This window comes from Symphalangus syndactylus, chromosome 2, assembly GCF_028878055.3.
Source record: "Symphalangus syndactylus isolate Jambi chromosome 2, NHGRI_mSymSyn1-v2.1_pri, whole genome shotgun sequence".
Lineage (NCBI taxonomy): Eukaryota > Metazoa > Chordata > Mammalia > Primates > Hylobatidae > Symphalangus > Symphalangus syndactylus.
In genome coordinates, this window is record NC_072424.2 from 129,422,503 (window position 1) to 130,575,935 (window position 1,153,433).

Here is a 1,153,433-nt window from a genome sequence, read left to right on the forward strand (position 1 = left end):
ACCTCTTCTTGAACATCCATGTTAATGGAGGTGCTAAGAAAGTTAGATTCGGGCCTGGCTTGGCAAAAGCAAGGCCACCCCCTCCTCTATTTTTTCAATGAGATTTTCCAATCCTAGTCAAATGGTGGTGCTAGTTCTTTATTTTTGAGTTACTGCATTTCCTAATTTCATGGTCATAACAGCCTCCTGTCTACCGACTCAGAACGGATTTTACCAAAACTGAAAATGCAGGCTCCATGCTCAGAAGCTCTTTAACAGGCTCGAAAGGTCCATGCTCCTTTCTCCTGCCCATTCTATAGCATAAGAAGACAGTCTCTGAGTGATAATCTTCTCTTCAAGTAGGTACTCCTATTTCTTCTCAATTTGTTTTTTCCTTTTTGATATAATGTGCTACTGTTTACAAGCATATTGTAACTTCAGAGCTTACCTCTCATCTTTAAAAAATGTTCATTTTTTTGTCTTTCTGCTCCAAAGATATTTTGCAAAGTTACTGGCAAGTATTCCTGGGATGATAAAATGTGAAATCTAAACTTGGTACAGTGGAAAATTCACTTCTAGAATAATATTTAGCTGAGGCAGAGGGCAATCCGACTACCCTTTTCTTAGTACAGCACACACAGGCTGCCTGTCTGTTCCAGATAACATAAATTTATTGGATCTAGCACTAGCTAGGAGACACTGTATTGTTGAACTGTGTTAGAATTTTATAAGTTCTTAATTGGGCAAATCTCAGAGTAGCATGAACACACTACCTGTTTTCTTAATCTTTGGAGCCCTAACTTATGTGAGTTTGAACTAAGCGATGTGAATAAGCCATTATTTGTTTCCTAAAGGCAGTCAAGTTTTCTGAAAAGCTACACATTTAGCAGCACAAGAACGAGCCCCTCTGTCTTGAAATTGGCCTCTGATTTTAAGCAAGCTCTTTTGAGTCCTAGTGTCCCATTTTCTCAGTTCCTTTTTGCCTCACGATGGCACATACATAATGACTCCACCACATATAGCAGTGGGCTACTCGGGTAATGATGTGGCAGTCACAAGACAGGGCAGAATACTTTCATTTTGGTTAGAGGAATGCCACATGTCTTAGGAAATGCTCGTTGAACTGTAAGTTTCATACTTTGTCAAGAAGATAACCAGTGTTCTCTCAAACAAGTCCGTAGGAGCCAACATGATTAAAAGATTTTAAAGCAATTTACTCGATAGAAAGGTTGGGCTTAATGAGGACTTGTGATCATGGCAATGGTTCCTGCTTAAAGGTGCCAGATTTTTAATGCTTTTATGTGCCAGATCTAATAGGCTTACAGAGCAACTCCATGTATATGAGGTTGCTGGGAAACTCATCTGGTTTTGAATGTGGTATATACATATTTTAATGTTGAGAGTGAACTTAGGAAGACCAGGTAGAAGTATTTGAACTGAATTCTGAAATGTACAGAGAACTTAAATTGGATGAGAATGTTTGAGAACCATGGATGGTTCAGGGTCCATTTGTATACCATAAAATCCCTTCCTATTTCTCAAAAGCAAATGTTTTCTTTGATTTCGTTAATATCCTGTGATGACTGCCCACTAGGCCTTGGAATGCATGCAGATAATGCTGTAGCAGTTGGATAAAATACTCTAGAATGTCAGATTTTCAAGGAAATTAGAAATAAAAACAATGTAGGTAAAAGATACGACATGTAGGAAAAAAGCAAAATTTTCCTTAAGAATACAAGGGTCGTATTTACAAGTAGAAGATTTTTCTTGGACACTTGGAGATACTTGTTTCGTTTTATTGCTCGTGACAGTCAAGGAAAGGAATAAAGCTCTTGCGTCTTAAACTTGTAGCAAGAACAAAGTCCAACTATCTTTCGTTTCTGATAACTCTGTGTCTTTTTGTTCAATATTGGGTTTAGAGCTAGCTACCGTCTATCCTCTCTTCAAACACTCACTCTAAACCTCCACACAGTATAAGTATTTACATCAGGCATCTGCTAAACATTTTCACGTGGTTATCTGCAGGTCTTCTCTGAGTCTATCTGCATTCATTTATCCTAGTTGGTCAGAAGAATCCCTTGGGCTGAGGGCCTGGTGGTTGAGTTTAGTTTGCTTTAAATAGGGAACAGCTGTGCTCCATAACTGCAGATTGGCTATTTGGAAAAAAGGGCAAGGAAGAGAGTGACCCAGCTCTGGGTAGACCATCCACACTGTAAAAAAAACTCACAGCATAGTTTTCGTCTATGGCAGTGGAGATATGGTCCTGTCCATCCACCTCTATCAGGAGAGGGTCTCCCTTGTTAATCTCTGAGAAAGAGGCGCCATCTGTGAAACCTCCTGGGTATTGTCTAATGAAGTGCTATTTTCAAAGGCATGCACTGTACAGGTAAGAGTGATGATGGTGTGCCTGTCTTCTGGGCAACATCTCATTAGACTTCCTCTGAATCATTCCCACTGGACACAACAGCAAAAACATACACATCATTGAGTTTTATGGTTCTATCTAAGGCGTATAACATTTTTCTCTCTGAAAGTCTGTGATTCTTTCAGAGAATGAAGGGGCTTACCCTATCCATCTGCCCCTAAGAATATTCTGCTGGAAAGCTGATACCTCTGCTCAGGTTTTCCGCAGCAGATCACTCTTCAGTAAGAATTCTGATATTAAGTAGTTTAATTCAGATCCATGGAAAATGACTGAGTACCAGCCATGGCTCCCACCACTCTCTAGCTGTGCAATTAGAGGCAGATTATTTCACCTCCTGCCTTGAATTTCTCATCTGCAAAGTGGGAGTACTAAGAGTAGCTACCAGATATAACTATATGGAATAAATGACATTAAGCCACTCATTAAACTCCTTGCAGTCTCCAAGCATTAGAAACTCAGTATGAGGAAGTTACTTCTATTCTTTTTTTTTTTTAAGAGTAACTGGCATTTATTGTGTACTTATCTCAATCTTTTAACATTTTAAATTAGTTTTAATTATTTTTATGACAGCTTTATTGAAATATAATTCACATACCATAAAATTCACCCCTTTAATATGTATAATTCAGTGTTTTTAGTGTACTCACAGAGTTGGGCAACCATCACCACTATTTAATTCCAGAACATTTTCATCACCTATCTATCAACAGTCACTCCCTATTTCTCCTGTCTTCCTGTACTTGACAATCACCAGTCTACTTTCTGTCTTTATGGATTTGCCTATTTGAAACATTTCATGTAAATGGAATCATTCATGTCTGTGTCTGATTTATTTTACTTAGCATGTTTTCAAGGTTCATCCATGTTGTAGCATGTATTGGTACTTATAATATTCCATTCTACGGATATGCCATGTTTTGTATTCTAAGCCTAGCACAGTGCCTGGTACTCAATACATGTTGGTTGAATCAGTGAAATAATTCAAGGTCAGCACCAAAGCTGCTAGGAATTTATGAACATCTGATCATAACTGGAAACTTGATCTAAAAAACAAAGGGCAGTCAATCCAATCAACTGAGCATACCATCTGTTGAAATGGTGCTGCTTCTGTAATGAGTATAAAGTGTTGGAAGAGAAAGTCCAGGAAGCTCCATCATTCTTCCTTCCATCATTCCTCTCCTTTGTGACTATCTTTGTGATGAGAAGGGTAATAAAAAAAATCTTGCTGAGATGAGCGTGTCAAAAACGTGTTACAAATGCTTCACATTCCCGTTCACATCAACAGAAGCATGTTGCTTCATTGTTGGGCAATGTCTTAGTCCATGTACACATAGAGCTGTATGCTGATTTTTTTTTTGAGATGGAATCTCGCTCTTTCACCCAGGCTGGAGTGCAGTGGTGCGTTCTCAGCTCACTGCAACCTCTGCCTCCCAGGTTCAAGCAATTCTCCTGCCTCAGCCTCCAGAGTAGCTGGGATTACAGGCATGTGCCACCATGGCCAGCTAATTTTCGTATTTTTAGTAGAGACAGGGTTTTACCATGTTGGCCAGGCTGGTCTCAAACTCCTGACCTCAGGTGATCCACTCGCCTTGGCCTCCCAAAATGCTGGGATTACAGACGTCAGCCAGCATACCCGGTTGTATGCTGATGTTCTAATTCAATGTGATACCAAAGACCTGAGATAGTCTCTCCCACTCTGGCCCCATAACATATGTCCATGAGGTGGTAATAATGACAACTATAGTAGCACCTAAGGTTGGGGGAGCTCTTACTTTGTGCGATGCTTTTTATAGTGTTATCACTTGCGATTCTCACAGCAACCTCAGGTGGTGAACAATGTTATGATTACCGTTGTACAAATGAGGAAACCAAGGCTTTGCAAAACTAGGTAACATGCCCAATGTTACACAGCTTCAAAAGCGACAGCCCTAGGACTTGAAGATAAACTCATCTAATTCCAAAGCTCATGCTTTTAGCCATTACTTGAGACAGTATTAACTTTTAAAGTTTGTAATCAATATGAATTTGGCCTTGGGAAAGCAAGTTAAGCATCTGGGGCTGATGGGAGATAACATTACACCCTGTTTTAGCCTCAGTATCTTCATCTGTAAAATGGGAATAATTACATCTGAGTCACAGAAGTTTTGTGGCTCTTCATGAGGATTAAATAAAGTAATCCATGTAAGAGAGTTTTGTACAAAGTTCACTTTTATAAAACGCAAGTTGTGGCTGGGATTGGTGGTTCACGCCTGTAATCCCAGCACTTTGGGGGGCTGAGGTAGGTGGATCACCTGAGGTCAAGAGTTCATGACCAGCCTGGCCAACACAGTGAAACCCGTCTCTACTAAAAATACAAAAATTAGTCGGGCGTGGTGGCATGGGCCTGTAATCTCAGCTACTTGGGAGGCTGAGACAGGAGAATCGTTTGAACCCGCGAAGCGGAGGTTGCAGTGAGCGGAGATAGTGCCATTGCACTCCCACCTGGGCAACAAGAGTGAAACTGCATCTAAAAAAAGAAAAAAAAAAAAGTAAGTTGTTATATGCAATGCATAAATTATTACTTAGTTCCATGTAAAATCTTCCCACCAAGTGAATGAGGGTTCACCTGGCTGTAGTGCTATGAGATAGATATGAGGGGCAGATTGGTTTATGCTTCTCAAAAACAGAAAGTGTGCCAGGGTGGAAGTGTGGGTGGGGAGTCTCCGCCTCCCTGGCATGTGGCAAAGCTGAAATGTGAGTACGGCAGAAGGATGGATGGGGTTTTGGGGGGACGGTGGTAATCCTCTTCTGGGGGCACCCTTCCAGTATTCTGGGATGCTCTCTGATTTCTTTTGAGAAGACAAGTGGCTAGGAGCTTCTCTAGCCTTTCTGTTGTAAAACCCATCAAGATCCTTGTTGAATGCATACCTGGAGCTTGGTTTCCCTAAGCACAGACTTTAATAACTTCATCTGGCTTTAGTCTCCTATTTAAAACTGCCACCCACTCTCATTTTTTTGGGTTTTCCTGCTAAGAATGGATATAACATGGGCAGTCTTCCAGTTCTCCTTTCTTGCTGCCTTGAAGACAACACACAGGCCAATCACACGGAGGAAGAGGCAGGCCCCAACAAGTCGACAATCCTAGAGAGCTTAGTGTGAGTAGACTTGCTGAGGTTCCTGACTTTTGCTAGAATAGAAGAGTGCCACTGGCTTTTTGACATTTCTTTTCCCAACTGTTTCCTTGTCAAAATGACCAGCAGCTCAGCTCCCCTAAACATACCTCCTCCCCTAGATTGGTTCAGAGGAAGCCATCAAGGTCCTTTTGCAAATGGATGATCTGCATTTTTGAGATCCTTCTTTCCTCTGCTGTTCATAGAAATGGCCTCATTGCGGAGCTTGCAGTGAGCCGAGATTGCGCCACTGCACTCCAGCCTGGGCGGCAGAGCGAGACTCCGCCTCAAAAAAAAAAAAAAAAAGAAATGGCCTCATTGGAATAATTCCTTTCGGAATGTTACTAGGACACCAAGAAATCAACAAGAAAATTTGAGTGTATCTGACAGAAGAAATTTGGCTTTTGTACTCTAATAATTATTTATTAGAAGCAATAACTGGTCAGAATTTATTTGCTTAAAACCATGTAAAGAAAGGTGCTTAATAAAGATAACCACATCACATATAGTAATCTGTTTTATTATCTTTCACCTTAAAACTATGTGACAAATAAAGACACAAATTGCTCTTTCTTTCTAATAAGCAATTTTGGAAATTCCTTACTGGGAAATTCCAAATTTTAGAAAATCTACAAAATTTAAGATTTTGGAAATCCTACCTGCATCAAGTTTTCTGAAAGAATATTTAAGGATTAAGTTTACTTAGAATCCGATATATGAATAGTCTAATTTAACTCATATTGTTAAAATTCTTTTTGTAATTTTATTTAATGAAATGAGTAATATTGACAAGGGCCTTGCTGTGGTTTATTATGGCTTGTCCTAGAGTCTCTATTCCCAGCTGGATTAAAAGTGCCTCAGGGCTGGTCATGGTGGCTCATGTCTATAATCCCAACATTTTGGGAGGCTGAGGCCAGTGAATCACTTGAGGCCAGGAGTTTGAGACCAGCCTGGCCAACATAGTGAAACCCTGTCTCTACTAAAAATACAAAAAATTAGCCGGACGTGGTGGTGCATGCCTGTAATCCCAGCTACTTGGGAGGCTGAGGCAGGAGATTCGCTTGAACCTGGGAGGTGGAGGTTGCAGTGAGCTGAGATAACACCACAGCACTCCAGCCTGGGTGACACAGAGACTCCATCTCAAATAAATAAATAAATAAATAAATAAATAAATAAATAGTGCCTCGGGTGCATAGATGGGGTTGTTCAGGTTTGTACCCTGTGCCTTGGGAAGTGCCTGGTACATACTGGTGTTTGGCACATAATTGTAGAGTGAGATTGAGCCTGACATGTTCCTTGATCCCTAGACAATCTCTATCAGGTATAATCAGTAAGGCACATAATATGATATGTGACTATTACAGAGTAGCACACTATAATATGTGCCTAAAGCCATAACATCAACTAATACAATTCAGCTGAGTAGAATGTGAAGCGTGCTTGCAGAGTGATGAGCACCATGCTGAGGAAGCATAAAGAGAAGGTGTTTCTGGGTTGGTGCAGGACGGTTAGGGATAGCTTTGGGTAGGAAGCAACTCTTGACCATGACCTTAAAGGACAGGTAATGTTTACATGGGAAAATACAAGGAAAAGGAGGTGCATAGTGAAAGGCATGGGGGAGAAGGTTTTGGGAAACCATCAGTCTGACAGAAACATAGTTAAGAAAAGTGCAGGGTGGAGGTAGAAGGTAATTTAGAAGTGGAGAGTCAGATGTCCTACTAAGAGCTTGGACTTTATCTTGTAGGCATTAAAGATGTTGGTGTAGGATTGGAATGAAATAAAGACTTAACCTTAGAAAAATACTGTGTGGATTGAAGTTTTCAGATGAAGAGTGGGTACATCAATTTGGAGGTGATGGAAATAGTTCAACAGAGGTGTCACACCATTTAAAAAAATCTTTTAGGACTTGTTTTTTGAAATCGTGATTGTTTATGGTTGTAAAGATTTTGTTTCAGAAATGACTGGTGGAGAAAGAAGTGTACTGAGAGTCAAAAGATGGGACTGTGCCACTGATGTTCGCAGTGAGAAGCTGCAAGCTTGGTGCCCCGTCTTCCTAACTGTAAAATGGGCAGAACAACTACCAGACAGCCATCAAAACATTACACTAGTGATACAATGAAGACTAAGTGATATAACTTTGAAAGGCAGCATGCCTTATATGTGTAAAATGCTATTTACTTGGAATATTTTTATAGTAAAATTATTTTCTTTGGACAAGATATAGATGCAGAAGAAAATGATCATATTTCTATGAGATTAGGATTCAGACCATTAGAATTTTTTATATTTATTAAATAGGTACTTTATGTTGGGTACTGAATAAGTCTTTTTATTTTTAACACCTCATTTCCCTCACAAAATGGATGGAATCTTTGGACTGGGGAAATGTATGGTCCCTGCAGCTATAGTATTTTATGATTCTATAGCTTTTGCCTTTAGCAACCTTCTCTTAGAATGGTGATTTAAGGGCTGGGTGTGGTGGCTCACACCTGTAATCCCAGCACTTTGGGAGGCCGAGGCGGGCAGATCACCTGAGGTCAGGCGTTCGAGATCAGCCTGGCCAACATGGTGAAACCCTGTCTCTACTAAAAATAAAAAATTAGCCGGGTGTGGTGGCATGCGCCTGTAGTCCCAGCTACTAGGGAGGCTGAGGCAAGAGAACCACTTGAACCCGGGAGGTGGAGGTTGCAGTGAGCCGAGATTGTGCCACTACACTCCAGCCTGGGCGACAGAACATTTAATGCCAGTGGCTCACACTTGTAATCCTAGTACTTTGGGAGGCCAAGGTGGGTGAATTGATTTTGCTGAGGAGTTTGAGAGCAGTCTGGGCAACATGACAAAACCCCATCTCTATAAAAAATACAAAATTTAGCCAGGTGTGGTGGTGCACGCCTGTAGTCCCAGCTACTTGAGAGGCTGAAGTGAGAGGATGACTTGAGCCCAGGAGATCCAGGCTGCAGTGAGCTGACATAGTGCCACTGCACACTGCATTCCAGCCTGGGCAACAGAGCAAGACCTTGCCTTAAAAAAAAAAAAAAAAAAGAAGAGCCTTAAGATACTGACAGTATAAACACAATGAAACCCATGGGCATCTGTGCTAGGAATAAAAGACAGACGTGTTTTCATGGCACTGATTTAGGATCCTGGTTGGAAAGGAAAACTGTGATCTCTCCTGCAGTTGCTAAAATGCTTTACAGTTACGGGAATGGAAAAGCTAAATTCTGTGATTTGTGGGTAGAGGGAAGGAGGATGAGTGTCCTTTCTGATTTCCTCCTTTTCCTTCTCTTCTGAGGGGAAATAAAAGGCTAGAGCAACAATTTAAAAAGAAAAGGCAAGGAGCTACTGGGGGTAGAGCTGGGAGGGAAAAAGGCCAAACTCACTAAACAATTTCACTTTAGTTACAGTAAATCTCAAATGACGATGCTACACTCCTGAGAATGTTCCATGGTGGAAATGCCTGGGCTTTGAATTTTGAGAAGGGAAGTACCAAGAGAAGGTGACATGATAACATTCAACAGAAAGAACACTGCTCTTGTCCGTTTGATGGTCCTATTCCTCCAGATCACTCAGTCTTCACAAATCTAGCACATAGCTCTTTCACATGTCATTTGTGAAGGGAAAGACTCATAGGAAAATGTTTTCTAGGAAAGGGAAAAAAGCAGAAAGCAAAGGTCTCCTGCTTACTGCAGCATTCGTGTTGCATAAGCAGTATTAATGTAGTGGAGTATTAATCACTTAGAACAGTTCATGTATTATTCCTATCCGGGCTCTGCAGGGTCCCTTCTTCACTTCTTTCTCGACATTTGGATTCCGTCCATTTTACTCCTCCCTCTGCACTTGGAATAGAAGTGAAATTTGTTGTGCCAATTCTCTGCTTGTTAGAAGCCATGGTAATGTTTAGTAGGGGAAAAGATTTGTACTGCTACGTAGAAGGAGGTTTTGGGATTATTTAAGACTTTATTTTGTTGATGGGATTCCTAGAATCTACTATCACTGGGTACACTAGACTAGTTTGTAGATTTACAAAAGTGTGGATAACATGGGTTGCACTTGATTTCTTTATCCAGCTCGTTGGTTCTAAATTTATTGCCAATTTTATTTATCAAACCTATTCTCAGCGGAGTAGTATTTTCTGTGGTCACAAGGAAACATCTGTGAGCTTAAACCTTAGAGGCAGATAGCCAGTTAGAACATTTGGCATATGAAGCTTAGATAGCAGAAGAGAAAAATTAACCAAGGCAACCCTCAAAAATACTGAGAAGGCAACTAAGAAAAATGTCTTATCACTGACAGACTGCAGTATTGAGTTCGTGTTAATGAAGAAATGTCAGAATACATAATGAATCAATAAATAGTGTCATATTATGGCAAGTTTCAATGTTGGTGTCAATCTCGACTGCCAGGATTTATGGTAGATTATATAATGGAATCCTGAGTTCTGAGAGATCAAAGGAAAATGCTGGCTCTTTCTTCATCCATTCTCTTAGGTCAAGCCTATACAGCAAGGAGCCAAGTTGAGAATTGAGCAATTATCTGAAGTGGGCAGTGCAGACGGCCAAACCAGATAATATATAACCAGAAAGTCACCGTGGAGGGAAAATGTGGACTGAAAATAGGATAAGGGGTGGAGGTAGAATGTCAAGCCATTTGGTCAGTGTCCACAGTCCAAATTTACTGAATAACAGCCAATTCCTTACTTCATGTGGTTATTTAGAGCGAGACTAAAGGACTAGAGTGAAAAAAAAAAAGAGTTCATTCCTAAGGTTGTTGCATGTTTGCGCAAAATTTCTTCAAATCTCTGTTATTATCTGTTACATGTCTGATTCTGAGTACTTCCAGAGATTGCATTTCATTACTTTAGATTAGTGGGTTGAAGTGGTGGAGGAAGCCCATATAATCTGACTTACATGGAGAAAACAAGTCTTTTTTTATAGTTTAGTTGAGTGTTATATTTAATTAGCCTTTTTTTCCCCTCCATAACGCATGCTTATGAATTTTCCACTTAAAATTCTGAGGCTCTGACCTTTATCATTTCCTCATGGAGCAATTTCTGTACCTCCTTAACTTTAGTAGAACACAGCAATGAAATATACAAGTCCCCTAGAATAGGATTTGTGTGAATTTTGGTTTTCTAAAAACACAACTACCAAAGTTTCAGGACCAGTGTGGTACTTTTTCTTCTATTTGATATGGAAACCATAAACTACTTACTTTGAGCAGATGTTTCCCAGTCCTAAAATACAGCTATCAGTCCACTGGCCCCTGTAAATCTGTCGGAGTGCACCTGCTAATTCTGAAGCCTCCCTAATACAATGTTAAACTTACCTTTTTTTTGAGAAAAAAAATTGTAAATTAGGTTCACTGTTGCTTGGAGTTAGGAAAAAATAAAAACACAGGCATACTAATATTTCAGATGGAAAAACAAAGTTAAGAATTTAACAAGTTTTTTTCCCCCACTCTATCATATCTTGCACATTTAAAGCTGTTATACAACATTTTAAAAACAAACCAAAAAAAACTCAGGGCCTTTTTCCAATAGCTTAGGCTGATGACCCACAGTAAAAAAGTGCCCCATGGGATATTCTTAAAGCACCCCAAGGGAGTCTATTGAAATAACTTATAATAAAGTAAAAATTCAGAAGAATTTTACATATAATTAAAAATTAAGAACATTGTTTTATAAGCAATAGGGAAAAGCTGTATTAAGTTGCATTGCTCAATTTCTCACTTGCTCTGTGCAGTGACTACATTTTCAACCATGTAACAACGTCTGAATCTTCGTGGTAAAATCATACCTACCACAGCCACAACAGATTTTGTTCTGCTGCTGCACATGTGATTTGAGATACTGTGGGTTGGGAGTTTTGTTTTTTTTTTTAATTTCTAATGGCAAAATGGATCTATAGAAATGGAAGTCATCTGTAATCCCAGCACTTTGAGAGGCTTAGGTGGGTGGATCACCAGAGGTCAGGAGTTCGAGACCAGCCCAGCCAACATGGTGAAACCCATCTCTACTAAAAAGATAAAAAATTAGCTGGCAGGCATGGTGGTGTGCGCCTGTAGTCCCAGCTACTTGGGAGGCTGGGGCAGAAGAATTGCTTGAACCCAGGAGGCGGAGGTTGCAGTGAGCCGAGACCATACCATTGCACTCCAGTCTGGGTGGCAAGAGTGAAACTACGTCTCAAAAAAAAAAGAAGAAATGGAAGTCATCCTGTGGGCCTGAGTTGGTGTAGTGGATTATGGCCTGTATGTGAATGAAGAAATGCTTGCCAATGGCATCAGTGGTAACTAGCTTAAGCCCTACTTAGCTTTGTAAAATAATGTAATCAAGGAATTTGATCTGAACAGGTAAGTCAAACATTGATTCTTCAGTGCCTATTGACAAGTGAGACTACTTTTCTTTTTAACAGCCTTATTTCACTTAAGTGGAGAATCAAACTAGCTTTAATTAAGGAAATCTGGAGAAATCACCCACATCTCCCTTTCCTTCTCTGTTAAAAAAACAAAAGGAAGAAGAAAACTAGGAAGAAGTAAGCACAAAGATCTCTTCACATTCTCCGGGACTGCAGTACCAAATATCAGCACAGCACTTCTTGAAAAAGGATGTAAATTTTAATCTGAACTTTGAACCATCACTGAGGTATGTGTGAACATACTAGTTTCCTCTTTCTCTCTCCTGACTTTGTCCATGAATTCATAAGATCTAATTTGGTCATCAGTTTGGTGAACGATTTTTCATTTAATTTCTTTCATTATCAAGTGTGTATTGTCAGCGGCTTAGCAGTACACCTACTATCTGATGGGCACTCTACATGTGTTGCTTAGATTGAAATTAAGGATACAATCTATGCACTACCACCATTTAAAAAAATCCCCAAGTCTATACTGTGTGGGTGAGGTTTCTTTGCCTAGTATCAGAGAGGTTAACCAATTTATTTACATACTCAATAGTCCACTCTAAGTACGGAAAACCCAAGCGTTTTTTTTTTTTTTTTTTTAAGAGCTTTTATTTCGTTCTTTTTTCCCTCAGCGCTTTACCACAGTTTCCAGCAAGTGAAAACCTTTCTTGATTTGAATTTCACAACCTCCTTCTCCTCTTGCCGGTTGTGTGGTGCTAATAGGAAGCAAAATGTGAGTGTGCATTTAATTTAACCCTAAAATAGAAGAACATCTTCAGAATATAGACTTTACATATTCAGTGACCTACCTAAAAATAGAGACATAATTCTAACCTTCTCAATCATTAAGAAACTTTTCTATTGAATTTAATTATTCAAAACAACAGGTAGCAGTTTCACAAGGGGAAAGACAAGCCATGCCACTTGTATCTGTGGTCACCAAGTAATTACATTTTTTTTTATTTAAAATTAAGATAAAATAACTTACTGTCAAGTCCATTTCTCATTTCCTCCATAGAACATTTTAAAACTAGTTCACAAACCTCTTGAAAAGTCATGCCTCTATTACAATGAAAGTGCAAATTGTCACCATTGCCTAGAAGCCAACTTGAGAGGCTGTGTATCTATGTAGCATTTTGCAAATCCAGTAGCAGGCACGTGATATAAAAGATTAAATGCACCCCTGATTTGTGAATACTATCCTAGCCTTCAAAATGTTCAAAAGCACAGGAAGTCTGGACTTTTAAAAATATAACCTGCCCAAATTGCAAGGGAGGGGTTGGGTGTAGGACCTAGGTCTGTCTGCCAATCAGCCTGAGATGCCAGTGGACTAAACCTGACTTCACTAAAAACCAGACTGGCAAATATTACTCAGCGTGGTAATTTCCTAATTGTAGAACTGGCCTGTTCGGTGAAGTATTTCAGGAAAATTTTTAGCTGGACCTTTTCTACCCTACTGCATAGGAAATGAAGGTTTCTAGGCAAAGACTTTACTTAGTGACTAACCAAAAATGGTAAATAAAGTCACCAGTTCCAGGCTTAGCTACTGTCCTCAAAAGTGCTGCAGGACTGGTCAGTCCAGTCTTCTGAGGCTGGAGGTGCATGTGGAACTCCCAGAGTCTTGTCTGCAAGGGCACGGCTGACTGCAGGCTGTTTAGAAGCACCCCGCCCCATGAAACTCCTCTGGCTTAGGAATTTTAAACAGTTCTAGTTCTAATCTCTCTGCTCAGAGTCTGAGCAGCTGTGCATGAGCTCTCCTGTGAATCACAGAAATGTTAATGGGTGAGCTGCTGTAGCTTCTTACTTCCAAGTGGAAGGTGCCTGTAGCTCTTTGCCAGCTTGATGCAGTGAGTTTGATTCGTCTTTTGGGCAGCAGGGAGAGAAGGAGGGGGAAAAAAGGTTTTAATATATAAATGAGTCTTCCATCTAGCTGAGGCTGAACAAAGTAGGAGAACCAGTGCAAGTCACTGGCGGTATGGATCTCATACCATTTGCAGCATACACCTCCCTTTCTCTCTTTTTGTTTCTACGCATGTCAGTTCCTGAGTAGTCTTGCATTGCTTTCCCCACTTTGAAGTCTTAGATCCAAAACTGGTGATTCCAGAAAGGTCTAAGGTGCTGTTGCTGAGATTTTGAAAGAGACCTGAAACAAACTGTTGAGATTCTAGATGCTATTGTGCATCTGCCTGAGTAACTGTGTCACTTAGGTTGGGTCACCAGAATAATTCTCCTCCATTTTTGCTGCCTTTCCAATTTATAAACAACACAGAACATCAGTGGTTCTCCAATAATCAAATATATTTGGCTCTATTAATATTAAAATTTGGTCTTGAGTAGAAAGATTTTAAGGGCTAAAAAATAAAAGATGTAAAATGTATGTTGATAGGTTAGTGTAGAAGCCAGACATGGGGTTGCCCCCACTCCCACTCTTTCATATTTTTTTTACGATCCAACACTCAAGTTACAAAAGTTGATTCTGTTGTTTTTTTTTTTTTTTAAGACTGAGTTTCACTCTATCACCACCCAGGCTGGAGTGCAGTGGTGTGATCTCGGCTCACTGCAACCTCCGCCTCCCGGGTTCAAGCAATTTCTCCTGCCTTAGCCTCCTGAGTAGCTGGGATTACAGGTGCCCGCCACCACACGCAGCTAATTTTTGTATTTTTAGTAGAGATAGAGACAGGGTTTCACTATGTTTCACCATGTTGACCAGGCTGGTCTTGAACTCCTGACCTCAGGTGATCCACCCGCCTTGGCCTCCCAAAGTGTTGGGATTACAGGCGTGAGCCAACGCCCCCGGCCACAAAAGTCAATTCTTAACTTAAAACATAAAAGTTCCATTTCTTTTATGGTCTACTTAGTCATGTCTGGAGTCAGCGAGCTCAGTCAAGTAGTTTGTAGAATGACAGTTGTGATACCTATTCATTTACCCACCAGATTATTTTCTGCTTTCCATGGCACTTTATAGAAAACAGTTTGTTCGGTCATTACAACAGCTCTAGGAGTGGGTTTCATTAAACCCACTTTCTAGGAAAGCGAACTAAGGCTTAGAAAAATCAAGTAATTTGCTAAAGACTACCCAGCTGGTAATGATATGACAGGACTTGAACTTAGGACAATAACTCAAGATCTGGGTCCCTGCAAATATGGGTTTCCAGGTTATGTATGCAAGCAGAGGGCTTAGATCTTGAAGGAAATATAGAAGCAGTATAAAAATGAAGGCTCTCTTCCCATAGGGAGCTTGTCATCCATTCAATGAGGAACTCAGACTTCCGCTGTGAAATGATATTTGTATTCCCATTGTGTGTGAGATATGGGGACTCTGATCATCATAAGAGCACATTTTTCCTGCCTATAAATGATACTTAATAGAGCTGACAGATTATATATATCTGGAACACTTTTACTTAGCAGAAAGACAACAGGCTAAGATTAGCTGACTAGTAATTTTATTTATCAAGCTCAATTCCCATGCTGACTTCTCCTCCTCTAGTGAAAATGTGTCATCAGATTTGGTCCCAAACTGGAAAGGTGAAAGGATCCTTTGACCAGTATAATAGCCATGCCATCAGTTTTGCTTTTGTAATTAAGTTTTATATGGATTACTGATCTATATCGTTATTTTGGGGGTTTCTAAACACATATGAACTAAAGACGGAAAAGATGATGGAAAAGATGGAAAGAAGATGACTCAGATGTACAAAGGCTTGCAGAGAGAAGGATAAGCCAAAAAATTGGTAAATCACACGTGAATAATCAAGAACTGACTACAATATAATAATATGTGTTCATTTCCACTAATGAATAAGCTGCCATTATGTCTCTTCATTCTCTATTTGGGACAAATTACTTCTCTGCTGTATTTCCATTCTTACAGGTACCTATCTGCTGTGATTTTTCCCATTTTGGACTTTATCTTGTTGCTTTAATCTTGTCTCTAAGTAAATTGCAACCCAGTAAATATATTCCAGTATTGTTTATTGTAATTCCTGCCTTTATGTCAGGTGTCAAGAGGAAGGGACTGGTTTTATTAATCTATCAGTCTGGGTGTGTGCTAAGAGGAGCCTTAGTACATGCTTTGATTATGGTAGATTGAGTCTAAAAGATTCAGCTGGTTTATTCCATTTATTTTGGTCTGTCTACATCACAAGGTCACACAGTTGATTATACTAGTTTTCTATGTGTCATATTGTTGGCCTGACACATAATATCAAATAAGAGGTACCAGAATTTTCTGTACAGTCTGAAGCTGTGTGTGTACAACAACCAGTGAAAAATCTTAGTTATTTGGACTTTTGGGTTCCATGATGCCAGAGAAAGCCAGACACCAGCAGCTGGAATCAGCTAAGACCTAAGACCCTGCATGCACATACACATGTTTACATTTTCTTCCTATTGCAACATTCGGCCATTGCTTTGGCACCTACTTCAGTAATATATTACTGCTCATGAAGTGGAAATAATGCTTTGTTACTAGTTGAGTATTGAAAAGCTCTTCATAGTTTTGTGATTTTGACTCAGCTCCAACATGCAGCACCCATTTCTTCAACTGACTTTGGCAACAGGAGAGATTGACTAGTGTGCTTGAAAGTGATCCACTGCTGTTTCTGTTTATCTTTCTTCAATCCTACTGGGCCATGGGAAGAAGAGGTAGTGGGCATCCTTGTTTGCCTCAACCAGGAAGCACAAGGCCCTCCCAGGGCGGGGCAGGAGGGAGGTGGGAGGGAAGAAGCATGCGCCACAGGGCCATTGTTTACCTTTTTAGCCGGTCAGGTCCTCTCAGCGTAGGTTTCCTGGGATAAGACCAAAGCTTATTGGTTTTTCTTGCTGTGCCACGAGAGCACACCAGGTCATCCCTGCAGCCTTGCTTGCCTTCCCACAGCCTGCCCTTGCCTAGGGTTTCAGCTGATATCCTTTCTACTCAGGAGGAGAAACCACAGAAAACGTGGAGGAAGTGTTTCCAATGTTAAGACTTTAGACCAAACTATAGAAATCTGTTCTACCTGGAAACCTGAAGAAATAAATCATGACTGCTATTCAGTAGACGTAAAATAAAAAAACACCTTTACTGGTTTGGAATCATAGGAAGGCTTTCTGTATAGCCTCTCTGAGAGCTACCTACCAGAAGGATTTGTCCTCAAAACATGAGGATTTGTGGTGTTCCAGGGTTTATATGATACTGGCAGGATAGTTTGCTAATCTAGAGGGCTGTGCTTCGACCTTTATCCAAGGGATGTAAGCCGTGTGTTTAGGTTACTGAGCGTCTAGCACAAAGCTCTAATGTTGAAGGAGCATTGGAGGCGGGCTATGCCTCTGAACATGTAGAATTGACTAGAAATGCCAATGTTCATTTCAAAATGAAATCATTATCTTTCTTATGCTTCCATTTAAAAATGATTATTGCATTTTTGCATATTGTTGAATGCATATTAATTTTAGCAAGTTTAGAAAAGAGATAAGCATAAAGACATACATAAAAATCACTTATTCTCATCAGCTGTAATCACTAATAATATTTTAGTACATTTTCTTTTCATCTTTTTCTTAGCAATATATATGTGTGTAGGTATACATATTTAAGTGTGTATATATGTAAATTAAAAATATAAAATATTCCCACAATATAATTAATAAAAATCCAAGATACAACACAATTTCCACTTGTAATATATAGTGTATATATGTATATATACACATTATATGTATATATAAAATATATGCATAAAATAGATACACACACAGGTACGTATTTTGCAAATTGAAATGAAGTTGTATCTTGTAGATTTTATTTAACATTAGAATTTATTTACACTACTTAGGTGTTTTAACAAGGATTGTGGTCCACATCTATTTATTTCTTTAAGAGTAATTTCAAAAAGTGGAAATAGAATGTCAATGGGCAAAGTTCTTTATAAAGCCCTTAAGGAGTATTGCCAGATATATATATATATTTTTTACTTCCTTTTAAAACATGATTACATTGTAGAAGTTCTCTTTAAAAATTCCAAGCAAAAATTTTTCGAAATCCCATCTAGAAATCAAATCATGATTTTATTTGGCTATGCCTCTTGTAGTCCTTGTCTACGAACTTATTCTATTTATTTTATTTTATTTTATTTTATTTTAATTTTTTGAGACGGAGTCTCGCTCTTTCGCCTAGGCTGGACTGCAGTGGCGCTATCTGGGCTCACTGCAAGCTCCGCCTCCTGGGTTCAGGCCATTCTCCTGCCTCAGCCTCCTGAATAGCTAGCTGGGACTACAGGCACCTGCCACTGCGCCCGGCTAATTTTTTGTACTTTTAGTAGAGACGGGGTTTCACCGTGTTAGCCAGGATGGTCTCGATCTCCTGACCTCGTGATCCACCCGTCTAGGCCTCCCAAAGTGCTGGGATTACAGGCGTAAGCCACCGCGCCCGGCCTTCTGTTATTAAATATAATAGGTAATTTCCACTAATTTAACAGATAGAATTTTATTTTTTACATTTTCTCTTGTTATTGTGCCATGCATATTTCTATTATGTTACAGAGATCTTGGGGGTCTTTTTTCCTCCCTTTTTCCTTTCTCTTTTCTTGTTCTGTACCCCTTCACAGAAACCAATCAATACAGGTTATTGTGTATCCTCTACTCTTTTCTCCATGCTCACACAACCCAGTATTTACACATGCACTGATTCTTCAGGGCAATGGTCCCTGTTTATCATAAATTGTGGGATAAGGTTATATACATAATATATGTGTGTGTGTATTACTCTGAATCTTGGTTTTCTCACTTTGCAATATAAAAGATTCTGATAAATCTTATAGCTCTATCTCATTCTTTTCAGTAGTTGAATGCAGTATGAATTTGCTATAACTTTTTCAAGTAATCTGCTTTCAGCTGATACTCTGTTGTGAAAAGTTTTCAACATATACAAAAGTGCTGTCATTACAAATATTCTTAGATACATATTCTTAGTAATTGGGGGTTTTATTTTTATGGTGTGAGTCCCAGGAGTAGAATTGCTGGTTTAAAAGGTATGTGTATCTTTACATTTTTATCAGTTTTTTCATATTATTTTCTAAAAATATTATAGCAAATCACAGTCCCACTAGTGATGTTTGAGAGTATCATTTTCCTCACTAGTACTCCTATTTCCCTGCTTTCTAATCTTTGCTGATCTAATGAGTAAGCATTGTTAATTTTCTTTTCATTTTCTTGACTTCTAATGAGCTTAAGCATCTTTTCACATTATTGTTGTTCCTTTGGATTTTCTTATCTGTCAATTACCAATGGATATCCTTGACCTATTTCTCCCTTATATGGTTGCTTTTCTCTTATTAAAAATTTGTAAAAGTTCTTTGACTATTATAGATTTTAAAAATTGGCAGATAAAGTTGTATGTATTTATTGTGTATAATATGATATTTTGAGATATATATATATCTCGATATATCAATATGGAGATATATATATACACACGTTGTGGAATGGCTAAATATAGCTAATTAACATGTGTGTTACCTCATGAAGTTGTCATTTTTGTGGTGAGAACACTTAAAACCTGTCAGCATTTTTCAAGAGTATAATATATTGTTATTAACTATAGTCACCATGTTGTACAATGGATCTCTTGCACTTACTTTTCCAATTTAACTGAAGTTTTGCATCCTTTGACCAATGTCTTTCCAACCCTCACCTCCCACCCCTCTGCCCCCCATGCCCCAGCCCCAGTAACCACCATTCTACTCTCTATGTCTGTGATGTCAACCTTTTTAGATTCTACATGTAAGTGAGATCATTTGGTATTTGTCTTTCTGTGCCTGGCTTATTTCGCTTAATATAATGTGCTCCAGGTTCATCCATGTTGTTGCAAATGACAATATTTTTCTCTTTCTTTAAGGCTGAATGGTATTCCACTGTGAACATATACCATATTTTCTTTATCCATTCATCTGTTGATAGATACTTAGATTGATTCTACATCTTGGCTATTATGAATAATGCTGTAATAAACGTGGGAGTGCAGATATGGCTTTGACATACTGAATACATTCCCTTTGGGCATATACCCAGTAGTGGGACTGCTGAGTCATTCAGTAATTGTATGATTACTGTTTTCCATAGCGGCTGTACTAACATACCTTCCCACCAACAGTGTGCAAGGGTTCTCTTTACTCCCCATCCTTGCCAACACTTTTAATCTTTTGTCCTTTTCATAACAGCCATTCTAACAGGTGTGAGATGATATCTCATTGTGGTTTTAATTTCCATTTTCTGATGATTATAGTGATTCTGAGCATTTTTTCTATTTTTTTTTTTTTGGTCAGTGAATTGCTAAACCTTACCCCATCAATAATTTCTCCTTTGATTTTACTTTTGTAATTTTCTGCTACAAAATTAAAAAATAATTATATGAAATAAAATTTTTCTTCCTATACATATTCTGAATTTCCTATCTTACCTCAAAGAGTCTTCCCACCTTGTATTTTCTAAAATTTTCTTCTAAAAATTTCTATGTTTTATTTTATTATTTTTGACATTTAGTATTTTTTACATCTGGAATTTTTTTACGTAAAAGTGGAAGGCTCAACTGCATCTCTTTTTATATAAAGAATAAATTGTTTAAACATCACATGTTAAATAATCTTTTCTCCAATAAACTAAATTATATTAGCATCAATTTTAAAAATTCTTTTCTCTAAGCCACTAATCTATTTATTTGTTGCCAGGCCTTAGACGTATTGCTTTGATTATAATAGCTGCATAGTCTATTTTAACATTTGGCAAGTCTGATGCTCCCTACTCATTAATATTATTTATAATATTGGCCTGGTTTTCCTTTTTTTTTTCAGTCCAAATAGGATTTAGTCAGAAGAAAGATAAGTGGATTACATTTTTAAAATACTGATCAAAATAAAGATGCTCTAACCGTATAAATGGCAGATGAAATAGACTTTAAAGTAAAAAATGTTTATCACACAATATATCAGAAAAATATAACAAACCTGAAACAACAAACATCAGCAACATAGCTCCAAAATATTAGCTCGAACCATATGAAATTGCCAATAGTTGACCACTTTTTGACCTACAAAAGCAACAATTTTATATAAAGAAAAGGTCAGTAAAATTATGGTAAATTGAATTTTTTTTATTATTACACTTTAAGTTCTGTGATACATGTGCAGAACGTGCAGGTTTGTTACATAGGTATACACATGCCATGGTGGTTTGCTGCACCCATCAACCTGTCATCTACATTAAGTATTTCTCCTAATGCTATCCCTCCCCTAGCCCCCCACCCCCTGACAGGCCCCAGTGTGTGATGTTCCCCTCCCTGTGTCCTTAGATTCTCATTGTTCAATTCCCACTTATGAGTGTGGTGTTTTGTTTGATGTTCCTGTGTTAGTTTGCTGAGAATGATGGTTTCCAGCTTCATCCATGTCCCTGCAAAGGACATGAACTCATCCTTTTTAATGGCTGCATAGTATTCCATGGTTTATACGTGCCACATTTTCTTTATCCAGTCTATCATTGATGGGCATTTGGGTTGGTTCCAAGTCTTTGCTATTGTGAGTAGTGCTGCAATAAACATACATGTGCATGTGTCTTTATAGTAGAATGACTTATAATCCTTTGGATATATACCCAGTAATGGGATTGCTGGATCAAATGGTATTTCTAGTTCTAGATCCTTGAGGAACCATCACACTGTCTTCCACAATGGTTGAACTAATTTACACTCCCACCAACAGTGTAAAAGCATTCTTATTTCTCCACATCCTCTCCAGCATCTGTTGTTTCCTGACTTTTTTTTTTTTTTTTTTTTTTTTTGAGATGGAGTCTCGCTCTGTCGCCCAGGCTGGAGTGCAGTGGTGCAATCTCGGCTCACTGCAAGCTCCACCTCCCGGGTTCATGCCATTCTCCTGCCTCAGCCTCCCAAGTAGCTGGGACTACAGGTGCCCGCCATCATGCCCGGCTAATTTTTTGTATTTTTAGTAGAGACGGGGTTTCACTGTGTTAACCAGGATGGTCTCGATCTTCTGACATCATGATCCACCCACCTCAGCCTCCCAAAGTGCTAGGATTACAGGCATGAGCCACCGCACCTGGCCTGTTTCCAGACTTTTTAATGATCGCCATTCCAACTGGTGTGAGATGGTATCTCATTGTGGTTTTGATTTGCATTTCTCTAATGACCAGTGATGATGAGCTTTTTTTCATATGTTTGTTGGCCGCATAAATGTCTTCCTTTGAGAAGTGTCTGTTCATATACTTCACCCACTTTTTGATGGGGTTGTTTGTTTTCTTGTATATTTGTTTAAGTTCCTTGTAGACATTAGCCCTTTGTCAGATGGAGAGATTACAAAATTTTTCTCCCACTCTATAGGTTGCCTGTTCATGCTGATGATAGTTTCTTTTGCTGTGCAGAAGCTCTTTAGTTTAATTAGATCCCATTCATCAATTTTGCCTTTTGTTGCCATTGCTTTTGGTGTTTTAGTCATGAAGTCTTTGTCCATGCCTGTGTCCTAAATGGTATTGCATTGGTTTTCTTCTAGGGTTTTCATGGTTTTGGGTCTTACATTTAAGTTTTTAATCTTGAGTTAATTTTTGTATAAGGTGTAAGGAAGGGATCCAGTTTCAGTTTTCTGCATATGGCTAGCCAGTTTTCCCAACATCATTTGTTAAATAGGGAATCCTTTCCCCATTGCTTGTTTTTTTCAGGTTTGCCAAAGATCAGATGGTTGTAGATGTGTGGCATTATTTCTGAGGCCGCTGTTCTGTTCCATTGGTCTATGTATCTGTTTTGGTACCAGTACCATGCTGTTTTGGTTACCGTAGCCTTGTAGCATAGTTTGAAGTTAGGTAGCATGATCCCTCCAGCTTTCTTTTAGCATAGGATTTTCTTGGCTATACGGGCTCTTTTTTGGTTCCATATGAAATTTAAAGTAGTTTTTTCTAATTCTGTGAAGTAAGTCAATGGTAGCCTGATGGGGATAGCACTGAATCTATTAATTACTTTTGGCAGTATGGCCATTTTCATGATATTGATTCTTCCTATCCAAGAGCATGGAATGTTCTTCCATTTCTTTGTGTCGTCTCTTATTTCCTTGAGCAGTGGTTTGTAGTTCTCCTTGAAGAGGTCCTTCACTTCCCTTGTAAGTTGTCTTCCTACATATTTTATTCTCTTTGTAGCAATTGTGAATGGAAGTGCACTCATGATTTGGCTCTCTGTTTGTCTGTTATTACTGTATAGGAATGCTTGTGATTTTTGCACATTGATTTTGTATCCTGAGACTTTGCTGACATTGCTTTTCAGCTTAAGGAGATTTTGGGTTGAGATGATGGGGTTTTCTAAATATATAATCATGTCATCTGCGAACAGAGACAATTTAACTTCCTCTCTTCCTATTTGAATACCCTTAATTTCTTTCTCTTGTTTGATTGCCCTGGCCAGAAATTCCAATACTATGTTGAATAGGAGTGGTGAGAGAGGATATCCTTGTCTGGTGCTGGTTTTCAAAGGGAATGCTTCCAGGTTTTGCCCATTCAGTATGATATTGGCTGTGGGCTTGTCATGAATATCTCTTATTATTTTGAGGTATGTTCCATCGATACCTACTTTGTTGAAAGTTTTTAGCATGAAGGGGTGTTGAATTTTATTGAAGGCCTTTTTTGCATCTTTTGAGATAATCATGTGGTTTTTGTCATTGGTTCTGTTTATGTGATGGATTACTTTTCTGATTTGTGTATGTTGAACCAGCCTTGCAACCCAGGGATGAAACTGACTTGATTGTGGTAGATAACTTTTTGATGTGCTGCTGGATTCAGTTTGCCAGTATTTTATTGAGGATTTTTGCATCAATGTTCACCAGAGATATTGGCCTGAAATTTTCTTTTTTTGTTGTATCTCTGCCAGTTTTGGTATCAGGATGATGCTGGCCTCATAAAATGAGTTAGGGAGGAGTCCTTCTTTTTCTATTGTTTGGAATAATTTCAGAAGGAATGGTACCAGCTCCTCTTTGTACCTCTGGTAGAATTTGGCTGTGAATCTATCTGGTCCTGGGCTTTTTTTGGTTTTGGTTGGTAGGCTATTAATTCCTGCCTCAATTTCAGAACTTGTTATTGGTCTGTTCAGGGATTTGACTTCTTCCTGGTTTAGTCTTGGGAGGGCGTATGTGTCCAGGAATTTATCCATTTCTTCTGGATTTTCTAGTTTATTTGCGCAGAGGTGTTTATAGTATTCTCTGATGGTAGTTTGTATTTCTGTGGGATTGCTGGTGATATCCCCTTTATCATATTGTATTGTATCTATTTGATTTTTCTCTCTTTTCTTCTTTATTGGTCTGGCTAGCAGTCTATCTATTTTGTTAATCTTTTCAGAAAACCAGCTTTTGTGTTCATTGATTTTTTTTTGAAGTTTATTTTGTGTCTCTATCTCCTTCAGTTCTGTTCTGATCTTAGTTATTTCTTGTCTTCTGCTAGCTTTTCAACTGGTTTCCTCTTGCTCCTCTAGTTCTTTGAATTGTGATGTTAGGGTGTCAATTTGAGATCTTTCCTGCTTTCTCTTGTGGGCATTTAGTGCTATAAGTTTCCCTCTAAGCACTGCTTTAGCTGTGTCCCAGAGATTCTGGTATGTTGTGTCTTTGTTCTCATTGGTTTCAAGGAACTTATTTATTTCTGCCTTAATTTTGTCATTTATCCAGTAGTCATTCAGGAGCAGGTTGTTCAGTTTCCATGTAGTTGAGCAGTTTGGAGTGAGTTTCTTAATCCTGAGTTCATATTTGATTGCCATGTGGTCTGAGACTGTTTGTTAGGATTTCCATTCTTTTGCATTTGCTGAGGAGTGTTTTACTTCTAATTATGTGGTCAATTTTAGAATAAGTGTGATGTGGTGCTAAGAAGAATGTATATTCTCTTGGTTTGGGGTGGAGAGTTCTGTAGATGTCTATTAAGTCTGCTTGGTCCAGAGGTGAGTTCAAGTCTTGAATATCCTTGTTAATTTTCTGTCTCATTGATCTGTCTAATATTGACAGTGGGGTGTTAAAGTCTCCAGGTATTATTGTGTGAGAGTCTCAGTCTCTTTGTAGGTCTCTAAGAACTTGCTTTAGGAATCTGGGTGCTGCTGTATTGGGTGCATATATATTTAGGATAGTTAGCTCTTCTCGTTGCATTGATCCCTTTACCATTATGTAATGCCCTTCTTTGTCTTTTTTGTTCTTTGTTGGTTTAAAGTCTGTTTTATCAGAGACTAGGATTGCAATCCCTGCTTTTTTTTGCTTTCCATTTGCTTGGTAAATCTTCCTCCATTCCTTTATTTTGAGCCTATGTGTGTCTTTGCCTGTGATATGGGTCTCCTGAATACAGCACACCAATGGGTCTTGACTCTTTATCCAGTTTGCCAGTCTGTGTCTTTTAACTGGGGCATTTAACCCGTTTACATTTAAGATTAAAGCTTTTATATGTGAATTTGATCCTGTCATTATGATGCTAGCTGGTTATTTTGCCCATTAGTTGATATAGTTTCTTCGTAGTGTTGATGGTCTTTACAATTTGGTATGTTTTGCAGTGGCTGGTACTGGTTTTACCTTTCCATATTTAGTGCTTCTTTTAGGAGCTCTTGTAAGGCAGGCCTGGTGGTGACAAAATCTCTCAGCATTTGCTTGTCTGTAAAGGATCTTATTTCTCTTTCACTTATGAAGCTTAGTTTGGCTGGATATGAAATTCTAGGTTAAAAATTCTTTTCTTTAAGAATGTTGAATATTGGCCCCCACTCTCTTCTGGCTTGCAAGGTTTCTGCAGAGAGATCAGCTGTTAGTCTGATGGGCTTCCCTTTGTGGGTAACACGACCTTTCTCTCTGGCTGCACTTAACATTTTTTCCCTCATTTCAACCTTGGTGAATCTGACGATTATGTGTCTTGGGGATGCTCTTCTCGAGAGTATCTTTGTGTTGTTCTCTGTATTTCCTGAATTTGAATGTTGGCCTGTCTTGCTAGGTTGGGGAAGTTCTCCTGGATAATATCCTGAAAAGTGTTTTCCAACTTGGTTCCATTCTCTCTGTCACTTTCAGGTACATCAATCAAATATAGGTTTGGTCTTTTCCATAGTCCCATATTTCTGGGAGGCTTTGTTCATTCCTTTTCACTCTTTCTTCTCTAATCTTGTCTTCACACTTTATTTCTTTAAGTTGATCTTCAATCTCGGATATCCTTTCTTCCGCTTGATTGATTCAGCTATTGATACTTGTGTATGCTTCATAAAGTTCTCGTGCTGTGTTTCTCAGCTCCATCAGGTCATTTATGTTCTGCTCTAAACTGGTTATTGTAGTTAGCAATTCCTCTATCCTTTTTTCAAGGTTCTTAGCTTCCTTGCCTTGGGTTAGAACATGCTTCTTCAGCTCAGAGGAGTTTGTTATTACCCACCTTCTGAAGCCTACTTCTGTCAATTCATCAAACTCATTCTCCATCCAATTTTGTTCCCTTGCCGGCAAGGAGTTATGATCCTTTGGAGGAGAAGAGGTGTTCTGGTTTTTGGAATTGTCAGCCTTTTTGTACTGGTTTGTCCTCATCTTCATGGATTTATCTACCTTTGGTCTTTGATGTTGGTGACCTTCGGATGGGGTTTCTGTGTGGATGTCCTTTTTGTTGATGTTAATGCTATTCCTTTCTGTTTGTTAGTTTCCCTTCTAACAATCAGGCCCCTCTGCTGCAGGTCTGCTGGAGTTTGCTGGAGGTCTACTCCAAACCCTGTTTGTCTGGGTATCACTAATGGAGGCTGCAAAACAGCAAAGATTGCTGCCTGTTCCTTCCTCTGGAAGCTTTGTCCCCGAAGGGCACCTGCCAGATGCCAGCCAGAGTTCTCCTGTATGAGGTGTCTGTTGACCCCTGCTGCTGGGAGGTGTCTCCCAGTCAGGAGGCATGGGAGTCTGGAACCCACTTGAGCAGGTAGTCTGTCCCTTAGCAGAGCTCGAATGTTGTGCTGGGGGATCCGTTGCTCTCTTCAGAGCCAGCAGGCAGGAACGTTTAAATCTGCTGAAGTTGTGCTCACAGCCGCCGCTTCCCCCAGGTGCTCTGTCCCAGGGAGATGGGAGTTTTATCTATAAACCCCTGACTGCGACTGCTGCCTTTCTTTCAGAGATGCCCTTCCCAGAGAGCAGGAATCTAGAGAGACAGTCTGGCTACAGCAGCTTTGCTGAGCTGTGATGGGCTTCACCCAGTTTGAACTTCCTGGTGGCTTTGTTTACACTGTGACAGGAAAACTGCCTACTCAAGCCTCAGTAATGGTGGATGCCCCTCCCCCCACCAAGCTCGAGCATCCCAGGTCAAGCACCCCAGGGCCCTGGAGGCATAGGCACCCAAGGGAATCTCCTGGTCTGCACCCAAGGGAATCTCCTGGTCTGCACCCAAGGGAATCTCCTGGTCTGTGGGTTGCAAAGACCATGGGAAAAGTGTAGTATCTGGGCTGGAGTGCACCGTTCCTTAGGGCACAGTCCCTCACGGCTTCCCTTGGCTAGGGGAGGGAGTTCCCTGACCCCTTGGGCTTCCCAGGTGAAGCGATGCCCCACCGTGCTTTGGCTCGCCCTCTGTGGGCTGCACCCACTGTCTAACCAGTCCCAATGAGATGAGCTGGGAACCTCAGTTGGAAATGCAGAAATCACCTGTCTTCTGCGTTAATCTCACTGGGAGCTGCAGCCTAGAGCTGTTCCTATTTGGCCATCTTGCCCCTTGGTCTGGTTTTCAACCTTCAGTCTTCCATATTTATTTTAAATGAATTTCCTGCAGCTTTATTAAAAAAGAATATAAATAAGTAAGAGCAAAGAATAGTTGGTTTATGGTTGTAATGAACTTATATGTGTGTCCTAATGATTTGACAGCTTTGTGATAGTATCTTGTAATCCAAGTACATGATATATTTCTACATTATTTAGATCTTGTGTTAGGTTTTTCCATAAGATTAATTTCTTCATATTGGCTTTCTTGCTATGTTTCTTTTTAGTGTAAAGCTAATCCAGAAAAAGGAATAAAACTGGAAGGAAAAAATGTCTTAAACCATTAATATTGGCTGCCCCAGGTGGTAGAGTTATGAATGAAACATTTTTGCTTCTTCCCCCTTTTTATATTTTCCAGATTGTCCATATTAATCATGTATGATTTTTATAATAATAATGAAATTTAAGAATTAGATAATTGATTGAATTGGATAATTGAATTAATAAAATTTAAGAATGAGAATAGGAATAATTGTGCTTTGAAAAGTCGTATACACAAGAGTGTTAGATGGAATTCAACACTAAATTTATATGCTGTACTAAATTAGTAATTCTCAAGGAGCAAAGGTGCTGGGGATTGGGGAGGAGCTCTTTGTTGGTGTTGCACATACAATTTAAGACAACATTTTCCTTATTCCTCACCATTTTAACCACATCACCTAGCCAGCCTCTAGTAGCACTCAATAGACATCTGATGAATGAATGAGTAAATGAACAAAAACATTGTGACAAAATGGTATAACATTTTGTATTTGAAAAATATATGAAGATCTATTCTTTTCAAAATATAAAATGGGAAAATAAAATTCAATAAAAATATCTTGGTTGGTGAGAATACACAAAAGATATACCTTCTTGTCTATGAATTAGTAATAAGAAATTGTCTTGAGGCAGTCAACTACAACTGGAAGGTTCTCTCTGGAGAACGAGCATAAGTGAAAAACAGTGCACTAAATTATAACCAAGAGTCGCAACTTACCATTTTAATGCTTCAGCGCAGGCACAGAGACTAACATTTACTAAGCAAACAAGAAGTCTTGGCAAGTTAATTAAATAATGAATTACTTTTGGTGACCAAGGAGTTGGGCTTCTCATTTTGAAACCATGCATGAGATTTTTCCCTTTCTACCTATTACTAAAATGTTGTATTAGTGTGAAAAATTATACCAGGACTGGGAGAAAAAGAAATCACATCTGTCCTTGACAATGGGCTGAATGTAGAGGTGAAGGGGTGGTTTTACTGTCTAAATGACTGAAAAATAGGTTATGGTGCCCCAGTAAATCCTTGTTGTTTGCTGACAATTAGTGATGTCTGTTTAAATCATGCAGTTTTATTAGGCCTTAAAAATATCTTTTAGTTAGTTTCAATTTCAGCAAGGGAAAAGGAGAGCAGGGTAGAGTGGAACACTGCTCAGAGTCCGGTTGGAAGCCTTCAACTTTGTTCTCCCCGTTTTCAGATGAGTGCCTACTTGTAGCTCTACCTTTTCTCTTTCTCCTTTTACCATAACACTCCCCTCTTCTCTCTTACCTTAGCTGTTCTTTTCTTCTTCCACATCTTAGGCAGTGGGAGAAACACCCTAAATCAGTTGGAGGTGAGGAAAGAAGAAAAGCACCCCAATCTTGGTAGTTCTTCATTCTTCCCTTTGTCATGTCCCTTTCATCAGGCTCTGCCTTCATCTGCGATCTAGATACAATCCAATTTATAGTATCCATTCAACCAAAAAATATTCAGCTCTTACTATGTCAAAGTAGTGTTCTGGATGCTCGGCTCCATCAGTAAACAACCTAGACCAACATCTTGCCATTGTTTACATCTCCTGGTGCAGAGTTTACACCTTGTGGTCTAGAATTTACATCTTGTGGTGGAGGCAGGCTGATGATTAACAATAAACTTAAGTAGGTCTAGATGTCAAAAGGTGGTAAATGCTACAGGAAAGAGCAAAGGTTGAGCCAGGTAAGGCAGATTGGCTGTGTGGGTGTGGAGGAAGGGTGCAAGAGTACTGCCAAGATAAGCCTTCCTGAGAACATTTGAGCCAGGACACGAAGGACACGAGGAAGTGAGACAGTCGCTATCCAGGGAAGGAATTTCCAGGCAGAAGAAAGAGCCAGTGCTAAGCCTTAAGGTGGGAGCATTTCTGCAAGACTGGAGAATCACTGGAGTCCATTGTGCTTGGAGCCCAGCAAGGGAGAAGATTGGAGGACTCAGGAGGTGCTGGGGCAGGTGAACTGCTTTTTGACTGGGGAGTTCAAAGGGTAATGCTTTGGATAAATGTAACTGAAAACTTTCTCAGAAGTGTTTTCATACTATCTCTACAGTTCATTTTCATGTGAAAACTTAATTGGTGAGCAGATTAATATGGTGATCTTCCCTTAGATCACTAGGAAAATTTTGTTTTATGAATTTTTCTTCCCTTTTCATTCACCAGCAGAGAAAAGAGTTGTAAAGGAGCCACAGAAAATTATAGCAGGTTTCTCCTTACTACTGAGCTACTGAGATAGGAAGATGCTCACGTTAGCAACTGAGTATATTTATGTATTTCCCTTTAATGTTTGAAGGGGCAGGAATATTTGACTTAGGATACTAGTCTGTTTAGTAACATGATTCAACTAGCTACATGACTAAACTAGCAGCTTTCAGAGAGAAAGCAAGGTCAAAACTTAGTGGTTGATAATAATAAAGAAAGGACAGAGTGTTATGAAATGTTATTATCTGGGTAATCCATTGGCTCACTTTTTTTTTTGTCAGCCTAAGGTTACAAGATGATAAATTAAGTTGCTAATATTCTATATCTACCATTTACTTTTCCCTTATCATGTGTCTGGCAATATGCTGAGTGTTCTACCTCTAGCATTTTATTCAAACTGTGCTATCTGCCTGCTGAAACAAGTATCATTAACTTCATTTCCTAAGGTAAGAAAATTGAGGCCCAGAGAGGTTAAATAAGTTTAGGATCATATGCATAGCCGGTAAGTATTATACTTTAATACCCCCTCTTTTGCCTTCATGCTTTGCTCTCACTCTGTGTTTAAATGAGCAAAGAGACTTATCTTTAAACAGATATATAGAAAGTAGTATTTTCTAAATGAATTCCACAAGATGCTCCATTGCAAAAGTTCAAATAAGTTTAGAAAAATACTGCAAACTTTGTGCTTCTTAAGAGATTTACAGTGCAGATTAGCACATTAAAGCCTTTGAGAAGTTTGTATTAGAAAAACCTTTATTAACTTATTTTCCCCAATTTTTTCCAAGATGTTTGATCATGAAACTCTTTAAAAACAACAAGTATAATTGCTTTTATAGTATTCTTTGGGATATACTTGGAGAAGTGTTATATGAAAAGATATGATTGGATAAATTTAAATATAGGAAGAATTCTTTAATAATTTTTTGGAATAAAACACCAATTTTGTTTTTAGGTTGTCTAACATACATTTGAGCCAAGATATGAAGGATGTGAGGACATAATTTACTTTTGTCCTTGTAAGGACATAATGCACTTTTAGTGGTTTGCATTGTTTATTTTCTTTTGAATTTCATGTTACTTTATAAAGGTAATTATGTAATTAATCAAACCATTTGTAAAGTGTCAGACACTGTGGTAGGTGCTGGTAATATAAAGAGAATATGTAAACATCAACGCAACATATCTCCTAGTCTGGGCTTACAGTACAGTGAGAGACACAAACAAATAACTTATAGGATTGAAATAAGTCTTACATTTGCCACATCGATAAAGTACTACGGAAACAAAGGCACAAGAACCTAACTCTGTCTAACGAAGTCTTTCAGGAGGAGGTGATATTGGAGCTGAATTTTAAAGGATTCATAGATGTTTATCTGAAGGACTAATGCAACATGTTGGAGGTGAGTCTTCAGGAAAGAGGCAACAAGAACCATTTGGGTAACAAGATAGGACTTGGCAGGTTTGGGGAGTTGTAAGTGGTTCATTACGGCTGGAATCCAGGGCTGTCTGGAAAGATTGGGAGTACACAGATCACTCAAGGGTTTGGTATGACCTGTCAGGCTACTAAGACAGAAATAACAAAAATCAGATGTGGGTTTAGAAAGAGCATTTTGGCTGTAATACAGAACATGATGGATAATTGATGGAGCGAGATTCCTGGGGAGATAGAAGAGGATAGGGCCATGTAAGTACATCTGCTGGTATTTTAAAATTAGAAAAAGAAATTTTTGGTAACAAAATCAGAACAGACCCACCAACTCTTTGCAAATCATGGGACTAGAATGTTTGGAAAGGAAGATGCTAAAGATTTTCATTCATTTGTTTATCATCTATGCAGAGTGTCCTCTTGGGCCTAGGCAGCATGCCCAAAGCTGGGAGAATAAGATACTGTATGAGATGCTAGAAAGATTCCCACCTCTTCTTTCCAGAAATTCAGTATATCAGACTAATTGGTTTTCAGTTGTGACCACGGGCTTTTGGCATAGCTGTTCAACAACATTTCATTCTTTTTCAAAAGCAATTCATTCATCCACCAAATATTTGTTAAACAAATGTACATTGCATTGTAGTGGGTCCTCAGGGAGCTGGATGTACGTGCCAAATGTGTTTCATTTTATTTGAAGCAAGTCCACAGACAAGTAAACTAGTCAAGTGATACCAGGCAAAGTGTGATTTGTTTTCCAACAGATGGTGACAGATTAATTTCCTAAGAGATTGAGCTGCCCCAGAGGTACTGGGAAAGTCTTGTTAGGGAGGTAGATTATAGTCAGGACCTTGGAAAATTGTTGGGAATAATTGAGGTCAGGAAGGGTATACCTAGGTGGATGGGGACAGCCCCTGAGCGAGGGATCAGTCCTTTTGGAGTGAGCACGGAATATTCAGGTGCCTGGGAGGAGTAAAGGCTTGTACTTCAGCACTGATTGTGGTGGAACATACCTGCCTGCTCAGAAGCTTTGGTTTCTCTCTGTAGGTGAGAGACAGCCATTAGAAGTCCTTGAACAGGGAAGAAACATGGTGAAAGCAAGGATTTCATTGAGAAGTCCCTCATGGAAGAAGAAGATTACACTGGAAAGAGCCTGGCTTAGGGAGGGAGCAGTGACAATCAGGGAAAAAGGCAGATAGGGGCAAAGATAGTGGAAGAAGAGGAAAAACTGCCCAAAGCTTTGTCCTTATGTGGGAAAGCTGGTGCTGTTGGCATGAAAGAGGAAGCAAGAACATGTGCACCGACACGGCTGAGAGTCTCCAAAACCATTGTCTTTCCTTAAAACAGTAATGATCACAAGTAGCTTACAGCTTTGCATATAGCCACTGGGGCAAAATCCTATTAAAAGCTAATTCATTATCTGAGCCAGTGCATCATAATGCGATGTAACGGAGTGTTGGGAGGCAGACGATCAGAACTTTTAAGCTAACTAAATTTCATAACATTTATTAGCAGCCTGTCTCTATTTCCAGAAAACGCCTATAAATGTGGCTGTAATGTAGGCTACAGGTCATCACACTGAAGTAGAAACAATGTAGAATACCTGAAAGGTTAGAGAAGTTCAGGGTCTTGGCTTATAAAGAACTTCATTATTCATTTGAAAGATACTGTTTTGTATCCCCCAATTTTGGTTTTCAATGTACATAAAAGCAACATATCATACTTTTGGATCTATGGATTTTGAAGGGGATAATGGTGTGGTGGGCATTGAGCATATGGAATTATTTAATTAGAGAGATGCCCTTTAGATTACTAGAAAATATAACCAGAATCTCCTGTTTAGACTTCTAAAATCTACTTCTTTGAAAACACCACTAAAATGACCACAAAGACCTGTCCTCACAAGTGGGAGCTATTAATCAATAGTGTGTACACATGGACATAGAGAGCAGAATAATAAACACTGGAGACTCCGAAGGGTGGGAGGGGAAGAGGGAGGTGAGGGATGAGAAATTACTTGATGGGTACAATGTACACTATTCCGGTGATTAATTTCTCTCTGTTTCCTCTTCGGAAACTGAGAGGAAATTTAGTTTCCTCAGTCACCACTCCTCCAAACTCCTGTGTGGGTGATACAAGCCTTGCTGTCATCTTGAGGCAGAAGGGGTTAGGGGATTTCCCCAATGAACTTGATAGCCTTAATTTCATTTCTGTCTTCTCAGGGAGACATTTACCCCTCTTTACTAAATGGTAGAAGCTTTGTAAACTAGGAGGGTATCTATGGATCTGATTGCTCCTTCACCACTCTGCTATATATCCATGTAACAAAACAGTGCTTGTGGCTGGGTACAGTGGCTCACACCTGTAATCCCAGCACTTTGGGAGGCCGAGGTGGTCGGATCACCTGAGGTCAGGAGTTCGAGACCAGTCTGGCCAATATGGTGAAACCCTGTCTCTACTAAAAATACAAAAATTAGCTGGGTGTGGTGGTGCATTCCTGTAATCCTTAGCTACTCGGGAGGCTGAGGCAGGAGGATTGCTTGAACCCAGGAGGCGGAGGTTGCAGTGAGCTGAGATCGTGCCACTGCACTCCAGCCTGGATGACAGAGCAAGACTCCATCTTGGGAAAACAAACAAACAAACAAACAAAAAACTGAAAAAACAGTGCTGGTACCCCCTAAATCTATAAAATTTTCTAAAAAATAAAATGACAATAAAGGAATGAAAAAGGCATAGGCACAAGCAGATAGGATAGGACATAAAAGCAAGCTAGAGTAATACTGGAATTCTAGAAGGTGGAAGGCTTAGCAGAGCAGTTCAGGTGGAACCCACACCTGTGGGGGCAGGGGCATGAGCAGCGAGCCCATCTAACTACGGGACCCCAGATAGGCTTGGGATCTAGAAGCGACAGATGCCTCTAAAGGCTGGGGGTAGGCTGGGGCTGAAAGCAGAGTTGGTGTAAAGTCTTTAAAAGGAGCAATTAGATCCACAAATAACTTCGTAGTTTCTAATTATTCTACCACTTAGGAGAGAGGGGTAAATGCCTCCCTGAAAACAGAGAAATGAAGTGAAGGCTATCATGTTCAATGGGGACAACCTCTAGCCCCTTCAGACTGACAGGAAAGCTCGTACAACCCACGAAGGAGTTTGGAGGGGTGTTGTCTGAGGAAACTAATAAGTCCAAGAGAAAGAACCTTCAGAAACTGACATTTAAATGATTAGGTCCCCACTCGATTACCCTGGAGATACACATACAGAAATGTGATTGGACAGTCAAGGATCACCGTTTGATGCTTGTAAGCTGAACAATAGACACCCAAACAGTCACACATCCAAACAATCACACACACACACACACACTTACTTCACTTCTGCTGGAGGAATTTACAAGATGAAGAACGTCTTGTACCTCTTTGGGGCTACTGTTTGTGAAAGGAATGGTTGCATGTGCTCTTGGCTAAGCCAACTCCATCCTGAAGACAGATTTTTGTGAGGTAGGGAAAATCCACCCAGGGTTAGTAGTGTTAGTGGTTGTCCTGGGTCCATCCTGGTCCGTATTCCTGCTTTTTCATTTTCAGATTTAAATCCAGAGTTATTACAGATGGTAACATCCGATGCCAGTTTATGGATCTTTTTCATAATTCACGTGCTAGGAATCTCAGGTAACCTATAAAATACGCTTTTATTTCTGAATTTCAGGTATTTTATCCTGTATTGTCAGCACGTTAAATTAGGGAACACATTCATTGACATTCTATGTATTTTCCTTTGTATTTCAAAGTCAGAGTCAAGTATTTAAAAAGATAGGATCTTTCATTTTGTGTGTGATCCCACAGAAGCCTTTCTACTATAGATTTATTAAAATTCTCCCACCTCTGGCCTCTGATTAAGGAATTGCAGAGTATTCTCTATGACAGCTCATTAAACCCATTATTCCCCCCAGGGCGATTGGTCTACTTTTAGTGATATTTGTTGATTGGAGCATAGCTTTTGTGTTTGCCAAACATCATTGATGTGTTTTGAGGTCATGTGGTTGTGGGGGGCAGGGGGTGGTTGTAAATGTGACAGCATCCCTCTAGTATTGTAATACTTCAAGGACATAGAATTAATTTTTTAAAGTCTTAAATCTTTTTGTTTGTTTTTCTAGGAAATCTTTAGTCTATGTTCTTTGATTTGAGACTATAGAGTTTCTTGGTAAAGTCTCCAATTATTGGTTTTCTGAGTAAATTCTTGAGAACTGGTGAGGCTCCCAGGATTACTGTTTGTCATCCTGTTCTAATTAATAGAGAAAAAGCATGTAAATCTTAGATGTCTTAGATCTGGGACTATTGCATCTACTTGGCTTGAGCCAAAGTGTCATCTAATTTTTATCCAGTAATTGTGGCAACATACTGCTTCCAAAACAAATCACATTTGTAAATGCATATTGAGCATTTTCTACATGAAAGGCATTACCAGGGACTGAAAGAAATATAAGGTCTGAATTTTGTCTTCTGGGAGAGAACATTCTAGTGGGAGAGATGAGTTGTGAAAAGTTAAATAACAAATATTTACAGACGGTCAATATAGGAACCTGCAAATATTATTAAGATTAATTACATGTGAAAAATTGTTAATGAATTCAAGCCAAAAGAAGTGAACTTAAACTGAGTTGCACAGGAAGAACTCATAAAAAGGTGAGCTTGTGTTGGATAAGTGGATTTGGGCAGATAAAGAAAGACAGGAGCAAAAATAAAGAGGTGGAAAACCACAGGGGTGTTTGATATATGCAGGGCATGGAAATCAATTGTATGGTGTGGCGGGGTACTTTCAACTTAAAACCTCTGTACCAGTTAGGGTGCTTGAGTTGTAAGAAGCTGAAACCAATTCTGGCTCATTTAGGCAGAGAAAGAATTTACAATCCATGACTAGGATATATCCCTCCATCTATTTAATCCCCATTTAACTTTATTTTTTATAGTTTGTGTAGTTTTCTATGCAGAAGACTTGCACATCTTTGGTTACATTTGTTCTTAAGTATTTGACACTTTTATGTTATTATTAAAGATTTTTTTTTTTTTTTTTTTTTTTTGAGACGGAGTCTCGCTCTGTCGCCCAGGCTGGAGTGCAGTAGCGCAATCTTGGCTAACTGCAAGCTCCGCCTCCCAGGTTCATGCCATTCTCCTGCCTCAGCCTCCGAGTAGCTGGGACTACAGGCACCTGCCACCACGCCTGGCTAATATTTTTTTGTGTGTTTTTAGTAGAGACAGAGTTTCACCGTGTTAGCCGGGATGGTCTTGATCTCCTGATCTTGTGATCTGACCACCTTGGCCTCCCAAAGTGCTGGGATTACAGGAGCGAGCCACCGCGCCCGGCCAAGAGTTTTAAAAAAATTTCAGTTTCTAACTGTTGACGCTACATAGAAATACAACAGATTTTTGCATATTGTCCATGTATCTGCCAAACTTGCTAATTTAACTTGTTAATTATAATAATTTTATCTATGGCTTCTTTTGGATTTTCCAAATATACGACATGCCGTGTATGAGTAGTGACATTTTTATTTCTTCTTCCTAGCTCCATGACTTTATTCTATTTTCTTGACCCGTTGCACTGACTAGGATCCTTTACTACAATGGGAAGAGAAAGTGATGGTGGGCATTCTTTTCTTGCTCCTGATCGCAGGGCAGCATTTAACTTTTCACCATTATGAATGATGTTTGCTCTACAGATTTCTGTAGAACCATTTATCAGATTCAGGTAGTTAATCCTAACTTGGCTAAGAGCAATTAAAAAAATGAAGTAATGTAAAAATTAAGAAATTAATATGCTGCTAATGATATGTTGTCAAGTAACATAAATTTATCAATTTTTCTATATCTATTGAGATGATAATATGAATATTGTCCTTTATTTAATATGGTGAATTGCATTCATTAATTTCCTTTTTTTTCTTTTTTTTGAGACAGAGTCTTGCTCTGTCACCCAGGCTGGAGTACAGTGGTGCAGTCTCAGTTCACTGTAACCTTCACCTCCTGGGTCCAAGTGATTCTCCTGCCTCAGTCTCCTGAGTAGCTGGGATTACAGGTGGGCACCATCACGCCGAGCTAATTTTTATATTTTTGGTAGAGATGGGGTTTCCCCATGTTGGCCCTGCTGGTCTCGAACTCCTGACTTCAGGTGATCTGCCTGTCTTGGCCTCCCAAAGTGCTGGGATTACAGGTGTGAGCCACTATGCCTGGCTGAATTCATTAATTTTCAAATGCATTTTAAAATTTCTGAACTAAATCCAACTTGATTATAATATACTATCTTTTTTTAAGGGAAAAGTAGATGAATCAGACTCAGGAAAAATAGGAGCCAGAATAGCAACTGATATGGTTTGTCTATATCCCCACCCAAATCTCATCTTGAATTGTAATCTCCATAACCCCCACTTGTCTAGGGAGAGATCTGGTGGGAGGTGATGGGATCATGGCGGCAGTTTCCCCCTTGCTGTTCTCGTGATAGTGAGTGAATTCTCATGAGATCTGATAGTTTTATAAGGGGCTCTTCCCCCTTCGCTACTCACTCTGTCTCTCACCTGCCACCATGTAAGACATGCCTTGGCTACTCCTTTGCCATCCACCATAATTATCTGAGACCTCCGCAGCCATTTGGAACTGTGAGCCAATTAAACCTCTTTTCTTTATAAATTACCAAGTCTCAGGCAGTTCTTTATAGCAGCATGAAAACTAACTAATACAGCAACCATGGCAGGGGAAGGCCGAGCACCTTGACTGAGTATATCCAACGGGAGAGGAGATTTTTTTCCTGCAGCCGAATCAGGACACTCTTACAGCTCTGTGTTTAAAAGCTTGGGCTCTGGACTCAGGCTGCCTGGTTTGAAGTGCCAGTCTTCCCTCTTATGTGGCATGGGACCTTAGCTCTGAGTGTCCTTCTCTATAAAGGAGGATGATGTTCTATTTACCCAATAAGATTCTAAGGATTAAATGATACAATACATTAAACTTCACAGGTCAGATCACTCTCAGCCCATAGAAGTAATTATAATTCCAGCTATTATTATTGTTATTTGTGAATATGAGAAAGAAGAAAGTTCACTCTGACATCCTGTAAATGGAAAATTCAACTGAACATAGAAAAATGTTTAAATCTGTCTATCAGAAAGTTTTTCATCAAAAGAAAACACTGAGTAGTCTAGTGTTTTAGCTTGATCCAAAACCTTGAATAATTTTCAAACTCATTTACGATATCTGAAATGTTCAATGACTTATACCTTTGAATTTTTTAGCAGCTTTATTGAGGTATAGCTGACATATAAGAAACTGCAGATATTCAAAATGTACAGTTTTATAAGTTTTGATATATGTATACAACCATTAAACCACTACCACAATAACATAAGGAATATACCTGCCACCCATCCACACATTTGATGTGCTTCCTTTTAAAATTCTCTTTCCTACCCTCCACCCCTCACTGTTTACCAAAATGAATGTCTGATGGTGCCCTGGGCAGTCCCACTCTGCCTAGAAAACACCATAGAAAAAGACAGCAAGAGTGCTTTCTCACTGTGGAGTTCTACTTGATTTTAATTGACATAGATTAGTGTGAACCACATAAACCAGTACTAAAATACAGGATTTGATCTAGAAAAGGTGGTGCTAAAAATGCATGTAGATAAAAACTTATTTGTTTTTCAGACACCAAAATGAAACATTATTAGTATGCCATGACACATGAACACTTTTATATTCCACAACCACTGTGCTCTCCTTTAGGTGTTCATTTGCAATGGCTGGAATGTTTATGTCCGTTCCAAATTTGTATATTGAAATGCTAACTCTCAAGATGATGGTATTAGGAGGAGAGGCTGTTGAGAGGTGATTAGGCCATAAGGGTGGAACCCTCAAGAAAAGGATTAGTGCTCTCAGCAAAGAAGCCTAGGAGAGCTAGCTTGCTCTTCCCAGCATGTAGGGACACAGCAAGAGGGTGCCGTCTGTGAACTAGAAAGCAGGCCCTCACCAGATACCAAATTTGCCAATGCCTTGGCCTTGGACTTCCCAGCCTCCAGAACCATGAGAAGTAAATTTCTGTTGTTTGTAAGCCACCTAGTCTATAGTGTGTTTTGTTTTAGCAGCCTGAATGGACTAAGGCATTATTTATTGTGAGTTCCATTCACCATGGAGCATGTGTGGCCTATGTGTCCCTGGCACTGTGGCAGGAACTGAGCAGAGTACTCAGGGGAATTAATAATGCTTGGACCTATCTTTAAAACACCTAGAGTTTAGTAGGAATCAACTGGAAGTAGTAGGGTAAAGGAAAGTAGGTGACTTTTGTTGAGCCCTGCCATGTGCTAGAGACTGTGCTAAAGTGATTTACCCGCATTATCTTATTTGAACCTCACGGCAAGCCTGTGCGGTGGGTCCTATTCACCTGTTTACAGATGGGGAAACTGAAGCTCAGAGAGGTTAAGTAACTTGCCCAAGGTTATAGAATTATCAGCAACAAAGTTGAAAGTGGCAAAGGGCTCTTTCTAGTCAGGAGGAATTAAGAGAGCTTGGGTGCAGTGGCTCACATCTGTAATCCTAGCATTTTGGGAGGCCAAGGTGAGAGGATCAGTTGAGCCCAGGAGTTTGAGATCAGCCTGGGCAACATAGTGAGACCTCGTCTCTACAGAAAAAAGAAAAAAAAAAAAGAAGAAAAGAGTTTGGGATCGTTCCTCCTGTGACTCAGCATCACCTTAGTCTTGGTCTGCCTCCACTCTGAATTGTGCCCCAAACCTAGTCTTTGCCTCCTTCTTGGTTTCTGCAACAAGTCTCTGCCTCTCCCACTGGCCCATTTCCGGGGTTCCTGTTCCTGTTATGCACATCAATCCCTAGATTTCTGAGGTCCCAGAGGGTGGGCTTCTACTTAGTCCCTGTTTGTCTTCCCAGGGCCAGGCATCCTGGTCCGTAGCCCTGGCACTGGGGCTTCTCTCCCTGCTGCCTTCGACCCCCCAGGGCTGACCATCTGCTGCTCTATCCCTGCATCCTGCCAGCTTTCACATGCCCTGTCTCGAGCTCTGCTTGCCTTTTACCCTTGAGGGGAACTCCCTGCCTCCACCTGTTGGACTGGTCTGGTCCCTTCACCGGTCCTGCCCTTTCTGACCATCTTCTACCCTCGTCTGGCCTCCCATTTTCCAGAGCTCATCTGTCTCCATGTGTGTCCTGCTTCTCAGAGGGTCTTGAGTTCCAGATTTTCCAGGTCTGGCTGGTACCATGGCCAACACCTATCTCACCTCTCCCATTTGAGTTCCTCATTAGCTCCTTTTTGACAGTTCTTTCTTTTTTGGGGTCTAGCTTTGGCCTTGCTGCATGAATCATTAACACATAAATATGTGTCTTCACAATTAATTGTTTCCATTTGGTGTTTGCTCTAGTCAAGGAAGATGGAGAGGGAGCAACATCTTGTACTGAATGTCTTGACATCACTAGGAACTAGACTGCTTGTGCTTCCTGGGCATGCTGAGGTCTCAAGAATAAAGAGTATCCCTGAAGACATTCTTACCAGTCTTCCCTGGTGAAACATTCATCCTAATTTTTCCTTTTAGCTCTGAGACCACTTTTGCATGATTTTTAATATGTCATTAAATTAAATAGATATAATTTTCTCTGTCTAGCCAAACTGCTGTTAGAAGAATCTTTGCATAAAACTAATCATAAAAAAGACACTCTTCTCGCCTCTTTGGAAAGGAGCCTGTGTCACCCAAGAGTGAGGAGCACACTCATTCTTTGGTGCCTTGTTCATCTGCTCAGGGGATTATTGATTAGCAGATAGAATGTGGGTGCAGGCTGGGCGCAGTGGCTCATGTCTGTAATCCAGCACTTTGGGAGGCTGAGATGGGTGGATTACTTGAGGTCAGGAGGTTGAGACCAGCTTGTCCAACATATAGTGAACCCCCTGTGCCTACTAAAAATATTAAATTAGCTGGGCATGGTGGTGCATACCTGTAGTCCCAGCTACTTGGGAAGCTGAGGCAGGAGAATCGCTTGAACTCGGGAGGTGGAGGTTGCAGTGAGCTGAGATCGCGCCACTGTACACCAGCCTAGGTGACACAGTGAGACTCCGTCTCTCAAGAAAAAAAAAAAAGAAATGTGGGGGCAGATAAGTTTTTTGGGGGGTTTGCTTTTAATTCTTTGGAAGAACTGGGCTTGGCTGGCTGGGCACCTAGAGCAATGTGGACACGGGCAGCTGCTTGTCCCATGGATGCCAGGGACAGAGTCACAAGAGAGATGGTTAGAAGTGGTGCCAGGTTCTCGCTGCCTCGTGCCAGGTCTGCTCCCAACAAAGCCTTTGTACAAGACACATATAAACCCTCAGAGAGTTTATGCTAACCCAGTGTCTTGGCGATGGCTTACTCATGATGGAATACTGATCATATTTTATTCTGGCCGCATGGAATAATAGACATGTAATCACTATGAGATTTGAGTTGCAGGGCCTTTGGTTTCTAATAACCTTCATAATTTTCTCCCTCATCAGGGAGACAGCATAAGGTGTTTACATTACTACTTTCGTTTTGCAAGAATGAGATCGAGGTTAAATCTACAGTTATGTCTTGATAGACTACAGCAGATTTCTGCATCAGTAGAAAGTGCTGTTTTCCCACTAATCAGAAAAAGAAAGTGCTAGCCATAATGATATGGGTCCACTGTGAAGTAGAAGACAAGAAACAGAGCAGGATGTGGAATTGGGAGCAATGAGAGAAGGTGCCCAGAATTGCCCTTGGCACCCTGCACCTTAGATCACCCTTATTAACTGCCTGCTGTTTACTCTGAAAATCTTTCTGTCATTTTTGAGAGATAAAATCTGAAAATGCAGTTTCTTCAAGTTAGAAATGATAATTTTTATAATAGAGTTTAAGAAAGCCATGCTTCTTTCCTCTTCTAAGAGAACATTTTTATTTCAATTATAAAATTGCCACTATAAATAGCCAGTCAAGTTCATAGGGGATGAGTCTCATCAGGCGGTTAATTTACATTATATAAAAAAGTATGAGTTATTTAACTAAACTAAAAAAGCAACCAGTATCTTGTGGTCACATACTGTATGTGATCCCTTTTACTTGCAAGGTAAAAAGTGGTTTCATAACCTTGCCAATATAATTCCAAAGAACTAAGGACTTAGTGATTGTTGCTAATTGAAGTTATTCTGTCTATGAGAGAGCAACACTATTTCTTTGATTAAAACCAGAAAGGACTTACGTATTGGTAAATAGGGTTCCTTTATGTTTGTGTATGTGTGTGTGTTTGTGTGTGTGTGATTTTATGAGGTTTGTCTCATTCTTCTATGCTAGTGAGTGTTGATTAGTTGGATTGCCTTTTCAGTTGACCTATTGCTTTTTAAGAGCATTTTTGGATATAGTCCCTTAACCCAGAATTAACTTCTCTGATAAAAAGGCTTTTTGGATTGTCAGAGAGGCTAATAGGGGATATATGGGCAGGGAGTCTTTTTACCAGCCATCAGATCTCATCTTGCAGACTGTGACTACTGTAACCATGCCCCATGAAGGGTAGTACAAATCATGCTATTGACATTGAGAGAGATGGCTGCCTTTTGGACAGGAAGAGAACTAGAAGTTTTGGACTTTGTGAATCTAACCTCTCCAGCTGCATCCCCCAGGGCTGCTGTCCACATACCCTGTGCTCCACTCCCTCTCATGATTTCTCTCACTGCCACCACTCTTTGTTTCTCTTGTTCCTTTATCCTGAAGTTCTCAACCTATGACCCTGTGAAAAGCCCAGATAACAGTAACAGATTACATTTATTTATGGAACATTTACTATAGACAGTGTCATTTTCTAAGTACTTTAACCATATTGATTCCTTTAATCTTTGCAGTTATGCAATGAAATAGGCGACTCTCATATTCCCATTTTACAGTTGAGGAAAATGAGGCCCTAAGGGGTGAAATGACTTGTCTGGGACCACACAGTATGTAGTCGAGCTAGTATTTGGACCCAGACTATCTAACTCAAGAGCCCATGTTATTGGCCACCATACTGTATAGCACCTCAAACCCAGATCAAATATACACAGCACCATCACATAGTAAAATTAATCAGTGTCATGTCCATTCCCTCTGCTTAATTGTATATTTCTTGTGATGAGGAACATAAGCCATCTCCAATGCCTGGGGCCACACATAGCAGATGCCCTATAACTATTATCATTGTCATCGTCATTCTTATCTTCTTCTTCCTCCTCATCATAATCTACTACATATAAGGCAAATTTATGGGTCAGGCACACTTCACATAAATTAGATTTAATTCTCACAACAATCTTATGAAGTTTGTGTTGTCCCCAGTTTATAGTTGAAAAGACCTTGCATTTAGGAATTGGTAAAATGGGAATTTGCAACCCTGCCATTTGGTTCCAGAATCCTTCCTCCTAACCACTGTACACCATATGCTTAATTAATTAAGAAAAAAAGAAACAAATAGGTGAGAGAAAACAATGATGTGATGAATTTTGCTGCCCCTGGTATTAGGATTTTTTTTCTTCTTCTTGCTAGACTCTAGAGGGCCCAGATCCTGTGGAGCTGTCTCTCCGAAGGGAAGGGTCAGGCTGTTCACCCTGATTTTCCTGGAGTCACAGATATACTTCTGCCCTCCACCGGATGCCTCTGTCTTACACAATTATTTTCCTTTACAAATTTGGTTGATTACATATTCACTTGGGATAATTGGCTTGTCCCTCCTACTTTGAAACTGTGAGAGAGTTCACTCAATTTCCAACTGCGTATGAAGCTCTTGAGTCAGATTGTTTTGCTTGTGACACCTCAGCTCACACCAGTGCAGAAATGGAAGTTTTAATTGGCCATAGGATTGAAGGGTTGGTTTGGTGCATGGTGGTATTTTAAGAAAGGCAAAGTTTTATTTAAATGAGGAATACTCTCCCTGGGTTTTTTGGGTTAGCTACTGCGCCATGCAAGAGGCCTGGCTGCTTGTGAGAAAATGAGAAGGGTGATTAAGTACAAGAAGATGCAGCCAAAGAAGTGGACACAATCGACGTCAAGTTCCATCTTCTTTGTGGCAGCCATGATTCTGAAGGTCACCGAAGGGTATTTTTCCCTGAGCTGTTTTTGTGCCACTGGCTTCAAATGCCAGGTCTTGGCCACCTCAGTTGCTATAAAATATGATCATGAGTGCTTCAGAGCCGCTTCCTAGCAACTAGCTGACAAAGCCCCACCTGTGCCTTGCTCAGCCCCACTTCATTGCTCCTGTCCTACATGAGGAGAAGGACTCACCACCTGGGTGACAAGGTTAGGGCTTCTTGCTGCACTTTGTGGCATCTTGCTGCTCCCTGTATAAGGGCAAAGCTAACCTTTTTTTTTTTTCTTTTTATTGAGACAGTCTTGCTCTGTCACCCAGGCTGGAGTGCAGTGGTGCGATCTAGGCTCACTGCAGCCTCCGCCTCCTGGGTTCAAGTAATTCTCCTGCCTCAGCCTCCCGAGTAGCTGGGATTACAGGTGTGAACCAGCACGCCAGGCTAATTTTTGTATTTTAGTAGAGATGGGGTTTCATCATGTTGGCCAGGCTAGTCTTGAACTCCTGACCTCAAGGAATCTGCCTGCCTTGGCCTTCCAAAGTGCTGGGATTACTGGCATGAAACACCACCCCACCTCCAACCTTCAAAAGATAAAAAAAATGTGTAAACTGAAATGAAGACTAGATACTAATGAGTCATTGGACTCATTATGACTTTGTTAAGTCATTTTGATTTTATTAAAATCAAACATTAATAAAGCAGACTGTGAGTAAATAAATTATATTCTTTGGCCATTTCTTCATTAGACAAGGATGCTATCTTTCATGGTTGTGTTATTGTGGGGATGGCTGATAGCTCACAGAACCAATCTAACATCTGTAGATTTTTTTCATCGTTCTGGACTAGGTTTCTTAGCATAATGCGTTGTTGTGGTCCTCGTGGTCTGTGATTCTCTCTTGCCAACCTTGTTTCATCAGACCCCTGTTGTCCTGCAGATTTTTGAAGCATTGGAATCCTAGCAACAGATTTCTCATTTAAGTAGGATGGTCCTGATCACCAGTCTCCCACAGAGAGTTGGTAAAAAGTTTTATTCTTCTTATCACCCACAGAACTTCCCTGAAACATTTTTTGTTGTGCCTGCTCAAAAACCATAAGTTTAGTAGAAAAATGCACCTTGCTTGTGAATACACAATCAGGTGTCCAAATGAGATGGTACCCTCCTAGAAGATAATATTTCAGAAGTCTCGCCTCAGTGGGAGGTACTTGGTTTTTTTTTTTTTTTTTTTTCATTTCAATAGCTTTAGGGGTACAAGTGGCTTTTGGTTACCTGGATGAATTGTACAGTGCTGAAGTCTGGGATTTTAGTGTACCCATCACTCGAGTAGTGTACTCTGTACCCAGGGTCCTTGGATTTTATGGACTTGTTTTTGTTTGCTTTTATGTTAAGATATGAATAATATGATATGGTTTGGCTCTGTGTCCCCACCCAAATCTTATCTCGAATTATAATCTCCATAATCTCCACATGTCAAGGGAGGGACCTGGTGGGAGGTGATTGGATCATGGGGGCAATTCTCCCATGCTGTTGTCATAATAGTGAGTGAGTTCTCATGACATCTGATGTTTTTATAAGTGTTTGACAATTCCACCTTCACACGCTGTCACTGTCACCTGCCGCCATGTAAGACATGCCTCTTCCCCTTCTGCCATGACTGTAAGTTTCCTGAGGCCACCCCAGCCATGTGGAGCTGTGAGTCAATTAAACCTCTTTCCTTTGTAAATTATCCAGTCTTGGGTATTTCTTTACAGCAGTGTGAAAACAGACTAGCATATAATAGAAGGCTCTTTACCTTTTTAAATTTGGAAGGCCAAATTAATACTGTCCTTTCCATTATAAGAATCTTCAGATTAAATATTTTTTCATTCATCGTCCCCCAGATCGTATACATTTGCTTTTTTACTCTTAGTTACATGTAATAAAGTAAACATTGAAATTGTATTGTGGATCATAAACTTGAGTTTTAAAAAGATTTTTCTCCTAATTTTAAAAGTAATAAAAACAATAAATACTCACTGTATTCCAGGTAGTGTTTTTTTGTTTGTTTGTTTGTTTTTTTGAGATGGAGTTTCACTCTGTAGCCCAAGCTGTAGTGTGGTGGCGTGATCTTGGCTCACTGCAACCTCCATTTCCCCGGGCTCAAGTGATTCTCCTGCCTTAGCCTCCTTGGTAGCTGGGACTACAGGCACACGCCACCAAGCCTGGCTAATTGTTTTGTACTTTAGTAGTGACAGGGTTTCTCCATGTTGCTCAGGGTGGTCTGGAACTCCTGAGCTCAGGCGATCCACCCACCTTGGCCTCCTAAAGTGCTGGGATTACAGGCGTGAGCCACCGCGTCTGGCCCAGGTAGTGTTCTAAGGGGCATGCTTCCATTAATTCATGGAACTCACAATAACCCTTTGTTGTAGTAACTATTATTATCCCCACATTACAGATAGGAAGGAGGCACAGTGACTGGGGCAGAGAGAGGCTCTGTGACTTTGTCCAAGTAGCAATGTAGGCATTTGAATTTCGGCACCCTGGCTCCTGAGTCCATTCTCCTAAAAACTGTGCTGTATTTAATGCAGAGAATTTCAAAAACATGAGATAAAAAATAAGAGAAGAACAGCATTCATTTTCCCATCATTCAAAGATATCTGTTAAAAGGAAACATTTAAAACTTAGCTATATATACTTTCTGAATTTGTATGTACATATAAACTTATAAAAAATAAAAATGCTAGTTGTTTTCACACATACTGTTTGGTAGCCTCCCTTTGGTACGTTCTCAGGCCAAAAATTATTATCCTTCACCATGATTTTTTTTTCAGCTACATAATGTTCTATTTTATGGAAATACATCGTTTCCATAATTGAATTTCTTATTAAGACATATTATTTGCAAATCTGCAACAAATGTGCATGTTATTTTTAGACGTATGTTTGGTTATTTCTTTATGATAGATTCCTAGAATCACTGGCTGAGGCAAAGGAGATGCACATTTGAAGTCTCTTTATTCATCTTGCCAATTGTCCTCAAGAAAGATTGTTTCAAGTTCCATTAATGCAAGCAGTGAACAAAAGTTTTTATTTCTCTGGATACTGGATGCCTCTGGCTTATTTTTCTTTCTATTCTGTTTTTTTAATAGACAAAACAAAAGAAAAAGTTTCTCATTTCAATGTGCATTTTTTGTGATTTGCAAAAAGTTCAAAAATTAACAAAATATATCTATTCCTTGAGTAAATTCCTTCAGTAAACCACACATTTGTGTGGTTCAAGATGTCAAAGAAACAAAGTATTGTTCAGTGGAAAATGAGCACACCTTCAGCACCTGCCTCCCAGAAATCCATCAGTAACCCTCTCAGGAGGCGACCACTGTTACCATTTCCTTGAATAGCCTTCCTAAAATAATTACGCATATACAAGCAAAGAAGGGTATAAGGGCACACACAAAAAGGAGCATACTACATATATTGTTCTGGCCCTTGCTTTTTTCACCTAACAATATATTTTGGAAATTATTCCATATCAATAATCAAATAATGATATTATTATTTTTGATGCCTACCTACTATTGCATTATAAGGGAATTATAAGGGAAGGGTTGCAAATATTAACATCTGTTAATTGGCTTTGGATATTTCTTCTTATGCAAATGCTTGCCAGTGTTCTTTGATCAGTCTTAAAATTGTGGTTTTAATGTTTTGTTATTGACGATGATTTGTAAGTCTTTGCTGTGAAATAAGATGAGCGACCATTGGTATTAAATGATGTAAATTTTAGTTCACATTTCATTGTTGGCTTTTCAATTTTGTTTTATGGTGGGAGGCTTATTTTGTTGTTGTTGTTTGTTTTGTTTTGGTGTGGATGTGGAAAAGTCTTTTTGAGTAGTCAAATCTATCAATCATTTTGATTTGATTTGTGAATGATTTTCCTGGATGATCAGAGGCTAGTGTTGTCTCTCTGTTTACTTAGATTCTTTTGACAAGGGCTTTGGCTATTGTGAATAGTGCTACTATGAACATGGATGTGCAAATATCTCTTCGAGACCCTGCTTTCAGTTATTTTGGGTATATATCCAGAAGTGGAATTATTGGATCATATGGTAGTTCTATTTTTAAATTTCTCGGAAACTGCCATACTCTTTCTCATAACAGCTGCACCATTTCACAATCCCACCAACAGTGCACAAGGATTCCAATTTCTCCACACCCTCAACAATGCTCGCTATTTTTTGGGTGTTATTTTTGACAGTAGCCCATCCTAATAGGCGTGAGGATCAGTTGTTCTGAATATAACATTTCGGTCAGGATTTTTCAAAAGTTTCCAAAATGACATCCCTCCAGCTCCACGTATTCTATAAGAGCAATATCATAAATTAGAAGCTGTCTATGAAAACTTGTAGTTGGAAGACGTTTGTTTTCTTTTTTTTTTTTTTTTTTTTTTTTTGAGACGGAGTCTCGCTCTGTCACCCAGGCTGGAGTGCAGTGGCGCGATCTCGACTCACTGCAAGCTCCGCCTCCCGGGTTCACGCCATTCTCTTGCCTCAGCCTCTCCGAGTAGCTGGGAGTACAGGCGCCCGCCACCACTCCTGGCTAATTTTTTTTTTTTTGTATTTTTAGTAGAGACGGGGTTTCACCGTGGTTTTCTGTAGGTTAGTTACATTTCACATATGCCTCATTTGTAAAATAATTTCTAATGTGCATGAGCTGTAATTCAATGCCTGTGGTCAAAGTAGGCTTAATTTTTAATTGGAGTTGATTAAAATGAAATGACTAATTAGCTTTATATTGACTTGGGAGTTGTCCCCTAAGGAAGGCATTGGGACAATGTTGAGACTTTGTTTACCTCTATTCCTACCTCTGTTAGCTTAAAATACTAGTACTGCATTCAGCACCCAGCAAGAATTTCTAGTATCTGAAGGCAGCAGGATACTTGCAGTCATTTTCAAACCATGGAATATGGATGATTGGTAGAGACTTCTCTATCTTGAGTCCCTGCTAATATTTCATGCTTTATCTTATTCATAAGAAGGGGCTTCACTAAGTAGGACTGTCTTGTCTTGACCACTAGGGAATCAAGGTTAAGTTTCTTAGTCTTGGTAATTGTCAGATTTCTAGTCTTTAAAATAGGGATAATGTCATGGAGTACCTATGTCACAGAGTTGTAAGGACCAAATGAGCTAAGGCATGAAAAGCATTTAGCAAGGTCCCTGGCAAGTAAGTGCTAAATAAACATGGTGTTTCTTGATGTTATGTCTTGTAACCATTGTAATAATCTCAGCCAATCAGATTTATATCAGGGTACAGGTTCTTTTCTGGGGAATTTTTCTAGCACCAGGTATTTTCTGTTTATCTTCTGTGTGGGTGGCTTTTCCTTATTTCTTCTCATTGACACCAAGGGATTCCAAGTCCAGTTCTGATTGTGTATTGTCAAAGTGAAAAACAGCTGTGGCCAGCAGAGCCATGACTATAACCATTTTCAAAGTCCTGTGTGTAACAAACCTCAAGGATTGATTTTTCACTAAGCCATTCTCCTTGACTGTCAAATGACAAGCAAGGGTATGCATATCATGATCCCAAACCCCTTTGATCCCATTTCCAAAATACGGCCATGCCATAGATGAAGGCAGATTGTTTTATTTCATCTTGTTGGCCCCATTCTGTATGCTCTAAGTTCATTTTGGACTTCTGTCTTTACGGATAGCAATTTCTATTTCTTTCTGACAGAAGCCCCTTCTTTCATACCTTTTAGTTGCATTTCTTAGCATTCTGGCCGCAGTCTTCTACTACATGGTCCTTATTTGTCATCTCTTCCCTTTCTTCCTCTCTCCATCCCTTTTTTCCATTATTCATCCAGCAATATTTATTGACAGCCTAACATGTGAGGGGCAGCACACTGGACATGGTCTTGGCTTCCTCTGTCACTGCAGATTTAATGGATCACTTTAGACGTATGCCTGTATTATCGCCATGGTTCCCCTATGTATATTGAAACAAATATTCTCTGGGGATCTTTCCATTTTCTGCCACTGATTTTTTCTTTCTTTTCTTTTTTTTTTGTGACGGAGTCTTACTAGCTCTGTCACCCAGCCTGGAGTGCAGCGGTGCGGCCTCTGCTTACTGCAACCTATGCTTCCTGGGTTTCAAGTAATTCTCCTGCCTCAGCCTCCTGAGTAGCTGGGATTACAGGAGCGCACCACCATGCCTGGCTAATTTTTTTTTTTTTTTTTTTTGTATTTTTAGTATATACAGGTTTTTCCCATGTTGGCCAGGCTGGTCTCAAACTCCTGACCTCAAGTGAGCCACCTGCCTGCCTCGGCCTCCCAAAGTGCTGGGATTACAGGCATGAGCCACCACACCTGGCCATTTTCTGCCTCTTCTGATTGGGCTGTGTATCTGAGCTGTGTCCTGGGCCACTGCGCCATCCCACAGCTGACAAAATGGCTCTCACCTCCGGGAAACTCTTACCTCAGCATTTTTTCCTCTGTCTTGAGCTTTTCTTTTGTTCTCTAGGAATAGTCCTCTTACTTTCTTGAGCTTCTTTAGTTATTTTTTGATCAATATTTTTTACATAGTCTTTTGTAACTGAGCAAAATATTTTCAGAACTTGTTTCTGGCATGCGTGTGTCTGTCTCGTCTATCTGCCTGTGTCTATGTTAACCGTTCTTTGAATCTGATGCCCAATATTCTGTTTGATTCTGTTGATTCTGAAAATTTCTTTTTAGTCATTGGTTTAGCATTTCTACCTCTTCTCCTTAAACCCTAGGATTTTCTTTAAAAAGTGTTGGGACTGATGTTCTGTTCTTCGGATTGGCGAACATGGCTCAAAGACCACTAGTGTTTAAGCAGCAGCAGCTTTTCTGTATTCTGCTTGCTGTGGGCACCTGTGATATCCCACTGTGGCTGCTATCAGCAGAGATGTGGCTCCTGGTGGTGGCTGTGTCTGCCTCCTGGCCAGCCAGCTTCCTTTATAGGGAAGAAATGTTTCCACTTCTTACTGGGGTGTGAGAGGCGGGCCCGTCAATCACTGCTGCTCCCTAGCACTCATAGCAATGTCCATTTTCTATCCTTTGTGCCCTGATGATAATCTTTCTGGTATCATAACTGTCTTCTCCTCCGCTTCCCTGTCTCCTCTTCCTGCTTCTTTTCTTCTTCCTCCTTCTCCTCCTCACTCCTGTATCAAGGCTTAGCTTAAGTGCTTTCCACTATAAAGGCTTCATATTTTAAAAATATAATTCATTCAGTCCTCCTCTATGCCTAAGCTTGTTTCTTTGTTATGGCACTTTTCATTTCATAGTATAGCTCTCTACCGAGGAGCTCATACAGGATAAAGGCAGAGTATTACTATTTTTTGAGCCTGAAAAATAATAGTCATTTTTATTGGTATAGCTTCAAGCATAGTTTATTTCCATGATTTATATTTTAGGAAACTTCAAGTGCAGAAAAATTGCCCAGTAGTTAGAGACGATTGGGTTATCAATATGCTCCCTGTTTTTTGGTGTATTTTTACAGCTTTATTGAGGTATAACTTACAAATAACGTTGTATATGTTTAGGATGTACAACTTGATTTTTTCAAAACTAATTATTTTTTTGAAGTAAATTTTATTGTGTATACTTAAGGTGTACAACATGATGTGATGAGATACGTACAGATAATAAAATGATTACTACAGTGAGGCAAACTGATGTATCCGTCATCTGACGTCGTTATCCAACACTAAAATCTACGCATGGAGCAAAAATGCAGAATACAGTACAATATGATTAACTATAGTTCTCATGTTGTAGATTAAATCTCTAGACTTGTTCATCCTATAGCTGCTACTTTATAGCCTTTGACCTACATCTTCTCATTTTCTTCCCTTTTCCCCGATCTTCCCCATAACCACCATGTTATGTTCTATCTCCGTATATTTGACTTGATAAAAGATTCCATATATAAATGAGATGATGCAATTTTTTTCTGAGTCTTTGTTCATTTCACCTAGCATAATAACCTCCACCAGGCTCATCCATGTTGTGGCAAATGGCAAGATCTCATTCGTTTTTAAGGCTGAATAATATTCCGTTTGTCCATTTGTCCATGAATTGTCACTTAGGTTGTTTCCATATCTTGGCTGCTGTGAATAGTGCTGCAATGAACACGGGCTGCAGATATCTTTACGAGGTGGTGATTTCATTCCTTTGGATATATATTCAGAAGAGGGTTTTCTAGATCACAGGGTAATTCTATTTTTAATTTTCTGAGAAAATTTCATACTGTTTTCCATAATGGCTGCAGCAATCTACACTGCCACCAACAGAGTATAGGGTTCCGTTTTCTCCACACGCTCACCAACGCTTGCTATTTCTTGTCTTTTTGGTAATAGAAGGGCAGGGCATCGTTAATAATGTTTCCCTTGCATGTGCTGAACAAACACAGCAGAGCAGTTACCGGCGCTAACTCTGGACCTGGCTTGCCCATGCTCATCTCTTGTCCCTGCCAGTTCCTAACTGTGGAATCTCGGGCAAGTTGCTTAACCTCTCTGTGCCTTCCTTTGTTACTTGGAGCTGATAAAAATAATGCTTAGAACAGTTACTGCCATATAAAAAGTGCTATTAAGTGTTTGCTATTATGTGTTGAATTCAGTTTAATAGAATCATCATCAGGATCGCCAGCAATTTATTGAGTGACAGTGTGTGTTTTATTCATTGATCGTCATTACACTTAGAATAGGGTCGGGGATATAGCAGACATTCAATCAATATTTTTGAGGGAATGAATTAATGAATGGGCTAGATGTTATATATACAAAGAAATATGTCTAATTTCTTTCCTTCAGGTCTCACAGATGGTTGAGAGTACAAGATGGAGATAAGACGAAAATTGAATGGTGCTTAATATGAAGCCATTCGAGGCTGCCTCTTTCAGAATCATTTAGGAGGCTTATTAAAATTGCAGATTTGCTAGCCAAACTCTCATTGATCTCAGTTCCATAGATCTGGATGTGGGTCCAAAAATCTACATTGCCAAAGAGCTCCCCAGGGGCTTCCAATGAATTCCCAAGAACAGCCAGGACTGGGATGTAGGCCAGGCAGTAAATGATACAGGAGATGAGAGGAGGGAGAGCTCTGGGGGCTGACACTGTTGGGAAGGCCTGGTGAGAGAGGAGATACCTGCAAGGGCATGTAGGGCTTGGGCATGGGAACCAGTATGGGGTGGACTTGATCATGGGGGATTAGACTGCAGTAGAGACATTCTGGTCACATTTGCCCACCCATGAGCTCCTTCTGTCTCCTGATGTGCCCTAGCAAATTCATGTGCAAAGTACACAAGAGCCATTTGTTGCAAAGTACCTAAATTACTCTGTTTACTGAGTGCTTTACTTGCACTTATAAATCTGAAACAAAATTTCAAGCAAATAAACAAGTGTGTGGATATGGAGCAGAAATACCACTCATGGCATCCTGAACTTGGCCCTCTGACTCAGTAATTAGTATCCTAAAACTGAGTTCAAGCATCACATTTTATTTTCAGGTTTTACATACTTCATAGAACTTGGTCTCTGATGTTACAGAGATCACAGTAACAGTTTACCTTATCTCCAGAATTCCTAATTTCTCAATGGTGGCATCTCTCATTAGAACAGGTAGTCATCAAATAGTTCCACACAAAGACTCTCCCAATGTGTCATTTATTAAAACAAACAAACAAACAAACAGATTTGATATACAATTAAATATCACAAAATCATCCATCTAAAATGTACAGTCTGGTATTTTAACATATTCAGAATTCTGCAGCTTTCACCACGAATTAATCGTATTTTCATCACCCCAGAGCCACCCCTCCCTACCTTTAGTCACTTCCCATTTCCCCGGCCCTGATAATCACTCATCTGCTTTCTGTCTCTATGGAGTACTATTCTGGAAATTTCATATAAATGGAACAATACAACATATGGCCTTTTGTGACTTACTTCTTTTACTTAGCATACTGTTTTTGAGGTTCATCTATATTGCAGCATGTGTCAGCACCTCGTTTCTTTTTGTGGCTGAACACTATTCTACTGTATAAATATACTTCATTTTCTTTACCCACTCATTAGCTTGTACACAACTGGATATCCACTTTTTGGCTATGTACAAAGTTTCTGTATGCATGCATGTTCTCATTTCTCTTGGGTACCCACTTAGGACTGGAATTCCTGGGACATGTGGTAACTGTATTTATCTAACTTTTTGAGAAATGGTTCAAAATGGTTCCCAAAGCATCTGCACTATTTTATATGCCTGCCAGCAATGCATGAGGGTTCAATTTTTCCACATCCTCACCGACATTTATTATTGTCTTTGATTATAGCCATCCCAGTGTGTGTGAAGTAGTATCTTGTTATAGTTTTGATTTGCATTTCCCTAATGATGAATGATGTTAAGCATCTTTTTAGGCATATTGGCCATTTGCATATCTTCCTCGAGAAAATGTATGTTCAATTTTTTTCCATTTAAAAATTTGATGATTTTAAATTTTATTGTTGAGTTGTAAGGATTCTTTATATATTCTGGATAGTAGACCCTTATCAAATATATGATTTGCAAATATTTTCTCCCGTTTTGTGAATCTTTTCACTTTCTTGATAGTGTCCTTGGATACATGAAAGTTTTTAGTTGTGTTGAAGAACAGTTTGTTTATCTTTTCCTTTGGTTACTTGTGCTTTATGTGCATCTCTAAGAAACTGTTTCTAATCCTGGGTCAGGAGACTTACACCTATGTTTTCTTCTAAGAGTTTTATAGTTTCAGCTCTTATATTTAGGTCTGATTCATTTAGAATTAATAATTTGTATATGGTGTGAGGTAGAGGTTCGAATCCATTCTTTTGCATGTGGCTATTCAGTTGTCTGAGCACTAAATGTTTAGTCCATTTTCATCCTTCCATTTTGTCTTGTCCATGCTGTTGAAGTAGCCTCCTCACAGCTCTCCCTGCTCTTAGCTCTTCTCCACCAGAGTTCATCTCCCAGCATACTACCAGTTATTCATCTTATACACAGATATGATTATGTCCTTTCCTTAATAAAAAAACTTTATTCTTTCCTTAGTTTCTATAAAATAGTTCAAATATTCAACATAAAATTCCAGGTCCTATCTAGCCTGACCTCAATCCACCTTCTAATTTTATTGTATTCCTTCTCCCTTCCCGCTTGCTACCCCATCCCAGCCATCCCTGGCTTCTCAGCTGGTGTCTTTCTGGCCTGAGTGAGACATTCAGCCTGGATATATATGCATGGTATGGCTTTGGTTGCTTACTGTGGCATTGGTGCTTATGGGATAGCCATTGACTTTAATTAATGGGGTGTTATCAGCACATTTATCCTATTGAAATGACTAGAGGAACCCATAAGAAACCACATTTTCAGGACTAGTATTCTATTTTAGCATGATTTGGAAGAAAACAAACTTTCATTTTATGGGTAGACTAACATTCACAAATTATGACATGTATCATATAATCATAATCATTAAGTTAGATTTTAAATAATCAACCATCCACCATCCCAAACTCTAAGACTTTGTTGGTAAGTTTTGTATGTCACAGGTTCATATTTTTCACATTCTGACACCTACATTCAAGGCTTCAAACTTTACCAGAGACTTTTATCATTGAGGTAAAACTAGAAGTCATTAATTAAAAAAATTATATTATTTTTAATTATGGTAAAAACATATAATATAAATTTTACCATCTTGATTTTTTAAAGCAGTTTACTAGTGTTAAGTATATTCAACAGATCTCCAGAGCTTTTTCATCTTGTAAAACTGAAACTGTAACCCATTTACCAAAAACTCCTTCCCCATTTCCTTCTCCTCCCAAGGCCTGGCAACCACCATTATTCTTTCTGTTTCTGTGAATTTTACTACTTTAGATACCTAATATAAATGGAGTCATTTGGTATTTAGCACAATGTCCTCAAGGTTCATCCATGTTGCAGCACATGACAGGGTTTTCTTCCTTTTCAGGGCTGAATAATACTCCATTTTGTGTGTATATCACATTTTTTTGTTTATCCATTGATCTGTTGGTAGACATTTGTGTTGCTTCCACTTCTTGGCTATTGTAAATAATGCTGCTGTGAACACAGGTGTGCAAATCTCTTTGAGGACTCTGCTTTCAGTTCTTTTGAAAGCAGAAGTGGGATTAGGATATGTATATATGTGGATAGGATATGTGTATATGTGGATATATACACAGAAGTGGGATTAGGATTGCAGGATCAGATGATAATTATTGTTTTAATTTTTCAACTTATCTTCTCGAATGAGAACACTAAATTAAATTTGTGGGGTTTGTGTCATTGTAGACATAGCTCATGAAGAAGATGATAACTTTAAATTGTCCCTGCAACAATGATGATGGGCTTCAGTGATTGTCTTAAATGAGTCATGATTATGTTTGTGTTTTATAACCAACCCTATGCATCTGAACACAAAAGTCAAACCTTTTTAATACCTCAGGTGTATTTTACATCAAAATACAGAGAAAAGGCATCAATTAAAGCTGCTTAACAGCTAATATGATAGTGATTACATGTGATATGGTAGTTGAGACTGAAATGCTATTTGTGATATAAAGATTATCTTAACTGAGTCTGATTTGAGGTGAAAAAAAGGTACTAATTAGGGTGACAATATGAATTTGATTTAACTTTAAAGTATTATGAGGGAAAACATACTATGTCACAACTCTTTTACATAACGAACTGGGATTTAGGTATGGAGTGGGTAGAATAGTGGTCAAGAGCAGGGATTCTGGAGTCAAGTGTTTGGCGCCAATTCTGGCTCTGGCCATTGCTAGCTGCATGAGTGCCACTGGGCAAGCTCCTCACAGCACCAGATTTTTCATCTGTAAAATACGGTTAATAATGGATTGTGGTGGCATTAAATGAATTAATGTACGCAACATGCTGGAATGACATCTGGCAGGGAGGAAAAGCCGTATAAGATTTTGTAATTGATTTTCTAGCATAAGCTATCCATTCTTAGGTTGTTGTATCTTCCTTGTGTTGTCCCACACATCAATATTGCCATCTGCAAAAAATACACATGTATGTCTGTTTTAACTGAATGGTTTTAAAATGTGGACTAATCGACGATCTAAAATCCCCTTTCCTTTTAGTCAATTAGTAGTTCATAAATTGAAAGTGTGATGGATAGAACATTTTGTACCCAGAAAGCTCTTAGATTGTGAATGCTGAGGGAACACTGGGAGATTCAGTGAGTGCAGCACAAATACAATCTAGGTGACTGGAAGAGTTTCTAATGAATGAATCACTGAATAGGCAGATGGGTTGTGGAAAGAAAACCATGAGTAAATTTTTTCTTTTACTACAGAAATATTTCTGAAAGGTAAATACGCAGGTTTATGATGATAGACTTTCTTTAAACTCATGCTATTTTCCTTTCTGGGTTTTGTTGTCTACACAATCTCATCTGCTCTACGCAACCATTACCTCTCAGAATGTGTGTGAAGATAGGTGCAACCATGTATGTGATAATGCTTCTAAAACTATTTTTTCCAGTTTTATTGAGATATATTTTGCATAAAAATATAAAATCCACCCATTTAAAGTACAAAGCTTAGTGGTTTTCAGTGCATTCACAGAGTTGTGCAATCATTGCCACAATTAATTGCTGTCTGTCTCCATGGAATCTAATTTTGAACATTTTATATAAATAGAACAATACAATATGTGGTCTTTTGTGTCTGGCTTATTTCATTTAGTATAGTGTTTTCAGGGGTCATTTATGTTGCAGCATGTATCAGTACTTCATTCTTTTTATTGCCAAATACGACTTCATTGTATGGATATATACTACATTTTATTTTCTCATTCATGAGTTGATGAACACTTGGGTTTCCACTTTTGGCTATTAGAAATAAAATTGCTATGAACGTTTGTGTGCGAGTTTTTGTGTGGACACACATCTTTGATTCTCTTGAGTATATGCCTATTAGAGAAATTTCTGAGTCATATGGTAACCCTATATTTAGCACTTCCAGGAACTGCCAAATTGCTGTACGATTTTACATTCCAACCAGCAATGTGTGAGGGCTCCAATTTCTCTACATTGTCATGTACACTTGTTATTATCTGTTTTGTCATAATGGGTATGAAATGGTAAAAGTACTGAAAAAAGTAACACATTCATGGAGTAAAAGTAAAATTGAAACATGCAGAAAGTATTCTCCAGACCCAGACAGCCCCCCAGAATTACAATTTTTTTCTAGACCCCTTGAAAATTGTCTATGCACATATGATGTATCCCTAGATATGTATTTTTAAAAACACATGTAGGAGTGTACTATTTCGTATCACTCTTTCTCACTTAATAATATACCTAAGAGCAATTGCTATAGAACAGGTTGACCTGCCTTATTCTTTTTACTCTTAGCAGAGTATTTTTTGTGAAGATGTACCATCATTCGTATTAACAGCTTTTCTAATGAAGGGCATTTTGGTTGGTTTTGCTCTTATAAGTAATGCCATGCACATCGACATACAATTGTTCTTGAGTACATTTGTGAAGATATTCACAGGAAAAAATAAGTTATACTGCTATATACTACCATTAACAGGGGATGAGAGTGCCTATTAGCCCACAATCTTTCTAATTTAACATTGTGTGTTATCAGCCTTTCCCATCTTGGCCAATGTGGTAGGTAAAAAATAGTTCAGTAAAAGTCGATTTGGGCCAGGCGCGGTGGCTCATGCCCGTAATCCCAGCACTTTGGGAGGCTGAGGTGGGCGGATCACGAGGTCAGGAGATCGAGACCATCCTGGCTAACACGGAGAAACCCCGTCTCTACTAAAAAATACAAAAAATTAGCTGGGCGTGGTGGTGGGCGCCTGTAGTCCCAGCTACTCGGGAGGCTGAGGCAGGAGAATGGCGTGAACGAACGGGAGGCGAAGCTTGCAGTGAGCCGAGATTGCGCCACTGTACTCTAGCCTGGGCGACAGAGCGAGACTCCATCTCAAAAAAAAAAAAAAAAAGTCGATTTGACCTATAAGGGGCAAATTGAGTTTATGTTATAAAGCTTGAAGTTCAACATTGAAGTTGAACTCCAGATAATATGGTTAAAGCTTTCAAATTTCTGAGAAATATGCAGGCATAGAGATTGTGTCCAAAGTTGCCTTAATACATAGTATATCCATTTGCTAATTGAAGAAGGTGGTTGGTTCATGTATTTATTCAACTGGCATTTATTCATCATTTATCGTATGCTAGGTGAACTTTAAGTGCTAGAGAGAAGAAGGATGAATAACACACCTTGCTTACAAGTAATATATAGTCTAATAAGGGGGACATATATATAAATCAATAAGCATAACGGACATGAAATACAGGCAAGCATTATACAATAAGCTGTGTATATTAGGCCATAGGCTAAGCTACTGTGAAAAAAAAAGGACCCTCAAATACTTGGGAAATTGCTTTCGGGAAAAGACAGAAAAAAAAAAAAAAGCTTGTGGAAAAGGGTGAAAAGTGGACATGAGAGTAAGGAGAGTAAGCCATTTTTAAAATAAAATTTTATTTTAACTTTAATTGACATATAGTAAGTGTACATATTCATGGGATAAAAATGAAAGGTTTTGACACGTGTGCGTTGTGTAATGATGAAATCAGAGTAATTAGCAAATTCATCATCTCAAACATTTATCATTTCTTTGTGGTAAAGCATTCAAAATCCTCTCTTCTAGTTAGTTTGAAATATACAATGCATTATTGTTAGCCACAGTCACCCTACTGTGCGATGGAACACCAGAGCTGATTCCTCCCATCTAACAGCAACTTTGTACCTGTTGACCAACCTCTCCCCATAGCCATTTCCTCTTAAGCAAGAAACATGGAAATTGTACACATTACTTCTCAAAATACATTGGCAAGCCACTTCTAGTTGCAGGGTAGACTTGGAAAATGAAGTCTAGCTTGGTGACCCTGTGCCTCCATATTATTCTGGAGGAAGGGGACCATGGAGCTAGGGTCCCCAGTCTGGGAGGCAGGTAGAGAGGCAGCTCGCTGTGCCACTCTGGTATTTTTAGCTCCATTGGGGAAAAAGAACTGCTAGATAGAGCTCTATCAACACAGATCTGAAAATCTCATTCAGAAATAAGTTACAGAGACCTCAAGCGATTAATAAACGAGATTATTCTATAGAACATCTTATGGTGACATTATCAATATGATTTCAACACTCAGCTAATAAATGCTATGAAATATGATTTATGGAAGATGCTAATTGACATGTCAGGTTTTAAATACTAAATGAACAAGGGAGGGAGACATGAATATAGATGGGTGTTATCAGAGAACGACACTTAGATACATTTCATATTGTGTCATGTAAACTAATACCTACTTTTTGGGACATTTCTTCATGGTTTAGTCTTTAATGTAGATTCAAGAGTTTTATATATTCAAACTCTTCATGAAAAAAATTCCGCTCTGGTTATGTATATCCACATTTATAGGAATTGAATTTTTTTTTTGGTACACTTGTGAGTATATTTTTTCCTATGGCAAACGTTTTCCAGAAAGCAAAAGTTATCTGTGTTACTGTCCCTGATAATCGATGCTGTGTAATAAATCATTCTCAGCAATGGCAGTTTGGACACTGATGGACAGTTGGTGACTGGTAGTTTGTAGAGGATGTTCAGTGGGATGGCTGGCAAGGGGGGGAAGTGGTATTTGGTTCCTCAGTCCCAGATTTGGGTCAATGTTCTCATAATGCTGGTGAGCAAGGAGCCTAATTCTTTAGGAATTTGAAAAGGTTTCCTTTAGTGAAGAACATTTCCCAGGTGTCTAATGAAAAATTATAAATGACCAGGTATAATTTTGCCAAGCTTTCCAACATAGCTTTCCTTTAGGGTGAGAAACAATCCTTTGATTTTCTTGAAGTAGATGTCTCTTCTCGAATGCTAACAGTAAAACAAGACCTTTTCAGACAGATTTTGTATTTTGCCATCAAATGTGCAATTTTTGAAGATAGGGGACTTGAGAATCAGGTAAACTTCGTTCTGAAAACCAGGCTTAATTTTATGACTGTGATTAGAAAGTTGAAAAAAAAATCACATTCTCACAAATGGAAAACAAAAGTCAGAGTTCAAATTGTTTATCCTGTTTCTGTAAGCTTTCGTTCCAGAAGCCCAAGGATTATTTGAGCAGAACCTGGAAAATTAACTCAAATAGAGGAAAAAAAATGGCTTTTATGCAAAATGCAGCAAAAGCAGACAGCCTTGGAGAACCGAAGCTTAAATAGTGTAACAGTCTGAGTACTAGTCTTCAGAAACTTAAAACAGCATTTGATAGACAATTTAGATATTTAAGGAAACATTTAATCAGCTTGGCATCAGCATTAGTGGCTTCGATTTTTGGCTGAGCCTGACTTTGCCATATGATCCTAGACAAATTTGCCTAAAATGGGTGATATTAACTTCTTTAGGGAAAGGCTCTGTACTGGGATTTTTTGGAGGCCTATGATTTATGGGGTCAAGCTATAAAACAGGAGGAAACACATGCTCATTTGTATAATTTTTACATATATTTGGTCCGTAATTGTACAGTTAGGCAATTCATTCATTATCTGTTTGACAGTAAAAGTTTGATTGTTTTAATGTTACTACTTCTGTTTTTTTTCTCTTCTCACATGTTCCCAGTGACTCCTTTCTGATAACCCAGCTTATCATCATAGAATGCATGTAATGCTGAGAATAAGACACAGGGTCTTGGAAAATGAATGACAGCAATGGTGCTCCGATGGCAGTTTTGTCAGACTTTGAATGGTTTATAAAATCACTGTTGATAAAAGTGAACACCTTCTACTGAAGGGAGAAATTTAGGGGAGAAAAACCCAAATAGAAAGAGTTAATACCCAAACCTGGAAACTTACCTGGTAAGGTTCACTTAACTGGTAAAATGTGATCCAATTTAAACAAAATATTTTTAGTTTTTCTCAGAACAAACATCCTACATAAACACAAAAAATGATATGAGACATAGATATAACTTGGTTCACAATATTTTCCAAAACTATAGTGTACCAGCCAGTTGGTACAGCACACCAGGAGAGAAGATCATTATTAATGTGCTAATAGCAGCATTTTATTTTGAAACCCACTCTGCGTGGTTACAGGGCTCAAAACAACATATTCTAACAGGAAGATACATTACCGAAATATTTTAATGAGAATATTTAATATGCATTGAGAGGTCCGCATTTTCTTGCAGAGACCTTGCAGGTAGCTCTTTGAGATTTCTGTCTCTATGCATTTAAGTGAAGGAGTTGGTTGGGTATTTTAGTTGGCAAATTTTGCAGACATGTAGCTTTGGTAGTGGAGAGGTAATAGTACCATGCCCTGCATGCTGGTGAGGCAGCCCCACAGCAACAGTGGCTTTTAGCAGCTACCAGATTTGCTAAAAGCAGCCATGCCCAATTAGCAGTAAGTGCCATGCACCTGCAGTTACTAGGAATTGAACCTCTTTTGAGGCTGAATCTTAATGTAGCCTTTTAAAAAATAGCAAAAATCTTACTCATACTCTGAGATAATAAAGAAAAATTAGCAATGGCAAAATGGACACACTCTGAAATGTATTATTAATAATGATTTAGACTATGGGGGGAATGTAGAGTCAATGACACATTTAAACTGCATTATTTTTAAATACTGTTTTATCAGTTTACTTCCTAATTTGGAATTCAATTTTCATAACTATACTGCAACTGCTTTTTTTTTAGAAATCTATAATATTGCTGCAGGCTCCCTATGTATGTTTCCATAATTTTCTGCAAAGTGTTTTCACCAGAATAAAAAAAAAATTATAGTTCAAAATTGCAAAACTGTAGAAAAAATATGCTCTTTGACATCTTTTCAATGTGTCAAATTCACCACAATGGAAAGGACTACACTATAGAATTAAAACGTTATTTTCAACAGATAGTACTTATTTTAACATGTGCTCAGCATTTAAAAATATTTAATATTCTTTTCTAAAAATGCTTACATTCGGAAACTATTTATGAGGGTTCTGAGCAGTATGATGTTTCTTTCTCTGATTTACTGCTTTTTCTCTTTTAGAGGATATTGTAGGAGAGAAACATTTGTTAAGCAATTTCCGGAACTACTAGGTTCTAATAAGACCAATAGACTAATAATTCATTTCATTGCAACTGGAGTGTGTACTTTTCCTTTATTCTCAGCTATAATTTTTTAAAAGAGCCAAGAACACCAAATCATCAAATCTAATGTTGAACATGTAGTAACTTTTATTTGCTGATCATACTCTGAGATTCACCATAACGAATAAATTATAAGTATTAAAATTTCAGCTTTTTAACATACCCACTACACTGCTAGCATAGTAACACAGTCACCAACTACACAGCTTCTTCAACTGTTGACGTGCTTTAAGGCTAGGATTATGGTACCCTGCCAAAAAGATCCTACAAACTGTCACTATTTTGGTTTGTCCTGCCAGCCATTGAGAAGTAGACAATTTCTATATACACAAACCATTTGGGAAAATTTATGCAAATAGGAAGTTATTCTCAAAATGGGTTATTTGATTGCATTTTTTTTTTTTTTTTTTGAGACAAGGTCTCACTCTTGCCGAGGCTGGAGTGCAGTGACGTGATCTTGGCTCACTGCAGCCTCCACTGGTTCAAGCGATTCTCCTGCCTCCATCTCCTGAGTAGCTGGGAGTACAGGTGCATGCCACCACTCCCAGCTAATTTTTGTATTTTTAGTAGAGGCAAGGTTTCACCGTGTTGACCAGGGTGGTCTCAAACTCCTGGCCTCAAGTGATCCACCCACCTTGGCATCCCAAAGTGCTGGGATTACAGGCATGAGCCACTGTGCCCAGCCTGATTGTGTTTTAATGTATTGGCTCCCAACCAGTAGCAACAATTTGGGTGCACAGATATTGCCGTAGTGTTTCTATTCAACGTGTCAAATTATTTAGGTAAAAGTTTGGCTTAACTTTGTTGACGTGGAATTTCTATATCCTCCAGTTTCTGGTTTAACTGGTTTATGTGGAAACGAATGCAAACAGATGGTTAAGTTCCCCAGCCTCCAGCTTCTCTCTTCCTCTTACCTATATTTGTACTTGCCCACTTTTCCTCTTGTGGGCCTGTTCCTAGAATCCATTATGTTCTGTGGGTGACATCACCTGCTACTGCGGGAAGAAGCAGAATTTTATGGTGCCCAAGATAAAATCGACTATGATGATGCAGAATGAGGACCTGGAGAGGAGTCAGAGATTGCAGGGGATAAAAAGAGAGAAATCAGAGATGCTCCCACAAACAGAGAAAACCTTCAGAAGCAGCAGGAAGGACAGAGTAAATGGAGAACAAAAACTCAAGTCAAAATAGTCAATGGAAATAAACACTTTTGAATTCCAGTCATAATTTGGAAAAGAAACAAAAGTTCATTTTAAATTAAGAAAAAAGTCGCTTATAATTTCCTGAAGTTTAGAAAAGTGAAAAATAGTTAAACCTCCTGTTGTTAGCTAAGAAGTGTCTATTATTATAAGTTGGTCACTGGAGAGAACATAAAAATCTCTATCTATTGCTATTTTTTTTTTTTTTGCATAAGGTATAGATAAAAGAGTGTTTATTTTATTTAGCCTTTGGCCTGTAAAGTAAGATTTATGAAACAAGGGACAACCGAAATGATAAGGTTTTTTTCCTAATTTCTAATTATTTAGCTAAACCTTGATTGATTTCTCTCAGGCTAATGCCCATATTACAGTAGCCCTCCTGGTTTTTCTCTTTCTCTGTTGGCTCACTTTCTCAGTCTCCTCTGCTGGTTGCTCCATTTTTCCACAATCTCTCAAAACTGGAGCTCCTCAGATTCAGTCCTTGGACTTCTCTCCTTTCTCAGATTGACATCTGGAGTCATGGCTTCAAACAGCACCTGTCACTCCCTTTCTCCTTGAACTCTGGACATGTCCATCCAACTGCTACTGACATCTCCACTGGGGTTTCTAAGAACTTTGCCAAACTTAACATGTCTAAAACCAAATTCTGGGCTGGGGGTGGTGGCTCACGCCTGTAATCTCAGCACTTTAGGAGGCTGAGGTGGGCAGACTACTTGAGCCCAGGAGTTCGAGACCAGTCTGGCCAATAGAGAAACACTGTCTCTACAAAAAATACAAAACTTAGCTGGACGTGATGGTGCATACCTGTAGTCCCAGTTACTGGGGAGGCTGAGGTGGGAGGATTGCTTGAGCCTGAGCAGTTGATTCTGCAGTGAGCTATGATTACACCACGACATTCCAGCCTGGGCGACAGAGTGAGACCCTGTCTCAAAAAAAAAAACAAAACAAAAAAAACACACACCAAAACCAAAAATAATAAAAAAAGCAAAACACAAAAAACAGATTCCAAATCTCCCCTTTAAACTTCTTCTTCTTACAATGAGTCCTATCTTGATTTATGGCAGATCCTTCCTTCCCATTCTCAAGCCAAACACCATGGGGTCATTCTTGACTCCTCTCTTCCATGGGCTCATCTAAACATCAGAGTATCCTGTTGGCTATCTGGAATTTAACCACTTCCTACCACTGCCATTGCTACCCACCTGCTCTTAGTTATCACCAGAGTTCCCTGGAGTGTTGGAGCCGCCGCAGAGCTGGTTTCCCTGCTCCTGCCTTTCCTGCCCGTGCCCAGTCAGCTCTGTCCTTTAAAAATGGAAATCAGGTTACCTCATGACTCTTTTCTTTCTTTGTTTTTCTTTTTCTTTTCTTTTTTTTTTTTTTTTCTTTTTTTTTTTTACAGAGTCTTGCTCTGTCGTCCAGCCTGGAGAGCAGTGGCATGATCTCTGCTCACTGCAACTTCTGCCTCCTGGGTTCAAGTGATTCTCCTGTCTCAGCCTCTTGAGTAGCTGGGATTATAGGTGTCAGCAACCACGCCTGGCTAATTTTTGTATTTTTAGTAGGGAAGGGGTTTCACCATGTTGGCCAGGCTGGTCTTGAACTCCTGACCTCAGGTGATCTGCCCACTTCAGCCTCCCAAAGTGCTGGGATTACAGGTGTGAGCCACCACGCCCAGCCATGACTCTTTTCAAAAACTCCCCATCTTCTCCACTTCCATTCAGTAACAGCCACATCTGCATGGCCCCCTCCTGACCTTCTGACGTCATGTTCTTTGCTACCCCTTGAGCTCCTTGAACATGCCTCTGACCCAGAACTTTTCTGTTTACTATTTCCTCAAGTGCATATCTTGTTCCTTCATTTTCTTCAGGTGATTATTAGAATTTCATTTCCATGAGTCCTTCCCTGGCCCCCATATTTAAAACTGCATCTTCCTCCATCTTCTTTCCCTCCTCCCCATGTACATTTTACTCCCTTACTAAATTTTTTTTCCTATCTCACTTTCTTTTCTTTTTGAGACAGAGTCTCACTCTGTCACTTAGGCTGGAGTGCAGTGGCGCAATCTTGGCTCACTGCAACCTCTGCCTCCCGGGTTAAGCAATTCTCCTGCCTCGGCCTCCCGAGTAGCTGGGATTAGAGGTACGCGCCACCACGCCTGGCTAATTTTTGTATTTTTAGTAGAGACGGGGTTTCACCACGTTGGTCGGGCTGGTCTCCAACTCCTGACCTCAGCTTCCCAAAGTGCTGGTATTACTTTCTAACCTCCTGTGTATGCTACCTATTTATTTGTCTGTCTCTCTACACTCGAATATAAGCTCTATGAGGGTAGGCTTCTTTGTTTTGTCCAATGCTGTATTTCCAATATTTATAACAGTACTGGCCAGTAGGTACTGTCAATTAACGGTTTTTGAATAAATTGAGAGTAACAAATTCTAACTGGTGAAAATAAATTAAATGGGCCGGGCGTGGTGGCTCACGCCTGTAATCCCAGCACTTTGGGAGGCCGAGGTGGGCGGATCACTTGAGGTCAGAAGTTCAAGACCAGCCTGGCCAACATGGCGAAACCCTGTCTCTGTTAAAAATACAAAAATTAGCTGGGTGTGGTGGTGCTTGCCTGTAATCCCAGCTACTCGGGAGGCTAAAGCACAAGAATCGCTTGAACCCTGGAGGCGAAGGTTGCAGTGAGCTGGCATTGTGCCACTGCACTCCAGCCTGGGCGACAGAGTGAGACTCTGTCTCAAAATAAATAAATAAAATAAAAATAAAAAAGAAAATAAATGATCTCACAGGATATCATTTCGTGATTGGAGGAGGAGAGAAAAATGTGTATGTGTGAGGGTACAGAGAGATTTCCTTTGCATTAGTGAGGGTTCACATCAGAACTGTCTAACCTCCCTACTCGGTGGGTCCTATTACCTCTCTCCTGAATCCAATAGTACTCTGGTGCACACCTTTTACTGGTACTGAGACTATTTTAACGTTCCATTAAAAAAAAAAAAGAAAACATTTAAAATACAAAAACAAGGCTGTACTACTTTAACTCTGACCTTAGAAGACTCTCAGTTTTATAACTGTTTAGAGAAAATGTGGAAATGTTTGCTGGCCCCAATCTTTTTATTACTCATCTCTATAAAGAGGCTTTTAAGGACATATTAAAAAGTTTCCATCTCTCTTGTCTCTTGCCTTTCTTCTCATCTTCCTTTCTTGTACCCCAAATGGCTGAAAGCAAGACCCTGAGAGTCTGAAAGAAATATATTCTTGTCAGAGCAGACCGAGCTGGAGCTGGCCTAGAACCCTGGATCCTGACCTCAGAATTGCTGCTCAAATTACTGCTCTCTGAAAGAGTGAGCTCATGCATGTTTATTATTACTGTGAACAAATTTAGCTGTTGTTTCACCCAAACGTTGAAGTTCTCGCTTGGACCCCTTTGCTTGTTTGTGCTTTTCCAAATGTGTTTTCTCGTGTGCTACTAGAACCAAGATGAAAGCTTCAATTCTCAGAACAGGTGCCACGACTGAGGAGACAAAACAAGAGCTATAGAGGGGTGTGGTGTGTGAAACTGAGAAAGCAGGTAGTTTTTCAGAAAAACTGAGAGCCAGGAATGACTTCATCCATTTCCTGTAATAAGGCAATGGTCTGACCTTGAGGAACCTATTAGAGTGTGCTTCCAAACAGAGGCCATTTCGAGGCTGAGTGTAGGGGAGTATTTACCTTTGAGAAGCAAGGTATTTTATAAACTGTAAAGTGGCTTATACAATTTAGGAACGTAAAGTTTTGCAAAGTCTCCAAAATCCCTGGGAGTTTTGAATGTGCGGGCCACATGAATTCTTTGTAGTTTCATGGTCTTGCTGTTCAGCATTCTTTAGAGTCACCTGTATGGTAGAAATTTAGTAGGAGTTTGGGTAGTTATGGGCTGGTTTGTTTGTTTTCCCAAACAAATAGAGGTAGCAAAATGGATGCTAAGAAGCAAATTACTTTTACTATTTTAGATGCCTCTAGGGACATCCTGTCATAATGCAACTTAAAATATACTTATCTCCTCAGTTCCTTTTTATGTATTTATTTAATAGTCTTCAACCAATTTGTTCTTCATTAGCTATTCTACAATACTTCAAGAGAAGCCATGATAATGATGCATTTAGGATCAGAAAAATATAGCATGTGTGAGTTCCTGGGGACTTTAAAGAATATCTAGCCCAGTCTTTCATTTTATAGAAGAGGAAGGCCAGGCATGGTGGCTCATGCCTGTAATCCCAGCATTTTGGGAGGCCAAAGCGGGCAGATCACCTGAGGTCAGGAGTTCGAGACCAGCCAGGCCAACATGGTGAAACCGCATCTCTACTAAAACTACAAAAATTAGCCAGGCCTGGTGGTGGGTGCCTATAATCCTAGCTACTCAGGAGGCTGAGGCAGGAGAATTGCTTGAACCAGGCAGAGATTGCAATGAGCCAAGATCATGCCTCTGCACTCCAGCCTGGGCAACAGAGTGAGACTCTGTCTCAAATTAAAAAAAAAAAAAAAAAAAGAAGAAGAGGAAGCTGGGGATGAAGATGGGCAGTGACTCACCCAGGGTCTCACACTGATTTGCTGGCAGAGTTAAGCATGAAAATGTGCCTCTCCTAGTCTCTTTCCAGTGTTCTTGTCATCACAATGAGTTAAAATAAAAATTACTAGCAACTTGGGAGTAATAACGATAAACTTCTCAAAATCTACTACATGGTCTAGAAAACCAAACATAAGGCTGGACACAGTGGCTCACACCTGTAATCCCAGCACTTTGGGAAGCCAAGGCCGGCGGACCAGGAGGTCAAGAGATCAAGACCATCCTGGCCAACATGGTGAAACTCCATCTCTACTAAAAACACAAAAATTAACTGGGTGTGGTGGTGCATACCTGTAGTCCCAGCTACTCAAGAGGCTGAGGCAGGAGAATTGCTTGAACACAGGAGGCAGAGGTTGCAGTGAGCCGAGATTGTGCCACTGCACTCCAGCATGGCGACTGGACTCTGTCTAAAAAAAAAAAAAGAAAAAAAAACCAAACATAAAACCAGAATATTCTTGTGAGTTCCATTACATAGGACAATATGGTCCTGCTGATCTATTAAAATTATGTTTATAAATTAGAGGCTCTTTACGGTATTTAAGGTGTTCAAATAATTGAAGCTAGGTTAATATCTCCTTAGCCTTCCCCACCATGCCCTGCAGCTTTAACGCCACAGAACACCAGTTGGTGGCTGATATTTAGATAATGGAAATCTTGGACACATTTTCATTTCTGATAAAATGACATGGCACTATGGTTACATTTTACAAATATTTTTGCGGATGTATATCAGGTGGCATACCCAAGAAAGAACAGACCTTCCTCAGGGGTCCTTCTTAGGAAAGTACAGCTTTGCTTCTCTGATCATCAGAATTGGATCCTTCAGGTATTAGTAAGTAACTGTGGTTTTTGCCATTCAAAGTAATGGCACCTGAAAGGGTTGGTAAAATTCAGAATATTATAAAATCAGTAAAAGCTTAATCAAATTTGTCTAAATCTATCCTACAGATTAGTCTATGCATAGTTTATTAAACACCTTAACTGAAACACACATGCATATGTGTGAGTAAGCTGACATCAGTGATCACCTTATCGTGGAAAATCTAGGGAAGGTTGGCTCAATCTTCAATTTGTGAAGACCAGTTCCCCTACTGCATCCATATATACATATTTCCAGGAGACTTGTTTCTTCAGGGCTCTCTTTGGCTCTTAGCTCCTCCTTTCTGAATTAGTAACTGGTGGGTCACTTTAACCTCCCTTGGATCACAATGGTGTTCCACACTGGGTGGGTCCAGAGGTAGAACTCATTGCCTTTCTTTGAATCCCACACAAGACCACCTAACAAGGCATTGTAGTTGGTGGAAAACTCCATTGAAGAAAGGGTCTATGTTGCAACAAACAAGCATCTAGAAATAGAATATTAAATATCCCTCCTCTTAAAAATCCATTATCCAATTCAGACTTCAGCATAATGTACACTCCTGTCTTCTTTTCTCTGTATTTCCATCTTGAGAGCAATCCTATTCTCTGTGTCCTTTCTTTGTTGTCTTATGAGAATATTTTGGCTTGTCCTTTGTTTTGTTCTCTCCTTCCTGGACCTATTATGGTAAATGTGGAATTTGCAGATAGGCTTCTTTGCACTCCCCAGCCTGCTCCCTTAATGCTCTCTGGTAAGACACTTCTTTGAGTCCTCCCAGGCGAGTTGCTGCCCCCCAGCACCTGCTCTTCCCCATCGCAACCCATGACAGTAGACACACTGCACATACTTATCCCACAGACTGCCGTGAGAACTAGATGGAGGCTATGTGTGAAGCTGCAAGCTCTTGGTAAAGTGCTAGAGAAATTGGTAGACACTGTTACTATGATAAGATGTTCAGAAAATAATGGATCGATTAAAGTTTCACTTATCTATTAAAAGATATAAAACTCTATGATTGAGACCTTTTTGGAATATTGGAAATATTTATGTATGCTTATTAGCATACTGATATGTTTCAGTACACATTTCATGGATTTATGGTTAAGGATGTTACTTTCAAGAAGGTAACTATACATCACTCTCTACTAGCATGCTGTTCTCTTCCTGAGAAATAGTGTCTGGGCAAAGGGTATGCGAACATTTCTTAATATCTCATCCAATACCATTTTCCCACTACTAATTATTTAACACATGGAAATGTAGGTCAAAGCATTAAAAAAAAAAAAAAAAACTAGAACAGCAATATCTTGGTGGTTGTCAGGTGTTTATTTAAAATATTTATGTTTTAGCCTTATTTTTTAGTACTTCTTTTTCATATATATTAAATATTTAAGGAAAGAAAATAATAATCATTCTCATGGAATACTTTAAAATAGTAGAAACAATCGTGAATAGAAATGAAGATTTAGGCCTATATTACCCTAGGCTCTGTCATTCTTATTCCTAACCATTTGCATAGGAAATTTAGATTCACCCACTTCTCTTTCTTAGAATAAGATTCACAGGTTTTTGGGCATATTCCCATTGCATTCCTGACTGGGGAGGTGTTCAAATCCCTGCTTTTCTAATCCTCAGCCCTGTGACCCTGAGCAATTTCTGTGGCTCAGTTTCCTCATCTGTAAAACAGGATAATAATAGAACATATCCCTTTAACGTTGCAGTGATCACACGAATTAGTCGATGCAAAACAGTACATCTGGAACGGTAAGCCCTCAATAAATGCTAGCTATCATTATCATTTCATAGCCAGCCCCACCATGGATGGGTCACGTGACCTGAAGCAAATTTAAATTCTCTGGATTTCAGTTATCTCTCATTGAAGGAATTAGGCTCCATCAGTGGTTCTCAAACTCAAGTGAGCATCAGAATCATGGGGAGGGTGTGTTATGACACTGAAGACTGGGCCCCACCCTCATAATTTCTTATTCAGTAGATCCAGGAGGGAGTGCAATAATTTGTATTTCTAAAAAGCTCCCAAGTGAAGTTGATGGCTGATCTGGAGACACACCTTGAAATTCTTCTGCTTACTCTAAACAAAACAGTGCTTCTTTATCTTGAGTGCACATCGGAACCCTCTGGGGAGGTTAAAAGTCCCAATGAAATCACGACTTCTGCAGATGGTAACCGGATCTTAGTGGCTTTTAAAGTTCTGCAGGTGCTTCCATTGAGCAGCTAAGGTTGACAACACTTCTAAGACCGCTTTCAGGTGAAAAAGAACTATCATTCTAACTTAAATGAAGGAGAAAATGAATTCGTTATTCTGACACCTTTATCTATTCTTTCATGCATGGGCTTATCCTATGAGAAATAAACATTGACTAAGGTGTATGCATGTTTTTAGAGCATCCTTTGGGAAGCATGTTGTACAGCTTGTAGTAAAACAGCATGGTGCATGCTGAAACTGTTAGAGACTTTGGAAGTTATTTTTTATAAATTAGTTTTGCTGGTGTGCTGTTCGATTATTGGAGAGTGGTGTGAACATGTTTCTATGCATCCCAGGGGGTTGCTGTCACCTTTAAGGGGCCTCTTTAAATCCCAGCTCTTTCATTTACAAATTCTATGATCTTGGATGAGTTTCTTCACTTTTCTGTGCCACAAGTTCTCAGTAAAATGGAGATAGTTATAGAACTTACTTCATAGAGCTTTGAGAATCATACAGGTAAAGTTATTTTATGCAATTAGCACGCAGAAGTGACCATTAATAATCTAACATTTTAAAATATATTAATAGACCAGATGCAGTGGCTCACACCTGTAATCCCAGCATTTTGAGAGACTGAAGTGGGTGGATCACTTGAGGTCAGGGGTTCAGTCAGCCTGGCCAACATGATGAAACTCCGTCTCTACTAAAACTACAAAAATTAGCCGGGCATAGTGGCGTGTGTCTGTAGTCCCAGGTATTCAGGAGGCTGAGGCAGGAAAATCGCAGTGAGCTGAGATCATGCCACTGCACTCTAGCCTGGGTGACAGAGTGGGACTCCATCTCAAAAACAAACAAACAAACAAAAATTAATAGTTTAAATACTTTGAATATATTTCAATATATAAAGATGTAATTTTTACTTTAAATATATTAAAATAGATAAGTTTAAAATACATAAAGTAAATATATAAAATTAATATGTTAAAATGTTTACTGAATGTTTACATTTTTCTCTGTATTGCTAAGAGCAATTTATTGCCTTATATGTTATGTAATATCTAGAAAACATATCTGTGTAATTTCCAAATTATAACCACTGTGGCTCCTGGACAAGTAGGACTGCGTCTGGTATTTTTTTGCATCCTCATCACTACCTGTCACTCTGAGATCACTTGTTGTCTTTCCATATGTAATCACCTCTAGGTATACTTCTTTCATTATTTCTACGCATCCTCTCCACTTTGCTGCATTCTTGTGTGCATTCTTTTCTCCCACGTTGGAAAGAAATATGCATATTGAACCATTCCAACCCCCAAAGGCAAAAATCACTAGCCAGTGAAGAAAATGAAAGCAAGGAATTTCTTGTTTATCGTTGCTGTAACTTTTTGATGTGCATACATATGTGCGTCATTTTTTTTTCCCCTAGGGGTGGAATGGGGTGGTGTTAGTCAGGGGTTACTGACAGGACGGTGTTCCCTACTGTGTTGGAGAGATTAAGACTGGGGAAAGATTCTTCAAGGTTGGGAAATGCAGATGTCCAGTCTTGAAAAACAGTTTGTCGTTGGTCGTTATGTCAGAAGAGGAGTGTATTCCTGGAGGAAGGCCCACAAAATATACCCAGAGCCCAGGTGCCTTTCTAAGATGAATCGACGTTCACTCACAAGTTCAGCTAATATATGACAGAAATACAAGAATGAACAAGACTCCTGACTTGAGCTTACAGCTGATGGGAAACCTGGGGACTGGACAGAGAATTAAAATACAATGTGGTTAGGTACAACTTACCTGCGCCCGTGGAGCGACAGAAGACCTTGGACTGGGAGTGATGCCTGGAGGATGACAGGGCGACAGGTAAGTTAGGGGGCCGGGAAGAGGAAGGGCGGCTATGTGGGTAAAGGGAAGGAGGTTAAACTCAGCAGGGAAACAGGCAGTTCCCTGTTGCTGGAGCAAAGCATGGGGGTGTGGCTCTCCTGTCTCTGGCTTTGCTGTCAACAGGCAAGATTGGCAAGTAGGGCGACCAACCGGCCTGGTTTGCTCAGGACTGGGGTTTCCTGGAAGGTGGGACTTTCAATACTAAAACTGGGACAGTCCTGGGCAAACATATCAGGACAGTTGGCCATCCTATCTTTGTGTGGGCATCTGCCAACTGAGTCGTGGGCCTGTCTGGTTTATTTATTTTTTTTCTGCCTGAGTAACAGAAGAATGTGTTAAACATATGGAGTATGGAAAAAGAAGTAGAGGGGAGATAGGATTTTTATGTCATAGATTGGAAGAAGACACCCTGGATGAAGGAGGTGTTTTTACTTTGGAGAAGGACTGCCTCAGTCGCGAAAGACCAAGGGGTGGCACCACAGGGAGAAGTCTGCACTGCACTTGTGAGGACGGCCAGTTGGGGGCTGCTGAGCCCAGGGAGTCAGTCCTCGCAATGAAGATACACTCTCGGGGAGATAATGCTGGAAATCGATGGAAGAAGTGGAACAGGACACAAATTTAGTGGAATTTCTTTACAGTGTGTGCTTCTTGTCACCAGTTCATTAACCATGATAAAAACGGTTATGTTGTTACATTCATCAAGATCCAAATTTTCTACCATTTTAAGATGTCTGTCAGTCACAATGATGATCACTGAAGACCAAACGAGATCATTTCCTCTAAAAATTGTGTTACATTAACCCATAATGGCATCAGCATCAGTGTCTGTTACACGTTTGCTTTAATTTTGAGGTCAAATACGACATTTGTAAATCTAGCACTTCATGTGATTCTGTAAGCACTAAACGGCTAAACATATTTACTTCTTTTTTTTGAATCAATTAGAACAGTGCTGTACAATAGAAACACTGCTGACAATAGAAATCTGTCAGCCACACGTGGCGTTTAAACTTTTCTGGTAATCACATTAAAAGTGTAAAAAGAAGCCAATAAAAGTAATTTTAATAATATATTTTGTTTGACATAATATAGCTAAATATCAATTTCAACATGTTCTAAATATAACAATTATTAATTAAAAATATGACATTCTTTTGGCTTTGTACTAAACATTTGAAATGTGGTGTATGTTTTTCACTTATAGCATATGCAATTCAGGTGCTACATTTTTATTAGGAATATTTAATCTGTGGATAGATATCTTAAAATTTACATTTGAAAAAATAGATTCAGACACCTAAGTTGTTACAAGCATACTTAAAAGTTTCCAATGACTGAATTGAGTATCAGTTTTAAAATTTAAATCAATGAAATTAATTAAAATGAAATGAAAATTTAGAAACTATTCCTCAGTCACACTGGCTACATTTCAAGTGCTTCATAGCCACATGTGGCTGCTGGCCGCTGTATTGGACAGCAAAGAAGTAGAATATGTTTGGAATAAAAATTTTAAAGTGGACACATTGTGTTACTCTCTTTAGCCATGCTATTGCGATTTTTTTTTTCCTATAGCTAATTACAACCTTAAGATCCAACAGGTTCTCCACCTTTTCTTAAAGCATTAGTTCCATGTCAGCCCTGTAGATGGCAGCACTTTCTTCCTAAAACTACAAGGAGGAGGCGTTGCCTGGGCTTGTCACTCAGATTCTGGCACTTTTCATAGAAAGAGCCTGAATTATCTGGAAAATTCTTTGGTAGCATAGGTCAGAATCTTTTCAGCTCTATTGTTATTCTGCACAGATGGCTGTTGATTATGAAAACAATCTCTCAGCCTCTAGTCCAGGATATTACTCATTCCTCAGTTCAAGAAACTCTAGGGTGAGAGCAGAAAGGGAGTCAATTACAAAACTGTTATCAAAATGCGTTGGTTTATGCATATCCATGTTTCGGAAATGGTGATTCCAAGAGACTCTTAATAAAACTTTTCAAAGTAGATGAGAGACGGTTTTTCCCTCACATGCTGTGGCAATATTAATCTATGTTTTCATGTTCTACTGGACTTTGTAACAATTTTAAGGAATGCACACAGGGCTTCATATTTATATATAAAATATCCATATCCAGTGTTGAAAGAAATTAACAATAAAATATGTACCTGTATAAAATTTGTGATTTTTGAGGCACCCCTCTCTTCCCCTTCGCATTGCATTTGTGGTAGGAGAACATGAGACAAGGAACAAGGTACTAAGGACAAAGAAGGAGCGATTCAGAGGTGAATTTCCTGAGGACCAACATCCATTTTTGCATAGCTCGTGAGGACTCTCTGATACTAAACTCCAATAAATGGTGGTTTGGTGTTTTGATTGCTTTTGATTGACATTTAAAAATTACAGGAAGCTGAGGTGGGAGGATTGCTTGAGCCTGGGAGGCAGATGTTGCAGTGAGCCAAGATTGCACCACTGCACTCCAACCTGGGTGATAGAGTGAGACCCCGTTTCAAAATAAAAAAAAATAAAAAAAATAAAAATCACACGCCTCTTTTTTTCACTCAATCTGTTTTCCAAATAAAATATCAAGATTCTATTTGAATTTTAATAATGATTTTGCTTAGTTTTATAGCTTGAATACTCTAGCAAGTATAATGTCTAAAATGCTGTGATTTTGACTTAAGAAAAAAATTTACAGTCTTCTTACTATACTCTTGAGTTCTTTTAAACTCTAATACATGAAATGGATTTTGCTAATGAGGTCAGGAAGGGGAAAGACTGGGGAGAAAGAGAGCTAACTTATCTAGCGATAGATACATGTCAGAAGCTGTAGTAGGTTCTTTTGCATGTGTTTACTTACATTACCTTCTGTAATCTGCATTGCAATTTTTTCATAGACAAGGAAACCTAGACTTAGAGAAGTACAATACCTGTCATCTTGTAAATGACAGATATAGTTGAGAAAATCTACTGAAATGGTTTAGCTTCTTATCTTTCCAGACAACATATAAGGACTTATTCTACATGAAGACATCTGAGAAATGAAAATATGGTTTCGGGTTCATAGAATCTTTTACACCACGTATTTCTGGTTCTCTTTCTTCTATTCAGACCATTCTTTCATCTGTTTCTTTTGTCTTCTTTTCCAAAATGTAGCAATTGCCCCAGTCTCAAAGTACCTCCACATAGGATACTTATTAATTGCAAAGGGAAAATAGTAACTTTACAGAGAGGAAGAAATCTGGCAGACACTACCGTATCCAAGTGATCAAAGGTGACATCAGTAGTAGGACACATTAACATCATGTGCTTCCGATATGATACACGAAGGAGAAACAACCTCATTCTTGTGATGTTCCTGCCAAAAATCCATAACCTGAAAGACACATCACAAAATCCCCAATTGAGGGGCATTCCACAAAATAGCTGGCTAGGACTCTTCAAAATTGTCAAGGTCATGAAGTGTTCCAGACCAAAGGAGGCTAAAAGAGACATGATGCCTCAATGCAAGTATAATCCTGAATTGGATCTTGGGTCAGAAAATGGGCATTAGTAAGACGATTGGCAAAATTTGAATAAGGTCAATAGATTTGAAAATAATACTGTACCTATGTGAATTTTCTGATTTTGATCAAAGCACTGGGGTTAAGTTAAAACCTAAGACCTTGTTTTTGGAAATACATGCTGATATATGCAACTTACTCTCAAACATCTCAGAAAAAAAATAGATAGGTTCATAGATAGACAGATAGATGACAGGATAATAAAGCAAGTGTGATAAAATGTTAGCATTTGGGGAATGTAGGTAAAAGTATATGGGAATCTTTTGTACCATTTTCTCAACCTTTCCTTTAACTCGTAAATTACTTAAAAGAAAAACAATAACCTTGGCTCTTATTTAAAACCAAGGAAAATGGTCCATCCTTTCCTGTGCCTTGTGTTTTCCTGTTGGTCAAAGAACCTTTGCTAGTGACAATCTGAGTTGGTCACTGATGTTCCAGTAAATTCAGAATATAACTTCCTGGGCTGTGTGGAAAAATATAGCTCTTCATATTTTAATTCATTTTCCTGACAGCACATTTCTGTGCTTTTATGTATGGATACTGCCTAGTAATGTGCACACCAGTCCTGCAGATCCTGGAACATTTTATTATCTTGATATTGACTTACATATTTAGGTAGATCTGAATAGCAGAATTGTCAGTGGTTTCGCCAAGACCTTATCGGGAAATCTGGACTTGGAAGTCTACTTCTGCCAGGCATCTCTCCACGCTGGCTTCTGGGCCACAGAAGAAAAGATCTAATCAAACTCATTTATTAACAAAGGCTTATAATATTGAATAGCAGCTTTCAGGAATCTAAGAAAATGTTCACGTTTATTTCTGACTAAGGAGGAACTATTATAGTCTTTTTATACCAGTTAGAAGTGATGACTTGGTGTTAAACTTATTCTAATTCTCAATAGCCCTGATCTCGATTCTGACCGCATGCACACACACCCTCCCCCAACCCCGTAAGTGTGATGATGGCAAGGGGAAAGTTAAAGTGGAGTGAATGATGAGTAGTGGAATGACAGAGAGCATTTAGCGTTTGTAGTTGACAGAGTTGGTGATTGACTGAATGGACACTGAGTATCTAGGCTAAAAGTAATTGAATGTGGATGATGTAGTGAGATGGAGAACACTAGCAGGAAGCTAGACTGGGCTATGCAGGGGCTAGATCATGTGTTCAGTCTGAGATATACTAAGTTTGAGGTTTCTGTAAAATGTCCATGTGAAAATGTCCAATTGGGAGTTGGATATTTATTTATGTTTCCATTCCCATCAATCAATAAGCTTCAGAGGAAATAAGAGTGTAAGATTTTTTTGAACAACAGGAAAGGAAGATTGTAGTAAGATATGATGGCATAATGGCATATGGAAGAGTTTTAAATAAAAGTTAGCTAGGCATGGTGGCACGCATCTGCAGTCCCGGCTACTCGGGAAACTGAGGCAGGAGAATCGCTTGAACCCGGGAGGTGGAGGTTGCAGTGAGCCAAGATCGCACCACTGCATTCCAGCCTGGGCGACAGAATGAGACTCCATCTCAAAAAAAAAAAAAAAAAAAAAAAAAAAGGGATGAAGAGGGATGAGGAGAACTCAAGTTATATTAGCCTGAACGGAATAGAGGAGTGAAGAGATGGGCATGATAGGTGAGTTAAGAAGGGAATTCTTTGCCTCAGCAACCAACTCAGATGCTTTGTGAATCTAAATTATGTGTTGACATTCTAGTAGACCTAGACCTGGGATAATTCACTGCAGCATTATGTACTCTTAATTTTTCATTTGTAAATAAGAAAAGATTATGCAAAACTTGCCATACTTTTCTAAAAGCTGAACTCAGAATGCTAATGAAATTAAAATGGAAAAGCTATTTTGCTTAGAAGATATTTTGTTATAAACATTTCTTAAATGAAGAGGCTCTAGAAATATTTATTATATGGAATTTAAAATATAGCCATCACTAATAAAGGCACGCATAATTCCAACTATTTCATAACACATCAGTTATTAAATCTAATTGATATATAACTGTCACTAATATGTAATTTAATATAACCCTAATTCAATGTTTAACCAACTGAAGCTGGTTAAACTATGAAGAAGAATCTTAAAATTGACCACTTCTTTCCAAGCGGTGAAGGTGATATATGATTTTGTCTATACATACAGAGCAAAGGAGAATATGGCCAAGATTTAGAATTTTAGGCAAAAAGTGTTTATAGTATCATTAAGTGGTTACATATGTAATTTTACTGTTATAAATATGACTGAGTCTATTTTTTTTCAAAGATTTTGTCACAATGGGAGGCATAAGAAGTTTAGACAGATGAAGACTCTTTCTAGAAATCTACCTAATCTATCACATAGGACCTGGAGATAATTAGTTTGACAATTTCAGTTGTTTCTGAGCAAAAAAATAAGAAACTAAAAGTGTTCAGATGAGAGAGAAAAATTTTGAAGAGGAGAGAAAGAAGAACAAAAAGAAAAAGGAAACAGTAGAAATATAAAGAAAGCACCTAAAGCAGTGAGATGCCCCAGCTGTGCACCAGCAGCGTGGTGGATTACAGTAGACTTTTCTGCAGAACTATTGTAAATCACTGGAAAATAGTGTCCAACTTATTTGCTTAAAATTTTCAGTTAATGTGCTCCAGCAGCATTCTGTAGACAACGACTCTCACTCTCCCCTTATTATGGAGGCAGAGCTTTTTCTCTTTGTCCCGTTCTCCAGCCTGTGATATACTTTTTATTGCTCGAGAGCTATAGAATTGTATCCATGCCTATTGTTGTCTGCCTGATGGGAATTCATGTAATTGAAAGCGTTTATCCTCTCTTAGTAGAAAAATTGGGCACTTGGAGGCAATGAAAATCCCCCACCTTTGTCCACGGCACAGGAAATACCCTTCAGTCTGCTTTGTTCTAAAGTTTCTACTTTTCCCAGTATAACCTGTTGAAAATTTAGTCCTGCACGAGAAATACGGCTGGAATTTCTTGTGGCAGGCTGGCCGCCGGTGTTCATGTAGTTACATCTTTTGTTGCTATTTCACCACTGATCAAAAAATAAAATTGTGTTTTTTCAAAAGAAACATGGAATGACATGAAGAAAGTCCTTAATATATCATGGAGTGAAAAAAAGCAAGTTACCATGCAAATGGCAGATAGATCCTGTATTTTTAAATAAGCAACTGCATATGTATCATTTAAATATATATGTTTAGATATTTGCTAAATTATGAACCGCAGTTACCTCTGGGGAGTGAGGTTAGGAAAAGTAAAGTGAGATTTTCACTTTTTACATTATACTTTTTACTTTACCCACTTCTGTGTTGTTTGAATCTTTAAAATGAGCAAGAGTTATTTTGTAATTAAAAAAACAACAACAACTGACAAATAACTATGGGGAGTAAGAAATTACTTGGAATGGAATATGTTTAAATAATTAATTTGTTGATACACTGCTTGACTATTATTTTCTTTTGCTAAATCAAAACTCCCCTGCTTTTCTCAGGAGGTTGTTTTGAAAAGAAGGGTAAATGTTTCTAATGAAATGAACAGCTCAACCTTCCCACCTCCTGCCTAAATGCCTCATTTTGGTTTTGTTACTAACAAATGCAACACGCAAGGCTTTATGGTAAAGCAAGCAATGTGGGTTTCTAACAGGGCAGTACACACCCGTAGTTGCTGGGAAACCGCTTTAGTAATGGTGGATTTATCAAATTGGAGCAGGAATGGAGATTTGGAACAACAGGAAGTGAGGTACCTGTAGGGGTCTCAATTGTCCTGGGCACTGTGACATGGCACCCAAATGTCATGCAAGAGTGGCCCTTCCAGCGTATGCACCAATCTGAATCTCTCCAAACTTTCTTGATTCCACCATAAAACAATGAAGAGAACAGCATTGCCAATAACTTTAGTAATAACTTTTGCATCATATTTCAAAGGGTGGTGGGTGGCACTTGGTGTGGTCGTGGGTATGTTCAAAAGAAGGGGGTGGTGGCTAGACTCAGTTCTCCTTTAGATTTTAAGGAAAAATTTAGCAAACTCTATGGCAGATTCTTCAACTATTTGTCAAACAGACATTGTCTACTTTTCCGGGGATTTATGATTGAGGCCCCTTTTGAGGGGAGCTTCGAGTGCAGTGAGGCCAGATAGAAGGGCCAAGAAGGATGGGAGCAGCTGCATGCTAGTCAGCAATTCAAAGTTGGATTGTGCTGACTGGAAAATCCCGGTTAGCAAATCAACTATCACAGACTTCATATTCTTATCAGACAGATGTGCAGCCTTTATAACATATTCATAAATGCTAAAGGACCGCTCCACAGGGAGGTTGCAAAGAGAAAAGCTCTGGGTGGTTGTAAAATGGACAAATTGAAAGCCTTACTAGTAGGCTTACCGTTCCTCTCAGCTCATAAAAAAGTCCTCCTCTTCAATTGACTATGCCTCAAATCTACTGCTTCTTGGATTATTAAACACTCTTTTCTTCCAGGTCTTAAAATCTCTCTAAGTTGAATTGTGTCCCCCTCAAAAATGATATGTTGAGGTCTTAAACCCCAGTATCCTAGAATGTGGGCTTATTTGGAGGTGGGGTCTTTACGGGGGTAATGGAGTTAAAACAAGGCCACTAGGGTTGGCCAGTCCTTTTTATAAGGACTCCAGTATGACTGGTGTCCTTATAAAAAGGGAAAATTTGGACAGAGACACGCATATGGAGACACACATATGGAGTATGACTGGTGTCCTTATAAAAACAGAAAATTTGGACAGAGACACACACATAGGGAGAAAGACGTGTGATGATGAAGGCAGAGTGGGGGTGATGCTTCTATAAGCCAACGAACCCCAAATATTGCCAGCAAACCCCCAGAAGCTACAGAGAAGCGTGCAACAGATTTTCTATCACAACCCTCAAACAGAACCAACCCTTCCAATGCTTTGATTTTGGACTTTTAGCCCCTGGAACTGAGACAATACATTTTTGATGTTTAAGCCACCCACTTTGTGGTGCTTTGTTCCGGCAACCTTGGGAAATGATTACACTTTCTCATCTATGATCACAGTGAGGCCTTGCCACAATATTCACTCATTCCTTCTATAGAAAGCTGAAAGCCTATGGACAAGGTTAATTGCCTTGGCTAAAGCATATATTTGAAGGCAGCTGCTGGAAGGCAACTGGAGACTTTATCCTGGTCCTAGTGGAGAGGAAGGCTATAGGAGGAGGCAGGGAGGCTTCTTGGCTGGCAACCCAGTGACTCAGGTTGTTTTCTTATTCCAAGGATCTCTGTGCAAGTAGGAATCCTGGCATCTTCTCTTTTTCACTTGTTTATGAGACCCTGCTTGTTGTAAAGGGCAGAACTTAAGAATGGAATCTAATTACCTTAAAAGAATCATCTCTCATCTCCTCTGGTGGCAAAGGATTCGGATGTGGAGGTTATAGTTGGAAAATTGATCCCTAGGTCAACGTCTATGGGTGAATTTCTCTTTCAACTGTTATCAGTAACGTTATGGTGTTTGGTGGCTTTTAACAAAATAAACACGCCTAACATACTTAGTAAAGAGAAAGCTTTCTGAAATAAGAGTGAGGGACAGACTGGGACATGATGCTTTGCATGAAATAGGTGTTCAGTAAGTATTTGTAGAGTTGGAAGAAGTTAGATTAAACAGGGCTATTGTATGGAACATTGTCATTAGGGAGTTAGAGAGGGCTTCCTGGAAGGGTTTGGTCGGTTTTGATTTACATTGCAATACATTTGGACTATAATAACCATTTTACTGGTTTGTAAAAGGTACTAGCAACCAAAGATGGGGAATGCCACTAAATCTCACTTGTTCTACTTTCAAAAGCTTGCTTTGGTCACATTGAAAGTTTCCATTTGGTGAAGTATAGCATATCACAGAAAACAATGGAGTTTGGGAGTTGGGGAACAAATGGTTGTTTTGTGATAATGAATAACTTTGACATTTTGTTTGAAGTTAAGTTATGTTGTTTGAACTTTTCTGTCCCTGAACAAGGCATCATATGCCAAGAACAGGTAACAGTTTCTGGATCACTGGGGACTCATTAGTCATGGATGGTTAGTGGTACTACATTGTGGTCTTCCTTCGATATTGGAAGCTGTAAGCAGCTTGTGACAAATTCTTACCTTGGCCCTTGCACAGTATTGGTAGGGCTGGGTTATTATTGCTTTTGTCCACCAACTTCCAACTGTAGAAGTCTAGGATGATCACAGTAGTTAGAGATGATCAATTTAGGTAGTCTATATTTAGGGAAAGTATCCTTCATCCATGGTGTTGAACATTCATAGGACTAAAATGAAAGAAGCCAAAACCTTTCTAGATCTTTATTGGTACATCAACAGAATTAGCTGATTAGGTATGCAGAAAAAACTTGGGACTTGAAGTCACCATTAAATAAATAACTGTACATAACCATACATTAAATAACTATAACACCATTATATAAATAACTAACTATAAATAAAGAACTGTACATTCAAACTGCTTTTCAGTGCATTTGTCGGATTTCACTTTTAATATAATTTTAGTTGACTTATCCCTCATCTTACCTTAAGAAGATAATGAGTTGAGGTGGATCTTGAGCCAATGTCTAGTCCAGTATAGCCCTTTGACTTGGGGAAAGATCCAACTTCGAAATTTGTCTGCATGACTCTCCTCTGGGCAAGGACTGAAGTGGCAGGAGAGGGTGAAAGAAGAAATCAGGACAAAAAGTAGATGTTAAAAGGAAAACCGTCTGTCCCATGGAGAGGAGGTACCCAAAGAAACAGAAGAACTCCATGATGGAGAGTAATACAAGTTGAGTATCCCTTATCCAAAACGCTTGCAACCAGATTGTTTTGGCTTTGGGATTATTTCAGATTTGGGGATTATTTTCACACCCGCTCAGTGTCCCTAATCTGAAAATCCAAAATCCGAAATGCTTCAATGAGCATTTCCTTTCAGTGTCATCTTGGCCCTCAAAAAGTTTTGGATTTTGGAGCATTTTGAATTTTGGATTTTTGGATTTGGGATACTCAACCTGTACTAGCATGTTAAAACAGTCCCGGCGGGGCGCGCGGGCTCACGCCTGTAATCCCAGCACTTTGGGAAGCCGAGGTGGGCGGATCACGAGGTCAGGAGATCGAGACCATCCTGGCTAACACGGTGAAACCCTGTCTCTACTAAAAATACAAAAAAAATTAGCCGTGCTGTGGCGGGCGCCAGTAGTCCCAGCTACTCGGGAGGCTGAGGCAGGAGAATGGCGTGAACCCGGGAGCCTGAGCTTGCAGTGAGCCGAGATCGTGCCACTGCACTCCAGCCTGGGTGACAAAGCAAGACTCCGTCTCAAAAAAAAAAAAATTAAACAAAAAAAAAAACCCCAAAACAGTCCTAGAGGCTACAGCCTAGAGCAGTGGGCAAAGAGAAGCAAAATCTACAGAAGATGTTGTTCAAGGCCTGCAATGCTAGGTCTCAGATAGCACCAGAACTGGGCAGGGCAAGAAACGTCAGGACCAGGAGTCTGTTTTAACCAGAAGAGGTGCTGAATTTTAGGATCTGAATAGCAAAGGGTTGTGGTCAGGAAGTCAGTTGCATATAAGAATGAAAGTGAGCGGATCTTAAATCCCTGAAAGCAGGCAGAGAGAAGAATATAGGAAATGGGTGGATAATTTTTGTTGCGAGTAAAAATGTTCAGGACTTTGGAGGCAGGAAGAGCAGGTAAAGCAAGTTCGAGGAAAGAGGCTGGGTCAGAGGGGATCTGAAAGCAGGAGTCAGAAACATCCACTGGAGGCCTGGAGAACATAAATGGGTGGTGAATAGACTGGGGAAATAGTGCCTGGGTGGGAAGAAGCTGGCTCGAGACAGAAACCACTAGCTGAAATATTAGGAAAAAGAGACCCAGGAATTCAGTTCAGAATAGGAGGGATTTGTGGGGCAAGGCCAGTGGTTCTTCCAGACGTTTTATCAGAGATCTGAAAGCAGAGGCTGTCTGTTCTCTGCCCTTGGTGTGAGAAGAAAAGGGCTGACAAGAGTGCTTGGCAGCTCAAGCCAGTAATGGAGCTGTGGGTGCTAGTGGCTATTAACTGCCAGGGAATTAGCACTGCTGAATGAGTCCTCATGCAGAGGCAGGGATAGAATGTTGCATTCAGAAGACTGGCCACGGAGGCCGGGTGGGGTGGCTCATGCCTGTAATCCCAGCACTTTGGGAGACCAAGGCAGGAGGATCATCTGAGTTCAGGAGTTTGAGATCAGCCTGGTCAACATGGTGAAACCACGCCTCTACTAAAAATACAAAAATTAGCCAGGCTTGGTGGCGGGTGGCTGTAATCCCAGCTACTTGAGAGGATGAGACAGGAGAATCGCTTGAACCTGGGAGGCAGAGGTTGCAGAGAGCCGAGATCACGCCACTGCACTCCAGCCTGGGCAACAAAGAGTGAAACTCCATCCCCCCTCCCCCCAAAAAAAAGGAAAAGAAAAGAAAAGAAGACTGGCCACAGATTGGCTTGGTTGGAGAAGGCATTTTTTAATAGGGAGATATAGGTGGGTTTGACGGGATGGGCTAGCAGGCAGACATTCAGGTTTTATGGGATAGGCAAAAAGGTACAAATGGTATCTGAGGGGATGTGAATGGCATCTGAGAAAGGTTGATCCAGGCTTGTGTGGAAGCTGGCTCTGAGCATAAAATGCCAGAGAAAGGCTTGTACAACTCTGAGGTCTTTTCTTTTTCTTTTTTTTTTTTTTTTTGAGACAGAGTCTTGCTCTTGTCGCCCAGGCTAGAGTGTAGTAGTGTGATCTCGGCTCACTGCAACTTCTGCCTTCCTGGTTCAAGCGATTCTCCTGCCTCACGTTCCTGATTAACTGGGATTACAGGCACCTGCCACCACACCCGGCTAATTTTTTGTATTTTTAGTAGAGACAGGGTTTCACCATGTTGCCCAGGCTGGTCTTAAACTCCTGACCTCAAGTGATCTGCCCACCTCAGCCTCCCAAAGTGCTGAGATTATAGGTGTGAGCCACCATGCCTGGCCTGTTTTCTATTTTTTAACCAGTCCCAAGTAAGGGTCTTGGTTAGGGTTGAGGCAATGGAAATCTGAAAGAAAGGGTGAGTTAGGTATTTCACTGGACACATGTGGAGAATGTTGGCGATTTAATGCAGAGGGAGTTGTGGTTAAAAAGGTTAATGTAAGAAGGGTCACATGGGGACTGGAAATCACAATAGGGAAACAGAGGCCAGAATGCTGAACTCATAGGAAGTGGGTGACCATGGTGATTAAAATGTACAATAGGGCTGGGTATGGTGGCTCATGCCTGTAATCCTAGCACTTTGGGGGACTGAGGCAGTTGGATCACCTGAGGGCAGGAGTTCGAGACCAGCCTGGCCAACATGGGAAGATCCCATCTCTACTAAAAATACAAAAATTAGCCGGGCGTGGTGGTGCATGCCTGTAACCCCAGCTACGTGGGAGGCTGAGGCAGGAGAATCACTTGAACCCAGGAGGCAGAGGTTGCAGTGAGCTGAGATTGTGCCACTGCACTTCAGCCTGGGGAACAAGAGTAAAACTCTGTCTCAAAAATAAATAAATAAATAAATAAATAAATAAATAAATAAAATTAAAATGTACAATAGAGTGTGTAAAACCAGGAAATCTACACCTTGACACTTAATTACCCAAGACGCAATTTGTTCCTCGTCTGATTTTTAAAAGAAGTTTCCACTTTCTTCAGAAAATCACGACTGTCCTTGTTCTCAATTTCTTTGTTTTTAAGAAGAGAAATGTTGTATGATTTCACTTATATAAACTACCTAGAACAGGCAAATTCACAGGGATAGAAAGGTGGAACGGAGGTGACCAAAGGTGGAAAGGAAGGAGGATTGTTCAACGGATACAACATTTCTGTCTGGGATGATGAAGAAGTTCTGGAAATGGACAATGGTGATGGCTGCACAACACTGGGAATGTACTTAATGCCATTACTTAAAAATGGCTAAAAATCATGCATTTTATGTTATGTATATTTACAACTTTTTTTTTTTTTTTTTTTTTGAGACAGCGTCTTGCTCTATCACCCAGGCTGGAGTGCGGTGGCATGATCTTGGCTCATTGCAACTTCCGCCTCCCAGGTTCTAGCGATGCTCCTGCCTCAGCCTCCCCAGTAGCTGGGATTACAGGTGTGCACCACCATGTCCGGCTAATTTTTGTATTTTGAGTAGAGACGGGGTTTCGCCATGTTGGCCAGGCTGGTCTCGAAATCCTAACCTCGAGTGATCTGCCCACCTCAGCCTCCCAAAGTGCTGGGATTACAGGTGTGAGCCACCATATTTACAACTTTTAAATCACAGGAAAGAAACCACTAATGCTTTGACAACTGTGAGATTTTGAATCTCAACTGTGAGATTATGGTTTGTGGAAATTTCTTTATGTGATTAAAAAAGATACTTTTTTTGCCAAAAAATTTGTTTTTGCTGTCATTCAAGTTCTCCCGGGTAAGCACCTTTGGTCTTGTTTTGTGCATAGCGTATAGAGCAGCAATGGTTTATTGCTAAAGAAAGCCTGTTTTTTTTTCTTGTTAATTTCTTTAAGTTCCTTGTAGATTCTGGATATTAGCCCTTTGTCGGATGGATTACAAAATTTTTCTCCCATTCTGTAGGTTGCCTGTTCACTCTGATGATAGTTTCTTTTGCTGTGCAGAAGCTCTTTAGTTTAATTAGATCCCATTTGTCAATTTTGGCTTTTGTTGCCATTGCTTTTGGTGTTTTAGTCATGAAGTCTTTGCCTATGCCTATGTCCTGAATGGTATTGCCTAGGTTTTCTTCTAGGGTTTTTATGGTTTTAGGTCTTATGTTTAAATCTTTAATCTGTCTTGAGTTAATTTTTATATAAGGTATAAGGAAGGGGTCCAGTTTCAGTTTTCTGCATATGGCTAGCCAGTTTTCCCAACACCATTTATTAAATAGGAAATCCTTTCCCCATAAGGATATGAACAGACACTTTTCAAAAGAAGACATTTATGCGGCCAAGAAACATATGAAAAAAAGCTCATCATCACTGGTCATTAGAGAAATGCAAATCAAAACCACAATGAGATACCATCTCACACTAGTCAGAATGGTTGTTATTAAAAAGTAAAAATATAACAGGTACTGGTGAAGTTGCAGAGAAATAGGAACACATATACTGTTGGTGGGAGTGTAATTTAGTTCAACCATTGTGGAAGGCAGTGTGGCGATTCCTCAAGGATCTAGAACTAGAAATACTGTTTGACCCAGCAATCCCATTACTGGGTATATACCCAAAGGATTATAATTCATTCTACTATAAAGACACATGCACACGTATGTTTATTGCAGCACTATTCACAATAGCAAAGACTTGGAACCAACCCAAATGTCCATCAATGTTAGACTGAATAAAGAAAATTTGGCACATATACACCATGGAATACTATGCAGCCATAAAAAAGAATGAGTTTATGTCCTTTGCAGGGACATGGATGAAGCTGGAAACCATCATTCTCAGCAAACTAACACAGGAACAGAAAACCAAACACTGCATGTTCTCACTCACAAGTGGGAGTTCCATAATGAGAACATATTTGCACAGGGAGGGGAACATCACACACCAGGGCCTGTCAGGGGATTGGGGGTCAAGGGGAAGGATAGCATTAGGAGAAATACCTAATGTAGATGACGAGTTGATGGGTGCAGCAAACCACCATGACACATGTATACCTATGTAACAAACCTGCACATTGTGCACATGTATCCCAGAACTTAAGGTATAATAAAAAAAAAAAAAAGAAAAAAAAACCTGCCTTTTGCTTTGGCAGTCATCATTCCTTCCACCTTCTTATGTTTTCTTATTTAACTCAGTAGTTCCCAACTGACAGCACAACAGAATTACTCAGGAGAGTTCAAAAAACACCCATGGCTGACTCCCCCAAGATTCTGATTTCCTTGATATGGGGTAGGGCCTGGGCATGAATATTATTTAAAAACTCCTCTCATGATTCTAAGGTGGTAGCCAGGGTTGAAAAATGCTGGACTTTCAAGTTTTTGTCTTCTTTCTTTTCTTCCAAAAAGGTGAAGCCCTGACTTGGGAACAATTCGAATGAGAGTCAGGCTTATGTTTGACGTCACTGATTCCTAAAGTTCAGTCCATTGATTCTCCTCATTCTCAGGAGAGCATTTGGTGTCAAAATCACAGCCCAAAACTGTTACCCTGGTTCAGCATCTAACTTTCTTCAGTCCTGAAGCTGTTTTTGTCACCCTGTCCATATAATCATAGTGTTGTAGAAATTTCCAGCTAAACATTGTCTCAAACTTTTTATAACTAGTTTTAAATCAAAATGTAGTACAAAATTATTAAATATAATGGGCTCTAAAATATTGAGATTTTGGTCATCTTTTTTGTAGAATGCAAATACTAATGAAACTAAATTTTTCTTTTGCTTTCAAACTATACATTTCTTCTAAAACTTCTTTCAAAGTAGAATTTTATAAGTGGAAGAATCCTTGAAGATTATTTTAAGAGAATTCCTTAATTTTACAGATGAGGAAACTCAGACTTAAAGATATTAATTAATTTATCTAAGTGTCTTAGTCCATTTTGTGCTGCTATAAGAAAGCATACTTGAGACTGGGTAATTTATATTGAACAGAAATTTATTGGCTCATGATTCTGGAGGTTGGAAAGTCTGATATCAAGGTGCTGGCATCTGGCAAGGGCCCTCTGGATGTGTCTACATGGTGGAAGGCGGAAGGGCCAAGAGGTAAAATATGACTGAATTTGTTCTTCTGTTATGGCATGAATCCCATCCATGAAGGTGGAAGCCTCATGGCCTAATCATTTCTCACAGGCACCACCTCTTAATACTGTTACAATGGCAATTACATTTCAACATGAGCTTTGGAGGAGACAAAAATTCAAACCATAGCACTGAAGTTATACAACTAGTTAAGAAGAGAGAACCTGAGACTGAAACCCTGATGTTTTGACTCCCAATCCAGAATGTTTGATCCCCTACATCCTACTACTTCGCTGTTTCCATTCCTTTCTCCTGTTTTCATCTATTTTCACCAAGAGGGCAAGATATTTGCTAACTGCTTCACACCCAAATTGTATACCAGGCAGGTCAGAATGACTCTAACATTTTATTTAATGGAGCAGAATAAAATATCTTTCTACTAAACAGTGACAAGTGTTTGTTTTAAAAAAAAAAGTATTGTGCAAAAAAAAAAAAAACTGCTTTCAGCATAGGCTATATTTTACAAAATAAATTTACAGTGGGAACCACAGAGCTATTTAGAGTGTCTGATATAACTGATTTTATTGTTACTCTGCTTTTTTGAAAAAGAAGTGTATGAAGCAGAGGTAAGTAGTACTGAGGAAATAATAACTAAAATACTAAGGATGAGATGCACATGGGCAAAGTTCTTCATTAACTGTAATGTGGTGGAGAAATGTATGTTCTAGACAGGTCAATCATGGAATTAGAAAAAGTTGGGATCTTGGATTGTTGAGTTCAAACCCTTAGTTTAAAATTGAAGCCTTCAAATTTTGATTGACTACAGATAAATCAACAACCTGTTGGAGTTGGAAACTTGAATCTGTTTCTCCATCCTTGTTTGGGATATGAAAAAAAGGAAGACATTTATGAGTTGTTTTCTTTTTATTTATGAAACTAACGTATTGTCATGTAAAAATATGAAATAGAAAGTGTTAAAAATTATGAAGAAACAAGAATTGTATGTGTTTTTATAATCTCATTATCTTACTTTACACAAGATGGTAAGTCTATTTTGGAATTAATTGTTTTTAAGAATAGTATTATAATTCAATGTTAGATAAAGATTTATTTAACCCTTTCCCCTTTAACAAGTGTTTGGGTTTTTTAAGTTTGCTTCCAAGTTTTCGGTAAATGATGCTTCAATGGATATCTCTGTTTGTCATCTTAGTATGTATCTTAGATTAATTCCTCAAGATAAATATTTAAAGGTATGGTATATGTAATATTCTTGATACATACTTCCATATTTCCCTCCAGAAATGTGTGCACCTATTTAAATGTGTGTGGAGGTGCACATTTTAACACTCCTCATTATTCTGGCTGCCTTCTATAAATCAAGCTACCCTGGTATTATGGCTCTCCTCTAGAAATCTAATCATTTAAACACAGGAAGTGAACGTGTGAATGGACAATTAAGTGCTGGCCAAATGTGGAAAAATGTTAAGTGTAAATCAAAGGCAATTGAAACGTTAAATACACCTTCCATTCCTCTGCCACATCCATGATCTTTCCCATACTCCACATCTGCTCACTAAAATTGGAAATAAACTGTAATGAACCAGAAATGTCTGACTTACTGCAGTGTTTAGGCAAGTTTTATCGAAACACTGACTGACCTCATCACTCTAACACCATCACCTTAATGTATCTATCTTAGATTAATTCCTCAAGATAAATATTTAAAGGTATGGTATAGGTAATATTCTTGATACATACTTCCAGCAGCCACGTGTCATCCTGTGTCCCCCAAGGACACTGCAGTGACTTTCACAGTGACTTGTGCTGGGTTGAGGGGCAAGTGGTGGCTGAAATCCAGCCCCAGTCGGCTCCCCAAACCAAACCACCTTTACACGGTGTCTATGTGTAAAGGTGGTTTGCTTTGGGGAGATTGATCCCCATAAGGGATCAGCAGCAGCCCTGTTTCTATATCTTCTTCTCCTGGGGAGATGTTGGCTATTTTGCTAGCTGGAGAAGGGCGCGCAATTTGTTGTCAGGAGACAGGTTCTTAAGTGCCATTGGTACATGCAGGGCAAGACAGGCAGAGAGATTCTCTCGCTGCTACAGGCACTTCATAAGCCCTGGTGTAGACGATCATTGAAATGGATTGATTTCATAGTAGTCTAATACAAAGTGGTGCTACAATCTCTGTATGTGCCTATTTAGAAAATAACTTCATATTTAATTCTTCACTTTACATAAAAGATACGTGTATTAAATACACCTTTTATTTTAGAACAGTTTTAGATTTTAGATTTAAATTAGGAAGACAGTAGAGATTTCCTGTCTAACCCACACCCAGCTCCTATATTAGTAACATCTTGCATTAGTATGGTATATTACAATTAATGAACCAATACTGTTATTTTATTATTAACTGAATTCATGCTTTATTCCAATTCCCTTAGTTTCTACCCAATGTCCGTTTTCTATTCCAGTATCCCATCCAGAATGCCACATTACATTATGTTGTCATGAGTTTCTCAGATTTTCCATGTTTTTGATGACCTTGACAGTTTTGAGGAATACTGGTCAAGCATTTTGTAGAATGTACCTCAACTGAGATTTGTCTCATGTTTTTCTCATGATTAGCTTGGTATTACAGGTGTTTTGAGAAGAGTACCACAGAAATGAAATGCCATCCTTATTACATCATATCAAGCGTATATCCTAACAATATGATTTACGACAGCTAGCATTGACCTTGGCCAACTGGCTGGGGTAGTATTTGTCTAGTTTCTCCTCTGTAAAGTCCTTCCTTACCCCCTTTCCACACTGTACTCTTTGAAGGAAGTCATTCTGCACAGCTCACAATGAAGGAGGGGGGAGCTATGCTTCCCCTCTTCGAGGGTTGTGTATTTGGAATTCTTCTGCATGGGAGATTTGTCTATTCTCCCCCATTTATTTATTTATTGATTTATTTACATCAATATAGCTTCATGGATATTTATTTTAGACTTTGGGCTAAAAAACAATACTACTTTGTTTTATTGTTCAAATTGTTCCAACTTCTAGAAGTTATATTTTTATAGAGAAGATACGTTTTTAAATATAAAAACACTTTAAAAAAACTAAGTCAACAGGATAAAATATTTTTAAATTTTCCTTAATGGGTGTTCTTTGTACCATGTTTCCATCAGATAACATTCTGATTGTTTGAAATCTAAAAATTAGTGTTTGTATTTTAAGTGCTAAGATCAGAAAAAAAGTCACAAGTTTCCCAGACTGAGTTAGGCAACATGTGACTCAGAGTTATAAGGAATACCTTTCCCATTCCTGCATTGTAACCAGCGTTACAGTTACAGAAGTGACCAATGTAACTTCCCCTCCTGGGTTCCAGTTGCTAGGACTTACTTTAGTTCTTTTAACATATCCTTCCCACCAAAGAGAAGTTTTTTGAACAGTTTTCCCATGAGTGCTCCCCCCGCCCCAACTTGTGCCTTTTATTCGTGTCTCTATAATATTTATTGGTTGGCTAGTGCAGTTGCAGAGGTTGGCAAGTCTGAAATTTGTAGAGCAGGCCAGCAGGCTGGAAACTCAAGCAGGAGTTAATGCTACATTCTGGGGGCATTTTTTTCTTCTCTGGAAACTTCAGTTTTTGCTAACAAGCTTTTCAACTGATTGGGCAAGGCCCACCCGTGTTATGAAGGGGAACTGTACGATCAGTTGACATTTAAGCCAATCAGTCAACTGACGGTTAGTGTCAACCATATCTTCAGAATACCTTCACTGCAACATCTACACTCATGTTTGATTAAATAACTGGGTGCCATAACCTTGCCAAGTTGACACCTGAAATTCACCATCACAGTGACCAAGACAGAAAGTGTAATGAGCAGGAAAGCACCCCAGTGACAGGATAGTGAGACACGAGCCTGGAGACGGGGAGTGGGAAGAGTGCTTTGATGGAATGGTCAAGAGAGATGGCATTTGAGCGGAGATATGAAAAGATGTAAAAGAAGGGAAGGAGCAAGTTCTGCCAAGAATTTACGCTTCTACAATTTCCCAGATGATATTGACGCTGTTGCCCTGGAGCCCATACTCTGAGAACCACAGGGTAAGGGTACACCTCTGTTATTATCCAATGAATCCTGAGAAATCCCATTAATATCTCAGTGTGACCATTTTTTTTTTCTCAAAATTCCTACCTCACATGCTCTGAGGGACTGGCAGCTTTTCTGGGAAGGTAAAATCTCAAGAAGGAGCCTTTGAATGATTCTAGGAGAAAGTGAAGATAACATGCTACTGCAGGTAAAGTCTAGGTTTACTTGGAGGTGGCTCAAAACACAAGTCCCATCAATTTTGATGACACATGAGGCCATGACTCTGGGTCGTCACTCTGGGCAAGCCATTGAACCCATTAGAATCTCAGTTTTCCCATCTGTACAAAAAGAGGTGATGATAGATAAGCAATCCTGGACTGCATTGTGGTAGTGCCATCAAGCAATGAGATTTGTCAGGAAGGAGGTGTGATTCAAGTACAGGCACTTCGTTATCTGATGTCTGTGTGTTGAGTGTGAAGGAGGGTTAATTATTCCTCTATTCATGTCCTTTCTATTCTCAAAGTTTCTTACATGGGAGGAAAATCTTGGTGTGGTAAAGATCACAGCCACCCTGGGGTCAGACAGAGGACTGTGTCAAGCTTGGTAAGCGTCACCATTCAGGTGAGTGGGAAAGAGACTGAACCCCATTAAACCTGATGACCTCCAAGGCCCTGCCCACCCCAACATCTGAGGGCTGCCTAGCTTGTCTGCACAGGGTGCTCACAGTATTCCTGACTTTGACATAATTTTAACATTAAAGTCACAAGGGTGCCCTGGATCACAACTGCTGGAGAAGAGATGGTAGTGGGGTTTGTTTCCCAGGAGACTTTTTCTGATTCTAGTGAGGCCAGGACCAACCTCCAAAATAAGAGGACTTTGCAACTGCTGCGAGCCTCCTGGCACCTCTACCCTCTAGCGAGAGGCTGCCTCTCCCGCCCCACCCCGGTTCCAAGCGTGCTCCAGGGCAGGAACTCACTGTGCTGGCAAAGGTGAGCTGGAGACCTGGCACAGCCTAAAGCTTTTTTAACTGACCCTTTTTAATTTCATCCCCCCTGGACTTAATCTAGAGAGTCATTGATGAAACAAACATGCCATTTTCTCCCAATTTTGCTCTTTTAAATGTCACAACAAACAAACATTTATATACACAAATGTTGCTGAAGGAGACTTTTGGCTTTAGACAAGGGTGAAAACTGAACCTCTTAGTGTGACTTCGGTTGATTTTTTTAAAAATCTGTAATTTGACATATAAAGAATTATTAAGACTTTTTTTTTTTTCTGGTAGGCATTGAATGTGTCCTTGAAAAGAAAAAAATATGTTCAGTTTCAATCTTCTGTCTATGGGTAGCCAGTTATCCCAGCCCTAGTTATTGAATAAGGAGTCCTTTCACCATTGCTTATTTTATTTTACTTTTTGAGATGGAGTCTTGCTCTGTCACCCAGGCTGGAGCGCAGTGGCACGATTTTGGCTCACTGCAACCTCTGCCTCCCAGGTTCAAGCGATTCCCCTGCCTCAGTCTCCCAAGTAGTTTGGATTACACACATGCACCACCACACCTGGCTAATTTTTGTATTTTGATAGAGACAGGGTTTCACCATGTTGGCCAGGCTGGTCGTGAACTCCTGACCTCAGTTGATCCACCCCACTTGGCCTCCCAAAGTACTGGGATTACAGTCATGAGCCACTGTGCCTGGCTGCATTGCTTATTTTTGTCAGCTTTGTCAAAGATCAGATAGTTGTAGGTGTGTAGTCTTATTTCTGGGCTCTCTATTCTGTTGCATTGGTCTATGTGTCTGTTTGTGTATCAGTGCCATGTTGTTTTGGTTATTGTAGCCCTGTAGTATGGTTTGAAGTTGGATAACATGATGCTTCCAGCTTTGTTCTTTTTGCTTAGATTGTCTCGGCTATTTGGGATCTTTTTTTGGTTCCATATGAATTTTAAAATAGTTTTTTTCTAGTTCTGTGAAGTATGTCATTGGTAGTTTGATAGGAATAGCATTGAATCTTTAAGTTGCTTTGAGAAGTATGGCCCTTTTAATGATATTGATTCTTCCTATTCATGAGCATGGAATGTTTTTTCCATTTGTTTGTGTCATCTCTGATTTATTTGAGCAGCGTTTTGTAGTTCTTCTTGTAGAGAACTTTCACCTCCCTGGTTAGCTGTATTCCTAGGTATTTTATTCCTTTTGTGGCAATTGTGAATGGGATTGTGTTCCTGATTTGGCTCTTTGCTTGACTATTTTTGGTGTATAGGAAGGCTAAGTCATTTCTGTATGTTGATTTTGTGTCCTGAGAGTTTGCTGAAGTTGTTTATCAGCTGAAGGAGCTTTTGGGCCAACACTATGGGGTTTTCTAAATATAGGGACATATCATCTGCAAATAGGGATAGTTTGACTACCTCTCTTTCTATTTGGATGTGCTTTATTTCTTTCTCTTGCCTGATTGCTCTGGCCAGGACTTCTAATACTATGTTGAATGGGAGTGGTGAGAGAGGGCATCTTTTTCTTGTAACTGGACCCCTTCCTTACACCATATATAAAAATTAACTCAAGATGGATTAAAGACTTAAATGAAAAGCCCAAAACTCTAAGAACCCTGGAAGACTACCGAGGCAATACCATCTTAGACATAGGAACGGGCAAAAATTTCATGATGAAGATGCCAAAAGCAATTGCAACAAAAGCAAAAATTGAGAAATGAGACCTAATTATACTAAAGAGCTTCTGTATAACAAATAAAACTATCAACAGAGTAAACAGACAACCTACAGAATGGGAGAAAATTTTTGCAAACTATGCATCTAACCAAGGTCTACTATCCAGCATCTATAAGGAACTTAAATTTACAAGAAAAAAACAACCTCATTAAAAAGCAGGCAAAGGGCATGAACAGACACTTTTCAACAGAAGACATACATGTGGCCAACAAGCATATGAAAAAAGCTCAGCATCACTGATCATTAGAGAAATGCAAATCAAAACCACAATGAGATACCATCTCACACTAATCAGAATGGTTGTTATTAAAAAGTCAAAATATAATAGATGCTGGTGAAGTTGCAGAGAAATAGGAACACTTATATAATGTTGGTGGGAGTGTAAATTAGTTCAATCATTGTGAAAAACAGTATGATGATTCCTCAAAGACCTAAAAATACAACTACCATTCAACCTAGCAATTCTATGACTGGGTATATACCCAAATGGATATAAATTGTTCTATCATAAGGACACATACATGCATATGTTCATTGCAGCACTATTCACAATAGCAAAGACATGGAATCAATCTAAATGCCCGTTGATGGTAGACTGGATAAAGAAAATGTGGTACATATACCTGATAGAATACTATGCAGCCACCAAAAAGAATGAGATCACGTCCTTTTCAGGAACATGGATGGAGCTGGAGGCCATTATCCTTAGCAAACTAATGCAGGAACAGAAAACCTAATAGTGCATGTTCTTACTTGTAAGTGGGAGCTACATGATTAGAATTCATGGACACATAGAGAGGAATAACAAACACTGGGGCTTGTCAGAGGGTGGAGGGTGGCAGGAGGGAGAGGATCAGGAAAAATCACTAATGGGTACTAGGCTTAATACCAGGGTGATGAAATAATCTTTACAACAAACCCCCATGACCCAAGTTTACCTATGAAACAAACCTGCACATGTACCCCTGAACTTAAAATAAAAGTTAAAAAAACCCCAAAAGGTGAAGTGTTGGCAAGGATGTGGAGAAAAGGGAACCCTTATTACACAATTAGTGGGAATGTAAATTAGTACAGCCATTTTGGAAAATAGCCAAGGAAAATTTTTTGAGTCAGATGATGTTAACTTACAGTAATAGCTTCCAAAGGGGGTGTCCTGAATAGTAGAACTTCTCTTTACATTTTCAAAACTCATCTTTTTACTTTCTGATTTTGAGTTCCATAATGAACATGTATCAATACAATAGCACACTATGAATTTTATAAATAAACAAATATGGGAAAAATAAGGTATGTTCACTTTCCTGGCTGGCCTCAGTTAGTCTAAACTATCAGTTATGGGATCCATTTGTTCTAAATATTGAAGGCACTGTTGGGGGGGTGGGGACAGTGAATGATAGACTCGAATTCCTTGAAGGAATAGAAATGTGACTACTATGCTAAAAAGCAGGACCCATGGACTATAAATAGAGTATTCACTGTGCCTTTACATTTGTTTCCCTGGAGGAAACGTAAAACAAATCTCAAGACTTTCTGGTCATTTCCAAGTCATAAAGGGCCCCTAGTCACTAATTTATATAACCAGCCCAATGTAAATATCAAACGTGTGAGTTTCATTTCATCTCACAACTCCTCCCCTTTCCCAATTCTGGCCCCATACAAGCCCCCTGCCTGCAGTGGGATGGAGGAAGATGGTTTCCTTTTCCTTCCCTCCCATTTATTTGTCTTTGTGCATCTTAAAGCCAGCCTGAATTTCTATTCCCTACAAGGTTGAAGTGGGTGGGTCAGGAGGTGGGGAGAGAGCTGAGGAATGTTGGTGTGAGTTGCTATTGTGTTTATGAGTCTGGAAGGTGTTGGGAGCTGCCCCCCCACCCAGGGCCTCATTTGTGGGCTCTTCGGATAACCCCCATGCTCTAGGGCTGGGATCTTGCCCTGTGGATCCCTCCATGCAGATGGCACCACACCCTCTGGCTGGTTGTGATGGGCCTTCTCAGCTTTGAGAATTAGCAACACACTTCCTATTGAAGTCATCTGTCCCTGTGGGCAGCCCTCTTGGGCTGGATGCAAACTGAACCTGCACTGATTCTCTCTTGCATGTGGCCCACATGAGCTGCATTGTTTGCCTCCACAAACTTTGAGTGCACAGCCCCACAACGACACAGACACCTTTTCTTTCATGCCACCAGAGTGGTGGGCCAGAGTTCTCTTATCCTTAAGATTTGCAGGTGTCACCACGTCCATCAATTCTTAGCAGATATGAGTCAATAATTCCATGGGTTTTGGTGAAGCCCTTTTCCCTGGGCTGCAGATGAGGGCAGCCATGCCCTGTCTCTTCCACCTGTCGTGGAAGGGGTTCATGGCAAACATTTCTGAACATCCTCTAATTTCCCAATTCGATACTTTTGTATGCTTGATGTGTAAGAGAGAAGAGTGAAAAACACTTCTTGCTGCTGCTGCTTCTTTTTTTTTTTTAAATCCTACATGGTGACCTTAGACTTTACTTTGGAATGTGCCATTTAATATCTGAGGACCTCAGCCCAACACAGGGACTAAATAGCTCTGTTTTAACATTTGGTTTATATACACACATTCATTTGACCAAATGAACATGGTCCAGCTTTTTTAACCCTTGCCCAGCAAATCACTTAATTCAGTTAATAAACAGACTAAAATAATGAGGCCAACCTTATTGGACACGAACATCCGTTGGGTATTCCTAAATTGATCCCTGAGTTAATCTCCACCTTTAAGGAGTTTATAATTTTATTTGGCAAATTGGTGTTATAATAAAATTTCTGGGCATGAAAAAAACCTAACTATATAATGTTGGATAGTATGAGTTTTCCCAAAAGTACCAGTATAAGCAATAAATGCTATAACTGATCATGAATTATTTACAGTGATTGAGTAGAATCATTGCATCTAGTCATGAATAGAAACAGCGCCTCCCAGACAGCTAGTCTGCTGCCAGGTGTGCAGTTTTAGGGGTCCCCACACCCATTGTTTTCACATCTCTTGACTTTATCAGCTATGTGGTGGATCTGTGGTTACAGATGTGGTTTGGCTGTGACCTCACTCAAATCTCATCTTGAATTGTAGCTCCCATAATTCCCACGTGTCACGGGAGGGACCCAGTGGGAGGCAATTGAATCATGGGGGCGGGTCTCTCCCGTGCTGTTCTCATGGTAATGAATAAGTCTCACGAGATGTGATGGTTTTATAAATGGGAGTTCTCCTTCCCAAGCTCTCTTGCCTGCCGCCATGTAAGAAGCCCCTTTGCTCTTCCTTTGTCTTCTGCCATGATTGTGAGACCTTCCCAGCCATGTGGAACTGTGAGTCCATTAAACCTCTTTCCTTTATAAATTACCCAGTGTTGGATATGTCTTTATTAGCAGCGTGAGAATGGACTAATACATGAGCCACATTGTTACAGAGTTTCTGAAGGTCATTAAGTCCATGCTGTGGGCTGAGCTGGGACTCAAGAATCTCAAAGGAGACTCAGTGCAATCATCACGAAGGGCCCATCTTGAACTCCTAAGGCAGGGCAGGGCTGGGTCTTATGGAGACATGTGGCATTCAGGTAATCCAGTGAGCACCTGTGTTTTCCTCCTATAATTTTTGAGGAATGGATATTGTTCTATATTTCAGATAGTATAATAATAAACACCTGGAAAATACTGTATGACCCCAAACAACAGGTAAAATGTCAAAAAATCTTTTTATCTACACAAAGTTAGACAACAAGTTCAAATAATATTATCCATTTATTCATTCTCTTCCAATACAATCATGTATCATTTAATGATGGGCATGAGTTTGGAGGAAGGTGTTGTTAGGAGATTTTGTCATGATGCAAACATCATCAAGTATACTTATGCCAACCTCAGTGGTATAGCCTACTACACATCTAGGCTTGTATAGTACAGCTTGTTTCTCCCAGGCTATAAACCTGTACAGCACGTTACTGTCCTGAATACTGCGGCAACTATAAAATAATTGTAAGTATTTGTGTACCTAAATACACTTCAACATAGAAAAGGCACAGTGAAAATATGGTATAAGAGATAAAAAATGGTCCACCTATACAAGGCACTTGCCAGAATGGAGCTTGCAGGACTGGAAGTTGCTCTGGGAGAGTCAGCGAATGGATGATGAGTGAATGTGAAGGACTAGGGCATTATTGTATGCTACTGTGAACTTTATAAACACTGTGAACTAAATTTATTAAAAATTTTTCTTTGTTCAATCAATAATAAATTAACATTAGCTTACTGTATTTTTTTTTCTTTATAAACTTTAATTTTTTTTAGAGATAGGGTCTTGCTCTGTTGGCCAGGCTGGAGTGCAGTGGCACAATCATAGTTCACTACAACATTGAACTCCTAGGCTTAAGCAATCCTCACACTTCAGCCTCCTGAGTAGCTGGTACTGCAGACGTACACTACTGCACTCGGCTAATTTTTAAATTTTTTGTAGTGACCTGGGTTCTGCTATGTTGACCGGGCTGGTCTTGAACTCCTGACTCAAGCAATCCTCCTGCCTCGGCCTCCCAGCGTGCTGGGATTATAGGTGTGAGCTACTGCACTTGGCCTAAACTTTAATTTTTAAAATCTTCTTGACTGTTTTATAATAACACTTAGTTTGAAACACAAACACATTGTACAGCTGTACAAAAATGTTCTCTTTCTTTACATCCTTATTCTATAAGTTTTTTTCTGTTTAAGTTTTTAAAAATGTTTTAGTCTGCGTGTGGGGGCTCACGCCTGTAATCCTAGCACTTTGGGAGGCTGAGGCAGGCGGATCACGAGGTCAGGAGATCGAGACCATCCTGGCTAACACAGTGAAACCCCGTCTCTACTAAAAATACAAAAAAATTAGCCGGGCACGGTGGTGTGCACCTGTAGTCCCAGCTACTCAGGCGGCTGAGGCGGGAGAATGGCGTGAACCCAGGAGGCGGAGCTTGCAGTGAGCTGAGTTTGAGCCACTGCACTCCAGCCTGGGCAACAGAACGAGACTCTGTCTCAAAAAAAAAAAAAAGTTTTAAACTTTTTTTAAAAATCAAAGTCACAGACACAGGCATTAGCCTAGGCCTACCCACGGTCAGGATCGTCAATGTCACTGTCTTCCCCTTCCACATCTTGTCCCGCTGGAATGCCCTCAGGGGCAGTAACACCCCTTGAGCTGTCATCTCCTCTGATAACAATATGGGCTTCTGGAAGACCTCCAGAAGGACCTGCCTCCTGCCTAATGCTGTTTTACAGCTAATATTTTTTTTTATAGTAGAAGGAGTACACTAAAATAATGATAAAAACTGTAGTAAAATAAATATATAAATTAGTCATATAGTCATTTATTATCATAATCAATTATTATGTACTGTACTTAATTGTATTGCTAGACTTTTATCCAACTGGTGGCACAATAGGGTTGCTCACACCAGCATCACCACACATGTGAGTAATGTGTTGTGCTGTGACATTAGGACAGTTACAATGTCAGTAGGCAATAGGAGTTTTTCAGCTCCATTATAACCTTACAAGACCGCCGTCATATATCTAGTATGAAACATCATTATCTGGTGCATGACTATATTTACTGAGCACCAAATATGTGCCCAGGCAGTGTGCTAGGGGCTGGAAGTGACCTCAAAGTCTAGTAAAAAAAACCACAAGACTAACACAATATGTGTAATTCAAAGTGATGTATCCTGTAATAGCTGGTTGCCTACCTGCTCCCCAGAGAGAAATTAAACCTGCTTGCTTAACTTATTAATTTTATATTCATGTACTTGCAATATAAAAACATATTTTAAAACATATTAGGAGAATAGGATGTCATCTGTAGTGATAGGCTATTTAACGTTCTCTTCACTGAGTTCTAAAATATCGTGATAGAGTGTAACAAAATGGGGAAGGGAGGGTTAGCGTAAACTCTCCTTTGATGTCTATGCTGTGGATCAGAAAACTCGTAAATATGTCAACAATTGGATTTTCTCCTAATATGAAAACAACTATTTGGCTTCTTTTGCAAATGTGAAAAGTTAACCATAAATATAAGACCTTTTCTTTCCACTAAAACTAGGGCACAATCATTGTTTTCCTCTTATTAGAGTCCAAATGTGTTTCCATAATCTTCAGATCTAGTAGTTGTATTTATTGATGACATAAATGGAAAGACTACAAGATAAAGTTAAGAAAAATTCGGTGGTTTATGGCTTCAACTCTACTGATAATTTTGTCTATAAAGGGATCCTAAATTAGACTGTACACACATTTGCCATTTGAGTTCCAAGCATTTTAGCAATAGATCAAAAGATCTTAATGCCTGATAGTTGAAAGATTACTTCCAAATTTTTTTTATTTTTGTGAAAGCCAAAGTCCTTTTCTCAACATGACAGTCACAATTTTGTCAACAATCTACCACTTATTTACAAAGGTTTAAAATCTGATAATATTTGCTTGGACTATACAATGTCTCAGTGGGAGCAATAGATGGTTTACAATGGGTCTGAAAATGTTGTGAAATAGTCAAAACTGGCATTGCAACAATTCATTTCCAAAAACACACTAGACTCGTGAGTTTTTGGTTTTTAAGTGTATATAGCTTGCTTCTGGTGTTAACGTTCTCCACACCTAAGGTGCCAACATGCATGGCTACTCTTTGTCCCCAGAGAAACATTGCTGATTTGTACCAAATTTCAATGATGTGTCAAGCAAACTGTCATTTTGGAATTATAGTAAGCACGACTTCAACGACACCTCTTTATTTTGTCCAAAACCTTTGGGCCACACAATTCTGACCTTTATCACACTCTCAGTACCTTTCATTCATTATTAGCTTGTGCTTCTGGGGCCCCGGGAACTGTCAACTACTGTCAAAATAATGGAGCAAAATAGCAAGAAGAACTTGCATTTCCTACATCATTGCATTTAATCTTTGCAACAACTCTTTGAGGTGGAAATTGCCCCAATTTTATAGATTCAGCTTAAAGACCTTGATTTATCCAAGATCACACAACCACTAGGAAGTATAATGTTCAAACAAAAATGTCTGAAAAGGGCTGGGTGTGGTGGATCACGCCTGTAATCCCAGCACATTGGGAGGCCGAGGTGGGCGGATCACCTGAGGTCAGGAGTTTGAAACCAGCCTGGGCAACATGGCGAAACCCCGCCTCTACTAAAAATACAAAAATTAGCTGGGTGTGGTGGTGCATGCATGTAATCCCAGCTACTTGGGAGACTGAGGCATGAGAATCGAATGAACCCTGTGAGGCAGAGGTTGCAGTGAGCTGAGATCATGCCACTGCACTCCAGCCCGGGCGGCAGAGTGAGACTCCATCTCAAAAAAAAAAAAAAAAAAAAAAAAAATCTGGAAAGATAGATTACTTGGCCTCACTCATAGTAAAAAACTGTCAGTTAAAACTACATGGAGAGATACTATTTTGAAAAGTGTCAAAAAGTTCAAAGATCCATCATATTTGTAAGGATATGGGAGTTTAAATTGTACAGGCCTATGAAGGCATTTGGTTACATCTACCAAAATTAACATTGCACATATTTACTCATGTGCAAATTGACTTATGTACAAATTTACTAATTGTAGCATTGTTGATAATTGTAAAAGATTAGGAACACACCTGATTGCCATTAATGGGGAACTGGTAAAATAAACTAGAATTCCTCTGTGCATGGAATACTATGCGGTCATCAAGAATGAGGAAGGTGTGGCCAGGCGCGGTGGCTCACACCTGTAATCCCAGCACTTTAGGAGGCCGAGGTGGGTGGATTATGAGGTTAGGAGATCAAAACCATCCTGGCTAACACAGTGAAACCCCATCTCTACTAAAAATACAAAAAAAACCCCAAAACCCAAAAAACACAATTAGCCGGGCATAGTGGCGCGTGCCTGTAGTCCCAACTACTTGAGAGGCTGAGGCAGGAGAATGGCGTGAACCTGGGAGGCAGAGCTTGCAGTGAGCCAAGATTGGGCCACTGCACTCCAGCCTGGGTGACAGAGTGAGACTCTGTCTCAAAAAAAAACAAAAAAAAACAAAAAAAACAAAACAAAACAAAAAAAAATGAGGAAGATGTTTATGTAGTGAAATAGAAAGATATCCAAGATATATTGCTAATAAAAACAAAAAAAATATGGCACAAATAAGGTGCATGTTACTATCTGGGTCTTTTAAAAAGGGATGTGGAAGAATGCGTGTGTGTGTGTTTTCTTCAATATGCATAGAATATCTCTGGAAGGAAATTTAAAAACTGGTGACCTCAGTTGTCTCCAGAGAGGGAAAATTGGTGGGTTGCAGGCAGAGGTGAAAGATTTTCCCACTATGGCTTTGAAAATATCTTTTCAAGTTTAAAGCACCAACTGCATTATATATCAAAAGTAAATAAAATACAATTTTAAAATGAAATGGCATCTGTAAAACACTTGATAGATGTTCAGTTAACAGCCATCAGGATTTATTAGTAATTGTGGTTTTTGCCATTAAAAGTAATTTTAAAAGTAATGGTTTTGCCATTAGTTTTAATGACAAAAACCACAATTACTTTTGCACCAACCAAATACCTTATGCTTCTGGTGAGGGCTGAGAAAAGAGATTACGAGTAAAGAACACTAGAAAGAATGTTTAATATTATTTCCCTTTTTAAAACTGGTGGTTGTCAAACCAGTCTGAATGAAAAGTCTCCAGAACTGGTGATCATGTTCATATAGCAGTAGTTCAGAGTGAACAGAAATCATCTTCACCATCAACCTAGCTCTGAAAGAGGCTGTGCCAATCTAGTTCCCTTTGCCAACCACCTTCCTCCCAACCTATACGTTGGGGTGATCCACTACAAAGCTCTCAAGAATATACACAATGCTACTACAGTCATTGTGAGTGAGATCTGAAGGGAGCATAGGCTAGGACTCATGAGGTTATAGTTCAGAGTTTCTGCTGTAATTCCTTTCAACAAAGTGAAGAGCATATTACTGGGGTTACAAGTGTTACTGGCTACTTAGCTAGTGCTAGATTACCCAAAAAGTAACCGGGTCTCATGGGCAGAGGTGAGAAAGTCTGTTAAGCACACAGTGAAGGATGAATCTGGGCTGATTGGAAAACATTTGTTTGAATGAATGTAGCATTTATTTCCAAGAATAAGCATGTCCAGACTGATTGAGCAAGAGTTATATTTAGTTCAGTCGTTCTGATGTCCATTTTGAGAAAGCTAAACCAGCATGCCAGAAGGGGTCAAAGATCACATTTTGCATGAAAGAAAAGCCAATGGAAATGGGACTGTTAGACTTAAACTTTTGGGTATTTTACACTAGGACTTAGAAAGAACTTTATTCCTTTTTGTATTTTCTGTCTCCAGCATTGCAAGTAGCAAGAGAGTGAATTTTTGGTGTTTGGAATACTCTCTCCTCATTTTTCCTTTGGGAAAATCATTAGCCTATCTGATTTGACTGCTGTTGAATATGTTCCATGACATCCATAAGTCTACCTTCAGGCATTGCTTGTGCTTGTTTATTACATATGATTGATTGCTTACATAAGAACAACGATGATCCCTGCAGGGGGAGGAGGGATGTGAAGAACAACTTACTTAGGCATTCCAGGGGCTAACAAGGGATGGTTTGATAGAGCTCATTCTTGTTTTGAATCTTCATGCCTCTTGAGAAAGAAAGGAGCAGAATATGCTTTGCGTGGCGCTGGGTCCTCCCACGTCCTATGTCTTCTTTTTTGTATTTTGTCAGTTCTCTAAGTAGGGATTTTCTTAGTTTAATATAATTTCCATTTTTAAAATTCAAATACCTACATATGAGGTGGGAATGGAAATTAATCAGATGCATTCCTATAAACTGCAGACTGAAATTAAGACCTTGAACAAACTGGCATTTTGATGACTTGAGGATTCAGCGGGTGGGACAGTTGTACATCTTGAACTCTGGGTACACTGCCGAAAGTGAGGCCTAAGAAGGCTGTGTTGAGGAAGGAGTGTCAGTGACTGAGCCTGTTGGAAAGGGAGGCCGAGAGAGTTGAGGACATATATGTAAGGCAGAACACATTGGCTGGCCAGGTGTTTTTTTTCTGCTGTGAGTTTTGATTAGAATTCTGGGTTTCACTATGTGACCCATGTTGAATAGAGGTTGGATAGGGCTGGCTTGGAAAGCCCTCAATGAAGAGATGAGATTGCCAGCATGATAAGGAAGTAGATTCGAATTCAGGACAGGAAATGGAGAAGGGGCAGTGTGAGAAAAGGGAACAAGTTTACAATTTGTGCCATTAGCCATTTATTAGAATTTGGTATAAGAATTTGTGGAATTATTGTTACCTTCTGGATTTATGGTACAAAAACCTACTGGCAAGTGTCACTAAAAGTGATGTCTTTATTCAATTATCAACCAAAAGTTTTACACTAAATTCTTTTGGGTCTTTGAATGTTTATGTTCTTTCTGATAATCTTTCCAGTTCTTTTAAAAGGCTGGTTTTTAGGAAGGCTAGCACTTTTTGATCACAGAATAGTTTGCCCAATGAGTATGATAGCTTCAATATCTTTCAAATTAGATTCTTTTGGAAATTGAACTGTATCAAATCACATAAAACAAGTAGGGTTTTTTGCTGTTATTGTTAAAGGTATTATATTTGCAAGTTTGTACAATTTAGCAGATACAGGAAGGGTTTAATTTTTTTCTTTAGCTAGAATGTTCAGTTCAAATTTTACAGCTATAAGCATGAGATCTAAATGAACTCTCTTCTGATGAGTAATGAATGGAAGGTAGATTACTCATTTCTTCATGTTCAAAAAGCAAATTATGTCTTTGAACACAGTTGCTTCAATGTTTTTAACTTATGTTCTCAAGCTCTTCCCATTTCTTTATCAGTGATTTGGGAACGTGAAGGCAGTCTTGTCGTAGTTTCCAAAGATTTAGGAATTTTTGAGACTCTAAGAATAGTTCATTGAGCCACCAATTAGTCCCTTAATTTTATTTAAGCTGAGCAAGGCCCACACTAAAAGTCAGAAGAATGCGGCATCTACCCAGAGAGGCTGAGGGTGGGATAGAAAGAAGGAGGCACTCTAAGTTTGGAGACACAGATTCTAGTCCAGTTCTTCAAGCTGCATGACCTTCAGCAAGTCTCCTGTGTTGTTCAGGGCCCCAACTTCTTTATAAGTGCAATGAAGAGTTTGGACTCAACAACTTATAAAGAAACATTCATTCTAATTGTCTATTATGTGAAAAGAATGTGAGTTGTTCTAGAAAATATGAATCTGCTTCCCAGTTGTCCTCCAAGCTCCGGTTCTAAATTTCAGTTATTATAGTTACTTCTTTCGAGGTAAATCATTGAGGATGTCAGTTAATGCAGAGATGATGTCTGGAAGGAGTTTACAAGTTCGTTGTTCAAATAGTATTTGTTTGGGGCCAACTACAACTACACATCAGGGATTGTGCTCACATTGGACTAGTGTCTTTGGAAAACACAGTCCTTGTGTGCCCTTTTTGAATTTACAGGCCAACTTGGGGAAGCAGAGAGACAAATAGGAAATCCAACAGCATGATTAGTAGTATAATGAGAATGTTTAGGGAGATATGAGCATTTATAGCAGCAGCACTTAATAGGAAATCAAGGAAGGCTTCCTGGTGGCTATGATGTCTCAAGGGAGACTTGAAGCATGAGTAGGATTACGTCAGAGGAAAAGGGATGGGAGGGAGATTTCAGGTAGAGTAATTTGCATACATGAATATTTAGACCCAGAGAGAGTCCAGAGGGACTGAGGAGCTTAAAAGAAATCCAGTATGGGAGGAGCATAGAACCTGTCGGGGAGGGTGGGGACTCTTGATAAATGAGGATAGTAATTCAAGTTCTTTGGCTCTTGAGTTACTTTTGGACAAGTTGAGCTTCAAGTAGCTAGTACATAGGAGGAGCTTAATAAATATTTATTGAATGAATGAACATGTAAGTAAAAATGTCTAATAGGTACCTGGCAATGTGGACTTCCTAGTCAGGAAAGAGAGGTTGGTTGGAGATTTCTATTTTGAAGTTTTCAATGTATATATGAAAGTAAAAACACAAGGAGTGGGTTGTGATCATCCAGGAGAAGGTATGCAGAGGAGGGAAGAGAGTCTAGGGGCTGAATCCTGGGGTACCCACACCTGAGAGGAGGGAGAGGAAGAGGGGCTCTCGGAAAAGCCTGAGCAGGAAGGGCCATTGTAATAGGACTAAACGCTAAGCCCCTGAAGTCAGCTCTCTGAGGGCAGAGGTTTTTGTTTTGTTTATTTTGGGATGCCTGCTGTTGACCAGATTATGCCCCCCTACCCACCCAAATTCACATATTGAAGCCCTAACACTCAATGTGACTGTATGTGAAGATAGGGTCTTTGGGAGGTAATTACGGTTAAATGATGTTATAAGGGTGGGACCCTACACTGATAGGACTGTGGCCTTACAAGAAGAGCTCTCTCTTTTTCTGTCGTCCTCCTTCTATCTCCTCCAGGACCCACCCCCACCCCACACTGAGAAAATAAATCACTGTTGTTTAAATCACCCAGTCTATCGTATTTTGCTATAGTAGCCTGAGCTGACCAAAACAGTTCTCCACACTTAGAAATGGTCCTGGTAAATGCAGCTAATCAATATTTTTTTGAGTGAATTGAATGAATGAGTCATTCACTGGCATGCTTATGAATGCATTACTCCCTCCACAGTGTGATTGTCATGGAGCAGGTTGGGAGAAGGGAGGAACTCTTGCAAGCACGGAATTCCTGGATGCTTAGGGAGAATGGGAGGGTGCCGTGGTCACAAAATTGGAAGAAAGCTGAAAAGGCTGAAAGGCTGAAAATGCTAAACTGCTCAAATCTCCTCTGTCTTTTTTAAAAAAAATCATTTGGCTAGGCTGGCTCTGAAATTGGGGATGGTTCTTGGTTGATTATGTGGTGTGTGTGTGTGTGTGTGTGTGTAAAGGCCCTTCTTAACATTAGATAGGACTATCTGAATCTAAGTGAATTTAGGCACAATCTAGATATTGCTCTTCATAGAGAAATAATACTCTAAGCTGGCAATGAAATTCCTCAAGTAAACAACAGATAAAGGGAAGGAGAGGGACACGGTGTAACAACAATTGGAATAATTGGAATTCTTGTATCACTCATGGCACTTACAGTGAAAGTACTTTCTAAATTGTCTTCTACTACAAGCAACATAGGTACATTATATAAAAAGATCCTAAAATATTGTTAAAAAGAAATTTTCCCAGAAAATGTAAGATAAAAGTTACTAAATTCTATTAAGCTTGCAAGTTAAATCCAAATCATTCATTGACTCATAATCAAGAACAGTCATGCTGCCTGACAACTGAAAAATTCAAACTGTCTTCATCAAGTCCTGGGTGGGAAGCCAGGAAATGGGATCTGAGATCACAGGCTTTGTGAGAGTCAGGGTCTTTGGCTTGATTCTTGGTCACAAATCATGCATTTTTTTCCTTGGAGAGATAGTGGGAAAGAAAAGTCTGTTTAAAAACATGTTAAAGAATACTGATTCCATTTGGCTTCTTGTTAATGTGTACCCTTGCAGACTTGGGTAAAACTTGATCATGTTAAAAGCCATTGTACTTAAAAAGATTCATGACTAGAGTGTTAGGACAATTCTATGGCCTTGAGGGTCCCATTGCAGTAAGAGGAGTCTGACTGAGAAGAGGATAGCGCTGTCCTTTGATGCCCAGTAACCTGCATGCCCAGCACTTTGCTGGCTGGGCCATTGGTAGGAAATGCGGTACATGCACTTCAATCTGTAAGAGATCATGGTCCAAAGAGATCATAGATTTATTTTGCCACCTGGCCCAGATGGTGATAGAAATCAGGACAATGGTTGCCTAGAGGGGTTGGGAGTTTATTAGAATGGGACACAAAGGGAAATTTCTGGGGTGATGGAAATACTCTATACTTTCATTGGGATGATTGTTACATGGACATATCCATCTGTCAAATTCATCAAATGGTATGCTTTCGATACATGTATTTCATTGTATATAAATTTTGCTTCAAAAAACAAAAACTCAAGGTCAGGTGAGAAAAGTCTAGGAGCTAATCAAAAACCCTTAAAATAAGTGACCAAACTATTTATGAAAATGAGCAGAAACTTAAAGGGAAATTCTTCGTTATTTTTCCACATTAGAGGAAAATTGATGGTATCAGATAAATGCTCAAAAATAAGCTTCCAAACAGAGCATTTATAATCAGTACAATAAGAAGTTTGAACACAGCCAAACCTTCACGTCTCAGAGTGAAGGAACCATTTCTAGTAGTATAAGCTATTATGGAGATAGTTCCACATTTATTTTCTTTCATGTTTCTTTTGGAAGAATAATGTTTTTGTAAATGTAAAACACTTTTAATGGATCTAGAGAAGAAGCTATGTTTGGTCATAGTATTATCTGCTTATGAACTAAAAATTCAGAGCTCTCTTGTGAATCATGCTGCCAAGAATTGCAGACTTAAGCCTCGAGATTGTATGAATTTAAATTTTGACTTTATGGCCTCAGTTGGCATGAAGATACAAAGATAATCTTCTAGCAAAAACAGTTTTGAAAATGGTAGGATGGACCGGGCACGATGGCTCATGCCTATAATCCCAGCACTTTGGGAGGCTGAGGTGAGCGGATCACCTGTGGTCAGGAGTTCAGGACCAGCCTGGCCAACATGGTGAAATCCTGTCTCAACTAAACATACAAAAAAATTAGCTGGGTGTGGTGGCAGACACCTGTAATCCCAGCTACTTCGGGAGGCTGAGGCAGGAGAATCACTTGAACCTGGGAGGCAGAGATTGCAGTGAGCCAAGATCGCGCCAGTGTACTCCAGCCTGGGTGACAAAAGTGAAACTCTGTCTCAAAAAAAAAAAAAAAAATGGTAGAATGTCACATGGAAAGTTAACTTTTAGAGATAGTAATCCAGACACCTATAATATTACATTGTCCTTTTAAGTATCTATATCAATAAATTAACCAACATTTGATGACTTAACATGGCCAGGGGCACTGCTAGGTGCTCATAATTCCCAAATAATTCTAGCCAGACCTTGTCCTCAAGGAGCTTATGAGCAGCGTGAGGGGATAAAAAAACAGATAAATAACTCTAATTCAGGAAGAATTTGATAAATGCATGATAACTACTACTAGAATTCAGAGGAGAGGAAATTTTCTTTGAATAGAGACTAAAGGAAGGAATAATGAATGTGGTAGCATTTGGGCTGGACCTATGAAAAGAGGCATGCTTTCCCCTGACAAGCCAAGAAAGTGGGGATTTAAGGTAGAAGAAAAGAAAAGCCTTGAGTTCTTGGAGTATTAAAACTTTGCTTGGCTGAAGCATAGGTTACAGTCGGAGGAAATGGACTAAGAAGGATTGTTATGGGCAGAGAGGAAACCCTGAACTCATGGGGGAAGCTATGATTTGGGTTAAAGGCAGAGCTAGGTCATGTCAAGATAGATCCTGCAGCAGTAAAAAAAATCCAAGAAAGTAAACAGGTCACAGGGTTTAGGATGAAGTCCGGGAGGAAAGGGTAGAGAGGTCCTTAGGAGGCTCTTAGGACAGGTAAGGTAATAGGTCTCAAAGGGAGTGGCAGAAATGCAGTGGAAAAAGAGAGATTGTAAAGCTAGAAGGCTCAGGAGTTGCCCCGTGATTAGGTTTGGAAGGCAAGGGAAAATCAGCCCTTGAAGAAGACAGTGAGATTTTAATCTGGGTGACTGGAGAGACAGTAATGCTGGGCACAGACAGAGGGAAGTTGAGAGGAACACCATGTTTGAGAATGGTGACTCATATTTAAACAAGTCAGCAATGCCCAGCAGACTGCTGGAAACATGGGGCTGGAAATACATTCAACGGTGGAGCCAGATCAATCTTTACCCTTCTTCACCTGAGAGAGCCAGTAAGTCATGGCTGGAGTGTGTGTGTCCAGCATGAGAGGGTAGGGAAGGAAGCAGAGAGAACTGGGAGCCCAAGAGTGAAGTTTTTGCCAAAGGCACAAGAGGAAAGTCGGCGTAGCACAGTATACTTTCCCACCCATGCTCACCAAGCCCAGGGATAAGGCTCACCAAGACGAGTTTGGAAGAGAATGCTGGGAAGAAAGTGGTTAAGAAAACTGCCTTTATTGAACTTCTTGGGCTAACTTTGATTGTAAGTCTCCGAACAATCAAAGCCTATGAGAAGACAGCCAACCTTCTTATTCTTCCTATGTCAATAGTGAACAATTGCAGATCCCCTTTCCTTTCTTTCTCCTTTCCCCTGTTCCTCTCTCCTCCCTCCCTGAATACTCTTGCTTTTTTTTGGGACTGGTCTAGAGCATGGGTGGCCATTGTTGACCGACAGGAGGGACCACTGTCACCAACAAAGGGTAACAGACTCTCTTTTCAATATTTATTTATATCCAATATTTATTTTCAATACTGACTATGGAGAGAGCTCTCCTGTGCTCAAACACTGCAATATTGGGGGTCTTTCAAAGCACAAAAGCATGTATTTGCATGATGGCATCAGTAACATTTTTATGACTTTCTATTTCTTTTTTGTACTGGTCTCAGGAGCCACTCATAAATCTCTCAGTAACTGCATAGTGTCCCAGGGCCAGAGACCGGCCACTCCTGGCATTGTGATTAGAGTCATTTAATATCCAAGGTGGTGACTAATGTCTGGCAACAAAGGCTCCATTGGGTGTCATGTGTCCTGGGACCCTGAGCGTGGGCACTCTAGGAGCACCTCAGTATTGCGTGTTAGTACTATGGCCGAGAGAATAGTTGAGAAAGTGGTCAAGAGGTGGATCCACGTGAACGCCACTGAGAAATGAGAGACCTCTCTCCCGATCACGGTCAGTGCAACTCGAAATCCTAAAATCAGTTTAAAACAAAGGTATCTACCTTTATCTTATGTTCATATCCTAGGCTTTTAATAATACGTATTTTTCACTTGTTTACAGAAAGCAGTCAACTGAGCTATTCGTGGAAAGGTTTGTGGGTTTGGTTAACGAAGTGGAGGAGTATTACATTTCAGCTGGAAACACATCCCTAGAATGCCAAAACATTTATTCCGAAGTCTGGTTTCCTGGTGCAATCGGAGGCATGGCAATGCCTCTGTTCAGAGACTGGGGGCTAGGGCCAGTAAGGCATTTGATCCACATGTATCCCAGAAGGCTTTTATTGTTAAATTATATTCTTTCGGAAAAACCACCCATGTCCTATTTCATAAACTTGATATCCATACACTTTTGACTGGCATTCTATTTTAGCCGTAAGACTATGATTCACAGCAAGCCTGTTTTTCCTCTTGCTTGGGGTGGCAGCAGAAAGCATAGGGCACTTTCCAGCCTCCAAGGGTAGGGGCAAGGGGGCTGGGGTTTCTCCTCCCCAGTACAGCTTTCTCTGGCTGTGCCACGCTGCTCCCTGTGTGCAGACAGCAAGTCTCCCCTCACTCCCCACTGCCATTCATCCAGCGCTGTGCAGTAGCCCAGCTGCGTGTCTGCCGGGAGGGGCTGCCAAGTGCCCTGCCTACTGGCTGCTTCCCGAATCCCTGCCATTCCACGCACAAACACATCCACACACGCTCTCTGCCTAGTTCACACACTGAGCCACTCGCACATGCGAGCACATTCCTTCCTTCCTTCTCACTCTCTCGGCCCTTGACTTCTACAAGCCCATGGAACATTTCTGGAAAGACGCTCTTGATCCAGCAGGGTAGGCTTGTTTTGATTTCTCTCTCTGTAGCTTTAGCATTTTGAGAAAGCAACTTACCTTTCTGGAAAGTGTCTGTATCCTAGCAGGGAGATGAGGATTGCTGTTCTCCGTGGGGGTATGTGTGTCTCCTTTTTCTTTCAGGACTTGTAGGATTCTTTGTGCCATTTGCATATAATTTGGCAGGTTCAGATGTTTTAAGAGCCCTATGAAGTGCTTTTTGCATGTGTTTTAAAAAGGCATTTGAAAATTGAAAGTGTGATTTATGGAAATTAAATCATCTGTAAAAAATTGCTTTGGAAAGTAATGATTGCTGGACATAAAGGGAAATATCTGCGATGCACCTAATGTGTTTTTAACCCTTTATTTGCTGACAATCTATAGTCATTAATGCTAAACTCTATTTTGGCTTCAGCTACATTTGCATATTGTCCAACAATGGTCTGTTTTTGTAAGAATTAGACAAAATGTATACTTGATATAAAATATTCAAAAATGTAACTCTTAGTAACAGTAAGCTTGGCATTTAGACAGACCATGAACACTTTGTCAGATACTCTGTCGGGTGTTTGGGATAGCAATTAAAACAAAGTACTGATAGTTGTATCAGAGTCTGTTAGGCTGCAGCAAAGGAAGTTTATTAAAAAGTATAAACTATCCAAGATTATAGATGCATGATATACTTCACCTATTTTTTGTCTCCTTAATATGTATACATGTACATATATGTGTGTGTGTATGTGTGTGTGTGTGCTGAACTTTTAATTCAGTTAAAAACTTTTTTCTATTTGTTTTTCATCTGGATATTTGTTTCTGCATATCCTAGCCCAAGTGAACCGAGAAGATCGAGTTGTAGGACCAAAGGATAGACATGCAGAAATGCATTTTAAAAATCTGTTAGCTGGACCAGACCGACAATATAACATAATGGCCAAAGCTTTGGTTCCTGACCTGAGGTTATGTTTGGTATGAAAAGGTCACATTTTATATTCAGTTTTCTGAAGTTTTGGTTGCATAACCAACCTGTGGAAGGCATGAACACCCATGTGCGCCCTAACCAAAGGTTTTTCTGAATCATCCTTCACATGAGAATTCCTAATGGGACCAAGTACAGTACTATGGTCCAACATAAACACACAAGTCAGGCTGAGAGAATCTCAGAAGGTTGTGGAAGGGTCCACTTTGGGAGCATTTTGCAGAGGAAGAAACTGAGGTCCTGGCAGGTTGCATTCTCCTGATGGCAAAATGCAGCTCTTCCTATATGTATACCCTGAATCTCCGCCCCCTTCCCCTCAGATGCCCCCTGTCAGTTCCCCCAGCTGCTAAATATAGCTGTCTGTGGCTGGCTGCCTATGCAACCGCACACCCCATTCTATCTGCCCTATCTCAGTTACAGTGTAGTCCTCCCCAGGGTCATCCTATGTACACACTACGTATTTCTAGCCAACGAGGAGGGGGAATCAAACAGAAAGAGAGACAAACAGAGATATATCGGAGTCTGGCACGGGGCACATAAGGCAGCACATTAGAGAAAGCTGGCCCCTGGATTCGTCTTTCGCGTTTATTTTAAGCCCAGTCTTCCCTGGGCCACCTTTAGCAGATCCTCGTGCGCCCCCGCCCCCTGGCCGTGAAACTCAGCCTCTATCCAGCAGCGACGACAAGTAAAGTAAAGTTCAGGGAAGCTGCTCTTTGGGATCGCTCCAAATCGAGTTGTGCCTGGAGTGATGTTTAAGCCAATGTCAGGGCAAGGCAACAGTCCCTGGCCGTCCTCCAGCACCTTTGTAATGCATATGAGCTCGGGAGACCAGTACTTAAAGTTGGAGGCCTGGGAGCCCGGGAGCTGGCGGAGGGCGTTAGTCCTGGGACTGCACTTGCTCCCGTCGGGTCGCCCGGCTCCACCGGACCCACAGGCTCCCGGGGCAGGGCCGGGGCCAGAGCTCGCGTCTCAGCGGGACATGTGCTGCGTCGCCTCTAACCTCGGGCTGTGCTCTTTTTCCAGGTGGCCCGCCGGCTTCTGAGCCTTCTGCCCTGCGGGGACACGGTCTGCACCCTGCCCGCGGCCACGGACATGACCATGACCCTCCACACCAAAGCATCCGGGATGGCTCTACTGCATCAGATCCAAGGGAACGAGCTGGAGCCCCTGAACCGTCCGCAGCTCAAGATCCCCCTGGAGCGGCCCCTGGGCGAGGTGTACGTGGACAGCAGCAAGCCCGCCGTGTACAACTACCCCGAGGGCGCCGCCTACGAGTTCAGCGCCGCGGCCGCCGCCAACGCGCAGGTCTACGGTCAGACCGGCCTCCCCTACGGCCCCGGGTCTGAGGCTGCGGCGTTCGGCTCCAGCGGCCTGGGGGGTTTCCCCCCACTCAACAGCGTGTCTCCGAGCCCGCTGATGCTACTGCACCCGCCGCCGCAGCTGTCGCCTTTCCTGCAGCCCCACGGCCAGCAGGTGCCCTACTACCTGGAGAACGAGCCCAGCGGCTACACGGTGCGCGAGGCCGGCCCGCCGGCATTCTACAGGTACCCGCGCCCGCGCCTCCCGTCGGGGTGGCCGCCGCGCCCGGCGGGAGGGAGGGAGGCAGGGAGGGAGAAGGGGGAGCCGAAGGAGCCGCGGGAGCCGCGGGACGCGCGACCCGAGGGTGCGCGCAGGGAGCCCGGGGCGCGCGGCCCAGCCCGGGGGTTCTGCGTGCAGCCCGCGTTGCGTTCAGAGTCGAGTTCTCTCGCGGGGCAGCTGAAAAAAACGTGCTCTCCACCCACTTACCGTCCGTGCGAGAGGCAGACCCGAAAGCCCCGGGCTTCCTAACAAAACACACGTTGGAAAACCAGACAAAGCAGCAGTTATTTGTGGGGGAAAACACCTCCAGGCAAATAAACACGGGGCGCTTTGAGTCACTTGGGAAGGTCTCGCTCTTGGCATTTAAAGTTGGGGGTGTTTGGAGTTAGCAGAGCTCAGCAGAGTTTTATTTATCCTTTTAATGTTTTTGTTTAACGTGCTCCCCAAATTTCCTTTCATCTAGACTATTTGATTGGAAATATGTCAGCTATGATGATGACTTTCTGGGAAGCGATTCCTGTCACCCGCTTTCCCCTCCTCCCCACCCCACGTCCTGGGGCTTTAGAGAGCGATTGGGAGTTGAATGGATCTGATTTCGGAGTTAGCTGGCTGAGTCCGCGCTGGAGCGGATTGCTGGCATGTGACTTCTGACAGCCGGAAATTTGTAGGTGTCCCGCGAGTTTAAAACAAGCCATATGGAAGCACAAGTGCTTAAAAATAATCTCCTGCCAGCGCAGTGACGAGCCTGTCCCACCCGGGGAGAATGCCCCGGAGTGGCGTGCGGGTCAGCCGGGGTCTGCGCCTCGCAGCCACTGTGGAAGGAGCGCGACCGGTCCAGGACACAAGAGACCACTTTGTGACTTCAATGGCGAAGGTTGTGTGTCCTCATTTTAATTTTTTTCCCGACAAGATTTGTTCTTTCTCCCTCTCCTCTCGCACCCATTTTCTCTTGCCCAGTTTCTCCTTTTTTTTTTTTTTTTTTTCCTGATGGGCCTGCAGAGGGATTAGGTGGGCGCTTCTGGTGAACACCTGCCTAGGTGGCCACAGGACAGGTGTACCCCGGACTGGGTTTGGAAGCTTCAGGGCGCCACATGGCTGGGTGCTAAATTAGGCATTTCCCAACTGTACACTGGTATCCGGACTGGTGTCCCTATATCTTTCTGCCTTGTAAGCCGTGGACCAGTTTTTGTTCAGTATTCTGTTTCCGGGGATATTTACAGCAGAAGGAAGGTGGACTAAGGTGCAGTTTGGCCCCAGAGGATACTGAAGGGCAGATTCTGGGGGTATTCAGCGTGCATCTTCAGCCGCCTTAGAGAAATTTAGAGCATCCCACAGCCACGCAGATCCAAGCTGTCTTTACTTAAAAGACAAACAATGAACAAAACTTTTAAAAGTTGGCATATTTCAAATTAATTTTACTTGTTTTAATTTAGGGTTAAAACAGAGAAAAAGGATTTCTTCTGCCCACCTTTTTTTTTTTAAAATGGAAGAACAAAGTACAGCGATTAAGTCTAATTCCACACAACATTTAAAACTGCTTGATGTGAAGGAAGGCACTGGGATGATGTGAATTCCATAACCTTATGATGGACTCCAGAAACCATTTTCTTCCCTATTTAATTTTCAGTTCTTTTATTGCAAATTAATGCTGCTGAATTTCAATGGGCACTAATGAGACTGCTCCTTGGTAGATTATTTACTGCCTTGCTAATAATTACAAAGTGAACCTGGTCAAATACAGAGGGGATCGCATCTTATTCAAAATTGTTCATCATCCCAGTGATAAGTAGTATCAGTGTAATATGCCCTATTTTACACTTTTGCATTACATGATATTCAAACACTCTTAGAATAATAAAAAAGAGACAAGGAACTTAAAAATTAAAAAAAAACTTGCACAAATGGGACTCTGTGTGGAAATTCAGTTTTAGAATGATTTTTCCTGTGTTTTATTTCCTGGATTATCTTTCTTCTTTTGTTAGAATTCTACCTGTTATTATCCAGCAAGGAAAAGAAGCATCTATGCAAGTTCTTCATATGGACAGATGTTATTTAGTATTTTTCCCCTCTCAGTTTTTCTGCTTAAATGACTCTGGGTATAAAGGAAAGGATTGATTGGGCTCTTTTAGGAAACTTTAAGTTTCTTAAGTAGTTCTCAAAAGTTTTGAGGCTGAAAGCAGTGTTTTCAAACTGCTTGTCATGACCCAGAGGGTCATGAAATCAGTTTAGTTAGTCTAGAATATTTTTTAAAAGGAATAAAATGGAAAGGAATATACTAGAAAATATCAGGGTGCATGGTATTTCGTTAAGGATAAGTTTTGTTTCCTGAAAATCTGTTTTAATTATACGTGCTTCTGTGTGCTGATTGTGATGTAAAATGTATTTCTCACTGTGGATTGAATTCAAAGAAAAAATTAGAAAGCTAATGGCCTAAAATATTAAATGTTCAGTAGAAAACAAAAAATTCAGGCAAGTGGCTGGTTGTTTTTACCTATACAAATCAAAAGGCTATTTTGATTGTCTTCATTTTCCCCTTATAAATTAGGTTGGTGTCTTTAGTCAGTTAGGCTAAGTTTTACTGTCTGATTCTTAACTTTTCTATTGTAGAATGGTGCTGTCATGTGGACTGTCCTCCCGAGTGTCCCACTGGATGTTCAGAGAATTTATGTGAAGGTCACATCATTTAGCATTGAGATGCTGTGGTTACCTTCTTCCATTTCTTCCATAATATGCAGCCACATCTATGTGTGAAGAAATGTAATAGATAAAATTTCTCTGGGCACATAATAATGTGAGAAAGATTGTCACATGTCCCAGCAAATTGTTATTAATATAAATTTGTTACTTGGCAAGCTGAGATTTTGCAAGATATTACTCAAAATTTCACGATGAAGGAAACAGGGAGTCATCTTATCCTGGGTTCCTTTTTTGGATTTCAAACAACTTAGGAACTTTGAATAATACTAAAGATGAAGCTTAACTATATCAACTATCCTTTTTAAAGTTCAAATTAGGAATTTAATGCTGCATGCTTATTTCAGTTTTATTACTCAGTATTCTTAAAAGTTAGACATCTCTCACTTCTCCAAAAAACTTGGCGAATGTATAAACCTTTTGCATCAAAATCAATGCCCTGCTAATTTGTATCCTGGCCGTCTGCATATTTTGGATGACTAATTTTTCCACTGGTAATCATTTAAAACTCTTTCTCAACTTTGAATAGAGACTGATCTCCAAAGTGAGATTTAAGTGACTAAGTTTCAAGTTTCCGATACATTTTTCCTTTTACTTAGATAACATTTCAGCCCCCTTCCTTTCTGATCTTACTTTTTTATTAATTTAAATTGTTACTGATTACCTGACACTTTGTGCTGGTCTAAGAATAGTCCAAAGAGTCACACATTCCCTGGTGAATGAGCATATTTTCGGATGAAAACGGAATCACATCTTCAATCCCCATTTCATTTTCACCTCCTCCATGTGGCTTGTACCTGTTTGGAAGAAAGCTCCTGAAGGATAATTGCCACTTATTCTAATCTTCTTTCTCACACTCATTTAATTTGGATCCCTAGCTATAGTTGTTATTTACTTTTGTGATTACACTTAGGCTATGACATTCATAATTTGGGAAAATTCTCAGGTTTGAGAATTTTGGGTTCTTATAATTTTAAGGATATGTAAGACAGGTGTAAGAAACTGCCAAGGGGAGGAACCATAGATACCAGGAAAAACTAGAAAAGATGCCAGACTTACCATTAATGAATGATGAGACAATAGTAACTTTGTTAAGCGAGATTGTATATGTGAAAGTGGTATAGAAACTAAACAAACATTAGGTGTTTTTATTATTTTACTCACATGTTAATATTTGTTTTGGCGCTTTCATAGGCTAAAAAGCAGGGAAATAATAGATTTAAGTGGTCAGGAATTTTGTTATAAATATAGAATGATGATTATATGAAATCTTTTCCTGTGAAAGTGAAATTTAAGTAAAATCTTTACACCATCTGCAACATTTGTCTGTAGCCTGGCTTACCAGGTTATCATAAAGAACATTTATTTTACAGACACATTTAAAAAAATGTCAAAACCCTGATTATGTGTAAACAATTTTACATAAGGAAATATATGAATTTTAATTATATTTTTCTAAAATCCGTACTCAGCATGAAATTAATACATCTTAACCACTCCCTGTGGCTTCATTATTATTTTTAATGTAACTTTAGAAGAACCCAGTAGAGAGAGCAGCGTGCTAAGTGCGTTTCTTTCTTTTCCAGACAACTTTGAATGGAGAGGAGCAAATTAGTCTTTTGGTTTAATTCTGTCTCAGTTTGCTTATCTAAAAAAAGGAAAACAGAGTGGCTACACTTGTTTAGAACCAAATGCATACTCCAGAGAAAGATGCTCTATTAATCCAAAAAATGCAGCCACTTGAAACCAGCCAAAGCGAAAGTGTAAGAGACTTCATGGAAAGGAGGCAGGTCACCAAAGTTATGGAGGGGTTTTATATTTTAAACTCCACCGATGAATTGACGTGTAATGTCACTTACAAAAAAAAAAAAAGTATGTCTGAGCTGTTCGCTACTTCATCTCTAAAATATGCTCATACTGATCTCCGAAATCCCAGGATTTAAGTGGGCTGGAGGTTACGGGAAGCACCTTTATAATATCCTTAATCTTATGAGGAAAGAAACCGTAATTGCTGAATTCTCTGCCTTGGGTAATATCAGGAGGGACTCTGAAGAAATTTTTGCATTAATCAACAATGTTTTAAATTATGCGTATGTTTTTAGATCACCTCAAAAAATATAGGAAGCGTAGAATGACAACTATTCTGGTCTCAACTGACAAAATTTTATGTAGTTTAATAAAGTAATAATTTCAAGAAACGTGGGCAAATAAGAAAGAGTATGACTTTCTTACAACCCACTTGTAAGTGATATGGTGGTGGTAATGATCCATGATTTTGATGATGACGATGATGATGGAAATGAAGTTTCTGTCTCAGTTTGTGTAGGTGGTATTTCTGGATGCCTCCTATGGACCCTGGAGATGTTCCTCCTATACAGAAATCCAATCCTTTAAATCTACTTGGCTCATTGTTGTAGAATTCTGATTTAATAGTCTGAAAATTTTAATAATGATATTACCAATAATATTAGAAACTTATTAAGTACCTATAATTGCTACACAAAAAATTTAAAAGAACCCAAAATTCCAAGCAAGACTGAAAATTTTTTGTCTCTCCTCTGAACTATTTAGAGGGACAAATTAGTTTGTTCTTATAACATCTACTTTAAATAAAGTGTCATCTTTAATAAGATAGTAGACTTCTTTGTTTCGTAATGTTCTATTTTTTGGAGATCCTATGAATTACACTTGGGAAAATTATAAAAGTTCACTCAAAGTTAATAAAATCCAGTAAGTAATGTTCAGAACTAGACATTTCCAGATAAGCCCTTGAAAAGCTCAGGTGGGTTCTTTTTGAGAGTTCCCCAAATGTTGTCAACCCCAGGAGGAATGGAAGACCTCTGCAGTTTTATTATTCAGATGCTCATCTCCAGCTCAGAAGCCGTAGAACTGGCCGGGCCCTAAGGTCCATGCTCCTTGGTTCCAGTTCCGTCTTCCATCCTTCGGTCCCAGGCTCCTTCTGCCTGTTCCTAAACAGTGGCAAGTTAGGGGCCCCAGCAGCCAACTAGTGCATACCTGGCACTACTTCATGGGCAGTTTTCTTGGCTCCTTGACTTGTTGGGCAGCTTGGGATTTCTTTTACGGCCCTGAAAGCAAAAGACAATGTTCTCTTTTAGTTTCCTGCAATTAAATGATGTTAGAAATAATCATCTTTGCATTGGCGTACTTCCTCTTTCTTCTGCAGGTCTTTTAGAATTTTGAGTCCATTCTCATATTTTCTTGTTTCATTCGCTTTATTTTCTAATACATAGAAGTTTAAACTCCCTTTAAAGAGTTTTTGGCCTCTTTTACCCTATTAAGCTTTCTTTTTTCTTTTCTGTTTTAGTTGTTCCATCTGTGTATTCTCAGATATTTTTCTTTCACCTTTTCTGGTTTATTTCTTTATTGACCTGTCTCATCTGTTATTTTAATGAAATTTGGAACAGGGCTAAACAGAGTTCCTACCTCAGCCAGTATAAGAATATGCTGTAATAACTCAGAGGGGTATTAACTAGATTAAAAGTTTCAAAAAGTGATGTTTTTCTTGTCTCTGAGGATAGAAGCTTCAACAAAATAAAGAAGAAATTTTCAATTAGTAGAATTTCTTTGAAAGTTTGTTCATTCATTCATTTGGCTACCTTATTCCAAATTGAGTCATTCATTGAGGGCTTAGACTATATAAAGTGTGGTTTTGTTTTCCCAGCAGTTCATGCAACAGCATTGCACCTAGCAGCTGGGAAGTCTTATAGCGTGAGTAGGTGAGATTCTAATACCAGAATCTCCTGCATGTGTAAACTAACAGTGTAGTCTTGACTGTTGTCTCCCAGTAAACTTGGTTTCAGGAGTTTTAGATCCATGTGAACGTGTACAAGGCATTTTTGCTAACTGTAACTTCCCACTTAATCAACGAAAACAAAAACACTCATTTCTGAACATTCAGTGCATTCATGATTAATCTTACTTACACCACAAAGGTATTTTTCAATGGTGATTTTGCAGGGGTGGGCTAACAGTTTCGAAAGCAACATTGTCAGAAACATAGTTGATTTTAAAGGTTCTTTCTGGTGACTTTGACTTCTGCTTTTTTAGAAGACCTTACACAGAGTTGTATTTATTTCTCCTGGAATATTTCAAGCAATTCAGAGTGAAAGGGTATACATTCCAATTTGCGTATGAGATAAAATTTAGTTACATTGAGAAGCTATTTTCTTTAGTTACAGGGAAAAAATTGTAGGGCTTTCGGAAGCCTCTTTGATTTCTAATAGGAGGAATCCCTGAGCACTGGTCCAAACAGAAACTGTGTCTTCTTCATTGCTGTACTTCCCTCAAGCTCTTAGCAAAGTGCATGGCACACGAAAGCCCGGAGAAGCTGTTGGTTGAAAGAATGGATGGTAGTGGGCAGGAAGCATCAGGGACATGGTTTGCTTCAGTCTATTGGCTGGGAGAAAGGCCATTTAGGAAGGGATCCTTAGATGCCACTGGAAGAATGTGGGAAGTTTGTGAATCTCTCTTTCTCAGGAACAAGAGTAGAAAGAGGACTCCACACAGCATTCCAAGTACAGTCGGCCCTCATTATTCACGGATTCTGTATTTGCAGATTCGCTGACTTACTGACGTTTATTTGTAACCTTCGAGTCAATACTCACGGTGCTTTCTCAGTCCTTTGCAGACACGTGTGGAATGTCAAAAAAATTTATCTGACGTATATGTTCCCAGCTGAGGCTGAGCAAGGCTCACTTCTCCTTGCAGCTTTCAGACTATAAACAAGTGTCCCTCTTGCGATCTACTTCGTGTTACGATTTTGCATTTTCATAATCCCTGTTGATGATTTTGCTGTTTAAAATGGCCTCTAAGCATAGTCCTGGAGTACTGTCTAGGGATTCTAAGTGCAGCAAGGCTCTGACGTGTCTTAAGAGAAAATACGTGTTTGATAAGCTTTGTTCAGGCATGAGTGACAGTGCTGTTGGCCATGAGTTCAATGATGGTGAATCAACAGGATATGTTAAATACAGTGTTTTTTAACAGAAAAACATATAAAACAAGGTTATGTATTAATGAGTTGGCAAAAATGCTGTAAACCAAAGGCTCCCAGGAAACTACCCTGTTTTCCTCTCAATGCAGTGGTTTGGTATTTGCTAATTCAGTGTTCGAGGCGACTTTATAGAACATGAGTACCATGAATAATGAGAATCGATTCTATATAATAGAGTGATGAAAGCACAGGTCTGGGAGCCAGCAGCTATATTTCTATTCTGGCATGACTCCTGTGTAGTTGTCATCACTGGCAAATTGCTTAACTGTGTGCCTCAGTTTCCTCATCTGTAAAAGCTACATCATTTGGATGATGTGAGGATTAAACAAATTCATAGATGTCTAGGGCTTATAACATTCCTGGCACATAGCAAGCCATTATTTTTTATTACTGCTTCGGAAGGGAATTGAGTACTATACCCTGAAGAAGGTGAGTATGGGAATTCTCTACGAGTCTGGAATGTCCCTATATTTGTTTATTTTGCCTTCAAGTGACTAACTTTAATACCCTATTGTGATTAGAAGTTAAACTTCTGCAACCAAAAGGAAGCAGGAAGCTAGTATTTCTTGAAGTGCTTATTACATGCCAGGTACTGTGCTACAAAAACAAAACAAAACAACTGTAAAAAAAACTTCAAATTTGGCTGCATGCAGCTGCTCATGCCTGTAATCCCAGCGCTGAGGATTGCTTGAGCCTAGGAGTTCCAGACCAGCCTGGGCAATGCAGTGAGACGCTGTCTCTACAAAAAAGCAAAAACAAAAACAAAGATACTCCAAATCAGTAAAAATTAATCAATCAATAAAAAGAGTGAGGGGCATTAAGTATTGTGGACTGAAGCAATCCCAGAGAGGGAATTAATTGAAGCTGAGGTAAGTAGCTTATGGAGAAGTTACGCTGTACAGAGGGCAAGGAAGGAATTGTTCTGTGATTTGGAAAAACGGGAACAGGGAGAAAGAAGGAGTTGGAAGCTTGTACTTAGGGAGCATCTGCAAGGACGTCTTTTTCACCTTGGTTGGAATATCCAAATCAAGGATTATTTCAGAATCACCCAGATGATTAAAAAACTACTGAGAGCCAGGCCGTATTTCAGCAGTTCTGACAATTGCTCTGGGTTGAACCTTGAGTCAGTAGTTAAGAAAAACAACAAACAAAACAAATTTGGGGGCTTTTCTCACTGATTTGCAGTTAAAGCTCATGTACTCTTCCTACAGCTTTAGATGGAGGATATTTCCAAGTCTTCAGGATGGAGACATGGAGGGAAGTGAGACTAGTGATGTGCCTCAAGGTTTTGCTGTGTTCTAACCACGAGGAGCACTATTCAGACCCAGGTCTGCTAGATTTCTAAGTCTTCATTTCCTTGGGCCTCTTGGATTTCAGAAGCAGAGGGTAAAAGGAGTGCTGGGGAGAAAGATCACAGTAGCTTTCAATTCTACTCCTCAGCTTTCCAAAATAAGTTTCAAGACTGGCCGTTGCATTTGATGTGGAATAAATACAAAGAAGGTAGATTGAAGAGTATGAAGATGCAGATTTTTGATACCAGATATGAAGATAACATTAGGAAGCAATCTAAAACGTGGACACAAATACACACCTGTGCCAGTTAGCCTGTATAATTCGATTTTTGTTAAGTGTTTAGATAACTGAAGGTAATTTAAGCCCTCATATCTTCCCTCATAGGGTTCTTTTTCCTTCTGGTTCATCAGAGAGTTGCCACCACTTCAGGCTGTTAGTGGTACACATAACCTCTAGCATTGTTGATACAACTATAAAATCCCAAATATCAGTACAATTGTTGATTGCATAAAATTTCCACCTGCATGATTGGAAAGTTCTATAAGTTTGAATCCTTGAACCAGTCTTAAATGTGGAGGAGGACTCAATTAAAGCTCTCCTTGTGTCCTCTCTCTGACGTATTTGCAAAATCCTTTCCATAAATAGAATACTGTTTTTAATGCTTCCCCAGTCCAATTTTGCACTGTAGAAGATGAATTTATGGATGAGGAAAGTGGCATTCAGGCACTCCAGCTTGGTATATAAGCCCATGGTGTCTGGTCCTCAGTCCTCAAGCCCGCTCATTTCCTCACGTGAACTCAGAATAAGCAGCTGAAAGCAAGTCTTCAAAATCTCAGAGATATGTATAAATGCAAGTGTTTGGGTGAGAAGTGAACGTGGGTCTCTAGTGCCCACACTACTTGACTAACAGGTTTTGGGCTCCACACAATGAGGGATTATTAACCCCTGTCCCAGGGCTCTCTGGGTCTTGGTTCTTTGTGTTTGATGCTCAGCAATTGTGATCAATGAAACCAATGTTGCTTTTCTGTCAAGAGTCCAACCCTTTTCTAAGAAGCCTGTGTTTGATATTAGGGAATAGCTAGCAAAGTTATCAAGTAACTTGTAGAATCATTCTTTTGCTAGAGTTCTTAGATTGAATGACTGTAGTTGACAACAGTGCAGTACTGGTCATTTTCTAGAACATCTTAAAAACACTGATGAGAAGTTTCCTCTCAGATATCTGTCATGTCATTCTTGCCTTTCTCTACACAGGGTCAGTTTTCTCTTATTGCTGTTAGGAGTTCCTCACTGGTTTTTCAGCTTTTGAGCTTTCAAACTCTAATTAATCATAAGCTACTAGAGTGTACTACCTAAAGTGTATATGTACACATATATATATATACACACACACATATATATACCTGATATACATATATATATATAACATATATATATATACATATATCATATATACTCCCCAACCTGATCTGGTTCTTCCTCTGCATGAAAGACCTCAGGCCAGTCAGAGAAAACATGTGTATTCCATGGTGTGGTAATCAAGCCCTTGTACTTTGATTCCAATCAATCTCCTACCATTACCACAAGAAGCTTTTGTTGAAAGAGCCATGTTTAAATGGCATGTTCCTACTTCTGTTCTTCATAGTGATCTTCATCTGTACCATGTACCCTTCTTTCTTCTTGTTCCATCTCTGTTAGGCTGATTCTACCCAGAAGTCAAGGTTCAGCTCAAATGCTATCCCTACCAGGTGAATTTTCCACCTGGCATTTGTTCAGTGTGCATTATGTGCATACAGCACCTTTTCCCGGTACTTTTACTGTAATCACCAGAGAATTCCTTTCATTTTAGTTGTGAATAGAGTTGTCTTCCCTCTCTATGGAATAGATTTTATTAATATATAGAGCAGCGGTCCCCAGCCTCTGGACCATGGACTCGTACTGGTTTGGGGCCTGTTAGGAACTGGGCTGCACAGCAGGAGGTGAGCGGTGGGCATGCAAGTGAAGCTTCATCTGTATTTACAGCTGCTCCCCATCGCTTCCATTACTGCCTGAGCTCCGCCTTCTGTCAGATCAGTGGTAGCATTAGATTTTCATAGGAATGCGAACCCTATTGTGAACTGCGCATGTGAGGGATCTGGGTTCTTCTTATGAGAATCTAATTCCTGATGATCTGTCATTGTGTCCCATCACCCCCAGATGGGACTGTCTAGTTGCAGGAAAACAAGTTCAAGGCTCTCATTGATTCTACATTATGGTGAGTTGCATAATTATTTCATTTTATATTACAGTGTAATACTAATAGAAATAAAGTGCACTATAAATATGATGCACTTGAATCATCCCAAAACCATCCCCAGTTCCGTCTGTGGAAAAATTGTCTTCCATGAAACCGGTCATGGAACAGGTGCCAAAAAGGTTGGGGACAACTCTTATAAAGCATATTAGAGTAATTTCACAGATTTACTAATTCATTTATCATATTCATTCACTCAGCAAGCATTACTGGATGTTGATCATGTACTGGCTTTTGTGGTAGGTACAGAGATTGGGAACATTGTCTTCAAGGAGTTTATGGTTGAGTGAGGGAGATGACAAGTGGATAGACAATGAAAAAACAGTAGAATAAGAATTGTGATAGAAAAGAGACAGCCAGGAGCATTGAGGAGAGGCACTTAACCAGATGGAGGATCTTGGTCCATTGATATGGAGGTCAAAATGGTTTAATAGAGCAAGTGACCCTTTCAACTGATTTTTTTAAGAATGAGGATTTAGCCAGACAAAGAAGGGCAGGTGAGGTTGTGAAGAGGAACTGAGTGGTAGTCTTCAGAGCTCCAGCCCAGTTCCTTGGAGAGAATAAATGCTTACTAACTTACAGAGCTGAATATTGAATTAATAAAATAGGGGTAAATTGTTAAGAATCAGAGAAATAACTTGAAGAACACTGATAGCTAGTGTTTTTCAAACACAATGTACCAGGTGCCTTGCCGAAAACCTTAATGATCATCTTGTTTAAACCTTACATTTCTCATAAGAGGCTGGTACTATTGTTATTCTCATTTTATGGGATGCAGAAACTAAGACTTGGAGAGGGGAAGTGACTTGCCCAAGGTCTTACAACCAGTACTGGAGAATTAGGGATTCTAGATCTAGAATTTGGACTCTGGAGCTTAAGCTTTTAACCAATGACATTATGCAGAGAAATTGACAGGATTTTTCTGTTGCTGATCAATTTACTTGGCAGTTGGTTTGTTAATTCCTTGTCTTTATTTTAGTTGTGACAATGCTTTCATCTTAGACTGTGTCTCGAGGCTGCTTCTTTTATTTTTATGGGAAATAGCTATTTTTATGATCCTTGCTAAAAGCATGTTTAAACAGTTTTCCATTAAGTAGGGGGATGTTTTTCCTTCTGATATCAGGAGCCAATAAATGAAATTCTACAAAGACTAGATGATAGCAACCTTAGGAATTTCTTTGCATGTGAAACCCATCTGAGAACTTAAAATCTGGGTAAAATTATAGTGTAATTTGGTGCAATCCTCCCTTTGCACAAATAACATCATAAAATCACAGTATTGTCATCTAGGAGGTGCCTCAGACATGATGGAATCCTACCTTTTATATTTTCCAGGTGAAGAAATCAAAGTCCAGAAAGGTGAAGGAACTTCCCCCAAGGTTTCCCAGCTGGTAGAGACAGAACCAGGACTAGATCCTCTGTTCTGACTCCTGACCACTACCTCACACCTAATAGATGGAGGCATGGCCAGTTCCTGTTCACGGAGGGCATCAGACCATGCCATACTCATTGTTACTGTTCTAGCATTTATAGTAGAAGCTCAAGCAAAGCAGGATGGCAGAATACCTAATTCTGGTCACTACAACATTATAATGATGGCTAAAGTGAATGCCCCAGCCATGCCTGTCTAGACAGGCCATCTGTTTAATTGGTATATGGTTCATGTGAGAATTTTTAACCTCTGTGTGTCAAATCAGTGTTAGTTCTCTAGTGATGACTTATTTCCTATAGTTCCATTTAGATTATTTACTGTCAATTTAATAACCATACCTTGTTTACTTTGGTACTGAAGATTCCCTTTTCTTCTTTTTTTCTGTTTCCAGGGCTTAAAGGTTAGGAGTGACCTTGCCAGACTTCCCTGGAGACTTACACTGTCTCCTTTCAGATTTCTGAAGCAGTTGGGTGCTATTTTTAGTCCACTATCACCAATGTGAAAATTGAACTTGCATTATTTCATTATAGATATTTCACTTTAGTATTGACAGAATTAAAAAAATAATTTGATCTGTGCTTGATCTAGCAGCCAGGTTATGACAGACATTTTTAGTTACCTGGTCCACATGTTGAAAAACATGTGTCTTCTCTGAGACTAATGACTAAGCCCGATGTTGGTTATATACTGTTTACTATTAAATTTTCCCCTTGTAGTTTAATATTGTTCCAGGAAATGAAATGAAAGTTTAATAAGAATGGCAATTGATGGACCCATATGTCGGAAGTATAACTAATGTCCCTGTTACATGTGTTAAAGAAAGGCATGGCTGGTGGGTTGTAACTGTACTACACCAAGATGATATGACACAACTTATTCTGTAGAGATATATATTTATCAGGATAGAATTCATAACTAAACAAAACTATAGCATTTTTTTCACTTGGATTTTTTTTAAATGAGTCAAAGAACTGCTAGAATTGTCAGTTAAAAAATTGTAAAAGGAGATATGAAAAAATCTTACAATTCACAATGCTGTAAGGAGATAATGTAGGAATTAATATGTTCTTGATATCAATATTTTATGACTTTTATACATGTAGAAGCAAAACAATTTGAGGTAGGTGAAGTTAGTATGGACTTCTTGAGATTGTCCTTCATATTTCCTTTCGGTGAAAAATTGAAGGCCAAAATGTATTTTCTTCTGGTTTTGAAAATACTATCAAGATCGTTGCAGCAAAATGAGTTCCTCTAAGGAGCTGAAAACAAAGCTCACTCCCCTCGTGATACTCTGAGAGGCTTTGCTCAGCATCCTGCATTCTGGTGATTCCCTGGAGACAGATGATGCTAAACACAGGAAGATTAGGTCAATGGTAACTTTTTCTAAGTCAATATGTCTTCTCCTTGGAAGATGATCATTTTAAATCTTCCCGAAGTCCAAGCTAAACCTTTCTAATTGAATCTCCATGAAGGAGAGCCCCAGCAGGTGGAGAGGAAGTGAGAAAGAGAAATGAAAGCTGCACGCCCCATGATGCTGTGCCAAGGAGTTCTTAAAGGTGAGGGAGTTTCTTTTTGGTAACCTAAGCTGCGTGAATCAGAAGGTTCATTAGCTTTTTTCTTTTTCTTTTTTGTAAACTCCTACATAATTTTAGTAAACAGGAACAGTAACCTAATGTGATATCCCACTGGCCCAAGACTTAGTGCATCTTCAAAGTTGCTTAATTATGTCCAAAACAGACTTTTGTCTCTTGATGAGAAAAGCATGGTTAAACATGTGATGATTTCCTATTGTCCTGAGCTCAGATCTGTAATTGCGGCCAGATTCGTGCATCTCTGCTGCCTTCTCTTAGAAGAATCATATGTAGGCTTGTCAGATAAAACATAGGATGCCCAGGTAAACTGGAATTTCAGTTAAATAACAAATAACATTTTAGCTTGTCCCATGCAATATTATCTAAAATATTATTTGTTGTTTATCTGAAATTCAAATTTAATTGAATATCCTGTATTTTTGTTGGTTACATCTGGCAGCCCTAGCCATGCTGCCTTTCTGCTTAGTGGGCTTAATTTTTTGAAGGCTGGAGGTTTTCTGTTATGGTGCCCATTTCCACCTGCTTTTCTACCAGTAAAGGAGGCATGCTGATGTAGAATTTGCATCCTTATTTTTGTCGTTATTATTGATTATAATAGATGACATAGGTTTAGATTATACATACAATGTCATTGCTGTCATTCAGATAATTGTAATTATTGCTAATTGTAATTATTGCTAATTGTAAAGAAGGATAATTTTTTTTGAAATGACTATTATTTTTTGGTTTTGTTTTTGTTTTTCTTTTTTTTTATTACACTTTAAATTCTAGGGTACATGTGCACAATGTGCAGGTTTGTTACATATGTATACATGTGCCATGTTGGTGTGCTGCACCCATTAACTCATCCTTTACATTAGGTATATCTCTTAATTCTATCCCTCCTCCCTCCCCCCACCCCACAACAGTCCCCGGTGTGTGATGTTCCCCACCCTGTGTCCAACTGTTCTCATTGTTCAATTCCCACCTGTGAGTGAGAACATGCGGTGTTTGTTTTTTTGTCCTTGTGATAGTTTGCTGAGAATGATGGTTTCCAGCTTCATCCATGTCCCTACAAAGAACATGAACTCATCCTTTTTTATGGCTGCATAGTATTCCATGGTGTATATGTGCCACATTTTCTTAATCCAATCTATCATTGATGGACGTTTGGGTTGGTTCCAAGTCTTTGCTATTGTGTATAGTGCCGCAATAAACATACGTGTGCATGTGTCTTTATAGCAGCATGATTTATAATCCTTTGGGTATATACCCAGTAATGGGATGGCTGGGTCAAATGGTATTTCTAGTTCTAGATCCCTGAGGAATCACCACACTGTCTTCCACAATGGTTGAACTAGTTTACAGTCCCATCAACAGTGTAAAAGTGTTCCTACTTCTCTGTATCCTCTCCAGCCCCTGTTGTTTCCTGACTTCTTAATGATCGCCATTCTAAGTGGCATGTGATGATGTCTCATTGTGGTTTTGATTTGCATTTCTCTGATGGCCAGTGATGATGAGCATTTTTCATGTGTCTGTTGGCTGCATAAATGTCTTCTTTTGAGAAGTGTCTGTTCATATCCTTCGTCCACTTGTTGATGGGGTTGTTTGTTTTTTTTTCTTGTAAATTTGTTTGAGTTCTTTGTAGATTCTGGATATTAGCCCTTTGTCAGTGAGTAGATTGCAAAAATTTTCTCCCATTCTGTAGGTTGCCTGTTCACTCTGATGGTAGTTTCTTTTGCTGTGCAGAAGCTCTTTAGTTTAATTAGATCCCATTTGTCAATTTTGGCTTTTGTTGCCATTGCTTTTGGTGCTTTGGACATGAAGTCCTTGCCCATACCCATGTCCTGAATGGTATTGCCTAGGTTTTCTTCTAGGGTTTTTATGGTTTTAGGTCTAACATTTAAGAAGAAGGATACTTAAAGTATAAGGGAAAATGTTACAATGTATGAAGGGAACATCAATAAATAGAATCTGGTAAAAAAGAGTTCTTGCTTTTGGGAGGCCAAGGCAGATGGATCACGAGGTCAGGAGATTGAGACAATCCTGGCTAACATGATGAAACCTCGTCTCTACTAAAAATACAAAAAATTAGCCAGGCGTAGTGGCACACACCTGCAGTCCCAGCTGCTTGGGAGGCTGAGGCAGGAGAACCGCTTGAACCCAGGAGGTGTAGGTTGCAGTGAGCCGAGCTTGCACCACTGCACTCCAGCCTGGGCAACAGAGCGAGACTCCATCTCAAAAAAAAGAAAAAAAAGAATTCTGGCTTTCAAAACTATGGATTAGGTAACTTTTGTGAATGAGTAAGATCATGAGTATTATAAAAATAGCACCTTTCTTTGTTGTCTTGGGGAAATTATCTTATTTTTTAATTGGATTTCAGAAAAGAGTATTTCAGAGAAATAAATCTCTGAAATGCTTTTTGAAGTGTGAAAGATTTAGAAGACAAAAGCAAACCTCCTATCTAGATAAACATTAAAGAGATTTGCACTCCCCTCCTCTACCTATTCAGGTTGCAACACTTTGGGGGTGGCTGCCTTGGTAGAGCTTGATCGTGACTCTGGTGGCTTGGGAGATGGCATGCCGCACAAGGGATTCATGGCTACAGCAGGCTTGTGGGACTGGGGCTCTCTAATACGTGGTTGGATTTGTAAAGAAATCAGGGCTATGTTGTGAACAAAAGGATATGCATGGGAGACAGTGAGACAAAGAAATGCTCCAGAAATTATTGGAATATAGGCCAGATAACTAACTGTACTTGTGCCATTTTCTGGGGGAAAATTCTCTGAAGTCTTTTTAGGAAAGGAATGGAAATGAGAATTCTCAGGTCCTCAAAACATTTCCTTTTACTCAGTCCTAACCTGAGGCCATTAAAGAATTCCCAGAGTCACGATGGAAGGCATGTTTGAGAGTATGAGCCAGAGTGAGGGTTAGAAATGTGTTGTTGGCCAGTTATGGTGGCTCATGCCTGTAATCCCAGCACTTTGGGAGGCCAAGGCAGGTGGATCACCTGAGGTCAGGAGTTTGAGACCAGCCTGGCCAAAATGGAGAAACCTCGTCTCTACCAAAAATACAAAAATTAGCCACGTGTGGTGGCACACACCTGTAATCCCAGCTCTCTGGGAGGCTGAGACAGGAGAATCACTTGGACCCAGGAGGAGGAGGTTGCAATGAGCCGAGATCATGCTACTGCACTCCAGCCTGGGTGACAGAGCAAGACTCCATCTCAAAAAAAAAAAAAAAAAAAAAAAAAAAGAAACAAATGTGTTTTCCAGGGTTCCGGGGTACTTAGGAAATTGGTTGCTTTTGCAGGTGGGAGTGGAGGTGACTAGGTAACAGCTGAGTGATTTTGCCCCAGTTGGACATGAGCCAGGTTGAGCAGAAAGCCCCGGGGATGGGGTGGGGGAAGGAATTGAAAGTTGGTCGTGTGGTTTGGCTTTGGCTTCATGGCATGCTCACATCTTGCTTCGCATAGCATGCTTAGACTACAGCAGGAGCACTAGGAAGAGGATTTCTGAGCTCAATACAAAAAGTTATAAATACCACCTATAAGGGTAATAAAGATATACAGTTGATTTTCTTCTTTGCAAGGCCAAATCTTGTAGGAAGATAAGAGTGAATGAGGTACAGGCTGGGAATTTGAGCCTTATATTCAGAGATTTTGGGTTGCTTCTGGTTCCGCTGTCTAGACAAAACCACGAGAGGATAGTGTCTAGAAATGAGAGGAAGCTCTTCCAGTGCAGAGGCTAGAATGTGTCAGCCTGTGCTGCGAGGCCTGGGATAGATATTTCTGAAGAGTAAAAGGGCAGCTTTCCTACTGGATACTTGATCCTCAGCCTCTAGAAAACTCTACTTTATTAACTTTGTTGACTTCCTAGGCACCACATGGGATCCTTGTTCTTCCTTCTTGTAAGCAGTAATTGAAATCAGTTTGGCAGCTTGGTTTACAGTGACCATGGTGGCTTGTCTCCCATGCTCTCACCTCACTCTGTTGATGTTGTAAAACCTCCAGCTAGCTTCATGGGGTGGCTGACCCACGTTGCTCATTTATTCATTCAACACATATTCATTGACGATCTACTCTATGCCAGGTACTGTTATCAGCACTGGGAATAGATCAGTGAACTATTGATCTATTTGTCTGATGGGACAAATTGACAAATTGGGAAAGGTTCCATTACACAGGTGACATTTAAGCAAAGTCTTGAATAAGGGAGGGAATAGTACCATGAGGATATCCTGGTGAAGAGCATTTTAGGCTGAGGGCACAGCAGGGAAAAGGCCCTGATGTGGGAACATCCTTGGTGTCTTGAGGTACAGAGGCCAGCGTGGCTGGCACAGAGTAAGAAGTTGGAGGTGCCGGGCATGGTGACTCACACCTGTAATCCCAGCACTTTGGGTGGCTGAGGCAGATGGGTCACCTGAGCCCAGGAGCTTGAGACCAGCCTGGGCAACATGGTGAGACCCCATCTCTACAAAAAAATACAAAGAAAATTAGCCAAATGTGGTAGCGTGCATCTGTAGTCCCAGTTACTTGGGAGGCTGAGATGGGAGGATTACTTGAGTCCAGGAGGTGGAGGTTGCAGTGAGCTGAGATCATGTCAGGGTGACAGAGTGAGACCCTGTCTCAAAAAAAAAAAAAAAAAAAGAATAAAAAAGAAGTTGGAGGTAGGTAAGGAGAGGAACGTGGGGGACAGAGTCCTCAGGACTCTGGCTTTTACTCTGAGTGAGTCGAAAATCCAATTAAAGGTTTGAAAGAGAGGAATGACCTGATCTGACATTTTATTGTGAACATTTTCAGACCTTTACAGAAGTGGAAGAGCATAATGATCCTTCACGTACACATCGCCCAGCTTCAACTATGATGTTTCGTTTGTAAATATTTCCGTATACAATTCCAAAGGATGAGGACTACTTTTAAAAGTCCAACTATAATACCGTTATATTTTAAAAGTTAACACTATGTCTTTAAATATCAAGAGTTTGTATAGATTCGCACTTTGAAGGTCGAGCTGATGAAATTTCCTGACGGGTTGGATGTGACATGAGAGAGGAGTCAAGTATTGCATAGTAATTAAAAACCTTTGCAGCATAGTCCATTTACCGAAAGACTACTATGTATGCACTTCAAAGCAGGTTTTAAAGATTAACACCGAGCATCTGGCTTCATGAGTTTTAACTTCTTTTCATAAATGTTATACAATGTCATCATCTCTCCAGATAGAGAAAATGCTATTATACTTATTTTCAAATGAGGAAAATGACACAGAATTATTTACATATTATGTAACTTGGTCCCAAGTCCCTTAGATACTGGTTTAGAAAATCCTAGTAAACTGGAAATGACTTATCCAAAATTGAAATTTATTTTGCTCTATTGTCTTTTATTGCCTATGGGAACTTTGTGCAGGTAACTAGGCACATATCAGGACTGATTTACTGACCTCTCAAAGTATTTTTAATTATTTTGGGGGATATCACACAATGAGTTCTACACAATTCATTTGAATCGAATTCAACTTAAGTAAATTCAAATGATGTATTGGCTGCCTCCTATTTATTAGATGCTGCTCACAGGTATAAAAGCATAGGCTAACAAGTATAAAACCTGCGTAACTGTAGGTTTCAATGCAGTGTGATGAGGGCTGAGAAGATAGTGGTACAAAGAAGAGAGGTAGCAGAGTGAAGTTGAGTCAATGTGATGAAGATTTCTCTAGACTTGAAAGGGCTAGAAAAGGTTATTCTTGGCAGGTAAAAAACATGAGCGAAGGCATAAGGATAAGCACAGGCATGGCAGATTTGGGAATGTCACGTAATTCGTTGCTGGCTTGCAAAGTACATGGAAGGGGAGTGAAGGGGCAGAAGGAGATGAATCTGGAGGGAGAGGTTAAAGTGTTCCAGAGAGCAATATGCAGGTGTTACTCTAAGTCAAAGAGGTCGTAATAGCATGTCCAAACTCCAAAACTCTAAACAAGTCATAGAATTGCTGCCTTGGTAGGGCATATCACACATATCAACCCAATCTTCTGTCACCATGACATCCATATAACTCCAACTCTACACATTTCCCAGCCTATGTTCCCAGAGTCTCCAGATGACGTCTGCAAACTGCACTGCAGAAGGCTCTGCTATGTCTTCTTAAAAGTAAGCAAGACTGTTTTCCTTTGTTACATGAGCGGCAAAAGGATAGGGTGCTCTTTGACCTCACTTACTGTAGGGTGGATAGGAAAGTCAAGGAAGAGTAACCCAGAAGATTTAGTTTTACCTTTCACATCAAAGAGGTCCCTTAGCATCTACTCAGAGCTGTCACAATTTCTGGTGTGTGATTATGTTTAAGAATTCGGCCTTGCCATTGTTGAAGTTGTTCTGTGGAAAAAGAACCTCTCTTAATTTTACAACATGTCCAACTTCTCTTTTATTCCAGAATCACTCATATGCTGTTGGACTCTTTCCAACCATGTGTGCTAACCTGGGCAATGTCATAACAGATGAATTATGTTTACTTTGTCTTTGATATCTCAGCTCTTTTTTCTTCTATTCAAGTTCCCACCTCCATCATTACTGATAAGAGTTCATTGAACAAAGAATGTGTCAGATATACAGAAGTGTTTCCCCCCTTTTCTCTGTTTCTCTGTTCCTTCCTTTCCTTTAGTTTCCTTTCTCTATCTGTTTTCTGATGCCTCATTTTAGAAAAGTGATTTTTTTGTGTGGGAAAATCATTTTAGCATTAGAAACACAATAGCTATCACTGACAGCTTCCTCTGATGAAATGGCCGTTTGTCATCATTACTCGGTCATGGGAGTGCTAAGAAGACTTAAATGCAGGGCTACCACCCCTTCCCAACTCATCTTTTATCCACTTTATTTCTCTAAGGAAAGAGTTTGAAAAATGGGCTTTGCCCTCTTGGATGCAGTGAAGAAATTCTAGCTGGCTACAGATGTTATTGTTGGTTGGAGGCAAGGGATAGAATCATGGTCACACAATTGTAGAGCCAGATGGGGAATGTAGCAAACATAGTTGCAATTTCTCATTTTACAGATGAAGAAACTGAGGTGCAGAGAGGTTTGGTGACTTGTTTAAGGCATGTAATTGTTATTGGCAGCTTTCTGTTCAGAACTTAAGAGTATGACTCAGTCTGGATCTTTTCATCATAATACTCTGCTCCTCTTACTTTTCCCTGAAATTTATCACATTGACAGCAATGTGATCCCTAATGACACACAGATTCCCAAATAATTTTCGTAGTAAAAATTTCCATTTGCAATTCTGGACATGTGTGTGTGGAATTTTATGTGATGACATATTGGTCCTATCTTTTGGATAGGATCATAAATGAAATGACTTATAGATCACATTCAAAAGCAGGCCAGGGGCCAGTGTGTAAGCAGGTGTGTTTTCATATTTGGAGTTCTGTACTTTTATGTTAGTCAGTGGGTCTAGGACTCTTGTAGTGCATTTCCAAAGGGTCAAAGTCTTCTGCCTTGAGCTGTCAGCTTTCCAAGGCAGAGGCTGGATGCTTTCTCTTCCTTCTGGGCTCCTTCCTCTTAGGCTTCCCCCTTCTCTTCTCCTCCATTTGTATCTGTCCTTTTTCCCGGTACTTTCCCTGGCTGGTCTCAGCTAGATGCTCACTCAATGCTGTTGAATAAATGAATGAATTTCTTAGTAATTATGCAGGTAAATCAAGTTATTGTCTCCCAATACAGTGCTATGCTTTCTGTGGAAATTAGACTGGAAGTCAGGCTTTTTAAAAAAGAAGATGTGGTGTCAAACTGCCGCTCTCTCTCTCTCTCGACTTACCTTTTTTCTATCATCCATATACCTTCTTTCTTTTATCTTTGGGTTCCGAGACCTCACCATTCATTAGCACTTGGAGCAGATTGGTAAGAATAAAGAAAGGAGAGGTGGTGAAACTCAGCTTGGGTCATCTGGTTACACATTAGTAACTGACAAAAGATAAAAAGATACAGACTAAATGGGTTTTTAGGGAACTTTTTCCAGCCTATTCTTGTTTCCCATTAGCGTGAAAAATCAACACTTGCTTGTATTTTGGGGTGAAGACATTTTTCTTAAGTGAGTGGGAAAGCCTCTTGACATTTTACAGAGAGCCTTAAATTTTGAATGGTGAATGCTAATGTTCTTTGTGCATAAAGAATTTCAGAACTCGTATATATGAGCATTAATGATGCATCATTTTCTATTTGTGAGTTAAACTAGGTATTATCTGTAATCATATTTTTAGGAAACATTCAAACTTTCATCAAGCCATTCTCTTGTATGACTGTCAGCTCCATTAACTCTGTTTTCATGGAACGCAACAGAGTTCTTAACCTTTGCATTAGAAATTAAATTAGCATTTTCTCTCAAAGAAGTATTGCTGTCCTTACAATAAATAATTGTAGACAATTTCTTTCTTTCTTTTTTTTTTTTTTTTTTTGAGATGGGTTCTCTCTCTCTGTCACCCATGCTGGAGTGCAGTGGCACAGTCACAGCTCACTGCAGCCTCAACCTCTTGGGCTCAAGTAATCTTCCCACCTCAACCTCCTGAGTAGCTAGAATTATAAGTGCACACCAGACCTGGCTAATGTTTAAATTTTTTGTAGAGTTGGGGTCTTGCTATTTTGCCCAGGCTGGTCTCTAACTCTTGGGCTGAAGCATTCCTCCCACCTCAGCCTTCCAGAGCAGTGAGATTATAGGTGTGAGCTACCACGCCCAGCTAATTGCAGGTGATTTCTAATGGCATTTAGTATTTCTGGGTTTAAGGATGAGATCTGAGGTAATGACTTTGTTTCCAGATGTGAAATAATTTGTCCTTGGGTTGTGAGCCCTTTGGGTGGGCTCCCAAGGATCCTGCTGTCTTCTGGGAGCCCAGGCTCTGGGGTCAGACTGCCTGGGACCTTGACTCCCTGTTTTCTGATTGTACAACTTTGGTGAGTGGCCTGATTCCTCTGTGCCTTGGCTACCTTGGTTACTATTTCTAAAACAACTGGTGTTGTAATAGTACTGCTTAGAGTACTTTCAAGGGTTAAATGAATTAGTCCAGGTAAAACGCTTAAAATAGTGCCTGCCACAACCATCAATTTAGCGTGAAAATCTGCTCACCTGCTTGGCCAGCCCCTTTTACTTTATTAGACCAAGGGTCGTGCTGAGTTTTCCAGAAGTCTAAGCTGCGGTCTAATCTTTGTGCAGAAGCTGAAATAGCAGCCATAACGTTCTCCCTAGATGATTTCGTGGAGCTTCTTTGAACTGTATATATCTCCAATCATTTTTTTGGAAGAAATTTTCTTCTGTACTTTTTAGGGATGAGAATTACCTGCCTTGGCTTATTAACTAAAAGACATCGTGATTACAAATAAAATTAAATAAATATTGTATCACTAAATAGATAATAGGAGATAGATATATTAAGTTTTCAGATAAACAGTATAAAAGAGCTAGAGTAATTTGTAAAAAGTTGGGAGGACCTATTTTGTCATGCAGGAAACAATTTTTAACTTGCCTACCCCAGAACATAGCTACCACATGGTTAATGAATTGACCTGGCCCAGGACTCACTTACCTTGAGCTTTTCTAAAAAGGAGGATCAGGATTTTCCTCTCCAGACTCTACCATTTTAGGTAGAGTCCTTCTTGTCAATTCTTTTTAAGAACACACATTTACTTTTGTGGAAAATAAATACATACAAAATAAATACGTACAAAATTGCATAGCAATTAGAAATACCCAGGAGGTATGTTCTGGTCACAGACACAAACTGCCTCCAACTTCTGTCCATCCATAGTGATATTTAAAGCAGAGAGGGGTACACAGGAAACCACATTTAGATGGACTCAGATGTTGGCACACATACAAGCATTGATAACTGGCTTCTCATTACATGAATACATTCTTCTGTCAGAACAACAGACTCAGCTATGCTTCTGGCAAAATTGTTCTTAATTCTCTATTGATTAATTTATTCGGTAAGTATTTATTGGGTATTTTCTGTCTGAAAAGTGCGATTCCAGGTGCTTTGTGTATCTCTGTGTGTGGGTGTTATATAAATACTTATAATACAGTATCCATACTCTTGAAAAGCTTAGTTGGGAAGGTAAGGCATACAATACGGAACACAAAATTTTAGTCATTCCACAACCATCTGTTGAATGGCTGCTATTGTTAGTATCGTGGAGAAAACTGAGAAGCAAAGATGACTATAATAGGATCTCTTTTCTGGAGATGCACAGTGGACACATAGTTACATGATGATGATAAGGACTCCAGAATAGTTCTATACATGATGCTCTGGGGCCACATGCAGATTCTGATGAGAAACAATGAACTCTTTTTGGCTGCTACCTGAGAAGGAGTAATTGTCACTCAGGAGATTTTTGCCTTTTGACCAACATAGAAAGGAGTGTGAGTGAAGGCTAGAGGTGTACTAACTTGGTCAGGGCAGGGTGACACGTAAAATTAACCATCACAGGGAAGGGTAGGGTTGGAGAGGCAGACTGTGGCCAGGTTACAATGGGCTGAGGCTAAGGAGACTGGGTTTATCCTGTAGGCCAGTGGGTCTTACTCTGAAGTCTTTTGGGTGGGACATTCATGGACTTCAAGAGACCTGTGAATGCCCTAAGATTATAAGTAAAATCTGTGAGTCTGTAACTAAAGCTAAAGCTATTTTTCTGGGGCCCACCATCTAAAGAAGATTCTGAAGCCTTAGGGTGGCTGTGGAGGAGACAGGAAGGTCCATTTTGCATGGTAGAACCCTGCCTGGCTCTTGCTGCAGTGTGGGAGGACAGGTTTGCAGTGCGGAGGTGTGGCAGGCATGGAGTTGGGAGGACTGGCAGAGGACTCGCCATGTCCCTACACTCACTCAGATGGCAAATATTTATTAATCATCCAACTGTGTATCAGACACTAAGAATAAGCTGGGAGGCCATGGCAAGTGAGGTCACCACAGACCCTGCCACAGTGGAGGTTATGGTCTATAGGTAAGGCAGGGAAGAGCACTGCAAAGGGTTTTCCCATTGCATCAATCACTTATTTATGCACATGTTGATTCAACAATTATTTCTATGCCAAGCTGTCTTCAAGGTGCTGGAGGAAATGAAGCGTACATTTCACTGGGGAAGACAGACAATAAGTAAACACATTAAAATCTGGCTTGGCTTGACGTTGGGGAGTGGTGAGTGCCATAAAGAAAACAAACCATTTATGCAGCCAACAAACATATGAAAAAAAGCTCATCATCACTGGTCATTAGAGAAATGCAAATCAAAACCACAATGAGATACCATCACATGCCAGTTAGAATGGTGTTCATTAAAAAGTCAGGAAACAACAGATGCTGGAGAGGATGTGGAGAAATAGAAACACTTTTACACTGTTGGTGGGAGTGTAAATTAGTTCAGCCGTTGTGGAAGACAGTGTGGTGATTCCTCAAGGATCTAGAACCAGAAATACCATTTGACCCAGCAATCCCATTACTGGCTATATACCTAAAGGATTGTAAATCATTCTACTCTAAAGACACATGCACACGTATGTTTATTGCAGCACTGTTCACAATAGCAAAGACTTGGAGCCAGCCCAAATGCCCATCAATGATAGACTGGATAAAGAAAATGTGGCACATATACACCATGAAATACTATGCAGCCATATAAAAGGATGAGTTAATGTCCTCTGTGGGACACGGATGAAGCTGGAAACCATCATTCTCAGCAAACTAACACAGGAACAGAAAACCACACACTGCATGTTCTCACTGATAAGTGGGAATTGAACAATGAGAACACATGGACACAGGGAGGGGAACATCACACACCTGGGGCCTGTCAGGGGGTTGGGGGCTAAGGGAGTGATAGCATTAGGAGAAATACCTAATGTAGATGACAGGTTGATGGGTGCAGCAAACCACCATGGCATGTGTATACCTATGTAACAAACCTGCACGTTCTGCACGTGTATCCCAGAACTTAAAATATAATTAAAAAAAAAAAAAAAAAGAAAACGAACCAGTGTAAGAGGATGGAAAGTAATAGGCTCGTTTAGAATGGTGTGAGAAAGCCAGGCAGGGAGAAGGTGCTGAGACAGAGAGGTCCTGGATGTGTTTGTGGAACAGCTGTGACAGCACCTGGAACTTGGAGAGCAAGGGAAGGAGTGTGGGCAGGCAAGGGTGAAGGTGCAGGGGGTTGTGCTGGTCCTTCCAGGTCACGGAAGGACTTGAGCTTTACTCTTGTTGTGGTAAGAAGCTGCTGAGGGCTTGGAGTTAGGGGAGTGAAAAGATCTCTACTGTAATAGTAACTTAACCCCAGGAGCCAGCAAAGCTCCCTGGAGGAAATGCAGTTTAAGCTGAGAATGGGAGGATAAACAGGTGTTTTTCAGGGAAGAGGAAGGGTGCTCTAGGCACAGAGAACAGCATGCTGGAATGCTTCTGCTAGATCATAGGGGCAAAATGGGAGTGTGGGAGTAGGAGAGGGCTTTCTGGGAAAGATATTTATTTTAATTTTGCATGCATTGAGTTTTTGAGGTTTCTCTGGTTTGTTCAAGTGGAGGTGCAGAGTGGGTATTTAGCACATAGGTCTGAAGTCCAGGGGAGGGGTGTGGGACAGCAGTTGGGTGTGGCGGAGATTCCACAAAGAGCAAATATCATCTGAGAATGGCAGAGGGCTGAGGGCAGAGCCCTGAGGAGCACTGGCATTTAGGAGCCTGCTGGGGAAAGAAAATACTGCAAAGGGAACGGAAGTGGAGTGGTTGCCAGACATAGAAGCTAGTGTCTAAGTAGATGTCATGAGATGTAGGGAAGGTGTTACGTATCTAAGAATGCAAAGTTGAACCCCTGTGAACTGTAATACTTAAGATAAGTCGTATAAATTGTGTGGAACTAGAGCTTGGTTTTCCAGGAGAGATGAAATGTGTGTAGGTGACAGGAAGCAATGAATACGTGGGCGAGTGTAGTGTGAGCAATTTCTCAGAGGTGAATTTGACAGCATTTTGCTTAGGAAGCTACAAAGAGACCAATGCTAGCTGGTGCAAGGAATTCAAGAATTTGGACTTAAGTCTATATAATGATGATTTTTTTTAACGAGTTTCCCGGTTTATCACTCCCAGAGTATAGGCAGAAGTTTGAGAGTTTTATGTGTATTTTCTGGAAAAGATAGTTTCAGTGTTTTTTACATTCTCAAACAGGTTTATGATCCAAAGAAAAGGCAGTGGTCACAGATACATGAAATGACAAGGTATTCAAAGGAGAACGTTGTACTTTATGACAGTTCTTTGGGCAGTGGCTTGCAGGATGAGTTTGAGGAATGATTGGAGGCAGGAGAGTAATTCTAGTAATTCAAATGTGGAGTATTATTGATCTGTCAGACACAAATGCAAAAACAAGGAATTCAAAGGATAGGCAGAGTGTTTTGAAGAAATAATTGATGAAATTTGGTAATGAGTTAGATGTAGGAGATATATTTAGCAAATATTTATTAAGGACTGTATTAATCTGTTATCATGCTGCTAATAAAGACATACCAAGACTGGGTACATTATAAAGAAAAAGAGATTTAATGGACTCACAGTGCCACATGGCTGGGGAGGCCTCACAATCATGGCGTAAAGCAAAGGAGGAACAACGTCACGTCTTACATGGCGGCAGGCAAGAGAGTGTGTGCAAGGGAACTGCCCTTTATAAAACCATCAGATTTCATGAGAGTTATTCACTATCATGAGAATAGCAAAGACAAAAACCTGCCACCATGATTTAATAACCTCCCACTGAGTTCCCCCAGGACACATGGGAATTATGGAAGCTACAATTCAAGATAAGATTTAGGTGGGGATACAGCCAAACCATATCAAGGACCTACTGTATATGGTTAAAATTGGGAGCAAATGAGACATGATTCTTGCCTTCTTGGAGTTTACTGTTTACTGGGGGAACATACACTTGTCAATAATCACCCAAATATAGGATTGGAAATTGTGGTAAGTGCCATGAAAAACAAGTATAGGGAATTTTGAGTGTACATAGCTTTGGGGACTTGATTTGATGAGGGAGCCTTATGAATTTATTGCACTAGAACTGAATTAAACCACATTTCTAGGGAGTGGACATCTATCTGTTGGTTCTTTAAATGTAGCTTTACAAAAATATTTCCTTTAAAAATCAAGGCTTCTTAAATTTTTAAAACTGCTTGGCTAATCAGGGGAATAATGCTTTTGGATAGCTGGTATCATTATTTATGGTTGGAAAAACAACAGTATTTGATTACATTGAGCTTTAAACTTTTCCTTTGATTAATGAAAATTTTATTGGCCAATAGTTTTTATTATGCTCTGTTTTTACTTGGTCCAAGAGATTCTATTTTCTGGATCCAATATGAATACCTTCAGACATCCCTCTTTTTTTTTTTTTTTTTTTCACCCAGGCTGGAGTGCAGTGGCATGATCTAGGCTCACTGCAGCCTCCGCCTCCTGGGTTCAAGCAGTTCTCCGCTTCAGCCTCCCGAGTAGCTGGGATTACAGGTGCCTGCCACCACACCTGGCTTATTTTTGTATTTTTACCAGAGACGGGGTTTCACCATCTCGGCCAGGCTGGTCTTGAACTCCTGACCTCATGATTCACCCACCTCGGCCTCCTAAAGTGCTGGGATTACAGGTGTGAGCCACCGCACCCAGCCCAGACATCCCTCTTAATTGTGTTGAATATGTAGTATCAGTGGTGCTTTCATTTGAAAATATTTAGTAGTCAATTGATGTAATGAAAACAGAACTAGACCAAGGCAGTTAAGCTTCCTATTTCCATAGGTGCAGTGGTATTGTGTCTTTTTTATATGATCTCTCATGCTTCTGGACATCCTTTTTTCTGCTATTCTTCATTCCCTAGCTGCACTTGGTGCTTCATGGTTGAAATGCATTGTCATAGATGCATTCATTTCTCATTCGATCTTCAGCTCTACTTCTTTCCAGAGAATCTCTACAGGCATCTGTTAGGTTGAAGGACATCTAATGTCTTCATGTGTAGCTTGGTAAACCAGTCAACTTTCTATCTGAGTCTTAAGAGAAAGTGCCCAAGATGAGAAATGGTACAGGTTTGGTGACAATTCAATGGGAAAAAGATAAGAATTTTATAAGGAAGGAGGTATCTTAGTAATTGTGCTAAAGAAGTAGATAAACCTTCACTTGTAATAAAGGGATAGGGCTTGGTTAGGGTTTGTGAAGTCTCCCCTTAGGAAGGCAAACCATGAAACATTTTGAGTCTTTTAAAGAAGGAAAATAAGAGTCTTTAAAGAAATTTTTAAAATTTATTTTATGTATTTTTTAGAGACAGGCTCTCAGTCTGTCTCCCAGGCTGGAATGCAGTGGTGCAATCATAGCTCACTGCAGCCTTGAATACCTGGGCTCAAGTGGTCCTTCTGTCCCAGCCTCCAGAGTAGCTGGGACTGCAGGCATGAGCCATGTGCCCAGCAAGAGGCATTCATTTTGGTACTATGATAATACAGAAAAACAAAGGGCCTTTGAGGCTGAGGGAGCAGAAGAAGGATGGATGTAGACATGGTATAGGTACTTTCTACTAAAGAGCTGTGAGGCTAAAAATGCCAGGTCTATGACAGGTGCAGTGGGCCAAGGCCAGGTAGAGAGCAGCAGGAAGACATGAGGTGGGGACCTGTACCTAGGCCTATCTGCTGGGACTGATCTAGCCATAGGTACTCAGAGAAGCCCAGGTTGGTGCCTGACTCCCCTTATGGCCTAGACATGGACACCTCCCGGTCTGTTCCTTCCTGCTGCCCATGGTTGGGCTATGTTAGTCTGTATTCTGAGGACACAGCTCTCTGTCTAGAGGAAGTTATGTTATCTTGGTCTGATGGATACTCAATGTGAACGTTATTTCAACGTGCCACAGGATCTTGGAGCCCAGAAGAAGATCGCTCTTGCCTTTTAGTTTATATTCTTTTTTTTTTTTTTTTTTAAATAACGTTTTGAGAGTCTTTATGGAGTAAGTCTGGGCCAAAATGATAATTGACAATGTTATTTACATGGATTTCTAAGTTGGCTAAAAAAGTTCCTTTATGGGTAGTGAATATAGCCCATGTAGTTTCCTCGTCTTCTTTAGATGCCTTCTATTTGTATGCCCAAAGTCTGCAGTTGATTTTCAGTAAGTTGGGGGTCATCTTAGAGATAAAATGTAGATGAATGGCATTTTGCTGACAGCACACATCTTTGCTATTTCTGAGGAAAATGGGCTCTTGCTATTAAATCTTTTGTCAATATTTATAAAAATAATATTTAGTTATTCTATCTATATTGTGGAAACTATAAATTTATTGATTCAGTCATTTGATATCAATATTGTTGGGTCCCTATTTCAAGTGAGGCACTATGCTCTAAGCACATGGCATTTTAAAGATGAATAAGACACAAGGAACTTTGCAGATAGTAATGGAAATGAGAATTAATCAACTGAAGATTAATATAGTAAGTAGCAGAAGAGAAGTAAAAAAATCTTCTAGAGAGTTCAGAACAGGGATGTTAATTCAAGTTTGTGGGGATTAGGAGTGGCTAATAAGAGAGGCATTCAGGTAAAAGGTGACATAAAAATGCAGTATTCCCCTCCCACTCATTAGGATGGCTACTATATTAGAAAAAGAAGAGAGTAAGTGTTGGAGAGGATATAGAGCAAATAGAAACCTTGTGCCTTGTTCATGGAATGTAAAATGGTGCAGCCACTGTGGAAAACACTGGTGATTCCTCAAAATATCAAAATAGAATAATCATATGATCCAGTAATTCTACTTCTGGGTATATATCTAAAAGAATTAAAAATCTGGGTCTTGAAGAAATATTTGTATACCCATTAGTTATAGCAACATTATTCATAATAGCCAAAAAGTAGAAGCAATCCAGATGTCTATAGATGGATGAATGGATAAACAAAGTCTGTGTAGTATATACAGACAATGGCATATTAGTCACATCATGGACCTTCAGGACATTATTTTAAGTGAAATATGCCAGACACAAAAAGCGAAAGTAGGGTTCCACTTAATGAAGTATCGAGAATTGCCAAATTCACAGAGAACAAAAGTAGATTGGTGGCTGCTAGGGGATAGGGGAAGGAGAAAATGGGGGATTATTGTTTAATGGGTATGGAGTTTCAGTTTTGTGAAATGAAAATGTTCTGAAGACTGGTTGCATGATGATGTGAGTATATCTAACACGATTGAATTGATGAGCACTTAAATGTGGTTATGATGGTAAACTTTGTGTTATGTATATCTTACCACAATTTAAAAAATATAGCATTTCATTATGTAGGCGTGGGTGGGAAGATACTTGACACATTGGAACTTCCGGCCATGCGTATATTGTTCACTCGCTTATTCCTTCATTCATTCAACAAACATGTATTGAATGCTTGCTATGTGCTGGGCACTGAGCTAGATACAACAATTAATAAGGCTTATAAGACATTGAATCTGTCAATTTCATACTTGCTAAATATCTACTCCCACCTCCAAAGGCACTAAGTTTCTACAGTTAGATATTCATAGCTGCTTGCTACTGACTTGAATCATGCATAAGATATTAGTAAACAAGCAATAAAAAGATTTGAGGTTGATGGGGGCGGGTTCGACAGCATGGTGGGGAAATGGAAAGAGATGGGTAACAGAATACAAACTAGAATTGAAAACTGTGAGCCAGCGCTCTCTAAAGAACATTAAAAAATAAAGAATTCCTATTTGAGGCTGCCAACCTCAGAACTAAGTTATTTAGAACGGACAAAATTGGCAAAGTCAGACGTACTCAACCCAAGGAGCCAATATTTTGTGAATATTATGGCAAATGTAGTTTGAGAATCACTACCACAAAATTGTGAACCATAATAATGAGTGAGAAGGCAGGGAGAGGTTATACAATTTGGGCTAAAAGGAAAGACAGGGCTTGTGAAGGGGAGGACCAGTGAAAGTCAGTGTGGTTCAGGTATTTGGGTGGGGAATGGAAGCAGGAAGCTTGAGCTTCCTTTGCCAGGAGACCCTGCTGGAAGGGCTATCATCAATTGACTTTAGCTCATCTTAGGATTTTCATTTTTTAAAAAATGTTCATAGGAACCTTCACTCCATCTATACTTTCAATGTCTGCCTACCTTTGTTTCTTATACAACTTTGAACACTCTCTACATTCATTTAAATATATTGTGGAGTGCCAACTACATACCAGGCACTGTGCTGGGCTCTTATCCCACCTTTATTTGATTGCACATGCCTGCCAAGTCCTGGTCCAATATAACATCTACTCCTGTGCCTGGTCCGGCAAGAGATGCAAACTCATCTTCCTCTACTTTCCTTACCTCCTTCCTTCCAGTCTTCTTCAAGTTGTCTTCATTGAGGCAGTTTCTTTTACCTGTGTTTTTAATCCCAACTGCTCTAGTTTCCTTCTTGGCTTTATTCTTTTATCTTCTTTGTGCTTTCAACCATTCCCTCTCTCCTGGCCCATGCCCTTCAGTCTACACAAGGCCTTCTCAAGTCTCTTTATTCTAAACAATTCATTTTCTTGGGTCTTATATTCTTTAGCTGCCACCCTATCTGTATCTTTTCCTATTCTCCTCCAAGTTCTCAAAGGAATGCCTTCCCTCATTTTAATCTCCTGGCATTCCATCTGCTGGATTTTGGCTTGTGCCTGTACCTGTCTAAGGAAACTCCTTGCTAAGAGTCTGCTTTGTCAGGTCTGAATTCACTTAACCAGTCTTTGCTTTGTTGGACTTCTGTGCCCCATTTGCCATTCTTGATCATCCTCTCTGTAAAGCTTTCTACTTTCTTAAAGCATTTTATGTCCTTATTTTATTGGTTTTCCTAGAGTCTCCTTACTGTTCATTTTCAGCTTCCTTTCTGTGTTCTTCTGATTGTCTCTCTACATTTTTTTTTTAGCTTTCTACTTTCTTAAAGCATTTTACTTCCTTATTTTCTTGGTTTTCCTAGAATTTTCTTACTGTTCATTTTCAGTTTCCTTTCTGTGTTCCTCTGATTGTCTCTCTTTCTACATTTTTTTTTTTCTGTGTTCCTCTGGTTGTCACGCAGGCTGGAGTTGTCATGATCGATCGTAGCCTACTGCAGCCTCGACATCCTAGGCTCAAGTGATCCTCCCACCTCAGCCTTCCAAGTAGCTAGGACTACAGTCGCACATCACCATTCTCAGCTAATTTTTTTAAAAAGCATTTTTATAGAGATGGAGTCTTGCTGTATTGTGCAGGCTGGGCTCAAACTCCAGGCCTTATGCAATTCTGCTTTGGCCTCCCAAAGTGCTGGGATTCCAGGCATGAACCACCATGCTCAGTCTCTACATGTTCCTAAAGGGGAGTTTTGAATATTGAAGAACAGTATTTTCAAATTGCAGATTCAAGTTATAAAAACTGATATCCAGGGTTATGTGGCAATGACATAAAAATTTGAATTGTTATTTTTTTGACACATGTTCTGTGTTGTCCATCAGTTCATCTGAGTTCCAAATGTCCCAGCCATTTTATGCTTTGTCTCTGTTTCCTAGAGACCCTGAGTGTGGTCTAGAGTTGGAATGAGCATTGGTCCCTAATGGTTCTGAAATAATTGTAAATTCCTGCAAAAACATTAAGTCTATTAGAAACCAGCTAATTTCATTTTGTCATTTTTCTAGGTAACATATTCTGGTGCAGGTAGTATGTTTTTAAAGCAAGTTTGCAATAAACAATTTCCCCTCAAGGTTAATATAATAGGCAACACCTTTTGCTGCAACAGACGGCAAGAGGTAATGAAAGATTAGCTTACATTATGATTCATTATTTCAAAATGTCAGGATAAAGTGGATCTGCTGCATCTCCCAGAGAGTGCATGTTTTGCTTTTCTAATGTTAATGGATTTACTGTTTTTTTCCCCCCCAGGCCAAATTCAGATAATCGACGCCAGGGTGGCAGAGAAAGATTGGCCAGTACCAATGACAAGGGAAGTATGGCTATGGAATCTGCCAAGGAGACTCGCTACTGTGCAGTGTGCAATGACTATGCTTCAGGCTACCATTATGGAGTCTGGTCCTGTGAGGGCTGCAAGGCCTTCTTCAAGAGAAGTATTCAAGGTAATAGTGTGTTGAAAACGACTTCTATTTTTGATCCTATGAGCAGATCCTAAGAGCCAAAGCGACTGAGGAAGGAAGACATAGAATCAGCCATTTGTACAAAACACAAATCCCTAGTAGGTCCACTAGTATCTTTGGTGGAAAAGTGGAGAAGAGACAGGATCTCAGGAGAAGGAGTTGACACATGCCAGGGCAGCTGAGGCTGAGTAATTCCGCTTCCTTCCTTTGGCAAGACTCAAACAGTTTTGAGCAACTCTACAGAGGAATTCCACTAGCTGGATCTCTGAGGAAAAAAGAAATGTCTGTGCCCTGATTGGGGAATGCCAGATGGACATTCATGTTTGGTAGGCAACTTTGCCTATATGATCTGGTATATGCTGTTAATTGTCCATGCATAATTATCTCTCTACTCAGGCCTTGTCCAGGCAAATATTCTGTTTTGTTCTAGTTTAGCTTGTTCTCCCCTTTCTCTCTTCCATCTCTTTCTTGTCTCAATGGATGACAGGATGTTTTGCTATGAGCTGACTCAGTGGCTGGTGTCTTGTAATGGGGGAGATATCATCTTTACCAGATAGTTATTAAGTATCTACCTGTAGCATTTCATTTCCCTGCCTGCCTCCATCCTTTTCTTGTCTATAGTTTACCAATTGTAGCTAACATACGGTGAGCTATACTTTATTTCTACTCCAGAAGTGTCTGTATTATTGCATTATAATAGGATAACCTGGGGAAACGCTAATCATTTTTACTACCTAAAATACCTATGCTAAATATCCTTTATCTGACAGGAACAGAGATCTGACAGCAGCTTATGCTAACCGAATTCATTTTTTATCTTAAGTGTGGGGCATTTTTCTCTCTTCTTCTTCTTTACATTTTCAGCTTAAGTGAAGGTTAGTATAAACACTAAGAATATTTCTGATGGAGTTTTCATGTGATTCCTTCTACAAAAACCCAGATTTAAGTAATTTGTTGAAAACCAGAGTCCGCTAAGTGAATAAACACTAATTGAAGAAGTGATTCTCATGGACTTCCTGTGATAGCTCTTTCCTGCCCTGATATGAGATGAAAGCTGGGGGATGGTATATAGTATTTATTTTTCCTTCCGTTGCCAGTGGGACTTTTTTTTTTTTTTTTTTTTTTTAAAAGCTGTTCATATCTTAATCGAGTAGCATGTGAGGTCAACATGGTCCATTTTAAAAGCATTTTCTTCGACACATTGCTTTTAACATCTTTTAGAACTCTGCTGTGAGACACATGGATTTTTTTGTTGGTATTTTTATACGATTAATGAGATTCTCAATAGTAATCTTTGTGTGTGTATATATACAGATATAAATTCTAAATGTAAGTTAATATATTTATTATTATTTTTCTAAACATATATAAATATATATATGAACACAGGCTATTTAATTTTATTAGATGATGCTATTTTAATTCAGAAAAAATGACATTTATATTTTGATTTTGGTTAGTATAAGCCCTTAGAGGTGTTTTGACAACTCTCTTAATTTGTAGTTTTACTGTTTATGTGATTTTATATAATCTAAAATACCATTGTTTTTACCAAGCATTTAATTTGGCAGTGAAAGAGCATCTGACAGAGGTATGGTTAGTAGATAGGTCTAACTGCACAATTGGTTGGATTGATCTGAGACTGTTTCCTCATCAGTAAAAATGATTTGGAGCAGTGGTTGGCAAAGTTTTTCTGTAAAGGGCCAGATAATAATATTTTAGGCTTTACGGGGGCCATACAGTCTCTGTTGCAGCTACTTAACTGGATTATAGCCTGTAAGGTGACCTGTAAACACATGGAAGTGATTATGTGCTAATAAAACTTTATTTATCAGAATAGGTAACGGATCAGCCCTGGCCCGTGGCTGATCCCTGATTTAATGTTTATTTATCTGATCTAAATACCTTTATTTGTGGAAAGGAATAGGGGATTTTTAAATCTAAAGTTTTGATTATTCACATTTTACTGAGAACTTACTCTATACTTGATTAGATGTTCTGAGAGAAATAAAACAAAGTGTAAGACATAATCCATAATACCACAAAATTTAAAATTTATTTAGGAAATTTATTTGGGGAAGTAAATGTGCTTGTTCTCATGATACAATCAGAAAGTAAGTCAGTATTGATAAAGTGCTACCTGTATGACAAAGATAAGGAAAACAATAGATGTAAGAAATGAAAATATCAGTTATAAATTAAAATTATTAACATTGAAAGTGGAAATGATCTTCCTCCAAGAAACAATGGCAATATTCTCACAAATTTTTTGCATCATTTTTGTTCAGCATTTAAGATAAAATTATATAAATTCCCATAACATTTAGTATTGTCTCTAAGCATTAAGAACAGAAAAAACAGAAGGAAAATATATTTATAAAAATCAACGAATACAGTGTGAGATATTTCATTGGTATGGCATTATCTCAAGTTCAAATATTTTGAAAAATTTCTGCTTACTCTTTGATAGTTAAAAACAAGTATCTCAGCCGGCGTGGTGGCTCAGGCCTGTAACCCCAGCACTTTGGGAGGCTGAGGCGAGTGGATCACAAGGTCAGGAGATTGAGACCATCCTGGCCAACATGGTGAAACCCCATCTCTACTAAAAATATGAAAATTAGCTGAGCGTGGTGATGCACACCTGTAGTCCCAACTACTTGGGAGGCTGAGGCAGGATAATTGCTTGAACCTGGGAGGCGGAGGTTGCAGTGAGCTGAGATTGTGCCACTGCAGTCCAGCCTGGTGACAGAGTGAGACTCCATCTCAAAAAACAAACAAAACAACACCACCACCACCACCAACAAAAACCTCTTATCTCCGTCTTGTATTTCAGTAAAATAGTAGAATTTTACTGAAACTGTAGCATATAAAAATACAATTCCACTTGGTTTCAGAAACTTCTTGTGTATCATAGTGTGAAGTCACTTATCTTAGGTTTTTAAAATGGGATGAGTATTAAGTCCAAAGTTCTGGAAGAAGCCTAGAAAGAAGGCAGAGTTATTAACCTTAAAATTATTCAGTTCTTCTTTCAGTCATTTATTCATTGACTAGCTTTACTAACAAAGCCCTATGCAAGACCCTGGAAATGCGATGATAGAAAAACCTGGTCCCTACCCTCATAGAACTTGTGAGGTAAAGGGGGATACAGACTGATAAACCAGCAATTAGGTGATGGTGCCAAGATAGAGGTGAAGGCAGCGTCTTATAGGATCCAAACTCCACTCAGTCCTGGTGGTGGTTGAGTCTGGCTGTCAGAGGTTTCCTGATTAAATCTGGAGGGTGAGTCAAGGGAGCATGGTGAAGAAGGAAGGAATGCATGTTTAGCCATGTGAATGAGGCCACGAGTGAAGACCAGGAGGAAAGGCAGAGTGCGGGGAATTCTGTGCATAATAATTAACAAAATTAACGTACTGTTAAACAAAGACATTTCTGGGCCATGGATTTAATCCTAGACTGTGTAAAAACCAAGTAATTGATTTCCTTTATACTTTAAAAGCATTTCCATGTATTTAATTTGTTTGTGTGTATAAAAGGGAAATACCAGAACAAGTTTAAGGGTTTCTAGTTCTGCTTTCTCATCATAGTCTTGATAACTTGGAACTAAAAAGTTTTTTCTGAAATTGTCTGTGACTCTTTATAAATCACATTGCCCCTCAAACACATTTAAGGACGGTGAAGGGTCTGACACGTAGGTGGGAAGTTCTGAAGATGCCGCAGCTCTCCCTGTTTTCCTTGTTACTTAAGAAGAGAGCTAGAAATGAGTGTACATCAGATTATTCTCGTGTTCTAAGTGTTTTGGTTGAAGAGGTAAAGTGTTTGGCTTGAAAGCATACAAATTTTCATCCACTACTTAGTGTGCAAACTTGATTACTTAAGAGATTGAGTAATGGCCTCCAGTGAAACGCATTCTTTTTAAAAAGCAAAGTGAAGGATGCTATTTAAGTCAGAAGGGGCGAAATTGGATATTTTATGAGTTTATTAATCACTGCAGGCATAGAAGTAGTGTTCCTTAAGATGTGTTTTAGACAGTCTCTGGGATGAGTTATATAAGCAGATCTGGTTGTAGCTTCGGCAGCCAGATACTACCTTTGAGTATTATTTCAAGGAAAAAGGACGCCACTGAGCTCACTGCTTCCCTTTCATTATTATTTCAGAAGGTTGTGTGGCATAGAGGGGGCTCAGGCCTCCCTATACACCACTAGCTATGTTGCCATTTTATATTATTTCTATAAGGTGCCAACAGAAGCTGCTCATCAGATCAGACAGACATGGCCCAGGCAAGTATTGACTTACAGATGATCTTTGGCCAGGAAGACATGGTATCAGGGTAGAGTCTGGTTATGGATCAATGCAGTGGGGACCTTAGGTCCTACAAGTATAACTGAGAGCCTGATCCACCAGGCCTTAGAAAGCTTCAGGGTGAGACAGTCCAGTACCCTGGATAGCTCCTTTAACAGCTGCAGCCGGTAAGCAGGCACTTACTTGCTAAAGAACTCACGCCCATTTAGCTGGCTTCATCTGCTTTGTAGAGCTCTGTTAAAAGAGATCTTAGTTCTTTTGGGCCTTGGGGACTCACTCTTGTTCACTTAAAGTGGATTGGTTCTTACATTTATTTTCATAGTTGTGTCTGGTCACCTTCTGGCTTGACGTATGCCCCTATGTCTGGAAAAGGTTAGAGAATGGGGCAGAAGTGGAGGCTGTCCTCCCATCATGTAACTGTTTTATCTTTTCAGAGATACAGCTGGGATCCTAACCCTTTGGTCTCCGTATTTCCACATTTGCTCTTATACAATTCCGTTTCCATGCAACAGCAGGAGAGATATTTTAGATATATTAATCAGATCCTATGGTCTTGAGTTTACAGCTCTCAGTGTAAATCTTACTCTCAAGAGAAAAATTTTCCTTCTGCAGCTGAAAACATTCGACATATTCTCTCTCCTGTTCCTTCTCCCCCATTCACTGTACTCCAGGCACACCGGCTTTTATTTTTATTTACTTTTTGCTATTCCCCCAACACGCCAACATGTTCCTTCCTCAGGATCTCAGCACATGTGATTCCCTTTTTCCCTTTGCTTGAAATACCCAGATCTTTACTTGGCTGGTTTCTTGTCATTCAGACTCTGCCCAAAGTCACTTTCTCAGAAGTGGCATTACCCTTCCACGAGTAATACTACTCTTACTTCACTTTACAGCTCTCAAATTCTTATGAAGTTTTCCTGTTTATTCATTTGTTTGATTATTGTCTGTCTGCATCAGGTACCATGCAAACTTGGGTGTAAACTCAGTGATAGCTGATTTCTGTTCAGCATTGTTTGTTGCTATAGCTCCAGTGCTTTTAGTCATGTTGGGCACATCCCTACTAAATAGTAGAATATGGCGAAGGGTCAAAATCATGATAGACAGCTGGGCGTGGTGGCTCATGCCTATAATCCCAGCACTTTGGGAGGCTGAGATGGGTGGATCACGAGGTCAGGACTTCAAGACCAGCCTGACCAACGTGGTGAAACCCTGTCTCTACTAAAAATACAAAAATTAGCCAGTTGTGATGGCATGTGCCTGTAATCCCAGCTACTCAGGAGGCTGAGGCAGGATAATTGCTTGAACCCGGGAGGTGGAGGTTGTAGTGAGCTGAGATTGTGACACTGCACTCCAGCCTGGGCAATAGAGTGAGACTTCATCTCAAAATAAATAAATAAATAAAAATAATGATAGATAAAAACTGCTAGAGGCTCTCTGAGAAGGAAGAAATGTCACTGGGTTAGACTGGTAAGAGAAGTGTTAATGCAAGTGGTACATTTGATATAAGCATGCAAATAAATGGTAGTTTGGAGGAGAATTCCAGAAATGTGAAATAGTATTGAGAAATTGAGTAAGCCAGCCTTGAGAGAACACATAGCTTATTGTCTTCTTCTGTTTTGCTCTTCAGCTCTCTAAAGTGGGCATTCTCCAGGGCCCTGTCTTCAATCTCAGCTTCTTTTTCTTCTTCATCCTTCTTTTTCCACCTAGTTTCCTAGGGAATTATACATATATAAATTATATATATATAATATATATAATTATATATATATATAATTATATATAATATATAATTATATATAATTTTTTATATATAATTATATATATAATTATATATAAATATATATAATTATATATATAAATATATATAAATATATAAATATATATAATTATATATAATTATATATAAATAATATATAATTATATATAAATATATATATTTATACGTATAAATATATATAATTATATATAATTATATATAAATAATATATAATTATATATAAATATATATATTTATACGTATAAATATATATAAATATATAAATATATATATATAAATATATATATTATATATAAATATAAATATATATATAATATATATATATATATGTACGTCTGGTACAGGCTGAATTGTGTCTCCCACAAAGATATGTTGAAGTCCTAACCCTCAGTGCCTCAGAATGTGACCTTATTTGGAAATAACATCATTCCGGGTGTAATTAGTTAAGATGAAGTTACACTGTGGTGTAACCCGCACTATACTTCCAGTATATACTTCAGTATATGGGCCCTTAATCTAATGTGACTGATATCCTTAGAATAAGAAGAAAATTTGGACACAGAGAAGAGAATGTCATATGATAACAGAGAGAGAGAGAGGAGAGAGAGAGGGAAGAGAGAGAGAGAGAAGGAGAAAGAAAGAGAGGAGACAGAAGAGAAACATCTACAAAGCAAGGAACACCAAAGATTGCTGGTGCTTAGGATCCTGGCTCCTGCCCCAGCCTGATTTCTCAGTGACTCCCCTGTGTTTCCCTCTGCCACCAGCCCCTCCTTCTGCCTGCTGTGTGTGGCAGTTCCCTTGCCACTCCCTCCAGCATCCATACTTCAAACCGGGGAGTTAGTTATTTCCATTGTTTCCTATTGCAGCCTCTGCCTCTGACGTTTCCAGAGCTCTTGCATAGCTCTGTTGAGTCTATCTCCTTAAATGCGTTTTCATCCACTTACCATTGCTGAGTTAGCTGCGTTACCTTTCACCAGGATGCTTGCAATAATTTATTGTTTCCATTTGCCTTCTCCTTCATCTAAGCCATTTGCTTATGTCTTTTTTCTTGTTGCGAGACATTCTGCACATTGCCACTCTATTAGTGGTCATAAAGCAAATCACTGATCATGTCAATACTCAGTACAAGATCCTTTAATGACCTCCATAGCCCATGGAATGATCCTTAAACAAGAGTTCAAGGACTGCTTCAATCTTGTTCAGCCTATCTTTCTAGTCATTTTAAAGTCACCATTTCTACTTGTGAAATAGGCACTCCAGACACACTGAATTCCTTGTTCTTCTACAAATATGATGATTCCATTTCTTTGCTGGGAATTTCTTTCCAGATTTACCTGTAAGAATTCTTCTAATCCTAATCAAAAGTGACTGTTGTTAAGCCTCTGAAGATAATGCAGAAGTTCTCTCTCTCCTGGGACCTTGATATTAGTTTATTCCATTGTATTGCATATATTTGATTGTCCATGTTCTGTCCCATACTGACTGTAAAGTCCTTAAAGGTGAGGGCCCAATATTATCAGAGTCACCCAATAAATAAATAAAAGAATAAATGGAAATTAGGATCAGTTTGTGGGCTTTAGCAACACAAAAACATTATACTTTTTCAACATGGGAGAGGTATGATGAAAGAGTTTTTTTTTTTTTTTGAGACAGAGTCTCACTCTGTCACTGCAGAGGCTGCAGTGCAGTAGCACTGTGTCAGCTCACTGCAACCTCCGTCTCCTGGGTTCAAGCAATTCTCCTGCCTCAGCCTCCCAAGTAGCTAGGATTACAGGTGTCCACCACCATGCCCGGCTAGTTTTTATATTTTTAGTGGAGACGGGGTTTCACCATGTTGGCCAGGCTGGTCTTGAACTGCTGACCTCAGGTGATCCACCCGCCTTGGCCTCCCAAAGTGCTGGGAGCCACCGCATCTGGCTGATGAAAAAGTCTTTAATGCAGATTAATCTGGCAGAAGCATATAGGAGGGACGAGAGAAGGGAAAGAATCAAAGCGTGAAGACCAATTTGGCTGATATTCAACTAGCCTAGATATACTAAAAATCTGGACTTTTTGGTATTTGTGAAACGGAAAGAAGGGGAATAGAATAAAGGATATTATAATGAAAGGATATACATTGCTTGAAGGTAATTAAATATGGCTTATCCAGGAGATAAAAGAGTTAAAGAGGTTCAGACATAGACTGAATCAACTGAGAAATGAATGACTTGGACACCAAGAGGAAGGCCAGTCATCAGGGGGTAGGATAAGTTCAATTCTAGCCATGCTGCATTTGAGATGATAGCTGGATGTCCAGATGGAATTATCCAGCAGCCACAGAAACAGAATCAGCTCTCTGCAGATATTCCAGGGGTGGGAATTTGAATTAATTTCCTCAATTAATTTTAAAGAAACATGATGAAAAGAATGGTCTGAATACTTCTTGAAGGTTGCACATTATTAATAATGGAGAAGTAATTCTAAAACCTTCCTCTTGATTTTCATAATATAAGCATTCCCTGAATCTTACCAAACCTTGTAAGTAACACTCTTATTATAAAAAGTGTATGTGCAAAGCCCTTCTAAACAGGAAAATCATAAATTAGTCCTACAGGGCCCAAAACAGCTCTCTGGGAGCTTACAATTCAGAAAGAACATCCTGCTACTAGCACATTAAGCCGTACAAATAGTAAACTGCAGAAACAAATATAAGCATTTTTATGATGTCCAAACAAGAACCAAGCAGGTGTTTTTTTTTTTCACATTATTTATACTGTGGCAGTTCATAGCCTCCTTTTCTGACCCAGAGCTTGCTTAATCCTTCCCTTATTTCTACTTATATTTTTTACTCTCCATCATGTGTTAACATACATATTGTGCAGCAGAAATGACTACGGAGGCTGAGGGCAGCAGAGTTTCAGTGTGTACACATATGAGCTATCATGTCATTTTCAAGTGAAAGCCTTTGCAATGAAACTTTTTGAAAGAAAGGCATGGCCGGGTGCGGTGGCTCATGCCTATAATCCAGCACTTTGGGAGGCTGAGGCAGGCAGATTACGAGATCAAGAGATTGAGACCATCCTGGCCAACATGATGAAACCCCGTCTCTACTAAAAATACAAAAATTAGCTCGGCGTGGTGGTGTGCACCTGTAGTCCCAGCTACTCGGGAAGCGGAGGCAGGAGAATCGCTTGAACTCGAGAGGCGGAGGTTGTAGTGAGCCGAGATTGCAGCACCGCACTCCAGCCTGGCGACAGAGGGAGACTCGTGTCAAGAAAAAAGAGAAGGAGGGAGGGAGGGAGAGAGAGAGAGAGAGATAGGAGAGAGAGAGAGGAGAGAGAGAGAGAGAGAGAAAAGAAAAGAAAAGAAAAGAAAAGAAAAGAAAAGAAAAAAAAAGAAAAGAAAAGAAAAGAAAGAAATGCGGGCATTAACTTCAGGTATTGGTAAGTTTGCTAGGTGTTTGGCTCCTGTTTCTCATCAGAGAAATAGAAAGACACACCATGAAAGTCAAGGCCTGAAAACCTCATTCCATGTAAGAATGACATCCCCAGTGTTAAGTGCTTGTTAGTGGTTAATGCGATGCGTGAAACTTAGATGTGTTTGTGCACACATGTACGCGTGCCTTTGAAGAAGAACTCAGAAGAGTTAAATCACAGCCTTTCAACCTGTGAAATGACAGTAGTTCTTCTTTTTTTCCTCTCCCTTTGGCCAAGTCATCTTTATCTTGGAGATAATTAAGACAAAAATGCCTCTGACAAATAAAATCAGTATAGAACCCCTATTTCTTGGCAGCTTTTGTGGACACAGCTGAAGCTTTCAGAGGTCTTGAAAAACCATGGCAACAAATGCCTTTGAAGGGTAAGCAAAGGTTCCAAATGTTTTTAATCGCTGGTGTTTTTTCTGCTACCACTTCAAGCATTCTTCTTCATTTTTTGTTCATCTGATCAAAATTAAATTTCCAATTTCCCTACTAAGTGGTTCTGTCCTGGTCATGCCATTGACTATTTCCATTAAAGTAGTAGAGTTTGTGCCCACATGTGGTTGTTAAGCTCATCAACAATTGCATTAGAAAGCTTCGTTTATCAGTGGCAATAATTTCCCATAAAAATTATAGATAGGTTTTAACGGGCACATTTTCAAAAGGCATCAACTAGTCCTCAAAATTATGTGCTGACACTGTTCTTACAACAGTGGTTCGTGGCCTAATTCCACCAAATTTCTCTCTTCTTCATAGAGAATTGTTGTCAGTAGCTTTTTTTTTTTTTTTTTTTTTTTTTTGAGAAGGAGTCTCGCTCTGTCGCCCAGGCTGGGGTGCAGTGGCGCAATCTCGGCTCACTGCAAGCTGCGCCTCCTGGGTTCACGCCATTCTCCTGCCTCAGCCTCTCCGAGTAGCTGGGACTACAGGCGCCCGCCACCAGGCCCGGCTAATTTTTTTTGTATTTTTAGTAGAGACGGGGTTTCACCGTGGTCTCGATCTCCTGACCTCATGATCCGCCCGCCTCGGCCTCCCAAAGTGCTGGGATTACAAGCGTGAGCCACCACGCCCAGCCTGTTGTCAGTAGCTTTATATCCTTTTAAAGAGAATGGCCTGTATCTCTGATACTCATTCGGAGAAATGAGTATTTTAGACGTAGGTTGCTAATTTTAAACTATATACTACACTATTTCAGCACTATATAGGTTATCTTGTAACCTGCTTGCCTGGCTATTTGGCTGAAAAATAACAACATGTAAGGAAAATCTATTTCATAAGTCTACCATTTACTTTGTAAAACTTGTTCTGGCTACTCTGTTAATTTTCCACTTACGTGTGAGTTAGAGAGCAGATTTGATTTTTTTTTAAGCGAAAGATATGCCTTACCTGAGAAAAGAATATAGTGGGGAAAGCACTCCTATTATTTTCCTCATATTTCTATTTTTTTGCGGAAATAAAAAGACATTTCAGTTTTTCAGTTGCTAAGAAATGAAGGAACCAAAGACAAAACAACTTAATTATTAAATTACAATTTATTTCGGTAATAAGCACTCGTTCTCTCTGTTTTCCTTGGGAAAGAGTATGTGGATTTTCAATTTTATCCAAATAAGCATCATCTTTCTCTGATTAGTGTGGCAGTTTCAAAATCATGTATTAGGAAGTACAGAGTGAATGAGTAGAGAATTTCTAAATTAGCACCCAAGGGTGGGTAGCTAGATTATGTTTATAAATATGAACTTTTGTATTAAGTGCAATGATTTAAAAGAATGGCTGCATCACTTAAGGACATTTCATTAAGGGCTGTGCACAATATTTTTCCTTATACATCATAAAAGATAAATTATAGTCCATAAAATAGTATAAATTCCTAATTATTTTGTGCTTTTGACACCTCAGAGTTACTAATAAGCGATTTCGTTTTAAAATGATATTTACTTATTTATTTATTTGGAGATGCAGTCTTTCTCTGTTGCCCAGGCTGGAGTGCAGTGGTGTGATCTTGGCTCATTGCAACCTCTGCCTCCCAGGTTCAAGTGATTCTCCTGCCTCAGCCTCCAGAGTAGCTGGGACCACAGGCATGGGACACCACACCCAACTAATTTTTGTATTTTTAGTGGAGACGGGGTTTCACTGTGTTGGCCACACTAGTCTCGAACTCCTGACCTCAAGTGGTCCTCCCGCCTTGGCCTCCCAAAGTGCTGGGATTACAGGCATGAGCCACTGTGCCTGGCTCGTTTTAAAATAATTTAAAAGTATATTTTGCCACCACCATTAACCAGTTAAGCCATGATGGTATATTATAATCACCATGGAGATGGTTTTTCTCTTTATTTTATTTTGTTTGTTTTCTGATTGCTAGCATGCTGATTACTCCTCCTATTCTACAAGTGCCTGCAGGCCAGCCCCATTTTTGCCCTCTTCACTTCATTTTTCATTTCTCCCTGTTTCACTCTTCATAGCACATTTGTACTCTGTACACACCTAGAGACCTCCCTGTTGAAGTTCTTCACATTCTCTTCCCTAGAGAGGGTTAACTTGTTGAGCTCAGAGACTTAAATTTAAAATAAAATGTAACAGATATGTATTGAATGACTATTTTATTTTAGCTCTAGGAGAAATGCAAAGATATATCATCCATAGACCCTGAAATCCAACTAAGGGTTCTGCTCATATACAAGGTGAAAAGTTGTGATAATGCACATTAAACAACAGAAGAGTTAAATTCAGCACTATAAGTGATGCCTCAAAGCAGCATAATGGGAAAAAGGCGTATTTCAGAAAAAAATGGTATGAGTTCAGAGGCAAGAGAAAACAGAATGCTCTAGATTAAACTTGAAGACTTTATGGAGGAGGTGGTGTTTAAATAGATACCTTTCCACAGAACCATGAAGAGAGTTCTACTTAATTGTAAGTGGCCTGTGATTTGTCGTTAGTCATTGCACGCTCAATTCTGCATGTGTGATAACTGTGTATTTTTATGGCAAAATTGCAATTACTTTTGCACCAACCTAATAGAATAGTGTGGGTTTAAAAAAAACTGTAATATATTCAAACATATTTCTTATATGTATCTGTTTCACCATCATTAGCAGTAAATCTATTTTGTATCCAGAGATTGAATAATATTTTGTTTCTAGGATGTGAATGATGTACTATTTTAACTTACTTTTGAAGTTTGACATGGGAGTGATATTAATAAAATCTAAAGATGCTCCTAAGGAGCAATAGATAATGTAGCTATAGATAGTGTAGCTATTATGGAGGTAAGTGTATTTGATATTTTTTATTATGATATGAAGGGATATGAAGGGAAAAACAATTAATAAATACAATTTATTAATGTAGACTTAGCTTATATGCCATAATTTTTATGTTTGCAACTTTCTTGATTTTCTTCCTCTGGCTTTACTTCTATGAGATATTTATGAAAGGATGTTTTTAAAAATGGCTAGAGACTTTTGCTTCTAAGAGTTGACATAGACTTTTCCACAACATGAACAATTAGTAGATGATAAACTTAGATACACTCTTGAATTTTTAAAATTGTGGCAGTAAAACTGATCTCAGAGAAGGAAGAAAATGCTTTGGCCAGCTTTTATCAATTATATACAACGTGTTTAAGATTTCAGTTCCTCTCGCCTTCTTTCTCCCTATATAATACTTTTTCTTAAGGTTGGTACTATTGATGCACTTGGTGTAAACACATGAGATAATAGCAAAATATGAATCTAGGTCCCAGAAATGGGCTTCTTTCACTCTGCCACCTGTTCTGACTGCATTTCTCCTGACTTTCTGTAAATCCTGGGGAGGAGCTGGAAGAGCAAGGTGTGTGCTAGCTTAACTATGGGGATGAAGTACCCTTCTTTTTTTCTGATTTTGTTCCCACATCTCCTTACTGGACCAAGTAAGGGCATCAGTGTCAAACTTCCTGATTGAAGATACATTTTTGCCCTACTATGAAGGGCTCTGGGTAACATTTATTGCTTATAAAATGCTTTTTTGGCTACTTTGTTTCTGAATATAAGGCAAGATAAAAAGTTTGATTCAAGAGTTTCTTGTAAACACTTTGTGTGTGCGTGTGTATTCATATATGGCTGCACACGTACATAAGTCCATACATAAGTACAGTCCACCCTCCATGTTTGTGGGTTCAACATCCATGGATTCAACTGATTGCAAATCAAAAATATTTGGAAAAAAATGGATGGTAGTGTCTGTACTGAACATATACAGAGATTTTCCTTGTCATTATTCCCTAAGCAATATAACAATTATTTACAGGAATGTACATTGTATTAGGTATTATAAGTAATCTAGAGATGTTTTAAACTATATGGGAGGATGTGCGTAGGTTATATGCAAATATTATGCCATTTTATATAAGGAACTTGAACATCTATGGATTTGGGTATCTGGGAAGTCTTGGAACAAATCCCCCACAGATCCTGAGGGGCCACTGTATATATATTCGTCAACACACACACACACACACACACACACACACGTACACACCAATGTGTATGTACTTTTTTTCTTTTTTTAAATTTGAGACCAAGTCTCACTCTGTTGCCCAGGCTGGAGTGCAGTGGTACAAACTTGGCTCATCGCAACCTCTGCCTCCCGGGTTCAAGCGATTCTCCTGCTTCAGCCTCCCTAGTAGTTGGGATTGTGGGCACCTGCCACCATGCCTGGCTAATTTTTGTAGTTTTAATAGAGGCAGGGTTTGACCATGTTAGCCAGGCTAGTCTTGAACTCCTGACCTCAAGTGATCTGCCTGCCTCGGTCTCCCAAAGTGCTGGGATTACAGATGTGAGCCACCACACCCATTTGCAATGGGTATAGACTTTTGAAATATGTACTACAAAATATTAACAGTGACTACCTCTGAATGATAGGATTATGGATAAATTTTGTTCTTTTGCACATCTGTATTTTTATTTTTCCATAGTAAACTTCTTTTACTTATGTAATAAAAACTTCATTAAAAAATCCATGCTGCAATTGATTAATTATATACTAACTTTTTTTTTACTCTTCCCTCAGTACAGAAAGATTATTCTGTATTTACCAAATCTTTACACTTTATTTGCAAATCATTTTGACTGTCTGTTTGCAAGAGGTCAAATTTGCACTGAAGTTCAGCTTTCATTCATTACCCATGAGCCCAAGAGAAATTGTGTCAGGTGGACATCAGGTAGCTGAGGCCAATAGAATAGTATTCCTTTGGGTCATTGAGAAATCATAGCAGAGGAAAGCCTGTGTTGATAATAGAGTACCACCAGGAATCTAGGTCTTTACAGTTGCTGGCCTGACCAGCAAGGGTGAAATAGTTCAGTCATGCAGCCAGTGATTATTAACCCTAGCTATATATTCCAGAGAGGAAGAGCTAGCCTTTTTGGGTTGTGATTGGTCACTGATTGCAGTTGCACATATACTGGCCATGAGGTCTACTCACATGTGAAGAGCATGCTACATACATAGACTAGATACACTGACTCATCAGCCTGGAAACAGTGACTGACCCTCACTTTGATTGTTTGAATGTGTCCTGACCCATTACCCTGCCTTTGGATCCTTTCCTGTGTGTGTGTGTGTGTGTGTTTTTAAGCATTTTATCTGTGAATTAAAATAGTACTTTCCATTGCTTCATTTTTTTTTCCCTAAGGAGTTTAGCTTTGTTTAATTAGAAACAAGACAGCAATCGTTACTGGTCTGGTGCAATCTTGTTTAGGACTCCTCTTTTGCTTAGAACTATACCTGGATTAGGGATCACTGTGATTTAGAGTGCGCAGTATGAAGTTATTTAAATACTTAATAGTATATTTGAAATGAAAAGAGTAGAAATTAAAGACTGAATCATTTATCAAGAAATAACAGAGGAGACCGATTTACTTCTGTAAGATTTAGTAGAGGCTGTTCCCTTCTTTATAATTGGCTTTGTTTCAGTTACCAGTTAAGTGGGGTGAACTGTTATTAAAAGTTACAGTAAGGTTATGGGTAAGGTTACAGTAGCATTCTTCAAGAAAAACTACAGGAGTAGTCACTGTGCGACTATCTGCTTTGTACCTGCCAATATGGCAGTAGATATGGAAGGGTCAGAAAAACAGGACTTCATGTTCATTAACTTTTCCTTTTTCCTTTCTTTCACCCATTTTTTTCAACTTTCATGTCTTATATGCAAGATAGCATGCCTATTCTTTACCTTCAATGTATTTTTGAATTTTTATTCCAGATCATATTTTGTCACAATTTGTAAAATGTAGCTGATAAAAATGGTTATTACATGAGAACTTGCTTTACAAATTATAGATCACATTTTTATACAAATTATTGTATCACCATAGAAAAATAGTTACGATTTATCTGTTTAGTCTTAGAAAAATTATTTCACGTATTAGTTAAGGCTTTTAGTTTTGAGTGAGCAAAATCCAATTCAAACTAGCTTTGGGTAGAGGTAGGGGTAAAAGAAAAGGAATGGGTATCAGTGGAAGGTTTACTTGTGTGTCTTGGCTAACTGCAAACACAGCGGGGTGCAACCAGACCTCAGTGATCACAGACCCAGGGACTCAGACCCTGTGAGGACCTTAGCCTTACCGCCACTCTTCTCTATGTGTCAGCTTCGCGTCCTCTGTCTGCAAGTGTGCATTTTCCCTAAGGTGGGAAGCAGAGTTGGCAACAGCTGCCAGGGTTGACTTCCTGTGGCATTCTTCCAGTTAGCAAATATTAGAGAGGGACCCTGCTTGGCCCAGCTTTGGGACACACCTCTGGACCAACTAGCTGTTCTCAGGAGGCGGTAACATGTACAGAGGTGATCCCTGGGGCTCCCCCTGTGAAATCATTGTGAGCCCATCACTACCTCCCTCCCCGACGTTGATGTCTACTATGTTTGATGTCTCTGAACTTCCATTTCCTCAATTGTGAATGGCACCCTGGTTCCCACCTTGCTGGATAGATGTAGTGATTAGAGTTGATGCTTAACCTACAGTAGGTGCTCTGTAAAGAATCATTGGCATCATTACCTCCTGTTGGCTGTATCCCATTCCCTATAGATATCTTTCTGCTCTGAGACTAAGCAGAGAAAATAATTTAACATTTAATTATTGTGCTTCTAAATCCACTTTTACCTCTTCTTTCTTTACTTTTCTTTATTATTTTTAATTATTTTAAAAATAAAATTGTATATATTTAAGGTGTACAAGATGTTTTGATATACATATACATAATGAAATGATTACTGCAGTCAAGCTAATTAACATCAATCTCCTCACGTAGTTATCAATTTTGGGGGGCATGGAGTGAGAGAACCTGAAATCTCTCTTAGCAAATTTCCAGTGTATAATACAGTATCGTTAAACATGGTCATCATGTTGTACATTAGATTTCTAGACTTGTTCATGCTACATAACTGCAACTTTGTACCCCTTGACCAATATCTCTCCATTTTCTCCACTATCTTCATGCCTGAAATTGTGTGATATAGATATATAGTGTGTGTGATATAGAGTGATATATGTATATATAACTGTGTGATATATATGTGTGTATATACAAGCACACACACATACACACGTACATATGCATATACATGCACACGTAGACAATGGGATATTATTCAGCTTTCAAAAAGGAGATCCTGCCATTCGCAACATGGGTGAATCTGGATGACATTATGTTAAGTGAAACAAGCTGGACACAGAAAGAAACATGCCCCTTACTTCTTAGACACACATTTCTTTCTCATAGCCAGCACCTGAAAATAGGGCCAAGTGTTTTGCATGATTTACAATTGACTGTATAAACATAGCATAGCCAGTTATATGATGTGTTACCATTTGTGCTATAAAATCAAAAGAAGAGATCAGAACATTTAAAAACTTCCCTGTGGATTTCTACCTCTTACCTAAGCTTTGTTCTTTTTTTTTTTTAAAACCTTATGAACACCAAGCTTTAGATAGCAGAGGTCACGTATCCTTGGGCTCAAATATACAGTTTCTTAGCTGTAGGGAGACTTAGAAAATTCCTCGAATGAATTTTCTGTATTATCTTTGATTGCTACATTGCCCTTTTTTGTGTTTTTAACTTGCCTTCCCTGACTTAAAATATGCTTTAAAAAAATAACAAAGGTAGTATTTAATTTTCACAGTGTGGAATTAAAGGTAAATAACTTTAAATTAAATTTGGTTGGATGTATAAATTATTAAAATATCCTTTCTCTTATGGCTGGGTAAGTCTGCATCGTCCATTCAGCCTGCTATGTCTCTTTCCATGAGAACACTCTCGAAGCATGGGGCCCTGCTTCCAAACAAGCCGAGCATTTTGTAGTAAATTTTAAAAAGCTAAATTTCATAATAACCTTTATAATTGCTACTTGAAAATGGAGTTTGGAATGGCACCAAATTATTAATCAGTAGAAGGAGAATAGATTGCAAAAAGGTAATTATATCAAACTGAACACTTCTTGAAATATCTTCTGTTAAATAAAATATAGTTCCTCTTCCCTGTTCTCATTTGTAAGCAATGAGGACAATTCAGGTAGCATGAATCAGGAATCAGGGTACTTTTCTGTTCCGCAGATGGGCTTAATTGTTTTGGGCTCACTTCAAACTGTAGATGAGCACTGTCCTTTAACTTCCTGGGCAGCAGAGGCGGCCATGTTCACTGTAAGAGTTCACTGGGTTAGAGTCTCAGGAAGAGGCATGTTATGACTTCCCTACATTCCTGGACAGTTTAGACTGTAATTCTTGGTTGTTTAAAAAGGTGTTTGAATGTATTTTGTTCAGAGGCTTGAGTAAATGGCTCTTATTCTTACATTTTTTTTTTTTTTTGCCTGCTTTTTCCAGCATTAGAATAGTTTTCAGCCCTGACAATTAGCCTTATGCTGACTGGAGTGGATTTTTTGCATAGGACCAAGTGTTTTGCATGATTTACAATGGACTGCATAAATGTAGCATAACAAGTTATATGATGTGAAGAAAATTACTTAAGGGTAAAAATGGATTGTTTACTGAGAAGATGATGTTATTATAAACTGGTTTGAGGGTATTGTGGTTTAGATGCTGTCCTTACAAATTTGAGCTTTGTTGGTTTGGAGATTTAGTATCTAACAATAATGGTTAATGTGTAATGAATACTTGCCCTCCTCCAGGCTCTATGTTACGTATCCTGGATGCATCATCTCATTTTTTTTTTTTTTTTGAGACGGAGTCTCGCTCTGTCGCCCAGGCTGGAGTGCAGTGGCGCAATCTCGGCTCACTGCAAGCTCCGCCTCCCGGGTTCACGCCATTCTCCTGCCTCAGCCTCTCCGAGTAGCTGGGACTACAGGCGCCCGCCACCACGCCCGGCTAATTTTTTGTCTTTTTAGTAGAGACGGGGTTTCACTGTGGTCTCGATCTCCTGACCTCGTGATCCGCCCGCCTCGGCCTCCCAAAGTGCTGGGATTACAAGCGTGAGCCACCGCGCCCGGCCGCATCGTCTCATTTAATCCTCCATAAAATTTGAAGCAGTCAGCATTGTAATTAATCTCACTTTTCAAACGAGGAAACCAAGGTATGTAAGAAACAAAACCAGTGTTGAATCTGACTAGTAGGACTGCAAAGCCTGACTCTTAACCATTGTGTTCTGTTGCCTTCTCCAAGGGAAAGGAGGACTTCCAGAAAGGCCGTTGGAAGTGAAGAGTGTCACCTGATCATAGCTGGCTCCTCATCCCACTAGGTTAACAGGCAACAGATGGGGGCCACAGAGTTGGCTGGGGTTAGTCCTGATTGCCAAGGGGAAATGGGGCTGTTACCATGCAATGGATAGACACTAGGATGCTCCTGTGTGTCTCCTTATATCCTACCAGGTGTAGAATGATGGTTAAGGACAATTCCATCCTCTTATTTGGAGAGGAGACCAAGGCCTTGTAGGACTAAAGGTTTGGATGAGCTGAAAGCCAAGGGCAATTGGCCCAGCTTGGGGAGGAGAGTCACAAATACATTTGTGACTATCAGATCAGAAACAGACTGCAGTGTTCACCTGCAGTTTGGGTACCTGCTGCTTGTTCTTTGCTGGGGTATCTGAAGACTGAAAACACAGCTCACACTTAGCGTTTTTCCTATTCTGAGTGAAAGAACTTGTAGTTTTCTCTTGCTTAACAAGGTTCTAGTGGTGAAGTTCATTGCTTAGTCTGTGAGTTGTAGGGAAATAACCACAGGATGGGATGGTAGCAGAACGAGAAAAGAAAAGAAGGTTGTAGATGCCGGGCTGGTGTTGGCTTGAAATTTTTAAAGTATACAGTTCTTCTTTATGGATTATTAAAAAAAACAGCAAATGAATACACAAGGTTAAATGTTAAGCTGTACAACATTGTACATGATGAAAGGTTAAAGTCTTTCTCTGGTCTCATTCAAAAATCTACAGTCCCTTGTAGTATAGTTTGAAGTCAGGTAGCGTGATGCCTCCAGCTTTGTTCTTTTGGCTTAGGATTGACTTGGCAATGCGGGCTCTTTTTTGGTTCCATATGAACTTTAAAATTCTGTGACGAAAGTCATTGGTAGCTTGATGGGGATGGCACTGAATCTATAAATTACCTTGGGCAGTATGGCCATTTTCACGATATTGATTCTTCCAACCCATGAGCATGGAATGTTCTTCCATTTGTTTGTATCCTCTTTTATTTCATTGAGCAGTGGTTTGTAGTTCTCCTTGAAGAGGTCCTTCACGTCCCTTGTAAGTTGGATTCCTACGTATTTTATTCTCTTTGAAGCAATTGTGAATGGGAGTTCACTCATGATTTGGCTCTGTGTTTGTCTGTGATTGGTGTACAAGAATGCTTGTGATTTTTGCACATTGATTTTGTATTCTGAGACTTTGCTGAAGTTGCTTATCAGCTTAAGGAGATTTTGGGCTGAGATGATGGGGTTTTTAAGATATACAATCATGTCATCTGCAAACAGGGACAATTTGACTTCCTCTTTTCCCAATTGAATACCCTTTATTTCCTTCTCCTGCCTGATTGCCCTGGCCAGAACTTCCAACACTATGCTGAATAGGATGGTACTGGTAGAAAACAGAGATATAGACCAATGGAACAGAACAGAGCCCTCAGAAATAATACCACAAACATGATAAAAACAAGAAATGGGGAAAGGATTCCCTATTTAATAAATAGTGCTGGGAAAACTGGCTAGCCATATGTAGAAAGCTGAAACTGTATCCCTTCCTTACACCTTATACAAAAATTAATTCAAGATGGATTAAAGACTTAAATGTTAGAACTAAAACCATAAAAACCCTAGAAGAAAACCTAGGCAATACCATTCAGGACATAGGCATGGGCAAGGACTTCATGTCCAAAACACTAAAAGCAATGGCAACAAAAGCCAAAATTGACAAATGTGATCTAATTAAACTAAAGAGCTTCTGTTCTTTGCTGGGGTATCTGAAGACTGAAAACACAGCAAAAGAAACTACTATCAGAGTGAACAGGCAACCTACAGAATGGGGGAGAATTTTTGCAATCTACTCATCTGACAAAGGGCTAATATCCAGAATCTACAATGAACTCAAACAAATTTATAAGAAAAAAGCAACCCCATCAACAAGTGGGCAAAGGATATGAACAGACACTTCTCAAAAGAAGACATTTATGCAGCCAACAGACACATGAAAAAATGCTCATCATCACTGGCCATCAGACAAATGCAAATCAAAACCACAATGAGATACCATCTCACACCAGTTAGAATGACGGTCATTAAAAAGTCAAGAAACAACAGGTGCTGGAGAGGATGTGGAGAAATAGGAACACTTTTACACTGTTGGTGGCACTGTAAACTAGTTCAATCATTGTGGAAGACAGTGTGGTGATTCCTCAGGGATCTAGAACTAGAAATACCATTTGACCCAGCCATCCCATTACTGGGTATATACCCAAAGGATTATAAATCATGCTGCTATAAAGACACATGCACACGTATGTTTATTGTGGCACTATTCACAATAGCAAAGACTTGGAACCAACCCAAATGTCCAACAATGATAGACTGGATTAAGAAAATGTGGCACATATACACCATGGAATACTATGGAGCCATAAAAAAGGATGAGTTCATGTCCTTTGTAGGGACATGGATGAAGCTGGAAACCATCATTCTCAGTAAACTATCGCAAGGACAAAAAACCAAACACCGCATGTTCTCACTCATAGGTGGGAATTGAACAATAAGAACACTTGGACAAAGGGTGGGGAACATCACACACTGGGGCCTGTTGTGGGGTGGGGGAGGGGGGAGGGATAGCATTAGGAGATATACCTAATGTAAATGACGAGTTAATGGGTACAGCACACCAACATGGCACATGTATACATATGTAACAAACCCGCACATTGTGCACATGTGCCCTAGAACTTAAAGTGTAATAAAAAATATAAAAAAAATCTACAGTCCCTTTCTCAATAGGTAAACACTATTAACAATTTCTTCTGAAAATTACATATGTACACACACACACACCCCACACATAGATATTTTGTTAACATGCATTGCCTTATGCTCTACACATTATTCTCTGCCTAGCTTTTCTCATCGAATAACGTGTATTGGAGATGTTTCCATATAAGTACATATTGGTCTCACTCATTCATTTTTAATGGCTGTATATTAGTCCATAGTATGTAGTAATAATACCTTTTATTGGCGCAAAGTTTTGCAGTTGACAAAGGGTTTGCATATATTGATTCATTGGGTTGTATAGCAGTCATCAATGGACATATCAAGAATCCCAGAAGGGTAACCTGGGCTTCACCCAGGATCGCATGGAGCTTGGGACTCAAACGCTAACATTCCGTAAACAGGCCCATATTCCTGCAACTTAGTGCAGCTGCTACAACATTTAGGTAAACTCTTCGAAAGCAGTAAAAAGGTCACCAATCTGGGACATCAAGAAGCCAGACGACAAGGAGACAAAGACCTCAGGTGAGTGAGAAAAGAGAATAACTGAAGTTTAGAACTGAATGGGCACTAACAAACAACAGATACATCTCTTTCCTTCACCAGTGAGGACCTGGGTGTGGCCTGTTGACATTAAGTAGCATGTTTAGGCCGCACAGCTGGATTGTTTTCTTTCCTGAGGCTAGCTCTGGAGAGGGGAGGAAACGGAGATGCTAGATTTTTTCCGGGCTCTCTTTTCTCATCAGCTAGAATGGGATGTGGATGGAATGCAGCTTGAGAAGCCAAACACCCTTGAGAAATGAGAACTCTGCTTTCTGATGTGGGACGCATCCTATCTGAGATAACTCTCCTGCCAGCACAGTATGACCACTGCGACTCGAGCTGTGTGGGTGCCCAGGTGGTGTAGACCTTAAAACCACTCCTGTTTTTGTTTACTGAATGTCTAATATTCACACAGTTCTTTGAGTGCAGAGCCAAAGCAGCAAATAACGAAGAAGCTGTGCCCAACCATAAGAACTATTAAATGCACCAGATTATCTATGCTAGTTTGAGTTAAATTTACCATGCAAATAAATATAGAACATTTCTTCTTATGCATAGATTGTATTTGTTCTATTAAACAACCATCCTGTAAAGGTTTTATCCATGCATTTATTTTTATTTGTTAGGAGAAATTGTTATTTAAGCTAAGAAAGTAGACTAGTAGTTATGTCTTTTTTTTGCTTATTATACTTTGAGTTTGGGGATACATGTGCAGAACGTGCAGGTTTGTTACATAGGTGTACACGTGCCATGGTGGGTTGCTGCACCCATCAACCTGTCATCTAAATTAGGTATTTCTTCTAATGCTATCCCTCCCCTAGCCCCCCACCCCCTGACAGGTCCCAGTGTGTGATGTTCCCCTCCCTGTGTCCATGTGTTCTCATTGTTCAACTCACACTTATGAGTGAGAACACGTGGTGTTTGGTTTTCTGTTCCTGTGTTAGTTTGCTGAGAATGATGGTTTCCAGCTTCGTCCATGTCCCTATAAAGGATATGATTGCGTCCTTTTTTACGGCTGCTTAGTATTCCATGGTGTATATGTGCCACATTTTCTTTATCCAGTCTATCATTGATGGGCATTTGGGTTGGTTCCAAGTCTTTGCTATTGTGAATAGTGCTGCAATAAACATACATGTGCATGTGTTTTTAGAGTAGAATCATTTATAATCCTTTGGGTATATACCCAGTAATGGGATGGCTGGGTCAAATACTACAAGGCTACAGTAACCAAAACAGCATGGTACTGGTACCAAAACAGATATCTAGATCACTGGAACAGAACAGAGGCCTCAGAAATAATGCCACACCTCTACAACCCTCTGATGTTTGATAAACCTGACAAAACAAGCAATGGGGAAAGAATTCCCTATTTAATAAATGGTGTTGGGAAAACTGACTAGCCATATGCAGAAAACTGAAACTGGACCCCTTCCTTACACCTTATAAGAAAATTAACTCAAGACGGATTGAAGACTTAAATGTAAGACCTAAAACCATAAAAACCCTAGAAGAAAACCTAGGCGATACAATTCAGGACATAGGCATGGGCAAAGAGTTCATGACTGAAACACCAAAAGCAATGGCAATAAAAGCTATAATTGACAAATGGGATCTAATTAAAGAGCTTCTGCACAGCAAAAGAAACTATCATCAGAGTGAACAGGCAACCTACAGAATGGGAGACAATTTTTGCAATCTATACATCTAACAAAGGGCTAATATCCAGAATGTAGAAGGAACTTAAACAAATTTACACACACACACACACACACATGCAAAACAAAGAAACAATCCCATCAAAAAGTGGGTGAAGGATATGAACAGACAGTTCTCAAAAGAAGACATTTATGCTGCCAACAACATAAATATGCTGCCAACAAGCATATGAAAAAAAGCTCATCATCACTGGTCAAGAGAAATGCACATCAAAACCACAATGACATACTATCTCACAGCAGTTAGAATGGCAGTCATTAAAAAGTCAGGAAACAGCAGGTGCTAGAGAGGTTGTGGAGAAATAGAAACGCTTTTACACTGTTGGTGGGAGTGTAAATTAGTTCAACCATTATGGAAGACAGTGTGGCGATTCCTCAAGGACCTACAACTAGTAGTTATTTCTAGATCTGATAGGCTTTTAGTTTGTTTTCTTATTTCTGAAGTGGACTTAAACCAATTTTAAAAACAGGGATGACTGAACTCGTGTGTTAATCTTGTGCTACAGGAACCCTTTGACATTGATTCAGAAGCACCGAAGTGTTTGTTCATTACTCCTTTTTTAGTTTTGCATTTTATTTATTTTTCAACTTTTATTTTAAAAATCAGGGGTACATACGCAGGTTTATTACAAAGGTATATTGAGTGATGCTGAGGTTTGGAATTTGGATGAATCTGTCACTCAGGTCATGAGCATAGTACCCAATAGATAGTTTTTGTTTGTTTGTTCGTTTTTGTTTTGTTTTTTGTTTTTTTTTTTTGAGATGGAGTCTTGCTCTGTCACCCAGGCTAGAGTGCAGTGGCTTGATCTCGGCTCAATGCAACCTCCGCCCCCTGGATTCCAGCAATTCTCCTGCCTCAGCCTCCCAAGTAGCTGGGACTACAGGCGCACACCACCATGCCCGGCTAATTTTTGTATTTTTAGTAGAGATGGGGTTTTACCATATTGGCCAGGCTGGTTTTGAACTCCTGACCTCAAGTGATCCACCCACCTCGGCCTCCCAAAGTGGTGGGGTTACAGGCGTCAGCCACTGTGCCTGGCCCCAATAGATAGTTTTTCAGTCCTTGCCCCCCTTCCTCCTTCCCACCTCTAGTCATCACCAGTGTCTATTGTTTCTGTCTTTATGTTCATGTGTACCAAATATTTAGCTCCCACTTATAAGTGAGAACACGTGGTATTTGGTTTTCTGTTTCTATGTTAGTTTGCTTAGCTAGACCTCCAGCTGCATCCACCTTGCTGCAAATGACATGATTTCATTCTTTTTTATGGCTGTGTAGTATTCCATGGTGTAGATATACCATATGTTCTTTATCTAGGATAACTGATGGGCAATTGGGTTGATTCCATGTCTTTGCTATTTTGAGTAGTGTTCTGATGACCATATGGGTGCATGTGTCTTTTCAATACAACAATTTATTTTCATTACTCTTATCAGGATACCTGGGAGGAACTTCTCCTAGGAAGTTAATTTGGGGGGACTCCTGAAGATGAGTGAAACCCCTTATTAAGCACTTAGAGGGTCAAAAGTGTACAGGTGTGACAGCTTGAGAGACATGCATATTCCACCCCCACACAAGAGCTTAGTGAACCATCTTTTCTATTTTCTCCCAAAGCACCAAAATGGCCCAGAAATTGGAAGATGGAAAATGGACTTATTTATGAGTCTGGGAAGGCAGGGCAGTAAGCACAGTCCTGTTCAGGGTTTGTGAGTTTTACCCTCTTGCTCTGATTGCGAGATCATTTTCTCTTCCTTGCTTCTTCAGCTTAGGACAAGAACAGTTTTGAAATTGTTTCTACTACTTTGGACACCAGAGTTTAGATTTCAAATGAGTGCAAGTGGGAGGAAAGCTTGGATAATTCTCTGGAAATAATTGAACAGAGTGAAGGAGAGGGGTCTACAGGTGAGCTGAATGCTGCATGGCATTGAAGTAATCACACCAATCATCACAGTTGTCTCCTCTTTGAGGGTTGTCTGTTGTCCCAGAGGGAACAATTTCAGAAAGTCCTTTTCTGGGCTGTAGAATAGCACTTGCTTATTTGTTGAGCCCTGAGAAGCATTACTGAAAGCAGTTCATTGTCCCTGAGGTATTACAATGAGATGGTGGTCACTGATTTCATTATGTTTTCCTTTATTGCAGCTGTTGGTTTGATCCTTTGCCAGGTGCTTAAAACAATTGTGGTTTTGCAGATGGTAATTTAGAGGCTGGACAAAAATGGGATCACGTCACTGGCCCTGGCCAAAATTTCAACAGACTGGGGTTTGTGAGGGCAAATAGATAGAGGCTTTCCTCTTCACTTTGTGTTATTTAGAAAAAGAAACTTTCCAGGACAGTTTTCTTTCCTAGAATTCCTTTTAAAAAATTTTTTTTTCTTTGAAAATTTACTTAGATGCAAGTAATATATTTTTGTTCCTTTTAAATAATAAAAATAAGATGTCTCTTGGAGGTGGTGGTTGTCACTGACAAGATTAACTAGAACTGACTAGCTGTAAAAATATAATTTGGGATGCATTATTAAGGCATGCCATTTTTATTTGCATGCCATTGTGTACAGATGTGGTTGTGAAATAGTTCAAATCATGGCACATTGAATGTCCTCACTGGATTTTTAGGAATGTGTTCACTGAGACAGCCAAATCCTATTTCATCTTCTTTGGCTCATTGCATTGGCTGTAAATTGGAGATATTCACTTTAATATGTGAGTCAAAATTTATTTCCAAACATAATAGGGCAGTTGTTCTGTCACAGAATATAAATTTCTTATTTATTTCCTTAATACTTTGCTTTCTACTTTTTCTTTTTTTCTTTATTTTATTCTGGAGTATGTGGAAAGGTTTTCCAGAAAGATTTGCATATGTCATAATCTACTGATGGATACTTTTTATGTGGTTACTCTTTCATATTTTGGGAGATATAACTATGGAAGTATTAGGAATCATGGGTTCTGGAAATAGTTTTATTACTGCTTCTGAAATGCCCTCCCAATGATACCATACAGTAATTCCATCAGGGAATAATATTTTTATTATAGTTTAAAACATAACTTAATATTTAGGTGTTCTTGTTCAGTCATCATCAAGTTATTTTTATTTCACCAACCCTACCATGGTACTCCTGAAAGACTTGTGAATGAGACAGACCTGGATTTAATCATGGCTTTGACATCTGCTAGCCAAGAGAACTTGAACAAGTGAGTCAACTTCTTGGAGTCTCAGTTTCTGCTTCTGTAACATGGGAACTAGGGTAATCTAACTCATTGCTTGTGATGATTAGATGAGGCAAAATGCTGAGTTCACCTAGCCCAGCGCCTGGTCCATGGGAAGCATGTGGGTTCTGCTGCTACACAGTCCTTGGCCCAGTGCATGGTGCACAGAAAGGAATCTGAACAGGCCAACTTTATTCCTATTCTTGACCCGCCCCGTGTAGATGCTTCCTACACCTTCAGCTTCTTCTGCTTCTTTTTTTTTTTTTTTTTTTTTTAAGACAGGGTCTCACTCTGTCCCCCAGGCTGAAGTGCAGTGGCACAACCACAGCTCAGGGCAACCTCAACCTCCTAGGATCAAGTGATCCTCCCACCTCAGCCTCCTGAGTAACTGGGATGACAGGCCCACACTACCACACTTGGCTAATTTAAAAACTTTTGTAGAGCTGGGGTCTTGCTATGTTGCCCAGGCTGGTCTCAAACTCCTGGATTCAGGTGATCCCCTCGACTCAGCCTCCCAAAGTGCCGGGAAAACAGGCCTCCACACCCAGTCTTCAACTTCATTTTAAAAAATTGTGGTGAACTATACAATTCATCCATGAAACCAAAAACCACTTGTACCCCAAAAGCTATTGAAATTTAAAAATATATATATTAAAAATAAAAATAAAATTGTGATAAGATACACATAATATGAAATTTACTACTTTAATAATTTTTAAGTGTATGGTTCAGTGGCATTGAGTACATTCACATTTTTGTGCAACCAGAACTTTTCAACCTCTCAAAGTGAAGTTCTGTACTTATTTTTTATTTTATTTTATTTTTTGAGATGGAGTTTCACTCTTGTCGCCCAGGCTGGAGTGCAGTGGTGCAATCTCAGCTCACTGCAACCTCTGCTTCCTGGGTTCAAGAGATTCTCCTGCCTCAGCCTCCCAAGTAGCTGGGATTACAGGCGCCCACCACCACACTCAGCTAAGTTTTTGTATTTTTAGTAGAGACGGGGTTTTGCTATGTTGGGCAGGCTGGTCTCTAACTCCTGACCTCAGGTGATCTGCCTGCCTCAGCCTCCCAAAATGCTGGGATTACAGGCGTGAGCTACCGTGCCTGGCCAGCTCTGTGCCCATTAAACAATGACTCCAAGTTCCCCTTCCCCACATCTCCTGCCAACCGCTCTTCTATTTTCTGTCTCTGTGAGTTTAACTATTCTAGGTACGTCATGTAAGTGCATCTATGTGATATTTGTCCTTTTTGTATTTGGCTTATTTCACTTAGCATAATGTCTTCATGATTCATTCATGTTGTAGCATGTGTCAGAGTTTCCTTCCTTTTTAAGGCTGAATAATACTCCACTGTATGGATAGACTACATTTTGTTTATCCATTTGTCTGTTGATGGACATTTGGATGATTTCCACCTTGTGAGTATACTGAGTAATGTTGCTATGAACATGGGTATAAAAATACCTATTTGAGTTTCTGCTTTCAAATATTTTGGGTCTACACCTCAAAGCGGAATTGTTGGAAGTGGAATTGCTTCCACTTGTTGGAAGTGGAACATGGTCTCCCACTTCATTTTGACACAACTTCCAAACTTCAGAACTGTATTTACAACAGCCTGCTGGGCGGTCGCTTTGAGTTTATGATGGAAATCTCATATCAACAGGTTTTGAATTGTTCTGTATGACTTCTTGCCACCCCTGTCCCAATTCAGATCTTTTTTTTGATTAATGGTATGAACAATTTTCAAAACATCCTGGCACAATCTATTAGAATATTTGACTTTCTCTTCCTCCTCCCTTTTGCCCTATTTGGCAAAGCTGTTGAAAACTTCTTTACGTCTTCTCTCTGCCTCATCTACTCTGTTACTCAAAGATGATTAGTAGGTGTTTTGGTATGATTTTTTTTCCTTGGCATAACTGTGAATACTTTTAATCCTTCATGTTTTATGACGATCATACATTCCCACTTTCGTGTAAAAACATTTTGAATTCTTCTTTCTATAACAAATTCCTTGCCAGTCTTCCTTTCCTTTTTGCTAGTGAGTTCCAACGGTATCATTGTTTGAACCTGTTTTCTAATTCTATGCTGCGATTCCCATAATCCCTCTTTGCTTTGGTTACAGTAGATAATGTGGGTGGTCCTACCAAGACAAAGCATCACTCAGGAGTCAAGGGCTGGGGTAGATACAGATACTAGGTACTGTAGAAAGTCAATGTCTTTCTCAGAGTGTAAGGCAGGACAAGACTTCTGTTCCCTTGTACCGTTGTGGCTGGGAAGTTGGACTGTGCATTTCATCCTTGTCATATAAGTCAAAGTATCGCCCAAATAACTTAATATTGGTGTGGTCTTAGTAAGTATTTATCTCATAGATATGTTAAATAGAAGACAGTAACATTGGGTTGGCTGTGTTAATTCCTCACTTTTTCTTTCTTGTTCATGAGCTTCCTAGGAAGCAGAACACTTGGTGGTCAGACAGTTGCAGAGATTCCTTGCATGATTGCAATCTGGAAAGTAGATACCATTCTTGAATGAAGAGCTTGCCCTTTGGAGAAGGTGGGCTTTCCATATATGAAGGTTGTTAGAATGCATAAGAGTTCAGCTTCTGGAATGAAAGGAGACCTTGGTTCAAGACCCATCTGCCACTTGCTTGCTGTGTGGCTTAGATCAGGCTTTTAAACTTTGATGATAATTTTGCATGTGTATAATAGGATTAATAGAATTCCTTCCTAATAAAGTTGTTAGGGGGTTAAGTGAAACAATCAATGTATAACACACTTCCTGGCATGTGATGTTCAGTACCTAGAAGACTCGATTTCCTTGGTAGACAGATTGTTTGGCTAGACAAGCTTATGGAATTACCCCCAGATAGGAAGTGAGCACAAGTGTGAAATGAACAAGCCAGAGTGGGAATGGCTCTTGGAAGCATCTACTCAGGCCTGGGCAGTTGCTGGTTTATGTAACAGTGCTTTGAAAATTCACGTACAGATTCTTACTATTTTCCCAAATGTTACAGCTCAAAACTATGTTGTCTGTACCTTAACACCTAAAGGATAGTAAGTCTTCACTGATAAAACTAAAATGTCATAGGTTTTCCTTTGGCCAAATATGTATAGAAACTTGTGACTTCACATCAGATTTAAAGCTGTATTTAACACTCTATGAAAACATATTGATGCTTAGAAGTAGAAAGGAAATCAGATTTTGACATCTTATTTCTCAGCTTAAATTATTTATAGTTCCTGGATGCTTCAAAATGTGATAAACCGTAGTTAATTTTATGTAAATATTCGATGAGTGCCTTTAATAAGGAGACTGTAAAGGTAGCCAAGCTTTATATATGTTAGCTACATTTATGGGTCAATCAGGTATAAAAAATAGGACTTCGAAAATAAAAATATTATTTTGTCAGACTCCTCCAATGAGGCTTTTTGACAGGATTAGCTAAAATTGGCTCTTATTTGATGTGTGAGTGTTTAAACATTGGAGAGTTCATTTTTCTTTTAGAATTCATTTTCATTTCTGAGCCTTAAAATATGAAGAGTTAGCTAAATGTTCGTATATGTTGATAAGGAATGCTAAGTGTTTATTCCTTAATGGGACAACACCTTTTACCAGTTTACGTAACTTGACTTTTAATCTGACCTTATGAAAGTCTCCTCGACTTTAATTTTTTTTCAGAGTACTGTATATCTCTTTAGGGAATGCATTTATTTAAAAAATTATAAAGCAAGAATAGATGTGATATATTTTGAAGTTTTCTAGTCACAAATTAAATCCCTAGATGTGTTGTAGTTTGTGGAGCACTTTGAAATGCATCAATTCAAGATGGGAATAGCAGGAAAGAACCGTTCAAGTATGATTTCTGACTCCATAAAGTTAGGAAGTTATGATAAAGGAAAAATAACTACACCACATACTTAAGGCATAGAATTGCATTATTGGGACAGATTGATCTTCAAATTTGTAGGCTACGATGGAAGCAAATATTTTTAGTATCTTAATATTCAACTGTTAAGCCAGGAGAGGAGTACTCTGAACTTCAACTTCTCATAAAATCAGTCAGTTACACGACAGTTTATGTAGTTTATATGTAAGAAACCCTTTGATCAAGATATGCCTTTTCTTCAGGCTTGTTAATAATTCATTTATAAGGATTTTTATTTCTAGGAAAATAATACCATAGACCTATTTTATTTAAAGCCAAAGTATTTCCTGGTGATGGTGGTGAATGGGGAGATGATTCAAGGAAACTGCTAATCTTGTAGAGTTTAGTAAAATCTTGGAATAGAAATTTTAAAAAGTTAAAACACACTATGAAAACAAATCATTATTAGTAAAATGAACCATATTAAAATATCTACATAACCAACATATTATAGTGGGGAAAATGGCATTTTAATTCAGAAAAACATTTCTATATAGAACAAGCTTTGGAATAATTAGAATATGTTGATTTTTCTTTGGGGCAATCATGAAATACACTCATATTAGGAAAGAGGCAAGGCCTCAAAATGGAAAGAGTAGTGAGGATAATTCATGGGCAATGCATGGCTTCATGGATCCCTTCCTGGCCCTCTTCATCTATGAACATCTGCTTTATGTTCATGTCTGGTCCCACCCAGTGCTGAAGAGCAGACTGCCCCTGCTTAGAACCAAGCCTTGTTCTTGCGGATTTGAGTTTTGAGGTCCTAAGGTAGAATGGCCATCATATTGTTCAGGGTCCTCACCTTCCCACTGATTACTTCCTTTATAGAACCCCAATCGTCCCCCTCAAGAGGCCTGTGCTCCACAGATGAAGTTGGGGGTGAGGGGAGCTTTAGCATCTCAGTATTGTTCAGATATTGGATACTTGTTGAGCTCCACTATGTGTGTGAGAATGTGCTGGGCTCAGGATCAATAGCAATAAACGAGATGGATATGGCCCATCCCTTGCCATGCCTAAACTGATCTGGGCATTGAGACAAGCAGTTAAAACCCAACATAGTAAGTCCTATGATGAGACACAAACTAAGCATGGCTGGAAGGGCAGATAAGATTTCACAGAGGAATTGATACCTTGATTGGCACACTTAGAAGATGAGTAGGAGTCAGTTGGGCCAAGAGGAGGAAAAGTGTGTTTCCATGAGGAAGAAGAGCATGTGCAAAGTCCTGGGGGTGAGAAGCATGGCATGTGTCAACAGAAAGACATGGCTGGAACTTGGATGGGAGTTAGAGTGGGGAGAGAAGGCAAAGAAAAACATTAAGAGCTTCGCAAACTGTGTGAAGGCATTGCATTTAGATGTCATTTTTAGAGCTTGGAGGAGCCTCAGGACATCGAGGCAGGATAGCGGCCTGATGGTGTACGATTTTAGGAAAAATCACTGTGGCCAACCTGTGGGGAAGGTTTGGCAGGGGAAGGCTGGAGGCAAAGGGTCCCGCGGTGGGCTGTGGTAATGATCTGGGCTGGAGAAGGTAGGGATTATGGTGGTGCCCAACGCAAAATTGGTTTTGCTTTGAAAAATAATTAGAAAATATTTGTTTTGATCTGTGTGCCTGTGGTGGGAGGTGGGGAGGGAGGGTCAAGTGAGGAAGAAGGTTGAATCTAGAATAATGCCCATGTTTCAGGCTTCACGTGCAGACATTTCTTGGTTCAGCTGGGAAGTGAATAGGAACAGACTGGCGAGCAAAGAAGACAGTCGTCGGTTCTGTCTGGGGCACATCCATCTTGACGAGTGTGAGAGAGTCAAGTCTTGATGGACGGGGGCAGGTGGACATTCAGGAAGCTCAGGAAAGAGATTTGATCTGAAGTGACCACCAGAAAATACTGAAGGAAAAGAGGTGACAAAAGAAGAGACCTGCAATATTATATTGGCTTTCTCTCAGGCAACTGCTTGGCCTGTCTTTATATTCCTTTTGAATCTCTGCATATGTATGGGCCATTATTTATTTTCATAACTAACAAATGCAGACTTTCTGTGTAATGACAACAAAGCCAAACCAGCTGCTACCAAAGGAGGGGAAATAAGAAGAGAAGGAAAAAGAAAAAGGGAAGCTTGGGGAAAGGCTGAATGTGGGTCCTTCTGTGGCTGCAGGGGCTGGGGTGGGCCTGGTGATTCCTACTGCGAGGCATTTTCTCTCCCCGCTTCCTGTCTTTCTGGTTCCATCTCATTCACCTCCTGTCCCCTCCACTTCCTACCAGTCAAACCTTAGATTCCTCCAGAAGCTTTTTATTTTTATCTTTTGGCGGGCAAGAAAATAGTGCTGATTATTTTTCCAAACCTTCACCTGAACATCACATCGTGGCATTGGACTTTTGGGCTTGGTTCATCCGGGCCTGCACAGAAGGACTTCTGGGGCCAATCTGGTCATGTACATCGAGTCCTGTATTTTCAGTTAAAAAAAAAAACCAAAAAGCCACACTGCTATTTTTCACTAAGACAATTGATGTGAGTTGTTTTTTAGAAAATCAACTCTATTTCAGTAAGATTTTCTCATGCATTATCTTGAGGAGAAGACCAGATAATAAAATTTAAAAAGAATTTCTTCTCAATGCAACATAAATCAATTGCTTTAATAACACATATTGACCAAGTTACACTCGTTAAGGAAAAAAAAAAACTACTTTGTTGTTTTTCTTCTTCTGACGTGAGCTGAAGACTAAGAAATAGTTGTTAATGGTGTTTGGTTAAGAATTTGTTTTAATTGCATATATCAAATATGTATTTATTAAATTTTTCTTTTTGCCAGTTTATCAATTCTAGCTTTGTCACAAAAGGTTTGCAGTATGAACATGATTCTGTTGTACATCTATTTCCATTTTTGTTAAGAGACGGATTCAATTGTAAAAATCTAGTACCTTTTATGCATTAAACATGTTAGTTCAGGAATTTCACTTGGTTCTACAAAGATGCATATCTACAGTGGATGGCCAGTGCAAACATGAGACTCAGCCAACTGGCCTCTGACCTGATGCAGTTCTCCTATCTTCTTCTGGCTTACAAAATAACTGGCTCTGGGGAGAAAGTGAGTCAAAGTAATATTTGGTTTGAATGGTTATTGACTATTTTCTTCTGAAACTTAATGTATACAGATTTATTTTTTATTTTATTCTTATTTTTTTTTAGAGATAGGGTCTCTCTCTGTTGTCTATGCTGGAGTGCAGTGGTGCTATCACAGCTCACTGTAGCCTTGACCTCCCGGGCTCAAGCAATTCTCCTGTCTCAGCCTCCCGAGTAGCTAGGACTACAGGCATGTGCCATCATGCCAGGCTAATATTAAATTTTTTTTTTTGTAGAGACAAGATATTGTTATGTTGCCCAGGCTGGTCTAAAACTCCTGGTCTCAAGCTATCCTCCCACCTCAGCTTCCTGAAGTACTGGAATTATAGGCATGAGCTGTCACACCTGGCCATATACTCATTTTTTTTTTAAAGCTGAAATATGTCAGCATATACTGCATAAATACCACAGGAGACTAAACACTGAAAGTTTCTTTAGGGTATCAGAAGGATACACTTTTTGCTTGCAGTTAGCATGTGCACAGATAAGGTTTTTTTCTGATTCTATTACTTCTTCAGTTTGACCCTATTAATAAGGACAATTCTAAAAATAATAACTATGTCTGGATGTCTGAGTCAGTGTGTGGTCTTTTACTGAAGTTACAGGTTTATAACTCTGCCGACTAGTTTGCTGGTTTCTGTTATGCAATAGAAGAGTGCAAATGTTAATTTGATCTGAAGCCCGTTTATGCAGTGACTTTTATAATGTATATTTAAAGATGGAAAGCCAAGTTTTATGAGGCCAGCATTTCTTCTCAAATCCTCACTCCACCCTCTTCTAATTGGGCCTGACCCTTAAGTTGAATAAAGAACAAAGAGCTCTGTAGTTAAAACATTTCACTGCATGTTGCATCTTGCCCTTAGTAAATGGAAAAAATAGAGACTTAAGCAGAGGATCTGAACTAGGGTGTGAAATATATATTCGGTTTTGGGGTGGGAGAATGAGAACCATGTTTTACAATAGTATACATAACCTCCTTAGTCTAAATTCAGGACATTTCCCCAAGATATGTAAGAATTTAGACTTATGCAAACAGACTTTATAAAAACATGCCAATATTTATTAGTTTGTGAATTTTAATATTCTGCTCCCTATAAATCACATTTATTTTGAGGGATAAAGGAATGGAGGTGACTTCTAAATCTTAGAGCAGAAACTTCCTGTGGGCAGCTGGACATATGTACCTGGAGCTCAGAGAAGAGGGTTGTGTTGGGAGCATACATTCTGAGTGATCTGCATTTGGTGCTGATGGAAGCCATGGACATGCACTAGATTGTCTTGTGGGAGAATATGGAGTAGTAAGAGAAGAAAAAGACCTAAGATTGAGCCCTGAGCACCTCTGGCTTAATGTTGGATGGAGGAAATTGTATCTGTAAACAATACCGGGAGGCTGCAGCCTGACAGGCAGAAGGAACTGGAGTGTTTGGGATTATGGAAGCCAAGGGAAAAAGCCTGTCTCAAGGGGGGAAGGGAGGTATCAACATTGTAGGCTGCTTCAGATAGGTTATGTAGGATGTGGACTGAAAAATATCTGTAAAATTTGGCAACAGGATTCATTGGTAATCCTAGGGAAGTTGGTTTTTGGGGCAACTCAGATGGAAAACAGATTGGTTAAGCCATGCAAAAGAGGCGAAGAAAAGGAGATTCCGTGTGCAGACGTTTCTGAGTTCAGCTGGGAACGAGGGACAAGATAGAAGAAGATGGAAGTTAGAGAGTGCGTGGGGCAAGGGAGACTATTTTATGGGACAGTCTTGCATGTGATCAAAGCCAATGAGTAAGGAGCATTTGAGGGAGAGAGAGTCAATCAACAAGAGAGAAAAGAAAGAGGTTCATCATAAAATAACAGTAACAACAATGAACATCTTTTGAGTGTTTTCCATATCCAGGGAACGACGGTAAACTCCTGACCTGCATTCTCACATTCAATTCTTAGAATCATTGGATGTGGTGGGTTCCATGATTTCCTCTAGGTTAGTGAGGAGGAAAGAGAGATCTAGAAATGTCAGGTGGCTTGCTCAGAGTTCTCCAAGTAGTCAGTCATGGACTAATTTATGAACTGAAGGACTGAACTTTGTCACCACCCAGTCCACCAAGCCGGCTTGACTTTAGGTATTCCATGCTGCATGTGAGTACTGACTTAAATTATATTTTAAGAAGGGTTACTTTGAAACTCTCTCTCTGAAAATTCTATTTCTAACAGCTCCACCCTCACAATGATTTTGACAAGCAGCCTTGGTAAAACCAAACCAAACCAAACCAAAACCAAAAAACCTTATCTGCTGAGAAAATATAACCACATAAAATACGGTGCTACAAAATATAGACTGTGTGAACTGAACGTGACTTGCCCAAAGGAGTCCTGAAACAATTGGCTGCTGCAGAAATTAAGTCCACGAGAGGTTTTTTTTTTTTTTTTGAGACAGATTCTCGCTCTGTCGCCTAGGCTGGAGTGCAGTGGTGCGATCTCGGCTCACTGCAAACTCTGCCTCCAAGGTTCAAGTGATTCTCCTGCCTCAGCTTCCTGAGTAGCTGGGATTACAGGCGCACACTACCATACCCGGGTAATTTTTGTATTTTTAGTAGAGACGGGGTTTCACCATGTTGGTAAGGCTGGTCTCGAACTCCTGACGTCGTGATCCACCTGCCTCGGTCTCCCAAAGTGCTGGGATTACAGGCGTGAGCCACTGTGCCCAGCCCATGAGAGGTTTTGTTTGCACTTCAAGAAGGACAGAAAAAGGCAGGCAGGCTGGGGAGCAACATAGTAAGGCTGAGGAAGTGATAGGAAAACAGCCTCCAAAAGGTTTCCCTGTAGATTCTAACTGGCTAAGTTTCCTGAAAGAATATTAATTCTGTCCTCTTTCTTTTAATAGGACATAACGACTATATGTGTCCAGCCACTAACCAGTGCACCATTGATAAAAACAGGAGGAAGAGCTGCCAGGCCTGCCGGCTCCGCAAATGCTACGAAGTGGGAATGATGAAAGGTGGTAGGTACATCTCTCCCAGGGGCCCTTGGGGACGGCCCTGGCCACTGCCCAGTGCTGGCTCTACCCATTCGAATAACACCATGGGAATTTTGTGTTTTTTCTTTTAATTTTTTTTTCTATTCTTATTTTTCTTTGCAACAAAAATATTTTCATAATCCATTTTATTTTAAAAAGGTGGAAGTGTCTGGAACTGGAAATTCTAACATGGCATTTTGTGTTTTGGATTTTCAATGTAAATAATTATATTTTAAATCAAATGTGTGTGGGAGGCGGTGATGGAAGGAAACGACGAGTGCTTAGTAAATTATTCTAGAAATATTTTTCAGTTACTGTTTATATTGCAAATGCTAGAAAATGATATCTGAGGATAAACTTTCCCTAAATTGAGACTTGTAAATGTGAAAGCTAAGTAGCTAATTTATAGCCTTCCAGTCTCTTACCATCCCTTAAGGAATGTGAATTTCAATCAAAAGGCAGTTTTCTCCTTTAGAACCTGAGTTAACCAGCCACTGTCTTAACCTCAGTGTCTAGCATGGTGCTGGCATAGTTGATTACTGAGCACTACACTAACAAGTGTCAAAGCATGCAGGGTTTGTGACTGTGGGCTTGTGTCTTTGTGGCTGTGCGTGTGCGCGCGTGTGTGTGGTTTTCTGTCTTCTCATGTATCTGATCTTCCAGTTTTGTTATACAGGAATCTGGAAACTGAATCCCAGTTCTGGGAATATTAGGAGCCCCATAAATGTGGTTGCCTGATTGGCCTCGTTGTGTTCGTGGGAGTCTCAGCTTGAGGAACTTTGCTTCTAGTCTTGGATAGCCTTCAGTGTAGTGGAAGAGAACAAGTAGCAAATGTGTAATTAAAGTCACAAGGCTGAGGCCGGCAGATCACCTGAGGTCAGGAGTTCGAGACCAGCCTGGCCAACATGGTGAAACCCTGTCTCTACTGAAAGTACAAAAATTAGCTGGGTATGGTGGTGAGCGCCAGTAGGCCCAGCTACTCAGGAGACGGAGGCAGGAGAATCGCTTGAACCTGGGAGGCGGAGGTTGCAGTGAACTGAGATGGCGCCACTGCACTCCAGCCTGGGTGATAGAGTGAGACTCTGTCTAAATAAATAAATAAATAAATAAATAAATAAATAAATAAATAAAGTCAGGGATTCATTTAGTGTTTCAGAAGGATACTGAGGGGAGGGAAGGGCTGATGATGGTGTTACCTGCTGATTGTAATAGGGAAAAGCCCATTTCTTTTCTGAAGGAGGTGAAGCTTGGGGTGATTTAAGGAGAACAAAATTTCAGTGAAAAGGAATAGTGATTTTGCAAATAGTGGGCAGCTAACCTTTAAATCATTCTTACTTGGATGCAGGAGGAAGGAGAGGAAAGACCAAGGATGGAGATTATGATGAAGACAAGCTTGATTGTTAACAAGCTTACAGTGACAGGTTTCTTAGTCCCGGGGTCATAAATATGCCGGACAGGTTGAGGTTTGGAATGCAGCATTTGGAATAAATTCTACTGGTGAAGAGATGCAATGTTGAATTTATGCATTCTGTGAGCTGTGACTATGACTATACATCTTGAACATCTGAAAAAGCAGCTTTAATTCAAAGGGTAATTAATTCCAAGAATTTAATAGCTACATTCAGAAAATGACACTTGAGTCATAAATGGATTAAATATTTAAGGAATTCATCTTTCTTTGTACTGTTGGAGAATTAGTCAGGCTTAATTAAACTCACAAAATGCTACTTAAGGTAACTTGATAAGTGAGAGGAATGTAACAGCTGTATAAGAAAAGCTTAATGTCAAACAGTGGAGTCGAGGTTTAATATTCTTCTTTGGCGATTATAGGTAGGTTAAGCACAGGTTGTTACATACATTCTCCTTGAAAGCTGAAATAATCAAGTTGTGAATATGTCCAAAACAATTTTTAAAATGTGAGGGTACCCATGCATTGACCCCATTTCATAAAACCAATTCTGTTTTTTTTTGTAATTAATATCCAGATATGGTCTGGCTGCATGAATATAAATTATGCATTCTTATTTTTAATCTAACAAAAATTCGAATATACAAAGACATAATAAAAGTCTCCCCACTGTTTTCACCTAGGAATCTAGATAATTTGACTGCACATGGCAGACTGTGGATGGCTCCATACACACTTGCACATGTATATTGATGACTGTAAAATATATATCTGTATTAGTTTTCTAGGGCTGCCATAATGAAATACCACAGGCTGGGTGGCTTAAACAACGGAAATTAATTTTCTCCCAATTCTGGAAGCTGGACATACATAATCAAAGTGCTGGAATATTTGGTTTCTAGTGAGCCCTCTCTTTCTTTTTTTTTTGAGAGACGGAATCTTGCTCTGTTGGCCAGGGTGGAGTGCAGTGGCGCAATCTCAGCTCACTGAAACCTTCACCTCCCAGGTTCAGGCGATTCTTCTCCTTCAGCTTCCCAAGTAGCTGGGACTACAGGTGTGTGCCACCATACCCAGCTAATTTTTGTATTTTTTTGTAGAGATAGAGTTTCACTATATGTTGGCCAGGCTGGTCTGGAACTCTTGACCTCAGGTGATCCGCCCGCCTCAGCTTCCTAAAGTGCTCCGATTACAGGCGTGAGCCACCATGCCTGGCCTGTGAGGCCTCTCTTCTAGGCTTGTGGCTAGCCGTCTTCTCCCTGTGTCCTCACGTGGCCTTTCCTCTGCGTCCAGGCACTGTTGGTATCTCTTCCTCTTCTCACAAGCCTTGCTGGATTAGGGGTCCACCCTTATGACCTCATTTAACCTTAGTTACCTCCAAAAAGGCCCTATTTCCAAATATAGTCATACTATAGGGGCTAGGGCTTCAACATACAAGTTTTGTGGGGACACAGTTTATAACAGGCTGCCCTCCCAAAATACCACAGACTGGGTGGCTTAAGTAACGGACGTCAATTGCCTCATAGCTCTGGAGGCTGAAGTCTGAGACTAAGGTGTTGGCAGGTTTGATTTGTCCCGAGGTCTCTCTCCTTGGCTTGCAGATGGCTACCTTCTCTCTGTGTCCCCACACGGCCTTTTCTCCGTGCATCACAGCTTCTTCCTCTTCTTACGAAGACACCAGTCATGTCGGATTAGGGCCCCACACACAGGACCTCACTGAATCTGAGTTACCTCACTTAAGGTACAATTTCCAAATACAGTCACATTCGGAGGCCCGGGGGTAATGTTTCAGCATATGAATTTTAAGGGTGCACAATTCAGTGTGTGTACTGAATTGTTCAATATCCCATAGGGATTACTCAGTGATTGTTCAGTATTTCTTTACATGTAATGAAAACATGTATCTTTCTGGCAGTTTTTATATGTACATAAGTTTTAAGTGAAGCTTTAAATTCATAAAATTATAGCCCGTGAGAACATCTTATTTTAATGATATGTATAAAGTGCTCGCCATAAAGCAATATAATTTATTGTATTTTCTACAACATGGAATACCACACATGGCCACGGGATACCCTCTGTAACAACTCCTTGAAAAATCCCATTGAATAAAGACTTAATTTACCACTGGAAGTACAATGATAACTAACTATAAAATGTGCAGTCACATGGCAAAGGCCAGCTGTGACTGAATAAATCTTTACAACATGTTTTCAACCATTAGGGTTCACAACAATCCACTTTCTTAACCAGGCTGGTTACCAACTAGATATTGAAACTCTACCTATGAAATAAAAAGTTTAGTTTCAGTTAAAAGAGAACCACAGACCTACTCCCTACTTTTATAGCAAGGCTGAAAAAATTCACTGAAGTTCTATTGTAAAGATCCAAAAGAGTGCATGATTTGTCTCCATGAACTAACAATTTTAATCTGTTATAATACTTACTGCCTCTGAAAATCCCAGCATCATTATTAGATTTGGTTCTGAATCATGGTAGTTCTATGAGATGCAGGATTTGAATTGCGCTTTTGGGAATATGCTTTTCTATTCTAGTACATGTGCTGGTTTCTCTGCATTGCTTTTTCCTCTTCGTTTGTCTCCTTCCCCTTGAACTTTAGGTTGTAGATTACATGTCTCTTCTTCAGGAAGGCCTGCACAGTTCCCTGGACAGTTCCTGAGGCTCAAAGTTCAAAATCAAGGTGCTGGAAAATTCATGTTCTAGCTTTAATGGCAAATAGCTCTTCTCTTAGCTCTTATCACCATTATTATTAGTCATTCAATGTCTGTCTTTATATATGGTCCATAAACTCCATGATGGCAGGGAGGTCTCTGTGTCTCGTTTACTGATCTCGCATGAAACAAGTCACAAGGTAGTTGTTCAAGAAGTATTTTTTTGCACTAATTAATGAATTGATTCAATTCATTTAAATAGTTATTTGTGTAGGGCTTCTTATATGCAAACCCTTGGGAATAAAGCAAATATGAATAAGATTCTAGTCGCTTCCCTCAATGTCCTCAGAGTATAAAGAGAACATTTGCATGGGAAGCGACAAATAAAAATCTCAACGGCAAGTGGAGACTGGGTTGCAAGATGGCTCAAATATTGAATGATGAGAATGGGAGTCTAGAGCTTTAACCAACCACTCCCAGGTTTAGTCCAACTCAGAGTATTACTCAGACACCTGACATCTAAGACATATATTATTACTCAAGAATTTGGCCTTCTTGCTGAGTTTGGTAGAAAGAGGAACTCTTCCAAAGATAAACGTGTTCATATGCTGGCTTCTCCTCAAACTTGCTGAGCAACCTTGTTAAAGTCACTTTTATGAGCTTCACTGTTTTCAAATATGAAATGGAGATAAATAAATTTTACTGTCCAAGCACAGTGGCTCACGCCTGTAATCCCAGCATTTTGGGAGGCTGAGGTGGGCGGATCACCTGAGGTCAGGAGTTTAAGACCAGCCTGGCCAACAAGGTGAAACCTCGTCTCTACAAAATTAGCCAGGTGTGATGGCAGAAGCCTGTAATCCCAGCTACTCAGGAGGAGGCAGGAGAATCACTTGAACCCAGTAGGCACAGGTTGCAGTGAGCCGAGATTGCACCACTGCATTCCAGCCTGGGCAACAGAGTGAGACTCTGTCTCAAAAATAAATATATAAATAAACAAATAAATTTTACTTAATGAGTTTGTCATGAAGATGACAAATCATAACATGGGAAAATATGAATCTAAAGTGCCACACAAGTGTTAGCTATTACATATCTTTTTTGTCTTAAAAATAATTACTATCTTAGTTAAAAATTTCATCATATACGAGCACTGCTGGGTTTTTTTTCAGCTGAAAGAAAGAGAATGGCAATTTCATCACTTCTACAAGATATAAATTTCTAATTTCTTTGTGGAGAATAAAAACTTGGCTTAAACACCTAAGCTTTTTTTTCTTTTCTGATCTCATATGCTGAATATAGCTGAATGACAAGTGAGATGTGTTATTTATCATTTTATGATGCCAGAGATTTACACAAATCTGTGAAAGGTTTTTTATTACCACAGATTCAGAGGCGTGTTTGAAGCAAGGTTTTCATTGTGCAGTGAGGAAATTGGCACGTAGAAATTAATTGATGTGCAGGACTCTTGGACTGACCATTCTGGTTATGTTTCCTTATAACACATTAAGAAGAAATTTGAGATAAAGTAGTAATTGTCAACTAGTCTTTATTTATTTTAATAACAAATGTTGCAGTATAATTTTTAGAAATATTCCAAAATAACAAATAAATCCAAAAATTAATGGGATAATTTTAAAGTGAGAAATAACATACTACTAATATAGATAGGGAAATATACATGTGTCCAGAATGCTTCAGAAGCCCAATGAAACACTGGAAAATAAAATATTTTCTTGTTGCTTGGGTTTGATATTTATCACTATGAGTTATCGTAATTTGCTTTATCGATGGATAAACTCCCAACCTGGGGACTGCGATTGGAATCCTCTTTAATCCTACATTGGCTATCCTTTATCAAAAGTAAACAACTGGCTGGCCGCGGTGCCTCCCACCTGTAATCCCAGCATTTTGGGAGGCCGAGGCGGGTGGATCACCTGAGATCAGGAGTTTGAGACCAGCCTGACCAACATGGCGTAACCTCGTTTCTACTAAGAATACAAAAATTAGCTGGGCGTAGTTGTGCCCACCTGTAATCCTAGCTATTTGGGAGCCTGAGGCAGGAGAATTGCTTGAACCCAGGAGACGGAGGTTGCAGTAGGCCAAAATCACACCACTGCACTCCAGCCTGGGTGATGGAGCGAGACTCCATCTCAAAAAAAAAAAAAAAGTATACAACCAATTATTAATGTTCATGATGGTAGAATCAAATTAATAAATTAAAAATGTAGATGTGAATTACTTTTTTTGGATTGCTGGATAATTATGGTAGATTTGTAGCTGCATGTGAATCCAAGTTTCCTCAAAAGGTAGGTTGGGGTGCCCCTATTTAGGATTGAATTTAAGAAAAATGTTAAAGAAAAGCTAGCTGCTCTTTACCAAAGAGAGACTGGTTGTTTTAAGCAGCAATCTATATATTTATGATATTGAAACTAGTATTTTATTAATTCATATAGTAGATATTTATTAAAAACTCCCCATATTATAATTTTTTATTTGCAAACAAACAAATATACTGAATCAAGTAGGTGAATCACATGTGGACCTTAAAGACTAATGAATCCAATGTTTGACAGTATTTTAAAGCAATCAAGCTCTTGTTTCCACAAGCAGAAGCAGATAGTCATCTATGAAACAGATACAAGTTGATTTGGCATACCCTGTCTTTATTCAGTATGATGTTCATGAGAAACCTTCTTGGAAACCCAGGGCTCCAAGGAACACAGTTTGCAAGCCACTGATCTAATCTAACTCCTTCATCCTTTAGGTAAGAAAATCAAGGCCCTCCATTACCTATTAGGGATGAAGGCAGGTCAGCCTCTGTGACTGTCAGTTCAGCTGGAGGAAGCATGAGTGTAGGCAGCACAACAATCCCTATAAGGACCACGTTCTTCTTAAGCTGTTTTTTTTTCTAGTAGTTTTTACAGTTTCAGGTCTAACATTTAAGTCTTTAATCCACGTTGAGTTGATTTTTGTATATGGCATGAGGTAAGTGTCTAATTTCATTGTTCAGTGTGTAGATATCCAGTTTCTCTAGAAACATTTATCAAAGAAACTGTCCTTTCTCCATTGTGTGCTTTTAGCAGCTTTGTCAAAAATTAATTGACTCTAAATGAATGAATTTATTTCTGGGTTCTCTATTCTGTTCCATTGGTCAATACATGCTGTTTTAATTACTATAGCTTTGTAGTATATTTTGAGTCAGGTAGTATTATGCCTCTACCTTTGTTCTTCTTGCTCCAGATTGCTTTGGCTATTCAGGGTTTTTCTGTGGTTCCATACAAATTTTTGGATTGTTTTTCCACTTCTGTAAAAAATGTCATTGCAATTTTGATAGGCACTGCATTGAATCTGTAGATTGATTTGTGTCATATGGACATTTTTAACAATATTAATTCTCCCAGTCTATGTATGGTATATCTTTCCATTTATTTGCATCTTCTTCAGTTTCTTTTATTGATGTCTATAGCTTTCAGCATACAGTTCTTTCACTTCCTTGGTTAATTTTATTCCCAAATATTTTGTTTTATTTTTATAGCTATTATAAATGAGATTTCATCTTGATTTCTTTTTTTGGGTAGTTTGCTGTTAGTGTATAGAAACACTACTGATTTCTGTATGTTGATTTTCTCTTCTGAAACTTTACTGAATTTGTTTATTAGTTCTAATAGTTTTTTGTGTGAAGTCTTTGGGGTTTTCTATATGTAAGATCATGTCATCACCAAACAAGGGCAATTTAACTTCTTCTTTTTCAATTTGCATGCCTTTAGTTTTTTTCCTGCATAATTGCCCTGGCAGGAACTCTCAGTACTATGTTGAATAGAAGTGGTGAGAGTGGGCATCCTTGTCTTGTTATTGATCTTAGGGGAAGACTTTTCAAATTGTCACCATTGAGTATGATGTTAGCTGTAGGCTTGTCATATATGGCCTTTATTGTGTTGAGGTACACTCCTTCTATATTTAATTTGTTGAGAGTTTTTGATATGAAAGGATTTTGAATTTTGTCAAATGCGTATTTTCCTCTATTGAGATGATTATATGGTTTTTGTCCTTCATTCTATTAATGTGTGTACCATATTTATAGATTTGCATATGTTGAACCATTGTTGCATCCCTGGGTAAATCCCACTTGATCATGGTGAATGATCCTTTTATGTGTCGTGACAATCAATTTTGCTAGTATTTTGTCGTGGATTTTTGCATCTATATTAATCAGGGATATTGGCATGACATTTAATTTTCTTGTAATACCCTTGTCTGGCTTTAGTATCACAGTAATGCTGGCCTTGTAAAATGGGTTTGGAAGTATTTCCTCCAATTTTTGGGAAGAGTTTGAGGATTGGTATTAGTTCTTTAAATGTTTGGCAGAGTTCAGCAATAAAGCCCATTAGGTCCTGGGCTTTTCTTCTGTTGGGGACTTTTTATTACTGTGGTTGTTGGGTAGAATGTTATGTAAAGATCAGTTAAGTCCATTTGTTCCAGGATATAATTTAAATCCATTGTTTCTTTGTTGACTTTCTGTCTTGATGACCTGTCTAGTATTGTCGGTGGAGTATTGAAGTCCTCCACTATTATCATACTGCTGTCTGTCTCATTACTTAGATGTAGTAGTAATTGTTCTATACATTTGGAAGTTCCAGTGTTAGGTGCATATATGTTTAGGATTATGATATTTTCCTTTTGGACAAGGCCTTTTATCATTATATAATGCTCTTCTTTGTCTTTTTTAATTGCTGTTGTTTTAAAGTTTGTTTTGTCTGATATAAGAATAGCTACTCCTACTTGCTTTTGGTGGCCATTTGCATGGAATGTCTTTTTCCACACCTTTACCTTAAGTTTGTGTGAGTCCTTATGTGTTAGGTGAGTCTCTTGAAGGAAGCAGATATTTGGTTGGTGATTTCTTTTTTTTTTTTTTTTTATTATTATACTTTAAGTTTAAGGGTACATGTGCACAATGGGCAGGTTTGTTACATATGTATACATGTGCCATGTTGGTGTGCTGCACCCATTAACTCGTCATTTACATTAGGTATATCTCCTAATGCTTTCCCTCCCTCCTCCCCCCACCCCACAACAGGCCCCAGTGTGTGATGTTCCCCCTCCTGTGTCCATGTGTTCTCATTGTTCAGTTCCCACCTATGAGTGAGAACATGTGGTGTTTGGTTTTTTGTCCTTGTGATAGTTTGCTGAGAATGATGGTTTCCAGTTTCATCCATGTCCCTACAAAGGACATGAACTCATCATTTTTTATGGCTGCATAGTATTCCATGGTGTATATGTGCCACATTTTCTTAATCCAGTCTATCATTGTTGGACATTTGGGTTGGTTCCAAGTCTTTGCTATTGTGAATAGTGCCACTATAAACATACGTGTGCATGTGTCTTTATAGCAGCGTGATTTATAATCCTTTGGGTATATACCCAGTAATGGGATGGCTGGGTCAAATGGTATTTCTAGTTCTAGATCCCTGAGGAATCACCACACTGACTTCCACAATGGTTGAAGTAGTTTACAGTCCCACCAACAGTGTAAAAGTGTTCCTATTTCTCCACATCCTCTCCAGCACCTGTTGTTTCCTGACTTTTTAATGATTGCCATTCTAAGTGGCGTGTGATGATATCTCATTGTGGTTTTGATTTGCATTTGTCTGATGGCCAGTGATGATGAGCATTTTTTCATGTGTCTGTTGGCTGCATAAATGTCTTCTTTTGAGAAGTGTCTGTTCATATCCTTTGCCCACTTTTTGATGGGGTTGTTTTTGAGTTCATTGTAGATTCTGGATATTAGCCCTTTGTCAGATGAGTAGGTTGCAAAAATTTTCTCCTATTCTATAGGTTGCCTGTTCACTCCAATGGTAGTTTCTTTTGCTGTGCAGAAGCTCTTTAGTTTAATTAGATCCCATTTGTCAATTTTGGCTTTTGTTGCCATTGCTTTTGGTGTTTTAGATATGAAGTCCTTGCCCATGCCTATGTCGTGAATGGTATTGCCTAGGTTTTCTTCTAGGGTTTTTATGATTTTAGGTCTAACATGTAAGTCTTTAATCCATCTTGAATTAATTTTTGTATAAGGTGTAAGGAAGTGATCCAGTTTCAGCTTTCTACATATGGCTAGCCAGTTTTCCCAGCACCATTTCTTTTTTTTTTTTTTTTTTTTTGAGACGAAGTTTTGCTCTGTCGCCCGGGCTGGAGTGCAGTGGCACAATCTCGGCTCACTGCAAACTCCGCCTCCCGGGTTCACGCCATTCTCCTGCCTCAGCCTCTCCGAGTAGCTGGGACTACAGGCGCCCACCACCACACCCGGCTAATTTTTTGTATTTTTTAGTAGAGACAGGGTTTCACCATGGTCTCGATCTCCTGACCTTGTGATCCGCCTGCCTCGGCCTCCCAAAGTGCTGGGATTACAAGCGTGAGCCACCGCGCCCAGCCACCAGCACCATTTCTTAAATAGGGAATGCTTTCCCCATTGCTTGTTTTTGTCAGGTTTGTCAAAGATCAGATAGTTGTAGATATGTGGCATTATTTCTGAGGGCTCTGTTCTGCTCTATTGGTCTATATCTCTGTTTTGGTACCAGTACCATGCTATTTTGGTTACTGTAGCCTTGTAGTATAGTTTGAAGTCAGGTAACGCGATGCCTCCAACTTTGTTCTTTTGGCTTAGGATTGACTTGGCGATGCGGGCTCTTTTTTGGTTCCATATGAACTTTAAAGTAGTTTTTTCCAATTCTGTGAAGAAAGTCATCGGTAGCTTGATGGGGATGGCATTGAATCTATAAATTACCTTGGGCAGTATGGCCGTTTTCATGATATTGCTTCTTCCTACCCATGAGCATGGAATGTTCTTTCATTTGTTTGTATCCTCTTTTATTTCATTGAGCAGTGGTTTGTAGTTCTTCTTGAAGAGGTCCTTCACATCACTTGTAAGTTGGATTCCTAGGTATTTTATTCTCTTTGAAGCAATTGTGAATGGGAGTTCACTCATGATTTGGCTCTGTGTTGTCTGTTATTGGTGTATAAGAATGCTTGTGATTTTTGTACATTGATTTTGTATCCTGAGACTTTGCTGAAGTTGCTTATCAGCTTGAGGAGATTTTGGGCTGAGATGATGGGGTTTTCTAGATATACAATCATATCATCTGCAAACAGGGACAATTTGACTTCCTCTTTTCCTAATTGAATACCCTTTATTTCCTTCTCCTGCCTGATTGCCCTGGCCAGAACTTCCAACACTATGTTGAATAGGAGTGGTAAGAGAGGGCATCCCTGTCTTGTGTCCGTTTTCAAAGGGAATGCTTCCAGTTTTTGCCCATTCAGTATGATATTGGCTGTGGGTTTGTCATAGATAGCTCTTCTTATTTTGAGATACGTCCCATCAATACCTAATTTATTGAGAGTTTTTAGCATGAAGCATTGTTGAATTTTGTGAAAGGCCTTTTCTGCATCTATTGAGATAATCATGTGGTTTTTGTCTTTGGTTCTGTTTATATGTTGGATTACATTTATTGATTTGTGTATGTTGAACCAGCCTTGCATCCCAGGGATGAAGCCCACTTGATCATGGTGGATAAGCTTTTTGATGTGCTGCTGGATTCGGTTGGCCAGTATTTTATTGAGGATTTTTGCATCGATGTTCATCAAGGATATTGGTCTAAAATTCTCTTTTTTGGTTGTGTCTCTGCCCGGCTTTGCTATCAGGATGATGCTGACCTCATAAAATGAGTTAGGGAGGGTTCCCTTTTCTTCTGTTGATTGGAATAGTTTCAGAAGGAATGGTACCAGCTCCTCTTTGTACCTCTGGTAGAATTCGGCTGTGAATCCATCTGGTCCTGGACTTTTTTTGGTTGGTAAGCTATTTATTATTGCCTCAATTTCAGAGCCTGTTATTGGTCTATTCAGAGATTCAACTTCTTCCTGGTTTAGTCTTGGGAGGATGTATGTGTCAAGGAATTTATCCATTTCTTCTAGATTTTCTAGTTTATTTGCGTAGAGGTGTTTATAGTATTCTCTGATGGTAGTTTGTATTTCTGTGGGATCAGTGGTGATATCCCCTTTATCATTTTTTATTGCATCTATTTGATTCTTCTCTCTTCTTTATTAGTCTTGCATACAGAATTGCAGAATGGATAAGAAATCACCAATTTTGTTTTTTGAAAAGATCAATAAAATTGGTGATTTCTTATCCATTCTGCAATTCTGTATCTTTTAAGTGGAGCATTTAGGCTATTTACATTCAACGTTAGTATTGAGATGTGAGGTACTATTCCATTCATTGTGCCATTTGTTGCCTGTATACCTTGGCTTTTTTTTTTAATTGTATTTTTGTTTTATACCTCCTATGAGATTTATACATTAAGGAGGTTCTGTTTTTATGTGTTTCCAGCATTTGTTTCAAGATTTGGAGCTCCTTTTAGCAGTTCATGTAGTCATGTAGTGCTGGCTTGGTAGTGCCGAATTCTCTCAGCATTTTTTTTTATCTGAAAAAGACTACATCTTTCCTTCATTTAAGAAGCTTAGTTTTGCTGCATACAAATTTCTTGGCTGCTAATTGTTTTCTTTAAAGAGGCTGAAGATAGGGCCACAATCCCTTCTAGTTTATAGGGTTTCTACTGAGAAATCTGCTAACCTGATAGGTTTTCCTTTATAGGTTACCTGGTGCTTTTGCCTCACAGCTCTTAAGATTCTTTCTCTTATCTTAACTTTAGATAACCTTATGACAGTGTGCCTAGGCAATGATCTTTTTTTTTTTTTTTTTGAGACAGAGTGTTGCTCTGTCGCCCGGGCTGGAGTGCAGTGGCGCAATCTCGGCCCGCCACCGGGCAATGATCTTTTTGTGATGAACTTTTCAGGTGTTATTTGAGCTTCTTGTATTTGGATATCTAGGTCTCTAACAAGGCTAAGGAAGTTTTCCTCAATTGTCCCCCCAAATATATTTTCCAAACTTTTAGATTTCTCAGGAACACCAATTATTCTTAAGTTTGGTTTTTTAATTCATTCCCAAACTTCTTGGAGGTTTTGTTCATTTTTTAAATTCTTTTTTCTTTGTCTCTGTTGGATTGAGTTAATTTGAAAACCTTGTCTTCGAGCTCTGAAGTTATTTCTTATGCTTTTTTTATTCTATTGCTGAGACTTTCAAGAACATTTTGCATTTCTCTAAGTGTGTCCTTCATTTCCTGAAGTTGTGATTGTTTTTTATTTATACTAACTATTTAACTGAAGATTTCTCCCCTCATTTCTTGCATCATTTTTTTGACTTCCTTAAATTGGACTTCACCTTTCTCTGGTGCCTCCTTGATTAGCTTAACAATCGACCTTCTGAATTCTTTTTCAGGTGAATCAGGGATTTCTTCTTGGCTTGGATCCATTGCTGGTGAGCTAGTGTGATTTTTTGGGGGGTATTAAAGAACCTTGTTTTGTCATATTACCAGGATTGTTTTTCTGGTTCCTCCTCATTTGGGTAGGCTATGTCAGAGGGAATTACTAGGTCTCAAGGTTGCTGTTCAGATTCTTTTGTCCAACAGGTTGTTTTCTTGATGTAGTACTCTCACTCTCCCCCTTTTCTTAGAGACGTGGCTTCCTGGGAATCGAGCTGTAGTGACTGTTATTTCTTTTCTGGATCTAGCCATTCAGCAGGGCTACCAGGTTCCAGGCTAGTATTGGGGGTTGTCTGCTCAGAGTCCTGTGCTGTGGACTGTCTTCAGGTCTCACAGCCTTGGATTCCAGCACCTGCTCTGATAGAGGTGGCAGGGGAGTGAAATGGACTCTGCAGGGGTCCTTAGCTTTTGTTGTTTAATGCACTATTTTTGTGCTGGTTGGCCTCCTGCCAGGAGGTGGCACTTTCAAGAGAGCGTCAGCTGTGGTAGTATAGGGAGGATCAGGCAGTGGGCAGGGCCTTAGAACTCCCAAGAGTATATGACCTTTGCCTTCAGCTACCAGAGGGGATAAGGAAGGACCATCAGGTGGGGGCAAGGCTAGGCCTGAGCTCAGACTCTCCTTGGGTGAGTCTTGCTGAGGCTGCTGTGGGGCAGAGGGGTGAGGTTCCCAGGTCAATGGAGTTATGTTCCCAGAGGATTATGGCTGCCTCTGCTGTGTCATGCAGGCTGTCAGGAATGTGGGGGAAAGCCGGCAGTTACAGGCCTCACCCAGCTCCCTTGCAACCCCCAGAACTGGTCTCACTCCTGTGCCCCACCAACAGCATCAAGTTTGTTTCCAGGCAGTGGACGAGCAAGGCTGAGAACTTGCCGCAGGCTACCAGCCTCCCAGCAAAGAAAGTAAGTAGGGCTTTCATGCCTCCCTGACTGTTGAATCTGTACACCAGATTGACTCCCTCCCCCAAGTTCTGGCCAGGTCACTTCATGTTCCGTTGGAATTATTACAAAGTTCAGCTTGAAGTTTCCTTCTCCCTGTGGTCTTTTCCCAGTTCCTCTGGCAGCCCTCCCCAAGGACCCCTGTGAGACAAGGCAGAAATGGCTTATTAGGGGAACCAGAGAGCCCACAGGACTTTTCCCCTTGCTTTCTCTACCCTTTATTTCCCTCAGCTGTCTAATTAAATCAGCTCCAGGTAAGGACATATCCTTCTCCCATGATCTAGAGCTTCAGATTCCCCAGTGAGGGTGTGTGTTCAGGGGTGGGCTATCCCCCTTTCCTACTTTGATAGCTTGGGCACTCACAGTATTTGGGGTGTCTCCTGGGTCCTGTAGGAGCAAACCGCTCCTTCACAGAGTCTGTGGATTCTCTTGGCATTCCTGGTATATTCCTGCAGTAGTTCTGGAGCAGAAGTTTATGGTGTGAGTTTCCACACACTGCTCTGTCCATCTGAGTCAGAGCTGCAATCTAGTCCTGCCTCCTATCCACCATTTTTTGGCCTTGATGTATTACATTTATTTTATGTTTGAAGTTTTGGCAGTTTTATTTTGAAAACTTGACGTAACAAATGCCAAGCCAAATCCAAACTTCTTGGCCTAAATCATTTACAGATAACCTTTACTGAGCATTTACTACATGAAGGTGTTGTTGACACAGGGGATTTAAGATGTGATCACTGACCACAACATCCAGGCAACCTAAAAGAGAAAAGAGGTCATTCACGAAAAATAGGACCAAACTTCCTCCATTCCTCAAGGGACCTAGGATGAGAGTTGGCCTAAAAATTCCTGCTGTATCACCTCACCCACCAGTTTTGATCTTGCTCCCAGGGATCAAGGAAGCTCAAGGTTTCTGGCCCTTTTGGCTCATGTTCTTGGAGGTATATTCTATTGTCAAGTTAAAGTCGTACCCATCCTAGATCTATTTCTCTCTCTTTGTGGGTTCCAGTCTCATAGAAAACATAGCTATGTGAAAACACCAACTACCCCATAAAGCTATTCTGAGACTCAAATACATGAACTCTATTTTGATAATTACAAATTGATGTATAGATGTCAGATATCATTCATATATCATGTAGCATTGTGGTTTAAGTCTTAGCTGTTGGAATCAGACTACTTGGATTCAAATGTTAGCTCTGTTGATAGGTCTGTAACCTTGAACAAGATACGTAACTTCTTCAGACCTTTGTCTCTTTATTTGTCAAATAACGACAATAATAATACTTACTTAGTAAGTATGTATAAGGAGGCATGTAAAGCTTCTATTGTATTTGGCTTATGGTGAGCCCTTCATATAAATTTGTTACAATGGTAATGAAAAGTACGTTCAATTTTTCCCACAAGGATTTAATCTAATCTCCAAATAAAATGCAGTTTTAGTATACTGTCATCATTACAATGAAACAATAATTCTTAAGTAATTAATTGCTTTGGTTCCCTTTGGATAATTAGTGATATATAAAATGTAGTACCTTGCCCTGAGGAACCTGCAAGTTAGCCTCCCTCTAATCCTGGCATTCAAAGTTTTCCACCTTCCGAATTACACCTGTTTTCTTCAGGCATTGTCTCCCACTTTCCTAGCAAGCCTTTGGCTCCAGGAAACAGTTCTGTTCATTGACTACAGAATGTATTTTGTCCTGTATGCGTCCCTTCAATCTGAAGTTCATTTTTAATAACTTTTTTTTTTATTAGTAGTGACTTTCCCCATTTACTAATGCCTTTCTCTTTAGCTCATTTAGAATTCCCTGGAAGTCATCATGTTTTCCTTCTGAATTGCTATAATATTCTGTCTCTGTGTCTAATCAGAAAGTTAGGTGAGCTGCTGTCACAGCTCCTGTGTTAATCCAGGTACTGAGCTCTTTGTACCCTGCCAGCTTGAGGGTAACTTGGATGCGCTGGTGTGTAGTGATTTGCAACTGTGAGAGAGCAGTTTCCATCAACAAGTGACAGCTTTTGGTTCTAAACACCTGCTTGACCTCAATCTGGTTTCAACATATGCTTTAGCCTCTGCCCTCTACCTCATCTCCAGTTCTGATCTTGGGCATGCCACAGAACCCTATCTACACTAGGATTTGATTTTGGACTTCTAAGTCATTTACTTGACCGCTTATTTTCCGTAATTGCTAGACTTAATCATCCATGCATATGACAGCCACTCAGCTCTGACCCCAATACTTCATTGAGGCTTACGCCAACCTGACCTCTCACAGGGCAGAGCACCCCTGCCAATGAGCCCCTGGCCCTTGGATTATGCTGTCCCACCAGTGCCCAGCTGACTGCTTGACACTGCATGTGATGTATCTTTGTTTATTGATCATTTAATTGAATGGGATATAGGATTATATTCCATGTTCCAGATCAAGTTGAGCCAGGCTGACAACTTAGTATTAAAAAAAAAATTATCTCCTATCTGTCCATTTAAATGTTTAATTTCTAGAGGTAGAGACAGTCACATTGTTATTTAATTCCTAGCACAGCAATATTTTTGTCAATATTTGTTATTAGTGGTGAGTTTAAATTATAAAGGAAAAAAGAGAAGTGGTGATTTATGTCAGCGCTTGACTGAACTATTGCCCTGACATAAGTCTATTATTCAGATCACATAAGCATGACTGAAGTAATATCACAACCATAATATCATAATTATCTCTCTTGCTGTCTCTGTCACTTTCTCGCTTTTGTTTGTGCATAGTGCATAGACCTGTGGAAAATTTATTATGTAATCTGAAGCATAAAACCAAATATTACAACTATCATAACAAATAAATAAAACTGTACACTCCTTTAGGGAGTAGTAAAGCCATTTCTAAAATTAAGTCAAAGTAAGTTTCCCTTATTATTGAGATATTTTAGTGATATGCACTATCACAAGTAAGATGAATAATTTTGTTAGCAGCTGACACTGCTATATAGATATTTATCTTGGGAAGTTCTCGGTGTAACATCTTTACTGTGTTTTTTTCTTTAGATTATACTTTTATGTTTATTATTTTGTTTCGTGGGGGATTCAAAAATATGCGTTTTATGCCATACTTGGGGATTCCCTATAAATCATTAGTTGTAATATGACGGTTCCATCATGAATTTTCCAGGTATTCTTTTATGTAAGCAGATAATAGCTCATTTTGGTTTTTAACACATTCATGCACATTCTTTCTCTCAATAAATATGGTTTTAATTTATTAAATGAAAGATTTAAAAATGTGCTAAGCATTTTAATAATAATGGATTTTGGAATAACTTGTTATGTTTACTCTAGGGCTGTAGTTCACTATTTATTCGGTTAAGTCCTTCCCCAAATTCCATATTGAACATGTGGAATTGATTCGTTTCACGTGGAGGTATCATTTACTCCCAAGATGTTGGTTTTTGGCATTTAGTACTGGTAATGGGCCAGGAAAGTGCTCATCTATATTTGTTGTTATTCACTGATTGCATCTTGCACTTGCACCCGCTGAGACAATGGGAAAGTAGCAACAATACTAGGTGATTTCTTTGATTTAAACCCAATTAAAAGAATTAGAGAGTTGTCTGATATAAGGCCAAAGAACTAAGAACAGAAACAAAAGCAAAACAGCAAACAGCAGCACAAACTCCAGTGAGATAAATTTTTAAAACATTGAGAATATTTAAAAAATAAAAACACTCCAATGAACCACCCAAGTTTTATTAAAGAGTAGAGAACTCAAACAGCAGAAGGCAGGGCTGGTGAAGGAAACTCAGCAACTGCTCAGAAATGAAACAACCTAGGAAGGAGGTGCGAGTGACCTGAAACTCCTTTTAAAAACAGAAAGGACGAAAAGAGGTATGGGCTGACAAAAGGAAAGTGGTAGATTACTGATGTATTGCATTATGCTTAGAATGTCCTCAGAATGCGAGAGGCAATAAACACACCAGAAGAGGATACAATATCAGGACCATGTGCAACTGCAAATAAATGTTTGGGTTAAAACTTGGTTGATTCTAAATTACATGAAGAGCTGATAATAATTGAGGCAGAACTGATAGACCTAACAATAGAAAAAAATCGATTTAAATTCAGAGAACAGATCATGTAAGAAAGTATACTGAAGCCACTTAATGAAAGGAAATATTCCTCTAACTGAAGTTTGAGATTTGGGGCATAATCCTCAAAGACAGGCTAATATAATCTATTTTTTGATTAAAAAAAGGAACTTTTGGTTAAAAGTAAGATGTTCAGCTCCTCTTAGAGTTTATTTCTCCGTATTTGGGCATATAAGAATTTAAGGAAAATATAGAAATATAAGAAAGATTTCATGAGAATCACAAGCATAGTTTATAGGCAAGACAGCCTTTTCTGTTTGAAAGCAGAAAAATACTATTTCAACATGTAAAAACCTAAGTCAGTTTTCACTGGCATGTCCCACAATAATGCCTGAAATAATGGTTGAAGACAGATGTAAGACATTTCAAGGGCAATAGATTAATACATTAAACCCACTTATGCCTAGTGTTCCATTATTGGAACGCTTAGCCTGTGGGAGTTATTTAGATCCTACTGCTCAAGGTCATCCCCAAGGTCTGAGTTTTCACTCATGCAAAAATTCAAAAAACTGCAACCTCGGCGTAAATGGGTTAACAAAAAGTTAATGCTGGACAGTAAAATAAACTACTAAATTAGACACACCATATTTTTTAAATTATAAGAGATTAAGAACTCTGAGATATTTAAAAGCCACCCACAGAAGCAGTAGGACAGATAGAGAAGGATAAATTCTAACAATCAACTGTGTCTCCTCCCCACCCTGTAAATGACAATTAGTTTACTTAGTCAATTCAGGAAATTAAAAGTATACATTTTTTGTTAAAACAGAAGACTTTTTTTAAAAAAGTGTATTATTAAGGTTAATTTTGACCTAGTTAAGAAAAAAACATTTTAGAGTCTTGAAATGGAAATGAAAAATATATAATTACCATTAACAATAAGTTGATAATGAATTTTATCTAGGATTCTTAAAACAATTTTAATATTTAATGAAAATGAACTACACAATTATTAAAAAATAGTTGCCTGGGTTTAGAAAAATGATCCCTTAATGAGACATATATAACAGCCTGAATTTTTATTTCCAAATACCATAGCAACAAAATACCGGCAAGAAAAATGCACAGAAGCATTGGATAGTCTCTTCTTACCAATTTTTTAGAGATTTTATATATTCTGAATTCTAACTTTTAATTTATTTTACGTATTATAAATGTAGTAATCTAGTATGCAGCTTGACTTTGCTTTATGGTATCCTTTGTTTCATAGAAAATTTTAAGTTGTGGAATTTATTGTATTTTTTCTTTATAGTTTGTGCTTTGAGGCCTAATAAATCTTTCCTTGCCTGGACGCTATAAAGTTATTTGTCTATATTCTGTTTAAAGGAATAAAACTTTGCTTTTTTTCACATTTTGTTACTTATTTCACCTGAAAGAGAATTTTGTTTATTATGTGAGGTAGGAATTTAACTTTATTTTTTTCCATTGAATAACCAAATTGTCCCAGAGCAATTAAGCAATACATTCTTTCCCTGTTGATCTGTGAAGCTACCTCCATTAGGCATGAAGTTCTCCTGTAGAAGAGAATCTGATTCTGAGCTCTCTTCACTATTTCTGTGTCTATGTCTACACTAAAACCAATTTTAATTTCTGTGTCTTTATAATTACTTTGACTTTATAATCCTTCTTGAAAGGGACTTTGTTCTTCTTCAAGATTGTTTTGGCTATTTATGGCTACTTTTGCTTTCAAATGAGTTTTTAAATCAAACTTTAATGAGATTGCATTAAACTTATAAATTAATTTGAGGAGGATTGACATCCTCATGATATTTAGTCTTCCTACCCATTAACATTATATAACTCTCCGTTTATTTTAGGTCTTTTTGAATGACTTTTAATGAAGTTTTTCAATTTTCTCCAAAATATCTTACATATTAAAATTTACTCATGGCTATCTCATCTTACTGATATTTTAAAGACATATCTTTTTTAAAATTATATTATTAAATCGTTTCAGGCATGTCTTTTTTTGAAGTTTTACAAATTTGGGATTACATGCCTCTTCATTCAACATTTTCCCACACTGTTGGGGATCCTTCAAGCCAAAATTATTAGAGGAGCTGCATTAATATTCCAGCATGAACATACTATAATTTATTTAATTATTTCCCGAATTCTATATTTTTGTTTCTAACTTCACAGTTTTAAACATGACTGGGAACAGCTTTTCTTGCTAAATCCTTGCACGCCACAGTAATTATTTCACTGGGTTAAAAGGTATGTACTTTTTCATGACTTTCGCCATATATTGTCAAAATGGAACCAATGGTGATTTGTTCAGAAATCATGGTACATCGTATAAAAAGATTACTCTGCAAGCATCACAAACTATGATATATAGAAATGTGTTTATTGACATGAAATATATCATGAAGAAAGTGATTACAAATGGTATTTAAGCATTTTAAGTTATATAGGCCTATACTGAACAATAACAAAGACGGTGAATAAATGAATGAATATGTGATTCTGGAAGGGTATGTAACAAAAGGTTAACAACGGTTAGCCCTGGGTAAGGGAATTATGTATGACTTTTATTTTCTTCTTTTTTTCTTCCCTTCCTCTTACATTTTTAACAATGTACATGAATTGTTTATGAATAAAATTTAAAAATTTGATGTTCTTATATAGGTTTAGTAGGATAACATTTCTCCTTCATTTCTTGCATTTTTAGAAATCTTTCTTCATGGAAATTCTTTTTTTTTAAATGTTTATTTCTGTCTTTGAGGAGTGAGATTGACTGGCTATCTTTTAATACCTGTGTGCATTATCATTATTGTATCTTGCTGATAAATTTCACAACTGTTAATTATTTTATTCCCCATTTCATACTTAGCTCTATTTTAGGCAAGTTCACAAATATCATTGAATGAGTTCATTCAATGTCATCATCATGATATTGAAATGTCAATAGCAGATGACTTGTTTCTGGGATGTTAATATACCTGTTGGTTACATTTGTGTTTTTTGGTGTTGGAAGGCAGCCACTGAGGCGAACAGCAAGAATACAGCTAAGCCTCTAACTGCATACTCTTCTCACTCCTTGCTTAAAACTGAAGCATGGATAATTGGTGTGCATTCCCTAAAAAGTTACTTCATGATGCAGTAGAGAAATAAGTTAACTTTCCTATCCCTGTATCAAAGTTTATTTTGAAGGTAACTGAGGCAGCACTAAATAAGGAGCAGAGTTTCTATGAATCATGAAATCTTTCTAAACAATTGAGAAAAAAAATTGTTCTGAAACAAAAACTTGTGCCCTATCCTTTTATTTGAATGTGTTTTCTTAAGGCCACAACTGGCAAAGATTTGATGATTTTATGTTTAAAGCAATTTTTTTTTTCATAGCAAGGAGTCCCACTGCCATCAGGGTTTGTTTTTGGAGAGATTTTGTAACTGACATAGGGTAACTCACTCTGACGGCTTGCTCCACATTCATTACGAGTACATACTGTTCTGAAAAATCTCAAAGTTGAAATATTTTTATTTGGGCAACCTCTGCAATCAAGGTAATTCACCCTATCTTTGGAGAATAAAATGGAAAAGGGCAACCCAATCTCTGTGACCTTAAACTTCGACTGAAACTTAGAGACAGTTAGCTTAGCTGGTGGGAGCGTGCTGCTAATAACACCAAGGTTATTGGTGCCCATTACAGGGCAGTCAAGCTCAAGGGAAAAACCCTGTTCTTTGGCACAGCTTCCATGGCCTGCTAGCCATTTACAGCGAGGCAAAAGAGTAGAGATGTTTAGTGAACTAGGCCATGACTTAGGGAGTCTCCACCTTGAATCTGGTTGTGGGACCAAGAAAGAGAATCTGCTGAGGCTGGGTAGAGAGACTCTAGAGCACCTTAGGCCACAGCACAGCAGAGGATGAGAATAACAGAACTGGCTTCAGAAAGTAGGTGTCAGTCTAAGGCACTGTATTCAATACATGTAGCAAAGAATGAGCTTCTGACACCAGGAAAGTCTTCAGATGGCAGTGACTGCATAAACCAGTGTCAGGATGTCTGACTATAAAGGATGGGACACCCTCCATCAGGTGAGAGCTTTGGAGGTGGAGCCTGTTCCTGGAAGAAGCATGGGTAAATGTCATCAAAGGTTCCCTCGGCCACCACTGGGTTCAGGGCTGAGGTACACCTAGGAAAACTTGGGCAGAAGCATGACCCCTGGAACTTGACCAACTGAGCCATCAGGGAGTGGTGTAGGTGAGGAGTGGTAGATGTGTAGTGAACCACTCAGCTGTCTGCCCAGGACTTGGGTGTGGAAGCAGAGTCTTCTGTGTCTTTGGGCAGACTGAATTATAAGCTTCACCAGATCACCAAGCTAGGAATGTTGACATACCCGGCTTGGGGTCAGGGAGGGACTGAACTGTAGATGGGGGCCCCCAACAAATCTAATCATAAGAATCTATGAGCGTGGAGACAGAAGGACAAAAGAAGGGATGCTGTAACCAATTATCATTATTGAAAAACTGGGCAGAGATTACATTCAATTGGCAGTACCACCCTTTTTATCTCTGACATAGTTCCAGAAGGATATACTATGTATCTAGTGTGACACTGTCTGATAGAATTGTCTGAAATGATGGAAGTATTCTGTGGCTACCCATTTTGATAGCCACTAGCCACAAGTGGCTATTGAGCACTTGATGTGTTGTTGGTGTGACTGAGGAACTAAATTTTTAATTCAATTTAAATTCAATTTAATTTAAATTTAAGTAGCAACATGTGGCTGGTGGTTACTGGATTGAACCGAACAGATCTAGATACTAGAGTAAGTGGTAGCAGCAAATCCTATATTGGAACAATGTAAATTAACAATGATAAATATATGAGCAGGATGAAGCCCAAATGGGCCTGTACTCTTAGTTTTGCTGTATATTCAACCATAACTAGCACTCATTTTTTAAATTTATAAAATGCAAACTCATTTGCTTGTGATGATGAATGCTCAGGTAATTGTTGCGTTTCAACACAGAGACAGCCAGGAACTCATTTTTGAGACTTGGATTGTGCCACAGTTTGTCCATCCATAAAATGATGATGAAAATTTTATCAGTATCTGTCTCAAGCTGTAGTTAATGGACCAATTTCTAAATATTCCTGTCAAATTGTATAGCCATTGTTTTCAAAGTAGTTTTGGAAGTAGGCCATTGGTAACACAATCTATTAAAGTGCAGAAAGAAAGTAATAGAATCTCTTACTTTTTAAAGTGTCATTATGAAAATTGTATTTCAGTTTGTATGTCTTAGATGCACATAATATATTAATACACGAATATATTAATGCAGCGATCCCCAAACTTTTTGTCACCAGGGACTGGTTTCCTGGAAGACAGTATTTCCATGGATTGCAGCGGGGATGGTTTCAGGATGAAACTGACCCACCTCAGATCATCAGGCATTATTAGGTTCTCATAAGGAGCACACACCCTCGAGCATGTGCAGTTCACATACAGAGTTTGCACACCTATGAAAATCTAATGCCGCTGCTAATCTGACAGGAGATGGGGCTCAGGCAGTAATGCTCACTCACTGCCCACCTCCTACTGTGTGGCCCAGTTCCTAACAGGCCATGAACTGGTACCAGCCTGTGGTCTGGGGGTTGGGGACTCCTGCATTACTGTAATTAAAATATGTACATTTCTTGAGATTGTTTGTTCAAATATTTTTTCCTAATAGAGACGTATAATTTAGAAAGTATAGAACTCTCTGGTCAGTAGCATATTTTATCAAAAAGGCTATCCCTCGTGCTAACCAACGTGATTAAATGTTCATTTTAGTCTCAGATATTTTGGTAACATAATAACAGGGAAGTTATGGTTATTGGATGGCTTTTCTTTACTGTATTTTCAATAACTATATTAATGGGTTCAGTTGTTACTAGTTTTATAATTCTGTTTTATTCTCAATGAGTCCTCCTGTTTCTCCCCACATCTTTCCTATGGTTCGTTTCCCTGCATCTTTACAGCTCCCTGGAACATTCTTTCAGATCAATCAGAGGCTTCAAAACTGGGCAGCCTCACTCTGTAACCTGCTCTGACTCGCCTCTGGGAGGCCTCCCTCCCCACTCACAGCTGCCTTCCTGCATGATGTAAAATGAATACAGTGCCAGAAAGACTGATCCTTGGAACCTCTTCCTTACTTAGTTTCTTTATAGTTCTGATTTTAGAAATGGCCATTCTACTTCCAGTGCCCCTCCCCAAACCAATTAGCTGAGATTCTATGCAGGAAGTTCCCAGTGATCAGAACTGTTCCCATTGGTCCCAGGTGATTCTGACACGCACCCAGCGTCGAGCACCACGGACATGGCTACTGTTTGTTAACCTTGAGCTCTGTGAAGCAGCATTGGATATTGCTTGATTGTTGCACATTGGTCTACTGCACGGTCCGGTAGGGAGCCACTAGCCACATGTGGCCATTTAGATGTAAGTGAATTTGAATTAAATAGTATTATAAGTTCAACTCCTCAGTTGCACTCTCCGTATTCAAGTGCTCAGTAGCCACAAGTGGTTGGTGGCTACCATTTTGGACGGTGCTACTACACAACATTTCTATCACCACAGAGAGTGCTGATGAATAATAGTACTAACAACTGGAAACATTGAAATGGAGAGGTGAAGGAAAGAAGGCAGAATATAAGAGAAACTTCAAAGCATTCAGCGTGTCTGATAGGCACTGTATCTTACATTATGTTTGGAGCGTAGTTTTTGAATTTCTTAATTTTCAAATTCGGTTGAAACAGATTTTGATCAATTGAAGTGAAGGACTATGCCTGCTTTAATTTGCGTAGCTTACCTTTGTTTAATGTGTCTCCCTTGTTACAGTGTTTGTAGCAGCATCTAACTCAATGCTTAACTTCTTTTTGGTGCATGGACCATCTAAAAACAATTTGATCATAGAGGTTATCTCCTTTGCAATCCATATTGTTTTATGGAACAGGTGAACAGCTGGTGACAACAGCCTCAAGGTTTCTAATCCCACCAAAAGAAAATATGGTGTCAGTAATTGCTTCGTACTATGATATTTGTGAAATCCAAGAGAGGGCTAGATCTCAGGCTCTAACAATACATCTGTATAAACATCTCAGTAGGGCACCACGGAAGAGTCTTAGGATATCAGGACCAGTAAGAGTGGGAGAATATCAACCTTCATATTCTTTACACTTATTAAAAAGTGAAAAGGCAGCCATAAAGCAGAATGAGTACATGTCCTTTGCAGGGACATGGATGAAGCCAGAAGCCCTCATTCTCAGCAAACTAACACAGGAACAGAAAACCAAACACCTCATGTTCGCACTCATAAGTGGGAGTTGAACAATGAGAACACATGGACACGGAGGGGAACATCACACAATGGGGCCTGTCAGGGGTTGGGGGGCAAGGGGAGGGAGAGCATTAGGACAAATACCTAATGCATGTGGGGCTTAAAACCTAGATGATGGGTTGATAGGTGCAGCAAACCACCATGGCACATGTATACCTATGTAACAAACCTGCACATTCTGCACATGTATCCCAGAACTAAAAGTAAAATAAATGAAAAAGAAATAAAAAATAATAAAATAAAATAAAAAACGAAAAGTAGCCATTTTACCAGTTGAGTATTTACTGACTTGGTGAAAATCACTTTCTAAGCTTACTAGAAACCTTATGACCCTCGGCCTCTACGCTCAGCACGTGCGGATTTTCACCTCCATCTACTTTGTCACGTCACATGCCCTTCTGCTCTTTAGGATACTTGTATTAAGTTCCTCCCCCACACGTAAACAGAATATGCAGGTCTGTGAATGGACCTCATTATGCTCATTTGTCTTTGCCAAGAACTATTGAAAATGATCACAAATGACTATGTAATTATAATTAAGATTTTGTACATGCATACGCTTTATTTTTAACAAGTTCATCCTGTTAAGTGTCACCTCATTTTGAATAGTGACATTCACTGGTGCAAGGAAGAATTATTAAAATGACAATTTAACTGATATCCTTGACAGGTAAGCCAGTTATTGTATTTCATAATTGTGATTATTAGAATACCTGTGAAGATTAATTAGGACGACTTATTCTATAGGACTTGGTTATCAAAATGATCTTTTTTTCCATTTTAGTCCATACATCTTCAGTTTTAATTTCCTTCTTCCAAAGAACTCTGAGTCTTGCCCAGTGTGATACTTCAGATTTTGCAAAAATATAATGAAGAAGAATAACATGCATCAGATCTTTTTTTTATGTACTGGGCTAAAAATTATAAGCACCATCAAATTACTAGAAAACTCTTTTAACACTCTGCTTCTTAGTTAAAAAAGATTCCTTTTTGTGATAATCTTATAATTTTCAAAGTATCATTTTAGAAATTTTAAAAAATTAGTCTTGTTTTCATTCAGTCCATTTCATCAGAATTTAGATTTTTTCTTCCGTCTACAGTATGTGGTCTTGATGTGCTTTCTCCTTGCAAAATAAAATCTTCAGTTTCAGGATCTCTGTGTTCTATTCCTTCAATTTAAAATCATAGGAAAAATAACTATCATTTCCTTATCTCTGTCTCCAATTCCCCCATCATTTTCTGTGAGCCAATTTTCTTCTTTTTCTTCTGTCTACTGTAAGGAACTTTCTACTCTGCTCTATTCTCTGCAATTCAGGGCTCACAATTTCTTTGAGCTTCTCAGATTACCCTTTGTACTTGTGTCTACTTTTTCATTAAAAAAAAAAAGACTTCGGTCTTATTTTGACTTTATCATCTTTATATTGCCATATTTAAAACCCATCTGCTTATTGATTGACCCAAACTTTTCATCTTACTTCATCATACTGAATGTATAACTTCTGAATGACTTAAAAATCATCACATAATGTGAGAGAATTTTCTATCATATTCAGGTGACAGCATTGTAAGCAATGAAATTGAAGAAAAATAGCTTATAATGGACATAATACCAAGAAATAAGAAGAATGAGAATCTGCATAGATCGTATACTGGGTTAACAAGTTCACAAGGCAAATCACCATTTTATTAGATATTTAACATACTAGTACTGGAGGAAGTATAGCAGAAAAAAGAGGCATGGATATTGGGATTAGCTGCCTCGCTAATCTTTTGTCAGTCCCTAATGACATGCTTTTGGGTTGAGTCATTGTTACCTCCCTGAGCTGTTTGTTTATAAAATGGGGGTAAACATCTCAGATGTTTCAGTGTTGTGACATATAAAGCATCCTCCATAGTACATAATACCGTAAGCACTCCATTAGGTAATTCTTGTCCTTTTAAAAAGTGTACACTTTTGAGTTCAGGACAGGTAAACTGTAACCTAGTTGTAACCATTTTAATAAGAGAAGGTTTTAATCATTTTTGATAAATGTACCACATGAGTAGTTAACTTGCCTTTCGCTTCCTATACCAACCGAAATTTTGGTAACAAATCTAAAGAAAGCATTAGATTGAATATCCCATCTGATTAAATGTCAACTAAATATTGTTTCTGGCTTTTAAAATATTTCTAATTCAGTTATAAAACAGGTCTATTACCTGGCTTGAAATGGTCTCTTCTACCTCCTTTTATTGAATTGAAGCATTCAGGCTGTTTCATTAGCATCATGCAATTACATGGGCTTTTCTGGAAGGCTTGAGGCCTCAGACACTGAGGTATCCCGTGAATACACCTAAAAGTCAATGGGTTCACCTGTAACAGTGTCTTTCTTATTCAATCAAAGTTCTGTCAATTTAAATAGCGTATTTTCAGATTGCTTATGGGAGACCTAGAGTCACAATAAAAATATACTTAATATACCATAACTACTTCCAAAAATATAGTCATCTTGCAAAAGGTATACACTTACCAATTGTCAAGTACCAAAAAATTTGATGAAGCTGCCTATGTGACACTAGCCCTCATGAAAAAAGGGAGAAATTGCAGGCACAGAAAGACAAATGCTGCATGATCTTACTTATATGTATAATCTAAAACAGTTGAACTCATGGAAGTAGAGAGGTAGAATGGTGGTTACCAGAGGCTGAAGGAGGGAAGTATGTAGGGAAAAGGAAAATGTTGATCAAAGAGTACAAAATTTTAGTTAGATAGGAAGAATAAGCTTAAGTATTGTATTGCATAGAATGGTGACTACAACACGTAATAATGCGTTGTATATTTCCAAATTGCTAAGTGAGTAGATTGTAAATGTTTTTACCACAAAAAATGATAAGTATGTGAGATGATGGATTTATTAATTAGTTTGATTTAATCATTCCACAGTGTTTAATCCTGTTGTATCCCATAAATATATAATATATGTAGTTACTGTTTGTTAATTAAAAGTGAAATGAGGTCGGGTGTGGTGGCTGATGCCTGTAATCCCAGCACTTTGGGAGGCCGAGGCGGGCAGATCACAAGGCCAGGAGTTCAAGACCATCCTGGCCAACATGGTGAAACCCTGTCTCTACTAAACATACAAAAATTAGCTGGGCATGGTGGTGTGTGCCTGTAATCCCAGCTACTCAGGAGGCTGAGGCAGGAAAATTCCTTGAACCAGGGAGTTGGAGGTTGCAGTGAGCCGAGATCACGCCATTGCACTCCAGCCAGGCGACAGAGTGAGATTCTGTCTCCAAAAAAAAAAAAAAAAGGTGAAATGAAAAACAAAAAACAAAACAAAACAAAAAAGGGTGAAATTCCTGTGCATTCTCCCTTTATGCTGTTGGGAAAACCCTTTCATTACCTAGAATGCATGGAATCTGCTTATTAATTTCTCCATCTATGTGTCTCTGTGAAAAATACTAATTATTTACAATTTTGTAAGCTATGAATAAGGTCTATGTTTTCTCTGAAATTATAGCAATAGGAGCATTTCCCCGTTATTTGGGCCACAATCTTTTCATTCTGATTCTTACCATAACTTCTGACTTTACCATGACTTCTGACTTTACCATGACTTCTGATTTCTACTAAACATGAATAGAATGAATGGCTTCTAGAAATGGATACAGGTGCAATACATATAGGGCCAGGGAACCACTTAATTATCTTTACAAAGTACTAGGACTTCAGAAAAATCAAATGATGAAATGGAGCTAGCTTTAGTATGTTCTACTTATCATTGGACTATTAATCATGTCTGTCTGATGAGTTACCCAAGACTTCAACTGTTTTTATAGATTTAGAGAAAATATTATAAATGTTTCTTATCTGGGTTTAAGACTGGACAGCTGATTTTGGATTTTTTTCTGCTACCCTGTGATAGATATCACTGACATCAGCCTTTGCATTTTGACTGGAGGCTCCTTTCTCTCTCTCTCTCTCTCTCTCTCTTTATAGGAAACCAGTAGTTATGTCAGGTTGCTAAGTATTTTCCCACTGAAGGACAAGTATTCTGGAGCAGTATATATTTAGCATTTGGCATTTGATAAACAAGCTTGTTTGAGATATTTTCAATACAATTTCAGCTTTGGCAATTGTAAGCAAAGGATCCAGTTGGTAATTGGTGAAATGAACAGATGTGGACACGCTGCCTGCATCGAGATGCATTAATTTTTCTGAAAAGTGGATAAGATCTTGTGAGAATGAATAATGGAATTCAAATCAGATGGGGTGAGATATTTGATATTCAGGAACAAATCACAGTATAATAGATCTGCTACTTTGTTTGGTTTTAATGGGGAGTTGCTACTGCTGAAATATAGTCAGAGAAAAGGAACGTGGAATTTCTATACAGGAGAGGCTGGCCCTGTGGTAATACTACTGTCCTTGGTGGAATGTTGTCTTTTCTGAAGACACTGGTTCAATTCAATACATGAAACATTCATCAATTATTATTTAGAAAAGCGAATCTATTGACGAGACACAGAGTTAAGTAGTGAAAATACAGAGAACTAGACACAGTTCTTATTGTTAAGAAATTTTTTAATTTAGGTGGCATATTTCAGAGATAAATTCTCTGCTTGGGGCAATAGGTACCTCCTTTGGAATAAGCATGGTGAGAAAGAATTGCTTCTGGCAGATTAGCGAGAAGAGTGAGATATTTTCTTTTGATGACCTTTCTATTAAAATTTGAGTGGTAAAACTTTGTGATGATTCAGGCTCTTCATAATTCTTAATTTTATCATCCTCTAATACCAGGACTTGCCCAGATCAATATTTTAGGAAACAATCATGCTTGCTAAACCCAGGGATTCCTATTAACCGCTAGAAAAGACATAAGTTTGTCATGTAACAAGTATTTATTGAGTCCATAATTTGCCCAGCACTGGGCTTTGGTACTCTGGGCGTTGATACTCTAGGGTGTGTCAGAGATGTCTAATATATTTGAGGTGGCAGAGTTCACAAATGAGACTTTATGAAAATGAATATCCCTTTTTAAGTCTCGAGAAATATGATGTACACCCGCTTGAGGCTTTAATAAATCTCCAGCGAGCATGAACTTGTTTGTGACCCAATTGTAGAATTGTTGTATGATGACTATCCCACTGGCAGGCACTTCTCGTCCAAGAGAATGTAATTGGATGTCGGTGACTCAAGCAATCCTGGGAAGACTCCTCCATGACCAAACTAAAGACAACAGGGGCTTGGTTTGTACTTAGCTCTGTACCAATCAGCATGAGACAAAGAAGAGATCCATGGCAAAGTGGGGAGACTACTGTTTCTTTTACAAGCTAGAGAAGGAGAACTGCAGTTCCTGAGCTGCAACACTGCTAAGAAATGGGAGAATAGAGAACTTACAGGCTGAACCTTGGTGTCTTAGTTACTCCTCTTGGCTGCAGAATGCCAGCCAGCAGGAGATTCATCACGGAGACATTACAGGGAAATGAAGCCAGGCAAGAAAAATATGTATTCCTTTTCTTCTCAGCCCATAAATTTTGTTATTAATAAATCAGATTCTTATAGAACAGCCTGCCACAGCTGTCTCTAGAAATGTTTTTATTAGCAGAATTTTTATGAAAATAAAATGCACAGTAGTTTTAAGAGTGAACATTATAATTTTAGGTCATAAGGGGTGTCATGGAGAACACATGTGGATGCTACTTGCCGGTAACTTGATCTAGGCCTTGACTCTTGGTTTTTTGTTGCTGGGATAAGGTAGCATGATTTGACATGCAGTTAAAGGTGTGGTAACCTGTGATTGATTTCCCATTCTTGATGCTCCCTGCCTGGACTTCTCAGAAAATTCCAAAACATTTCATTCTTCTATGAGGGCTACCTCCTTGGTTGCTTCAGTTAAACAGTGTTGAGCAACAAGTTGGGAAAGGAACGTTGCAGTAACTTTTAAAAATTAAGTTAGAAACAAATGTCATCAAAGTAAATGATAATTTGCCAATATGATTGAGCAAAAAGATGAAGATGAACACTCCCTATGTATTTGCTTTGCAGAAGAATTAATTTAAAAAATAACATTTTAAAATGAATTGTAAATATAAACACATGCTAATTGCAGAGGGGAATCCCTGTGATTATTCTGAAGTTTGTGTTTGTCAAGTGCTTTTCAGTCAGTCCATTCCAGCTCAGCAGGGCAGAGGCTTGGGCTGTTGTAAACTTGTGGGCAGATGCCCAGTGATGGGGCAGACATGAGCAGGCAGGGCTGACAGCATGTGAATTGAGTTTTCTTCAGTCATGCTGTTGCAGCTGCTCCCTTCCCTCATTGCTGAGTTTGCCACAGCAAGTAGGAACGTAACTCTGGAGCCTGGGATGAAGGAGAACCCAGATTAGGCTTGAGGAACATGATCTGCCACCCTGGTAGGCCCTGGTTAAATCTCATGCAAGTGTAGCAATGAGAGAGGGTATGGGGGAGTTCTAATTTAGGAGGAAAGGAGAAATGTGCCCTTTGCACCCCCAGGAGAAATCATTGCTCATCTGTGCCTAAGTAGACTTATCAAGGGCAGTTGGTTCACAATGGTGTACCACTCCAAAGGACTATAGTGTTATGAGAACTTGCCAGTGTATTTGAATTTGGGTTCTGGCAGATGACATCATGGGGTATTATGGTTACCCATAAATATGCTAGTTTATTGAGAAGGTGGTAGACATGCTAATGGATGAGAGGAAAGGACAGAAGCAGTTAGTAAACAGCGTCTGCAACAATTCAGTGAACTGGTGGTTGGAACAGTAGCATGGTGGAAAGGTTGGCAATTAATAACTTCTAAGAAAACCGAACTAATGAACCAATCCTGCTTGTGCTATGTGTATAACCTCCTTCTCACTATTAATAGATTTGTTCCAATCTTATATAAGACAATGAAAATAAAGCTTGGCAATATGGGGAAGGGATGGAGGGATAAAGCTGTAAATCACGTCACAGGCAAATTAAGACATACCACTGGATCAAGGGATTTAATGCAGAAAGACTGATCCCAACTTATTTCTTTTATTTAGCAATAAGATTTGTTACTTACATTGATTATTTAAAATGAGTTGCCTTATTAGAAAGGACTATTTTGAAGACAACTATAATAAAATTTCAGTAACTGACAGTAGCCAAGATATTTTAAATATATCAAAGTTGTGTCATTAATATTAATGTGTCTCTTAATATGAAGTCCTGCCCAGGCTTATTTATGTATTCAACAGACACGTACCTGTTGAAGTGTAACAGATATTCTGGACACAAGCAATGGTAAACAAGACAGATGCAGTCCCTGCATTCATGCAATTCGCAGTTGAATGGTCTTTGACATTTTATTGTGATTGTTTTATTTATTTAATTGGAGAAGTTTCTAATTTAAATTTGTGTTATGTTCAGTGTTAAGGAACAAAAATGTAATGTGCATTTCTGAGACTCAGTAACACTTCTGGTTTTTCCTTTTTCATTTAAAGAAAAATTTAGTGCCCAAGATAGGCTAGAATTTTTGGAATCAAGTAATTGATGACCTGGGAGCCAATTTTATTACAATAGTGTTTTTAGTGGTCTTAGAGCTTTTCAGAAGTGGTGGCTCTGAAAATAACACTGTAATATATTCACACATACATCTATCATCCAATAAATGTTAACTGAGGCCCACTACAGCATTGTGTTAGATTCTGAGGTTACAAATTGTTGACCCCATGTTGAACATGTTGACCCCATCAATGTAATCAGTTTGACATTACACAGTCATTTAAACATTAAAGTGTCAGCGGATATTTTAGTTGTAATTTTGATAAGTGCTCTGAAGGAGAAAACAGTGGGTGTTGTGAAAAGCAGTATTTGGTTGATTGATTATTATAGAGGATCTGAGGAAACTTACTCGAGAAAGGAACATTTGGCTGGACTCAAAGAGATGAGTAGGAGTTAAGTAAGCAAGGAAGAAAAGAGGACACATGAAGGAGGAAGAATGTTCTAGAAACACACACACACAGGTATATGTATATGTACATGTATATGTATATGCATATGTCTTCCTTAGAAACATATAAACAGCTGCAACATGATTGAACTTATTTACCCAGTTACCAAAGCTTATTTTGCACCATGAAGATGGAGATAAAGGCTTTTTAAGCAGCAAGGATAGAATCTTCGTAGTTTTTATTTATAGGCTGGTTCTTCTGACAACTTTAATTTTTTGTCTTTACCAACTTCATGGTCTTCAGCACATACAATGCAATCATTATTATAAAATTATATTTTGACTCAAACTCTAAGGCAGGATGATTCAGCTGTGCGCCATCAACATAGCAGCATGAATGGTAGAGACTAGTCATTCCAAACAGTGAAGGGGCAACGTAAAACTAATTTTAATATTATATAAAAGTACTTCTTGCCCTTGACTGCTTTTTTTTTTTTTTAAAGAAAGCAAACTTTAAAAATTTGTTTTAGATTTACAGAATTATTGCAAGGATAGTAAGAGAGTTCTCATATATGCCTCACCGTGTTTCCTCTATTATCAACATCTGACATTATATGGTACATCTATCATAACTAATGAACCAATATTGTTTCATTATTAGTAACTAAATCTATACTTTATTCAGATTTTCTAAGTTTTCCTCTAATGTTCTTTTTCTGTTCCAGGACCCCATCAGGATATGGTATGTGTAGTTGTCATGTCTTCCCAAGATGTGGGAAGGGATGTGGTTGTGACAGTTTCCGAGACTTTCATTGTTTTTGATGACCCAGGTAGTTTAGGCATTTTGTAGAATGCCTCCCAGTCTGAATTTGTCTGACGTTTTCCTCATGGTTTGACTGGGTTTAATGTGTTTTGGGGAGGAAGACCACAGATGTTAAGTGTGATTGTCATCACATCATATCAAGGGTACATGCCATCAATATGACTTATCACTGTTGATGTTAACCTTGATCATCTGGCTTGAGATAGTATTTGTCAGGTTTCTGTATTATACATTTACTCTTTTCTTCTCCCTGTCCATACAGTACTTTTTGGAAGAAGCCATTTTGTGCAGCTCATTTTTTTTTTATTTTAATTTTAAGTTCTGGGGTGCATGTGCAGCATATGCATGTTTGTTACATAGTTAAACGTGTGCCATGGTGGTTTGCTGCACCCATCAGCTCATCCCCTAGGTATTAAAGCCAACATGCATTAGTTGTTTTTCCTAATGCTCTCCCTCCCCCAACCCCAACCTGACAGGTCCCAGTGTGTGTTGTTCCCCTCCCTGTGTCCATGTGTTCTCATTGTTCAGCTCCCACTTATAAGTGAGAACATGTGGTGTTTGGTTCTCTGTTCCTGCATTAGTTTGCTGAGGATAATGGCTTCCGGCTCCATCCATGTCCCTGCAAAGGACATGATATCCTTCCTTTTTATGGCTGCATAGTATTCCATGGGGGTATATGTACCACATTTTCTTTATCCAGTCTATCACTGATAGGCATTTGGTTTGATTCCATGCCTTTGCTATTGTGAATAGTGCTGCAGTGAACATACGCATACATGTATCTTTGTAATAGAGTGATTTATATTTCACTGGGTGTACACCCAGTAATGGGATTGCCAGGTTGAATGGTATTTCTAGTTCTAGATCTTTGAGGAATCGCTACACCATCTTCCTCAGTGGTTGAACTAATTAATTTACATTCCGACCAACAGTGTAAAAGTGTTCCTATTTCTTTGCAACCTTGCCAGCATCTGTTGTTTCTTGGCTTTTTAATGATCACCATTCTGACTGGTGTGAGATGGTATCTCATTGTGGTTTGATTTGCATTTCTCTAATGATCAGTGATGTTGAGCTTTTTTCATATGTTCTTTGGCCTCATGAATGTCTTCTTTTGAGAAGTGGCTGTTCATGTCCTCTGCCCACTTTTTAATAGGGTTGTTTGTCTTTTCTTGCAAATTTGTCTAAGTTCCTTATAGATTCTGGATATTAAACCTTTGTCAGATGGATAGATTGCAAAAAATTTCCCCCAGTCTATAGGTTGCCTGTTTTCTCTGATGATTGTTTCTTTTGCTGTACAGAAGATCTTTAGCTTAATTAGATCCCATTTGTCAATTTTGGCTTTTTTTTGCAATTGCTTTTGGCAGTTTTGTTATGAAATCTTTGCCTGTGCCTATATCCTGAATGGTATTTATTGCATAGATTTTCTTCTAGGGGACTTCAAACTATACTACAAAGCTTCAATAACCAAAACAGCATGGTACTGGTACAAATACAGACACATAGACCAATGGAACAGAATTGAGAACTCAGAAATAAGACCACACATCTACAACGATTTGACCTTCAAGAAACCTGACCAAAACAAGCAATGGGGAAAGGATTGCCTATTTAATAAATGGTGCTGGGAGAACTGGCTAGCCATATACAGAAAATTGAAACTGGACCCCTTCCTTATATCTTATACAAAAATTAATTCAAGATGGATTAAAGACTTAAATGGAGCTCATATTTAAGGAGTGAGAAGATATGCTCTACCTCTTCAAGGGTGGAGTAGCTCTATAAATTATTTGGAAGTGTCTATTCTCCTCCATTAATTTATTTAGTCAACAATTAGTATCAGTCATCTAGAACCCATGAATATTTATGCTTTGGGTACTGTCCAATACTATTTTATTTTGTAGCTCATCTTGTTCCAGCTTTGGCCATTTGGAGATTTTTCAGTTGGTTTCTATATCTCTTTGGCTTCTTACATATCATTGTAGGTTTTTTAAAAAGCCTTTTCTTACTTTTTGTCACTACAAGATAGTTCAGACTTATCTTCTGTATTTTTTTGCCCCAGTTCTATGATCAGCCACTTCTCCAAGGAGCAATAATTTCCTTCAATGAAAACCAAGATATGGGCAGTTGGTGTACTTGTTGTTATTGGGTGTTGTTACTTCTAGATCCTCTAAGCTGCTAGTGTAAAGAGATATATGTGTGTGCACCAACCTATATATCTACACACATATAAAAATATTTCTATTTGTAACCATCTGTATCTATCTTAGGCTAAACCTGAGTACCTACTGATGTCTCCAATTCTAAGCTGCAACAGCATGGAACATTCTAGCCTTCTCCTCTTACTTATCTGTCACTTCCTACACCAATAGTGAGAAACCTGGCTCCTACCATCTGCTGTTTATTTACTTAATTATATAATTCCAGTATACTTGTATGGAAGTTTCAGAATTGTTAATCTGTACTCATGTAAGAAACAACTTTATCAACTAGAGTATAGTGTTTATATGCAGTTCCTTTGCCTTTATCCTAACAGATTCCACTTACTCATTTTCCAAGTCACTTAGGTTAGCACCTTATTTTCCTAAGTCCTTTAGTGAGTTTGTTTCATGTATTTGTCATACATTTAAATTCTTTTGTAATATTGTGCATTCCATCCCAGTTTCCCCTGACCTCCTAAATTAACTTTTAAAGTTTGGATACCTTGTGGTCTATTCCTTGTTTTGTAAAGCTTTATGGATTTTGACAAGTATTCAATGTATTATATCACCATTATAGTAATATAGTTTCTGTGGAATAGAATAGTTTCTATTGCTGTAGTATAGAATAGTTTCTCTACTCTATAAAATATTCTGTGTTTCACTAATTCAACCCCTCCTTCCCACCTTGAACTCCTGACAACCCCTGGTCTGTTTAATATCTTTCTTTTATCTCTTCTAGAATATCATATAATTGAAATCATACAATATGTAGCTTTTTCAGACTGGCTACTTTCACTTAGCAATATTCACGTAAGTTTCATCCATATATTTTCATGCCTGATAGCTCATTTCTTTTTAATCACTGAATAACACTTTTATTTATCCACTCACTGATGAAGGACCTCTTGATTGCTTCTAAATTCATGGCAATTATGAATGAAACTGCTCTAAACATTTTTGTGCAGGTTTTTTTGTGCATGTGTATTTTCAAATTAGTTGGGTAAATATCTAGGAATTCAATTTCTGCATCATTGTGGTAATAATGTGTTCAGCTTCATAAGAAATTGCCAACCTATCTTCCAAAATAGCTGTACCATTTTGCATTCCCACCAGCAATGAATGAGAGTTCTTGATGCTCCACATCCTTGTCAGCATTTGATTTTTGTCAGTGTTTTGGATTTTAACTATTGTAATAGATGTGTAGTAGTATTTGATTGTTTTAATTTGCAATTTCTTTTTCATTTTTTTTTTTGAGATGGCGTCTCACTCTGTTGCCCAGTCTGGAGTGCAGTGGCACAATCTTGGCTCACTGCAATCTCCGCCTCCCGGGTTCAAGCAGTTCTCTGCCTCAGCCTCCCAAGTACCTGGGATTACAAGCGCCTGCCACCATACCTGGCTAATTTTTGTGGTTTTAGTAGAGACGGGGTTTCACCATATTGGCCAGGCTGGTCTTGAACTCCTGACCTCGTGATCCACCCGCCCTGGCCTCCCAAAGTGCTGGGATTACAGACATAAGCCACCGTGTCCGGCCTGCAATTTCTTAATGACAAAAAATATTGAGGATATTTTCACATACTTTTTTTGCCAACTGTATTTTTTTTAAATTAATTTTTATTTTTATTTTATTTTGTAACTTTTATTTTAGGGTTGGGATACTTATGTATGTTTGTTAATACAGGCAAATTTGTGTCACAGGGGTTTGGTGTACAGATCATCTCGTCACCCAGGTACTAAGCATAGTTCTTGATAGTTATTTTTCCTGATCCTATCCCTCCTCCCACTCTGTTCCCTCACATAGACCCCAATGTCTCTTGTTCCCCTCTTTATGCCCATTGGTTCTCATTATTTATCTCTCACTTAAAAGTGAGAACATGCAGTATTTGGTTTTCCATTCCTGCATTAGTTTGCTAAGGATAATGTCCTCCAGCTCCATCCTTGTTCCTGTACAGGACATGCTCTCGTGTTTTTTTTTTCTTTTTTAATGGCTGCATAGTATTCCATGGTGTCTATGTACTACGTTGTTCTTTTTTTAAACCCTGCCTACCATTGATGGGCATTTAGGTTGATTCCATGTTTTTGCTATTGTGAATGGTGTTGCAATGAACATACATGTGCATGTGTCTTTATGGTAGAACAATTTATACTCCATTGGGCATATACCCAGGAATGGGATTGCTGGGTTGAATGGCAGTTCTCCTTTTAGGTCTTTGAGGGATTTCCACACTGCTTTCCACAATGGGTGAACTAATTTACACTCCTACCAGCAGTGTATAAGTGTTCCCTTTTCTCCATAACCTCCCCAGCATCTGTTTTTTTTTTTTTTTTTTTGAGTTTTTAATAGTAGCCATTCTGATTGGTGTGAGATGGTATCTCATCATGGCTTTAATTTACATATCTCTAATGATTAGTGATACTTAGCATTTTTTCATTTGTTGCCAACTGTATATATTCTTCAATGAGGTATACATCAGATCTTTTGCCCATTTTAAAAGTGGGGTTTTGGGCTGGGCGCAGTGGCTCACGCCTGTAATCCCAGCACTTTGGGAAGCCAAGGCAAGCAGATCACCTGAGGTCAGCAGTTTGAGACCATTCTGGCCAACATGGTGAAACTCTGTCTCTATTAAAAATACAAAAATTAGTCGGGCATGATGTCGGGCACTTGTAATCCCAGTTACTTGGGTGGCTGAGGCAGGAGAATCACTGGAACCCGGGAGGCGGAGGTTGCAGTCAGCTGAGACTGAACCATTGCACTCTAGCCTGGGCAACAAGAATGAAACTCTGTCTCAAAATACATACATACATAAAATTGGGTTTTTGTTTTCTTTTTGTTGAGTTTGAGGAGTTTTTTTTGTATATTTTGATTACAAGTCTTTTATCAGCCATGTGTTTCACAAATAATTGCTCCCAGTTTGTGGCTTATCTTTTCACTCTCTTAATTGTTTTTTTCAGAGTAGAAATTTCAATTTTAATGAAGCCCAACTTATTAATTTTTTTCTTCCATAGATTGTGCTATTGGTGTTGTATATAAAAACTTACCAACAAATTCAATATCATATAGAATTTTTTCTGTTTCCTTCAAGAAGTAGTTTTATAATTTTGCATTATATGTTTAGATCAATGATTCACTTTTAAGTTTTGTTTAAGGTGTAAGGTTTGTGTATAAGTTTTTCTTTTTCCACATCGATGTCCAATTGCTTCAGCAACATTTTCTTTTTATATCTATCTTAAGGATAATCAGTGCAATCGTTTCTGAAAAGATGACCTTTTTCCCATTTAATTGGCTCTTCTTCTTTGTCAAAGATCAGTTGACCTTATTTGTGTGGATCTATTTCTGGAGTTGTTATTCTGTTTCACTAGTCAATCTGTCTATACTTTAACCAGTACCATACTGTCTTTATTACTGTAGCCTTTATTATGTATGTACCATAGCCTTAGTATGTACCATACTGCCTTTATTACTGTAGTCTTGAAATGAAATAGTGCAAGTGCTCCACCTTCTTCAGAATTTTAGTTCTTCTTCAGTATTAAAGACTATTCTAGGTCTTTTGCCTTTCTTTAAACATGTTGGAATCAATTGTCAATATCTACAAAATAGATTATTGGGATTTGGATTTAGATTACTCTGAATCTGTTAATTAAGTTGGGAAGAATTGACATTTTATCAATATTGAATAATATGAACATGTAACAATATTGAACTTTCAATCTCTATTTTCTCTTCATCATTTTAAGATCTTCTTTGATTTTTCATTGTTTTATAGTTTTTACATATAGGCCTTGTACATACTTTGTGAATTTATATCTTAGTATTGAATGTATTATTGTAAATGGCATTTTCTAAACTTTGAATTCCTATTATTCATGATACGTAGGAAAGAAATTGACTTTTGTATATTGACGTTAGATCCTTTAACCTTGGCATCATTACTTATTAGTTCCAGGGGAGTTTTTTGTTGTTGTTGTTGATTCATTGGAATTTTCTGCATAGATAATCATGCCGTCTGTGAATAAAGATGTTTTATTTCTTCCTTTCGAATCTATATATCTTTTATTCTTTTTTTGCCTTATTTCACTTGCTAGTATTTCTAGTATAATGTATAATAGGAGGAATGAGATAAGATATCTTAGACTTATCCTCATCTTCAGGGGAAAGTGTTTAGTTTTTCACCATTAAAGATAATGTTAGCTATTGGTTTTTTAAATTTCCTTTATGAAATTGAGGAAATTTCTGTCTATTCTGAATTTGCTGAGTTTTTATCATAAATAGCTGTTGAATTTTGTCAAATACTTTTCCTGTGTCAATTAATATGATCATATGACTTTTCCCATTTTCACTGTTAATGTGGCAGATTATATTGATTTATTTTCAAATGTTGAATTTGCCTTCAGACATGGAATAAATCCCATTTGTTCATGATGTATAATTTATTTTATGCATTGTTTGTTCTGTCTTGCTAACATTTTGTTGAGATTTTGTGCCAGTGCTCAGGAGAGATATTGGTCTCTAGTTTTACTTTCTTATAATATCTTTATCTGATTTTGGTATTAGGATAATTCTAGACTCAGAATGAGTTAGGATGTGTTTCCTCTGCCTGTTTACTAAAAGAGATTGTAGAGAATTGGAAAAATTTCTTTCTTGAATTTGTTAGAAATAATCTTGCCACCACCTGAGCCAGATGATTTCTTTAGTGGAAGGTAATTAGTTATTGAATCAATATATTTAATACATATAGAGATATTTAGGTTATTTATTTCTCCATGTATTTTGGTAGTTTGTATATTTCAAGGAATTGGTCCATTTCATCCAAATTATCAAACTTGTGAGCATAGAGTTGTTAATAATATTCCTTTATTATCCTTTTAATCTCCAAGAGGCCAGTCGTGGTGACTTCTCTTTCATTTATGATATTAGTAATTTATGTTTTCTGTCTCTCTTTTTTTTTTTTTTTTTTTTTGCCAGAGTCTAACTCTGCCACCCAGGCTGGAGTGCAATGGTGTGATCTCTGCTCACTGCAACCTCTGCCTCTTGGGTTCAAGTGATTCTCATGTCTCAGCCTCCCGAGTAGCTGGTATTACAGGCATGCTCCAATACACTTGGCTAATTTTTTTGTGTGTATTTTTAGTAGAGATGAACTTTTGCCATGTTGGCCAGGTTGGTCTTGAACTCCTGGCCTCAAGTGCTCTGCCTGCCTCGGCCTCCCAAAGTGCTAGGATTACAGGTGTGAGCCACCATGCCCGGCTTCTTTTTCTTAATTAGCCTGAATAGAAGTTTATCAATTTTATTGCTCTTTTAAAAGAACCAGCTTTTGTTTCACTGAGTTTCTTTATTATGTTTCTGTTTTCAATTTTATTGGCTTCTGCTCTAATTTCAGATGCTCCTTGACTTATGATGGGGTCGTGTCCCAATAAATCCACTGTAATTTGAAAATATCATAAGTCAAAGATACATATAATGCATCTAACCCACCAAACATTATTGCTTAGCCTAGCCTCCCTTAAATGTGCTCAGAACACATACATTAGCCTGCAGTTGAGCAAAATGATCTGGCAACAAAACATACTATAGAGTATTGATGGTTTACCCCGATGATCACATAGCTGACTGAGAGCTGTGGCTTGCTGCTGCTGCCCAGCATTAAGTGAGAGTATTGTCCCACATATTGCTAGCACAGAAGATCTAAATTGAAAATTCAAAATACAGTTTTTACTGAATGCATGCATATTACTTTTGCACCATTGTGAAGTAAAAATAAATCATAAATCAAACTATCTTAAGTTGGGAACTGTCTGTATTATTCTTTCTCTTCTGCTTGATTTAGGCTTATCTAGTTTTTCTCTTGTCTAGTTTCCTAAGGTGGTGGCTTAGGTTGGTTATTGATATTATATATTTTTCTTATCTAATATATTTACTTAATGCTATGAATTTTTCTCTAAGCACTGCTTTTCCTGCATTCCACAAATTTTGATGTTCTATTTTTATCTTCATTTAGTTCAAAATAGTTTACCATTTATTTTGAGGCTTTTTCTTTGACTCATACTTTCTTTAAAAGTGTGTTGTTTAATCTCTAAATATTTTGAAAATTTCCAGCTATCTTTCTGTTGATTTCTAATTTATTTCCAATTTGGTGTGAGAGCCTACTTTGTACAATTTCTATTCTTTTAAATTTGTTAAGGGTGTTTTGTGATCCAGAATGTGGTCTATCTTGGTGCATATTCCATCAGAGCTTGAGAAGAATGTGTATTCAGTTGTGGTTTGATGGAGTATTCTATAAATATTAGTTAGGTCATGTTGATTAATCATACTGTTTATGTCAACTATATCTGTATTAATTTTCTGCCTACTCGCACTAGCAATTACTGACAGCAGAATGGTGAGGTTTCTAAGTATAATAATGGTTTGGGCTTGTCTATTTCTCCTTTTAGTTTCAACCATTTTGCTTCATGTGTTTTGATTCACTTTTGTTAGGTATACACATATATACACATATTTACTATTGTTATATCATCTTGAACAATTGACCCCTTCATCATCATCTTTATCCTTGGTACTTTTCCTTCTTTGGTAGTCTGCTTTGCATGAAATTAATATAGCCACTCCAGCTTTATTTTTATGAATGTTAGCATGGTATATCTTTCTCCATTCCTTTACTTTTAACATATCAGAGTTATTATATTTAAAGTGGGCGTTGTTATTAGGATAAATACCAAATAAAGTATTTTGCGTGCTGGGCTTAAAACCTAGATGACAGGTTAATAGGTGCAGCAAACCACCATGGCACATGTATACCTATGTAACAAAACTGCACATTCTGCACATGTATCCCAGAACTTAAAGTAAAATAAAAAAATAAATAAATAAAAATAAAAAAGTAAAAATAAATTAGCTGGATGTGGAGGCATCCACCTGTAGTCCCAGCTACTCAGGAGGCTGAGGCAGGAGAATCAAAATAAATAAACAAATAAGTGGGGCTTTTTGTAGACAACATATATTTTGGTCTTTCTTAAAATTCAATCTGACAATTTCCATCTTTTAATTGGTGTATTTAAACAATTTATATTTAAAGCAAGTATTGATATATTTGAATAAAAATAAACCTGTGTTTGTTAACTGTTTCATATTTGTTGCCAAACGCTTCTTTTTGGTCTTTCGTAGTTTTATTTGAGCAATGTATGTAATACCATTTTATCTTTTCTCTTAGAGTATTAACTACACTTCTTTTTTTTTTTTTTTTTGAGACAGAGTTTTGCTCTTGTTGCCCAGGTGGGAGCGCAATGGTGCGATCTTGGCTCACCACAACCTCTGCCTCCTGGGTTCAAGCGATTCTCCTGCCTCAGCCTCCCGAGTAGCTGGAATTATAAGCATGCGACACCATGCCTGGCTAATTTTGTATTTTTAGTAGAGACAGAGTTTCTCCATGTTGGTCAGGCTAGTCTCAAACTTCTGACCTCAGGTGAGCCACTGGCCTTGGCCTCCCAAAGTGCTGGGATTACAGGAGTGAGCCACTGCACCCGGCCTAACTATACTTCTTTAAAGAATTTTTGGAGTGGTGCCCCTAAAGTTCTCAGTATACATTTTTAAGTATTCTAAATACACCTTCAAATAACACTATTCCTCTTTACATGAAAATAGGGATATTATAGTATTCTCAATTCCTCCCTACTGTCCCTTGTGACATAGCTGTCATTCATTTCACTTACCTATATAATATAATCACCTATACATTGTTGCTATTATGGTTTTAAACAGGCAGTTATTGTTTACATAAATTAAGAATTTAGAAAGAATTTAGAATCCTTTCTAAAATAAATTTCCTTTTATTTTACCTTAATTCATGCATTCTCTGATTATCTTCCAAATATTTCAAATATTTCAAATATCTTTCAAATATTTCTTCTTCTCCTTTCATTTTTTTCTTTCTGGTATTCCAATTATGCATTTATGTAGATCCAAGTTTCTGACTTATATCACCTTCCTCTTGCTTGAAGAACATCTTTTAACGTATTCTGCAGGGCAAATCTGCTGGCGATGAATTCTCTGAATTTTTGTCTGATTTTTTTTAGTATTTCCTTCACTTTTGAAGGATAATTTCCCGGCATCTAGAATTCTAGATTGGTCACTTTTTTTCAACATTTTATATATTTTACTTCACTTTCTTTATTAATGTATGGTTTCTGAAGAGAAATCTGCTGTATTTCATCCTGTTCTCTACAGTTAGGTGCTTCCCTGCCCTGGCTCTGGCTTTTTCAAGATTTTCTCCCTGTCTTTGGTTTTTCTACACTTTGAGTACAATATGCCTAGGTGTTGTTTGTTTTGTTTTTTGTAAGGAGTGGCATGTATTTATCTTCTTGATATTCCCTGAGCTCCCTGGATCTGTGGTTTGGTGTCTGTCATTAATTTTGAAAAGTTTTCAGCCATTATTACCTCAAATATTTCTTCTTCTCCTTTCATTTTTTTCTTTCTGGTATTCCAATCATGCATATGTTTGTTATACCTTTTGCTTTTTCATTCTTTTGATTCTTTACATTTCAGTTTGGGACGTTTCTGTTGACTTATCTTTCAGCTCACTGATTATTTCCTTGGCCATGTTGAATCAATTGATTAGTCCTCAAAGATATTCTTCATTTCTGTTACACCATTTTTACATTTCAGCATTTGCTTTTGATTCTTTCTTAAAATTCCTATCTTTCTGCTTATATTACCCATCTTTTGTTGTATGTTGTCTTCTTTTTCCATTAGAGCCCTCAAACTCTTAATCACAATTGTTTATCTCTTTCCTGACATTCCATATCCAGTCCATCAGCATGTCTTATTGGCTTTACTTTCAAAATAAATTAAACTCAGCCACTTCTCAGCATTTTTTAAATCACCCTAATACAAACCCCCTGTTACCTCATCAACTGCAATGGCTTCCTAACTTATTTTGTAACTTTTGCTCTTTGAGTTCTTCCAAGAGCCAAGAGATCTTCCAAAACTGTAAACCCTATCATTGGCACTCCTCTGCTCTGTGGAAAGCAGTAGCTTCTCATCTCTTTCAGAGCACAATGCAAAAAGCTCTCACCTTAGCTGGCATGGCCCTGTGGGATTGGCCTCCCTTGTCTTACATTTTCCTCATTCAGGCTGCTGTGACCTCCCTGGTCTTTGGCTCTTACTAGAAGTCTTTGAGCCCATTTCCTTCCCAGTGTCAGCATTTGTGTGTTGTTCATTCACCCTCCTCACTTCATTCTGGTTTCTACAGCACAGAGAAGTAGTAGTCCCTGATTTAAACACCCTCTCTGCCTGCTTTCCACTTTGTTTTATCCCCTAGCACTTACCATTATCAGACATCATATATTTATTTGTTTATTGTCTAACTTCCTCACAAAAATATGATGTTGCGAGGGTAGGGATTTGTCTTTTTGCCCCAGAGTAGTGCCTGACTCTCAATAACTTTGTTGTATTAAGTGAATGAATAAAATTAAAACTGATTCAAAGTATATGAGCATGTGTACATTTTACATAAGTGATACATGACATTCTTCCATTCCTTGGGGGCTCTTTTAACCATTCTCAACCAGTTGTAGTACCTTTAAAAAATCATGATGAAGATGATTTTGAGAGTTAATTTTGGTAGGAGATAACAGTTTTAGCCTGTCTGCTCCATGTGCAGAATAATAGACTATTTTACTACATCTGATATTCAAGCACTAGAATCTATTAATAGGTAAGTAATTTCCAAAAATAAAAGCATCAATGGGAAAACAGGGAAATTATTTTTTTTAAAAAATTTCTAGACCAGAGTGTGTGCAATTTGGAATCTCTAATAAGAAATGTTATAGCTGATAGTTCCAGCAATTACAGAATCGTGATCATATCCATAATGGATCAATAGAGGCCCTGGCTTATATAATAGCTTGCCCTCTCAGGATTCTGGAGCCCCCTATGTAAACACAGAACACACTTATATTGATTGACAGTGCATGTAAGTTTCTACAGATGGTGCCAGTCAGTGTTTTCTAAGGCAGTTATGCCATGGTAATTAAAATTATGGCCTCTGAAATCAGCCTGCCTGGGTTCAAACCCCAGCTTCATGTGTCAGCTTCCTTGGCTGTAGAAAGGAATACTAATAGCACCTACCTTGCATTGTGGCTTTGAAAATTACATGATGTAACTTAGTCAAGAGCTTAGATGAGCACTTGGGATATGGCGAGTGCTCAATAAATATTAGTTTGTCATCATCATCATCATTATTATTATTACTGATTGCAAGCAAGACAAACTGGTTCTCACTTCAGCAGAAAAATAAACTATCGAAGTAATTTTGGTTAGATCACAGATTTAATGTGAAGGATGAATAACCTGGAAAACAGGTGGAAACCAAGAGACAGTCAGCATGGCATAGCAGCCAGCACTTCACCAGTGTGATGCCTTGGGGGCAGCCTGGCAGGAGCCACTGCCTTCACTCCTGGACTGCAGATCCACCGCAGGACAGCAGACTGAATTGTCCTGTGTCCAGACTTCACAGTCACAGGGGAGCAGGCTGCATGCAGGTAGGGCCCAGGTCACCTACCTTCACCCTAGAGTCTGGAGCCACAGAAAACAGTAATTGTCCTTGTAGCTTTTGTGATGGAAAGCAAGTCCTGACACCCACCAACTCACATACTAGGTAATTCACCAAATGTAGGATGGCAGCTAAGATGCTGGGAAACCAAGAATTAACAAATGAGTATTATACCAATTAGTTAATTCATTACAGATTTCAATATTTTCCGAAAAACATCCTACAAAGAACAGCTCACTTTAATATACTCCAACAAATGATGAAATCTCTCCTTGGTCATCAGCTTTTCTAAATTTCTGTAACTATAGATGATTCTGAATTTCTTAGTGATTATGAACTTCTAGAAGATTCTGAAACAGAACAGTCTTACTTTGGGATGTATTCTAATCCTAGAGATCAGTCACATCAATCTGTGCCCTTTTTCATTATGTGACATGAAACAGGAGGATCTTTCCAACTTGCCTTGGGAACCTGCTCCTACAACAGGGTATGTTATCACATTTAATAAAGAAAGAGTAATATTTGCTTTGTGACCCCTCATCTGAGGTCATCGGGACTGTGCTGTATTCCCAAGCTCTACTGTAAAGGGATAGACAACAACCTTGTCTCCCAGTCACTGTAATCTGTATCGGAGCGCATCATTAGATGAATGAAGATGGAAATGTTCTCATGGTCAGCAGGTGGGGAAGGCAAGACTTGCTGCTTGGAAGCAATGAACCATAGTTCATTCTAAGGCTTGGGGAGAGCAGCTTGGACGAAATGAGGCCCCTAAACTTGCCATGTGGGAGAAGTTGGGGGGTGGTAAATTGGGCACCCTTTATCTACTAAACGTAATCTTTACTTCCCCACCCTCTAATTTTTCTCAGTTGGGCTTGAAATTGTTTTTGTTTGTTACACTTTATGGGAAAACAAAGGGAAATCCTAATAAGGTCCATGCCAGCAAAACTCTAGAAGAAGAAACTAAGAATTTCAAATTGACAGTTTGTTAATGAGAAAAGACAAGGTTAAAGGATTTTGTTAAACAGATGACCAAAATAATTACTGGAAACTTCTGCTTCTGGCCAAGGTGGAATAACAAGGGCTACATTTACCTTCCCACCAGAAAATGTAATAACAAAAACTGGACAAAACACTGGACATGACACTGTTGTCTTTAAACCTTGGACATCGATCAGTGCAGCATGGTATCTCGTAAGAAAGGGAAAAAATTGGGGTGAGCCTTCTGATTGTTTCCAGCCTGGAGAGAAGTTTCAGGCCACAGCAAGTGGGGAGGAACCTAGGTGTAAGTGTATGTATAAGGTAGCACATCATAGTGGCCAAATGAATGGCACAGGAAAGAAAAACTACAAGAACAGAGGAGGTAGAGCCACAAAACTAGAGTAGGGTCCAAGATTCACTATGGATAAAATGGGGTGTTAATTTGGTTTTCAAGGCCAATACAAGAGGAGGTGTAGAAAAAGAACAAGGTGGTGTTGGGAAGTATTATAAAAAGAGGCACAGGCTTATCCTTGTTTTATAAAAAACAAAGGTTTTTGGAAGGGATTTGTAGAGATAAGTTTGAAAAGTACTTTGAGACTGTGGAAATTAATGAATCTTAGAGTTTGATTTTATTCAGGAGATCGGTAGCTTTTAAAATGTAAAATAAAACCAGCAAACTCTATCTAAAATAAATTCTTCCCCTAATCCCAATATAAAAAATACATATAAAAGCGTAGCTGCTTTAGACAAAATGGCGGGTGTGAGATGACCAGAAACCTCAACAGCACTACCTCTGGTAGCCCCATAGAACTGCCAAGAGTTTTCAGAGTATAGTTAATTCATGCTGATGGCTAAGGCAGTCATTGAGGGATTGGAAAGAAGACTGAAGATAAACAAGATCAGTTAATTGGGTTGGAGGGAAGACTGAATATAGGCAAGGTGACAAATTTGGAACTGTTGCAATGATCTAGGCAAGAAGGAACCTATGAACTAGGAGGGAGGCTTAAAGACAGCAAGGAGGGAACTATAGGCAGGGACATGTGAGGAAATGCTTAGTAGGTTAAGGTAAGTTTGTAGATATGAAAGGAGAGAAGGAAAGAACATTAAGTAGCTAAAGCTACTTAATGTGAACCAGATAATTTATAGCTCCTTGACCTGAAACATTTAGAGGCTGTGATAACACTAATAATAATAATCTATAATTACATAAATTACATAGTGTAATGATATATCATGATATAATCATCTTACCAATGCTTTACAGTCAATGACATTGTGGTACAGAGGCTTTGGAGGCAGACAGACCTCGACTGTAACCTCTGTGCTGCCCGTGGTATGACCTTGAGCATGGTAGTTAATCTGAACTTCTTTATTTTCTGTAAAATGGGGGACAATGACAGTACTTACCTTATAGTATTTGAAGGGAGAGTGTTAGAATTGATACTGGGGAGTCTCTCCAGAGAAAGTTGTGTTAGTTATTGTCTTTATTTCATTCTTAATTAATCAGCACTCCTGTTTTAACATGTTGAATTTAAAAGCTCTTAGTGTATTTCTTTGTCTTGCATTTTAATATGCCATGAATTATTGAGAAACAAAAGAAAGTGATTATGCAAATGTTTGAAATATCTAATAATACATGAAAGTAGTCATGGGAAACTGGAGAAATAACTTTACTGATATTATACTAGTTATTTTTCTGGAAGCATAGCATATTAAGAAAAAAGCTCATTTCAATGAAAGAAAATGTAAAAATTAGAGTGCATTAGAAGCATAATCCAATGAATTCTATTCCTAATGAATACTCAGGCAGTATGTTAACTTTTTCTGAGATACAATAGCCAAGCCAAAGAATTTAAAGAATGAAAAAAACAGATGATTAAACAAACTGTGAAGTAATTAGAGGTAGTCTTTGAAAATGCCTCATTAGGCATTTGACTCATTAGGACAGATCTTTTTATTTTAGGGCCAGGACATAATTATTTAAGCAGTTGATGTGTCTTCAGCTCCTTTCACCTTGCCACAAGTTGTCCCCTGTACTGCCTTTCCACCTAGCTTCCAAGTCCAGGCCGACTTTGAAGAGATTCCTTAGGGTTCACCTCCCCTAGAGAGTGCCCTCTGTACCATCTCTCTCCCTTTTCTCCTCATTCCTATTGCCTGAGTTTATTGTTTTAATAAATTCTCATAAGTTAACACCTCCTGGGGTGGATTAGAATCATTCAAATCCACATTGATTGTTACTAAGTGGAAATTTTATACTCAGCCTTTCTAAATCCTTACAACAATGTGACGAGGATATTATAGTTGCTTTAACCCAAGGAAATGAAATTCAAACTGGTGGCATTGCACACTTACAGTGGGCTTGCGGGATGAAAGAGTGCTTGGTATCTCGGTCCCTTATATAAAACAGGTGGGTCTTGTTAGAAAAATCCTTCAATAATTGTTAAGGTTAAAATTTTGAAAAGTGGTACAAAGAAATTTGCTTTGATGCAAATATTGTCTAGTCAATTACATAACTTGAGCTATCATGACAGTGTACACTAGATATCCAGGGCACAACATCTCTATTGTGCTGTTGAATATACTGCTCAACCATTCTGGAAAATGGCATGTTCGTGTATGAATGACGATGTATCTTGCGTGTATGGCATTCCAAGCCAACATGTTGGTCTCTGCAGATAAACTTCTTGACTGTCAAGAGGCTGCCTGTTTAATATTTGCATGATCTAAACTAATTGTTTCTTTTGTTTTTTCCTCTGCTCTATGAACTGGTAGTTTGACCTTTTGGCTTTTCCCCTGAGAGTTAACAAAAGTTAGACAGCCAGGGGGTGAACTTAAGTAAAATCCATATCACTCTATGTTGCTGCTCTACTAACAATTCAAGAAAATGTCTTGGTAGGAAGCAAGGAATGAGTTTTAAATTTTATCTTTGAATTTCAATTATCCATGCCATTCCTGTGGTCCACCATTCTATATAATTAAGAATAAGCTGTATGTTCCATAGTGACACAGGCTGTTGTTTCTGATTTGCAGTTTTCACTTAACCTAGGGTAAAATTGAAATAGAAGCCGCATCCTTTTTTTTTACCTTCTTCCACTCAATTCTAGTTAGATATTTTTGAACTTCTATAAAATGTCTATGCAATATTATCACCAATAATGTGTGAAATTACTACTCCGATGTAGAAGAGGATCCATTCTTCATTGAACCATATCCTTGGGATCCTATCACATGCAGTTGGCCATATAATATTTTATATTATTGTTTTTTGTTTTGTTAAGTTTGTACCTACATAATGGATTAAATTCAAAATCTCTTTTTAACTAAAACAAAATCCGTTTAACTGAAACAAAAAAACAAAATCTCTGTTTTTTGTTTGTACAAAACAAAAAACAATAATATTTTTGTTTTGTTTGTACACTTTGTAGGGACTTTGGAATTTGGAAAATATAGTTCATTTAGGGTATATGTATTAGTCCATTTTCATACTGCTGTAAAGAAATACTTGAGACTGGGTAATTTATAAAGAAAAATAGGCTTAATGAACTCACAGTTCCACATGGCTGGGGAGGCCTCACAGTCATGGCAGAAGGTGAAGGGGAAGCAAAGGCACGTCTTATATGGCAGCAGGCAAGAGAGTATGTGCAAGGGAACTGCCCTTTATGAAACCATCAGATCTCATGAGACTTATTTACTATCATGAGAACAGCATAAGAAAAACCTGCCCCCATGATTCAATTACCTCCCACTGAGTCCCTCCCACATGTGGGGATTATGGGAACTACAATTCAAGATGAGATTTGGATGGGGACACAGCCAAACCATATCAGTATATTAAAGAAAATATTTGTTAGTGCAAAGTGAATCTACTTTCACCTACTTGATTATTTGATGATTTTATAAATAGTCATCTCTTTCCTCATCTTTCCAGTTGTATTTTCTTGTTCCAAAGCCCAAACCTGTGTGTCTTGTGTTCAACAACCTGAATCATACAGTTGTGAGATGTAAATGGGTGTGGTGGTTCCACTTACTTCTTTACATAGTGCTACAACTAAGCCATCTAAGTAGTCTGCTCCTAAATTCCTCCAAGAAGGGAAATATCATGATTTGATTTAAATGTGACATCCTTTCTTAGAGAAGTTTTCTTTGTCTCCTTCTTCCCCAGTCACTTCCTCCCATCCACTGTGCTTTCGGCAGTTCATTCGTTCATTAATTCATTCAACGAATATTGAATAACTTTTGATCAATGTCTTCCTCCCTCCAAGCCGAAAACTTGATGGAGGGTAACATGATCTGTCTTTGTTTACCACTGCATCTTCCGTGAATATACATTGTAAGTATTGAACGGATTTTTACTAAATGAACAAATACTTTGATAAAATATTTTTGATTACTGCCAATATCAGTTTCTGAAGTGATTCTAAAATTCTTCTGCTGGAAAGTAGATTAGCTTTAGTATGACTGCTGAAGCCTTTTAAGGTGGGTAGTAATACTACATTTTGTTTTGTTTCATTAACCTAAGTGCTTTTCTTTGGAATCTTTTTAAATGAAGATAAATTACATTTATGAAAGAAGCATATTATTTTTAAAGTACTTTATTTTTAAAAGGTAAAATGCTTGTGTAGTTATAATTTGGTTACTCTTGATTTCACCTTAGGAAAAACAATATCACCTTCTAACCATTTCTTTTTTAGTCAAATCACTTGCTTTGATTTCTTTCTGTAGATCTGCTATTAAAGATTGTAATCACTGCTGAATCTTTGCTGTAAGACTTGATCACATTGTTAATTTCTTTCTAAACTTGTAGAGTAGATGTATAAATAATATTTGGGTAATACACTGACTAATACTGAAGAACCAGGCATTTTCCTTACCCAGTCCTCACACAAAGTAGGGAAATACAAGTCAGAACTTATCCTCTCAAAATTCTGACCTCAGAATTTCCTGAGAAATCTGAACCTAAAAAGATTCTTTGCTTTTGACATTTTTTCCCTGGTTCCATCACAAGGCTCTTGCTCTTACATTTTTTTTTTCTAATGTTTCAGATAGAAGATGGTAGAGTCGTATAGTACAATCTCAGCATTGGAGGGGATACTGGAGGTCAACTAGTGAAATGCTTTCTGGATAATGGAATCCTTTGGGAACACCCCCTTGAAAGTCTTCATCTAGCCTATTCTTGGAAACCCTCAGTGATCCCCCTCATCATTTCCTATGATGGCAGCTTCTATCTTTGTCGTCAGCTCTTACTGTTACAAACTGCTTCCTTACATTGAGCTGTAACTAACTAAAAAGTTTCGACACCCTGCTTCTATTTTAGCCTTTGGGCTCATAAAGAACAAGTTGAACCCGTCTTATGCAGAACAACCCATCTACGGGAGATGCTCAGGTTTCCTCCATGTTTTCCTTTCTCTAGGCTAACCCTTCTTTGTTCCTCACTTGCTCACTATATGACCTGATTTCATGTCTCCTTACCCTTCTAGTTACTCTAACTTGAGTAGGCTTATTTTTCTTATAGTTTCAGGATCCAGCAATGAGTGTGATACATCAGGTATGCTCTGATGAGTTGAAAGTAGAGTGGACATAGCATCTCCCTTAATTCAGATATTGTGATCTCATTGGCAAATCTGGCAATAAAAGTTGAAATGCCTGACCCAGGACAATGGCTGGGTCAGGTGCCATTGTTCTCATCTTTTACTTTTAGGTGTCCCTCAATTTGTTAAGTTAGTACCTACATAATGTCCTGAAACTTGTTAAGTTTGTACCTACATAATGGATTAAATTCAAAATCTCTGTTTAACTGAAAACAAAAGCAAACTTCTTTTCAGACCCAGAATCTGGAATCATACTTAACAGAGAATGATCTTGTACAAGTTGGTTCATCTCTTTAAGTAACGGTTTCTCAAACTTACAAGATTACTGTGAGAACTAAATTAGTTCTAAAGTGCTTCCATGTAAAGTGTATGTAAGTGCTTAAAATATGTAGTAAGTGCTGAATGCATATTAGAAATAATAATAATCTTTATTATAATTTTTACTATTTCATGAGAAATGCTTATTTTAATACTGAGCAAATAGGAAGAGTTCGTGGCTTCTCTGTTTTTGAAGTGTCATTTAATATATTACACATATACTTATATATATAAAACATATATGTATTTCAGTCACACATTTGTCCAAATACCCTGACAAACTAAAACAAAATAAGACAAAGTTCTCATGCTAGTTATTTGTTATAAAGTGATAGAACAAGTGATATGTTATAAAGAGCATTTATTTTTCATGTCTTTGATATTAAAAATAGTTGTGTTAACTTTTTATCAAAATGATTGCTTCCTTCACATAAATCTAAGAATTATGCTGTCTGATAAATATTGGAGAGATTAACTTCTTTGAAAATATAGAAGCTTTTTGTCTTTTTAAAATAGTTGTTTTTGCAGATGTTAATACATTTTGGCAGTACAGTATGGCCTTTTTCAAGTTAAGGTGCTGAGCCCAAACCTCAAAGAATCACTGCAAAAAGATTGGATCCCCCCTCAGCACCCCATTTCGTAATTTAGTTAGTGAGAACCACAATTGGCTAAACCCTTGTGGGGGGCTGGGCGCGGTGGCTCACGCCTATAATCTCAGAAGTTTGGGAGGCCAAGGCAGGCGGATCACAAGGTCAGGAGATGGAGACCATCCTGGCTAACACGGTGAAACCCCGTCTCTACTAAAAATACAAAAAATTAGCCAGGCGTGGTGGCAGGTGCCTGTAGTCCCAGCTACTTGGGAGGCTGAGGCAGGAGAATGGCGTGAACCCGGGAGGCGGAGCTTGCAGTGAGCCGAGATCACGCCACTGCACTCCAGCCTGGGTGACACAGCGAGACTCCATCTCAAAAAAAAAAAAAAAAAGAAAAAGAAGCCTTTTGGGGGAAATTATCAAATAAAACAAACTCTTTTTACAATTTTACAACTTTTATGTTAGGAAAAAACAAATACATTTGTGAAAAGCTTAAAATCCGGTAAACGACTTGAGGGATTTGGGGCAATCCTAGGGTGATGAGGAGCAGGTTAGTAACAGTGAAGGACTTAGCACCCCAGGGGGCCAGAGTCTGTAATATACCTTAAGAGCAAGTCATTCTTATTTAGTCTTGCCCATTAAGAAGTCTACTTGGACTAAATGCTTTTAAAAATGCCCTTTTAATTTACTATTAAAAGAATATTGCTAGCAGAAGTAGTCTTTGATGCTAAATTATATTTTTTTAGAATAACTAAAATTAGAATTCTATTCTCTTTATAACACCTGTTACACACACACCCATACCTGGTGTGTCGGAGTCAGTTTGTATGAGCTCACCAAAGCCTACTGTTCAATTTTCAGGAGTTTTGTAAGCCATTTGATGTCAGACAAGTGGCCTGAAGTTTGTTATGGTGGTAGTATTTACACCATGAAAATTGGCAACTGCTACAAATAGAAATCTTTTTCTTCTTCTCTTGGAGAGCCACTTGTTAAACACTTACCAGCTCACCTGTGCTTGAAAGTATATCTTCAAATAAAATGAAAGATGGTTAGCTTTGAAAATTTTTTGTATAAAAGTTTACACAGGAAAAAAAATAAACTAATTTTTTTCCCCCTGTGTTTTCAGGGATACGAAAAGACCGAAGAGGAGGGAGAATGTTGAAACACAAGCGCCAGAGAGATGATGGGGAGGGCAGGGGTGAAGTGGGGTCTGCTGGAGACATGAGAGCTGCCAACCTTTGGCCAAGCCCACTCATGATCAAACACTCTAAGAAGAACAGCCCGGCCTTGTCTCTGACGGCCGACCAGATGGTCAGCGCCTTGTTGGATGCTGAGCCCCCCATACTCTATTCCGAGTACGATCCTACCAGACCCTTCAGTGAGGCTTCGATGATGGGCTTGCTGACCAACCTGGCAGACAGGGAGCTGGTTCACATGATCAACTGGGCAAAGAGGGTGCCAGGTAAGAATGCGAAGCTCGGCTTTTAAGAGTCAATAACTTTTCAAGAACTTGTTGTGATGTCATGGGAGAAATAGTGGGGGGAAAAGAAGCAATAACATGTTATGTAATTGGTTTCAAGGTTACAGGAGATGTGTTCATTTTCAGCATCAATGCACTGTGATTTTCCTGGAGATTAGGAAATAATATTCTTAAATCAAAATCTAGAAGACTGAAATTCTTAAATTGACATAATTTATTTTTAACCCATCTTATTTACCAAAAAGATTTAGGGTGGACACTACATGATAAAAGTATTTAATAGTATATGTTCACAGTAGCAGAAACTTTTAACACTAAATGACCTACAAAAGTTTTTAATATTAATGACCTTTGTTCAAAACATCTCAATTATTAATAAAAACAATTTTATCTTAAAAAGATTTTTAAGATTCGTTGTGGTGGCTCATGCCTGTAATCCTAGCACTTTTTGGAGTTGAGGTGGGAGAATTGCTTGAGCCCAGGAGCTTGAGGCCATCCAGGGCAATGTGGCGAAACCCTGTCTCTACAACACATTTTTAAAAAATTAGCTGGGTGCAGTGGCACACACCTGTGGTCCCAGCTACGGGGGAGGCTGAGGTGAGAGGATGGCTTGAGTCCAGGAGGTCAAAGCTACAGTGAACCATGTTTGTGTGGAGTGCCACTGCACTCCAGCCCAGGTGACAGAGCAAGACATGTCTTAAAAAATAAACAACAAAAAAAAAGTTAAGAAAGATCTTTATGGATTAAAGAGATAATAATAAGTTTATTTACTGAATGCCAATTATTTATCCAACCTGGTGTATGCTTAGTATTTTAGGAGAAAGAGAAAGGCAATGGAAAAATAAATTAAGGTATCATCCCTGAAAGAAACTTTTAGAAAGACACAGTGGCTGAAGTGATACCTTGTTCCTTCAGCTGATTGTCTCAGAACTGGTGTTCTGGTAAAATTGGACTGTTACTCCTGTTATTCAGGGAGAAGAATTCAAGTTTGTATGGAAACAAGACTAGAAAATGACTTGCTCCCTGCCCCAGTGTATCCGTTCAGGAGCTAATGTAGATAAACCGAGGCAAGAAGCAGCTAATTTTTTTTTTCTGGGCTTATAGATTAAATGAGTGATAGATTTAGTTGGAGGTTTTCTCATTTGGTTTCTTTTAATAGATGAAATTAATTGTTTCCTATGAAGCATGAAATATTTTATATGAAACTAAAAAAATGTGGAGTTTGTACTTGCATTTCAAGGGTCACTGCTGTGTTATAGGCCAAGTGAACTTATGTCTGGCCTTAGAGAATCTTACATGTATTTGCATCTATCAGCATATAAACATGTGGGCCGTAGAATAAGGAGCCAGCAGTACCAGAACCCAGCCTTGTTAGAGGCCACCATTTTGGTGGTTGGGTGGTTATTAGGTTACATGGAAGCATGGAGAATAATAGGCAAATGTAGGTTTTCAGTGTCAGTTGAACTGGCAAACAAAAATTTCTGGTCATCTTCAGAATGAAAAGTTTTCTTGAGTACCTACATATTTTAGCATTTTCATATGAAGCAGATACATTATAAGTTAATTGTTGGGATCTAAATGTAATATGGCTGTAAATTTTTTCTTCATATTTGTTATTGCCTTGTTCTTATATTTTAGGGAAAGAGATACAAACAAACAAACAAAGAAGCTAATGGTCATATATCTGAGAGCCAACTCTTGGTTGCTGTTCAGTTTTATTTTCCTGTAAACATATATTTTCTCTTAGGAAATCTTGGGAATATTAGCTCTGGATCACTGCTGAACTCAAATATAGACATTTTCATATGTACCAGTAGATTCCCATCATGACATTTTTATAATAATAAAATGTTGAAGAGCATTTTAAACAACTGGAATTAAGCTTAAATACATTACCAGTGGTTGAAGAATTCACATCAATAATCTTCTGAATTTAGGAATAAAATGGAGAAGTCAAGGAAAGGAAAATATTATACACAGGCTAGCAATTGTTGAAATAGAATTATTAAAGCCAGAGCTAGACAAAATTATGGCAATGAGATGTGTAACAAAACCACTCTATAACTTCATCACGTTAGTTTAAAAGACCCGAATGATTTCAAAATCCTTAGACCAATAAACTATGTCTTCTTACTTGATAATTAAAAAAAGAATTATAAAGGCAAAATGAAATTATATATATGTGTGTTTGTGTGTGTTCCTTGGGAATACAGCTGTTGTAAATCAAAGGCCTACTTGTCTGACCAAGCAGAATAAAAATAGTCATTGATTTTAAAGAGACTAAAAATAAGGGAAGAAAAAAGTCTTCTGCAAAAGCTCTACAGACGGTTGTCAAGCTTTTCAGAAAAATAGACAAAGCAACATTTTGAAAAGGATTTCTATCTTTTATATATTCAAATACCATCTGTTATTTAAAAAACATAGCCCACACTGCAAATCTGATATAGACAATATAACATTTATGAGATAATAGTTTGAGAATGACAATAATAATAGTAATTTTTAAAAAGAGGAAATAGGCTAGGCACAGTGACTCATGCCTGTAATCCCAGCACTTTGGGAGGCTGAGGTGGGTGGATCACCTGAGGTCAGGAGTTCAAGACCAGCCTGGCCAACATGGCAAAACCCCGTCTCTACAAAAAAATACAAAAATTAGCCAGGCTTGGTGGCACACATCCATAGTCCCAGGTACTTGGGATGTTGAGGTGGGGGAATTTCTTGAACCTGGGAGGCAGAGACTGCAGTGAGCTGAGATCCCACAACTGAACTCCAGCCTGGGCAACAACGAGACTCTGTCTCTAAATAAATAAATAAAGAAGGAAATAGTAAACGTCATTAGTAAGAAGAATAGCAAAAAGTTCAGTTCTAGAAATACCCAGAATTAGCTATATGATACAAAAACCCTCATGGAACATTTGGATAATCCTCAGAATACCTATCAATATAACAAAAACTATAAATTGACTTCATTTTGAATGATGAATTTTTAACGAAAATAGTCAATACTTTGGGCTATCTTAGTAGTTCTAGAAGTGCTTCTTTCTTCTTTCTATTAATTAACAGAATATTGTCAGAATTTTCTAATGTTGATGATTATAAGTTGAATTTTCCTTTTCATTAGCCCCTGGGGCTTATTTTTTGACTTGATATGTTTCTCTACTCAGAATTAAGATGTGAAGAGCTTTAGGATAAAATGCATCATACAAGTGTGAGAGTCAAGTTCCAATCCATAAAGTACTTCTAGTAGACCTGGATAAAGATGACCTTAAGAAATGATTTTTTTTCTCTTTGCAGTTTAAAAACAACAGTAGCAACAAGAATGATAAAACCTATGAAGCCAGCTCTGACAAAAGATGTTTTTTTATAACACATACTGTGTATCTACTTTTTGATATTTATCTATAGAGAAGACTTTTCTCCTTATTGTTTGCTCTGAAATTTGTTTAATAGGAATTTTATAGCCTTATCTCTGGGTAGAAATTCAGTTTTTTAAAAAGTAGATAATTAAGTCTTAATTTACTATTATTCTACACATGGTGAAACTAGTCAATAAATGTAATATAATTGAGCTGAAGGTTAAAAAGGAAAAAATATGACTGCAAGAGTGGTTGTATTTTTGATTTCAGCATCACACTCAATTGCATCATTGAGTGGTTCATTCTTAGTTTCAGTGTTAATGAAATACATCTGAAGCTTGAATTGTGTCACCAAAGTGTCATTTTGATTTATTAAAAGTTAAGCCTTTTCCAAAATTCACCGTAATTTTACATGTCTCAAAAGCAATTTTATACTTCAAGTCTGTGCTATAGTTCTATATATTTTATGAAGATTTGGATAGATATCTAGCCCTGAGTTTTTTATTGCCTGTTAAATACTTACAACCAAAAGTGTGGCAGCCTCATGAACTGCTGCTGGGCACAGATCTGGGAGAGTGCACTGAGAGTGTTGGCCCAGGAAGAGGAAGAGAGGAAAAGGGGCAGTTCAATGGCAGCAGCTTGGCTTCGTGTGAAACATGCCGCCTTAACCACTTCCTCATTCTTTTAGTGGCAAACTAGGTGACCTTCTCCTTCCGCTTTCCTGCCGAGTCCCCCTCTAATCAACACTCTAGAAGGCCCCTCTTCCTCCTCAGTCCTGACTCCCTGTCATTTACTTCAGGTTGCCTCCTTGCTCAGTTGTGGCCCCAGGGGTAGGCAATCCACTCCTTCTGGACATGCCCCCCATCGGCCCCAAGTTCAGGTTTCTTGGAAGTTTCTGTGTTGTCTCGAGGATGCATGGTTGTGTGAGTTATTCCAGGGCTTAAGGCCTCTTCTGTGTCTGTATTCCCCAGGAATCCAGGAATTCGCTTCTCTGCCTCTCATCCTCATCCTCATCATTAAAATTAGCAGATTTGAGCTCAGGAAGTGCTTGAATAAATGAATAAATGAACAAATGAATGGTGATTTTTGGAAGTCTTAATTTTAAGAAGTCTCTGAGCCCTGTTACAGCTCAATTTTCCCATAAACTAGAACTGCTCTCTAAGGCTGTGACATTTCTCCTTTTTCCTCTCCTCAAAATCTACCTGCTGTTCTGGTATCTCCCTGACAGTCACCGTAGTGAGACTCTATTTCCATTTCCAATCTCTCTTTTGTAAGGGACAGAGAAATAGCTAGAGGAATACAGAGCCATGCGCTTTGAGGACTTTAGCAGGCTTCAACTGTCTATCTGCAAGTGAGTTTCACTTAGTGAATGAAATTGGAAACTTAAAGCGGGTAGGGATGAGGGTTCCAGGAGAAGGTGTAATACCTCTATCTGGGAATTGGGAGCATCTTCAAGGAACCTCAATTCTGGGAGGTTCCTGTAGATTCCAGAAATGTAGCAGGGCTTCCCAGCACTTTTCTTCCCAACCTGTCATTGGACCAGTAAACCCTGCTCTCAGGCTGTCGTGGTGTCCAGCATGCTTTGGCAAGGTAATGAAAGATAACATGACATGGACATATGGGTGACATCCTTGAGAGATGACAGAAGCCTCTGTTTAAGGACAAAATCTGCCATTTAGAGTTTGCACCCACTGTATAAGAGCCTTAGGATTGGGCTGGAATTGCCTTAGCAAGCATGATGGCAGCCCCTCTGGACCGGCAATATGTGGCTTTTTTGCAAGTGTTCCATGTCAGGTCACCCCACCCAGCTTTCTACTGCTCCTGTGGAAGCTCTGGTGAAACGCAAGGAAAGCAGCTGCTGTTGACTGGATTTTTCTTTCACATGAAACTTTGAAGCCTCATAGATGCTTATTGGCCTGGATGCTGTTAAACCTTTAAAAATCCTTTTCTCATCTTGAGAGTATTAGAGAAACATGTCTGGGGCATTTTGCCCACCCTCCTCCAGGTTCTATGTCAGTGAGTGATATGGTTTGCCTGTGTCCCCACCCAAATTTCATCTTGAATTCCCATCTGTTGTAGGAGAGACCCATGGCAGGTAATTGAATCATGGGAGCAGGTCTTTCCCATGTTTCTGTGATAGTGAGTAAGTCTCAAGAGATCTGATGGTTTTAAAAAGAGGAGTTTTTCTGCACAAGCTCTTCTTCTCTTGTCTGCCACCATGTGAGATGTGCCTTCCACCTTCTGCCATGATTGTGAGGCCTCCCCAGCCACAATGGAACTGTAAATCCATTAAACCTCTTTTTTTTGTAAATTGCCTACTCTGGGGTGTGTCTTTATGAGCAGTGTGAAAACAGACTAATACAGTGAGTCTGGGTCGGGGTGTGTTTATGTTGAACACGGTGGACTTGTGGTGTCCCCAGGGCACCCTGTGGGGAATGTTGGCCTGTGGCTTTGCTACTTCCAGGGGGATTTGGCATGGAGAATGTGTGTTTTAAGTAGTAGATATATTATGATTGAAGTATGTTATGGGCTGAATTGTCTCTCCTCAAAAAGACATGTTAAAGTCCTAGCCCTCAGTATCTCAGAATCTGACCTTCTTTGGAAATAGTGCCTTTATATAGGTAATCAAGTTCAAGTGAGGCCATTAGCACAAGCCCTAATCCAATAAGGACTGGCATTCTCATGAAAGGGGAAATTTAGACACAGAAATAGACATGCACAGAGGAAGATGATACGAAGAGACACAGGGAGAGTACGGTCATGTGACTGGAGTGCTGGGTCTGCAAGCTGAGGAATGCCAAAGTTTACTGGCCAGCATCGGAAACTAGAAGGGGCAAGAATGGACTCTCCTCTAAAACCCTCAGAGAGAGCATGGCCTTGATTTCAGACTTCTAGCCTCCAGTACTGTGAGGCATACATTTCTGTTGTTTTTGAAGCCACCTAGTTTTTGATACTTTGTATGGGAGCCCTAGGAAATTAATACAAAGTGTATTATAAATAGAATTTTCTTCTACTGTATTTTTGAAGCCAAAGAAATAAGGAGCTATTGATTTAAGGAGGAAGGTTTGGCTCATCTAGTATAGACTTGGCTAATCATTTACTCTTGTGTATTTCTTTTCTGCCTGCCCAAGTAGTTCACTGAACTGGCTTAGAAGTTGATTTATAATTTTAAGAGTTTTACGCATCAGAAGTTGATTTATAATTGTAACAGTTTCATGCATCTACCTCATAAATACCTTGTAAAAGATTTTAACCTTCAGAATGATGTTTTCCTCTGGTACTTTAGTAGTTTATCCTTTTTTTGCATCTTTGATGCATTTGAATTCATCCTGGTATGCTGTGTGAGGTGGGCTCCAACGTGGTTTTCATACAGATGGCTCCACGGTTGTTTCGGTTTCATTTGTTGAACAGCCTCCTACAGAAGTATTTTTCAGACTTCTTTTATACTTGACTTCCAAGTTTACTATTGGTTAAGAGCTTTTAAAGTAGTGGGAAAGATATGACCCATTGGCCTACTTGTTTGATTATTTTTTCCAATTCTGAAATCAAAAATTAAAAAAACCCTTATTTATTCAAAGTTATAGTTTCACTTAATTTATATTAACTGCATAGACAGTGTGATTCATCTGTCCTGCTTGGACATATTTAGTAACTTTTAATTAATTTGAGAGATAAAAGAGAAATCTATGAGACTTGAGACATTTAAATAAGACCAGTACTGATAAGAGGTAATCAGGTGAAGTGCCATTTGGTTGGAATAGGACATCAAAATTGTTCCCCAAGAGTGAAGGATGTTCCATTCTCACTTTTCCCATCTGTCCTCCCAAATCCTTTCACTCTTCCTGATGCTTTGAACCAACTTGAAAAGTTAGTCCACTCAGAACCTCAGCTGTTAAACTTTTAGCCTCTGCAAACTGGCCGTTTTCCTCTTTGTCCCTTTACCATCAAACTCAGTTGCTTCTCCTACTCCTCTCCCTTCTGCCAGGGGCTCACCCTTGTTCCTCATTCAACAGTGGAATCATCTGTGTGCCTGACTCCTCTTTACTATGTACCACTGGGTGGTCCTCTTCACCATCTCTAAATTTATGCTTCTTCCCTGTTCCACTATCACCAGCTTGGTCTACATCCTACTTTGATCATTTGGATTTAGGTCCCACCCTAATCTAGTATGACTCCACCTTAACTTGATTGCATCTGCAAAGACCTGATTTCCAAATACGACCACAAGGAAGGGTTCAGGTGGACATGAATATTAGGAGAGACAGCACTTCAATTAACAGTTTGGCATTAGGACTTTATTATTTAGCTTAGTAATTGTTTTAACAGATAAATAATAGTATCCCCTAAAGTTTAAAATGCAGAACCAGATTATGCCTCAGGGTGCCTAACCCTAGATTAACCCTTCTTCGACAGACTCTTAGGAAAGACTTTTGTAAAAAGGCTGGTGACCATTGTATTTGATTTCTGCTTTCCAATATTATCTGCTTAAGTCAGACAATCTCCTTGGCCCACCCTTTCCCCTGCCATTCTCCCCTTCACATAATGTCTTATTTTATTTTTCCCTTGCTTTATTCCCTCAACTCCCTTCACTCTATTCAGTTTCCCTGCTCATTTTTTCCCCTAATGAGACACCTGACTTCCTACCTCCTTTCTGAAACTTCAAACTGCTTAGCAAATACAATTTTGAATTGAGTTTGCTGTCACAGAACAACTAGTCTTTGGTCCAGAGTATCTTGCAGGACTGAATCAACTGGGGTCTAAGACACAATAATAACTCTTAATTATTTTCTTGTTTCCTTCATGGTATATTTGTTGCTGGATGATGAGTTTATGTTATGGTTGAATTTCCTTTTTGAAATTAAAAGATGAATAGTCTTTATTAGCTGGGTATCTATTTTTATCCAGAAGACTTTGCAAATGAGAAGTATTTCTACAATCTGAGTTTAATTTGCTTAAGCCATGAACTTGTTCTTTGAAAGTTGTATACGTGCAAAATAAATTTAAATTAAATAAATCATATTTTAATGTAGTCAGGGTAGCTTTCATTTAAATAAAACCTATGACAAATATCCACGTGAAGTTACCACTCCTTTGACAAAACAAGTGTTATCCTTTTTATTGAAATATTATTTTTCACAAATTGAGATTCCTTAATGTGATGACCACTTGGACTGACTATAGTATAGCTGCATTCTTAGAATGGCCCTGAAACCACATGGCTTCTCCAAGATGCGTGTGGCTGACTTTCTGAGGAGACTGCATTGAATCTTTCTGGCTTAGCTTATTCTGCATCCAGATCCCTGGAAGCTATTTATCCCCAAATAGTGGTATATTTAGATCCATTGTGTGCTAACCTCTCTGTGCCCTAAGTACCAACATAGCCAAGCCAAAGTTTGAACTTTACTGCCTTACAATGGAGGTTACATCTTAGTGATGAAAGAGGTTAATTTTCTTTAGGAGTTGAAGACCAGAGAACTGCAAAAAGGGGAGAAAATCAGTGTGGCCTCTAATGAGAGCTAAGTGGGTGAGGCAATAAAAAACAGTGGGGACTGGCCAGTGCGGTGGCTCATGCCTGTAACCCCGATACTTTGCAAGGCTGAGGTGGGCGGATCACGAGGTCAAGAGATCAAGATCATCCTGGCCAACACGGTGAAACCCTGTCTCTACTAAAAATACAAAAATTAGCTGGGTGTGGTGGCGGGCACCTGTAGTCTCAGCTACTTGGGAGGCTGAGGCAGGAGAATCGCTTGAACCCGGGAGGCGAAGGTTGCAGTGAGTCGAGATCGCGCCACTGCACTCCAGCCTGGCAACAGAATGAGACTCCGTCTAAAAAAAAAAAAAAAAAGAATACAGTGAGGACCTTAGAGATAATCTTACAGTGGAGCAGAATTAAAAGAGAAGAATTCGCCTATTTCCTATATAACTCCCTCTGTAACCGATAACTTTCTAGAGAAAGCTCACTGAATATATTTGAAATTTGTTTCATACCACTTTTATGTTACTGCCTTCTTTCACAGGAACCAGAGAGCTCTAACCTGTAGGTTTGCGTTGTTGTCTTTACTTTAGACTACAGTCTAAACTGACTGTTTATTTTTGGCACAATTACTACTTTTCTCCTCTCACCCCACCTCTAGCCCTTTCTTAATTACCCCATTAGGCATTTTTCTTGCTAGCGTGAACTAAATCCCCTGTCTCAAGCACATGGTTGTACATTAAAATAGAATGTTAATTCATTGACGAAATTAACTGTTCCTAATTGGGAACCCCTAGTTCCAGGGAATCTTAGGGTTTCAATTCTGTTGCCTTGGTTACTAAACTGTTCCATGCAGTTTGCTCAACTTTGAATGGATACTTCTCTTAGGAACATTCTCCCTTGTAAGTAAATTGCTTGATGTGTTAAAATCTAAGTTCTGTTTTAAAATTCTTGAGACAAATTCACCATGATTTAGTTTTAAAAACAAGTGGCCTTGTCCTTTTAATCTAGGATTTATCACTTAGCTGTGTCTAGCAAAGCCCCTCACACAATAGTAGGAAAAAGCAGAAGTGTGATTGCTAAATGAAGGGAAAATGTAATAAAATGGTGGAAGTGCCCTTTTTTAGGGGGAATTAAAGTTTCTCTTTGTAGTGTTACATGTATTCATTATGTGACTTTCATAAATACAAACCCCAATAAAACAGTGGGCAGTTCCCTCTCTGGAGATGTTAAAAGTGTCTCTTCATAGAATAACATGGCACATCATAACATTTGATTCTTTTTACCTGGTCAAGATGTTTGCTTATGGCATTTGAAATGCATATTTTAAAACTAGGTAGATGAATGGTTTCAATATAAAAATTCATTCAAGGCCCTGAGCTATAGAAGAATATCTTCCAAAACATGCATTCAAGTTTTATCTGTCAGTGTTTTTCTTTCTGCATCAATAAGGCAGCAATGGAATACAATCAAGTTTATTTTTTCTTTATTGCTGTCTACAATTCAGAGATATAACCTGAAAAATATGTTGTCTCTTCCCAAGTAGATCTTGTAATTCTCTGAACTGTGATGCAGACCAATGCCGCCTTTACATTGGGTCTGTGGAAGTGAGAGGGTCCACTGAATCTGGTTATGAGAGTTTTCAAATTGAAAAGATTTACAAGTATGTAAATGTATAATCAAATAAAATCAAATAGTCAATTAGTATCTAACATATACATGTCAAAACACATAGCCCCAATCTCATAAAATCAGAGAGATCTACCTAAATAGATTTGTTTGCCTAACAAATAGCAAGACCACTTTGACAGAATCTTTAGCATGACAGTGATTGTCAAAATGGGTAAATGGTTATTATTGCTCAGTTAAGTAATTTCTGATTTGCTTTGCCTTGATTACTTTTAATAAACTAAACTTAACATATCATAGAAGCGGTATTTTTTAAAAAGAGAGTATATTCTAGAGCTAGAGAGTGGTGATGGCTGTACAACAATGTGAATGTACTTACTACCATTAAACTGTATACATAAAAAGCGTTGAAATGGTAAATTTTATGTTATATACATTTTACCAAAATAAAAGTTGTAACACTTTCCGTAGTGTATATAAAAAAGAAACAGACATTTCATAGCAAAAATAGGATAAAAATGATATTAAATTCCTAGGGGATTTCTCTTATCTGAAACTTTAGATTTGATTCTTAGATAAGAATATAAACACATTGCAAGAGGGTAAGTTGGTAAGCCAGTGAAGTAAGGTGGAATAAATAGAAATAGGTGATACTTGTGGCTCTGACAACATCTGATAATAATAGTACAAACAGTTTCATTTCATTTAACAGTTATTTGATGAACTCCTGTGTGCTAGGAACTGTTATTTTAAAAAAATATTTAACTTTTATTATAGGCTCAGGAGTACATGTGCAAGTTTGTCATATAGATAAACTCGTGACTCCAGGCTTGGCATACAGATTATTTTGTCACCCAGGTACTAAGCATAGTACCCAACAGTATTTTTTATTTCCGAACCTCTCTTCCTCTCACCTTCCCTCACATAGGCCCCAGTGTCTGTTGCTCCCCTCTTTTTGTCCATGTGTTCTCATTATTTAGCTCCCACTTATAAGTGAGAATATGCATTATCAGGGTTTCTGCTTCTGTGTCAGTTTGCTAAGGATAATGGTCTCCAATTCCATCCATGTTCCTGAAAAGGACATGATCTCTTTCTTTGTTTTTATGGCTGCAGCGTATTCCATGGTATATATGTACCACATTTTCTTCATCCAGTCTACCATTGGTGGACATTTAGGTTGATTCCATGTCTTTACTATTGTGAATAGTGCTGTAATGAACATACATGTTCATGTGTCTTTATGGTAGAACAATATATAATCCTTCGAGTATATACCCAGTAGTGGGATTCCTTGGTTGAATGGTAGTTCTGTTTTTAGTTCTTTGAGTTCTGTGTGTGAAAATACACCAGAGAACAAAATTGACCAAATCACTGCCCTCACAGAACTTTCATTCTACTGTACCAGTTATTTCATGAGGAACATGAACACTGTTATTACTCTCTGCCCATTTCACACATGAAGGAGCAGAAATGGAGCAGAGTTTACTAATTTATCTGTTGCAGATAGTAGCTAATTGTGTGCCAGGTGCTGTTCCAAGCATTTTACCCCTGTTAACTCAGCTGAGTGCTTTTATTTTCCCCATTGTATGCCCAACTTATGGATGACAGCACTGAGGTAGAAGAAGGTTAATAACATAGAGTAGTTTAGTATTAGGGAAACAATTTGAATTCTAGGACACTTTTACTGAAACTTAGCATAGGCTAAAGAAGTGACTGTGCATGTTTAAAGACTTGTATCATTTTATCATTATTTGACTTTCTTTTCCAAAAAGAAAACAACCCTTCTCCTTTCTCTCTCTTCCATGTGACAAATACATGTCTGTATACATGTATATATATATGTATATATAATTTTTTTTTTTGAGATGGAGTCTTGCTCTGTTGCTCAGGCTGGAGTACAGTGGCACGATCTCGGCTCACTGTAAGCTCCGCCTCCTGGGTTCATGCCATTCTTCTGCCTCAGCCTCCCGAGTAGCTGGGACTACAGGTGCCCGCCACCACACCCGGCTAATTTTTTGTATTTTTTAGTAGAGATGGGCTTTCACCATGTCAGCCAGGATGGTCTCGATCTCCTGACCTCATGATCCACCCACCTTGGCCTCCCAAAGTGCTGGGATTACAGGCGTGAACCACCGCATGTGGCCCACATGTCTGTATATTACAGCCATTGAAGGACACAACTTTTGCCATTGGGCAACCCAGTCCCCTAGTAAGTGTTCAAAAATATTCGCTATTATCATTGTTGGTGATTTTGAGGATTTGGATATAATTAATTTGAGCCTAATTTTTTTTTTTTTTTTTTTTTTTTTGAGACGGAGTCTCACTCTGTCGCCCAGGCTGGAGTGCAGTGGCGCGATCTCGGCTCACTGCAAGCTCCGCCTCCCGGGTTCACGCCATTCTCCTGCCTCAGCCTCTCCAAGTAGCTGGGACTACAGGCGCCCGCCACCACGCCCAGCTAATTTTTTGTATTTTTAGTAGAGATGGGGTTTCACCGTGGTCTCGATCTCCTGACCTCGTGATCCGCCCGCCTCGGCCTCCCAAAGTGCTGGGATTACAAGCGTGAGCCACCGCGCCCGGCCTTGAGCCTAATTTTTTAAGACTATTACATAACTATACAAAAAAAATCATGAGAGAACCTGGAATTTTGCAAAACTAGGATAGAAACCAGTTTCTAAAAAGCATTTTAAACATTCAGCTTGTGTATTTCTTTTCACTTGTGTTTTGTGATCTGCCTTCATGCTTTCATGCCTTTCTCTTCAAACAATCTTATTACCACTAACCAAAAATAATTAAAATTTGATTGTTTTGTTTTGTTTTTACATGTTGTTACAATTAAGAAAAAAAAAATTCTAGGTATTGACCCCTGCCAATTTTCGGAGTTAATATTAACTAGTGATTTGGGGCTACATTTAAATGCTTTAAGGTATCCTACAAGCTTAAAGTAGTTATACATGCAAATACTTAAATGAATTAGGTACAAGAATACAGAGGTAAGAAATAGAATCTATTGTAGAATAAATCCTATTTCAAATGTGACTGTTTTGGGATTTGAATCAACCACATATTACGGAAAACCCCAAGATAAAGCCTTGGCATAACCAAGACAAAGTTTATTTTTTTCTCTCACATAAAATTAGTCCAGACTTATTTTACCAGTGGTATGGCAACTCCACAGTCAAAGGGACCCAAGCTCATCTGACCTTTGGTTCCCTTATCCTGGCACAGGCTTCCATTCTCAAGGTCGACTCCTGGCCTAATGGGGCTACTGGAGCTTCAGGCATCACACTGTGTGCTTCCTGTTATATCCACTGGTCAGAACTTCAGATACATCTGTCTAAAAGGAACGCTGAAAATACAGTCTTTAAGCTGTGCAATTGTACCTGGAATAAATGAGTTCTTTTAATAAAAAGAGTTGAATGGATATTTGGTGGGCAAATAGCAGTCTCTGCTACAATAATAAACTTCATAATTTTAGAATTAGATATCTTGCTTAATGAATATTCTGACATGGTGAGTGTCAACTTATACCATAGATAGATTATAACTTTGAAAAGGAATTAGAACACAATAATAAAAAATTCACACTAAGGCTCTTTTGGGGAAAAAATCTCTGCCATTTATTGAGTGTTTATTATCTTCACAACATCCCTATGAGTTAGGGACTATTTTTGTGCACATTTTACAGATAAAGAAACAGAAGCATCGAGAGGATAAGTAGCTTGACTAAGGAGTGGCGGAGCTCTGGGCAGTGTGGTTCCTGTGTGCCCATAAGGCCATTGCACAGTGCTGCTTCATCTTGTAATTCAGACGGTATTCCAGGATGTGGCAGTTGGTCATCATGAGTGTTCATTGTTATCTTGTGGCTTTGTGAAAAATTCTGGCCATTCAAACGATTTGATTGTTGAGATTCTGTGCACGTGAGATTGTACTGTGTGCATGTTTCTAAAAACGTATGTTATAGATCAAAATGCACACACTCATTTACCTCTAAGAGCAGTTCTTATATTGAAGGGAAATTATCTGTATGTGAGAGAACAACGTGGTTTTGAGTACAAGTGGTGAACAGACATTGAATAGTTGTTTTCAGAAAGCATCACTCCCCTGTACCTCAGAACCCAGCCCCAGTGCCGGTTGCGAGCCAACAGCTTTTATGACCTGAAGTTTTTGCATCACTTCTCTTTTGCCCCTCTTTGGGATTCAAAGATGATAAATTTGAAGTGGAGTTCTACCACTTCCATTGGAAGAGAAAAAGTTTCCGTGTGTATGTGTGTGTGTGTGTGTGGTTATGGAGAGATGTTCTATGTATCCGCAGGGGGTGCTGACATCAACAAGGAGGGCAGAGTGGGATGAAGGGCTTGGGAAGCCAGGACGGGCATCTCTGATGAGCTCCAGAACTCTCCACCTAAGTGTGCAAGTGTAAACACTCCCTGATGTGTGAACTGGCCATCTCGAGACTAAGTATTTAGCAGGAAATGCCCCCTGTTCAACCCTTGCCTTCTCAGGTGTAGAGGTTGGGTTGTCTCTTCCATCTTTGTTTGAATTATGTCATTAATCAACCTTAGTGAAAGATCACTTAGTCATTTGTGACAGCATAAGTTCTTAATTGTTAGGAATCACTGGTGCGGCACACATCTTTTTCTACCCATGAACAAACTCAAATGCTTATTTTCTCATGAGCTTTTATTTTTTCTTTTTAAAAAAGTTTCTTAGGATAAATAATCACAGCCTTTTTCCTTGTCTCTCCCTTGCCCCCAGTCTCATCTTTTTCTCAATCTTTATATTCCTATATGTCACTGAAGAGTCCCCGTGCCAACGCCGTGCAGTGGGAGGCTCCTCCCTCCACCAGCTTCTGAGGAGGTTGTAGTCCTGCAACTTTAGAGGTTCCACAGCCAAGCTGGGGGTCTTTCTGGAGCATGGGTGGTGGATCTGAGATCTATGAACCCAGGAAGCTGACACATTATTGTGGTGTCTCAATTCTTTTTTTTTTAATTAGCAAAATTGTATCAAATTGCATTTGGTGAAAGCAAAAATAAACTGAGGTTGGTTGAGCTTTGGAAGACTACAAGCCACTATAATATTTAAGATTTCTTGACCTCCAGAAATAACATTTGTCCTGTCAGAGACAGTAATTACTCCTGTTGAGAATACATGCATTAAAGTAAGATGTTCACTACTCTATATGATCACCAAACATTAAATAATATGTTTTACACATGTATGTACTTAGTGTTCAAGTGTTTATAAATCCATGGAGCCAATAGAATGTAAGTTCTATGAGGGCAGAAATTTTAATCCATTTTGTTCCTAGAACAGTTCCTGAAACATACTGGTGTTAGGGGTAGGTCTTCAGATTTTACTGATCAAATGGAATCTCCACACTTAAAAAAGCTTAGAGAAAAACTGCCTTAATGTGCCCATAGTCTGGTTGGAAATGGCAGCTCCAGGTTCATTGATTGCTTTGTTCATTCGGCACTTTTCACTGGACATGCTGTGAGCCCAGCAGTGTTCTGGGTTTTTGGGATACACCAAGCCCTGCCTCCCCGGTGCTTAACATTCTAGTGGGGGAGACAGAAAGAAAGCAAACATGGTGGACAACTTAATTATCTATGTTTGAAAGTTGACAGGAACTGTGGACAAAAGAAAACAAGAGCTGGAGATAGCAGTGCCAGGGCAGGGTGAGGGTCAAGTTAGAGTAAGCCTCATTGAGAGATCCTTTGAGCAACACCTGAAGGAGGAGGTGAGAAATTTAGCCATGTGGAGGGAACAGCATTCCAGGTAAATGGCCCAGCAAGTGCAGAGTCCTGACAGCAAGAGCAGTTCTGGAATATTCTAGAAACAGGAAGAAGACCAATGTGACTAGAGCAGAGTGAGGCAGGAGTGGGAGAAAATGTGATCAGGAAAGTAAGGGGGTCCCTGTGGCAATTAAGATTTTGGCTTTTATTCTGAAGGAAATGAGGACTCGTTGCAGGACTTTGAGAGCATGATCTGACTTGTCACAATTGTCCTTTTTGTCTGCTGGGTTGAGAAGACATCCAAAGGGGGCCAAAGATTGAGGCAGGAGAGCAGCTAGGACAGGCTCCAGCAATCTAGGTGAGAAATGAGAACCAATGGTGGCTCTGACAAGGGTGGTAATGGAGACATGGTGAGGAGTGACCACATTTCGAATATATCTTGAGTAAGAGCTGACAGGATTTTCCAGATGGGCTAGGTGTAGTATGTGAGAGAAAGAATTCAGTTATGGATGATTATTTTGTCTGGAACAATGATAAAGTTGAGTCAACAACTGATATGGGGAAGTCTACAGGTGGAACAAGTTTTTGAGGAGGGAGATCAGTTTGGTGTTGGCTATGTTGAATTTGAGATGTTTTTAGACTATCTGAGTGGTGAAGTCTGGAGTTTAGGAGACAGTCTGGACTTGATATAGTGTTATGGGTCCTCAGCAAAGAGATGATGAATGAGATTAGCAAAGTAGTGAGTGTAAAAAGGAAAGGGAAGGAGACCAAAGATTGAGCCTTGGGACACTCAGAAAGAAGAGAGGGAACCCGCAAAGGAGATTGAAATGGAGTCCATCTCACTGTGGCATCGTGAAAGACAAATGAAGATGGTGTAAGATGAAAAAGTGATCAGCTGTATCAAATGCTGCTATTGGGTCAAGTAGGGTAAGAATTGATAATTTTCCATCTTGTCAAGAGCAGCCATGATAGAGGGAGGGGGTGGAGGTATCCTTGGAATGAGTTCATGAGAAAATGGATGGGAAGGGATTGGAAGCAGCAAGTATAAGCAGCTCTTTCAAAGGAGGGAGATGGGGAATGGCTACTGGGATGCCATCACATAGATAGGAAGGTGGAACCCTGTGCACTGGAGGAGGGAGTGTCCTCACAGAAGAGGACAGGCAGGAAGGTAGAGTGGGCTGCTCTGGGCACATGTGGTTCTGTGGATGTTCTCTTTTGACAGCTTCAATTCTTCAGGGAGTTGGGAGCAAGTTCATCAGCTGAGAGTGAACATGGGGCAGACAGTGTGAGAGGTCAAAGTGGCAAGAGTAGTTGTGCCACAGTCTTTTAGGAGAGAGGGAAAGTAAATGGAATAGGGAGAGAAAGTAAATAGCATGGCTGCTGAGCTGTGTTACAAGCCCACCCAGTGTTGGGTTGTGAGGTGTAGTTGTGGGCTCTTCTTCAGTCGGATCGTCAGCATGGGCTGCTGGCAGAGAGTTGAATCTGACAGGGCAGCAGTTCTGTAAAATGAGTATGATGAGTCAAGAAAGGGACCAGGAAGTGGAAACTGTGTGTGAGGCAGTGATGCTGATGAAAGACTGTGGAAAACAATGGAGGTGAGGAGGGAGTGGATGTTGAGTGGGTAGGGGACAGTGAAAAGGGAGTAGGATCCACTAGCATGCTGCTTGTCTCTTATAATTAGGATCAAGAGCTTCTGGCATCTTCTAGGCATTCTGCTGCTTCAAGGGAGTCTCTGAGATTGGGTTCTGCATGGATGTATTGAAACATACACCTAGGTGTGTTTGGAGTCCTGCCAGAGACCTGCTTTCCCTTTATTCTTATCCTGAGGCCCTTTAGGAGGCTCAGATGGAAGAATTTTTATGCTTTCTTAAAATCCAAGTGGGTTACCTAAGCCATCCTAGTTCTGCCTGCTGTTCCCTGAGAGGACCACGGGAGCATCCTGAAATGGATTTTCCACTCTGCCGTCCCCCACTTGCCTGTTTGGGTGTTGACCTCAGCCATCTACACATATCCCGGATGTAGTGTTGGGCCCCTGGTTGATGTCATTCCTTTTCAAATGGGATCTTTTACTACAGCAATCCAGCAACAAATTAAATAGTGATAGAGTTTTCTTTCCCTTACAAACCACAACCACAACCAAGGGAAAAACCAAATCAAACCAACCAAACAAACAAAACAAAAGTATGTGGCTTCTTACCACAGCCCCCTATCTCACCCAAGCCTTGTGGCTCTTTGATCTCTGGTGTTCTGAAATTGCATAATCATGTGCTCTTTTTCGTTCACTGTGCTGGGCACACACTTAATGGACCCTTTCAAGTTGGTTTTCTTTTATGGGGTAAGGGTAGGCAGGACTATTTTTTAATATTTCTTCAATTTTGTCTTCCAACTGTTCTAATGAATATTTAAAAATTGTGCCTGTCCTGTTTTTAAATTCCAAGAGATATTCTTTGTCCTCTAAATGTTTCTTATAAATATATATAAAATGAATAATATAAACATATATTTTTGCATAGATTTGGGTTTGCTGTTACAGTGTCCTTTTATTTCTCTGAGGGTATTCATTATAGGTTTTTTAAAAGACACTTTTTCTGGTCCCTGAATTATCTCTTCTCTCTAGACTTCCTCCATTCATGCCTTCCTTCCTCACTCCCTCCCTTCCTTTGCTCTTGCTCTTGATTTTGGAGGCTTGTCATAAATATTTGACCATCCATTCATTTTTTAACCATAATGAACTAAAAATGTTAATTGGAGCCCTGTGTGCTCCTTGAGCAGAGTGTTTGGATTAATGAGCTTCAGTGCAATGTTTTCTCTGGAATGGATTAATTTCTCCAGATCTATAATTTTTCAATCTCTTTCCGGGGGTAAAAGCCTGGTTGTCTCTTCCATGAAAGTAAAAATGTGGGTAAGAGTGATCCCAGCATTCAGAATGCAGACTTAGTAGTTCCTTGTTTTCAGTCCTGGGACTTCACCCACCCTCACCACAGTTGGTATCCCAAAGTGTGAAACTCCTTAGATTATCTTTCTCAAGAAAATGAAACTCCAGATATTCATGTCCTTTGGCTTTTGATTAGCTTATTTGTTTTCTTCCTTTTGAATTGTTTGAATTCCTTATATATTTTGAATATTAACCCCTTATTAGATTTATGGTTTGCAAATATTTTCCCCCACTCTGTGGGTTATCTTTTCATTTTGTCAATTGTTTACTTTGCTGTGCAGAAAGCTTTTTAGTTTCATGCTATCAAACTAATTTTGCTTTTGTTGCCTGTGCATTCAAGGTTGTATCCAAAGAACTCACTGCCCAGACCAATGTCATGGAGTATTTCTCCTATGTTTTCTTCTGGTATTTATATAGTTTCAGTGCTTTTGTTTAAATTTTAATCCATTTTGAATGGATTTTTAATAGGGCATAAGTGTCACTTCCTTTTTTTTATATGTGGATATCCAGTTTTCCCAACACCATTTATTACAGAGGCTATCCTTTCCCTATTGTGTATTCTTGGCAATTTTGTTGTAAATAAATTGATCTTACTAGTGCAGGTTTATTTCAGGGCCTTCTAATCTGTTCCATTAATTCATGTGTCTGTTTTTATGCCAGTATCACACTACTTTGATTACAATAGCTTTATAATATATCTTGAAATCAGAGAGTTTGATGCCTCTAGCTTTGTTCTTTTTCCTCAAGATTGTTTTGGTTAATTGGGGTCTTTTGTGGTTCCATACAGATTTAAAGATTATTTTTTCTATTTCTGTGAAAAATGGCATTGGAAATTTGATAGGAAGTGCATTGAATCTGCAGATCACTTTGGATAGCATAGATTTTTTTAACAATAATAATTTTTCCACTCCATGAAGAGGTATACTTTTTTCATTTATTTGTGTTTTCTTCTATTTCTTTTATCTGTGTTCTGTAGTTTTTAGTATTCAGGTGTTTCACCTCCTTGGTTGAATTTACCCCAAGTATTTTGCTGTTGTTGCTATTGTAAATGGAATTGTTTTCTTAATTTCCTTTTTGGATAATTCTTTATTATTATATAGAAAAGCTACTGATTTTTGCATGTTTATTTTGTATGCTTCAACTTTACTGAATTTGTTTATCAGTTTTTAACAGTTTTTTGATAAAAGTTTTGGTGTTTTCTGTATATATGATGATGTCATCAGCAAACAAAGACAATTTCACTTCCCTATTTTCTTTCTTTCTTTTTTCTTTTTTTTTTTTTTTGAGACAGAGTCTCACTCTGTCGCCCAGGTTGGAGTGCAGTGGCGCGATCTCTGCTCACTGCAAGCTCTGCCTCCTGGGTTCACGCCATTCTCCTGCCTCAGCCTCCCGTGTAGCTGGGACTACAGGCGCCCACCACCACGCCCAGCTAATTTTTTTGTATTTTTAGTACAGACAGGGTTTCACTGTGTTAGCCAGGATGGTCTCGATCTCCTGACCTCGTGATCTACCCGCCTCAGCCTTCCAAAGTGCTGGGATTACAGGCGTGAGCCACCGCGCCCGGCACCTATTTTCTTAATCACACGATATATACAGGCTTGTTGAAAAACATGGAAATGATAAAGAAGTTTATGTATTAAGAGGCAAAAGCTATGGTGTTCACCTCCTCTAAAACCACTTCTTAGTAGGTGAACATTGTTAAACAGTTTTGTGAATCTACTTCCAGATATTTTTTAGGCACGTTCATACACATATACACACATAATTTATTTTTACCCAGTTGGGATCATGTATCATCTGATCCAAAACTCACTATTTTTCAGCTAATACTCAGTGACTGTCTTTCCAAACCATAGTATATATCTGTAAGAATTTTTCAAATCTGCTATAGTTTTTAAACATATTTATTGTTATATACATATGTGTATAAGTTACTTATTTGCTTATTTCTTTGAATATATTTGTCTAGCTTTGGAATCATGTAAATAATCAGTACAAATGGTAAACAAATTTCATGTGGAAGGATGAATAGAAAAAGTACAAGTCTCTCTTCTCATCCACTCTATCTCATTACCTAAAGGGTTATCCTTAGAACATTATATAATACATCCCTGAAGTTTAGATCATTTTATTGCATTCCAATTTTGAGATTAAGGAATTTAGTACATATACCTTTCCTTTCACTTTCCCACCCTCTACCTACTTAATGATTTTGATTATAGTTTTTCAGTTCACCCACTGTTAAATAATATACCTATGTTTATAATATACCTATAATAAACCTATATTTTTGACTTATCAACTTTAGAGATATCTATTGGTGACTTGTGATGAGAGATGAAGTAATTTGCACTTTTACCCTTCTTTTCCATTCTTTTCCCCTACCCATTCTCCCCGTTTTGGCTAAATGATTGCTTTTAGGTTGATAAGGTTTATAATAGCTACTGTTCTGTGGTTATAAAATTTGTTTCATATTTTATGTAAAATTTGATTATACAACTAGCATTCACAACATTATTATGTAAATATTAGTCACTGTAATCACACAGTGAAGCTCAAGGAGGAATTTACTAAGCATACAGATCATTCCTTCTGGATCAAACTCAGCAGTCCTTTGCTATGCCTTACCTCATCTTTCTTGGATTCCTTTTCTTTTGATTGCGATATATCCTTGAGTAATTTTTCAGAATGGATATGTACTGTCTGAACTCTCTTATACCCAAAAAGTTTGCTTTCACATTTGCTAATAGTTTGACAGAGTATCAAATTCTGCTTTCAAATTCTTTCCCCCTCATGGCTTTGAAGATACTGCCCCACTATATATTCTAACATCCACTGCTGCTAATGAGAAATTCTGGTGTCAGTCTGACTCTTATTTCTTTCATATCACTTGGCATTTTCTTCTGGGAAAATATTACTTATCTTCCGAATGATGAACCTTCTCTATCATGTCTCTAGGTGTTAGGGCTTCTTTCATTTAATCCTGTAGGTCCTCATAGGCTTTTTAATTAAAGTCTCATTTTATTCGGGCTCTGTGAAATTTTTTGTTATGTTTTGGCTTCTTTTTCTCTTTTGTTGTCTCTCTTTTCTCCTTGAATGTCTTTCTGATAGATATAGCATTCCCATTATCTATCATGTCTTTCAGATTATCCTACATTTTTCTCTTTGTTTTCTTTTTCTACCATGCTTAGAATTCTCTTACACTAAGACATCACTTACTAGGTCTTCAGTCATATCCTTTTTATTATTCAGTCTGTGCATTTTTAATTTTCAATTTTGGCAACCATATTTTTAATTTCTAAGAATCTGTTTTGCTAATAGTACTTTTGTCCTGAAACCTTTTTATATCCTGCAATATTTAGAAAGAGCAGACTCTTATCCACAGCTGATTAGGAGTACACTCTGAATGCAGGGCACGATGGGCAAACATTTTGTTACTGGCCTCCTCAAGCCTCAATGCCCAGAAGTTATTGCCTCCATCAGAAACCATTCTTTTGTTCTATCCCTCACTTCCAAATGAAGTTCCAGCTTCATTTTTGCTGTCACTGTAGTGAGACAAGAAAATCCCTATTTCACGTGATCATTACTCAAACCTCTATTGACAATCCTGCATTGTATTCCCTTATTTAGAGTGGGATGGAAAATAAAGGCTATGAAGGGGGAGAAATCTGATCCCACCATTCTCCTTTTTCATTGCGGTTTTCTCCTGTTTTATGGGTGCAATAAGCTGTTGCAATCTCTCAGGATGGAAAAGAACATTTTAAAACTACTCTACTGCCAGAATGATCTCTTTTTTTAAATTATACTTTAAGTTCTGGGATACATGTGCAAAACATGCAGGTTTGTTACATAGGTGTATATGTGCCATGGTGGTTTGCTGCACCCACCAACCCATCATTTACATTAGGTATTTCTCCTAAATGCTATCCCTCGCCTAGCCCCTCACCCCTTGACAGGTCCCAGTATGTGATGTTTCCCTCCCTGTGTCCATGTGTTCTCATTATTCAACTCCCACTTATGAGTGAGAACATGCGGTGTTTGGTTTTCTGTTCCTGTGTTAGTTTGCTGAGAATGATGGTTTCCAGCTTCATCCATGTCACTGCAAAGGACTGAACTCATCCTTTTTTATGGCTGCATAGTATTCCATTGTGTATATGTGCCACATTTTCTTTATCCTGTCTATCATTGATGGGAATTTGGGTTGGTTCCAAGTTTTTGCTATTGTGAATAGTGCCACAATAAACATACGTGTGCATGTGTCTTTATAGTAGAATGATTTATAATCCTTTGGGTATATACCCAGTAACGGGATTGCTGGGTCAAATGGTATTTCTGGTTCTAGATCCTTGAGGCATCACCACACTGTCTTCTGCAATGGTTGAACTAATTTACACTCCTATCAACAGTGTAAAGGCATTCCTATTTCTCCCCATCCTCTCCAGCATCTGTTGTTTCTTGACTTTTTAATGATTGCCATTCTAACTGGTGTAAGATGGTATGTCATTGTGGTTTTGATTTGCATTTCTCTAATGACCAGGGATGATCAGCTTTTTTCATACGTTTGTTGGCCGCATAAATGTCTTTTTTTTTTTTGAGAAGTATCTGTTCATATCCTTCACCCACTTTTTGATGGGGGTTGTTTGTTTTTTTTTTCTTGTAAATTTGTTTAAGTACCAAAACAGATACATAGACTGATGGAACAGAACAGAGGCCTCAGAAATAATGCCACACACCTACAACTATCTGATCTTTGACAAACCTGACAAAAACAAGCAATGGGGAAAGGATTCCCTATTTAATAAATGGTGTTTGGAAAACTGACTAGCCATATGCAGAAAACTGAAACTGGACCCCTTCCTTACACCTTATACAAAAATTAACTCAAGATGGATTAAAGACTTAAATGTAAGACCTAAAACCATAAAAACCCTGAAGAAAACCTAGGCAATACAATTCAGGACATAGGCATAGGCAAAGACTTCATGACCAAAACACCAAAAAGCAATGGCAACAAAAGTCAAAATTGACAAATGTGATCTAATTAAACTAAAGAGCTTTTGCACAGCAAAAGAAACTATCATCAGGGTGAACAGACAACCTACAGAATGGGAGAAAAGTTTTGCAATCTATCCATCTGACAAATGGCTAATATCCAGAATGATCTCTATTTTATTTTTTATGACATATTAATCATGTTTGTTCTCTTGTGTCCTCTCTTTCTTTCTCTCGATTTTCCAGTGGTCCATGGTGGTCTATTTGTAGGGTTCATATTTACAAATGGGAGTCAAAGTGACTCCACTACAGTTATGTGAATAAGTTTCCCTGCCATGCCTCTCCCTACACTGGGCGAGCCGATCTGGTTCCGGGTCAGTGGATGGAGCATTTCCTCTTGCAGGCACACCTTCAGGCTGGTGGGAGCAACTTGGGCCATAGACTGGAACCACGTCAATGGAGAAGGCTTCCTCTGTGCCAGGTCCTGGTCAGAGCTGCCATCTTGATTTATTTGTATCCCTCTTTCTGTCTGTGGTAAAGATCTGGAGGTTCTTAAGCTCTCTCTGGCCTCAAAACCCACAGCAGGAAACTTCCTCACTCAGATCACTCACATTTTTAGCAAGCAGAGCTTCGGTTTTGAGTGGAAGGCAGGAGTATTGGGTAGTAGGGAAGGACACAGTTCTCTACGCTGTTCTGAATGCAGTGCATTAATAAACTCTCTTCACAGTTGCTCCAGGGTGCTTTGCATTCGTGAACTTCTGGCTTCTAGGAAGAACCCGGTTACCTCTGATGTGTTGGGTTGTGGTTCCCTCTGCTCTAAATTCTGTGCCAATCCATCCCATCTGTTTCCTACCATTGGTTTATTTTTTAAAAAGATTTTATATTTATATAGATTCATGAACTTATTATACCATCATTATTCTTTGGGTCCAGAGTCAAACTTTTATAAACCTGTAATCAAAAATTGGCCTTTATTTTCATGTAGAAGGAAGTAGCAGACCAAAATGGAGTTCTATATTCTGAAATGCTATAAAATGTTTTTCTAAATGAGCCATTGAGATGTAGAGCAAGCAAGTGCCCTTTTGAGGGAATGTGTGTGTGCACGCACACATGCAAGGGCATTTTCCCATGTCTCCCATCCTTTAATTATTCCAGTAGACAGTGGGCCAGTGGCAGGTGGTGGCGTAACTTCTCCATTTGCAGTGCTGTGGCTGTGGTGGGATCTGAACAGGAGGCAACCTTGGCAACAGTAGGAATAGAATGTGGAGTCAGCAGGAAGTGCTTTTCCCTCCCACTTACCTGTCTTCTTGTAGCAGACAGCAGTGGGGCCAGCTTCGGCTGACTTGCTTAGCCTGTTTCTATTGTGAGCCATAAACACCTTAGACATTTTTTTCATTTCAGGACACTGGAGCTTGATGAAATTAAACTATACTCATTGTCTCACCCAAATCTCCTAATCCTATTCTATGCTTTTGTTGTTGTTATTGTTAGTGGTGTGTTTCTCTCTCCACTTGGCTTTCCTTTTAAAACACAACAAATTGTTTTCTTTAATTTTAAATGAACTTATTCATTGCCTCCCTATGTGTCCTCTCCTTTCTAGTGATATTGCCATTGTTCATTCCTGGCTGTCCTTGACTCTTGTACAAGACTCTTTGCTGGCCTTCTGCCTTCTAGATGCTTCACCTTCCCATTATTTCTTCCCTCTGCCCCCGGAAAGGCCCTTACCATGGCTCTGATGATGATGACAGCTGACCCTTTTCCAAGGTAGAATCCACGTTTGATTCCCTGATCTTTTACTTGCTTGGCACAGTGCTCGGCGTTCAGTAAATAAGGTTAAGGAAGGCCAGTGACATACAGCCAGTAGAAAACAGCAGTTAATGAAGGCTTGCTTTCTGTCACAGGTTCCTCTCCTCCAGGACTTCAGCATCTCTGTCTTTCTGTCATAGCATACAAGACAGCATCTCTGTCTTTCTTTTGCAACTTCCAGGTGAGAAGCCCTCCCACGAGCATATACAAATTTTATGGAAACAGACAAAAATTTGTAGGGAAGCAAATCCCTTCAAGGTTGAGTCTTTCTGGGCTTCTAGAAGGTAAGCTTGGTGATGGGGCAGTCACAGCGCTAGTGCTTATGGAACTTGGCCCTTTGAGGACAGATCTCAGTTAACTAAAGAAATGCTATGGCACAGAGTACCTTGAATCTCCTCTAATTTATGCTGTACAGAGAATTATTCACACTTTATTGTTAATAACAGATTACATGGGGGAACACCAGACAGCTGACCGGGACTCCTGTGCTTGAAAGCCTCTGCTCTTCAGCAGGGCAGCCAGCCTCTTCTCGGTTTAGCACAGAGCTTTTATTCTCCTCGCTCTCTCTAAACTCGTGTTCAAGATAGCTTCTGATTCTGTTGAATTCACTCATTTACCTCTTCTGTGCCTTTCTCCACCTCATTCTCTCCCCTTCAGAGTGCCCGTTTCTGTGTTTCAAATCCCACAAGGCCAAGCTTAGATGCTATTATGTCTATGACATTCTCCACCTCTATCCCAATAAAAACCTTTGATTTCATCTTGCTGTTTGTGTCTTTACTCTGTTATAGGTCACCCATACCAGAGTTGTTTGTGGACATGCCTGATTTCCTTCAGGCTGTAGGCATATTTGATTCATTTTTATACTCTATGAGTGCCTAACATAGCATCTCATACACCGTAGATAGTTAATAGATGCCTGTTGGCTGCATTTGTATTACATTTTTACCATGTACTTGTCCTCCCTAGTAGAGACTTGGGGGGAAATAATGACAACTGATTTTTACTTATTTGTTTATTTTTTATTCCCATAGGTTTTTGAGGAACAGGTGGTGTTTGGTTACATGAATAAGTTCTTTAGTGGTGATTTCTGAGATTTTGGTGCATCCATCACACGAGCGGTGTACACTGTATCTAGTTTGTAGTTTTTTATCCCTCACTCCTTTCCCTCCCTTTCTCCTGAGTCCCCAAAGTCCATTGTATCATTCTTATGCCTTTACATATTCATGGCTTAGCTCCCACTTTTAAGTGAGAACATATGATGTATGGTTTTTCATTCCCGAATTACTTCACTTAGAATAGTGGTCTCCAGTTCCATCCAGAACCCTCAAAACCATGCAAAACCATGGAAACAAAACAGCCTGCTCCTGAATGATCATTAAGTCAACAATGAAATCAAGATGGAAATTTAAAAATTCTTTGAACTGAATGGTAATAGCGATACAACTTACCAAAACTTCTGGGATACAGCAAAAGCAGTGCTAAGAGGAAAGTTCATAGCATTAAATATCTACATCAAAAAGTCTGAAAGAGCACAAATAGACAATCTAAGGTCATACCTCAGAGAAGTAGGGAAATAAGAACAAATCAAACCCAAACCCAGCAGAAGGAAAGAAATAACGAAGATCAGAGCAGAACTAAATGAAATGGAAACAAACAACAAAAAAAATACAAAAGATAAATGAAACAAAAGGCTGGTTTTTTGAAAAGATAAATAAAATGGATAGAACACTAGTGAGATTAACCAGGAAGAGAGAAGATCCAAATAAGCTCAATTAGAAACGAAACAGGAGCTATTATAATCAGTACCACAGAAATACAAAAGATATTGGAAGCTACTATGAACATCTTTACATGCATTAACTAGAAAACTTAAAGGAGATGGATAAATTCCTGGAAATATACAGCCCTCCTAGGTTAAGCCAGGAAGAATTAGAAACTCTGAACAGACCAGTAGCAAGCAGCGAGATTGAAATGATAATTTAAAAAATTGCCAAAAAAAAAGTCTGGGACCACACAGATTCAGAGCTAAATTGTATCAGACATTCAAAGAAAAATTGATACCAATCCTACTGAAACTATTCCACAAGACAGAGAAAGAGGGAATCCTCCCTAAATCATTTTATGAAGCCAGTATCACCCTAATACCAAAACCAGGAAAGGACATAACAAAAAAAGAAAACTACAGCCCAACATCACTGATAAATATAGATGCAAAAATCCTTAACAAAATACAAGCTAACTGAATCCAACAGCATATCAAAAAGATAATCAACCATGATCAGGTGGGCTTCATACCAGGGATGCAGTGATGGTTTAACATTCACAGGTCAATAAATGTGATACACCACATAAATAGAATTAAAAACAAAAATCACATGAGCATCTCAATAGATGCAGAAAAAGCATTTGACAAAATCCAGCATCCCATTATGACAATTTTTAAATATGGGGAATGGTCTTCATGGAAAAGTAGATGTTAATGGCACCTGTATTAGGGTTCTCTAGAGGGACAGAACTAATAGGATAGATGTATATATAAAGGGGAGTTTATTAAGAAGTATTGACTCACACGATCACAAGGTTAGGTCCCACAATAGGCCGTCTGCAAGCTGAAGAGCAAGGAAGCCAATCCAAGTCCCAAAACCTCAAAAGGAGGGAAGCCAAAAGTGCAGCCTTCAGTCTGTGGTCAAAGGTATAAGGGTCCCAAAGCTGAAGAACTTCACGTCAGAAATTTGAGGGCAGGAAGCATCCAGCATGGGAGAAAGATGTAGGCCAGAAGACTAAACCAGTCTAGCCTTTCCATGTTCTTCTGCCTGCTTTTATTCTGGCCGTGCTGGCAGCTGATTAGATGGTACCCACCCAGATTGAGGGTGGGTCTGCCTTTCCCAGCTCACTGACTCAAATGTTAATCTCCTTTGGCAACACCCTCACAGATACACCCAGGAACAATACTTTGCATCCTTCAATCAAGTTGACATTCCATATTAATCATCACAGCAACCAAAAGATTATCTCATTTAATCCTTACAACAGCTCTGTATAGTGGGTATATATTTTCATTTTGGTGAAGAGGAAGTAGGCTTAGAAGCGTAGAGTAATTTGCCCAGAATACCTAGATAGTAGAAGATAGTAGAGCCATTATGTTCTGTCTGCATTCAAAAGCGTGTGCTGCTTTATTTGTTCCTGAATTGCACACGAGCTAAAGAATACAACTGGATGTTCAATCTACTCCTATTTTGATAATTTGGCTGACTTTACTGAAGAATCTGGAGAGGTGACCAATTTTACTCTGGGAGATACCAGGGAATCCCCCATATAATTTCTCAGGCTGAGTGTTTTGGAAACACAAAGCTGTCACTGCTATTAAGTGATGTTTTTTCCTGAGAGTCTACTATGCTCCCAGCACCAGCCTCCGCAGCCTGTCTGTCTACCCCCTTTCTGTCCTGATGTGTTCCAGCAGGCACTGAGAAAGTCATTGTAGAAGTTACCGTGAATTTCCAAATGCTTCCAGAAGCAGAACACAATTTCACAGGAGGGCCAATGAGTATGAATGCCACCTTGGTAGAAAGTGAAGTTTTGTGTCCTGTGAACACTCAGTAAATGCTTCCTGAATAGATGCAGGATTGGCAAAACATAGCTCTCTGGCTTTCATAATTCAGACTCAGAGGCCCTTCCTGCTTCTGTTATTCCTGTTACTTCATGTCAGGTACCTAAAAAAGGGTTGTTTTTCAGTTTTCATCATTGATTTAAAGCAGAGGTTGGTAAACTTTTTCTGTAAAGGCCAGGTAGTTAGTATTTTAGCCTTTATGAGTATTTGGTCTCACAAAAGCAGCCATAGATGATATGTAAATGAATGTGCATGGCTGTGTTCTGATAAAACTTTATTCAAAAATGAGGAGTCAGCCTGGGCTGTAGTTTTTCAACCCCTGATTTAAAGCAAAAACAAGAAGTGCTATGCCTGTTAGATGCTACTACATTTGATTTTGTGTTTTCCATATTTTTCTAAAATGTACTGAACAGGAAACAAGCAAACTGACGACACAATGATCTAATTTAGTCATTGAGATAAGAGTGGCGCTAGCTTATCGAGTATTTGTTGTGTGTCAGGCACTTGGCTAAGCACTTTGCATGTTTTCTATGATTTATAAAGCAAATATTGTTATTTTCTTCATTTATTGCTGAGGGAGGGACCAAAGTCACAGCCAGCTTACAAAGGCTGCTGGAGGTCACACATCACCAATATATTGAAACATGTGGTCTGATTACAGGATCTGTGATCTCCTGTACAGATCATAGTGATATTGGCCTGAGAGGAAAGAGCCTAGGACTTACAATCAGAAAACTGGGTTCACATTTCAACTCCATTCCATGCCAAATTACATTAAAACTGGGCCTCAGCTTTCCCACCTGTGAAAGAGGAATAATACTAGGACTTGCCCTCCCAACCTTAGAGATTGCTGTGAGGATAAAAGCCTATATGAATGTGCTTTATAAACTAGAAACGCCATACAAGTGTTTGTTATAAGTCTGCCATTTGCATACATCTTAGTCTTTTTTTCCTATGTGAAATAAAACATTTTAAGACAAGCAGTGAAATTCTTGAAACTATAACAGGTTTTTAAGGGTGTTGATCCCCAAAGCCGTCCTCACTATTTGCTCCCTCTGACTTGCTGTGTCTCTGCCTAGCAGCGCTAGTCTTTTCTGCATGTTCAATGTGTTGTTCCTGCGTTTAGGCCCATCCCTACTACATAGCGGAAGTCAGCTGTTTTTTCTCTTTCCTGTGCTCTGCTGAGCAACATTAAACTCTTTTCACCTGGACTTTTCCTACATTACTCAGGCTGGGTGGAAATGGGGTAGCTGTGAGGCTGGGATATTACTGTACAATTCAAATTTATGATCTGAACTTAACTAGATCTTGCTAAAGATTGACCTGGCTGGCACAGTTTTGAGGCACCTATCTCTCAGTCCTTTCTTTCGCCTTGGCCTGGCCACTGGCCATGTTAGTAGCTTACTTCTAAGGATGGAATGCCGTACATCTCCTACAAGGTTGTCTCCATGCTTCACGCAAAGTAAAAGAATGGAGGCAACTTTGAATGCTGCTCATTTTCACTCAGGCAATCCCTTCACAATATTGTGCTTAGTAAACTCCCCCACTCTTTTTTTCCCTTAGCTTATTTTTTTCTAATATAAGTCTATATCAATTTGATGTATTAGGGTTCTCTGGAGAAACAGAACCAGTAGGATCAATTGATTGATCAATCAATCAATCTGTCGAGACAAAAAGAGATTTATTTGGAAGGAGGTGATTCATGCCATTGTGGTCATTGGCTAGTCCGAAATCTGTAGGGCAGGCTGGCTGACTGCAAGCTCAGGCGGGATTTCTGTGCTGCAGTCTCAAGGCAGAATTCCATCCTCTTAGGGAAACCTCAGTCTTTGCTCTTAAAGCTTTCAATTGATTGGATGAGGCCTACACACATTACGGAGAATAATCTGTTTTACTTAAAGTCTACTGATTGTAAACATTAATTATATTTAAAAAGTACTTTCACAGCAACATTTAGACTAGTGTTTTACCAACACCTGGGAACCACGGTCTAGCCAAGTTGGCATATAGAACTAGCCAGCAAACTTGGTATTCATAATCTGTCATTATACTCTTATCTATAAACCTAAGGTTTAGAGAAGTGCTGGTCATTCTGAACAATTCCCGGTGAATGTAGAGATCAAGGAGCCTCTCCTTAACTCGGTAGGCAGTGTGAAATATCTGCAGTGTGCTTGACCTTACTGTTCACCCACTGGCAGCTGTTCCTACAGCTTGGCTTCAGATATATAATATTACATTGACTAACTTCAAAGAGCATTGTTTTCCAAGGATAGAGATGGTGATGGTGTATATTATTTTATCAGCCCCAGAACTGTAAGAGGTTCTCATCTCTTTTGTTTAAGATTTTTTTTTAATGCTCAATAAAATAAGCTTTATTCTTTCATTAAAAAACAAATCTCGGAAGAACAGGGAAGAAGAGGGTAGCCTACGAAAGTGTGATTGTTATTTGATACCATCGTCACTTAGCTTGTTTTCACCTAAGACTCTGAGATTCTATTCTGTTTATGTGAGATTTGGGCTGAGTTCAACTACTATCCATATTAACTGAATCATAAAACAATGAATCCATCATCTGGTTACATTTTGGTGGGGAGGGAGCGTTTAACACAACACTAAGCCAGATATTTCACTATTTTTTTTTTTTGCAGCAAATTGACTTAACTGCTTGCTTTCACACCATGCCTATAAAACCTTTTTGGTTTTAGGGGTTCTATGTGTCTGGAAAGTACAGTGAAGTATCTCATCAGAATAGTGTTAATATTTCTTATGACATTTCATATGTCCTGATACGGGTTAATGGAGAAATAATCATAAGAGTAGTAATTCTCTTGCTGTCATTATTTGTCCTGTTTAGACAAACAGAACATAGAATTAATAAGAATTCAAAAAACTTTAACCACTGATAGAGATTAAATGATGTTTATGTTAGTCATCGTCACCTAATATCTTAAATATTTAACCTTTTATGCAGTGTTTTCCTCTCTACTTGGGTATGCCCTTAACAGTAAAAAGTTTTGATAATGCTCTCCCTTTTAGCACTCACAGAATTGCTATACATATATATGTATAAAATATATGTAAATATAAAAATACGTAGTTAAAAATTAAATCTACCACTAAATATAGTAAGGGAGTTTTAAACTGAGGTTTTTGAAGTCTTTAAGAATTTATTTAGAGACTTATTTTGTTGGAAGTATGGTGGCTAGATGCCATGGAAAACCCACTGAAAGCAAGTGTAAGTGCTAGGTAATATGTTGAAACATATCTTTTGAAATGTATTACTGAGCTGGATAGAAAGTATGCCATTGTAGAGAGTGAAAATCAGTGAAGGCGGAATCCTGGGAGGTAAGTGAGCCTGAAGGTATTTATGACACTGGATGGCCTTAAGTTTCCATTTTGACTGGCACGTAGTCCAGTCAAAGATTCCCACAGAAATCCGAGGTTCCAAATAGTAAACCCATGGTGACATTGGGGTGACTGAGAAATGAACTCTGTGCAGAAAGGAACGGTAACAACGCTTGTCTCATACAACTTTGGCTCTGGGTAGAGGAAAGGAAAACAGCTTCCTAGAGAAATGTTAACCACAAGCTAGCCCTCATGAGAGGTTTCAGCTAGGATGGACGCTATCTGTGTAGCGCAAAAAAAAAAAAGAAAAAAAATCCACAGCCAGATTTTGTGCTTTAATGTGGACCTAGGTCAATAGTGACTACAAAGCCAGGTGCAGTGGCTCACCCCTATAATCCCAGCACTTTGGGAGGCCGAGGCAGGTGGATCACCTGAGGTCAGGAGTTCGAGACCAGCCTGGCCAACATGGTGAAACCCTATATCTACTGAAAATACAAAAATGAGCCTAGGGTGGTAGTGGGTGCCTGGAATCCCAGCTACTTTGGAGACTGAGGCACAAGAATTGCTTGAACCCAGGAGGCAGAGGTTGCAGTGAGCCAAAATCATGCCACTGCATTCTAGCCTGGGCAACAGAGTGAGACACCATCTCAATAATAATAATAATAATAATAATAATAATAATAATAATGTGACTGCAGAGGACTGGGAAGAGGAAACACAAGTCTTTACTGGGGAATGGAATTTCAAATATATGCACCAACGCTTAGAAATCACAAAATATCTGACCCTTCCGAAAATAACCACCATGAGTGAGACAGCAGGAAAACAAAACAAAACAAAACAAAACAAAAAAACAAGGAAAGAGAGGGACAACAGAATCAGACTCATACCTACAAAACTTAAAAATTAAATAAAATGAATCAGACTCAGAGGCTTCAGAGTTTGATTTAAATACATTATACAGAAGTTCTATGTGAAATATGTTTAAGATGTAGAAGGGTGCTTGAAATGCACAAAGTCAACAGCTGGAAAAAATGACCAAGCAGATTTGAAAATAAAACCCAACAGAGGGCTTCTGGAAATACAAAAGTATAATAATTATAGTGAAAAAAATTATTAGATGGGTTAATTAGTAGAATGGATATAGCAGAAGAAAGATTTAGTCAACTGAAAAATACATCCAAAGAACAGGTCCAGAATTAAGCTTAGGGAGATAAAGAGATGGTCAATACGAACATTAAGAGACATGGAGAACAGTGTACGAAGGTGTAATAAATTCTAACTGGGGTTAAAGAAGAGATAGTAAAGAGAAAGAAAAACACAAAACTCAAAAAATGTAGTGGCTGAGAATCTTCCAGAAGTATTGAAAGACACTAATCCTCAGATTCAGAAACCTACAATTTGCAAGAAAAAGTAAAAAGAAATTCACACCATGATCCATCTTCGTGCACTAGCAGAGGATAAGAGATGAAGAGCTTATCTTGAACATGCAGCCAGAGAGAAAAGGTCTATCACAGTCAAAGGAAGAGGCAAGCAGATGACTGAGTTCTCAATGCCAACTGAAAATGAGGAGCCAGTGGTGCACCTTCAATATGTTGGGAGAATATAATTTTCAACTTAAAATAGTGTACATTGTAAAGTCACATTTCATAAAAGAGGGTGGTATAATGACATTATCAAATAAAAACCATCTCTTATAACAAATATCACTAAAGAAACTTTTGGAGGATGTAGTTTAGGTTTCTAGAAAGAATGTCTGATATGCAAGATAGAATGGTAAGTCAAATATTGAGAAATATGTGAGGAAATAATAACTAATGAAGCAATGATACTGTCTAATTTGAAGGTTAAATGATTAGGTAGAACTAAAATATGAAACAATAATACTGTGTAAGTCGTGAGGAGTAGGATGAAGCTTAAAGTGCTCTATGCATCTTGCATCTCTGGTGTCTTTTTTGTGTCCAAATTTTTTCTTCTTTCAAGGACACCAGTTAGACCAGATTAGGGTCCACCTAATGACCTCATTTTAACTTATTTGCCACTTTAAAGGTTCTATCTCTAAATACGGTCCCATTTGGAGGCACTAGGGGTTAGGGTTTCAACATAAATTTTGGGGGGACACATTCCAGCTGATAGCAATTATAAATACAACTTTTGTAGTAAAAGCCCATCTTCTAGAACAGGTAGAGAACAAGGTTACTTATTTTTTTAAGAACAAAATTGGTTTAAAGGATTGAAAGTGGCCATTTATACTAATATTTATACTATATTTATACTAAGATGATTTTCGGAGAAAATGAACATATACAACATTTCCTGCTTTATTATTTTATTGATGATATGTTTTTTAAAACTCAGTAAAATAAACTATTAGTCTCATAATCATAAGAGAGTTATGCCCTTATTTTAATGCTGTAAAACTGTGACTTCTGAAGAAATACAATCATATAAAATCATATTTTAAGTTCCTTTTGAGAATGTACAGTAACTCAAATTAGGAAGGCAGAGTGTGGAAACTGCTTTAATGAATAGATAAGAATGACAGGAAGGCAGAGTGTGGAACCTGCTTTAATGAATAGATAAGAATGACTGGCAATTAAAAATTAATTATCTATAATTCTTCTAAAGCTCTTGAAAATAATCTCTTCTAACCTGGGTAAATATTCCTCCTTTTCAGAAATGTTTGCAATGTTGCGTTTTTAAAATTAATCTCTTTTTCTTAGATAGTGGAACATAAATCTTAGACACATTTGCTTTGTAAATACCAAATTGCACACAGATTAAAATTTAATGAGCTTTTACTGCTGTAATCTCAACAAGCAGAGTCTTTGCTGTTGGTTTTTCAATAAGAAATACTTTATTTTGTTATAGAGTGGTCATTAAGAACCTTTAAAATAATCAGGACAGATTTTCCAAATTGCATAATGCTATTGCCTAGCTATTTGCATGTTTTTTTTTTAAATGACAAGACATTTCGTTAAATATTTACTTGCCTGACGTTGAAAAACTTAGACATACAATGTACTTCTAGTTGTCACTTTTTCAAAAAGATTCTTAGGGAAAAATTAGCCGTTTTGTTGGTTGGTAAGTGATGGGTTTTCTTGGAACATGTTGCTTGCTAGTTTTACCAGAGAAGAAAATAAATTCAAATGGCAAGCTACATTCCAATTTGTATTCTTCTAAAGTCCTCCCTGTTTGCATTCTTGGATTTTGACACTCCTACACACCAGTTAAAGCACTTGTTAGAGTGTCCAAAAAATTGTTGCAATTAGTTTCCCAGTCTCTTCTGTCTTTGATGTGTCACTATAATGCTTTGAGTAATTTTCAGTGTCTGGCGTCTGTTCAAGGACAATTTCTGGATTTTAGGAGGGGGAGAAGCAATAAAAGAAACAACATATGTTTTTTCCTAAATAGGAGGCATTTTTTTGTTTGTTTGTTTAAACAAAAATCTAAAACTTTCTTTTCTATATAGGTGACAAAAAGATACACGACTCATTGGTTGTTAACTACCATTGCATTCTTTTCTCTTTGGAGTAGTCCTTAAGGACCAGATTAGACCAGCCATCTGCATCATGTAGCACGTCTAGGTTACCTTTCCCGAAAGAAGTTCAGATAGATGAACTCTGCAAACCAGAGCCATCTGAAGTTTGTTTTTTCTTTTTGAGACAGAGTCTCATTCTGTTGCCCAGGCTGGAGTGCTGTGGTGCAATCTTGGCTCACTGCAACCTCTGCCTCCCGGGTTCAAGCGATTCTCCTGCCTCAACCTCCCAAGCAGCTGGGACTACAGGCACATGCCACCACGCCCAGCTAATTTTTGTATTTTTAGTAGAGACAGGGTTTCAGCATATTGGCCAGGCTGGTCTTAAACTCCTGACCTTGTGATCCACCCGTTTTGGCCTCTCAAAGTGCTGGGATTATAGGTGTAAGCCATCGCGCCCGGCCCATCTGAAGTTTTAAAATGGCTGCAGGTATCTTAGTAGGAGATTATTTTTATTTTCCAGTGATTAGAAAAAAATGGCCAGACCAAGAACTCTAGGGTTATGTTTCATCTCATATCCTGTGCAGGATGTTCTGAGAAGTTTCTATGTGTATCTGTGGAGTGGTTCTAGTCTTGTTCATCTTGCATTTTAAGGTTTGGAGGTATTTTATCTTGCCTTGCCTCTTCACCACCTTGCTTTAATTTCTCCCTATATTGCCATTTCTAAAGTAATGACTCATTTTCAAGGGTGGGTCTGAAAGGAAAGAAATAATCAAACCAGAGATCTGAAGGAGTTTCTCGTTCATGGCCTTATTCACTTTTTAATAAGAGCATCTAGAACAGTGAGTGGTGCCCCAGCAGATATTTGGAAACTTTTGTGGAATTGAATTGAATTTGTTCTTAGAGTAAATGACAATAAAGAAAATAGTATTATGGAAACTTTCAACCCAAGGGAAATATCAAGGCTAAAGTTGTTATATTCTTTTTCTTCTGGTGGATGCTGAGTTCTTCTCCTTAAAAAACAAATCCACATTTAAACATAAGGCATCATTTGATGGCCTATCACATTCAGTAGAATAGATTTGAGAAATACGTGTAGGACGCCTATTAAAAACTCTGTTTTGAAATTAAACCTAAGACTATAAGATTGTCTGTTTACATAAATTATTGCTGCTGTAATTTGAGCAAATCTGAACTATATTGAACTTTAGAAATTCAAATGTATGCAATCTTGTAATATAACTTACTCCGTTGGTAGACATAGTTTTTTGTCCCACCTGGCTTCCAGCAGTTTGTCTGTCTGTCATTAGGCTAAACTCTTCACATTCATAAACATGTTTTCCTCAAAAGGGGACGTATTTCTTGGGTCAGATGTAAACATCAAGCTAAGGAGTTCTGCTGTGCTTCTAGACAAATAAGGTTCATTTTCATCCTCTACATAGTGTTAAAGTTGAATTTAAGATCACACAGATTCCTTTACACGTTACCAATGTAATTATATAGACAATCTCACTTTATTCATTCACTCTGTTTAATTCATTCAATAAAAACATATACATTGGCTGCCTACTGTGTGCCAGTTGGTGAAGATATAAAGATGATTAAGGCAAGGGTCTGTGCTGACTCGCCTAATGGGCAGGCTGGCACACCTAAACACCAGGGAGAAAGAGGGATGAGACCTGGGCCTCTGAAGCCCTGGCCACCTGGCTCGAAGCTCACTTTAATGTGCGTCTGGGTGTATTCCATGACTTTTTAAAGGTGCTTATGTTTCCTTACTGGTAAAGCATGTTTAACATGCAAAATGCTTATTTCAGTGAGTAGCTTTTAAAAAGTGTTCATAGAATGTCTAGAACAGTGCTTGTCTAATAGAAATATAATTCAGGTCACTTAGGTAATATTAAATTTTCTAGTAGCCACATTAAAAAGTAAAAAGCAACAGGCAAAGTAAATTTTATTTTATTTTTTTCTGAGACAGAGTCTTGCTTTGTCACCCAGGCTGGAATGCAGTGGCGTGATCTCGGCTCACTGCAAGCTCTGCCTCCCGGGTTCAAGTCAGTCTCCTGCCTCAGCCTCCTGAGTAGCTGGGACTATAGGTGCCCGCCACCACGCTCAGCTAATTTTTTGTATTTTTAGTAGAGACGGGGTTTCACCGTGTTATCCAGGATGGTCGTTAATTTTAATAATATATTCATTAATTTTAATAATATATTCATTTAGTCCTATGTAAAAAAATCAGCATTTCAACATGTAATCAATAGAATATATTATTAGTCAACTATTTTGCATTCTTTGTTTTGTACCATCTTTGAATTTCAATTTCTATTTTATACTTACAGTGCATCTCAATATTTTTTTTTTTTTTTGAGATGGAGTCTTGCTCTGTAGCCCAGGCTGGAGTGCAGTGGCGCGATCTCAGCTCACTGCAAGCTCCGCCTCCCAGGTTCACGCCATTCTCCTGCCTCAGCCTCCCGAGTAGCTGGGACTACAGGCGCCCACCACCACGCCCAGCTAATTTTTTGTATGCATCTCAATTTTAATGTTAAATTGTCATCGGAGATATTCGATCTCTATTTAGCTTTAATATCTTTTTGGGTTGAAAAAGTAAATTCATACATCCAAGTCCTTCCAAATATACTTGAAAGTGTTTCTGATAACTGAATTATCAACTTAAAAATGTAAGTTAATGACAATAAATGAAAGAAAAATTCTGTTCCTTAGCTGCACTGACCACATTTTAAGTGTTCAATAGTCGCAGGTGGCCAGTGGCTATCATATTGGATAGTACAGCTTTAGAATGACCGTTCAGTGCAACAAGTGCTATAATAGACTCATGAACTGGGAGCTCCGGGAAGTTAAGAATGGGATCAATGAAGTGGGTCTTGAAAAACCAATAGAAATTCACCAGGTAGAGAGGAGGAGAGCGACTACTCCAATTCGATCTTTTGAAAGCATGTGAAGAAGCAACAGTAGACTTATTTAATTATTTAATAGTAGTTTATTGAATATGAATTATGGGAGGTGCATGGTCTGGGTGCTGGTTAGACATAGTTCCTGAGCTCAAGTAGCTTGGTGTCTAAATATTCATGGGCCCATTTTTCAGAAAGGATGGATATGTGTGTGATCCTGGGTGTGCCAAATGCTGTGGCTTCCTGAAGCTTAGATTTCCAGCTTGTCACCTTCAAGGTTACCTTGTGAATAGGACTTTTTTAAGCTGTAAGTAAATTTACTTTGCCTATTTATTTCCAATGGAAAAAAAGCTTTTTTAAAAAATAAATCTCATCTTATTGCCTATGATTGGCCAAGACAACATGGCCCATACAGAAGGTTTTTGATGGCTTCTGAGGTCTATTACATTTGCTTGTTGGCATTTCAGCTGTCAACCAGGGTTCTGTCAAATTCCATTCCTGCATTTAGCTCCTTTACTTGAATACCTGGGGCAATGGCAGAAGTGGTTGCTATTTGTCACCTTTCCAGGATGTTAGTTGTGTCCTTGAGACAAATAGAAAATTTAAAGTCAGATGACTTGATTCCTCTGCCAGTTAAGACCCTTAGAGAGTCCTCAGCATGTTGCTTATTTTTAAATGTCAAGTCCCTGGTAAGGATCAAGTAAACTCCCCAATTTGCAGATTTCTATCCAGTTGACTATGGATTTTGCCTGTTGCTTTGTTTCCACCAACTCTCTCTGAAGATGAGGCGCAGACAAGCAAACAAACAACTCATAGGCAAGAAGAGCCTGGTCCATCTCGAAAGATTCTCGAGACTATTCTCTACAAGATAATTGTCTACTGTTAAAAATACTCAGTGAAGGAAATTTTTGCTGTTATCCTTGGTTGTGTTTTTAGTATCTCATCATCCTTCTAGTTGTAGGAGGCTTTTCCTAACATCTAATCTGATGAGTCTGTTGTCTCATCAGATGTTTCTATTAAGGCTACTTCCCCATCAATCTTAATTTTTTTTTAATCTTCTGAAATGTATAGGTTAAGTTGAAATCAGAGACTTTCATAAAATGGTAAAATGGCCATTTAAACACAACTATGAGGAAATAATGTAAGCAGGATTCCACTGGAGAACCAAACACTAGCAACAACTAACTCGGTAATCGATGTTGGGATTTGAAGTTAGGCTAAAATCAGTAGTAATGGCACTTGTATGTACAAATGCAGAACTTTTTACACCAGTGATTTTTCCCTATGTTATTATACACTAGCTGTGTCTGAGTAGACAGTCCATCTCCACTACCTGCAGTCCACCCTGGGCTGTGTAATGTGAGCACTGATGGGCTGTTATTTGTATGTATTACTTCTATGATTCTGTTTTTTGTCTCAGTGTTAGAAATGTCTGTCTTTCTTAAACAAGCTGCTTCAATTTCTTACAGACAGATTCTGCTTTTATGACCCTTGTTTCTACAAAGTAATCTCTACTCATGCTGAAATCTCAGACAATTTTAACAAATATTTAGAGTACTTAATTTTTCTTTGAATTCTAAATATTATCCTTCTTTAGTTCACCATAGTTGGATATTTTGAGACAACTGTGGAGGAAACAGCACTGACCCTGGGGCCATGAAACCTGATTTCAAGATCTAGCCCCTTCTCTAATTTTGCACAAGTAATTTAATCACATTCATGCTTAATTTCATCATCACTAAAATAGGAGAGGATAATTCCTGTTTCATGGAGTTGATGTGCAAGGAAATAGCATATCAATGTATGTATGAATGTCCCCCCGCACAGAGTACTAAACAAATGAAACGTGTCGCTCAGTGTAATGTATGTGCTGTTTCCTGCAACTGGATTGCACTCCAGCGGGATGTCATGCTGGTGAGATGGCTGTGCTACTGGACTTCATGGGACACCGATCTTTGAAAATAAGCCTGATCTGGCCAGGCGTGGTGGCTTATGCCTGTAGTCCCAGCACTTTGGGAGGCTGAGACGGGTGGATCACCTGAGGTCAGGAGTTTGAGACCAGCCTGGCCAACATGGTGAAACCCCGTCTCTACTAAAAATACAAAAAAATTAGCTGGGCATGGTGGCACGTGCCTATAATCCCAGCTACTCGGCAGGCTGAGGCAGGAGAATCACTTGAACCCAGGAGGTGAAGATTGTAGTAAGCCGAGATTGCGCCACTGCACTCCAGCCTGGGCAACAGAGCAAGACTCCTTCTCAAAAAAAAAAAAAAAAGAAAAAGAAAATAAACCTGATCTATAGATGAGGCCAGTGGATCTTGTAAAGAGTTGAAAGGTCAGGTATCAGTCTTATACTATGTCGGATGGGGCAATCATCATAACTTTTGTAAAAATTATTTATTTTGAGACAGTGTCTCATGCTGTCCCCCAGGCTGGAGTGCAGTGGCGTATTTTTGGCTCACTGCAACCTCCTCCTCCTGGGTTCAAACGATTCTCATGCCTCAGCCTCCCAAGTAACTGGATTACAGGTGTGTGCCACCATCCCTGGCTAATTTTTTGTATTTTTAGTATAGACAGGGTTTCACCATGTTGGCCTAGGCTGGTCTTGAACTCCTGGCCTCAGATGATCCACCTGCCTCAGCCTCCCAAAGTGCTGGGATTACAGGCGTAAGCCACCATGCCTGGCCCAATTGTTATAGCTTTTTAAGTGGGTTATATGCCTGCTTCAGGCATTAGACATAATAAGTTAATCTGTTGATAAGGTTCTTCATTTCTTAATTTTCAGTTGTGTTTTGATGTGTGTGGTCTGGGTGAGCAGCTCAGTGATGCTGCTGTGGAGAAGGCGTGATATAGAAGGGATGTGACTGTCCTTCTTCATCTTCGTAACGCGGCCAGGACTGGGGTGAGGTGTGTGAGGTGAATGAGGCACTGGTTTTGATACAAAATTTAAGAAAAATCAAATCAAGAGGTAATATTTTAATATGATATTTAAAAAAAATCAAAATCAGTGCAAAAATTTGTGATGAGCAAAATGTCAAAACGTTAGATAAAGGCATTGTTGCTTTTCTTTTTCTGTGTATTGTAACACACCATCACTTAGTGGAGAAACAAGCTCTCACTTTCCTCCTCCCCAGATATAACCATTTATGTTGAATTAAACTTCTGGTTCTCCTATACCTGTGAGCATCCCCCATGTCCCTTGGTATGGAGAAAGCAGTTTATTTGTCTTAGTAAGATTATAAAAGTGGCAATAAAATGTGAATGTAATGAGCAAAATGCACATTTTATGGACTAACTCGTTGTTTTAGATCTATTTTTGAAAACTCATTAGGTATGTGCATGAGGCAAAATAATTCAAGTGCAATTGGGTATTAAATGAAAAAGTGTCAGGTCCCCCTTTCTGCCATATGCTCTTCTGTGTCTTCATTAGTGGCAACCATTTTTGACCAGTTCTTATAATTGTAATGATTTGCTGATGGCTCTAATTCTTGCTTTATCAACTTCAAGCCGAATGTCTTGACATCTTGGTATGAAAGTTAAAGAATATGAATCAATTGCTCTCTCCCTTCTCCTTTCCTCTTTCTCTGCCTCTCAGTTTTTGTTGTACGCCCACGGAGTATGTGTGTGAGCGTGTGTGTGTGTGTGTGTGTGTGTGCGCACGCATGGGTCCATTTTAGCATGGCAGGCTTTATTTGAGAAAGATTGGTTACAATAGCTGCCCTACCAATCTCCTCTACAGGGAAGGATTCCTACTCTGAGACCTTGGTCTTTTCCAGGCAGATCACTTACATTTCCTCACAGATTATTTCTCATCCTGCAGCCTGGGTCCAAATGGGCTTTGCTGTGAACAGTGACTCTCAGGCTTGTGGTCTCTGCTGTGATTGAGTGTCGCTGAGATGCTCCATCTCCTCCTACTGCACCCACCCAGCAATCATCTCTCTTTCAGGAATTCACCAAAGTCTTTTTTAAAATTATTCTTTTGTTTTGAGACAGAGTCTCGCTCTGTTGCCTAGGCTGGAGTGCAGTGGTGCAGTCTCCACTCACTGCAACCTCTGCCTCCCGGGTTCAAGTGATTCTCCTGCCTCAGCCTCCTGAGTAGCAGGGACTGTGGGCGTGTGTCACTATGCCCAGCTAATTTTTTTATTTTTAGTAGAGATGGGGTTTCACCATGTTGGCCAGGCTGATCTCGAACTCCTGACCTCAGGTGATCTGCCAGGATCCATTTTGCGTGGCAGACTTTATTTTAGAAAGATAGGCTACAACAGTTGCTCCACCCATCTCCCCTGTAGGGAAGGATTCCTACTCGGAGACCTTGGTCTTTTCCAGGCAGATCACTTACCTTTCCTCACAGATTATTTCTCATCCTGCAGCCTGGGTCCAAAGTGCTGGGATTACAAGCGTAAGCCACCGCATCCGGCTCACCAAAGTCTTTGCGTGGTTGATGTCATATCCCTCCAGTTGATGGCACTTTTAAGAATTTTTCCTTTTTGTATGCTGTTATTATTTTTAGAAGGCTTTTGGATTATTACTGTTAAAGAGTATGCCATGTCTATCTTTTAACTTTTAAGCATCTATTGCTTTCTTACTTGTACTTTATATATATGTATATCCTTCCCCCAATAAGACAAAGGGTGCAAATAATTACCTCCCTTGCCTGTGGTTTGGGTTTAATTCAGGAGTCAGTGGGATTAAAAGCCTAAACTCAGGGTAGTTTTAAAGCAGCAGTCCCCAACCCTTTTGGCACCAGGGACTGGCTTTGTGGAAGACAATTTTTCCATAGACCAGTGTGGGGGCTGAAGGGCGAGTCCAGGATGATTCAGGTACATTACATTAATTGTGCACTTTATTTCTATTATTATTACATTACAATACGTAATGAAATATTATACAACTTATCATAACGTAGAATCAGTGGGAGCCCTGAGCTTCTTTTCCTGCAACTAGACGGTCCCATCTGGGGGTGATGGGAGACAGTGACAGATTATCATGCGTTAGATTCTCATAAGGAGTGCGCAACCTAGATCCCTTGTGTGCGCAGTTCACAATAGGATTCGTGCTCCTATGAGAATCTAACGCTGCCACTGATCTGACAGAAGGCGGAGCTCAGGCAGTAATGCGAGCAAGGGGAGTGGCTGTAAATACAGATGAAGCTTCACTTGCACGTTCACTGCTCACCTCCTGTTGGGCGGCCCAGTTCCTAACCGGGGTTGGGGACCCCTGCTTTAAAGAATATGTTTGTGGATTCATAGAGGGAAACAACACACACTGGGGCCTTTCAGAGGGTGGAGGGTGGGAGGAGGCAGATGATCAGAAAAAATATTAATAACTAATGTGTACTAGGCTTAATATCTGGGTATTGAAATAATCTATACAACAAACCCCCATGACACAAGTTTACCTATGTGAGAAACCTGCACATGTACTCCAGAACTTAAAATAAATGTTAGAAAATTCCCCCCAAAAAGGATATATTTGCATCAGAGTTATATTTGTATATGAGTATATATTTGTATATATAAATATATTTGTATATGAAAAAATATATCTTTTTTCATTTTATTTTCCAAACATTAAAGTCAGGCACATTGGTTAGGAATTTCACCAATACTGTTTACAAAACTGAGGACTTGGTTGATAAAGGCACTTTTTAAAAGATTACACACTGGCATGGGGAATAAAACCTTTATAAAGATGATCTATGTGTTCCTGAATATCCCGATGCATCTCCTAGCTGGATCTTCAGCTCCAGAAAAATTCATAAGATGAGATTATTGAATTAGAATGCATGCCTTAATGTATTAAGTCTATGTAGAGAGAGTTATTTAGTCCATGTAAATTAAGTGGGAATATTTTTATTTGATTACTGTTTTATCTGGATCTTGCCCGCTTAAGCCCTTCAAAAATGAAATTTAAGTCCTGTTAAGCAGACCCAACATCAACAGCATATTCTCTCTCTCGTAAGTATTGTCTAGTTGATAAAAACATTTCAAAAACATGTCTTAATCAAAAACAAGATGATCCAGCACAAGTTTAATAAATGTTTTGTGAATATCGCACATTCATGTCTCATTACTACAGTTTTCTTATGCTGCCTTTCTCAATAATTCCCCCCAAAATTGTAGTGTTTACATTATGGCATTTATAGTTACCTCTGAACCTAAAAAATTAACTTCAAAAGTATTAAAAAATCATTATATTTAAAACCATTTCATGTTTAAATGGTTCGTACAGGGCAGTGAAAGGAAATGTAGTAATAAACACAGAATCAGATTTGGTCACTAATATTTTTCTGCAATTGAGGTATATGTAGACTGTCTTAGGGTCTAAATAGCATTGAATCCTGTTACTTTCCGTCTACAGTCAATTAATATATTATGACATCGTTGTCCTCAGATCACTGGGATCTCATGGCAAGTAAGTGAAGGGATTATTCTGTGCATTTTCCCAATATCTATATTAGTTTTAACATACATTTATGTTAATGTATGACACTGACACTTACTAATTGGATTAACTTTCTATCAGAATTTGTTTTTCACCCATACTTTGTATACATGTCTTAAGGGTGGGGTAGATGTACATTTTTTTCTGTGTTAGCACATCTGTTTCTGTGACACTACATGCTTTCTGTCCTCCAATTTGTGTTTCTTTCCATGTACAAAAATGCATCATCTACCATCTACATCTACAAAACATGTAGGCTTCCAATGTTTTGATATAAATACATTTCATGAGTCTTCAGTAGAGTGTTAGATGAGTGTTTGATTAGTAATGTTAATAAATGTAAATTACAATAAATAACATTTATAATGTTAATAAATATGTTTATTGAACTTAAATAATTTAAACATCTTCTGAAATGTAGTAGAAATTATGATTAGCCATAACTAGTACAGTATTTTTTGCTTGTTTAATTTTTTCGGTGATATTCCATTTGTGGAATGAGTGTGTATGTGTGTGTGTGTGTGTGTGTAGTACAGAGAGAAAGGAGAGAAACATATCTGCATATTATGTTAGAAAGAGTAATGTTAGCTACCCTACCAAATTCTTCAAATTTGACTGACTGAACACAGTATGTAAAAAATTATTTTTTTAGTCCATTGCTGGTGTTCCTTGTTGATGGTGACTCTGTTCCACATGGTGATGCAGGGAACCAATCTCCTTCCTTCTGTGGCTGTGTAATCCCTTGCAACCTTGAAGTCCTCTGCATCTAACTTTAGGATGAGGAAAGTGAAGGTGGAGGATATAGCCCTCTTGACTGCCTTGACCTGCACCTGACACATCTCTTTTGCTCCCATTCCATGGGGAAGAACTAGTGACATGGTGGCCCATAGCTGCAGAGGGAAGGCTGAGAAATGCAGCCTCTGGATAAGAAGCCCCCTCCTAGTGTTTACTGTACACTGTGGAAGGGAAGCTTGAATTTTGGTGGACAGTGAGAGCCATCCTCCACACAATAATGAAATGATGTCTTCTCAACCTTGGCAACGTAGCATCCTGTGACTTAAGTATTTGAATAATTATCAGTAAAGATCAGGGAAAAATTAGATCACCTTTCCCTTCCACTTTTAATTCTGTAGTTTAATTTGCTTACCTGCTACATATTATATATATATGAATAGATAAGATTATCTATAAACATATGTATAAATTTGTTTCCTATACTAAAAAGAAAAATGACAAAGAAGAATTGTTAATTGCCCAAATCCACACAATACCACCAGCAGAAAGTCTAGGAACCATACCTTCTAAATCCAGGTGTACACTTCTTTAGTGCACTAAATTTTTGCCTAATATACCCCTTAGGAGACTGGTGTTTAACAGGAGAATGTTAAGCCAAAAGCCCATTTCACTTGGCTCTATCCTGATAGTAAGTTAATTTCCAGGTTGTATAACTCCTGATTTTCTCTGATGACAGAGAAAATACTGACCTGACTTGGGTAACTCTGAGGTTTGGAGATCTTGAATAGCCTCATGTTTCTGAGCTTCTTTACCATACATGAATTCCTTCTTAGGAAGAAATATTTCTTCTGTAGAATTTGGTTTCGCATTTCATTTTTATTTTCTTAGACACTGGAAATTCAGGAAGAATTTGACTCCAAAAAACATTTATTAAAAAAGAGTTTCTAATCTCACCTGCTAAGTGCTGCAAGGAAAAAAAAACAATACATTTTGAGCCCTCAAGGGGCTCCAGATACAGTTGAGGGAAAATTAGACCCAGAAATAGTATATGATTAGGAGCAAAACGGTGGCAGAGAAATGAGAGTTTAGAGAAAGGAGAGATAATAATGAGTTACCTTGGGAAGAGAAAATTTCACAGAGAAAATGGCCCCCACACTGATTTGGGGAAGATGATTCAGACTTGTCTCAATGGCATGAGGCGCAGGAGCCAGATGGGAAAGGACATGGTGGTGGAAATGATACGATGAGCAAAAGCTTAGAAGTACTTCTGCTTCACGTCTGCGACTCTGCCTCTCCCCTTGTTTCTGCAGTGCTAAGTTGAGTGTAGTTCCCCACACAAACCCTGAGCTTTCTTCCCCTCCAGGCTGCTCCGTCAGTCAGACAGGAGTGCCTTCTCAGGGGATCCTCTTCCTCATCTTATCCGGCCACTCATCTCGTCCCAGACATTCCCATACTCCTGGATGACTTGCTCTTCCGTCTTTTTAACTGACATGAGCAGGCATCACCTCTTCCAGGAAACTTCCCTGACACCAGGCTGAGTCTCTTTGGCGTCAGGGAAGGCTTCTGTATTACTGCATCTGCCATTTTTATTTAAGGTTTTCTGCTCATTCCAACTCAACAGTGAGCTCTTTGAGGGCAGATATTGTGTCTTATTCATTTTTCTTGTTATGCCCTAAAAATGTATTGTGGTAATATATAAGTAACATACAATTTACCATTTTAACCTCTTGAAGTGTATAGCTCAGTGGCGTTAAGTACATTCACACTGTTGTGAAACCATTATCACCAATCATCTCCAGAACTTTCTCATCATCCCAGGCAAATTCTGTACCCATTACACAATAGCTCTCCATTTCCTCCTGCCCTCAGCCTCAGGAAACTTCTCATCTACTTTCTCTTTCTATGCGTTTGACTACTCATATAGATGGAATCATCCAACATTTTTCCTTTTGTGCCTGTCTTATTTCACTTGACATAATGTTTTCAAGGTTCTTTTACGTTTTCTTACGTGTTTTTATATCTTTCTATCTTTGATAGCACCCAATACATAGAAGACAATGAATGTTTTTGTGAGTGAAAACATAAGACCAGAAAGAAATAGGATGTCATATTCTAGGGACACTCAAGACACTTTCTTGAGGACAGAGACACTCTAGCTTGGAATTTGGAAGACAAGGTTGGCAAGGTGGGTGGGGAAAGGATGGAAAAGTGATACATTTCTTGAAGTGTGTGGATTTGCTTCCATAAGCAGTGGTGGACCACTGGGCACCGTTATCTATTAATAGAGTGATTTTTTTTTTGTGACTCGTGTGTAGAACACTGTCTTAGTTACCTACCCCAGTGGTAGATAAGAAAAGCAGATTTAAAAGAGATCTGAACCTGAGGAAATGGAGACTGCCAAGTTTTTTGTAAATATGTCTATTATAACATATATTATCTAGTACTTATGATGCCTGGGCCGAAGCATGCTTTTTGGTTTAGTTAAGCCTACCTAGCTCGCTAATTTCAGTAATTTTGGCTTGAATTGCAAAATGTTGATGGGTGAGATGGGGAGTCTCTGACATCCTTCCCCCACTCACAGGTTTGAAAAATAAAATTATGAAGAGGAAAAGGATCTTTTTCTGTGGTAAATTGTACTTCATGACAATAAACGAGTTGTGGTTTTAGTGGTTAATTTATAAATTAGGCCATCTGGTTCTTCTGTAATCCAAAGATTTTTATATATACATAAAATACAAAGTTGTCCTGGGCAACTGCCAGTCTATAAAGGAGAAAACATCTTGAACTCTGTGGAGATAATAAAACCACATTCAGCTGCCAAAGTGCTGCTGACATACTGTCCAATGAGACACCCAACACCTTTGCATTACCGCCAGCAAGGTGTGGAGCTAGATGTATTGATCTATTTAATAATAGTAACTTCTCTTCTCTGGGTCAGACTTGGCCCAGAGCAAGTGAACAGGACCTATCTATCCCCTTCTCAAAAATCACAGCTTTCTTACCAAATTGTACAACTCAAGCCACAAAGGAAACAAGTCAAGGAAAGGACCAGAGAAGCACGAGGGCACATGCCTTGTTTCCAGACCTGGGACCAGCTCCATCTCTGGCTCCTTGCAGATCCCGCTCTTCTCAAGTTCTCTGGCTTTGATCCTAGTTTTCTGCTCTACTATTCCTGACATGTACAGCACTTAGCAATTCATAACTTGCTTTATTAACCAATATCTCAACAAAACTTTTAAACAACCTGGCAGGAAGCAGAGTGGGTGTTACTGTCCTCATTGCACAGATAATAAAATTGAGGTTCAGAAAGGTTGAGTGTCTTGCCCAAGGCCACATGGCTACTTAGTGGAGAAGCCAGGATCTGCACCAATGTCTTCCATTAGACACACTGCCACTTAATATGGTACTTAGTTTTTCTTTCTAGATGAAGCAGTACGGGGAATTCTACCATGGATATCTCTCTCTATTTTTTTAAACTGCAAAATAATGATAATGATAATAATGAATACTTCTAGAATACAGTCTCTATGCCAGGCACTATATGCTTTATATGTACTAACTTGCTTAATTCTCCTAACCACCCTAGAAGGTAGTTACTAATATTATCACTATTTTTAAATGGGGAAACTGAGTTACAGAGATGGTAAATAAGTTGCCCAAGGTCACAGAGGCAGCCAGATTAGTGACAAAAGTTTGAGAGTACTCAGTTTGAATTTTAGATGTTCTGTGGATATGGTTTATGCCAAATACCTTCTCCTTTCTAGACCTCAGTTTCCTCATGTATAAAACAGGTGGACTGCACTATACAACTCTGAGGTCCCTTCTAGCCTGAAGATTAGGGTCTTTTATGCCCACATTATATGGAAAACACTAATGCTGGCTCTTTAAGACTGGAACCTTGTCATTTAAAAAAATAAGCTCTACTAAATTTGCAGTAAACTGTCCAAATATGATCTCTGGTCTCTGATTTGTGTCTCTCGCAGAGCATGATACAATGCTAGGCACATATATACTCATTAAAAACTTGCTGAATTAAATTGTAAAGCATTCCTCCGGATACACCATAAGGGTGAGCTGATGCCCTAAGATGCTCCTCAGCTGCTGACTTAGCACCCGTGGGTGACAAAGCCTGTCCTACTGGTTGCTCCATCTGTGACAGTGGGCAGTGTCCAAAATGAGTCTCTTTATCAAAAGTGAGTCCAGGAAACTGGATCAAAGTAAGTAAGGAATCTTCCTTGCTTCTTTTTCTCTAAAATACAATACAGTGCATTCTAGCAAGCTACCAGCATGCCTATAAATCTCATTTTAAAAATATCAGGAAAGAGATGCTCATTGATAAAGAGGGCAAGAATGAGCAAGGGAAAGAGTCAAGCCTGTACATTTGTGCTTAGGGTATTTTCATTTGAGAAATTATCATTGGAAAGATCAATTTCCAAGGCAGGTATTTTGTCTTGACTTAGTAAACCAATCTTTATCAAAAATAATTAAATAATGTCATTTTCCCAGATGCAAAGGGGAAACCATAATGCCTTTCATATGCTTTCTCATATCTTCAGTGTTTCTCAAAACCAGCTGTGGGGTCTTTTTAGGGAAGATACAAGGAGGGTGAGACCATGTGGAACACACATTCAGCAGCCACTGTGAAATCATGGGTCCCCTTGCTACCTGTGGAAGCTGACAATCTGCATGAAAAGCAGCCCCTAGGAACATGGGGTAGTGGCCCTGGATCCAAAACTCCTGAGTCCATAAAAGGGCTTTTGACTTCTTGTTCCAGGCCAACAAGTGACATCTGACATGCTTGCCTACCTGTTTGCCTTTCTTCCTTCTCCTATCTATCTTTCCATCCATCTGTCGAGGACCCATCAGTCTATCTGTCCATCCACTCATCCATCCATCCTTCCATCCATTCGTCTATTCATCCATCCATCCTTCCATCCATCCAAGATTTATTGAGCACTTATATGACAGGAAGTGTGAGACACAAAATTCTACACAATTCTCCCAGGGACATGAGCTAATGGATAGCAAAAATATATGGGAAGTCCTGCTTCAAGTAAAATTATGACTTAACATATACATCAGATATTTTAAAAAGGTATTTTTAAGTTCAACATTGAAATTCTAACTACATTGTGTCCTTAATTTCTATTTTCTAGTTTGACTTTTTTGAAGATACAAATCATTTGAATTATCATTATTATTGTTACTTGATTTTATTTATTCCACATGAATGGTAAGAATTTTAGAGGAAGGTCGGCGCCCTAAAAATACATTTATATCAGCTGGATTGAATCACCTTGAATCACAATGAGTACAACAACTGCTAATGAGCTAACACTTAATGAGTAATGACCAGGCACCAGACACTGTTCTAGCACTTTATACTTACAGATTTCTTTCCTCTTCATGATAATGCTATGAGGAAAGTGCTCTCTTTTTTAATTAAGCTCCATTTTCAGCTGAAGAAGCTAAGGCCTGGAGAAGTTACATAGCTTTCTCAAGGTGTCTCCACTATGAAGTAGCTGAGCTGAGATCTCACCCAAGGCCCTGCTGGGTTCAGGCCACACTCTTAAGTACTCTCAGCTACATCACACTGAATATCATCTCCCTGCACTGCCATTTCATTTGAGGAGGGCTTTGCCTGTCAAGAACATTCATATCTTTTGATAAACAGTGCATTTTTTCCCTGATAGTCTGTGTGGAACAGCCTCCTTGTTTGCCTCTGAAGGACAGGGACTTCAGGACCTCCTGCTGTGGTCACCAAGGAATCACATTCAAACTTCTCAGCAAAGTGTTACAGTCCCTCTCAGTTTGCCTACGATCCATTGAGACAAAGGTTTCCTTCTCTCAATACACTCTCTGCTTTAGCCAGGGGGGCCTCCCACTGTCCTCTCTATATGTTCTATTCATTCCTGACTGTTAGTCCTTGCTTGTGTGGTTTCCATGATCCTTCTTCTGCCTGGAATATGGCTCCTCTTGAGCCCTGAGAGCTTCATTTCTGTCTGTCTCTTGGGCTGTGCCAAAGCCCCTCTGCCTTAGTGGACTGCCCACTGATTCATTACCAATTCTCCTGTCCTCTGGGCTCTTGTTAGCTTGCAAATGGTACCTCTGGATTGGGTACCAAGACTTGCAGTGCCTTATTTTGATACCAGTAATATGAGATCATGTTATATGCCTCTTGAGATATCATTCCCTTTCTAGCAATAGACAGTGATAAGCATGCATATAGAGGGTAAACGTAGAACTTTGAGGTTCATCTATCTCAATATACAAAATAAAAGTAGAAGTATGCTAATTTCAATCCTTAACACAGTAAATTGAATGTAATAGGTCTTCAGTAACTATTTGAAGAATGAAATTGTTATTGACATATTGATTTAACTGAGCAAATCCATAAGTGCCATGCTTGGAATAAAGTACAGGGAATCCCATTTTGTGGGTAATTTCAAACAAGTAGGAGACCATCCACTATCTATTAAGGACAAAGACGATTTGAGTGACAAACATGTTCCAGACCATCCAATGGTGTTATTCTACTACTTCATCCCAGCTAGTAAAATGGGGCAATAAGAATCAAAAAGCAGGTACTGTCTCTCCTTATGTAAGTGGACTTCCTAGTCCTGGCCAAAACAAAAACAAAGAAAAAGCAAAGCAACACAAAACAAAAACAATGTGAAGAACATCTCACTGTTTATTGCTTTGGATGATTTGTGAAAATCTAGTTAATGGGGGTGGATCTGATCAGTCTTTGTAGGAAGTCAGTATTGGCATATGTCTGGCTTCTGAATTTTCCAAAAATATAATTATTTATTTTTAAATCCATTCAATCAACACTGAATTTACTAATCAACTACTAAATAAGTGAAAGATCCTGTGGTAGATCCTTCAAGAAATGGAAATTGAGACATTAGGTCACTATAAACCCCAACCCTTGTAATCTTTTTGTGGCAACGTTAGGAAACTTGGAATGCTTTTTACACTCTGACAAACGTTTAATTGTAATCATAGCCCCAGTGTTGCAAAATTAGTCAGAAGATACAAACTATCTCGTAGGATAATATTATAGCTGTAGGTACTTCCAATGGACAAGTATAACACATTGTGACTGCTAATATGGATACATCGGGAGAAAAATAAGCCCTGAGAAGCAATGTGCAGAAAAGCTATGATTGCTGGAGACAGATAGATCCAAGAACCTAAGTAATTTTTCAGCAAACCATGGTTCCACTTTCGCCTCTTTCTTGACATTGACTGTGTTTTTAACGGGGAAAAAGTTATCTGAAATTTTTGATAGAGTTCAAACTTTAAATCATGTTCACTTTGCTAAAACTCCACTGGATGGAGTGGCAGAAGAGAAAAAAAACAGAAATAAAAGAAAAGCAGTAATGGAGAATGGAAAATCTTTAAAGATGCTACCATCCTGAAAAGATTCGAAAGCAAGCCCAGGAAAGCCACGGGGAGGGAACGAGCACTTAGAGGTATCCCCAAAGCTTTCAGAATTGATGAGGGAAACCCCAGCTCTTCTTGCTACTTCTTGGCATTTTGTTCCTCTGTACGTTAGCTTTTGGTTAATCTTTCATGTTACTTAATATCTCTGTTTTAAAATTTCACATTAACTCATTGGTTTCATATCCCACTTAACAAATTAAATATTTTCCTTGGGCTTATTAAGAAAATTATTTGCTCTCATATGTTATGGCTTTAGATTTTCTGTGTAGCTAGGACTGTTCTTAAATTTTTATCTTTACCTTTGTTATTTCTCTGAAGCATCCCCATTGGGGTGGGAGTGGGGGGTGTATTCAATGGTTATGTAAAATTTACATGTAACTGTGCAATTTACACATAGCCTCAAATATAATGAGGCCTAGTCTAGCTGCCCATACCAAGAGGATATTATAATTGCCAATAAAATCAGCATTATTTCTTTTTTTTCTGTTCTTTTTTAGCTTCTCGCAAACATTCACTCAGAATCCTTTTTGAATATCAGTTTTGTGAAAAGCACTGTGCTGGGTTCTTTGGGAAAAGCAAAGATGAGGGCAAATGCATCCTCCTTTGTAGTGAGTCCAGCACACAGATGACTCAGGAAGTCATGCACTGGAGGAGGAGGAGTATCTTCTAGAACTGGGGAAAGGTTAAGGAAGAGGATCAGAAACCTTTTTCACTCAACCAATTACATTTTTCTGAAAGCACATTATTAAACCTATATGATCTTGCAGACCCCAGAGACTATATCACTATATCAGTTGTTTTCTTAAACAACTAGAGTTAATTCTCATATGTTTGGTGACCCTTCAAGTATTTATGTTTAGGATCTGTTTTCTCTCTTAACTTACATTCCAAAGTTTAGGTATCCTTCCCCTCCATTGGCTGTCCAAAACAGCATCCTTTCATGTAGCTACATGCCATTGGAATGATTTGGTTTTTGCCATGTATTCCAAGTCCTAAATTTGGACTTTTATTGGTATCTAAGATGTCATGGACAGAACCCACAGAAGTTGTACAAAATGGGCTGAGCGGACAGTCCAACAGAGTTACATCATCTGTTCCAAACACCCTCGTAATGGTTGTATCAGCGTCAACGTCTGAGTGGCTGTCCTGGTTCTCCTGGCCAGTCCTCAGCTGGCCATGTCTGTTCAGGCTCCAGAGAAAGCTTCATACCTCAGGCAAATCTTTACAAGAGATTTGAAAGGCAAGAAACATGTATTTTGGAGGTTTTACCTGTTTATTTCTTGTATAGCTTCATATTAACAGATTTTGCTATCACTTCAAAGTAAATAAAATGATTTTGATATCTCAAAATCATTTTATAATTTATTAAATAATTAATCTATTTTAAGGCTTGCATTTACATTTAATCTTCAAATCTTGATGCATTTTCACAGACTTTCTTTAGTTAGTTAAGGATATTAATGACTTCCTTTAATAGTTTATGAAGTGAGTCATCAGTGAAAGTGAGTCATTAAGGCCAACTCTTGTACCTGCTCTTAAATAGCAGTTGTTTTACTGGATCTGTACTAAAACCTTTTTAAAAATCTGTTTGTCTTATATATAACAAGCATTTCCAATAGTTAATAATACTTTCTTAGCTCTTCAATCATTTTATGAGAGCATTACAAGAAAAGCAGGAGATGAAGAAAGAGATTTCTTGTTTGCAACGTAGGATGCATGAAATTCTTATTTAGTCTGTTGTGTTTTGGATTCGAGAGAAAATATGTAATGAATCAAAATGTCTCCTATAGTCCTCTGAAAAGATGTAATGAGACAGTCTTCTAGCAGCCTTTGATCATCTGGGAAGTCATTGACTTTGATCCTTACCCTATCAGGGGCTCTTACTCTGGGGTTCATAAATACCCAGGCATTTTTAAGAACTGGATTTCAGTATAACTTGTTTAATTTTGTGATTTTTAAAAATATTTTGTTTCATGCACTTAAAACCTTAATCTGAGAAGTCATCTGTAGACTATACCAGATTTCCAAATGGAATAAAAATATTTAAGAACTCTCTTATGTGTGTGTTTCAACCTATAAATTTTATATGTGAAGCTCATGGTTAGGTGGTAAGTACAGAATTTGCTATCTGCATAATATTTGGTACTTTTTATAATGAAAAAGGAAGTCATACAATGATAGTTACCATTTATTTGTTGACCACCCATATTTTCCAGGGAATGTGATAGATTCTTTTTATATATTCTTTCTAGTTTTCACCATAACATGCTACAGGGATAGTGTTACCATTCTCATTTTGCAGATGAAGAAATTGCAACCCAGAACAATTCATTCATTCATTCAAAAAATATCCATAGAGCATACACTAAGAGAAGACACTCTACTAGGCACCAGAAATTAAATAATTCACCCCAAATCACCTGACTTATAAGTGGCAAAGCTGCACCTAACAAAGCCCATTATCCCTTCTATCACACATTGCATCCTCATGATAATATCCATTCTACATGGAAAAACTTAACAGTCCTATTGAGACACTTGGAACTCTAAGAAGGTAGTCAACAGATACTTTTCTCTTTATATAAATATGATATCTAATTAGGTTTTCCTGGAAAGGAGTGATTCTGCCTTTTTTAAATTCCAGCATTCCCTGAGCAAATTAGAGCCCAGGTAATGATTTCCTGAGATAAATCAGTTCTCTTCTAGGACAATCTCTAGTCTTGTCATCATGAGATGGAATAACAACAGTCTATGTCATTTCAGTGATGACACCTGCATGTCCTTGTATCTAAGAAAAGATCCCTCCTTCTCTGCCTTGCTAAATATTTGTAAACTTTGCTTTAATTTGGTATATGTGCCATTGTTTTGTATGTGGAAGGGGTTTATGGTTTTGTTTTGTTTTTTGGTCTTTTTTAGTAACCCCAATCCAAACTATTCTCATTTGTGACCTAAAATACTTAGGACAAGAGGCTTTGCAATCTTGAAGACCGAATACATTTTTACTACTAAATGTAAGGAAGATTTGAGCCAACCATTTTGTAGTGCTTGATTATGGCAACCCAAGGAAACTAATATGGTTACTTTTTATCTTTATTAGGAAATAGTGCTGTAGTTCTTGTTGTAATCCTTAGGGAGCCAACATTGTTGATGAGACCCAGTACCAAGCCAGAGGCTATGTTGAGCTAGCAAGAAATGGGATATTTTTTACTTTCAAAGTAATTAGCATCTAGAGAGTTTCTCTTATAGGGTGGCCTGGTGTCTTAGTCTATTTTCTGTTCCTATAATAGAATACCTGAGACTGGGTAATGTATAAATTATAAAGATTTATTTGACTCACAATCCTAGAGGCTGAGAAGTTCAAGATCAGACAGCCACATCTGGCCATCTTTTAATGACGGCCTCATGCTGTGTCATAACACAGCAGAGAATTGGAAGGAGAAATGGGCACATGCAAAGAGAAAGAGAGGGGACAAAAGGGGCTAACTCACTTTGTAACTATGAGACCAATCCATTCCCTGGAGAACTAATTTATTCTCATGAGAAAGACATGAATACATCTTAACATCCTAATCACTTCTTAAAGGCCTCAATTCTGTGCACTGTTACATCGTAACACGCAATTAAATTTCGGCATGAGTTTTGGTGGGGACAAACCACATCCCAACTGTAGTACCTAGCTACCCACTTTATTTTTAGAGTGGTTATTTAATGACCTGGCAAGATCTACTGTGCTTATAAAAGAATCCACCATGGGTTAAAGAAAAATAGTTCTGGCTTCCAATCTCCTTTTGGCCTCTCTCTAGAATGGCATATATAAGTTCAGTGATTACTGACTTCAAAGGTGGGGTGGAAGAAGCTGAAATAAATTTTTCTCCTTTCTTTGGTTGGTTGCTCTCTCTCTTTCCTGCTGAAATTTGTGTAGGATAATGGAATGAATGTGGGAGATAGGGAACCACAGAAAGACTGGAAGGAAGGGAGAAGTCTTTTCTAAATTCACCCCCCATGTGCTTTGAGACCCTTGGACCCCAAAGGGCTCCTGACTGGCTGGGCCCACTCCTTCTGTATATGGAGCCATGGGGCTTTTCTCTGGCCTCCCAGCTGAAGCATTGTCATATGATTTGATACTCAGCATTTCTGGCAATTTTACCTTGTAAAACTCCCATTTCGACATTCTGAACTTAAGTAGAAAATGGGAATATAAGGCTCTTTTTTTTGCTCTTAATCCATTCCAGAACTATAAGTCCCTGGGTTCTTGGCAACAACAGGTGTTCCTCTAGATTTTAAATCGTGTGTGTGTGTGTGTGTGTGTGTGTGGTGTGTGAGGAATATCTCACTAAAACAACAGTGTTGTCATCAATTTTGGCTTCATGGAGGGTCTTGAGCTGGGTGGTGATGGGAGAATGGGAGGAAGCTATCCTTGTCCATGTGGTTTGGAGACTTGCTCTAAAAAAGGGACTGTCTACTTTCCTCTTAGTCTTTGTTTTGATGAGATTTGTAGTGTTTACCAGGAGCATACAGTTATCTGGAAAATGCAGACTGATGACAATAGTATTTGAAATGCTCGTAGGTCTGCTTCTAGGTTGATGGAAAGAATGTATGTTCCAAGGTACAAGTGCTTGTTGACTTTTCGGATGCAGCCAGTCTGTGCTCTTTGTCAGGTAACTCGGAATCACTCCACAGTGGCTGTCCTTCCTGTCCATTTGACAAGCACTTAAAAGGGCAGTCTTAAGTACTTTACTTCATAGTTTATTAATTTTTTCCCTTCTTTAGTTTGCAATCTACTCTCAGAAACTGAAAAATAATTTCTTTTACCTTTTTCCCCTTTCTCATTTAAGCTGAAATTGATTTCTTTCTGAGCGTGTAAGGAAAAAAAAAAAAAAAGAGAAGCTGTGGTTAATACAACTGCCTTTGCTGAACAAAAATAAAAGACTAGTTTACCTTCAAGCTGTGCTGTATCAGAGTAAGGATCTGTTCTGTCACTCCCAGGAGATTTTGATAAGAGAGAGTACAAAATTTCATAATATCTACATAGCATAATTGTAGCAAATATGAGAAGTAATAGAATTGTTTATTTGGGGATAAGGGTGGGGATGGGTTTTTTTGTGTGTGTTTGGAAAATTGGGAAGCTAGAAGATACTCTTAAATCCATCAGCTTCTCCAGAACTCTTCTCAAATGCTTATTGTCATGACAACCATCTCTTCATAAACCAAGGCTCTGAGTGTAATACAGATGGGGCTGGTAACAAGGTAGGATTGCCATCTGCTTTGTTTTCTCTAAGGGACATTTTTTTTTTTTTTTTTGTGATCCCCAAGTCTCATCCTCAAATCTGAAAGTGTTGACTTATTTTTCTTTCTGGAGTCAGATAGAGCTGTGAGATTAATTCTTTTCTTCTGACAAACTACTTCCTCACCTGTCATCAAACAACTTACTTGTTGTTAAATGGAGGGAAAAAAAGGGTAATTATGTGTGTGTGTATGAAAACAAATATACAAATTTTAAAGATTTATTTATCTGTCTACTTTGCAAAGTCTCCTATGAGGTACCTAGTAATTCAATAATACAGTCAAGTGTGAGATCCAGAAACAAGTAGGAGTGAGGCAATCATTTTCCCATGAAACAAGTAAAATTGTTATTGCTTTTGAACATTTTATTAACACCTGTGCTTCCTGATGGTGGGGCTGCATGAAGTTTGTAAGTAGTTTCCTCATTCTTATTAGGTAACAAATAGGAGCATAAATTATTTAGGAGAGGAAAACCTTTTCTTGTTACCAAATTTGGAGAGAAATTTGCCAAGAAATGAATGCTTACAGGAGGGATACCGCTTAATATCTTCATACTCCCCTTTGCCAAAGATACAAATGACATTTTCTTATATCAACTTCCTACAAAAAGTGAGGCCATAAATTTTTAAAGGAATATACCCAGTATTTTAAAAGTTTATATATATCATGATTAGAATTAAGATATATCCAGCTTTTGAAAAAAATATACATATTTAGCCATTAAAAGGTATGTGGTAAGCTAAACTGATGAATAAAGGTTATGGGAAATATTTCATAAAATTTATATTTAAAGAATAATTTGTATTATAGTTATTTTACATAAGCTACAATCTGTAATTCTAAACCTGAATTTCTTGAGGGGCTTTCTAAGCTTCATTTTTCTTTCTAAATAGAGAAGAAGTTCATACACTGCTTTTATGTCCTATATGTTGATGTGTAAAAATAATCAAATACTAGTGGGTGAGTAGAATGTAACTACAATATATTACGTACACAAACACACAGGATGACTAAACTGTGCACATGAGCTGATGTCCAGAGCAGGGAAAAGCTGCTAAAGAATTTTTGAAGTAGAGTTAGAATGCAGTTTTGTGGTTAAGGCCAATAATTTTTCAAAGGAGCATTATAAGGAGTGTGGTTACTTGGGTTGGAGTTGAAAACCAAGCAACAGTTGAGCAGACTTGAAACCAGTTTTGTCTTTAGGTTTCTTTTCTTAATGATTGGTCTACGATGAGTTAGCCACTCATTGTACTTAAGGTCTTGGCAAAGGAGAGACTTTCTTCGCCGTGTAGTTTATACCTCATGTATGCATTACAATAGACAGGTCTAGGAAATACTGCAGGCCTTCTATTGGTTTTTATCCTCCATTTAGATAAAAATGAGGAAGAAGTAGCATTATCACAAACAATCTTGTTGGCTTTTAGTTGGGATATACTACAGAAACATCACCTTTGAATTTGTATATGCAAAAAAAAAAAATCTCAGAATAAGATGTAAGTTCTGTTGCATTGTTCTGAAGGCATGGGTAATGTCAGAAATGTCTTCATTACATTATATAAAGTAATACACGGTGCTGTTATCAGATTGTATAGTCAAAATTGGCAAGTTTGCAGATTTACATAGATATCATGACTTTCATCATTCATACTTCTTTCAAGAAACGGTCATCTTAATATGGGGTATTTATTTGAGGCATACACCGTTTGTTTTAAGAAGCAGTACCTTTGTTTATTGTAAAACTTCTGGACTAAATCCTTCAATTTTTTCTCAAATGAATTCAGTTTTTTTTTTTTTTCTTACCACTGGTTTTTACTGCGTAGCGTTTGCCCGAAGAACACCACTTTGTTTCCCAAGGCAAGTAGTCACTACAAGGCAAGTTTTGTTCTGTCTATCCCAAGGCAAATAGACAGCAGCAAACACAGTGTGGAGGGCTGCTGGGTTCAGCAGAAAACCATCAACTATTTCTAATTGGGGGTGTGTGAAGACAGCTGCATTCTGGACATGCTAAACATCTTGAAATGCTTGGAGCGTAATAAAACCCCAAACGTGCTTTCTTTTCTCATTTCTTTGCACATGTATTTTAGGCAAAATATAATCCACATGCTGTTGTTCCCTCTCCTTTTAAATCATGAAAAATGTTGTTTTTTAGGGCTATTTGAGGTCCAGGAAGCCTTTTTATCCTTTTTATTAGGTTATTTTTATATATAAATGAAAAGAAAAACATAAACAGAAAATACAACATGACATCATGAATGAGGGCAAGCACAAACTGCCCATTTTAAGTTTGAAGTTATAAACCTAAAATATTTTAAAACAAAACATTTCTCTTGGTGTTTTGCAAAAGCAGTGCTTTCTTCTATTGGGCAGAAATTGCAGCCTGTTGGGATGAAGTAGAGAATAGAACTAATATTTATTGAGTAGCTACCATGGCTTTCTGGGACATCTGCTAACCCCTTAATTTTTACAGTAACCCTAGGTGGTAGGTCAGTCCATCTGCATTTTACAGACAGGAAATGCTTTCGGAGATATTAATTAGTTGGCTGTAGACCACAGAAGAATTGAAAGTCAGGTCTTCTTGACTTTTCAGCTCATGACTTCATTATTTCTGCCCTCCTCATTCTGTTGGGAGATGGGTGGGAGTGTGCCCTTCAGATAATCAAAAAGTCCCATGTTGGGATGTGATTTGGAAATAGCTAGTCCTCAGGCCTGTGGACGAAGGCTATTATAGCCTCAAGAAAGAAAGAGTCAGCTTGATATTGGCAAGGTGGTTATTTAGTATGGCAGCTGCATAAGAGCATTGGATAGGTGGTATGATATGGGATGGGGGTCAGGGCGGGAGCTGCTCACACCCCCTTACTATAGCAGAGCAAAACCAGAATCGTCACGGTGATGGTGATGTAGGGCAGGTTCAAGAGAAAGGTCATGTTCTTCTGGCATTGAGACTCACAGTATTTCAAAACAAGTGATTATTTATTCCATTACAATTTATTTTGGTGATGGATGTTGCATTTATTTTATTTTCTAACAGTAGTACATATTTGGTAAGAGTTGTTTGTGACATTCTTCATTTAAATGGATTAAACTCATTTTCTTAATTTTTTTAAAATGTTTGTCCTGTTATCAAAGATATCTTAAAGTGTTGCAGAATGGGAATCATAGCTTTAATGACTCTGCATATAAGAGAGTCCAAACATTTTTTTTTGGAGAGAAGGAAGGTCATTTCAACTGTACTATAGGAACGATAGGGCCAGTGGTCCATGGTATGGCAATAAGTTACTCTTTTTTAGAGAATAAATTGCAAAATATAGGACATGAAGGCTGCTTGGTATTTACACAGGAGTCTAGTTCTTCTGATGCTATATATTCTATCAGCTTTCTCCCAGAAATCCAAAGTTTTATTGAGCTTGTAGCCATCATTGTGCCACAATCTTCCTTCCATGATTTATTTTTTCCCATACTGTACTCTTGCACTGAGTCTTTGGCATTGAAGGGGAAAGAGATGAATTATTCAACTATTCTTCTATTGAGTAAAAAGCCAATGCAGAAAAAAATGCAACAGGCAATTTCATGACTGACATTTTGGAGAACATTGGGGTCATCATATGACTGAGAAAATGATTATCTCTTTTGAAGGTCAGGAAACCAATATTTTTTTTTCCAGTGAATCTACTGAGGGAACCAACCACCTAGCTTTTTGTAAGTAGCACTCCCAGGGAAATGTTGCTTTTTTCTTTTGCAGTGCTTCTGCTTTGAATCTTCATAGACTGTATCCCATGGAAGCAGGAATATAGTTACTGTAGTGCTTACTTTTTTTCATGTCTCTACTGAAGAGCCACCCTGATTTATCTTTTACTCCAAGGTAGTGTGGAACTTTACAAGGATTTAGATTATATTAGTCATTTTGCTTGGAGATCTCTGCACACTTTTCAACATCATTTCTAAGAGCCTTGCCACACCCAGTAAAGGGAGGTGAGGCTTCAAGAATCTCTTTGTGTACCAATGCAAATTAGGCAATTTGTAAGAAGTCCCTAGCAGAGCAGAGTGGAGAGAGGGCTTGGGATCTCGTGAGGCCTGGGGCAGGGAGGTGGACATGCCATGAGCTTCTTTCACAGTCAAAACAAAGTTAACATATCTTGGAGGAAAAACTGTACTGTATAATGGAAGGCAGAAGGCAGGGATGTCTGTGCTTGGTGATGAAGCTGGAAGTAGTGAGCTGGTTTATGATGGAGGGGTGAATTGTGCCATGAAAGAGACTCCCCTCAATTTTATTAGCTAGATTACTGCCCATACAGGGGGTGAGGAGTGAGGATTTTAAGGCATTTCTCTCTGTTTTCAATATATCATCGCTGGATTCGCTATTACTGGGACTTGTGAATATAGACTAGGGATTAAAACCTGAGTTTGCTTTTACAAAATTTTTATTTTATTAAATGAGATTTCTGAGCAACTGATTTCACCTAGTCTTATCAAACTATTGTTACTACTTTTTCGATATGCATTCTGTCCCTCCTGTGTGAAGGCCACAGGCCCACGGCCCCCATGTCATTGAGATGGAGGTCCTCAAGTGATGGGGAGATGAATCACCTCTCACTTGCCACCTGCAAGAATATCTATCACTGATACCTCTCCTTATGTCCCGTAGCAGCTGCTAAGCTCCCACTTTATTATTGGTGACACTTTCTAGTGTTCAAGAGAAAATGGGATTTACTTTTTGAATGCCTCTAAGTTATTATAGCAGGTTCATTTGGAATTGCATATTAGAACATTCTTCCTGTTTATCAGGAAAATAAACCAAGGTCTTGAAACTTGATGTCTATCCATAGTTGGCCCAATATAATTTTGCATGTGATTTATTACATTATTTTTCTCCATTGGCTATGAACTGAAGGTGTCTCATGGATTTTATTCCACGCTGAAAAGGTAGTTAGATGCTGTGTGGTAAAGTCGAGACCAGTCTATTGGAAGAAAAGAGACACTCCATCTAATAATCTTTCATAGTCTTCACATTCATTGAGAAGGTTAATTGATAACCTTTCCTGCGCACTGTCTCCCAACTCTGACCCAGGAACTTGCAGAGCACACTGTGCAACAGATGTAATAACCCTCGTCTGCAGGCAATATGCACAGCTGGGAAAGATAATTAAATAGACTCTTTTTGAGAGGTCTACAACATTTCCACAGAAGGATCGAGCAATCCTGCTGGCCTCCGACTGAAAACTATTACCAACAGACATACTTCAGACGGATTCCTTGATCACCATACTTACATGGCGCAAGTGCTTATGGGGAGCTTCTTTGGCTTCCAAAAGGCCACGAAAACTGTCAGACCTAAATAATACTGGAACTGTAAAGTGGGAATTAAAAATTATAATTCGATTTAACATGTAACGTTCCCATCAGAAAGGGGCCTTTGGTTTTCCATATTGATCGGTTACATGGTCAACTGCAGTTCTAATTCATGAGACACGCCCAGATCTCATCCTGTGTGATTCTTTTTGAGGTTTATTTAGGGTGTTAGATAATCTGGGGTAGGTTTCATCATGGGTGGCAATATTACATATAGCAAATGTCATGAGAAGAGAGAAAAAGCCTCCCTTTTGAATCTTAACATTTCTGCAAGTAAGTTTAATTTACAGTGTTAAGTTTACATTACTATTATGAGACTTCACCTAAAAGATTGAGGTGAAATCTTAAAGAATTATGAAATTAAGAAGTGAAACCAGAGGGCTTTCATTTTAAGTACTGATCACTTAAACCAAAACCGGTTTGGCTTATCCTATGAGATCGTGGGTACTGAGAAAGAGGAGCATTTACTGCTGCATCAGATGTTTCCTTGAGAGCAAGGCTAGTTCTTTTTGACCCAGTACATCCCATAGGTAAATCACTGCACACTGTAGAGATACCTGTTCCCTCCCTTCTCCCACCCCCTGGGGTTCTGAAACCAAATCATTGCTTTTTCATCTTTTACTTATCCTTATAAACAAAGCCACCCACTTTCTCATTTTTCCTGATGCCAAGTCCTTCTTTACATGGGTGGAATCCACTCTTTTCAATGGAAAGACACCTGCTCGGAGGCAGGCTACACTGTCATGAGCCTTGGCATGGCTGAGTGATGTAGTGGAAGGTGCAATAAATTTAAACTTTAAAAATGCAAAATTTGATGGAATCATGCATCTTGTGCCTACAGTGAGTATATGGTCTAGCAGGATTTACAGATACATGCATGATTAATTTGAATACAGTATAGCAAAGTGATCTGTTAAAAAACACATGAAAAGATGTGCAACATTATTAATCATTAGGAAAATGCACATAAAACCACAGTTCCTGTGTAATACCTCTGTACATCTATTAGAATGTATAAAATTTAAAAAGACTGACCATACCAAGCACTGGTGAGGATGTAGACCAACTGGTGCTTTCATATTTTGCGGGTGAGAATGTAAACAGTACAACCACTTTGAAAACAGTTTGACAGTTTCTTAAAAAGCTAAAACGTCCACCTGGCATACTATGTACAGATATCCTACTCTTATGTATTTAACCAAGATAAATAAAAGCATATATCCATACAAAAACTTGTATATAAATTGCTTCTAGCAGCTTTATTTGTAATAGCCAAAAACTAGAAACAACCCAAATGTCCAATGAAAGGATATATTGTATTTATTTATGGGATATATCCCTGCAATGGAATACCACTTAGGAATAGAAAGAATCAACTGTTCATCATACATGCAACCACATGGATAAGTCTTAAAATAATTATGCTGAGTTAAGAAGTCAGACAAAAAGATAAGAGACTGTTAGGAGCTGAATTAGCGTGTTAACAGTGGCAATGAAAAAGGAGAAAATTATAGCTACCTCAAGATAGAATTGATGAGCTTTGATTATGAAATGATGTTAAGAGAGGGGGCCATCGACTCTGAGTTCTGTCTCTAGCTTTGGTTTCCCTATGTGGATCATTATCTATTTGGATATAACAATTATCTGAAAGATGATACTTAAGCATGTAAGAAATGATAAGCTACCTGTTTAATGCTGAGCTTTTGTTACCTCCAAGAACGCCAAGAAGAAACATCCTGTAAGCAGACCATTCACACTTGATTGTTAAAGGAAAACAAAATTCCATTTTGTCTTTTTTATCAACACAAGTATAGCTGGCTAATAAAAGTGTAATATTCATGAGAGAAAAAGAAAAGAACACACACACACATACACTCAATGAGATTCCTAGAGTCATTCCCGTGGATAAGAGGGAAGGAAGGGTTGAAGGCAAAGAGAGAAGGAAAGGAAATAGACTATGATGGGACATCTTAGCGCAAAAGAATAGGGGGCTGATTTGAAGGCAGCAAACTTCATGGATACTTGATTTATTTAATGTCCCTGTCATTCTGGCATATCTTAATGTGTGTGGTGTGTGATTTATTTAGTCACTTGATCCAAATTCTCTAATTAAGTGGAGCTCAGAAGATGTAGTGTCCATTGTGGTCAAGGGCACAGGTTTTGGCTTCAACAGACAAATAAGCTCTCTGAGCATCTGTCTTCTCATCGGTACAATGGGAATATCAGTTCCTACCTCTTCAGGTTGTTGTATTCATAAATAAATTGTGTACAAGAAACATTAGGATTGCTTCTAACCCAACAAACCTTCTCCTCCTCCTGCTCCTCCTCCTCTCCTCCTCCTTCTTCTTCTTCCTCCTCCTCCTCCTCTTCTTCCTTTTCCTCTTCTCCTTCCTTCTTCCTTCCTTCCTTTCTTCCTCCTTCTCATTATTATTATTAGGTAACCACAATACTATCAGTAATGATTGGAAAAAGCTTTAATCTCCTAGTTCACCATTAGAAAACAAGAACACATTTTGGTGGTTATTACCCGAAGTAATCATAATGTCACCTTTTTTTTCATCTGACTCATTATTCCAAGTGATTGATTTATATATGGGGTTTTCTGAGTCTTTCTTTTACATACTACAAAAAATGAGTGTGATTTAGTGATGAAGCAAAGAAATAGAAATTTAGTGACTTTCATTCTGCCTGTGCCCCAATTCCTACTTGGCCTAAGGCAAGTAATTTAAATTTCTTTCACCTTAACATCTTCTACTCAAACAGAAATGAGGAACAGTCACAGAGTACTATTGTAACTGTCTAAGTAGAAGGCACACAAGTTTTCACACTGAGTATAACACTTTATAGAAAGCTAAGTGTGTTGCTCAAGTTGGTACATTTCTGTAGATGTGACACTATAGCACTAAGAAACTTAATGCCACACTGAAATTCATTGAGATAGCTAGATTTTAAAAATAATTACTTGACTTCACTATAAAGTATGTTCGTATTGCATTTACTCTATCTAGTAGAAAATAGACCTTGTCAGTTCAAATCCCTGTTGCATTAATTTCACCAGTAATGAGTCTTTTTCATTTGAGTCAGCAGGGTTTTTCTTGCTTGTTTTCAGGCTTTGTGGATTTGACCCTCCATGATCAGGTCCACCTTCTAGAATGTGCCTGGCTAGAGATCCTGATGATTGGTCTCGTCTGGCGCTCCATGGAGCACCCAGGGAAGCTCCTGTTTGCTCCTAACTTGCTCTTGGACAGGTAAGTGACCTGGCTGTAGCTTAGGAGAAGCATGTTCTTTACGATCATAGTTCATTCACGAAACTATTTTATTCATCTCTCTGTGAAGCTTCAGAGAACTTTATTAGGTATATTTACTTAACAAATGGGTGCATTGGGGGTGATGAAGCTTAGTCAAATTCACAGAAAGCTAAGGATAACTTTCTGCTAGACATCACCTCAGAAGAACTCTATTATTTCTAATACACACACACACACACACACACACTCTCTCTCATTATGAATGGTAATTTTCTAACTCCATCTTCAACTTGTATCATATAAAAATTATAATAACCTCTCTTTAATTAAAATCTATTGTTCCTTCTTGTACATCCAAACCGCAATAGCCTGTTCATTTTCTTCTCCAATTTTCCAATCAGTAAAATGAAGAAATTTGACCAGAGTTCTGAAGGTCACATCCAGGTCGACAGATTCATTTTCATGTTTAAATATGTTACCTTCTTTAACATACCATTCTGGGGTTGCCTTGGAATGTGGGTCCCATTTTTTTTTTCAGTCATTGCTTAGAGTCATAGAATTTAGATATTACTCAATAGCAGCTGCCACTGATAGAGTCTCCACCCTGCACCAGCTGTGATGCTAAACACTTTACATATATTACCTCATTTAATCATCACCAGACTCCTAGGAGACAGGAATGTCATCATCCATGTTTTACCAGAAAGGAAACTAAATCTCAGAGACATCCTGCTACTTGCAAAAAGCAGAAAGCTCACTAAATGGTGGAGCCAGAGTTCAAATTCAAGATCTTTCTGGCTCTGGTATGCTCTATTACCTCCTGTGCTGGGCACATGGTCTTCCCACTCTCATGTTCAGTGATGCCTCCTTTGGCCTGCTGCCATAGCATTCTGTTTTCCAGGTAAATCTTGTCTTTGTGGGCTACATAACATTTTGGATGAGAAAGAACCATTTTGTTGTTTCTTGCAATCCTATTTTGCCTCTGTGCCAAGCAGTCTAAGGCTGCCAGGCTGCCCACAGTGCATCTCTGCATGGTACTTTACTTCAGAGCATTTCACTATCTTTCTACACCTGCCAAGTGCCTGGAGCAGAGTTGCAGCAAAATTTATTTAAGTACTGGAAAATTGTACAAGGTGTTGGTTATTGTTTTGTCATTTTGTGTTAACACAGCTTTTGAAAAACAGTGGTGATACCGTTCAAGAAGCATATTTTGCTGTCTGTGAAATATATTTTGATATCACAGTTTCACAAAATTATCAAGAATGGCCACTAGTCTTGTTCCTTAGAACTGTACTCACAATGAATTCTGTCAGCCCTCTAGAGGATGTCTTTACCGTGTTCTTTCCTTTCCATTCCTTGTTTCCTTTCCATTTTTTCCTATCTTGCTTCTCCTCTTTTTTCCTTTGCTTTCCTCTTTCTTTCTTTCTCCTGTCCTCTTAATTTTTTTGTCTTATAGCAGTGTGGTTTTGTAACCAAGTGATATCAAGTTTGCAAATGAAATCTTAGACCACACGTAATATTTCCCTGCCTACTGCCTGGAGTGTCTACCATGTTTAGGTTTTTGGACATTCATAACTCACTTGCTCTTTGATTTCCATCCTCATCTGTATCTATCTTCTTTTTTAAAATTTAATTCAATTTTTATAACATTGACACAATTGTGCAGATTCATAGGGTACACACTGATGTTTTGAGACATGTAATGTGTGGTGATCATATCTATCTTCTTGAGTACACACTTGCTTGAGGACAGTCATCAAATAAGCGCATTTTGAATATGTGTAAGTTTTTGACATTACTGCACCCAAAAAATTCATATTGCCAATGAGGTGATATGGCCTAGGATTTTATCAGCTACAGCCTTCTCTTCCCTTTCTGTACACTCCAGTGGTGGCCAATTTTCTTTCCTCTCTCACAGAAGTATGAATGACTAAAAGTTCTCATCTCTATTCATTCCTACTTTCTAAAACTTGAGATTGGAAATTTTAATTCCCTCTAGATCAGGATTTGTCAATCTCTTTACTATTGACATTTTGGGTCAGATCATTCTTTCATTCTTTCTTGGTTAAGGAGTTGATATTGTTTGGCTGTGTCCTCATCCAAATCTCAAATTGTAGCTCCCATAGTTCCCATGTGTCATGGGAGGGACCCGGTGGGAGGTAACTGAAACATAAGCAAAGGTCTTTCCCTTGCTCTTCTCATGATAGTGAATTTCTCATGATATCTGATGGTTTTATAAAGGGGAGTTCCCCTGCACATGCTCTCTCTCTTGCCTGTTGCCATGAAAGATGTGACTTTGCTCCTCCTTCCACCATGATCTGTGAGGCTTCCCCAGCCACAAGGAACAGTGAGTCCATTAAATCTTTTTCTTTGTAAATTACCCAGTCTCAGGTATGCCTTTATTAGCAGCTTGAGAACAGACTAATACAAGGGGCTGTCTTGTGCATTTTAGGATATTTAGCAGCATCCCTGGACTCCACCAGCTAGCTGCCAGTAGCAACCTCCACTTCCTCCAATTATGATAATTAACAATGTCTCCGAACATTTCTAACTATCTTCTGTTGTGTCAGGGGGTGGGGGAGGTAAAATTGTCTCTGGTTGAGAATCACCATTCTAAGCTTTCCCAACTCAATGTTCTATAAGCTCCTCAGACACACTGTACTCTAAACTGAACACTTTATCTTCCACAAGTCTATTCCTTTTCTTTTCTGTCTTGGTGACATCAGCACTCACCTAGACACTAAAGCTAGAAGCTTTAAGTTACTCATGGATTCTACCTTCTCTCTCACCAAATTATCCAGTTAATTATCAAGTCATCTATGAACTGCTTCTGAATCCAGACCTCTCCTCTATCCCCATTCCTCTGCATGGCACAGGTCCTGGTTGTCTCTGCTGCAGATTCCTTGCTTCTGCACCACTGACTCACTTTCGTGGTCCTGCTACTCTTTCTTTCAGTCCGTCTCCCATACTGCTGCTGGAGAAGGCTTTCTAAGGCACAGCTGTGATCATGATGCTTCCTGACTCACCTTTTAGTGGCTCTCTCAATTCTTAACATGGAGAAACCCCATCTCTACTAAAAATATAAAATTAGCTGGGCATGGTGGCTCATGCCTGTAATCCCAGCTACCCGAGAGGCTGAGGCAGGAGAATTGCTTGAACATGGGAGGCAGAGGTTGCAGTGAGCCAAAATTGTGCCATTGCACTCCAGCCTAGACGAAATTCCATCTCAAAAAAAGAAAACACTGTGTAGACTTCTTATCTTAATAATCATGAATCTCTATTACAAGTGTCTCAAACACAAATTTCTGAAGAGTCATAGGTGACCCAGTGAGCCCTTGTCCAGGCTAAGAACACCTGGTGGCTGAATTCTGAACTTCACACATTCGAATTTCTCTTCCATTGCTTCTGAGAGACCCTCTATCGTTACGGTTCCTTATCAGAGTCATATCTACCTATAAGGTTCATTTCAGGTGCCGTCTTTTTATAAAATCTTCCTTCAAACTTTCTCCTCTTCAGCCTTTATATATATGAAAGGCTTTTCTTTCTTTTCCTTTTCTAAGTTCCCATTGTAGCTGCTTTGCTTTTCTCTTTGTTATTCTCATTCCACCATATTAGTTATGATTGGATGTCTTATCTTCCCTACTAGCTCATAAATTTCTTGTGGTCAAAAACCAGATCTTGTTCATCTTGTGTGATCTCCAGTTTACAAAGTCTTCCATGATACCCAACAAATGTTTGTTAATTGCACTGGCCAAGGTCACCCAGGTGGCTTGTGGCCGAATCAGAAGAATCTACATCTTCTGATAGTCATGGCAGCTGTTATTCCCATCCAACTCACTTCTTGTGCATTGCTACTTATCAATTCCTGGCTTGTTCCTTTAAAAACATTGCAGAAATACATATCTATGTGTTTTGGAAAGATTTTCTTAATCTATAAGTGCATTTGGCATGTGCTTATATGTCTGCTTATATGCCACCAAATTTGAAATTCCAAATTTCCCCATTTGGAATTTCAAATGGGAAAAAGCAAAGACTCTTATCTTTCCCATAACCAAACCCCTTATGAAGTAAAATCCATAAGGTCTCACTATAGGTAAGAATAATTAGGTGATACGATTTGGCTGTGTTCCCACCCAAATTTCACCTTGAATTATGATAATCCCCGGTGTCAAGGGTGGAGCCAGGTGGAGATAATTGAATCATGTGGGTTGTTTTCCCCATACTGTTAGCGTGGTAGTGAATACATTTCATGAGATCTGATGATTTTATAAATGGGAGTCCCCCTGCACAAGCTCTCTTGCCTGCCGCCATGTAAGATGTGACTTTTCTCCTCCTTGCCTTCCACCATGATTATGAGGCCTCCTCAGCCATGTGGAACTCTGAGTCAATTAAACCTCTTTCTTTTATATATTACCCAGTCTCAAGTATGTCTTTATTAGCAGCATGAGAACAAACTAATACATTACATATATGTTAATGATGAGGAATGTGTATAAATACATATACGTTTATATTTAAATGTAATTAATATTTACAAATAACATGATATTAAAAATATGATCTATAATTTTTTAAATTATCTACTTTTCTAATCATTAACATGCACTAAATATTATTAAATTTCAGTATTATTTAATTACCATCTTGGTGTTTGAGGATAACTGCTTTTGATGGCATTGATAGAGGCATTAACAGTGAAACATTGTGACCAACAGCCCATCTGAGATTTTATCCTTGTTGAAGATGGCTTCTGAGTGACAGCTGAGAACACTGTTTATGTCTTTGCCCTACAGGTTCCTAACCCCTTTAATAAAATAGAGCTCTCTGATGCACATGACACATGGGTCTTCCTTTTGCTCTTGTCCCATCACATTGTAGATAGTAAACATTTTTAGCAACAAATAGTAAATACTTATAACTTTAAAAGCTAAATGGTTGACAGCTGAGAGGCAGATGATGGTAATTTCATCATTTTCCTCATATCTCAGGCATTGTGACGCTACCTCTGGAAGGTCTGCAAGGTCAACTGCCTCCATAGGCTGTTTTCATTTGCATAGAAATAGGGGGGAAAGATAGCTTGAAGTCTGCAGGAGCCCTGCAACCCATGGATTACCAATGTTGCTAACTGGAGCCTGGATTTCATCTTCAATTGATTGTAATGATGTCTTGTTCTCTCAAATCTTTGCAAATCTAGGCATTTATAAGACTATCCTGTAAGTCCCTTATAAGACCATGAGGATGCTAGAATTTACCCTAGTCTTTCCTTGTAATCGCTTAAATGTTAGTATTGGCAAATGGGGTTTGGTGATTATAAGAGTAAAAAAACCTGCTGCCATCCCACTTTTGTGAGCAGAGGATATATTTCCTGTCTTGCGTCCATTTAAAAAGAATGATTGCTTGATTGGCTTCCTGATGACAACCCATGATACATTGATTCTGTTAGTTTGTAACTTTCCTAGTAGTCATATGCTTATAGGCCAATTTTATCCTTGCCATGCTTAGCCTACTCACAATTTCCAGTTCTCTGTATCCTGCAGCAGTGAGTTCCAAATACTTAATGCTGTCATCTCTTCCCGTGAAAACCAAGAAATAAAGGTTATTATAAGGTATAAATAAAGAACCCAGTGATTTCTCTTGGGGTGTATGTGTCCATGTGTGTGTATATTTTACAAGAGGAAAGTTAAAGATACTAAGAATGCCTGTGAAAGTAATCAGGAAATGGAGAAAACTTGTTTTCCATTCTAGCACCTAATCCTTTGGTGTGTTTTGGCACTAGAAAACACAAAATATGTCCTCTGTGTCTACCAGGAATGCCTCTCTTCATTTAGTCCTGCTTGAGTGCTCACGATGGAAAAATATAGACTGAAAACAGGAGCAAAAGTGTTCATCCTACTCATTCCTTGTGGGGTCTCTTTGCTTTCAGAGAGATGTTAGAGATGTTAGTGAATGGTGTTAGAAGAAAGAATGTAAACTGCCTGTTCAGTAAGACGATCCAGTTTCTGCGGAACTGTTTTACTGGCGCCATCCACGCTAACAAATTCTGAGAAATATTTGCGGATTTCTCAGTGAAGCCAAAGCACTCTCTTTTGACTCCTATTTACTCTCAGAGAAAAAAACTATTCATCCATTTCAAAAGCAGGGACCAATTCAACAAGCAGAATATTCCCTCTACTAAGCCTTTGGCCAGAGAGTTGTTGCTCTAGTTCTTTCCATCACTCCTGCATCGGGAGGCTCTGCCTGCAGGAAATAGTATTGGACAACAGAAAGTTCTTTTACTTGTAGGCATAAAATAGGAATAAATTCTCCTCCTTAAGAGAAAAACAGGTTGCTGCACCAGAAAGAACATTTGCCTCTTCTACTAAATAGCAGACTGTTTTCCGATGATAAACTCATTTTAAATAGAAAAAAAAAAAAGTCATTCTCTACAAACAAGAACACTTTCATTTTTGGTTGTTTATTGTAAATATTTCAGAAAAAAACATGCAAATAAAAATATGCCAAAAAAATCAATGCTTCCAGTAACATATTTATTAGCTATCTTTTTCCCCATGTAAAACTTCAGGTAAATTCTTTGCAGATTTTTTACTTGGAAGAATAATTTTAAAAAAGTTCTGAAATGAGTTGAATTCATCCACATGTGTTTTGGGGGCATGAAGAGTAGGACCTCCCTTTATATTCCCTCTTCAAATTCTCCCCTCTGAAAAATGGGTGGTACACTCAAAGGAGGACCGCACACATTGCAGTAGCTGGGGGAGCAGGTCTTGGCGGTGGGAGGAGCAGGTTTTGGGGATGGGAGGAGCGGTGAGTGATCTTTTCAGCAAAGTCAGTTGTGGGCAGGAGACAGCTTCAGGAATACTGTCAGCTTTACTGGATTCCACCATCGCTTTCCAGGACCGTTTAGGCCCTGGGCCCTTGAAGGGTTTGCGTGCCTCTTGTCTCCATTCAAACCTCAAGAACTTTGTTCATGGTATTTTTTTTTCACTCTATCATATGGAATTGAGTGAAAAAAGAAAAAAAAGGAAGCCAACACTTACTTAACTACTTTAATGTATAGGACTGTCTTCTGGGTTGTCTTCTAAACTATATTTCATTCAACGTGTGAGAATACAGGTAGGAAAGAGTTTTGCTAGTTTCTATTTTGACTGTGGATCCATTGATTCTTTCTGGTTCTGAGCCCTTAATTGCTCAGCTGCAGATGCCACTTGACTGACTCTTAAAAGTCTTTGGTTTATTGCCCGATTCTGGGAATATGAAACTGTAAGTTGTAAAGGAGAAAAACTGAGACCAAAAGAAAGGAGAAGTGAGCCAAACTGCCATTGGGATTGCCACATCTTATTTAAGATAAATCAAAATATCCATTTGACTAGAAATCAATTGAATGGGCACTTTAAATGGGCCAATTCAATGATACCTGAACTATATCTCAAAAAAAGGTGTTAAACACAGGCACACACATATGCACACATATTGGAATTCCAGGAAAAGTCACTTTGATCAACAAGATTATCAATCATCAAAGTGCTTAGAAGGGTTCTATTGGAATAAAGGTAAAAAAAAAATCAAAGTAAAGTTTCTCCTTAAAAACAAAAGCAATTAAGCAGCACTATATTATAAAATGTGCTAAGCCATAAGTCAAAATTCTTAAGAGACTTAAACCTGTAAGCAGTAAGGATCCACTCAATGTGAAGTTACTCCAGAGGGAAAGGCATGAGCCCAACCAAAGTATTAATCCTGTGTAGGAGGTTAATTTGACTCTTCTTAACATTTTTACACACCACATTATGTTTTATTCACCATTTATTATTAACTGAATTTATTAAAGTATAATCAAAATAATATTTTTGACAGTTTAAAAATATTCTTATAATATTTAAGTTACACATACTATGCAGGGACAGTCAAGTAATTCCACTCTGACATCTGTATTTATTACTGCCACCTGTCCATGATGGTATTAGAAAGATCCTCATTTGTTTTGGTGGATGCCCCTAAAATCCAGCTTTAAGAGGGGATTGGCCACTTTCAAGTTTGTGTTAGTTAGGATTCAGTTTAACCCAGCTCAACAGGTATTTACTAAGTACCAGCATATCCATAGGGCACTGTATGATACTGGAGGACACACAAAAAAGAGATGTGTAAGAGGCACTCCTGCCCTCAAGGAGTTTACTACTGAGTGGTAGTGTAATATGAATAAACAAATGTATCTACTCAAAAGCAGGACATTCTAAGCAGGCCCTCACCAGCCTCTCATCATTCACATCTAGCGTATCTTCCTCCATCACTTTCTAAACGCTATGGATTCTGAGTGAAAACCAATCGCTGGTTTATGCATGTATGCATACATGAATTCATTCTTGACATTGCCATGCCAGAGTATTTAGTATAACTAGACTTATTATCCATTTATCCTGCCTAGAAGCATACTGTAATATATACAACTCTAAAAGCAAGATCATTCCTCATGTTGGTTCTTTTGAGCTGGCAGGGGGAAAGCAGACTATGTTGGCAGGGGTCTATCAAGGCAGATGAGCCCAGTTTGTATATCTTTGAAATATTACGAATGCCAATGTGTTAGCACTGCTTGGATCTCTTCCTATGACAACAGTTCTTATTTTTTCCTTTTTCCTTTTTTTTTGTTTTTGTTTGTTTTTTTGAGACAGGATCTTGCTCTGTCAGCTAGACAGGAATGCAGTGGTGTAATCTTGGCTCACTTCAATTTCCGCCTCCTGGGTTCAAGCAATTCTTGTGCCTCAGCCTACAGAGTAGTTGGGATTACAGGCATGCGCCATCATGCCTGGCTAATTTTTGCATTTTTAGTAGAGACGGGGTTTTGCCATGTTGGCCAGGCTGGTCTGGAACTCCTGGCCTCAAGTGATCTACTCCTTGGCCTCCCAAAGTGCTGGGATTACAGGTGTGAGCCACCACACCCGGCCCATCAGTTCTTAATTTGATGAGTGGATAGAGGTTTGGCTTCAAATAAAGGGAGTTAGTCTGTCAATATCTGTTTCTTTAAAAATTTGCAATTGTTTTTATTTTTAGTGTCATGGTATGTGCCCTTAATGATCTAGAATTAAGTTCTAATGTCTACCCTGGTATAATTGATTTCTCCCTGTGGGCTCCTAATATAAGAAGAAAGATGAAGTTTTTCTTTTAATGCTTTTAGAGATCTTCATTAAGTCATTTAATATTCTGATTTGCTATTTCCCAGTGTGATGGTTAAGACTGAGTGTCAACTTGATTGGATTAAAGGATACAAAGTATTAATCCTGGGTGTGTCTGTGAGGGTGTTGCCAAAGGAGATTAATATTTGAGTCAGTGGGCTGTGGAAGGCACACCCACCCTTAATCTGGTGGGCATGATCTAGTCAACTGCCAGAGACTATAAGGCAGGCAGAAAAACGTGAAAGGGGAAACTGGCCTAGCCTCCCAGCCTACATCTTTCTCCCGTGCTGAATGCTTCCTGCCCTTGAACACTGGACTCCAAAATCTTCAGTTTTGTGACTTGGACTGGCTCTCCTTGCTGCTTAGCTTGTAGACAGTCTATTGTGGGACCTTCTGATCATGTAAGTTAATGCTTAATAAACTCCCCTTTATATATATCCTATTAGTTCTGTCCCTCTAGAGAACTCTGACTAATACACCCAGTGTGTTCTTTTATCAAATAGAAAGGAGATGTAGAAAACACACTATCCATGTCTTTGATTGTTACACCACACCAGATAATCAATTTCTTAACCTGCTTACTTATTTACCATTCTCCAATGGTGCCAATTCTAAGATCCATCATGACTTTATCATTAGAAAAGGGGATGCAACAAACATGATTAGATGTTACGGGAGTGCTGCTTACTGCATGATATGGTTTGGCTGTGTCCCCACCCAAATCTCATCCTGAATTGTAGCTCCCATACTTCCCACATGTTGTGGGAGGGACCGGTGGGAGGTAATTGAATCAGGGGGGTGGTTTCTCCCATACTGTTCTCCTGGTAGTGAATAAGTCTCACAAGCTCTGATGGTTTTATAAGGGGGTTTCCCTTTCATTGGCTCTCATTCTCTCTTGCCTGCTGCCATGCAAGACATCCCTTTGCTCCTCCTTCATCTTCTGCCATGATTGTGAGGCCTCCCCAGCCATGTGGAACTGTAAATCCATTAAACCTCTTTTCTTTATAAATTACCCAGTCTCATGTATGTGTTTATCAGCAGCATGAAAATGGACTAATACACTGCATGCTCAGTATACTCAGGCACTCTGGAAACTAGGTTTCTACTTCGGACCCCTGAGAGAAAAGGGTTATGTATCTCCAAGTGTGGAGATACATACTGTGTGCAATTGGGCCTGTGGATGGAGCCACCTTAGCCTCTGAGGAAAGCAGAACCTGAGAGTGTGCTTAATTCAGAGTGTGTGTGACTTGGAGTGTGGAAAGGAAGATTTCCAGATTTGCGGTATTGGCGACTGAAAGGATGGCAATGCTACTGATGGAGATTAGGAGGACAGGAGAGAGGTAGATATTGAGCAACTCCGAGGAGTTTTTCCTTATACGTGTTGGGTTTAAAGTGCAGGGAAGATATCCTGAAGGTTATTCCAGGCAGAAATTTGGAGCTCAGAAGAGACATCAGAGCTGAAGATAAAAAATTTGAGAACCATCTCCATAGTTAAAAGTGTGGAACGAATGTGATGACTAGACAAGATAATAGAGAAAAGGTATCCAAAGGCCTGAGGAAAGACCTCTTAAAAGGCTGACTTTTCAGGGTTTTAGGTAGAAAAATAGTCCCAGCCTGGGGTTAAGGCAGTTTTTTGGGAAGTAGAGGTACAAAGTTCCTTGTTCCAAAGGAAGGGCGTCTTTCAAAAGAAAAAGAATGGGCCAGGTGCAGTGGCTTACGCATGTAATCTCAGCACTTTGGGAGGCCGAGGCTGGCGGATCACCTGAGGTCAGGAGATCGAGACCAGCCTGACCAACATGGAGAAACCCTGTCTCTACTAAAAATACAAAAATAAAAAATTAGCCGGGCTTGGTGGTGCATGCCTGTAACCCAGCTACTCAGGAGGCTGAGGCAGGAGATTCGCTTGAACCTGGGAGGCAGAGGTTGCAGTGAGCCAAGTTCTCACCATTGCACTCCAGCCTGGGCAAGAAGAGTGAAACTCTGTCTCAAAAAAAAAAAAAAAGAAAGAAAAAGAAAATGGATGGTGAATTGGGCCAAATACCAGAGAGATGGACAGGAGTAAGAAGAAAAAGACTAAAGATTTGTTCATCAGGAGCTCATTGTTTCTAAAGGGAGCATTTTTAGTAAAGAGGAAGGAGGAATAAAATGCAGTATAATATGTTAAATGTAAGTATAATTTATAAAAGAGAAAATGGGGATGGAATATTAGAAAAAAGGAACTGTAAACCAGCTCTTTGAGGTATTTGTCAGTGAGGAAAACAGTGGGGCTATAGTTCTTGATAGCAACAGCATCAAAGGGAACTTTTTAAATCAAAATATGAATTTTTCAAACTGAAATAATGGGAAAATAATACAAAGAAATCTCATCTGCCCATAATCCAAATTCAGTAGTTATTAAAATTTTGCCCCATTGCTTAATCCATTAATCTCATTTCCTTTTGTCCTTTTTCTTTGTTTATTTTTGGCTAAAACATTTTAAAGACAAATCCTAAATATCATACATCAGTAGGGATTTACAAAAAAAATTTCTTGATAATCACAATGCCATTCTCATACCAAATAAACTTATAATAATTCCATGATATCATCTAAAAACCAGTTCTTTTCTACATCAAAAGTGTCTGTTTATAGTTGATTTATCCAATTTAGAGTCCAAACAAGTTCCAGATATTAGATATTAGGTCATTAATGTCTGTCTATTTGAATTTATAACAATTTCCCCTTAATTTATTTTCTCCAGCTTCTCTGGAGACTAGGTCAGTTGTTTTGTAGCTGTCTGGATATATCTGATTGCTTCCTTGTAGTGTCATTTAACTTGTTCCTCTATCCTCAGTGTTTCTGCAAATGGAAGTTAGCCTCATAGCAGGGGTTGGCATACTTTAGCCTGCTTACCAAATATGACTCCCTTACATTTTTGTAAATAAAATGTTACTGGAACACTGTCACATACGTTGGGGTCATAGAAAGAGTTTCTGTGTCCCCAAGTTATAATTACATTCACTTATATTTTCTTCTAGTAGTTTTTACTCTTACATATTAGGGGTCAATTTGGAATTTCTCTTCATATACAGTATGCAATAAAGAATGACTTTTATACTTTTCCAAATGTATATTCAGTTGTCTCAACACCATTTATTAAAAAGTCAGTATTTCTCAAGTGATTTGAGATCTATCCTTAATTACACACTAAATTTCTCTATAGTCTTGTCTTTTTCTAATACGTTAATTCTGTACTAAGATTTGTTTGTCTGTTAACAGATCAATATCACGTAGCCTTGTTTATAGAAGGTGCACATTGTTTTAATTCTGGCCATGCTATCCCACTAAATATTGCTCTTTGATTTTTCAGAGTTTTACCATGGATTCTTCCTTGTTTCTTTTTCTATGTGACCTTTAGAATTAACTTGTTTAATTCCATAAGTAAATTTATTGATAGTTTTATTTAAATTATGTAAAATATAAATTGGCTTAGGAAGTACTGACATCTTCATGATGTTAAGTCTTCATATCTAAGACTGAGGTGTGCCTTTTCATTTGTTAAATATTCTTTGTGTCTTTCAGAAGTGTTTTCAAGTATCCTTGTGTATATTTTGCACAAATTTTTATATTTGTGCCTATTGGATGCCACGTGCAGTGTTAAAAAAAATTATACCTATTTTATATAGATATATATTATATAAGTATATAAAATATATATGATATAAATATATAGTTATAATACGTAAATATATTTTAATATATTATATAATATATACATGTGTTGTATTTATATATGTATTTATATGTGTATCTATAAATATACATATATGTGTACATATACACATATATACACATTATATGTATGTTTATACACATATAAATACATATATAAATATACTAGGAAGTCCATGGGGTTTCCTAGTATACAATCATATTGTCTGCAAATAGAGATTGTTATACCTTTTCCTTTTTATCCCTAAGTGTCTAAAAGATTTTTTCTTAGCTAGTGGCATTGGATGACACCTATAATGTCTTCTAAAAATAGTAGCAGTAATAGGCACCATTTCCTTATTCTTGAATATTCATTCATGTTACAAAGTTTATAGGAATTTCTGAATTATTAAGTACTTTTAATAGGAATGAGGTTATTTTCATTATTGCATCAAAATTCATAAGAAAGTTTGGTGTCAAATTTGTGCTTTGTGTGTAGTCTTCATTACGCTTTTTTTTTTTTTTTAACCAGTGTTAAACATTCATTACAAAAATAGTCTGGAAGTTTTTCTTTTTTTTTTTTTTCTATGTCCTGGAAGGTGTAAGTAGAATTGGGATTATTTGATCTTTAAGATGTAAAACACTGGTAGAATTCTGCCTTTGAAAGCACCTGGACATGGTGACTTCTTATAGGTGAGCTCTCTGGAAACTTTATTTCTTCTGTAGTAATTGGTCTCCTTAGACTTTCCATTCCTTCTGGAGTCAGATATTGTATATCAAATCTTCTGTTAAAGTTATCCATTTCTTCTTGGTATTCTGATTTGTCACATTGAGTTAGACAAATGATTTCTGATGATGTTTAAAAAATTTTCTCTGGTTTGATGGTTACTTTGACCTTATAATTTATTTTGTGTATTTATACTTCTTTTAGAAACTTAGGTCAGCTAGTGGTTCCTCTATTTTGTTGATTTTTTTCCTCAAAGAACTAGCTTAAGTTTATTTTATTAGTTCTACTAGTTTTCTGCTTTCTAACTCATTAAGTTATACCTTTAGCTTTATTAAATCCTTCATTCTGCTATCAGTTAATGTTTTAGTTCATTTTCTAGCTTTTTGAGTTGATACTTAATTTATTTTCATTTCATGATATAGGTAACATGCTCAGAATTTTCTCAAAGCACTATTTTAGCTGGGCCCCATAGATCCTAATATATCTTACTTTCATTATCATTATTTCCTAAAAATTCAGCAATTTCATGTTGTATTTTGTCTCTCATTCAAGAGTTGCTTAATAAACAGTTTAATTTCCAGGTTGGATGGGCATTTTTTTTGTTTTTTGTTTTACTGTTTATAAATACTTTTGGCCTTGGGATCAGAGAATACTGCTTGTATTACAATTATTACTGAATATTTTTGTAGTCTAATATAATTTCAGCTTTCAAAAATGTTCCATGTATACTTGAAATGAAGGTTTATTTACCCTTATAAAGACAGGAGATAAAATATTAGCTATGCCCATGTCTATTTATCTTCTTACAATTTTTTTCTTAATGAAAACTAATGATCCATTATCTGCTGCATAAGTATTTATGTTTGCTTTGTCTTTATTATGCCTTATGGCTTTTGTGTTAAAAAGCTATTGATTTATTTAATATTTTGGGAGGATTGAATTTTACCCTATCTAATATCAAGATCATGACTCTTGATTCCTTTTTATTTTCACTTACTTAATATATCTTTCTTCTATCTTTATTTTAAACACAAGAAGAGCTTTGCTTTCAGTTTCTATTTTACATAGTCTGCAATTGGATTTTACCTATTCGACAATCTGAGAATACTTTTAATAGATGAGTTATGCAAATATATATTTATTGATACCAACACTGTGTTTAATTCAAGATCTGTTCTATTATTTTATATTTATTATATATTAAATTGTCTGATTTATTTACTATTTATCGATTTATTGAATTTCTTTTGCTTTCAGGTATTTTGTATTTTTGTTCTGGTTGTTAGATTTATGCCTACTTAGTCAACTCTTCCTTTATAAGGCATTCATTTTCTACTATGAGCAGTAGTAAAATTATCTAGTAAATTAACAATTCCTGAGCACTCTCCAGTCCTAGTCACTAGTAATAATGCAGTGTTAAACTTTGTAATATTAATTATACTTAAGCCTCTATTACTTGGTTTGTCAAAATCAAATGATATCAATTTACTTCCAGCACATACCTATGAGATAATTATAAGCTAATAATAACTTCCATGACTATTCGTTTCTCTTTTTTTTTTTTTTTTTGAGATGGAGTTTCGCTCTTGTTGCCCAGGCTGGAGTGCAATGGCACTATCTCAACTCACTGCAACCTCTGCCTCCCGGGTTCCAGTGATTCTCCTGCCTCAGCCTCCCAAGTAGCTGGGATTACAGGCACCAGCCACCACACCTGGCTAATTTTGTATTTTTAGTAGAGACAGGGTTTCCCCATGCTGGCCAGGCTGGTCACGAATTCCTGACCTCAAGTGATCCACCCCATCATCCTCCCAAAGTGCTGGGATTACAGGTGTAAGCCACAGCAGCCAGCCTCTCATCTTATTTTTATTACTTATATTTTTCTACATTGTTAGAACTTATAATACTTATATGCACATTTCTTTAGCCCCTAGCCCCATTTTTTGACGTTAGTTCTGTTATTAAAGATATTTAATGTCCAGCTTTGGATTATATGCTGATGATTCTCTAATCGTTTTTGGTTGTCTGGAGCTTTTTTTCTGTTTATTTTCAGGAAAAGCTCATGAGAACTCTTTTTTCTTTGGTTTAAAAATGTTTATAATTATTTTCCTCTGACCTTTATGCTGAGAAATTTAGCTGCATACAAAATCTCTGGCTTACATTTTTTCTCAAGTATTTTTAAGTGATTGTTTCATTGTTTTGTAGTACAAAATATTGCTCACAAGAAGCTGGATGCCAGTCTGATTTTCTTTCCCTCATTAGTGATTTGGACTTTTTGTCTGAATGTCCAATTTTTAAATATAAACATAAATTGCAATACTTTTATTAAGATATATCTCTGCATTGAACATTTTAGGTCCGTTTTCCTAGGTACATAGAATGTCTTTTGAATATGTAGACTCAAATCAGACTTCTCGATTCTCTTGATTTATAGTTTTAAATACTTGTTTGGGGCTGGGTGTGGTGGCTCATGCCTGTAATCCCAGCACTTTGGGAGGCAAAGGTGGGTGGATCACAAGGTTAGCAGATCAAGACCATCCTGGATAACATGGTGAAACCCTGTCTCTACTAAAATTACAAAAAATTAGCCGGGCGTGGTGGCAGGTGCCTGTAGTCCCAGCTACTTGGGAGGCTGAGGCAGGAGAATGGTGTGAACCCAGTAGGCGGAGCTTGCAGTGAGCCGAGATCGCACCACTGCACTCCAGCCTGGGTGACAGAGTGAGACTCCGTCTCAAAAAAAAATAAATAGGGGGCAGTTCCAAGATAGCTGAATAGGAACAGCTCCAGTCTACAGCTCCCAGTGTGAGCGATGCAGAAGACGAATGATTTCTGCATTTCCAACTGAGGTGCCGGGTTCATCTCACTGGGGACTGTCAGACAGTGGGTGCAGGACAGTGAGTGCACCGCACCGAGCATGAGCCGAAGCAGGGCGAGGCATCGCCTCACCCGGGAAGTGCAAGGGGTCAGGGAACTCCCTTTCCTAGCCAAGGAAAGAGGTGACAGGCAGCACCTGGAAAATCAGGTCACCCCCCACCCTAATTCTGTGCTTCTCCGATGGTCTAAGCAAATGGCACACCAGGAGATTGTACCCTGCGCCTGGCTCAGAGGGTCCTACACCCACAGAGCCTCACTCATTGCTAGCACAGCAGTCTGAGATCAAACTGCAAGGTGGCAGCGAGGCTGGGGGAGGGACATCTGCCATTTCTGAGGCTTGAGGAGGTAAACAAAGCAGCCAGGAAGCTCGAACTGGGTGGAGCCCACCACAGCTCAAGGAGGTCTGCCTGCCTCTGCAGACTCCACCTTTGGGGGCAGGGCATGGCCAAACAAAAGGCAGCAGAAACCTCTGCAGACTTGAATGTCCCTGTCTGAGAGCTTTGAAGACAGTAGTGGTTCTCCTAGCATGCAGCTTGAGATCTGAGAATGGACAGACTGCTTCCTGAAGTGGGTCCCTGACCCCTGAGTAGCCTAACTGGGAGGCACCCCCCAGTAGGGGCAGACTGACATCTCACACAGCCAGGTACTCCTCTGAGACAAAACCTCCAGAAGAACGATCAGGCAGCAACATTTGCTGTTCACCAATATTCACTGTTCTGCAGCCTCTGCTGCTGATACCCAGGCAAACAGGGTCTGGAGTGGACCTCCAGCAAACTCCAACAGACCTGCAACTGAGGGTCCTGTCTGTTAGAAGGAAAACTAACAAACAGAAAGGACATCCACACCAAAACCCCATCTGTACATCACCATCATCAGAGACCAAAGGTAGATAAATCCACGAAGATGGGGAAAAAACAGAGCAGAAAAGCTGAAAATTCTAAAAATCAGAGTGCCTCTCCTCCTCCAAAGGAATGCACCTCCTCACCATCAACAGAACAAAGCTGGATGGAGAATGACTTTGAGGAATTGAGAAAAGAAGGCTTCAGATGATCAAACTTCTCCGAGCTAAAGGAGGAAGTTCGAACCCATGGCAAAGAAGTTAAAAACCTTGAAAAAACATTAGATGAATAGCTAACTAGATTAACCAATGCAGAGAAGTCCTTAAAGGACCTGATGGAGCTGAAAACCACAGCATGAGAACTACATGACAAATGCACAAGCTTCAGTAGCGGATTCAATCAACTGGAAGAAAGGTTATCAGTGATGGAAGATCAAATGAATGAAATGAAGCGAGAAGAGAAGTTTAGAGAAAAAAGAATAGAAAGAAACAAACAAAGCCTCCAAGAAATATGGGACTATGTGACAAGACCAAATCTCCGTCTGATTGGTGTACCTGAAAGTGATGGGGAGAATGGAACCAAGTTGGAAAACACTCTGCAGGATATTATCCAGGAGAACTTCCCCAATCTAGCAAGGCAGGCCAACATTCAAATTCAGGAAATACAGAGAACACCACAAAGATAATCCTCGAGAAGAGCAACTCCAAGACACATAATTGTCAGATTCACCAAAGTTGAAATGAAGGAAAAAATGTTAAGGGCAGCCAGAGAGAAAGGTCGGGTTACCCACAAAGGGAAGCCCATCAGACTAACAGCTGATCTCTCGGCAGAAACTCTACAAGCCAGAAGAGAGTGGGGCCAATATTCAACATTCTTAAAGAAAAGAATTTTCAACCCAGAATTTCATATCCAGCCAAACTAAGCTTCATAAGTGAAGGAGAAATAAAATACTTTACAGACAGCAAATGCTGAGAGATTTTGTCACCACCAGGCCTGCCTTACAAGAGCTCCCGAAGGAAGCACTAAACATGGAAAGGAACAACCAGTACCAGCCACTGCAAAAACATGCCAAATTGTAAAGACCATCGAGGCTAGGAAGAAACTGCATCAACTAACAAGCAAAATAACCAGCTAACATCATAATGAAAGGATCAAATTCACACATAACAATATTAACCTTAAATGTAAATGGGCTAAATGCTCCAATTAAAAGACACAGACTGGCAAATTGGATAAAGAGTCAAGACCCATCAGTGTGCTGTATGCAAGAAACCCATCTCACGTGCAGAGACACACATGGGCTCAAAATAAAGGGATGGAGGAAGATCTATCAAGCAAATGGAAAACAAAAAAAGGCAGGGTTTGCAATCCTAGTCTCTGATAAAACAGACTTTAAACCAACAAAGATCAAAAGAGACAAAGAAGGCCATTACATAATGGTAAAGGGATCAATTCAACAAGAAGAGCTAACTATCCTAAATATATATGCACCCAATACAGGAGCACCCAGATTCATAAAGCAAGTCCTTAGAGACCTACAAAGAGACTTAGGCTCCCACACAATAATAATGGGAGGCTTTAACATCCCACTGTCAACATTAGACAGATCAACGAGACAGAAAGTTAACAAGGATATCCAGGAATTGAACTCAGCTCTACACCAAGCAGACCTAACAGACATCTACAGAACTCTCCACCCCAAATCAACAGAATATACATTTTTCTCAGCACCACACCACACATATTCCAAAATTGACCACATAGTTGGAAGTAAAGCACTCCTCAGCAAATGTAAAAGAATAGAAATAATAACAAACTGTCTCTCAGACCACAGTGCAATCAAACTAGAACTTAGGATTAAGAGACTCACTGAAAACCGCTCAACTACATGGAAACTGAACAACCTGCTCCTGAATGACTACTGGGTACATAACAAAATGAAGGCAGACATAAAGATGTTCTTTGAAACCAATGAGAACAAAGACACAACATACCAGAATCTCTGGGACACATTCAAAGCATTGTGTAGAGGGAACTTTATAGTACTAAATGCCCACAAGAGAAAGCAGTAAAGATCTAAAATTGACACCTAACATCACAATTAAAAGAACTAGAGAAGAAAGAGCAAACACATTCAAAAGCCAGCAGAAGGCAAGAAATGACTAAGATCAGAGCAGAACTGAAGGAGATAGAGACACAAAAAACCCTTCAAAAAATGAATGAATCCAGGAGCTGGTTTTTTGAAAAGATCAACAAAACTGATAGACCACTAGCAAGACTAATAAAGAAGAAAAGAGAGAAGAATCAAATAGATGCAATAAAAAGTGATAATGGGGATATCACCACTGATCCCACAGAAATACAAACTACCATCAGAGAATACTATAAACACCTCTATGCAAATAAACTAGAAAATCTAGAAGAAATGGATAAATTCCTTGACACATATACCCTCCCAAGACTCAATCAGGAAGAAGTTGAATCTCTGAATAGACCAATAATAGGCTCTGAAGTTGAGGCAATAATTAATAGCCTACCAACCAAAAAAAGTCCAGGACCAGATGGATTCACAGATGAATTCTACCAGAGGTACAAGGAGGAACTGGTACCATTCCTTCTGAAACTATTCCAATCAATAGAAAAAGAGGGAATCCTCCCTAACTCATTTTATGAGGCCAGCATCATCCTGATACCAAAGCCGGGCAGAGACACAACAAAAAAAGAGAATTTTAGACCATTATCCCTGATGAACATGGATGCAAAAATCCTGAGTAAAATACTGGCAAACCGAATCCAGCAGCATATCAAAAAGCTTATCCACCATGATCAAGTGGGCTTCATCCCTGGGATGCAAGGCTAGTTCAACATACGCAAATCAATACATGTAATCCAGCATATAAACAGAACCAAAGACAAAAACCACATGATTATCTCAATAGATGCAGAAAAGGCCTTTGACAAAATTCAATGACCCTTCATGCTAAAAACTCTCAATAAATTAGGTATTGATGGGCTGTATCTCAAAATAATAAGAGCTGTCTATGACAAACCCACAGCCAATATCATACTGAATGAACAAAACCTGGAAGCATTCCCTTTGAAAACTGGCACAAGACAGGGATGCCCTCTCTAACCACTCCTATTCAACATGCTGTTGGAAGTTCTGGCCAGGGCAATCAGGCAGGAGAAGGAAATAAAGGGTATTCAATTAGGAAAAGAGGAAGTCAAATTGCCCCTGTTTGCAGATGACATGATTGTATATCTAGAAAACCCCATCGTCTCAGCGCAAAATCTCCTTAAGCTGATAAGCAACTTCAGCAAAGTCTCAGGATACAAAATCAATGTACAAAAATCACAAGCATTCTTATACACCAATAACAGACAAACACAGAGCCAAATCATTAGTGAACTCCCATTCACAATTGCTTCAAAGAGAATAAAATACCTAAGAATCCAACTTACAAGGGATGTGAAGGACCTCTTCAAGGAGAACTACAAACCACTGCTCAACGAAATAAAAGAGGATACAAACAAATGGAAGAACATTCCATGCCCATGGGTAGGAAGAATCAATATCATGAAAATGGCCATACTTCCCAAAGTAATTTATAGATTCAATGCCATCCCCATCAAGCTAACAATGACTTTCTTCAAAGAATTGGAAAAAACTACTATAAAGCTCATATGGAACCAAAAAAGAGCCTGCATTGCCAAGTCAATCCTAAGCCAAAAGAACAAAGCTGGAGGCATCATGCTACCTGACTTCAAACTATACTACAAGGCTACAGTAACAAAAACAGCATGGTACTGGTACCAAAACAGAGCCCTCAGAAATAATGCCACATATCTACAACTATCTGATCTTTGACAAACCTGACAAAAACAAGAAATGGGGAAAGGATTCCCTATTTAATAACTGGTGCTGGGAAAACTGGCTAGCCATATATAGAAAGCTGAAACTGGATCCCTTCCTTACACCTTATACAAAAATTAATTCAAGATCGATTAAAGACTTAAATGTTAGATCTAAAGCCATAAAAACCCTAGAGGAAAACCTAGGCAATACCATTCAGGACATAGGCGTGGGCAAGGACTTCATGTCTAAAACACCAAATGCAATGGCAACAAAAGCCAAAATTGACAAATGGGATCTAATTAAACTAAAGAGCTTCTGCACAGCAAAAAAGAAACTACCATCAGAGTGAACAGGCAACCTACAGAATGGGAGAAAATTTTTGCAATCTACTCATCTGACAAAGGGCTAATATCCAGAGTCTACAAAGAACTCAAACAAATTTACAAGAAAAACAAACAACACCATCAAGAAGTGGGCAAAGGATATGAACAGACACTTCTCAAAAGAAGACATTTATGCAGCCAACAGACACATGAAAAAATGCTCATCATCACTGGCCATCAGAGAAATGCAAATCAAAACCATAATGAGATACCATCTCACACCAGTTAGAATGGCGATCATTAAAAAGTCAGGGAACAACAGGTGCTGGAGAGGATGTGGAGAAATAGGAACACTTTTACACTGTTGGTGGGACTGTAAACTACTTCAACCATTGTGGAAGTCAATGTGGCAATTCCTCAGGGATCTAGAACTAGAAATACCATTTGACCCAGCCATCCCATTACTGGGTATATACCCAAAGGATTATAAATCATGCTGCTATAAAGACACATGCACACATATGTTTATTGAGGCACTATTCACAATAACAAAGACTTGGAACCAACCCAAATGTCCAACAACAATAGACTGGATTAAGAAAATGTGGTACATATATACCATGGTATACTATTCAGCCATAAGAAATGATGAGTTCATGTCCTTTGTAGGGACATGGATGAAGCTGGAAACCATCATTCTCAGCAAACTATCGCAAGGACAAAAAACCAAACACCGCATGTTCTCACTCATAGGTGGGAATTGAACAATGAGAACACATGGACACGGGAAGGGGAACATCACACTCTGGGGACTGTTGTGCAGTGGGGGGAAGGGGGGAGGGATAGCATTAGGAGATATACCTAATGTAAATGATGAGTTAATGGGTGCAGCACACCAACATGGCACATGTATACATATGCAACAAACCTGCCCATTGTGCACATGTACCCTAAAACTTAAAGTATAATAAAAAATAAATAAATAAATACTTGTTTGGCTGCATTGCTTTGATTTTCTTCTTTAGGGGCCTATTCACACATACAAAGGATACCATTTACCTGTCTTCTATATGACTTTCTCTTAAATCCTTTCTTTCTTTTGTTTTAATTTTTATCTTCACATCCTTTATTTCTGTCACTGTGCAGTCCACAGAGTCTGTCTGCTGTGTGTCCTGTATAATTAAGTCTATGTTCTGAATGTTTTTCCTTTTTTAGAAATTCAGTTCTAAAGTGTTTTATTTCTTGTATTTTTTTTCTGTTGCCTGACCATATCATTTCTGTGTTTTCTGTTTCTGAAATGTGCAATTAACTCTTTCAAAGCATTGACCATATTCTTCAGTCTTTTTAATTCATTCTGAAATAATTGGGCTACAGTTTCATCTGCTTTGTGGATAGAAGTGCCACGAAGAGCCGAATTGTCAAAGCAGACCCACATGAATCATAGATCTTAACGAAGTTTTTGCTAACGACTAGCAAAGGACACGAGCTAAAAATGGGTACAAACAAACACAGCATCATTCATCACTGGAAAGACTCTGAACTATCACATGGAACTTCAAAAGGATTCTCCTTCTTTGCTGCAATTTATTTTGATTTTTGGAGTGATGGATGTTTGCTAACTATGCATGTGATAAAAATTTGCTTAGAGGAAGCCATGTTAGTTTTGATGCTACTCAACTTTGTATTTTGTTAGTCGTGAGATAGAAAGCCCATGAGATTACGTGCCCTTCTTTTAGCAGCTGCATCCCATAAAATTAAAAATTCCAGTTTTTTTAAACCATGAACAATTTAGTCAGACTTAATATTCCTATTTAAAACATTCTTAGATAAGAACTTCCTTTGTTATTTTGCTAATATACAATCCCAACAAATGTCTACAAGAAGGATTAATCAATATACCAAAGATCAAATCTATTTATATGAACAACAAATACAAAACATAATTATACATATATAATTTTATATAATTTAATTTATAATTATATACCTTTTATAGTAGCAATCAAAACTATCATGTATTTTGGGATGAATTTAATAAAGAAATAGCAGGAGCTCTATAGAAACAAGTATGAACCTCTACTGGAAGACAGTAATATCATAAAACATTAAAAAGAAAGCTATACCATATTTATGGTTAGGAAGATTTACTATTGAAAATACATCAATTCTTGACAAATTGGTCTATAAATTCAGTGCGTGTCCAATCAATATATTTAGCTCATTTAAAATGTATATGGAAAAGGCTAAGTACCAAAGATAATCAAGTGCTCTTTGAGGATGAAAATTAAAGTTGAGAGATGGGGTAAAAAACTATAATTCAGTTCTAAAGTCATAAAGCTATAATAATTAATACAGTATAGCATTGGCATAGAAATAAACACATTGACTAAATAAATAGAAAATACAGTTCAGAAACCAACCTCTACATTTATGAAAAACTGACCTATATCAGAACGAGCATTGAGACGACAGGAGAACAGAGGAACTAGTAAGTTAATGGTCCTGACACAACTGATATCTACATAGAAAAAAAACTTAATCCTTCTTTACTGTATGTAAAAACAATAATTCCAGATGAATGTTGGACTTAATTGAGAGCCAAAACTAAAACTTTTATAGGAAAATATAGAAAAATACCTATCTCAGGGCCGGGAATTAGGTCTTCAACATGGCACCAAAAGTATTAGCCATAAAAGAAATATTAATAAAGTCAACCTTTTTAAAATCAACAGCTTTAATTAAAAAACCAGGGCCAGGCACGGTGGCTCACGCCTGTAATCCCAGGAGGCCGAGGCGGGCAGATCACGAGGTCAGGAGATCGAGACCAGCCTGGCTAACATGGCAAAACCCCATCTCTACTAAAAATATAAAAATTAGCTGGGCATGGTGGCATGCACCTGTAGTCCCAAACTACTAAGAAGGCTGAGGCAAGAAAATGGTGTGAACCTAGGAGGCGGAGGTTGCAGTGAGCTGAGATCGTGCCACTACACTCCAGCCTGGGCAACAGAGCGAGACTCCATTTCAAAAAACAAAAACAAAAACAAAACAAAAAACAAAACACAGGTTGCTGGAAAAATAGTCACTTATTTTTATTATGCTTTATAAAATATATAGTTATCAAACTTCTTTTGTAAGAATCAAATATTACACTGAGAATATGGCAAGAAAAAAGAAAACAACCTCCACCACTCATAATGGCATTCCCTTTACCCACCATCAACTAACTCAGGAACCTGTGTCACTTTCAAGTTTTCTGAAATGTGGACTGAAAATACTTGTGGAGGGCCCTCACAGATGCATTTAGAAATGGTATGTTCTGGAAAACGGAATTGAAATATTTTAGTGAGAGTTATGGGCCCAATCCTTGAAATAGAGGTTGGTGGAGTTTTCTATAGTATGTAATTACAACACAATAAGACTCAAAAGCATTTCAATAAAGTGTGGGTGGAAGACAAGATACTGCTTCAAGGGCTTCATTAGCTTTCTGCAGACTGGAGGTCTCCAGGGCGTGGGGAGGAACCCTGTTTACCTTTGGTTCGGAATCAATTTTAACCATCGTTGAGGGCTAGGTCAGAGTGCAGCATTAAGTCCTTGGGAATACACTGGTTGGGGAAAGAAAAGAGAGCAATGTTTTTCTAAAAGCCCAGAAATGGGCTTACTGTGTTTACCAGTTGTTTCCAGGATAATGTATTGCAGTGCCAATTGCTGATGAGATGGTAGGATTATACTTCAGTCCCTACTTTACGTTTATTTCTTAAAGAAGCTTCTGGTAAATTAGAGCAATAGCATCGGCTTAGTTTATCGTTGTTCTGTTGGCCTAAGGATATCAGTTCTATCTGTATGGGCGGGCCTAAAGCCTGGGAACTATTTAATGAAGGGAGAGAGGGGGAGAGAGTGAGTATGCAAAAGAGAGAGAGAAAAACAAATAACAAAACAAAAACCAAGACATTTCCCTTTATAGTAAGAATGATGAGGAAAACATATTTAGCCATACAAGATATCAAGATAATCTCTTATTTCTTTCTTGAAAATGCAAGTACAAATGCCTGCAAAGATAAAATATCCTCTGGATGGGGTAGAAAGGTTCACCAGGCCTCTGACATCACGTGAATTATGTTGCGCTTTGCTGTTAATGAAGCTCGGTGCATTTTTCATTTCAGTTTCTACTAAGCATTTATGAGTTATTACCCTTCCCTTCCCTATACTGTGTTGTTTTTTAAAAAGCCTTAGAGGCATTCCTTCTAGAAAATAAAGGTAAGTGTTAAGTGGTGATAATTTGGTAATATGTGTCATGCTTGTGGTTCATAATGTGTTACCCTACACATTTTCTCAATTATCCCTAGAACAGCTTTTTGAGGACATGAAGTTAGACCTTACAAAGCACTTCTTTCTGCTGGAAAAATGAAGTTTATAGTGGTTTTTAGTTGCTTATGATCACAAGGCTAGAGAGTGGCAGGAATCAAGACTCTTCACCCTAATTTCAGTGCTTTTTCACTCCACCATTAATATTTATTGTTGATAAATAATATCAACACTTTCCTAGGTGTATTAGGGTCATCTAGAGGGACAGGACTAATAGGATAGATGTATATATGAAAAGGAGTTTATTAAGGAGTATTGACTCACACCATCACAAGGTGAAGTCCCACAATAGGTCATCTGCAAGCTGAGGAACAAGGAAGCCAGTCTGAGTCCCAAAACCTCAAAAATAGGGAAGCTGACAGTGCAGCCTTCAGTCTGTGGTCAAAGGCCCAAGAGCCCCTGGCAAACCACTAGTGTAGGTCCAAGAGTCCAAAAGCTAAAGGATTGGAGTCCAATGTTCGAGGGCAGGAAGCATCCATCATTGGAGAAAGATGGAAGCCAGAAGACTTAGCCAGTCTAGTCCTTCCATGTTCCTCTGCCAGCTTTTATCCTAGCCGTGCTGGCATGATGATTACATGGTGCCCGCCCAGATTGAGGATGGGTCTCCATCTTCCAGTTCACTGACACAAATGTTAATCTTCTTTGGCAATACTCTCACAGACACACCCAAGAACAGCACTTTGCATCCTTCAATACAGTCAAGTTGACACTCAATAATAACCATTACAAGTCCACACCTTGTCAACTTGAACCCATACACATCTCCTTAAATCATACATAATCTCTAAATACAGACAATAATGTCATAATTACACTGAACATAATACAACTATCATTCATACAACCGGAAATGCACTAATTCCCAAACCAAATGTTACTATGTAAAGTTAACAACACTTAGATGCTGATATGAAGTCAATAAATACTTTTTTTTTTTTTTTTTAAGATGGAGTCTCACTCTGTCACCCAGGCTGGAGTGCAATTGTGCGATCTTGCCTCACTGCAACCTCCGCCTCCTGGGTTCAAGCAATTCTCTGCCTCAGCCTCCCAAGTAGCTGGGATTACAGGTGCCCACCACCACACCTGGCTAATTTTTGTATTTTTAGTAGAGACGGGGTTTTGCCATCTTGGCCAGGCTGGTCTTGAACTCCTGACCTCATGATCCACCCACCTCGGCCTCCCAAAGTGGTGGATCCCAAAGTGATCCACCCACCTTGACTTCCCAGGTGTAAGCCACTAAATCTTGTGTCACATGGTACAGGAAAAAGAAAGGAAGTAAAATGAAGATATTTTCTTAGTACAAGTGTATACATGCAGAAAAATGTTCTTAACAAAATAAGGAGGAAATACTCATGACAATTGCAGTAACCTGGTTTCTGCAACTCATCACATGGTCATAGCTGGTATTGACGACTACCTTCTTCTACGATCCATTCTGTTTTCCCTTTGCCTCTAGCAAGCACCTTAGCAGGTCATGGTTTTCTACCTGGTGGAGTGTCCCAAACCTTCATTCCTGAAGGGTCTGGACCATTTGTAGTCCTGCCTGGATCTGGTTGTTTTCATTTTTTATTGACCTTAATCCCAGGGCATGGTAATACTAAAAGACACCCTAAGGAATTTGCTGTATTCCATACATATTCTTCCTTACCTTCATTATGGAGTAGTAGACTGATTTCATCTTGATAGGCTAAGTCAGTCACCCCAGCCAACACTAACTCCTTTCTTAGCCTGTTGACTTAGAGGTCGGAGGAGCCTGAGATGGCAATCTTAATTTCCATTTTAATGAAATCATTGTTGTGTCTCCTGGTGGTAACATTCATCCCGCTGGAACTGAGACTTCTAGGCCAGCAGAATGTAATGTTGTGGAACAAGAAGCAAAAATTTTACTAGTGGGTCTCTAGGGGTCTCTAGGTGGTGCCACTTCCATTTCCACCCCTTGATTCCTGGACCCATGAATCCTGGCTATGGGAGAAACAGTACCATATACTGGACACTGATCCGGAGCATACACAGCCTTCTGGAAAACTTTGCCCCAGCCCTGCCAAGTATTGTCACCTAGTTGGCATTGTAATTGTGACTTCAAAAGGCCATTCCACCGTTCTATCAACCCGGCTGCTTCAGGATGATGGGGAGCAGGGTAAGACCAGTGAATTCCATGAGCATGAGCCCACTGCTTCACCTCTTTAGCCATAAAGTGAGTGCCTTGTTCAGAGGCAATGCTGTGTGGAATATCATGACAGTGGGTAAAGCATTCCATAAGTCCATGGATGGTAGTCTTGGCAGAAGCATTGTCTGCGGGATAGGCAAACCCATATCTAGAGTAAGTGTCCATTCCAGTGAGAACAAACTGCTGTTGTTTCCATGATGGAAGAGGTTCAATATAATCAACCTGCCACCAAGTAGCTGGCTGATCACCCCAAGGAATGGTGCCATATCGCGCTTCAGTGTTTGTCTCTGCTGCTGGCAAATTGGGCACTCAGTTGTGGCTGTAGCCAGGTCAGCCTTGGTATGTGGAAGTCCATGTTGCTGAGCCCATGCGTAACCTCCATCCCTGACACCACGGCCACTTTGTTCATGGGCCTATTGGGCTATGACAGTAGTGGCTGGGGAAAGAGGCTGAGTGGTATCCACAGAATGAGTCATCTTATCCACTTGATTATTAAAATCCTCCTCTGCTGAGGTCATCCTTTGGTGAGCACTCACATGAGATACAAATATCTTCACAGTTTTTGACCACTCAGAGAGGTCCATCCATCCACATACCTCTTCCCCAAATTTCTTTGTCATCAATTTTCCAACCATGCTTCTTTCAAGTCCCTGACCATCCAGCCAAACCATTGGCTACTTCTCGTGAATCAGTATATAATCACGCATCTGGCCATTTCTCCTTCTAAACAAAGTGCACTGCCAGGGGCACTGCTCAAAGTTCTGCACATTGGGAAGACTTCCCTTCACTGCTGCCCTTCAGGGATGTCCTAGAAGGGGGCTGTAGTGCTGCAGCTGTCCACTTTTGGGTGGTGACTGCATCATGCAGAGCCATCTGTAAACCAGGCCCTTGTCTTCTCTTCCTTTCTCAGCTGATCATAGGGTACTCCCCATGAGGCCATCAGTGCAGGCTCGGGGAGAGAAGGCAGGGTGGCAGGAGTGGGGACCATGGGCATTTGAGCTACTTCCTCATGTAAATTACTTGTTCCCTCAGGACCTGCTTGAGCCTGATCATGTATATACCATTTCCATTTGATGATGGAATGCTGCTGTGCACAACCCACTTTATGGCTAGATGGGTCAGAAAGCATCTAGTTCATGACAGGCAATTTAGGTTGCTTGGCGATTTGATGACCCATAGTCAAACATTCAGTTTCCACCAAAGCACAGTAACAGGCCAAGAATTGTCTCTCAAAAGGAGGGTAGTTATCTGCAGGAGATGCAGGGCCTTGCTCCAAATTCCTAGAGGCCTCCCCTGTGGTTGATGTATGGGGGCCTGCCAAAGGCTCCAAACAACATCCCTATCTTCCACTGACACTTCAAGCACCATTGGATCTGCCAGGTCATATGGCCCAAGTGGCAGAGCAGCTTGCAAAGCAGCCCGGACCTGTTGCAGAGCCTTCTCCTGTTCTGGACCCCACTCAAAACTGGCAGCCTTTCAGGTCACTTGATAAATGGGCTGGAATAACACATTCAAATGAGATGTGTTATTGGAGGAACCAAATGTGTTGCCTCCAAAATACAAATAGGCCCATTAGGTGTTGTGCCTCTTTCTTAGTTGTAGGAGGGGCCAAAGGCAGCAACTTATCCTTCATCTTAGAAGGAATATCTTGACAGGCCCCACACAACTGGACCCCTAGAAATTTTACTGAAGTAGAAGTTCCCTAAATTTTAGTCAATTTTATTTCCCATCCTCTGGCACACAAATGTCTCACCAATAAATCCAGTAAGTTTGCTACTTCTTGCTCATTGGATCCAATCAGCATAATGTCATGAATATAATGGACCAGTGTGATATCTTGTGGAAGGGAAAAACTATCAAGATGTCTCCAACAAGATTATGACACAAAGCTGGAGAATTGATATACCTCTGAGGTAGGACAGTAAAGGTATATTGCTGGCCTTGCCAGCTGAAAGCAAATTGCTTCTGCTGGGCCTTATGGACAGGAATGGAGAAAAAGGCATTTGCCAAATCAATGGTTACATACCAGGTACCAGGAGATGTGTTAATTTGCTCAAGCAATGAAACCACATCTGGTATAGCAGCTGAAATTGGAGTCACCACTTAGTTAAGCTTATGATAATCCACTGTCATTTTACAAGATCCATCTGTCTTCTGCACAGGCCAAATAGGAGAGTTGAACAGGGATGTGGTGGGAATCACCACCCCTGCATCTTTCAAGTCCTTGATGGTGGCACTAACTTCCTCTATCCCTCCAGGGATGCAATATTGTGTTTGATTTACTATTTTTCTAGGTAGAGGCAGCTGTAATGGCTTCCGTTTGGCCTTTACCACCATAATAGCCCTCATCCTACCAGTCAGGGAGCCAATGTGGGGGTTCTGCCAGCTGCTACGTGTGTCTATGCCAATTATGCATTCTGGCACTAGGAAAATGACCACAGGATGAGTCTGGGACCCACCAGACCCACTGTAAGTTGGACCTGAGCTAAAATTCCATTAATTAACTGACCTCCAAAAGCTCCTACTTTAACTGGAGGACCACATGATGTTTTGGGTCCCCTGGAATCAATGTCTGATCAGAGCCAGTGTCCAGTTGTCCCTGAAATGTCTGATTATTTCCTTTTCCCCAGTGCACAGTTACCCTGGTAAAAGGCCAGAGGTCTCCTTGGGGAAGGATGGGAGAAAGAGTCACTGCATAAATTGTCAGTAATGTAGTGGGGTCCTTCCTCAAGGGGATGTAGCCTCCCCTTTGTTCAAGGGGTTCTAGGTCTATAAACTGGTTCAAGTCTGCAAATTGATTGAGGGGCTGTGATTCTCTGTTTTTATAATTTTTAATTTAAATTAATCTTTTGTCTACTTGACCTGGAAGTTTTCTGCTTATATAAATTAAGCAAGAATGCAGTAGGATTCTTGTCAATTTCACTTTTTAGGAACACTGGGATTAATTAGCCAATGCTGGAGCTCTACACAAGTCAGACTATTCTGATTGTTGCCTTGCCTTTGCTGAACTTTACGGTAATTGCACCCACCTTGCCTTGATGCTTGAGGGCCACCACTTGGCCCATGCCACCTCAGGATCCAATTATTCCCATTGCATTTAAATTTTGTAGTTGAATGACTGTGGTTCCCACTATAATATCTAGCATACAGAGAAGAGCAATCACAGAGCTCTTCAAGGAGGCAGGTGCTGCCCTCACAAATCTGTTTCACAATGTATTGGTCAAAGGTATATCTTCGGGACTCTCCCAGCTAGGATGAGTAGGACTAAAGTGACGAATTCACTCCACCATCCCAATCTCCATAAGCCTTTGGATCCCTTCCTCTACATTAAACCAAGGGAGATCAGGCATTTCCAGCTCTCACAGTGGGCCACCTTTTGATCTATATTTCAGCTAACCAAGAAAATAAACTATTAGAACCTTTTTTAACTCTCCAAGCTGCAACATTAAATGCAGAATTCCTGCTTAGTGGGCCCAAATCAATAAATTCAGCCTGATCCAACTTTATGTTCCTTCCACCATTATCCCACACCCTTAATATCCATTCCTGTGCCTGTTCTCCAGATTTCTGCTTATATAAACTAGAAAATTCAAGCAGTTCTTTTGGAGTGTAGCACACCTCCTTGTGGGTCACACTCTGAACCTCATCTCTAGGAGCCTGCTGGGACTTTAGTTTAGTTCTATAACTATGAGCAAACAGGGGTATTGGGGGTGGGTCCTTAGGAGAATCAACATTGTCTTGCCTGGCAACTGCCTCAAGGGAGGTCATCACTGATGCCTTAGGCAGTGCAGGGTTAAACTCCTCAGACAAAGGTGAAAAGCCTGATGGCAGTGCAGGTGGAGGAAGGGATGTTGCCTCCCCTCTATTGCCTGTTTCCTCTGGCAAAAAAGATTCATCAGAATTTAGAAGCTCAGTGCCCCCGGCCTCATCAGGGTCCTCCCACATGGCCCCATTCAAAGTTGCAGGGTACCATTCTTTTTCAATCAATGCTGTCACTTTAACAGTAAACACCTGGCGAGGCTGTGCACATACCTTTCGTTGCAGGTCAGCCACTCACGTGGTAAGAGCTTGTGTCCGATTTTCCGCAATTTCAGCTCTTTCCCTACAGGAGATAAGACTCGAACCCAGGGCAATCTTAGAAGATTTGAGGCTCAAACTGTGCTTCTGGAGCTGGGAGATAGAATCCCTGAGTTCATCATTTTTTTGCTTTCATCACTTTGATTAGTGAACTTAGGAGCAACCAACTAGCTTCATTATAGTCCTTGGTTCTCCACATATGGTCAAAGATATTAGGTATAAAGTCACTAAACTCCTTGCCTCTCATGAGCAGTGAATCAGGAGTATCAGATGCGTTTATTTTGCATAGCTCTCTACACAGTTCACGGCAAGGACTATCAGTGTTCTCCACACTATTAGAAGTAGAGTCCCTAGCATTTTGGGGTCTAATCATATTAAGCAGCCAACTCCAGAAACCCCAAAACCATCTAAAGAAATCATCCTTAAAACTCTGTTCCTCTAGAACCACTCCTGGTACCAAAATCTGTATTAGTCAGGATTCTCTAGAGGGACAGGACTAACAGGTGAGATGTATATATAAAAGGCAGTTTATTAAGGAGAATTGACTCACACGATCACAAGGTGAAGTCTCGCAATAGTCTGTCTGCAAGCTGAGGAGCAAGGAAGCCAGTCCAAGTCCCCAAACCTCAAAACTAGGGAAGCCAACAGTGCAGCCTTCAGTCTCTGGCTGACGGCCTGAGGGCCCCTGGCAAACCACTGGTGTAGGTCTAAGAGTCCAAAAGCTGATGAACTTGTAGTCCAATGTTCAAGGGCAGGAAGCATCCAGCATGGGAGAAAGATGGAGGCTGGAAGACTTAGCCAGTCTAGTCCTTCCATGTTCCTCTGCCTGTTTTTATCCTAGTCATGCTGGCAGCTGATTAAATGGTGCCCACCCAGATTGAGGATGTGTCTCCATCTTCCAGTCCACTCACTCAAATGTTAATCTCCTTTGACAACACCCTCACAGACTCACTCAGGAACAAAACTTTGCATCCTTCAATTCAATCGAGTTGACACTCAGTATTAACCATCACCCTAGGCTTTAGGGATATAGGGAAAAACATGACTCAGTGCTGTTATCTGAGAGTACATAATCTATTGGAAGAAAGGAAAACAGTTACATAAACATGTAATGCTTATATCAGTATAAATTAGATAACTGCCAAGTGAGAGAGGTAGAGGTAATAAGTGCTGTCTGTGGGTGTATGTTAACTCAGTCTTAATCTTGGAAGAAGTGGCAGTGTGGAATGGGACATGGAGAAGCAGAAGGGATAATTACTGTGAGCAGATGAATGGCTCACTACAGGGGCATGGGAAGAAGATGCAAGAGCAGTGGAATCTTTAATTGATGAACCTGGTACCAAGCTGCCAAGTCTTAGTCTCAGGACTGGCACCGTGCCCTTGGCCTTTGAAGAGACTTTGGAATCTGTGGAATAAAGAGTTGTAGGAATTTTCAAAGCCTCAGTGTAGGAACGATGTGAGAATCAACCAGGGCATGGTACTCCACACTGTGTTCAGATCCACTGGTGTTAGGGGAGTCCCAGAGAGGCCTCTTAGAGAGTAGAGGAGGATGGGATCAGGCATAGCAGAGACTAGAGACACGAGGCTCTGCAGCCAGACTGCAGGTCTGCTACCAACTACGGTGTGATTTTGCCTAGTCACATAATCTCTGTGGGCCTCAGTTTTTTTTTTTTTTTTTTTCTATTACAACAGTACCTTTCTCATGGAGTTGTAGTGATTGGATATCTGGTACCAAGACTATGCTTGTTAGCACTGTGTAAGAACTCAATGAAGGTTAGCTTTCATTGGTACTATATTACTATTGTTAGTGTTGGTGGTGGAGCCGAATCGCCTAACCTATGAGGTTGGTGCTGAGATGAAGAAAAGAATAACAGTGTTTTAAGAAGTTTGGTCACTAGAAATAGAGCTTAGTAATTAAAGAAAAAGAGTGAACACTTTTACCTTCTTGTGGAAGTTAGTAAGTCTACAAAATGTTAATTCTGCATTTGAATGATCATTTGGGAGACTCTTTTTGTCTTATTTGCACTTAAAAAGTCACTGAATCATTATTTTAGAACTGGAATAGCATCTGAGACCTAGGCCAGCAGTTTGCAAGTTGTGCTCTGTGGGACTGTTCATGGAAGCGGCTGAGGAGTTGCTTTGAAGGAAGGCGGAGGGAGTGGGTCTTGGGACACCCTTCCAGGTATAAAACAGGAGACTGATTCTGCTTATAATTGCAGCATCACATATAATTTCATTTATTAAGAGGATCCCACTTCTAAAAATAGGTTGAAAACCAGTGATTTTATCCAGCCTCTCTGTTTGCATATGAGGAAATGAAATTCCGGAAAGGTTAGGCGATTTGTCCAAGGTTGCAGACTATTTATTAACAGAGTGGGGTCAGGAACAAAAGCCTGCTCCTTGCTGGTCCAGTGCCTGTTACTAGTTACATAGTGAATGCTACCTATTGCTGCGGAGTGCCAAATCATTGCACTTTTCAGATTTTAGCATAATCAAAAGAAAAAAATTAAAGTGCACTTCCAAATCAGTACTTATATGCAAGAGCTTCAAGAAACAAACTAGTATTTAACTTGGTGGTTACATATTCACTGTATTTTCATTGAGTGAGGTTAGAAGAGATTGAGAAGCGTGAAATGAAGTTACAAAGTAGAAATTATATGGTGAACTCAAGGCAAAGATTGTCCATAGTAAAAGAAGACAAAATAAGCAAGAAAGAGACAAAAGAACTGCCAATGAGTTATAATCTTAAACGAAAGATGGATTTAATAAAACAGGATTGATTGTTTTGAATGTGGGCTGAGAACTCCTGCCATCTTCCATTGACTCTGCTCACAGACCTCACTTGTGAACTGGCTTCCACGGATAGCATTACTCCCCTGACAGCTGCAGCTCCAAATTCAGCATGAAAAGGCTGGAGATTCTAAGAGGAAGGGAGTGTTTAGGCCACTTTTAATTCTACTTTTTCATTGCAAGTTTCTTGCATTGTTTGGCATATGTTGGTCTTCCTTACTGGATTTCAAAACTAGAGCACTTTTTCCTAGCCTTGGAACCAACCATGAAAATAACCACCTCTTACCCTAATGAAGAACACTTTAAATTTTTCTCTTTTAGAAATGAAGTCTGGAATTTCTCCAAGCATCTTGTCACTCACGCCTTCATTTAAATGTCACCCTCTCAACCACAAGGAAACTAAAATTGCCCCCTACTTGCTACTCCCTGTTTTATTTTCTAGTAGAACATACTACAGTTGGAGATCATCTTGTCCATGTCTCTTATTTGCCTCTGCTTGACTGTAAGCTCATGGAAAGTAAGGGACCTTCACCAACTAGCAAAGTGCTTAGGAGCTAGTAAGAACCTGGTCAGTTCTAACTGAGTGAATGACTGAATTCCCGAGAGAAGTCAACATGAAAATTCCTAGGTCATTAGTTTAGTTATTGGAATTCCACACTGTATTGGAAAAGTGTCATTGAAAGGATAGTGAGTGGATTAAGGTTTTTTATAAGAGGAAGAGGGAAAGAAAGGCATTGTCTTTACTTCAGGCATTTCAATGGCCATGATGGAGCCTAAACATTGTGTGGTGCATTTTGTTTGGGATTTGTGTGCACTAGAGTTTTGCCAGTGGAATGGCCAGGTTAAGAAATGTGAGTTTTCTTTTCGTCCTGCTATAGAGACTTAAGGAATTTCCCCCTGTGAGTTCCTTGAGGGCAGAGAAAAATACAAATCCGTGAATACTTGAAAGCCCTGATTTGGCCCCTAAGCAATCTATGCATGTAACAACATTGCGTTTGTACCCTATACATTTGTAAACATTTTAAGAAAAGTATAAGAGAAACACAAATTTTGGTCATTCCTCTCTGAAAACTGCTCTGATGTCGCTTGGTCGGGGAAATTAAGACCTCTTCCTGTGGCCTGTGGCCACTGTGTGCTCCTGGCTCTCCGGCGTCAACCAGGGCTACTGTGCCTGGGGTCACAGGGTTCCAGGATGTCAACCTTCTTTCAGCTTCTCTGACTCCTCAAGCCTTTTTTTTTTTTTTTGGTTTCCAAGACCCACACGCGTGTCTCTCTTCTTGGCACACTCTTCCCAACTTTTTTCCTGGCTAATTCCTAGTTATTTAGTTTGAGATTAAATGTCACTCCCTCGGCCTGGCGCAGTGGCTCACACCTGTATTCCCAGCACTTTGGGAGGCCGAGGCAGGCGGATCACGAGGTCAAGAGATCGAGACCATCCTGGCCAACATGGTGAAACCCTGTCTATTAAAAATGCAAAAGAAATCAGCCAGGTGTGGTGGCGTGTGCCTGAAGTCCCAGTTACTTGGGAGGCTGAGGCAGGGGAATCGCTTGAGGTGGATATTGCAGTGAGCTGGATCGCACCTCTGCACTCCAGTCTGGAGACAAAGTGAGACTCCATCTCAAAAAAAAAAAAAAAAAAAAGTCACTCACTCACAGAGGGCTTCTCAGATACCCCCCTGCCCCCTCATTTAAGTTGCACCCCTTGTTGTACTCTCTCATAAGCCCCATTCTTTTTCTTGGCATTTATCAAATTAACAGCTTTATTTTATTTTATCATTGTGAGTGTATATGTGTGTTTAATGTCTGCTCCTGACTAAACTGTACCCTGCGGGAAGGCAAAACTGTGTCTATGTTGCTCATTGTTAAACCTTCAGCACCTAACCCAGTGCCTCGAATATAGGAGATTCCAACTCAATATTTACTGCGTGAAGGAATGAATGAATGTTTATGTCCTTCGTGCCTAACATAAAGTCTGCCATATACAATGGACTAAAAAATAGTATTCAACTAAAACTGAGTTAATGAGCAGATGAAGTATTAATTGTATTTTTTATAGAGAAACAATGGTCAGTGTATCAAAAATAGAGACCCTACTCTCAGATATATAACATAGAACTCTCTTCATTCATTTGCCTTCATTTTAGTTAACAGAATCTGTTCATCTAAGTAGAGCAGAGAAAAACTTCGTAATTGCTGTGTCTGTAATTCCAAAACATTTAAACAAAAGGTGAATAACTGAGGTATTCTTCCCTATGGTACATACTTGATGTGGGCATTTTAAAAGATTGATCGAATCTCCTTTCAGCTGGATATTTGAGTAGGCACGACCATTACAGAATTTTCCTCTAGGGACTTACTTTAGCTCTTAAACTATATAAACTGAACAAGCAAACTTAAGTGGATCATTATCTATAGAAGTGTAGAATTCCATCTCCCTTTGGCAAACCATTCAAACCCAGAAGTGTGTTTTACACATTCTGACAGAAGCATCTGTAATAACCAACTCTAACCTCCTTTCTTACCACTTTAGCACCCAAAAGTATAAGAAAAGAGGACATGTTAAGGCTTGTTCTATTTATTAGAAAATATATAAAGAGTTCTTGGCTTAAGAACTCTTCTGGCTATCAGCTCCCTGATGTGAAAAAAGTAAATAGCAAGGGGTAGCGTGGAGTCTTACTCCCGTGTGACAGACAGCTTAAGAAAGACAATTGGACATAATATGACACATGATTCAAGCTAAAGTCAGACACATCTTTTCCATAGGCCAATCTAACATTTTCTCTGTAATTTCCACAATAACCATTTGCACCAGCATGAATAGAGAGGGTCTGAATTCTTCTGGGTGAGTAAAGGGTGTATCAGTTATCTGTCCTCTGTCACCAGGATTTAGAGGCAGGCTCATAGTGACCCTTGTAAAGCTGAGGTTCACCTGTGGAGGCTGCAAAAAAGAGGGAGGAAGAGAGAGTGAGGCTCCTCTTGGCTTTGTGCCAGGGATGCGATTCGAGGACCCTGGGAGGGCCTTCATCCTACGAGGGGTTGGAAGTGGAAATAGATGTGTGTGGATGACCTGGTAACGTGTCATAGCTACTTCCACTCTGTAGTAGTCAGGGATTTAATGCCTCAACAAGGCAGGTCTCTGAAGGAGACTGACTTTTCTCTCTCAATCTGAAAATACCCTGATGGTACTGCCTGAGAGAAATATTCACTTCCTTCTTTGTTTTCAACAAGTATGGACTTCCTTACACAAAATAATCTTTTTTGCTTTTGTCCCCCCATTTCCCTGGAAATCTATCCACTGGGCACCACTGTTGGTTGGCTTCCTTTCACAGATTCCTTTATGTTTCAAATTTTAAAAAGACAATAATAGCAACAAAGTGAAATATGAATTTAAACTAGGAAAAGCAGAGAACTGAAACTTTTTTCCTGCAATCATACTTACCAGCTTCTTCAGCAAGGTCTGCTTGACTGGGAACATGCCTTCTGAGAACTTTACATTTCTAAACTGCTGCTAAGTTGCTCCGTGCATTTATCCCTCAAACTCTCAGGGAAGATAGCACTGGCTTTCAGTCTCATACCAACCGTTCTCAAGGTAATGGACCAAAAGTCATTTCCACTTGAAATATAATCCTTCTAAATGAATCATGCAACATGGTTTTTATCTTCATTTTTTCAGAATAACTCTAAGATGATGATCCTCTGGCCATATTTTAAATATTTCTCTTATTTGTTTGAATTTGTTTCCATTTTTTTCTTTAATTTTGTATCTAAACACTGCCTTCTCTAAGAGGAATGACATTTTTGCGGGTTATCATGATATATTTTTAGCCCATTTGCCTTGACCCATAGCTTACAACAGTTAAAGAACACCAACATATAAACATAGAGTTTTGCCCAAGGCCATTAGCTTTGCATGTTGACAGGTGGGCAGAAGGAAGGCTGGGCATGAGAGAGACATGCTGTCCTTCTGGTGAGATCATCAATCCCATTCTCGTAACCTTCGGATCATTGCATTTGTTCAGAATCGTCTGCAGAGGAAAACATCTCAAAGTTGGGAGGTCGTTGAAAAGTCAGAAACAAAGGGGTCCTGGGTAATTTTTCAAAATAGGCTTTTTGTCAATTGTCAGTCAGCTGTTTAATATTGTCAGTTGTCAGTCAGCTGTTTAATATTGTCAGTTGTCAGTCAGCTGTTTAATATTGTGCTTTGTTATAAGGATAGACACTGTGGTCTCAGCGTTCTTTTTTTTTTTTTTTTTTTTTTTTTTTTGAGAAGGAGTCTTGCTTTTTCACCCAGGCTGGAGTGCAGTGGCGCGATCTCGGCTCACTGCAGGCTCCTTCCCCCGGGGTTCATGCCATTCTCCTGCCTCAGCCTCCCGCGTAGCTGGGACTACAGGTGCCCACCACCTCGCCCGGCTAATTTTGTCTCAGCGTTCTTAAGCTTTTACATTTCCGTTATTTGGTTTTACCTCTGCGTTAGCAGAGTAGATGCCACCTCTAGGAACTCTACCACCAGCAGCATCTTAGACTAGAAGCTCCCTCTCTAGGACTATAATCTCTGTAGCCTCCACTTCTCCCACCCCTTATTCCTTCTGAGCCTACTTGGTCTTTGATACTTACTATAATACTTTCTATTCTTTTATCATAAACAGTTTTCTGATTTCATTTTCCTCTGGTTTCATACTAAGTCCCATAATCAGTCACTGCAAGATTACCTTCTAGAATTTCTGTGCCCTCAAGTTTTCTCCATATCTAGTCAGTCAGTCATCTGCCTTGAGCCACATCCACTGTCTACTTTCTTCACTTCCATCCCCAGGCTGCCCAGCACTGATGAAAACAAAACAAAAACAAACAAGCAAACAAAAACAAAAACAAAAAACTGAATAGGATCTCAATCTGGTCTGCAAATCCATGCTTCTCTTCCTTGACTTCTTTAGACATCAGCAGAATTGACGCTTCCTCTTGACCTGGGACACCGCTCCTCCTCACTGCTTTCTTCCACCTCCCCCTGCTTCTCTGTATGTCTTTTGCAGGCTCTTCTTTCTCTTAGGCTGTCTTCCCCCAAGATGCCATCTCTCCTCTCCCTCTGTGCACTCAGGCAGTCTCCCTTGTCAACCCCCAAAACTGCTTCTCCAGACCCCAGTGTTTCTCTGAGCTCCAGGTCCACAATTCTCTAAGGTCCATGTGGATGTCCCTCACCGTTTCAAACTTCTCTCCCACAGGGAGTCCCTGGCTTTCACTACCATAGCATATTAAAATACCATGCATTTCCCTTCATACCACTAATTACAGCTTTGTTTCTTTTTTTTTAATTGTATGTTTTAAAAATTATCTTCTGCCCACATATATTATAAGCTCCTTTTGAGAAAGACACACTGCTGTCCTGGTCATTACTATATTCTTATCAACTAGCAGGGGACGTGGTCGGGGCTTGTGTTAGTCCATTTTGTGCTGCTATAAAGGAATACCTGATGCCAGGTAATTTATAAAGAAAAGAGGTTTTATTTGGCTCAGGGTTTCGCAAACTGTACAAGAAGCGCAGCGCCAGCATCTACTTCTGGTGAGGCCTGAGGAAGCTTTTACTCATGGTGGAAGGCAAAGAGAGAGCAGGCGTTTCACATGGCAAAGGAGAGAGCAAGTGAGATGCCAGGGTCCTGAAACAACCTGCTCTCCCGTAAACTGAAAGAGCAAGGACTCACGCATTACGGTAGGATGGCACCAAACCAGTTGCGAGGGATCCACCCCAGGGCCCCACCTCCAACACTGGGATCAAATTTCAATGTGAGATTTGGAGGGAACACACATCTACACTTTATCTGTGCTCAATAAACTCGCTGAATGTAGAACAGTGATATAAGGCAGGGGTGGGCCAAGTATAGGCGACAGGACAAATTTGGCCTGCTACTGCTTTTGTAAATAAAGTTTTATTTATTTGCAAAATAAATAAATACAGTCATAATCATTGGTTACATTTTGTTCACATCTGCTTTTGCATTAAAACATCAGAGTTGAGTAGATGCCACGGAGACTGTAATGGCCCCACAAAGCCTAAAATAGTTACCCCGTGGTCTTTTACAGAAAAAGTCTGAAATAAAGGACAGTCTCACAGCACAGAGGAAAAGCATATAACCCAAAGGAGGAAAGAGCAGAGCATAGTGGACTGCAGAGAAGTTTCCCTGGGCCCAATCTGTGCCTTGAAAGATGAGAAGGACACATCCAAGGGCAGGATGGGAGTGAGGTGGGGTGGGTGGTGGTGATCCAAGCAGACAGCACGGGCAAGTGTTCTGGAAAACTTGCCTTTGTTCACAAGTATCCTGCAGTATAAATTGCAAGGTGGGCAGTAAGAAATGGACTTGAAGAGATTGGACAAGGGCCAGAAACCCAAGGGCATTGCTAAGGAGTTTTTGCCTTAGCCCATCCAAGGCCCTAGCAGCCTTGACTGATGCTTCTGAGGTCTTGGAGGCTCCAGCCTCAGGCTACCTTCCCATATTCTCTGCAAATAGTATCACATTTGTTTAGTAAAAAAATTGTTTACTAAAAAATTAACCTCTCAGAATTTCTGCATTCACATTTATTTCTTCTCATATCCTTGAGTTAGAAAAAGGTATTTCTCTCCTGTGATGATACTGATTCTGCACTCACCTATTTTCATTACTCTCTCCTTCCCTCCCTCCCTCAGTCCCTCCCTTAGTCTGTCTCACTCTACCATCTTTTCCTTTGGACCTTCTGACATTCAACATCTTGGTCGCTCCAATCCAGCCACACCTCTGACCATTCAACCATTTGTCCTCTTGATTGGTTCCACCTTGTCCTGTGACGCCGGATATGCTGTTGCTCCCAAATTGCCTCCCTCTGCCGGTTTCTCGCCCCTTCCTCCTCTCTCTCCCTCTCTCTTTCAATCTTTCTCTTCCTCAGTTTCTCTCCCATTCTCTTTCTCTTTCTCTCAATCTCTCTCTTCTTCTCTCTCTTACCCTCTCTTTCTCTCAATCTCTCTCTTCCTCTCTCTCTTACCCTCTCTTTCTCTCAATCTCTCTCTCCCTCTTTCTCTCTCTCAATCTGTTTCTCTGTTAATCTCTCTTTCTCTCTCCTTCTTTCTGTCTCTGTCTCTGTCTCTGTCTGTCTGCCTCTCTCTCTCTCTTCCCTAGTGAGCTCACTTGCTTTCCCAATTTCAATGATTTCTATTCAGATATCTCCAAAATCTGTATTTCCAGATATTTTATGCTTTCATGGAGGCCGTGTAAATTGGTATAACCTTTTTGGAAGGCGTTTTGGCAATACTTAGTAAAAGGTTAAATGTTTACACCGCTTGATTCTGCTATTGTATGTGTAAGGATTTTTTCCTGCATACTTTTGTAAGTGTAGTAAATATATGTATAGGAATAATTGCACATTGTTTGTTGTAGCTGAAAATTAGAAATAATATAAATGCCTATAATCAGAGCAGTTAAATACATATGAACACAGTGAAATACCAGGCACCCATTTAAAAGATGAGTATATTTTAACAAGCTTATTTGAAAAGATACCCAATCTTAGTAAGTGAAAAGAAACTCATCAAATTGATATGTTTAGTGCTGTCCCTTTCTCAAGTTTCAGACCCACATTTTAAATTTTCTGTTGTCATCTTGACTTAGTCTCGTGAAATTTTAAACTAATCATTTTTAAGGGAAGATGTTTTCTTCTACTAGCAAATGACAAACCTCTGAATTTCCCTCTTTCTGCTAATTTCTCACTTTCTTTTATCATCTTTCCATCCATCCTAACATACAGTTCCAGAGGAGTCTTTAAATCCTTCCTCATTGCCTAACACCGAAGATCATTTGCCGAAATCTGTTGATTTTTCCCTCAGATCAACAAAGGATTTTCAGAATAGCCCTGATTTCTCTTTATCACCACGGTGCTGTCTCATGTCTTCTCTCCCCTTCCTCCTACCTGCCGTCTCTTCCAGACTCTTCTCTCTCCCCCACTCTCCTTTGCGCACTGATGCCAAATTAGTCACAACAAAAGTGTTTACGTGATCGTGTCACCCACTGGTAAGCTCTTAATGGTCTTCCCTTACACATTATCTCCCGTTTCATCTCAGGAGCCTTTTATTAACCACTCTTCACAGTCTGACTCAGCCCTCTTTGCCAGTTTCTCTCTTTACAAATAGCAAAGTCTATGAGCTAGATTACTCAATATTCCCCGAATAGGCCTTCTCTTCTCCCACCTCTTGGCCTTTCTGATACTATTTAATCTTCCTGGAAATTCCTGAAATTTCTTTCCTCCTCACTCGGTCAACGTTTTGAGACCCACATCAAATGCTACATACTATTTGTTCCTTTACTGATCATGCCAGTTGGAAATGATTCAAATCTGTAAAGCAGGGTGCTATGGAATGACATTTCTTATAGCCCTTTGGTCATTTGGGAGCAACGTCTAACATAATATCCTCCAGGTCCATCCATGTTGTTGCAAGTGACAGGATTTCCTTCTTGTTAAAGGGTGAATAGCATTCCATTGTACATATATTCCACATTTTATTTTTTTTTGCTCATCTGTTGATGGTCACCCATGTTGATTCCATATCTTGGCTATTATGAATAATGCTACAGTGAACTTGGGAGTGCAGATATCTCTTCAACATATTGATTTCCTCTCCTTTGGATATATACCCACTAGTGGGATTATTGGATCAAATGGTAATTGTATTTCTAATTTGGGGCAGGGTCCTCTGTAGTATCTCCATAATGGTTATAGTAATTTACATATCCAACCAAGCATGCCAGGGTTCACTTTTCCTCATGCCCTCGCCAACAAACCTGATATTCTTCTTTGCCTCAGTGCTTTGGCCTTTCCCTCTTGACTTAACGGTGACTCCCTTGAGACTACTTGAAATGATAACTTTGGATGGTGAGGAAATACCCTTCTGCTGTCACCCTTTGCCATAAGACTGAGTTACTTTGTAAACGAAGAAGTTTTACTTGGTCTTCCATGCTCAAGACCCTTTTACTTTCCATCTCTTAATATTTCATGGCCAAAAACTGTTGGTTCTTCCAATCTTGTAAGGCCATTTATCTTTGATCTTGCTCCATTCCCTTCCATTTTTGCTTGAGAACCATTCGATTCTTGCCCGATCTCATGTCTTTCTCGCAACACCTTACTAATGACTGCCAGAGTGTCCACTACACACTATTGGTCTCATTTGACCACTTCCCCAGGCATGTAGTCTACCTGCCAAGTTCTTTCAGAGCAGATATTTCGCAATGTTGTAACAGGGCTCCCTAGCTTGCTATGTTTTCTTACTACCTGGCATTAGGAAGTAAACATTTTTCATGGCAGTATTCACTTCCAGTACCAATTTCTTTTTTAATCTACATAGGCTAACTGCTGTATCAAACAACCATCAAATCCCAATGGCTTAATTGCAGCTTACAGTACAATGTGATGTTTCAGTCTGTATACTCATTCAGACACACAGAGTTTAAATAATTGGTTGAAGGTCACAAAGTTAATAAATAGTGGCATCAAGATTTGAACCCAGGCAGCTGGACTCAAGAGTCTAAACAACTTTCATTTTAAAACTTGCATCTTTCAAGATATATCACTTACAATTTCCATCTTCATCACTTTCTTCCATACTTCAGAGCTGCATATGTAAACCTCTTGATCATATAAATATTTATGGAGTTTCAGCATTTTGAGCACATGCTGAGAGATTTTGTAGCATTGAAGATAAAGAAGCTCTTTCAATACATCTAATCTTGCCACTATTGATTTTGAACAGAATCTTAATTTGTTACCTTTTTAAAACCATATTGTACTTTTCTTCAGGACAGCTAAATTAAATGTCTTATGTTGATCCCCTGGGTTTTCTCAGTTTCCATTTATCAGTTTCCTTTTATACAAAGAGATGCTAATGGGTAACCTTACATTTTGTAAGGCATATTTTTGAAGATATACAAGTGAAGGTTTGGTCTGCACACCCTCATTAGAGCTCTTTATTTTCCATGTGGTGGAAGAGATGCCTTAGAGCTTCTGAAAAACAGGCTTTTATTTTTATCGAGGAGAAATTTCCAGAACATGCCATGAGCAAATGCTCTGTCAAGTCTAGTTCTTTCCCCCATTACTTAAGTGAAAATGGACCACATTTGAAGAGGATAAGTAGCAGAACGAGGCTCCCCACAAGGGGATTTTGAGGTGCTCTGAAAACTAGACTGACATAATCCGTGGAGGAGTTCATCACTGCAGGCTGTCACGTCTCACAGTGGGAGTCATAGGCTGGTCTGTTTGATAAACTACTCCTGATCTATGACTGGAGCTGTGTGCTTCCTTTAAAAATAAATCTTCTTTTTCCATGCCCCACGGGCTCCTCAGCCTCAGGAGCACCTCATGGATTTAGACTAGTCTTGTCTTTTACAGTCATGTTACCTCCAAATTCTTAGGAATCACCCCATTTCTGATGCCATTGATCCATCCATACCCACTGAAATTGAGCTAAATGCACTAGTCTGATTTGTCCCTTGAAGTTAGTGTAGAATATCTTGGCTAGACTTTGAAAATGAAGCCCTGACCACAATGCATAATGACCTCAGTAGACACTGAAGAGTTTCTTTGCATCAGGCAGGTGACAAGTATCTATCTCATCTTCAAAGTACACATAGATTTGTGCCAGATTGTAGGTTGACAAATCACTTTTTCAGTAGCTCACGTGGCAAGCCTTTTCGCCTTGTAATAATGCTAGTGAGAGACCCATAGGTACCATATAATTGGCCAGTCATTGAGATTCAGGCAACATTTGGATAATTTAGCAAAACTATCATCAGAATCATCAAAGTACATAATTTTTATTTATTATACAAATAGTGGATTTACCAAAGTGCTTAGACCAACTAAGTTGCTCCCATTGAAAAACAGGGTGATTTTATTCTTAAGAATATATTAGGATAAACTTCTTGTAGCCTCTAAACAGCACTGCTTAGAAAAGTGCAGCTTCACTGCATTGAATATCCCCCCAGAAGTCCTCAAAGTTCAGATGTACACCACCAAAACATGAAGCACATGTGTTTGCATGGAAGGTAGGCTCTGGGATCTTCCTATCTTAATATGTCTATGATTAATAGTCAACATATGCCCCCTCCACATTCCCTAAAGGAACATACACATGCACACATGACACACACACACACACGCACACGTGAGAACTGAATTGAGAGTTTGGGGTATACACCATCCCTGAGGGCACAGTCTACAGCTCCTAATGTGTGCTGTAGAGCAAGCATTATATTGTTGACAGGTAATAATTGCTGGTTAGGAATAACAGGATATCCAGTGAGAAGAGGCTGAGAAAAATACACTCTTGCTCTAAGAGTCAAGAAAGAGCTCTTCGTGGGAAACTATGGGAGACGATTGAAAAAGGACAAGAAGAAAGGAGAATTGTTAAGTCTCCACTTTCTCAGTTTCTGAACTGAACTTTTGCTCACAGCAGGTGAACACAGGCTCCCTCCCACACTGAGACTTCCTCCCCTGCCGGTGTGCAGTCTGTTAAGTAAACAGAGACTTTATACTGAGAAAGGAACATTTCTCTATTTTGGCTATGAGTTGTTATTTTTAAGGCTTCATCCTCCAAACATTTTCCCTATCCTTGTTTATTTTTTCACTAGAAAGAAGATGAACTACTTAAAAAAAAATTCAACTCCATGACAAGAAAAACCCACTTCTAGTATGTTCTCCCCGCTCAATGCCAATGGAGCCTTTGGTGTGAGCACTCTGTCAGCCCCACATTGGGCAGCATACCTCTTGAAGTTCCTGCTGTGCTTCTATAGAGCTTCCATGCATCCAGATTTTCACAGTCAAAGCAAAATGCACATGGCAGTTTTTTTCTGACTCCTTCAAGTTAAAAGGCCAACCTCTCCCTTGACATATCCATGTATTTATCAGTATATCTATAGGTAATACTTAAAGGTGATGCTTACTGTGTGCCACACTCCATTCTAAGCACTTTACATAAAAAACCTCATTTCACTTTATTTGGGAATAGGATGACAATTGCTTCAATATTGAGATGGTTTCAATCTGGGGAGACTGATGTTAGATGCAAAAAGCTTTCTTTCTAGAACTTTTCCTGTGTCTTGCACCTGGCTTTCTCCTTGTCTGTCTGGTTCCCATTCTAGATCTGTTTATTGACAGTGCCCATGGCTTTCTTCTTGGTACTCTAATGTTGAGCATAAGGACTAGTATGTAATAGGCTCTCAGTAAATCTTGCTGAATGAATTAAAGTAGAGCAAGAATTAAAAACAGAGAAGATCTTGTTGGAATTCTTTCTTTTAGTTGATAAGCAATGTGATTTGACGTAACAATCTTGAGTCCTAATCCCCTCATTTGGAAAATGGAAATAATAATGCTAATCTTAGAGGTCACCTGTAGGAAGTATATGAATATATCAGAAGTAATCAACATTTGTTAAGTCAAAGAAAAGAACATCTGTGAAAAAGATAGAAAACTAATGAGCTACTTGAACAAATATTAATTGGATTTTTTTCTCATACCTTACGCCAAAATAAATCCCCAAAAATGGTTGCACAACATCGTGAATATACTGGAATCCATTGAATCACACTCTTTAAATGGGCAGATGATATGTTATGTGATTATCTTTCAATAAAATTGTTATAAAAATGAATAAACCCCAGAAGATCAAAAATTTAAACATGAAAACATGAAAGTATACTAGAAGGAAATATAAGATAATTTTATATGCTATTATGTTATATATATTTATATGTAAAATTTTTTTTATTTATTTGTCTTTGCTTTTAAAAGCAAGGCATAATGTCCTAGAGCCATAAATGAAACATTTAATAAATTTAATTCTCTATTAAATGTTTTGCAGAAGAAAATACCAGAAACAACATCAGAAGAAAAAACAAAAAACCATAAGAAAAACAATTAAAAATACATATGACAAATGGCTTATTACTATAATATTTAAAGAACTCTTAAAAATCTATGTGAAAATGACAAATAACAGAAAAATATGTGCAAAGCACAAGAGCAGGCAGTTTAGAGAAAGCCTATACCAATATATTCTCTTATCAACCGTCTATTGTACAAGCTATTTGAAAGCAATGTTTGAACTATCAAAATTTAAAATACATAAGCTCTTTTATCTAGCAATTCTACTTCTAAGAATTTATTTTATAGCTATCTGTACACATATCCAAAGACATAAACATAAGGATAGTCATTGAATGAAACGTTTTTAACAACAAAATACTTGAAAGCAAAGAAATGTCACCCAAGAAAGAAGTGATTAAAGAAAGTTTAGCATTCTGTTCAGTGAAAACATATTGAGCTGTCAAAAAAAGTTGATGGAGGACTCCAAGATCTATGAACTAAAAACAAAACAAGGTGCTAAACAATGTGTTTAGTGTTCGTATTTTAATTGTTTATATATTTCACAAATATATATTTGTGCATGCATAAAATATTTTAACTTCTTTCTAACCCCCTCAAACACATCATGCCAAAATTCAACTTGTGATAAAAAATAATAATAAATGAATTCTTTTTGTGTGTAGTATCTCATTTAAATTCTTCAACAACCCTATGAAAAAGACACAGACACATGTTTTTAAGTACTACATGTTATGAACCTTTGGTTTGCTTATTTAATAGTTGCAACTACTAATGTTAAATTCTTGATGCCAAGGTTAAAAGCCTGAATTTCTAAAAATATCATGATCTGACATTTTTCTGTTCTCACAGATTAATCTGCCATCTCCTGACCTCCAACACGCTCTATGTTCTTTCATGCTGCTCCTCCTCCTGTGTTTAGGACCCTCTTCCAAGGAGGCATTCACATCTCTGCTTGATGAAACCCTACATTATCTTAAAGCATCCACTCGAATGCCACCTACTTACATACCATCTCCTGCAACACCAATGGGCTCAGCCCAACCATAGCCCATAGTTATTGTAGTTGTTCTTGTACTTCAAAAGCACTACAAAACACATCTGTCAGGACTTGTTATATTAGTCGAAGGCCATGAGCATCTTGAGCTGAGGCCCTGTTTTTATTCCCAGAACTACCACATTGTTTAGAATATACATGTATTAGATAGATCATTTACCCAAATCTTGATCATTTTCAATTACCCTTAGGTTGAAGAATTCCATATTTAACATGGAAGACTTGAGGACTGAACTGTCTACCTATTCTAAGAAGTTGGAATGAGAATGTTTTATTGATGGGGAATTATTTTTTTGTTTTGCCTTCTAGAATTCAAATGAATGTTCATACTCCATGAAGAAAATGGCTGACAGTTTTTTGTTAAAGATTTAGAACCAGTGGATTTTTATGAATGTCAACCCTTTCATGTCTTGTGGAAGATTTTCTGTTTTTTAATCTTTTTATTTATTTATTTATTTTTGCTATGTTTTCATAGGAACCAGGGAAAATGTGTAGAGGGCATGGTGGAGATCTTTGACATGCTGCTGGCTACATCATCTCGGTTCCGCATGATGAATCTGCAGGGAGAGGAGTTTGTGTGCCTCAAATCTATTATTTTGCTTAATTCTGGTGAGTCGATAACACAAGAGAACTCAATGCTGGATGAAATATTTATTTGTGTTTTTCAACCAGATACGATCTACCCACTCCAAAGGCATAATGTCATAAATAGAAACTATTGACACACATTTTAAAATAAGCTACCAACATTGCAGATTCCTTATAGAGGTAGAATCGTGCTAGCCAAATAGACACATGAAAAATTGTAACTTGGCATTGAATCAAATGACCTTTGAGCTAAAATTTTTGTATGCTTTCACAGATATGAGGATGTTTTTATTCAAATGGTACATGTATATAGACATATGTTAGTTGATAGTTATATTATGTCTGAAAATAAGTAGACCAAGTAACTCTGTTAAGAAATTGTGACCAATTCCAGGCTCCAGATAGTAAAGAAAGAGGGTTATTTGAGACAGACCATGTTTCTGCTCAAAACTGATTAGCTAAAAATATAGTTGGCTTAGAGATAGAAAAACCTGTTTCTAAAACAGAAGAATGTGGAATGCAATAAATTGTCCAGCTGAAAGAGCATTTTCCATTTGTTCTGTGAAGTCTGATTCTACTGCCCCTTCATATTTATTTGTTTGGGAAAGCTTAGCTAAGAGCAACATCTGTTTTTGTTTTTGTTTTGTTTTTGTTTTAAATATAGTGAGGTTGGCTATTGTATAAAGAGTTACTCTGTGTCACCCAGATGAAAACTATGGTTCAGCCTGAATTAGTGCCCTGACTCCTCCTAGCCTCTTGGTATTTGGATCTAAGCTCTAGCTCTACAGCCTCTGGGACCTAAATCTCACATTGGGTATCAGTTGTACAGCAGCTCCCCTTAAGTTCCACCTTTCCCCGTGGCTCTAACCCCACTTTGTGCCTCATCCCTCATTCTCACATAGAAATCATAGCTATTTCGAAGCCCTGGGCTTGACTTAGTTTCTTATACCATTAGCCATAGTCTCAAATTCCTCAATAGCTGAACTGCAGCTTGTATTGATCACATACATAGAGAATCAGCACTTCCTTCTCTTTCCACGTGTTTTTGTCTCTTTCTGATGAGTGCCAATCCCTTCCTGCTTTCCATAACAATTTTTCACTTTTCTTCCCCACCACTGCTAGGAATCTGCGTTGCTTAATGGAATCAGCCCTTCCTTCTCTTTTCTCGTGTTTTTGTCTCTTTCGGATGAGTGCCAATCCCTTCCTGCTTTCCATAACAATTTTTCACTTTTCTTCCCCACCACTGCTAGGAATCTGCGTTGCTTAATGGAATCAGCCCTTCCTTCTCTTTTCTCGTGTTTTTGTCTCTTTCGGATGAGTGCCGATCCCTTCCCACCTCCCATGACAAATTTCCACTTCTCTTCCCCAGCACCACCAGTAGCCTGTGTTGCTTAATGATTATCACAGTAATCATTCTCACTTATCAACTGATAAATGGAAATCTGTACTATTACACTAGGCAAGGACTGAATTACAGAATAAAGTCCCATGAAAAATGATGTGATCCGCACTAAGGATGTGATTACTACTCCATTCAAGTTTCTGTTTCCACTCACGTGCATTGTGCTTTTCATTTCAGTCGTTTGTCCTGTACGTTGTAGGGTCCAGATCCCACAATGGCTCTTTATTGGATGAGAGTTCTGGGAGCAGTGCCACTCGGCTGCATGGTGCCAGGTCCTGAACCTGTGCCTTCTTTGGTGGAGGGCTGGCACGTGCTGACAGCTTTCATATGGGCAATCTGGGAACTTCAGGGAAGGCAGGCCTATTAAGTGTTAAGACTCCCCACCCCGCACTTTGACTGAGAAAAAGTACCCCAGACAGGAAGTAAAATTAGCCAGAGTTGTATGATCCACACAGTGGATGCTGTGATCTCAGTAATAAAAAATATTTCCTCCAGATCCATATAGACTTTTCCTGCATTATTGTTTTGTTTCTGTTCCTATGACAGAGTGGTTTTTAAAACTATTGTGCAAGAAATATCAGGATTTTTGCCATCAAAACATCGGATTCATAGACCCAGGGTTTTTACAACCCGGGGGAAAAAACTTTCAGCCCTCACAAGAAAGTATTTTATTAAAGACTGGCACCCAAACCTCAAGACTGTATTTCCCACTGCAGGATTTGGCCCCCATCTGCCTCCTTCTCAGACTAGTTAAACGTTCATACTCCGTCCTTGTTCCTTCACTTCTTTCTTAGGATCTTCTGTGCACTTCTTTGCTCTGGAAGGGCAGAAATGCTATTATAGAAATTCAAGGCACTGTATGCTGACGTAGTTTATAGTTGTCTTTTTCATGAGATTAACACAGCGGCTGGCAGCTCCTCTTTTCTAACAAGGACGATACTGCTGGCTCAGGAGAGCAATAAGCAAACAGAAGCTGTCTCTCAACCCTGTACAAAGCGAAACCACTCTTTTCCCTATAAAAGTGAGCTGTGCCACAGAAAAGCGGATCCGCTGCTGAGCAGGGCTCCTCCTGTCTCCTATTGTTCCTGAAAAACAGCATCGAAGAGGGCAAGACTCTGACACACAATGCTGTAGCATTAGGAGCCTTTTTCAGAATAAAAAAGCAATCAGTCATATCAAGCATGTGGTCATACCACAATCAACAGTTTTTCCCCACAACTGGAGATATGGATTTTTCTAAAAGTCCAACCGATTCATGGCTCTGATATGGGGCAGCTCTACCTATCATGAGACCAATGACCAAGTGACTCCGACTCCAGGAATCTCTGACAGAAGCCAAGCTGGAAACGGTTCAGGAAACCTGAGCTAGAAGATGCCTTCCTGACGCCTGGGAAACAAAACCTCAGTGTATGGAGGAACCCAAGGTTTAGTGTTGAGCCCCAGTCGCCAAGGTCTGAGGAGGCTGGGTTTATACTGGCCCCGATTTTGTGGCCGAGGCACAAGGGGAATTAAAAGGTTGTTGTGAGGACCTGCTCAGAATGTCTTCCTGGAAGTTTGGAGAGGGTCTCTCAAATGCCAAAATTTCCATGGGAAGCCATCTTCACAGCTGCTTGGGAGTGGGAGATATTCGTCATCATTTCTGCCCCATTTAGAATAATTTATTACTTTGCTTGCAAAAACCCAGAATCATCCATAGGGCACACATTGTTTGTTTTTCCACTCCACACCAAAGGACAGAGGCATTCCTGGTTAATCCAAAGATGCCAACTTCAAGACATTCTGAGAACTAGCTGGACAGAGCTGAAGTGTAGGGCAAATCAGAACAGAAGCGATGGGCTCAGTCAGGGCAAAAGCCCGTGAAGCAGCAGCTGTGGAGGAAGGATGGGAGCTGGAGCTGCAAAGGGGGCCATGGTGGAGGCTCTGGGCCTGCTCACGGTATCCCTTCTGCCCAGTGGGAATTCAGTTTTCCTGCATATCATTCAAATATTTCTCATTTTTCTAGGCCCAGTTCACCTTATTCAGGAAGTTTTGCTACTACCCCAGTCTATAATGAATTTCCTCTCTAGACTATTTCAATTCTTAGAGTCACTACCACACAATCTAGGATTTGGTTAGTTGGTTGATTTCATTCATTTATTCAATAATTCAATGTTTATTGAGTTCCTACTATGGACTTTCTGCCAGATATACAAAAATGAATGTTACCGTTGTGTAGGGTTTTTTCTTTGCATTTTTTACGTTAACCTGGATCTTTCTCTCACTCTTTATGCATATATTTCCTAATCTTCCTATAAACTATTTGTATTTTTCTGGGTTCCTCACAGTCTATTTAGCCTGTGGACTGTCAACAGATGTTACATCATTCAGTCATTTAATAGATGCTTATTTGCTAGACATGGCCAGGAGGACCTGGAAAGTCCTCATTTTTCCCATCTGTTCTTACCATTCTGAAATGTATCATGCTCTTCATTGCTCCACACATCTAGATGATATCAGATTATTAAATGGAAAAAGCAAGACCCATCTCCTTGGGTTATTGTGGATAAGGGGGAAATTGTGTGTGAAGTGTCTATTGCAGTTCATGGACCATAGTAGGCCCTTAGTCAACAACAGCTATCATCATCACTGATGAGAATCTCTGGCTTAAACAGAGTAGGTTCATGCCTTTTTTCAGTGTAATGAAGTGTTTTAGTTTAAAGACCTTTAGCAAGGCTTACAATAAAAAAAATGTGGGGACTCCAGGGTAACACCAACAATAGAGACCACCATGGCTGTTATCCCGAAACTGTTAATTATGCCACGTAATTAGATTTAGAGAAAATTTAGAGCAACATTTATCTTGTGGATAATAATTGATTGTGATTGGGACTTACCGTTGAGAGCCCTTGATGAAAACTCTATGGTGAATTGCTGTGGAGTCATATGGGTTCATGCATCATTCATCAGTGGGCCCCGGTTTTAGCCCCATAACCCCTGAGAATCCACTTCTATCAGAAAACCACCCTTTCAGTGAATGTTCCTCAAGGCTCAGAAAAATTCACATGTCAAAGCTTTATGTAAAAATCTATACTCTCTAATAAATGTTTGGTTTGGCCTTCACACTCAATTTAATAATTATTTCTACCTCTTTTCCAAACCCCTCTTAACCACAGTTTTATACATTTAATTCTGAAGAGCCTCATGCACCTCCCTCCCTGGTAACCTTATCTACTTCTCTCCCTGGAGAACAAGCCAGACCATGATTCCAGCCCTCTGTCCTCTCTTCAACCGTAGGTCCTCTTTTTCTCTCCTGGCTCTGCAAACCTTCTCCAGTTACCCAGATGCCTTCTGTGTGCTGCTGGCTTCTGCATCACTGTTCGCAGGGCCACTTGTTCCCCTGGAAATGTCTTATGCTGTTGAAATGCTATAGCCTTGCTCACCCGCTCATCCAAAACTGATCCTCAGACAACATTTGTCTTTCAATTGATGGAGTAATAAAGAGGAATACGGATCAAAATTCATAGACATTTAAATACCCAAGGTGAAAAGTTTTAAGGGAAAACAAGATAGGAGAAAGAATTATGGCAACATCTCTAAGATGTGTACTTTAGTGTTTAGCAAAAAAGGGACTATGGAATGTCAAACAGGAACATATATGTTAAACATAAACATGAAGCAGTGCCAGCTGCTGTCTGCCATCTAGTCATGCTTTGTTAATATGGCACATCTTGCCATGATGGTGCCCTCATGAAACGAAGGATGCTGAAGCTGATGCCATTCTGTTTGCTTTGATCAGAAGCCACTCTCTGGTCAAGGAAGTATTTGTTTCATAGTTAATTATAACAAGTTCTCATCACAAAGATTATTTTCTTTCTCCAGATCAGGATTGTTTGCACTCACTTTATATTATTAGACAATTACTCGGATTGTTTATGTTTTTATGTTTAGAAATAAGACAATGATTCAGAGAGTCCCTGTATTTAGATGAAAGAACATTTTTTAAACATATTGACTGTAAACATTGAAAATCATTAATTCTCAACAGTTGAAGGTTTCTGACAGGAACAGCCCTTGGAAATTGTAAATGGGCACATTGTCAGGTATGCCCATTGTTGTCACATTGGAGAAGATTGGATTCTATTCACTCTGGAGTCCTTTGTAATGCCAAGCTTCCTCTCCAGGGAGCTTGCTTATTGTCATTATTTTGAGATAAATGGCACTTCATAGTATTAAGTGGTTCATTGTCTCTTCTCTGGCTGACTGTATTCTGTAGGCAGCCACTCAACTTTGGAACCTTTCTCTGCTACCAACTTTTGGTGTTGCCTTAGGCAAGCCTCATGGCTCTTGTTAGTTTCCTGACAACATGGTATAGCATGGACTTTGTCATCAGAGAGGACTGAATTCAAGAGAAGCAACTCTGCCACTTCCTTGGCGGAAGGGGGATGACTGATGTCCTTTGATGAGCTGCTTCCCTGAGCCTAATAAAAAAATAGAAATAATGACACTTAACTCACAGAATTGTTGTGACAATTGAAAGAATGACCAGTTAGTAAAGCATCTTGCACCGTGCCTAGCACACAGTAGATGCACCTGAGTGTTACTGAGCTTTAGTTATGCCCTCCAAATACAAAGCCTTAGTTTTTGTCACTATGAAAGAAATTACTCTGTTCTTCTTAGCAGGCATATAAAGAAATTCCTGCATGGAAATTCTGTGGGAGAATTTCACCCCTGCCCTTTCGGGTTAAAAGATTGCATTCTTATGATGAAGATGTTCTTGTGAATAGATTCATCTCAGGTCCCAAATGGTGTGGATTTGCTCCTGCATGTTGTTGCAGAGCTCTCTTGGAGCTTCTGAGAACTGGGGAAACCAACCAAATGCCTGTAGCCTGGGGAAAATATAGGGAGTTTTAGCATGAATTTATGGGAGGTGAAAAAAGGCAGCAGGTGTTGAAAGACGGGAAATCCTTGCACTGTTCTGGATGTTAGGAGCCATTTTCCATTCACATTCAGCACCTCAGGAGGAGAAGCTGCCTATCATTTTATGTCCTCAAGAGAACCAACAAAGGAGAATGCCATCTCCCAGATACCCAATTTGATTACCATTTTATCCTACCTTCTCTAGGGTCCAGACATTATGTAAATTGGCATTAAGTCTGAATAATGTATGGACCCAGTTTAAAAGGAAAAAATGCTTTGGGAGGCTGAGGCAGGTGCATTGCCTGAGGTTAGGAGTTCCAGACCAGCCTGGCCAACATAGTGAAACCCCATTTCTACAAAAAATACAAAAAGTTAGCTGGGCATGATGGTGGGCACCTGTAATCCCAGCTACTCAGGAGGCTAAGGTAGGAGAATCACTTGAACCTGGGAGGCAGAGCTTGCAGTGAGCCAAGATCGTGCCATTGCACTCCAGCCTGGGTGACAAGAGCAAAACTCCATCTCAAAAAATTTTTAAAACAAAAGGAAAAAATGCTCCCCTGATTCCCCCAGTGCTGACTTAAAATGTTCTTAGTATGCCAATGTTGCTTAAATATGAATGACTGCAGCTTCTACTTAAATTGGCAACCGCACCAAATATAAACTGCAAATGTTTATAGCTCTTATGTAAGTATAAAAGCAAAACAAATTCATAAATTAAATACAAACTAAAAGGGAAACTGATAATAACAATGTTTTGTGTAATTAAGTTGCTGTTTGCAACATGCCTGGGGCAGACTCCTGGCCTCTTTGCATCTGATATGAGAGGCTACTGAGCATGCGGCCACAACTGGGCTCTCCCAGCACTTGCTTGCGCTCAGAACTGTGCCAAAACCTTTGCTCGCCCAGTATTCTGCAACGTCCGTCATTTGGATTTGGCAGGAACACATCATTTATGCATTTTGTTTGCTTCTGTATTTAGTTGAGATACTTAAAATATAACTGCTAGATTCTAAGGCATTCATAAGCATCTGTGAAAAATGTGTTACTTAGGAAACTGTTCAGGGTTCCATGGATGATCTATATTGGTGTGTCTTAAGACTGACCTCACAACTCATCTGGGGGTGTGGAGGAGGGGAGCTTTGAGAAAAATCTCTGTATGAGCACCCACACCCAGAGATTCCTATGTAATTATCCCAGAGTGGTGCCTTAATATCAACATTTGTTTAAAACCATCTCCCAAGACTAAAATTTGTGACCAGGATTTAGAACCATTGACTTAATTGATACAGAACACTCTGATATTAATGTCTTCATGTCTTTTGGAATATCATTAAGACAAAAGCATAAAATTTTTAAATTCTTAAAGACAATTTAAAGACCTATGAGAATCCATCTTTAATTCTCAGGAGCGTATGGAACCTAGTTTGAAAACTACTGGCATAGACAATCGAATTTCCACTAAAATAAAATAGCTCTCTAGTATATTACAAAACTGCCCATTCTGCAAACTGCAGGGGAGCTACTGATCATGCGTGGAACTGTGCCAGGCACTGCCTGCGTAAAAATGAGTAAGGTCCACTTCCTCCATGGACTGGGTTGGGTAGGAGGCAAAGATAATTAACCAATTATTTTAATATTATGAGTTCAGGGTTGTAATGAAAGTAAGTATTGAGTGCTGCAGAGACCCAACAAAGGAGTCCTTAGCTGAGGACTGATCCTTTGCTGAGTGACGAGGACATTATTGAACTGCCAGGCTTGATGGCATGTTGCATGGTAACAGACCAGTACACCAAACAGCAGGAGCTGCAGCAGAGAAAGAGTTTAATAATGGTGTGGCAGCCAAATAAGGAGACAGAAGGAAACCTCAAATCCACCTCTCAAAAAGTCTGGGACTCGGCTTTTTAAGGGAATTCTGTCAAGAAGGAGGCTGAGGAGCTGGGGGTAACTGATTGGTTAGGACATAGGGGAGGAGATAAGAAGGATGTAGAAACTCCATTCTTGCACTGGGTCAGTTCCTTGGAGGGGGTGCTCACTCTGGCTGGCAGCAGTGAACCCATTGGAATGCAGGATCTGAAAAATATCTCAAAATGGCAAACTTGAGGGTTTTTTTTTTAGCATCAAAGATGTTATCTATAGAAGTTAGGACTTTGTGACAGGGGCTACGTGACTTTGAAGTGGTTAAGTGGCTGTCAGAAAGTGAGCTATAGCAGCGGTCCCCAACCTTTTTGGTACCAGGGACAAGCTTCATGGAAGAAAATTTTTCCACAGATGGGGTGGGGTGGGGTGGGGTGGGGGATAGCTTTGGGATGAAACGGATCCACCTCAGATCATCAGGCATTAGTTAGATTCTCATGAGGGGCACACAGCCCAGATCCCTCACATGGGCAGTTCACAATAGGGTTCACACTCCTATGAGGATCTAATGCCACTGCTGCTCTGACAGATGGCGGAGCTCAGGCAGTAATGCTCCCTTGCCCACCACTCACCTCTTGCTGTGTGGCTCATTTCCTGACAGATCACGGACTGGTACCAGTCTGCAACCCAGGCAGTTGGGGACCTCTGGGCTGTAGGGCAGGCTGGTTAATGCTTAGCTGTGTTTCTATTCAAAGCTTATGCTTTTGTTTAAAACCTAGTAATTTGGTTTTTTTAATTTTATGAAGATGATTTCAAGGATGAGTAGGATTAACTGGAGTCAGAAGGACACAAGGGAATTTCTGGCAACAACATTAAACTACTAGTGAATGTCTCATCAAGCCACTGGACCTCTAACTAATTCTAAGCAATACTGTCAACCTTATAAGTTATGATGTATAAGATAGTGTTGTGATGTATAAGATACTGCAAAAACCTAAGTTAATATCACCACTTCTGTAGTACTCTCTATTTCAAAGGAAAAAATCTTCAGCAATCTAATATCCTACCAAAATTTTGAAGTCAAGGTCTCCCTACACTAATCAAAGAACTAGAGGTGCAATCAGGCCATATATTTGGAAAGGCGGTAGGTGTCCTCCCTCTGTCCTTGTTCCCAGCATACTGAACTATAGTCTAAAAGACTTTAAAACTTGAACTGAAGAAAACCTTAAGGAAACAACAACAAAATTCCATTTATTTCCTGAGCCCAAAAGTAAAATAATTGTTTTTTAGTGAATTTTTCTTTCCCTGTAAGATACTATGAATTGTTCAATGGGTATTCAAAGCATACGTAATAGAATATGTATGCTTTGCTGAAAAATTGAAATGGAACATCAAACTGTTCTGTAAAGTTTTGAGTCTAGACCAGAATCACAGCACTTAGCCAGAATATGTACATCTGCACCTGCCACCCATGGCTCCATTGCTCCCTCCAACTGCTTCTCTTGGGCTGAAGGATGGAAAAGCAAACTCCCTGCGTTGAGTTTCATCTTGCCCTGCGTGGCCTCCCCCATGGGGTCACTGAACTCTCCACCAGCTTCCACCTCTTCCAGCACTTTCCCCCAGAGGGCCCGTGGCTGCTTTTGCAGCCTGAAATTGATTGAGGTTGATTCAGCTCCATTTCCTCTGAGTTTTTACTTTAGATGTGTTTTTTAGGTTGTATTTTTCTTCTGGCATGTAAGAAAAACAGCAATATTCCATGGAACAGAGTGATGTCTGTGGCTTTGTCAACTGTTGTTTGTTAGCTTGATCACGATTTATTGAGTGTTTACTAATTTCCAGGCATTGTGCTAAGTGGTAGAAATATAAAGTTGCCTTTACTTGCTTCATCTGTCAAATAGAGAGAGTAGTAGTTCCTACAGTGTGGTTTATGTGAGGCACAGGGACTGCTCCCTGGAACCTAGGGACAACTCCATAGTGGTGACCCAGTGCTCATATCAATAGTGGTAAAAATTAGGAAGGCAGCTCCTACCTCAAAGACCTCATGATCTGATGATAAAGACAGATATAACAAGAAAATTATTCTTTTTAAATATAAAATTGTGATATAAAAATAGTTTTCACTAAATTGGATTTTTACGAAATTTACAGAAACAAAATAATAAATGAAGGAAATATAAAACCACCTGACGTTAGCCAACCATGTTGATGTTCTGATTATCTTACTGCAAAAGAGTGTAGGGTTAAGAACGAGGGACTTTGATTCTAAGATCAAATCTCTTTCTGCTATTTCTTAGCTGTCTGACTTTTTACAAGCTGCTTAAACCCTTTGTGATTCTGTTTGCTTGCCCATAAGATGGAGATTATAATACAAGTTAGCTCTTAGAACAATACCTACTTTAACAATTTGTATTAGGTACTGTTTTATTCTCCATCCATACTGCATATGCATGTATTCATATTTATATTTACATATTCTAATTAGGATTATATACATGTACTTTCTTTAAAAATAAGATTTTAAATAACTATATAATCAGTCATGATGATACAACATGATTTATTCAACAAATCTGATGCTGTTATATACATAAGTGATTTCTCTTTCAGGATTATAAATAACATTTGTTTTGCATTTTTTTCATACATCTTTTGCTCACTTTTCATTGTTACTTTGTATATGTTGCTAGAAATTGATTTGCTGGTGAAAAGGGTATAAACATCTTTAAGGCTCTTGCTACATATTGCCTGCTCTTGATAAATATTGCCTACTGCCCCAGGAAACTATCAATTACACTTTCACCAAGAGTGTATGAAAGCATTCACATGAATGTAACCTTATCATGCAATGTGGGCCATGAGACAGAGGAGAGTTATGGAGGGCAGACAGCTTCCCCGCTGCTCAGCCACTGCCCTCTGCTCTAAAAGAGCCACAGTCAGGAATTTCTACATAGATCCTATTATAAACATCTCCTTTTGAAACAAATTATCTTCCCTCAGAGAATTTTCTTCATTTTAGTGTCTATATAGGTGCTTGTTATGTTCATTTTAAGTTTTGTGACTCGCATGGACACAATGCTGATGAATCGCTTATTCCAGGCAGTCTGAGTTCTCAAAGCATTTGCATTTTATGTCTTACCCTCTGTTTTGGGCCCTTTGCCACTTTTTTTTTTTTTAAGTGATATTTCAAGAAAGAGGAGGGTTGATTTGTTGTGAGTGTATCTCTCTTTAAAAACTTTTCTAGGGAAGGACAACCTCTTCCAAAGACTTCGTTTGCTTTGTGTGATTGGCATGTCCTTCCCTGGTCAGTAACGAGCTTGAAGGAAGCTGCTGGACACGGGACTGAACATGGGGTTGTGCTATCACTCTAGCTGTGCCTTTCTCTAGTGATCAAGGAGATGTTGGTTCAGAAAGTGCCCTGTCTAATCCCACTAAGGCTCGAAGGACCAAGGGCAGTCTACTCTCCAGATTCTCTGCAACAGAAAACAGATGCTTGGGCTTCTTGGTCCAGGTTGCAACAGGTAGTTAGCTCTGAGGACAGCTATGCATGAATGTCAGGAGGGGACTGGCAGGGGAACATTTATTTATTCTTTAAAATTGGAATCAACAGTTATGGATGAAACCCAGAATGCAAAATTCACTTTCATCTTGACAGGCAACACATCTGTCCTTTCTCCTGGAATAGCAAGTATTAATCATTGAGTTAGATAATGTAACCTTCACATTCAGTGACAGCCAAACACTCAGCACCTTCTAGAAAAGTCTTAGTGCCGTGCTTTCTTAGCGTATTGCAAGTCCTCTGAGGATGATGTGTTGTTCATCTTTGAAGCTGATCTTTTGTACTTGCTTATGTAGCTCAGGCTAGTGATAACATGCCAGAGGCATTTCCAACTAAGAAAACTATTCACAGAAGCTTTAATTACAAATTTGTTAGCCCCACTTCCTGCTAAAACGGCCAACCTTGAAGAGTTTCAGAAATGTGAGCAGCCTTAAGGATGATAGAAATATTATGAAAATAGTAATAAGTAATATCCATACAGCAAACTCCTTTTTCTTTGGAGTATCCGTTCATCAGCCAGATTTCCCTCTCAACAGTCCAGGTGTTGACAAAGATCATGAAATAATAGGAATGAAAGGGACATTGATTTTGTACTTTTAATAGCATTTTCCTCCACCAAATTACGAAAGTAATGCATGACCAAGGCGGAGAACTTGGAAAATACAGAAAAGCCACCAAGCAAAATAATCTCCCAAGAAATCATAATTTCACCACACAAAAGTAACCATTGTCAACATTTTGGTGAAAATCCTTAATTAAAGAGACTCTTATAAGATGCCAGTTCACTGCCACTTCTTCCTTTCTCCACACCATCCTGCACCCTGTTTTGAAATGCAGAATTGTTTCTAAATCATTCCAGGAAAATTATTAGTTTTCTCAAATATCTCTGGAGGCAAGTCTATTGGCAGTCATTTCTAGTTTCTCACAAACCTTGAAGTTAGGAAATTATTCGTGTAGCTTTTGAGCACTGGGCCAGAAGTGAGTGATGTTTGGGTTCTAGTTCCAGCTCTACCACTTATTTACCAACTGGCTGACCTCAGGCAAGTCCGGGCTAGCGGCCCTGCCTCAAGCCCCTCCAGATGCAGCATCTGTAACCCCACTTCCTTCATTTCCTTTCACCTCAGTTTCCCAACAATTTCCTAGTAATTGTACTGAATCAGTGTTTTTCATTTTTTACATTAAAATTTATTTATTTTATTTTTAAGGACTTTATTTTTTAGAATAGATTTAGATTTGCAGCAAAACTGAGTGGCAAGTACAGAAAGTTCCCATATATTCCCTGCCCCCGCACATACACAGTCTCCCTCACTATCAGCATCCCCAACAAGAGAAGTACATTGGTTACAGCTGATGAACCTACATCGACACATCGTTATCACCCAAAGTGCATAGTTTGCATTAGTGTTGGGCATTTTAGGGCTTTTGACACATGTATGCATCATTGTAATATCATACAGAGTAATTTCATTGCCCTAAAAATCCTCTGTGCTCCTCCTATTCATTCCTCCCTCCACCCCACTCCTGGCAACTACTGATCTTTTTACTGTGTCCATAGTTTTGCCTTCTCCAGAATGTCATATACTTGGAATCATAAGGTTTGTAGCCTTTTCGGATTGGCTTCTTTCACTCAGTGATGTGTGTTTAAGGTTTCTCCATGTCTTTTTATGGCTTGATAACTAATTTCTTTTTATCACTGAATACTACTAGTCCATTGTCTGGATTATACACACTTTATTTATACATTCACCTACTGAAGGATGTGTTGGTTGCATCCAAGTTTTGGCAATTATGAATGAAGTTGCTGTAAACACCCATGTGCAGATAATTGTGTTGATAAACATTTTTAATGCTTTTGGATAAACACTCAGGAGCACAATTGCTGGATTGTATAGTATGTTTAGTTTTGAAGGAAACTGCCAAACCATCTTCCCAAGTGGCTGTACTATTTTCCATTTCCACCAACCATGAGTGAGAGTTCCTGTTGCTCCACATCCTCATTAGCGTTTGGGGTTGTCAATGTTCTGGATTTCGGCCATTCTAACAGGTGTATTGTGGTATCCCATTTTGTTTTAATTTGCATTTCTCAGATAATATCACATGGAGCATCTTTTAATAAGCTTATTTGCCATCTGCCACCTGCATGTTTTCTGTGGTGAGGTGTCTGTTAAAGTCTTTGGTCCATTTTTTATTCAAGTTGTTTGTGTTCTTATCGTTGAGTTTTAAAAGCTCTTTGTATATTTTGGATAACAGTCATTTAGCAGGTATGTCTTTTGCAAATATTTTCTCCCAGTCTGTGGCTTGTCTTCTCATTCTCTGGAGATCAGTGGTTTTTACACTTTCTTCTGCTGAAGCCAAGTATTATGGAAGAAGCCATGGGGTCACCAGAGGATAGGTGCACAGGGTAGTGAGGGAAAGTTGGAGTGAATGGGCTCTGGTGCCCCCACCCCACAACATTTCTCGTGCTTTAATCAGAGAAGTTTGACTTCATCCAGATTGCATATGAGGACTTTACATGAGGTTCACCTTTTTGTTTGTTTTAAAAGGGGTTTTTACTCTCAAAATGTTTTAAAGACCACTGAACTAGATGATCATCTTAAGGCCCTTTTAAGATTTATGATTCTGGAATTCTGTGGCTCTGTTTTTGCAATGTAATATAACCTTCCTCTCATAAGGAAAAATGAGATAAACCTGTTATAAACACTCATCTGACACTTTTTCAATACAGTTTTCATCCACGTAGTGCTCACTTAGAATGATGGAAACAATACACCTAAAGAATATGCACCATTCACTTGCCCACTCATATCTCAAAAAGAGGAACTTTCAACACTAGTTATCTTTTCAAAAATAATCAGAGAGAAGTCTCAGCCATTTCAATTCTAGCCTAGGAAAAAGAGGGAAAATACATTTGAAGGTTTCTGGCTCATGTGATACATTTGCAAACCAGGACCAAGATGATATGACTCTCATTTATTAGAGACTATTGCAAAGCTTTGCAGGCTATTAAGCAGGCTGTTCAATTCAGGGTGATATGGACATGCGCATATTGGCCAATTATATATGCTCAGATTGTATGTCATTTTTCTTTCTGCATTTTAGTCTAAGTGTCAGATACGTGTTTCGTGATGTTTTATAAACACTTCTGTTCACATTAACATTGTTCATTGATTTGGCAAGGAATGAAGTGGGTCAGTTTCATGATTTTATTTGTATATTACCTATTCCACAAAGGATTTGAAATGCCTTACCAAATTTTATGCAATGTAAACGGGTAAACCAATATTTGACACAATCATTATAAATTGAGGATAATCTGAAGAAAATAATAAATCCAGGAGACAGATTAGCACACTGATATGGTTTGGCTCTGTGTCCCCACCCAAATTTCATCTTGAATTTTACTCCCATAATTTCCATGTGTTGTGGGAGGGACCCAGTGGGAGATCATTTGAATCACGGGAGTGGTTTCTTCCATACTGTTCTCATTGTAGTGAATAAGTCTCATGAGATCTGATGGTTTTATCAGGAGTTTCCACTTTTACATCTTCCTCATTTTTTTCTCTTGCCACCACCATGTAAGAAGTGCCTTTCACCTCCCACCATGATTCTGAGCCCTCCCCAGCCATGTGGAACTGTAAATCCAATTAAACCTCTTTTTCTTCCCAGTCTCAGGTATGTCTTTATCAGCAGCATGAAAACAGACTAATACAGTAAATTGGTACGAGGAGTAGGGTGTTGCTGAAAAGATAGCCGAAAATGTGGAAGCAATCTTGGAACTGGATATCAGGGAGAGGTTGGAGCAGTTTGGAGGGCTCAAAAGAAGATAGGAAGTGTGGGAAAGTTTGAGACTTCCTAGAGACTTGTTGAATGGCCTTGACAAGAATGCCGATAGTGATATGAACAATAAGGTCCAGGCTGAGATGGTCTCAGATGGGGATGAAGAAACTGTTGGGAAGTGGAGCAAAGGTGACTCTTGTTATGTCTTAGCAAAGAGACTGGTGGCATTTTGCCCCTGCTGTAGAGATTTGTGGAACTTTGAACTTGAGAGAAATGATTTGGGGTATCTGGTAAAAGAAATTTCTAAGCAGCAAAAATTCAAAAGGTGACTTGGGTGTTGTTAAAAGCATTCTGTTTTAAAAGAGAAACAGCATAAAAGTTCAGAAAATTTGCAGCCTGACGATGCAATAGAAAAGAAAAACCCATTTTTTTTTTAGGAGAAATTCAAGCTGGCTGCAGAAATTTGCATAAGTAACAAGGAGCCAAATGTTAATCCCCAAGACAATAGGGGAAATGTCTCCAGAGCATGTCATAGGTCTTCATGGCAGCCCCTCCCATCACAGACTCAGAAGCCTAGGAGGAAAAAAAACAGTTTTGTGGGCCAGTCCCCATCCTGGGTCCCCATCCTGTGTGCAGCCTAGGAACTTGGTGCCCTGCATCTCAGCCACTCCAGCTATTGCTAAAAGGGGCTGAGGTACAGCTCAGCCCACGGTTTCAGAGGGTGCAAGCCCCAAACCTTGGCAGCTTTCATGTGGTGTTGAGCCTGTGTGTACACAGAAGTTAAGAATTGAGGTTTGGGAACCTCCACTTATATTTCAGAAGATACGTGGAAATGCCTGGATACCCAGGCAAACATTTGCTGCAGGGGCAGGGCCCTCATGGAGAGCCTCTGCTAGGGCAATGAGGAAGGGAAATGTGGGGTTGGAACCCCCACACAGAGTCCCCAATGGGGCACCACCTAGTGGAGCTGTGAGAGGAGGACCACTGTCCTCCAGACCCCAGAACGGTAGATCCACTGACAGCTTGCACTGTGTGCCTGGAAAAGCCACAGACACTCAACACCAGCCTGTGAAAGCAGTCAGGGTTGGAGGTGGTGGTGGCTATACCCTATAAAGCCACAAGGGCAGAGCTGCATCAGCATGACCTGGATGTGAGACATTCAGTCAAAGGAGGTATTTTGAAGCTTTAGAATTTGACTTCCCTGGTGGATTTTAGACTTGAATGGGCCCTGTAACCCCTTTGTTTTGGCCAATTTCTCCCATTTGGAACTGCTGTATTTACCCAATGCCTAAACCCCCATTGTATCTAAGAAGTAACTAGCTTGATTTTGACTTTACAGGCTCATAGGCAAAAGGGACTTGCCTTGTCTCAGATGAGACTTTGGACTGTGGACTTTTGGTTAATTCTGAAATGAGTTAAGACTTTGGGGGACTGTTGGGAAGGCATGATTGCTTTTGAAATGTGAGGACATGAGATTTGGAGGGGTCAGGGGTGGAATGTTATGGTTTGGCTCTGTGTCCCCACCCAAATCTCATCTTGAATTATACTCCCATAATTCCAAACTGTTGTGAGAGGGACCTGGTGGGAAACAATTTGAATTATGAGGCCAGTTTCCCCTATACTGTTCTTGTAGTAGTGAGTAAGTCTCATGAGATCTCATGGTTTTATCAGGGTTTCTGCTTTTCCATCTTCCTCATTTTCTCTTGCTGCTGCCATGTAAGAAGTGCCTTTCATGAGCATAAGGAAGAAGTACGCTTGCTGGACCAGCAGGCTGTCCTTCTTCTGATGATATGGACTGCAAGTGCCTATGTTTACTTTGACCAAGACGGCCTTTCTTTTCACGGAAAGCCAGGATTCACCCCTTGAATTTCATAAGACCTCTCTTTGCAGTGGGTTAGATACTCTTTTATATTTTTATACTCTGTCAGGAAAACATATTTTTTTCCATTTAAAAATCAATCTTAAAAAAAAAAAATAAAAATCAATCTTTTGGTTGCTTCCAAGATGGCTGAATAGGAACAGCTCTGGTCTGTAGCTCCCAGTGAGATCGAAGCAGAAGGCAGGTGATTTCTGCATTTCCAACTGAGGCACCTGGTTCATCTCACTGGGACCGGTTGGACAGTGGGTGCAGCCCACAGAGGGTAAGCCAAAGCGGGGTGGGGTGTTGCCTCACCCACAAAGTGCAAGGGGTCAGGGGATTTCCCTTTCCTAGACAAGGGAAGCCATGACAGACTGTACCTGGAGAAATGGTACACTCCTGACAAAATACTGCACTTTTCCCCACAGTCTTGACAACTGGAAGACCAGGAGATACCCTCCCTTGCCTGGCTCAGTGGGTCCCACGCCCATGGAGCCTCGGTCACTGCTAGCACAGCAGTCTGAGATCAACCTGCAATGCTGCTGCTTGACGTGGGGGAGGGTCGTCTGCCATTGATGAAGCTTGAGTAGCTCACAGTGTAAACAAAGCAACAGGGAAGCTTGAACTGGGCAAAGCCCACCTCAGCTCAGCAAGGCCTACTGCCTCTCTAGATTCCACCTCTGGGGGCAGCACATAGCAGAACAAAAGGCAGCAGACAGCTTCTGCAGACTTAAACATCCCTGTCTGACAGCTCTGAAGAGAGCAGTGGTTCTCTCAGCACAGTGTTCGAGCTCCAAGAACCAAGAGACCGCCACCTCAAGCAGGTCCCTGACCCCCATGTAGATTGACTGGGAGACACTTCCCAATAGGGGCCGACAGACACTTCAAACAGGCAGGTGCCCTCTGGGACGAAGCTTCCAGAGGAGGGATCAGGCAGCAACATTTGTTGTTCTGCAGCCTCCGCTGGTGATACCCAGGCAAACAGGGTCTGGGGTGGCCCTCCAGCAAACTCCAACAGACCTGCAGCTGAGGGGCCTGACGGTTAGAAGGAAAACTAACAAACAGAAAGGAATAGCATCAACATCAACAAAAAGGACATCCACACCAAAACCCCATCTGTAGGTCACCAACATCAAAGACCAAAGGTAGATAAAACCACAAAGATGGGGAGAAACCAGAGCAGAAAAGTAGAAAATTCCAAAAACCAGAGTGCCTCTTCTCCTCCAAAGGATCGCAGCTCCTCACCAGCAAGGGAACAAAGCTGGATGGAGAATGAGTTTGATGAGTTGACAGAAGTAGGCTTCAGAAGGTCGGTAATAACAAACTTCTCCAAGCTAAAGGAGCATGTTCTGACCCATCGCAAGGAGGCTAAAAACCTTGAAAAAAGGTTAGATGAATGGCTAACTAGAATAACCAGTGTAGAGAAGACCTTAAATGACCTGATGGAGCTGAAAACCACAGCATGAGAACTTCGTGATGTAGCACAAGCTTCAGTAGCTGATTTGATCAAGTGGAAGAAAGGATATCAGTGATTGAAGATCAAATTAATGAAATAAAGTGAGAAGACAAGATGAGAGAAAAAAAGAGTGAAAAGAAATGAACAAAGCCTCCAAGAAATATGGGACTATGTGAAAAAAACAAATATATGTCTGATTGGTGTACTGGAAAGTGACGGGGAGAATGGAACTAAGTTAGAAAACACTCTTCAGGATATTATCCGGGACAACTTCCCCAACTTAGCAAGGCAGGCCAACATTCAAATTCAGGAAATACAGAGAACACCACAAAGATACTCCTCAAGAAGAGCAACCCCAAGACACATAATTTTCAGATTAAACAAGTATGAAATGAAGGAAAAAATGTTAAGGGCAGCCAGAGAGAAAAGTCGGGTTACCTACAAAGGGAAGCCCATCAGACTAACGGGATCTCTCAGCAGAAACCCTATGAGCCAGAAGAGAGTGGGAGCCAATATTCAACATTCTTAAAAATTCTTAAAAAAAAAGAATTTTCAACCCAGAATCTCATATCCAGCCAAACTAAGCTTCATAAGTGAAGGAGAAATAAAACCCTTTACAGACAAGCAAATGCTGAGAGATTTTGTCACCACCAGGCCTGCCTTACAAGAGCTCCTGAAGGAAGCACTAAACATGGAAAGGAACAACCAGTACCAGCCACTGCAAAAATATTCCAAATTGTAAAGACCATCAACACTATGAAGAAACTGCATCAATTAATGGGCAATATAACCAGCTAACATCATAATGACAGGATCAAATTCACACATAACAATATTAACCTTAAATGTAAATGGGCTAAATGCTCCAATTAAAAGACACAGACTGGCAAATTGGATAAAGAGTAAAGACTGTGCTGTATTCAGGAGACCCATCTCACATGCAAAGATGCACATAAGCTCAAAATAAAGGGATGAAGGAAGATCTACCGAGAAAATGGAAAGAAAAAAAAAAAAAGCAGGGGTTGCAATCCCAGTCTCTGATAAAACAGAATTTAAACCAACAAAGATCAAAAGAGACAAAGACGGCCACAACAAGAAGAGCTAACTACCCTAAATATATATGCACCCAGTACAGGAGCACCCAGATTCATAAAGCAAGTCCTTAGAGACCTACGAAGAGACTTAGAGTCCCACACAATAATAATAGGAGACTGGGAGACACCCCACTGTCAATATTAAACAGATCAATGAGACAGAAGGTTAACAAGGATATCCAGGACTTGAACTCACCTCTAGACCAAGCGGACCCAATAGACATCTACAGAACTCTCCACCCCAATCAACAGAATATACATTCTTCTCAGCACCACATTGCACTTATTTTAAAATTGACCACGTAATTGGAAGTAAAACACTCCTCAGCAAATGTAAAAGAACAGAAGTCACAACATACTGTCTCTCAGACCACAGTGCAATCAAATTAGAACTCAGGATTAAGAAACTCACTCAAATCTACACAACTACATGGAAACTGAACAACCTACTCCTGAATGACTACTGGATAAATAACAAAATGAAGGCAGAAATAAAGATGTTCTTTGAAACCAATGAGAACAAAGACACAATGTACCAGAATTTCTGGGACACATTTAAAGCAGTGTGTAGAGGGAAATTTATAGCACTAAATGCCCACAAGAGAAAGCAGGAAAGATCTAAAATCGACACCCAAACATCACAATTAAAATAACTAGAGAAGCAAGAGCAAACAAATTCAAAAGCAAGCAGAAGGCAAGAAATAACTGAGATCAGAGCAGAACTGATGGAGACAGACACAGAAAACCCTTCAAAAAATCAATGAATCCAGGAGCTGGTTTTTTGAAAGGATCAACAAAATTGATAGACCGCTAGCAAGACTAATAAAGAAGAAAAGAGAGAAGAATCAAATAGATGCAATAAAAAATGATAAGGGGATATCACCACCAATCCCACAGAAATACAAACTACCATCAGAGAATACTATAAACTCCTCTATGCAAATAAACTAGAAAATCTAGAAGAAATGGATAAATTCCTGGACACATACAACCTCCCAAGACTCAACCAGGAAGAAGTTGAATCTCTGAAGAGACCAATAACAGATTATGAAATTGAGGCAATAATTAATAACCTACAAACCAAAAATGTCCAGGACCAGATGGATTCACAGTCGAATTCTACCAGAGGTACAAAGAGGAGCTGGTACCATTCCTTCTGAAACTATTCCCATCAATAGAAAAAGAGGAAATCCTCCCTAACTCATTTTATGAGGCCATCATCATCCTGATACCAAAACCTGGCAGAGACACAACAAAAAAAGAGAATTTTAGGCTAATATCCCTGATGAACATCGATGTGAAAATCCTCAATAAAATACTGGCAAACCAAATCCAGCAGCACATCAAAAAGCTTATCCACCAAAACCAAGTCAGCTTCATTCCTGGGATGCAAGACTGGTTCAACATACGCAAATAAATAAATGTAATCCATCACATAAACAGAACCAACGACAAAAACCACATGATTATCTTAATAGATGCAGAAAAGGCCTTTGACAAAATTCAACAGCCTTTCATGCTAAAAACTCTAAATAAATTAGGTATTGATGGAACGTACCTCAAAATAATAAGAGCTATTTATGACAAACCCACAGCCAATATCATACTGAATGGGCAAAAACTGGAAGCATTCCTTTTGAAAACCAGCACAAGATAAGAACGCCCTCTCTCACCACTCCTATTCAACATAGTGTTGGAAGTTCTGGCTAGGGCAATCAGGCAAGAGAAAGAAATAAAGCGTATCCAATTAGGAAAAGAGGAAGTCAAATTGTCTCTGTTTGCAGATGACATGATTGTATATTTAGAAAACCCCATCATCTCAGCCCAAAATCTCCTCAAGCTGATAAGCAACTTCAGCAAAGTCTCAGCATACAAAATCAATGTGCAAAAATCACAGGCATTCCTGTACACCAATAATAGGCAAACAGAGAGCCAAATCATGAGTGAACTCCCATTCACAATTACTACAAAGAGAATAAAATACCTAGGAATCCAACTTACAAGGGATGTGAAGGACCTCTTCAAGGAGAACTATGAACCACTGCTCAATGAAATAAAAGAGGACACAAACAAATGGAAGAACATTCCATGCTCATGGGTTGGAAGAATCAATATCATGAAAATGGCCATACTGTAATTTATAGATTCAATGCTATCCCCATCAAGCTACCATTGACTTTCTTCACACACTTGGAAAAAGCTACTTTAAAGCTCACATGGAACCAAAAAAGAGCCTGCATAGCCAAGACAATCCTAAGCAAAAAGAACAAAGCTGGAGGCATCATGCTACCTGACTTCAAACCATACTACAAGGCTACAGTAAGTAAAACAGCATGGTACTGATACCAAAACAGATATATAGACCAATGGAACAGAACAGAGGCCTCAGAAATAACACCACACATCTGCAACCATCTGATCTTTGACAAACCTGACAAAAACAAGCAATGGGGAAAGGATTCCCTATTTAATAAATGGTGCTGGGAAAACTGGCTAGCCATATGTAGAAAGCTGAAACTGGATCCCTTCCTTACACCTTATACAAAAATTTGCTCAAGAAGGATTAAAGACTTAAATGTAAGACCTAACACCTAGAAGAAAACCTATGCAATACCATTCAGGACATAGGCATGGGCAAAGACTTTATGACTAAAACACCAAAAGCAATGGCAACAAAAGACAAAATAGACAAATTGGATCTAATTAAACTAAAGAGCTTCTGCATAGCAAAGGAAACTATCATCAGAGTGAACAGGCAACCTACAGAGTGGGAGAAAATTTTTGCAATCCACCCATCTGACAAAGGGCTAATATCTTTGTAGAATCTACAAAGAACTTAAACAAATTTACAAGAAAAAAACAAACCCATCAAAAAGGTGGGCAAAGGATATGAACAGACACCTCTCAAGACATTTATGCAGCCAACAGACATATGAAAAAATGCTCATCATCACTGGTCATCAGAGAAATGCAAATCAAAACCACAATGAGATACCATCTCACGCCAGATAGAATGGTGATCATTAAAAAGTCAGCAAACAATAGATGCTGGAGAGGATGTGGAGAAATAGGAACACCTTTACACCGTCGGTGGGAGTGCAAATTAGTTCAACCATTGTGGAAGACAGTGTGGTGATTCCTCAAGGATCTAGAACTAGAAATACCATTTGATCTAGTGATCTCATTAGTGGATATATACCCAAAGGATTATAAATCATGCTACTATAAAGACACATGCACACATATGTTTATTGCAGCACTATTCACAATACCAAAGATTGGAACCAACCCAAATGTCCATCAATGATAGACTGGATAAAGAAAATGTGGCACATATACACCATGGAATACTATGCAGCCATAAAAAAGGATGAATTTATGTCCTTTGCAGGGACGTGGATGAAGCTGGAAACCATCATTCTAAGCAAACTATCATGAGGACATAAAACCAAACACCGCATGTTCTCACTCATAGGTGGGAGTTGAACAATGAGAACACATGGACACAGCGCAAGGAACATCACACACTGGGGCCTGTCAGGGGTTGGGGGGCTGGGGGAGGGATAGCATTAGGAGAAATACCTAATGTAAATGATGAGTTGATGGGTGCAGCAAACCAACATGGCACATATACACCTATGTAACAAACTTGCACGTTGTGCACATGTACCCTAGAACCTAAAGTATAATAAAAAAAAAAAAAAAAAAGAATAAAAGAAGTGCCTTTCACCTCCTGCCACGATTCTAAGGCCTCTCAGCCATGTGGAACTGTAAGTCCAATTAAACCTGTTTTTCTTCCCAGTCTCGGGTATGTCTTTATCAGCAGCGTGAAAATGAACTAATACACACACACAGAAGTATATCTTTACAGTTCCCAGGATGGACTGCAAGTTTGGCTCTAAATTTCCTTTGCCTGGCCAAAACAAAAAACACATTTTATTATAAGGTTCACAGGCTTTTAATTAAAAAAAAAATAGACGAGTTATTCAACATGAAAACTCTTTTTCAGACAAAGTTCTACAAAGTCTATTTCTCACAAGTAGGACTTTGGCAAGGATTGTGCAACTGACAATTCAAAGTCATTTATTCCGTGGTGAGAAACCGGAGTACAGATCTTTACCAGTTAGGGGATGATCCATGTGTTTTGATAATCACCTTGGTGGTGATCAGACTAAAGGTTTCCTATGAAAACCATTAACTTCACACCATAGCTGATAGGGTGCACTGAAGCCCTTACCGCTGACCGCATGGATGAGAGCTAGGCCAGAGCATTGGCAGGCGGAGTTTATAACATGGGGCAGGAAGCATTGAAATTCTATTCCACCTCTTGGTGTATCAGGTCAGGAGTCAAATCTCCTATCTTCCTCTTCTGGATCACTTTCCTCCTGAAGTGTCTGGCATAGATGTCTAGGTATAGCTGGGCATGGTGGTATGTGCCTATAGACCCAGCTACTTGAGAGGCTGAGGTGGGAGGATTTCTTGAGCACAGGAGTTTGAGGCTGCAGTGAGCCATGATCGCACCATTGCTCTCCAGCCTCGGTGACAGAGCAAGACCCTGTCTCTCTTTCTAAAAAAAAAAAAAAAAAAAAAAAAAAAGAAAAAGAAAAAGAAAAAAGGTGTCCAGGTGTGTTCTGGTTACTGCTGCTGACTGCTAAATTTAACAGCTAGAAAAAGAAAGTTTGGACTCTATGGATCATAAATTTGGATAAGACACGAGGGAATGGTTTCTGCAAACTCCTCTGCAATAGATGGACTGTGCATTTTCCAAATGTGTCTTTATATCATCTCCTTTCTGACCTTGGGAAGATAGTAACTGACTGTGGAATAGGAAATCTAGAACCCTGAATGTTTTAAAATATATTACAGATACAACTAATGAAAACATGTCTCATGTTCACAATGTCTGAAGTCTTAGATGGGGAGAGTCGTCAACCAGGAGTAATTTGAGAGTTATGGGCTGAAGCCACCTTGAGGCGTCTTTATTCATAGGCTAGCAATTGATGTTGGCTGTTGGCTGGGATGTCACCTGGAGCTGTCAACTGGGAGACCTGTCTGATATACCAGCATAGGACACTAAACCTCTCACAAAGTGGCGAGGGCTCCAGAAGCAAGTGTCCCAGCTGACAAAAAGAAAAGTTTCATAGCCGCCTATGACATGCACTTAGAAGTGGTAATGTGTCACTTCCAGCCCATTCTATTGATTACAAGTGAATCATGAGTCCACTCAGTTTCAAGGGAGAGGGCCCAGATCCCATATCTCCATGGGAAGAGTGCCAAGAACACCTCGTAGAAAGGCTTGTGGATAGGAGATATTGGTGTGGTCATCCTTGGGAAACAGTCTTCCCCAGTGTGCAAGAGCGGCTTCCTGCTCTGCATTGTGGCTTAATTATTGTTGAAATACCAGGCAAGAAAAGGTAGGATCCAGGGAAACAAATGTATCCAGGATGTTTTGATCTGCCTTTTCTAGGAAAAAAGGAAACCCTCAAAGCCTCTGAGACTAGGTCACCCCAGTGGGACTAGAAGTTCCACATGGAACCTTCTGCAAACTCCTCTGCAATAGATGGACTGTGCATTTTCCAAATATGTCTTTATGTCATCTCCTTTCTGACCTTGGGAAGATAGTAACTGACTGTGGAGTAGGAAATCTAGAACCCTGAATGTTTTAAAATATATTACAGATACAACTAATGAAAAGAAGGCTCCTAAGGAAAATATAGATCCATAATGGCTTTATCCTAAAAGGTATTAGGCTATAATATTTTATTACAAAGGCTATATTTATTACAAAATGTATTTAAATACTTAATATTTATTTAAATAATAATATTTATTTTATTATTAATATTTAAATATAATATTTCTTACAAAAATTAAAAACTGGGACTTTGTATTTAAAGGTGAGACATTGAATTCTTTTTAAAAAGTGCATGTTTAAGATTTTTTCTCAAGTCAACTGAACCAGTTCATCAGTTTCACTATGAATGTGTTGATGCACCAAGTATTTACTTTCTAGAACATCTAGTAGATGTCACTAAAAAATTATACCAAGTTGAAAAATGTCACTGAATCAGAGGCATATGATTGGTTATGTAGTCATCTGTGCCAAGTGGGTATATAGCCATACCAAATGAATAGGGCTGCCATGTTCCCTTGCTGGGTTCCAGCAAAAACACTCATCTTCACTGTCGTCTCTCTTTGAGACCTCTTAGCGAGGACTTTGATGAGTGTATGGTCTTATACACACTAGTCTAACAATACACATTTGCTCAAGGATTGGGTTATGAGCAGGCTCTTCACCTTTCAGGTAAATAATTACACAATCAGTAGAAGGATGGAAGTGTCCTATCTATGAACAAGTATTTCCCAAAGCAATCATCTCTTTATTCAACTCACACAATGAGAAGTTAGTTCCTCTATGCCATAAAGCAATCTCTTTGAAGTCTTCAGTAATGTTGAGGGCTTTAATATTGAGGGCTTTATCAAACTAAACATTCAAGTGTCTTAGGCTTTCCCCTTAGTTCTTTGAACAAATTGGTTGCTATGAAGTATGTTAGTATTCAGAATGAATGGATAGCATGATGGGGGATGTCTAGGTGGTTCTAGAATTTAGATTGTGGTTTCCATAACAAAGTGTGGCAGTATTGGCATTAGGGAAGAGAAATGATTTCTAAGTAACTTTGCAAAGTTTACTGAAGCCTTAAGAATGTAGGAAATGGCCACAAAAGGAGGTATACAAAACATTCCTCTGTCTTTATTCCTCTTTATATAAACGTATTCACTTTCCCATCAGTAAGTCATAAAATACTTCTCATCTTGCATTAGAGTAGGACACCTACTATAACAAATAGGCTACAAAATGTATAATGGCTCAAACACCTAGAAGTTTATTTCTTATTTACTAAACAATGCTGGATCCATGAACACGTTAATATCATAACCCTCTTTTTTTTTTGTCTTAAAGTTTACTTAAATCAGCTTCTAGATATGGTCTGTACATTATAATTTTTTTTTTATTATTATACTTTAGGTTTTAGGGTACATGTGCACAATGTGCAGGTTTGTTACATATGTATCCATGTGCCATGTTGTTTTGCTGCACCCATTAACTAGTCATTTAGCATTAGGTATATCTCCTAAAGCTGTCCCTCCCCACTCCCCGCACCCCACAACAGTCCCCAGAGTGTGATGTTCCCCTTCCTGTGTCCATGAGTTCTCCTTGTTCAATTCCCACCTATGAGTGAGAACATGCGGTGTTTGTTTTTTTGTCCTTGTGATAGTTTACTGAGAATGATGGTTTCCAGCTTCATCCGTGTCCCTACAAAGGACATGAACTCATCATTTTTTATGGCTGCATAGTATTCCATGGTGTGTATGTGCCACATTTTCTCAATCCAGTCTATCGTTGTTGGACATTTGGGTTGGTTCCAACTCTTAGCTATTGTGAATAGTGCCTCAATAAACATATGTGTGCATGTGTCTTTATAGCAGCATGATTTATAGTCCTTTGGGTATATACCCAGTAATGGGATGGCTGGGTCAAATGGTATTTCTAGTTCTAGATCCCTGAGGAATCGCCACACTGATTTCCACGATGGCTGAACTAGTTTACAGTCCCACCAACAGTGTAAAAGTGTTCCTATTTCTCCACATCCTCTCCAGCACCTGTTGTTCCCTGACTTTTTAATGATCGCCATTCTAACTGGTGTGAGGTGGTATCTCATTGTGGTTTTGATTTGCATTTCTCTGATGGCCAGTGATGATGAGCATTTTTTCATGTGTTTTTTGGCTGCATGAATGTCTTCTTTTGAGAAGTGTCTGTTCATGTCCTTCACCCACTTTTTGATGAGGTTGTTTGTTTTTTTCTTGTAAATTTGTTTGAGTTCATTGTAGATTCTGGATATTAGCCCTTTGTCAGATGAGTAGGTTGCAAAAATTTTCTCCCATTCTGTAGGTTGTCTGTTCACTCTGATGGTAGTTTCTTTTGCTGTGCAGAAGCTCTTTAGTTTAATTAGATCCCATTTGTCAATTTTGGCTTTTGTTGCCATTGCTTTTGGTGTTTTAGACATGAAGTCCTTGCCCATGCCTACGTCCTGAATGGTATTGCCTAGGTTTTCTTGTAGGATTTTAATGCTTTTAGGTCTAACATTTAAGTCTTTAATCCATCTTGAATTAATTTTTATATAAGGTGTAAGGAAGGGATCCAGTTTCATCTTTCTACATATGGCTAGCCAGTTTTTCCAGCACCATTTATTAAATAGGGAATCCTTTCCCCATTTCTTGTTTTTGTCAGGTTTGTCAAAGATCAGATAGTTGTAGATATGCGGCATTATTTCTGAGGGCTCTGTTCTGTTCCATTGATCTATGTCTCTGTTGTGGTACCCGTACCATGCTGTTTTGGTTACTGTAGCCTTGTAGTATAGTTTGAAGTCAGGTAGTGTGATGCCTCCAGCTTTGTTCTTTTGGCTTAGTATTGACTTGGCAATGTGGGCTCTTTTTTGGTTCCATATGAACTTTAAAGTAGTTTTCTCCAATTCTGTGAAGAAAGTCATTGGTAGCTTGATGGGGATGGCATTGAATCTGTAAATTACCTTGGGCAGTATGGCCATTTTCACAATATTGATTCTTCCAACCCATAAGCATGGAATGTTCTTCCATTTGTTTGTATCCTCTTTTATTTCATTGAGCAGTGGTTTGTAGTTCTCCTTGAAGAGGTCCTTCACATCCCTTGTAAGTTGGATTCCTAGGTATTTTATTCTTTTTGAAGCAGTTGTGAATGGGAGTTCACTCATGATTTGGCTCTGTGTTTGTCCGTGATTGGTGTACAAGAATGCTTGTGATTTTTGTACATTGATTTTGTATCCTGAGACTTTGCTGAAGTTGCTAATCAGCTTAAGGAGATTTTGGGCTGAGACGATGGGGTTTTCTAGATATACAATCATGTCATCTGCAAACAGGGACAATTTGACTTCCTCTTTTCCTAATTGAATACCCTTTATTTCCTTCTCCTGCCTGATTGCCCTGGCCAGAACTTCCAGCTGAATAGGAGTGGTGAGAGAGGGCATCCCTGTCTTGTGCCAGTTTTCAAAGGGAATGCTTCCAGTTTTTGCCCATTCAGTATGATATTGGCTGTGGGCTTGTCATAGATAGCTCTTATTATTTTGAGATACGTCCCATCAATACCTAATTTATTGAGAGTTTTTAGCATGAAGGGTTGTTGAATTTTGTCAAAGGCCTTTTCTGCATCTATTAAGATAATCATGTGGTTTTTGTCTTTGGTTCTGTTTATATGCCGGATTACATTTATCGATTTGCATATGTTGAGCCAGCCTTGCATCCCAGGGATGAAGCCCACTTGATCATGGTGTGTAAGCTTTTTGATGTGCTGCTGGATTTGGTTTGCCAGTATTTTATTGAGGATTTTTGCATCAATGTTCATCAAGGATATTGGTCTGAAATTCTCTTTTTTGGTTATGTCTCTGCCAGGCTTTGGTATCAGGACAATGCTGGCCTCATAAAATGTGTTAGGGAGGATTCCCTCTTTTTCTATTGATTGGAATAGTTTCAGAAGGAATGGTACCACTTCCTCCTTGTACCTCTGGTAGAATTCAGCTGTGAATCCATCAAGTCCTAGACTCTTTTTGGTTGGTAAGCTATTGATTATTGCCACAATTTCAGAGCCTGTTATTGGTCTATTCAGAGATTCAACTTCTTCCTGGTTTAGTCTTGGGAGGGTGTATTTGTCGAGGAATTTATCCATTTCTTCTAGATTTTCTAGTTTATTTACATAGAGGTGTTTGTAGTATTCTCTGATGGTAGATTGTATTTCTGTGGGATCAGTGGTGATATCCCCTTTTTCATTTTTTATTGCATCTATTTGATTCTTCTCTCTTTTCCTCTTTATTAGTCTTGCTAGTGGTCTATCAATTTTGTTGATCTTTTCAAAAAACCAGCTCCTGGATTCATTAATTTTTTGAAGGGTTTTTTGTGTCTCTATTTCCTTCAGTTCTGCGCTGATTTTAGTTATTTCTAGCCTTCTGCTAGCTTTTGAATGTGTTTCGACCTGCAGCTGAGGGTCCTCTCTGGTAGAAGGAAAACTAACAAACAGAAAGGACATCCACACCAAAAACCCATATGTACATCACCATCATCAAAGAGCAAAAGTAGATAAAACCACATAGATGGGGAAAAAACAGAGCAGAAAAACTGGGAACTCTAAAAGCCAGAGCACCTCTCCTCCTCCAAAGGAATGCAGTTCCTCCCCAGCAATGGAACAAAGCTGGACGGAGAATGATTTTGACAAGTTAAGAGAAGAAGGCTTCAGACGATCAGACTACTCCGAGCTACAGGAGGAAATTCAAAACAATAGCAAAGAAGTTAAAAACTTTGAAAAAAATTAGACGAATGAATAACTAGAATAACCAATGGAGAGAAGGGCTTAAAGGAGCTGATGGAGCTGAAAGCCAAGTATTGAGAACTACGCGAAGATTGCAGAAGCCTCGGTAGCAGATGCGATCAACTGGAAGAAAGGGTATCAGCGATGGAAGATGAAATGAATGAAATGAAGCGAGAAGGGAAGTTTAGAGAAAAAAGAATAAAAAGAAACGAACAAAGCCTCCAAGAAATTTGGGACTATGTGAAAAGACCAAACCTACATCTGATCGGTGTACCTGAAAATGACGGGGAGAATGGAAGCAAGTTGGAAAACACTCTGCAAGATATTATCCAGGAGAACTTCCCCAATCTAGCAAGGCAGGCCAACATTCAGATTCAGGAAATACAGAGAACGCCACAAAGATACTCCTCGAGAAGAGCAACTCCAAGACACATAATTGTCAGATTCACCAAAGTTGAAATGAAGGAAAAAATGTTAAGGGCAGCCAGAGAGAAAGGTCGGGTTACCCACAAAGGGAAGCCCATCAGACTAACAGCTGATCTCTCGGCAGAAACTCTACAAGCCAGAAGAGAGTGGGGGCCAACATTCAACATTCTTAAAGAAAAGAATTTTCAACCCAGAATTTCATATCCAGCCAAACAAAGCTTCATAAGTGAAGGAGAAATAAAATCCTTTACAGACAAGCAAATGCTGAGTGATTTTGTCACCACCAGGCCTGCCCTGAAAGAGCTCCTGAAGGAAGCACTAAACATGGAAAGGAACAACCGGTACCAGCCCCTGCAAAAACATGCCAAATTGTAAAGACCATCAAGGCTAGGAAGAAACTGTATCAACTAACGAGCAAAATAACCAACTAACATCATAATGACGGATCAAATTCACACATAACAATATTAACTTTAAATGTAAATGGGCTAAATGCTCCAATTAAAAGACACAGACTGGCAAACTGGATAAGGAGTCAAGACCCATCAGTGTGCTGTATTCAGGAAACCCATCTCACGTGCAGAGACACATATAGACTCAAAATAAAGGGATGGAGGAAGATCTATCAAGCAAATGGAAAACAAAAAAAGGCAGGGGTTGCAATCCTAGTCTCTAATAAAATAGACTTTAAACCAACAAAGATCAAAAGAGACAAAGAAGGCCATTACATAATGGTAAAGGGATCAATTCAACAAGAAGAGCTAACTATCCTAAATATATATGCACCCAACACAGGAGCACCCAGATTCATAAAGCAAGTCCTGAGTGACCTACAAAGGGACTTAAACTCCCACACAATAATAATGGAAGATTTTAACACCCCACTGTCAACATTAGACAGATCAATGAGACAGAAAGTTAACAAGGATATCCAGGAATTGAACTCAGCTCTGCACAAAGTGGACCTAATAGACATCTACCGAATTCTCCACCCCAAATCAACAGAATATACATTTTTTCAGCACCATACCACACCTATTCCAAAATTGACCACATAGTTGGAAGTAAAGCTCTCCTCAGCAAATGTAAAAGAATAGAAATTATAACAAACTGTCTCTCAGACCACAGTGCAATCAAACTAGAACTCAGGATTAAGAAACTCACTCAAAACCGCTCAGCTACATGGAAACTGAACAACCTGCTCCTGAATGATTATTGGGTATGTAATGAAATGAAGGCAGAAATAAAGATGTTCTTTGAAACCAACAAGAACGAAGACACAACATACCAGAATCTCTGGGACACATTCAAAGCAGTGTGTAGAGGGAAATTTATAGCACTAAATGCCCACAAGAGAAAGCAGGAAAGATGCAAAATTGACACCCTAACATCATAACCCTCTTTTATGTGGTCACTCAGGGACTCAGGCTGTTGAGGGCTCTGCCATCATGAATGGGTGGCCTCCAAGGTCATCCTAAGATTTATCTCCATTCTAACCAGTCCAGCCAGAAAGGCAGAACAGGCATGGAGGAGAAGGATATCCATGGATAAATCATCCTCTTAAAGTCACTGTAGGCCGGGCGCGGTGGCTCACGCTTGTAATCCCAGCACTTTGGGAGGCCGAGGTGGGCGGATCACGAGGTCAGGAGATCGAGACCACGGTGAAACCCCGTCTCTACTAAAAATACAAAAAATTAGCCAGGCGTGGTGGCGGGCGCCTGTAGTCCCAGCTACTCGGAGAGGCTGAGGCAGGAGAATGGCGTGAACCCGGGAGGCGGAGCTTCCAGTGAGCCGAGATTGCGCCACTGCACTCCAGCCTGGGCGACAGAGCAAGACTCTGTCTCAAGAAAAAAAAAAAAAAGTCATTGTAGCATCGTGATAGGGCTCTTTTCACAAAACAAGGATACAGTCCATGTTTTCAAGATTTTACATTTTAATAGCCACAGTACAAAGAAGCTAAGATAGTCTCGTGATTCGTCATCCTGGCTGTTAATGGAGAGTTTTTTAAAAGCACTGGTATCAGGGCTCCACCCTCAGCTTCCAATCATCAGGTTTGGATGGAAGCTGACAGCTGCATCTTGTAAAACTCCACAGGAGATTCTGAGAGACAGCCAAGTTTGAGATTCACAAACCTTAAGAGAAAAATCTCCTTGAATTGCCAGTAACAAACTACCAGTCTAATAAAACATACATGTTCCTTTGACTACTCTTAAATGAAACAAATAGTAATAATTTACCTGTACATATAATTAAAAATTTAATGTATTTTATAACCATCATATAAAGGAGAAATAATATTAAACTATACTAAAATAAAATGATATATATTTCAATGCAGATGCCCAAGCTTGACTAAAGTAGGAAACATAATAAAGTAATAAAATACTTATATGTACTTATAATGAATGTTTGGATATGAGAAGATGATCAGAGGCTTTTTGTCCAAGAAGTACAGGCATATGAAAAAGTAGAGCAAGAGACGGACACCAGATTGAGAAAACTAAAAACTAAACAACCTATTTATGTATGATAAAAGGAGAGAAAAAAAATTAATTGATTAGTAAAAATATGCTACTGTGTGGTCTGAATGTTTGTCCCTTCCAAAACTCATGTTGAAATTTAATCCCCAATGTGGCAGTATTGAGAAGTGGGCCCTTTAAGAGGTGATTGGCTCAAGAAGGTTCTGTGCTCATGAGTGGTTGAAACCATTCACAGAATAACGGGTTAATGGATCAATGAATTATCCCAGGAGTGGGACTGGTAGCTTTATAAGAGAAGGAAGAGTGCTAGCACACTCAGCCTCTTTGCCATGTGAGCCACCTCGGGACCCCGCAGAGTCCCCATCAGAAAGAAGGCCCTCACCCAATGTGTCCCCTTGACCTAGGACTTCTCAACCTCCATAACTGTAGGAAATGAATTCCTTTTCTTTGTAAATTATCCAGTTTCAGGTATTCTGTTATAAACAACAGATAATGGGCTAAAACACATGCCAAGAAAATTGAAAGACTGTGGAAGTGAAAGAAGAATAAAAAATGAAGTAATTTTGCAAATGAGTCTGGCTTTATTATAAGTGTATTGTCAAAGTGATTCCCTTTGTTATAAGACGAAAAAGAGCCAAAATGGATAGAAACATTTATCGTATCTTAATATCCCACTACATTCAAGGCAAATATTCAATCAGTCTCTAGAACTTAACAAGGCCTTGGAGATTATATCCTTTGGATGAGCAATGGAGAAGACAAGATGGATTGGAAAAAGAAATAAACAAACAAAAAAACATGTAAGAGGCTATCAGGAAGCGTGTAGGAAAACTCTGGAGATGATGTCAATGTAAAACAGAGAGATTTAAACCTCAAAATAATTTTAATATGTACATTGCACAAAAATGGATTTCTTATCACGTTACAAATTTATTTTAAAACATATAGGAGGCAATAACAATATTTCATTGATGTATACTATTTTGTAATTGTTGCCTCTAATTTTATTTAGTAGTCTTACATCTCCTCTCTACATATTTACATCCAGTTGTATTGTTTTTGTAGTACCTGTTCAACTGCACTGAAATCATTTCAATTAAATGCATGGTTGAAAAGCTGACATAATACATTGAATTGCCAAATTGCATAAAGTGAATAGCTATTTAATAATTTGGAGAAAATATATTCCATTTAAACTTCCTTCTCTATAACCAATTCATATACTGGACCTTTTGGGCACAGCCATGTGAACGCTTTTCAAAACTTTTCACTACTTTTTTTTTTTTTGAGATGGAGTCTCACTCTGTCACCCAGGCTGGAGTGCAGTGGTGCGATCTCGGCTCACTGCAACCTCCACCTCCCAGGTCCAAGCGATTCTCCTGCCTCAGCCTCCCGAGTAGCTGGGATTACAGGCACCTGACACCACACCTGACTAATTTTTGTATTTTTAGTAGAGACAGGATTTCACCATGTTGGCCAGGATGGTCTTGAACTCCTCACCTCAAGTGATCTGCCTGCCTCGGCCTCCCAAAGTGCTGGGTTACAGGCATGAGCCATTGCACCCAGCCACTTTAGATTTTTATTTGTAGTAGATTTAGTTCAGTAGGGCATTTGAGAGGCAAAGGAACTGGAACAAATCCTTCATTGTTTGAGACTGTCTTGCACATTGTAGGACATCCAGTACAGTCCCTTCCACGAAGTGGCAGCAGCAGCCTCGGGCTGTCCAAACACCCTGTTAGGGACAGTGCCACTCCCAGAACCACAAAAGAACCACAATCATAGGAGACGCATACAACAAACATGGTGTTCATTGGACGGTCAGCTTCGGTGGCACTTTTGAGCAAGCATGCTATTTGGTTGTAGAATGAGTCCCTGGCAGGGCACCCGAAAGGCTGATGTGTGACTCATCCCTAGGACCTCTGAGAATGCTGAAAGCTCCTCCTTCTCCAAGCTGAGTGGCAGCTTTCTGGTCCAGACTACTTAAATTGTGACTTGAGGAATTTTCTTCACTTTTTCCTTTGAGTCATTCTGTTTTGATCAAGCTGTGATAGAATGAAAGACTGTCTTCAGCCAGAAAGAAAATCTGGCCCGGCTTGAAGAGTTTGTCCTCAAGCATCTGGTAAGCCATAGGCATCAGAATCTCTCACTTCTCCAGGGACATTTAGGCGTGTCCCCCATCTCCATGGAGGCCTATGGCAAGGGGACCCCTAGTTGTACTAGAGCTTCCTTTTGGGCACAGCCACACTTCACAGGCACTGCAGTGTACAGCACACCTCCTCCAGTTTCCGGAAGACTCTGTTATCTAGAAAGGTGCTGAGAAATGGAGAAGGGGGTTCCTCTGGGGTGAAGATGGAAAGAGGAAAAGGAAGGGAGAATGTCCTAGCAAAATGAGAGAAGGTGAGGGACAGCAGAATTGAGAGTGAGGGAGAGGGAGAGAGCAAGAGACTGGGTTGAGATGTCTTGTACATGGGGGTGTCCTAGTGGCTTCCTCCCCTTTCGTTTGTACCACTCAGCTTCCCCAGACTCTTCCTAAATATCCCCTTATTGGCTACAAGATCCAGAATGCCTAGAAGCTCAGATTTGCTGACAGCACCTCAAGACTGGATAATGACATATAGATTTTTTCTTGTTTCCATCTTTGGGATTTGGAGCAATCTCCAGAGCTGCAAAAGCCTACCGTGTTGCGATAATATTTTTGAGGGTCCACACTGTCTGCTCACTTGCTCTGTGCTGCTGGGCACAGTGCTGTGGCCATCCAGGGTGGGAGAGATCACCTGGGATATGGAAATTACCAGCAGCCCTGTTTTGCTCTTGCAGTGGTTGCCAAAGCACACGAAGCATTCTGGGAATCTGAATTTCTGTTGTTTCTCCCCAATGGCCCCTGAAGGGCAACAGGCAGCAAACATGGACCACATTTTGCCAGAAAAGTCCAGAAAGAAGATGGCTGCTGTTGTCCACTATTGGCATTTCATCAGGACCTATTTTTATTTCTCAGTATATTTGCACAACTAGGAAGCATCTGCTGACAAGGATGAGATGATAAGCTGTATTGATGCCAAAACAGGACTAGAAAAACAGGCTTGTTCTGCAAATGGCCTGCATCCTGAGAGTCCGTGTTAAGAACATTCTCTCTCTGCAGGCAATATCTGCTCTTAAAACATTAACACTTGAAAGGAAGTAAGGCTTGGAATCCTTAGCATAGTCATGCACATACTAGGTTCTCAGTAAGTGCATGCTGGATGAAGGAACCCACACACACCTTAAGGAAGATGGAACATTGGCAGCCCAAGAAAAAAGTCACTCCCCAGAGGCCGAGTGCCATGTCTTTGACCTCCATTGGCAAGGTCATGGTGAAATGCTGACTCTCGGGGTCGCTGAGGTCCCAGCACAGTGTGCCTTCACACCGTGCAAACAATAAGAAGAGAAGAGATGCACACATGTCACCTTTCCAGGCAGGAACATCCAAGCTGTTTGAGTCTCCATTCTGTGGTTTCCTTGAACAAGAAAGGGATTATTGGTGAATGAGGCCGGCATCCTGGGTGGGAACACAAAAGGAAATTGGTAGAAAGTGCATCATCCAAGTTGGTCTAACTCAGTGCTGTGGCTTGGGCGGGTTCCTAGGATATCCAGCCAGAGGCAGGGGCTCTAGGGATTGTGAGGCTGCACTGGGTATGATGACACAGAGGACTGTGAGAGGCAGAGACAAGGGGAGGTAAGCTGAGGCCCTCCTAGCCCTAACCTCCCAGCTCACACCTTCTGCTATCTGCCACCTCCAGGCCAACACCACGGCCATAGGAGGTTTGCCCATTTTTCTGATAGACACATTCTTTCTCTACCAACAGCCCACATGGAACATAAGTGAAGTAATTCAGCAATTTCCTTCTTAATCTGCTGTCTCTCTGCTGTTTACTCATTCTGTGCTGTTTGCTTTAGATCAAGGTGCCCCAGGGTACCAAAAGCTACATTATCCTATTCAACTCCATGGAAACCAAGATCCCCACCATTCTGGTTTGTTGTTATTGTTACGTTAGTTTTAAACCTTAGCCATTTTCCATTCTGGGCAGTTACAACTCTGTTTACTATGAGTTCCTCTGTGTAGATGTTTCTCCCATTCCCAGCCTACAAACTGGTACGTGAGCAGTAACTTGTCACCATGTTATCCGCATAAAGTCAGGGATTGATAAACTTGGGAGCCTTTAGCTCTTGAAGGTGCTGATGAGGAAGGGGAGGGGCAGGAGAAGGAATTTGTCTGTGAGATGGTCAGTGGGCTGAATAAGTGGTATGACCAAAAAGTGTTAGTATAAATACACATAATCTGGAAAAAAAAATACTGTCATCTCCTCCCTGCAAGGTGGTGTGATTAGGCAGGATGGAGCTTATTGCTGCGGTGTTAGAAAATGCATCCTTGTAGTCCCAAAAAAGCCTGTTCCATCCTGCCCATCTCTTGTTCTCAATACTTCTTACTTCACTGTCACTCATTTTCTTCCTGTCCTTGGGTTGAGGTCTCAACCTCTTGTAATAGAATTTTTTCAGTTACAAGCGACAGAAATCCAACTCACACTATCTTAAGCAAAAAGGGGATTCACTGATACATGTGTTAGGAAGGATATATGAAAGCTCAAAGGTCAAGTGAAAAAAATGTAAGAACTAAGACCTTGGCCGGGCGTGGTGGCTCACGCCTATAATCCCAGCACTTTGGGAGGCCGAGGCAGGTGGATCACAAGGTCAGGAGTTCAAGACCAGCCTGCCCAAGATGGTGAAACCCCATCTCTACTAAAAACACAAAAATTAGCCGGGTATGGTGGCGGGCTCCTGTAATCCCAGCTACTTGGGAGGCTGAGGCAGAGAACTGTTTAAACCTGGGAGGCAGAGGTTGCAGTGAGTTGAGATTGCGCCACTGCCTTCCAGCCTGGGTGGCAGAGTGAGACTCTGTCTCAAAACAAACAAACAAACAAACAAAAAAAACTAAGACCTTGTGACTACTACCTACTACCTGGATCTCTTCTCTCTCTCTCTCTCCCTCATTCACCCGCCACACTATCACCCCTGCTTGTTGTCAGTAGTTTCCTTTCTGCTGACAGGAGTTCCATGTGCTGGGAAGAGGGCCATTCCGAGCCCTGTATTCTCATCCTCCCAGTTTAGCAATGCTAGAAGAAAGAACTTTTGTCTCACAACCTCGTATACAATCTCAGAAATAGGCTCTTATTTTCTGGCTCGAGGCTATCCAGAAGCACCAGGCGCTGCGATGGTCTCACTTTCTGTCCTGGATCTATCTGTGGGGCCCAGAGAGCAGGATCTATTTCAGAAAATAGGCAAGAGAGGAAAAACTTATGTGGCCGTAAAAAACAGCGGTTTTCAAGGTGGCCTATACCCATCCACATCATAAACTTTTCTGCTGAGGCTTAAAAGTGCTTAGACTTCAAACTTGACCTAAAACAGAAATCCTACCTGGAAAAAATCACCTTCCAATCACTTAGCCAATCGCTCATCACTCTGTCTCTGAATCTCACCACAAGTTTCACACATCTCCCGAGAGAGCGTTTCCTTTATCATTACCACATGTGGAGTCAGCAGATTGGGTCTCATCTAAGCTCTGCCTACCTACTATCCGAGTTGCCTAGCAGGTTAGTGACTTTCTCTGCCCTTTGGTTTCTTGATGTGAAAAGGAACAACCGTGGCTGCTCACAGGGTTGTCAGTTACATGGTCAATTACATTACATGGACAATTCATGTTGGTGTCAGACCTGTCTGAGAAAAGGTGGCCCATGTTACCATGACAGGCCCCAAGGCTAACAGCCCCTTTCTGGGTCATGGCTCACACAAAGGAGCCCCCCTTGGTTTGCTGGTGCTCTGAGACTTGCATATGCATTAGGAATTTTACATTGTAACTCGGTTTCAAATGGGTCCACAGCATCCACATTGCTAGACTACTGTGCTGAGGAAGGGCACTGGCTCATTATTACATCCCATGAACACTCTGGGTCTCCTAGACCTCATTCTCTTTGAGCTTCTCTCTCTCACTCTCTCTCTGCGCATTCAGGAGTGTACACATTTCTGTCCAGCACCCTGAAGTCTCTGGAAGAGAAGGACCATATCCACCGAGTCCTGGACAAGATCACAGACACTTTGATCCACCTGATGGCCAAGGCAGGCCTGACCCTGCAGCAGCAGCACCGGCGGCTGGCCCAGCTCCTCCTCATCCTCTCCCACATCAGGCACATGAGGTGAGGCATCTGTGGGCTTCCTACAGGAGAGACATAAAGAAAACATGCCCCCAAACCTATGTGACAGCTGGCCGGGAAGGACTGGTGCCTGCATATGGAGAGTGCACTTGTGACAGTTCCTGGCACAGAATAAGCATAAATGCTATAGGAGGACAGAAGAGAGAGGTTTTAAATCTGCGAGGGTCACAGGGCAAGTGTCAGAGAAAGCATAGAGGAAGCGATACTTACGCTTGGTTTAAAGCATGTGCTTTGGGGCAGGGGTTTAGAGATTGGGTTCAGTGTGCAAATAGGAGGAGGGAGCCAATCAAGAGAAGTCTGTGAGCGTACACATCCCCTGAAGACACTGGGTACATCTGTTCTGGTCCCTGTGTACACTTGGATATCCTAAATGAGAGACCCTGGGGCCAGATGCCTCACGGAGAGTCAATGTCGACTCCTTCATACCTGTTGAACCCCTTCTTGTCACCCCCATTGCCATTAGTCTAGGCCACCATCATTTTCTGTGCCAGCCACCGGACATGTATCCCTGCCTGTAATCTAGATCCTTTCTAGATCATTCTCCACGATGTGTCCAGAGTGGTCATTCTAGAACCAAATCGGATGTCATCCTCCTGCTTAAAACCCTTAAGTTCTCATTGCTTTTAGATAAAAGTATAAACCCTTTCACTTTGTTTTTATTACTCCTTATGATTCAGCCCTTACTTAGCTTACGAGGACTTCCTCATGTCTGAGCTCTAGCCATAATAGCTGACTGTTGGATGAGTCATCTGGGGAAGGTTCTTCTTCAGGCTGCAGATTGGCAGGCAGCCCTCCTGACCTCAGCTGGGCTCCCTCACACATCTGGGAGGCAGCTGCCTGAGGCCAGGGTGACTCTGCTGTGTGCCTCATGTCTCCTATCCTCCTTGTACCCACATGTTAGCTGGGACATGTTCTCATTGCCACGGCAGAGGCATGAGAAAGTGATCCTGTTTGTGCAAGTGCATTTTACTCTTTTCTTTCACTCATGTCCACTGACATTTCATTGGCCAAGCAAGCATGTGGGGTGTCCAGAGTCAAAGATGGACATGTTGCCGGGGGCGTGACTATTTCTGAGCGATTATCTAACCTATCATAGCTCAGATCTCACTCCTTGCAGGAAGCACCTCCTAATCCTTAAGACCTAGTTGGAACTTACACTCTGTTCTTCCCTATGGTTACCGCCCATTTTACTATTTTTCTGCCCATTTAGACTGACAACTCTGTGAGCCATCATTGCAATATGGCTTGCTTACCCGATATCACTTAGCACGATGTACAGCACATAGTAAATACTCGACAAATGTTTTCTGTAAGAGCTAAGGAAGGACATCAGCAGAGAAAATAGAGTCTTTCTATGCCAAAAGGTGAAAGTGGCCTCATTTCCATTCCATTGTCCTGTAATTTGGCTAGCCAAAAGCTTAGTGGATACCATTCCCATAAGTAGACCTCATCTGCAGGGAAGAGATGGGGAGTCTGCTGGGTTATTTATTGCAGACTCCAGCAGGACCACAACAATGATTCAAAGTGATGACACTAGAAGGACAGGTGCCAATGGGTGATGAAGCCACAACGACGATGTCAAGTGGTATCACTAAAAGGACAGGTACTCATGGGTGATGAAGCCTACATGACCTTGGGCTTACACCAGGACCCTAGGAATGAAACAGATTCCTTCTCTTAGTGGCTATGAGGGAAGGCCTATGATGTCTTAAGGAGGTTGGATTCGATCATTTTTAAGGGACCTTCAAATCCTTAGACTGTGATTCAAATGGCAAGGAGTTTGCTCCGTTAAAGTCCCACGCACCACCCTTTCCAGAGACAACCTTAAAAAATTATTAGCTCCTGGGAAAATAGATGTATCTTATTTTCTTTGTATCCCTCACAGTGCCATATGTGAAAACTTACATATGGTGTATGCCCGCAACATTACTACTGAGTGAGTGAACAAAGAAATGGGGGAAATGAATGGATGAACAAATGGCTCATGGCAGGCTTTTCCCTGCCCTGTGAATTCGGCTTCTACTTGGTAAGAAGGTGATTGCAATCTCTGTTCTCAGGGTTCCCCAAGGATCCCTGTGTAACAGACGAAGGAATCACGTCTGTGAGGTAGAGTAGGTGACTGCATTCAGAGTATACATTTCCAGTCTCCCCTGTCTTTTTCTTTTGATGAGTATTATAGAGAGGGAAGCCGTGAGTGGATTAGATGCCAAAAACCCTGGCTGAGAGAATAACCTTACCCTGGAGGAAACTATTAGCTTTGACTCTGAGCTGGGAATTTCAGGGATGTTGTAGATTCAATGCATTGCAGTTGGGTGTTTTTATTTGTTGAAAGGAATTGCTGAATTTTCAAATCCATTAACTGCTTGTCAGCATTAGCAAGCCTAATTAGTTAATACTAAGTAAATTTGCACTAAATATACAACCCTGGCTGATTTTACTGGCCATGTCTGGCAGAGGGCAGCAGCAGGGAGAAAGCTCTGTAGAGTTTCTGTTGGAATCATGTGAAAAACTGGAGAGAGGTTGCTTCTCTTTCTCTCTCTCTTTCTGTCTCTCTCTGACCCACACACACATACACACACACACACACACACACACAATTGTAATAATAATAATATTTTGGTTCCTCACTACAGCCATTCTAAATCACAGAAGTCTATTTTGTTAAGTAAGCTTGGCCCCAGCCACATGTTGCTACTCAGAGAATTTAGTATCAGATTTCATCTGACTGTAAACGTGAATCATCAGGTTGCATGAGGAACACAGTGGCAGATTCAGGGGGCATTTAACTTTTGTAGCATTTTAAATGAAAGAAAAAAAAGTAACACTTAAACAAGTAATTTAGACCATGTTGTAGGCCCTGAATAGCTTTGATATTGTGTTTTCATGGCAGGTCTCCAACTTGAGCTGAATTTTCCCCTACTAAAAATGCAAATTTTTCTAAGACATTCTCTTGGCCCTGCTACTCATGATACATATTTCTTTTAAAAGAAATTTCAAACTAGATAATAGTTGTTCTCCTCCCCACACCCGCCACCAGTAGTGTGGTGGAGCAGCAGAATTGTGGCAAGTGGAGGAGAACAGAGGAGGAGAGTAGGGAAAGGAGAATGCCATTTGCCTACGTTTCCCTCTGCCCATTTCTCCCTGCCTATTTCCCCACTTGTTTTCCTAAACATGAACTGAGCTCTGGGCACTGTTTTAGGCCTAGCGGGGGACAGAATAAAGCCTGCTTCTCTAGGAATTCGCACTAAGGGTGTGAGTGTGTGCACGTGTGTGTTTGGAGGCGGGGAGAATAAACACAAATAAATAAAAAGGAGAATTTCAGGTAGTGATAAGTGTGCTAAGAAAAACAGAACAGTGTGAAAGAGGAAGGCTGAGACTGCAGAGGCTTGAGGCTGTTGCCACTGGGTAGCGGTAGGCCTTTCCGAGGAGGCGGCATTTGAAGACCGGAGGAAGGTTCATCCCAGGAAGTAGGAACAGCAAGTGTAGGCCCCCTAAGTCTTGGGGGAGCTTAGTTCCTTTAAGAGCAGCACAAAAATCAGTGTGGCTCCGGAGAGTGGGTTAGGGGAGACAGGCAGGAAGAGCTTGGAGACATGGATGGAAGCTGGACCAGTTGGGCCTTGTAGAACATGGAAAGACATTTAGATTGTATTCTGAGTTAAATGGGAAGTGACGTAAGAGATTTAACAATGGAGCGTCTTGAACTGCTTTACGCATTTAAAATACCCACTCCTGCTTGGCTGAGTATCTCCTGTTCTCTTTTTAGATGCATTGGCGATCCTATTTGAATGCATTTAGATCCTATTGGAGGGGAATAGGATCTCATTTGAGGCCGCGGAGGGCCATGGAAGTCACCTGCATAGCAAATACCCTGAAAGTGGCTGCAGGGGGCGTGTGAGGGTGGGGACGCCCTCGTAGAAGGTGGAAAATGAAAACCACACGGCCATGAGTTCCAGATTAGGGCTTCTGAAAGCCCTCAGCTTTCCCAGCTCCCATCCTAAAGTGGGTCTTTAAACAGGAAGAAAGATTGGCTGCTAAGTGTCTTTGGAGTTCCTCTTCCTTCCCCTTCTAGGGATTTCAGCACTCCTGGGGCTCGAGTTGGCTCTAAAGTGGTCCTCTCTGTGTCTTCCCACCCACAGTAACAAAGGCATGGAGCATCTGTACAGCATGAAGTGCAAGAACGTGGTGCCCCTCTATGACCTGCTGCTGGAGATGCTGGACGCCCACCGCCTACATGCGCCCGCTAGCCGTGGAGGGGCGCCCATGGAGGAGACCGACCAAAGCCACTTGGCCACCGCGGGCTCTACTTCATCGCATTCCTTGCAAAAGTATTACATCACGGGGGAGGCAGAGGGTTTCCCTGCCACAGTCTGAGAGCTCCCCGGCTCCCACATGGTTCAGATAATCCCTGCTGCATTTTACCCTCATCATGCACCACTTTAGCCAAATTCTGTCTCCTGCATACACTCCGGCATGCATCCAACACCAATGGCTTTCTAGATGAGTGGCCATTCATTTGCTTGCTCAGTTCTTAGTGGCACATCTTCTGTCTTCTGTTGGGAACAGCCAAAGGGATTCCAGGGCTAAATCTTTGTAACAGCTCTCTTCCCCCTTTGCTATGTTACTAAGCGTGAGGATTCCTGTAGCTCTTCACAGCTGAACTCAGTCTATGGGTTGGGGCTCAGATGACTCTGTGCATTTAAGCTACTTGTCGAGACCCAGGCCTGGAGAGTAGACATTGCGCCTCGGATAAGCACTTTTTAAATGGCTCTAAGAATAAGCCACAGCAAAGAATTTAAAGTGGCTTCTTTAATTGGTGACTTGGAGAAAGCTAGGTCAAGGGTTTATTATAGCACCCTCTTGTATTCCTATGGCAATGCATCCTTTTATGAAAGTGGTACACCTTAAAGCTTTTATATGACTGTAGCAGAATATCTGGTGATTGTCAATTCATTTCCCCTATAGGAATACAAGGGGCACACAGGGAAGGCAGATCCCCTAGTTGGCAAGGCTATTTTAACTTGATACAATGCAGCTTCAGATGTGCTGAAAGCTGTGCCTCTGGCTTTCCGGTCATGGGTTCCAGTTAATTCATGACTCCCATGGACCTATGGAGAGCAGCAAGTTGATCTTAGTTAAGTCTCCCTGTATAAGGGATAAGTTCCTGATTTTTGTTTTTATTTTTGTGTTACAAAAGAAAGCCCTCCCTCCCTGAACTTGCAGTAAGGTCAGCTTCAGGACCTGTTCCGATGGGCGCTGTACTTGGATCTTCCCAGCGTGTGTGTGCCTTACACAGGGGTGAACTGTTCACTGTGGTGATGCATGATGAGGGTAAAGGGTAGTTGAAAGGAGCAGGGGCCCTGGTGATGCATTTAGTCCTGGGGCATGGAGCTGAACAGTACTTGTGCAGGATTGTTGTGGCTGCTAGAGAACAAGAGGGAAAGTAGGGCAGAAACTGGATACAGTTCTGAGGCACAGCCAGACTTGCTCAGGGTGGCCCTGCCACAGGCTGCAGCTACCTAGGAACATTCCTTGCAGACCCCGCATTGCCCTTGGGGGTGCCCTGGGATCCCTGGGGTAGTCCAGCTCTTCTTCATTTCCCAGCGTGGCCCTGGTTGGAAGAAGCATCTGTCACAGCTGCTGTAGACAGCTGTGTTCCTACAATTGGCCCAGCACCTGGGGCACGGGAGGAGGATGGGGACCGTTGCTGTCACTACTCAGGCTGACTGGGGCCTGGTCAGATTACATATGCCCTTGGTTGTTTAGAGCTAATTCAAAATCAGGGTTTGGTTCGGGGATGAAAATCCTCCCCCTTCCTCCCCCCCAGCCCCGCTCCCTACCGCCTCCACTCCTGCCAGCTCATTTCCTTCAATTTCCTTTGACCTATAGGCTAAAAAAGAAAGGCTCATTCCAGCCACAGGGCAGCCTTCCCTGGGCCTTTGCTTCTCTAGCACAATTATGGGTTACTTCCTTTTTCTTCACAAAAAAGAATGTTTATTTTCCTCTGGGTGACCTTATTGTCTATAATTGAAACTCTATTGAGAGGTGGTGTCTGTGTTAGCCAATGACCCAGGTGAGCTGCTCGGGCTTCTCTTGGTATGTCTTGTTCGGAAAAGTGGATTTCATTAATTTCTGATTGTCCAGTTAAGTGATCACCAAAGGACTGAGAATCTGGGAGGGCAAAAAAAAAAAAAAAAAGTTTTTATGTGCACTTAAATTTGGGGACAATTTTATGTATCTCTGTTAAGGATATGTTTAAGAACATAATTCTTTTGTTACTGTTTGTTTAAGAAGCACCTTAGTTTAAGAAGCACCTTATATAGTATAATATATATTTTTTTGAAATTACATTGCTTGTTTATCAGACAATTGAATGTAGTAATTCTGTTCTGGATTTAATTTGACTGGGTTAACATGCAAAAACCAAGGAAAAATATTTAGTTTTTTTTTTTGTATACTTTTCAAGCTACCTTGTCATGTATACAGTCATTTATGCCTAAAGCCTGGTGATTATTCATTTAAATGAAGATCACATTTCATATCAACTTTTGTATCCACAGTAGACAAAATAGCACTAATCCTGATGCCTATTGTTGGATATTGAATGACAGACAATCTTATGTAGCAAAGATTATGCCTGAAAAGGAAAATTATTCAGGGCAGCTAATTTTGCTTTTACCAAAATATCAGTAGTAATATTTTTGGACAGTAGCTAATGGGTCAGTGGGTTCTTTTTAATGTTTATACTTAGATTTTCTTTTAAAAAAATTAAAATAAAACAAAAAAAATTTTCTAGGACTAGATGATGTAATACCAGCTAAAGCCAAACAATTATACAGTGGAAGGTTTTACATTATTCATCCAATGTGCTTGTATTCATGTTAAGATACTACTACATTTGAAGTGGGCAGAGAACATCAGATGATTGAAATGTTCGCCCAGGGGTCTCCAGCAACTTTGGAAATCTCTTTGTATTTTTACTTGAAGTGCCACTAATGGACAGCAGATATTTTCTGGCTGATGTTGGTATTGGGTATAGGAACATGATGAAGAAAAACTCTTGCCTCTGCTTTCCCCCACTCTGAGGCAAGTTAAAATTTAGAAGATGTGATTTATCTGGGGGCTCAGGTATGGTGGGGAAGTGGATTCAGGAATCTGGGGAATGGCAAATATATTAAGAAGGGTATTGAAAGTATTTGGAGGAAAATGGTTAATTCTGGCACCTGGGGTGTGCACCAGGGTTCAGTAGAGTCCACTTCTGCCCTGGAGACCACAAATCCACTAGCTCCATTTACGGCCATTTCTAAAATGGCAGCTTCAGTTCTAGAGAAGAAAGAACAACATCAGCAGTAAAGTCCATGGAATAGCTAGTGGTCTGTGTTTCTTTTCGCCATTGCCTAGCTTGCCGTAATGATTCTGTAATGCCATCATGCAGCAATTAGGAGAGGCTAGGTCATCCAAAGAGAAGACCCTATCAATGTAGGTTGCAAAATCTAACCCCTAAGGAAGTGCAGTCTTTGATTTGATTTCCCTAGTAACCTTGCAGATATGTTTAACCACGCCATAGCCCATGCCTTTTGGGGGCTGAACAAATAAGGGACTTACTGATAATTTACTTTTGATCACATGAAGGTGTTCTTACCTTGAAATCTTATACACTGAAATGGCCATTGATTTAGGCCATTGGCTTAGAATATTCCTTCCCCTGCATGACACTGATTACAAATCCTTTCCTATTCATACTTTCCAATTATGAGATGGACTGTGGGTACTGGGAATGATCACTAACACCATAGTAATGTCTAATATTCACAGGCAGATCTGCTTGGGGAAGCTAGTTATGTGAAAGGCAAATAGAGTCATACAGTAGCTCAAAAGGCAACCATAATTCTCTTTGGTGCAGGTCTTGGGAGCGTGATCTAGATTACTCTGCACCATTCCCACGTTAATCCCCTGAAAACTTACTCTCAACTGGAGCAAATGAACTGTGGTCCCAAGTATCCATCTTTTCAGTAGCATTAATTATGCTCTGTTTCCAACTGCATTTCCTTTCCAATTGAATTCAAGTGTGGCCTCGTTTTTAGTCATTTAAAATTGTTTTCTAAGTAATTGCTGCCTCTATTATGGCACTTCAATTTTGCACTGTCTTTTGAGATTCAAGAAAAATTTCTATTCTTTTTTTTGCATCCAATTGTGCCTGAACTTCAAAAATATGTAAATGCTGCCATGTTCCAAACCCATCATCAGTGTGTGTGTTTAGAGCTGTGCACCCTAGAAACAACATATTGTCCCATGAGCAGGTGCCTGAGACACAGACCCCTTTGCATTCACAGAGAGGTCATTGGTTATAGAGACTTGAATTAATAAGTGACATTATGCCAGTTTCTGTTCTCTCACAGGTGATAAACAATGCTTTTTGTGCACTACATACTCTTCAGTGTAGAGCTCTTGTTTTATGGGAAAAGGCTCAAATGCCAAATTGTGTTTGATGGATTAATATGCCCTTTTGCTGATGCATACTATTACTGATGTGACTCGGTTTTGTCGCAGCTTTGCTTTGTTTAATGAAACACACTTGTAAACCTCTTTTGCACTTTGAAAAAGAATCCAGCGGGATGCTCGAGCACCTGTAAACAATTTTCTCAACCTATTTGATGTTCAAATAAAGAATTAAACTAAAGACAACAAGTTTGTTTTTTGTAAGCTCCGCTTCTTGCTAGCAGTTCACCACTGATCATCTAAAATCAAGGTGGTTAAACGATCTGTAACACACAGCGAGTCTGAATGCTAAGGCCTCTCCTCACCTGACTCCCTCTGCCCAACACCCCCAGGTGTATCAGGAAGTGTGTGGACACTGTGGGCAGGCAGAACTGGCCTCAATTCTTGGCTTCACCACTTACAAATTTTATGATCATTGGCAATTGATTTTTCAGAGTTTCGGCCTCCTTATCAACAATATGATGATAAATAATAACACCTAATTCACAGGATGGTGGTGAGGACTAACTGAGGTGCTCATTAAACATAGTTGCTGTTTCTCAATGCCTGGCCCAACTCCTTCCCTGTGAGGGAGAAGAAGGATGCTTGAGAGTGGTTATTTATGAATGAATGAGTGAATGGAAGAATGAGTGATCTGAAAGGATATAATTAGCTTAAAAACCTCTCCCTCATTCTGAAGGTAAAGCAGGAATAATTGGTCCACCCCCACCCCAGGTTTCCATTTCAGGACTCCCTTCCCTTTTTAGAGCTACCTGCATTCTTCCTTTACCCATTTTCTCAGATTTAGCTGATGAATTGGGAGGGGGTGGGTATAGGACTTACTGAGATGCAACATAATATTCACACAGGCTCTGCAGCTAGATTACAGTTTGAATCTTCATTCTACCTTTTTTTTTCTTTGGTATCACCTTGGGCAAGTTAAGTTCCCTGGGCCTCAGTTTCTTGACTTGTAAAGAGAGATGACAGTGCATCTGCCTGGAAGGGTTCTTATGAAGACCACATGGTTCGCTCATGGAGAGTATGGAAGGACCATGGCTGACACTGCTTCTCCCTTTCCAGAGTCTTCTGAAACTGCACGTTGGACTCATTTCTTTATTAGCATGGGTTGAGGGTCTTCTCATTGTGTGAGTCACACGGATTTCAGGAAGCTAATTCATTTTCTTGTCCAAGCATTCCCTTGGCAAGTTCTTCAATCCCTGTTTTCAATGATTTCCTCATTTCTGAAATAGAAACAAGAATAGCACTTACCCTATAGCAGTACTGTGAAGATTACAAGAGTGGACATGTGAAGTGCCCAGGATAGTACTGCACATAGTCAGCACTCAATCCACGTTAGCTATTTTCATCATAATTATTGTTGCCCTGTCTGAGCATCTACATTTAATAGAATGATGGATATGTTTACATTTACATTTTCCATGTTATTATCGTTTTGTACATGCCTCCTGTCTTTGTACCTCTGTTCTTACTGCCTTTCGTTGTTTTAGTGATATTATGGTACAATAAGAAATACATATTTGGTCTCTGGCCCCAGTTTCTGAGACAATTTTTAAAACTCTTGTAGACAGAGGTCCTAGGAGGCTCTTTTGTTCTAATATTTGGTCTTTGACCCTGGTTTCTAACACAGAGCTCCCAAATCCCATGGGCTTTCCTGGGCAACAGAAACTTCTTTTGTTCTAATGAGGCAGCTCCTGGTGGGCTCCTGGATAACCTCAGGATGGGGAATCAGCCATGGGATTAAAGGGTTGGAACTTTCAGCTCTACCCTTCAACCTCTGGAGAGGCTCTGGAGCCTCCGCGTCCTCTCCGGGTGCGCCGTCTTCCAGACACCCCCAAGTGTTCACCAACCTAGAAGCTCTCTCAACACTGTCCTCCTGGGTTTTTTATGGAGGCTTCATTACATAGACATGATTAATTACATCAGTGGCCACTGATGATCTATTCAACCACCAGCCCCTCTCATTTCTTCCTGTGGATTTGAGTTACTGTCTGGTGTCATTTTCTTTTGGCCCAAAGCAATTCATTTAGCGTTTTTTGTAAGGTGGGTCTACTAGTAACGAATTATCTGGATCTTTGTTTACCTGGTAATATGTTAATTCCACCTTCATTTTTGAAGAGCGGTTTGTAGTTTTTCTGAATGTGGAATTCCTGGTTGATGGTCATTGATGTTTTTGTTTCTTTCAGCACTTTTTGTTTTGTTTTGTTTTTTGAGACAGGGTGTTGCTCTCTTACCCAGGCTGGAGTGCAGTGGCGCAATCTCAGCTCACTGCAGCCTCCGTGTTCCAGGCTCAAGTGATCCTTCCACCTCAGCCTCCTGAGTAGCAGGAACTACAGGCATGTACCACCAAACCCAGCTAATTTTGTTTGTTTATTTATTTATTTATTGTAGAGATGAGGTCTCATTATGTTGCCCAGGCTGGTCTTGAACTCCTGGGCTCAAGCAATTCTCCTGCCTTGGCCTCCGAAGGTGCTGAGATTACAAGTGTGAGCCACGATGCCCTGCCCAGCACTTTGTATATGTCATCCCATTGCCTTCAGGCCTCCATTGCTTCCAGTACAAAATCAGAGCCACCCATGTTTTGATGCTCACCTGTATCTGACAAGTTACTTTTTCTTTATTGCTTTTATCTTTGAACAGTATGACTATAATGTGTTTAGGTGTAGATCTTTTTGTATATATTCTACTTGGGAGTCACTGAACCTCTTGAATGTGTAAAGTGATGTTTTTCATCAGACTTGGGAAGTTTTCAGCCACTGTTTTTTCAAATAATGTTTCTCCCCCTTTATCTCTCCCCTCCCTTGCTGAGACTCTCTTTACATATATGTTGGTATGCTTGATGTCAATCCCACAAATTTATGAGCATTTATTTATTTTCTTTTGCCTTTTTTCAGCTCTATTCTTCAAATTACATAAATTCTATTCATTTATCTTCCAGGGGACTGTTTTTTTTCTTCTGCCTTCTTGAATCTGAGGTTGAGCTCTTCTAGTGAATTTTCATTTCCATTATCGTACATTTCAACTACAGAATAAAAATTGATTTTTTAAAACTTATTTCTGTCTCCTGAGAATTCCCATTTGTTGATTCATTGTTGTCATACTTTAATTCTTTAAACATGGTTTCCTTCAGATATTTAAGCATATTTATTAGAGCTACGCGAAGTCTTTGCTAAATCCAGCATCTGGGAAACACATAGTTTCTTTTGACCTCTGCTATTCCTGAGTATAGGTCACATTTCCCTGTTTCTTTACATATGTCCTGATTTTTATTGAAAACTGAACATTTTAGATACTCTGTTGTAGCAACTCTGTATTCTTATTCTTCCCTGCTTGTTGCTGGTGCTGGATTTTGTTGTTTTTGTTCATTTTTTAAATAACTCACCTGAGCTAAATATATGAGACTTGCCTCTACTACTGTTTGGCCTCTGATGTTTCTGCTAGGTTCTTAAATTATTATTCCCGTTTTTATTTTTAAGCCTTTCTCAGAGTTGCCCCTATCTCCACAACTGAGCATGTATCCAATGACTAGGCTCAAACACCCTAACCCAGCAAGGCTTCTGTCCTCCACCGATGGATCTGCACGTGGCTGGAGAATGCATTCAATTTTCAGGCTATTTTCAAGTCTGACTCAATTTTTGCTGGGCCCCTTTGCATCTCCTCTGCACATGCATGCAGCCCTCATGGTCAGACAGGCGTCAGGGGCTAGCTAGCCTAGGCACACTCTGATCTCCCCTAGGCATATTTGCAGCCTAAGCCAGGAATATGCTTGCCACGGCCACAACCTCAAGCTAGTGAAGACATTGGCCCTGCACACTCATCCACCAAACCAAGTGAGCTCCCCTGTGATTGCAGCAACAAAGCTGTTAGTCCTTCTACCTGCCTTGTTCTGGTGCTGACCAAACTAGGGGAGGTAAGGGTGGGAGCAGCCCCAGGCAAGTATGCCACAAATCTGCACCGTACTTATGCAAATTTCAGCAATTTTCAATATAAACATTTCTCAGATTGTTATACATCTTTGGTCAACTTGCAGAGTGTTGAAATAGTTGTTTTTGTCAATTTTGTTCAACCTTATAGTTTCTTTTTGGAGTGAGGGTTTACCAATACTCTCTCTCAGCCGTAGCTGGGGATCTCACCTCTCCACATACCCTGTCCATCCTTTATTTCTCTTGTCAGAACACCAAGGAGCAGACTTGTCTACATATGCCATGTGTTATTTCTGGGGATCAGCAAGGTTTTGAGAGAATACTGAGCAATCTATGGAGCTTTTAAATGTACCCATTGGAGTGTGTCAATGTAGGAATGCCTGACTGGGGCTGGATTACATACTAGGTAAAGAGCACATTCTCCAGTGTTAGATATTCTTAAGCCTTTGGGGACATTTAAACTCAGAATTACCATGTTCAGATTTGCTTCTACAAAAATACAGAATGTACGTCGTATTAGCCCATTCTCACACTGCTACAAAGAAATACCTGGGACTGGGTAATTTATAAAGAAAAGAGGTTTAATTGGCTTACGGTTCTGCAGGCTGTACAGGAAGCATGGCAGCATCTGCTCGGCTTCTGGGAAGGCCTTAGGAAATTTTCAATCATGGCAGAAGGTGAAGGGGAAGCAAGTACTTCTTATTTTGCCAGGAGAAGGCAGAGAGAGGTGGGGAGGCGCTACACACTTTTCAACAACCAGATCTCACAATAACTCACTCACTCACTATCACAAGGACAGCACCAGGGGGGATGGTGCTAACCCATTCAGGAGACCTCCCTCCCCATGATCCAATCACCTCCCACCAGGCCCCACCTCCAATACTAGGGATTACAATTTGACATGAGATGTGATGAGGACACAGACCCAAATCACATCATACTCCTTAAATAAGTAAATTTGCATAGTTTTCATTATTTGGACTATGTGCATTAAGAAGCTACTTTTAAGTTCACATTCATGGTGGCTTACAATTAAAATATTTCGGGTTGGGCGCAGTGGCTCACACCTGTAATCCCAGCACTTTGAGAGGCCAAGGTGGGCGGATCACCTGAGGTTGGGAGTTCGAGACCAGTCTCAGCAACATGGAGAAACTCCGTCTGTACTAAAAAAAAAAAAAAAAAAAAGAAAGAAAAAAATACAAAATTGGCTGGGCGTGGTGGTGCATGCCTGTAATCCCAGCTTCTCAGGAGGCTGAGTCAGGAGAATCACCTGAATCCGGAGGTTGCGGTGAGCCGAGATTGTGCCATTGCACTCCAGCCTGGGCAGCAAGAGCAAAACTCTGTCTCAAACAAAAACAACAACAACAAAAACAATTGAAATATTTGTGAATACCACCAAAAGCGCAGAGCTGAGACCAGAGAAAAGATGTTCATTCAAGACAGAGATACACTTTCTAACAGAACTGCCTATAGATAACCTGGGGCGCCAGTTGAAAGGAAGGGTGGGGAGAATTTCCTGCAACGGGAGACACCTCTGCATGGATCCATAACCATGAAGCTACAATGTTGTTGAAAAGATTCCCTCAGCAGATGGAATGTTCTTTGATTTTTCTTTCTACTCTGAGACAGCATACACACCCACATTCATACACACAAAAGCTACGTACCAGTGTTACACCACACTTTTTCAGGTAATCCTCACAGCTACCATATAAGGATAAATTATTATATTTTACAGATGAAGAAACTGAGGCCTAAGACAGTTAAGCAACTTTCAAAGGTCAGAAATCTTGTGAATGGCAGACATGAAATTCGTCTTCCTGACTTTAAACATGGGTGGTACTTCCTAGACCAGGGTTGAGTTTCCTAGGAATTACTGAGAGTTGCTGAGTACATATGAAATTTTACTCAAGGACTAGAGTGAATGTTAGTTTTGCATGTAATGCCTTTCAGTGGTAGACTGGATAAGGAAAATGTGGTATATATACATCATGGAATACTATGCAGCCATAAAAAAGAATGAGACCATGTTCTCTGCAGGAACATGGATGGAGCTGGAGGCCATTATCCTTAGCAAACTAATGCAGGAACAGAAAACCAAATACTGCATGTTCTCACTTATAAGTGGGAGCTAAATGATGAGAACACAGGGATACATAGAGGGGAACAACACACACTGGGGCCTATCAGGGGGTGGAGGGTGGAAGGAGGGAGACAAACAGGAAAAATAACGAATGGGTTCTAGACTTAATACCTGCGTGACAAAATAATCGGTACGCCAAACCCCCATGACACATATTTACCTATATAACAAACCTGCACATGTACTCCTGAACCCAAAATAAAAGTCTTTTTCAAAAATCGCATTTAAACAAGCTTTCACATTTTCTGAGGAGAAAGAAAGACTCTTAAGAACTTTTAAAGCAAAAGGAGTATTTCATCCAAGAAATATGACACCTTGAACAGGATGTGGAAAGCTATGCCACTCAAGTCCTGGAGAAATGTGTCCCGTTTGTCTTTCTGGTGGGCAGCCCTTGGGTAGGGAAGCTTGAGGAGCACTTCCGCCATCTTCCTGGCATCTAGGGGTGCCAGTGCTCTTGGTTTCTGAGGTCATACCAGGCCCCTTTCCTGCCTCTGCTTCCTGCTGAGGAGTGGTTTTCCTCTGTACCTTGGCACCAAGAGGAGCTCTATTTCTAGCTGATGACCTGAGACCTTGAAGCCTGCAGTGGTGGCACCCTCACTAGCAGCAGGGCCTGTCTCAGCTTCTGACAGCCTCTGGGGCAGGCTCATCCTCCGCCCGTTGCCACAAGACCATCTCATGGCCCAGGAAGGGACCACAGCCCACAGGGAAAGCACTTGGCATCTATGTAGAACTGACAGACTAGGAACGGTCACCTCACTAAATGAACGTGAAAAAAGATAAAACTGTAGCAAGGAAGCCTTTAGGCAAACATTTAAAAAAGTGATTTTGAAAGTGGGTGGGCTGACCCCAGTGGCCAGGCCAGGCTGGGTGCCCGGGACGTACTCCAAAGTGGCAGACGCTAGGCCCTTTGCCAAGAGCCAGTCGCCCCAAGGGTTGCAGGACAGACAGCCCTCGGAGCGACTTCCCAGACTTAGCGCGCTGCGAGGCCTTTCTGCAGACCTGCAACCTGCCATCAGCCGCCTTTTCATTAAGAAATCAGTAATGGTGGGGAAGGCCAGTGAAAGGTTTGTGAGCCGGTTAACATTTTTACAAGCTGATTAAATTCTCAAGTTCACCCCGGACTCAATGGAGTTTAAGCTGTAAAGATTCCTGAGTATTTCCACATTTCCAACCAGAAAGAACATGTTTCAATACCCAGGGCCCCAGACCACAGGCTGGAAGGGAGGGCAGAAGGGCAGAGAGAGGGTGCAGGCAGCCGCAGGAACCGTGTCGCTGTCTCTGGTAGCTGCTTTACGTGTGGTCTCAGGGCTTTGAGGACGCCAGGCGGAGACCAGTTTTGGGGCTCAACCCCAGCAAGGGAAGCATTTCCTTCCAATTGGAGGGAAGGGCTGACGGTGCCAAAATTGGAGCTGCCAGATGGTTCCCTGAGAACAGATTACAAACTAGAGTAAACACCCCATCAATTCATCTTTGAATTTATTACTAAATATTTTTAAACACCCTTTAACAATCCCTACAATCTAATCCATTCTCAAATGCTAAAGAAACATGTATAAAGAAAAACATTAAATGGATTTGTCAAAAGACTGGAGGTTTGGATGGAAAAGCTTATTTGAATTACTTGGCAATGTTGGTACCCACTGGTTTTAGCCCAGCATCACAAGAACCTGGGTCCAGGCAGCAGAAAGACCTGAACCCAAAAAGGACAGAACTCAAGGCGGCTCCAGGCTTCTGTCTATGGAAAAAGCAGCTAAACTTTGATCTAGGTTTAAAAAACAATGGAAAGGCAATGTCAGAGAACTTGAAACAATATGGAGATTTTTTTCATCTATTTTCTGTGATTGCTTAGAAGCAGAAAGATAAAATAGATACCCTTTCAAATTTCCTGTGTCTTATTTCCAGTCAAGTGTCCCCGACTAGTGAGTTCCTCCTTTGCCCAGCAACTCTGTGACACTGGAGATTCAAGACCTCAGCAGCTACCAGGGATATTTAGGCCTCTGGAGTACACAAAGGCCACCAAAGGAAGAAAGGGCTTAACAATGCCCCCAGGATCCCATCAAGCCGCCAATCAAAAGGATTGAAAAACCTGAATAAGCAAGGTTTATGACCAGCCAAACTATGTCACCATCCTGGTGCCACACTTCCCATTCCCACCGAGCTCTGGGAAACCACATGTGTGCTCTCCTTGCAGGAAGGACATACCCAGCCCCAGAAAGAAACTTTGCAGAGGGGCCAGCTACTGGCATTCCTGATGTCAGCACCAGCAGGAAACGAACAAGGGAAACTGGAAGCAGCCAAGGGATTTGCAGAACCTTCTGAGCCCACTGCAAAAGACCATGCCATTTCCAATCTGAAGACAAAAACGTGAAGGCCCTGTTCCTAAGACCCCCTACAGAATCCAAGACAAAACAAAAAGGGAACATCAAAATGAAAGAGAATTCTTCATGGATGGATGTCACGAACGTGTTTTCAGGGAAGAACCCCAAATGGCAGTTAGACGAAGGTGGGGCGAGTGCTGAGCTCACCCAAAGAGGATGCCCATTCTGAGAACTGTTTCAGGAGAAAGAAGCGCAAAATGCCGGGGCTGCTGCCTGTCCCACCCTGCCACCAGTGCTGTGTGTCTTGGGCGGCTCTATCACAGGTCAGCAAACTTTTTCTGTACAGGGCCAAAGAGTAAGTAGTTTAGGCATTTCTGTTTGTTTGTCTCTCTTTGCTTTACAATTCTGTGAAAATATAAAACCCATTCTTAGCTCAAGGGCCTATAAAAACAGGCAGGGACTGTAATTCCCTGACCTTTGTCAGGCACCACCAAGCCACAGGTACCCTCCTGATGAAAGGAGTAAGAGTCCCTGGCAGGTGATCCTCTGCACGGGGCGGGGGGCACCTGGAAAGGGAGGGCCTGGGAAATGCACTCACCTGGGGCGGAGCCTTTCCATTCCCACTGTCTGAGTCCTCAGTTACCGCGGGGCTGTCGAGAGTCCGAGACAGAGGTCTGCCCTCCAACATTGTGCTGAGATGTAATGAACTGAGCTGTACAGTGACACATTTGTGAAGAGGGAAGATCTCATGGTATGTGTGTGTGTGTGTTTAACCACAATCTTAAAAAAGAAAAAAAAACAATTTTAAGAGACTTTCTCCTCCTAAAAAAGATTAAAAACAAGTGTGGGAAGATCTGGTAATTCCCAATAACTATTTCCAAAGCCAAACTAGAGGAACGACTAAAATAATGTTAACTGTCCCTCAGTCTTTGCCTTGCACTATGTCAACACATCCTATACATTAATGTATTAACGTCATAACAACCCAGGCAGGAGGCACCATTATTATCCCATTTTACAGAGGAAGAAACTGAGGAATAGAAAGTTCAAGTTGCTCAGGTTATACAGCTAGGAAGTGGCTGAGCTGGGGACTGAGCCAAGGTATTTTTGGCTCCAGAGTCTTATGGAAAGAGCCTCTGTAAGATTTGGACAAAAGGGATTTTATAAATGTCCAGATCATTAGCTACCCTATCAGTTTTCCCACCGTGATTAGCAAACACCATAGGGAAGGTGTGGGAGGGAGGAACTGAACCCCGTGCCCAAGCCAGGCTTGGGTGGGCAGAATCCTGTGTGAATACTTGAACAGGAACAGATTTCAAGGCAGAAAGAAAGCAGGTTGACTCTCTGGCACCTGCATCAGGAAAGAAAGGTACAAGTAGAGAAGCTGCCTATGACTTTCGAGTCACTGTCCCTCCCCGCGCCATCATTTCTGGGGACCGGTCTGAGACTCCGGAACTGATTTCACCTGTGAGCAGGGTGACTTCTGGAGGCAGGTGGTAGTTGAGGAAGTTGGGGGTTTTTGTGAACACATAGGTCTCATTTGGACATCTCTCCTAGGAAAGCTCATCTCCCAGGATTCATAAATCCCCCGGTCAGGCAGCCTCCTTTCCTCAAATCAGGCCTTTGCTCTTATGCCATGAAACCAACCATGCATTTAAGATGAACACCTAGAGCAAAGTCATCCATTAGAATTTGGCCACTTTTAATAAATGACTTGTTAACATTTATTTCGGGCATACCAAGAAAATTTTTTTAATTAAAAAGCAAGTCAAATGTTGTTTCCTCATATAAGAACTGAAGTATTTTTCTTTTGTCTTTTAAAATTATCATTATTCTTACAGCAACTTGGATCTAAAAAACAAGTCATGCTCCTTGATGTAATTTCAATACAAATGTTTAAAGTGCTTTCCCCACTCTGACTGCAGTCAAAATGTCAAGACTTATATTTCACATGTCTCTCCAAACTTTTACCTTGCTTCATGCCATTACTATACGCACGAGTTTTTCCCTACAAAATGGAATCGTATTATTCTATATCTTGTTTGTATAAAATGTAAGAATATATAGTGGGCAATTTCCCTAATCAATACATAAAGATTGATTTCGTTTTATAAAAATAGTTACATCATACTGAATACTAGGTATGCACTATAATTAATTCAACAATCCGCCTGCTGATGAACAGCTAGGTTGCTAGAAAATTATAACAACAGGGGCCCTCTCTGTCTTGTCCCTGATTGGTTTTGGGACAATTATCTATTCATTTGGAGAATGACAAACTAGTTCCTTACTTCATACTAATGACAAAAATAATTCCAGATAGATTATAGACCTGCTAGAAGAAAATACAAAGAAACTTTTGCATAATCTTAAAATAAAAAAAGGCCTTCTTAATGTAGACTAACTAGAATCTACCAAGGAAAAAGAACCTGCCAGGTGTGATGACATAAAAATGAAAACTTTCTGTGTGACTGAAGGAACTATATGAAGTCAGAACACTTCATATCCAGATTTAATTTTTCTAATACGCAAAGAGGTCATTGAAAATAATATTAAAATATAAGAGAAAAATGGAGGATAAAACAGACTTCACGGAAGAGGCAATACAAATGGAACAATTATTATACAAACTAGCCATGGACATGCAAATTTTAAAAACAATGAACCACTGTTGCTCTCAATTGGGCAATATTTTTAGAAAACTGATAGCATCTAGGCCAGCCCTTCCCAACCGTCTGCACCTGGGAATCGCCTGGGGACCTTCAAGTAACTACTGATCCCCAGCTACCAATTTAATTGGTTTGGGGTATGGCCTGGGGTTCTACATTTTTAAAAGTTTCCTGAGAGAGTCTAATGCACAGAATTTGAACATTAATAATTTGGGAATAAGTCCCGTAATTTGGAAACCACTAATGGACATTAAAGGAGGGTATGAGGCAAAGGAGGTTTTCATCTCTGGTGTGGGTGGGAGTGTAAGTCATCACAACTTTTTTAGAAAGCAAACGGGCAGAATTTATTAAAATTTACTAAAAGTTAGAATGTACATACCTTTTGATTCAGTAATTCCACTTTGAACAATACATCTTGGAGAAATAAAAGCAGCACTATCAAAAGATACACATGAATATACATGCAAGAGTGTCTACTGCAGCCGTGATTCATAACAAACCCTGGAGGAAACCAGCTGTTGAAAAAGAGATACTGAGATCTCCAACGCGGTGAGGATGGTGGCATAGGTACCAACATGTCTGTGGGACATCGTTAAGTGAAAAATGCAAGTTACAGAATAATAAGAATAGATCCGATTCTTAAAAATGTATATGTTGTTTGAATAAGAAAATCAAAAGGCATAGAAAGGTAACATAAAAGCGGGAGATGATGTAGAGAGAGTAGATAGGAAACTTAAGTTTTCTGTGAAACACAAGAGGATCTTTTATAATCAAAATAATTGACTTTTTTTAACAATTAGCCTTTAAAATAGACACATACACAGTGAGAAAGAAATGAGGCTTTTCCTAAGACGTATTAAAACTTATAATGAAGTAACAAATATACTATACTACTATATTATTAGTTATAGTACATACTTATATATTTGTATTATTTATATCTATTTTATTTTGTTTTATATTATACAAATACATACATCATTATAAATTACACTACATACTGCTATAATTAAAATAGCAATGGCCAGGTAGATCTAACCATTGATTAGAGTTCAGAATAAAAATCCAGATTTATATGGAAACCAATTGTTCGGTGAAGCTGATATATTATGAGTTAGTGGAGGAGGATGGGGAAGCTTGCTGTTACTGCTTGCTATCATGGCCAACTGGAGAGATTTAAAGGGCCCAAATATGGAGAAATCCAGTGGAGGTGGTAGCCTGGAAGCCCAGCCCTAGGGCTGAATGTGATGCATTCTTAACAGGTTTCCTGGTAATATTGATTCTTTGAGCCACAGGTGAGCCAAACCCACTCTGAAAGCCATGGCTACTTACATCCCTACAGTGTCCAGTCAACATGTAAATCCCACAAGGAGGTGTGGGGCAAGGGGTGGACATGGCCTCCGCTGGGCTCCTACCGATAAATGGGGTTTGGGGTTGGCTGCCTGGAATTGCTGTCGAAGTTGGCAGCTGCTTGGCAGCTTTGCTTTCTGAGCCCAACAAGAACGTGTCCAGCAGGATTTAAGCCTGAGCTGGGAACGCACATCTGTGAGGTTCTGATGTGAATATTCAGCAGGGAGATCTGGATTTCTTCTCGATTGCCTGTGGCATCAAATCTGTGACGCGGCCTACCCAGGACTTTCTTCTCCTGACATAATTGCGGTTTTCAAATTCAGTTATGTTCCCACTCTTGTATTAGGTAACAGGTTAAGCAAATTCATGAGCCTGATTTATTTTTCTGTGACCTTCATATTTTAGAAAGATTATATCCAAGTCCCAACCGGCTTCCTCAGCTCCCCAGATTAAATGTTCTCATTGTTCAGCTTGTGTTACAGCACATCACCCTGCTTCTCATTAATCATTCCCAACTGTCCAGCCCCCTTAGCTTCCTTCGGCTGCAGAAGGCTGCACCTTGTTCATGCACTTATTCATCTGGGTGAGGGTTCTCTCCCAAATTTAGGCCTCTCTGTGGTAGCCTCCAGTGGATTCTTGGTGCATATTTTAAAACTTCAAGGGAGAGGTTAGTGAGAAGTTGGGAATTGAAGAATAAAAGTCCTTCGTTTTCAGTTTCATTATCTTTGGGTTACTTTAGGTATGATAATCAGCCACAGTTACCCCAGGGTACTACTAAATCTAAAATTGAGATGCCCACACTCAGAAAAACACCTCTCATTTCCCGAATTAACTTCTCAGTGTTATATCTAAGTGAAAAATTGCCTCCATGCTTATAAACCACTCCACCTGCCTCCATTTCTGCAGATGGACATTCATACTCTTCAAAAACACATCCCACTGTAATATAAACTGGGTGACCAAGAAGCTAAAAGCAGAGGACATTTGCTCATAGAAAATAGAGATCTAACAGCTTTAATCTCCCTTTCCTCCCCTAAATTAGATATTGTTTCTATTAAATTCCCTTCTAGTTTCCTCATTTGCCTTCATCCCATTTCAGGACATAACTGGTGCTGGGAAATATGGATTCTTCTCTATGTCAAAGGCCCAGCGGTGACTGCTTTTAATGAGTCATTAAACAAGAACTAACCCAAATGCCCATCAATGATAGACTGGATAAAGAAAATGTGGCATGTATACACCATGGAATACTGTGCAGCCATAAAAAAGAATGAGTTCTTGTCCTTTGCAGGGACGTGGATGAAGACCATCATCCTCAGCAAACTAACACAGGAACAGAAAACCAAACACCACAAGTTTTCACTCATAAGTGGGAGTTGAACGATAAGAACACATAGACACAGGGAAGGGAGCACCACACACTGGGGCCTGTCAGGCGGGTGGGGGGGCAAGGGGTGGGGGGCAAGGGGAGGGAGAGCCTTAGGGCAAATACCTAATGCATGCAGGGCTTAAAACCTAGATGATGGGTTGATAGGTGCAGCAAACCACCATGGCACATGTATACCTGTGTAACAAACCTGCACATTCAGTGTATCCCGGAACCTAAAGTAAAATAAAAAATAAAAATAAAACAAACAAACGCAAGAACTTCTGAGGTCCTCCCTGAGAGGACTCCCCGAGGGAGCTTGGAGCAGTTCCTGCCACATAGTGGGCATTCAGTGAACTACTTGAGAGATTAATGGCTGTTGCTCTCCCCAGGCACTTCTGGACCTACTTGGTACACACTCAGGATATTTCAATTTCTCCACAATCCCCTATGAAGGTTTGGCGACGGTGCTGGTGAATTGGTTGCACCGAACAAGGAACCTGTCCACTGGGCTGCTTTCAGGCAGCCCAGACCAGCCCTTGGAGGCCCGGCTTTTCTGGCCACGATTAGCTTTCATAAATCATCTCTCTCCACTATTCTTTGCTTTACGATCTTTTATGTGGCTTGTCAATTAAGTTTTGTAGCTATAATGTCTTAATATTTGGCCCTGGGGTGTAGGCTATCAATCAGTCTACTCCAACCTGCATTTTTATAGTAAATCTCAGGCCTCGGCATGCTGAATTTCCCATCTGGGCCTTCAGAAGCCTTCTCTTCTCACTTCTTACAAAAACAAGAGAAGCTACTGTGGGTCCATTTTCCAAGAGGGACATTCCTGCTCTTCAGCCATCATTTCCCAAAAACCCTTCCATTTCTCCCGGGATTTCTTATTAAGTTACTACTTTTAGATTCTAATGCCTTATTTTTCCATGTTAGCTATATTGGATTCTTTGTTCACTTTTCTAGTATTTCCCGTTTGCTTGTGCAAATCTCCTTACCACCATGTTATTAACCCTTCCCTTCCCATCCTTCCTGGTCAGTGGATGGTCTCTTTATGACCTTCCTCACCCAGCACTCACTTGGGGCACCATTCCCTCTCTCCAGGCCACAGCAGGGCTCCTGACAGTCCTCACTGCAGAAATGGGAGCTTCTTCAACAGCCATCAGTGTCCTTTTATCTCCTTACTATTCTTTAACCCATCCCACATCTCTTCCATGAAGCTTTTTCTCTCTGTTGCCAGAGCAACCGCTGGGTGCGGGTGAGGATGCTCACGGCCCCATACCCCTGTCTCCCCATCATCTGTTTCTGGCGTGGCCCTTGCTAAACTGGCCAATCGATCGTCTGGGGAAGAGCCACAACCTCATGGGTTCAATGTTTGCACTCACCAGGATTCCCTACTTCTTCGAAGGTTCTGTTGTTTAAATCTTCAAAAAACGTCATGGACATGGACGTTCTACACCCCTTTGGGGGTTTCACAGGGTTTTGAGAAAGGCACAAATGGAATGTATGCTGAGATTTTTCTTAATTGAAACCAAATGTTTTTCTCAGCAACATTTGCCGTTTGATTCTTCAGTGATGGGAGATGCCTAGGAAGTCCGTTGACGGTGACGTGGAGAAGAAATGCTTCTGAAGTCTCTTTGAGCTTGCCTTTTCCACAGCGACACTCTCATTGTGTGAGATTTCCGTAGCCCCTGACGGGCAAAACTGCCCTGGAGGGAGGACTTCTCCTTCCAGATATTGGGAGGAGTGACAGGAGAGTGCGGGAAGAGTGAGGCCTGAAGAGTGTTCCATCTCAGATGAGGGTGCAGGGCACCCTTCAACGCCAATGGCCACCACTGCTCACAGCCTCTCCAGAAGCAGAAAGATGGGACACTTTAACCACAAGGTGGTCTTCTCTATAAAATAACAATGGGGAGGGGGGAGATCCGTCGTGTTCGCTGTGGAACACGATGGGTTCATGGGCCATAAGATACAGACAACCTGACGGCAAGAAGCAGAGTAGTAGAGAGAAGTCTTAAATACAGTGTGAAAGTGATCAGGAAATTTTTCAAGAAGGAGGTGGCTTGTGAGCTAAGTCCTGTGAGGCAGGCAAGGAGGAATGAAGTTAAGGAAGTATAGGGCAGTGCTTTTCAGCAGTTAGGAGGACTCAGGCATCTCTTTAAAATGCCGGCTCCCAGGCCCTATCCCAGAGATTGAACTAGAAGGTCTGAAGCAAGCCCAGGACTTGGAAAGTTTAGCAAGCCCCAGGAACCCTAGTTGAGATGGACTCAGACTACCTGCATTATGGAAACCACAGAAGGCAGTTTCAAGCAAGGTAAAGGGCCTCAGTTTGGTTTAAATACTCAATTTAGAGCAGGATTTGTAAACTTAAATACCTCTGGGGCTAGGGTGACACAGACCTTGAGAGAAGTTGAAGCTTTACAAGTACAAATAGGAGATACTCTCTTTCTCTCCCAATTCTGGAAGGGACAGCAGCCAACAATCTCCAGCAATTACTGCCACACAGGAATATGTGCTCCGGACGAGGGCACCAGAGCTGTCTATGAGAAGAAAAGCCAGAGACCTGAGTTTTACATGCCCCAGAATTATTAAATGATACATTAAAATGCCATGAGCATCACATAATTCCATGAGGGCCACTATAGTAGGCAAGTTCAGAGGAGCAAAATAAAATCTCATTGCATATGGACTTAAATATAGAAGAAAACTGTATTTTATCCGGTAGACAATGAACAATAGAAGGCTTTGCAGCGAAGAAGGGATCTGAACAGAAGCGTGCTTTAAGAAGATTTCTGTGGCTGTTGTCTGCTCGCAATGGAATGGAGAAGGGACCTCAGATATCAGCTCCTAGGAAGCCTCTCCCATGTGCAAAAGGAATGGAGAATAGAGGATGAAAGGTTTCCGGAAGCAAGAATTCAGGAGATTTGATTGACTATGGAAGGAAGAGAAAAAAAGGAATCACCTGGGGTCTTCTACGTCTAAATCCACACTGCCTCTTGCCATCCTTTTCCTTTAATATATACTAATGTTCCAGCTTCATTCATTGCACAAAAAAATGATCATTTAGGTTGCATTCTGATCAGTGCCTGCTTAATAATGAAACTTAGAGTTATTTGTATAGGGAAAAAAAGCACAGACAAAATATTTTATAATATCTATAATAAATGCAAAGAAATCAATACAAACAAAACTTGGCTTTAGCAAACTGTACATACATAAATATCTTTTTTTTTTACTATAACATTCAACTTTTTTCACATAAAGCCTTCCATGATCTTATTTATTACATCTAGTTTCTCTTTATACCTCTAAAAAAAAGTGCCTTTTAGATTTACAGCTTGTGCTTCTAAAGCAAAGGTTAAAACATCATGCCCCAAAGGAAAACAAGGTAAAAAAGGAAGCTGCCATATAAGCTCTTAAAAATTGTATGTTACAAGGTTCTAAAATCTCTTCAGCACTGGTTGGTTGGTAGATTGTACGACACTGACATGGTGCTTGGGAGGGTCATTTATCTGATGGTTGGAGCAGCACCATGGGAAAGCTGCCCAGATGGTCTACTGAAGTCCTTGGCTATGCATAGAATGGGCCAAGGGCCCAGAATTCATGAGTCCAGGGAACTTTGGAGGTCCTTACTAAATCTCCTTAGTGCTAAGGTTCAGAGTCTCAAACCAGATTTCTTCTAAACCTTCTTGTCATCTGTTTGTTCCCCTGTCACTGTTTATCCTCCACCTCTGAAGCCATGATTTGCACACATGTGATCCGGAGGAGGGCTAAAGCTGCCACACTGAGGGCTTTTGCCAAGATCAAGGTCCTCTTGTTGGTAGTTTGGGATTGCTTATGACCCGATCCTCCTTATGCTACCAGCACTTCTGCAGATGGTATCTGCTTAGTTCAGAGTGGAGGAGGGCCATTCGTGTATCTGAGCATGGGGTGGAATGACCGGGCAAAGTTGTTGGAGAGGGCACAGCTGTAGTCTTCCTCTGACATTGGTACAAGGCAGGCGAGCCCGATGAGGAGGAGCAGGAGAAGCTGAAGGGGAAGAGCTGCTCGGAGGACTCTGAACAGGAAGGCGCGGCCGGACCGACCTGGCCCAGGCTCAGAAAGGGAGGAATCGGAGCCACCTTTTGTGGACCTGAGAGAAGAATGGACATAAATTACTCAGATAACTCCAGTGTTGGATGGATGCTGCTTTCTGCCTCTGCACCTTCCTGGAAGCTAAAGGGCCATGCCAAGCACACCCCAGCCTGGCGATCAGCTGCCAGCCTTCCACAGTGTGCCCAGGTCACCCCCCACCACCAAATGAAGTTGTTGGAAACTGCACTGACGAGAAATAAACATTTAGTCGGTCAACTAAACGTAACTAATTAGGTTCAAATTCTACTCCTTTTATCCCTTAATTTGGTGAAACATTTTCTATCAACAAAAATAATTGCTCTATACACATTCTACTAGCATAAATTAAGTAGATCCAGAATAATTAAAATGTAGATATTTGATGCAGTACATTTTTGTTTTAAGACTATCAGGAACATTGTTAAGCAAAATTAGTTGCTCTCAGAATCATACCAAGTATCCCATCTAGCCATCCTGGATATGCCAAAATCCATGCAGCAAAAATAAAAAGAGTCTTAGTCATTTTGCACAGACCCACAAAAGCTTCATTAATCGTAGAGCATACCCTGGTTTCATCTTGCACTGAATCAGCATCAGGCCCTGACATTAGCGGGTTCCAAAGCTGTACGAACAAGGAATAGCAGTGGAGTTTGTCTACAGAACACTGGCGTTGTACGATGTAGATGCTAGGCTGATCCTATCACTGACGTCGTTACTTTGGAAAATGGACACCATTTTCTGAGGAGGATGGACTGTCATCCTACAGCCCCTTCTACACTCAAAGTGACAAGTTTTTCTATTTCACTTTTATCTTCCTTTTAAACAGTGAATTAGAGATTGAGTACAGGTTTCAGAACTCTTAAGAAGGACTGCCTGGAAAATACAGAATCTGGAAGTAGATTCTGAGTTGGGTGCTACTGTTTTCTTTTTGTGAACAGCCATTACCTTTTTCTGGTTACTAGCAGAAAAGATGAAGAAAGAAATATTGTTTACAACAGGCATTTGGTGTACACTCAGACCCATACAACACTGAATGAACAAAAATAAAAGATACAGCCAAAAGAAACATTCCCTCACAACTAGTATAAATTCCCAAAGAGTTTTAATATCACCAAGGATAAGGACACTGAATGTGAGGCTACTGAAATAATACGACCGTGTGAAAGCTGTATTGGTAACTGTAGGTTTGGTCCAGAAGAAAGCACTATGCTTGTAGCTCACCTATTAGCTATTAATTTCTGAAGACAGATTACCCTAATATCAGTGGGGGATGCGGAGTGACACCTGAGAAAGTAAATGTTAAAATAAAAACAGATAGAATCCCCTTAGAAGGGAACAGAGGGAGTATTCAAAACTCTTTTATTAAACCATCAAAGAAAAATGGGAGAAGGCTGGGCACAGTGGCTCCTGCCTGTAATCCCAGCACTTTGGGAGGCTAAGGTTGGCGGATCACTTGAGGCCAGGAGTTCAAGCCAGCCTGGCCAACATGGTAAAAATACAAAAATTAGTCAGGCGTGGTGGCGTGCGCCTGTAGCCCCAGTTACTTGGGAGGCTGAGGCAGGAGAATCGCTTGAACCCGGGAGGCGGAGGCTGCAGTGAGCCATGATCGGAACACCACTGCACTCCATCCTGGGCAACAGAGCGAGACTCTATCTCAAAAACAGATTGGTTCTGCAGAAATCCCAAGAAGCAGGCAGCATGCAGTGTTTCTAGTACACTTCTTGTGGTTGCAAGGAAAAATCAAATCACTGGCTTAAATTGGAAGCATGTTCTTTTCTGAAGTCCACACAACTAACGGCAGTGTAATGTAACCTCGAACAACTCACTTCATCTCTAGGTGTCAACCTCTTCACTAACCTCTTCAGATTAGCATAGATGGTCTTCTAACTTTTAAGTTCCCTGTTCGATGTTTTGTCTTCTACTGATGTGTCAGTATAAATAATCTCCCAAGAAGCCACAAGAGCTCAATCACCATCTAGTGGTCAAACTGATTAACTGCCCTTGTGCTAAGACCAATGAGTTATTCCTAATAAGCTGAGAAAAAAAGTGTATTTTGTGAAAATATAGTAGAACATAAAAGAAGTATGTCATATACCTTATTAATGGAAAAGGAAAATAGAAACTTCTTGAGTTACCTGAGCATAAAATATTCATGTTGAGACAGGGCCTTAGAGAGCATCCAATTCATCTCCTAGTTTTGTAAGGGAGTAGCTAAGGACAGTGCATGTTTACTCTTCTAATTGCTAGGCAGCACTCTGAGCATTTATGTTGGGTTCTGTCATTTAATCCCCACAGCAGTCCTCTGCGGTGTGTACTTATTAACTTCATTTTATAGATGATGTGAAAGAAAGCTCAGGGAAGTGAAATAACTGGCTCAAGCTCACACAGCCAGTGGCAGAAGATTTCAACCCTGTGATTTTAACTACCAGAACCTGGAGGCTCTAGACAGGGTGAATGACTTGCTTCAGATTCTACAATTAAAGGAAGAGGCCTAGCAGGAACTCAGGGTTCCAAAATCCCTGCCCACCGCACTCTCTGCTGTGAAATGTTTTGCTGGTTGGTGATATGAATAATGGTAATTCAGGTCATATTCATGCCACAGGTATCTCACGTGTAGAAGCAAAGAAGAGAATCCTGAACTTGCGTCCTAAAATATTTGGAAACAAGTGGTTTCCTCGTGTCTAAAATAAATGCCTCTGGTCGTAAGGCCTCACAATATCCCGCAGATCATCAAATCCATGTGTGACATTTTGTTTTGAGGCAGTTATATAACCATGGGCAAGTAAATTAGTCTCTCTGGCCTTCAGTTTTCTCACTTGCAGTGATTCAATGGTTTGCCTTAAAGTGTCTTAAGAAGGATAGGATAGCTACCCACAAACTTTGGATCAAATTTTCTTCAAAATATTCTTCCCTTGACTTTAAAATATGCCCTGGCAACCAACACTCAACACCTGTAGCTAGATGAGTTATAACAGAGTGACTGAAGAGAGCTCCCACAATTCCTGGTTATTAAATACCTGACTAATTTTCATTAGGAGACATTTAAGAACTTTAGTGATGGGAAGATTTACATATATAATTGATAATACAATCTGACAGAGCTGAATAGCTCCTCTTTGTCAACTGTTAAATTCTTTGTGCAATTAGGTCAAAGATCAAGATCAAAACAAGGGCTGCCCATTGACCAGTTCACTCCTGAGAAAAATGGCAAACCATTGAATCATAAATCATGACAGCCAAAACAATTTTAGGATATTAATGCACCCCTCATCGTTGCAAATGAGAAAACTGAAGGCCAGAGAGACTAATTTACTTCCCCACTTTTGATAAAAATGTCACCATTTACAGAATATGGGCTCCTATGTCAGAGTCTGTTGCAGGACATGGCACATTTAACAGCATCAGAGCATTTTTTATTAAAATTTAACTTGTGCATGACTTCAAATGTTGAAGAATGCCAAGCTAGGAAGAAGCCATGGGCTGAGATGGGGACAGAGAGAACACACAATATTCAGTGACTGTTCACGCAGCTGGCTGCCCTTGAAAACATCCGACTTATCCACTGGGAAAATGCCTGTCCCCTTGGGGTAATTACCAGAGTTTCAACATGCCCAAAGCTGCCTCATCTTCAGGGGGAACATGTTCTAGCGATTTTAGTATCAAGAAGCTAACGGTCGCCGGGCGCGGTGGCTCACGCTTGTAATCCCAGCACTTTGGGAGGCCGAGGCGGGTGGATCACGAGGTCAGGAGATCGAGACCACCGTGAAACCCCGTCTCTACTAAAAAATACAAAAAATTAGCCGGGCGTGGTGGCGGGCGCCTGTAGTCCCAGCTACTCAGAGAGGCTGAGGCAGGAGAATGGCGTGAACCCGGGAGGCGAAGCTTGCAGTGAGCCGAGATTGCGCCACTGCACTCCAGCCTGGGCGACAGAGCGAGACTCCGTCTCACAAAAAAAAAAAAAAAAAAAAAAAAGAAGCTAACGGTCCCAGGGAAAGAGTTATTTTTGATATTTATCTACTGTGCTAAAAATCACCTAAGTTTCTAGAGTCTTGGGAAATTTGATAAGGGAAAGAACAAAGGCAACTTGTTGACTACTCACTGGTCATTCTCCTCTGGTCTTATTACATACATGGATGCCAGTTTAGATTGTGTTTATATAGGAAAAATTAAATGTGTGAGCCTCCTTAAGGAACATCATCAATACAGATATATCAGATAGTTCTGTCCAGAAAAAAATGTGCTTATTTGCTACAAGTAAATTTTTATTTATTTTTCTCACTTCCCTCACTCCTTCAAATTTCCAGGTAAATAGTTGCCCAGGAGTTGTTTCATCTCTGTCCCAAAATACCTAGACAATTGCGGGATAAGGAGAATGGCAGGGAGGGAGTAGTGACTAAAATCACACCCTTCAAAAGAAAGTATATAGGACACACAATTGTGAGAAGTCTGAATGCCATGCACATAGGGTATGACTCACTTTGAAAATTGTACATAATCAAGGAAATGAAAATGAGTTAATTTTGTGTATACATCATTTAAAGCCAAATGAGAAGAAACTTCTAATTTATTTTGTTACTTTTCGGCTGACACTGGCAGTATGTAACAGGAATTTATTGTGCAGAAATATCTAGACTGTCCGTGATCTTGATCCTGCCCTTACGTGTCTTGTCTTTGAAACCCAGTGTTTCCTGGATATATGGTTCAGGAGACAAGTTTCCAGAATCAAGTTAGGACCCAGGTCTTCTTTTTTTCCAAACCAAACATTCTCGCTAATCCTAAACTACCTGAGGCAGCCTGTGGTGGCCTCAGCTCTAAAACCATTGTTTAAAGGCTTCTACCCATCAACGGCCCTTCAGCAGAGTGGTATGGTTAACAGGGTAGGGTCTGGAGTCAGGGGAGACCTGGGTTCAAATCCTACATCTTTACACCTCTCATCCCCAGTGTCCTTGTCTGTAAATTGGAAATATAGCCATGTCATGGGATTCTTGTGAGGGTTAAATGAGGTAAAATACATACAATGCTTAGCATGTATACAATTAAGCACTAAATAATTGAAACACATTAAGTACTAAATAAATGTCAGCAACTTATCACTATTATCTGTATAATGATACCAAGGGTGTGCTGACTCATACCCTTAGGGGTTGGCTGGATTTGGCCTTTTATCTCAGGAAAACATACCTGATTTATTAATAGTGCTTTCAAGGATGTGATAAATTTCTCAAACTGCCTGTCTTGCTCCCCTAGAAACACCAGGAAGGCCTTCCTCAAATAGCAACAGAGAAACCTATTGGAGCTTTACCCTACAGCTGTCCTTGGGGTAGGGGTGAGCAACCTGCCTTAGAGGGGAGAGGCTCTGTGCTGAGGCTCTTTGAATGCCTTGAATAAACAGATCCCCAGATAATGAAAAGACTTGAAAACAAATTCTACAAGAAACTGAGTAGTGTTTATAGTGAGGCCCTAGTGTACATGCAAAAAAACCCCCACTGCCCTTGCTTAAATGTATCTGATTAACTTGAATACTTTTTTAAATGAGGCCTTTTTTCCCTCTTTCAGTGTTTCGGCCAGTCATTTGCCACTTCTCATTCCATCTTAGTTCTCTGTAAAGAAGGTGCCAGAGACCTAAGGTGCCCAAGGCAATTGTGCATTTTACAATTCTAAGCTTTAGAATGAAGTCATCAATTTGCTACATCCAGACTACAGTGCAATTATTTCTTTGCCTTGCTGGAAATTGGAGTGAAATCTTTCTAGTTGTCAATTTCAACTCAGTCGCAGTAGTGTTTTGAAGAATTAATGGCGATAAGCTTAGAAAATTTTTAGTCAAATGTGGGGAAACAGTACCAGCTAGACCATCATAAGCATTTGCTTTGAAAGCATGCTTCTAAAGTGTGTTTAACCTCAAATAATAATCACAAATACGGTTATTATGAATGTATGCACAGATTTTTATGTTTCTAATTTTAAGAAGTTCTAGGGAGCTCCCTGTAATGATTTAGGGAATCTCTAGATTCTGATATACTGCAAGTCTTTTAATGGTAGGAATCACATTGAATTTATTTTGTAGGCCCAGGGCTTAAATTTAGTAGGTGTTCAGTATCTATTGGCATCAATTCATATGTAGGTTTAAAATACTGTATGAAGACATAGAATCACCACCATCAAATCAAATTGAAATATGTAACAGGCTAGTATAATATTAACATGTGACTTTAAACAACTACAAAGAAACCAAATGAGTAACTCCTCCCTTCAAACTAATAGTCAGTTTTTTCCATCTCAGTCTCTTTCTCCTCTCAGGAAGAATGCATATCTAAAAATTTCCCATTGCAGACCGCTGGAAACAACATTCTAAACTGTTTGTGCTTCTGCAATAACCTTTCCAATTTGCTGGACCAGTGCAAGATTAAACACAAGATATCTCAAGTCTCAATGTAAAGGAACATCAAGACAGCCTGGACTGTGGGTGAAGTTCGTTCTTCCCCAGCAGACTCTGCCTTTCATTCTCGGGGTTGGGTGTGCCCCAAACAGAAGTGCCAACGGTAACGAAGCCCAAGAATGTTTAGCCACAACCTGTCTGTGAAGGTGTTGGATGACATTTGCCATTCAGGTGAAGATTATTTATGTTCCAGTCCCACCTGAGTAGCAAAGTGAACACTGTGCTGAATGCTCAGAAAGATGTTAATCAACCGTGCTGGACAGAGCAGAGCTGAAAGGCACCTTGAGAGTGTCGTAGTGAGAATGTGGCTGTCCCAGCTGCAAAGCCCTGTTAGGAGGCATGAGGAAGCACTTGCTGCCCTAAGAAACGATGCCTTTGACATTTTCAAAAGATCTACATGGCTGTCTGAAACAATGGGGAGAGGAGATAGACGCAATATTTGGGAACCAAAGAGTGATTGCTGTTGGCGTTGCATCATAACATAAGCGCTTTCCGCCTTCTCATCACTATCATTTGTATCAACCAAAGAACTGATCTCTGGTATCCTCAAATGAATACTATGGGGATATTCTTCATCTCTGTTCATGGCACATCAGCAATTTGTGGGGAAAAGATGGACTATATAACACAACGATCTGCCTAAAAGAAAGTCTCTAACTATTGGGGGCTGAGCAAACCTTAGAGCATCTGCGGATGCTCATCATTATCTTCAAAAGTCCCCAAGAGTTTTTCTCCATATTTTATTATTGCTATTTAGTTTAGGCTAGAAAAAAAAACTCATAAAATTGTCTTCAAACCAAAGGAAATGAAAAGGAAAAAAACAAAACAAAACAGTAAAGGGAGGTCTAAAACCAGAGAACATATGAAAATACGTTCTGCCTGACTTCAGCCGAGTGGGAAGGACCAAATGAAATAGCCAGTCCCTTATGCACAGCTGGAAAACTAAAATTATTACTCAAGGGTTGTTTACAGTTCTACATTTCCTCATCCCCACCCTCCTTCCAGGAATTCAGATTCCTGCTCAGTGGTGATAAGTTTCCAGAGGGACAAGCTAGGGACTGGAATGAAAACAGGCTCCGAGGACAGTGTTTTCATTTTTTAGAAAGCTGTCTGGGGAAACTTGAACTGATCAGTGGAGGAGCAGAGGAGCACAGACACCACACCGACAACAAAGAAGGCAAAGCACTGCTAACTGCGGGAGTGAGGGGTTGCTGGAGGCCAGGCGGGAAGCACGGAGTGGCAGCTGTGAGTCGGCTCTCGGGTGGTGACTGGGCAGGGGCACTGGCTGCTGCGGGTTCCAGAGTGAGCTTGCCAAGTGCCCGGAAAGTGAGTGGCTGGGTGTGCTGGATGAAGGGAAGTTTTAGGATAAACAGAAGAGAGAAGGTACTTATAAAATTTTCAATGAACACCAAATTAGGACTTGCCATTTTGAGACTCCAAAACCCACAATCTGGATAAAACATGAAAATAAAATAAAAAGTTGGGGATGTTAGTATATTTTATTCAGATATGCGGGTTTTGTGAATGGTAAAAGAATTCACTGATTGATTACCTGTCTTATTGTAAACTCTAGAAATAAAGAGGATGATAAAAGTCTGCCATGAATCAAATGGCAGTGGTGCCACCAATTGTAATCAAATCCTTATTGACAATTTGATGAAAAGTACCAGATGGGCTATGTCGAGACAAACAGAATTTTCACGGAGTCCAAATATTTTATGCTCTGAAATTTACTTGAACATTTCATTTAGAAACATCTCTTCCAATTTATGAGGAAAGGGTGTGGACTGAAGTGAGTAATTTCCCAACTACCCTGAGGCAGACCAGAGACAGGCCAACCTAAGTCATGGACAATTTTCATCATCCTCTTGGGGTTCTAGAACAGTGTGGAAACCAGGAGAAGGAGGTACCTGCTATGTGGACTGCTGACAGAGGGTCCAGGCTGTGAGAGACTACACTTGCCTCGTGGCTGTTTGCAATGAACAGGGGGTAAAGAAAGAAGAATGTTCAGTCCAGGCAAATAAAGACAAGCTACTAATGAAAATTAAACTAAAAGTGCAGCAAAGGAAAAAATAAATCAAATGAAATGATCAGTACCCAAGAATTAAGGAAACTGGCTTTTCTTTTGTTGAGGAAGTAAAATAAATTTATATCTATGTGATTGGCCACTGATAAAACATAAGTTGGGATTCTGGAGTGCATACTATGGTGGGCATAGTTCTCATGACTTTTCATGGTAGAAACACATGTGTATATTTACATACAATAAATATAAAATGCACTACGCCATATCATGTATTTCAAAGATATTGAACATTTTTTTTCGTCTTTTAGAATACTAAAACAGTGTTAAAATTCTTGGCCCATAAGAAATAACAATGGCAATATGAGATTGGTCTTTGTAGTGATGAAGCCCAACTTAAATATTCAACTTAAAGAAAGGTTAAAATTTGACTTGAAAAGCCAGTATTCCTTCACATTCTTAAACTAGGATCTATAGGAAACTAGTGAATGTAGTAAAAAAAAAAAAAAAGCCTAAAAAAGATAATACATTTATCAGCATAGAACATAAATGTTTATAACAAAAAAGTCAAATGAAATCAAAACTTCTAAAAACTAAGGAAAAATGGAATGAATATAATCATAAAGCTGGACAAAAAATATATAACAAAACAAAAAACAAGCTTCTAATTACACAGAGAAATCAAGGCATAGAGGGTAGCAGGGGCCGAATTTGTCCTTTCATCCTCTTTGTGTTCAGTGAGGCAGCCCCCGCCAAGGCCTGTGGGTGAGTTATTGCCATTTCAGGGGCGGCACAATTGCCGCAAACCTTCAGGACCACCACCCAGAAGCGGCTTAGCTTGAGAGTCAACAGAACCTCCACTTGCCTTAACCAGTCAATGGCTCACAGGCGTTCACGGTTCTGTGCACCTCCAGCCGAGGCGCCCCGCAAGTGGCGGCCTACCTTTTAAGAGAGTCGTGGCAGCCGTGGCTTGAAGAAAGGAGCCACCAAAGGGACAAATGGGCACCATTCCAGAAATTTTCTTATTTGAACAAGAGAAATAAATGTTCTCCCTGCATACCAGCCACACGTTGAGTCCTGATTCTTTTGAAAACCAGAATCGCTCTTTTCCGTTCCTGAGCGCATGCTGGGAGGGGACGTGGCAGGGCTGTGGAAGCGCGCTACCCTGTGTGACAGCCCTCCTCTGGAGGGGACGCCTGCCTGTGAACCCTGTGGTGGGTGCAAATACCGTCACTTCCCAGTGTTCCCTCCCATGAGCCAACTGAAAACAACCAGTGGAAAGTTACCGTTTTCTGTCTGTTTGGGGTGCTCGTTCCTGATGCGGGACTCACAGACCCTGAGGTGTCCAGTTCATCAGCAGAAGACCAGGAAGACAAATCCTATGTGGGAGAAAGATTCTTTTAACAATTCCACATACCAGACCCACGGGGGCCCTCTGTTGCACCATGTTATCTCTCACTCCATCTCCATCCACCCCCATGTCTCCACCATAAAAATCAAACTATTCTGTGGGAAAAATGGAAACAGGTACAAGAAGAATAGGGCCAAATTCTTCTAGTGTGTTGGGATTTCCTAGTTGTCTGTTTGGCCGTTCTGGAAAATAGAGCTATGATTTTGTTATTGCTATGCTTCACTTATAGCTTTATTATTTCTCGGAGACATGGATGTGAATGAATTGATACTGGCTTGGGAGGGGAAGAAACCTGCCGTAGAGCCTGCTGGTCACTCAGGCTGAACAGAAATCAATACATTCCAGTTGGAAACAAAAGACAGTCATCCAGGAGTCTGCCTTTTCGCATTAGAGAGACTTTATTATTTTGGACACTGCTGCTATTCAGAGTAGATTGTTCTTTTGCATGCTTACAGCAGGGCAAAGCGTGTGTTCATGGCAGGATTTCACAGCAGAATGGTTGAAATCTTACCAGACATCACCACACCTCACCTGCAAATGCATTTCTCAAAACCAATAATACCACAATGAAGTCGATTGTAGAAAAAAAAATATAAAAAATTAAATGAGCAGAGGACTGTTTTTTAATTTTTTTTTTTTTTTTTTTTTACTGTATACATAATGGAGAATTCATGCCTGAGAGTGGTTAAATACAAAACTCAGATACAACAATTGGTTTGCTCTACCTTGGCTGTGTAATTAAAGTGTGTAAATTCTTAAACAGGGTGAAACAAAATGCCACAGCAGTTGTGGTAATAGCATTAGTAACAACAACAAGAGAACTTTTGGATTTAACAGAATCAAAAGCAGTGTCATGTTGTAAAAGTTTATGTGGCTGCTTTTTTATTTTGAGATAGGACTTGTAAGAGCAGTGGCTGAAAGGAGACACTCCATTCTGATGAGTACTATATTTAAAGTCTTTCTAAAATGCATGAAGATGATGCTTCTTTGGTCTCCAGTAAGAAATGCTACACGATGATGTCTGTTTAGAGCTTACCTGCTGACTACTTGACACGTCTAATAACTTCTCCAGTTCCTTGATATGACGACTGACCTCCTTCAAGAGAAGTTTGAGCCGATTTCCAATAACATGGACTTTTTCTTTGGCTTCTAAACAGTCTGTTCCTTCAGCATTCACCAGTAGTTGGCAAGACATGTCTTGCAAAGAGGCTACTCTGAGTTGGGATTCCAACAGCTCATGCCTTATTTGCTATGCATACAAAAATAAATTAATTTTTCTAAGCATTTTTGATAATTAGCAAAAGCTCCAAAAGTGCAGAATGAAATCAACTTAACTTGGTGGGAAATTATACCTGAGCATCAAACGTGGAGCTCACACACTAAAGGATGCAGCAGCTCACGGCCTGAGTTCTAATCCTGCCTCTGCCAAAAATATTCTATAAGACCCCTGACCCTCTCTCATCTCAGTTTGATTTGATGCCTGGTCCACAGTATTATTGGAAGGTTCAAATTAGTTAATGTATATATGACAGTACTTAAAATATAGACTGGTATGCAAGGGAGATGTAAGATACTCTTTTAAACAGAAAAGCACAACATTAAACATAGCAAAGCAGAAGTATGTCTAGGTATCCTCTGATACCTAGTCAAGATTTAAAAAAAAAGGGGTGATTCGTCATTCACAGCTTGATGCCAGAGGTCAAAGTGAAGTAAAAATGCAGTTCCACAGCTATTTCCTCTAGGTTTCTAAGACTATTATGGTACTGAATTAAAAGGTACCAATTCTGTAGTTTAGGTGAGTGTTAAATGTTAAGACATAACATTTTAAAAATACAGAGAGCTACAAAGTGCATGATATTTTCTTCTAATGGAATTCAAATATGCTTCCTTATCTTCTATAAAGTCACTTAAATACACTGTACATTATATTGTCCAAAGATCCTTGTATAAGAGTCTACCAGTTAATTTCTTCTTGAATTTGGTGCTAGAAAAAGTTTCACCTTCCTTGAGAAGTGGTATGTTTTGTTTTTTCCAGATAATGAAAGTAAGTTTACTCCTTGTTTCCCATTTTGTCTTGGCTTTCAGAAAACTTGATGCTAAGGTTCATGTTTAATCTGATGTATTTAATTCCTCTTTAAAAGACTTGGCTGGGTGCAGTGGCTCATGCCTGTAATCCCAGCACTTTGGGAGGCTGAGGCGGGTGGATCACCTGTGGCCAGGAGTTCGAGACCAGCCTGGCCAACATGATGAAACCCTGTCTCTACTAAAAATACAAACATTAGCAATACTACACACCTGTAGTCCCACCTACTCAGGAGGGTGAGGCAGGAGAATCGGCAGGAGAATTGCTCCAGTCTCGGAGGCGGAGTTTGCAGTGAGCCGAGATCGCACCACTGCACTCCACCCTGGGCAACAGAGCAAGACTCTGTCTCAAAAAACAATGACAACAAAAACAAACAAACAAAAGACTTAATTGTCTCATTCTATTCTAATATTTTAATGACCTTTTATTACAAGCCACTAAGTATACTTTTGGGCCATAGATGTAACATAAAGTTTAAATTAAGCTGCCTTAATAAACAACACAAGCTAATTAAGATTGATTGAGAACACTAAGATTTTTACAATTGAGCAACGACTTTAGAATCAGATTCTAAAGCTAGCAGATATCTTATATGCATGTTTGCTTTACAAAGATTGGAAACCACAGGGAGTTAAAAATGTGTAAAATAGAGACTATAACACAAAAAGTTAAAAAAAAAACCCAACACTTACCACTTATATTCATTTTCTGTAAATGAAATGCAACCCTGCTAAAACTAACTGGAGGCTGCCAGAGTTCACACATCTTACCATAAGCTGTTTGTGATGGTCCTGAAGTATCTCTGCATCAAGGTTAGAATCAATAGGGACAATTTCATTTTTCCTTCTGTCAATGTTCTCCAGCATAAGAAGCAAACCATGGCTCATTTCATGGAAACCCTACAGAAAACAGTTTAAAGTAACTGTAGATAAAATATTTTTATTTCTCTCACAACTTAAATGTCTTTCAACTGCCACCATTTGCAAACATACATTGGTTTTAAGGACGTACATGCAACTCCTTTCTGAGAAAGGCACTGGTGCTGTTGTAATGACCTGATCGTGAGTTCACGTTCTTACCAAAAGCATCTAATTTATTACTTGGAGGAAAATTTAGACGAAAGGAAAATTGGCATCAAAATACGTTATTTCCGAAAAAAGGGTAGTGCTATTATACAGTTTAGAAGGAAGCAACTCTGCTGCCCTCTCTTCTCTGTGTATTCAAATCTTTCCATCTTTTAAGGCCTACCTGGGCTGAATCTCATATCCCCTTCATTCATTCATTTATTCACTCATTCATTCATCCATTTATTTATTCAACATACGGTTACTAAAGATCTCCTACAGATAAGGCACTGTACTAGGAGTGGGTGCAGAGGTGAAACAGCAGTTTAGGTACCTGCTTTGAAGGAACTATTACTCTTGGGGCACATATAAACCTGGAGGGCAGGCTTCAAATCCTTCCAGGGCTTTCCACTGTGCTCAGAATATGATCCAATCTCCTGGCCTGGACCTACAAAGCCATCTGGTTCCTGACTACCTCCTCAGTCTTTCTTATCGCTCCCTGGCTCGGCTCACCAACTACACCCTGGTCACAATGGCCTCTTTTCTGCTCCTAAAGACACTAAGTCCTTTCCTGCTTCTGGGACTTTCCATCTATTATATCACCTTCATAGCAACATCCTTCCAATGTTAGCTCAAAGAGCCAAATAAATGCCCTGACTACCCTCTCAAAGTGGCTGTTCTCAGTTACTTTTATCATCCACATCTACAAGTATCTGCTTTAACTATTTACTTGCATTTTGTTGATCTTGTCTTCCCCAACAAAAGCAGAGGCCATGCTGTATTCAATGTTTTAGCACCACATCTGCCATACAGTGGATGCCCAGCAAATAATTACAGTATGAATGGATAAATATTTGTAATGCTCACTTTGATGTTCAAGACAGATCTGCCTACTTGCCCAGTAAATATCTGTTGAATAAATAAAGGAAATAAACGAATGAGTCATAGAAGGAGCATTGGGACTGAGATAAACATGAGGAATAGTCTCTTCTTATCTGGACAGAAGATAGGATCTAGAGATTTTGAACATGGTCATGAACACGTAGAAATGCTCCAGTAAAATGAAAAGTTTGGGCACAAGGTTATCTCACTGAAATACTGACTTTGGGGAACAACTGCATCCCTCTAGAAACCATGATACATCAAGTCACACACTCAGCTAAATTGCTAATGTCTCGCTCTGAGTCACCTCCTGCCCAAAGCTCTACAGACCTGGCACTGCATCAGGGCATCCTGCAGCAGGCCCCGCCACTCCTCCAGCAGGGAGCACACTCGGTCCCAGCGCCCATTCATCTGCGACAAGCGATCCTGCAGGTCCCGGCTCTCCTTGCTGTCAGCCTGGGTGAACTCGGGGCTGCAGAGATTGATGGAGAGGATGATGGCTTTGCGGTGGTCCACGGCTTTCTGGAGCTCCTGAAAAGAACACAAAAGACAACCAAACAAAGACAATAATGACAAAGATATCTTCCCTTGAAAATGTTTCACATGAATGAAAAGATCCATTAATTTAAACTGGCCTTAACAGGATGGCTAGGTAAAAGACAGAGGGTGCACACCACTGAGAACTGTATGGCAGTTGGAAGAAATGAATTAGATGAGTACTTAACAACATGGATGAATCTTAAGAAAACAGGGTGTAGAGTGAAAAATTCAGAAACAGAATGTTACGGGGAACACAACAGCCTCAATACAGTCACACACACAAATACACGTTTTTAAAGAATATATCTGAACAAAGAAGGTCTGCTAAATATTTCAGAATAGCTACCATTTTGAAAATCAAATGGCAACTTAGAGTTCAGCCAGGGTAGGCGGTGCAGGGGGGAGGAATAAAGAGGAGTCTTGTAGGAAGCAACAATAACGCTAGGCAATGACCTCATTAAGGAGTACGATTAAGTCCACACTCTGCACAGAGGTTCAACCACAACAAAATTCAAATTTGTGGGCCCAAGAATGAAGCAAAGAAAACAGATGCCAGGGCCCTGGGCTCCAAATGTACTGAATCTGTAGGCTCAGTGGCCCACAGGCTGAGAATACTGCCTGTACCACACTGATGTGAAGGTAGAGAGAATGAATTGGATATTTCATGAGCTAACCAGTTAGGTTTGATTTCACAAAAACCAGGCGACTGATTTTTGGCTTTGTGCATTTCCAAAACACCCAGTGCTCAATTCCAAGAGCTTGAGGACAGGAGTCTGTATTAGTAATTGAGTATCTGGGTACTGTTTCAAATCCCCCAATCCAGTTAGGGTGAGAGATCCTGGAAGTCACACTGACCTAGGCTGCATTTTGAAATCATTTCTCACTAGTCCTGCTATGTTCCCAATCTGTCTTGATTTTTCACTTTTCAGTAGGTTCTTAACATACTGTAGAATAGATTCAACCACACAGACAACATGGGTTTAAGAGACACTGTGGAAAGTACTTGATTATTCCATAGATTTATTCAGAGAAAACACAGACAGGAAGGATCAGGAGAAAGTACAAAGGAGGGTGTCTTTTTTCTTGTCATGCAGGATGACTTTCAAGGTCTTATTTCCCTACCCTAATCTCTGTGAGGTCTCAGACCTTGGCCAGCATTTGCTTCATCAACTTTTTAAGGAATCTGGTTATAATGCAACATGGCCTTACTAGAGTAATTTAGGGACTCTAGATAAAAATGCATTTCGTAATGCAGTCATTGTAAATCTCTCTCACGTGGTACTTTGTCCTCAAATTCATGGGGTAGTGTAGAGGCCTTTCTATAAGGATGCAGCTTTTGGATCACCTGGAGGGGAGATTCATTTCTCTTGTTTGAAGTTTTCTATGTTTGAAAATTTAAAACAGGCCAGGCGCAGTGGCTCACGCTTGTAATCCCAGCAATTTGGGAGGCTGAGGTGGGTGGATCACTTGAGGTCAGGAATTCGAGACCAGCCCGGCCAACATGGCGAAACCCTGTCTCTACTAAAAATACAATAAATAGCCGGGCATGGTGATGCATGCCTGTAGTCCCAGCTACTCAGGAGGCTGAGGCAGGAGAATCGCTTGAACCCAGGAGACGGAGGTTACAGTGAGCCAAGATCGCACCACTGCACTCTAGCCTGGGTGACAGAGCGAGACTCTGTCTCAAAAATAAATAAATAAAACAAAACAAAATCACACAATCACTAAAAGCAAGCCAAAAAAAAATCAACCCCAAATAAAAAGCATATACTAAAACCACAGAAACACAAAAGCAGCACACACTTCATTCCTTATCCTGACCCCGGAGAGCCTGGGTAGCCACATTTTGAGGAGGAGCCCATCTTAATACTGTCCAAACAGGAAAAAACAAGCACTGATGGGTTTTAAAAAGAAACTGAGCTCTCAGTCCATGAGATGCTCACAACAGTCTCCACAGAATAAAGCATTTTAGTATCTGGGTTAAGGAGGATTTTAAGATCTAGAGCTGGAGTTAAGTAAGGGAAGTTATCTTGTGCATGATATCCATCCGGGCCAAGCCAAAATTGAACGCAAATGCCAGGTGTTTCACCACAATTACTCTATAGTTTTATTTATTACAGCAAAAATTGCTTCTACCACTACTGTAATCAATTTCAGAAGTTTCACTTACTTGAGGTCAAATAATTTCATTACGTCCCCCACAAATTCATGCAGATACAATTTTGGAGAGGATTTCTCTCTAGCTCTAGATATACACCTGTAGGACCCTGGTCATTCTGCATCTCCCTTACAAAGAGTTCTCGTAGGTCCCAGAAGTACCTGGATGCTTCATGAAATTTTAATTGGACATTTCTTAAAATATCAATTCACTAAATTGTGTGTGATTATTTTCATGGTGGATAGTTCTACAACATGGTCCCCTTTTCTGCCCGTGAAAACCATCTTTGTGGCCGCGCACGGTGGCTCACGCCTGTAATCCCGACACTTTGGAAGGCTGAGGTGGGTGGATCACCTGGGGTTAGGAGTTCCAGACCAGCCTGGCCAACATGGCAAAACCCCATCTCTACTAAAAATACAAAAATTAGCCAGGCATGGTGGCACGTGCCTGTAATACCAGCTACTAGTGAGGCTGAGGCAGGAGGATTGCTTGAAACTGGGAGGCAGAGGTTGCACTGAGCCGAGATCAGGCCACTGCACTCCAGCCTGGGCAACAGAGTGAGACTCTGTCAAAAAAAAAAAAAAAAAAAGGAAGGAAGGGAGGGAGGGAGGGAGGAAGAAAGGAAGGAAGGAAGGAAGGAGAAAGAGAGAGAGAGAAATAAAGAAGGAAGGAAGGAAGGAGAAAGAGAGAGAGAAAGAAAGAAAAAAGAAAGAAAGGAAGAAAGAAAGAAAGAAAGAAAGAAAGAAAGAAAGAAAGAAAGAAAGAAAGAAAGAAAGAAGGAAGGAAAGAAAGAAAGGAAGGAAGAAAGAAAAAGAAAGAAGAGAAAACCATCTTTGTGGAATACAGGAATTTGGGATGGCTGGAGGTTTCTCACTCATTTTTGTTAGATCCCTTTTCTGCTGCTGTGTAAGAGCAGCTCGAACTAAAGGTGCCATCTGCACAGTCGTTCACGCGGTGGCTCTCTGTTTGTCCGCTGTGGGAAAGGCAAGGGGCAGCTACCTTGAGCTTTTTGATCTGGAGCTCGATGGTCTGGATGTCAGTGCTGAGTTCCAGATGCTGGAGCTGTTCTAACTCCTCCTCCGTGTCCCCCAGCCAGGCCCAGATGCTGTTCAAGTCTGAGTTAAACTGCTGCCACTTCTGGAGGTTCTGCTTCATCCTCAACTCCTTGCTCAATGCCTGGGCCTGGAGAAGCTCCCATCGGTCAATCACACCTGGCAAGACATGCATACAACAGTGAGGTTATTTTCCTCTACGTGTGATGTTTATGAAATGCTTTAAACACAGATTGACAGCTAACTTTAAATAGCAACAGAAAGAAAAGTAATTCCACTGGGCATTTTTGTTGTTGTCATCTGGAAATAACAGTTACACAGGTACAATGGCTGTGTTTTTTCTGTTTGTATTTCTAATAATAATGAAGCAAAAAAGTTAGTTACATGGGCGTTAACACTGTAAAGAGCTTTACGAAGTAATAAGCAGTCATGAGCACGAACTATCGTTCAGTTCTTGGATCCTGTCTACAATAGGGCTTTGAGCACACACATAGAAAATGCCTGATTAGATATGTGAGAAACAGTGCATTACAATAATTGGAACATGAGGGCTGGGGTGGTAGTGCGCGCCTGTAATCCCAGCTACTTGAGGGGAGGCGGGAGGATTACTTGAGCCCAGGAGTTGGAGTCTAGCCTGGGCAACACAGCGAGACTTCATCTCAATATTAAAAACAATAATAATAAATGAAACATGGGCAAACACTACCATGATGGCATGCATCATCCCCTCACTGCCAAAGGAGACTGTTATAACTTGGAAGGAAGTTCTCGGGATAGAACGGTGTAGAGCAAGGCCAAGCAGCCTAAGGGGAACTTCGCTGTTAACAAAGTGCTTCAGGATCTTCTATTTCATTCACTCTTGAACTGGATGCTATGCACTCACCAGCCGTTTGGGCTTCGGTACTATGCAGGTTAACAAAGCCAGGAAGGCTCTCCTCTTCCTCCTTCAGTTTGTGCTCCAGTCTCTTCACGGAGTCTATACTGCCACTGCATTCGCCCAGCAGTTTCATCTGTTTAGACATAAACAACCGGCCCCTGTCACCCAAATCTTCATGGGTGCAAAAGCTTCTGGGGAAAATATCTTTGTAGTTTCTCAGCAAGGGAAGTGTCTGTGTTTGGCTCCTCTGTGCCACCCTGCTAAAAATAAGCCAAGATGGCCGAGTGTGGGGTCTCAGGCCTGTGATCCCAGCACTTTGAGAGGCCGAGGAAGATGGATTGTTTGAACTCAGGAGTTTGAGACCAGCCTGGGGAACATGGCAAAACTCCGTCTCTACAAAATATACAAAAAATTTAGCTGGGCATGGTGGCATGCATCTGTAGTCTCAGCTACCTGGGAGGCTGAGGTGGATCACCTGAGCTCGGAGGGTCGAGGCTGCAGTGAACCATGATTGCGCTACTGTACTCCAGCCTGTGCAACAGAGTGAGACCCAGTCTCAAAAATAAAAAAGAAAAAAGAAAAAATAAGCAGAGGCAGGCTGGGCACGGTGGCTCCCGCCTCTAATCCCAGCACTTTGGGGGCCGAGGTGGGAGGATCAGTTGAGCCTAGGAGTTCGAGACCAGACTGGGCAACATAGCGAGACCCTGTCTCCATAAAATATTTAAAAAATCAGCCAGGCATGGTGGTGAGCACCTATAGTCCCAGCTATTCAGGGCGCTAAGGTGAGAAGGTTGCTTGAGCCCAGGAATTCAGCTGCATGCAGTGAGCTAAGACCATGACACCACACTCAAGCCTTGGTGACAGAGTGTGAGACCCTGTCTCTTAAAAAAAAAAAAAAAAAACAACTAAATAAGCAAAGTTCAAAAACATGCCTTTTAAACAGGTGATACATTCACATATACAAAAAGCAATGCCTTAAAGATATACTTTGCATACATGATTTTGCATGAGAAGTCCTTGAAGTTTCTTTAAGATTCATGGATCAAAACAGATAAAACCAATCTGCGATTTAAAACTCAGAGCCCTCAGCTGGCAATGCAGTATATAATTTTTGGCAAGTTGCTCCCTCTTTCTCTTTCTTAAATTGAAATGTGGGAACGTTAATGTTACCACAAATCTCATGGGAACTTTCTTGCATTAAATAATTAAAATACTTAAAATTATAGAGCAATATTAAAGCCAGCTGTTTTACCAAAAAATGTAAGCAATGGTTAATAGGTATCAAGGGACTAAATTCTAAAGTCAAAGAAAAGCTTCCAAATTCATTTTTAACATCACATACAGTATTCAAAGATTAAAAGAACAAATCATTTCAAGATACTCCCGCTGTGCTTACCATAAAGCCTTTAACAAATCACAATGCCAACAGGACTGTTACTTTGATTACTTTTGATTGAGGTTAAGTGTAATCCCAGTGATGTCAGTATGATTATCATCATAAAACTATATCACAGGTATTTTTAAAAAGTGGTTTCACTATAATAGAAGTTGGTATAATAGGCCAAACTGAACAGGAAACAAACTCATGATTGACCGCTCTTCTGTAATTGTAAGGATAATAAAATCAACATATATAGCCAGAACAGTTTTCTTCCCTAATTTCAAAAAGTAGAACGTGTGAGTTGTGTCCAGACTTGGGGAAATTCATTTTTCTTTCCTTGTACTAACCAGTCTTTTGGATATGAAAGAAGACGTGAGGCAGAGAAGAGACTGGCTTTAAAATTCTCTCAAGTACGGACAGGAAAGCAGGTAGTTCTCTAGGGAAAATTAACTGGTCAGTAACTCGAGTAGGGCAAATAACCCTCTGCTAGACTTCATCATACATAGCCAACAGCCGCATAGATAGAACTGGTAGTATATCCAATGCCTTGCTATCTTTTCCCCAAATCCCTCTTGTTAGAACGGTTTTCTTCAGAATGAGCACACTAAAAACAGAAGAGAAAAACATTCCCAAGGTCATTTGGTGAACCCAGGAAAAGAACTACAAAAAAACTGCATGTTAGTAATCTATTAGCTAAAATCTGCTGCTCCAAGGATAACCTTGGTCCAGAAATTATTAGTTGAATTTGGAAAAATGCCTAATGACTTTTGGGAGCCAAAGTATTTTGTTGCTCTCAGTGAAAAGGATCTCCCTAAGTGCTCAGTGGAAAGGAACAGGTTTGTTGTTACAGTAGTTTTGTGGGCCTAAAAACAGACAAGTTCTACTCAAATGGTAACTTAATAACAGGGCTTGGCTTTGCACATCCAGGTTCGTGAGTTCAAGGGCAGCGTGGTATTCAGAGACCACATAAAGCCCTTATGCTGCAGACGAACTGTTCTTTGACACAGAACTGTGGTTTCCGTACAGGTTGGAATCAGGCTGGCCAGGATACTTACGTAGCCTTTGTAGCTGGTGTCTAGCTCCGGCCCCGTGGGAGTTTTGCTGCGAATGATATTTTCGGTTTGCTGTATCTGAAGGCGGCTATCATCCAGGGCTTTGCCCAGTTGTCGGATCTGTGACTCTAGGGCACTGTGGTCTCCTGCGGTGGCAACCATGAGAATCTTTACCGGAAAAACTATTTGACTTATTTAAAGCTTGATATTCAAGGAGAAGTTTCAGAAATGATTTCAGTTACAGCAGCATAGAAATGGCAGGTGTGGGTAATTACAAAGCAAATTTAGTACCATCGTGCTGGTGGGTTAGACATTAAAATGGCCAAACCAATGAAGGTGCTTGACTGAAAGCCCTAGCAGATTGGACGTCGCAAAACGGCTCTCCAGTCTGTTTTGAACAGCTTCGTGCACCTGACCCTCTTCCAGCTGAACCCCTGATCATCTGAATGTTGTCAGTATGGAAGGCCTTTCTAAAAATCTGCAATGGTGTCTACTGCACCTCAGTAAGGAGAAAGCTGTTTTATTTCTCATGTTCTTTCTGCTGTCACTTAGTGAGCAGGGGAAGATCCTCCCTCTGATTTTTCTTTGTGCACCTCAGGGGAAGATAGTGTCACGGAAGGCTCAGGTTGCTGCATCATTTACTGAAGGCATAAATTCATTAATCAAGAAAAGAGTGCCTCAGAATAGATATATACAGAGATATCAGACTAGCAACGACTTGCTTTTATCTAAGATCTAAAACAAAACCAGGAGAAAGCTAAGATTTTAACATTTCCATCTAGGCAGGTTCTTACTCATAGCCTAGAATTGTGGCTCATTCTCCTCTGAAAGTTGTAACATTTCTTTGTAAAAATATAGTGTGTGTGTGTGTGTGTGTGTGTGTGTGTGTGTGTGTGTGTGTGTATCAAAGCCTTTGAACTACACAGGAACATTTGATCATCAGAGTGAAGCTAGCATGGGGTGAAAGCAGAACAAATATTAGTAAGCCTTATTAAATGAATTTATTTGTTTCTAAAAAGGCCTTCTAGATACACCTAGGAGAGGTCTCTCCCTGGGAATCACCCTGTCGGTAATGTTATTTTGCTTTCTGTCCTTTTGGTTTTCTTCAAAAACTGAAGCGTAAACTATTAACTCCATGATTCGATATCATATCACTGCGTTCAAACTATTCCCCCTACATCCCACACCACTGATCCTGAACTCCTGAACTACGGTTTGTCTAATACAACACTAAGCAAAACTAGTTCCGTTTTTCTTTCTTTAATTCTTCTTGTTTCAGGAACAGTTCTGTCCTTATCTATGGCTCAACATACCGTGGAATACATTTTTCATTTCAAATTATCTTATAAGACCTCTTAAATTAAAATTACATATATTTTTTAGAGCTGAAATCTGATCTCACCCCTTGTCTCACACGGGATTCCTGAGATGAGGATAAAGTGGTGGATGTGCCCAGGGTCACTCATGCAGGCTGGTGGACTTGGGACCAGAGCCTGCGCCCTGACTCTCCAGCCACAGGTAGGTTTGCGTGCAGTGAAGCTGAAATTACCACACCACGTAGAACCCTAGGGCACAGAGGCTGATGACTGGGTTTTCTTTCTCATATTTTCTGCAGTTAATGGGCATGAGAAGTCTATACTTAATGAGACCAATTACCATTTAACAAGTTGAGAAGTTATTTTGTTTCACTCGATTAGTGAAATCTTATTCTTGGTGTGGATTTAACCAGCTGTTTTTTCTAGTACAGCAGTAAGAGAGGAAGGCTGTGCCTTAACATGCTAGAGCCACAAAGCTGGGAGAGATACAGCAGATGTGCTAAGAGAGGAGGCTTGCTATACAGGGGAGGGAGGGAGGCTGGCTCCGGCTTGTCGTGCCTACCGGAGGTATTTTTGATTGCATTTTCTGTGAGTTTTACATAGGCCTCAGGGCTTTCGGGGATCATTACGTCTGCAAAAAAAGCACAGTCTAAGTTGACAGCTAAGTTCTGGAAACCTTGAATCCCTTGTGCAGGAAAATAACTTTCCTAGAGGAAAAAAAGGAAGTCAGTTATTCTAGACACACAGCTCCTGAGTGCACAGAGGAGCGTGCAGGCTCACCGAAGGTTTCCTGAAATTAATCATGAGAATTCACAGTGGGCGGGGTGCGGTGGCTCACGCCTGTAATCCCAGCACTTTGGGAGGCCAAGGCGCGTGGATCACCTGAGGTCAGGAATTCGAGACCAGCCTGGCCAACGTGGTGGAACCCCATCTCTACTAAAAATACAAAAATTAGCCAGGTGTGGTGGCAGGTGCCTGTAATCCCAGCTACACGGGAGGCTGAGGCAGGAGGATCGCTTGAACCCAGGAGGCGGAGGTTGCAGTGAGCCGAGATTGTGCCACTGCACTCCAGCCTGGGAAACAGAGCTAGACTTCGTCTCAAAAAAAAAAAAAAAAAAAAAAAAAAAAAAGAACTCACAGTGACTGAGAGTGTTTTTATGAGCCAGGCTCTGGTCTGAGCACAAATTTACCACACAGAAACCCTATAGGGTACCTGGGAATGTTATTCCCATTTTATAGATGAGAAAACTGACGCACAGAGGAATTAGGTTCCTTATCCAAGTTTAAACAGAAAGTACATGGCAGAACTGAGATTTCAGCCCAGAAAGTCAGACTCCAGAGCAGCGCTGTCCCACATATTTCTATGTGAACTATATGTGTAATCCTACAGGTTTCATAGCCACATTGGAAATGTAAAAAGAAACATATAAAATTAATTTTAACACTATATTAGATAGGGATTATAACATGTAATCGATATAATTATTAATATTTTATTTTCTTTCTTTGTAGTAAGTCTTTGAAATTCATGTAAGCGTGTTTTCCATGCACAACCCATCTCAATTTGCACAGTCCAATCTCAGAGCTCAACAGTCCCAACTGGCCAGTGGCTGGTTTTGGACAGCTCTGCTTCAGATGCCATATGCCTGACTAATAGGCCTTACTGTAAAGACAAAATAGAAATGAGAGAAATCATTTTCTTTTTAGAACAGTGTCATCCCATGGGAATCTGATGTGAACCACCAGAACCAAACAGAAATTCCCCAGATGTCCTTTGAGAGAATGTATGAGATACATTTCCAAGTGCCACAAATCAGCCTCCAACTCTTTATTCTATTTTTATTCACCTTCCTTATAGAGTTCCTGTTTCTCTGTCCATCCCTTCACTGCATGTGTGGCTTGGGTGGTGGTCCTTCTTGCTTTCCTTCACACACTCTTCCTGTGTGAGCTCCTCCGTTCGCTCCAGGACCATTGCCATTTACATGTGAATAACTACCCAATCTGCATTTCTGGCTTCTGCACTTCACACCTGTGCATCTACGACTGGACTTTTGCATTTGGATATTCTGCAGGTATCTCAAGATCAGGATGCACACAAGCAAACTCATCCCCTCCCTGCTTTCACAGCCCTGCCTCCCTTGCCCAGTTGCACCCACAGTGCTCCTTCCCTCTTGTGGTCCTCAGGGCCTAGGACCACCTGCATCTTTCACCAAGATGCCCAGCCCAGAAAATCGCCTCCATCCCAGTTCAATGGACTGAGAGTTCTGGAGGAGTCTTCTCTGTGCGATTTCTCATATCACTCCCATTCTCTCCATTCCCAATGCTGCTTCCCCTGGTTCAGGCCACCACCCTACTTCTGTCTGAGGTTGTAAAAGGTTTCATTTGGACTCTCTCCCCTGAATATGCCCTTCTCCCTGTGGTATCCAGAAAGATACAATATGAAAATCTGCACATCCCTGAGGAGGGAAGATCCCAGCACCTCCCTCCACAGACGCTGCTGTGGCTCCACGACCTTCAGGATAGGAGCCCAAGCTCTTGCCCATGGTGAACAGGCTGCTTCACAGCCAGGCTCTTCTCCACTTTGTCCATTCCATGCCTGTCATTCCAGACAAACTGTCGATGATCAAAAGCACCAGGCCAATCACAAAGCAGGGAGGCTTCCCCTGCTTTCTTCCTCTAGCACTTCTGAGCCCACCTGACCAACTGCGATTCACCGTCTGGGCTCTGCTCCACGGTTTCTTTCCCAAAGCCTCTCCCTGGACTCCGGCTTTGTTGCCCCTGCTTGTGTGTCCTGCCACCACACTGCCATCTTAGCCCCAAACACTTCACACAGTGGTTTCTCACTGTGTCCCACACTAGAGTGGAAGCTCTGGGAGAAGACGAGGAACTGTGTATTCCTAGGACCTGGCAAAGCACTTGTCACCTACTACCACAAATCTATGTGGAATAAATCAATGGCCACACCAAATTTTGCATTTTATAATCACATTCATATCTAAGTGTTCACTTAGGTACAATTTCTCCGCATGGGAGAAGGAAGCAAATGATTCTGGATAGCTGTCATGTTTCCAGGGCAATATTAATTCCCTCTGACTTTCCTTTAAGCTGGCACACTGGAGAGGATCTTTCCTACCTGATAAGCCAACAGCTCCCCGGAGGTAGAAATCTTTGTCATCCTGACCCTCTTCATCCTCAGAGGGCAGAGCTCTGGACACTGCAGACTCCAGGTCCCGACTGAGGTCATAGTCGTGATCCCACTCCAGGGGGATGGAGTCCACACTAGCCGGGGTGTCTCGTCCTGACCGCTCGCTCCGGAGGGGCTGAGCGAGCGAGAGGGAGGGGTTGGAGGAAGGCTGTGGAGAAAGCAGGCTGTCTGCAGAACGGTCGTGCCAGTGCAGGTCCGACAGAGCTGCAGAGTCTTCCAGCTCCAGCTCCCTGTCTGAGAGGTCGTGCTCATCGTCTGGGAGCTAGAAGGGAAGTCAGGGCAACCCCGTCACTGTAGTGGTCAGACTAGCTTTTTATCGGGGCCACCTGCCTACCATGAGGGGACAATTTTTAACTTCTTATGAGAAAATAAATAAGAATCTTCTGATCACAGAAATACAGGGGACAGTGCTGCTCTAGAGTTTGACTGTCTGGGTTGAAATCTCAGTTATGCTGTGTGCTTCCTGTTTAAGCTTGGATAAGGAAATTAATTCCTCTGGGCCTCAGTTTTCTCATCTATAAAATGGGAATAACAGTCCCAGGCATCCCACAGGGTTTTTTCTGAGTGGGAAAAAATTAAAAAGTCTTATAAATTATCCTACATAAGCCTCAGTTTCATTGTTGGTAAAATGGTATTCCCATTAAAACCTACTTCAAATGATTAATATGAGATTAAATAAATATTATAAAGAAGGGCAATCTATTACCATGTCTACCACACAACACCTACACACTGGCACGGATCGCAAATAAGAGCAAATTACTGAGAACTTAGCTTGTCCTTATAGCCCAGATATAAAATAGGTTTGATTGTAGAAGATTCCAAATACTCTAATAACACCTCTTATAGGTAAGATGTGATTATGGTAGCAATTAGGAAAATGGAAGAATGAAAATTCACCTAAACCTAACCTCATCAATTAAGAAGCTGTTCCTTTTATTGTATTTCTTCTAGAGACTTCTCTTATTTCTTCCAGAGGCTTCTCTAGAGCCGCGCTGTCCCATATGTTTCTGTGATCAAAAGATTCTTATTTATCTTCCATAGAAGATATAAGCCAAATGTTCTTCTAAACTCTTTGTATACATTAACTCATCTAATGCTCAAAACAATCCTTTGTACAGGGTAGTTACTACTACTAAACCACTTCCACATTTGAGGAAGCTGAAGCAAGAAGGGTGAAGTGAGTAGCTTGCCGAAGGTGACAGTGACAATGCAGGACAAAGCTAGGACTTGAACTCAGGTGCTCCAGCTCCAGAGTCTGGGCTCTCACCCACTATACAATACAACTCAATCCCACACGATTTATTCTCTTTAGATTTAACGACAACTAAGAAAATCAATGTTACACACAGGCAGGCGGATCAGTTTCTTATGGTATCTTTCCACACGCCCGAAGACCTCCTGGCAGTAGCGTCGGAGCTCATCTAGTTCCTCCTCGATGATCGCCGCATCCAAGGGCTCACTCTTTTCTATCAGCTGTTCTCCTTGGGCAATTATCTGCTCAATCTTATTGTGGTTCAGTGAAATTTCCTGCTGGAAGGCCTAGGGAGTACAAATCTCATGTGATTTCGCTGTTGTTGTTGCTTACATTGATATAAAAGAATCATAATAGATGTATTTCTCATTACATTAAAAAAGACATGTAGGGGCTATTTAATTGACCATATACAATCACAAGGCAAGAGGCTATTACCTTCTAAAGTAAATCATGCGCATTTTCAGTCAGAACAGGAGTCATAAATAGAAACATTCGAATTCCATGATCAGAAATGCGCTTTTGGCTAATAAAATTTACCATCACAGGTAGTGTGGGTAGAGAATAACAGGGGAAAATACTCAAACCCACCGTAAGTTGACAGCACTGGTTATCCCTAATGAAAGCAATGGCAGTCAATACACTGCCACTGAAATAAATGTGGCATTTTAAAGAAATATCCCGAATATTTTAATTTCAGATGTTCTCATCCTATGTCAAACATGACTAAGAGAAGCCATCCAATGCCACGCCTTCTTCTCAGGTGATTCTTTTATTATTTCAGAACATAGGCAGGTAAAGTTATAATGATTTGAAAAACAAGGAATTCCAGGAGGATTATTTAGATTCATTCTATGTGTTGCAAAAGATTTAAATCACTGGGGTATGTTTCAGTGTTCACTTTTAATTCAATAAATTGTGGAAGAGCTGAATTGTCCAATGGTGAAAAAGACTCCCAGGAGAGAAGGGAGGGTAGTAATAAGTTCCATCATCCTGCCAGGGTCCCGAGGGACAAGATTCAATTATCACTTGGCAGAAACTTTCCGTGGAAGGATGTAAATGTTGATTTGCCTGTGAGATGACAGGAGAGAGGAATCAGGGGAGAGGGTGAGGCAGAATAGCAGGGTTTACTGTTTCTTCCATCCTGAGAATCCGTGTCTAAGGGCAAGTTCCTTGTTTCATTATAACAACCCAAAGGTTATGGGCGTCATGAACATTCTTTAAAAAAATCCATCTATCTTGGGAAGAAAATTTCATAAGCTGCCTTGGAAAATATTCAATTTGTTAAACACTCCCCCTTTTAGGAAATCCTTACATCTAATGTATATCCCACCTATTCAAATTTCTAGCTAGCCTCTGTGTTTGAATTATATAGTGAAAAATACAAAATGTATTTAAAATTAACTTGGTATCTAAGAATGTAGACTATGAGGAATGAAATCCCGACATAGGAAAGTTGTATTGCTTTGCAACATGGAGGTTAAAGGAACCATGTGAAGGTGCTACAAACAAATCAGAAAAAATAAATGAAAACAACAACAACAAGGCCAGGAAGGGTGGCTCAAGCCTATAATCCCAGCACTTTGGGAGGCCAAGGCAGCCAGATCACTTGAGGTTAGGAGTTTGAGACCAGCCTGGCCAACATAGTGAAACCCCATCTTTACTAAAAAAATACAAAAATACAAAAGTGTGCCGGATGTGGTGGTATGTGCCTGTAATGTCAGCTACTTGGCAGGCTGAGGCAGGAGAACTGCTTGAACCAGGGAGGCGGAGGTTGCAGTGAACCAAGATTGCACCACTGCACTTCAGCCTGGGTGACAGAGCGAGACTCTCTCTAAAAAAAAAAAAAAAAAAACAAAACAACAACAACAGAACATCCCTAACACCCTGGCAATCAAGCTGATTGAAAATTATTCAAGCTGTTGAAAAATATCAACAACAATATCAATATCAAATAAGATAAGAGCACTACCCCGAGATAAGCAATAGTGGTTATCTCTGGGTAGTGCTCTTTATCTTATTTTTTTATATATTTTATATTTTCTGATTTTGCTTGCAGTCCAGAACTCATTTTTCAAAAGAAAAGTTATTTGCTATGTTCTTCACAAAACAGCCACAAATCCTTTCCTTTTCAGGCTTTCTTCACATTGATAACTTGAAAAATAATCTATTACCTTGAGTTGCTTTATTTTAGCTTGAACATCACACTCAGAAAAATGTTCAATATTAGTGAGCTGCAGATCCATCTCTGTGAGCCAGACCAGAATGCTGTCTCGTGCAGTCTCAAACTCCTCACGCTGGCCAATAAAATGCTGGAAGGCAAGAGGAAAGTAGTAACAATTATTTTTATTAAAAGTCCTTCTAAACATATGGAGATGGCACAGTGAATTCCAGTGTTCTGTAAAGTCATTTTCTCAGCAAGTAATGAGAAGCCTGCAATCCTTTGCTATATCACTCCCCCGTTTATTCCTCCTGCCATCCCATTCTTACAAAATCACTGAGACTGTGTCTCAAGACTGCATTCAAATGACCCAATCCCATCCTCTGGACTCTAAATTACAGACGAGGCACAGCAAAAACCTTGAGTCTGCGCAAGATGGAGGTGACACGCTTTTGCAGGTTGTCCCATCTCTGGTTGCCTTCGTGAACCATCTGTTTGAGGCTACACGCTGAATCAGTGCGGTTCTCCCTGGCCAGGCGGCGGTACTGCTTGTTGATCAGTTCCAGCTGCGTCAGGCACTCGTGGACCTGTCGCTGGAAAGCCTGGGGCCACAGAGAAGCATATCAGTGTGGGAAATCAGCGAAGGACTCTCAGTAGTGGCTCCTGGTTTTCTTATTGTAGCGTCTGGGAGAATGGGAAGTTACACTACCACAGAGGGAAAGAATGATGTCTAATAACGGTACACTTCCCTTGTTAATGCAAAGTCATCTAGTCAGCGTAACTTAAAGGAAAGGGAGAATCTATCAAAAAATATGAAAATGGGGAGTAGTAATGAATAAACACACACGACCCAACACACATATATAGACACACACACACACACATATACACACACATACATATACACGTAGCTTTAAAAATAATTAATGTCCTGGAAACAAATATTCCCACAAAGCAAACCACTATAAAAAATATACACGTGTGTGTGGAAATGTGAGTTTGAAATGTTGACAATTTCTGCTGTCAATATGGAGAAAAAGACATCTATAATGGAACTGTTTATTTGTAAAACATGTACTTTTCTAAAAACCTATAAATTATGTCAATTCTGCTGTTCATTAGGAAAAAAACTTAAAACTACCTTTTGCAAAAGGTATTCCAAAAAATCAAGCTATTATGAGCTTTTAAGAAAATTCAGTAAAATACAAGTAACTTTATATTTCAAAAAATTTGGAACATGCTCTGTTTATTTTTTTGTTTTTCCTGTGATTTAATTAGTTTTTATAAAACATGTTAGAGCTAGTGTACCACCCCACACAGCAGCATCTATTTGCTTTGGAGGGTATCCCAGGGACAGTTCAGAGATTCTGAAGGTAAAATATTCTTTTCTGCCTTTTCCCTGCAATATAGAAGAGCCCTATAGCATAAGAGTCATTTGGCCAAAATAAAATGAAGCTTTTAAAAAAATCATTTGTATGATTTATGACTGATTTTTATCTTGGCATTAGACCAAAATGAAAATTATAATTAATAAATTGAACTGTACTCATCAAATCCCCAAATTCTGTTTTCCTTGGCTCATCACACTGTTTACATATGACCACATTTCTGCCTTTTAAATTGCTTTCCTTCTGAGAGCTGCTTTCAGAGCCTTCATCCTAGGAAATCCCAGCTTCCAGTCTAAAAACCTTAAGTTATTTCTCTAGCAAAGGGAGTGGTAAGGAAAGTTCAGCTCTGGCCATGACTGGAAGTCCCAGTTCGTGTTTGTCCATTGGGATAAGGTTGGAGTACTCCCAGGCAGATACCCCAGCACAACCACGTCCATCCCAAACGTTCATGCGATTAGACCAGCTAAAGACTGCCCCCAAGCACAACTTCGTTTCTGCAATTCATTTCTGTCTCTTAAGAAAATTAACTACAAAATTCATGATAAATAATAAAATCAATCATTATAGAAGCTAACTATAAGGCTAACTTTTGCTTTAAAATCTGAGAGTCTAAAATAGCATCAAAAAGAATCTTATATAATCTGCTTTGCAGTATAAGCCAATTATAAAAGGTTTTAACCTTTATGAATCGAGTGTGTAAGATGCAGTTGAGCAGCTCTTCCACTAGCATTCATTCACATCGCGATGACCTGGAATCTACTGCAGAGTTTACTAAGCTTTTTACTAGTAGTTTTCTAAGGGAGTATCTTTTATATAGGAATAAAAGTGTTGTTTATTTTAATTTAGTGGTACAGTTACATATGAATTCATTCACCATTCAGACATCAGAGTAATTCATCCATTTCACAAAGTATTTGAACATTTTTCTAGATTCATATAGCTGTCCATGTACAACCCTGAGATTTTAAACTCCATAAGAATAAAAAGCGAACTTCCTATTTCCCACCATAGGCCTTAGTAAATGCCTGGTTACCTGATGTTGCAAAGTAAAAATGAATGCAGCTACATTTCATTACATTTTCAGTCTTATTTCTAAACATCTCAAGGAACTTGGGGCATAATTAGCAACCGAGAATGGTCAGAATGCTTCTGAACTCTTTGCTGTCAACATATCTGAGTACACAACTGCCTATTAGTGGGAACTGAAGGGAAAAACACCTTCAAATTTACAAATGGTCAATTTTGGGCTAGGTCAGGTCTTCCATGAAAATGAAAGGCAGCTGAGAAGTCAGAGCTTCATTGTACAACAGTGACACAGTGGACTTGAGATTGTGCAAGCAGGCAAGGTACTGGAATCAATTCTTGGATAACTTCTTTCTTTATGAATATGACTACACTACAGCTATTTTCATCTCAGTGTAATTGAAAAGTTTTGGTGACTCAAGACCAGTACTACTCTTCACTGTGTAATTAAAAGTGAATGATAATGAAAACGTTTTATTCCATTCTAGAGCCAACTCTTTTATCAAATACACACACACACACACACACACACACACACACACTGCGATTAAGTAAAGAAAATACAAAAATGTATTTGGAAGGTAGATGTTTATAGTATTAAAAAATCATATTTTAATCTTAGAAAAGATGGTTGACTGTGGAATAATTCTGAAATAAAAATCACGCCAAGATCTTTTGGGAGGAATCACGATTCTTCTTTTCTAATAGAATCTCTCTTCATTACTACAGTATTTATGCTTCTTGATAATCTTAAAATAAAAACCTCTTTTTCCCCCTTCTTTGCCTATGTATGAGGTCATAATAAAGATGGCTGCAAGGTCCTCACCCAGCAATTTGAACAGATAACATGTGGTGAACAGCTAGTTTAGGACTTGGAACTCCAACTACCAGCTGGCTACTTTAACAGCAAAATAAGGATTAAAAATTTGGAATTATAGATCACCTCAAATTTCTTTAGTTCTTCCTTGGCAACTGTATAGATGACCCCAGAAGAGCTGGGAAAAGCAGCTGTCCTTTCTGAAGACTTCAGCCAATCTTCAAAACGTGAATAGTCATCCAGAAATTTCTGCCACAATCGCCACGTCTCTTCAATTCTGGGGCAGAAAATGAAAGAACAGATTCTGATTATTGGAGACTGTTTTTGCTCCCGAACCTGGTCTGATGACTGCAACTGGATTAAGGGTGCCCACAGAGGCAACTGTCATGCCAAACAATAACCATTCCTCGAGCCAAATTTGACCAGAGAGCAAGAGAGACAACTGTTTGAGCTAAAATAAAACAGCTGTTTTATTTTTTTAAAAACATGTCCTGCAGCTCTGGATTTTGAATTAGTCAAATTGAAAATTACAAGCACATCACATGAGCTGCCTTGGATGTGTGCAACAAGTTTAGAAAAGCAACAACAGGTTTACAGTGTGCACTCAGGCCAGTGTTTTACGGAAATAAAGACGAGGTCTGAAAATCCATTTAAGTCCAACATTCAACTCACACTGACAAAAGTCAATCTATGACAGCAGGACAAATATTAAGCTTTCAACACTTTACCAGAGAGCACAGCCATGATGATCACTTTGCAACACAGCACGATTATCTGCCACCTTAAAGTTCAAAGGGCTTAAAGATAAATGTGCTTTTATTATTTAATTTTTAATAAAAGAATGTTACTGTTCTCACAGCCACACATTCTGTAATGTTATGATTGTTTGACAAGGGTGTATTTTTATGTTTCCGTATTATATTTTAACTGTTAGGTCAGACATAACTTGTCTTGTTATATTTATATATTACCTTTATAACTACTTATTTTCCCAACTAAATGTAGACAATAGTAAGTTTGGGAAGCCACAGCTATTTTTGGACATTGTAACCAACAGGAAAGAGTGAATAGTGGATACTCTGGGTGATTTTTATTTTCTTTTTGGTCTTTCCTCTTCCCTATCTGTTTCAGCAGCCCAGCTCACTTGAGCCTCCTTTCCATGGACATAGCACAAATGTTTCTCCACCGCCGGTCCAGGTTTCTTGTAGCCTGCTGTATAGAGTCACACTCGGCATCAGTGGCACAGGCGTCACAGTCGTGCAGCAGGACTTCACACAGGTTGAGGACAGATGCAACACCTGTACTATGCTTCTCTATGTCTCTCTGAAGCTCCTGCAGGGGAATGCAACAGGCTTTATTCAACAATTACATGTATACAGATGAGAGAAACTGAAGCAACATTTGTTGGTAAATGGCTAGGCTACACCTTGACAAATATTTAATTTCCTTGAATGTATGACATTTATTGAGCCTCATTTATGAAATCCAGCAAGCTCAAAAGTACTAGAAAATGGATGTAGAAATATTTTGGCTATGTGAGCAATGCCAAAATATAAACTGAACAAATGAAATGGTCTACACTAAGAGTAAAACTAACTTCTTTAATCAATAAAAAATGAATCTTGCCCCAGATTCTACTTCACGAATACATCACTTTCATTCCAATCAATCAATCATCATCTCTTAGTATCTGTCAGGGGATTGGTTCCAGACCTTCCCTCGGACACCAAAACCCATGGTTGCTTAAGTCCTTGATATTGAATGCTGTAATATTTGCATACCTCCTACGAACATCCTTCCATACATTTAAATCATCTTGAGATTACTTATAATACCTAATACAATGTAAATGCTATATAAATAGTTCTTATACTGTATTGTTTAGGGAATCATGACAAGAATAAAAAGTCTGTAAGTATTCAATACAGATGCAAATTGTTTTCCAAATACTTTTGATCTAGGGTTGGTGGAATCCACCAATGTAGAACCATAGATACCGAGGGCCTGTATATATGCACGTGCTAGACCTGACACTCAAGAACTGGGCTTTAAGATCCAAAGATTTACTTTTTTTTTTTTTTTTTTTTTTTTTTGAGATGGAGTCTCACTCTGTCACCCAGGCTGGAGAGCAATGGCACAATACCAGCTCATGGCAACTTCTGCCTCCCGAGTTCAAGCGATTTTCCTGCCTCAGCCTCCCAAGTAGCTGGGATTTCAGGCACCCACCATCATGCCTGGCTGGTTTTTGTATTTTTGTAGAGACTGGGTTTTACCATGTTGGCCAGGCTGGTCTTGAACTCCTGACCTCAGGTGATCCACCCACTAGGCCTTCCAAAGTGCTGGGATTACAGGTGTGAGCCACCACGCTCAGCTGATTTGCATTCTTTTTTAAACAGTTAATTTCACCATCATTAAAAGGTAACATGGTTATCAATGGATGAACAAATAAAGAAAAAGTGGCATATATATACACAATGGAATATTATTCGGTCATAAAAAATGAAATTACATTGTTTGCAGCAACATGGATGGAACTGGAGGTCATTATGTTAAGTGAAATAAGCCAGGTACAAAAACACAAATATCACATGTTCTCACTTGTATGTGGGAGCTAAAAAAGTTGATCTCATGGAGGTAGAGAGTAGAACACCAGATAGCAGAGGCTGGGAAGAGTGTTTGGGGGCGATGAAGCAAGGTGTCAATAGATACAAACATACAGTTAGAGGGAATAAGTTTTAATGTTCAATAGAGTAGAATGACTATAGTTAACAACAATGTACTGCATATTTCAAAATAGCTAGAAGAGAGAAATTGAAACATTCCCAACACATAGAAATAATAAATACTAGAGGTGACGGACACCCCACATACCCTGACTTGATAATTACACAGTCTATGCATGTAACAAAATATCATATGTGTCCCAAAAATATGTAGAAATACTATTTAAGGGACCTAGGTTCTATATCATGCATGACATCAGCAGTTTCCTCACAGAACAACTTCTTCTTTTTTTTTTTTTTTAGATGGAGTCTCACTCTGTCGCCCAGGCTGGAGTGCAGTGGCATGATTTCAGCTCACTGCAACCTCCTGCCTGATTCTCCTCCTGATTTTCCTGCCTCAGCCTCCTGAGTAGCTGGGATTACAGGTGCCCACCACCATGCCTGGCTAATTTTTCTATTTTTAGTAGAGACAGGGTTTCCCCATGTTGGCCAGGCTGGTCTGGAACTCCTGACCTTGTGATCCGCCTGCCTCAGCCTCCCAAAGTGCTGGAATTACAGGTGTGAGCCCACTGCGCCTGGCGTAGAGCAACTTTTAATGTAGGACAGAAGTAAAATGTTTTATGATAAAAACAAAGCATTGGATTTCCCTGGAGTCCCACAATGTGAAATCTTCATTTTAACTGTATAAAATGTAAATCCAAATTGTACGTTGTTTTCTCTATTGAACTTTTAACTCCATTTACTCCAAGTAAGTATTCCATTATTAAAAGTGAGCTCTACCAGTATCATTTTTTGTTTACTATATTCATCAATGTCCATAATATGTTTTCCTTTTCTTTCATCAGGAAGTTCTTGAATTTGCTTAGCTTTTCTCTTGCTCTAAAAATTCCTCAATTTACGCAGATACCTGGGATTTATATTCTTGTGTTGCTCTTCCTCTTATTTTTTTCCTTGACACCATGTTCCAACATCTACGAAAACACTAGCTATTGTCAAATGTCATAACAGTGCCTTTAATTAATTTTTTATAAACAGTCCTTTCAAATCTCTAACATAACCTCCTTCACTTACGTGAAAGAATATGTCACAGGAATTGCTGTTCTAAAAAATATAAAATAAAGTAATATAAAAATTAAACTTAGTATTTGCTTAAAGATAAATATAATGACAAATAATTCTGTAAATGAGATTACCAAGTACATTTGAGGTCTTAAACTACATTTTGTGCAAGGATATACATTTGGAAGAAGTGTTAGACCCCTGGACATAAACCACTTTTAAGAAGGTTAGCATTTTTATTTCATTTTCTCTAAATACTCAAAAGTTTTTGTTAAAATCAATATATGAAATACCAACCCTAAGATTTGAGGGGATTTATAATCATACATAAGTGCCCTAAGACAAAGTTTTAGGCTCAGCTTTAACTTTTTTTTTTTTTTTGAGACGGAGTCTCGCTCTGTCTGCAGAGTGGAGTGCAGTGGCGCAATCTCGGCTCACTGCAACCGCCGCCTCCCTGGTTCAAGCAATTCTCCTGCCTCAGCCTCCCAAGTAGCTGGGATTACAGGCATGTACCACCACGCCCAGCTAATTTTTGTATTTTTAGTAGAGACAGAATCATTCTTAAAAATTTTCCACAAGGGAAACTGTGGTAACTATGACATGATTAAAATAAAACTTATCAAGCCCTGACTTTGTGTTAGGTAGGCACTGTGCTCAGTGCTTCTTCTTAGTAATTTGTACAATTACACTGTGTGGTGTGGACTCTGATGATTGGCATTCTATAAATCAGGGCTCTAAGGGTTCAAATAGTTATGGCTTTGTCTCAGATCATATGGGAATGTAGTGAGGTCAAGATCTGAACCCAGAAAGTTTACTTTTAACCACTGGTGTACAGGATTTTTTAAAGTTTTAATTTAAAATTTAATTAAAAAGCTATATGTGCATATTTAATGTAGTAAAAAGTTAAAAACTACTAGCAGGTTCTGAAGAAAGCAGCATGCTTTCCACCCTGGAGTCCACCCGTTCAGCAACAACCATTTCCATCTCTTGCAGCTCTTTCTTCTGGTATTACTTCTACTCTTTTTCATTTTTTGAGACAGGGTCTTGCTGTGTCACCCAGGCTGGAGTGCAGGGGTGTGATTATGGCTCACTGCAGCCTCGAATTCCTGGCCTCAAGTGATCCTTCTGCCTTGGCCTCTCGAAGTATTAGGATTACAGGGGTAAGCCACCACATTCAACCTATTTCTATATTTCTCAGTAATATATAACTTCTCTATTTCTAACTAACATAGCTACTGCTTGATTTGTCCATTTTAGTAATTACTTTATGAATTCTTCTATAGTAGAGATGAAATAAACTTCTGCATGGCTGACTGAACTCTAATGACTGTTATAGTACAGCTTAGAGCTAGGGTAATAATCACTGTTCTCATGATTATGGTTATTTAATATTTTTCACATTTGAGGAACAAAATATACTATGGTTATGTTTCTTTTTTCTTTTCCTTTTTTTTTTTTTTTTAGACCTGTCACTAGGCTGGAGTGCAGTGGTGCGATCTCAGCTCACTGCAACCTCTGACTTCCTGGTTCAAGCAATTCTCTTGCCTCAGCCTCCCAAGTAGCTGGGATTACAGGCATGCACCACCACGCCCAGCTAATTTTTGTATTTTTAGTAGAGACGGGGTTTCACCATGTTGGCCAGGATGGTCTCGGTCTCCTTATAACTCATTTTCCTGGATTTTACAATCCTCTCTCTCTCTCAAATTTATTATACTTACTTCTATTATCTCTCTTACAGAACTAATAAAACTCCTTCCAGAGTGGTTAAGCCCATCAGATAATCTAGCCCCTCCTGGCTTCTCCTGGAAACATCCCTCCTAGAGCACCCAGAGCCCCTGCTCCCATCTGGACAGGTGCTGGCTTGGCTGCAGTACAGCCGTCATCAGGGACTTTCCTGCACCTTCACTCGGGGAATTCCTTTTTTCTTTCTCCTGAGTTGAATAGCATTTCCCCTCTTGCTTTAGTGCTTGTAGCATATGCAGCATATATAGCAAAGCAGTATGTAGCATGTGTAGCAAGCATGAAGTGTATTTTCCTCTCACTTTCATGTATGTAGTATACCTTTCATTAGCTTCCTGAAAACGGGTACATAGGAGGTAAAATTTTTAGATATTAAGTGGCAGGGTATACAATTCTAAATTATAAAAAATTTTTCTCAGCTTTCTGAAGGCAGAGCCATTGTCTTCTAGCTTCCAGTATTGTTTTGGAGAAGCCAGATTTTATTTCATCCTGGAAACCTTTAGGATCTCCTTATCCCTTGTGTTCTGCAATTTTACAGTGTGGCTTTGCTTTGTTTTACATTTTCCTGGCATTTATATGGCCCTTATAATCTGCAAATGCATGTTTTTCATTTTAGATATATATATGAATATATATATATACACACACACACACATATGTGTAATGTGTGTACACATATATGTGTAATCTTCCACAAAGTAAACAAAAAGATAAATATATGAAAAATAGGAGAGAAATGTAGACATAAACATAATCAAATTAGTAATAATATGAGAGTTTCAAAATCCAATTCATTTATTTTATAAAAGTCCCCCCAAAAAAGAATAAAGAAAATGGAGAGGAGAAAATTAACATAGTAGTAATGTAATAAAAAATATAAATATATATTTAATAATGAATATATAAAATATATTTTTACATTACTACATTATTTATTTAATAATAAACATATATTATTTAATAATCTATATATATTACATTACTACTATGGTAATTTTCTTCTCTCCATTTTCTTTATTATTTTTAGGGGAGGACTTTTACAAAGTAACTGAATTGGATTTTGAAACTCTTGCATTATTGTTAATTTTATTATGTTTATGTCTATATTTCTCTCCTATTTTTCATATATTTATCTTTTTATTTTACTTTGTAGAAGATAGTCTCCATTCTGAAAGCTTTTTTTAAAGAAAAATGGCATCCTATCATTTTATGAATGCAAAACCTCTCATTTCTGTGAGTTTGTTTGTTTTCTTTACATTTTCTTCCTCTCTCTACAATGTTCCTCTGATTGTTCCTTTATTTCCCTCTATTTATTTTGGTCTTTTCTTAATGGCAGAAGTTTTCTTAAGTGGTGAGGATTCTTGCCTACCCACACATATTCAAGAATGAGTCAGCTATAGAAGCTGCGTATGCACCTAAACTATGTCAATTGGGAGGCTTCCCCGTGGAGAGTTAGGCAGGGGTCTGGCCTTTTGCTGGGTTACCTTAAGTATCACTAATTGAAGGTACTTTTCTCTTATCTGATCAGTTCTCCAGAAAGGATGCTCCAATCTCCTGGCTAGGGTGTAAGCCTGGGTACTGACATAGTGGGGGCCAAGCTGGGGAAGTGGGGTGGGAGCCCTACCATTTGGTACTGAGCCATTCACATCATCTCCCCATTTTTAACATAGTGACTCTAGTCTCCATGGTGTCCTGATCCCCAAACCCAGAGTCCCTCTGGTTTGCCTTCTCCAGAGAGTAATCATCGGGTCTTCTGCCTGAGTAAAGGAAGCAGAGTTCCCTGGCTGGCTGGGCTTAGGAGGAATCTGCCAGTCTCAGCACATCTTATTCAGATTTTCAAGTAATCTTCCATTTTACAGCTCAACAGGCAACTCAACTTTCAGCTTCAACTGATCTCCACTTTCTGAGCCTTCTTGGAACTCTGCGGCATGAATCAACTTTCTCCACCCTCCATTTTGTTAACACCATCACTGATCTATCCACTTTCTATCTTGCAAAATTATGTTGGATGTCTGTCATCTCTACCATTTTCTCTCCTGTTCTCTTTGCCATTGTGGCTTTAACCTTTTTCCCTCTCTGCTATCATTTTAGTAGTAGGTCTCAGTAGTAGGTGGGGCTATAAATATATATGAGCAATTTGCCATATTTAACTAGATATTTTGTTGATTTTCATACACTTGTGAAATTATGATACCGGCCATTTGCATTTCAACTCATCAATGTACACATCATTACCATGTTCTCTGGAAGAATCTGGGAAGCCGGATGCCAGCCAGGATCCCTACAATTCAGTCATCAGAATCTCAAACATTACCACCATCAGAAAACTTTAATTTCATAAAAATTGAAAAATGTCTTGCTAATAATTTTTTTAAAGCAATGGAATATAGTGTATATTTCAAGATAGCTAGAAGAGAAGATTTTGAGTATTGTCACTACAAAGAAATGATAAATGTTTAAAGTGATGGATATGGTAATCAAATTACCTCAGTTTGTTTGATTATTAAGCTATGCAAATATGCATTGAAGCAACACGTTGTACCCCACATATATGTACAATTATTATGTATTCATTAGAAAGAAAAAAATTTTAATGATAATTTTAATATTAAACCCTCAACACCCAAAACTGTATTTTAACACCTATTTCACTGGCTTAAATAGTCTATAAAATGAAGTTAAGTACATAAACTATAAGATTTAAAAAATAGGAGGTATTTACATTTTATAGCATTTTAAAATTAAGCAACTTTGCCGCAATGGCCTAAATGTAACGGAGAGAACCAGAGTGTGGATAGAATATTCAAAGCAACCTAAATGCATGGAGTAACAATACCTCTAGTGGGGGATTTACAGTGTTTGCTATTGGCAACTGGAGTCTGATATACTTAGTAAGGATAAATGAGGGGGCCCGGCACAGTGGCTCACGCCTGTAATCCCAGCACTTTGGGAGGCCGAGGGTGGGCAGATCACTTGAGGTCAGGAGTTTGAGACCAGCTTGGCCATCATGGCGAAACCCCGTCTCTATTAACAATACAAAAATTAGCCAGGCATGGTGGTGCATGCCTGTAATCTCAGCTACTTGGGAGGCTGAGGCAGGAGAATCGCTTGAACCTGGGAAGTGGAGGTTGCAGTGAACTGAGATCGCACTACTATACTTCAGCCTGGGCAACAGAGCGAGACTCTGTCTCAAAAACAAAAAAAGAAAGAAAGAAAGAATAAATGAGGGAGGGAATGGGAGGTGAAAATTTCTTCTGTATACATTTTCTAGGATCATCCCTTTTTGCTTTGTTAGGTTGTACGCCGCCAGTGAGATATTCTATCTTTGCTACACACATGAAGGTGGAATTACTGTGTGCGATCTGCAGGTCATGCAATCCTTTTTGCAAAACAAAATTTTTTCAACTTGAAAAATTCTAAGTATGCCTTGTAATCTTTCCCCAAACACTATACACAGGAAAAAAAAGTCGGGGGGCAGGGAGGGGGCTCCTTTCACTCCTTTCTAAGTGTATGGTAGTGGGCTAGGGCTAGTGACTCTCAAATAAATAAACCAATCTGTTAGCACTGTTTTAGATATGTAATTGCAACTCCACCTTACCTACCATCTTAGAAGGCTTCTTGGTGGATGGATGACACTAACTGTACAATGGCACAAGCATCTTTGTAAGGCTGAACTCTGCAGTGACATGGAACCTGTTGGCCTCAATCGCCTGCCTAGGCAAAGCCCCCTTCCACACCAGTCCTGCCTAGCTCTCTCCTGACCTTCCAACCCCAGGCACCATCTCATGCCCACCCCATCATCCTGGCCAGGAGGACGGATATTCCATGGCTTATTAATTCCATTTCCATTTTAAGTCTTACCTGCTGCTCATTAAGCTTTCTCTGTATTTCTTCCGAGTTACAGGAATCATAGACTATTGGCTTGGCCAGCTCTGACTCGATGTGAGCGAGCCAGGTCCTCAGGCTGCTCATGTTCTTATCAAGCTGCTGCACGGCTACCAGGGTCTCCTTCAGCTTCTTCACCCTGTGGGCAGAGAAGGGGGAATGTCCCGCTTCAGTGAGAGGCCCACTCATGTTTCCCTCACATGCAGAGGAGAACACTGGGCTTTAACAGTCTTTTTAGGCAGAGAGTTAGAAACTCATGTGGAAGAAGCCAAAGACAGAAGAAAAAGGAGGATAGAAATTAGAGATGAATACAGACAATGGAGCAAGGATGCAGAGGAGGCAGGGGTCCAGGGCACAGGAGCAGAGATAGATAAGTTAGTTTTGAACACAGTTTTCCCAGTGTGAGTAGGGTGTGATCAGAAGTTAAGGAAGAACACAGGTAGTATTTCTCAACTCCATTACTACCTACTTAGAGCAAAAATCAATTATTGAGTCCCTGTTAAGAGCCTGACATGGCTGAGTGTACACAGATTGCTCTAAAGAGAAAGGTCATGGTGATAATAAGCATATGATCAATGATCTATTAGTGCCCTTATTTAAAAATTGCTGCTACCGTTAGACTATGAGTCTCGCCTTTTGGTTCAGGAAATATGGCCACCTAACTGGCACTGCTCATAACAGAGGTAAACAGCAGATGAGCAAAATACTTCAAGCTGCTAGGGTGTCATCTTGGCTCAACTGAAGAGGTATGTATCTTCTTGAAAATATGTCAAGAGCAACATGACTTGTAAGACTCTAGGTTTGTGATACATTTAAAGGCAGGGATCTGCAATAGAATGTTCTCAAAGATTGACAACTTACACACTTAGAGTCATCAGATATTCGCACCCCCCTCCCCCATCCCCGCATTACGTCCAGGCATTTAAAGAAGTGATTCTTAAGCTGGGATTGTCACACCGTCAGTGAAGGGTGCTTTCAAACCACAGGTGCCAACTACCAGCCACCACCCCCAGATGGTTCTGATACGTTTCTCTGATCAAGACACACTGTTCTGAAGAAACTGTCTCATAATCAAAGTATTTTGAACATTTTGATTTATTTTTAGTTGTTTAAAATTGATATCATCACTTCTGCTCCAGTTTCAATAAATCAATGTGTCTCTCTCAAGTGAAAATGTAGTCATTTGACAACATAATCGCTTTTCCTTTCTGTCATTTTTCCTCAAAGCACTGTCATATAAATGCTCTTAAAGGATTTTCACTACGGTCAGCTGTTAATAATATCTATATTTTAATAATTGTAATTAATAATACTTCTATTTAAAATAACATTTTCAGTTTGTAAAAACCCTCTTAGGAGCATTACCTTTTATTGTTTTAAAAAATGTGTATTTGAAAAATTATGTTCATATTTCACAATATATTCTATTGGTAGAAAATGAAAATATGTTGCAATGTTTATTATGACTTAAAATTCCACTCGAGATAAGATTTCCCCAATTAGCTGTATAAATACAAATTGTACCCTGTCCCCCAGACACTTCAAGGCATTGGCCTTGAACACTATTTCCAAGAACTTTTACATACAGCTCACTCACATTTCTCTCATGGCTAAGACAAAATTCATCTGGGCATCAGTCAGTGAATGACAGTTTTATTATGGCTACTGGGTACAAAGCTCGTGGAGTGCATTTGACTGACCACAGCATGGACACGGAATTTTACATGGCTCTGGCCATAGTGCCCCAGACTGAAAGAAGAGTTTACCATCAATAAACCCACTGGAAGAGGCCTGAATAATGGCACACAGCACAGAGAGGTCCATCCTGCCTTTACCTCTGTAGGAATGTCTTCTCAGCAGCCTCTCCTACATGACTTCAGATTTCGTAGGATCTGAACATTTACTAGGCTTGGGGATGGTAATGTCATTAGGGTTTTACTAGAGGCTGGAGTGCTTGTTTTCTGCCTTCCTTATTTTAGTTCCCTGGTATTATTTATGCATTAATTGGTCTCCTACATGATAAGTTCCTTGGAAAGCTGGAAATGTGAATTTCCATATTTGGCTATTTCCCTACCCCAGCCATGCTAAACTCAGTGCTTTGCACTAAATTGGGTACTGTTTAAACGGTTGCTAAACATTAATAATGAATATTCTAAGCGAACTGTGTTTATTTAATTAACATGCTTTCATTTTAAAATTTTTATTTGATATTAAGTGTGTATTAAGTTTTACTTCTAGGTTCAACATTTGCCAATGCTCTATTTGTCAAGTACTAAAATTCATTCATTTTCTTGGTTCAAAACTCACTTACAAATATGATCAAAAGATCCAAAGCACAAAAGGATGCAAGTAAACACCGTTCCATAGGACCATCTACATTAGAAAAATAAATTACAGGATAGCTTTTGTAATATTGAATGAGTTCCAAGTCAGAGCGGTTAGTATGCAGTATGTCAAGGGCATCATGACATGGAAATGTGTGTTCATATAGTCCATTAGGGACAAGTTCCTCTTTCAAACAAATGTGTAAATTTAGTAAAGTCAATGCGGGTGAACATTTAAGCAGTTCTTTTTCATTTTTTAAAAAATTGTGTTTTTACTACAAATAGCAATATACAGTGTGCATGTGTGCTGGTGGAGCAGAGGTGGGCCTGTAGGGCATGGGTAGTAGGATTAATAAGCCTTGGCTTATTAAACTTGACATTTATTTGCAGGACAGGGATCACTCTTTTTTAGGAGAAATGTCCCATGTTTCTTTCCATTATTTCTTTAAAGATAATTTTTGGGTAAAGTGTCACAGTATTTTTATTTATCTATCATCGTGAGGAGTCTGAGCAACATTCCTTTTGGTAAGCATCCAGGATTATCATTCAAATTAGATACTTGCAGACGTCACATGTCTGGGTAAGTTTAGCAGCTTGATAAATCTGTAAGCCCCTGCAGCTTATGGTTCTTTCACAGTCCAGTGTGTATCACAGGCACTTGACCTTTCTTGAAAAGGATTCTACTATGAAATCCAAATGTCCAGCTTCTTAACACTGAAACATGTATATACAAACACACATATATATGTATATACGTACTTACACATATATACTTATATATCTATATATAGTATCTATATTTCACAACTTCCCTTCAAAGTAATTTAGTATATCCATAACCCAAAATGAAACAAAAAGTCCAAATTCTAAATATAATAGAACAAAAATTACCATTGGGTAAATGCTATTCATTTGTAGAAATTTATCTGAGGGATGATACAGTAAAGAAAAACATTTTTTAAAAATTCCTGTCATATTTTTATTCTAACTAAAAAAAACATGAACTAAACATTTGCATAATGCACTAAATTACTATTTTAGACATTAATTTGTATACTTTGCACATATATTTTATAAGCTTTATATTAGGCACTAAAACTTACTGACAAGCACAAACAAAAGCAACTTTCTCAAACACACAACATTTTCTAGAGCCCTGAAATATTTTTTATTTAATGAAAGGAAAGCTTTCAAGTGCAAAGCTGTGAACCAGCTAAGGCTAAATTTCAGTTTTATCAGAAGCCCATCCTTTAAACAGCAGATGATGGACTAACTGAGTCTTTTTCTGGATCGCTTTCCTGTGTCTCAGCCTCTCTACTCTAGCCATATTCCTTGTATGACACATACGGTCCAGAGACAACTGGAATACCAAGTCATAATAAAGTCCATTAACCTTTTCATCCAGCTCTGCATGCCCAGTAGAGGTCCTAGGAAACAAACCAAAGAATAACTCTTGGGAGTCCACATGGCCAGCTATCTCCCAACACCAATCCTCTTCATGTAACGTTGGCAAAAACAGTTCTGGATTAAGGCTTCCAGCATCTATCCTACAAACCCCACGTAACATGAAAGCTATGTACAATGGAAGAAACTCAAGAAGATGCCTGCCTTGTGACATCGCAGTTACAATCGGGGAGATCTGTGTCCACACAGCCGTCCTCTGCCATCCTCAGGGCACTCAGGTCCTCTGCCACCACCATGAAGCTTCCACTTGAAAAAGTTAGACTCTGCAGAGCAAAAGGCTATATCCTGCGTGGGGATGAAAGTTTCCCCTTGTCTGTGTACAGAAGTATGAAAATGCTCACTGTAGACAAATGTTGGTAGTCTCTGCCCGATAACATGACACTGGGCAGTGACAAGTGGTCATGTTTCTAAATAAAACCTACATTCATTAACATGTGCCAGGCTTGATCTCCTGGAATGTAGGCCACGAGTGTAAGAAGGGGAAAAAGCTCAGTGTAATCTGTAAGGAGGAGGAAGCTACAGGTCTAAAGAAAGGACAGCAAAAACAACGTCGGCTGCAGACACTCTGCTGTTCTGTAAGGACAGTCAACTTGTCTTGCGGGTAGTTTGTTATGCTGGGAAGGCTATTTAAAGAAAACAAATCATCCCATTGCAAACAAACAAAATGTCCACAAGCACAGCAAATGGTAGTAGCAAAAGGAGTAACTTCCTTCTTTTTTGGGAGTGTATGCAAGAGTTTTAGGAGTTGTTTGGGAAGGTGGGAAAGTACATGCTCTTTATCTTTCAGTAGACTATTTGGGCAGGAAAAATAATGAAGAAATATTATTCTCCCTTACATATGCAAAACTTTTGTCCTTTAAAAATAATGATGTAAGATGACAAAAATAACATCTTCATTTTAAGACAATTAAAAAAATAACTATTCATTTGCTTGGGGGGACTTCAGGTAACTCTTTTTCTTTTGTGAATTTCAAGAGTTTCCAAACTTTCTGCACTAAGCATATGATAATTTAATAATTTATACTTTTAAAGAAAATAAGTCCCCAAATTATTAATTCCTATAATTTAATAAAATATGACTAATGCTGGATGCTTTACATCCTTTTGGGGATTAAAAACTACACACAAATAAATAATAAATATTAAATAAATAATGAAAATTTGCTAAGTTCTTTCCAAAAAGGACTACATGATGATTTGTAACTAAAATAAAACAAAACATTTGGTTCTGGTCATGTGAATTGATTGCTTTTAAAACAGAACACTAGAGGAAACACATTTTCTTTATAAAAGAAATACATTGGTGGCTCACGCCTGTAATCCCAGCACTTTGGGAGGCTGAGGCGGGTGGATCACGAGGTCAGGAGATCAAGACCATCATGGCTAACATAGTGAAACCCCATCTCTACTAAAAATACAAAAAATTAGCCAGGCGTGGTGGCAGGCACCTGTAGTCCCATCTACTCGGGAGGCTGAGGCAGGAGAACGGCATGAACCCGGGAGGCGGAGCTTGCAGTGAGCCTAGATCGTGCCACTGCACTCCAGCCTGGGTGACAGAGCAAGACTCCATCTCAAAAAAAAAAAAAAAAAAAAAAAGGAAATATACCTGCCAACCTGGGTGACAAAGTGACACCTCGTCTCAAAAAAAAATCAACGGGTTATCCAGGCACAGTGGCATACATCTGTAGTCCCAGGTACTGAAGTGGAAGGAAGACTGCTTGAGCCCAGGAGGCTGAGGCTGCAGTGAGCCATTACTGCACCAGTGCACTGCAGCCTGGGTGACAGCGCAAACCCCATCTCAAAAAAAAAAAAAAAATTAAAGAAAACTGCATTTTATATAAGAAATCAATTCTAGAAAACACAGTACTTAAAGACATTGTACTGTGAATTCTTTTATAAAACAATCATTCTTCTTATATTAATATACTTTTAGTAATCAGAAATGAAAATATTTTAAACTTTGATTAAAGAAATATATTGGTTAGGAATCCATCACTATAGGCAACTTTGTTTTTTTCTTGATTATGAAAAAATGATGAGTTCATGTCCTTTGTAGGGACATGGATAAAACTGGAAAACATCATTCTCAGTAAACTATCGCAAGGACAAAAAACCAAACACCGCATGTTCTCACTCATAGGTGGGAATTGAACAATGAGAACTCATGGACACAGGAAGGGGAACATCACACTCCAGGGACTGTTGTGGGGTGGGGAGAGGGGGGAGGGAGAGCATTAGGAGATATACCTAATGCTAAATGACGAGTTAACGGGTGCAGCAAACCAACACGGCACATGGATACACATGTAACAAACCTGCACATTGTGCACATGTACCCTAAAACCTGAAGTATAATTAAAAAAAAAACCACACACAAAAAAAATAAAAATAAAAACCTGAAGTCTTCAAAACATTTTATTGTCATAATTTCCTTAGTTTAATTTCTTTTACCTTATTTAGTTTTCCTCATGGAGTTAAAAAATTTGAAATATTTTTCATGCTTATTATTGTTAGCATAATATATTTATTCCAATGAACTAAATATGAGACAAGGCAAAGCTCTAAAGATACAATTATTGAAATAGCAAAAATGGCAATGTTCATTGATACAGAAAATCCTAGATAAGGTGTGGTATATTTATACTGTGGAATACTCTGCAGGTTTCTAAAAGAAGGAGACTGGCATAGATAGTGTTTTATAGTATACACGATACTTTCCCTTGCTTTTTCTCATTGGAGATGTGACAGTTAGTTTCATTAACACTTTGAAAATGAGCAACTTGAGGCTCAGAGAAGTTATTCAGTGAGACCTGGGCCACATAGCAGGAACCAGGTGGACTAAACTCAGGCCTCTTGATTAGCTCTGTGCTGTTTCTGTGCTCATCGCATCAATGCATTCCTTATCCTTACCAGGCACCTTCCGACTCAAACACCCCTAGGTAATACCAGCCATGAATTCCAAGAATTTCATTTCCTTTGACCTCCAATGTGGGTAGAACACCCTTTAAACTGAAAGTCCTCCTGAGGGCAGCTGCTAGGAACTTCACAAAGCCTTGCTTGCACTGCATATGTGTTTTACCTCTACAGCCTTTGAACTCTCTCTGGGATGAGAGCTGACCTCTATTGAACATATTCTATGCTTAGCAGTTGATATGGTTTAGCTGTGTCACTACCCAAATCTCATCTTGAATTGTAGCTGCCATAATTCCCATGCATTGTGGAAGGGACCCAGTGGGAGATAACTGAATCATGGGGGTGGTTCCCCCAGACTGTTCTTGTGGTAGTGAATAAATCTCATGAGATCTGATGATTTTATAAGGGGTTTCCCCTTTTGCCTGGCTTTCATTCTCTTGTCTGCCACCAAGGAAGATGTGCCTTTTGCCTTCCACCATGATTGTGAAGCCTCCCCAGCCATGTGGAACTGTCAGTCCATTAAACCCCTTTTTCTTTATAAATCACCCAGTCTCGAGTTGTCTTTACCAGCAGCATGAAAATGGACTAATACAGTGGTTAAACCACTAATCATTCTTCTGAGCTAGCTACTATTGTGATTCTCATTTTATACATGTGGTAACCGAGGTGCTGAGAAGATAAGCGAGTTGGGGAAGCAGAATCACGCTATGACTCAGGCAGCTGAAACCCGAAGCCAATGCTTTGCTTTGTGTATGCTTTCATTTGTGTGCATACACTTTCCACCCTATGACTTAGATTTGAGAAAATCAGCAAATACTGGAGTGGCTGCTATGTGCAAAAAACAAGGTCAGGGGCTGGGACTACTATGGTGATCAAAGTTAGATACACTTACATTTTAGTAGAGAAAACAGGCTTAAAATGACTGATCACACAAGATTTCACATAGTTCAGGGAAATACTATGAAGGAGAAACCTACTGAGCCCGTAGGAAGAATCTGATCTAATCTGGAGAGAAGGAAAAACAGGAAGAACCAATCAGGAGCTGGCCAGGCCAGGGGCAGGCAGGAGAATGCCCAGGAAGAGAGAATAGAAAGGAAGAGGCCCTGCGGTGAGGAATGCTTGTGTACTTGCATTATGACACTTATTTGGTTAGGGACCATTTTCTTCCTCATCTTTATATCTCTAGAGCAGGCCACCTGTTTTGGTAAACAAAATTTTGTTGGAGCACTGCCATGGTTTTCTATTAACAGATTTTTCTATGGCTGCTTTCACTCTATAATAACACGCTAATAGCAACAGAGACTATTTTGCCCACAAAACTAAAAATATTTACTATCTGGTCCTCTACAGAAAACATTTGCCAACGTCTGCCCTATAGCAAGAAGCATAGTACTTCATATAATAGTAGGCGTTCAATCATTTAAAACAATTATTTGTTTTTCCTCTACTTCTACAAAATGTTGAGGCAATTATAATAAATATAGAGATTAAAAACAACCAGTCACAAAAGGCCACATATTATATGACCTATGTATATGAACTATTCAGAACAGGTAAACATGTAGAAACAGAAAGTAGATTAGTGGTTCCTAGGGCTGGGAGAAGTGGGGAAGGAAGAGGAGGGAAGAAAAGAGTGATGGCTAATGGGTAACTGTTTTTATTTGGGACTAATGAAAGTGTTTTAAAATTGATTGGAGTAATAGATGCATAGCTTTATAAATATACTAAAATCACTGAATTACACGCTTTAGATAGATGAGTTATATGGCATGTGGATTATATCCCCCAAAAAGCTGCTATTGAAAAAAACAAAAAGATAAAAGCCAGATAACTAAAGTATGCTTTTGCCTTGGTGATGGGGATTTAGGTTTAGCAGAGAGAAAAAGAATTTTCTCTATTAGAAGGTCCAGTTACACACTTCCCTGCCCCCAAATTATCACAACAGAGTGAACAAGTTGAATTTGACCTTCCTAGATGCTAAGATGAGAAATGTTACTTAATTCATTGTCTGTGATAAGAAGCATTAAAGAATTAATACTAAAAGACAGATTTCCTTTTAGTCCTGAGCTCTAGAGAAATTGCTATGTGGATTTTCTGCACGGGATTCATTGACAAAATAAGAGCCAGTATTCTTAACGGCAGTTGTACAGAAATTAGAGTGATATGTCACCAATGACAGTTTCTTACGTTGACTTTTAATAAAAGCCAAGGTCTCAGAGGTACTTTTAATTATCTAGGCCACTGCTGAACAACAGAACTTTCTGAGATGATAAAAATGTTCTGCATTGTACAGGGTCCAATAAGGTAGCCACTAGCCTCATGGGGTTTTTGACCACTTAAAATGCGGCCAGTGCAACGGACCATAATTAAAATTAAGGAGTAATTTAATTTTATTCCATTTCAGTTAATTTAAATATTCTGTAATTTAAATAGCCGTCTGTAGCTAGTGATTGCTGTATTACACAGAGTAGATCTAGAACGTATGGAAAGGATACTAGAACATTATCCACTGAGTCCTAAAAGTAACTGAACAACTTTTGTTGCCCTAAAAAAATGACAATGCTTGACAACACAATTTAAAAACTCAATGCAAAGCACATCCATTTTGTACTCAGAGTAATCTGAGCTAATCCGATGGTGATGTCAAATTGACTCTAAATTATGCATTCTATTTTTATGTATGTAATAGGTTTGTTATCAGTAAATCTTTTTCTTTTCTTTTCTTTTTTGGCTTCTGTGATTGATATTAAAGACACAGTTCATGTTTCTATTAGCTGAGATGTTCACCTAAAAATATTATTGACTTCAAAAATAACCTCTCCATTCCCACAAGAGCACCAGCACAGCAGAGAAATGTCGAAAGGCATACACCGGGTTATATTTTGCTTTAGTGCATCAGCGCTGGAAGAGTGAAGAGTGGTGAATAGACTGAATCATAGAAACCTAATACTTCAGCTGGCAGTTCACAGTTGAGGATGGGTGTGGGAGACATGCATCCAATCTGTGTACTAACGAAGCACCAATAAACAAGGAAATGGAATGCAGATGTGACGGCTGGGTGTCTTCCAGGAGAAGCTGCAAGGGTGACTGTGACTCTAACACGGAGTTAAACTCCAGGATGGCTCAATGATCAGTGCCTAATCTAGTCTAATTTGGAAGGAGGCAATTAGAAACAGGCAACATATATACAAAAATCTCCCGTGGAATTTTATCTGGGTATTCTGAGGCTTTATGTAAGAGGAAACAAAAATTAGTATTATATAAGTGACAATAGTGAGAAGCATGTGTACCTTATAAACATGTAACTGATTCAAGTTTATTAATATGTCTTTTGGCAAAGTAAACAATTAAAATCTAGAAAATTCTCCACTGAACAGCCAGACAAAATATGTTATAAATAAATGTGAATTCAAGGAGACAGCAGCAAACTCATTTGCTGTAATATTGGCTCATAGCTGGGCATACACTAAGTTAAGCTGCTTATGACTAGATTACATTAAATCTGATTTAAAATATCTTTGACATAGTGCATCCTTACTCTCCACATCATTGAGCCACTAAAAGTAGGAAAATAATATTAACTAGTTTAATGGATTAAGTGGAAATGTCAATCAATCTATGAGTCAAATTTGACCAAAAAACTCCCCGGGGGATGTTTACCAAACAGGCAGTTTCCCTAAGAAGGATATTTATAGCTTGAAGGACTTCAATTCCTCCTTCTGAAACAAGATTTTTTTTTATCATTTTAGTGAGGGAGAAGTGGGACTGAAAACAGCATTGGGATTTTAAAATATACATTTGTCGAAACTCCAAGACCAATTTAAGCTAAAATGTTATTTCCATCTCTTTATAGTGCCTTTTCCAGAGCTCCTACTTATCTCATTGTTTTACTCCATTCCTATCCTAACTTCTCAAAGGAGAAGTTCTCCTTCGGTTCTGTCATTTTGTCTTGACTCTCACAGTCACTGTCACATTGTAAGTACTTTACAAAGAACTGAGAAATTAGATTGTCGAGATCAAAAACAGAACTCATCTTCCATTTAACTGTCTTCTCTCTAACAGGGAAAAGGAAGTCACAAACTTGAGAGGCAGGAGGGCACAGCGCTCCAGGACATGGGCTTTGGAGTCGAGCACAGGCTGTGCCACACAACATGTGCGTGATGACGGACAAGCCTCAACCTTAGCCCCTGCATCTGTAAAATGGGCATAATGATAAGGCCACCTCAAAGGACATTATGAACAATATACAAAAAGATGCATATGAAACCTGTAGCATGGTCATTGGAACCAGCAAAGTGTTCAATAAATGTTAGCTATATCAGTGCTATGGTTAAACATTGAAAAAGCTGAGGCCAGGCACAGTGGCTCACACCTGTAATCCCAGCACTTCGGGAGGCCAAGGCAGGTGGCTCACCTGAGGTCAGGAGTTTGAGACTAGCCTGGCCAACATGGTGAAACCCCATCTCTACTAAAAATACAAAAATTAGCCAGGTGTGGTAGTGTACGCCTGTAGTCCCAGCGATTGGGAGGCTGAGGCAGGAGAATTGCTTGAACCTGGGAGGCAGAGGTTGCAGAGCTGAGATTGTGCCACTGCACTCCAGCCTGGGCAACACGGCAAGACTCCATCTCAAATATAAATAAATAAAAAGGTGATATACATTTATTCCATTTTGTTTCATTGTCACTAAAAGATAATCTCACTTTCTTGAGTTAGATACTTTTTGATAACTCTCTTATAGAAAAGAAATATATGCAATCTTTTCAAAATCAGCATACAGAATTGTGGTGCCCACATGCGGTTTTGGTGAGCACACGGTATGCAAAGGACATTGTTTCACGTCCACTTTTATGCAGCATGGCTAAGGAAAGGAACCCAGATTTTAAAAGTGTATTGTGGGATGGACCCCAAATGGCACCATTTGTAACATTCCAACTCTCCTAATTGCCATGAAGAACATTTACTCAAATATTCAAATATTCATTTATGCATTGAAGTATTCATTGAGTCCATATTTAGTCACTGTTCTTAGTGCTTGTGATATGTAGTAAATACAACGGAGAAAGTTTCCTGACCTCAGGGTGTCTAAGTTCCAACATGAAGCCAAATTCACCTAAAATAAGGCATCTCCTTTTTATAGTAATAGCATAGAACATTCTTATAACATAGTGCATCGTTCATATTAGACTTTTATATTGCTAGTAAATACCCTCATATATTTTTCTTTTTGATTTTCATCTCTCCCAACTCTACCCTTCTGCAACAGAAGGTGAATATAATATTCCTCTTAGGTATGAGGCAAACGCTCATAGTTAGCACTAAAGCTTAACACAAAATCACTATAATGCAGCAGCTGATTTTTACAACTGAGCAGAGTGGAAATAATCAGATTTATTTCTATACCTTGCTAACTAAAAATATGGCAGGGATTTAGTAACTTTTTTTTTTTTTTTTTTTTTTTTTTGCTACTGCAGACAAAAACACTCTCCACAAATACTGGTCAGCAGTTTCTTCCTGATAGGAGTCTGAATACCCATGAAGCCCTAAAATAAAGAATTTTCTCTTGGGAATTAGTTTTGTTTGGATATGACTCTCTCTCTCTTTCTCGCAGCTACATACAAACAACACAAGATTTATAAAGTAAGAGGAGAATTTTCAAGGTAACAAAAGTGCCAATTATGAGATGAGCATGAACAGTTTTGAAAATGGTGAGATAACCCAGGAAGAGAGACTGATTTACTGGATTATCTTTGGCTGATGAAAGGCAGACTGAAAGGCTTTAAAATACTGCCCACATGTGCCCTATTGACTCAGGTCCTCTTTACCTGGCTGCAATGAGGTCCAGGAGATGCTGCCACCGGTCGTTGACCTTTCCCAGCTTGTATTCAATCTCAGATGCTTTGCTTTCATGGCTGGCTTTAGCAAGTCGTTCTCCCATTTGTTGGAGCTGTATTTTGTTCTCTTGAGCAATAGCAATTTCCTCTTGATAATCCTGCGTAATAAATAGCAATCACAGAGGTCAGAAAGCATATTCTTAATACATCCAGCCCGGCTCTACTAGAAACATGATGATTACTGTTTTCTACTGCTTGGAAATAGTTTGAGCATAGGAATACCATGTGGACATCAGCCCATGTGCACAAGTTATTAGTAGTGCCTATTATTTTTGGTATGTATGCAGAGTTGGGATTAAATTTTTATATAGATGTTCTCGAAATAAATAGGGTGCTGCTTCCTATTTACTTGAAATACATATTAAAAACAATAAAAGATAGATACAAAAGATAAAACTTAAAAGATTTTAATATTGGGAAATCATACCTTATTTCTCTCATCACTAACCTGATGTTATACTTAGAATAAATTCTCATACAAATAGTTGCCGAGAGACTTATAAAATGCACACACATACACACATAAGCAATTGATATATACGCATATATGTAAATGTGAATGTGTGTGCCAATTATGTTATTTGTGTGGAATATTTTAAGAGTTCCTTCATTTTAAAGAGATAATCCTCTATACAATGTCAATATTTTGCAGTAAATAAATCAATGATAAATTAACTTTCAATAATAATAACTATTAATTATAGAGAATCAACAGGCCTCAAACCTTCTTGATTTACTCACTTTCTGTGCTAGCTCCTCTTAGATTGAGTTAAAGAGGACAGACTCCATATGGACTATTTGCAAGAGATAAGCATGAAATGGTGTGATTTAAGTGACAATGAAAGGACAGTCCCCTCCCCCCCACCACCACTGCTATCCCCAACGACCCTCTTACTCTCTTGCCACAGTGACAGGATCCAGTCTTTAGGATCAACTTTTTTATTTTTGGCTTAAGCTCCTGTTATGTAACAAATAGTTTCTCAGCAAAATAACATATGAAGACGGGTATTATATGAGTGTGAACATTTTAACCTTCTCTTGCTCTAAAGTTAGTGTGGTAACACAGCTATCCTCCCAAGTCATTTACCTAAGCCAAAGGGCCCCAAAGGAATGGTAGGGACCAACAAAATTTTATTCCATTCCAGGGCTGACTGCTGTCCTCATGCCTGCAGCCCCGCCCACCCTCCTTTTTATGTTATTTCAACACAATGGGATTCAAAGACTGATACGTTGAATGCATTGATTAACATCATAATATTTCAGCAAACATTTGAGATGATTTTATTGAGAAGTGTTTCTTTCAAGGGAATTACTCTAAGACTTAAAAAGTATTTATAGTAAAATAATCCTCTTGGATTGTCTTTAAAATCAAACTGTTTTTGAGTGTTAATACCAACACACACTAATATCTTGGCTTCAATTTTTTTATGAATTGCCTTTTTCTTTTTTTCTTTTTCCTTCATCTTACTAGCACTTTCCAGTTGACAACTGCCTTCTTCTATGTTGCCAAAATTACCAAACCTTGATGTTATTTTCCTTTACAAAAGAGACGCCACAAAGAGGAAAACTCATAAGCCCTTTAAAAAAACCCATGAGTTAGTAATATACAAGGTAGTATAGTTAACATTTTAAATAATATTCCTAACACTGTGCCAAACAATGTAATAAAATTATCTATATGAAAAGCTGAAATTTTTCTAAATTTTAAGTTATGGTTAAAGATTGTTCAAGAGACGGTTTTTTCCCCACATTCTCACAATATACATCCCAAATTTAGTAAAAAAAGCAATGAGAGGCCGGGCGCGGTGGCTCACGCTTGTAATCCCAGCACTTTGGGAGGCCGAGGCGGGCGGATCACGAGGTCAGGAGATCGAGACCACAGTGAAACCCCGTCTCTACTAAAAATACAAAAAAACTAGCCGGGCATGGTGGCGGGCGCCTGTAGTCCCGGCTACTCGGAGAGGCTGAGGCAGGAGAATGGCGTGAACCCGGGAGGCGGAGCTTGCAGTGTGCCGAGATCACGCCACTGCACTCCAGCCTGGGCAACAGAGCAAGACTCCATCTCAAAAAAAAAAAAAAAAAAGCAATGAGAATAGAGACAACCAAAATTTATTCTATAGCAAATTGTACTCTACTACCTATACTGCATTAATCATGCACTGATAGCATTCTCTGACACCCAGCAACTTAGCAAAGGGCAACCATGAGCAGATGCTAAAATGAAATCTGTATCATCTCAGCCAAGAGTTTTAAGTTTTACAATATCAAGTAAACAAATGCTTATCCATTTGGATTTATCCATGAATAAGCAAAGTAGATACATAAAGGCTTTTCTAATGGCAAATCCATTAGATTTGTAACATCATTAATAATACATGATGGCTTTGGATGTTTTACTTTTCTCTGTGTGCATATGGATAGAAATAATTTTTCTTAATAACCATTTATATTTCTTTTCAGAATAAATGAAGTTACAATTTGTTGATGCAGTAAATACTGGCTGAGTGCTTATGAGAAGTTAGGCACTGCTTCAGGTGCAGGGGATATAGCAATGAACAAAATTAGACAAAGCCCATGCTCCTGGAAAGCTGACAGATCAGTGGGGTCTCCATTCGGACAATGAATAAGTAAATACAAAAAATACATTGTACATTAGATGGTGATATGTACTAATGAGAAGCACAAATTAAAATAACATTAAAATCACTGATTGTTCACAAGCACAGTGGAAACAACACTGAAATCAGCAAATTCTTTTTTTTTTTTTTTTTTGAGACAGAGTGTCACTCTGTCACCCAGGCTGGAGTGCAGTGGCACAATCTCAGCTCACTGCAACCTCCACCTCCTGGGTTCAAGCGATTCTCTTGCCTCGGCCTCCTGAGTAGCCAGGACTACAGGCGTGTGCCACCATGCCTGGCTAACATTTTGTATTTTTAGAAGAGATGGGGTTTCACTGTGTTGGCCAGGCTGGTCTCGAACTCCTGGCCTTTGGTGATCTGCCTGTCTCGCTTCCCAAAGTGCTGGGATTACAGGCGTGAGCCACCGCACCCAGCCGAAATCATCAAAAATTTAAAATGCTAGTAAATTTGATCAGCTTTATACAGACATCAGAAATGTTTTGGATCCAAATGAACATGTAAAATAATTTGATAAGATATACATACCTTTAAAACAATATGAAGCCAAAATTATCAGGAAACTCTTAATTCCTATCTATGGTCTATAAACCATATTTTAGAGAGAAAATGTCAACTCAATTTATCTTAAGAATGTTTTCTTTCAGTTTCTCTCTAGTGACTTTACCTTTTTAAAACAAAAAAAAAATACACAAAAAAAAACAAAAAAAAGGAAAGAAAAATAATACATATAAAGGGTTCCTACTGAATAGGTAGTTAAGACCCCCAAATACTGAACTGAACAGTAGATGCTCTATTTCATCACAAATTGCAAGTATTCTATATATTTTATATGCAAAGCAGGACTTTTTATGCAAGTTTATTTTATGCTGGATATCTTTTTTTTTTTTTTTTTTTTTTTTTGTGAGACAGAGTCTCGCTCTGTCACCAGGCTGGAGTGCAGTGGCACGATCTCGGCTCACTGCAATCTCCGCCTTCTGAGTTCAACTGATTCCCCTGCCTCAGCCTCTAGAGTAGCTGGGACTACAGGCGTGCACCACCACGCCCGGCTAATGTTTTGTACTGTTAGTAGAGACAGGGTTTCACCATGTTGGCCAGGATGGTCTCGATCTCCTGACCTCATGATCTGCCCACCTCAGCCTCCCAAAGTGCTGGGATTACAGGCGTGAGCCACTGCGCCCGGCTGCAAGTTTATTTTATATTAAAAAGATAAAATGTTTAAAATATACTACCTCTTTGATAGGAAAGTAATTGTGAGTAAAGCCACCTTCTGTATCTGTGAAAAGTACACGTAAGCCTTATGAAGAATGAAAACCTAAGTAGCCATGCATTCCATACCTTCTTGAGCTTCTCTATCATTTCTTCAATGAGAATGTCTCCATTCTGAGAAACCTTGCTTTCCATTTGAGTCAACCACTCACAGAGTTCCTTGTTCTTTTCACTGAAGACTGCCCATTCATTCAATCTTTCACCTATTTGCTGCCGTCTTAAGGAGAGCTGAAAAGTTTAAAATGGGAGAATAGGCAAAATGATTATCAGAGAGAAGCCCACGCTCCAAGGAAAATAGCAAATAAACTAGGACTAAAATGAATGATAGTCATACATCTTTCTAGCCCACTGTTTCCTGAAGTCCAGGATTTGTTATTATACAAGTGGGAGACATTGAATCCTCTAGTTCTTTCCTGAAGATTCACATACACATTAGCTTATTAAAGGTTCTGGATAATGGAACTTCACACAATTGGTTCAGGATAGATAGGATACATGACCAGTGAATGTAAGAAAGAAGAAATGGAAAAGAGTAGGGAAAGAAGAAAGGAAAGAAGGGAAGTAAAAGGAAAGAGAGATAGTAAAGAAGGGAGGAAAAAAAAAGGAAAGAAAGAAAAAAGAATAGAAAGATGAAAGAAGAGAATAAAAATAGGGAAGGAAGAAGAAATGGAAGAAAAGAAGGGATGGAAGAACGAGCCTCAGGTATCTAGAGAGTGAGGAAGCGGGCAGCATCCAAGCGAAGCGGCCTGAAGTGGAGGCAGGTGTCCCGAAGCTCAGCTCCATACTGACACGTGGACTCCAGGCAAGTTCCTCTACTTCTCTGCAGTTTTCATTTTTATTTATTTATTTTTGTTTCTTTTCCTTCTTTTTTTTTGCACGAGAGCTTTATTAAGATATATTTCACATATCATACAATCACCAGTTTAAAAATGTACAACCCAGTGCTTTTTAGTATATTCACAGCATTTGTGCAATCATCACCATAATCAATTTTAGAATATTTTTATCATTCCAAAAAAAAAAAAGCCAGGTGCGGTGGCTCACGCCTGTAATCCTAACACTTTGGGAGGCCAAGGCGGGCGGATCACTAGAGGTCAGGAGTTCGAAACCTGTGTGGCCAACATGGTGAAACCCCGTCTCTATTAAAAATACAAAAATTAGCCAGGTATGGTGGCGCGCACCTATAATCCCAGCTACTTGGGAAGCTGAGGCAGGAGAGTCGCTTGAGCCCAGGAGGCGGAGGTTGCAGTGAGCCGAGATTGTGCCACTGCGTTCCAGCCTGGGTGACAGAGCAAGACTCCACTTCAAACAACCACCACCACCACCACAATGAAAACCTTGTAGCCATCAGCAGTTACTCTACTGCTCCTCCTCACTTACCTCCCAGTTCTAATCTCCCTTCTGTCCCTATGGATTTGTCTATTCTGGACATTCCATATACATGGAATCATATAATATGTAGTCTTCTATGACTGACTTCTTTCGCTTAGCATATTTTAAAGATTCATCTATATTGTAGCATGTATCAATACTTCATTCCTTTTATTGCTGACTATATTCCATTGTATGAATATACCACATTGTATTTATCAACTCATCTTATTTGGGTTGTTTCCATTTTTTACCTATTCTGAATAATGCCGTTATAAACATTTGTGCACAAGTGTTTGTATGAACACACGTTTTCATTTCTCCTAGGTGTTTATCTAGGAGTAGAATCTCTCAGTCATATGGTAACACTATAGATTGTTTTCCAAAGTGGCTGCCCATTTCACATTCCCACCAGCAGTAGGATTCCAATTTCTCTACGTCTTCACCAATACTTTCGATTACAGCCATCCTAATGGATGTGGAGTGGTATCTGATGATGGTTTTGATTTGCATTTCCCTAAAGGCTAACAATACTGAGACTCTTGATGTTTCCTAGCCATTTGTATATCTCCTTTGGAGAATTATCTACTCAAATCCGTTGCCTGCTTTTTAATTAGATTGCCTTTTTATTACTGAGTTCTGAGAGTTTCTTATACATTATATATATACAATGGGATTGTTTTCCTATCTCTAGGTCTAGAATTATCTTTTCTAGAATTCTAAAATTTTCTGATTTCAAAATATAATACTTTTGTGTTCACAGTGCTGGTTGAAATACTAAGGAATGTTTCTAGTTGAGCTAAACTACATGTTGGCAAAACATAATATGATTTGGTAAGAAGGTCTGAAGACGTTCTTCCACAGTTTGTTCATAATGCTAACTATTCCGCTATTCATTCCACTGCATTAAACATGTCCCTATTGATTTTATTTTACCCCCAACATTTTATTACAAAACATTTCCGACACAGAAAAGCTGAAAGAATTGTATGGTAAGCACTCATTACATACTCCCTCGGCTCAAACTGTTAACATTTTGCTATATTTTGTTTTAAGACATTTTCCTTCCTTAATACATTTACTTTTTATGTATTTCAAACAAATTTCCTTTTTAAAATGAAAACGAAAATATTTCTAAGGTATTATACACTTTCTAGTTATCAATTCTGCCTTGGATTGGCTCTGTTAATGATTAGACAGATAACACAAACCTAAATATCTGTGATTCTACATCCTTGTAAACTAGTCCAGGAGCCCAGGATACCTATCCCAAGGCCAGCTTTAGGCATAGTAAGTTGCCTAGAGAGGGAGCCCCGTAACCTACCATCAATTTTGAAAGGCCACCATAAGAAATTTATTCTTTTGATTCAATTATGATCTTTTAAAGTAAAAGTTTTTCTGGGTTGGGTGACACTGGTAAATCTACTAAGTATTTCCCCATTAGTATAATTAGTTTCTCATTGAGGTTTTTGGAGGCAGAATAATACAGAACAGTCAAAGGGCAGTGAACTCACTTGGGGTAGGTCCTACTAGAAATGGAAAAAGCTAAAGAAACACAGATTTAAAAGTTTTGGGGACAAATTTTGTCACTTTACACCATACCCCAAATAGCACTGAAGAACACAATCCTTCCAGGACCCCTTACTCCTCTACCTCTGAGAGCCTCTAGCCCTGATCTTCTGCTGATATCTCAGATTGCGAACTCTCAGGTGAATATGGCCTTTTCCCTTTCATTCACAGAGCAGCAAGAGTCAGGAGTCTGGCTGGTAGTTAAAATCCCAGTTCAACTGATGGCCAAAATGAAACTATACTCTTATTATTTGGACTGCCCAAAGTAATCATTGTCTAAGAATGAAAGCTGGGCATGGTGGCACATGCCTGTAATCCCAGCACTCTGGGAGGCCGAGGTGGGCAGAGTTCAAGACCAGCCTGGCCAACATAGTGAAACCTCATCTCTACTAAAAAAACAAAAATTAGCCAGGCGTGGTGGCAGGCATCTGTAATCTCATCTACTCAGGAGGCTGAGGCAGGAGAATCTCTTGAGCCCGGGAAGCGGAGGTTGCAGTGAGCCGAGATCACACCACTGCACTACAGCTTGGGCAACAGAGTGAGAAGAAAAAAAAAAGAAAAAGAATCGAAACCCCTGCCCTACAGACTGAAGATGAACAAATAACTCCTTATACTTCCCCCAAATCTTGGCCATAAGCCAAGAATGAACTCTAGGCCTTTACTCACCAATATCTGCAGGGAGGATGGCCACATAATAGAAAAATATTACCTATTACTTTCATAGGTAGGTATTATTATCCCCCATTCAAGAGACAAGGAATGTGAAAGCTGGACAAATTTGGGGCACTTGTTTAGAATCAGTACAAGATAAGACCAGCAAAGTTTGAGTCTTTGATATGGGGTGCAAATATGATTAAATATCCAGAGGCAGCTGAGATTCAAAAATAGTTTATCCATCACTGACTAACTGCATGACCAGGACAAGGTCCCTCATTTTCTCTACGACTTACTCCTTTCATTTGGAAATTATTCTTATGTTTGCTCCAAAAATTCATTAAATAAATGTTTATTGTCTGTAGTAAACAAGTGTCTCTATGTGCCCAGCACTGTCCTATCAATATGGTAATATTATACAAACAAGAAAGTCATTTAAGGAATTGACTGATATGGCCAGGCGCGCTGGCTTAACGCCTGTTATCCCAGCACTTTGGGAGACTGAAGCAGGTGGATCACCCGAGGTCAGGAGTTTGAGACCAGCCTGGCCAACATGGTGAAACCACATCACTATTAAAAAATACAAAATTAGCAGGGCATGGTGGCAGGTGCCTGTAATCCCAGCTACTCGGAAGGCTGAGGCAGGAGAACTGCTTGAACCCAGGAGGCGCAGGTTGCAGTGAGCCAAGATCGTACCACTGCACTCCAGCCTCGGCAACAAGGGTGAAACTCTGTCTCAAAAAAAAAAAAAAAAAAGAAAAAAGAAATTGACTGATATATACTAAAGACCTGACAACAGCAGGCCATTACTATGCTGTTGCTACCAGTACTATTATACATGACTATAGGGCATCGCTTAAGTTTTAATTTTTTTTTCCTCCCTCGACAGCACTCATGTATTCAATATCTCCACTAAGCAGCTGGATTATACATATAGATAGATAGATGGATAGATAGATGATAGATAGATAGATAGATAGATAGATAGATAGATAGATAGATGATAGAATACATAAAATATATATTATATCCCTAGTGTTTATTACACACCATGAAAATGTTGCTTTCATTTTCTTACCACGGAGCTATACCTTAAAAAAGACACAGTGAGGCTACAAGCAGTAGGTACAAACCCAGGCCAAACGTTTTTCAAAAGATAAGGGCGATGGCATCTTCCTTCTGGTTTGTACATCTAGTATTTAGTCTATATACTAAGTACACATTACCATCTCTTTCTTTGGATTCAGATGAACCCTCAAATTATTTATCAGCTTAAGCCTATTTATGTTTTTGCAAGGGCACAAATACATTGCATTGCCAACAGCTGAGAAGCACCAGTTAAAACCTTCAGACTGTGCAGCAGCTCAACAGGAAATACATCCTTTTCTAGTGGAAATATTTTTACCATGATGTTTTGACAAAACAACGAGCAATTACGATGATGACATATACTTATATTTCAGCTAGAATTACACACAAATCTACAAACCAAAACAGGAATAAAAACAAGTATAAGCTCTGGCTGTACACAGGCACAACAAAACATTTGGGGTGTCTACTTGAAAACAGATACTTTAATATGTTAACTCTGCCCTGCAATGTTTACTCACGGCCTCTCTTTCTCATTCTCATCGCCAGACCCAGGTACTCCAGACTCCTCAACAACTGCTTCGGTCAGAATAGGAACAGACTACTTGCTCCTTGGTAGGGATAATGTTACGTTGAACTCAAGTTTTGACTTTTACAATGAGACACAGGCGCAAGCTCATTTCCTTTTGTGGTTTCATACTTGATAGAAATTCACCAGAAACGACTAACTCAAAAATGAGAAGCTAATCTATATCCCCCTTAGAGTTACATCCTGGCACCTTGATCAAACCCATGACTAAACTCTCATTGGTTTAAATATTATTTTTCAGACTGAAGTATTAATAATATAAGTACGCTTTAGCTTCAAGCATTAAGGCACTTCAACATAGAAAGTTTCTAAAAACACTATGTATTCTGTTTGCTGTTTCTTTTTAACGTCTTAGTCTACTCACAGGTGCAAGTTATTAATCTATTTACAGCATATCGCATGATCAACGTCAGCTTTTGAAATATATTTTCAGATGGCTGTCTAGATATATCTAAGTCTGGAGAACAATTTTACAACATATGAATGACTAATTTAGCAATTAATAATAACAGTAATTCCATGGCATTTTTATACAGCAGTTTTCCTAAATCAAAAAGTATTGCATAACCATAATCTTCTTGATCTTCAAAATATTCAAAATCTTGTCATTATTTTACACTAAGAGAAATGTAAGTATGAAGAAATAGAATAAATGCCCTAACATCTTAATTATAAACAATACATCATGAACACTTAGCTACTCTAGACACTGAAGATACAAAGAAACGGTCTTTGCATGTCAAAGTCCTCATATTCTTGGAATGAGGTCACAAACATTAAAAAGAATAATAATACAATGCCACATGATGGCACAGCCAAAAGAGAAATGAGAGTTCAGAGGACCAAGAACATATTGAGGGCTGAGAATTTCATAAATGACGTCGCAGGGGTTGTGCGATGTAAAAGAAAACAGGTTAGAAAATTAGAAGGGAAGCCCGGGCGCAGTGGCTCACGCCTGTCATCTCAGCACTTTGGGAGGCTGAGGCGGGCAGATCACCTGAGGTCGGGAGTTTGAGACCAGCCTGACCAACATGGAGAAACCCTGTCTCTACTAAAAATACAAAATTAGCAGGGTGTGGTGGCACATGCCTGTAATCTCAGTTACTTGGGAGGCTGAGACAGGAGAATCGCTTGAATCCGGGAGGCAGTTTGCGGTGAGCCAAGATCACACCATTGCACTCCATCCTGGACAACAAGAGCAAAGCTCCATCTCAAAAAAAAAAACCAAAAACAAAAAAAGGAAACAAACAAAAAAAAGAAGAAGAAGAAAATTAGAAGGGAAGAAACTGTTAGGTAACATGGGCGCAGTAAGATGGCGCTGGTTCTGGGTTCTTCACCCCCGGTTCCCGGTTCTCCACCCCGCGAGCCTGCCAAGAGAAGGCCAATCAGGGAAGAACGCCTCCTGCCTTTTACTCAAACCCCACCCCTAAGCCAATCACCAATGCCCACGTAGCCCCACTGAGTATAAAAATCCAGCACCTAAGCAGCTCGCCCCCTCTTCCTTCCTTCTCCTCCTCCGTGTGGTGTCACCTTGGTGCCTCCAATAAAATCTCTTGACTGCGACCAGCGTGTCTTTGGTTTGAGCCTGATCAGGTCCGACTCTTTGAGTCGGTCCGACTCTTTCATTGGTGCCATGACTCGGATCCGGACTCCCCACTTCCTCTCAGTGGGACCCCGATCCTTTTCGGGCTCAGTCCAGACCCTGGCCGGTCCTCGCCCATTTTCCTGTTTGCCGAGCTCTTTGCCCACCACTGGCCTCATCTCGGTAAGTTTTCCCCTCCCGGGCCTACCTCTCGGGCAAATCGCCAGACCCTAGCCGCTCCTGTTATGAACACATTTTGCCCAACGCCCCTACGGCAGTGGTAGGCCCCTATCATTCACTTCCGCCTTGGCCTGCAGAGAACAGAGTTTTCTCCCTCTCCTCCTCATGTCTCCGGCCTGGGTCCCTTCCCCTTCTCGCTCTGAAAATCCTGGTACCAGGTGGCCCATGGTCCTCGGCCTTTACCAGCATCTCAGTCCTTTCGTTTTGGTGACGACCAACCTGAAAGTTCTGACTCACGACATGGTAATCGGCTACTAGGGGACGCCCTACCTATCCCTTTGCCATACACTTCCTCTCATAATGGGAAGCTCTGCGTCTCTGCCAGCCGACTCTCCTTTACAATGTCTGACTGCCGATCTCAAACCAAAATGCCTACATGCCCCTTAGATAACCAAAATAAATGGCCCACTTATGGGTCTCTGGATATTGTGAGCAAACAGGAAAATGGGGAGAGATCCCCTATGTTCACGGCCTCCCGTGTAAACCTCAACATCTTATCGCTGCCCTCAAACTGCCAACCTCTCCCTCTGATCCTGACTTTGACCCCGCTGATGAACCTCCGCCATATCACCACCCTCAGCCCCACTCTCCGGCCGCCCCCGGCCAGCGGCGGCCCCGCCCCTTACCACTTCCCCCGATCTCTCTCTTCCTTCCCCTTCCTCCGCAACCCCTCCAGCTCCCTCCCCTCCACCGCTCAGCCCTCCCACCACTCGTTCTAGATCACACCTTCCCGTCCTCACCCCTCTTAGAGAAGCTGCAGGGGCAGAAGGCATTGTTCGTGTCCATGTTCCCTTCTCAATAGCTAACTTATCCCAAATTAAGAAACGCTTAGGCTCTTACACTTCTAACTCCGCCTCTTATATCAAAAAATTTCAATATCTCCTCCAAGCCTATAGCCTCACTTTCCATAATATCTATATAATTCTAACACCCTCCTTCCCGAGGAGCGCAGGCGACTCTGAGAGCAAGCCCACACTTATGCAGATGAAGTCCACCAAACAACCCTAGCCTTACCCTTAGGCGCACAGGCAGTGCCAGAACAGGAGCCTCGCTGGGATTATAATACAGACAATGGAATCGCCTCTCGAGACCATTTTGCCACCTGCCTTGTAGCCGGATTATGTAAGGCGGCCCAAAAGGCTGTTAATTTTAAAAAACTACAAAACAAACATGAAAACCCGTCCACCTTTCTGGACCGCCTTACAAAGGCTCTCCAACAATATACCAACATAGACCCTGAGGCCCCCGACGGCAGACAACTTCTCATGTCCCACTTTTTGCACAAAGTTTTCCTGACATTAGAGCTAAACTAAAAAACTGGACAGGGGCCCTTTCACCCCACAGACTGAGATCCTGGCAATGGCATTCAAAGTTTATCACAATCGGGATGAGAAGGCCAGGAGACAAAAGTGCCAAATGCTGGCACAAGCGCTCCAAGCCTCTCCCCAGTCGACCCCAGGCCGCAAATCAACATCTGTCAATCCACAACGGCAGCCCCCGGGCCCTGTTTTAAATGTGGTAAAGAAGGACATTGGGTTTGAGAATGTCCAAATTCCAGGCCCCCAGTCGGCCCTGCCCAAAGTGCCACCAGCCTGGTCACTGGGCTGTGGACTGTCCCGGTCCCCGAAGGGGGGCCGAGCCAGCCCTCAGCCCAACTCCAGACCTTCTAGGAATAGCCATTGAGGACTGAAGGGGCCTTGGGACTCCTCCCCCGACACATGTCATCACTTCACAGGAGCCCAGGGTCTCTGTAACAGTGGATGGGCGTCCCGTTACCTTTCTCCTTAATACCGGAGCCACATTCTCGGTTTTGCAGGAGTTTTAGGGTCCCATCTCCTTCTTTGGACCTCCTATAGTCAGGGTTGGAGGCCAAACCATACGCCCCAAGGCCACTCCTCCTTTGTCCTGCTCCTTCTCAGGCCACATTTTTCCCACCGGTTTCATACCTCAATGTCCCCTTCCCCTACTGGGAAGAGACATTCTCTCTAAATTTAAAGCTTCTATCACTTTCCACCCAATTGCCATCCCTAACTTCACATCCCTCATGGCCCTATTAGCAAGCTCCACAGACCTCACCTCCGCTCCTACTCCGCCTCCACTCCTACCACACATCAATCCTTCCATCTGGGATATCACTACCCCTTCTACCCCCGTACAAATATTTCTCAGCCACAATACCCCCTTCCCACCTCCAGCCTAAAAGGACTACAACCAATAATCTCAGACCTTTTGAGGAAGAAGTTCCTCAGGCCAACCCATTCCCCGTTTAACACTCCCATTCTAGCCATCAAAAAACCCAATGGCAAGTTCCGTCTCGTCCAAGACCTTAGACTCATTAATGAGGCCGTCAGGCCCATCCATCCTCTAGTTCCCAACCCCTATACTCTTATCCTCCATCCCACCTAATGCCACCCATTTCTCTGTAGTAGGTCTCAAAGATGCCTTTTGTACCATTCCCCTCTCCCCTCAATCACAAAACCTCTTTGCTTTCACTTAGACTGACCCAGATACTCAACAATCCCATCAGTTAACATGGACAGTACTCCCTCAAGGATTTCGAGACAGTCCCCATATCTTTGGCCAAACCCTCGCCTCCGACCTAAAACTATTCCGTCTTCCTCAGTCCACCCTTTTACGGTATGTAGATGATCTTCTCCTGTGCAGCCCATCCTTAGCCATCTCCCAAACCGACACTGTTTCCCTCCTCAACTTCCTCGCAGACAAAGGGTACCGGGTGTCTCCTCTTAAAGTTCAACTCTCATCTACATAGGTCACCTACCTAGGAGTCAAAGGCGATCACTTGGGCTTTATCCGGAGCCTCCCCACCACCAAAACCAAACAAGAAGTTCTTTCATTCCTAAGACTAGCGGGTTCCCCGACTACTCTTTATGAGCCAAACCACTCTATGATCTGTCCCGAGGAGCCCCGTCCGAACCCCTGGACGCCACCATCCGACAACCCTTCCAAGCACTCCAACAAGCCTTACTAAAGGCCCCAGCCCTAAACTTGCCCAATCTCCAAAGGCCTTTCATTATGTATAAAAGCCATATACTTTCCCTTCTAGTCTCATTCCTACAGGACCCCACACTTTGCTTTCAACCATGTGCTCCCCTCCTGCCACCCTCCTCCCAATCAATCCTCACCCTCCCCCAACACAATTGTATTGAAATCCTGGAATCCCTTCTATCTTGTCCAATACAGAAGGGCCCTTAGACAACCCTGACCATATGTGGTTCTCAGATGGGAGCTCTTTTTCCTTACAAAGACAGCGCCTTGCAGGATACGCCATAGTCTCCCTCACTCAAATCATAGAAGCAAAACCTCTGCCGCCCAATACTACTAATCAACAAGCAGAACTCATTGCAGCCACCCGAGCTTTCAAGTTGGCAGCGGACACCTCACTCACACTTTCCAAATATGTTTTCCATATCATCCTCTCTCATTCGGCTATCTGGAAGGAAAGAGGACTACTTACCACAAGAGGAACCTCCATCACTAACGCAACTCTCATCACCCACCTCCTTCAGGCTTCCTTACTTCCCACTAAAATCGGGATTGCCCATTGCAAGTCCCACCAAATTAACTCCTCTCCAATAACACAAGGTAACAACAAAGCAGACCCAGAGGCCAAACAAGCAGCACTCTCAACTCTACCTCCCACCATAATGCTCGTCACTAATGAGCCACCAGACCCCCTACAGCCCACACAATTAACACCTACACAACCACCTGACCCATCAAACACGCCCTCTTTACATATCTTCACTCCATTTTCCATACCGGCCCTCAGGCCCTAAAGGCATTCCTCAGTTCTTTCTTCACTTTAAGCTTCTCTGACTTACAATTTCTAAAACAGCTCACGTCCACCTGCACCATCTGCCAACGAACCAACCCACAAACCCCCTTAAGACCAGGACCCTTCCCGACTCACCAGGCTAGGGGACACACTCCAGGGAGCGATTAGCAACGCGACTTTACTCACATGCCCTCTGTAAAAAGGTTTAAATACCTTCTAGTCATAGTCGACACCTTTTCCGGGTGGGTTGAGGCCTTCCCAACGACTAACAAGAGAGCAGGTACAGTTGCTTCAATCCTCCTATCCGAAATCATCCCACGGTTCGGAATTCCCTCCTCTCTCCAAACTGACAATAGCCCCGAGTTCACATCCCAAATCTCACAAAACATTGCAACTGCTCTCAACATTCCCTGGCACTTCCACATCCCCTACCATCCGCAATCCTCTAGCAAAGTTGAGCGAACAAACCGCACCCTTAAGGAAACTCTAACCAAACTTACCCTAGAACTACACGAAGATTGGGTAAAACTATTATCCACTGCCCTGTTTAAACTTCGGGTCCTCCCAAAAAACCTACCCTGTTGTCTCCCTTTAAAATCATGTACGGCAACATTCTTTTCCCCTTAAACCTGGGGAGTGGGTGTTCTACTCCTTACCAAACTCTACAAAATCTATACCCCTAACCCCAAAGTGGAAAGGCCCCCTCCAAATTATACTCTGCACTCCCACAGCCACCAAATACACCTGCACACCAATACCTGACAATCCCTTCAAACTCCACATCTCAAAAACGCCTTCACTTCCTCCCATCTCAGAAGACTAACTATCCACCCACATGCATCTTCCACATTCTCTTCTCTGGCTTCCCATCTTCTGCATCACTTCACTGTCATCCACCAATAAACCTTCCTCCCAGCCATACTATCTCTTCACCGTCAAAGAATCATATAACCTAAACAGATGGACACGCACCAACTTTATCAGCCACACTCGGTGCTCCATTAATGCTTCCACAGTTAATCTTCCCCTCCCCAAACTTTCCACGATAGAAAATGGGTGAGACCCCCTCTTCCACATGTTTCATTTTGCCGTCTGCTTTCCACACCAACAAACCAACACAGCCTGCAAAACCGAATGGCCCCAAAATTATAGTTGTCCGTGGTCAAGCTGTGTCATGCAGTGGATTTCCCAAAAAACTAGCACACACACCCCCTTTTATATTACACCACCAAACAAAATGCTATTCACATCACCAACCCCACAGACCCCATCTGAGGCCAATCTGTTACAGGAGGCATATACCCCAGTAACGCTTGGTCATACCCCACACAAACCATAACCATCTCTCGATCCCTCAAGACTGACTCACAACAAGGCTTCTCTCAAATTATTAAACACATTGCCCAAGGAGAGACCGAGCTACAATCACAACTAGACTCACAAACAAATCAAACCCCTCTACGTTCCTCTTGGCTATTCTTCTTAAACCAAGGATTACACCTATTAAATGCCTCCAAAGTCCCCACTTCCGATTGTTTCCTATACGCCAACCTCAACAAGCCCCCTCTTGCCGCCGTTCCCTTAGCTGAGCCCATACCCACCAATAAGTCATCTACCCCCTCAAATAGTTTTACAATTTCTGATGTTCCTCTCCTTCCAAACTCCAGTTTCCCCATTTGCTACAACACCAGCAGCTACCACGAGGCTTTTAACACCACCTTTTGCAAACTCCTCCTTACCCGGCCCCTGTATACCAACTACATTAGTCAACTCACCTTACTCTCCTTTGCCGAAAGCTTACAAGCCTACCAATTCAATCACCCAAGATCTAACTCTCTCCAAACTAGCCGTAATCTTCCTTCCCATCATGCTCGGAATCTCCCTAACAACCTCCTTCCTAGGAACAGGACTCGGCGCCACCTCTCTAGGATATAGTGTTTCCCAACTCCCAGATTTCCAGATGCAAATGCAAGATGCCATCGAGGAAACAGCACAATCCTTAGCTGCCCTCCAACACCAAATCACATCTCTAGCTGGTGTAACACTACAAAATTGGTGCGCTATTGACTTACTCACGGCCGAAAAAGGAGGTACTTGTATCTTCTTACAAGAAAATTGCTGTTACTACATTAATGAGTCTCAAGTAGTTAAAACCAACATAAAAAACCTCAACCAAATCAAACGAAAACAAATGGATGTAAGGTCCCAGGCCTCCTTATGGGAAGCCCTAAAGACCCCCCTCATAGCCTGGCTTCTCCCCTTTTAGGCCCAGTAATGGGTATCCTTGCCTTTTGTGCACTCCTGCCTTGCCTCATCAAATTCATGAAAAAACAAATTAATTCTATATCTAACCAAACATTTAACCAGCTTCTCCTCAGAAATTATCAACTCCTGGTGACCTGCGAAGACACAGCGGAATCCAGGGACAGTCTCATGCCCTGTTAACTGTCAGCACACCAAACAACCGGTACCAGTCCTCCAGATGCTGTCCAGCCCGCGTTGTACACCCCATTGCTCACCAAAAGTAGGTTTACCAGGTGCTAAACATAGCTGTCCTTTTCTTAGACATAACTAATGTTTTCCCTCTTTATTTTCTTCTTAAAGGCCCTACAAAATGACTACAACTCCACTACCTACAGCCTACCGCTTTTGCCAGTTCTTAAACCGCCTTTGCACACACAGCTGGCTCATCACCAACCTCTCCTTATCTCTCAACTGGCTTACGTCATTAGAAGACCTATACCTACAAGGAACATTCATGGACTTATACTGTTACTGTGCCCCGTATATAACTTCAACAGCCCTCCTGTACCCCTTCCTCACGACGCCCCCACTCAGCAGGAAGCAGCCAGACAGATCACAGCGCCCCCTTCCCCGACATTAAAAAAACAAACAAACAAAAAAGGGAGGAATGTTAGGTAACATGGGCACGGTAAGATGGCGCTGGTTCTGGGTTCTTCACCCCCGGTTCCCGGTTCTCCACCCCACGAGCCCGCCAAGAGAAGGCCAATCAGGGAACAACACTTCCTGCCTTTTACTCAAACCCCACCCCTAAGCCAATCACCGATGCCCACGTAGCCCCACTGAGTATAAAAACCCAGCACCTAAGCAGCTCGCCCTGTCTTCCTTCCTTCTCCTCCTCCGTGTGGTGTCGCCTTGGTGCCTCCAATAAAATCTCTTGACCGTGACCAGTGTGTCTTTGGTTTGAGCCCGATCGGGTCCAACTCTTTGAGTCGGTCCGACTCTTTCAGAAACAGTGTCAGCAGGAAGAGTGGCATAATCCAGGTCTTTGGGGAGGGAAGTTCATGGCAGGTTTGAAGCAAACAGGATCCAATCTCTAAAATACTATCTCTCTGAAGGCTTCACAGGCATCATTTAGCTAAAGCAATAGATCTGGTCTAATCCAATTCATTCAACATGCTAAAAAATATTAAGAGAGCAGGTAGTGCTAGACTTTTCCTAAAACTAAGAAAAACAGATGAATGGGCTCACAAAGGTAACTGAAGGTTGCTGTGATAATTTCCCACAATTTTTACCCACAAAATATCTTTCATTTTGATACATCATGATAAAGTCTTTACATTGCAAAATTGTAGGATGATTTACTGTATAATAAGGTATTGCTTTCAGTTTGAAGAATTCAGAAATCAATCAAGTGTTGTGATTAGCATTACTACCCTCTATGAGTAACTCCATGTAAATTCCTGATTGTGTTCACTGAGAAAATGAAGCTTTGTGAAAGTAGCTAAATTCATTTTGAACTCAAATCATTAACATGTTGGTGAAAGCCATCTCTTATATGTGTCCCTCTTTTTAAAAAGTATATATTCATAGGAAACTGCTCATACATCTACCATGTGTGCTCCAGAGTTTTCTGTTGGCCCACAGACTGAGAAAAACATGGGTTTTCACCTAAATATACAGTGACAAATTTTCCTGAAAACACACTTCTTGTTGATATCACATAAATCAAGAGGCTCTGAGCCTCTTAAACTCTGTTTAATGGTTCCTGAAGTATGAGGATAAGCATCCCTAAAGTCAGAGAAAGTGTGGAGGATGGGAGACAAAAGAGATCCCAGGGCAGCACAATTGGCGAGGACATAAGAGTAGGGACGTAAGAGCCCCCCTCTCAACAGCCCCTTCCTCAGTCTTCCCACACCAGCTTTTTCCAGCCAGGTCCTCTGCTCCAGCTGCCACCTTGTCAGCGTGTTCATTTGCTTCCTCCCATCAATCAGTCTCCTCCACTCCCCTTCTCGAAACTCAATTCAAAATGTATCAATCTCAAGAAACATTTCCTTTATTCCTTGCCATCCACACTAGCCTTAGCTTACTTACATCTTTATACAGTTTGTGTGTGTGTGTGTGATGGAGTTTCCCTCTTGTTGCCCAGGCTGGAGTGCAATGGCGTGATCTCGGCTCACTGCAACCTCCAGCTCCTGGGTTCAAGCGATTCTCCTGCCTCAGCCTCCCATGTAGCTAGGATTACAGGCGCCCACCACCATGTGCGGCTAATTTTTGTATTTTTAGTAGAGATGAGATTTCACCATGTTGGCCAGGCTGGTCTCGAACTCCTGACCTCAGGTGATCCACCCACCTCGGCCTCCCAAAGTGCTGGGATTACAGTCATGAGCCACCACACCTGGGTCCTTTATACAGTTTTATACATTGTTTTTACCTGTTTATGCCTGGTTTTCTTCTTAACTGTACACATTCTCCTAGACTGATTTTAGTCTCAGATCAAGTTTAAACTTGATGACAGGGACATTTATTACAGTTTTGTTAACATCACAATAATTAAGATGACTGATCCATTTAACAGAGATGTATCACAGCCTATTATGTGCCAGGCAGGGCCCTCAGGGTATAGAAGAAACAAAGACAGGCCCCTGCTTCCTGGAGAACATAACCTCAAGGCATTTGGGTCTGTTCTTCATTATGAGCCTTTGAATCTGTTTCTCCTCTTTGCCTAGGATGTCTTCTCACTGCGTTTCCACCAATCTTTCCCTTTCATTTCCAACTCAAAGTCAATCTGGGATCTTTTTTAAGATGTTGTGCACATAGAAGGTATTTAATAAATGAATAAAGTATGACTAAAAATAAATGAATATAAATTACCAGGAAACAACTACAGTAAATTAAAAGTGATAATAAATATTCCCTGCACAAAACCAGCTCCACAGTATTAGCTAATATTGCAAATACAACAGTACTTTTCACGTTTCAAGTATATCTACCCAGTAAAATCACACCTTTGAACCATAACATTGTGCTTTCTCTTAAAAATATTATGCCAGCGGCCAGGTGCAGTGGCTCACACCTGTAATCCCAGTACTTTGGGAGGGCGAGGCGGGTGGATCATAAAGTCAGGAGATCGAGACCATCCTGGCTAACATGGTGAAACCCCCTCCCTACTAAAAATACAAAAAATTAGCTGGGCGTGGTGGCAGGCACCTGTAGTCCCAGCTACTCGGGAGGCTGAGGCAGGAGAATGGCGTGAACCCGGGAGACAGAGCTTGCAGTGAGCCGAGATTGCGCCACTGCACTCCAGCCTGGGTGACAGAGCGAGACTCCGTTCCAAAAAAAAAAAAAAAAAAAAAAAATATATATATATATATATATATATATATATATATATATATATATATATAATGCCAGCCAGCGAAAGTGAAAGAAAAAGAATCTAGTTTAGGTTTTTCTGAAATGTGGTAAAATATAAATGTATTGATCTGAAATGTTCTGGTAGTAACCACAGTGTTCTTCCTTTGTCCGTACTAAGAATTATGGGCCAGGTCCACATGTGGGTTAACCCATCGGATGTTCAAATTCATCTCCCAATTTTCCATCATCAAGATAATTCCATTTTTAGAACTTATCTTACCTGGTGGCATAGTTCTTCCCACTGCCTTTGTAGAAGCTCTATGCGTTCATTAAGAATGGAGATATCATCAGCACTGATATAGGCAGAAAGGGTGTCCTTCAGCAGGGTCAACTGGGTCAAGTCATCTGTCCAGCTCCCAACTGCATTTTCTAATTCCTAAATAAAAAAAACAAACTTGAATACCCATGGACATCTCCTGACAATGATTTCTGAAGTGTTTTTGAATCCCCTCTTGATAGAATTTCCTTTGTATAGCCCTCAATTTAAATATCTAACTTGGGATCTAGAGGCATATCATGACAATATTACAGATTTGGTTCCAGACTGCTGAAATAAAGTATATATCAAAATAAAGTGAGTCACAAATTTTTCGGTTTCCCAGTGCATATAAAAGTTATGTTTACACTATGCTATTGTGTATAAAATGTGCAATAGCATATGTCTAAAAAAACCAATGTACATACCTTAATTTAAAAATACTTTATTGCTAAAAAATGCTAATGATCATCTGAGGCCTCAGCAAGTCATAATCTTCTTGCTGGTGGAAGGTCTTGGCTCAATGTGAAAGGCCGTTGACTGATCCAGTGGTGATTGATGAAGGCTAGGGTGGCTCTGGCAATTTCTTAAAATAAGACAATGAAGTTTAAGCAGAATTGATGACTCTTCCTTTTACAAAACGTTTCCTTGTAGCATGTGATGCTGTTTGAGAGCATTATACTCACAGAACTTTTTTCAAAATTTGAGTCATCCTCTCAAACCCTACTGCTACTTTATCAACTAAGTTTATGTAATACTTGAAATCCTTTGTTGTCATTTCAACAATAGCCACAGAATTTTTACCAGAAGTAGATACCATTTCAAGAAGCCACTTTCTTGTTGATGGCCATACCACCCTAAACGTGCCCAATCTTGTCTGATCTCAGAAGAAACCACTTTTTTTATTGATCCATAAGAAGCAACTCCTTATCCATTCAAGTTTTATCATGAGATTGCAGAAACTCAATCACATCTTCAGGCTCCATTTCCAATTCTAGTTCTCTTGCTGTTTCCACCTCATCTGGAGTTACTCCCTCCACCACTGAAGTCTTGAACCCCCTCAAAGTCATCCACGACAGCTGGAATCAACTTCTTCCAAACTCCTGTTAATGTTGACATTTTGACCTCCTCCCATGAATCACAAATGTTGCTTTTGTGAAAATAAAATTTATTTTTAATTTTTGAAGGTACATAGTAGGTGTACATATATATGGGGTATATGATATATTTTAATAGATGATAGCAAGGTAAATACGGTATTCATCACCTGAAGCATTTATCCTCTGTGTTACAAACAATCCAATTATACCCTTTTGTTTATTTAAAAATGTATGATTAAACTCTTACTGACTATATTCACCTTGTTGTTCTATCAAATACTAGATCTTATTCTTTCTATTTTTTGTAACCATTAACCATCCTCATCACCCCTGCAGCCCCCATGTACCCTCCCAAGCTCTGGTAACCATCTTTCTACTCTCTATCTCCATGAGTTCAGCTGTTTTAATTTTTAACTCCCACACATAAGTGAAAACATGTTGAATGACAGTGGTGAAAGTGGACATCCTTGTTGTGTTCCAGATCTTAGAGGAAAGGCTTTCAGTTTTTCCTTATTCAGTATGATGCTAGCTGTGGATCTGCCATACATGGCTTTTATTATGTTGAGCTATGTTTCTTCTATGCTCAGTTTTTTGAGGGTTTTTATCAGGAAAGGTTGAATTTTATCAAATGCTTTTCAGCATCAATAGAAATGATCATATAACTTTTGTCTTTCATTCTGTTGATCTGATGTACACATTGACTGATTTGAGAATGTTCAACCATCATTACATCCCTGGGATAAATTCCACTTGGTCATGATGAATCATCTTTTTAGTGCACAGTTAAATTCAGTTTGCTAGTATTTTAATGAATATTTTTACGTAAATGTTCATCAGAGATATTGTTCTATAATTTTCCTTTTTTTTTTTTGATGTGTCTTTGTCTGGTTTTGTTATCAGGGTAATAGTAGCCTTGTAGAATGAGTTTGGAAGTATTAAAAATAAACATAAGACCCAATGATCTGTTGCCTACAAGAAACACACCTCATCTGTAAAGACACACATAGACTGAAAATAAAGGGATGGAAAACGACATTCTATGCAAATGAAAAGCAAAAAGGGCAAGAATAGCTATACTTATGTCAGACAAAATAAGTTTCAAGACAAAAATTATAAAAAGACACAAAGAAGGTCATTATATGATGAAAAAGCGGTTAATTCAGCCAGAGGATATAACAGAAGTTATAACATTTATAAATATATATACATCCAACACTGCACCACCCAGATAAATATATAATATATATTTATTTTTCAGAATAGATTGAGTAGGATTGGTATTAGTTCTTCTTTAAATGTTTGGTAAAATTCAGTAGTGAAGCCATCAGGTCCTGGGCTTCTTTTTATTATGGCTTCAATCTTGTTACTTGTTATTGTTCTGCTTTTGGATTTCTTCATGGTTCAATCTTGGCAGGTTGTATGTCTCTAGGAAATCATCCATTTCTTCTAGGTTTCCCAATTTATTGGAATATAGTTGCTCATAATAGCCGCTAAAGATCCTTTAAATTTCTGTGGTATTGGTTGTAATGTCTCCTTTTTCATTTAGATCTTCTCTCTTTTTCTTAGTCTGGCTAATGGTTTGTCAATTTGTTTATCTTTTCAAAAAATAAACTTCATTTTATTGATCTTTTGTATTGTTTTCTTCATTTCCATTTCATTTATTTGTGCTTTAAGCTCTATTATTTCTTCTACTAACTTTGAGTTTGGTTTGCTCTTGCTTTTCTAATTCTTTAAGATGCATTGTTAGGTTATTTATTTGAAGTTTTTCTTCTTTTTTGATGTAGGTGCTTGTATCTATAAACTTTCATCTTAGTACTGCTTTCACTGTATTACGTAGGTTTTGGTATGTTGTGTTTCCATTATCATTTCTTTCAAGAAATTTTTCTGTTTCCTTTTTAACCTCTTCATTGACTCACTGGTCATTCAGAAACATATTGTTTAATTTCTATGTGTTTGTATAGTTTCCAAAATTCCTTTTGCTGTTGATTTCTAGTTTTATTCCATTATGATCAGAGAAGATACTTGATATAATTTCATTTTTGTTTGAATGTTTTAAGACTTGTTTTGTGGCCTAACATATAGTCTATCCTTGAGAATGATCCATGTGCTGGGGAGAAGAATGTGTATTTTATAGCTGTTGGATGAATGTTCTGCAAATATCTATTAGGTCCATTTGGTCTGTAGTGCAGATTAACTCCAGTGGTTTTTTGTTTATTTTCTGTCTGGATGATCTGTCCAATGCTAAAAGTGGGGTGTTGAAGACTGCAGCTATTATTGTATTTGGGTCTAATGTCTCTCTTTAGCTCCAATAATATTTGCTTTATATACCTGGATACATGAGCATGACAGATAACCAAGGAAAAAAATTAAATGTATATTATTATTATTTGAGACAGAGTCTCAGTCTGTCACCCAGGCTGGAGTGCAGTGGTGTGATCTTGGCTCGCTGCAACATCCACCTCCTGGGTTCAAGTGATTCTCCCACTGCAGCCTTCCAAGTAGCTGGAACTACAGGAGCACACCATCATGTCCGACTAATTTTTTTGTTTTTTTAGTAGGGATGGGGTTTCGCCATGTTGACCAGGCTGTTCTCAAACATATAAATATATATTATATATTTACCTGGGTGGTCCAGTGTTGGATGTATACATATTTACAAATGTTATAACTTCTGTTATATCCTCTGGCTGAATTAACCCCTTTTTCATCATATAATGACCTTCTTTGTGTCTTTTTATAGTTTTTGTCTTGAAATCTATTTTGTCTGATATAAGTATAGCTATTCCTGCCCTTTTTGCTTTCCATTTGCATAGAATATCATTTTCCATCCCTTTATTTTCAGTCTATCTGTGTCTTTACAGATGAAGTGTGTTTCTTGTAGGCAACAGATCATTGGGTCTTATGTTTTTTTTTAATCCATTCAGTCACTCAATGTCTTTTGAGTTTAGTTCTTTTATATTAAATGTTGTTATTGATAAGTAAGGACTTAGTAATGCCATTTTATTATTTGTTTTTTACTGGTTGTTTATATGGTCTTCTCCCCCTTCCTTCCTTCCTGTCTTCCATTCAGTGAAGGTGATTTCGCTGTTGGTATGCTTTAATTTGTTGCTTTTTATTTTTTGTGTATCCACTGAATGTTTTCAGACTTGAGGTTACCATGATGTTTTCAAATAATATCTTAATACACATTATTTTAAACTGAAGACAACTTAATACTGATGGCATAAATGAGCAAACTAACAAACAAGCAAAAAGAAAACTAGTAAAAATCTACACTTTAACTTTGTCAGCTCACTGCAACCTTTGCCTCCCAGATTCAAGCAATTCTCGTGCTTCAGCCTCCTGAGTAGCTGGGACTACAGGCGCATGCTGCTAACCACTTGGTTAATTTTTTTTAATTTTGTTAGAGACAGGGTTTCACCATGTTGACCAAGCTGGTCTCAAAGTCCTGGCCTCAAGTGATCCACCTTGGCCTCCTAAAGTGCTGGGATTACAGGTGTGAGCCACCATGCCCAGCCATGTTTTTTCTTATTTATATCTTATCATACTTGCCTATATATTGAAAAGTTGTTGTAGTTACTATTTTTGATCAGCTCATCTTTTCATCTTTCTACTTAAGATATAGTTTATACAGGCGAGGCGCGGTGGCTCACGCCTGTAATCCCAGCACTCTGGGGGGCCGAGATGGGCAGATCATGAGGTCAGGAGATTGAAACCATCCTGACTAACATGCTGAAACCCTGTCTCTACTAAGAAAATACAAAAAATTAGCCAGGCATGGTGGCGGGTGCCTATAGTCCCAGCTACTCGGGAGGCTGAGGCAAGAGAATGGCATGAACCCAGGAGGCAGAGCTTGCAGTGAGCCAAGATCCTGCCACTGCACTCCAGCCTGGGTGGCAGAGTGAGACTCCGTCTCGAAAAAAAAAAAAAAAAAAAAAGATATAGCTTATACAACACAATTGCAATGTTATAATATTCTGTGTTTTTCTGTGTATTTACTATTACCAGTGAGTTCTGCACTTTCACATGCTTTCTTATCGCTCATTAACATTCTTTTCTTTCAGATTGAAGAACTCCCTTTAGTATTTCTTGTAGGTCAGGTCTGATGTTAATGAAATCCCTTAGCTTTTGTTTGATTGAAAAAGTCTATTTTTCCTTCATGACTGAAAGATGTTTTCACTGGGTATACTATTCTAGGGTAAAAGGTTTTTTTCTTCAGCACCTTAAAAATGTCACTCACTTTCTGCTGTTCGGTAAGGTTTCCACTGAAGAGTCTGCTGCCAGATGTACTGAAGCTCCATTTTATGTTATTTGTTTCTTTTCTCTTGTTGCTTTTAGGATCCTTTCTTTATTTTTGACCTTTGGAAGTTTAATTATTAAATGCCTTGAGGTAATCTTCTTTGGGTTAAAACCACTTGATGTTCTATAACCTTCTTGTACTTGGATATTGGTATCTTTCTCTAGGTTTGGCAAGTTCTCTGCTATCCCTTTGAATAAACTTTCTACCCCCATCTCTCTTTCTACCTCCTTTTGAAGGCCAATAAGTCTCAGATTTGCCTTTTTGAAGCTATTTTCTAGATCCTGTAGGCATGTTTCACTGTTTTTTATTCTTATTCATTTGTCTCCTCTGACTGTGTAGCTTACTTCAACCTCATGAATTCTTTCCTCTGCTTGATCAATTCTGCTATTAAGAGACTCTGATGCATTCTTCCATATGTCAATTACATTTTTCAACTTCAGAATGTCTGCTTGATTCCTTTTAATTATTTCAATTTCTTTGTTAAATTTATTTGATATGATTCTGAATTCATTCTCTGTGTTATCTTAAATTTCTTTTTTTTTTTTTTTTTTTTGAGACACAGTCTTGCTCTGCCACCCAGGCTGGATTGTAGTGATGCAATCTCAGCTCAATACAACCTCTGCCTCCTGGGTTCAAGCGATTCTCATGCCTCAGCCTCCTGAGCAGCTTGGATTACATGCATATGCCACCATGCCTGGCTAATTTTTGTATTTTTAGTAGAGACAGGGCTTCTCCATGTTGGCCAGGCTGGTCTCGAACTCTTGACCTCAGGTGATCCACCCACCTTGGCCTCCCAAAGTTCTGAGATTACAGGTGTGAGCCACTGCACCCAGCCCAAAAGAGCTATTTTGAATTATCTGTCTGAAAGGTCACATATATCTGTCTCTCCAAGATTGGTCCCTGGTGTCTTATTTATTGGTGTTTGTTGGGTTAGGTCATATTTTTCTGGATGGTTTTGATGCTTGCAGATGTTTGCTGGTGTCTTGCTACTGAAGAATTGGGTATTTATTGTAGTTGTAGTCGGGACTTGTTTGTATTTACCCTTCTTGGGAAGGTTTTCCAGGTATTCGAAGGGACTTGGGTGTTGTGACCTAAGTTTTTAGTCACTGCAGTCAAATCTGCATTAGGGGGCACCCCAAACCCACTAACACTGTGGTTCTTGCAGACTGATAGAGGAACCACCTTGGTGGTCTTGGATAAGACCTGGAAGAATTATCTGGATTACCAGGCAGAAATTCTTGTTCTCTTTCCTTATTTTCTCCCAAACAAACAGAGTCTTTTTCTCTGTGCTGAGTTGCCTGGTACTGGGGGGCAGGAGAGTTACAAGTACCCCTGTGGATCCCCCACCACTGCTGGAACTGTACTGGGTTAGGCCTGAAGCCAGCACAGCACTGACTCTCTCCCAAGGCCCACTGTAACCACTACTTGGCTACTGCCTATGTTTGGTCAAAGCCCTAGGAGTCTACAATCAGCAGGTGAAGGAGCCATACAGGCTTGTGTTCTTCCCTTCAGGGCAGTGAGTTCCCCCTGGCCCCAGGTGGTCCACAGATGCCAGGGCTTGGAGTTGGAAACCTTAGAAATCTACCTGGTGCTCTGTTCTACTGCAGATAAGCTTGTACTGAAACCATAAGAAAAAGTCCTTTCCACTTTTCCCTTCCCTGTCCCAGGCTGAGAAGTCCCTCCCCATGTCCGCTGCCACAACAGAACCATGGGGAATACTGCCAGGCCATTGCTGATGTTTACATTAGGCCCAAGGGCTCTTCAACTCAGCCTGTGGTAAACGCTGCCAGGCCTGGAACTTACCCTTCAGAGGAGTGGGCTCCCCTCTGGCCCAAGGTAGATCCAGAAATGCCACCTGAGGGCCAAGGCCTGGAATTGAGTACCCTTGGAGCCTCTTTGGTGCTCTTCCCTGTTGTTGCTATGCTGGTACCTAAGTTACAAGACAAAGTCCCCTTTGTTCTTGCCTCTCTTTTTCGTAAGCAGAAGAGGACTCTCTTCATAGCCACCACAGCTGTGAATGTGCTAGGTCACACTTGAAGCCAGCATGTCTCCAAATCTGACCCAAGGCCCACAGTGTGTACTATCTGGTTACACTGCTGATTATCCAGGGCCCATGGGCTCTTTAGTCAGCCGGTGATAGGTCTTTCCAGGACTAGATCCTTCCCTTCAATGCAGCAGGTTCTCTTCTGGCCAAGGGTGTGTCTAGAAATGTCTGGAAACTAGGGCATGGAATGATGGCTTCATGACTGTGCCCAGTGCCCTATGTTACTGTAATTGAGTTGGTGTCCAAGTTGCAAATCAAAGTCCTCTTTACTCTTTCCTCTTTTCTCAAGCAGAAGGAAGGGGTGTCTTTGGGAGCTGCAAGCTGTGTCGCCTGGGCTTGGGGGAGGATTGGCACAACAACTCCTTTAGCTGTCTTGCTGGTGTGTCACTGGGTCATGTACCCCCAAGTCCACTGGCTCCAAGCCCAGTACAGCACTAGGACCCGCCTAGGAGTGTAGTGCTTGTGGCCTAGACAGCCTTTCAAATTTATGTAGGACCCCAGAGCATTTTAGCCCATGATGGCAAGTGCTTGACAAAACTCAGATTCTGTTGGCTGGGATGGGAGCTTCCCCTTTGGCTAGGTCTTGTTTAAATGCTCCCTCCGTGGGCATCAGCTGAGTTCTGCCTGTTATTGGCAGCACTGAGCTCCAATGCAATGCAGAGCAATTGCTGGGCTCTCCTTCCTCGACATGCACAGATTCTCTCTCCGTGCCATGTGGCTGCTGTTGGGGCATAGAAAAGAAGAAGTGGTGTGGGCAATTCAAGGTTGCCTTTCCTACCCTCTTCATTGCCTCTTTCTGTAGTATGAAGTTGAAAACCAGGTAATGTGATTGCTCACCTGATTTTTTATTCTTATGAAGGCGCTTTCTTATGTAGACAATTGTTACATTTGGTGTTCCTGCAGGGAGAACAGTCAGTGGAGAATTCTATTCAGCCATCTTGCTCTGCTTCCTCAGGTCAAATCACGAATGTTCTTATTGCCATCTGCAATGATGAATCCTTTCCATGGGATTTTCCATTTACTTTGCCCAGATCCATCATAGGAATCACTATCTATGGCAGCTATAGCCTCACAAAGTGTATTTCTTAAATAATAAGACTTGGAAGTTGAAATTATTCCTTGATCCATGGGCCACAGGATAGATATTGTGCTAGCAGGCATGAAGACAACATTAGTCTTGTACATCTCCATCTCCATCAGATATCTAGGGTGACTGTGCATTATCAAGAAGCGGTAATACTTTGAAAGAAAGGCTTTTTTTTCTGAGCAGTGGGTCTCAGAAGTGGGTTTAAAATATCAGTAAAACTGTACTGTAAACAGATATGCTGCCATCTGGGTTTTATTGTTCTATTTATAGAGCACAGGTAGATTTAGCATAATTCTTAAAGGCCTTAGGATTTCCAGAATGGTAAATGAACACTGACTTTAAGTCACCAGCTCCATTTGCCCCTAACAAGAGAGTTAGACTTTTCTCTGAAGCTTTCGAGCCACGCATTGACTTCTTTTAAGCTATAAAAGTTCTCAGTGGCATCTTCTTCCAACATAGGGCTGTTTGATCTATCTCCAGCCTGGGCAACAAGAACAAAACTCTGTCAGGAAGGGGAGAGGAGGGGAGGGGAGGGGAGAAGGAAGGAAGGATAAAAGGAAAGACGGAAGAAAGAGGGAAGGAAGGAAAGAGGAAGGAAGGGAGGGAGGGTAGCCACTTCCATCAATGATCTTAGCTAGATCTTCTGCATAACTTACTGCAGCTTCTACATCAGCACTTGCTGCTTCACCTTGCACTTTTATGTTATGGAGATGGTTTCTTTCCTTAAAACTCATGAACCAACCTCTGCCCACTTCCAGCTTTTCTTCTGCAGTTACTTCTCCTCTCTCAGCCTTCACAGAATTAAAGGGAGTTATGACCTTGCTCCGGATTAGGCTTTGGCTTAAAGGAATGTTGTGGCTGGTTGGATCTTTTATTCAGACCACTCAAAGTTTCTCTGTATCAGCAATAAGGATGTTTTGCTTTCTTCTCATCCACGCATTTACTGGAGTGTCATTCTCTAATTTCCTTTCAGAACTTTTCCTTTGCATTCACAACCTGGCTGTTTGTGGCATAAGAGGCCTAGCTTTTGGCCTATTCCAGCTTTTGACATGTCTTCCTCACTAAGCTTAATCATTTCTACCTTTTGATTTAAAGTGAGAGACATGAGATTTTTTTCAGTTGAACACTTAGAGGCCACTGTATTAATTGGCCTAATTTCAATATTGTTGTGTCTCAGCAAATAAGGAGGCCAGAAGAGAAGGAGAGAGATTGGGAACATTGTTGGTGGAGCAATCAGAACACATGCTACATTTATGAATTAAGTTTGCTGACTTCCATGGGCACAGTGTGTGGTGCCACTAATTACAATAGTACTATCAAAGATCACACTGATTGTAGATCACTGTAACAAATATAACAGTAAAGAAAAAGTTTGGAATATTGTGAGAATTACCAAAATTATGAAGACATATAAAGTGAGCACGTGCTGTTGGAAAAATGGTGCTGGTAGACTTGTTCTATGCAGCAATGCCACAACCTTCAATTTGTTAAAAAACAAAACAAAACAAAACAAAAAAACAAAACAAACAAAAAAAACCCAAAAAACAAAACATAGTATCTGTGAAACACATTAAAACAAAGTGCAATAAAATGAAGTTTGCCCGTATTTCATTTGCTTCCACATAATTTGATAAATTGCTAAGTCCTTCTGATAAAGTATGATTGCTTGCAGAATCTTTCTGCCATCTACTTATCATTTTATTGATTTAAAAATTTTTTTCCTAAATTGAAGTTTAATCACTGTATTGATCTTCTTTACTTTAGACTGACTTCATAAACCTCTAACTTATCCTTTCTTTTTGTCCTGAATTGCTGATCACACTGATGAAATATTTTTAAAAACAGACACCTAAATTTAACTTTCATTTTCAAACACTATAGAGTTGCTACATTCTGTGATCTATACTTATAACGTAATAGCTGAGAAGATCTCTTGCTGTTACTACTCAATTTAAAACAATGCACTGAATACATTTTCTGCAGGATCAGACATTTCTTTAAGTTACTAAAAAAAGATTATGTACTCTGTCTTTTAGGGGAATGATTTAAGAAAAAAATTCATATAGCAATATTTGAATGAGTTGACATTAGTTTTTACAATATTTTGACCAATTACCAGTTTTGCAATTTGTAGAACCAGCTGTTGTTTTTAGATTCCAGCTAGTTTTGTGTATAAATAGAGTATTTCGTGTGCCTTTTCCCCTCCCTTTATGTCTTTACACGGTAGAAAGGTTTCCAAAGGCAATGGCAATTAGCGGTGCTGTCTGAGGCTAACTTCCCAAGCAATTTAGGCAAACAAGATTTTAGCCTGAATTTTCCAGGTAATTGCCTTGTTTTGCTGCTAAGGGCAGTTTGGGGAAGAGTAGCAGGACTAGACTAAAATATGTTTTTTAAACCTACACACTCAATAGCAGCGTGTGTTTGTAACTGTCATGTTTTTTGGGAGATAAAAAATGACGCCCCACGGCAACAGTATTTGGCTGAAAGAGGTTAATTAAATATGCGACATTTCTGCTAATACTCCTAAACATATTCAATTGTTATACCACTGGAAAGATTTTCCACTTTTCACACCAATTTCTACCCCCCCAACACGAGCATCAGATTTGTATATGGATTTAAAAAAAAATACATAACAACACCACCACCAAAAACCAACTGTTTCAGATGCACGGTATACCAACCCATTAAACGAGTCAGTGTGGCAAAAATATAGCCTGTAGATACAGGCAACCCAGATATTTACTGACTTTGAAAAGTTATTAAATTTCCAGAAGCCTCAGTTTTCCCATCTGAAAAGGGGCAATAATAAATGTTTTCACGAGCTTGTGTTAATGCCAACTGAGATAACACCAATATAGTCACAGCCCCTAATAAATGCCCATTCCTGCTTTGCGAAGTTTTCTTTAATAATTTTTATTTTATTTATTTTTTTAGAGACAGGGTCTCACTCTGTCAGCCAGGCTGGATGCAGTGGTGTGATCATAGCTCACTGCAGCCTCAGATTCCTAAGTGATCCTCCTGCCTCAGCCTCCCCAGTAGCTAGGACTACAGGCAAGCACCACCACTCTGGTTAATTTTCAGATTTCTTTAGATATGGGGTCTTGCCATATTGCCCAGGCTGATCTTGAACTGCTGGTCTCAAATGATCTGTTTGCCTTGGCCTCCCGAAGTGCTGGGATTACAGGCTTGGTCCACCACACCCGGCTTCTTTAATTATTTTTAATAAATTTATCATCACAGGTTTAAAATGTGCTTTTTAATCTTTGTAACCATTGCATACGTCTGAATGTAACAGCTCAGGATAGTACTCTTTCACTTTCCATCCATGATGTAAAATATACTACCTTTTAATTTTCCTAAATCTGCCTTTTTCAAGTTTCAAATAATATCCTTAGATTTTACAACCGAAGAAAAAATTCTTATAGCCACACTATTCATGATTTCTAGAGCTCTTTAACAATTATCATCTCTTAAATGCTTAGGATTTCTTTGCCAAAGTGAGGCAGGGAATTTCTAATTAAAACCTAAGTCATTTAACTATATGCTAATTTTTAACAGAATTACCCTAGAGCAATAATTTGCAAATGACTGGGGAACATAAGGGCATGTTTAATTTGAAAGAAAAACATTTTTAAAGGTACTTTTGATATGATCAGCCTATTGCTCAGCAAAGAACTGCTGTTTGGACATTTCACTTGGCTACAAAGATGTGAAAGGCATGACCCTTATAGCCACTGAATTGTGTTGGTCTCTGTGAGCTCATAATCCAGGGAGTGGTCTGTATTAGCTACTGACTTGCTTCCAAGTACCATTTGAAGTGTTGATCATAATCTTTAAGTATTTAGAGCCCTGAGCAGTTTAGGGATTGTGTGTCTCTATGCAGTCACTGAGATAAGCTATTTTTCCCCCTTTCCTTGCATAATGGTCTAGAGGGCAGGGTGTGTTCTTTGGAGGGCCACTGTCTGCAGATTTTCCAGGCTGTTGATCCTTTTTTTTTTTTTTCCCTTCTTGTAGACTAGATTCTTCTGGTAGAATGACTCCCCAGTGTGGATGTTTTAAAAAGATGACTTTATTGCTCTTGACTCAGCTTTTAAATACCTTTTAATGTGTTTTAAATTTTCATTTGCTTCCTTGGAGTAATCCATAAACTAGTCTATAATTTCATCAACTGCAATAAATCAGCAATACAAGGTTCACATGAGTTGCCTGCCCTTATGTCATATACTAGGATCTTGTATCTGCATGTAGATAACCTAAGAGTTTGACTGGATTATGGCCCCAAAGACATTATTCCAGCAGAGGCACACAGATAGGTGACGGTGAAAATCTCAGTTCAGTAATTTACCTTGCAACGCATTTGTTCTGCATGGAGCTCTTCATGGTGATCTGGTAGGGACTGGGAAAGCTTCTTTTTGAAAGTTCGTAGTTTCTCCAGGGAATCTGCTATTCCTTTCTCACATTTTTCCCAGTCCTATCATGGGAATAAAAACAAATAGCATAGATGTTTTTGATGTAGGAAATTGGAGGGAAAAAGAAAAGAAACACTCTTCTTCATTCCCAGAGAAAAAATGAAAGTTACACTGATGGCCGAGTGTGGTGGCTCACACCTGTAATGCCAGCACTTTGGGAGGCCGAGGCGGGTGGATCATTCAAGGTCAGGAGTTTGTAACCAGCCTGGCCAACATGGTGAAACCTTGTCTCTACTAAAAACACAAAAATTAGCCGGGCATGGTGGCAGGCTCCTATAATCCCAGCTACTCGGAAGGCTGAGGCAGGAGAATTGCTTGAACCCAGGAGGCAGAAGTTGCAGTGAGCCAAGATCACGCCACTGCACTCCAGCCTAGATGACAGAGCAAGACTCTGTCTCAAAAAAAAAAAAAAAAGAAAAGCAGAAAAAAAGAAAGTTGCGCTGATGAACAATGTGAAGGTATGCCCACACTCATTGCCAGGGGAGGCAACATGCTGTTGTCATCAGAAGAGCTGAGTTCAAAACTGACTCTGTTACTGATTATCTGTGTGGCTTTAAGCAGATAATGCTCTATGTTTCCATTTTCACTATGAAAATGGAAAATATACAAACTCTCCATATTTATTGGAGCCCAAAGGAAGCAATGAGTGTCAAGGCATCAAGCACAATGACCAGAATATTATGGGTACCCAAAAATGTTATCTGAATCCACATCTATCTGCAGAGGTAGGACTATAATCTCAGTACCTTGTCTCTTTCTTAACCCCATCCATAACTACATCCAATGTCTACCCTTTCCCAAATGTACTATAAGGGATTACAAAAAAGAGGATACAGAATGTCTTACAGAAAGAGAAACACACACTACAAAAGCATGGCACTTTTGACTGGCTTTATCTTGTTCATGCTGAAACATATGTAGCAAAGGATTAAATGTGTAATATATAAAAACCCATGTAAATTAAGATGTAGAAGAAGAGAGATAATGCACAACTTAAGAAATCTATATCTAATATGCAAAGTAGCGGTAAGTGCTCTGGAGAGGAATAGTCCAGGGCAGGTGGTAGAGATTGGCAGTATAGAATGAGGTAGATCTCTGTGTACTGACAAAATAAAACATCTATTGTGTGGTTATGTTTTGAAAGGTTACATAGCAAACTGGTAACAATGGTTACCTCTTGAGAATATAGGAGAATTTGGATGGTACAATAAAGGAAATTTCATTTTTTGCTCTGCATAGTTCAATTATTACCTAATTTTTAAAAATCAGACACATGTAATTTTTTTGTAATAAAAAAGTAGAATTTTAAAAAATGGCAGGAACCACAGCAGAGCTTGATCTTTTTTATAGCACCTTATCTACACATTAACTCATATCCAGTGTCTTAGTGCCAGTGAAAATTAAATTAAACTAAACAAGTCTCCTTCATGTTGTCCAACACTGCCCGTTTGTCAAACTCTCCAGTCCAGGCCTTCCCGCTCCCCACTCATCTCCCCAGTGGCCACTCCATACACCGTGAATTACAGAATTCCAAAGCAAGACAACTAGAATCATGGCTAGAATCATTTTTAGTCGTCAATATGGTGTCAAATCACGTTCCATCTTCCTTCACAATATCTCTTTCATTATCATCAGTCTTCTTATCTGGATTCTTTCTACTTCTCTCCTGACACCTTAGTTTGAGCATAACAACCCAGAGATGTTATTACCACAACTATTTTCTGGAAGCAGTGTTGACTAAAGTGCTCCTTTACTCAAAATGTCTTTATTCAAAAACTGAACTGAGAATTTGGCACAAGTCTCATTTCTCTTTAAAATTCCTTCATAGAACTTCTTAGAGTGCATAACCACATTCCCTCTTCCCCATTACCAGAAAAAAAAAATCCTCAAAAAACACACAAAAAAATTGTCTATCAGGGACAGAGTTGTTCAAATTCTCCTTTGTTTTAAAATATCTTTATGTTCCCAGGCTACAATTAGCTTATCAATGCTAACCACAGTGAGAGTAGACAAAAATATTCTCTTTCTGCTTAAACAACATTCTCAATAAAACTATCAAACACCCTGAAATGGATCAACATACAGTTGATAAAAATTTATTGACCTAAAAGAGATAAGATCATCACGGTTGCTGTGACCCACACCTATAATCCTAGCACTTTGGGAGGCCAAGGAAGGGCAGATCACTTGAAGCCAGGAGTTCGAGACCAGCCTGGCCAACATGGTGAAAACCCATCTCTACTAAAAATACAAAAATTAGCCAGGTGTGGTGGCATGCACCTGTAATCTCAGCTACTTGAGAGGCTGATGCCTGAGAATCACTTGAACCCAGAAGAGTGGAGGTTGCAATTAGCCAAGATTGTACCACAGCACTCCAGCCTGGGTGACAGAGTGAGACTCTGTGTCAAAAAAAAAAAAAAAAGAAAGAAAGATAAAAAAGATCAGCTTCTTACTTTTCAGAACAAAATTAAGAGATGATAGTGAAAAAGGTGAACATACAGAGCATGGAATTATAATGCCTATATTTGGCATACTTACTGTATTAAAAGCTAAATATAGATAAGTATTATAGCTGGGTAAAAAATACACTAAAATGAGGCTATATAAACTTCAAAATTCAGATTCATAAATTCCTTCTTAGGCAAACAGGACGTAGTGTTAAAAGTCAAAATAAAATAAACTTTAACAAGAAGAGAAGAGGGATTCTTCTTTCCAAGGATGACTTAGATTCTAAATCTATAACCAAGTCCTTTTATGACATGAATTATAAGGAAATAACTTAATGTCATGAGCCTGAAAATATCTATTAAAGTGGATGTTTTCTACACCAACAGACAGACAAGAAAAGCAAATGTAGTGACTCAGACATCAGGCCTTATTAAGTCTTGGAAACATCTCCAAAAATCACATCACAAATTAAAAAAAATATATGATTAACATGTTCTCTACAGGATGAGTTACAATGTTTTAAATCCTTTCCTAAAAGCAAAAGGAAGAAAATGAACCCAGCATATTACATTAATGATGAAATTGTGCTGTGTGCAAATAACAGTTCTTTATAGATGTTCAGTGGCATTTTTGATGGATTGCTTACTACACAGAAGGTAATATATTATTAAATAAAATTCAATAGAATAAATCCAATGGGTATGTATGCACACTTTAAGCATTAAAAAAAAGCAAAATCTTTTCTATTAACCTTAGTCATTACCTTTGATCCAAACATGTGACAGGCCAAATTGAATAGATACCCTCATTGAAGTGTTGGTGATTATCAACATATACAGCATTTAGGTGTCTTTACTTTTAAAGATCGTAATAACATCAACTATAATAATCACTATCATTCATTTAGTGCTCAGGATGAGCCAGGTAAGGTACCACATGATTCACTATGATTATTTCATTAAGTCCTCACAATGGCCACATGGAGGTGGTGAAATTATATACCCACTCTACAGATGAGGAAACTAAGGCTTAGATAGGATAAGTTAACCAGGTCACTTGGTTTACCATGATTTTAACTTGACATTATCTTATTTTAGAGGCCCTGTCCTTTTTAAACTGCTCATTTAATTATGCATTATACATGCAATTGGAGAGTGAGAGAGAAAAGTAAATTGTGGGAGGTCCAGATAAATCTACATTTTCCAAAACTTACTGTGTGATCAGTATGTGATCTGTATCCAACTAAGGGCTTAATACACCTCCTGGAGATTTTATCTCATGGCAACTTGCTTGGATAGCTAAGATAAATCAAGAGTATCTTTCTGGATTGGTTTTTCCCTTCCATAAAAGAAGAGATACCAATCTTGAAAACCACTTTAGAGTCTCAGATTAGGGAGTGGAACCTACCCTTTGAATTTCTGTATGGATTTATAAAGTCATCACATGGCTAAGATTTCATACTGGTCATTAATCAGAATTCATAGCTTAGACAGTCTTATTAGACTTTACTTTGTTGGGAGGTTGTCCTGAAAAATTAAATGCTGAAAATTGGGAAACTTTTCCAGTTTGTGCAAGATAAGACAAAGTCTTAAATAAAACACAGAGGATCAAAATACTGCAGGGTATTATTTCATGATCTTTGCATTATTTGATTTGTAGAATAACAATGGGAGGAAGTAGTACAATGACTAAAAGGTTTTTTGGTTCGTTTTTTTCTAACCGAACTTACTTTCAACAAGAAGGCTAGTTTTTTCTTCTGTTCTTCCAGCCGCATGCTGGCTGATTTCCATTTCTCTTGGATTTCAGTGAGTTCGGCCTGCAAGGCGGCCTCGGCGCCACTGTCCGCCGAGAGAAGGAGTTGCTTGCCAGCCTCCACAGTCAGGATGTAGCTGCCTTGTTGCCGCAGGAACACCTTTTCTTTGAACTGAAAGGAATCATAGCTTTTTATTTTCTCATTCTTTCTTTTATCGTTTCCTTCCTATGAGGATTTTTAAATGGCCCTAACCTTTGCCCTCTTTCATCCAGCAAGCATTTACTGTAGTGGTGCTTTGCACATGCATGTACCAGTGAATAAATGAGTGAGAATACAGTGGAGACAGGCTTAGTTTCTGTCTCCAAGGTAAGTACAATTGATGCAATAAGATAACCACCCTCTAAGATTGATGCGTGGGAATACAAAGGGACATCTGACCCAGCAGGGGGCGCATCAAGAGGCAGAGAGGCTTCCTCAAAGCAGTAAAGGCTGAAGGAGTCTTGCGAGACATGAACTTCACCAGATTAAGAAGGACCTGGTGTGGTGAGATGAGTGTGATCAGGAGTGGAGGAGAGGACACCTTCTCACAGAGAAATGAGGATGTGCAAATTCACTATATGAGAAAAATATGATAAATTCAGGAAACTAAGTATGGTTTTCAGTGGCTGGAGTGTAGATGGCATGTGAGAGAGTGGTAGGAGATGAGGCCAGACTACATCTTGCAGAAATGTGGTTTTTATACTAAAAGTAACTAGGGTTCACAGAAGAATACTGATATTTGGATTAAAGTTTTAAAAAAAGCACTCAGGAATCAAGTAAAAGTAGAATGGAAGAAGGGTATGCGTTGCATATACTAAGATTAGGAAGCTATTGTCTATCTGGGCAAGAAATCACGAGCACCTAACCAAGGCAGTGGCAGCAGGGATGTAGAGTTGGGGAGATTAGATAAGGGGGTGATAGACAAGGAGAAGTATAGCTCTCAAATTATTCTAGGATTCCTAGACTAATGGCACTTCCTGGAAGTGTGATGGGAAAGGGAGAAAAGTTGGTCCAGAGATCACAGGTTCTGCTGGGACCTACAGGGTACAAGGCATCTGTGATGCACATAGACATAAACCCAAAAGGTGGTTGGAACGAGTCGAAAGTACAGCAGGTAAATATGACCAGAAGATACCGACATGCCCCTTCTCTGCTGGTAGGGGGCAGCTGAAGTCATGTCTGCGAATGAGGGCTCTCAGAGAAATTTGGAGGAGAAAGGAACCAAAGAACAGTGACTTTAACGGGAGAGGAACCCATTGGATACACTGGGAAGAACTCGCTGGAATGATAGGAGGTATCTGTCTGAGATGCTAGAAGCCTGAAGGTAAGCGGCAACCTGGAAATGAACAAAGCACTCAAACAGGACAGGGCTTCCTGTCTTCTTTGGAGTATTTAAGTTACGTGTTTAAATTGCTCAAGAATAAAATGTATGCAAACAACATGAAGTTTTTCTTCGCTTGCCATTACCTTTTCATCCCTGCTGGGATTTAGTGAGCTGCAGCAGGCCATAGTGTGTGAAGTATAAGGAGCCTTTGTGAAAGGCTGGGGCTTACTAGCATTTCACCATTAGATTTGGGCTTTGTATTGCAATCATTTTGTATATTTCTGTTGATATTTGAGAACAATGTTTGTCCCAGTTTCAGTGTCACTCTAGAGTCCTTTTGAAAAACTGAGGCGAAGGTAAAGTGTGCGGTGGAAATGCCTAAGAGGTGTGAGAACACTGTGTTTTGCATCTTACCTGCACTTCATCAAAGAGGGTCCTTGCTTGTTGCAGTGGTATAGGAACACTTCCGAGACCACTCATGGGGAGGTAGGACACTTCAACCAACCATTTACGAAGCTTTTCTGCCATCTCCCTATAGCGCTGCCACTGGCGAATCTGGCTGTCAATGATCCCCCGCCTCTGCTGGGCCCTGCGAATCACTCCCTGCCATTGATTACTGAGGAGTGTCAATTTCAGGTTGAATTCATCCCTAGTGAAGAAATAATTACATGGTAAAAAACACTGTTATCTTGGATGCAGTTACGCAATCAGCCAACGTATACACTGTCAACAACCCTAAGCCCTGAGAAGTGATCCAGGGCGGTGGTTTTCAAATATCATGCCATGATCTCTTACTGGGTTTTGCAATTAATTTTTAAAATTAAACTACCAGTGTTTGCAAATGGTGAGTGTTTTCATGTCTCAGCATAGGTTGAAGGCAAATACACAATAAGGTCATTGTCCTTCACTGTCTCCCTGAGAGCATGAGAGGAGAGGAGTGGACAGCTGCAGGTGCAATGGGAATAGCTGCAAATCCTAAGCAGCTCCATAGCAACGTGTGCAGCTCGTGATGGTGATGTCGTCTTGTGGGCCACACTGCAGGAAAACGTGTGGAACAAGGCTTATGTAGAACCTCTGTCTTCAGTTTAAACCATAAGCCACTTGAATCAAATTATGTAATTTAAAAAGATTTTTTAAAAACTGTACTCCATAAACTCTGTCAGTATTCCCTCACAATAAACAGCCCCAACCTTTAGCAAATCATTCCAGACATTCCTCTGAATTATCTCTTCTACATTGTAGGCTGACTTCACTTTATTCTTAGAAAGATGAAAACTTGTTATCATAGTCTGTATAAATGTCATTAATATATTTAGAAATAATAAATTTTATTTAAGATTTCTCAAGTTCAGGCTAAAGTATATCGGATCTTCTAATGTGTTCTTACCTCTCTGTTTCCTAGCTTAAAAAAAATATAGGTAGTTCTTTATTAAGTTTTATTTAATATTTAACTAATGGCTCTAGAACTGGCTAGTAAGGGTCTGTCCCACATCAAACAGAATGAGTTTCTATGTAGATTACGGTGTTATTCACACATAAAGTGCAAGTAATGTTGCACTTTAATACTAAATACTTGCACTTCTCTATTATAATAGTTTTGCTTTTCTTCCTCAGATATACTATCCTCTTCTCTTGAGGGTAGCATCAACTTTGAATTGGACTTACTATTCTGAACTTGTATCTTCTTGAAACTTCCTATTACCCAGAGCCACTATAAACTTTGATTTTGTAACCAAATATGCTGTTAGTCCTAGAAACTTATTTAATGACTCAACTTAAACAAAACATAACACACAGACAACATCAACAAAGCAAGTATTAAAATAAAATGTACTAAGTAAAGCCTCTGCAAAAAATTTCATATGCCCTCTCATCTTAAAAATAGATCCATAATGGGCCGGGCCTGGTGGCTCACATCTTAAATCCTAGCACCTTGGGAGGTCGAGGTGGGTGGATCACCTGAGGTCAGGAGTTTGAGACCAGCCTGGCCAACATGGCAAAATCCCGTCTCTATTAAAAATACAAAAATTAGCCGGGCATGGTGGTGCGTGCCTGTATTCCCAGCTACTTGGGAGGCTGAGACAGGAGAATCACTTGAACCCAGAAGGCAGAGGTTGCAGTGAGCCGAGATAGCACCACTTCACTCTAGTCTGAGTGAAAGAGCAAGACACTGTCTCAAAAATAAATAAATAAATAAAAAACCCATGTGATAGCTACTTAGATTTTGATGATGACTTCTGTTTTTGAAAGGAAATTCTGCTGTATTAATCAATACACTAGCATTCAAATGTGATGAATTAGGTTCATGATACTTCCCTAAAAGTTACAAGCATCTGTCATCGCAGAAAATGTACAACTCCAGGACTTGAGAATACCATATAATCTTGCTTTCCCTACCAGGCAACCATCCAAGGCCTCTTAGGATTCCCCACCCTCTCTTGATACAACCAAGCTGTCCCAAACTACCTGCCAGCATGAGGAATTACTTAAAACATGACACTGTTCCCTGTGCTGAACTTGAAGCTCTAAAAAACGTAACTCAGAAATTAACTTTCAGAACACAATACACTTGCAATCTGGGGACTTCTTATTGTCAGTAGGTTCTAATCTGATTTTTTTTCCCTTCAACTTTCAAAATTCTTTATCCTCAAGTCTAACCTCCCATTTTCATCTCTTTGGTGTATTTTCCCTAAATGTTAGTATTGAAAATTTAATAGATGCTGGCTTGCATGTGAGTATTTAATTTTTATTTTACTTAATGACTCAGACATTTATAATATTGTTATAAAGTTGGCTAAGAAATGATAAAGCAAAAGATAAAAGTTAATTGTATTTGAATTTGTTTTATTTTCTAGGCCTTAAATTCTCAGGAAAGCTCACATTTAAGTTTGGCTTACTTAGAATAGAATAAATATAATATCACATTCTGTTGTTCCAAGCTTAACCATGAAGATCTTTTATGTACTTCCAAAGAAATATCCACTTAAAACTGAAATTGCTTCTACAACATTAAAGACAAAACTCCCAATAAAAATAATTTATTTTTTATTTTTTGAAAAAATATCAAGTTAATTTTAGTCACAACTACTGGTTCCTAAATATGAGAAAGGTATACGTATGGAATAGAACACATGAGGCTAATACTCCAAATATCACCACGGAAAGTAGATTAGATAAAGTAAATATTGTTCCTAGGAAATGTAAATGGAGTATGAAATTGTCATTTCACATGCCATAAATCTGGGGAGAAGCTAAATTTTTACTCATCATTTTTAATAAAGAGATAATTTGCTATTGTAAATGAACAGGAAGAAAGATTTCAGGCGGCATGTAATCTGACTTAAGGTAGCAAACCATTTTCAAACACAGAAGAATTCTCACGGCATGAGAAAGCTGGCTGGTATGATCCAGTACTGACTGAAAACCAGACACGAGCTCCAGGCCTGATTCTGCTGCTACTTAGTTCTGTGACCTTGGTCAAATCAGTTCACATTTGTGGATTTCGGGTTTTTCATCTATAAGTAAGAGAGATGGGCTAGTGATCTCTATGCTCCTTTTACAAAAAAAGTCAGTAATTATGTGAGAATATTAGAAGCATCTGTTTACAAACCATTGATAGGTCATTGATATGGTTCATGCTGATCTATTCATTAATTCCATTTCCTATAGATGACTAGTGAAGGTTGGCTAGGTGATTTCCAATTACTCTATGCCCTTCATATAATATAATAGCAGTTCTCTAAAAAGATTCAATACTCAGTCATTTCAGAGATTGAGACAAGCTTCTCCTCCAATTACTGAGGCTCCACTACAGTTCAATTGCCTCAGGAAGATTGGATATATGCCCTCTAATCTGCTCATTAAAAAGAAAATGACTAATTTACTGGAACCTTTCTTTGTAATAATTTATCAAAGATCCTACCTGTCATCAACTTGACCTTGTTCTAGAAGACGTTGCCCATCAATAATGATTGAGTGCAAAATCTGCTGACGACTGAACATCTCGGCTTGAAACAACTACGATTTAAAAAAAAGACGAACATAATTTAGAGTTCCTAATTTTAGTGACCGGTTCTCTGATAACTTTCCAAATATTCTAGTTTTCACAAGACTATGAAAGCTATCACCAGCTGAATCAGAAAATGTGTGAAATCCTGCAGTTTAGAAATCATTTATTTTTAAATCATCAATTAAGATACACTTAAGATAAAGTTTAGTGTTTGGTTTACTAAAACTAGATGACTAAAAGTAGAATTATATTTCTCTTCTTTCTTTCAAAAACACCTAATAAAGTAAGTTAATGCACAATTTGTTTTCTGGTTTATTTTGTGTATAAAATAAGGTCCATATTCAAAACATAGAGAATAGCTTAGGACCATTAAAGAAGTCAAAGAAAAAAAAATAGCCTAGTCTTTTTCTGTCTTTTAAAACTCACTGTTTTTAAGTTTTAATCAGGTTAATAAATTTATTATTTATTTTATCTATTTTAAAAAACTCAACAGAGGGTCCTTTGAATTATTTCTACTGTTTTTTAAACAACTTTATTGAGCAACAATTCACATAGCATACAATTCACTCATTTAAAATGTTCTATTTAGTGGTGTTTATTATATTTACAGACTTTACAATCATTACCACAATCAATTTTAGAATTCTCATTGCCCCAAAAAGAAAGTCCATCCTCATTAGCAATCATTCCCCATTTCTTCCCAATCCTCCAGCCTTCAGCAACCACTAATCTATTTTATGTCTCTATGGATTACTTACTCTGGACATTTCTTATAAATGGAATCTTGCAACATGTAGTCTTTTGTGACTGGTTTCTTTCCCTTGGCATAATGTTTCCAAGGTTCATACATGTTGCAACATATATCAGTACCTTATTCCTTTTTATTGCAAATAGTATTCTATTATATAGACATATCACATTTTATTTATCCATTTATCAGTTGATGGACATTTGGGTTGTCTCCAACTTTTGGCTATTATGACTAATGCTCCTATAAACAATGTACTTATACAAGTTTTTGTGTGGACACATATTTTCATTTATCTTGAGTATATACCTAGGAGTGGAATTGCTGGGTTATATGATTACTCTGTGTAACTCTATGTGGTAACTCTATGTTAACTGCTTTCCAAAGCAGCTTCACCGTTTTACATTCCCATCAGCAATGTATTAGGGTTCCAATTTCTTTACACCCTCACCAACATTTGCTATTTTTTCATTATAGTCATCCTTGTGGGTGTGAGATGCAATCTCACTGTAGTTTTTTTTCTGTTATTTCATCATCTGTCAATTCAATAAAACTGGATTTAAAAATACCTTAGATATCTTTAAATTCTCTATTTAAAAAATTCTGAATTAAGTTTTTCTTTTCTCTTAGGTAAGACCTATCTCTCTATGTGCATATATAATTCATAAATACACAAACCGACCTAGTTACACCAGTAAATAGCAACATAAGGACTAACAGTGGGCAAATTTATTTATTTACTTTGTGTATATAGTTCTTCTCCCTCTTTGTTTCTTAAGAAATAATTATAATGCAATTTAATCAAGAGGTACACCTGGAGACATTTGATAGATTGATTTCCTGGTATAAAATTCATATATGCTCTTTGAAGATCACAAAATTTTTAAAGACTTTTGATCAAAGCATAGTCTCTTAAGCAATTGTCCTTGGCAATATTAAAGTAGTCTCTAACCCAATTTGAAAATTGTCTAACTATCTATACACTTTCCACCAACTTTGCCTGTCTCGAGTAAGTAGCCTTTAACCACAATTCTGGCATTATACTTTACAAGGAACTGAAGGTTGACATGTGCTTATAAACAATCATGGAGCAGCGAATAGGACTACATTTTTTTAATTAAGTTATCAAAACCTCAAGCTTAAGAAAGAAGGCAAAATGTGCATGTATTTAGACACTCGTGCAAAGGGCATGATTTTAATTCTCCCACACAGCATTTCGTAGCATCTTCCAAAGGCCTAAAAATTTCTTATTACCCCTAAATCTACTGATACAACTTACCTCGTGTGCTCTCTGCTGTTCCAAAAGGTGCTGGTAATTTCCTGAAATCTCTACTGCTAACTTTTGTTCTGTCTGAACTAGGAATTCCATCCATGTTTCACATTTTTCCAAGAAAGTCTGATGTTGTAGCAAAAATGACTGCAACTTGCTGAAAGAACAAAGGGCAAGGAACAATGGTTATTTCGCTGCTTATTCTTCCATCTCTAGCATATAAAACTAGATTAGATAATCTCTGTGCTCAATTCTAATTGGACCACCACAAAGCTTTCATGTTAGGTGGTAAAATTTTTTTAAAAATGAAGAAAGAGGCCAGTTGCAGTGGCTCACAACTGTAATCCCAGCACTTTGGGAGACCGAGGTGGGCAGATCACCTGAGGTCAGGAGTTGTAGACCAGCCTGGTCAATGTGGTGAAACCCTATCTCTACTAAAAATACAAAAATTAGCCGGGTGTAGTGGTGCGTGACTGTAATCCCAGCTACTTGGGATGCTGAGACAGGAGAATTGCTTGAACCCAGGAGGCAGATGTTGCAGTGAGCCGAGATTGTGCCTTTGCACTCCAGCCTGGGTGACAAGAGTGAAACTCCGTCTCAAAAAAAAAAAAAGAAAGAAAGTTGAAAAAATGTAGAAGTTTAAAATGTACCTCTTTTAAAATGATAAAAATTATGTATATACTTTTAATATATTCCTACTTAAAAGAGTTTTCTGATTAAAGTGCTATTTAGTACATTAAACATGAGAAACGACTTTACAATTTGAATTTCCCACTTTTAGTTCAAATTTTGTCAAGTGTTATGGGAAAGATCAGAATTTATAAACATACACAAGTCATGAGCTTATATTCTATTGATACATTGGTGCTATGGTGTGAATGTATCCCTTCTATAATTCAGGTGATAAAACTCAATGGTGAATGTTGGTAGTATTCTGAGGCGGAGCCTTTACACGGCGATTAGGCCATGAGGACTCCCTTGTGAATCGGATTAAGGGTCTTATAAAAGAAGATTCACACAGCGTTCAGCACTGTTGTCCTTCTGCCTTCTACTGTGTGAGGACACAGTAACTCTCTCCTCCTGAGGATGCAGCAAAAAGATGCCCTTTTGCCGGGCGCGGTGGCTCACGCTTGTAATCCCAGCACTTTGGGAGGCCGAGGCGGGCGGATCACGAGGTCAGGAGATCGAGACCACGGTGAAACCCCGTCTCTACTAAAAAATACAAAAAATTAGCTGGCCGTGATGGCGGGCGCCTGTAGTCCCAGCTACTCGGAGAGGCTGAGGCAGGAGAATGGCGTGAACCCGGGAGGCGGAGCTTGCAGCGAGCCAAGATTGCGCCACTGCACTCCAGCCTGGGCGACAGAGCGAGACTCGTCTCAAAAAAAAAAAAAAAATGCCCTTTTGAAGCAGAGAGCAGCCCTCACCAGACAACCGAATCTGCTAGCACCTCGACTGCGGACTTCCCAGTCTCCAGAACTGTGAGACTGTTAAACATTTCTGTTCTTTATAAATTACGCATTCGGTGGTATTTTGACATAGTGGCACAAACCAGACTAAGACAGCTGGAGAAACCAAGACATCTCTTGTTTACTCTACCTGAATCTTTCTGTAGTCTGAGAGGAGATCAGAGACCAATGGCGGTTCAGATTCTGCATCCTTTTGATTTCCTTATCATTCAAGGGTAACCTATATCCAAGCTCATTTAGACGGTCTAAATCTGGAGCCATGCTGCTGAATTTTAACATCTGTCCCTAGAAGCAAGATTTAAAAGTAGGTTTAGCACCATGGTCAAAAAAGTCAAAGCTTTTTCAAAGTGCGCAGTGAATTTCTGATTTCAGGAAGTAGCTGGTCTTCGGTCTAGTGGCCTCTGCATTTCTAGGTCACTTAATTACAATCTCTAGGTGCAAATAGTGAAAAGCCAAATCTCCTATTCAGTCTAAACTGCTGCTGCTGCTGCTATTGCTACTCAAGCTACTCATTATCCTTTATTGACTACTTACATGTATTCTATTATTTACTTGATGTATTATTTACTTGTATGGATTATACATACAAGCATATTATTTACTTTATTTACACGTATATTATTTGATTTTTATTACATGTATTACATTACATATACTATTTACTTGATTTATTTACTCATATGTAATTATATTACATGTATTATATTATTTACTTGATTTATTTACTCATAGGCAATTCTTGACAGAACTGAATAAGGATGAAAATTATGGTGATAAGTAAAAGACCTTACTTCTTAGCATTTATGTTTAATTTGTTCATGCTAATTTCCTCCTTTATTATTCACAACTAATAAAAGTTATAACAGTGATAGCTAACGTTTATTGAACACTTACTATGAATCAAGCATTGACGAGGGCTTTACAAGTAATAATTCATTTTATCCTCAAAACGATCACATGAGATAAGTCATGCTGCTATTCCCTCTTTATGAGGGAGGAAAAGGAGGCACAGAAACTAAGTAAATTGCTCCAGGCCACCCAGCTAGTAAATGGAAGAGGGTAAACCAACCTCCTTGGGTTCTTGCTAGAGAAAATAAGATTTCACTTGAGCTATGAAGTGACCACACATTGCCTTCAGAGCTCCAGTTTTAGGTCTCTGACCCCCCACCCCACAGCTGGTGAGACTCAACCAAAAGAGCAATCTATTCTTTCGGATCTTTTCCCTCCCTTCAAACACAGGACAATGTTGTCGGTTCTGGTTTTCCCATGGGTGTTCTTATCTCCATCTAGGAAATTGGTTACAGGAAAGAAAAAATGTCAGGCCACCTTTGGCTATGTGTGTGTCTTCTCTTTGCATGTTCTGCAAAAGACTCATGCTTTCCGAAGAAAGAATAAATCTCAAGTATTGAAACCAAAATATAACTATTAAATGGCATAATGTCCATGGGTAGACATCAGCAATGAACAAAATAGCCATGGCACAGTCCTTCCCCTCATGGCACTTACAGGGAGTAAGATACTATTCTAGTAGTCGAAAGCGCAACAGTAGTCCCCTACTCACGGGAGGGTAATTAAATGACATCATAGAGCATGGAAGAAAAACAATAGTGTGCTATGAAAATGTGTCACTGGGGGGCCTGGCCCTGGACAGACAGTGGAGACTTTCCTAAGAGAGTGACATTAAACAAAATGGCTAGGACTTTACTCTTTTTAGTGCAGAGTAGGCTGATGAGGACAAGAAAACAAATCCAGAGAGAGGAAATGTCACGTGCACAGATGTTGAGGTGCACAGATGTTGGGTAGCACAGTGGTGCTAGAGTGGCTGGAGGGAGATGGACTATGGTGCAACAGAATAAGATCCTCAGGAAAGGTGGAACCAGGATGCCGCCTTGAGAAGCCACATGGTCTTTTCCCTAAGAGCAGTGGGAACCCTTGAGGGCTTTAACGAAGGGAATAATACAATAAAAATTTCATGTCTGTTGTACTATTTTGCTTACTTGATTGAATGTTTAAAATCATTCACAATTGGCAGGGCACAGTGGCTCATGCCTGTAATCCCAGCACTTTGGGAGGCTGAGGCGGGCGGATCATGAGGTCAGGAGTTTGAGAGCAGCCTGGCCAACATAGTGAACCCCCCATCTCTACTAAAAATACAAAAATTAGCAGGGCATGGTGGCGCACGCCTGTAATTCCAGCTACTTGGGAGCTTGAGGCAGGAGAATTGCTTGAAACTGGGAGGCGGACGCTGCAGTGAGCCGAGATCGTGCCACTGCACTCCAGCCTGGGCAACAGAGCAAGACTCCATCTCAAAAACAAAAACAAAAACAAACAAACAAAAAACATTCACAAGTAAAACCTTTTGTTTTTTCTTTTTAAAAATTATTAAATTAGTCTAGGCGCAGTGGCTCACGCCTGTAATCCCAGCACTTTGGGAGGCCAAGGCAGGTGAATCACGAGGTCAGGAGACCAAGACCATCCTGGCTAACATGATGAAACCCCGTCTCTACTAAAAACACACAAAAAAATTAGCTGGGCGTGGTGGACAGCACCTGTAGTCCCAGCTACTCAGGAGGCTGAGGCAGGAGAATTGCTTGAACCCAGAAGACGGAGGCTGCAGTGAGCCAAGATCACGCCGCTGCACTCCAGCCTGGGCGACAGAGCAAGGCTCCATCTCAAAAAAAAAAAAATTATTAAATTATTTTTGATGGACAAATTATAATCGTATATATTTATGGAATATGATATGATGTTTTCACACAATGTGGAATGATTAAATCAAGCTAATTAAGTAAAACCCTTAAAAAGAAAGAAAAGGTCATTCTGACAGCTAGGAGGAGGGGAGGTTGGGTGAGTGGATGCAGATCTGTGGGAGGCGGCTGTAGGGTCTCAGAGAGATAGAAGTAGCTTGAGCTAGGAGTAGATGATGTTAGAAACAGAGATGAGAGGTTCAAAAGTTAATAGAGAGGTGATGGACTGGGTACAGGAACATGGAGAGGGACCAGCAGTGGAAAGGAGGTGGTTTCCAGCGGTGGAAAGAGGGAAGAGTGAGGTGGCTTCCAGGAGTGAGCTGGGAAATTAGCCTGTGCCCACTGCCAGCACACAGTCCACTGTTTGCCAGAGAAAGTCTCACTGAGGGCACACTCGAAAGAAAGAGTGGGTCTACATCAGCTTTGAGTTTCTCTTAAGATCTTGAAAACAGGGCTGGGTGTGGTTGCTCATGTCTGTAATTCCAGCATTTTGGGAGGCCTGATCTCAGGTGATCAGTTCAAGACCAGTGAAACCTCATCTCTACTAAAAATACAAAAATTAGCCAGGAGTGGTGGCGTGCCCCTATAATCCTATACTTGGGAGGATGAGGCAGAATCGCTTGAACCCGGACAGCGGAGGTTGCAGTGAGCCGAGATCATGCCACGGCACTCCAGCCTGGGTGACACAGTAAGACTCCATCTCAAAAAAAAAAAAAATAGATTTTGAAGACAGATGGTAAAAGATCTGGGACTCAGATCTGAACACACTTACCTTAAGTTCTTCCATCCTTTCCTGGATTGTGGAGAGGTCAGATGAGTGGCTAGGGTCCTGCCCTTGTAGTATTTCTTCAGCTTCCACTATCCAGGCCTCCAAAGCTTCTAAACTCTTGGCAAACGTTTCATAATCAAGAACTCCAGCCTTTTTTTCCACAAAAGAAATTGGTATTTCAGTAAAAAAAAAAAAAAAAAATTGGTATTTTAATAAAGTCTGGTAAAAGGGCAAGTGGATATTAAAATTATTTTTCATATTCTTGTATCAAATTGCCATTCTCAAGACATTGTTCCTATAAAAAAAGCTATAACAATTTAAATCTTCCTTATGTAATTTTTCTAAAAACTAGAATTATTTCTATGCACCATAAGTCAGTAACAATTAAAATTATTCTTCAAATACATGATCAAACAACACATCTGAAAAATCTTCTGATTCTTGCAAAAGTCTAAGTTAAATAAACATGAATATTCATATTAAAGCCACTTAGTGTTTATTAATTGAACAGACCATGGTGGCAGGCATTGATTTAGGGGCTTGCATCTTAAACCAATTTTAAAATTACTTTGCAGAGAACAGTGCAAAACGTCCACCTTCATCGTCCCCACCAGAACTTCCAAGTTTGTTTACTTGTTATTTTCTTTAGTCTTGAAGAAGGCACTGTTGCAATGACAAGGAATTCTTTTTCTGTGTTTGTGCCCAGATATTAGAGAATACCCAATTTATAGAAGATACTAAATAGGAGCTCTGTACCTGTAACGAAGCCTGCTGTTTGCAGAGAGCCTGCTCCAGGGCACACAAGTGTTGACTCAAAGAGAGTTGATCCGATTGAATAGCTGATGCTGCTGAAGCATCCACTTGTTGCTTCAGTTGCTCTCCCAGCTCATGGAGAACAAAGAGGGAATCTTTAACTGTGCCCAGTCCTTTGAGGAGGTCCTATAAAAGGTGAACATATGCCCACTCTGAAGCATGTTTATACTCCTTATCATAAACAGCAATCGGCAAAGGGCTACACATCTAGAAACACACAATTCCTACTGATCATATTATTATGCTAAATAAACTTCACCTGTGGAAAAATGATCACGCACTGAACCCAATTTTTTAAAATGCTATGTTCATATTTTAAACACACATTATATACATATAACCTATGGATATATATAATTACTCTTTTGTTAGTAAAAGCTATGTAGGTTCATTACAGGACCTTGCGGAAATGCAGAAAAGCATACATAAACAAGAAAAAAAAACCATGATCCAAGAGTAGAGCCAATAACTGGAAATATTTTGGCAGTTTTTTTCCTGCCTCTTTATGTAATTCGTATCAAATTGAAAACAAAATGTTATATTTTTCCATTTTCTGTTATTATTATACACACCAGGAATTTGTCAGTGGTATCTTCTATACGTGTGTTCATGTTATTCCAAGTACAACAACCTCCTGTGTCAGTAGGGTACAGAACACAGTGATGATTTTGGTGAGCAGGGGGTAAGAGTAGCCTGTATTCCCATTCTTTTCCATGGAATCTCTTTGCCTCCACTTTCTGTGGGACCCTCTTACAGGTTAAAAAATATAAGCCAATGGAAACTCCGTGTTTCTGCTTTCTATCCTATCATTGAGAGATAATAAGTAACTGCTTCTGCTACCTGTTGCTGGTCTCCCACCCAGTCATGCTATGCCTAGGCAGTGACTTCTGTGAGAGAAAGAAGAACAAAGGGCTCTTTACGCTTGACACAGATAACAGACAAGGTGTATGTCAATTCAGGAGTATTGAAAATGACAGTTCTTATATATATAAATTATGTGGATGAAAAAAGCACTGTATTATCTTTATTTTAAAATATCCATCTTTAGCTTTAAAGTGATTATTCAGGTTGAAGATATTAGAATAGGTTAAACTTTTATTTACGTAGTTTTTATAGCTTGCCTAATTCTAATAAACTGATTTGGAAAAGTTTATAAAAAGATCCTTGTAACAAGCTCTTAAAAATAAAGACAAATAAGGACAAACAGTAAGAGCCATGTAATGCTTGAAACAAGAGAAGAGCTGTTCCTTAAACCCTTAAGTAGGTTATTGGCAGCTATAGTGAAAAAGAGAATTATTAAAAAGCCATTAAAAGAAGTATACTAGTAAATTAGGAAAGACTTCTTACTACCATTAATATCTTAGATGAAACCATTGTGTAGATGCTTACATAGGAGTTAGTGAATGTAAATGGACAACATCTGGAACAGAAGATTTTTTAAAGATAGAACACTATTCCCCATATGGTCATGTCTTATATTGACCATCCCAGAAAACACAAAGAGCCTCAATCTTTCACATTGACTAAATTCCACTAGCAAAAATGGGAAAACAACTCATTTTAAAAAAATACAACAATGGGAGGAGTCCTCTTAGTCTGATACACGTGCACCTGTGTTCTGAAAATCAGGCAGGCTCTTTGATCCTAAGACAATTATTTTTGGGTAACTGTCTCCCATAGAGAGACATACCAAAGCTTACACAAACCAAAAGCTAAACTTGGGCAGTCTAAGAAGGGCATGTGGGGAAAAAAAGATAGCTCCTGAACATACGTTGCAATCTTGAATCCATGTAGCAACCTCATCATCGGCGATGTCCTTGTTTGTGGCTGCCTTCAACAGCTCATTGGTTCGATCCTCCTGCTGCTGAACTGTCGAAGCACACTGTTTGGAGTACTCCTTGTATCTTTGCCAAAGCTGAAGTAGGGCCTTGCTGGAGTGTAGCTGCTCAGCAATCTCTTCCAACAAGTTATTCCATCTGGAAATAATAACCAACACTCATGAGCAGATTACCACCTCTCACCAAACGTTGATATGTGCTATTTTATTTTTCATGATCCTGGTTCATGTGAATATAGACATACTCATTTCTAGTTAACATAATAAAAATTAATGTTTCATATTCATAGTTTCAGGGTAGGTAATGAGGATGATGGCAATCTTTGGGTGTACAGTACTTCTAATTCTTTCTAAATCTCTTCACTACATTTATTTACCCTTAAATTCATGTTGTGAAAGAGAAGTTTAAAGGAATAGAATCTATGTAGCTCAAATTCAAAATGTCATTAAGTTTTAATTATATCATTATTTATAATAAGGCTGTGATATAAATAGTGTGTAAAGTTAACATACTCCATACCTCATGTTGACTTCTTTCAGTGTATTGGTAAGAGTTTCTGTCACAGGTGGGTGACACTCTTTTAATAATTGGTTGGTGATAGAGCCAAATTTCTGTAAGCTCCTTTCCTGTTTTTCCAGATCGTCTTGGAGATTCTGCCCAAAGAAAAAGGCCCACAGATGACATAACAGGATCTAAATTCTAATAAGCGAGTTTAAAAGGAATTTGTATATGTTTTCATAAATATGTACATACACATGTATAAACCAGGCATGACTTAGCACCAGTGCTTTATTAGCTTTCTTTAGATAATCATTTATTCTCTTTTTTAGGATTTTGTTATTTTGGCTATGAGAAGAGGTTCTTAGCAATGAAGGCTTCTTCTATTGGCATTTGCATTCTGCTGAAAAAGCTCACATAGGGTGCCCTTGTCCATTGTCTGGTAGGAAGCTGCCAGAGATGGTAAATTCCTCTTCAAAGGGTTTAATTGTGTAATGTCCTTGTCCTTGGTTCAGAGGCCTCACCTCCTTGTACTTTCTTGTTTCTGGCCTGTGAGCAGCCCTCCTGCCCTTGTTGTGTCCTGACTTGCCCAGACATATGCAAACATGCCTTGTGCTGTAACACAGGGACCACTCCTACCCCCTCTCTCCCTTGAGAATCGCATATTTACCCTAATTGGAAAAGTTTAAGTCTTAGCCAACTGGGGTCAGTTTAGATGGCGCGGTCCAACCCTAGCCAACAGGGGAAGAATGCAGGGATAGGGACTGCGTTAGGGATAAAAACTCCTTCTCTCCTTCAGCGGCCAGAAGTGTAAGTGGCACCCTCCTGCAGAAGTAAATTTGCCTTGCTGAGAAATCCTTTAAGTGCTCATTTTCCTTGCTACCCCAAGCTCTCGTTTCTAACAAAGCCACGGCAACGGTGTATGTAATGTGCTATATGCCAAACTGTGGATCTCTTTGACACTCAAAGCCAAAGCCAGGTCTCTATTTTATTACATACCTAGAGTGCTTCTACCACAAACTCCTGAAGATGAAGACTCTAACAAGGCACAGCTTTGCCAAGCTTTGTCTCTGGGTGTTCTTCCTTGCCAAGAATTATTTTTAACTTAAAAAAATGATTTTCAATTGATAAATAATAATTGTATGTATTTGTAGGGTACTATATGATGTTTTGATATATGTTTACATTGTGGAATGAATAAATTAAGCTAATTAACATATCATTACCTCACATACTTATCCATTTTTGTCTAGCAAAGTTGAACTCATAGAAGTAGGGAGTAGAATGGTAGTTACCAGACCATGGGATAAGGGATTAGATGGGGAAAAGCACAAGATGTTGATCAAAAGGAATATAGTTTCAGCTAGACAGGAGGGATAAGCTTTAGTGATCCACTGTACAGAATGGAGACTATAATTAATAATATTGCATTGTATATGTCAAGATTGCTTAAAGCAAAGAATATTTATCAGACAGGTTTGGCATCTTCTACCAAGCCTACCTAAATAGGCTTCTACCAAGGACCAGTAAAGGAACTGAAAGAAAGTTGTTTCTCTGGAAATAGTGCTGAAATGGCAGACTCAGTTCTTCATAAAACTCCACAGGTGAAGTAGGCTACAAAACTCGAGTACTATTTAATGCCAATATCTGATTACCCTCAAATGAAAACAGTCAAGGAAACGACCCTTAATCCTTTCATGCCTTAAGACAGCTCTTTCAAGTATTAAACATAACATATATTAAATTAAAAAGCATTTCTAACCTCCTCAAAGTTATAAGATGTGCTTTTAAATTTACTATCCTCAAAAGAAGTTTTAGTGATCCTTAGTAACAACAATTTAAGGGTTAAGAAATTATATAGACAAATTTGTCCTTCCTCTCTCCCACCCTACCCTAAAAAAGATATTTCCTTAAGAAAGTCAGCCAGGCATGGTGGCTCACGCCTGTAATCCCAGCACTTTGGGAGGCCGAGGTGTGTGGATCATGAGGTCAGGAGTTCAAGACCAGCCTGGCCAAGATGGTGAAACTCCGTCTCTACTAAAAATACAAAAATTAGCCAGGCATGGAGGCACATGCCGTAATCCCAGCTACTCAGGAGGCTGAGGCAGAGAATTGCTTAAACCTGGGAGGCGGAGGTTGCAGTGAGCCGAGATAACACCACTGCACTCCAGTCAGGGCAAGAGAGTGAGACTCTGTCTCTAAAAAGAAGGAGGGGAGGGGAGGGAAGGAGAGGGAAGGAAAGGGGAGGGGAGGGGAGAAGAGGGGAGGGGAGGAAGGCAGGCTGCATCTGAGGTCAGCAACATAGAAGCTTTGATTGGCTGGCCAGGGAGGTGGACTAGATATTAGCAGGGCACATGCTGGTCTCTTGTTGGCCTCCCATACCTTAGGGGCCTGCCCTGCCCATCCCATAGTCTGTGTTCTTTAGCCAAGAAGAAAGAGCAGTGACAGGTGAGAGTGGCCCGGTGCACAGGAGAGTGGGGGCAGCAGCAATTTGAGGGTGGTGACCTGAGACAGGAGAGAGTGCTATGTTGAAGACAAACATCAGGGATATCATTTTAGATGGACGCAATGACAAAGGACCCACAGGAAACCAAGCAGTAAGTGCTAGAAAGGAAGATTCTGTGGACACGCTGGATAGACCACTGATATTTTACTGAATGGAAGCAACTGAATGGTTTAAACATTTACCACTTTTGCCATTTTTCTCTTTGTTTTCTTTCGAACATTCCTTAGAATATGTTTGGAGGTGCAGGATAAGAAGAGAAAGGGAAGACAAAAGGCAGTGACAATGAATCAAGGAGGTTCAGTTGGGCATAAAATCATTGTATAAAAGACAATGTGAATATTTTTTACAACAGGATCTTGGAAACCATTTAGTTATATACCAGCTAACCCAGAATTTGGCACACACAGGCAAGTTTGCTTAAGTAACAATACACAGGTAAAATTAATTTTAAAGATCTTAAAGAAATAATTCAATGTAAACAACATATGGCAATATTTCAGGATGATGTCTCCATTTGATAATTTTTCAGTTGTCTAAAATTAAAATGAACGTTAAGGAAGTGTTAAATTAATTCCTTACCTGAAGATTGTCCACCTGAACTTGCACAGCTTCTAAGGAGCCAGTCAGCAGACGGAATCGGGAAAGAGAGTATCTGGCCTCCATAAGGTAACTGTTTATCTTGTCAAAGGCCACTTTGTGATTACTCCATTGGTCAAGCACTGATTTCAGCAGTATCTTTAATTGTCCAACCTTTTGAAAAAGACAAACATTGCTTATAATTTCATAATATCTAGAATGATGGAATATATATTCAATTGATGGGAAAATATTAACATCTAAGAACTTCATCAGGGTTTCAGGTATCATAAACAAACAAAACTAAAAAGAAAAAGATTTAAAAGGTAAAATGTATCAACTTTGAAATTTATGCCTTCCACACTTTAAACACTTAGTTCTAAGTGGAAATGCTTAAAAGGGTAACTGATATATATATATCTATCTATATATATATACATATATATATATATCAGTATATATATATATATACATTTTTAAGTTATAAGAGGTTGATACTTTTAATAAAACAGTTTAAGAATTGTATTAAATGAGTGTTTCAAATGCATTAACTCATTTAATCCTCACAACACCTTATGAGATAGGTATAATCATTATCCCCATTTTATAGATGAGGAAACTGAGACACTAAGAGGTAATGAAAATTACCCAAGATTATACTGTTAGAATGTGAGAGATTTCAATTTGAATCCAGGTAGTCAGGTCCCAGAAAGTGAAATCTATCTATAGCTATAACAATACCCATATCTATCTCACATGTGCGTAAACACACACACACACTCAGATAAATATCTTAAGACAAAACATCTAAGATATTCCTTCCTTATAATTATTTATCTCTATCAGAAAAGTATTTAGTTTGGTCTTCATCATTTAGATACAGATATCTATCCACTTTGTATATCCTTTCCCAGGCTGGAGACAGATGTTTGAGAATGATCTATCACCATGGGAACAGATGAGATCATTAAGAGAGTAATGTTTAAAATAAAGGATTATTCTAGAAAACACCAGAAACTAGACTTAAAAAAAAAAAAGAGAGGATAACGAAGTGGACTTAAAAGTACAAAGAAATAATGTATAGATTTGATTATTTCCTCCTTTACTTTAGGAAAACCAAAACCCAGAGTTTGGACAGAGCTGGCAAACACGGTCCTGGAGCTGGCTTTCTGCGAGCAATATTACCATGTGATCTAAATTCGCCCAGGTTTGGCTGAGCTCTCGCAGCGTGCTCATGACAACGCCAGAGACGTCTTCTTTCTTGTTCTGAATCAAAGCAAGTCCATTCTGCTCAATTTTCTCTACTTCTTTTTCTTTTGCTTTAATCAAATCTTCCAGATCCTGAAAGATTTAAAAAATAGTCACTTTAAATTGTTCTATTACCGGAACTCTGGGGTGCACTGAAATTGGGCCATTATAGTTTCATGTCCTAAAAACCTTTTACTAATCCAAAAAGTTTATCTCTTTCAGAAGAGGCACTCCACAGAAGTACTTCTTCCTACACTCAAATGCAAAAAAAAGTCCTCTTTTTACACACGGCAAATTAGCATAACTTTAAAAAAGTAAAATTTGATATTCTACCAGATAAGGAAATGGTACTATGTAATTTTCTCAAGAGGCTGTGAGGAAAGAGATACATGTCAGAAACTGTAATATTATTTATATTATTAAGTTCATATATGTTGGTATTCAAAAAGTTACGCTGCCTACCCCGTAGGAAGAAATGTGATAGAATGTGTATTCTGGGCCCTAGTATCTGAGATTTAGTCACATTTCTGCTACTATAAAGCTGAGTCACTTTGGGTAGGTGAGAAATTTCTACTGGGTCTCAGTTTCTTCAGATGGGAAATCAGAAGACTGACTTCAGATGGGAAAAGATCATCTGTATGATCCTCTCTCTCTAAAATACCCTGAATTCTATGTGATTCTGAAAGGCTTCAGGCTCCTTTGATGAATCAACTCCTCATTTTCTTTGGGATATGCATTCATAATTGTCAGTATAAAATGTTCAAGAATGAAAGGCAAAATGAAGAAAAGATCTGGAGCTCATACTGAACCTGTATCATAACCCTAATTTCTATTTTAATGCCATCTGAAAATTTGAGAAGCTCAGTGAAGCAGGCTGAGACTGCTATCAACATTTTATAAATAAATAAATTGAAGATCAAGTCATCTGACCTGTCTTGGGTAAAAGAGCTGGTGAGGGATAGAGTGGGGATTAGAACCCAGTCTTTGGAGCCTATGGACTCCCAGCCTGATGCCAGAAGGGAGTCAGCTGAACCTCAAACTGTGGAGGGAATATAAATCCCATGTTGGGGTGACATGAAAAGCCAGGCATTAAGGCATGGTTACAGTCCCATATTCAGAAGTATACCCTCAGAACTAAAAATAGATTTGTAGTTCTTGGAGATTCGAATGGAAAAACTTCCCAAATACTTTAACTTTGGATAACACCTCAATTGTATAAAAAATATTTTCACCTCCCTCATGATCCATACATGGGTAATAAGATTGAAATTGGATAGTGCTGCTGATAAGGTGTTAGCGAGGAGTCCAGTCTCTGTTATACTAATTTCAAATGTCATGCCTCTTTAAAAATTATTTTTGCCTCTTTTATTTCTGTTTCTATTACGGTTCAACTTGTTAATCTCTCTCTACCTCATTTTTAAAATAGTAATAATAAGACATTTTCTGCTTACTCCAAGGGGATAAAATTAGGTAAATACATATAAAATATATTTTAAGCTGTCAAAAAGTAGCTAAATGTAAGATATTATTATGTTTAGCCATTTGGCAATGTGCCATGTTTCAGTGCAAATTTATTTATTTTTCTCTATTGAATTATCATGAAGCTATTTTTGTTTTGGTTAATTAGACATGCATTTGGCAGCTTAAAGTGATCATTTTTGTTTTTCATATTGTTCTCTTATTTCCACTTTATAATTTTGTCACTATTTTGACAGCTTTGATAATTACCAGAGAATAAATATAGTGATTACTGGGGTTAGAGGTCCTTTGTGTAGTATAGAAAATATAATTAATTTACTATTTAGAACTTTCCTATTTCTGTAAAGAGATTAAAAGACCAGAAACAATCTTTCCAATATGTCTTTAATATGATTCTAAAATTCAACCATTAGAAATTGAGTTTATCCTCATTTTTCTATGATGTTAACTTTTTCTCAGTGAGGAATATTAAATGAATGTTCCATTGCTTAGAAACTATTTCTAAAATGCCCTGCACATGTATGTTTGCAGAGAAACAGGGCTGAAATATATATTTTATAAAAAATAAAGGTGTGTTTCCCTTGCTTTCGATAATAATTAAAAGATGATTCTGTTTCTGATCAAAAAAGGAAAAGGCCAAACCTACCATTTTTAAAAACAATAAAACATTCTTAACTTCGATTAATTCATAAATATCAGTTTTATGTTGGTTTAAATTAATAAATCACCTATAAAAGACTGGGAAAATACTCAAGATTTTTAAAACAAAATAAAGCTGGAATCCAGTCACCAATTTAAGTACACTGGCTTGAATTTCACACTTTGGTCCAAAAACCAATTTCTCAAAAATGACAATCGTATCAAGACTTGTAGTATAGCCAAATAGAACCTTCCAGTTAGGCCATTGTGATTTATTTATATGCAATGTCCCAAAATAATTATATGGGCTACTTTCATTCTGTCTTTTGTTTCAAAGAAATGACTTTTCATTTGAAATCATGAATCGGCATCAGTACAAAGTTCTTTAAACCATACTTTAAGCTTTCCCTCCTGACACTGTCTGACCTGACTCTCTGAAAGTCTAAAACTTGGGTCCTACACTTGGTAAAACATGGTCAAGCTGCTGCGATATTTTCCAGATGGTAAGGTGTCTCCCTGTTAAATAGAAGAAAAGAACAGGAAAAGAAACAAAATGCAAAATGGCAGAAAAAGTTATGTTAAAGAGAAGAAAAAAATACTAAGAGAAAAAGTAAAGTATGGAAGAAAAGAAGTAGAAAAAATAAAAGAAAATGCAAATGATATTAATGTAGTATTTCAGTCTTTCAACAGCAAAGTTTATCACAACCATGCAACCAGAAGGCACTCACTTTGCTAATTCGAATACGCAGAATTACCTTTTAAAATCAATGGATATATTTTAACTTAGGAACTCAACGAAAGTTATGACATTTTGTCCTCAAAAGTAAGGAGCTGAAATTCTGGATTACTTGTAGATTTTAGAATGTACGGCCTAAATCAGAAATACCACTGGCCTCTAGAAAATTGGAAATGCAATGAGACTAGCTGATGCATGTTCTTCATCTTCAGTCTTTAAGCACCCATTTTCTGACATGAGGCTTGTTTTTTATTAAATAAAAAAACTATTACTACTTCAAGGTATTCTCTATACGATGTTTTTCTTTATCAATTTTATGCAGTCTCAAAATTGTAATCCATTAGCTGGGGAGCCAGCACTTCGCTTCCTTTTCAGAACTGAAAAGCTTTGATTAAGTGCTTAAATATACCTCTCTTTATATGTGTCCCAAACAGAAAACACGATGATTGGAAGAGAGATCATTACCAGAGTTCTTTCTTTTTGAAACCCGAAATAGAAAAACAAGATTTGCAGAGAGAAGCTTTTCTGTAGAATTACTTCACTGTTGAGTTTTCAATTGTATTTAGGAAACACTATAAGGGAACAGTCATAATCTGTAACATTATATGAATTCATGAATTATTTTCAAAAATCTTATTACTGCATTAACTGCAATAGCTCACTTTTCTTTTGGGTACACAAGAAGACCTGTGGAAAGACTTGTGTCCCTGAGTCACTGGAAAACATTTGGAATGTTACTGCTTCACCTGAACTTTCAATCCTCATCCCTCAGAGTAGAAGAAGCACACTCTGTGTACTTCTCCATGTGACAAAAAAGGAAGTAACATGGATACTTCCTATTAATTAATAATAGGATATTATTAATAATTAATTAATAGGAAGTCCACTGTGAAGTGCTTGCTCAGAGGAGGTGAACGGGAATCCAGCCAAGCCTCTAGTGCTAACTTCCATTTATAGGACATACAGAGGAGAGAAGAACAAATTAAACAACATCTTAAGGATCTTCATAGGCCAATCCTGAACATGGCGCCCATCAACAGTTTCTGCGACAGGTTATGGCCATCAGAGAAATGCAAATCAAAACCACAGTGAGATACCATCTCACACCAGTTAGAATGGCCATCATTAAAAAATCAGGAAACAACAGGTGCTGGAGAGGATGTGGAGAAATAGGAACACTTTTACACTGTTGGTGGGACTGTAAACTAGTTCAACCATTGTGGAAGTCAGTGTGGCGATTCCTCAGGGATCTAGAACTAGAAATACCATTTGACCCAGCCATCCCATTACTGGGTATATACCCAAAGGACTATAAATCATGCTGCTATAAAGACACATGCACACGTATGTTTATTGCGGCACTATTCACAATAGCAAAGAGTTGGAACCAACCCAAATGTCCAACAACGATAGACTGGATTAAGAAAATGTGGCACATATACACCATGGAATACTATGCAGCCATAAAAAATGATGAGTTCGTGTCCTTTGTAGGGACATGGATGAAACTGGAAAACATCATTCTCAGTAAACTATCGCAAGGACAAAAAACCAAACATCGCATGTTCTCACTCATAGGTGGGAATTGAACAATGAGAACTCATGGACACAGGAAGGGGAACATCACGCTCCGGGGACTGTTGTGGGGTGGGGGGAGGGGGGAGGGACAGCATTAGGAGATGCACCTAATGCTAAATGACGAGTTAATGGGTGCAGGAAATCAACATGGCACATGGATACATATGTAACAAACCTGCACATTGTGCACATGTACCCTAAAACCCTAAAGTATAAAAAAAAAAAAAAAAAAAAAAAAATATTCAAAAGATTTCAGAGATCTAACAAGCAAATGTAGCATATGGATATTGTTTGCATCCTTATTTTGAATAAGTTAACGTATAAAAGACATTTTAAAGACAACCGAGGAAATAGGATTATGGGTTGAACATAAAATAATATTAGAAATTATTAAACTTTTGGTGGTGATAATAATATGGATGCATTAAGAAAATGTCTATTTTTCAAAGATATATATTGTAGTATGTAAGAATAAAGTGACATGATGTCTGGTATTTACTATGATATCTATTTTAGAAAAAGAAATAATTTAGGCAATTTTTTTTTTTTTTTTTTGGAAACAGGGTCTCCTTTGTCACCCAGGCTGAAGTGCAATGGTGTAAACATGGCTTACTGCAGCCTCGATCTCCTGAATTCAAGCAATCCTCCCACCTCAGCCTCCTGAGTAGCTGGGACTACAGGTGCAAGCACCACCACGTCTGGCTGAATTTTGTAGCTTTTTGTAGAGAGAGGGTTTCACCATGTTGCCCAGGCTGCAAATCTTGATTATTATTCAATCTGATGCTCGGTATACAGGGGTCATAGCATTTCTCTCTACTTATGAGTATGTTTGAAAATTTTCTTAATTTCAAATTTTTAAAAACAAGTGAAAAAACCTAATGTATTTTTTTAAAAAAAACCCTATAAACTCACAAAATCAGCAAAATTTGTTACTAAATGCAACTTTCAAATATTTAAAAAAAAATTTAACTTGCAACTTTCAAGGCCTATAAACATATTAACATTCGCCATGAAATTGTGAGATGGTGCATGTTCGCCACCTGGACAACTTACCTGACAGTCTTTCAGTGCATTTTGAACAGAAGCCTGATCTCCAATTCGATACTGTTGTTTTAGTCTCTTTTCCTGGGTTTCAAACCATGTTTTCAGACATTGTACATTATTTTCATATTCTGACCAAGATTCCAATAAGCCTTCCAATAGCTGGATCTGAACAAACACAATAAAATGAAATTTGCAACTTTATTTTAATAAAATCAAATCATTGGCAGACTAATTATTCTAGCCAGTATTTTCTCCAAATTAAGAATTCTTAAAATACAGTTCATTGTATATATGATTTGAAACAGGAGTGTCTAATCTTTTGGTTTCCCTGGGCCACACTGGAAGAAGAAGAATTGTCTTGAGCCACACATAAAATAAACGAACACTAACAATAGCTGATGATCTAAAAAAAAAAAAATTGCAAAAGAATCTCATAATGTTTTAAGAAAGTTTATGGATTTGTGTTGGGCTGCATTCAAAGCCATCCTGGGCCACATGCAGCCCGCGGGCTGGACAAGCTTGATTTAATAAATGAATTTCATAAAGTATGAATCAATGACTATTATTGGGAAGCAAGAAAGGACTAAAGTCAACTTGAAGCAAAGGCAAAATAAATCAAGAGGCATCTTTAGGAAACTGAAACACCATGAAATATACAAAGAGCAGAGAATGTATAAGAGAAAATCATCAACAGGTTAAAGAAAGTTTAGGGTGATTAACCTTCAGCGGTATTACTGGAAGTGTTCTTTGCCCAGTATAGCCACACTACTTGTGAACCCAGTCTTCCTTACAGAGTGTGCCTGTTCTTGGGGTTTTCATGTAAATCTGGACAGTGGCAAGCCACTGACTTACCTTCTCAGTTACTAGACCTTGCAGAATTTGCCAACTTTTATTCATTGCTCCAAGTTGCTCAGCAAAATCAGTCTTATCACTACGTTTACTTTCCACATCCTGACTGCTGATTTGTAGCACGGACTGGTTCACAAAATCCACCGTCAGCTGTTTACAGTTAATGTCTATCTTAAAACCCTAAAAAAAAGAGGAGAAAATAAGATTATACAATAAATGTCTCATTATTTTTCCAGGAGTTGGAAAGCCTTGAGTAACCTTAATATTAATATTATCACTTCCATAACTCAGCTGAAATGGCACAATTTGTCTGTATTCACACAACCCATTATTTTTAGAAGCCGAATATATATTTGTATACATTTATATGAACATAAACACAGATATACGTGTGTATGTGTGTGTGTGTGTGTAAATATATATATTTAAGTAGAAGATTTAGAACTAGATAAATTATATAACCTCACTATAAAATATTTATAAATTTATTTTTATAATTTCTATAATTCTTTAAGAATAACACAAAATTATTCAAAATCATTCCTAGATATTTCTTCTTATTTCTATAACTGATAATGCATTTTTCTTGCTCTTGAATTCCTATCTGGTCACCACTTAGGAAACATACATTCCAAGACTTGATTACCATAATTTGAGTTTTTTAGTTCTTTCAAATAAAAGGGTCTGAAAATATGAAAAGTTAAAAACAAAAAATTTTAATTACCTTATATTTCTGAAGGTATTCATGAATTGCCTTGAAACCTATGGAATTTTTAATATTATCTTCATCCTTCTGAATAACATTTTCCATTAGAGAAATCCAACTCATGACTTCAGAAATGGCATGGCGGGAAGGCAGTTTATCCATCTGGAGCTGTCCAAGTCAGGGAGAGAACCAGTCCCAAGTGTTAAAATGGAAACCCCAACTTCTGCTAACTTAAAAACCCTACAATAATTCTTAAAAATGTACCAAGAGAGATAACACTCCTTAATGACATTTGGAGATCTTACCCTTTTTGAAAGCTTGAAGTTAAACATCAGGCAAATGCTGAACAACAATAGTCATTTTATGTTCACTTGATATCCAATACTGTAAACATTGTATAAACATTAACTAATTAATCAAAACACCAGAAGAGAATATTATTCTTATTTTATAACTAGTTTTATGAGTTTAAAAAAACTTAACCACAAAACATTCAACAGATGTATTTTATTAATTATCTTGTAAAATCTCTGCATATTATGACTCAGGAATGTTAAAAGAAGAAAGAAAAATACCACACTACAAGCTATCATTTTCTAGAGTTTTTGGCACTCTAATATTTATTCCTAAGAGCATAGCCAATTTCCTCAGTCCTTAGCTGATATACAGTACTTACAATTCGAAATCTTACTTAACATATCACACATTTATGCATATGTGTATTGTGATGATTTGGAGGAACAAAAGCAATCATTTAAAATCTTTGTATGTCAACTTCTGTGCGGTGCTGAAAGATATAGCAATGAACGTGGGTTGGTTCCTGCCCTCTGGGGGCGCACAGCTGTTGCTTAGGAGAGATTAGGCATGTACACAAAACACAGCTATCCTGCCTGAAACAGTGATGAGTGTCAAAGAGAGATAAAGATAAAATGTTCCGGGATTTCAGGGGAGGTGGGTGTATTTTCAGACAAGAGGATTATTTACATCTACTGAATGCCAGTTACTCTCCTATACATAATTTTTTTTTACATATATTATGTTCTAAATCTTCATAACCACTCACTTTATGAGAAAAGTGTATATAACTGTCCACATTTTAGCCGGGAGAAAACAGAGTTTAAACAAAGCCAGACAAACATTCCAATACACAGGCCCACAACCACATACACACATTAAAGAAACCCTCAGAGGAAATGCCTTTGGGGCAGGGCTTTGTAGCATAGTTCACTCTTTTTTTTTTTTTTTTTTTGGAGACAAGAGTCTTGCTGTCACCCAGGCTGGAGTGCAGTGGCGCGATCTCGGCTCACTCCAGCATCTGCCTCCCCAGTTCAAACAATTCTGCTGCCTCAGCCTCCCGAGTAGCTGGGACTACAGGCGCACACCGCCATGCCAGGCTAATTTTTTTTTTTTTTTTTTTTTTTTTTGAGACGGAGTCTTGCTCTGTCACCCAGGCTGGAGTGCAGTGGCGCAATCTCGGCTCACTGCAAGCTCCGCCTCCCGGGTTCACGCCATTCTCCTGCCTGAGCCTCTCCGAGTAGCTGGGACTACAGGCGCCCGCCACCATGCCCGGCTAATTTTTTTGTATTTTTAGTAGAGACGGGGTTTCACCGTGGTCTCGATCTCCTGACCTCGTGATCCGCCCGCCTCGGCCTCCCAAAGTGCTGGGATTACAAGCGTGAGCCACCGCGCCCGGCCTAATTTTTTGTATTTTAGTAGAGACGGGGTTTCACCGCGTTGCCCAGGCTGGTCTCGAACTCCTGAGCTCAGGCAATCCACTGTCCTCAGCCTCCCAAAGTGCTAGGATTACAGGTGTGAGCCACTGTGCCCGGCCTGAGTTCACTCTTAATACAATGGGAGAGAGAAGAGGCCAGGTGTCTGGGACAAAGGCGATTTAAATTTGTGAGCAAAGGCAAATTAATGTATTTTTCCATGTCAAATAGCTTAAATCAGTTATTTCCCACAAAAGCAATCCTTCTTTCTGTACCTGGTGGAGCTTCTCCTGGACGGCTGGGATATTGGTTAGCAGGTCAGTCCACTGGCTATCAATGTGTGACAGCTCAGAGCGCAGCGTGGCTGTGTCCACCTTTTTTAGTCGAAGGAGCTGATTTCCAGTACTCAGAACAGATGATTTCAGGGAAGATTGGGCATCCACTTCTTTAGAAAACTCCTGAAACAAGTAACGATGTTCAAAGTAGGGTTAAATAGCCAGACCATTCATTAAAAGGAAAGCGATCAATTTAGTGCATGAAACACTTTCCTTTACATCCTGGAGGGGGTTATGCTGAACACTCAAAGAAAATGAAAGCAGTACACCCTTGCCCTCGAATGAAAGCAAACTACGAAGCCCCTACTTGAGAACTACTTGGAAGAGGCAATGTTGAGTCATTGAGGGCTATTACTTTGCATAATTATGGAACATACATAGTCAACATGAATATATTCTCTATAGCTTAGTTTATTAAGTATATCCACTGACGGTTGACTTCCTTTCTTTCCTTTTCTTTTTTTCTTTTTAGATGGAGTCGCTTGCTCTGTTGCCCAGGCTGGAGTGCAGTGGCGCAATCTCAGCTCGCTGCAATCTCTGCCTCCCCGGTTCAAGTGATTCTCCTGTCTCAGCCTCCTGAGTAGCTGGGATTATAGGCACGCACCACCATATCCAGCTAATATTTGTATTTTTAGTAAAGACAGGGTTTCACCATGTTGGTCAGGCTGGTCCAAACTCCTGACCTTGTGATCTGACTGCCTTGGCCTCCCAAAGTGCTGGGATTACAGGCGTGAGCCACCGCACCCAGCCTGACTTCTTTTCTACTAGTGTATGGATCAGGCCTAACTTATAGGCCTGAATCAAATGCCTTAGATTCTTAGACTTACCAGGAAAGCATTTAGATGATCACGGACCATTTCCAGCTCTTGTGGGACTGTCACAGATTGCTGAGTCCAAAATTCTAGCCTGTCTTTTGCAGATTGTAACCAGTGAATTAGATCTGCAGATTCACTTTGATATCTGTAAGTATATTATGGAGTCTATTAAGTAAACATTTCATCTCTATCTTCTGCTCGCCTATGTTACTCACCAATGCCAACAGTTTTAAAATAAGAGGTCTGAAGATTTAGAAGAAAAATGCATGAGGTTGGCATTCTGAAATTTTCTTAATATTGATACCTTTATCAAGCCTGTCTCTCTGGGTTTCCGCTTGCCTGTCTTTAAGCTGGGTATAAAAATATCTTTCCCCTACTCTTTCACATTGATGCTACTTAGAAAATATTAGATGATGGTCACAAAAAGGCCTTTGAAATAAAGGCAGCTTAGACACAGACTATGTCATTATGTAAAAATCAACCCTCCACCCTGCTGAATGCTTCCCATTGTCCTTGAGAAGCTTCTGCTTCTCAATCCACGTTTTCTCTTTATTTCCCTCTCAGGCTTTACTGTGGTATCTCAGACACAGTGATTAGGCAAGGGAGGGTGAAACTCAAAGGTAAGGTGCCTTATGCACCTGCCTCCCTGTTCACTTTTAATTATATGTTTACATGAGTATACAAGAATCCAAGTGGCAACTTTCTACTTATCTTTTTTTTTTGAGACGGAGTTTCGCTTTTGTTGCCCAGGCTAGAGTGCAATGGCGCGATCTTGGCTCACCGCAACCTCCCCTTGCCGGGTTCAAGCGATTCCCCTGCCTCAGCCTCCTGAGTAGCTGGGATTACAGGCATGCACCACCACGCCTGGCTAATTTTGTATTTTTAGTAGACATGGAGTTTCTCCATGTTGGTCAGGCTGGTCTCGAACTCCTGACCTCAGGGGATATGCCCGCCTCAGCCTCCCAAAGTGTTGGGATTACAGGCGTGAGCCACTGCGCCTGGCCTCTGCTTATCTTTATTTTCCAAACTATACAATAAGTTCCTAGAAGAGCCATGTCACTTTCAAGTGAACATCTACTTGCCTTATTTCTTTCTTTCTTTCTTTATTTTTGAGACAGAGTCTCGCTCTATTGCCCAGGCTAGAGTACAGTAGCATGATCAGGGCTCACTGCAGCCTCAACCTCCCAGGCTGAAGCAATCCTCCCACTTCAGCGTCTCCAATAGCAGGAACCACAGGCATGTGCCACCATACCTAGTCCTTTTTTAATTTTTTTGTAGAGGTTGGGTTCTTACTATGTTGCCCAGGCTGGTCTTGAACTCCTGGCCTCAAGTAATCCTCCTGTATTGGCCTCCCCAAGTAATGAGATTACAGGTTTGAGCCATCATCCCCCACCCCCACTAGCCTTATTAATACAATGCAGCACTTATCTAAAAATATACAAAACAGTCATTGTATTACCTGGTCCAGTGTTTCAATATTGTTTCCAATCTGTGAAGTTCCTTAGACACTTTATTGGTGTTATTTAGCCAGCGTTCTCCAAGTTGATTTAGTTGGCTTTCTAGATCTGAGCAGCTGATGGATATCAGAAGTCGTTTCCCATCATCTAATACTTGATATAATTTGGGCTGGTATTCATTAAGGCTAGATTTTAAATGCTAAAATCATTGAAATTATTGAGTTAAAAGTTTGGATATGCAATTTTTGTCTTTAAGAATTATAATTTCTCTGGTACCTACAATGTTCCCATTATCTGTTATTCAAACTTAAACTATACTCACTCAAATAACATCGAAAACTTTAAGACGTTTCATCTATATTTAAGTATAGACAGTCTCCTTTTGTTATTATTTTTTTTTTGGCAGTGACTTTAGGTGGATTTAAAACTGTCAAATTATCATTATTGCAAGAATTGTGTGGCATCAGCATAAACTACAGAAAATGCTTGGTGGAGGCTGAATTTTCAAAAAGAGCTCTCATTAAAAAAAGAAAAAAGAAAGACTTTTAATAATGTCCAACTATAAATAACAGAAACATTATCTCCTTTCAATGTCAATAACTTGAAAGAAAAGTAAAAGTACTAATAAAATAATTGATCACAAGTCTGTTTACATTCTGTTAAAACTATTGGTAAGTTTCTAAAGGCAATGTGGCGGCTTGTAACACCAACCTGGTAGAGTGTTATGCGGTCAATAAGCCTGTCCTCATTCTCCTCCACCAGACCCACGCTTGGGATGCTGCTTTCCACCACCTCCAGCTGTCTGCTGAGCTCCTGCTGGTCTTCATCCAGATGGGACCACGTCTAGAAACACAACATTAGTCTGTGAGCTAAAAAAACCCTCATTAGGGAAAGACATTCTTCCTTGGGTGCAAAATAGGTGCTTGACAGTTTCTCCTTAAAGTTATATCAGAGAAGTTTGCGTTGGGGCTTGCTTTGGGAAGCAAAAGATGGCTTTAAAGCAAGTAATCAAATGGTGACCCTTGAAAGCATTGTGAATGGGCTCTGGAATCTGCCACTAAGCCCCTTTATGACTGTGAGTAAGCTACTAAACTCTGTACCTCTTTTCAATATATTACAATGGGGATAATAATAGCTATCTTCTCCATCATGAGGATTAAATGGAATAATGTATGCAGTGTACCTTCTATTGGATATGCACTTTTTTTTTTTTTTTTTTTTTTTTTTTTTTTAGATAGGCTCTCACTCTGTTGCCCAGGCTGGAGTACAGTGGCACAATCACAGATCACTGCAGACTCAAACTCCTGGGCTCAAGGGATCCTGCTGCTTCATCCTCCCAAGTAGTTGGGACCACAGGTGCATTCCACCACACCAGGCTAATTAAAAAAAATTTCTTTTTGTAGAGACGGGGGGGTCTCACTATGTTGTCCAGGCTGGTCTCAAACTCCTGGCATCAAAAGATCCTCCTGCTTCAGCCTTCCAAAATGCTGGGATTACAGGCATGAGCCACCACATCTAGCCCAGGCATGCATGGCTTTATTCTTTACCACAGTAAGGATTTAAGTCAAAAGGATGAGGATGTTTGCCTTTCATGTAACGAGTAAACAAAACAATTACATTTGCATATGAAACAGATATCTATAAATATGAATATATAGTTTATATATTCTGTTAAAGAAAAATACCACATCGCCTATTCCTAAGTTCAGACTTTTATTTAAAACTGGAAAACGCTTTTTAAAAGATCAGTTGAAGTCTTTTCCAATAATTTACACCGTGGGTCAGCAGTTTCTCAGTGTGAGTATGCTCACTTTACTGTGCAGTTGGAGTGGCAACAGGGCACAGTAGTAGAAACCCATGCTTTTTAAATACACTTACCAAATATCTGTTGCCTGGTACTTTCAATGCCTAGGGACCTGGGAGCAAATAAAACAGACACAAACCCAGGCCTTCTAGTGAGGACAGACAGGCAATCAATAATAAACAATAAACCAAAAACAAACAATAAGTTGTATGGTATAATAGAGTTCTTGTGCTGTGGAAGAATAAAACAGAACTGGGTAGGGGTGGCAGGGAGTGCCCAGGTGTGTGCCTGGTGGGGCTACAATTTAAATGGTGTCGTCAGGTAAGTTTCATGGAGAAACACACATTTCAGGTTGTGAAGTCAGACAGATGAAGGTGTGATCTCTGACTTTGCCACCAATTAACCACGTGTCTTGGCAAGCAGTTGCTCCCAGACTCACTGCTGAAACAGGGATTCAAAATTCTATCTCAAAGGGTTACGATAAAGATGAGATGGATTCATGTAAATGTAAGAAGTCTTGCCAGGGACCTGACATGTCAATAAAGCGTAACTATTATTACAGAGATTTCAAACGTTAAAGGTAGATGTCTCTCTAAAATATAGGGAATTCCACATCAGGGAATTCCACATCTGGGATTTGGGGGTTAGCTAGCTATGAAAATGTTGGCCCAGGGAAAATCCCATTTAGAAAAAATACAAATACAACCTGCAGGCAACCCAGTTAAGATCAGTAATATTGTGGGAGTGGGTGGGGAAGCCAACAAAAGGGAGAGAGATTATAATCTCTAAAACTTCCAAGGGAAAGAGGAAGAATGAGAAAGCAGGAATAGTTTAGAGCAACTGATACAGTTACTGAAGAAAGAAAGGAGGGGACTGTTACATCAATAATGTCCTACATTTCCACGGGGTTCTATAGCTTGCCAGTAGCCACCACTGAGCACCTATTCTGTTCCAAGAGCAACCGCATTTGGGACAGAAAAAGTATTTCCACATTTTTCTTTCTTTCTTTGTTTTTTTTTTTTTTTTTTTTTTGAGACAGAGTTTCACTCCTGTTGCCCAGGCTGGAGTGCAATGGTATGACCTTGGCTCACTGCAACCTCTGCCTCCCAGTTCAAGCGATTCTCCTGCCTCAGCCTCCCAAGTAGCTGAGATTACAGGCACCCACCACAACATCCAGCTAATTTTTTGTATTTTTAGTAGAGATGGGGTTTCAACATGTTGGTTTGTTTCACCATGTTGGCCAGGCTGGTCTCGAACTCCTGACCTCAAGTGATCCTCCTGCCTCAGCCTCCCAAAGTGCTGGGATTACAGGTGTGAGCCACTGCACCTGACCTAGTTCTACATTTTTCATACTCTTAAGTAAGCTATCAGTCTGAATATCAAAACCCCAAATATCTTCATGCATAGTCTGAAGTCTGTATCTATCTTACTTTCAATATGGCACAGCAGATAGCCAAATGTACACAGAAAACACGGGGAACAAGCAACACAGAACCATAGGAAAAGTGCAGTCGTGAGCCCAAGAGCACAGCTAGTTCTGAGGTTACATGAGGCAAACTGCATGGATAGATACGTCTTGCATTAAAGGTCTATTTTGCAGCAGGAAGTTTGTAGCATGGAAGACATGACATCAATGGTCTCACCTCTAGAATGTACTCCAGCTCCACACCCCTCTTGTGAGCCTGTTTCAGTACAGCAGAAGCCTGAGCCATCAGCTCTGTATGGAACTGGGTTTCCTTTTGGACTGCAAAGCTGATTATCTTTCTGAAGAGTGTTTCAGTCAAGATCATATGAGATTCCAGGCCCTGAAAGTATTCCTGCAATTTTTCAGGGAGAAAGAAGTCAGCAACTCATTCATATATTACGTTAGAATCAAAATTGGTTTAGGGCCGGGTGCAGTGGCTCACGCCTGTAATCCCAACAGTTGTGGAGGCTGAAGTGGGTGGATTACCTGAGGTCAAGAGCTCAAGACCAGCCTGGCCAACGTGGTGGAATCCGTTTCTACTAAAAATACAAAAATTAGCCGGGCATGGTGGCGTGTGCCTGTAATCCCAGCTACTCAGGAGGCTGAGGCACAAGAATCGCTTGAACATGGGAGGCTGAGGTGGCAGTGAGCCGAGATCGCGCCACTGCACTCCAGCCTGGGTGGAGAGGAGTTCATACCGACCCAGCCCTGGAGGTGAGTAGACAGCTCTGCATTTCCAGAGAATGAGGAGTGAGCGAGGAGTCCTTGACCAGGATAAGGGAGGGCAGAGGGAACAACTAGGACCAGGTGGACAAATGGGCAAAAAGGAAACACAGGGAAAGGTAGAGGTAAGAACGAAGGTGGGCTCCTTTGAAGAGAGGCTCTGAGTTTTCCTTTGCCAAGACAGTTGGAGCTCTGGTTGGAGGCTCCGTCTCAAAACAAACAAACAAACAAACAACAAAAAACATTGCTTTCCTTCCTCCATGGCTGGGCTTGGGCTCTACTTTCTGAACTTCTAAGACGTTTGTGTGCTCATTCCATGTTGTCAAGCATAGCTTTATATGCACTGATTGATATTATAGATTTGCTTTCCTTGTATTATACCTACACATAACAGAACCACAGGCCTTGCGCCATCCTACAAATGCTTTTGAAATGTTACCGTTTGTGTATAATAGACCCTGGAGGATGGAGATCGAGCTTATCCCATTTCCTGTTCCCAGTACCATGATAAAATGGAAGAACTGGCAACTGATAATGACAATTAACATTAATTATGTGCTTACTGTTTGCTAGGCACTCCATAAATACTTTATCTGACTAATCTCATCCTCCTAACAACTCTGTAACCCTATGAGATAGGCAGTCTTGTTTCCAGTTTTACAAATGAGAACACTGAGCCCTCCCCAGTCTATGTAGCTTGCCCAAGGTCACATAGCTAGTCACGGCAGAGCTTGGGGTTCAAATCCAAGGGCAGTGTGGCTTCATCTGTGCTTCTCACCAGCACTGCAGAACTCTCCCACAGAAAATGGGCTGGTCAGTAGAAGCTAGAATCATTATTTTTAACCAACAATTACCAAATCACAGAGTCCTAAAGTTGGAGGAGACTTTGAAGTTCATCTAGCCCAACATGCAATGAAAGCTGAGATTCCTTTTACAAGCCCATCTCCCCTGAAAGCCTTGGCTGGACTTCTCATGGCCAGAAGGGCTGTCTGCTCAATGGCAGCTTAATCCTTTTATAGTTCTTTTTCTATTGAGGTTTATTTCCCTGTTATTTATACTCATTGATCCTAGTTTCCCCTCTGGAATAACTCAGAATGATCTTTTATTGCTATGGTCAACAATTTGAGAAACACCAGCTGTGAACTTTAAAGCAATGTTTTCAAAGCCAAATGATAAGGCTTTAATAAATCATGAAGCTTTGGACAAAAACGTCTGGGAAAAAATAGGAAGAACAATTTGAAAAAGACAAAAAAAATCCACCTTTGCAAGCCACCACAGAGCTACACAATCGTAGAAGATTTAAACTTCCATAACCCAATGGGATTTTTTTAGTTTCTCTACAGGAAATTCCCATAGTCTAGAAGGCTGGGTTTCCGGACTGGCAAAATTGCTTTCCGTAATTATTGCCAATAATGCAAGAGCTGCGTGTGTGTGTGTGTGTGTGTGTGTGTGTGTGAGTGAAATAGGCATTCTTCTACCATGGAGTAGTGTCCAGCCTGAGCTTGGCTGTGGCATACAACGATGGAGTGATTTCGGGCCTCCCAAGTTTGATTACATAGTAAACGGCCTTGCTGTTCCCAGGAAGAAAGTCTGAGGTCTACAGCAACTAGAGGAGCATATGTGTAAGGGTCAGAGGATCTAAACAATGCATGTAAAAGACACCAACCCAACCCTGGAGCTGAGTAGTCTGCATTCGTAGAGGAGAGCAAGGAGTGAGCGAGGAGTCCTTGACCAGGACAAGGGAGGGCAGAGAGAGCAACTGGGACTCGGTGGACAAATGGGCGAAAAGGAAACACAGGGAAAGGTGGAGTTAAGAATGAAGGTGGGCTCCTTTGAAGAGAGGCTCTGAGTTTTCCTTTTATTTTAGCTCATCTAGAGAGAAAGCCTGGCTAATACTAGTGAGGAACTGATCGGTAAAATTACAGGTAAGTTGATTTTCTTTTTTAACTTACAACATTATAGAAACATATCCCCTATAATTTCTCTGTGCTACTGAAAGCCAGTGGGTTTGAATATACATTTTTTGACCATTTTAAAGAATAACTTATACAAGTAAGAACTCATAAAAGACTGAGAATATTAGGTTTTACTAAATATATATCAGGGTTTGAGAGCATGCTTTCCAATTACATTTTCTCTCTCTCTCTCGCTCTTTTTTGTTATGTACCTTATGTTTGTCAAGTAATTGCTGGATTTCCTCTTTGGAAGACACGATGATTTTCTGGTCTCCTGCCATCTTCTCCTGACCAGTTTCTAGCAGGTCAGCTAGATCTTGTAGGGCCCTCTCATACTGGCTCTTGAGTGTAAGGTTCTGGTTCAGACCACTCCTCCGGGAGCCAATGGTCATCATCAGCTCATCATACATGTCCTAAGAAGCAGAGACCACAAGACTCACTCTCAATTCATATTCTTGCAACTCTCTAAAAGCATATGAACTACGAACGTACTAAGCCCAAGACCCAGCCAAGAAAATAACTTCAGGGATGTGCCCTGTGGAAATGCTCTGCCTGCAGGCTGTCTGCTTGTCTTTCCTATGAGCCTTACTTTGAAAACATGTTTCACAAAAAAAATGACCTTTGGACCTTTATTCTCAGGCCTATGATATTGGTTGTGACTTTACAGTGTCTTGATACCTGGTGGTTCAAGTTCTTTCATTAATCTTATTTGGTATTCTTATCTTGTTGTTTTAAATTTTATTTTATTTCTAACTGACAATAAAGCACAATGGAGAAACTGAAAAAAAAACTGAATTCATAATAAGTATGAAGTCACTGAGTGAAAGGATAAAATAAATATTCAATAAATAATGTGGAAACAACTCAACTCTTTGAAAAAAAATAAAGTCTTATCTCATGCCACGTATCAAAATGCAATTTAGATTGATTACAAAATAAAAATTTAATAAGTTAAAATATGAAAGGAAATAAAGATGTGTATATAAAAAATAAGCTTAATATTTTAAGATTTTAAAGGACATGTAAGAGTGTTTCCTAGAAATGACATATGAGGTAGATTTGACAACCGTTTTCTCAGGATATCAATAGTTTATGATGAGATGTGGGGTAAAACTGTTGAAAAACTGTCCATGTGGCTGAGGGACATGTCACAGAAAATGCAATTTCCATTTTTATAGTGTTCTTAACATTCATATAATTTCAGAGCAATTGCATATAATATCCTTAACATTTTCCTGCTAAATAACAATCATATTTGGGACTATCCCTCAAACAAAGAGCTAGAGAAATAGGGGAGTTTAATGTGAGCAGAAAGAGTTTCAAACTTAAGAAGGCAGTATTTTTGCCAAATGTGGTGGAGTAAATAACTATTTAAACTGGAAAGACATTTTAGGAGATGATGACACACCAAACACAAAATTTATTTGAGGCATATGGACCTGATTAACGTATCACATTAAGGTTTAGCAGGCCAAAATGGTTCAATCTGGAAGAGTTCAATTTTAATGCCTATTTACGGCAATGACATTTGACTCTTACACCTGATGCTTAAGTGCTGCCGGAAAACTGTCTAAAAAAGTACAAAGTGGGGGAGGTGGGCTTATGACATTATGAAACGTTAGATAAAGGATAGATACAGTTAAAATAAAAATGTTCTTTTGTTTATAATGTCTATTTTATTTTCTCAAAGAAAGAACTCGCAACCCTGTACTGGACTGAGGTTACTAATTCTCAATAGTTATGCACACAGAGAAAATCTAACGTGTGTGTCTGTGTGACTGTACACAATTGTACACAATCTCTTCTTGATCGAACATAACTGCATTGCCTAGCTGATGCTAAATTTTGTTGGTCCAATATCCAAGGATCTTCTTACTACCCCAATATTAGATTCTTGCCTACATGTCGGATCTAGGAAAGGAAATTAACCTAAAGCGTTATTCTCTATTCCTGAAGGATGATAGGAAGTCTGTTTAGATTTCAACTACCTTCTAGTTTAATTTTTGTCGTTGTTGTTGTTCTAGAATTGAAACAATGTCTCTATTCCATTCAAACATATATGGAGGATAAACTATAGTTCTTGCCTTAGAAAAAAACACTTTCTAAAAAGTATTACTTTGATTATTTGCTTTTTAAAATAGTATTTGAAGACAGTGCAATACGAGGGTAGATATCCCTTTTTTAAATTTTTCTAGGTAGGATGAAAAATTATTCTATTTTCTACAGTAGAAAATAATATGCTACAACTAAACTATACTGTAATGCTTAACCATGAGAATAATAATAAAGTAACTGTCAGAAAAACATATGAATCTTAGAAGTATGAAAACAACTCATTTCCTTCTACTAAATGTGTTAAGCTTCAGAAAGTTGTCTAAGAGTTACTTGGCAGGAAGGTTAGGACCTAAGTGGCATGAATTTTATAAAGAAAGCCAAGAAAAATAAAGTGATTTTTTCTCGACTTCAAGTTCGATGTACCCCTGCAGCTGAATACTACTGGCTGAAGGCTGCACCTGGAGCTTGGAGAGTTCTTGCACGGACGGCTGCTCGACTTGTAACTTGTCACCACGCCTCTTTAATTCAATGATTCCTGCATCCAATTCTTTGAGTCCATCTTCAGCCTGCTGTATTGCCTAGGTAAGATCCATGACATTTTATTAAAACTTCCATGAACAATTTCCCCATGGAAGATGTGATTATTGTATCTCTTTCTGTGTTCCTCCTCTCCACGTAAAACATTCTCAATATATGCAAAAGGAATCATTTCAATAAAACAAACCGAAAGCCGTGTTCAGAGGCTATATAGAAAATAGAAGAAGGCCCCTTACTAGTACAGAGCAGTTATCTTACAGATAATGAGGCAGGAGAAAGTCACGGTAGAGGGCTGGGAGAAGGATGTCTTGCTTAAACAAAAAAGGGAGTTTTTGAAAAGCAACACTTAAAAAAAGGAGCATCATTTAGGACATAGTTAAAAAAAGGCATTTGCCTGAGATTTTCTAAGGGACCATGTTCTGCTGTCCTTGAAACGTAGTTGTGAGCACCTTTGGAGAGAGATTCAGCGAGGCAACAAAACATATATTACAGCATGGTCAAGGAATCTGTGCTCTTTGTTGTGAAGTGGAAAATCAATCAGTCAACAAGTATTCAAGTGGCTGCTATTGCTAAGCCTTGTCTTCCCAGTGTGAGGTCTGTAGAAGCAGAACAAGATCTCATCCTGTCCTTCAAAGAGCTGATGGTGTGGTTAGGAAGCCAGAGTAAACAGAGAAAAATAAAGCAAGGCTGAATATAAGTAAGTACTAAACTCAATAACGCAACTCATCCCCATTAGCGGAGATCAGAGAAGGGAGATACCAGACCACAAATCCTGGAGCAGCCTAAGCAGGCATTTGGAAAGAGGGCAACAGAGGTTGCCCCTGAAGGAGGACAAAAACAAGACTCCAGATGGCAGATGAAACACATGTGTCCAATGTTCTCTTTCCTGAAAACCCCCTACAGTCAGAGTGAGTATTTTGTTTGCTTGTTTTTTGGCATATTTTTTCCCCATAAATCTAAAAGGACAAGGGAACAGAAAAGAAAACAGTGCCAACAATATGCTGGGAGCTAGAAGTTAAAAGAATACATGATAATTGACTTAGGAAATCTGGGGAAGCTGAATTCTAAACCAGTGGAGGACCTCCGCCACCCACTTCAGAGCAACAGAAATCTCTGGAACTCTGGGTGAAGTCAGCTGGGCTGCTAAGTAAGGAGGGTTAGTGAAGAGCTGCTTAAAGGACAGTTAACCCACCGATGCCCCTCCTTATTCCATACTGTCCCTTTTTCTTCCCGGGTAAAAGACTGAAAGTGTGTTCTCTGGAGAAGGTAAAACAGACTGAGGGGCACTGGACAGAGCTGTGAGCTTGAGTGCTTGACTGAAAGCAAGGGATGAAATAACTGAATGCTCCCTGCATGCTGAATGTGGGGACCCTGAGTCTTCTCTCCCTGGGGCAAGAAGTGCTGCAGTCAGGGCTCCAGTCTCCAGACAGGAGAGGGAAAAATATCTGAAAACACCAATAAGTCAGGCCTGACAATTTGACAGAAGGATTCTCAATGGTCCATAGAGACCATCCTGCAGGAACTCTTAAAATTGTCATGTTCCATCCCACACAGAGTTCCCTTCCAGCTGTTTAGTCCTCCATCCGAAACCTGAATAGGCAACAAAAGATTTCAATATGCCTTTCAATGACATGAAAGATGGGGACTAACAGAAGCAAACAAATAAAAGCAAGCTGGAAGAAAACAGATTATACAGGAAAAGTAGAACTTCAAACAAAAAAAAAACCATTAATATACCCAGAAAGATATAAGCGATAACGTATTCATTAAAAAAAAATAAAAAATACTACAAAAAGGATCATTCAGAGAACCAAAGTGAGCTCTGGGAAAATTAAATAAATGAGGACAGAAATGCCAAACTCAGTATAAGAGTCTGGAGTTGAAATTGAGGACGTTTCTCAAAAAGCAGAGCAAAAAGACAGAGAAAGGTCTCTTGGTAAGACAATTCAAGGGTTGAACCAGAGTATCTGACAAAAAGGAGTTCTCCAGAAAAGAAGACAGGTAAAATGCAGGAAAGAAACATATTACATAAATCATTAGAAAATTTTCCAGAACAGAAAGATGAGAGCTGCCAAATCAGAAGAGCCCCTTGAGCTCCCAGTCCAGTGGATAAAAATAGATCCTCCCCAAGGCATGTGATTGTGAAATTTCAGGACACTGGAAACCTTTGGGAATTAGAATGTTTTTAGATTCTTTAAGACAACACAGAGAGCTAGAAAACAATGGAGAAAAAGCCTTGAAACTCCAAAAGAATTCATATTCAACAAATGACCCTGAAGGATCACATAAAAACAGCAAAGCGATCAATAAAGTGTGAACATGGTATAAGAACATTTTCAGACGTACATCTGGAAAAATACACTTATCATGTACCCTTTCTAAGAAAGGACATGCACTAACCAAACAGGGAAGCAATGCAGTAAAGAGAAAGACTTGGGATTCAGAAGAGAGAAGATCCAACATAGGAAGAAATGAAGGAATTCTCAGGATGGTAGTGAAGGGAAATCCAAGAAGACAACTGTGCACCAGGCTTATGAGGCAAGATAACTGCTCTGGATTGGAACAGCACGACTTCAGAGATGACTATATTGAGTGAGGTGTGTCTTCCCCATGCCCTCTGCTGTTATTGCCTTTTTAATCCAAGTTGGGTAGGCATGGAATTAGCATGTTCATTAGTTGCATTCCATTTATTCAAAGAAAAAAATTTAATTGGTTATTTCTTCATCTGTGACATTCAGTTATATTGGTCAAAAATTAGTAAAAATTATTACGTGTGATCATACATATCTTATAATTCATATTAGAAATCCAAAGCAAGACATCACTACAGTTGCTCCAGTCTTTTTTGGAGTCACACATACATTATAAGCCAAAAAAAAAAACAAAAAGATTTTTAATGGGGGGAAATGAGAAATCTCTTTAAAAAGCAGATGAAATTATGGTCAAGAAAAATGCACAGCTGGATGCAGTGGCTCACACCCATAATCCCAACACTTTGGGAGGCTGAGATGGGAGAACTGCTTGAGCCCAGGAGTTCAAGACCAGACCAGCCTGGGCAACAAAGTGAGACCCTATCTCTAAATTAAAATATATATATTTTATTTTATATATATACACACACACACACACACACACACACACACACACACACATTATATGTCAGATTATTCTCTATAGTCTATCCATAGATTCCTGGGATGTTCACTGAAATTAAATCAGAAAATTCTACTAAAAAACACACTTTTCATAATTACTTAGCTTATGAAACAGGAGATGTTCTAACATTCCCTCTCATTTCTTCTATCCTCCGCATTTTCATGCCATCATGCCAGTTTGGGTTCTCATTCTTTCTCTCCAGTACAGCTACATGAAGCCTCATGATGGATCTCCTGTTTCCTGACCCTGGTGCTGTCATGTAAACCATCCAGAAGCAAGATCTAGAACTGCCATTCATTTTTACCTGCAAAAATCCCCTACAACTTTCCATGGCCAGGGATCTCCCAGCTGAGTCTAAACACCCAAGAGTGTGCAAGATGATCTACCAGGATGAAACACTAGATCTTTCATTTATATTCAACCACATTCATTTTCAATTTTGGTTGCAGCATGTACACAAACAAAAATTGAAAATAAATGTGGCTGAATTTAATTATGATTTATAACATAAATTGCTTATAATTTATAAATAAATAAAAATATATACATTTATGCTGCATATTTATTTCCTTTTTTTTTTTTTTTAGCTAATGAGGCATGCAACAAATAAAGTGTACAGGTAACTAGTTCATAGAATAAAGTCCAACGTCTCACATTCAACAGGCCCTACAAACTGCCTTAAATTTACATATCCAATCTTATTTGTCCTCAGTCACTTTCATTTATCTTAAATTCAGCTAAAATAGGATTACCTGTGTTTCTCCCTAAGTGCTCAGAATTCTCTAACAATTTGTGCCTTTATTCTTGCTGTCCTCTTTACCGTGATATCTTTCTTTCCTGTTGTTGTGTATCCAAACTCTCAAGTTCAGTTCAAATGTCCCTCTACAAAGCTTCCCTAATCCAACCTCTGCTGGAGGCCAGAAGGGTCTGAGTATCCACAGTGCTTTGTCAGTACCTCTCCCAGGACAGTTTGACTTTCTGCCCTATGTCATTGAGGTTCATATCTAATCTCATCATTGGGCGGAAAACTCCTTCAGGTCAGCATCTGCCATGGATACCTTTTCCCAGCTCACATTTCCTAGTTCTGTGCAGATGTAAGTAACAGAGTCAATGTCACCTGGTATGTTATTCAAACCCAGTACTCAAAAACAAAAATACTACAAACAAAAGTGCTACTGTGAGCCATTAATCATTCATAGAATATTTAAAATTTCTTAGTAAGTCATATCTCCTCTATGCATTTTCTCTTCTAGGAAAAGGCAGCTATAAATACCTCTATTTGTTCTGCAACGGGCTGTTCAAACACATTTGCCAGTTTCTGCAGAATGATGTATTTGTTGTCAGCCAGTGATGTAAACAGCACTTTCAGATCATTCTAAGGAGGAAAGCAACAGGAAAACTCAAAATGTGTAACAGGGAATTCAAAATACTTGTAAATATAACACAGATTCTAAGAAATAATATACAGGCATAGAAATTTAATTTCCAGGAGAAACAATACTGTGCTATGGGAAGGTAAAAGGAACTGGTAACAATTTCCTTATGTGCTAAAACTGACTCCTGAAGAATCTGTTACCCAAAGTATTTTCTACGTAACACAAACGAAGTTGAACCATACAAGTAAAAAACAATGCTTGTCGCCCTAATCTCATTACATCCGACATAAATGAGCACAGTCAAACATTGCACAGAAATATTATGTTAGTGGCTCTTATCTAGGGAAATAACCTATAGGTGTTATCCTGATTTGAGAAATAATATGATACTTAAGAATCATATGATTTCCATTTTGCTCTCTCCTCTCCTTCCCTCCCTCCATCCGTTTCTTCTTCCATTTTTGGAAAATTTGCACAAGCTTTAAAAAAAGCCATCCAGAAGTTTAGAAAATAAATATTATCCATGGTGACCAAAAACATGTGAAGAGACAACACACAAAAAAGATCTTGTTAGGTATTTTGTTCAAAAATATTACTCATTTAAATGTCCAAATATATTTATATTGAGTTAGATTTGTACAAAAAGGAGACAACTATTAGAATGTTGGTACTTAATTCTACAGGGAATAATAAATTAGAAGAATATTTAAATTATAAAAAATTTTGGCCAGGTGCAGTGGTTCATCTCTGTAATACCAGAATTTGGGGTGCCTGAGGCAGATCACTTGAAGCCAGGAGTTCAAGACCAGCCTGGGCAACAAAGTGCACCCGGTCTCTACAAAAAGATTAAAAAAAAAAATAAGTGGACTAGTGGCATGCCTGTAGTCCTATCTACTTGGGAGGCTGAAGTGGAAGGATCCCTTGAGTTCAGGAGTTTGAGGTTGCAGTGAGCTATGATCACGCCACTACATGCCAGCCTGGGTGACCTTATCTCAAAAAAAAATTACCAAAAAATTTATTTTTTTTCTCTAAAATATCAACAAATAAGTTCTATTTCATAATAGTCAGCAAACATATATTCGTCAGAGGTTAAAGCTCAACTCAGGACCTCTTCACCAGGGCCTGATCACACACATCACCAACATGCAAACATTCTAACTGTCTAATAAGTAGAAGGATAATCATACCAAGGAAGAAAAACATCTATAAGAACATGTGAAGGCTTTATAATGCAAATTCAGGTCTAAAAAGCAAAATAACGGGTGCATTATGCAGTAAAAATTATAAAATTGAAAATATAGTGCCGAACATGAGAACTAGAATGGTTGCCACTAACCAAAACTCAGGGCAATCTGCAAGTCTAGTGGCTAACTAAACAGGAAATTATAATAACAGCCCTGGAAAAATACTAGAAACAATAGTTTTACATATGAGTTACTAGGTCTGTATCATTCAACTGTGTTCAGAGTAAGTTCACGTGGGCCATTAAAACCATCGCACATTTATCTGTTTTTCAGTCTAGTAAAAGATGTCCTGCATTCCTTTGAACAGAAGCCTACATTATCTACATATGTATGTATAATAACATTTATCCAGTTAATCTAAATGAGTAGCTAAGTATATATAACATAACATGGGCTAGAAATGAAGAGTGCATATATGGATTTCCTGTATGCCATTTTTATGCTTTGTTTTGTTTTGAGACAGAGTCTTGCTTTGTCACCCAGGCTGGAGTGCAGTGGTGCGATCTCGGCTCACTGGAACCTCCACCTCCTGGGTTCAAGCAATTCTCCTGCCTCAGCCTCCCAGGTAGCTGGGACTATAGGCACGCGCCACCACGTCTGGCTAATTTTTTGTATTTTTAGTAGAGACGGGGTTTCACTGTCTTGCCCAGGCTGGTCGCGAACTCCTGAGCTCAGGTGATCCACCTGCCTCAGCCTCCCAAAGTGCTGGGATTACAGGCGTGAGCCACTGCACCTGGCCCATTTTTATGCTTTTAATAGCATATTTTCTCTCTTAACTATGTTCTACTCAGGGTGATAGGAAACACAGAGTTCATATTTCTGGAAGTCAGACTAATTATTGGGAGAGACTAGTCAAGAAGATAGTAAAGCAAAGAATACGATTGATTTTAAAATTACTAAATAAAAACTTTAAGAGGTGCTAGTAATCACATGGATATTGACATTTTCTTAAAAATAAAAATGCAAAGAATTAAACTATTTTGTATTATTACATTTGTGATACAACAGGATAATTAAGGTATCCATATATTACAAACATAAAATACATCACTTTTTTTTTTTTTTTCTTATAGTCTCTGGAATTATTGGCAGGGCAAAAAGGAGCAGGATTCCAGCCATTGAGAAACAGATTTGTAGAAAGTTTCAAGCTTTAAAACCAGTTGTGTCTGGGCACAGTGGTTCACGCCTGTAATCCCAGGACTTTGGGAGGTGGAGGCAGGCAGATGACCTGAGGTCAGGAGTTCGAGACCAGCTTGGCCATCATACAGTGAAAGCCCATCTCTACTAAAAAATACAAAAATTAGCTGGGCATGACGCACATGCCTGTAGTTCCAACTACTTGGGAAGCTGAGGCAGAAGAATCATTTGAACCCAGGAGGCGGAGGTTGCAGTGAGCTGAGATCTCCCCATTGCACTCCAGCCTGGGCAACAAGAGCAAAACTCTGTCTCAAAAAATAATAATAATAATAAATAATAAAATAAAATCAGTTGTGCTGCCTCATTCATTAAAGAATTCTTTCATTCATTTTCCAATTTTTAAAATAATTTACAATACACAATTATATGTTTGGGGAATTTATTTGAGGTTACGTCCATGGGTAAAAATTTTTTAAAATACAAAATAGTTCATAATTGACTTTATTGTGATTCTATATATGTAATGTACATCTACATAACATCTATGCATCCTTCCAAATGGCCTTTTTGGCATAGAATAATGTTAGCAGTCTGGCAAAAGCTAATCCTCAAAGATCAAATGCAGAATGAAGGCATACCCTTCCGGTAACTGCTGAGGACTGACAGCATACCAAGGTGTTTGGTGCAAAGTTAAAACAAAAAAGAAAATGGTTTGTGACTTGACCTTTAATTATGTTAACATTGGAGACTTTCTCTCAACTAAATTGGAACACAAATATTTTGAAATGTCTTTTTGTTCGTGAGCTGGCCACCAACAAATAGAAACTTGTTGGCAGAAGAAAAATAGAGAACGTGATTTAAAGAGAATTCCATGATTCTCTTAGATCTTTAAAACAAAATAAGTTCCAGAGCATTCATGCCTAATTCATATTTTACTATGACTGGTGATAATTACCAATAAAATTTAAAAGTATGAAAGTACTAAAGATACTAAGTGCAATTCACAAAAGATATGGGGAATGAGAGCAAAAGGGACTGCTGAGGCACTGGGGGATTCTGACTTGATCATCTTGGGAGTGGTAACTATCAGGGAAGATGCTAGATAGCAGTGCCACTGATTCAGGGACAAGACTGAGTTGCTGGTGGTACCATCAACTGGCAAAGGATATTGGATAAAATTTAAGAGACTCTAATGAAGGCCCACATTCTCCATCTTCCCTGAGATCACCCTAATATGATAAAATACAAAAATAGATATATTCTTTGAGTAAAATCCTGGCTCTAGTTCTTAATGGTTGAGTAACATTGAAGGAATTTAATCTTTCTCTTGGTTTTAGATTCTATATCTCTTATAATACTACTATTAATAACAGTAACAACACTTGCTGAGTGCTTACTATGTCAGGCACTGTTGAGAGTATTTTAAACACATCTCAACTCATTTCATCCTCACCACAGTCTATGAGGCAATTAATATGAGTATGAGTATGATTTGATAGTTGAGGATACCAAGGTTCAAGGAAGTCAAGCTGCAAAGTTATATAGCAGTAAGTGACAAAGCCAGAATTTGAACCCAGACTGTTAGCTTTGGAGACTACATGTTTAATTTTTACTATTCTGACTTTGCAAAATTATTATTAGAACAATGTTTGCAGGATGTTGCAAAGATTAAAGACAATGAATATGATAAAATATTTTGTGAATAAAAAAATGAAACTCAAATGTTTGTGACAGTTTTACTCTGTGGTTTTAAGAATGTAGACTACCAGAAGGCAGTGGTAATTTGTGCCTCTAAATGAATGTCATGGAAATTCCATGTTTCTTGGCTAATGCTACATTTATTTGACACTTTGTAGTATTTTTTTTTTTTTTTTTTTTTGCAAATGAAACTCTACATTAAACTCTTGGTCCTAATGACATGTCTCTATTTTATAAAATCATGTTGGTTAAAAATAACATTCAATCAAAACTTATGTATTCTCAAAGAGTGCTTTTTATTAGGAATGAAAAATCAGCACTAAAAGTTTATCAGCAGCTTTTGCATTTGTTCCAGCGTATAATCATAGGAAAAGTTTCCTAAGCACACAATAAGAATTATAATATGGGGCTAAAAGGCCGTAATTCTGAGGAGTTAGGATTGGAAAGTAATGTAATACATTTTAACACAGGTAGAAGTAATTAGACCACAGCCACTTTCAAAGACTCTTAGGTACTACAGTCTGTAGCCCTTTCTATATTCCAACACTTTCTGCATACTCTTTTTTTTTTTTTTTTTTTGAGACAGAGTCTTGCTCTGTCACCTAGGCTGGAGTGCAGTGGTGCAATCTCGGTTCACTGCTACCTCTGCCTCCTGGGTTCAAGTGATCCTCCTGCCTCAGCCTCCAAGTAGCTGGGATTACAGGCCTGCACCACCACACCCTGCTAACTTTTGTATTTTTAGTAGAGATGGGTTGCATTATGTTGGCCAAGCTGGTCTCAAACTCCTGACCTCAAATGATTTACCTGCCTTGGCCTCCCAAAGTGCTGGGATCACAGGCATGAGCCACTATGCCCGGCCATTTTCTGCATATTCTTTTGCAATGTGTTTAAACTCCGGTATTAGCAACTAAAAATTATAATTATAATGATCCATAAATTTGACTTTTATTGATTGAATTTATAATTCTATTCAGTTCTTAGTTTGAAGTGGGTGGTTTTCTCAAACTTGCATTTCTAGGAGCAAAAAATCTTTAGCTTCTAATCCTTTAATTCAACCTCCTTCATTTTCTACAATGCTCTTGTTCTTCATTATGCATTTAAAAAAACAACAACCAGGTTTGTAACACAGACTCGTGACTGACTATTATTGAATACCTAGAGAATGCTCAAGTATCCTTTGATAATGTCTTACTTACCTGGAAATTTAGTATTTGCTGAAGTCTTTCTTTCATCTGATGGCATCGTTGATTCACTACTGAGTCTAGCAAGGATAACCTGCCCAAAAGACAACCCAAAGTATCTTCAATAACATCTCGATTATCACCATTCTCTGGGAAAGCTTGGGAAAACAAGTTTTTGTTCTTATCCATTTCTTCAGACATTTCCTTAATGTCTTTGGCAAGAATCTAGAGGTGATAAAAGGGCATTTTTCAGTGTTTAAATATATGAATTGATATGCAAATCAAGTTATTTTCTCATAGAAAGTCAACTAAATCTCTCTGGCTGCTTAGGAATAATTAGACCTAAGACAACTGGAACCTCTTTCAAATACTTCTATACATTTCAGGAAGTTGCTCTCAGAGACTTTACCTCATTCACTAGTAATAATGAGCAATGTAAAGTGCTATTTAGGAATTTGGTACTTTTTTTAAGCATGTGTTTCACATTTGGAAGAATTGTGATACATAACAGTGTTTCTACAAAGGTTTCCCATTTTTCCCTCTTACTTACACAAGACAAATAATGAAAATGCAAACTATAAATATCCTGCATTTAAGCAATTACGTTCTGCATTATTAGAATTGTTTTATGTTTGACTTTCTTTATGCATAAAATTAATTATCCCATCAAAATGTCAAGTGCTTTGTAATGTTATACACACACAGGCAGGAACTACTAAACTTACCTCTTGGTTGAAGAGACAAGCCTCTGTTTCTTCTGGTAAAAGTGCTGTGGCAACAAATAAATGTTCTTCAACATCATCCAACCAAGTAGAGGTGGCTGAGACCCCATCATACAACTTCTGCTCCAAGTGTATACTCTGCCTCTTTGCCCCTCCACTCTGGGAAACACAAAACAGGGTCCAATAATCAATTTCAGTGTTTTGAAAATCCGGGAAAAATATCAGGATGGGGCCGGCGCAGTGCTCACACCTGTAATCTGAGCACTTTGGTAGCCCAAGGCAGACAGATCACTTGAGGTCAGGAGTTCAAGACTGGCCTGGCCAATAGGGCAAAACCCCATCTGTACTAAAAAATACAAAAATTTGCCAGGTGTGGTGGCATGTGCCTGTACTCCCAGCTTCTTAGGAGGCTGAAGCATGAGAATCACTTGAACCCAGGAGGTGGAGGTTGCAGTGAGCCGAGATCATGCCACTGCACTCTAGCCTGGGTGACAGTGCAAGACTCTGAAAAAAATAAAATAAAATAAAATAAAATAAAATAAAATAAAATAAAATACAAGAAACAGGATGGGGCCAGGCGTGGTGGCTCGTGCCTATAACCCCAGCACTTTGGGAGGCTGAGGTGGGTGGATCACGAGGTCAGGAGATCGAGACCATCCTGGCTAACATGGTGAAACCCCGTCTTCACTAAAAATAAAAAAAAATCAGCTGGGTGTGGTGGCACACGCCTGTAGTCCCAGCTATTCGGGAGGGTGAGAGAGGAGAATCGCTTGAATCCAGGAGGCAGAGGTTACAGTGAGCCGAGATTGCGCCACTGCAGTTAGAGTGGGTGACAGAGCGAGACTTGGTCTCAAAAAGATAAATAAATAAATAAATAATAAATAGGATGGGACTCCAGGGTCTAGTGATCTTTGTTTCAGCTCTCATCACTAGTGTTGGGTCTCATGCTCAGGGGTGGATGGAACAGTCTCACAGAGGCCAGGCAAATCAATAAAAGCAAAACAAGACTCTTATAAACCAAGTCAAAAACACTGATAACACAGCCTTACCTGGGATGAAACCTCCTCGAAGGCTTGGTTCAGTCCATCCAGCAAAGATGTAACTGCAGATTTATCTTGGGTCGGCACGTCCCCTTTGTACAGTGGCACACCAGACAAGAGTCGATTTGGCCTGCTATAAAGCTGTAGACAAACAAAGGCAGCTTGTTGAAGAGCATATGCATTATGTCCCAGTATTCTCATTTGGAAATGCACACTGAAATAGATGCTGAAAAAACTGTCCATATGAAAATTTCTTCTAGAGAAATATAACTTCCACAACATACCACGTCCACTGAACATAGTGGCCAGATGCATCAATGGCAATGTTTCCATGGATGGATTTTTTTTTTTAAGCAGTGGAAAAAAATGTCTGACAGATAGGAGGAATAAGTTCTGGTGTTCTATTACACAGGAGGTCAAACATAGTTAACTATAACATATTGTATATCTCAATAGCTAGAAGAGAGGATTTTGAATGTCCCAACCACAAAGAAGTGATAAATGTTTGAGATGATGAGTCTGCTAATTACCCTGACTTGATCATTACACACTGTATACATGTATCCAAACATCACACTATACACCAGAAAGATGTACAAATATTATATACGAATAAAATAAAGCAGGCCACCCACGATGGCTCATGCCTGTAATCACAGCACTCTGGGAGGCTGAGGTGGGCAGATCATTTGAGGCCAGGAGTTCAAGACCGGCCTGGCCAACATGGTGAAACCCTGTCTCTACTAAAAATACAAAAATTAGCTGGGTGTGGTGGCACACGTCTGTAGTCCCAGCAATTCAGGTGACTGAGGCACGAGAATCGCTTGAACCAGAGGCAGAAATTGCAGTGAGCTGATATCATGCCACTGCACTCCAGCCTGGGCAACAGAGCAAGACCCTGTTTCAAAACACACAAAAGATGACATTATAAAAAAAGAAAATTAAATTAAAATGTGGCTTGCGAATTTTATGAAATAAATGACATTAAGACATAAATAAATTAGAAACAGAAAGGATGAGAACAGACATTGCTGAAAATGGAATCACTGGCATAGAGAAAAATCTTGCAATAATCAGATGAAAAGTGAATCCAAATTTTAAAAAAACAAAGATCAGTACAACTAAAAATAAGTCAACAGGTACAGAAAAAAGATGATCTAACACAAGAATAATGGATGTCCCTGAAGCAGAGATATAATAAATATGGCATAAAATAAATCTAAATCATACCAAAAAATTCCCTAAAATTAATAAAGAAGCAAATCTTGATTCTTAAATATAAAAAAAGTACATTGTGTTACAGGAAAAATATGATAGCAGAACACTCAACATCAGACATAGCCTAGATAAGCTGTTGAAACTTAAAGAAAACTAAATAATTCTTCTGGCATCCACATGGAGAACAACAACAAAAAATAAATATGGGGAAAAACAGTAGACTGATGTTAGATTTTTCTAAAGCTTCATTCAATGCCAGAAGACAAACACAGATATAAAAACAAATTCTGACGGGATAAAAGTATGACAGAAAAATGTCCATCAAATATAGAGGCAACTAGCTGATATTCCCAAACATGATAGAACCTGAGTTTTTTTTTTTGAAAAAAGTTACTTGACAATGGACTTCATACCTGAGAGCGGGATCAAAATTAAAAATTTAGGAATTAAAAAGATATGCTAAAAGGATTGGTTATGAGCACTGAGGAATTCAAAGATTAAATTGATTTACAGAATATAGGAATTGTTACAATTGTTCTTTTTCATTTTCATCTTTGTACTTGGCTGCATTATGTGAATTATTATAATGAATATATGTAGTTTTTCAAAATAATAGAGTAATTTTTCTTAAAATTGACTAAATAAGAAAGCTATTAGCAATCATAAAAAAATCTTATCACAGCTTTCCTCTCAACTTTTCTTCTTGGTTTTAGCAGTACCTATAGTGAAATAATCCATCCTAAATACAAGACCTAGACTGATCTCTTTGCTTTCATTACTAACCCTATTTCCTCTAAACTCTTTTAGGTATACATATGGCTCCCCAATAAGGGCAATGATATGGTGCAGCATTCAAACTTTTGACCATGTTTTCAATCAAACTCAGTCTCCTTTCTTTTTCTTCTTTTATTTTTGAGATGGAGTCTTGCTCTGTCGCCCAGGCTGGAGTGTAGTGGTGCGATCTTGGCACACTGCAACCTCTACCTCCCGGGTTCAAGTGATTCTCCTGTCTCAGCCTCCTGAATAGCTGGGATTACAGGTGTGAACCACCATGTGAAGCTAGTTTTTGTATTTTTAGTAGAGACAGGGTTTCCCCATGTTGGCCAGGCTGGTCTTGAACTCCTGACCTCATGTGATCCACCCGCCTCAGCCTCCCAAAGTGTTGGGATTACAGGTGTGAGCCACTGCGCCCGGCCATCAGTCTCTTTTGACTTTTCAAAATACCTCCTCATCTTTCAGGCTGACTACTCATGATCCTGTAAATATGCCAAGCCCATTCCCCATTGCAGCTGGGATATCCTCCACCCAGCATCCCCTTAAAATCTACTACTTTAATTTCCATACCGATCATAGCAACTTTTGACTATTTTTTCTTAACCTTTGTTTCCTTGGAATTCCTGCTTATGGATCCTGTCATAGTTGCCTAATTTTTTTTAGAAATATATGCGCTGTTTCCTTACTGGGTTATAGGTTCCCAGAAGCAAGGGCTGTATTTCACCCTGAAGCCAAGTAGGTTGCTGTGCATGGAAGCACTAAATACATTGGAAGTAAACAGGTTAACAAAAATTGCTCCAAGAGGTTAGTGCCCTTTGACCTAGTGAACTTCAGGCCAAAATGTGCCTGTTTTTACATATGAAAGTAGTAAGTATTTCTAGGATACAAAATTGCCATTAAGGTAGCATGAAAGAGGAGGGACTTAGGTAACAGAGAGATCGGCCTCCTGATTCCAGATTCACCTCTTCTTAGTCCCAAGACCCTCAGAAATTATCCAGCCTCTCTAAGCCTCAGTTTCCGGGTCTACAAAGTAGAGATAATATTGGCCTCACCACAACGTTGTTAGCGATGTTAACACCTAGAACTTAAAATGTGCTCATTACATGATGGCTCCCTTTCTGCCTGGAAACTGACAGCTAAATTGCTTCTTCCCTCCCTTTTCCTTCACCTTTTCACACCACAGAGAGGAAAACAACCTATGAGGCACTTTGTACAAATGACCAGTGATTGCTGAAACAAAGCACTCAAATGCAAAAATGTCATTAAAAAAGAACATTCAATGCTTTTATTTCTAATCCAAAGGCAAGGGAGGCACAACATGAACCTAAACTTGAACAGTCCAGGTATTGTGGAATGTCAGTGGTGGCAGGACAAGGTTTGATCAGTAAGCACAGCATGGAGCATGCTGGAGTGTCGGCTCCAACTGAGAGCAAAAGCAGCTCTCGAAGATCAAAGCGGGGAATGGATGAGACCCCCAGGAGGTCTGCAGATGCCGGATGAATCACACAGGTGCTTTATGAATGGAGAATAATAAGCAAGCACAGATCTAGAAATATCGTAAATTTCTCTAACTTAAGATAGTCAGAAAAGACTGCAGTCCCTGATTCAGAACTGTACATAGCTCTCCTATTCAAAGGATTGGAGGGATACTAGAATATGAAGGGAGAGCTAGCAGTCAAGTCCAGAAGATCCATATCAGGAACAAGGAATTTGAGCTATGAGTCTGGAGGACATTTTATCAGGGATTTGAGGAAGGATGAATTAAAACACAGGGAGGAGGTCCACGCAAAAAGTATAGGGCACCATTTGCCAGGGTGGATATGATTCTGGGACAACTCCTTCCAGGAATACAGTGCTTTAAGTTTCCCAGGGCAGAGCTGGTGGCTATTACTGCAGACAGAGGTAAAGAAGCCTCCTGGCCAGAGAGGGAAAGTGAGGGGGCAGAAAGTTCACAAAAGCATGTGCTTTTATAAAAACAGAATAGAAAGCATGGCTCTGGAGAGACGTATGAGTGGCTACCCATAGATGACAGGATACCTCATGACCTTCAGACCAGCGATCCCCAACTTTTTTGGCACCAGGGGTTGGTTTCTCAGTGGTGGGAGAGATGGTTTCAGGATGAAACTGTTCCACCTCCGATCATCAGGCATTAAATTCGTATTAGAAGCATGCAACGTAGATCACTCGCCTGCGCAGTTCACAATAGGGTTCACATTCCTACAAGAATCTAGTGCTGCCACTGATCTAACAAGGAGGCAGAGCTCAGGCAGTAATGCTCACCTGCCCGCCGCTCACCTCTTGCTGTGAGGTCCAGTTCCTAACAGGCCACGGACCCATACCTGTCTGCAGCCTGGGAGTTGGGGAGCCCTGCTTTAGACCATCTCCTTCCATTTAACTCTGGCAGGTTGCGCCTGCTTTCTAATGCCTACTTTCTCAGCTCCAGCCTTTCCCTCCTCCAATTCACTGCAGTTATTGACACCCTTTGCTTCCAGTTCAGCCTCTTCCAGCCCCTAAGCTAGTTCTGGCCAGAGCAGAGAGAACAGCAGCTTCCTCAGACCAACGGGAAAGGTTTTAGAATTCAGTCCGATAATACTGCTGACTTGGAATGAGCCTAGATGGATGCTGCTGGCCCAGGACAAGGGACTAGTCTTGTATCTGAAGAATTCCTCTGTGCCACAGCTGTGGTAGGCATCCCAGGCTGGCTTGTGTTCCTGACTCCCTCATTTGCCCTCTAGCTTTCTAATTCCTCTGACTTCCAGTTGTTCCCTGGCTTCTGCTTAGAGTGAAGTAATAGCCATTACCTGGAACCATCTGTTGCTGTCTTCAATTCCCTTGGATTTGGCATGCCCAGTGGAACCAAGCCCGACAGCACACAGTATCCCTCCCAGGAACCAGCCTTGCAGATGGGTCTGTAACTATTCCAGCTGACCACTGGCTTCACTTCCCTGCCCTAGACCCACCAACATCCCAATATGTTTCTCATTAAGATCTCCTGAAATTATTAAATACTGGAAGTGGCAATGGAAAATAAGATGGCCTCACAATTGAGTTCCAGATTTGTGGAAATCCTTCTGTCCTAGATGTGCATATCCTTGATTTCCATCCTTACTTTTTCAAGTTTGCAAAACACACACAGAAAGAGGGCACTTAAAATGTAATGGTTTAGGCTAATACGGAATCAGATATTAATAATCTTTGAGGAAAAATATTGTCTAGAAATCAAATAAATTTTCACACATAAATATATAATTATGAAGGGAAATGTGAAATAGACTTAAGAAAAATGTAGAGTGAAAAATTGGTTTCATGTCTTAATTTGAAATCGATCATGAAAATTAAGATGATTGTAGTTATAATCCCTCAGCATAAACTCTCCATCTTTTATATTAGTTAATATATAATGTAAAATATTTGATACCACTGGCTCTTGTTCCTGTTCCAGAACATTCTGTAGTAGTTTCTGCTTGGTACTAAATTCTTGATGTAGGCTTTCCCATTTCATTCTCATCTGGTCTTCCGCGGATGATTTCTCCCCTTCCATCCCCAACTCCTGGGATAACACATCAGGTTTTTCGCTATTAGAAGAATAAATAATCTAAGTTTACAAAGTGCACAAAAAAGTGATAAGACAGGTAACTTATTGTGTGTACCAGACCTGGCTTCTCAAATGAAATAACATTACCTTAGTTATTAGATTACACTTTAAAAATAACAAAAATGTTTAGGCCAATCATAAAGCAACTATATTCCTACTCATTGATAAACTGAACCACGTGCAGAAGGGATACTTAAAAATGCATTGAATAAAAATAATTGTAACATTTGGAATAAAAAATTATAGCCTGATTACAGACTAGTATCCTTTGGCAAACAGCAGAAAAGTTAGTTCAAAACCTTAAAAATGTGTTAGTCTAGGCAGAGTTACGATTATGAGTCCAGAGAAAATACAGGACACAGGAGGGTAGAACAGGACACAGAGAGCTAGTACAGGGCCTGGAAAGGTAGTACAGGACACAGGAAGGATCGTACAGGATCTGGGAAGGTAGTACAGGGCATGGAGGGATAGTACAGGGACTGGGAAGGTAGTACAGGACACGGGAAGGATCGTACAGGACCTGGGAAGGTAGTACGGGGCATGGAGGGATAGTACAGGACCTGGGAAGGTAGTACAGGACACGGGAAGGATCGTACAGGAACTGCAAAGGTAGTATAGGGCATGGAGGTATAGTAAGAGGGCCTGGGAAGGAAGTATACGACATGGAGAGATAGGACAGGACCTGAGAAGGTAGTACAGGACCCTGAGGGATAATACAGGACCTGGGAATGTAGTACAGGGCACAGAGGGATAGTACAGGGCCTGGGAAGGTAGTACAGGACACAGGGAGATAGTACAGGGCCTGGGAAGGTGGTACAGGAAACGGAGAGATAGTACAGGGCCTGGGAAGGTAGCACAGGACATGGAGGGGTAGTACAGGGCCTGGGAAGGTAGTACAGGACACGGAAAGATAGTACAGGGCCTGGGAAGGTAGTACAGGACATGGAGGGATAGTAGAGGACCTGGGAAGGTAGTATAGGACATAGAAAGATCGTACAGGGCCTGGGAAGGTAGTACAGGACATGGGAATGATCATACAGGACCTGGGAAGGTAGTATAGGACATGGAGGAATAGTACAGGGCATGGAAAAGTAGTGCAGGACACAGGAAGGATCATATAGGGCCTGGGAAGGTAGTACAGGACACAGAGAGACAGTACAGGACCTGGGAAGGTAGTACAGGACACGGAGGGATAGTGCAGAGAGATATGGGAGGAAGACCCTGTAGCGTCATCCTTAAAGGTAGGCAGCAATGTGACTTCTGAGATTGGTATGGCTTTTATTTATTTATTTATTTTTGAGACAGGGTTTCACTCTGTCACCCAAGCTGGTGTGGACTCATGTGATCACAGCTCACCGTACACTCAAACTGCTGGGCTCATGCAATCCTCCCACCTCAGCCTCCCAGGTAGCCTCCCAAGTCTGGTATGCACCACCAGACCTGGCTAATTTTTTTTTTTAAATTCTTTGTAGAGACAGGGTCTCACTATGTTTCCCAGGCTGGTCTGGACTCCTGAACTCAGGTGATCCTCCTGCCTCAGCCTCCCAAATTTGTGGATTTCAGGTGTGAGCCACCATGGCTAGCCGAGTTTGACTTTTAGAGCAAGATAGACCTGGATTATGACCCTCCCTTTAGCACATTATTTGTGACACTGGGGTAATTTGTTTCACTTCTCTGTGCCTCAATCTTCTCATCTTTAAAATGAAGATAGTATCTACCTTGCATAATTATGAGAATGAAAGAGAATACATGCATAAGGCCTATAACCCTATCTGGGAAATAATGGCCACTCAATAAATGGGGGTTAATAATGATGAAAATAGGCCGGGTGTGGTGGCTCATGCCCAGCACTTTGGGAGGCCAAGGCAGGTGGATCACCTGAGATCAGGAGTTCGAGACCAGCCTGGGCAACATGGTGAAACCTCATCTCTACTAAAAATACAAAAATTAGCTGGGCATGGTGGCACACACCTGTTGTCCCAGCTACTCAGGAGGCTGAGGCAGGAGAATCACTTGAACCCAGGAAGCACATGTTGTGGTGAGCTGAGATCGCACCACTGTACTCTTCTTGGTGACACAGCAAGACTCCATCTCAAAAAAAAAAAAAAAAATGAAAACAGGAACAACTAGGGTGGCTGAATTTCCATGGATCTTCATTTTTCAGGATCTTTGAAGTCCTAACTAAAACCGTGTCATCTGAAAGGAATACTAGATATTAATTAATATTTTGATGCAGGGCCTTTTGCTCAAGTGAAAAAAAAAGAATAACAAGTGTGATGGCAGGATAATAATACTCTATGGTACCCCAAAGCCAATGATTCTTACAATAAATGTAAACACAACAGTGTCTTTAGATAAGTCTGCAGAAATAAGACTTAAAATTTCTGTAAACTGGCCTGGCACAGTGGCTCACACCTGTAATCCCAGCACTTTGGGAGTCCGAGGCAAGAGGATCACTTGAGCTCAGGAGTTTGGGCCCAGCCTGGGCAACATAGCCAGACCCTGTCTCTACAAAAAAAAATTTAAAAATTAGCCAGCCATGGTGGTACATGCCAGTAGTCCCAGCTACTTTGGAGGCTAAGGCAAGAAAATCATTTGAGCCCAGGAGTTCAAGGCTGCAGTAAGCTATAATCACACCACTGTTCTCCAGCCTGGGTGACAGAATGAGACCCTACCTCAAGAAAAATAAAACTCTTTAAATCTGTGATGCAGGGATTCCACTCCTAGGATATAATACAGATAATCTTTCCCATCTGAGAGATATGTAGGAAGTTAATTTAAACAATGCTAAAAGCAGCAATCTTAGGGCTGGGTGTGGTGGCTCACACCTGTAATCACAGAACTTTGGGAGGCCACGGTGGGTGGATCACTTAGGTCAGGAGTTCAAGACCAGCCTGGCCAACATGGTGAAATCCCATCTCTACTAAAAACACAATTAGCCAAGCATAGTGGTGGGCACCTGCAATCCCAGCTACTTGAGAAGCTAAGGCAGGAGAATCACTTGTACCTGGGAGGCGGAAGTTGCAGTGAGCCAAGATCGCATCACTGCACTCCAGCATGGGCAACGGAGCAAGACTCTGTCTCAGAAAAAAAAAAAAAAAAAAGCAATAGTAACAGTAATAATAATGGCAATGGCAATAGTGCAAATATCCAGCAATAAGAAAATGGGTGAATAAATTATGCTCACAAAATAAAATACTATTAAACAGCTAAAATGAAGAACTAGATCTATATCTCAACATGAATATATCTCAAAAAATAATAGCAAGTGAAAAAATGCCAAAACATAATTGATACCTTTAGTTGAGTGTCTATAATATTAGTATCTGAATTTTTCTATTTTCTAAAAATTATTTTTAAAAAGCTTTGAAGTTCCTATGAAGTTAAATATTTTTCTTGCTTTTTTCTTTTGTGGTAATAGCCTATAGTATAGCCCTTTTAATTCATTTGTATTTACATAAAAATCTGTAATAAAATCAGAGGAATGTTTAATATTTATAGTCTTACATTTAATCATTGACACATGTACAACACCAGTAGCAAACCTTTTAAAACTTAGCCTTTTGTTCCCCATGAAAATTATTATTCTTTCCTTTTATATTTACATCAAATTTCCAGTTGTCTTTCCTCAGTAATATTGGAAGGCACCCTCCATCAACCCTCTACAAGTAACGCAGTACTTATTCCTTATATGGCAAATGTGTGACTCTATAAAGTAGGTCATGCCCTTCCCACAGAGGCTTCCTTACACAAACCAAGTCACATTTATAGTCTTAGAAAAGCAGCTAGCAAGTTAAGGGCTGAATATCAGGCTTTTTCCTAGCAAGGTTTATATACATATACATATATATTTACCTTGGAATGTAGATATCATTAATTCATGGTTGTTTGCCTGGTACCCAAAAGCTTGAAAACAGGCTGAGCTGTTATCAACTGCTTATAAAGGTGAAGTTTCTTAAAAATTTGTATAAAAGTTGAAGAATTTATAAGTAGTCTTTAAAGTGAATCTTATATAGAAAGCCAGTACCGCACTGCAAATTTATTTTTAAAATATTTTTTATATTTGAAAGAGCAACTTACAATTGTTTGTATTTCATTTAGGTCCCTTCCAAAGCTAAAGGCCAAGGAAAGGAAAAAAATATATGGCAATAAAGTTGCAGAAGATCCCTTCTGCTCCTTTTGTGAGGATACGTATGGAGAGGAGGCAATGCTGGATGGGTTCTTTTTCAAAATATTTGTTTGGCAAAAATATTCAGAAAACTATGCAAGATAAGTAAACATTTTAGAGGAGCTGGAAACACGTAGGAATGCAACGTGAAGGCAAGTCTCGGCTCAATCAACATGAAAGAAACAGTCTCATTTTGGGTTTATTACAGACACATATTCATGGTCTTATCAGCATCTTTAAGCATGATACACAACAGACAGTTTTTAAACTCCTTTATATTTTCAAGGCAAGTTTTAGGGTTATTTAAAGTCAATCCCTGCCTATAGATGCCATAACGCTATTCATTCCTATTCTTTTACATTGATATTTATTAGCCATGTCAAAACTTTCACAGATTTTTGTTTTGTTTTCCTTTTCTTGAATGCCTTCCTATTTCCTACATATTTTGTCACAATATATCTGCTGCAGTTGCATTTTAGTTTGTTTATTCTCCTATCATTTGCCCTCAGAATTCACATATATGTATATACATGTGTGTATATGTAACAGACTGTACATACTCAGCATTGATGTCATATGTCAGCACTGATTAAACTGCAAAAAAAAGCTTTAATTCCTATGTTGTCCATCTCTAAAATGTTTTTTTATTATCGACGGTCCATTCCAGTTCTTATCTACACACATACTCTACTTTCAACTTTATATCACATTTTTACTTAGCATCATACATATATTTTTTGATATGGTTACATCACTTTTGGTTAAGATTATATATGTATAAAATTTTCTTCAACTTTTTTATGCTAGTGAGCATTTATGCCTTTTTAATTATTTGGTATTACAAATAATATTTCCAAAACCATCTTCATAATACATATTTCCTCCTTTATGTTACTTCCCCTAAAAATGAATATTCAGAAATGAGAAATGGAGTCAAAGTTATTTGCCAAAGGATACTACCAAATTACAACTTTTAGTAATACATAAACACAGAGGTTGCATGAAAACTTTTTTTTTATGTTTTAGATTTCAAAGAAAGTTTTCATGTGTATCTTCTCAGTTGACATTTATAATTATCACAAAACTTCTGTGATGACATTAGTGCATTATTATTCTAAATTCTACAGAGGAGGCTCACAGCTGAGTGACGTTTCCAAAGTGACCTTTGTGGAACTAGAATAAAACTCAGACCTGCCTCAAAATATAGTGGTGCTTCCACACTGCTGCAATTCCTCTATGACCTTTTAAATAAAAGTCTTCAACTTGAAAATTCTCCAAATTCCTTAATTTTTCTTGACTTTTCTGTGTAGAAGACTTTCAAAGTCTTCACTCCAGACCAAGATTTCAAAATATTTAATGGGCCCATGCATTTATTGTTTAGAATGTTGTTAGGGCAAGATAAGCTCTTATAGAGAGAATGCTCTCCAGTTAGATATAATCATTCAGTTAGAAACATCATGTATCTCATTTTATAATGCATTTCTTATTTGAATAAAAAGATGAACCCATGAACATCTTTGGACAGATAGGCTGCGCACACTGGAAGGAGGGCAAACAAGGAAGCTTACTACAAGCGCTATGCTCAGGCAATGCAACAAGATGTTCAAAATGCAGGTACATTTACTACCCTAAAGCAAAACTGAGATGACTAAATTTTGCAGAAGATGTTTAAAATAAAATTTTGAGTGAGATGTTTACTTTTCTTCAAATGTCAAGGAAACACAATGAAGAGAAAATTGAAGCATTTTGAAACATACCCAGCGTCACTAGAAGTCTCTGCCGCCGAATGTTGAATTAGAATCTCCTCTCCACGACTGGCTACCGAGCGAAGGAGACTCTTCTGCTCGGCTAATTCCTGTTCTAACTCCTGCTCAAGGGAAAGGACAAATGCAAACACATTTGTTACTTTATGATTATTGCCTACTATCATAGTTCTAGCTATAAAATTCTCAGAGAACTTCGGTAGTGAGCTTTTAAGTCTGCACATTGCATAAAGCGTGTGGTTTATGTAAATATTCAAATGTGTCTCCAAAGTAGTCTGTAGTGTTCTTTTGCTTTGATATAGGATACCTCTGAAAAATCTGGGGGAAAAAAAAAAAAAAAAAAAAAAAAAAAAACCAATGGGAAAGGAAAATTTTACTGGGCAATAGTGCCCTCAAGTGGTACAAAATACACTCTCATTTTTCAAAATCAATATTGTCATGCTAAAAGGATAGATCCTTGGGAAAAGTGGTTTTTTAAGTTCTCCACTTACTTGGTAAATTAGGTTATCAGTAGATTTGGCTTTAATTCTTCATTATTTATAATAAATGCTCTTGTTATTTGAGAAAATAAAATATTTGAATATGCTTTTTACATATAGTTAAGGTACCAGTGAGAAATCATTCTTATTCATCAAAGTTCATTTGTTTCACTAGGCAACAATTAGCAATCCTATTTTGTAACGGCATCTACTTGAAAGTTAAAATACAAACTGCATTCATCAAAAAAAATAACAAACAAACATGCAACTCACCAAACCTCAAAGGCTTTTCTGAGATTTATATTAAAATTAAATAGATTCCGAGGACAAATCTGAAAACAGAATAGGTATCTCCGGTAAAGAAGATGAGAGCCGTGTTACACTATTTGTAAACCTAAACACAAGCTTTTCTTAAAGACTGGATGTTCAAATGACCAATCATCCCAGTGGTCATGAGTCAATACATTGAAACACCCACATGTTGCTTCATTCAAAGAGAAGATAAAGAGACACTCTGTCTTTAGTACAGAAGCAACTTGTCTGTCCTTCTGAAATATGCCTCTCAGGTTCTTCCCTGGGCAGATCTGCAAGCTAGAGAGAGGTAGGAAACACTTTACTTTTTGTTGCTGGAGACTGCTCTGCCGCTGGTGGGTCCATGTGGTGCGAGCTTGGGCCAGCCATTCCTGGACGCCGGGGCTCTGCGTGGCTGTTAGGTCAACATCGTTCTCCTCCTTCTCCTGTGCTGTTCCCTGCTTTTAACGAGGCAGAAATCAAGTCATGCTACACACCAGAAAACCTTAACCAAAGGGGAGAGAAGGCTACTTTGGTGTGATCTATGTAATGATACCAAAGTGGCTCCATTGGGATGTGAAACCACAGTTTTTTAAAAAAAACAGTAACACAAAACCAATCTAAGTTATGGCATTTGCAGGAGCAAGAACAACAAACAGATAATCACACATAGAACTGTTTGAGGGGAAAACCCATGTATTTAGAGGTTAGTCTCTTAGCTGACCAATGTGGTCATCAGATATTCCAGAATTCTTTTCCACAAAAACATAACTCAAGATCCTTTGATGAGTTTGTTTTTTAAGTCACACAAAGGTAAACTGTTTCTCAAATGATCATTACCCATAAGAATTGTGTCTCTCCCATGAAAGCTTTACCCTGCCCTATGTCACTTTCTCTAATCCAGGTCCAGACAATGAAAGATTTTTAGAATAATCTTCCTAAAAATTTTCCTGAAAGATTATTAATCAAAGACATTTTAATGTCTTTGAGAAGCGAAAAGTTCACTGTTCTGTAAGGCATCATACTCTCTGGAATTCAGTAAGAACTTAAACTTGATTCTCAGTTCATATGGGAGAAAATATACTGCAGCATAGAGGCAAGGAGTCTAAACAAGGGTGTCCCAGGCTGGCTGGACATCCTCTGTTCCACCTTTCACAGACCAGGTCTTGACCTCTGTGTCACAGAGCCTCACCTCCACCACAGGTAACTCAAGTCCCAAGACACTGAACTAGGCAGGAAGCCTCATCCCTGATACTGGTCTGTGTAAACCTTCAGGGTCTACCCTACTAGGGTGACAGACTTAAATTATCCCTAGAATCCTCTATCTTTGAGAGTCTGCTGTTTATATGATAATATTTATAGACTGACCTACATAATTAATAGACTGCATTCAAAGATGAAAACTCTTTAAGAGTCTTTCTTTCAGAACCATCAATTAGCACATTAAAAAAAGTCATTTACTGTGGGCACATGTGGTTACCATTTTACAAATTCAAAGCTTAATTGAGCCTTGAGAGGTCACTAGTGTGATAATTAAAGGTGAGATCTCTGAAAAAGTACCCTTCACTCCCTCCATCACCATCACCAGAAACTGGCCCATTGCTAAGCTGGCTTGGAGAAAGTCTGACTAAAGGAGAAAGACCAAAGTAATGACTCAGCACCTAGGCAAGAGTTGATCCTTCCTGCCTGATTATTCTAATGGAATTTGAAAGGCCCTAAAATGTTGCACATCAAATGGGATTAGTTCTGAATGAGAGCTTTTCTATGCACATAGATTCATCTGTCAAAGGATAAATTATAATTTCAATATAACTCATTCACTACTTATTAAGCACTCACTAGACACTGTTCTAGAAGCTGGGAGTGTTTTGGAAGCCAGATGAGGGCCCTGGTGGGGTGTTAGACTATAAACAAACAAGATAACTGAGCTGATGATAAGGCCTACAGAGACAGATAATGGGATAGAAAGTTTTAGGGAGGCCTAAGGAAGCATCTTTAGAAGAGACAGTTGCACTCTGCATGACAAGAGACCATCAGCCTGGCAAAGATCTAGAGTGAGGGCATTCAGACCCAGGGAACAGTTGGCACAAAGACCCTAAGGTGAAAGAAATTTGCCATTTCAGAGAGAACAGAACAGTGAAGAGGACAGCGGGGCTGGTGTACCATGGGGCAGGGGAAGGATATTTTACAGGTTGCTTCCACAGAGGAGCCTCCTGCCATCTATTTCTGGAGCTGCTGCTCCCCTGCCCCCTGGTTCTTCTTTGCAATGTCTGAGCACAGCGTAGGACCCAGCCATTCCCACTCATCCAACCTAATTGCCCACAGAGACCCTTCTCTCGCTCTCTTATTTTCAGAGTTTTACACTCACCATTTTAGGGAAATAGATGGGATCTGTTTACCTTTCTGTTTCTTCTTTTTTTCATTAGAATCTCATGATTAAATTGTCTGAGATAATAGATCTTATCTTTATCTTTGCAAGGCGGTGTCAGTGCTTGAAGCTAAATGAACAGTAAAACTTGTAGGTAATAGTATATAAAACTTTCTCCCAGATCCTGAGCCCACCCGAGCTCACAGGTACTTCCTTTCCTTTCAGATGATCCAGCCAGAGATCGCAGTTTAGGTAGAACAACGGGGGTGCAATGGTCTAATACGTGCTAGTTGCATTTTGCAAGACCTTTGGAATGGGTGACTAGTGACACTAAATTCTCCACCTTCCACGGAATAAGCAGTGATTTTCCTAAAGAGGGGAAGTTTGGGTGGATGGGCATTCTCCCAGAACTGGAACCCATGATTTTCTGCATGAAAACAGATTCTCTCTCATCTAAGAATCCGCTACCTTCTAAGAATAAGCTCTAAAAGATCCTGGTTCTTCCAAGCAAAGTTGAAACAGCAGTTCAAAAGCAACCTGTAGAATATGGCCTCAAGAAATCAGTGGACAAGACTGAAAGTTGTCCCCACCAGAGCTGCTCCAGCTGCCAACGTAGTGGCCCTGGCCATGACCTGCTGACTTGCTTTTGTGGGATCCAGGCCACTTTCTCTCTGCTTTTCTCTTCAGCAAAAATTTGTTTTTCAGAGCCCGACCTGAAGACTCCCTTGGAAACTTCTCCCAGCCCTGAGCCCAACGGGCTCTTCTATGCCAGTTACTATGGTCTGATTGAGAGAGGTTGGCTCAAGTTCCTTACACCAAATTTGGATTTGGAACAGCGACAATTGAAATGTTAGGTCTTAACAACTTCCTCACTTTTATATGCACAGATATATATTCAGATTCTATGTGGTTAGACTCAGTTTTTCAGTGAGTGAATTTTTCTCTGAATGATTTAGTCATTGTGAAACATAAGACTTGGACCACAGGAAGCAAACCATGATTAAGAATCCAGTTCAAATTTCATTCTCTTTCCCCTGGGGATACGAAGGTGCAGCCAGAAGGAATGTAATTATGGTAATCACTTTCTCTGAGGTGTGATAACAGTTTTCTGCCATACCTAGGGAATGGGGAGGTTAGGCGGCTTCTGTCACCAGTCCCCACTGGGTGGGGCTACATAAACTTTATTTTGGAAATACTAGAACAGTAACCACTTTTGCCAGGAACATTCCTTGGAAGATGAATGAGGACTGGGCAATGCTAAACATTAAATAAAACATTTCTTTATAAAGCTTTTTATTATTTTATGGGGCAATCTCTCTGTTCCTTTAATGAATGATAATGTGTGAAAAAGACCTAGCTTCATGAAGATACCATGTAATTCAGGAGCTCTTACTACATGCCCTTAAGATCTTCATATAGAGAAGCAGTCTATTTGATAGGAAACAAAAGAGCATAGTCATTCACTGATACCCATGCAAGTCAAATTAGTTAAAAAGAATGGAGGTGAGAGGTATTACCATCTCCCAGCTTCAGTAGTACTAAGTAATGGCATGCTTACAGACTTACGAAGGTATTCCAACCCTCCTGAACCATCCAAGCCCCAATTAAAGGGTATTAACATTCCTGACGGCTGCATTTAATGGATGATTTGTTTTCTGCAATTAACTTTAGTTAATTTCAGATTAACTCCAAATTATTTTTAGTTTTCTTCATAAAGGGACATGATCCTTTTCATGGCAATAATAATGTAAACAGGGCTCCTTTTCTTCCCACAGATGGAAAAACATCTTCCAGGAAGCTCTAATTATTTTAAAAGACCTATTAATATTTTATATGCTGAGAACTTCATTAGATGAAAGATGATGGAATTTATAGATAGTTTAAAAATAAACAGTAACCAATTTCCATGTAGTAAAACACTACCACATTTTTCTGTATTTACACTTCACCCAGTGTGGGCAGGGTCAGGACTTGACTCAATTTAAACAATTCCCCTGGACCTGGGCAGGATCTGCTGGGTGTGGACGCCACAGCGGTGTGTGCATGCTCGGTCCAGCCCGCCAAGTCTCAAGCCTGGCCTTTCAGCATAGCAGAAGCTTCTTCGTCTCAAAGAATGTGATTTGGAAACAGTTGGTTATTGTTATTAATTATTTTAACTGCTGCAATTTGAGCATTTATTGTATTACTTGCGTTTAAATCCTCACTGTTTTTTTTTTCTGATTATTTTTTCCACATGTTCTAAAGAATTTTTTTAAGTTAAATATTATTATCCATATTTTACAGATGAGAAAACTGATCTGTAAGAAAGTTGTGGGAAATTTAAGGATCTTGCCCCAGGTCACCTCGTTAATAATGAATGGGAAGAAGATAAACAGATTTCAATCCTGGCTTGTGAATATGCTTTCTTTGGCACACGAATTATTTTAAAATTTTAGATTTAAATGTCAACATTTAAAAGTTGGGAGGCTTTAGAAATAAATCCACATTCCCTATCTCTTGAAAAACTAGAAGATCCAGCAATGCCACTTGTAAATTCTTGTGTGATAATAGCTAGAGCTTAGTAACAGCTGCTTCTTAGACAGGAGACCAGCTTGCCAAGGGCCAGGCTGGGCCTGCTCCCCTCATTGGTTTGCCCTTCCCAGGCCATGAGACCTTGGAATTTGTGGTTTCTGCCTTGTTTAATCCCTCTTGTGCTTGTGAGTATCAGGCTGCCCCTTCCCTTACTACCTGCCTCTAGGGGTAGGGTGGGGCAAGGGTGTAATAAGAGCTTTGTAAGTGATTGCTATCCAACCTAGGAAACTTTCAAGGCTTTCCCTTTATTTTAGCTTCTTTAGAAATTAAGTTCATTCACAGATCACCACTGAAAATAGAAGAAAGCATTATGTATTAGACCTATAATAGCTGTTTACAAAACTAGGTGAACTGCTGTCTACTTTCACAGCTAGAAAATCATTCTACTTTTGTTCAGTTTTAGTATGTGTAATCTTTTCTTTTGACTTTAATTACGAAGTCACATTGCATGTGCATTTTCAAGTGTGTAAATCCAAGCGAAAAGTTGTATTTATTTGCATCTATTTACCCAACACAGAGTTCAAACGTCTTTTCATATGTTCATTGTCCATTTGTATTTCTTTTCCTGTGAATTATCTCTTCATATCTTTTGTCCATATTCTATTATTTGATCTTTCCTTATTGTTTTACAAAAGATTTGTGAATTGTATAGTTTCTTCCCTGTTTGTCTATGTCTTTTGTTTTATTTTGTGTTACTCATCCCTCCCTGTCTACGTCTTTCAACTTGGTTACTTTTTTGGGGGGTGAGGGAGGGGGTTCATACAGAACTTTTTTATTTTTGTGTAGTAGTTTCATTTTTATTTGTTTATTTATTTATCTACTTATTTATTTTTGAGATGGAGTTTCGCTCCTGTTGCCCAGGCTGGAGTGCAATGGCGTGATTTTGGCTCACTGCAACCTCCGCCTCTGGGTTCAAGTGATTCTCTTGCCTCAGTCTCCCGAGTAGCTGGGATTACAGGTTCCCACCAACACACCTAGCTAATTTTGTATTTTTAGTAGAGACGGAGTTTCACTATGTTGGCCAGGCTGGTCTCGAACTCCTAACCTCAGGTGATCCACCCACCTCAGCCTCCCAAAGTGCTAGGATTACAGGTGGGAGCCGTGGCCCATTTGTTTATTTTTTTAGTTGGCGTCTCACTCTGTCACCCAGGCTGCAGTGCAGTGGCACAATCATAGTTCGCTGCAGCCTCAACCACCTGGGCTTAAGGGATTCTCCCACCCCGGCTTCCTTAGTAGCTGGGACCACAGGCATGTGCCTGTGGTTAATGTTTTTATTATTTGTAGAGATGGGGTTTTGCTATGATACCCAGGTTTGTCTTGAATTTCTGGGCTCAAGCAATTCTCCCTTCTTAGCCTCCCAAACTGCTAAGATTACAGGCATAAGCCACCACGCCCTGCCCACGTATTAGTTTAAAAGAAGCTATAAAATTCTGGGTTTGGGGTATACTGGCAAAGGTTTTCCTAAGATTAAAAAAAAAAAATCATACATTGAGTACCTTGAAGACTTAAGTTTTATATTTAAATCTTTGATCCACCTGTGATACATTTTTCTGTAAAATATGGGGTAGAAAATACAGTTTATCATGTTTCAAGTGATTATTTACAGAGTGAGTCATATTTTGTCCACTGATTTGTAATGCCACCTAAAATATTTATCACATTCCTTTATATACCAAATCTCTTTCTGGAATAGTTATTGTTTAATTTTCTGTTCACATATTTATTGCGCCAACACCAAACTATTTTAATTATTGTAATATTGTATTTTAACATATGATTAGACTGGCCGGGCATGGTAGCTCACGCCTATAATCTCAGCACTTTGGGAGGCTGAGGTGGGTGGATTGCTTGTGCTCAGGAGTTCAAGACCAGCCTGGGCAACATTGAGAGACCTCAATCTCTACAAAAAATAAAAAAAATTAGCTGGGCATGGTGGTGTGCGCCTATAGTCCCAGCTACTCGGGAGGCTGAGGTGGGAGCATTACTTGAGACTGGGAGGCAGAGGTTGCAATGAGCTGAGATTGCGTCCCTGCACTCCAGCCTGGGTGACAGAGCAAGACCCTGTCTCAAAAAAAAAAAAAAAAAAAAAAAAATCCACACACATATATGATAAGACTAATAACCCCTCAAAACTCTTCATTTTCAAAATTTTATATGGAATATTACATTATTCCTCTAACTTGTTTTTTGTCCATATAAAAACTATAAATTCTCGACTTTTTTTTTTTTGAGACAGAATTTCACTCTGTTGCCCAAGCTAGAGCACAGTGGCACAATCTCCGCTCACTGCAACCTCTGCCTCCCAGGTTCAAGCAGTTCTCATGCCTCAGCTTCCAAAGCAGCTGGGATTACAGGCATGCCCCACTACACTGAGCTAATTTTTGTATTTTTAGTAGAGATGGGATTTCACCATGTTGGCCAGGCTGGTCTCAAACTCCCAGCCTCAAGTGATCCACCCGCCTTGGCCTCCTGAAGTGCTGGGGATACAGGCGTGAGCCACTGTGCTCGGCCGACTTCATTTTTTAATTTTTATTTTTTGTTGGGTTCTTTTATGCTTTTCAATGACCTAACTTCATTTTTGTAATAAGCCAGTCATCTTCCTAAATTTCTCCATTGCTTCTAAATAGTTTTTAGTTGATTAAGTTTGGTTTTCCATATCATATAATCATATGATCAGCAAAAAGCTGAAAAAAAAAATATGTAGGTTAGTCCTAACAATCATCGTCACACTGAGAAAATAGAAGCAATCACAGTTAACTTCCATGAAGTTTCCATGACAATATTTATGTCTTACTTCCTACCAGTATTTGTATTCCAACATAGATGCTTTCCCTCCCCCTCATTTTACTTGGAGAACAGGTTGGCCTGGTCTCAACCATTATTGCAGGAGAAAAGTGTAAATGGTAAAGGAAGGCACAGTTTGGATCAGGCCACAAGAAGGAACAGATGATAACATCAGATGCTTGTAGGGTTGGGGCAGCTAATGGGCTTCTAAACTATTTGGTCTCTGGCTTACTTAGCAAGAAGGGTAGGGAAGACCAAACTCTGCACTCTTTTTTTTTTTTTTTTTTGAGATGGAGTCTCCCTCTGTCTCCCAGGCTGGAGTGCAGTGGCGTGATCTCAGCTCACTGCAACCTCCACCTCCCAGGTTCAAGCAATTCTCTTGCCTTAGCCTCCTGAGTAGCTGAGATTACAGGTGTCCACCATCAGGCCCAACTAATTTTTTTTTTGTATTTTTAGCAAAGATGGGGCTTTACCATGTTAGCCAGTCTGGTCTCGAACTCCTGACCTCAACTGATCCGCCTGTCTCGGCCTCCCAAAGTGCTAGGATTATAGGCATGAGCCACGGTGCCCTGCCCACATTCCTTTTTCACCAATTTTTCCTCCATTGGGTTACTTCCATCAACGTGTAAACTTATTATTTTTCTGATCTTAAAATGAAATACTCAAATTGTGATGAATGTAAAAGAAAAAAAGAGATAAAATTTTCTTTGACTCACTTCTCCTTATAGCTTATCTCATTCCTCTACATACCACTTTACAGCAACACTCCTGGAGTAGCCTTTACTTTCCCTCCCCAGTTCCTCTCCTCTGTTACTTTCATGTCAGAGCGCTTTTTGCCTCCACCACTCCGCTGAACTGCTGTGGTCAGTAGTCCTAACAAAATCTATTTGCAAATGTTTGCCAAAGTCCAAGAGTGTAAACTTAAAACTGCATGCTAAAATGTCAGCGTAAAGCAGGTACATACACAAGTATGCGTCACCGCCAACCTGTTCCTTTACCTGGCAAACCTTAGAAGGAGCACGTGAACAGTGTGCCAACTTGCGGCTGTGGGCCAGCGGCTGGAACCCTCACCTGCATGTTGAGCTGCTTATCGTGCAGGGCTCTCTGCAGCTCTAGCAGGCTCCCCTTGAGCCTTCTCAGCTTTCCGGCCAGCTGCTCCGCCTCGTTCTTGGTGTGAGCTTTGCCCTCCAGCAGCAGGTTCTCATTGTGGACTGACAGTTCTGATAAAGCCACCACCTTCTGCTCTATTTCCACCAGCATATTCTGCAGCAACAGAAATAAGAATGAAACTCACACATCTCCCCAGCCTCTGCAAAGACTGTTTCCCACAGTGAAACACAGCCCTCTGGAGTCTTTTACCAAACAGACAGGCTTTCATGATTTTTTGTAGTTTTCCCATAGCCTTGACGAATGAGTCTATAGGCTTTTTTAATTTTTTTAAATTTATTTTTATTTTTTTAGACAGAATCTCGCTCTGTCGCCCAGGCTGGAGTTTAGTGGAGCGATCTTGACTCACTGCAAGCTCCGCCTCCTGGGTTCATGCCATTCTCCTGCCTCAGCCTCCCGAGTAGCTGGGACTACAGGTGCCCACCACTATGCCCGGCTACTGTTTTGTTTTTTAGTAGAGACAGGGTTTCACCGTGTTAGCCAGGATGGTCTCGATCTCCTGACCTCGTGATCCGCCCGCCTCGGCCTCCCAAAGTGCTAGGATTACAGGAATGAGCCACTGCGCCCGGCACATTTTTTTTTTTTTTTTTTTTGAGGGAGAGTCTTGCTCTGTCGCCCAGGCTGGAGTGCATTGGCATGAACATGGCTCACTGCAGCCTCCATCTACTGGGCTCAAGGGATCCTCCTGCCTGAGCCTCCCATGTAGCCAGGACCACAGACATGTGCCACCACACCTGGCTAAATTTTTTATTTTTTCAACAGAAAAGAGATCTCACTTTGTTGCCTGGGCTGTTCTCAAACTCCTGGGCTCAAACAATGCTCCCACCTCAGGCTTCCAAAAGTGTTGGGATTACAGGTGTGAGCCACTGTGTCTGGCGACTTTTATTTTTAATTGTCTGTTATGGTATTAGAGGGGTCCATAAAAAATTTGCTTGAGCCTCTCAATTTTTCTTTTCTTTTCTTTTCTTTTTTTTTTGTTTTTTAATTGAGACAGGGTCTCACTCTGTCGCTCAGGCTAGAGTGCAGTGGTGGGATCATGGCTCACTGCAGTCTTGACTTCCCGGGCTCAGGTGATCCTCCCACCTCAGCCTCCCAAGTAGCTAGGACTACAGGCACGTGCTACCACACCTGGCTAATTTTTTGTATTTTTGCAGAGACAGGGTTTTGTCATGTTTCCCAGGCTGTTCTTGAACTCCTGAACTCAAGCAATCTGCCTGCCTCGACCTCCCAATGTGCTGAGATTACAGGCATGAGCCAGGGTGCCCTGCCAATTTTTCTCTATTTTAAGATTAGCCATTATAAAATGACAAAAACACATTGAAAAAAAAACATGAAAACTTTTTTTTTTTTTTGAGATGGAGTTTCGCTCTTGTCACCCAGGCTGGAGTGCAGTGACGCGATCTCAGTTCACTGCAACCTCCGCTTCCCGCATGCAAGCAATTCTCCTGCCTCAGCCTCCAAAGTAGCTGGAACTGCAGGCACATGCCACCATACCCAGCTAAGTTTTGCATTTTTAGTAGAGATGGGGTTTCACCATGTTGGCCAAGATGTTCTCGACCTCCTGACCTCATGATCTGCCTGCCTTGGCCTCCCAAAGTGCTGGGATTACAGGCGTGAGCCACCACGCCCAGGTGAAAAACATTTTTATATAGTCAACAGATAAGGAGAAAAGGCCATTGCCATTGCCTTAGTGTTATCCCGTTATTATAGTATTTTTGTGTTAGATTATGATAATTATGGATAATAAAAATAAGACATCACATGATCAACTCTTACCTTGTTAATTTAAAGAGAATCCTCTCTTTTGAAACATTACTGCTTTGGATTGATTTATTTTTCAGGTTGCTGCTGTTATATTTTTTAAAAATTTAGTTTTTTTTTTTTTGAGATGGAGTCTCGCTCTGTGGCCCAGGCTGGAGTGCAGTGGCGCGATCTCGGCTCACTGCAAGCTCTGCCTCCCAGGCATTCTCACGCCATTCTCCTGCCTCAGCCTCCCAAGTAGCTGGGACTACAGGCGCTCGCCACCACGTCTGGCTAATTTTGTGTGTTTTTAGTAGAGATGGGGTTTCACCGTGTTAGCCAGGATGGTCTTGATCTCCTAACCTCATGCGTGATCCACCCGCCTCGGCCTCCCAAAGTGCTGGGATTACAGGCGTGAGCCACTGTGCCCGGCCAAAATTTGGTATATTTTTAATCTTACATTTCTAAAAGTTTTCCCTACATTTTTACTTTCATGTTCTGGAATAAGTCTCTGGTGCTACAGGGTTTTCCTCTAAAATGGAGATTAAATTAGAGAAAAAGAAAAATAGTCTTTCTTCTTCCTATATAAGACTTAAATGAAAAAACAAAAAAGACTAAAAAAAAAAATAAAGCAAACATGTTTTACTTTCCTCATAAATCATTGTTTTTATATTCTTTAATTCTGCACCCTTTGAAATGTACGTTCTTATTTATATTAAAGTAATTTATTAATGAGAAAAGATACTTCATTTCCCTATACAAAATCAAAATTAAGAATATAAAGTCAGGCTGGGTGTGGTGGCTCTCACCTGTAATCCCAGCACTTTGGGAGGCCGAGGAGGGCAGATTGCTTGAGCTCAGGAGTTTGAGACCAGCCTGGGCAACATGGCAAAACCCCGTCTCTCCAAAAAATACAAAAAAATAAGCCAGGCACGGTGGCATGTGCCTGTACTCCCCGCAATTGGGGGGCTGAGGTGGGAGAATTGCTTGAGCCCAGGAAGTCAAGGCTGCAGTGGGCTGAGGTTGCACCACTGCTCTCCAGCCTGGGTGACAAAGTGAGACCTTGTCTCAAAAAAAAAAAAAAAAAAAAAAAAAAAAAAAAAAAGAATATAACATCAAACCAAAAATCTAGAACTAAGTGGAAAAGTAAAACTTTTATTAAAATAGGAATTAAAAGACGATTTCCTGAGGATTACTGTTTAGAAATTAACATAATTCTGTGCAGGGTTGATTTTACCATTAGGCACAGCAAGTACAGTGCTGAGGGTCTGTGATACTTTTTAGAGCCCCAAGAAAATGTTTGATTTTAATTTCTTTTAAAATCAAAAGAAAAAAACTGAATATAGTAATATGGAATACATCACAACAAATCTATTCCAAATCATGTAAGTCTTTATACCACAGCAATTGTAAAACTGAAAATATAATTTTTAGCACTTCCATGGGGGAAACAGCCTACAAAAATTAAGTGCCGAGACCCACAAAGGTCATCACGTGGTTCCAAATTCTGTGTAATAGTCACTATTATAATTATCATGCAACTGGATTCATATTAGATTTTAATGGACAAGATTTTAGCTGGCTTAAATATAAGATTTTAATTGATTCTAATTAAAATTTGAATTAATTTAATGTAGTAATTTAATATTATATTTTTAAAAACTATTTTCTGGTGTAATTTAATATGTTTCTAGTTTCTTAAAGTAAGCTTGTCCAACCCACGGCCCATGGGCCACATGTGGCCCAGGACAGCTCTGAATGTGGCCAACACAAATTCAGAAACTTTCTGGCCAACACAAATTCAGAAACTTTCTTAAAATGTTATGACTTTTTTTGTAATTTTTTTTTAAGCTCATCATCTATTGCTAGTGTATTTTATGTACCGACCAAGACAATTCTTCTTCTTCCAATGTGGCCCAGGGAAGCCAAAAGATTGAACACCCCTGTCTTAAAGTATGGTCAAAATGCTATTTTAATACTTTGGAAAGGTCTTGAAATATGTTATCTGGTTTATGGACTTTATGCATTACTATAAAAATAGATATCTCCAGAAGAGAGAGGTGGCAGTATGATAAAACATAACTTTGAAATGTTAGTTTGGGTGGTAACTTCAAGTGCTAAAAGGGAATGGGCTAAAAATAGATGTTTCTTCTAAAAAAATAAACATTAGAAAGAAGATATAAAGAACAGAAAAACTTGCATGTGGCTAATTAATCTCTATCATCATGGCAGAGAATAACAGTGGTTTGAATAAACATAGATAAGTTTCCTAAAGCATTAAAAAATCCGAATGATAATGATCAATATTATGAATCTCAAATCACAAATAAGAATAGCCAAAATGGTGTACCGTAAATTAAGAAAAAAGTTAGTGTGCACTAAGTAATGATTTTCACATATTTCCTCTGAGTCCAAATAAAAGGAATATAAAGTTGTGTAAATTGATACTTAACCCTGAAGACTAGATAGGGTTTTCTAGATATTTCCTAATTAATAAAATGAAAAGGCTTTTAAGGTATACTTCACCCATGTGCAAAGTCAAATATGAAGATCATCAATGAAGTCTGATGACAAGCATATGGGAGTTCATTATCTGTTCTTTATATTTATATGCATTTTTGAAAAATTCCATCATAAGGAGGTAAGAAAATAGTATTAGAATAAAGACTTTAATGCAATTACTCCTCACAGTAATTCCTAGAGCCCTAACATGGGCGGAAAACACATTCTCTGCTCCAAAAGACAGCCTTCCCATCTTCGGTCTCTCTGTTTGCCTAAAACTGACACTTGGAAAAGTTTTCCGAATAATATATCAGGATTAGAACCAAAATTGCAACAGAGCACCTACAGATACTTCCTGTTGTGTTTATTTCCAGTCTGACTCACTGCTACTGATTCTTCCCATTGGCTTTGTATTCCTTAATAAGTACTAAATATAGATATTATGGTATTTTGGTATCTACAGTTTTTAAACATGACCTTTAGGAAGCCGGAGATACTGTGGTCAATGTTTTTCAAAAAGTGAGTCCAAGTTTGGATTTTATTTAAGCTTTTATAATGTATTACTTTTCTATTCTTTAAATATATAAAGCCTATGGGTTGGGAAAAATCATATTTCCACACCAAGCCTTTTTATAGTATGTTTTCTGTAGTTTAAAAAAATGTGCTTCATGATGTTGACATATTCCTTTGAGACCATTTTGGTACCTGGCAGTCCACAAGCTGGGCCTCCATGTCCATGGGCTCCTTGGGTGGACTCAGCGCAGTGTCCAGAGTGGCCTTGGTACTCAAGAGCCAGCTGTCCAGCTCATCGGCTTCACAGCGATACCTCTGCAGGGCCTGTTCCTGCCTTTGTTCCTCCAGCTGATCATTCAACTTCTCCTATTGAATTCAGTAAAAGGTAACATAGATCACGCTAAGGTAAAATCTTGAGAATTTAACACAGCAAAGCAATGGTTCCAGGCCCTGGCTGTACATAAGAATCACTGGTAAAACTTTTAAAAATTTCCTTTGCTTAGGCCACATCCCAGAACAACAAAAGAATTTCTAAGGGTGAGTCTCAAAATTGGTATTTTTAAAAAGACTCCCTAGTGATTCTAATGTGTACCTAGAGTTGAACAAGGTATTCTCAAATAACAAACCTATAGGACCAGGCGGTAATATAAATCATGGAAATCAGCCAAGGATTAGAACAAAACAATGGCATCAAGCAGTTGGTAAATGGCAGTAGACACCGGACCTCTATCTCTGGGAAGAGTAGGGAGTGATGGAGACTGTGGCAAACTGAAAAACATGCGGCCTGCCTAAAACGGCAGCCACATACAGTTATAGGCAATTGATCCCTGTGGGAAGGGGTGGCCCAGTGTTAACTTTCATCTCCCGTAAAGGCAGAAATCCAAATTTCTAGGTTAGCTCTCTGAGTTTTTCAATGATTGCAAATAATTCATGTTAAAAAAAAATCCAGGTCAATCGCTTCATTTTGAAACCCCCACAAGTTTTTCATAGAGTTACTGGGGACAGTATAAATGAATTAAAAGTTAACTTTTAAAATACTCTAAATACTTTATTTTAAAAATTATTTTATGAATAATTCATTATTTAAAAATTAATTTTACTAAACCATTTAAAATGGAAATTAATAAGTAGGGCAGACACATTGGCTTTAAATTTCTCTAATACAAGAAGTATTAGGTTGGTGCAAAAGTAATTGTGGTTTTTGCTGTTACTTTTGCACAAATCTAATATATGAATATATTATTTGACCAACCATATAATAGGTACAACTAGAGAGAGACCACACACCCAACAACAGGGTCATGGTTAATTGCATTATGGTGTAATTAGCAGCTAAATAAAATAATAATCGGTTCATATAATAAGAAATGTATTGAGAACCCATTATGTGCCAGAGAAGCTGCTAAGAGATACAAGATGATAGATACTATAAAGGTCTTTAGGGAGCCTCCAGTCTAACCAAATTATAGGAGCAACAATATGAGTAGCCTAGAAGCTTAGGGCCAAGAATTTATGAGAGAACAAATAAAAAAGGAAGATAGCTGATTTTTAACACAGATATTACTGCTGCCCAAATTTGTCTCTATATTAAATAATATTTAAATTAAGTAAACGTGGGAACCAGAACTGCAAGAGTATTTTCATGAATTACTATGTCTGAATTGGCTAACAGTGACTAAGTAGGATTTATTCTTTATAGTATTAGTAATATCATCCATCAAATGCTGTCATGTAAACATAGCAAACCATTATGCAAACTCTCTACAATTATTCTTCACAAGGCTCATGTCTACCAAGAATTTGCTTTCCACATTCTCAATATTTCACGCCTGAAATGAGTCAGAAAGGGGTCAAAGGACATATTCATGGCTACACACTGTACTCTATTCGGGAGACCATTTTGTTTTCTTTGTTTGTTTGTTTGTTTTTGAGACAGAGTCTCGCTCTGTTGCCCAGGCTGGAGTGCAGTGGCGCAATCTCGGCTCACCACAACCTCTGCCTCCCGGGCTCAAGTGATTCTCCTGCCTCAGCCTCCCAAGTAGCTGGGACTACAGGCACACGCCACCATGTCTGGCTCATTTTTGTATTTTTAGTAGCGACAGGGTTTCACTATGTTGGCCAGGCTGGTCTCAAACTCCTGACCTCGTGATCCACCTGCCTCAGCCTCCCGAGGTGCTGGGATTACAGGTGTGAGCCGCCCCTCCCGGCCGTGGAGACCATTCTTGAAACACAATCCCAGCTTAGGAGAGGGAAGCAATGAAAATGTAAATACATAAGTAACCCACATACTTGGTAACAACATTAAAAGTTAACTCAGAAGTGAGGAGGCCACTTTAGAGTTATTGGTTACCTCCAAAAGCTGCCGTTTCCCTGAGGCTTTCATCCTGATGGTGGACATTCGCTCGGCTAAGACAGTGAGCGTGGACTGCAAGGCCAGCTGCTCCGCGGGGTCGGCCTCACAAGACTCGGATACCAGCTCCTCTGCGAGAGAGGACTGGAGCTCGTTGATTTCATCCTGGAGCATGAGAATCTCATCCATCAATGCCTGGAGGAAAGACTGTGGAATCACACTCATGTATTCATTTTCTTCACCGAGGGATCATTAGCACTAGCTGAGTCTCACATCCATTGGGATTAGCGGAAGATATTTCACCTGGGAATCATTAATCAATCAACAAATAGGGGCCTACTCACCTATGTTTCTAAATGAAAGGCCAGGACTTTTCTGATTTTATGTATGTATCACTAACCAAAGTGAGTTTGAACAACTTAATGAATCCTTCTAGTTTTCAATAGGATCATCTGTAATATCAACTTATTTTTTATTTTTTAGAGACAGAGTCTCACTCTGTCACTCAGGCCGGAGTGCAGTGGTATGATCACAGCTCACCGTAATCTTGAACTCCTGGGCTCAAGCGACCCTCCTGCTTGAAGCTGGGACTACAGGTGTGTGCTACCACACCTGGCTAATTTTTTTTTTTTTTTTTTTACTTTTTGTAAAGACAAGATCTTGCTATGTTGCCCAGGCTGGTCTCAAACTCCTGGCCTCAGGGAATCCTCCAGCCTGGATCACAGGCACGAGCCACCGCATTTCTCAATCATTTCTAAGAGTCTCCAATACAATGTTGAAAATAAAATGTACTACTTTCTTCCTCAACATGATTTTCCCACATTAACCTATTGCTTTCCCCAAATCTGAAACAGCATTGAACACAGGATGGGAGAAACCTGTAACCTCTTTCTATGTCATCACACTACTCAATTTTCTCATTTACCAAACTCTAAAGAAAAAGGGTCTCGCCCAGGTGATGACTTCCATTCCCAAGACTTCAAATGCTTTCTAATCCTGAGCACTTCCAAAGGTACATCCCTAACCCAGACACCTGCCCTAAGTTTCAGGCTGTGTGTTCAACTTACCTAGTTCACAGGTGTCTGCATAGTGTTAAGTCTAAACCTGCTTCCCCGCCTGTCTTCCACCACCTCTCATTATGGCTCAAGCTGGAGACTTGGGAGTCACTCTTCACACCTTCCTGTCCTTCACTCACCAGATCCAATCTATCACCCAGTCCAATGGCTTTTATCTCAAAAATGTATCTTGTATATCTGAATATCCCCACTGCCCCCACCTGAAGCCAAAGTCAACTTCCTCTCTTGACTGAGTTGCTACATAATGGTCTACTGATGAGTCTATCTGCTTACACTCTTGTTGCTCCAGTCCAGTCTAAGTGAAGCAATTACAGCAACCTTTTGAAAATATCAATTAGGTCCTCTCACTCCCCTGCTTTAAAATATGTACTGGATTCTTGCTGTGAAATAAATCAAACTTGTTACTACACTCGTGTAGTCTCACTCTTCCTGTCTCGTGTGCCGTGCTCCCTTCTTGCTCACCATACTCCTGCCTTCTTCAGCCACTCCAGGGCCCCACTTCAGTCACTTCCTAGCCTCAGGGCCTTTGAATACGCTGTTCCCTCAACGCGGAAAACTCTTCCCGCTCTGTGTGAGATGGCTCTATTCATCCTTTGCTCTTAGGTTAATTGTCATATCTTCAGAGAGGCCTTTCATGACCACTCAATCCTAAGAAAATCTCCATCATTCTCTCTCATAGCACCCTGTTTTCCTATCTATCATAATTATACTTGATTTTATTTCTCTTTTTTGGGGTATTTTATGACTTGCTCTTTAGATGGAATCTTCACAGGAGAAATTTTTATTTAGGATTTCAATGAAGTTGGAAAAACAGGCTCTACCACCAGAGCGGCAACTATGATTTCAAGTAAAGTAACATAGGCTTTATATTTGCCAGCATTTCAATTTCCAATGTGCCCTTATTTGCATAATTCCTATCTTTTCCACAGGACTGGAGGCTTCACTGCAAGCACAGTGCCTCCTCAGAGTGGGCTCTCACAATGTTAAACAGCAAAAACCCCTTATTTTTTCCTAATATCAAATATCATCATGACAATTTTAAAATAAACTAATAATATTATACACATCTAGAAAAGTGAACAGATTATAAGCACACCAACGATATATATCCATGCTGCTGCTACCCAGATCAAGAAATGGAACATTTCCAGGATTCTACAAGCTCTTTTGACCTCCTCCTTCTTGCTACTGCCGTCCTCAAAAATCACCACTGTGTTAACTTGTAAATATCAGAGGACTTTGGCCCTTATTTGAGCTTTATAGAAATGGAATCATACACGATGCACTGCTCTGTGTCTGGCTTCTTTCATGATTGTGAGAGTCGTTCATTTTGTTGCACGTAGAAAGAGTTAACCCATTTTTATCATTATATCATATTCCACAGTAACCTGGCTTGAATTGTCTTCACTTTAAGTTTTTCTAGTGGGTTTAATAGTGGAATCTCATTGTAATTTTAATTTCCATTTCCCCGAATGATTAATGAGATTGTCTTTTGTGACTGCCTGCTAAAAATCTTTTGCCCATTTTCCACTAGAGTTGTTCCTTTTCTTATTGATGTATGGAGTTGCTTGTATATTCTGGATAGGAGTGCCTGTGTTTCTTTTGGTTCTGCATACAGCAAATAATCTGCTCCCACTTTGAGGCACGGTTTTCCCTTAATGGGAAAAGACTTCCTTAATAATTATCTGTTGATGGAAAGAAGTTCTTAATTTTATCATGGTCTAATAGAATGAATATTTTCCTTTATTGTTAGGGCTTTTGGTGTACTATATAGGAAATCTTTTGCCTAACCCAAGGTCATAAATAGAATACATTCTCATAGGTTATCTTCTGTAAGAATGCTATTCAAAGCATGGTCCACGGAATAGTAACAGTCTGCACAATGTTTGTTACTGGCTTATGATGAGATAAACATATTGAGAGCAAGTGCTAAGAAACTTTTATAGTAATTTGACAGTTATGACATCCAAGCAGCATTTGATTTAATTTTACTAAAGTATCCGTCTGTGATGGATTAGAATGTTTTTTAAAAAGATCATTCACCACAGACATTTTAAAGTATTATTTTCAAACTTTTTTTTTGGTAATAACTTCACATTTAGATTTACAAACCACATAAACTTAATTTTCATGTCCAGTGTAGAAAGAGGTGAAAATTCTTCTTTTTTTTCCCCCATTGTTTTGCAGTGTAATCTTTGCCACAAGTCAAGTGTCTGTATAAATGTGATTATGCTCTGGGCTCGAATTCTGTTCCATCAACCCATTTGGCTGTTTGTGCAAATACCACACAATCTTAATTATTGTAGTTTTATAAATCTCCCTATCTGGTAGGATATAGCTTTCAACTTTATTAATCTTTTTCAAGACTGTCCTGGTTATTCTTTACTTCTGGCATTTTTTAATATATATTTTCCCACACATTTGCAGTATACTTTATTATTATTATTATTACTATTTTTGAGACAGAGTCTCACCCTGTTGCTCATGCTGGAGTCAGTGGCGGGATCTCGGCTCACTGCAATCTCTGCCTCCCGGGTTCAAGTGATTCTCCTGCCTCAGCCTCCAGAGTAGCTGGGATTATAGGCATGCACCACCACATCCAGCTAATTTTTGTATTTTTAGTAGAGACGTGATTTCACCATGTTCGCCAGGCTGGTCTTTAATTCCTAAGCTCAAGTGATCTGCCCACTTCAGCCTCCCAAAGTGCTGGGATTATAGGCATGAGCCACCGCACCTAGCCTGCAGTATGCTTTAGAATTAGCTTGTCGGCTGGGCGCGGTGGCTCACGCTTGTAATCCCAGCACTTTGGGAGGCCGAGGCGGGCGGATCACGAGGTCAGGAGATTGCGACCATCCTGGCTAACATGGTGAAACCCCGTCTCTACTAAAAATACAAAAAATTAGCCAGGCATGGTGGTGAGCGCCTGTAGTCCCAGCTACTTGGGAGGCTGAGGCAGGAGAATGGCGTGAACCCGGGAGGCGGAGCTTGCAGTGAGCCGAGATCACGCCACTGCACTCCAGCCTGGGCGACAGAGCGAGACTCCGTCACAAAAAAAAAAAAAAAAAAAGAATTAGCTTGTCAACCTCCACCAAAAAACTTGCTGCAATTTTTAAAATGTGATTGCAATGAATTTACAGACTGATATTGTTTATTACATATTCAAAGTATTTTTTATACATTCAAAGTATTATATATTCAAAAACTTCCATTCAGTAAATTATTTTCTATTATTTCATAATAATGTTTTGTGCCTGAATGCTAAAAGTATAAAATCTATGTTTGGTCTGATTTTAAATGCTCCTCCATAATTAGATGGATCTTATTATGTCTTTGTTTTTTTTTTTTTTTTTTTTACACTGATCCTTCTGTACAAGCAAGAAGAGCCTCCTAACAATTTCACACTGTGTTCATTCTCATCCTCTCTTCTGTGCCTTTCCACACACATTTACATTTATAGTGCCTCCTACCCACTCCTGTTGCCATTCCAAATTTTCAGACTCTGTCTCCTCAAAGTCCTTGTTAGATCTCATTTAACCTACTTTCCACTAACTGTAGCTCACAAGCATATTTCTGTTTTCTGTTTGATGTGTTGTTAACTCTCACCAGCACTACCTCATTAAATCTCAGTGGATTTGACCAACCAGGTGCGCACTGAAGGTATCAGCTTCCATTTAAAACTCACAATGTTCTAAAATAGCTCTCTGAATGTTCTGCAGTCAGTAATAAAGGAATTAGGAAAATCTGGAACTGTTAACTTAAATCTTTTTTTAATTTTTTTGGGAGACAGTCTCGCTCTGTCGCCCAGGCTGGAGTGCAGCGGCACGATCTCAGCTCACTGCAACCTCCGCCCCCTGAGTTCAAGCAATTCTTCTGCCTTAGCCTCTCAAGTAGCTGGGACTACAGGATGCACCACCATGCCCAGCTAATTTTTGTATTTTCAGTAGAGACAAGGGTTCACCATGTTGGCCAGGCTGGTCTTGAACTCCTGACCTCAAGTGATCCACCCGCCTTGGCCTCCCAAAGTGCTGGGATTACAGGTGTGAGCCACTGTGCCCAGCCTCACTTAAATCTTGTTAGAAGCAGTCCTCTCCACTCATGCTTGAGTTTACTCTTAAAGATGAGTGGACATTTTTGGAAGGTAGCTAGAGTTTTTAACTTCAAGATCTAGCAGGCAGGCTCAGGGGTCATGAGATTTTCTTTTGGGTTTATAAAAATGTTTTGGAACCAGAGAGAGACAGTGGTTGTACAACATTGTGAATGTACTAATACCACTAAATTGTACAATTTAAAATGGTTAATTTTATGCTATGTGAATTTCATCTCAATTAAAAAAAATTCAGCCATCAAATATATCTTCAGTCCCATAACTCTGAGTATAAGAGCTGGTGGCCAGCAGCTACCTGACAATATATGATTCAAGATAAGGAGAAAGAGATGAAATGCATGCTTTTGGGTTTCTGATTTGTAATTGCAAACTTGGCATGTGTATGACACTTACATAGCTTAGAGAAGTTCCATGAGCTTCTCTAACATAAAAACTCTTTAATAGTAAGGGTGAAAAGAAACGCGGACCTTATGTTATGTGACCTTCAGAACTATCTACATGAACACAAATTTTTTTGTTTGTTTGTTTGTTTGTTTTGGGGGGATGGAAGCTCGCTCTGTCACCTAGCTGCCATCTCTGCTCGCTGTAACCTCCACCTTCCAGGTTCAAGCAATTCTCCTGTCTCAGCCTCCTGAGTAGCTGGGACTACAGGTGTGCACCACCATGCCCAGCTAATTTTTGTAGTTTTAGTAGAGATGGGGTTTCAGCATGTTGGCCAGGCTGAAATGTTTCCTGTTTTATTTATTTATTTATTTATTTTTTGAGATGGAGTCTCACACTGTTGCTCAGGCTGGAATGTGGTGGCGCCATCTCGGCTCACTGCAAGTTCCACCTCCCGGGTTCACGTCATTCTCCTGCCTCAGCCTCCCAAGTAGCTGGGACTACAGGCGCCCACCACCATGCCTGGCTAATTTTTTGTATTTTTAGTAGAGACGGCGTTTCACCATGTTAGCCAGGATGGTCGCGATCTCCTGATCTCGTGATCCACCCGCCTTGGCCTCCCAAAATGCTGGGATTACAGGCATGAGCTACCGCACCCAGCCTTTTTTTTTTTTTTTAAGCCTACAGTACCTGGTATTCCTGGGCAGTCTCCCATCCAAGTACTAACCAGGCCCAACCCTGTTTAACTTCCAAGATCAGATGAGAGACCACAGTTCTTCTCACATTCTATTTTAGTTGTTACATATATGAAAAAACAAAACAAACAAAATAACCACAGAGCTGTGTCCTATATATCACTGAGCTTAGTGTGGCAACACATGTCCCCAAAGCATCAGATGCCCATGATAATAAGGTTGCAATGACAGAGGGCTTAACAGTCAGTACAACAGCCACAAGTCAGCTCATGAACTGCATTCAAACCTTAAAATGAAATCTGTAAGACAGCCAGGCATGGTGGCTCACACCTGTAATCCCAGCACTTTGGGAGGCCGAGGTAAGTGGATCACCTGAGGTCAGGAGTTCGAGACCAGCCTGGCCAACATGGTGAAACCTCATCTTTACTAAAAATACAAAAATTAGTCCAGCGTGGTGGCAAGCACCTGTAATTCCAGCTACTCGGGAGGCTGAGGCAGGAGAATCACTTGAACCTGGGAGGCGGAGGTTGCAGTGAGCCAAGATCACGTCACTACACTCCAGCCTGGGCAACAGAGTGAGACTCTGTCTCAAAAAAAAGAAATCTGTAAGACAATTTAGAGAGGATAACCAGAAAGGCACAGTATTCCACACAAATTCAGTAGTTTAGACAAGTGTTTAAAGGAAAAATGTAGGAATTAGGTTACCTCCTTAAGAAAACATGAATAATTCCAAGAGAGTGTTGGGAAAGAAATAAAAACTAAAGTATTTCTATTAATTTTAGGAAATATAAAAAACCATACTGGACTTCCTCACACCCATTCAGTTGAAATTTAGAAATAGTAATTCTATAACAGTGCTTGAAATTTTTAAAGTACCATTCCTGAAGCTAAGAACAAATTTAGAAACTGTGATACCACCAGCTCTTCATGTAGGCAGCTGTGTTCCAGAACTTGTAGAACTTAGGCACAGACAGCAAAAGGTAGCAAAAATAGCTCAGATGAAATATGTGATGATACATGAAATTATACTAAATTCTACATTATTGCTATTTTCTTTCCCTCCCATTAGAACATTAATATGTTCTAATTATATTAATATAATATATTAATATATACAATTATATTAATATATACAATTATATTAATATATTATATTAATATATACAATTATATTAATATATTATATTAATATATACAATTATATTAATATATACAGTTATATTAATATATCAATATATACAATTATATAAATATATTAATATATAATTATATTAATATATTAATATAACATTAATATATTTCTCTCTTAATAGAACATTAAGCCCCAATGACTGGTAATCTTCATTAAATTAGTTGTACCTCCTTACTGCTGTGATGGCTAGTACAACTACTACCAACTTAGAAAGGGAAAAAAAGTCATGTGGTTGGCCTTAATGACAAGAAAAGTAACAGTTTCACTTCTAATTTATAATTCTCAGAATTAATGTGCAATTTTGAGTTGTCTCCATTAAATCCCTTGAACAGAATCATCACTTTGCCCCACATTCAGTTTATGTGTGTTTTCATCCTAATGCCTGAGCAACAGGGTGGTGGTGCTGATTGGAAGCTGACTTGTATTCTCACTTAGGAACTCTGGAAAGGCAGAGCAGGCCACCAGGATCCTGTTTTCATGCAGCTCCTAAATATTGTGGGAGCCAGTGATGGGTCTTTGGCAATTGTGGGCAGCCTCCTGGGCCACAAAAATAGGGGGCTTGAACAAAGGTGGAGATGTCCTGAAGCTGGAGAGAGGGTCAAACTACTTAAACTTTCTGCAGCATCGGCATCTGATAATCTGAGTGAGCAACCCTCAAATGTACTCTAATCCAGCCCTTGCATAATTTACACAATATTCCTTTTGAATGCTTAAAGAACGGGGCCTCCTACAGAACAGCCATCAAGGTTGGCCTGAGGAGCACGTACTCAACCTGAAGGAAGCTCTCTGGCTCCTTCCAGTACAGTGAAGCAGAGGTGCAGGGAACAGCTGGACAGACAGAACCGCAGGAGCAAGGAAGACCTAGGAGCCCCAGGGAGCACACTGGAGCAACAGGGAACAGGGACACCCCTTCAGATGAGAAAGAGGTGGCCGCTGGCAACAGAAAACTAAAGTAGCAGCTAAAGAGAACTGGGAGACACTGACGCCCCTTTAGAAAGGAGAGGGGTTTGGGAGACTAGCAGTCTAGTGATAAAATGGGGGAAGCTCAGAAGTAAATGGCATTGGAATAGTCCCCCAAGCCCCTTACTGTCCTCCTGATTGGTCTGGTCTTGGATAACAAGGGTTAATTCTGATTTCGTGCTTTCATAGCACCCTCTGCAAATGTGGCTAAGGGTGGGTGACTGTGGAATAGGAGAAAGACCTACAGAAGATAGTTTTTTTACCAAAATAAGGCCTAAAAATGGATGCTATGCACTTTGATCTCTATCTTCAGAAGTCACAAGAGTGTAAAAAACCTGAAACCACTCTTTCTCAATATGCTGTCTCTAGATGAAATGTTCTCATTTTTATGTTATACTGAAAGATACATATTGCAAAAGAATGGAACTTTATCTGACTACACATATGAACAAGCAGTCTATTCCAAGGTTATCCTGCTTCCAAAACTAGAAAGATGTAAAGTAGAAGAAAGACAAAGTACAACGTTTCACTCTTAAAGCTGTTAAGTTACCCTGTTTTGATAAACATGCTTACCATGCCATGCTTTCATAGCTCTTAATTAACATCTAAAAATATCTTTCTTTCCTCCTGCCTTCTGAAGGATTGTCACACGCTCCTGGGTTCTTGTCTCAGCCAGGCAGCATTTTCCTACATCACAGTGATGAATATGTAGGAGAACGTGTGCCTCAGTATCCTTAGACCCCAGTTATACCAAGTAAATATAATTTTAACAGCATACCTCATTAGACTGCCAAAGTATTAACCAGGTTTTAATTTCTGAACATTTCTTAGCATGCATTTTAAATTGACACATTTTTAACACTATCTTTCTGCATTAGATTAATGTAATGATCTCTGTTTCTCATGTAAAGCTAATATTTTGCCTAGTTTAACCTTTTAAAAAATGATTTAAGTCAGGGACAATCACAAGATGAGACTTAGAACTTACGAAGTCTGAGACGTATTTTCTGAAGTGATAATGGAGGGGCACCCCCGGCTAAGTTTCTTAAAACAACAATATCCAGAAAAGGTAGATTTGGAGTATATTTTATTCTTACAACAATGGCTCACAACAAAATCAAAATAACCTGGCAACTCTAAGGAAGCACATTTTGTGTAATCAAAGTTAAAAAGCAACATCAATGCATGTAGCTTCCTTTAATTAGATTCAAGGTCTGAATCTCTCTCTCTCTCTCCCTCTCTCTCTTTTTCTCAGATCCCTCCCTGAATCAGTAGCAGAAATGACCACCATTAGGACTCTTGTTTACTCTGGAAGAACTGATAAGTTTAAAAAATTAAAAAAAAAAGTCACCTGGCTGTCTCAAACACATGCCTGACAGGCCAACCAGTCACAAGAGTGAACTTATTTAATCAAGCAGGAAACTGAAGTCATAGCTATTTGTACCTGATGTTCAGCCATCTGGCTTTCTGGACTCCTGCTGGGCTCTGGGCTCTCACTGAGTTTCAGCTCAATGGCCTCCATCTTCGTAGAGATGGACTGGAGGGAGTCCTGGTACTTCTGCTGGCGTTCCAAAGCTTCATAGAGTGTGCGCTGCTTCTCACTGATCTACACCAGAAAAGGGATATTACCCAATGCTTCCCAGCCCCTTATCTTTCAGATTACAACATTTCTTTCTTCAGTGCTTTACCTCTGTGGCCCAACATAGGGTATTCAACTGTGGACTGGATGTGTAAACTCTCCGCATGTATTTCATAAGACAATCGCTAAGGTTACTGGTGTCTGGTGGGCATAAACTAGTCCACCTTGAAGACTTACCACATTCTTTAAGGTTTCCCAAGAACGCTGCAAATCACCCAGTTTGGCAGTAGCGGATGGCTCCAATCCTGGTTCATAGAACTCCTGGGATGCAGATGTGCTGGGGTGAATTTTTGCAGCATCTGTCTGCAACCTCTCAGCAGACAAGGCTTGGTAATATGCAATGTCCTGTGAGTGCAAAGCACAGTATTGAATTAAACGAAAAGACAAAGTCTAGATTAATATGCTCTGGGTACTGTTGGTCATGTCAAGGAAAGGTTTCAGATCTACACCTTTCATGGAGCACTACAAACTAGTAAATTAGTAAACTCTCGTAACAAGAAAAATTTAAAGACTGTATCAAAGCACACTATAATTGTTTCAGAATTTTGGTTTATATATATCAAAAAACAACTTTACCAGTATTTAAAGTTGTCAAAACTCATTCTATGTTTGTTAAATGGAAATACAAAGGATTTAAGCAGTACATATGTATTTAAAGGTTGATTAGAATAGCAAAAAAGGAGAATCTTAATGATCTGGTTTCTAAAATGTTGCCGAATGTATTCATTAAAGTTTTAAATAATTTTAAAAACTATGTGACTTAAATAAAATTAAATCTACAGATGCAGCCAGATCTTCACTATTGGTGGGTTCATTATTTGCAGAATTAATTTAAATATTTTGATATTAAATAAGAAAAATGTAATGGGGAAGTTACAACTACTCTAAGAAACAAATAATATAAAGGTTTTCTTCTATTCATTTCCTTAAAGTAAACACACACAAAAAATCAAAGTGAATGATGAAATATCATGCTTTCAAATTTTTTAAATCTATTTAAGTAATATTACATATTTTATTTGTACTGATAAAATTTACTTTATCAAGAGATATAGTAAAGATATATCAAGAGATATAGTAAAGATGGTTTTTAATTGTTTCTACGGTTATTTATCTGTATTTCAGTAGAAATTTAATTGGGGGAGTAATTGCTATTATAAAGTTCATTGTTTTTGCAGTTGTACTGTTGAAGGGAATTATGTCAGCTTAAAACACCTGAGTCTTATTGATAATCATGTATTGGTAAAAAGTATTGAAGAAGGCTCCAGCCATCTGAGAAACAAATGTAGCAGTGTCATGCGGTAGAATGAATTCAGACTGGGACAGCTGAGATTCTAGCGAAATTCTCCTCTTGTGTAGCTATATAATTGGAGAAAATAACTTACATCTTGCACACTGGTTCGCTCGTTGGTCCAACCTTGGGTGGGATTGAGGATTATATGAAATAATATTTGAGTGACTGTGACAGATTCTACCAATTTTGTTGTTGTTTCTGAGGTCTCCAGATGAGTCCCCAACATTTATTGATGATATTGGAACATGGAGACTGCTTCCTCTTTATTCCTATCCCTGTCACTGTCTTGAGTGAATTACTCTTCATGTCCTTAATAGGTTTAGATCCACTGATCCTCACTCACTCCCACCCCACTTCAGTCCTCCACACCCTTGTATGCTGCCATCGCTCAATGGGACTTGTAGTTATGTCTAAAGTTACTTAAACCCCTTTCTTGCAAAGACTCTTGTTTCTCTTGCTCTTTTAGCCTTTACTTCATCCACTTGGAAAACTGCAAACGTGACTCAATCCAGAGTCATATATGCATGTGTGTGTGTTACTAACACACACACACACACACACACATGCAATCCAAGCTGTCAAGGAGATACTACAACTTCTCAAATTTTCAGAAGTCTGTGTATATTCACACTCACCCTTATCTTATGCTTGCCAGTTTCACTGCTTAAACCTGACTCTCCCACAGACTCTGAGAATCCCATAAACTGCTTTTTCAAGGACCTTGGTCTATTAACATCCTCTCTGGCTTTGTTGACTTTCTCTCTTCCATCCAAAAACACCTACACACACAGTTTCTTTTATTTGTTTTCTTGAAGGATATCACATTTTCTAAAAAGTCCGTAATTCACAATGTGATGGATCGTCACACGTGAATGCACTTGCACACACATGCTCCATCCTCATTTCTTTGTTTTCTCCCTTTCATTTCATAATCCAACTTCTGAAAGGGTGATTTTCATGGGACTTTCTCACCCTCGATCCACTTCTAAATTCCAGTTTGGGCTTTGATCCTGATGACTGCAGAGCTTGCTCTCACCAGCTCCTTCTCTATGACAAAAAATGATGAATTTTCATCCCTTCCCTTGCCAGACTTCTAGCATTCAATGGCACTGACAAACCCTTTCTGGAAACACTTTCAAAAAAATCTCTCTGTTCTCCCGCCAGCTTTCTAGTCATTCACTCTTTCTCTTTTGTAGTTTGTTTTCCACTCACTCGCCAATAGTGGTGAATTGATAAGCTCCAGACTCACATATCCAGATGTTCATGCATATCCTGTAGGCTCTTCAAAGTCACCATTTCCAAAAGGAACCAATTTAGGAAAAAACAATGAAGTATTATCCATCTTGCAATACACGGAATGCCTTCTCACTTAAGCTACAAACTTGGGATTTATTCCTGATTTCTCCTCCCCCTTAACATCCACTGCTTACGGGAGGATGGAGTGCTAACGATGCGTATCTCGGCCACAGCCTTGGTTCAAGTTCTCATTACAGTAACAGCTTCCTAACTCAAAGGTTGCAAACTGGCAGCCTCTGGGCTGCCTCTGACCTGCACACATTTAGTGTGGCTTATACAATGTTTTAAATTGTTTAAAATCTCTCTTCATGAAGATAGAGAGATTTCATTAAAATTCACATTCATAGCTTGTTTTGCAAACCACAAGGTATGGTAACACTGGGCCCTGTGTCTTTGTTAAAGTAATGCTAACAGAGGAGACATTGCCTCATTTAGGTGGAGCAGGAGCTGTCCAGGCCTCTGTAGAACCTCCTGGCCTGTTTCTCTCATTTTTATCACCAGGGTGGACCAAGCATGAGACTGTGTAACTTCTGTTTCTAACAGCTCCCCTGGCTCTGAATTTGCACACTTCTATTCTCCTGTCCACATTGATCCAGAAGTATCAGTTCTATACACAGCTTCTCATTAAATTCCCTCAATGGTTAAATATTAGCTTCTGGAGGAAGTTGAAATTCCTTCCTGTGGCATTCAGGGCCTCCATGATGTGGTTCCCATAGCCCTCTCAGTCTCATTTCCCCCCTCTCCTCCTCCTCCAATGTTTCTCCAATTACACTGAAACTATTTGCAGCTGCCTTGATGGGCCATTTTGCTTCCCGCCGCCACAGCTTCCCACAGGTGGTTTCTTCTGCCTGAAAATCTTCATCTCACACGACCCAACCTCACTTCAACTGCCTAACTGTGCTCCTCCCTTAAAACTAAAGGGGGCCATCCTTGACCTCTGCCTGACCCCAGCCGGTTTAGGTGCTTTCTCTAGGCCCTCCCACAACACTGTGCTGCCCTCGGCCGCACCACCTGCCACCCCGTCTTGTAAGCATTTGCCTGTCCTCACACACACTGTAAGCTCCCTGAGGGCTGTCTGGGTCAGTGCTTTTTGTCTTCATCCTGAGCACGTTGTGGAGTGTTTGGCAAGTAACAGGCAGGCCTGTATGTTCATAATAAATCATGCTTGTAAATGCACTTTTATAAATTCTATTATTTTATATACATGTAAAGTAATACTATTACTGTCCACAAGGAAAAGCAGGAATGGCTTTAAATGGTGTAAACATTTTACTTTAGGTACTCTATTATAAATACAGAAGGCCCCCAAAAGAGCTAGAATAAAATAAATTTAGTACAAATAATTTTTTTCTGGCAGTCTCTCTCTCTCTCTCTCTCTCTCTCTGTGTGTGTGTGTGTGTGTGTGTGTGTGTGTGTATGGCTCATGCCTACAGATAGGAATGACAACTCTTGGTTTCTTAAAAGGATTTGAAAATATGTCACCTTTTATAGATGAATGATTTCTATTTATTTGAGGTACATACATTCAATTAAAATAAATCACTCAGTACTATCAATAACTACTAAAGTCAACAGTTGATGTAGTGAGGAGTCACTGTTAAAAATATGTTTCTCATTGCTTATGTGCCTAAGTTTTAAGAGTTAGGAGTAGATTCCTAAGGAAATAAATTTGGACAACTGTAGCTGCTATTTGGTCAGCATTTTCTAGTTTAAAAAGCACTTTCACGATTAATGTCACATTTCATTTTCACAATGTTGTGAATTAAGTAGTATTGCTTCTCACTTACAAATGAGGGTATCAAGGGACTTCCCAGGCGCACTCAGCTTAGAGGAGGAAGAGCTGCAACTCAGTGTGAGCTTTTAACTTGAAGGCCAACGATTTTCCCATTACACTCTTGCTCCCTCTTTTCAAATCTATTCCTCTCTCAGCTCTTCTGCAGAGTCTAAGCCTTGGCTTGCTTCTAAGGGGAATCAAGAAGCCTGCAGCAAAATCTGGGAATGCCTCGGTATTTCTACCTTCAAGTAAGCTAAATTGTTATTACATTTTAGCTAATAGCTACTGTCAGAGACAGAATACACTGACTGTGAGTGGGACCAGGTAGTTACATAATGGAGATCTACTTGCAGGAACAGCAGGCACAAAACCTTTTTTTTTTTTTTTTTAACAACAGTGATTTTATAAAGCAGTTCTATTTGGCTGCTCCCTGAAACAGCTGTATGCATTCTGTGCACAAAACTCAGGGTTTTTAATCTGCAAACTGAAACTTAAGGGGATCCTACATGTCTTCCTCAGTTTCAAGAGACAATTTTATAAATCCAGTGCATCACTGGTCATGGTGTCATATTTTTTCATTGTCTTCTACCTTACATTGCTATACAAAAATAACATGTGGCCGCAATGATGGGGTTGATTTGTTTGATGAACACCAGGCATAATACATTTCCTTTTTAACAGCTCCCTCAGAGTAAAGCTGTCTGTCTTAATCTAAGTAAAGGCATTTTACCCTACTTTGCAGCATCACATGTAAGTATTTTAGATTAACAATGCAATTTAATTGATGTTTTCCTGTGACTAGGGAGAGGGGAAGAATTAAAACAAAGCCCAATCTCACTGAGTTTTAGGATCTGATGAAGTTTTGTGGTTAATGTCAAGAAATAATAATAGAAATATTTGCATGTTTCATCATTTTTAGGGCACTTTCATGTATACTTTGACACTTTGCAAGAAGTAGCATGGAGATTTACAGTTTTAGGAAAGGTATATGCGTTCCACAAAGTCTCAAATAAGTATTTATTATTCAGTTCGAAAAATTTGAGAACCTAAACCCTATTAAATAGAATAATTTTTTCTAAATAATAATCAGCCGATTATAGCTCAATTTCTCTAATAACATCTGTAACCATAGAGAAGGACAAATCATCAAAGAATGAGTAATACATATTTTAAAATCAGAATTTGAAGAACACTTTCCCAAATTCCCCACGGCTCCCTGAACTTCTCCTTTTATGTTGCTATTTTTAGTTTCCTCTGATCACATTGTTATTATCTGTCCCATGTCTGCCTTTCTCTCTAGACTGTCAGGGCCTTGCAGGTAGGGCCATGCTGACTCCTTCTTAGCTGCATCCTCAGGAACCAACACAAGGTTTCACGCCGAGCAGGTGTCAGAATGTATTCGATGAATGGATGAGTTGATAATTTCCCTAGAGCTATCCTGATTTTTACCACGAGAACTGTGTAAGTGTATTAACTAAAGGTTTCATCACCTTGATGTTCCTTTTCTTTTTTAATGAGGGGGGATTCTCTTTATCACAGAAATCCTATGACAGTCTGAATGCTTCTGCTTTAAAATAAAAGTAATATAATTGAATTATAATACAGGTTATAAAACATTTACTCTGTTTAATGCTTCTCCCTTAATAATACATACCAACTTCTTTGAAAAAACATAATTTCATAGGATAGTTGACATTTTTTAGTTGTCTTCACTAAAAAAGTATTACTTAACATGCATTAGAAGTTTTTGGTTACTATAAAGGCATCTTTTTGATTTCTATCTAACATTTGACATAAAACCTTTTTGACATTTAATTTAGTATTATCTACATTTAATACATGGTAAAAGGCTTCTTATAACAAAATGGTTATTTTATTTTCCCCATTTTATATAAAATAAAATTTAAGATTATTGAAAGATAAACACTCAAATCTACTAGGCATTCAAGTATAAATATGGCAGACATTCCTTACATTGGTACACAAGTTGCAGATAAAGAAGTCTGACATAATAAATAGAAGTTTCCTGTCTTCAAAATCTGAGCTGGTAAATGCCAACACTATTTTCAATGCATGTTATAAAGCCATTGAATCATGTTATTTTACAATGGTGACACACATCTTTCATTTTCTGTTGGATGCAGAACCCCATTCCAGATGATTGCTGGAAACTAAGGCCATAATGTCTTAAAACAGGGCCTTCTGGGCTATCATTCCCATGACCTAATTTTTGTTCATCCCATTTTCTGTAGCCCAGGAGAGGAGATGACATACTGAGACACATGACAATCATAGTTTGTGCAACTATAACACCTAATAGTGTGTCCCTGGAACCAAATGCAACAAAGTCTGAGATTCATACCCACGATCTAATGGAAACAGAGAATGGAGTCCTGCATCTGCCCAGAGATTATTGCTAGAGGAATGCCAAGTGGGAGGTACCTGGTTAACAGAAGCATCTGTATTAGCCACAGGTGAAGGGGAGCGACAGGCAGGTGGAGAGGAAATCTCACTGTTGGTTCCCTCCTCCCCAGACTCCTCAGTGACCGGTGACAGCAAAGTGTGACAGCGACCTGCAGTCATCTGCCACGTAAAATGTAGCCCAAAGGACATGAAAATCGATTAGCTATGTTAACATAAGTCCTGTTCAGGCATAGACCAAAACAGAGTTAATTATAAAACGAAGGTTAAAATTACTGGGACCCAAATTCACATATTAATCCTGTGTTAGTATTTAAAAGTTCTGTCTTCAAGAGAACATGATGCTAGTAATCATTTGTAAAACAATCAGGGATGGGGGTGCATATGACATTGAAGTTTTGTTGTTGATTAAATACTTCATTATTTTCCTTTCTTTGGAGAGTTTGTGGCTTTATAAATAACTGGAAAAATCACGAATCATACAAATGATGAAAGCTCTATGAAATAAAGCTTGGTCTTTCGCGGACATCTCAAGTCTCAAATATGGTAGAGAGATAAATGCACCCAAAGTACTGTATTGCCAAATGGGCTCAGGTATGGTTACTCATTGCCTGAGGCACAGCACATATGAGGGAAAATACACAGCACTGGAAAACATTATAGTCACCAAAATACTCAATGCATTTTAGATGTCGAGTGTATAGGAAAATAGTGGTGCAGAATAGAAAATAACAAAGTTGATTTATTTTAATCCAAAGCCAAGCTTTAGATGGTCTGTTTTCATATTTTTCTAATAATAGCTGTTCTTCTAAATTGTATTACACATTTATACAGTCGAGTACATGCACATATGTAGTTAGCTAGTTAGCCTGGAAAACACAACTAAATATATATGCCATGAATTTCCCATCCCCCAGACAACTAAAACACTGTGCAAATAAATTAATGTTTAAAGCTCAGAGACTCTCAGTATTATTGCGAAATTATAAACAAATACAGGGCAGACCTCTGACACGTTAAGTAATTCAGCTGTCTGGAGCACATAGTTTCATTTTAACTGTCATTGTTTACAGTGTCAAAGATTGGCCCGGCCCAACGGTAGTCAAAGAGAGTTAAGGAAACTGTTCCTCCCTCTGAATCTGCAAGATCGAAGGCTGGTCCCTGAAATCAGCCACGGAGAGGGAACATAAAGCCACTCGCCAGGCTCCAGTCAAAGAGCAAAGCCGCGGGGACCCACTGGATCCTTACCATGACCACAGAGGGGTGGGCCGAAGGCGTGGGGAGGAGCTCCCCATCCAGGTCCTCTGTCCCTTCCGCCAGCCCCTCGACCTCGGTCACCGTCAGCAGCATGGTGGCGTGCTTGGCTTTCATCGTCAGCATCTTGCACTTGGAATTCAAAGAAGCGATCTGCTCCTGGTAGCCCTTAATTTTCTGCGCCAGCTCCTGAGGAAACATTTCCCCCACCGGGGTGTCAGAGCAGCATCAAAAGGAAACAGAAGTAGTAGCGTTCATCTTCCTGCAGGGCGGGCCAATGAGCGCGCAGAGCCGCGCGGGCCCGGGAGGCAGGATGTGGAGGCGGCGAGTCCTGCATCTCGCTACCGAGCCAGACCGCAGGCTGCGCGGCGCGGCGCAGGCACAGCCAAAGTGTCCGGGCCCGCGTCCCCGCGTCGGTACAAAAGGAGAAATGAAGGGATGAGGCTGAATGAGTGGTTTCTAATCGCGAGAGGCCCCATATGGAATCATGAACTTCCGCAACATTAGGAACTGACCACTTTCTTAAAAAGCAGAAAGCATCTGAAATTTACCAGATGGTTCATGCCATGGAAATTAGGTCATGTGATGGCTAAAACCACACCAAAAAAATGCAAGGCTCAGCTCTTACCCTACTGAGCACATTCAACATAGATGACAGTCATTTATTTTACATAGGGTCACACAGTCAATAGCCTGTCTGTTCCTATGTCCCTAAGAATTTTTTTTTAGATAGGCTAGATATTGCATATGGAAATCCTAATTTTTAATGCAGATTGACCCCCAAATAAAATTTTGTATATTCATCAAATTTTCTCTTGCGCACTTCATCATGTCTCAAATGTTGCTGAGGCTTTAACTAGAACTTTAAACTTGAAGTGCAATTCGGATTTAGTGTCTTTTAATTTCATTTGCTTTTGAAAAAATAATTTGTTTTTGTTTTCGTTTTTGAGCAGACAAGAATGAAAAAATATATTATGAGAGATAGAGGTTTTAAATATTTTATTAAGAGCTTATTGGAAATATATTCTGGATAGCACATAGCCCTTAAAAAGGTAACTATAGATTTATTTTAGGAGTATGGTAATTCTAAAATATTAAAGTTTTACTTTCTTGCTTAAATATTTTAAGTATCAAATATTAAAATTATACTTTATTGCATCTTTAAAAAAATGAAAATACATATTTCAAAACATGATTCCTAAAAGTACAAAACTATTATTCCTTTTTATTTTTTTATTTGGCTTCTTTGTTTGAGAGGCTGGCATTTATTGTATGCATAGAACAGATTTTGTGGGCCAGGTGCAGTGGCTCATGCCTGTAATCCTAGGACTTTGTGAGGCTGAGGCGAGGGGATCACTTGAGGTCAGGAGTTCAAGACCAGCCTGGCCAACATGGTGAAACCCTGTCTCTACTAAAAATACAAAAATTAGCCAGAAATCGCTTGAACCCGGGAGATGGAGGTTGCAGTGAGCCAAGATTGTGCCACTGTACTCCAGCCTGGGCAACAGAGTGAGACTCCATCTCAAAAAAAAAGAACATATTTTGTGACAAAAATATTAAATTGTAATGTCTTTAAAATAATTGTGTACATACATACACATACATTCATATATATACACACACATATACACATGCACACACACATATGTACACATAGTCATCCCTCAGTAACTGAGGGGCACTGGTTCCAGGAACCCTCTTAGATACAAAATTCACAGATATTCCAGTTTCTGACGTAAAATGGCATAGTATTTGCATATAACCTATGCACATCTTCCCAAATACTTTAAATCATCTCTGGATTACTAATAATACCTAATACAATGTAGATGCTATGCATTATAAATAGTTGTTATACTGTACAATTTAGGGAATAATGACAAGAAAAGATCAACATGTAGAGATGCAACCATCCTTTTTGCTCCTCAAATATTTTCCATCCATGCTTGGTTGAATTCATGGATGCAGCACCTATGGATATGGAGGGCTGACTGTATGCAAAATACACGCGTGCACATGCACACACACACACATACATACATTTTGTTATTATTGTTGTTTTGTTTGTTTCCTCCTGCCCAACTGAAGCTGAGTGGAGGGAAAAACAGTCCAGCAGAACTCAGCCAGCAGGCAGTCTTCCTGACTCCTAATAGTATAGGAATTTTTAAAACAAGGATTTAAAAAGTATAAATCATTGCTTCTTTACCTCTGGGGATGCAGTTAATTAAACCTAATAGGATTTTTAAAAACAGTGATTGAATAGCTATTTACTATATCTCGTCTAGTGGCCAGCACATGGGTACTCAATAAATGACATTTACTGTAACTAGTTAATACTAGAAAAGAGCTCTAGCAGATAACTGGACTCCTTGAATTTCAAGTCACCAAGCTTTTGCACAATAGTTTGCCATTGCACAAAAAATTTAAGGAATCTTTTTTATTATTTTATTTTTTTTTATTTTTGAGACGGAGTCTCGCTCTGTCACCCAGGCTGGAGTGCAGTGGTGCAATCTCGGCTCACTGCAACCTCCATATCCTGGGTTCAAGCCATTCTCTTGCCTCAGCCTCCCAAGTAGCTGGAATTATAGGCATGCACCACCATGCCCAGCTAATTTTTGTATTTTTAGTAGAGACATGTTGGCCAAGCTGGTCTGGAACTCCTGATCTCAAAGTGATTTGCCTGCTTTGGCCTCCCACAGTGCTGAGATTACAGGCGTGAGCCACCGTGCCCGGCAATTTGAGGAATCTTTATGAAATAGACAGAGTTAGAATTAGGCCTTCCACCCTTTGTAATCACATGGCTGGGCGCAGCTCCCTGCTGCAGTATCCTGCAAAGATGTGCCCACACTGACAGCAAGTGACCATTTCTTAAGCCGCAATTCTCAACCTTATTGTGCACAAAACTCATTTGGATTGTTTCTTTAAAAAATGCAACTCTGGTCACCACTTCCAAAGGTTTTGATTTACTAGGTGTATGAGAGTCTGCATTTCATAATTAGCCCATGTGACTCCAATGCACGTGACTTCCACTGAGAAGTAGTACTCCACGACTTACTTCTGTAAGTGCAAACCTCTTGTAATCTCATTACCTTCGAGGGTTGGTTATTCAACCTGTGGTCAAATCCACTAAAATAAAATGGAACACTTGGTTTAATGTTACCCATTCTCTTTATAAAATTTCTGAAAAGGTTTATAAAGGTAGGAATTTCAGGTAGAGTGGCCACTGGAAGACAAGCAGCCCTCTGTGGCCAGTCTCCGGTATTCAGGAGCAGGCTTTCCGCATCAGGTGGAAAGAAAAGAGGTGTGAGTGTCCTCTCCTATGATTTAAAAGTGACAGGATGATTTTTTTTCAAATTAAATGCAACTTTTGAAAAAATATTATTATTATTATTTTTTGAGACAGAGTCTCACTCTGTTGCCCAGGCTGGAGTGCTGTGGCGCAATCTTGGCTCACTGCAACCTCCACCTCCCAGGTTCAAGTGATTCTCCTGCCACAACCTCCCGAGTAGCTGAGACTACAGACACCGTCACCACCCAGGCTAATTTTTGTATTTTTAGTAGAGACGGGGTTTCGCCATATTGGCCAGGCTGGTCTCAAACTCCTGACCTTGTGATCTGCCCACCTTGGCCTCCAAAAATTACTGGGATTACAAGTGTGAGCCACCGCACCTGGCCGAAAAATTATTTTTAAAAGTTTGAATTCCTTAGGCATAAATCAATGATCAGTTATTTTTAAAGTTATTTGTAAGAAAACTAGATTCACCATAAGATTGAAATTCAATTAAAACAAGACAGAAAATACAGGAAGAAACTCTCTTCCCAATTTGTATGTTATCATCAGTTAAGCTTTCTCCACTCAGCACTTTCCTTCCTGTGTTTGTTTGATACGTACAATGAAGCTCACACAGGACTGCATCATTTTTTACATGAAAATGTGTTCTAAGTCACAGTTGGTTTAAAACTAACAAACGTAACATGGATGTTCAGAACTGTGGAAGAAAATGTGACAAAATAAACAGCTCACTGGACCAAGAGTCAGGAAGACATAGTCCACTGCTGACTGAGCTGAGTTCACTCTGTGACCTTGGGGGACTCATTTATTTTCCTGGGACTTCATTATTCTCTTTTGTTTAATTAAGTAGCCTAGATAGTTTCTGTTAGAGTGGAAGAAAAATCACAGAATTTGGAGACAAAGATACTGAGATTGAGTCTAATTTCAATCAGTTACTAGATTTGGGAGCTCAGGAAGCCACTTTTTTCTAAGTTCAGTTTTTTTGTCAGTAAAATAAAGATGATTTTTAAAAAATCCTTACCCTAGCCAGTCGTGGTGGCTCACGCCTGTAATCCCAACACTTTGGGAGGCCAAGAAAGGTGGATCACTTGAGGTCAGGAGTTCGATACCAGCCTGGCCAACATGGTGAAACCCCGTCTCTACTGAAAATACAAAAATTATCAGGGCGTGGTGGTGCGCGCCTGTAATCCCAGCTACTCGGGAGGCTGAGGCAGGAGAATCGCTTGAACTGGGGAGGTGGAGGTTGCAGTGAGCTAAGATTGCACCACTGCACTCCAGCCTGGGCAACAGAGCGAGACTCCATCTAAAAAAAAAAAAATATATATATATATATGTATATAAATTCTTACCTTATAGAGTTGGTATAAAAAAGTGATGTAAAATTTTGTAAGTTACTTTAAAAAACATAAAGCTGGCTGGGCATGGTGGCTCACATCTTTTATTCTAGCACTTTGGGAGGCTGAGGCAGGCATATCACTTGAGCCCAGGAGTTTGAGACCAGCCTGGGTAACATGGTGAAACCCTGTCTCTACTCTACAAAGAAAAAAGGCAAAAACTAGCCTGAGGTAGTGGTATGTGCTCGTAGTCCTAAATACGTGGAGGCTGAGATGGGAGGACTGCCTGAGCCCAGGAGGTAGAGACTGCAATGAGACATGATCCCACTGTGAGCCATGATCTTGCCACTGCACTCTAGCTTGGGTGATACAGCAAGACTCTGTCTCAAAAAAAAAAAAAAAAAAAAAAAGCACAAGTTTCTTTGGGAAGAAAAACTGTACAACAAAAAAGTTTAGTACTAATAATAATTATTACTCCAGAAAAGATTTAAAAATATCTGTACCATGATAGAAGAGTTGTTACAACAAAATTTTGGATCTTCCTAGATGGGATTAAAAATAGTTTCAAAATAAATATGTAATATATAGTCTAATGTATAGACCTACGTAAACAGTGGTTTCAAAAATCTACATAACATTTTCATTTAACCATTGCATAAGAAAAATCATTAACATAGATGATGTCTACAGTTGTAGGAATAAATGTAGATGGGATATTTAAATGATTTTGTAAATCATATATAAATGAAAATTATTAATGTTTGTATATGTCAAGAAATTAAAGAATTAATTGCATTTGGAGAAGGGGGTGAGATTTTTCATCCTTACAAAGCAATACTTTGAATCTTTTGAGAATCTCAATGTGAGTGGTTTGGAAAAATTGTTTGTTTTTCTCATGAAAAAGTTAAAATAGAGCATATGGAAGGACATACACCATATACTCTATCCTTAGTACAGAAAAAATAAGACACCCTCCTCCCAGTTATTTACCGAAATTCACAGTGCTATGAACCAGCCCCCAAGGGAAAGAGTGAATTTGACCTATATGGAATTGACAGGTCAGGAAAGGAAATTCCCTGCTAAGCTCAATCACTCAAGGACTATGATGTCTGGGACAGGGACGGCACAAGGAGTGGTCAAGTCCTAAGGTCATAATGATGCCAAAGGAACAAGGAAAGAAGAACATTTGAAAACGAGGCACATGTTAGCTGGTCCAATCCGAAAATTAGCAAAGTAAACAACCTGGACCATCCTCTGGTTTTGGGGGAAGGAACTGAAATGACTAACATTTCAAAGAAGAAAATGTTTAAAATATTAAGTTTTGTTTGTTTGTTTGTTTTTTTGAGACCGAGTCTCGCCCTGTCGCCAGGTTGGAGTGCAGTGGCGCGATCTCGGTTCACTGCAACCTCTGCGTCCTGGGTTCAAGTGATTCTCCTGCCTCAACCTCCCAAGTAGCTGGGATTACAGGCGCGTGCCACCACACCCAGCTAATTTTTGTATTTTTAGTGGATACGGGGTTTCACCATGTTGTCCAGGATGATCTCCACCTCCTGACCTCGTGATCCACCCATCTTGGCCTCCCAAAGTGCTGGGATTACAGGAGTGAGCCACCAAGACAGCAATCAATGCAGCAAAGCTTTAAGCATTGCTGTTTCTTGTAGGCATTAAAAACAGGGTGTGGACTGTGTTTTAGTGTATTAACTGTGAGAATTCTGGGTGCAGGAGATGGCAATCCGCGGGTCCCAAAGGATATAATGTGAACAACGTGTAGAGAGGTTGTGGAATCAAGGGGAAGGCACGTGTTACTGAATCAGCAAAAACGGCACTCACAATGTTTAGATAGCCAAAGAGGCTTCTCAAGAGCTGAACACATTAAGTGCAGGACAGGGGAAACTGTTCTCTTCCATTCACTAGAAATCAAACATATACTCTAATCAAGCCAGTTTCCTGCCCTCGATATTTTCCCTACATTCCTCTCACCTCATGCCGAGAAATCTGAGCCTGCAGCTCCTGTATGTTACTGGTGGCAATGGGTTTATTCTCAATCTCTCTGTGAGCTCCTTCTATCAGCTGCTGAAGATGTTTCATTTCTTGCTCATATTGTTCATACTGCACCACAGCCTCCTTTGAAAAAAAAAAAAAACATGGAAAGATAGACAGTTTTTTTTTCTCTATCAATAACTAGGTAAGTGATTCTGTAGTTTAATTCCTATTTACCTGTACAGGTAGGGAATAAAGAAATGATGGGTAAAATTCCTAGATAGTTTGAATTCTTCACTTTACTTAGATATTTCAGAGCTTTCTCTCTAAAATATTATCGCAAAATTATTGATGGAATCAAAATAGTTAAGTGTTTAGGATTCTTTCTCTCTCTTTTCCCTACTGATATCATCCTGAAGATGGAACATGATGGTCAGAAAGGGTGAAGCAGTGTGGGAAATATTATTTCATTTTTCCATCTAACAAATACTGAATATATAAGTAAGACACTTAGCTAAGTGCTACGGTAGGGAATAAAAATACAAATTATGGGCTGGGCGCAGTGGTTCAAGCCTGTAATCTCAGCACTTTCGGAGGCCAAGGTGGGTGGATCATGTGAGCCCAGGAGTTCAATACAGCCTGGGCAACATGGTGACACCCCCATCTCTACCAAACAAAAGTATATATACATATGAATTGTGAATGACTTTTAGCCTCAGGAATTTTCCAACAAATTACAAGATAACAGGGAGGAAAGGATAGTTGACCAAATGAGCCACTAGTGATGTTAATGAGATGCTATTGATACAATTTTTGGATAAAGCAAGAATTATTAGTTGAAGGGAGACATAAGGTAAACACTGTCATTTCTTTCTGGTAAATGATTTTCTCTTACTAAGCAAAGAGACTAAGAATTATACTTAAGTGCATTTTTTAGGCACTCAAAAGAAAATGGATTTAATGCTTTAATAAGCTGAAATATGAAAAAAACTCTGTAACACAAGACAACAGTAAACCTGTATTATCAGTTTGTAGGTGATTCTCAGGTGAATAATAAGAGATAAAAACATTTAATTGCATAGAAAATTAATCTTTACAAGTTAATCTTTATTTAAAAATATCATTAAAAGATAATTTTCACCAAGGATATTTTTTATATAGCATTCCCCAGGCTTTTGTGGGTGATCCAAATGACAGCGTTTTAGTCTCCTTATTTTACAAAACCACAACAGCCTGTCAGATTCAACACCCTGGATGTGTTTTGATGGCTGAGCCCACACAATGCTAAGAAAAGAAGCCCATGATTCATCAGCAATTGCTCTGCTGGTGTGGGTACCCTGCACCTGCCTGCATGATGTTGCACTGCTGGATGGCGGTGTGCTGCAGCCGGCTGGCCTCTTCCTGCAGCCGCAGAGCAGCATGACAGAGAGGTAAGCTGGCAACCACATCCTCGGGGATCCGGAGGGCACTCTGGCAGAGCTGCACTGCTTGCACCTTCGGCTTCAGTGACTCCATCTCAGACAACAAATGCTGAAAATGCAATTTCATAGTTCAAAAATTTAATATTTAAATCATTTATTTCATAAGCAAAAGGCACTTAACTAAATTACAGTTACGTTGCAAGTTATAAACATTTTGCAAAAAAAAAAAAAATGTTTAAAACAATGTTGAGTTTAGGGGCTGGACACAGTGGTTCACGTCTGTAACTCCAGCACTTTGAGAGGCTGAGGCGGGTGGATCACATGAGCTCAGGGGTTCGAGACCAGCCTGGCCAACACAGGGAAACCCTGTCTCTATTTAAAAATAAATTGAAAAAAAAAAAAACAAAAAACAGTGTTGAGTTTAGGAGGCATTTTTCCTTGCTATCCTCTTTTAAAAATACAGGTCCCTGTCCCTATTTAAAAATAAATTAAAAAAAAGACAAAAAACAGTGTTGAGTTTAGGAGGCATTTTTCCTTGCTATCCTCTTTTAAAAATACAGGTCCCTGTCCCTATTTACTCCAAGTTAGTTTGGCTTACCTGCCGATGAGAGAGCTGCTCCTTGAGACTGAGACGTCCAACTTCTGGAGAAGTGAGGGTTGCCTGGGCTTGCTCCAAGGCAGCTTGTAACTTTTTCAACTCTGCTTCAAATTTTTTCATATCCTAGAGAGTCAATATCAATATATTGTACTTGAAGTTCAAAGTCATAGGTGAAGAATAACATCACAGTCAAGAAACCACATCACAGGTGAGCACTATTTCCATAGTGGCATTGCCGTTTTCTTTTAATGATAGATATTTTTTTCTGTTTCTTTTTTTTACCTTAGCTGCATCTTGGAGGTTCTGCAAACGAATTTTGATCATCTGTCGCAACTCCTCAGTCTCCCGTCCCAGTTCTGCCACTTGCTGAGACATTTTTTCTGTACAGTACACACTAGTGAGGTACTGTAATTTCTCAGTCATTGCTTCCAGGTCACTGTCAATTTCTTTGGATTCTTCTAGCAGGGTCTAGAGTGAATTGTCAATATTCATGACATTGACGGGTAGGTAGAGGGGTACAGATATTCAATATAGCATGGCATAAAGTGCCCTGTGTAAGTTCTGTGTGTCCGTTATTGTGTTTAACCTTCACCCCCCATGGCCACTTCCTACTTGGTAGCCACGTACTATTATAACTATTTCACAGAAAAAGAAACAGTTTAGGAACTGTAAACAATGTGCAGAGGTCACATGTCATACTACGCGTGGGACCATGAGGCTCCTGCTCTGTCAAGCCCGAGCTGCCCCCTCGTGAGAACAGGACATAGGAATTCTGGCAATGAAAAACTCAAACATACTAGGTGTCTTATTCTTATCTCTGGGTCTCCATTTTCTCTTATTTAAACTAAAGAATTACTTTTCAGCTCTCATATTCTACAAGAATGAAGTTCATATTTGTCTAAGAAATGAAAATAAGAACAAGAGCATTACAAGCAAAAACCTTGGCTCACTTGCTTTAAGTGAGACAAAGGGGTAGAAGATACGTGCAATAACTATCAAGAGAAGCAAAAACAGCCCCGATCGTTCAGAATGGTATCATCTACTGGGTCTATCAGAAATACAATGGATAAGTAACCATACAATGTACATTCTATGAAAAGTAGAATGAAAGAGAAGCCAGTGTGAAGAGATGACTGCGACTTGGGGACATTGGGAGAAGGTCTCCGGGAAGAGTCACATCTGAGCCCAGTCAGGAGGATGTTTGCAATCTGACAGATGAGGGGGAAGAGGAAAGACATTTCACACAGAGAGAACAGCATATGCATAGGTACAGAGGTGGGTGAACCTAGAATGTGCAGTTAGTGGGGTGTGTAATGTGTAAAGAGGAGAAATGAGGAATAGGATATTATTCTTAGGTAATAGACTATTTTTTTTTTTTTTTGAGACAGAGTCTCGCTCTGTTGCCCAGGCTGGAGTGCAGTGGTGCGATCTCGGCTCACTGCAAGCTCCACCTCCCAGGTTCATGCCATTCTCCTGCCTCAGCCTCCTGAGTAGCTGAGACTACAGGCGCCCGCCACCACGCCCGGCTAATTTTTTGTACTATTTTAGTAGAGACGGGGTTTCACCGTGTTAGCCAAGGTCGTCTTGATCTCCTGACCTCATGATCCACTCGCTTTGGCCTCCCAAAGCATTGGGATTACAGGCGTAAGCCACCGCGCCCGGCCAGCAATAGACTATTTTTTTAATGAAGTACTTTCTTTTCTCACAATAAATGTTTATAAATATATATTTAACAGATATATATATCTAAGATATATAATAAGATATATTTAACAGATAAATATTTATCTGTATATGATATATAATAAGATATATATTTATACAAGATATATTTATCTTTTTTTTTTTTTTTGAGACGGAGTTTTGCTCTTGTTGCCCAGGCTGGAGTGCAATGGCGTGATCTCGGCTCACTGCAACCTCCACCTTCCGGGTTCAAGCAATTCTCCTGCCTCAGCTTCCTGAGTAGCTGGGATTACCGGTGAGCACCACCACGCCCAGCTAATTTTGTATTTTTAGTAGAGACGGGGTTTCTCTATGTTGGTCAGGCTGGTCTCAAACTCCTGACCTTGTGATCCGCCAGCCTTGGTCTCCCAAAGTGCTGGGATTACAGATGGGAGTCACTGCGCCCAGCCCCTATACAAGATATATTTATTTTTAACACATAAATATATATAGTAAGGATATATATATATAATCTGTTAAATATATATTTAATGTAAATGTATAATTTAAGTATATTTATTAATAAATAAATTATTTTAAATGATTTAAATATATATTTAATATATAAATAAATAGAAAATATGTGACTTGGAAAATATTGAAAATATAAAGAAGAAAACAAAATATTTCATCATTTTATAACCCAGAAATAACTTTAAGAGTTAACTGCTGATACATTTGGGCATATTTTTAGGTATTAATAATTGAGGTCATAACATGACTATAGTTTTCCATCTTTCTTTTTCACCTGACATTAGTGTTACCGGAAAAATGTCCCAATTCAGACCCCAAAAGAGGGTTCTTGAATCTTGTGCAAGAGAGAATTTGGGGCAAATCCAGAGTCAAATGAAAGCAAGTTTATTAAGAAAGTAAAGGGATGAAAGAACGGCTACTCCATTGACAAAGCAGGGTGTTCCCAAAAGCAGGAAGAGAAATGCATCCACCTTAGATACAATGTCCGCTTATATATAAGACAAGAAAGCAAAAAATCACGGCGGAGATGTGCTCTACCAGGGCCTGTGACAGATGATTGTTAATCTTTGTGTAACTGCTGTCTTCCACAAGAATCTATGTTAAAATTATTTTTTAAATATAGATCCAAGGATGCCTTTGTTCTTAAGAAACCAGGATATCAGGACATTTCCTGAGTCTGTTATTTCCCAGATCTATTAAGTCCTGGGTATCTTTGGTAAACATTATCAACCTGTCTCTTTAACTATAATTATTCTGTGACTAAGAATGCCTGACCTGGGAATGCTACCCAATAGGTCTCATCCTCATTTACCCAGCCCCTATTCAGGCCCCTACCAAGTCACTCTGGTTCTCACATCTCTGACATTAGAAAAAACACAATGGATTTTCTTTTCTTTTTTTTTTTTTTTTTGAAATGGAGTCTTGCTCTGTCGCCAGGCTGGAGTGCAATGGCATGATCTAAGCTCACTGCAACCGCTGCCTCCGAGGTTCAAGCAATTCTCCTGCCTCAGCCTCCCGAGCAGCTGGAATTACAGGTGCTCCCCACCACGTCCAGCTAATTTTTGTATTTTCAGTAGAGAATGGGGTTTCACTATGTTGGCCAGGCTGGTCTCGAACTCTTGACCTCAAGTGATCCGCCCCTCCGGCCTCCCAAAGAACACAATGGCTTTTCTCACAGTGCACTCTTTTTAAATAAACACAGGCTGCTTTACTTCCTAAAGAGGGCATGTGAGAACTCACCAAAAGAGTCTACAGTCTGCATTCTCTCTTCAGCTTCTGAGCCAGATTATCTCAGGACCTGGTGTCTTTTTCAATGTGCCCCACGATGCAGTCAACCCGCCCTACTGCTCAAGTCATAGAAACCTGGGAATCATCCTTGACTCCTCCCTCTCTTTCACCCAATTCAAGTCTCCAAATCCGAGAATTCCAGCTGCTTAGTATCTCTCGACTTTGTCTTCTCCTCCTAATCTCCAAAGAGAGGCCTTGTCATCTTCTACTGAAATACTGAAACCATCTTTTATATTGTCTTACCTTCCTCAATGTGTTTTCCAAAGGCTGCTAAATTTGCTTTCTGAAAATACAAGTCTGAACTTGTCCTTTGCAGGCAGAATATCAGTTTCAGAGGCTTCAGAGTGACTTTAGGATAAAGTCCAAATTCCCAACAGACTTTTAGGATCTTTTTCTTATCTCTCTATTCTTATCTCTTATCCCTTGTACCAGCACCAAAAAACACTCCTCACGTTTACTGCTAGGATTTCGGCATGCATTTTTATCTAAACACATTCCACAAGTAGGCTGCATGTTTTTCAGGACTCAGCCCAGCATCACCTTTTCCTGAGAAGCCTTTCTGCACTTTCCTCTTAAACCCCTGGTGGGCGGTTGGGTTGAGCACCCTCCTGTGGGCACCTTCAGCACCTGGGCCCTCTGCCTCTGCACGAATCACACTATATTGTACTGTCTCCTTCTATCTGTCCCCTCCCATAAATAATCAACTTCCTGGGGTGGGGACAGGGAATATCCTTTGTACCCTAAATGCCTACGCAAAGTCCTAGTTTGGGAAAGGACTCTATATTTGTTGAATAAATAAACGAATGCTTGTATTCCCAGAATTTGGGGATGCCAAGGCGGGTAGATTGCTTGAGGCCAGGAGTTTGAGACCAGTCTGGCCAGCATGGCAAAACCCCATCTCTACTAAAAATGCAACAACTAGCCAGGCATGGTGGCGCGTGCCTGTAGTTCCAGCTACTCAGGAGGCTGAGGGACAAGATTTGCTTGAACCCAGGAGGTGGAGGTTGCAGTGAGCCGAGATCAGGCCACTGAGCTACAGCCTGGGCGATAGAGCGAAATGCTGTCACAAAAAAAAAAAAGAAAAGAAAAAGTCCTCTTTTATTTCATTGAGCAGTGGTTTGTAGTTCTCCTTGAAGAGGTCCTTCACATCCCTTGTAAGTTGGATTCCTAGGTATTTTATTCTCTTTGAAGCAATTGTGAATGGGAGTTCGCTCATGATTTGGCTCTCTGTTTGTCTGTGATTTGTGTACAAGAATGCTTGAAATAAAAGAGGATACAAACAAATGGAAGAACATTCCATGCTTATGGGTTGGAAGAATCAATATTGTGAAAATGGCCATACTGCCCAAGGTAATTTATAGATTCAATGCCATCCCCATCAAGCTACCAATGACTTTCTTCATAGAATTGGAAAAAACTACTTTAAAGTTCATATGGAACCAAAAAAGAGCTCGCATCACCAAGTCAATCCTAAGCCAAAAGAACAAAGCTGGAGGCATCACGCTACCTGACTTCAAACTATACTACAAGGCTACAGTAACCAAAACAGCATGGTACTGGTACCACAACAGAGACATAGATCAATGGAACAGAACAGAGCCCTCAGAGATCATGCCACATATCTACAACTATCTGATCTTTGACAAACCTGACAAAAACAAGAAATGGGGAAAGGATTCCCTATTTAATAAATGGTGCTGGGAAAACTGGCTAGCCATATGTAGAAAGCTGAAACTGGATCCCTTCTTTACACCTTATACAAAACTTAATTCAAGATGGACTAAAGACTTAAATGTTAGACCTAAAATCATTAAAATCCTACAAGAAAACCTAGGCAATACCATTCAGGACATAGGCGTGGGCAAGGACTTCATGTCTAAAACACCAAATGCAATGGCAACAAAAGCCAAAATTGACAAATGGGATCTAATTAAACTAAAGAGCTTCTGCACAGCAAAAGAAACTACCATCAGAGTGAACAGGCAACCTACAGAATGGGAGAAAATTTTTGCAACCTACTCATCTGACAAAGGGCTAATATCCAGAATCTACAATGAACTCAAACAAATTTACAAGAAAAAAACAAACAACCCCATCAAAAAGTGGGCGAAGGACATGAACAGACACTTCTCAAAAGAAGACATCTATGCAGCCAAAAAACACATGAAAAAATGCTTGTCATCACTGGCCATCAGAGAAATGCAAATCAAAACCACAGTGAGATACCATCTCACACCAGTTAGAATGGCCATCATTAAAAAGTCAGGAAACAACAGGTGCTGGAGAGGATGTGGAGAAATAGGAACACTTTTACACTGTTGGTGGGACTGTAAACTAGTTCAACCATTGTGGAAGTCAGTGTGGCGATTCCTGAGGGATCTAGAACTAGAAATACCATTTGACCCAGCCATCCCATTACTGGGTATATACCCAAAGGACTATAAATCATGCTGCTATAAAGACACATGCACACGTATGTTTATTGCGGCACTATTCACAATAGCAAAGACTTGGAACCAACCCAAATGTCCAACAACGATAGACTGGATTAAGAAAATGTGGCACATATACACCATGGAATACTATGCAGCCATAAAAAATGATGAGTTCATGTCCTTTGTAGGGACATGGATGAAACTGGAAACCATCATTCTCAGTAAACTATCGCAAGGACAAAAAACCAAACACCGCGTGTTCTCACTCATAGGTGGGAATTGAACAATGAGAACTCATGGACACAGGAAGGGGAACATCACACTCTGAGGACTGTTGTGGGGTGGGGGGAGGGGGGAGGGACGGCATTAGGAGATATACCTAATGCTAAATGACGAGTTAATGGGTGCAGCACACCAGCATGGCACATGGATACATATGTAACAAACCTGCACATTGTGCACATGTACCCTAAAACCTAAAGTATAATAATAAAAAGATAAAAATAAATAAATAAATAAATAAATAATAAATAAATAAATAAAAAGTCATGATCACCTTAAGGACTTCGTTGTATTTTATTATATGCAAATATTTACTCAGAAAATAATTATTTCACATTTAAGTTTTCTTTAAAATTTCACTAGAGTTATTAATACTGTGGAAAATATTTTCTATATTTTGGATTATAGCCATAAAAAGGAGTACAAAAGGAGCCAACAGGCCAGAGTAGTGACATTTTTTTTTTTTTTTAAGATGGAGTCTTGCTCTGTTGCCCAGGCTGGAGTGCAGTGGCGTGATCTTGGCTCACTGCAACCTCCGCCTCCCGGGTTCAAGCAATTCTCCTGCTTCAGGTTCCCAAGTAGCTGGGACTACAGGTGCCCACCACCACGCCCAGCTAACTTTTGTATTTTTAGTAGAGATGGGGTTTCACCATATTGGCCAGGCTGGTCTCGAACTCCTGACCTTGTGATCCACCCACCTCGGCCTCCCAAAGTGCTGGGATTACAGGTGTGGGCCACCACGCCTGGCCCAGAGTAGTAACATTTTTGACAATCACCATACATTTTGCCAATTAATTTTTAAAGAGATTTTACCAGGATACCAGCAATGTTTGAGAGCTCTCACTTCCTTAAATGTGAACTTGAAAGAAACAGTTATGAACTTGACAGTTAACTTTGTCTTTCTTCCTCTCTTTTTTTGCTGAAATTTGCATTTCTAGACTTCTAAGGATGTTGGGTTTTTTTCATTGTTTTCAAATCAGTGGTAGCTTAAGTCCTGTCTGTTCATATCTAAGCATATCTTAAAGCAAAAGATTAGAGTTGCTTAAGAAAGACATTGTGGGAAGAATACGCAAGATTGATCAGAGAAGAAAGACTGTGAATATAGGGAAAAATCAGGAGCTGTTAAAGCATTCCAAAAAGGGAAAAATGAGGCTTTGATCTAGAACCCTATAAACAAGAATGGAACGGGGATTCATTTAAAGGCCACAAGGATACATAAATAATGTAAGAGAGAAAAATCTAGAATACTTGAGGATACCCATGTAACTCCTATACAAGTCACCCTATATTTTATTATAAGATAACTAGCCTATTAACTATCTGTGTCTAATTTAAGCTTAAGTTACAAAAGGATGAAATAATTTCCTGGATGACGTGACTGAGAGAAAAGGAACATTTTTCTCATGTAACTTCAGAGGAAATGAAGTAACATAGCCAGCATGTGATGTGGACCCATGGCTTGCTCTGGGCTGCCTGACTTCCTGTGGAAGGCCAGATGACAGGCCTGGGTGAGGGCTGAGGGAGGAGGCAGGAGACGTCCCACTGAGCACCTGCCTGTGCCAGGTAGATGTTTGCACGTATGTACCTTAAACCATTTGATCTCATGATAAGTCTGAAATACCAATATTATTTATATCTTCATACAAATGACGAGAAGACAGAATTCAGAGAGGCAAAGCATTCTGCTCCAAATCACACGACACTGCACGGCGGAGCTTGGTTTTCCCACCAGTCTGAATGTGGAGTCTAGAATCTTTCCACACTTCATTGCATCTCTTCACGGGAAAGAATTTCCCACCAGATCCCTGCAAATAATTATTTCAAAGAAGCTACAGAAAATGAGTTCTACAAGATTGATTGGTTTGGGTCTTGGTGTAAGGTAGGTTTAGGGAAGATCAGGGATATTTTTTTATTCAATTGCATGAAATTTCATGAGAAGCTCCTTTCTGTCTAACTACTGAACAACTCAGCATTAATGAACTAACTACTAACTACTGAACAACCTTAGCATTCTTTTTATCTGGTAGCTCCAAAAATTTTACATCACAGCCCTCTAAGTGTTGTGTCAGTCTACCCAGTTAAATCAAATTGCCCTTGGTTACTTTTTAAAGATTATTTTTCCTAAGGTTACCTGATGCAAAATATATTGTTCCCGAAGCTGGCTTGCAGAATTCCATGCAATAGTTCCATGAGCCAAGACTTTAGCTTTTTCAATCCACTTCAGAATTAATTCAAGTATTTCATTGTATTCTTCTAAATGTGATGCTGCCTGAAAAACCAGTAACATTAAGGTAACAAATGTAAACTCAGTTTCTTGAGCTATAAATCAGTCTTCTCTCTCTTTGGACACAACAGTCTTAGGGGTTGATTGTTATAATATCTATGATATTCAATGGTATCAAAAAATCGTTTCCCTGTTGAAAATCTGTCAAAGGTTTCTCAGTGACCTTAGGATAAAGCTCAAGTTCTTAATATGATTGAACTATTCCTCTTTTTCTTTCTTTCTTTTTTCTTTTTTTTTTTTTCAGCCAAGGTCTTACTGTCACCCAGGCTGGAGTGCAGTAGCAGGATCATGGTTAATTGCAGCCTCAATCTTACGGACTCAGCCTCCCACCTCAGCCTCCCACGTAGCTGGGACCACAGGCACGTGCCACAATGCCCTGCTAAATTTTTGAATCTTTTGTAGGTTTCACCATGTTGCTCAGGCTGGTCTCAAACTCCTAGGCTCAAGTGAGCCTTCTGCCTCAGCCTCCCAAAGTACTGGGATTATAGGTATGAGCCACCATGCCAGGCCTTCCTCTATCCCTTCCTTCACCCTCCCCTGGGTAAGGAGGTGGCAAGCGGGGATTATAGCAGGCAAAGTTTCAAACTATAATTAATGGGTTACCAACTCCTGGTTTTAACTTGTCCCTGATTATATTAATCGATTTCAAAAGTCTAGTCTATATGCAACAATTATTACAGACGTGTAATCTGAACCTATTAAGTCAACGTAAGCTGATATATATGTAGCTTACTTAAAAGTACTTGAATTCACCCCAAACTGATTTAATAAAACATGTTAATGGGTGAATATTCATTTTACAAAATACTTCTCCGTTTCACAAAATATTCACTCCAAAGTCCATTTGTAGGACCACCTTTGTCAGTGACTTTATCATATGGCTGGATATAAAATAAGTGCTGGTTTACACCTAAGTCTTAGGAACACAAGTGTAGCATGAAATAAGCTACACCTAAACTATTCTCTCATTGTCCATTTTATCTTTTTATTTATGTTTATTTATTTTCAAAAGAGGAAAGCAGAACATGGAAGTTTCTCCCTTAGATTTCTGGCCCGGAACACATACCTGATTGAGCTTGGAGAGCCGATTCTCAGCTTGTCTAATGGTCTGCTGGTGAAGTTCAGTCAGTTTTCCTATCTTCTTGGCCAGTGGCTTACCCAGTTGGCCATTCTGTTCCGAGAATTTCTGTACTGCTGCATCTAGTTCCATTAACTTTGAATTACAGCCATCTAATTCCTCTCCCAGCACCTTGATAGTCATCAAAATGAAAGAACATTAGAGTACAGAAAATAAATTTCTCCAGGTTTTCCGAGATCAGACTGATTTTTGTCAAAGCCAAATATTATAATGAATAATTCTACTATAGTTCTACTATGATCAGGTCATTTTTGTTTCTTCGGTTGGAAAGGCAGAGCAGGATATGTTGTAATCCTGGTGTTTATTTCCTATGAGGCTGAGTGAGAAGGCTAACATTTTCCTTCTGCCCCACCCAAAAAGGATTAGAGTCCCTGAACTCATCAACAGAGGAAGAACACAGATTTAGCTACCAAGGACACAATTCAGTTTGGAATTTATACACTTGTATTCCTAAATCATCACTTAGTCCTTTGACAGTCTTCTTTCTTACACACTCATGCAGGCATATTTATTAATACTGTTCAATTATAATGATCAATTATGTAAGAGGATCTGTGTTGCTTCAGTTATAAAATTTATTTACCGCCTGCTGTTACTATTTGGTTTTAAAAAAGGTTCCTAAAAGGTTTTTATGCTATATCCCCAAGTAAAACTGACTCCAAAAACTATTTAATTCATTCAGTAGCACCCTTTAAAATTCTGCTTCTTACCTTTTGGTCAGTTTTAGCTTGAACTAAATTATCTGTCTTCGCTTTCAGCTTAGTTAGAATAGTTGTGAGGTCTTTAGCTATCTTCTGAATTTGCCGGCTGAGTTCCTGGCTCGTGGCCTTGCTCTGCTCAACTTCTTTTATTTTGTCTTGGATCTAAAAAATCAGTAAGAACAGCAAAACAAGCCATGGTTAAAAGTGGATAATAGATACTAAAAATCTCAAATGATGTTGACAAGACACATTTTAACTGCTTTGGCACTGATACACTTGGTCACACCAGCGATGTGCAGTTAGTTACAAGCTCCCCTGGCTTTCCCTGACTTCACTACCTTTAAGTATTTACTGCACTCCTTGTGTTCCAGCAAAGATACAAGCAATGTGTGTAGAGAAATTCACTTATTAAATATTTACAGAATATTCATGATAGATGGTTGTGTAGACAGCTGAGTTTGAATCCTATCTTCTCCATTAATTAATGTAATGACCTTGAGCACACAAACTCCTCTAAGCCTTTTTCTTCATAAGACAGAAAATCCTCCCGAACAGTTGGAGGCACACTGATTTGTTTCCAAGCACCTTTTAATAAATGACTCCTAATGATCTGTTAACTCTTTTTGTAACTTTCCAACCACAGCTCTATAGTATGCCAACAAAGCATTAAGCACATCCAATGGAAAGGAAGGTGAAAAAAGAGTTAGCGTTTACAAATTTCCAATGACTTTGGTTTGATTTGATAACAAACATTCACACTGTTGCTTAGAATAAAATGCTGAAGAAAAGACGTTAAAGAGAAGAAACGTTTCTTTATATAGTTAAAGGTCTTTAAAAAAACCTCTTTAGTAGGGAGAAAACACACAATTAAAAGAGTGTTGATGGTGTGTTTTGGCCTTCATTATTTTGAGTGTCAAACTAAATGAAATACACATGAATAAGTCTATGATAGGAAAATTAATCCAGAGAAAAGCTTAAATTTTAACTAAAGAAAACAAAAGCAAACCATGGCTGTGCACAGAGGCATACACCTGTAATCCCAGCACTTTGGGAGGCTGAGGCAGGCAGCTCACTTGAGGCCAGGAGTTTGAGACCAGGCTGGCCAACACGGTAAAACCTTGTCCTTTTTACTAAAAATACAAAAAATTAGCTGGGTGTGGTGGTGCATGCCTGGAATCCCAGCTACTTGGGAGGCTGAGGCACGAGAACTGCTTGAACCCAGGAGGAGGAAGTGGCAGTAAGCTGAGATTGTTTCACTGCACTCTAGCCTGGGGGACAGAGCGAGACTCTGTCTCAAAAATATAAAAAGACCATGAACTTGCCAAGTCATCCTTCCCAATAGATCTTCCAATGTCTAAGAAGAAAAGCCAAATATATCAATTAAATACTTAAAATAGTAAATAGCATATATTAGTAGTTTAGGTCAAAGTCATGATGCAGTAGGATTGGATTTTGATGAGATTTTTAAAACACTTTGCATCATACATTGAAGATGCCAAAAGTAGAGCACAACTGTATGAATTTTACAGTTCGTACAATGGGATATTACTTTCTATTTCATGTAGCAGTTTAGAATTGTAGTATGTCTTCTCTTTGTCTCATATAGAATGGTTTCATTAAACTTTAATAGCTTTAGCATTAAGCCACCGAGTATCTGAAAAATCTGTTATATTTCCATACAGATGTTATTTGAGCCTATTTTCACTACATGAAATTGTGCTCTTCATGAGACCAGAGACAGAAATCTCGCTCTGGTCTCAACACCAAAAAGGACTATGCATTTCTTCTTAAAGAAACAAAAATATTTGTTTTGTAGAGTTATAGACAAGATTGTTTCTTTTTACTCCTTTCCTTGGGTGTTTAGAAGCTAGGGTTAAAATAATGGCTCTTCTCTAGCAACCTTAGGAGACCCACCTGCATGCATTTTAGGAAATAACTTCCTCCCTGCATTGATCTTATTTTTCTTACTTTGATTTTTCCCTTTCCTCCAACATCTTCACCTACTTAACTGACATTTTGTTGCACAGCTGAAATAAAATAACAGCTGGAAGAGTCCCTGGCACACTCTGGGCATTCACTAAATATTTGTCGAACACATGAAATACATCTTACTTTTTGTTTCTTTAAGTCATTTTTTTAAAGGTGAGGGGAAGCAGAAAAATTATCTTTAATTGGATGGCATTATTGGTCATATCTATGACCATCTTGCCTATGAAAAAGACCTCTAATTTAATATTATTGTTTTATAGCCATCAATTTTTTTTTAACTCTGTCTCCAAGAAGACATGATTGTGAAAATCAAGAACTCTCACACAAGAGGACTGACCCTATAAACAAAATGGAAAGACGCTCTTTCTTGATCATAGGTTTACCTGATCACGGATCTTTAGATCCAATGCCACTTCAGCCAACTGAAGGGAGAGTTCAGAAGGTAATATGGTATAAAGACCCAAGTACTTATCCTTCTGTTCTTCTGCCATTTTTTCAATGTTCTGTCGGTGATTTGTGGCTTCTGTTAGGAGAATCTGAAGAAAAGATCAAAATAAGAAATTTCTGGGAACCTTCTAAGGGGACTGTTATAGACAAGGCTGTATATTTTTCACCAACATATAATTAAGTGTGGAATTAGAGAAATAAAATAATACAACACTCTTGTCTCTGAATGTAAAGTATGTTCACTTTAAAAAACAAAGGAAAATCCCATGAAGTAATACTAAATATCTTTTATATAACACACTTCTGAAATTTTTTAATTCAATATTCAATAAATATAAACAAGTATGTCCAATTAAAATCCGGGCAATTGTTTTTTAAATGATGAGTAAAGGGAATGAGGAGATTTTTTTGTACCTGAAGTTCTTCAAGTTGAGCGTCTATTTCTATTGTTGGATTCCCTAAATATTCTTTTGTTTCCTGAACCCAACATTTCACAGAATTGATCTGAGTCTCCACCATTTCTCTGTCCTTCAGCTCTTGCTTCACCAACTTTCCATTAGTCTTCACTTTCTCCTGCATGCTTCAGAAACATTACAGGGATAAAACAGAAGTGATGTGAAGTGAAAGGAACCCCCTAATACTTGACAACATTTTATCCTATACATACATAGAAATGGGAAACCTAATATCTTTTTTGAAAGTAAAGACACTTTCTCAACACTGTCAAATAACACTTCAGTTCATGCATAAATGTCATATAAAGTGAGTAATTTATCCTTGAAAAATGGAGAGTTGACTGTCTCACATGCCACTAAATTGCAATTAATTTCCTATCTAAGGTAGCCTGGAGATTATTTCATTATTTACTTCCTCTTTGTAAATCTCCTAAGATGGTAGCTTTAAAAGTAATGTATAATTGGAATATATATGGCTATCTATTAGAAAGTAGTCTTTAAAGAAAAAAATCAAGCTTTGGAAAGGTCATAATTAATCATGTTAATAATGTCCAAATTTCAAGTCTTTATTTGAGTTAGTGTAAATTTGGTAAGATTTTAAAAAGTGTTAGGTTACCCTGACATCACCTATAAGGGAAAGAGGTGAAATGCAAGGACACGAATGAGGTAATATTTGTAAATGTAGAAATTAAATTATCAATGAATATTTTTTCTCTGGCCCAAGAAGTGAATCAGGGCTGGTTATAGATCAAGCTTAACTTGCTCTTCCTACTAAATTAACTGCTACTCAATGGCTATTATTTACCTGGACTGTGGTGTCATCTTTGCTCCTATATGCCTGTCACCCCAAATAGCCAGTGAGTTCTCAAGCTTTATCAAATCTAAGTTCTTAATAGCTCTCAATTGTTTCCCTCTCATGCTTTATTTCTCTTGAATCACCCTTCCTCTCCCCGCATCACCGAAGGAGCTCCTTGAAAGTGACATGTTTATTCCTTTCTTACATGTAATTTCTCTGTCTGCAAAACTCAATGCCTAGCTCCAGCCTGCTCAGGCTTCTGCTTCAATTCTCCTTCTGAAGGGATGCCTTCTTTGACTACTCTCCTCGGCTGCTTGTCTCTGCTTCAGATTCCCTCAGCTCCCTTTTCACTCTTGACTGAAAGGCTGCCTTAGCTGCCTATCCCTGCTGCTTGACTGTAAACGGCATGAAGGTAGATACTGAGTCTGTATGGTTCATCATCGTATCTCTAAGCACTATCAGATATGTATTTGTCAGACAAATGATTGAAGAGTTAAGGAAACCGAAAAGTAAGGGTGATGGGAACAGATCCCCACACTTGCAAGGTGGTGTGAAGGAGCACCTTCATACTGAAGTACTACTTATCCCTTTGGGTCAAGGCCAAGTTTAGTAACAGAATGAAACTAGGGGCTGGGCGCTGTGGCTCACGCTTGTAATCCCAGCACTTTGGGAGGCCGAGTCAGGAGATCAAGACCACGGTGAAACGCCGCCTCTACTAAAAATACAAAAAATTAGCCGGGCGTGGTGGCGGGCGTCTGTAGTCCCAGCTACTCACAGAGGCTGAGGCCAGAGAATGGCGTGAACCCGGGAGGCGGAGCTTGCAGTGAGCCGAGATCGCGCCACTGCACTCCAGCCTAGGCGACAGAGCGAGACTCCCTCTCAAAAACAAACAAACAAAAGAATGAAAGTAGGTGCTTAATTACTTCAGGCACCGATCTTGCATGGCGGTGATTTCCTGCATTAGCGGCGGCTCTCCCCCAGGGGTTGGGGCGGCTCCATCCTGGAGCATGCTCAGGGCTTGCTGCCGCAGCATGCCCAAGGCCGACTGTTGCTGCTCCAGCTCCAGAACGAACGTGTCGTGGTATTCAAGAAGAGTTAAGAGTTCTGCTTTCGACGCTTTCTCTGCTGAACTTCCAGGTAACTTATCTTGCAGCTGATCAATCATTTCAGTGGCCTTTTTAACCTGATGACAAACGTACATACTATGAAGTTCGATAATAAATAAACTGAAAAAAATAGGGTAACTCCCATAAAAGCCACACACTAGTGTATGAAGCCAATTAAAGACGATGGTATAAATTCCACATTTTAGGAAACTGGAACCTGAGCAACCTTCTTAACATGAACGGAGATATCATCTCTATACCTCTGGGTTTAAAGCTTTAATCTCAAAATAATATTAGGACAATCAGAGACTATACTTAATACAGAAAAAGCTTTTTTTAAAAAAAAAAAAACTAAGCGAACAAAATACTCTTTCCAATATCTAAGTTAACATAAATGAGTGCCTTTAACTCATAAAGGAAGATAATAGCTTAAAACATTAAACCTTTAAAAGATGGAAAAAGTGGCCAGGCATGTGGTGGCTCGCGCCTGTAATCCCAGCACTTTTGGAGGCCAAGACAGGCATATCACCTGAGGTAAGGAGTTTGAGACCAGCCTGACAAACATGGAGAAACCCCGTCTCTACTGAAAATACAAAAATTAACCGGGTGTGGTGGTGGGTGCCTGTAATCCCAGCTACTCATGAGGGTGACGCAGGAGAATTGCTTGAACTCAGGTGGTGGAGGTTGCAGTGAGCTGAGATCACACCACTGCACTCCAGCCTGGGCGACAGAGCAAGACTCCAAAAAGGAAAACGTTGAATATACAATTGGGGTAATGAGTTAAATTTCTGCTCATTTTCAGGTTTCATGGTAAAGAAAAAGTATCTTTTTCTTTTTCAAGGCCAGTAAAGAAAGCAAATGGGCCAGGCGCGGTGGCTCATGCCTGTAATCCCAGCACTTTAGGGGGCCAAGGTGGGAGGATCATGAGGTCAGGAGATTGAGACCATCCTGGCTAACACGGTGAAACCTCGTCTCTAGTAAAAATACAAAAAATTAGCCGGGCGTGGTGGCAGGCGCCTGTAGTCCCAGCTACTTGGGAGGCTGAGGCAGGAGAATGGCATGAACCCAGGAGGCGGAGCTTGCAGTGAGCCGAGATCACACCACTGCACTGCAGCCTGGGTGACAGGGCAAGACTCCATCTCAAAAAAAAAAAAAAAAAAAAGAAAGCAAATGGGGTAAAATGGGCTTGTTCTCCTTTCAAAATTTAATTGCTTGGTTTTTCTCATTGAAATAATTTGACTGTGACTTGGGACTAAACTGCACATTGCATTTTGTACTTTGTTTCATAACTTAGTTTTTATGTCATTGAAACAGAGATTTTAAAAAGCCTTTATTACTTTCATAAGGCTGACTTCAAAAAGGGGCAAAATACTGTGTTTCAAAATACATTATAATTAGTGAGGAAAGAAAGCTGAGCCCATGGACAGTGGAAACTACCTTGTTGTTAAAGCCCGTCCACTCATCCACTGCATCTTCCAGGATCTTCTCCTGGTCCTGGGCCACAGCTCGAAGGCGTGTCCAGCGCTGCCAGACAGTGGTCATTGACCTGCTCAGGGTGGCTTTGCTGGCGTCATTTCCGGTTTTCTCCAGTTGTGAAGCTTTTTCCTCAAGGGCCACAATCTTCTCATGGAAAGAGTTAACCACTGACACTAAAGCCTAGGGTTGGAGGTGGAGGACGGAAGAGAGGAGACAAGGGAGAGATTAATTTAATTTTTTAAAGTTCTATGGATCTTGATAAAGCCCAAAATTACCTGCAAAAGGAAATGTTTCTACATACATTTATTCTCCTCTAGGTACTCTTACTTTTATGTTTATTTTTTAACCAGTGTTAGTCTTAAAGCTTTTTAAAGAGGTAAGGTGAATATTATTTATTTATTAAAAACAAAAGTGTATTTTGCTACTTGAGATGACATTTTTTCATTTTTAAAAAGCAGCACAAATGTAAGTGAACCAAATGCAATATTTTAGTATGTTACATTTTTTCCTTATATTGCTCTGATAAAGGGAGACTCAGTTATTAATTTTTTAGTTTTATTTAATCTGTTACCAACAGATTACTGACATTTATTAAGTGCCACATCTTATCAGAAGCAAATTGCTCTGAACATCTTTTTAAAAAAATCTTAGCTATGCATTTCCAGTGGGAATCCTAGGAGGTAATAGCATTTAATAAACTTAAAACTTGTATAAAATGTGGTTAAATGCATCCTTATCATATTGAAAAAGTCCAGGTAGAAATGAAGATTTATTGATCATGTTGCAAAGGCCCATTACAATTATAGAAAAAGGATTTTTTTTTAAATAGCCCAAAACTCTGACCTTGTGTTCTGACAATTTTTCTTCTGCTTCATGACTAGAAGAAGTCTTCAACAAAGAAAACTCAGACAATTTCTTTTCTGTATCATTCATCAATTCAATAACCTCTTCCCTTGCTTTCTGGTAATCGTGCCACTGAGCTGTGCATCTTGAAAGAGTCCAACAGAAACTGATAAGTAGCACGAAATCACGTATTTCTACACGAAGCTCTGGTGTCAGTATGTCTAATGATACTTAAGAGGGAAAAACGAATTTACGTGCTAATGTATATCATTCATGTATTACTACTTTCAGTATGGAAATTCATTTCACTGAAATATAAAACACAAAACATCCCGAAATACCTCTGCAAGAGATCCACTTGGGCACCAGAGTCCTGGCTCATCCTCTGGCTTCTGAGTTCCAGAGAAGCCATTTTCTGTTCTAGATCTTCTTTGCCGGTTGGCTTGATGAGTGGGTCCAGGGTGGCTACCAGGCTGTGGAGCTCCTCCAGGTTACTGTGGAACTGATCCTCTGTACTGAAAAATTCCATGTGGCTTTTGAGATTTTCCTCTGCACTCTCCACGTCTAGGCCATTGCCTGCCAGCTGTAACATTTCTTGGGCGTCCTCAAGCCAGTCATTGGCTGCTTGAAATACCTGATAATACCTTTGGCACTGGCTATATATTTCAGTCAAGGTAGCCTGAAAAACAGCAATTGCAAACATAATCAACTCTCCTTTGCAACATGTTTGCAGGAAAGAGTTTCATTCATTCATTTGTTTTCCAGTCCTCTGTCTCATGGTTGTATGTGTGTAAGTGCACTGATAAGTTAGTGGAATATTTTTGTGGTGCCATCCATCGTTATCCTTGATTTTTCCTCCTGCTATTCTTGTTATAATTTTATTACTGCCATTAAATTAAATAATAAGGACAGAAATGGGTTAGAAATTTATGTCAGTATCTTGACTAGTTCTGAAACTTCCCTCTCTAAGAAATAATATGATGCTTAGTAATATGTGGCAGACTGAATGTTTACCAAAGTGCAGTAATGTCTGCATTGGTTAGAAGTATAACAACACAGCCAGGCGTGGTGGTTCATGACTGTAATTTCAGCACTTTGGGAGGCTGAGGGAGGCAGATGACTTGAGGCCAGGAGTTCGAAACCAGCCTGGCTAACAGGGTGAAACCCTGTCTCTACCAAAAATACGAAAATTAGCTGAGTGTGGTGGCGCATGCCTGTAATCCCAGCTACTTGGGAGGTTGAGGCACAAGAATTGCTTGAACCTGAGAGGCAGAGGTTGCAGTGAGCTGAGATCATTTCACTGCACTCCAGACTCTGTCTCTCAAAAAACAAACAAACAAACAAATATGGAAAGGAAAAGAAAAGAAAAAAAAAGAAATACAGCAACATCAAACTTCCAAACTGGCATTTACCAGACCACAGAGCCACAGAGTAATTTCTGGAAGCAAAATAGTAACCGGTGAGTCTTGTATAGAGACTAAAATAGAAAAGTTGAAAAGTTTAAGTCTGGAAGGCTGGTCTATTCAATTCCAGAAGGAAAAGAAACACTCTAACCAGCCATCAATGACTAGACAAGATAAGCCGCGACTGTGAAAGCAAAGATGCATAGAAAAAGTAGAGAAAGTACCCATAAGATAAGCACCAATTAAGGAAAGAACAGGGACAGCAAAGCATAGAATCAGCGGAGGGAATAAGAAATGCCCCAGGAACCATGACCTTTAGTTATTTGGACCAAGATAGTCAATAAGACAAGATGGCACAAGCAGAGACATATTAGTAGATTTAAGATTTTAGTTCAAAACTCACCAAAAGAAGTAAGCTTACCTGACAAATGTTTTTCAAGAATGAAAATTTCTGGTAACTTCTGTTCTTACTGTACATTCTAGATTCTATATCTCTATTTATACTAATAGCTCTAGAAAAATAGTTTAAAATTTTTATAAACAATAGCCTTGAATCAACATGAAAAGGTTAAAGTGTACTAAATAGTTTTTACTTTAAAAAGTCAGAATTTTAAGAAGTTTATTATGATTTTATCCAATATAAAAATTTTTACTATTTAAAGTGTTAACCTTACTTAACCTCTGCAGAAAATATAGTTAAATGAGAGCTAAGATTCATCTGAGGTTACTTCGTGTCAGACCCAATGCTAAGAAGATAAACCTAATAAAAGAATCATTAATATCTCTCTTATACAAAGAGGGACAGAGCCTTATAGGATGTCATTTGCCTGGGATCAAATAGCTGCTATTAAAACTCAGTGTGCCCTCCTCCCACGCTGTAACTGCTGTATTATCCTGATGAAAACTATCCTTTACCTAAAGGGTTGGCTGACATCTCCTAGAATCACAGGGACTAAAGACAGACATGGAGAAAATGGGCCCAGAAATTAAAGGAAGTAATCCTCTAGGCACTATTTTTCTCTTCTTATTTTATTTATTTATTTATTTATTTATTTATTTATTTATTTATTTAGACAGAGTTTCACTCTTGTTGCCTAGGCTGGAGTGCAATGGCATGATCTCGGCTCACTGCAACCTCTGCCTCCTGGGTTTAAGCGATTCTCCTGCCTCAGCCTTCCAAGTAGCTAGGATTACAGGCATGCATCACCAAACCCAGCTAATTTTTTTTTTTTTTTTGTATTTAGTAGAGACAGGGTTTCACCATGTTGGTCAGGCTGGTCTCAAACTCCCAACCTCAGGTGATCCACCCGCCTCAGCCTCCCAAAGTGCTGGGATTAAAGGTGTGAGCCACCGCGCCCGGCCCTCTTCTTATTTTTGAATGCACAGAACTTGCAAGCCCCAGAGCAAGCTGCAATTAGGCCAATCTGGGAAGTTTTGTATGTGCCCCCATTTCTTTTTGTTATCCCCAAGTCAAGTAATTACGAGTATTCTAGTCTTTCTTCTGCTGTGCTACAGGGAAGCAGGAGGACAGCCCTCATCCCCACAGAAGGGGTGAAGAGATGGGGCAACTAATGGGATACCCCACAAAAATGTGGCTTATTAGCAAGGTCAGGGCTGCATTGTCTGCCTCTCTCCATTTAGACCCTTCATCTAGCACTGATTTTAGAAATACCAGCCTTCACATTGTTTACAAAGGGCAGCACTAATTATTCATTGTTAATCAGTTGTACTATCCATGTACTAATATATAATATTAATTATGTTACTAATACAATTTATCATCTCTTTTAAGGTGAGAAATCACTGAGGTATCACTGTTATAAGCAAAGTGAAGTCAAGATGGAAACCACACAAAATGAATATCATGCACATAAACAATTAAAATCACCTGGCCAGGCACGGTGGCTCCCGCCTATAATCCCAGCACTTTGGGAGGCCAAGGCGGGCAGATCACTTGACGTCAGGAGTTTGAGACCAGCCTGGCCAACATAATGAAACCCTGTCTCTACTAAAAACACAAAAATTAGCTGGGTGTGGTGGCGGGCACCTGTAATCCCAGCTACTCGGGAGGCTGGGGCAGGAGAATCACTTGAACCCACGAGGCGGATGTTGCAATAAGCCGAGATTGCACCACTGCACTCCAGCCTGGGCAACAGAGCGAGCTTTCGTCTCAAAAAAACCCAAACAAAACAAAACAAAAAACAATTAAAATAACCATTTAAGTCACTGCTGAAGATGCTTCTGTGTAGTACTTAGAAAGAAATATTTAAAGAAGCAATTACAACCAAGCAAACGAATTTCTTGTACCTGCTTACAAATAAGCAGAGCGGAAAATAGAGAAGTGAAGTCCTATTATACCCACCTGTCTGGTGCGTAAGGCTTCATGAATGTCTCCATCCAGCTCTGAGAGCTCAGCGAGGCTGTGTTCTAAATCCGCAGAAATCAGCTCCTTGGCCTTTGTGAACTTCTCCTTTTCCTTGTGACTCAGCGCATTCATGATTCTCAAGCTGGACTGGACCTCTTCCTGATGAATTTGGATTTTTCTGATTTCCTCTTGGATGTCCTGCAGGCTGAGGTCTAAGTACACCGGCCCACTGAGTTCTGCCTTCACTCTCCTCAGCCAGTCCAGGGAGCGACTCATCTCAGTCTGGAAGTCTATACTCTGCACCATTCGGCTCTCACATTCTGTCACCGTCTCACCAATGGCAGAAGTCAACAGTTTTAACTCCTCTTGCCAGGACTGGATCTGATGCCTGGCTTTCTCATAAGCCAAGGGGTCAAGGTGTGGGGCAAGATCTTCAAGATGTATGGTTACTCGTTTCAGGAGACTCCCTGAGTCCTGGAGACTTCCTGCCAGGGAGTGATACATTTTGAGCTTCTCCTCTGCAGGCAGCGTTTCCTCATTCACCTTGGACTGCTCCTCTTTCACAGACTTCAGTTGTCCTTCCAGCTGTTGGCACATCTTCTCGTGTTCTTGGTAAGCACTGGTGGTGTCTTCTAATAAGCTAACCCTCTGTTCTGTTTGTCGCTTCAGCCTGTGATATAAGGTGACAAGGTGCAGCATCTTGTCTGGCTGCCAAGGCTGACCTGTGCTGCGAAAACCTTCTTTTTTCTGGTTCAGTTCATCCACCGCCTCCCCAAGGCCTGCCACCTCGTCCAGAATGGCTCTGCAATCATCTTGCAGAGAAAGAGCCTCCTCAACAGCCAGGTCGGTGGGAACTTTGCTCATCCTCAAGAATTGGGCTTCAAGTTCACTCAGAGACTGGGTTGTCAACTCAATCAAGGAAGCATATTCCTTCCGAGCAAGAATTGCTTCCTGGACTTTATAGAACTTGTCTTTAGCCAAGGCAACAATTACATTAAATTGTTGGGGCAAAGCATTTAGCTTTTCACTGAGGTAGGAATGATCGACTTCATTCAGCGATGGTAATATGGTCTGCCCAGTTCTCTGCAGCGTAAGTAGAAGATTTTCATATTCTGGAGATTGTTCAAGAATGTGTTGGTATTTAGCCAGTTGTGTATGAAGCTCAGTACTCTCATTCATTAGGTTGATTTCAGGAAATGTAACAATATCTGCTTGTTTTAGCCAGTGGCAAGCTTTATCAAAATCTTCCTTAAAATGCTTCCTAGAAACAAAATTCTTCTCTAGTTCTTGTAACCGGTGACTGCACTTTTGTAAAACACTGTCATAGACACTCTGCAATTCCTGAAGCTTCCCCAGCACTTCACTCTTTTCCTGCTCTGTGACTTCTTTCATCAGTTCGCGACCCTGGGCCCAAAGTCCAGTGACTTCGTTTTGGTAAGTCTTGAGGCTGGCTTGTGCACTCTTACATGTTTTGACTTGTTTGCTCACATCATCTGGTAACAGACAGATGTGTTCACGGAACATTATCTTTCGCTCATGTTGCTGAATTTGGCTGGTGGCCTGGAACACTGCCATGAGAAACTGGGTTTTCTCGGACAAGGCTTTGTTTAAGTACTTTCTTCGCTGGCCCACTAAGTCACTGAGACAATTCACGTGGCTTTGTGCATCAGAGAGGGCCTTCTGGATGACCTGTCGCTCATTGAGACCAAGATCTACCATGACCCTGTCTGCGTCCTTTATGAGCGATTTCAGGAGCATCTGCTTGGCCTCCAGTTCACTGCAGATGGCCAGGTGATCCATGAGAAGATTCTGAGCCATATCTGGAGGAGGGCTCTGCTTAACGGCCTCAGCGATGTTGGGTTGTTGCTCTTCTGCCCACTCCATTAGCTCCTGAAATCTGGACTGCACTACATTTAACTCCTCCAAGTTGGTGACTGACACTTGGATTTTCCTTTTAATGAGGTCCTCAAGCTGAAACCAACGTTGCTCTAAATGACTCGTCTGTTCTTTGACTAACTCCTTGTCATCTAAATTCAGATGCTCTATCATTTTCTGCTTTTGATCTTTCAGATCTTCAATAGCATACTTTCTCTCCTGCAATGCCAGTGCTAACTTTTTCAAAGCTTCCAGGTGGACAGCTGTACTCTCTGCATCAGATCTGAAAATACATGGAAAGGTATAAGAGCAAATTAGCTGTAGTCAATATCGATGTTTGTTCATACTATGCTAAATTACACTTCACCATTTTCTTTTTGGAGACTGAGTTTTGCTCTTGTTTCCCAGGCTGGAGTGCAATGAATGCTGTGATCTCGGCTCACGGCAACCTCCGCCTCCCAGGTTCAAGTGATTCTCCTGCCTCAGCCTCCCAAGTAGCTGAGATTACAGGCATGTGCCACCATGCTCGGCTAATTTTGTATTTTTAGTAGAGACAGGGTTGCACCATGTTGGTCAGGCTGGTCTCTAACTCCTGACCTCAGGTGATCCACTTGCCTCAGCCTCCCAAAGTGCTAGGATTACAGGCATGAGCCACTACTCCTGGCTGACACTTCACCATTTTCTTTAAGTGGATCTTCTGAGCTTAGAATAATTGAGAGTAGTTCAATTCATGGTTTGTTGACAGAAGTGCTATAACTATGGAATACAAGTCTCATCAGAAGTCAATACTAGAAGTTGAATCAAATCAAGTTGCCTACTTCTTTCTGGCTGATAATGCCTTCCAATCAAATCAGAATATGCTTTTATCTTCCACTGGCTTTTATAAACTGAGCAGAATCTGTATGGTAACAGGATCCTTGGATGGTTTGTGTAATGTTAAACAGTGAGAAGCACTGATGTAGTGTACTCTAGAAAATGATACTGAAAGAAATTAATAAATGATGCATGATTTATGTGCTTTCTTTTGTGAAGAGGGTCCAACAAACAATATAGTTCTAGGTAGTACAATCTGTAAGGTATAACCAACAGCTCTAATGGCTACTTAATTGTGTACTTGGATAGTTTTTGCTTATTGTTAGTAATCTTTAGTAATAAGTGTGAAATGTAAAGAATTCTCGTCCCTTTGACTACGAAGCACACAAAAAATGGAATCTTGTAGTCTTCTTTACTAAATGATCAGTTCTGAAGTATGAAAAGCAGGGTAGGGTTGGGAGGCAGTATGAGGAGTTCTGTTTTGGACATGTTAAGTCTCAGGTGTCTGTGGGGCCTACTGTGAGCCAGAAATATGAGTTGTTAATATTTACTGGACTAATCCCAAAGACCAGTAAAATGTTAAGTATCAAAGAAAAGCAAACAAACCAGAAAATGGTATACCAAAAAAACCCCAAATCCCCACTATGATTTCATGATATCTAGAACAATATTTGCAGTTTTCTTTGCTTAAACTAGTAAATCGGTGCAGAAGAAATGTAGATTTTAACAATTATGGTGATCAAAAGTATGGAATGGTTTCATATGATGATCCAGTATGTGTGTGTGTATTCTTATTTTTCAAAGAAGAAAGCTAAGAGGGGTTCAATCACTACAAAATCACAAAAGACACAAATTAACTGAATTTGGATTATTCACTCATTTCTAGACTCTTATAAGAAAAAAACCTGACTGAATTACACAGAATGCATTCATTACCTTATAGACTTGATAAGAAACCTAGGGAGCATATAGGTTCAAGAAGGATTCATTTCATGAATTCATAGATGATATCCCATAACTTGTAATTAAACAAAATTAGAAATATTTTTAGAATATTCTTTGAGGTCACAGAGAAAATGGTATCATTTTCAAACATTTCTCTTTTACCCACTAGTTAAATCAATATCAAGCTAGGAAAACCATGACTCTATATCCATGTGAAAACATTAGGTTCATAATGATGTTCTACTTACCAATATTAATAATAATAAACAATAGATGTTATACCTAAGACATTTTATTTTAGTTTTTTGAGACAGGATCTTGCTCTGTCATCCAGGCTGGAGTATAGTGGTGCAATCTTGGCTCACTGCAGCCTCCTCCTCCCAGGTTCAAGTGATTCTCCTGCCTCAGCCTCTGAAGTAGCTAGGATTACAGGCATGCACCACCACACCCAGCTAATTTTTGTATTTTTAGTAGAAATGAGGTTTCACCATGTTGTCCAGGCTGGTCTCGAACTCCTGACCTAAACTAATCCACCCGCCTCGGCCTCCTAAAGTGCTGGGATTACAGGCATGAGCCACTGCACCTGGGCACATTTTAAATTTTTATAGATATTAAGAAATGTCTGGCTTAGCATTTTGGTGACCCATGGGAGAATTTCTGTTACCTGGCCAAGTTATCCCATTCTGTAGTAAATTTTTCTAGGAACACTTCAACGACATTCATACAGTCATGGTAATCTCTTGTTCTCTGAAGATCCTCTTCCCTTTGCAAGCACAGGTTGTTAGACTGATGGCACACATCGAGCCACTGATCATTTAAATGATTTATTTCCTTGTGTTCAGGTGACTCCTCCTTCTTTGTTAACTTATTCACCTTTTCTATTATGGTGTTTACGGATGCCTGTTTGCTCTGTAGTTTCTTAACAAAATCCTAAAGGATAACAGCAACAAAAAATATGTAATGTGTTAAGAAATCCCCAAATAAATATAGAGAGCGATACAGACATAAGACCTTTAAACACTCTAAGTTCCTTAATATGAAAAAAACTGAAGAATGTATAATAAGTCATGGGAAACAAAGAGAAAATCTAAAAATCACCATACCTCTTTATGAATGTTAATTCCCACGTGTGCAAGATTCAGGGTAGCTGTGGTATATTCTTTTATTGTACTATTTCAAGAGGCATAAAGAAAAACTAATACATGTGAAACATTACAGTCATTAATGAAAAAAGTCATTATCTTACCTTGAAGTGCGGCATTAGTTTTCTAAGAATTTTTAAGGAGTTCATGTTTTTCAAAATTTATTCTTAAACTAAGAGTGCTTTTATTCTCAAGATATCGGGACATTAAGACATTTCCTAGGTCTGCTAAGTCCTGGGTCTGTCAAGTTCTGGATCTGTTCAGTAAACATTATTAACCTGTTCCCTTAACTAAATATCCTGTGACTAAGAATGCCTAACTTTCTGGGAATGTAGCCCAGCAGGTCTCAGCCTCATTTTACCCAGCCCTTAATCAAGATGGAGTCACTCTGGTTTGAACGCCTCTGACAGAAACCTTTCAAATGTAACAGACAAGGCAAAGTAGCTCGGGTCACCAGGTGGGCAGTGGTGCTATGTACAAAGTTGGGGAAGGCTGGATACATTCACAAAGTGGAAAGGCAATGGTTTATATTCATCTACTCCCTGCATACACAGCAAAAAGAAACCTCTAAGATACCATCTCTGACAGCCCAACATGTGGCCAGAGGATCATTTCTTTGGATAGTGTTTCCTCCAAGGGGTTGGTTCATGGGCTTCCATACTTTCCCACTGCTCACTCCCATTTCCATTTACTTCCACTACCCAAAAAAAATCTCTTAAATCCCCTGACTGATATATGAAATTTTGTCCTTAAAGCAAGGTTCAATCACAATTAAAATGTTAATAAAACTGGCCAGGTGCCGTGGCTCACGCCTGTAATCCCAGCACTTTGGGAGGCCGAGGTGGGCGAATCACGAGGTCAGGAGATCGAGACCATCCTGGCTAATACAGTGAAACCCCGTCTCTACTAAAAATACAAAAAAATTAGCCGGGCATGGTGGTGGGCGCCTTGTGGTCCCAGCTACTCGGGAGGCTGAGGCAGGAGAATGGCGTGAACCCAGGAGGCGGAGCTTGCAGTGAGCAGAGATCGCGCCACTGCACTCTAGCCTGGGCAAGAAAGTGAGACTCCGTCTCAAAAAAAAAATGTTAATAAAACAACAGTATCATCTTGAATGTTTTTATTATGTGTATATCTAAAACAAATACAGCAAAATATTAGCATTGTTTATTATCTCTGAATGGTAGTATCATAAGTGATTGTGATTTAAATTTGCTTCTTAAGACATTTCTGTATTTTTTTTTTTTTTTGAGACAGAGTTCACTCTTGTTGCCCAGGCTGGAGTGCAATGGCATGATCTCGGCTCACCGCAACCTCCGCCTTCCAGGTTCAAGTGCTTCTCCTGCCTCAGCCTCCCGAGTAGCTGGGATTACAAGCATGCACCACCATGCCCGGCTAATTTTGTATTTTTAATAGAGACAGGGTTTCTCCATATTGGTCAGGCTGGTTTCAAACTCCCGACCTCAGGTGATCCGCCCACCTTTTATAATAAAACTTTTCTTATAAAATACATTTTAAAAAATTAAATTTCTAGGATGGTTCACAAATTTTTTTAAAGAAGAGTTCATGCTTTTGAGAAAAAATAAATCTTATTATCCTGATCCCTATTCTTTTTTTTTTTCTGTACTTGCAGACAGCACTCCAGTAGACAATATATTATTGACTCATAATCACAGAGAAAAAAATCTTAAAGTTTATTTAAAATCTGACCCAACTTCCAATCAAGTTAACACACTTATAATTTTCTTTCTTCTTTTTTTTTTTTTTTGAGACAGAGTCTCACTCTGTGGCCCAGGCTGGAGTGCAGTGGCATGATCATGGCTGACTGCAACCTCTGCTTCCCAAGTGCAAATGATTCTCGTGCCTCAGCATCCCAAGTAGCTGGGATTATAGGCATGTGCCACGCAGGCTAATTTTTGTATTTTTAGTAGATATGTGGTCTCACCATGTTGGCCAGCCTGGTCTCAAACTCCTGGCCTCAAGTGATCTGCCCATCTCAACTTCCCAAAGTGCTGGGATTACAGGCATGAGCCACCACACCTGGCCACAATTTTCTATATATTTTAAATTATTTAAATTATATATAAATATGTAATACAAATGCATTTATATTATACTTTAAATTAATTACATATAGCTCAAATATATAATTAAGGAATTGATAAGCTTACAGTCCTACAGCTGTAGCATGATATGGTGATGAAAATCTAAAAAAAGAATAATGTTCCATGTTTGCTTAGTCACAGAGTCTTCTGACTAAGCAGTCTACTCTGTAGACTAAATCACACCTGCTTTTTTCAGGAATAATATAGAGAATGAATGTCTTCTGATGCAAGTGGCCATCTGAAGCTTCAGTAATATATTTGAACGTTTACTTTATAATCTGTTTTCCCTAGCACCAAATGAAGTTTGTTCGGATTTGCTATTCCTTAAAGCAGCGGTCCCCAAACTTTTTGGCACCTGGGATGGGTTTTGTGGAAGACAATTTTTCCATGAATGGGGCTGGAGGGGGATGGTTTCAGGATGAAGCTGTTCCACCTCAAATCATCAGACATTAGTTAGATTATCATAAGGAGCATGCAACCTAGATCCCTTGCATGCGCAGTTCACAGTAGGGTTTGCGCTCCTATGAGAATCTGATGTGGCCTCTGATCTGACAGGAGGTGGAGCTCAGGCATTAATGCTTGCTCACCTCCCACTGTGTGGCCAGGTTCCTAACAGGACATGGACTGATACTGGTCCATAACCTGGGGGTTGGGGACCTCTGCCTTAAAGAGTTGTATTAATGTCTAAGGACTGACAGACACTCACGCATATTGAAGTGAATACACTGAACACGTTTCAAGTTTTCTACTCTGTTGGCCTCTTTTATCTCCCTTGGGGGGCAAATTAATTCCCACCTTAACTTGTGAAACCATGTTCTGTGCAATATTCAGCTCCAGCTCAGAGTGCCTCCTCTTCATGTTCTGCAGTTGCTGATCAGCATCTTGCAGGTAAATCCAGAGATCAGCCTTCAGGTGCTTGATCTCTTCCCAACCCTGAGTTAAGTTCTGGGCCTGGATAAGCCTTTGTTCAATCTTGAGAAAACAGAGGGATAAAAGTTAGCAACCATACATGGAAACATTTATGGTTAATGAATCAGAGATGGAACTTTCCAGCTGGCCTGTGCACTCATTTGACACACACATACACACACAAACTCACACACACAAACACATAAATTTAAAAAGTACTTCTTTATTTGCTTCAGGAAAAGCAGATTTTTTTTTTTAAATTTAGGGTTCCTAAAGACTTTAAATGCCTACGAGTTATGCTATATAGTTTTAATCGGTGTTGTGAAACTCTAATAAGTTTTTTTTTTTTTTTTTTTTGAGATGGAGTTTCGCTCTTGTCGCCCAGGCTGGAGTGCAATGGCACGATCTCAGCTCACTGCAATCTCTGCCTCCCGGGTTCAAGTGATTCTCCTGCCTCAGCCTCCTGAGTAGCTGGGATTACAGGCTTGCGCCATCACACCCAACTAATTTTGTATTTTTAGTAGAGACAGGTTTCTCTACGTTGGTCAGGCTGATCTTGAACTCCCAACCTCAGGTAATACGCCAGCCTTGGCCTCCCAAAGTGCTGGGATTACAGGAGTGAGCCACTGCGCCCAGCGAAACTCTAATAAGTTTTATCAGTGTATTAGGTCTAAAGCTGCTCTAATGGTTTTTCGCATTGGGCATTTCAGTAGATTCATCTGTATGACTCATGAATTTAGTGTTAAGGTTAACTAGAAAAGACTTCTGTTGTTCTCTATTGCACATTTGTTCATCCATCTTACAACATGCTGAATTATAAATGTTTTGGATATGTCTTTAGATCTGCTTCACTGGTTTTTGAAGCTGTGTAATTTGTTTCAATAAATCATTTCTGTAAAAAATAAATGGGTTATATTGGCTGGGAACGGTGGCTCATGTCTGTAATCCTAGCACTTTGGGAGGCCAAGGCAGGCGGATTGCCTGAGCTCAGGAATTCAAGACCCACCTGGGCAACATAGTGAAACCCTTTCTCTACTAAAATACCAAAAAGTAGCCAGGCGTGGTGGTGTGTGCCTCTAGTCCCAGCTACTCGGGAGGCTGAGGCACAAGAATTGCTTGAACGTGGGAGGCGGAGGTTGCAGTGAGCCGAAATTGCGCCACTGCGCTCCAGCCTGGGAAACAGAGTGAGACTCTTTCTCCAAAATAAAATAAAATAAAATAAATGGGTTAAATCATCTTTTGTAAGGATTTAAAAACAGATTTGTTTTGATAATATTAAAGAGAAAAACCTTATTATTTTGACATTTTTTTCCTGTGAATCATTTTACTGTTCTGTGAATATTTAATAAATTAAATACCAAAACTAAGTCTTATTTTCTTTTAAATTCAAATGTGGGCCAGGGGTGGTGGCTCATGCCTGTAATCCCAGCACTTTGGTAGGCCAAGGAGGGAGGATTGCTTGAGCCCAGGAGTTCAAGACCAGCCTGGGCAACACAGCGAAGCCCTGTCTCTACAGAAAGTATACAAATTAGCTGGGTGTGGTGGTGTGTGCCTATAGTCCCAGCTACTTGGGAGGCGGAGGTGGGAGGATCACCTGAGCCCGGGAGGTTGAGGCTTCACAGTCAGTGATGATAGCGCCACTGCACTCCAGACTGGTTGGCAGAGTGTCTCAAAATAAAGAAACAAACAAACAAACAAACCCAAATGTCTTTCATGGAAGAGTTTAAGGCTGCAGTGGCAGCAGCTGGGAATGTACACCTCCAGTGCTGCCATCTGTCTGTGTGGGCCGGTACTGCTAGCTCATCACAGCCCAGACAGTTTCAAAATCCTTCTGAACACCACACTTTACCAATGAACTAAAAGGATTGTGACAGATGGCATGCTCTTTGACATCCTTGATATAACAAAGAAAGGGTCAAGAGCCCCTTTCATATTAAGTATTGCTTAAAGAGAAAGGTGGAAAAGGAGAAAAGAACAAAAAAAGGTGTGACAAAATAGGAAAATTGAGAGAACAGTCATTAAGGAGGAGAAAAAAGAAAGGTTCTAATGGGCAGCGAATGAAGGGGACTAAGTGATTCAGTCCCAATCTGATGTCATCAATGTCAGGATGTGCTTGATTTTCTATGAGTTAGCTGAAATTCAAATATCTATTTATTATAATGGCTGTAGAACCATTATATACAGCAAGAACAAGCCAAGAGCTATTTTCTTTCAATCTCACATGAAATATTCAAGCAAGAGAATATAATAAAACAAACAAATTCAATGTGATTTTTCATTTTCTTACCGTTTGCTCTGTTTGTTGAATGTCTTTTGCTGTGGTTTTCACTGAAGCATTTGACAGGTCACACATGGAGCAAAGGAGATCTAGGTAGGTCCTTGCCTGCTCTTGCAAAGCTCTGAAGTGTTTGACCTGGAAAAGGCAATTATCAGAGTGAAAGAGACGCATCAGCTATTTAGATAGCAAATACTTGTATCATTTGTAATATTCTGTTGACATTTGAAAAATAGTCTTGCTATGCTCAGTGTTTTCACCATTGTGTTCAAGTGACATGTATTAGTGACTCACAGGAAAAAATTCAAATCACCAATGGGGATTTATTTGTCCACCATTTGCTTCTTCTTGTAAGTAAAGTATTCTGTATGGTGTGGGAAAGGGGAAAACACAAGAAACTTCTATAATCTTTCCAGATTCTTTGCTCACATGCCAGCTTATTTTCCATTTCAGAGAAAGAATTTGCAGCCTACTCTGGCCTGCTTCTTAACATGCTTTTGCATATCTTAGAGACAGAAGGCAAAGGTCCGCGGGTTGGTAGGTTTCATTGGAGTGAGATTAAAACACAGATGTCTGGGCTTCTTTACTTTGCAGGAGATTCATCTTGTGATATTCTCTTTCCACAAGCCCAAGAAAGGCTTCTCCAGGTGGATCTTTAATCTATTTATAGAAACAAAGAAATGTGTTTCTTTGCAGATGCTCAGATTCTACTCAGGCTCCATTTTAGATACTGGGCATAGAGCAGCCCATAAAGCAAAACCCTTGCTCCCGTGGAGTTTACATTCTTAGGAAGGAGATAAATAATATGTAAATAAACAAACTTGCACTGGGATGTTTAGTAGTGTTAAATATCATGTGGGAAAATCAAGGTGCTAAGCAGATAGCGTATGAGGAAGAAGCACTGCCACTTCAAGGATAGTGCATCTCCCAGGTCCCTCTGAGGAAAAGACCTGAATGCATGGCATGGCATAAGGTAAGAACATTCCAGGCGGGTGGATGTGGTGGGTAGAGGGACAGTAAATGCAGAGCCCTGAGGCTGGAGCAGAGTGAATCAGGTGGGAGCAGAGGTCGGAGGGTGGGGCGAGGGCAAGTCATGGAGCCCCTTATAAGGAGAGCTGACCATACATCCCAATTTGCTGGGTTTTGTCTGTAGAATTTCTCAACTCAGAACTAGTGACAGTTGACTCCAAATAATTCTTTGTTGTGGGGCTGACTTATACCTTGCAGAACGTCAGCAGCATCCTTCGAGTGTACCCACTTAATGCCAGCAGCGTCCCCACCCCTCCCAGTTGTGACAACCAACAACGTGTTCAGACAGTGCCAAATGTCCCTTGTAGGAGCAAAGTCGCCATCTCCTCCAGCCCAGTTGTGAACCACTGCTCCAGTCCCATTGGATTATGTAAAGCAGACTCTGTCTTATTAAGAAGGTTCCATTTGGGAAAACAAATTATATAATCAGCTTATTCATAAGCTGTGGTAAGAAAGTTGGAATTTAAGTGTGATGGGAAAATATTGGGAGCATCATGATCTGAGACAGGCTTTCAAAGACTGCCTCCGAACATGGCATGGAGAACGGGTTGCCACAGGGGCGGCAGGCAGCAACAGTGCCCAGGTGTTAGGCTACTGCAGGGATCAGATGATCCATGAAGATGGCCTGACAGGGGGTGGTGGCTGAGGTAGTGAGAAGTGGTTCTTGATTACTACGTAAATAGGGATAAATAAGGAAGGCAGTATTGACTACAAGTTGCAGGGATAAAGTTGACTTCCAGGATTTTCCCAAATCATAGAGTCAATCATGGCGCCTGATTTTGTGACTCCAATCTGAGTATTTTCCCTCTGCACTGTGTGGATTACCTAGACACGCTATGTTCCTGTGGATGTAATAAATACAGATCAATTTGCTATTAAGGCAGAAGTAGCACCTTTTCAATTGAATGCACAAGCTAACTATGGTATTGTGAGTCATCAGCCAATGTGCACAAATACCACATCATGCACCTGCGACCCAGAGAAAGTTATTTGTCTCAAACAACTTTTGGATATGAGAAGAGAATAAGTTGTCAGAATTTCTATTTTATGAACATATTTAATTGAAACGAATGATGGTATGATTTATAAAGTTGATCTGATTCCGAAAGCATTGGAAGCAGCATATAGAGTGTTAGTGACCACACAGCTGCAAAAGATGTTTGCTAAAATCAACTTTACAGAAAAATCTTATAGTACTTTTTCCCATTCCCTAAAGTTCACATTTTATGCCTTCTAAAAACATATAGCACTCTGAACGATATCGAATCCATGTGCCATTTTCTTGAGGTAGCAGGGAGTGTATTATCTTCACATATGTATTGAGGGTTTATGGGGTTTACTAGATGGGTGGCGCTCGGGATACACACTGCATCTTGGTACCACGCCCATTGTAAGTGGATTCTCCAGTCACATATCCAAGCTCACCAGCCACTAAGGGCCTGGTCAGTTTTACATGAGCACAGTAAGTCCTCATGTAATGTTGTCAGCAGATTCTTGGAAACCGTGATTTCTTTAAGCAGGAAGTTGTATAATGAAACAACTTTTGTTCTCATTAACGCTATAACAAACCTGCACATTGAAGGAAATGACATTATTTGAGGACCTGCTGTACATAGTTTTGCTTACAGTTTCAATTTCTAAGACCTACCGATGGAATTAAGGACTTATTGCACTTGCCAAGAGAAAAACTAAAACAAAAGAATCAACAACAAAAAAATAAAATAAAAAAGGAAACAAAATAAAAAACCTTCCTCCTCAGAGTAACTGTGGTCCAAGTGTCTCCATCACCTCAAACTCCCTTCTCTGGCTACTTTCAAAGACCGTTTTGAGAGCCATGTGAAAGAGGCAGAAACAGGGAACCATACAGTCACATAATCTGGAAGAAGGATCAGTATCCTCCTGTGACCACGGCTTACTCTGGTATGTGTAGGAAATCTCTTCCTGCTCTAGCAAAAGATCACTGCCATTAATACTGTCTTCTCCTTTCATCTCTTTTATTTCTTTTTTGGTAAAAAAGGAGAAAAATTAAGTGTTGATCTGAACTGTTCTGAATAAAGTGCATTGGAAACAGCCACAAGACAAGGTGGCTTGTGATTCAAGAAAACTCACAGTCTAATAAAAAAGCAGAATATAGGCAGTCTTTAATTCATTTTTCTTGATTCAGGGAGAACTGTGTTTCATTTGTCCTGATCCTATGCTTATAAAGTAAAATATGAACACTTTTGTGAACCATTTAATGACAATGTAAATCATTTTAGCCTTTAGAAAGTATACTTTGGGGGACAAATTAACTAGACACATTCTTTATGTGGACTCAGTGATCAAATACATTATGTTATTCTAATTTGTGGTAAAAAATTAAATTATTAAATACTGTTAATTCATATCTGGCAGCAATAACCTTTATAACTAAATTCCTCTAAAATATTTTCCCACGGAGTTAATACTGCATACAAAAGCTGCTTAGTACAAAAGTTTAAAAAAAATTTCCCACATATTCTGATTAACTCTCAGCAATAACATTTTAAGCATATGGATGTCAAATTAATATGGAATAGAATTCCTTTCACATGATAAAAACTAACATTTCATTCATCATCCATTCAATAATTATTTATGAAGCACCTTGTTTATGCCTCAAAACTATGCAAGAAGCTAGTATTACTTCTCTGTTTATAAATCATGTTTATCTGTAGTGTGATAATTGCATTTCATTATAACTTTTAGAAGTAAGTATACTTATAAATGTCACTTTTGATAGTAGGAAACTATCTCGGAGGCTTGGAGAAATTAAGCAACTTACCCATGGTCCCCCAACCGAATAAATATCAGAATTAACCTTTGGTTACAGTGCCCATTCTCTTTCTTTTCTTTTCTTTCTTTTTTTTTTTTTTTTGAGACAGAGTCTCACTCTGTTGCCCAGGCTGGAGTGCGGTGGCGCAATCTTGGCTCACTGCAACCTCCGCCTCCACCTCCCAGGTTCGAGCAATTTTCGTGCTTCAGCTTCCTGAATAGCTAGGATTACAGGCGCCTGCCACCATGCCCAGCTAATTTTTGTATTTTTAATAGAGATGAGGTTTCACCATGTTGGCCAGGATGGTCTTGCACTCTTGAACCTGTGTGGTCTGCCCGCCTTGGCCTCTCAAAGTGTTGGGATTACAGGCATGAATCACTGTGCCCGGCCCCATTCTTTTTTTTTCTTTTTAATAGTTTATTTTTATTACTATTTTATTTTATTTTTTATTTTTACTTTTTAATTTTTCGAGACAGACTCTTGCTCTGTCACCCAGGCTGGAGTGCAGTGGCATGATCTTGGCTCACTGCAACCTCTGCCTCCCAGGTTAAAGCAATTTTCCTGACTCAGCCTCCTCAGCCTCAGGAGGGTAGGTACCCTCCTACCTCAATCCCAGGGTAGCTGGGATTACAGGTGCACGCCACCATGCCCAGCTAATTTTTATATTTTTAGTAGAGATGGGGTTTCACCATGTTGGCCAGGCTGGTCTCGAACTCTTGGCCTCAAGTGATTCACCCGTTTCGGCCTCCCAAAGTGCTGGGATTGCAGGCATGAGCCACTACACCTGGCCCCATTCTCTTTCTAGTCTACCAAGTTGGCCCCTAAGTATCATGTCCCTCTTCTGGCTGGCACATGAACTCCACTAGAGCCAACCTCAGACCTTCTTCCTACTTTTAGATTCCCAGGAGTCAATACAGTTTGGCACATCATAGGTACTTCACACATTTTCATTGACTCTCTGAATGATTCACAAGAATAACACAAACTTTCAGGAGTTTGCTACCTGCTTAACGGCTTCTGCCCTACTAAGAGGTGGTTGAGGACTTGGCTCTAAATCCGGCTGGACTGCAGAAAGCCAGGCCTGGCACTGCTGCAGGGTGTCTTGCCGGCTGACGTGCTTCTGAAGTTCATGTTCCAAACTCTGGTACACCTGAGACAATACAATCATGCTGAGATTATGAGAACTGCTTTCTACCTCTATAAAGATCATTGAAATTCAATGAAACATGACCAGTACATCTAAATGGATTTTTCCCCCAAGATTCCGCAATTTCATCTAATATCTAAGGCAGTTGTATGTCTCCCCAGATGTTGCGAAATGCAACGCCCATATCCCAGTTGATAACTTCTCGGACCACACATCACAATGTAATATCTGGATTAGGGGAAGAGAACATGAGCAGGGTAAATATAACCATAGAGGCATGCTAGAATACACAAAATCATTGAAGTTCATTGTCATAAACATAAGTCAGAGGTTTTTGCAGCTTCTCTTCCTATGGTATAAATATTGCACTTTTTGTTTAAGCTAGCAACTAAGAGTAAAAATAAAAAATGATCTCAAAAAAGATAACCAATGTTTCTCTAACTGCAATGCTTCTGCAATAAAGGTAGGGTAAAATTTGAACTAAATTATAACATGAGGAGCAGAGAGGTGGGTGGATGCCCTCACTTCATCTTAGAAGTTATGTTCCAGGGCAAAAATAATTCAGAATAATTCATACATTTTCTGATATGTCTATTTAATTAATTAATCCTTAACAAGCCAACCAATTTTCATTTTATCCATAAGACATATTAAGAAAAATTATGTGTCTACTTGAGATCAAGAGGAAATATATCTTTCCATTTAGGAAAAAGGAAAAAAGAAGGAAATTAGTTTAACCTGGCATTTCTTTCATTATTGAGACAATTGAAGCAATCATTGAATTCTGCTTTTCTCTGTCATCTTTTACATTCATCACTTTCATCTGACATTAGGCTTATCCCTTATTTATTCTTATTCCAAGCAGAATTTTTAAAAGAATGGTGTTTTGTTTTCTTTATCACTTTTGCAAACTTTAATTATGAAGTTCTGATTATGTTCTCAGAATTTCATCTGCTTTTTAAATTTTAAAAATTATGTTGGCTTTTCCAACATCCACCAATTAAAAAAAATTAAACTATCCCTAATGCAAAGAAAATGTCCACTGTGAAGGAAGACAGTGTGCAAGAAATCTCTATTGAATGAGTGAATGAATGAACTCACCAGAAAGTTCTATGTGTAGCCTCATTTTATCTCTTCACTCCCCGTTTTCTCCCCTTGTCATCATTTTCAATTATTTATTAGATTCTTGTATTCCCCTTTTGTTAACCTTTGAAGGTGATTTTTTCTAAGTCTAGGAAGTTGACTAATGTCCCCCAGAATTTTTTTTATTATTATGGTGAACACAGACCATTCTAACCACGTCACTTGTGTATCACCAGTTGTTTTTGTTAACCTTTGAAGGTGACTTTTTTTTTAAAGCCTAGGAAGTTACTAATGTCACTCCGAATTTTTTTTATTATTATGGTGAACATGGATCATTCTAACCACATCACCGGTGTATCACCAGTTCTTACTGGCTAGTCCAGTGAACAAAAATACACAGAATACTAAGTTTAAAGGCTTATAAAAACTCTTTGCAGTGTCACTTAAAAATTCTAGAATAATAGAAAGCAATTTACCTATTTTAGTTTTTGTTAAAATAGTCATTCTTACTCCTCTTACACTTATTTCTAAAACATTAAGAATTCTGTTTTAGTGGAAGTACACCCACTTAAGTGTAAGTCATATTTGTCAGTTACTCCTTTCTCAAATTCTATATGAATGCAAACAAATATTGATTTAGATTAGAACCTAGGCTGCAAACAGTTAAAAAGAAAAGAATTATTGTGAAAATTATGAAATAAATTTGCTTTTGTGTTACAAAACAAATGGCAAATTAGAAAGTATTGATGGTGTGCAAAGAAAAACAAACACATCCTCTATTCAAACACAACTATTTTTTCTTTTTTAAATTTCCTCAAATTCGTTTCACCAACAAACAAATCAACTTTATTTTTTTTTTTTTTAGATGGAGTCTCACTCTGTCTCCCAGGCTGGAGTACAGTGGCACGATCTCGGCTCACTGCAATCTCCACCTCCCGGGTTCAAGCGATTCTCCTGCCTCAGCCTCCCGAGTAGCTGGGATTACAGGTGCTTGCTACCACGCCCGGGTAATTTTTGTATTTTTAGTGGAGACAGGGTTTCACCATGTTGGCCAGGCTGGTCTCGAACTCCTGACCTCAGGTGATCCACCTGCTTCGGCCTCCCAAAGTGCTGGGATTACAGGCTTGAGCCACCATGCCCAGCCAAAATCAACTTTTAACAAACTTTTTCATAATCAATTCATGGAATAAACAAATTGGATAAAACAATATCTGAAATTCACTGCTTAGTCACATCAATCAAATACAAAATATGTTAGTTTTGTGTTCACATAGCGACTGTGAAATTTATCCTCATATTTCCTGTCTGGCAACACACCAAAACTAATCCAAAGATTTGAGCATCGATTCTATTTGTAGAAAGTCTCTAGACTGCACAGGCTCTCCCCATAATTCCTTGTCATCGTGGAATGTTCTGGGGGCACTCACCCTCTGAGCTGTGCTGCAGATCGCTGAGTAGCTGTCCTTTGTGCCCTGCAGATGAGCATGCACGTTTTGTTTAAGTTTCGCTTGCAGGTGATCGGCACATTGGCCAATCAAAGTATCACCTTTCATTTGAAGATTGTTCAAACGGTCTTCAAAACCAGCAATTTCTTCCATCATTGCCTGCAAAAACGAAACCAACACAGAGTTCTCAGAATTCTACTTTTACTTTTAAGTAACTTATCCATCAAACAAAGTTTAAGATAGATAATTTCACTGTTTAATATCGTTTTTGAAATAATCTTGCAATTTATCTTAGTTATATATTAAATAAAAACAAAAGCACATGTGTGTTTTCAGGGATACTCCAAGAGGAAGAGTCGATGAGTTTAAGAGATTAGTTACATAAGGACCGATGAAGTAACCTTTAAGACTAGAATGTGTTCATGGCTGGTCTCAGAGAGATAATACTCCATGGTATTATTATCAGACAAAAAGATGTCCCTGTATTTTTCAGGTTAATAAGTTATAATTCTGGCATAATTTTTATCTAAAACAATCTAATTACTATTTCATCAACTTTATATAATATTGCTATAAGGTTGGTGCAAAAGTAGTTGCGGTTTTTGTCTTTTTTTTTTTTTTTTTTTTTTTTTTTTTTTTTTAAGACAGAGTGTCACTCTGCTGTCCAGGCTGGAGTGCAGTGGCGCAATTTCAGCTCACTGCAACCTCCACCTCCCAGGTTCAAGCAATTCTCTTGCCTCAGCCTCCCGAGTAGGTGAGTAGGTAGGATTACAGGTGCCCGCCACCACACCTGGCTAATTTTTTTTTTTTTTTTGTATCTTTAGTAGAGACGGGGTTTTACCATGTTGGCCAGCTGGTCTTGAACTCCTGACCTCAAGTGATCTGCTGGCCTTGGCCTCCCAAAGTGCTTGGATTATAGGTGTGAGCCACTGGGCCCGGCCTGTTATTACTTTTAATGGCAAAAACTGCAACTACTTTTGCACAAATATAATAATCTAATTCTAGTTTCTGTAATAATCTAATATCTAATTTTTAATTTATGTAATATCTAACTTACATCTACTACTGTTTATAATAATGAAAATAGCATTTAAACTTACCATTTATTAAGTACCTGCTATAGTCCAGGAATTATATATAAGCCCAACGAATGTGTATTATCATTGTTTTATAGATGAAGAAACTGAAGCACGGTGAGGTTGTACAACACAGTCAAGGTATGACACAGTCAAGGTATGGCACAGTCCCCAGGCTTTGGACATAGCTCGGCCTGATTTCACCTCACACCACCATGCCCACTTGCATTCTTTAGTGAGCATTCTTATAGATGACTCAGGGAAGAAGAACTTACTTTTTAAAAATCACGTTCTGGCCAGGCGCGGTGGCTTACGCCTGTAATCCCAGCACTTTGGGAGGCCGAGACTGGTGGATCACCTGAGGTCAGGAGTTAGAGACCAGCCTGGCCAACATGGTGTAACCATGTCTCTACTAAAAATACAAAAGTTAGTCAGGCATGGTGGAGGGCACCTGTAATCTCAGCTACTCGGGAGGCTGAAGCAGGAGAATCGCTTGAACCCAGGAGGCAGAGGTTGCAGTGAGCTGAGATTGCGCCATTGCACTCCAGCCTGGGCAACAAGACCAAGAATCTGTCTCAGAAAAAAAATAAAATAAAATAAAATAAATAAATAAATAAATAAAATCAAGTTCTAGTGTTTTTTTTTTTTTTTTTTTTTTTATGTTATATGATGCTAATGACAAGTGACACAGTCCAACATAGGGTTGCCTGGGGTAACCCATCATTATATCTATAGGAAACCTGGGTGGTCCTTCAGCAGTCCAGGGTCTACTACTTTTTCAAACAGTGCTGGGCTAGCAGTTATTATATACGCTCAGTTGAAAAGAACCACTTTGTCTCTGAGTTGGAACAGAACCACTCCATCATGAGGTCATTCATGGGGTAGACTACCTTCTGGATTGTCATCTCCTCAGTGCCTACCAGAAGGTATGGTGTAGCTGCTTTTTTATTCGTATTTGTTAAATAAGATCCTTTCTTATAGACAGAAATGTTGGAGCCCAGAGAGGCTAACTGGCTTTCCTAAGACACACTATCAGACACTGACCACATCATGAGTAAACTTGTTTTCCATTAAGATCACAAGTAAGTTGCTCCATAAAATTGTGACCATAACATCTATCATCTGGTAAACATGGTTACTAAAAATACATATTATTAAATTCTTATCTTGATAGATTTAAATAGCGCTTTCAGCCTATCACCTATATCAAAGATAAGAACTCCTCATATTAGTTTTGTACTTTGTGATTTACAAAATGTCTTCACAAATATTATCTCCTGTGATTAGCACAACAATTATGAGATGGGCTGGTATTGTTATCATCCTAAAGGAGAAAAGGACAGGCTCAGATAGGCTAAGTTGTCTCTCCAGGAAGGTGAAGAGTCCAGCCTAGAATCCAGACTTTCTGATGCCTTTGGCTGCATTTTCTAAAATAGACTCCATAAAGACTAAATTCTGAGATAAAAATTATTAGCTGGGAAAAATGCAGCAATGTGTTCAGAAGTTCAATGCGAGGATTCAACTCTTCTTGATTCACTTGAGTATCAAGTTCAATTGTTGTCAATTGTCAGAAGTGCTTGAGACTCAGACTTTCATGTGGTTTGGCTGTCTCCCCTCCCAAATCTCATCTTGAATTCCCCCGTGTTGTAGAAGGGACCTGGTAGGAGATAACTGAATCATGGGGACAGCTCTTTCCTGTGCTATTTTCATGATAGCAAATAAGTCTCATGAGATCTGATGGTTTTAAAAAAGGGAGTTTCCCTGCAAATGCTCTCTTCTCTTGTCTGCCACCATGTGAGATGTGCCTTTACCCTCCACCATGATTGTGAGGCCTCCCCAGCCACATGGAACTGTAAGTCCAACAAACCTCTTTCTTTTGTAAATTGCCCAGTCTCAGGAATGTCTTTGTCAGCCATATGAAAATGGACTAATACAGACCTGATTCTCTCAGTACAATCATTATAAACCAGAGATGCACCTGTGTGTGCACCCCCACACATGCACATACATGCACAGACACACGTGTACACACACTGGTGAAGCTATCCCAAAGGCAGCCCTTTAAAGGTCAGGGGTACCTTGTGGTGGGCCAGTTGCTGGGTGATTGTCTCCAGGCTGCTCGTCTCCAGGAGGTCAGGTGCCACCAGTCTGCCGGACATCTGCAGCAGCCACTTTTCGACCTCTTGGAGCTCACTGTTGTAGTCTTCATGGTCTTTGACTTTCGCCTCCAGACTGAAGACATGCTCCTGCAAAACCAGGTGCCCATCAGAGGTGACTCTCAAGTGAAAAACCTACTCAAAACTGTTTTGTATTACAAAAAACACCGTGCAACTCACAGGGTAATTAGAGCTGCTTATATCGGAAAACTACCAGGAATGGAAAAATCATAGTCATTATGCCAATTAAATATCCATCTGAATAAAAAAAATACTAACCCGTACCACGCCTTAAAATTATGTGACAGAGAGAAAGGAGTCAGGGCCCACATTTTGGAAAATAAACCCTTTTACGGAGTCTTTCATCTCTCCTTACCTTTCCTATGCTGCACAGGTCCTGGTAATCACTTTGAAGTTGATCTATTTTGTCCTTTAAAGTGACATCCTGCACCAGTTCCAAAAGAGCTTCACCCTTCTCTCTCACTGACTTTACTGATGGTTCATGGGACAGCACTGTTTGTTGAAGTGACTTGAATTACAAAGAAAAAAAAAATGAGCCTGCTCATCTCTGTGGACAAGATGAACACATACATATTCCTGTGACATGGAAGAGATGATCCACCTCAAAGAAAGACTGTTCATATTTATGAATCAATAGGTGCAAAACATTAAAGAGAGAGTGATTTATTAAGGTGAACACAGTTTCTAAATACAACAGAAGAGCCACACATCAAATGGCCCTTCCTATGTGGAGAAAAAAGGATGGGAAATAGTTATATTTGGCTAAATTTAATATAGCTCATATTTCTGGCTTCTATCTTATTCCTTTCATCAGAGAAAAAAAATCTCAACATAAAAAGGCCAATATCTTTTGATTTTGAGGTCATGAAGTTAGTTCCAGTTTGAGCTACTTACGGAGTTAGCAAGAACAATTCCAGTTGTGACCTTGCTGAGATAGGCTAAAAGCACTATTTAAATCTATCAAGAACTCAGTAGTCAGGAGGAAGAGGTTGTGATTCTTATGTGTCCTCTTCAAAGACAAGTTGTCAGGCTTGGCAGAGAAGCCAAGGATAGAAATAGACATTGGCTGGAAGACGCCATCACAAAAGCTTCCAACAGGGAAAGCTCTGGGGTAAGCCAGCACACTGTAATTCTTAAAAGGTATCACTCAATCATCCAGATCAAATTTATAACACAAATTATTCCGCACATAAGCTTTCATAATTGCTTCAAAAATTTGAGTGGGTGAAGTACCTGTGTCTATGTCATGTATAGCTATAGCTATAGCCGCATCACTATTTATTCTTTCAAAAATCAGTTTCTAAGGTACTTAGCTCGAGTTTGTTAACTAGAACTTATTTTCTTATAAATATAATATGTCATTTTCAATTTACCACAGGTCAGTTTCTAGCCTTAGGTACCAGAAGATGAAGGGAAGCCTCAATATGGGAAAGATATGGGATCCTGATGCCAGCAAGATTTTACCTGGAGGATCCAAATACCAGGCTCACACATCAGAAAAGATCTTCATTGATTGACAGATATGTGCAATCGATAAATATATTGATACAATCTTTGAGTATCAGATCTCTGAATGGAAAAATAACTCTGAGGTAGTGGATTTAACCCAATAAATCTCCAGAGGTCATTCCATCACTGGTCAGCTGCAGAACGGACACATGTGGAATGTATTCCAGCAGCTGTTACAGGTGACACCCAGCAAGAATCACCTCCCTCCCATTTGGTCTCTGTGTGACCTCCACATGCATCTGTCAATGAGTAAACACACTACCTTGTATTTAGATAACTGAGCTTTTTTCTCATATAATTCCATTTTGGGTTCTTCAGGAACATGTAAGATTTCCTGGTATTCTGCTATCCACTGTGTCAGTGCTTTGCATTTATCTGAGAATTCCTTTGCTAAATGAAGACCTTTTTCCAGCGTCATGTGTTCTTTCCGGACAGTGCTGGTCAGTTCCTTCAACCGCTCCATGTGATCATGAATCTCCTTTCTTAACCTCTCTGCCTCGCCTTCCTCCAAGTATTTAACAGCCCTCTCTCCTTTCTCCCGGGCTGATTTCAGCAAACTGTGACCTTTTTCCATGTCTTTGAGCAAAACCTGAAAAAGAGAGTGACTAGGAAGCAAAGGTAGTCTTATTTCTTTTCTTTTCTTTTTTTTTTTTTTTTGAGATGGAGTTTCACTTTGTCACCCAGGCTGGAGTGCAGTGGCACGATCTTGGCTCACTGCAACTTCCGCCTCCTGGGTCCCAGTGATTCTCCTGCCTCAGCCTCCAAAGTAGCTGGCACTACAGGTGCGTGCCACCATGCCCAGCTAATTTTTGTATTTTTTAGTAGAGACAGGGTTTCACCATGTTGGTCAGGCTGGTCTTGAACTTCTGACCTCAAGCAATCCACCCACCTCAGCCTCCCAAAGCGCTGGGATTACAGGTGTGAGCCACTGTGCCTGGCCATTTCTTTTGCTTTTAAAGAAAGGTTTCTCAAGGCCTGTTCTTAAGTCCACCTATTTCCCTTTAAAATAAGTTGTTGATGTTCATAACCAGATTTGACCTGCCAGGAATCAGGAACCCTGGCTTCTTTACTTCAATATAGGTTCTAAAAATCTTGATCAATATATCATTTCCAAATCAGAGACTTGAAAAAGAACTTGATGTTTCTCTCATCCTTAGCAATCTCCTTCTAAAGACCTGAGTTTAAACTCTGTAAAGGCAGTGGGCTATTAATTTGAGAGAGATAGTTTTCTCTTAATATTGAAGTGTCACACTGGAATTCAGTGAAGACTTTCATGGGTGTCCATGTGTAAGTCATTCTGATAACAACACATCATAAATAAGTGAAAGCCAGCTTTTGGCTTTAAAGAGCCAACTTAGTATTTCAAGTAAAATGATGAGCTCAGGATCACCAATCATAATGGTTGGGATGATCATCTGTGCTTCCAGTATCTATGCAGGAGAATGGGGCAGCTTCGCGAACGGAAAGGTTGGATACAAATCTGAAGTATGCGTGCCTACCTCCAACGTCTTCAATTTCTTCCCCATCATTGCTGTATCTACTTTGTCAATCTTGGTAGCCACGTTCTTGAAGTTTTTATGCGTAGAGCCATACCAATCAGAATAGGAACTAAGGGATGATTCTGATTCCTCCAAACTCTGAATCTCTTCCTCCAGGAATTTTATTTGTTCCTATGAAAGAAAAGAGAAAATTGAATGGTGAAGTAAAGGCCTGTGCCAGGGCCTTTGTTGATGAATATGTAACTTCACTGGATGTTAGTGAAAGGAAGACTATTTCGGCCTGCAAAGTTTGCTGGTCTATGCTGAGCACCTGGTGACCCACTCACCAGCACTTGGAGAAGCAGGGCCTGGTATCTGGAAGTCAGCTGGGTGGCCTGGCAACCCATTCTGCTGTTCACCTGGCTCTCATCCAGTATCTCCTGAGCTCTAGCTCCCACTTCCTCAACTTCATCTCTGTACCCAGTCACTTCTTCGTGCCACTTCTGAAATGACAAAGTATCGAAGGGAAAGATTCGATCTGATTCATTCAAATAAGACAAATGCGTATCTTCTTAATAGGAAATGGTTTCAGTATATGTTTAGAAGATGTTTATTTTGAGATATAATTTTGAAAATGCCATATGTTATCTTCATAAATATTATATTACAACAATGTGATACAAACTGTACACTTGAGTTGGATAGTTTTCTGTATCTATTACACTTCAATTCAAAAATTAAAAATGAAAACAGGCCAGGCGCGGTGGCTCATGCCTGTAGTCCCAGCTGCTTGGGAGGCTGAGGCAGGAGAATCGCCTGAACCCATGCGACAGAGGTTACAGTGAGCCGAGACCGCGCCACCGCACTCCAGCCTGGGCGACAGAGTGAGACTCCGTCTCCAAAAAAATTAAATAAAATAAATAAACATGAAAACAAAGTGGCATAATTTTTTAGACCTCCTATTGTACTTAGATCAATTTTAAAATGGGTGGATAATGAAAATAAATTCCTAAGGCCCAAGCATTATTTTAGATGTGTGCACTAAAATTGCATAAAACTTAGAATAAAACTAATTCTCAAGTACTATTTCAATGAACTATATTGGAGCAATTTCATATCAGAACCATAAACTTAAATTATTGTAATACGAGCATTCATGTATCTTCACAAAACAAGGTAATGCGGTATGGAAAGAAAATATAAAATAGTTACATTAAACTACATTGTATCAAAGACTAATTTATGAAATAATTGTTGTAAGAAGAGTGCTCCATTGTAATTTATTTTAACTTTCTAGGTAATCAAAAAGATTTTGCAAAGCCTAAGCTTTGGACAAAAGTTACTAAATATTTTAATGAAACAAACTATGCAAGGTAACTGTAGCTTTGACAAAGATCAGGAATCTACATGAGTTGTACCTTCATCTGATGTAGTTGTAGCTCCTTGGTTGCCCTGTTAGACTGACGTCTGGTCCTGGGACTAACTTTCTCCTCTGCTGTTTTGAGCCATTCATCTACTTGCTGAAACTTTTGCTCCATTAGCCTCAATTTGTTCACCACGTTATTGAAGTGAGTTCGCGTCTCGGACAGCCTGTGCTGGTAAGCCTGCCAGTCTTGCCGGAGAGACTCTAAAGCCCGGTCCTCTGCCTGTGGGATACCTGATGGGATCACATCCTCTCTGGTGTGCAGCACTGAGTTCAACAGGGCCTGCCCTTCTGCACAGTGTACCTGTAGCTCCTGCAGAGAAAAAGGTATGGCTGTCACTCTCAATCATATTTCACACTTGCATGGGTTAGCATGTCTTGCCCAAGCCAACTGTGCCGGCTTGAACTTCTCATTAGAAAAAAATGATTTTATTATGCCCTATACAAAAATATGTTCCTAACCATATTTTCTCCCAAGTCAGAAGGATTCCTAAAATTTTTTCAATTAAAATAATCAACACACACACACACACACACACACCCAATATTTTTCTCAATCAACAGTTTCCAAAATTTGACTTTTTAGCTTACAGGCAAAAACACTTGTGAATAAAGGGCTATTGTTTAAAAGAATGACCCAGGCTTATTATGGCTCATAATCTGCTTAAAGTGCCTTAAGCTTCTTGCTTTGACATTGAATAGCTCAGTGCTACATTTGTGACTGAGAAAGAAACAATGAACCCTCTTCTTGCTAAGGAGGAATCTTTTGCCAAAGCTGTACTCTAGGCATTGTGGTGGCCAAGAAAAGCCGAACCTGGAGAGTTCAGGGCACACAAACCTGGGAAATTGGTTCATCACACCTGCCCACCATGTGCTCCCAGGTGCAAATAAATTTCCTCCACCAAAGCCTAAGCCCCAAAGATTTACCCTACAAATTTAGTATAAATCGAGTTTTGAAGAGCGTATGCTATTTTTCATAGGATAAAAAGAATCTTGTATCCTTAAAGATGTTGGTAAAACAACATGGCACACTTGTATTTCTGGTGATAAACATAAATCTATACTGTCACTTGATCTATCACCTAAAGTAAAATAAATCAAGTCAAATCCTATCAACAATGTTAAAAATATCAGTATATGTAGTTAAAACATAGTATTTCTCAATACTATATTTTAAAAACCACTTAAAATTGCTAAAATATTTTTCTTACAAAAATAACAATCTCATATGGTTTCAACTAATAGAAAATTTTTCTTCAAATGTGATGTCACTTCAAGCAAGGTGTAATGTAAAGACATATGCACATGGAAAGAGAAGAACTATAGATATATATGGTAAAATATTAATCAAATTGGCAACAAATACATAAACTTTATTCTAAAATTCTTAGACTTTTTTTCAAGATAATTTTTTATAATCATTTTCCTAACTCAAGGTTGGCAAACTTTTTCTATGAAAGGCCTGATAGTAAATAATTTGGACCTTGTGGGCCATAGGTCTCTGTTGCAATGGCTTAACACTACCATTGTAGTAAGAAAAAAACCAGACAATACATAAATAAATGGATGTGGCTGCATTCCAATAATATTTTATTTAAAAAAACAGACACTGTGGCCCTGGACAGTAGTTGACTAATTTAGTAATCTTCTCAGCATCTTTTCCATAGTTCATAAATAACCACTTTATCTATTATCCAAGTTAATATTCTATTAAATAAATTCTCATATATCCCAAATTTCAAGTCTGTATTCTGAAGGAAAAACATGGTTTGATATTTAAATAAATATATATTTATATATAATATTGTTAAATATATAAAATCTAAATAAGTAACATAAATGTGTGTATATAATATATTAAATATATTAAAATATATTAATATATTAAAGATATTATATTAAAAATGTATAAACTACATATATGTTCTATGACCCAAACTAGGCCTTCAGGTTATACAAAATAATTTCTGAATATGTTCCACACTACTGGCCAATCCCTTCACCATGTACATGCTACAGAACATCAGGATCCTGAAGAAATTCTGCTTTGTGGTTGCAGCATCACAATTCTCCACCACTGCTTCCTGCCACTGGCATCTTTCTTCTTTTTTAACCTTTGTGGTGGCTCACAATAGAAAATGTAAGGATTAATGCATGGTGAAATCAGGGGGAGGTTAGGGTTGCACCACATGAATACCGGCTTAAGTGCAATATTTTCTTTTGACCAGAGCAACAGCAACATCTGCTGGTGATGGGTAACTACTGACTTAGTTCTACTCAAGCACAGGGAGCTCAGCATTTGCTTGCCAGTGATATTGGTAGTGTAGAACTAAGAAGGGTTATTTAAAGAAAATTGTCAATTCTAGTCAAACAAACTACAACAGCTAAACCTGTGGATCCTACTCTTTGGAGGCAGGATGGATGACACCCTTAAGTAAGCTAAGGAAATTGTAACCCTTCTAACTTTTATTATTTACTTACTTCAGGAGTAGACTGTATATTTAAACAAGATTTTCTTCCCTTTCCGTTAATCCTTACAACTCTGTGGACAAAACTGGGTCAGAGAAGTTGTCTCTTGCCTGAAGTCACCTAGTGTTGGGTCCCACCAAGGATTAGAGTCCCAACTTCCTAATTCCAACCCCATTCTCTTGCCATTATACAATTTCCAAGACCTAATAGAAAAAAGCCAGAAATTTTATATGTGACTCATAATCATGATGGTCCCTGATTTTTCCACCTTGTCCAAGCTGTAGGTAAAACTTACCCAATCCTGAACCAATTCTGATCAGGGCTGATGGCACATTTGTAAGTTCCAACACATCGCTGGTGGGACATAAAGTGGTCTCATTGGCCATTCTCCATCTTCTGCTGTTTGTTTTGTACATGGTGGCCCCTTCTTGGTGAACTTCCTTGATTCCTACCTACTCCTTAAGGTAAGATTATGGGCCCTTCTTTGATACTACCATAAGATCCCTTACATTAGTCTATTAATGTCCTCACCACATTATTTATAATCATCTTTCTATGGGTTTGTGTTCCTCATCAGATTTCAAGTTCCTTGAAGACAGAAATCATATCTTAATCATCTTTACCTGAAGTAGCTAGCAAAGTATCTGTACTGTATTAAGTATCCAGTAAATACTGAATGAGTAAATAAGTATATAGGTTGTGACCACTTTCTCCACCATGTCTGGCATCTCACTGTGAATTATGGCCTGCTGGCCTGGGCACCAACACTTTTTTTTTTTTACTTCTCTAATTCCTTCTTCTAGAACTCTGAGCCTGAACCTGTACCATCAGCAATGTGGCAGGTTTTGCTTAAAACTACATGGCTCAAGATATTGCCACTAGTTTGACTTTGTGTCACCTTCTAATGACACCTGCTGCTGTCTTCCACATCTGATTTGATCCCTTAGGGAGAAACAGGCAGGTAAGCCAGACAATCCCATCAATCAGATCTCCAGCCATTCTTGTCAGGGCCACCCTAGCAGCTCTATGAGTTCCCCAAGTGCTAGTCCTGTCCTATCTAAATTGCCTACAAAATGATGTCAACTAGCACACATTACTGAGGTCTCGGAATGTTCTTGACCAAACCTTATGGGGATTGCACTTAATGTGTATCAGCTAGCCACTGGACTCAAGGTTTCTATTAACTTCCTATTGCTTAAAATAATAATTCCATATTCAGAATGAGGATTCCTTTGTTTTAGGATAAAGGAGGCTTTACCTGAAGATCACGCAATGTTGTCTCATGAGTGTGGACATCACCTTCAAGAACTGAATACTGATCGAGCTTTTCTTGTTCTTGCCCCAACCAAACTTCAAATGCTTTTAGGTCTCTCTGATACTCTTGGTGCAGGCGGACAAGTTTTTCAGACTTGGTTACGGCTTCCTATAATTAGCATTTAAAATAATGAAGATAAGAACACATTATAAAGCATCGATGTGCTGTAATTCACTTTTGTAATTTTAGAAAAGTACAATGATTGAGACATTGGCATATGAGTTATTTCCTAGAATCATGAATCTTTAAGGTTTGTGTAAAAATACAAAAACCTAACATTTCAGGAATAAAAGTGTTATTAATTATTTTGTTGAATTAACTACATGATCTCTGAACACCTTATAAAAGGTAACAGACAGGTTAAGAAATGAATTCACTTTACTAATTTCATAAAAATTCACTTTTGCTAATGAAGAAAATTGAAATTCTTATATTGTGCCTTAAATGAGGCTTTGGACTTACTGTGGATTTAATTTTCCACAGGAGAATGTGCTCTGAAAAAGCATATTTATTTTCTTTGTGAGGACTAAATGAAGAATGACCAATACTATCAGTGATTATTTCCCACCTTAGAAAACTCTCATCATCAGACATAATAAGGCATTTATGAGTCTTCAGTTGAAGCTGTCCAGAATTTTTTTTAAATTGGTACATTTCTAGGAATTTTTAGTTGAAAATAATCTTACTTTCATAGCTTTCATAATACTAACAATATGTGAAGGTTTTTGTTTGGTTTTGCCAGTAATTCCTTTAAAATATGAAAAATTCATTTTGCTTTTGTTCTGTCTTCCCAAGCCTGTCATTCTTGAAAATAAATGAGTCTTTAAACGAGCACAGCTCCAAACACTCCCCTTTTGGTGAGTCTACAAGGAAAGTGCTCTGCCGTACCTTGGCCCTCTCTTGGATGGCTCTGTATCGTTCCTGTAGATCCTGGAGTTCTAGCTGGGTGACATAGTGTTCTGTCATGCCAGCCCCTTTGACTTCGATGGTCTCCAGCAAGCTGCTGTAACTCACCACTTCTTCATTTAATAACTACAGAGCATTTAAGAAAAATAAAGTGGTTACTCATGCACCATCACATCAATGACACTGCTAAAATCAGCATATTTTAATTGTACAGTTGACAAGTGACCTCAGGTTACCTATTCGTCCACCCCTCCCTCATTTTATCTATTTGACACAGATATGTGTGTGAATGCATGGATGTGTGTGTGTGTGTGTGTGTGTGTGTATTTTATGTCTGGTCCAGAACTTTCTCTAAGATATTAATTACCAATTAACTACTTTATATTTCTACTCTTAACATTTCAAACTGATTATGTCCAGAAATGGACCCCTGATGTTCACCCCTTCCCTATTCTACCCCAGCCCCCCATGAAACCCCCTTCTCTTTCCATCTCTTTTCAAACAGCAAATGCCATGACCTCCCACCCAGATGGTCAACCCAGAATATGGGAATTGTTCCAGTGTGCTCTCTAGCTCTCCGTCCTCTTAACCATTAGGAAATCCAGTTAGCTCTACCTCCTGTTATACCGCGACATCTGTCCCCACATCTCCTGCAAACTCCCCAGCCCAGGCTGCCCTCCTCTTTCACCTGGACTTTGCAGTAGTATCCCAGGCAGATTCCTGGCCACCAGTTCTTTCCCTGTCCCTTATTTCATGCTCCACACAGCAGTCTAAGTGATATAATGTCTTGCAATTAAAAGTTGAATCATGTCGCTTCTCAGCTTAAAACCTGGATTATCGTCCCAATGCTGCCGGGATCAAGTGGAAAATCCTCAGAGCAGCTGGCATGGCAATGGAGGATCAGGCTCTGTCTCTCCATCAAACTCCCCTTGCAGCCCCTCCCTGCCTACTCTCTGCTGCAACAACACCTGCCTGTTTCCCCGCAGCTCCCCATTGCACCAGGATCTTTCCCTCCACAGGGCCTGATGACCTGCTGTTTGTTCTATCTAGAATGCTCGTTCCTCAACTCCTCCCCAGGCTCATTTCTCTGGCTTAAATTCTTTAGTGCATGGACTATATGTCTGCTGTTTCAGAGAGGCCTTTCTTGTCCCTCTCCCTTGGCCTCAAACAAGCTGTATGAGCCTTTTCAAAATGATTCTCTCTCACACCACACTACTTCTTTTTTCTTCATAGTACTCAGCAGTTGTAATTATTTATTTGTACATTTATTACTGAGTGCATGCATCCCCACTAATGTATGATTGACTGTTTTTACTGCTAGAATCGGGCACAATGCCTACATGTAGCAATTTCTCAATAAATGTTGATTGAATAGGTGAACAATCCAATTAATTAAGCAATTAATTATTATAACAGATAATACATGCAGGTATTTATGAAGCAGATAATTATAATTATATTATTTTATGGATGCATAAATGAGACCCAGAAACATTAAGTACCTTGGCATAGGTCACATAAGATTATTTAGTCATTTAAATAACTTTTATTCAGCGTGTGTTCTGTGTCAGACAGACAGCCAAGTGTTGAGGATATAAAGAAAATTAAGCATCTCTCTTCACTGAAGGAGAGGGACATGCAAATACATGTCCTATGAAATTGATAAAGAGCTTTGGACCAAGGGCTATGAGAGAACAGAACAATGAATCAAGCCTGAGCGGTGGTGGTGTAGCATAGCTAAAATGACTTCAAAATTCATTCAGAAAGATAAGTAGGAGGTTGCCAGGGGCAGAGACAGAGCAAGGACTTCTGTAAAAAGGGAAGAGATTATGCAAAGACACAGAATTGTGAAGACTGTGGCATGTTCAGGAGATAGTGTGAGATTCAGCAAGGCTGGAGAGAGCAAGAGAGGAGGCTGGGAGCATGAAGGAAAAGAGCATGGCAGAGGAGCTTATTTCCATTCTTACAAACCAGACGAGGGAGATTGAGCTTATACTATAGACAACGGGAAGACAACACAAGACCTCACGCAGGAAGTGAGACATTCATCTTTATAGGAGATAACAATAGATGGAGGCAAGAAACAAGGTGAAAAATTGGGAGTCTGTTCCAGTTAGGTGAAGAGATTGGATCAGTAGAAACTAGTGCCAGATGTAAAGTGGCAATGAGAAAGAAGGCACTGAGAGTAATGAGGTTTCCAGTGTAATATATTCAGGGTGAGGTGATACAAATGAGCAGAAATAGAGAATGTAAGAGGTTAAAGGATTTCTGTGTAGAAGATCGTAAGTGCTGTTTAGGACAATGGTAAGGGGGTGATGGAACAGGCTGACCAATGACCATGCCCTGGAGTGAGGCTGCAGCTATAAAACAAAGGACTGTAAAACTTCATGTCAAACATGTCAATAAGTTTTAAGAACATGCTATTATTTATTTATTTAAAAAATCTTTCCATGTAGTACTGTACTAATATAAGCATTATGACGAATGCACAAAAAATAACACAAAAGGATGTGATTAAAAAAAAAAGACTTCCAATGATGAGCAGGCTGAAGACATTAAAAGATATTTCATGGTGCTACATTTTAAATGGTTTGTGTCATAAAACATGGATCGACATGGTTTTCCTGGAAGGGAAAATTTTCACTCACTAATAAAATAATCACAAATGAAAGTCCAGTTTAAGAAGACTTTAGAAATTATACTACAAGCCCCAAACATAATTTGCTTATGTGCACTGTCCTAGCGTACACGTAATCCCATTTTTGTCTGACTGTGGCACTCTAAAGAAGCCTGTGAGAAAACAAATGGAATCTGAAATCCAGCTCTCACCTTGGCTTTTCCGAGCATAGTTATTTTATCCCGCAGCTCCGCATGCTGCCTTTCTGATTCATTTAGGTTGGCTTCCATACCGTCCATCCAACCGGAGAACTGTCGAACGTCATCCTGATAACTTGTCCATTTGGAGAGAGCTCCTTCAAGTTGACTGAAAGGGATTTGAAAGGACAACAAATCCACAGTGAGAATCCTTAGGAGTCTAAAATCTGTCATTGTGTGTGTTCCATCCATTCCAGTCAGCAAGGGGTCAAGAGATCAGGAAGAAGCTGGCTTGGGAGTGAGCAGGCTGCCCAGGGCTTAATGACACTGAGTCCAGGTCTGAAGGGCAGCCTCAGGAAGCAAAGGGACAGTTAAACACAGGCCAACATGCAGAAACATGGAACCAGCTATCAACTCAAGAGTCAGCGGCTGGGGGACAGGAGACACTGGGGGAGTCTCAAAGGCAAAACCGAGAGAGATCCCCTGAGTGGGTCTTTTCTGGAGCCAAAGCTCTGGGCAGGGAGAGAAGCAACACTTAACTCTATCAAACTAAGCAGGACATTCAGAGCAGGAGAGAAAAATAAGCACAGTAACCACCTTATGTGAGATTAAACATCAGAAAATCACAATGAAATAAAAGGACAATATTTCCTGACTTGGTCTAAATATTAAAACTTAATTATTTCTCTTATCGATAAGTTAAGCACTTCCCTTGTCTCAATACACATGCTATTTTTTTTTTTTTTTTTAAGACAAAGTCTTGCTGTGTCGCCCAGGCTGGTGTGCAGTGGCGCGATCTCGGCTCACTGCAAGCTCTGCCTCCCGGGTTCACGCCATTCTCCTTCCTAAGCCGCCCGAGTAGCTGGGACTACAGGTGCCCGCCACCATGCCTGGCTAATTTTTTTGTACTTTTGGTAGAGACAGGGTTTCACTGTGTTAGCCAGGATGGTCTTGATCTCCTGACCTTGTGATCTGCCCGCCTCGGCCTCCCAATATGCTGGGACTACAGGCGTGAGCCACCACGCCCGGCCTACACATGCTATATTTTAAATTCCATTAATCAGGCCAGGCGCGGTGGCTCACGCCTATAATCCCAGCACTTTGGGAGGCCAAGGCGGGTGGATCACGAGGTCAGAAGATCGAGACCATCCTGGCTAACACAGTGAAACCCCATCTCTACTAAAAATACAAAAAATTAGCCTGGCGTGGTGGTGGGCACCTGTAGTCCCAGCTACTCGAGAGGCTGAGGCAGGAGAATGGCATGAACCTGGGAGGCGGAGCTTGCAGTGAGCCAAGATTGTGCCACTGCACTCGAGCCTGGGTGACAGAGCAAGACTCCGTCTCAAAATAAATACACAAATAAATATAAATAAAAATAAATTCCATTAATCATTTCTGCCTAATTGTACCACCAGGTTTTGGGTCTTTTTGCAGCACTGTAATTGCTCCATCCATCCACACCCCCAGATCACACCACTGCAGCACAGTCCAGCTGGACTTCTAATTGCTCCTAGATCTCTTAGCTTGAAGACATTCTCTAGTCCCTGATGTACTCTTAGTTTGAGGGCAATGTAGGCACAGGGGAGCCTCACCCTGAGGGGCAGCCCTCAACTGCTCTTCTAATTCATAGGAGTTTGTCTCTAAATACTCCAGATCCCCTGCCCTTGGGTGGGATAACTGAGGCTCACACTGTATACCAGCTCCCAGCATTGCCTGACTGGATTAAGTTGCAGTTGCTCACAGTGGTGGGCAACTTGCTTGATAACATACCTGATATGGTTAAGCTCTGTGTCCCCACCCAAATACCATCTTGAATTGTAGTTCCCATAATCCCCACATGTCATGGGAGGGACCCAATGGGAGGTAATTGAATCATGGGGGCAGTTTCTCCCATGCTGTTCTCGTGATAGTTAGTGAGTTCTCATGAGATCTGATGGCTTTATAAGGGGCTTTCCTCCCCTTTGCTCAGCACTTGTCTCTCTTGCTGCCATGCGAAGAAGGATGTGTTTGCTTCCCCTTCCGCCACGACTGTAAGTTTCCTGAGGCCTCCCTAGCCATGAGGAATTGGGAGTCAATTGAACCTCTTTCCTTTATAAATTACCCAATCTCATGAATGTCTTCATAGCAGAGTGAGAACGGGCTAAGAAAACACCCTTTACTTACTGCCCCCGCCTCCGCCTGCCATTTCTTTCCTACTCTTCTATTTGTATTTCCTGGGTTTACCTCCCAAGTCTGCTACTTGGTTTTAATCCCTATATTTTTATGTTATGAATCTTTTTTTTTTGTATTTTTATGTTAGCAACAACAACGAAAAGAAGCATGCATTTTTAGCTATATTAACATGCTGGCACAGTATTCAGGTCAATCTAAATGTGAGATTACATCTGCCAGTTTCTTTTGTTCTAATAAGAAAAAAGAAAGAGGAATCAAGAGAAAAGTGGGGGAAGAAAGGAAAGGGAGTGAGGGAGGGAAGGAGGGAGGGAGGAAGGAAGGAAGGAAGGAAGGAAGGAAGGAAGGAAGGAAGGAGGGAGGGAGGGAGGGAGGGAAGGAGGGAGGGAGGGAGGGAAGGAAGGAAGGAAAGGGAAGGGAAGGGAAGGGAAGGGAAGCTGGCCACAGGAATGGTCTGTTCAGTAGTATTATATTGATCTTTTAGTAATAGCTTCCCCAGTGCTTGGCTGTAGTTTCCCTCACCTTTTACAACGAATCCCTGCAGACAAAAGGGATGCCCACATATCCTTCACGCTCTGCAGCTGCTGCTGAATAGTGGGAATGCCTTCTGGAGACGTATTCTGAAGGACAGATTCTCCCCTGGTCACTATCATTTTCATCTGAATCTCTTTTTCCTGTTTGACTGATAATAGAGCCTGTGAAAACAAATACAGAAGTCCTTTGTCATTTGTACGTTTAACATTTCTGGCTTTAAATATTGCAGAGCTCCTAAAGATCACAGAATAATATGCAATTGTGTCCAGCCCTGGATCTCCCAGTCGGCTGAGACAGAGGGTGGGGAAGTGGCTTGCTGGTGAGTGCCAGTCACCAGCTACCCGCTGGTTTTTACTAAGTGGCCTTGGTGTTGAAGGTCTCCAGTCTTCTCTGAATAATCCCTTCCTTCCAATGAAGTTTTACTTTACTGGTTTTAACAAGGGAAAAATATAGTACAGTAGAATTCATGATTTCTCAAAGGTTATAGGATGAAGAGCTTATAAATGTTATGGTCTCTACAACAAAAAAACCCATAGAAATAGATTATATATTTCATGTTCTTCGTAAGCACTATTCTTTTTCTATGTGAGAAGGAAGTTTCTTCTTCTGTTTTTTTAGAGACAGAGTCTATCTTTCTCTCCCAGGCTTCGGTGCAGTGGTGTAATCATAGCTCACTGCAGCCTCGAACCCCTGGGATCAAGTGATCCTTCCAGCTCAGCCTCCCTGGTAGCTGGGACTACAAGCACATGCCACCATGGCCAGCTAATTGAAATGTTCTTTTTTTTTTTTTTTTCTTTGTAAAGGTGAGGTCGATGCCCAGCCTGGTATTGAACTCCTGGGCTCAAGCAATCCTCCCACTTCAGCCTCCCAAAGTGCTGGGATTATAAGTGTGAGCCACTGCACCCAGCCAGAAGGAAGTTTTAATTCCAAGTTGTAAAACTGATAATGTCACCTAAAAGACAAAGCTTCATCTCTCTCTATAATGTGGTTCTTGCCAACTTCCAAAGCCTCAGCTTCAGCCACCCATTGCCACCAGTTTCTGCTGTGGCAATAAGCAACTGGTAGCAATTTCTCATTCACTACGCTGTTCTTTCCTCTGGCTTTTCCTCACACTTTTCCCCTCTCTGCCACCATTCCCAAGTCTCCACCCAGTTATCTTTGCCAAAATAATTCTCCCTATCATTCTTAAAAACTTGGTTTTGGCTGGGCGCAGTGGCTCACCCTGTAATCCCAGCACTTTGGGAGGCCGAGGTGGCAGGTCACTTGAGGTCGGGAGTTCGAGACCAGACTGACCAACATGGAGAAACCCCGTCTCTACTAAAAATACAAAATTAGCTGGGCATGGTGGTGCATGCCTGTAATCCCAGCTACTTGGGAGGCTGAGGCAAGAGAATCGCTTGATCCCGGGAGGCAGAGGTTGCGGTGAGCTGAGATCACACCGTTGCACTCCAGCCTGGGCAACAAGAGCAAAACTCCGTCTAAAACAAAACAAAACAAAAACTTGGTTTATAGCAGGGTGCACTGGCTCACACCTGTAATCCCAGTACTTTGGAAGGCCAAGGCAAGAAGATTGCTTGAATTCAGGAGTTCAAGACCAGCCTAGGCAAGAAGGCAAGACTCTGTCTTAATTTTATTAAAAAAAAAAAATTAAACCCCACACAACTTGGTTTACCTATCACACTTCCTAAGAAACCTGTCCCAACTTGCAACCCCATCCCTCCTGCACGGTTCCACTCCTGTGTATGTCTATCACACCGTAAGTACATCTGCATCTGTGATTATTGTCTTCTGTATTTCGACCTCCAACCTCAGACAGTAAAATCCTTGAGGAAAAAGACTGCGTTATTCACCTTTGATTCCTCGGTGTCAAGACAGACTGCCAGTCTCCTAGAAGGCACCCAGTATACAAATGAATGCAGATCCATTATTTTCATCGCAAATGCAAAACTGAACTCATATCTTGGGATGGGAGGAGAATTGGCTAAATACAGGAAGACAAGTGAGTCGAAAAAGATGGAAAATGTTTTGCCCTATAAAATGTTTCCTCAAAATATTTTCCCATAATGAATATGTCTGTAATCTCATTTAAAACTAGCCTCTTAACAAGTGATCACACAAGTAATCACATTCGGACTTTATTTTATTTTATTTTTTGGAAAACATCCGAGGTCGGATGATTCAGGAATTCTCTGGCATGTCCACCCAAGGCAGACAGCATTGCACTCACAAAGCATCTGAGATTTCTCATGGAGAGAATGTGACATCACCACTCCAGGTGGATGGAAATGGGAAATTTTGACAAAAACAAATTCTGCAGGTTGGAGATATTTCTATGTAAAGATGCACACCTCGAGCTTGAGCGTCCTGCTGTCCAGCACACTTTTGTCAGACGTCGGGTGGCAGTACGAATCCAGCATGTGAATGGCATCTGTCATCCAGTCTTGTAATTCTTTAATCCCAAGAGAGAACTGATTGTGTTCTGCAACGATTCTATCCAGTCTTGACACTTTCTCCTGGAAATGACAGAAATGGTTTTCGAGCTGTCCATTCCACAGAGACAAATTGTAAAGCTAACGGTTTGTTTGAAACAACGGCAATCAGTCATGGCTTCATACGCTGCACAGATATGAGGCAAGTCTGGCCTAAATCTATGACATATGTCAAAGATCTTTCTAAATCATAAAACTATTAGAATAACTAGGTCAAAAGCAAAAAAAAAAAAAAAAGCTACAATTTTATGCCTCTCCAATTCTTTATGACTATCACAATTATTTTAAATCAGTAAAATTTCTCCCTAATGCCATGTTTGGGAGACTGGTCAAAGTAGTTTCTAGCTTTCACATATCACATTGGGCTCACCTGACACAACAACCCACATGACCTACATTGTAGCCAGGGTTCTAAAAAAATAATAATCTGAGATTTTTGTAATATCTGTAAATTTTAAAACATGGGACCATACATGTGGTTTTGCTTATTAATTATAGGTCATATTTAACACAGTGAAGACTTTACAAGAATAATCTACAGCTCTCAAAACATTCATATATCGATTACTTTTGGTATCTAAGTAAATACAAAGGAATGGAAAGATGTTCTTCATTCATTCTAAGATGATTCATTCCTTATCTTAACTTAGATACGTGCCAGATTTTATAAAGACACCCAAAATAACAATCAGAATAAAAATGGGTGTAAACATAGACTATTTACTCCCAGACCTAAGCTAGTGTGACTGCCTCAGTGAGGTGTACTGAAGACCCAAATGAGCAGACCCTCTGTAAATCCATACTTACAGAACAGATGAGGCCAAATTAAAGACTAAATTATACCAGGGTCCCTAATTCTAACACCTGAAATTTAAAAATATAGGAAACAAAGGTTATAAGCCACATAAAGCTCAAGATAGGCCTGCACCACACAGTTCAAAATGGGTCTACGTTATACCGGCTGAATGCTCTAAATGAGGTTGTAGCAGGATTCCATTTATTTTCTTCTAAGCTATTTGAAAAGAGATTTAATCAGTTGTCTGAACCATTGCCAATTTTGAGCTCTGCTCTAGAATCTGAACTGAAACTCTCAATCAACACATCCTTGACTACTATATAATGAATGCAAAGATTCAGATGAATTTTTTAAAAATATCATTATATTTAATCTAATAAAATTTAAACTGTTTAGAATCCATGTTTTTCTAAAGTAATTTAATCTGGGATTATTTAGAACAAAAACTCTGAGCTTTGCTTTATGTTTATGATTTGAGTCTTCCAAATCAAAGCCCTGGGAAACATGTCATTTCAGTATTAAAAGGAATATATTGTGCAATAATGAAGACTGGAAGTCTCTTCAATCTTTGAAACCTCCTTCTGCCTTTTCAGAGAGCCACATCAAGCTGATGCAACAACAATGATGAACTCAGATTGCAAGGCTGAGGAAACAGCACACACGCCCCTTACTGCTGACCTGGAGACCCACACCGTGGGCAGGTCAGGATGCAACGCACACCCTGCAGAACCTGCTGCAACTCCGATTTTGCGACATCAGTATCACACTCACACACAGCACGTGCCAGGCGTTACCTTTGTTAAATTGCTTAGCGCTAGATACTGAGAAGATAGCTGCGACACTCTGTGCCTAAAGCTCTTGCTGGCAGCTTGTCCTTCCCACAGCTGCTGAGCTTTCTCTTTCAGCCTGTTGAGCTGAGGCTCGTAGCAGTGTATTTCCTCAAGGACAGACTGAAAAGCACAAGCAAGTTACTATTCAGAGGCTGGGGAAAAGCACATCGCGGACGAAGCTTTGGCCCAGAGAACATGGAAATCAACACTGGCAGGCAGTCTGTGTACCCTGGAGGCTTTATTATCTCCAATCTACACACCATGGAGCACAAATCACGGAAGGAAACAAATCATACTTCCAAGGAAAGTCAGAAAACATAAAATCCGCCAGAAATGGGGAAAGAACACACTACACCTCACGGCAGCACAGTCTAACTCAAGGGTGCTGAGCATGCATCTGTAAGGTCGACAGATGACGGACAAAGACTAGGTCAGATGGGGCTATGGGGAGGCAGGCTCATCACCTGGAGCTTCTGCTGCTCCCTCCTCTTTGCTGGCAGATCATAGAGGCGATTGCTGCTTTCATGGACCATCTTCTCAGTTTTACTCAGCCAGTCCTGGATAGGCTCAGCACTTACTTCAAAGTCCTTCATTTGGATCTTTAGATTCTGCAAGGTTTTAGACAGTGTCCAGGACAAGAAAATATTTTAATAGCAAGTCCAAGGTCCTTCACTTGGCATTCAAAGTCCACCCACGCTGGGTGCAGTGGCTCACGCCTGTAATCTCAGCACTTTGGGTGGCTGAGGTGGGCAGATAGCTTGAGCTCAGGAGTTCAAGACCAGCCTGGGCAACATGATGAGACCCCATCTCTACTAAAATACAAAAAATTAGCCAGCGATGGTGGGATGTGCCTGTAATCTCAGCTACTCAGGAGGCTGAGGCAGGAGAATTGCTTGAACCCAGGAGGCAGAGGTTGCAGTGAACTGAGATCATGCCACTGCACTCCAGCCTGGGTGACAGAGAGTGACTCTGTCTCAAAAAAAAAAAATCCACAAAAAAACCCAAGCCCACTCCAAAGTCTGAAACATTCCATCTTTTACCTTGGCACAAATACAATTTTTGAATATCCTTTAAGAACTTTTTAGGGTTCTCCTTTTGAAAATAGAATTTTTCCCCCCTAACTCTCCGGCCCACTTCTAAGATCACACCCATTTCTCAATTTCCAGAGCATTTGTTGTCTATACCATGCCTATATACTTCGTCATAGACTAGGTTGGATTGTGAATTTTCATCTGACGCAGGCGTGCCTTGTCTCCAAAAATAGACTGCAAGCTCCATGAGGGGAGGGCCTGGGTCTGACACTTCCTGAGACACACCACAGTACCTTACAGGAATGTAAAGAAATGTTAGTCAACATTTGGTTGATTTTCATTAATGAGGGTACGAGAAGTAGCATATCCATGTAGTTGACGTGCTTATGTTGTTAATAAATAATTTATTCTGCTTTATAAAGTGATAAGAAATACTAACTAATGTTATGTGCTTATCACATAAGAATGTCATAATACTTTCACAGTTACTATGTAGTACCCTAGGTGTAAAATGTGTTTGATAAAGTTTTATATGGTACTGTTTAACTTTAGCAAAGGTGTCTGCATCTACTGTCTCTTACTTATAAAGTGGTAGGTGGATAGGAATGTGAATTTGTTATTTATGTTACCCTGTGAGTCAACTAAAGGCTGTAAAAACAACCAGTACTTTAGGTAGTACAGGAGTACATAAAGGTTAGCTGAAAAATCTAAGTGGCAAGAGCTAATGAAACTTATGAGAGAATAGCTCAAGGTTCCACCTGTATCTGGTCTGGGATGTCTACAATATGGGGAAAATCACATCTGCCTTACTCACCTCTGAGGGATATGGGTTAGCTGTAAGAATCCTTTGAAAAGTTAGTATCTCACAAATGTAAAATACCAAAATAACTTCTGGAGTATTCTACCAAAATTTAGGTTGCATGAAGGCAGGGACTTGGTTCTCTTTTATTCTCTGCTATAGCCCCAGAGCCTAGACTAGTCCTTCACAAATAGAAGACGCTCAACAAATATTTGTTGAATAATTAAATTCATAAATTCAAGGTGTTTCCATCTTCCTGTTACTGGAGTCTCATGGGGCCACTGGATATGGTTTGGCTGTGTCCCCACCCAAATCTCATCTTGAATTGTAGTTCCCATAATCCCCATGTGCCTTGGGAGGGACCTAATGGGAGGTAATTGAATGGTGGGGGTGGTTACCCCCATGCTGCTGTTCTCATGATAGTGAGTTCTCATGACATCTGATGGTTTTATAATGGGCTTTTCCCGCTTTTGCTCATACTTCTCCTTCCTGCCACCATGTGAAGAAGGACGTATTTGCTTCCTCTTCTGCCATGATTGTAAATTTCCTGAGGCCTCCCTAGCCCTGCAGGATTGTGAGTCAATTAAACCTCTCTCCTTTATAAATTACCCAGTCTTGGTGTGTCCTTATAGCATCATGAGAATGAACTAACACACCACAAAACAGGGCAAATGGGGGACCGTGATCAGGAATTTAGGTTCTAAAAAGAAAGGAGACGAGAGGGGAGGGGAATGGGAGGGGAGGAGAGAGGGCGGGAGAGGAAGGGGGAGGGGGTGGGGGAGGGGAGGAGAGGGGAGGGGAGGGGAGGAGAGGGGAGGAGAGGGGAGGAGAGGGGAGGGGAGGAGAGGGGAGGGGAGGAGAGGGGAGGGGAGGAGAGGGGAGGGGAGGAGAGGGGAGGGGAGGGAAAGGAAAGGATAAGAAAGGACAGGACAGGACAGGACAGGACAGGACAGGACAGGACAGGAAAGGAAAGGAAAGGAAAGGAAAGGAAAGGAAAGGAAAGGAAAGGAAAGGAAAGGAAGAGAAAGGAAGGGGAAAAAGGAAAGGAAAGAATCAAATAAAACAGATAGATAGATACCTATTCTGAGGGGAACAGCAGATTAAGAAAACAGGCAATTCATGACCTACTCACCTACTCTTGGGCATCTCTTGAACTAGATAACCTTATAATCAACGCTAAATATGCTACACTCAACAGCTGATGCTTCAGAGCTCAGCCCACATAGCATTAATGATCCCTGAATGATTAAGGAAACATTTCTAGGCACAATGGTGATCACTCCGTTAAATGGAGGATGCTGGCCATGAAAAAAACAGTCACCATTACAGAAGAGAGATCAATAGTCTTGGATCAGGAAAGAATTGAGGAAATACACATTTTCTCTTACTGAATATTATTTCTCTATGTTATCTTTTTCCAACCTTCATTAATAATGATCACAAGCAAATGAAGAATTTATTCTGCCAAAAAGTGTTTTAAAAGGAAAAGATACCCTCTATGCCTCTAAATTTTCCTCTGAAAGAAGAGTCGATACATAAAATAGATAATCTCAGAAGGAAAAAAATAATTATATTGTGGCACTAATTATTTTATGGTTATAATAGATTCATCTTCTATTGTGTGTGGAGAAAACAAAATTATATAAACATTGTTTCTGCATACTTAACGCCTAAAAACCTACTACCTGGTATTTGCATTAGTTATAATATACACTCTCATCTGCAACATTTTGTGGCTTATATGGATATTCCTGTTCATTCTCCTGGACCACCTTCCAGGATTGAGGCAGTTCACATGAAACGCTAAGTGTTCTGCTGAAATGTAAAACTGGCTGTTCCTGCTGGGAGAGTGCAAGGCCAAGTCGGTGACAATAGACCCTAACGCGCAGGAAGCTACTTAATTCTTCAGGGAGGCTCCCACTTCTAGCATTGGGCTATTCCTTACTGTTAGCCCGTTGTCTGCCTATGTTCAGAGAGGGGTGACCAAAATCACTGACAAGGGGGCTTTGATATAAAGAAACTGTGGTTTCACTAACAACAACAATAACAAATAACACAGAATATTTCCATGTGGTTGGCTGTATATACCTCTAGAGCAGATTCTTTTTGGTGGAGATTTGAATGAAAATTTTTCCAATCTTCTTTTGCAGCTGCAACTTTGGCCTGGATCCCTTTCGCTTTCTCTTTGGTCAGCAGGGCACTCAGAAGTTCCCCTTTAGACACCATCACGTTTAGTTTGTGCTGTCCATTTTCGCTTTCTGACAAAAACTCCTATAAAAGAAAATATAGAATTAGCCATAATAAAAATATTGTGTGTTGTTTCTATTTTTTCTTTTCTTTTTTTTTTTTTTTTGAGATGGAGTCTCGCTCTGTTGCCCAGGCTGGAGTGCAGTAGCGCGATCTCGGCTCACTGCAGCCTCCGTCTTCTGGGTTCAAGCAATTCTCCTGCCTCAGCCTCCTGAGTAGCTGGGACTACAGGTGTGTGCTGCCACACCCAGACTTTTTTTTGTATTTTTAATAGAGACAGGGTTTCACCATGTTGGCCAGGATGGTCTTGATCTCCTGACCTCGTGATCTGCCCGCCTCGGCCTCCCAAAGTGATGGGATGACAGGCGTGAGCCACCACAACCACCTTCTATTATTACTTAATAAAGTCAAAGAAAAGAAAATAAGCTCTTTTTATTGTATACGTTAAATGACCCAGGTCATCCTTTAATAGTCAAGTTGCAAACTACTTTATTCGCTAATCTAAATTCTGACTTGTCTCAAAAAGTTGGTGAGCTATTTCATAAAATATTAAAAATTTGATGAAAATAATCAGGAGAAGAAATGAAGACCAAGGGAAAATAAGAGTTGTAAAATAAAATAAACTCTCGCTAAGACTCGTTTACAAAACAAATGCCTTGTAGTTCCATATAGCTGGTGGAGCTGGATTGTGATTTTGGCTCTGAGGATCCCAGCTACCAAAGTAAAAGAGTAAACACAACCAGGGACAAGACTCGCAGAGCCCAGTGGATAAAAACACACCATCTGCTCAGCAGAAGCACAATTCTCCCTAGGAAACGACAGGAGATGAATTTCCGTGGGGAATCTTATTCAAATAAATGCTATTAAATAGAGCAGATTACATTCTTAGTAGCAGCTTATATAAAAAAATAACGAGAGTGTTTCATAGGGTTGTCCTTATGAGGACAAGCCAATGACATAGTGCCAAAATGTAGTTGAATAAAGTGTAGCTACGGTATGTACTTTTCCCTTCATGTGGCTGGATCTCAAAGAACAGTCTTCCTCTAGAAAAATGGGTAGATCCTGTATTCTACAGTCAATTCTCAATATTTTCAAGTGCCAAAGAAGAAATTGAAAGCACAAGCTCAAAGTTATTTATTCTGACAAGAAACAGAAGCACAGATGTTCTGTTGTAGATTTTTATTAAAGAAACTTTGCCAGGACATTTGTCTTCATGGATGGCCATCCCTGTTCATGGAGGCATGCTGCGGTGGGAGGGTCAGAGAAAAGGCCAAAGGCTGTCCTCTAAAATAGTACTAGCCATGCGCAGTGGCTCACGCCTGTAATCCCAGCACTTTGGGAGGCCGAGGCGGGCAGATCAGCTGAGCCTGGGGCTTCGAGACCAGCCTGAGCAACATGGTGAAAGCCTGCCTCTACCAAAAATACAAAAGTTAGCTGGGCGTGTTGACGCATGTCTGTAATCCCAGATACTCAGGAGGCTGAGGCAGGAGGACTGCTTGAACGTGGGAGGCAGAGTTTGCAGTGAACCAAGATAGGGCCACTGGACTCCAGCCTGGGTGACTGAGTAAAAACTTTTCTCAAAAAAAAAAAAAAAAAAAGAAAAAGAAAAGAAAAATAGCACTGTGTTTCTCCAACATAGAAAAATAGGTGATTGAGTTTCTGCAGTTCTACCCACCAGCCTGAAGCAAAACGGGAAGAATTTTACATTTTATTTTTTATTTTATTTTATATTTTATTTTATTTTACTTTACTTTATTTTATTTTTTGAGACAGAGTCTCACTCTATAGCCCAGGCTGGAGTGCCATGATGCGATCTTGGCTCACTGCAATCTCTGCCTCCTGGGTTTAGGCGATTCTCTTGTCTCAGCCTCCCAAGTAGATAGGATTACGGGCGCCCGCCACCACGCTTTGCTAATTTTTGTATTTGATTAGTAGAGACAGGGTTTCTCCATGTTGGCCAGGCTGGTCTCAAACTCCTGATCTCAAGTGATCCGCCCACCACGGCCTCCCAAAGTGCTTGGATTACAGGTGTGTAAGAATTTTAAATGGAGCAAATTTTCACAGGCAGAGTTGTCCTGTTATATTAAGTTATTAACCAAGAATTTAAAAATATATGAACCATACTGTTTCAGAGCCTGCTGCTACTAGAGACACTTCAAGCACGAGTGCTTACACACAGTGTTCTGCATACCTGTGCCCCCTGAAAGAAACTCAAATTTCATAACCTATCACTCAGAACTGCTGCTATGTGAAATGAGCGGACATACAGGTACGAAAGGCAATTTCAATAACTGTGCTTAAAAAGTGCTGCTATTGAATGAAGGTGGTATGTGAATTGGCACCATGAAGTTACAGTTAGGTAAAAAAAAGACTAGAAAAATAAACCCAAATGAATAAACATAAAATATAACCGCAGCTCTGGCTATCTTAACACACCAGCTCTGTGACTTCACTGACGCTTTTACCCTATTGTACACTGACAGTAATAAATTTACATCCCTGAAATGGTTGTTGTGAGAATTAAATGAGAAAATCCACTTAGAGTGCTCAGGGACAATGCTTGTCACATAGAAAAAACATTTTATTATTTCCTGGATCACTATTAATATATAAACATAGTGTGCATTTATATAAATGAACTGGTTCCTCTTCATATACAGAATCAATTGTTTGAAGTAGGGATTTATTTGAAATTTGAATTTCTTACGCAAAACTTTTATATGTGATGCGCTTCTGAAAAGATCTAGAGAAGCAGTCCCCAACCTTTTTCGCACCAGGGAGTGGTTTCAGGGAAGATAATTTTTCCACAGACGGGGTGGGGCAGGGGGGATGGTTTCGGGATGAAACTGTTCTACCTCAGATCATCAGGCATTAGTTAGATTCTTAGAAGGAGCACACAGCCTAGTTCCTTTGTGTGCACAGTTCACAATGGGTTTCAGGCTCCTATGAGAATCTAATGCTACCGCTGATCTGACAGGAGGCAGAGCTCAAGCAGTAATGCTCACTAGCCTGCTGCTCACCTCCTGCTGTGTGGCCTGGTTCCTAACAGGCCAGGGACCTGTACCAGTCCGCGGCCCAGGAGTTGGGGACCCTTGATTTAGAGGTAACTTTAATTCACATCAGCACTGCTACTAGAATTAATTGATAACACCCTTACCTGTATTTTCTGAAGACTAGTTGAAACTTCACTTATATTTTGCGGTATATCAAAACACTTGGCGGTAGTGATTTTTGCATTAACCAACCACTGCTGGAAATCCCTGAAGGCCTTTCGGAATCTTTGCTGTAAAATCTGTTCCTTATTTTGGCAGCCCTTGGATGCTTGCAAACAAAGACTGAAAAGGTGATGCAAAAATTTAATGGCAGGAAAAAGTGATAAAGTTGATGAAAAATCATGTTTGATAGAATCAGCAGTTCTTAGAATGTGCACTTACCTCATTTAGTAATATATTTAATGCTGAATTAATATTATTTTGAAATTACACCTTAAAATAAACCTCTAGCTTCTAATTTGTATAAAAATATCTTGAACACCAATACGGTTCATGCTCACCAATTATACTCTTTAATCAAGCCAGAAACTTTTCCACTGTAGGCACTCAGGTCTCTGGAAAATCGACAAAGTTCATTCAGCTGAGACTTGAGATCCTCTGTTTTAGGCTCTGCTTTTTGCAAAGCATCCAGTATCTCCTGTTCAGAAATAATGAGACAAAGAAGTGAGCACCTACATTGGGTGATCTCCATATCTTCATACTATACACACATCAATCATATTATAAATTATTAGTGAGAGAGGAACCAACATAGTTGATTCAATGAAGAAATGAAGCCCATTTTCAGGATTCCTCTGACAAGTAATAGCACCTGGCTTTCATTGTCCCTTTTTTCTTGCCATGGATAGACACTCTAGCATCAAATATTGCAAAGTAGTTAAGTGATTAAGTGGTCAAATGACTTAAAAATAAGACAAGAAAAAGAAAAGAGAAAATAGCCTACACTGTCTACAAATAGTCGGACTAGGCCATCAGGAGATATGTATATTGTTTAAAGGTGAAAAGAAATCATTTTAAAGAAAAGCAACACTTATTTTGGATTAAATATATATATTAAGGGCCAGGCATGGTGGCTCACGCCTGGAATTCCAGCACTTTAGGAGGCCGAGGAGGGTGAGGGTGGATCACCTGAGGTCAGGAGTTCGAGACCAGCCTGACCAACATGGTGAACCCCATCTCTACTGAAAATACAAAAATTAGCCAGATGTGGTGGCGGGCGCCTGTAATCCTAGCTACGTGGGAGGCTGAGGCAGGAGAATCCCTAGAACCTGAGAGGTGGAGGTCGCAGTGAGCTGAGATCGTGCCATTGCACTCCAGCCTGGGGGACAGAACAAAACTCCGTCTTAAAAAAAAATATATATATATATGTATATATATATATGTATATATATATATGTATATATATGTATGTATATATGTATATATATATATGTATATATATATCTCCAAAACTGAATCCTGTTTCAATTGATTTTATGTAGTTTATACAGTTAACGTTTACATTAAAAATTTCTTATAATCCGTGAATCTGGCTTAAATAGCAATTCATTTATTTCACAGTTTCATTCATAAAGTCATCAAATACTTGCTAAATGTCTACTGTGTGCCAAGCATTTTGCTGGATTCTGGGACCCCTTGTCCCCCCACGAATAAAAGTAAGATTCTTGTTCTTGAAGAGCTCACAATTTAATAGATGAGGGAGACACGTGAATAGCTACATTACTGTGTATAACCAATCCAAAATAAAGCCTTAGGGCTTGAAAAGTACACCTCTGAAATCGAGGCCATGGTCAACTGAGTTACACAAGGTGCTTTGCAATCAGAGTGTTTCTCTCATAGGGTTGTCACAAGCAGCAAATGAAATCATGAATGTCAAATACTTAGCACAGTTCCTAGCACACTAAGTGTCTAATTCATAAAATCAGCAGGAGAATGACTCCCGAATATGTAAATACTGTGTGGATAACAGTAGCACTGAAGCAAAAAAACAAAATAAATTAAGGAGGAGGGGCAAAAAGATGAGTAACTACTCAAATAGCTGTTGCTGTGACCATTATTGTCCGATATTTGTCAAGAGATGGCCCAGATTTGTAGAGAAACCACATCCCTCAACAAACCAGCCCTGTGCTTCATTCCTAGTTCTGGTAAATGGCACCACTGTCCCCCGCTGATGTCAATCAGAAGATTAAGCATCATCTGGGCCTCTCCCTTTGTTTCCTTTCTCACTCTATGCAAGAGATATCCAGGCTAGCTTATTCTGTGTCTTAGCTCCTTTTATCATTCCCCTCTTTGCCTCTGCACGTTGACTTTCACAGACCCACTTACATATTCATTATTTCTTTTTGGGCTGGCACTACATCCTCCTAATCTGATTCCTCCTCTCTAGGTTCCTCTCTTGTGTTTTCTGATTCCTCAATGATCCTGCATCTTGATGCTGTTCCTCTATCTCATCTGTCAGGTCACATTTTAATTATACCTCAAGACTCAGCTCGAATAACAACTCCTTTAAGTATCCCCTGCCCTCCTTCCCACCTCTTCGGGCTTCTCATCTCAGGATACCCAGGACCTTGCAGACATTCATCACAAGGAGTATCCACATTGGCTTCATACTTGTGTATCTCCCCACCTAGGCTGTGATTATAAGAGCAGGAATGACGTTCTCTTGGTTTGTCAATTCTTTATTTAACTCGGTGTCTGGGCTGGAGGAGTCTAAGACATTTTTATTTACAAAAATTCATCAACAACTAAACAATTTCTCTCTGAAATTCCAAACACTAAACTAGGACCAACTATTTTACACCATATGGAACCTTTTACTTAAGACAGAACATTGTAAGAACATTGTAAGAAACTTAGCATTCAACAAAAACATAAAAATACTGGAGATTCAAGTCAGTTACTTATGAATGGGATGACATTAAAAGTGAAAAGTTTTTTACCAAACTATTACATTTAAAACATTTCTGTAACTTCATCCTAAATTAAAGTATGTCAGTGGAGTCATTATATAAATATCAGCTTATATATTTCTGATTCTGTTAAGTTCTAGAATGCATTTTTTCACCTTATACAGCTTAAGAAAATTATTTCCAATGTTAATATCCCAATGGATATTAAGATAAATGAGTTTTGCAAAGATAGTGAATAGAATTCTTTTTGCAATATTATATTATATAGTTTATAGATCATCTGTTTTTATGTTTTAAAGAATTTCCTGAGGATTGTCATCTAATTGCTGAAAATAAATACTTCAATTCTCATTGTGATCATCAACAATGACAAGTCTTCCCTAAAAGCAAAACAATGCCCTAAGAACTCTAGCATTATCTACTATTTTGTTAACATTTTCTTACATATTCATTGTGATATAAATATCTCCACTTTTAGATAAAATGCCATTATTAGAAGTAAAAAAGAAAATATGAATATTGCGAAGCAATGTAGTATTGTCATCGAAAGCATTGACTCTGGAGTCAAATCTGGAAGCAGACATACTTCCAGACAGAGGGCTGTCATATTTGAACTATTTAATACAACTGAAAACCCATATTTACTACTGCATTCTCATGTGTATTTTTATAGGCCTCAACTATTATTTTCACTAATAATATCAACGTAAAAAATAACAATAACACAACAGTAATGTAATCTAGGCACAACCAAAACTTTCCTTTTTAAAAATTTCACTCATATTACTGGAATAGAAAGAAAGGGAAAGAAAAAGGAACCAAAACAGTGTAACTGATTTTTTCATATTATACCATGTAGAGCAATTATCAACTTCTTTGACCCTGTGTGACAGAACTGATTTCTATGCTTTATTCTGGTACATAAATCTAAAGGACAGGAAATGCAACAGAATAACAAAAACAAACCCCCAAACCTAAAAACATTATAAATAAAGTAGCATAAAGAGGTAGAAAGCTTTATTTTATGGCATGCTGCATTTGTTTCAAATACTTGATTTAAAACCAGACACTGCTGGAAATACTACATGACTTTCTTACTGGCAGGAGCTATTTTGAAAGTGTTGTAATATAAATAGGAGCAGAGAAGTTTACTAAACTTCCTTTTAAGGACATCCATGAATCAGGGCATTATAAACTGGAAATATTGAAAAGGCTTTCAAAGATACTGTTTAACAGTGAAAGAAACGAAGAAGAGGTTAAGCTTTTGCTCTTTCTTCGGTCTCCCTCGTAGTCTTCCCTTTCTCACATTCTAAAGAAGCTGCCATTAGTTTCAAAAAAAAAAAAAAAAAAAAGTCTCGGGAAGGTGACCAGGGAGTGTGACGTAGATTTCTGTTAACAGGCTAATTCAAGAACAGCTGTCAAAACCACACAGAGGAGAGCTAATCGGGGCAAAAGCTATGCGCTGTGCTGTAGGAGATTACCAAGTGAGTCTTTTAAGGCTATAAATTCAATCATTTAGTTGTATGAAATAGTTAACTGGCAAGAAAACAGCTATGACTCTCTGTCTATTTATGCCCCTGCCCACAGGCCATTTTTCAGACTGAATGGCTGAATACAGTATTACAAACTGTTACACCATAGGAATGAAAGTAAAATGTCTCCACTAACAATGTTTCCTACTGCAAATAATAACCCAAATCTTTATTTTTACAAAAGTTTGATATATGACAAAAGGAAACGAATCAGACTTCGCTTATTTAATGAGATAAATACTTCTTCCAAGTGTGCATGTTGCGTGTTTTTAGTTAGCAAGTTTTTTTTTTTTGTTAGGAATGATGAAAGTCAAAACATTTTTTAAAACATAACCACCAATAGAAAACAGGAAGCCAACTTACTTGTCCTTTGTGCCAGCATTCCACTATCTCCTCATCCGTGTTCTTGCCTTCCAGGAGGGTTAACTGCTGAGCCCAGGTTTTCAGAAGGGCACTGAACTCTTCCAGGGCCTGCTCCAGTTGAGCCACTTGGCCTGAGAATTCCTGCTCCGAAAGGGCCATCTGGCTGACCAGGTTCTCCAAACAGCTCTGCGTTTGGAATACACTGTCTTCCCACTGCTTCCAGTCGGCACGCAGGGCCTGCATCTCCGTGTGCATGAGCTCACACCCACTGGCAGTTGTGTTCTGTTTCACTTCAGGAGCCAGCGACTCCACTCTGCTGAGACGGCTTGCACCAATCTCTCTGGAATCTATCAGCTCCTGTAATGGAATATCACCATGGTAACTGAAGAGCCTGTGAGTCACTTGGACTGCAAGTTTTCAACTGTGTACACAGGGGGACCCTGTCCTGCTAGGCAGTTTTAACCAGTGTGCCACAAGGACCCAGAATCAATTCATCTGCCCACTCTTAAATTATAATAGCAGGAGTTGTCATCATTAGCGCCTAAGGCTTATGGCAAAAAAAATCCCAAGAATCCTCAATATCCTGAAATAGACTAAACAGAGACCCTGAAATCAGGCATTATTTGCACACGTGAAAATGTTTAGTGACAAATGATCAAAGCCAGATTTCCCTCAAAGTGAATGCTCAAGTAAATAAAGATTGTGGCAGAACTGTGTTCTGCTCAAGGTCTCTGTCCTCAATTCATCTTCTTCCACAGGGTGGTGGCTTAAATCACACTTCCATTCTACTAGGAATCAAGCAGACTCATCACAGCAAAAGAATGAGCCCTACTCAATTCCAAATACTTCAATACTAAGTACACATTTTTGTAGCATATAAAATGAATAATGCATTCATAGACTGACTTACTCAAAAGTTTAAAGTAACCTCTAGACTGAGTACATTTATTAGTATTTTTTTACCTTAAAAAAGTCACTAGAAATTTAACAGTTTAGCAATAGCCAAGTTAACAATTTAGCTTGATCTTAAAGCACACAAATACTCTAAAGGACAACAAGATAAAATTAAATTGCATTGTTAAATTGATATAATTGCAGCATTTCTCTCTGAGAATAGATTCTCTTACTATAATTTTTCTCGGTGAAATAATCATCTGACGTTTATATATTTAATATGTATTGCTAAAGGCAGGATTTTGTTAATATTATTACTAAGTTATGACTTTACCACTGGATTAAATAGAAATAAAAGATAATTAGGCACAAAAAAGTTCAAGAAGAAAATCAATGACCAATTAGCAGTAAAGAAACATTGGAATGTTAAGTATGAAGCATGCTTAATAAATTATGTTAAACATAAAGTATGTCTTAACTAGTCTATATAATATAGTTTGCGTCTCATTAAATTAACTTGAAATAAATATATCTGTTCACAATTATATACAATAGAGCCATATTTTAATATAGATCATTTGAAAGCATTTAGTATTCAGTTGTGCAGTAGTCTAAATTACAATGATATGAAAATCCTTACACACAGCATGATATGCATATTCAACCTTTTCTCAGCAACAGGATTCTAAAAACCATCCCTGTTTATTAGTGTGTACAGTAGTTATTTGATGAAGAAAAAATATATAACTTTTTAACCAGTGCTATGTCTAACTAACAGACCTAAATACTTGTAATAATTTGCCTTTGTGAGCAATTTCAAATTTGAAGTTCCCCAAAATACTCTCTTATGCTTTATCCCAATTTTCCTTAGCATGAAAATGGAACACTTCAATATTTGCAATCAGAAATCTAGCCATTCAGAATTTGAATAAGGACATCATCATTGTCAAGAGTTTTGAAATGGCTTTTGCATATATTTTCTTATCTTGTATTTACATTTTTAAACATATGATATACACATACACACATATGAACATTCACGCCCTCATACCCATATATATTTTGCTTTAGAGTTGCCTTTCCTCAGTGATTATTCCTGTGGATGTGATAGGTATGGTGTTGAAGGACAGAGGAGGTGCTTTATGTGTTTCCTCCAAGGTTTTTAAAACCACCCACACACTAACCTACATTCAGGCTGGACCTGAACTTCTGAGAGGCAGTTTCTGATAGTCTTCACTTTCTCCATCCCAATTTCTTTCTGCCAATTCCTTCTCCTATATTCCTTGTCTTTATGGAAGCACTTTATAAAGGCTTTCTCAATAAAAAAGAGTATTTGTCAACCCAGGAAGCAGCCTTTGTAAAAGAATTATTTTACTTTCTCTTATTTATTAACTTTTTGAAACAGTAGTCCATTTCTGCTATCTCCTCTTCCTCATCTGCCATTTACTCCTAAATCCATGTAACCTGATTTCTCACCTTCCCTGCTGTGCAAATGTTTCTCAGACTGGCTGCCCAACAGCTTCACTGTCAAACCTAGTTGGGATTCTTCAGTATTCCTCCTAACGGCAGCCTCCTGCTGTACCTGTGATGGTGACTACCTTCTCTACTTAGAGCCTCAGTGGCATCACACCCTCCTACTCGTCCACTTCTTGTTCCTCCCTCCCTTTTTCTCTCTACCTTTCAAGTCATTTTCTCCTATGGCTCATTAAATATTGGTAGCACCCAGCTTTTGGTTCTGTGCCCATTGTTCTATTTGCTCTATACATAGGTCTTGGTTTTATCCATTTTAGTGGCTTTAACAACAAATTAGACACTAATCACTTTCAACTCCATGTCTTCAATCCATCTTCTTAACCTGAAATTCAGGCTTGAATATGCAACTGCCTCCAAGACATTACTACTACCTGGCAGTTCAAATTGGATCTGATCATCAATGAAAAACTCATGTCTTCCCCACTATCACCAGGCTCCTCTGCATGCAATTATTTTCCTCAGGTGGTAACAGTCCTGTGGATTCTAGGTAAAGATTTGACCATCATCCTTGACTCTTCCCACCTTGTCATGTTACAGCCAATTAATCACTCATTTACCAAATCCACTGGATTTTCTTATTGGGTGTGTTCTATGTGCCAGGCATGATGCTACAGGTCTTATGTGTATGATCTAATTTGGTTGTCAAAACAACTTTATCGGACAGGTACTATTTTCATGTATGCATTTTTTAACCAATTGAGAGGTGGAGGCTTGAAGACATCAGGTAACTTGCTGAAAGACACGGCCAGAAAGCCAATAGAAGAAGGATGCAGCATTGGGTTTCTCTGATTCCAGAGCCTGAACTCTAATAGTACAGTAAGCTCTTACTACATTTTTTGTATTATTTTATAAAGACCAGTTTGTGGATCACTGTTCCTCACTAGACTGCAAGTTCCTTAGGAATGCACAAGCCTGACTGAGTAAATGGATAGATGGGTAGATGGATAGATGGAAGGATGGATGAATAAATTATCGTAGTACTAAGAAATGTATCAAAGAAGAATTTTAAAGAATCACACAGGAAAAAAAGGACTTAAAAAGTGGTTTTATGTTATTAGCTCAGTTAAAACATACATAGTCATAAGATTTAAATAAGATAACACTTTTAAAGCACTTAAAAGTAGATCTTCAGGGACCGGGCACCGTGGCTTATGCTTGTAATTCCAGCACTTTGGGAGGCCAAGGCAGGCAGACCAGCCTGGCCAACATGGTGAAACCCCGTCTCTACTAAAAAAAAATAAAAAAGTTAGCCGGATGTGGTGGCAGGCACCTGTAATCACAGCTACTCAGGAGGCTGAGGCAGGAGAATCTCTTGAACCTAAGAGGCAGAGGTTGCAGTGAGCTGAGATCACGCCACTGCATTCCAGCCTGGGCAACAGAGCAAGACTCAGTTTCAAAAAACAACGACAACAAAAACAAACAAGTAGATCTGCAAAATGTAGTTACAATTGCAACCATAAGCTATAATTTTTATGACTTTTATGTTCTGATCTTGGAATCAAAACACAATCTGAGTTTTAAATTCCTGACCACAATTACACCATTTATTCCCAACATTTTCTCCTCTAAAACTAAACCACTGAGGATTTCATTGCTGCTTCATTTTAATGTTAAAATCCATTATTTTCCACGGGGGAAAGTTATTACAATTTAATATTTAAGCAACTAGAAATTTACTAAAAGATACTAGAGTCTGCAACTCCCCAGAAAGGTAAATTTCTGTTTTAGAAATTGTCCTTGTGTGGAGTAAACGAGATGATAATTTCAAGGTCCTCTGAAGTACTCCCTTCTATTATGTTGTTGGATGTCCTCTAGGAAAGCAGAGCAAAACATCCAGAATGACATTTTCAGGTTATTGTTAGAATACATTTAACTAAGTTACTATATAAACTTTTCTTCCCTGGTGCTAAACAATAGTATCTGGTTTTGTCAGCCCACCAAGTTAGCCATTTCCTAGCCTGTCATATTACAGCAATAAGCACATTTGCATAAAGAAACGTAAAGACAATGTTACATTGTGCTCGTAAGTGTAAAGTCTTTTGAATTCTTCTCATGACTCTTGTTTATGTTTAGAATCAGTGAGGCATCAAATAGAAAACAGGAAGGAAACATTTTAAATAACAGAATCTTATCCACAAAATCTTTATCAAAAGTATGTTGTACTCAAGAAGGAATGAAGCAATGTAGATATACCATCTGTTCATTTCCTGACCTTAATTTTTGATAACTTTTTCTGGGTGGCTGATGAATCTCCAGACGTATCTGACCACCGGTGAAGTTCTTCCTTTGCTGAATGGAGCCAATCTGTGAACTCGTGGACCGCATCTAAATACATTAGATGATCTTTCACAATCTCTTCCACTTTCCTCATTTTTTCCTAGTAAACAAAGGAAAGACTGCCTTAACAGTGGTCCTTTTGAGAACGTGAACTCAGGTAAGACAACAGGCCTGATAGAGGTCTCTTAATACATCTCAGAAAATTTCATTTTTGTTCTTGAATTTTCTCTGAGTTTAATATCTTAAGAAGAAACTATCAAATTTAACTAAATGTCAAGGCTTTGGGAAAGCAACTATTTTCCTGTAAGTTTACTATTTTCTACCTTAGTATGGAAATCATGCTTAATTCATGTTGGCTAACATCCCTCACTAACAATCCTCTTAATAATTATTATCATAACCATTCTTATTAAAGCAATTATTTGTTAGCCTGGTGTACAGCATTCTGTTCAGCACTTTAAATGCATTTGCTCATTTAATCTTCCTAACAGTCCTGTGAGGAAGATACTATTATTATTATCACTTTATAGGAAAAGACACTAAAGCTTAGAGAGGTTAGGTAATGTGTAATTGTGGCCAGTCACACATTCAAAAGTGTCAAAGCCAGAATTCAAACTTACGTCATTTTGACTTGAGTCATAGCTCTTAATCATTAACAAGATGAAAATGAAGATAAACAAGCACATCTATTAATAATCATGGTGTCAAGAAGACAAGAGTTAGTTCCCAACAAGGCAAACCAAAGAAAAGAAAAAGCAGCAAACAACAACACTTCTCTCCCTTAATTTCTATAATATTTACAAATATGCCAAAGAATAATCATGAAGGAAATGAAAGATTCATATGGAGAATTGGAAAGATATTTTTGATATTATATAAAGGAGCTTGTACTTTGGAAAACAGAAACTGTTTTTACTAAGATGAGAGATGAACACAATATTTCGTACACGATTGAATCTTGAAGGTAAATAGACTTACATTTAATATAACAAATATAAGTGTAGCAAAAGAAAAACAACTTTAACAGTGACATTTGATGTGCAAAGTAGATAGATTAACTAAAAAAGCAGAGAAAGAAAAAAATAAGCAATAAAGAATAATCCCAAGATTGTAGAAAGAGAAGAATGAATAGGCATCCATAGTAAGAAATGATGTTTATGTCATACCCATTTACTGAATGTATAAATAGTTTTAGAGCAGCCAATTCTCCAACAATTTAATCCATGGTTTCTTCTTTACCTGACCTTGGCAACAGTCGTTATATTATTAATATAAATCAATATATTATATTAATGTATTATAAAGCATCTACTTTCAATATAAAGCACTAACCTTGGCAACAGTCATTATATCATTAAACTGTGTTTTCAGCTCCTCTTGAGCTGTGTCCTTGAAAGATTCATCCTCCGTCTTTTCATAGAGGTCCCTGGACTTCGCAATTAGATGGTGAAGGGCTCTCGTGTGATCTTCTGCCTCAGACAGGATGGACTGGAAGTGGTCAAGCAGGACGAACTTCTCTTTCAGACCTGGCTGCGGTTGTAAGGGATGTTCTACTTTTTGATCCACTGATTCCATCCACTGCTCCAACTGGTTTTTCCTCTCTAGATAGTCATTCCATTGGCTAATCACAGACTCTAAAGTGCTAGAATTAATGTCACATATTAACAAAAATGAATTATTTTGACATCTCTACTGAAAACCAATCACAAAGTCATGACATCCATGTGAATTGTTTTATTGAATGCTACTGGAAGTGATGAAAATGTTGCTTTTGAGTGCAGGGAGAAACACTACTTCTCTGATCCATGAGATCCTTACCACAGGTCCTTTGAACAAAGTCAATCTATATTAAAACATGAAATAAGAAGTTGTGGTCATACATGCATCTGGAATTTGTCTTCCAAATGCTAACTATTCTAAATGAACAAGATACATTTATATGTTATGTTGTTAAAAATCAGCATGGGAACATCAATGAAATTTTATTTCATATAGATCAGTTATTAATTTTCTTGGAATTATTGATAGTTTATCTTATTAAAATCAGATGGTGATTGTTGACTGGAACTCAAAATTCAAGGTATCCTTCCTGAGTAAATGATATATCATTAGGTTGATTTTCATTTGGGGACACACACACACACACACACAATATACAGTGCTATTGTGTCGAATGTGTGAATGAATGCTCTTTATAAGAAAAATAGTCACAAATATAATAGCTTTCTACATAGTCAAACAAAGCGCTCTCCAGACTGGCATTTAGGAAAAATCCCTCCATTATTAAGCATTACAAGCTATTCTAAACTCATCTGCAGTGATTTCCCCAGCCCCCCTTGCATACAAGCCTATGAATCTGAAATTAAAATACTGTGGTAAATGAACTTCCAGCATTTGCTCAAACTGTTGCTTTTGCATCTTTGCATCCATTGATCTATTGTACCCTCATCATGCAGGCTTTAAAGTCCTACCTGTTCCTCAAATAATTTTCTAAAAAGCACCCCCACCCCGCCTTTTTTTTTTTTTTTTTTGACAGGGTCTTACTCTGTCACCAAGGCTGTAGTGCTGTGGTGCAATCATATAGCTTATTGCAATCTCTGTCTCCTCCGATCAGGTGATCCTCCCACCTCAGCCTCCCAAGTAGCTGGGACTGCAAGTGCATGCCACCACGCCTGGCTAATTTTTGTATTTTTTTCTCTTTTTTTGAATTTTGACTGTGACTTCAGATAATATTTGCATATTTTGTAGAGGCATAGTTTCACCCTGTTGCCCAGACTAGTTTCAAACTCCTAGGCTTAAGCAATCTGCCTACCTAGGCCTCTGAAAGTGCTGGGATTACAGGTGTGAGCCAAGACTCTGCATTCTTCTACAACCCCACAGTGCATTTTGAAAATGGTTAGTAATATAGGCTGAGTCAGAGTATTCCAAAATACATCCTGTGCTAGTGTCTGAGCTTTTAGAGGGCAAAAACCTTTCTGTTTTATTTCATTATTTTAATGCAATAATTTGAACATTGCTATCGCTCAATATGTCACTGTCAAATTTAATTTCTTGCTGAAATAGTGGAGTCAAGGACCAGAGTCTGCTTCCTGCATGTAACATCTTATCCTAACATCTGAAAAATATCTACCCATATTCCTATGAACTTTTAGGAAACTGGCCTAAGCCAAGCCTCTGGAAGCTTACTTCATGCTCCGGCAGTCTATGATATAGAGTAAGGCAACGATAGCATTTGATTTTTTTTCTTTGCTGACCATTGTGAGTTATTACTAAGATGCAAAGTCCTGCTGACTTTGAGAGTCACTGCCTATGCTCCATATTAAATGAAAAAACAACAATAACAACAACAAAAAAACCTCCAAACTGTTAGTTGTAACCAGGGATTTTTGTTTACATTGCCGTGGATAACTGTAGTGTTATTTCTGTTTTGCTTTGTAATGAACTTGAATTTTCTTTAAATATTTTTTAAATTTTATTGTAGGTTCAAGGGTACGTGTGCAGAGTTGCTGTATAGGTAAATTCGTGTCACAGGGGTTTGCTGCCCAGATTATTTCATTGCCCATGTACCAAGCCTAATACATGACAGTTATTTTCGCTGCTCCTCTCCCTCCTGCCATCTTCCACCCTCAAGGAGGCAACAGTGTCTGTTATTCCCTTCTTTGTATAAACTTTAATCTTCTATTCATCTATTTTGTTATGATCACATTGGGCACCCAGTGTGTCCATGATCTAACAGGATATATAACCATCAGAATATGGCTCTTTTTTACTGTAATTCAGACTGATGGTCATTTGTCCGACAAATGAGCCAGATTATTTATGGATACTCTGAGAAGAGGGAGGTAGGGAGAAACCTCTCACTTATAATTACAACAACAACAAAAACACTACCTGGTATAACAATCAAGGGCTTCCCTACTTCCTCATCAACGTCTGGTACAGGTGATTTCAACAGAGGCTCTACGGCTGGGCTCTATACTGGATGGGCTGACTGTTGCTTGTGCGAGAATGTCCCACACTTTGTAGGATATGAGCTCTCTGTGCCTCAGTCACTAAATGCCAGGGATATTCCCTCGTCACTGTGACAATCAAAACCACCCTGCACATTTCCCATAATGCAAATGGGGGTAGTATGACTTCTAGTTGAGGAACAGATTTACGACTAAGCTCAACAGCTGCCAATAGGTTAATTTTCCGTATGTTCCTTAAGCTAAAATGTATTCAAGTTATTAAAGAACCATATATTTTTGCTTGGATGGCTTGAAAGGAGATGTTTTGCTGAGCCCATGTCACGTAAGATTCCAGGAGAGATAATAGGTAGATTTAAATATTTAAAAAATGCAAGCAAGAACACAGAAACAAAGCAATAACAAGCAAAAACCAGTCATCGCCCTATGGAAAACACAACTTAGACAAAGACAGGCATGCCTACAACAAGCTACAGTAACATGCTTGGGAATTCCGCCCCAGGAAACCTCAGTACTGCTCCATCATTTTACTAAGTCACTGCATTGGACTTAGTCAAACACTAAAAATAGGTTCTGTACCTTTGAGCGTGGATGGAGGAGCTCATGATGTCAGCCCACACTTCTTTAAGGGTCTCTAACTGAGTCTGAATCACCCTCTGACCTTCTTTGTTGCTACTTCTCAAGGCCTGCTCCCCCTTGCCGATGGCCATATTCAACTTAACTTCCCCTTCACCTTTCATCAGGAGAATATCCTGGGAAGGAAGAAAGAATACTTATCAGTAGGCACGTAAAAACCTTCTTCTATTTAAAAAAAAATAGTAGTTTTCTATAAGAATTGAGGTAGGAATACTTTACTTACCTTAAAATGAAAACAACAAACTCTGGGCCCTATTGCAATATAATATTGACTTAAAATTAGGTATCTGGGAGTCTAGGAGTCAAATATTAATTCCAATATAAATTCTTAGAAAACTTGGACCACTAGCCTACAAAGTATAATTTTATTGACTTCAGTTTCAAAGAGTGAAAATACATTCTTTTGAAAATGAAGACACATCTGTCTAAAACCCAGCAGTCCCCTACATTGATTGGCTGGCTAATTTCTCTCTTTCAAGATCACCTTCATTGGCTATAGTCTGGGTTAGTGATCTCCTCTGAGCTTTCAATATACCCTTGATGGCTTTAATCATGGCCCCTACACATGCACTGTATTGAAAGTAGCAATTTACAGATTGGTGTCTACCCCTAGACTGTGAACTCCTAGAAAACGGAGTCTAACTTTTATCTCTACATTCCCAGCAACTTGCAGAGTGCTTGGAGCAGAGTAGATATTCAGTAACGCTTGCTGAATATTTACTAAATCAAATTTAAAATTATTTAAAGCTATTAAAACAACAGTCTTTCCTTACAAAGGGGAAAAATGATGCCTCTGTATCCTTTTTGCCCAATTTCTCCATTTTGCCCACACAATCCTCATTTAGAGGCTTACAGAACAATTAGGACACAACACAAGCACTTGTGAATCTAATCAAATTAGCATTCAGCAGTTGTCAGTGTCTGGCTGCTGTCGCATGTACCTGTATTTGTGACAGCCGTTTCTCCAGGGTGTCTTTGCTCCCAAGAGTGCTCTCTGCACAGGCCAGTCTGTCCTGAATGGCCTTCACCCAGGACCACATGCTCTGCAGTGCTTCCTCCAGGGCTTCGTGCTCCTGAAGGGCCACCTGGCAGCTCCGGAGCTTCTCTTTGGTCATTCTAAGTAGGTTCTGGTGGCTTGTGAGGAGCTGGGAACACAGGCGGCCCTCCTGCCCAGCACCGTGGCCTTCTTCACTCAGAAGCTGCCCTCTCTGGGAAAGCTTGTCAAGAGACTCTCTGAAAAAAAGGAAAAAGAAAAAAAGAAAAGAAAATTAATTCTGACATTCTGGAGTGCAGGGGAGCGACAAATGATTGTTGATATTGGAACAGTAACCAGACACAGGCTCATAGCTGACATGCCTTTTAAATAAAGACGCTGGGAACTGACCTGGCTATTTCATTCTCTTATGATCTCTCCTAATGTTGTCAGTACCTATCGGGGGATACCATTCAGTCTGTGCTGTGCCTGCATCCAAATAGCAGTGGTGGAGCCTACTGTATTACTTACCGTATTTCCACAAATTTAACTCAGAAAATGGGCCCAGCTGCCTCTCTAGGCTTCTCTGTAGCATCTCTCCATTCCTATTTAATGGTCAGATGATGAAAAGCTCCCTGAAATTCTCAAAACCCCTGCTGTCTTGTATCTACACGGAGATTCCTCCTTTATGAAAACTCTTCTGCTCAGCACTGTTGCATTCCTAGTTGCCTGTTCAAAGCTTGGTGCAGGCATCACATCCCCAGGAGCATCCACACCAACTCAGCGTGGGTGGGGAGTGTGGGACCTCTCTGTGCCCTCTGCGCCTTGTCTTGCTCTATCACCATGTATACCGACTATCTCAGTCCAAAAGCCTTTCACTTTCTAAAAGCTAGGGCCATTATATTCATCTTATGTTCCCAAGACCCAACACAATATCGTGCAGAGACTAAGCGGAAAAAAAAAAAAAAATGTTCTTTCGAAAAGCTGTTGTAGGATCACTTACGAGTTTTCTTGTTATATCTTAGGTATTGAGCTCATCTTAGTTTGGAGCCATGTTAATTAGATCAAGGGGAAAACGTAAGCATTATGTGGCCTGGTTGGTTTTATTCCCATCTTATAGAGTTCTGAATTCTTATCCGCACATTTACCAGGAAAAAGCCCAGGATATCAGAGGGTAGCATGGGATGTCTTAACATAAACTGTTGTGACTACTAGAAAAAGAACACAAAACAAATCTCTCGTGGAAACTGAATGTTTCAAATTTTTTTGGAGTGGTTATTATGCAAATATATCCTATGGGCCACCCTGAGATCTGCTAACAGTTATGCAACAAGACGCCTACTCTGTAACAAACTTGCACATCCTGCACATGTACCCTGGAACTTATAAAATAAAATAAAATAACACCTACGCTAAAAGGCATTTATTATACTTGTTATCTGTTTGGTGAGACAAGAAGGTGGCTTAAGCAATGATGTGAGTTAAATAATAATTCAAGAAAAGAGATTTCCCTTCTTACTATGGGATAAATTGCTTAATGCATGATAAAAAGTCAATGAGTCTTAAGCTGAGGTACTTTTATACAGGGCATTTCCTTAAAATATTTCAAGTAGTGAAATATTATGGTGAAAAGAAATCTAGAAGACTAGGAGGAGCAAGCAGCAAGCCAGTGAGAGAAGTCAGGTGGCCCAGTGGAGAACCTGAGTGACCAGAACAGCGTGTTAGGATTGTCTGCAGAAGTGGCCAGGATGGAGGGAAAGAACCCAGAAACAAGCACACTGAGATCTCTTAGCATCTGGTCCTGGAATATCAGAGAGTGAAACTGCAAGAAGGATTGCATGCTTATCAATGCGAAAAAGTTGCAATTATTAGAAAAACAATGAGGAACACAAAAGACCTTGAATTTGGTGTTGAAGTATATTTGGGCCACTTTCTCTAAGGCAGTTTTGGTGTAATGATGGCAGGAGAAGCAGATACAGAGGAAGGTAATGAACAGCCTGTAGAGAAGAAATAAAAGCTGAGAATACGGAAAGCCATTTAAAACATCTGGAAGAAGGGAAGTAGGTCTGGGTGTGTTATATTGTATCTAGACACAAGTCAACATTTAAAAAGCAAAATTAAAGGGCAATGTAGTTTTCAGAAAGTTATATGGTTGCAATGATGCTATTATTCTGTTAATTCAGTGAACATTTTCTATTTTTCTGGCACTATACTAGATAATGAATAGAAACGATATAGATCAATGTATTTCAGGGACAATTTATATTAGTCATCAAACTAGCATACCAACAAGTAGTCATCAGCATGGGTTCTTTTGTGCATTTGTTTGTATGTTTGTTTTTCAAGACAAGGAATACTGGGCATGTTTGACTAAAAAGAGGACTCAGTGGAAACAGAGAATGACTATGATCTGAATTCTGGAATTTCTTTCTTTTTTTTTTTATTTTACTTTAAGTTCCGGGATACATGTGCAGAATGTGCAGGTTTGTTACATAGGTATACAAGTGCCATGGTGGTTTGCTGCACCCATCAACCTGTTATCTACATTAGGTATTTCTCCTAATGCTATACCTCCTCTAACCCCCCATCCCCTGACAGGTCCCAGTGTGTGATGTTCCCCTCCCTGTGTCCATGTGTTCTCATTGTTTAACTCCCACTTATGAGTGAGAATGTGCAGTGTTTGGTTTTCTGTTCCTGTGTTAGTTTGCTGAGAATGATGGTTTCCAGCTTCATCCACGTCCCTGCAAAGGACATGAAACTCATCCTTTTTTATGGCTGCATAGTATTCCATGGTGTATTTGTGCCACATTTTCTTTATCCAGTCTATCATTGATGGACATTTGGGTTGGTTCCAAGTCTTTGCTATTGTGAACAGTGCTGCAATAAACATACATGTGCATGTGTCTTTAGAGTAGAATGATTTATAATATGATTGTTTCTGACTTATTTGATAAAGTAGAGTGGGTGCTATCTTCTTCTGCTTCTTATGTAAATGCACTGGCTCTTTAAGAGGACAGTTAATGAGCCCAAGGAGCCAAAGCCAAGCCGCGCTTCCCTGTGGAAAGTGTCCTATCTTCCAAAGGAGAGCAAGCAACTGAAAATGCCAGGGGTGGAGCACAAATTTGGGAGCAAAGACCTCAACGTGGTAGGGTCAAAAGCACAGATCAGGGAACTTTGCCTGGGAAAGGAGCCAGAAATATTTTCTCAATGGGAAGCAATGAAGAGATAAATACTGTAGTTGGGAACAGGGACCACAAAGAAAGTCAGACTTGACCATACCTTTCACTTTATTAAGATTACAAGGATGGGTGGGTGGGAAATGGAACTGGAAACTGAAATGTGTGAATAACATATGGAAATTGACATATATAATACTCTTTTTTTTTTTCCTTTTTTTTTTTTTTTGAGATGGAGTCTCACTCTGTCACCCAGGCTGGAGTGCAGTGGCACGATCTCGGCTCACTGCAACCTTTGCCTCCCGGATTCAAGCAATTCTCCTGCCTCAGCCTCCTGGGTAGCTGGAATTACAGGCACCCGCCACCACGCCCAGCTAATTTTTGTATTTTTAGTAGAGACAGGGTTTCACCATGTTGGGCAGGCTGGTCTCGAACTTCTGACCTCAGGTGATCCGCCCGCCTCGGCCTCCCAAAGTGCTGGGATTATAGGCCTGAGCCACTGCACCTGGCTAGCACTCTTTTTTTTTTTTTTTTTTAAATCTTTACAGTCACTGTGAATTTGTGGTTTTCTTTCCTTCATATCAGCTTCACATTATGTTAATTGATCCTCAAAATAACCTCAGAGAGGAAAGTACAGTATTATTAACAAAATGTTTGAAGGCTAAAATCAAGAGCGACAAGAGATAAGTGACCTGCCCAATTTCTTGAACAAACAGGAGGTGGATCTGGAATGCAGATGAGCTTCTTACTTCCATCCTGCACTCTCACCAGAATACTGCACTGCTGCAAAGAGTGCAGCATGGTCCTTTGTATTCCAGACATTCAAGGACAGCACAAACCACTATCCCCAAACCAACTAACCAACCAATCAAAACCAAACCAACCAACCAACCAACTAGTCTAAAACATGGTAAGAGGTAAAGGACCTGTTCCATTTCTGGACCATACCTTGCAGCCAGCAGTTCTCCCAAAAACATTTCAACTTTATGAACTTCATTTTTCTTCTCAGGAATGTGCTGTTTACTCTCTCCCAAGTTTTCTGTATTGAACCTTTCTTCCATTTCATGGATCCATAAGTTCAGTTTTCTGTGCTGATCTTCAAAGCTAAGGAAAAGAAAATGCCTTAGAGAAATTCTTAAATGCTTGTTATGATAAATTACTTTTAATAGCTGAGGTCACAATGTCTTTTAAATGGCAATTAAGACCTCATGAATGTTCAAGTTACAAAAACAAAACAAAACTTAACAACTAACCCACCCAAATTATCACTTATTTTAATAACAAAGTGACAATCATGACAATTTCTTTTGAGATCCACGCAGGAAAAGAATCATCTCACCTAGCTGAATTGATTTCATAGCTGGTAATTGCCAAGAAGATCACATTCTCACGTCAATGAGCACTTAATTTTGTGTTTTACTACGAAGACCCCTGAATTGGGGCCAACGGATATGAATTGATTTCATAGCTGGTAATTGCCAACAAGATTACATTCCCATGTCAATATGCACTTAATTTTGTGACTTACTACAAAGACCCTTGAGTTGGGGCCAGTGAATAAGTAGGGCAGTGGAAGCCCTGGGAAGAGAAGGGAAAGTGGCCTCTGTGTCTTTGTTTCTTAAGGGATTTTCAAATATAGCTCAAGAGCTCTAAGTCTTGGAAACAATGTAAGCTCTCCAAGAAAGCTGGACAAGAGTCAGGCAAATTATTCTGCCATCAGAAAGACAATTTGATTCTACTGACATCTTTTCTCACCCTAGTCATAAGTGGCTTTTTCTCCCCTTCTAATTGTATATTCACCATATATTACTTATTGGAATCTAGATCCACAGAATTCAATCGTTGTTTTTTGCTATGACTCTATCCCAAATGAAATGGATACAAGGAAAAACCTTGTATAATCTAAAAATTGAGGTGTCAGAGCTTTATATATATTGGTGAACCAAATAAACAAAAATTATATGCATTTATATAATTTTCAGTTACTAGTAAATATAGTTTATTTGTTTTCTCTATATTAAAAAAGCCAAGTCATAACTTCAGAGTCCGAAAAATTGATTATTGCCCTAGTATCAACCTGTATTTATGATCAAAGCTTATTATAATTTAAACTCACAGTGTCAAACGTTATTTGTTTATTCACATGACTCTTTTCTCTAAGCCTTTAAAAACACACTTGGTGTATGATGAAATCTATGTTTGTTAAAATAACCTACCTTCCAAGTTCTGAAGCACAGTCTTGAAGAGCCTGCTTATCTTTAAGGCATTGTTTCAGAAATGCTTGAAACTCTTCATTGGCCTTTGTGATTTGTTCCTGAATGCTACTGACAATTTGTTTAGACAAATGTGCATACAAAGTTTGTCCTTCTTGAGTCACCGCATCGAGTTTGCTCTGCCCATCACTGACTGAGTCCAAAATGTTCTGTTTCAGGAAATAAAGGTAATAGGTGCATGGGACAATGCATTACAATTGTGAGCTGAAATAGTAAAGCAGGAGAAGAAAAACAGAGTCCAAAGGAAAAAGGCTTAACAAGGCCGGAGTAAAAATGATGCATACAATTGGACACAACCAAGGCTCCTCATTGAGAATGGTGTCCAGCCAGCCAGTGGAACCACTGAGGACAAAGTGTAAAGAAGGTCGAGGTGGAACCGAGGACGTTCTCACCAAGGTCTTGTTCTCAGTCTCTCCCCATTCTCACTGTCCCAACATGGTCCAGGTTCCACCATCTCTCAGGGTTCATGTGAGATCCTCTACCTGGTTAGCTGCCTCCAGCCCTTCCCCTGATCCACCCTGTATACAAAATCCTCAGGCCCTTTCTTTTCCTGGTCTGCATCTCTCTCTTGGAAAATCTATGCTTGGGCAGGGCTTCAACAAGCAAAAGAATTCCAGAGTCCAGGGCTAGCCCCGCCTCTCCCCAGAGCTCTAGAGTGGTATCTCAACTGTTACTCAGGCATTTCCTTGTGGAGTCTGCTACACCTCAAGCTTAAAAGGAGACAATTCTACATCTGAATTCTCCACACCTCCTGCAAAACCAGCTTCCTTCACTATAACAATCTTTCTATCATTAACTTCTAATCTAATGAATTATCAACATCATTTTTATCCCCCATTAGGCCACAAAATCCTCATGGTTCTCATTAGCTTTTAAAAATGATTTATTTTGGCCGGGCATGGTGGCTCATGCCTATAACCAGCACTTTGAGAGGCAGAGGCGGGTGGCAGGAGTTTGAGACCAGCCTGGCCTACATGGTGAAACTTCATCTCTACTAAAAATATAAAAATCAGCTGGGCATGGTGGCACACACCTGTAATCTCAGCTACTTGGGACGCTGAGGCAGGAGAATCACTTGAACCCAGGAGGTGGAGGTTGCAGTAAGCTGAAATTGCGCCACTGCACTCCAGCCTGGGTGACAGAGCGAGACACCATCTCAAAAAAAAAAAAAAAAAAAAATTTCTTTTTATAATACTTAACATAGTGCTTTACTCAGATTAGCTGCTTGACAAGCTTGGCCAAAACCTAACTTGAGCCTATTCTTCTGTAAATCATTTCTTAACTCTACTTCACCATGGCCTTCTCCTTCCTGAGCTCATATATTTTCAGTCAGTAAAACCTATAAAACCTGTAATATCTATTATTTTAGTTTGAATATATCCTATCTCTAACTATAGACCATAAGTTACTAAAAAAACACAAACCACGTCTTCTTCTTTTTAAAACTCCTCCACAATAGTCATATAATACAGATACAATTATTATACTCTTATTGTTATAAAAATTAAAATTAGGTTTAGTTTAGAATGAATTTCGAAGAATTGTCAATAGGCTAAAAAGAGAGAGGAAAGGGATCTGGAAATTCTGTAGCTCCAACTTATTTCTCAACATACTTATCAAGTTATCTGTTTCCTTCTGACTCAATCAGCCTAATTCTGTTAGGGACAAGGGAAAGATTGGCTCAGATAAGATTTGGGAAATGAGATAACTTAGGTCCGCCTGCAGGCACTGGAGTACATTTTGGGGAAGAAGAAAAAGGATGTCAGCTTCTATACCTGTAGATCATGGAGCTTTGCTTCTAGAACTTTGCTGTCACCGGTGCGATCTGATGATTCTTTTGCTGCTGCCTTTGCTCCCAAAAACCATTCCTGGAATTCCTGCGTAGACTCTTTTGAAAGAAAAATAAATAAAAAATAAAAATAAAAAAATCAGGAGTAAATCCAACACATTGAATGGGCTCCCAGGATTGCCACAATGAATCATTTCTGGCCTTTAGCTCATCTCCTCTTGCCTTACAAAATATTCCAGAAAGAAAATAATAACATATAAAGTAATAAAGTATGATCTACAGCCATGCAAGTTCACGGTAGAACTGAGAAGTTATCTCAGAGGAAAGACTAAAAAGAAATGTATGTTCCTGGAATGTCTAATATCCTGTTGTGTTTTTTCTTTGGGTCAAGAAAAATAATTAATTGCCTGAATATGTAAAAGTACAAGGAGAGAAATGCTCCAGGGACATTAAAGCCATTTTGATGGCACAGGGAGGAAGCACCTCCTCTTTTGGGGAGTCATGATGGATCCATGTCAGGCACAGCCGTGTGGAAAGCAGAGGCAGGGCCACAGGACGGGCAATTTCCTGGACCCTATGGCTGCCCTGTTTCACGGCTTCTACCAACATCCAAGTTTATTGTGTCACTTCATCATAGCATAAAAAATTTCAATAGTTGTTTGGACAGTGGCTGCTGGCCACTTGAGCAGTGGAAGTAATTTTCCACACACATGAGCTATATATAGAAAATGCAGATGAAATTCAGAATCATCAAGATGGTGAACCCTCGCTTTCTTGGGAAAAAGAGGAAAAAGAAAGAAAAAGTTCTGCATAGGGTGAGAGCCTCCAGCACAGCACTTCTATCGCTCGAATCACAAAGCACAAATGAATTTGAAGTGATACCCTTCTGGAACGTTTCCTCAAACTTTTGTTGGCAGTTTCTAGGCAGCATTTGGTTTGGATTCTTTCTCGGAACAAACTACTCACGCTAAGGCCCCTTAGAACTCACCACTGAAGTGTTTTTCCAGAGATTCCTGCAGGCTGGCCTGGGTTTTGGAGCACAACTGGCTCATGGCTTCATGTTTCTTTATCAGACCAGTCATTGCACGGCCCAGGCTCTCCAACTCAGCCGAGTGGTACTTGCGGCACAAGCTATTGAGATTTTCTTGGGTGGAGCTGATGTTGCTTTGTTGACTTTGAAGTTCTTTTTGTATATCCTACAGAATAAAAGTATATTATGAAGGATATTCATAACTTGAGAGAAATACTCCATTTACTTCACTATGGTACTTTTTTACAATCTGAAATGACATTGTTGAATCCACTCCATGGTGTATACATTTTGGTGCAAGTTTTTGAGTACTTGTACTAGATCTGTACTGATTCTTTCAGAATTTTGCCCAGTTCTTCTTGGGAACAAACAGCTGTTGGGAAGTAGTTAGGGGGTGAGGTGTAATCTAGCATTTCAAGCAAACTGAATAGGTCCTTATAGATTTCAGTCCATGATCTTGGGTTCAGTCAATTGATTAGAGACCATCACCGTTCACATTCTTCAATGAGACACTTGAACTTTGTTTCAGAGTCACGTGCTCACCAAAAGCACCAGTAGTTAATCAAAAAAAAAAAAAAAAAAGACCTCAGTTTCTAGTACAGTAAGGAAATATGCTAAAAGAGAACAAATTGCATTTGTTGAAAAGTCAACTCAATGCATGTCCTTTACAAATAGCTAATTAGGAATTTTATCTATTAATATGGATAGAAAACATGAAAATGGGCCAGGTGTGGTGGCTCACACCCGTGATCCCAACACTTCGGGAGGCTGAGGCCGGTGGATCACTTGAGGTCAGGAGTTCGAGACCAGCCTGGCCAACATGATGAAACCCCATCTCTACTAAAAATACAAAACTTAGCTGAGCATGGTGGTGGGTGCCTGTAGTCCCAACTACTGGGGAGGCTGTGGTAGAAGAATCACTTGAACCTGGGAGGGGAGGTTGCAGTGAGCCCAGATTGTGCCACTGCACTCCAGCCTGGGTGACAGAGCGAGACTCCATCTCAAAAAATAAAAATAAAAAAATAGAAAACATGGAAATGGAATGTTTTCTCATCTTCTTCTTTTTCAAAAAATATACATTCTCTGGATGAAAGCAGTCACAGTGACCAATAAATATAATTAAGTGATGAAAAACTACCAGATACTCAAGTTTGAAAATTTGTGGAAGTCAAATATTTCTTCCACAGGCTCCACCCTTTTATAAAAAAGAAAAAAAAACCTTTGAACAAGCATAGACTATGAGCAGGCACTACAGCAACACATGCTATTTTCAAGGTATTCATTTTTGATTTCTAGACACCTGCATTCAGTTCTTCACGTGTTGCTTACTTTGCTGTGTTCAATGTCATACATAAGTTGGTCTGGTGCTCATATGGGTGAGAGCAGAGGTTATATTTTTTTATTATAGTCACCACAAAACAGGAGAACTACTATCACCATTCGAATGGAAGCACTTAATGATAGTTTATTACCTACCTTGACTTTTTTCAATCCTTCACAAGTCTCAGTTTGGGCACAGATTATCAACGATTCCTCCACTTTTGTGAGCCATGTTGTTATGTCATTAATAAACTTCTCCACTTGTGTACTTTGAGCCGTGAAATCCTTCAGGGTTCCTTTTGCTACTTCAGTTATTTCTTTGGCATGCTCCAGTTTCTGCCTTAAGTCTGCTTCTATAAACTAAATATCAAGCAAGATTTCATCAAGATCTCCACACATTCAGTAGAAATTCTGTTCATGTAATTGTCAAAGCCACACAAGTCTCATTATGGAAGCCAGCTCCAATGTTAATATGCCTTTCCAAGAAGGAAAATCAGTGGACACAGTTGCCAAACATATAAAGTGACGGGCAAATAGAAAGAGGAAGGATTGTGTTAACACTGGGTGGGAGAGTGGCAGCTCTAACTGAGGTTCCAGGGAAGATGTGAGAGGGCATTCTGAAAGCAGAGCTAGACCTACCCAGAATTCCCAGGTGGTGACCAAAAATCTGCTCTTGATTCTCCCTAGAAACACCCATTGTCTGCTCAGATGTAACACTATCTGGGACAAACATCACTGTAGGATTTTATCATAAAACAATTTTATTTTTGTCCCCACTGTTGCTTTAAAATATTGAGTGGGGCTAGTTATTCTCTTTTCCCTGGATGATATAGCTCAGGACGGTCGACTTCTATGGCCCCCTAGTTAGTCAAAGGACATATAGTCACTATACATTGAAAAACAGTCTCAATTCTACAATTCAAACATCCTGGCCTATTTGGTAATGAAAACTTTGAACTTAACTTAAATTTAAGGCTTTTATTTTTACCCCCACCTCAGATCTGCTGGAAGCAGGAGACCCACAGTGTGGAAGGGAGTAAATGTCTTTCTTTCTCTTCCTTCATTTTATTTCTGTTCTGCCACCCTGTGTAAGGCTTCTTTCTCCTATAGGCTTGGACTGGCGGGAGGCGGGTGAGGCGTTCTGACTCACTGGATGGGCATCTGTGCCCTCTAGGCCAGGCAAGGTTTAGCATTCATTCCTCCTCCCATAGGCCTTGGTCTGTGTGTTTTTCTGACTGTTTTCCTGCTTGGACTTCCCAGTGAAGTTCCCTAGACATGATAGTGCACTGTTTTTTGGCTCTTTACTTCTCATTCCTCAGCCTGGAGGCCTTTCTTTAACTTCTCATTGCTAAGGTCTGTTTATCCTCCAGATAGCCTTCTTAGGCCACCTATAATATCCTCATATGGTGGTCTCTTCCTTTCTTTTCCTCTCCTGGTTCATATTTGGGCCAGAGGTCACACTCTGGCATTTACCTCCAACTGACTTTGAGGTGCAGGACCCCACAAGCCATCATTTATCCTTTGGCAAATATTGCAGCAGTTAGCCAGCCTGTCTGTCACTTTTAGGATTCTTGGGGGGATAGAGATCAGACTCCCATGCCTGCCAAATGCAGGGGACAAATATCCTGTTCTCCAGGTGGCACTGCTGGAACTCTTCTGCCTTGAGGTAAGGTAAGCCACCCCCTCACCTCTTCCTTGAGTATACATAGGGGTGCGTGTATGTGCACATGTGTGTGTGTGTGTGTGTGTGTGTGAGAGAGAGAGAGAGAGACAGAGAGAGAGAGAGAGAAACAGAGAGAGAGAGAAAAGGAGAGAGAGAGAGGAAGGAAGAAAGAGAAGACTAGAGTACACCAATAACTCTCTCTGAAGATCCTGCCTCAACTCTGCAAAAGTCCAACTGTTAACCATTGATATCCCCAACACAGGTGGCATGCATAAGGACTCTTTATCTTTTTTGTATATGGATAGCCCCTCATTTGTGTCTTCTTACTTCACATGAAACTTCTAGCATTCCTGTGCATGTATATCATCCCTAATGGTACTGCTGAACAAGCAGCCTCAGGTCAGAGCAAAAGCATAACCGATCAACTAGATTGATTGCTTGGCCCAAAGCAGCAAATCAAAGAGAAAGCACAAGAAGAACAAAGGAAATATAGAGAAAATCAACAGAAGCAGCAACACATATGGAAGCTAAAGGGATGCAGCAGAATCCTGAGCCTGGAGCCAGTGGGGCTAGCAGCCAAAAGAGACCCACCATGCTAGATGCTTCCAGGGCTTGGGCACTGAAGTAGCCCAGGTGTCCTGACCAGTGCTGATCTACCCTGGCCTGATTCATGGTTCCCGTGGATTTGTGCCATCTGAAGGGCCATGAAGGGAGGTTTATAGTGGTGATCCCTCTAAACCCAGTTATTGAGTAACAGCATTAGGAAAATATCAGTAAGAACATCAATATTCATAAGAAGGATTTCTAGGCTGCGCGCAGTGGCTCACACCTGTAATCCCAGCACTTTGGGAGGCTGAGGCAGGCAGATTGCATGAGCTCAGGAGTACAAGACCAGCCTTGGCAACATGGCAAAACCTCCTGTCTACAAAAAATTTAAAAAATTAGCCTGCCGTGGTGGCACATGCCTGTAGTCTCAGCTACCAGGGAGGCTGAGGTGGGAGGACTGCTTGAGCTTGGGAGGGAGAGGTTGCAGTGAGCTGAGATTGCACCACTGCACTCCAGCCTGGGTAACAGAGTGAGACCCTGTCTCAATAAACAAACAAACAACCAACATCAAAAACACCAAAAAAAGAGGGGGTTCTGTTCCTTTCTAGACGTGAAATGGTCCATAAGGCAACTTGGCTGATAATGCTCCCGAAATTCAGTAGGCAAAAAAAGAACTACCCTTATTATAATATTCGAGTTGGAAATATGCTATTAATACTGGCCCAAGGAATGTGAAAATATATTAATATTTTGACCCCCATGTCTGATACGATCCACCTATTTGCTTGGAATTATGGTGATGATGATAACATCAAGGACATAAAAAGGATATATATATATATCTCCACATATAAAGGATATATATATATCTATCTCCACATATAAAAGATATATATATATATACACACACACACACACACAGAGAGAGAGAGAGAAAGTCTAGTATATGGTAGTTATTACAAAACGGATGGAAGTCTAGTAGTTATTACAAAATGTTTACCTGAAGGTCTGGCGGTGTTTCTAGATTTTTAGTTAATTCTTTCAGATCATTAACTTTGGAATGCAGTTCTTCCAATCTCAATGCTTTGTTTTTAACTTCAGACTGCCAAAAGGGAAGAAGCATAACTAATCAAAAACACTGACATGCTATATTTGGCATTTAATAATTTCAAGAAGAGCTAACTTTGTCAAAATACCCCAACTTTAAGCCACTGTAAAAAAAAAAAATCTGTTTCATTTTTCTGAGGGCTGTTATGATGTACAAACGTGTAAAATGTTACAATTAATGTTCACTGTGAATGTGAAGGAGTGTGCAGAACTTTGTTTCTCTCCACTCCTTTTTATTAGGAAAAAAAACCTCCTGGAAAAAAATTAAACACTGACCCAAAGTCTTGAGTCAGCGGGGATTTTCAATAGGCTAACTGTCATTTATTCATTAACTTTAATATTACTGGTTACTATGGCAGCATGAAACTCTTGAAGAAGAATTTCAAAGCAAGAACACATCAGGAGTGCCTAGTTGTTGTAGACTGTGTGTAATATGAACAAATCATTTCAAAAAAAATTTAAAGGATATTAAAGCAGAAACAGATTCATTAAGAAATTGATACATAATATTTTGCCTTTTTTTGCACCAACAGTAACATAAAGAAGAGGAAAGAACGATCAAAGAATCATGAAACAAATGAGATGCTTGTAAACTTCATTAGTTATCTGAAGCCACAAAGGGGCATTTAATAAACTATTCCTCTCAAAAATGGTATTTTGGTGCTTTGTGGACACTAGCAAATCTCCTGATGCCTTCAATTCTGAAAGGAATTTCCTTACTGGAAGATGTGATGAGCTGTCAGGCCCTCTGGCTTTCTCCAGAAGCTGGCCAGGCAACTGAGGAATCTCCCTACTTATCTACACTCACTACACCGCAGAGGGAATGGCCCTGTGGGCACTGGGCGGAATCTGATTCACTGATTTTATTAGCTAGTGTGTCACACGGACAGTGGGTAACATAAAGAACCCATCTTTGTGAGTAACTGAACCTGGTCATATCTAATGTGGCTTGGAAGCATATTGAATCATTGGATTTCTGAGGTCAATAGTAGTTGATTACTTTAACAACTCCCTCTCAACCTCCCACAAAGAGCCCTGATTTGTAGCATTTACCACCATGGTAAGCTACGACATGACGTCACAGCACATGGAGTTGAAGACATACAGAGCAGTACATTGTTATAAATTATTTCAACCATGACACAATAGATGTCAATAACTCAAAGGCCTAGGTAACAGTAGTGACATGTAGAAGAATAATGGAAAGTGATATGTTTTTAGTTGTCATTACCTTTGTATTCAATGGAACTTATTTAATCGTAAATTTATTTACAATTTAAGTTTTAATAATGGTTGTTTTTAACACTGGCTTGCAAAATTCCTGAACATTTAACAATTGACTTCTGCAAGCTGGTATAAACTGGATCCAGCACAGGTCACTTTGGAGCTGTAATGTTAGTTTAGCATGAGAGATAACAGCTGAGGACACTGCGGTATCCATCACCCCTGCCTGTACCTTTAGTCTGGATAATTTCTTCTCCTTCTGATTGCCCTCAGAGATTGGAATTAGATAATAAAGCATTTAGAATGTTCTTTGGATCAAAGACAAATAAGTTACGTAATACAATTCATTCATGTATATTTTTCTGGACCAAAGACACTATCTCCTTACTCTATTTCTCTTTACCCTACTCCACTTTTATCATAGCCCAATTACTACTTGATATTTTATATATAATATATATTGTAATATAAATAATGTAAATTCCACGAGGGTAGGACTTTCTGTTTTTCTATTATATTTTCAATGTCTAAAACAGTGCCTGACATATCTTAGGTGCTCATTAAAAATTTGAAGAATGATTAATAAATGATTGCAAGAAATAGGAATAAAAAGAGTTTAAAGTGAATTGGTGACTAGAATTTTAAAAGGTCAGGGACTCTTCGTGGAAGCCTGTGACCCTCCAATCTCCAATTTTCTTCTATTTTTGAAAAGGAAGTGGAAGAACCCACTACCTGGCATAATAAGAAAACATGGTAAGGACTCAGTGAGCAGTTTGGGATTTTTTTGAATAAGGAAAAATAGGTACTAAATATTACTAAATTACAACAACTTCCAATTTGGTTTTTAAGTAGAAGGATGCCATATTCTCCAAAGAATGGGACCAATTAACTTTTACTTTTCTACTAATGCTTTAAAGAGCCCTAAATAAGCATAGATAAAAATGCAAAAAAAAAAAAAACCCTTTCATTCATAACTTGTTCAAATTAAATAGCAAAAGATAGTTAAGAGTTCTCTAATGCTCTTCTATGTCTCTAAAAAGAAGAATAAGGTCTGGAACAGTGGCTCACACCTGTAATCTCAGCACTTCAGGAGGCTGAGGTAGGCAGATCACCTGAGGTCAAGAGTTCAAGACCAGCCTGACCAACATGGTGAAATCCCATCTCTACTAAAAATGTAAAAATTAGCCAGAGCCTGGTGGCGCATGCCTGTAATCCCGGCTACTCAGGAGGCTGAAGCAGGAGAATCGCTTGAACCCAGGAGGTGGACGTTGCAGTGAGCCGAGATCTGGAGTACCACTGCACTCCAGTCTGGGCGACAGAGCAAAACTTTGCCTCAAATAATAATAATGATATAATAATAAAATAAAAATAAAAGTTAAAAGAAGAATAAACTTTTAAGAAAGACTTTTTTTTTCTTTTTTTTTCATATTCTGGTCAACAATATGCCACCGGCTCCCATAAGTCAACACAGTCAATTTACCTCAAATTCTTTAAGCAGTTCTTCAGCTCTGAGGCGGTTATCCAGGTTGCTGATGTTTTCTGCGATCTGTGGAACAGAGTTGTTTGACCATCCCTCAATCTCATCTCTACTTGAGAGTACATCATCCCAAATGGACAGGCTTACTCTCAGCCTATCCATGTTTTCTTCAAGTTTCTCTGATACCTAGGAGAGAAACAGAAGCCATGGCATTCATAGTCAGAGGCGTAAGATGATCATCCCCCAACCAGAGTACCAATGCTTCTTTTATCAGAAAAGTATATTCTGACTGACACAGTTTCACAAAAACTATTGTAATCTAATAAGCGCACCCAACTCATGTAAACGCTAACCAATACATAGATTGCTTCTGTCACTGGGAGAGTTGTTTGAATTTCTGAGACATTGCATTTTCATTTGTAAATTGGGATACTAACAACAGCAGGTCCGTGGGAATCTACTATAACTCACTATAAGGTTGAATTCTACAGGACAAAGGTCCATCAAGGACAGTGTTGTATTTATTTTTAAAAGTATTAACAATAAGCATTTTTATTTGTAATGCTGAGGTATAATTAGCATTAATTAGATTCAAACATATTTATAACATAATGCATATGAAAGCAACCAATTTTGCACATTAAAATAAAATAGTATTGCTTATCACTCTTCCTATAATGATATGCACTAAAATCCCAAAAGCTATAAACAAAAAACAATAGCATTCTAAAAAAAAATAACAGAATGTTCTTTTTTTTTTTTTTTTTTTTTTTTGAGACAGATTCTCACTGTTTCCCAGGCTGGAGTGCAGTGGTGTAATCTCAGCTCACTGCAACCTCTACCTCCTGGGTTCCAGCGATTCTCCCACCTCAGCCTCCACAGTAGCTAGGATTACAGGCACTCGCCACCACGCCCGGCTAATTTTTGTATTTTTAGTAGAGATGGGGTTTCACCATGTTAGCCAGGCTGGTCTTGAACTCCTGACCTGAAGTGATCTGCCCACCTCGGTCTCCCAAAGTGCTGGGATCACAGGTGTGAGCCACCGCGCCCAGCCAAAGAATATTCTTTTAAAAGTGGAAGCAAATAGGGTTTTCTGCAGTCCCCAAATTATTTTATTATATTACACAAATATCAAAGTCTAACTGGTAAATTTAGCTTAAGTAGGGGAACCACTGTACTTCTGAAACTAGATTTTGATAGAAGGAGGGCAACAGGATCACTGAATTTTTTAGCTGGAAGGTAATGTAAAATATTTATGGATTGATATATAGAGTTCCAGAAAAATCAAGTGACTTGTTCTGTGTTCACTTAGCTAGTAAGTGACAGAACAAGAACTAAAACCCAAAGATGTAAATTACAAGTGCAGTGTTTTCCAATGCAAAATTATGGCCTTATTACTTAAAATTATTATATGTTATGGTTTAATATTCTATAGAATGTTTATAAATTCTTCTTTTTTATCTATAATTTCAGAGTTTGGGAAAGGAAAACATTCAGAGTTATAATTTGTTATGACTGAGGCTATCAAGTGAAATTCCCAAAAGTCTGAGAATAAGTTTTTACAAAGCAGATACATATTTTATTATTTCTAAACTTTATATGAGCACGTTTTTTCCTCAGACTCTCATTTCGCATTTAGTACTAAATGTTAAAAGTAAAATTCGGCTGGGTGTGGTGGCTCACACATGTAATCTCAGCACTTTGGGAGCCCAAGGCAGGCAGATCTCCTGAGGTCAGGAGTTCGTGACCAGCCTGACCAACATGGAGAAACCCTGTCTCTACCAAAAATACAAAATTAGCTGGGCATGGTGGCGCATGCCTGTAATCCCAGCTACTCGGGGTGGCTGAGGCAGGAGAATCGCCTGAACCCGGGAGGCAGAGGTTGCGGTGAGCTGAGATTGCGCCATTGCACTCCAGCCTGGGCAACAAGAGTGAAACTCCGTCTCCAAAAAAAAAAGTGAAATTCACATCCTTGAATAACGCTTTGCCCAAAAATTTGATTGGGGAATGTGAATATTTAAATGGTTCGCAGAATCCCAGGTGATTATCTTACATCCAGCCATTTGTCCACGGTGCTCTCCATGTCCGTCTTCACCATGCTGAAATCACTACTGTGAATTTTTTTCAGCTCAGATAACAAGTGTTTTCCTTTGCTGGTAAAGTTATCCAAGTCTTTCTGTTTGTAATTCATTTTGTTCTTGGCAGTTTCATGCTGTGGATAAATGATTTCTTAATTAATAAAATAGTCAGTGATAAGTCATGAGTTTAAAACCATTTGCCTCTAAGAAATTTAATTCATAATTGACCTTATGCAGAAATTAGTGATATTAATTAACTATATGAATATATATAACACCATTTTCTTGAATTGCTAGAATCCTAGAATGTCAGCATTCCTAGGGGAAAAAAACTTGAGCTCGTTAGCATGAATTATCCACATCTAAGTATACTGATAAGAATTGTGCAGATAACTGCTTTATGAGTAAAAACCAGATCTACTAAAGCAGAATACCAACATAAACACATTTTGAATTTTACCTTGGAAAAAGCCCATTTAAGATCCTCCTGATCTTTTATGGTAGTTCTGGTTACAATCACACTGCTGGCATTTTCTAAGACTTTAGATACAGCTGATTTCAGGTTCTGATATTCTCTCATTAAGTCAATAAGTCCACAGCACTGACCCTGACTGTAATGATTAAAGAAAATATATTATTTGGTGTCATGTATCAGGAAAAGGGAGAGTTCCCTACAATTGGACTTGATGTTTCACTACATAAAGGTATCAATACTCATAGATGGATTCCTACATACTGTCCTCAAACTAGTGCTGCTGGTTAATCCTACTGACTCCAATGTCCAAAATATTCTCCGTGAATGAGGTATGTACACAACCATTGAAAGAAAATCTATGAACTCAATGACCATTGAAACAAAATCTATGAACTCGATGACAAAGAAGAAATATATGTTCTTGCCAACTCAAACTTACATAGATGAGTCACCCAAATATATATATATTTAATTGTCTTTTTCATGTTGTTTTCATTATTTCATAATGGCATATGTTGCAGGAAAGAAAACAACAATAAAACAAAACATAGCCCAAAACTAACAAATAAAAAGATTACTCAGTAATTAAAGTATATATCAGATTTTCTCTTCCATCTCAATGTAATAAATTCTCATTGGATATCACTACCCTGAAGACTGTCAAAAGGAGAAGATAGCTGTTGTTTATAAAAATAAGGTGGTCTACAATCATATCACCCTGAATGCACCTGATCTCATTTGATCTTCTGAAGGTAAGCAGGGTCCAGCCTGGTTAGTACTTGGATGGAAGACCCTCTGGGAATATTGGAAGCTGTAGGCTTTTTTTTTTTAAACAAACAAACACATACACACACACAAACAAAAAACAGCTGGGCGCCATGGATCACGCCTGTAATCCTAGCACTTTGCGAGGCCAAGGCAGGCTGATCACTTGAGGCCAGGAGTTCGAGACCAGCCTGGCCAACAGGGCAAAACATCGTCTCTACTAAAAATGCAAAAATCAGCCTGGCTTGGTGGCGCATGCCTGTAATCCTACTTAGGAGGCTGAGGCATGAGAAAGGCTTGAATTCGGGTGGTAGAGGTTGCAGTGAGCCAAGATCACACCACTGAGCTCCAGCCTGGGCGATAGAGGCAGACTGTCTCATAAAAGAAACAACAACAATAGAATAAAATGCCTTTGAGCAAGCAAGTTTACATCCAGAGATTTTCCAAAGAAATAAAATTATGTGCACTAAGATTTAGGTAAAGTGATATTCTTCACACCATTATTTGTAATAGGAGAAACTGTAGAAATAACCAAATGTTAAAAACAGGTCAACTATTAAATAAATCTAGATACATTCTTATGATAGGACACTGTGCAACCTCTAAGAAATCACAATGTAGGATAATGTTTAATAATATAGAATAAAGTTTGCACAACATGATTCAATTGAAAATGCCTACAGTAATAGTCTACATCATATAATGTGCTCCAAATTTTGTTTAATAGGCCTTTGTACATGATGTAAAGTACACGTTGAGGGTCATTTTTTTAAATGCATATGAATGTCCAATTGTTCTAGTACCATTTATTGAAAACATTATTCTTTCTCCACCAAACTTTCTTTATATCTTTGTCAAAACAATTGACTGTATATGTTTGGGTCTATTTCTGGACTGTGTTCCACTCATTTATATGTTTATCCTTCAGCCTGTACCACACTGAAACTAGCTAGTATAAGTCCTCCAATCCTTTTTCATTTGTTATTTATTCATTTACTTACTTACTTACTTATTTATTTTAGGTACCAGAGTTGCCAGCAAAGTCCTCCAATTCTTTTTGAAAACTGTACTGGCTATTCTAGTAGGTCTTGTGCTTTTATGTATACATTTTTAAATCATCTTGTCAATTTCTACAAAAATTCTGTGGGTATTTTAACTGGGATTGTATTGATATAAAAGAGACCTCAATAACAAAAATATCACCCAAATCAGCCAACTTGAATATTTAAACAGATATACAGATTGCAAATAACTTATCAAAATATGCTCAATATCAGTCATCAGGGATATACAAATTAAAAACAAAATGTGCCAATTCTGAGCACAATGCCTATGAGTCCTGCTCCACAAGGAGCAGTTAAAGACACACACACACACAGATGGCTCTACACATCTAGTAGAATGTCAAACAAGCAAATAAACAAAAACGTCACAATACCAAGTGTTAGAAATTATGTGGAGCAACTGGAAATCTTACACAGGACTGGTGTGAGTGCAAAATGGTGCAACTACTTTGAAAAATAGTTTGGCAGGTTCTTATAAAGTTAAACATATATTTTTGCTATACAATCCAGAGTCTCATTTTTAGATTATTTACCCAAATGAAATAAAAACTTATGTACATGCAAAAACTTGAATGTGAATGTTTATAAATACTTATAATCGTCCAAACTGGAAAGAACCCAATTGTCCATCAACTAGTAAATGAATGAACTGTAGTACACCCATTCAGTGGAATATTCAGCTATAAAAAATGAATGAACTGGCCAGGTACAGTGGCTCACACCTGTAATCCCAGCACTTTGGGAGGCTGAGGTGGGTGGATCACGAGGTTGGGAGATCGAGACCATCCTGGCTAACACGGTGAAACCCCATCTCTACTAAAAATACAAAAAAATTAGCCGGGTGTGGTGGCGGGCGCCTGTTATCCCAGCTACTTGGGAGGCTGACGCAGGAGAATGGCATGAACCTGGGAGGTGGAGCTTGCAGTGGGCAGAGATAGCACCACCGCACTCCAGCCTGGGTGACAGAGTGAGACTCCATCTCAAAAAAAAAAAAAAAAAAAAAAAAAAAAAAGAATGAACTATTGACACACACAATGACATATGTTGTGCTAAATAAAAGAAGCCAGGTCACATTCTATGTGATTTTGTTTACAAATGAATCTAAGAAAAGACAAAACTATAGATGTGGAAAACTGATCCCTGGTTGCCAGGGGGCTAAGGGCAAGGGGAAGAAATAAGGCCATTTTTTAGGTGGTAGAACTTTCATTGTGAAATTTAACAGTTACACAACTGTATAAGTTTGTCAAAACTGATAGCATTGCATATGAAAAAAAGTAAATTTTAGTGTGTTTAAATTATACCTCAATTACAAACAAGTACAACAAAACAAAAAAAATAGAAAATTAAAAGTTAAGGCTGTCATGGTAGCACTGCATAACTGGTGACAACTCCTGCTTTACGCATTGAATTTCACATGTAATTTTCTTTTCTTTTTTTTTTTTTGAGAAGGAGTCTCACTATGTCTTCCAGCCTGGAATTCTGTGGTGTGATTTCGGCTCACTGCAACCTATACCTCCGGGGTTCAAGTGATTCTCCTGCCTCAGCCTCCTGAGTAGCTGGCATTACAGGCACCCTCCACCACACCCAGCAAATTTTTGTATTTTTAGTAGAGATGGGATTTCACTATGTTGGCCAGGATGGTCTTGAACTTGTGACCTCAGGTGATTCGCCCGTCTTGGCCTCGCAAAGTGCTGGGATTACAGGCGTGAGCCACCATGCCTGGCCTATAATTGTTATCTCAAAGCAACATTCTCAATAAAGTTCTGTAGAAATAAGTAAATTTTCAGTGTTATGAAAGTGACACAGAATACCTAAAATGGTAAAAGATATTTAACTACTGATCACATAAATGCTAAACAGGCAATGTCCCAATGTCACAAAGTAAGTGGGAAGTTAAAACAAGAACTGGGTGGGTTTTGACTTACTTTTCATGAATTAGTCTTTTGGTATCATCCCAGGTGACCTCTAAGCGGTTTATCTCCCTGTCAACTTCAGGTGCAAAAGCTACATCTTTCTGGGCAATTTGTCTGGCTTTGTCTTTCAACCAACATAGTTCATGCTCATGAGAATTCAATTCATCTTCTAGCTGATTAAACACTCTTAACCTGTGAATTAAAATGTTATTTTCCTATTAATTTACTAAAGGTAGTAAATGAGTATTTCTTCTCCATAAGTATATGATGAGTCCATAAAGCACTCATTTAGACAGCTAGAAAAACTTTTAACACAGAAATTAAATTAACGTTTATCAATGGATAAAGGTACTTTTAAAGTTAATTTTGCAAAATAACTTAGACTGTACCTCAGAAAACATTGAAAGTCATTCTTACTACTAACCATCAACCTTCTATTAGGTTTGTATTTTCTTTCTACTTTGCTTTGACAGTATAAGATTTTCAAAACTACGGCTGATCTCGTAAGCTAACTAGGTAAATATTTATTGTAAAATCATTGGTAACAAATGTTTCTGGGCCATGAGGTTCAATCCATGTAAATAATAGTGTTTAACAATTACAGTTGTTTCATTCAATATCAAATTAGCTTTACTGAGCTCTGTAATATATATATATATATATATAACTTAAATTACCTGCCTTGTTGAAAAGATTGCCATAAGGAAATGATAATTTTTGTCCCTAATCTATTAATATCTGAGCATTTATAAAAAGTGACCATATCACCAGCCACAGTGGCTCATACCCATAATCTCAGCATTTTGGGAGGCCAATGTGGGAGAATTGGTGGAGACCAGGAATTCAAGACCAACCTGGGCAACACAGTAAGACCTTATTTCTACAAAAAAAAAAATTAAAAAATAATTTAGCTGGGTGTGGTGGTACATGTGTATAGTCTCAGCTATGTGGGAGGCTGAGGCTGGAGGATCACTTGAGCCCAAAAGTTTGAGGCCACAGTGAGCCACGATTGCACCACTGCACTCTAGCCTCGGTGACAGAGCATGACCCTGTCTCAAATTTTTAAAAAGGTGGCCACATAGAGGCAGCCATTGACTCTTCATTCTTACAGTTTGGTATAGGACTGTGGAGTTCACACAACGAGTCTACATGCTTTATCCCATTTAATTCCTAAAAGATGGTGGCTGGGGGCAGGTGTTCTTATTATCCCCACCTTACAAGAAGAGAAGAGGTTTTCCCAAGGTGGCACAGTGAAGCATTAGTGTGGCTGGAATTTAAATAAGTCCATTAATTCAATAGAACATTTTCTGCACCTGATGTGTGACTTTGGTGAGCACAGTGTTGTAGGTACTGATGCTGCTCTTGAGCTCACCCTGGGCTTTCTACTCCAGCAATTTTAGGATCTCCTGTCTGCTCGGTCTAAGAAGGCCATGCCACCCTGCAGCACCAATGATACTGCTGGCATCCAGGGTGAGCGACACTGGGCACCTTGTTCTCTCTTTATTCTGGAGGCTATTTTTTCTTCCCAAGTATCATTCCCTTTTGTCAATTTATTGTTAAACTAATCAGATAATTTATTGCCTATAAAGGGTATAACCTCAGGAGCCCAGTCCTAATATTGATTCCACTATCATCTGACTAAATCCTCGACTTAATGTTTGATTCTGGTTCAAAGGAAACAACCAGCAATGGTCTTGTCAGGAACAACATAATCTTTACCAATTATGATACCTTGGCATGAATGCATTTCAGCTGTTTCCTTGCCCACTGAAAAAGAATGGAAGAGAAAGTGGCCCTGAGAACAGGAGTCAGAAGGTTCTATTAAGAAGAAAAAAAAGATTGAAAAGAAGCCTACAGTTTTAAGAAGACAGTTACTTTTCAGATTTACTAAGGGAACTTATCTTTGACCTGTTTGCTTCTCAAATGAACTCACCTGACAAAAGCTCAGCTTTGCTTACTTAAACCCACTCCTCTGCCTCTCCATACCTCTAAGCAAACAGTTAAAAGTAGTTGTAGAGAATGACTCTGCCAAGCTGGTTGGTTTCACTTTAAATGAACACAGAGCTCAAATCACAGTTCATCACCTTCCTAAGCTCCCCTCTACAAGAGAACTGTTTCACACCATTTTCTCTCCTCCAGCATCTGCCCTCTCCTCTGAACTAATGAGCTTGCACCAGTCTCTACCAAGAGGCTCTCAGCCACCAGGGAGGAATTCCCTCATACTTTTTACCACCAAAACTACTAGGATCACTCCCTTTCTCTTCTGCCTTCATTCTTGTTATAGAAGATGAGTCCCTTCTCCCATCAGTAAAAAATTGTTTAAAAATAGATAATAAGATCTACATATTCTTTGCTCATAAACAGACTTTAGGGAAATCCAAAGAAATTTTAGTACTCCTCAAGTGTCAAATTAGTCATTAATCTTATCTTCGAAGTGGTAAAAAAAAAAAAAAAAAAAAAAAAAAAGAAGAAATTGCTAAATATGGTACTGTATACCAAAAAGTATCTGAGACAGGTCTCAATCGATTTAGAAGTTGATTTTGCCAAGGTTAAGGACATGCCCAGAAGAAATAAATATGAAATCACAGAAACAGTCTGTGGTTTATACCTTTCTCCAAAGATGATTTTGAGGGCTTCAACACTTAAAAGGGGAAAAATGGGCTGGAGGGGAAAGAGAGAGGATAAGGTTAATCCATACGTTGCAATAGAAAAGAAGCAGGCAGGGAAGAGTCAATTACGAATTCATCTCGCGCTCAGTAAATCAGCACTTTACCTAAGATAAGGTGAACATAGACTAGCATGGAGATATTTAACCTTTTCTCTGTATCTATCTGTTTAGGAACAAAAGGAAAGGCAGCTTCTTGCATGACTCAGCTCTCAGCTTAATTTCTTTCTTTTGGCAGAGTGAATTGGGGTCCTGAGTTTTTATTTTCCTTGGACAGTACTAATAAAGTTTTGCATAAAAGTTAATTCCAGAACAAATACAAAAGAAGAGACAAGTGGCTGTGACAGTTTCCTATTTACCTCTGCTGAAGGGCTTGGCGGGTAGGTTCTTTCAATCGCTCTTTGTCAGTCCTTTCTTCAATGTCCTCAATGCTTTTCAGAAGCTCCTCTTTTTGGTCTTGGAATGCTTTTTTCAGCACTGCCAGGGCATCTGCCTCACTCTGCTTGGTTCCCAGAAGGTTCTGGATCCTCTCTACCTCTCCACAGAGCTGATCAGCCGTGGCTCTGCAGGAAGTCCTTTGCTCAGAGCTCCCGATTTTCAGATGGTATTGGGCTTTGGAAAGAATGCCATCCAGACTGACGGCAGCAGATTCTAATGCTTTAGCATTTTGAAGAGCATCATTGAGGTCCTTTTCTATCAAATCAGACTCGTTCTTATTCATACTGTTGGTTGCTTCCACTGTTTGCCTCAGCTGGTGGAGAATGCCGGACAGAGAGGCATGGCTCTGGAGGAATTCTGCCAAATGGGACAGGGCAAGCTGCCGCCTCTCCACAACTTGGCTGGCCTCCTCAAACAGCTGGAAGCAGTCCTCAGCCTTTCCCTGCAGGAGGTGGAGGTCCTCAGCACGGCCCAGAGAACCCAACTTTGCTAAGTGACCCTGCAGACTCTGCAATTCACCCTTTTTGCTCTCTACTTCTGCTGCGTGGTCCTGGAAGGGAAGAGAGAGTTATTGATTCCTGAGATACGCTACAGTCTATGACAGAGGTATTCTACAGGATTTGTGATGTGAAGATCTATCGTAAGTGCCACGGATAGTATAGTACTTAAAGGTCATCTACAGTGAATCTTAGAAAATTCGCAAAATTTTCTGTTTTGCTCATCCACATTTTTCACATAAAACACAACCCTGGGCCGGGCGCGGTGGCTCATGCCTGTAATCCCAGCACTTTGGGAGGCTGAGGCGGGCGGATCACAATGTCAGGAGATCAAAACCATCCTGGCTAACACGGTGAAACCCCGTCTCTACTAAAAGTACAAAAAATTATCCAGGCGTGGTGGCGGGCGCCTGTAGTCCCAGCTACTCGGGAGACTGAGGCAGGAGAATGGCATGAACCCGGGAGGTTAAAATTTTAAATTTTAAAAGATGCATGTGTGTGAAAAAATTTTAAATTTAAAAATTTAAAAGATGTATATGTGTATACATATACATCTTTAAAAATCTAAATGTTTAATTTTTTTAACTAACAATTTCTATCCACAAAATCCATGAAGAAATCTTTTTCCATTAAATTAGTTCCAAATCAGAGTTGTATTTTATGCAAGACTTCTGCATAGGAAATTTGACTAGCTCACAATAAATCATGTTTAAAATCTAGCAAAAAATTGGCAACATTCTCAGTGGTTTCCATTAAATAGAAATTATCACCTATCTTAATCTTGACAACAATGACTTTAAGATTCCCCTGTTTGACTACTAAACTTTAGATAGCTTCCTCTTGACTGCAGATCCTGACCTTTTTTTTTCTTAGAGCATTTACTTTAGAAAACTTGTAATTGTAAATTCATTCTCTGCCCCTTTGAGATGTAACTCTTCTTAAAGCTCTGGCCAGTTTTTTCTACCTCCATAGTATTATAGTATTTTTCTGAAGGACCTGGGAGCCATCCCTTTGAAATGGAATCACCAGTGAAGATGGCTGCTCTCTCTGTCTCTTCGGATGGTAGAGCCTAAATTCACTGGGCACCTTCCCCCAAGATGTAAAACTATCTCTTGTCCTGAAGGTAGGAGAAAGTTGCTTTTCCCTGCCACAAAAGCAATTAGTGAACCCAGCAAGGAGTGAACACTCAATAAATATGAAATGTTCTATTGTTACATGTTGCTATATGCGTACTATGTAGCTTATCTCCATTATTTCAATGCTTTATGATCAATATCGGAATTTTTGAATGTTTTCTGGTGCCAGGATAGATATAATGTGTTGGGGACTCAGAAAATGATACCCTAAAATATGTCACTTTGGACTTTAAACCGAGAGAACCTGAGGAGCAGCAAATTCAGAGAAGAGCTTTTCCTGATGCCCTCTTATCTGACTAAGGAAAGTTCCTCCAGAAGAAATGTAATCATCAACCAGGGAGGAATAACTCACAGGAAAGTCCCTTAAGGTCCGACATCTCACTTGGAGAGGCTTTTAGCGCAGGCTGCCATCTGTAATTCTGAGGTGTGCTACCTGAGAAACTTTTTCTGCATAATAAGACAGCCTTTGTTAACAGTGCATTTCCTCCCCTCACCCTCCCATAGCTTGTCCCTACTACCCTCCTGAAGCCCCAGCCCCTATTTCTTTCTGTATAACATAAAAACTTTAGTCATCTGGTTATTCTTAGAGTCTTATATTTTGTGGGACTCCCATACAATAAGCACGTAATAAATGTGTTTGCCATGCCTCCTGGTAATTGTTCTATTGCCAGCTTGTTTCATACACTCAAATTAATTGAACGTTCAGACAGCAGAGGAAAAATCTTTTCACCCCTCCATATGCATAATTTATAAATAAGGGAAATAAGCTTTAAATCACTTTAAAGCTGAATAGTAATTCAGAAAAACTATATCCTTAAAGTATTTGAATTCAGTATTAGTTTTCAGTATTGAAATAAAACAAACGGAGAAGCTTAAAAATGGACATTCTTGCCACTTTATCCTAGAAATCATTTGCTCCACTATGAAGAGAAAGTTTCTTAAGATGGTTGCCAATTTTATCTGAAGTGGCTTTATCTGCTTAATTTGTCTGCATAATTCACTGCCTTAACTCATATGCTCAATTATTAAAACATTTTCATATAAATAAAAAGTTAAATTCCCACCATTTAAACTTTTTTAAAATGTTGCATCTCTTTTTAATTCAAGAACTTTTTTATGAAAAAATTCTTCTTCAATCTTAAAAAAAGAACAAAACACTTTACCTTATGCCGAGTAAGAGCTACTTGATGGTCCATTATGCTAATCTCAGAAGTAGTTTGTAATTCACTGAGAAATAGCTTAATCCAGACAGAAAAGGAAAGCAGCAGCTCATCAAATTGCTGGTGTTCAGCAACCACAGACTGAAGAAAATTAATCCTATGCAGACAAAGTATTAAAGTTAAAATGTCCCATAAATAAACACAAAGGATTAATGATATATTTTGGGAATTAAGCTTACCCAAGGGCAAAAGCAATGTTGTCACACATGAACACTCTATACCTCTTGATATTTTTTACTTCCCAAACCCTGCTTTACTCACAATCTTCCCTGTCTCAGTGAACATTGCCACCATTCACCCTGATGGTCCTATGAGGCACTCTTCATCTTGTCCTTTCTTTACGAGCACATCTAATCTATGGATACCCTCTCAGCATAACATATGTTCCAAAATGAAATTCCTGTAATTCTGATGCCTTAGTATATGTTATCAGTAATAATTATCATTATGCTCAATTGTTGTGTGCCACAGAAGTAACCAAATTTTTTAATCAATTGTGTCTTTAACCATGGCTAGCCTAAGACTTTTGTCATCCATAGACAATTATTTTACTTTTATTCTTCTTAAAAAGTGGTTTATAGTCAGCTGCAGTCCAAAATTTGCTTTTTCTTTAAGGAAATTCATGGAAAGGACTCTTACAAGTATTCTAAAATACAGATTTCTGATAACTTTGGAGACTATACTATTGGACTAAGAAAAAACTTCCATGGCTGGGTGCAGTGGCTCATGCCTGTAATCCCAACAATTTGGGAGGCCAAGGCAGGTGGATCACTTGAAGTCAGGAGTTTCAGACCAGCCTGGCCAACACAGCAAAACTCCATTTCTACTAAAAATACAAAAATTATCCAGGTGTGCTGGTGCACACCTGTAATCCCAGCTACTTAGGAGGCTGAGGCATGAGAATTGCTTAAACCCAGGAGGTAGAGGTTCCAGTGAGCTGAGATCACACTACTGCACTCCAGCCTGGGTGACAGAGACTCTGTCTCAAAAGAAAAAACTTCCAGGACTCTAATTAAAAAGCTGATACATTCATGAGATTTGCTAACCCAACATTAAGCAGAACAAGATTTAATTACATGGGATTGAACTAATAGATGCCTGAAATACTTATTTTTGGTGGTGTTTTGTTTGAAACATTGCTGATTCTTTTTATGTTTTCCCTTCCAAAGTCAAGACAACTTTTTTTCTTTGAATTGTCTATAGCTTACAACAAATTGGGCAAACTACACTTCTGTAAGCAAAATTTGTAGCATATTTTTTCTCTCTACTAGATTTTTCCAGAAATTGGAAACTATTTGTGAGTATTCTTAATGTATGGTAATATAGTTATTTGTATAAGTTCAATATGTTTTGTCACAGGACAAAATTGGAAACATTGGTTATTTTACCAAGGCTTTGACTGGAATGGCATATTTTCAGATATGATCAGACTGCTTTGAGGAATTCAGAAAAACTTTACAGAACCAATGAAAAGCCCCTTGGGAAGATTGGCCTTTTATTTTTCTATGTGATGCCTTTATAAAATTCCTGACCTGTGGTAAGTAAAGAATGTCACTTTCTGACAGGGCCAGGAATCTCAAATTATATTGGGACCTTGAGAAGAAAGGAATTCACCCAATTCATATGGATTATCTGCAGGCACAGATAAACCTTTGGTTTGGTTAACGTTGAGAGACTTTTGAAAGTCTAATCTGAGATTTCTTATGAAAAACGTACCAGCAAAGCCAATTTTTAAAAAGCCTGTGTGGCCAATCACTAATCTTGCTGCACTTTATATGGATAATTAGGCCAAGTATAATAAGACTAAAATTTATCTTGCAAATAAGTTGGTCCTACTATGATTTGTCTTTGGTAGAAATTGGGGGCTAGAGAGAGAAAAATTATGTTAAAAAAAAAAACTGTAGTATGCATGTTACTAGATTCTAACTTTGCCCATTGTTTTTGAGTTTTTATTATGTTCCCACAATTTGGACTGAATCCTGAATTCTTTCATGGCTACAAGTTTCCAAACTAAGGTTTTCTGAATCTTCTTTCCATTTTCCTTATTTTATTTATATATTTATTTATTTATTTTTGGAGATTGAGTTTCACTTTTGTTGCCCAGTCTGGAGTGCAATGGCGTGATCTTGGCACACTGCAATCTCTGCCTCCCAGGTTCAAGCGATTCTCCTGCCTCAGCCTCCCGTGTAGCTGGGATTACAGGCACCTGCCACCACACCTGGCTAATTTTTGTATTATTAGTAGAGATGGGGTTTCACCACATTGGCCAGGCTGGTCTCAAACTCCTGACCTCAGGTGATCCGCCCACCTCGGTCTCCCAAAGTGCTGGGATTTACAGGTGTGAACCACGATGCTCAGCCAAAACTGCTTTTCTTAATGCCCCACAAACTGAAGCTAGGCAACTAAACTTTGGGAGGAATAACAGAAACTTGTAAGTAAACAACCTATGTGCCTGCTGTTGTATGGACTTCTCAGAAAATTCACTTGACCATTCATCTGAACTGAACTACAATCCAGAAAAATCTGTTCAGATTGCTACTGCAATCTGAAGATGCTTCACAAACTCTAGAAAAACAAGTCTATAGACTACTCTAGATATTAAACTTTGTTTTTCTTCTCTTTCCTTAGAAATGCCTCTTATTAAAGATCTGTTTGCGTGCATCATATATAGAGGCCCAGCCCATTAGCAATGCCACCTTCTTGAATGGGACACAGCTATTTAACTGAACTGTTCTATTCTCAGGATTAAGAGACTGACTAAAGAAGACATGGAACAATATATTTCAATTTGCCTTTTTTCTGTTTATCTTAATTTGCTTTTCCACTCCTTTGTCTATCTCTATCAAATAACCTTTTCTTTTTATTTTATTCAGACAAAGTATCACTCTGTTACCCAGGCTTCAGTGCAGTGCTGTGATCACAGCTCCTTGTAACTTCAAACTCCTGGGCTCAAGCAATCCTCCTGCCTCAGCTTTCTGAGCAGCTGAGACTACAGGTACATGCCACCATGCCTGGATACATTTTTGAAAAAATTTTCTTGTAAAGATGAGGGTCTTGCTATGTTGCCCAGGCTGGTCTTGAACTCCCAGCCTCGAGCATTCCCCTCACCTTGGCCTCCCAAAACTCTAGGACTATGGGCATGAGCCATCACACCCAATCTCTATCAAACAAACTTTAACACAAATCTCTTCAAAATTGTCCATTTAGCTTTTAATATGTGAAACGTTATTTTAAGTTTCAAAATGGGAACTGAAGGAAATCAAAATATTTTACTCCAAAATATATTTCTTTGACAAATTCTGAAATGGCCCTACAAAGCTGTCTTTTAGGGGGTAAACTTGCTTCTGTAGATCTGTAGAGAATCTGCACTAATGCAGCTAGCCCTGCCTTTGTCCAGGTCTAGGAAAGATGAACTGAGAGTCAAACACCATAAAGATCTGAAAAAGACCTGTACCATCTATTCTCTTTGAGGGCTATACCTGTGAGGTTTCATCCACATTACAAGATCAGCTTTGCTAGCCAAGCCTCTGCCTTTCTCCCTCCAATAACCTGTCTTACCATGAAAACCTGTTTTGGGCCATTTTCTGAGCTCACAATCTTTCTGTAACCTCAATATGGTATATATTCTGTATGTCAATGGAGGTGGGGTCTCCATTCTGAAGGCTCCTGTGTATATACATTAAATAAATTTATATTCCTTTTCTATTAATCTGCCTCATGTCAGTGATTTTCTACCCTCTAGGGGGCCAAGGGCCTTGGCCCTACAATCCCCCCACTGCCCCCACTCCCCGCTCTCCCACCCCACACACACTATACATTGATTCTGTGTTCTTCTCTCCATTTCCACTGCCCTCATCCTGGTCTAAACCTCTTCACTTCTTTCCTGACCTTTAACAGCCTCCTAACTGGCTTCCTCCCTCCCATCTTTGCCTCCTTACAATATACTCTCTAGATAATAAGTAGACATGATTTCATGTGAACAGGGCATTCCCTGTCCTGCTTAAACACTAGGTGGTTTCCCATTGCACTTAAGAAGGCAAAACCCCAAACTCCTTACTGTGGTCTACAAGAAACCTCACATCATCTACGTCTCTGGCCTCATCTGACACAGCTCTGCCCCACATTCCCACTGACATCTCTGTGGTCAATAAAACCAACTCATTACTGCCTTAGAGCTTTTGCCATTTTTGCTCCCTTTGCCTGTGTGGGTCTGCTTCCTGCACAGCCCACAGATCTTAATCAGATATCATCTCCCCAGAGATGCCTTGCTTGACCCCCATTCTAAAGATACACCATCCTGAAGTCCCTGCCATGCTACCCTGTTTTGTTGTCTTCATAATACTGAACACTGCCTGAAATCGTCTTGTTCGTTCACTTTTTTAGTTATATATTTATTTTCCGCCCAGCTCCTTCCTCCCCTCTCTCCACACCATGGACCTGCCTTGCTTATTGCTGTATCCTTGGATGCATGTGTAATAAATGAATTAGTTAATAAATAATAGGCGATTGGAGATCAGAATCCAAACGTACTAAAAATAATACCTTAATCAAAACTAGTATTTATTAAAATGGTTTGTATCCAAAGTTCAACTTTTAAATCAGCTTTCACATTTTAATATTTATAAAATCTTCTACACATTATCCTTATATGCATACATTATATTTTCAATGCCTTCACACATTGGTATCACTTTAAAAGTCCTTTACTTTCCCTCTAAGGGATAGGCAGAGGGCAGATACTGCTTTGTTTGACAGAAAATTGCTCACCTTTCAAGAGATGGCATCAAATCTTTCCATAAATTTCTGAACCCATTCAAATGTCCCTTTATTTGATCCTATAATACTTCGCTTTCACCCCTCATTATTCCCACACTAATCTGTAAATTATTTGGGGTTAGGTTTTGTTTATTTGTATGGCTTTTGGTGTCTGATATGGTACCTTGTACTCAGCAGGCACCTGATATATATTTGTTGATTGATTGGATACAGGAATAAATAAATAATAGAATAAATATAAGCTCCATGAAAGCAAAGGATGAAACTCTTTATTGCTGCTATTTCCAGCACATAGAAAAGTATGCTACTCAATGTGGAAACTCAATAAATATTTGCTGAATGAATGAATGTTTTAAATGGTCAGAAATGTTAAATGCCTAAGATCACATGGGTGATCAATATCAATTTAAAGATAAAGTTTGTTTTCTAGTATATTGGAAAGGTACAGATGCCAATTGTTAATCACCTAGTTAATTAAGATTTAATCCATTTTTGCCTCCATTTATCAATAATTTTCCTTGCTGTCTCCAAAAGATCTATATTAAAATGAAATGGACTAGCCTATGTGTATAAAATGCCTCTGGCTGAGAAATGCCATGTGAGATAAAATTTTAGGTACCATTTTTTTCCTATATAAAAACAGCTTAAGCAATAAATAATACAAACATTAGCAATCCTACTCTCTTTAATCTATTTCAACTGGTTTAAAAACTTGCCCTTATTTTAAGACTAAATTGTGAATTGGGATTCATCAGAAATGCTCAGTTTTGTGGACCTTGATTTTCAAAATAAAAGTTTTCTTCCCTTCTGTAGTTATCAGGTGAGTAGTTGAGTTAAATAAAAGTAAACAAAACTATGCTTTATTAATGTATATGCTTATCATTTAAAAACAAATGAACAATATTAGAAGATTTATCTTTTAGAACCAACCTTTTGTTAATGATCTGTGGTAAATCTCTCCATCTCTCATCCAACTTCTCCAAATGTAGTTTCATCATTTTCACATCATCTTTGGAGGCTACTGAGAACAATGATTCCTTCAATTGCAAAAGTTTGCTATAGAATGAGGCCTGGGATACAACTTCATTTTGCAGTGCCTGAAAAATACAAGACATTACGGATCTCATCCTAACAGGACTGAAAAGTAAGGACCATGCGACACAGGCGGCTGTTGTCCAAAGGATTTGCATTCTTGCAAAATGCAAGTCATTGGGGCCAGACTGAAGAGAGTTTTTATTACTTGATTTAGAAATGGATCCACTTAACCTTTTAATGGAATTTGGTTCATCCACTTAACCTTTAGTGGAATTTGGTTCCATTCCATTAAAGGTTAAGTGGATCCATTTCTAAATCAAGTAATAAAATGCAACTAAAACCTGAATAAGTTTTCTGGAGTCTGAGTTATAAGTTAGGCAAATCTAGAAGCTGTAGAATTTCCTTCACAATGAAGAGACTGAGTAGGCAAAGAGAATCAAAGAAAAACTACTGCCGGAGAGACTCAATGCACAGCTAACAACAAGAGAGATGCAATTCTAGCTTGAGACATGTTCTCCCTCTCTGTTTAGAGACTAGATTAGGCTAAACTGGAGAACTTAAGGGCTCTTTATTTTACTTTTAAGCAACAGAACTCCTTCATTTTAAAAATGTAATCAGGCAACGAATCTCTTAAGTGCTGTGAGGTGCATAAAAGTTGTGACTCCTACCTAACAAGAGATAAAATATAAACGCTCCAATAGATAGGTAATAATAATAAAAAAATATGTTAAGTGAAATGATAGGTATGGCACAGCAGATAGTAAGTAGATGCTTGTCAAAATGCTCTCCTTCCCTTCCTAGTGAGGCCACATATGTGATACAAGCAAGATTGCTAAAGGGATTAGAGGAAGGAGCACACAGCCTGTGGATGACAGGTGAGATCATAAAGCAGAACTGCGATTTATGCTGGGTACAAAGGAAAGAAACAATGCAGGGTGCAGAGCCAGGAGGTGGGAATGCACAAGTCAGGTCCAGCCCACAAGGTAAGACCGCCTTACTGATGCAATGTCAGGATACAGGAGTAACAGAGTCTGCAGTCCTCTCAGTCATATGGCACTTAGTTTCCACGTGGAGATGGGCAGCAACAGTTTTACATGCCCATGTAGCCTTATGTCAGTGTCCTCATTTATAAGGAAAAGAGCTGTGACGTCCCTCTCCTCTGGGAACACCCCACGTGTATTTGCAAGAAGACAAGAACCAGATTGTAGATCAGGATTGCCCTTTATGCTTAGGGCAGGAAACTGACATTACAGGTTTCTGAGAAGGGACTTTGTGGAAGATGAGTGCAGACACCAGTGTTTAATCAACCAGAAAGGCAGGAGAACCAGAAGAATGGAGTACCCCCCAAGTCAAGGAAGGAGAACATTGGAAGGTGGGGCCACAGATTCCGATGCTACAGACACTGGTGACAGAGTTTTCAGAGAAGCGATTACAAAAGGCAAAAGAACGTAGCTTCCTCTTAAAAATCTTATAAAAGTTGATGGGAGAAAGTTGGAGTATAAATCTGTAATACGATAAATCTCTTTTGAGAAGCAATTTTGACTGTTGAATTTTCCAGCATAGACAGCATCATTTAAGGCAAGTTATTAATCTCTAGAAATCAGTAACATTGCCTTTAGCTTCAATTATACTCAAAGATTTTCTTTCTTTAAGTTTAAAAAATTGGCTTCTTCAAGTATGAAATAAACTTTGTCTTTCTACCTATTACCTACGTTTGTGCTCATTCATTTTCTTCTGTCTTCCATGAGAATAATCATTACTGTGACTTCCTTCTACATTCTATTACTTATTTCTTTAAAAGAACACCCTTTATTGCCCAAAGTTCATATAATTACAAAAGTAGAGAGATTATACCATTTCCAGCCTCAGAAATTATGAACTGATAGCCCACCTCTTGCATCTATATTCCTACCCATCCTTTCCTCAACTCCTTTGCCAAATCATGTTATTCAGATGCCAGGCATTACATTACAGGATTTTCTAACACATCATGGAAATTGATCATCACAAAGTTCTCATTGTTAGTTTCTCTCCCTTTCAGGTCATGGTTGCTTTCTTCTTTTCTGAACACCCTGATGTCAAATGATGCTTCAGGAATCACAAAACCAAAGCAAGAAGGGAGATACAAGCTTATTTATTTTATTATTTTATTATTTTAAATAATGTAACTGTAACAAAAAGAAGTATTTTATTTTTTCCTTCCTCACACTTCCTTGAACTTGCCTGTATTAACTGAAGTTCACCTTCCACTTTGACTCTGTCTGCAGAAATGTCCATTTCTGGGGAACTGGCTATAGCTTCACCCCGCTCTAACCAGGTCGAAAAGGATGATAGTTCTTTCTCTAGCCTAAAGGAAGTAGAGAGCAGAAACAAATTTATTGAAAATTATCATGCTAGCAGATTAAACCTTTCTGAAGTTGGAGGGTCCAACACAAACCATAATAAATACAGTCTCAGTTATCTCAGTCTTAGATGTGACAGCGCAAAAATCACTCCTTTTATTTTCATTTGTGTCCCTGCACTCACGTTTATATTGGATAACATGTAAAGACCATATACATCCTCCCCACTCTCGGGAATCTTTGCCTTATAAAAAAGATCAAGAGTTTCCTACGGTAGACCCACAAGGTCACGTCTTTTGCATCTGGGATAATTATTCCCCATCACTTAAAGAACTGCTAATCCAGAATTTCCTATTTAATAGTGCAGCAACTCAAGGAAAAGTGCTGCTCACCTCTGCCAGTGGGCCAGCAGATTCTCCAGCGCAGTCTGTTTCTCCTTTGCCCTCCTTAGGATGTCCTCGTATTGCTGCTGTAGAGCCGCAGCCTCCTGAACACAGGAGTCTCTATTCACAACCTTCCTGGCACTGGCTGAGAAGGCAGTGATCGCGCTGCTCAGTGACTCCAGGGCCTGGCAGAGATCCTAAGAAGAGTGCGAGAAGAATGCAATGAAAGCACAAGAGCCAACGAGGCCTGCGTTTTTCGTTGACACCCATCATCGCAAAATATTTTCCCTCAGTCATAATAAACAGGAATAGCACTAAGAATGGGTACAAATATACAGTTTGATAGAAGAAATGAGACTTAGTGTTCAATAGATTAGTAGGGGGACTATAGTTTACAATAATCTATCCTATATTTCAAAATAGCTAGAAAACAGTTTGAATGTTTCTTGCATAAATAAAACACAAATATTTTAGGTGATGAAGGTCCCAATTCCACTGATTTTACTTTTACAAATTATATGAATGTATTAAATTATCCCAGGTCTACCCCCAAAAACAAATAAGAGTTATATCTATTTTAAAAGGTCTGTGCCCATGGTTTGCAGCAAGACATTGAAAATGAGAAGAAAGTGACTTCATAAATACAGAAGTAAAAAATGAAAATAGAGACACTTCTCCAAATAAGAATGCGCTGCTATTTATCTGAAAACTTTCAACTTTCCCTTAACAATTTAGGTAACTTGTGAAGATTATTAGTCATTTTATGCTAAATATGTATTTAAAAACCCTATTCTTAACTTACAAAAACCACATGTAACATGCTATAATCGCAACAAAAAATACATATAAAAAGTTATGGCTGAAGAAGCTGCTGGCTATCTCAATAGTAATAATAACAACAACACAGTGCCTCAGAGTGTAGCAGGCCTTGCATTACCTGCTTCCCACGTATTGACTCTTTCCATCTTCCTGAGAACCCTAAGAGGTATGTTCTTTCATTACCTTCATTTTACAGATTAGAAAATCAAGACACAGAAAAACAACTTGCTTTAGGAAATCTAAATATCGGAAAAGTAGAATATTAGCCTCTTTAGTCCTCCATTATTAACTTAGTTGTCTATAAAAACAATTTCATCACAATGAATTCTCCTACTTTACCTCATTTTTTGTGTTAAGAAATTACGAATGAGTAACACAAAAGTGTATTCTCATTATCAATATTTAAACAATAGAAATCTCACTCCCCCTTCCAGATGTGCCTTTGTCAATGGCTTGTTTTCTATTACACACATCTTATAAATGTTCGTGCACACACGAACGTGCAATAGGAATCATATTTGTATTTTTGTTTATTAATTAACATATGGTAGTATTTCTTTGTGCATAATTCTCCCCCTTTATTCCTACCCCTAAATTCTGCCAGAGCCATCTGTTTGTAGCCTTGCAGAAGATTCGCAATGATGAGAAAAGCCAATTATTGGAAGCAGATCAGTGAGGATATATTCCTTAAACATCTGAGCACAGTGGGTTAAAATCTGAAGGCAGCTATACACATATATTTTTCCTTGCACATATACTTTTTTATAATGCTGGCAAGAGGTAACAGGGTTTATTAAAGCTAAGCTCTAAAAATGTTACTCATTCTAATTAAAAGAGAGAAATATATTTGAAACGAATACTCCTTTAATATACATCTTTAATGAAAATTTATTCACATCCTTACATGTCTTGGATTATATAAAGTGAATACGTTAGATCTATACAATTACTCAACTAATATAAACATATTTCCAATTTCAATTCTCTTAAAAAGTTTACTGTATTTTCTTTTCAAGTGGGAATTATCAAATTTTAAGTTGGTAAATAGTAGGAATGTTGAAGCATACTCTTACCATATGTTCTTGAAGAACTTTGTATGTTTCTGTAGCTGAAGAACATATTTTAATTGGAACAGCAAGTTTATCTTCAAATTCAGACACAGATTGCTGGATCTAAAACATTGGTGCAATATAAAAATAACAGTGGGAAAGATACATAGCAAGACAAAAAAAAGTTACTGAGAAAATGGCATACCTACCTTTTATGGATAACTTTTAATGTAATTATAAAATGCATTCTTTAAACATCTAAAATCAACGTGTCCCATTATTTGACAAATTATGTCTTTCTCTTATTCCACTATATGTAAAGTATTCATTGCATTTACCCACAAATACAATGTGAAATATGTAAACTTAAGTATAGGTGGACCAATTCTTACCTTTCTAAGGTTCTCTTCAAACTTTTGCTGCTGAGATAAATGTCCCAGGATTGTTCCTTCCAGACACTGTGCATGTTCTCGAAGCTCTTCCCAGTATCTTCTTATTTGTGTCAACTTGGCTTTAATTCGAGCAGATTCTCCAGTGGTAACAAATTGAGCAAAAGACTGGGCTTCTTCTTCTAATCCTACAATGCTGCTGAGCTTACTTTCTATTTCCTGAATTGTGACCTAATAGTTAAAACAAGAAAAATGAAAATGTAGGCTGAGCAAGCTTGCCTTCCTGAAATGATACAATTATTTGCAAAGAGGGAATATTTCCTTAACTGATATTTGAAGACTTGGATGGTTAGAGCACAGGTGTGAGCAAACACCATGTGTTTGGGGAGATGAGATATGCCGAAAATGTCTGCAAAATACAGTAATGGGTTGGGGGGTGCTTGCTGGATAGAGCATATGGAGAAATAGCTACTCTTGCTTGCAGTGAAGTAAGCAAGGAGATGTCCCTGGGACACTTACAGTATCTCTGAAGGTACAGAGAATTATCTGTTTACATTATGAATTAGGCGTTTTAATTAACTGAGCTGGGGAAGCATTGTGTTTCAGTAACTCATTAGAATGCTAAATATTGACATTCACTTATTTTTCTAAAATTCAGTTGAGTATTTTATATGTTACTAAAAGGTTTAATAACTGCACACCTACCTAAAAGCAGTTTTCCTTTTTCAAACTTATCATCTATTCTTGATGCCAGTGGTTTCCAAAGCTGGAATGCACTAGGACCATCTGGTCCCTATTCTCTGGGATTCAGACTTACTAAGTCTAAGGTGGGGCTCAAGAATTTTCATTTCTAACAAATCTCCAGGTGATGCTGAGGCTGCTGATCCAGGGACCTCATTGCTATGTACTCGACAGAGAAAAGCCCACATACTGTCATTTCAATTTATTTCAATTGGGGGAAGAAAGGATATTTTACCTGTTAGCCAACACCTGAAAAATACTGATAACTATTAAGGAAGTGTGTGCACGTGCACATGGTTTTACGTGTGTCTGTGGAGTGTCTCTCACAAACATAGAAGCTTATTTGTATATAAGAAGATGAAAATCATTTCTCTGAGAAAAAGGGCCTAATTATTCAACCAAAATACATGAAAAATTCAGCCAAGTCTCCGTTTCAGATTATTTAAATGGAAAATACTATTACCCTAGAAAAAAAATAAAGTTTTGACTTCTGTCTAGATGAGACACCATAGTCAGAAATAATTTCTGCCTAGTTGAGACAATCAGAAATAATTTACATAAGATTAAATGTTGGATATGCATCACTTATTTTTATTTTTCATATGAATGAATGAAGTGGTATATCTCATCAATATTTGTTGTTTGAGCATTAATACAGCCTTTGTTTTGCTGTCTTTTAAGATTGTATTTTTTAGAAAAGTTAATCATAAATTCAAAAAATATAGGTTGTCTACAAAGCACTAATAATTGTTCTAGTTGCTTGTAACACATTGGTGAAACAAACTTAGTTAAGAACAGAGCTCTTAGTTATTAGAGTAATACTTGCCATCAACAAATTCATATATACGAATCACTCAATCATATTGTTGGATTGTGGTAAAAATAAATCCATCCAAGAGAAGAAGATGGAAGATGAACCCAGCATATGTTCTTGTCATTTATCAATTATAAGTTAGGAATAAGAAATCAGTCATTTGAAATGGCATGTAATAATGAACAAAAGCGGGCTTAGTGTATTTATCTTCCAACAAGGCAAATGCTTCATTACTTTTAATCCTAAGATCGTTTTAAAGGGAAAACACTATTACAAGTGTTACTATATTTTAAACATTTCCTATAATGTAGTCTTCTGTTTGGAAATAAAACATGAACCTAATAGACCAATTTCCATAGGACAGTGTATTCCACTGTAACTTTGCTTATTTCTGGCAAATATCTTTTTCATGGTATTCATATTCACTTACATAGTTTAGATAGTTTTAAAAATGCCTTATTGGATGTATTGAAATGTATTTCTAGTCTGACAAAATAAAAATAGACAATTGAATATATATTTTAAGAAAACATGTAATCTTTTTTTCCGGAGAATAACAATGAGATGACATTAGATAGCTGATATATTCCAGAAGCTCTAGAATAAGGGTGGAAATAATAGTAAATGAATTATAGAAAGAATAAATACGTTGAAAAATGTGTGTTAATTTTCAAAAGGGGACATTTTTGAGACAAAACTATTTAAATGTGTTATTCTTTTTTCTTAGAATTTAGTGAAAATGATTAAATGACAACTTTTAAAAACAATTTTAACAATTAAAAATATTTAATGAATATTCTTCCATGGCCTCACATCTATTTTTCCTGGTATACCAAAGAAGACATAGCAGACTGTGTATATGACACTCCATGTATGCTTGATTGCAAAAGATGTGTGAGAAGCAAGGATGATCTGCACAGTGGGTAACCTTATCTGAGCAACATTGCACCCTCCCACCCTCCACATGGTAATGACTTGTTCTGAGCCAGTGTGAAATGTTCCCTCACCTTGGTATTTATTTTACTATATTTAATTGAATGAAATAGCAGAGGGTTTTCCCATTCCAAAAAAAAAAAAAAAGCTGAGGTAGAAAAAGTGGCTGAATTTTGAAAATGTGTGGTATAAAATTGTATAAAAGAAAGAGAAATAAACACTCCAAACCCCCTTAAGCCCATTTTTCTTCTTGAACTGTCTGAATGAAGGATAGACTATGGCCAATGATAGTCTACCCACCTGGTCATTTCAGAGCTGGGAGAGCTAAGGAATCAGAGGACCTCTCTCTATGCTCCAAGGTCATAAATGAAAACATCATAACCATGGAGTAGAACTACTTCACTTAAGAAAGATGCTTTTCAAACTCCTCCTTGTGATTGGTGCGGGTAAGTACCACTAATACTTGAGTTAGACATTGGGAATGGGATTTTAGAGTTGTACAGAATGAATACATTTCATGTTGTATAATGAACCGGCAGAGCATTCTATTGAGGTTAATTCAAAATCAAGGAAAAGAATTAATGTAACCATAAAAATATTTTAATGATATTTCACACAATATTAACTTTGAATGCACAAGTCAGACAATGTGAATACATAATTCCAACTATAAAGTGTTGCCCAGTATTAATCCAGACCTCTTAGCTTGGTAATCTGTGTGAATTTAATTTTAATAGTCACACTGCAATGAAAATCTTGTCCTGGGACCGAACAGCATTTGATGAAATGTAAGAAAGTAGTTCTTAAAAGCTAGACATGGATTATAAATATAACGTGTGAGCAGGTCACCTTAATTTGGCTGATTTGCATGTCCATGGCAGATGACGAAGTTTCCAAGGCCTTGAGTTCTTTCTCTTTCTCAGTTATCCAGACGGACAGAGTCTCAAAATTACTGCCAAAATGATCCCACTTGGTTTTCACCATTTCCATGGTTTTAATACTAAAATTAACCAAATTAAGTAAATAAAACTCAGTATTTTAATAGAGAACAACAACACATTTTCCTTGAAATCACCAGGTGAAGAGATAATGAAGACATTTGTGACCATTTCAAAGTTGAAACTATTCACGCTAAAAAAAAAATTGCACATTTGTTCTGAGTAGTTTATCAGGTTTTCCTATCTTCTCTGAGAATGAACATTTAATGAGGCAGTATCTATACTTTGAGTGAAACTGCACTTTGAACAAAATATTGCTGGGTCCAAAGGGGTTTGAATCCAGGTATAATCTAATTAAACTCTGCATGTGACCAGTTGTTGCCAGGACTTATTTTTATAGACTATGCCAGAAGAGATTTCAGTGTACACAGCCTTTCAACAGTCCTATTTCCAAAGACATGTTCTTCTTACACTTAAAGGAGAGACACTGCAGTGATGCTTTCTATGGAAAGACCTTTATAAACTGCAACTTATCAATCAAGACAGAGCTCGTGATCTCAATCCCATGCTGCCGGGCAAGAACTGTTTCTATTATTAGAGCTAATCCTGGGATGTATAATCTTTGTGACTTCAGCCATTTTCATAAATGTCTTATGGTCCTGATTCCAAAAGACATTTATAAATTCTTGTACATGAGCACCCTAACTACTTTTAGACAACTTAGGTTTTATTTGTGACAAATCTAGTGAACAGAATTTCAACTATAGATTTCTAATTTGTATTAGCTGTGCATGATAAGCAGGTGAGTACGGCTTTCAGTTTAGAAAAAGACTAAGAAACTAACAGTATATAATTGAAATGGTAAGTCCTTGGGTTAAAAAAAAAAAGTGAAAGAATGTCCCTGTTTACCAAAAGGCACTTGAAGACATCAAGAAAAATACAGTGGCATCATTGATTATCAAATTAAATACTATTGCAGTCTCAAATTTATACCCTGGATGTGCCTAATGCTGTCAGCAGTACAGGTAATGCAAGCTGTGTTATATTACAACTTTTTAAATTAAATAAAGTTTAAAATGGCTATTCTTAATAGAATGAGCTTCCTTTCTAATAAACTCTAAGCTTTACTGTTTCCATAACTTGAGAATATTTAATGTAACATAAAGTCCTCAAAATTTCAAGTCATAATTTGTTTTAAATAAAATATGTATCAAATTTTAAAGTTTAGGCAAATGTAAAATGTTAATTTTAAGCTGTTAATAGTATTAAAAACACATTTTACATTTTAAAATCCACCTTAGAAATTATGGCCTGTCTCTTAATAATAATATGCTATTATGTAGCATTGATTTGCCACTAAATTACGTTAAAAATAGAAATGTTTAGCCATATTGTTTTAAATAATATTGGCTGTATCCTCATATGTTTTTCCCCTCCAAACTTTTTTGTATATATTGGGTATATAACAGGATATCAACAGGCCAAGCAGTTTTTTTTTTCAGATAAACAAACATTAAAAGTTTAAAAATAAAATAGATTTTTAAAGTTAATTTCTGGAAAGAGCATATTAGCCAGGATAACTTGAATACCGAGGCACTGTAAACAAGCTCCAGGAGCTTCTTCAGGTTGGAGATATATGGTCTATGTGATGTATATTTAGGCTTGGAATCTACACTAACAAAATATCTCCTTTTCGCTCTAAATGGTGACAGCAGAATAATATAGTAAAAAATCATTTTAAATATTAGTTCTTTTTCAAGATTCCCTCTACAACGTACAAAGGCCACAGAATAGAATAGATATGGCTTTCTCATGAACATGATCAGTTTAAGATGCAAAACCCACATCCTTTATATTTTTGGGGCTCTGTTATAGATAGTGGTTTCTGTATTAGCGATACTTTCTTTTGAACTGTGAGTTGTTTCCTCAAAACATGCTGAAATACACAGACACTTTGAGATTTTAAAAGAATGTTTTGAATACAAGGTACAGGAAAGATTGTATGAAACTTTATCTCAGAGAAGAAAGTTTAGGACTTGTCAATCACATACTCTTCTTCAAGCGTGTCTTCTAATTTTTTGACTTGTTCTTTGATTGACTTGGCCTGCTGTTGAAGCAGCTGCTTATTTTGGGGCCCAAGCGGTATCTCTGAAGCTTCCTTTACAAGGTTCTCAGCCTGGACTGCAATACTTTCTGTCCGTTTAGAAAACTCCTAGAAAAAAATATTATGATCATTAGGTAGGCACTTTATATTATTTATCTCTGCCCTCAAATAAAGTGCACATATTGCATACAGAATAGATGGGTGGATGAAGAGATCGATTCATACATGTATGGATCTTATATTGTTCTTAACAATACATCTGACTTATTTCCATGGCCAAAATAGACACTTTGCTAACGCTTTTTTATTTTGTTTTATTTCATTTTTTTGAGATAGGGTCTTGCTCTTTTGCCCACGCTGGAATGCAGTGGTGCAATCATGGCTCACTGCAGCTTCCAACTTCTGGGCTCATGTGATTTTCCTACCTCAGCCTCCCAAGTAGCTGGGACCACAGGCAGGCACTACCGCACCTGGCTAATTTTCTGATTTTTGTGGAGATGAGGTCTCACTGTGTTGCCCAGGCTGATCGTGAACTCCTGGGCTCAAGTGATCCTCCAGTCTTGATCTCCCAAAATGCTGGGATCACAGGCAGGTGCCACCATGCCTGGCTAACTTTTTAATTTTATATACACAATCAGCTATTTACCTTCATAGTTATCCAATAATACTCACAAAAATTGTTTCTCCTTTGTTTCCTGGTTTTGCCTCATTGTTTAGAATTCTTAGATCCATTATAATAATTAACTTATTCACAAATATGTTTACTTATTACAGGCCAGTTCACAAAATCAATAGTGATTGATCATAGAGATAATAGATTTCTAGGCCAACGAACAGAAAGGTTTATTTATTTAATGTAATAACTTAGTCAAAAGAGACTATCAATGATCTTTGGCCAGGCATGATGACTCACACCTTTAACTCCAGTATTTTGGGAGGCTGAGGCAGGAGGGTCACTTGAGGCCAGGAGTTTGAGACTAGCCTTGGCAAAATGGCAAGACCTCCATCTCTAGGGGGGAAAAAAGAGGAGGGGGCCAGGCATGATGGTGCATGCCTGTAGTCCTGGCTACTCAGGAGGCTGAGGTGAGACAAGATGGAGGCTGCAGTGAGCAGGCACAATGGCACCACTGCATTCCAGCCCAGGCAACAGAGCAAGACTTTGTCTCAAAAAAAGAGAGAGAAGTAACCAAGCCATTTTGTTAACTAGTTCTCTGAAAACAGCTATAATCTAATCTTAGTGCTGTTAAATATTATTTATTACATACATATGTATCACATGATGGAAAGAAAATTTAAGTTTTGAACCAGTCAAGCCTGGGCTAGAATTCAGGATCACTAGTTGTTTGACTTTGGTGAATTATTTTCAGGCTCTTTCATGTAAAATGCAGATGATAATGCTTTTCTTAGAAGGTTACTGTTAGCATTCTATTAGCAATCTTACTTTTAAAATGCCTAACACTCTGGGAGATACTGATTATTGTTTTTTATGTCTCTCATACAAACTTGAGAACAAAATGATTTATTAGGCCCATATACTTATTTTCAATAGTACTGAACTATTTTAATTGAAAAGTTGATTTAGTATTTATGTGGCTGGTAAATATTAGATGTTACCTGAATTTTGTCAAGTAAATATATTGAATACTGAATTAAAGGTAAACCCAGTAATAACCTAAGTGAAGAAAATGTACTTGGTATCTCACTTCTTCTCATGTAAGAGAATCTCACAGGAGGTTTAAATTTTGATCAACTCCCTTCTCCTAAATGAATAATGTAGAAATATAAGTATTTTTCCAAAGTCAGCTTTTCAGTAAGAGCATCTCCTAGAATTATTACATAATACCATATAAAATAGAGTTACTAAATGATACTATTATATCTTCATGTTTAAAAGACTTAATGTTCTCATAGAAATATCATAAGTTTGGCCAACAAATATCAGTGTTGGCCAAGATTGTGCCACTGCACTCCAGCCTAGGTGACAGAGTGAGACTCTGTCTCCAAAAAGAGGAAGAAAAAATCAATGTTACTTCAGAGAACTACGTTGCAATTTAAGAGAATAAAAATGAATAAGTACAGCTTCCTTATGGCATAGAGATTTATAGTACACTAAAATATGGTAGTTGCTGATGTCACAACATTAAATTCTTTGGATAAAGCACCCACTGTAACTATATGTGACAGTCATTGTAGATTCAATTGTGAAGATTACAAATCATCGCATGATCTCTTAGGATCTCATGAATATAATCAGAGGTGAAAAATAAAGTGTTTTTTTTTTTTTTTCTCTGCTAGTGTTTCTCAGAACCCAGGAAAAACATGGAAAAAGTAATGTTTGAAAATGCTTATATACATTCAATTTTAGAGCTTTTTATGTGACCTATGTATGGAAAAAGCATAATGTAGAGAAATCAAAAGAGCAGAATGATGTTGATAAAAAACAAAATTAAACAAAAACAGAATAACATTGTAAGGCCTTATCTCTAACTTCTTAGAAAACATATGAGTGCCAGCAGGATACATCAGGTAAAAACTGACTCACATTAGATTGATCTGGGATAAAACCTAGGCTCTGACCTTCACTAGCTGAGTGATCTTTGGCCACATCTCTCTGAATTTTCCTTTCTTCATCAGTAAAGCCATACCTTATTTTGAAGATTAAACATGATATTGCTATGAACCCTCTATCACACACACCAGCACACAGCGGACACTCAAGTCCCTTAGCATAACCATTCCTTAGCACAACTACTCAAGGGCTATGAACTTGAATAAAGGTTTGTAATAACAAAGCAAAGTGAGCAAAGAACTAGAGAAGAACAATGATTCTAGATCGGCAATGAGCATATGCAATTAGTAAAATGGCTCTGTTTTTTGAATGAAAAAATAACGTAGTGACTAAAGGTGCGGGCTATGGATGAGGACCTTTTGGATTGAAACCACAACCTCACCGTTTAGTGATCCGCAGATCTTGAGTGAGTTCATCACCAACTTTGTGCCTTATGTGTCCTTCTTCATATAACATGATTGATAATGATACCTATTTCTTAGGATTGTTTTGAGGATTAAAGGCGATGACAAACATCAAATAATTAAATCAGCATATTGTATGTGTTTGATAAACATTACCTCATATTATTACATCGATCCCAAAGTATAGAAGATCATGGACAAAGGAGAATTTGAATAACAAGACTCAAAAGATTACATTTGTTTCAATCTACAGGTACTTAAACTGATCCAAAGGGATTAGTGCAAATGGAATCATAGGGGGTCAGAAACTCTGGATGGAACGTGGTCAGAAACATGTAGGAAATCAACCCAATAAATATCTTTGTACTTATAAAAGGCATCTGATATGTTTTTAATACATGAAATTATTTATTTATTTTTTAAAATAGAGATGGGGTATGGCTATATTGACCAGGCTGGTCTCAACTCCTGCCCTCAAGCAATCCTCCCATCTCAGCCTCCCAAAGTTTTAGGATTACAGGCATGAGCCATCGTACCTGGCCAAATAATTTAAATTAAAAATTAAAATAATGTCCTATTTAAATGGCTGATGAATGTTGTATAGACTTGAAAGAGTCTGTGGTCTTAGAAAACTTCAAAATCCTCAGTAACTTTTTAGGAGAAACAAAAAATTAGCAGTATGGGAGAGAGTGAAGCCTTTTGCAGGTAAGAAAACAGAAACACAAAGGTTTTCTTGCTAAAGACTAGGGAAGGGTGGACACAAGGCTCTTCTTTCTAAGACACCGGTTAACTCATTTCTCTACTAATTCAGTCTTTCTATAAACCCCAAAGAGGCACCATAGCAACTTCAAGGGGCTGTGCCTGTACAACTCTAAATGCTTGGTACAAATTGGTTGGTCTGCTTAGAGTGTCCAAGGTGTTTGAGCTTGTAGGGTTGGGTTCACCAAGTACACCTAATAAATACTGTCTGTTTGATGCCCCATTGGAGTCTCAAAATCACTACCTCCAAAATGAAGTTGGTCATCTTTTCCTGTGAACGGCTTCCCATTCACATTCCCCATCTCACTTCCATTATCTCCGTCAGACTCAAAACCTCGGGTATCAACATTTTCGTCACTCACTCTGTCTGGTTAGTTTCTCTATCTTCCTGTGAACTCCACATCTTTTGTATCTGTTTCTGTGTATCGCCTGCCACCCCACCGCCCTTATTTATGCCCACATTAACTCCCATATTCCCATATTCAATAACTTTCTAAATGGATCCCATGACCCCAGTCTTTCACACTTTCAGTCACTTTTCTACACCTGCCTAAAAATTCATCCAAAGCCCAGCTCTGATCATGTGGCTTTTCCTTTTAAGCCTTCAACAAGTCTGGCTCCATGTTGCCTAGAAAGTAATGCTTTAGGTCTTCAAGATTCTGAAATATGGGCCAAATTTCCTTCACAAATTCATTTCCCATTGTTCTATTTTACAACACAGAATTCCTATTCAGAACACTTGTATGCCCTATGCCATTCCACCTTCCAAAGAATGTCTGTATTTTGCTCCAAACTCTACTAAGTTTTACTGCCCTTTAAGGTTCAGTTAAAAAATATTATTGCCTCCAGATTTTTTTTTCTTTTGAGATGGAGTCTCACTCTGTTGCCAGGCTGGAGTGCAGTGGTGCCATCTCGGCTCACTGCAACCTCCACCTCCTGGGTTCAAGCGATTCTCCTGCCTCAGCCTCCCGAGTAGCTAGGACTACAGGTGCGTGTCACCACGGCCAGCTAATTTTTGTATTTTTAGTAGAGATGGGGTTTCACCATGTTGGCCAGGATGGTCTCAATCTCTTGACCTCATGATCTGCCCTCCTCGGTCTCCCAAAACGCTGAGATTACAGGAGTGAGCCACAGCGCCCGACCTGCCTCCAGATTTTAAAAACTCTATACACATCTATTAGGGAACCAACCATTTTCCAAGTTGATAAAAATCTTTGTTTTACTTCTTGATGTTTAATCCTACTTATGTTTTCATTCTCCAATATGTTGAAAGAATGGGTCATCAATAAATAGTAAGTATGGATTAAATTAACAATAACAATAGTAATAACGGAGGAGAAGTCATTTTGTTTTGTTTTGCTTTGTTTTTTCTGAATATTGGGTACCAAGGATCCATAATATACCTTTGTTTGTTCCAGTTCTGAAGATAAACTTTCCAAACTGCTAAAACTCAAGAAGCGTTCGTGACTGGAACCTGTTTGAAAAAGGTATCTTACTACTGTTTCTTTGTTTGTTTCGAATCGCTCCCATTTTCTTAATGTGACCTAAATTTGAAAAAATAAACAATAATTGGGTTACAAATGTCACAAAATACTATCACATTTTCATTCGTTTGCAAAACTGTCACTTTCTGCGAATTCTCGTTTCAAATTTCACACAGTCACAATGAATAGAGACGATTCTAGTATCTTCTGTAAGAATTTCTTTTCTCTATGTCAATGTTTTCATCTACGAAAAGAGAGGACACATGGACTCAGATGATTTCTGAGTTTTTTATAATTTGTAAAGTCTTAGAAATGTAAAGATATTACCTAAAATAGATAAGTGACCAAAAATAAAAAATTAAAAAGGCCTCTCAATCTGTCTCAAACAAGAAAGGAAGCACAGGGGAAGGTAGGGAGAGGGACGAGGAGATGAAGAGAGAGCATTAAGCAGTTGGCAAAAACTCAAAAACATTTTTAAAGGTAATGTGTCAACATCCCAGTAAAGCATAAAGGTGGCATAAACGTGTGGCTGCATGGCTTCATGGAAAAGTGAAATGGTATGATCAAATTTCTGGATTCAGAAAAGTGTGGATGAAATCCTGGCTTTATTATTGATCAGTGCTGTGTGATATAGCACCAAGTCCTCAAACTCTTTCTTCTTAAGCATCCACACTTGCAAAATGTGCTAATTCCAATACGCATCTCTAAGGCTGATGTGATGATTAAAAGATGGTTCATGAACAGAATTTAACACAGGGCTGAAACATCAGAGGCGGTAACAAACGTTCGCCTTGGTGTTATGAGGCACAATCGGAAGTGAACACTGCCCAGCCTCTGTTTAAATGGCCCCTAACTTCCGGCTCCTACCTGGATGCGGCGCTCCTGCCTCTCCCGGCTGCGCTCCAGGCCATCCAGGGTGCTCTCCAGCTTCCGCAGCTCCTCGTGGCCTCGGTCAGGCAGCCGCCCTTCTCCCTGCTGCGCCTGCGCAATCTGCTGTTGCACGTCTCTCTTCTTTGCTGAGATCCGCTTTGTCTTTTGCTAGAAGCATTTATTCAACAGATGGATATAAATTGTGCTCTCTAAACAGCTAAGTAGGGACATCAACACCCACGCTTAACAGAAGTATGGGCCCGAAATGTATTTTAAAGCTAAGATTAACAGTTGAAATGGTAGTCGGATGCTATATTAGTCAAAGATGAACATTATTTATAAATATTGTATGTTTTTAATGGTAAACAACATAAATAATTTGGCTTTCGTGTTTTGTGTGCAAATTTGGAGAACATTTAGCATTTTGTGCAATACTCCAGGAAGAGTCTGGCAAAACAATTCATCTGACATGATTCTTCTTAAATAATTATTTTCTGCTTAAAAACACAAAGTCCCAACTCCAATTTTTAAAAATCATTTATTTTATTAAAATGCAAATATTAAGAGATTTATGGCCAAGGGTGGTGCAGTGGCTCACACCTGTAATCCTAGCACTTTGGGGGGCCGAAGCTGGAGGACTGTTTGGAGCCAAAAGTTTGGAACAGTCTGGGCAACATAGCAAGACCCTGTTTCTACAAAAAAATTAAAAAATTAGCCAAGTGTGATGGTACATGCCTGTGGTCTCAGCTACTTGGGAGGCTGAGGTGGGAGGGTCACTTGAACCCAGGGGTTCGAGGCTGCAGTGAACTATGATTGTGCCACTACACTCCAGCCTGTGTGGCAGAGTGAGACACTGTCTCCAAAAATAAATGAATAAATATACATTTCCTGAGTATATTCTGAATGGTTAATTTGCTAAGATTTTGTGGGGGGAAATTGTCTTAAAGTGAACTTTTTATTGAAGTATAATCTTCAAATAGAATAGTACACAAATCTCAGATATGCAGCTTATAAATTTTCACAAAGTAAATGCACCTGTATAAAAAGTACCTGGCCCAAGAGTTTTAAAATATTAACATAAATATCTATAATCTTAAATTTATTGGACCTAAAGTAAATGGAAACCCAAAAAACCATTTCACAATGATTGAGAACAATGTAACACCAAATATTAATTTTTTGTACTCAGCCTTTTTTTTTTTTTTTTTTTTTTAGATGGAGTCTCGCTGTGTTGCCCAGGCTGGAGTGCAGTGGTGCAATCTCAGCTCACTGCAAGCTCCGCCTCCTGTGTTCATGCCATTCTCCTGCCTCAGCCTCCTGAGTAGCTGGGACCACAGGCGCCCACCACCACACCTGGCTAATTTTTTGTATATTTAGTAGAGACGGGGTTTCACCATGTTAGCCAGGATGGTCTCGATCTGCTGACCTCGTGATCCGCTCACCTCGGCCTCCCAAAATGCTGGGATTACAGGCGTGAGCCACCACGCCTGGCCTATACTCAGCCTTTTTATAATTATTAAGTAAATCATCCTGAAGGCTGGGATTTTAAACATACTTTTAATGCAACTTCCATTTTTATATATTACAGAATATATATGAATATAATACACACACGAACATATTATATAAATTAGCTACCATTTTGCTACTGTGTATCAGGTTAGCTAGAATTTTTTCATTAAAATATTTTATTTGAATCCAATTTCCATGTATATTGAGTTTAACAAGGTATATATTCCTTTTATGCAAACATTTGTAATGTGCACTACCAGACTATCAGAAATTAAGTTGATTAAAATCGTTTCTTATCAATATATATACCAGAATTTCTTTATTTCTAGTTCTAATCCTTTATAAGAGTGTACACTCCAGGAAGGTCTAGTACTTCAAGTCAGTCATCATTTCTCAAACTAAAGTGTGTTCAACGTTGTAAGTTGAAGAGAAGGATTTTAACATAATGACAAAAGAACAGTGATCTCAAATATGAAGCAATTGGTCCATCTACGCCTTTCCTATCTGTCTTGAAAAGGAGAATCTAGCAAGTTTTGTGCAGTTTTTCATAGCTAAATCAATTTTCTCTCCACAGTATTCCTTGAAGTTTTTGATGTCATCAAGTCACTCAGTCTGGAAATTTATGTTGCAGAATATCCTGAAATGTTTAATATTTAACAGAGAAAGCAAAACCCAGAAGCGCCAAATTCTTTTAACCATTCAACTCTTCCTTCCCACGCCCCCTCACCCACTCCCTCAAGCCAGTGGTTATATTCTTTATCTCTCTGGTACTTTCAGTAGCAAATCAACTTTACATAATCTCATTGGAAGAAAGAGGCATTTTTACCTGGTGATGAAGAAGTAACTGCTGTGCTTCAAAAAGATTTTCAGTATCCAAGATCTTCTCAGCTTGTTCCTGGACTTCTTTAGAGCCAGAAATTAATTCTTCAAGAGAATTTTTGACTATTTCTTTATACTGGACACAGTCCCCAAAAGTGCTTAGCATCTTTTCAACCTATATTTTCACGAAAAAAAAACACATAAATCATATGCTACTTGTTGAAGTTTGTATAATTTTTTGGGTAAGGTATGATTGACAAATAAACATTGCATATATTTAAGGTGTACTACGTGACTGTGAAATGATTGTCCAGATCAGGCTAATTAGCCTGTCATCTCACATATTTCTCCGTTTGTTTTTTCGTGAGAACACTTAAGGTCCACTCTCTTAGCAAGTTTCAACTATACCATAGGTAATATTAACTACAGTCACCACCAGTGCGTTAGACCTCTGAACTTTTTCATCTTAGAACTTAATGTTTGTACTCTTTGATCAAAACCCCCCTGTTGAAGATCATGTAATCTTACATATTTTAGGAGTGTGCATAAAGTCTACCTGAACCCCTTGACATACAAACACAGATTTTTAACTTTTATTCTTTCTCATATTAGTCAGGCTTATTCCATTATTATTAAATTTCATAATCATTTGTGGGGCTTGTAGGCTTTATTTGATATGGTGCTCTGTGGCATATTAAAAACCCATTCAACCTGGTAATCAAGGAAGGATAACAAAACTGCATATAATATATACATATATATTATATATATATTGCCTTCTAGGTCTCTTTAATTATAATTGCATGTCTAAAACCTAATTATAAAAGTGCCTTACAAGAAAGTGAGTCCATATCATTTAAAGCAAATAGGAAAACATTTGTAGAGTTGAAAAAGAGAATAAAAGAGTATTTGTTATAAATGTACTTCCAATATTCCTACATAAAGATAAATATAATTTACAATTTTGTAGTCATCTAATGAATTCTCTTCCTTATCATTTTCCTAAATTTTGAACTTTCTTTTCTGTCTAATTTTGGCTTCCTCTATTTCAGTTTTACCAACATCCTTTGTTTTCAAAGCCTATCCTTTATCTTCACTAAGATCATCATTTTTACATGTTGTAATTTGTTTTCCACAGAAGCCTTCCAGTTTCTTCTTCTCTTATCCTACTTTTTTTCTTTGACTCAAAGAAAAAAGTCTTCTGATCTAAGTTTTTCCAAGGAGAGCAATCTGTTCTCCAAACAAGCAGCAATGAGACCCTATGAAAACCACAAACTCCCAATTTCAGTATAAATCAGAGCAAATCTGTTGAAATAATGACTCTTCACTGTATCTTATGCATCCACCCACAGTCTTTTTTTTTCTTACACTGGACAATTGTAAACACATTGTGTTCAACATTAATTTAAACACTAAATGAATTATTATCAAAGAAAGGGGCTGAATGTGCCAAATCCATCTCTTCATACAAATCCATCTGTAAACAAAATGTGTTTTTCTCCATTCCTCTCTTTCTGCTTTCACTAAGTAAGTGATCAAGTAGTGGAAAAGGGTATTAATATAAATTATACAGAAGTTTAAGGTAGATGAGTGTGTAAAAAATTAATGTCTGTGTGAATATTCATTAGAGAGAGATTCTTGCTACAAGTCCTGGGGCAAAATCATGAGTGTACTTGGAAAATAAAGCAAATGGCCTTGGTAAATGTTAGGGAAACTACTAACTTCTAACTTGAAAGGCAGCCAATTTTTTTTTTTTTTTTTGGTGGGACAAAATATATTACAAGCTTATGTGTGAATAACGACAAGTATTTGTTTGATCTTGTCTCAAAGATCACCTTCATATACACTAACTTTTTAGAATGTTGTTTTTACTTTTCCTGTCACCAAAAGAGGGAAGGAAAGAGCAAAAGAGGCAACTGCCAAATTTTCATTAAAGGTATGGTTGTGGCAACTGGCTAAATTTGACCGTTGCTTTGAAAGATGGATAATCAAAGGATTGAAACAGATTATGTTCCAAAATTTGATTAATCATAGAACTATTTTCAATTTGTCAAAAACTCATAGGGAAACTAATTTATATATAAAAATTCTCACATGAAACTAAAATCATAAACAGTTCAGAGTATTTTTGGCTTATGTAAATTCAGCACTAGAGTCTCAAGCAGATTTAAATGGATTAAAAACATGAAGGTTAACAGATGAACTGTTAGGTCAGAAATCTCTATGGAGAATTTCAGATTTTCAGAAACAGAGCTTTGTGGTCATTTTCTTGTAATCTATTAGGCCATTTTTCCATGCAAGTTTATACTTAAATGATTTCAAGAAATACTGGTAAATTTCTATTTTACTTTACGTTCTTACATTATCTTCCAAAGCACAAACTTAAATTTATATAAAAACCTGGTCAGTAAAAATATTTTTGCTGATGGTGGAAGTGGCCCTGCTGGAAATGAAGTAGATGGGTTTGTATATTTTAATCTATAAAGGAATACAGAAAACATTAAAATGCATATCAAAGCACTACGAAGAGAATTTTACTGACCTGCTGATTAAACACTGAATATTTTATTATTACTAAGAACCAGTTATTGAGCATTTACTCTGTTTCAGGAGCTACACTATGTGCTTAACATACATTACTGCATTTAATTCATGACACTGCTTTTTAGAGTGAGTATTTTTAACCCTGTTTTATAAATAAGGAAATCAAGACCTGGATGTTAAGTAAGTTGAAGGTTACCTAGGAGGTAGGATATCACCTTTAAACTCTAATCCTGGATTTCTTTGACCCTAAGCCTTATTCTTAGCCTCCATGATATATCTGAAGCTACCATAAAATAACAATGCTTTTTATAAGAGTAAAAAGAGTGGATTTGATAAGTTTTATATTTCAGATATAGGTCATGAACCTGAACTAACATTTCCAATAATGGCACAGACCATACATCAAACATCCTCTTCATCTTTCCCAACAAGCTTCATACAAAAAAGCATAACAAATATTCTGTTTCAACTATGGTTTCTTTATAAAATTACTTGCTAAACTACAACCAGAAAGAAGAAAAAGAACCTTCCAGATGCCTCACCCAGAACTGTCTGTTTAGAGTGTGAGTAAACGCTATACCTCTGACAGCAGCGTCACAAGAGCCTTGAAAGAGCTGGATAATTTTGCCAGCTCATCTCCCTGCTTTTGGGCTTCATTCTCAGAAGAAACTTCTGTCAAAACTTTCAGCCTGGATTTCAGCCAGCTGAGGGTCTCACCCCTTTTGGTAACACCATTTCTGATCTCCTGAAATGAGAGAACACTTTTGATGAACACAGTGCAATTGTAAAATCATAACTTCCCAGCAATAAAGGACTCAGCCTAAGAAGGTTTGCAGGTGGAGCAGAACAGAGCCAGACATCATTCAGCAATACAGTGCCTGCTTAGTTTACTTTTTGTATGTATTTTTAACAAAAGTCCACAAGTGCTTGAAAGAATACTGTTGTCTATTCTTGAATCAGCTTCATAATTAGATTGGTTAGATACTTACAGATATGTCCTTGATGGTAAAAAAGATGATTCTAAAAATACTGTAGAAAAATATGAGATGCCACAATTGGCAACTATAACATACATACACTTCGTTATCTCACTTCCTGTGAGCTGGAAAGAAGATGGTATTTTGTGAAAAAACAATGAAAGTTCTTTTTTTCAATCAGCTGATTTCTTTTATTGAAGAGTCTACTTGTTGAATATTTTTTTTTTTTTTTTTTTTTTTTTTTTTTTTTTTTTGAGACGGAGTCTTGCTCTGTCTCCCAGGCGGGAGTGCAATGGCGCGATCTCGGCTCACTGCAAGCTCCGCCTCCCGGGTTCATGCCATTCTCCTGCCTCAGCCTCCCGAGTAGCTGGGACTACAGGCGCCTGCCAACACGTCCGGCTAATTTTTTGTATTTTTAGTAGAGATGGGGTTTCACTGTGTTAGCCAGGATGGTCTCGATCTCCTGACCTCGTGATCCGCCCGCCTCGGCCTCCCAAAGTGCTGGGATTACAGGCTTGAGCCTACTTGTTGAATATTGTTATGGATGCTCTGAAGATTTATTTTAACTTCATTAACTTACAATTTCTGCTGAATTTTTATTAGCTTTTAGAAGCCAATATCCCATATAGCAAGAAGTATAAATGGGAGCACAGCTCTAATTTAGGAAGCGAGGCTTTATTGATAAGAAAATGCTAGAAAGACTCCAGGGCTTCAGACCTTGAAGCGCTGCTGACTGAAGGAGTGGTGACTGGAGCAGCCTGTCCTCCCTACAGCAGTTCTGGGGTGGCTCAAGAACAGGGGTCTCCAACCAGGGCCACTCCAGGGCTTTGCCAAGGCAAATGCACACGAGCCAGGAAACTGTTGGTTCCAGACCCCAGTGATCTCTTCATTCTAGGATGTGAATTTTTTGTGTGTGTGACGAAAGCAACCAGTAGTAAATGTAGATATCCTTCCATATGCATACCATGATATTGAGCACCACTAGCATTTGAGGGGATTGTATAATTTAATTGAAAGAGAAATGGGCCAGGGGCAATGGCTCACACCTGTAATCCCAGCACTTTGGGAGGCTGAGTGGGGCAGATCGCTTGAGCCCAGGAGTTCGAGACTAGCCTGAGCAACATGGCAAAAACACTACCTCTACAAAAAATACAAACATTAGCCAGGCATAGTGGCATGTGACTATAGTCCCAGCTACTCAAGAGGCTGAGGTGGGAGGATTGCTTAAGCCCAGGAGGTCGAGGCTGAAGTGAGCTATGAAGTTGCCACTGCACTCCAAACCTGGGTGACAGAGACCTTGTCTCAAAAAACAAACAAACAAACAGACACTCAAAGGACAGGAACAGAAAGGAAATATATTCTCCTCAACAGCAACTATTTGGCAACTATGTGACTTGCAAGGGTTAAAAATGTTCAAAGATGAAGACTTTTTACAACATTATGTGTCTAAGAGTGAGAGAGTGCCATTTACAGAACGCAAACTGTGTTTGAGCCTTAGGCTCTGTGGCCCTGGCAGGGTTTCTCAGGCTGTACTCACACTCATAGAGGCTGAAATGAACCAATCCAGCTTAATGTTACATAGAAAGGATGCCTAGAGACCCTGCCCAACTGCCTGATTTTTCTGTGACCTGCCTTTTGCATGGCTGAAAATGTATTGTATAAAAGCATACAGTGTTCTTGTTTTCCATGATGATTCTTAAATTTCTACTGGGTTATACGCCCATGCATGCAATTTTCCACTCAGGACTCCCCATTAGCTAAAGATGCATTTGTGGCACCACGGAGCATGACTAACCCTCAAAGCTACCAAGGATTCAATACGAAAAAACTCTACAATGCTCCACAGTAATATAAAAAGACTTATTTTAAAGACAATTTTCAAGAACTTATGTTTTTCCAGAAAGAAAAAAGGAGACAACCGTTAGATTCTCTAACATTATTTTTCCACTATGAGAAATTGTCCTCTAGGAAATAATGACCCTGAACTTACTTCAATGGCACGTTTAACCTCTCCAAGGTTGGCAGTATCGATGGCCTCACCCTTGATCCCCTTTAATTGTGTCTCATTTGTAGATATCCAAGATGAGAACTCAGAGAATCTGAAATAACATAAGCACTTTCTTATTAAAGGGAGAACATACCAGAATGATTAGAATATGTTTTCTATTTTGAATTCACTCATGGAAATTTAACAATTAAGTGATTACCAAATTGATTAACAACTTTTCTGGAAACTATTCTTTTAACATGAAGCTCATGTTAAAGGGCAGGGGTGGCCGCCTCTATGCTCAGTTACTAGGGGCAGGGTGATGGGTGAGCTCAGCTAAGGAAAAAGATGTGTTCTTGGGAATGAGCACCTGAAAAGAAGGAGGCAACCACTTGAGGTCTGGCCTCGTGTGTCCCCACCAGGGTGAGACATGAGCCTATAGAGGAAGAAGTCACCCTTTAGGGATACGAGGTTATACAGTTTGGCTATGTCACCACCCAAATCTCATCTTGAAATGTAGTTCCCATAATCCCCACATGACATGAGAGGGACCTGGGGGCAGGTAATTGAATCATGGAGGCAGTTTCCCCCCTGCTGCTGTTCTCGTGATAGTGAGTGAGTGCTCACAAGATCTGATGGTTTCATAAGGGGCTTTTCCCCCTTCTGCTCTGCAATTCCCCTTCCTGCCATCATGTGAAGAAGGACATGTTTGCTTCCCCTTCTGGCATGATTGTAAGTTTTCTGAGGCCTCCCCAGCCATGCTGATCTGAAAGTCAATGAAACCTCTTTTCTTTATACATTACCCAGTCTCAGGTATGTCTTTATTAGCAGTGTGAGAAAGGACTAATACACAAGGATATTAGGGAGAAAGGGATTGGCCAACTTTGCCTCAAAAAGATAACATCCGGGTCACTTGGAAACAAAGTGCCTCACCCTGATTCTGACTAAAATCCATTCTTTTTATTAAATGAAGGATTTTTGCACAAGAATATGAGGAAGAAATATGAAATATGTTATTTCTTGTTTTGTCATGATCTCTGAACTAACAGAATTAAGTTTGACTACACCCCTCTCTGGAGGCCATTCTGAGGCTACCTGCTAGTGTAGTCCTTCCACTTGTCTGGGTCTTCCATGAGCTTCCTGTAGGTGCTGTCAATGGCAGCTCTGAGCTCTCTGAGTGTCATGTGACAGGTTCCAGGTGTGTCCCTTACTGGGTCCCGGACTGGGAGTTTCACACAGAGTTCCTCGATGAGCTGTAACCTTTTCTCACAGAGATGATGAGGACCTTTGTCACTGAAGAAAACCTAATGTGTAATAAATGTTTTTATAATCCCTGTGAGAAGCCACACAGTACTTTTACATTTTCACAGAAAAACCAAAGGAAGATTCCCACACGGACTACCAAGTTAGGGTAATTAAGCTATTTTGTTTTCAGACTCAAACCAAAATATTAGTAATATCCTTTATGGAACAATGTGACTTGACATGGCTATCCACATTGTGGTGTGGGAGACATACCCTGTGCTCTTTAATTATCTTTTCACTGCCTTCCTGGGGCATCAGCTTGGTCTCTCGATCCAGCTCAGTTCTGCATTCTTCTACAGAGGCTAAGAACCTATTCTTCTCCACATCAATCTTCAGATGAAGCAAATGATAAGGAGCTTCTCCTTGAAGATCCTACATTCCATAGGAAGATTCAGAAAATTAGGATGATGTTCCTGATTATGTACAGTCCCAATTGAAGTGGCAAAAAGAAAATCCATAACATATTCCTTTTAGGGCAAGTGTGAATGGGTCACTACTTTCCACACCTGGTCTCCCTACTTCGTATTTTTCCAAGTACCAGGACCACAGCAAATCCTTTCAGTCTGCTGTGGGTTAGGTGTTTCCTCAGCGATTACTTGATTTAATTTTCACAGTAGCCCTGCACGGTATTTTTTTTATTTTTTTATTGTTTTTGGTGAGATGGAGTCTTGCTCTGTCGCCCAGGGTGGAGTACAGTGGTGCGATCTTGGCTCACTGCAACCTCTGCATCCTGGGTTCAAGCAATTCTCCTGTCTCAGCCTCCTGAGTAGCTGGGACTACAGGCAGCACCACCATGCCCAGCCACTTTCTGTACATTTAGTTGAGACAGGGTTTCACCATGTTGGTCAAGTTGGTCTTGAACTCCTGACCTGGGTGATCCACTCACCTCAGCTTCCCAAAGTGCTGGGATTATAGGCATGAGCCACTAAGTCTGGCCAGTGCTGCACAGTATTAATGTTCTTATTTTACAGATTACATCATTAAGTCTCAGGGGCAAGTACAAATGCTAGGATTTTACCATAGATTTAAATCATACCCTCTCCCCTGTATGTGTCCCTTTTGATTTTGTCAATGACCTTGTGAGGTAGGAGGGGCAGATATTATACCCACTTCAAAAAGGAAGAACATGAGGGAAGCTTATTAGTGAAAAAAAGTTTTAAAAAGAAAAAGAAAAAAAAAAAGAAAACATAGCCCAGGCTGCTGACCACCTGCCATATCCTCTTTTCCTTAGATCATACATTGAGAAACAAGCAAGCACTCAAACAACACATAACGTTTCATGTTCTTTTAAATGATAAACATAAGCTTCATCATTAACTTTAGTCCAATAATTAATTTTAACTAACTTCTATCCTATGGCATTTTAAAGCATTACCTTTGAAAGAGAATACTAAGATGACTGATGAGAAAAATGAGGTGGGCCTATGGAAAGTCCCACCTAGATTAAATCCTAGAGGTGTGTGTGTGTGTGTGTGTGTGTGTGCATGTAATAAAATACAACCTTCAGTTACAGTCTTTATTCCATAATACATTTACAGTATGATATGCTTCAAAGACATCTAACAAAGCTTAGATTTCTTTAAGAATCCTTTTTTAATGAAAAACTTGAATTTTCAAATTTAGTAATATAGCAAGTAAAAAAGATATTTCTTTAACTGTTTTTCTTGTGCACGGGGATAATTATTTAGCTTATGTTACTGAGATATAAAAAATACACAAAGTGAGACAACCTGATGGAGAGAGTTTCAGCTGCCAATCTTCTGAACTCCAAAACTCCTCCATGTAGCACATGTGAAATATCACCTCAAGGTAGTACACACTCACCTAAAGCTAGAGCTGTCTTCCTCCTGTCTACCTCAAGGAGGACAGCCTTCCATGGGTCTCCACTGTGCTGTAGCTACTTCCAGAATCTGACATGCAGTCTGAAGTCAGCCTCCATGGGACAGACCCAGCTCATCTCCCATGGTTCTTCCATAGCCCATGACACACAAGTCACATGGATGCCCGCGGGCCCCCGCGTCCCCCTGCACACTCTCCTGCTTTCTCTCTTCTGTGCTGCTGTGTCACCCCCTGCTTACTCCCATTTCTGCTTCTTCTTTAAAGTTCTGGCTCAAAACTAGTTACCCGATTCACTGTTTTCCAATTTCCAAGTGGGTCCACCTCCCTCTTTCAAAGCTTTCATAAATATATGCACATTTGGATTTATCATATATTATACTTGTAGTATTTGCAACTAATTATCTCCTTTACTGAACTCTTAAGCTCTTGGGGGGAAGAGGGGTATGCTTTGTTCATCATTGAATTCTTGACTACAAAATGTTTTCATTTATATTTTTTGATCATAGCCATCTCAACTGGATGATAAAATCTTTGGGGGGCAGAAACTATAAATATATGTTTTATGATTTCAGTAGGTATACCTAACAAGATTTATGCAGCAGAGAGAAGCTTACGAAATGTTGCTAGAATAAGTTAAATGTTCTTGCACCTGGATTAAAAAAAAAAATCAGGAAACCAAAAAGAATGCTCGAGTAATAAGATAAAATTGATGCTGATAACAAATAGGAATAACACAATTCTATCATGTATTATCAGGTTTTATTTAAGTCCAGTTTTTCGATTTTTTAAATGAGGGAAATAGTTACAGTGACTTTCCAGGAATTTCTAAATTTCTCTTACATTTGGACCTTAACACGCTCAAGCTTCTCCCTTCATTGAGGATGCACGGTGTCTCCGTCCTGTCCTGACTCACCTTCCATTGTTTGTGGAGCTTTCGAACAGCTTCCTGCAGCCCCTGCTGCTCCTGCTCTGGAAGGATGTCGGTGAGTTCATCACAAGCTTTCAGGAAAGCACTGAGCACCCTCTGATCCAGCTGACTGAAAAACTCCTGACATGGAGGGGGAAAGTGGGTAAGAGTGTTGGACAGACGAAAAGGCAGCATCAGGCAGGATCAGCCTCTAAACAGCCTCTAAACAAGCCTCTCAGCCAGCTGCTGCCCTTTTCGAGACTTTCAGGCACCCACTATTGTTTTTTAAGGATGAACTATGTACACCTATAGTTATGAATCAGAAGCCATCATATCTGAAATTCTACTAGTATTTTTTATTTTTTAGAAAAATTCTTTGTGGTTTTCAAATTTGGTAGAATATTCCAAAAGGAATATCTCATTTTCCCAGGGGAGATGCCAAAACCTTGATTCTGTAGCAATAGAGCTTTGGTCCCCCTTTGGTGAAATCAGAAGAACAGAACAGAAGCCAGGACTAAGCCTCATAATTCCACATTCCCCCAACCACAGTGCTTCAGGGCCTGATGCTTCATCATGAGCCATTGTCACATTCACACATGTGCACAGAGAAGCACACATGTGCACACTTAGGCACACATGCTATGCACCAAATTGTGTTCTTCTTCAAACTCATATGGTATTTGGAGATGGGGACTTTGGAAGGTAATTAGGTTCAGATGAGGTCATGGGGGTGGGGTCCTCATGATAGGATTAGCGCCCTTATGAGGAGGGACACCAGAAGGCTTGCTAGCTCACTCTCTCTGCCATGTGAGGGCACAGGGAAAAGGTAGCCATCTGCAAGCCAGGAAAAGGGCCCTCCCCAGAACCCTACCATACTAGCACCTGATCGCAGACTTCCCTTCCCCAGAACTGTGAGAACATAAGTTTCTGTTGCTTTAGCCACCTGTCTATGGTATTTTGCTATGGCAGTCAAGCAGATAAAGATAATACACATGTACATATTACATATGACTAAGTCTCACACAGTCTCAGGAGTAGACATGCAGAATTATTTTGTAAAAATGGTGATTCAAAACAAAAAGTACCATACTGTAGAGGTGAATAAACTGAATGAGATGTTTTGTGTTTTGTGGTCACAGACATTAACCCTAAATCTAGTCTGCAGAAACACAAATACATTGCATATATCATTTGAGAGTGTGGTTTATACAAGTAGCCACTGAAATGTCAGAAAAGATAACTCAAATACACATTCTCAGAGTGCTGGTTATTTCCATACAACATTCATGAACATTATGACTAATGTTCTCAATATTGATAATAGATGATAAACATGAAGATGGCGTTTCATGATAAACATGAAGATGATAAACATGAAGATACTGGGACAAGTTGTGTATTAGCCACCAGACTTCAAGTGACACAGTATCTATACTATGATATGGTGGATGTATAAAATGAGCACAAAGGACTTAGCTAGTCACTTTGAGTTATCTATTTAAAAGAATCTTTAGTTATAGAAGAATTTGTAAGCTAAATAATGAATTCGTAATTTGGAGAAATTGAATTATTCTGTGACTCTCTACTATTCTGGGGACTTAGGAACGGCCAATGACAAGTCAGCTCACCAACTCTCTTGAAGTTCTTTTTGCTCACCACATCTTTGGATCTCATACCTAAAAAGTCTCTGCTTCCCTGACTCATCTGCCTGCTCCCCTTCTGTATCAGATCAGCGTGCCTTTTTTAAGTTTTCCTCCAAGGTTGTTTGTCCATGTATTCAGGTCAAGTGTCCCCTAAAGGGTGGACTCACAGTGTGTCTCCGCAGGAGCTCCTCCGGATCCCCCTTTTCCTCCAGACCCTCCTGAGCAATCCGCAGTACCTTCTCCAACTCTGCTCGAGACTCCTCAAACTTCTTCATCAAGCGACTGTTGGTTTCCACACGCTTCTTCCAATCTCCAGTTTTCTTTACCATACTCTTGATGTGAAAAACAATCATAATGTGATGCTGCTTTCTCATTACTGAAAGGATCATTTTGTTAGAGGGTATTATTGATTTAAAAAGCACTTGGAAAAAAGACATTTCATCATCTTGGGAATAATGAACTCTTTTCAATATTAATTAATATTAGGTAAAAAAGTAGGACAATGATCGGCTTCCAAACACCAGCAGGTAAGGCATTTTAGCAAGACCAAAAGCATGAGTGATGGTTTCTTGTCCTCACTCTGCATTTTCCCTGGCTCACAGCTCTAAAGCAGGGAGAGCAAATTACCTGAAAAGCAACATGAACATCTGCAATCTGTCTTTGTAGCCTCGTCTGATCAAAATGCTTTAACACGTTGCTCAAGGTCACAAACTTTTGAACACTTTGACTGCCTTTCTCAATAAGTGTCAAGGTTTTCTTACAGTTTTCTTGACAAGCTAACAGTTCCTATAAGGAAATGAAACCCCACAACAATGTTATTTACAAGACAGAGTAAGAGAGAAAGAAAGAGAGTGACCATTACAGATAATAACGACAACATTATATAGCTTTTAGGCTTCTAACACCAATAAGTAAAACCAAAAGTACGGTGGAACATTTCGAAAGATCTCAATTTTAAACAATCACTGAAGTCAGTGCTTTCTTATATAAGGCATTTAAATGTTACAAAGAGTTTTTTTTTTTGAGATTTTTAAATACCTCATGTACATTTTATTGTCATTAAGAAAATGACAGAGCATCAAAAGTTATTTGTCTAGGTCTGCATTCCTCTAGTAAGATGATACGCCTGTGGCTTATTGAGAGAACAATCATGAAATCAGTGAATACATATCAGGTTTTAATGTGACTAAACAAATTAAGCATCAATGCACATTCACTTTGCTGAAAGAGATGCACTATATATACATATATATATATATATTTTGTATATCCTAAATTTATCATATTTGAAGGTGTACAACCTATCAGCCTTATTAATGAAATGGTAGGGTTCAGATCCTAATAAAAAAAAGGCAGCAGACCCATGCACTTGGGGAAGACTTGCAACTGTCGCACATCTGCAGGACAAGATGCAATGGTGACTTACAGACACTTCCACCTCTGACTTGTGGCCTGCAATTGTAATTTTGGCAGTAGACAGCATGGAAATCATTGAGCCCAGCACAAGGCAGAGAGTCATTTTTTGACTTGAATTACACCATTTGCATTTCAGTATCCTCAACTGCATTAAGAAAATATTTCAAACTGCTCATTTGGATGCCATTTTTGGATATCCAGATGCAAATATCAAGAGCATGGTTTTTTTGTTTGTTTTGGGAAAAACAGAATAAAGACATACTTTTTCCTTTTGAAAACTTAGGAGATAAAAGGGTAATATAAGTTCAAAATGTATTACTAGATTTTATTATTAATAATGCTATGAATACTATTTTAATTATGGAAAGATTGTATAATGACAACTTGTACAAATTTAGAAATGTAGGAGATGTCACCATGTCTAAAAATGAAAGATAATCTTTATCCAATACAATGAGAATGCAGTCTGGTGGTATAATCATTGTGGCTTCACTACGGATAATAATAATAATAATAATGCTATCAGTCATGTAGTGCCACTTATTATATGCTAGTGACATTATGGTGTATCTAATGTAATATCTGCAATGAGCTTTAAACTCAGGTATTGTAGCCTTCATCTTAAAGTGAGGAAATTAAAGCTAATCAAAGCTTCCTAATTTGCAATATTAGATCTAAGATCTGAATATCTGTCAGACTCATTTCAGACACTCTTGGCTCTTTCTGCTAATGATGCTACCTTCCTCCCATGAATCTATTACAATTAATGCAGTGGCAAACCTTTTGTACATTAGTTTCTCTCTCCTCTGATGGATAGGTTCATTTATAATAAACCAAATAACTCAATTAACTACAACACTCAGTAGGAGACTGCCATGCATACGATCTGTTTACTAAAAATGAGATAAAGAAAAATGATGATCACATCAAACACATTTCCAGAGTTTCAAGGTTGTTTAAACTGTCATATTCCAAGAGGCAATGTAAAGATCTCATAAGACAGAGGTTATAGATACTGGATGAAAACGGAAAGCAATTGTTTTTATTATATATATGTAAATATATATCCAAATTATCTATCTATCTATCTATCTATCTATCTATCTATTTATCTATCTATCTATCTATCTATCTATCTATCTATCATCTATCTATCTACCTGTTTTCAAAGTATCAAGAAATGAAGGCACATATGTCTTTTTAAGTGAAACTAACCATTTCGTCAATCAGCAAGGCAGCAGGTAATGCCTACAGCTATGTGTGGGAAGGAACAGTAAATGATTCTCCAAAAGAAAGTCAATATAAGAATGAAAATATTATATCTGTATATATGATACAAATATTTATATATTTTATATAAATATCCTCTCTGTACATGTTTTATACATATAAAATTTATATATATTTATCTTTTAGTTATTTAATGTAGAGACAGGATATTTATTTAATTTTCTTAGAGTATCTTTCTACTAGCAAAGCTAGGGATCATGTTTCATGAACAAAGCCCATAAAAAGTTTAATGTAAATAAATTCTCATTTGTATTTTTAAAAGGACAGACTATATGTAGTCTATTGTTAGTAGACAGGCACTATAACAAAAGTAAATAAATACAAAGCAGAGAAATAATAGAAAGTCCTTTGATTATGGGTACCCTTAATGTTTGAAGTTAGAGTAGCGGATTTGGCTCCATCTCTATAACACATCCCTTATTTCACAGAGACATTGTGAACTTTGCACTTTCTGTAGTTGGGGCTCAGGATGCATGGCTTACGTGTGCACACAGCAGATGTTTATAAATGCTTGCTGAGTACTGCCAGCTCACAATGTTGCTCCATTGATAGAAAGGGGAGCTGGGTGCTCAAAACAAACCATTTTTTTCTAACTTTGCTCAACTCAGTGAACTTACTGATTCAGATGAATAGAGCCTGGTTTGCACCTGAGTCCAGCTAGACCGTTCCCTGGAAACAAACAGCTCACATAGCCCCTCCACTGACAGTGAATGGATTTTCATCTTTGGACAAGACATATATTTTTGTTTTGAGTTAGTAGTACTATTCTAGAAAAATGTTTCTTGTCCTCACTGAATTTCTATTCATGTAAGCAACACCCTGGTCTTGTTACACATGCTTTAGAATAATTGTCTCCTGAAAGGGATTGTTCTCACCTGATGTTTTTGTTTAAAAAGAGCACTCGATTGTGCCTCACGCTCAAGAACTGTGATAATTTCATTGATTTTCCCAAGTGAGTCATAAAAGGACGTCATCTGCTTTTCTAATTCCTCCAACGGAATCAACAGCTGCTGAGACTCATAAAGGAGTGGGGAGTAACATTCTTTGACCTTTAAAAACAAAAAGACAAAAATTCCATGAAAGACCATTAAGTGCCACTAGCTCAGGGAACATTCATAGCTCTGAGGAACATTTTCTTTAGTGACATGATCATTTGGTGCTTACAAATATCCAAAGACATTTCTTTAACGATATTTCCTCTATATTGTCAAATTTTGCTGTGAAAAATAATAGTGCTGTACCACTGAGACAAATAAATGGCTACTGAGTTTTCTCATGAAAATTCATCTAAATCGTCCATCTGGATAGCACTTTCTCATCTAAATGATTGTTTTTAGTGAGCCAGATGGCATCAAATTATACTTCATAAACCATGCAACTCATTTTCACTTTGGCCTTGAAATCTGACCTAAGACAGTCACGAATTATTATTATATTATCTAGACCAACCTGTGTCTTCCAGCTTTGTTTTCAAGAGGTCGCCTACTTGAACCCTTGACTGCTGATAAACTTAGAAACCTGTTGACTCACTCTTCCCAGACAGGCCTGTGCTTTCCTGCCTCCCACCAGCTCCATGCTTTGCTGCTCCCTGCTTATCAACATCCTATTCATCCGAAGCACTAAAGTCATACCAATTTACTCACGAAGCTTCCCATGCTAGGGGAGGGCTCTGTAGTTCGAACTGATGCAGCCCTTACCTGTCACTTGTCTTGTAAAATATGTTTTAGTTTATAGACCTGCATTGTCTTAAAGATGAGGCAATTAGCTCCTAGAAATCAAGAGCTCCAGGAGGTGTCTACTCTGTCATCCTCCAAGAACTTCCCACCTCTTCTCATACTTTCGGATAACCAGGGAAAGGAAATTAATCAGTATCTGTTAGTAAGCCATTCTTTGTTTTTCATATAGTATAAAGACAATAATGTTCTAACCAGATGAGGCATATTCCAAAAATAATCCTTGAAGAAAGTGGGAGAGGGCAACATTTTGCTCTACTGTTAAACATAGAATTATGTATAAAGAAATGTTTTTATGTTCTAGGATATACTGCCTGAAGTATACACTCATCAAAAGAAAGTTATCATCCTGCTACTGCAACAAGACTCTGATACAATTACCTTGAACAAAACCAAGAGAGTCTACTAATATGTATACAAATCAGTGTGTTTTATTGATCTCTTCTGGGTACAAGAGAAAACCTATCAAGATGCTGCATCTGAAACAGTAAAAAGGCAAATGACAATTTGCTTTCTTGGGGGTTGTCCTGAACACCTAAGCATGGCTCAGGCTAAGATGTGCAAGCCCAGCTATGGCCCTGAAAGCTGCTGGGAAGTTGTCAAATTGGAAATGTTGACTTCAAATTGTATTCATTGTTTAGCAGCTTTTACTAGTAGCCAATATTATCATTACTGTCCACGACCTTTAAATTATAAATAATTCTAACTTGAATGTTTAAATAAAATGAACTGAACATAAACATTCTCATACATACCAGATTGATAAATAAAATTTCCTCTTTTTTATGGTCATGATTTTTCCTTTTAGCTTTTTGAATGTATTCTTTTTCATTAATTCCCTACCACTGATGTCACAAAGGTTATTCTCTTCCTTTCTACCTTTCTTTCCTATTTAACAGAGTCTTCTACTTTGTTTTCCCATTTTTCACTTTAAAATGTTTCCATTCATTTATTATAATCACTTCTCTCTTTTACCAGAAATTATTTACCCAATCTAGGTGGATTTTGCAAACAATACCATCTTCCTAAAACTCAAATTTGGATAGATAACAAATCCCAATGGAACTTCCAAAGCTCTTAAGGAAAATCGCTGAATAAAATAGAAAATGCTTATGACTAGTGCTTACATCCATCTAGTTCCCTGTACAGAAAAGGTATAAATGTATATATTCTTTTGTTTTTGTTTTTGTTTTTTGAGACAGAGTCTCACTCTGTCACCTAGGCTGGAGTGAAATGGTGTGATCTGGGCTCACTGCAAACTCTGCCTCCTGCGTTCAAGTGATTCTCCTGCCTCAGCCTCCTGAGTAGCTGGGATTATAGGTGCACAACACCATGCCCAGCTAATTTTTGTATTTTTAAGTAGAGACGATGTTTCATCATGTTGGTCAGGCTGGTCTCGAACTCCTGACCTCGTGATCCGCTCGCCTCGGCCTCCCAAAGTGCTGGGATTACAGGCATGAGCCACCGCACCTGGCCTAAATGTATATATTCTAAACCTAAGTGAGCTCCATGAGATGAGGAGGGCAGAATTTCCACAGCTTTGTGGCTATGCTTGCAGAAAATTGCACAAATAAGTTTGGAGTGGAGATATATCAAACAAATCTTAATAAATTCTCATTTACATTTATGATCCCCTCTTCTTCCTCCTCCTCATCTCTTTTTTCTCTTTATCTCTCTTTCCCTCTCTTGGTTTTATCACATGTAACTGTTCCCCAAAAGTATCTAACTTTCTATTAAAATATAGCTATAATACTTCTAAATTAACAGAGGTAATACTTGGTATCAGCATCATAGTCTTATTTTTTTTAATTCATGACAAAGTTACTAAACCAAGAATCCCAATTAGAAACAAAAGCATTGTTAACAAGTAAACACTTTGCCCATGGGGAGGAGGTAGCAAGCAAGCCGAAGGCACTGTTGGTGTCACACAGCCTATTGTGCATTAAATTATTTTCGCACCTTGGTTAGCTGCTCTTTGAGCTTTGACATGGTTGCAAACATTTCTTTTCCTTCTTCTTGGGGGCTTTCTTTGGTAATGAGGTGTGCTGTCTTTGTAATTATCTTGAATTGGGCATCCATCACAGGCACCCTCTGCTCAATATCCTGCATGAATCATTGAAACAGCCAGATTCACACATGACACATTTCCTCTTAACTTCAGGATTCCACAGAAGGCAGAACAAAAATCAATATGCACTGTATAAAATCCAATACTTACACTAAACTTTCGACGATTCCAGTTTTTGCTTCCCTTCATTACTAATAAATATTGGTAATATTATATAGTTAATAAAACTTTCCTTTAAAAGTGACCAAAACATCAAGATTAGCTGAAATAATCTTTGTACTTTCCAAAACAAATCCCATGTTAATGTAGTATGGAAATATAAAATAAAATGTAAATGTATATTTAAAATGTGGGGCAATTCTGACTTTAAAAATTAGACTGGTTTTCTTTAAAAAAAAAGTAACACATTGCCATTATATAAACTTATAAATTAGAAATATTAGGATAATGACAATTTAAATTACTTATAGTCTTCTCCCACAGTAAAAACCAAAGCCAACATCTTATCTATACATCAAGTTTTTTTTCCCTGTGTTTACACCCATTTTAAAATTTTTACAAAGACAAAAGAACGATACTGTTGTTTGCTTTTCTCATGTAACAATATATTGCAAAATCTTACCATGTCATTAAAAATTCTTCCACTACTTCATTTTTGACAGCTGCAGGCTATTCAAAATATGCAAGTACCACAGTTCATGCAATAAATCCTTTATTATTGAAAGTATTTAGGTGCAGGTGCTATCTATAGATGTCTCCTGTTTTTTCCTAATACTTTATAACTTGGTTGTAGAAAAAAAAATCTCCAAACTGAAAAACAATTTGAAGTTACTTTATATGATCGAGACATGTCTTTTTTACGTTCAATATATTTTTTCTGACAGGTGCAAATTGGGACATACAGACATGTCAAAATGATGCCCAGGAGACACAGAAACAGCTTTTGCAATGATCTGAATAAACTTGCTGATCTTTCCTCTCACAACAGAGTAGGCTTTTCGTTTTGATTCAGAAACCCCTCACCTCCAAGTCTTGAATTAATAACTTGACATTCATAAAAGAGACTTCTAAGGGTTCAGAAAGTTTCTTATGGGCTTCCGTTGCAAAAGCAGACAGGGTAACAACACAGTCTGTGTATTCCTTCTTCATTCTGTCCATCTCATCAGCTTGAGCATACTGTTAAGAAAAGGGAGGAGGGAACATCGTGAAAGCCAAATGTAGCTGCGACCACTGGAACCACAACTTTCACTTTCACATATTCTCTGGAATTGTTATCTGGTAAGAAAGACTCTAATCTTTGATTCTCATTTTAGATAAATTTGAAGTAAGTCCAATTAGTTTGAAAGACAAAAAGAAACTAGCATAAAAATGGAGAAACATGATTTGAAACAAGAGTCATTCCATATAAGCAGGCTCCATATGTCAACATAATCCTTAATCAAACTAATGCATTTCTGTAATGTTCCTCCATTACACATGGAAAAGAATGAATAATCAACCATAAAACACACCGGGTTTAAACATATCTATGCTTTGCCTTAATAAACCCGTGCTCTAAAAATAGAATTCTCTCTAAACAGACTACTTATCACATTTGTAACACATACACGTTGAGGTGTATATAGATTTGAAAGACATACTTGCTTGACTTCCATAAACAACTCCCTCCACCGCCCATTTAGCAACAGTAATTGCTGCTTCAGGTCACGGGAAACCATCTCATCACAGGTTTCAATTAGAAAATTGCCAGCATCGTTCATGGCAGTATGCTGCTGAATCCAATGAGGTAAATTTCGAAAAAAATCCTAAACAATAAATAATGCACAATATTGTAAACCATAAACCAACTATCAGTGACTGATATGAAAGTGACTAAATAGGAAAAATATTTTTGTTTTAACATTCATGTGAATTTTAAGATAAGTCATAAATTTCTTTAAAAATGCACATTTTTCACAAAAAGTTTCAAAATGAAAGCTAGAGATACTGAGTGTCTTTTTTATAAGAACAATTGTGCCATATCATTTGCTGAAGACAAAACAAAACATGATGACCACTTTCTGTTATTTCTGTTTTACAGATTAAAAAGCTGAATTTCTGTAAGTGTAAGAGACCTGTGCATAACCTTCAGGCTAGTAAATACCAGTGCCGGAGTCATATGAAAGGCATAATACATTAGGGAAATATATAGCTTCCTTTTTTATTTGTATAAATTGATGGAGTATGAGTGCAATTTTGTTACATGCATAGATCGTGTAGTGGTAAAGTTGGGGCTTTTATTCCTTTTTAAAGAAAGAATAGCTTTCTTTAATAATTTCTTTTTGACCTGTTACTTTTGATTTTTAAATTTCAGTGTAGTACATTAAGATAATTAGCAATCATGGAGATAAACCATCAAAGAAAAAAATTTTAAATTAAATATCTGAGTCAAGAGCACTTAGTACAATAACACACTTTCTTATTTATTTAAGGGTTCCCTCTTGGCAATGAAACAGTTTCCAACTCATTTTAAATAAAGCGTATGTGTGCACATGCACACACACAACACATATCACAGTGAAAAACAAGGATACCAAAGATAATTCAAAATCCATTTCGTAAGCCTTGTGTGGGAGGACTTCCTACATATATAAATAGATTAGAACACTTCTGTTTCTGGTGGTTATATTTCTTTGGATCAAATTAACACATATGACATCTACTAGGGCACTGCCAGTCTAATCAGAAAAGCCAAAATCTGTATGGGTACATAGTTATTGCCTCCCCCAGCTACACAAGAATAGTTGATCTACATGAAGTATAGAATGGTAAAACATTTAAAAGTGATACACCTACTTGTCCAAACAATAATAGATGAACCAATCTTGGATGGCATGTGGTAATTCTAATGCATGCATTTTTAGTTATCACTTAGATAAATTGATTTTCCATGTAAAAATGCCAGCTCCCGTTAGGAAGTATATAAGCAGAAAGCGGTCCATTTTCATGTGATATTTACATATAAGTGACATTAACATAAAACAGTAACTCTCACAGGCACACACACATACACACTTATAACTGGCCAAAAAAGAAATCACTCCTACCCAGAATGAGACCCTTGCTTGAGGGTTGATAAAATCCAAAACAAAGTATCTAACGAGATACAAATGTCCTGGTCCAGCTGTTCAACTGGTGTATGCTAGCACACAGATTCAGTAGTATGTGTTTCAGCACTATGTGAAAACAAACCAAAGTTGTTTTCATCCTCTCTTAAATCAGGAAATCCATGAAGGCTGGGGCCCTAGACACTCCCCTTCGTAGACAGACTTCAGGGTAATATAGTGCCCTCCCCTTTGCTGCCCATTGGATTTACTCAACCCTCCAGCAGCTTCTATTAAGTAGTGTATTTATTGGTCTATTGCTAACCTGAAAGTGCAACTTTTCAGGCAACGTCAAGATCCTTGAGTGACACTTGTAAATATATGAGACCCCCTAGTGAGCTACGCTGTAAAAGTCTCTCATTTTTACATACATCAAATGTCTTTTCTTTTCGCATGAACCGATCTTACCTTTTTGGCATTTTCTGATTGATTGAGCATTTTCTCAGCATCCTCTAGCCAGGCTTGCAGACTAGCCACCGTATTGCCATAGCGATCCCAGTTAGAGATCACTTCTTCCAGCATGCTCCTCACACTCCTGACTTCTACTGAGAGATTCCTCCACTGAGCAGTGGTTTCATTCATGAATTTCATCACATTCTCAGCTTCTTCCACTGAAACAGATAAAACCAATTACAACCCTTATCTTACATTTTAAATCCTCCATACCTTTTTTCACTATGGTCTTATACATTGGTGTGCAATAGTACCCATCACAAATGCCAGAGTTCATTTCCAACAAATATGACAGACATAATTACAAATGGAAAACAAATGTATTTTACAAATTGTGTCTTTACACTAATTAATTTCTCATTTACTTGATTGTTAATACTCAACTTATTCTATGCTTTTGCCTTTAATCCTTAGATGCAATTTAGAAAATAAATGCTTATTTTGTTCTCTCTTAGAAGAACACACACACACACACACACACACACACAGAGAGAGAGAGAGAGAGAGAGAGAGAGAATGATTATGCAGGTTAGGCATTGTACAAAGCCAAAGGAACTGAATCCAGTATGTGTTCTCCTGGCCAATGGCAAGGTCACTCAAAAATTTCACGGAGAGAAAGAATGATCTGATCAGATAGAAACCTGCAGGCTCTAAATTCTACTGCAGTCTACGTTGCAACAAATTCTGTAGTATGTTTTACCTGAACCATCTGCTTTGACATACATCTCAGCTGTCTGTTTCAAGATCTGGTATGTCACTTCATATTGTTCAAAGAACTTGCTGTTTTCTATAAAAGACTAGAAAAGGAGGAATGGTTAGAAGATAGCAAACAGGCTCATGTAGAATGCCAAAGTCAATTTTCTTCAGTATAGCTATAAGCATAGTTTACCTAAATTTGTTAATCTTGCTCTTCTTGAAAATATAAAATTAATTCCACTGCTACAAATTACCTAAGATCATTCTGAACACATAAATTGATTCCACGCTTTTGATTCTAACTCAGCACGGGACTGAGAAAATATTCCATTTCTTCACCAACCAAGGGTTTGCTTTTTGAAGAGACAGAAATTTCTCCAGAGAACTTGGGTCTAACATTTAGAAAGCACTAAATTTAGAAGAACATTTTAAAGTGTCCCACTGTGTTTCAGCTGTGGAAATTCTGTTGCTCTTTGAACATTAATCCTGGTGAATGACTGCTCTGAGGAACTCCAGATTATAAATAAATGACACAGTGCACAAATGCTTCCCTTAAAATAAAAAGTAAGTAGAAAAATTGGAAATAATTACATATTCTATTATGTAATAATAGAATTTCAATTATTATTATTTCACATTTCAATGACCTATTATAGAAAAATTGCAGTAAGACATGTTTATATATCTATTTGTAATTTATATATATATAATAGAATCACTACTGGCAAGTGAATACTATAAAATTGAGAATATACAAAAAAGTCCTTAGGTAAATTTTATTATTGTTCACTTTTAGGAATATAAAATAATGTGCGTTTCAAAGATTGTTATTACTTCTTGAAAGTAGAAAATTAATGCAATTACAGTTAAGAACATATCACCAAAGGCTCTTTAATTTCTTGCAAAAGTATAATGAGTTCCTATGATTTGAATCTATTAAAATACTTGATAAATGTCACTGTCATAAATACAAAATTAGCCTTCAAAAACCAGCTGAATTCTTGTAATAGCATGCTGATGAATGCTTAGTATAGAGATGTAAGACACTTGTGTGCAGAGGAAACATTATTCATACAGCAATTTCATAGAAATCTCTGGATTTTTATTGATAACTATCACGTTTTGAGATAACATTTTAAAAATTGTATCTATAACATATTTCATATCATTTTATGTTTATACAGCATTTACTTATAAATTAACTATTCTTCAGGGATAAAGTGAATAGAGAAAGCTGTGAGCTGGAATGAGAGGTTCCACGATGAATACTACATTCAATAACTTTAATTGGCTTTATTTTATTTGTTTGAGAATAAAGTCAGACAATCGTATTCTGATTAATTCACTATTTAGCCTTATATCTTCTTATTACAACCCAGTTGAGAAAAGAATAATTTACTAGAATTTAAATTTTGAATAATTTAACTAAACAAGCAATTCATTATTTGATCAAAAATGGAAAATTATACCTAATGTTCAAGATACCGTGTAAGAAATTGAAGAAATAATTATGTTTGGCAAAGTTTAGAAAAGAGTCTGCATTTAGTATTGGTACAAATTTCAAGAAGCTAATAGCAAAACAATTTTTCTAAGTGTCAAAGAAATGGGAAATAGTGCATGTGGTGCACAGGAAGACTTAAATATGCTTTTGCTAGAGAAGTTTTCAAAATAATTAAAAATGAACAAGTGAGAAAAGCTTATTTCCAATTTAATTTCTGGTCCACGAGGCAGGAAAGAGGGGAGAATGTTTTCAGAAAGAATGTTTTATAAATGCTGTAGACACTCATTAATGTATTTTTGAATTTGGCTATTAGGAAGACTGGATGATTAATTTTTAAAGAAAGATATCTATTGTTTATTTTAAATTTGTATTGGTGCATTTAATTTGGTCCTTTTTTCTGAATATAGAGTAAATGCGTTTAGAAATATGCATTATTTTATCTATCGAACCACTTTAGCAGAACTGCTAAATCTCCATTTTACTGTAAGCTATTTAGACACACCTGTCAGAAAAATACAAAAGTAAATACAAATGCATATTTAAAATAATAATAACAAGATTCATTTATTTCTTTCAAAATAAGGTTGAAACTTGGATCACAAGTTCAACAAATAAGCCATTTTAGTCAGGGGACTTTTAAAGTTGATGATGCTTCAAGAAAAGTAAGTGGCATACTTATTTTTGGTATTTAAATTTAGTGTTAGTGACTGCATTTCTACTTTCACAAGATGAGTGTAAATATAATAAATATGAAGCTCATCAATTTCACTTGAATGAAACTATGCCAGATTATTCGAGATATTTAAAATTAACATTGAGGAGAGGTTTATCAAGACTATTTACATTAAAATATAATTATAAATAATAAAATGAATATTCACATTATGTTGCATTCACACAGTCCACAATTTCAAGAGCTCTTTTTTTTTTTCTTTCATGTGAAAGATTGAAATATTAGCCGCTTTTTTCCATGGTGAAATGGAAGCACATGTTTTGGTCATTGTCAACAATTCTGACAGCAAGGACTAAACCAATTACCTTTTGGTTTGCATTACAGCATGTAATCACTAACCAATGGCATGTGGCCTAAATTACTGACAGAAAGGATTGGTGAAGTATTTTCCAAGAATTCTTTAGGCACTCAGTGGCTGCATATCTGAGCTAGGATGTACATTCTCTTTCTCTAACACTTAAAAGAAATTTTCTTTTTTGCAGGATGGATAAGTCTGAATTGAGAATTATGACTAAGGAAAATATAATTATGGAAACTTTATGGCCCAAATATTACTTTGGTTATTAGATGATGTAGAAGCATGTGGCTTATTATAATACTTTATTTATTTTTATTTTTTATTTTTATTTTTTTGAAATAGGGTCTCACTCTGTAGCTCAGGCTGAAGTGAAGTAGCAAGATCATAGCTCACTGCAGCCATGAACTCCAGAGCTCGAGCCATCCTCCTGCCTCAGCCTCTTGAGTGGATGAAACTACAGGCGCACACCATGACACCAGGCTAAATTTTTAAAATTTTTTGTAAAGACAGAGTCTCACTATGTTTCCCGGGCTGGTCTCAAACTCCTGGCCTCAAGTGACTCTTCAGCCTAAGCCTCCCAAAGTGCTAGGATTACAGGTGTGTGTGAGCTGCTGCCCCCAGCCCTTTTCTGGGGGAGTGTGGGGGGTGTAAACCAAGGAAAGAATTGCACTTACAAAACTGACTTTGGTGATTTGTGATTTTATTTGAAAGCCTTCAGCCTCTTTGAAATAGCCTGTTCTAAAATGAAGGATTTTCCATAACACTCTAAAAGGATAAGAGAGGCTCTATGAGGTGTTAACATAGAATAAAAACAGTATATGTCAGTCTTTGTTCCCTAGAAAAATTCCTACCATTTTATTATTATTATTATTATTATTATTATTATCATCATCATTATCATTATTAAACATTTGGGAAAGACTAAGCCTTCTAGAAATTAAGTTATTCACAGACACATGGGTGCTCAGTAGCTAAACCATGACCAAACACATTTCTAGTGGCTGGTATCTGCACTTCATCAGTTCCCCACCACTACAACCATGCTGCCTCATACATAAATAACAGCAACTATGAGGCTTTCACGGTACACTTACAGGTATGTAAGTGTAAAATATTGTCAGGTATGGACCAATATTAAATCGAACTGATATTTATGTGAATTACATTCTTTAGATCACTAAGACATAGGATATCATATCAATGATTTGGTCTTTTAAGTTAAAAAATTTTTTTTACAATTTTTTTTAGATTGTGATATTCAGCACTTAAGCTCAAGGGCTTTTGATTTGGAAAGATATGGATTCAATTTCTGATTCCACAATTTACCACCTGGAGCATGTGCCACCAGGAGCAAGTGACTTGAGCCTATGGAGCCTCAGTGCTTCTGCACTGGCTCCTTGGTATCTAAAACAATGTGAAACCCCCAGCCTGCAGGGCCATCACTGAGATGAAAAATGATGCATGTAAAACACTTGGCATGTGGGAAATGCTCCATACTCCACGGTTATCAAAACTATTAAACAAAATTACCTTAAAACCCTTCATGGAAAAGAAACACGAGTGATAAGTAGGTATTCTTCAGTAGCAGATGAGAGTACTAGGAAATGTTCATTAAAGCATGCTACGTATGTGGGATAATCAGCAATTGTATGAATAGTTGTGAAAGTTACAAGGCAGTTTGGAATTAGCGGTTGAGTGAACTTGATGAAGTAGGCAGGAAGTACTAACGTTTTTATCATTAATAATTCTTTATTCACATATCATTTGAGAAAAAGAGAATTATTAACATCATTGTGTTGGAACATTAACCTGGTGGAATAGTCTTATTAGCTGTTTAAATCTGATTTGCTGTTCTGAAATATCCAGAACAAAGACTGTGTCTGGTATAAATAACTACTGGGCTGAGAGGGTATCATTTGGCATGACTAAATCTGAAAATATACATGCATATTTGTATTTCATATTTGAAGAACTAATGTAATTGCTTGAAGCTTAAAATCAAGTTTTTCATAACTTTCCAAAATAACTAAAAATGAATAAAGGAACATAACGGATTTTGCATTTTGGAACAAATGTTTCCTAGACAATTTTGGTAAATCTAGGGAAAGATTTTACTGTAAAGCAGTTAAATCTTTTTTTTCTCAACTGCATGTTGTTCACTCATCACAGAAAATGAAATTAAAATGTAGCAAAATAGATTATGGTTCTAAGATGCTTCAGTGAAAATATGGTTTCAATAAGTATTTCAAGCAGAACATGTTATAGAGTCCCTGTGACTAATCAAGTTATAAATGGGTTTATATTTTAAAAGTTCATTGATTTATCATAGTATTTGTGTTTAAACATAAATGAAATAGTACAAGACTAAGATACTCTATTAACATTAATTTTATGAGCAAATTTGCCTGGAAAATTAATTTGTAGAAGGGGCATGTTTAATTAACTAAGAAATAATCTGTCTTTAGTAACTATAATACACTAATTACAAGTGAAAACTGCTAGTTACAGAGCAAACAAATTCTTTCATCAATGCAGGTCTATGATTCTAGTAAACATAGAATTATCTATATTGATAGCCCAAAATACGAGATAATCTTTAAAAATTAAGTTGGTACAGAGATTCATAGACAAAATGTTACTCTTCCAGGGTGCACACAAGGGGCAATGAAGCCCAGGGAATTACGATAAAAAAAGACCCAGTGGACACAATCTAAAAAAATAGGTAGTTCCCATTTGGACACTTGAGAATGGTTCTAAACTAGTCACAGTTGAATTTTAAAAGACATGAAGGTAATCTTTAAGTATTTTAATGTAGTTGAAATGGTGACCTCCAATAAAAAATGTGAGTATGCAATACAAAAAGTTTTTTAAAAAATTAATAAAGCCAGTCAGGATGGTCCCATATGATTAATGCAGCAAAGCATTAAACTAAACCGAACTAGGGGATTTTAAATAATCAAATTCCAAAGAAATAGGTTTAGATTTCAGATAATTCTGAAAAGCTCATAAACTTATATCTAACCCATTTAACACACGCTATCTTTATGCTTAAATTCAAGAATTAAAATAACAACATCAAAGAAACTGCACTGTGTTGCTAAATCCATGGCTCATCGGAATTCTCTGTGAAAGCACCGGGGACTCACCACGTAGTTTTGTAGAAGCTGCTCCACTGACTCTCTCCTCCCGTACTTAATGATCCAAGACTTCAGCTTTGACTCTGCAAGAACCAGCAGTGAGAGCAGACGGTACTTTAATTCTAAAAATTCCATTTTCATTAGGTGTAGCTCTGATGTGGAGGAAACAAAATGAAACCTAGAAATAAAACAGGGAGAATTTATAGTATGTAACTAATAGTAACAGAACTGATGCTTACTTAACCTGTTACATGTCAGCCTTAAATAGAATGCAGCCACAAGCTCTTCTAACTCTGGCTGATCATTTTCTGGAGATCTGATTCCTTTTCTAGCTCTGGATTTAAAAGTGAAACATGAATGATTGAAGTCTTCGATTTAGTTCTTTCCCCTGCCAACACATCTCTCGTCTGTTTCTTTTATAAGCTGTTTTTGCAATATTACATAATGTTCCTTACAGTACTGAACAAAAATACAGCCTCTGAAGAAACCATTTCTGTGATTTCCAGGCTGTAGATAAATTCAGGTTCACTCTTTTCAGTTAATAATACATTAGAATGGTGGCATTCTTAGCATGTCTTATGGGAGCCCACTTTCTATTTACCAAAGGTAGGCGCCTCTGTTAAAAAAAAAAAAAAAATCATGAAAAAATAAAAGAAATATAAAAAGCATCCACCTAGCGTTTTAAAAAGACACTTCATTTAAATGCAGATATCCTCTCACCTCTCAGCCATGTCCTCTAATTGATCAGGTGGCACTGGAATCCCGTTAACAGACCTGGTCCGGTAGATTTCATGGAATGCTCTTTTGTGGGCATCTGTGTTTTGAAGCAGATCCTAAGATACAGTTTAAAAAAAAATAAAAAATGAAAAACATGTTTCACAGAGGGCTAAGAAGCATAATTTCCAGCCTGCACCGATGAGTCAATGTATTCAACAATCTGATCCCGCTGCCACATTCAGAGGCAGCTTGGTGCCTGTCAAAGGCTCTTACCTTGAACAGGAGCTGGGTGCTTGTACTTAAAACACTATGCTGGAACTGCATCTAATAATTATGCATCTTTTAAACACACATGACACTTGCACAGCAATGCATTCAGACGTTTTAAAGGCACATGATCCAAAGGAAAATGTAATTACTGCTATGAAATGATTTTAGTATTTTTTGCCTTTCTGATTTTGGATATGTTGGTTTTTAAAAGCTTAAAACTAAGCATGACAAATTGAAACCTTTAATGACAAAAGAGATTAGGCTTTCTACTGCTATTTTATTTTGAATGCATGCAGACTATTATAAAATGATATTTGCTTGCCATATAAAGTAAGTCAATCATATTACAATATATTTTGAAATACCCTTTTGATTAGAAAATTTCAAACAAGTTCAGGGAATACCCCATAGGTAACACAGTGAGAAGATTAAATGTGATGTTAATAAATATTAATTATAGACAGTATAGAACTCCACAGGTTTCATTCATTTATTTAGGTTAATTTGAATCTTCTTTGATTTGTTTGCTGTGTTTTTCATCATTTACAAACTAATTTCTAAAAATATGTACATGTATTTTACACTCCCTCACCAATTTCTCACATACAAGCAAGGAAGAAGTTAGGTGAAAGGAGATTCATGCCTTAATTTCTAGAGCTTAGTTTGTGTCTTGATTGCAGAATAAATACAGTACTTAAAAATATGTCACTCATTGAAAAAGACATACTAGACCACCGAAATAATAATTAAAATTAATATTTTTATCTCATACTAAAATTTAGTGAATTAGAGAAATTAGTAGCAAAACCAGCCTAAAATCAAGAGACACACTTGATGGTGGGTCAAGTGAAGACTTTTCTATGATAAATTAAAATGTTAAGGTTTGTATATGCTTGTCCACATATGACATTTTAACATAGTAGAAAAACCTTAGGGCCGGCCAGGCGCGGTGGCTCACGCTTGTAATCCCAGCACTTTGGGAGGCCGAGGCAGGTGGATCACGAGGTCAGTAGATCGAGACCACGGTGAAACCCCGTCTCTACTAAAAATACAAAAACTTAGCCGGGCATGGTGGCGGGCGCCTATAGTCCCGGCTACTCGGAGAGGCTGAGGCAGGAGAATGGCGTGAACCCGGGAGGTGGAGCTTGCAGTGAGACGAGATCGCGCCACTGCACTCCAACCTGGGTGATGGAGCAAGACTCCGTCTCAAAAAAAAAAAAAAAAGAAAAAGAAAAAGAAAAACCTTAGGGCCAAACTATTTCTATCCTGATATATTTTGCTATGATCACATTTTGACCTGCTTTGACTCTGAAGGTTAAGTGCAGAGATACTCACAAGTCATGTGTGCCTTAAGGGAGGGTACTATGTGAAGCCAAGAACTCATCACAGGAGGGCAGAGAACAAACAGGTATTCTTAGAGCAGCTATTGATGATGAGTATTCTAGCCATTCTCTACCTCCTTTATCACACACAGACACATTGCTGTAGCTTATGGTTGGGCTGAAACTTTCCCAAGTGACTGCAGAGCACACTTGGAGTTATCACCCTAGCTAGCTCTGATTTGTGACAGTTGTTAAATATCCACTATATTGAAAAAGTCTTTACAAGCTACCCAAACAAAAACATTTTCACACATATGATAAAAGAACTCCTTAGGCCGGGCATGGTGGCTCACGTCTGTAATCCCAGCACTTTGGGTGGCCGACACTGGTGGATCACAAGGTCAGGAGTTCGAGATCAGCCTGGCCAACATGGTGAAACCCTGTCTCTACTAAAGACACAAAAAATTAGCCAGGCATGGTGGTGTGCACCTGTAGTCCCTGCTACTTGGAAGGCTGGGGCAGGAGAATCGCTTGAACCCAGGAGGTGGAGGTTGCAGTGAGGCAAGATCACACCATTGCCCTCCAGCCTGGGCAAGAGGGTAAGACTCTGTCTCAAAACAAACAAACAAAAAAAAAGAACTTCATCAGTTGGCATGATGTCACTGACTCCTTTGAAAGGCCTTCTCACTATAAAGCAGCTAGATGCTGGGCAAAATATAGGATTTTAATTCACCTTGCTGGGTTCATAGGAAGTAAATGAAATATTTTAGGTCCCCCATTCTTAGTAAAACATGACCCAAAAACTAGATCACAGACCTGTAGGCAAAAAACAAATAGAAAAATCCAGATTGTCCTGGGCAAATATCTACATCACTCCTGAGAGAGATTGAGTCTTAGAATGTGAACAGGATGAAGACACTGAAATGAGATCTCCTCCATTTAGTCAGAACCCTCAATGAGGGCTAACGTGGCCAGGTTATTAGCAAATGCAAATACAATAGAAGGAAAGCAGAGATCATGAACCATAGGAAACAAGCCACCATGAGTGAGAACCAGCAGAAACAACAAACTTATCATGCTAGAAAAATGTCAATAATTTAATACTTGACCACAATGTGTAAGATAAAAAGGAGAGTGGTTTGGTTAAAGTATTCATAATTCCTTATATTGATTAAGAGGAGGTTAAGATATTGGTTAACTTTCAATTTTCTTAAGTATCTATGGTCAAATTTCGAGGCCAATCATGCTGTCCAACTAGAGTTTATAACTTTCATGCTAGTAGAAACAAAACCATGGAATAAGAAAAATGAGCAAGGAGACAAAAAGCAAAACCTCCTTAATTCAACTTATAAATAGCAAGAAAGTACAAAAGAAGAAAAAGTAGAACAGTTAGAAAGCAAAGACTCAGATGCTAGAAACAAATTCAAGTATATCGATAATAATAAATAAATGTGAATAAAGTAAAATTTACTAGTTAAAAGACAGAGATTATCAGATTGGACAAACAAACAAAACAGAACTATCTTCTTTTTACAAAAGATACACCTAATCATTAAGAACATAGATAGGTTAAAATTAATAAAATGGAACACATGTCAGGCAAATACTAAGAGAAATCTGATATAAATGTATTAATATCAGACAAAATGGATTTCAGAACAGAAGCATTATAAGTACAGACACTCCTTGACTCATGATGGGGTTATGTCCCAATAAAATTCCTTGTAAGTTGAAAATATTGGAAGTCAAAAATGTATTTAATACACCTAAACCAACCAAACATTATAGCTTAGCTTCACCTATATTAAATGTGCTCAGAACACTCACATTAGCCTACAGTTTGGCAAAATTATCTAACATAAGGCCAAATTTTATAATAAAATGTTGAATATCTCATATAAGAATATCATATCACATGTCGTTGCTGAATGTATATTGCTTTTGCACCATTGTAAAGTCAAAAATTGTAAGTTGAATCACTATAAGCTAGAAACCATCTATAATTAATTGCATAAAGATTAAACTTTCAACTTACTAGAAGATACATTATTCCTGAACTTGAGCATGCCCATTAAACTTCAAAATATATAAAGGAAAAACTGATAGAACTGTAAGGAGATCCTGAACTATCAACATCGCTGTGGGGTTTATCAACATGCCTCTCTAAATGAGATAGAGCAAAGGAAGCAAGTGTCATAGCAGCTTGTGGGGTGAAGAAGGGAAAGGGCTGCAGGAATGGTCTTTATAAGAACTTGTGGTGTTTTGATAATGGAAGCCAGCTAGGAATTTTGAGCAGATTGGTGAAATTATCTCAGCTGCATTTTGAGGATCACTGTGGCAATTCTGAAAATACCCTATCCTCCATACGTTTGCTTCCCATGGCTTCTAAGACAACACTGTAGCTGGATTTCCTCCAACTTCACTGGTTGCTCCTTTTCAGACTTTTATTGGTTCTTCTACTCTTCAATCTCTTAATACTGGATTCCCTCCAGGATCAGTCCTTGGTCCCTTTGTCTTCTCTGTATATACTTCTTTATTTAATTTCTCCAGTCTCAGAGCTTTAAACATCCCTCTAGATGCCAATGACTCCGAATTTTTATCTCCAGGCTGTACCTCTTCCCTGAGCTCTCTTACCTATTGCTTACTCCACATATCCTCTTGGATGAGAAAAAGACTCAACATGCCCCAAGCTGAATTCCTGATCTTTCCTCCCAAAGCTGCTTCATTGTCTCCTATTCTTAATTGATAGAAACTCTGTTTTTTCAGTTGCACAGCCCCCAAATCATAGTGTCATTTATGACTCTTCTTCTTTCACAGTATGTATCTAATGCTGAAAATTGTTCTGCCCTCAAAACGTATTCAGAATCTGTCCATTTCTCACCATCTCTACAGCTACTTCCCTCATTCAAAGCACTCTAACTGGATGATGGAAATGGTACCCTGGCTTCCGGCCTCCATTCCTAACCCAGTCTATTCTCACATAGCAGCCATATCATGAAAATACTGTCACTCCTTTGGGAAAAAAAATGGGGCTGGGTGCTGTGGCTCATGCATGTAATTCCAGCACTTTAGGAGGGTGGGCAGATCGCTTGAGCCCAGGAGTTTGAGACCAGCCTGGGCAACACGGTGAAACCCTATCTCTCCAAAAAATACAAAAATTGGTCAGGTGTGGTGACCCATGCCTGTAGTCCTACCTACTCGGGAGGGCTAAGGTGGAAGGATCACTGGATCCTGGGAGGCAGAGGCTGCAGTGAGCCATGACCACACCACTACACTCCCGCCTGGGCAACAGAGCCAGACCCTATCTAAAAAAAAAAAAAGAAAGAAAGAAGAAAGAAAATGGATGAAAAAAGAAGGTTAGAACATTGTAGAGCAAATCAACAATGCCAAAGTGTGATTAAGGAAAGTGAGGCGGTTCAAAGAAACAATATTGGGGAAATATATATAGGCACAGAAAATACCACAAAATATATAAAACAATATTTTGAACAATTTTATGCCAATAATTCTGAAGACTTAGTCAAATGCACACATTTTTAGAAAGTATGCATTATCAATATTGACCCAATTGCAAATTTGAGAGCCTGAATATGGGGAGACAACAGTGAAAAAAATCAATAATTCCCACTTTTATGGAGTTGACATTATAGTGCAGAAAATCAAGCAAAAGACAAGATAAATGATTAAAACAGGTAACAGTTGAGATGATGATAAATGCTAAAGAGAAACATCAAATGGAAAAGGTGAAGGGGAGTTTGGGGGAAGTTATAATTTCAAAAGAGGTGGCCAGAAAAGGGCAGACGAAGAGGGGACCTTTTAGTAAAGGCCTTAAAGAGATGAAGAAGAACATAATGGGAATATCAGTAAGAGGATGTTTCAGACTGAGGGATGAGAACATTCCAGAAGGATGGCAAGGGTAAAGACCTCAAGGTAGGGAATATGCTTGCCTGTTTGATGTCATCTTTTCAATGAGGCTTCACTGACAACCCTACTTAAAATTGCAACAACACCTAATATCCCATGTCCTTTTACTTTCCAACCTAAATTGACTTATTTTTTATATTTATTACTTTTATCTGCCTCCTCTCACTAGAAGGTAAATTATCTAAGGGGAGGGATTTTTGTCTGTTTTGCTTACAGATGTATCACAAATGCCTAAGACACTGCTTTGCAACTGAGAAAGCTCAACAAATACTTGTTGAAAGAATAGGGAAGACCAGAAAGGTACAGCCAGGGGAGTAGGAAGGAAACTACAAGTGGCACAATTATAGCTTACCCACTGCAGCCTTTAACTCCTGGTCTCAAGCGATCCTCCTGCCTCAGCCTCCCGAGTAGCTGGGACTACAGGCATGCACCACTATGCCTAATTTTTTATTTTTATTTTTTGTAGAGACAGAGTCTCGCTTTGTTGGCCAGGTTGGTCTCCAACTTCTGGACTCATGTGCTCTTCCTGCCTTGGCTTCTCAACATGCTGGGGTTATAAGTATCAGCCACCATGCCCTAAAGAAAGTCTTTCAAGGGTAAAGGGACAACTATGTGAAATGTTTGTAACAGGTGATGTAAGAAGACTGAGAACTGGCCGTTGGGTGAGGAATGAGGCAAAGCCTGGTAAACTTCGCATGGTAGATGGCAAGATAAAAGCTCGATTGGAATGGATTTTAGAAAGAATGAGAGAAGAGAATTTAGAAAGAAGAAAGAGCCAATTCTCTCAAAGAGCTTTGCTGTAAAAGGAAGGAAGAAGATTGGACAGTAGCTGGGAGAGGAAGTGGGGCTAAGAAAAAGCCTTTTTAAGATGAGTTAATGGCAGTATATTTGTATGTGGATGAGTAAACACCAACAAAGAAAGAAAGAGAAAAAAATAGAGAAGGGAGGAAGGACAGGAATTACCTTTTGGAGAGAGGGTGGGATCTAATGTACACATGGAGAGGTTGGCCTCAGCCCAGAGCACAGATGGTTCACCCATAGTAACAGAAGTGAAGAGCGCGTATTCGGGCACAGATGCAAGTAGGTGGGTTGATGTGGCCGTGGGAGCTGGTGGAAATTCTTTTCTGATTGCTTCTATTTTCTCAAAGAAAAAGGAAGTAATGTCATCAGCTAAGAGTGAGGATGGGGAGGAGGTGTGGAAGGTTTGAAGAGACAAGATATGAAATAGTTGTCCCAGAAATGAAGAAGGAATGGAGTCGGGAAATGCCTTCTGATTGCCAGGCACCATTAAGGGCCCACTTGGGTTACTCATCGTGCCTGGGGGTGTGTTTTTCTCCAGCCACAGTCAGCTACATGTGTGTGGGCACGAACTAGGCAAAGAGCTCACTTTCACCGGCATTGTGTTTTTACCAGGACAGTAAAACAAAGTGAAATATGGACAAGGCAAGTGAGGATGTGGATGAGTGGGGCTTTTACATTGCATTTAAGCAGAGCACAAAGGGAGGTGGTAAAGAGAACAGGATACAGTGAAAAGGTGGTAGGGTAACAGATTATAGGGCACAGAGGAGATGAAGCCTTGTCTGACTGGAGAGGAAGGTACTTGACAAAGAGCTTGTGGAGGGGTCTCATTTACTGGTGATGAGCATTCTAGGCTATGACTGTGGAGTGAGTGGCTAGGGTTGGGTGTAGGACAGGATCCTCGGGGAAGAGGAGGTCAAGAACCTGAGAGGTTAAAATATTGGGAGGATCATCTCTAGGTTACTGAAGTTATTAAGAATTACGACATGCATTGTTATCCAGGAAATAAAATCCTCAAGAAAGAAGGGAAAGTGACCTAGGTAGGTTTGGTAACTGCAGTAAGGATGTGTAGCAGGTGGCAGAGTCTGATGGCTACTTTCATGATTCCTTATGACTGAAAGCCTTACTTTGCCAAAGCAATACTAAGAATAATAAATTAGTCAGTATAATCACTCTACAAGTACGATAAGCAATAGCTTTGTGGTCATGTTTTAAGCCTAGTGCTGAAGACAACCTGGCTCATCAGCTATGTGACCTTGGGCAAGTCACTTAACCCCTCTCTGCCTACACTTTCCTCATCAGCAAAGGAGGATAATAATACCTATCTCACATCCATCATGTTAAGTGTTTGGTAAAAATCAAATACTTAGGACGGAAGCATGGTTAAGTCCTCCATAATAGTTGGCTGTGGTTATTGTTATTTTTCTAGATAACTGAACATTAGGGTAACTGCAAAATAGAAAAGATAATACAGTACACTATGTTTTGCAGAATAAATATGTTCTTACATATATATGTTAATTTTTCACAAATAGTAAAACAAAACCATTGGCAGAACCATTCACAAAGTGAACTCCTGGAAACACGCATTTAAAAAATGATTTGAATCCAACTTGCAAACATTGCCTATGCATTAAATGTTGAAATTGTGTTTTTTTTTAAAAGGTGTGAATAATGAAAAAAAGCAAGCATTGTAACTTTGATAGACTGTTCAAGTTTTCTTGACAAAAATCAGAATTGCTTTTTAGACCAAGATGGGAAGACAATATTCCCAAACATTCTTGATCATACATCAGTGAGTCCTCAATTGTGATTTTCCCAATTTATGGCATCTCCAAGTGAGCCCAACATACCAGCATAGAGGTGTTACGTCAAATCAAGAGACTGAGTTAGTGCCATTGAGGAAACTTATAATTTTTAGTTGTTTTAATAAGTCAAACTTGGCCAGGCGTGGTGGCTCATGCCTGTAATCCCAGCACTTTGGGAGGCTGAGGCAGGCGGATCACTTGAGGTCAGGAGTTCAAGGCCAGCCTGGCCAACACAGTGAAACCACATCTTTACTAAAAATACAAATATTAGCCAGGCATGGTGGCAGATGCCTGAAATCCCAGCTACATGGGAGGCTGAGGCAGGAGAATCGCTTGAACCTGGGAAGTAGAGGTTGCAATGAGCTGAGATCGTGCCCTTGCACTCCAGCCTGAGAGTGACAAAATGAGCCTCCATTTCAATAATAATAATAATTCAAACTTTTCACCCTCAAATCTTAGCTTATTATAGGCTCCTAATATATATTTTTCAATAAATGAGAATTGATTTTAAAATTGACAATTTAATTGTTTTATGAGATACTTTAAGTACCCATGCCCAGGCCTAGTAAAAGTTCCTACCTCACTAAAAAGATCATTCTAATATTCACCTTGAACCTGGCCTGAGCCCCTATCTCTGCTTTTTACCTTTATCTCTTTATTACATTCCTTGGTTTTCTCTTTAGTCTAGTCCTTTCTGGGTTTTTGTTTGTTTGTTTGCCTCAGATAACCATTTTCTCCAGCTCCTGCCCCTCTCTCTCTCCCTGATCCACTTCATTTCTGGTTTTTGTGCTTTGTTCACTAGACTTTGGCAGAGAAATTGTTCTAGCTGCATTCTTGGGGGTTGGCACAGGGTCTCTCTCTCTCTCTGTCTCTCAAAGGAGCTAGAAGGGCTCATGAAGGGCCTGAAATCATATAGCCATTGAAACACACAGACAGCATGTGCATTGGCCAACTTAGGACTCACTCCCCCGTAGGAGATATTACTGTCTATAGTGTGCCTTGAATTAATATTTCTACAAACTGTTATAATTAACTAGTAAATAGCAGTTACATTGTCAGGCATTTTCTCTGTGGTGGGACATTTAAGGCAAAGTTAAAGGTATTATATAAAGAACAATTGTGTAGATGCTTCTCAGACCTCTAGATTGGAGGCACCACAAACGCCTGGACCTCGTCTGTGCCCTCACCTGTTGCCCTGGAGCTGAAAACCTGCACATAGTAGGAATATTTGCTACCATGCCTGTTTGCTGAATTAAGGTATTTAATTCTCAATAAATATACATTCTACATTTCATTTAAAATTCTAAATTGACTTCTTTAGTATCAAATATTTACATCAATTAAAATAGTTTCATATGTAGCTAACAGGTACACTAGAATCCTAATCCCCACCATTACGTAATATACTCATGTAACAAACATGCACATGTACCCCCTGAATTTAAAATTTAAAAATAAATAAATAAACAAATGCCAGTTAAGGTAAAAAAAAATAGTTGAAATTAAGTTTTACATGAAAAAAATTATTGTGTGTTATATATGCTTAATTGCTAATTTGTTAAAGATGTTATTGTTTGTGTAATACTGTTTTCACACTTTCCTCTATTTTTAATATACTGGGGTGGTCTCAAAATTGACATGGCCCAGGAAACTGATTCAATCTCAGGAAAATTCTTCCAACTTGATCTCGTATGAGGCCTGAACTCTGGGTCCCTTACAGCACAGCTGCCCCCACTTTAGGGCACTAAGGCACAGATAAGCAGGCCCAGCTTTTATGTGTGAGTATCTGCACAGATGAAGAAGACCCCAAAGTCACGCTTGCATCTGAGAAGCCAGATGACAGAGAGTTCGGTGTGTGTGTTTGTCTGCGTTGGTGGTTGGGGGAGGAGAGGAGCTAAGAGATAATCAGCAACTTTAAAAGTGTCTGAAGGCACTGAGTATCAGAAAAGGCCAACAGGAAATGGAGGCAGGACCCTGAGTGATGGCCTCTGTGGACCATCAAATCTTGCTGTGGCCGTCTGGTTTGATGAGTTTTTCTGAGGTTGAGTCTGTTGAGTTGAAATGGCCAAGATCGGCAATGGCATCACATCTCTGTGTCTCTGTATATCTAGCTCCAAAAGTAAAGCCCCAGAGAGGCATAAAATAAAATCTGTTGTAAATCTGCTTTATGATCTTGTCTAGAATACAGGACAGTGTATTTCCTTGAGGTAATTTTCTTTAAATATCAATAATTTGGCAGAAAATATACATGGGCTATATATTGCCCATGTGTAGTCAGGGGCAGAAATCTCTATTTTTCACATATGCAGGAATACCCCACCAAATTACAGCAAATTAAGTATACAAATTCAATTGCATAAAATGCAAGATTGCATTAATGTGATGTTAATGAAAAACAGCATTTTTAGTTAGGCCTGTAACATCACAAAACAAAAAGAGGAAGTATATTGGAAATTATACCGTACACAACTGATCATATATTAAGTTTAAAACATCCCAAATGACTAAGAGACCATCAAAGCCTAACCCCACCACTTCCTACAGCCTCCATTCCTTCTACCCCCACCCCACAACACCAGGACATAAGAACTTTTGCCTGCCTTCCTTTGAGAATGGAGGCAGAAATGAGGTCTGGAGCCAATGGCCAGCCACATTATTATGTAAATGCATACCATCTATGCTTATCTTTTGAAAAATAACATATAACAACAGAAATAATAAAGATAGCTGCAGATGAAAAAAATACCACACAGGTATGGAAAATATCTCAGGAAATCAACCTACTGGAACTGTCATTAACCAGTGTAAGAAAGAAACAATCAAATTAGAGAACTCTAAGAAGGTGTGACATCTCTCGTCATGCAGAACCAATATTTGGGGCGTCCCCGCCAGGGCAGGTTGTAACTAGGCTTCCTCTCCAGACCACACTAGGGCTGTTATGCTGCAAGATTTTCCAATCAGAATTTTTACCTTATGTTGCTCAAGTTTCCGTTGTATCGTGTTTGCTGTTTCCTCATGGACCTGCTGAATGGTTATTTCCTCTCTCAGGGCCACCTCCGCTCTGTAGAGCCAGGCACCTATGGTGCCCAGAGGTGCAGGAAGAGATTTATCAAGCTGTATATGCCAGTCAAAGAGCTACAATTTAAAAAGCAGAAAAGTAAAATATCTTTAATACAGACGGCAATTTATAAAATTACCCCCAAATAATAGTAAAGCATACATAAAGCTTTAAGTTAATGATTTCAGGCTAAGTTAATAAATATCAAATAAGCAAATGTCTGTGTTCTGAGTTTGATACTTTAGGGATGGGGAGAAAATTACAGTTAAAAGCAAATTTTGAGAAAACTGAAAATACATCTTAAACATGGAAGAATATCATTAGAAGTGTAAGCAATTTTCCTCTTACAGGAGTAGCATGAAGCACCCACTGATTTTCAGTGTGGCTTTTGCTGAAAGGGAAGGGATCAGGTTTGCTGACATGCTTGGAGGACGCAGCAGTTATACACCTGGAAGATGTGGATCTTGGTCGTCGGAATGAGAATCCCATTAAAACCTCTCACATGATCAGAACAAGTTCAGAAAAATGAGGGTTATCTAAGCAGCTCTGGACAAAGATGGGTTTAAAGGATTCTTTCTATAATCCTATGATTGTCTACCCTTCTCTCCATCTCTTCCATCTTACCCACTTCTCAGACACATTTCCTAGCTTACTGGAATGCCAAGTGGGATGACTTGAGGTGCTTAAGAACTAGCCTATTCTTTAATGAAGTCACTAGAAAAAATGAGACTATCAAAAAAAAATTAGGCTGGGTGCAGTGGCTCACTCCTGTAATCCCAGAAATTTGGGAAGCCAAGATGGGTGAGATGCTTGAGCCCAGGAGTTTAAAACCAGCCTGGGCAATATAGTGAGATCTCATCTCTATAAAAACAAACAAACAAAAAAAAAAATTAGCCAAGCATGGTGGTACATGCCTGTGGTCCCAGCTACTTGGGAGGCTGAGGTAGGATGATTGCTTGAGCCAAGGAGATTGAAGCTGCAGTGAGCTGTGATTGTGCCACTGCACTTTAGCCTGGGTGACAGAGCAAGACACTATCTCAAAAACAAAATAAAATAAAATAAAGAATATATGGTAAGTTCAAAACAACTGTTCTTATTAGTGATAGAAGTGTTCCAGGGGTTTGAAATCTTGGTCTTTAAGCATAATATGAATATGAAAGACACCGAGCAGTTTTCCTTCAGATTCATGATCAGATAAAAAAGATGCTTGAATTAAAGAATGTAAAACTGTATGTCAACACAGGAAGGTCATTAACTGTTGATGAAACATGATTTTGGAATACAAGAAGTTGCTGTGGCTCTGCTCTGGAGAATCTGCTACAAGACCAGAGAGTCACCTCTTCTAAACCACCCAGAAGGAAGTTGTGTAAAGTGTGAAGTGATCCAGATGGTCTCAGGATTTTAACCTATCATCTAGTCAATGGCTGACATCACATACAGGGAAGCCAAGGCAAGAAAAGCTGGTTAAACCAAAGACTTCCATTAACTTACAGGAAAACTAGACAAGGAGGCAAAGATTCTCCCATAGTTAAGTCTTTCTAGCCTCAGACAGAGGCAGTAGAACCTGTTGCCATATCACTGTGTAGAAATAGATGATGAAAAATATTCCTTTCTAAATTTATTAAGCTCAGTACAACTAATTGTGGGAGAACTTACCCTGGAGGTCACTCTATCCCAAGATTGTTTTACCAATGCTTGGTCAAGTGACAATTTACCGTCTCTATGTAATGGTTGCATTATATGTTCAGTCTGTTTCCTCTTCATTTCATATTGAACTCTGAAGTGCTTAAATGACTAAAAGAGGAAAAACAGCAACAGTATGGCAATGAGTCAAAAAAAGCAAAAGCAAAGGAAAGCACATTTCCTAAATAACAATCTTTTCTATTTGGATAACACTCAATATATGTCATTAATAATAATGGTAGTGATGATACTAATAGCAGCTGTCATTCATCAAGCCCTGACATAGCTTGACCCTGTGCTAAGTGCTTTCTGCATATTCTCCTCTCTGGTTCTCTCCATCACCCTACACATGCATTATTATTCTGAAGCCCAGAAATGACTTATCAAGGACAAGTAGTAGAGGTAGGACTAAAGCCTAGGATTTCTCATTTCCAGTAAAGGAATTTATGTACCAGTATATGTTTGTCAGGAAATCATAGTAAATGAGTATAAATCTTAGCTAATAATCAAGATAGTTGCTTTATTTCAAGTACCAAACAATTTACAAATAGAAATTGCATATATCAAAATAATGCAGAATTAAAGCTGTCTAGATTTGTGTTTAAGTAAGCCTGCATAAAGAGGTTTACTTTAGGGGACCATGTTTACATGATAATCCTTTGCTTTAATTTCATGGTATTAAAATATTAAGTATGTCACAGTACAGTTGACATCAATGTATTATATGTAGACTTAACTATAAGCTTAATGCTAACATTAAAACAATTTTTAAAGTTTTATATTTTACATTAATTAAATTAACCCATCCTAAAATGTGACTCCAAATCTAAACATAAAATGAAAATATAATTAAAATGTGCAATTATGTTGCAGAACAGGAGAATGGCCCCACAAAAGTTAGCAGATAACACAACTAAAAGAATTTCAAAATTATAAACAAACATGTAAATTCACATGAAGAACACTGGGGGGAGATAGTGAACTAGAATTTTACCTACAAGTTTTTCTTCCATTTTCTCTAATTGAATGGAATTTTAAAAATACCAAAACGTAGGCTGGGCACGGTGGCTCATGCCTGTAACCCCAGTACTTTCGGAGATCGAGGCGGGCGGATCACGAGGTCAAGAGATTGAGACCATCCTGGCCAACATGGTGAAACCCCGTCTCTATTAAAAATACAAAAATTAGCCGAGCATAGTGGCGCACGCCTGTAGTCCCAGCTACTCAGGAGGCTGAGGCAGGAGAATCGCTTGAACCTGGGAGGCGGAGGTTGCAGTGAGCTGAGATCACGATCATGCCACTACACTCCAGCTTGGCGACAGAGTGAGACTCTGTCTAAAAAATATATAAAAAAATAAAAAATAAAAATAAATTAAAAAAAAACCAAAACATAAAATCAACTTTTAAATTTTATTCCACAGGATTCTGAGTGAAAAAACTGGAAAATTCAGCATTTGCTATAGACTGAAAGAGATTTAAAATGCTGATTACATAATGTAAAGATTAAATGAAATTTTCCCTAAATTCAGATTTCAGATAGTCTCTAAACCCATTTTTAAGAGACTAGTGATCACCTTCGGGCTGAAAGGAGTGTTTCTGTTTTTTGCTTTTCTAAGCCTTTGTTTCCCTCATGAACTAGCATCTGTATAACAGGTAGCTTTATAACTTGGAATTTATTTTTTGATAATTGATGCCAAACCTAAAACCTCATCAGTGGACTAAATAAGTATATTCACTCTGTTCTTGCAATTCCTTTCTCCATTTACTAGCTTAATCATTTTTTAATGGATCTCAGCCCAGAAATTTTTATTTTGGGGAAAAAAGCTTACATTGAATTTCAAAGCAAAAGAGTACACACATATTAACCACATATTTATTGCTTTGCTAAGTTTGACAAATATAATATTGATGCTATCATCCATCTAAATTCAGGCCTATTTTAAAGATATGATTACATAAAATCACTAATGCCATAGATAAATCTTTTGTCTACCATGTTGAAGTTCTCATTTTATTTGACCTCTTTCAGTAGCAGATATGACTGAAATATGATGTCGAGTAGAATATATTACAGAATATAATTCAGAATATACTATATTTAATTTTGCCGCTAAAATGGAGTGATGTTTTACACTGGAAAAAATGATAATGCTGCATCAAACAAATCACAATTTTTATTAATTTTTATTTTTTCTTCAACTTTTATTTTGAGTTCTAGGGTACATGTACAGGAAGATTTGTTACATAGGTAATCATGTGCCATGGTGGTCTGCTGCACAGATCAACCCGTCACCTAGGTACTAAGCCCAGCATCCATTAGCTATTCTTCCTGATGCTCTCCTTCTCCCACTCCCCCACAGGCCTCAGTGTGTGTTGTTCCTCCATGTGTCCATGCGTTCTCATTGTTCAGCTCCCACTTATAAGTGAGAACATGCAGGGTTTGGTTTTCTGTTCCTGCATTAGTTTGCTAAGGATAATGACTTCCAGTTCCATCCATGTCCCTGCAAAGGGCATGATCTTGTTCCTTTAGATGGCAGCCTAGTATTCCATGGTGTATATGTACCACATTTTATTTCTCCAGTCTACATTGATGGACATTTGGGTTGATTCTGTGCCTTTGCTATTGAAATCACACTTTTTAAATGGGAATAAACTGTGTTTTGTGTCTTGGAAGTGAAAATCAGAAGCAGAAGTCCAATTAATGACACTGTAGTCAGACTGGGGAAAAACATTAACTCTGAGCTCAACTTGAATGCAATGGTGTTGGACTAGGCAGGTCGCAGTCGAAACTGATCCCTTTAAGGGACCCTCCAGTACTCATGTTGCAATCCTTTGTTAAATTCAGCTTATTTTATACTAATTTTCAATTTGACTCAACTCTTTGTTCTTGGTAGATTTTTGGGTTAGGTGAGATCTATAAGATCATGAGTTCTGGCCGGGCGTGGTGGCTCATGCCTGTAATCCCAGCACTTGGGAGGCTGAGGCAGGTGGATCATGAGGTCAGGAGATCGAGACCATCCTGGCTAACATGGTGAAACCCCATCTCTACTAAAAATACAAAAAATTAGCTGGGCATGGTGGCAGGCACCTGTAGTCCCAGCTACTTGGGAGGCTGAGGCAGGAGAATGGCGTGAACCCAGGAGGCGGAGCTTGCAGTGAGCCAAGATCATGCCACTGCACTCCAGCCTGGGCGACAGAGTGAGACTCCATCTCAAAAAAAAAAAAAAATCATGAGTTCTATAAACACAATGACTCTGCATTTGTTTTCCGAGTCATCTATAAGGCTGAGTTACGGAAAAGTGATGAAGCCTCAGTGCTCCATATATAGTGTGGACACAATGCAACTTAAGACTATCTACATAAGTTAGAAATACAATTATTAAATTATATGCAAACTTAGGGTAATGAATGTTATGTCTTTAAAGACTTTTCTCATTAATGTAATTTGAAACATTAAACAGAGATCAAATGACGTATATAAATATTATTCAAAAATAGCTTTTGAAAAATTCAAAAAGCTTTTCCATACATTACCTGATATTTATCCTGTAAATTTGATTCCACCATCTGTGCTCTTGTCAAATCTCTCTCAAATTGTTCTATCCAAACTTTCATTTCCTTAAAAATTAGCCTGTCTTCTCTCTGGAAACGAGGAGACATTAGAATTTTATTAGTATCTGTGCATTTATTTAATTGCTGATTAATACTTGACTGATTCTAGAAAAGACTTAATATTTAGTAAGTCCCAATTGTCTCTGAAAAATTTTCTTTCTCCTCACCCCCACCCCCTTAGGACAGTAAGAAGCAAAAGTTAACTCTAGAAAAATATCTTAGTTATCTTATTGAATAATGAAATTAACCAACTCCATTTTTTTTTTTGCCAAGTAACACTAATTTAATAAAGAAAATGTGCCCAGGAGGGAATTTCCTAAGTACACAAATAATAAGAGTAATAGCTGGAGTAGAAACACAGTCCTGTGGGTTACTTCCTACCCAAGGCCATTGGTAACCCAGAAGACAGTCTAGATGGGATTCGTTTTGACTGAATTTGATAAGTTACACCCAGAATACCATTGGGTGACTTGTCTATATTACTATTTAAATTGATATTAGGTATTAAAATCTCCATGTGGACAGAAAACACATTTATCTTGTTCAACACGGTATTCCTAGACCCTGGGAACTTAATACCTACTAGAGATTTACCAAGTTACTTGGTGAATAAATGTATCCAGGTCACCACTTATCTCAAAAATGAAAAATAAAATTGAGATTTTCATACTTATTTTCACAAGTAATGGCAAGGGCCATTCTATAATAGCATTGATTTAGTGAAAATATCCTAACTTTTCATTAAGATGTAGTGTCTCATAAAAATGCCAAGTATTCATAATCATACCGAACATGATTTTTCGGCATTTACAAAACAGCTTTCAACTCCAGCATCTCACTTGCTGCTGATAATGCTGTGACACAGGTAAAATGACCGTCCCCCTTGGCAGGTGATGTTTCAGAGTGGAAAGAATGCCATTTATGGAGGCAGGCTAAACTGGTTTCAAATTCTGGCTTTGCCATGCATTTGCTCTGTGAGCTTGGTGTGTCTTTTTTTTTTTTTTTTTTCATTAACCTCTCTACTGTTGTACTACAGGATGTACTAAAGGGTGTGTTAAATCATCACGGACCCTTTCAATGGTTTTGGTGAGAATTAGAGGTAATCTATGTAGCATGTCTAGTACAGAGGTTGTCACATTCTCATGATCCATGCCTTCCCTCACTTTCTTGTCTTGCAAAGCAGTCATCTTCTGCCTAAACACTTAACCACATTTTCCCTTGGATAATGCCTTTTTCAGAACTCAGCTCAGGCACAACCTACTCTAGGAAGCTTTTTCTAACCCAGAAGTCTGAGTGAGGGCATCTGTCTCCTGTGCCAGTGGTTCTCACACTTAGGACACACTAGAATCATCTGAGGGGCTTATAAAAACACAAATTGCTGGCCACCACCCCCAGAGTTTCTGGCTGAGTAGATGTGGGGTAGAGCCAAAAATCCGTATGTCTAAGTTCCCAGGTGAATCTGACGCTGCTGGTGAAGGAATCATATATTAAGAACACTTCTCTATGATCCTGTGACAACCTCAGCACTAATATTCACCCAAATGCATTATATAAAGTCAGCCCTCTGTGTTCTTAGATTCAATCAATAGCAGATTGAAAATAGTCAGAAAATAAACAATGAAAATAACAATACAGCGAAAAAGATAATACAAACAAAATACAACACAGTATAACAACTATTTAAATAGCATTTACATTGTGTTAGGTATTATACATAATCTAGAGATAAAAGTATATGGGAGGTTATGTGTAGGTTATATGCAAATACTATGGTATTTTATATCAGGAACTTCAGCATCATAAATTTTGCTATCTTGGGGGATCCTGGAACCAATCACTTGTGAATATCCAGGGACAACTATCCAAAATCCTTGTCAGGCCTCTGAGCCCAAGTCTGCACGTATACATCCAGATGGCTGAGGCAATTGAAGAACCACAAAAGAAGTGAAAATGGCTGGTTCCTGCCTTAACTGATGACATTTCACCATTGTGATTTGTTCCTGCCCCACCCTAACTGATCAATTGACCTTGTGAAATTCCTTCTCCTGGACAATGAATACTAGAAGCTCCCCACCAAGCACCTTATAACTCCCACCCCTGCCCCTTTGACTGTAATTTTCCACTACCCACCCAAATCCTATAAAACTGCCCCACCCCTATCTCCCTTTGCTGACTCCTTTTTTGGACTAAGTCTGCCTGCACTCGGGTGATTAAAAAGCTTTATTGCTCACACAAAGCCTGTTTGGTGGGCTCTTCACACGGATGCACATGACATTTGGTGCTGAAGACCCGGGACAGGGGGACTCCTTCGGGAGACTGGTCCCCTGTCCTCACCCTCACTCCATGCGAAGATCCACCTATGACCTTGGGTCCTCAGGCCAGCCCAAGGAACATCTTACCAACTTCAAATCGGGTAAGCGGTCTTTTCACTCTCTTCTCCAGCTTCTCTCGCTACCTTTCAATCTCCCTGTCCTTCCAATTCCATTTCTTTTTCCTCTCTAGTAGAGACAAAGAGACACATTTTATATGTGGATGCAAAACTCTGGCGCGGGTCACGGACTTGGGAAGACAGTCTTCTCTTGGTGTTTAATCACCGCGCAGACGCCGGCCCTGTTCATTCACCCACATTCCATCAGTGTCTGATCACTGTGGGGATGCCTGCCTTGGTCATTTACCCACATTCCCTTGGTGGCAAGTCAATTGTGGGGACGCCTGCTTTGGCTGCTCACCCACGTTACAGCCCAGGACTGCTCACCACCCCCTTCTCCGTGTCTCTACCTTTCTCTTCAAACTTACCTCCTTCACTATGGGCAAGCTTCCACCCTCCATTCCCCCTTCTTCTCCATTAGCCTCGTTCTCGAGAACTTAAAAGTTCTTCATCTCACACCTGACCTTTAGACCCCTAATGCCTTACTTTCTTCTGCAACACCTCTTGGCCCCAGTACAAACTCAACAATGGTTCTAAATGGCCGGAAAACAGCACTTTTGATTTCTCCATCTTACAAGACCTGGATGATTTTTGCCGAAAAATGGGCAAATGGTCTGAGGTGCCTGATGTCCAGGCATTCTTTTACACATCAGTACCTCCCTAGTCTCTGCTCCCAGTGCAACTCATCCCAAATCTTTCTTCTTTCTCTCCTGTCTATTCCTTCAGTCTCCACCCCAGGCTCTGAGTCCTATGAATCCTCCTTTTCTACGGACCCATCTGACCTCTCCCCTCCTCCCCAGGCTGCTCCTCGCCAGGCTGAGCCAGGTCCCAATTCTTCCTCAGCCTCCACTCCCCAGCCCTATAATCCTTCTATCATCTCCCCTCCTCACACCCTGTCTGGCTTACAGTTTCATTCCACAACTAGCCCTCCCCGACCTGCCCAACAATTTCCTCTTACGGAGGTGGCTGGAGCTCAAGGCATAGTCAAGGTTAACCCTCCTTTTTTTTATCCGACCTCTCCCAAATCAGTTAGTGTTTAGGCTCTTTTTCATCAAATATAAAAGCCCAGCCCAGTTCATGGCCTGTTTGGCAACAACCCTTAGATGCTTTACCGCCCTAGACCCAGAGGGGCCAGAAGGCCGTCCTATTTTCAATATGCATTTTATTACCCAACCCACTCCCGACATTAGAAAAAGCTCCAAAAATTAGATACCGGCCCTCAAACCCCACAATAGGACTTAATCAACCTCACCTTCAAGCTGTACAATAATAGAGAAGAGGCAGCCAAGCGGCAACATATTTCTGAGTTGCAATTACTTGCCTCCACTGTAAGAGAAACCCCAGCCACATCTCCAGCACACAAGAACATCAAAACACCTAAATCGCAGTGGCCATGTGTTCCTCCAGGACCTCCTGCCCCAGGATCTTGCTTCAAGTGCTGGAAATCTGGCCACTGGGCCAAGGAATGCCCACAGCCTGGGATTCCTCCTAAGCCGTGTCCCACTTGTACAGGACCCCACTGGAAATCGGACTGTCCTACCTGCCTGGCAGCCACTCGCAGAGCCCCTGGAACTCTGGCCCAAGGCTCTCTGACTGACTCCTTCCCAATCTTCTCAGCTTAGCAGCTGAAGACTGACACAGCCCAATCACCTCGGAAGCCTCCTGGACCATCACAGATGCTTTAGGTAACTCTTACTGTGAAGGGTAAGTCCGTACCCTTCTTAATCAATATGGAGGCTACCCACTCCACATTACCTTCTTTTCAAGGGCCTGTGTACCTTGCCCCCATAACTGTTGTAGGTATTGACGGCCAGGCTGCTAGACCCTTTAAAACTCCCCCACTCTGGTGTCAACTTGGAAAACATTCTTTTATGCACTCTTTTTTAGTTATCCCCATCTGCCCAGTTCGCTTATTAGGTCGAGACATTTGAACTAAATTATCTGCTTCTCTGACTATTCCTGGGCTACAGCCACCTCTCATTGCTACCCTTTTCCCCATTTAAAACCTCCTTCGTGTCTTCCTCTTGTGTACCCCACACCTTAATCCACAAGTATGGGACAACTCTACTCCCTCCCTAGCAACTGACCACATGCCCATTACTATCCCATTAAAATCTAATCACCCTTACCCCACTAAACACTAGTATCCCATCCCACAACAGGCCTTGAGAGGACTAAAGCCTGTCCAGGATCTTCGTCTTATCAACAAAATTGTCTTGCCTATCCATCCCATGGTGTCAAACCCATATACTCTCCTATCCTCAGTACCTCCCTCCACAATCCATTATTCTGTTCTGGATTTCAAAGATGCTTTCTTTACTATTGCTTTACACCCTTCATCCCAGCCTCTCTTCCCTTTCATTTGGACTGACCCTGACACCCATCAGTCTCAGCAACTTACCTGGGCTATACTGCTGCAAGGCTTCAGGGACAGCCCCCATTACTTCAGTCAAGCCCTTTCTCATACTTTACTTTCTTTCTGTCAATCTGCTTCTCACCTTATTCAATACTTTGACAACCTTCTACTTTATAACCCCTCCTACAAATCTTCCCAACAGGATGCCCTCTTGCTGCTCCAACATCTATTCTCAAAAGGATATTGCAACTCCCTGGCCAAAGCCCAAATTTCTTCCTCATCCATTACCTATCTCAGCATAATTCTTCATAAAAACATACATGCTCTCCCTGCTGATTGTGTCCGGCTAATCTCCCAAACCCCAGCCCCTTCTACAAAGCAACAACTCCTTTCCTTCCTAGGCATAGTTAGGTACTTTCGCCTTTGGATATCTGGTTTTGCCATCCTGACTAAGCCATTATATAAACTCACAAAAGGAAACCTAGCTGACCCCATAGATCCCAAATCCTTTCCCCACTCCTCTTCCTGTTCCTTAAAAACAGCCCTAAAAGCTGTTCCCACACTAGCTCTCCCTAACTCATCCCAACCCTTTTCATTACATGCAGCCAAAGTACAGGGTTGTGAGGTCGGAATTCTTACACAAGAGCCGGGACCACACCCTGTAGCCTTTCTGTCCAAACAACTTGACCTCATAGTTCTGAGCTGGCCTTCATGTCTGTATGCAGCGGCAGCCACCGCTTTAATACTTTTAGAGTCCCTCAAAATCACAAGCTATGCTCCACTTACTCTCTACAGTTCCCATAACTTTCAAAATCTATTTTCCTCCTCACACTTGACATGTATACTTTCTTCCCCCCAGCTCTTTCATCTGTACTCACTCTTTGTTGAGTCTCCCACAATTACCATTGTTCCTCGCCTGGACTTCAATCTGGCTTCCCACATTATTCCTGATACCACACCTGACCCCCATGACTGTATCTCTCTGATCCACCTGGCATTCACTCCATTTCCCCATATTTCCTTCTTTCCTGTTCCTCACTCTGATCACACTTGGTTTATTGATGGCAGTTCCACCAGGCCTAATCGCCACTCACCAGCAAAGGCAGGCCATGCTATAGTATCTTCCACATCTATCATTGAGGCTACTGCTCTCCCCCCTCCACTACCTCTCAGCAAGCCAAACTCATTGCCTTAACTTAGGCCTTCACTCTTGCAAAGGGACTACACGTCAATATTTATACTGACTCTAACTATGCCTTCCATATCCTGCACCACCATGCTGTTATATGGGCTGAAAGAGGTTTCCTCACTACGCAAGGGTCCTCCATCATAATGCCTCTTTAATAAAAACTCTTCTCAAGGCTGCTTTACTTCCAAAGGAAGCTGGAGTCCTTCACTGCAAAGGCCATCAAAAGGCCTCAGACCCCATTGCTCAAGGCAACAATTATGCTGATAAGACAGCTAAAGAAGCAGTCAGTATTCCTACTTATGTCCCTCATGGCCAGTTTTTCTCCTTCTCATCAGTCACTCCTACTTACTCTCCCACTGAAGTTTCCACCTGTCAATCCCTCCCTACTCAAGGCAAATAGTTCTTGGACCAAGGAAAATTCCTCCTTCCAGCCTTACAGGCTCATTCCATTCTATCGTTTTCATAACCTCTTCCATGTAGGTTACAAGCCACTTGCCCGCCTCTTAGAACCTCTCATTTGCTTTCCATCATGGAAATCTATCCTGAAGGAAATCACTTCTCAGTGTTCCATTTGCTATTCTCCCACTCCTCAGGGATTTCTGAGGCCCCCTCCCTTCCCTACACATCAAGCTCAGGGGTTTGCCCCTGCCCAGGACTGGCAAATTGACTTTACCCACATGCCCTGAGTCAGGAAACTAAAATACCTCTTGGTCTGGGTAGACACTTTCACTGGATGGGTAGAGGCCTTTCCCTCAGGGTCTGAGAAGGCTACCATGATCATCTCCTCCCTTCTGTCGACATAATTCCTCGATTTAGCCTCCCCCTCTACCCAGTTGCCCCATCAATCCCCATTACAACCTCTAATGGCTGCTGCCCTAGCTGGATCCCTAGTGTTAGATATGAGTTCTAAATTTCTTTTCAAAGAATCAATATGTCAGTAGGTTCAATTCTTTGCCTTCTACTTTTAAACTTAACTTCCTCATAAAGCAGCCTTTTTTGATTACCTGTTCCACCCTCATTTCAATCACCTGCTCCACCCTGACTCATTCCGATTACCTGCTCCACCCTGACTCATTCCAATTACCTGCTCCACCCTGACTCATTCCGATTACCTGCTCCACCCTGACTTATTCCAATTACCTGCTCTGTCGTAACCATTTTTCCCGCCAAACCACTCACCCCGTCACTCTCTTTAAATTAGCCAGTCAAAATTAGTTTAGCCTGTACGGTCTAACCCCAGCCAATAGGGGAATGACACAGCAGCAGGGGCCACATGCATCAGGGAGAAGAACCCCTTTCCCTCCTTTGTCTAAGTGTGCGCTCACCATTGCTCCATCTGTAAGGGCACAACCTTCTATAGAAGTACCTTGCCTTGCTGAGAATTAAAAAGAAAATTTTATATTCAAGTGCTATTTCTTTTGTGGCACAGAAACTTTAGAGGTAACACTAGGAGTCTGGGTACAAGACACCTCTTTTAGTACTCCTTCTCATCTTTTCACTTTGCATGTCCAGTTTTGCCTTGCACAAGGTCTCTTCTGCTTCTGTGGCTCCTCTACCTACATGTGTCTACCTGCTAATTGGATAGCCACATGCACACTAGTTTTCCTTACTCCCAAAATTCAATTTGCAAATAGGACCGAACAGCTTCCTGTTCCCCTCATGACACCAATACTTCACCACTATTTTGTTTTATTTTTCTTATTACTATAAGAAGACAGGAATAGGCCTCAACTTACTTACTGCTGAAAAAGGAGAACTCTGTATATTTTTAAACGAAGAATGTTGTTTTTACCTAAATCAATCTGGCCCGGTATATGACAACATAAAAAAAAACTAAAGGATAGAGTCCAAAAACTCGTGATCCAAGCAAATAATTATGCTGAACCCCCTTGGACACTCTCTAACTGGATGTCCTGGGTCCTCCCAATTCTTAGTCCTTTAATACCTCTTTTTCTCCTTCTCTTATTCAGACCTTGTGTCTTCTGTTTAGTTTCTCAACTCATGCAAAACCACATCCAGGCCATCACCAATCATTCTATATGACAAATGCTCCTTCTAACAACCCCATAATATCACCCCTTACCCCAAAATCTTTCTTCAGTTTAATCTCTCCCACTCTAGGTTCCCACATCAGCCCAATCCTGCTCGAAGCAGCCCTGAGAAACATCCCCCCAAAATTTTCAATGCCCCAACACTTCACCACTATTTTGTTTTGTTTTTCTTATTAATATAAGAAGACAGGAATGTCAGGTCTCTGAGCCCAAGCCTGCACATATACATCCAGATGGCTGAGGCAATTGAAGAACCACAAAAGAAGTGAAAATGGCTGGTTCCTGCCTTAACTGATGACATTCCACCATTGTGATTTGTTCCTGCCCCACCCTAACTGATCGATTGATCTTGTGAAATTCTTTCTCTGGACTATGAATCTTGGAAGCTCCCCACTGAGCACCTTGTAACCCCTGCCCCTGTCTGCAAAAGAAAAACCCCCTTTGACTGTAATTTTCCACTACCCACCCAAATCCTATAAAACTGCCCCACCCCTATCTCCCTTTGCTGACTCATTTTTCGGACTCAGTCTCCCTGCACCCAGGTGATTAAAAAACTTTATTGCTCACACAAAGCCTGTTTGGTGGGCTCTTCACACGGACGTGTTTGACACTCCTTATGTATCTTTTTAATCTCATCATCTAACACAGTGTCTGGCACTCAGAATCACTCAATATATGATTGCAGAATAAGAGATAAGTTAGAAACATAGTTAAAAGTAGAAAGAAACGGAACTGGAGCCCAAGACTACAAAGTTTCAGTTATTCCCAGGATGTCTTTTCTGAATGAACAGGTGAATATAATTAAGGTACATGTTTTATTATCAGTTGATTTTCATGCCCAGAAAAGCACTGATACCACATTTTTATGAGCTCAGAGAGAATACTTGTTCTTGGTGTGTCTGCACGGTACCAGAGGTCAGTGTGGCGACCAGAAGTGACCCATCTAACAGTGAGCACAGGACTTCATTGTGAGCCTCTGAGGACAGGCTGCTCATCAACTTCTGCATTTAAAAAGCACTTGACTGCCCTGAAGAGGAGCTATTTGTTACACAAAGTCATCTGAGAGAAAAGGGTTATGTTCTTAAAATAACTTTATTAGAGCCTATTTAGTAAATGACTTTCTAATGGTTGGAAAGTGTCTAGCAGATTGCAATAAGGTGAGAAGGGTGTCGCTATTTATATACTCAAGATTCTCCTTTCTAAGAGAAAAATGAAGTACAAAACAATATTTACAGCCCATTAGTCTAGGGCTTTTCTTCAACTGATAACTTTCACACACATTCAGAAGACATGGCAACCTATTGCTTATATCTAAATTCCAAGCAGCTATACTGTCAGCATTCTCTCTACTTTTTCTTTCACTTTATTGTTTTTCTTTCTCTCTCATTCACGTATACACACAAACACACACACACACACACAACCACATACACATAAGTCACATTTACATTTGTGTATCATGTTCACATATACACAAACTCATACTTTACGGAGCATGATATTTAAAAAATTTAGTATTTGATATGAAATTAGTTGCTTCTGATTTTTCTATTACAATGTTGATATAAATACAAATATCCTTAAACTGTGGCCTAGATGGAACATAAAGAAAAATGGAAAAACTGAAATATGGGACATGCATTCAATAACTTGGATATGGACAGGAATTCATAACCATTCATTCCGCTAATATCTTTTGAGCACCTACTACACGTCATGAACTTTACTAAACCATGAGACCCAATACTGAGCAGAAGAGAGTGAGGAAACTCAGACCGGTAAGTTAATCGGATACTCACCTTGTTCGTTGATTCTCTGCTAACATTTTAAGATGCAAAACTAAACCTTTCTTTTGTTTTTATTTTCTGTGTCACATTTAAAGACACCAAACGTAGTTATTGTAAGTCCTTCTTTTTATTAGTGTTATTAAGTATTATAAAGAAGAAATTAATTGATAGATACCATTTTATAATGAAAGATTAACGGGCAAGTCCATGGGAGCAGCTTAGACTATCACTAACGTTTGATAACACATATGTATGTTATTTGTTCTGTTAGAAAGGAAACACAAATGATGTGATTGAAGTATTAAAAGAAATGTATACATAAAGACAAAAACATGCAAAGGAATGACTAAAATGCTACAGAATGCAGGATGTTTGAAAGAGGTCATCAATGCAAGATTACTTAAATCTTACCTTAAAATTTTGTATAGAATTTGCAAAAGATGGGAAACCTGGAAGTATTTCCTAACAATATGAAAAGATAATATATAGAAATATAATATAAATCAGCGTCAAAAATTATTTAGAAAACAAGAAGAAAATCAATGGAAAGGCATCTGCCTTTAGAGAAACAGGCAATCATCTCAAGGGTATAATTACTTTAAGACATTTTCATAGCTTTTGAAAATACAAAAATATTCAACTCCAATAAGGCAACATCGTTTTCTAGAAAATGACATTTTTAACTTGGAATAGTCATATGTAGCTACATATTTTGTAAACATGTCTCAAAATAACATTAAATATTTTAGAAGGTCAACTATGTAAAGAAGAGGTATATGGACTTATATTACTTTCCCTATAAATATACACAGCACACATGTTTCTTTGTCCTCATAAGAATTAAGCCTGCGCTGTGCTTCTTAGGGCAGTCAGGAATGTTTGTTGCAATGGAAGAACAGATGGGTGAAAAAATAAATGAAAGTTTAGAAGGTGAATGAGATAAGCCAATAGACCTATTTTATTTATTTATGACTGAGCGCTAATTATTCAAGAAGTATCTTAAGGGGAAAAGTTTATCAGTTTTATTGGATGAGATAAAAAAACCATGGCAATGTCGATTTTCAGTAAGAAAATCATATTTAAAATGGCATCGATAAAATATTTAATTCAAATAAAATCACAAAGGGGATATATAAATCAAATACACACAAAAATGAAAGCCTGGTAGATATGTTCATGTCAAGAATTTTTTAAAAAATGAATTAAGAGAGTAAGAGCTGAGTGACAAATACTGAGTACTTTGAGGTGAGGGCTCAAAACTAATATGCATAGTTTACAAAATATTAAAGGTTCACTAGACAGAATTAGGTGACCATTAACTGTGTTAAATATAAGCCCTACATCATAACAAAAAATACATTATTCAAAATATTCAGTTTTGGATGCTTATGCACTACACGACAAATGCCACTAAAAAAGGGCAAAGTTTCCAATACATTTTCCTCAAAAATAATTTTTGAGATAAGCCTGAATAAATCACATGCATCCTCTTTTTAGGAAAGGGATAGAGGGAATTTTTTTAATGACCAGAATTTATTTTCTAGATGATTAAAGTAACCTCTGAAAATAATAAAGCCTCTTTAGTAAAGTATATTAAAAAGCTTATATCAATAGATGGTGTGTTTCAAATCTCTAAGGATTTTTGCATTAAACTTCTGCTCATGAGCATTAAGTAAAGCATCTCCTTTTGTTTTTTTAGATGCTTCCAGCCACAAAGTTTACTAATCTGGAGAGATGATTAATGTCAAAGACTCTAAAACAGTAAAACCTCAGACACCAAATTAGATATAAATCCATCTGGGTAATATAAGGACTTCACATATAAAAACCAGATGGAAGTTTGGATGGATTTTCTCTGTGCTATATGAGGTAAGTCTAATGTGTTTTCTTACAGAGTTTCTTATTCACACAACAGTATTGTCAAAACCCAGCAAGCCCCAGATGACTCCAAAATATTTGCATCAATCCATGCCAGCATTTGCACATGGAGTCTTTGCTTTAGCCATTTGTGGTGCTTTTTAGAAACAATTACTTTACTAGTAATAACTATAGATAAATCACTCTGGTGGCCAGTGTTTGTGCCCCAATCCTGGCAAGGAACAAAAGAGGTTTCCTGAACTTATTGTTCTTAAGAAGCTAACATATTTCTATCAAATGCCAAATTAATTTCATCTAAGAGACCTATGAAACAGCAGTTACCTCTATTTTGCCTATTCTTTTATGAAGTTACTGATTTCTAACTATTGGTGTGATGTCTACTTGTAAGCTTTTGGTTATACTCCTTAGCCTTTTTCTTCTCTATATATGTTTCTAAGTCTATTTAGAAAACATATTGGCTGGGTGCGGTGGCTCACGCCTGTAATCCCAGCACTTTGGGAGGCCGAGGTGGGAGGATTATGAGGTCAGGAGATCGAGACCATCCTGGCTAATACAGTGAAACCCCATCTCCACTAAAAAATAGAAAAAAATTAGCCAGGCAAGGTGGCGGGTGCCTGTAGTCCCAGCTACTCAGGAGGCTGAGGCAGGAGAATGGTGTGAACCCGGGAGGCAGAGGTTGCAGTGAGCCGAGATTGTGCCACTGCACTCCAGCCTGGGTGCCAGAGTGAGACTCCGTCTCAAAAAAAAAAGAAAACATATTTTACGTTTTTTGCTTATTACTCTTCATTGTCATCTCAAACTGCTCTGAAAACTCCAGTTGAGACCTGAACCTGAAGACAGACAGTTTTTCACACATCTTGAAAATTCCATTTCTTATTTTTCCTGATGTTGTCTGCCTTATAATTATTTTTTTTCAGGAAGAAAGGAGAAAGGAAGAGGAGGAGCACCTTCTAATTAATTTAAAATTCCGCAGTGAATCCACCTGTGTATGTAATTAAAAATAGAATACAACATTACTTCAAAAATATTAAAAGAATGGTCATATCCATTGTTAAAAAAAAAAAAAAAAAAACAGGAAAACAAGCAGTCTGGTGTCTTGGTTGGAGTGTGAAATAGGACAAACTTTCTGCAAGGCAACACGAGAAACATTTTTAAAAGCCTTAAAATTTTGTATGCCCTTTAGCCTAGGAATTCCACTTCTAAAGAAGAATCTTGGCCAGGTGTGGTGGCTCATGCCTGTAATCCCAGCACTTTGGGAGGCAGAGGCAGGCAGACCACTTGAGGTCAGGAGTCTGAGACTAGCCTGGGCAACATGTGAAACCCAATCTCTACTAAAAACAGAAAAAATTAGCTGGGCATGGTAATGTGCAACTGAAATCACAGCTACTCAGGAGGCTGAGGCAGGAGAATCGTTTGAACCCGGCTGGCAGAGGTTGCAGTGAGCCAAGATTGCGCTACTGCACTCCAGCCTGGGCGAAAGAACAAGACTCCATCTCACAAAAAAAAAAAAAAAAAAAAAAAGAGAGAATCTTAGAACAATGTTTCATTACAAGATTGTTCACAAAAGCATTGCTTATAACAACAAAAATTATAAATTAAAACAATTAAGATTGAGTAATAAATTAATGTACATACATATGATGACCTGCAGAATTCTTTATAATGTTCAGGGAAGAAGAAAATTATAAAATTATATGGATACCATAATTCTATTTTTATTAAAATATTGTATGTATCTGCCATATACATATGCAAATGTTGGGAATTAACATCAATATATTAATTTTTCTCTAGTATAGATTCTCTCCAGAAGGTCAAATACAGAAAATTTTTTCCTTTTCCTTTTTTCCTGATTTAAAAAATTTATGACAATTAACATATGTAATTTGAGCAGCATGAAAAATGTTAAGGTTATTTAAATTATTTAAAGGTTGAAAAATCTAACGACAGTGAATAATTAGAACTTTTATAAATTGTACCTTACTTCCATATGTTTGCTGTCAATAGACATAATAAAATCCAAAAGTCAAAATTAGATTTTATCAGATCAACCAGAGCGAGGGGATTCAAGATCTAGATGTGCAAATGCTATGACAGAAGTACAATTACTTCAATTCTCAGATTACTAAAATGGAATTCCCAACACTGCTATCTTTTCTCAGTCTTAGTGTATCAGCATCACATATCTTACATTTATTATTAGCAATACTTTCTCTAATATATCCAACATACAAACCAGAAAAACCCTTTCCTCTAATCATCACCCCATTTGGTGATATCTTTTTAAAATCAGTTGGTCTCATATTAAAATGCATTCGAATTTAATTTTCTGAGAACAGTATACTCAAAAAGCTGAGTCACTGTCATTGCATATACCAGCGATACTTGAAGAAAGCAAATACCTACATCATCCTCTTGCCCATCAGTGCCTGCATTGTGGATGTCAGGATAATGTTTCAGAAACTGGGCTACATAGGTCATAATAGACTTCTCATCTGGTTTATCCACATCAACATCTGAAAAAATAAAAGGAAATGTGAATAAATTAATTAGCATTCATTGGATTTTAATAATACAAGCTTTGGTATCTAGCTATCACACTAAAAACACTCAACGCAGAAGGAAAACAGAAGTACTGTTTAGAATTTTGGAGGGGGAGGAGGGTAAACCAAATTTAGTCTGGATATTACATGATGAAAATTATATTACTCAGAAAGATGACACATTTAAACAAACAGCATTTAAGAAAGTAGCATATATGTAATTTAAATAAGACATACAGTATCTCGTGAGACAGTATCTCACAAATGGGTTACTCATACAGTATCTCATACTAGTTCTATTCATACTAGTGAATAGAACACAAATAATATGTAAATTTTAGAACTGGCATAAATAGGAAGTACAGAAATGCTTACAAGTGTGACACCGAATGACATATATATATATATATATATATACTATATATGTATATATATATATACTATATATGGCCAAATATAGACAAGCCCCCTCTCTGCCCCCACAAATTTCGCTTTAGAAGAAAGGCAGATGCCTTATATTCAATTTCCTGGGCAGCCTCTTCTTTGTGGAGCATTCTCTCCAAATTACAGTGCTTTGAGCAATCAAGCACTCTTCGAGGGAAACTGCCTGAGAAGCCCTCAATCACTGTGATTTTGAAGCTCATAGATATTTATCTAATACAAATGGTAAAAATCAGGCAAATAAATTTGTACAGATTTAGTAATTATACATGGAGGTAAGAATGCATAAGTAAAACATGTAAACAAGTCTTTAAAATATCAATTTTAAAGACAATAAAAATGATTATATCTTACAGAGCAATTTATAGAGCAGAAAGCAAACCAAATTGCCACAATAAAGTATAAAACTAATCTAATCTTTCATGAAAGTTCTTTTTGATTAGAGGTATAATTTCTAGAGACTTGCAGTGTAGGGTTTAAACAGTGCTGCAACTCACACCATTTAAAAGGAAGCAAAGAGGCCGGGCGCGGTGGCTCACGCTTGTAATCCCAGCACTTTGGGAGGCCGAGGCGGGCGGATCACGAGGTCAGGAGATCGAGACCACGGTGAAACCCCGTCTCTACTAAAAATACAAAAAAAAATTAGCCGGGCGTGGTGGCGGGCGCCTGTAGTCCCAGCTACTCGGAGAGGCTGAGGCAGGAGAATGGCGTGAACCCGGGAGGCGGAGCTTGCAGTGAGCCGAGACTGCGCCACTGCACTCCAGCCTGGGCGACAGAGCAAGACTCCGTCTCAAAAAAAAAAAAAAAAAAAAAAAAAAAAAGGAAGCAAAGATAATGTATTCTGAAATTTGTTAAATGACTCAAAGGAGATGAGTCAAACTGTTGAGTACAACTTTTTTTTCAGGAAATATGAAAGTGGAAAGAAAAGCAATATTTAATACATGATTTAACATAGTATATGCCGTTAACTATATATGTAAATCATAAAATAATTATTATAATAGCTTTTGGTCTACTTAATCTGTATCCCTAGAAGCTTATACATCCAAGTTGGCTAAATAACTTTTTGAAGGGGAAGTTCTCATTAAGAAATTAGAGGAATGTCTTATATCTAGGATAGCCTTGTATTTAGGCAACCTCAGTTTCTAATCATCAAAGAAAATATTAAGATCTTCTGGTCTGGTGGATATGAAAGAATCATGTATATTCTCCTTTCATCCCACTCTAGGAATAATGTCAGCTGTGATACATCCTCTGAAGTCGATGGCTGGAATATGTGTTTTTCCCTTGATTTATTTTTGTGCAGAAAGAAGGCAGAAAGCCCTTTGATATCCTAGTGAAAGTGTGGGTGGGGGCAGAGTGGGACTCAAAACAGAATCCTAAAATGGCAAGGAATCTCCATGGGGCCCTTGATCCCAGAGGAAATCTAACTGAGTCTCTGTAACTTACTCTTGGAAAGACAAGTCTATCCTCTTTGTTTTAGAGCTAGGGAAGTCCAGTCTGAAATTCCATCATTAAAAATAATTTTCGGTGGATCCCATGAAGATAGAGAGTAGACTGGTGGTTACCAGAGGCCAGGAAGGGTAGGGAGGGGAGGGGAAAAATAATTTGCTTTCACTGGATATTTACATTTCTGCATTCACTGGTAGAAATGTCCATAATTGCCAATCCAAATAAGAAATTATCTGTGACATTTGGAAACTTCACTTTGATACTTTTGTTTCAACATAACTAACAGCTTATTAGTTTATAAAAGTTTATCAAAGTCATCTAAATTGTCTTTTGAAGGCTTGAAAGAGTTCACTCCATTTCCAAATCGTCTTAGCACTCACAGCCTTACCAAAAACCGTGCCAAACAATTGAAATGACAAATATTAGTCAAACATTTGTGAAGTTTGCTGATTGAGACCAAAACACTGCATGGTTGACAACATTTCTAAGTATGAATAATCTACATCTTCCAGACCTCTGAGATTATATAGAGTAATTATATTATCCTGTCACCTACCCCTTATACACACACTTCTAAAACTTTCATTCCACCCTTAAGTATATTAAGTCCAGTTCACCTGACTGATATACCAATGCCAAAGTGCTGTTTGGAGCAATGGAATCATATTTTACCCCAACCGTGGTGGTAGATATTTATCCAGAAGAAAATTGATGCAGGAAAATACCATTACTTCCCACTTTTCTCCAGCTTTCTGGCCTCCAATAGAATCTTGGAAGTCATGTGTATTTCGGGGTTTAAGACATATAAACCCTCTGTGTTAAGGCATAAAACAGTCAATGAATATTCAGCCTACCTTCAGGATCTAGCAGTCTTGGGATCCCCAGTTCCGTTTCGGCGATAGTGAAAGCATCCTCCAGATTTTCTCGGTTGGATCTGCCTTTCACTTTCTCCAAGTCCACCAGTTCGGGTCGAATGGCATGAATAACTGAATGAAAGGCAACCCCGCTTCTCCAACTCTTCCCAAAATCTTTTACTTCTATTCCAGTCTGCCTTTGTGTTATAAAAACATAAAATGATGTTACATTCTGAATAGATACAAGCACTTTCTTCAAGGCCTCATGCAAAATCCAGTGCTTTTCACCAACAATATGCAGAGAGTTGTATCAGTTCTTTGTGTTTGAGAAAAATTAAGGGAAACAAAATTTTTAGGGAGCAACAAGATAAGTTGTTGAAATTCCAGTTCTATATTAGGGATTTCTATGTTGGATTTTTCAGCAATTAAGATGGTTAATTTAAAGCATATTTTTACATTTATTTTATGCTCAAACCCCTACAGTCCTCCGCTCTACCAGCTGACCTACTGAAGGATGTTCACATTTATTTTATAAAGAAAAATCAATTTAGAGAAAAATGTCTGAAAAAATTTTAAGAAAACAAATTATAAAGATGCCAAAAGTGATAGTAATTAACCAGTGTATATTTTTGGTAGAAAGAGCTAACACGTTTCTAATGGGAAGCAGCACTGTGTTGTACAGAGGTTATCACAGACTAAGATAATGTGGCTGAATACTTTCAAATGCAATAGAATAGACAAATGCAAATATTGCAATTATATCTCAAAGTGTTCACAAGGGACCCTGTATTCCACCTAAATGCAAACAATAATTCCAATTACTCCATCAATAAAATTGTTTTTAAGCTCCTTTTCTGTAATTGTCTTGAGGGCAAAGCCCTGGTGGTAAATCTTTTTTCTTTGGTTGTGGATTTGATTAACTCAAAGCCAGTTATTAAGAAACTGATTCAAGTTGGTAGTCATATTTTGCCGTTGGAAAACAGAAGCGAGGCAAGCTCACAATGAATGATTTTTTTTTTTTCTACATGTAACTTAACAATTATAAAGGCAGTTCGGAAAACAGAGTTGTAAAGATGATTTTGAGCATCAGCTGCACCCCTTGAATAGGTGGAGGGCCTGCAAATATGATCACTTAATTATGGAACATTCAATGGATAAAGTCATCTAGCAGCTTCTTTTTAAAAAGTTAGTCTCATTAACCTTATAGTTGTCTCTAAATAAAGCAAAAATATCACTCAATTAATTTTTACTAGAATCTCAAAATTTTCATGAAAAAATACAACCTGAATGGTATGCTGATTAATATAATAAGTTTGTAAGTGTCCATTATTATTATTATTATTATTATTATTATTATTATTGAGACAGAATCTCACTCATTCTGTTGCCCAGGCTGGAGTGCAGTGGCACTATCTCGGCTCACTGCAACCTCCACCTCCCAGGCTCAAGGGATTCTTGCGCCTCAGCCTCCCAAGTGGCTGGGATTTCAGGCATGTGTCACAATGCCTGGCTAATATTTGTATTTTTAGTAGAGACAGGGTTTCATCATGTTGTCCAGGCTGGTCTCAAATTCCTGGCCTCAAGTGATCCACCCGCCTCGGCCTCCCAAAGTGCTGAGATTACAGGTGTGAGCCATCGTGCACAGCCTATCCTTAAATTTTATTGTAGACAACTTATTGTTCACTTTAAAACATGTTTTACCAACGTACACTGTTTGCATAAAATATATTATGCATCACTGAGCCTGATCATTGGCTTCAATAAATATCCTAAAAACAATTTTATGAGACTCCAGAAATTGTAAAGTAATCTTGAATCTTCTCTTAGTTATTTTCAAGCTTGTCTCTGGTAGTATGGATATAATTTTTTTCAGCTGACAGCTGACAATCATGCAGGTTGAACAGTATGTCCTTTTTATCTACTCATTTGTAATCCATCTCCAACTTCATTTTATTTTTCTTTATCCACATTTCCTCATTTAAAAATGTTTTTTATCTTGTTAAGCCACCTCAAATTAGTTTTTAACAAAATTAAGTGGGGTGTAAATAAATAATTAGCTAATAAATATTCACCATGTAATTAGCTATTTCTAATTTTCTTGAACTTATGTACTGTTTTAGACATTTTCAAAGAGAAATACATAATATGCTTTTCTACATATTTACTGTAATGAAATAAGTAAAAATGTTTCAGCACATTTTATTTCTTCTATATTTGTTGAAAAAATATATGTAGGTATGCTCACACACACACACACACTGTTTCCTATTGTATCAGTTAAAGTAGTAGGTAATATTCCTTAAAAGTTTTAGTTTTAGTTCAAACCTCTTATTTGAGAATTTTAGATATGAACCAAAAGAAAGACATACCATTTAAAGAAGTGATGAGCGGTGCCCAATTTATAAGCATTTCTGACCTCTAATATGTATTTACTTCAAGCTACTTTGAATAGTTATGGATATGCATATATTTATTTATTTTGTTACCTTACTAATTTTTGTCAGAAAATATAATTGTTCTTCTTATAAATGTGACAAAAAGTATGCAAATATAAGATATGCTATAACTTAAAGCTTTTATTTCTGATAATATGTATTGATAGTGGATGAAATTAGTGTTAAAAATTAGAGGGCTTAACTATCTTATGTTACTGAAACCATTTTTAAATTTATTTCTCAAATATTTTTAAACTTTATACGAAAACAGTGGATACATCCTGATAAGTAGTCTAGTGTTTACTGGATGTTTTATCATTTCCCACCCTCTTCAATCTTATGAGTGTGATGAACCTCCAAACTAGAGTCCAATGAAATAGTATGATTTTAGAAATAACATCACTCATACCTCAAAATGGATACAGATTCTAAAGTCTTTTACACATGTTAGATAATAAGTTGCTTGAAAAGTACACACTGGGATAGTGTAAAAAGCAGTTTTTAGAAAAAATTATCAACAGTTTGGTAGCATCATGGAATCATGTGTTCATTACAGAATTTTTATGGCAGAGAAAAGTTATCGCCCCAAACCTCTACAATTTATGCAGCTACAATCTTATTAATTGCTCACGGGTGGAGAACCTCAGGCCCAGGATTCTGGGCATTGGCCCAGATAAGGAAAGTAAAACTTCCACTGATGTTATCAATATGTAAGTTGTAGCAATGACTTTGAGCTGTCACCAGACTGTTGCACATCTTTGAAACCCAACATAGCATGCATGAAACTAAATTAAATGCTGGATAACTCCAACAGCATTAAATTTGAGTTTACTTCAAGCTACTGTTTCATTAAAAGAAAAATCAATTTGTTTTTGGTTAATTTAATGCCGTGTGAAGCAATGGACCACAGAATATCACCTTGACATTATTACAAAGTTTAATTGCAATAGCATCGTGACACATCAGCGTGCAGTCACCAGTCTTCTCCCTACCCAGTGAAGTTGTTAAGAGAGATTAGTAATGCCACTGTGGATGCAATTAAACAGTGTTCCAGCAATGTGGGAAGGGTTTTTTATTTCATTTCTACTTCAGATTCTAAACAGCCACAAAGCTTTGTTTTCAGAAATATATTTGACTACAACTTGAATCATGAAAACATACCCCAAATTAGAAAGCCAGCAACACACTTTAAAAGTTAAACAAAACAACATAAATTAGTAACACTAATTACATCCTTTCTGTTTCTCTTTTTTTTTTTTTTTTTTTTTGCTCTTCAAACACCTTAAAAATAGAACTCCCTATGTTTGGTACCTCAATATTTTATAATAAGTACTTGTTTACAACTATTTTCCAGAAGTAGAGAATCAAATTCAGATTAGATTTAAGCATGCAAAACAAGATAAAAAATGAGTAATTCTACATGTTGTTTAGGAAAATCAAACAAAAGCATACTCTACATGAAAGGACTTACCCCTGACCACATCAGACCACAAAATACTTATATGATCAGCTGAAAACGCCACTGAAATTGCTATGAGAAAATACTTTTTGAGAGCACTCTTTTTCTTTTCTTTCTGTTTTTGTTTTGTTTTGTTTTTGTTTTGTTTTGTTTTGTTTTGTTTTTTTGAGATGGAGTCTAGCTCTGTCGCTCAGACTGGAGTGCAATGGCACAATCTTGATCTCAGCTCACTGCAACCTCCACCTCCCAGGTTCAAGCAATTCTGGTGCCTCAGCCTCCCAAGTAGCTGGGATTACAGGCACGCGCCACTACACCCAGCTAATTTTTGTATTTTTAGTAGAGATGGGGTTTCACCATATTGGCCAGGCTGGTCTCGATCTCCTGACCTCAGGCAATCTGCCCATCTCAGCCTACCGAAGTGCTGGGATTATAGGCATGAGTTACTGTGCCTGGCTGACAGCAGTCATTTTCTATCCACTATTATCATATAAATGTATACACATGTAAATTTATCATGCCTAGAGGAAAACTGAAAACTAGATGCAAATTCTCAGCTCACAAAGCTAGAGTTGACAAAAAAATCTACACTCTAGATAAAAAATGAGACCAAAGGGAAAAAATTTAAAACTAAAATCGCTAGAAAGTTTCAGAACATAAAAAAAAATGTTTCTGGAATGTGTACCTTAGTTCACACTGTTCTTAAATAGAACATAATAGTCTCATGAAGAGATAACCAAGTTTAAACTTCAAATTTATTTATGTAAAGTTTATTTAATAGGAGCAGAAACTCTAAACAATGACCTAAATAGAATTATCCCTCATGCTACTCAAAGTTTAGGATTAATCAGTTTAATTAATTAGGCCCAGTCACATGAATAAAGAAAAAATTAATTTTTCAAGAGCATTCTCCTAGAGTATTAGTGGTGATTTGTGTATATATCTCAATTCAAGGCAAGAGTGAAACAAGCGCTAAAGCAAAGCCATTCATTCAAATGTCTCTTCACATTTTGCAATCATTAGAAGGTGCAATTAGTAATACATTCATAACTCAATTTAAGGGTTTCGAATTTAGACAAACTCTTGATACTTACTTGCCAGCCGTGTACTGAACCCACTTTAATAAAGCCTTCTTAGCATTTCCTTGGATCTTGGTGGTCACCTTCCGTTTACTTGGTGGGCTGGGAGTCTCAGAGCTAACTATGCTGTCCACGGAGGAAGCGCTGCTGGACAAAGACTGGAGCTGGGGCAGGTTGCTGGTCAACTCTTCAATCTGTTTGTGAGTTAACAGCCAGCAAAAACACAAGTATTATCTTTGTTATTATTTCCTCAGATGTTTTACTTTTCCAGCTACAAATGAGTCATATTAACACTCTTGACATTCCTGACAAAATGCAAGCTCTTAAAGGGCATGATTGATATCTTACTCCTCTTTGCACTTCCCATTGCACCCCTAGTGTATCTTACATACAATAATCCATACTTGTAGAATACATGAATGAATTAATCAACTAAAACCTAATGGTTAGAACAATTATTCTGGATAGAATGGCAAGTTCATTCCTCCCCTTCATGTCTAAAAGGAGTTTAGAAGTGCTCCCTTCCAAAGAAAAAAGAAAATCTTCCTGAGCGCCTTCTGCAACAATATTTCATCTCCATCTTGAGGTGCTCGCTTTTCAGATTGGGCACCTCTGCTGGAGTTCTTCAGGGTGTGAGTTTCCATGTGCAACAGCTTTGCAAGGGAGGAGAGGAAATTCTGCTACCAAAGAAACAACGTATGTGGGAAAGGTACATTTCTGCTAAGTTAAGGATCAACCCCAAAGATACGGCAAATGAGAGCATTATTAAAATGGCCACCACGATCTCCCTCTGAGACACTGCGTCAACTAAAAGAGGAACTGTAGCACAATACCTGGAAATATAGAATAATGGTCCACATCAATCCAAGAACTATTGAGGGTCGGCCATCAGCTATGTCGGTGGAGTTAATGTTGACTAATTTAATCTGTTTAAGAAAGAGAAACTGTACTAGTAATGTACTAGAATATTGTAACTCATTTAATTATGTAACAATTAGGCCTTTAGTAGACATCAATAAGATTTGATCATGCCTGTGTAATAGTACATGGGAATAAGTAGAGTGAGGCACCGAAACAAACAAGCACAAGGTTTCAGTGAAAATTTCAGGGGGATTTGTTAGGTGTACAAAGTAAAAACTATAAAATGGATTTCAGAAACTTCTTTTGTTTAAAGTTGAAAAAATATAACATGCAGGGAATTACCAACAAAAATGTCAAACAGAAAAAAAATGTTGTTATTTATATTTAGAGGTTGACTGGAGCTTAAAAGAAACTGCAATGAAAAGTTTAAGAAGATGCACTTACTTTGAAGTTTGTTACCAAATAACTTATGTTTCCTTTTACCTATAAAAATCAGGAGTTAAGAATTCTAAAATTTATACTAACCGGTGATCCTCTGTGCATGGACTGACATGAAAAACAAAGGGAGAAGATAATAGATACACATAAACATCTTTCGAAATCAGCGTTATTTGTTCAAAGGGTATAAAGAGGTAGGTAGTCAGTTTAGAACCTGACTGTGGTAATACATTTTAAAGAAAAACAAAGGAAAGGCAAGAAATAGCAAAACAGAGCCTATTAGCATTCAGTTCCCTACTTTTGGGTGATGACATATAAAGCATTAAGGAGAGATGTCAATCTATGTACAATTGTCCCCAATTATTCATGCTAATATTTTCCATCTACTACAAACTTGTTTGCTAAGTCCCAACAAAACTTATACGGTTAAGTTTATCTCATTCAATTTCTATAGCCTACCATCAAAAATATCCTTTTAATAATTCCTAAACAAATGAGAACAAATAATAATAAAGTACCCCTCAGATCTCTAGCTCAAAAATTCTCAGCCAAGATTTCATGAAGTGTGTTATTAATAAAAAGCTCAGATGTTTGTACATTTTTTTACTTAAAAAATTCATATCAGATGCAAAATCATTTCACAAATACTTTACTCTTGAAAGTTTAAATTTACTGGTTTTACATCACAGAGGTGGAGTAAAAGCTACCACAAAAATCACTGTAAATGATTTGAGATACGCCTATGGGATTTTTGTCTCACTGGTGAAGTTCATTCATCAGGTTCAATGACAGAAAATAAAAATTGAGAACTGGTATAGATTACAAACTTGTATATCTACTTCCTTTGAATCAATCAGTATAAGACGTTTAAGATATCTTTATGGAAAATAAAGAACATCAATTTTTTTAACTTTTTATGAAAGAATCTACTATGATCTCTAGGATCATTTTGAGAGCTTCATTTTACAACTTCTCCAGAATTTTCTCCACATCCATTTTAGCATACATACACAAAAAATTTATAATATATGCTAATAGCCATAAGATTAATGCATTTCACAGGGGAAAACTGCTTCCTTTTCCTTGTGCATCATTTTTTAAAAAGTGCTACTGAATATAATTTGAATATCCTACCTCAACCCAGTTCCAATGGTACTTGAAATTGTACATTGTTAACATATTCAATTTATTACAGAAGCTAAAGGATCTTTTGCCTAACTCGTGAAGAAAAATGTTTTTCATGATTATCTGCCCCAAAATGTATTTCACAATGAGTTTAGGGAATACAGGTTGGTTTGTCTGTTTATTTAACCTCCCATCTCTTGCAAAATCCTATTGAACTTACAATACATTCTTAGTAGCCTAGGAAGGTAGGATGGGCAATAGAGACACATCCAAAGAGATTGAAGAATTTCCAGAAGCCAGAAAGAAGATGGGACCATACTGACAGATAAAACCAGAGCAGAAGGATGTTGAGCCAGACGTTCTCAAAGGGTGATTCCCAGAGACGTAGCAAGCACATCACCTGGAAACTTGTTAGAGATGTAGAATCTGAGACTTCACCTTGGACCCATTAAACCAGAAACTAAGGAAGTGAGGCTCTGGAAAGTGTCTTAAAACCTTCAGGTGATTCTGATGCACATTAGTGCTTGAGAATGCTGGACTAGACCATTGTACCTGGCCCATGTAACCTGGAGAAGTCTGAGTTATAAGACAGAGGCTTGAATGGAATGAATTATTATTTATGTCCCTCCAAAATTCATATTTTGAAATGTAACTCCTAGTGTGACTGCATTTGGAGAATGTGTCTTTAAAGAGATAATTGAAGTTAAATGAGTTCATAAGCGTGGGGCCCTAATCTAATAAGATTTTTTTTTTAGACTAGTCTCACTCTGTTGCCTAGGAGAGAGTGCAGTGGCACGATATTGGCTCACTGCAACCTTCACCTCCCAGGTTCAAGCGATTCTCCTGCCTCAACTGGGATTACAGGCACACACCACGATGCCCAGCTAATTTTTGCATTTTTAGTAGAGATGAGGTTTCGCCATGTTGGCCAGGCTGGTCTCAAACCCCTGACATCAAGCGATCTGGCCACCTTGGCCTCCCGAAGTGCTGGTATTACAGGAGTAAGCCACCATGCTGGGCCCAGTGAGATTAGTGTTCTTAAAAAAGATGAAGAAAAACTATCATCAGAGTGAACAGGCAACCTACAGAATGGGAGAAAATTTTTGCAATCTATCCATCTGACAGAGGGCTAATCTCCAGAATCTACAAGGAACTTAAACAAATTTACAAGAAAAAAACAGCCCCATCAAAAAGTGGGCAAACGATATGAACAGACTCCTCTTAAAAGAAGACATTTATGCATACAACAAACATATGAAAAAAAGCTCATCATCACTGGTTATTAGAGAAATGCAAATAAAAACCACAACAAGATACCATCTCACACCAGTTAGAATGGCAATTATTAAAAAGTTAGGAAACAAATGATGCTGGAGAGGATGTGAAGAAGTAGGAACTTGTTTACACTGTTGGTGGGAGTGTAAATTAATTCAACCATTGTGGAAGACAGTGTGGTGATTCCTCAAGTATCTAGAACCAGAAATACCATTTGACCTAGCAATCCCATTACTGGGTATATACCCAAAGGATTATAAATCATTCTACTATAAGGGCACATGCACACGCAAGTTTATTGCAGCACTATTCACAATAGCAAAGACTTGGAACCAATCCAAATGTACAACAGTGATAGACCAGATAAAGAAAATGTGGCACAAATACACCATGGAATACTATGCAGCCATAAAAAAGGGTGAGTTCATGTTCTTTGCAGGGACATGGATGAAGCTGGAAGCCATCATTCTCAGCAAACTAACACAAGAACAGAAAACCAGACTCTGCATGTTCTCACTTATAAGTGGGAGTTGAACAATGAGAACACATGGACACAGGGAGAGGAACATCACACGCCAGTGCCTGTCAGGGGGTAGGGGACTAGGGGAGGGATAGCATTAGGAAATACCTAATGTAGATGACGTGTTGGTGGGTGCGGCAAACCACCATGGCATGTGTATACCTATGTAACAAACCTGCACGTTCAGCACATGTATCCCAGAACTTAAAGTATAATTTAAAAAAAAAATACAAAACAAAATGAATACAAAAAAAAAAAAAAAAGATGAAGAGATGCCAAAGATTGATCTTCCTCTCCACACTCACACAGAGAAAATGTCATGCAAGGACGCAAAGAGAAGGAAACTGTCTACAAGCCAGGAAGAGAAGCTTCCCCAGAAAACAACCCTGAGGCACCTTGATCCTGGACTTCTTGCCTCCAAAACTCTGACAAAATAAATTTCTGTAGTTTAAGCCACCCGGTCTGTGATATTCTGTTATAGCAGCCAAAGCGGACTAATGCACAGCTCACAGATGTTTAAAAAAATATTTGAGACCAGGTGTGGTGGCTCATGCCTGTAATCCCAGCATTTTGGGAGGCCAAGGCGGGTGGATAGCTTGAGGTCGGGAGTTCGAGACCAGCCTGGCCAATGTGGTGAAACTCCGTCGCTACTAAAAATACAAAAATTAGCTAGGCTTGGTGGCGCGTGCCTGTAGTCCCAGCTACTTGGGAGGCTGAGGCAGGAGAATCGCTTGAACCTGAGAGGTGGAGGTTGCAGTGAGCCTAGTTTGTGCCTCTGCACTCCAGCCTGGGTGACAAAGCAAGACTCTGTCTCAAAAAAAAAAAAAAAAAAAAAAAGAAAAGAAAAAAATTTGAATTATTTGGAAATAAATTTCAAAAAACTCTCAGTAAACATCCACATTACTAGCTTTTCTTGATAAATTTGAAAACTTAATGAATAAATCCATTACTGCTTTCCACTAGTTGCTTTCTACAATGAGGTATCGGGTACCTCATTCTCAACAATAATGCAAGTAGTCAACTGCCTGCCTTATTTAATACATAATTTAAAGGAATTTTAAACATTAATTACATTTTAATAAAAGTCCAGACAACTGGCTCTTCTTTGTAAATTAGAAAACCAGGGATCACAGTTCTTGCAGTTCACTGAGGTTACTTTAGTTGGAATTATTTGCTCCCCTCTTCCAGACAGGACACAGGACCACTCAGTTCCCCTGTTACCACAATTAGCCTGGAACTCACCTCATTCCTTTACATCACCTTTCTGGACCTCACAGGAATCTGAATATATGTTCCCTGTCTGCACTATGATGGTCAGTGGTTGGCTCCCTATATTACTGTTCTGAATGATCTACCTGACACCTCACTGGAGAAAGAAACTTGTGGCAAGTGATGATGGATCTGTTCACCAGAGTCACATTTACACATTTCTCATCAGATTCTTACATATGTTTTTTCAATAGCCCTGCAAATAAGAGAAAAGCTAAGGACACTGTTAGGGTTTCCCTAGTAAAATGAGGAATACCTTCATTATTCCCTAAGTCAAACTAAATAAGAATAAAAGGACTAAATAAATGTCCTGTTATCAAAAGAAAAAAATTCCAAATGGAAGACAAAGTCAGTACAAAGATCAAAGACAAATTTCTAAAAATATGATTGAGACATAAGTTTTAACTTGTAAAGATCAATGCTAAGATAATAAGTGGGATTGCACTAAAGAACCTTCCAAAACTCATTACTTCCCACAGCCAAACATTTTGTGAGGCCGTAGGATACAGAAGTGCAAGAGAGTGTGGCCATAAAGAATGTTTCAGGGAGATGTGGGGAGGGGATGACTTTAAAAAGATTAACAGACTTGTGGGGAAAAAAGGGAAATTCTTTCATTTTGTTCTGATTCTCAAGACGCTACTTTCGGTGCTTAGCAAATATATTTAAACTTTATTTTTTATTACTTTGGGTTGTTCTGTGAAAATGGACATTGTGAAAACAAGTCTTCTTTACAAACAATGCCTTTCATAGGTGAAGTTGTTAAAGCTTTTGCCAAAGCTTCCAAGTTAATAAGAGGAATTTTGTTTTTGTATTCCAGCCAATCAATATAACTCAGAATGAAGTAGGACACTATTGTCATACAGCTGAAATGGGAGAATGAATGACCTGAAAAACTCTATCTTTATTTCTTATTTTTATTTTTTTAAGAGAAAGAGTCTCGCTCTGTCGCTCAGGCTGGAGTGCAATCACAGCTCACTGTAGCCTCGACCTCCCAGGCTGAAGAGATCCTCCCACCTCAGCCTCTCGAGTAGCTAGGACCATAGGCACATGCCACCACATCTGACTAATTTGTTTGTTTGTTTGTTTAGAGACAAGGTCTCACCATGCTGCCCAGGCTGGTCTCAAACTCTAGGGCTCAAGCCATTCACCCGCCCTGCCCTCCCAAAGTGCTGGGATTAGAGGTGTGAGCCACTGCACCTGGTCCTGAAAAACTCTAAAAATCCTGTTTAACAAGACTTGATTCAGCTTTCAATGAAAAATTAATGAAGGGTGAGCAGAAAGAAGAGAAACCCTTCAATAAGAATGAGATTAGTGTGATCTGGAAACACTGCCTGATATTGCATAAGAAGCTAAAATTGTTTTTCACACTATCCTAATGCCTGGGATCTCTCCTGGGCATGAAGTTTGCACAGTTGACTGAAATGTATACTGATTCATTGCATTAACAACTTATCAACACTGTACATTATTTAAGGGCTAGAATCTAAGTTTTCTGTAAATTTGTATTTTCTAGAGTTCCTGTCTTATAGAAAGTCATCAATTATATATTTGTAAAGTAATCAAATTAATTCAGTGCATATAAACTGAGAAGGAAATAACTGAATAGGTCTATTTTCCAGAAGTATCTGGATCTCCATTTATAAAACTAGTTTTGCTATTACCAAGCACAGGCTTCCTAAATTCCCACAAATTAGAAAAGGCTAAATGTAAGAGGATTGGTGCAACCCTTTTGGAGGGAAATATGGTAATATCTACCAAAATTACATGTGCATTTACCTTTTGACTTAGCAAGCACACTTCTAGAAATTCACCTAGAAGATACACCTCCAATTATATGGAAGCACTTATGCACATAGTTATTAACTGCATCATTGTTTGTGTTTTTAAAATACTAGAAACAACCCAATTCCCATTCATAAGAGAGTGGTTGAATAAACTATGGCATATCTAGGCAATGGGACACTGTGTAACTGTAAAAATGAGCAGAGAAATCACTATGAACTGATGTGGGGTGATTTCCAGGATATATTGATAAGTGAAAAAAGCAAAATGCATCTATGGTATGCTATCCTTCATGTAAGAAAGAAGGGGATATATGAAAACACATCTTATTTATGGAAAAAATGCAAAATCTATGTCAGAAACTAGAGAGACTGGTTATCTAAAAGTAGGAAATGCAGTCAGAGGCAGGGAATGAGAATGGAGTAGTAGGGATGAGGAAGGGGTTTGACTTCTTTAAATATAACGTTTATTATTTTAGAACCATAATAATGTCCCACTCTTTAAAACAAATAATAAAATCGACCAGGATGGGGGTGGGGCACAAAATAGAACACAAACAACAATAAATAAACCTATCTCTATAACAAATGATGACATAATCCCACTGAAGGGGATGGGGAAGAACAGAACTAACCTAAGAACATTTCAAAAATAGTTTTTTGACTGGATACTATAATGCTAAAGACAAAAAGAACGACACACAAATCCTGTTCTCTAGTTTGTAAATCCGTTTCTCACAGGGGCATGGGTTAGTGACATACTAGATGTGTATACTAGGTGATACAGTTTGTATACATGTCCCCACTCAAATTTCATATTGAAATGTGATCCCCAATGTTGAAAGTGAACCCTGGTGGGAAGTGATTGGAACATGAGGGCAAGTTCTTATGAATAGTTTAGCACCACCCCTCTTGGGTACTCTCCACACAATAGTGAGTGAGTTCTCGTAAGACGTGGTTGTTTAAAAGTGTGCAGCACCTCTCCCCTTGCTCTCTTGCTCTTACTCTGGCCGTGTGACATCCCTGCTCCCCCTTCACCTTCCGCCATGATTGTAAGCTTCCTGAGGCCTCTCCGGAAACTGATGCCAGAGCTATGCTTCCTGAGCAGCCTGCAGAACCGTGAGCCAATTAAACCTCACTTCTTTATAAATTACTCAGTCTTGGGTATTTCTTTATAGCAATGTGAGAATGGACTAACACATTAGGATTGAAAAAATTAGTAAATATATTGTAGATGAGAGTAAGCCTTCTCATTATCAGAGAAAGCAGAAACAAATAAGGACATAAGGCTAGAGTAAAACTTGTGGTGTTTAACTTGAATCAGAGGTATTAGTCTGAACTAATGTTTTACACACATACACGCACACACACGTGCGAGAATCTACATATGTATATGTGTGTATACATGTACACACATACAGAGACAGAGAGAGAAAGAGAGGAGAGAGAAGCACAGATATATGTATATATATGAGTTAATAAACATACACATTTTCTAATCTATTTGCTGAGAGGGCCTAGGAGAAATGATGCCCCAGTAGCAATGAAATACTTAGCATTTAGATCTTGGTTTCTAAATGCCACTCATCACTAAAACGAACGAAGCCTCTTTAGAGAAGTGGTTGATTCCAGGACTGAGGCAGGGAAAATATAAGAAAAACCTGGAATATTTGTACTTCTAGCAAATGAAAAACTGCTTGAAAAATTATGAGCCAATATCAAAAAGGTACAGGTGCCAGCCTGAAGGAGCTCTTAGTGGTCAAACCTAGAACAATTTGAGTGACAAAATGATAACAATGATTATAATGATGGATTTTAACTACATAACAAAATAAATATACATGTGTCCCTACTGGAATAAATAATTGAATAAATAAGTAAATTGTGGGGGAGGATATCTCTTTCTTACAGAACAATTCCAACTAATAAATATAGAAGGAATGAGGAAAATAGAAAATCATTAGGCAAGCAGCACAGAAATAATTATTGAAGGCAATGGATACTAAAATCAGTGAGCAAAAGTTTGAGGAAAAGCAGAAACTTAGCATAGTCTCAATTATCTCTCCTAAGTTATTTCCCAACTATAAAGGGAAAAACAGTGACTCTACCATAGGAAAGCATGGCAGACACCACATTACCAAGTATTCAAAGTTAATGTAACCAGTAATAAGACATATCAGCACCCTATATTTACTAATATGGTGCACTGGGAAGAATATGACATCACTTTCTTGGGACTTTTTCCAAAAATGTATAAACTCAACCTAATCATGAGAAAATATAATACAAACCGAAATTGAGAGACATTATGCAAAATAACTGACCAGCAGTTATCAAAAGTGTCAAGGTCATGAAAGACAAGGAAAGAATGAAGACCTGTCATAGAATGGAAGACACAACTAAATGCAAGATGTGATACTAGAGTGGATCCTGGAACAGACACAGACAATAGAGGGAACATTGATGAACTTGGACTAATGTCTATGTTTTAGTTAATAGTATTATCCCAATTTTAATGTCCTTACTTTGATAATTGTATTATGATTATGTAAGCTCTTAACACTAGACACTGAAATGAACTGTAGAAATAAAATTTCTTTTTTGCAACTTCTCCATAAATCTAAGAGTATTTTATAATACAATGATATTGTATGTCTAGGCTGTATAGATTACATGCAGTGTTTTGATCTACAGCCAACACTGAAAACATAAGTATGCCCATACCTTCTTCCTTGGGGGTTTTGTTTTTGTTTCTCCCTTACCTTTCTTCCTTCGAGGAACTTGAGTGCTGTGCCAATGTTAGCCACAGCATGGATTCGCTTCATCCGGCGTCCTTGTTCACAAGGCTGTAAAAAGAGGGGGAAAAAAAGGAATAAGACAAAATCTGCATATTAAAATGTTAGTTATAAGATCTATTTAAGTGGATTAAAAATATACTTGAAGAATATTCAAAAGCAACCAACATTGTTCACTTTCTATAAACGTTAGCAAATACATAAAGGGGTGTTCCCCATGCCACTCTGAAGATACACTAATTCACTCATTAAGAGCATTCATTCTCAGATTATCTGTTAATGCATTTGCCTTTTAGTCTTCTGCATGTCTAAGAGCAGAAATTATTATCTACTGAGACCTCTGTTAGACACAACAGAGTCTCATCACTGGTCTGTGCACAGCCCACTTATTTAGTTTATTAGTTAATTATTTTTAAAAATGTAAAACACACCCAGGACCTGCAACCTAAAACAGTCAGGACCCACAACTAAGTATGAAAGCCATATCCCGAAATATGACCACCATTAATCCCATCCTCCTATCTGACTACACTGAGGGCACCTGTCACTCTAACTCCAGTCCAGTGTTTGCCATTTTATAGAGATTCATTTCTTTCACACGCTTTCTTAAAAAGAATGCTTAGTTTTTAATTTTATATGAAGAGCATCCCTGTATTAAACATTTGAGACCTACTTTTCCACCTTATATTGCTAAGATTCATCATATCATTGCCTTTCACTGTATTTCATTCATTTCAAAAGCTATATAATGTGCTATTTCTACACTCTACTTCTGATATGAATGTGCTGTTTCCAGGTTATTGATATTTTGATATGTTGATAGATTATTACTGTACTTCTCACCTTTTGTACAAGCACAGTTTCTCCTGGACATGTACCTAACAGTAGAATTGCTGAGTTGAAGGGAATGTGACTTCCATTTGTAAAGTAATACCAAACTCTCCTAAAATGGTTGCACTAGTTTTTACTCTGATCAGCATCGCAAAAATAATACTGTTAATCTGTATCCTCTCCAACATTTGATTTTGACAGATACCTTAAACATACTTTTTTCAATTGAATATATGTAAAATGTATATGTACTCTTTTTCATTGCAGTCTCCATTTACATTTCCCTGATCAGCAGCAATGTGGACTTCTCTTCCTCTGTTCATTGGTGATGTGTGTTTCTTCTGTAAGATGCCTTTTCACATCAGTTGCCCAGGTTTTCCTTTGGGTTGTTTGCACCCATATTGTTTTGAAGATGTATTTTATATATTCTTGATTTAATCCTTTTACAACATGAATTGTGAATATCTTCAACAAGTTTGTAACTTCTGCCAGTTGTTTTAAAGGTTTTTAATTTTTAAGATAGTCTTAATTTTAATATATTAAATATAGCAATATTTTATTGGCAATATTTTTGTGTCTTATTGAATAATTGTTTTCCTATCCCTGTGTCTAAAACATATTCACCCATGTTTTCTACTAAGAGTTTAAAGTGTTACTGTCAGTAGGTCCTTAATTCATGTAGATATAATTTTTGTGTAGGCCATGAGATACGAATTCAATTTTACCTTTTTCTGCTAGAATGAACTTAATTTCCTGTTCCATTTTTTTCAACTTCAATAACTTTTAGGGTACAATTGGTTTTTGGTTACATGAAGGACTAACATAGTGGTGAAGTCTCAGATTGTAGTGCACCTGTCACCCAACATTTAGTTTTTGATCCCTCATCCCTCTCTTACCCTCATCCTTCTGAGCCTCCAAAGTCCATTATACCATTCTATATGCCTTCGTGTACCCATAGCTTAGCTCTCACTTATAAGTGAGAATGTATAGTATTTAGTTTTCAATCCTGAATTACTTCGCTTAGAATAATGGCCTCCAGCTCCATCCAAATTGCTGCAAAAGACATTATTTCATTCTTTTTTTACGACTGAGTAGTATTCCATGGTTGTATGTATATCACGTTTTCTTTATCCACTCATTCGTCAGTGGCCACTTAGGTTGAGTCCATATCTTTGCAATTGTGAATTGTGCTGCTATAAATATCCGAGTGCAGGTGTCTTTGAAATAATTACTTCTTTTCCTCTGGGTAGACACCCAGTATTGGGATTGCTGTATCAAATGGTAGATCTACTTTTAGTTCTTTAAGAAATCATACCGTTTTTCCATAGAGGTTGTATTAATTTACATTCCCACCAGCAGTGTATAAGCGTTCCCTTTACAACACTTCCATGCCAACATCTATTGTTTTTTGACTTTTTAATAATGGCGATTCTTGCACGGGTAAGATGATATCTCATTGTGGTTTTAATTTGCATTTCCCTGATGACGAGTTATATTGTACATTTTTTCATGTGTATTACTTATTTGTATCTTGTTTTGAGAAATATCTATTCATGTCATTTGCCCACTTTTTGATGGTATTGTTTGCCTTTTTTCTTGCTGATTTGTTTGAGTTCCTTGTAGATTCTGAACATTAGTCCTTTGTCAGATGCATAGTTTGCAAATATTTTCTCCCATTCTGTGGGTTGTCTGTTTACTCTGATGATAATTTCTTTTGCTTGCAGAAACTTTTTAGTTTAATTAGGTCCATTTATCTATTTCCATTTTTGTTGCATTTGCTCTTAGGGTCTTAGTAAAAAAATTATTTGCCTAGGCCAATGTCTAGAGATTTTTTTCTAGTTTTTTTTTCTAGAATTTGTATGGGGTTTCAGGTCTTAGATTTAAGTATTTGAGCCATCCTGAGTTGATTTTTGTATAAGGTGAGAGATAGGGGTCCAGTTTCATTCTTCTACATGTGACTATCCAGTTTTCCCAGCACCATTTATTAAATAGGATGTCATTTCTTCAATCTACATTTTTGTAAGCTTTGTCAAAGATCATTTGATTGTAAGTATTTGGCTTTATTTCTGAGTTCTCTATTCTGTTCCATTGGTCTATGTATCTACTTTTATACCAGTATCACGCTGTGTTGGTAACTATAGCTTTGTAGTATAATTCGAAGTCAGATAATGTGGTGCCTCAAATTGTTCTTTCTGCTTAGGATTGCTTTACCTATTTGGGGTCTTTTTTGGTTCCATGTGAATTTTAGAATTGTTTTTTCTAGTTCTGTGAAAAATGATGTTGGTATTTTGATAGGAATTGCATTGAATCTGTCGATTTCTTTGGGCAGTATGGTCATTTTTACAATATTGATTCTTCCAATTTATGAGTATGAGATGTGTTTCCATTTGTTTGTGTCATCTATTATTTCTTCCAGCAGAGTTTTGTAGTTCTCCTTGTAGAGATCTTTCATCTCCTTGATTAAATATGTTCCTAGATATTTTTTGCAGCTATTGTAAAAGGAGTTGAATTACTGATTTCATTCTCGGCTTGGTTGCTGTTGCTGTATAGCAGTGCTACTGACTTGTGCACATTGATTTTGTAACCTGAGACTTTATTGAATTTGTTTATCAAGTCTAAGAATTTTAGAGGAGTCTTTAGGGTTTTCTAGGTATCCAATCACATCATCAGCAAACAATGATAGTTTGACTTACTCTTTTCCAATTTGGATGCCCCTTATTTCATTTCCTTGCCTGACTGTTCTGGCTAGGACTTCCAGTAATATGTTTAAAAGAAGTGGCAAAAGTGAACATCCTTGTCTTGTTCCAGTTCTCAAGGGGAATGTTTTCAACTTTTCCCCATTCAGTATGATGTTAGCTGTGGATTTGTCATATATGGCTTTTTTATTTTGAGGTATGTCCCTTCTATGACTAGTTTGTTGGGCTTTTTATCATTAAGAGATGTTAGATTTTATCAAATGCTTTTTCTGCATTTATTGAGATGCCCATATAGATTTTGTTTTAATTCTGTTTGTAGGATGTATCACATTTATTGACTTGCATATGTTAAACCATCCCTGCATCCCTGGGATGAAACCCACTTGATTATGGTATATTATCTTTTGATATGATGTTAGATTCAGTTTGCTGGTATTTTGTTGAGGATCTTTGCATCTATGTTCATCAGGGATATTTTTTGTTACTTCATTTCCTAGTTTTTGTATCAGGTTGCCACTGGCTTCTTAGAATGAGTTAGGGAGCATTCCTTCTTTCTTAATCTTTTGGAATAATTTCAGTAGGATTAAAACCAATTCTTCTTTGAATGTCTGGTAGAATTCAACTGTGAACCCATCTAGCCCTGGGCTTTTATTGTTGTTGTTGGCAATTTTTCTATTAATGATTCAATTTTCGCTGGTTGTTTTTAGTCTGTTCAGGGTTTCTATTTCTTCCTGATTTAACCTAGGAGAGTTGTGTGTTTCCAGAAATTTATCCATTTCCTATAGACTTTCTAGTTTGTATGCATAGAGGTGTTCATAGTAGTCTTGAGTTATCTTTTGTATTTCTGTGGTGTTGGTTGTAATGTCTCCATTATCATTTGTAATTGAGCTCATTTGAATCTTCTCTCTTGTTGGTCAATCTAGCAAATGGTCTATTATCTTTTTAAACACCGAAGCTTTTGTTTCATTGGTCTTTTGTATTTTCTGTTAGTTTGTTTCCATTTCATTTAGTTCAGCACTGATCTTTGTTATTTCTTTTCTCCTACTAGCTTTGGATTTGATTTGTTTTGGTTTCTCTAGTTCCTTGAGGCATGATGTTAGGTTGTCAATTTGTGATTTTTCAGACTTTTTGATGTAGGAATTTAGCACTATAAACTTTCCTCTTAGTACTGCTTTTGCTGTATCCTAGAGGTTTTGATAACTTATGTCACTATTAACATTCATTTCAAATAATTTTTAAATTTCCATCTTGAATTCATTGTTAATCCAAAAATCATTCAGGAGCATACTGTTTAATTTTGATGTGTTCGTATAGTTTTGGGGTTCCTTTTGAAGTTGATTTCTAGTTTTATTTCACAGTGGTCTGAGATGATACTTGATGTAATTTTGACTTTTTAAAATTTATTGAGACTTGCTTTGTGACTTATCATATGGTCTATCCTGGAGAATATTACATGTGTTAATGAGAATAACGTATATTCTGCAGTCCTTTGGTCAAGTGTTCTATAAATACCTGGTAGGTCCATTTGTTCTGCGTGTAGTTTAAATCCACTGTTTCTTTTTTGACTTTCTACCTCAAGGATCTATCTAGTGCTGTTAGTGAAGTGTTGAAGTCTCCCACAATTATTTTGTTGCTGTCCATCTAATTTCTTAGGTCTAATAGTAACTGTTTTATGAATCTGGAAACTCCAGAGTTATACACATATATATTTAGAATTGTAATATCTTCTTGTTGAATTTGTCCTTTTATCATTACCTAATGACCTTCTCTGTCTTTTTCTACATTGTTTCTTTAAAATCTGTTTTATCTGATGTAAGAATAGCTACTCCTGTTCACTTTTGGTTTCCATTTGCATGGAATATTTTTTCCACTCATTTATGTGGAGTTTATAAAATTCTTTATGTATTAGGTGAGTCTCTTGAAGAAAGCAAATATTTTGGTTTGTCATTTTGTTATCCATTCTGCCAATCTGTATGTTTTAAGTGGCGCATTTAGGCCATTTATATTCAATGTTAATATTGAGATGAGAGGTTGTGTTCCAGTCATCATGTTGATTGTAACCTAGATACTTTATAAGTTATGTTATTGTTTTATAGACCTTGTGAGTTTTATGCTTTCAAGATGTGCATATCCACCTTCTGTTTCAAGATTTAGAACTCCTTTTAGCATTTCTTGTAAGGCTGGTCTGGTAGTGACAAATTATCTTAGCATTTCTTTGTCTGAAAAGACAATTTCTCCTTCAGTTATGAAATTTAGTTTTGCTGGATACAAAATTCTGGGTTGACAATTATTCTGTTTCAGGAGGCTAAAGATAGGACCCCAATCCCTTCTGGCTTGTAAGGTTTCTTTTGAGCTGTTCCACTTATTGAACAGTTTCCCACTCTGCACACCCATATCTGACATCCACCTTTGACATATACTAAAGTTCTATTCATGCCTTGGCTTGTTTCTGGACTCTATGGTATTTGTCAATATGCTCATCTCTGTACCAAGACCACACTGTCCAAAGTGATATAACTTCATTGTAAGATCTGATATCTAGTAGGGCAAATACTTTCTCCCTGTTTTTCTTCTTCAGATGTATCCTGGCTAAGTGAGAAAGATACAAACATTTATTGTATTGTTCCACCACATATTTGCATCTATTTTAACACAACTTAACCTATTATAATGTAATTATTATCCCTATTAGGGTATAATCCCTTTGAGAGAACTGACTATATCTCATTCATCTGTGTTTTTCTTAGAGGGCATAAGATAGCGCCTTATCTGTAACAGGAACTCCAGAAATGTTAGTTGAATGATTATTAAACAATGACAAATACCACTGGAGAATTGAGTTCTACTCTAAATATATGATCAATGACTAACAGGGTCACCTTGTGAACATGCAGGGAAGTTTGTCACTCAAGATTTTCTGAGCATCCATCATTCATTTCTAAATGGATTATTACCCTTCTCTTGAAAGGCAAAGTGTTCAAGAGTCTTTTGCAAAAATACTGTTCAGAAGGTTAACAACACAGATTAGAAAGAAGTTTCTCTGCAGCCCTTAATCTCTACTCATATTGCTTCTATTGTTTCTAATGTTTCAGTAGTAATTCCTCACATTCTTAAAAAAACTCTTAAGTGCAATGTTAAATTTAGTTTTCCTATGTTTATATGCAATTGCAGCTACGTAATTACTGATCCATTCAAAGAATAAATGTTTCACAAATAATATTCAAGGGATGTAGAAAAATCCAAGAATAAGAATTTTAATTTTTAATAACTCCCTAACACCTTAAATAAAATCATAGACAAAGGAGTCACAATAGGCTATTAAAGGGTACTAGGATATTAAAATTCCACTCTTAGCCTAAGATGCTGGCAATAGAAAGGATGCTAAGCCATTTGGCCACATTTATCAGATGATCATAATCAGATCCAGAATCCTGACCTATGTGAACTGTGACATTAAGTATAGGGTTCTCAGTAAGGTTCTATCACATAAATACATTCCTGAACAATATTAACACTCCTAAGGGAAACACTCTTGCCCATATTGTCCCTTTGAAAAGCCCTAAAAGAATGCCTAGGATGCTCATACCTTTCAATGATGCTCTTCATCTTAGTGTGGTCCTGAACAATAATACAAACATGTACAAAATTTAAATAACCTTTGTCACAGCATATTTGTGATTTCAGAATGATTTTATTTTACCTAATTCAGACTCTTGAAGAATTCAATATAAATAAATAATAAAGGTTCAATCAGAAACTGCCGTTCTATGCACCAGTTTCCCTATCTGTTGAATGAGAAAGTTAGATTTTTTTCTGAAATCCCTGCTAGCTTTAAGATCCCATAATTCTAACTATATCTGAATGAGTAGGGCACTTAAAACAGTAGGAGGATTGTCATGTCAAAAATATACGCTTTTTTCTAGAATAATTTAGCCTGGCAGTTAAATGCCCATCAAGATTTCTGTACACTGTATTGTACTGTCAAGTATAACAGCAGAATTATAATGACACTTAGAATGACACATAAACTTCTTGAATACCCACATGAGTATTCATATAAAGATTCCTTTAACCTTCAAGAAAATAGCTTAATTCAGGAGGATATATCTAAATGGCCAGTTATATCAGGTAATCAAGGGAGTATGTATTTCAATCTAATGACTCCCACATCCTAATGCTTATCTAGTTATCTTTAGCTAATGCATATGCCTACATACATTTCAAATTGCCTGTTCATATATGCCTAGCTTGATTCCTTCCAAAGCAGAGTTTGAGACAAGCAGTTGGGTGCATGTAGCTTACTAGGGAGGTGATCCCAGGTGGCAAGAATGATGATGTTTGGAGAGCTAGATGGGGAAGGAGGAAAAGCTAACAAAGGATGTACTATTGAGCGTTACTGCTATTGGCAACTGGAACTCAATCCCACTGGTGACTCTATGGGAACTCTATAAGACATGTGTAAAATATGCCTCAGAATCACCTGTCTCAGAATTACCCTAAGAATTTTAGGGTGGAGCATTTATTCATAGACTCCCATATCCATTGGTTGAGGGTCCCTTGGTACCACTAACTCCCCAACACTTCAAAGCTGCTCTGTGCAACTTGTGCCTTTAAGAAAAGCCCCAAGGCAGAAAGCCAGACAGATACTACAAATGCTTGAAGAAAGAAGCTGTCAGAGTATATGGGAATGTCTACCACTGATGTAGCTGAGACGAGACATGGGGTGCCAGAAGCATCTGCTACCTGGGAATCCAATTACATAAACGACTGGTGCAAAATTATCACCAGTTTATGTTTTTCAACAAACAACTCTTACAAAAGCTGTTTGAGGGCTCCCTGTACAAAATGAATGGAAATTAATTTTGAAGAGGTAAAAATCCTCTTTTAAAAACTCAGTTATCCAAGTAATAATGATTGTGTCATTATTGCCAAGATACAAGTGATAAAGAAAACACGGACTTTCAATTTTGGACTCTGTGTCTAGTGTGTTATCCAATATGTTGAAAATTATTTCCTGAATTCCTTTTTCCAAATTATGGTAAACATTATTTATAAATAATTTATGTTTACAAACTACTTAATGCTCTACTACTCTGAAATTAAAAAGAGATAAGCAAGAAGAGATAATTTATTATTTGACAATGTAGAAAATGTACTTTCTAGCTCACTGTTAATGTTGTTTTTCACTCTGCTGGTTCCACAGCACATAAAAACAACTCTGAACAGGCTGTTCTTGCTACAAATGATGGATGATGGATGATGTCAACAAGAATATGAAAAATGCCACACTGGTTTCCAGCTTCATTTTCAATAAACAACTATATAAATACACAGATACAGACCAACATTTGTTTCTAAATGGAAGACAAACACTTAAAGTGAGGGAGATGGTAATTTGCAACTAATCTTCTTGTATACCATATAGATACAATGGTTAATCATGTTAAGTTACTGATGAAGTTCTTTACTCTTAATCGTAAGGTTGTTATTATAAACATAACGTTTTAAATGCACTAGGGGTTTGCAGGAACAAGAAGGGAAATATATTCCTTGCACCTAGAAGTAGAAGTGCCAGCAGACCAGTGTTTCCAGTATACTACCCACCACAACAAATAACTTTCTTTTAGCTGGGCAGCACATCTTAGCACTCTCAACTCCACAGTCCCCAAATTCCAAATGGAAACAATTTGACAAGTATGATCACACAAAAAAATTCTTACCAGTTTCTGCCCAGACAGGACCTCCAGAAGGGCAAGTAGTTTAACACCATCTTTCATGTCTTCAAAAAGATCGTCCACCACCATTGGAGGTTTCCGCTGAAAAAGCAAAGAGGAATTAGTGCAGAAAATATCTCTTCCCTCTCTGTTTCTCTCTTTCTCTCTCTCACGTTTGTTACTTATGGTGGTGAAATTTGTAGGAGAGGCTTCTATATACTTTAATTCTTTATTTTGGATTGAGTTGCCAATTGCCTTTCGATAACTGTGAGAAGAAAAACAATCCAGTGGAGATAAAACTCGATATTCAAAAACCTCAGAGGATTTAATGCTTGAGGCTTAATGTATGTACCAGCTTATTTCTAGAAAGTGACTTTTGACAAGGGCAGGATGGTGTGGGATAAGGGAAGGAAAAGAGGGTACTATCAACCTAAAAAATAAGAGAGAGATTATAGCAGGATGTAAAAGCAGAGCAAGAGCTGCATGGACCAACCTCATCTTCACTCTGTGCAAGACACATTACTGGGGCTTAACAAGGTGCAGCCCTTCTATAGGACATTCTCACCACAGCAACCTCATTAGCTCAGTGACCTGCTAGAGGAGCACTGTTGGCACAGCTAAGGTTGCAGGTTCAATCTTCCTGTGGGTTAGTTAGCTGTTATGTTGTGTTCTACAGCCTGATGAATCTAGCGAACCTTCTTTCAGTGTGGGATTGAACCCAAGATATCATAAGCACGAGAGTACAGACCGATCAGTGCAAATCTATCACCGCTGCTGGAAAAATAAGCCAAAGACCACATTTAATTCGTGGAGCATCTTTTATTTTTTTATGAAGGTTATTAAAATACTCAATATATAGAAATTCCTCAAACATTGAATTAGGGTCTATCTTGGCTCAGGAAAAAGAAGCCATTATGCCAATGTCAATGGTCAATAGAGGGGAGGTGTTCACCAATTTATCACAGAATCAGAATTTATTTTCCGTTTAGCATCTGAATTCAAACTTACTGAATCTTGTTAAAGGCCTAATGCTCAATTCCTGACTTTCAATGGTCTTTCTTTCTTTAAAAAATAATGTGTTCTATGTAAGAGATTTAACACCAAATGTTTGGTTGAAATGTGACTTTTTTTCTCTACCAACTAATGTAGAGCATTTATATTTCTCTTACAACTGCATGAATTATAATGTCTGAATAGTACAATTCTAAGTTAAAATGTATTTTTCTCTCATTATAAAATGAACAGCTGAACACATTTTGTTCTCATGCTGTGAAATACATGTTCAAACATAACAGAGTTTTCATTTTTGATCATTCTCTTTCAAGTTCCACTATTCACGCTGCTTCTTACTTATATAGTAAAAATGTAACAGTGACTTTATATTCTAAGCATATAAATAGAATTCATCACAATAAAAGAAGCCATTACAAAGAAAACTATTTGTTGCAATAAGAACCAAAATTATTGTATTAACCATATACAGTCTTTAAAAATGCAGTCTATTTATCATTCAAAGTAACCACTTGTACCCAAATTATTTAAATCAAGCAAAACAATGAGGAACAGTTCATAAATGTTTGATGCATTCAGTGAGCAAATGCAAATAAAATTTTTCGTGCATTGTTATAAATATGCAAAAAGTAGGGAAAGCAGGGAATTCTCATGAAATAAAGATTTCAAGAAATTTTACACCCAGAAATGATAAAATGAATGCCTTCATCTGTTTCAATTTTAAAAATACACAGGTGTCTGCCACTTTGAGGAACATGTCCTCTCACCTCACTTCTGCCTCTCTTCTTTCCCTCCTCTATTGCCACTCATGCTGCACGTGCTTTCCTTTTCCCTCCAGCTGTTCCCTCCACAAGGCTCCTGGAATTGGCCTTTCAATCAGCAGCGACAGCTGAACGGCTCAGCAGCCTACTGGCCCCTCTGCATGGGACATTGCCAATACCATTCTCTCCACGATCTGTTCCTACCCAAAACTCTGTGACCAGACTGCCTAGTTCACAGGCCTTTTTCTTTCTCCTCTCTTCTTCCTAACTGTGGCCATTCACCACTCAATCCTGAGTCCTTCGTTCTTTACAAATTTTTTTCTGCTTATACATGACTCTTAAGTCCAGGTAAGCGACCTCTCCTAAACTTTGTCAAACATGTGGCAGGCACTTCATATCTATTGCTGGCTTGCTGGCTGACTGACTGACTGAATGAGTGAATAAATGTAAATATTGTGTGAAACCAATAAAGAGACTTTATTACACCAGAATAAAAAAAATTAGTAATTACTGGACCAGTTTTGCCATCCAGTTTATATAAGGTATTGTTTATATATACCAAACAATCAGTTAGGGGGACCTTTACTATGATGACTACCTCACATTTAATTTTTGGAACAATATTTTAATAGAAAATCTTTCAGCAAAAATATTTCTCCTGTCACATGTACAAATATTTATACCACCAATATGGTGACTTTGGTAAGACTTGGGTCATAGTACTGAAGGTCAAAAGGGAGAGTTGGAGATGCAGATAATTTATTGGATCTTGACTTAATGGAAAATAAAGACAGAAATCTATCAAGCACTTTTCAAGACCACCGTGATCTTTATTTATTAATGGGAAATTGTGGTAAGCTCTCTTTTTTGTACAATATTTGGGGAAATTATATTCTCTTTTGGCCTTCCCAGTCCTATTTAGCACGTTCTTCCATGGAACCAAGACATATTCATGCTGAATCCAAGGTGGTCCAAACAATAGGCCTTCTGACTTGGTGATGGGAGAGGACGATGGGAGTGAACAAGGAGAGAAAGTAGTACTTTCTTCTGTGCCACTCCTTCTAGAAGCTTTCCTCAAACTAGATTTAAACTCGAAGTTCTGGCTCCAGAAGGGTTGCCTGGTCTCAAAATGTCTATCAACTCAGGGAAAATGCACAGGCCTCTGTTGCTGGAAAGTTGGCCTTTCCTGGCTATAGCTTTGGTTAATTCATGAGTGGAGCAGACCTCACAGAGTGCTTTGCTCTATTTCTCCTCCTCCCTCTTTATTTTTTTGCCATAGGAGCCCCGTTGATGACATGTAATGCGATTCATTCCCTTTCTCTTAGGACTTAAAGGAGAGTAAATGTTTCTTCTTGAACCTCATGAAATGTAGGAAAGCATAGTCATCTTTGATGTAACTTTTACTGACCATTTCCTATACATTGGGAAAATAATTCATTCTCTAACATTGTGTATGTGTGTGTGAATAACTTGTGTCTCTTTACCAGTCTATAGGTATCAGGATTTATTTTACCCTTATCCACTGTCTGTTTCATATTTTTATTCATGAGAGGATAGCTATGTTTGCTGTGCTGCATGTCAATTTTATGCCCTGAGAAACAATTACATTCTGAAGGTGGAAAAGATTAAGAGAATAATTTGATGAAAAAATTGTATTAAAAATAACTATTTGGTATGTGATATGGGTTGGCTCTGTGTCCCCACCACCCAAATCCAATCTCGAATTGCAATTCCCATAATCCCCACATGCCAAGGGAAGAACCTCCTGGGAGGCTAATTGGATTATGAGGGTGGCTCCCCCCATGATGTTCTCGTGATAGTGAGTGAATTCTTGTGAGATCTGATGGTTTTTAAAGTGGCAGGTTTTTCCTGCGCTCTCATTTCACTTCCCTCCCGCCACCTTGTGAAGAAGATGCCTGCTTCCCCTTTGCCTTCTGCCATGATTGTGCATAGATCAATGGAACAGAACAGAGCCCTCAGAAATAATGCCACATATCTACAACTATCTGATCTTTGACAAACCTGACAAAAACAAGCAATGGGGAAAGGATTCCCTATTTAATCAATGGTGCTGGGAAAACTGGCTAGCCATATGTAGAAAGCTGAAACTGGATCCCTTCCTTACACCTTATACCAAAATTAATTCAAGATAGATTAAAGACTTACATGTTAGACCTAAAACCATAAAAACCATAGAAGAAAGCCTAGGCAATACCATTCAGGACATAGGCGTGGGCAAGGACTTCATGTCTAAAACACCAAAAGCAATGGCAACAAAAGCCAAAATTGACAAATGGGATCTAATTAAACTAAAGAGCTTCTGCACAGCAAGAGAAACTACCATCAGAGTGAACAGGCAACCTACAGAATGGGAGAAAATTTTTGCAACCTACTCATCTGACAAAGGGCTAATATACAGAATCTACAATGAACTCAAACAAATTTACAAGAAAAAAACAAACAACCCCATCAAAAAGTGGGCGAAGGACATGAACAGACACTTCGCAAAAGAAGACATTTATGCAGCCAAAAAACACATGCAAAAATGCTCATCATCCCTGGCCATCAGAGAAATGCAAATCAAAACCACAATGAGATACCATCTCACACCAGTTAGAATGGTGATCATTAAAAAGTCAGGAAACAGGTGCTGGAGAGGATGTGGAGAAATAGGAACACTTTTACACTGTTGGTGGAACTGTAAACTAGTTCAACCATTGTGGAAGTCAGTGTGGCGATTCCTCAGGGATCTAGAACTAGAAATTCCATTTGACCCAGCCATCCCATTACTAGGTATATACCCAAAGGACTATAAATCATGCTGCTATAAAGACACATGCACACGTATGTTTATTGCAGCACTATTCACAATAGCAAAGACTTGGAACCAACCCAAATGTCCAACAACGATAGACTGGATTAAGAAAATGTGGCACATATACACCATGGAATACTATGCAGCCATAAAAAATGATGAGTTCATGTCCTTTGTAGGGACGTGGATGAAACTGGAAAACATCATTCTCAGTAAACTATCACAAGGACAAAAAACCAAACACCGCATGTTCTCACTCATACGTGGGAATTGAACAATGAGAACTCATGGACACAGGAAGGGGAACATCACACTCCGGGGACTGTTTTGGTTTGGGGGGAGGGGAGAGGGGCAGCATTAGGAGATATACCTAATGCTAAATGACGAGTTAATGGGTGCAGCAAACCAACACGGCACATGGACACATATGTAACAAACCTGCACATTGTGCACATGTACCCTAAAACCTAAAGTATAATAATAATAAAAAAAAGAAAAAAAAAGTTTCCTGAGGCCTCCCCAGCCATGTGGAACTGTGAGTCAATTAAACCTCCTTCCTTTATAAATTACTCAGTCTCGGGTATTTTTTACAGCAGTGTGAAAATGGAGTAATACAGTATGAAATGAAAATTCAAGAAGTTCTCACATTTAAGCATTATATATGAAATAAAAAATGTTCGTGCATAAGGGAATTATGACAAAATAGTCCTTCTATAGGCTACATACAATATATAAATTCCAGTATTTAGTAAGTATTTCTATGACTTAGATATTACTCAAATTTAGTGGGTATTTAATAAGGATAAAAGGAGAAAGATAATAAAATAGGAAGAGAAGAAAAAATGAATAAAATATTGTTAAACATCTAAATGTGCTGAATGCTATTATGTGGACTCCTACCTGCTATCTTGTTTAATATTCACAGACACTACCTATGGGAACACCGCCCTCTCTTTAAAAGCAAGGAATCTAAATTTCAGAGACACCAAGTGACTGGGATTAGAGCCCAGGATTTTATACTTTGAGTCACCTTGTTAGACAGGAAGCTTAGTATAAAAACGATGGTATTAACATTAATTTTTCCTGAATAATACACAAACCCATAAATGTAATTTGTAATTATTATCAATTGAAAAAGTACTGACTGATCAGCTGAAGTGCCTGCTACTCTACTAGAAACACTAACTTTATTAACTTCTAAATGTGGATTTAAGAAAGACTAAAAAGGTAATAAGAGAAGCATCATATGTACTAACATATCTAACATATACTGGCATGGACACAAGCCAGCTCAAGTCACACCTGTGTCTTGATGTCCCCCAATGGTCACATTTGTGCTACACCCTATCTTGTTATGTGAGTGACCTGAGCTGGGCCCATCATATTCTCTGCTTGGGTCCAGAAGATGTCTGGGGTCACATTGTCCCATGGTAGTGACCCAGGGACTAGTGTCATCAAGTTGTGCTGCTGAGGTCCCCCTTCCCAGTGGAGTCACATGAGGATGTACTTATTTTTCCCAGCAATGACATGTGACAACCCATGTGAAGTGTTCCCAACCAGGGAAGTCCCCCCAAGTCTTAGTGTCCAGGGTTTTATTGGGGGGTCTATGACATAAACAAGCAATATCCATGTGACTGACCTCAGCTACTCAGCTCCAGCTCTCTCCCACACCCTCAACCCCAGCAAAGAAAAGTTAACCCAAATCACAGTGTTAACATAAAAAGATCTGATCAAGGTGGTACAGCACGGCCAAGGCCCCAGGACAAACAAAAACTGATGTTTACTATAAACATAGTGTGGCTCAAGGTCTCAGGCATAGAAAACCACACTATTGGGGCAGAATATTCCAAGGGCTCAGATTATCTCCCAGAAGCCAGCCAAGGTCTATTCTTAAAGACAGGCCCGTCTTTGGAACACAGTATCTGAGCACCGCAGGCCTGCTGAGTTAAGTCTGTCTTGCCCAGTTGGCTTTTCCTTCTCATACTTTGAGACAACTAGTAGCCTTTCAATGGCTCTTTCTTCTTGGTTAAATCATCTAAAATTAATTTTATTTACTTGCAACAAAATGAGGCACAACTGACATGTGTCTAATTTCTTAGTGTGTAAACACTATTCTGAGCATAACAATTTAAATATCAATGTCTCCCCACTCCCACTCACATAAGTGACCAAAAGTAAATTTGTTCTGTAAAACAGAAGTGCATATCTTCAGAAGAACCTAATGGTATTTTTTTACTAAAACAGTCCCCCTTTATGTGCAGTTTCAATTACCTAGGGTCAACTGTAGTCTGAAAATATTAAACAAAAAATTCCAGAAAGAAACAACTCCTAAGTTTTAAATTGCACACTGTTCTGCATAGTGTGATGAAATCTTTTTTTTTTCTTCCTTTTTGAGACGGAGTCTCACTCTGTTACCCAGTCTGCAGTGCAGTGGCACAATCTCAGCTCACTGCAACCTCCGCCTCCCAGGTTCACACCATTCTCCTGCCTCAGCCTCCCAAGTAGCTGGGACTACAGGCACCCACCACCACACCCGGCTATTTTTTTTTTTTGTATTTTTAGTAGACACGGGGTTTCACCATGTTAGCCAAGATGGTCTTGATCTCCTGACCTCGTGATCTGCCCACCTCAGCCTCCCAAAGTGCTGGGATTACAGGTGTGAGCCACCGCGCCCCGCCGTGTGATGAAATCTTAAGCTGTCCCTGCCTGGGACATGAATCAACCCTTTGCCCAGGGTATTCACGCTGTCTACTCAACCTGACCCACCTGCTTGTCACTTCATAGTTGTCTAGGTTATCAGATCAACCGCCTCGGTATCACAGTGCCTGTGTTCGAGTCATCCTTATTTTACTTAATAATGACCACAAAGTGCAAGCGTAGTGATGCTGGCAATTTGGATATGCCGACAAGATGCTGTAAAGTGCTTCCTTTAAGTGAAAAGACGAAAGTTCTCAATAAGAAAATGAAAAAAAAAAATCTGAGATTGCTAAGATCCATGGTAAGAATAAATCTTTTATTTGTGAAACTGTGAAAAAGGAAAATTGGCTATCACACCTCAACAAAAGTGACGGCCAGAGTAAATGACAAGTGCTGAGTTAAGATGGAAAAGGCGTTACATTGGTGGGTAGAGGACACGAACAGAAATGTGTTCTAGTGGACAGTGATCAGGTTCAGTACCATCTGTGGCTTCAGGCATCTACTGGGGATTGAGACATGTCCCTTTTGAATGTAGTTTAACTTTTTAATTTTTAAATGTGCTAAAATACACATAATATAAAATGTGCCATGTTAATCTTCTTAAGCATACAGTTCAGAAGTGTTAAATATTTCCACATTGCTGTGCAACTGATCTCCACCATTTTCATTTTGCAAAATTGAAACTCTGTACCCATTAAACAACAACTAGCCATTCCCTCTGCCCTTCGGCCCCTAGCAACTACCATTCTATTTTCTTTTCAATGATTTTGACTACTCTGAATACCTCTTATAAGTAGAATCACACAGTATCTGTCATTTTGTGACTGGCTTATTTCACTTATTATAATGTCCTCAAGGTTCATCCATGTTGTAGCAGGTGCCAGAATTCCATCCTTTTTAAAGGCTGAATTGTAATCCATTGTATGGATATACCACATATCTTGCATCCATTCATCTATCAATGGGCATCTGCATTGTTTCCATTTTCTGGCTATTGTGATTAATGCTACTATGAGCATGAGTGTATTAATATCTCCTGAAGACCCTGCTTTCAATTTTTGTAGATATATACCCAGAAGAGGAATTGCTGAACTACATGTTAATTCTATTTTTATCTTATTTTTTGAAAAACTGACATATTGTTTTCCATAGTGGCTGCTTTGTGAAAGAATAGAAACCTACTTTGAAACATTATTAGCATATCATCACGGTATGAGGTACAAATTTCTACAAATCTTCTACAATCTTAGAATCCCTATTGACCAATATCATGCAGCTATAAAGTAGATTTTCAGTATTAATAATTTAGTATTTCACAAAGAAAATGATAAAATCACCTGTCTCACACCAGGACCATCTAGGTCCTCATTTGCCATCATCCATAATCACTTTTAGTCTTCTAGTAAATGGTTTTTCCTTTTGAGAAAAGAGCTCTCGAAACATTTTATCATCAAAAAAAGCTACAACGTTTTACTTTAAAATACTAAACACATATCCTATGGCTTAATATTTGTGATTGCTAGGTACCTAGTGATACCAATAAAACTGAACCAGAAAATGCTTAGAAGAATAGCGCATGCCACAGTTAAGTATTTACTTCAGTTGAAGCACATACACTATTGAGCACAGTCAGGGTTGCTGAACAGGATGAAGAGTCATGACCTGAGATAATCACAAAATTTTCTTCTGCAGAGCATGTAGGGAGGTCTCAAGGCAAGGGTTGACTCTCTGTGTGCATTCTGTGCACCCTTGAAACCTCTGTGCACAGAACGACTCATAACTTCTAGAACCAGATAAACCACTACTTCTGGTTTATATAAGTTTCAGGTAGGAATTATTTCACAAGCTAAGAGATTGTATATGGAGAAAAATTCCCATCCCAGGATCAGTCTGGAGTTTTTGCATGCTCTGATGATTATCTTCTGGGTGGGAGCAGCAAATTAAACAACAGTAATATAGAGAAGTGGGAAGGAAGAGAGGTTAACCAGCAGATATGGAGCAAGTGACCTCCCCAAAGGTTGGCAAAGAACCCTCCACAGTATATGTATCAAAATGCAAATGTATCCTTGGAGCAGATCAAGTAAATCATGATTATAACCACTGACAGTAGTCAAATAAAATTAATGTCCAACAGGTTTTGTCATTTTATTCAGAAAATCTAATTGAATGTTTCCAATATCTTCAGAAACAAGGTGTAGTAATTTAAAAATTGTATGTGTAATCTGCTTCTCTTTCACTCCCTTTATAACAGCACTGTTGTGATCATTTTCCACTTCTGCTTGGCGAAGGTGGGAAGGTCGTTCCCATTCTTTTTTGTTTCATGTGACAGATAGCATAATCCTTTCCACTTCCTCGATTATTTAATTCAATTCCGAATAAATATTCCAAAGGCAATAACTGCCCTCCAGCTCAGCTTTTAAGTCTGCTTGGAAAACTCAGCTCTTAACAATTTTCAGATGTAATGAAGTTTGTTTTACTATATAATATAAAAGAAGCAGATTCTCCAATTTACTTATTTGGTACAAGTTGGGGTTACCCTTGACTCCTCTCTTTTGCTCACATTCAATATCTGATTCATCAACAAATCTTGTTGGCTTCTTTTTCAAAATTCTTCCAGTATCCAACCGCCTCTCATCACCTTTGCTGCTAGTGGTCCAAGTCACCAGTACTTTGGCCAGATGGCTTCGATAACCTCTAACTTATCTCCCTCCTTCTGCCCTTGCTTCTCTTCAGTCTATGTTCGGCAGAAGAGCTTCTTGACCTTCTTTACTGTTCGTCTCCCCCATTAGAATATAAGCTTCATAATGAGACGGTTTTTTTTTTCTGTTTTGGTTACTGCTACATTTTCAGCACCTAGAATATTCCCTAGCTTATTAAACAGCATTTTAAAATATTTATTGAATAAATGTATGATAAATAAAATATATTTCTGGTTGGGCACGGTGGCTTACACCTGTAATCCCAGCATTTTGGGAGGCTGAGGTGGGTGAACTATTTGAGGTCAGGAGTTCGGGACCAGCCTGGCCAACATGGTAAAACCTTATCTCTACTAAAAATACAAAAACTAGCTGGGCATGGTGGTGGGCACCTGTAATCCCAGCTACTCAGGAGGCTGAGGCAGGAGAATCACTTGAACTCAGGAGGAGGAGGTTGTAGTGATCCAAGCCATGCCATTGCACTCCAGCCTGGGCGACAGAGCAAGACTCTGTCTCAAAAAAATAAATGAATGAATGAATGAATAAATAAATAAAATAATATATTTCTAAAGAAGGAACTTCAACAAATATTAATATTAGCAAAATGTTTATTAATCTGCATAAACTTTGTGAGATCTAGATCTTTGTTTTCCATAAACTAATATATTCTATAAATAAATTAATAAATGCTACTCATTTTGAAATGGGGATTTTCCTTTGTAATGTTTTAATTACATATTTGGAAATAACTAATTATTAGAATGTTCAGGGTTAACAAATTAAAGTGGGTTGATTTTTTCCCTGGCTTTATTAAGATTTAATTGACAAATAAAAATTGTATATATTTGTTATATAAGATGATCTCTTGGTATGTGCATACATTGCGAAATGATTAAATCAAGCTAATTAACATATCCATCATCTCACCTACTTATTGTAGCCTGAGAAAAACAACTAAAAAATTATTTGGGAGGGTGAATTATTGCATTTACCTTTTCCTCTTTGCCTCTTTATCTTCCTGTCTGAGCTCATTAATAGTCTCACCAAAATACGTACAAGGAAACACATGGGAGTAAAATTCTATTTGGAACATGTTTCCATGTTATCTTTCAGCACTGCTGGTGGAAAGACAACTAAAGAAGATGAAAGCCACCACTAAAGTGATATTTTATGACTATAAAGATGTCATTGAAATTCATGATTAGCATGGATTTGTTTTTAGAAAAAACATGGAAAATCCAAAATGTTCCTTTTAAAAGCCTGTATGCATCTAACTTGGTATTAAAACAAAATGTGCTCTTAATGGAATCTGTTATAGGTTGAATTGTGCCTACTCACCAGAGATATGCTGAAATCTTAACCCCCCAAAATGCTGAAGAATGTGGCCTTATTTGGAAATAGAGTCTTTAGAGAGGTAATCAAGTTAAAATGAGGTCATTATTAGCATGGATCCTAATCCAATATGACTAGTGTCCTCATACAGTGGGGAAATTTGGACACAGACATGCACAGAGGCAGAGACTGAAATAATGCAGTTACCCAGAGACTTAGAAGGAACCTGGCCTTCGAGCCTCCAGAACTCTGAGATAACAAATTTCTCATTTTAAGCCACCCAGTATGTGGTACTTTGTTATGGCAATCCCAGCAATTAATAGGGAATCTAAATAATGTTTTATAAATGTTTTTTTCTGCAGTTTTCCTGAAAAGTGAGAAGATGCTCATATCATGCCCGAATTCATCCCAAAGACAGTATTTAAAATGTTCAGTGCCTTTTGTTGATGACTTCATAAATTTAAGGCTGACAGAAGGATAAAGGACTGCTCATTCTATATTGAAAAGAAGCTCCAGTTATAGAAACACTGAAACATGGCTATTTGAGACCTATTTTTCCTCAAAGGGCTTAGTGACAAGCAATCTATTTATCTCACAGTCAGATATCAGAAAGGTTGAATCAAGGGTGTTTAAATAAAAATATAATATTCCATTCTATTTGATAAAAAGAGAAGATATGAAACTGCAAGCATTTGATAATAGAAAATAATATAAATATTAAGATTTCTTAATATATGTCTAATTAAAAAAATCTAACTTTTTACAAAGGGTTTTTAAAGATTGTTCCCTTTGAGTGGCTGAAGTACTAAATAACTACAACATTCTATGAATCTTATATAAAATGTAGGAATTTTTTTAAGATAAATTTTAAAATGTGAAAGAACCATTTTTAACCATCAAATTTTAAATATATTCATCGTAACATAACTTCTTTGCCTAAAATGCAAGGCCTATGCTGTTAGGCCTAAGACATCTGTGGTCATTAGGTGAGAATTCCTTCAAATTCAAGTCCATGCCACCTCTGTCTTCATCTTTCTGCCTATCCCAAAGTTAGGGACAGCCACACCCACTTTCCTATTCCCACTGCTAGTCTCAGAGAAGGGGAGATACCTCTGCTCTGGAACAAACTTACACCCTCCACCTCTGCTCTTGATTTCTTCTCTCATTCTGCCTCCTCAGGAGCCTTGTTCCTTCAGAATCCCATTCATTGCCTTCTTTTTCAGCCTCTCCCTCTCTACAAGCTCTTGATCATTCCCTTCTATACAGATGCAGGCTCACGACCACCCTTTATTAAAACAGCTTTTACCAAATCCAATGTTCTGCACCAGCTAATACTCTATCTCATGAACATGTAATATATATTAAGTGTACTAACATCCTTACCTCTCATTTACTCATCAGCTCGCTAGAGTCTAGTTTCTACTATAACATAGCCGCTCCCAATGGTGGCCAATGACTTCCAAACTGCCAAACTGAATGGGTTCACCTTTACCAACTAATTTCTCCTTCCAAACTGAATTTCCTAGCTTTTCCCCCAAGCCTCTTGTATTCCTTATATCTGTGAATAATCTTAATCATTTGCTCAAGTCAGAAATCTAGAAGTCATTCTTGATTCCTTCCCCTCCAAGATTCCAATTAATTACTCAGTTCTATCAAGTCCACTCCTAAACATCTTTTCAGTCTATCCACTTTTCTCCATTTCTCCACCACTACTTTAGTTCAAGCTGCCCTCACCTCTCATCTGACTTACTGCAAGTTCTCTCCATCTTCAATCTTTCTTGTTCCTGCTCTAATTCAGGAGAGAGAGAGAGATGTTCAGGGTCAGAATGATCATTTTATTCTCCTGCCTAAGATTCTTTCTTGTCCTCCACCGCCCATAACGCAATGTCCAAACTATTTTAATGACTGGCCTTTGACCAATTCTCAGTTTTCTCTGTTGCCACCCTGTTCTTGGTGATATGGTTTGGCTGTGTCCCCACCCAAATCTCATCTTGAATTGTAGTTCCCATAATCCTCACGGGAGGGACCCGGTGGGAGGTAACTGAATCATGAGGGAGGTTCCCTCATGCTGTTCTTGCGGTAGTGAGTGAGTTCTCATGAGATCTGACGGTTTTATAAGGGGCTTTTCCCCTTTTGCTCGGCACTTCTCCTTCCTGCCACCATGTGAAGAAGGACATGTTTGCTTCCACTTCTGCCATGATTGTAAATTTCCTGAGGCCTCCTCGGCCCTGTGGAACTGTGAGTCAATTAGACCTTTTTCCTTTATAAATCACCCAGTCTCAGGTATATCCTTATAGTAGCAAGAGGATGGACTATTACACCTGGAATCTACACTTTCAGGTATTCTGAACTGCTTTCCTTCCCTTTCCTGTACCATGCTTTCTACCCCTCCACTTTTGAAAGCACTCGTTCCTTTACCTACCCAACCCCAGGACCTTTCTCAGGCCCAGCTTAAACGTTTCCTCCTCTGAAACTCTCTTGATGCCCTTCTTCGGATTACCTGTATGGCTGGCTGTGCTTATCATGTGTTCACTTGTCACCCTGCATGTCCTGTCATAAACTCATCACACACACTTCATTGTGATTGTCTCCTCTGCTAGATGATCAGTACCATGATGGCACAGCCTGTATCTGCCTTTGTTCATCACTGTATCCACAATCCCTAGCACATAACAGGCATTTAATAAGTACTTACTGAATGAATAACTAAATAAACAAATGAAGCATGGGAGGATAACACAATGATTAGTCCCTGCTAAGGACTGAATGTTTGTTTTCCCCACAAAATTTATATGTTGAAACTTTAACCCTCAGTGCAATGGCCTTTGGAGGTGGGGTCTTTGGGAGGTAATTAGGTTTAGATGAGGTCATGAGGTTGGGCTCCCCACAATAAGATTTATCAGTGTCCTTATAGGAAGAAGTAGACACAGAGAGAAGGCAGCCATCCATCTGCAACCCAGGAAGACAGCCCTCACGAAGAACTGAATCTGCTGGCAACTTGATCCTGGACTTCCAGCCTCCAGAAGTGTGAGAAACAAATGTTTGTTGTTTAAGCCATCTGGTCTATGATATTTCATTAAAGCAGTCCGGGCTGACTGACAGTGCCCATGCTTAGGAGTCATAGGATTGAAATCTGTTTTCGTCCTTTACTTGATATGTGACTATGAGCTTATTAATTAACTCTAAGCTTCTGGTTCATAATCTACAAAATAATAAAAATAATGCATTTTCTTGTGTGAGGATTAAATAAATAAGAGATAAAGTTGCTAAGGCACTGTAATTGGCATGTGGTAAGAATTTAGGAACATGTTTTCTCAGTAAGTGCTGATAAGCTAGATGTGAGTCAGAAACCTGACTTTGAAAAACCATCATTAAAAATCAATATTGGGCTAATTTAATAAAATACTCCACCTTCTTTCATTAACAGAGCTAACAGAATAGAAAGATACTGGTTTCTTCTTGAAAAGTGAGAAAATTATAGGTTCAATGTCTAACAATGTAGCCCCATCCCTGAAAGAAATTATCAGGTATATGAAATAAAAACAACCTGCCAATTGTTAATGGTATATCAACAATTTGTGATTTGCAATGTTTTACATAATTGGAGAAGCATTTAGACTTCAATTTGATAATAAACATCAAAAAAGAACAGATAATTATACCCACAAATTTTAATGATCTAACATTTGTGTAGTAAAAATAGAATAAAAACACAAACACAGAAAACCCTTAGGTTTTTTCTTACTTATAATAAGATTTTTGTTTTAAGAAAAGCATATTTTTACTTATAATAATTAACAAATGTAAAAAAGAAAAAATAAAAGCATATTTTAAAAAACAGATTGCAATCTTATTTGCATACTATGTCTTCATATTGCTGTCATAATATTTATAAAGAATTGTTACACTAGAATAAAATGTCATCAGTGAAGACTTTTTATTTAATTAAAAGTCAAAAGTATATTAATTTGCAACTGAGCAAAGCAGTCAGGCACAAAAATAAAAATTCCTATTAAAAAGAATCCCTAGATATACAATCATGTCATCTGCAAACAGGAACAATTTGACTTCCTCTTTTCCTAATTGAATACCCTTTATTTCTTTCTCCTGCCTGATTGCCTAAGCATCTTCTGAACAGCTTCCAATGCTCCCAAGATTGAAGAACTTTAGGAGAGAAGGATCAACTTCCTTTCTTCTCAACTAAACACCCTAGCTCTTAAACCTGCCACTACCTATTATTAAAGCTATATTTGGAAATGGTAAATTTAACTCATAAATGGTTTGATTGTCAGTTTATCTGAAAACATTCCAAAGCACAGAGCTATGTATACCTGGATTACCATGCAAGGAAACATCAAATATGAAAGGGGAGACAACTCATCACTGCCATTATTCCAGGGTTGAGTTCCAGCCTCTTAACTGTTAAAAACTTTGAAGGGTGTTTTAATAGTGCAAGGAAATGGGGATTCTTAGAACATCTTAGAATATATTAAAATCATAATTGTGCATAGCTGTTGACTACCCACTTCTAGAAATTTATCCTAAGAAGAAAATATCATACAAGTGTTCAAACAATGAATGCCCAGGACTTTCACTGTAGTATTTTATATAATATGAAACAATGAAAACCACCTAAATAACCCTCAACAGGCAACGGCTAACTCATCACAGATAAACATGACAAGTTTATTTAACCATTACAATAATTACATAGTTCTATCTATTGTCATGGATTGATGTGTTGGGTGAAATAGAGGCTCCAGAACAATATCCTATAAAACCACTTATATGAAACTGTGCGTAGAAAAGTGTTGACCACTGTCTTAATGATGACTGTATCTGGATTATGTGATTTAAGATTACTTTTACTTTCTTTACACATTCTAAAAGTTTCATTATTAATATTATTTTCAATTATTTAATCTCTTTACACTATGAAAAAATAATAACTCTTTTCATTTTGAAAAAAAAAAAAACCTTTCCCCAATCGACGACAATTCCATAATACAAATAGCGGCCAGGTGGGACCAACTGAGGCTTTAAAAAATAAGCCCCAAAGTCATCAATCCTATGTATCCACTGCCTTTTTACAGAGCAGATTGTGGGGCAACTACTGGGCCAAATTCCCTTCTCCTCAAGTGGCTGTGGGGAAGAGAGCATAGGAAAGATGACCCTGGTTTATCCTGTATCTAGACAGGTCGCTCCAGGCTTCTTTCATGGCTGGATTGCGAGCTTCTCGGGGCCTGGGAAAGTGTTTTACTAATTTTTTCCTGTCTTCAAAGGCTAGCACAGACACAAAGTAAGCAGTGAATCTGTAGAATGGGACTAAAATCAACTGTCATGCTTTGTTTGCTTCTGCGCTATCAAAATGGCTTTGGGGAAGCCCCTGATCAAAACCTGCCTATAGGGTTGTGCTTTACATACTACAGGCACCACTCTCAGCAAAAGTGAGAATAAGAAATTTGAAGATAAAATTGTTTTGTCATCTAATTCATTTAACCAATTATTGTCTTGAAGGGAGAGCCAACACAAATTCAACTATATAATCATATAGACTACTCCTTTAAAAATTATCAGCAAATCCTCTAACTGAATTCAGACATAATTGTCCCATCATCTGAATTTATTTTTACGAATATGATATCTCTTGGTTTGCTTATTTTTTCATCAGCAGTACAAGAGATTAATTTTATTATACTGTATCAAGATTAAGATTTATTTTATATTAGTATTTATATTGAAAGACATTATAATATATAGACATATAGTCACCTAATATCATTGAATGACAGAGGGGATAATACTAGAATGATTTTAGCCTTTTCATGTCCTATTACCATGGTTACTTTTTTAAATCAAAGCACCAGAGATGAGAGCACAGATACTATCATAATCTCTTTAGATAAAATCTTTTGCTTAGCACAGATCACTTACAGCTTCTTCGTGTTCCAGATAGGAACAAACACACACAAACGAAAATCCAGCACAAATTCTCATTTTGATATGACACACACATTAGTATTAGAAAAAATAATTGGATGAAATAGTTTCTCAAGATTCACAGAATTGACATGAAGTAACTGCTCTTGACTTTAGCTATAAGTTCATTTCTTCCCAGAAGCAATGTTAGCAAATTCCACTCGTAGGCAACAGCTAGACCAACCAATAAGATTACACTATCATTGATTCGTAATAGTGACAACAGGGACAGAAGCATTTTGTTATACTGGACATTTAATGATTTACTGGCTCAACCTAAGTAAATCTGTAATGCTGGGTAGTTTCCTTTACCTTGGCCAGATGAGAGTTGATCCATTTCGTGAAAGTTCGTTTTTGTACTATCTCTTGCTCATCTAGAAAGAAAAAGAAATCTGGTTAAATAATGTAATATTTCATGAAGTTGTATAATGAGAAAAAGTCCTATTTACACAAATCTGGAAGGAATCGTGAAATCGTTTTCTCATTCATTTTACCAATTATTGTCTTGAAGGGAAAAGTCAAAAAAAAATCGATCTATACAATCATATAGACTATTCCTTTAAAAAATTATCTGCAAATGCTTTAAAATTTGCCATATGTTAGCCCTATGTTTATCTTCATCCACTTACTTAAAATTCACTGATGACTTATACTTCAAAAAAGCTGTTAAAAATAAAAATTCACCAAGACCACTAAGTGCTGAATTTTATGCCAAGTGCAAAAGAATACAGAGGGCTGAATAGGGCAAGGTCCCTGCTATAAAATATCTCGAGGTGGAGATGGACTATTTCCACCTCTAGGTATTTTATAATGGAATATAGCATTCCATTGCTATATTCATAGCAAGGGCTATGAATAGTAGAGGGTTACACAGTAATGCAATAAGAGAGAGCCGTATACATGAAGCACTAAAAGAACTTCACCCAGATGGGAATGTGGTGACTACACCCTGGAGTGACCTCCAAAAATTCCCACCACATGGAATCCCTATTTTTGTATCAGCAGAATGTGGGTAGAACCTGTGACTTGTGTCTAGCCAATAGGATATGACAAAGGTGATGAGACGTCACACTTGTGATCATGTTACTGTATGATACTCCAGCTTAGCTGACTGGAGTGAGAGATTCTCCTGCTGGCCTAGAAGAAGCAACCAGCCAGGTTGTGAAGTTCCTTTGGAGAGGGTCAATGGTAAGGAACTAGAGGCTTCCTTCAGGAGTGAAGTGCAATCTCAGTGAACAGCCAGTAAGACACCAGGCCTTTGTCAAACAGTCACAGGGAATGAATTCTGCTAACGTGACAGAGCCCAAAAGTGGATTCTTCCACAGTTTAGCCTTCAGATAAGAATGAAATCCAGCTGATGCCTTAGTTATAGCCTTGTGAGACCCTGAACAGATAATGCAGCTAAGCTTTGCATGGACTCCTGACATGCAAACATTTGGAGATAATAAATGATTTTTGCTTTAAACTTCAAGGTTTGTGGTACTTTGTTAAGTAACAGGAGGAACTAATATAGAAAGGAAAAGAGGTAGGGTTTGGGTAGGCTTTAATTAGAGGTATAAAGAGATAAAAATGATGTTGGTAGTTTGACAGGAACAGCGTTGAGTCTGTAGATCGCTTTGGGCAGTATGGCTATTTTAACAATATTGATTCTTCTCATCCATAAGCATGGGATGCTTTTCCATTTGTTTGTGTCATCTATGATCTCTTTCAGCAGTGTTTTATGGTTCTTCTGGTAGAGATCTTTCACCTCTTTAGTTAGATGTATTCCAAAGTATTTTATTGAGTGTGTGACTATTGTAAATGGGGTTGCATCCTTGATTTGGCTCTCACATTACAAGTTGTTGGTGTATAGAAATGCCACCAAATTTTGTACATTGATTTTGTATCCTGGGAGGGGGGTGTGGGTTGAAAAACTACCTATTGGGTAATATGCTGACTAACCAGGTGACAAGATCATTCATACACAAAACAGCGACACACAATTTACTCATGTAACAAACCTACACATGTAACCCCTGCACCTAAAAGTTAAAAAAAAAAAAAGAGGAAAGCCACAGAGAAGTAGTTTAATACCTTCAAAAGAAGAAGTGAATTTTATCCACCCCACCAGCATATACTGAGTATCAGCTGTTCACAAACTAGTAAACACTATGTTGTGGGGGACATAAACAAGAAATAATTTCAATCCCTCTCCCTTTGAGGGATGATACTCAAACCTCTGTCTCTGACCTTATCTGTGCTTCAGCCCAGACTATTTGCTTGTCTACTAGAATGTAAAGCCCAGGAGGACAGCAACTCGGTTCCCAATGCCTACAAGTATGACCAATAAGAATGAATGAGTGAAGAAAATAAATACAAAGCCTTTTAATTTGGAGAAATTTTGAATCTATCTGCAAAATTGACAGAATCCATTACCTCTAATATATTTTAACATGCTCTTTAATTTTCAAGTGTATAAAAAAAAAATCAGTATAAAAATAAGCAGCACTTCCTATATACCAGGCACTGACATTTAGATAAATCAATTACTTTATATTTTAATTATAGTTTATCATTATATATTACATATAATATTATATATGTATTAATGCATTAATTCTTGTCACAGATCTATGAGCAGGAACTATTATAATGCCCATTTTACATACAAAACTGTCAAGACACTGAATTACCAAGGTCATCCAGCAGCAGAGCCATGTTGTAGACTACAGAAATCTAGTAGTATACTATGCCATTATACTGTCACTCAAGGGTAGCATAAAAGTTACCACATTCATCTATCAAATATTAATCTCATGAAAATTATAAATTTATAGTTCAAATTTTTTGACGTGAGAATCTTTAGGTTGTATAAATAAAGTTAGGTAGCGGCAAAATGATCTTAACTAATCAAGGTAGGTTTGATGGAATTTGGAAGTTTATAATGCATAAAATCCAATTCAAAATCTAAAATAGACACAGTTAAATTATATGTAAATTGTTTACACTCAACTTGAGATTATACATTCTTTTATAAACATCACACAATACCACTGTTTAAAAATGTTAATATAAGTTGGTATAATATGTTAATGTATACTGTCATAAAATTAAATATATAATCTGATGACATATTACTTAATATAAATTGTTATATTTTCACTATTATAACCTTTAATGAAATAATAATAGTATTGTAACAATTTCATCTGATGGTAAATCTCTGAGTTTATAGTTAGACTTCAGCTAAATGGCCTTTTATAGAATCCTCAAATTATCTTTTTTGTAGCACAGCATATATTTAAATGTTAAATTCTTTACGTGTTTCCTTTTTACTATGATTGCAAAAACAGATTTTACTAGGTCCTACAATTCACTTTTTGTATTATCAAATGTAGTCAGCTGAATTCTAAGTAAATATTTTTCTGATTTTACTTATTATTTTCCTAAAAGAAAAAAACTGTTTAATTTAATTATTCAGCAAACCCTCATTTTTTATGTAAATCTTGAAAACCTTACTCCCAAGATTTGGTAGTTAAATCTGATACCAACAACATAAAATGTTCAATTTGTGGAAGTAACAGAAACATGCAACGAATGTCTATCAATTTGTGTAAAAAGTTTAACGAACAATAACATTTCTTTTTTTTTTTTTTTTTTTTGAGACAGAGTCTTGCTCTGTCGCCCAGGCTGGAGTGCAGTGGTGTGATCTCGGCTCACTGCAAGCTCCGCCTCCCGGGTTCACCCCATTCTCCTGCCTCAGCCTCCCAAGTAGCTGGGACTACAGGCGTCCGCCACCACGTCCAGCTAATTTTTTGTATTTTTTAGTAGAGACGGGGTTTCACCATGTTAGCCAGGATGGTCTCCATCTCCTGACCTTGTGATCCACCCACCTCCGCCTCCCAAAGTGCTGGGATTACAGGCGTGAGCCACCGCGCCCAGCCAACATTTCTTTTTAATGCTGTTGACAGGGAACAAAATGAACCTTCATGACTAGGTCTATAAAGTTCTTAAGTACAGTCATGCACTGCATAATGATTTTTCGGCCAATGACGAACCTCATATATGACAGTAGTGCCATAAGATTATAAACACAACTGAAAAATTCCAGTTGTCTAGTGATGTCCTGCCATTGTAGGGCAACCGATTGCCTTTTCTCTATTTAGACATGTTCAGATACACAAAATACTTACTGTGTGCTACAGTTGCTTACAATAGTCAGTACAGTCACATGCTGTACAAGTTTGTAGCCTAGGAGTAATAGGCTACATCATGCAGCCTAGATGTGTAATAGTCTATACCCTCTAGGTTTGCACAAGTACACTCCACAGTGTTCCCACAACAATGAATTCACCTAGAAGACAAATTTCTCAGAATATAACTCCATCATTAAGCTACACATGACTTTATATGTCATTATATTTAAGACAACAGTTTAAATGTATTTAACAAGTAACAACTTTATTAACAATGTTCTATCTTCAGCTTTTCTGCTTGAGAAGAGTTATGAGAACTCAGACCAATTGCAAAGGCATCGTAAAATGGATGAGATGACAGCAGCATCAGGGTAGAGAAGAGGTGTGGCTGGGGAAGCCACACTACAATTTGGGTGCTGCACAGCTGTGATAGGCTCTGATTTAAGACCAGTTTTTGGTGTGGGTGATTATTACTGGGTAGAATTCGTTCAAATTCTCCTTCTTTCTTACAACCTAAATCGTAATTGGTTCCTAAAGGCCTGATTGCGTAACATTAAAAGCAACAACCACAAACGAGTTCTAAAAAATCTCTGGGTCCTTCATCCTTGAGGCTCTCATTGCTTGTTCTATTTCAAAAGCAGTTGGTCCTACAGACCTCAGGAATTGGAGTCGGCTGAGGCTACATAAACACCTAGCTCTGGGTAATATTATAAGGTAATATCCCTCTGTAGAAATGAGTAAAAAAAAAGGGTTCTGGCTCAGATATTCAATTTCTGTATTTCTTTGCCCATTTTTAGATATTTTCTCAGAGTTTTGCCATTTCAGGACAAGATCATGACACATGACAAATGCAAAAATGAGGCCCAATTTAGCAACTGTGATTCCATTTGACTATTAGGAAACTATCACAACTGATGATAGTTCATGGTTTTCTTCCTGATGAGTTATACTAATAGTCATCTGCGGGTACTGCACAATTGTGATTTACTTTAGGTGACTTAAACATGCACCTGGAAGCACAAAGATCATAATAAAAGGTGGCTTGGGTTATTGTGCAGCCATTGCAATCAATCACAAATAATATATTGTCTAGAAACATGTTAAATATACTTTTAATTTTACCATACACAACAAATGTAGCAACTAATACGTGACGTAAAACTGTGTCACAGGGTCCTATGACCACTGACTTTTAAATAGATTTACTAAATTACAAAAATATTAAAATACATGACAATATCCACCTAACAGATGGTATGTTTAAAATTTGGACAGTAAATGAAATTAGTATATTTTAATATATTGAATACATTCTTCCATAATAATTTATTTCTGAGCGATATAGCATTTCATGTATCAGTATGTACATAATAATGCATAATGTATTTTCATCAGAATCATAAAATATCATAAAGAGCAAAATAGTAAATGTCTAGAAGTATCCATCTGTAATTAATATCACATTTAATATATATATACCAGGAAGATTCTGGGTGCTGTGGCTCAGCACTTTGAGAGGCCCAGGCAGGAGGATCACTTGAGGTCAAGAGTTTGAGACTAGCGTGGCCAACATGGTGAAACCCTGTCTCTATGAATAATATAAAAATTAGCCAGACGTGGTGGTGGGCACCTGTAATCCCAGCTACTCGGGAGGCTAAGACGGGAGAATCACTTGAATGGCAGAGGTTGGCCGGGCGCGGTGGCTCACGCTTGTAATCCCAGCACTTTGGGAGGCCGAGGTGGGCGGATCACGAGGTCAGGAGATCGAGACCAGGGTGAAACCCCGTCTCTAATAAAAATACAAAAAAAAATTAGCTGGGCGTGGTGGCGGGCGCCTCTAGTCCCAGCTACTCGGAGAGGCTGAGGCAGGAGAACGGCGTGAACCCGGGAGGCGGAGCTTGCAGTGAGCCGAGATTGCACCACTGCACTCCAGCCTGGGCGACAGAGCGAGACTCCGTCTCAAAAAAAAAAGAAAGGCAGAGGTTGCAGTGAGCCGAGATCACACCACTGCACTCCAGCCTCGGCAACAAAGTAAAACTGTGTCTCAAAAACAAATAAATTAATTAATACTAAGAAGAAAGAAATGCTGTTTACATAATTATATATAGGTAAGCATGAAATTGCAATCTCTGGGAAAATAAATAAATAAATAGTACCATGCATTGATACATTTATACAAACTTGCAATAGGTTATGATAAACTTTTTGGGTTTTTTTTTGGCAGATTATTATTATGCCTGATAGGTTTCTTTAATAATAATGATAGCTTAAATAAATGTCTTAAGGATTTAAATTATCTAAAAATATAAATGCAAATGTTCATTTAAAACAAATCACATATTTAAAATCACATCATTCCTGGTAGTATCTAATAAAGATTTTTCATCATTTTCACTGCAGGCAAATACACCTCAATAAAATATTGGAATGAAATTGAAAAAATAGACAAATGCAGATTGAATTTCTTCCCACAACCAAATGATGTGACTACAAAGGGGAAAAAATAGCAAAGGCATACGGTGAAAATGTAATGATTATTAATTTCGAAACACAGTCAAATGACTTGATTTGGGAACAGAATTATATTATCCGGATTGGATATCTACAATTACTAAAATTACCACTAACTTTATTATATATGGGTATGGAATAAAGTATATTGAATAGTCCAACACAAGAAAATGAACAATTTACAGGTGCTTATAACTACTCAATGTTAAGATTTTAAAATTGAATATATAAATGAAAAACATTTACAGGACCAAGCTGTGGCAGATTTCCAAATATGACCATAAATCCTTCCCATCTTGATCAGCGCATCCTTTGCAATGTGATTTTATTACCCCTTCTCTTAGGAGGTGGTCTCATTTCCCCAGACCTTGAGTCTGGGCTGGCATTGAGAGCTGCATTGATCAATAATATGACAGAAGTGACTTTAAGTGACATCTGAAGCTGGGCCTTTAAGAGGACTTGAAATTCCACTTCGGCTGTATTGGAATTCAACTCTGCTCTCAGACCTCTACACAAGGAAGCTGGTCTAAGATCCTCATGAATAAGAAGTCACTTGGAGGATAGATTCTAAACCTCAAGAGTAAGAAATAAAAGTACAAATTGGTGTGATGAAGGTATATTCCTATTTTGGGGGACTGGGAGGCTTTACTTATTTTTTAAAAACGCTGTTGAGGTAAACAGTTAAGCTGTAACATACTTCATTGATTTCCTCACCCTTTTTGGCTCTGTTTTACTATATCCCCTAATTTGTTGGTTACGCTAATATTTGTAGACAGAGGTCTTGTATTTGCTGCATCATAATGACATTTGTACTACTTTGGCTGGTTTAAGTACAAATGAATGAAACAACCATTTTTCCTTTAGTTGACTTTACCCTGATTTCACCTAGTATTTCAATGAGTAAAAACACAGCTAAAAAAAAAAAAAAAAAGTCACTTGGAGGAGAACTGAGGTACCTCAGATGGCCGCCAGCAACAGCTGCCTGACGCATGAGTGAGCCGCCCTGGACCTGCCAGTCCAACTGATCCCCCAGATGCATGTAGCCATGTGAATGGGCCCAGGCACAGCTGGCAGAAGGAACACCCAGCCCACTCACAGAAATATGAGAAATCCTAAACTATTGTTGCTCTATGCCACTAAGATTTGGTGGTGGTTTGTTGCACAGGAAAAGCTAACCAAAACAGAAATTGCTACCAGGAATGTAGTGTTGCTCTAACAAAAATCTAAGACATATGGTGTTGTCCTTGGGACCAGATAGGGGAAGGAGATTGGAAGGACATGAAGAGCCTATTAGTGGAGGCTGATTAAGCAGTGAGGGAACCGCCATTGGAAATTGGAGAAAGAGCCATACATACTTTGTATATTATATATTCTGTCACCTGCAGTAACTTGAACTCATGATTCTGGCTAGGGAGATTTCCTTGCAGAATGCTGAAAGTGTTAATTGGCTTCTTTTAGCTGCACCTTATAAGGTGCTGGAAGAGAGAGAAATGAGCTGTTTCATTTGCAGGCACAAGGCAAAGGAAACACAGAGGCCTAGGATATGATGGACTGAAAAATAAGATATTTTGTTATTCCTAGTTTTTCCAAAAAAAAGATTTGCAAAGTAAGAAAACGCTTCAGGGTAACAGCAAATCAAAGGTCTGAGTATTGTTGAAAACTCAGAAAGAGTTTGACTTGTTTAAACTCCACATATAAATGATATCACACAGTACCTTTCATTCTGTATCTCATTTAATTTAGCATCATGTCCTTCAGGTTCATTCATGTCATTGCAAATGGTAGGATTTCCTTATTTTTTAATGGAGGAATAATAATCAATTGTATGTGTGTGTCACATTTTCTTTATCTGTCATAATGGATGTGTTAATTAACTTGACTGTGGTAATCATTTCACAATTTATATGTATATCAAATCATCACACTGTACAACTTAAATGTATGTAAGTTGTATTCATCAATTATACCTCAATAAGGCTGGGGAAAAAAGAGAACATTTGGAAAGATTTAAAGTAGTGCCTAGCTGACCTTCTCAACTAGACAAACCAGCTTCTAAGCATCTTAAGGGCACTGCCCACAGCAGCTTCATATGTGTCCAATGTTTGTTTCAAAGTTGAGATTTTGGGAGCACAGAATGCACTACAGACAAGTTTTTAGGAAGCCAGCTTTCACTGAAGGGACAGCACCAACCCAAATGAACAGGAGACTGGAACCACAACTTTGTGTGGCTAGGAAGAAGGCTAAGAAAACTATCAGTTGCAATCTTGAGCCATCTCTTACCAAGATAACAAGGAACATGCCTTGCCCCTGGACGAAAGGAACTGGCCACGTGTGGCTCACTGGATTTCAGAATGGCTGGACCACAATTGCTTCCTTTGTTCAATTCTCTCACTCCTTGGACAGAAGCATCTATTGCAGTGACCCCACTCCTGCCTCATCACTGCATGTTGAAGAAGTGGGGAGCAGGTAACTTCTCTTTTTAGTTTATGGGTCTATGGATTGAGAGAAATTTCACCTGAGGAATCTCATCTCTATCTGGACAAGATACAAATGATGCAACACGGGACTTAGAGCTTGATGCCAAACCCAAGGTGGAGGAGACTTTTGATACCTTGAGAATGGATGAATGTATTTTCCATGGAGGAAGAAAACAAACAGTAGTGACCAGAGGACAGATTTTAAATTATGGCCACAAAATCCTGTGGTCCAACTATGCATCCTCTTTTGTATGGTGACTTTGTCCTTCTTCCCATCCAGGGGTAGAATCAATTTCCCTTCCCCTTGAATCTGAACTCGTATGGTCTTGCTTTAATTAGTAATGCAGCAGAAATTACTTTATGTCATCTGATTCTAGGCCTTAAGAGGTCATGAAGTTTCTGTTTTAGCTGTCTTGGATCTCCATCCTAAAACCACTGTGCAAAGAAAGCAGTTCATATTAGAAGATGTTTGCATCTGTGGAAGAATTCAGATGTCTCATTTGTTAGCTAGAACTAACTACCAGGCACATGAATGAGGTCACCTTGGATCTTCAAGCTCAGTCATCCCTGCAGATGAACTCAGCCACAGATGAACCCAAGTGAAGTCAACAAACTGAGGCCTAAGACTTCAAGGCTGATGTGTCTGATACCTCCTCTCTCCCACATCCATACATACTTGATACAAATTCCTTGTGGGAAGAAAGTGTTTTTCTCAATATCGTATTCCTAAAGATCAGCCCCCTGCCTGGTATATTGTCTTGTATATGTGTCCTTATGAAACCATCCATATTTAACTGAACTAACCAGCAAATCCACATACTGTGAGAAAGGATTAATTGTGATTGGCTTAAGCCACAGAATTTTGGAGTAGTTTGTTACACAGCAAAGGCTAACTCAAACAAAGGCATTTACATGGGTGTAGGGGCGGTGAGGGTGGAGGGGTCCTTCTCCTCCTCCCTCACTCTGTTTTCCATAATGAAAAGATTCTAGGCTTACTTGTTTGGGCCTGTCTCCTAGGCTTTTCCTGTTCTAATCAGACAAGTAATGGATTAAAAATTGCAAAGAACAAGGGCAACCAAAGTTACTCTGCATGAGTTCTGACATGGATTGATGGGAAGGGACAGAGGAAAAGAGGAGAGAAAATTAATAGCTATCTATAGCTGTGAGCTTGAGGGAAAAGATGAGTTAAGAGAATTTTTAGGGAGTGTTGCCTGTGTTGAGTCCTCTAATGACTGCTTCAAAATTTTTTTTTCAAGTGAATGTCAGTAAAGACTTACATTGCTCTTAAGACTTTCAGAATTGGAGTTGCACTTCTTTTGTATTTAAAACCAGTGGCTAGATTGAAAGGGCCGAATTTCGTTAAAGTTATATTTGCAAAATATAACCATTTCACTTTAAATCTAAGGCGGATGGGATGAAAGGAATATAATTATCTCAGTTCCTAAGTTAGAGTTGCTTAACCTCAGCAATACTGACATTTAGGCAAGATGATTCTTTGTCGTGGGAGGTGGTCTTACGCATTATAGGATGTCTAGCAACGTCATTGGCATTTACGCATTAGATACTGGTAGTACCCTACACCCTACTGATATATCTATTTGAAAAGTGACAAAATATAGTAAATCTAAGACTTTTGCCAAAAGGTTATATAGAAATTACACAATTTTTCCAATATGAATTAAAATATCTTATGATGTCTGAAATTATGTCATTCAAATCTAGAAAGTTTGGTCTTATGTGGTGGGAAGGTATAAGTGGGAAAGGGTGTATAGACCTGATAGTGTGTTCAATTTATCTTATAATTCTAAACCTCTAAAAAAATATTTTAGAACTATGTAAAGCAAAATCTATTTTTTAAAAACAAATATTTTAAAAATCTTAAAATTTACCAAATTTTAATGTATTTGTCACAGTGGTGGCAGTTATACAAGGACACATATATTAGAAAATGTGCTAGGCACTGGGTTGGCTTCTAGGGCGACAACAATGTGGAAATGCTTTCATCTCACGAAGAATTTGTCATCTCATATATATGGGGGTGTGAGAGAGAGGAGGGGACAGATGCATCAGCCTTGAAGCCTTGCATGGGCCTCAGTTTTGTAACTTTGTAGTAAATAATTTGGTAGCAAAAAATTGACCTGAATTGAGAAAAGGCTATTTATAGTCTTTCATTATTCCACTTAATGTGAAAATTCATACTTTTCTCTGCAGAAATATCAACATCTTTGATTGCAAGGTGCTGCCACAGACTCTGATTGAGAGTGAACCATAATAAACAGTATGTGCACCGTATGACACTTCTAAAATCCAAAAGATTCTGAGTTTGAAGACAAAGCTGGGGTCCTTAGACTTTCAGATAAAGGGTTGTGTGAATCATACGGAAGTGCAGGGATGGAGACGTGCACTCGGAGAGTAATAATTACAATAGAGAGAACGAAGCAGTCAATACAATGGGAGGAAAAACAGCACAGCTCATTGTGGCACTTCAAACTTTTTAGCTCTAGATCAAGACCACATTTGAATAGTTTCAAGCAGAACTTTTGTGGATTTTTTCCCGACACCTTTTTCTTCCTCTATTTGTGGATATAATGTTGCATAAGACAATAATTGGATAGTGAAGTAATGAAAATACCTTTTACCTTGTATCTGTACAGCACTTGAACTTATTCATGTTTTGTATACATTTCTCATTTGGGTTCTCACAAATAACCTGCCACATACACAGAGAAGATCATTAACTCGGATGTGAACAAGGAAGCTAAAGAATAGTGGGGGTGAGGAAATACGCCAGAAATCTAGAAACTGGAATGAAGGCTGAAGAGTTACAGAATAATGACCAGTATTTAGTAGTCAGTCTCTTACCCTAATCTAATTTTGACAGATCGATTTGCTGATTATTTGATTCACTTATTTAATAAATTCCACTGTGACCCTCCCGTATACCAGCCGTTCTGCTGACCAGCTGTGGATGCAATCTGAGAGGACGGGTTTGGTCCCTGAGAGTCCAGCGGGGGAAACAGGAATCAAAAAGAATTACATCACAGTCCAAGTTTTGTAAATGCAAAGAAAAGTTCAGAACAGCGACATGAAATATATTAGTAGATTTTAAAAATATCACTGCTGCATGATTAAAGATTATTCTTGTGGAAAACATGAAAGCCTACCCTCCTACTGTTTGCTACAATGGAAGCCAAGGAGAAAATGCTGCCTTCACATCTAAGAGTTTTCCTGCTGAATTACATATAAAGGTACATGTTAATGAAAACATGAAGACAACTGATCTCTTGGATGAAAGGTTATTTCCAATCAGAGAGCACACACAGAAGCCTTGAGAAGGACTTCAAGCTGAGGCTGGACAAACTTGCAACATGTAGCCAGCTCCCTCCTGTAAAATGTGGCGTCTCCTGCTTTTGCAAGAAAGCCACCAGAACTATGAAATATTTTCCTGTTATGAGCTCTTAGCAATACCAGGGCAACAGAAAGACAGGGAGTCTTGAAAAATGTCCTGAAATACTACCTTCATAGAACCACTTTATTTGAACCTGAAACTGTATTCCAATACTAAGAGTTTCAACAATTCAAAATACATTGTTTTGTGTGGAATGGGGAAAAGAGGGGAGAAAAGCTGGTCACAGTGTTCGTATATTTTATGTCCAATATTTAATCTAGACTTTTTAAAAACCCACAGTTCTCTCAAACAAACGTGACTGTTCTCAGAGAGTGCTTTCAAAGTTTGGTTGTTGCTTTTCATCAAATTACTGCTCTTTATCTTAAGTAGGTTCAGGATTTTACAATTTTACATTTTCACATTTTGGGATTTTGCATTTCAAATTACTGCTAATATTATTTCTTAGTCTCACCCTGTGATCTAAATATTTCTTCTCTCTTTCTCTCTCATAATATATAAATATAAATATTTATATATTTACATATTTATATTATATATTTATATGTTATTTTGTCAATATCCAAGCACAGATACAATAATTTGACACAATTTCACCTATACTTTATACTGCCTGTCCCCTTGAGAAGATGTAAAGAGAGCTACAATTTTAACAACAAAACTCATAAATCTTAGATGGAGATGAAATGAAAAACAGCAAGCACCTGAAAGAGTGAACCCGAGAAATAACGTCAAATCATAGAGTTTGAAGAACCAACGTTAGAAATTGCAATCTCAAATTCAACCCCCACCATGTAATTCAATTAGCCACTTGGAAGACCTGCATTCAGTGGTTAATCCTGCACAGAGCACCAGATGGTGCTGTTGCTTTCGGCTGCTTCCTCACAATAGAAGATCTACTGGACTCCAGAACCTGTTGGCCGCCGCGGCAGCTGCAGGCGCTTCCACATGAGACAGCAGTTGGTGGGTGTCACAAATAAATTTCCTGAGTGTCAATCCAACCTCACATGCTCAAGTTTATTTGTATAGTAATGAATAATTTTAAAGGTTACTTTTAATAATAATAGAAATCTATCTCCTATTTAGAATGTATGGGGCAGGCATATGTTGCATATATTTACTACACATATTATCTAATTAAAACTTTGCAATAGCCATATGAGGAAATATCCTCTACCCTCACCAATTTTACATGTAAAGAGACTGGAGCAAACGAGGTTCATCAACTCGCTTGAGGTGACACAGACACTAAATGTGGAGCATGGTATCTGTCTGCCTCAAAAGCCCATACCTTCAATCACTTCATTCTACTCTCATGTCCAAATTGCCCATTGGGGTTTCCAGAATAACTTTACATATCACAATCTATCTGGAGATAGGCAATGTAGACGCAATTTCCAACTCACGGATGAGAAAACCGTGTCAGAAATGGGTACCTCAGCAAGCAAGTGCCAAAGTCAAATGAAACCCTCCTTACTCCCTTTCCCCCTGTACCATATTAAAAACGATAAGGCCAGAACATCGAACATAGCATACAACTAATGAGAACTACTAATCTCATTACTAGTGGGACCATGCTGCTATTCTCATTGTTACTGGGACTGTTTAAATTTTCAGAGCTTAGCAGATACACAAAGATAAAGGAATTAAAACATACCACCACAAAAAAATCATCAAATCACAAGAGGATGGCAAGAGAGGAAGAACGGAATAAAATAACTGCAAAATAGAAAACAACAGTATGTCAGTACTGGATCCTTACCTACCAATAATTATTTTAAAAGTAAATAGACTAAATTCTTTAATCAAAAGACAAAGAGTGGCCAAATGGATTAAAAAGTATAAGATCTAACTATATGCTGCCTACACGAGATTCACTTTAGCTTTAAGGAAGCACACAGTCTGAAAGTAAAGGTATGGATTAAGAAATTCCATGTAAGTGGTAACCAAAGGAGAACAAGGATGGCTATCCTTATATCGCACAATGTAGATTTTAAGTCAAACACTGTCAAAAGAGACAAAGATGATCATTATGTAATGACAAAAGGATCAATTCATCAAGAGTACATAACAATGTAAGTATATATTTACCCAACATCAGAGCACCTAAGTATATAAAATGAATGCTAACAGAATCGAAAGAAATAAACAGCAATATGATAATAGTAGCAGATTTTAGTACTTCACATTTGACAATGGATAGATCATCCTGACAGAAACTCAATAAGGAAACAATAGATTTGAAGGACACTATAAACCTAAACAACCTAACAGATATATATAGAACATTCCATCCAGCAACAGCAAAATACACATTATTTTCAAGTGCACACAGACAATTCTCCAGGATAGATAATATATTAATATATTAGACCACATATATATAAACATGTTTAATTTTACTTTATTTATTTATTTATTTATTTATTTTTAGAGAGAGGGTTGCATCTGTTGCCTAGGCTAGAGTGCAGTGCCACTCACTGTAGCCTAGAACTCCTGGGCTCAAGCAATCCTCCCACCTCAGCCTCCTGAGTAGCTGCTGGAATTACAGCTGAGTGCCACCATGCCCAGCTAATGTTTTAAAAATTTTTTGTAGAGACAGGGTCTCGCTGTGTTGCCCAGGCTGGTCTAGAACTCCTTACCTCAAGCAATCCTCCCATCTCGGCCTCCTAAAATGCTGTGATTACAGGCATGAGCTATTGCTGTCTGGCCTCTTATCATATTTAAGAAAGTTGAAATCATATCTTCTCTTTTCTGACCACAAAAAAACATAAAACAAGAGATCAGTAATATGAAAAAAATTTGAAAATTCTCAAACATGTGGAAATTAAACAATTCATTGAACAACCAGTGGGCCAGAAAATAAAAGGGAAACCAAAAAATATCTTGAGATGAATGAAAATGGAAATACTACCTACAAAAACTTAGGAGATGCAACAAAATTAGTTCTAAGAGGACGGTTTATAGTAATAAATGCCTACTTTTTTAAAAAAGAAAGATTTTAAGCAACCTAATTTTATACCTCAAGGAGCTAGCAAAAGGAGAAAGACTAAGCCCAAACTTAGGAGAAGGAAGGAAATAACAAAGATCAGAGCAGAAATAAATGGAATCAAGACTAGAAAACAAGAGAAAACTATCAATGAAACTAAGAGTTGGTTTTTGAAAAGATAAACACAATTACAAACTTTCAGCTAGACTAAAGAAAAGACAGGAGGTTCAAATAAATAAAATAAGAGATATTACAACTGATACTACAGAAATATAAGGGATCATAAGAGAATATATGAACAATTATATATCAACAAATTGCATAATCTAGAAGAAATGGATAAATTTCAGACACATACAACCTACCAAAACTGAATCAAGAAGAAATAGAAGGCTGGGTGTGGTGGCTCACACCCGAAATCTCAGCACTGTGGGAGGCCGAGGTGGGCAGATCACTTGAGGTCAGGAGTTCGAGACCAGCCTGAACAACATGGTGAAACCCCATCTCTATCAAAAATACAAAAAATAAATAAATAAATTAGCTGGGTGTGGTGGCATGCACCTATAGTCCCAGCTACTCGGGAGGCTGAGGTGGGAGAATAGCTTAAACCTGGGAGGCAGAGGTTGCAGTGAGCTGAGATGGCGCCATTGCACTCCTGCCTGGGTAACAGAGCAAGACTCTATCTCAAAAAGAAAAATAAAAGAAGAAGAAGAAATAGAAAATCTGAGCAGACCAATAATGAGGAAGGATATTGAAGTAGTAAGAGAAAATCTTTCAACAAAGACAATCCCAGGATCTGAAGGTTTTATGGGTGAATTCCACCAAACATTTAAGGAAAAACTAATACCAATCTTTCTCAAACTGTTTAAAAAATTAATGAGAATGCACCACTTCCACACTCATTTTATAAGGCCAGCATCACTCTGATACTAAAGCCAGATAAGAATACAAGAAAAGAAAATTACAGGCCAATATCCCTGATAAACGTAGACATGAAAATTCTCAATGAAACACTAGCAAACCAAATTCAACATGACCATGGTCAATGGGATTTATACCTGAGATTCAAGAATGGTTCAATATATGCAAATTAATCAATGTGATATACCATAATAACAGAATGAAAGATAAAAGTCATATGATCATCTCTATAGATGCATGAAAAGCATCTGACAAAACTCAACATACTTTTATGATTAAAAACTCAAAAAATTAGGTACAGGAGGAATGTATCTCAACACAATAAAGACCACATAAGAAAAGCCTACAACTAATAGTATAGTGAATGGTAAAATGTTGAAAATTTTTCCTCCAAGATCAGGAAAAAGACAAGGCTGCCCACTTTCACACAGTGCTATGTTCTATTCAACATAACACTGAAATTCCTACCCAAATCAATTAAGCAAGCAAAAGCAATAAAAGGCATCAAAATCAGAAAGGAATAAGTAAACTTTTGTTTGCAGATGACATTATCTCAAATAGAGTAAACTCTAGACTCCACCAAAAAAACTGTTCTAACTGATAAATTTAGTTAAGTTATAAGGTACAAAATTAACATACAAAATTCAGTTGCATGTCTATACATAAACAATGAACTATCCAAAAAGACTTTTTTTTCAAAAAATAAATTTTAAAAATATTCTATTCACAATAGCACAAAAAAGAATAAAATACTTAGGAGTAAATTTAACCAAAGAGATAAAAGATCTGTATAATGAAACAATAAAGCATTGATGCAAAAAACTGACAAGGCAAATACATAGAAAGATATTTCCTTTTATGGATCAGAAGAATCAATATTGACAAAATGTTCATATTACCTTAAATGATCTACAGATTCAATGTAATTCCTATCAAAATTCCAAAGGCATTTTTTTTTTTTTTTTTTTGAGACGGAGTCTCGCTCTGTCACCCAGGCTGGAGTGCAGTGGCGCGATCTCGGCTCACTGCAAGCTCCGCCTCCTGGGTTCACGCCATTCTCCTGCCTCAGCCTCTCCGAGTAGCTGGGACTACAGGTGCCCGCCACCACGCTCAGCTAATTTTTTTGTATTTTTAGTAGAGACAGGGTTTCACCCTGGTCTCGATCTCCTGACCTCGTGATCCGCCCGCCTCGGCCTCCCAAAGTGCTGGGATTACAAGCGTGAGCCACTGCGCCCGGCCCCAAAGGCATTTTTAATAGAAATAGAAAAAAAACAGTCCTAAAAATTGTATGGAACCATCAAAGACCATGAAGCAATTTTAAGGAAAAAGAACAAAGCTGGAGGCATACTTCCTGATTTTAAATTATATTATATAGCTGTAGTAATCAAAACTGCATGGTACTGGCATAAAAAAACAATACATGGATTGGAACAGAAAGCACAGAAATAAACCCATACATAATATTCAGTCAATTAATCTTTGAAAAAGGCATCGAGAATACACAATGGAGAAAGACTGTCCCTTCAGGAAATGGTGTTAGGAAAACTGGCTATCCATGTGCAAATAAGTGAAACTGGACCCTTATTTTACAACATACACAAAAATCAACTCAAGATGGATTAAAGATTTAAACGTTAAGTCCTGAAATCATAAATGTACTAGAAGAAAACATGGGCAAAATAGCTTCTTGATATTGGACTAAACAATGATTTTCTGGATATGACCTTACAAGCACAGCCAACAAAGCAAAAATAGGCAAATAGAATTGCACCAAACTAAAAAGCTTCTGCACAGCAAAGGGAACATCAACAGAGGGAAGAGACAACCTAGAGAGCAGAGAAAATATTTGCAAACCACACAATTGATAAGGGATTAATATGCAAAATATGTTAGAAACTCAAAAACTTAATAGCAGAAAAACAAAAACAAAAAAAATGGGCAAAGGACCTGACTAGACGTTTCTCAAAAGAATACATATGAATGGCCAATTATGAGAAAAAATGCTCAACATCACAAAACATCAGGGAAAGCAAGTTAAAACCACCATGAGATATCACCTCATGCATTAGGATGTATATTATCAAGATAGCAAAAGATAACAACTGTTGGTGAGGATGTGGAGACAAGGGAACCCTTGGACATTGTTGGTGGGAATGTAAATTATTACAGACATTATGGAAAACAGTATGAAGGTTTCTCAAAAAAATTAAAAATAGAAGTACCATATGATCCAGCAGTCCCACTACTGAGTATATCTCCAAAGGAAATGAAATCAGTATATCACAGAGACATCTGCACCATCATATGCACTGCACACTATTCACAACAGCTACGATGTGGAATCAACCTGTCTATTGACAGACAAATGGATAAGAGGGATAGCATTAGGAGAAATACCTAATGTAGATGATGGGTTGATGGGTGCAGCAAACCACCATGGCACATGTATACCTATGTAACAAACCTGCACATTCTGCACATGTATCCCAGAACTTAAAGTGTATATTTTTTAAAAACCCTACATATCAATCATCTAAATTTTCGCTATTCAGGCTTTCACTATAAATACTGGTTTTAGGTTTTCCAAAATGATGAATGTAAATCAGTATTATTCATTTCACTTCAACTAGTTTTAGGTTCAGATACAATAGGAAGAGAAGATTTTAAACTTTTAGAGTTCTTTTAAAGTCTACTCCACACATTCATTTTTTGGTACTAAGTATTTCAACTCAAATTATAATAGAGGAAAAAGAGTACACACATATACACACACACACACACAAAGAGAGACAGAAAAAAAAGAGACAGAGAAACACACATAGAGACAACAATAACAAAATAGTACCTTTTGTCATACCTGGAGTCTTATAGGTTGTTTTTATCATATCTCACCTATTTTACTGACTTTAGGAAATTATCCTAATTCAGTCGTATCTAAACCAAACACAGCTTTCACCAAGGGAACTTCCAACTCTCCTAGCAGCATTCTCCTGATATTATCACTATAGCAACATCTCTATAAAAGCACACTATTCTTCCTTCTTCTTCGTCCTTACCCCCTGCTTACTAGCCAAATGCACTGCTCCCCAGTGCCAGCGTGTCTACAAAGACAGTGTTCATATCGATTTATAAAAAGTGCTTCAGATGCACTTTTGGTGAAAAAAAAGAGACATTTTTTCATTTGGTATTTAGAAAATTAGGCATTTTATCTTATTAAAATCCTAGTGTTGATTGTGGCAATCGTTTCACAATGAGAAATATATCAAATCATCACATTGCACACCTTGAAAAGATACATTGACACAATTTTTATGTCATCTCAATGAAGCTGGAAAAATTTTTTTAAATCTTAATAACTTTTAAGAGATTTTTGTTGGAAAAAAAATCATCCAACTTATAAAAACTTCCAGAATTGTTACTTTAGAAATTTAATTCTAGAATTTGGGAGAAGAAATTAAATGGGCACTTTTTGGATCACTATGACATGGGCATTTAATTTCCAGTATTTATATTTACACAAGATATAATCTTGTTTATTTCTGATTTGTTCTTTGAACTTTCTGGAATTTTTCCCAAATATCTAATATTGCAAAACACTCATCACAAATTATAATTGCCATACTAGAAATATACATAGCAAGTTGCCAAGAGAATCACACCATTTTTTTGAAACTTGCAAACAATATTGGAGAGGTTTGACATTACTTAAGCACATAAAATATCAGTTAAAGAAAGAGCCTTACAAAAGACAAACAAATATAGGTGTAAGAATGAACAAAGAATATTTTTTGAATTCCATTTTATAATGCCTAAGACAATCAAAGACTAGATTTTTTAAGCAAGAAATGTTTACAGATGTGTGAGACTCTCCACATCTAGAATCAACTAATTTCTTGGCCTGGGATTTTAAGGAAAAACACGAATCAGTTGTAGCCTACTCATGCCTATTAAAACAACACCACAAACAAAATCACTGGTGAAAATGTTTTCATTTTTCTGACTCATTTAGAGTAAGAAATGTTTGTTTTTTGTTTGTTTTGGTTTGGTTTTGGTTTGAGGCAGGGTCTCACTCTGTCACCCAGACAGGAGTGCAGTGGCATGATCTCGACTCACTATAGCCTCAACCTCCTGGGCTCCAGCAATCCTCCCGCCTCAGCCTCCCAAGTAGCTGGGACTACAGGGACACGCCACCATGCCTGGCTAATTTTTGTATTTTTTGTAAAGACAGGGTTTTGCCACGTTGCCTAGGCTGGTTCTGAGCTCCTGAACTCAAGTGATCTGCCCACCTTGGCCTCCAAAAATGCTAGGATTACAGGCATGAGCGAGTGTGCCTGGACAGGGATGTTTATTATAACATCAAATTTGTTAACCCCCAAAAGTTTGCTTATAAAAAATGTTAACTATTCTCATGATTTCTAGGGAAAAAAAAATCAAACTCACTCTTCAGTAGAGGCCAAAAGAAATATGAATTTCCTCAACAGATTTTGGGGTCTAGGAGTACAACAGATCCGATTCGGGATCCCAGCATCATCATTTACTGCGAGAATTTCAAAAGGTGACTTAGCCACTTTATAGCTTCATTTGGCCATATGTAAACTAGAGACAAAAATAATAATGAAAACCTCCTAGAATCACTGTAAATATTAAATTAGATATTTTACGTAAATGCTGTGTCCAAAACTTATCACATAGTATTCATTCATCAATAAATGTTAGTTACTTGTTATACTTGTTTTTACTCTTATTGATTTAAACATGATAGCAGCAATTAACTTCTCTTAAGGGAATAGAACAGACCATTGCTTTCTTTTATTATTAGAATATGTATTTAATAAAGACAGGGAAGCAAAGAAGTTTCTAGAAGCCAAGAGAAACCTGATTGTTAATTTATATGGTTCCTTTTGCCTCCACCAGCTTCAACACTAAGAAAGAGGGCCTCTTGTGGAATTTAGACATTCAAGTGTATATTTACTGAGCAAATCCAACTCACTGGTTTTAATTTATCTTGACATGTTCAGGCCAATTAAGTTAATCAATTACTGGGAATAAAGTAATCCTGAATCGTTAAAAGCTGGGCCCACCACCTAGTATTCATTCCTAAGTGTTAGCTGATTTGTCCTCCAGTATGGCATATGCAGCAATTTAAAGTCAGGGAAAAGTACGGACTTATTAATACTCTTTGGCATTTACTGGCACTGCTATTTACCCTCTATTATGTGCTAAGTGTCTGCCCACCCAATACCCATATATTCAACATTAAATCTTCAACCTTATAATTCTTGAAATTCTCATTTGGTATTCACTCAAGATCCAGAAAAGGGTCAAAGGTTGCTAAACTTTATTTCACTTTGAAATCTTCCCTTATTCAGACAAGTTCCTTGCTGAAATTTAAAAAAAAAAAAAAAAAAGGAGGCTCTAAGGAAGGGCATATTTCTAAAAAACTGAAAAAATAAGAGGGAGATGGTTTTCAGTTGTTTTACAAATAAGATTTCTTGTCCTTTTCAGTTTCTCACTTAAGCCTTATTTCCATTTGGAAATCCAGCTACTCAGTGCCAACTAAGGGGGAGGAACTGTGGGGTTTAAAAGTTAGAATAAACATGGTTTGTAGCCTTAAATGAGGACCAGGCTTCTTAAATGACTCAAGAAACATTTACTGCACACAAATTATGTGCAAAGCACTGACTACATACATGGGTGACGGGAGCAGAGGGCACACGGGCAAGGAGAAAAAGAAGATACAAAACCTAACCCTAACGCCCTTGTAAACTTAGTTCCTTTACATCCTTGAAAAATAATTTTTTTTCTTCCACAGCACTACAGCTGTGTATAGGGAAAAATAGGGAAAGAAGCACCAAGCAAATATAGCAGCTTCTAGCTCCTTACCCCTCCAGTGTTGAACCTGGGGTGTGTGTGCAAAACCAAGGTTAAGCATGCCAGCCCACTGAGATAAGAGTGAAGGAACAAGGGATGACACAAGGTAACACAGAGATGCTGGCAGGTTTGAGAAAAACATGTTCTCTCTTCTCAAGCTGAAGCGAGCAACTAGCATGACCTTTCTTTGTATTTTCGTTTTGCACTGTCAAGGGCAATGTTGCTTCTTTTCAGGAAGAAACAATACCGGCTTTGAGAAAAAAATATCCACATTAAATAGCAGCAATTAAGAAGTGTGAGAGGAAGGAGGGCCAAAGGGGACACAGGAAGATCCAGGAGCAGCAAAATATAGATTCAGAGACAATTTGAGTCCAATCCACCACCTTTCAAATTAAATTAAAAGCATGGTTAAAAGAGCATTTTTGGCACGAAATCTTAAATTCACGGTGCTGTAGGATAAGGCTTAGTGGGATTATCAACAGAATGTGGATGCCAAATGGACATCAGGCAGGAAGAGAAACCACAGATGCATTTTCAGCAAGGTGTCTTTATAGGATTACTCCACCTAGAGCTTGGCCTGACTCAAATATTAATTTCACAAACAACCACAGTTGTAAGAGTGACTTTCATTATTTAAGGGCCTAATTTCGGGTAGAATAACAATCCACAAACCCTTTTTTTTGTGGCACTGCCAAGCATCTTTTGTTTTTCTACATATTATTTTAAACATTAACTTGTTATTGTATATATTTAAGGTGTCTTACATGATGTTTTGATATACATAGTGAAATGATTACTACAGAAAACTAACATATCCATCTCTTCACATACTTTGTGTGTGTGTGTGTGTGCGTATGTATGTGTGGCAACTGTATACCCTTTGTCCCACATCTCCCTAACCTGCCCCATCCCTCTGCACCTGTTAACTGCTGTTCCACTCTCTGTTTCTACGCATTTGACCTTTTTTAGATTTATTGTGTAACTGTCATGCAGTATTTTTCACTTAGCACAAGTCTTCCAGGTTCATCTATGTTGTCAAAAGTCGCAGGACCTCCTTCTTTTTAAAAGCTGAATAATATTCCATTATATATATGCCACAATTTCTTCATCCATTCATTTGTAGATAGATGAATGCTAAGCATAACCATTTTAATCATTCTATTAATAACTCAGCCAATGAAAAAGATTTTCTTTTCCCATTGCAATATAAAACTGTACATTATTTTGTTTTCCTAACCTACACAGTGCTTACATTTTTCTTTAATAATAAAGATCTTAATTAGCCTACAGTGAAGTATATATAATGGATAATTTGGATGCTTCTATTGATTTTTTTGTCTCCATTATTACCACTGAGTCCTTCTACCATCTGCTGAAGCAAAGGCAACAGAGAAGAATAAAAGAAGAACAGAGTATTTTTTCATCTGCCATGATGTCCCCAGCCTGAAACTCTCCTGCTATTCCAATGCTAACTAGTTATTATAGCAGTAACTTTGCACTTACAGATTTTTGTGCAAAATCCAAGAAAAAAAAGTGATCTTTATTGTCAAAAAATAGCTTCCCGGGTGCTTTCTGGAGAAAAGGAGGGCGGTCTGACTTTCTCATGTAGAAAATCTCAGATATGAAAAAGAAAAGTAACAAGGGAAGGGAACACATCACTTGTCCTATCAAATATTAAAAATAAAATGTAAAAGGTACATTAATTAAAGCAATGTGGTAACAGAGAAAGAACACACCATAGAATGCAATGAAATACACAGTCCAGAAAGAGACTTGTGTCTATCTAGACAAAATGAGAAAGATCTTTTGATGAATAGTTTAGGGAAAACTAGAGTGCAAACAAAAGTAGAAAAAAAAATCATTGAGAACCTCACTTTACACCAAAATGAATTCCAAATGGTTTAGGGAATTAAAATAAACTATAACAACTACCTGAAAATATAGCAAATATGCTTAATAATGAAGAAAGACATTTTAGGCCTGAAAATAACTAAAGAGGAATAGGTTTCATTGCATAAAAATTAAAAATGCATATCCAACATACTATAAACATAAAGGCAAAGAGTATAGTGGGAAAATATGTGCTAAAAATATGAGTTAAAATTTTATTTAATTTAATTTATTCATTTTTTTTTTTTTTTTTGAGATAGCGTCTCTCGCTCTTTTGCTCAAGCTGGCTGAAGTGCAGTGGCGAGATCTTGGCTCACTGCAACCTCTACCTCCTGGGTCCAAGTAATTCTTATGTCTCAGCCCCCCAAGTAGCTGGGACTACAAATGGGTACCACCACACTTGGCTAATTTTTGTATTTTTAGTAGAGATGGGGTTTCACCATCTTGGCTAAAGTGGTCTTGCACTCCTGGCCTCAGTTGATCCACCTGCCTTGTCCTCCCAAAGTGCTGGAATTACAGGCATGAGCCACTGCACCTGGCCTATTTATTTACATTTAGAGACAGAGTCTCTCTATGTACCCAAGATAGAGTGCAGTGGCTATTCACGGGTGCAATCAGCACACTACAGCCTCCAACTCCTCGTCTCAGGGATCCTCCTGTCTCAGACTCCTGAGTAGCTAGACCTATAGGCTCTTGCCACTGCACCTGGCTTAGAATTTTAAATAAAATCAATGAGAAAAACTTTCAGACCCATTACATTTGTAAGCAAAGATATGGACCAGCAATTCACAAAATGGTCTTTAAAACATGTGAAATAAAGTTTTACATTATTCAATTTAAAAAACAGTGAGATAAGCATAATATCCAGGGGTAACTTTTAAACAAAGGAAGAGATTTTGAGCTGTAATAAGTTGCCATTTTTGAAAGCCAGTATTTTTAACTCTTATAATGAAGATTAAGTAACATTCATGAATTAGTTCTTTATTGCTCCTGGTCTCAGTATTATCATACATCAGTGGTCTTTAAAGTGCCCAGAGCAGCAGCATCAGCACCACCTGGCAACTTGTTAGAAATGTAAATTCCTGGCTTCAGTCCTGACCTACAGAAGCAGATCAGCAATCGGCTTTAACAAGATACCCAGGTGATTCTTATGCACAATCAAATTTGGGGATCACTGTATGGATCATAAGCTGTAGAAAATTTTGTGGTGCAGTGGTTCACAGCATGCATCCAATTTCCTGGGTTTAGTTTCATCGTCACCTTGTGGGCAAGTTATCTAGATTCTCCTTCTTTCAGTTTCCTCATCTGTGAAATAGAGATAATGATGGCACTTGCCTCATAAGGTTGTTGGTAGGATAACAGAAGTTCATGTTTGAAAAGCACATATATCAGTGCTTATATAGCTTAGCCCATTGTTAAATTTAAATTTTTTAAGTAAGTTTAATAAAGAAGGGAAAAGACCATATTTTAAAGATTTAAAAGTAAAGATAATAATTACACTGTGAGAAATGACAACTAGATTTGCATATCTGTAGTAGAATAGAAAAAGTGGGTCATAAGCAGCTTTAGGAATGATGAGAAGAAATGGAGGAAGAAAAAAGAATATACACAAGCTGCATCCAAAATACTCTCAAATACTCTGCCAGTGGAGAGCCACACATATAATTAATTCAGAGATCTTCTTGGAGATGGCCCTAGAAGTGTGAATTCTTGCACTCTGCCTAAAACAATTTGGGTATATAAACCACCTCTCTTTGATGGTAAAGATATGGTTGTTTGATTTTTGATGCGACTAAAATAGCCATAGAAACAAGTCTTGAGGCCATACTTTCATAAAATAAATACACCTTTATTAAATTACAGGTGATCTGAATATGACCTTAGCCTGTCATTAAGGTGTTCTTAGTTATTTCAGTCTGCTGAATAGACTGACCTGCAACTTAGTTTACAATTTAGTTTCTGAAATAACTTAAAAACAAAAAGCATAAGTCTAGCAATTATTTCGTGTTGTCTAGACCCTGTGTGACAACTCTGCTGAATTCTTCAATTATTTCCATGTTAATAACTAAATAGATCATTATGAAGTCACAACAAAATAAAAAACAATCTTCCATTTTCTGTTGCTTCTATGTTCTTGCTCAGCACCAAGCAATATAAAAGTTAAAATAGTGTATTTCCTCTATATTATGTAGGTATTTGATTGTCCCAAACACATCAAAATATTTTTATGCTTTCAGAAAAATCTTTTGAGTCTCTGCCTATAAAACCATTACTATATCATATATAAAACTCATACTCTCCTTCTCTGTGTATAATATTTAGCTTCTCTCCTGTGAACAGGATAGCCAGGGAATTAACATACCTTTTGGGTGAGGTAGATGGGGTAGTCAGTGAAATCTCCGAAAAACAAAAAGGTTGCTAGTTAAAGGCCAAAGTGGTCAACTTGACCCTTTTGGGGAGGTGCAGCCTTGCCAGCACTAGAGGCCGGACTTGCTGAGGCCACCTTGGATCTCCAGTCTCTCAGTGCTGGGTTATTTCAGTCCTTCATCCCAACAAACTTTGGGATGGGTGGTGTGCTGCACCTGTTCCCACCAGGAAGCAGGTCTTGCAGATTACTAACAGCTGTTCCCTTAATCAGAGGCAATCGAAACAATGGTATCCCCTTCCTTCTACAAATTAATAAAGGGAGCTATCTAGGAAGGTTCAGTCCTTACTATCATGGTAAGAAGTCTTTCTTTTGTAGTGTACCTCACTAAAGAGAAAGACAAACAAGCAAACAAAAAAACTCCTACTCACAGCAATAAGTAAGGTAAACATCTATCTAGGAGCTCTCTCCTAAAAGCACCCAGATGCGGAGGAATTCACATGAGACCACCCTGCCCAGTCTCAGAAAAGGATGCACAAAGGGAGATTCATCCCATTGCTCAGAAAGCAAGAAGGGAAGGGACTTTGCTCAGAAATCAAGTTGCTTATTTAATTTGATGTTTACTCTGGTCTGTTTTGACCTACACAGTAATACAGAGATATTTTTCAATTGACAACTTTCTATCTCAGTTACTTAGTTTCAATAAATTTAACCAGGAAACATTACCTTACAGTGTGTTCCATTCTGAGGTTTCTTTTAACCCAGTGGAATAGAAGTGACCCCTACTGGGTTTGTCTTCTGAGAGTGCTTAAGACCAGGAAACAAAGTACTGATTACTAGGCTTGCTTTTTAAATAACAGCCTTGGCAATGACCTCTAGCTGAGAACTGGCACTTGTGTTGAAGCTAGGTCTTCAGAAAAGGAAAATCAAGGGAAGAAAGAAGAATTCAATGTGCAGAAACAAACAAACAAAAAATGCCAGCAATTTCTGAAGGAATGGAGAGTACATGTGTATATGAATCCTGTAGCACCATGAAATTTAGAGCTACACACCTACAATCCTTCAGAGGCATTTCATGACAGCTGCATGATGAAGGGGGAGGATTTATATTTAATTTCTATATGTGTATACTTTTTATCCTAAAAAAGGGAAGGAAAAAAGCATGCAAATTACCTTCTTGTCACTAATAAAACGGTGTGATTTAACCCAAAATCCATGACTTAAAGTACCCACAAAGAGAGAAAGAAAATGGGTCTCAGGAAACAAAATTGTTTTATTATAGCTGTATTTGTATTGGGTCAATTACTGTGGCAAAGGAGGCATTTTCCCTGGCAGAAAAAAGATTAACATTTTAGTGTATTTTCTTAAATAATTTAAAAAGGAAAGAGTAACATGTAACTAAATTTAGTTTTTAATCGTTTTCTACTGGCTATATGCAACTAACTTGTTATTTTCAATGCATTTTTTAAATTTTTCAATGCTAGTTTGTGCATCACCACAGTTTTTAAAAATTTCCTTGCCAGGAAATTACCATATTTGTAATTACAATAACAAAACTCTAGTCGCTTCCTGAATTAAGGAAGGGGTTGGGGTGGGGGCAGCTTTATCACTGCAGTCTTGGACTGGCCTTTTGCCTGAAGCATTTGAAAAGGCAAGTAGAAATCAAATATATTTTTGTATAATGCCTACATCTTTAATGACACTTCTGAGGTGTCTGAGTGATACTTCTATTGTCATTGCGTAATATAATACTTAGCATTTTACTGTAATGAAGTATAACAATTAAGGTAATGTTACTACGATCTTACGTAAATTCAAACTTTTACAAACCAAAGTATGTTCTATTTTTGTCCATTTTGCCAATTCAGTTCTTCTCACTATTCTTAAAGGAGGGGTCCATTAATTACATGTATCCAAAATGCACAACAGTCTAACTAGCTGTTAGAATGACTCATTTCAGTCCTAAATGTCTTGCTTTTTGTAAAAGTGCTCATTTCCTATGCCTTATGGGAGAAATTATTTGGATTGGAAGAGCTTCAAAGCCAATAAACAGAATAAGGGGACTCCCAGAATAATAGATTTCTAGAATAAGAGCACTTTTTATAGATTAGGAAACAGCTCCAAAGTCTATGACCTGCCCAATGTCACAAAACCAGTTAGCCACAGAATGTCAGTAATAATACTCATCACTGCCAGATACTCAAAAGCTCCTTCCTCTGCAGTTAGAAAGATTCCTTACAGAAAAAGTCTTTCCTGAAGGACAATTCACTTTCTGCTAGGGATGAAGAGTAACTTAAAAAGGAGAGCAAGCAGAGGTAAGGGGAATGAATTGGTGTAATGCCAAAAGCTACGAAATAAAAGTTATTCCATGGTATTTGTTCATGGGTGTTGTGTGTGAATGATGTGTGTTGATGATTTCTGGGTCATTTAGTTTATGAGGGAAGGCAGGAAAAGCCCACAGAGCATACAAAAACAAATCAGCCACAAATTCTGAAAGAGGGAGTTGCCTTTGGTCTAATAAACATTTTAGGAATGTAAACACTTTCTGGGAAGGATACCTCTATTTGACACTCACACCTCATTGTCAACTGCTGGAATTAGATAACACCTTGTTGAATATCCTCAGGCAATGAAAAATTAAGGGTGAAGAAAGAAAAAGGAATACTTTTCTAAGGGCGAGGCACTTAGAGGTGGAGACTCCCCTCTGGGCAGTACCTACTTGAGATCTCTATAGAGGAGGCTGACATTTTTAACTGAAACTGAAGAGAAGTGATGAAAAAGCAGGTTGGATTTCATTGCTCACAACTCTTCTTCCCTCAGATGACCCCAACTTACCATTCTCTAATTTTGAAAACAGGAAAAAATGTTCAAGAAGATTTAGAACCTATCTTCAAGAAATGTCAAGAATGTAATACTGGGACTCTCATAAATTATAACTTTTCTGCATACATTTTCTGAAGATTTCCCTATAAAAGTCTGTTACCTTGACATTCTAATTCATATGCTCAAGAATTAGGTTAATTATTTTTTAAAACTTTGAGGGAAATGATCAAACTAACAGTGACAATAGCATCTACCTATCCTAAAAGAGTATGTATCACATACAGCAAACTTCTGTGACTAAGAAAGAAAACAGGTTCATTGTTAGATACAGCATAATAGCATCAAAGCTCTGTTTCACCTGTTGGAACCACAGAACATATTTTAACTTTATGGGTTGTGGGAGCGGGGGGAAGCAAAAACATTAGAGATATTCAACCAAGCTCTAAGTCATCACTTTATGAGTTACAGATTCTCAAAAACAAATTACATGAAGTCCCCAGCTGTAACTATGATTTGAGCCTCAACTCATAATGGGGTGAGAATGGAGAAAATGGGCCAAATCTACAGTCATGGAATATATAATGGGATATATATATATATATATATATATATATATATGTATGACAGATATAACAAGGTAGGCCTTAGAAGTTAATTTGGTGGCAAAAGGAGTAAGTTTAGAGAGAAAATATATACATATAATATATTATATATTATATATTTATATATTATATATAATATATATAAATATATATAATATATAATATATATAAAATATTATATATATTATATATAATATATAAATATATTATATATAAATATATTTATATAATATATAAATATATATATTATATATAATATATATATAATATTATATTATATATAATATTTCTGTCAGGTGCAGAAAGGAAAGGCAAGAACAAGAGCAAAGAGGAGGTAACTACACAGGGTTGAGCTTGGGGATGCCTTTGCAGAGGTGCAGACACGTTTCTGAGGCAAATCTCCAGATCTCATCTACGAAAACAACAAATATATATAAATATTTATATATAAATATTAATTATATATAAATATTTATATAATATAAATATTAATTATATATAAATATTTATATAATATAAATATTAATTATATATAAATATTTATATAATATAAATATTAATTATATATAAATATTTATATAATATAAATATTAATTATATATAAATATTTATATAATCTAACTTCTGTTTCTTTCAGGCACACTAACACTTTCAGATCCTTGGGACAGGCACCATTCAGTCAAATCCTTATAGAACAGGACTCTTGAAACCTCAGTTCACTCTTGGCTGTTTTTGGTTTTTTGTTTTGTTTATGTTTAATTTTGTTTTGCTTTTCATTTCTGTGGCTTTAGGTTCTTTAAGCCACCATGGAAGTACTTATTTTAAGAGAATAACCATTGGAATTTTGCTTTCTTAAGAAATATAAATGTGAATGAATGTATCAAAACATGAAATGCAAGAACTCTTCCATCTGAGCTATAATCCATCCCTGAATGACACATGATGGTGGTGTGTACAATTGATGAGGTTTGCTCTAACTCCCATGGTATAGGATGGTGGTCTTCAATCTGGGAATGTAATAAATGTCCTAAAGGACTATTTCAAGGAGCAACACCTGATAAAGTTTTTCCTAATGTCATACTGCATTGAGCAGAACAAGTCTGAATAAAGCTTTTATTTAGTGGTCTGGGCTGAATTACATGCCTCTAGATTTGTATCTGTCAAAATGTGTTTCATGGACGAATGACATCAGAATGCAATGCTCATTAGAGATGGAGCTTCCTGGGTTTTGCATCAGATGCCCCGAGACTGTCTGAGACAAGGCTTAGAGGTCTGCATTGGAACACACTCCTCACGTCATTCTTATCCGAACTGGAGTTCAAAAACCACAGCTTTAGAATCTTAAAATAGTTGTTCAATAATTTAATTATGCAAACTGCTGATAACATTAAAAAGAGAAGTTAGATTGCATTTCACTACAGTTCAGTAATCCAATAGGATGTTGATCCATTTTAAGATTGTGGTGTCAACATAAATAAACATGATCTTTGCAGTCAGAACAGCCTAGATTTGCCACAACTTACTAGCTGTGCAACCTTGAACAAGTTTCTCAGCCTATCAGAACATCGGTTTCATCATCTCTGTAATGAGGAAACTATTAACAGCTACCTCACAGGGTTGCTTGAAAGCTAAATGAACAATGTATATGCAAAACACATAGCACAGTGCCTGGAATGTAATAGGCATTCAATGCATGCTACATGTTATTATTATTATTACTTTCTATCTTAGCAACTTGAGGTGACTGTAATCTCTTTTAAAATATTCAGTGTAAACAAACTTTCCCTTATTATTCTTGCAGCATTATTACTAATGTTCTGGGAAACGACTGTTGCATAATCTGCCAAATAAGAACAAAGTGGACCTCAGCTAATCAGCAAACATGCCTGTGCATGTCTTTCTGGTAGCAACTCAGTCAGCTATTAAATTGTTCCTGCTGTGGTTTTTCAAAAAAATAAGTACTAACCCGTCTTTCTTTGCTTATGTTAACTCTAATCCGCAGTAGCTGCTTGCTTTTGCAGTTACTGGTATGCATTCACATTCTGTATCTATAGGATATAAATAAAATCAATAGAACTTGCTTTGCATGAGCCAGTGTTCAAGGTCCAACTACAGACTGGGAATAAGAAATCAGTAGGTATTTACAGCAGAAATACTAGCACATAGCACAGTCTTGGTTTTTGAGTCCTGCTATGCACAGTTTACAACACTCCCATGTATTTAGACAGTGTTAGATTTTGCTTCCAGTCACTCAAGTTTCCAAGAGTACATCGTACTCAAGTTTCCTGATGACAAATCCTATGCAATTTGGTGTGTTTTCCCTCTAAACCTCCTTCTGCCACCAAATTAACTTCTAAGGCCTACCTTGTTATATCTGTCAGAGGTAAGTAACTAAAGAATTAACTACTATGGGATTCAGGCTACCCCAGAAAGACACAGGTATTTTCCAAGTGACACAGGGGCACACAGAACAAAGGCTTTCAAAAATTTCCTTGTCGTATTTTGAGTCACAGCAGGTATAAGGACAGATAGCCAGATTCTTGACCTTCCTATTAAAATTAGCTACAGCAAGTGGGAAAACTATTTTACACTCTTCCGAATCTGGCTGTCAAGAATTAGTGGAAAAATCCAACTTTGAATTTGTGCTTCCCTGAGTGTAATCACATTTAGTCCAATTAGATTAAAGAAGAGTAGATCACCCTCAAAGCAAACAGGAAATGGAGACACAATTTGACTTCACGATTGAGCACTAACAAAAGATATATGGAAAACAGATTGGGGTCTAAAGCAAATAGCATTTTTAGTAATTTAAAAATAACTTGAGGGACACATACACATATAAAATGCCAGCTTTTATTGTCAGACAATCAAAATTGTTCATATGTTAAGCAGGCATTTTTTTTGTCATTTCTTTAAATTAATTTGAGCTTCAGATAGGAAGGCTATAATCACTGGAGCTAATAAAGTGTTTTTGTTCTTGACAAAGAATAAAACTTGCTGTTGCAAGTGGCTCAATGACAGAAATAATTTTATTAGAAGTGTAATTAATGCAGGGCTTTAAAGAAGCCACATTGGTAACCTAGGGCGCATGGTTTTAGGCAGAAATATGAACACAATTGCCACGTTGTAAGAACTCACCAAGATCCACGAAAACAATAGAGTCTAAAAAATGACATCGTTACTGCATTTTAAATCATAAAAATATTCTCGGCTCGGCGCGGTGGCTCAAGCCTGTAATCCCAGCACTTTGGGAGGCCAAGGCGGGCGGCTCACGAGGTCAGGAGATCGAGACCATTCTGGCTAACACGGTGAAACCCCATCTCTACTAAAAACACAAAAAAGTTAGCTGGGCGTGGTGGCGGGCGCCTGTAGTCCCAGCTACTCGGGAGGCTGAGGCAGGAGAATGGCGTGAACCTGGGAGACGGAGCTTGCAGTGAGCCGAGATTGCACCACTGCACTCCAGCCTGGGCGACAGAGCAAGACTCCATCTCAACAACAACAACAAAAAAAGACAGAAAGAAAGAAAAAAAAATTCTCTAACTACGAAAATGCTTCTAAACTCTGGTGATTTTCCAGACGGGAGTTGGAGTGAAGGTCTACATTCATTTAGACTGTATCAGAGCTCCCCATTATTACAAGCTTGAGTTTTCTATTTTTTTAATTTAGATTTGTAAGTAATATGCCAATAAAATAATTTACCTATTTGTTATACTATACCTTGCCTACTTGCAAAATGCTTATAGTATCCAACAGGCCTTACTTAGAAAGTAACAACCAGAAACAAATGTTTCTTGGAATAACAAACTCCACATCTTCTCTACATCCTGCATTTTTCCCTGTATATTCTGTGATTTGATACAGTGTTTTTGTGAGTGTGGGAGTACATGTGTGAAGTGTCATTCTTTCTACTAAATATATAAATCCAGATAGCAAAAATAGTTTTTTTGCTACAATAGGCAGTGAAACAATGGCAAACTATTTTTCTTTTGTTAAATTCATCAAATCTGAAACTTTATTTTTTTTCACTTTTTAAAAAGTTTTTAAATTATGAAATATTTACAGACTCACAGGACATTACTTGGAAATACACAGGAAGATCTCATGTACACCTTCACTTGGTCTCCCCCAATGTTAACATCTTTCATTACCACAATATAATATCAAAACTTCATATTCTTGGCCTGGTGTGGTAGCTCATGCCTGTAATCCCAGCACTTCGGGAAGCTGAGGTGGGCAGATCACTTGAGGTCAGGAATTCAAGACCAGCCTGGCCAACATGGTGAAACCCCATTTCCACAAAAAATACAAAAATTAGCCGGGCATGGTGGCATGTGCCTGTAACCCCAGCTACTTGGAGGCTGAGGCAGGAGAATCACTTGAACGTGAGAGGTGGAGGTTGCAGTGAGCAGAGATTGTGGCACTGCACTACGGCCTGGGCAGCAGAGTGAGACTCCATCTCAAAAAACAAAAGAAAAAAAACACTTTATATTCTTTAATTCCAGTATCTAACTTTGATTTCAAGATTCCCTTTGAAATTTTTAAGGCTTATTAACGCTATGAAGTCTATAACCCTATTTTCCTGTTAACCTTCATAATTAAGAATTTGACCTCTAATTACTATGCATACGTCTCTTTTATGAATTTCTCTAATAACGTTTTATATGACTGTCACTTCTCTGTTTATTTCATTAACTTTTTTTTTTTTTAACAGTAAGAGCCATCTTTTGCTTCCAGGTTATTTATTTAAAAATCCATCAAGTCTTTGGAAACAGATATTAATTTAATATTGTAATTTATTTCAGAAGAGATTTGACTTCATATGCCTATAACCAAGAAATGCAAATCTGTAGTAAAGATAATGATATTTTACTTGCTACTTCTCACAAAATAGGCTCCATTGGTTTAAATTTAGTAACTAAGAGTATTTCTTTTTTTAAGTCATATTGCAGAAGATTGCATTTTCCAAAGATGACAACGATAATATTTCTGGTCTTACATGCTCTTCCAGAACCTTGCTACTACCCCATTAAGAGAGAGAAATTTTTTCCTTCCCCTTGAAGTTGTGTGAGCTATTGGGACTGCTGTGACAAGTAGGATATGTAAGAAGGGAGGCTGTGTGACTTCTGAGACTAAGTCTTAAAGGCAAAAAGTTCTGTCTGGCTCTTTCTCTTGAGTCACCTGCCTTTGGATCTCAGCTACTATGTTGTGAGGATACCCAGGCCACAGGCAGAGGCCCTGTGGCAGATGTTCCCGCTAAAGTCTCAGCCACAGGCCAGAATCAACTGCCAGATGTAATAAGAGAGCTTTCAGAAGATTCCAGCCACCAGCATTTTCTTTTCCTTTCTTATTGTGTCACTTTTTTTTTTTCTTTCCAACTTTTATTTTAGGTTCAGGGGGTGCATGCACAGGTTTGTTACATGGGTAAATTGCATGTGTTGGGGGTTTAGTATACAGATTATTTTGTCACCCAGTTAATGAGCATAGTACTCAATAGGTAGTTTTTCAATCCTCACCCTCCTACCATCCTCTACCCTCAAGTAGACCCTGGTGTCTATGTTATTCCCTTCTTTGTGTCCATATGCACTCAATGTTTAGCTCCCACTTACAGGTAAGAACATGTGGTATTTGGTTTTCTTTTCCTGTGTTAATTCGCTTAGGGTAATGGCCTCCAGCTCCATCCATGTTGCTGTAAAGAACATGATTTCATTCTTGTTATGGCTGTGTATTATTCCATGGTGTGTATGTACCACATTTTCTTTGCCCAGTTCATCATCGATGGGCTGATTCCATGTCTTTGCTATTGTGAAGAGTGCTGCAATGAACATCTACATGAATGTGTCTTTATGGTAGAACAATTTATATTCATTTGGGTATATACCCAGTAATGGGATTGCTGTGTCAAATGGTAATTCTGTTTTAAGTTCTTGGAGAAATCTCCAAACGGCTTTCCACAGTGGCTGAACTGATTTACATTCCCACCAGCAATGTATAGGTGTTCCCTTTTTCTCCACAACTTTACCAGCATCTGTCATTTCTTGACTTTTCAGTAATAGCCCTTATAACTAGCGTGAGATGGCATCTCATCATGGTTTTGATTTGCATTTTTCTGACGACGAGTGATGTCAAACATTTTTTCATATACTTGTCCACATGTGTGTCTTATAGAAGCGTCTGTTCATGTCCTTTGCCCATTTTTCAATGGGGTTGTTTAGTTTTTGCTTGTTGATTTGTTCAAGTTCCTTATGGATTCTGGATATTAGATCTTTGTCGGATGCACGGTTTGCAAATATTTTCTCCCATTCTGTAGGTTGTCTGTTTACCCAGTTGATAGTGTCTTTTGCTATGCAGAAGCTCTTTAGTTTAATTAGGCCCTGCTTGTCAATGTTTGTTTTTGTTGCAATTGCTTTTGGAGTCTTCATCATGAAATGTTGCCAGGGCCTACATCTAGAATAGTATTTCTTAGGTTTTCTTCTACAGTTTTATTGTTTTAGGTTTTACCTTTACATCTTTGGTCCATCTTGAGTTGATTTTTGTATATAGTGAAAGGAAGGGATCTAGTTTCAGTCTTCTGCATATTAGCCACCAGTATTTAAGTCTTCTAGCTGAGGATCCAGGCATCGTGGAGCAGAGATAAGCCATTCCTACTGAGCCCTATCCAAAATTCCTGATCCTCAAAATGTGTGAGAATAAAAGTGATTGTTTTTTGCTACTGAGTTTTCTAATTTGTTACAGAGCCACAAATGACCAGAACACATGTACACTTAGATGTAAACATTTGCAGGGAGAGTATTTGGCACTCATTGGGCTACATCTGTTAATACCTGTAATGTTGCTCTTCTCTTGGCTTCTTATACAATGTGTTCCATTCTTCATTGATCAGTTAGTCTCTACTTTGTCAACTTTAGCAAACCTACCTAAGCAGGGCTCGTTAAAATGAACAATACGTCTTCCAGGGAGGCCTCAGGAACCACTGATGTGTGCAAAGACCTGCTTCCCTGAGAATGCCCTCCACATAGCACTGACAGCTCTCTGAATTCCCGGCCAAGTGCAGCAGGCTAAACCATGTATGGGCCTGAATCAACTAGGACTTTTATGTGCACAGGTATGAGGGGATGCTCTGGTGGACCAGGGACTGGAATATTGTGAGAAGGCTTCTGCATCAGCCATAACCTGCAGCCCGTACCTCAAATCAAATGACCTCCCAGTTACCTGGAGAGAGACCAGAAGTCTCACCAGTAAGTACGCAGGAGTGTCTGAGGGTGCAAACAATAATGGCATTCCACAAATATTTACTGAGTAGCCACTGCATCCTAAAAGGACGATGTAGGGACTTCAGAGTTAGGAAAATAACCATGTAAACACGCAGTTACTGTGCGGTGAGTGCTACAGCAGACATAAGCACACCAACTTCCCACTGCTCGTGGCCCCTCTCTCTACACCAATGTCTCATCCATCACCTTTGCTTTCATTCCCTGTCCTGTCCTCAGACCTCCCTTTCCAGTTTTAGTGCAAACACCTCATCACTTTCCCTTGATGTTTCTTAAAGGGAACTTAGTGGTCCACCAGCCCAAGAATCCCTTGGGGGTTTTTGTTAATATTGCAGACCCCTGGGTCACTTTAGACTCACTGAGTCAAAATCACCAGTGGTGGGATCCAGGGTTTGAATTTTTGTAAATGTCCCCTGCTGATTCTTATGCATCTATTCTTGTCTTCCCCACTCTAGTCTCTGCTATCCGATTCACGCTTCTTGTGAACACTAGATTAATTTTTCAGAGCTTGACTCTGATAATATCACTCCCTTGCCACCTCAAAATGGGTTACCAGTGCCTAGCAGGCTTTTTGCTCTATATCCCAGTACTCAAAACTTTTTACAATCTGGCCTCAACCTACTTCCTAGTCATGTCACCAATAACCCACATAGAGCTAGTTGTATGACATACAGCTTGCTTCTGCCAAATCGTATCCCCCTCCACCCCCCACTTCCCAAACATAGCCAGGACTTCCCACCAGCTGCCTGCCTGGAGGAAAGTTTTGCAAGTTAGCCTGCCACTCTGAATACCTTCAGCTCTTCTGTGGCAGCTGGTAAAAATTCTCCCTAGCACCTAGTTCAAAGATAAGGTCTCCCATAATATCATCATATCTGGAAGTTCTCTTTCCCTTCTCTCAAAATCTGTAGCACCTTGTCTTAAATATTCTCATAGTCTCTCTCACATCCCTCCTTGTAATAACAATATCAATAGTTACCTAGTCCCACTCACCCCCTAAAAGTATTCAAATATGTGTATATAAACATGTGTGTGCATGAGTACGTGTACACACACTGAGTTAAATTTTAAAGGTCAAATATATATGTACACACACACACACACACATACGTTACATATTACATATACATATTGCCACCTTAAAATGGGTTACCAGTGCCTAGCAGGCTTTTTGCTCTACATTCCAGTACTCAAAACTTTTTACAGTTTGGCCTCAACCTACTTCCTAGTCATGTCACCAATAACCCACATAGAGCTAGTTGTATGACATAAAGCTTGCTTCTGCCAAATCGTATCCCCAGTACTCAAAACTTAAGATAGATAGATATAGATAGATGATAGATGATAGATAGATAGATAGATAGATAGATAGATAGATAGATAGATAGATAGATGTGTGTGTGTGTGTGTGTGTGTATTTAACTTTATTTTATTTTAGATCCATGGGGTACATGTTCATGTTTGTCACAGGACAATATTGGGTACTGGTGGAGACCGGGCTTCTAGTGTACCCATTACCCAAACAGTGAAAACTATCTGATAGGTTATTTTTCAATCATCAGCCCCATTCTATCCTTCCCTTTTTTGGAGTTTGCAGTGTCTATTACTTTCATCTTTTTTTAAAATCACTTCATCTTTGTCAAAGAGTATACTGGCCACTTATATATATTGTGGCCTTTTCAAAATTTGCTGAAATCTATAATTCTACAATATAAATTTATTTCATAATTTCTAAATACTTTGTAGAAGGTTGCAATCATATTTAAAATTTTTCATCAGAGTATTATATTTAGTAATTGTTTTGCTATGAATACAGACAAAATCATGAAGTGCTATTAGAATCAAGTTGGCACTTTAGTTAGAGTGGAGGGATTCTGAAGTGTTATAAATCTTATATATTTTATAATTATTTTATTGATAAAGACCAATAAATAAGCTGCTACTTAGTAATATAAAAGTTACTTTGTACCAAAGGGAATACATTAAATATATATTTTGAGTTACCTGTACTCAGATCCTAAATCAGTGACCCTCATTAAGGAACCACTGTGTGTTGGGACTTCTCGTGTGCCCCGGCTTCATGCGTCACATCCTAAAATGAAGGTCACTCAGGGTGGAAGGGTCTTTAGGACCATCACAACTTTCCCTTTCTCACACCCCCAACCCATATCTGTCTCCCTGGGAGGACAGGCTTTGCAGTGACATCTCTATCATTACTAGTTGGGCATCATTACCTCACTGTCCTGAGCCCCATTCCCTTATTATGAGGGTAAAAATAGTGTCACCAGCTTTCTAAGGTTACTGTGAGGATTGGACAGAATAATAGGACATCTATAAATGTTGCCTGTTTTATTACAACAATTCCAATGTGTGGGACATTTATCAGAAAACTTAGAGAAACAGAAGATGCCTTACTTCCAGAGACTGGTAAATAGGCTGTGTCTGTTTTTACAGGTTCCAGAAATTCTCCTACCTCAAATCCCCCTATCAGCCTCCAATCCCCTGAAAGCTGGCAGTGACTCAGATGAACCTGTCAGTCTGGAATCAATGGTTCATTTCTGTTGTAAAAGGGACATTGGAAGAGAGCACTATGCCTTCTCTGTCATTTGATCCTCTGCTTGATTGAATTTGTCAGCTTTTTTCCTGAGAGCTGACGTGGGTGGATTAGACCATGGGTGGGCCTGCCGCAGAGATTAAAGAAGCAGGGATGGACTGGAGGTGGGGAGTCCTAACGAACATGTTTATCCTACTCAACATTGCCTAAACACTAGACATAGCCACACAAGGAAGGAGAAAAACATCTTCTCTGTGTGCATCTTTGTGATGGGTTTAGAGGCAACGTATAGGAAGGCATTATTGCCTGAGAGTTATGAACAGAAACTCTGGTACCAGACTGCCTGCTTTCAAATCCTGGCACTGGCACTCACTAGCTTTGTGATCTTTGGCAAATTACTACACTTGTGCCTCAATATCCTCATCTGCTAAACTGGGGAGCACAATAATTAAAGTTTTCCTTAGGGTTCTGGTGAGATTTAAATAAGATGACACGTGTCATCTGTATACTGCAAGTATACACTTGCAGTAGTGCCTGGCTACAAAGTTTCAACAAATACGGAGAAAGAGAGAGACAGAGAGAAAGAAAAAGATCACAAAATCGGATCATACTATGCTTTAACTTTTTATGCTTAATGTATTGTGATTTATAATTTATAAGTTAAGTAGAGATAACCCAAAATACATATTTAATGTATTCCCCTTGGTGCAAAATAACATCTGCTTTTCTGTATCCCTACTTATTTTATTTATTTATTTCGTTTTTTGAGACAGGGCCTTGCTCTGTCACCCAGGCTGGAGTGCAATGGCGCTGTCAAACCTCACTGGAACCACAGTAGCTGGGACCACAGGTGTGCACCACCATGCCCAACTAGTTTTTTTGATTTTTAGTAGAGACGAGGTCTCGCTATGTTGCCCAGGCTGCTCTACACTTCTGGGCTCAAGTGATCCTCTCTCCTCGCCCTCTCAAAGTGCTGGGGTTACAGGCATGAGCCACTGCACCCGGCCTTATATTTTTCATATAGTATTTAATATAGCAAGTTAACATAATAGTTATATGTATGGCTACACTCTTGTGTAGAAAATATGCAGAAAATATTTCTGGAATAAAAATGTACACATGCTTCTGCATCTTCACATTACATTACATTTAAACCTTCATCATATTTTAATAGCTGCATAATGTTGCATGGTATGAATGCATTTTTCTATTTGTAAAGAGTTCCTTATAAGGAAACTTAAGATGTTTTTAGCTGATATGGCTTGGCTATGTCTCCATCCAAATCTTATCTTGAATTGTAGTTCCCGAAATCTCCATCCAAATCTTATCTTGAATTGTAGTTCCCGTAATCCCTACGTGTCATGAGAGGGACCGGGTGGGAGGTAATTTAATCATAGAGGCGGTTATTCTCATGGTATTCTGCTGATAGTGAGTGAATTCTCACGAGAGTTGAGGGTTTTATAAGGGGCTTTTCTCCCTATTGCTCGGCACTTCTTGCCTTGCTGCCGCCACATGAAGAAGAACCTGTTTGCTTCTCCTTCTGCCATGACTGTAAGTTTCCTGAGGCCTCCCCAGCCACGCTGAACTGTGAGTCAATTAAACTTCTTTCATTTATAAATTACCCAGTCTCCGGTATGTCCTTATTAGCAGCATGAGAACAGACAAATACACTAGCATTATCAAAAATGTTGCAATTAACAACTTTGTAGTCTAGTTTTACATGCAAATGCGAATAGATCCATGGGATAAAATCATAGAAGCAAAATTACTGACTCAACGTTTATGCACATCTCTAATTGGAGGAATATTGCCTAAGTGCAGATGTTTTCTTTTGTCCTTTGCCTATTTTCTACTGACTGGTTTTCTTTTTTGTAATGATTTATAAAGACCTTTGTCTATTACAAAATTATATAACTTCTGTCATATTTGTGACACATTTTTCTCCAACTTTCTCATTTGCTTTTTATTTACACATTTTGTTGTGCAGATATTTTTAGGCCCTGAAATGTACAAATCAGTTTCTTTTTGTTTCTGGGTTTCTGACAAGCTAAGAAAGGATTTCCCCATTACTAGATTATAAAAGAAAAAAACGCCGCCATGATTTTTAAAATAGTTCTACGGTTTCATCTTTTAAAATTTAGGTTAAGCCATATGAAATCAGTAAAAATCAAGTGATTTTAGCCTACAAAATGTCAGTTGCAGACAAATGTATTTAAACCTTTGGTCTGCTTGAAATTGCGTGTGTGTGTGTGTGTGTGTGTGTGTGTTCGGGGTGTATGTGTGTGCTGTGTGAAATATAAAGACATGAGGTAATAAGTCAGCTCCTTTCCTCTGCTTCCCTATCCAAGTGTCTCCAAATGATTTCATGAATATTCTCATCTCTTACATATTTGGGCCTATTTTGAACTACATATTCCACCCTGAGTATATATATGTCTAAATTACTGTGGTTGGCAAGTATATTCCAATATCTAATACAATTAGGTTTCCCTCATAACTCTTCTTTTGTAGACTTTTTTCTATATACCATATAATGTTTATTTTTCAGAATTAATATAATTATTTCTAACAATTCAAAGTTTGTAAAAGTCTTGCTCAAGAGTGCAATTTTAGCTTAATTTGTTATCTGACATCTTTATTGTGACTTTTCTTGTCCAGGAACAAGTTATGTCTTTCAATTTCGTCCAAGTCTTCTTCTATATATTCTTGAAAAGACTGTGTCAGATTTTTCTTCATATAATTTCTCCACATTTGACGTCTTCCACCTTCTTAAATTCTCTTGCTGTTTTTTTAACAGCTTTTCAGTTGATTCCTTTATGTTTTCCAGTCATACATTCATAATATATGTAACTAATGATAGGTTTGCCATACCACTTCCAACTATTTTTGTTATTTATTTTACCCAATTATATTGGCTGGTATGTGACTACTGACTTTGGTGGGAATGTTCTTAAAACTTAGCACTGATGCTGGCTATATACAAACACACACACACACACACACACACACACCACACACCACACTATGAAGATTTTATACAAATCAGAATTAAGTGCAAATTTCATATAACTTATTTTGCATTTGGATGGGTATAGAGTTTTTTCTTCGAGTTATTACTAAGATAAATTATATTAATATAATCCATAACCCTGAATTATCTCTACATTCCTAGAAGACTCCCCCATTTGGTAGCACATTACTATATTAACAAACTGTGAAGTCTATTCTAGGTCACAGAAAATAATTGCAGCTCTATGTTGTCTTCTTCAGCCCTGATTCTCTGATGTTCTTCAGAAAGAAAATAGGTCTGTATTAGAACATTCTCCACATCTACAATGGCTTCCCATGGGCCAAGTCATATCTTTGCAAAGGGTTATTTTGGGACCATTTCACCTATCTTTAGAGAAGTCCATGCCCTAACTGAGCTTCAGAATGGTATGTATCAGTCTTTGATGTCTTTCATTTGATCTGATCCAATTATCACTATTATTTGGCAGATAGTGATACTCCTATCCTAAAGGTTTGGGTAGGAGTATGATTATTTTCAAGTTTACCAATGTTGAATTTTTTCCACAATTTTTGCATTCCTTTTTGTTGCTTTTGATAAGTCTCAGGGAAAAATAAAAATATCCTTCCTTATAATCTTTTACCAGAACTCCTACACCATTACTCCAAGGGCTAGCTGCTGCTCCTTTGAATGGCTATACTTAAATTATCTAACCAATATCCCACTTTTAGATATTTAGGTTATTCCAAATTCTCACTCTGATAAATATCACTGAATAGAAATAACATTTTAAAAGACCAATATTGGAGAAAATCAAATTTATACAAAATAGTAACTAGTAGAAAAGTAAAGGATGCCTGTAGAATAGTGAAAAACCTAATGAAAAGGAGCTGTGGGGTGAGTTTGTGGGGTGAGTTGCTCAGGCAGAAAGGAACAGAAAGGGAACTAAATCTCTTTAGCAAGTTCCTCTTATTTAATCTCTTCTCTTTCCCCTTCCCACATCTTCTCTCGTAGAGGGTCTGCTGTGGCAATATTGCTGTGTGAGATTAGGACACCTCTCTCTGATGTGTAAGGTGCAAGCTAGATTGTGGTGGCAGGCAGCCTTATGTGTTTCCATTCTCTTGAGTTCTCACTTATTGGAAAATCCAGGACAGCCATTAGCAATCACAGAAATGATTTTAAAACCATTGTCCAGAAGAAATTCCTTTTCTGCCACATGGAACTTAACTGCTATAAATTACGATTTTGGGAATAGTACATTGATTTAAGTAAGAGGGACAGTCACCTTGAATCAAAGAACCAACTCTTACATTGGGCTTGTAAATGTTTTTCTGTTTAAGAATAATAATAGCAGGATTTAACTAGACACTTATATTAGACATAGATGCCGTAAAATTTCAAGACTGTTTCAACTTTATCACTTGTCTGTCTGAAGAACCTAGAGATTTACACAGTCTAGCTGACATTCAAGTTCTTTAACTTCTCACCCCCACCTGCTTCATCAGATACAGATGTCTCAAATCAGACTTAGCACTAAGGTGGGCAGCAGTGAATAAAACATAAATGTCAACAACAAAACCCACAGGAAAATTTAAAATAACTGTCTTGTTGAGGTTCTGTACTGGGCATTAAGGATAAAGAAGTATCTTATATAATCTGTGCCTTGAAGAAGCTTACACCGTGCTGAGCTAAATAGAGATGACAATTTTCAAGATTGAAATGATCAGTGATACAATGTCACACAGAAAGGCAAGAACTATTCTATTAAAAGTTCTTTGGTCTGGATTTTTTGGGTGTGTGCTTTTACTCCCTGAGTAGATGGACAGCCAATGAGAGTCCTGATCAGTAGCTAACTAGGTTCTAGGACAAGCAACGTTAAGATTAGACTTGCAGAAGAAAAAAGAATCCTCTCAGCAGGTCAAGCTGCCCCTACATTATGGATAGGAAGGGTTGGGGAGGAGGGATGTGTGGGACGTCAGACTTGCCAGAGGAGCTCTTTTGAAACTCGCATGTCCAGGCTTCCTCGCTTTGCAGTTCTGGTGAACATGAGAAGGGAGAAGGAAAGGCAGGCACATTTTGAAGTCTTCTAGGTAATTAACTTTCTTTCCTCTTCACCCTGCATCCAAAAGAGGCTGGTAGGGACACCCTGCAAAGGTCCATCCAGGTGGGTCCCTGGGAGGGCACCCAGCACTAAGGGCACCTTTTGAAAAATAAGCCAGGCTTAACCCTCTACAGCCACATAGCAAGCAAGAAATCAGGAAAGCCAAGAGTTTTAAATGCTTGTATTCTTTTTCTCTTTTTTTGTTCTGTTGTCTAGGCTGCAGTGCAGAGGCATGATCTTGGCTCACTGCAACCACTACCTCCCTGGTTCAAGCAACCCCACCACGCCCGGATCATTTTTGTATTTTTAATAGAGATGGGATTTCACCACGTTGGCCAGGCTGGTCTCAAACTCCTGACCTCAGGTGGTCCACTCATTTTGGGCTCCCAAAGTGCCGGGATTACAGGAGTAAGCCACTATGCCTGGCCAAATGCTGTATTCTAATCCTTCCTTTTAGTAGAGGTCATGGGTATTTGTTAGCCATTTCATGGGATTATGGAAGAAATATGTAATCATGAAACATATTATTACTAGTTTTGATTATCTGAGAAAGGCTACTAGTAATCTCAGAAAACCATTTTCTACCATGAAATTTAATGCAGATATTGTTTATTTTAAAGTCTTATTTTTTATGGTGGCTTTAAGTAAAAACCTGTTAGTGTGAAAACTCTTCATCTTCTCATCAGAAAATCAATCACAAAAATGAGTTTTGGTAATAAATGGATCTAAACCGGTAGAAGTGCAGGTCAGAAGTTACAATGTTAAAGGTACAAAAATAGAACCACATGGGAACTTTTTTCTAAAAAGTCTGCAGTCAACATTTCATCCATCTATTCATATCACCATTAATATTTGGAAGCTTTGAGTCAAGCAAGAATCACATGTGCTGTGACCAGCCCTAAGGGACTCCCCTTTAGAGAGTCAGCAAAGGCCCGACATAACCATCTAGCATGGCTCTCTTAATTAATATGAATTGCAGTTACCCACTTGAAACATTAATGCAAAATGAAACTACCACTTTAGCAAACCTTAGCTGGATCCATTTTTTCAATACACATTCTTTCATATTCTACCAGTTTGCTATTTGAACATACCGTCTCAATATATAAAAGCATACTTCACTCAACGGAGGAACCAGAACCAATTTGCCCCTAAACATTTCTTTTTTGTTTTTTTTAAAGACAGGGTCTCATTCTATCACCCAGGCTAGGGCACCTAGTGGTGCCACCATAGCTCACTGTAACCTCAAACCCTAGGCTCAAGCAACCCTCTTGCCTCAGTCTCAGGAGTAGCTGGGACTATAGGTGCATGCCACCGCACCTGGCTAATTATTATTATTATTATTATTTTGTAGAGATGGGATCTCACTCTGTTGCCAGGCCTCAAGCAATCCTCCCACCTTGGCCTTCCAAAAGTGCTGGGATTACAGGTGTGAGCCACTGTGCCCAGCTAAAAATAATTATGTCTTATTACTATAACTTCGTAAACTGTGTTCATCTGAATGAAATAGTCACCTGAGGCATAACAAAATATAATCTTAGATTATAACAACACATTTAAATTAAGACATGTATGAGAGAAAATCCACTTACTTTTTTCTGGAACATTCCACATAGGTCATAGCATACTACCTAATTTTTTATGTTAAATGTTTTATTTTACCGTGTCAAAAAGACAAAAACTATTATTATTATATTATTCTTATAATAATTACAAATGTAATTTATATTTACCAAAAAACTACAAGCTTCCCATAGTTTCTACAATTATTACTTTAAAAAAAAGTCCTGTATAGTTTCTTGTTGCCAAGTGCAAAATAATAGTCTTATCTTTGTGGGTGTGGTTCTGGCTTTCCTGACTTGTCTGTCACTGATCACTAATAAACATCCTTTGTCCCATCTAAACTGAATTATAGGATGTGTCCCAATTTACCTTAAGGTTCCCCACCTCCACTCCATTGCTTATGCTAGTTCTCTGCCTGCCAATGGACAATCTAATTCACTTATCCTTTGAAACTCATCTCACACACTAATTCATTAAAAATATCAAGTTCTGGCTTTGTTCTTTTTGCTTAAGATTGCTTTGGCTATTTGGGCTCTTTTTTGGTTCCACAGGAATTTTAGAATAGTTTTTTTCTAATTCTGTGAAAAATGTCATTGGTAGTCTGATAAGAATAGCATTGAATCTCTCAATTGCTTTGGGCAGTATGGCCATTTTTACGATGTTGATTCTTTCAATCTATGAGTATGGAATGTTTTTCCATTTATTTTTGTTGTCTCTGATTTCTTTCAGCAGTGTTTTGTAATTCTCCTCTAAGAGATCTTTAACTTCTTTGGGTAAGTGCATTCCTAGGTATTTCATTTTCTTTGTGGCTATTTTGTGTTGTTTATTTCACTCTCAGCCTGGATGTTGTTGGTGTACAGAAATGCTACTGAAGAACAAAGCCGGAGTTATCACACTACCCATCTTTAAACTATACTATAAAGCCACAGTAACCAAAACAGTGTGGTATTGGCACAAAAAGAGACACATAGACTGATGGAACAGAATAGAAAATTTTAAAATAAAGCCACACACCTACAACCATTTGATCTTCAACGAGGCTAACAAAAACAAGCAATGGGAAAAGGACTTCCTATTCAATAAATGGTGCTGGGATAACTGGCTAGCCCTAGGCTGAAGATTGAAACAGGACTCCTACCTTTCCCCATATACAAAAATTAACTCAAAATATATTAAAGATTTAAATGTAAGACCTCAAAATGTAAAAATCCTGGAAGACAACCTAGGAAATACTCTTCTCAACAGTGGTGTTGGAAAAGAATTTTTGGCTCAGTTCCCAAAAGCAATTGCAACAAAAGCAAAAATTCACAGGTGGGAACTAATTAAACTAAAGAGTTTCTGCACAGCAAAATAATCTATCAACAGAGCAAACAGGCAATCTACAGAATAAGAGCAGACATTCACAAACTGTGCATCTGAGAAATGCCTAATATCCAGAATCTACAGGGAACTTAAATCAACAGCAAAAAATAAAATAAAATAAACAAAAAAACCCCATTAAAAAAATGGGCAAAAATCATGAACAGACACTTCTCTAAAGAAGACGCACATGTAGCCAACAAGTATATGAGAAATGCTCAACATCATTAATCATCAGAAAAATGCAAATCAAAAGCATAATGAGATACCATCTCACACTGGTCAGAATGGCTCTTACTAAAAATTCAAAAACAACAGATGCTGGCTGGGCTCCAGAGAAAAGGGAATGCTTATACACTGCTGGTAGGAATGTAAATTAGTCCAGCCACTTTGGAAAGCAGTTTGGAGATTTCTCAAAGAACTTAAAACAAATCTACCATTCAACCCAGCAATCTTATTACGGGGTATATACTACCCTCCTGCAAAAAATAAATATATCACTCTACCAAAAAGACACATGCACTCATAGGTTCATTGCTGTGCCATTCACAATAACAGAGACATGGAATCAACTCTGGTGTCCATCAGTGGTAGACTGGATAAAGAAAATGTAGTACATATACACCATGGAATTCTATGCAGACATAAAAACAATGAAATCATGTCCTCTGCAGCAACATGGATGGAGCTGGAGGCCATAATCCCTAAGCAAATTAACACAGGAATAGAAAACCAAATACTACATGTTTTCACTTATAAGTGGGAACTAAGCATTGAAAACATATGGACATAAATTTGGGAACAATAGACACTGTAGACTACTAGAGGGTGGAGGGAGGAAGAGTGTTAAAAAACTGTCCATGGGGTACTATTTTCACTGCCAGGGTGACGGGATCTGTACTCCAAACCTCAGCATCACACAATATTGCCATGTAACAAATCTGCACAGGTACCCCCTGTATCTAAAATAAAAGTAGAAAAACAAAATCAAGGTCCTTCACTTGATAATATCCTCTCCACCTTCACTCATAGATGAGAGGGCAGAAAATTTATTAGTGCCTCTCTTCCGGATTATCCATCATATCACACCTTATATAATCATCCATATATTTATTAAGTGAACTGGCATGTCTTCGTGGCTCCAGTGTGAGTGAGTGTGGGTGTGGGTGTGAGTGTGCCCTGAAATGCGACAGCAGCCTGGGTGGGGCAGTTCCCACCTGAGCTGCTGGGGTGGCCTCTGGCCACCCGCAACCCTGAACTAGAATATGTAGGTATTCATCTTTCTTAAATGTACGTACAACTCATTTATTTCAATGTTTAATATGAGAAGTGTTTTGGTCTTTATTTAGAAGTTTGGTGAAACTTTTGCAACCAGAAATATGCCACAGGAGCTTGACTCCTGTTTATATCAATTAACCTGTGGTCAAATGGGTTTCCTTATAAGTCATCTCACTTGAAGTCAGTCTGCAGTTTCCAAGAACCTATTGATAGCATTCAATGAGGACTTATTGTACCATAAAGAAAATTATACTATAATGAAATGTGTTAAGAAATGACATAGCTTGGGCCGGGCATGGTGGCTCATGCCTGTAATCCCAGCACTTTGGGAGGCCGAGGCGGGTGGATCACAAGATCAGGAGATCGAGACCATCCTGGCTAACATGGTGAAACATGATCTCAACTAAAACTACCAAAAAATTAGCCTGGGCGTGGTGATGGGCACCTGTAGTCCCAGCTTTCGGGAGGCTGAGGCAGGAGAATGGCATGAACCTGGGAGGCGAGCTTATAGTGAGCTGAGATTGTGCCACTGCACTCCAGCCTGGGTGACAGAGCGAGACTCCTTCTCAAAAAAAAAAAAAAAAAAAAAATTACATAGCTTGAAGACATAGAGGGGGGAAAACATTCAAGGACTCTATAGTTGTGATATCAGTGCATTGAGAAATGCCAGGTTGAGTCTAAGAGAGACTTGAGGTCCGACAGACTGTGATTTTTAATGTTGATGGTGCCATTTGTAAACCATGTGGCCTTGACCAATTTACTATATTTAGAGTTTGGGGCCTTTATTTTCTCATTTATTAAACAGAGATAGAAATGCCTACTTACAGGGTTGTGAAAATCATATGAGATCATTAAGTAGAGCACCTAGATGTGTTCACAGCACATGAGTAACATGGGGCTCCACAAACAAGAGCTCTTTAATCACTAAGGTCTGGAAAAAACTATAGTGAGCAGAACCCACCCACCTTCTCATTAACTTCTTTTTACCAATGTTTTAGATGAGGACAAGATTCTTCCCCCACCCCCTACCCCCGCCCCGTCCCATTCTGCTCAATTTTCATTTACTTTGATTCTGGAAGGGCTTCAGTAGCTGAAGGGAGGAGTCATTTTCAGGTGCACAAAGTCAAGGGAAGAGGTGAAGTCCCATAAAGTCTACCGGTCTTGCCATTCTGTGTGAGACAGGGATCACTGTAAGGAATAGTCATAAGACTGATTTTTTAGTTTGAAACCAAATCATACAAAGAATGGATGGGGGACATGAGATTGTTGACCTGTAAGAGAGGAACGCTGAAGAGACCAGCGTCACCTCGTGTGCAGGAACAGCCAGACAAGGTCCCCTGAGGCCCAATGGGATAAAACTAGGACACATGAATGAAGTTACAAAGAGACATATTTCTGTTCAGTATACATAAGGAAATGGGTTTTGGATGTTTGCTGTATCCAAAGATGCACAGGGAAGTGGTTCTAAAAGGTCAGATTATATTACCTTTAGGAGTTATTCTAAACTTAATATCCAATGAATCTATGAAATCTTCAGGAAGCTTTGTTTTGATGCTACACAAGACCCAGCTTATGGGAAACAGGGTGAAATATTTTAAATTACAGAATTGTGTCACATATTTATTGTAAACTATCTAAAAACAATTCATTAAAATAAATACCTCCCTTGATGTCACATCTCCCTCCAGCTACCATCAACTTCCCTACTCTGTTGTACTAAAAAACTCTTTTTTTTTTTTTTTTTTTTGAGACAGAGTCTCGCTCTGTCGCCCAGGCTGGAGTGCAGCGGCGCGATCTCGGCTCACTGCAAGCTCCGCCTCCCAGGTTCACGCCATTCTCCTGCCTCAGCCTCCGGAGTAGCTGGGACTACAGGCGCCGGCCACCGCGCCCGGCTAATTTTTTTTGTATTTTTATTAGAGACGGGGTTTCACCATGGTCTTGATCTCCTGACCTCGTGATCCACCCGCCTCGGCCTCCCAAAGTGCTGAGATTACAGGCGTGAGGAATTTCTACTGAGTCACTCTCCACCTCCTCAACTCTCGGTTTCTCCTGAGCCTAAGCCAATCAGACTTCCATCTTCACTATTTTAATGAAAACATCATTATCGATGCCACACCTTCACCATACCACATTCCAAGCTTAATTTTCAGTTCTCATATGACATGACCTTTCAGCACATTACCATTGCTAGTTTACACCCTCATTCTTAAAACTCCAATAACCTGGATGCCCAGCGATCCTCTTCTTCTGTTTTTGGTTTGTTATTTATCGTACTGCTGCTTCTTTTCAGGTTCCTTTGCGGTCTCCTGTCTTTTGTTCTGAACTAAAAATACTGGGGAGGACCAAGTGAACGATGATCACTTCTACATTCTTCCTTCAATAAATCTCATCTGGATAAATGTCATCTTTATGCTCCCAAATCATAAACACATATCCTCACCCTTGGACTCTCTTCTGAGCCCCAGCCTGTTCAATAAAACTGATTTCTCAACATCTCCACTGGATGTGAACTTTTTAAGGCACAACTGCTTGATTTCATGCATCATCATCTAAGCTCCAGATACACTGGTTAAATTTATTGCAAGAACCTTTATGTTTGTTATTTACTCAGCCTGGAATGCCTTTCCTGCTTTCAAGGCTCTGTCCTTCTCGTGCAGGTCTCGGATGCAACATCAACTCTTTAGCATGCTTTTGCTGATACCCCTATCTCAAGTAGGATTGTAGAAGTTTATTAAATAGTAGGCGAATGAATAAATGAGCAATCTGGCTTTTTAATCGTAATACTTAAAAATGTTGCCACTAGCTATTCCAAACTGCCTTGCCAGAAACTATATATTCTTTCCTGAATTTGGAAACACTGAAACAGAAATCTGTTAACAGAGCTGTTGTGGGAAAATGCAATTGGCTCTACATCTGCCCCTAGTGGGAACTCTGGAAATTTTACAGCAGCAGCCAATCTAGAGTTTACGCTCTGACAAAGCAGTAAACTTCAAGGTCACAGCTGCCTCACCTGTACGATGTGGCTGTTGGGTCTATGTTCTCTAAGGTCTAGTCCCACTCTGAAATCCTATGCTATTATGTTTCAAATATTCTATATCCTGAATAGCTAAATGGGGACCTTGTCCTTACATCTGCTTGTACATAGAATGAGAAGAGAGATGGAGCTAGCTGCCCTGATCAGGCCATCACAGTGCAGAACTGAGGGCTCCAACTGAGGGGTTGATTCTACAGATTTCTTTCTGATTCCTTGCACTTCTATCCCAAAAGGCTGTGCCTGGCAAAAAGGGCAATCTGAAAAAAAAAAAAAAAAAAAAGCCTCCTGTGATCTGTGTCCCTGGGTGGAACTTAGGGAAGAACAATTGTCAGTATTTACTTTAAGGCCAATTTTACATTATGAGGTATTTTTTGACTATTTTCTTGTTTTAAAAAGTTATGATTACAGTGTTTTGTTTGTTTTTTTTGAGATGGCGTCTCACTCTGTTGCCCAGGCGATCTCAGCTCACTGCAACTTTCACCTCCCAGGGGGGGTTCAAGAGATGCCCATGCCTGAGCATCCTGAGTAGCTGGGATTACAGGGGTGTGCCGCCATGCCCAGCTAATTTTTGTAGTTTTAGTACAGACAGGGTTTCACAGTGTTGGCCATGCTGGTCTTGAACTCTTGACCTCGAGTGATCCACCCGTCTTGGCCTCCCAAAGTGCTGGGATTACAAGAGTGAGCCAGTGCGCCCGGCCAAGTTATCATTATAGTTTTAACTTTTTTATTATTATTATTATTTGTTGAAGCTTTCCACTATGCATGACTGGGAGTGTTCACTGCTTAGTTACTTTCAAGGTAAGTATTGTATGTAAGCAGAATGAAAGGAAAAGGTATGGGAAGCATGATATGTAAAGGATTTATATCTTGTTAACTATGGTATTCACAAAACAACATGTTTAAAAATTAATTGAAAAGAGATCTTTCTTCTTATCATCTTCCCTTCCTGTTGAATTTGACAGTCAAATACATTTGGCATTACAGACTTTCCAACTTACCAGAGCAGTTGGTTTATTTCACAAAGGACTGGTTCTCTATAAAGGCACAGACAAAGGCACAAGCAAAAACTGCTCATCCTCTGTGCCAGGAACATGAGGGCCTCCATATGTCTGGGGAAAATGTGAGCACCAAATTGGTCGACAAAATAAAATTCAATAAGATCACTCTTACCCTCTTCTCCAATCATAGGTATTTCTCTAATAGCATAAAAAATGTTTGTTAAATTGACATGAAGTGGTAGATTTCATTTACATGCACTTGCTCTGGGAGGCTCTAGATATTTTAGTAAACCAACAGACATTTGATTTTTGAGAAACATGTTTTCCCATTGAGCATATGGAGAGAAATTTATTTTTAAACATTAAATAGACGTGCATCTTACAGTAACTAAAACTACCTAAAGCACTTTCCTGTTTGCCTCAAACTTTCTTTTTTCTTAGAGACAGTGTCTCGCTCTGGTTTCTGAGGCTGGAGGGCAGTGACATGATCAGGGCCTACTGCAGCCTCGACCTTGTGGGCTCAAGTGATCCTTCTACCACCTCAGCCTCCTGAGTAGCTGGGATTACAGATGTGCACCACCACGTCTGATTAATTTTTTTATTTTTATTTTTTGCGGAAATGGCATCTTGCTATGTTCCCCAGGCTGGTCTTGAACTCTTGGCCTCAAGTGATCCTCCTGCCTTGGCCTCCTATGGTTTGGCAAGTACAAGATAAATGGCTGTTGAATTGGATTTAATTCAGCAGCCAGATATCTGCTGTGTTCAGAATGAGTGAGCACAAATTCCAGAGATCACGTGGCTATTATACAATTATAGACTGCATGTCCACTGAAGAAACAGCTACTCGTAATGAATTCCTTCTTTTGTTGTAGCTATTATGAATATATTTATAAGGAAAAATCCCTAAAATACATGCTTAAATATGTAGTATATATTATAGTCAAGTGAAGTTTTTCTCCTCTAGAAAATTTCCCTTTTTCTTTCACTATAGCAACTATGGTAGTGAGTATTATTTACTTTTTATATCATGATGATTTTTATAAATACATACATATTTTCATTTTTCTAAGACTAGGAGTTGATCCAAGAGCTCTATCTAATTTAGTAGCAGTATCACTGCATTGATGAAGTGGTAACAAAGGCACCATCCCTTATTACATTTAAACAAGGTAAGGAAAAGGAAATATTTCCTGGGCCTTAGGGAGAAAAAGGCTCAGGCTCAGATATTCAGATTCAGAAACTGATATGGTTTGGCTGTGTCCCCACCCAAATCTCATCTTGAATTATAGCTCCCATGATTCCCATGTGTTGTAGGAGGGACCCTGTGGGAAGTAATTGAATCATGGGGGCGGGCCTTTCCTGTGCTATTCTCATGATAGTGAATAAGTCTCACGAGATCTGATGGTTTTATAAAGGGGAGTTTCCCTGCGCAAGCTCTCTTATCTTGCCTGCTGCCATGTGAGACGTGTCTTCCACCTTCCACCGTTATTGTGAGGCCTCCCCAGCCACATGGAACTGTGAGTCCGTTAAACCTCTTTCTTTTGTAAATTGCCCTGTCTAGGGTATGTCTTTATCAGCAGTGTGAAAACTGACTAATACAGAAACTGAATATACACATTAAAATATTAAAATAATTCTTCTTTAAGTAATTTAATTAAGTCACATTTGCCAGTTTTTCATAAACTCAGTGGTCTCTTAGCAATACTTCCCATAATGAATCAGCTTCAAGAGTTTCAAAATAGCATCATGGGAATGTGGTATCCTCTTCATTTGCAAAGTTAAAAGAAAGTCTACCATTTGTAGAGTGCAAGAAGAAGGGACAATGTGGCAATTAGTCATCACAGTTGATGAATCTGAAGAATTCAAAATTCTTGAATCTGAGTAAGTCTTGGTCTTTGTATGCAGAAACAGAAGCAGGTAACATATAAATATGTATTCAATATGTGATCTATCTGACAGATAATACAATAGCCAACAAGAGTATTTAATGATATAATTAACAGTGTTATTTTTTATCTAGCTGTGCTTCCATGTTAATCCAGATGTTTTGCTGCTGTTCATCTTTGTCACAGAGAGAAGCCTAATAATAACAAATTCAAGTGATGTTATTATCTTTCTTAATAGATCAGAGGCCTCTTCTGAGTCTTACACCATAATCAAACAAAGAACAAACATCTGGATTTAATTTTCGCCCTTCTCGTGAGATAATAAACAGCACAGTCCAAGGAAATTTACTGTTTCTTTAATAGTTTCAATACTACAAATTCACAGGAGAGAAAAATTATCATTCTGAATGTATTAAAAACACTAAATCCACCCCCTGAGTCCTCAAATGATCACCAATTTTATAATGGACAAGCCACTGGCTAATAATGACTACACAAGCCTGCCAAGGAAAACATCACTGTAGGCTGCTCTAGTAAGTGCCTGGAATAGAGAGGAAGAATGCTCTTTGTGCAGTACTATTTGGATCTACTTATCTGATGGCATTAGGTTATCACACACCCACAGGGCTTTCCAGAACTCCTCCCACTTCCCGCCCTTGACATGCTGAGCAATCCTACACGGGTGACACTATCAGATCAAAGAACTAAAAATGTCTTTGGTTCCCAAAGGAATAATGACAAAAGAACAATAAATGCTTGGAATTAGTGCTCTGGATACTCTGTCTACCACAGCCAGATACATCAGGGTTTTTTGCCTAATTCTTAGATAAACATGACTAAATTGTGAAAAGTTGAAAGAGGCTTGGTCAATTCTTTTGGTAAGAATCTCAAACTACTGATTATAAAACTGCTCATTATGTAACTAAAATTCTGCTGCCTTTCTATAGTAAGAATTAAAATCCATTGGCCAGATTCATTTGAGTCAAGTGTATTCAAGGATATTATTTTATTTACATTGCTATGTCTTCTATCGTTTACTTATCCTACAAAAGCAATGGCATTATGAAATTATATATGTATCCTATAGCATAGAAAGTCAGACACAAACACTCTAACAAGGTGCTACAAGTCAATAGATGAAGATGAAATACATGAAATGATATCTGGTAGGTGAAACGTAGAAGATGAGGTAACTGGAGACACAAGAACTACCTGGAAGATAAAAGGTACGACTTGAGTTGAACCAAAAAATAATGTGAGACCTGAAGAGATTCAGTAAATTCTATAAAATATCTCCCCTTTAGTGCCAACAAGAGCCAGCAAAGTCCAGTAATACTCATCAGGACTGATGACTCCATTAAATGCAGTAGCAGTTGACAAGCCCTATGACTTCACATATAGTAAGTAACAAAGGCGAACAGTTTAACAAGAGGATAGCTCTGATGTGGCACAAACCTCAGAAGAGGTGACGAAACAAAACAACAGATGGCGAGAGGCTAAGGAACAGTTGCCATGACCCAGGTGAGAAGGAACTGAGAGTCCAAACAGATCTCACCTACACATGGCTTTCTTTTAGACACTGGGGTATAAAATGGATAATCCAAACAATACTTTTTATTCAAATGGCTGGTAAAGGTTGATAATTTTAAAAAAAAAAAACTCATAATTTTAAAATTGTTCCTTTTTTTAAAAAAGCAAACAGAAACCTTTCTTTTTGGTATCTTCTCCTTTGTCTTACATAGAAATTTAAGTGCAGAATTTTAAGACTGATTATGGATGAGTAGAAGCTATGGTAACATTTTTCCCTTGGGGTTGAAGTATCTGTTTGCTGGCAAATAATGCAAAAAAGAAACAAATGGATCTGCTGAAAATCTACTTCTGTATTTCTCCCTTAACTAATGACAATCATTTAGCTCCAATTTTCATGTTCACGTTTCCCTTTCTTCTTGGCTTTGCTTCAGGCCTAAATTTTCCTCGATGTTCAGAGAAACGAAGAGATGGGAAGGAATTGGGGTCACTGGAGGAAAGTTTTCGCCTAGATGCCTCTTTATTTTATAAAGAAAAAAAGAGATATAGTCAGAAAATTTTTCAGTAATTCAGAATAAGAATGTATGCACTGTGAAATTAAAAACTCTTACTTAAATGAAGCTATGGTAAAAATGATATTTTAATAAAGAACTAAATGTCCAGTGAAGGTCTGAACAAACAGTTTCATCTTTTCTAGATGGGAAACATGCTGTGATTCTTCCCATGTATTTACAATGTCTTAAAGTTGCAAGCTTAAAATCAGACAATTTGGGAAGATCACTTTCCAAATCTAACAAAACAGCAAAAGAAACTTCTCACTCTGAGAAGTGAGAAAGCTTTCTCATTCAAATGGATATGGGATATGTGCTGAATGGTTTACACCAAGCTAGGGAGCAGACATTCAAATCAAAAGCAGAAACATTGGTAGAGTTCAACAGTGAGTCAAGTCAAATGCCTAAAAATAGGAAGCAAAGCATTTGATAATTATTGGGAGACAAGATTTATGTATGATGTGATCATTGTCAAGGCCATGATCAATAGTAGACCTGGCTAGGTACAGGGTTAATTTAATTGAAGAAATTGAGGTTCAACTAATCCATGGGTTAATAAATATATTTTAGGCAAACCAAAGAAGAAGGAACAATAGGCTGAGATTGACATTTAATTGGCAATGCCATTGAGATATCTGGTAGGGCAAAAAAGGCAAATACAAGACAGCCCAGTGTAGCCTACACAAGATGAGGAAACTTCACAGCAGGATTAGAATGTGGATGCCTGACTTTCCCAATATACAAAGAATCCAGGCAGGCTGCTATCCTGCTGAACAGGTACGGGTAAAAATGAAGTTCAGGCCATACGCAGGAGGAGCCCTTAAACACCCACAGAAAAAATGACAAACCATCATTGAAATGCTTGTGGAGTCACTAGACTTAGCAATAGTTCCGGGAATCTAACCGGAGTTGCAGTTTGAATGGAAGTTAAGTGTCATTGAGAAGACTGGTTCCTATGATGAGATCCCATCAGTAAATGAAATGAGAATATCTAAACAGGAGTGAGGGGAATGTCCACTCATTACTGATTCCATACTGACCCCCTTATACTCAGAAGTAGGTTGTGTGTAAAAAGTGACACCTGCCTTTGAAATTCATCCCCGAGGTTCACCTGGCCATTCTCATCTGGCCTACCCATATGCTCCTTGTCCTGGATGGTCTTGCCCCTGGGTCTCCACTCATTTTGATCCAGTGCCTGTGCTCCTTTGATGCCAAAGTCAGGAGCTTAGAGATAAGTTGCCTAATGCATCTTCTGTACTCTCCTCTCTGCCTCCATCCCAACTTCCTCAACACTCAGCTTGAGAAAGACTTGGATATTGATATGGGTTAAGTTGGGCCACCTCCACCCACTGCCACCACCAAATTCATCTGTTGAAGTTCTAACCTCCAGGACTTCGGAATGTGAACTTATTTGGAGATAAAAGTCTTTCAAGTTAAAGTAAGCTCATTAGGGTGGGCCCTAATCTATGATAACTAGTGTCCTTAGAAAGAGGGGAAATTTGGACACAGAAATACCTATAGGAAGACAATGTGAAGAAGACATAGGGAGAAGACAGCCATCTACAAACCAAGGAGAGAGGCTTGGAACAGATCCTTCCCTCCCAACCCTCAGAAGGAGTCACCCTGCTGAAATCTTGATTTTGGACTTCTAGCTTCCAGAACCAAGAGACAATGCATTTCTATTGTACAAGTCACCCAGTTATGGTACTTTAATATGACCATCCTAGCAAGGTAATACAGGCACATCTGCACAAACTGAAGAATGAAGGTGTTGTTAATTAGTACTTTCCACAGGCCCATGTTACTCAATTCCTCATTTAAACAAAACGCCTCCAGTTATATGTGTTTTTGTTATTTTCAATCCTTTCTGGAACAAGTAGGGTATAAATACAGATTTCTTGTGATCTGAAACTAGACCCACAGTTGCTTCCTCTTTTTATTCATACCTGTTGAGTTTTAAGTAGCTACTATTCATACAAAGAAGGAAAAAAGGAAGAAAAAAGGGAGAGACAGAGGAAAAGGAGAGAGAGACGTAACAAAAACTGATGAAGGTGTGTGTGTGCCTTTCTGAGGCAGCAGGAAAGAGAAGTTCTCCTGTAAGAGCTGGCTTAAATGGAGAGGTGCCCCTTTTGTGGCATTTCAAGGAAAGACAAACAGGCCATACCCATAAAATGAAGAAAAGAACAGGAGGAGCAAATATGAGCCAGGCCAGGGTGGAGAAGCAGCACCAGGGGTCAACCAGGGCAGAGGATCTGTGAATTTCAGACTCAGATAACTAGCCTGCAGGTGAAATAATCATTGCCAGGAACGTGAGACAGGACTTTAGCTTCTTGGGGCCCATTTCTTTGAAGATTTCTCCCAACTTCTCACTCTCACTCACAGCACAAGTTGATGAGGCTGAGCACTGAGGCAGTTGCCTGGGTGATTCAAGGAACAGGAAAATTAACTCATCTATGCCTATATATTACATCAGAGTTGAGGGAGACTTTTTTGGCCTGCCTCCCTGATTTCCATGCCATATTCTGCAACATAATGACTAAATTTGGCTTTAACATAACACAGGTGGTTGTTATTATGCAAAAATGAGTTTACACGATTTTAAATGAAAATGCTATGGACTGATCTGTCCTTAGCCCCAGGATAATAAGTCTGATCAAAGGAAATGAAGCCACATCTCCTGACATAAGTTTCCTTTCAGAACTTCCCATGCAAGTTGGGGGATGTGGATATGACAGGAGTTATTCTGTTTCTGGGTTAGGTAGTTTGGCTGTATTTGAAGAAAACGGTTGGAGACTTTATCTGAAAATATTCCATAGTAATGGAAAATTTATGCAAATTCATCTCTCTATCTATTCTATATCTAGAATACATATGTATATATGTTCCAGAATATATAGATATGTATATCCATACATACATATATATGTGGATTATTTGAGCCCAGGAATTCAAGGGTTATATAAACTCATCTCTCTATTTTATATACATATATAGAGTATATATATATAGATATACTATCTATACATATGTATATATGTAAATATATATCTATATCTGTATATATAGATAGGTATATCTATATCTAGAATATATATATGTATTTATGTTCTAGATATAAAATAGAGATGAGTTTGAATAAATTTTCCATTACTATGGAATATTTTCAGATAAAGTCTCCAACCCTTTATATATATATATATATATATATATATATATAAAGGGTTGTGTGTGTGTGTGTGTGTGTGTATGTGTATGTAGTGGTATTGGGAAGGGATTATCACTTTATTCTTTATACTGTTCTATGTTGGCTGAATTTTAAGAAACTTGCGTTACTATATAATCTGAGGAAATTAAGCTTTATTTATTTATTTATTTTTGAGACAGGGTCTCACTCTGTCACCCAGGCTGGAGTGCAGTAGTGTGATCACAGCTCACCGCAGCCTCAACCTCCTGGGCTCAGGTGATCCTCCCACCTCAGCCTCCCAAGTAGCTGGGATTACAGGGTGTGCACCATGTCACCTGGCTAATTTTTCTATTTTTCATAGAGATAAGGTTTTGCCATGTTGCCCAGGCTGGTCTTGAATTTCTAGACTCAAACAATCCACCCACCCTGGCCTCCCAAAGTGCTAGAATTACAGGCATGAGCCACTGTGCCCATCCCAGCTATTTTAATTTTGGAAAAAAGTTTTAGAAACCTATCTAATAATTTTTGGGGGCAGGGCACAGTGGCTCACGCCTATAGTCCTAGTACTTCGGGAAGTCAGGGCAGGCGGATCACTTGAGCCCAGAAGTTTGAGACCAGCCTGGGAAACACAGTGAGGCCACCTTCCCACTGTCTCTACAAAAAATAAAATTAAAAAATAGCTGGGTGTGGTGGTGTGTGCCTGTAGTCCCACCTACTCGGGAGGCTGAAGTAGGAGGATAACTTGAGCCCAGGAGGTCAAGTCTGCAGTGACTAGAGGTCATGCCACTGCACTCAAACAGATTCAGACCCTATCTCCAAAAAAAGAAAGAAAGAGAGAGAGAGAGAAAAGGAAGGAAGGAAGGAAAGAAGGAAGGAAGGAAGGAAGGAAGGAAGGAAGGAAGGAAGGAAGGAAGAAAGAAAGAAAGAAAGAAAGAAAGAAAGAAAGAAAGAAAAGAAAGAAAGAAAAGAAAGAAAGAAAAGGAAGGAAGGAAGGAAAGAAAGAAAGAGAGAGAGAGAAAAGGAAGGAAGGAAGGAAAGAAGGAAGGAAGGAAGGAAGGAAGGAAGGAAGGAAGGAAAGAAAGAGAGAGAGAGAAAAGGAAGGAAGGAAGGAAGGAAGGAAAGAAAGAAAGAAAGAGAAAGAAAAGAAAGAAAAGAAAGAAAGAGAAAGAAAGAAAGAAGGAAAGAAAGAAAGAAAGAAAGAAAAGAAAGAAAGGAAGGAAGGAAGGAGGGAAGAAAAGGAAAAATTTTTTTGGTTAATGTCATTAATAGAATTCTAAAAAATAACAACTATATTTTATAAAGAATATCTTTGCTTAAAATACAGAAATCTTACTAGTTTTCCATTTGAACTTATTTCTCATCTAAAGAAGCAATGATGAAATGTCATATTTTCTAGGCATCACATTTTCTATGTTAAATTATTAAATAGCTAACTAGGAATGAAGAAATAAAAAATGGAATCATGTTTCCTCTCTTAAATCAGAAACAAAAACTACTTGGTACTTCAAAGTACTGATTGTCCTTGAGATGTAAAGGGAGTGTCTAATGTTCCACATCAATAATCTGACCCACATCAGAAGCTATTTTGGATAACAGGAAACAGTTATCTTTAAGTTCACATTAATATGTGGCTGATTGTAAAGCGACCCTGCCAAGAAGAAATGCATTAGAGCGTTTCAGTCTGGTGGCCTGTACTTAAGGCTGAGTCAACACTTCCATGATACAACTTCATCTTTGAGGCTTCAATAACTAAGCCAATTAAAACCAATTCCAGGTTAAAACTCCACACATAGCTTTCTGGGCAGAAAGGCTCTCTTTATAGCAATTTTACTTTTCTAAACGCACATTTTTAAAGATATTTTTATAGTTGTGATTAAGGCTTGGTGTTTTTGCTAATTTAAAAAGGTATTTTTTTTCTTTTTCTTGGATGCGTATGTGTTCATTAGAGTATTGCTTGGTTTTAAATAAAACAGGTGGAGTATGTTATTCAAGTAGTTCATACCTTCCCAAAGCCAAAGTTAAAATATTAAGTTCTGGGAAGTAATAATTAACAACTATTCTTCCTAAATGTCTTGGACATGAAACCAGAGCCAGCTTCCCCTAGGATAATGTAGAGTATGTTAACATTACAAATCTGTGGTTTAAATACCCTCCATGTTCGCAGTCTGTGGCTTGGCAGTGCTTGGAGAGAAAAAGCCACAGTTTGTTGTCTGCGACCCAATGGCCATCTGTAGTGTGGCAAGAAGGGGATCTCATTGGCATTTCTGTCATAATGTGGCCTAGTTCCTAAAACCTGGCATGAGGATTAAAGTGATGAACGGCCAGGGTCCAAGCCGGAGACGAAGCGTAGCAGTACACAGGGAGACTCTGGGGGCTACCCAGCATTAGGCCAGGAAGGACCTAAACCAGCTTCCGAAGGGTCCACTGCCCCGTGTCCAGAGCAAATCACTGCAAAATTCTTCAAGGGCAAAATTGTGGTTACAACCTGGTCTTAACTTTACAGTTCCTGAAGGCCCAGGACATAGCTGTCAGTTGCAGAGTTAGAATCTTACTTTTAACAGTATCTGGATCACAGGAGATGCTCAATTTATATGTGTCATAGGAATAAAGTATCTGCTGAATTGCCACTCTGACTGCATTTTACCAATAAAAGAGCACACAAATGCAAAGAAGTGAATCAATCATATGGCAAAGTTTTCAAAAGAGGGTGTCCTGGTTTTTCTGTTTGTTTGTTTGTTTTGTTTTGTTTTGTTTTTGAGACGGAGTCTGGCTCTGTTGCCCAGGCTGGAGAGCAGTGGCGCGATCTCGGCTCACTGCAAGCTCCACTTCCTGGGTTCACGCCATTCTCCTGCCTCAGCCTCCCAAGTAGCTGGGACTACAGGCGCCCGCCACCATGCCCGTCTAATTTATTTTTTTTTTATATTTTTAGTAGAGATGGGGTTTCACCATGTTAACCAGGATGGTCTCGATCTTCTGACCTTGTGATCCGCCTGCCTCGGCCTCCCAAAGTGCTGAGATTACAGGCGTGGGCAACCGTGCCCGGCAAAAGGAAAGGCATGCCTTGGTTCTTTTTTTTTTTTTTTTTTTTTGAGACGGAGTCTCGCTCTGTCACCCAGGCTGGAGTGCAGTGGTGTGATCTTGGCTCACTGCAAGCTCTGCCTCCCGGGTTCACGCCATTCTCCTGCCTCAGCCTCCTGAGTAGCTGGGACTACAGGTGCCCGCCACCACGCCTGACTAATTTTTTGTATTTTTAGTAGAGACGGGGTTTCACCGTGTTAGCCAGGATGGTTTTGATCTCCTGACCTTTTGATCCACCCACCTCAGCCTCCCAAAGTGCTGGGATTACAGGCATGAGCTACCGCGCCTGGCCGAATGTCCTTATTTTTTTAACCTATTGCCTGATAGTTAAAATTTACTAGTTCATGTGACTACAGTGAGTAAGGAAGTCCTATAGAAAAGTGTTTGCAACAGCCCTTCTGAAGCAACAGAAAAAAACTGATGTCGAGATTTTTTTTCATATGTTTGTTGGCCAACATCACGGATCACTAGAGAAATGCAAATCAAAACCACAATGAGATACCATCTCATGCCAGTCAGAATGGTGATTATCAGAAAGTCAAGAAACAACAGATGCTGGCAAGGCTGTGGAGGAACAGGAATGCTTTTACACTGTTGGTGGAAGTGTAAATTAGTTCGCCATGTGGAAGACAGTGTGGTGATTCCTCAAGGATGTAGAACCAGAAATACCATTTGACCCAACAATCCCATTACTGGGTATATACCCAAAGGAACCTAAATCATTCCATTATCAAGATACATGCACACATATATTTATTGTGGCACTATTTACAATAGCAAAGACATAGAACCAACCCAGATGCCCATCAGTGATAGACTGGATAAAGAAAATGTGGTACATATACACCATGGAACGCTAACAGCCATAAAAAGGAATGAGATCATGTCCTTTGCAGGGATATGAATGAAGCTGGAAGCCATCATCCTCAGCAAACTAACACAGGAACAGAAAACCAAACACTGCCTGTTGTCACTCATGAGTCGGAGCTAAACAGTGAAAACACACGGACACAGAGAGAGGAACAACACACACCAGGGCCTGTTGAGGGGTGAGGGGTAAGGGGAGGGAACCTAAATGATGGGTTAATAGGTACAGCAGACCGCCATGGCACATGTATACCTATGTAAAAAACCTGCACATTCTGCACATGCATACTGGAACTTAAATAAAAATAAATAATAAAAAACACTAAAGTGATGAACTAAAGCATGTGCGCTCTCTTGCTTGCTCGCTCTCTCTCTCTCTCTCTTCAAAGGCACTCAATGGACAAGGTGAATTCACTAATATCCATTCAGTAAATATTTAGTGACTATTCACCTCATTTTGCAAAGTTGAAAAAGATACTGGCTATGGCCTCAATAGCTCTAACTATAATAAGTGCTCTAATTACAGGTAAATGCAGTGTTCGTAATTTTATATAAATTAAGCACACACTAAATATTAGTCATGCTTTTCAACTCAGAAGAGAGCTAAAAAGGCCATGTTTCTTAATGAAGTATATAATTTTATCACAAGAGAAAATGCTTACAATTTCATAACTCTGGAGAGGGTCAGACACTCTAGAATCCAGTCCTATTTTGCCTTAACTAAATGCTTGACTTTGTACCCATCAATCTTTAGGAACCTCAGTTACTCGTCTTTAAAAATTGGAGTTAGGGCAGGGCACAGTGGCTCATGACTACAATGCCAGCACTTTGGGAAGCCCAGGCAGGCAGATCATGAGGTCAGGAGATGGAGGCCATCCTGGCCAACAGGGTCAAAACTCATCTCTATTAAAAATACAAAAATTATCTGGGTGCGGTGGCGCACACCTGTAGTCCCAGTTTCTCAGAGGCTGAGGCAGGAGAATAACTTGAACCCAGAAGGCAGAGGTTGCAGTGAGCCAAGATCATGCCACTGCACTCCAGCGTGGTGACAGGGCGAGACTCTGTCGCAAAAAACAAAAAAATAAAAAAAAATCAGAGTTAGACAAGCTGATTTTGAAAGATTTTTCCAGACCCATTCCAAGATGGCCGAATAGGAAGAGCTCCAGTCTGCAGCTCCCAGAGTGATGGACACAGAAGACGGGTGATTTCTGCATTTCCAACTGGGGCACCTGGTTCATCTCATTGGGACTGGTTGGACAGCAGGTGCAGCCCACAGAGGGCGAGCTGACAAAGCAGGGCAGGGCACCGCCTCACCTCGGAAGTGCAAGGGGTTGGGGGATTTCCCTTTCTTAGCCAAGGGAAGCCGTGATAGACCGTACCTGGAAAAACAGGACACTCTCGCCCAAATACTGCACTTTTCCCAAGGTCTTAGCAACTGGAAGACAAGGAGATTCTCTCCTGAGTCTGGCTCAGCAGGTCCCACGCTCACAGAGCCTTGCTCACTGCTAGTGCAACAGTCTGAGATTGAACTATGAGGCAGCAGCCTGGCTGGAGGAGGAGTGTCCGCCATTGCTGAGGCTTGAGTAGGTAAACAAAGTGACCGGGAAGTTCAAACTGGGTGGAGCCCACACGGGTCAGCAAGACCTACTGCCTTTATAGACTCCACCTCTGTGGGCAGGGCGTAGCTGAAAAAAAGGCAGCAGACAGCTTCTGCAGACTTAAATGTCCCTGTCTGACAGCACTAAAGAGAGCAGTGGTTTTCCCAGCACGGCGTTTGAGCTCTGAGAAAGGACAGACTGTCTCCTCAAGTGGGTCCCTGACCCCCATGTAGCATAACTGGGAGACACCTCCCAGCAGGCACCAACAGACACCTCATATACGTGGGTGCCCCTCTGGGACAAAGCTTCCAGAGGAAGGATCAGGCTGCAATATTTGCTCTTCTGCAATATTTGCTGTTCTCCAGCCTCCGCTGGTGAAACCCAAGCAAACAGGGTCTGGAGTGGACCTCCAGCAAACTCCAACAGACCTGCAGTTGAGGGACCTGACTGTTGGAAGGAAGACTAGCAAACAGAAAGGAACAGCACCAGCATTAACAAAATGGACATCTACACCAAAATCCCATCTGTAGGTCACCAACATCAAAGACAAAGGTAGACAAAACCACAAAGATGGGGAGAAACCAGAGCAGAAAAGCTGAAAATTCTAAACACCTGAGTGCCTCTTCTCCTCCAAAGGATCACAGATCCTCGCCAGCAATGGAACAAAGCTGGACAGAGAATGACTTTTACAAGTTGACAGAGTAGGCTAATAGATTCAATGCCATCCTTATAAAGCTACCAATGACTTTCTTCACAGAATTGAAAAAAACTACTTTAAAGTTTATATGGAACCAAACTAGAGCCCACATTACCAAGAAAATCCTAAGCAAAAAGAACAAAGCTGGAGGCATCACGCTACCTGACTTCAAACTATACTACAAGGCTACAGTAACCAAAACAACATAGTACTGGTACCAAAACAGATATATAGACCAATGGAACAGAACAGAGGCCTCAGAAATAACACCACACATCTACAACCATCTGATATTTGACAAACCTGACAGAAACAAGAAATGGGGAAAGGATTTCCTATTTAACACATGGTGCTGGGAAAACTGGCTAGCCATATGTAGAAAGCTGAAACTGGATCCCTTCCTTACACCTTATACAAAAGTTAATTCAAGATCGATTAAAGACTTAAATGTTAGACTTAAAACCACAGAAACCCTAGAAGAAAGCCTAGGCAATACCATTCAGGACACAGGCATGGGCAAGGACTTCATGACTAAAACACCAAAACCAATGGCAACAAAAGCTAAAATTGACAAATGGGATCTAATTAAACTAAAGAGCTTCTGCATGACAAAAGAAACTACCATCAGAGTGAACAGTCAACCTACAGAATGGTACAAAATTTTTGCAATCTACCCATCTGACAAAGGGCTAATATCCAGAATCTACAAAGAACTCAAACACATTTACAAGAAAAAAACAAACAACCCCATCAAAAAGTGGGCAAAGGATATAAACAGACACTTTTCAAAAGAAGACATTTATGCAGCCAACAGACACACGAAAAAATGCTCATCATCACTGGCCATCAAAGAAGTGCAAATCAAAACCACAATGAGATACCATCTCACACCAGTTAGAATGGCAATTATTAAAAAGTCAGAAAACAACAGATGCTGGAGAGAATATGGAGAAATAGGAATGCTTTTACACTGTTGGTGGGAGTGTAAATTAATTCAACCATTGTGGAAGACAATGTGGCAATTCCTCAAGGATCTAGAACTAGAAATACCATTTGACCCAGCAATCCCATTACTGGGTATATACCCAAAGGATTATAAATCATGCTACTATAAGGACACATGTGCACGTATGTTTATTGTGGCACTATTCACAGTAGCAAAGACTTGGAACAAACCCAGATGTCCATCAATGATAAACTGAATTAAGAAAATGTGGCACATATACACCATGGAATACTATGCAGTCATAAAAAAGATGAGTTCATGCCCTTTGCAGGGGCATGGATGAAGCTGGAAACCATCATTCTCAGCAAACTATCACAAAGACAGAAAACCAAATACCACATGTTTCTCACTCATACGTGGGAATTGAACAATGAGAACACTTGGAGACGGGGGGCAGGGGGGAACATCACATACTGGGGCCTGTCGGGGGGCTGGGGGAGGGATAGCATTAGGAGAAATACCTAATGTAAATGACAAGTTGATGGGTGCAACAAACCAACATGGCACATGTATACCCACATATCAAACCTGCATGCTGTGCACATGTACCCTTTATTAAAGTATAATAAAAAAGAAAGATTTTTTCCATCAAAAATTATGAAATTTTATAACTCTTTCAAGATCACAACATTTCAACCATTAACTGTCGCTTAGGAAACTATTTTAAAATGCATATCTATTCCTGCTAGTGAAGTTTGCTTTTTAAAAAATGTAGATCATTGTATAGGTAATGTTAAATTGCCAAAGTAGGATGTTTAATATTATCAGCCATCTTCCAAATATTTATAAATATTTAATGGAGTTTTATACAACTATTGTTATCATCATATTAAATGCATAAAGATGACCCAAGACTCAATGTTGTCTTGAAACTATTTTTTTAAAAGCACAAAGTAACATGGGAAGAAAATATACAAAACTTTCAAATATATGAGAAATAACATTCCTTCTTTCATTATTATTACGGTGGTAAGAGTTATTATTTTGAAAAGGGGCCATTTTATCACACAGTTGAGACATATTTCATAAGAAACAAAAACATGAAATCAAAAGTTCTTAGAGTATTATCTGTACACATGCATTTCCAGTCTGATTAAAACACCTTTTATATTAATTTGTTATTAAATTCATTAATTATGCATAGGTGTTTACCTACAATAATTATATACTCAGAGAAGTGTCACACCATTAGAACACAAAATGATCTCAGAATATCTGACTCTTACTCAAGAGTTTGGCAATTCTTTCTCAACAAAGTGTTTTCACACCTTTTGACTTTTACAGACACAAGAGCAAAGCACTCTTTAGGAATTTTTTACATCTTTACTGAATAAGACAAAGTCCAGAGACAGAAATTTTCACCAGTATTTTTATATGCCATGTATCACATTTCCTACTAATTGTTGGAACAGAGAAATTAGACATATAATTAGCATGAACAGATCCAAAAATAAGCAAAGTAATTACTAGTTTCTCATCGCGATTATTCAGTGTGACCTAAATGTTTTTCGTGGGAAACTTGATATTGAAATAATTAATATTCAAAATGATCTTTCCTTGTAAAGAAATGTATAGGCAAGCTTCACCTCATTAAATAACCATGAAATCATCTTTATAATAAGTTATATTGAATCCAGAAAGATAAAGTTGTAAGTGATGGGTGGGCTCCCAGGTCCTCTGTATAAGTAAGCTGTAGAGAGGCTGCCTGACAGTGCTGAGGAGCTAGTGTTGGGCCAGGCACAGTCACTCACGCCTGTAATCCCAACACTTTGGAAGGTCAGGTGGGAGCATCGCTTGATGTCAGGAGTTCAAGACCACCCTAAACAACATAGTAAGACCTCGTCTCTACAAAAAATTTTTTAAAAATTAGCCAGGCATGGTGGCATATGCCTCTCATCCCAGCTACTTAGGAGGCTGAGGTGAGAGGATTGCTTGAGCCCAGAAGGTTGAGGCTGCAGTGAGCTGTGATCATACCACTGCACTCCAGCCTGGATGACAGAGTGAGACTCTGTCTCAAAACAAAACAAAACAACAACAACAACAACAACAAAGCTAGTGTTGATTCTGGTCAAGGGAGCATTGAGATGAGGATGTGAGAGTCTCCCTTTTACAAGACTGATTCCAGATACAATCTGAAACAGCTAATGGCTCTCTTTGATGTTTTACTTCCATTCTTCTTCATACTTTTCTACCTCTTAATTCCTCTTCTGCAATGACCCTAAAGTCTTCAGGGTCCCAAGCCCTCCAAATTCTGACCTCCTCCCAGGACTAGCTTCATGGTGTGTGACCTGAGTGGTTGCACAGGGTCCTGCACTCTGATGGGCCCTGCACACAGTTTTATGCCCTGTTGTGTATTAATTACTCTTAATAACTGTTTATTTTGTGCTGGGTCCTGAAAATAAGGTAGCCAGCCTTGCCACCTATCCATAATGATCATGTGGTCATTAACAGCTATGCAAAAGAACAATCTTGAAAGAATATGCATGAATATATGAATATTGAGTTACCCCTCAATTCTCTCAGAGACTGAAGTCCCTCAAATATCTACTTAGGAACTCGGTTTGCAACTTAACCACTCTAGAACTCTGTTATTTCATCTGCAAAATAAGAACAGCAAATTATGAACTATAAGTTCCTTCCCATGTAAACAACCACACCAGCCTATAGGGACTTGTGCTTTTTAAAGGGAAGGTGTTTTTGCAGAGTAAAAGATGACATGAAAATATTTAGACCATCCAGTAGTGTGCTACCCTGGTTAATTTCCTTAATTATATGTGCTTGTTTTTGTGGAAGTTTTATTTTTTCAACTATTCATTAAATAAATACTTACCCATAGTATCTACCACTCAGTTTTTTAAATTTCTCCAATTATTATGTCACTCTCATAGACCACAGCTCCATGAGGAAACAAAGTCTGTAAGTTATGTTTACATTTGTTTTCAGAAGACTTGAGCACAGTAGATGCCCAACAAATATTTGTGAAATGCATGAATGTATGATTGAATAAACCAAGTACCTACTAAATGTCAGCTGAAAAAAATATGAGTACCTGCTTGTGCTTAGTACTAGATATCCAAAGTTGAATAAGACAAGATGCCTACTTTCAAGGTTCTAATACACTAATGGGGCACAGAGCTACTTACATAAACCCTTACAGACTAATGCAATCAACACCTTAATAGAAACATGTTCAAAGTAGAGTACAAACGAGGAATCCTCTCACTCTGGCTGGTGGTATTAGGAAAGGCTTCACAGAGGAGGCATGATTTGAGCTGAGTCTTGAAGCTTGAGAAAGGCAAAAAGTAAAAAGAACATGTAAGGCAGGGAGATGAGCTTGAGATTGGCTTGAAGGAATCTAGAAATTGTTCGGGGGATTGCAACACCATAGTTTATAGAGGCTGAGTAGAAATGAAGGAAGGAAGGTTAATCGAAGTCAGGCAATGAACACCCTTCCAACCATAATGAGTTTATCTGGAAGGTTATAGTGAGTCCTTGCAAGCTTCTAAACAGGGAAGAAGAAAATGGATGTAACTGGAGTTGTGTTTTGAAAGATCTGTCTTATTACACTATTGGGATGTGGTCTAGTTGAATTCCTAGGTTTCTGGATGTATTGTAAGAATTCCACTTTTTTCTGTTGAATAGTAAAGCAAGGAATGCTCACATCAGCCAAAATTGGATAAAATGAAAATAATCTGTGAGAAGCCCCAGAAAAGTAAAGGAGCTGAAAGGGCAGGCCATGAATACGGAATCAGTGTAATTCTTGGCAAGATGAACACAGTGGCTCGTAACTTATAACAACAACAACATATAACAAATACAATATCAACAAATAACAACAATGACAACAACAAAGAACACCAAGATAGGTCCTGAGAATCTCAAAATTCTTCCCAAGTCAGTAAACAAGTCAACAGTAGAATAAAGAATAGGCAGATGAAAGGAACTCAAAGTGCCAGTGACACATGTGAGGAGAAAGGAAGCAAATGAATGCAAGGCAATTGCATAATTCTAGGTAAACAACTTTTTTAATGTGGGTGGAGACCACTGTTTACTAAATATGAAAGATTAATATCGGCAGAGGAAGGAATTGTTTGTTTTTAATCCAAAAGGTCATTGTGAACAATAAAAAACAAAAAAGAACATAAGTTACCACAGAAACCATTTGTTGAATACTTAACAAACTTCATGACATCAAAATAATTCAAAATTGTACATGGATAATTTGAAACTGAATCTGTCTGGGGCAGTCACCAACTTCTTTGAGATGTTTCCATGTATTTATTTGAGAAGAAACAAATAGAAAATTATCATTGTCTATCCTCAGCACTATGGGAAGGCTGCATATATTCTTATACAGTAAATTCTCAACTATTTAAAATAAATTACTACTTATGATTAACTGAATACTTATGATTAACACTGAATATTTATGATTAGCAATTGCTTAATTAAACTACAGACTGTCATACAAAGATCAGAAACTAGACATTTAGGTGTGAGAATCAAACACACACACACACACACACACACACAAAGTGTAATATCCTCATTAGCCCCAATCTGAAAGAATATAAAAGAGAATAATAATAATCTGGGATGTGAATTGTTTTTCTAAGTTTCTTAAGATATATGAGGGGTTTGTCATATGAAACTGAAAGTCTGGTTCCCCTCTTTATAAGTACATATTACCTTAAATTATACATTCATGGAACTCTCAACTTCATGGGCACTGGGGTGGTCTTCACTCCTCTTACAGAGGCCAACCCAAGGCCTCAGGTCTGATCCAACACAGACAGGGTCACATAGCCACCGGCACAGTGGCTAATAGAGTTTTTCCAGATGCAGATGCAATTACCCCAATTCAATTGCCTTACTTTTGGGGAGGGTTCCATCCAGGTTTTGATGGAGAGGAAATCCCAGAGTTTACAATGTTGCAGACAATCCAGTCACCTGTAGTGCCATACTTTCTCTTTTCTTTTCATGAATCTGAGCCCTGGCAGAGCTAATTAAACAATGACCAAAGCAAGGAAAATAGACATTTCTGACTCCATAAAGTTCTTCCCCAAAACACAAGCAGGAATAATACAAGTTTAGTTACATAGCAAAGATCTAGAGAAATAATGTCAAGGGGTGCAAGTGGAGACGTCTAAGGGGAGGGGTGCCCAAGGAAAGAAGGCACTGAGAGGCGGGGCAGTCACAAGTGTCCAAGATGGTACTGACAGGAGAATTTCACAAGGGTCATCGTCAGCTCATAGCACGGTCCCCAACTCCACAAGAGTAGGAGGCTGATTGAGGGAGGGCCTGAAAGAAGAGATGTCTTACTCTTAGGACTTATTTCTAAATGGGCTTTACATAAGGTATATAATCATATTTAATGAGTTCTTAAAGAATTGCTCTTAACCAGTGAATTTCTGAGCATCTTGAACCTCCTTATGGGCAATGCACAAAGCCATTTTTTTATTTTTCCAGAAATGATTTTAAGTGATGGGCAGGTACACGCGCACCTGCGCAGACCTGATATTTATATATAAAATACACATAATCTTTTTATATATTATGAACATGTAGAAACATGTACATGTAAAGAAAATTAACAACATTAACACAGTCGATCACTCCCTCCTTGAACTCATTCTTTCTTTGGCTTTCAGACCTTCCTTTTGTCTTTTTTCTTCCTACCACACAGGCTGCAGCTTCTTAGTCTCATATGTGGGACTCTCTTCATTCCCCACTTCTCTCAATGTTGACTGCCCCATTTCATAAACCTCTTTTCTTCTTATCTGTCCTGGCTCCCTGGGTAGTGCCAACCAATCTCACAGCTTTAAACACTATCTCTGTGCTGACAACGTCCAAATGTTTTCTCCTGCTGTGTCTCCTCCATTGATCTCTACAGTCACATACATATACTCAACTCCTTTCCTGGAAGTCTACCAGGCATCTAAAATGTAACATGTCCAAAATAAGCTCTCAGTTTTCCTCCTCAATGCTGTTCCCCATAACGGTTTTTCTTTATTTCAAAACTAAAAATGAGAGGACCAACTTTAATTTTTTTCTCTTATACACCAAACCTAATTCATCAACACATTGTTTTAGTCTTACCTTCAAAATATATCTAGAATGATACCACCTCTCTCCTCATCCACCATTCAACCCATCATCTGTCTCTTGACTTGTCAAAAATAACCTCTATTCTGGCCTCCCAGCTTCCCCCATTGAAAATCAATATAATATTAACTACTTATATGCACTTAACAAATACTTATGAAGTGTCCATATTATGAAATGCACTATGCTAGACAATGTGTAGGGCACTGATGTGAGTTTGACCCAACTCCTGTCCTCAAGGTTTTTATATTCTGGGTGAATAGGTTAGACACGTACATGCAACCCAATACAAAGCAACACAAGATAATTGTCATATTGTGCTACAAAGAGCTAGAGGGGTTTAGAGGAAGGAGAGGAAATTTCTGATTGTATTGGCAATAAAGCCTTTGCTGAGGAGGTTGCATTGAAGTTAGGCCTTGAAGATAAGTCAGGTGTTAGGAACAGTGACTTGAGCTCATTCCAGAAGGTGACCCAGAAGGAGATGAAAGAGTCAGGACATCTGAGCATGGAAAGTAGTGACATTTGGCTGACACAGGTGGATATATAGGGGAGCTAGAGGAAAAAGAGCTGTTACAGTTAAAATGGACTTAGAATATGGAATCCCAGCCAAAGAAGTTGGGACTTTAATAGGGAGATCAAAGAAGTAATTTTGTTATGTGTGTTTAATGTTACATCATAAGAGTAACAAAATTAAGGTAATATGTTTAAAAAAATTCATGTGGAGGTAATATGATATAGAGGGATCCTTTATGTTTTATTTGTAGACCTTAGACACTCTTACTTTCAGAGGCCTGCCACACACTATATCAAAGGTGCAATAAAGTGTACTTACATGCCATATAAAATATATTGACACATGTATAATTTGTGAATTGATTTGATTTACATTTGACTGTTTGCCATAATTTAGTATTTGTAAACCTTTGCTATTTTTTTTTTTGATTTAACAGTTTTCTTTTTCTATTCGAGAGCCAATATTTTATAGGTCACTGAAGACCCTGAAGGCCTGAAGCACTTTCTCCATGAAGCGCAATGGATGAAATAGGTTTGCAGACAGAGAGGCTTAGAGGACCAAGCACTACACAAATGTAAATAAACTTTCATAAGTTTACTAATAAAAGTAATGTGAACAAGTAATACACCATTTAAAAGGAAAATGTGCTTAAAACATTGTATCTACAAAAACAACAAACACATCACTCATTCAGGCAAGATGTGTATCTTTAAACTGATTTTATAGTAAAAAACCACTCTTGATTAAAACCAAAATTCAGATATACATTCTTCAAAAAGAGGGCAGGTAAAGTAGGACCCAATGTAATAGGTTTAATTGGTTAATTGCCTTGATCAATTTTATCTTCAATTCATTAAGTTAGGCATAATGATTTATTCATTTATTTATCAAAAATGTATTTAACTATGATGTTCCAAAATATAAAGAAATGATCACTGTTTTGTATCATACTTAAATTTGAGATAATTTTACACAACATTTATGTGGGAAAAGAGAGATTAAACCCAAAGGGATTTCAGCCTAAATATAATCAATGAGTTTTTGACACTGTTTTGTGTTTTAACAAGAAGAGTCATTAAGTTAGAGTAATAAAGTATAAAGTTTTTTAACTTTTAAGTTTAGGGGTACATGTGCAGGTATGTTACATAGGTAAATTTGTGTCATGGAGGTTTGTTGCACAGATTATTTCATCGTCCAGATATCAAGCATAGTACTTATTAGTTATTTTTCTGATCCTCTCCCTCCTCCTAGGCTCCACCCTCCAATGGGCCACAGTGTCTGTTGTTCCCCTCTATGCATCCATGTGTTCTCATCATGTAGCTCCCACTTATAAGTGAGAACATACAGTATTTGGTTTTCTGTTCCTGTATCAGTTTGCTAAGGATAATGACCTCTAGCTCCGTCCATGTCCCTGCAAAAAACATGATCTTTTTCTTTTTATGGCTGCATAATATTCCATGGCATATATGTACCACATTTTTTTTGTGCAGTCTACCATTGATGGGCATTTAGATTGATGCAGCGTCTTTACTATTGTGAGTAGTGCTGCAATGAACATATGAGTGCATGTTTCTTTATAATAGAATGATTTATATTCCTTTGGGTATATACCCAGTAATGGGATTGCTGGGTTGAATGGTATTTTTGTCTTTAGGTCTTTGGGGAATCACCGCACTGTCTTCCACAAAGGTTGAACTAATTTACACTCCCACCAACAGCATGTAAGCCTTCCTTTGTCTCCACAAGCTCGCTAGTATCAGTTACTTTTTTTACTTTCTAGTAAGAGCCGTTCTGACTGTTGTGAGATGGTTTTGGCTTTGATTGGCATGTCTCTAATCATCAGTGATGTTGAGCTTTTTTTCATATGAAAGCCAAGGCGTCCTAAGCAAAAAGAACAAAGCTGGAGGCATCACGCTACCTGACTTCAAACTATACTACAGGGCTACAGTAACCAAAACAGCATAGTACTGGTACAAAAACAGACACATAAATCAATGGAACAGAACAGAGAACCCAGAAATAAGACCACATAGCAACAAACATCTGATCTTTGACAAACCTGACAAAAACAAGCAATGGGGAAAGGCTTCACTATTCAATAAATGGTGCTGGAATAACTGTCTAGCCACATGCAGAAGACTGAAACTGGACCTCTTCCTTACACCATATACAAAAATTAACTCAAGATGTATTAAAGACTGAAATGTAAAACACAAAACTATAAAAACCCCAAAAGACAACGTGGGCAATACCATTCAGGACACAGGCACAGACAAAGTTTACATGATGAAGACACCAAAAGCAACTGCAACAAAAGCAAAAATTGACAAATGGGATATAATTAAACTAAAGAACTTCTACACAGCAAAAGAAACTCATCACAGTGAACAGACAACCTACAGAATGGGAGAAAATTTTTGCAAACTATGCAATGACAAAGGTCTAATATCCAGCATCTATAAGGAAGTTAAATTTACAAGAAAAAGTCACAACGCCATTAAACAGTGGGCAAAAAACATGAACAGACACTTTGCAAAAGAAGAAGATATACATGCGGCCAATAATCATTAGTATAAAAATTAATCAAGGCATACTAAAAACATTTCAATCTTCACAGGATGCCAAGCTTTTTCTTTCCCAAGCTATGATCATAGCCAATGATGCTAAATTAAAAGAAAGTTACATTTTCATCAATTATTTATTATTATTTCATTCGACTTTTCAGTATACTTCTGTTAGTCTGAAGTTTTTTTTGTGTGTAATGAACTTATAGGAAATCTTATACTTAAAACAAAAAAGGTTTAAGGTTTTTATTACTCAAAAAAATTTCAAGAGGAGATTGTGATTACTTTATACTGAACAATTAGCAAATTTCATAGCTATATCTCCAAGGGTAAATGCTTATCCTTTTTTGTTTGTTTGTTTCTCTTTGAATCTATTCACAAGGTTTAGAAATCAAAATTTGTCCTTGCAGTGAATAATCCTACTCTCCTATTAATTTTTTTGTATATACAACACCTAAGCATGCACATTTTAATGTTTTCTGGCATTTACCACTTGTTCTATAAGATTGCATTGATGTCACCCCATCCTACAATAACCAACACTGATATGTTCATTTTAGAAACATAAAGTTCAATATAGTATGTTCACATTTAAAATGTAGTTAATAAAAGTCAGTCAACAAGTTCTTTTTAAGTAACTATGAAAAATTACAAAAAAGCCTTAAAATGTTGTCACTATCTAAAAGTTTATAATCTGAAGAGTTCAGCCATTTATTTTCTTAGTTGTGACTAAACTAAGTGACTCCATAAGCCACCTGTTAAATGGATCCCCTTTAGTTAGTCTTCAATAGCAGAAAATGTATGTACTAATTATGTGCACTTAAAGTTTTAATACTCCTTTATTATACTATTGTCCTGTATTTGCTTTTAAGGTTATATTTAAATTGATTAAAGTTTCAGAAACATTCATTATTCTTAAAAGCAAACGAAACTCTGCATTGCAGTCTGACTGCTCATCCATAATTCAGTATCCCAGCCTAAAACATTATGCTCAAACAAGCACAAATATTGGCAAAGGTGAAATATTGAACGGCTACTGTTACAGCTAAATTATATAGCAATCTCTGTGTGTGCTTTAATTTCCTAGCCCTCGAAATAAAAAAAGCAGGAAAAATAGTCAGCAATTATGGGTGTAAGCTAAATAAGCAAGGGAGTAATGCCAAGTTGCCATTATTCAAAGCTGCATGCTCTTTATTAGTTATGCACAGGTCTGAAATGACAATGAAACCCAAAAATGGGGAAAAAAAACCCCAAACACATTAATTACTCATTATACATATCTAGGCAAAGAAAAAGGATTCTAGGAGAATGTTCTTATGAATTTGAACTTTGAAAATTAGCAACTCTGGTTCTGTTTACGTTAATGGAAATTTACTTTTCTTCAAATTTGTCTTAATTATCTGGGCAATAACACCAGCCCTCCATTTATTAGGATCTTGGGCACCTGTTTGGAGGTTCCAGCAAGTAAGCAGGGTTACTAAATACCCTTGACAGAGGACAGATCTCTTTCTGTGGAGATTGGGCCCTCTTTGGACTTAAAGCATTAGTAAATATGCACAGTGACAACTGAGAGCAAGAGACCTGCATGTCACCAACTGAACCAGCAGAATTAATCCAGCTGATCAATTTGTTAAGACACACTTGCCATATCACTTTCACTTCCTGACATTTCACCCAGTTTCCTTTGATGCAGGCTAGCTGTTTTACATTTTGTAGCAGTACAGACTTTACATTTTGTAGCCAATATAACCTATAGACATGAAGTAATTGATACCAAAGGCTAGTGATAAGTATCTAGTGCTCAGGAGTTTTGTCTTCTGAATTTTAAGGCTTACTCTTCTAACTTTGTCAGGTACCCTTATGCCACCTTATAACTCTCTCTTTTATAGAAAGAAAAGCTAATTAATGCAATAAGTATGGTTACTTTATTACATAATAAAATTACTAGTTTTATACAGCGCAGAGTGTACGAAACTATTAACATTACTCCAAAAATCTGGAGAGTTAGAAAAATTTGCAGGAAAAAATTGCAAAAAATTATCAGGCCGTGCCTTCTCATCCAGTTTTCTTCCATGACTATTTGAATGGCTCACCATATCACAGCATTTATAATTTTTAAAGCTCCTTTAGTAAATTATCTCATTGAGCTTCACAACATTTCTGAGAGGGGCTAAGCAGATGGGGGCAATCCACATTTTGCAAATGGGGCACCTAGACACGTAGATGTTAAATAGGGCATCCACCATCACAGGCCTAGTGTGTGATAGGGTGGGAGGCTCCAGCTCTTTCCTCCATGCCACAGATTTCTCAAGCAAAACTAAATCTACTATAAAAACATAATAAAATACAACATTAAATCATCCATACTCTTCACTTTCCTCTCACCCCAACCCAATTATCTTAATAAAAGGACTTCCACTTAAACTAATATCAGAATGAAGAGTAGAGTGTTTGTAGGAACACAGTCTGATTCTGATTGAGTTTATTCAAATTTGCTGTTTGCAACTTTCACTTATGGTCAACACATATGTCATCCAGAGAATATTCACATCTAATATACTCAAAGGAAAATCTGCTTTATTACCTTATTATCTTCCCCACACTTTTGTAAGGGACTCACAGGCTTCCTGTCCATCATTTCATAGATGATGTCATTGAGGCACAAAACGGTTCAGTAATTTACCCTCAGACAAACAGCCAAGACAAACATAGACAGTGGAATGGAACTCAAATTCAGCATTGCGTCTACCCAGGTGAAGATGTACAACTTAAATCTGAGATCCTTGGTGCTGGGCAGACCCAAGCAGAGAAATTTTCAGCCCATGGAAAAGGTCTAGACTCATCTGTATATTCAGCAAGGATCTTTTATCTAACAAGGCTCTTTCTGGCATCACATGTGGGATTGGTCAACAAGAAATAGGAAACATGTACCACTCACACTGAAGCAACACAAACCAGTCCAGGCAGATAAACATGAGTGGGGGGGTCACTTGAACACAGAAGCTCTCTATCAATTTGGTGATCTCTGGACAGACATGGAGAAAATCCTAGTTCCACCAATATCCTGATTTTCTATGGCTGTGAGTACGTTCTGGGTCATGAATATCCAGATTTAAGAGCTTGGTATGTATTTGAAGGTCAAGAATGCTTAACTGGAAATTACTGCTATGCACAGCAAATACATTGTAAGCAATGAAAGTGGGTCTGTGACAAATTAATATCATTGATACTGTGCGAAACCAAATGATCGTTTGTTGGAGATACTAGAAAACCTAAAAGTCAAGCTATAACATTATTTTTAAGCTCTCTTAGCAAAGACTAGCACAAAACTCTTCTAAATTGGGGTATTTTTATACCTTAAAACCATGCATTTGAAGGCTGGGCTTATGACATTGAATATATCATTAGGATTCTGACAATGAAGCAATGAATGTATCATTGGGATTATGACAAAGAAGCAATATTTTTAGATAACTACAGGTGATAATTATATTTGTTTCAAGGAATATTGAAACATAAATGTAAAGAAAATTGACAATTAGAATCTGTTCACCTATGGGTTTCTTAGTATTTCCCTGTTAGTTCTCTTCTAGAAAGCAGAGAAGAGCAGTCGGGCACAGTGGCTCATGCCCATAATCCCAGGATTTTGGGAGGCCGAGGCAGGCAGATCACCTGAGGTCAGGAGTTTGAGGCCATCCTGGCCAATATGGTGAAACCCCATCTCTACTAAAAAAACAAAAATTAGCCGGGCATGGTGGCACATGCCTGTAATCCCAGCTACTCGTGAGGCTGAGGCAGGAGAATCGCTTGAACAGGGAGGTGGAGGTTGGAGTGAGCCAAGATAGCGCCACTGCACTCCAGCCTGGAAGACAGAGCAAGATTCCATCTTAAAGAAATCGAAAGCAGAGAAGAGAACCACTGTTGTTTGTTGTTGGAGAAGAGCATCACTGAGAGATGCAGGACTAGTCTGTACCCTGCCACGAACCATTCATCTCACCACATCGTTTCATCTCTTTTGGCCTCTTTTGCCTCATTTTTCTTAAAAAAAATTCTAAATATCTAAGGGTCTTCTAGTTGGGAAATGCCACTGGTTCATCTATTTGACAATAGCATATAGTTATATGTCCACAACTTGTCCATAATCTTTCAAAACAACTGAGGATCTATTGTCACTGGTATTATTGAACGACAGCAGCAGCACATTTGGCAATAACTCTTAATTCCCAACTGGACAATGAATAACCATGTAAGACATGCTAATGTAGACACAAAATTACAAAAAAAAAAAAAAAGCTGTATTTTTATCTTTTCCTTCTGTGTAATGAAGACAGCATCTGAAGACAGCATGGCCCTGTTTGAAAACACTAGAATAAAAGATGCCATCCCATTCTTGGCTATAGTTCCATGAAATTGAGTTAAAACCCCAAACAAATTTAACTGATTGTGGGTTAAGATGGTATTTGAATTTTTTTAAACTCTGAAATTTCTTCCCCTTACCTTGCAGCCTCTGCATCACATTGGCGATATCCCGAGGACACCGGGAGGCCCCTCTGGAGGTTGCCATGGTCCCTCTGGAAGCACGAAGCCAACACCAAGAGACTCTTCACTGGAGGCACCACAGGGCTACACTACTCTAGAAAACATGCTTGGACTTTTCTAGATCTATTCTGTCATAAATGAATTCCAGGCCTTTGCAGCACTCAACAAGGAGGCAGCTCTCCCAAAGACTGAACTGCTTCTTTTTCTTCTTCCGTTTTAAGACTGTCCTCTTACGTGAACTCAAGAACCTGAAAAACAAAAAAGAAAAGGTACAACATAAAAAAAAAAAAAAAAATCTACGAAGGTCACCACAGTGCTAAAAGGAAAAATATTTCTATTTAATTTGAATGCCTAGTCCATTATCAAGTGAAACAACTTACTGAAAAGCACTTATAGACTACAAAGTACTATGCAAATGTTAGGAATTCCCATGATATTTAATAAAATAAATATATAAATGAGACATATAAAATAAAATTGGGTTGCTAAAAGAAGAAATGTTCACTTTCATTCCATGTTTTCTTTTTAAACTGTAAACTTTTTCCATTGATCTATGCAAGTGGTTTCCCTTATTCTAAAAACACTCAATTCTAGTTTTCAATATGCACGGGTTCTCTTGTCTGCTAATTTAGCCTGCTTTGCACACGTTTTGCTCTGTTGTGTTGTACTCTTTCCAGGAATGGGACCAAATCCTTGTTTCTCATACCAATTTGATGAATTAAAGCAGTATAAATGTAAAAACCATTTCATTCTAAAAATTTGAGTTTCAAGTACTCCAATTTTAGAAGCCAAATGGGTATGGTTTAGTTTTTTCCTCCCTGTATATAAAGACTCAAAAGTTGTAAGGCTAGGGTGGGGTGGGCTAAGCAGAGTGGACATTTTCCTTCTAAATTCTCTGCATTGGTTAAGTTTTTGTTTTTGTTTTTGTTTTGGGACAGTCTCACTCTGTCATCCAGGCTGGGGTACAGTGGCATGATCTCAGCAACCTCCACTTCCCGGGTTCAAGCAATTCTCATGCTTCAGCCTCCTAAGTAGCTGGGATTACAGGCATATACCACCACACCTGGCTAATTTTTGTGTTTTTTAGTACAGACGGGTTTTCGCCATGTTAGCCAGACTCATCTCAAACTCCTGACCTCAAGCGATCTGCCCGCCTTGGCCTCCCAAACTGTCGGGATTACAGGTGTGAGCCACTGCGCCTGGCTGGTTAAGTTTCATTGATGGTGGCGGGGGTGGGGGGGTGGGAGGGTGGGGGTGTGGGGGGGTGTGGTGGGCCTTGGGAAGAGGTAGGAGAGTCGTTGTTGAAATCTTGATATTGCAAAATGTACTTTAGATAAGAATTTCCTAACCCTACAGTTAGCTGAAGAGAAGGTAGTGCCATAAACGAAATAATTAGACAGAAAGAAGAGGGGGGTGAATAATGCACCAAGAGAAAGAAACAGCCTCCGAAGAGGCCCACAGGAGGGTGACACTTGATTACAGTTCCCATTGCATTTCTAGGTTATGATGATGAAGGTTAAAAAAAGAAATGGGGGAAGAGAGGAAGAAGGGAAGAATGGCAAAAGCAAAACTCCTAAAGAAAGCTCATACATGTGAGATGGTACACCTTCCTGAAGGAAAAAAGAAAATGAGAGGAGTCTGTGAGTGCTGTAAAAATTCTATTATAACTTGGATTATAGTCCATAAAAGAACATTGCTCATGAAGGATTGGTTAAGTAATAGAGTGCAATTATGAATTACAATTCATTTTAAAATGGCATTACTAATACTATTATATATTGGTATCTGGTCAGAATGTATGAATGCAAAGCTAGTAACATGCTTTTTAGCCTATTACCTAAAAAAAAAAAAAAAAAGGATGCAAACCTTTGCACACTGCTGCTGCCCCATGTGCAATGCATCAGAAGGATGTACTGGAGCAAGAAAGCATTACTAACTTAGCAAGACACGGGGCAGCGATGCAGTGAACAGCAGTCATTGGTAGGAAGACAGAAGCAGACTTCTCTTGGCTACTTGAAAGGAGTGTTTACTAGAAGTAGGACCCAATACTTGGTGTCTTATAGGCTAGAGGGGTACTTCTCAGTGGGTGACTCTCCAAGGGATTCTTCATGGAGAAATAATTACTTGTGGCTGGGCTGTCACATACATACCTATAGCCCTGCTGGAATTGTGTGCCCATTAGCAGCCTGTATCTCCTGGGGAAAAAAATTCCACCTGCCCACATACAAAAGCTATCTTAATTTGTGAGAATAATAGATAGTGAAAAGTGCTCGAAGGACCTTATAAATGGATCCCCTAAGCTATTAGGAAGTTAGGTTTTCAAATGCAAAAATATAACTTTCCAAAATCAATCAATCGACCAATCTACCTATTATCTATATCATTTATCTACATGTATATTAAAGACATTCACTTCATTTCAGATACCCCACTCCAAGCTGGGTCAGCACTGGAGCCCACGGATGATTAACACACAGTCCCTACCTTCAATCAGGAACTATGGAATTAAAAGGGATTTCAGTAAATCATCGCAACAGAAATCACTCTGCCTCTATCCTCTTCTAATTCACATTCACATAGCTTGGTAGATTAATCTGAAATACTGTGCACGCCCTCTCTCTCTCTCTCTCACATTACATTAAACTCAGAATTTCCCTGCATGTGCCCAGTATTCATCCAGTTTTACTTTCACAGCATAACTAACACATTCAGAGTGCCAGAGCTCAAATGCTGGGATTGCTAAGGTGGATATGACACAGAGACTATTTTTGAGGAGCTTAGGACACAGTGGGAGATAAAACACAGAAAAGATAATATAAAAATACCAGGGCTAAGTGCATATACCAAGATGCGAGGATAAAGAGGATGGTGGCTAAGCCAGTGTGGGTGTTCTGGAAAGGTGTCCTTCTTGGCAAGGAGCAGACACCCGAGCTGAGTCTTGGTAAGTGGGTTAGTCACTGAGGTGAAACATATGAAAGACACATCCTGGGCAGGGTGAAGAGCTTGAGCAAAGGCCTGGGCATGAGAAACAGCATGACAGGCACATGGAACTATCACCAGTCAGACACTGAGAAACTCTACAAGGTGACATTGTGGAAAAGAGGGCAGAGAGTGAGGTGGTGTCCGGATGGCGGAGGGCCCTGGGTGCTATGCTCAGAAGTTTGGTTCTGGCTCTCTAGCAGGCAGCAGGAAGCCACTGAGAGATTTTAAGCTGGAAGTGAGAAGGTATAATTGGGATTATTTTAGCTATGGTTTTAAAGGGTGTATTTAAGAAGGACAAAACTGGAAGATCCAGAAAGATCAGTTAGGAAGGTATCTCAGGAATCCAGGTGGAAGAGGACAAAAGATGGAAATCAGACAGAGGGAGCAGAGTGAGCAGAGAATCAAATATAACACAGCTTTAGGGAGCAAAATTTGTAAGACTTGATGACTGGTCACCCAGGGGTGGGGGTGGGTATAGGTAGAAGGAGGTGGGGTTTCCAGAGTGTATATCTGAGGAATCTCAGATGACTCTCAGGATTTGGGGTGCCATTAATTGAGCTCAGCAGAAGAGGGACTCTGCAGGTTTTACATCCAAACACTCTCCCCTTCATATCTTTGGAACAACTCAGGAGCAATTTCTTCATTGCCCCTTCACATCACCCCTCTGAAGAACACTTTCAGCTGAACAAATCGAAATACCTAACCCAGGATCCACATACCACTTGAAGCTTTTCCCAAATACGCCAACCAACATTCACCATCATTTTCCACTGAGGCCTCTAACACTAACGATCCACACTATCATAGGTACAATTCGGCTTCTCTCCTTCACTACTGCTAGTCTAACCCCACACTAAACAAACTGTGAACATTTCACTGGTATAGAGGCTATAACATTGCAAAATCTCATTCATTGACACCAAGTATATCCCTGACCACATCCCAGGCCTCTGATATATATTTTTTGTTTCATTGAACCAAGTTCATAACACTTTACATCTATGACAAAATCCCCAGAAAACCTCTTCCTCTTCAATGCAAAAAAAGTGGATGCAATATCCTTCCTTTTTCAGACATTAAACATTTTGCTTTCATCATTCACATGTACACATATTTCCTATATTGTGAAATCATGATTTTCTTGCTTTTTATTAACACTTTATCTTATTACATGATTTGATAAGAAATTTAAAATGTTAATTAAAAGAAGGTAATAAAAGGAGACTGGGAATTAGGAAATATCAGTTCTAGGCTAAACTTTATCCCAGCTAGTTGGGTGATTTTGAGCAGGTTCTGTGCATGAAGGTCCTCAACAACTACCTATTGGAGGAGAGTGTGGTACCAGGAAATGCACAGACTTTGGACTAAGAAAGACCTGGAGCTGAATCTTAATTCCATCTCTTACTGCGCATGCAGGCTTAAGAAAAGTGAGCTTTGCTGAGCCCTTCTTTCTTCATCTGTAAAATGAGGTATACTTATGTCAAATTAGGTTTAATTTTATCCTGCTTAAATTAATTTTTTTAAAAGATAAATATGTCATGTTTATAGCAGATTGATTGGCATGTAGCAGAGTTTCAGCAAATACTAGTTTCCATTTTCCTTCCCCAGTCCCAGTTTCTCCACCTGCAATATGAGAGATGGCCCTAAAATGCAGAGGTATTCCCAAGTGTGCTCTTCAGTTCCAAAACCAATGGCAGCACAAGGCACAGCTGAAACAACGACTGGTGCAAGGTCATGAGATCCTCCAACTGACTGTTTACCTAGCACTGTTCTGGCTATGGACAAGACAGAACCAGAACACCAGAGGCAGATCCAGAACATCAATGAACTCACTATTCCCAAGATTATTAAAACAGTTTTTAATAGGTGCAGGATACTGCGGGAGCACGAAGGAGAAGGAATGAAGAGTGAAGCTAGGCACTGGGATGGAATTGGAGAATTTGGTGGACACTGATGGGCTGTATACCAATAAATAGTCCTTGCACCATCTCCAAATCTTTCCAGGGGAAGGAACTAAGATTATGATGCAGCTAAATACATCCAGAAAGGTAAGATTCCTGTATTTATTATTTCACAATAAATATGTATTGAGTAGCTATTTGTAAGGGACCATGGTACTGAGTAAACAGCAGTCAACAAGAGAGACAAGCCCCTCTTACAGCTTATGTGCCAGTAGAGGAAGATGATATAAACAATGTTACAACAAAGGAGGGCAAGTATTGTAATGGAAAAGTCCAGGCTACTATGGAAGCAAACAAAACAGCCACCCAATCAATAACCATCTGCTGCATTTTTTTTTTTTTTGTTCAGGACACAGAGGGAATTTGGACTATCTGCTATTTGGGATGCTCCCAGTTGAAAGACATACTCTTCTTAACATCACTCCCTGTGAAAAAGCACAGTTGTGAAATAGCACAACTCAATTTTCTCCGTCTCTTGGCAGAATGGACATTGGCTCTTAAAAGCAGTTTCTTGTTTGTGTGACTAAAAAGGAATACACTAAGAAAAGCACTGAAGAAATACTACTGAGCCACAGGAATAGATATAAGCAATGCAACTCAATTTCTAGGTATTAGGAAACTACTGCAGAAAACTGCAAACCCTGCAACGACCAGAGACAACGTGGCTCATTTCTAACCAAAAAGAAAATGAACTGAGAACATAAATACATAAACAGATTCACAACAGCAGGAAGTACAGATATTACTTAATTAAATGTCTAAACATGTATAAGAATAGCACTAATATTGAAACCCACTATTGAACAAAATTTTTAGTCATGAATAAATTTCAGTTTCCCTTCTATTCAAGTCTTTTGCTGAAGAGAGTTCACATAGTGTTTAATTTTAAATTTAATTATTTTTTTCTCTATTCACCCATTAATAATGGTACTAATTAATGAACACTAAGATGGCTAAAAGGTAGAGAAGAACAGGGATATCTTTGAATTAATATAAGTGTATTACTAATATATGTGTGCAGGTTATCAGGGAACAATGCTGTTTCTTATTCACTAGTATGAATTATACAGAGTAACAATAAGAAATGATCTTTTCCCTAGAAGAACATGAACAAGTAAGCAAAAGACAAAGTGTATAGCCGATCAGCATGAAAGATATTCAGTGTCATAATTAAATTTTGTTTATTGTAAGCCTAAAGTATAACTTACGCCCAAAGACATCTGCAACCTTCTTTGTATCCCTTGCTAGAGTATATATTGCACACCTTGCCACACATTAGTTCTCCTTAGATTAGACCACAAGGAAGTACATATTTAAGAGGAGACACACAGAGGACCCTGCAGAGGCGTTTGGGCTGTGCATGCCTGTCACATTCAGACCACAGGGTGTGGCTGCAGTAGCTAGAGCTGGAGTTGTGAAAATGCCACCAACCTTGCCCAGTTATGGGCTTCCTACATCCTGTGACAGTCACACCTCCTTTCATTTCCAAGATGCTGTGTGTGCAGCATAGTTATCAGAAAGTAGGCCCAGTGCAGCACCAAACAATTCTTGAACATTTTTAAATGGCAAACTAGCTTTTTCCAATCCCCACTCCCTGGCAGGAAGGACTCAAGTAAAAAAGAGTTCTTAAATGAGGTCAATGAGGACAGAAGAAATCCAGTTTGTGAAAATCGTTAGTTCAGAAAGATGAAAGTGAGACTATAAAATAAGAGCTAGGCAAATATTTTCAAAGCCTAGCAAATATTATTATCTGGGTCAGTCTGAAGCTGTTTCTTAATCTTCAACATGAAACATATTAAGTTAGTATAGATCTCGCACATTTTGTTCTAAATCTGCCACAAAGTAATGAACAGAAAAGAAAAAATAGATACGTATTTTGTCACACTGTTCTGGTGATGTCAGGAACTTTTTATCCATACTACAAATCTTTTTTCACCATGGGGAATAAAAAGCCTCTCAAAGAACAATAGTCATGACTCGTGATTAAATTCGCATTTTATGAAGATGTAGGTCATATTAATGACCTTTGCCTCACTGAAAATTATTATACTTTCTCTTGCATAGGTCTGGCTTCTGTATACGAATGTTGTCTTTAGGAAAGTCATTCTCAGATCAAGACAAAAAATGGATGGGCATTAAAGAAGAGAAAAATAATTCATTTTTAACTTTCTTAACATTCACAGGAACATTTCAGATACAAGTTTTCCACCCCAAAACGAAAAGCTCAGAAATGAATATTCCAGGATGCTAAGGCTTCATTGCTGATATTTCCCTCTGGGCTGGACCTGACTCTATTTACGGAAGGGGGCAGAGCTTCCAGCATCCAAAGTCTGGGATCCCAGTCAGCACACCCAGCCTCCCTTCCCAAGGGGCTTTCCTTCCTGTGCGGCTGATGGCTGCTTCGTTTTGCACGGATGCCTGCCCGTTGCGATGATGCACCTGGCCGCCTATGCACCACCATTTCCCAGAACTCCTCCGCCAGCAATGCAAGATCTCTCTATGTGAAACGTTATCTTTCTAAAGGGGAGACGAAAGTTATCTTGCCCTCTAGTGCAGGCTCTGCCGGGAAGCAACTGCACCATGACAGCGCCGCTGGAGTCTGACGCGCCCGGGCCTCCGCGCAGCCTTCAAGCCATTTCCCTCCCCCAGCCCTTCCTAAAATAGTCAGGGGGTGGAGGAAGGGAGGCTCCTAGAATCTGTTCAACGCCCTACCTCTCCCATCTGATAGTAGCAACAGTACCGACCATCACAATAAGAGGCTGGCTGCCTTTTGCTTCTGCACCATTGGAGCCCAGGGGATGTGCCACAAGCGGAAATGACAACTCAGAGAGGGGGATATTAATAGGGACATCTACGTACGAGATGCAAAGAGGCTCCCCAACCTCCTAGTCTCCTTATCTATGAGTATCGCACACGTACACACATCACTGCCACCACCCCCTCCCATCAAGCACGCAGAGCCCCAGCGTGCAGGCACAAACTTGCTGACAATTTGTCTGCAATGTGTTCGTCTTGCACCTCTCTCTCCTCTCCCTGTCTCTGTCTCTCCCTGTCTCCCAGTCTCTGTCTTTCCTTTTACCTTTCACTTGGCCTCGTTCAGTTTCCCAGAAGCAAGGCGAAGCCAGCGAACGCCTCCTCCCGGCTCGCTGCGCCCCGGCTCGGCGGGACCGCGGGGATGCACGGCTGTCCGCCCGCCCTGTCGCCGGGATCGGGCGCGGTCTTCAGGACTGCGGGAGCCCAGCCGCCCTGGTGACAGAGGACAACAATCTCAGCCCGCTGCGGCCGGCGGCCGCGGCCCGGCGCCCGCGCTCACCCTGGCTGGCTCGCCCACACTCACTCCCGCGCCGGGCTGCTCAGCCGCGCTCCCCACCCTCCGCGACCGGTTCCTCCTCCTGGCTGCACGCTGAGGGGTGAGGCCTCCCCCCTCGCCCTCCCCACCGCAGCTACTGCCCCTGTCGGGAAGGAAGGTCGCCCAGGCCGGTTCAGCCTCTGGGCAGGGTCCCTGCACCGCCCTGGCCCGCCACACCCCCTCCCCGGCTCAGTGCCCCGCGCCCCGCGCCCGGCTCCGGGATGCGCCGGTGCCTGGAAGAGTTGGGGGCGGGGACCCGGAGGCTCGCAGGCTTCCCTACCTCCTGGAGATGCACGGCCTTGGGCGTTTCTCCGCAGCTGCAAAGCTCTGCTGTGACCTACCCGCTCAGCGTGCCTTTATAACGGGACCACCTCCCGGGGGTCGAGGTGGGAAGGAAATGATCCTGAGAGCTGGGACGCACTGCGTCCGCTGCCTGGAGGAGCTGCGCTGTCCTGCCAGCTAACTTTTGCCCAGGGTTTCCACTGCCCGGGTGACCTTTCTGAGCGGAACCTATCCTGAAAGGCTGGGAGGTTCCCTGATGGTCCCAGGAAGGGCGTGATACAGAGAAAAGAGCCAAAAGCAAAATCCGCCGGCTCCTTTTTCATCAACTTCCAAAAGATCCTAAACCGTTTTGGCTGCCAAGTCGGTAGCAAATAACTTAATTTGAGGGAGACTGGTCAGGATTTATAGATTTTTTTTTATGTTATTTATAAAGTTTAGACTTCTTGAGAAAGCGCTTGATATCTTTAATTCTTGACTGTTTATTAAGATGATTCTAAAAACCACTTTTAGGTTTTTCAGATGCACTGTATGCACCCTGTACATTGCAGAACCATTTGCATCTTTGGCCACAAGTCCGTCTCGTGGTGTAAGAGATCTTGGTGTTGCCTGGTAGCATTCAGGAGAATTTATTTTGTTGTGGTTTTATGGTATCCAAGCAAAGTCAAACATATTCTCTCTTCACCAACAGCGAAGTCCAGTCTAACAGGATGATTGCAGCTAAAATAATTGAAGCCATGTTGCAATAATCTTAAAAGTAATAATTCCCCCCTTGAATCTCCAATCTGAACAAAACAGTCTTTTATCCTCTAAATTTGCTAAATGGAAGGAGCAGTTTATAAAGTAGATGAAGTTTCTCTTTGCTGCCTGCCTTTCCCTTACCTGCTGCCAACATTCCCACTGCCTAGCTTTCCATTTTCTTCAAATTCTCCTTCTTCTGGATCGCGTCAAAATAATAACATCTGAAACAAATCTGGTAAACCAATCTGATGTGTTCCTCTTCTTTGTGTTGACTTTTTTTTTTTAGAGAGAGAGACCAAATAATGAATCTCTAATTGCAGAACTTGCTACATCCAGAAGTTGGGCCTGGAGGAGGGGTGTTTGGGATCACTCTCAATGCATGCCCTGCCTCTACCTGAGGGCAACAATCCTGGGGCACCCCCAGAGCCCCTTGTGGAGACAACCGCCAGAGCATAATTATTCCAGGTCAGCACTCTGTGCCCAGTGGCCACAAAATGAAGTCCAGACTTCCAGGCTTGCCACTCAGAAGAAACAGATCAGAATGGCTCAGCTCACCCTCTCAATCCCTACATTCATAGAACCAATCCACCCTGCTGGCTTTTGAAGATGCGTAGAAAGTTATTGTGCCAACTTTGCTATTATTTTAAAGTTTGTTTGTTTGATATGGAGTTTCGCTCTTGTTCCCCAGGCTGGGGTGCAATGGTGCGATCTCGGCTCACTGCAACCTCCGCCTCCCGGGTTCAAGCGATTATCCTGCCTCAGCCTCCTGAGTAGCTGAGATTACAGGGATGTGTCACCACACCTGGCTAATTTTATATTTTTAGTAGAGACAGGGTTCCTTCATGTTGGTCAGGCTGGTCTCAAACTTCCGACCTCAGGTGACCCATCTGGCTCGGCCTCCCAAAGTGCTGGGATTACAGGTGTGAGCCACTGCACCTGGCCACCAACTTGCTATTCTACATGTTAAGCAACTACTTTCTTGGGTTTACTTACTTCAGAAGTGAGCCACTTAAAACACAAGCCTGAAACATTGCCTCCACCAACAAAACACCTCTACTAGGCCTAATCTCTGTTCTCACAGGCTGAGACAGACAGAAGCATAGAGCTGTCTTGCTGGCATTGATTCCCTATGCAGCTGAACTCTCGTTCTCAGCTAAAGTTTATCCTCTGTAGAAGGACTAAGCACATTTTAGACTTTTGCAAAGGGCTTGTCAGTTTCACACACCCCAGGGAAGGGTGTTGTAGCTCCATTTATTCAACAGCTATTGCTTGAACGCTTACCACATAACAAATATTGTCCTAAGTGTTGGGGCTACCATGGTAAGCAAACTCTGACCGGGTTCTTGCCTTCATAGAGCTTACAGTATGATGGGGGAGAGTCAGACATTCATCAGAGAACCACACAAATACTTATAAAACCCCATTCTCCAAGCAAAGGCAAATGTTGCTATGGGAGCTTTCAAGGACAGGAGTTGGCCAGGTATGGTGGCTCACACCTGTAATCCCAGCATTTTGGGAGGCCAAAGCAGGCAGATCACTTGAGGACAGGAGTTCAAGACCAGCCTGGCCAACATGGTGAAACCCCATCTCTACTAAAAATACAAAAATTGGCTAGGCACAGTGGCTCATGCATGTAATCCCAGCACTTTGGGAGGCCGAGGCAGGCGGATCACAAGGTCAAGAGATCGAGACCAGCTTCGCCAACATGGTGAAACCCTATCTCTACTAAAAATATAAAAAATTAGTTGGGTGTGGTGGTGCATGCCTGTAGTCCCAGCTACTCCGGAGGCTGAGGCAGGAGAAACACTTGAAGCCAGGAGGCGGAGGTTGCAGTAAGCCAAGATCGCGCCACTGCACTCCAGCCTGGCGACAGAGTGAGACTCTGTCAAAAAAAAAAAAAAAAAAAAAAAAATTAGCCAGCATGGTTATAATCCGAGCTACTCAGGAGGCTGAGGCAGGAGAATTGCTTGAACCTGGAAAGCGAAGGTTGCAGTGAGCTGAGATCGTGCCACTGCACTCCAGCCTGGGCGACAGAGCAAGACTCAGGAAAAAAAAGAAGAAAAAAGGAGGGGAATTAATTTATTTCAGGGATTAGAAAGGCTTTGCTAAGGGAGTGACATCTGAACAGTGAGGTGCAGGAACTAGGTGAACGTGGGCAGGTGGGAAATTGGGAGAGCGCTCCAGACAGAGGGAACAGCATATGCAGAGGCTCTATGGAAGAAAAGCACATGGTGCATTGCAGGAACTGAGGAAGACTAATGAGGCTGCAGAAGAAAAAGCAAGGGAGAGGCCAGGAGGTTTAGGGAATGGTGGGCCCGGTGCAGCTGGAAGCAGAGCCAAGGGCAGATTATGCCAGTCTTAAAAACTGCCCCAAAGGGATGGTCCTTTACATGAAGCCATTAAAGTGTTCTCAGTGCAACATGATTAGATTTATGTTTTAAAATTTTCTCTTTGGCTAAAACAGATTAGAAGTGGAGCCAGAATCAATAAACATGGACCAGTTAGGAAGGTGGTGCAGTAATCCTTTAGAAAAGACCATGGTATTTATTATTAGAGTGATGGTGGTGGGAAAATGTAGACAGATTTGAGAGATATTTAATAGATAAAATTTATAGGGCATAAGGCCATGTTGTGCTATAGACTGAATATGTATGTTCCCCCACCCCCAAATTCGTATGTTGAAACCTATCTCCAGTGTCATGGTATTAGGAGGTGTGGCCTTTGGGGGTGATTAGGTCATAAGGGTAGAACCCTCATGTGTAGAATTAGTGTCCTAATAAAAGGAACTCGGAGAGGTCCTTGCCCCTTCCACTATGTGAGAACATATCAAGAAGACAGCTATCTATCAACCAGGAAGTGGGCTCTCACCAGACACTGAATATGAAGGTGCCTTGATCCTGGACTTCCAGGCTCCAGAACTGTGAGTACTAAGTGTCTGTTGTTTATAAGCCACCGGTACTATAGTATTATGTTACAGCAGCCCGAACAGACTAACACATGTGTCAAAAGGAAGTTGGAAGGGTATAATGGTTCAAGTATTGGGTTTTAAAGCAAGAAAGGCCTGGGTTTGAGTCCCAGCTTTACCATTAACTGCCTATGTGATTTTTAGCTAGGAATTTAACCTCTCATTAATTCGTATTTACAACCCTGCAATTCAGGATTCTAATAGTATCTCATTCATAGAGCTGTTGTGGGGACCAAATGAGCTAATGCCTGAATAGCACTTAGTACTTCAGTGCCTGGCATGTGGTCAATAAATGAAAGATATAATTAGCATCATTATTACGGTTCTGGTTATTATTACTATTAGTCTAGATGTTTCTGAAGGCGGCAAACCATCACTCTCCATTTCACATCGCAATAGCCTAATAGAGCTAGGACACCAGTTCCTGAGAGCAACAAAATATAATCCCAGGGCCATCACAGGCTGAGAGACACCTGCCAGGACAGCAACCTGACTTCCTCCTCCACCAGGCCCAGGGCCTGTCCTCCTCATCCGTCTTTTCATTCTATCTCACTTTACAAAGAATCTTCTTCTTATATATCACTGTAGTTGGGCCCCCAAGGGCCCCTCTCTGCATTAGCAAGAGGTACCAAAGATAGCAACAGTTGCAGATTGCCTTCAGCCCAGCTTCATCCCAATGCCTGCATCATGATGTTCTATACATTTGTAAAATATGAGACATTGCGCCCGTATGAAATCAGAGAATAATCATTCTTTTTTTTTTTTTTTTTTGGAAACGGAGTTTCGCTGTTGTTGCCCAAACTGGAGTGCAACGGCGCAATCTCGGCTCACCACAACCTCTGCCTCCCGGGTTCAAGTGATTCTCCTGCCTCAGCCTCCTGAGTAGCTGGGATTACAGGCATGCGCCACCACACCTGGCTAATTTTTTGTATCTTTTAGTAGAAACAGGGTTTAACCATGTTAGCCAGGCTGGTCTTGAACTCCTGACCTCAGGTGATCTTCCCCCCTTGGCCTCCCAAAGTGCTGGGATTACAGGAGTGAGCCACTGCGCCCAACCCGAATAATCATTTCTATTTCTGTCATTCCTACTTTATGTAACTGTGTTGATATCATGACAAAAATTGCCATAATTAAAATATGTTGTGGATTTATCAAAAGCAGCAGCCCCAGGATCTACCAGAAGTGCATCTTTATTCAAAAGAACACATGTGCAACTCAATAAATGGCTCTCTTCTTCCACCTCCCTCCCTTAGTCTTAAATCTCTTCAAAACCAACTTGTACACACAGTGCAGTGAAACTTCAATCAAAGTAGCTCTCTTACTTTTTAAAGGTTAAGGGGCATTTTATCAGTCAGGGTTTTGATGTAGTCAGTAGAGGTCCAGCTTGGTCATCAGAAATCTAGGAGCCACTCGTTAGGTAATGGCCTCCAGTGGAATCAATAGTCTATTGACAAGGGAGAAAGGACAAATGAGGGTGGAGGGACTTATTTTCCTGACAAGTAAGCGCCTCAGGAGGATTTGCATTCAAAGTCCTCAGATTCACCCGAACCTCCAAATGCCCCTGTTCCAGTTCTCATACCCCACTCTTTACAATAAAAACTTTAGCTTTCACATAAGAGACTTGGCAAGTCTTTGAATTTATCTTATGCTGTAATTTTGCAACATGCAGAAGCGGACCTTAGGTCTGATTTTTGGCTGTATCAACAATGTAGCTACAAGGGTCCTAGAAGCCCTCTAGCTCTTGACCAGGCCTTGATCCAAAAGTGTAAAGTTTCCCAGCTTGCCATTTTCTTTCTATGGTCTCTGGTGCAGTCAGAAGTAGATGACGCACCCCGTGGTCCTTCTCATTCTCTTTCCTACTTTCAGACTCTAGAGCAGCAGCCAACTCAGTCTCCTCAATTCTTGATTTCAATAGGTCCTTCACTTCCGACAACCATAGGTGTTAATTTAAGGAGGTGTTTGCCACCACGTGCCATGTCTCCTCATAATTCTATTTTGCACTAGAATTAGGCAATTAGGTCATCACTGTAAGCAAATGCAACCAGGTCAGACAACAAGATTCTCATCTTTGAAGCTCTGGAACCAATCTTGGCATGAAATATTGTGTCAGTCCAGATTCATTAAAGAAAAATCAGAGCAACTTAAGGAGTGTTGGAAAGGCTAGAGAAGTGATCATCATCAGGCTGCCTTCAGCTTTCAGGTAGCACCATTGCAAGTGCAATCCAGAGCTCAGCAAGTAGCTGCTGCCACCCAGAGGTCAAGATACTGCAGCAAACTGCCAACAGCATCACAGCTGCCCCTGCTCAGAGGCTAGGCCTGGTGAGGGAGCTGGGTGTTCAGCCAGCCTCTGTAAAACTACTGCCATTGCCGCTGGAGGGAGAATTTCTCAATGTCTACATTGCCTTCCAAATCTCATGTGAGAGCACTGGCAGAATGCAAATTTCACCCAAACCCCTCAGGAAAGGGAGCCTGAGAAATGTAATGCCCGGACTTCTAGCTCCAGAGATACAGGGGAGAGCACAGAAAGAGGTGTGAATGAAGGTTGTTTGCCAAGAAACAGTATCCAGTACAAACACAGACTTGGGTGAACTGGTGAATGCAAATGTTTACTGAAATTAACATTTACAGAAATTCCAGGCCGGCCGCGGTGGCTCATGTCTGTCATCCCAGCACTTTGGGAGGCTGAAGTGGGTGGATCACTTGAGTTTAGGAGTTCGAGACCAGGTGGGCCAACATGGTGAAACCCTGTCTCTACTGAAACTACAAAAACAAAATTAGCCGAGTATGGTAGCACACGGCTGTAATCTCAGCTACTCAGGAGGCTGAGGCAGGAGAATCGCTTAAATTTATGAAACAGAGGTTGCAGTGAGTCGAGATTGTGCTCTGTACTCCAGCCTGGGCCACAGATCAAGATTCTGTCTCAAAAAAAAATTAAAAAGTGTACAGAAATTCTACTTTAATAAGTTGAACCTTTTAAATCTCTTATAACTCTAATATTAATGTTGTTTTAGAATTTTAAAAGTTAAGATTTTAATACTTTTTAAAAAATGAAACATTTTAGCATTGCTGAATAAATTTTAAAATATTAATTCCCCAGTGAAATGTTCCTGTCCCTTTCTCCCCATGCTTCCTTCAGGAGTTGATCTTCTTAGACCATTTGTCTTTCCTCTACTTAGCCACCCACTCCCATGATCATAGTCTTGACCTTGTCATGATGAACGGTAACAATTATGATAATCTCAACTGGAAACACTCCACTCTCTGATCACTGACCCTTTTGTTCTCAGTACTCTCCCTGTTGCATTCCAATTCCAATAACCCCTCAACTGAATAGGACCTCACATCCATTGGCAGGGTCACCGATGGCCCTTAGGCTGCCTTTGTTTGAATCCTTCAAGATTTTGTGTGTGTGTGTGTGTGTGTGTGTGTGTGTGTGTGTGAGACAGAGTCTCACTCTGTTACCCAGGCTGGACTGCAGTGGTACAATCTCAGCTCACTGCAGCCTCGACCTCCTGTGCTCAAGCAATCCTCCCACCTCAGCCTCTCAGTAGCTGGGACTTCAGGCACTTGCCACCATGCCTGGCTGATTTTGTTTTTATTTTTTGTAGAGACAAGGTTTCATTATGTTGCCCAGGCTGGTCTTGAACTTCTGGGCTCAATCAGTCTTCCCACCTTGGCCTCCCAAAATGTTAGGATTACGGGCATGAACCACCGTGCCGAGCAGATATTGCAACTCCATCTTTTGGAAACTATTGTAAAAGATCACTTTTGATAAAACAAGATGTTTGAGTGCCATCTTTCAGAAAATTACAATGCATACCCGAATCTTAAATTCCATTTATGGATGATGCCCACCTGAAAGAGGTCACCTTACATGTATGTAGTGCATAACCCACATTAACCATGTGTGGCTGCTCAGTGACAGTTAATTCTGCAATTTTTTTCATTGTCTATCTCCCCCTTTATGTTCATCCCTTTTAAAATGGTTTAAATTCCACATGTAACCATCCTACTCACCTCTTGAATTTATCCTCAGGCACTGTCCCTCTCGCCTTGTCATACTCACTTGGCTAACACACATCCCTTGTTAAATTTGGCTCTGCCTACTTCGTGCCTGCACCCACACTGCTGAAGATGGCTAGGGGAACACTACCTTATGCTAACTGGTCTTTGCCTTTATGGCAAATCGCTAAATCAAATGCCCCTGAATGCTCTATTTCTCTAACCAATATACTCTCCCACTTCCCTAAACTAATCTCATACTTTTTCCTGTCTTCCCAGACTTCCCCAAATCTTCCCCTATATCTAAATTTTCAGCTATTAACTTTGTTTCCTATTTATTATTTTAAGCAATCAAAGAGAATTTCCACAAGCTGCCACTAGCATATGCATACATGTTGTCAGTGCCTGCATATAATGTTCCAATTTGTCTTCTGTTGCTGGGAATGAACTCTTTAAGCTCCTGGTTAAGGCCACCTCCTCCACTTATATATTCGATCTATCCCTTCCTGTTAACAATGTTTTTCTCTATTCCTAGCATCATGACTTTCTTTTCTCTTTGCTAGTTCATTCCCATCAGCATATAAACATGCTATTCCTCCCATATTAACAAAAACAGACTTCCTTGTTCACCACCTAAACTCCAAATATCACCTCATTTCTCTCCTAAATTTTAAGAAAAATTTCTTGAAAGAGTGGTCTACACTCATTGTTGGCAATTTCTCTCTTTCCACTTGCTCCCGAACTCACCACCGGCCAGCTTTCACCCCCAGCATGCCACCTTAGCTAGGTTACAAATGACTTCTTTGCTAAACCTAATATTTGTATCTCTGTCCCTGTCTTGATCTATTAGAAGCAATTAGTTATTTCCTCTTTCCTTCTCAAGATCGTTTTCTCACTTGGCTTCTGAACCTACCTCTTCCCTCACTTTCTCTCTTCTGGCTGCTTCTTGGTCTCCTTTGCTGCATCCCTCTTATCTCCTCAACCTCTAGACTTTGGGGGACCAAGAGCTCCATCTTTGGTGTTTTTCTATTTCCCAGCTGCACTAATTCCTAGGGGATTTTATTCAATTTCATGGTGTTAAATATCATGTGGATGCTACAAACTCCCAAATTTAAGTATCTAACCCAGATATCGCTTCTGAACTCCAGACTTCTATATCCAATTGCCTTCCCAGGCAGTTTAAGAGGCATCCCAAATAAAGCTGGTCCAAAACTAAATCTATGACCTTTTCTTCCAAACTTGCCCCTTTGTCTGGCTTCCTCACATCATTTAATGGTAACTTCCATCCTTTTCAGTTGCTCAAGCCTAAAGTCTTGGCATCATATTGACAATTCTTTTTTTCTCATTGCTCACCTTCAGTCCATTGGCAAACATGTTGATTCTATTTTTAAAACATATTCAGAGAATGTCCTTGTTCTTAGAAAATAGACTCTAAAATATTTGGCAATTGTAGGGCATGGTGTCTCTAACATACTTTCAAGTAGTTCAGAAAACATAATATAATGAAACATAGAGAAGGATGGATAAAGAAAGTAAATGGAGCAAAATGTCAAGAAACTGATGAATCTGGTTGGAAGGCATACAGGGAGTTTTGTGTAATACTCTTGAAACTTTTTTGTAGGTTACAAAAAAGTCTAATGAATCTAAAATCTATTACTTATCAACTCCACCATTACTACCCTAGACATCATCTCTAGCCTTCAAGCTACCCTTTTTTTCTTTTCTTTTTTTTCTTTTTTATTCCATTTTTTTTAGACAGAGTCTCGCTCTGTTGCCCAGGCTGGAGTGCAGTGGTGTGATTTCGGCTCACTGCAACCTCCACTTCCTGGGTTCAAGCAATTGTCCGCCTCAGCCTCCCAAGTAGCTGGGATTACAGGCACCTGCCACCATGCCTGGCTAATTTTTTGTATTTTTAGTAGAGACAGGGTTTCACCATCTTTGCCAGGTTGGTCTTGAACTCCTGACCTTGTGATCCACCCTCCTCGGCCTCCCAAAGTGCTAGGATTACAGGCGTGAGCATCCGTGCCTGGCTGCCTTCAGGCTACTCTTAACGTAACAGTCACATAAATCTTATTATAGCATAAACCAGATGATGTCACTCCTTTGCTCAAAACCCTCTGATAGCATTCCACATTACTTACAGTGAAGTCCTCTTATGATCTATAAAGGCCTATATGATTTGCCCCTATCTCCTTATTAACTACCTACCCCCAACTGCAACCCTCCCCTTCACTTACTGACCTGCAGCTGCATGCATTCCTTCATGTTCCTGAAAGTTACTAGGCAAGCTCCCACTGCAGGACCTTTTTCTATGATATTCTCTCTGCGGGCAAATTCAATTCTGAAAGTTACTCGTATTCACATGTCTGGCCTTCTAACTTTTTTCAGGTCTTTAATCAAAACATTACCCTGTCAGTGAACTCTTTCCTGAATGTCCTGTATAAAATTTTTAAATACCCTCCACTCTTCTTTGAACATTCTACCTTTATTCCACACTTTATCTTTTTCTGCAGCACTTAGCACTAACATTGTATATATATTTTCTTACTTATCTAATTTATTTTGTGTCTGTTCCTAAAATCTAAGCTCCATGAGGGCAGCTATTTCAGTATTATGTTCTTAACATTTAAAACAAGCACATAAAAGATACTCAATTTGTTTGTTGAATAAGTAAATGAATGAACATACCAATCTCACTATGCCTTATGGAATTCTACATACCATCAATTATAAAGTTACATTACTATCAAACCCATTAAAAACTGATTGCTCAAATCTCTGGGACATCCTGATCTTCAATGGGTCATCAATTAGGATATTCCCATGTTTCATGGTATAAAGTAATAGAAAAGTATATTTTTTTCTCTTCAGCTCTTAATATTATCCTTTCTTCTTGGTTCATAATTTTTTAACTACTCTAAAGCACTTCTGTCACTGTACTTTTGGCTCTGTTTGGATACACAGTTCTATGTCTGAAATGGTTTCTGATAAGTAGACAGCTCTGAAATCCCCTGATACCTCCACTTCTGAGATGTTGTAGAGCTTTTCATATTCCCCTTGAGTTTGTGTAATTATTTAGGAATATTGGCAACTTTTCTTTGCCTTTATCATATATTAATATCATCTACCTTTTGTCTGCCCTTATTTTTATTTTTTTTTTTCCCAAAGGTTCTTAACATTTTCTGGATCATTTAAAAGGCTTTTTTATAGGCCACTATCAGTCTATCTGACTTGTGCATAATGGCTTTGCTAAATACTATTTAGAACTGAGCCTTTGTTTACAAGATAACTGTGCCAGTAATGACATTAGGTTGTAGCTGAGTTTGCAGTGGGAGAGGATCATGTGGATTACATAATTTCTTAACTGGATTCCTACCAAGAGTGTTCCAGAGTGACTGAATGAACTCACTAGCACACACAGTTTTATCCACCACTTGGAAATACTTAAAGGAGTCCCCAAAAAGGAAAGACGATCTTTACTTGTGAGTTTCTCCTTCCTGGTTTATTTCATTACCCATATCTATTTCCAGCTGGAAAATTTGTGAGAAATCACCAGAATCAAATTTTTGGATGAACATTTATCAGTTCAGATGCATTGTGATGCCAGGAAAAGAAAAGCCAGTGGACACAGGCAAAAATAAAAATAAAGAAGATTTATTAGCTTGCAAAAAGCCAAAAGGATAAGTTTCAGGATTCATTCCAGTTTAAATCAATGATCTGGTTTCTTTCTGTTCTTCTCTTCTGCTGTCCACATGCTGAGTTCATTCTAAGGCTGATCCTTACGTTTGTGGGATGTGTACCAGCAATAATTAGATTGGTACATACTTTTGATTCACCCACTGAGAGAGAAAGTATTTGTGTCTAAAATTCCATGCAAATGTCTTGAATATTACTCTAATTAGGCTAGCTTAGGTTATGTGCCTAGTGGCCTCCTCCCAATCACTTTGGTCAAGAAAAATAAAATGTTCTGATTGCCTTTCACCCAATCAGACCCATCACTGGCATAACATCTTCCCGAAGCAAATGGCCTACATAGCAAAGTGTAGATATCTGTATTTGGCCCCAAAAGGAAGGATAAGTCAGATGTCACACACACTACATGAGGGTAATTTGAGGTGAAGTGCATTTTATTTTGTTTTTTTTATTCAAAGGGCCAAATTACAAAGTGTGAATGGGGCATAGCAGAACCATAAGACATAGCCAGGGAAGTTGGAGTGCGCAACAGCAGAGCCGCTACCGATCCCAGGCCCAGAGGAAATGAGGGACGGAGAGCTTACTGGAATGCAAAGGAAGAGTCCTGTAGAGAATAACATGTTGATAGGAGCAATGACCCTGGGAGAACACAGGTAACTTCAGAGGAGCTTAGGGAGGGAACTAGGGAAATTAGCACTCTGATATTCTTGTTTTCTCCTGTTTCTACTGGGATTCCCCCTTGTTTAAAACAAACCAGAAGCCTGAGGATGCAGGAGCAGTGTGATGCTGCCCATGCTGGTCATTCCTTCAGGACAGAGCAGACTGGAAAAGGACAGGAACAAATGGGAAGTATTCTGTGCAGTATCTGAATTAAAATGCGGGTACTGTAAAGAAGATAGGAGAGGACAATAAATGCTGGAGAGACAGGAAATCAATGCTGCCTACAGACCAGAAGTGTTTGACTCACTAATCTTACCAAGACAGCTTCAGATACTTATGACACCACCTAGTATTCCAAAAATTAATACAAAACAAAAAGCCTTTTAAATATAATATCTATCTATCCATCTATCTGTCTATCTATCTATCTATGTATCTATCTATCTATCTATCTATCTATCATCTATCTATCTAAATATTCTCCTACCTCAGTGGCGAGAAGCATAGACCAACTATTTATCTTAATTAACCATATTGATTGTCATCAGCTATATCACCAGTTACAGAAAGGATATTAACTAATGATGGGTCATATTGCTTAACTTCTAGGACAGCTTCATGGCTGAAAATGTTCTGTATGTGAAAGACGATCATGTGAATGATAGAGAATTTATATTCTCTCTTTCTGAAGATCAAATAAGAGAAAAATGAGTTCACCAAGCAGGAAATATTTTGATAAAATAGAGGTAGACATTCTTGATAATAGGATACATTAAACCCTAAAAGGTTTTTTTTTTTTTTCTCCTGATTATCTTTGAGCACCATTTTGCAATTCCTCTGCCTGTGTTCTAAAATCCATCTGGCAACCAACGGGGCCTAAATGGATATAATTAATTTCGGCTCCCCAAGCACAGAATTGCTATGTGTCCCGGGGGGCTCCCACTGTGACAGCTGCTGTGGTTGTAGGGGCAGTGGACTTCATTCCATCTCCATCCAGAGCTAGCCTTGGGCAATTCAGATGGCCAAGCCATTACACTGCAGAGCAGGGTCCTCAGCTGCCTCTTTCATTCACTTCTTGTGTCATGACAGGGACAAAAGCATAACATGATAGGCTAGACCAGCAAAGGCAGGTCTCAAAATCTAGGCAGATATGCCGAGTTAGAGTATACAACATTTGTTCAGTCACTCAATATTTATTGAGTACCTACTACATATGTGCCAGGCAATGATTTTTGTGCTTTCTAGAGCAGTGCACAGGAGAAAAAAAAAAAAAAGAAAGAAAGAAAACTTTGCATTCATAAAGTTTATCTTCTAGTGGAGAATGCAGACAGCAAACAATGTCTATACAAATATATACCATACTGGATAATAATGGCTGCTAGGGAGAAAACATATAGCAGAGAAGAGACAAAAGATGTGTCAAGTCAATGGCTGAAATTTTAGTGTAATTTCTGAAAATAGTCCTGAAAAAAGTAAATGAGGATGTCGTAAGGAGGCTAGGTGGGGAAAACATTCTGGGGAGAGCAAAGAGCAAGGGTGAAGGCCGTGAGGCTGAAAACTCTCTGTTCTATTTAAAGAATGGGAAGGAAGCTAGAGTAGCCAGAATGGAGTAGGTGAGGGGGAGATGAAGTCATAGAAATGATGGCGGTGGTGAAGCATAAACTGTATAAGCCTGGCAGGTTATTACAGGGAATTTGCCATTATTCAAAGAGAGGTGGGAATCCCTGGACAGCCCTGAACACAAGAATGACATGAAGTGACTTGTGTTTGCAGGAGATAACTGACTACTGTGTTGAGAATAGATGGACAGATTAAAGTCAGAAGGAGAGACGCCAATTAGGAGTCCATTGCTGCAACACAGTGAGAGGGGATGGTGTCTTGGAAGAGGGTGGTGGTGATGAAGGGGGTGAGAAGTGATCAAATTCTGAATACATTTGGAAACTTGTAAGACTTATTCACAGACTGGATGTGAATAAAGATGGAAAAATCATCAGGATGTTAAGATCAGTGGAATGTTTCCAAAGATTTATCACGAAGAAATTGGAGTTCTAACAGGTCTGAAATTAAAAGGGCATCATTCTCATAGGGTAAGTTCCAAGTGAAATTCTGGGCCAATCAGAATGGGCAGAATAACAAAGATTCTAACCCCAGGATAAGATCCAGAGTGAATCAAGGTGATGTAAGAATGGCTGAGAAAGTGATTGGCAGTTCTATATCAGATGATCAGCACATCTCCAGGCAGGAAGGCATTAGGCATATCTAAGAGCATGCATCATGGTAATTTTGACTGTGGCAAATTTGGAGTATTAGGCAGTAGTTTGGTCATTGTGGAAAAAGACAGCCACTCATTGGTTCAGAGAAGGGTCTAGTTACAGAGAATTAAGGCCAGAGCTGGGCTGGCAGCATAACCAATATGCTGCTTAACTACTGAGCTACAGCCCTACGGTCCTCTTTATATTGCTTTAGCTAATCAAGGTCTGATATTAGAAGCCAGGGCTGGGCTGAAACCTAATGGGAAGTATAGCGGGTTAAATGACAAGAAGCCAGGCAAGCTAAGAGCCAGAAGCAATGCACCTGGAAGTCTTATCTCTCTTGAAGACTCAAATACTAACAGAACAGGAAGGTCAGTAATAATGACAGAGGCATTTTTATCCTTCTGGGGCTCCTACAGCCTCAACTGCTTCGGCTGCTGCCCCAAGGACTTTCTGATGGTGCATCAGTCTGCATATACTAGAGGTGGCTCCTGGGACTTCTTTGGACTGGGTTCCTGCTACTCCTGACTGTTATTGGGTTAAAGAAAAGAAGTAACTTTCCACATAGAGATATATAAACTGCAAAAAGCGTGGAAGTAAGAAATTATTTGGCATGTGTAGAAATGATGAGGAGTCATATTTTGTTGAAATAGGGGACTGGCAAAAGCTGAATCCAGGAAGAATGGCTTTTAAGACCAGGGTGATTCATCTCTATGTGGAGTCATTAACGATTCGTGAGGAAAGAAGTAACAGCATGGGTGCTGCATTTGAAAAAGCTTTATGCAACCTCAGGGAAAGGATGGATTTGTCTGCTACAGCTGCCAGAGCGAAATACCTGACACTGAGTGGCTGAAACTACAGAAATTTATTGTCTCACAGTTCTGGAGGCTGGAAGTCTGAAACTGAAGAACTACCAGCATTGGTTTCTACTAAGGCCTCTCTCGTTGGCTTGCAGGTGGCTGGTAGCCTTCTCACTGTGTCCTCACATGGCCTTTTCTCTGTGCCTGAGCATCCCTGGTGTCTCTATGTCTCCTCATAAGGACACCAGTCATTTTGGATTAATGTCCCCATCCTTATAACTTCATTTAACCTTCATTACTTTTGCGAAGGCCCTCTCTCCACATATAGTCACATTGAAGGTTAGGACTTCAACATATGAATTTGGGGGGATACAATCAATCCAAAACAGAGGGTCATGAAAGCAAAGCCAATAAAATTGTTATCAGTTTACTGTGGGGAGGAAATTGGGATCTGAACTAAGCTGATCATAGTGGAAACGAAAAGAAGGTGGCTCTAAAAGCCATTTCATAGGTAAAAGCTATAATGACTGAGCAGCTGACTGAATGTAGAAGCCAAGAGAGAGAAATCAATCATAAATCATAAGTATTCAACCTGGGTAGCAAGGAGAAAGATACTGACCTTAAACAAACATGGGTTCTTTTACTATGTGTATTTGTATCTTTCACTTTGTCCTTCATTTATTTTCTCTAGATACCACACTTCCACCCTAATTTCATTCTCTATTTCTATCTCCTCCAAATTGCTACTGCAGCAGAAATTCTGACATTCTCCACTTGGTTAATCTTCCCTAAGACAATTCCAGGAAACAAATCCTCCATATAACAAATCCAACGTATCACTTCTACTGTGCCCTGTTCTGTCCCTCTTCCTACATTCTCAGGCAGTGCAGTTGTTTCTTTTTGATTGCTTTATCTGTTTACTAGTTCCTCTGTTGCTCTTGGTTAATCTTCCTCCCTCTTATTTCTGTTGTCATTTTTTATTCAGTCTCAGCTATTGCCAAAACCATCATGTCCAAGTTATTACTTGATGATTTACATATAAAGAGACCATTTTAAAGGTAGTTTATTATCAAGGAGGGAAACGCAGTACAAATAAAAAGAACCACTTTATAAATGATCTGATGTACTTTTGGAACTCAATCTCCCGAAGTAGTACTGATTAAAATATTGTAGGTTACACAAACTCAGAAATGAGGGACCCCACATAGGAGATTATGAATGAGGCGGATTAGACAAATTTATGGACAGTTGTTAGAAAACAGGTTATAATGTAGACCAATGGAACAGAACAGTGGCCTCAGAAATAACACCACACATCTACAACCATCTGATCATTGACAAACCTGACAAAAACAAGCAATGGGGAAAGGATTCCCTATTTAATAAATGGTGCTGGGAAAACTGGCTAGCCATATGCAGCAAATTGAAACTGGACTCTTTCCTTACACCTTATACAAAAATTAACTCAAGGTGGATTGAAGACTTAAATGTAAAACCCCAAACCATAAAAACCCTAGAAGAAAACCTAGGCAATACCATTCAGGACATAGGCATAGGCAAAGACTTCATGACTAAAACACCAAAAGCAATGGCAACAAAAGCCAAAATTGACAAACTGGATCTAATCAAACTAAAGAGCTTCTGCACAGCAAAAGAAACTATCATCAGAGTGAACAGGCAACCTACAGAATGGGAGACCATTTTTGCAATCTACCCATCTGACAAAGGGCTAATATCCAGGATCTACAAAGAACTCAAACAAATTTACAAGAAAAAACAACCCCATCAAAAAGTGGGCAAAGGATATGAACAGATACTTCTCAAAAGAAGACATTTATGAGGCCAACAAATATATAAAAAAAAAAGCTCATCATCACTGGTCATTAGAGAAATGCAAATCAAAACCACAGTGAGATACCATCTCACGCCACTCAGAATGGCGATCATTAAAAAGTCAGGGAACAACAGATGCTGGTGAGGCTGTGGAGAAATAGGAATGCTTTTACACTGTTGGTGGGAGTGTAAATTAGTTCAAACATTGTGGAAGACAATGTGGAGATTCCTCAAGGACCTAGAACCAGAAATACCATTTGACCCAGCAATCCCATTACTGGATATATACCCAAAGGGTTATAAATCGTTCTGCTGTAAAGACACATGCACGCGTATGTTTATTGCAGCATTATTTACAATAGAAAAGACTTAGAACCAACCCAAATGCCCATCAATGATAGACTGGATAAAGAAAATATAGCACATATACACCATGTAATATTATGCAGCCATAAAAAAGAATGAGTTCATGTCCGTTGCAGGGACATGGATGAAGCTGGAAACCATCATTCTCAGCAAACTAATACAGGAACAGAAAAGCAAACACCGCATGTTCTCATTCATAAGTGGGAGTTGAACAGTAAGAACACATGGACACAGGGAGGGGAACATCACACACAGGAAACTGTGGGGAGTGTGGGGGCAAAGGGAGGGAGAGCATTAGGACACATACCTAATGCATGCGGGCTTAAAACCTAGATGGGCTGGGCGTGGTGGCTCATGCCTGTAATCCCAACACTTTGGGAGGCTGAGGCAGGAGGATCATGAGGTAAGGAGTTCGAGACCAGCCTGACCAACATAGCAAAACACTATCTCTACTGAAAATGCAAAAATTAGCTCAGCGTGGTGGCACACGCCTGGAATCCCAGCTACTCAGGAGGCTGAGGCAGGAGAATTGCTTGAACCCGGGAGGCAGAGGTTGCAGTGAGCCGAGATCTCCAGCCTGGGTGACAGAGCGAGACTCCATCTCAAAAAAAAAAAAAAAAGAAAAAAGAAAAGAAAAACCTAGATGATGGGTTGATAGGTGCAGCAAACCACCATGGCACATGTATACCTTTATAACAAACCTGCATGTTCTGCACATGTATCCCAGAACTTAAAGTAAAATTAAAAAAAGAAAATAGATTATAATGGAAATTGTATTCTTTGAAGATATTTTCTTCTACATTTTCTAACTTATGTGTTAGCAATGCTCTATAAACGTTATATCTAAATGTTATATCTAAATTATCCAAGGAAAACAAAAGACAAAATTAAGAAATGGGCAAGGGACCTGAATAGACATTTTTCAAAAGAAGACATACAAACATATTTAGCCAACAGATATATGAAAAAATGCTCCACACCACTAATCATTACAGAGATGCAAATTACAACCACAAAGAGATATTATCTCACACCTGTTGAATAGCTATATCAAAGGGACAAAAGATAACAAGTGTTGCCAAAGATGTGGAGAAGAGGGAACCCATGCACACTTGGTGGAGGTGTAAATTAGTACAGCCATTATGGAAAAAAGTATGGAAGCTCTTCAAAAAACTAAAAGTAGAATTACCATATTATCCAATAATCCTACTTCTAGGTATTTACCCAAAAGACTTGAAATCTATATGTTTAAGAGATGTCTGCACTCCCATGTTTATTGTAACACCATTCACCATAGTCAAGTTACAGAATCAATCTAAGCATCTATCAACAGATAAACCAATCAACAAAATGTGGTGTATGTACACAATAGAATACTAGTTATCCTTCAAAAATGAAGAAATCCTGTCATTTGTGACAACATGGATGGAGGTAGAGAATATTACACTGATTGAAATAAGCCAAACACAGAAAGACAAATACTGCATGTTCTCACTTATTTGTGAGATCTAAAACAATTGAACTCATAGAAGTACAGAGTAGAATGGTGGTTATCAGAGGCTAGGAGATAATAGTCGAAGGGTAAAAATCTTCAGTTAGATAGGAGGGATAGTCTGATATTTTGGAGGTATACTCCACTGTATGGTGAATATAGTTGATAATTGAGTATTGTACATTTTGACATTGCTAAGAGAGTAAATTTCAAATGTTCTCATCACAAAAAATGTTAAATATTTGCGGAGATGGATGTGTTAATTAGCTTGATTTAATCATCTCATATTATATGAAAAATTATAACCTTACTTTTTACCCCGTAAACATATATAACTAGAATTTGTCAATATAAAAAATAAGAGTATATTTGAGTTGAAGCACACGTAAGGCCAGTGGAGTGAATGGGCATGAACTGACTATCACATTTTCTTTGCTATAAATTGTATCCCATGATGAGAGGTGATATGTGGTATACTATCATGTCTTAGTCTGTTTGGGCTGTTATAACAAACTATTATAAACCAGGAGTCTTACAAACGACAAAAACTTATTTCTCATAGTTCTGGAGGGGAGGAGATCTAAACACCCGTAGATTCAGTGTCTAGTGAGGGCCCCTTTTCTGGCTTATAGATGGCACCTCCTAGCCGTGTCCTCACATGATGGCAGGGACAAGGCAGCTCTTGGGGCTCCTTTTATAAGTCACTAATCTCACCCATTAGAGCACTGCTCTCATAATTTAATCACTTCTCAAAGGCCTCGCCTCCTGATGTGATCACATTGGTGATTAGGTTTCAATATATGAATTTGGAGGGGACAAGAACATTCAGACCATAGCAGATGGTACAGACAACCTTTTTTTTTTTTTTTGAGACGGAGTCTCGCTCTGTCGCCCAGGCTGGAGTGCAGTGGCCCAATCTCGGCTCACTGCAAGCTCTGCCTCCCGGGTTCACGCCATTCTCCTGCCTCAGCCTCTCCGAGTAGCTGGGACTACAGGCGCCCGCCACTACGCCCGGCTGATTTTTTGCATTTTTTAGTAGAGACGGGGTTTCACCGTGGTCTCGATCTCCTGACCTCATGATCCTCCCGCCTCGACCTCCCAAAGTGCTGGGATTACAAGCGTGAGCCACTGCGCCCGGCCGGTACAGACAATCTTAACATTGATGAATGGAGGAGATACTAATGAAGTTAATGAGTGAGGAGGCAAATCTCGACATAAATTTTGCTTCCATTCCTATATGTATAGACAAAGCACTGTCCCCTGTATGATGGAAGAATCCAGTAGGTGGCTGGCTGTATTGAGTCACAGTTAGTTGCTGCTGTTTGCAGACTGGGTACCTAGCAGTTGTAGCAGACAGGTCAGCCTTAGTGATGGGAAGTCCATGTTTTTTAGTTCATGCCTAGGCTCCATCTGTGTCACATGGTCACTTTGCACATAGGCCCCATCAGCAGCACAGAGCATGGGAAAGAGACTGACTCACATCCGTTGAGAAGTAATCTTGTCCCCCTTATTACTGAGAATTTTCTCCACCTAGGTGTGCCCATTGTAAGTATTAGGTGGAAACCAAATACTTTCATACTTTCTTCCTTTTACATGGCCTCCAACTAACTGACTATGTATATATATATATATAGTTATATACACACACACACACATACATATATATATATATACAATATATACACACATATGTAGTTCCCCTCCAAACCTCTATATAGTTCTCCTCCAAATTTTCTTATAATCAATTTTCTAATTTTCTTCTTTTCAAGTCCCTGTTCAGGTGACAAACCTGCTAGTTTGTCCAAGAGTCATGGTAGATCAATAGCTCAGGTCCTCTCTTCTTCTACACAAAGTGAACTATCATCTGTAATACTTGAAAGCCTGCCAGCCAGGAGGACTTTCCATCACTACTATTTTTCCAGAGGCATCTCTGTGTGATCTTTAGTACATCAGCTGCTCACTTTCAACTGGGCTGGCACAGCATGAATTCGTCTTTGTATGAGACCCAAGATTTTCTTGTAACTTTTCATAGGAAATTCCCCAGGAGGTCCTCGGTTTGGGACGAGGGTGAGGTAGCAAAGTAGTAAACTGAGAGTCTGAGCTTCATGCAATGCATTTCCCTTCCAGACACCCTGGGGCCAGCCCTCATGGACACCACTTCCACTTCACAATGTAATTTTGCTGTGTATACTCAAGTTTATGGTTTCATGGTCAGTTCAAAACATGAAACACAGGTTGCATGGTAACTCATTGTATTAGTTTCCTAGGGCTGCCAGAACAAAGTACAACAAACTGGGTGGCTTAAAACAACAGAACTTTTTAATCCCACAATCTGGAACCTAGAGGTTCCAAATCAAAGTGTTGCCAGGGCCATACTCTCCCTGAAGGCTCTAGAGGGGAATTTGGTCCATGGCTTTCTCTTGGCTTCCAGTGTCGCTGCCAATCCTTGGTGTTCCTTGACTTGTGGACCCATCACTCCAATCTCTGCCTCTGTTGTCACATGACATTCTACATTCTCCTTGTGTGTCTGGCTTTGTGTCTTCTTCTTTTCTTGTAAGGACACCCATCACATTGGGTTAAGGGCCCACCATATTCCAGTATCATCTTAAGTAAGTACATCTGCAATGACCCTACTTTCAAATAAGGTTGTTCTGAGATTGCAGGAGGGATATGAATTTTAAGGGGACACCATTCAACCCAGTATACCTATGGTCCCATGGTTGGGTGTTCAGACTCCACCAAAGCCAAAAATCCTTCTTTTCTAATGAAGAATGGTGGTTTGGCTGAGCGTGGTGGCTCACGTCTGTAAAACCTAGCTCTCTGGGAGGCTGAGGCAGGTGGATCACTTAAAAGCCAGGAGTTCAAGACCAGCCTGGCCAACATGGTGAAACCCCCTCTCTACTAACATACAAAAAATTAGCCAGGCGTGGTGGCACCCACCTGTAAACCCGGCTACTCTGGAGACTGAGGCACCAGAATCACTTGAACCCAAGAGGTGGAGGTTGAAGTGAGCCGAGATTGTACCACTGCACTCCAGCTGGGTGACAGAGCGAGACTCTACCAAAAAAAAAAAAAAAGGATGGTGGCTTGCAGAAGAGGGCAAGACGACCTTGCTCCCCAAATCCCAAGGGTCTGCACTATTATTCTTTTAATGGGACTATTCAGAGGCTTTATACATCTCTGTCTGCCCCAGAGACTTCTGCTACCTGCTGCATCATAAGGCCCAAGGATCAGGATGGCTGCCAGAGCCCAGACCTGCTGCAGAGCCTTTTCTTCCTCTGGGCCCTATTCAAAACTAGTAGCTTTATCAATTACAGTAAATGGACTAGAACAACTTGATCACAGCTGGTATTGTTACCTCCAAAATCCCAGGAAGCTCAACACACATCACACTTCTTGTTCTACAATGAGCTGTGCAAGGCACAGCAACAAGCCTGTTACTCTAGAAGGGATATTACCATGTTTCATATCACTGGGCCCCTAGCAATCTAACAAGAGAGTTAGGCTGCTGAACTTACAGAACATTTATTTTTTATCTGAGTATGTAATGTTTTTATTTATGGATGTAATAACTTAAATCACTCTTAGAATATTAATCTGGCTTCCTCTATTGGTTTCCTCTAAGAACAGTTTTGTTTGTTTATTGATGTATGTCTGTCTTTCCCCCTTTAAACAGCCAACTCTTCTCATACAGCTGCCAATTCTTGAGTATCTGCTTACACTTAAGAAAGAGGACAGGAGAAGGGTGTGGATTTTCTTTCTATGATATATAAATGTCTTTCTTCTTTTTCTCTTTTTGCTAATTAAGAATTTCTAATTAAGTCCTGTGTGGGGAAGGGGTGGGCTGTGTGTTATTCAATAGGCATCACTTTTGTTGAGTGATTATCTAGTTGCAGATTAGCAGATTGAAGAGAACTTTCCTCTTGGGCATCAACATTGACAATAGAAGCCTTAGTCTCCTCCAGAAAGCTCATTAAAATTATTTAGGAGGAGTCGTAGGATTTGCTTCTCCCCATCCCACCCTCCTTAAATCTTAGGCAAGCTGAGACAGTTAATCATCTTAGTTAGGGCACCTATACTGGCACAATCAGGTGGGGAAAAGGTATAGGAGTGTCACCTGGAGTATTTGTTGTGTATACAGGTCTTCAATTAACTTCTTTTCAGTATTACTTCTCATTCCCACTCTGCTTACCTTCCTGACTTTGAGGTAGGGTTCCTAGTTTGCTCTATAGAAACCAAGCTGGGTATTCCTGACTGCGGCTTTCTTAGCTGGTTTCATCTTTACACGTGCGCACACACACACACACACAAATTCCTAAAGTCTCCCGGAAATCTGTTGGAGTCTCTCCCCTTCTCAAGGTATTCATTCCTAATATGTGTCTCATTTTGTGGTTATTCCTTTTTTGTGTTTCTATTCTTTGATTTCACTGTGATGTCAGAAAGAATGAGGGCTCACGAATATGCTCTCTTGAAGCAGGTATTTCTTTTCCTTTATATTAACAAGATTCTATTTGTGGCTTTCTACATTTTTATAATAAAACATTTTTAAACAAATACAGAAGTAGAGAGAACCCCCATATGTCCATTATCTAATTTTAACAATCTTCAAGATTTTGCTATATTTGTTTCATCCATACTTAAAAGTTTTTTCATTTGATAAATCATTTTTAGGCAAATTGTAGACATCAAGTTATTTCATCCTTACACAGATCAGTATGCACCTCTAAAAATGACATTTTCTTACATAACTGCAGTACTATTATCAGTAACAAAATTAGCAATAGCATTTTGATGTATCAAATATTCAATCTATAATTAAATGTTCATGATTATTCGAAAATGCTTTTTACAGTGATTTTAATGTGGGATCAAACATGGTTGAATTATGCGTTTGGTTGTTAAATCTCTTTAATATAGAGCAGTTGTCCTTTTCCCTTTTATTTTTCCTGCCATTGATTTCTTACTGAAACTGGATCAATTGTCTTGCATAATGTCTGAAGGCACCAATCAGGGCTCTCCAGAGAAATTGAACCAATAATCAATCAGCAGGGTCTTACTTTTACCCACTCTGTGAATGTCCACCTTTTAACTGGAAGGTTTAGAGCTTTACTGTCCAATACAGTAGCTATTAGCTACTTGAAATGTGCTTAGTCCAAATTGCTATATACTTGTAAAATACATATTGGATTTCAAAGATGTTACAAAAGAAAGAATGCAATATTTTTCATTAATAATTTTTAGATTGATTGCATGTTTAAACAGTATGTGGATATATGGGCTTCTTTTTATTTGTTTAATGTGGGTGCTAAAATTTTTTAAATGGTAAAATGACTTACTATATTCCTATTAGCAGTACTATTTTATAGCATTAACTCTTAATGCAATTGCTTATATAGTTTAACTGAAGTTTACTATTTTGTTATTTGTTTTCTACTTGTTCCCTTCTGTTTTTAAATTCTCAGTTCAGTATTTTTCATAGTCCTCGGGTAGGCTTTTCTTTGTTGGTTTGGGGAGTGGATTTTCCAAGTTTTAGTTGTAACTAACAGAAAGGATGTGCTTCAGTGGACTTACATGCCCATAAGAGAACTGAACTAGTTTAATTACATTTGGAAGTAAGAATACTGCTAGTTCTACTTCTACTTATTTTAATTTACTGAGATTTTTATTGTGGTTTAATGTAAGGTTAATGGCCTTTAATGTTCCATAGGAGTTTAAAAAGTAAGGTAATTCTCTATTTTTAAGGTCTAGTTTTTGATGTGTATAGGAATTAGATTTATAATATTGATTTTTTTGACATATGGCTGGTGGCAGAAACTGCCCTTCAAACCTATTTCCTCTTATTTTTGAGCACTCAACAAGAAGCCTCATTTGCAATGAAATTAAAACTATGTGATTGAGTTTGGACCAATGGAATATGGGCAAAAAATAATGTACCCCACTTCCTGGCCTGGACCCTAGAACCTCTTATACAACCATCTATGATCTCTTTCCCCTTTGCCAGTTGAGTGAAGATGACAAGGTTCCAGATGATGGTGGGACAACATGATGATAGAGCATGTATCCCTGAGTGACTGCATAAAGCAGTCTTCCTCTCCCCACTAATGTGCATTGGACAGCAATTAGAGTGATCAATAAGCTGAGCTTTGGAAGTAGTTAGTAAAATAGCTGGAGTTTCTTACCCTAGCTAACATAGAACTCTACTATCCTATTGATATGGTTTGGTTATGTGTCCAGACCGAAATCTCATGTGGAATTTTAATCCCCATGTGTCAAGGGAGTGAACTGGTAAGAGGTGATTGGATTATAGGGGAAGATTTTCTCATGCTGTTCTTGTGAATTGTCAGTTTCCCCTGCATTCTCTCTCTCTCTCTCTCTCTCTCTCTCTCCTGCCACCATGTTAAGACGTGCCTTGCTTCCCCTTCGCATTCTGGCATGATTGTAAGTTTCCTGAGGCCTCCCCAGCTATGAAGAACAGTGAGTCAATTAAACCTCTTTTCTTTATAAACTACCCAGTCTCAGGGAGTATCTTCACAGCACTTTGAAAATGGATTAATAAACCTATATAGTGGGTTGAATGGTGACCCTCCCTTCTCCATCCACTACAAAAACATGTCCACCTGGAATCTGTGAATGTAACCTGATTTGGGAGAGAAAAAAAAGGTTATATTCAGATGTAATTAACTTTAGGATCTTGAAATGAGAGCATCCTGGATTATTGGGGTGGGCTCTAAATCCCAACACAAGTGCCCCTCTAAGAAGGGGAGAAAACATGGAACCACAGAGAAAAAGGTGATTAAGGAAGGAGGCAGATGTCAAAGTAATACAACTACAAGGAATGCCAAGGCTCTTTATTTACACTTGAAACCTACTATTCCATACTCAGATTTGTGATCTGCAGCCTCTTAGGTGACATAAGAGCATTGTATCCCTGATAGTACTATATTTTTGTTGTTGCTTATATATGAGGTAATTATATGTGAGGAAAGTGCAGTAATTACTTTTTGAATTCAGTATATTAAAACAACAAAGGGGAAAAATAAGATCTTCAAAATATTTTTGAGGCTGGATTATACTGATCTAGTTGAGTTTCTAGTGGTGTTTTGAAGAAGACATTTTATTGTTTTTTAAAAGGTTCTTTAACATTATTTGAAATAGCTAATATAAATATTAACTCTTTAACCCACTTTTCTCTAAACTCTAAAGTTTATTTAGTTAGTTGACTAAAATTTAGATTCATTTGTGGCTTACACTGAATGAGGTTGAGATGCCTGAATGCTCCTGACATAAGAGGTCCTGTCACTAAGGCATTGAGAAATACCTGGTGAGGTGAGTAGCAGCATCCTTGAAAAGTTCTGCGTTGGCTGTCCTTTGACGCCTGGAAATGATGGTGAGAGGTGGGCTCATTGATTTTGCTCAGGATAATGGTGTGACATAATGGTGTGGCAGAGGTTATGGCAGCTCCTAATCACCAAAGACAAGGTGAGTACACTTACTTTAGTGGATAAGAGGTTGAAAATATCAGCATATTTTGTCCTGAAGGAATCTTTGGTGGGGGCTATTTATTTGATCACAATATCCCTAGGGTTGAAATAGATTGATAGCCTACTTAAATGTTCTTGATCCAAATAACAGAAAAATGTTTCTAAGTTTGGATTCCAAATAGAAGAAGTACTTTACTTACAGCCTCTTAAGAAGGGAAGATCAAATTCTTTCGAGGAAGGACACTGCAGAATTAATACAAGATTATACTATAGATCTTCTTTCCAAGACATTTTCTAGAGTCGTGTGTACAGAGGAAATAGGATATATTTGGACTTTATACAGACTCTTGGACACTAGCTCCAAGTTGATGCAAATACCTAAGGATTCAAAATGCTGTTTTGTTTCACCAATCAACAGGAGGTCTATAGTGGACAGATAATGAATGGAGTTTTGCCCCAAATTTGAAGTGCATTCGTTCATTAGTCTACCTGTGGTTACTTCTCCATTTCTGGAATGCATAACTGGAAAAGACATATGCAGCAACTTATAGAATCCCACTTTGGGGGTTGGAGCCAAGATGGCCGAATAGGAACAGCTCTGGTCTACAACTCCCAGCGTGAGCAATGCAGAAGATGGGTGATTTCTACATTTCCATCTGAGGTACCAGGTTCATCTCACTAGGGAGAGCCAGACAGGGGGTGCAGGAGAGTGGGTGCAGTGCACCATGCGCGAGCCAAAACAGGGCGAGGCATTGCCTCACTTGGGAAGCGCAAGGGGTCCGGGAGTTCCCATTCCTAGTCAAAGAAAGGGGTGACAGATGGCACCTGGAAAATCAGGTCACTCCCACCCTAATACTGCGGTTTTCCAACAGGCTTAACAAACGACACACCAGGAGATTATATCCCGCATCTGGCTCAGAGGGTCCTATGCCCACGGAGTCTCACTGATTGCTAGCACAGCAGTCTGAGATTAAACTGCAAGGTGGCAGCCAGGCTGGGGGAGGGGCACCCGCCATTGCCCAGGCTTGATTAGGTAAACAAAGCAGCCCTGAAGCTCGAACTGGGTGGAGCCCACCACAGCTCAAGGAGGCCTGCCTGCCTCTATAGACTCCACCTCTGGGGGCAGGGCACAGACAAACAAAAAGACAGCAGTAACCTCTGAAGACTTAAATGTCCCTGTCTGACAGCTTTGAAGAGAGTAGTGGTTCTCCCAGCACGCAACTGGAGATCTGAGAACAGGAAGACTGCATCCTAAAGTGGGTCCCTGAACCCCGAGCAGCCTAACTGGAAGGCATCCCCAAGTAGGGGCAGTCTGACACCTCACACAGCCGGGTACTCCTCAGAGACAAAACTTCCAGAGGAATGATCAGACAGCAGCATTCACGGTTCACAAAAATCCGCTGTTCTGCAGCCACCACTGCTGACACCTAGGTAAACAGGGTCTGGAGTGGACCTCTAGTAAACTCCAACAGATCTGCAGCTAAGGGTCCTGTCTGTTAGAAGGAAAACTAACAAACAGAAATGACATCCACACCAAAAACCCATCTGTACATCACCATCATCAAAGACCAAAAGTAGATAAAACCACAAAGATGGGAAAAAACAGAGCAGAAAAACTGGAAACTGTAAAAATCAGAGCGCCTCTCCTCCTCCAAAGGAACGCATTTCCTCACCAGCAACGGAACAAAGCTGGACGGAGAATGACTTTGATGAGTTGAGAGAAGAAGGCTTCAGACGATCAAACTACTCCGAGCTACAGGAGGAAATCCAAGCCAAAGGCAAAGAAGTTAAAAATTTTGAAAAAGAATTAGATGAATGTATAACTAGAATAACCAATACAGAGAAGTGCTTGAAGGAGCTGAGGGAGCCAAAAGCCAAGGCTCGAGAACTACATGAAGAATGCAGAAGCCTCAGGAGCCAATGCGATCCACTGGAAGAAAGGGTATCAGCGATGGAAGACGAAATGAATGAAATGAAGCAAGAAGGGAAGTTTAGAGAAAAAAGAATAAAAAGAAACAAACAAAGCCTCCAAGAAATATGGGACTATGTGAAAAGACCAAATCTACATCTGATTGGTGTAGCTGAAACTGACGGGGAGAATGGAACTAAGTTGGAAAACACTCTGCAGGATGTTATCCAGGAGAACTTCCCCAATCTAGCAAGGCAGGCCAACATTCAGATTCAGGAAATACAGAGAACGCCACAAAGATACTCCTCGAGAAGAGCAACTCCAAGACACATAATTGTCAGATTCACCAAAGTTGGAATGAAGGAAAAAATGTTAAGTGCAGCTAGAGAGAAAGGTCAGGTTACCCACAAAGGGAAGCCCATCAGACTAACAGCGGATCTCTCGGCAGAAACTCTACAAGCCAGAAGAGAGTGGGGGCCAATATTCAACATTCTTAAAGAAAAGAATTGTCAACCTAGAATTTCATATCCAGCCAAACTAAGCTTCATAAGTGAAGGAGAAATAAAATACTTTACAGACAAGCAAATGCTGAGAGATTTTGTCACCACCAGACCTGCCCTACAAGAGCTCCTGAAGGAAGCACTAAACATGGAAAGGAACAACCAGTACCAGCCACTGCAAAATCATGCCAAATTGTAAAGACCATCGAGGCTAGGAAGAAACTGCATCAACTAACGAGCAAAATAACCAGCTAACATCATAATGACAGGATCAAATTCTCACATAACAATATTAACTTTAAATGTAAATGGACTAAATGCTCCAATTAAAAGACACAGACTGGCAAATTGGATAAAGAGTCAAGACCCATCAGTGTGCTGTATTCAGGAAACCCATCTCACGTGCAGAGACACACATAGACTCAAAATAAAAGGATGGAGGAAGATCTACCAAGCAAATGGGAAACAAAAAAAAGCAGGGATGCAATCCTAGTCTCCGATTAAACAGACTTTAAACCAACAAAGATCAAAAGAGACAAAGAAGGCCATTACATAATGGTAAAGGGATCAATTCAACAAGAAGAACTAACTATCCTAAATATATATGCACCCAATACAGGAGCACCCAGATTCATAAAGCAAGTCCTGAGTGACCTACAAAGAGACTTAGACTCCCACACAATAATAATGGGAGATTTTAACACCCCAGTGTCAACATTAGACAGATCAACGAGACAGAAAGTTAATGAGGATACCCAGGAATTGAACTCAGCTCTGCACTAAGTGGACCTAATAGACATCTACAGAACTCTCCACCCCAAACCAACAGAATATACATATTTTTCAGCACCACACCACACCTATTCCAAAATTGACCACATAGTTGGAAGTAAAGCTCTCCTCAGCAAATGTAAAAGAACAGAAATTATAACAAACTGTCTCTCAGACCACAGTGCAATCAAACTAGATCTCAGGATTAAGAAACTCACTCAAAACTGCTCAACTACATGGAAACTGAACAACCTGCTCCTGAATGACTACGGGGTACATAACAAAATGAAGATGGAAATAAAGATGTTGTTTGAAACCAACGAGAACAAAGACGCAACATACCAGAATCTCTGGGACACATTCAAAGCAGTGTGTAGAGGGAAATTTATAGCACTGAATGCCCACAAGAGAAAGCAGGAAAGATCCAAAATTGATACCCTCACATCACAATTAAAAGAACTAGAAAAGCAAGAGCAAACACATTCAAAAGCTAGCAGAAGGCAAGAAATAACTAAAATCAGAGCAGAACTGAAGGAAATAGAGACACAAAAACTCTTCAAAAAATGAATGAATCCAGGAGCTGGTTTTTTGAAAAGATCAACAAAATTGATAGACCGCTAGCAAGACTAATAAAGAAGAAAAGAGAGAAGAATCAAATAGATGCAATAAAAAATGATAAAGGGGACATCACCACTGATCCCACAGAAATACAATCTACCATCAGAGAATACTACAAACACCTCTATGCAAATAAACTAGAAAATCTAGAAGAAATGGCTAAATTCCTCGACAAATACACCCTCCCAAGACTAAACCAGGAAGAAGTTGAATCTCTGAATAGACCAATAACAGGCTCTGAAATTGTGGCAACAATCAATAGCTTACCAACCCAAAAGAGTCCAGGAACTGATGGATTCACAGCTGAATTCTACCAGAGGTACAAGGAGGAACTGGTACCATTCCTTCTGAAACTATTCCAATCAATAGAAAAAGAGGAAATCCTCCATAACACATTTTATGAGGCCAGCATCATCCTGATACCAAAGCCTGGCAGAGACATAACCAAAAAAGAGAATTTCAGACCAATATCCTTGATGAACATTGATGCAAAAATCCTCAATAAAATACTGGCAAACCGAATCCAGCAGCACATCAAAAAGCTTATCCACCATGATCAAGTGGGCTTCATCCCTGGGATGCAAGGCTGGTTCAACATATGCAAATCGATAAATGCTATCCAGCATATAAACAGAACCAAAGACAAAAACCACATGGTTATCTCAATAGATGCAGAAAAGGCCTTTGACAAAATTCAACAGCCCTTCATGCTAAAAACTCTCAATAAATTAGGTATTCATGGGACCTATCTCAAAATAATAAGAGTTATCTATGACAAACCCACAGCCAATATCATACTGAATGGGCAAAAACTGGAAGCATTCCCTTTGAAAACTGGCACAAGACAGGGATGCCCTCTCTCACCACTCCTATTCAACATAGTGCTGGAAGTTCTGGCCAGGGCAATTAGGCAGGAGAAGGAAATAAAGGGTATTCAATTAGGAAAAGAGGAAGTCAAATTGTCCCTGTTTGCAGATGACATGTTTATATATCTAGAAAACCCCATTGTCTCAACCCAAAATCTCCTTAAGCTGATAAGCAACTTCAGCAAAGTCTGAGGATACAAAATCAAGGTACAAAAATCACAAGCATTCTTGCACACCAATCACAGACAAACAGAGAGCCAAATCATGAGTGAACTCCCATTCACAATTGCTTCAAAGAGAATAAAATACCTAGGAATCCAACTTACAAGGGATGTGAAGGACCTCTTCAAGGAGAACTACAAACCACTGCTCAATGAAATAAAAGAGGATACAAACAAACGGAAGAACATTCCATGCTCATGGGTTGGAAGAATCAATATTGTGAAAATGGCCATACTGCCCAAGGTAATTTATAGATTCAATGCCATCCCCATCAAGCTACCAATGACTTTCTTCACAGAATTGGAAAAAACTACTTTAAAGTTCATATGGAACCAAAAAAGAGCCCGCATCGCCAAGTCAATCCTAAGCCAAAAGAACAAAGCTGGAGGCATTACGCTACCTGACTTCAAACTATATTACAAGGCTACAGTAACCAAAACAGCATGGTACTGGTACCAAAACAGAGACATAGATCAATGGAACAGAACAGAGCCCTCAGAAATCATGCCACATATCTACAACTATCTGATCTTTGACAAACCTGACAAAAACAAGCAATGGGGAAAGGATTCCCTATTTAATAAATGGTGCTGGGAAAACTGGCTAGTCATATGAGAAAGCTGAAACTGGATCCCTTCCTTCCACCTTATACAAAAATTTATTCGAGATGGATTAAAGACCTACATGTTAGACCTAAAACCATAAAAACCCTAGAAGAAAACCTAAGCAATACCATTCAGGACATAGGCATGGGCAAGGACTTCATGTCTAAAACACCAAAAGCAATGGCAACAAAAGCCAAAATTGACAAATGGGATCTAATTAAACTAAAGAGCTTCTGCACAGCAAAAGAAACTACCATCAGAGTGAACAGGCAACCTACAAAACGGGAGAAAATTTTTGCAACCTACTCATCTGACAAAGGGCTAATATCCAGAATCTACAATGAACTCAAACAAATTTACAAGAAAAAAACAAACAACTCCATCAAAAAGTGGGTGAAGGACATGAACAGACACTTCGCAAAAGAAGACATTTATGCAGCCAAAAAACACATGCAAAAATGCTCATCATCACTGGCCATCAGAGAAATGCAAATCAAAACCACAATGAGATACCATCTCACACCAGTTAGAATGGCCATCATTAAAAAGTCAGGATGCAACAGGTGCTGGAGAGGATGTGGAGAAATAGGAACACTTTTACACTGTTGGTGGGACTGTAAACTAGTTCAACCATTGTGGAAGTCAGTGTGGCGATTCCTCAGGGATCTAGAACTAGAAATACCATCTGACCCAGCCATCCCATTACTGAGTATATACCCAAAGGACTATAAATCATGCTGCTATAAAGACACATGCACACTTATGTTTATTGCGGTACTATTCACAATAGCAAAGACTTGGAACCAACCCAAATGTCCAACAACAATAGACTGGATTAAGAAAATGTGGCACATATACACCATGGAATACTATGCAGCCATAAAAAATGGTGAGTTCATGTCCTTTGTAGGGACATGGATGAAACTGGAAACCATCATTCTCAGTAAACTATCGCAAGGACAAAAAACCAAACACCGCATGTTCTCACTCATAGGTGGGAATTGAACAATGAGAACACATGGACACAGGAAGGGGAACATCACACTCTGCGGACTGTTGTGGGGTGGGGGGAGGGGGGAGGGACAGCATTAGGAGATATACCTAATGCTAAATGATGAGTTAAGGGGTGCAGCACACCAACATGGCACATGTATACATATGTAACAAACCTGCACATTGTGCACCTATACCCTAAAACTTAAAGTATAATAATAATAATAATAAAATCATCATATGATTCAACTGTAAGTAGGATACAAGTGAGAGTCAAGGACTAAAAACAACATGCATACTGAATGTGTTGAACCAAAATCAGCCATGCTTAATGTACAACTCAGTCAATTTTATATTGATTTCTAATGATGATCTATTAAATTTTCTAGAACTTATTTAATTTTCTACTTCCCAGGTCAACCATTTGCTCTACACAGATGGCAATCCTCTTATTACATTGAAATGGTCAGAGAACATGTTAATTATCTGTTACTTCCTATCCACCTCCAAATTTTATTGAATTTTTATTCTTACAGTAAGGATTTTTTCCTCACTTTTTCAAGTACTGCATTTTATTTCTTTTGACTTTATTGATAATTGTCTCTTTTTGTATCTTGTCCTATTTATCTATCAAACCATTTTTGAACTTCAAGTGTTTATAAAGTTTAGCTGTGATAAATGAATCATTGAGAAAAAAAAAAGAACTCCTTCAAGTATTTTTTGTAATATAAGTCTCCTCTGGCTTGCTATATATATATATATATATATACGTGTATATATATATATATATACACGTATATATAATACGTATATATATATACGTATATATATACGTATATATATACACGTATATATATATACGTATATATATACGTGTATATATATATACATATATATATATATTTTTTTTTTTTTTTTTTTTGCTGAGAAATCCATTCATAGTCTTATAGTGATTTCCTTATATGTGATGAGTTGTTTTTCTCTTGCTGCTTTAAAAGTTCTCTTTTTCCTTGACTTTTATTATAATGATTTGATTATAATGTCGGAAGAGTCTTCTTTAGGTTAATCCTCTTTGGAAATGTGGAGCTTAATAAATCTATATGTCTATTTTCTTCCCCAGATTTGGAAACTTTTTGGTCATTATGTCTTCAAATAACCTTCTTTCCCTCTTTTCTCCTTCTTGGTATCATGTAGGCATAAGTTAGTTCACTTGCTGGTGTCCCATAAGTACTGTAGGGTTTCTTCACTCTTTTGCATTATTTTTTTCTTCTCTGACTTGATAATTTCAAATGATCTGTCTTTCAGTTCACTGATTCTTTTTTCTGTTTGATTGGGTCTACTATTCAAGTTCTTTATTTTATTTTTTAAACCCCTTTCATTGAATTTTTAAACTCCACAACTTGTTTAGTTCTTTTTTATGATTTCTATCTATTTGTTGAACTTCTCTTTTTTTCATGTATTGTTTTCTTGATTTTGTTGTGTTGTCTATCTGTATTCTCTTGTAACTCACTAAGCCTCTTTAAAACAATTATTTTGAAGGCTAGGCCTGGTGGCTCACTCCTGCAATCCCAACACTTTGGGAGGCCAATGTGGGTGGATCACTTGAGCTCAGGATTTCAAGACCAGCCTGGGCAACATGGTGAAACCCCATCTCTACCAAAACACACCAAAATTAGCTGGGCATGGTGGTGCATGCCTGTAGTTCCAGCTACTCAGGAGGCTGAGGTGGGAGGATCACTTGAGCCTGAGAGGCAGAGGTTGCAGTGAGCTGAGATTGTGCCACTGCACTCCAACCTGAGTGACAGAGTGAGAGCCCACCTCAGAAAAAGAAAATAAAAACTATTTTGAATTCTTCATTTTGCAATTCATAGATCTCCATTTCTTTGGTGTTGATTACTGGAAATTTACTATGCTCTTTTGGAGATGTTTTATTTTCCTGATTTTTCTTGTTATTTAAAGCCTTGTCTGTGTATTTGATGGAACACTCACCTTTTCCAGACTTTATGAACTGACTTCTATGAGGAAAGATCTTCACCTGCTGGTGAGTACAAGGGTGCTAGGTGGGTGGGATACACAAATTTTGGAGACATATGTGGGCACCAGTTTCAGGGATCCATAGGGACACTGGTTCTGGGGGCACACAATAGTGATGGATCTGATTTGGGGTGCATTGACATTTGGTTCAAAGGATATGGGCAGCATCAGATCCAGGGTGGATGGCATCAGATTTGGGGGATGGTTGTGCATGTGATGGTGTCAGGGCAGGAGGGCAGGGCACAATGGCATGGACTCCATGTAGCTCAATTAGCTGGGATCTGCATTGGCAAAGACTGTGGGGATTTTCTGTGGTGAAGGCTGTGGGTATCTGTGGCAGTGGTAAGGACCATGGTATCTTTCTATCCTCCTTTTTCACCAGGGGATGAAGTGGCAACCAAGAAGATTTCTCTTGATGCTGAGCTACGCAGGCCTGAGATACTTGCTACTGAGGAAGCAAGTAAAATGCTTCCTACTCTTTTCTATGAGGCGATCCTCAGTTTTTGTGCTCCACGGGCTTGGTACACCTTCTTTATTAGACTCTGGAGCTCTCCCAGAGTTATTTTTGGCCTACAGATAGTGGTTAAGTTACTGCTTTTGTAGAAAGACAAGGGCTGAGATTGCCTACTCCACTATCTTGCTGATGTTACGTCTACCTAACTCTATTTAGTATTTCCATAGTCTCTATATGTTTAGACAGTATCTATGGACTCTTAGATATAAGCAATGTAGATTTAGTGTATTTTTTCTTTTTTGCCTCCTATTATCTAGCCTACTTACAGCAATATCATGTTATTTTTCTTATTGCTTATCCTTATATATTTAATATATTTAAACTTAAATTACTTGGTTTATTAACTCTTTAAAGTTTGATAGAGGCTGCTCATGAAATTTGGTAATATTTATGGATTCATATTATAACTGATAACTTTTCAAAGAATTCCTGGAAATATCAGTGGAGAGGAAAATTATGGAAGAGTCAGGAATTTTTGCTCATTAGAGATGGTACACCTTCAACATATAGAATATTACTCTTAATGAACCAAGGGTAGATATAGCATTAATAAAAATCAGGACATCTGGATTACAAATTGATTTGCCTGTAAAAATATATACCTTTGATCTACTTGGTGGAATCTTTTTTCAAACCTGTAAAAAATTTTTTTGTTATTATTATTACTACCATTAATAATTCATGCCTGGTTTTCTGGATTCACCACAAAAATAGAACTTCCCTTTGCAGAGAAGGAGAAAACCATTCTTTCTGTTTTTAGTATGTCAGAACAATGATAAGTCACTGATTTCATTTCTTATCCAGTTCCATCATTTTATAGGGAGTAAAATTTATCCTAAATTATGGATGTTGTTTGAGTTTCATTCCCACAATTTTGACTGGTTTTGGTGCTCTAATGTATTTTAGTGTTAAGTTTGGAAGAGATGCAACAAATACTGCTTGAGTATTTGGCCATTTTCTATATAGTGCACAAGAACTTTAGTGCGTTCGTTTTTGACAAACTGCCTATTCAACCTATCTCTATTGGGAACTATAATATATTTTTTTCTTCCATAAAGAGAAGACCAAACTTTTACAGTTTTTATTATGTCTCCCTTTTTTTTAGAGTTTTCACTCCAGTCATCCACAACATCAACTGAAATTAAACACAAATCCTTATTATTCAACCACTTTTAGATGTCTAGGGTAATAATACTTTTCTGCTTGAATAGATAATAGGTTTCTTCCACATTTTAATGAACATGACTGACTCACTCATAATTTTAGATTATTATTGTTTATTTATATCAAGGATAACTCAGTTGACTTCAATAGTTGAATATTTAGCTGGTTCCATTAAAAAAACTGATCAAATAACTGAAATATTTTGAGTTTAAAACAGAAAACAAACCTACTTTGCATAACTAATTAAAGCTAAAATTTTGAATTGCCTTTCAAGAAAAATAAAAAACACTTGAATATTTTTATGATACAATAAATACATATTGAGGCTAAAGTTTCAAATGTAAAAACAACTAATTTTTATAGGACAATTGTATTAATACTTTATATTCATAAATTTTGCCATTGTTGAATCTTCTACATTGTTCAAAATAAGAAAAGGATAAAGAGAGCAAGTAGACCAAAGAGATGTCTTGCTATGGGCCTTCAGATTTGAGATTTTTATAACATTGCACTTTTTAGCTACCTACTTGTCAATAAAATCCTGTAAATCTGATAATACTTATACTGCCTGGTGATCATAATATACATAGCATGCCCGATGCAAACAACTAAAGTAAAAAGTGTTATTTGCAATTGTAATAGAGGTGTCATATGAGTCTTTAGCTTTAGCTTTTGGCCTTAGCAATTATAACAGCAGAGATAGGAAGTTATGTATTGCCATCTTCTGGTGAGTTTCATTAACTCCTTGCAGTACTTAATCAGATGGTGGATAAGGTTTTACAATAGGCTCTTTACATGACTGATTTTTCCAAACAAATGCCTTTATCAATAAGAATATATGTATTTATTAAACTAACAATATTAACAGTGACTGAAATAAAATTACCTGTTTTTAGACACAGATGATTAAGTTTCAAAAGGCTGGGATTGTGATAGTTTTGGTCATCATTGCATCCTCAGTACCTAATACTTTTATGCCAAATATGGGGATTCAGTACACATACATTGGGTTATATTAATAGGTCTCAATTTTATCTTTATTTGATCTTGACTTTACTTCCCCAGATCAAATGGAAATTTATTTCTGAGTCTGAGGACACTGGGCTGTCTCAAAATTTTCTGCCCAAATTTTTCACTCTGCTTCTTGTTTCATCCAAATTCTGGATGTTAAAAAGCCCCAGTCTTATATAAAAGGGATGACTTGCTTTCTTTTCCAAACACCTTATCTCTTCCAGTTTCCAGGTTAAATTCAAGCAGCTGGTTTTCCCCATGGAATATACAGGCAATGCCTGAGATCCCTCCCTAGCTCTGCAGTTTTATCACATTGACTCCTTAATTCTCCGTTATGGAAGCTTTGGCCACAGTGACATGTGACTCTTCTGTTCTCCATTACTGTGTTATCCTTCATATATGCCCCTCCAGGCAATTGAGCCACATGACTTTACAGGAGTGCCTTTTTGTGATGAAACTTCTCAGAGAGTGCACATTGTGGTCGTCAAAGCCAAACTTCTTACCATGAACAATCTATACTAAATCTGGAGGGATTAAATATCTAATTCATCCTACTCATTTTATGTATTAAAAACAGTGGCACATCAGTTTAGAAGAACATGCTTAAGGTTAGAAAGCACACCAGGAGTAGATGTTCTGCAGCAGTTTTGCCTTCTTTTTTTCTCTTTAATCTTTTAGATTTATATGCTTCTCTAGCACAGGAAAAATAATTTTATAGAAAAGCTGTTTCCTCACAGTCTTGTAGTGAGAAATCATTTTCCCTTCCCTATTTGATTGTGTCATTATGTTTTCACATATCTTTCTGGTATATTTCCAGGAGGAACTGTATCTGAGATTATTTCTTCCTTTCTATTCTCGCATATTTGCGTCCTCTTCATTATCTCTGTCTTTTCCGCTTCATACCATTTAAAATTCTCATTATCCTCTTCCTGACTCACTGATTCCTTTGTGGTTATATGTTTTCCTATCCTTGCTTGGTCATTTCCTCACTATTCTGTGATTACTATGATCACAAACATTTTTGGTGTGATACTATGAAAATGAACTGAGCTTATAAGATATTTTTTCTAGAAAATAAAGATTCACCTTTTATGCAAAAGTCTGACTTGTGTCTGTGACCACCGACAGCTTTACTGTCTTCTCCTTTGTTAATTAATAAAAACAATAACAACCATAAGTTAATACCAACTATGTGTCAGGCACCATAGGAAGCACCTTTACGTAGGTTATTTCTAATATTTATAAACTTCTTATGAGGCAAGCATTTTGCTACCTCATTTTGCAAAGGAAGGAACAAAAGCTTAGAAACGAAAAGTAGTATGTCGAAGGTCAGTCAGCAGAGTTAAGATTAGAATCTAGAATTATGTGAATCTGAATTTTGTGTTCTTCTCATGAGGTTACATAGCCTTTCAATACTATAGAAGAATGTTTCTACTATGTCATTGCTATTTTACAGAATATGGATAACCTCAAATACATAATACATAATTTCATGGGTAAGTTAAAAAAAATCTGGTGATTATAGAACAGCACTGTCCAGTAGAGTTTTCTGTGCTGATGGAAATCTGTATCTATGATGTCCATATGGCAGCTGCTAGCTACAAGTGAATGAAAGCTTGCTAGCTACAAGTATATGAAGCATGACTAGCGTTACTGAAAAACTGAATTTTAATTTAATTTAGTCTTAATTAACTTAAATTTAAATGGACAAATGTGGCCACCATATTGGATAATGTGGTTATAAAATAAACAAGCTTTCTTGTGATTGTTTTATAATTATTCCAGTATTATAGCATCACCTGCCCACTTTTAGGTCTTCTGTTCCATTCAACCACTTTGAAACTACTGTGAGAAGGACAAAAAAATGAATGCTTGACTGTAACCATAGTGATGAGGGTTAATGGCAATCACTTTGAAATGTCAATTTCTAAGAGCAGTATTATGGCATCGCAATGTGTCTTTGTTCGTGTCTAGCTTCTTTTCACTTAATGTGAAAAAGGTAACACTTTTGCCTTTAATTGAGACAATTAGCATCAACATGTAATGTAAAGGGTTTCCTTTAACACCACTACTTCACAGCTTATTTTCCTTGTTGCAGAGCATCATTTCTTTCTCTCTGTATGTTCCGTAGTTATACGGTGCAAAGAGGCTGAGGTTATACCTTCTACACCCTGGGTTATTACTCCATGTCAAAAATTACATGTTACATGTACAGATGCTCTTGGACTTACTCCAATAAACCTATCGTAAGTTGAAAATATTGTAAGTCAAGAATGCATTTAATACACCTAACCTACAGAACATCATAGCTTAGCCTAACGTACATTAAACATGCTCAGAACACTTATGTTAGCCCACAGTTGGGCAAAATCATCTAATACAAGGCCTATTTTAGAATAAAATGTTGAATATCTCCTGTAATTTATTGAATATCATACTGAAAGTGAAAGCAGAATGCAATTTTTATTATTTTAAGACAAAGTCATTGTCAGTTTTTTTCAAAAAGCAAAACAAATGGCAGCCCGCACCATTGTAAAGTCAAAAAATTATAAATCATCACAAGTTGGGAACCGTCTATAATTTACGCACCAAAACTTTTTTTGTTGTTTTAAAGACCTAATGAATTGGGGTCAAGCTATTATTCATAATTGTTTTTAAAAAAGATGTTCTTCACAAAATACATTTTTTTTTTTTTTTTTTTTGAGACGGAGTCTCACTCTGTCGCCCAGGCTGGAGTGCAGTGGCATGATCTAGGCTCACTGCAAGCTCCGCCTCCTGGGTTCACGCCATTCTCCTGCCTCGGACTCCTGAGTTGCTGGGACCACAGGCGCCTGCCACCACGCCCGGCTAACTTTTTGTATTTTTAGTAGAGAAGGGATTTCAGCATGTTAGCCAGGATGGTCTCGATCTGCTGACCTTGTGATCTGCCCGCCTCAGCCTCCCAAAGTGCTGGGATTACAGGCGTGAGCGACTGCGCCCTGCCCACAAAATACATTTTTTAACAAGCTAAAACATACAATAAAATCTGTTTGAAATAAAATTTAAAGTTATGTAAAAATATAGATCCACACAATACATCTCTTATTGTAAAGTGTCACTTATTTGATTCTTTTCTATTATAAAATTAGTCATTATTTTACAAAACAGTCCTCTCAAGGTTCCTTTAAATCATGAACTCCCAAGTGTTATTAAAAGATTACCATTATTTTTAAGGAAGCATATCTATTGCCTGTATGATACACCTAAAATGAGTTTGATGAGGGTTAATTCAGGTTATAATAATAAAAAAACTAGAGTTGTTTCAAGCAAAAGTTTGCACTTCAGAGTGTTTAACACAATCTCAGTTAGGAGAAGAAAAGTATTTGGAAATTGAGAACTTTGGATTTATGGGGATTCATTACCCACTAATGTAAACTGTGTGTGATAAAAAAAAAAAATCACTCCCAGTGGAATACAATTCCACTGATTACACACACACTTTCAAGGATATTTCTCTACTGTGTCCTTCCCTGGAATTCCTCTCATAAGGGTGTGAACCAAGTAAGAGGAAATGAGTCTTTAATATGCTTAAAAACAACTACTTCAGTGCTGGGTTGCATTTTGCTTTCAAAATTTCAATGACCAGTAAGAGACAGAGAAGAGACTGATGGAAGCAAAAGTCAGAGGAAAAAAAATTGATTATTATATTTACTATAATACCTTTCCAGAGCTCAGACAGCATTTTTATTGATGACAAAAAAGTACATTCTGTAGACAGCACTATTGGGAACATTTTGTATCTGGACGATTTATCTGAGCCAGTTAGACATATGCTTCTACATGTCATGAATTCCCCTGGAACAAATTGGTATAATAAAGACATATTTTTTCTTCCTATGGGAAAACACAAACTATCTTCTTTATTGTTTACCTACATTTTTTCAAGGTAAAATTATTTTAAATTATTCAAAAGCATTAAATCACACTACTATTCCCATGTGAAAATAATTTATGTTCAAATGGAATATTTACTGAAAAAATTTTCTACCATTGTTTTACTGTTTCCCTTTTCTCTGTTTCTACTAGTCATTTAATTTTCAGTTCTATTGCATAAATATAATTTCTACAAAAATACTGATTGAGACATTTAATAAACCCATTTTATCTCTGTTAAAGTCCACTACCATTGTTTCATTTTAAATAACTATCTTCTCATATTAATAGCCTGACATTTAAAAAATACACAAGAACTCAGTATAATTAGATAATAATTACCATAAAATTAGGTCAAAATAATAGCTAGAATAGCTTAGAGATTTTCTAATACAAATTATTTCATAAGACATTAATAATAGGGCTTTGTGTATATCAGGCACTAATTACAACTACTGTATATTGACCTAATGATCTAAATGCTTTAAATGGGTCATTTCATTAGATCACTTCTCAGTTCTGTGTGATGAGTGTTATTGTCACCCCTATTAACAAATGAAGATATTTAAATTCAGAGAAGCAAACATGGAGGAAAGAGTGGAAGGAATGAAAGAAGGAAATCAGTAGGTAAAGAACCAAGGATGTAAAATGCCAGTGATATAGTCAAGTCACATGCCAGCTCCTAAAACAAGAAAGACCAGAATATAAACAGAAAAATCATAAATAGTAGTAGGCTGCTGGAAAACTTACTAATAACAGAATGCAAATTTTAGCTAAAAACTAATTTTTGTTTATTAAACTTTAAGTTCTGGGATACATGTGCAGAATGTGCAGGTTTGTTACAGAGGTATACATGTGCCATGGTGGTTTGCTGCACCCATCAACCCATCATCTATATTAGGTATTTCTCCTAATGGTATGCCTACACTAGCCCCCCACTCCCTGACAGGCCCCAGTGTGTGATATTCCCCTCCCTGTGTCCATGTGTTCTCATTGTTCAACTCCCACTTATGAGTGAGAACATGTGGTGTTTGGTTTTCTGTTCCTGTGTTAGTTTTCTGAGAATAGTGGTTTCCAGCTTCATCCATGTCCCTGCAAAGGACATGAATTCATCCTTTTTTATAGTTGCATAGTATTCCATGGTGTATATGTGCCACATTTTCTTTATCCAGTCTATTATTGATGGGCATTTGGGTTGGTTCTAGTCTTTGCTATTGTGAACAGTGCTGCAATAAACATGCATGTGCATGTGTTTTTAGAGTAGAATGATTTATAATCCTTTGGGTATATACCCAGTAATGGGATTGCTGGGTCAAATGGTATTTCTGGTTTTAGAAACTTGAGGAATTGCTACACTGTCCTCCACAATGTATTCGAAGTTCTGGCCAGGGCAATCATGCAAGAGAAAGAAATAATGGGTATTCAAATAGGAAGAGAGGAAGTCAAATTGTCTCTTTTTGCAGATGACATGATTGTATATTTAGAAAACCCCATTGTCTCAGCCCAAAATCTCCTTAAGCTGATAAGCAACTTCAGCAAAGTCTCAGGATACAAAATCAATGTGCAAAAACCACAAGCATTCCTATACACCAATAATAGACAAACAGAGAGCCAAATCATGAGTGAACTCCCATTCACAATTGCTACAAAGAGAATAAAATACCTAGGAATAGAACGTGCAAGGGATGCGAAGGACCTCTTCAAGGAGAACTACAAACCATTGCTCAAGGAAATAAGAGAGGACACAAACAAATGGAAAAACATTCCATGCTCACGGATAGGAAGAATTAATATCGTGAAAATGGCCATACTGCCAAAAGTAATTTATAGATTCAATCCTATCCCCATCAAGATACCATTGACTTTCTTCACAGAATTAGAAAAAACTACTTTAAATTTCATATGGAACTGAAAAAGAGCTGGTATAGCCACAACAACCCTAAGCAAAAAGAACAAAGCTGGAGGCATCATGCTAACTGACTTCAAACTATACTACAAGACTACAGTAACAAAACAGTAAGGTACTGGTACCAAAACAGATATATAGACTAATGGAAGAGAGCAGAGGCCTCAGAAATAAGATATGTATACATGATATGTAGATATGTATATCTACAACCATCTGATCTTTGACAAACCTGACAAAATCAAGCAATGGGGAAAGGATTCCCTATTTAATAAATGGTGTTGGGAAAACTGGCTAGCCATGTGCAGAAAACTGAAGTGACCCCTTCCTTACACCTTATACAACAATTAATTCAAGATGGATTAAAGACTTAACAATAAGACCTAAAACCATAAAAACCCTAGAAGAAAACCTAGACAATATCATTCAGGACATAGGCATGGACAAAGACTTCATGAATAAAACACCAAAAGTAATAGCAATAAAAGCCAAAATTGACAAATGCTATCTAATTAAACTAAAGAGCTTCTGCACAGCAAAAGAAACTATCATCAGAGTGAACAGGCAACCTAAAGAATGGGAGAAAAATTTTGCTATTTATCCATCTGAAAAAGAGCTAATATCCAGAATCTACAAAAAAAAAAAAAAAAAAAAAACCATCAAAAAGTGGGCAAAGGATATGAACAGACACTTCTAAAAAGAAGATATTTATGTGGCCAACAAACATATGAGAAAAAGCTCATCATCACTGGTCATTAGAGAAATGCAGATTAAAACCACAATCAGATACCATCTCACTCCAGTTAGAATGGTGATCATTAAAAAGTCAGGAAACAACAGATTCTGGAGAGGATGTGGAGAAATAGGGACACTTTTACACTGTTGGTGGGAGTCTAAATTGTTATATTTAAGAAGAAATACAAATTAGAACTGACTTTAAAGATAAAAATGAAGCTTTTATGGTTTCCCATAGAAGTGTTCTATTGTAAGCCCTTTGGCACTCGGTAACTAATTATTATGTAAAATGAGCTTTTAAGGCAAATAGAATTTAGTGATACTGGCTTTAGATTAAATTGTTGGAGCCCATTTTACTGGTTAGGAAAAAGGTTCACTGGAGTTCAATGACCACCAGTGACTCCTTTGGTACCTGAATGTCGACGAGAAAGTCTAGCCCAGGGTCTGGTGTCTCAGAGGCGGAGATTATGGAAGGGGAAAAACAAAGAGATGCTTACCTCCTTCACTCCTTAGAGTCATTTCCAACATTCCAATTATTTGAGAGGAGGAAAGAGTTCCTGATTCCAACTCTACCAGCTGCCTTGATGTCATGGCAGACAGGCACAGAAAGAATCTGGGCAGGTGATCTGACTGTGAATCCTCATGAAAACAAAACCATGGAGCACCTTCTGGCCAAGTGAAAACCTGAGCGAGGGTGGAAGGGGCATAGCAGGAGTGGTTGCATTGAGAAGAGAGGACTATGGGCTGTGGTAGCCACTGCACTTAGCACTTTAGCCATCTCTAGTCACTCCCCACTCCCACCTGGTGTCTTCCGCCCTGCTCTCCATTTTGCTCTCTCCTCCTTAGGTTTAACACTGTTGTCGTTGCTGTATTTTTACTAACCAAACCTTGCATTGCCTGCTACGTGTTGCGAATCTGGGTTCATATCTACTCCCTTATTTAATTATTGCCATACTCATATACACCAAATATTACTAGAATCCTCATTTTACAGAGAAGACCTATGCTTTATTATGAGTGGATGGGGAGATGGCTATTGCTCTATGAAATCCCACAAATGCTAGGGTTCATAGGCTTTACTCTGGAGCATGGACCCCCTAGACCAGGTGTCTTGCTTTTCCCTAAGAAGTTCACAGAAACTTTTTGGAAAGGACATCACTTTTTACCTGGGGTGAGGAAGGGGTGGGTGAGGAGGGGTGAGGAGGGAGAGGAGTGGAGAGTGGCAGTAGGGGAGTGGGCTTTGGGGAGATGGTATGGGAGAATGCCTGGATACCTGGCTGTCAGATGCTCTTCTCAGTTTAGGGACTTGTGGGGGAAATGGGTGGCAGTCTGCACAAAGAACAAACTTATAGTTAATCTCTTTATTTACATTCCCATATCTCACACATACTTTTACTCAAACCAGGGATATTCATGTCCCAAGGTTCTTTGAGGTTTGGTAAGGTAGATGGATTTGATTCCTAATGAGCTTCTCTCTGTCTTCTTTTATTCACCATGCCATCATTCATGTCTGTCTTCAGAAAGCATTGAAATTCCTTACTAAATCCAATTGTGTATTTTTTCTAGTGAATTTCTATACTCTCATTCTTTTTTTTAAATTAAGCTTTTTATTTTGAGATAATTATAAATGTGCATGCAGTTCTACAAAGTAATATGGAGGGATCCCTTAAATCATTTACCCAATTTCTCCCAATAGAAACATCTTGCAAAACTATAGTTTTGTAATGTACAACATTACAACTGGGATATTGACATGGATACAATCCATTGATCTTATTTAGATTTTTCCAGCTTTACATACATCTATGTGCATGTGTGTGTGCATGCATTTGCTTATTTCTCTGCAATTTTTTCACTTGTAAGTTCATGTATCTACCAGTCAAGATACAAAACAGTTCCATCACCACAAAGATTTTGTCTTATTGCTCTTGTATAACCATACTTACTTCCATCCCACCCCTATCCTCCATTCCTAACACCTGACAACCACTAATCAGTTTTCTATCTCTAAAATTTTGTCATTTTAAGAATGTCTTATTGCTCTTTTATAACCATACTTACTTCCATCCCACCCCATCCTCCATTCCTAACACCTGACAACCACTAATCAGTTTTCTATCTCTAAAATTTTGTCATTTTAAGAATGTCTTATAAACAGAATCACACATTATATAACCTTTTGGATTGTTTCCAGTTTGGGGCTATTATGAGTAAAGCTGCTATCAACACTCTTGTACTGGTCTTTTGTCAGATATATGGTTTGCAAATATTTCCACCAAATCTGTAGCTTTCCTTTTTTATCCTCAGGCTTTTTCCAGAGGGCAAAAATTTTAAATTTTGATGAGATCTAATTTATACATTTTTCCATTTATGGATTATACTTTTGGTGTCTAATCTAAGAATTCCTCACTTAGTCCTAGATTCCAAATGTTTACTCCTATCTTTAAAAAAAAAAATCCACATTTTTTGGTTATATATTTTACATTCTTACAGTTTTACATTAAAGCCTGTGATTTATTTTTAGTCATTTTTGCACAAGGCGTGAGATTTGGGCTGAAATTTTGCTGTTGTTGTTTGTCTGCGGATGTCCTGTTGCTCCAGCATTACTTGTTGGAAGATGACCCTGCACTGAATTGCTTTTGTACATTTACAAAAAAATCACTTGTGCATATTTGTGTGCTTCTACTTCTGGGTCTGTATCCTGTTCCGCTGATCTGTGTGTCTATTGCTCACCAGTGCCACATCGTCTTGATTACTGAAGCTATGTAGTTAACCCTAATATTGAGTAGAGTGACTCCTTCAACTTTATTATTATTTTTCAGATTGTTTCAGCTCATCTATAGCCTCTGCCTTTCCACGTAAATTTTAGAGTAAACTTGTCTATGTTTACTACAAATTTTGCTGAGATTTTGACAATAATTTTATGAAATCTATAGATTAATGGGAAAAATTGATATCCTTACTATATTGAGTTTCACTTTCTTTTTAAAATACATTTTCTTTTCTTTTTTTTTTTTTTGGAGACAGAGTCTCGCTCTGTCACCCAGGCTGGAGTGCAGTGGCACGATCTCGGCTCACTGCAAGCTCCACCTCCCAGGTTCACGCCATTCTCCTGCCTCAGCCTCTCCGAGTAGCTGGGACTACAGGCGCCCGCCACCACGCCCGGCTAATTTTTTGTATTTTTAGTAGAGACGGGGTTTCACCATGGTCTCGATCTCCTGACCTCGTGATCCGCCCGCCTCGGCCTCCCAAAGTGCTGGGATTACAAGCGTGAGCCACCATGCCTGGCCTTAAAATATATTTTCTCCTTGGCATCCATACCAGTACACCCATCTGGGTTTCTCTCTTTTGCTGCTACCTTTATCTTATCCTTCTGCCTCATCTTCCTCTACATAGATTTTAAGTATCAGTTTCTTGAAGTTCAATCCTAGAATCACTTTTTCCTCTCTATGTGCTCTCAGACTGAACACATCAATACCCATCTCTTCAATGACCATCAAAGGAAAAATAATGACACACACACAGACTCACTCAAGTTTATATCCACAAGCTACTTCTCTTCAGAACCCTGTACATTATATGAAATTGCCTAACTGAAATCTCTGCTTGAATATCCCAGAGACACCCTAAAGTCAACTTGCCCCAAACTAAACCATTGACCTTTCCATGAATCTACCCTCATCCAGGTCTCCTTAACCGTCATTTACATATGCCAGCAATCCTGTTCTATCGATCCCATCCAATTCTCAACAACATCCGTTCATTTTTATCTCCTAAATATGCGTTGAATATGAGAGTTTTCTACAGCTCTATTGCCACTAGGTTAGAACATTTTACAATAAATACTTTTCCTGAATGAGTGCAATAGCAGTCATCTATAATTATTTACTTGTTTTCCTCAACTATACCTCCCTCAATCTAGTTTCCATTCTGCAGACAAAAAACAAAAACAAAAAAACTTTCTGAAATGAAATTATTCCATCTCCCCTCCCCTCACACACATTCTCTTCACTCCTGTATTCCTCCAAATCAATGAATATTTCTCTTGGGATAAAAATAAAATCAATACTTTTAAATGAATTTCTGAGCTCTCTGGAAAGCAAGAGACATGTCCAAAGGCAAAAACAAAAACAACTAATGACAACAGACATAACAAACAATATGGAACTGAAACTGGAGGAGGAAGCAAGCTCTAAAGTTAGGGTTGGTTAGGAACAAACATTGAAAGGAGGAATTCACAGTCTGGAAAATTTCTATTTGACAGGATATAAGAAAGAGACCTTGGGCCAGGTGTGGTGCCTCATGTCTGTAATCCCAGCACTTTGGGAGGCCAAGACGGGCAGATCACTTGAGGTCAGGTGTTTGAGACCCACCTGGCCAACATGGTGAAACCCTGTCTCTACTAAAAATACAAAAATTAGCCAGGCGTGGTGGCACATGCCTGTAGTCCCAGCTATTCTGGAGGCTGAGGCATAAGAATCGCTTGAATCCGGGAGGCAAAGATGGCAGTGAGCCGAGATCACGCCACTGCATTGCAGACTGGGTGAGAGAGCGAGACTCAAAGAAAGAAAGAAGGACGAAAGAAAGAGGAAGAGATAGAGAGATGAAAGAAAGAAAGATGGAAAGACGAAAGAAAGAGAGAAAGAGAGGGACAGAGGGAGGGAAGGAGGAAGGAAAGAAGGAAAAAGAAAGAAAGAAAAAGAAAGAAGAAAGAGAAAGAAAGAATAGGAAAGGAAAGAGAAAGAGAGAGAGAGAAGGGAGGGGAGGGGAGAGGAGGAACCTGAAACCCTTGCATTAAGCTGCAATTCTTAACAAAAGTCCACATTAGTGAAAGAGTAGTCAAAAAAAATCTGCCTGTAGGCAAAGAGAGATAATGAGAAAAATGTCTGCTCTGCTCAGCTGTAGCTCCAAGGCTTCAAGAGAGCTGTTTTCCCTGAGAATTTGTAATCATTGATCTGCCCTCATGCTGTATGGGCTTAAAATTTACAGCATCTGTGGAAAAACCCTACCCCATGATAACAATTAAAGTGGTCCCAGGTTGGAAGGGCACTCACCGTCAGCAGAGAAAAATGCAAATCTATTCTAGAGGAAAGCAGCCCCAATCCTGCCACTCAAGATTCTCATAATCTTCAGCCAAACATGAACTTACAACTAAAAAAAGGACCAAATACATGAGGAAGTAAATAAGTATGAATGAAACTCGATTAAAAGGACAAAAAAACTACATTTACATCCTAAGAACTTGGAATCAGAATCAAAATTAACTCCAAGGATTATGCATAAAATGTTTAAAGAAACAAAAGACAATAAAAATGAGCAGGGAACAAATGACTCTAAATATGACCCAAGGTGTGTCTATGAAAGAGATCTTTAAAATGTGTTCCTCATTAATAAGTAAAAAACGGTGCCACTCACCACAGAAAGCTATTGAATTGAATAACTGCCATACAACAGACCAGATGTTCACACAGAAAAATGGATGGGACTGAAAAACACAGTGCCACGTGGAAAAAGGTAAGAGACAAAATGAAGCTTAAAGTACAATGATGCCTATTAAAAATGTATGCATTCAAACCCTCTATATGTTTTAGAGGGTCATTCCAAGTAAATGATACAGAGGTCACACATTAGAATAATGGTTTGAGTATATTGCCCAACCTGGTTTTTACAAACCCTGTTAGACTCTCCCTTTCCTTTAATCACCTAGCCTTGTTTCCACCGGAATCGACTCTCCCTCAGCTAAGAGAACCAGACAGACTCCATCTTGGCTCTTTCACTGGCAGCCCCTTCCTCAAGGACTTAACTTGTGCAAGCTGACTCCCAGCACATCCAAGAATGCAATTGTTAATTGTATTCACTTTGTATAACAATTGTTAATTGTTATCCACTGATAAGATACTGCGGCAAGCTATATCCGCAGTCCCCAAGAATTCGTCTGATTGATAACGCCCAAAGCCCCAGGTCTATCACCTTGTCATAGTCTTAAAGCCCCTGCACCTGGAACTGTCTACTTTCCTGTAACCATTTATCCTTTTAACTTTTTTCCTACTTTACTTCTGTAAAATTGTTTTAACTAGACCCCCCCCATCCCCTTCCTAAACCAAGATATAAAAGTTAATCAAGTCCCTTCCTCGGGACTGAGAGAATTTTGAGCGTTAGCCGTCTCTTGGTCGCCGGCTAATAAAGGACTCTTAATTCGTCTCAAAGTGTGGCGTTTTTCTAACTCGCTCGGGTACAACAGGAGCAAGGGAAATAGAAGTGCTGAATGAGGATGAAAGGAGTAAATCAATAATAATAAATGATGGGTGAAAATAAACACAAAAGAATGTTAGACAGCATGAACTGATGATGAAGCATCTTTTGAAGGGATGAGTATGGCCAACCCAGTCCTTTAAGCCTACGGACCTCTGCATGAAAAAAGCAGCAACATTAAAGGACATCCCCAGATCAGCACAACCCACTACTTTACTGGCTCTCACTCTATGAAAAATGTGCAATTACCTAGAGAAACAGGTCACAGAAACAATCTGTCAGGCCTCTGAGCCCAAGCTAAGCCACCATATCCCCTGTGACCTGCATGTATTCATCCAGATGGCCTGAAGTAATTGAAGAATCACAAAAGAAGTGAAATTTAAATGGCCTGTTCCTGCCTTAACTGACGACATTCCACCACAAAAGAAGTGAAAATGGCTGGTCCCTGCCTTAACTGATTACCTTGTGAAATTCCTTCTCCTGGCTCATCCTGGCTCAAAAGCTCCCCCACTGAGCATCTTGTGACCCCCACCCCTGCCCGCCAGAGCACAACCCCCCTTTGACTGTAATTTTCCTTTACCTACCTAAATCTTGTAAAACTGCCCCACACCTATCTCCCTTTGCTGACTCTCTTTTCGGACTTAGCCCGCCTGCACCCAGGTGAAATAAACCGCCTTGCTGCTCACACAAAGCCTGTTTGGTGTTCTCTTCACACGGACGCGAGTGAAACAATCCTTTGCTGATGAACTCCATTTAGAGAAGTATGGGGTAAGTGTAGTAGATTGCGAAATAAAATGATTTTTAATGAACATTTTAATTCTCAGATGAAGATACTTTCTAAGTTTGCTCTAATATTTCATTCAAAAGCCTTCAAACCGTCAATAAGGCTATACTCCATCCTCCCAAGAATCAACAAACTTTATCATGCATCATTAAATATACATTGTTTTTGTTATATTTGTATAAATGTATAATAGAAAATTACTAGTATTATTTTAATTTCAATACTTAATTTTATTAAGTTAATTAATATTCAACAATCAAAATAGTTAATAAGTCATACATCATATCAATTATTGAATAAACAAGGTAAATATGATAGTTATTAAGTAACTATTTTATGCCAGAGAGACAGTGTAAGATATTTTAAATATGAAGGAGACACACAGCATGAACCATGATCTGAGGAGAAAAACTCAACATATGGAAGGCATTTAGAAAATAATCAGTTAGACAATTTCATAATTAACTAAAATTTCAACAGGAATTCAGAAAAGGATAAGAAAAGGTTTTATGAAAAATGGAGCTGAAACTAACTCAGGAAAAAGGCAATATATGGCCAGGCGTGGTGGCTCATCCCTGTAATCCCAGCACTTTGAGAAGTTGAGGCGGGTGGATCACTTGAGTCCAGGAGTTTGAGACCAGCCTGGGTAACAAAGTGAGACCCCATCTCTACCAAAATACAAACGAAAAGCTGGATGTGATGGCCTGCACCTGTAGCCCCAGTTACTTGAGAAGCTGAGGTGGGAGGATTGCTTGAGCAGAGGAGGTCAAGGTTGCAGTGAGCTGTGATCATGCCACTGTACTCCAGCCTGTGTGACAGACCGAGGCCTTGTCTCTTTTTTTTTCTTTTTTTTTTTTTGAGACGGAGTCTCGCTCTGTCCCCCAGGCTGGAGTGCAGTGGCGCAATCTCAGCTCACTGCAAGCTCTGCCTCCCGGGTTCACACCATTCTCCTGCCTCAGCCTCCCGAGTAGCTGGGACTACAGGCACCCACCACCATGCCCGGCTAATTTTTTGTATTTTCAGTAGAGACAGGGTTTCACCATGTTAGCCAGGATGGTCTGGATCTCCTGACTTCGTGATCTGCCTGCCTAGACCTCCCAAAGTGCTGGGATTACAGGCGTGAGCCACCGTGCCCGGCCTGTTTTTTTTTTTTTTAAAGCAATATGTGAAAAAGTAAGGAAAAATAGAAAAATATGCACAAGAATATGCTATACATTTACAGAAAAGTAAAAAACACAAAATGAGACTTGAAAATCTAATAACATAATTTTTAAAAATTTGTGATCAGAGCCAGGTCAAAGGAAATAAAAGCCAATGATGTAGTGAAGAAACCGAAATATTCAGCTCTTCTTTTTCTTTTTCTAGTTAAGGATACAGATCTTTAGACTGAAAGGGGAAACTAAAGATTGAAAAGAAAGAATTGAAGTCCTTGGTGTCTCAAAAGACTATATATTAATATTTAGCTGCTTCAAATGAGTAATAGCTTCTGAGTCTGAGCAATTGGGATTCTAGCCTAATGAGAATTTGAATATCCATCAAATGTAGGTTTCAAAAATCAGAGTGACAGGGAAATTTTTTATTTAAAAATGAAATTGATTTTTAAAATTTAATATAAATATTTGCCATCAATCCTAATGGGTTTTAGAATGAGTTTTTAAATAAATGGCTTCGGGGATATTCAAGAATGAACACTATTTTTCAAATTTATTTTGATAACCTGTATTATTTCAATATAGCAAATCACATCATGCTAAAGCAATTTTCTTATTAAAATATGCCTAGGTTGTAGCACCCCTACTATAAACTATGATCATATGAGCAAAGTCAAATATTCTTATGGGTGAGGGAAAATCAGTGAAGCATCACTACTTCTCAGTCGTACTGAATCCTTCAGGCCCTACCAGGTGGCTTCCTGCTGTGGCTTAAATATTTGCCCCCTCCAAAACTCATGTTGAAATTTAATTGTTATTGTAACAGTATTAAGAAATGGAACCTTTAAGCATTAATGAGGTGATGAGGGTTCTGCCCTCATGAATGGGATTAATAATGTTATAAAAGGGCAAGTTCACTCACCCCTTTCACTCTTGCCCTTCGACCTTCCGCCATGTTGAGATGGGATTATTCCCTTAACTCTGACCGCCTTTGAGGGCAGGAACTAGAGAGGCTCATTTCACTCAGCTGGCCGCTGACCACTCCTCTTTAGAGGGAGCTTGAAAGTAACCAAGTACGGAACCAGAGGAAACGCTGGAACCTGCGGGTTGCTCCACTCTGGCAGAAGCAGGCTCTGAGCAGGCCCCCGCAGGCGCATCCAAGCCCCTGCCCTCTAGACACCCAGGTTCCTGTCTAGCATCCAGGAAGAATCAGGTTACATGAATGGATTGAAGGGTGGTGTATGCGGAGGATTTTATTGGGTGATGGAAGTGGCTCTCGGTGGGAGGGGAGTTGGAAAGGGGATGGTATGGGAAGAAGGTGATCTTTCCCTGAAGCTGCACCATCTGAAGTCAGCCACTTGTATCCCCACCGCTCAGCTGCTTGCGCTGTTCTGCCAGCTGAAGTCTTTTTATGGGCACAGGATAGGGGTGTGGCAGACCAAAAGGGCAACTTTGGGCAGAAAAATGGGGTCAGCTGTTTTCACTTAGTTCCAGGCTTGAATGTGGGTGGGGGGGGGGGTTTAGCCGGGAGCACAGCAGTTCTGTATCAATGTGATGATACAGGAAGAAAGCTTTTGCCACGTGGTGATGCTTTGAACTTGGATTTAGTGTCTAGAACTCTGAGCCAATAAAATTCTGTTCATTATAAATTACCAGGCTCAGGTGTTCTGTTACAGCAGCACAAAACATACTGCAACAGTCTCAATGCCTGTCCCATCACCATGAGTGCCAGATCATCTCCTCTCCCCGAATTTGGTTATACCTTGAGGACATGCAGAGGAAATATTGAACAGTCTATTTGATGCAGTTATTGGGCAAACCAAAGCAATGAATGAACTCTTGAACTCCACCATGAAAGAGCTCCTAAACTCATGCAGACATATGGAGTAAACTTTGATGCAAACTTTAATATTTGCATCAAAATGTTGATAAGTAGTTGGATATTGATTAATTTACCTTTGCATTTCGTTTAAGTTATAAATAAATTTTGTTTCACTTTTTCTATAAACATTTCATAAAAAAACTAACTCACATTTGTGACAGATCAGTGTATGGTGGATATGGACCTAAGTATTTTTATATGTGATAACTCATTTAAACCCTTACAGCACTCTTATAATCAGTAAAGATACTTGCTTAAAGGTGAGGGAACAGAGGTACACAGAGACAAAATTAACTTGTTCAAGGTCCTACAAAAAGAAGTGGCAGGGCTGTGATTCAAATCCACACAGGGATCACACTCTTAACTGCTATACTAGAGTAAATCTGTAATATAGTATCCATAGGTTGAAAAAACATGTTACTTTAAAGAAAAAAAAAAGCTTTCTTCAGACACAGTAGATAAAAATTTTAATTTCCAAAATCTGTTTATCTTCAAATTTTATTTTTTATAATAAAGACATTTTAATTGATTTTTTAGATATTTCCCTCCCAAATTTTCAAATCTATTCTAAACGATTTTGAATGTTTCTTCATTTCTTTCAAGTGACAGTCAATGAAGTCATACTTTTATTTTTAAGTCAAACAAGAGTATCTAGAGTTTCATTTCCAAGCACTTTATAATAAATTCTTTATTACTTAGTGTGTGACCCATACACTTTAAATTTGAGGTAACTATAAATAGCAAATCAATGACAGCAAACAACTCAGTGCACATGCATGTTTGAATAGCCTTTGGACATTTCCCCAATTTGATAATTTTTTGTTCAATATGGCTTTGACTCTTGTTTTGAATATACAATCCATCAAAGTTTTACATATTATGGTGATATCATCATATTTATCATATAAAAGCTTGGTTTGCTAAGATAAGTTACTTTTATAAATTCTGTATTATCCAGTCCATTGTTAAGCACCAGTAAATATTACGGTACGGCAGATATAATTTTGCTTGCTGTGACACTGAACCCAAATAATAATGATTTAAAGAAGATAATGGTATTTCTTTCTTCCTTTGTTTTCTTTTTTTTTTTTTGAGACGGAGTCTCACTCTGTGCCAGGCTGAAGTGCAGTGGCATAATCTCGGCTCACTGCAACCTCCGCCTCCCGGGTTCAAGTGATTCTCCTGCCTCAGCCTCTCAGTTAGCTGGGACTACTGGCACCCACTACCACGCCCAGCTAATTTTTGTATTTTTAGTAGAAATGGGGTTTCACCATGTTGGCCAGGATGGTCTCGATCTCTAGACCTCGTGATCCACCCGCCTCGGCCTCCCAAAGTGCTGAGATTACAGGCGTGAGCCACTGCGCCTGGCCAAGAAGATAATAGTATTTCTTACTCATGTAATGACATTGGTAGGAGATCCAGACTGGATGGCACCTCCAATTATCAGGAACCCAAGCCCCCTTCTTTTGGTTCTACCATTCTCAACTTGTTGCTATCATTTCATGGTCCTAGATGGCTGCCCAGTAACTTCCACATCATATGCATTCCAGCAAGAAGAAATGAAAAATGCAGGGAGAGGGGTTATTTATCCTAACGTTAAGTCAGGACCAGGAAGTGGCCCTCGGCACTTCCGTTTATATCTGATTGGCCAGCACTTGATTGCCTGCCTCGCCTGGTTCTGTGAGAGACTAGAACATTAGGCTTTAGCTGGGAGGCTATGCAAGAGTTAAAAATCCATTTTCCAGTGTAAGAAGAGAATGCTTTTTGGAGGTACAATGAGCAATTGAACCTCATGAACTAATAATGCATCACGTTTTCTTTTTAAAGATAACTAAAGGTACACATTAAAATTTATTTGTGAAAGGTGTTAAAGTAAAAATTCCCCTTAACATTCCACTCCATATCCATTTTCCTCCACAGACTTAACCACTGTTAACATTTTGATGCTTTCTTCTTTGTATTTTCATGTAATAGCATATCATATTTACTATGCACCTATTCAACTGCCTTTTTTAACCAAATAAAAATGTTATTACATAGTCTGGTTTTTCATTTAACCATATGTCTTAGAGATTGTCCTATTTTGTATGGTTTTATCTAAGTCTATTAAGTTGATGCATAGAATTTGACAGTGTAGTCATGTCATACATGATTTAACTGGTCCCCATTAATAGAGGTTTAGGCTGTTTCTAATTTAGGATTTGCAGTTCAAAAATTTGTTTCACAAAGATACTGAATTTTATGACCACAACTTGTGTTATAGTAAACTGTGGGTATATTTCTATGGAATAGATCTACTGAGAGCAGTTTATGCATCAAAGTATACATTCATTTAAACATTCTTGCATATTTACTTTTTCATGAGAACTTTAGAAAAAGCAAATACAATAAAATACATTTTCTTAATAAAATCTTTGTAAATTAATCTTTGGTATTTTTGAAGGCTGATGTGATACCTTGGTTCTTGTCTTTTTAGTTTAAAAGAATTCAAACAAGAGACACAGCAAAAGAAGCGTAGCATAATTTATTGCAAAAGAAAAGCATATTTTGAAAGTTGGGTGCGGAATAGGTAGCGCACTCTGAGAGAGAGAGAAGTCAGGGCAGGCAGCTCGTAAGGATGGGACAGCAAATACTGGCACTACGGAGTGCCATGATTATTCATAAGGAGGTGGAAAGATGTGTGACTAGAAAGCATGTTCTAGGTGGTCCTCGGGGTGCACATGTGCAGTAGCTGTACATGTTTGTTCATATGTAGCATGTCTCATCAGCATCTCAAATCTCCACTCAAGGGTGTCTTTTTTACTATTAAAATGAGCAGAAGGTCAGTTTGAGGACAGGTAAAATCAAAACGGGCATCCTCTCTAGAGGGGAAAGTTCCTACTGAAGATAACTGTTCTTGAATGAGCTCAATTATGATATGAATGCTGAGGCTTATTGTGTTGACTGTATGGTCACCACAGTGACCTGAGAATATGGTCACTTCCTTGATGGATCTATCCTGCCTCAGTATTACTTTGAATATAATGGAAGACACATATCTTTATGTGATCTTCCCATTCCAAGAACATAGTGTCTTTTTTAATAAATTTAAGTTTTCTTTCATGAACAATTTCAATTTTGTCGTTTTCTTGATATAGGTATTATACCATGAAAATTAAGTGTATGCTTAAGCATTGGATAGTTTTTCTCATTAAGATGACTATATTCTATTACACTTTCAGAAGCCACAGTGTGGCTTAGCTGATTTTTCTGCTCCAGGTCTCAAAAGACTAAAATCAAGAGGTCAGCAGAGCTGTACCAATTACTCAAGGTTCTGGAGAAGAATGAAGGTACCAATTACTCAAGCTCATTCAGGTTGTTATCTAAGTTCAGGTCCTTGCAGGACTGAGATACCCATTTCCTTGCTGGCTGTCAGTTGAGGGCTGCCCTTGGCTCATAGAAGCTTTTTTCTGGTCTTTGCACATTTTGGAACCAGCCAGGGCATGCTGGGAATCATCCCTCTGCCTTCCATGTGGCGCTCTCTCATGCTCACTCTCTCTCTCTTCTCTTCCACCACATCTCTGACTCCAAGCAGAGGAAGTTCTTTGCTTCTAAGAGTTTATGTGATTAACTTGAGCCCCTCTTGCCCCAGATAATCCAGGATAATCTCCCTTAATTACATCTGCAAAGTCCCTTTTCCATGTAATGTGACATTCACAGATTCCAGAAATTAGGGAATGAACATCCTTGGGAAGTCATTCTGCCTAGTACATGTGCATACTGACTTTTTTCCAATTTTAAGTTCATGTTTCTTAGAATTTATCTCTGAAATTCTTTGATACCTTGATTTAAAGTGTGCTTCTTTTCTTTTTTTTTTTTTTTTTTTTTTAGACACAGTCTCCGTCACCCTGCTGGAGTGCAGTGGTACCATCTTGGCTCACTGCAACCTCCACCTCCGGGTTCCAGCGATTCTCCTGCCTCAGACTCCTGAGTAGCTGGGATTACAGGCATGTGCCACCATCCCCGGCTAATTTTTGTATTTTTAGTAGAGACAGGGTTTCACCAAGTTGGTCAGGCTGGTCTCAAACTCCTGACCTGGTGATCTCTCTGCCTCAGCCTCCCAAAGTGCTTGGATTACAGGCGTGAGCCACTGCACCTGGCCTAAAGTGTGTTTCTTTAGAAAGTTTATTTCTCAAGGCATGTTGGTTACTGCTAATGCCACTGACTACTCTAAACTATAGTTGCAGCTTGAAGTCTCACAGCCGTCCTCAGGGTAAAACATCAACTCAAACAATTTTTTTCAACTTTATTAAGATATAATTGACAAATAAAAATTTTATGTATTTAAGGTGTACAACGTGTTTTGATATATTCATGCACTGTAAAATGATCTCTGCGATCAAGCTAATTAACAGATCCATCATTTCACAGCTACCATGTTTTTCTTTCATGAGAACACTTAAGATCTACTCGCTTAACAAATACCAAGTATACAGTACAGTATCGTTTACTATAGCCAAAGCTGTACATTAGACCTCTAGAACTTACTCATCTTGTATAACCAAAACTTTGTGCTCTTTGACCAACATCTCCCATTTGCCCTTCCTTCAACCCCTGGCAACCACCATTCTGTCTGCTTCTATGAGTTTGACTTATTTTGTTTTATTTTATTTACTTATTTTTTGTTTGTTTTTTTGAGACGGAATCTCGCTCTGTCACCCAAACTGGAGTGCAGTGGTGCAATCTCAGCTCATTGCAACCTCCACCTTCTGGGTTCAAGTGATTCTCCTGCCTCAGCCTCCCTAGTAGCTGAGATTACAGGTGTGCACCACCATACCAGGCTAATTTTTGTATATTTAGTAGAGACAGGCTTTCACCATGTTGGCCAGGCTGGTCTTGAACTCCTGACCTCAGGTGATCCTCCCACCTCAGCCTCCCAAAGTGCTGGGATTACAGGTGTGAGCCATTGTGCCCGGCCAAGTTTGACTGTTTTAGATTCCTCCTATAAATGAGATTATACAGTATTTGTCTTTCTTTAGCTTATTTCACTTAGCATAACATCTTCCAGGTTCATCTATGTTGTCACAAATGCTAATATTTCCTTCTTTTTAAAGGTTGAATAATATTCTTTTTATATATGTGCCACATTTTCATTATTCATTCATGTGTCAATGGACCCTTAGGTTGTTTTTGTATCTTGGCTATTTTGCATAATGCTTGCAATGAACATGGCAGTTCAGGTATCTTTTTGAGATACCGATTACATATCCTGTGGCTGCGTACTCACTAATGGAGTTGCTGGATAACATGGTAGTTCTACTTTTTATTTTTTAAGGAACTTTCATACAGTTTTCCATAATGGCTGTACCAATGTACATTTTCACCAACAGTGTACAAGGATCCCAATTTCTCCAAATCCTCACTGATACTTGTTTTCTTCTGTCTTTTTGATAATAGCCATTCCAACAGGTGTGAGGTGGTATCTCCTTGTGGTTTTGATTTGCACTTCCCTGATGATTAATCATGTTGAGCACCTTTTCATACACTTGTTGGCTGTTTGTATGCCTTCTTTTGAGAGATGTCTATTCAGATCCTTTGCCCATTTTTTAATCATGTTATTTGATTTTTATTGTTGCTGTTGTTTCAGTTCCTTACATGTTTTGGATATTAACTGCTTCTCAGATACATGGTTTGTAAATATTTTCTCCCGATCTGTAGGTTGTCTTTTCAGTCTGTTGATGGTTTCCTTTGCTGTGCAGAAGCTTTTCAGTTTGATGCAATTCCATTTGTATAGTTTTGCTTCCGTTGCCTGCACTCTTGATGTCATAGCCAAAAAAATTTGTTGCCCAGACCAGTGTCAAGAAGCTTTTCCCCTGTGTTTTCTTTTTAGTCTTTTGATGATTTTAGGTTTTATATTTAAGTGTTTAATCCATTTTGAGTTGACTTTTGTATATGGTGTGAGATAAAGGTCCAATTTCTTTCCTCTGCGTGTAGATATCTAGTTTTTCCAATACCATTTGTTGAAGAGACTATACTTTTTCATTATGTCTTCTTGGCATTCTTTTCATAGACCACTTAATTGTAGGTGCATAGATTTATTGCTGGGCTCTCTATTATCTTCTTTTGGTCTGTTTTTCTGTATTTATGTTAATTCCTTACTGATTTGATTACTGTTTCTTTGTAGTATATTTTGAAATCAGGTACTGGAATGCCTTCAGCTTTGTTCGTCTTGCTTAAGATTGTTTTGGCTATACAGGGTCTTCTTTTTTTTTGAGACGGAGTCTCGCTCTGTCACCCAGGCTGGAGTGCTGAGGCGCAATCTCGGCTCACTGCAAGCTCCGCCTCCTGGGTTCACGCCATTCTCCTGCCTCAGCCTCTCCAAGTAGCTGGGACTACAGGCACCCGCCACCATGCCCGGCTAATTTTTTTGTATTTTTAGTAGAGATGGGGTTTCACTGTGGTCTCGATCTCCTGACCTCGTGATCTGCCCACCTCGGCCTCCCAAAGTGCTGAGATTACAAGCATGAGCCACCGCGCCCGGCCCTATACAGGGTCTTCTGTGATTCCATATAAATGTTAAGATTTTTTTTCTATTTCTGTAACAAATACCATTAAGGTATTGATAGGGATTGCACTGAGTCTTTAGATCACTTTGGGCAAGTGAGCATTGTAACAATATTAATAATCCCAACTGATGACATTGGCATGTCTTTTACCTGGGTTTTCTTTAATTTCTTCATCAGAATGTTATAATTTTCAGTGTAAAAATGTTTCACCTCTTTAGTTAAGTTTATTCCTAAGTATTTTATTCTTTTTAAAGCTATTGTAAATGGAATTGTTTTCTTGATTTCCTTTTCAGATTTTTCATTGTGTATAGAATACCATTGATTTTTGTATTTTGATTTTGTAGCCTGCAAATGTACTGATTTCAAATATTCAAAGAATAACAATTGTCCTAAATTCTCACAAAACAACAGAAGAGAGGGAATGTTTCTAAACTCCTTTTATGAGGCCACCACCCTAATACCAAAGCCAGACAAACCTACCACAAAAAAAAGAAAACTACAGGCCAATATCCCTGGTGAAAATACATGCAAAAATCCTCAGTAAATGCTAGCAAACCAAATTCAAGAGCGCATTAAAGGGATTATACACCATGATCAAGTGGGATTTATCTCTGGGATGAAAGGGAATTCAATGTATGAAAATTAATCAATTTGACACATTACATTAAGAAAATGGAGCTTAAAAGCCATACACAATTTTCTCAATAGATGAAGAAAAAGCATTTGAGAAAATTCAACATGAATTCATGATAAAGCCCCTCAGAGAAACAGATATAGAAAGCATTTACTTCAACACAATAAAAGCCATATATGAAAAGCCCACAGCTAACATAATAATCAACGGGAAAAAAACTTAAAACTTTTCCTTTAAGACCGGGAACAAGGCAAGAATGCCCACTTTTGCCACATCTATTCAACATAGTACTGGACGTCTAGCCAGAGACTAGAGAAGAAAATGTAATCAAAGCATACACATCAGAAAAGAAGAAGTAAAAATATTTTTATTTGCAGATGATTTAGCCATATATGTAGAAAACCCTGAAGACTCAGCCAAAAAACTATCAAAACTGATTTCAGCACTTTCTCCCTGTGGCTCTAGCTCTGACTCTCATTGTTCAGATTTAAGTCAATTTCTCTCTCAAATCTGATCATCACTTTCCATAGCCACAATCAGACATTCATGAAGACTTATTTACTGAGAAAAAAATTAATGACACTGACCTTGGGAAATTATCTTTACTTCCACTGTAGTTTGTAAAATCTTAAAACTTAACAGCTAGATTTTCACATTTATTACTTGACCTCTATTTTAATGTTGTCATCATCACCTCTATTCTTAATTTTGTCATTCTCCCTACCAAAGTGAATGAATTTAAGGAGAAAGAAAAAGAAGACCAACATTTATACCATGTAAACGAAGAAAAAAGGCATAACTCTGTTAAAACGACATGTTCATATTTTTATTCATCCTCCTAGTTACTTTCTAAAAACTTGAATTAAAAAATAGATTTAAAAATTTAATTTTTTGTGGGGAGTTCTTATAGGTTTTGAGAGTACTCCCAGTTCAGTGAAACTGTTTGGGTCAATTTAATATTGGGAAGATAAAACCTATTATTGTTTTAAAATATAAAGCTAAAAAAGGAAATTCAATGTCAAATGTGTACCTTCTCTTAAATGTGATGATGTTCTTTTGTATCATTTGATATTGTTATAAGTTAAAATGTAAAAATATTAAAATGCATGTGGATAGAGATTTTTAACTTGTTTTTTAATGTTTAGTGACACTTTTATTAACTTGGAGTGTCCAAAATACTTTCATCTTGAGATCCCTTCAAATTATTTCATTTCTCCATTTAATAAATATTTATGAAGAGCCTATTGCATGCCAGGCACTATTTTAGCCACTAGAGTTCAGTTTGTGAACAAAATCAATAAAGCTCCTATCCTCATGAAACTTATTTCTGGTGGAAGAGACAAAACACAACCAAAAAAGCAAAACATTTTTATGTACGCTGAATGCTTACGTTCCCCCAAAATTAATATGTTGAAATCCTCCCCGCCAAGGTGATGGTAGAAAGAGGTGGGAACTTTAGGAGTGATTGGGTTATCCAGCCCTCATGAATGGGATTAGTGTCCTTATAAAAGAGGCTGAAAGTGACCCTTCACCCTTGCGCAGTGTGGGGTTACAACGAGAAGATGACTGTCAATAAGACAGTGAGCCCTCAACAGACACTGACCTGCCAACCCCTTGATCTTAAACTTCCCAGCCTCTAGAATTGTGAGAAATAAATTTCTGTTGTTTTAAAGCCACCCAGTTTAGGGTATTTTGTTATAGCAGCTGGAACAGACTAAGACACATATATAGCATAATGTCAGGGAATGATAACATAGGGTCAGGAGACAGAGCATGGTTCGAGAATAATTTTTGCAGTCCTGCTTCTTCCAAAATGAGGTTGTTTCTGATCAGTCTCATTTTTTTGTGAATTTAAGTACAAATTTATTAGAAATTAAAATATAAATCATCTAAGAGAATTATAAAATGTCATAGAAAATTTAGAGAATTCACTGAGCAAATATAAAGACTCACCTCTGTAATATTCTTGCTAAAGTTTATTTTCAAATAATCCAGTAAATAAAAACTCCTATTATTACTTAATAGGTTCAAGGGAACACTTTAGACAGGGTGGTTAGCAAGTGCCTGTTGAAGAGGTGACTTCTGGCCAGAGACGTGAATGAGGAGAGCAAGGAAATCATGTGAATATCTGAGGCAAGAACAAACTTCTCAATGTATTTTATGACCACTGGAGAACCCAGACCTAAAGACCCAGGTTGTGAAATAATGAGCAGTAGAAAAGCAAACCTAACAGTTTTGTAAAGATAAAAATCAAGTTCCTGTTATGGCATGACAAATCACGGGACTCAAAAATCACACAGACATAAACATTAACTTAGATGGATCCATGCCAGGGAAAGGTATGAATCCTTACCAAGCAAATTACATACACGGACAAGAGCCAGTGCTATCCACAAGCAAGCTATTCCTAGGTCATAAACTGATTTAAGAAACACATTTTCTTTAGAGTTTTGACTGGGTTGTGGCCATCTGCAGAAATGAAAACCCATTGGGAGAAAATCTGCATAGTTAAACATAAAACAATGAAAGGAAGTGTCAGCCTGTATCCCAGCCCTGAAATGGAATGAGCTCTGTTTCTGCACAGAAGGCAGTTAAGACAATGTCAGTTACCCATTCCACTCATTTTGGTTTATTTTAAGGAAAATGCAATCTATGCAGTGTTTAGGAAATTATATACACCTTTGAAATTAGGATTTATTGCAATCAGGTAGCCTTTAATAATGCAAAATGTGTATTTAAAAATACATTTAGTAATTAAGAATCATACTCGATGTTTTAGAACAGTAAAGTGGTTCATATTTCAATATACTTTCATCCAGATTACATTGTTTTCAGAAATAACATATTCTTTTAATCTTCTATTTTTATGAACTTTGTTAACAATGTTGAAAAGTAAAGACAACTGTTGAAATGTAAGCCCTTTTTGTCTGTTAAGTAATAGTAGGAGTTTTTATTTACTGGATTATTTGAAAATAAACTTTAGCAAGAATATTACAGAGGCGAGTCTTTATATTTGCTCAGTGAATTCTCTAAATTTTCCATGACATTTTATAATTCTCTTAGATGATTTATATTTTATTTTCTAATAAATTTATACTTAAATTCACAAAAAAATGAGACTAATCAGAAACAACCTCATTTTGGAAGAAACAGGACTGCAAAAATTAATATAACTGTCATTTTTTTGTTGTTTTCTTAGAACTACTCAGGAATATATTACAGACTTCACAAAGAGGAATACTACTTTGCACTAAGTCATATTCTAACGACTATTAAGTTAGAATATGATTAATACAAGATATATACAAGAGTTCAGGCTAGAGTTACTCAAAGATTGATGAAGCCAGATCATGGAATGCAGTTTAGTGCAGTTATTAGGTGCAGTTTGACACATTATTCACAGTTTCCAGTGCCTCCAAAGTCCTCAGAGGATCCAGTGTAAACAAGCAAAGCTTGCGGAAAGACTCTTGAAATTTTAACTTGTGTTTCTCAAAATGTTTCATGTAACTCTTTCCTATATCAGCTCTCAAACTTCTCTAAGAAAAACAAATTCCTGAGATCGTTGTACCCTTTGCCATAGCAGTTCACGTTCTACACCCCTTGCTATAGCACTTAACAAACTTTGTAATGAAAAATTTTGCATTTATGTTTTCCCTCCTTGATTTTAAATATATTTCTTCAATGTAGAAACTTTTTTCATACTAAATACTAAGTAAAGAGTAACACAAATTTTATATAAATTACACTTAGATATTTATGAAATGAATTAAAGAAATAACTTTCAAAATTTGTATACCAAATAGAGAAACAGACATGTTAAGAATTTAGTGGCCGGGCGCAGTGGCGCATGACTGTAATCCCAGCACTTTGGGAGGCCAAAGCAGGTGGATCACTTGAGGTCAGACCTAGTTCATGACCAGCCTGGCCAACATGATGAAATTCCATCTCTAGTAAAAATACAAAAATTAGCCTGGTGTGGTGGCACGCGCCTGTAATCCCAGCTACTCCAGAGGCTGAGGTAGGAGAATCTCTTGAACCCAGGAGGCGGAGGTTGCAGTGAGCCGAGATCATACCACTGCACTCCAGCCTGGGCGACAGAGCGAGACTAAGTCTCAAAAAAAAACAGCAACAACAACAAAAAAGAATTTAGTAAGTATCTGAGTTTTGAATAGTCCTTCACCCCAATTTACTATATAAATCTAATTTTGAAGCATTGGAACGTGGTCTATTTCTCAATTCTGTATACATTTAATTCAAGGTGCTGTAGCTGAGAGTTTAGAGTCTTCCTTTCCATGTCAGTAGGGGATGAGGACACACACACACACACACACACACACACACACACACAATCCTGTTATCCTAAAAGCAGTTTTGGAGGTGGCTGAGAGGAGAGAACTTAGGAACTTGGCTGAGGAAATGATGAAAAGGACATTGTTTTGTGTCTCAGGAACCATGTGGAATTCCAAGATAAGAAAAACAGTTGCTAATTTGAGTATAAAAGCAGGAAACATGATACACTTATTTCCTTTTATGCGAACACAAGTATATGAGGGGTTGTGTAAAAATTATTTTTCTCTTGCTGTACTACAAAGATAGAATCAAACTGCTTTTTTTCGACATACTGGTTTTTCTTTCTCTTTTTCTTCTCTTTCTTCTATTTCTTGTGGATATTATGGCTAATAACACAACAAGTTTAGGGAGTCCATGGCCAGAAAACTTTTGGGGTAAGGTGTTTTCTTTTACTGTTTAAAATTTAAAATTAGGATGTAAGAAATGCACTGCGTGATTATTAAAACATTGAAAATCTCTGAGACATTTTGTTTACTATAACGTGATTACTTAAACTTTTCATGTTTATTAACAGAAATCTATTTCATACGTTTAGCAGAAATATATTTATAGATATAAATATATACTTACACTTTATATGTCTTTATAGTGTTCTATGAAGATATTCAAGAAGAATCTGGGTATTAAGTACAGATTTTGGCTAGTGTCACAAAATATGATTAGGAAATAATGAGGATAAAAATAAAAAGCATAAGGTGGAGGTAATTCCTGCTTAGAATATGGCATGTAGATTGTGTCGGAAAAATTAACTTTCATTTGTTTGAAGGTTATAGATTGTATATTTTATTTTACGAAACCGAGATTTTCCATAGAGGCTATTTTCACTTATGTTGTGAATGTTACATGCTTTAATTTCCAAAGTGAATCCTAATAACATCTGTACTTAAATGAGTGAATTTAAAGTGCAATAACACAGGTAAAATAAATGAATGACTTTAGAGTATAACAAATAAAATATGGAATAATGAAATTTGAGAAAACTATAGTAGAAAAGATTAAGTGGAAATAACATCATGTGTAACATTCAATGGAATTCTATCACGGGGGGCGGGGGGACAGAACAATATAAAAGTATTTTTTGGAGTATTTTTTGTCTGAGTCCAGCCACAGCTAACAGTCAAGTGTTCCCTGATGTTGACAATGGGACTGTGCTGAGGTCAAAACTCAGTTGCTCCAGGTTAGAGGTACAAAGAAGAAGGGCTCACATGGGAAGTTGACATATACTCTTGGGTTCAGGGAAATTTTTATATTAAAGGAGGCAATTTAAATTAAATTCAGAAAAGCACTTTAATGAAGAAAATAGTATATATGAACAGATCTGTTTATATGCCCAGAACAAGCTTTTAATCCTCTCAGTGAACAATTCAGACTTTCCGCTGTGATTCAAGGTGGGGTTTTGGGAACTTTCACATAAACAGTGAGCAGTAGTGGCCGACTTTTCCCAGCAATCTGTATGTCTACCATCACAGAAATCTGCATGAAAAGAATTCACTCCAGTCCTTTAACCTATGTGCTTTCTTAGATGAAAAATATGGGGACAAATATTTATTGGTTTTAAAAGATATTAAAAATTCAGCATAAGAAAAAAAAGAATTAACTCATTCTTTTTTTCTCACCTACATTTATGTTTGCTGGAAGACTGAAAAGGAAGGATATTGGTGAGCTTCTAATAAATTTATGTAACAAAATTAAGAAGAAGAAAATAGATTATTCTAGTACATTGTAAAGAAAGGCTTTGGTAATGGGTTATTTTAGGTAGCTAGCACTAGACAGAAGCCTTTGAATTGTGGATGTCTGATTATATGCTTGTTGAAATATTATTTGCTGTCCTCACTTACAGAGAATATAAGTGCTAAATATACACTGAAAAAGAGCTAGAGTCTGTCTAAATCTAATTCATCATTATAAAAATGTTATCTGTATAAATTATTCAAAAGTAAAGTAGTTTTTGCAAAAATTAATATATAGAAGCCAATCTATTTTTTTAAACCATTCAAAATTAAATTTAAGCTTTGCTTAAAAAAACAAATCATTATTCACTGACTAAAACATTAAAATAAACTTGATATTAATAAGAGAATGTTTAGTTGGAGTCCACCTATTGATTCTGAAAATTTAGATATTTTTAATATGGAAATCTGTGCTTAAGAGGGAATTAAAACCTATTATTTCAAAGACAAATACTAGTTTTTCCTTTCTGTTGTTATGTGACTGTAATGAAAATTAGATGAAAATAATGAAAACCAGAAAGGGGAGTGTTACATTGATAAACATTAACAAAGCCAATGGAAATACGGAGAGCAGATGTAATGTTTGATGATTTTAGGAAAATATATAAAAGATTGTATTATTGCTTCTGGGGTAAAAATATGAAGTATAAAATGTGAATAAAAATATAAACATATAAAATGTATACATTCCCTGAAATATAAATGTCAATCTTTTAAATTTCCATTGCTTTTTTGTATCTAAATTGATGTCTATTTTGACCACTGACTCCTCAAAAATATTATTTTGAGAATCTTGTACAATGCAGTGTAATGCATTGTTATTGCTTCCAAAATCAGTCATCTGCTTGGCACATTGAATTTGAAAAATAAAGAAAAATAGCTTAGAAAAGGAAAACTTGTACATTAAACCATATAAATTGCTCAGACGTAGCACACTTTAAGGTACAGAAAAAGTTGTTTTCCCAATATAACTTTTATGGTTTACTTTAATGAGCGCTGAATGATGGCATAATAATATCGGGTTATTACCAAAAACAATAGCTTGCATTTTCATAGCTATCATCCACTAAAACTTCCTAAAGGTGTGCAAGCATTTAAGTGCAAGGGTTGGCAACAAAGTTAGCCTGAAAGTGACAACACAGATGCAGACTATCACCTTCCACTCCCTATTTTTGCTTTCTTTAATGCACTTACTTTCTCTATAAACATTCCCATAAAAGCTGCAGGAAACCTGGCCCGTGAAAATTTGCCATGTCCTCCTCTAAGGCAATAGGAGACAAATACTGAACTCAGTTATTCTCTTAGTACTTGAGAGTCCTGTGGAAGACGTAGTTTTGGTTGTTTCTGCTGCCTTATTCTGCATTTTTTTCCTTATGGCTAGCATTGTGAAAAGTTGGGGGAAGATATGGTTGCAGGAGTTTGCATTTATTCACTTAATTCTCACCAAAAGTACAATGTCTGTCTCAAAAGGATTACGATCTTGGAGGCAGTTATGCGTCTATACATATGCACATACAAACCTATATAGTTGTGGAATAATACAAGATAACATATGATAAAACAGCAATGGTTGATAAGATGAGTTAAAACAATATAAGCTGGGCGCGGTGGCTCAAGCCTGTAATCCCAGCACTTTGGGAGGCCGAGGCGGGCGGATCACGAGGTCAGGAGATCGAGACCATCCTGGCTAACATGGTGAAACCTCGTCTCTACTAAAAATATAAAAAAAAAATTAGCCGGGCATGGTGGCGGGCGCCTGTAGTCCCAGCTACTCGGGAGGCTGAGGCAGGAGAATGGCGTGAACCCTGGAGGCGGAGCTTGCAGTGAGCTGAGATCGCGCCTCTGCACTCCAGCCTGGGTGACAGAGCAAGACTCTGTCTCAAAAAAAAACAAAAACAAAAACAAAAAAACCAAAAACCAATATATGGCAGAAATAATCCCTAAATCATTCTCAGAAAAAAAATGAGGTGCTATCTGTTCTTAGAAAGATAAATTTCAGACAGGGAGATAATTCTAAGAAGGACATTCTAGTCATTCATTTTTTTCCCTCATCAACTCATTCTCATTCAGTTCATTAGTTCACTCAGAAGCGTTCACTGACCATATTAGGCAATGTGTTAGGAGTCAGTGACACAAATAAGGCATTTCAAGAGGTTTGGGGAGCTCAGGAAAAATGTCACCAGCAAATATGCAGAAGTAAAAACACCCAGGCATGTTTGTGGAGAAACGAACGGCTTGACTAGAGAGTGTGTGTGTGGTTGTTTCAGGGACATAGTTGGTAAGGCAGGTTGGAGCCAGATTTCTGCAAGATTTTGAATGTCAGTATAAAAGTTTGATCTAATTTAACCTGATCACTTGCAATCCAGTGATTTATAATCTCTCCATATTCCTCCCTTTGGGAATTTTCTTTAAGGTTGGAGAGGGTGTGTGGATGGGTGGAGGGGTGGAGGGATTATATTCTGTGTATTGGAGAGAGGGGACCTTTGGTGCTTGGTCAAGTTCTGGCCTCTGCTGACATCTACTGACATGTATTTCTCATCAGCTTTTGAGACATTGCCCTTTTTCTGATTTTCACTGCCAAAATCTCCTACTATAAAATCTGGCTCACATGATCTGTGTAATATTAGCTAACAGCATGGCTTTTCCTTTCTGTAAATCCCTCTGGTCTACTGGCCCTTATTCAGGTACTTCTCCATCTGTCTCAATGGCACAGAACAATTTTCAATATTGTCCCATAACCCTAGAGCTGCAGGAGCCTTCCTTAGGAGGTTGGGCTACATCAGGTGCCCTTGGCCTGGATGCAATAACACCATGTCCCCTACTCCCTACCTCACTTTCTTATCTGCCCTTCAGATACCCAGGGGTTCTCCGAGCGGCTTGCCAACTTTCCCAGGAAGCTGGAAATGAGTACCAGTTCCTCTGGGATTCCCTAATCAATCTGTAGCTCATCACAGGGAGGGATGGAGAGTGATGCTTCCCTTCTCCAAAACCCTTACAGGTCAAATTCTATATAGCTCTTCTCTTTGTCTCCCCAAAGCTCCTCCACTTTAGATGCATGGAAATTGACTCACAGGCCATGGTTTATTCTTTCCTATACTGTTTATGATAACAAGTTATGTTCTTAAGTCTTTTAGGCTCTTAGCATTTAGAAACTGAACCAAAGCAAAAATACTCAAAGCACTCTTTTCTATTTTGAAATATCCAACTATTGCAGTAAAAATGTTGGCTTTCAAACTAGTATTTATTCTATATGTTTAAAAAATTATTTAGTAATTTAAATGTGAAGCATTGACTTTTCTTTTTTCTATGCATCCTTGCTAACAGACTTAATTCTCTCTAAGGTAATTGATGAGATGCAGGGTTATGAACTGATTTGTTGGGGATCAAGTGCTGTCAAGAGGAGGGATCCCTAGCTACTAGCAGCAAATACTGTCCTTTGGCCTGTAGAAAAATATGGCTCTTAAGGACCACCCCAGCAGACGGGCATAGGATGTTCCCAAAGAAGTTAAGAGGGGAACAGGTTTATGGCCTGGGCATATGTCCCAAGAATTTCCACTATATCTTCCCCAAATTTGGAAACAAATACTGTTTCTCAAATTCACTTTTTCAATTTGTATTTTAAAAAGAAATGTCTGTGTTGCATATTAAGAGTCTATTCATTAGTTTCCCTATCTCAGTTACCTGGAAAGTTTGAAAAACAAACATTTACAAATGCTTGTCTTCAAAATGCATCAGAATTACTAAGAATTATGAAAACTCATCTCTCACTGGACTCCATGCTCAGAGATTATGATTCAATAGATGTGAGATGGAGCCCATAAGACTGGACTTTTTAATACATGCCTGACCTCAAACTTCTGCATCTAAATTCATGAGAGAAAGTGGCCTATAACTGTCATTTCTCTGATAGCTTTGTCAGGTATCAATGTTAGGCAAGCCTTGTAAAAGAAATTGGGACGTTTCCCCTACTTTTCTATTACTGGGAAAAGTTTGTATAAGATGGCATTGTTTATTGTTTAAGTGCTTGGGAAAATTTCTTATCGTAACTATATGTAGTATTTTCAATTGGAGGGTTTTAAATGGCACATTCCATTTCTTTAACAATGGTGAACTACTCAGATTTTCTATCAATTCTGTTAGTTAAGGGAGTTTGTGTTTTCCAGGAATTTGACCATTTGAATTAAATTTCAAAATATATTGCTTAAATGTTGTTTATGCCATTCTCATTAGTTTTTCAACATTTTATTATGAAAATGTTCAAACATACATAAATATTTGAAGAATTCTACAGTGAACACCCATATACCTTACCATCTGAATTCTATCTGTAACATTTTTATAATACTCATTTTCTTTGTCATTCTATTAGTCAATATATTTCAAAGTAAACTAAAGACATCAATACAGTTCCCCCTAATTAGTATGCATATCATTAACAGGAATTCAATTATGTTTTACAACTCTTTTTGTTTTAAAGTCAAATTTACATACGATGAAACATATAAGGTGAATAAAAATGAAGTGTACAAATCATAACAGAACATTTGTTGAATTTTGACACACACGCTTGAGTAACCCAAAGCCCAATCAAGATACATAATCACTGGCCCAAAAAGTTTCCAAATGCCCCCTCCCAGTCTAAAGGCTTTAAGACTTTAAAATTTTAGCTTTCATATTTAGGATCCATAATTGTCCACTTCAAATTAAATTTTTGCATATAGTGTAGAAATTGAGGGATTGTTTTCATATTGATAGCCAGCTTTTTCTGCACAATTTCTTGAAAATATTTTCTGTTTTTTTTTTTATTTTATTTTATTTTTGAGACAGGGTCTCACTCTGTCATGCGGGTGGAGTGTGGTGCAGACATCTTGCATACATTTTGTAAAAAAAGATTCCTAGGTATGTTATGCTTAATGATGCTATTGTAATGGTGTAATTATACTTTCCAGTTGTTTGCTGCTAGTATATAAACATATTTTTATAGGTATGTCTTAAATTCTGCAATCTTGCTTAATATAATTTGTAGTTAGATTTTAGAATGCATAAGATTTTCAATATAAAAAACAAGCTAATAGCTGAGTGCATTGATGTGTGCCTGTAGTCTCGGTTACTTGGAGACTGAGGCGGGAGGGTCATTTGAGCCCAAAACTTTGAGACCAGCCTGGATGACATAGTAAGTCCCTGTCTCCAAAATCTCTTAAAAACTAAATCAATCAATCAAGCTAATAGATTTATTTATATCCTGTCCCAATTCTTTGTATTATAATTATTACATATTAAATCTATATAAACTACACATTTCATATGAAAATATTTTAATTTTTGCTCTAACTAGAAAAAAATGTATTTTAAAGAAATTGAGGGAAAAGAGTCTTCTATATTTACTCTGATACTATTTCTGATTGTCTCAATTTCTTCTTAAAGATCCCATTTTTCATTTTCCCCAGACTAAGGATTTTCTTCAGCACATGTTTTAGTGTAGGTGTGCTGGTGATTAATTTCAATTCTGTTTCACCTGAAAGAGTATTTATTTCACTATTATACTTCAGGGATACTTTTGCTGTATATAAAATTCTGAGTTGACAGCTTTTTTAAATCACTTTAAAATATCATTGTTTCTTATTAAAAGTGAGTAGTTATTCAAATAATTGTCTTTTATGAATGTAATATTATTATTATTGGCTGTGTTCAAGTTTTTTTGTTAACCTTTGATCTTCAGCTGTTTGACTATGATGTGCATAGTTCTTTATATATATTCTGCTTGATGTTACTGAGACTCCTGATTTGTAGATTAATTTGTTTCACTAATTTTGAAAAATTTCAACCTCATTTATTCAAAATGTTTTTGCTCCATTCACCCTTTCCTCTGTTCTGGGGATTATAATTGCACATCTGTTAAATATTTTTATATAGTTCCACAAGTCTTAGAGGCTTGCTTTTTCCCCCCAATATTTTTCTCCATTTTTCAGATTGGATAAGTTCTATTAATACACCTTTAAGTTGGCTGATTCTTTTCTCTCTCATTTTAATTTCACTGTTAAGCTCATGGTATAAATTTTTTTTAGTTCTCATTTTTTTAGTTTTAGAATATCCATTTTGTTATTTCTGATAGTTTCTATTTCTTTGCTGAAATTTCCTATCATATTATTCATTGTGAGTGTTAAGAAATCATTGAACATGGACATATGAGTTGCTTTAAAATTTTTGTCTGCAAATTATATCTGGGTCATCTTCAAGTCTGTTTTTGTTAACTGTCTTTTCTCTTGAGAATGGGTCACATTTTCCTGTTTCTTCATGTGCCAAGTAATTTCATATTGTATCTTGAACATTTTGAATGGATTCTGCTGTATTACCCTGAAGAGTGTTATGATGTATGTTTTTCCCCCTAGTTTATTTTCACAGGCAAATAACTCTGTGGAACTACAACTACAGAAACCTATAAAGCCTGTCCCTTGGGCGGCAGCTTAAATCTCACTTTAGTTTATTTTTTTTCTCTAGTGCTGTTTGTAATATGTCCTGTATATGTGTGATTCAGGAGTCAACCAAAGATATGTGAAATGTTTATAAATAAAATTTGGGGATTCTCCTCTCTGGCTTTCTCTTCTCCAGGATTTCCCTCTCACATTCTTAGCAGCTCTTGTTTCCACAGTCTCTGTCCTTTGTTTCTCAAGATCAGAAACAGTGCAGGTTTTTGACTGTAGCTTTACCTGTCCCAGACTGGAAGCTTCCCTCAGGTTAAAAGTTTTGAAAACTGGAGCTTGACAAGTACTTGCTGTTCTTTTCTTCCAGGTCTCAACCCCTCTCTAGTAGCTACAAGCATTTGGTCATTCTTAAGGCCTTTAGGTAGAATTTTTTTTTTGTATTGTTTTCAGTGTTCATAGTCATTATTACTTGAAAGGGTCAGTTCATAAAAACTGATTTGGAATCCTAGCTTGATGTTTTTATTGCCTGTATAATCTGTTCTAATGTCACGTTTCTTACTCTTGATATTGGTGATTTTCTCTCTTTCTCTCTGTCTCTTTCTCTTGCTCCTGCCCGCTCTTTTTCCTTCTTTCTCTTTCTCTCCTCTTTCCATCCTTGTCATTCCAATTAGTATTTTATTAATTTTTATTAGATTTTTTTCATATCTGGCTTTGATAATTTCCTCTATTTTTTCTTTTTCTTTTTTTTTTTTGCCCCTGTTTCATTAAGTTCTGCTTTCTCTTATTTACTGTATGCTACTTTACTTATGTTTCAGCTAGTGATCTTTTCTTAGCTTCTTAATATGGAAACCGAAGTAATTGATTTTTTAGGCTTTCTTATTTTAAAATGTATACCTATAAAGCTATAAATGTTCTTATGAATGTGGCTTTAGGCACATCTCACATGTTTTGATATTTCACAATTTTATCAGAATTCAGTTAAAATATTTTATAATTTTCATTAGATATTTTATTTAATTATCTTAATAGAGCCTCAATCTCTGCTGAAAACTTTTAACTTGTTAATTTTTTAAACACATTAATCAACAGTTATTTTAATATTTTTGTCAGATAATTCAAATATCTTCATAACTTACAGATATTTTTCCATTTTCTATTTGTTCTTTTAGTTTTTGTTTACTTTGTCTTGCCTCTTAGGATGACTTGTAATTTATTATTTATAGCACATATATATAATAACATTATTAGGTATATATAAATTTATTTAAATATATTACTTTCTATTTTATATATATGTATAAAACTTTCCTTCTGGCAGTTAGGGGAAGATCTCCTCAGTCCAACTTGGGATTGCTCTATATTTTTATCTTTGTGAGGTCTGGTCTTTTTCCTGTTTACCATTAATCTTAGGTAGTAGATCCTAGGGGGCCTAATTCCAGATTCTGGCATGTTTCCTAGGGTCCAACTTCCTTGGCAGCCTCTGAACACCAACTTATGTTTTCTAAGCTTACTGATAGTACACAGCATTCTACTCAGATATTTTTGTTTCTCTTTACAGATTATTGTGATGAAAGATTTTCTTTTCTCCTGGAATTTGCTCCTTTGATTTAACAGTTTTAATAAGTCTCTGATGGCTTCAAACAAATTTAAGAAAATATTTTATTCTCCATTGTACTCTTGCTCTCAGTGGTTTGATACATGTTAGTCTATCATATACAGAAAGGGGTGTGCTACCTTGATACTTTTGAATTTGCCCTCACCTCTAGCAATACTGTTAACTAATTATATTCAGAATATGGCTTGTGCTTTATAATTTTGATCAAAACTACTTTCAAATCTCCAAGCCTTTTGTTTATTTGACCACTACCATTCACAAAAAGGCATCTACAATTTATTTTTTCCATGAAGCTTTTTTAAGCATTCCAGATATATGTTATCCTCCTGTCTTTCAAATATAATGACATTTTCAGCTCATAATGCTTATGCAATTCATTCACATTTCCTTAAAGAGTATAAATTAATGAATGTAGTTTCCATTAACCAGGAAGGAAAAAAGAAAAACAAGAGTTCCATTTAGGATTCAGAGGTGGGACAGGGTGTCATTTTAGGTAGAGCAGCCAGGGTAGGCCTCAATGAGAAAGTTACATATGAACAAAAGACCTGAAATTAACCACACAGATAGCTGAGGAAATAATTTTAGGAATAGATTACAACCAGGGATGGGCCCTAAGTCAGGAGCCAGCCCATCTGATGTACTTAAGGAATAGTGAGGAGGGAAGTGCAGACAGAGCTGAGTGACCCAGAGGAAGAGTAGAGGAGATGGGCTCAGATAATTGGGAGCCTATCAAGTAGGGTCTTCTAGGACATTCTTAGGCATTTGCTTTTATTCTGGGAGAAGTGGAGGATTTAGAATGGAAGAGTGATATGATTTGACTTACATTTTAAAATGTTCTCTCTGACTACTGCATTGAGCACATTGTTGGGGTGTGAGGGACATGGCAAGGACAGAAGCAGGAAGACCATATTCCAGGTCACAGATGTGGGAATGTGGCCACTTGGATCAGTGAAGTCGCAGAGTGGGTAGTGAGAAGTTGAATTCTGGATTTTTTTTTTTGTTTGTGAAAACAGACCCAATAAGATGTTCTGGCAGATGAGATATAATGGAAAATACTCCTTGGCTGTTTAAATTATTATAATCAATCAAATTTCTATGCCCTAAATATTATTCTCCCTAAAAATCCTTTTTGTCAAAAGTAGTTCTATTGCCTGAACCATTCTCCTATACACTCTACGATACCAAGGACTTCATGGTCTGCTTTGGTGAACGTTGAACTTATGATTCTTACAACTGCAAAGGGTTTTTGAATGTTTTAAACAGTGTTTCATTCTGCCGTCACTGATCAAATCACTTTCAGAATTGGAATGATTCAACTCAAGGCCACTAGATGGTGAACTCTACTAAATTTTAATACGAGTGGATGGAATTTGAGGTATTGATTATATTTACTAAAAGTCATACTTAATATTACAACATTAAAATTGGAAGACACGAATGTGGCTGTTATTATCAGGCCAAGAAGGGTCAAATGACTTGAGGAAATTACACAACTATTAGCAGTAAGAGCCAGTGTTCATTGAGGCTTGTTATGTGCCATCTGCTTGCTAGTTTTGTAGGTACGTATTACAAATTAAGATGACATATATTTAATTTATATGGCATACCTTACAAATGTTAGAGTTTTTTCCTTCTGCTTTCAAAAGAAAAGTTACATTTTTAAAAGTAATCATTTGGTCTCCTAAGTTGCATTATATTGCAATTATAAGAAGAAAGATTATGGCTCATTTTTCTTCTCCTAAGATTGTTGAGAAGTAAGAAGGCATATCATTTTTTAAAAAGCAATATCTTTGCCAATGTCTTTTTTTTCAGTTACATTTTCTTCTACACTAGGTTTTAAAAAAGGCTCCCAAAATACATTGTCAAAAGTCTGCCAGAATGGAATTACATATATGAAAATTTAAAGCTGTATGACCAGTAGATGCTGCTTTCATCACACAGTTTCTAAATTCTAGTGTGGGCAGGTCAGAAAAATCATTAACTATAATTAAATGAAAAAAAATGTGTATGAAAGAACACCCCTGTTACTTGACTCAACATCTCTTTCTCATTGCCTTTCTGCATTTCTACATTTGCCTTTGCTGTTTGGACTTAAGGGAGCTTAAGAAGATAGATAAGCATTTTACCATATATCTCAGGAAGTCTTAGAAATTCTTCTGTCAGCAGTATTATTTGTAGGTGTTTTAATATTCTGCAAGGTACAAGAATTAGTGCAATGATTTCTGATATGGTTTGGCTGTGTCCCCACCCAAATCTCATTTTGAATTCCCACATGTTGTGGGAGGGACCCGGTGGGAGGTAATTGAATCATGGGGGCAGGAATTTCCTGTGCTGTTCTCGTGATACTGAGTAAGTCTCACGAGATCTGATGGTTATTATAAGGGGGAGTTTTCCTGCATAAGCTCTCTTTGTCTCCTGCTATCCATGCAAGATGTGGCTTGCTCCTGCTTGTCTTCCACCAGGATTGTGAGGCCTCCCCAGCCATGTGGAAATGTAAGTCCAGTTAAACCTCTTTCTTTTATAAATTGCCCAGTCTCAGGTATGTCTTTATCAGCACCATGAAAACAGATAATACAATTTCTAAAGTGTGTATTTTACTGACTTTATGGATTAAGAAGTCATTTTCATGATACGCGTACTCTACTGAGCAAAAATTAAACAAATCCATATCAAAAGCAATGTTTTTGTAATTTTTATAATTTCTGTTGCACCCCCATCTTATCCTACTTTATATTCATTCAAAATTTAAATAGCCTATTATTGTGTGTATATATTATTCTTATGATTCTCACGTACATTTTAAATTCATTATTTAATCCTTTTTGGATATCTATATAACCCAATATTTGATGATATTTTAAGTCATTTCTCCAAATTTTGGGCATAGACAATAGGTTTACAGTATCAAATCAAAGTATTACCAAGCCACAGATCGTTTTAAATAGGTTTGTTGTCAAATTCCTCTCATGGAAATATTGTTATAGTTTTAGTGCCACAAAAATAATCTTTTTACTTCCCAAACTGAAACTTGTCATTTAAGAAGAGTGTGATGGTCCAATATATTCTATAATAACTTGTCCATTAGAGTTTGGATATTATCCTAGTTTTCTTACATCAGAACAATAATATATTTTGGAAATAAAACAGTCATCTGAAATATATATTTCTCACTCCATGTATTTTTGTTGTTTTTGCTAATATACTCAATGGCTGTAGTTTATTTAATTAATTTATTTTTACTTTTTATAGAGACAGGTCCCATTATGTTGCCCAGGCTGGTCTGGGCTCAAGCGATCCTCTCACCTCGGCCTCGCAATGTGCTGGGATTATAGGCATGAGCCACTGCGCCTGGCCTCAATCTCAATAATAGACAAGAAATTATTTTTCATTGATTGTGTATTTAAATAGTTTCTATTTTTTTCTCGAGTCTAAAGTTTGCTATTATTCCACTATGAATAAGATTTATATTGGGAATATCTGATTTGTCAGAAGGTGAGCGGCTCAAAGGGCATACACAGAGACCATGTATAAGGACTCTTGTAACCTTTAAGTGCTTTCATTGAGTAACTGAATATATTTTCTCCTTTCAGATTCTGGTTTAACTCCATTTTGCTGAAATCAAGGAAATATCTTTTTTTAAATTTTATCTATTATGCCTGCTTATATACTGAGATATTTAGCGTCTTCAGTCAGACTCTAGTAGTGGTTAGGTACATTTACACACAATACAAGGACATATACTTTGTAAATTTGAGTATTTGTCTTCTCATTTATATCATACACGAGTGTAACTAATAGTTCCCTAACCAGTGATATTGCCAATTAATTATTACAATAAATCAAGTGTTAATTCTACCACATAAACCTTACCTTCTGTTTCAATATCTATAAAATGAGGAATTTATGTCCAACACATTTTCAAGAGCTTGTTTTAGCTGAAACTCTATTTCTATGAGTCCATAGCTGAACTTGTTGATATTTAAAAGTCTCCACTAAAGGCTATTGATTCACGGAAATGTATCTGTAGAACACAACAATATTATTTAACCACCATTCTCTCAACTATTTCTGTTCATAACAGGCTACAAGATATTCTGGTATTGAATCGACCAATTTTTATGCAGTTCATATTGCTCATTTTCATTTTAGATTAATATTTTCTTACCTTACACTTAGAAAATAAATAAGCAATTTAGCTATTAATTAAGATGTTTTGGTCTCAAATCCTCACTTGACCTTCACCAGGTGTGGGACTATGGGCTTGTTACTTACCTCTCAGTAGCCACAACTATTAAATGGGAATAACGCTAGCATTTCCTTTATTGGGATGCTTGAGGATTAAGTGACATAATACGCTAAAAAATGTGCCTGGGAACTTTGCATAAAGTCATTGCTTTAGAGAATGTTGATATAACTATTTGTACAGATAATTGTGAAAGTAGGACACAATAAATGTAGCTTTTCCACAGGAGATAAATGTGACAATATATGGTGGAAGGACACTGAACTATATACTAAAATTAGACAGCAGTGATTATTCTTTGTAGTTATTAACATTAGTTTGTTTTGCTATTTCTGCATTCTAGGTAGTCTACATATTATCATAGATTACAACAATATGCTAAAAAGAACCTTGGCAATCATAAAATCTAACTCCTTTATATATATGTATAATGAAATCAGTGGGTCTAAACAAATTCCCTAAAAATCACAAAACATATTAGGAACAGAGCTGAGTTTGGAACCCTGTATCAGAGAGCTTTTGCCATGTAACAATCCACCCCCAAACACAGTAGCTTAAAATAATAATAATTTGCTTAGCTCACAATCCTGTGGATTGGGAATTTGAGATGAAATCAGCTTGGTATATTTTCTGCTGGTCTTTGCTCATGTGTCACAGTCATTTGGTGAGTTGACTAGCATCTGAATTATCTAGGATGATGCCATTCATATGTCCAGGTTAGCAGGCTCTTTGTTAGGGCAGTAGGGGTTCCTGGGCCATGTGTCTCTCATCATCTGGCAGGCTAGTCTGGCCTTATTTATATGCTGACAATGGCAGGGGTCCCAAGAGAAGGAAGGGTGGATGCTGAGCCTCTTGTAGCTTAGGCTTGAACTTGTATAGCTTCAATTCCATTGCATCCTACTCGTCAAAGCAAGTCATAAAGGTCGCCCAGATTCAAGGGGTGGGGAAATAGACTCTATCTCTTGATGGGAGGAACAGCAAAACGTTTGTGGCTATTTTCTCCCCCTCTTCCCTAGTCTCACAACACCCATCAGCTAATTTTCAGGCTATGGCTCTCTCAATACAGACTACCTAGATAAGCAATTAGATATGATAGCTTACCTTTCTACTTAGCAGTAACTCATTTTTGTCTAGGAAATGTAGGAGTCTTTATTGAAGATGTGATACTTGAAGGTAGAGCTTGAAGAGTGAGTTTTCCAGACAGAAGATTAAAAAATTGAATTCAGATATAAGGACAAATATGTGGAAAAGCACAGAGTTTTTGAGAGAACGACAGGCTTTGGTACAGTGAGAAACCAACATGACTTGTGGGTTAGATCATGGTGGGGAAATGTTAGGAACAATAGGTTAGATCATGGAGGGGAAATGTGGGGGATCAACAGGCTGGGGGAGTCTTCTAATATCCACAATTTTTCTTTGCAAAGTGGTGTGATGAGGGGAGACTCAGTTACCCAGTTTCATACAAGAATATGTATTTAGTTTACAAGAGGCAGTAAGGTAGCATTTCCATTAGGAAAAGGCATTTTTCTCCCCAGAAAGGGAAATCTGAACAAATTACAAGTTCTATGAATTCCAGAATACTGGTATGCAGCTGAGACTCTATGGAGGTTCAGGCGACAGGAATTTCATCATCACAAGGGCATAATAGAAGCATGAGCTGGAATCTGGGAAACAAGAAAGAGCCCAGCAGTCTGCACAGGTCAAGTCATCGAAGAGTCAGAGATATAGGTGACTGTCTGGGAGTTCAGGAAATATGACATAAATCAGTCCGCTGGCCAGATGGTTCTATCCCAGCACTTCCTATCTCAGAAAGAACAAAGGAAGTGAGGCATCATGAAGACTGCAGGTGGCAGAAATCAATGTGATTGATGAAAGCAGACAGAGGAAAAGGCAACGTTAAAGTGATGACAAAATTCTTTATCAATCTGGCACATTAGTTACTACTATAACTCAAAAGGAAATCAACTTTGGGCTACATCTGCAACTCTATAAAAAATGGATGAACTAAACGCCATAGATTAATGACATCAAGTAAGACTACTTTTTTATTTCTTAAAGATGATAAAACAGGTTAAGTGACCTGGAATGCCACAGCTCAAAGTGTTATTTTGTATCTTTCTGCTTGAACAAATGGAAGCATTATCAGCTTCCATTTGTTCATATCCACCTAACACTGTCTTCTATTTCCCTAATTCAAAGTATGTTTAAATTAATCATGTATTCTATGAATTACAGTATATGTGCTGACCCTTGTTTTTAGTTGAAAACCTATTTAAAATTGATTTAGTAATTTGTTTTCTTTGTTTCAGAGGGCCTTATCATGTCCTTCACCGTATCCATGGCAATCGGGCTGGTACTTGGAGGATTTATTTGGGCTGTGTTCATTTGTCTGTCTCGAAGAAGAAGAGCTAGTGCTCCCATCTCACAGTGGAGTTCAAGCAGGAGATCTAGGTCTTCTTACACCCATGGCCTCAACAGAACTGGATTTTACCGCCACAGTGGCTGTGAACGTCGAAGCAATCTCAGCCTGGCCAGTCTCACTTTCCAGCGACAAGCTTCCCTGGAACAAGCAAATTCCTTTCCAAGAAAATCAAGTTTCAGAGCTTCTACTTTCCATCCCTTTCTGCAATGTCCACCACTTCCTGTGGAAACTGAGAGTCAGCTGGTGACTCTCCCTTCTTCCAATATCTCTCCCACCATCAGCACTTCCCACAGTCTGAGCCGTCCTGGTTACTGGTCCAGTAACAGTCTTCGAGTGGGCCTTTCAACACCACCCCCACCTGCCTATGAGTCCATCATCAAGGCATTCCCAGATTCCTGAGTAGGGTGCTTTTGGTTTTTGTTTCTTTCTTGTCTTGTCTTTTATTGAAAGGAAATCATAAATAGGCTAAACAGAATTTTGAGGGCATGGCCCAAATAACTAATGAGTTCCAAGTTGAAACATGGTTATGCAAGTTGGACATTACAACGTAAAACACATTTTCTTCAAACACGTTTTCCCTTTTGTTTCAAAGAATGTAATATTTCCCCCCAAGGGTTTTATATTTATGCATTTTGTATTAAATGTGAGGCTTATTAAAAATAGTGATTCTAATGTAAGAATCAGCTAAGATGTATTATATATATTTTGATTAAAATTAAAACTTTAGATATTTGTGGATTACAATCCTTATTTACTTCCAATGTGACTAGAAAGAGAAAAAAAATCACTGTGTCACTTTAAAGAAAAATCTAAGGAACTTGGATTTTACTTTCTTTAGAATGACAAGTGAATCATATTGACATTTTACAATCTTGGATTTTTTTTTTTTTTCCTTTGAGACAGGGTCTTGGTCCATCGCCCAGGCTGGAGTTGCAGTAGCATGATCAGGACTCACTGCAGCCTCTATCTCCCAGGCTCAAGTAATCCTCCCATCTTAGTGCCTCAAGTAGCTAGGACTACAGGGGTGCACTACCACACCAGGCTAAATTTTTTTGAATTTTAGTAGAGATGAAGTCTCACTATGTTACCCAGGCTGGTCTCAAACTCCTAAACTCAAATGATCCTCCTGCCTCGGCCTCCCAAAGTGCTGGAATTATAGGCATGAGCCACCATGCCTGGCCAATCTTGGATTTTTAATGGAATATGTGGGCACAAAACGATAGAACATAGGACATTTTAAAGTTCTTTGATTTTATCATTATAAGAAGTGTGGGTCTCAAGCACAGGAAACTGAACTCTTCTGGTGTCACCAGATGTTTCATTTTTGACACTAATTTTTTCTGGACAAACTCTTTATGTGTTTTTCCCAAGAATAGTTATCTACTTCCTTGAGGCAAAATCCTTGGATTTACTAACATGATGATTTACCTTTTCTTCACCGTTGTCGTTACATTGTTAGAAAAGCAACAGGAAAAAATCCAATTCATTTGGCCTGAAAACAAGCCTCAAGTTTAAAACCAAGCTCACATTTTTCTTAAGGGAAAAATTTTCTTTCTTAAACTTACATCTAGCAACTTGGAAAGCACTTTCTCTGGTGATCTTCTTTTGTAACTTCACCGACAAATAAGTATGAGTCACTGGGGAGAGAGTTTGTTATTGAAATAGATGTTGCCCATGAAGAATTCTCCTTCCTGGATTGACTCTTAATCATCAGGCATCATTCCTGGTTTGCTTCTCTACGAATCTCGATTCCAACTTCTCTGCAGAGTCTTTGTACAGTGATTAAGCCATGCCAGATGGTCTTTGGTGCACACAGTTATTTAAGAATCCACTTCCACAGGTGGCCGCCCTTGTAAGGAAGAATGCATCCCTAAATGTGGACACCGGAGAGCTCCGGTGGGCAGATGTCTGTGGCTGCCCTTCTCATTTAAGGACATGAGTTGGCTGGAGTATTACTCAAAAAGTCTGTGGTTCATTTCCAGTATTGTGAATATTTAGTTTATGTGGCCATTTCTTTGTTTTTTTGAACACTGGGATTTTCAGTGAAAAAGTACCCTCTTTTTCATTTCCTATTGCAGTGGTCACAGCTAATAGTGTCTGAACATGGTTCAAGAATAAGAGATTCCGTGTAGCATTTTCTTTATTATTTTCATTTCCCTTATATTATCCATCATTCCTTAAGGACAATTATTCTTAATAATGCTTGTAGAAAATGTTCTCTAATTAAACATGCCAGAAGGAACAAGTGAGGGAAAGAGGGAGCAAGAAGAAAATGGAAGAAAAAAGGAAAAAAGCTAACTGGATAACCAATTTGTTATAAGTTGGTTTTCAACAAAGATATTTAGCAGCCAAGTAAGATTTCAAGGCAATATTAACTTGGTATCAAGGCTACTTTTTTTTTTTTTTTTTACTTGCCTGTCATCCTTAATGTCTAACATGAAAAATCAGCAAAGAGTATGGTTTTTATCAAGAATTTATGTTGGGAGTAAAAACTGCTTTATATCTCCCAAATTAGGAAGAGAAGAGCAGAAATCCTCTGGGGCATTTAACCATCTGGCAGGATTGTTGTTGCACCCTTATCCCAGTTATAAGACAGTCAAAATGACTATTTCCTAAATATTGTGAGTGTATGAAATGTGAAATTAAAGCAAAAACTGGAGACTTTTAATGTTGTATTTCTTTAATTTGAAATGTTTTGTGGATTGTGAAATAAAAATAAATTGATGTCAAATTTTATTCAAAATTCATTTATGAAATAATGCCAACACTGTTCTAAAAAGCAAGCAGTCAAGAAATTACAAAATTCAGATTAAATCAGGAAAACACATTAGATGAAAAATTATACTATAGAATTTGAGCTTATTAAAATTTACTGAATAAGAAAAATCTCCTTTTTACTTTGGTATTTAAACCTAATCTAGACTATTTGTAAATGAATGGACTGAGACACAAATCCTTTTTCATATAAAAATGTATAATGGAGAAAGGGAACATCACAAATAAATTTTACAAGATTTTTTAAATTAATGCAGATGGAAGAATTAGTAAATTATTTATTTAAAACATGAACTTAGAGTCTTTTCTCATTTGCTAAATATATAATTACAGAATTATTTAATTATTTTATTTAGAGAATAAGCATTTTAAATAATGCCTGTCTAAAAACTAGAGGAAATTTGAAACAAATGTTTAGCAAATCTATGAAATAGAAAAGGGGCACTTTTTAAGAGCCAACGGGATGAAATAAATTACAAAGGAAAATATTAACAGTTTTGATTATTTAAAAAAATTTAAAATTCTGTTCATTAAAAGATAAATTTATCCAAAGTCTAAAAACAAGCAAAAACAAAAAAAGAAGAAAGAAGTTAAGTTAATATAAATATGGCAAAAATGGCCAATATCTTGAAGTTATGATTAGCACACATAACTAGATATGGAAAATACTCAGTGGTGAATAGATAAATTAGTAATGGACCAAAACAAGCAATTTACCAAAGAGAAAAATTAATTGATTTCCAAGTTTGTGGTAAAATACTGCATGTTACTACTAAGGAAGTGCCCATGTACATTTAAACAACACTCTAGTAGTTTTTTCTATCACATTAGCTAATTATTATTATTATTTGGATAGAGATGGTGTTTGCCAAGTTGGCCAGGCTGGTCTCAAACTCCTGGCTTCAAGAGATCCACCCACCTCAGCTTCCCAAAGCACTGAGATTACAGGTGTGAGCCACAATGCCCGGCCCACAATAGCTAATTATTTATGAAATAATGAATCTCTTCACTGCTGGCAAAGGTACTAAGAAGGGAGTGCTCCTACATATTTCTGGTGGCGAGGTAAACTGGTGTTGCCCTTTTGGAAGGCAGTTTGATGAAATGTATCAGGAGTCTTGCACTAGGCAGGCCACGAAGTCTCCTAGCGCCTGCCAGGTACACAGTTTTCTCTGAGAAAAATGGAGATGAACTTGTAAGGAGACCAAGCCTGCTATACTAGCCGTTGTGGGACTGAATCAGAGCATTCCGTATTAGATGTGAGTAACCGACCGAACTAGATCTGCCCTGCTTTGCGTGAGAGGGTGGGGATGAAGGGAGAGAATGGGAGAACTGCCACTGAGAGACCTCGAAGGGAAAGGAGAGACTAAAATAATAAAGACCTGGAGTAAAATGGCTGCAGTATCTTTTGAATAAACTTCCATTACTTATGATTACTCATATCTTTTTACGATGTTACAACTTGAAATAAATTCACCAGAGTGCCAGTTCAAAGAATGAGTGATGGCCGGGCACGGTGGCTCATGCCTGTAATCCCAGCACTTTGGGAGGCTGAGGCGGGCAGATCACCTGAGGTTGGGAGTTCGAGACCAGCCTGACCAACATGGAGAAACCCTGTCTACTAAAAATACAAAATTAGCCAGGCGTGGTGGTGGATGCCTGTAATCCCAGCTACTCGGGAGGCTGAGGTAGGAGAATCGCTTGAACCTGTACAGTGAGCCAAGAATGTGCAATTGCATTCCAGCCTAGGCAAGAAGAGCAAAATTCCGTCAGAAAGAAAGAAAGAAGAAAGAAAGAAAGAGAGAGAGAGGAAGGAAGGAAGGAAGGAAGGAAGGAAGGAAGGAAGGAAGGAGAAAAGAAAGAAGAAAGAAAGAAAGAAAGAGAGAGAGAGAGGAAGGAAGGAAGGAAGGAAGGAAGGAAGGAAGGAAGGAGAAAAGAAAGAAGAAAGAAAGAAAAGAAAGAAAGAAGAAAGAAAGAAAGAAGAAAAAGAAAGAAAGAAAGAAAGAAAGAAAGAAAGAAAGAAAGAAAGAAAAAAGAAGAAAGAAAGAAAGAAAGAAAGAAAGAAAGAAAGAAAGAAGAAAGAAAGAAGAAAGAAAGAAAGAAAGAAAGAAAGAAAGAAAGAAAGAAAGAAAGAAAGAAAGAAAGACTGATGATAAATAGACCCTCACAGTCTAGACACTGGGATAGTTCTACCCTCACCCAGGCAAGTGGGACCCATATCTCATGGGACCCTACACTTCAGAACACCTTCTTTGAAGTGTTCTAAATCACAGTTCAGTGTGTAGAACTGGCCAGGACTGGCAATGCCATCTGGACAGGGCACATGAGCCTAGACCAAGACCTGTGTGGATGCTAGTACTTTTTTGTTTTTTTTCTTTCCCTTTCAGGTGATCTTTGACCCTGTATCTAGCATGTCAGGTCAACCAGCTGTCTCAGGAGCTCTCCAGGACTTTTATCTGTGCGGTCTCCGTGGTTGAACCCCAGTTTCAGGAGGACAGCCTGGCAATCAGGTCACTGCTGCTGATGGGAGTGTATTCCTTTCATGGAATCACATGATACTGGACAGCCAGAATGGTACTGACATGCTGATCTGGGGTGACTTTAACTCAGAATGAAGAATCTCTGGGTGATAACTATCTAAGTACTTCTACTCAACTCACTTAAAATATTTATGGAGGCCGAGCGCGGTGGCTCACGCCTGTAATCCCAGCACTTTGGGAGGACAAGGCGGGTGGATCATGAGTTCAGGAGTTTGAGACCAGCCTGGCCAAGATGGTGAAACCCTGTCTCTACTAAAAATAAAGAAAATTAGCCAGGCATGGTGGCGGGCACCTGTAATCCCAGCTACTTGGGAGGCTCAGGCAGGAGAATCGTTTGAACCCAGGAGGCAGAGTTTGCAGTGAGCCGAGATCGCACCACTGCACTCCAGCCTGGGTGACAGAATGAGACTCAGTCTCAAAAAAAAAAAATTATGGAAAGATCACTAAACCTCATTTGTGCCCATGAATTTTGTAAAACATTTTTAACCAATTTTTAAAATACAAGATAAGGCCCTGCAAAAAATATTTGTCCAGGGCCTCACACACTGTAGCTCTGTCCCTGTGCTGAGATGATATGGGGAGACACAAAGTATGAGCCTAATCTGATTTGAAAAGCAAGTCGTCCATACTTTGTGGTTGTAAAATGCTGATCATCTCTCATCCTTGAGGTATAGACATTGTGTCTGTAACCACAGAAGAGCTTAGAATATTGTAGCTATAGCTTGAGAGTGGTTCTGAGAATTGAAGCCATGCTAGAAGAACAGATTTAATGAGATCTTCATTGTGGTGTAAGTAAAATAGAGAACAGCCATGCAAGTGCACTAGCATATGTGGTGGCTTTTGTAGGGTATGTTGGGGAAAGGATAGATGCTAGTTCCAAAATGCCTGACCAGGAGCTAGAGCTGCAGGGCCAGCAGGTGTCACTGCTGCCAGTGACAAATCCCTGCTGCCAATGGCTGTCACTCTGACACTACTGAAAAGCTACAGCAGAAATGGACACCTTTATGAACTGTGGGATTCTCAGAGTGCCAGGGACTCAGGGACTTCAAGACTGGGAAGAGTCTACTGAAAAACCAGGCTTCAGGCCCGGCGTGGTGGCTCACGCCTATAATCCCAGCACTTTGGTAGACCGAGACAAGCAGATCACTTGAGGTCAGGAATTCGAGACCAGCCTGGCCAACATGATGAAATGTGTCTCTACTCAAAATACAAAAATTAGCCAGGTGTGGTGGTGTGGGCCTGTAATCCCAGCTACTTGGGAGGCTGAGGCAGGAGAATCCCTTGAATCTAGAAGGCAGAGGTTGCAGTTAGCCGAGATCATGCCATTACACTCCAGCCTGGGCAACAGAGCGAGACTCTGTCTGAAAGAAAAATAAATAAATAAATGGAAAAAGCAGGCTTCATAGGTAAGCCTCTGCTTAGCTAAAATAGAGAACAAGAGGGCTGAAACTTAAATTAGGTTATTGACTACAATTGGGCAGGAAGAATGGGCAATGGGTGCCATTAAGTAACAGAAGTCAAACAGCCAAATGGTCAGTGGGAATCTGAGAGTATAGGACTGTAGGGTATGATGGGAGTAGCCTAAGGTATTTGTTCAAAGCTGAGGAGCAAATTGAGGGAAAAAAATTCACAAAATGCATGACAAGGAGTTAATGCCTTTACATAAAGAGCTCACAAGATCAATGGGAAAAGTCGTTGTAAGAAAGAAACTAAGAAATTCACTGGTGAAAATGAACATGAAGAATTCTAAGTAGAAAAAAAAAAACCCTTAACAACACTGAAAGTGGAAAAACTAAAAACTCCTATTAAGAATTCACAAAGAGTCAGGGCGTGGTGGCTTATGCCTGTAATCCCAGTACTTTGGGAGTGTGAGGCAGGAGGATCACTTGAGCTCAGGAGTTTGAGACCAGCCTGGGCAACATAGCAAGACCTCATCTCTACTAAAAATAAAAAAACTAGCCAGGCTTGTAATCCCAGCTACTCAGGAGCCTGTATTCCCAACTACTTGGGAGGTTGAGGTGGGGGCATAGCTTGAGCCCAGGGGGTTGAGGCTTCAGTGAGCTGTGATCGTGCCACTGTACTCTAGCCTGGGTGACAGAGTGAGACCTTGTCTCAAATAAATAGGTAATTAATTAATTAAAAAGAATTAACAAAGAATAGCAACAAAATACAGTCAAATTTTGATGATTGACAAGGATATCAAGCATCAAGAACAACATGTGCTTTCCAGCTTAGGGACACAGTGTGATTTGTGGAGAATGAGTTAAGTGGAGAAAACTGTCATCTCTCTGAATATCCAGTTTGGAGAAACACTCATGTTTTGAAGCAATTAGGAACAGAATTTTTCAAATTAAGGAAAAGAACTCTAACAATATCTGAAAACCGCTATAAAAATTCTGTGCAAAGCTATAATGATTGACTCACACTGATGCTAGGCACAAATGTTCTTTGGAATTTTAACTACACTAATATTATTACTAGGATTGTTAGTTTTGGTTAGTGCTCCAGTGACAAATTTCCACAGGTTTTTTTTTTTAAGTGGTTTGTCTTTAACCTTATTTTTCTATAAGCCTTGCTATTTTTAGCTCTTGGTTTTGCACAACCTGAGGAATACATATACAGTGTCACAGCAAAAACATAAACACCTAAGTCTGTATATGTAAGTATGAAAAATTTCAAAAGTTAAATGATTGCTCTTAAATATGAATGTCTTATCACCAAAGTAGCTTGCTGAATGTCTTATCACCAAATCATCAAAGTATAATGCACAGAACCAAGCTGAAATCCAAGGTACAGCTGCCACACAATTCAGGAACATTTCGTGGTAGGATGAAATTGGCCACAGTTACAAAAACACAAATTAAGGAAGAAACTGCAGAGTCAAAACTCAGGCTGCAGACTCCCCCTGCTTTATCCAGTTGGTGTGTTGAATATTCAAGTCTACATATTTAAACCTTGTGATGTGCTGAGCACCTACACCACAGGTGCTCAACAGACCAAAAGGGTCTGAGGGAAACAAGGGATTCCACCACTTTCTAACTGGGCAAATTGCAGACTTGGGTAGATCCAGTGGCCTTTGCAAAGTGTTTTGGGGTAGGGATCCAGACAGAGTCAGGCAAATATCTTCCAGATGGCTCAAACTATAAAAAGTAAAATTTAAAAGCCCCTTTCTTCAACATGGAAAGAGAGGAATTAAACTAACCCTCAAAGAGAGGCAGTAAAATGTAGATGTGCCAATCACATTGAAATTCTTAGTGTAACCAGGCAGCTTAACTTCAAAATGCATTTTAAAACTTGTATTTTTCTTTTTCTTGGATTTCAAGATAAAACCTTGCAGCAAACTGCAGAAGCATTTTCCTTAGCCTTAAAATAGATTCCATGTTCTACCCCTTCTCACCATATATACTCCCTTCACATTTATCTAACTGTATGCTAGTAACTAATTATGTGCCATCTTAGAAGTTCCAGGGGCCAATCTTGAAACAGAAAGTCCAAATCTGGACCCAGATGCAAAATTCCAGAGATTACTTCAAAGTGGCTAGTCAACAACTTGGCCATTGTCGAAATGACACCAGCCCACGCTCCCCGGAGGACTGAAACCCAAGATAGCCACTGGACAGACACACAGACATTGTACTCTGCACAATTCTTGCGTGCCATCCATATCAAGTTTTCCCTTTTTAAGCCTTTGCCTTGCCCCTCAAAATTGAAGTGGTTGTTTTGGATGGGAATCTGGCCATGTCTCCATTACTCCTTTTGTTTAATAAAATCACTTTCTACCAGACCTTACTCTTGTTAATTGGATTTTTGCGAGTGAGAAGCATCCAGACTTGCATTTGGTTACATTGGTCCCTGCAGTCCCTGAAGCCTAGCTATTAAATATCTCTCTTTCCTTCATAGGTAATGAAATCTTTATTGGAATCTACTAGATACCACAATCGCATTTTATCAAATTTTCATTTTTATATAAACAACATTAGATTAGGTCACAATAACTTGCCAAAAAGATTTCTAACCAATACAGGGATTCAATATATACTGCTTTATTTCTGAAGCTGATAAATTAAGAAATATGTGTCTAAGCATATTATCTGAAATTATATTAGCAACTGCTGGCAAAATTAAATATAGATGATCTCTTTTGGGAAAATAGGCATGTAGACAAATAAAGCATAGGTTATATAACAAATGGTAGAAACAGAAAATAATGATGAAAACAAAAATTTAAAGCATAAGATATCAGAATTAAAATAGATTATGATCTTTATAAAAATAAAAATATAAGACACACACACATACACAAGACAGAAGACTTCTTTTCAATCAAAAAATTCTAACTTCAAGTCAATAAATCTTGCCTAAAGTGAAGTGGCTCAGAAAATGTGAAAGTAAAAGGGTAGGCAAAAGTATGTTAGTGTGTACCTAGCGTGAAAAAAAGTTGAGCAAGATGAAATATGTGAAATAGGACAAAGAATATTACTTTACATTTTTTGTGTGTGTTTAATTAAATTTTTATTTATTATATCATTGCTAATCTAATAGATTGTACATGGTAGCTCAAAGCTGTTTTAATTTGCATTTCTCTATTTTTTTTTATACTTTAAGTTCTAGGTACATATGCACAACATGCAGGTTTGTCACATATGTATACATGTGCCATGCTGGTGTGCTGCACCTGTTAACTCGTCATTTACATTAGGTGTATCTCCTAATGCTATCCCTCCCCCCTCTCCCTACCCCACGACAGGCCCTGGTGTGTGATGTTCCTCACCCTGTGTCCAAGTGTTCTCATTGTTCAATTCCCACCTATGAGTGAGAACATGTGGTGTTTGGTTTTCCGTCCTTGCAATAGTTTGCTCAGAATGATGGTTTCTAGCTTCATCCATACTTTAAATTATTGAAGAGCCCATTCCCAGTGAGATATAAAGCATCATGAGTAAGCATCAGAAAATGTCTTTTTCTTTCTTTTTTTTTTTTTTTTTTTGAGGCCAGGTATCTCCATGTTGTCCAGGCTGGAGTGCAGTGGAGCAATATCAGCTCGCTGCTACCTCTGCATCCCAGGCTCAAGTCATCCTCCCACCTCAGCCTCCCAAACAGCTGGGACTATAGGGCACATGCCACCACACCTGGCTAATTTTTATATTTTTTGTAGAGATGAGGTTTCACCATGTGGCCTAGGCTGCAGAAATGACTTTATAAAACAAACTACAGAGTGAAGGATGCAAAAGAATATACGAGTAAGTTTGGAAGGCTTGTCTTATTTGTGGATAAGAAGTTTAACATTTTAAGATAGTTTATACCCAAATTAATTTATAATTCAATGTGATAAAAGCCAGAATCCTGACATACAGACTTTTGTTTTGTTTTTTATATTTGCTTTTGTTTGTCTTTTAACTTAGATGAAGATAAAATGTCACGTGGAAATAAAACTTAAGAAACAATGTCATCAAAATTCTGACAAAGAAAAGTAACAGAAGATCCTTGGCCTAACAGATATTAAACTGGTCTTAAAGCTAAAATAAAAATTAAAAGTCATGCAAATCAACAGAAGAAAATAAATAATACTAAAATAGAACTAGGCATATATGGGAAATTCGTTATGATGAGAGTGGTATTTTCAACAAACGAAGACAATTGATTAATTAATGTTTGGGAGAAAATTAGCTGTAGAGAAAAGTCTCTTTGATTCGAAATAAGTTCAAAATGGATAAAGAATGTAAACATGGCATGCAATAAAAATAAATAAACATTTAAAAATATTTACATGGGAAAAACTTTTCTAAACTAGTCTTTGAACAATGTAATTTCAGATTTTTTAAATTTTGAAATTAGTTTTTAAAAAACTAAAGTTTTCAAATATAGATTCAAAACAATTAGGATTTATTATGAGTGTGTAGTATTTATTACAGCAAGTGGCCTTATAAGAAAGGCAGAGGAAGATTTGGCACAGACACAAAGAAGAGAAGGTGATGTGAAAACAAAACAGAAAGAGATTTCTGGAAACACTGATCTTGAATATTGGAGTGAAGCAGCCACAAGCCAAGGAATGCCAGCCCCTGTCAGAACATGGAAGATGCAAGGAATGGATGCTCTTGTGCAGAACCTTAAGGTGAGCTAAAGTTAAAACATTAGTGCCTTCTCAGAGCCTTCCTGGGCATACACATGGCCCTTCACATGTGTGTGGGTTTCTAGATTCCCCAGGAATTTGTCAGAGCTTTTCCCTATAGACACTTCATTTTTTATTTTTGTGTGTGTGGTTTTGTTTTTATTTGTTTTTTGTTTTGTTTTGTTTTGTTTGCTTGTTCTTTTGTTTGTTTTTGTTTGTTTTTGAGACAGGGTCTCACTCTGTCACCCAGGTTGGAGTACAGTAGCATGATCTCGGCACACTGCAACCTTCACCTCCTTGGCTCAGGTGATCCTGCCACGTCAGCCTCTGGAGAGGCTGGGATGACAGACGCATACCACCATGCCTGGCTAATTTTTGTATATTTTGTAGACATGGGGTTTTACCATGTTGCCAGGCTGTTCTCAAACTCCTGAGCTCAAGCAATCTGCCTGTCTTGCCCTCCCCAAATGCTAGGATTACAGGCATAAGCCACCATGCCTGGCCTTCCATGGTTTTCTTAAACATTTTTTGCTCAGCCTCTTTTTACTCCAACTGGTGTCTTTTTATCAGGCAGCTACAAAATCAAACAGTTGCTGCTGATTGTTTTTAACAAGTGCCTTGGAAGAAAAAGGGAGCTTTCCACCTAATGAGCTCTGAATGAAGTTATATAAAGACAAGCCCTGTGAATAGGGTTTTCAAGAAGTTGCCAGTCAGGTCAAATAGTGACTACTGCTGAGGCATGGAGCTTTTTTAAGAAGCTCTACCCCATTTTGACTTCTCTGATGACTGTTAGGCTGTTGGTTTCTGTAAGCCTGCTGATTTTCATGGCTACCTTGGAGCTGGCAAGAAGGACTTGCGAATAGGTAAGTTAAAATATCACTAAGGTCTCTGTTCTTAACAAGATTCAGTTGCTTTTCTTGAATAAATGCTCCTCGAGTTGTCACAAGTCTTCGGTTAATTTCCAGAGTACTGAACAAGTTTTTCTTTTGCCATTTATTTTCACTGTTTTTATGGCAGAGAAAATATTCAGAAGACCTTATCCCATCACTCCAGAAGTGATTCTGCTTGTTAACATTTTGGCATACAGACAGTCTTGCCTCTTAAAGTCTACTGGCACAAACAGCCAGGTCCTAAAAATTAAAAACAGTCCATCAATCTTTCACCAGAATACTGTGGTGATTTCTCCTGTCTCTGCTTTTCTTATGCTATGAAATGAAATGTGGGATTCAAGACTATCCTTTAGAGGTAGATGATTGCTTTTAAGAGCATACTCTTCCTCAATCATAAATATCTTGTGAGACCAGATTGTGGAATTCCTACTGATGGTTAAAATGTTCCCACATCATGTCTCAGTTTTAAAACAGGAACTATATTATTCTAAGTATTTCAGTCCTCCAACTCTTCAGAATAAATCTCCGACTTCATGAAACTTATTTCTGGTTAAGTGCAAAACTTATGGTTCAAATTCCTCCCCAAAAGATTCTGAAGTGAGGAGATGCTCATGTGTGTTAAACACTAAAGGCAACTGTGTTGCTTGGAAAAACTGCAATGTTGGTGTTTAGACACTTCCATTCACCTGCCTGGAAGGGAACATAGTCATGAGCAGTGTTCTTTCTGGGTGGAAATAAGAGGTGGGAGCTGGGTGCAGTGACTCATTTGTCCTTTTTCTTTCCCTATGTGCATGCATGCTTTTCCACAGATTATAATTCATGGAAATTCTCATTGGAAAAGACACTTCAGTAACATTTCCCACATGCTTTGACATTTTTTTTTTTTAGGAAAATGTTTCATTCTATTAGGTTAATTCCACCCCAAGGTATTTGCATAAGTGGCGTGGGTCTGGCCTTTGACGTTATCTTCCTGAATGATCTCTGATTGCTCACTCAGGCATATTGTAGACTCTTGGTCTCATTGAATCTTGTGCTATCTTTACCAAATCAAATCTGTAAAGTTCACTGGCAATTTAATGTATTGTTTTTGAGTCATCTTGACATTTTGACTTCTTAAGTGTAAACTGAAAAATGCATTTACTGGAAATTTGTTTTTTAAAATAAAACAACATATGCCAGATCCCTGATCTACAGATGATTTATAAAATCAGGCAATGCTTATGAGGTAATGCTGCTGAAAGAAGGTTTCTAAAAAGGAAATTTATCTCCGATGTTTCTAAAGCCCATAAAAGAACAAGACTGTCTTTAACAGGAGAATAAAACATACAAAAAGGGTGTAAATTATTAGGATACCATCCAGTTTTTTTGTAAGGCAGGTAGAGAGGAGGCTCAAATGCTAAAAGGGTAAAAATGTTTAGTTTAGCATTGTTAAAAGAACTGGAGAAGATTGTGTTTATTTCAAAGTTGTAAATATTATAAATAGATAAACTTTTTGGTAAGTGAGCCTTTATTAAGAAATCAATGCATATTGGTTTGAATTAATAGAACCTTTGGATATTTCATAATAAATAAGATCTTATTTCGTAGTAATATTGAAAGTTGAAATTTTCCTAGTAGATACCTTTTATTAATAACTTAAGTAGAGTTAATTCTTGCTACCGAATTGGATCACCAAATGATGAATTCTGTCACTACATTTATATTAACCATTTAGCTATATCCACGGATGTTGATGTTTAGAGGTAAACAAAATGCCTAAATAGAGGTGAAGAGGAACTCCAAATATGCTTACCTCATGCATTCTAAAGTTTAGAAGTTTTGGTAATTGAGATTTTGCAATCACCAATGGATCACACAAATTGACAAAATAATTTTTATTACTCTTTTCTGTTTTAATATAAATTTTCTAAAGTATTATAACATTTTGAAATAGAAAGTTTAAAATATTTGTTTACTTAATTTCAGAATTAAGTATTTAATTAATCGCTTACTTTGATGAGATCAGGCACACTCAGGGTGGTATAGCTATAGACGAATTGCTACTTTGAATGAAACTGAATGTAAAGGAATGTAACGGTTAAAAGAAAAAAGCCTTTTATTCTTCATTTTATTCTTTCATTCCATCTTTTATTTCTTTCCTCTTTACATTGTTATATGATATTTATAAAAGGGGTTCTAAACAAGGTAACAAAAATATAAAGTAGATGATAGAGTTGGGGCCAAGGGGAAGAAAAGTGGAGCCAGTAATAAGGTTAGTGCTAAAAAACCAGAGTCTTTACAGCAAAGGGCCGTGGATTTAGCTCTTAGCTTTTTAGCTGTGCACTTAATGAAAGGAATAGGAACAGATATATATTCACAGTGCTCATAAGATAAAGACAAATTATTCATTCCAGAGCACAGTGAGTTCTGATTTTAGGTCCTAACAATATTTGAATTTTATCATAAAAAGGATCCTGTGTGATGCAATGAACAAATTACTAATACCCTTAGGATAAATACAGCAAGGAATTTTATGTGGATGTGTCTTAATTTAGGGAGTTGTCATCATGACATAAAAAAAATCAGTGAAAATAATCCTATTGAGGCAAACCCACCATATCAATGAGGCAGGATTCACTTCCATGGTCCTGTGAGGGGACTATTAAGAGTATCTGGAGAGAACTTCCTGACCAGGTTCAAGACCCCAAAGGGAAATGATAAATTTTGAAAGAGAGCTCTAGGAAATCCTGTAAATTGTATACATTGGTGGGTGTACAAGGTCATGGATGCATTTTTCTGAAAACAGGGTTTGCATTTTTTAACAAAAGAAACTTTGCCTTAGAAAAGGTTGAGAGAAAAGAATAGGCTACACATCCATTATTAATACCTGTTTTTAAAAAAAAGAAATTCGTGAACATGCATGATCATTAGTTTTGAGAGTGTGCTCCATGCCTACTTCTCGGAATAAAAAAATTCTGTATCATACATTAAAGAATAAAAACATATGCTCTAAGAATCAGTCAACAAGGGTGGTTTGTACTTCCTCTTAAGAAAGTTGAGATGCTGATTTACTGCTAATTGGTAGAGAACTCTGCTTCATATATGCTTGGAAGGAAGCACAAGGTATATTCCTAGGAAAGATACAGATCTTAACGGAAAATGATGTTGTGAACCTTTCAAATGAAATTACACAATTTTGAGTTTTATCATGTAGTGTGTTAATAAGTTTAACACAAGTGTTTTTAAAGCAGGTACAACCAAAAGCTTATCTTGAACATTACAAAAGAAAGAGTTGAATAAGCCACTCATAGACTGTCTGGCTTTGAGCAATGCAATTTCCTGGAACAATATACTAAGATAAATTGCTTGCAAAATGTACTTCTCTGTAACTGAATGAGATACCTTGCTGAATGGGGTTGTTAGCTATAAATAAATTAAAAGTTTTTTTTTTCTGGCAAAAGAGAGTTGAGGTAGAAGCTTCTTAAGGTCTTGGCTAGATCATGAGGATAAAATTACTATGCATCTTATGTATGTGTGTGTTTATATATAAATTAAGATTTAGTATTATATATTGTTTATTAAGAAAAATATTGGAGATATCTATATCTATTTCTAAAGTCTCCCAGAGAGATTGAATAACTTGCATAAGGTCTTACACTGTATTTATGTGGTGGAGTTGGGATTCAAGCAAGGGCAGTGCAGCTCCAGAACACCTGTCTTAGCCATTACACTATGCTCCCTCTATGTTCAATAATATGATCATACTATTTGCTTATGAAGGAATGTTCACTCTCCACTCTCTGTGAAAGGGATCTAGGAGAGGAACAAGGCATCATCTATTTCATTCAAAATGCTATTAAGTTACAAAAGAACAAGTTGTTGTGAACAAAAGAATAAATCCCTCTTATTTACTACTAGAAATTAGTAACTGCTCTTTCAAGACCTGGTGTAATGCATATGTTGTTTAAGGTTTCACAATTAAGAGGCGTCCAGAGCAGCTAATATAATAGCTGTACTTCTTCATTTAGCCAGTGACTGTTGAAGTGTAGGAAGTATTGTTTCACTTGTACAAAATTAAGAGAGTTTATTTAAGTGATTTATTTTCCTCTCTCAGTTTCTCCAGCCAGCTTTATGACTGTTTGCGCCAGTTGACATAGCAATTCTATTTCTAGGAATTTATCCCAATCAAATAATTTAAGGAAAGCAAAAAGCCATATTCATGAAGACATCTAGAGTATCTTTATTTGTAACAGAAAATAAGAAAATATTAGTAGGGAAAACCATAGGTCTTCTATTAAGGGACATAAAGACAGCTACATAAACACAAATATAAATAATTATAAAAATTCTGTAAAAGCATGGAAAATGTCTGGCTAAATGTCAAGAAAAAACAGCATTAACTATCATAGACATATATTTAACAACATATATAGACATGCTTTGAACATATATTATAGACATATGTTTAACATCTATTATACTTTCAGCAAGTAAAATGTATACTTGTGAAAGGAAATATGGAGAAAATGGAAATAGTTATATTGTAATAAATTTACAATTATTTTGTTGTTCTTTCCTTAATATTGTGGTTTTTATCTTCCAGTGAGTTTTGCCAATTCCTTGACAAGTTCCTAGGTTTTCACTAGAGGTTTTCAGGATTTCACTGGCCATTAATGGAATTCCTACCTTTCACATACTGGCTCCTCCACTCATTAACTGGATGACACTGTGCCAGTTAATTAACTTCTTTATATCATATTTTTTTCCTGCTGAATATGGAGCAAATAACGCTTACTTCATAGAGTTATTGAGATCAAATGAGATAATGCAAATTAATCCTTAAGTTTACAGCATTTCTCAGCACATAGTATGTGCTTAAAAGAAACAAAACAAATAACCCAAATGGATTAGCACATTTAGCTACCATTTGTTGAGTATTCAGAAGTTTGGACTAATGTGTGAGAAATTACCGTTTCAATAGTGAAACAAAAAAATGTAATTAACATGTCAGAACAAAATTTAGTTTTGTTTTTAAAGCCATGCTGATAAAAAATATATAATGTATCACAGAATTTTAAATATAAGGCACCACTACAATTTTTCTAGTCTTTTAGAAACAAAGGTATTTCAATTAAATGTAGCTCAAAATCAATAATAAAACTTTGAAAAATAGAGAAAAGAATGAAAAAGAGAAAGTATTATCAATGGCATCATGCAAAATATAGCTCCTGTTAACATTTTGGGGGCTTATTTTTAGGCCTTTTTTAATACACAATGGATACTTTTAAAAAAATAAAATTATATTGGGAGTTTTATATTTCTCTTTACACTTAACACTAGAAGTGGTTTCTTTGTTGCCAAATAGTTTCCCTAAAAAAAAAAAGGCTACATTATTTTATATTGATTGGAGATTATAATTTATTAAAATATTCTACAATAAGTAGTTTTTAGAATATTTTAATAAGGGGTTATAATCTGCAATCAATAGTATACCTTTTCACAATTAAAAATAAAACTATTCTAAATATTTTTGTATTTTTTGTTTTGCTTTAGGATTATTTTTATTACTTCCTTAGCATAGTTTTCTAGAGATAGAATCATTGGTTTAAATTGTGAATATTTTTAATGATTTTGATATAGATTGATGTATCGCATTGCCAGCAAAGAATGAATAAAGAGAATTTAAAAATTTTGCAAGATGAGAGTTTCTATAATTTTAACTTAAGCCTCTTTCATTTTTGATCAAAGGTAATGATTTATGATGGAACATTTAATTATGTTAATTGATCATTTTAAGTTTTTATTGCATGAATTTTCTATTCATATCATTTCTCCTTTTTTTAGGCATTTAATATTTATTACCCATTTGTAATGAATGCTTTAGGTTTGGAAAATATTAACTTTCTGTCATATATTCAAGTAAGCCCATGACTTCCTTTGCAATTTTTAATTTTACTTGAAATTTGAAATATTTTTTAAAGTCATAAACTTGATATTCAATTCTATGTTTTAAAAAATACTAAGTTGTCAGGCAGTTTCATTTATTTGTATGTAACTCCTTAGTTTGGTGAAAATTGAATCCAATTGGCTGTTCATTTCATCTATCCAAGGAAGGTGTTTATATTCACTTCCAAGTTTCTTTCTCTTTAGACTTCTTGATTCAGAGTAAGAAGCAAAAATAAAAATAAAAATACAGACTCCTTCTTAAATATTTTATATATGTATATTTTTATTGTTATTATTATTATTGTTATTATTTGTGATGGAGTTTTGCTCTTGTTGCCCAGACTGGAGTGCAATGGTGCAATCTCAGCTCACCGCAACCTCTGCCTCCCAGGTTCAAGCGATTCTCCTGCCTCAGCCTCCTGAGTGAGTTGCTGGGATTACAAGCATGCTCCACCATGCCCGGCTAATTTTGTATTTTTAGTAGAGATGGGGTTCCTCCATGTTGGTCAGGCTGGTCTTGAACTCCCAACCTCAGGGCATTGGCCTGCCTCAGCCTCCCAAAGTGCTGGGATTACAGGCGTGAGCCACCGCACCAGGCCGGAAATATTATAATTATTATCCCTATCAAAAAAAGCATGATAACTTCCATTTCACTTTCCAAAAGTGCTTAGAAATTTGCTTCTTTTCTTACTGTTTAACCATATAGAATTTTTGGCAAACTGACAAAAGAGCCTTAAATAACCAAAAGTAGACATTGTACAAAAATAGAAATATAAACTTGAAAAATAAGCAGTAAAAAAATAGTTCTAACTTTTGTGAAGTGTTGGAAATTAAAGTATACATCTGACGTAAATGTATAATTAGTTGACACCATTTCAGTAAGCTACTCTCTTCCAAAAGAGGCTCCAGTTTGTTTTAAACAAGTACACATCTCCCAGATGAAATCCTTTTTAGATGGAGCTGTCTTACAAGAAAGTGAGAACAAAAGGACAAATATTTTTTACTTTTGAAAAACTATTTTTTATATAAAAATTTACAGCATATTTAGTTATATTTGATTTATAGATATATTTTTCTTTAGCCATAAGCACATTCTTAATAAGAATAATTGTAGAAATATGAAGTTAACTTTGAAAGGTCTTTATAGGTCAAGTTTGTAAAGACAGTTAACAAAGCTGAGAGAGGAGTTTCGGGAAAACCCCAGCCACTTTTTATTTCCTGTGATAAATGTATATGAGCTATAGGATTTAAAAAGTGTGGGATAAGTATACCAAGTTCTAAAAACAATGTGAATTTCCAAATAATTTTTCCCTAATATGATGCATTGACTTGAAGTCATTTCACAGAACAAAGAAAAAAAATCCCAACTTTGTCAATGGTTCCAGTCTAGGTAAAGTAACTAACACGTTTTGACATCAAATATGCCCATTCATGCTAAGAAAAACTCTTAAACAGTCTAAATAGAACCCCCTTTGCTTTTGAGTGAAGTGAAGATTTTAGATCCTGGAATTACTATAGAGGCTTTAAAACATTAATTGGAATTCTTTGTCGCATAAGAACATTTCCAGATCGTTTTCTTTTTGCTTCAGCAAAAAGGAGGAGATTCAGCATTAAGATGAAGTAATATTGGCTGCAAAAATAAACATCAAAAAAAACCTTTCCACTTTTCCACCTTTGAATGTTTATTCTGATCAGCACTCATTTGGGAGCAACTTATAATGTACCAGGTATTGGGGATATAATCATACATAAGACAGTTTCAGTAAGAGGCATAATTAAATCAATTGATTATGTAAGTGTGCTGTAGAAAATATTATCACAAAAAATACAGATAAAATGCAATAAAAGCAAGGCTGGAAAGGCATTCTAAAGGGGTAATGAATCATATACTTTAAAAACTTTATGATTTTTATAGAAAATATTCCCTTTTCTGTTGTGAAGTTACACTGTTTTTGTTTTTAACAAGACCTGGAACAACATTTATGCATTTAAAAATACATCCCAATATATGAATCAAGCATTATTCAGATGACTTAAAGGACTAAGAAAACGACTATCATTGAATGAAACTTAGCTCTACAGAAAAAAATAGACATGGCTGAGAAATCTTTAAAAACAAAGCTGGTAGGATTTGAGTAATAGCCATCCTGTACAAAGACTAAGTTTTATTTGAGAATAGGAAAGAAGTATTGAACATTGGACCCAGAGAACTGAAAACGAAAACAATAAAAGTTTTTTAAAAAGACTTGAGGTCCAAACCAAGTAGAGTTGAAATAAGTACAATTTCAATCTCATTCATTCGCTCATCTGAAATAGTTACTGAGCACCTGTTACGTGACAGCAACATGCTTTTGCATGCTAAAAGTGTCTGGCGATGGAGGAAATGTCATTGTATGTCACTGTAGTGATCCAACATGCTCCGTGTTAGGCTGGGGGAAATACGGGGTTAAACGAGAGCCCAAAATCACAGCACCTCACCCAAATTTGATGGGAGAATGGGTTACAGTCTTTCTGGAAAAAAATGTTCTACTGTAAGCTGAGACCCGAAGGATAAAAAGAGATTGGAGTAGGTGTTTCTGAGGGAGGAAATGGTGTGTGTGAAAAGCCAGAGACATGAGAGAATACGGTACTTTGGAGAACCCAAAAGTTGTTCCACGTGGCTGAGAATAGATCGCGGGTGGATGGGGAGGGTACAATGAGGGGCCATTGATGAGAATAGCGTGATCCAGGCTTGCAAGCCTGTTTCCTTCAGGAGCAATGGGGAACCACAGAAAGATTTTAAACAAGGGAATGATGTGATCAGAGACATTTTGGGGGAAGATCACTTTAGCAGCATTATGGAAAAGAGCTTGGAAGAAAAAAGGTTGTAGCTAGTGGAACCCTATTTGAGTCTATAGAAGTTGCACAGGAGAGGGAGAAGGGAGGCCGGGCCCTCTTTAGTGGATCCTCAGCTTTGTCATTCAAAGAACTTGGAATCCCACGTTGATTTCCCCCATCACACAAAACGTATGATTGTATACGTGTAAGTATGATTGTCAGAGGCAGAGGTCATTGATACCTGTTTATACACATAAGTATGACTGTCAGAGGCAGAGGTCATTGATACCTGTTTATACACATAAGTATGATTGTCAGAGGCAGAGGTCATTGATACCTGTTTATACACATAAGTATGATTGTCAGAGGCAGAGGTCATTGATACCTGTTTACACACGTAAGTATGATTGTCAGAGGCAGAGGTCATTGATACCTGTTTTTAGAAACTCTGATGACTACAAAAGTGTTTCTCATTTCCTTATTAAGAAAAATGCCAAGAGTAGTCCTTGTGAACATAGAGAAGGAAGAAGCACACTGTGCCTTCTCTGTCTAGTACTTGGGCTCAGCACTGTTCTGACAGAAAAAGCGGCTTTCTCTCTTTCCCTCCATGGTATTTCCATTGTTTTTTGTGTTTTTTTTTTTCTTTGACAGAATCTCGCTCTGTCACCCAGGCTGGAGTGCAGTCACATGATCTCAGCTCACTGCAACCTCTGCCTCCTAGGTTTAAGCAATTCTTGCTTGATTCTCCTGCCTCAGCCTCCCATGTAGCTGGGAACACAGGTGTGCACCACCACGCCTGGCTGATTTTTGTATTTTTAGTAGAGACAGGGTTATGCCATGTTGGTCAGGCTGGTTTTGAACTCCTGGCCTCAAGCAATCCACCTGCCTCAGCCTCTCAGAGTGCTGGGATTATAGGCATGAGCCACTGCGCCCGGCCCTTGCGTGGTATTTCTTTGAGACACCCTAAAGGCACTGTAGCCACAGAAAGGAGTGTGGACCTAGGAAGCGACTCCCCATTAGGATGCATCTCAACAACATTTCTTTTGGTTGTCATTTGGGGGTAAGAACTATTTCCAAGCAAATGCAAATCACTGGGTTGAACTGCCTGTTAACATCATTACTACACATTGCTCAACCGTCCCGGTAAATCCAGAGGGTCACAGCAGCAAGGCAATCACGCCCCCCTCCCCACTCTCCAAGCTCTATTCTGTGGGTTTGGAATTTGCTGGCCTCACAACCCACTTAAAGAGAAAGGTGAAAGGTCCAGATCTCAGCTCCGCTACTCATTGGAAGTCACTTGCCTCTTTTCAGTTATGAAGTTGCTAAAATTTCTCAAAACAAAGTGACAGGACTAAATTACCTTAAATTCTTTCTAGCTGAAACTGATGGTTTTATGAGTCAGAAATGAGAACATTAGTGTTCCAGACTTGGAAGTACAGGGAAGTAACTACAGATACAGGATATTAGAATGATGATTAAGAAGAATGGTGATTTTAAAAGCTTATCAAATAGCTGCAGCTCCTGCTTCCTTGGCAGGGAGAGTTTCTTTCCTGAGGGACAGGCGCCAGCAGCCCTGGAGAGGCAGGGCCCAGTTTGCCTCAAGTCTCCTTCCCAAGGCTACTCTACACCTCCTCACAAAGACCCCATGAGGATTTGGTCTGGCTTTTGGCAGCACATTGACCTTTTCTCTGGAATTGTGTCAGCAATGGATCCAGCTTCTTTTCCTGGAGGGACTCGAGGAGCATCAAGGGCCTGAATGAACTTCTAATGTATTTGTGTTTCAGCAGCAGTCTTCAAAAATCAATTCTTCACCAATTGGACAGACCTGCTTGGGGCTAGAGTGCCCTTCCTCCAAGCTCCCACATTGATTATTTTAAGAATTCTTCCAACTCAAATGAAAAATACCAAAAATTTTAAAACATTCAGGCCTTCTGAAGCTATCTAATCCTAAAATTAAATATTGGGTGTGGGAATGTGAGTACACTAGGAAGGGTCCAGGAAGGACTCTGAAGGCTCTTTCCAAAGGTGAATTGAGGAGAGTTTAATAAAGAGGTAGAAGTGGTGAGGTAGCGAGTTCTCCATGAACGAGCCTCAGCAGGGAGCCATTGGCCCCTCTAGGGCTGCAGGAGAGAGGCCACCCTGCAGAAACTGAATCTTGGGGGAGGAATGTAGCCTCTTCCAAGCCATGGCCTAGTGGAATGAATACCCAGAGCTCTCTTTCTCTCCTCTTTGGTCCTTTCATTTCCAACCAGCACGTCTCTTTTGCTAGCCCAGCCAGAAGCCAGAGGACCAGGGTGTGGACGATGTAGTCCCTAAAGGTCAGCCATCAAGGAAACAGATACAGTGAAGAAGAGCAGAGAGAGTTCCCAGCAGAGGTGGGAGCTGCGGGGAGAGCCTGTGGCGTCAGATCTCTCCCAAGAGTAAGCCGAAACTCAGGGCTCCTGGGAGGCCCTCTAGGGCTGAGGCAAACTGAAAGAAACAGGTTTAGCTTTAGGGCCAAGGAATGGGTTGGAGAAGCCTAAGGTGAGGAACCAGGTGGCAAAGCTGGAGACCAGCTGGAACAACCGAAGAACAAAGAGAGGGAGGGAGACATGTGGCCTCCAGGGTCAGGGTAGTCCTCCATCCTGCCCCCCGTGCTCCATTCTAGGACAGATCTCAAAGTTACCAAGCTTTGGTCCCAGGGCCTCTTTGAAACTGGTTTTAACACTAAGTAGGATATAGGGTCCCTGGCAGGCTCTTCCCAGGCAAACCACGACTACACACAATTCAAGGCCATTGTAAAGTAACGGTGAGTATATATTTTCACAGGCCACAGAGTATAATGAACACAAAAATTTGTTTTTAAAAATGTTTACCTCTGCCAGGTGCAGTGGCTCACACCTGTAATCTTGGCGACATGGGAGGCTGAGGCAGGAGGATCGCTTGAGCTCAGGAGTTGCAGGCTGCCTTGAGGTACAGTTGTGCCACTGCACTCCAGCCTGGGTTACAGAGAGAGACTCCAAGTCTAGGGGGAAAAAAAAGTTTCACTTGATCATTTCTAGGTAAAGGCAATACTTTTCAGATTTAAAATTCTATCATTTCAGATTTTCTGTCATTTCAAATTTTGTCTTTCCAGATTTGAAAAGAGGATTTGTCTCCTCTTTTCCCTCAGAGTAGCATCTAAGCTTCTGAGGGAGGATAGAGCAATGTGAAATCTGGGAGGCTTCCTCTGGGCACTTTGGAGATGATCTAGGGCTGGCTGTCATCGATTGAAATATGCAGTGACATCTGGTCCTTGGGTGTGGACACCCACACTGGCTCTTGGTAGGTTGTTTAAAACCTGTCCGTTGCTAGGCCCTTTCCACTCTTTGTTCCCTGGATGGTATTTTGGGTTTTCCTAAGCAGAGTATGCAACTATCATCCAGGTTTGTCTCCCATACCATTATGCAGAATGTTTCCCCATGATTTGCTTTGTCTTATGTCAACCAGATGTGAAATGAAGCCAAGTTAGCCTCTATTGTTCAGTCCCTACACTTGATAACACAAGGTTCTGTCATCTACCACTTCCACTCTACCATAAACTCACACCAGCTTCCCCATCTCAGAGGCTCTTCCCTGGCCTATGGAGAATAGATGTAGTGGTAGAGAGGCCATGAGAACTCACTCAGAAAATACTCTTGCCAAATCTTCATTCTAACATCTAGACTGCAGCTTTCATAAGGTTAAAAGCCAGAAATTAGACATGGTTGTTTTTCATTTGATCCATATAGTAAACACAGAGGGTGATTGAGTTGAAGGCTGGTTACATGGAATGTGTACAGTCATCCCCCAACACCCTGGCAGATGCCTGAAACCACTGACAGCACCTAACCCTATATAAACCATGTATTTTCTATCTGTCAACAAATTGGCTAAGTGACTACCTGGGAGGTAGCATAGACAGCACAGATATGCTGGACAAAGGGATGATTCACATCCCAGGCTGGACTGGGCAAGATGGCAGAAGCTTTCATCATGCTATTTGGAATGGCACACAATTTAAAGCAAATACATGGTTTATTTCTGGAATTTTCCATTAATATTTTCAGACTACTGTTGACCACAGGTAACTGAAATCACGGAAAGAGAAACTGTAGATAAGGGAGGACTACTCTATGTGGTGGGGGAACATATACATAAGAGATGACATTGTGAAGTAGATAAAATTGGTTTTAAAATCTTTAATACTCTATTTTTCAACTTCCAAATCTTCGTATTGTGTGTTCCTGTGATTTCTCTATAGCCTTCTTTTAGAAATCTATTTTCAGGAAATCATCTGATACATAGAACCCTAATAAAGTTCAAATGACTTGCAGCACTTGCATTATTCTTTCTACATGTAATTTGATTTGAAGCAAAAAAATTCTGAGACAAAGGAATAATTTTCTCTAAACTTCTCAGCATCAGTAAATGGGACAGATAATGAGGTTTTGGAGTTAAGGGAGAAGTTGTCCTCAGTCACATCATTTAGATCATTACTTGTTTTGCTTTATATTTGCTGATACATTTTTAGATTCCAGGATGAATTCTAACGGGTAACTTTAAAGGGAAAATTTACATTTATTGTAATATTATTTTCATCAAATCACTAATATGACAAGAATACAAAATCCTGAAAATAAATTCAAATTTTCTAAGTTAAAAGAATTGAAAGTGTTTATATATACTCTAATATATATGCTTTAAATATATACACTTTTAATATGCTATACAAATATACATATGTATATACATCTTATGCAAATGTATACTTTTAGTAAAAGTATACATGTATATTAAATGTATGTATATATTCTGTGTTATACATATATACATGTATAATGTATAGAATATATGTATTTATGTATATATACATATATACAGTACGTAATACATTATACATTAGGTATATAAAATATATATACACAAATATATATTTCCTAATACAAGTTACTGAAAGATATTGAATTTAAGAATATTAAAGCAAACATGTCATCTTAAATATCTGCCAAACAGGAGAATCTAGGGGATTGAAAAACTTTTTTTGTGAAAGACCAAATAGTGATTATTTTAACCTTTGAGAGCTGTGCAGTTTGTTGGAACTATCCAACCTTGCCGTTGTAGCACAAAAGCAGCTATAGAGAATACATATATGATGAAATGTATTTATGTTCCAATAAAACTTTATTTATGGACACTGATGTTTAAATTATATATAAGTTTTGGCCAGGGAGGTGGCTCACACCTGTAATCACAGCACTTTGGGAGTCTGAGGCAGGCGGATCACTTGAGCTTAGGAGTTCCAGACCAAAGCCTGACCAACATGGTGCGCACCAGTGGTCCCAGCTACTCTAGGGGCTGAGGCACGAGAATCGCTTGAATCCGGGAGGCAGAGGTTGCAGTGCACCAAGATTGCACCACTGTACTCCAGCCTGGATGACAGAGTGCATGAGACTCCGTCTCAAAATAAAATAAAATAAAATAATAACATATAATTGTCATGTGTCACAAAAAGCTCATTTAATTTTTTTAACCATTTAAAAACATAAACACCATTCTTAGCTTGTTTAAGCTAAGAAACAAAACAAAAACGAATGAATGAAGAAACAAACAAACAAAACCCAGAGGGGTCAGTCTATTTAGCTCACAGCCTGTAGTTTCCAGACCTCTGATCTAGACTTACCCACTCAGGATTACCATGGTAGACATTGGCTAGGTCTCAGGACTGGAGGTGAAATAGGGTGAATTAGGCAGGTAAAACCATCATACAAAGAGGCAGAAGAGCACAAGCTTAGACATTTAATCCATAATAAGAATATGGACCCTCTATTAGTATTTTGCACTAAAGAAAAAAAGGCAAATTTGGATTTCTGCTAATATCCTGAGGTTGAAAATCCCTTCCATCTAATTTCCTTGCATCCAGTATGTTTGAATTTAGAATGCCGGTTTTATCTCCCTGCTCTTGGTTCTGTTGGTGAAAAAAGGGGAGAGGAGATGCCAATATTTTTATGAGCTGTTAATTTCCATATCTGACCTGCTAGCATCAAAATGGTGATAGCAACAATTACAGAATATTACCAGTTCTAAATTGAAAGAATGCTGACTCAAAATCAAACAGTCTATCTTCCAATCTCGTATTTGTTATTAACCACCTGAGTGGCAAAAATTACTGAAACTTTCTGGGGATCAGTTTACTTATTTGTAAAAGAAGGATCTTGAAGATTTTTCTGCCCATGTGAATGAATTATGGTTCCCCTTATTACAAACATCACTTTACTGAGAAGGCCTAAGGCAAAAATAAACTTTGCCAGAAGTGTAGGCAAATTATGGAAGAATATGTCAAAGTACAGAAAAGACAGATTTAAACAGTAAATTCACGTTTGTATTTTTGTACTTATTTACTAAGTTTTATGGTAACCGAGAATTCAGGATAAATTCAACTGCAGTACTTTTTCTTATGTTTATTTTTTCTGGAAGCATCCGAAAGTTAAGCCGGCTAAAGGACCTCTGGTTTACAATTCATTTTCTTGAAAGAAAAGAAGAAATAAACACAATTTTATAAAATCTGTGAATTAAAACTTTGAACCTGCAGATGGTGCTATGATTCCATTTTCAAATTGTTTTGCTTTCTAGTTTAAATGCATAAGAGAAAATGCAGTTGTTTGATTGAGTTTACTTTTATTCAGAGGTAATAAAATTGAATTATTTCTTTTTATTTTAGTTTATTATTATTATAATAGAAGCAATTGTCTTTTGTATTGGGAAAAGCTACTGTAGTTACTCTTTGTAAATCCTAAGTGCTTGCCTAAGCCAAATAATAATCAGCTTTACATCTTTTATGTTTAAAATTTTTCTTCTTATTATTCAGCAGTAATTTGTCTGTGACCCTCAATTAAGTTGCTTTGCTGTTTCTGCTCTTAAATAAAATTGGTTCACTGAGAATTGGGTGATGAAGAGCTAAGGATAAAAAAAATTCCATATGAGAGACATTTCAACCTCTAGTTTGTAATAATCAGGTAAAAAAGATTTCCTGGAATTAAGCCACAGGAACTCTGGCTTAAGTCAGAGCTGTCAACTGGGAAACAAATTTCCAGACATTTTGAAACTTAATTCATTTAATTTTTCTGGTAACTGGATTAGAAAATATGATTAAGCATACCAGGATATTCTTTTACTGGATCAGTCTGACTTTGAACGAAGCAAATAGATACTAAAATCTTAAAGTAGAAGAAAGAGGACTATAAAGCCATTCTTTCTTATGAAACTTAGAAACAAAATGTAAAAATAATACACATGGCAGAAAGTCTTTAAAATGAAAGGAAAAATGGCATTTTCCTCTGTTGTTTAGGAAATTTTTCATGTGGCTGCATTTTTACCTTAAACTCTGATTGAATGTGTGCTAGGCTACCTTTAGTTACAAATCCACAAATAGAAGTGAAGTATTTATCAAAGTACTATATAAATGCTTTTCAACTAACTATTTGAAGCCACCTATCAAGTGATTGAATCAGAAATGTTCAAAACTGGTTTGAGTATGTGTGTGTGTTGGGGGTGAGGGTAGAAAACTAATTCTACATTATGCAAAGACTTATAAAAGCGATGATGAAAATCTTTAAAAAGAAAAGATAATTAAATTCCTTGAGGTATATAGTCTGACAACAATTTATTTTTTGGATTATTTGACACAGTGTATGTAACAGTGCATTGGGAATTGTGCCATTTTATACAAATATGAAATAGCACTACTTCTACTGCTTTGTACAACAGCGTGCATATCTTACTATCTTAGAGACTTTCTGAAACACTTATCTTGGAATTAGTTTCAACAAAAAGGAAACAATAATAGAAAGGTGAAAATTATCTCTAGAGCTTTTAAAGTTAGGATAGATTTCAAGAAAGATTAAATCTGGATCTATATGAATAGCCTAAAAATTAAAAATATTAAGAGAATTGATACTTTGTAATAAAATATAATTATACATTTATAAGCATAATGAACATAAGTGTTTGTTGCTTTCTGCATTTGTTTCTACACATGAAGTCTTTATTTTCTGAAGGAATCCCAGTGGCCCTTGCTATAACACTACAATCATTTCCTTATTTCACTACAATTAATTAAAGGTTAAAACATTTCACATTGAGCTTGCTACTTTGTTTGTTTAAAGAAAAGTAAATTTCCTCCTATCTTACATTTTGAAGTTACTCACTATAAACTTATATAAATTAGACATAATGACAATTAAGTAAGAACTTCAAGCCCTATTCATCCCATGGCCGTCATACTGTGACGTCTTTCAGAGCGCTTTGTGATTGCTCAGTCCTAAGTATAAGCCCTATAAAATGATGGGCTTTGAAATGCTGGTCAGGGTAGAGTGAGAAGCACCAGCAGGCAGTAACAGCCAACCCTTAGCCATTGCTAAGGGCAGAGAACTGGTGGAGCCTTTCTCTTACTCCCAGGACTTCAGCACCTAAGACAGCTCCAAAACAAACCAGAACAGTCAGCTCCGGGGGAGCACGACTGGGAGAGGTAAGTGAAAACTTTACCTTTCCTCTTCTTTTTCCCTCCTGCCTCTGGAACTTTTCTCACAAAATACTGAATTTTTCTCTCTATTGAAAAGAATTTGATAGTGCTTTGCTTTTGCAACAGCAAGAAGACAAGTTTCTCAAGTCACCTGGTAAGGACAGAAATACTTCAATTTCTCTCATATAGATAGATTTTCTGAATTCTTTTGTTTGTAAGATGCTTTACCCTGCTTGCTCTTTTACTGAATACTGATTTTTACAAATAATTCATTCAAGTAAAGTTTGCTTGTATGTAGATTTTTGACTGAAAAGTTCGGTGGGAACATTTGCTTTTGAAATTTTCAACTTTAACCTTAAAGTGCTATTTTTTTTCCTATTTCATATGTTGGTTAAGTGAATCTAAGATGCATTTATTTTTTCCTTAAGTTTAAATTCCGTAATTTTTATAGGCAGCAAGAGAAACAGACCTTGAACTCCTAGGTTTTTAATCTAGAAACTAGAAATGAAATGTGTAAGTTGATTAAATGCAAGAAATGCAAGCTTTGCTTTTAATATATATTTTCCTCTTATGGAAAAATTTATTTCAATGACAACATATGATTCAGTAATATTTTGAGTATTAATATTCACTACTGAGTTAAGATGTACAAATCCAAGTGTAAGGAAATAAGTTTCCAGTAATATCTACAATTGAAAGAGGAAAAAGTAATGTATATACAAAATCTTTTTAAAAATTATATGCATATATACACATTACATTTATACATTTGCACACACATGAGCAGAATAATTATTAAATAGATGATACCCCAGTCATATTAATCAGATACTGAAATTTTAAAGCAGAAGAAAATCAATGTCTTGAAGCTGTTTCCTTCATAGAAAAATACACTAAGCTTGAGTGGTACATCCCTGTTATGAAAAAACTGTCCCCAGGGTTATTTCCAGCACTATAGAAGTATGGCATTCAATAGATACTGGGGCCAACCATGTGCCCAGACAGCAGGTGAAAAGGATTCTAATTTTTATTCAAGCACCTGTCACTGAGAGAAATACTGATTTTTGAATGTATCATCTTGCAATTCTTTCTACAAGATGAAAATTACTCTTTATAAACTCTGCAAGAGCCATTGAAAATTACTGCTAGACAATCAGAATTACCTTGCTGGTGACATCTTTGGTTGGAAGAGCTGAGGTGATTCTCTCTCTTTAGAGGCACAGAAATGGACACCAGAAATAAGGCCCAGCTCCTTGTGCTCCTGACCCTTCTCAGTGTGCTCTTCTCGCAGACATCAGCATGGCCTCTTTACAGGGCACCTTCTGCTCTCAGGTAAGTTCCCTTTCAATTCAAACATCTGAACATTCCTTCTTCATCTAAATGGGAACTTCCTATACATTTTGTTGGACAACTAAATAGTATAAATTATGTATTATGTATTTAAATTTTTCCTTGATGTGTTGAGTGAGAGGTGTTTGTCAATGTCAGGTCATTCTGAGTCCTGGAATTCTCTTTCAGGGCATGAGAGATGCTGTCAGTTATTAGTTTTATGGGCTGAGTGGATCACATTCCCAAATATGGTGAAAGGAGGCTTTGATTTTCTTTTTGTTCAAAGCCAGCTTTAGATGAATAATAAGCTTTTATCCATTGTTATCTCAAGTCAGTTCAATTTCTGGTGGAAAAAAAGAGCTGTTTAGTTGCCTACCACATTTTAGTTTATTTTCAAGATTAATCAGTAAATAATCATAAGACTAGTAGTTGATTAGTGAAACATGAACAAAATCATGTTGCACAGAAATCTATCTAGGCAGAGTCAATTTGCCAATATTAAATATGGGGTGATTGATCTATTGAGATACACTCCCCCGATGGGTAAATTTTTATATACTTTGTTTGGACCATAAATCCTTAGTTTTATTGTTCTATATGTTATGTATTTCAAGTCTATAAAGTATAACAGAACTCTTATTTAAAACTTTATTAATATATGCTAAAGAAGTAAACAGTAAATGAAAACTATATTAGCTTGAATTTTCCTTTCAGTTTACGGGCACCACTATATCTCCAAAGGAAAAATAATAATTGGGTTGGTTTTCTTCTTTGCTTATTTGCTCATTCTTGATTTTTTGCTTAAGGTAGACTTATGGTCAATAGAGAGAATAACCTCTTAGCTATTAGAGTTCTCTGTGAAATCTGTTTAAATACAGCTCCTGCATTGCTTTGATAACTAAATACAATGGTTCTATCTGAATAGTTCTACCACAGCAGATGAACAATCATAAGAATGTGGACATTTGTGTTGATTGCTAAGCTTCAGACCCACAGAGGACTAGTTGCTAGTGACTCCCAACTCCCAAATCACCGAAAGATACACAAGTGTCCAGGAGCTGACACGCTCCTTGGAGGTTTGCCCTAACAGTGAAAATCTGCACATACAATATTATAAGAGTTGCCAGTGATTGAAATATGCATGCACCCACAAATATAGTCATATTCCATATATGCATTTGACTACTCTTAGTCTTTCAGTGTAACATTGTACATCCCTTATTAAAGTTGTGTTAATACATAAGATTAGAAACAAGAGGCCCCATAAAATTTATTGAATTCAAATTCATCTTCATAGATGAGCTATTCATCTATGGAGACATTCTTTGAACTTTGTTAATACAGAGAAATATATAATGCCAAGGTAAATATTTGAAGCAAAGCTTGGGGGTCGAGAGAGAGAGAGAAGCAGTTAATACTCCACTCTTCAGAGATGTTTGGAACAGGTAATACTGAACATCACCAAATCCATAAATTGTTATCAGTTCTCATTCAATATTAGTTTTTTCCAAGTTTCTATTTTGCATAAAATCTTTCCACATATGAAATTTGACTTTGCAAAGTGAATATATTCTTGGCATAGTAAATTACACCAAAGAAGTATAGTTTGCTTAATGCTCTGATAAGATTGAAGTAAGTAGCTCTTACCTTTTGTATATTCAGCTTATAAAAGTCATATGACATCTACTTTATAGGATAATAGGAATTTCCTATTTATACTCTCATTAACTGTATGAGCCATTAAGTCAAATTATGCTATTCTCATATTGTGACTGGGTAATACTTCCCAAGAGTTTAAGTATCTTATTTTAAATGGTTGTGGATCCATACACACTGTCTTCTGAAAAACGAATGTATTATTCTCGTGTAACTTTCCCCATCAGGTTGGGTGACAGAATACCCTTTGAGGGAGCAAATGAACCTGATCAAGTTTCATTAAAAGAAGACATTGACATCTTGCAAAATGCATTAGCTGAAAATGACACACCCTATTATGATGTATCCAGGTGAGTTTATTTTTATAAAACTATCCAGTGAGTTTTATTTTAGAAAATGTATTTAAGAATTATAAACGTGCTAATTTTATCTCACCATGAAGCTATTCCGATAGCAAAACACTAGAGGTTTCTATGTGTCATGGCTTCATTCATCCTGATTTACTGCAGCTCTTACAGCTGTACATGATTTTCATACTGAAAGCTTGTAACAAGCCAGGATGAACACATCATTCACTTCCATTCTGTTGCACATAATTCCAACATCACAGATTGTACCAATTCTGATAAAACTACAGCATTTAGCATTCCAATGATGGAAGAGTTGCCAAGGAGTTTTGTCTCTGTATAAAGAAAAGGTATCTGATAGAGCTGTTCATTCATAGAGCTGTTTGTCTAGAGCATCATTTCAAGTACAGACCAAGTAGCTCTATAGTACTTGGTACAAACAAAGTATAAAAGGTGCTTCATTTGAAAGAGAAAAGGTGGGATGATAGGCCTTAATGCCTTCTCTATCTTAAGAGATTTTTGTTTCCAAATACTTTGGAAAAAGAAAAAAAAAAGGTGTACTGGGGTTTATGAACTTTCCAAAATCAGAATATTTTCCCACTGTGTATGTCTTTATTCAGTGGGGCAGACACAAAGCACCATGTACAAATAACAGCTAATTTAAGTAGATCATATTTTTACACCAATATTTCTTAGAAAAAAATAGTTATAAAGATTCAACCATGGAGGAATATTGAAATGTGCTTCTAGAAATGCCTGTTTCTTTAATTTTTCAGTGTCTTGGGCTAGAAATATAGGGTATATCTTGATATAAGTGACTAGAAGATCTCTTTTGTTAGGGTGTTAACAAATCTCCTTTTGAACTTTAGTTTTAATGAGAAGCTTTCATAATAAACCCATAATTTTTATTGTTATTTAATGAGCCATAATATTCTAGAAAGCCATTTACAAAATAATAGCTCTTTTTTTCTTCCTTGTTTTAGAAATGTCAGGCATGCTGATGGAGTTTTCACCAGTGACTTCAGTAAACTCTTGGGTCAACTTTCTGCCAAAAAGTACCTTGAGTCTCTTATGGGAAAACGTGTTAGGTAAAGAGAATTTATTATTTTTATAAAATGTGTTATCATTATTCAATCTGAATATTGTATTTTCACTCGTAACAAGTTATTTACTCTGTTTGAAATTGAAAACTCATTGATAATGTTTAATCTAGTTAAATGAAATAACTTGTATTCTTCAGTAACATCTATCAAGCCCATGGACTAAGACTTTTTCATAATATCATACTCATTGACTCCAGATGCACATTTTTCTCAAGTAGCAACCATTTACCAATCTGCAATCAAATTGAACAAGACTCAGTAAAACCATCAAGAAGAGATAGTATAGACTGAGGTAAATTTTAAGGTCAACCATAGAACATTCTTTGTACTTCCTGCTCAAACTAAGTGGAGAATTCCAAATGGCCAACAGTCAAATATTTAGATGACGTTGCTCAGGGTAGCATAGCTTCTAAAGAAGTAATTATGTTTTTTTAAAAAATTTTTTCTCCCAATGGCAGAGCACAACTTCAGGTATTCCCAAATTTTTATTTTTGGATGAATTATTTGCTCAGCTGTACACAATGTGTCATAAAACAGTCCCAGGTCATGCCAAAATATGGCAGATGATTCCTTGCTTTCCTTCATCCTTAGGTTTAGCTGTATTTTTCTTTTAGTCTTTTTATGATAGAAAATTAGTTGGGTGGGAATTCCTTTTTACGTGGTTCTAAGAAACCTGGAACATGTGTGTATTTATCATTTCTTGTGAAAACTCTTTGATTTCCTTTTCCTCACATTCCTTAGCAGTAACATCTCAGAAGACCCTGTACCAGTCAAACGTCACTCAGATGCAGTCTTCACAGACAACTATACCCGCCTTAGAAAACAAATGGCTGTAAAGAAATATTTGAACTCAATTCTGAATGGAAAGAGGAGGTAAAGAAAAAGAGAACTTGCTAAAATGAGAAATCATGACTGACTTTCAAAATAGAAGCTGCACATGGAGACCTCTCCATCTCACTATCTAGCTATACTACGTGAAGCAGTGATTGTCAACCTTGGCTGACATTAGACTACCCTGCAGAACTTTAAAAATACAGATGTCTGGGCCTTCTCCCAAACCAATTGCCAGGAAATCGGTGTCATTGGTGGTGTGGCCCTAGGCATTCATTTATTTTAAGAGTTCCCCAGTTGACTTTACTATGCTGCCAGTGTTAAAAATGATGACTATACTGACATCTATTCTGAATCTAAGAGCAAGTTTCATCAAAAGTGATGATTTTTAAAACATGTAAAGCATAGTCAATTGCAATTTGGTAACACATGGAACTCACTTTGTGTGCATATTCAATACTCTCATTTAATCAAATTAAACCATTAGGTATTTTGTATATTTAGATTCTGTAAAATCTATATCTTTCTATGGTGTGTAAATATTGGACACAATACATAAACAGTGTAGTGTTCTGTCTTTTTATTCCAATTGTTTTTGTTTAAATGATGAGCATTAAGGATAATTCTGTTTGGGTGTGATCAGACAAGATGACCCTCTTTGCCCACTAGATGATAATTCTGTAAGAATAATTTTAGAAACTCTAAGATTGATGAATAATTCATAAGTACTGACAAACCTCAAAGATAATTGTTTAGCACCCCCCATACACTTTCAGAGCACAGAGAACAGCACATTCATTATGTCATAATAGTTTCTTTAGAACCTTTCTCATCTGAGAGCCTTAATATGCACAATGTTTTTCTGGTCTGCAGCAGTGAGGGAGAATCTCCTGACTTCCCAGAAGAGTTAGAAAAATGATGAAAAAGCCCTTTGGAGCAAAGGTGATGACAACTTCCCAGTGGTGGGTATATTTGTGCATTCCTTCTGTATTCTTATGGCAGTCTCTGATTATATAAGTAGCTAAGAGTCACTTAGTAAGAAACGTCTTAGGGTTAAATAGTTTCTCATCATGAGACCTCATCCAAGACAGACACTTCTACAACAGTGGACCCCAACCCAGTAAACAGCTTAGAATGATTCATGCAATTTTTTTGATCTTGTAAAAGAGAGCACTCACAATAAGCAAACGGTTTGAGATCTGAATAGTGTTCCTGGTTTACTTGCGGTTATTTCTACTTTTGTATCAAGATAAAAAAACAGAGGAGGCTGACTCACACTGACAAGAAAAGTGGGCTTTCCTTTTGAGGATCAACCCATGCTGCTTTTATTAATTGAAGGTTTAGTCCCACAATTGACTGTTAGCACCTCACTTAATTAACTACAGGGAAATACCACCAAATTAGAGCATGGCCCATTATTATGAAAATATCAAGGCATTCTGGGTCTAACGATATTCCTTGAAACATGGCAAACTTCATATAGCAAAAGTTAAATTTAGCTTGTTTTGCCTATAAGTTTGTTTTACCTGTATGACTCCAATAGCATTCTCTGCAAACATTTTTTCTTGAGCAGAAAAATCATGGATAGACTTTTTTTCTTTGTGAAGTAATAAGCTTGCTATCAAAATTGATTTTATATAAATGTGGGTTCAAGACATATTTCTTTCCTGAGTTCTGTTATATCAATATTTACATTAGCTCATAAAAAATCTATAATACTGGGCAAGTGCTTAAAGAAATTTCATGTTGTCACCACATCAAAGGTTAGCAGATTTTAAAGGGCTATGGAGTAAAATATGTTTGGCTTTGTGGGCCATCTAGTTTCTGTTATAGTGACTTAACTCTGCTATTGTAGCACAAAAGCAGCCACAGTTAGATATAAAACGAACAGGAGTGACTGTGTTCCAATAAAACTTTATTCATAAAACCTGAAGGTGAGCCAGATTCCAATCCCTAACTAGGTTAAGGAGATTAAATTCGCCCATGCTCAAACTAAAGGCAATTCATGGCCTTACCTCAGTTCCTGATGGGGTTATCTAAGGTTTTCAAGAGTCATCAAGAGTGGACATGATGTCTGGGAAGATACCTGCCTAATTGACTGCTTTTGTCCACTAATTACCCTTAGACCTCTAAGAGAAAGCAGAGACAGGAGTGTGGCCCACATCAGCTCTTTATTTTTTATAGACATCTCAGAGAAACAAGTCCCTTTGCTCAAAGAAGAAAGTTAATTACATATAGCTTTTCTAAGAGTGTTTATAAGAAGCCTTCTCCATCAAATTAAGAAACACAGTAGACACTAAAATATAAAGGAGAATTGATTAGTCACACTGTGCTTTGTAAATGGTAAGATCACTTATGAGATTCCATCCTCCATCCTTTTCTTTTTTAAATGGGTGGCTTTGGACAAATTCTTTGAAGAGGAAATCATGTGGGTCATCCATTAGTGAAAATTACAAGTGAATCATTAATAATGGTTAGTTAGACATCTTTTCACATTCCAGTTCCTCTCTGATAATCAGTCCTCTAGAAGCTGCTCTCTTGGTATGTCCCAGGACATGATCCCCTGCCACAGGCGGTTAACAAGGGACAAAGAGAAATAAGTGTTTATCAGATATGTAAACCAGTGAATGAAACTAAGATGCTAGAAATAAAATATATTTTATGCCTAAAGCAACAATTTTTTTCTTTTTCAGAATTCTTGAAGGAAAACGATACGCAACGTAATTAAATTTTGAGTTCTACATAAGTAATTCAAGAAAACAACTTCAATATCCAAACCAAATAAAAATATTGTGTTGTGAATGTTGTGATGTATTCTAGCTAATGTAATAACTGTGATGTTTACATTGTAAATAGTATTTGAGAGTTCTAAATTTTGTCTTTAACTCATAAAAAGCCTGCAATTTCATATGCTGTATATCCTTTCTAACAAAAAAATATATTTAATGATAAGTAAATGCTAGGTTAATTCCAATTATATGAGACTTTTTTGGAAGAGCAGTAATAGAGCAAAATTGATGTGTTTATTTATAGAGTGTACTTAACTATTCAGGAGAGTAGAACAGATAATCAGTGTGTCTAAATTTGAATGTTAAGCAGATGGAATGCTGTGTTAAATAAACCTCAAAATGTCTAAGATAGTAACAATGAAGATAAAAAGACATTCTTCCAAAAAGATTTTCAGAAAATATTATGTGTTTCCATATTTTATAGGCAACCTTTATTTTTAATGGTGTTTTAAAAAATCTCAAATTTGGATTGCTAATCACCAAAGGCTCTCTCCTGATAGTCTTTCAGTAAAGGAGAACAACCCCTGCTTCTGACATTGAAACTTCCCTTTCTGCTTGTGTTAAGTATGTGTAAAATGTGAAGTGAATGAAACACTCAGTTGTTCAATAATAAATATTTTTGCCATAATGACTCAGAATATTGCTTTGGTCATATGAGCTTCCTTCTGTGAAAGTACATTTAGAGACACGACTATTTTTCCAAAATAATTTTAAGAAATCAAATAGAGAAAATAAAGACATTGATTATCATTGCAGATAATCTTTTTGTTTGATTATTTTGTATGATTCAGCAGTAACTCATTTTAGCTCTAAAGTTCTAGGCACTAGATAGCTTTTGTGGTATTTGATTGTGTGCAAGTTCTAAAATAATGGTGGCTTAAATAAAAGAGAAATTTCTTTCTCACATAAGTCAAGAAGTAAGATGTCAGGGTTATTATAATGGTTCTGCTCAGCAAAACCCTCAATAACTTACACCCCTTTCAGCTCATCCCTCATCTCCAATGGTGTGGCACTTTTCCTCACGATCCAAAATTAGAGCTAGCATTCCAGCCATCACATATGCATTCCAGGCAACAGGCTATAGGAAGAGGCACAAAAAAACGGGAGCAAACAGTATATGCCAATTCTCTTTGAACTGATATCTTATACTAATATCCCCTTTACTAGAACATAGTCTTATGGCCACAGTCATTTGCAAGAGAGGCTGGGAAATGTAGTATGTTTTCTTTTCTTGTTCTGGGTGATCACGTACCCAACTTAAAACTAAGACTCTATTAATACAAAACAAGGAAAGAATAAATTTATGCAGCGATTAAAAATAATTCCAGGCTTGGATCTTAAATTCTCACTCAAAAAGCTTAAAGAAATAATAAAGAGAGTGAGAGTCAGACCCTAACCATTAATGAAGAAGCATTATCCCCATAAGGCAAAGTTTTGCTTGGTTTCATTTGCTACAATTAGGACAAATGGCCACATCAGGAGGAACTAGTCTAGAAGTACCAGTAATTGCAAAGTAGTTTTCACAAATTGAAGTAAATTGAGTTTCTTGTATCTCTTGTTCTTATCTGATTCTTCAAATTATTAAATATTTATTAAGTGACATTTTTATGAGAAGCACTGCAGTGAAAACAGACCATTTCTAAGTGTTAAGTGTACATAAGAAGCTTGTGAAGATGAAATAGAGCCATAATTTGAGTGTGAAACTAAAGAGTTTTAATTCTATTTTATTAATACGAGTCTTTTCAATTTATTCCCTATTGCTTCAAGAAATTCATTGAAGAAATATTCACTAAATGACTACAATGTGCTATGTAGCTATCTGAGAGATTGTTCTGGGCTGAGGGAACAGCAAGTGCAAATGAAGAAACAGTCCTGACATAACTGGACAGCACGGAAGCCCATGTGGCTGGAGCAGAGTGAGCTGGACAAGGACTCAGTAGGAGAGGAGGTCAAAGAGGTTACTAAGGACTGGAACTTGTAGGGCCTCACAGGCCACTGTAATTGTTTGTGAAGTGAGATGAGATACTGCAGAGTTTTGGACAGAGGTGTGATATTATCTGAACTGTATTTTAACAGGATCTTTCTGGATACTCTAATGGGAATAGAGTGAAGGAGTGCTAAGGATGGAAGCAGGGGGACAAACTAGGGGGCAAGTGCTATAAATCAAGTGGCAGATGATGGTGCCACCAAGGCAGAAGCACTGGAGGTATTGAGAAGTATATCTGAATATATCTTGAAAGAAGAGTCAGGTTTTCTGAGAATGGATTGAAGACAAGAAGTAGGAGAGGCCAGGCATGGTGGGTCATGCCTGTAATCCCAGCACTTTGGGAGGCTGAGGCGGGAGTATTGCTTGAGGCCAGGAGTTCAAGAAGGAGGAAAGTCCAGAATGATATCCAAGGTGAATCACCTGAGGCAACTTGAAGGATGGGGTTGCTATAGACAGAGAAGACTGGTAGGAGCGAGGTTTCAGGGAAAGGTGAGCTTAGTTTGGATGCACTAAGGTGGATGTGGAGTAGGGAGTTGGAGATGTTATGAAGAGGAGATGCTGAACTGCAGATGGGCAAGTGGGAGACCTCGCATATAGATGGGATTCAGAAACACAAGACTGGACAAGATCAACAAGAGACCAAGTGTTGCTAAAAAATAAAACACAGCAAAAACAGAAACCTCAACACACAATCCTTGAGTGTTTTTATTTCCTACTGCCGCCATAAGAAGGCACCACAGACCAGGTGTCTCAAACAAAGAAATCTATTGTCTCACAGTTCTGGAGACAAAAAAACGCTAGAGCAAGGTGTCAATAGGGCAGGCTCCTTCTGAGAGCTGTGAGGAAGAATCTGATCCATGCCTCTCCTCTGGTTTCAGGTGGTTTGCAGGCAACCTTTGGCTGGTAGAAGCATCACTTCTATCTGTGTCGTGACCTTCAGGTAGCGTTCTCCCTGGTGTGTGCATGTCTCCAAATATTCACTTTATATAAGGACATCAGTCATTTTGGATTAGGGCCAATGCTAATAATCTCATTTTAAGTTGATTTCCTCTGTAGAAACCCTATCCGAAAATAAGCCTACATTCTGAAGGACTAGGGTTAAGGACTTTCACATATGAATTTTTGGGGACACAATTCAGCCCATAATCCTGGGGCATGCCAACATTAAGAGTTTGGAGTTTTGAGGAACAAATGGGATAAAAATGGACTGGAAGAAGAAGCTATTGAATTAGGAGAAAAATTGGAGACCATGTTATCTGGAAAACAAGAGAAGAAGATCTTTCAAGGAAGAGGGTATCATTAACAGAGTCAAATCCTGCTGCAGGGTAGATTAAGATACATTTATTTAATTTTTATGCAAGCATTTATAAGGAACTTACTATCTACCCAGCACCATTTTAAGTTCTGATGATATAGCAGTGAATAATACAGACCAAAATTCCTGCTCTCATGGAGCTTGCATTCTTTGATTTGAAACAGATAATAAAATAGTCAAGTAAAATATATATTGTTTTAGAGAGTGATAAATGCAAAGGAGACAAATTATGGACTCACAGTTCCATATGGCTGGGGAGGCCTCACAATCATGGCAGAAGGCAAGGAAGAGCAAGTCATGTCTTACAAGGATGGCAGCAGGCAATAACAGAGCTTGCACAGGGAAACTCCCCCTTGTAAAACCATCAGATCTCATGAGACTCATTCACTATTACGAGAACAGCATGGGAAAGACCCACCCCAGATTCAATTATCTCCCACCGGGTCCCTCCCACAACACGTGGGCATTGTGGGAGCTACAATTCAAGATGAGATTTGGTGGGGACACAGCCAAACCATATCAGAAGGCGTTAATTTGGCTTTATGTGGGAGAAATTTGCATGCTGAGGGGAAAGATGCAAGAAAGGGAAAACTGGTGATGCAGAAGGTAAAGTGGGGTTTTACTTGAGTAATGTCCTTGAGAAGAGATAGGAAGTGGGTGATTCAAAAATAGAGGGATTGACCTTTGCTTGGCACAAGCTCTCTTCAACCACAGTAACAGGCAGAGTGGCTGGCTTCGAGGTGGAAGAATGGAAGGAAGAAGTGGTGGAAGTTTATAGAATGCCTCTTCTGATTACACCTATTTTCTCAGGGAAATAGCTGAGAGTAAGGATAAGTGAGGAGATGTGAAGAAAGTAAAAGAAAAATATGAAAGAGTTTGCTGGATGAGTGGGAGAGTAAATAGGAAAATATGTTTCTTAGAGTCCAGTGATGACTGAGGTAACTTAGAAAAACGGGTCAAATTAAGTAGTCCAAGATTATTTTTTATTATTTTGAAAATTTAATGAAAACTAGGGACCTTTTCCCAGAAATACACATGTGTATGCACACAAACACATGCATGCACACACACACACACACATATAGTACTTTCAGAGCATTCACCAAATCTTACATGCCCATGCACGAAATTTCACAGTGCTCAGCAGCTGCTCTTCAAGATCCCTACTCCAGAATAATGTACCATCCTACAGCTTGGGAAAATGGTATGTAGACCACTAAATTTATCAAGGGTGAGATAATAAAGATCTGGATTTAGACTGGTGGAAGTGAGGAAGAATAGAACTTGAGTCTAGTGCCCACTGCTTTAGGGAAGGCTGCATCAGCAAACCACTGAAATAAAATGCTTGTTGAGACATGAGTTTAATTCCAGGAAGAGAGGAAGTGTCAAAACCTAGATTTGCTAGGGTAATCCTGAATTGACTAAGATGATTATAAAATTGACTGAAATTATTTTTTCAGTATTTTTTAAATATAAGGGCTGTTTGGAATACAAACTAATTTCAGTTATAAAAATTCAGCCATATTGCTGCATACATGAGTTTGAAGTGAGACTAAGATTAATGCCCTCTAAAATTATGTTAGAAATTATTCTCTACGGATCTGAAAATAATATTCTATCTTCTCCTTTCTTTTCAGTACATACAAAATCTACCAAAAAAAAAAAAAAAAAAAAAAAAAAAAAAAAAAAAAAGGAGAGACATACCTGGAGTTTCTCAGGTTTAATATGGTCTATTGAGCTCATGAACATGTCTCCCTTTCCTTGCCAAAGAAATATTATCCCGTGCTATCAAAATAAGAAAAAGGGAGCCATAATTGGTCAAGAGATTGCAATACATTTCTGGGGAAAGACGGGCAGTGGACTGAAGAGCAGATCCAGGAAATTGATAAGACAATTTCAATGTTGAACTAATGTGGACAGTTTGTAGCAGATTAACTGTCCTATAGAAAACCTCAGATCTGACAAATACAAGTGGATATTTCTTCCTGATATTTCTGGGAGAATGTGTACACTTCCACAAGTTCTGAATCCCAAGAGAAATCAGTTGCAAAATCAGGAATGCAAGAATTAAAGCTTAGCATTCAACGTAAAAGCACTACTCATTTGGAGGCATCCTCTTGTGTTGATTGGCTAAGGTTGTCATAACAAAGAATCATTGAATGGGGAGCTTGAACAACAGAAATTTATTTTCTCACAAGGAGGCTAGAAGTCTGAGATCAAGGTGTCAGCAGGATTGGTTTCTTCTGAGGCCTCTCTTCTGGGCCTGTGTCTTCACATGGTCCCCCCTCCATGTACATCTGTTCTCAAATTTCCTCTTCTTACAAGGACATTAGTCATACTGAATTAGTGTGCTCACCCTAAAGACCTCATTTTAATTTAATTACTCCTTTAAAGACTCTGTCTCCAAATACAGCCAAATTTTGTGGTCATATTCTGTAGGGTTAGGACTTTAACATATAAAATTTAGGGGGATGCAATTCAGCCCATGACACTATCGATGTCAATTCAAAAGCAAGAGCAGGAAACACTGAGTTGCATTTTTTGGATGTTTTTTATTATCAAATGTCTTTATCAGGAAGAAATTATTTTCACATGTTATTGAAAGATATTTCATCACAATATATGGCTATATAATAACAAGCCATGTATTTATTATTATGCTGTTTTTGTTACAGAAAATCTCTGAAACATTTAGTGTGATCCCATCACAGAAAAGTTTTCATGGTTGCAGTTTGATTATTCTTAATATTTTAAAACATATAAATAATGTGTTATAAAAAATGCAAAACTACTTATAAGTTTGAAAATTCCTGAGAATTCTTGCCAATTTTGATTGATCTTTCCTGAGTACCAAAGATTAATATTTGTCAGGAATTTGGAAACACTGTAACTGAGGGCAAGCTTATGCAAGGGCCTGAATATAGGGGCATAAATTGAAGGCTTACATACAAGATTATTGATCTCCCATTCCTGCTACAGAATGCTGAAATTCCTGGATGCCCAGAAAAAAATCAATTACAGAGTTATTCTCTAAAGAAACGGGGTCGGGGCGGAGGGAGTAGCTGCCTTGGGAGGACTAGGATGACAATTGTTGAGAGTTGAACCCAGAGTTAAGCCTTTGTCTATGTGGGGTCACCCTGGTTACATTGGGCTTCCTACACCTGCTCAGCCTAAAAAGTAACCTGCCTTCAAATAACCTCATCCACATAGAGAAATCCCACGTCGTAGTCAGACTTTCTAGCTCCCCCTCCCCTTCCCTCCCCTCCGCTTCCCTCCCCTCCCCTAACCTCCCCTCCCCTCCCCTCCCTTCCCCTTCACTCTCCTTCCCCTCCCCTCTCCTTCCCCTTCCCCCTCTCCTTCCCCTTTCCCTCTCCTTCCCCTTTCCCTGTCCTTCCCCTTCCCCTCTCCTTCCCCTTCCCCTCTCCTTCCCCTTCCCCTTCCCCTCTCCTTCCCCTTCCCCTTCCCCTCTCCTTCCTCTTCCCCTTCCCCTCTCCTTCCCCTTCCCCTCTGCTACCCCTTCCCTTTCCCCTTCCCCTTCCCTTTCCCTTTCCCTTTCCTTTCCCTTCCCTTCCTTTCCTTTTCCATTTTATCCAACAGATTTTGAATTAATGGTGGAAGGGGCTATCATAAATTATGTCTATGACTGAACAACCAAAGATCTCCTGGCATTTGAAGAAAACTTAAAGAATATGTAGTGAAAAGAGATGCTAGATAATAAAAGATAAAGTCTAACCAAGAATGAATAATATTGCACGTGTAAAGCAAGAACCTAATGCAGAGTCAAGGTTCTCTAGAAGGAGAGGACTAACAGGATAGATGTATATATGAAAAGGAGTTTATTAAGAAGTATTGACTCACATGATCACCAGGTGAAATCGCACAGTAGGCCATCTGCAAGCTGAGAAACAAGGAAGCCAGTCCAAGTCTCCAAACCTCAAAAGTAGAGAAGCCAACAATACGACATTTAGTCTGTGGCCAAAGGCCCAAGAGCCCCTCACAAGCCACTGGTGTAAGTCCAAAAAAGTCCAAATGCTGAAGAACTTGAAGTCTGATGTTCAAGGGCGGGAAGCATCCAGCACAGGAGAAAGATGAAGCCTAGAAGACTCAGCCAGTCTAGTCCTTCCACGTTCCTCTGCCTGCTTTTATGCTAGCCACTCTAGCAGCTGATTAGGTGGTGCCCACCCAGATTAAGGGTTGGTCTGCCTCTCGCAGTCCACTGACTCAAATGTTAATCTCCTTTGACAACACCCTCACGGACATATGCAGGAACAATGCTTTGCATCCTTCAGTCCAATCAAGTTGACATTCAATATTAACCATGACATTCAGGAACAGAGAAAAAAAGCTCATGGACTTTAAAAACTGCCTAAATTAAAATAAAATTTAATTTAAAAGTATGTCAAAATGAAATAAATTCTTAAAGTATTAGAGATAAAGTAGAGATTAAGGATAAGTCATAGAAAATCAATAGAGGTCTTGGATTTGATAAATAGAAGTTTCAGAAAAAGAGAATGGAGAAGAGAGGGGAGAAAATAATCAAAGAAATATCAGAAATGTAATGTTACCTTCCCTAGATTGTACTTCATGTGAGATCTGGATGCATGCTTATTTTATTCATGAATTAATGCATATTGCATACTATATTAACTGTTTCAGGTGTTGAATTTCTAAGTTGGAAACTACATTCTTTGGTGAAGGACACCAAATTTTCTTTAATAATCACTTAAGAAAACTCAAAATGTTTCTAGACATCTTAAGTGTGATTATATTTTCAATATCTAGGAAGGTAAATTCTAAATACTTAGTTTTCTAACACATCTGAAAGGATTAAGGTGAATCTATCCATTTTAGTAATCAAAGTTACACCTTTTCTTCTATACATTTTTATGTAGCAGATATACTATATATGACTATGAATACTACTGTATTCTATATTAATACTAACACATACACACACACGTACACATGCACACTCTGGTTTTGGGCTTCAGAAGCAGAAACTCTCCTAGGATAGTTTCTAAGCAGGATATCTCAGAGATAGATACTAAGAGTTCTACAATCATATCTATGAGTTCCTAAGAACCTTAGAGCTGCACATTTCAGCAGATCTAGATTTTAGAAAAATATACTCTAATTACTTATTTCCCTATTCTTGTTTGGTGTTCCACACTCAAATGGTCTCCTAGCTGGTTAACTGATAACAACTACAGTTTTTGGATAGGAGAAAGAGAGAAAGGATACATGAAAAGCATCTGCCTTTTCACAAACCTCTGTTAACAGCTTTTTCTCCCTGACTATTAGAGAGAAAACATTTCCTTGGTCCTTCTCTTTTGCCTTATGTAATTGCAAATCTCTGGCAAGATGCATCTCTTTTCAGACTTTAACTTGTCTCATTTTTCCCCCACACAATTGTGCTCTTTCTTTTCTTGTTCCTTGGAAACTCGCCCTCGTTTCATAATTTTGCTTCTTCCCCCTTTGCTGTTCTGTTCTCTACAGAGTTATGGGTTCATTCTCTCGGGTATCTCATTCTGCCTCATGCCCTACCTACATGTTAACCTCATCTGTTCCAGGGACAGAAAATGCATCTAGATCGCTCCAGATTTCCTTTTGTCTCTTAAATTTTCTTTGCATGGGATCTTAGACAGATGCATGACACTTGTTAAAGTATCTTTCTCAATTTACATTTCATTTACCTTTCTGCTTTAAAAACATAGAATCTTTGAGCTAGAAGTTGCCATCATCTGTAAGTTTGTAGTTGACTTCGAAGGAAATTACTATGCCATTATTCCTAATTTTTCTTCAAAGACATTTCCCCTTACCTTGATTCTCATAAAGAAATGTTAGCTATACCCTTATAAATTTGGGTAGACATTAATGAAATAAGGATTTGGAGCAACAGGCATATACCAAAAAAGAGAGCTTATCATAGAAGGGTAAATCTGAAATTGTGTGTAGGTAGTGAAGATAAGACTAATGGAAGAGAACTGCGAAAATTCCCATTTTAAGATCTTAGGTCTCATGAGGACTCAAAGGCATGAGAATGATATAATGGACTTTGGGGACTCAGGGGAAAGGGTGGGAGGGCATGAGGGATAAAAGGCTACACACTGGGTACAGTGTACACAGCTCAGGTGACAGGTGCATCACAATCTCAGAAATCACCACTGAGGAACTTATCCATGTAACCAAAAACCACCAAAATTAAATTAAATTTCCCAAAAACTATTGAAATTTTAAAAATAAATAAATATAAAAACAAAAAGAAATAAAAAAGAAAAAGAAGTGAATCTTGGTTTTAAAAAAAAGATCTAGCCGGGCACAGTGGCTCATGCCTGTAATCCCAGCACTTTGGGAGGCCGAGGCGGGTGGATCACGAGGTCAGGAGATCGAGATCATCCTGGCTATCACAGTGAAATCCCGTCTCTACTAAAAATAAAAAAATTAGCCGGGCGTGGTGGTGGGCGCCTGTAGTCCCAGCTACTCGGGAGGCTGAGGCAGGAGAATGGTGTGAACCCAGTGGGAGGAGCTTACAGTGAGCCGAGATTGTGCCACTGCACTCCAGCCTGGGCGACAAAGCAAGACTCCCTCTCAAAAAAAAAAAAAAAAAAGAAAAGAAAAAAAAAGAAACAAGATCTTAGCTCTTGTTGAGCAGCTGCTTATAGGAAAGGCTGGGCTGAGAATATACCTGAAAAGTAAAGGAAAATTGTAAATAAATAAAAGATGATATTAGAAGTTGGGTTATATGTAGTGGTTATAATGACAATATTTTAAAACATTATGATGAAAGTATATAATGACTTTTACAAATAAAATAAAAATATTTTACTTCCCAAATTGAATACAATTTACTAAATTGTGGGAGATAACTACCAACTTGTTTCTAATTGGAAAATGTTTGGAAACTAAATAATAATGGAAATGATTTGTAGTGAAGTGATGTTATATGGATTATACTAATTTAGTGACGTTGCAGGTGGAAAGGTAATTCAAGCTACCAAGGTTCACACTTCCTTTTGGGAAGTAATAAATAAGTATTGATGATACAAGATGTATTGGAACAAACGACAAAGTATAAATATCATTCTTCTTTGTCCCCTGACTCTCAGTGGGGCACTAACAGCAGGGGCTAAACAGGAGAGGCTATTTCTCAACGGACACTGTCTATGTACTTAGCCAACAACTTCCGTCCACCATTAGCTTGAATAAACTAGAATATTAATGTCATTAGTCATCATGTATTTGTGATAAGAAAAATTGCTAATTAGTGACTCTTCTTAACAGTCCGTATTATCAGAAAGAAAACATGACTCTAAAAGGACGGGTGACGAATAAAGAATACATGCAAATATTCTCTGGTTTTCCTAGAACTGGGAGAGGGCCACCTCATGTGACTCAATGGCTTTGGAGCATGAAGATGAAGGTTTAGATTCCTTCCTTTTTCATAACTTCTAATGTCACTATGCAGTCTCATGGGAACCCAGGAACTCATTCTCAGGTTTGCAAATGAAGCCTGTCTATAACTATAAAAATGAAGGATTGGAATAGAACTGAGAGCCCAAGTCTGTTACAGAATCTGGTGAGGTTCACACCAGAGCAATCGAAGTGCCCACACCTACGTTGACATGCAAGTCACAGGTTGATGCAATTTTCATGCCTACATTATTGTTGCCTGATATGGGTGGTGAGTTGCTACAAGACAGAACAGAGGCTCACCTTCCCCTCAGAATTAAGGAGTCACAAGGATATTGGCCTCACTGCCTGGAAGGTACAAAAGTGATTCAGCTTCAGGACATTGAATTGAGTGTTTAAAAACTGCATGGTACATCTACAGTCCCAGACGGGCTGAGAAGCAAGATTCACTTTTCCAGGAATCAAACACTCAGGGTATTAAAGCAGTAGCTGGTTTGCATCAGGACTCTGTCCCAAGGGCCCTCTGCAGCCCAGGAGCTGCCCAAGTTAGGGTTTGCCTTTGGTCTCACTTGGTTCAGTGACCTTTCTTTCCTTTGGTCCATTCGCCAGTACAGGGCCAGCATCTCTGCTCTGAAGGGGGTTGAATGGCCTCAAGAGCCTGCCTCAATCTTGGTCAACAGTTCATTTCTGCTCAAGCGCCAAACTGCAAAGATCAGTTGCTTACCAATCTGACCCACAGACCAATTCAGAGACAGAAATAGCTCTTCCTAGTTCCAGGAAGGGTCAATACTCACTAAAGCACAGTTCATATGGACCCTTGGTGTTTATTTTTTCCTAAAACATAGCCACAGGAGTTCACACAATAGGTATCTGTTCCATGCTTACAGTGCCCATATTTCTTTAGCTATTTTTCACTTATAATGCCAAAGATGCTTGCAAGGAAATCACAGAATAAGATTTAAGGAAAAAAATAATCAGTAAGTCCATGTGTTAAATTTATAATTCAGCTCGGATAAAAAGGAATCCGATCACAAATTGTAACCATGATTCAGAGCACAGAAAATTGTTTTGGAATTTGGATTACTCAATGTGAATTCATCCTGCTCTCTCTCATTTTAATAAACTCATTTCAATTCTTAAATTATTACTAGGACAAAAATTATAAGAAAGAAATGTTGTGGAAAGTATGTGGAAAATAAGATGTTAAAACTATTTTTAAAATATGCTTTACTGCAGGCAAAAACCAGTGTTCTCCTCATCAGCATAGTGTACTAAAGCCTCATCAAATTCCGAATTCCCTATTCCAATAAAATAATGTAAGAATTAACTTCGTTATCTGGTCCAGATATCCACCAGAATTTAGAACTGCACTTCTATGGATACTGCTATTGCTGAAACTGTTTCTTAGTTTATCATTTCAGATGATTATGACAGCCTTCCTTCAAAAAGTAGTTCATTAAGAGAGGAGATTAGAAAATTTAAAGGAGTTGGGAAAATCGTGGCAATAATTGGATTCCCACAGCTACTGTAAGCCCCTTGCCTGTCTGTATTACTCTCTGAGGCTACTCAAAAATGTAGAATTACATACAATATTTCCCATATTTCTTGCCTAGAGGGGGGATGTAGTCTACAAGCTACAACTGAATTGCTGGGTCTCTACAGCCTAGGAGAGATGGGAGTGGTGAAGGGCTGGCTTTGGAATGGGGTGTTGTGGAGATCACAGCTCACCCAGCCAGCTCTCTCACCGTACCCTGAGCTGGGTAAGTCAGTCCTACTGCCTCCTAAGTGCCCTCAGCAACTTGAATGGAATCGCTACCTTCCCATATACAAGAGGACTGACCAGCTCTCTCAGATTCTCATGCCCTGAGGAAAGCTTATGAACCTCCAGAGTCCTCCCTCAGCTGGAAGTCCCTTTTAACCTCAGCCTATGCAGAGACAGATTCATTCTTTCCAGTTTACCTCTTACTAGCTCACTAGTGTCTGAAGGAAACCACTAGTCAGACCTCCAACATTGAGGGTGTCAAACCCAAATGATTTCAAGAGTCAGGTCGTTAAAACACATGCAAGAGAATCTGCACACTGTTCTATCATGAGACTGGTAGAAGTTTTGATCTGTTGGAGAGGGAATCTCCTATGTAAAGTCATATCGTTTTTTTAAAGTATATTTTGTCCAGACAATCCAAGTATTTGGGCCAAATTTAGGTCTAGGTGTTAGTTTATAACTCCTGAATTCTATTAAAAACTGACATTACTAAGAATAAGCATACAGCAGATTAGGATTATACTTTCAAGAGTAATGAGCAGCTTGAAAGTGGAAGATCGGGTTGAAAAATCAGAGTAAATGAAAGAAACAGGAGAGACTATGATGGGGGAACTCAGACATATAAATATAGATATTTATAACATAGGATTTTATCTTAATAAAATTTAAGGCAGCTCCCAATGGAAAGGCCACAGTATGAATTTAAGATGTAAGTGTTAGAAGTTATAAAATATTAATATTGTCTTTTGATGAAGAGATACTTCCATTTTGACAACTTCAGTTTTTTGATTTTCTATTCTATGATTAGTTTTTGTTGTGTTTATTTTCCTAAGAAATCTTCACCTGTCCCAAGGTTGTGGAGTGTGTTTGCATGTAGAAGTTTTATGGTTCTACATTTATAGTTAAATTTATGATCTCAAATTAGTGTTTATAAATGGAGTTAAGTAGTAGTAGTTGAGGCTTTTTCCCATTGAACATCCTGTTGCCTTAATATTTGTTAAAAATATTTTTCTTGGCCGGGTATGGTGGCTCACACCTGTAATCCCAGCACTTTGGGAGGCCAAGGCAGGAGGATCACTTGAGGTCAGGAGTTCGAGACCAGCCTGGCCAACATGGTGAAACCCCATCTCCACTAAAAATACAAAAATTAGCTGGGCATGGTGGCACGCACCTGTAATCCCAGCTACTCGGAAGGCTGAGGCAGGATAATTGCTTGAACCTGGGAAGCAGAGGTTGCATTGAGCTGAGGTCATACCATTGCACTCTGCACTCCGCACTCCAGCCTGGGCGACAGAGTGAGACTCCATCTCAAAAAAAAAAAAATCTTCTGCTCATTTAACTGACTTGGCTTCTTGATTTAAAAAACATCAATGGACAGTATATGTGTGGGTCTCTTTATGGCTGTGTGTTTTCTTCTCTTTATTTAGTTATCTATACTAATCCCAGTGCCACAGTGCTTTGATTACTGTAGCTTTAGCATAAGTCTTGAAATAATGTAGCGGGGGTCTTCTACCATTGCCTTCTTTTTCAATCATGTTTTGGTCAGTCTAGGTCTTTGGCATTCCATATGCATTTTAGAATGAGTTTGTCAGTTTCTTCAAAAAACAAAGCACCATTCACTTTATCCCATCATCAATATAGTCTTATAATTGCAGGAGTAGGTGCTGGAGCTGGGACTTAGCCTTTAGGTAGCAGCCCCAACATAAGAGCGTGTCAGGAGTTTTCGTGGAGAAAGGAAATGCCTAAATGGAAGGGTGACACAAAATTAGAGGCACCACAAGACGTGATATGAGAGGAGACATGAACAGATTCCTGACAATTGGCTTTACCACTCACCAAGCCCTCACTGGAGTTTCAGTGACTTTATAAAAGAGCCACTGGTACTCTAGTCACCCAAGGAACAAAACACAAATAAAAGAACAAAGAAATATGAGGATAACAGTACTTGTTCACTTCTCCAGGATGAGACAACATAAAATGTCAGTTTAAACACAACTTGCAGGAGAACTACACACTGTGAAAATCAGACACTAAAAGGGTGAGTACGGAGATGCCTGTGGTCACTCCTTGACTGCTGTGGAGAAATAAACAGCTTCAAAGGAAAGAGCCGCTTGGCCGGTGATACTTGACTTATGTATCATTCTATTGCCAGAGGTGAGCACCTAGCTGATTAATAACCTCTTTTGTTCTCGAAGAAATCCTTACATATCCTGAAGCTATCTTTAACTTGTTGTAGATTCTACAGCATTTGGCATTGAACTCTATTGTAGTCTCAGAAGTGGAGGCAATTGGTAAACAACTTTTGCACAGCTGTAGCATATGGTCCCACACACCTCCACCTAGGATGGTAGTCACTATTTTAATTGACAGAGTCCATAGGTTTCTAGGGCTCTTTGAAGGTGGTAAGAGGATCTTTTGATAATTTAAACTAGATCACCTTGAAAGAAGTGTAGGTAACTGGGTTAGTGTAGGTTTTGAAAATGTGTCAGGTGCAGTGTTGTACATTAGACCTATTGAGAAATTATTACAAAAATAAAAATATAAGGCCGGGCACGGTGGCTCACGCCTGTAATCCCAGCACTTTGGGTGGCCGAGGCAGGCAGATCATGAGGTCAGGCGATCAAGACCATCCTGGCTAACATGGTGAAGCCCCCTCTCTACTAAAATACAAACAAAATTAGCTGGGGGTGGTAGCAGGCACCTGTAGTCGCAGTTACTCAGGAGGCTGAGGGAACCCAGGAGGCGGAGCTTGCTGTGAGCTGAGATCGCACCACTGCGCTCCAGCCTGGGAGACAGAGCAAGACTCCGTCTCGAAAATAAATAAATAAATAAATAAATAAAAATAAAAAATAAAAATATAAGAAAAGATGAAAATTCGAATGAAGGCAGTAACAGTGGAAATAAATAAAAGACAGATATTTAGAGATATTAAAGTGGTGGCCGGGCATGGTGGCTCACACCTGTAATCTCAGCACTTTTGGAGGCCAAAGCCAGCAGATGACCTGAGGTCAGGAGTTCAAGACCAGCCTGGCCATGATGAAACGCCATCTCTACTAAAAATACAAAAATTAGCTGGGTGTGGTGGTGCATGCCTGTAGTCCCAGCTACCTGGGAGACTGAGATAGGAGAATTGCTTGAACCCAGGAGGTGGAGGTTACAGTGAGCGGATATAGCGCTGGGCGACAGAGCGAGACTCCATCTCAAAAAAAAAAAAAAAGATATTAAAGTGGTAAAGTCGACACAACTTGATGATTAAAAGAATGTGGGGTGAGGGAAGGAGATAGGGACAAATTTCGTAGTAAGAAATATCATGTATTGAATAATTACCATGTACCAGGAACATTGGTTTACATATACTTTGTATGTAATTGTAAAAATCCTAGAAGTAGGTAATATTACCAACCCAGTTTAATGAAAAAAAAATAGAAGAGTACCGAAGTTAAGTAACAAGCCTAAAAGCACATTGTATGCAAGAGAATTTGTAATCAGACAAGCTAACTCCCCAGCTCTTGCCTTTGTCTGCTAGGCTACATAAACCACAGACTTCTGGCCATTAGTGGGTCAAGATAATGGTACCAATAGCCAACATAGGATGAGGAGAAGGGTTTGGGGAGAAAGATAATGGCTTCAAGTGATGAAAAGACTGAAATTGAGGTGTATAGGGTCTCCATGTGGAGATATCTAGTAGCTCAGAAGAGATACTGAAGTTATAAATGTTGGATTCATATGCTTATAGGAAAGAGTTCATGCTATGAAAACTGATGAGGTGTTATAGGAAGACCCAGCTAGTGAAAGAAGAAGTTTGAGGCTGTGAATTGGTAACACCAGCATTTAAAGGACAGAGGAAGAAGACTAGATACTTTGTTTCCTCATAAATCATAAGTGTACCACTCCATGAACTTTCACAAAGTGAATATGCCCAAATAACAGCATCTAGATCAAGAAAGAGGCCATTATCAGCACCCTACTTGCCCCATTTCAAGTAATACACACCCCCTAAGGGTAACCACTGCACTAGTTTCTAACAAGATAGATCAGTTTGCCTGATTTTGAACTTGACATAAATGGAATTCCACAGTAAATGCTCTTTTGTGTCTGGCTTCTTTGACTCAGCATTGTTTTTATTTATCCATGTTAATTCCCATTGCAATAAAGAATTCTACTCTGTGGCAGACACACCCTAAAGGCCCACAATGAGCCATGGCCCCTTCCCTCAAGTGAGGAAAGACCTGTGACCTGTCTCTAACCAACAGAATATGTCAAAGAAGATGAAGTGTCATTCCCATCCTGCTGGCCTTGAAGAAAACACCAGGTCTGGGGTTAATTCCCCATGGAGAAGGCCATGTGGCAGGGAACTGCAGGCTGCCAGTAAGAAGCCAGAGCCCTCAGTCACACAGCCACAAGGAAGGGAATTTTGCCAACAGTCTGAATGCACTTAGATGCAGATTCTTCCCTAATAGAGCCCTCAGATGACAGCACAGCCTGGCCAGCACCTTGATTAAAATCTTGTGAGACCCTGAGCAGAGGACCCAGTTAGACCCATGGAAACTATAGATAATAACTGTGTGCTGTTTTACTATTCACAATAGCAAAGACATGGAATCAACCCAAATGCCCATCAATGAGAGACTGGATAAAGAAAATGTGGTACATATATACCATGAAATACTATGCAGCCATAAAAAGAAATGAGATCATGTCCTTTGTAGGGCCACGGATGGAGCTTGAAGCCATTGTCCTTAGCAAACTAACACAGGAACAGAAAACTAAACACCGCATGTTCTCACTTATAAGTGGGAGCTGAACAATGAGAACACATGGACACAGGGAGGGGAACAACACACACTGGGGCCTATCAGGGGGTGCAGTGGGAGGAGGGAGAGCATCAGGAAAACTAGCTAATGCATGCAGGGCTTAATACCTAGGTGATGGGTTGATAGGTGCAGCACACCACCATGGCACACGTTTACCTATGTAATAAACCTGCATATCCTACACATGTGCCCCAGAACTTAAAATAAAAATAAAAAATAAATAACTGTGACTTAATTTGAGGTAATTTGTTATACAGCAACAGAAATCAAATATATACTGTATAAATATACTATAATTAATTTAATTTACCATTCTATTACTAAGTATTTCAGTAGCTTTCCATTTTTGTCTATTAAATGGTGATGCTATAAATATTCTTGTGTGTGTGTGTATGTATATATATATATATATATATTTGTGGGGGTGTTGTGTCAGTCAAAGTCCACCCAGAAAACAGAAACAACAAAATAATTTGAACAGGGAGGTTTCATGCAAAAAAAAAAAATTATTGACTATTTGCAGGGGATTAGCTACTAAAAAGGGGATAAAAGAGAGCTCTACAAAGTATCTAATGCTAAGGGAGACAAAAACATGGAAGAGGACCCCTCTCTAAGGATGGGATTCAGATCCCAATAGAGAGGATGAAGTTAAACCCAGTGGAGGCTGAAGTTAGCAGAGTTGCCCCAGGCCTGAGCTGCTCCATTGTAGCAGATGGAGGCCAAGGACTGGGACTGGGAAGCTGGAAAGCTCCCACTGGGGTGCTCGTGGGCAGAAAACCCCCTGCGGCAATGCCCATGACATTTATGAAGAATTTGGAGGGAGGTGAAATTCTCTGGGATGTGGGCTTGGGTCCCTGTAGGACTTACTGGGAAATCACCCACAGGAGATGCTGGGAAGTACCCATGGGGACGTCATTGAAACCAGCTGGTGATGAGTTCCACAGGTGTCCCACAGCCTAGCCTTGCACTGCACGAAAAACAACAACAAAAAAAGCAGGCACTTTACAGGAAAAATCTTCTTCCTGCAGCATCCCTTCCAGACCCTCTAACGGCAAAGGAAGAATATTTAGTAGCTCCAGCTCCAGTATCCTCAGCAGGGCAATGAATACTGGTTTTGTGGCTGAGAGGCAATAAACTGACAACTGGTACAGGTGTACACCCATAAGAGACTCGTAATCTTTTTATCCTCTTTTAAATTAGTGTGAAAGTATGAAATAAAAATGATTAAAAATTTTATGGCCAGGTGTGGTGGCTCACGCCTGTAATCGCAGCACTTTGGAAGGCAGAGGCGGGAGGATCACAATGTCAAGAGATCAAGACCATCCTGGCCAACATGGTGAAACCCCATCTCTACTGAAAATACAAAAATCAGCTGGGCGTGGTGGCAGGCGCCTGTAGTCCCAGCTACTCAGGCGGCTGAGGCAGGAGAATCGCTTGAACCTGGGAGGCGAAGGTTGTAGCAAGCAAGCCGAGATCGCGCCACTGCTCTCCAGCCTGGCAACAGAGTGAGACTCCATCTCAAAATAAAAACAAACAAAAAAAACATCATAATGTCTTATCTTTAGAACAAACTATATTAGACAAAAGAAAGACAATAGCAGAAATCAATAAAGTAGAAAATAAGGAAATTATAGAGAAGATCTACAAACCTCTTTTAGCTCTTTGAAAATATTAATGAAGTTGAAAAAAGAACTTTGGCAAAATTAATCCAGAAAAGTAGAAAGAAGGTGCAAAGGTATATAGCAAAATATTAAGCATGAGAATGAGGAACTAATTGCACATGGAGAAGACATTAAAATATAATAATAAACTAAGGAGATCATCTTTTATGCCAAAAAATTTGAAATTATAGGCACAATGAAAAATATATCTGAGTAAGAATAGAAAGAATAAATTACTTTACAATTATTAAGGAAACTTTATAAGTTGTTTAACATTGCTGTGGACTGAATGTGTCCTCTTAAATGTCATATGTTGGAGCCCTAATCCCCATTGTGACAGTATTTGGAAATGGGGCTTCCGGGAAGTAATCAGGGTTAGCTCAAGTCATGAGGGTGGGGTCCTCAGGATGGGCTGGGCCCCCGTAAGAAATGACACCAGAGAACTTGCACTCTCTCTCTTCCTGCCACGTGAAGACACATTAAAAAGACTGCCTTCTACAAAACAGAGAGGAGCCCCTACCAGATACCAACCATGCTGGCTTCAGGATCTGGGACTTCTAGACTCCAGAATAGCAAGAAAATAAATTTCTATTGTTTAAGCCACTCTGTCTATGGTGTTTTGTTCTGGCAACCTGAGCTGACTAAGACAAACATAATTTCACAAAGGAGACCCCAGATGCAGTGTCTTGTATATTTATTTATTTTTATTTATTTATTTATCTATTTTTTTTTGAGACGCGGTTTCGCTCTTGTTGCCCAGGCTGGAATGCAATGGCACGATCTTGGCTCACTGCAACCTACACCTCCGGGCTTCAAGCGATTCTCCTGCCTCAGCCTCCCAAGTAGCTGGGATTACAGGTGCTTGCCACCATGCCTGGCTAACTTTTTTGGCATTTTTAGTAGAGATGGGGTTTCCCCATGTTGGCCAGGCTGGTCTCAAACTCCTGACCTCAGGTCATCTACCCACCTTGGCCTCTCAAAGTGCTGAGATTACAGGTGTTAGCCACCGCGCCCGGCCTCTTGTATATTTATATCTGACCAAACATTTAAGGGACAGATTAGCTCAATCTCAGGTACATTTCCAGGGAATTGAAGGATTCCTACCTAACTCATTCTATGAAGTCAGCATAACGTTTGATGCTAAAACTAGATTAAAAAAACACTTGAGAAAGGAGTGCTACAGGCCAATCTTACTCATAAACATAGATGCAAAATCCCAAAAAAAAATTTTAAAAATTATTTTTAATTTTTTCTGACAAATTGTAATTGTATAGAATTATGGGATACACAGTGATATCACGACATATGTATGTTGTGCAATGATTGAATCAAATGAATTAACATACCCATCATCTTAAATATTTATTTCTTCCTCCTGTTTAACTGTGACTTTCTATCCTTTGACTGACATTGCCCCATTCCACCACCCTTAATCCTCTGGTAACCACCCTTCTACTCTCTGCTTCTATGAATTCAATTGTTTTAGATTCCACATATAAGTGAGAACATGTGGTTTTTGTCTTTCTCAGACTCACTTACTTTACCCAGTTTAATGTTCTCCAGGTCCATCCATGCTGTTGCAGATGAAAAAATTTTCTTCCTTTTTGTGGCTGAATAGTATTCCATTGCATATATAATATGGTTTGGCTGTGTTCCTATCCAAATCTCATCTTGAATTGTAGCTCCAACAATTCCCATGTGTCGTGGGAGGGACCCAGTGGGAGGTAACTGAATCAGGGGGCAGGTCTTCCCCCATACTGTTCTCTTGGTAGTGAATAAGTCTCATGAGATCTGATGGTTTTATAAGGGGTTACCCTTTCTGCTTGGCTTTCACTCTCTCTTTGCCTGCTGTCATGTAAGGCGTAACTTTGCTTCTCCTTTGCCTTCCATCATGACTATGGAACTCCCCAGCCATATGGAACTGTGAGCCAATTAAAAGTCTTTCCTTTATAAATCACCCAGTCTCAGGCATGTCCTTATCAGCAGCGTGAAAATGGACTAATACAGTATATATACCACATTTTCTTTATCCATTCATCTGCTGATGGACACTTCAGCTGATTCCATAACTTGGCTATTGTGAATAGTGCTGCAATGAATGTGGACGTGCAGATATCTCTTCAATGTAGTTTCTGGATTATTTGGTAATTCTATTGTTAGTTTTTTGAAGAACCTCCATGCTGTTTTCTATAATGGCTATGTTTACATTCTCACCAACAGTGTGTGTAATCTTTGTCTTTTTAATAAGACATTTAATCACCATTTCGATGGGTATGAGATGATATTTCACTGTGGTTTTAATTTGCATTTCCCTAATGATTAGTGATGTTGAACATTTTTTCTTGCTTGGTAGAAATGCGTGGTTAAGGTTTGCCTCTTCATCTGGGCAGAGCTTTAGGGTGAGCTTTGAGGCTGCACTGAGCCATTGTTTGAAAGCCTGGATGGTACAAGTCTAGTGCCTGAGCTTTGCTAAAAGGGGTCTTGAGGCTGAGGATGGAGGCTAGCCATCTAGGAACTCAAGCCAGGCCAGCCTCTGTGGCTCACATCTACAATCCCAGCACTTTAAGAGGCTCAGGTGGCAGAGTTGTTTGAGGCCAGGAGTTTGACACCAGCCTGGGCAGTATGGTGAGACCCCATCTCTACAATAAATAAATAACCGAGCATGATGGCATGTCCCTGTGGTCTCAGCTACTTGGGAGGCTGAGGCAGGAGGATCTCTTGAGCCCAGGAGTTCCAGGCTACAATGAGCTATGATCATGCCACTGCACTCCAGCTTGGGTAACAGAGGGAGACACTGTCTCTAATAAATAAACAAACAAACAAAGACTCAAGCCTAATTAATATGCTCTGGGAGCAACCAGCCTGGCTCTGCTGGTGGGCTGTGCTGTTGGTACCTCTGATCCGCACCTCTGCTGGCAGTACTATGGAGCTACCACCAAGATCTGGGTGCAGGTCACTGTGGGCAGTGCCTCCTTGCTTTGTTTCTATCTGACCCCAGGTGGTCCAGTCATGTCTTTCTCCCCTGTGTTCCCTGTGTTCCCCGTGAGACAAGATCAAAGTGGGCTTTGGCTTGGCAGGATGCTAGGGGACCTGGATGTGAGGTTTTGGTTCTCTTTTCCCACGGTTGGTCCTCTGTGTGTGGTGCTGCATCGACTTGGAGGATGTGGAGAGGCAACAACTGTCTAATGCTGTTCTTATTTGGTTCCATGGTCCATTCAGGTGTCTCAAGCTTATTCTCAAGTTTTGAGATTTTCACCAAGGTGTTCTTATCAGTGGATAGTTGTAGTTGAGCTCTCTATGCGGGGGAGAGCAGCCTGGGACCTCCTATTCTACCATCTTCCCCTGAATATCCCAAACAAAGTACTTGCAAACCAAATTCACCTGTGTTTATAAGATAACACGAATTGATTAAGTTGGGTTCCCAGGAATTCAAAAGTATTCTAATGTTAGCAAACCTAAAAATGCTATTCATATTAGCAGATTAAAGCACATAAAACTATACGACAACAGGTGCACATAAACATTTGATGTATTTCAGTACCCATTCATGGTAAAAAAAATTAACAAAGAAGAAATATATAACTTGGTAAAGGTTTATACCAAAAAATTACAGCAAACATAATTTTGAATGGGAAAACATTAGAAGTATCTCTTTAAAAATTAAGACTACGTCAGAGATACAGTTGTTTTTTCTATTCAACTTTGTACTATAGGCCCTAGTCAGAGAAGACAATAAAAGTAAATTCTTGTATATAATCACCAGCAGATATGTACATGAATATTCCTAGCAACACTATTTGTAATATCTTCAAACTAGAAACAGCAAATAATGAGAAATATGAGATTTAGATATTCTTCACTGCCCTAGGACCCTTGTATAATTTAATCTGTATGTAACTTTTCTGGTTATGTATAGACCATGGTATCTTTTTCTTGTTTGAGAGAGAGAGATTTTTTTCTTTTATGCATACACCACATTGCTTACAATTTAAATCAACACATTAAGTATTTAAAAATAATTAGCAAATCAATAGCAGTAATAATTACTTATAGAAGAGTTAATATTTTCATATTTTATGTAATATTATATATATGTTTAGTGTATGTTTGTGAAATTATCATGTAACATTTGAAGCCAATCTTATTTTTGAAGAATTATATTTAATATTTTTTGTTCTAGTAACCAGTTTCACATTATTCTAATTTATCCTTCTGTGCATTTTTGAGTGTAATATAGATATTTTAAATGAAATTAAATATAAAGATATGTGAATATCTTTGGACCTTTATAGATGTATGGGTTATAAAATTACTCACATAGAAAAACACAATGATGCCCAAAGGGAGCATAAATATTGCAGATCATAAGTAATTACACTCTCAAATGCTCATGGAATTGTTAATCCTATTCATGACTAGCAATTCACTCACTAAAATTTCCAATTCATCGTTTACACTAGTGAACTATTACAATGTTGCCAACCTGACAACTTAACGTTGTCAAAAACTTAGCTGATTTTAGTTGACTTGTATGTAGGAAGGCTTAATGCAATTTATGTGCAATGAAGATATGGTACAAAGCCTAAGAAGATATGAAAAATAGCCTACTCTTGGAATGATTCACCTTATTTTCAGTGGACAGCTGAAACCCAACTGAGACCACAATTTAAATTGGGAAATAATTTGTTGTTAGTTTCTACTCCCAGAGCCAACAGCCTGCCTAGAGCCACCCTACTGGGCATCCATCAGTTATATTTCTTGGTCGACAAGCAGAGTGTAGTAGAGCTCATTTTGAATTTAATTTCAAACCCCATGGTCTTAACCATTTTCCCATTCCTTTCTGTGGCCTCTTAGTTCATCCCTGAGAGTTAGAGACTCATGTTTTTATGAGTGGTGATGAATGCTTAGAAAAAAATCTGGGGACATTTAGTAGAATCCTTGAGGCCCAGCACTGACTGAGTTGACAGAAGCTTCTTGTTTTTTAATTGCTCTGGGACTAGGGTTTTGAATTGTTGGCCACAGCAAAAACTTTGGTTCTACCTCTGAAATCTGATTCCAGAAAGAAGGATAGAGAAGAGAGAAGAAATGTTACACCAAAATGTAAACTCTATGAGAGCAGAAATTCTTTTTTTTTTTTTTTTTTTTTTTTTTTTTTGAGACAGAGTCTTGCTCTGTCACCCAGGTTGGAGTGCAGGGGCACAATCTCAGCTCACAGCAATCTCTACCTCCCAGGTTCAAGCAATTCTCTCGCCTCAGCCTCCCGAGTAGCTGGAATTACAGATGCCCACCACCACACCTGGCTAATTTTTGTATTTTTAGCAGAGACGGGATTTCACCATATTGGCCAGGTTGATCTCGAACTCCTGACCTCGTGATCCACCCACCTCAGCCCATGGTGTTTCAAGCCTGTAATCCTAGCACTTTGAGAGCAGAATTTTTAAAAATTTCCTTTGTTCATAATGTATACTGAGGGCCTAAAATAGTGTTAACACAAAGTTGTTCTGTAAATATTTGCAGAAGGAATGACAGAAGAAAGAAAAGGAAGAAGAGAGAGATACCTGAGTGGGCAGGCGTTTCTGTGACAGGCCACCACCTGCCTGGTTGTCCTGCTCCTCCACCTCGTTGCTCACCTCCAGTGCTTCAATTTTCTGTCCAAACTTCCTGACTTCTAAAGCTGCAGCTTTCTAAGGCCACTTCTCTCGCCCTTGGAGGATGTGGCTTCTTGCTTTTAAACGGCACTTTTTAAGCACCCAGTTACCTACTGAGGGTGAGACAAGCATTGGGTTTGCCCCACTTAACAAACTATTTTGAATATATGGAATATATTCAGCCTTAAAAAAAGAAGGAGATTGGAAATTGTGGCACATGCTACAACATGAATGAAGCTTAAGGAAGTTATGTGAAATACACCATAGTCAAACTCATTGAAACAGAAAGTAGAATGATGTTTGCTAGGGGCTTGGAGGAGAAAAAAGTGGAAAGTTGTTGTTTAATGAGTAATAGAGGTTCAGTTTTATGAGATGAATAGTTCTAGAGATTGGTTGCACAACAATGCGAAGGTATTTAATATATTACCGAACGGTACAACAAAAAACATATCAAACTTCTCATTGGGTCTGTCTAAAAAAGTCACATTAAAAACAACAAGCTGAAGTCAAGCCAGAAATGCTCATAGGTTTTCAGAAAGCTTATCACAAGCAAAACTTGGCTATAAAAGTGAAAATCAGATAATCTCATCTCAAAGATTTTAATTACAAAGGACTAAATTATTGAGCTCTCTCTTTTTTCCTTTCTTGAAATAGGAAATGTTCTCAGAAATAAAACCCTTAAAACATAGCAATGATCCTGGCTGAGTTGTGGCAATTTCACCAGGATTTCTGTGAAGGACTTGAATTAACTTATTTCCCATTGCATGTCAAAGTTCGGGTTTACTTTAAATGCTTTTATGAGGTTAGTCTAGCTACCATTCTAGCAAACTTTAGAGGAGAACAGCAAACAAAATGGCTAGATATCGATTGTACATAAATTTACAAGGTGAAAGCATTTTGGTAGATTTTGGGTAATTTCCAAAAGCTGTGACATTGAAGTCGACTCCTCACTCACACAAGTTATTTGAGGCTGACAACTGTGTTGAGTACGCAGAATTGAAAACAATTAGATCCCTCCGATTTCTGTAAGACACCTTTGAAATTTAAGCATGAGTCATGACTTGCCTTGTAGCTAACCTAATGACTCGACTTTAATTAATGGACCTCTGCTCTAACAGAAGCATGCTACCATGGTGTATTTTGTCTTTCTACTGGCCAAATTAGCATTATTTTGTTAGCTGTCCTCCCTTTTATCCATCCACCCATCCATTCATTTGCTAGTCTATTTATTTATTTATTCACCAAAAATTCAGCAAAACTTTATAGAACATCTATCTGCTATATACTTAGGAGGGACTAAGCTATGAAAACAAATATGAGTAAAACACCCATGAAGATATTCTACCCTCAAGGATGGATGTCACATTGTATTTAGGAGCTTGAAAGACCGGTCTCTAGTTCTATTCTTTTTCTCTCCATTTCCAATCTATTTTGAACTGCCTTCTTTTTCTTTTCATGCCATTGGTCTCAGTTTCCTTACTTTATTTAACGTAGGTCATTTTGGTCTTGCACAACTCAATATCTTTTCATTGAAACTATTTTCATTGGCGTTCCACACCAACTTATTTAAGTATACTAACAATTAACTAAACTTCAGTGGTTCTGTACACCCTTTCCTCCTAAAATGTGCCTAATTTTGGAAAAAGATTCTGATTTCCCTTTGGGAGGATTATCTTTGTTCCACAGAATACAGTCTATTTAGTGTCCTATTAAGTACAGTCTGCAAATCAAGGCACTTAGCTCTTCTGTAGCCAAAGAATGAGCACACGACTGAAGCTAGACTAAAAAGTTGATCTTTCTGGAATTTAAGTCATGAACAGAGTGAAAACAGAACAAAAGTTCACACGGGCAGCAGGTCTAAGGGGATACCTATTGGCTTCCAGAGCTATGCTGATTCCTGCCTTATTCTGCTTTCTCCTTGAATCAGTGAGCTATACTCCATCACTCTAATGATTTTCTTTCCTATTGGATCACATGAGCGGCTGTCTGAAGTTTTCATCCAGAAAACCCTAATTGATTGATATTTCCCTATTTGTGAAATCTCTAGATCTCCAGGGATTATTTGCAGAGTTGTGTCTCCAACATTTTCATGGAGACCGTAAGAAATATCTCATGAAGACTCACCAGTCAGTGCTCTCAACTGTAAGTGGTGCCTCTGGGCATGATGGTCCCACGAAAGTATAGCCGCCACCTGCTGAAGTTGACCTCTGCTGATCACCCAAACCCTTTGTGTACCAAAGCTAGCTCTGACTTCCTGATCTTCACATTCTGAAGCCAGACCATGTTCTATGCCAACATGACATAAATCTCTTTACCAGTTGTATTAGTCTGTTTTCATGCTGCTGATAAAGACATACCTGACACTGCGTAATTTATAAAGGAAAGAGGTTTAATGGACTCACAATTCCACATGACTGGGGAGGCCTCACAGTCATGGAGGAAGATGAAGGAAGGGCAAAGGGATGTCTTACATGGCCGCTGGCAAAGAGAGAATTTGCACAGAGAAACTCCCCTTTATGAAACCATCGGATCTTGTGAGACTTACTCACTATCATGAGAACAGCATGGAAAAGACTCACCCCCATGATTCAATTACTTCCTACCAGGTCCTTCCCATGACACGTGGGAATTGTGGGTGCTACAATTCAAGATGAGATTTGGGTGGGGACACAGCCAAACTGTATCACCAGTAGTGCTGTTCTACTACATGGGCTTAAGACTTGTGCTCCCTTGATTCCCAATGTCTTAGAGATACTTAAATAGAATCACACTTTAGATTTTTACTTAAATTGTTTGTCTAGAGGACTGAGAAAGAAATTCATGGGAGCTGGACCTTGAAAAAGACAAGAATTAAGCAAAACTTCATTTCCGTGATTGAACCCTGGTAGTGGTGATTAAAACTGCTCTTTATGAGCTAAACACGTTTCCTTTGATTCTACTGAGAGGTTTTGAAATGACTGCAGAGGCCAACACCTGCTCACCTAAATAATGCATTTGTGTCTCATTGAAGATTTGCCTCAATGTCTAAAATATTTACCTGTTTAAAAGGTCAGGTGGGAACCATGTATGAATAGTGTGACTATATTTGGAATTTTTCCACCTGTGATATTGAGTAATGCCCATTCCTGCTACTGTATTTTTTTTTATTTTCAATTTTTTTATTTCAATAGGTTTTGGGGGTAACAGGTGGTGTTTGGTTACATTAATAAATTCTTTAGTGGTAATTTCTGAAATTTTGGTGGACCCACCACCCAAGCAGTGTTCACTCTACCCAATGTTGAGTCTTTTATCCCTTGCTACCCCCATCCTTTCCCCCATGTCCCCAAAGTTCAATGTATCATTCTTATGCCTTTGTTTCTCACAGCTTAGCTCCCACATATGAGTGAGAACATATGATGTTTGGTTTTCCAGTCCCGAGTTACTTCACTTAGAATAATAATCTCCAATTCCATTAAGATTGCTCCAAATGCCATTATTTCATTCCTTTTTATGACTGAGTAGTACTCCATTATATAGATGTATATACGTGTGTGTGTATATCTATATACATATAAAACATTTCTTTATCCATTCATTGATTGGATAAAGAAATTTACTTTCTTCTATAAATATAAATGTTTATTTATTTATTTATTTTTGTTTTTGGACAGAGTTTCACTCTTGTTGCCTGGGTTGGAGTGCAATGGCGTGATCTTGGCTGACTGCAACCTCTGCCATCTGGGTTCAAGCGATTCTCCTGCCTCAGCCTTCCAAAGTAGCTGGGATTACAGGCACCCGCCACCATGCCCAGGTAATTTTCTTGTATTTTTAGTTGAGATGGGTTTTCACCATGTTGGCCAGGCTGGTCATGAACTCCTGACCTCAGGTGATCCACCTGCCTCGGCCTCCCAAAGTGCTGGAATTACAGGTGTGAGCCACTGCGCCTGGCCTATAAATGTTTATTTATGGCAGAAGATGATTGACTTTATTCCATAAATATAAATTCCTTAATATAAATGTTATATATGTATAACATTTTCTTTATCCACTCATTGATTGATGGGCATTTGGGCTGATGCCCATATTTTTGGAATTGCAAATTGTGCTGCCATAAACATGTGTGTGCAAGTATTATTTTCATATAATGACTTTTTTCCTCTGGGTAGATAGCCAGTATTGGGATTGCTGGATCAAATGGTAGATCTACTTTTAGTTCTTTAAGGAACCTTCACGCTGTTTTCCATAGTGGTACTATGTTTACCTTCCCACCAGCAGTGTAAAAGTATTCCTTTTTCACTGCATCCATGCCAACATCTATTATTTTTTGTTCTTTTGATTATGGCCATTCTTGCAGGAGTGAGGTAGTATCCCATTGTGGTTTTGATTTGTATTTCCCTGATAATTAGTGATGTTGAGCATTTTTCCACATGCTTAGTCTATTCACATCCTTAGCCCACTTTTTGATGGGATTGTTTGTTTTTTCTTGCTGATTTGTTTGAGTTCTTTGTAGATTCTGGATATCAGTCCTTTGTCGAATGTACAGATTGTGAAGAATTTTTCTCACTCTGTGGGTTGTCTGTTAACTCTGTGATTATTATTATTATTTGCTGTGCAGAAGCTTTTTAGTTCAATTAAGTCTCATCTGTTTATCTTTGTTTTATTGCATTTGCTTTTGGGTTCTTGATCATAAAGTCTTTGCCTAAGCCAATGTCTAGAAGGGTTTTTCCAATGTTATCTGTTAGAATCTTTATGGTTTCAGGTTTTACATTTAAGTCTCTGATCCATATTGAGTTGATTTTTTAATAAGGTGAGAGGTGAGGATCTAGTTTCATTCTTCTATACGTGGCTTGCCAATTATCTCAGAACCATTTGTTGAACAGGGTGTCCTTTCCCCACTTGATGTTTTTGTTTGATATGTCAACAGTAAGTTGACTGTAAGTATTTGGGTTTATTTCTAGGTTCTTTATTCTGTTCCATTGGTCTATGTGCCTATTTTTATACCACTACTATGCTGTTTTGGTGACTATGACCTTACAGTATAGTTTGAAGTCAGGTAATGTGATGCCTCCAGATTTGTTCTTTTTGTTTAGTCTTGTTTTGGGTATGCAGGCTCTTTTTTGGTTCCACTGGAATTTTAGGATTTTTTTTTCTGGTTCTGTGAAGAATGATGGTGATATTTTGATGTGAATTGCATTGAATTTGTAGATTGCTTTTGGCAGTATGGTTATTTTCATAATATTGATTTTACCATCCATGAGCATCTGATGTCCTTCTATTGTACAAGTGTGGCAATTTCTGAGGCCTCTGGAGCATCAGCACTCTCTACTCAAATGGCCTCATGTATCTGTATTATCATCCACTTCTACTTACTTTCTTTAAAAATACAGTTATCACTTCTGATTACTTTGCTATCTTTTATTCACCACAAGAAAAAAAATCCATTCTATAGCTGCTGTATTAAGCCTATACAAGATACAATGTCTTTAGATTTTTTTTAATGTAACATCTCATATTTTTTCTGTCTCACAGTTTGCCTAATGGAGAGTATTTGACAGTTTACTGTGTCATTTTTTTCAAATGTTGTGCCTGCTGCATGTAATACTTGATCCTTATTAATATAGAATTCTCATTATTCATACATATTTTCCCATTGATTTTTTTAACTTCTTTTAGTTTTACTCAGTTTCTGCTGTTCTCTAATCAGTATTTATTATAAGCTTAGAAGTATTGTATTACAGACACTTTGTCTATTCCACTAACCACTGAGTGTTTATGTCTCAACCAAAAGTTCAACATTGTGACTTAAACAGTAGAAAAACCAAATGTGTTACCCAATTCTTATCTTTCGATGCCAAGAAATAGAGCTGGACGGATAAAATGATAATCTATAAAATTGTTGATATGCATAACAAAATGCAACAGATTAAACACTGTGGGCATGGGCTATTAGTGTAGAGGAGCTATGAGCTGGGGAAACAATGAAGATTAAAGTAGCTCAAGGTTGGCATTGGGGAATCTGTAGAGATGCTATTGGGGCCCACCCAGATCACCTTCACCAGTCCAGCTATATGGCCCCCAGGTGCTGTGAGTGTCTCTGCTTCCCTCACAGTGGCATGCTTTACCTGAGAATCGCCCTCAGCTGAATAGGTGCTGCTTTTTTTTTTTTTTTTTTTTTTTTCCTTGAGATGGAGTCTCACTCTGTCTCCCAGGCTGGAGTGCAGTGGTGTGATCTCAGCTCACTGCAACCTCTGCCTCCTGGGTTCTAGCAATTCTCCTGCCTCAGCCTCCTGAGGTAGCTGGGATTGCAGGCATAAACCAACATGCCTGACTAATTTTTGTATTTTTAGTAGAGATGGGGTTTTGCCATGTTGGCCATGCTGGTCTTGAACTCCTGCTCAGGTGATCCGCCTGCCTCAGCCTCCCAAAGTGTTGGGATCACAGGTGTGAGCCACAGCGCTCTTCTAACAGGACCTTACTTCTTACTTTGAGAGGATGGCCAGAGGTTAATAACTGACTGATCCAGGAGGAGAAAAGTCCAGCTCCTTTGTCTCAAGACAGAACAATTTCTATGGTATATACTTTCTGCTTCTGAGCCCCTCAGGGGCCCAGATAGACTGAGACACATTTCCAGCCAAGGCCGCTTTCTTGCTTGCCTTCCTTCCTGTCCTGCATCCCTTCCTGTCCTGCATGCCCTTTCTTCTGCAAATCCTCCTCAAAATTGCAGGCCCAGGCAGACTAATACACAATTTACAGCAAAGTGTGAGTGTCCAAGAGCCTCCTTAGCTGCATTGACAGCTATTCATCTCCTGCAGCCAAGGGTCAAAGAGATCAGGCACAAACTTCATTAGAAAAGTGACAAGTTTTCTAAGAATTAATTCTGAACCTAGACAATTCCTCCAAGTCAAAGTCAAGGCCCTGATAGGGAAGAAGGTCTATGAGACTTAGGATGATTTTTGCTCTGGAGACCCTGGGCCCCCTTGACTTCCCTGAGTCCTCCTGGCTTTCGGAAATGGCTCCAACTCCCTCGATGTAAGGGAGATGACCCCTTTCTTGAATGCTATGCAGAGACTGCAAACGAAGTATTTTATAAGACAATCAATGATTGTCCTCCTCAGGATCTGCCTTCTCTTCATGGCCACTATAATTAACAGTAAGGTTAAATATCAGCATGACCAACCCTATTGGGAAGTGCTGGGCCTGTGAGAGCTGCTATCAAGGTATATTACCATGTATTTATTGTGTCATTAAGTTTCTGTGAGAAATATACAAAATGTACTTGTGATTGAAAAAAGTCTAGGTGGACTTCACAGGGATGGGGCATTTCCCAGTATGGTTTCCTCAGAATAATGGTCCTGTGAAATAGCCCATCAAAGAAGGCTCAGAGAAATTTGTACAGAACAAACTTTGGTTTATCCCAGTGTTTCTTAAACCTAGTTTAATTATGGGAAAACTCTTACTTTTCACCTTTCTTTTGTTTTCAACCTGTTAGTGTTCTGAAGAACCAATATTTAAAGGATTCCACATCGGGAAATTCTGATAAAGAAAAAAACACAAGTCTTCTAAGTAATGAGAATAAAATTTTAGGGAAATTTCTCCCTTTCACTATCACACAATATGGGTTTCACTTTTATGGCTCCAAATTTCTTTCTATATTTTTATTTATTTATCTTTTGTCTGTCTGTCTGCCTGTCTATCATCATCTATCTTGATATCTATCTAACTTTTTATTTTGAAATAATGTTAGATTTACAGAAGAGTTGGAAGGATAGTAGAGCATTGCTGTATAGCCTACATTCAACTTCTACCAGTGTTCATATTGCAAATAACTGTCGTACATTTATCAAAACTAAGAAGCTAGCATTGATGTAATACTATTAATTACAGACTTTATTAAGATTTCATCAGTTTTTCCACTATTGACCTTTTTCTATTCCAGGATCCAATCCAGGATAAACACATTCCATTTAGGAATTCCTCTTATTTTTGTGAGGGAGTTCAACAATGACTTACTCTAAGTAGTATTCCAATATCCTCAACTACAAATAACTGAAACTTAAATTTGACATTCCATGAGTCTCAATAAATGGGAATGAGCAGGCTGCAGTAGGGATGAACAATGAAGTGTTCAGTACCTTCTCTACCAGATGCTGGCTGGCCTCACTGGAGACACAGCTCCCAAGTCCATTATCTGTGCCCTCAGATGAAGTCCTCAAGAGACAGGCAATGTGACTGGCTCTTAGTCAACCACAGGAGTAACTGCCTTCCCTATGAGTCCTGACTCAATTAGCTGAGGCCAAGGTGGAGGGCATCATTCCTTATGTAGAGAAATTCTCTTCCATGGCTGTGAAAGAAGCAAATTAACCCATGAGGGAAGTGATATATGGCAGAGAAATTAATGTCTCTGCCATAGATTGTATACAAGTTCCATTCTGTTGTAATGTTCTGTTGATTCTACTGTTTTTCCACAATCCTAAAAAAATTCCCATGAGAAGTTAACTAATTTGCACAATAATACTTTCTATTTTATAGTCTCTGAGTCGGCCATGTGAAATCACTGGATATCCGAGTAGTGAACTGAACTATTCTTGATAAAAACAAAACAAAACTATACATCATAACTCTCCTAATTATATAATCTGGCTACATTTTCATTAGTACCAGAAAAATAATAGCTATTGTCTAGCTCTTCCTGTGTTCCAAATTATTTTTCTTTCATAATTCTGGAACCATCCACTAAGATTCCCTAGCAATCCGAACAGAGAAACACAAGTGGGTACTTCTTAAATATTTGTCAGTGATGATAAAACTGCCACATTAAAATACCATTTGCTATGGATTATGTAAGAAAATTTCCTGTAGATTTGTCAGTATGAATGCTCTAGTTTGAACTGTCATGCAGCAATGTGTTGAAACCAGGCTTAAAGAATATTCACATACGGGAGAAATAATTTGAGTATACGGAATTGTTTCTGTCCATGAGGCAGAGTCACAATTAAAAACAGGATTGGTATATATTGGCCATCTACATTGCATGAGGAATAAATTCTGTGTTTATACAGTTTGTGAAGGACTTTTAATGAGACATTTAACTTTTCGGCCACATAATTAACATTCCCTATATACTGTCAAATTCAGATGAAAAGGAGAGCAGCCATGCATCTCATAAAGTAATGTTTGAAACTGGCGCCTACTAACAATCCATTCACTCATAAACTAAAAGATATAGGAAAATTGTATCCTCAGTGTCTTATTTTGGAAAACTCTAATGTGATCTAAAGAGTTTATCTTTACATAAGCGTGGAGGGAAGAAAAAAGGAAAGGAGGGTTTGTTGCTGAAACTTTTATAACCTTAATATTGGGCACGGGAATTATTTTGAGGGATGTACCACTCTTTGTAGAGATAAATGTCTTGAATAGCTTTGGTAAAAGGTGACAACTCCAAGGCATAGGTAATATTAGGAGTTGAGGCAACCTTAGAATTGGCCAAACTTGTAGGAAATGGCCAAACTGTTTTGTAAAAGACTGATTTGGGTTTTTGTTTCATTTTGTTTTTGTTTTTTTGGGTTTTTCTTTTTTTAATACTTAGAGAAGAGTGAGGGGAAGAGCAATACAAAAGAGAGAAAGAAGGCATGAACCTGGGTACCACTCAGAGAGCAACAGGCAGAAAGCAAATCTGAAAGCTGGGACAATTAAAGAACTTTTAAGAACTGGAGTGACTAACGTTGAAGTTGAAGCTGTGTTGTAATGTTGACCACTCCTCTATCCTCCTCTACCAAATTATTATCACATCTATAATATTTCTAAAGGCTCCGGGAATAGTTTGGAGGGAGAAGCCATAGATAGCATCATTATGTAAGTTTCACGTGTGACTCTATGTGTTGCCCAAATACAAAGAGAGCTTCTGGGATGGTTAGGTGATTCATAACTTGAATGAATTTGACCAGTGCAAGAGTCTGAATCCAAAGATGCATGTGCATTTTACTTGTTATCAACTAGCATCCTAGTGAGATTTAAAGAAATTTAGGGGAACTTTGGAATATTAAAGAAATACATTGCCTGGGGGAAAACTGAACGCATGCTTACATATACTCTAAAAACCAGGGAGTCATCAACTGATATCTCATTGAGTGAATACTCAGGATGGATAAACGCGAGAAAATAGTGCCTACCTGAAAAAGAACAATAAATGCAAATGATTTAGTCATTGTGCTGGACATGACTAGTTCATTCTCAGTCACTTAATTATAATAAGCACATAATAAAGAAAGGTGATATTATTATTCTACCATTGTGTCCTTTCTAATAGATTCCACAGTGTTTATATCTCCCACACTATTCTCAACACTAACATTCTGCTGCTGTAAAATGAAGAGCATTTTCTTTCCAATGATACTGATTTCTCAAAGGAGACATTAAATTTTAAATAAATGAAAATCAGCCAAAATATAATTACATATTCTCCTTTGATTCTTAAAAATTTCTCCAGTTTATGAAATATCTTTCCACCCGTTGCTTAAGCTCCTGCATTTGACTATAACATATATGCCATGTTTTACTGTCTTCTTCTTATTTGGAACAACTTCTTGCTTATTGTGTAATGAATTACTTTCTCATCTGCACGCAATATTGTTTCTTAAGAGAAGACAGGAATTAATACTCGTGAATACCTGATAAACACGAGGCATTGTATTGGGTTCTACAAATGGATTATTTTCACTTGAATAAAATTCTCCTGTGAACATAGCACCGACGTATAAACTGTATAAACTGATTTCATGGGTACATTTGTGGTAGCATATCTTATTTGAGGATGTTTTTTAAAGCTAGCAAATAGGTCAAAGCAGAATTTTAAATTACTCTAAAAAAGTCCTTAAACTACTTTTTACTTACATTATATGTCATTACTTACATTTATATATTTACATATATTATATATTTAAACCTATACTTAAATATGGACTTATCAATGTATAATATATACCATAACATATAGTGCATGTTAATATGTTCTATATTTTTAATCACTAAAAAGAGAGAAGTATAATTGAATTTGTGTAAGTTACTCATTAACATTGTAAATGTTTAGAGATATTTTAAAACATTGAAGATTAATTTTTCTTGTAAAAGTATCCTAGAATAAACAAATCAGAAAGAAAGATACAAGTAGTGAGTCTCATAATCAATTATAAAAATGTGGAAAAAGTGCCTCAGGTTAAGTGTAAGGAACTTGAGAGACGATTACATTTGAAAGTTTGAAATGAATAATGAAAAATTATTCCATATCTTCTTACTTCAAAATTTTATCTTCACAAAAGTCAGCTTTTCTGACCTACAATAATGAGATTTCTGTTATTTAATGCTCATTCCAAGAATCCTCCTTCTAATGTGTTAGGTTAACCATTTTAAATTCTCCATTGCTGTCCCAAATGTCAGTGAACTAATTTGGCAGTGACTGACTTCTTTCACAGATGAATGCCATTTCCTGACTCCAGCTTCGTAAGAAATGTAGGGCCATTGCATGGTTCTTTGTTGGCTCTTCCTCTCTTGTTTATAGTGAAAAACAAGTGTAGGACAATTAATAACCTCAAAATAGAGGAATTTCTGTTGTCTTAGAAAACAAGATTTTGACTCATACCACCTCTTGGTCTTTGACCTTAAAAATGCAAAAAGTTCTTCTTGCCCTATTATAATCATTCCCTATTAATAAAATTTGGCACATGCCATTTTCTGCTGGGAGAAATATTTTTAAGGATTCATACTAGATTTAAAGATCTATTGTAAAGCTAGGTGATGAGAGTAGTAAGCCATCCCTTCATATCCAGAGTTGCTAACAGGTTCACTGAACACCAGGAGGGCAAATCGCACTTTCAAAATACTTGCATGTGAGTGACAGACTCAAAACATAGGACAGTAGCTGGAGGTGAATATGGAGTTTAAGGATTGTTTCTGAGTCTTTGTCTCAGTTTTCTATTTTTTTAAAAAAAGATGGCTGTTGAACAGGAGAAGAAAAAGCAAGTATTTGGTGCAGGCTTTCAGCCTGTTTCATCAGCAACTAGCCTTGAAAGCAACAAAATGTTTCAGATTTCCATTCTGAATTAGACAATTTCAGAGAAACACACTACTTCTTGAGAACTTTCTGAGATTACCCATTGCATTTTGATAGCACGGTGGTCTTGTTACTCCTTGATATGCTTTTCAGTTTTATTGTGAGAAACAGGCTGCCCTGTGGAGAATCCTGAATTCTTAATCCATGGCCATCCCCTAGACCAGAGAATCTCACCTCTGAGATTTTCTCAGTTTCAAACCTGGGTCCTGTTTGAGGTTAGTGTCTGTTTGATCAAAAGGGAATCCATATGTGATTTAGCCTGCTCCAACAAGGCCTTGTTTCAAGTGGCAAGAATTTTTTTTTAAAGTTGTTTTCCCAAATTAAGAATGTGTTTCCTTGTCTGAGAAGTGTGATGCATGAATCAAAGAGACTAACTTTTTAGATGCCAAATGGGTCTGTATTCAAAAGAATTCCCAAGATAAAAGGCATGATTTCATTTCAGGATTAAATGATTCAGAAATGATGACAAATCTTGTGTGTTATTCCTTCAATTTTCTGGAGGAGTCAAAAAGAATAAGCACCTCGATTTATCATTCACTGTGGGCTTATAGGGTCTTAGGAGCTTTCCTTCCTATGTGGCATTCTTCAAGCCTGACACAAAACTAGCCTGTTGTCCTACCTATGCCACCACCTAAGACCAGAGGCTTCAATCTGTATATCTAAGTGTCAAAAGCTGGAACAGGACACAAGCAAACTACGATGTGTGTCGCTTGTTTGCTGGTGGACTTGGCAAATGACATTAAGAAATGTGATTTAAAAAAAAAAACTAAAAATAATACATGGTATTTTTTTCCTCTTTCTCAACAATCCAAGGATAGGAAATGTGAAATAAATTAGGAAAAATGTGACTGTTTTCTCAGGAAAAAATGTGACAATATTAGTCCATTTTCACACTGCTATAAATAACTACCTTAGACTGAGTGATTTATAAAGAAAAGAGGTTTAATTGACTCACAGTTCCACATGGCTGGGGAGGCCTCAGGAAACTTACAATTGTGGTGGAAGGTGAAGGGGAAGCAAGGCACGTCTTACATGGTGGCAGGAGAGAGAGCAAGTGTGAGGGTAAAAGTGCCAGACATTTATCAAACAACCAGCAAGGGAGAAGTCCATCCTCATGACTCAATCACCTCCCACCAGTCCACTACCACGACATGTGGGGATTACAGTACGCAATAAGATTTGGGTGGGGACACACAGCCAAATCGTATCAGTGACAATCTTTATGAAGAAGTTTACCTTTGCCTCCTTGGCCAGGAACATGGTCCCCATCGCAAAAGAGAGGCATACCTTATCTGTCCTGCCCCCTGCTCCCTGGGGGAAGAGAAATAGATTCTCTAGCCTCAGCCAAGAGGTGCATTTTCCCCAGAAGGTGCTGCCCGTGAAGTTTAAATTCAATGAGAGAGATGTGGCAAGTTCACACCACATACCCTGTGCCAAAAGATGCCATTGTCATTTGCACATGAAGGATGCTCTTCTTGAATTGCTGTTTGTTGAATCCACATCTGTATAATTCTCAGAGAAAACCTATTTGTTGACCCTCCCTCCTTCTACTATATTTGTAGACTTTGTTCCTTCCCATTTGGAGAATTTATGCCAGTCAAGGAGCAAATTGTCATCCAATGATCTTAGAAAATTAACAACATATTGGATATTATATTATATATCAAAGCATATGCATCCCCATGCAAAATATGTCTCTTTTCACTTAAAGGCCCTAAATCATGTCAGACTTGGGCTTCAAGAAAAGTTCAATATTCTGTATTTTACCTTTCTCTTTGATTTCTCTGACATTATTTCTGTGATGAAATTCTCTTTCTAGGGGCTTCAATGTTTACCCTCTTAGTTGTGTGAACCCTCAAACCTCATATTTTTTTCTGAAAACTTGTAGCTAATTAAATCTGCTTATGGTTTAATAATGTGTTCTCTTTGGACACTGTGGTTTTACACGTGTTAAAGTCCTAAGCCATGTAGACTTTTTTTTTTTTTTTTGGTGTGTTCTCTGAGGTAGATAATAGCATCTTGAACTTCTATAATTCCACTGACTTGCTTGCTTCTAATCTGAGTGCTGGCATAATCCTTAGCATACAAGAGATTCTCAGTATAAAGCAGTTAACCCATTGATGTGTGATTTGGGAAACAATTTAAAATGCAATGATGCAAATAAAGAAATAAAGGGATGGATAATTGGGGGTAGGTCAGGCTTATGAATTGGTGTAGAGCTCTATTCCCCAAATATCCCCTTAATTAGAGTGTTTTCATTAGAGTCATTTTGGAAATTGTTACAATTCTCACTGTAATGATGTTCCAATTCTGTGTCATTAATGCTCCATGTAAAAGCAAAAATGCCTTCATTTAATCATTTAGTAAAAATGTCAAAGAGGGATGTGATCACTGAAAACTGGACGTATTAAGTAAAATAATAAAATCATTCAAGCAACATAAACTCTTGCTTAAGCAAACTTACCTACCTTCCTTTCTCCCTTCACGGAAAAATTTCTGTGAATAATCATCTTTACCTTCTCTCCGCTTACGTGCATTTATCCTTCAGCTCGTTTAAATACAGATCTTGCCCTTTTGTACCATCTAAAACATTCTTTGGTTACCAGAGACTGGGAAGGGAAATGGGAGTGAGGTTGGGGGGAGATCGGGATGGTTAATCAATACAAAAAATAATTAGAAAGAATGAATAAGACCTACTTTTTGATAGACCAACAAGGTGACTACAGTCAATTAACAATTTAACTGTGCATTTAGAAATAACTAAAAAAGTATAATTGGATTGTTTATAACACAAAACATAAGTGCTTGAGGGGATGGATACCCTATTCTTCATGATGTGATTATTATACATTGCATGCCTATATTGAAACATCTCATGTACCCCATAAATATATACACCTACTATGTTCCCCAAAAAAAGAAAGCAAAAACTAAAAAAAAAAAAATTGCTCTAATTTACTAGTGACAGCCCGAAAGTGAAATCCAATCCAAATCCAATAGTCAAAATCCATCTTCATCCTACTTGACCACTCTTTAGTGAATCTCATACTTTGTCAAGCTTGCCCCTTGCTCAGCATCTAGAACTTCATTCACTTGTGTCTCTTCATACTTCCAAGATTATTGGTTTTTTGTGTTTTGGGGGAGCCTTCTTCTTGAGTTTAAGCTAACTAAAGTAGAAACAACTATTTTCTCAATCACAGTATAACCTACCATTTACAATACGTTTTTGAATAAAATAGATGTGTTTATTTAAATGAATGGATTTTTAAAACTGAATTAATGTCAGAAATAAAAGGAAATGATTTCTCATCTAGCTCATTGTTGAGGTATAGAAATGAGATTGATGGAAATTCAGTGACCAGTCCATGGTCACAGAGTCAATTACCAACAGAAATGGAACAGGAGCTGAGGTCTCCTTCATGCAAATTCTACATTCTCTTCTTATACCACCACAAAATAAATGCAACTATTTTTTCCCTAGTAAGCCTCCATAGAGTCCTATTTTATCTGAAATCCCATAGGAGACTAGAAATTGAAAAAAATCCAAAGCTGCCATGTCATCTAAATCATTCTTTATTCATACAAATATGTGTATTAAAAATATACCTCTAAGATGCCTAGTTCATAATGCCACTATGTATTAAGTCTTTTTAATTATTCCTCCAAATATGTTTTTTCATATTTCCTTGGCTTTTTTTTCCAAAATGAAACTACACTTTACTAATCTTACTGCTTTTATTTTAGAAATAAGCCCAAATCACTTAGCTAGTTTGCCAAACAGTGGAAGGGCTACAATGAATCAGAGAGTAATGTTTGTCCGTTAAGCCATTGAGTCACTTCAGAGGATCATCTTAAGAAACATTAGAATCATAGAATCTCCTCATTAAAAGGGACTAGCAAGGTCATCTACCTCAAAATTTCTCTAAAGCGGTAATTCATCGATGACCATTTACTTTGTAATGTATCATAGTTCTGAAGCTCTGCTGCAATTCTTCACATTTCTCTCAGTGCAAGCTGGTGCTTTCTTCTCCAAAAGGCTCAATATTTCATAGGAGTGATTAGTTGGTTTTTCAGAGCAAAACAGTCTGAATTCAAATCCTTTCTTTGCCACTTAATAGTTATGCAATATAGGGCAAATGTACTAATAACCTCTAAATCTTAGTATTTCTCATTTCTAAAACAGAGATGCTTAATCACTTAACTAAAGTAGGAGAAGCTACGATCATGCTGTATAGTAGCAAAGCTTCAATAAGTAGTAACCATCACTGCATAGCAAACAATTACTTGAGAATACTCTCTCCCCTTCATGTTCCCTTGCTGGCAATTTCTTGATGCTGGTTTTGATTCTCTAACTTCTTTCAAGTTCAATTCTTCTCTCTAGAGATTTTTCCCTCTCTCCATTGAGCTTGAGCACAGAGGAGCTTTTGTAAGCTTTTATGTTCTCCTCTCTAATGTTTCCCAACTTCCACGTAGAGTTTATATTAAATGGTTATCATCTCAGACACCAAGACAAATTAAGCATTTGCTAGGGGGGTGCTTAGGAAGGTATCCATACCAATACTTCATACGTTGTAGACCTCGAATCAGACAAATTCCCTCATGTTCTCCCTTGAAAATTTCACATGGAAATTTCCATGGCTGCCAGATTTTTAGGTCTCTGATTTTGTGGAGGACCTCAAAGTTCTGATTTTAAATCTATTAGATGGCTTCCCTTTCCTTGGTTCTTCCTGCCGAAAGTCACTGTCAAGCCTGGTCCCCCTTGGAAAACACAGGAGCATATATACATATGTATATGTCCATATGCATACACATATATACATATACATACATATATGTATATACACACACATACATATATATATGTATATACACACACATACATATATATGTATATACACACATACATATATATGTATATACACACACATACATATATATGTATATACACACACATACATATATATGTATATACACACACATGCATATATATATATATATACACACACATACATATATATATATATATATATATGTATATACACACACATACACACACATAACCCCAGTAAACCTTTACAGGAGTGTGGCTCTTCTAAGATATTTGCCCAGGGCTTGGGATTTCAATTAAATGATCTCATTGCCACACTTATCAGTCAATGCTTAGGTGTCATGCATCTACTTTGCTATCTCGGTGCTCCAAAGCTTTGTGAATTTCTTGATCATTATCCACCATATCTTCCAACAAAAAGTTTATTTATATCAAAAGTTGTGTGATTCCAGTCTTATTTCTGGTATGAATTCCACTTATGAATGAATGAGAAAGAAAGCTAGTAGATGGCCCAAAGCAAATTTGCAGTCTTCTGTCTCTCTTTCCATTTCCTGTGTGTGCCTGTCCTCCCTTTGTTATTCTCGTTCCAGTTTACCTTAATTCCATGAGCATTTTTCCACCTCCTCCCTCCAGACAGAGACTTGTCCTTCTGTAGTTCCACTTGTTTTTATTTCCTGTGGTTACCTGCATCTTTCTTGAGTAAAATTTGGACGTAAAAGGGATTTGAAAAAGTCCATGCCCTTTGGTCCAGTAATACCACTTCTGGGAATTTACTCCAAAGAAACAAATCATGAGAAGTAAAAAGTCATTCTGACAAAAACATTTATAATATTTACAATGAGAAACCGAAACAATCTAAATATAATAATAGGTATCAACCAGATGGAATGTTATGTGGCTTTTACAAAATTCAAGGCTTTGCAGTAACAAAAAACTGAATGAAATAATATTATGGAAAATATATAATATAAAATTATATTACATATAATTAGAACAATTTCATTTTGCAGAAAAAATATTAATGCTAGTATAAGCACCTTAATAAGGTTGTACCCAAATAGTTTGCCCTTTTTTATGTTAATTTCTCTGTTGATTAAATATTGATGCCTAATTCTTTCATCTATTATGAGTCAGGAATTTTTCTAAGGCCTTTCCATGCATTTAATTTTTACATCTCATTTAATCTTCATAATAATTCCCTAATGAAAGTGACAAAATATGTCCATTTTACAGATGAATTCAAAGAAGATCAGGCACAAAGAAGTAACTTGTCCAAGTAGCTAATTTAGAATTTAATCCAGGTAGTCTATCACCAGAATCCATTCTTTTAATCATAATACTGTGCTAACTCTCATGTTTACATTGGTTTATAAATGTATTGTTTTTGTCAAATTAGTTAGAAAAAAATAACACTAATTTATTTAAGCTATAATTTGACAATGTTTTTAAAAGTGTTAATATGTCATGGTAATGATATCAACACACACACACACACAAGCAATGCACTGATTTCAACTGTGTAAAACCCCACCTGGCTCTATTTATATTAATTACTGGTTGAAAGAAAAAATCTAGGAAGGAGAACAGAGTCACCCTGATAGAATTATATTAGTATTTTCATTTAAATCCATTTAATATTATTATAACATCATATTATGTGAAATAGAAAAACAAAAAATAAAATAAACAAAACAAAATCTTGCCTATTGTGAGGTCTATTTCCATGAAGATTTATAGGGAAAAGACTTGAAGAAGCCAATTCTTTCTGAGGACCAGAAAATCAAGATCCAATTTCAATAATGATAGCAATATTCAGTGAATTATAGATTACAAAATTCAATATCATATAAGTTTGATTCTAATGAGGTAAGACAAGGAATATTTTCTCTACAATTTACTTATAAATAAAGCTATTATTGCCCACTCATCTGAGGATTTTTTTTTTTTACTTTTCCTTTTAATAAATTTTTTTGGGGGATTCAGTGGGTACATGTGCAGGGTTGTTACATGGGTATATTATGTGATGCTGAGGTTTGGGATACAGATGGTCCCATCAACCAGGTGGTGAGCATGGTACCCAATAGGTAGTTTTTCAGCCCATACACCCCTGTCTAGTAGTCCCTGGTGCCTACTGTTCTCATCTTTATCTTTATGTGTATTCAATGTTTAGCTCCTACTAATAAATGAGAACATGTGGTATTTGGTTTTCTGTTCTTGTGTTAATTTGCTTAGGATAACGGCATCCATGTTGCTGCAAAGGACATGATTTTCTTCTTTTCATGGCTGCATAGTATTGTGTGGTGTACAATTTCTTTATCCAATTCACTATTGTTGGGCATCTAGGTTGATTCCATATCTTTGCTATTGTGAGCAGTGTTGTAATGAATATATGATTGCATGTGTCTTTTTGATAGAATGAATTATTTTCCTTTGGGTATATACCCAGTAGTGGCATTGCTAGGTTGAATGGTAGTTCTGCTTTAAGTTCTTTGAGAAATCTCCAAACTGCTTATACAGTGGCTGAACTAGTTTGCATTCCCATCAAAAGCATTTCTTTTCTATGCAGCCTTGTCATGCAGCCTTGTCAGCATGTTATTTTTTTTACTTTTTAGTAATAGACATTCTGACTGGTGTGAGATAGTATCTCTTTGTGGTTCTCATTTACATTTCTCTGATAATTAGTTATGTTGAGCTTTTTTTCATATGTTTATTGGTTGCTTGTATGTATTCTTTTGAGAAGTATCTGTTCATGTCCTTTGCCCATTTTTAAGTTGGATTATTTTTTGTTTGTTGTTTGTTTAAGTTTCTTGTAGATTCTAGATTCTGGATATTAGATCTTTGTCAAATGTATAGTTTGCAAATATGTCCTCCCATTCTGTAGGCTGTCTGTTCATTCTGTTGGTAATTTTTTTTTTTTTTTTTTTTTTTTTTGCTATGCAGAACTCTTTAGTCTAATTAGGTGCCACTTGTCAATTTTTATTTTTGTTGCACTTGCTTTTGGGGACTTAGTCATACATTTTTTGCCAAAGCCCATGACAAGAATGATATTTACTAGGTTGTCTTCCAGAATTTTTATAGGTTGAGGTCTTATATTTAAATCCTTAATCCATCTTAAGATTTGTATATGGTGACGGGTAGGGGTCAGGTTCTTTCTGCATATGGCTACCCAGTTATCCCAGCACTATTTATTGAAAGCGAGTCTTTTCTCTATTGCTTATTTTTGTCGATTTTGTTGAAGATCAGATGATTTTGCATGTGTGGGTTTATTTCTTGGTCTTATTCTCTTCCATTGGTCTATATGTCTGTTTTTGAACCAGTGTCATGCTGTTTTGATTACTGTAGCCTTATAGTATAGTTTGAAGTCAGGTAATGTGATGCCTCTAGCTTTGTTCTTCTTTCTTAGGATTGCTTTGTCTATTCAGGCATTTTTTTGGGTTTCATATTAATTTTAGAATAGATTTTGTTTAATTCTGTAAACATTGGGGTTGGTAATTTAATCTGTAGATTGCTTTGGGCAATATAGCCATTTTACGATACTGATTCTTTAAATCCATGAGTATGGAATTTTTTCCATTTGTTTGTGTCATCTCTGATTTATTTCAGCAGTGTTGTGTAGTTATCCATATGGAGAACTTTAACCTCCTTGGTTAGATGTATTTCTATGTATGTGTGTGGAGTCAGAGGGATGGGGGTGTGTGGGGGTTGGGTGTGTGGCTATTGTAAATGGGATTGTGTTCTTGATTTGTCTTTAAGCTAGAACATTATTAGTGTACAGAAATGCTACTGATTTTTGTATGTTGATTTTATATCCTGAAACTTTACTGAAGTCATTTGTCAGTTCCAAGGTCCCTTAGGCAGAGTCTTTAGGTTCTTCTAGGTAATAGAATTATATTGTCAGCAAAGAGAGATGGTTTAACTTCATCTTTTCCTATTTGGATGTCTTTTATTTCATTATCTTGCCTGATTGCTCTGGTTAGGATTTCTCAATAACACTTGAAATTATCTTTTAAGCCTTAGTAGAGTTTTATTTAAAAAAGAATTTTACTTTACTATTTTCTAACCTCTTTAGGTTAAATTGAACATATTTACAAATGAAAGTACTCTAAATTTTTAGTGTTTATAAAATATTACATATTCATTTGCTAGTAGAATCTCAAGATTCTCTTCTGAATGAGTGTACTCACCATTGTCTAAATAATGCTTATGTTGCATAATTTCCCTGATGAGAATTGATATGGTTTGGCTGTGTCCCCATCCAAATCTCATCTTGAATTCCCACATGTTGTGGGAGACTCCCAGTGGGAGGTGATTGAATCATGGGGGCAGGTTTTCCCATGCTGTTCTCATGATAGTGAGTGAGTCTCATGAGATCTGATGTTTTTTAAAAATGGGAAGTTCCCTGCACAAGGTTCTCTCTCTTTGCCTGCAAACATCCACATAAGATGTGACTTGCTCCTCCTTGCCTTCTGCCATGATTGTGAGGCCTTCCCAGCCATGTGGAACTGTAAGTCCAATTGAACCTTTTTTTTTGTAAATTGCCCAGTCTCGGGTATTCTTTATCAGCAGTGTGAAAATGGACTAATACAAAAATTATATAAGTTATTTAATATAGACAAACTTCTAGTGAGCAGCTTCTTTTGACTGTGTACATCCTGCTTGAGTCACAGGGGGCAATAACAATTCTGGCTCCTTTCCAACGTTTTAGCTCCTGAACTTACATGAAAGGTGTGAGAATTGGAGAAACAGCTACAGGCCACACTAAGATCTCTGAAATCCAGGCACTTCACTATAGCAGAAATGTTTGCTGTGAGTCTGAACAGTAAGGACATAAAACTGAAAGTTCTACCTGATGAAGTACAGAATGTTTTGTTGTTTATTTCGTTGAGTAATTCAGCTCTTTCTAAACTGAAGAGTGAAGGAATACTTAGTAAAACCGTATCAGAGGAGAAGACCACTGTTTTATGTGTTTCTAAAAAAAAAAAAAGCAATTAATGTTGTCCTTGAATTAGTTTATCAATCATGCATATTAAAAAAAAAAATAAGAGCCTCAATCAGAAGCTAACTTTGCCCTTGCACAGAGCACTACGAAAAACCAGATTTTAATTTATTAGAGGAAAACATTATTCTTTAATTTATCATGCAAATTCAAAATTTCATTATAACCAAGAGAAAACAGAGTTTCTGAATGATCTTAGAGCTGCTGTCAGTGAATTCGATCTATGAAATTGATAATAAAGATTTTTTCTTTCATTTTTAACTTTTTATGAATAAAAAGCTTAAGTCACAACTATGAATACTGAATCAACACATAACACATTTCCCTAGATTTTTTTTCCAAGCATTTAAAAAGCTTCAAGGCTTTGATTATTTCATTTGAAACCTGGAAGCACCTATTGAATAGTCAAATTTTTAAGATTTGGCATTTCTTTTGCTGTCATCTGGCTTTTATAGTTTCTGTTAAGAAATCACCCATCAGCCTGATTGTTATTCGTTCGAAAGTAATCTATTCCTTCTCTTTGTCAGATAATTGTTTGTTTTTCTACTTCGTATTTCTTTTTCTATTTTAAAAATATATAAAAATTTTATATATAAAAAATCTAGGGAAATGTATTATGTGTTGATTCAGTATTCATGGTTGTGACTTAAGCTTTTTATTCATAAAGAGTTAAAAATGAAAGAAAAAATACTTATATTAACTGTTTATAGTTAAGGAGACCAAGAATCTTAAATCATGTGTCTATTTCTAGCAGCTTAGTACACATTTCACTAACTCCCTGAAAGAAATAAAGAAAAAAACTAAAATTATTGGATAATATATTTAAAATTTTTTAAATACATTAATGAGCTGATAAAAGAGTGAGAAATCTCTGATGTGAAGTACTTTAAAACATTCACTTGAAAATCACATTCACTGGAAAGTTTTGATAAATTCATAGCAATCTACGCACCCAAACTGGGAGCTTCACCTTTCTGAATGACTAGATGGAATGTAAACTCCATTTTCTGTTACCATATAGTTCTTCGGTTATTCGTTTGATGGCTTTAACAAAATAACAAGGGAGCCACGCACATCAATTTTCTTTTTTGTATTGTAAATCCTCAGGGCAAGTGGGTGGGCAGTTCTCAGAACTGTTTGCAGGTAGCTCTTTTGATTTTGCAACTTGATTGTGCGATTCAACTGTTCTGTTAAACTCATACAGAGAGGGCTACAGGAGCAAGGATAGTATTTGATTAAAATCCTATCTAATATTTATTAATTATGTGATCTTTGCAATTACTTTGAGTCCAATTTCCTCTACTGTAAAATTATGATAACTCCTTCTTCATGGTATTGTTTTAAGGATCAAACAATATATGGTTTGGAAAGCACCATGCCTACTGCATGGTAAAAATATTTAACAGATGTTAATTTGTCACTGTCATGTGGAATCTAAGATGATTGTCAAAATAGAGCTCAATGATGCAAAAATTATTCTTTTTCCTTTGTATTAATAGAAAAAATCCTATTTTATGTTTGCTAAAAAATATTAAAATATATTACATTAAAAAGGAACTCTTGAAAGTACAATTCAGACTTCAGGAAGGAGTATTTCTTATAATGTCAAAAAGCTGTTTGTTATCTATTCCCCATTCACTCTGAGTAAAGTAATCAGACTCTATTACGAGAGAGAATAAAAAAATCGGGGTGTGCAGGAAAAAGAATAAAATGAGTAAAAGTTTTGAGACCATCTTGTTAATAAACCCCATTGGAATACAAGTAGTAATATGCAAACAGAAAATGAAATGTGAGCTACAATTGCAAATAATAACAACCATTTACATATTTTGCAGAGTTTTCTATAATATTCTATTATCATAGAATAGCATTAAGATCAAGACCTTGAAAAATACCAGGAAAAAAAAAACTAGATAAACCATAGATTGGTTAAAAAAATCATAATTCAGAAAACAGAGGATTAATAGTTAAAGTATAAGTTTTAAGAGATGAAAAACTCAGACTAGAAAGAAGTAACCAAAAGTTGGAGAAATGCCAATTAAATTAGCAAGATATGCTTTCTACTGATCAGACTATTTAAAAAAACTTTAAAAAATTGTATTGCTGACAGAGATCAAGTAAAGATTATTATAATACATTGCCGTTACAGGATATGTAGCAGCTTTGGGTGTGGAAAATATAACCTATTAAGTTAAAAATCATTTGTCTTTTGATCTGAAAACCCCACTTCTAGAAGTATATCCCATAGGAGTCAAAGTACTAGGATACAACATTGCTCACAGTGATCAAACACTTCAACAACGGAATGACTGAACAATTATGGCACAAGCATGCAGTGAAACATCATGCATACATTATACCATGTATTCATTAATATGAATAAATCATTTCACTTGGATAGCTTTCCACAAAGAGTTGTTGAATATGAAAAGATGCAGATGGGTATGTAAAATCTCATTCTGTTTTAGAAAAGAAAACATGAAGTAAGTAATACAGACTGCTATATACTGGGCCGTCACATGAGATACTGGTGGAGGGGATTGTGAAGAGGATGGCTTGGGAAAGAAGAGGCAGCAAGCCAAACAAAAATGGAGACAAGAAACAGACTCCTACACTAATTTCTACAAATGTTTGTAAGCACTTTTATCTAAAGTTAGATGCATGTGTCTGTAATAAAAATTTAAAAATTAATCAGAAACAGCTCTCTAACCCCAAAGTATCTCCAGTCCCCAAATTTGGAAGTCTTATGTGGTTTAGCTGGTGAACAGCAACTCCTCCCTCCATTTTCAGTTCCAATTTAAAACGTGGAGAACTCCTTGGTGAGAAGTAGTGAGAGGAGGTAAATCAGTGTGCTCCTCAATTCTAAATTCAAGGGATATATTTGCCAACTTCTTTCTCTATCAGAATCATTTTATATATTTACACTTCAAACATACCACGAAGAATCTGACTGACCCTGACAAATCTAGGGGGTTGGAAGGGAGTGCATTTTGTTATTAATGGACTCAAAGAACATTTGTAAGCAAGGGTCCATGCTTCCTTTTTCTCTTAAAATTAGTACTAGTTTTCCATGAAACATGAACAAAACAGAAACAAATAATTGAGATTCATGAAAAAATTCTGGGGATAAAAAAACAAAAGAAAGAAGAAAAATCCTAGAGCTAATACTCACCCTAGAAATGTCCACTATATGAGAGGCAGTATTTTTTTTTTTGAGATGGAGTCTCACTCTGTCCCCCAGGCTGGAGTGCAGTGGTGCAATCTCTGCTCACTGCAAGCTCCGCCTCCCGGGTTCACCCCATTCTCCTGCCTCAGCCTCTCGAGTAGCTGGGACTACAGGTGCCCACCACCACGCTCGGCTAATTTTTTGTATTTTTTTTAGTAGAGACGGGGTTTCACCGTGTTAGCCAGGAGGGTCTTGATCTCCTGACCTCATGATCTGCCCGCCTCGGCCTCCCAAAGTGCTAGGATTACAGGCTTGAGTCACCGCGCCCGGCAAGAGGCAGTATTTTAAGGCAAAAATGTTATTTATTTTCAGGGAGATAAAACAAAGCATCACAGTTATGAGAATTAATTTTGAAAATGAACAGGTAAGATTTCTATGGAAAGCAGATGTAAAAGAATCAATTCTTTCAAAGTGAAGGTAAATGATGGAAGGTGGAGCTAATAATAAATAAGGAAAAAAATAACAATGAAGAGAATGAAACAAAATTGTCAGGTGTGGAATAAAAAAGGAAAGAAAACATTCAAATAATAGAAATTACTAAGGAACAAAACGGAGCAGGAAAAAGTTTTATAGTAAAAGTCATGATGCAAACTAAAAAAATCAGTATCATTGGCTATTCAAAGTGCTTTTCATATCCGAGAAAAATTAATCATAAGAAGTCAGCACTTCATAGTTTGGTGCAATTCTTTAAAGGTTAAAAAAAAGTCTTCAACACCAAAAGCAATGGCAACAAAAGCCAAAATTGACAAATGGGATCTAATTAAACTAAAGAGCTTCTGCACAGCAAAAGAAACTACCATCAGAGTGAACAGGCAACCTACAGAATGGGAGAAAATTTTTGCGATCTACTCATCTGACAAAAGGCTAATATCCAGAATCTACAATGAACTCAAACAAATTTACAAGAAAAAAACAAACAGCCCCATCAAAAAGTGGGCAAAGGATATGAACAGACACTTCTCAAAAGAAGACATTTATGCAGCCAAAAGACACATGAAAAAATGCTCATCATCACTGGCCATCAGAGAAATGCAAATCAAAACCACAATGAGATACCGTCTCACACCAGTTAGAATGGCCATCATTAAAAAGTCAGGAAACAACAGGTGCTGGAGAAGACGTGGAGAAATAGGAACACTTCTACACTGTTGGTGGGACTGTAAACTAGTTCAACCATTGTGGAAGTCAGTGTGGCGATTCCTCAGGGATCTTGAACTAGAAATACCATTTGACCCAGCAATCTTATTACTGGGTATATACCCAAAGGATTATAAATCATGCTGCTAAAAAGACACACGCACACATATGTTTATTGCGGCACTATTCACAATAGCAAAGACTTGGAACCAAGCCAAATGTCCAACAACGATAGACTGGATTAAGAAAATGTGGCACATATACACCATGGAATATTATTCAGCTATAAAAAATGATGAGTTCATGTCCTTTGTAGGGACATAGATGAAGCTGGAAACCATCATTCTCAGCAAACTATCGCAAGGACAAAAAACCAAACACCGTACGTTCTCACCCATAAGTGGGAATTGAACAATGAGAACACATGGACACAGGAAGGGGAACGTCACACACTGGGGTCTGTTGTGGGGTGGGGGGAGTGGGGAGGGATAGCATTAGGAGATATACCTCATGTTAAATGATGAGTTAATGGGTGAAGCACACCAACATGGCACATGTATACATATGTAACTAACCTGCACGTTGTGCACATGTACCCTAAAACTTAAAGTATAATAAAAGAAAAAAATTTAAAAAAAAGAAGTTGTAGAGGGTATTTAAATAAAAATCTATGTACTTTTTCAAAAAAAAAAGTCTTCAAGCTTTTACATAAAGAAAACCTAGTTTCAGGGCATTAAAATCAGGAGTCCTTTCAAACTCATCACAAATAGAGTATCAGTAAACTATCGCAAGGACAAAAAACCAAACACCGCATGTTCTCACTCATAGGTGGGAATTGAACAATGAAAACACATGGACACAGGAAGGGGAACATCACACTCCAGGGACTGTTGTGGGGTGGAGGGAGCGGGGAGGGACAGCATTAGGAGATATACCTAATGCTAAATGACGAGTTAATGGGTGCAGCACACCAACATGGCACATGGATACATATGTAACAAACCTGCACATTGTGCATATGTACCCTAAAACTTAAAGTATGATAATAATAATAACAATAAAAGAATCAATGGCCTGGTATCTGAAAGGAAAAAGATCTTAACTAAAACACTCAGAAAATGTGTCATTTGTGTGTGAAAACAATAGGAAGACATTATTCGAACTACGGACTCCCACTTTCCCACCTAGAAATTCTTTCTGCAAAATACACAGCAGGATATAAACTAGAGCTCCAAAACATTGAATTATATGTAAGCTCTCCAATTGGATTATGGATTGGAAAAAAACAGGCCAACAAAAACGTTTAACGGCCATTAAAACCATATTCCCATTACAGAGCAGTCACTAAAGTGTATGGTTATTGTTTGATAGTAGTAAGTAAGGGTCTAACAAGGGAAGAGGTGCTGCAAGTCTAAATAACTGGAGTAAATTTTAGAAAAAAAATGTAGAATAAACAAAAGTTTATTTAAAGATTAAAAAATGGGATTTCAGATTCCAAAATTTAGATAATGAGCTAGGAGAAGCCACGTGGCTTTCAGGTTACACCCTGCTTTCCTTAGAAGATAATTTAGAGTAACAACAAAAATAAATAAATAATAACAGCATTAGAAAAGCTAAAGGGAGTTTGAGATAATCATTATGAAAGCAAAACAATAAAAACAGCATAATTAATGCATCAAAATTACTAAGGGAGATTACAAGAAGCACAAAATAAATTTAATTATTGACACTAATATGATATTTATTTTTAAAACTATGGAAATAAGGAAAAATGTTTACAAACTATATTAATACAATATTAAGTAAAAGGAACAAATCGATAAATTGTACATATATTTCTTTGGACAAACCAGCACAAAAATAGAAATAGGCATACTATACTGTAACATTATGGGTAATTGCTTTATTTACTCATAAAGCTTAAAAAACTTTTTAAAATAAATAAAAACAACTCTCTTAATTTCATTGCTATAATACATTAAGGCAAGATTAAACATTTTAAAAATATGCCAAATTCAATTTTAAGACACAGCATATATTGCCACTTTTAACAGATAGTAATTTAACTGCAGAGAAAGACTTTCGTTTCTTTCTTATTATTAAAAAAAAGTAAAGAATTGTTCACCCACTGTCTTATCATTACTTTAGAAGACAAGCTATTTGGTGAATCTATACAATCTATGTATTAGTAAAGATACTTTTGCACTTGGGTAAATAGGTCCCTCAAAGCTGGCAGGGCCTCTAACTAAATATACACCATGTGCAGGTTATTGAAGTAAAAACAGAAGGTCTGTGTGTGACATTTGCAGATACTAAAAATGATGCTTAAATACAAACATGATTTTCCCATTGGAGAATGAGGGCTTGCCACTAAGATAAGAACACTGCTTTCAGAATTTCCTTCTGAACTTTCTAGGCAAGCCTCTCTAGTATGCATTCTCCAAAATCAGATATATTACTGAAGTAATTGTAAATCTTTGGTTCATACAATGTCAGGGATCATGGAGAAATTTAACATTTAGGGAAAAAAAGGTATCTGTGGATATTGAAGAAGACTTTATAATCATATTACTCTTTCATTTTATTCATGATCCTAATTTCAAAAATTAATCTTGCTTCCCCCTCTACTTTTCCTGTACATCTTCCATACCAACCAGATTGCCCTTGTTTTAATTTTTCACTTTTTTAAAGAGCAGTTTTAGGTTTACAGCAAAATTGGGAGGAAGGTACAGAGATTTCCCATATACCTTCTGCCCTGACATGTGTACAGCCTCCCCAGTTATCAGTATCCCCTACAGAGTGGTACATTGTTACAACTGATGAACCTACATTGACATACCACAGTCACCGAAACTTCATGGTTTATATTACGGTTCACTCTTGGTTTTATACGATCTGTATATAATGACATGTCTCCACCATTATAGTGTACACACAGAGTATATACGCTGCCCTAAAAATCCTGTGTTCTGTCTACTTATCTCTCTCTCCCCTCCAACCCCTACCAACCATTGATCTTTTTACTGTCTTCATAGTTTTGCCTTTTCCAGAATGTCATATAGCCTTTTGATGTTGACTTCTTTCACTTAGTAATATACATTTATATTTCCTCTATGTCTTTTCATAGCTCATTTCTTTTTTTGGCACTGAACATTTCTTTGCCACAGTTCATTCATCCATTCACCTACTGAGGAACATCTCGGTTGCTTCCAGATTTGGGCAATTGTAATAAGGCTGCTATAAGGATCCGTATGAAGATTTTTGTGTGGGTATAAGTTTTCAACATTTTGGGTAAATATCAAAGAATGTGTTGGCTAGATCCTATGGTAAGAGTACGTTTTGTTTTGTGAGAAAACACCAAACTGTCTTTTAAAGTTGCTGTTGCTCTTTGCATTCCTACTAGCAATGAGTGGGAGTTCTTGCTGCTTCACATCTTCCCCAGCATTAGGTGTTGTCAGTGTACTGGATTTTGGCCACACAAACAGGTGTCTCATTATTGTTTTAGTTTTCATTTTCCTGATGATGTAATGTGGAGCATCTCCTCACATGCTTGTTTGTCATTTGTACAACTTGTTTCATGAAGTGTCTGTTAAGTTCTTTGGCTTATTTTTTAATCAGATTGCATGCCTTCCTTCTTTCTTTCCTTCCTTCCTTCCTTCTTCTCTCCTTTTATTTGTCTTTCTTTTTTCCTTCTTTCTTTTCTTTCTTTCTCTTCCCTTCTTTCCTTCCTCCCTCCTTCCTCCCTTCCTTCCTCCTCCTTTTTTTTCTTTCTTTCCTTCCTCCTCCTCCTTTTTTCTTTTTTTTTTCTTTCTTTCTTTCTTTCTTTCTTTCTTTCTTTCTTTCTTTCTTTCTTCTTTCTTTCCTTCTTTCTTCTTTCTTTCCTTCCTTCCTCCCTCCCTCCTTCCTTCCTTCCTTTCCTTCCTTCTTTCCTTTCATTTCTCTTTTCTTCCTTCCTTCCTTCTCCTCCTCCTTTCTTTCCTTCTTTTTCTTTTCTTCCTTCCTTTCTTTTCCTTTCCTTTCCTTTTCTTTCCTTCCTTCCTGCTTTCCTTCCTTCCTTCCTTCCTTCCTTCCTTCCTTCCTTCCTTCCTTCTTGATAGGATCTCACTTGTTACCCAGAATGAAGTACAGTGGCAGTCACTGTGGCCTTAAACTCCTGGGCTTAGATGATTCTCCCACCTCAGCCTCCTGAATAGCTGGGGCTACAGGTGCACCACCATGCACAGCTAATTGTTTGTAGAGACAGGGTTTCATCATGTTGCCCCAGCTGGTCTCAAACTCCCCGGCTAAAGTCATCTGCCCATCTCAGCCTCCCAAAGTGTTAGGATTACAGACATAAGCTATCACACCCAGACTTGTATTCTTACTGTTGAGTTTTAAGAGTTCTTTGTAAACTTGGATAACAGACCTTTACAAGATGTGTCTATTGTAAATATTCTGTCCCAGTCTGTGGGTTGTCTGCTCATTCTCTTGATACTGTCTCTCACAGTGTGGAAGGTTTTAATTTTAATGAAGTCCAGCTTATCATTTTTTATCATAAATCATGCCTTTGGAGTTGTATCTAATAAATTACCACCATATCCAGAGTCATCTAGATTTTCTCCTATAGTATCTTCTAAAAGTTTCTAGTTTTGCAATTTACATTTAGGTCTATGATTCATTTTAAGTTGGTTTTCAGGAAGGATGTAAGGTCTATGTCTAAATTCATGACTATTCTTCTTTAGCCTATTGAAGTGATTGATTACATTAATTGACTTTTTTATTGTTGAACTAGCCTTGCACATCTGTGATAAATGCCAGTTGGTCATGGTGTATAATTCTTTTTATACGTTGTTGTATTTGAATTGCTAGCATTTTGTTGAGATTTTTTGCATCAGTGTTCATGAGAGATATTGGTCTGTAATTTTCTCTTTTTGCAATGCTTTTGTCTAGTTTCAGTATTAGGGTAACTGGCCTCATTGAATGTTAGGAAGTATGCCCTCTGCTTTAATCTTCTAAAAGAGATCTTACAGGATTCCTCTAATTCCTTCCTTAAATGTTTAGTAGAATTCATCCCAGTGAACCCGTGAGAGCCTAGGACTTTATGTTTTGTAAGGTTATTAATTATTTATTCAATTTCTACAATAGACATAGATCTATTCAGATTGTCTATTTCTCCTTTCACAAATATTGGCAGATGGCATCTTTCATAAAATTGATTCACCACAATCAACCAATAATCAAATCTGTGGGCAAACAGTTGTTCATAAAATTCCTTTATGACCCTTTAATGTCCAGGACATTTTTATTTTGTACCCTCAGTCAAAACTATAGAACATACATATGATCTTTTACTTGTTGAAAAATATTTGTTGCCTTTCTTTTCAAAAAATTACCTAAAATAAGTAAGAGTTCTTATTCTTCACTTAAACAAATGGAACACTTTATTATTGTGTGTGCATTTAGTTGGCTGTTATTTCCACTTAAATTTCTCATTTTTGATTTCAGTGGTATTAATCAAAAGCATTGTGCCATGTGGCTGTATATTCTCTTGGATAAGCAAAAGGATGCTGGACTTCTACAATATGTGCCTCTGATCAAATATATTCTTAAATAAATGTGAAGGGCATGGCTTTGTAAAGAGGCTTTGAATTTCTTGACTTCAAGTTTCACTTCTAATCATTAAATCAATTGGAATTTTCTTTATGGTCATTTTAGAGACTATTATAAGCTGTTACTATTTACTGGCTTTTCAGAATTAAAGAACTTGAAGTTTTTCCTTTTATCTTTGAAAGGAGGCAAGCATCTCTATTGTCAAAATCAGCCTCCACACAGCATGAAGGGGATGGCCATGTTTTTCTCCCTAGGAGTACTGCATTGTCACTTGAGCTGTTCAAGATTTGGGATGTGATATTTTTAATCTGAACTTCCAGGAAACCGTAAATATAATTAAATGATTCAGATGAAGTCAGTCCCAAATATCCGGGCCATGACATTTACTTCATCATTTAATTAGGTATAGAAACAAACATTAATAGAATAAATTGGAAATTTTAATCATACAAACATGCAGATATGTAGAAAATCTTCACATTCCCTTGCACAGCTCATCCTCGTTGTTGCCTCTCTGTTCTTTCCCTCTGTTATTATTCTACTGCTAACCTGAAAATGTCTTCTTACATTCTTTCCATTATTCAAATGCATCCATCATGCAAAATAATAATTTATTCATTCATTTTCTGAGCTCAGTAACCTACAAGAGAATGCTTAATTGTTGGCTATATCTTTTTTCTCTAGTAATTTCATACATGCCCCTGTTTCTAAATCATTGTTACACTTCTGAAGAATAAGGATCATAAAATGGCGGTACACAACCCTTAAAGATGCAAGAAATTTGAGCAATATTTAGACACGATACAAGGATCTCTTTATTTTCAATATGGAGAAACTGAGCCCCAGAAGATTTAAATTCATTCAATCATGTATTCAGTAAGTGTTTGAGCATTCACATTGTGGCTGGTACTGTGTTGAATGCCGTGTATACAATGCAGACCAAAAAATAACAGAGTTTCTGTTCTCATGGACTTCAGTCTGACGGAGGGATTCAGCCACTAATCAAATAGACACTTAGAGGTAAAATTTAAAATGGTGATCAGCATTTTGGGAAAGCATCTATAGTGACACAAGAGAATATACTAGGGGAAATGGACCATTCCTTAGGTTCTACCATCAGTTAGAACAGAGTATAAATTAGAACCCAGATTTTCTTCTTCACAGAATAATCCCTTAGATTTTTGGCCACATAGTTTACATTAGATAAATTCTTCCCAATCAGTTGATTCACTATTGTTCAGGTGATATACAGTTGAAGATAAGCATGGTATACAAATTTGAGTACTGAGGCCATTTATCTCTTTAGCCATGGTTTCATATAGCTGATTTTCTGTTCTGAGAAAAATATACAGGAGTTGCTATTTACACTGAATTTTGCCAGCATGAGGTAGGCCAACCAATCAGACCTATAGCTTCCGTGTTCTCTGACTAGGCTCCCACCAAAACATGTTTAACCATCACCTAGTACTTGAAATTCGAATTCAGCATAACAGCTACATGACTACCTGGTGTATTTTTGTACTTCTCTGGCATGGAGAAGAGCTCTGTTAAGGCCACACATTCCATATTCAGATAGATCTTTTAGAGTTGTAAAGATGTTTGTTAAATATAATGCGTTAAAGTGTAGCTACCTTCCAAGAGTTAGAACTCGGTATTAGCACCATATTCTCATCCAGCCACTGAGATACGTGACAAGTGAAAAGTGGTGTAAGATATATATGCACACATATATTCCTGGTGGAGACAGGCTATGACAACTTTCTGACTTCAATCTTGCAAATGATGGGGTACTTGACAATGCTGAATCACAGAAAAAAAATCCAAAGCTTGCTCTGTGTATTAAAACATCTATTAAAACATCCATTTAAAAATATTTAGAAAGAGCCACCAAGCACTTGTGAGCATATGTGCATATGCCCGCAGTTCCCTTTGCTCTGGAAAATATTCAAGTGGAAAGCTACTGCTCTGTTTCATAAGTAACGGCAATTTGTGACAAGCATGGAATATGCTGGGCATCATCAACTGCATTGTTATCAGCTGCAGTACAATTTAATTAGCGAGCCTGAGTTTGATTATCTGCCAGTGCATCCTACCTTAACTGCTCTGTTCCAGTTTGAGGACTAAATTTTGTCTGATCATGTTAACATATTTGAGAGCATACCTCAACATTCTCAAGTGTTTTGTTCGTCATATTGTGTTCCCGCATCAACAAAATTATATTAAAAGCCTTGACGTCAGCTCAAAATATTCTCAAGTGAATCAAAAGCTTATTATTTCTGGATGTAAGAATACCTTGACTTCATGTCAGATATGATTTCCTCATTTACAGTGCTGCTTAAATCAGGTGAATGTAAAAGGATATATTGGTCACTATAATTTCAAGATTTTTTTAGATTTAGGTGTGTTTGTATGCATGTTTCAGAATGAGTGTAGTTCCAGCTTCAGATAAGGAAAGGAAGTTTAGGGTGACAGGAAGAGAACACAGCAGCCAGAAGGCCAGACGACAAATAATAAGATTGTCCAGGCAAGGTATCAGAATCAAGGCAGTCCAGGAAAGGGCTAACAGGGCATCTCCGAGAGCAAATGCAGATGAAGACAGATGTCACATCAGCAAGCACTGGTCAGAGTCGTTTGTGTCTGGACTTCAGATGCTAGAAACAGCAAACTAGAGGGCTTTGGCCTTTTCAGTTTGGCTCTTGACAAAGACATTTTCCATTTGTAGAGGCTGTCAAACACTCATTCTTTTCATCTGAGCACTCTCACATGTAAAATTAATGGTAACAATTAGAATCGAATGACCGGACCTAACACATAAAATATTGACTTAAAGAAAACATGTAGGAGGAGCTGGCTGAAGAAAATATGAGAAGGTTTAACATATGGTATTTAATTTTTTCTAACATTGCACAAATGCAATATTTTCTTTAAAATATGTTTCATATAAATGTTGGCAGAATTTATATTGTTAATTGACTTCTGTCTTTTTAGGTAACTTAAGTGCTTGTATATTACCCCTGGCCAATTGTAAATGCTTGGAAAGGAAGCCTTATCATATATGCCTTTGTTTATTTGTGTTTTTTTGAGATGAAGTCTAGCTCTGTCGCCCAGGCTGGAGTGCAGTGGCATCATCTCGGCTCACTGCAAGCTCTGCCTCCCGGGTTCACGCCGTTCTCCTGCCTCAGCCTCCGGAGTAGCTGGGACTATAGGTGCCCGCCACCACACCTGGCTGATTTTTTGTAAGTTTTTTATTTAGTAGAGACAGGGTTTCACCATGTTGGCCAGGATGGTCTCGATCTCCTGACCTCGTGATCTGCCTGCCTCGGCCTCCCAAAGTGCTGGGATTACAGGCGTGAGCCACCGCGCCCAGCGTATATGCCTTTGTTACACAGTGTCTATGTTACCTGACACTGTGTGAATTATACGGCATCTGCCCAACTAAGACGTGATAAATTTAATATTTAGTGTGTATATCATAAACTAAAATCCTAATAAAGTGCTAAGTGCAGTATGAAAGCCTTAAGGGATGAAAAAAAGCAAAATTCACGTTGTGTTAAATCTTGTCTCATGTAAGCGCACCTGGCTTACAGAGTAGATAACTCAATGGGGTCAAAACTGAACATTTTGATTTTTCTCCAATCACTGCCCTTAACAAGACTCTGTCTAGTACTTCTTTCCCATCACATAATGGCATCTTTGAAACTGTGATCTCAAATTTTATCTAACGCTGTCTTCTTTTCCTATCAAGGAGGAACCTACGTGAGGAAGAGCCAATGATTGATCTTCCTCTTCTCCTCTCACATCAGGGTCTTGGAGAAGACCGGGGGAGGGGGAAGGTAAAAGTATGTGGACTTCTCTTATTTACACACCTTCTTCTCTTTCTCTTCTGGGTCTAGATCCTCAAGGATCTAGAACCAGAAATAACATTTGACCCAGCAATACCATTACTGGGTATACATCCAAAGGATTATAAATCATTCTACTATGAAGACACATGCACACATATGTTTACTGCAGCACTGTTCACAATAGGAAAGACTTGGAGTCAACCCAAATGCCCATCAATGATAGACTAAATTAAGAAAATGTGGCACATATACACCATGGAGTATACACCACTATGCAGCCATAAAAAAAGAATGAGTTCATGACCTTTGTAGGGACATGGATGACACTGGAAACCATCATTCTCAGCAAACTAACACAGGTAAAGAAAACCAAATACTGCATGTCCTCACTCATAAGTGGGAGTTGAACAATGAGAACACATGGACACGAGGGAGGGGGTGGCATCACACGCTGGGGCCTGTCAGGGAGTCGGGGGCAAGGGGAGAGATAGCATTAGGAGAAACACCTAATGTAGATGATGGGTTGATGGGTGCAGCAAACCACCATGGCACGTGTATACCTATGTAACAAATCTGCACGTTCTGCACATGTATCCCAGAACTTAAAGTATAATAATAATAATAATAATAATAATAATAATAATAATAATAAAACAGAACCTTGAAGTTCTCTTCTACAGCTTTGAGAGCTTTAGATAACTGGAATGAAGGCATGGGGTTACCTCCATCTTCTTCCTGGCACAACAGAGCAACTGCCCCTCTTGCCATGCTCTTATGAATGCTTCAGGCAAGTGTGATTCTCAGGAATCTTCAGGTGAAAAGCAGACACCAGCCTCTCCTTTATCTATACCTGCAAGCTCCAGAGAGCAGATGGTAAGCTTTCTCCTCCCTTCCCTGGGGCAAGCATTTCATTCTCTTCTGAGGGTGACACTCTTGTGCCTGCAGGTACTACTGCCAGCATGACTGTCCCTGGGACTCTCGCTCATGCAAACCCCATAAATAATCATGAAAAGTCCTAAAAAACACTCATCGTGCTGATTTTTTTTTTACTTCCTAGACACTGTTCTTAGAAATGAATAGATCACCTACCTATCATCATATAATTTTACTCTTAATTTATGTTTAAAAATAATTAAGTTATAATAAAAAATGCAAAAATAATCTACTTGAGATTCAGCAAAAAAAAAAATCATTATAACAAAGAATTCTTAGTCTTAGATGTCAGAGTGAATTCCTGCATAAAGCTCTATAATCTTCTCACTAAAAGACGTTAACATTCATTATACATAGAAATAGTGAGAAGAATAGTTAAAACAGCTGTGTACATTAACAGATAATTTAAAAAAGTATTCTGGGTAAAGAACATTCTGCACTGTGGCATTGTAGTTAAAAATATGGAACCCTGAGTGAGAAGAATCTGGATTCAGGTTATGAACTGTGGCCTTGATCACATTATGCAACCTCCCGAGCTTCAGTTTCTTCATTGATAAAATGGGCACAGTGATTCCTAGCTCACAGAATTATTGTAGGAATTGAAATAGACAAGGCATGTAGACATGCAAAAAGCCCTTAATAAGTAGTAAACATCACCTTGTACCCCATAAATATATATAAATTGTTCATTAAAAATTAAATAAAATAAGTAGTAATATCTTTATTATTTTGACAAAATATAATCCTCTATTATCCTATGTATTTGATTTGTGGAAAGACACAATTATCCTCTATGCATGATTTGTGGAAAGACAGACTAAAACCAAGAGAGAGAGAAATTCTTCTAATAATTCTTTTAAACAAAGTAATTTCATTTTGAAAAAGAATGCCAGTTATTCTTCTGCTTCAAACTTAAGCATTCAGTTATCTTAAGACTTTATCCAAGGATATATCAGGATAAATGTACAGAACATCAATATTTCACTGAGATGGTGTGTTTCACTAAGTCATTTGCATTGTATAATGTAAGATATCATCTTTTAGGTGGGAAATAAGAAATACATTCCATAGATGATGAGTTTGGAAACATTTTGACCCGAAAGGAATTAATATGGAAGACAAGTTTTAGAAATGCTGAGGCTCAGAGTTTGAAGCCTGTGTTCTACCCTAACTAGTATGTGCATGAATGTGATCACATTGCCTCACATGACATAATGCAGAGGTCAAACTGTGCCATTTCTAACGTCCCTTCGGCTCTAGCTTTCCACAATTAAGTGAGTGGAATCCTGCTGAATGTAGTTGTTCTATTTTTAAGTTTCATTTCTGTCTGTACTTTTCCTAAAGCAAAGATCACCTCGTCTAAACTTCAAGGATTGTAAGATGTTTTTTTCCCAGTCAGAAAACCCCTACCCAAAACATGAGAATTTTGTGTCCCTGTCAGTATTACCTAATTAGTATTTCCTACCTATTCCAATCTAAAAAAAAAAATATTATAACAAAAAGAATATTCTACACTCTATATCACTTATTTTTATTTCATAATAAGGCAAAGCTGTTATCATATGTGAAACCCTACTTGTCCCTGAAAATCCTGGTCTTTAATGAAAAGTAAAAATAAATAATAACTTCTTTTGTGGTTATGTTGTGATACTCCTTTTTATCAATCGGTATTACCAAGTTAAGGGATTAATACAATAATTGAGCTCTGCTTTGAATTCAGAATGATCCAACTTATTCAGTGTGAGAAAGAATTTAGAAAAAAAGTAAATTTAGATTCACACTAAGGAACTCATATTAATATTAACCCAATTAATAATGATAAACGTAATGGTTAATAATTGTTGTGTTGGGCACTGCTGTGCAAAAGGCAGTGTTCTGGGCATTTTGCACACACTGATTCGGTCTATCCCTAGACCAGCCCCAGGAGGTAGGTATCAATCGTGTTTCCTCATTATTGTAGTGAGGAAACTGATAAACAGGAATTTTAGCCATTTACTCAGGTTTGCCTAGATTGTGAGTAACACAGACAGTATATTGGAAAAAACAACATTCGTGAAAAATATTTTACCTGTGATTCTGACTTGCAAATATTTTTAAAATTGTACAATGTACTCTAAAAATTGATTATGATAATTTACTAATTATATTGTAAAATAGAATGCTCTTAAGTGATGTAAAAGTAAAAATGTAAAACAACATATAAATGCATTTAAAATGTTAAAAGGAAAGTAAATATATTTACAATAAATAACATTTAGAATCTATATGATTAGTATGTTTAATGAGTACTAAATCTTTCTCTTTATAGAGTTACAGGAAATTCTGGTTTTGAGATTCTGTAATTTGTACAAACTCATTTGATTAAGGAGAGAAAATGGTGTTTAGAAATAGTCACTGAGAAATTGTTCTCTATTTCTACTAAGGAACCAACCTCTTCCTCTAGGCTATAAACTGGATCTTTTCCCTAACCCCCTACTTTTTTAAATAAAGCAGGAAAGTAATGATCTGGGCCACTTTTAAAGCACATTAGTATAATATTTGGATTAAAGGTAAACATTCTGACATTAAGCATCATCATTCTCATAGTCCCTAGGCCTGGGAACATAGCCTGGCATGGAGGCAGCGTGAGGGAAGCAGGTAGCTGCATGATGTTCCCGAGGAGAAAAGAGGTACAGGAAGCTGAGGCAGACACAAGAAAGCTGGGAAAGCATAGCAAGGGGGAGGGAGAGAGAAGAGGTCTGGGTTGAAATCACGGAATAAGCAGGTTAGAAGAAAATGAACCTGCCAAGGAGGTCCAGGAGGAGGAGCCAGAAGCAAGGGAAATGAGAGGAAAATGCAGACACCACTGGAGAGCAGTTTGGTTGACCTGCCAAATGATTCAGAAGACTCGGAAGTGGAAAAATCTTCTTTTCCCATCTGCAGCCTCTCCAGACAGAGATGATGATGATCAAGGAGCTGAGCTCAGCGAAGACAGAAGTACATGCTCCTCTCTCCTCAAAGGGAAACATCAAAGACATTCACCTTGCTGAACACTCAGACATTAATTTTCAAGGGAAGGGTTCCAGCTCAGGATGGGGCTTAGGGTGTGGCCTATAAGGCACTCTCCTGGGGCACAAAATTTTAAAGGGTGCTAGAAATTCCAGTAATCAAGATAAATAATATTTTAATGCAATATTTTTTAAAACTGAAATTAATACAAAAAATCTGGGATGCACAAAATATCAGAAAGTTTAATAAATCCAGGCTGTTTTACCATGTGGCATTGTTGTGCAATAGCAATTGTCTCAGCCCATGGTCAGGGCGTCTGAATGTTGACAATGGTGTAAAAACAGATTGGGCAACATGGATTCATATGTAGTCATATTTTAAAAAAACATAGAGCTGTTATTGACTTCTCCACTTGGCTCAAACTATAAGAAGATATTTTGATAAATGTATATGGGGTTCTTATTTTTCTTTATGCTTTAGGCTGTAACGTGGGACTGCTTCTGAAAGCATATATTTGATGAGGCAAAATTAAAAAGGGAAGGCAAGCAGGCTAAATACTTGAAGATGTTAATTTAAAAAATAAGGAGCTGGGCACAGGGGCCATTCCCTAAAGTGCATTAGAGAATTGTATTGACGGGTTGAACATAGGGGTAAGGGGGAATTTAGAACTAGATGAAACCAATTTGACTTGATCTCTCCATTTTACAAGATAATTTTGTTTGCAGTAAATACTAACAAAGTAGCTAGAGATTTTAGAGAAAACAAGAAGTGGTCTTTAAAGATGCCACGCAGGAAAAGTTATTGAGTAAAAGTCATTCCCTAGAAAATAACACATTAATCAACATATCCAAGAATAGACACTTGACAGTTTGACATAGGTGGACTCAAAAAGAGGAGAAGACAAATGAATTAAATGACAAATTCTATACGGTTCCTGACTTTGCTTAGGCAGTAATACAGATTAGAATTTTAAAATGAAGAAAACGAACTGCACCAGCCTCCCTAAAATTATCAATAATAAATTTATGCTTCATTCATACTCAGTATCACTGAGGTTAGACAGTTCTCCATTATAAAAGAAAATGTATCCATTAACTTATCTTCAAGAACTGGGATTTTGCATTTTCAATGGTTTTGAGTCAAAAGTTTTTGTAGATTCCTTTTAAATATTTACTGCCTATTTACAAGTATGTTTATCATTTACTTAACCTCAGTTGAAGCATATTCTGCTTACATGTTATTAGATGTCTTGTTATAAATAAATGGATAGTATTTTAAGATGAAAAATTTCATATATTAATGTTCACTGCTTAAAACTAGAAGGTGAAAGTTAAAATTATTTTATTAAAACATTTATTTTTATGTTTGTATAATTTCATTTTGTTTAAAATGGCCTTCATTAACAGAGAGGGGATCTTGCACTGACATTTTAAATGTTGGGATCTTTGCTTGTGGCCTTGGTTTCTGAGTGAGAAAAGGAAAGCCAAGTGGTATATAAATAAAATTTAGATAAAATAATCAAAACTTTAACTAAAGTATTTCAGTCATTATTCTCAAATTTTTTGGGTTAAACCCAAACATAAATGGACATTCACTGTACAAAACAAAAATGTAATATTTTATGGAATTTAAAACATGTATGTAATTAAAATTCATGACTACTGTAAACAAACCAAGATTGCAGGTATAGCCTTCAGAGTAAGCACTAATAAAATATGTGACTAACAAATTAATAAGAAATTAGTGGATGAATAGAACTTTTGATTAATTAAAGAAAAAAGAATGCAGAGAAAGAGGACCATAAACTCAGGGGGTCAAGTGGAAATAACTGGTAAGACATAAACACAACTATATCAGATATTACAATAAATATAAGTTAAACTAAATAAACCAAATAAGAAATAAAATACATTGAATAGGAAAGAAAGCCCAGCAATATGCAGCATAGAAGAAAAACATTTTAAATACAAGAACATATAAAATTAAAAGAGAACAGAAAATGTTTATTATGAAAAACATTAACAAAAAAAGATCATGTAGCTATGCTAAGATCAGAAAAGTATGCTTTAAGGAAACGAGCATTATAAAAGCTAAAGAAGGGCATTTCAGAATGATAAAGGGATCATTGAAACAATAGAGTGACATACTCCTGGTCTGCATGTACTCAGTGAAAAGGTTTTAAAATATATGACAGAAATAGAAGGAAGTAAAAGTGAAATAGACTTCCAAAGGCTGATAGAATAATGGGACAAAAAAAATTTAGTAAGGTTTGAAAAGATTTGAATATCATCATTAATTTGACCTAGTTAACATATATAGAATAGTGCACTGAACAACAAGGAAATGAATGACTAAGTGCAATGGATACTGATATTAACTATATGCTGGTCACAAATTAAGTCTTATCAAAGAATTTACTAATTCGGAATATATTCTCTGATTACAGCAGAATTAAGACAAAATAATGAGAAAGAAGCTACAAAAATCTCCGCCTGCTTAGAAATTAAGCAATAAATGTCTATTCAATACATAGCCCAAAAAAGAAATCAAAACAGACATTAGAAAATATATTTAACTAAATGGTAATAAAAGTATAGCATATAAAAATCTCATGAGATACAGCAAAAGAGGTGCTTAAATAAAATTCTACGATCTTAGGTTGACCCAAGGTACCAACTTTCTGTTATAAAAATAAGATCTGGGGATCTAATGTACAGCATGGTGACAATAGTTAATAATATTGTATGTATACTTGGAATTAGCTAAGAGAGTTTATCTTAAGAGTGCTCATCAAAAAAACAAAAATTAAAAAGGGAGACTATGTGAGTTGAGGGATGAATACGTTAATTAACTTGATTGTGGTAATTACTTTACAATATATACCTGTATTGAATCTTCATGTTGTACACTTTAAATATACACTTTATTTATTTATTTATTTATTTTTGGTGACAGAATCTTGCTGTTTCACCCAGGCTTGGTCAGGAGTTCGAGACCAACCTGGACAACATAGCTAAATATATACTTTAATATGTGAATTTTATTTTTCAGTTATTCCTTAACAAGCTGAAATTTTTTATAATTTTAAATGTACATATTAAAAGGGATGAGAAAGATTCATCTTTCACATTGCACAACTATGTTATGGAGGTGGCTTCTTTCCTTAAACCTCATGTACCCACCTCTGCTAGCTTCCAACTTTTTTCTGTGGCTTCTTCACCTCTCTCAGCTTCCATAGAAATTCTTGCTCTGGATTAGGCTTCAGCTTAAGGGTAACCAGACCACTAAAACTTTTTCCATATCAGCCATAAGGCTGTTGTGCTTTCTTATCATTCATATGTTCACTGGAGTAGTACTTTGAATTTCCTTCAAGAAAGTTTCCTTTGCATTCAGAAGTTGGCCAACTGTTTTTTTGCAAAAGGTTTAGTTTTTGGCCCATCTTGGCTTTCAACATGCCTTCCTCACTAACCATTTCTAGCTTTTGATTTAAAGTGAAAGACGAGTGACTCTTCCTTTCACTTAGAGGGCATTGTATTCATTTGCCTAAATTCAATACTGTTGTGTCTCAGGGAACAGAGAAGCCCAAGGAGAGGGAGAAAGACAGGGGAATGGCTGGTTGGTGGAGCAGTCAGAACGCACATAACATTTACTAAGTTCACCATCTTACATGGGCACAGTTCATGGTGCTCCAAAACAATTACCATAGTAACATCAAGGATCACTGACCACAGATCACCATAAAAGACGTAATGATAATTTTAAAAGTTTGAAATATTAAAGAAATTGCAAAAATGTGACACAAAGACACAAAGTGAGCATATGCTGTTGGAAAAATGGCACCAAGAGACTTGCTCAAAGCAGGATTGTCACAAACTTTTAATCTGTGAAAAATGCAGTATCTCTGAAGAACAATAAAGTGAAGCATGATAAAATAAGGTTTTTCTATATTATAAATACATATGTATATATACAAAAAAACTACCAAAAGAGGAGATGGCAAACTATGGCCCAAGAGCAAATCTTGCTCACAGCCTGTTTCTTGAAGCTAGGTATGGTTTTTATATTTTTAAATCTTTATGAATAAGAAAAGAAGGAGAAATAAGAGAAGATTTACTTTACAATGTAGTGCCTGTAAATAACACTGGTATTGTGCACCTGAATATTTAAGACTGTAGACTTATGTTAAGTCTCCAAACAACGATGTAATCTTTCGTTCAATTTAAAATATATATAATTAAAATTCATAACTACAATAAACAAACCAAGAATGCAGGTATAGCCTTCAGAGTAAGCACTAATAGAATGTATGACATACACACATATGTATACACACAGACACACACATAAAGGGGCATAGGGAAACTTTTGGAGGTGATGCACGTGTTTATTACCTTGATTTTGATGATGGTATCACAGTTGTGTGCCTACGTCCAAATGCTTCAAGTTGTATACATTTAGCATGTGCATTTTTATACAGTTATACTCCAATAAAGCTGATAAAGGTATGTCAGGGAGTTAATTAATAAAATATTGAGTTATTTGCATTTTTAATGTTTGTGATGTTCATCAACTTTTATAATTAGTAACTGAGGAAGATATTTTTACTCATTCTAAATAAATATTTACTTTTGTTCCCAATTTTGGGTTTCTTATTTTGCATTTTTAAAAATATTCCTCCCAATTGTAAAAGTTTCTGGGCCCACAAAATCTGGACCTGCTCCTAATTTTTTGCCACATGTCAGAGTCTGGGTATTTTCTTCGTGGCTTTTAGGGGGCCTTGGGGTTCTACTGCCATGCCCGTGATTCCTAGTATTTGGAAGGTAACTAGAGGTTGCAGACCAGAAGGAACAGAAAGTCACCTGACCTGAGCTCTAGCTGCGGAAGAAAAAGGTGGTGTGTAGGCCTGCTGTGGTGACAAAGGGCTAGTTACTTTACCTGTCCCTTCACTCTACACAACTGAAACTATGCATAGTTCCTTCTACCTCAATCCAGTCCCTGTTACCTCTGTATTGTATCAGCAAATTGTAATTTGAAGGAAAAAAACATAATAAAAAGGGCTCAAATATGCCAAGATTTTGTTTTATTATTATTTTTTTTTGAGACAGGATCTCACTCTGTTGTCCAGGCTGGGGTGCAGTGGTGCATTCACAGGTCACTGCTGCCTGGACCTCCAGGGCTCAAGCCAACCTTCCGTCTCAGCCTCCCAAGTAGCTGGAACTACGGGCCACAATGCCTGGCTAATTTTTAAAATTATTTTTGTGGAGAGAGGGTCTCACATGTTGCTCAGGCTGATCTCAAACTCCTGGGCTCAAGCAATCCTCCTGCCTCGGCCTCCCAGGCATGAATCACTGCACCCGGCCTCCATGATGTTAAAATGAGATATTTGGGATTTACAACATGCTGAACAATCTCTAACATGATAATTAGAATAACCTTCAAATATGTAAATTCTATCCATGCCTTAGAGCACATTTTAAAATTCCCTGTCTTCTATTATATTAACTGTTCCCAAATATTCAAAATTATTAATTCAATTGATTGATTCTGAGAAGACGGTAAGGTGATGGCTTAGTTTTCTAATCTCTCTAAATCTCCAAACAAAAATAGAGGGAATAGTAAAGAACCAAAAATCTGGGCATCTGTTAGTATTTAGTATATATTTTTTACTATTTACCTATGATATGCTCTATTTCATGTGAATATAGTTTGTTTTACTAACAAGTATAATTCCTTATAACCAAGACTAATGTAATAGATTTTCTGTATTCTCCAGTAGATCTAAGTGAGTTTCCACTTCAAATTGAATCATCGCTAAGTAAACCTATTTATATTCCTGAGGAAATTTATATTTGAAAACAACTGGGAAAGCATGCCCTGAAGTAGGTGGTAATGATAAAAGTTAATTTTGATGGAGTGGAGTTTTCAAATGAGTCAAATGTGGCCAGTAGCTCCTCATCTATAAAAAATACAAAAGTAAATTCAGCCCTAATTTGGTCAATCAATCACTTTTTCATTTCATTGACTCTTGAACCAAGGGATTATGTTCACTCTTGAATATAAAACCTCGTTCATTAAAAGACAGCCTTTGACCAAAACAATTCCATTTATACAAATGCAATTAATTTAAAGGAGCTGAGTGCTCCTTTGCACAATGCTTTGCAGCAGTAGTATGCTCATCAAATCCACTGTGGTTGTTTACAGTTATTATAGAAACATTATCTGCAATGAGCCAGAACTACTTCTAGGAAATGTAGTAGTTATATTTGTCTCCAAAATGTTTTCTTTCTCAAAATCATTTTATCTGTAAATGATAAAACAGCAAGATTTATCACCTTTTACTTCTATATGTTACAAATACTGAAATGTCCCAAATAAACCTTGTTCAGTTACGAAAACATTTATGAACCATAAGTTATGGTGTCTTCAAACCATTTGCATTTTTGGAGCAATAATTTTTAAATGTTATTTCCTCATACAATTCATGACAGATGATGTTCAAATATGGATGCACTCCTTCTCATGCATCCAATTATATTTTGATGAAATCTAATATTTACAGAGACATAAAGTACTGCAGTAATTCATGCATACTGCTTTTATTAATGACAGGTGGTTCCCAGATGGGACCATCAACTGCCGGTACAAGGCCCAGTGTCCTGGCCATAATCCAACCCTATCTCCCCAACTCAGGAAAATTCACCAAAACACCAACAACATTAGTATGAAAATAACCATGTACTACTCTGCAAAAAATGTTATGCGTTAAAATTTACTTTAAATATTTGTGGAAATAAGCCACTTGCAGTACTTTGGATTACTATATCATGAACCAGAGATTAAGTGTTACCGTTTGAGGTTATAATCAGATCTCTCTATTCAATTTCCTGCCATAAACTTTTCATTTAAAAACAAGTCAGGATTCAGTCTATGTTTGCTACATAAAGATATTAAGTATATGAGGAAAATAGGTGTATATATATTAATATTGCAATTATTTGTCTTTGGAGCTCAGAGAGATTAAATTATCAAGCCTGTGCTCAGCCAGGATTAGAAACAATTCTTTTTAATTCCAATTACTTTAAATTTTACTAAAACCTATTGACTAAATCCAAAAGTAAAAAAATGTACTGAATTTTGCAAGAAATGAAATTTTATAAACGTTTTTAGAAAACATAAAAAGTTGCAAAAATTATACAAAGAACTTTGGGAGGCCAAGGCGAGCAGTTCACTTGAGCCCAGGAGTTCGAGAGCAGCCTGGGCAACATGGTGAAACCCCATCTCTACTAAAAATACAACAATTAGCCAGGCATGGTGGCTCATGCCTGTAATTCCAGTTACTCAGGAGGTTGAGGCAGGAGAATTGCTTGAGCATGGGAGGCGGAGGTTGCAGTGAGCCGAGATCACGACACCGCACTCCAGCATGGGTGACACAGCAAGACTCCATCTCACAAAAAAAAAAAAAAATTATACAAAAAATCTCTGTCAACCCTTTGCTAAAGGCCCCAAATGTTAACATTTCACATTTTCTTTACTCTCTCTCTCTCCATAGAGACATAAATTATATATATAAAATATCTATATTGTATTTATATACATATATGGATATATATAAATTTGTTATATTAACACATACATATATTATATATATAACAAACATACATACACATACATATGTGTATGTGTGTTTATACATATATATATATTCTGAGTCATTTAGGAGTAAATTGTAGTGACATATCCATTTATTCCTAAATTATTCAGTTTGTATTTCCTAGAAAACAAATTCTCTTATATAAATACCTAATAGTGATTAAAACTAGGAAATTAGGGGTGGAGCCAAGATGGCCGAATAGGAACAGCTCTGGTCTACAGCACCCAGCGTGAGTGACGCAGAAGACCGGTGATTTTTGCATTTCCAACTGAGGTACCGGGTTCATCTCACTAGGGAGTGCCAAACAGTGGGTGCAGGACAGTCGGTGCAGTGCACCGTGCGTGAGCCAAAGTAAGGCGAGGCATTGCCTCACTCGGGAAGTGCAAGGGGTCAGGGAGTTCCCTTTCCTAGTCAAAGAAAGGGGTAACAGACGGCACCTGGAAAATCGGGTCAGTCCCACCCTAATACTGCACTTTTCCAATGGGCTTGGAAAACGGCACACCAGGTGATTGTCTCCCGCACTTGGCTCGAAGGGTCCTATGCCCACGGAGTCTCGCTGATTGCTAGCACAGCAGTCTGAGATCAAACTGCAAAGAGGCAGTGAGGCTGGGGGAGGGGCGCCCGCCATTGCCCAGGCTTGCTTAGGTAAACAAAGCAGCCAGGAAGCCCGAACTGGGTGGATCCCACCACAGCTCAAGGAGGCCTGCCTGCCTCTATAGGCTCCACCGCTGGGGGCAGGGCACAGATTAACAAAAACTCAGCAAGAACCTCCACAGACTTAAATGTCCCTGTCTGACAGCTTTGAAGAGAGCAGTGGTTCTCCCAGCACGTAGCTGGAAATCTGAGAACGGTCAGACTGCCTCCAAAAGTGGGTCCCTGACCCCCGAGAAGCCTAACTGGGAGGCACCCCCCAGTAGGGACAGACTGATACCTCACTTGGCCGGGTACTCCTCTGAGACAAAACTTCCAGAGGAACGATCAGACAGCTGAATTTGCGGTCTCACGAAAATCCGCTGTTCTACAGCCACCGCTGCTGACACCCAGCAAAACAGGGTCTGGAGAGGACCTCTAGCAAACTCCAACAGACTTGCAGCTGAGGGTCCTGTCTGTTAGAAGGAAAACTAACAAACAGAAAGGACACCCACACCAAAAACCCATCTGTACATCGCCATCATTGAAGACCAAAAATAGAAAAACCTACAAAGATGGGGAGAAAACAGAGCAGAAAAACTGGAAACTCTAAAAAGCAGAGCACCTCTCCTCCTCCAAAGGAACGCAGTTCCTCACCAGCAATGGAACAAAGCTGGATGGAGAATGACTTTGACAAGTTGAGAGAAGAAGGCTTCAGATGATCAAACCACTCTGAGCTATGGGAGGAAATTCAAGCCAATAGCAAAGAAGTTTAAAACTTTGAAGAAAAGATAGATGAATGTATAACTAAGATAACCAATGCAGAGAAGGGCTTAAAGGAGCTGATGGAGCTGAAAGCCAAGTTTCGAGAACTACATGAAGATTGCAGAAGCCTCGGTAGCCGATGTGATCAACTGGAAGAAAGGGTATCAGCAATGGAAGATGAAATGAATGAAATGAAGAGAGAAGGGAAGTTTAGAGAAAAAAGAATAAAAAGAAACGAACAAAGCCTCCAAGAAATATGGGACTATGTGAAAAGACCAAACCTACATCTGATCGGTGTACCTGAAAGTGACGGGGAGAATGGAACTAAGTTGGAAAACACTCTGCAGGATATTATCCAGGAGAACTTCCCCAATCTAGCAAGGCAGGCCAACATTCAGATTCAGGAAATACAGAGAACGCCATAAAGATACTCCTCGAGAAGGGCAACTCCAAGACACATAATTGTCAGATTCACCAAAGTTGAAATGAAGGAAAAAATGTTAAGGGCGGCCAGAGAGAAAGGTCGGGTTGCCCACAAAGGGAAGCCCATCAGACTAACAGCGGATCTCTCAGCAGAAACTCTACAAGCCAGAAGAGAGTGGGGGCCGACATTCAACATTCTTAAAGAAAAGAATTTTCAACCCAGAATTTCATATCCAGCCAAACTAAGCTTCATAAGTGAAGGAGAAATAAAATACTTTACAGACAAGCAAATGCTGAGAGATTTTGTCATCACCAGGCCTGCCCTAAAAGAGCTCCTGAAGGAAGCACTAAACATGGAAAGGAACAACCGGTACCAGCCACTGAAAAAACATGCCAAATTGTAAAGACCATCGAGGCTAGGAAGAAACTGCATCAACTAACGAGCAAAATAACCAACTAACATCATAATGACAAGATCAAAATCACACATAACAATATTAACTTTAAATGTAAATGGGCTAAATGCCCCAATTAAAAGACACAGACTGGCAAATTGGATAAAGAGTCAAGATCCTTCAGTGTGCTGTATTCAGGAAACCCATCTCACGTGCAGAGACACACACAGACTCAAAATAAAGGGATGGAGGAAGATCTACCAAGCAAATGGAAAACAAAAAAAGGCAGGGGTTGCAATCCTAGTCTCTGATAAAATAGACTTTAAACCAACAAAGATCAAAAGACACAAAGAAGGCCATTACATAATGGTAAAGGGATCAATTCAACAAGAAGAGCTAACTATCCTAAATATATATGCACCCAACACAGGAGCACCCAGATTCATAAAGCAAGTCCTCAGTGACCTACAAAGAGACTTAAACTCCCACACAATAATAATGGGAGATTTTAACACCCCACTGTCAACATTAGACAGATCAACGAGACAGAAAGTTAATGAGGATACCCAGGAATTGAACTCAGCTCTGCACCAAGTGGACCTAATAGACATCTACAGAACTCTCCACCCCAAATCAACAGAATATACATTTTTTTTCAGCACCACACCACACCTATTCCAAAATTGACCACATAGTTGGAAGTAAAGCTCTCCTCAGCAAATGTAAAAGAACAGAAATTATAACAAACTGTCTCTCAGACCACAGTGCAATCAAACTAGAACTCAGGATTAAGAAACTCACTCAAAACCACTCAACTACATGGAAACTGAACAACCTGCTCCTGAATGACTATTGGGTACATAACGAAATGAAGGCAGAAATAAAGATGTTCTTTGAAACCAACCAGAGCAAAGACACAACATACCAGAATCTCTGAGACACATTCAAAGCAGTGTGTAGAGGGAAATTTATAGCACTAAATGCCCACAAAAGAAAGCAGAAAAGATCCAAAATTGACACCCTAACATCACAATTAAAAGAACTAGAAAAGCAAGAGCAAACACATTCAAAAGCTAGCAGAAGGCTAGAAATAACTAAAATCAGAGCAGAACTGAAGGAAATAGAGACACAAAAAACCCTTCAAAAAATTAATGAATCCAGGAGCTGGTTTTCTGAAAAGATCAACAAAATTGATAGACCACTAGCAAGACTAATAAAGAAGAAAAGAGAGAAGAACCAAATAGACGCAATAAAAAATGATAAAGGGGATATCACCACCAATCCCACAGAAATACAAACTACCATCAGAGAATACTACAAACACCTCTATGCAAATAAACCAGAAAATCTAGAACAAATGGATAAATTCCTCGACAAATACACCCTCCCAAGACTAAACCAGGAAGAAGTTGAATCTCTGAATAGACCAATAACAGGCTCTGAAATTGTGGCAATAATCAATAGCTTACCAACCAAAAAGAGTCCAGGACCTGATGGATTCACAGCCGAATTCTACCAGAGGTACAAGGAGGAACTGGTACCATTCCTTCTGAAAAAATTCCAATCAATAGAAAGAGAGGGAGTCCTTCCTAACTCATTTTATGAGGTCAGCATCTTCCTGATACCAAACCCTGGCAGAGACACAACCAAAAAAGAGAATTTCAGACCAATATCCTTGATGAACATTGATGCAAAAATCCTCAATAAAATACTGGCAAACCTAATCTAGCAGCACATCAAAAAGCTTATACACCATGATCAAGTGGGCTTCATCCCTGGGATGCAAGGCTGGTTCAACATACGCAAATCAATAAATGTAATCCAGCATATAAACAGAACCAAAGACAAACACCACATGATTATCTCAATAGATGCAGAAAAGGCCTTTGACAAAATTCAACAACTCTTCATGCTAAAAACTCTCAATAAATTAGGTATTAATGGGACATATCTCAAAATAATAAGAGCTATCTATGACAGGCCCGCAGCCAATATCATACTGAATGGGCAAAAACTGGAAGCATTCCCTTTGAAAACTGGCACAAGACAGGGATGCCCTCTCTCACCACTCCTATTCAACATAGTGCTGGAAGTTCTGGCCAGGGCAATCAGGCAGGAGAAGGAAATAAAGGGTATTCAATTAGGAAAAGAGGAAGTCAAATTGTCCGTTTGCAGATGATAGATTTTATATCTAGAAAACCCCATTGTCTCAGCCCAAAATCTCCTTAAGCTGATAAGCAACTTCAGCAAAGTCTCAGGATACAAAATCAATGTACAAAAATCACAAGCATTCTTGCACACCAATCACAGACAAACAGAGAGCCAAATCATGAGTGAACTCCCATTCACAATTGCTACAAAGAGAATAAAATACCTAGGAATCCAACTTACAAGGGATGTGAAGGACCTCTTCAGGGAGAACTACAAACCACTGCTCAATGAAATAAAAGAGGATACAAACAAATGGAAGAACATTCCACGCTCATGGGTTGGAAGAATCAATATCGTGAAAATGGCCATACTGCCCAAGGTAATTTATAGATTCAATGCCATCCCCATCAAGTTACCAATGACTTTCTTCACAGAATGGGAAAAAACTACTTTAAAGTTCATATGGAACCAAAAAAGAGCCCGCATCGCCAAGTCAATCCTAAGCCAAAAGAACAAAGCTGGAGGCATCACGCTACCTGACTTCAAACTATACTACAAGGCTACAGTAACCAAAACAGCATGGTACTGGTACCACAACAGAGACATAGATCAATGGAACAGAACAGAGCCCTCAGAAATAGTGCCACATATCTACAACTATCTGATCTTTGACAAACCTGACAAAAACAAGAAATGGAGAAAGGATTCCCTATATAATAAATGGTGCTGGGAAAACTGGCTAGCCATATGTAGAAAGCTGAAACTGGATCCCTTCCTTAAACCTTATACAAAAATTAATTCAAGATGGATTAAAGATTTACATGTTAGACCTAAAGCCATAAAAACCGTAGAAGAAAACCTAGGCAATACCATTCAGGACATAGGCGTGGGCAAGGACTTCATGTCTAAAACACCAAAAGCAATGGCAATAAAAGCCAAAATTGACAAATGGGATCTAATTAAACTAAAGGGCTTCTGCACAGCAAAAGAAACTACCATCAGAGTGAACAGACAACCTACAGAATGGGAGAAAATTTTCGCAACCTACTCATCTGACAAAGGGCTAATATCCAGAATCTACAATGAACTCAAACAAATTTACAAGAAAAAAACAAACAACCCAATCAAAAAGTGGGTGAAAGACATGAACAGACACTTCTCAAAAGAAGACATTTATGCAGGCAAAAAACACATGAAAAAATGCTCATCATCACTGGCCATCAGAGAAATGCAAATCAAAACCACAATGAGATACCATCTCACACCAGTTAGAATGGCCATCATTAAAAAGTCAGGAAACAACAGGTGCTGGAGAGGATGTGGAGAAACAGGAACACTTTTACACTGTTGGTGGGACTGTAAACTAGTTCAACCA

At 38.7% G+C, this 1,153,433-nt stretch overlaps 4 protein-coding genes and 1 pseudogene across 20 annotated transcripts; 4 read left to right on the top strand and 1 right to left on the bottom strand.

Moving 5' to 3' along the window:
• The first annotated feature begins 200 nt into the window (after window positions 1-200).
• ESR1 (estrogen receptor 1) lies at window positions 201-411,290 on the top strand. 2 transcript variants are annotated; one of them, XM_055267503.2, is made up of 11 exons: window positions 245-338; window positions 12,063-12,193; window positions 117,344-117,864; window positions 152,076-152,266; window positions 189,614-189,730; window positions 193,771-193,851; window positions 245,642-245,977; window positions 313,617-313,755; window positions 363,039-363,172; window positions 402,384-402,567; window positions 406,722-407,058. In XM_055267503.2, the coding sequence occupies exons 3-11, from the start codon at window positions 117,413-117,415 to the stop codon at window positions 406,954-406,956; spliced, it is 1,869 nt and encodes a 622-aa protein (XP_055123478.2). In that variant the 5' UTR covers window positions 245-338; window positions 12,063-12,193; window positions 117,344-117,412; the 3' UTR covers window positions 406,957-407,058. The 2 variants fall into 2 exon arrangements, with proteins under 2 accessions (XP_055123489.1, XP_055123478.2); XM_055267514.2 differs by lacking the exon at window positions 193,771-193,851 and having other exon boundaries at window positions 201-338; window positions 406,722-411,290.
• Window positions 411,291-427,986: 16,696 nt separating this feature from the next.
• Window positions 427,987-956,333, bottom strand: SYNE1 (spectrin repeat containing nuclear envelope protein 1). Of its 11 annotated transcripts, none has more exons than XM_063632173.1 (147): window positions 956,123-956,321; window positions 947,509-947,798; window positions 866,558-866,619; window positions 848,961-849,056; window positions 839,681-839,764; window positions 831,036-831,056; window positions 830,483-830,575; window positions 829,665-829,843; window positions 824,680-824,876; window positions 821,796-821,905; window positions 817,923-817,973; window positions 807,623-807,730; window positions 804,062-804,199; window positions 802,318-802,482; window positions 791,229-791,341; window positions 790,518-790,686; window positions 784,844-784,940; window positions 784,099-784,301; window positions 782,188-782,352; window positions 781,571-781,723; window positions 780,439-780,582; window positions 777,622-777,795; window positions 774,668-774,826; window positions 774,208-774,372; window positions 772,404-772,538; window positions 769,865-770,023; window positions 769,442-769,650; window positions 768,350-768,458; window positions 765,963-766,127; window positions 762,846-763,013; window positions 760,505-760,675; window positions 759,557-759,697; window positions 754,369-754,529; window positions 752,229-752,379; window positions 748,895-749,122; window positions 748,527-748,625; window positions 746,644-746,831; window positions 746,133-746,256; window positions 743,805-743,971; window positions 738,042-738,195; window positions 735,167-735,795; window positions 732,155-732,334; window positions 728,386-728,536; window positions 727,901-728,059; window positions 725,851-726,033; window positions 723,040-723,141; window positions 719,987-720,190; window positions 718,469-718,676; window positions 717,467-717,579; window positions 715,635-715,840; window positions 714,367-714,522; window positions 710,211-710,502; window positions 709,213-709,385; window positions 705,998-706,307; window positions 704,601-704,765; window positions 699,962-700,318; window positions 695,658-695,794; window positions 695,262-695,439; window positions 691,946-692,128; window positions 688,492-688,635; window positions 687,992-688,147; window positions 686,261-686,425; window positions 683,901-684,073; window positions 681,225-681,378; window positions 678,378-678,521; window positions 677,433-677,597; window positions 673,701-674,018; window positions 672,630-672,785; window positions 672,304-672,474; window positions 671,067-671,393; window positions 669,651-669,803; window positions 669,197-669,364; window positions 666,025-666,201; window positions 663,371-663,517; window positions 658,557-658,682; window positions 656,156-656,332; window positions 652,781-653,046; window positions 648,481-650,641; window positions 645,057-645,394; window positions 644,716-644,860; window positions 643,834-644,052; window positions 642,214-642,473; window positions 640,454-640,619; window positions 639,976-640,128; window positions 637,613-637,765; window positions 636,831-637,013; window positions 635,612-635,749; window positions 627,563-627,748; window positions 627,281-627,403; window positions 626,609-626,791; window positions 625,262-625,405; window positions 618,650-618,844; window positions 617,423-617,563; window positions 610,794-610,961; window positions 610,422-610,583; window positions 600,569-600,775; window positions 598,411-598,584; window positions 593,368-593,559; window positions 584,900-585,034; window positions 583,798-583,907; window positions 577,696-577,852; window positions 572,295-572,426; window positions 571,249-571,404; window positions 570,539-570,748; window positions 565,161-565,262; window positions 560,653-560,772; window positions 558,352-558,552; window positions 555,640-555,813; window positions 552,904-553,035; window positions 552,195-552,391; window positions 550,748-550,880; window positions 549,861-550,043; window positions 547,895-548,044; window positions 547,174-547,350; window positions 546,331-546,486; window positions 540,783-540,938; window positions 539,601-539,771; window positions 536,537-536,670; window positions 535,951-536,155; window positions 534,123-534,305; window positions 533,370-533,516; window positions 529,981-530,135; window positions 528,394-528,541; window positions 526,280-526,374; window positions 522,772-523,006; window positions 520,971-521,165; window positions 516,670-516,795; window positions 503,755-503,910; window positions 487,056-487,214; window positions 483,013-483,179; window positions 470,465-470,627; window positions 462,226-462,413; window positions 461,208-461,358; window positions 458,273-458,455; window positions 457,867-458,004; window positions 455,788-455,979; window positions 454,366-454,699; window positions 451,795-451,863; window positions 449,920-450,062; window positions 447,490-447,616; window positions 446,554-446,765; window positions 443,187-443,387; window positions 441,681-441,809; window positions 439,864-440,076; window positions 438,703-438,795; window positions 437,304-437,362; window positions 427,987-428,976 (listed from the first exon to the last, which is right to left on the bottom strand). In XM_063632173.1, the coding sequence occupies exons 2-147, from the start codon at window positions 947,573-947,575 to the stop codon at window positions 428,736-428,738; spliced, it is 26,499 nt and encodes an 8,832-aa protein (XP_063488243.1). In that variant the 5' UTR covers window positions 947,576-947,798; window positions 956,123-956,321; the 3' UTR covers window positions 427,987-428,735. The 11 variants fall into 11 exon arrangements, with proteins under 11 accessions (XP_063488243.1, XP_063488246.1, XP_063488261.1 ...); XM_063632176.1 differs by lacking the exon at window positions 956,123-956,321 and adding an exon at window positions 955,573-956,011 and having other exon boundaries at window positions 584,900-585,031; window positions 600,569-600,763; XM_063632191.1 differs by lacking the exons at window positions 451,795-451,863; window positions 831,036-831,056 and adding an exon at window positions 955,573-955,739 and having other exon boundaries at window positions 584,900-585,031; window positions 600,569-600,763; window positions 956,123-956,333.
• Window positions 729,101-729,220, top strand: LOC129478191 (uncharacterized; annotated as a pseudogene).
• Window positions 956,334-1,021,987: 65,654 nt separating the features above from the next.
• Window positions 1,021,988-1,044,872, top strand: MYCT1 (MYC target 1). 2 transcript variants are annotated; one of them, XM_055267638.2, is made up of 3 exons: window positions 1,021,988-1,022,138; window positions 1,038,084-1,038,595; window positions 1,043,356-1,044,872. In XM_055267638.2, the coding sequence occupies exons 1-2, from the start codon at window positions 1,022,087-1,022,089 to the stop codon at window positions 1,038,593-1,038,595; spliced, it is 564 nt and encodes a 187-aa protein (XP_055123613.1). In that variant the 5' UTR covers window positions 1,021,988-1,022,086; the 3' UTR covers window positions 1,043,356-1,044,872. The 2 variants fall into 2 exon arrangements, with proteins under 2 accessions (XP_055123613.1, XP_063490063.1); XM_063633993.1 differs by lacking the exon at window positions 1,043,356-1,044,872 and adding an exon at window positions 1,039,100-1,040,926.
• Window positions 1,044,873-1,067,597: 22,725 nt separating this feature from the next.
• VIP (vasoactive intestinal peptide) lies at window positions 1,067,598-1,076,457 on the top strand. Of its 5 annotated transcripts, none has more exons than XM_055244063.2 (7): window positions 1,067,598-1,067,770; window positions 1,068,980-1,069,096; window positions 1,070,977-1,071,099; window positions 1,072,080-1,072,184; window positions 1,072,941-1,073,072; window positions 1,073,904-1,073,992; window positions 1,075,724-1,076,457. In XM_055244063.2, the coding sequence occupies exons 2-6, from the start codon at window positions 1,068,990-1,068,992 to the stop codon at window positions 1,073,947-1,073,949; spliced, it is 513 nt and encodes a 170-aa protein (XP_055100038.1). In that variant the 5' UTR covers window positions 1,067,598-1,067,770; window positions 1,068,980-1,068,989; the 3' UTR covers window positions 1,073,950-1,073,992; window positions 1,075,724-1,076,457. The 5 variants fall into 5 exon arrangements, with proteins under 5 accessions (XP_055100038.1, XP_055100046.1, XP_055100052.1 ...); XM_055244071.2 differs by having other exon boundaries at window positions 1,073,907-1,073,992; XM_055244077.2 differs by having other exon boundaries at window positions 1,072,944-1,073,072.
• The last annotated feature ends 76,976 nt before the right edge of the window (window positions 1,076,458-1,153,433 follow it).

Excerpts from the sequence above, each read along its gene's own strand:
- ESR1 (XM_055267503.2), top strand. The coding sequence starts at position 117,413 with ATGACCATGACCCTCCACACCAAAGCATCCGGGATGGCTCTACTGCAT. Across the intron at positions 117,865-152,075 it reads GGCCCGCCGGCATTCTACAG|GCCAAATTCAGATAATCGAC; the intron begins GTACCCGCGCCC and ends TTTCCCCCCCAG. Across the intron at positions 313,756-363,038 it reads CCTAACTTGCTCTTGGACAG|GAACCAGGGAAAATGTGTAG; the intron begins GTAAGTGACCTG and ends ATGTTTTCATAG.
- SYNE1 (XM_063632173.1), bottom strand. The coding sequence starts at position 947,575 with ATGGCAACCTCCAGAGGGGCCTCCCGGTGTCCTCGGGATATCGCCAAT. Across the intron at positions 656,333-658,556 it reads TTCAACAAACAGAGCAAACG|ATTGAACAAAGGCTTATCCA; the intron begins GTAAGAAAATGA and ends TGTTTTCTCAAG. Across the intron at positions 437,363-438,702 it reads CCCCAAACAGACAGAAAACG|CCACGAGGCAAGTGTAGTCT; the intron begins GTAACTTTCCAC and ends CATTGCAAACAG.
- MYCT1 (XM_055267638.2), top strand. The coding sequence starts at position 1,022,087 with ATGGCTAATAACACAACAAGTTTAGGGAGTCCATGGCCAGAAAACTTT. Across the intron at positions 1,022,139-1,038,083 it reads ATGGCCAGAAAACTTTTGGG|AGGGCCTTATCATGTCCTTC; the intron begins GTAAGGTGTTTT and ends TCTTTGTTTCAG.
- VIP (XM_055244063.2), top strand. The coding sequence starts at position 1,068,990 with ATGGACACCAGAAATAAGGCCCAGCTCCTTGTGCTCCTGACCCTTCTC. Across the intron at positions 1,072,185-1,072,940 it reads CTTATGGGAAAACGTGTTAG|CAGTAACATCTCAGAAGACC; the intron begins GTAAAGAGAATT and ends CACATTCCTTAG. Across the intron at positions 1,073,073-1,073,903 it reads ATTCTGAATGGAAAGAGGAG|CAGTGAGGGAGAATCTCCTG; the intron begins GTAAAGAAAAAG and ends TCTGGTCTGCAG.